Source organism: Ambystoma mexicanum, chromosome 9 (genome assembly GCF_040938575.1).
Source record: "Ambystoma mexicanum isolate Mex_15411 chromosome 9, UKY_AmexF1_1, whole genome shotgun sequence".
NCBI classification, from domain to species: Eukaryota; Metazoa; Chordata; class Amphibia; order Caudata; family Ambystomatidae; genus Ambystoma; species Ambystoma mexicanum.
Window position 1 is genome coordinate 940,790,012 of NC_090931.1, and position 1,153,433 is coordinate 941,943,444.

The following is a 1,153,433-nucleotide window of genomic DNA, read 5'->3' on the forward strand; positions in this document are numbered from 1 at the left end:
ATGGCTGATTGCGTGTTACCTAGCAGAATTTGCAATTATATTTTGCTTCAAATGAGCAATTAAAGGTCAGGCATGCATGTTTTGTCATCCTCCAAAATACATTTGAATTATTGTTTATATTTGATTAACTTACATGGGTCCAGCAATCGATCAATATTCCCTTTACAAATAACACTGGCAACTTGTAACTATCTTAGGAAATGGTGTCAGGAAATCAGCCAGTCAATACCCGGGGTCAGGGCGTAACCTGCCGATGACCTGTGTGGCAAATGACTGCATTTCCAGAAAGTGACCTTTGTGTGCTTTATGAGGCACAAGGGAATGCGAGATAATTACATTTTAGCCGAAAAACCAGAAGTAGCAGCAACGAGTTGTGCAAATGCGCACGCAGACATTGCAGTACGTTTAAAAACAATGAGAAATATTCTTGGCGTGCACGTTTTCAATTTAAAATACGAGAATGGCGCACACACCCGTGCCCATCCCCGTGGCCCAAACACAAATATCCGAGCAAGCCAAACGAGCAAAAGGCAGTGGCTTCGCGTTAGACAAACAGATTAAGGGCACAGACACGTCTCAAGTTACCCGAAATTGAAATGTAGGAAGTGTGTCTTTGGGCTAAACTAGCGAGCGAGATAAACGGCTTATTTCTTCAGGTGAAGGGGCTATCTTTGCTTGAGTTTGCCCTCTAAGCTGGGGTGATTTTTGAGGAGAAACACCTTTTAAATGCTAATCAGTTACAGGGGATAATCGCCTTGTAAACACGCGGATTTTCAGAGTGCGCCCTTGTAGGGCCTGGAAAGTGGCCTCGCCGTGACTAGCTGCTGCATGTCGCTAACATGGTAATCCTGCGGAGTGTCATGCAAATCGTGCGCCTTTTTGGGTGCGTCTAAAGGGAGGCTCTGGGGGTCAGCGCTTACTCATATGCATGGAGCTTAGCTAGAGGCTGTCCAAAGCATCAAAGAGAAGGAAGTGTAGTTTGGACACAGTTGTCTTAGATTTATTAAGATGCATATTCGGGTTTGTTTCAAGGACGCTTTGATTAGTGGGAATGGAATACAGGGTAGAGACAGGGCAGCTCAAACTCTTTTCATACACATTCTTTTGTGCCATATTTTATTGCATTTTCCCAACAAACCGTGGCATACAGTCTTGTTTGCAAACGTATTTTTAATGTTTTCTTCATACGGAAAACCTAGCTAAGCACGGGTCCCTTCGAGAACACCGAGCAACCAGCAGCAGAGTCGGGCCTGTCTTGATCTTCAAAGTACTTCTGCTCTATTCTTCTGCAAAACGCGATCAGGTTGCTGTAGCTCTTCACTTTGTCACAGAGTTCATCGTTAGTCAGCTGGGTGGTGAGGATGGTGAAGAGATGCCCAAAAACCAGAGCATCCAGCTCAGTTGGCCTGCGTGAGTGGGAGACACAAACAGGGGACTCGATTAATTTCTAGAATGTCTTTTAAAAATCAAATCAAATGCAATACACAAGTTCTTTCTTTCACCACACCATTCCAAGGCTTAACCAAAGTTAACAGATTCATTCATCATAGATGCTAGAAGAAAATAAAATGAAAATGGAAGAAAAACAAAGTTGCTGAAAGATGATCTTTAAGTGAGTGTGTTTTTCTGTAGAACTAGAGTGATAAAACCCCTTAAGGACCCAGAGGAGTTTGGGCCTAATTGTTATGTTTTGCACTTTGGAACCTTGAGATGTGGGTGGAAATCCAGGATTTACCACACGACCAAAGTGGGTTTATCCTTAGCAAATGACTTTATCCCACTGTACCTCATTTACATTCTCTGGCGATACCGGACACTCACACTCTTGTTCACAACCAAACACGCTCACCAGCTCTGCCACTCGCATACATCAATTTAAAATCCCTCCCTGCATTTCTATAACCAACTTGCGTTCAACCACCCCGGCCAACGCAATCTAGCACCACAGAAGGCTGTCTCAGGGCACAAACACCATTATGCCCCAAAAACGGATCACTGAGCAACAGACATTTACTCAGTACCCGGGAACTTCCACACTGAACGCATCAACACAGCAGCAAAGCTATCTTGCATTTTCCCTTTCTCCATACTAACCGAACCCACCCACCCACCTCTTTCAGGTCTGCCACAGCACCTGGAGGCCCTGCAATGGCAGCAGCAGTGTCAGTGTGTGGCATATCACTACAGGCTGAACGCAGGTCTTACACGCCATAGCACCAAATAAAACAAAATCAAGTCCACTCTGTTCAACCAGGAAACAGCAAACATCCACCCACTTACTCTGCCATGCGTAGCAGTGGGTGGGTTGATTTTTGGTGGTGACCATTGCAGATAGGAAAGGGGAGGTAAATCAATGCAGAGGTGCAACCTTTTCAAACTGCACACGGGAATTCTCTAGTCACAGCATTAAGTGACACTTACGTTTGGACATCTATTTACATTTAATTTGTAAGCTTGCTGCAAGACATAAGGCACAGGGGCTTATGGTATCCACCAAAGTACAACCTATGAATGTATTAATTGTATATAGCGTGGCCCATGCCCCGAAGAGGACTGCCAAAGGAACGAACCTACATAGTTGGAGGTGAGCAAAAGTAGACCCGTGGGCCGTCTACTCTGTGAGTGCGTGGGTGGCAGAATAATGCATCCAAGGTCAGGAGCGATGCCAACTGCAGGGCACACATTTATATTTAACCGGGTAATAGAAAACTAGATGGTCCAGTAATGTGCAGTAAGAACATGATCGAGATTTATTATCCGAGCACTTTCACAACCACATAAAACGCGTTTCCACAGGGATGCGTAAAAGAAACATCCTGAGTCCGTCCTCGAGAGACACAAGGAGGATACAAGATGGGGAAGGCTCAAAGTGTCAAGCCATGGGCTCCTCGTAGGGTGATGGAGGGGTAGCAAAGCAACTATGGGGAGATAGCTGGTCAATGGTAAGGAAGCAGGCGAGTGGGCAGAGGACTTTAGTGCTGTCAAAGTGCGCCGAGAATCTGAGCCAGTGTAGAAGTGGACAGGGTGAATCTAGGTGGATGTATTGGGAGAACTGTCTGGTCTTTGAGGGCGTGGGGGCGGGGGCTAAGGAGAATCCATGTGTGAGATGCAACAGTTATTCGAGAGAAATTTTCAGCAAACCGTCATTTGGGGATGTTGCACCCACCCTTGGCTCAGCTCAACCTCCTGGGATGCTTTATTGCAGTCCATGGACTCCCACTGACCAAAAACACCCGTCATCTGCCATGGCGAATTACCAGGTTAAGCTGTATGCAAGAGCATTTGAAAGTGTGGGCGCAGTGAATGGGAAAAGACTGCTGTTCAAGGGTGCTGTTGATGGCACCCATATAGGAGATGCAGTAAGATATTCACATCTGTGTGTGGATGCAGCAAAAAGACAATGAGAATTAACCTACTTCACATTATCTTTAAGGGCATCTTAAGCTTCTGATCAGGAGGATGAGATGGCAGTTCAGGCTCGAGGCTTACTCAGTCTTGCTATATGTGTGGGGAGCACCCTAACATGCAGGCCCATTTTCTGCAGCTTAGACACCTTCCTAATGGCCTAGGCGTGAGGTAAGGAGGTGGGATGATTTGGTTCCAGGTAAAAAGTCAGCATCATTGGAGCTGCTACTTTTAGGTATGGGCAATTTCCAATTATTGGGAGGGCTAGGTTCTTTGTATGCAGGGTGTCTATTGTCAATTTCCATTTTAAATTTAGATGTGAAATGTATTAATATTTTTAAAATGTTAACCAACTTCCTTAATCTGTGTACTTCGGTAGTAATAAGGGGCATGGGCATGATCGGTCTCCTATACAAAGGCCGAGTACTGAATTGTTTCACTGTTAGCATCAACCATCAGCTATTTGTGATGTGTTCGTGCTTTAGAAATTTTAGGCTGATGAAAAGCCCCCTCTCCCCCTTAGTAAATGATCCAAAAGCAGTACATAGCTTCAAAATATGTAATGGTGGGCCAGGTTTAAGAGACCATAACCAGAAAAGCCCATTTACATTCACAAGCTTCCACCAAGAAGTACAATCCACAAACAAAATCTGCCGACCATGGCAACTGGTCAGATACATTAGCATCGTATCGATAGGGACTTACAAATCAAAGAATCTCAAAACTAAAGGAAGCACACTGTTTGTATTGAGAATCCCCTTCGCCTGTCAACCAAAGACTAGTCTCTAGGAGGGAGAGGGGGGGTCAATCTCCAACTGCTGGCACACCCTACTCTAAACAAAGAAAACAAAAAAGACTACCTTGAAACTTTAAAAACAAAATCATGGGTTATCACAGCAAAATGAATCTAGCACTAGACTGTTACAAGAAGGTGTCCCACGACGGAACCCCAGTGACTGAAAACGATGGGAGCAACCTTTATGGGAGAAAACCCACTTGTTGGCCGCATAAGCCAGCCTGCAGAGTGAATCCGCCTGTGTGTTTAGAGGACCTGCCAGATGTAAGGCGTAGGGATAAATTCAGGCCTGCACACACAATTTCCATATGATTTGCAAACGCCTTTGAAAAGGGTGGTAAACTGGTGCCCTTTGTTGGTTCAGGTAGAAGAGAGCTGAAGTGTTGCATGCTAGGACGAGAACTTCTGAGTTCTTGATTTTGGGCAGAAAGGCTTTTATTGACTAGAAAATGCATATCAACACAAGGATTTTGACGTATTTCTGCTGCTCTCTTGGGGTCCAGGGACTGCAAACCGTCACTAACACCAGCACTTAATGTGACTGCCATTCCTGTTTTCAAGTGGCTACCAGGTGAGGTTTTAAGCTCCTCAAACAGTTTGGCAAAAGGGGCCACAGTCACAGACAAGGACATAATCCTAGCATCCTTTAAAAAAAACAGAGCGGGAGCTCAGACAATTGCTGCATTAATGCATGCCTCCCAACTCGCATGCTTTTGGTGGGTGTCACCCACCGTGTAAACAGCTTTCTCCCCCGGCCAGCTCCCCATCCACCCATATAAGTCAATGGGCTTTTCACCTGCCCAAAACAAATTCGGCTGTTTCCTCCCACCTGGGGGCCACAAAACGTTGAGAGCTATGTTAATGCACTCGTGGAATGGAGAGCCTAGATCTGCTATTGAGAGGGTAAACCTCGCCTGACGAGGGTCTCGGAAAAGGCCAAAGTATTGAATGGTCTAAGAGGGAAACAGAGTGGACTTTTTGAAGGTGAGAAAGGCCCAGGAAGAATATAATTTCCAGTGTGGTGTGCTGGAACAAATACAGCACAGAAAGGTCCGTCCCTCAGATCAGTTGTCTAGATTAGGGTAAATGTGAACTCTCCTTTAATGAAGGTAAGCTGAAACCACTCCCATAACCTTTGTGAAGACTTGAATTGGAAGCATCCTGCTGAAGTAGCAAACTGGTGGAATTTCCTGTAGTGTAGCCACACAGGGATATGCATATTGGCATCTTGGCGGTGTAGAGCACAAAGCCAGTCGTCTACATGCAAGTCCTCTAAAAGGTTGGATATCGTAACTATCTTGAAACTTTCTTTGGGTAGGAACAGGTTGAACTTTAAGAGATTCAGGATAATCTGAAGGCCCACTCCTTCTTAATGGTGACTAAGTGGGAGTAAAGCTCCACTGAAATATGTTCCTACTGAACCTTCAGCACCACCCTAGCTACAGGAATTTGCTGATCCCTTCCCGGAGAGTTGATGAAAGTTTTTCTGAAAGTAGGTAAAGCAGGAGTGGAATTATTGACACTCAGCCTCCCACTGGAGATTTGTACTCACTGGGATGAAACAGGTCAATTTCTGTTAACGGCTGCACAAGAGACGAATAACCCGTTGGTCATCTTCTGCTTCTCTCATGGTTGGAAGGAGTAGGAATATGAGTCACATCTTCTTACTCACCTGGAAGCCCTTAATGGCCAAGTATGATCTGCCTCGGCCTGAGCAGTTTGCTTAGGAAGAGGATTGTTTATGAGGCGGCTTGGAAGAAATGGGTGACAGGGACTTCGCTGTGAACATATTCGCCTTTTCTGCATTTAGTGTGTCTCTAAATGGAACAACTACATGCCATAATGGACAGTGCTCGGAGCTTCTCATGTGGCCTCCCAAATACGTTTCTTTCTCCTTAGTCAGATCTAACTGCAACAGTTCAAGGTGAGAAACATGTCTCTAGCAGTCATGTCCACATAAGCTCCTTCTGACTCCCACATGTCTAGGACTACCAATCTTGTCTGCATAATGCTTGATTGGAATGCTTAGATTATTTTCATTTGAGAGGTCCACATCGAACTCGCCAATATATTGCCACAATCTAAATTGCAGGCTGCGGGAATGGCACCTGAATCTGACAGGCAGATGTGTAGTGCCCCTTTGGAATACAGTGTATCAAGTGCTTTTATTCGTTCCTGGACTGTGCCCCCACTGATTAGGTCGAGGAAGTAGCACTGCTCTGGCAGAGAGTCGCGGGTACCACTGCCGACTGCTCCGGGTGTTGGGACCACAGACAGTTTTTCATTCAGTGTTCGTAGGGACCACAGATGGTTTTTCATCCAGTGTTCGTAAGGGATATGTTTTGGGTTGAATCTCAAATTGTCTTTGCCTTGTGGATAACATCAGTTTGGAGAGGTAACCCTGATCTATCCTGGCATTCTGTTAAGATGGCTGAAAGAAACCCTGACTGAACCTGTGCTGGCTCAGTACAGAATGTGTTCATGGAAAGTTTTAATTTAACTAGAAATCTACTTAACCCCTAGATTATCTGTGGGTGTATCTTGAAAGTGCCCCTACCCCAACAGCAGTGAAAGTTTCTGGCTGCTGATCCACTGGCGTTTGCAGTAGAGGAGCATCTGGCAGGGGTGCAACTCGTGTAGGAGCAGCCTCTGTCACTTGAGGGCCTTAACGCTGTGCAAGATGATGGCAGCCGAGTTGAGGGTGCTTGCACAGGTCCCGGGGCACAAGGGGAATTCAGAGGACCCTTAGCATTTGTAGGCAGAGCATGCATTTGGACAATGTCCATGAACTAATGGCTGTGGGTTGTGTATCTCCCCACAGCTGGTTATGGGAGCCTGTACAGTGTGGAATTAGAGGTATAAAGAAAGCCTAGGAAGCATAGAGGTCCGTACATTGCTTGGACCTCAAGAGGATCCTAAATTTTTATTTCTTTCAGATGAAATCCTTCAGGAAGTCTGAGCCATTGTTTGTGACTTTTTGGGGTTCCTCCCCCGGCTCTCAGGCTTCCAAGGCTTCCATCGCCCGTTGGATGGTCCAGGCCATTTCTGAGGCCTACATGGGCCTAGGCCTGCAGTTGGAAGAGGAGACCAGTCAACCACAGGGAAGTGGCATGGTCTAGCAACACCGAATAACACACCCATGACTCTTGATAGAGGTCAACTAACATGAAAGGCCCCCGATGAGTACTGTCGATCTGTCCCTCAGTTTGTGAGCTGCATTTGTGTGGCCTTGGTCTTTTGACCAGTGAGTTTTCTCTTGTCCGCTGCCAGTGGGTAATTCTGATCCTAGTGCCTTTCCCTGGAAGGCAGACATATTTCTTTTTGGACCTAGGTTCTCCCCCTCTTTGCTTCTTCTGATATGGCTTTCTCGTCTAAGTGGGTGGAAGAACTGGGCCTTTGTAACTGCATCATCAGGGCATCCCTGTAGTGCCGTAACCACGTGGTGCGTATATGGGGCGTTACAGTACCAGAAAGGTGTGTGTTTGGGTCTGGCATAAGTCACAAATAGCTCTCATATCTCCAGCTATATTCGACATGGTTAACTATCAAATACTACTCACCCTCCCTGCACACAGTGAGGCTTCTCTGGGAATGCCCTGAAATTATTTGCATCCTACAACAGGGAGCCAACAGGCTGTCCAGACGATGCTCTCAGGTACGAACGCCACCCTGCCATCTACGGAGTCCCTCAAGATTCCATTATTTCCCTGGTTATATTTAACTTCTATATGGAACCGCTGGGCTAGATTATGGGTGAAACCAACATCGCAATACACTGGTACGCAGATGATGGACAACTTTAATTTAAGGTAAAGGGCCCACAAGATATCACTAGCCTTGGCCCATGCCCTCCAACGATTTAAATGTGGATGACCAGTGCCTATTTAAAGCTTAACACCACCAAGACCGAATTTGTACTTCTTGGCCACGCTCCAGGCAGAAACCCACTAATAATGGCTGGATGAACTGCGCTTTGGAGGGTTCAACCCTCACCTCACCCACCCAGAAAAATCCCTAGGCTTCCATGTGGATAGTAAATCGATACTTCCAACAGCACATTGTGAAAAATGCGCAAACAGCTTGCTATCAAATTTCTCTACTCCACAAGATCAACCCTTACCTCGATGGGGGTAAGGCTCTCCTTGCAGGGCAACCACCAAGGCTTGGGGGAGGTCTGCGGTGATAGGTTCGGAAGAAGAAGATCCTCAGGCCGAAGGTCGGGAAAGCACTGGAAAGCACCAAGGAGTACTGCGACTGCTTTTATTAGAAACTATAAACCGACATAGCATCTGGGGGGGGTCCCAGCAACAATATTTTTACTCGAGGGGTGCAGAGGGGTTCTCAGTATGAAAAAGAATGAATACCACCGATTTACATTGAGGTGCTGCACTTTTCCAAAATCTCACCTGCTTTGGTGCATGCCTGGTGATGGGTGTAGGATGCTTTTTCAAAGACCAGTAGTTTCCAGCAGTGAAACTGAACGTGCTAGTTCTGTTCTTCAAATAGCCCTCAGAGGCGAGTATCTTTTAGTCCATTTATGTACAAATAACACAGAAGTGTAGAATGCATAAAAAGACTAACACATATACTCATAAGATTTCTCTTTACTAAGAAGGTCTTTTATACATTCGGGATATATCTATACATGCTAACAACACACACACAAGTAATCATAAGCATAGATATCTTTGAGCCGATATATTTCACTCTTTATGGGAGGGTGACTTTAGGAGAGTGAAAGATGACCAGCCTTGTATAATCCCAAACTCCAAACGTCGAAAGGGAAGTTTTCAATGTATTACAAACATATGGGCTGACCACTCACAACCACCGTATACAGGAATAAATAACATACATCGTCCCCAAAGGTACAGGATTCCAAATAAAATAGAATCCCTCTTTGGCTCCCAAAATGTCGTTCCCTGATTGTGACAGGAAGCACTGCGCGTTCGGAATGCAGGCCAGATTTCACTGGAGCCTGCTCTCCCAGCCTCCCCCGCGGCTCCCATGCATAACAAAACCAGTCCTTAAAAGAGAATGGTGCACTTCAAATGGTCAAACACGTCCCTCGCGGGCTTTTCATGTGCCTGCGGTTCTTTCACAAGTGAGAGAAGCCACGGCGTGGCAGCGGCACTTGATCCATTTCTTTTGTAATGAAGGCTAAACAAATGGAAATAAACATCTTTGCAAAATCAAAGTACAACTGTCACCACAAAAAGGCAGCATCCATACTCTAGGCTTCACCCGACAGCTTTGTAAAGAGTGAACTTCTGACCTTCGCGCTCAGCTCTCTCTGTATACACACTTACATACACACACACACACGTGTGTGTGATACACACTCTCATATTGGCCTTTTGTACATTTTAAAAATATTGTTTGTGTGGAACCGAATAGAAGAACAAGTGGTTTTCAAATGTCGCCAGAACCTCAGGGGCATTAACTAATGTTCAGTTCCCCATTAGCTCACCGGAATCCCACGAAAGGCATTATGAGACTACAGTGTCATTGTTTTATTTGACGTTTAGAACGAATTTGAAACGCCATAATTCACCGGGATACATGTGACCGCTGAAAAGCGTAAACTATCAGATCGTGTATTACACAAATGCATACATACACCCTTGCTTTATGTTCCTATAATGTTATCTGTGCTTCCGTATCTAAAACACCTTGATACTCCACGTGTCAAAAATATCTGTTTTGGGGGGTTTCTGCGTTCTTCATGGACCAAGTAGGTAAAGTTTGAAAGAACTTTAATAATGACAGATTGATATCTCATGTCCTATGCAGGAGCTACACTTTACTAGTGTCTCTGCTGCTATCAACTAGGAAGCACAAAGACCACGGCCCTCCAGACACAATAAATATTCTATTGGGAAAGTTGCGCTGGTGGTGCAGTCAGTTGTGAAAAGCTGCAGTGAGGCTTCAATACAAAAACTGGGAGCCAAGAAGTAACTCAGGACTTTGAACAAGTCTGACCAAGCTCAATGTAGACAACTAAGGGCAGGAATTTGTAAAGAATATAAAAAACCACATGCGCTGCCATGTAAAACAAGAGCAACTTAACACTCATGGTTGTGCTGCATATATCTTTGGAATCAACCCGAAGTCTAGAGAGCATATACAGTTTACTGTGTTCATCATAAACATGGATAATGGAAAGCTAGAGAGGAGTCATGGTCCTCATCTGTAGTTATCCTCTATATTTTAAGTCATTCACATCTTGAGGTGTGTACTAGCAGAGTCCTATAGGGGCCTAGGGTGGTTTGTGCTGATTATCAGTTTATCCATTGCCTTACCTTTATTTACAATATATATGGTTCTGTACATGACGTTGCATATGTGTACATAAGAAGTATACAGGATAGTTGTATACACATTAAAACTATATGTTTATGAGATTCTGCAAATATCCTTGTTAATGTGTAGAGCTACAACAACCAATTGCCCAAAAGTTCACAGAGTAATATTGGCACTTCGTGATATTAGTCTAATACAAATTGAAACTGAACAAAATCAGAATATGGTACACGTGTTTGATTTGAAGGGAGGGGAAAATACAACAACATATCCAGAGTGGATAACGAGAAATCTCAGAGTTTTGTGCCTCAATATGGGCGAGTAACCCTTCAGCGAGTTGCAGTATACCAATGCCAGAGGGACCAGTTGTGTGGATTTCTAAAATACAACGGGTCAGTGCGTAAATGTCCACCATTTAAACATTGCAATCCTTAACTTTCCATCCTTAACTGTTTCAGACCCTCAAACGCTTTACCACTTTTTTGCACACAAGGAGAACATCATTCAACTGGGAGGCCTACTTTACTCCTCTCTCGAGTACTGCTTCCAGGGTCCCTCATGTCTCCATGCTGTTCTACCATATATACATTAACCCCTGATGGGCCTTCTCATAACCCACAAACTCCTCCTCCACTCAGAGACAGATCATACACTGATTTACTTTCATGTATTCATTGGTGAGGACCAGTTCTCCCCAGCGTCTAATCGCAATATGTGGTAGAATGTTGTGTTATGTTACTTTGCATTTATATAGCACCTTATGTACCATTGGTATGGTCTGAAGGCGCTGGTAGGTTGAACACCCTTGGGAACCAGAGTTCAAGCCAGTAGAGAGAGTCAAAGGTGTGTGTGTGTGAGCACCGGATGTGTGTGCAGCTGGAGTGGCATTCGTGTAATAGCTGCTCCTTAGCGGTAGGTGTGGTGGTGGCAGGATTTATCCAGACCGAATGTGGCTGCGTTAGGCCTGAGGAGGACGCCTGGCTGGGGGGTGTGTAACCAGCAGTGTTTACTTAAGAGTGATGGGGAGTATGCAGCAGATGTTGGTATGAGAACAGTTATACCGAATGGTGTCATAGTATCTCTGTGTTCTAGTTGAATGGTGGTGTAAAGAAGAGAGTAAGCGTGGTGATGTGATATGATGGGTTACATGCTCTTTCAAACGTTCCATGCACTCCAATCCGCCCCACGCACTCCAGTCCACCCCGCGCACTCCAGTCCGTTCTATTTACTCCGATCCGTTCCGTGTATTCTACAGTTGTTTTATGCACTTCATCCGCATACTTCATCCGTTCCATCCGCATACTTCATCCGTTCCATCCACATATTTCACATGTTCCATCCACATACGTCGCCCATTCCACCCACATACGTCACGCGTTCCACCCACATACGTCAGGCGTTCCATCCACCTACGTCATCCGTTCTGTTCACATACATCACTCGTTCAATCCATATACATTACCCATTCCATCCACATACTTCACCCGTTCCGTCTGCTCTACGCATTCAGCGGCTCTACGTACTCATCCGCTCTATACAATCATACGCTCTACGCATTCTTTCGTTCTAGGCACTCATCCGATCTACGTGCTCTACGCATTCATCCACTCTACGCAACTCATCTGCACTACACCAGTCGTCCGCTCTAGGGCGCTCGTCCGCTCTACGTATTCACCCGCTCTACGCGCTCACTCGCTCTTACGCACCCCTCCTTTCTTACGCACTCATTCGCTCATATGCACTCGTCTGTTCCATACACTCGTCGGCTCTACCCACTAGTCTGTTCTACGCAATCATCCGCTCTACACACTCCTCCGCTCTGCGCACCCATCTGCTCGGCGCACCCATCCGCTCCCCGCACCCATCCGCTCCCCGCACCTATCCGCTCCCTGCACCCATCCGCTCTATGCATTCGTACTTTCCACGCATTCCTCTGCTATATGCACTCATCAGCTCTACAAAGTCGTTCGCTCATACGCAGTCATCCGCTCCATACACTCATCCGCTCCATACACTCATCCGCTCCATACACTCATCCGGTCTGCACATTCATCTGCTCCAGCATTCATCTGCTCCAGCATTCTACAGACTCTTCCGCACTCATCCGCTCTGCACACTCATCTGCTCTGCACACTCATCCGCTTTGCACACTTCTCTGCACTTGCACACATATCCGCTCTACACACTCGTCCGCTCTACACATCCAGCCGCTCTACACCCTCATCCGCTCAACATACTCATCCGTTCTATACACTCATCCGATCTACACACTCATCCGTTCAACGCATTCATCCGCTCAGCGCATTTATCCGCTCAGCGTATTCATCCTTTCCACACGCTTCATCCATTCTAAAGATTTCATCCACTCCATTCACTTCTTTCATTCATCATGCATTACATCCATTTCACTAATTTAGATCTCCTTACTGTTTCATACGATTTATTCTTATTATCCACTTCACTGCTTTGTTCTACTTTACTCGTTCTATTCTGTTTCTCCTTTTATTTTGTATTAGCGGTTATTAGATGTCAATTTCTCGCATCTAGTAGTTTGTTGGATTGGTGTCATTGAGATGCTGTTATTCTGTTTGGGTTAGTTTGCGTACAGGTTGGTTTCAGGGGAAGAGCCAGGTTTTCAGTAGTTTGCGGAAAGTCATTAGACCACAGAATGAGCAAAAGTAGCCTTAAAACTGCACAGCCGAAAAAGAATGCTGCTCGCCTGAAGCGAAAAATTCCTTCATAACTATGCCCACTGCAGCTTTCTTTATAGAGGTGGCCCCCATTAAGAAAAGGTTGCACAACCTCTGCATCACAATGAGCCTTGATGCCCTAAGATGGTCACAAATCTCCAATTGCAACACGCTAAAATATTCTCTACATCACCAATTACTTCAACACCATCATATTCTAGGCAAGGATAAGTCATGCCTCGACCACGGCAAGTCACTTAACACAAGGCTCGCAAGCCTTCCACATGCAGAGACTGCAGATGGTCCAAAACTAGACTGAGAACCTAATCTTTGAAGAATAAAAAAGACATCCTCTGTGACCTTCCAACTGAAGTCTCCACTGCTCCCAGTATACATAAGGATCACATTGAAAGTACTTTTTTTTGTATTTCAGTGCATCAACATAACAGCCCCTGCTTATCTACGACACCTTATGTCCCCGAATATGATTGGCAAATAGAGGATATGGAATTCTAAAGTGGACCCAGGGGCAGTCCCTTGCAATGCTCCCTACTGATAGAGATGTTCGCGGAAGAGGTCCCAGTGTTACAGGAAATGGAAAAAGAACAATTATCCAGGTAGGGGGCCACTCAAAAGGACAATGCTCTGAAAGCCATGAAGTGAGAGATTCTGAAGGCGGGAGATGGTCAACACTGTCAAATGCAAAAGAGAGATCAATCAGAACAAGAATTAATGAAATACTGCAGTGGTGAGTTGTAAACAGGGATTTAGAAAGTGGTGTAGGGTAAAGATGAATGTGTTGGGAACTCAGCCTGTGCTCTGTGTCTGCTGTTGGAATGTATGTCATTACCTAACCTGTGACATTTCATAAACTATTAATACAATTTTAAGTGCTGCCTCCATGCAGTGGAAACCAGAATCGAGGGGCACATAATCTGACAGCCTCCAAATATTCGATGATGCAGTTGAAGACTACATATTCAGCAGTGGGTTCCTTCAACACAGGTAAGATAGTGGCCTCTTTGAAATAGGCTGCAAAACTACAAGAGGAAAGAGAAAGGTTGAAGAGAGTTGAGAGGTAAGAGCAGGTCAGAAGTGCCAGCTCCTTGACTGAGCTGTCAGGGGTTCAGCAAGATCAAAGGAGAGGTTGCCAGCCCGGAAGAGAGGTGCCAGCTCTAAGTGATTGGTAGGAAGTCCAATGCAATTGTGAGAGATGGGGTGGTGAAGTGAAGGAAGCAGGAGAGCAGTCAGGGAATCCAACATCTTAGAGATTTTGGAGAAGTAGCTGACAAAGTTATAAGCTACTGTAATAAATGTGTACAGGAAAATGTATTCTTAAATGAAAAATAAGTGTGAATATATAAATGGAATAATGAATAGTATAATAGAGTGAGGGCAGTCATTAGATTTTCTAGTATAAATATTATGATTTGGACTAGACTGACCAGGACTGTTATATCTTTTATTTTGATGATCGAGTTTTCCAACCCCCTTCAAAGTAAATAAAGGTTTTCAAACTTGTGAATATTGTGTCAGTGTCCATTGTTTAATACCATGCCTTCCTCACAGAGTGGAGAGAGATGACACGGTTAGTGTAACATTTGGACCTTGCTGAGTCTAGAGTAGATGTGAGCGCATGGATTAATTTATTGTAGAAGCAAGAAAAGATTGAGAGTCGGTCTTGCACCAGTAGCTCAGATTAAGATGTCGTATTGTTCTCAGTTGTTTTGTGGCTGGGAAGATGTGTGGTTGATGGCGTGGAGAGTGAGTTAAGTAACTTGCAGGGCAATGGTGCCCAAATGGAGCTACCAATAACAAATTGATTTCCAGCAATGCAATTTTTTAGTCACAAACAGAAGGGGGGGAGGTAAGTTTAAGGAGGAGTGCCAACTTGGTTTTGGTAGGGGTCCATAGAGTCCGGTTTGAATTTTTACTTTCTGATTTATAATGATGGTTAATGGAAGGGAAGGAGAGACAAATACAAAGACACGTACGATAATAGTCAGAGGGTAATGGGTCAATAGGAGATTGAGTGAGTTGCCACAATTGGGGGTCAGTAAGGTGTGGAGTGTAACCAGTGAATGGTCAGAGTGAGTGGAGTCCAGCTAGAGTTTGGGGGCCTATGCGATCAAAATCATAGAAAAAGGGAAGACAGTAGATGAGGACGATAATGAGAGGTTGGTACAAGAAGTTGAAAAGAGATGTGTTTGAAATAAGATGGTGGAACGTCAGGAGGGGGGCAGAGGACATGTGGACTGGCTTTGTTTGTCATGAGGCCCGCAAAAGTGCCTTTCTAAGATAGACATGGAAAGTGAGAAACGATAGCACAGTCAGTGGCAGTGCCATGAGTCTGGAGCTATGTTTCACAAGCAGCCATCACAGTGAGATGTGTGCAGTGGGAGTCAAAGCGGCCAGTAAGAAAGGAGTTTTTTTGACAAAGGTTTGGCATTCCAGAGTCCCATAGCTAAGGATTTACATGCGGGCATGTGGCTTTATAATGCAATTTGTGTTTATTGTAAGTAAACTACTGTAGAGCTTGAAATCAAACTATATGAGCCAAAGTTTGTGATTCCGGTCCGCTCTTCTCCGCTACGCTCGCCAACCACCCTTTTGACGCCCTCCCCCTCTCACCACCGCTCATCTGTCCTACCATCCCACTGTCTCCTTTTTGGATGTAGCTAGAGTACCACTAGTTCCTTTTTTCACTTGCACCCCTGGCCACTTCCCCTCCCACGCACAATACAAACCCCCAAACACATGCACCTGCTGTTTAAGGGAACGTTCAGTGCAGTGCATTTAAAGTACAAGTTTTAACTTCTTCCTACATTTTCATTTTAAAACGAATCTATTCCGTAACGGTTTCTTTTTAAAATAAAAGTATAGGAACAGTAAAATGTAATAAAAAATGTAGGAGGTGCAACACTCCCAACCGCTCCCACCCACTTCGACTACTGAGGGAATCAATAAGTTATCAGTAGCCATTGTGAACAGCCTTTTTACAATTGTCAGTGTCCAGCATCTTTGGGACTGTGTTAACACTTGTAACATGCATAAAGCAAAATAGATACATTTTGTGGCATTCCCTAGCGTGAAAGGTGATCACTCCACAAGCAAATATATAGTACGTATATTTTTTTAGTAAAAGTGGCCAGAAGGAATAAGTGACTTACCTGTAACTCCTGTTCTTCAGTATTGGTATCTTTCATAGATTCACATGTTGTATGAATATTCCCCGTCAGGCTGGGAATCCTCAGTTACAAAGTAGTTTATATTTAAAATTAAAACTGCAGTCACTTTAGTACCAAGTCATTTTGGGTCATATTGGCCACAGCTAATGGAAAGGGCTCCCTTAGTCTCACCACTGGAGGCCATCTTCTGATTTGGAACAGCGCAAGCGAAGTGGCAATCTGAACCAGTAAGAGCCAGAAGCGGGGTAGGTGGGACGGTTGCATGTGAATCTATAAAAGATAGCAATGCTGGAGAACAGGGGTTACAGGTAAGTAACTCATTCCTTTCTCCAGCATTGGATTTTTCATAGATTCACATTCTGTATGAAGAGACTCCAAAGCAGTAGCACACAACAATAAGGGGCAGAGGCAAACTCCTTGAAAAAACACTTAGCCCAGAAGGCACTCACCTCGTGCAAACAGTTTATGGAGAACTGTCCGGCTGACTTTGGGCTCCTCCCTGGAATCCCTGCCGACACAGTATAACCTTGTGAAGGTGTGCACAGATCCCCAGGTCACAGTCTGCATAAGGCTGTTGTGGTGGCAGTGTCCCTTGTAGAATGAGCCCTGGGCTGGCCAGGGAGAGGCCTGCCAGCTTGCTGATGACAGAAAGACGCAGGAGAAAATCCAACTAGCGGTTGAAGTCTTCGAAAGTGCCTTTCCCATGGTAGAGGGACTAAAAGTCATAAAAAGCTGAGAGGTCTTCATGAGTGACTAAAAGCGGGAAACATAGCCTTTTAAAGCATGCATCAAATCCAGAGAGTACAGCGAGCATTCCGCAGGGGAGGACTGTGAACTGAAGAAAATAAGAAGCACCACCGGCTCATTGAGGTGAAACGCAGAAGGAACTTTTGGCACGAAGGAAGGATTAATATGCAGCACCGCCTTGGATTTGTAAAATTCCAAGTTGGGGGGCGGGGGCGTGGCTTGCAGGAAAAAGCGTGACTCTCATCACCTACATGTCTAGCCGACGTGACAGCGACCAGCAACGCAGTCTTCCAGGACAGGAATTTGAGCAAAGATTTATGTAGTGGCTCAAAGGGGGGGGGGGTCTCATGAGGCGTGCAAGGGTGACGTTCCACTCCCAGACCAGGGTAAGTCATCTGACTGAAGGGAAGGAGCGGAACAGGCCCTTGAGGAACTCCTTGATCAAATGATGGGACCATAGAGAATGACCGGAAGAGCAGCAAGTATAGCGCGAAATAGCCGCCAGTTGAACTTTGATGGAGGAATGCCAGGATCGCGTTGGCCAAGGCTTGCAAACATTTTACAACGTCTTTAGGCAGCATCTTGAAAGGGCCAACGCCCTGCGCCTTGCACCAGCATGAAAACCGATTCCATTTAGGTTTGTAGCAGGCCAGCGTGGAAGAACCGTATTGATGAGATTTGCGAATCCCCAAAACCATGTGACATTGATCCTGTTAGATTAAAAGAGGGGGAAAACGTGGACATAAACAATGATAACCTGTCCTGCTATGTAGACAAAGTGTCTGGTGCAATTGTGGACTCCAGTATGAGCTACACCACCTTAACGTGCGATATATTTTATTCTGCAGTCTCGTGGCAGTGGTATATCGCCGAAATCTAGGAGTATAGGAGCAAGGCCATCAAGTTCAGAGTGGCTGGGTCATGGTGTAACACTGCACCTTTGCTTCTGGAGAGAAAGTGGCACAGAGGAGGCATCTTTATTGGTGGGCCGGGATCAGGGCTGAGGTCAGGACTAGGAGGTTGGAGTAACAAAACTGTCTTGGCCAAGCAGGGGTCACTACGATCAGTTTACACTGATAATGTCTGAAGACATTTAACACCCAAGCAACCTGGGGGATCAGGGAAAAAGCATACAGGAACTTCCATTCCCAGGGGTATGTGAATGCCTCTCCCAGGCTCTCCATGTGATGGAATGTGCTTGCAATAGCCACGCACCTTTTGTTGGCATGGATGGCAAAGAGATGAACTTCTCAGGTTCCCCGTAGAATGAAGATCTGGCAAAGTTGAGATTCCTGGAGGTCCAATTTGTGACAGGAGCTGCGCTCCCTGGTGAGAAATTCCGCCATTGTGTTCTGAACATCAGGGCAGGTGGGAAGGAATCGGGAAGATGTGTTCCAGCATCCATTGCCATAACGCCCATGTTTCTGTTGATAGCGCAAGAGACCTTGGGCCTCATTACGAGTTAGGCAGTAAGTGGTAAAATTGGCAGTACTTGAGTTACAACCAATTTTATCACTACGCTAAATTATGAATTTTGGTTTTGAATGGAAGATTTACCTCCAGCATAACCCTGGAGGTAAATCTTCCCACTCAACGCCAAAAAATCAGAACTGGCGGAATTACTGCAGCAGTAATTCCACCGCGGTAATTCCACAAAAAAATCCCCATTGGGTCCAATGGAACCAAAATAAATGGGGAATTACACCGCCACCACCACTTGTAATCAGGCAGAAATTCAGCCTGACCAAGTGGCGTTAACGGTAATTCCTCAGGGCTATTTCTTGGAGGATTTGCCTCTGAATTTCTGCCTATCCCGTAATGAGGCCCTTTGTGCCCTCTTGCTTGTGGATATAAAACATTGTGGGGGTGTTGTCCGTAAAGACTCGGACCACCGTACAGCTGGGCTGAGGAAGGCAAGACTTGAGGGCCGAAAAACAGCGTGTAACTTGAGAAGATTGATATGCAGAGTCTTGTCCTCATGCATCCAGAGACCCCTGGCATGCGTGCCTCAGCCCTCTCGGAAGGCGTCCATTGCGACAGTGACTTGATGTGGGGAAAGGTGAAATTTAATTTAATTTAATTTTGTCATTTGTATAGCACCTGTCACCATGGTTATGGTCCCAATGTGCAGGTGGAAAGCCCTCGGAGTGACCGAAGTATGTTAAATTTAGGATGTGCTTGTATGCCTGTGTGCATAATGGCCATTAAAAGTTATGAGGGCTTGACCGAGTCCCTGCTTACCTCCCAGGTCTAATTAGTATGTGTATGGGTGGAGAATCCAGACTGACCACCAGCATAGAGAAACCATGGATTGTTGTGTCAAAGATCTTGTCCTCCCAGGAGCCTGAGGCCTGCCTCCAGCATGCATCAAGGAACTCCTGGAATGGCCAAATTTAAGGTCGGCAATTTTGAAGCAGATGGCATTATCCCTAGCAGGGACTTCAGGAAGCAGACTGAGCCAGTCGACATTCAGGAGAGTAAAAGAACCTTGGCAAGAAGGGCTTGCACCCGCTCCTCCGAGGAAGTAGCTATGCAGGAATGTTTTTCCAGTTGAGGCCGAAACAGTGTGCTCGCAGTGACAGGCTTAGACAGGATTTTTGAAAATGTATAGAGAATCCTAGAGACTGTAAGCATTGAATGCTGTTTTCGGTATGGTGGGCCACCACGGGGAAGGACTCCGTCTGCATTAGGCAGTCATCTAGGTACAGAGAGAAGTGTGCACCTGAGTGGCGAAGGTGCACAACCACCAAAGCCAGGCACTTGATGAACAGCCTCAGGACTAATCGAACCTCAAAGAGCAATGCAATGAATTGGAAGTGGCGACCTACAACCGTGAAGCGTAGGTAGCAGCGTTGATGCCGATGAATAGGGATGTAAAAATATGCATCTTCTAAATCCAGGGATGCCAGAAAATCCACTTCTTGGAGCTGAAACAAGACATGCAGTAGAGTCACCATCCTGAAGGTTTGTGGCCCTGTCAAATGAGGGACAATATCCATTTGTCTATGGTGATGGTTTTCCACTGCTCGACAAATCTGGAACGCCTCCTGCCCACTGGGGTGTGAAAGTGGGGTGGCTGGTACAGAGACGGGTCAGGTTTTTTAGTTGCTGGTTGGCTCCTGGTTTGCGAGGAGCCACGTCATCGCTTGTTTCCTTGGTAGGACTGGGACTTATAGGTGTTGGGAGTAGAGTATGCCTGGGTCCGGTATGCCGAAGACTGGTACAAAAGGCGGTAATCTTTTGATGTTTGAGATCGTGATTTTCCAGATCGAAAGTACTGGCACCACTGTTGCAGCATGCATAGGAATGTGCCATCTCAGTGTCCACTTTGATGGTTTGCAAGGTCTAGTCCACATTCTTGCCAAACAAATCCACCCCATTAAATGGCATGTCGACTGCTTTAGACTGGGCTTCCGGATAGAAGTTGGTGGCCTTAAGCCATCCTTGTCTGTACAAGACAGTGCCGTTGCCCTGCTGTCCGAAGCCAGTGTCTGCTATGTCGACAGAGACTAAAATGGTGTGGTCTGAAGCAGTTTTGCTATCACAAAGCAGAGCAAACGCTTCCACCTACTCGCCCTCTATAAAGAATTCAAGAATGGGACCCAACTTGAACCAAAACTCTGTCATATCATGAGAGGATGGCCATAGGATAGGCGGCCTTGATGGTGGCGTCAGCTGTTGTGATGATACGGTTGCTGAAAGCTTCAAAATGTTTGCCCTTTTTGTCCTGAGGGGCCGAGCATGGTGAGGAAGAGTTGGATGAGTGCTTGCGTGCAGCCACGGAAACATAGTCCGGATTGGGTTGAGACCTGAGGCACTTATGTGAGGAATCTGGAAACCAGTACTTCTGGTCGAACCTCTCCTTCTTTTGAGGGGCCAAGGAGGGGTTAGTCATGGTGAACAGACCGTTATCCCATGTGTCTTGCAGCACTGGAATTGCACCCACTGACTTTCTGGGCTGTTTGCGCCGCTGGTAGAGGAAACCCTCCTTCCTCTGTTCCTCAGGAACAAAGCCAAATATCTTTGTAGCCCTTGACATTAGGCCATGAAAGGACCCTATTTTGTCAGGTGAGAGTCACAGAAAGGATCATCATCTGGTTCTCCATCACCTGGCACAAGGTCTTCAAACTCATCCGTGCCTGTGGTGCGCATAGCATCTCACTGGGAAACATTGTCTTCATATTCAGTGTCTGTAAGATTGTAATAAGGTGCAATCAGCATTTGTTCTCTTGGAGGACAGGGAAGTGCATCCCATGCTCTGCTGGTTCTTTCTGTAGTGTGGATGGGGCAGGTAGTTTTGCTGCAGTTCTGACACGAGGGACTGTAGTGTGTGGTCAGAATGTCCAATGAGACGTCTCTTTCTGGTGGTGGCCCAGAGGGAGGAGGCAGCACACCTCAGATGCAGGCACCGACCTTGGGGGAGGCATGGACGACCGAGGAACAGTCTGCACACTCTCCAATCCTGCATTGTCCGTTGCAGTCTCAGAGACACCTGAATAGGCTCTTCTAGTTCGACGAGCTTGTTATAGCTGTGGTAATGCCTAGGACCAATGGAAATGGGTGTGGAGGCCTGGGAAGAGCAGCCAGGGCAGACAGAGCTTGAGTGGAGATTGTAACCAGGGTCTGTGGCTGATGGTATGAAATCTTGCCAGCTGATGCCAGCTAATGATGGGGTTGACGACTTTGCCTACTGTGTCATCAAAGAGGTCATGGACGAGGACTTCTTCGACGGGGTTGTAGTCATCGATTTGCTGAGGGCCATTAACACAGACTAATATCTTTCTTTCACACATCGACAATGTGTCCTGACACGTTGACTGAGTCGTGAACGAAGACTTGCCAGCTTGATTCGTCAATGACAATCTGGCTTGGGTCGTCGACAGCGGCGTAGACGATGAAGACATGGCTGCTCGTTGGCGCAGTCGATGAGGAATGCTTTTTAGCTGCCGAAGTAGCCATCAGCGCTGTTGTCGAAGTTGATGTGGTGGCAATTTTGGTAGAGGGCGACTGGGCCCTTTTAAGCCTTCTTAGTCCGAAAGGCATACTCGTGCGATCTTGACCTCTTTAAAGAGGAAGCATGCCCGACTGGTCTGCTCTGTCTGAGGGAAGCATAACTCCGGACTGAAGCAGAGCCAGAGGCCCCCATGTCATCGAGCTAAGCCACTAACCTGCGGTGCCGGTCTTGAAGAGTCTTGTTCAAGAACGACTGACCGATTGAGCAGTCCTGGAAGCCGTTGCCAGATACAGTAAGTAGAGACAGTCTTCATTGATATTCTTTTACATAGACTTTAAGGCCACAAGTTGCACAGGCCTTGAAAAGACTCAGTTTGGCATCCGCCATGGACGGTTGAAGGCCACAGATGCTCCAACGGGATGAAGGCCACGGGAACTGGAGCAACCCCGGTGACACTGAGGATTCAAGAAATCGTGATGTAATTGAAAAAATGTGAAGATATGTAGACAAAAACATTGAAGAATTATGGAGAGATTTTTTCTGAGGACTCCCAACACAACGTGCTGTAACAAATCTGAAGATGGCCTCCAGTGGTGGAGCTAAGGGATTCCTTTCCATTGGCTGTGGGCAATTTGACCCAAAATGACTATTAGAGAACTAAAGTGATCGCAGTTTTAAATTTAAACTGCTCTATGTTACTGAGGATTTCCAGCCTGACGTCAGGGAATATTCATACATCATATTAATCTATGAAAGATTCAATGCTGGAGAAATGATCATATTACTGATGGCATCTGTACCCTAAGATCCAACTCGGTTCCTAGTATCAGGTCAAAGAGAGATCTATGCAGTATGTGCGGTAACTATGGCTTGAACTCTGATTTGGGAACTACAATGTTAACTTGGGTGGATGCTATAATAAGTTTAAACTTGCACCAGAAACCTTAATTTGTCATCAATTTATCTTATGACGTGGCTTGGGTGCGAATTGTTCAAATCTGTTGTATGATAAATACACTGTTTAAGAGATGCAATTGCGTAGAACCTGTTTTAAATAAACAGTTGTGGCACACAATTTAATATATGTTATAAGAGTATTTAGATTCATACATTCGACTATGCTAGAATCTGCTGGCTTGCAGGTCAGGTAGGCTTCTAAATGTAGTATTCTGCTTTGACTTAAGTGAGACACAAAAAAACACCCACACTCGCATCTGGGGGAGCGGGAAGGTGTTTCTCTGTCAAGTGAGTCTGGAAGGTGGGACCAGAAAGCTGAAAGCATGACTCCTTTGTGGCCATAGCCAGGAACTATTTTTAAGCTTAGGAAAAGAAATATAGACCCCGGGAGGTGTGCTGATGGCCAGGTGGAAGGAGGTGCAGGTATTTCTTTCAGTGTTTGTTCACTTTCAAAGAACAATTTGGGTTAAGGCATGGTTGCCTTTGTTTCACGTTCTCTGTTGACTTTTAATTGAAGTCATAGCTTTGCATTTCTCAGGGAATTTTGACTTGGACAAGAATGAATATGTGGGCCATGAACACATAGGTTGCCAAGAGATCTCTGGATATTATTCTGTAGGATCTGTGCCGAATCGATGGAGCTATCACTTCTCCCCATGGGGGAGCCTGTAACTGTGAGGCTAGAGAGGTGAGCCCGCTCTGCAATACCCTCCCTAGGGTTAGAGGCAAGTGCGTCCTCACCGGGTGAGACTCCCCTTAATGGACAACGACTCCTTTTCCCGTGAGAAACATCCTCAAGAGGTTCATACTATGGCCTACATGGGATGCTTCAGAACACCAGATTCCATAAAGTACCAAGACTGGGACAAAGAAGCTACAATATTAAATCCTGGGAAATATTCATGACGAGGAAACCATAATCGAGGAACTGTGAACTACCTTTATTGGGACGAGGAAGCCATAATACCAGAAACTATGCATCCCCATATTTGGACGAGTAGAATCATAATGGATAGTATTTTTTGAAAGAAAAAGGACAGATTACTTTAAAAATACTAGAGCCAATCCCTGGAGAGGTGGAAGAACATAACTCTATTGAGAGACGAGCGAGAGGTAGACAGAGCGAACACCACACTCACGCCAGCTGGGAAAAGTCCTGAGCTGCGTGACACGAACCAGAGAGAGAGACGTCGGAGCCCAGGAGTTTCAAACATGCGCAGCTTTGAGAAGTATTAAGCTGAAGCAAGGACAAGCACAGAACCCGAGAAAACCAGAGGGCCGGAGCCCTTTCAAATGGGGGTGTCGAGACCAGGGATAGAAATCTTTGGTGGGACAAGTGTCCAGTCAATGTTGCCAATACCACTGACAACTGGAACCCAAAGTCAGTAAGGTAGATGCGCAACAACCACGTTACCGTGAAGAAACCGAAAACCACAAGGAGAGAGACAGACGCCGAAGCAGGAGACACGCTGGCAATGGTATCCAGTTAAACTTTCGAAAACACATTTGCGACATTCCAAAATGTCAGAACAAAAATGCAGAAAAAAAATTCCAAATGTATTATTTTTTATCTTATATGTTGTATGTTTGTTTCGTTAGTAAAAAGTGTCAATAAATAAAAAAATCAAATAAAAACAAACATTCAATTTTTTTTCCTGCATTTGTGTGTCAAAAAAATGGCATTTCGATAATGTGACGTTCGAAAATGTCACTATAAACTGCTGGCAATCTGTGCATCGAACAAGGGTTTAAAACAAAGGTATCTCCCACCAACATTCACCTACCATCACAAAGGTAACTGGGACAACGGGAGGCATGGGAAGACCCCAAAGAATCATTATTGCAATCCGTTAACTCATCCCAGTAAAAGAACTGAAATAGAGTTGAACTGGAGAAAAAGAGAATGCAAGTATAATTGTGTAAAACCAACTGTTCAATGGTTAAATAACAGAAGAAAAGTAAATGAGATAAAGCTAGCCTGGGAAAAGTGGAAGATAACTCGACATCCTGTGCAAAGTCAAAATAAGTTTGAAGAGGAAGCAGGACGTGGAAAAGAGCATAGAGAAAATTGGCATTTGAATCACACATTAAATCAAGTATAGCAAGAAGATATAAATAAATAAAAGAATCTATAGAGGGATAAAACCTGAGGAGTGAAAGGAACAAGTAACTTACCTGTAACTATTGTTCTTCAGCAAGGGCCTGGCTTGGATTCACATGCGCATGAATAGTCCCTTTCATCAGGCTGTGAATCCTCGGTAATAGAAAGATAGTTCCACTTTTACTTACAAGACTTTATTCCTCCCATAAACCAATCACTGTCCTCTGGGCCATACTACCCCCAGCCAATGACAGTCCTCTCCCTAAACCCCTCTTCAGGTTTGGTAGGCACGTAAAAAGTAACTTGTTCCTTCTCCAGCATGGGGTCTGGAATGGATTCACACGCTCATGAATAACGGATACACAGCAGTACAACATTACACAACCATGGGAGGTGGCAAGAATCAACAGAAGCAATTCACTCTTACCTCTGGAACAGACTCAACTCAAGCGAATGGGTTGCATAGCACTGCTTGGCTGACTCTGGACTTTTCCCTGGAATCCCTGTTGATGAAGTAGAAGTTTGTGAAGGTGTGCGTGACCTCCACGTAGCAGCCTTGCAGATGTCTAGCAGGGGCACACCAGCCAGGAATGCCGTCGTCGCAGCGATCGCTCTGGTGGAATGGGCTCTCTACGGTCGGGCAGTGCTTGGCTCACCAATTGATGACAGTGCATGATGCAACCACAGAGCCACCTTACGATGGAAGCCTTGGACATAGCCTTCACATGGTTCACAGGACCACAGTTCACGAACAACTGTGAAGTCTTTAGAAAACTCTTTGTGCGTGCCACGTAGAACTTCAGGGCACGAGCAATGTCCAGCGAGTGCAAGGCCCTCTCAGCCAGAGACGAAGGTTTTGGGAATTCCGACGGAATTTTCGGCATGAAAGAGGGGTACGTCTGTAGCATCACCCTAGATTCGTGGAAAGTCAGGTATGGCTGTTCGCAGGACAGGGCCTCTAGCTCACTCACCCTCCTGGCGGAGGTGATGGCCACAAGGAAAGCCGCTTTCCACAAGAGGAAATTGAGAGAGGCCCGATGCATAGGCTCGATGGGGGTCCCCATGAGCCTCGTCAGAACAATGTTGAGTTCCCACGCCGGGCCAGGCGCCTTCACCAGCGGGAAAGATTGAAAAAGTCTTTTGAGGAACCCCTTGACGAACTGATTAGACCAAAGTGAAGACCTTCCTGGAGACCGGTGTAGCAAGAGATAGCCACCAGATGTACTTTGATCGAGGCGTGTGGCAGTCCAGCTTTGGTAAAGGACAGCAATTACGGAGGAATCTGTGGGGCTGTGACCCTCAGAGGGGTAATCTTCTGCGACCTGCACCACGTAGCGAAACGCTTCCACTTGTGACCATAGTACTTCAGAGTTGACGATGCCCTGGCCTTGGCGAGGACCTCCCGCAGTCTGCCAGCAACTCATATCCTCCAAACTCTAGGGCTGCAGGAGCCAAGCCATCAGGTTGAGCGATCTTGGGTCGTGATGCAGTATTGTGCCTCCTCCTCTGGTGAGACGATCCAGGACCGCTGGTAGCTTGACCAGCGCTGACACTGACAGGCTGAGAAGGTCCGGGTACCAAATCTGCCTTCGGCACGGTGGGGCGATGAGTATCATCCAGCACCGACACTGTGTGTATTGATAACTCGTAGCAGGAGGGGCAACGGAGGAAACGTGTACAGTAACATCCCTTCCCACGGGAAGGAGAACGTGTCCCACCGACTCCTCGGTTGATGGAGTCTGCTGGCGAACTTCTGGCATTTGGAGTTTGCAGCCGTCGCCGCAAACAGATTGCTCTGGGGCCTGCCCCACTTGGTGAAGATGCAGTCCACCTGGTCCTGCCAGAGTTCCCACTCGTGGCAGGAGCGTAACTCCCTGCTGAGGGAGTCCGCAATGGTGTTCTCGAGTCCTGATAGGTGAAGAGGGATGAGGAGCATTTCTTGTCCTACAGCCCAGCGTCATAGTTTCTGCGCTTCCCTGGAGAGGGCAGGGGATCAACTGCCCCCTTGTTTCCTGAAGTAGAACATTGTGGTGGTGTTGTCCATGAAGATCCTCACCATCTTGCCCTTCAGAGATGGAAGGAACGACTCGAGGGCCCAGAACACTGCCCACAGCTCCAGGATGTTGATATGGAAGCATCCGTTGTGACCGTCAACTGTAAAGGAGGGTTTTGAAACACCCGTGCCACGGGCGATATTGAAGCGGTCGCCCCATCACCTTATCACCCGGCGGAACTTGTCCAGAGTGATCCTGTCCACGAAGTTACCGGACACCTGCACCCAGCGAGCGTCCAGGAACTCCTGAAGAGGTCGCATCTGTAACCTGCAGAACTGAATGAGGTAGATGCACCTTCCCTCTGAATGACCGCTACCCTCTCCTCCGAGGGCGATGCTAGGCAGGACACTGTATCAAGTCTGTCTCCTAGGAACAGCATGTTCTGCGATAGTGTCAAGCAGGACTTTGGATAATTGATGGACAATCCCAGATCCGTCAGCAGCTTAACGGCTGCCTCTGTGTGTCCGACGGCCAACCTGGATGAGCCAGTCATCGAACTACGGATATACGTGAATCCCCCGTAGACGCAGATGGGCCGCCACCGGTGCAAGGCACTTCGTGAACACTCTCGGGGCCGACTTCAATCCGCAGTGTAGGGTCTTGAACCGGTAGTGCTGTCCATGCACGAAGGAAGCATAGAAACTTGCAGTGTTTTCTGTGAATGGGGACATGGAAGTAGGTGTCCTCCAGAAATCCCCTCTTTCCAGTTGGCCGAGCACGTGCTGCAACGTAACCATCCCGAATTTCTGAGACTTGAGGTACCTGTTCAGATGTTGCAGGCCTAGAAATGGCCTGCAGCCCCCGTCTTCTTTCTTACAAAGAAGTATCTGGAGTAGAATCCGGAGACCCAGAGTCGCTGGGGAACCAGCTCTACCGCCCCTTTTCGCAGAATGGACCGTACTTCCTCCAAGAGTTGAGGTACTTGCTGCTCCTGACAGGCCACCAGCGGGATCCGCTGACACCTGTGCTGAAATTCCAGGGTATTTCCTTGGGCGAGAGCGTCCAGCACCCATCTGTCGGTGGTGATCTTTTTCCACTCGCCTTCCACCGGGGTGCACGGGTGGGGGCCTGACGTCTTGGCCAGTTCAGGTTTGCTTCGCCGACAGCCCTCTGCCTTGCTGACAACGCTGTCCTCCTCCTCCGTATGCCTGGGAACAGCCTCTGTGGGCTTCCTGGGTCATGGATCTGGAAGGCTGACGGTACAAGGAGGAGAAACCTTTCGACCACCTCCCCGACTTTCCTTCAGAGGAACAAAAGAAAAGCCATGCTGTGGGAGGGTGCCCAGGCCATCTCTGTATCCGCCTTGATGGCCTGCACGGTCTCATCGACAGCCTTCCCGAAAAGGTTATTTCTTTCGAAGGGCATGTCCAGTACCTTTGTTTGGACCTCCTGATGGAAATTCGTGGCCTTCACCCAGCCTTGGCGATGAAGGCAGACATCCTTCCCCATCTGGCGGAACCCTGTGTCAGCAACGTCCAGCGCCACTGTGATGGCGTGATCCGACACAATCTCTCCGTCCTGGAAGAGAGCAATCGCCTCCATCCTCTTGTCATCGGGGAGAAAGGCCAGAATAGGCCACAGCTTGTACCACAGCTCGCCGTCATATCTGACTAGGATCGCCAGTGCATTGGCCGCCTTGATGGTGAACGCTGTGGTGTAGATCACCTTCCTCCCCATGGCGTCCCACGTCTTACCCTCGCTGTCCAGAGGGATTGAAGACAACGAGGACGGGTTAGATGACCACTTCCTTGCAGTCACCGAAACCACAGAATCTGGCGATGGTTGCGACCTCAGGCACTTTGGGGCGGATTCCGGTACACAGTACTTCTTCTCCAGCCTATCTTGCTCGGCTGGAGCCATGCAAGGGTTCTTCAAGAGGGCTAGGCCCTCCTCCCACACGTCATCCAGGAGGGGTAACGCCATGATTGTCTTCCACTTGACCTTGCGCCTCTGGTACAGGAAACGCTCCTTCCCTGTCTCCTCAGCCATGAGCTGGAACAGCTCAGAGGCTTTGGCGATCAGAGTGGAATGATCCCATCTCGTCTGGTGGGGACGCCCTAGCCTGGGGGGACCCGCTGCCCGCTCCGACGATATCGTCGTCCCTCGTCATGACCGTATCCATCCCAGTGTCTGGGTATGCTGGGGGAGATGGGACCCGACGCAGGTGTGGGGGGTGAAATGGGGGCGTTGGATGGTGCTTTCTTTTCTTCGTCTGTGGTTGGTTGGGCGTCTGGGGGACCCTTGGAACAGGCCCTTGTGGCCTCCTCTTCTGGATCTCCGACGCCAAGGTGTGGAGGGTTGATAAGATGTCTAGAGACACATCCCTCGGCGGTACTGGTGTGATCGGCCCTTGTCGCTGTGGTCCTCTTCCATGTTCCTGTGGACCGTGTGTAGGGACTCCATACCCTTGTCCTGCGTGGAAAACATTTCCTGGCCTGGGACTGACCTGGGCCCACCCCCCCCTGGACCTACCCCCTCCTTTTTTCCACCCTGAGGGGCAGGAACCGGGTTCTGATGCGGTGTCCCCTTCTCCGGAGTGCCAACAGACCACGTCAAAGTCACCACAGTGGCTTCTTGCCTCGGAGGGAGGGATACCTTCAGCGCTGTGGGGGCTACCCTCTAAGGGACATCCCCATTAGCTTTCCAAAGAGCAGCTGCCACCAGTACTGCCGTCAACAAAGACTTTTCCCGTGCCACCTCTGCCTTCCTGGGTGGCTGGCCTTCTTCTCCTCTGTCTGCAGCTTCTCTGGCTTCTCTGGCAGCTTAGCTGGGTTGGACGACTTTCTCTTCACGGAGGAGCTCAATTGCCAGCTGGCAATGTAGGCGTAGGGTAATGCCGATTGCGCCCTGTCTGCCACGGGACCCACTTCTGCGGCAACCCAGGGGGTCCCCGACTTGCGGTGCTTGGCCTGGTCTTGGGCCCCCCCGGATGAGGCGCCCTCACAGGACATAGAAGCCCGCTCCTCAGACCCACCGGCCTTGGTTGAGGCATGCCCTTGCTAAGGGCACAGGGCATCGGCGTTGGCATTCACAAACACATTTCTGACCCCGCACTTGGTGCAGTGCTTGAAGAGGGATCTTCATTTTTTCTTCTCCTTCGTAATGGTCAGGGGGCGCTTCTGGAAAAGACGATCTTCGCCCTTGAGGGGCGCTGAACTTCACCGACAACTGATGGAGAGAAGAGCACAAGTGCTCTTTTGGAACAAAAATAGAATCTTTTCTGTGAAAAAACACAAAAAGCTGGAACTAGCTCACAGAGCAAAACTAGAGGACTCCCAATACTGAAGCGTGCAGTAAAAATCTAAAGATGGTTGCTAGATGAGGGGCCTAGGGAGCGGACAGTCATTGGCTGGGGGCAGCATGACCTAGAGGTCAGTGATTGGCTTATGGGAGAAATAAAGTTTTAAGTGAAAGTGAAACTGTTTTTCTTTTACAGAGGATTCCCAGCTCGACAGCTGGGAATATTCATGAGCATCTGAATCCATGCCAGACCCCATGTTGGAGAAGGGAAGTAATCCAGTTAAATAATTAAAGAGTTTAATGGAAAGAGTCAATAGCGACTATTCACAAGCCAGATATTGAAAGACTGGTACTAGAGGTACCCTCAGAAGAGTGGCATCATTTTCAAGAGACTCTTTTTGAATCACCTACTGAAAAGCTATTACTAGAAGTACCTTCAGGAAAAGGGAGTCATTCTCCTGCTCAAAATTAGTTTTTGTATAGTGGTGGAGTCAGTGAGGGTAGATTTTGGCCAGCAAACTTATTTGTTTGGACAATCCCGATTGACTATTACCTTAGTTAATACAATAGGCATAGAACGCCCACCATGAGTCTGTGTCCTTATTCCGACAAGCCATAGATCTCATACGAGTCAATGCAAACAATTTTTCAAAGTGAATGTTCCAACAAAAATCAATTTATAGAATCAAACATAGCAACCAAGATTTCGGTTAAGAAAAGCCGTCAAGTGCTTTTATGTATGAAAATAAGTGCACGGTTCTGAGCAGAGTAATTCCTCAATTGAATGCAATGTGTTAATCGTCAGTGCCTGGAAGCAAAGGAGCCTTCTGTGCACAGAGTTACACATGTGTACATAGAGTGCAAACTGATTTAACCTAAATGATATGACCATGGTGCTCTTGGGAAAGGTTGCAAAGGTTAATTGGCGTTACTAGAGCTAATATGAATATGGCTGTGAAACACTGTACTTTTCCACTGACTTGTGTAAGTACATGGATTGTACACAGTTTTCAATTTTATTGGCAACAAAGAATGTGAAAAGAAACCTGGGAAGCAAGATCACCTTCTTCACTTTGAATTTGCTCCCCGATACTAGTTTCTAATAAAAAAGTATCAGACCCGAGCCAGTATATTTCAACAGCAACAGTCCCCAGAATCCAACACAAAAACTACCAATAGGACAATATGCCCATCCCATTGCTACTTATAAAAGATATATTGAAACCAACCTGTAGCTCGAATGGATACCACTTAGGGTGGACATAAAGAAATTACAGGAACAGAAGAACAAATTACTTACCCGTGGGAATGTTCTTTTAACTGGATGCTCCTCCCATGTATTGCTCATCTTTGATTCTCATAGGTCTGCTTGCAGCTTGCTTCGAATAATTTTTCATAGTATCGGGAGGTGTGCAGTGTCGAGTTGTGGCACTTGACGGCCTCGAACTTGTGTTTGGATGTGACGTTGGCGATGGTATAAGTAGAATGTGCGGCAACCGTTGCCTCAGTTCTAGTTTTTCCTCTCAATGCTCAGCTGTCTTTAATGGGTGAACGTTGAAAAAGAGGAAGGTGTAAAAACACGGAAATTCTCAGCAAGTAAGAGGAGAAGGATGAGAGGGCGATGAGAAATAAGTGGGAGGAACATCCAGTCGAAAGAACATTATTAGGGGTAAGTAATTTGTTCTTCGATTATTTCCTACCACGCATTGCTCATCTTTGATACACTCCCAAAGCAGTCAGTATAAGGTGGTGGGTACAAAGAATTATTACTGATTGATGCTGTGAAGTACAGCTTTGCCAAATTTGGCACCCTGACCGGACACAGAGTCCAGACAATAGTATTTACTGAAGGTATGTAAAGAGGACCAAGTTGCCGCCCTACAGATGTCTTGCACGGGCACCCCTCTATGAAGAGCAGAAGAAGTAGACCCACCTTGGTTGGAATGCACCCTTAAGCTATCCGGCAATGCCGGCTAGTGAATAGCATTCTGAAACGCACAGCATTATCCAGCGTGAAATGGTCTGCTCAGTGACAGCTATCCCCAATTCATGGCCTGAGGAGCCTATAAAGAGTTGATCATCCTGCCTGACTTTAGACATTCTGTAAATGTAACAACTTAAGGCCCTTCTAGGGTCTAAAAGGTGCAATCTCTCCTCTTGAGAAGGGTGAGGTGGTGATTAAAAGGAGGTAACACTATGTGTTGTGCTAAGTGGACTTCTGATACCACCTTAGGTAAGAACGAAGGACGCTCCCTCAAGACCACCTCGTCTTTAAAAAAGGTTGTAAAGGCGGCCTGTAGCACACTAACTCTGCAGGCTGATGACTGCCATCAAAAGGACAGTTTAAAGGGTTAGAATTCTGAGAGGGCAAGAATGCAAAGTTTCAAAAGGTGTTCCCATTAGATGTTTTAACACTAAATTGAAATCCCAAACCGGTACAATAAAAGGGACCGGGGGAAAGAGGTTTCTCAACGCCTTCAAGAACTGAATTACAATGGGGATCTTGAAATAAGAACCCTCATAAGGTGAACGCTTGAAAATGTAAAGTGCCGCCAAGTATCCCTTTACTGTGGAGACCTGTAGCCCTAGATGGGCCAGATGGAGCAAAAAAGACAATACAGCGGGATTACATTTGAAAGGATCAAAACTCTTGTCCCTGCACAAGCTGAAAAACGTGTTCTAATGGCAGCGCTACAGAGATTTCATTGCTGGGCTTCTAGTCGAAAGCAACACCTCCATTATCTCTTCCAGAAGGTCCCAATGTTTGTACCTTACCCTTTCAGAAACCAGGGGTGAAGATTCAGAGAACTGATTTCTGGATGAAAGAGACCCCCCCCCCCTCTTGCGAGAGCAAGTATTCTCTTTGGGGAAGATGCACTGGAGGGCAGATGCCATTTCTAGAAGTTCCGGTTACCACGTTCTCCAGGCCCAATACGGAGCATCAGGATCATGGATTTCCCAAACTTCCTCAACGTCTTGATGACATGAGGAATTACAGGCATTGGCGGCAACGTGTACAGAAGTAGAAATTTCCAGTCCACCATGAACGCGTCCCCTGTAGCTCCACTTTCAGAAAATTCCGTGGAGAATTATAGGTTGCACTTCCTGTTGACACTGATTGCGAACAGATCCACTTGAGGTGTTCCCCAAAGAGTGAAGACATCTAGAAGTACTTCCTGAGCAAATTCCTACTTGTGGGAGATATTACTCTGCCTGCTCATAGCATTGGCAGCTATGTTTTTTTTTCCGGCTAGGTGAACTGCCCGCAGAGTGATTCCTTCTCTTAGTGCCCAAAACCAGAGCTGCATTGCCTCTCTGAACATAGGTAGTGACCCTACACCCCGCCCTTGTTGAGGTATTACGTGGCCACCGTATTGTCCGTCAATATCAGGACATTCTTACCAATGTGTAGCCATCAGTGCTAGTCTGATAAGTCTAAGGTCTAAAAGTGGATGTGAAGTCTGGACAGAGACCAATAACTGCTTATCGAAAGGTCGCTCATGTGGGCTCCCCATCCTGTGAGAGAGGCATCTGTCACAACTGTCATCTCCGGACATGGTTGCCAAAAAGGTTCTCCGTTTATCACATTCTCTCAACAGCGACCTCGTTCGGGACCTGAAGTAGGTTCCTCATTTTGCCAGCGAAATGAGACCACTGGGATCCGAGAGCCTACTGGAGGGATCCGATTCTCAGATGGGCTTCTGGCACCAGGAAAATTCAGGATGCCGTGAGGCTGGCCAGCCTTCGGAAGTCGAAGGCCGGAAGATGCTGGGGACTCAAACATTTGTACAATCTGCGAAAGATGTTGAGCCCTCAACTCGAGAAGCAAGGCTTTTCCCGAAGACAAGTCCAGGAGCTTTCCAATAAACTGAAGTTTCTGTGATGGTGTCAAGTGGGTCTTCTTGAAATTCAGGGAGAAGGCCAGCTTGTAGAGGAAATGGCAAATCTGACTGAGATGACTTTGAGGCTGTTCGGGAGAACAAGCCCTGATCAACCAGTAGTCCAGGTAGGGGTAGATGTGAATCCCCTCGTTCCTTAGACTTGCTGCCACCACTGCCATAAGCTTGGTGAAGACCCTAAAGGGCAGAGGTGAGCCCGAATGGCAAAACCCAAAACTGATAATGAGAACCACCAACCGCAAACTTCAGGTACTTTGTGTTTGTGATGAATGGGCACATGAAAGTAAGCATCCTGAAGGTCAAATGACACCAACCAATCCTTGAGCTGTGGGGCCTGAAGGATTTGTGAAAGAGTAACCAACTTCAACATGTCCTTCCTGAGGGACTGGTTCAAGCGTCTCGAGTTCCAGATGTGTCACAATCCTCTGTCCTTTTCAGGGATGAGGAAATAGGGAGAGTAGCAACCCTGATCCCTCTCTGCCGCAGGTAGTAACACTAACACACCTTTCTTCAATAGGGTAAAGATCTCCTGTAAGAGGAGCAGATCTAGATCTGACAAGGATTAGCCTCTCAGAGGACAATCTGAGGGACTTGTTAAAAATGGGAAAGCAGTAGACATGGGCCACTGTCTGCAGTGCCCAAGCATCGAAGGTTATGTCCTGCCAATTCTCCAGATGCTGCTATAGCCTGCCTCTGACCACAATCTTGTGGACAAAGGGCCCAGAGGGGTTTTGGAGTTGCTGCCACAGCTGCGGGCAAAGCAGTGGAGGCTGAGAGAGAAGCTCTCCCTCCTCGACATCTGAAACCACAGAGAACTCTCGTTTGACCACTCTGTGCAAATTGGCCCCTTCCCATTGTGATAGAGGAGTGCAAACTAAACGGCTGACCTCTCCATCCCTGGGAGGACCATCGGGTCTGGTTTGGCTGGCGAATCGCAGCTCCTAGTGACTTTGCTGTGGCATCAGATGCCTGTAGTTTTTTTAAGCACTCATCAGCCTATGAACCGAAAAGCTGGGAGCCATCAAATGGCATTTCCAACAGGCGCACTTGAACGTCTGATGAAAAGCCTAAAAGCCTGAAAGCCTGAATTCCTAAGCCATGCAAATCTCATGGCGACCGTGTTGGGTGCCATCACCCTGCTGACAGAATCTTCAGAGTCTAAGCCAGATTGGAGAGACTGGCACACGTAATCCTTGCCATCTTTTACCAGATTTAGAAAGCCTTCCCTCTCCTCGCCCTCAGGGATATGCTCCAAAGCTAAGGCAAGAACATCCCACAAAGTGTGGGAGTACTTGGCAAGGGCCCAAGTTGCGTTAATAGATATGAGGGTCATACTGCCTGCACTGAAAACCCTTTTACCCAAGGTATCAATCATTTTGCCATCTCTATCTGGTGAGATAGATATAGGCCACAGCCTTTGAGGACAACATTGCTGCCTGTACTACCAAACTCTTTGGAGTTGGGCGCCTGGTTAAACATTCAGGGTCAATAGAGGCAGCTCTGTATTTTTTTGTCAAATTCTTGTTCACTGCAGGTGTAGCGTCTGGTTTGAGCCAGTTTCTGACCACCCTTGTCCTCAATACGGTATGAAAAGGTAAAACAAGCTCTCTTGGGGGGTCCATCGTCAAGGAGGTCAGTCAGATCATCCTTTTCCATTATCGCTACTGGCTTTCCCCATCCCGGGTATTCAGTGACTTTTCCCATCACTGACCTGTAATGAGGGGTCAGAATGACCTGAAACATCTGGGTTGGCAGCGTCTGTCTCAGGCGAAGTGTCTAAGACACTAGCGTCTTTTAATGTGTCAACTTGATTTCTCATTCTGGATTCCTCAGAATTCAGTCCTTCAGGTAGTTTAGGAGTACCGTATTCATAGCCAAAAGGCACATCCTGATCCTCCTCCGCTTCTAAATTGGACCCAATGGTCCTAAAAAAGGCAAGCCTTCGGTAGAGGTTTAAAAGACCTTGATGCGTCGACCAAAAGTTTTCAAGTCTTCGAAGGCGCAGATGGCATCAAAGGCATTAACGGTGTTGACGGAGTCGATGGCTTAATAGGCTTCGAAGGCCCAGGTATGTGATCCTTCACAGTAGTCTAGGAGGAAGGTTTTGACTTCGGCCTGTGTCGAGATGAGACCCCTTCGACACATGTCAAGGAGACTTACCTCCTGGGGTCTTTGGTGCTCGAGAAGTGGTCTCTGTAGGTGCCCTGACAGTCTTGTCAGACGTGGTTTCCGAGCTGCCTTTTGAAAAACCTCTAGCATTTTTATTCAAAGCTTTTCCCAGTCAGCGGGTGACGCTGACTTACTCAGAAAACTGACTCGGATGTCACGAGAGGAGGACAAAGATGACGGCAATCTATTGTGTTTGCTTCTTTGATTTTTTATGGGAGGAAGAATGTTGAGATCTAGATTTCGAGGGCTTTGTGTGTTTTGAGCGCTTTCCTCCCAGGAAAACATTCTTGGAGTCGACCTCCTTTTTGAAGGAGTAATACAAAGGGATTTTGAAGGGGGTCTACCTGCCACGAGTTTCCCTTTGCCCTCCCTCAAGGCCTTCACTGTCATTGACTGACAGCAGCCGCAGTCATCTACTCTGTGGTCCACACCCAGGCACAACAAACCGATATGATGCAGGTCCATTATGGTCATTTTAGCTCTGCAATCGGAAAACCGCTTGAATCCAGTCTTCGGTGTCGACATCATTCGACTTTGTAGAAGAAATGCAGTTAGAATTCGCTCAGGCAAAGAACTGTCCGAAGCTTTCCGAGCATGTGGAAAAAACTGAACTGAGGCAACGGTTGCAACATGTGCTACTTATACCAACATCGACAGGACAGAGGCCGTCGAGGGCAATGACTCGACGCCGCACAGCACCCGATACTATGAACATTTTTTCTGAAGCAAGCTGCAACCGGACGTACGAGTATCAAAGAGTAGGAATACGTGGGAGGACACAATCCATTTGAAGAGTAGATCTGGCCTGCCAGTCTCTTGACTGAACACACACAAATGTAACACCATTTTACAATGCAAGTCAAATGTTAAAAAAGTGAACACAGGCACAGGTGTATTCCAGTACAATAGATGAAAAGTAGGCCATAACGAGGTGGAATGCTTTCTGTAGGTCTACTAATATAAAACAATGATTCTGTTAACCAGCAGTAGCTAAGGATAAACATATTCATTTGACCTCTAGAACTAGGTAATGGCTCCTAAACCTATGCGTAAAGGATATGGTTTGACCCCAACCACTCCGCCACATCCTGAAAGATGTACAAAACAGCTGATAAAGCTACTTAAAAACACCTGATTCATTTGCAATCACTTGATTAGGGGTCTGCAACATTTGACCCTCCAGATATTATTGACGACAATTCGTCCCAGCCAGCATAGTCAATGGTGAGGGATCATGGGAGTTGCAGTCCAAAACATCTGGAAAGCCGCAGGTTGCAGACCTCTGTACTAGAGCCAGCACACTGGCATGATTTGACTACTGCAACTTAGTCAATATTGGAGTGTAAACAAATAGGAGATTCAGAAGTTATAAAGCATGCAATATCATACAGCCAACCTAGGAATTTATCAGAAGTTGGACCACATTAAAACAGCTGCAAAAGAATTCCATTGGTTCTCAATGATGCAATGTATTATGTTCCAAACTAGGTGTGCAATAATCAAGACATTTGGGGAAAAGGGTCCCAAATATCTTCAAGAACTTGTTCCATGTTATGTACACATTATGTACCCATGAAACCGGACACATCCAGAAGGAAAAACATGGCAGAAAAACCTTAACTGCCGGGAATGTTCTACTCACGAATATCCTGAACTCCACCTAGTCTAAGCAATACACAGCCTCACCTTCTTCAAACAAGGTCTAATGTTGCTTAAGAGAGCATCTGCCTATCTTCCAATTGATGTTGGCATCACTTATCCTTTCCAAGTAGGTGCTGGGTCTCATGATCAATTAGCAGAATGGCACAGAGCAGAACTGAAAGGGCCCTAAATCAAGAGGCACACCAGATGATCCATTACCAGTTTCCCGGAAACGGGCTTCCATCCACATTTACTCGTAATCCCAGCTGAATTCAGCACCACAAAGTAGCAGGCTGGCAATCAAGAAAACAACAAATAATTATTGCTATGGTAAAACAATAAAAAGAGTAAAGATGCACTTGGCTGATAATTAACATTAGTAATGTCTGTGTGTGTACACCCATCTCCACTTTTCCGTTCTGCCTTTCTTAAAGCATCCTGGTGCAAGAGAACAGTCTGCTGGTCATTCCAGAAATAACAAAACAGTGATAGTGCTCTCTATGTAAAACAAGTATACACAGGCATATTGCCTCATATACTCAAACAGACTCGGACACCCAAAACTGAAAAAGGAAACTAAAAAAAAATAAGTATGGTGGTGCAAGATAGGAATCTATAAGGAAGAACAAGTGACCATTGAGAATATCTGTACCTCAGTCACTACTTAACAGTACGATTCCCCAGAGTATTCACATCTTTGACTTTTTTCGATAGCAAAGCTTTACCAATTTGGATGATAGCACTCAAGGAATGTAAAAAATATCCATATGATATAATATGATTGTTTAGGACACAATATGATAGGTTATTTATAACGCGCTTAATACCCAGAGGTTTCTAATCACGGACCTGGGGATCGAACCTGTGTTGCTCCGTGTCGTTTTGCTTCCAGGGCGAGCACGTTGCCGCTGAGCTATCCTCCCGGGACATAGGCTAAATTAGGTCCTAGGTGTGAAGGCATGTCCAAGTGAGCACCACACAGATCTCTCAAACTCCTACACCAGGAAATGCATGGTATTTAGCAGGATGAGCAGCCAGACCTTCATGTGCTGTCTAGTGGAAGAGTTCTTAACATAGGACATCCAGAGAAATTTGACAAGGAATTCTCTGTTTTTATAACAAACTCAAACCTCCACACCAAATTAAAAGCCACCAATCCATTCTAATTTCTTCCATATACGTGCAGTACTATGTTGAGGCATTGAAGGCTTTCATGAGATGTGGTTTTAAAAAAGGGAGGAGTAGAAACACAAGGTTGTAAAATAATTGTTTGGTTAATGTGAAACTCTAATGACTGGAGACGAAAAGCCCTGTTTAACACAGAACACTGTTGTCTCTTATGTTACCAGGTAAACCAATTTACTGGCTAAAAAGGTTGTTTCCAAATATAGAAACTTTAAATGAGAGGAGAACAGAGGTAAAATGGGTATCAAGTCAACATACCAAAAGCATACTGAACTCAAACACAAGTTCAGGGAATGCAAGAGAAGGCCGAGGCACCATGAGTTAACCACTTTAATGAAGGATAAATGACTTACCAGTAATGTTCCTTCTATGGATTCTTCTCAGATAGCTGTCCAGCGTCAGCTGCTCGTAAACAAAGAGCAGCACCAATCATTGCTCGCTTACATTTTTTTTTCCATTTCTCAAACTTTGTGACGCAATCAGAAGAAATAGGGCAGTCTTGCCAGACAACTACTGCTGCCCAGAATGTAGCACTCTGTTACCCATGTCACCAGACACAGAAATATAACTGCAGAATGTGTTTAAGTCTATAGACTTCAATGCAGGGTAGGCTGGGGGTCGATGATGAATCTGTGGATGAAGAATCCATAGAAAGAGCATTACTGGTAAGTCATTTCTCCTTCAATGGATTGCATTCTGCCACAGATTCCTCATCTTGATAGACTCCCAAAACAGTAACCATGCTGGAGAAGGACTGGAAGTCGCACCCAAAATCCCTGGAGGACCACCCTATCTGAGCAGGCATCTGCCGCATAGGCAAAGTCCAAGCTGTAATGCTTGGCAAAGGTGAGCAGGGAAGACCATGTCGCTGCGCGACAACTGTCTCTAACTGGCACTCTCTGAAGAGCTGAGGAGGCAGCAATTCCTGTGGTAGAGTGGGCCCTAAGCCCTGCTGGAACCGTGTTAGCTGCGGCCTGGTAGCATTCAGAAATACATAGCACCATCCACTGAGAGAGTTTGCTTAGTAACTGCTTGCCCCAACCTGGATAGTGAAAAAGCAACAAATCGGTCATCCTTTCTGAAAGAACTCGTTCTGACAGGTAAAAACTCAGCACCCTCTTGGCATCCAATCTGTGTAGCCTCTCTTTGTCCTTTGAAGGATGGGATGGAAGGCGTAAACTGGTAGGTCAATTCTCTGGCCTAGATGAAATTCTGACACCACTTTTGGGAAAGAACATAGGGCACACTTTCAGGGAGACTCTCTTTAAAAATGTCAGGCAAGGGCCTTTTTATGGGGCATGCCTGCAATTCACTGACCCTTTTAGTGGACGCGATTGCCACCAAAAAGAGCAGTCCTCAATGTGATGAGTCTGATGGGAGCTGAATGCAAAGGCTCAAACAAAGACACCATCAGAAAGGTGAGAACCAAGTTCAGATCCTAAATTGGGATCACAAAAGGCAAAGGAGGGATAGAATTAACCATGCCCTTCAAAAACTGGGCCACCACAGAGATGTTAAGGAACATCAGTGAGGTGGTATTGCAATAGGGGCTTCGATAGAGCGCTGAGCCCCAAGACCATGACAACCTTCACGACCGCCTTGCCATATTGGGCATTTGAGTGCGTATGCTTGCTGCAATTCCACATCCGGAGATGTGTGTCCAGACCACTAGAATCATGGAATCCCTCCGCCAGTTGCAACAACCCAGCCTGGTCTGCCCAAAAATCTGGCAATGGATCCAAGGCTGCACCCCACATCGACTCAAACCCAAATGGTATTGGCTCGCTGTCCTCATCAAACATCGACTGCATCGAGTCGAAGAACACGGATTGAGTGTCTGGTGTGAGCCTTTGCTCTTGCAGTGCCCTCTGCTGGTCGTGGGGCTTCTTGGCCTGAGGGTGCTGACAATGATTTTGGCGCAGTATGAGGTTTCTCCTTAGGGGTCTCACTTGAGGAGTTCAACCCTCTTTGGCTACCTTGTGGCTGGACGGACCGGGCGCAGGTGGTGCCGTTTACACCTGCGGCATCGAGACCGAAGGCATACCACGCAAGGCTTTTTTGAAAACCTTGATAATGTGGGTATTAAAGTCCCCCCACTCCTCCCTAGATGCATCCTTTACAAGGCACAACTTACCGCTTTCGTCCTATGAGTCGGAATCACGTCTGCATTTCTTTTTGTGCGACGATGATGAGCAGTGGTGAGATTCGCCACAGGAGTGCAAATGTTTTTGGGACTCCTTGTGGCGACGTCCCTCTCACTGTTTCTTGGGAGTAGGTGCTTCAGTATCGTGTTTCAAGAAACATAAGAATGATATAGTCGGGTATTTCGAAAGGCAGTCCGATGAGAGTTCCTTTAACACCTTCGGCTTCATCGCTAAGCAAGAACCACATTGCTCCGTATCGTGTCCGACATCAAGGCATCACACACAGAAAGTCTGTGGGTCCATGTGGGACATTTTGTTGTCCTTGCTGCATTTAAACCTGCATGACTTAGGACCCAACATACTGACGAATGATCACATATTTCTGAATTACGAGTTTAAGCGTGTTTTCCGATAAAGCGTGCCAAGTGCGCAGAAAAAAGTAACTGCGGTGTGGGGGTGTAGTGTATCCTTTTATATGGCGGCTGAAGTCACGTTCCTTGTTGAGGAATGGCATGTCCGTATACGAGGGAGTCATCGACGATGATACCGAGGCGCACTACGCTCCTTGTCGAAGAAGTTTTGGAGCAGCTGATGCTGGATAGCTATCTATCAAGATGAGTAATCTGTGGGAGAACGATAGCCTTTCAAAGTCATATTTGTGTTATGTCAAGGCCATAGCTACATAAAGAAAACGTGGTTAACCTTTTAATGAAAGCAATTTAAAAGTTATTAACACATGGAGATCGTTATTGACGTCCTCTCAGCCAATCAGAATGTTCAGAGTGCAGCCAATAACTACTGGTATTGACTGCATTTTGAACATTCAGACTTCAAAAGCAGACCAGGAGGAACCTACAATGTAATTTCCAATCAAGGTTTCTTTCAACAAGATAATTCCTTTCTGGTGGGGAGGGGCTTTTGTTTGCAGAAACATCCAATTGAACACACCAAAGAAAAAGCGAAGATGTGGGACTATGCTTTCATCTTCTTATACCGTTTACTTTGACACGACTCCTAATGCAGGCTCATGTTAAAAACATTCCAATTTAATTAAGTTTGCAATGAAAATACTTCTTATGAAGACAACCTTGTTATTTAAAAACTACAAAATAAAACAATATTTAATTTACTTATTGAGTTTACCTATTTACTTACTGTTAAAGTAATATTTTTACTGCACCACCAAAACATGTATTGTTATTACCAATATATGCTAATTGCCTCATAGACCTCGGGAGGGGTCAGACCACTCCCATGGTCTAAAAAGCAATATTAATTCATGGTGTGCTGAAGGGAGAATTAATAGAGATAAAGTAGAGCATTCCAAATGCACCCAGATAAGGAGAAGCGGTTTTTAGAGTACTTATTGGGAGTCCGAAGTATGCTGGCTGAAACGAACACGGTCAACTAACACACAGGGATTTTACTCAAATGCACATTACCTCTAACGACGGGTATGCGTCCTTTCTGTTATCAGAAATACACTGTAACATACAAAACAGAGTAAGGCACAAAAGCTTCACCGAAGCTGTTTATTTTATTGTGCTATTAATGCAACCCTAACTCTTTCCCTACATAGGGCACACTATTCTAACCCTGCATGATGTTTCTGACCCTAGGAAGCGCTGATGCGCAGACTGCAGCCAGGGAATACATGGGGACTGTTCTCGCCCTATATCAAGCAATGGAAAAATGTCCACAATAATATTCCACAATACATTTTATACATACAAATTTCATACAGCTATGGGTAGTTAGCCCAAACAGTTAAAACCAAAGCAGTTACGGGAAAACCATTTCCCGACTGCACCCTTGGATGAAACAGGCAGGTCACGTGGGACTCTGCGTCAGAGAATCTGACAATTTAATTGCCCTCCGTGAGGTGTGTCTGGTTCATCTAGGAGTAATTTCTAAAACATTTTTCAGGGGTATAAGTGTCGCACAAGTTCTCGTCACAACATGCACTCAATACTGAGCTCTTTTTTTGAGGGGTGCATAGACCATTCCCCTGTGCGAGAATACATGACACATCTATAAAAGAAAACAAATTCTGTAACATTAATTCAAACAATTTTTGTCTAAAAATGCATAAGTCCACTTGTGTCACTCTAAATGGGGTGACATCTATATGTCTGGTCGACCGGTTTCAATGATGTCTTGCGTGTATCATATTCTTCAGGACCCATTATTGCTTCTTTTGACCCAATCAGCAAGCCCCTCAGGGGCAGGATTGCGACATATTCTGTGAATAAAATGGGAGAACGTCAGAATGACTTCTCTCATATATGGGAAAAAGCGTGTGGCATTTCTTACCTACTCTCATCTGTAGAGTGGAATAATTTTACTTTCCGATGTACTAAACAAGTCAACTTGTGACATTAAAAAAGACCCCATCATCATTAAGTGCATGACATCATGTCTCAAATTGACAAGATCATACCTGTCCGTCTGTTTGTATATACAGAGGAGAGGCACAATCAATTTCAGCAGTGTTGCCACTTTCAAATGGTCAAGCTGGGGCGCCTAAGGTGGTACTTAGTCTGCAACATAAGAAAATGTATGTTATTATATTATCTGTTTGTGTGTTCCCAAGGTACCACATCACCTTGTCCAAGGATATGTTCTCCCCACGTTTGTAAACCTATTTACCTCGCCGCTCACCAATCTCCCTTTGATGAAGTGAGCTTCTTGTGATCTCGCAATTTTGTTCGTAATGCTTTTGAAGGAATCCTGCATAAACATGCACCTATTCAAATTTGCGTGTGCCCGGGTGGACCCCATTACGTGAACTTGTTCGAACTAACTTATCAAACCGCTCCCATTGCAACAGTCTGATTGTATATTTCTAAAGGGATTAGTACGGGGGCTGGGAACCCGTTTCCATTTACTCTATAACAAAAACATGCACATAGTCTGATTCGCATGTACCGATCGTTCTTACTTGTTATTTCCTCGTTTCCCCTACGTAACTTCTTCTGTTTCGTTTGTAACGGGACGTTCCTCGCGGTAGACGCTGGTGGCGTTCCTCGCGGTAGACGCTGGTTGAATCCTCTGCGTCTTGTACATCCAATGACAGCGGAGGATGGTCTTACCAACGGCCAATAGAAATCCACAACGGGGTCACATGTCCCGGCAGCCATTTTAAGTTGGGCAACAGTGCATGTTCCCGCGGCCATATTTAAGTAGTTAAATAGCGCATAAGGGAACAGCCATTTATCATTGAATTTCTCGCATGGACATAATGGCAACCATGCTGTCCTGAAGTAACGGACATCACAAACAATATGAGACACATTAATTCTCCCTACACATATTGTTCGAATTGTGGCTTGCAACCGCTACCATAATTGGAAGATTTTTTGGGAAGAATTTTTCTGTTAGGGCGACAATTGTATGGCCCCCTAATTTTTGCTAAGCGTGTAGAAACAAATCTAAAAAATGGGACCATATACAAGGAAAGGAAGGGGGGGGGGAGAGAAAAAAGACAAAGTGAATGAAAAGTGGATGCCCAAAATTCTGTTTTGGCGGCAATTGTATGGCCCCCAAATTTTTGCTGAGCGTGTAGAGACACATCAAGTGCAAAAAGGGGACCATATACAAAGGAAGGAAGGAGGGGGAGAGGCAAGGTGAGTGAAAGTGGATGCCTAAAATTGGAGAATGATCCTTGTATTCGATCTACTTCATCAAGGCCAATGTGTTCCACTGAATTTCTTCATTTAGCCCACATCGGACTGTATTCAAGCGGAAAATCCACTGTTGTTCCTTCTTTAGAAGTATGTCATGGAAATTGCCTTCTCTACGGGGTGGCCATACTTTCTCGAGGATTGTCCATTTGAAGTCATCCTCTGTGTGATGTTCTGCATTGAAGTGGAACACAAGTGGTGCAGTGATTTTTCCGGTCCTTATGCAGGACTTATGTTCGATTAGGCGTGTTTTAATTGGGCGAGTTGTCATCCCAATGTATTTCAAATTGCACGGGCAGCTAATCAAATAAATGACGCCTCGACTGTTGCAATTTGTTAGGTGCCTCTGCATCCACGGTGTCTTCCACCCTATGTCAATAGATACACTTCTTGTCATCTGTTTGCACATACTGCACCTCCCACATGGGGTATGTCCCACTGCAGTGGGTATATTCCAGAGACTATTGACATTTGCACCACGCTTGGGGTTTGTCAGGGTGTGGACCAGACTGTCCCGGATGTTCCTTCTCCGTTTTATCGCAAAAGTGGGCAGTGTCAATTCCAGTTTACCGGTGTTAAGAATAGGCCACAACCTCTTAATTTCTCTTTTCAAAGTGATGAAAATTGGGGAGTAGCTTAAAACTGCCACAATAGATGTCCCTTCGGTGGGTTTTCCGTGTTGTTGTAGGGTAGTAGTCCGTGGTATATTCCTTGCCTGTTTTTGGGTATCTTTGACGATTTTCTTGGAATATCCTCTCCGTAGGAGTTGTGATTTTAGCTCTCCCGATTGTTGTTGGTAATCGGCAACTCTCGTACAGGTCCGCCTATAGCGTAAAAATTGCCCAAATGGCAAATTGTCCCGTAAAGCATGTGGGTGGTAACTTCCATAATTTAATAGTGCATTACGGTGAGTAGATTTTTTGTAGACCTTGGAGATTAAACCGCCATCTTCTGCTACCACATGGAGGTCCAAAAAGTGTGTCTCCGTTTTGCTACAGTCCAAAGTGAACTTCAAGAAGGGGTTTTGTTCATTAATCCATTGATGGAACTCGTGTAGTGTCGTCTCGTCACCCTCAAAGATGATAAAAATATCATCAATATACCTCCGCCACACTTTGATGTTATTCAAAAATGGATTGGTGGCGGGGTAGATGATTTCTTTCTCGAAGTGATCTACATAAAGATTCGCCAAACTGGGGGCAAATGTAGCCCCCATTGCTGTTCCAGAAATTTTTTGATAGAATTGCTCATTACAGAGGAAGACATTTTTGGTTAATGCTATTTCTGTGAGGGCCGTAATGAATTCAACATGGCCCCTCCTGAGGTCGCCTTTCTGTGAAAGATGCCGTCTAACCATTTCAGTAGTCTCCAATTGAGGTATACTTGTATACAAGGATTCCACATCCATAGTTACTAGCCACTGGTTGGTGCTGTTGAAAGGCAAGTTGTCAATAAGGACAAGCATTGCCGTGGAATCCTTGACATACGAGGTGATCTTCGGTATGTCATCCCGCAGAAACCAGTCCACATATTGTGACAGAGGTTCCAAAATCGATAGTATTCCTGATACAATGGGTCTCCCGGGAATTGGGGAGATACCCTTGTGAACCTTAGGTAAGGCATAAAAAGCGGGGATTCTTGGGTGTGGCTGTGTGAGAAAAGCAGCTTCTTTCCTTTCCTTTGTAAGGCTGCATGGAAGGGGACCACAGGGTCCTCCTGTGGACCTTTGTCTAATATGTCTGTTAGGTCATCCTGTTGAAAAACAGGCGAAGGCGCAGACCAACCCATAAATTCAATAATTCTTGCCATAAGGGTTCTATAGGGTGTTTCGGCATGTTCCCCTGGGTCTGGCTTAACAAATTCCACTTCTGGGGAAGTGTCCAGCCCACTTGCCTCATGTAGCGACTCCTGTAGGTCCTTCAACCTTCTTTCCTCAGAGGTGAAATCCTCTGAAATAGGCAGTGTGGTCCTCTGTAACCCAAATGGTTCCTGGTCAGAATCTTCCCCCTCTTCATAAATTGAAGATAGTCCAGGGTACTCTGACCTCGGAAATGGTGTAAAACCCATCTCTAAGGCAGAAGGAGCCAAACCCGTCATTATTGGGTGAGAAAACGTTGATGTTGTCGACGCCGATGTGACAGGCGTCGAAGTCGCCGAGAACGGCGTCGAGAAAACTGGAAGAGGTCTCGAAGAACTCGAGAGGATCGGGATCCTATTCGAGGACATCGACAACGGTCTCGGCGTCGTGCCAGAGGCCCTTGGAATCACTGTTGGCTGTGGAGTAGCCTTGGTCTTCTCCTTCATCAGCGTCGATGTCGGCGTCGACGATGGCGTCGAGTCAATCGACCGATGCGTCGAGGAACCCTTCGACAACGGCGTCGATGGCGGTGCCTTCTTACCTGATGGCTCGTGGTGCTCTCGGGTGGAATGTTTCGCTGGGTGCTGCGACTCGCAGCGTATTGATTTTTTGGGTTTTTCACCCGGGGTATCACCCTCAGCTGTCTTCGAGGGGGTCGAGGGCTCTTTCTCGAAGACGCTTAACATTTTCTTTCTGAATTCCTCCCACTCAGCCTGAGAGCTGTGTTTTGTGGGACAGGAGACCCTTTCAGGGGAAACAGAAGACGACGAGGAAGGGGATCATCGACATCTCTTTTTTGAGTGTCTTGATCTCGACGAATGGTGGGAGCTACTTCGAGATCTAGAATGGGAATTTTTTCGACGGCGAGGAGATGAATGCCTCGACTGAGCCGAAGAAACCTTCGAGGAGGTTTTGACGGACTTACCTCTCTCGAGCTTCCCCTTGCGCTCCTTCAAGGCTTTCGCCGTCATGGACATGCCTTCCTCACACTCCGAACAATGGTGCTCGGCTCCCAAGCACCACAAGCAGATCCTGTGTGGATCCGTTATCGACATTTTGTTACCGCAGTCTCGACATTTCTTGAAACCGGATCGCGGCGTCGTCGGTTCCGATGAAGATGCCATTGAGAACAAGTAGGTATTTATTCGAGTAGATATAGGGTTATACTGAACTGAGCAACGATGTTCCGAGGCCCCACGAAGCACGGAAAAACGGAACTGAGCAACGGACGCAGTGCGTGGCTATTTATAGGCACGGTGGCCATCGGGGGACATCGACTCGGCGGACGTCGACGCGCAGGGCCCTCTACAGAAAAAATTTCCGAGGCCAGCAAGCTGGAAACGTATTATCAAAGATAAGGAATACGTTGGAGGACACAATTCCTTCGAAAGGTACATTTATAGGTAGGCCTTAAGCCATGTAAGGAACAACAATGACAGAATAACAGAGACAGAGGTTAGCCCTTACCGAACACATACACACGTCAGCGAAGACACAAGACACAATAATGTATATTATATATATATATATTATTTTTTTTTCCAAGGAAAAAACTTTAGTTGCAGGGACGTTAAGGTGACCAATACATTGTAACAAAACCTTTGCAATTCAAGGAAAAAACTTCAGTTGCAGGGACATCAAGGTGAGAACTTAATGCAACAAAACCCTGGAAATTCAGCTAAAGCCACTTTAACTTCGCGACCCCTGTTGCGCAAACTATGACCACAATGATGACTGCCTCCCTGATGATGTCAAGAGCACAGACACTGGTAGGAGGAAAACATCAGTGGCTGAGTAAGGCAGGGAAGTTCATATGTATCTAAAACTTAGTAGGCCTTGAATACAACGCATTGGCCATTTGAATAGCAAGCCTCAAAACATCAAAGATAGTTTTACACGGCAAACAGGTACTCAGTTCAAGTCCACGCGTGAGGAATGTGCTGGCAAGGTCAGCATCCTTGAGCATAGTGTAAAGTCACACAGCAATTGGTTAGAAGAAGGAAGTGCACATCTTTACCAGGCACAAAACAAGGGAACATGACTTAATTAGATGTTGCTACCAGAAGCAGGTTTCGTGAGGGGAAGCGTTAGAATGCAGTGTAGGGATTGACTACGAATGAGAATACTCAATCCGGTCCCACACATTCAGCAACTGAAACATATAACTAGTAAAGATTCTGACGATGTTCTTAAAACTAACAAACACAAGGTCACAGCGTTGGTGGGAAGACTACATGCAGAGACATGCACAGGACAGAGTCATTCAAACAGAAGCAGCACATCGCCACCTGAAGGAAAACATTTTCCCAGGAGTGGAGACACATACAATGGATAACGTAAACTCTCAGTACACAAGACCAAGAAAGGTTCAACATCCATAGCTCACCACAGAAGATGTAATAGAGGTTGTACATCGCTTAGGACACATCAATAAATGACAGAATTTATTTTAGCCACCAGACCACATGTCCATACAGAGGTAAAACACACAATCCTGACAGGTGCACGGTCCCAGAGCAAAGGGCCTAGGAGCATATCACATGAGGTCATGCATATAAACCATGGAAAAGGAAGGGAAGAAGTTACATTTTTCCAATCAGAAGTCGCAATAGTATGCCGCCGGTTAACACAGCTTGAAAGGCGAGAACGGTAAGATGGTGCCAAGGTTTAATTCTCACGAGAATAGAATGCGAAAAATACAATTGTTGCCACAATGGTCTCACCTCACAATTTCATAGGTCAACAATGAACGAAGCGGCCCACCCCAGAAAGGCCAAAGGAGCTAGACCAATTAAACGCCAAGGATTATATGAAAAATAACAAAATGTTGATTATCCAATCATAAGTCTGAGAAACTAAAATGGTACCACCATGTAGTCATTATTATGAGGTAGCTAAAAAGGTCATGAGGGATAGGATATGCCAAAAAGGCTAGGTATTATACAGATTCCCCTATGGAGCAATCCTGAAAGACCAATTGGCTAAGAGTATTTTCAAAGTATTCTGAAACAATGGTTTGGATGTCACTCTACTTTCTACTATAAAACACCACCATTTTGTATTGTTAGATGAATAATATTTTTGATTGTTCCCGGCTTTTGGTGCATTTAGTTTTTTGTTGCTCCCGTGCACATTTTGAAATCATTTGGGTTATTTTTTATTATTGATTTTGTGGGTCTTACGCTACCAAATGCAATGTACATTTCCACGAATACACAGATAAAACACAAATATACTTCCAAATCTCATCCCCTTCACAACTCCACATCCTGAAAAAGCTCTCTCTCCACCAATAACCACCTGGATGACCACCCACTTCCTCAAGCTTAACCCTTCAAAAACAGAATACCTACTCATCGGCCCCCAGGCACAAACCCAACATCACCCTCCGGCTTAAAGAATTTGTCACAGACAAGCCACCCATATACCCCGCCACACCGGTCAGATCCCTTTTCTTCCGCATTGACCCCCACCCTTTCCTTCACAACAGATAGCAGCTGTCACCAAAACATACAACGTACAACTACACCTCGTATGAAAGATCAATACACCTCCCCCACCCGACTACTTAAGCACTGCCGTCCAAGCACTGGTTCTGTCCAAACCGAGCTATGGAATTGATCTCCTCAATGGACTTCCCAAGAGCACACCCACCCCCCCGCAAGGGACAGAAAATGCATCACCCACACAAACATCAGACAAGCGAGCAAGCATCTTCTCCATATTCACCTATGCAAGCTAACATGTACACAAAAACAAGCATTTACACAGTGGGAACCCAGAGCACAAACAATGTACCACTTCACATCCTAATCACCACTTTCAAAAAGAGCCTCAAAACATACCAGTTCCCCACACGTAACACTGCTCCTCCACATCCCCTGCTACCACTACCTTTTAAACTTGAGTGCGCGGCTTCAGCAGCAGCAAGAAACACCATCAATAGGTCAAGTGACATGCTAGTAAATGCATAGAAAAAAATGCCATAACACATGAATATCATGATGGTTCTTGCTACTGCTGTAGCCGCGCACTCTCCCTTCTGGGGTATCAGTTGCTTTTGCTTGGTATTGTACCGTGCATTAGCAACTACACTTTAATTGATAATATGCACTTGCGTTTAATGTTTCCGTAATTTCTAGATTAAATTGTATTTGTTGGCCAGACAAAACCTCTGATTCAGGGTAATATCACTTAATGGTGCAATTAATTCTGCTAGTTATAGTTTACATACGCGTGGTACTGTGCCATGGTTAAGCTTCTTCACATTCTGAAAAAGTATCAACATGGCCGCCTATAGTGGACTTTATTTCGGTCTGTTACAATGCGATCACATGACTTTTAGAATTGGAAGTGGAGTCTCGCCAACATAATTAATGTGTCAGGAAGCGAACGAACATCTTTAACTGATTCTAGCCTGAAGTTGTGTGCAGAACTGGTGAAGTTTTTTAACCCTGCTGGGTGAGTGCTGCTTTCCTGGTCCGTAAAGAGCGACTTAGTCACCTCTTTTTCTTTGTGTATTGATGCAATTCATGTAATAAAAGCGTTTTTTTTCAAGTACGCTACGAGTGCTCGGGCTCATGTTTGTTTCCTGTGATAGCTTGTGAGGCTATTGCCTGCACTTGTGGAGGAGACTGTGTCTAGTTATTGTGGGTTTGGAAAAAAAACTTTCACCTGAAATGTGAAAGTGACTTGGCTCAAATGGACTTCCCTACTGTATATTTTCTTCTGGGGGTTCTTCTTTTTGACTTTCTTGTAGTAGGATGGTCCACAGATCAGTTGTCATCGTATTTCCCCTGTGGTTCGACAAGACCAGCACATGGACCAACGCCTTTGGTAAAGGAAACCTTGCTTTTTAGCCTCCTCCGTTTCCAGATGAAACAGCTCCGAGGCCCTGGACATCATAGCGTGAATTGAGCTGACCTCATCCAGTGGAGCGGCCCTGTGGGGTTCATCCGCGCCCTACAGCTTCCCGCCTGCTAGTACAAAGTCGTCTGCCTCATCGGTATTGGTGGCCATAGCCGCCGTGTCCGTGCCCATGTGCATTGCCGGATCCCCACGCGGTGTTAAATCCTGGGGTGGGGGTGGAGTCGGAGGTGTCTGTTGACGCCTTGGTCCTGGTAGGTCCTTTGCCTTGCACTTGCACCTTGGTGCACTACCGGGCTGTAATATTGGAGGGCTCCTAGGCGGTGCAGGGCCTGGTGCGCAAGGCAGTCTCTGCTGGATTTCCGAGACCAGCGTGTGCAGCATTGTCAATATGTCCAAGGACATGTCCCTCGGTTGAGGCGTGAAAGGAACGAGTGGTGGGGGTTCAGGACTGATGTGTCTTCTTCGGCGAGACGGTCAACCAGGCTCCTCCATCGGGAGTCTGGTCCATGACCCCCTTCGTGGTCCGAATAACAATCTTTGGGCAGATCATCCTCGCCCTTGTCCAAGCTGGTATAAATCTGCACCATCTTCTCTGGGCCAGCCAGCCGGCCAATAACCATTTTGAGGTCGGTATGAGCTTACCCCTTCCCCTTTCCGGAGACTTCTGGGGCTGAGCAGTGAGCAGAGCTTTACCCATTCCAGGGGCCTTCGCAGGCAGCACAGCACAGCAGCCGCCTCGTGCCTTGTGGGCAGCGACACTCGAGGAGTATCTGTCGCCGTGACCGTGGAAACCACTGTTGTGTCCAGCTCCCCCACCCCCATCAATGTGGTCGCGGACACCACTGAAAAAGTCGTTCTGGCCGGCGGAGCCGGCGATGATGATGATGATGGCGTCGCTGATGGGGGCAGCAAAGGACCATCTTTCGATTTTTCCTTCGATGCCTTATCTGCCAATGGTAAGTAGAGTATGGACTGAATCAAGGACGTTCTCTTAGAGGGAGCACCCCTCACCAGTAGGCTCGCCATATAAGTCGCTGGTGATGGCAACTTCCCACGCTGGGACCCGCAGCTGCGGCAAACCCAGTGCGATAAACGTCGTGCAGCCTGGGCTTCTTTTGGACCCCTGGAGGCGGGGTATCCTCAAAAGACCTCAACCTCTTTTCTGAGGGAGTTTATTCCTGGGACCGGTCCTGGGGGGAACTATGACCATGCCCTGAAGCAGAGTCAGAGGCCTTACCATATTTCAACCAGGCCTCCAGCCTGCTGTAGCTATCTTTCTTTGTCTTTTTTTAAAATCCCTGATAGACCTTGCATCCCTCATCATGGTCCGCATGCAGGCAATACAGACAAGTGTGGTTTCAATCTTTAACATACACATTCCTCACTCCACACTTTGCGCAGAGCTTGCGGTCCCGCTGCCGGTAGTCGGCCTCCAGTCGAACGATGAGACAAAGATCGGTCAAAAACTATTCAAGATTTGTCGAAAAACACTATAAATATGAAAATTAGCTAGTAGAGCAACAAGAGGACTCCCAACACTGAAGCGTGCAGTAAAAATCTGAAGATGGCCACCAGAGGTGGAGCTTAGGGAGAGGACTGTCATTGGATGGGGGCAGTATGACCCAGAGGGCAGTGATTGGTTTACAGAATAAATACAGTTTTAAAGCTGAAGTGAAACTGTTATTTCTTTTACAGAGGATTCCCAGCATGACGACAGGGAATATTCATGAGCATGTGAATCCATGCCAGAGCCCATGCTGGAGAACTATCGTGCAGAGGGCAATCACATTGTCTTCACAGAGAGAATGTAACCAGAAACAGTTGTATTACAAATGTTATCTAAAAGGAACAAGCGCCACAATTGGAAAGCACACTTCCCTTGAATCTACAGGTAGAGGATCATTATTTTACAAGACAAATTACAGGACCTCAATCGTGTTCTATTTATCTGCTCTTTTTTCGGAGTTCAAGATAATACAATTAGAGAAGGCCAGTAAGTCCTGCTCAAAATGGAAGCAAAACGATCAACAAGAGGACTTACTGCTTACTGAAGAAATATGGCTGTGTTCCTAGCCTGTGGGACAGAGCCTGGCAGCACTGATCAACATCGTCATAAACCTAATGTAAAATACAGAGAAGAGAGAGAGAGCAGGGATTAATTTTCCAGATAGCTCTGAATACTGGAGCTTACATGCATGTTCTGCTTTATTTAGCCTCTGAGAAATCTTGTATAGAAAATTGCAACTATAATGAATAAAACATAAATCAAATTAAATCCAAAAATCAACACCATAACTGACAGGGGTAGCTAAACCACCTGGTGATGATCGGTTGTATTTACTTTTTTTGTAAACAATTCATTCGATTATAAATGGAAAATATTTGTCCAATTTTTAAATGCAAAATGATTATTTTTAACACTGCAGTTTTAATACTTTGGAATGTACAAGTACTTTGAATGTATGATATATATCAGAGAAATGTAATCCTTTCAAAGAGGCCTAGCAGGTAATTCAGCTGTAATACAACACACACACACACACTTAACATTGCACTTGCAACTCTTCCCACTATCCAGAGCCAAATTTCTTCTTTGGTCGGCTGAGTTGTTTATGATACAGTCAGGCCAATGCAAATGCATTTCCACAAAGTAATCTTACCGTCTACCAAAGAGAATGGTACAAAAAGACAAGGAGATCCTGAACGGGGAAGTAAAACAACATTACGCGGGAGACCGCCAGGCTGAGTGCTCTCAGGGGCTACCGAGCCATGACATCAGTGCTCTAGTCACTCTTTAAGAGAACAGCAATAGAAATAATGATCTGCCAAATTTGAAGTCCAGGTTTGCCTGATGAACCAGGGATTATGGGTTAGTCTAAGAATATTTTGTATGTGCTACAAAAATTAGCATCTGATCCAATACGAAGAACATGCACCCACTTCTTGCTCACCCCTCTATATCTGCTGTGTTGGAATATATCGCACAAAGGAGGCGATGGCTGGAAAGTTTAGAATTAATCTTAACTCTGGCATATTTCTGGGTAACCTTCCAGACAATCATTCTTCAGTCTGCCAAGCCATTACAGAAAGGGGAAAGACCATATGTAAATCAGGCCTGGTCACAGACATGTATATGATTGAGGGGAGGGGTGCCAGAAATCCTGCCCCCACACCTTGCTGGAGAAGGAGATCCAGTAGGGACAGGAGAAGGAGAGGGGGTCGAGATGCCATATACAAGAGGCTAGAAAACCACTGTCTCTTCAGCCATTGGGAAGTGATCAGGAGAATCTAATAACTACTGAAATATTCACCTTTTGCAGGACTTTACAAATGAGTCTAAGATATGCTGACACATGTCCAGAGGGATCGACAGCACATCCCCCAGCGATTGCTTTTTAGGAGGCAAACCATTGGCATTTCTTGTTCAACTATTGTGACGAGGTCAACTTGAAGAACTGCTATCTTGAAGATAACCTCTCCCAGAACCTCCAGATGTAGCTCCCCACTCGTGGTTGGAATGGGACATCCTGCAAAATGTCGGCTGTTCCTGCGAGCTAGGTTGTTTGTAATGAGATATATTTCCATAAAGTCCATTGAAAGATTCATAATGCAAGGGCACAAAACGTTAAGGACTTTGTGCCTCAGTGCTTGTTTAGATAAAACATATTCACTAGTCTGCAAGTCCCTCAGGGTGTATCCCCAGTGTAAGTGAGAAAAGTCTGTTGCAACTGTTAACTGGTCCGAAGGATCTTGGAAAGGGGGTCCCTAATATGAGGTGTATATTGTATGATCACCAGCCGTGCTGGAATCTGATCAGACTTGTACTGGGGATCCCTTATTTTGCCCCACTGAGGGCTAAGGTGCATGCAGCGTACATGTAGTCTTGTCATGGGCATCGCCAGCACACATGAGGGCATGAGCCCCAGAAGGTGTTGAAACCACCCCACCATGTTGGAAACACTCCAGGATTCAGAGCCTTAATAAAAACCCTATGACCTCCAGCTTCAGCATTGAAATAAGTGTTTGCCATTGATGGAAAGTCCCAAGCTGAACACGAGGTCTAAGAGGTACTGTAGTTGGGAAGTTGCCAGACATGGAGATGTTTCCCTCATTAGTCAATCGTCGAGATGCAAATAAAGGTGTAGACCGTTCAGCCAAATGGATGCTTCTACAGCGACCAGAAGCTTGGGCCTGTGTGCTGAGCCGACACCGAACGTTGTATTGAAAGTGGTCCTTTCCAATAGAGAACCGGATGTAACGCTGGTGAAGAGGCCAAACTGGTATGTGCAGGTACGTATTTTGAAGTTCCATGGTAGCCAGCCAGTTGCCCGGCTGTAAAGAAGTTGGGAAAACAGCAGGAGTTATCCTCTTGACTTTTTCTTGGGGTAAGAAAAATTGAAAGGAGAAAGGCCCACAACCATCCGAAGGCCCACCTTTTTGTTCTTGGGGAGAGTAAAAAACCTCCAATAGAATCCAGACCCCCTCCCTGAAAGTGGCACACACTCTATTGCTTCCAACAGCAAGAGCTTTTGCATCTCCTAAGAGTGGAAGTGAAAAGGAGGAAGGGGAAGATGATAGCCCTTGCTCACCCACTGAAAGCAGCCGGATCTGGGTTGTCTTCCTGCAAATATGGTGTTCACGGGTTTACTGTCCATAGTGTAACTGCCCTGGCCCCTGTTTTGACTGTTCATTAGAAACAGGCGCCTGAGCAGTTTTTGTCCCCCTGCGCGAATGTTAAGGAAACAGGGTCACCGCTGCAACCCCCAAATCCAAAGATACTGAATATGGGGGGCGGGGGACACCCCTGCAACCCCCACTCTTCATGTTTGGTATTTTCGGATTCAAAGCAGTGACCAAATTCGGTGAAATCTACCGTTCGTTCAAATTGTTCCTATCAATTTGGAAAATACCAGAGCAGCCAGGTATTACTGGCTATGCTCTTGCAACTGTTCAAGTGGTAATGGAGTCTGCCCCCTACCTGGGTGCTGTGCACCACCAGTCTTGCATAATTCTGAAGACTTAGGGTTCGGGGAGAGCTGAGAAAATAAGCATCTGTGGAGGCACATGGATGCTTCTTATGGGAGGTGCTTGAAGACCTGTCCGACTGGTTGCGCTCGTCATGAAACCCCCTGTACCCTCTTGTGTATTTAGATGGGAAAGGCTGCCTCTGCTGTCTTGATGACTGCAGTTTAACTGGAGCCTTAGTAAGGGATGTCACAGATGTCATCGTCTGAGCACTTGCCTTCTTTTTGTTAAGCTCATCTGTATCCGGACTAAAGAGCTTGACCCCGTCAAATGGCAAAACCAGAATCATTACTTGCACATCTGGCTGAAATCTGGGGGCCCTCAGCATAGTCTGTTGCAGGAGTGCTGGCCTGATGGCCATTCCCTGTGCAGCAGTGGTGAAATGGTAATGGGATTGGGCCATCATGTCCTGAGTTACTTGGCAAGCCTCAAGCAAACCGTAGCGAAACCGACCTGACACTACTGAAAGCAGGGTTTTTTAGTTCCAGCTCCTTCTATAAATTCAAGTTGGCAACAGCCATTAGCGCCCCTGCATTTGCCTGCCTAAAACTGAGGGAGGCCTTTAGGTAGAATATTTGACATGCCGTTCCAAGACTCTCTAAGAGGAGAAGAGAAAGAAGAAGCCGTTTCCAAAAAGAGTAGTAGCTGCCACTACGGTTTAATGGCCAGGAGGCTGCATTACCAGGCAATGTCTTTCCCCTGGGAGAGCTTGGTAGTGAAGGTCCAGCTTTTAGGCCACCGGCGGGACCGACACAGGCTTTTGCCATAGCTTGACTGGCTTCTACCTCATGTCAGGGTTAAGGTGTATTCTTGATTTATCTGCTGACTTTAAGGGCAGGACTAATGACCGAATACCATTGTCCACCTAGGGAATTTCAGGAACAGGAATCCCCCAAATATTCCATGAGGCTTTTAATCCTTTCATGAAAGGCCTTAGCTGACATAGAGGCATTTTCCTTGTCATCAGGGAAAACACTTATGTCCCTCTTTAGAAGAGCTAGCTCTTTGTAAACCAACTTGTGTGCTGCTTTGATGGTAGTTAGGAAAGTTCTGATCTGAAAGGTACTAGAGCTTCTAGGGTAGAGTAGACGTCAAAATGAAGTTAAATTGAGGGAATATGTGGGTCTGATGTGGATGGCCTTCGTGTTTTGGAGGCTGTAAAGAGTTCTCAAAATGTGTCTTTATTTTACACTTTGGCCTTTAAGAGGTACAGGACTTTGGACTGTTAAAGATACCAAGTTTGTTCAAACAGCATGAATGGGTATGGCAAGGCAGTCTATCTAATAGTATTCCATTATACAGGGCACGACCAGGGCAGCAATAGACACCTTTGCTGCTGTTTTAATAAGGAAGGAACATCTCTACACAACAAGTATACCTGAAGAGCAAACATTCTTTGTGCCCTCCAGATAAAACCTAGGTACTTTCTGCATTTCTGGTGCTCCAGGGTTGCAAGAAAGTCGCAACAGAACTTGTTTCATTTTCGTGAAAATCTAAAAACAGCATTTAAACAACTGGGGATGGTTCTTGTGAACTGTGTCATTGAAAAACACAGAAAAGGTTCTCTAGGTGAGTTTTGGGAAGGGTGGGGTGCGAAAAGAGGAGATGGAAGGGATAATTGGTAATGGCCATAGGTATTAGCATGGCCAATGGGTGGTTTAAAAGCCAAACACCTCCCACAGATTGTATCCCTCCTCAAGCCACATCTCCCTAGATCTGTACCCTTATGTCACATTTTATGGCGTATAGGTGGCCCTAGAGCACCAACTAGTAGCAAAAACAAAAAAGCGAATCCTAACAATGAGGTCAGTGATGTGAATTGGATGAAACTTGTCTCCAGGCACAAGCAGAGTCTGCACACAAATCTAGGAGACACAATTCACTTTTATACTTAAACGCCTGTTTGCCCCATAATGTGTTGATGGACACAGCCTCTATGAGAGGACCCAGGTGTACAGGAGTGTGCAGCACCCATGACTGCATGTTTAAGAAGGTGCAATAAACCGACTATGGGGCATGTATATTGGGTTCTTAGGGGCAGATTGATAAATTCCTCCTTTTTTCTTAACAACCTGTCCATCTAATTTACATCTAACCACCTGTTTGCACTTGGGAAGGCCTCCAGTTTTGCCTACAACTGGATATTTTCTGCACCTTTCTTGGGTCAAACGATAGCTCATTAGTGTACTTATTGAATAAGGAAAGAGAAAGGGGGAATCCATAGGGAAAAAAAGAAATAAAAAAGTTTAAGGTGTATGCAGACTGAAACATAGTTCTAAAGTAGATGTAATGATTATCCCACTACTCACCATATATTTCTTTTCATTTCCCCTGAGGTATATATCAAGGCTTTCATAATCCAAGGCAAACAGAATAACCTTAGTGATGTGGTAGGTGCAGGCCCTATTGACGAGGCAATAGAGCAATCAGCACAATCATCGTGTGTCTGAATCCCAAGAGACAGAGTCACTATGGGTCTGCAGCTCATCACACAGAGTCCCTCGCATCCAGTGAGGTTCTGCATTAAGACTACTCCCCTATTACGATTCCTGTGCAGGAACTGCAGCACAGGGGACAAAAATCAGGAAAACGAGCCTCCCCATTTCTAATGATGCCTTATATTTGTTCATATGCACAAGGGACCCAAGATCTAGACCGTTAGTGAGAAGACCTAAGCATTCAGGGCAAATATAAACATTGCGCATGGCCGCATGGAGCAGATTTTGTGCAGAGCCAGATTCAGCACTGTGACACTTGATCCCCTGTCCCACATGATTGGGGGATTTCTCAGTTTCTTTGTATGAGAGTAAAATATGCATGACCGGCACAGTTCTGGATGCCTAATGGGTAGCTTGACATCAACCAGTGAACTCTGAAATCCCCCAGTTAGAGATCGGTATGAAAGAGACTGAGTTAGCAGCCCCTTTGTACATCATCCCAGTGAATTTGCATTCAGGCCTCTACAACTTGACTGAAGTGCCCTGCCTGTCTCTGAGGGTTAGGGATGAGGTGGCTAAAGAGGTGGAGTACTGCCGTCAGCTATGGGATGTAAAACCTGGGGTGGCATAGGGAGAATTCCCCTACTTTACTCTGTCTGCATGGCAGGGGCTTCGCACGAAGTACACCATGAGACCACTGGCACTTTACCAGACCCTATTTCCCTAAGGTCAGCTGTTGGTATGTGTTCGTTCTCCACCAGTGAGGACTACCAAAATGAACCCAGAAAACAGGGATAGACAAGTTAAATAAGCATGTCCTCTGAGATACATTACAAACCTCCACGGCTTGGGTCCCACATCTTTTGTTTGTGGACAACCGAATAAAAGAAGGAAGAATGCCAAAACACTTGTGGATGCCAAAGAAGCTGACTTGGCTGACTCGCATCCATTGTGGATCCAACGTAGCAGCCAGCCTTTTTAATGGTTCAGACCGCATACCTGGGACCAGCAGTAGTGGGGAAACTGAAGCACCTCGAGATGCACACATATTTTGACTAACCAATCAATGAGAAGTATACCAAAAGTGTCACAAACAAGTGGCGGAGCGGAAGAGAGCCATTGGTGGTCAGGGGAAAAGAAAAGGGCTCATAATAAACAAACAAAATTGTTCCTGGGTATTATGGAGAGTAATCAAAAGGGGACTCAGGGGTTTGCTGCCAGTTCATAGATTAGGTCTAGAAGAATTGCTCGGCCACTGGTCAACAAACCAGAAATGAGCAGGAGGCCATGGGTCCTAAGGTTGGTGGCCACTAACACCATTCCCACTTATGCCAAGATCTTGATGTGGACAACAAACATTTGAAACCAAACATTAGCCTGAAGTTCCATGAGAATAGCAGGGAAAACAAGCACCCCGAGAAACAAAAATAAAATAAAATAAAATAAAAACAATGATTACAGGGAGAAGGCCCATTATTTCACATGGTTAAGCCCAGGAACGTTCCTTTCTTTTGATGTATTGCTTTAAGACCCAGAAAAACCACCCTCTCATTGGGTTCCAAATGCTATCCTTTTTCTGGTATTCAGAATACACCATGTTAAAAACCTACATTTGAGTTCATGCAACTCCTTGATGCCCACTCTACTTCATATCACTGATCTTCATTCCTTGGCAAATCGCATAAACAATGCACCTATGCATCAATTTGACATGTTTAAGCCACACAACCCCCATAATTTCCCCCCCTGTACCAGAAAAACTGTCATCCACAGGTATTTAGATCAAAGCTTTGAACCTTCAAATACAATTTCAAATCATTAGAGAACATATATAAAAGGGGCATGCAAAAGGACATGAGAATATCATAAAAGGAGTAGGATATTACACATTACAAATCGGTATAAATTCGTCATCACAGTCCTCTACAACTTCATATTCACCCCTTGACTTTCCAGCAACATCCAAACAGAATGGTCGGGGAAAGGTATGTAGATTTATCAAAGACCCTGAATTATTTTTCTGATAAAGAAGGCATCAGGTTTCGAAGGTTCGAAATGCCTACTATGCTAGTTATTGTTGGGAGATCATTCGGAATCTTCAAGGCCTAAGAATGAGGACTGTATTTCCCTGTTCACTTCCTGCTTTGAAGCACTTCACTTGTGTTAAGCGGTATACAAATAAACAATTACAATCACGCCAGGTGTCAGAATACATTGACTACTTCCGAAGATTAGCACCATACTCCAACACTTTATCCGCAAAGTTCCTACTCAGCCAGCATCCTGGAGGAAAGCAAGCACACTCGTCAATAAGCAATTAATTAAAAAGCATGGCCCTATACAAATAATTTAACTAACATTCCGAATTTCTAACTTCACCGATTCAGTGGAATGGAATATAACAACCCTTTACCTAATGATTGTGTATACACCAGCAGCACGGAGAAACAATACTCATACAAGAGTTCCCCCGGTGATTGTAACAGGTTAATTACTGTAGTTGTTGGTAAAGAAAGGGTGAAGGTAAAAGTTAACATACGTTAGACCAAAAGAAGATGTCCACCCAAACTATTCTGCTAGCTGAACAAACAGGGGCTCAGTGGTTTTGTTTTTGCTCGCCTAACTCCTACTAAGGGTGTAGGTAGGTTTCGAGGATGGCTACAATTTATCAGGCAAAGAAGTTTATAAATCTTGTGGAACTGAGTTCCAAGCTTAAGGAGCAGAGACCCAAAGTCCAAGTCCTGGTTTTTAACAAATGTTCCCAGGTCTATGCATGCCAGGATCGGCTGTATTTCATAGCTCTCAGATGGTTTGGGGGATGGCCTATAGGATGGATATGCATATCAAGATGAGTGATTTCTACACAAAACAGCGCAAAGTATAAGTAGTAACAGAAAATCAGTGAAAGGGCCTATTCTTAAGGACTGGAGGTCTTAAGTCTGAGCAAAGTATCAGATACATGCCCAGGACAATACTTAGAAATGTCCTCAACCTCTGGGTTGAAATGCCCAGTTCTGAGTCTTGGATGAGTCCTGATGCTTGAAGTAGTCCTGGCGATGCCTGAAGGACAAGGTAAGCAGCTACCCTGGGCAAGACCTAGCTTTATCCCTCTTGCCATGGAGCTGTTTCTGTACGAAAATGGTGGTAAGCCTCCTATGGGGGTTTTCATGGGCAAGATTCTCAACCAAAATTCCTTATTGACGCCGGTGGCTACGCTACTCTCTTGAGGGTCTGAAGTACAGCTCCCCATCAGCTGAACTCTTATCACTTCAGGAACCTTGGGGCAACCTCTGAGCCCAGGTTAGTAGGCCTTTCCATCTAGTCGGTTAACCCACCCTGACATCTCATAACATTTGGCTCAATGGCTTAATACACTATTTCTTATTCGCTACCCCGACATTCTTGGCATGGCCAGAACAGGTGCAACTCAACAGTTTTGTCAGCTTCTAACCCCTACTGGCTCTCTGGCCCTCTTGGCTTGGCCAATGAAAGTTCTTCTCGCTTATTCCTCCAAATGTAACCTCCCACAAGTATGATGACCACCAGGATGATTGTCCTATTTGCTTCATGTTTTGAGATTGGCCCTGGCTAAATGGTTCCACATACTCCCCAAATATATGACCAGTGTTTTTTTCTGCAGCTGTTGTGCATTGTATTATAACAAAGATCTGCCTGTGGCCCAACCCTGCAGCTCAAAGTTAAGACCTTGTCACAGCTGTCAAAGACTCAATTAAATGAGATCAATGTGGTAAGGCTGAGCAATGACACACTTTGGTGTTTTAGAAGTGTGATTCAATAAAGTACTTTTATTCAATATTCTTGGTAGGAAAGGGGTTGGCCTAAACGTTTACGGGTACTAAGCAAGTAAGTAGAAATAATAAGGATGTTTTTACAGAAAACAGTGTCAGGGAACTGACAAGGTAAAAGTGGGATTCATTCCTAATCTATAAAAAGTTCCAAGCCTTGGCCAACAAAAGAGTTTAGAAAGCCTATCCTTAACTGTGCATCAATAAGCTAATAAAAACAAAGAAAACATCAGTTCCCCTAACGGCTCAGTTAGGAGTTAGCCGACGCTGAGACGAGCACGACATTTTGAGAAGGGATTTACCCCATTTCTGATGACGACATATATTGAACTGACTGAACACTATTTACAGAGTCACAAAGAGGCCCTTATTTGAAAAGGACCCATGCTAGTGTCGAAACACTTGTCATCACAAAGGGCAATGACATTGAATAAAATCAAATTTGTACGGCAAAGACATTTGAGTGTTGCAGAGATCTTTGTGTGAGGACAATCCATGTTTACTGTTTCTATGCAAGAGGTTGGGGCTTGACCGCTTCTCCAGTCCTTACATATCTGCGACACCGGAGCAATACTAACTTATCAGGGCGCAGGGCCCAGTGAAACTGGCATACTCCACAACCCCACCCTCAACCCAGTATCTGTTAGGAGTTACTCTCTGCTGCCACTACATTTATTAAGACCTCTCCCCCAGGTGTCAAGTGCCACAGCGTTCTCTTCTCAGCTTTCCCCTCAGCATTGAGTTGTTGTTATATTAACTGCATTAGGATTATTTAGGTGAAGGGAGAGTTGCAGATTGGCACTCCGAGGCACCAGCATATGGTGAGAGTTTTTCTTTTTACAGAGTCTTTAAGTAGGAAATGGTTGAAGGCTTGTGGCACTAACTGTACCTTATGCTATTCATGGGTTCAAGAGTGCTTGCAAGAAAGGGAAAACCCTGGCTGTTGCATTATTGCTTTGTAGATGCTGGTTGGACACAGCTCTATCGATAATCCTGCTGGGTTGCTAGAACTGACTGTGCTCACAGATTGCTTTGTTGTCCTGCTGGTTTTGAATCTGTACAACTGTGTTATGGAAGTGGCTGGAGATTGAGACATGGGGATGTTGTCTCTGACCTTTAGGCGCAGAGCTGTTGGAAGTGCATAGCTTAGGTTTGAATTTAAGTAGCGTTAATACTAATGGGCCTTCTACTGGGCACTGTTGCCAATTGTGTGGTATCTTGGTGCTCTGGCAGATCTCTAATGGAAGTGGCATTGGGGCGGTTTGTTAGTGGGATTGAGTGGGTGAAGAGCAAGAGAGCTTTGATGTGCTGTTGGCAGCCTAAATTCAGAGAAACCGGTCAATAAGCCTATGTGCATTTTCAGTTGGTAGCCGTCATGTGGTGTTGAGGTATGACTGTGCGCGGTTTGGTTTCATGCTGGGTGTTGTGAAATGCATGTAGTTTGTGGTGCGGCAGAGGTATGGATGTGTTTAGTTCTGCTTTTTAGGCTGAGTATGCAGAATGGTGAGTTTTTAGTAAGGTTAGTTAGGAGCAATACATTTCCATCCCCCAGCAAACCATCTAAGTGCGATACTTTTCCCATCCCCAACAGCCAGTTAAGTGAGACATTTCCTACCCCAACAATCCCTCCAAGTGCGACACATTTTCTACCCCCAACAACCAGTTAAGAGCAGCACATTTCCTGCCCTCAACAATCCATCTCAGGCAGCAGGACCCAACACAATATAGATGTTACACAAAGACCATCTCAGGATGCAGCAGGGAGCGTATGGCTAGCCTATAAATTAGGCCAAATGTAAAACATGGCTAACCTCCAAAAATAGGCTAAGTGCCAACAAGAGGCCAACCCATGCAAATAGGCCAGATGCAGATGACAGCCAGGTTACACAATTAGGTCAAATGCAGGTCAATATATGATAGTAGGTAATCAGAGTGGTGGGGCTTTACTGGAGAACAGTAATGGCTGTGCTCCCCGTACGCACCACACTTATCTTTTCTATTGTTGTAGGTTGTCTGCATCAGGCGTCCCGAGGCGAACATGGAAAAACACGGAGTTGAGCTACTTAGTAGGGAGCTGCCTTTTGCCTCAGGTCCTTAGTCGATGGCTGCCCTGTTAAGGCTGCCCGTTCTGAGCCACTATCAGGGTACACAGTGGGTGGGATGAGACTAGGGCAGCAGTCTTTAAACTTTTTTAGCCTGGGCCCCGCCTGAGCAAAGTTTGGGCAGTACGGGCCCCCCCAAAAGTGCCAGATGGACAGTATTTAGAAATCGCTATGAACCTTTGCGTGCCGTCACTGCACCCTACTCCCAGTACAGACCCTGGGCTCTCCCCAACCTACTCCCACCACTATCCCACTGCTGCCGCCATCCTGCTCCCACCACAGTCCCATAACACAAGCATACACACATCCATACACATTTAAATAAAAAAAAATCGTCATAAATGTACCTTCTGCAGGGGCCTATGTGTGGTTGCTAAAATGCCTGGCTCCAGGTTTCTTTGCACGTATGCGCAAGGAGGCGCAGGAGCACCCCCTTGCACATACATACATGCAGTGCCCCAGCCAGCATTTCCAATGAGCTATGCAAGGCTGGCGAAGCAAAACACCCCCAGCGTTGCATGGCTCAGTGATCATGTGTGGCTGGGGAAATGAACTGTCAAAGGCAAACAGTGTTTCCCTTCGACAGTTCAGCCAGGCCAGGAGCACTCCCTCAGCTGGAAAAAGCAGCTGAGAGAGTGCTCAGTGTTTCACTGGGCTGGCTCCTCCATAATGGGCCAGTGGGTGGACGCCCCTCACCCATTATGGATGAGCCGGCAGGCTTGGACTGGCCTATAGGGCAATAAGGCGATGACCGTACCAAAAATGCTAAATGCTAGTGTAGGCCAGTCAAAATGGGCCATTTTTTTGGCCAATGTGGGCCAGTTCGAGGAGTTACTACACTATGCAGCTAGTAGTTTTGACCATTGTTGCTTAATAAATATTCTTTAAATATCACAATTTGTTTACATTTGAACAAAAAACAACCCCTTGGGTACTTTTCAAACAGTCTGTGACTAAAGGACTGAATATCCATTTGCAACTGCTGCCCATTTTGCATTGGTGCCCAAGACCGTTTTATGGTCCAGTCCGACCCTGTGAGCTGCCCATTCCCATTTCCTTCAGTCTAAAAAAGTTAACTTTTTTTTTTTTTACATTTCATGCTGGGCTCTGGCGCCCCCCCTGGGGTTGCGCGCCCCACAGTTTGAAGACCTCTGGACTAGGGTCAGGGAAGGGGCAGGAGAGGAATCTACAGCAGAAGGAAAAACAAGGAGGAGAAAAAAAAAATCATGACGGGCAAAAGGGGGTATGGGAGTGCAGGGGGAAGCCAGCCGTGCTGGTAGAGTGTCCCTGCAGGCCCAGAGCAAGGGAAGGACTGGGTCAGCTGCAACACAGTGAGACTCTCTGAAGGTTGTTGAAAATTATCATTCTTTCTATATATTTTTCCCTTTCTTCCAAGTAAAAGGTTGTTTGGGCGTGAGAGTGTAACTACTCCTGACTCATGCTGGTACCTTGCAAGATATTTGGAGTTGTACGAGGTGGGTGGTCTCACAGGCAGATCATGACTATCAGCATTAGCATTGTAAGGGAGGAAAGGTCTTTAGGACCTCCCTCCCCTGCACTGCTCTCCTATGCGAGGCTTATGACTCGTCCGCAGCCACCCATGGGCCTGGGCCCGGGATGCAGGGTGGCTGCGGGCCGACGCATGAGACTCCACGGCTCACCTTGTGGCATGACACAAACTCCATTTTGTAATACACTTAGGATCCATTTTCAGTACACTAATTCAGGCCTCCGTGGAACAAGCAGCCTGCAGAGCTACAGCTCTCCCCCACTTGATTGCGCACAGCAAGCCCGCACTTCCCCCAGACTCTTCCTCATGGCGGCTCCACTGAAGGCCTGTTCTCACGAGCAACTAGGCGCGAACAAGTAACCAAACATACACTGTATCATTTACCTTCTGCAGTACATCATTGCCCTGACGGTGAGTGGAGTTGAGGCCTGGGAAAGAACAAAGCTGTCCTTATAAACATGTCTTGACCCCCACACTCATGATATATTGTTGTGCCTAATCCCCTACCCTGCTCCCTGTTTGAGTCAGCGCTTTGGCGTAAGGCGCTTTATAAATAAACAAATACAAATACAAGTGTTAGTCCTGAATGTTGAACCCGTGTGCCACCCAGCCTTACCCATGCTGTTAAGCCATTTACAAGGAGGCTCAAAACTCAATGTTGATTGTCCATATTAAAATGGAACGACCCTTGCCCATCCCAGATATTCACATGTAAAGTTGTCCAACATATGTATATTCTAACCTATTGTCACTGACCAAAGATCATCACTACTGCACAATATTTAAAAGGCAATGTACAAAATCCATATGCATGATACAATTTTAAGTGTTGTAACATATACCAGCCATTTAAAGTAACACACCCCACCTGTTGGCAAATGAGATGTCGTTTGAAGCAATTGTTTCCCCCTTAAGAATGTACGTCAGTCCAATTATAACTGTAACATTGTAATTTGTACGTATACACCAACCTCGTTCTACCTCACGTTTTAGGCTAGCTTTCCCCATGTGTCCCTGCAACAAAATGAAGAACTGCGAATGATGTGATGTTAACAAAAGCTTTTTTATTTGATTCTGTAAATACAGTATTAATAAACCACGAAGAAGTGTAAACTAAATAGTGTGCATAAGCTCGTACAATATATCCATAGATGAATGTATATACGTAAACATGTAAGTGTACTGACATACCTCAGTTTTCCGTCTCTATAATGATGTGCATGCTACTTGATAAATGTAGACCTGCGAGTAAATACAAGGCCATCTCCCCCTCCTCCTAGCGAGCCACATATTCAACTCCCACCCTCCTCCCTCCAAGGCCCGGCTGAGGCTTGAAGGTGCCTGGTTTACTGACAAATACAGCTACACCTCCCCGCATTCCTGCTGAGTCCGTATCAAGTATTTACCTCTCCCTCCATGCCTCCTGACACCTGATGCCACCATAAAATCACCATGTACCGCCATGCCCCGGTCACAAAGAATTATGAGCAACACGTCCCCACAGCCTGCCGCCTCTTAAGGTGCCAGCTATGTGCCCCTCTGACCCAATGGAACTCCAGTTCATCCCACCCTCGCCTGACCGCGGAGGCAGTTATTCACATTTGTACTAACATACCGTAAAGCTGTCTCTTACTACATCTAACAAGGTAGAATGATAAAGGTACCCTAACCCGTGCCCCCTGATAAGACACCTGGACTCCTGACACTGGGTCTTTTGCACCAGCGATTTTATGATGATGTATTAAGAATGCCCAGATTTATATACTGTTTCTCTCTGTCTCTTTTATGGTATTAGATGAATGAGTTGTAGGATTTATAGGTTACAGAGAAATTAGCGATGAATGTGTAAGCGTGGCCGCAAGGGCAAAATGTTAGTGCAGCAGCAATGTATCCACATGGACAGTTTATGACCTGATACTCCACCCCCGATGAGCCGAGCTGACCCAAGCACCCAGGGATGCCACCACGTGGATCGCCACCAATCATGTACCGCCGCACCTACATTGTACATAGTAGCTAGTCTTCATCACCCAATCCCCACGATTATGTGCCCCCTAGAGATTATCTAATTCATGACGTATATTTGTAATAAATATGACTGTCTTTGCCATTGCCAGACAGAGTGCTCTCGGAGTTTGCAGAGTCCTTTGCATGCCCTATATTAATTTAGATAAAGCCTTTTATATCTCACCCGCACTTGGTCTTGGTGTCATTCCCTGCTGGGGTGTGTCCATTATTGCCTCTCATTGTAGAGTTTAACTGCCTTTTGGGGGACTCTCACTTTCATAGTGGTGACCCCGACGCGGTAGCGTTCTTTTTGTCCCTTTTTGGCACAAGACGTCCCCGGCCACAGCGGAGATGCACGGCTCAACCCCTCATGAGAGCTGCCCGCCTACGGCAATTGGTACGCTTAGACGTGTGCACTCAGTAGGGCAAGAGGGTACGGGTCCCACTTCAAAAAACCCATAGTACCGCTCGCATTGAGCGTGGGGCAGCGCCGCCTGGACGGACTGGGTCTGGAGGGTCTCGGATCAAGGCGGGCACGTGAGTATTAAGTGCGAGCGACATTAAAAGGAGTCGGATATAGATAAGAGCGTACAAGGTCAAGCTAAGTTAAAAGGGCCTCTTTTAAGGGTAAACTAATTGGGGCTTTCATACTTTTCTATTTCTGTTGCATATGGCCATTAGGATAAGTTAAGGAGATTACAAGCTGAAAAAGGAAGACGGGAACCAAGCTCTGCAAGGGTGTAGAAGGCGGCGCTGCATAGTGCTACCTTAACTAGTACTGGGAATAAGTGAAACAGAGAAAAACGTAAAAGTCTCAGATGAGTAGAAGACTGAGTATAATTTAGAAAAAGCTGTATCTTTTTCTTTCTCTAAAAATCTATGAGGGGATATTCCGACAACTTAAGGGTTAAAGGGTGTCACGGGCTAGAATAAACGGGACCATTTGAATAAAGTACAGTGAAGGAAGGAAAGGGAGGTATAGGTTATATGTTGTAAGTAAAACGTTTGTCAAATTGACGTCATTTGACGTCATGTATTGAATATGTTATGTCTTTTATGTGACTACAATGTTGAGACAAAGTGATAAATTGATTGTATCGGGTTTAGATGAAAGGTGGTCATTGTGCGTGTGACCTTCGAGACCTAGTATACAGGTCATAACAGAGATACATTAATATTTAAGAACTGTGTGCACAAGAGGTACCCTGACCAACGTAAGGTGACACAAGAGGGTGAGAGACGGGGGAACAGCAAGGGGGCTGAAACACCCCTGGCCCATATTTGCAAAAATTTGCCAGGTTACGCGGAACGTATAACCAAATACCATGACCGATGAGTCACAGAATTAAAAGGTGAAGGGCTACCCCAGGTATGGCCCCAAGGAGGGTCGTTTGACAAAGACGTGTTGGACATGGTGGCCACATGCCGGTTTGTGAAGTACAAAGGAAAACAATTGCAGAATAGAAGGGAAATATTAGACTTATGGAGGCTATTTGAAGAAGTGCCCCCAATCAAAAGAAAATAAATAGTACAAGAACAGACTATCTCTCCCCTGGCAACAGCAGGAAGTGAAAAGAAAGGAAGGGCCAGTAGAGGTAACACGATTGTATCCCCTCTTTAAATAAACCAGTGCCCGCTGAGGAATACAGTGACCCAGTGTAGGTGTCTACACCTACTCCCGTAACTGCACTCCAACCCACTGCGCCCCCACCATACGATTGTAATGTGGACAGGTGAGTACTCCAACAATAGACATTGGAAAATTCACAGAAGACCTAGATTCCAGACTATCCATGGCCCGAAATGAATTGTCTAGATTACGAGATATGTGTGAACAAAGTGGATCGGGCACTTCCAGGATCGAACCAACACAGAGGGTGCAGACGCCCGACAGGTCCATAGAAGAAGGGTGGAAGAAGGGGGAGATACTATTCCGAATACAGGACGAGCCGACCAGAATAATAGAGCTAGAAGAACACCTGCCCGAGGGAAACACAGGGGAAGAAGGAATGGCCACTGGAGGGGTGGAGGAGTTGTGGTGTGACATAGAGGAAGATGAGTTAGAAGGAAGAAGAATAGGGTTCGCGGCAGGAGGGGCGCCAGTGAGGTTAGATGAAACACCTCTGGGGAGGGCTATGGAGGAAGAATGGACTGGGAGACTGAGGAGCAGAGTGGGGAGAATGGCAGCATTGGGAAAGAAAGGATCAAAGGTGAGTATTGGGAAAGGAACAAAGAGTAGGCTACAGCTGCCCTTGATACACTGAGGAGGAGGGAGGCCAAATTATATACCCTGGGCTCAGATGGATAAAGCCAACTTGTTGAAATTGTTGCCCCCACTGTCAGGAGGAGCAAGTAAATGGATATATGCATTTGAGAAGCACACAGCAGGAGTTCCGTTAGCTGTAGGTGACGTCAAAAGTTTGATGGTATCTGCAGTGGGTGATGAAGCTGACAAGGTTTGGGCAAATGGCGGATTTCCAGGAATAACATTAGATTGTGACCGGCATGATGGTGCCTCTTTCAGTTTAGTACGCGCGAGAATCTGGGATGCTTTGAGAGACACCTTCCCAGATACACCAGATTTGCAGTCAGTAATGCAATGTACAATGAATGATGAGGAATATGCCATGGGTTTCATTTTATGGGTGCAGCAGATGTGGAGAGCGGAAACGGGTACGGCCTGGGATCAGTCAACATCTTAATTTTACTTTATAATAAAGAGAGGGCTCCCAAAAGTTGTTCAGAAAGCACTTGACAAAATAGCAGGGATCGAAGCAAAAGGCTGGCCCGAAATACAAAGCATAATATACATCACTGCAAAAGAATCAAGGAAAGTGAAAAGGAGATAGCACAGAAAAGGTTGGCAAACAAGGCTAAATTAATATAAATGAAACTGGTGAAGGTCGCGGCAGCTGTAGCCGCACTCCCCACAGATAGAGAAGCAGAAGAGGAGGAGGGGTCAGTAGCAATACAAGGGAGGATGGCAGCCAATTGGGCGGGAAATGGGCAATCGCAGTGGAACGGACAGGAGCAGTATGGAGGACCGCAGTGGCAAGTGTGGAGCGCCCGGGGAGGAAGAGGTGGGTACAGAGGACACAGAGGTGGTGGTCCAGGGTACAGAGGGAATGGTGGGTACGGAGGTCCAGGTTCAAGAGGGGGGGACAAGGGAATTGTTGGAATTGCGGGAGGTGGGGGCATTTCTCACGGGAAAGTAGAAGCAGGCCAATGAATACATATCAGAATGAACAGCAGTATGGCCACCCCCACCCAGGAAGCCCATATAGGCTGCCAATGGGCGGTGGAGGGGGAAGGGGACAGCAAGATGAGAGATGCCCAGAGGAACAAGGGGCGCCAACGCATAATGTCCAGCAACATCCACAATGCTGAGAGCACATGACACACACACAGGCAACCCTTTCGCCACAACCGCAAGTGGTGCACTTGCACCCTTTGGAGGGGTGGCCATGGTATCGGGAAATGTTTTCGATCATGGGGGTACCATGAGGCATCCAGCATAGGACAGCCCACAGAGAGCACTTGCGTGTCCAGTACTATCAACGACCCTCAATGCAGTAGAGGAACCATTGGTGGGGGCGGAGATAGGGATCAAACAATTCATTTTTATGGTAGATTCAGTAGCTGAAAAATCATGCCTACGAGAAGGCAGGAGGTTTCCGCTATCTAATCGTAAATTGGAGACGCAGGGGTTCTCTGGGGCGGTGGTCAAGGTTCCTTACACAGAAGATTTAGCTGTAACAGTGGGGGGGGGGGGAAACAGTACGAGCTCCCCTGCTGTACTATGAACAATCTCCAATCAACTTGCTGGGGAGGGACCTCCTCAGTAAACTCAACATGACTATTTCTTTTACCAAAAGGGGAATAGTTTGCTCGACCCCAGGGATCTGCCCATTGCGAGTGATGTTGATAGTACACACCCGAGCTACAGCGCCAGAAATACGAGGCATACCAGTGGACCAAGATATGTTCATTCAAGGGTTAAAAACCCTGGCGCGGGTGGTTCCTGATTTGAAACGTTCAGGAATGGAGGGTGCCTGCAGAGTTTGTTTTCCGTCCTATAGCACGTCCAGAGATAGTGCCAGGAACAGTGATGTCATTGGATCTGCATGCAGTACAGGTATCAGCGCAAAGGATAGCGGTTATTGGAATGGACATACATGGCTGCCAGTGGCGCACAGTATTGTGCATAAATGGTAACATTGCATTGCGAGATTTATCAAACGAAAACCTCTTCACAGACCCAGACAGTGATGGGGAAATAATAATGGAAATAGCAATCCCCTGTGATATAATGATACAGACAAGACAGGTACCAGTGCAGTTGATGGCAGTGGTAGGAGCACCACCTTCATTTTTTGATAATGACATGCAATCAGTGCCGGATGACCTGTGGACAACCGGCCCACATGATGTGGGATTGTTGCATGAGGTAACACCAGTCAAGATAAAACTTAAACATGGAGCCTTATAGACCAGAGCGAAGCAGTACCCCCTGTCCCAGGAAGCAGAGGAAGGGATAAAAGAAACGATTACTGCGTTGTTAGCACAGGACATAATAGTACCATCAAAATCACCATGAAATACTTGCATTTACCCCATCAAGAAAGCAAAGGGCGGGGCTTGGAGGCTGATCCAAGACCTACACCCACTTAATGGCGTGATACAGAAGGAATTCCCATTAGGTCCTAACCCAGCATCAATTTTGTGCAGCATACCAAAAGATGCATCTTGTCTTACAGTGGTGGATTTGAAGAACACATTCTTCTCAGTACCACTAGATAAAGAGTCCCGATATTTGACAGCATTCACATTGGGAGGAAAGAGATACGGACATTGTATGTTACCCCAGGGATACTGTGAAAGCCCAAGTATATTCAATAGGATTTTACACGAAGATCTAGGAAATGTTGCCATGGAAAGCACAATTATTCAGTAAGTGGATGATTTGCTGATTGGTGGAAAAAATGAAGATGAGTGTAGGAAGGATTCTATTACTCTTTTGACATTGTTGGCCCACAAAGGCTACAAAGTAGACAAATAAAAATTACAATACTGTCAACAAGAAGTGTTGTATTTGGGACAACTAATCTCAAAGGATGGTAAACGAATCATACCAGACAGGGTAGCCGCCATAAAAGCAGTAGGCAACCCAAAGCCAGTGAAAGAGATGCAGAAATTCCTCGGCATTTGTAACTACTGCCGAGCCTGGATATCAGAATATGCAGGCTATACAAAGCCATTACTGCAGGGACTCAAGGAAGCGCAAAGAGAAAACACAGAAATACAATGACAGCAGAGATAGATGAGGCCTTCACCTCACTTAAGGTACTAATTTCAACAGCACCAGTACTCGTGAACCCAGACTATGAACGCGAGTACTACTTATTTTCACATTGCAATGGGACACTCATGGCGGCGGTCTTGACACAAAAAACATCTCTGGGGCACAAACCATTGGCCTCTTACAGTGGAACACTGGATGCAGTGATGCAAGGACACTTTGCCTGCGAGCCATCTCTCGCAGCCGCAGCGTTCGCAATTGAAAAAAGTGCGACAATTGTGATGGGGTGTTCTGTGACACTGTTCGTGGAACATTCATTATTTGCCATATTAGAAAGATCAAAAAGCACATCAAGAACTCAGAAAGCAACAGCATATGGAATTATTATGTCCAGCGCCAACATACACATAGTGAGATGCAAAACAGTTAACCCTGCCACATTCATCACAGAAGCATGCACAGTGGAAGACATGCAAACTCATGATTGTGCGACGTACAGAGGTGAAGATGGGGATACACCCACAGTAAGTGAAAATGCACTGGCTGAAGGAGAAATATACTTCACAGATGGGTCAGCATCAATAAACTGAGAAACAGGAGAAAAGCATGTGGGAAAAGATGTCGTGAGATTAGAGGAAGGTGACTATGAAGTACTCATCCAGCAAAGATTACCAGCCCATTACTCAGCACAAGCAGCAGAGCTAGTAGCACTCATTGAAGCGTTACATGCAGCCAAGGGTTGTGCGGTTACAATCTATACAGACTCAGCCTATATGACTACTACAGTACACAGGGGGTTGGCTAGATGGGGGAGAAGAGGATTTAACAGAGCAGATGGATCCCCTGTGCAACAAGCGGAGTTACTTAAGGAATTGATACAAGCACTAAAAGAACCTACAATTGTAGCCATAGTGAAATGCCAAACCCATACAAACAACACTGACGTCATCTCTTTGGGGAACGTGGCAGCAGACGCTGCCGCGAAGGAGGCGTCATACTTAACAAAACAGAGAACAGGTGAGTACTTGCTACAGAAAAATGTAGAGGAGGATCGCACGGATGGCTATAACTCAATCCCCATATCACAAATATTAGAACTACAAGATGGGGTGTTAGATGAGGAAAAGGAGTTATTCATTGGTTATCAGTCACCCAAAGGATCTGACTAAAATCGCTCGCCCCAACATACAAATGTATGAATAACCTGGCCCCCACTTATCTCTCCTCTCCAATCTCGCTGTACACCCCAGCTCACTCACTTAGATCTACTTACTGATACCGAGATACAAGCTCCAAACAGCTGGTGGATCGAGCTTCCCAGTCCTGGCAGCTAAAGTGTGGAACACTGTCCCCTTGACTATCAGAAACCTCCCCTCCCTCAACCTATTCAAACACAGAGCCAAATGTTGGCTAGTCTCCTCCACTGCCTGAGCTACACTCTGAAACGTGACGCGATAACCTTTGTCTGGTTGTAATCGACAATTCATGTATCGTTGTACTACCTACGTATGCCTTCTTTGCTATATTTATTGATTGTCATGTAATCACTGTATGCAACTTATGTAACCATTGCCTTCAAGATATGCGCCCGGTAGCCTCCGGGCCTAGTTTGCGCTATACAAATAAAACAAATACAAATACAAATGGGAAAAAAGAGGGTGCAGCCAGTCCTCCACGGACCTCCTTTGGCGCCAGAACAATACAGGTAAAGTAGTGATGCCCCGCAAGCTACTTGCAATGGAATGTACAACTTGTCAAATATAATTCAGGAATGACATTGAGAACACTGCGGGGGGACATTGCCCAGACCAACAAGCCCCTTTAGGGAGCTGCATATTGATTATGCAGACATGGGAGAAAGGTGCAATGGGTCACGCTACATGATAGTGGTGGTCTGCCCATTTTCAAGATGGGTAGAGGCAGGACCGTGCGCCCACCCAGATGGGAAGTGCGCTGCGAAGTTCTTAGTGCAGGAAGTGTTTCCGCGCTGGGGAATTTGTGACGTAATTCGCTCTGATAACGGCACAAATTTTGTCAATGATCTGTTCAAGGAGGTTACTGCCCTGCTAGGAATAAAACATAAACTGTGCACTATTTATCAGCCGCAAAGTAACGGCGTAGTTGAGAAGATCAAGGGCCTCCTTAAGGGAAGGTTGTCAAAGTTGTGTTTTACACTAAAGAAAAATTGGGTATACCGTTTACCTCTGGCCTTGTTTGAGTTGAGAAATCAACCTAGCAAGGACCACCACTTGTCGCCCCATGAAATTGTAACAGAAAGGCGCATGCATACAGCAAATTCTCCACTCCGCAGACATTCAGATGCCCAGAGAAGTGCTACAGTGCTAGGGGAAGAATTCAATGAATACTTGACAAAGCTCACAAAAGCGGCCCGTATGATAGCAAGCCAGCTAGCACCCCATTTACACGTGAGGAATGAAGTGAGACAACAACACCTGCAGGAGAAAGCCCAACAGGCCAGTTGATGCCAGGGGAGATTGTGTACGTAAGGAGTTTCGTTCATAGGTGGAATGCTCCAAGATTTCATGGCCCATACGAGGTAGTGTATTGCACACCGGCAGCAGTTAAAGTGAAAGGCCTGAGATACTGGATACATTTGACAGACGTGCGAAAGGCTTACTAAAGTGTCACACAAGAACAAGAAGGGAAAGTGGATGAGGAAGAAACACAGACGTGATAATTAAAGGGGAAATATTTGCTTCCTTGCCAGTACTTATGTGAGAAAATATGAGAAGTATTAGATAAATTACTGCTGTGATATACATAATGTTGATAATGAGCTGCAGAAATATCTCTCACTCTCACTCTCTCTCCCTCTTTCCCTCTCTCCGTATCCCTATCCCCATCCCCCTCCAATGATTTTCTTACCACTTCTCCCTCTCGCTCTGACAAACGAAAATGTGAAAATAAATGTATTTTACTGTTTTGGGATGCTTAATGCACTTTTATGTTTTACTATGTAGGAGAAATGATGGCAGCACAAGGGGCCCCCACCACGAATGTTGTTGGAGCAGATAGAAATGGGAATGTACATTTTGACTTGCGTAGATATTCGTATGAGTGCGGCCTGTTTGTATGTGCAGTAATATTTTTCATACTAATGTTTGGCCTAGTTTTATACTGGGCAGTTACATTTCTAAAATGAGGGGCAGGGAACGGAACAAATATGATCAAACAAGGGACCTATCTTATATGGGATGGCTTCCAGCTCAATTTGGGGCATGACATCCACCATGATGGTACACAACACATAAATGACACAGGCAATAAGCGAGCAACCCCAATCCCTATTCTCCCGCACAATGCCTCTGAATATAGTGTTTATGAATTGAATGCTCCAAATCCTTCTGTTCTATCCTGGTTATATGATGTTACCACCACCGCTGTCACACCAACATTTGAAACATCTATAGGGTATGAATCCCCCACAAGTATAAAGGAAGATAATGTGGAAATGACTGAAAGATTCCTTGCCCTGTATGACGAGTGGGAAAAGGGGGGGGCAGGAGAAATGACTCCAATACAACATGCATTAGGGCATGAGAGAGCACACCCCAGAAGCAATCGGAGAAGGAGGGAGGTTGGGAGGAGAAAATATGACGAGTACGCAGACTGGGGTTGGACACGATAGAAGACCCCAGGGACCCGCATCAGTCAAATAAATGGTATGCAGACATGAGTTTCACTGCCAAACAAACCGCCAACGAGAGCTGTTACGTATGCCCTCTGATACCCCACGCCTCAGGTACCCCTAAGGTGTTCCTGCCTCAAGAACTGCCTCTTGCAGACGCCCAGTGTCTCCTTCATCTCACCTTATGTAGAATAAAGAACACCTTCCAGGCACACACAGTCTCTTAAAATACTGCAGAACGAAAAAACGTGCTACTCGAAACCTAAAGGAGTGATATGTTTGAAGGAACCGTTTTTGGTGATTAAAAGAACATTGTTTTCGGAGAATAAATGGAAAGAAGAACAAGTGACATGCAAAGCAGAAGCATTACGAGGGTTGGCGGCAGAAAAACTGCAATGAGTCGAGAAAACATGCGCGACAGTATGGGCCAAGCACATCACAAAGCTCACCTGGGTCACAGCCCTGGAAAAACCCTTCAAACTGCAAAAAGAAATGACATATGAACTATGCTTCCTCTGTGAAAATAACATGGGCACAAACAAGAACTGTAACAAAACACTCATCATTCCAGATATGAAGAAAGGGACAGCCGCTTTGATGGATACTTACTGGGTCTGCGGTAAACAGGCATACTTGCACCTTCCACAATCCTGGAGGCAACGCTGCACTCCGCGCTGATGGTGGTTCCGGAGAGTCATAACGAAGGGGGAAAGGGTTTGCAAGGCGTCCAAGTTCCAGAACACACACAACCAACAGATGAGACGCTAATATATGCCCTATCCGCAGACAACATGCAAAGCCCGATATCAAGAAAACGGAGGTCATCCAACTACATATCCAAAGCCTCCATAGAACTTTTAGCGCAGATTCCAGACATGTTCTGGCTATTTAACTCAGCTGAAACATTCTTCTGCTCCCTCGTCCTCAGTATCCAGGCGCGAGCCAACGCAAAATAGCTTCAAATCACGTGCTGGGAGCTGATTCAACTGCCCAATGACACTGAAGAGGGGTTCAACGTGATCAAGGTGGAGCTAAGGGCCCTACGGCTAATGTCAATGCAAAACAGGTAAGTAGACCTGTTAATGGCGATGGATGGAGGTGTTTGCCAAAAAATTAGGAGTGCATGTTGCACATTCATGCCTTCTGCGGACGCGGAAAATGGAACACTGCATCACGTTATCACAGCAGTGCACAACCTGGGCGAGCGGATGAAGAAGGAAGGAGGTGTGGATCCGAGCTCTTGGTTCGACAACATTTTTTCATGGGTACCCTTCTGGCTCAGAATGACTGTTAAAATGCTGATACCCATCATCATGTTTTTGCTCCCGATTTTTTGTGTGTGCCAGCTAGGTCTTCGGTGCTGCGCAAAAGCAGTTTCTAGTGGTACAATGATGATGGTGACAATGGGCAATGCTAGAGGAGCAGCGCAGGTTACACAGGAGCCACAAGTGCAAACAGGTGAGGACCCTGAACCCAAATATAGAATGGTGCCATTGTACTATGACGGGGATATAGTGGACAGATTTTATCACACCATAATAAGGGAGCCCCTAGAACGAGCATGGTATAAGGAGGTATGGGTAGATTTGGAGGGGGATGGGGAAGTATATATATGACATGCACCCCTGATGAATATGCCAGTGCAGGACAGTCTCCAGGGAGTATGTAGGGCCTGGATGCCAATAGAAGGGACGCTAGCGTGGGACGAGGACATTGCTGATGAAAAGGAGCGAAAAAGGTTAGGTGAATTACAATATTCGTTACTTAAGTAACGAAAGGGGGGAATGTAAGGGAGGAAAGGTCTTTAGGACCCCCCTCCCCTGCACTCCTCTCCTATGTGAGGCTTATGACTCATCCGCAGCCACCCATGTGCCTGGGCCCGGGATGCAGGGTGGCTGCAGGATGACGAATGAGACTGCACGGCTCACCTTGTAGCATGATACAAACTCCATTTTGTAATACACTTAGGCTCCATTTTGAGTACACTAATTCAGGCCTCCGTGGAACAAGCAGCCTGCAGAGCTACAGCTCTCCCCCACTTGATCGCGCACAGCAAGCCTGCACTTCCCCCAGCCTCCTCCTCATGGCGGCTCCACTGAAAGCCTGTTCTCACAGGCAACTAGACGCAAACAAGTAACCGAACAAACACTGTATAATTTACCTTCTGCAGTACATCATTGCCCTGACGGTGACCGGAGTTTAAGATGAGGCCTGGGAAAGAACAAAGCTGTCCTTATAAACATGTCTTGACCCCCCCGTACAACCCCACACTCATGATATATGTTGTGCCTAATCCCCTACCCTGTTCCCCGTTTGAAGTGTTGGACCTGAATGTTGAACCTGTGTGCCACCCAGTCTTACCCATGCTGATAAGCCATTTACAAGGAGGCTCAAAACTCATAATGTTGATTGTCCATATTAAAATGGAACAACCCTTGGTCATCCCAGATATTCACATGTAAAGTTGTCCAACATGCGTATATTCAAACCTATTGTCACTGACCAAAGATCATCACTACTGTGCAATATTTAAAAGGCAATGCACAAAATCCATATGCATGATACAGTTTGAAGTGTTGTAACATACACCAGCCATTTAAAGTAACACACCCCACCTGTTGGCAAATGAGATTCCATTTGAAGCAATTGTTTTCACCCTTAAGAATGTACATCAGTCCAATTATAAGTGTAACATTGTAATTTGTACGTATACACCAACCTCGTTCTACCTCACGTTTTATGCTAGCTTTCCCCATGTGTCCCCACAACAAAATGAAGAACTGCGAATGATGTGAACTTAACAAAAACTTTTTTATTTGATTCTGTAAATACAGTATTCATAAACCACGAAGAAGTGTAAACTAAATAGTGTGCATAAGCTTGTACAATATATCCATAGATGAATGTCTATACGTAAACATGTAAGTGTACGGACAAACCTCAGTTTTCCGTCTCTATAATGATGTGCATGCTACTTGATAAATGTAGACCAGCGAGAAAATTCAAGGCCATCTGCCCCTCCTTCTAGCGAGCCAGGTATTCAACTGCCACCCTCCTCCCTCCAAGGCCCGGCTGAGGCTTGAAGGTCCCTGGTTTACTGACAAATACAGCTACACCTCCCCGCATTCCTGCTGAGTCTGCATCAAGTATTTACCTCCCCCATGCCACCTGATGCCACAATAAAATCACCATGTACGGCCATGCCCCGGTCACGAAGAATTATGAGCAACACGGCCCCACAGCCCGCCACCTGTTAAGGTGCCAGCTATGTGGCCCTCTGACCCAATGGTACCCTAGTTCACCCCACCCTCGCCTGACCACAGAGACAGTTATTCACCTTTATACTAACATACTGTAAAGCTGTCTCTTACTACATCTAACAAGGTAGAATGATAAAGGTACCCTAACCCGTGCCCCCTGATAAGACACCTGGACTCACAACACTGGGTCTTTTGTACCAGTGATTTTATGATGATGTATTAGGAATGCCCAGAGTTATATACTGTTTCTTTCTGTCTCTTTTATGGTATTAGATTAATGCGTTGTAGGATTTATAGGTTAAATTGATACAGAAATTAGTGATGAATGTATATGCGTGGCCGCAAGGCCAAAATGTTAGTGCAGCAGCAATTTATCCACATGGACAGCTCATGACCTGATACTCCAACCCGATGAGCCCAGCTGAACCAAGCACCCAGCGATGCCACCACGTGGATCTCCATCAATCATGGACCGCCGCACCTACATTGTACATAGTAGCTAGTCTTCATCACCCAATCCCCACGATTATGTGCCCCCTATAGCTTATCTAATTCATGACGTATTTTTGTAATAAATATGACTGTCTTTGCTATTGTCAGACAGAGCGCTCTCGGAGTTTGCAGAGTCCTCTGCATGCCCTATATTAATTTAGATAAAGCCTTTTATATCTCACCCGCACTTGGTCTTGGTCTCATTCCCTGCTGGGGTGTGTCCATTATTGCCTCTCATTGTAGAGTTTAACTGCCTTTTGGGGGACTCTCACTTTCAGCATATCTTATAGACTGGTTGGAGAGTATCTTGTGTAAGATCCCTGGTCCTTTGGACTCTTTATTGGAGAAGGCTGCCTTCTAAAGCTTCACCACTGCTCCAGTTCTGTTGTCTTTTACCTATCTGTGGCATGGTGTTTTATTGAATGTTTGTGAGTGCTGTCCTGGCATGTGCATGTGTCAATCACGGTATGTGTTAGTTTGTGTTCTGGCATGGGTATGGTCATGTGCCAAGTACAGTAGTATTAAAACCTCTTTATGTTGGCCCCTACGTTTTGAGAATACATTTCAGTGCATATGTGAAAATAATAATCTGTGTGACTGCTCTATTTAGAGCTGAATCACACGGTTGAGCTTATTTTCCAAATCCAAAGGAGCCATCGATCTGAGTCAGAGTAGGGCCATGGCACTGTAAATACCAATTTCCTCCCTCCTTGGTCACTGTCGCACTGCATCACAGATGGACACATAAAACGTATTGTTACACGTATTGATTATTCAAGATGCTTACAGTGAGTGAGGACATCAGTTTATTTATTTATTCAGATTTATAGAGCGCACGTCAGCCCGGAGGCATCGTGGCGCTTGTTACAGACAATATCTTAGTTACATAGGATACAGTAATTACATAAAATACAGAATTTACAGTGGATATGTATACATTAGCAATGCAGTATATTTACATGGATTCCTGAGAGTTTCACAGATATTTCGCAAGGAATGAGGTTTTCAGTTTCCTGCGAAAAGTGGGGAGTGCGTTTTCCGCTCTAATGTCAGCAGGGAGAGCGTTCCAGGTCTTCGCTGCAATGTAGGGGAAACTTAGACCTCCGGCTTTGGCTCTTTTGATGCGTGGGATGCAGATTAGGTTGGAGTATTGCGTCCTGGTGGGACGGGAGGAGGAGGGTTTGAGGATGGTTTCTGATAGATAGGACGGGGCGGAGAGAGAGAGGCATTTGTGAGTGAGGGTGAGGATTTTGAGAGTGATCCGTTCTTTGACCGGGAGCCATTGGGCTGAGTGCCTGGCCTGGGTGATATGCTCTCTTCTTGGGATACTAAGAGCGGCCCGGAGAGCATTGTTCTGGGAGATTTGTAGTCTGTTTATGTTTTTGGCTGATGTGCCTGCTAGGAGTGCATTGCAGTAGTCCAGTTTGGCTCCAATGGTTGCCCTCGCTATAGAGAGGCAATTTGGTTTAGAGAGGTAGGGCTTGATGGCGTTTATGAGTTTGGTGGTGTGTGCGGATGCGGATGTGATTGCGCTGACTTGTCTAGTCATAGATAGTGAGGAGTCAAGGTATACTCCCAGAGTCTTTACGGCTGTGGAAACGGGGATGATGGAGTTGTCAATGGAGAAGTTGGCGTACAGTTTGTCAAGTTTGTCTAGGGTGTTCTGTTGACCTAATATCATGATTTCCGTTTTGTCACCATTGAGGCAGAGGCCATTGACAGCCATCCAGGCCTTGATGACGGAGTAGATTGTGTGGAGTGCCTTGGCGTCTTTGTTGTATGATCCTGAAAGGGGTAGAAGTACTTGTGTGTCGTCCGCGTAGTTTGTGTATGTGATGCCGTATGAGTCAAGTTTGTCAAAGAGGGGCTTGGTGAACAAGTTGTAGAGTGTGGTTGCAGTGCAAGATCCTTGAGGGACCCCGCAGTGGATTGTCGTGGGAGTGGCATTGGCGATGTCTGAGAAGACTTTCATGGCTCTTCCCTCGAGGAAGGAAGTGATCCAGAGGGCTGCTTCTTTGGAGAAGTTGGCTGAGTGTGTGAGGTGTGAAGTGAGAGTCTTGTGATCAACCAGATCAAACGCGGCTGAGAGATCTAAAAGGAGCAAAAGAGCAGGCTTGCCTTTGTCCATGATTTGGGTGATCTGATTCTTCAGATCTACCAGGGCTGTTTCCGTGCCATGTCCTTTCCGGAAGCCTGATTGCCTAGTCCCGAGGATGGAATGGGTTTCCAGAAAGTGTTGGATTTGGCAGTATGCAGCTTTGTCCAGTAGTTTCAGCAGAAATGGCACCGTGGTTATGGGTCTGTAGTTGTTTGGTTGTAAGGGGTCGAGAGTGGGTTTTTTAAAAAGAGGCCGGACCCAGGCCTCTTTGAGGTTGGCTGGGATGATGCCTGTTTTAAAAGACGTGTTGATGAATGCCGTGAAGAGCGGCGCAAAGCAGTCTGCGAAGTCTTTGACGAGTTTTGGTGGGCAAATGTCTCCTTTACAGGGGGAGGGTTTGAGATTTTTTAGTAGGTTAATAACTTCTGATTCAGTGACGTCTCTGAAGGAGAAGACGGGTATGGTGGGCTTGGGCGAGGTGGGTGTGGTTCTGGTGGGTTTAGTTTCTGTCTGTTGGGGAAGTGCTTTGCAGTGGTCTTTGATTTTTTTTTGGAGAAGGTCAATTTTGTGTAGCATGGCAGTTTGAATGCTGGTACACCAAGCTTCGTCTTTGATTATTTCGTCCGGTGTATTAGGGGGGGAGATAAGCTCATTAAAGATGGCGAAGATCTCTTTGGAGTGTGATTTGGCTTTGGAGATACGCGTGTTGAAAGCGTTGGCTTTGGCATCGGTGATAGCTATCTTGTATTGGTGGGAGATTGAATTGAATTTGTTCTTAGTATTGGTGCAGGGGTCCGATTGCCAGTTTTTTAGTGCTGCTCTTTTGTGGGATCGCATTGAGTGCAGTTCTTCAGTAAACCATGAGTTGGTGTGTAGGGATTTCTTCTCTTTTTTCCATTCAAGTGGTGCTATTTCATTGATAGCTTTGGTGATGACATCTTTGTAGATGTCTGCTATGATATTGGGGTCATTAGCGAATGGGGGAGCTAACTCAGGGGTATTGAGGTATGGGCGCAGGTTCTCCTCCAGGTTCTCCTCCAGTTCATCGCTGGACACCAAGCTCTGCATGCACACCCGCCCTCTTTTAAACTCTTAGGAGAAGAGAGCACATTTTGAGATGGTGGCATTATAGGTGACAAACAATGTCTAATGTTGCCATGGCAGTTCATTAGATTCATGACAATAACAACAAGCATGATCAAATGCTAACCTAAGAATTGAGGGGGACATTTTCAGAATATCATTTTTTACTTTTGGCTTATTTTCTTTATTTCCACTCTTTTTTTCTAGCCTGACAGAAAGCTAGGTGGTGAAGTGAGGGCAGGCACAATAATCCATATTGTCTTCCCATCACATTTTATGTTAATATTTTAAATGAGCCCCAGACATTCCTCTGAAGGAGGAAGATTCCATAACTCGTTCTGTGCTATGAAAATGTAATGAGGCATCCCAAGGGATGAGGGCTGTACAGACTCCCCTGGGCTGTAATGTCATCATAATATGTGGTTAACAAATACATTAAAAAAATAAAAAATAAAATCACAAAAACAGTTGAACCACAGTTTAGAAACAAAAGGAAATAGAGAAGGTGCTGAACACTTTGTAGTGAGCATTGTCCTTGTGAACTGTTGGCTAAGGGAGACACCGAGGTAGAATTTTGACAGACAATCTTCAGGTGTTGTAACAAGTGAGTCCCAATACTGACCCACTGTTTGTAATGGCTCTTCAGAAATTACCAGCCAGAACGCAAGGGCCTTAACAAAGGACCTGGGCCATAACCGGTCGGTAAAGCCTCCCCCATAACCCCAGGAGGTAAATATAGTATTGGCACCTGGGCTTTAATGCAAGCCGGGGTGCTATTGGCTTTTTGTTTTAAAGATAATTCAGGTTTTTGCAGATAATGTGCACTAAATTCCCTTTACAGAAATATAAAGATTTCCACCATGGACATAGACACAGATTGCTTTTCTATGTTCATGGCAGTAGCAGCGACTGGGGGTCTGCCGAGGAATGAAGTGGCAAGGTATGTCCAGGTCGAGGAATGTGGGGGAGGCTGGCAGTTGGGGGTTAGGGATTGAGGGAACCATATGCAGAAGCTTTACGAAAAAGCCTACATTCCTGACCACCAGTTTGGCTGGCCCCTCTCCACCAGTTAGCAATGATCATTATGGAATCATTTCTTTCTCCAAGAGTGCGCCGACTTGCATTTGGGAGGGTTGCAGCTATGTGTAATCTGATAGAAGCGTACTATACACCATAAAGAAACAACAAATACATATTTTACCTGCTGCCTTGAAGACAAGGGAGAACGTTGTACTAGATGGGACCTATCACAGTCCTCCAGTGATTGCACTAATCCACTTCCAAATACAGACATCCTTTCAAATGCAGAGTGCAAACCAATTATAAATATGCATCAACTATTTTCTAAATGCTGTAATAGGCATGTGTGTGCCAGCAACACACAAGCATCCTTTTGATTCCATATAGTGTAAACATACAAAAAGCTAGGTTATGCAAGATACCACTCATTCATGCACCAGGCAGTATCAATGCATGTTGTCTGTCTCAGCTTAATGGCCCTATTGCCCTCAGTTTTTTTCAATCACTATTTCCAAACTTGAATGATAACTTAACTCGCAACCCTCTCAAGCACAGAATTCACCAAACTTCAGTCTGCCATACTCTTATGTTGACAGTGGCCCAACTTACAATTTTACACTTATTATCATTAAACATAGGATTTTATTTAGCATGTTTTCTTTAGCACATTGTTAACACCTCCTTCCCTACCCTTTCTGCTCCACCCAAGGCAAGGGGTTCTGGTCTAGTCACATTTATTTTCTTACAATGTGGCAACGTGAATGTAGTACTGTCTGTTGGTTAACATTAACTAATCCAAATTAATGACTTAGCATAAGTGAGGGATGATGGATTTGACTAAAGAGGAGAAATAAATAGCTGAAGAAAAGAAACAACAACTGATTGATGAGTTATGAATAGGAGCACTAAGGTGTGTGGATGACAAATGATGGCTGATTGGGGGGAATGATGACTGAGGAGGAATGAGAATTATAGAGGAGCAGGACTACTGACGCACGAGTTGTAAAAAGGACCATTAATGTGAGAGGACAACTGAGAAGGGCAAATGAGAACTAAAGAGGAATAGTGATGCATGAGTTGCGAAGAGGAGGTTTCAGATATCAGGTTTGAGGCGGTCAACTGAGGAGGAGAAAGGAGATAGGGGGAGGGAAAACGCTTATGTGTGAGGCTGAATGATAATGTAGATTTTGTTATGAATGAGGAGAAGGGTTGAAGGGGAGGATTGATGAGTAAGGACTGAGGAGTAAGAAAGATGGCTGAGCAGTCAAAACACTGTAGCTAGTAGGGGTCGGGTGGCATTGAGGTTCTAATTAAGAGGTTCTAAAGTGGACACTGTATATACTACTATGAAAGTAGAGGGGTAATGATTTTATTTTGGTATGCATTGGTAATTTATACATTTGCATACCACAAGCCACTTCAAATCACTTCCCAAGGGTTATGGGGGTATGGGAAGAGAGTAGGGGAACATCCCAGCTGTAAGGAGTGGAAAGACTATAAAGAAGAGAGAACCAATCACAGTAAGTATGAAACAAACATTCTAGGTTAACCAAAGTGCAAGTTACATCAGGTATTTCAGAATACAAGAACATAGGAATAAAATTGGGAAAGAGGCTCATGTGAGGAGGTGACACACTAAGGTGAGATGAAATCAGGGTGAATTGGGAAAGGTCTGCTTGAGCAGCTAATCTTTGAGGAGTTTATCTTAAATAGCTGGACTCGTTTCAGAGAGTTCAATTCATGTTTTTCCACAGTTTTGAGACTTTTGTACTGTGGGTATAATCCTTACTAAGGGAACCCAGTATTCATGTGCTTCAGGGAATGTGCTTCTGAAAGAGCTATGAAGGGTAAATGGAGTTGTTTCCAGAAAAGGCATGGTGAATTAGGCCGACTGATTTAAGAACAATCCTCTATTTCACAGGGAGCCTGTTTACAGCATTCGGATTAGTTGTAGGTTGTGTACACATGGAGGAACAGATGGGCATCCACTGGTGCTAACACCAGGAGCAGGGATGGCAGTGTGGTCTGCTCTGAGGGATGGAAGTCGATGAGAGAAGATTGCAGAGAGACATTGCAGGACTACAAAGGAAAGGGCCTAGTCTATTCCTTTGACGGCACGAGGAGACCTGGGGGGGTAGGGGGGAGGAGATTACCCTTGCAGCCCACCTAAGTCAAAGGGGTGGAAACGCTGACCTGCCTAAGAAGAGGCTAAGGAGACTAGCCGACCCAGGGGGAAGAAAGAGAAAAGAGTACCCCTGCAGCCCACCTTAGCCAATAGGCTAAAAGAGCTGACCTGCTTGAGAAGCCTGAGAAGAGGCTGAGGAAATGGACTAACCTTGGGGGAAGAACGAAAGTACCCCTACAGCTAGAAAGGTGAAAGAGCTGACCCGCCTGAGAAGCCTGGGAAGAAGCTGAGGAAAAACCTTGCTAAGATCCTGATAAAGTGAGACCAGGACCCCTGAGAGGAGAAGGGGCAAAAGGAAAGATACCCTGAAGAGTAGAGGGGCGACAATCCTAATGCCTTGAGGATGTGAGGGGCAAAGAAAAAAGAGCTGTTAAGGTAATGAAAGTAGATTGCTGAAAGAAAGGGGAGTCACGCCGAGAGAGGGAGAGGGATGAACCACTCTAAGGACAGAGAGAGGGAACCAAAGTGCAGGACCCAGCTCATCCCTTGCCTAAGAGGCCCTGCACCTGAAAGCAAACTACAGATCCCAGTTTCAGTGCTTCTTGTAAGAGCCCCTGTTTGTCTATCTGAGCAAAGTGTAAGAGAAGTGTCAAGATGGCCTGGGAAAAACCAAATTACACATAGACTCTGGGACCAGATCTAATTGGACTCAATAACGGAATTAGTGCAAGGCAAAATCCAGTTTTATTATCATCAAAATAAAGCAGGTACAGCATACAGGCATTAAAATGTCACCGCTCTCAGCGTGCCTATTAAAAACAACAGGTTTTATGTTCAATATTCATCATAACTGACATCACACTATAATCATAGTTACAAAAAACCTGCAGGTTATGGGTATTGATTAATAATGGCGACTACATATACTGTCTACAACGGTTAAACCTCTATTGGGGTAGCTTGTCTGATGGCTCCTCCTGAGACCACCTCTAAATTGATAACAGTAAAAAGACAACATCTCTACAATAAAATATTGGTTGGCATAAAACAAAATGGGCAGTAGAACATTAGGGGTTTTCATTGGTTGGCTTCGTACTATCCAACCTTGGACAACTGACAGGTCATCAAGACATGAGCTAGACGGAGTAGGGGGAAGAGAGGTTCACGGACTGCTTTCCTTTCAATTAAAGAAGATACCATCCCTCATTTCTAAGCCAAGAGCCAGAGTGATCTCTTTGTATTTGGCATTGTGTGGCGTCTCGTGTCTGGACATATGTGTAATGAGTAAGGTAGATGTCTTATCTGTGTTTGTTGCTATTGAATAGACAGTGTATTTCAACTATGGGTCACGTGCGATGGAACCGTGTTTGCAATTATTTAACCCTGCATTTATTAGGATTTTAGCTAATATTGGTGCATTGGTGTTATGGGTTCTTTTACCACTTGGGACATTCTTGATTTCCCATGGAGTGTTTGGGCTTATAATTCATGTGAAGCCTTTTGTTTACTAAGAAGCGTGTTGTGGCTTCTATTTTGAAAAGAATGGCTGCCCCTTACTGTTGCGTTTCTAGATTAGTGAGGTATATCTTGTGTCGTTCATACTGCATTCAATTTATGTATTGCTTACGTTAGTATTCTTCATGTCTTATGGATGACATGTTAATATTCTTTATGTATTACCTAGTGTTCGCGTTCTTCATGTTGAGTGCACATTTGCTTTGTGTATAATGCAAGCACATGTATTGTCAAAACGTTGGTTTGGTTTTACTCATGCCATCTTCAGCTTAGATTTTGTCAATCTCCTACTGTACCTGCCTGGGATAAAGGCGGTACAGTCGATTTATTGAGTAACGTTTCTCACCTGCGCAATATTGAACAGGGGAGGGACAGAAGCTATGGATGACGTATTCATTTGCATCTCAACAGAAGACCTTTTGAACTGTTAGATATTTAGGGAAGGACTTTAAGATATTGTACCCTCCATACTGTTCACCCAAGGGAAGGAGTTTATATTCTTCATTGCACCATTTGATTGAGCTATTCTCACAACTCACTTTCAAGGAACCTCTGATTCAGGAAACCTTTATTTTAAATTAAAGGATTAGCTGTGACAGGCAAGTTCACTTTAGGGGTTTTAGTACTTTGGAGCCCTTTTTTACGTCGTAGGTGAAGTACACCTTCAGTTTGCGTTATTCACGCAGGGATAGGATAGACCTCTAAAGCATTTACCCTGTTTTAATTACACCTGATTAATAAAGTAATTTCTGTAAAAAGACCCAAAGTCAGAGACCCTTCTGTTCGGCATGTCGTCGGACTCCTCACAGTTTTCAAATGAAACAAGAGTGTGGGAGTCCATCTACGCAGAACAAATATGTGTAAAATACCCTGTTCTATAGAATTTCTTCCACTCAGCAGGATCTACAACCACGGTTAAGCTCATTGCACACTTCACAGAGAAGAAATAACCATTTGCATATCATTCTTGTCCCAACCACAAGGGCAGTCCAGCAGCGAAATGCAAGGCAATTCTCCTCTTAACGAGAGTACCATCATCAACCTCAGACAAGAGTTTCTGCCTTGTTGGGCCTCCTCAGTGAGATGAAGCTGAGCCTCTCTAAGGCACAGTGAGCAAGGGGTCCACGACTGGATTACTATGCGTTACATTTTCTAGGACTGACGTTGAAACAGTAAATTATAACTTCCTAGAATATTTAGGGGGCAAGCACCAACATTGTCTACTCTGCTTATTCTATAGCATTTTAAAATGTGAACCACTCCTGACGGATGCATGAGTATTTGCATGGTAATGAATTCGTTTTTAGGGTGGTTTATTCTTTCAACTGTACAAATGTGTTATCTGAATGTATTTCATGATTATTTAGTAGTATGTTACGCTCACCTCGTATCCACAGGGACGCCACCCAGCCCTGGTTGTATGATTTGCACTCTCAAACCCTCTCCCGGTCCCTTGGTAAGGCCTCTGGTTAAAGATGGGTCAGCAATATAGGAGAGCTGGATTCAATACCAGATTGTCTTTATGTTTTCCCACCTCCCTTGGCCTCAACTCCTTCCTCCCCCTTGGGCCTTCTCCTCACCTTAATATTGTAAAAGGTGGATTCTCCGTCCTGCTCCTCGTGGCAGGGGCATGTAGATGTGGGGTGCGAGCAGCGACCAAGTTACTTCACTGGTGCAAGCCCCCTGTGGGAATCCAGGCCTGCTGCGACTCTGTAGGTTTGCTGCTTTACAGTCTTTATATGCAGTTCTTATGTTCCTCTTAGTTTGAATAATAATAATGTCTTGCTTCTTTCCTTTTAGGTATGGAAAGGTATTTTGGTGTTGTCATGCAGTTTGAAGATGAGCATGGGCCGGTAGGCGAAAGCGCGGAGTGCGCGATGCTGTCCGGTGAGTAATGCGCAATGCGCGGCACCGTTTCGCCTTTTATATTGCTAACCTGTGTCTTTTCTCTCCTTCCAGGTCGCAATGTTCCTCGGCAAGCGCCGTGATGTTCCAGCGATGATACGGACCAGGAGATGACTACCCAGGTAAGAATTGTGTGACTTTCTTCGTTCGGGAGGAAACGTGAGTAAACGCTTACTAATGCTGTCTTTCTTTCTCCTCTTTCCAGGTTATGGTATTCCAGGATGCATGCGGTGCTGGATGATGGAGTTCGTACCTTCAGGTGAGTGGAACTGAAGTCGGCGATGGATTGAAGATAGGATACTATTCCAGGTAGGTTTTGTAGTGTTCATTCTCTCTCTGCAGGGCCTTGGTTTCAGGTAAAATGGCATCAAAGAACTGGACACGGTGAGCGTTACGCTGCCCACAGCAGAACAACACGAAGCGTGCTCTGCTGTTTGGGTGTGGTTTAAATAGTCTCAGGTAAAGTAGTCCAGGTAAAATAGTCCAGGTAAAATAGTCCCAGGCCTGAAACACCCAAAGTAGTCCAGGTAAAGTAGTCCCAGGCCTGCCACACCCAAAAGACTAGACCGCATAGCTCAGTTCCTTGTAACTGAGCTATGTGGTCCTCCTTGTTGGCTGAACCCCCCCACCCCCCCCCCCCCCAAGTTAAAAAGTCCCAAGTAAATAGTCCCATTCTAATGTTGGTCTTCATGATGGTTATGAGCCTGGCGCCAATGGCGCCAGGACTGACTCCAAGAGAGTCTTGGATGAGGTTTTAAGGCCTTTGACCTGGCCCTAACTGGAAGGCTGACTTGCCGGTGAGGGCCAGGGGTAAGGGTCATGACAGCACCCCCCTACCCCCAAGGCCCCTCTCGCGGTGGCACTTCTGCCTGGTCCTGGTTTGGCTGGGTAATTCTGATGGAACCTGTTAACTAAGCGAGGTGTATGGATGTATTCACTAGGTTCCCATGATCTGTCTTGAGGGCCGTATCCCTTCCAATCAACTAAGTAGTATAGTTTGTATCTGGTGTACTTTGAGTCTAGGATATCCTTTACTTCAAACTCTGGTTCCCCGTCAACTAATACTGGTTTTGGTGGTGTTGTAACCCGAGTACCAGGTTGTACCGGTTTCAGGAGTGATACGTGAAACAGAGGATGAATCTGCATAGTGGGTGGTAGGGCTAATTTAACTGCCACTGGATTTATTATGGATTCAATAGGATAAGGTCCCAGATATCGGAGACGAAAGGTCTGAGTCCCTTTTATGGGCACATATTTTGATGCTAACCAGACCTTGTCTCCAATTTGATAGTCAGGGGCTTTACTACGATGTTGGTCAGTGAATTTCCTTTGTCTGTTCTTGGCTTGGAGTAAATGTTCTGCTGCTTCTTTGAAGGCCTGGGAAATAGTCGTATGTAGGGTTTTAACCGCTGGCATTTCCAAAGGGGTTGGGAGATCCAATTCTCAAGTACGTGGATGTCTACCATATATAGTGTAGAAAGGGGTTTGTCCAGTGCTGGTGTGTAATGAATTATTATAGGCATATTCAGCTATCCATAACAAGTCCTTCCAATTTCTTTCCACTTGATGTAACATGCAACGCAAGTATTGCTCGAGGGTTTGGTTTGTTCTTTCTGTTTGGCCATCTGTTTGAGGATGGTGACTTGTGGATAGTCGAATGTCAATTTGGGCCATTGAACAGCATTTCCTCCAGAAGTTGGATACAAACTGACTACCTCGATCTGAGATCAAGACCGATTGAAAGCCATGTAGCCGTACAATTTCCTCCAGGAATACCTTTGCTAAACTGGATGCATTTGGAAGACCCTTAAAAGGAATGAAGTGTGCCATTTTAGAGAACAAGTCTACAATTACTAACATGGTGTTGCATCCTTGACTGGGAGGTAGATCTGTAATGAAATCAAGGGACAGTGTGTGCCATGATGCGGGAGGAATTTCCAATGGTTGGAGAAGACAAGCTGGTTTCTGCTTTTGGGACTTGATTGTGCACACACACCAGAAGATTGGATAAATTGGATGATGTCTTTATGCCATGTGGGCCACCAATAGTTTTGTTTTACTTTAGCTAGTTTTGGCAATTCGAGGATGACCTTCAATCAGGGAGTCGTGATAACCCAAAATAACCTGCTCTTGTAAATCTTTCCTTGGCAGGTATAGACGGTTCCTAAAATACGGTAACTGGTCTTTAATGGTGTAATGTTCTCCTTGAGTACACCACTCTTGTGTGAGAGTGGGATCCATTAAGAGTTTGATCTTGTTTTGGAGTTCACCCTGTGTCAATGTTGTCGTAAGACCCAGGAGTTTGTCTTCTGGAATGATGGCTACAGGATCTGGAGTTATGTATACCTTTTCATCAACACCCATGCGGGACAAGGCGTCTGCCTTTCCGTTTTGGACTCCTGGCCGGTAGGTGATCACATAGTTATATTCAGCGAAGAAAAGAACCCACAGCAGTTGATGGGATGATTGAGCCTTTGCTGTTTTTAGGTATTGCAGGTTTCGATGATCAGTTATGACCGTGACAGTATGTCTAGCACCAAGGAGATAGTGTCGCCATGCCTTGAAAGCTGATTTTATAGCCAAGAGTTCTTTGTCTGTGATAGCATAGTTGAGTTTGGGAGGTGGGAATTTTCATAACTAGAATGCCACAGGGTGTAACTGGCCAGTTCCTGGGTCCCTTTGTGAGAGAACAGCTCCCATAGCCATGCTAGAGGCATCTGTTTCAACTATATAAGGGAGGTCTCGGCGAGGATGTCGTAGAACTGGAGCAGAAGTGATTTTTTTCTTAAGTTCTTGAAAGGCCTTCTCTGCTTCTTCGGTCCAATGGAACTTTTTATTGTTTTTTCGCAATAGTGATGTAATTGGATGCACTATTTGGGAAAAGTCTGGGATGAATCGGCGGTAAAAGTTTGCAAATCCCAACATACTCTTGATTCCTTTAAATGAAGTTGGTGACGGCCAGTTAAGAATGGCATCTACCTTGTGCCTATCCATTCTGATACATTTTGGTGTGAGGATAAAACCAAGGAACTCCACTTCGGTGACATGAAAAGAGCATTTCTCGAGTTTAGCATACAGTTTATGTTGGCAGAGTTTAGTAAAGACGGAGCGGACATGCCTGACATGGTCTTCTTTTGTAGCAGAATACACTAAGATGTCATCAATGTAAACCAGGGCGCAAACGTCGATTAACTCCCGCAAAATGTAATTCACAAAGTACTGGAATGCAGCAGGAGCGTTGCAAAGTCCAAAAGGCATTACCTGGTATTCATACAAGCCGTATTTGGTACGAAAAGCGGTTTTCCATTTGTCTCCTTTCTTCACTCGAACAAGATGGTACGCCCCCCCTAAGGTCCAGTTTGGTATAGATTTGGGCATCTTAGACTTGATCCAATAATTCGGGAATAAGGGGCAGTGGATAAGGTTTTTGTACTGTGATCTGGTTTAATGTGCGCTAGTCGATGCAAATCCTCAAATCTCCTTCCTTCTTTGGTACGAAGAATAAGGGACTGGCTGCCGGTGATTTAGACGGGTGGATAAATCCATTTGCCAGGTACTGATCAAGATAAGATTTCAAATGGAGGTTTTCTGGTTCAGCAAGTGCATAGATTTGGCCACAAGGAATTTGCGCACCAGGTATGAGGTTGATCTGACAATCGTAGGGCCTCTGCGGTGGTAGACTATTGGCTTGTTCTTTCTGCAACACGTCTTGAAAATCTTGGTATTCATTTGGTAGAGTACTAGTCACACCTAGTACAATCGCCGCCATACTGGTAGTAGCAGACGTACATAAGTCTGTTTTCCCCTCTTCTTGGTAATAACAGGTGCTAATAACAGGTGCTAGCACAATCATCGGAAAAGGCCAACTTCTTGGCACGCCAATCTATTAGAGGGTTGCGAGCTACCAACTATGGCATCCCTAAGATTAGTCGAAACTGCAGAGCTTTGATGAGATCGAATGCAATAGATTCTCGGTGTCCATCCTGGCACAGTAGGGTTAGTGCTGCTGTACATTAGGTTACTGGTCAGGAAGCTATTTCTGTCCCATCAACAGTAGTAACTTTTCCAGTAGTCGACTTAGAGCATAAGGGAAGCCCCATCTCTGCTGCCAGATCTTGGTCTACATAATTCCCAACTGCTCCGCTGTCTATGTATGCTTCGACAGCAATCATCCGTGACGGTTGTTGGTGATTGATCAAAATTACTGGTAATGCAAAGTGTGAGGTCTGTGGCTCATCCTTCTCGCTCGACAAGCGGACCTCTACGCTTACCAGGCTTGTTAGTTTTCCGACTCCTTGTTATTATCTTCCTTCTCCGTGGCTCCAACAGTTCTCCTTGGTGGTTTCACTGGACATTCTTTAAGGAAGTGGCCTGATTTTCCGCAATATAAGCATAATTGCTGTTGCCTGCTCTTGTCTCTATCAGTTTTAGTTAAAGGGGGCCGTACACCTCCGATTTGCATGGGTTCTACTGTGTTTTCCAATGTACGTGGAACATTATGCTTTGACCGGACATACACAGCTCGAGTGTCTAACCTTATCCGGTCCGCTTTTCGATCTTGTAATCTGTGATCTAATTGCACCACAAGGTTGATGAATTCTGCATAGTCATTAGGTGGGTTAACCACTTGAGCAAGGACATCCTTTAGTTGCCCTTGTGGACCCCGATGAAATAGTGTGGTCCTTTTTTCCTCAGGCCACCCAGCTTCAACGACTAATCTGTTAAATATTGCTATATATGTAAGCAAGTCTTGACTTCCTTGACAGAGTGACAAAAGTTTGTTGTCTAATGCTTGGCCTTGGGTATGACGAGCAAAGAGTTTTTCCATTTCCATCTGGAAACCCCCAAAGTCATGTAACAACGGGTTATCCTGACTTACCAATGGTACCGACCAATCCGCAGCACTGCCACTGAGATATGACAAGACAAAATCAACCCGCGTTTGGTCGTTAGGAAAAGCCCTAGGTTTCCAAAGGAAATGAAGACGACACTGGTTCATGAACGTTGCGTACTTCTTGGGGTCCCCTGTAAATCATTGAGGTGGAGCTAAAGGAACTGCCCCAGGAAGGGTTATTTGTACTGGATTGGTGGACGAAGTTGGTACAGGTGCTGGCGGAATGTTGGCAGGCGATGGGGTCTGTCCTGCTTGTGATTGGAGCAATTGTCTACTTATTACGTCGGTACGATCCTTAGTAACAATCAAATCCCTCCTACGAGCGTTGGTTTCTTGCCTGGCTGAATGTACTTCAGCGCGTAATTGTCCCAACAACTGAGCTATCTGGTCAATCTCTGAAGTCTCCATGACGCCCAGGTGGATAATATTATTGAGGCTTTGTGTTCTGTTACGATCACCTGGTATCCACGGTGACGCCACCCAGCCCTGGTTGGATGATTTGCACTCTCAAACCCTCTCCTGGTCCCTTGGTAAGGCCTCTGGTTAAAGATGGGTCTGCAATATAGGAGAGCTGGATTCAATACCAGATTGTCTTTATGTTTTCCCACCTCCCTTGGCCTCAACTCCTTCCTCCCCTTGGGCCTTCTCCTCACCTTAATATTGTAAAAGGTGGATTCTCCGTCCTGCTCCTCGTGGCAGGGGTGAGTAGATGTGGGGCACGAGCAGTGACCAAGTTACTTTACTGGTCCAAGCCCCCTGTGGGAATCCAGGCCTGCTGCGACTCAGTAGGTTTGCTGCTTTACAGTCTTTATAGGCAGTTCTTATGTTCCTCTTAGTTTGAATAATAATGTTTTGCTTCTTTCCTTTGAGGTATGGAAAGGTATTTTGGTGTTGTCATGCAGTTTGAAGATGAGCATGGGCCAGTAAGTAAAAGCGCGGTGTGCATGATGCTGTCCGGTGAGTGATGCGCAGCGCTGTTTCGCCTTTTATATTGCTAACCTGTGTCTTTTCTCTCCTTGCAGGTCGCAATGTTCCTCGCCGAGCGCCGTGATGTTCCAGCGATGGTACTGACCAGGAGATGACTACTTAGGTAAGAATTGTGTGGCTTTCTTCGTTCAGGAGGAAACGTGAGTAAACGCTTACTAGTGCTGTCTTTCTTTCTCCTCTTTCCAGGTTATGGTATTCCAGGATGCATGCGGTGCCGGATGATGGAGTTCGTACATTCAGGTGAGTGGAACTAAAGTCAGCGATGGATTGAAGACAGGATACTATTCCAGGTAAGTTTTGTAGTGCTCTTTCTCTCTCTGCAGGTCCTTGGTTTCAGGTAAGCTGGCATCAAAGAACTGGACACGGTAAGCGTTACGCTGCCCACAGCAGAATAACACGAAGCGTGTTCTGCTGTTTGGGTGTGGTTTAAATAGTCTCAGGTAAAGTAGTCCAGGTAAAATAGTCCCAGGCCTGCCACACCCAAAGTAGTCCAGGTAAAGTAGTCCCAGGCCTGTCACACCCAAAAGACTAGACCACATAGCTCAGTTCCTTGTAACTGAGCTATGTGGTCCTCCATGTTGGCTGAACCCCCCCAAGTTAAATAGTTCCAAGTTAATAGTCCTATTCTAATGTTGGTCTTCATGATGGTTATGAGCCTGGCGTCAAAGAGAGTCTTGGATGAGGTTTTAAGGCCTTTGACCTGGCCCTAACTGGAAGGCTGGCTTGCCAGTGAGGGCCAGGGGTAAGGGTCATGACATAGGGCCTCATTCCGAGTTGGGTGGTAAGGGAAAAATGATGCCGGTAAAGGAATACCGGCATCGTTTCCCTTTACGGCCCATTCTGACCCACCACACCATTATTTACGGCGTCGTAAAGTACGATGCCGTAAATAGCGGTTTAGTGGCACGCACACGACACGCCATGCCGTAATTAGCGGCACGGCGTAAACCGGAGCTGATCCCAAGTAAAGCGGACATGGAAAAAACGGCCTCCACAAGACCGCAAAGTACCTTACCGCCATGGAGTAAATACCGGCATCGCTGAGAAGGTGTAAAGGACCCTGAGCAGTGTTTCCAAGAGGAACAGGTGCACTCAATCAGCACAGGTGGAGGCAATGGAGTCTGGCACAGCACAAAAGGAGCACACCCACACACCACACCCCCTCCCACACCAAAATGATACCGATTGTAGCAGCATTCCTGGAGCTGGCGGCCCTGCTTGCAAGGCAAGAACAACTACAACAGCAACAACAACAACCACAGCCACCACCACAGAGGATACACAGGAGGAGAAGGAGGGTGAGACAGGGCCAGCATGCCCTACCGGTGCAGCCACCATTACCACGCCGGCAGCCCCCAATCCCCCGCATCAGAGCCACCCCCTTCAACCTCACACCAGAGCAGATCCACACCCTGTACCGGCTTGACTGGGACACCATTACCAGCATAGTGGACATGATACATGATGATCTCGTGAGCCGCATAGAAATACGCACTGCCATCCCCCCTCTACTGAAGGTAGTGTCTGTTCTCCACTTCCTTGCCACAGGCACCTACCAGCATACAGTGGGGCAAATGCATGGCATTTCTCAGCCCATATTTTCACGGATACTCAAAGAAGTGTTGGATGCCCTCCTCACCCACACAAGGGAATACATATCCCTACCCCAGACTCCCCAGGAGATCTACGACACCAAAGCTGCCTTCCATGCACTGGCAGGCATGCCAAATTGCATAGGTGCCCTCGACTGCACCCACGTTGAATTGGTGGTCCCGCATGCCATGGAGGTGCCGTATCGCAACCGCAAGCAATACCACTCCATCAATGTCCAGATGGTGTGTAATGCCAGTAAATCCATCACACATTGCAATGCCCGATACCCCGGATCAACTCATGACTCCTTGGTTCTGCGGAACTCAACACTACCACGCTACATGGAGCGACATGCCGGACGTCGTGCCTGGCTGCTTGGTGAGTCATCTGAATGGGCCATGGCGTTGCTTTGGGGCTGTGAGTAGTTCTGGGAAGGGGGGGGTTCATACTTCACCTGCCTGGGAAGGGGGGGGTTCATACTCTACCTGGCCGGGAAGGGGGGGGATGCATGCTCATCCCAGTAATCATCTGTGGCCGTGCATGACCAGTACAATTTTCCACCATGAGGGCACACACGATTACCTCATTTCCACTTCCATGCAGGTGATGCTGGCTACCCTCTGAAGCCGTGGCTCATGACCCCCGTCCGCAACCCACAGAACAGGCACGAGGAGGACTACAACAGATCCCATACCCGTACACGCGTGGTGATAGAGCAGACCTTCGGGCTCTTGAAGGCACGATTTCGTAGCCTCAGCCGTTCAGGTGGGGCACTCATCTACAGCCACGAGAAGGTGTCCAAGATCACCATGGCATGTGTAATGCTACACAACATGTGCATCCGTCGGAACGTGCCACTGCCCCCTGACGTGGAAATGCCACCACCAGATGACGATGAGGGGGAGGAGGTAGGAATGGCAGGACAGCAGCCGGGTCCCGATGCACAGGAGGGACGTTCTGTGCGTCAAGCATTGATTGGACAATATTTCTGACTCACAAGTCAGCTGAGGGTTTCAGGATGAGAGGACATTGGGCACGGGGTGTGGGGATACATGTACACCATGTACTGTGCGACATTAAAATACACAAGCAAAATGATCAATGTCCACTCTGTTTTAGTGAATGAACAACCAGTGTATTAAAAAGTTTAAGTTTGAACGTGTACAACAAAACCACCACCCTCACCCCCCTCCCCCTCCCCCCAACTCCCAATGACACACCCTCACCCCCCTCCCCCTCCCAAATGTGTGTGCCAGGATGTTCATTGGCCACTTCCGGAGCCAGGGGGATTCATGTTCTGGCGGTGGAGTGTCCGCATTGACCGGCGGACAGGGCTGGTCTGTGTGGATGAACTTTGTGATGGTGTGTACTCCCACTGGGGCTGTGGTCTTGGGTGTGCTGCCTCCAGGGCATCAGCAATCCGGCCCAGCACCTCACAGAGGCGGTTGGTGTTTGAAGTGATTAACTCACCCAGGGCCTGCAGGTCATTGTGGCATTGTGAATGTGATTGACGGTTGTCCCGTAGGAAGTCCTCCAGCAGGGCTGTGATGCACTGCCCGTGCACTCCATCCGTGGATGGTGTGGCAGATGTGGTAGCCAGCCGTGGTGTTGACCGTGCAGGGCTCTGTGGGCTTTTGGCAGGGGAGGAGGATACAGGACAGGCAGGTGGTGCTCCTTGGCCTGTAAGGATTGGGGTGTCACTCTCCCCAGAGTCGCTGAGTGCGACTTGTGTGTGAGATGGTGTTTCCGGCCTGTACGCTGTGTCACATGTCTCCCCCACGTCAGATAGGTGAACCGATGTAGGGCTCTCAGGCTCGTCGATGAGGCACATGGCAGCGTGCTCCCCTGCCACACTGGATTCCTCCGAGTGGACTGTGGGGTATGTGTCCGTTCCCAGTGCAGGCATGGGTAGGGGTGTGGGTGGTGGTTGTGCAGCCTCCATGGGGGTTGCTGGTGCAGATGGTGTTGCCTGTGGCCTCCTCCTTCCTACAGGCTTCCGCTGTCCCCTGCCTGTGCCCCTGGTGGTGGAGGGCTGGGTGGCTTCATGGCCCTCAGTTTCATGTCCGCTGCCTGTGGGGTGGAAGAGAGAGATGGCATTAGCTATGATTTGGGGGTCAGCATCGCTTCAAGGCTATGGTATGAGAATGGTGTTGCAGCGTTTGGGTGACATTTGGGTGGTGAGTGGGACATTGATCTGGGCTAGGATGGTAAATGCATGCAGGTGTCTGGGTCAATCAAGCTGGCAGAGTACTGTGCTGACTCACAGTGACTGCCTCTTTGTGTGCTATGGGCAGTATGGGTTGTAGCCTTGCAAGTGGCATCAGCCTGGGTCTCACTTGTTACGGCATGATTGGGGGGGGGGCATATGTGACATGACTGCTTGCCCATCCCTTGGCGGTGGCTTGAATTGGGAATGCATTTACTGTCTTCACTCATGACACTCACCTCCATCTGCGGATGACGGGGCACCGCACTCCATCTCGCTGACCCCCTCGATGGATTCAGGGCCCATCATGTCGGCACAAGTCTGCTCCCAGGGCATCATCTTGATTGGAGATGCTGGGCCTCCTCCTGTCTCCAGGGCCTGGGTCCTGTTGGCCGATAGGATGGCCAGCACCCTGAGACGGAGGTCGTCCCACCTTTTGCGGCAGTCCCTTGTTGTGCGGGGGGTGTTGCCGACAGCGCTCACCCTCTGGGCAACCAGGTCCCATATTTGTTTTTTTCTTGCTATGGTGGCCTTGCGCATATCAGTGCTGAACACCACTTCTGCATTGGCATGCAGGGTGTCTACCAGGACCTGTAGCTCATCCTGTGTAAAGCGCTCCTTGCGGAGGCGTGCGGCTCCTTTTTTGAGTGCTTTCGGCATGATATAGGTGAATGCTGGGAAGTCTCAGGTTCAGAAGCTTCCTCCGGGTTCTGTATCAAGGGGATGGCAATGGATTGTGTTTTTAAAGATGGCCGCCGCGCTCCTCCCCGTTCCTGTGCGATGATGTAATTTCCGTATCCGTTAATTAGCGGTGACCGTAATTTACGGTGTCCGTAAATTACGGTCACCGCTAATAACGGATAGCAGAGCTTCGGTGGCGGTGTTGTAACGACCGTCTCGCTTCATGCCGCTAAGGGGTTTTACGGGCCCTTTAGCGGTATGCCGCCAGGGGATTTACCGGCATGGCGGAAAGCTCGTGCCCGCGAAGTCGGAATGGCCTGCAAATTGCGGCGTTGTACCAGACCGGACTCGGTCTTTCCGCCATGCCGGTAAAAACCCATACTTACCGCAAACCTCGGAATGAGGCCCATAGTATGTCTAACACTGTCTTTTTATTACTTGTATTATATCCTGCATTTTTCCCCGTGGCACTAGTAAGATAACAATTAGTTACTGTGCTTGGGCCACAGGGAAGGGTGGGAATTAAGAGGAGGTTGTTTATCCGAGAGTTAATTGAACTGTAGTAGGGAGATGGTGATGTTGAACATCATGATGTCCATCATTTTGGGTGAGATGGTTGACACAGGATTTGAATCCAAGGTTTTCCATTGTTCTCATCAAAAATAATTGTCTTAATTGTTAAGCAATTATTTGAGTCAATTGGTTTATTACAGTTAGTCTTGCAAGACAAATTGACAGTATTCCAGCATTAACCCATTCCCAACCCACGAACCTGCTGGGCCCTGCAAGACGGCTTCTTAAATCTATGACAGACCCACCCTCAACCCATGATGTTTAAAGATGCATAACAGGCCTTCCAGAAAACTATTTCTGCCTTCTCTAGAACAATGGCTGTGACTATCGAGAGAGGTTAGTCGTGGTAAAATATAGATGCAGACACGTAATTCTGGTCATGTCTTCCTAAGGACCACATTGATGTCTAGCATTAAACTGTCCTTTGTTGGGGCCATTTTAGACCGGCACAATCCACTAGCTCAGGGTCTGATTCTTTGCCCCAGTCATCCGAGGTGGATAAATCACCCAAAATCAGCAAGTTTGGCGCATTTGCGCAGTTCAAATTGTAGCAACAAGCAAAACCTGGAGCCAATTGGAGATGTGGGTGCCTTAACCAATGTGCACTGAAATTTAAAATAAAAAACACTAGGTTTGGAGCTACAGTTGTGATGTCATGTTTTTCTACAAATGAACCCCCTACCCTGCTGCTATTACCTCCCTCTCACCACCACAGCTATGTGTGTTAAGTACTGGTAACAATATATAATTTTCAAGACAACTTTTCTTCCCAGTCTATAGTTCAAAACCAAATGACAATAATGTGTTAAGTCAATAATATCACAAGGATAGGGGGACAAAACCTAGGGGGCACATAGCAGGTCTCCGAGGAACCCTAATCACATGTCTACTCCACATTCTCATGATCCATACATGTCACAGGAGAGTTTAAAACAACGGCACACTGGTACCAATATATAATGCACATATGGTGCAGCCCATTTACAATGGGTCACATGGATCCACGTCGGGTGCCCTTCTAATTTTACAGCTCAATTAGATACTAGTAGGACCTGCAGATGCCCCTTCTACTGTGGGCCTAAAGCAGACTTCCTTTGGTGTATCTTCTCTGCAACCAGGAGGTCTTCTGTTTGCAGAGAGGGGGCAGGCTCAAGTGGTTCTTTAAGCAGAGCTACCTTAACCTGGTTGTGAACAAAGCTGGCAGAAGAAATTAAGAACTTTATAAAGCCAAACATTCTTTCATCAGTCGAGTGCAAATTGTCATCAACGGCTATAACGGGTGGAGATAATGGCAATCGCATAGGTCGACCATACAACACTCATAGGGGCTGAGTCCAGTTTTCCCGTTTGGGAATCTTCGCATACGTAAAAGAAGAGGAAGGGCTGCAGCCCACTGAAGCCCAGTTTCTTGAAAAGGTTTGGGCAACTACCCCATTAGGTCTCGCTACCGTACCTTCTGATTGGGGATGGTGGGAATAATTTAAGTTTTGCTGCAAGTTCAAAGAAGACAGAAGTGATTTCACCACAGTTTACAAAATGGGAGTCCTGATTGCTGTCCAATAGGCACTCTAAACCTATGTACAAAGACTCTAACAAGTATTTTCACAACTGTTTCAGCATCTGCCCTCTGGCAGGGTTACACCTCCAAACACCCAGAGAACACGCCTAGAAAAACAAGAAGGTACTGCCAGTTATTGCAGCAGCAAGGGAGTTGGAGAAAATCAATCTGAAGCTCTATAAAATGGGTCATAAGGTGGAATGAGCTCCCTTGGGGCCTGGTGAAGTTTCTCCTACATTGTTCTGGAGGCAGAGGAAATAATGTCTACAGTATTTGCTAGCCAATTTAGAGAACTCTGGGGAAAACCACAATTTGTTCAGTAACATAACAATCCCTTATCTTTTCACAGGAGACTCTCCATGGTACATCCCAACAAGGCATGACAGTAGTAGTTTGGATGCCACTAATCAAACATTGTCATTTCACTAAGGCGTCCAAGCGTGTTTCTAAAATCTATTATAGATGCTCGACCCAAAGACAATAAAAGATACTTGACGGGCCTTCTAGTACACTATTCCTGCCTATTCCAAAACAATGGTAGTAATTATCCTAAGGGGTTAGTCCACCCTCTATGTTCATATCCAGGTGTCAAGTGATGTACTATTTACGGGTGAAGTATTTCCAATTAAGTCCTTCTCAGGCGAGGAGCATAGGGCCTCCACCCACGTGATGATGTCTGGCGATGATGAACAGTCCTTTGTTGGGGCCGGTTAAGACCAGCGCAATTCAATGGCACAGGGCCTGCGTCCCTGCCCCAGTCACTTGAGGTAGACTGAAGGTCCAGAGTCAACAGTTTAGGCCTACAAGCACAGTCCAAATTGTTACAACCAGCAATGCCTGGTGCCAAAAGGGGTTAGGGGGTCCCCTAAAAAATGTCTGCTAAGAATTCAAATAAAAATGAAAAAAAAACAGGAGGTTAGGGACAAAGAGTGATGCATGCTCGGGCAGTAGACTTTTTTTTCTCATATTTTTCTATTAAGCAAATCCCATGATGTAATTTCATTATTTATTTTTTACTCAACTGGGGGCTGAGCACATTCATACCATCTGGGAAGAGTTTTTGTAAGGATGTTGCTCTGGCAGTCAAGAGAGGATGTGGCCACCCATGACGAGAATTGTATTCGTGGCTGTTTTGAGTTTAGCGTTTACACTAGATTCTCAGACGGTGCAGATGGGTTGGGGGATAGTTTACAAATAATCAGGAAGATGAGGGTGGTCACCCCACTCCTTACAATCAGTCTGATTTTAGTCGTGGCTTTATATAAAAGGAGTGCAGAGTGCTGTGAAAATACCAGCAAATCAAGTTTTGACAACACACTTAATGTTCATTTCCAATTCCTCTAAGTTTTTATCAATGTTTAAGGCATTTGTAATGGCATATCTGACATTAGTTGGGTCAATGTTGATGAAGCATTTGGTTTAGGAAAAGCAACTCATGGTTGATTCAGATATCTGTGGGTTCCTGCTGGGCAGTGTGAAGGAGGGGGTTTGCCCACCACAGGTGAGGGGCTTGTGAGAGAGGTGAACAAAGGTCTGAACGGGTGGGTGGGTGAAGTGGAGAGTCTTGAAGGGATGCAGACATTGATAGATGCGATGTAGTGTGGCATGTGAGAGGTCTTGATGGGAGGGGCCAGGCTGCTGTTTAGGGACGGGTTGTTTTTCTTAACTAGGTTTCTTGCTTTTAGTAGTTATGAGAGGACTCCGTTGAGGGCATCTAATCTTTTGTAGTTGGCTTAAAACATTACAGTCCTGTTATCATACAAACTGATGGTACGTTTGGTAGGACAAGGGGAGGTAACCCTTGTGTCTCACCTAAGCCTCCCTTCAAGCATCGAAGTCTGTGTCATACAGGAGAAGATTTTGAGAATGGTTTGCCAGATTATTTTGTTGTTTGTGTGCAGGAGAATATTGTTTTTTGTGCTTTTGAATGTACTGTCAGCAAAACGGTGGTTAAATTTATTTACTATTATTTTGCTTGAAGAATTTGACAGTACATTTGGAATTAAGTTGAGTATGGAAGATGCATGTTAGATCATTTCAGAGAGAAGGTGAGTGATTGACGGACATGATGGACATGATGGGGAGTGGGAGGTAGGAAGGCTGCTGGAAGTGAGCTGATCATGATAATGTATGAAAACGTGTTTAAGTGCATGACCACCTAAGACTGCAAGGAATAATAAAGGCGGGAATGTCTTAAAAACTGCAAATGATGATAAAGGTGAGTGGACAGATGTGTAGTGAAAGAGATCCATTCATCCAAAGATCTTTAACAATCAGCAGACCATGGTGGGCTATAGAGCACATTGAACACTGTACAAACATATACAAACTATGGTGATAGCCCTCATACTTGTTGATTTAACATCACAATCAATAAACTGACAACCCCAATGCTTTCTAAGAGGATAAGGCATTGTTAAAGATATACAAGTAAGAAATGGTTGGTATCCGGCAGATTTGAACAGATCCGGCCACTGTAATTGCTCCAACAACAAACAAAACTGGTTGAATTGTTTATTAGAACTGAATCAATTCAGCAGACTTCTTTGAGTCTCCTGTATACGGAAGAACTAAGATCATGCAGATAAACAGAGTTGCAGACTCCCCAGCCTACAACTACAGTTTGCATAAGTGCAAGTACAATGATTGTCTTTGTTCTTGCATCCTTAACGCCAATATAGAATGGGAAGATTAGAAGGCACTTTAGGTTGTGGGAGGGCGATGGACTGGTCAGCTACCACCCACAGAATGAGTGAAACCACACACGTAGATAGATGGACAAAAAATATTGAATTTGAGAGAATATAGTGCTGGTTGGTTTAAAAATGGGTTTGAGGTGAATGATGGACCAAACAATGCAAGCTGATGGCTTCTCAAGAAATTAAGTGAGTGTATATCGCAGCATGTAGTCTAACTGAGGCAATATCAAAATGTGTGAAATGGACTAGCAGTCATATGCCTGCAGTATTGTATAAGAACCCAAAAAAATTAAATTTAAAAAGTGCTGTACCTATTGGAAGGGTGTGCCCCACCAAAGACAGGAGGGATAGATTCATGGATCATTTTGCTCTGGCCAGATATACTTACTGTGTAGAAACATCCATAATCAGAGTTATAAGCTGTCTCCATGTGAAATCTCCACAAGAAAACTATAAAAAATGCAACCACCCCTATGTTTCATCCAACAAACGGTAAACAATCAGAAAAATATATGAAATCTATATGTATAAAACAAAGTCGTTTTTGTTTGTGGGTTTGTATATCACATCGATCTTGGGAACGTAACTCCTCATGAACGGTGAGGTCTGGCATCATGAATTTTGCATGGAATATTCTTTAATGCAACTATTTCTAGCTCGATAGGTCATCTCGTTCCCGAGATAATTAACTTTTAAAAAACATTTTGGCAATATGTTTTTGGGAATTCTGCGTGCCATCTCGAGGTCATTGTATAAAGTGCTCATCATCGCACTGTCTGTGCTGGACTGGTCTTGGTGTTTTTTTTGTTTTCTAGAATGTGAAAGTCTCTTTTCATTGATTTCTTTTGGAATAAACTAGATACATGTTAATTTCACTAATTGATTGAACACAACATTTTTATTTACCTCCAAATTAAATTCTCACTTGAATATCATATTGTCAAGGATGGCACTCTGTCAAGAGTGGCACAGGGCCCCCAGGTAGGGTTTTGGTGGCTGTGCTGATGCAAGGTGACAGATACGTACACACACAGCAGGAAACTCAACAAGAAAGAAAAGTAGGCAACTGTAGGTGTGAACAGAAAGGGGCAGGAAATACAAAGATACAAACAAACTGGATTCCCTCTTGGGGTGTATGCAGAAATGGAAAAGGGTGTTCCACGGAACTTTGGAAACTCCAGCCTTCTGCACAGATTACTATTACAGGGGCCCACTCTGTCTGCTCATGGCTGGGAACAACATCTGTGGGTGTCTGTAACACAGAAAACGCGACAAGGGAAGGGGCAGAGGTTGACTTCCGGAAACTAGCAGTCAAGCTCTGTACAAAGGATCAAACTAAGACAAAAGAGAGACAAGAACAGAAATAACCAGGGAAAAGGAAGTCTAAGAGAAATCTAGCAGAAGGGAATGAAGGAACAAACAGTGCAATATAAATGGGTATACTAAAGGGGAGGGCAGAGGACTCAAGTAAAAGAAGGGCAGGGATCAAGAACAAGGGGTAGCAAACAAGGAAGAGAGCAAGGGAGCAGCAGCCAGGAAATAGGGGGGCTGCAAACAAGGAAGCAGGGCTGCAGTAACGGATGGCACAAGGTGCAGAGAAACTGTAGTGGATTGCAGAGGACTGTAGTAGGCTGCAAGGAAGAGAGTCCAGAGGAGCAGGACTGAGAGCTGTAGTAGGTGGCAGACAGAGAGCCCAGAGGAGTAGGGCAGCAAGAAGCGAACCCAAAGGTGCAGGGCGTCGAGGCAGGGAGACCAGAGGGTCAGGGCTGAAAGCAGAAGAGAGTAGAAGGCTGCAAGGCAGGGAGCCCAGAGGACCCAGGCTGTAGGGAGCAGAGGATTGCAGGCTGCAAAGCAGGGAGCCCAGAGGAGCAGGGCAGCGAGGCAGGGAGCCCGGAAGGCTATGGCTGTAGGCAGCGGAGTGTAACAAGCTGCAAGGCAGGGAGCCCAGAGGACCAGGGCTGTGAGGCAGAGGACCCAGAAGGCGAGGGCTGAAGGCACCAGAGTGTAGCAGGCTACAAGGCAGGCAGCCCCGAAAGAGCACTGGATCAAAGCAGGAAAATGCAGCAGCAGGAACAGCATACAAATTCGAGTCACAAGGCAAAAAGGGGCTGGGAAGACTCTTGATGCAAGAGACTGAGCTCCTGCAGGCAGCTGCTTAAATACAGCCCTGCCCTGTACTGAGGCAGGCTAATTGGCAGCACCTGGAGCAGCACACCTGAAGATAATCTACCTCCTCCCTCTCTGGTCCTGAGATGGTGGAAGCAGCACTGATCGCTAGGGCTTCTGGGGATTGTGGTTCCAATACTGACGAATGGGAATGGCCAGGAATTGATAGCTCTAGCAAGGTGCATTATGGTACATGTAGTTAGCTGAATAAAATAGTAAAGTACCAATGTCGTACAAATGGAAATTAAGGACCAAAATGTGAATAGGGGCTGTTTAAAGAGTATTATGAAGATAAACGAGTACCATATCGTCCATGATGGTTGCCAATGTGTGCGCCAGTGGCACAGGCGTGACACATATTTGTATGTTTACTCTGATTATTTGTAGTGTGTCTTTAGCAGCAACACTGGCCACCACTGCTCACAACACTGCAAATAATCTGAGTAAGCATACACATATGATATTCATGTGAGAATTCAAATCGGAGATTAATGAACATTTGGTGTTCAATTAATTAGTGACATTAACCTGCATCGCGTTTTACCTTTGTGGCAAACAACAATATTTTTTCATCTTTTTCGGTGTAATATGAAAATACATCTGAGAATGGACATCCCGGGTGAAGCTGGGTACTTAGGCTGTTGAAAAAATAAAATAAACAAGCTAGCATCTACAACTGCAAGATCTCAATATCTTGCTTCCACGACCATTAGTACAGGATGAAAACGGCCTCACAATAGAGGATTAATTTTTCACCTGGACAGGTTCATACAATCATTCAGTGCACACGGGAGAGGCCCATAATTCTATGTTACGAACCAAACAACAATCATTGTAACCTGCATGAAATCACTACAGCTTCCAAGCTGAGGACAGAAGCAAACCAGTGGTAAAAATGATTAAACCAGCAAAGTCATATTATATGGTATAAGCAATAAAAATGATCTTATTTTGAATTAAAACATTTTTTTACATTCTACTAAATGTAGGGACCACTGCAATTATTTATACACTAGACATGTAATTAACCGAGGAAATGATCAAAACGCACTAAACAAAGTCAGGATATTACGTTCATGCTACTGGCAGCAGTAATAAGACCAGGAAACCAACAGCACAATTATTGCAATTTAAAGATGCACAAAATCATAAGTAACGAATTAATTAAATCTACATCCAAATAAATTGCAACTCACCATCACAGTTATATTTATATGGTGAGGCATAGGAAAAAAAGCTAGCAAATCAAACCCAGCACAAACATGTAAATATGCTCCAAGCGTAATGTAAAATGAACACCAACATAATGACATCACATGCCCTGGTAGCCTTGTGTGCACAAGGAATATGAAATCAACAAGAAACTGCAATACATTTGCCAGCCAAGTATAATCAGTCCTGTGCTAGTCAAAAGTGTGAGAGCAGCCACACAGTTCTTCCCTGTGGACCCACACTACAAAGTGGGTATGTCTGTGTCAATGCATCGTTTAGGCATGCAACATAGTAGTGAATTTGCCCCCTCTGTCATTGTGATTAAAGAAAACAAGACATGCATGCATGGTGCTGCGGTATGACACTTGAGAGGTCGGAGTGTCTACAGCGTGTTCATGCTGGCATCACACACACTTGAAAGTGGTGCAGCAGATGTCAGGGGTAGAAGTGAGTACACTTAGTGGGACAAAAGAATAACTTTAGCATAGGAACGTATTTGAGATGGCACTGAACATGTGGAATATCACACTCCCATCCAAGGGCATTCCTCAATATGGAAAGTATAGAAGTATACTATGTCCATGATTCCACATTGCTTCTCAGACACTTGTCTTTGCATCCTTCCATCGGCACAATGCAAGGCTAACAGCCCGGGTGCAGAGTAATTTTCATTCAGCCACTAGGAGCAAGGGAGCAGGAAATTCTTGCATAAAGCAACCAGATCAGGGCAAAGGAGGTACTCTCCTGAGAACACAAACCAGTCTCAAGATCTAATTCTGATACAGGAACATTTTCCAGGCATCAGAGATCCATAACAGAAGGAGATTTGTGGCGAAATGGCCCTCACTTTTTTAGCATCAAGTCCAACTTGAACAATGGTTGCCAGTTCCTTCCCGTTACACAGCATTGATTTCAAAGACTTGATATAAATGGTGATACCATCTTTTACTTCGCATAACCTTGCTGAGAAAGGATCATGTACAGTTTTAACTAAACACCCCATATATAAGAGAACTGGATTCCAATGAGTACTTTTCATATCCAAAAACCAGCATATAAGAATTCTTCAAACGACTCATACAAATTCTTTCTTTGGGAGACAGTTTTCAGAAAGATTTCAAATTGACCTCAAATCATAATGTTCTTTGTTATCCTCCATTTACCATAAATAAATATGATATGTATTTTTTGCAGAACTGAGCAATTCGTTACATTGCCTGAAATTAGTTATCACCAACTTTTTGAAAATGGACTTCAAAATCCAATGGAAATAATTCTTAAAAACACGTAAGTAGCATGGAATTAAAAAAGATTGGGGAGAAAGGTCTTATTGATGTTAGGTACTCAAAGGAATTCTGCCATGTCCAGACATGTCTTAATATCCCACAATGTTATAAAAAATTACTTTCTTGGATAAGAAAACCTGAAAATTAAATCAGACCCTCAGAGGAAAAACGGGCAGAAAAAGGGTTTACTAAAGAGCAGATTTTACTTAAACAGTTAATAGCCTCAATTGAGCAGTTCAGTAACTTGTGGGTAAGGCCCTGTTGTTAAATCCCTGCTGGTCTAGGGAATGAACCGCCAGCTGTGGTAAACTGCTGCTGGCGCTGGAGAGCCGAGTGCGGCTTTGCTCGCACCCGCATTATTGTTTCGTGTCTGCCGGTTCCCTCTCTGCCTGCGGCATCACTTCTTGCAGTGGCAAAACGCCAGTAGCACTGGATCCTGAAGGTTGCTTGTACCTTTTTGGCTCTAGGTCACAAGTGACATGTTGCGGACCACGTGTTGCACTGTAGGGCTTCGCTCTCGTTGGTGCTACTTGCTTGGACTCATACCAGGTTTGTTAACACTACAAGAAACTGCAAACATTTTGTAAATGAGGCAAGGCGAAAGACAAATGGGTACTGCTAACTAGCATGTTGGCACAGGGGGAGAAGAAGGGAGACCCTCTCAACTGTCACCATCCTCCTCAGGGAAATGAGTGCCTCTATAATTCTCCCTGCTGGGCCCCACACGGCCAGCTAAGAGGGGTTCCAATTTCCTCTTGCAAAGCTGGCAGACAGAACTGAATTAGTAATGCCTGGCAGGAGAACCCAAAAGTGAGTGGTGGGACACTGCCAACTACTATGGGAACCCCAGGCTAAAAAGGTTTGTTCAGCAAAGTGATGTAAAATGTTATCATCTCTCCCCAAAGGATTTTGAGTTATTACACTTTCTTTTCGTAAAGGAAATAAACATCTATATACTAAAAATACAACATTCACGAAAATAAAAAACAATAACGACCTAAAAGAGAGACTAAAATACATATTTCATCCATAAAATGTTGATGTGACATTCAACAAACTTAGGCTTAACATGTGCTTTTTGTTTTAACGTTTTATTTAGGCATTTGGCGGTACAATACAAAATATACACTCTAAATAGAACAGATTCAGAATTCAAATTATACTTCAAGTGAAAATTAGATGCAATTTCAATGTTAGCTTAAGGAGCCGTGCCCTGTATATTACCATTGCGTTGATCATTTGCCCCTTTGAATTGTAATTTAGATCGAAAGCTATGTCACTTAGCCTGATTTTAAAAAACTAAACTGAATAAAAGGACGATACTCCAGGGGTAGAAGTAAAGAAGGGAGGGGGTGAACTTCATTACTCACAGTCGCCATCATAAAATACCCCTAAACCTGCTACCAATTCTGCTAATTCTCAAACTAACGGGCTACATGTGTGGGGTCTGCAAAAACATGAACTGTACATTACATTGAGAGCAAAAACCATGATAAAGTTAACATTACATTGCTAATCAGACTCCACTTTCATAAAGCTCCATGCCAAAGGCTTAGTGCATTAATGTGCGTTGGATGTTCCAGTATCCTGACATCTACAGTAACTGCTCTGCAGTGACAGCAAAGCAGGTCCAAAGGCCATATGTGCATTCTCATATCCCGTTTTTTTAAGAAGGTCACTTTCCTCATTTGCATATTGTGCCATGGTCGTTTTTGTTGAATTAAAAAAACATATATATGTTGTGTGTTTGGGTAAGGGATTGGGGGGTGGGTGGCAGAGTGAGGTGGTGGAGGTGGGTTAAATGGGGGGAGAATCCCACCCCATTAAAAAAAAACTATTTAGACCAAACCAACCACAGGGTAAAATGAACGAATAATATGCAAACGTGGAGATGGACCTTGTTAAAAACATGTACATCTGTGCCTTCCGGACTACTGCTAGAACACAAAATTCCAAAAAGCAAAGGTGGCTTTTTAACATTCTGCACTTATGATTCAAACATTGTGTACCTTGGATAGCCTGATAGCACATTAATCCGTAGAAAGAAGTAATTCCGGGTTGCGGAATGGTGGCTACTTAGGCCCCACAATTATCAGCCACAGCAAATTGATAGCATACTGGGGTCAGCTTGATCAGCACTGCTCAGCATTGGGATGTGCATTAGCTGTCTGGCTTAGGTGTTTCCACAACAACCATGTGGGACAATGACCAGGAGGATGGCTTTTCATCTCCTGGAGGAAGGGCTACACCTTCGTCCCAGGGAACAGGGACCCTTCCTAGGATATCCCTCAGGGAAGCCATGCTTCTAAGGCAACAATCATGTAACAAAGACACTCTCAGCACAGGGTGCTGATAACCAGAGTCCATTTGAATTCAGAAGACATGGAACAGGGCAGAGTTAGATTAGCCAGAGGAGTAGGTTGAGGGAAGGGTTCCACCATATTGGTTCTGCTAGGGCTCGCTACAACTTCCATCCCACTCCATTTCCTGCAGACAAAGCACTGTGGGAACTATGTCAAAGGTAAAGGAAACTTGTTAAAACAGCATGGCATGGGCCCCTTACAGGTGGTCATCTTTTAACCAATTCCCTGTAACATTGTGCCTATTGTATTAATCTTTGGACTCATACAAGAAGGATTCACTGGAGATATGTTAGGAATACAGCCTATTCCAAAGTACTCTGACATTGAGGTGAAGACGGAAGCTATCGAAGGCTAAAACAAGCTCTGCTCCCTAACCATTCCCAGAGAACAGTGGTGTTTACTGGCTTGTAGGTCAAGGCTTATTTGCTGCCTGTGCCCTGGAACCATGATCCTGCTCACTGGAGGTGCCAGACAACTTCCTGGACTGGAAGTACAGATCTAAGGACACACCTTCTTCATGGAGACCCTGAATTGGGCCTTCCAGCAACTCAAAAGCAGCTGGAACCCTGTTTGTCATCTCTAGACATCTTTGAGCTGGTTAAACTGCGATTGACTCACTTCGAGCCACTACACGACACCCAGTGCTGCTTTTACCACTCTAAGCTCTTCAAGCCACTGACAAGCTCTTTGAACCATCCAGAAACCAGATTGCCCCATAGCAGTGGACCCCATCACTGGCTCAACTGACTTGAGAGCTGATTGCACCTCTGGAAACCTCAGACTCTGCATAGATCGAGACTCAAATCATCAGAGCATCATTTTGACAACAACTCGACTGCAAAACCAAACGGTTGTATGCCATTGACTCGACTGTCTCAAACACTGACTCTATTCCTTGAGATCCTGCACATCAAACCGACTGGACGCTAACTCAGTGGAGGGACCACATGACCCAATCATCTTGATACGGGCTCGACTGCCGAAAAGCACCTAGAAGCCCGGCTCAATGCTGATGAGATCAAAGAAAAGCGAGAAAAGTAGTTGCAGAGGCCCTGTCCCCCTGCTCATCTCTAAGGGACAATAGTGACTTAAGCCACCTTCTGTGCCTTTTAAAAACATATACATGAACACTGACATTGTTACAGAAATCCTTCTGCCTGAACACCCCTGCTGATCAACCCAGGGTGCCCTTTCATATTAAAAGTCTGCATTCTCATTTTTTCTCTTACAGGTATGGGTCTACAATACTAGGTTTTTTGCAATGTTTGTTTTGATTACGATTCCTGCTCTTCTAGTACCCTGATTGGACATTCTTCTATTTTGGATTCAAATACTAAAGTGGTGTGGTTTGGTTTGCAATTGTTATCAGCGCATACCCTTCCTGAAGTGTATAACCTGCCCATGGCCCAGGCTAGCAAAAGAGGCAAAGAACCTATCAGACTATGCCTGTTTCACCATTATGATTGGGATCACTGTCGGTTTAGTAGCAATGTGGGACTGAGAAGGTGGTTTCGCCACTCCTCTGCCCTATGCTCCTTCAGAAAAGAAGTAATTTTGTCACAATTGTCATCACAACGTTAAAGCACGCTTGTAGCTTCTATTGTGCTCTATGCCACATTAAGGCCACCTCATAGCACTAAGCTTGAGGATCTAGAGTGAGTCTTTGAGGCTGGCAAACAAAGTAAGCACCAGTGCGCCAAAATGTCTATACTGGAGGGGCCCTTAACCCTGAATGGGGACGAACAGCCAGTTCCATAGTAATGATAAGTGGGTATCCCTGATGACACTCATGTAAGAGTAACTTTAAGTGTGCTGAGAATTCAGCCACAAGGTTGGTGCCTGAGCACTCAACAAACATCAGGACATTACGGGGGCACTGTGGAGGCTGGGCCTCTCTGGGAATAGCTTACTGTGAGAAACCTGAAGGTGTCTCCCTGACTAGTCCCCGGGGGTCTGCCATCCAGTTGGCCAGGACACCGACTTCGCTATTGCATCCAGTTCCAGGGGGTGGACAAGTGAGGGGGTTCTCGGGGTGTGGAAGTGGGACACCGAAGGGTGAGACGTGGTATTCCCCTTCATCCGACAAAATTTCCTCAACCTACCACATAGGATACACAAACACTTTACTCCTCCCCCTTTTCCAACGCGAACACTTTCACACATTACAGACGACGGACTAACACTTGAGCTATTTACCCGACATGTCCCAACACCAGGGTCAGGCAAAGTCAGGCAATTGACCAGAACCACAAACATTTGACTGCCTTTTCCCTTCCCCCACAGGGATAAAAGTTGGAGCACAAGAGCACAATACAAGCAAGGCAGACTGCATGTGCAAGGAGCTAACTCAACAAGGCAGTTAAAGAAAAGGAGAAAGATGGCGCATACCGAGAGGGTGAAAAGGAGAGAAACAACCTTGCCCTTTCTGACAAAGGCCTGTGAGACCTCCGCAGAAGGAATTGTAAGACTGAGAACAATAGCCAGCATGTTGTAGAGGAGGAGCCAAGTACCCCTACTCCACCTATGCCACCTACATCACCTGCGAAGTATGAACCAAAGTATGTGACATATACTACACCAATCAAAAGGCAAGAAGAAGAGCAACGACTCTGTGCAGTACCCTTAAGAATACCCATACCTAAGAGAATATGGGAAGTGAAGTATCCATTAAGGAAACCATACCTACATCAAAGACAATTGATGGCCATCTGAATGTGATTCCTGATGAAACAAAGAAACTGAATGACCAAGATTAATGGTGATGTCATACGAAACTGAATCGACTTCATGTATAGAAGATAACGAGACCAGAGAGGCAGAGGATTTATGAAGAATGAAGAAGTATTAAGGATAAGTGACATCTTGCGATCAAGATAAAGAGATTTATGCCATAAGCATGATGAAGATACTTAGTTTAAACGTACTTAGTTTAAACGTGTACAGAAGCAATGAAACTCAAGCAGCAAAGCAATCATGAAGCTAGCCAAATGCTTATAGTAACTAGATCACGTCAAGCGTCAACATATACATATATACCTCAAAGATATCTCAAACCTCAAAGATACATATGGATTGAATAAAGAATGAAAGTTCCACTTGGTATATAGCAGTCCTGAACAACGAAGGCAGCCTCAAATCAGTGTCACAGTTACAAAAGCAATTGAATTAAACAGACTATATTTCAGCTAAGAGTTGGATGAGCCAAAAAGAACTAAACATTGGCGGACATTAGATACAATTAACGTGAAAGAACAAAAGTTCCTGTTCAAGAAGGTCAAGTGAAAACAAAAGACGTCAGAGGACTACAGAGGAATAAAATCAAATACACCAAAAAGGCTCAAATCGTGGTGTCCAGTCACGTGATGGAAGAAAATTGGATGCATGAGGTCACACCTATGTACGGAAGGCAGACAGTACCCATACTCCTTAAAAAAAAACCAGAGAACAGTACAGACTCAAGGCCAACTTCAAACACTAATTGACACTGAAACATTGAGGTGGTGAAAGAGTGTACTTTTAATTGGTGGGAAGCTGGTATCAAGACACGTGCACCCGCACCTGGTTGTTCAGTCTGCATGCTGCTCACATAGGTGGAAGGTGGAAAGTTATTGACGGGGTTAGAAGCCAACCAATTGTAGAGGACCACGCAGTTGGGGTCCTATAGTTTGTGCAGCCAATGGGACGTCATACATTTAGTGATGTTCATAATGACCATTTTTAAGGGGGGGCTTAGCTGACCTATCCAATTATTTCTCTCAGTTACTCTATACAGATATTAGACCTATACTTAGTAGTTCACTTAGTGCCAATCCCGCTTCCCGATAGGTTTTAGAAGTTTGCCACATAGGATGCAGTTGGTAATGACGCAGGCCAACACGTCAGCGATTACCAATTATGGGTTTAAGAACTCAGCTTTTTAATTAAATAATTGAGAGTTGAGTATAGAGCGTTTGCTGATGTTCATTGTACTCCGTTTTACTTATTTACATTAAAACAGACAAACATTTTGCCAAACTATTTGTGTCGTCTGAATTATTAATGTTTGATTAAAATCTGCATCCCCTTCCATCTCCACGGTATTGCTACTCATCTTAAAGGGCTGGAAGTCTCCAGTTCAGTGTGTTGCAGAAGATGTCTACGGCACACGAGACCCTCTTCCGCTGATAACAAAGCCGGGGAGAGACGTTTGTCTCAGTGGTACCATCCTTGACTCCGAGGAAAGAAAGACAAGTGGTTCATCACAGCCAGTGAGTCGAGGGGAGAGTTGATAAGAAACTGAACTGTGTTGAACGAAAAGTAGCAAACGGCTAATTGAACTTTGAAAACAAAGAGTGATGCACAAGGGGGAAAACCAGCAACAGAGGAGTTTGGCACCACGTGGGTGCTCACTCAAGAAACTCTGGGCGATTAACCAATTATTGAAACTACTGTAACCAGAAGTCCTTCGGGAAGGCGAGAAGAGTGGTCAAAGGGGTCATACAAGGGTCTTGTAAAATCCTCCGTACAGTCAGGTCTTTGACCGACAGATGATTGTGAAGCTAAGGGAAGTGAAACCCGCATCGTAGGAGTTGAATGAGAAATGGTACGATTGACAGATTCTGAATCTGAACGAGGGATGCCGATAAAGAGGGGACAGAGTCTAAATTCCTGAAACACTGTGTTGAGAAGAGTGAACCCGGCTGAGGCATGTCGACAGTGAACTGATGAAAGACATTAAGATTCGTGAAAGCCGCAAACAAAATTGTGTTGAAAGGCATAGTAAAGGCTGAAAGTTGAGAAGGGTCCGAGCCCGGAAGAGGGTGACTCAGGGATGGAAAAAGACATTGTGAAAAGGAACTTTGAACTCTTTGATCATTATTTGAATAAATCTGGCCCAAGGCGGCAAGAGTCTTTTTGATAGAAAAAGAACTTAACCAGGAATGCCCTGACTGCTGAAAACAGAACGGTTAGCTTGTGCTGGGAAAGCTCGAGCACGTGCTGTGCTCCAAAGTCCACCCTTGTCCCGTGCTGAAAACGTGGGGAAGGGAGACCTCAAGGACCGCATCCTGACTTATCATTTGTGAACACTTCTTTCTTTCTGAAAAATATTATACCACACTTCTTTTTTTTGTATTTAGCGTAAGGATTGGCAATAGGTTTTTCTTAGTATATGCCCTTTTATTTGACACACCACTAGGACTGCCTTATTATTATTTGATGGTCGAAGCTGCTCCCATCTTAGATTTAGGTTTATATTAGGCGTTTTTCCAATCCACCTTTACAGTTTAATAAACACCCTTGAACTGTGATCACTTGCGTCTGTCTTTACTGTTGCCACCATGAATTCCTTACCCAAAATATATAAGGAACAAGTTACTTACCTGTAACTGTTGTTCTCCAGCATGGGTCTGGCATGGATTCACATGCTCATGAATATTCCCCGTCTTCAGGCTGGGAATCCTCGGTAAAGAAAAAATCAGTATCAGTTTCGTTTCTGATCCGTCTTTCGTAGTAGTAACCAATCACTGATCTCTGCGTCATACTGACCACAGCCAATGACTGCCCACTACCTAAGCCCCGCCTCTGGCAGCCATCTTCAGATTTGGTAGCACGTGAAGTGGCAGTATGACCAAGTGAAGAGCCGCAGAGGGTAAGGCGGGAGGGTTCGCATGTGAATCCATGCCAGACCCATGCTGGAGAACAACAGTTACAGGTAAGTAACTTGTTCCTTCTCCAGCATGGGGTCTGGCATGGATTCACATGCTCATGAATAAAGAATACATAGCAGTACACACATGCACAACCACGGGAGGTGGCAAAGGCTCAACATTAAGCATTACATCAAACTCAACATTAAGCAATTCTTACCTCCTCACCAGGCTCACCTTAGGCGAACAGGTTGCGCAGCACTGCTTGGCCGACCCTGGACTCCTCCCTGGAATCCCGATCGACGCAGTAGAATTTCGTGAAGGTGTGCGTCGACCTCCACGTAGCAGCCCTGCAGATGTCCAGCAAGGGCACACCAGATAGGAACGCCGTGGTAGCTGCGATCGCTCTGGTGGAAAGGGCTCTCGGACGGCCAGGCAGCGGTCGGTTTGCCAACCGATGACAGTACATGATACAGCCGGAGAGCCATCTGGAAATGGAAGCCTTCGAGAGAGCCTTCCCCTGATTGACAGGTCCAAAGTTCACAAAGAGTTGTGACGTCTTCCGAAAACACTTTGTGCGGTCCACGTAGAACTTCAGTGCTCTAGCCACATCCAGCGAGTGCAAAGTCCTTTCAGCCGGGGACGAAGGCGACGGGAAGAAAACAGGCAACACCAAGGGTTCGTTGAGGTGGAAGTCCGACGGCACCTTGGGCATGAAGGAGGGGTGCGTCCTGAGCACTACCCTCGTGTCGTGAAAAGTCAAGTACGGGGCCTTGCAGGAAAGGGCCTGGATCTCTCCCACCCGTCGTGCGGAGGTGATGGCCACAAGAAACGCTGTTTTCCACGACAAGAACTTCAACGGAGCCGAGTGCAGAGGCTCGAACGGAGGTCCCATGAGCTTGGTCAGCACCACGTTGAGCTCCCACGCCGGGGCCGGAGCCTTCACCGGCGGGAACGATCAGAACAGTCCCTTCATGAACTATTTCACCAGACGATGAGACCACAAAGACGTCCGCCCCGTGGTTCTGGTGTATCGGGAGATCGCAGCAAGATGAATCTTGAAGGACGCGTGCGCCAGTCCAGCCTTGGCCAGCGTCAGTAGGTACGGCAGTACTTGGGGAGCCGTAATCCGTAGAGGGTTAATCTTCTGTGCGTGGCACCAGACAGAGAACCTCTTCCATTTGTGTCCGCAGCATTTAAGAGTTGAGGACGCCCTGGCCTTTGCAAGAACCTCTCTGCAGTCGGCCGGTATGTCGTAACCTCCAAACTCTAACGCTGCAGGAGCCAGGCCTGCAAGCTCAGCGACTTCGGGTCGTGATGGAGGATGGCGCCTCCTTCCCTGGAGAGAAGATCCGCGTCCACTGGCAGCTTGATTGACGGGGACGCTGAAAAGTCCAGAAGGTCCGGGAACCATATCTGCCTCGGCCACGCAGGTGCGACGAGGATCATCCTGCACCGTGACCTCTTGAGCTGGTTGATGAGCCGGATCAGCAATGGCAATGGAGGGAACGCGTATAGAAACAGGCCCTCCCAGGGGAGCGAGAAAGCATCGCCCATGCTCCTCGGCTGGGGAAACCTGCTGGCGAACCTCCGGCACTTGGAGTTCGTCGCCGTCGCGAACAGATCGATCTGGGGTGTGCCCCACCGGCGAAGAGGCGGTCCACTAGATCCTGTCGTAGTTCCAACTCGTGGCACGAGCGCAGCTCCCTGCTGAGTGAGTCGGCGATGGTGTTTTTTATCCCTGCCAGATGAAACGGCACCAGAAACATCCCTTGGGCGACGGCCCAATGCCACAGATCCTGCGCCTCCTTGGACAGGGCTGGGGACCTGGTTCCGCCCTGTTTCCTGATGTAGAACATGGTGGTGGTGTTGTCGGTGAAGATCCTCACCACCTTGCCCTTGAGGGACGGAAGAAAGGACCTGAGGGCCCAAAACACTGCACGGAGCTCCAGGACGTTGATATGGAGGGACTTCTCCGTCGGGAGCCAAAGGCCTCTCGCGTGCAGATTTTCGGTGTGCGCTCCCCACCCTTCCAGGTAGGCATCCGTGGTCACTGTCTCCTGGTGACCGGGGGTCTGGAAGTCCATGCCCGCCGTCAGATGCGCGCGGATGCCCCACCACCGGATCGCTCGTCGGAAACTCTCATCGAGTGTGATCCTCTCCTCGAAGCTGCCCATCGTCTGGATCCAGCGCGCATCCAGGACTCCTGCAACGGGCGCATCCGAAGCCTGCACAGGCGGATGAGGTAAATGCAAGAAGACATCATTCCGAGGAGGGACTTGATGGACCTCACACTCTGGCTGCGTCCGCAGCCAGCATCCGCTGCACCTTGCCCAAGATGACCCTCGTCCTTTCCTCCGACGGAGAGGCCAGAAGCGACACTGTGTCGAGCTTCGCTCCCAGAAACAGTGCGTCTTGCGCGGGCACCAGGTGGGAGTTGGCGTAGTTTATGGAGAATCCCAGGTCCGTGAGAAGTTGGACAGTCCTTGCCGTGTGCTCCACGGCGAGCTCCTTCGTCTTTGCTCGGATGAGCCAGTCGTCCAGGTAGGGGTAGACGTGGATCCCCTCTCGGCGCAGCTGCGCCGCCACCGGTGCGAGGCACTTGGTGAACACCCTAGGTGCCGACCTCAGTCCGAAGGGAAGGGCTCTGAACTGGTAGTGACGCCCTTGGACCACTAACCTGAGAAACTTTCGGTGTCCCTTTAGGATGGGAATATGGAAGTAGGCATCCTCCAAATGCAACGACGACAGGAAATCGCCCTCCTCCAGCTGAACCAGGACGTGTTGGAGGGTGACCATCCGGAACTTCTGTGCCTTGATGAATTTGTTCAGTCGTCGTAGGTCCAGGATGGGACGCCATCCTCCCGTCTTCTTCTTCACGAGGAAGTATCTTGAGTAAACTCCGGAGCCCCGAAGCCTCTTTGGGATGAGCTCGATGGCGCCCTGCTTGAGCATCGCCTTTACCTCCAAGAGAAGTTGAGGGACGTGATGTTCTTTCCTGGCCACAGGGGGGACGCGCGGGCACCTCTTTAGAAACTCGAGCTCGTGACCCTGAGCTACGGCGTCCAGCACCCAACGGTCGGTGGAGATGGACTCCCACACGCTGACGAAGCTCGCCAGCCGGCCTCCCACCGGGGTGCTTCAGTGGGGGCCCGACCCCACGGCCGGTTCAGTCCTGCTTCGACGAGGCTTTGCCGCCTTGTCCTCCTTTGCGACGACGGCGGGGTCCGCCTGACTTGCCTCGTCCCCTGTAAGCTTCCTGCGACGACGAACGGGCCGCTTGACGGTAGGTGGAAAATCCGCCGCTGGAACCTTTGGAGGCACCCTGTTTGCCTCCGCCACTCCGAAAGGGCGGCCGCCGTTGCTGGAGAACCCCAAGAGCCCGGGCCGTCTCCGTGTCTGCCTTGATGGCTTGAAGGGAATCGTCCACTGTTTTCCCAAACAGGTTGTTTCCGTCGAACGGCATGTCCAAGTCTCTGGTCTGCACGTCCTGACGGAAGTCAGTAGCCTTGAGCCATCCACGCCGCCTAAGGCACACGCCGTTGCCCAACTGGCGAAATCCAGTGTCAGCGATGTCCGTCGCAATCGTAATGGCGTGGTCCGACGCCACCTCTCCTTCCTGCAAGATCTCTAGGGCTTCCGCCCTCTTGTCGTCCGGTAGGAAGTCCAGCAAGGGGGCCAGTTTGTACCACAACTCCCTGTCGTATCGGGCTACGATAGCCAAGGCGTTGGCCGCCTTAATCGTCATCTCTGCAGACGAGATGACTCTGCGTCCCATCGTATCTAATTTCTTTCCCTCGCCGTCCGGCGGGGAGGTCGATGTAGAGGCCGCGCCCCCCCGCTTTCTTCCTGGCCGCCGCGGAGACGACCAAGTCCGGGGTCGGCTGTGCCCGAAGGCACAAGGGGGCCGCGTCCGGGACCCGGTACTTCTTCTCGTACCGATCCCTTCTAGCCGGCGTCGTGGATGGGCTCTTGAATAGGGCGAGGCCCTCATCCCAAATATCGTCCAGTAGAGGTACAGAGAGGACCGTCTTCCTCTTGGCCTCGCGCCGTTGATAAAGGAAACCTTCCTTCTTCTTCTCTTCCGGGCAGAGCTGGAAAAGCTCGGATGCCCTGGCGATCATGGAGTGAAACGATCCAATCTCGTCGGGCGGGGAAGCCCGGGTGGGAGATGACGACGGCAGATCCTCGTCGTCTGTACCCGTCGCGGCCGTGTCAGTCCCGGTATCATCCCCACGAGTCGTGGACGGGGAGGAGGGCTGAATAGGGCGCGATGGCTGAAAAGGAGGTGGAGGATGAATCCTTCTTCTCTTAGGTGGAGGGCTCCCAGAAGGGCCTGACTCCGGGTCCCCCATCGGGAGCGGTTCCTCCGCTGGTGGTAACGGCAGTCTCGTCCTTATCTCCGAGCATAAGGACTGTATAGCCAACAAAATGGCTGCCGAGTTGTCTTTCGGCACTGGTTGAGGGGAGTCTGACGGGCGGTCAGGGGCCCCGTCGGCACCCTCGACGTTATCGTCGTCTCCTACGTCGGGGTCCCTCCCGACGGGTTGGTCTTCTTCCACGCCAACGCCGTGGCTTAAGACTTCGATCAGCTCTTCCTCAGAGGTTGAGGCCGAATCCACGACGACCTCCTGCCCCCCCTTTTTCTTCTCCGTCGGAGGTTTCACAGGGGTCCTGTCGATGGGCATAAAAGAGGACTGCCTCCGCGGTGGCAGGGAGACTCTGAGCCCCGAGGTCGCCACCACTGGTGTAGCCTCCACAGGCTGAGCCAGATCCGCCGCGACTGTCTCGATAGAGGCCTTGGCCGGATGGATTAAGGCTTTCACCACCTTAGGTGCGCTCACCGCCTTCTCCTTGGGGGGAGGGTCACTGCCTCGCTCCCCCTCCGATGGGGCCTTCGAGCTCGACCCGGCCTTCCTCTTACCCGAACCAGAGCGTTGGCTCGTGGTTGATGGCGCCAGGGAGGATGCGCCCTGCCTGGTGCCCGTAGAGCCCGACCGTTCGGCGCTCCCGGTGCCAGCGGACTCGCGGTGCTTGGCCTTGTGTTGGACCCCCGTCGCCGGGGCGTCCTCAAAGGTCTTAGAAGACCGCTCGGACTTCTTCTTCTTCTTCTTCTCGCCTGACGGGCTCTTCCCTTCCAGCCAGTTGGCGAGACGTTGATGGCGGTCCTTCATGGTCCGCTCCGACATATTGCCGCAAAACGCACAGTCCTTCTCCACGTGCGTCTTGTCCTCATGTAGGCAGTAAAGACAAAGGGAGTGTTCGTCCTCCTTAAAGACATTCTGAAGCTGGCATCCAGGGCAGACCCTGAACAGCTTTCCGGGCGTCGCGCTTCCCTTCTCCTGGGCCATGTCCGAGATGGGCCTGAGAAACTTCTGGAGTCCTCCAAAAGCGTGGCTCGACGAAATCTTCACCCTTGAGGGGCGTAGACGAATCCGACACGGGTCCCCGTTGATCGGATGAAGAAACGGTGGAGCTTGAGGCTCTTTTGACCGAAAAATAGAAGTTTTTTGAGAAAAAACGTGAAAAAATAGCACTAACGCTCGAGAGCAATAGGACGAGGATCCCAACACTTGAATGTGCGGTAAAAATCTGAAGATGGCTGCCAGAGGCGGGGCTTAGGTAGAGGGCAGTCATTGGCTGTGGTCAGTATGACGCAGAGATCAATGATTGGTTACTACTACGAAAGACAGATTAGAAACGAAACGGATACTGATTTTTGCTTTACCGAGGATTCCCAGCCTGACGAAGGGGAATATTCATGAGCATGTGAATCCATGCCAGACCCCATGCTGGAGAACATTCCCTTCCAACCACTTCCCCGAGTTGTGTCAGTATGGTGAACCCAGATAACTTTCAAAAACATATCAGTACAGCAATTTAGATATGGAGAGTCACCGACAAGGAGGCATTACGTTCTTTGGTTACAGGTGTTATCTTAGTTTCTCCCAGGGTAGTTCACCTGAGTTGTTTGGTATCTGGTAGGATGCTTTGGGGTATGTGACAAAGTACTCTGCCTGATTCTAAGGAGTGGTAACCGATGGGTTGTGTGCTTTCCCAAGCTAGTGAAGAAAGGGCTTGTGGGACATCTGGGGAGTCACGTGGCAGGGGTCAGTTATATGGCAGGGATCAGTCACATGACGCCCTATCTTTTTAAGGGAAAGCCTTCTAGACGTCTGATAACAGTATAGTCTGCTCAGAAAGAGTCATAGCTACCCAGGGACCATCCAAGGGGATATTTCTTGAAAATAAAGCCCACCGCAGTGAATGGCAAAGTACCAGAGACACATTGTATCAAGCCTGCAGCTTCCCCGTGTACTTCACATGAATAGGCAAGTGAAAGAACACTGTTTTGTCCTGAGTGGAAAAAACATATCAGGGGCACAATGGGTTTGTTTCAGTGTCATGTAAGCCAACACAAGAGATAAAGTGTTCCCCGACCAAAGAAACACAAGTCAGGGATATGATATTTACATTCTAACTGATACACAAGCCACATAGTCGCCTTTATTCAATAGCTATAACAGGCAAGGGCTAGATTAATGTCGATAGGGTTAGGGAAAGGCCATACAAATTATAAAGAGCTCTCCAAAGTAACAGTGTACAGGATGGGTCAACAAAGTGGGGTCCTATTAAGGTGCCATACACCTTAGATGATATCAGTCTTTGTAGTGGTTGTTATCTCTATGCTTATATCAGTCTCTGTCTTTCCTTGAGAAGCCCGAGTTTATCAAACAAAAGGCTCCCCAAAAGGGTTGCCAAATTAATGTTCAAACCTAAGCTTAACAAGTGGTAAACGTTCCGTCTACCGTTTCTACGGACAAATGTATTGGCCCAACAGAAAGTTCACAAACAAATCTTTAAAAGTCCATCCCTATCCTAGTTTCACCAATAGCATGCTGAAATAACCTGGGTTACTCAAAATCTGGTTGCTGCTTTTGGCCTCTCTGCTTTCACCAGGATTGGTCAACACCTCACCCAGGGTCATGCTGTTCTGCTGTTTTCTTGGAATAATACCATTAATGCGCTCCCAGAACTGCGAAAATGCTGACTTTTCTTTCCCAATCCCCTTTACACCACATATGTTGGAGGGGGGTATGGTATATAATACAAGTATGGAGGGGCTGTGGGGGTCTCACACTGCATATATATGTGGTGTAAAAGGGGTGGGAAAACTAAAAGTTGGCAGTTGCAGTTCTGGGGGTCGCAGTAATGACACAGATTTGTTTTCTTCAGCCTCCTCGGCACCTGGCAGCTTATTTTGGTCCCTACATCTTCAGGAAGAATATGGTCTATTCCTCACCCATATGTGGACCAGATGTACAACAGGCCTTTAATATGCTTGGGTTTTTCAGATTTCTCAGATGGGTTCTTAGCTGGGTTGTTAAGAGTGTCCTGCTGGGTCCCAGAAAGTCCCATCCTCGCTCTGGCGTACTATGCTATACATATGGTCCCTCCTGGACTTTGAATTTCTGGAGCCGTAAGGGGTCCTCCCTGTACCTGGCATTTTTGGTTTCACAAGTCGCCCTTTGCAGATCTTAGATTTCATGATTCACAAGTGGTTCTAGCTGGACCTTTGGTTTCAAGATTTCACAAATGGTCGTTCTGTTCTGTTTTGATGATTCTTTGAGTTGTGCCTCCCGGGAACAAGGTTTTCAGGTACTCAGGGTGCCATGATTCAGATGCGGGCTCTCTGAGATTTTGTGTTTCAATAACCACAGGAGATCTCATATTGAACTTGTGGTTGCAGGGTTCTCCCTGGGCAGAAAGAAAGTCCACCACAGAAATGGAAGACTTCTCTACTGTGTTTCCCACTCTTAAATCGCATGCAGAAATCATTTGACAATCTCCTTGTGGCACTAGCAGCACCCACGTGGGTCAGGAGAGAAAAAGTAAAAACTAGAATGGTGAAGGCCAGTTATAGGTTTGGTCCATCCCCTTCAGCCCAAAGTAGCCTAAGTGCTTGCAGGGTTGCCAGTCAATCCCAGCCCTCAGCCAATTAAAAGTCTGAGGTGCAGACCCTCACTGGAAGACCCACCAAGGGGGATGAGGGAATACACAATAAACATACCCGGCTCTAACTGGGCACTGCGACTAGTTGGTGAAGAATGGAGAAAGTGTTGTACTTCATCCAGGGAAGCAGTTAGGAGGTGATGGAGATGAGAAGGGGAGAAGAGTGAGGTTGTGGCAGAAACAACAGCGAAGAAGGTGGACAAACAAAAGCGATGGCGATAGCAAGAGTACCAACAGCTGAGATGAAGGATGACAATACTCCCGTAGATGGTGACAGCAGGAAAGTAAAAAGAGGCCGGTTGATCCAAAGCTGGCTGCGGAGGCAGGAAAAGGAACAGGACCCTGAGGAGAAGTAGACCGGGTGGAAGTGAAGGGACTTCGAGAGTAGAGGGAAGTGGGGCTCCCAGGATTAAGGAAGGATGAACGACCAAATGACAATAATAACCTTTGGGCTCTCCCAAACCTGACAGAAATACTGCACCTATACAAACGACCGGTCCACGAGACAGCACAATTGGCCAAGAGAGTGTTCAACCTTGAATGAAGTCAGGAATTCAGTCAGATGAAAAGGGTTGGAAACCCCAGGGAATCCTGCAATGTCTTACACTAGGGGAAATTAGATATTAACACACTCTGTGTGCGAGTTTTGGTTTCTTGTTATGGTTTCTTTTCATCCCATTTGGTTGACCTATATAGAAATAAAAAAACTGGGTACAAGCCTTTCCAAGTACACTCGTCTGTGCATCCCGTGTAGGCCTCCTGACAGTCTTTCACTGAGGTCAGCCTAAGGCTAAAACTAAAAGTAATAAAAAAGACTTTGTATAATGCTTCGTAAATTATTCTGCCTGCTTATAATGGGTGTTTTCATTATCCAATTTAATGGCTCTTAATTTATCAAACTCAGAAGGATCAAACACTTGTTTAGCCATTCTGGGAGTCAAACTCTTGTTTTGCAAGCTAAACATAACCAGTGGGAAAATAAAATGCAGAAAAAAGCCCAGTCGGCTACTTAAGGCTTCAGCAAACGTGCTTGTAAAGCAAATTACTAACGGTCCAGCTTGGAAAAGTTAAATCACCACTTGCAATAGGAGATAGGAAACATCACCCATTACAACCAGCTACTCTGATGGTATGGGCGAGCAAACTGGTAGATAGGTCCTAATATAAAATTCAAAATTCAAAAGCCAATAAGGATTCTGTGGGATGACTGAATGAACTGAATATTCTCATCATCCCCTCATTTGAAATGAAGCAGCTGCGGGTGGATGCAGCGCCTTTACCTCCAGATCAGGAGACCTCCGGGGTCCTGCAAACCATCTAAGGATTGGAGGTAAGCCCCTGTGGGATTTGATTGCATGTGCACGTTCGTGCCATCATTTTGACTGGAAATATTCTTTTTGACTGGCTGATCGTGTGCAGCTGTGAATGTGAAATTTTGTGTGTAAAAGCTAAGAATCGTCTAGATTTCGATTGATTCCGAGTTCCTACATTCTTTGTCCAGTGAGCCAGCCATTCCAAGATGGTGGCCCGCACTCCTAGCACCAGAGTGCCTGATGCCTAACGCACTGCGGCCCTGAGGATGAGCCAACATTCTTATGCAGCCTATGAGAAAGCCGGCAGGCGTGCCGGCCCTCCTCCCAAGGCCCACTCCTGGCCCCGGCAACCTTTTTACTCTTTCTTTTTCATCATCGCCTCATTTGAAATGAAGCAGCTCTGGGCAGATGCAACGCCTCTCCTTCCACATCGGGAGACCTCCAGGGTCCTGCACACCATCTAAGGATCGGAGCTAAGCCCCTGTGGGCTTTGATTGCATGCGCATGTTCGCGCCATCATTTTGAGTGAAAATCTTCTTTTTGACCGGCTGATCGTGTGTAGCTGTGAATGTGAAATTGTGTATGTAAAAGCTAAGAATCCTCTGGATTTCGATGGATTCTAAGTTCCCACATCTCTTTGGCCAGCGAGCCAGCCATTCCAAGATGGTGGCCCGCACTCCTAGCACCAGAGTGCCTGATGCCTAACGCACTGCGGCCCTGATTGGATGAGCCAACATTCTTATGCAGCCTATCAGAAAGCCGGCAGGCGTGCCGGCCCACCTCCCAAGGTCCCAGTCTTCTCCCTGTCTGCTACTGTAACGCTGCCCCCTTACCTCGCTGCTCCCTCTCAGTTGTATGCATGTAATGCCTGTATGCCTGCCCCCTTATCTTGCTGCCTCCTCTGCTGTATGCATGTGATGCCTGTATGCCTGCCCCCTTACCTCGCTGCCCCCTCTCTGTTGTATCCAAGTGATGCCTGTATGCCTGCCCCCTTACCTCACTGCCCCCCTTAGTTGTATGCATGTGATGGCTGTATGCTTGAATCCTTTATCTTGCTGCTCCCCCGGCCCCTAGGGCAGCCCTCTCCTGCTATCCCCCCCACATCAATCAATTCCTCCCTGCTCATTGTGGAGTTGAATTTCACACATTATGGCAATACCATCATCGCCCTGTTGCTGATGCTTTGATTTTTGACTTTTTGGACACATGTGACTCATGTTGGTTCACCCATCTTGAATCTCGTTGTTTTCATTCTGGACTTCCTTTAGCATCACGTAACAATGGTGACCTTGAATCATGTTGTGCCCATCTATGTCTTGAATCCTGGCCTGCACTTGCTGCTCTCTTGCAACATTATGTGTTCAGTATTTTACCTGTGCAGTTTATGTGCTCTCTCCACTTGCTTTTCTGCTCTATAACAGGGTTTTCGCCTGCTTGCCTTTTCGTCTCTTTCACCACACTCACTGCTTCTCAGTCTTCTCTTCCTTTCCCTATCTTTTCCCTCTCCACCCCCCCCACCCCATGCCCTCACTATGTTCTCTGCACTTACTCTGTCAACCTCCAGCACTACCAGAATTGTCGTCAGGCCCAGTACGGTAGTCGCTTGTCTGTTTTCATCTCTTACCCCCTCCCCTCCTTATTTTCAAAGCTCTTGCACTAAAACGTCGCCAGGCCTAGTAAATAATTAATTTCACATTCTTAATGTCTCAAGTCCTTGTAAGAATGTCATTGTAGTCTCCCTTGCTCCCTCCCGAAGCGCTTTGAAACACGTGTGTATAGGCGCTAAACAAATAAACTATCAATATCAATACAATCAGCTATTTGCCCTATTGTAAAATCCCAGATACAACTGGCAAGTACTCGTTATCTAGGTATATAAATTGTACTCGCGTTTGAGTGAACAGAAATAGTCAAGAAAGTCGCATGTCCTCTTCTCAGTGTGAAAATATTTAATTACCATTATATGTAATAACAAGCCTGGAACTTGCACAAATACTGCCTCTGGAAAACAAGCTACTAACAAGAACACCCATTTAAAAAACGAAACCCAAACTTATAAAAGAAACATAAGGATCAGTTGAAGAAGGCAAGGTGAAATTCAACAAAGTTTCAGACTACATGAATGGCAAACTTAAAACAGTAAGTGGGTGGGTACCATGCCCTATGGTAAGTGACCCAGATGGGTGGATCATACAAAACAATTGAGACAAAAGGAGAACAGAAGCTAACGAGGCCCCTAGAGACATTGAAAATAAAAACAGTCAAGTGAGTGAGACCTTGATGTAAGAAAACAGTGACAGAAAACTGCAATGACCCAATTTCCTCAAATGGCAGTGTGACTGGAGTACAGAACACTCATGATAAAAGAGAAATCAAGAAAAAGCGTGCCAAAAATAGAAATGAAATAAGGAAATAAAAGGTGCCTCTCCACAAACTGAATGAATTCGCTTAAACCCACATTAGCAGAAAACAAACATATCAATTGTCAAAGGATCGAGAAGTAAAGACAGCAACACTTCAATAAAAAAGATACAGCCAAGATAAATATCCTAAAATTGCCCATCATCCATGTGAATGGTTGTGTCATGAAACTTCCTGTAAGACGATATACTTGTAAAGTAGGATATTTCCAGAGGAGAGTTATTAGCACACCTAGATAGCAAAACCATTACATTAATTGTGTGAGTACTGACGGTGGTGACACTGGTAATTGTAGCAAACCTTAAGCTAGCATTGTGGTGTGTCAGCGGTGTCAAACTAGAACATTTTCCCTGGCTGGGTATTGGCACATGTTAGCTATACCATGATAAACATATTTTTAAAATGCTATTTACTTGTAAAAGCAAAAGTGATCATTATAAACAGGATAGAAAACGTTGAACATAAATCTCAATCTGCAACTTAAGAAGTGCATTGAAGGATAAGAGGGGTAATGCGGCTAAACTGACCAGTGATGACTGGAGCTAATAACCTCATGTTTACACAATCTGAGTATACGGCCCGTCACGTTCCCTGCCTACATGAAGATGGTTGTCATATGTTTCGTTCTAAACTCAGGTCATTAACAGCAGACCTTTACCCGCCCAGATAATTAAATATATTGCACCTTACAAAAGACTTTGTATGCTTCCTAGAAAATATTTTCAAGCATCATGCTGAGTTCGATATTAAGACTGGGACACAAAACACAACCACGCCACTTAGCAGAATAGTCGAATAAAGATACAATTCTGTTTGTCAGTGTGAACAAAAACAAAAGGGTACCTGTACTCCCAGCGATCCTTCAGGTGAATAATATAGTTATATGTAGAAACATGGATCTGGGGCCGTGAGGCTGGATTAAACACTCTAATATCAGTTATTCACACAAAATGTCATCCAAAGGTATTTGACCAAATTCCACTAAAACAACACGGATAATGTACAAGTCAATTTTATCAACACCACCTCATTTTTCCCACCTTTCATACACACTCATATCTTCACATTCAACCTCTTAACCAAATGTTCTAGCTATGCAAAAGAGAACAGTTTACAATACAGTCTCCCTTGCCACCTATTTACCTATTCTCTATTAGACATTTGGCACCATTTTTCTTTTCAAGGTATGCCTTTCTAGGCCACTACAGTTTTTTTGTGAACTCTGTCTACATATGTTTCGGTCAATTCAGGGCAACCCACTATTGCCCACAATTCTTTCGACCTTCTTCGGGACAACACACAAAAGAGCGGTTCAATTTGCGCTCCCGCCACAGTATTGGTGGAAGATGTCTTCAACAGTTTTACAGTTCCAAGTCACCTCCAATTTCTCAATGAAGGGGGTAGTGTAAGCGTCGGGAACCACATCCCAAGTGTTCGAGAGGACCAGGTCACACAGCTCAAACAAACTGAATCCTTGTAATTATCCATATTTGTTGGTAGAATTCCACACAGAAAATTATGCTGTCACTACAGTCTCTTCATTACTTCCGGCTCACCCATGCATCTATTAAATACAGGGCATCTGCTCCGTGTAAATCCGAGCTGCGCGTACAGAGCTGGAATTAATGAAGAGACTGTAGTGACAGCATCGTTTTCCGTGTGGAGTTCTACCAACACATATGGATGGATTCTATGCTGTTTAAATCTACATGCTGGCACTGTGAACAGTGATACACAAGTGATTGGGCAAGATATCTGCAGAGGATGAAGTATCAACTTGATTGATCCTAATTACAAGGATTCAGTTTGTTTGAGCTGTGTGACCTGGTCCTCTAAAACACTTGGTATGTGGTTCCAGATGCTTACCTGCGAGTCCCTTTTGGACATACATCAGGGATCATCGGATATTATGTCCGATGTAAAAAAAAGAAAAATCGACATTTTTGCAGTCAACATTTTCACTATAAACCCTTCAAACATACAGCCGTCGAGGCAGGATGGCCAGAAGCGGCCCAGTATACAATATTTAGAAGAGGGCTGCATGAAGACATCAAGGACGAATTGGCTCGCACCACTCGTCCTGCTACTCTCTCTGAGTTAACTTCTTTAGTGTTACAAATTGACTATTGCCTATCAGAAAGGAAGGAAGAACGGAAGAAGTATAAGGGTGTACCTTATTCTCCATCAGTCCCCACCTTCCTCTAAAGAAGATCCGATTCAAACTGGCTTTGCCAGAGGACCGTTCACAACCGTAGAGTGAAAGAGGAGAAGGGATCTTGGTTTGTTCATGTACTGCGGTTCTGGTGACCAACTCCTTCGTGACTGCCCTGAAGTTCCACCAACAGGAAAAGAGACAACAGACTGGGGTGAAAACAAAGGTCCCTTTTTTCCCACTTAATCTGCTCTGTTCAATTGGATTCACGATTGTTGGTGGTTCGTGTCCACATAGACATGCAGGAAAGAACTATTGAGGCCATGGCCTTAGTCGACAGTGGTGCTGCATTGTCTTGGCAGACAAGGAGGGAATCCCTAGATGAGAACGCAAGGAGAACCAGGCTGTCGAGGGAGTGGATGGGCAGCCCCTTAATTTGGGTCTTATCACTGATACTCCCTTCCCTCTGGTTGTTTCTTTATTTCATTATAAGGTATCTCTGTTTTGACATCACCCGAGCAGCCCACTTTCCTGTTATTTTGGGGATCCCGTGGCTTCGACTTCACAATCCCCTTATAGACTGGACCACAAACACTCTTCATTTCACTTCTGACTTTTGTGCTGATCATTGCCTTGAATGCACTCAGGAGGATTGCGTTCCGGCAAGGGATTCTACTCTTCATCCGTCTGTTATAGGGGCACATTGTGTGCCAAAGAGGCAGCAAGAGTTTTTTGACGTTTTTCAATAGAAGATTCCCAAGGACTTACCTCTGCATCGCCCAGAGGATTGTGCCATCGACCTAGTTCCCAACGCATTGGTTCCCTTTGGTCGCATGTATTCCTTGACCTTATCAGAAAAGAATGCTCTTAGAGAATACATCAATGGCAATCTACAGAACAGACTCATACATCGCTCGAGATCTCCTGCTGGACCACCTTGTTCTTCATACCAAGGAAGTATTCTCAAGAAATTCAGCCTTGTATAGATTATTGAGGCCTCAACAGGGTCACCATCCGGGATAGATATCTCATGCCCCTGATCAAGGACAGTCTTGAGGCAGTTCAAGGAGCCGTCATCTTTCCCAAGCTAGAGCCATCATCTCCTCCAAATACATACAGGGGCCGTTGATCCATTTGAGGTCCGAACAGACAATAGGAATCTTAAGGTGTTAAAACTTATGGATTGCCTGAATGCCAGACAAGCCCGATGGGCTTACTATTTTGCTCAGTTTGACTTCAACATCACCTATATTCAAGGGAGTGACAACATCATAGCTGACGGATTGTCATGGTATTCTAACGTCGGGTCTACCAACATTCCAATTATAGAACCTATCTTCCGAAGGAACAGATTAATTTGTGCCATCTCTTCGTTTTTGCAGGAGGTGAAGGAGGTCTCCTCTGGGTTTTATCTCCCCATTTCTGGGAGGTTTAGCCAACCCTTGACTGAGGAAGATGGCTTGTTTTTCTATGGTAACCAATTAGTGATTCCCGACCGCTCACTGCAGGAGAGGATCATGTCATGGTGCCATGATTATAAGACTGCTGGACACAAAGGTTTTGATGCCACATTGGAACTCCTAAGACGGTCCCTCTGGTGGCATACCGACTGCAAGGATGTAAAGAACTTTACCAGCACGCGTCTTGCGTGTGCACAAGGAAAATGCAGTATTATCAAACCGGTCAGGTATTTGGAACAAGGTCCTACACCTACCAGACTCTGGAGTCATTTGTCCACATATTTCATCATTGACCTGCCACCTTTGCAGCTGGCTATGGTGACTGTAGACTCCTTTAGTAAGATGGCCCCCTTAGTTCCCCTTCCTGGACTGCCGACCGCCCCATAGACGGCTAAAGTGTTCTTCCAAGAGATATTTAGATTGCATGGACTCCCAGAGTCTATCACTTCGGACCGAGGTTCACAATACACATCTTTGTTTTGGAAGACATTATGCAAACTCCTCGTTATCGAACGGGCACTTTCCTCGGGTTATCACCTTGAAACTAACAGGCAAACAGAGAGGCTCAACTATACTATGAAGCAGTACCTCTGCTGCTTTACCAATTTAAAACAAGAAAACTGGGTTGATCTCTTAACCACCGCTGAATTCTCATCTAATAACTCTATACACATTCCAACCAAGATGAGCCCGTTTAACTGCACTTATGGTATAGATCCACGTTCTCTACCATGTTCTACTTTTCCATCTTCAACAGTTCCGTCTATAAACGTGCTATTGGTCGATATAATTTAAGCACATAAGGTCGCCTATGAATGTCTGGAGAAGAGTAAGATAAGATGAGATACAAAGAACCAGCAGACATAGTAGTGAAATTCCCAGATGGGAAGTTGGATCCAAAGTATGTCTTTCAACTAAATTCCTATCGCGGTGGGTTTGGCCCTCCAAATTATCTCCCAGATACATCGGCCCATTTGAAGTCAAAGACCAGATAAATCCAGTGGCTTTCGGACTACGCTTACCCAAGTCTCTGTGCAGGTTATATCCAGTTTCTCATTCTTTTCTATTGCGTTCCTTTGTACCTAATCCATTCTCTAGAAATAAGCATGTGCACAAGAATCTGCCCCCGGAAGACCGAGAAGAATATGAAGTTTCCCGCATATGCGATTCTAGGTATTTCAAGGGGTCACTACAACATCTGGTACAATGGAATGGATATCCCGCTTCAGAAAATTCTTGGGAACCCTGTTCACACATCAAGGCATCCGGGTTGATTTGAAGCTTCCATCGCCTACACCCGGGCAAGCCCAGTACGACTAGCTACAAAAGGGGGCATACTGTCACCATTCAACGTTCTTGGAAGCTGTGGAAAGGGTGGAGCATCCGCCATTAAATGTTCCAGACTAGAACTGACATCCCTGGTCTAGTTCTTTTCCAGATGGCACCAGCCCAATTGCATACATTCAGACACCAATATTTCTGCTTCGTGTTGCAACCCTGTCATCTCGCTTGTTGGGTAAGATGGTCGCTTTGTCTCTTTCACGCCAAGCGCGATCCCCTATCTTTGATGGACTTTGCTTCCTGCTCTTGTGTTTCACTCCTACTGGCTCCTCCGTTTCAATCTAGACAGCAACCTGCATTTCGACTGGAATCAATCTACGGCAGCATTCTGTTTTTTTTATGTCATATGTGGCCTTTTCCCCTACTTGGCTGTTCCGGGGAAGGGGTCTCCTGCCTTCGTTGTTTCTAGAGTCGGGCATAGTGGCTTCCCCCCAGGTTAGGCCCTTTATCTTCAAGGACAGACGATCCACTAGAAGGAGGACAACTGCCATCCCACGAGAGGAACTCTCACCCAGCACATCTGCTGAAGGTCCAGGTGAGGAAGATGATTCTATTCTTGAGACTATGTGGGAAAAGGCTACAGTGTAGGACCTATATTGTTTATTAGGAATTTGCGACTGAGGTACATTTTCTAGAAAGCTATTGTATGCTTGTGTTACTTGCACTAATAATAGAATGTGAATTGACAGCAGCTGATCAGGCTGATTTTTTTTTTAAGAGAGGATGGCAATGATCGGTCTATGATGCAAAATTTCTAGACCAAACTAGAAAGTTAATTTCTTATGATGTAAAATAAATTAATGGAAAATGGAAAGCATTTTGTTAAGTGGATTTGTGAAGGTGCCTTATCTGCAGGAGCCTGCAAAGTAAAGTGTGAATGAATGCACTTAGCCTTAACAGGCACACTCCTCAATTATCAGAAATTTAGAAAGCAAAGGAGAGACCAGACTCTTTCTCCACTAATGAGTTTGGTAAAAATTGACTCTGTGGATGACCAGTAAAATCAATGAATGGTCATGCTCCATTTGCTATTTTGCATACTGATATATAATTCAGTGTAAAATGTAGCCAGCACTATACAAAGCATGGGATTTTGAATGAATTTATCGCTGCATCACTTCAGCGAAAGCCTCGATTTTGGAAAAATGACATGGTCAGTATGTCTTCCTTCTGAGAGTCCTACTTGCATTTCTCTGTCAGTAGATCTATGAATATGTACCTTTCACCCCACAGGAAAAGGCGTACCTGTTGTGACAGACTGCTTGTATGTTAAATACTTAAAACACCAATTCTAAATGGGGTACAGTACGTGTTGAACTTCCCTTCCACTCTAAAGGGAGGCAGAGAGTGCTTTAAAGTAAGCTAGTTACAGAAAGGAAAAACTATGGGTATTAAATTTGGTGTCCAACTACCATACTAGTAATAGAGTTACATTTTGTTTTCAATCCCAGAGAGTGAGCTTTAGGATCACAGCCCTATTATACCTAAACCATACTTGGACAAGGGCTGTGGTAGGTCAGACTCAGGACTCGGATGACCAGACATTGTTTCAAGGGTTTTATATTTTGTCAACTCAAAATAATAATCTACAAGCCCTATTCTGTAACAAAAGGAAGACACAAGGGTGCTTGTGAGGATGTCTAAATGTAATAAAAGTCCTGTTTCCGGTATCCTACTCTAACCTAACCACTTTCCCTATCTTCCAAAAGAAAACAACAAACAAAACAAAGAAATACTTTGTGGAACTCTGTAAGGGATGTCTGCTGTCTTCTTAACCAAACCCTGACCCTTTTTAGTGAAGGCTTTTGCCCATAGTTCAAGTTCCTGAAAGACAGTTTATAGTGTGCTGGAAGGTTATCCAGGTGTCCCAGTTGTGAGAAACCCGAGGGCGTTCTCAAGTAATCCCAGGGGAGCCTTTATTCAGGTAGCCGGGGAAGGGCCATCGCTCTTGGATCTCAACCTGGGGGGGGCAGACAAGCAGGGGAATGCGACGGGAAAGCCCAATGGTGAGACATGGTATTCCCCCTTTCCGATAACTCCCTACCCTACATGCCCTCAGTCCTCATGGGACATTGCCATCCAAGACCCATTCTACCCCAGAACTTTCCCTTAAGGAAAAGATGGAAAACATCATCCACCTATCTTAACAAACCCCAACCAATCCTCACACCTAACCCAGAAAATAGACAAAGGATAAAGAAATCCATTTACAGACAACAACATATTTGTCCCCCCTTTCCTGACAGTAAGTTACCCAATTTACTCATAACCCCCATGGAACATTACAACTCCCATAATTCCTATTTCCCCTTTGACTGCCAAAGTATTGGGACGAGGAAGAGACAACCATGAGTAATGAAGATTACCCATAGGAAAATATAAGCAGCAGCCCTGTCTACTCTATGGCAATGTCCCACTAACAAGGATAGGCAAGGTCAGACACAAGACCATTATCACCAACACCTGAAGCCGGTTAAGGAGCCAGCAAGATATAAAAGGTGGGACCAGAAACACCCAGTTGAGCCAGCTGGGGTTGCTGGAAGGACCGTGGAAGCCAGGGGGAGGAAGAAGAAGCAGCAGCAGCAGCTGGGAGAAGCCTGGAGAATCTGGAGGAGGACAGAGTGCCAGGACACTGACCCTGTGTGTAAAGAGGGGCTGCAGTGTGGCGAGGTAGTATGTCTCCAATGAGCCAGAACAGGGACAGCTGCAGTTCGCTGCCAGGGCCCACACCAGTGTTCGTTCCCTGGGTGAGCTCCAGAAGCCCAGCTGGCTGAGGGGACGGTTGTGAGACCCTGACCTCAGTCTGATCCCATTGAAGGACCCACCAGCACCGCGCTAATCAGGGTGGGAGGTGGAGGCCTAGTGGCGTGAGTGTGGGTGAAGCAGTAGAACCACTTTGGATAATAACAGTTTAACAGTTTGACAGATTGACGCTCCAAAGAGTGCCAACATTCTTAGATGTAACACACAGGGGTTGCCTCCAGGCAGGGGACAGACCCAGGACGGCCGCAGAGGCCCCACACCAAAGTTGATAAAGAGATGTAATGCATAGGGGTTGCCGCCAGGCAGGGGACAGATCCAGAAGGGCTGCAGAGACCCCACTCCAAAGTTGAGTGAACTTTGTGAATATTGCCAAGACAGGCCTATATTTGGGGAATGCAACCCTGAGGGCCCTATTACCAGTTTTGTTTTTGTAAACTTTGTTTGAACATTATCAGAAGAGGCTGAAGCTTGGGGAAGGGAACCCCGAGAGGCCTATTACTAGTTGGTTTTGTGAACTGTGTAAACGTCGTCAAGAGAGGCCTAAGCTTGAGGAAGGGGAACCTTAAAAGTCCTACCGTAAAGTGTTTTTGATAACCTTTACCCTGCTGTTGGAGTGGTCACGCATGGAGGTGAAAATGCATGGGGTTGCGAAGGTCTCGTCGAACAGTGTGAAGTACAAAGGTTGGGGAAGGGAGATTCCCCCGAGCTCTACGATGTGGAACTGTGTTTTGGAACATTGTGAAGTACAGAGGAACTGTAATTTGGAACATTGTGAAGTACAGAGGAATTGTGTTTTGGAACATTGTGAAGTTTAAGAGTCATGCCAGGGGCGCGTGAGCAAGCCTTTGAAAAGGAATGATTTGTTGGGAACTGTGAGTTTAAGAAATGTAACATTGGGCGAGGGAAGCCAGGAAAAAGACAATTAAGATTAACCGTGCAAAGTGTTGAACTGCTAGGGGCTTGTAAGAAGCCTATGAACTGTATATACCACCCACCTTGAAGAACTTTACAAATTCCATAGCCATTATGACATTCTTTTGACACACTATTTTGTTTTTGCATATATTAACCCGCACTTAGTTATTGTAGAGCGTGAGGGCAAGTATAGGTTATGACACAGACTTTTCTTTTGGTTTGACTGACTGACTTGGACTATTTGGTTTACTTTGATGGTCAAGACTACTCCCATTATAGAGTTAGGGTCAGATGGGAAGTCTCCAAACCCAGTTAAGTTTAATAAAGGTTTTTGAAACTTGTATATCTTGTGTATGTGTCTTAACGTATGATACCACGTGTTTCTCACACAGTTTAGGTCTCTCCGTCTTCTCCCCACTCTGGGGTTCTCCTTCTCGCTCCCCACTCCTGACTCGGGGGTATTCTCAGTCTTTTACCCCATTTTGGGGCTCTTCGTCTCACTCCCCACTCTGGGGTGGTCTCAGGTTCTCTCCCGTCTGAGGATCTTCTTCTCGGGCTCTCCCCACTCTGGTGCTCTGCTAACTCTCATTCCCCTATTCTGAGGCTTGCTCATTCTCTCTGTGTTCAGGGGATCTTTCCCTTTTCACCCGCTGCTCTGAGGCATGTTTCTTCTTCCTCTTTTACCAGCTTCCCTCTCCAGTTCAGTGATTGTGTACCTGGCTGCCCCGAATCGTGTCCGCGGGAGGAGTGCTAAGTTTGATCGGCTTTCCTCTTGCCACTTATGGGACTTCTTAGCAACATTTCAGTTTGGCCTTCCGGGACTCCCTCCCTTCATTCTTGCATCTTCTCGGTCGTGTTAAGCGTAGCAGGCTCACCTCCCTAATCCCACACTGGGGAGAGGTCACTATGTTCTTGGGATCGTCACAGGACACAATCAGAAACAGGGACAAAAGCTCTCTTGTTCATCTTATTCTCGGTGCAAATACTTTGACAATGCCAGTATAATAAATGTTCTTATATTCTTATATGGTGCTTCATGAGGGTTTCCTCCCGTACCTAAGCGCTTAGTGTTATTACTCAATTCAATGGTCCTAAATGTATCGGCCTCTGCAATATGAAGGATTAAGTCTGCACTGCGGCGAGATTCAAACTTGCTAAGTGCAGGCTGCCACCGCCTTCTAGAATACATAACTGGTCTTGGCTGCCTCTGCTTTGACACTAGGCCAGACAGCCTCGCCATTGCTCTTCATGTATGCGGGTTTACTAAATACATGACACCAATGTCCAGTTTCTATACTATGGTGGCTTCGCCTGCAGTCTATTCACTACATATAGCCAGTTTCTAAACTTACTTAATCTACTTGCGTTACAGCATCTGTACAGTTATTGAACGGCTTGCATTTTCTGCAGTGCTTCGCACACATGCAATCTTTTCTTTGCATATGAAAGTTTACTCGATTCTTGTTTCTGTAAGGTCCATACATTCTCTTCAGTCAGTATTCTCAGGGCGTCAAGTTTGTCTTTTGTGACATCACCAGCTCCTCTTCTTGCTCTTTTTCATATTCCTTCAGGGAGTTCCTCCCTCAGATTGTTGTCTCTTTGGGCTACATTTGATAGGGTTTTCTCAGAGGGTATCTTCTTTCGAATATTCACTGTGGTATGGTCACAGCTGCTAGTGTCAAACGGGGCACAATCTCAGGCTTCCAACATACAGGCAGTAGGAGGGTCGGGATTTGTGGCAGAGGCATGCAACTGCTCCTCTACATTCCCCCCTCTGGTCGAGTCATTGACCACCTTTTCAATGGTCTCCACATTTTGATATTTTCTATTGAAGAAATGCGTCTTTAGAGCCCAGATCTTCATCATCCCCTGATTTGACATGTTCATCTACACTGCAGGTCATGAAGTTGCACTGTCCAGATTACAATAGACCCATTGTCCTACATACTTCTTATGATTCTTTGGATACAGGAATTTCATTCCTTCAGGTGCTACAATGCTGGCTTTTATGTATTTTTGGACATCTTCATCAGTCAATTCCTTGGGTTCAAACCCTGATTCGACATTGATCATGATCTTCATTCCCACTGCTTTATTTGCTGTCTTCTTACATTGTGCAATTATTATCCTGATCACACAGAATCCAAACATCATCCATATTGCTTCAAGAAACTTGAAGATGTTTGCCATCAGCTGCGGAATCCATGAGAATATGGAAGCAAACCAACTGTCATTTATAATGTACTCTGTCTCGTCTTCCATCTTGTTATGCAGGTTCGTCAGCAACGTTATGGGCTCTGTCAAGGTCCCATTCTTGTCATCATGAGAAGGTATGAATGTGCAACATGATGGCCCGATTTTGGCACAAACTCTTCCTTCCATCACTGTGATCATGTCAAGGACATATCTGTTCTGCAGAGTCATCAGTCGCATGGCCCTCTGCTCTTCTTTGGAAGCATTGAATCCCTTTATGGTGGTGTTGATTTTCTGCAGAAGCTCCCATCTCGTAATCCACAACCACTTGTCATTGGCCATCATCTGGATCCCAGGAACGAATATAGTCATAAATATTGAAGCAGTCTTGCTGAACAACCTGTGTTCATAAGGAATGGAGTCCTATGCTTCTATTGATTTGGCTGAGAAGTAATTCTCTCTTCTGGTTCGATTAAGAAATTCAAGCAATCTTCTCTTTCTTAAATGGGTATCTATCTTTGGAAATTCTCCAATGTTCAGGTCACTCTGAGAAATCACTAATGCTGGAACATGTACGAACACCAAGGAGCACGTCCCTCCCCAATCCTTGAGCAGCTTCATGTAGGCCCTAGGTCCACAAGCCCAATATCGATCTATCAGAACGGATGCCCCTGCTCTCATCCTGGAAACATCAACTGTAGTTCTGCAGTCCTTGTTGTTTCCCACATGATTCTTTCCATTTCTTTAGAAGCACAATGTCGCATTTGCCAATGGGATCACAACCATTGGACTGGGTTCATCGTCTACCCATGTCAGTAGTTTGGCATGTTTAGCCCATGACTTCAAACATCCATCGTTTATTCTTTGTACCTCTTGTACATATTCTGGCTTCAGTAGATGAGCTGCACAGAACATCAGTCCTTCTTCCCATCCTTTCTTGGATTTCGTTCATCCATAGACTAAGACTTGAGTTCGCTCCCAACATCCAGGCGATCCAGCTATTTCTGTTATATCAGGGCAATCCATTCTCTTCATGTCTTCAATGACTACCTCTTCCTGTGCAGGATACACAAGCATCTTGCTCTTCCATCCGGGTTCCTTTTCCATCTGTGTGGTCCTGATATAATCATCCTGGTATGGAAATGACCATTTCGATCTCCATTGCAAAGTGGCCAACTTCCCTGGAATTGTCCTCTGAACGAGGCATCTGGCATTGTGTTCTGGGACTCCTCTGGAAATGAAAGTGTGTACTGTATTCATGGCATAGGGCATGAGAGCACAGACGTGGCAACTCTCTGTAGATGTTCTCTCCCACCTTTCTCATGTGCTGATACCACATGTTATTACCCAAATGTGCTGCATTGTCTAAATAGGAATGTATCCCCTCATTATCTTCCTCTGCATTTCTCTTATGTCTCCCATATGCAAAGTTTGTTTAATAATCATGACACAAATCAAAAGCAGTTCTCACATTGGGGAGAACCATAGGGGCTTCTGCCTCAGCAGGAGTACTATAATGATAGAGACTGTGAAACATGAGGCACAGAAAGACAAAAAGAGTAATCGTACAGGCATACATTAGGCACAAAAACATAGGCATCCACTTTTCGCGCCATCCTGGTACTTGTTCATTCTCTAGAACCGTGCCAGCTTCCTCATTTCTCATTTTTAATACAATCATAAAATTTCTTTACATCAAGCACAAGCCGATGAAGATCAATGTCAGTAAGTACCATATGTTTAACTGCTTAGAACAGGTATGCATCAAAAAATTAATCTGGGTACTGATCTCGTTTCAAATTTCTGATCAAGAACGGACGTTTAGGCATAACCTTGATACATCAATGTGTTTCTAAAGCTAATTTTCGTCTTACTAAAATTCCCAGCAAGTCTGTGAACTCCTGCTAAAGTATCTATAAGGAGTGTCCACAGAATTGTAGTCCAAGATAAATCTGTATCATCCACTAGTCGTTGCATTATCGTCCTTCTTCATCATCGATCGAGTCTGCATATGCTGAAATTCTTCTTCTTGCCTTACTTCTGGATTAACAATGGAAGGAGGGCAGGTCTCACCTTTATAGGCTTTTACATCCCGTAAGTGAAGCCAAGCTCATTTTCCTTGAGTCTTAACAGCTGAAGGGGTTATATCCTCAACGCAAAAGGGACCATTAAACCATGGCTCATGCCACTTTCTCAAAGTTTTAATGAGCACTAGGTCTCCAACATATAACTTAGGTGCTGATAGTAGTTCAATTGGGTTGGTTGTTGAATTGTCTTCTTCTGTGCTCTGAGACCAACCAACCTTGTGCTTGACTTGATCTGAAATCAGAGAGATGCTAGAGTTCATACATGTCAAATATGTGTGCAATTTCATCACCTAAAGCTACACTCTGGGCATCACTTCTACTTCTTCTAGATGGAGGTGTAAGGGGCGTACATATGCGTCACCCTGTCACTAGTTCATGAGGGGTGAGGTGATGGTCTGATCCTGGCTGATTCCAAAGGGCATATAAAGTTAAGGGTAGGTAATATAGCCATCCCTTCTTCAAAGACAATTTAATTGTGGCAATCCTTTCTTTAAGGAGGTTTTGGAGTCTCTCACATATCCTATTCGCTCACGGTTGATAAGCAGAAGAAAACATGTGCTTTATTTTCCATAGAAGCCCTACTTGTTCAAATAGCTAATTAACAAAATGGGGCCCATTGTCGGATCTCAGCACTTCACACACACCCAATCTCGGGAAATATTTGCACGCTAAAAACGTTGCTGTGCAACTGACATCAGGGTGTGTACAGGGACCTGCCGCAACCCACCTAGGGAAGGGGACACAACACCACTAATAGATACCTATATCCATTACACAGCTGCAGCATGTCGATATGTAAATGCTGAAACTGACCATTTGGTTGAGGTATTACCCCTCAAATTGTTCTCAGTGTATGCCCAGCAGTAAACTTTTGACACACGATGCAGTTTACCATAAATAGTGCAATGTGCTCCAACAAATTCGGAATTAACCAGTCTACCACAATTGTAGCAGCAAGACTCTCCCTAGTTACATGCACAGGGTAATGCAGCTGTTCAAGTTCATGCGCAATGTTTAATAATGCTACTAGCATAACTAGCTTTCCAGTGCTATCTTGTCACCATTATGCTTCTGTGGGGGATAAAGAACACCCCCTTTGTTTCCATAATTCCTGCTATTCCTGTGGTGCACACCCTTGAATCTCCATTAGTTGGGTTATCGACAATTTATGAAACCCTTCTGACACTAACATGATTCTAACTACTTTTTCTTTAATCCCCTCAGTATCAAAACTTGAAATATCTGGGGAATATGCAACCCTTTTGGCTTCCTCGTCTGCGGCTTTGTTCCCGCAAGAGATAAAATCTGTTTGTTTAGTATGCGCTGCGCATTTAACAACCGCTATGGCTACTGGGATTTGTAGTGCCTTAATATGCTTGTCCAATAACAATGAGTGCTGCACTGGATTGCCATCCGCACAGAGGTAGCCCCTCCTTTTCCAATGTGCTAATCCTGCGTGTACGGTTGACGTCACGTAGGCGGAGTCACAGTACACCGTCACTTCCTGCCCTTTGTGTTTCTCGAGCGTGACAATAAGCACTACTAATTCTGCTTCTTGCGCTGAAAAGTTAGACAGTAGCCTGCACTTGCTACAACTTCAAATCCTTCATTTAATCTGTGTCTCACCACCACTGCGCTTGAATACCTTTCCACAATAGTTATTTCAAAGAACCATCAATAAAGAGAATATCCCCTCCAGCCAAAGCATTTCCTTCACTTCGGGTATATCATCATAAAATTGAATATAATTAGCACAATCATGCACATGATTTCCTTCTGCTATTGGCTCAGCTATAAACGTTGCAATATTCACCATTTTGCATCTTACAATCTTAATTAGTTGGATTCGAAATCATTAACTCATAAGGTGAAGCTCTTTTGGATGTCAATGTGCTTTTGGATTTCTCTAAAATGGCAAGAAGAGAGTCATACAGCAGCCCATGACAATACTTGTAGACTTCTCAATTGCGAACCCGGCAGAAGCCAATGACTGTTCGCAAGGAAAGTGTCCTCTCATAACTGGGTCTAAGATTTCACTGTAATACGCTAAAGGCTTGTACCACAATATAGTTCTCTGTCTAAGTACTGCTGTCATGACTGTCCCATTTGTGTGTAAAAACAAATAAAATTCCTCAGCATAATTGGGAATTCCTAAAATAGGGGTTGTACAAATTGCTTTTTTCAGCTCCTCAAACCCTTCCTCCACTTCCTCAGTCCATTCCATTTTTACTTTATCCACTTGTGCTTTCTTTAAAGCTTGCAAAAGGGGTCTTGTATATATACTATAATGAAACACCCAGGCTCTAACATAGTTGCATAACCCCAAAAACTGTTGCATCTGTTTTACTGTATTTGGTTTTGAGGTTTTCATAATCGCCTCTGCTCTTTCAGGTGTCACCTTCTTTCCTTCATGCAAAATCAACTGCCCTATGTATAACGCCTCTTCTTTGCAGTATTGCAACTTCTCGTCTACCTTGTATTCCTTGTCTGCTAGAATAGAAATCAACTGGATAGAATCTTGTCTGCACTCATCTTCCGTGGTGCTACAAATGAAAATGTCATTGACGTGTTGTATAACCGCACTCTTAAGATCAATATTGCCTAAATCCATCTGTAGGACTCTGTTAAAGATCGATGGGGACTCACAGTACCCCTGAGAAAAACAAGTATGTTTCAGTTGTGTTTGCCGAAAGGTAAAGCAAGTAAAATCTTGTTAGTCTTTGCCCAACGGGATCGAGAAAAACGCATTTTTCAAACCTATCACCGTGAAATAACAAGCTTCCACCGGGATACTGCATAGTATCATCGCCGGATTAGGAACTAGAGGAAACTCTGCATCTACAATCTGGTTAATCAGTCTCATATCTTGTATAAATATCTACAACACTCCCGTAGATTTTTTGATTGGATACACCGCGGTATTACACGATTCATCAGTGCTGAAATAGTCGGAAATATACCTTTATCTGCTTCCCGAGACATGGGGTACTGTTTTGCTCGAGGTAAAATCGCTCCTGGCTTCAGCTTTATTTTAACTTCCCCTATTCCCTTTAATAAACCCACGTTATAAGGGCCTGTGGTCCAAGGGACTCTTGACACCTTCTCCAAGTCTTCCTGGAAAAATGCTGGACGCTGCCGCATTATCGCCATTCGCTGTGGGACTTAACTTTTCTCTATTCTTATCCAGTATGTTATGCTCATAAAGAACACCACTTCATCGTCTGTTCGGTCTTCGCTAAACATATCATCATCAGTGATGTCAATCAATCTGTACCCTTCCTTGAGAGCTATTACTGTTCTCCGTGGTCTACCCTCATCATCTACTCCTTCGAGCATTTCCATTTCCCTTCGTACTATGGCTGCTTCTAATTCTATAGTGATAGTCTGTCCTCCCTCTTCGTACATGGGTATTCGTGGTCTAAACAAGAACTTGTCTGGTATCCTCACAATTTTTCCCACTAAACCAGTTATCCATCTCAGTAGAATGCTCATTCAATACAGAAAGATCTCTGGATCTACTGGAACGCGCCTCGCAGAGCAACTTGCCCTTTGAACGCCAGTATAAATTTGCCCACCTTTAAATAGTGTATCCCTGGAGTGGAGCACACTATTCCTTGATCAGTAAATGAAATAGTCATGTTTAGTTTTGTCACCAAATCTCTTACCAAAATGTTAACCGGTGTCTGTCGTGAATATAACAAAGGAACACACACGTCTATAGAGACTGGTAATTCATTAGTAAAAGGAACTCGAATCTTAGCTCCAGAGAACCCTTGAACATTCATGGCAATTCCCGACATTGGATATTTTCCCTCTTGTATACATGAACGAGTAGCTCCAGTGTCTACTAGAAAAGAAAAAGATTTGCCTACTATCGTCACATCGACCCTTGCTTCCTCTTGGGGGTCTGGTGTCACAGATAGTGCTGAACACTTCAAGTCACCCTTTGAGCTGTCCTATTGTGGTTACAGGCTCATCCCTGTCCCTGTGAAAGGATTTTCTTCTACCACAGTGACTCCTCCTATTCTGGGTGTCCGCACGTATTCTGTGTTTGCATACTGCAGTGCCTGCATAGGGGCTTGCTGTGACTGCCTTTGTGGTGGATTGTTGCAGTACCCGCTTTACTCGCTGCGCTTGTGTCTGATACAATGTATGATCTTGGGCTAACCTTTCTCTAGTTTGTATGCTATATGGTGGAAGATAAGCTGTCCCACCTCTCGAAATTTGGCAATTTTGTACATTCTCCTGGCTCCCACATACGTGTGCAATATGCCCTGTCATCCCACAAGTCCAACATACTGGGGGTGCCCGTCTGACAAGTCCCACTTGGTTATATCCTCACTGGGTACTCTGATTCTCATTCTCTGCATTCTGAAACCCACATTTATTATTTTGGAATCCACCTCCTCGTCCTCTAAAGCCCATACCTCTTCCTCGTGGCACAAACCCATATCCACCTCGGTCCATCGGGCGCCGATAACTCAGCTGTGATGCAGCCATTGCTTCCTGCATTCCCAATCCTTCTCCGCATGTCAATATCGCCCATTTTAGGGTAAATTTTGAAAAAAAATTCAGAACTAACTTGGCTTCCTCAATTTCCCTAGTCTCATAATTTTTCTCCTGCAATAACCGACAGTGATGTACTATCTTCAGCTGTATCTCAGCCCACGGTTTTGCTTGCATACCCACTTGTTTCTTAATCTGCCACTGCACTGGCTCAGGCAACCCCTGGCATAAAATGTGGTAAAATAATGGCACTGTTTTTCCCCACGGCTTGCGAGTTTCAAGTTGCCATTTCTCGTGAATGTCCTCAATGTAAGCAATATGGTCTTCATCTTCCTTCATCTTACGTGTCATAATTGCACCCATATCTGATTTAACAGGTTATTGTACCCTGAGAGCCCTCCACACTGCTCTACATTTATTAAGCGTCACTCCGTCATGCGCTGTGTTTTGTGCTGTCACACTTGAATATCCTGCTCTTCTCCATATGTTATCAGCCCTTTCCCCAGGAATAGCTGTCAGGAGACCTTTTATGTCCCCTACGGCCAGCGTGTTTCCTCCTGTCTTTTTTTCTAATTCATATATCCATTTCCCGGCGCCCGAAGTCAAACTCGGGAGCTTACACCTTAGATTATCCTTGTCCATCTGTGGCCATGGAATATTCTGTGGTCTTGAGCCCCCTTTTTCCAATAAGGGAAACTGCGTAAACCCCAACCCACATTCAGTTCCCATTGTTGGTCTATCCGTGACAGAGACAATCGTCCCTGTCTGTCTTCTTTTCGGTAGCGACCTTAACCTGCTCACATATGGGGACGATTCTCCCACCTCACTATACGATCGTTCTCTGGGACGCTCTGGATATGCTATGGGATCTGCTGTTATATCCTTAGGTTGTTCCAGAACCGACCATCTTACTTCTTTATCTATTTGGAGGCTTCCTTCAAGGGCGTCCACGCTCCCTCCTTCTACCCCAAGGATGGATTCTCTTTCCTCATTTGACATGTCTTGTCCCCAACTAGTGCGACTATCATCCCCTTCACCTTTGTCTAGGTTCAATCTGCTTAAGGACAATGCTCTACGTTCATGACTGAACGGAATTCCTTCTTTGCTTGGTAATTGAAATGCTAGGGATTGATCTCTCTTCCCTTGATTTCCGTACTTGCTACATTCCTTCATTTCTTGATAGGCCTTTTCGATCCTTTCTCTGATGCTCACTGCATCAAAGTTTTCTTCTTCCAATACTATTCTGAATTTCCCTGCATTTGCTTCCTATATCGGAAGAAACTCTTCTACTCTATCCCATCATATTTCTTGGCTTGGCCCTACTGGTTCCTTACGAATGAGACTGGTGTCAAGACCCTGCTGTCTCCTCCTTCGTTCTATTTATTCTTCTAGTTCTCTTCGCTTTCTCGCATCCCTTCTAATTCTTTCATACTCTTGCCTTCGTTCTTCTCTCCTTACTCCTTCCCTTCTTTCCTCTTCTTCCCTTCGTCTCTGTATACTTTTATCCCTTAGTTTTTGCGCTTCCTCCAATTCTCTTCCTTTCTCTTCTATCTCTATCTTCTATCACTCTCCGTCTATTGTCATACTCTTTGTTCTTCTGTCCATTCTTCTTTTATCTCTTGCTCCTCCTGACATCTGTTCTCGTCGCTCTCTGCTCTTCCTTTTCTGCTTGTCTTCTTTCAATCTCTTCTCTCGTTCTTTGTCCTTTCTTTCTTGTTCGTCCTTATCTTTTCTTTGCCTAACTTCTTCAATGCTTTCCCCATCTATTGTAAGTAATATTTGTCCTCCCATCCATTCATTCATTCATTCTGCACAAGTGCCATCTCGTCAGCTTTATCCTTCTCCCCTTTCCATCTCTTAATCTCCATGTCTATTTCTGTCGACATATTCGACCGCTCATTCCTTTCTTCTTTATCTTGTATGCTCTTATAGATCTCTTTTTTTCTCTGGACTATCATCGCTTCAATAAGCTGGAGGTTCATATTTGGATTACTATACCCCGTCGCTGCTGTCAACTCCTTTAAAGGATACATCCTATTTCTTCCGCACTAGCGCCTTTTGCTTCAGGCGAGGTAAGGGAACTGAAGGCTCAACACGACAAACTTTCCTTCACACTAGCTAATAACTTCAACCTATCCAAGGATGCCACTGACTGGATCAAATCCTTCCTAGCAGACAGGACCTCAAGAGTGTCAATCGGCAAAGAATCAGCCAACCCCATACCAGTCCCCAATACCAGTCCCCAAAGGTGTCCCGCAAGGTTCATGCCTTTCCCCCACGTTTTATAACGCGTACACTAAGCTGCTATTCGCAGCTCTGGATGCTATGGGTGCTATGGGTGTCATCTACACTAACTTTGCTGATGACACCCAGATCCTCATTCCACTATCAGGCAACCATGAGCAAGACTCACTGATCATCAACCAAATCTATTCACTAATCCAAAACTGGATTGCCAATAATAGGCTATGTCTCAACGATGATAAAACAGAGCGACTTATATCAGGTTCAGCCTCCAAAATTGATGCTCTACAGCCCACCTATACCTCATTCAACATCGATGGCACCACGATCCCAGTCCTAAAACAGGTCAAGACACTTGAAGTCTACTTAGACGCTACCTTAACTATGTCAAAACAAGTCAACACCCTTTCCTCGCCCACTTCCTACACATCCAAACTCATCTCCCTTAGTCACAAATTCCTCACACACAACAACTGCGTTACATTAGCAAGAACGCTAATTCTATCCAAGCTCGACTATTGCAATGTCCTCTTCCACCAACACCAAAATATCCAAACTCCAACTCATGCAGAACAAAGCCCTCCGAGCTGCACTAGGCATAAAAAGTCTGAATACATCTCCAACATCAGAAGAGACAACCATTGGCTCCCTATCAAAGCTAGGATACTATTCAAAGCCCTAAGCATCACACATAAATGCATCGCAAATAAAGCCCCTAAATACTTAATCAAGACAGTCATGAAAAAAACTCACATTAGACTCCTCAGATCTAATAATGACTCACACCTCGAAATCACACGATACAAAAGAGAGAAAGCAGAGGATAGTAGTTTCAAAGTCCTTGCTCCAAGACACTGGAATGCCCTACCCACCAACATCAAGAATGAAACATCCTTCGCACAATTAAAAAAAAAATCACTGACAACTTGGCTATTTAACCAATTCTAAACAGAGCCACCACAAATGCATGCAGACCAACCTCATAACCAGACTCCTACTTAATAGTTGTATATACAATGTTTGATACCTCACTATTATTGTTATTATGTTTTCTTGTATAATTTAAAGATTGTTATTACCCACTGTCTGTAACTACATCGTGATACCTCCGAGTCTGGGCGTATAACAAATGTAATAAATAAATAAACACCTTCCTCCTTACACTAACTAAGCATCCACTCCTCAGGTGGCGGATCTTCCCTTTCTTCTTGGTACATTTTCCAGAGCTCTAGAATCGTAAATCTTTTCTCGAATTTCTTCTCCGTGTATGCAGCGTGCAAGTATGTAGTCATGTGCTGCAATACCGCTTTTGACAATGATGCCCGTTGTGGTCACGGCATGAACATTTTATCTTCCGTGCCTTTCACCCATTCCGCACTATACTGTTTGAGCTTGGGCATATGCTTAGGTAATGTCTTGCATAAGTGCATCAGAGGAGTATCTCCCATAATGACAAGTCGAAATTAACTGTCAATACTTACCAGGTTTACAAAATAACCTTCATACGTTTGCTTAAATCACCACTTTTTCAATGCCTTTAAAACAACAAATATGAGCACGTACCATCAATCGCTGCTCAAGCCTGTAATTTCTTAATTAGCTATGTTACGTATTTCAATCAGGCCACCTTGGTGTCAGCCTACTATGCAGCGCACAGCTGAAATGCTTATTTTATTATGTCTAAAAGTTCAATATTCTGAGTGATATACCACTTGTATCACACCCCTTCTCAAAATACCCCAGGTCACAATGGACAAGGAATCAGGCTGGTTAGAAAAGGTAATATTTATATATTTAAAACTCAAATTAAACATATACCGGTACTTTGAATAGGGAGCAGCAATCACCAATGTGGTGACAATAACAGATAATAAGGTATGTAAGGCAGTTAAATTCATCAGAGAAAAGAACACTTTAGGCTTGTTTGAAAAGATAGCACTTAGGTTAGGATTTCCCCCTGTAATATTCCTCAACCCACCAATAAGCAATTCTGAATAGATATAAGGAAGCAGCAGGTATTCAGGAATAAAGAACAGTAAACAGAATTTAAATACCACCTTCCCTCCCCAAACAAGAGAGAAAAACGGGTTTGAAATCTTACACTTTCTAAAATGACATTTGAAAATGGCTTTGTGAAACAATGAAAAGTGTGCAAAAATCCTTAAATCAGTATACATTTCTATAGGAGCAACATTGAAAAGATGCTAACAATCATGAGCTATAGTTTGAGCAACAGTAAACACTTTGACTCTTAATGGAAGTTTGAAAATAATTTAAATTGAAAATCACACGTGTAAAACTTTGCAGAAATGCGGATTCCAGCCTAAAATTAACCAAACGGTTTAAAAAAAGAACGGGTGAAATATACTGATTAGGTTGAGAGGTAGCTATGGGTCTTATGTATACTCCACAGTTGAAATGAAGTCTCTAGCTATTAAACTGAATGAGTTATGCAATGTTGAATGAGAGCCGTTTTTGGAAAATAATGGCACGAAAAAGATAACGGAAATCCATTTTTACCAGGATAGTTATCTCTACACTAGGGCATTCAGGCTAGGTTACTAGATTGAAACACAGTAAACTCTAGAGTTGATCCGTAGAACCAACCCCAGCACCTCAGTCCGATTACCTGAAGGAGGATTGAGGGTTCAGGATTTCACAAGACACAAATATTTAAAGAAGTTAGCACTAGCGCAAAGAATCAAAGGTAAGGTTTCAAGAATGGGTGTGATAATATTACAAGTTCTTAAGGTAAGGATAGGATGGTTTAGAGATTGGGATGGAACAAAACAAGGCAAGCTATGCTATGATTTTCTATGCTTCCTATTAATACTTACAGTCCATTTTAATTTAGGATTTAGGACCGTCAAGGGTTCTGGCCATCACAACGATCAGGTCTAACCAAGGACAGCAGGGCACATCTGGCGGGATAGGGTCAGCTGGGCGGTTCTGGTCAATGGACTGCTCTGGACTGGAGACTGCACTGGGATGGCGAGTTTGCAGCAGGCAAGCATTCAGTAGTAGCAAGCCAGACTGGACTGGACCAAAATGCTTCCCTTTTGATTTTTGGGATTGCCTTCAAATTTGGGCCTAGCTGAAAAACGAGTTCAGCAATGCTGAGTGCTGAGGCCTTGGCTTTGTAAGGAAAATCAGGAACAGGGATGAGGAATCAGAACAGGGCGCCACGCAGAAAATCAGGAAGAATTCCGGGGGGGCGTGTGCGTGTGTGTGTGTGCGCGCGCGCGAAGGTTCCCTTATTTATCATGCCAAATTACATAACTAAATTAGATGGCAGGGGCAGTCTTCTGTCCACACCCCTAATACTAGGATTGGGCAAAAGCATAATCTAAGTCTTGCTTTTCACTGATTGGATGACAGAAAAGGATGTCATGTTTATGGGATGATTATTACAATGTGTGGAAACCTCCCATAGCTATTGGGACCAAAATCTAACTTTCCCACAAATATATAATCAGATACACAGGTTACATATTTTGTGGGTTACATTACAATCCAAATCCCAAGTCTGTAGAACCCGGTTTCGTCTTTCTGCAACATTTTGTCAATTTTAACCATGAAAGATTTGGCCTAACATTTCCCAATTTTGTACATAGATGTGCAATTAACCCTGGGATATGTGCACACAATGTTATGCTTGTAAAATTAATACTTTCCGCGCAATCGGTCATTCTTCATAACTTCTGTTCCTTATGCAGTACTGAGAACTACCAAGTCTTCAGATGAATAGCATAAAATTAGATTTAAAGCTACCAACTTTCAGATGTTTCCTCATTCTTGTGGCAAAGTTAAATGTCTTGAAAGTTCAGTTGCAAAATAGGAATTTGAAACACCAAATGTCACTTGTCAGTTTTTTTTTCTTTTTCCCAAATGTAAGCACATGGCAATCCCTTTGAATTAGAATGAGGGGCCTCTCCCTTGTGAGTGAAGATTCCTGTCCCTACCACTGGAAGGGTGAGTGTTTTAGCCTGCTATTGTCTTAGCCTGGGGCAAAGACGAATGTCTAATGTGACTTGAAAAGCCCCATTGTCCTGGGGATTCAAAGCCGCCAGCTACCAATTAGCCTTTTCCTGTTCCAGCAGTTGAGGTGTCACTCTTTCTCAGGGCTTGCAACTGGCAGAGCAGGTTTTTTTTTTTTTATAGTTTACCAACTCAGACTGGGTTTAGCTTTGAGTTTCACCTTTTAAATCTTTACCTTAAATCTATGGAATTAAAACAGTTTATAGGTGGATTTGTAACAGTAGCAAATCTTTTTACAATCTTAAATATATACTTTTAAAAATAGGCGATTTTGCCCTTCATTCAGGAAAAAGTACATTTAACTTATTCTTTTAAATTCAGTTTTCAACTGCAGCAAATACACAGTTTAGTTATCTATAGTCCCTCCCTTGAGTGCTGAATTGTTTGCAGCATGGATAAATGCATCAAGCATTTGTTTAAAGTCTTTCTCTGGACATCTGATTCTTGATACTTGTTGCAAAGAAATAGCCGCGTTTCCCTTGGAAAATGAAAAACAAAGTCCTTGAGTAGCTTTTTCAAAGATACTTTTGATATGAGCGGTCATTCCTCTGAGACTCAAGACTGATGTAACGCTCACCTGGTATCCACGGGGAGGTCACTCAGCCTGTTCTGACCTCTTACGACCTTGAACCCTTCCCTGGAGTCTACTCGACTGGAGACTGGGCCTGAAACACAGGATTGGTAGAGTTGAAAACCCTATTGTCTCTGTGTGCTTGAACCCCTTCTTCCCCAGAGTCCAACCCTTCCCTTTGATCCACAGCTCACCTTGTTTTCTTGGAAAGTGTGCTCTCCGTCTTGCTTTCAGCGCAGGGGTGCATTGATTGATGCGGGCTCGTTGCTGCCTAGTTACTTCACTGGCAAGAGTCCGACAGGTAAGTATAATGAGTCTTTTGAACAGTTCTCTAACTTCGTTCCTTTCCTTCCTTAGATGATGTCCGGCGTCCGGGGATGGCGACGTGCTGCTGAGATGAGTAGCGCTGAAGGCGAGTGAGAGCGCGATGCGCAATGCGACCCTTTCGTATTTGTATTGAACTGAGTTCTTTTTCTGTGTTTTTTAGGTGCCGCAACGTTATCAGCTTGGATGCCGGTTATGAAGAAGAAATGCGGTGAGTAAGCGCGGTATGCGGCGCTTCTAGATGTTTCCACGCTAACCTGGAGTGTCTTTTCCCTCTTGCAGATGGATGAGAAGTTCCTGAGACAGAGTTCCCTCAGAGCGGCTGGGATTCAGGTAAGCGTTTGAAGCTCGTACAGTCTTTAAAAATGAGCGAAGATTTGCTGAATGCTTACTAATGCCTTTTTTCTGTTCTTTTCCCTTTTCCTTAGGAAGCGGTGTGCCGGGATAGGAATGACACCGCCGAAGATGCCTGCAGAACAGAAGAAGTGATGAATGATGGGCAGAAGCCCCGCATGGTAAGGCTGTTCCTGACGGTGTTCTTGTTCTTGCAGGTGCTGAGCGCAGAAGAAAGATGCAGGCCTACTGGAGACTGATCCGAACACAGTGAGTGTCACTCTGCAGGTGCAGAACACACAAAGCATGTTTCTCAGCCTGGGCGTGGCTTAAATAGTCTCTGGGTATCCCAGGTGTCTCTGGGCTGAACCACACCCAAAAGACGAGACTGCACATGCAGTTCCGGGAACCAAAATATGTGGGGGCATCCATCTTGTCCCCATCAATGCACTACAAGTCCAATCCCCCATGTTATCCTATGGGAGTGAGTGAGGCTGGTGCCACAAGCGCCAAGTCTGACTCCAAGTGGGTCTTTGGAGGGATGGAGAGGCCCTTGAGGGCCATGTAGGTGATCGTGGCCTGGCTCCAGCCTGACATCTTGGAGGGCTAGGGACATGAGGGGCAGGAATCATGACAGCACTCCCTCACCAAGGCCCCTCTCAAGGTGGCTCTTTTTTCTGTTCCTGGTTTGTTTGGATGGTTTTGATGAAATCGTCTAAGCAAGCGAGGTGCATCGATGTACTCACAAGGCTCCCATGTCCTGTCTTGTGGACCATACCCCTTCCAGTCTACTAAGTAGTATAATTTGGATCTGACGTACTTTGAATCCAGGATGTCCTTGACTTCGAATTCTGGCTCCCCAGCGACTACTACTGGCTGCGGTGGCGTTGCTACCCGGTTCCCAGGTTGAACAAGTTTAAGGAGAGACACATGGAACACAGGATGAATCTGCATGTTTGACGGCAAAGCTAGTCTGACCGCCACAGGATTTATCACGGAGGTGACGGTGAATGGACCCAGGTATCTTGGACGGAAAGTTTGGGTTCCTTTAATGGACACGTGTTTAGACGGCAGCCAGACTTTGTCTCCCACTTGGTAGTTGGGGGCCTTTGCTCAGTGTTGATCATCAAACGTCTTTTGGCGATTCTTAGCTTGAAGTAGGTGTTCAGCTGCCCTTTTAAAGGTTTGAGAAATGGTTGTGTGCAAGGTTTTGACTGCTGGCATTTCTAGGGTTGTAGGAACGTCCAACTCAGAAGTACGTGGGTGCCTGCCATACATGGTATAAAAGGGTGTCTATCCAGTGCTGGTGTGTAGGGAATTATTATAAGCATATTCAGCTATCCATAATAGGTCGAACCAGCTTCCTTCAGCTTGGTGTAACATGCAACGCAGATACTGCTCGAGCGTCCGATTTGTCCTCTCAGTTTGACCATCCGTTTGGGGATGGTGACTGGTGGACAGCCGGATGTCGATCTGGGCCATAGAGCAGCATTTTCTCCAGAAGTTAGATACGAATTGAGTACCTCGGTCTGAGACTAAAACTGAAGGAAACCCATGGAGCCGTACGATGCCTTCAAGAAATACCTTTGCCAGAGTGGAAGCATTTGGGAGCCCCTTAAGAGGAATGAAATGTGCCATTTTTGAAAATAGGTCCACGACCACAAGAATAGTGTTAAACCCTTGAATGGGTGGTAAGTCAGTAATACAATCGAAGGACAACGTGTGCCAGGGTGCTGGTGGGATTTCCAATTGCTGTAATAGCCCAGCCGGTTTCTGCTTGGATGACTTGTTTTGAGCACAAACTCCACAAGATGGGATGAATTGGATAATGTCTTTAGGCCACGTGGACTACCAATCATTTCGTTTTAGCTTGGCTAGGGTTTTAGCGATTCCGGCGTGTCCTCGATCAAGGAATCATGATAACTGGACATGACTTGTTCTCGTAGGTCTTGGTTTGGTAAGAATAAATGATTCCTGAAGTAGGGCAACTGATCTTTTATCATGTAATGTTCTCCTTGTGCACTCCACGCTTGTAATTGCTCCGGACTCATCAGGTTTTAGATTTCTTCATGTAATTCTTTCTGAGTTATGGTTGCTGTGATTCCTAGAAGCTTGTCACTCGGGATGATTGCTATTGGGTCAGGAGTCTGATACCCTTGCTCTTCCACCCCCATACGGGAAAGGGCATCGGCCTTCCCGTTTTTCACCCATGGTCGAAATGTAATCACGTAGTCATATTCAGCAAAATAAAAGAGCCCAATGTAGTTGTCGTGAGGATTGGGCCTTTGCCGTTTTTAGGTACTGGAGGTTCCGGTGGTTAGTTATTACAATGATTGTGTGTCTAGCGCCCAAGAGGTAGTTCCGCCATGCCTTAAAGGCTGACTTAATGGCCAGGAGTTCTTTGTCTGTGATAGCGTAATTGAGTTCAGGGGGTGTGAATTTACGCGACCAGAAGGCAACAGGGTGTAACTGGCCCATTTCGGGGTCCTTTTGTGAGAGGACGGCTCCCATAGCCATGCTTGAGGTGTCCGTTTCCACCAGGTATGGGAGATCAGGGCGAGGGTGGCGTAAGATTGGGGCAGATGTGAATCTTGCTTTGAGTTCCTGGAAAGCTTCTTCGGCTTCTGCTGTCCACTGGAACTTTTTGTTGCTTTTCCTTAGCAAAGACGTGATGGGAGGCACGATTTGCGAAAATCCTGGGATGAACCGGCGGTAGAAGTTTGCAAAACCCAGCATACTTTGAACCCCCTTGAATGAATTTGGGGATGGCCAGTTCAGGATAGCATCTACCTTGTGTACATCCATTCGGATTCCATTCGGGCTGCGAATAAAGCCCAGGAATTCCACCTCAGAGACGTGAAATTAGCACTTTTCGAGCTTGGCGTAGAGCTGGTGTTGACAGAGTTTCTCCAATACGGATCGGACGTGTTTAACGTGGTCCTGCTTTGATGCGGAATATACTAGAATATCGTCGATGTACAGTAGAGCACAGACATCAATCAATTCCCGTAGGACATCATTCATGAAGTATTGAAATGCTGCAGGCGCGTTGCAAAGGCCAAAGAGCATTACTTGATATTCGTACAAGCCATATTTGGTGCGAAAAGCGGTTTTCCATTTGTCCCCCTGTTTTACACGAACAAGGTGATATGCCCCCCTCAGGTCTAGTTTTGTGTAGATTTGGGCATCTTTGACTTGATCAAGCAATGCAGGGATCAGTGGCAGGGGTTAGCGTTTTTTTACGGTAATCTGGTTCAGTGCACGATAGTCGATGCACATTCTCAAGTCCCCCTCCTTTTTCGGTACGAAGAATAGACTGGCTGCTGGAGACTTCGAGGGACGGATGAACCCGTTGGCCAGGTATTGGTCAAGATAGGCCTTCAGGTGCTGGTTTTCTGGTTCCGTGAGTGTGTAAATTCGCCCACGAGGGAGTTGTGAGCCGGGTATCAGGTCGATTTGGCAATCGTATGGTCTATACGGTGGCAGGGTATTAGCGTGTTCTTTCTGAAACACATCTTGAAAGTCCTGGTATTCACTTGGTAGGGTGCCGATTGCCACAGTCGCAAGCGTGGAGGTTCTCGTGTCTATTGGTTGTTTCTCTTGGCGATAACGTGTGGGCGCAAGTCTCGGGAAAGGCCAATTATTTAGCTCGCCAATAGATTCAAGGATTGTGAGCTACCAACCATGGCATTCCCAAAATCAACCGGAACTGTGGTGCCTTAATGAGGTCAAAAACGATAGATTCTTGGTGTCCATCCTAGCACAGAAGGGTTAAAGCTGCAGTGCATTGGGACACTGGACCAGAAGCTATTTCCGTGCCGTCGACAGTGGTAACAGTGTCAGTGGTTGATTTAGGGCATAACGGAAGCCCCATCTTTGCCGCAAGATCCTGGTCGATGTAATTCCCAACGGCTACACTGTCAATATACGCTCTTTCTGCGTGCATCCGAGATGGTTGTTGGTGATTGATCAAGACCACAGATAGCTCTAAACGGGAGGTCTGTAGTTCACTTTTTTCGCTCGACAAGTGGACCCCTACATTTGCCGGGCTGGGGAGTTTTCCGATTCCTTGATGGTATCTTCCTTGTCCGTGGCCCCTACCGTCCTCCTCGGTGGCTTCACAGGGCACTCTAAATGGAAATGATCTGACCTTCCACAGTACAGACATAACTGCTGCTGTCTCCTTTTATCCCTTTCCGCTTTAGACAAGGGGGATCTGACCCCCCCTGATTTGCATTGGTGCTTCTGAACCTTCCATTGTGCGGGCAATATTGTCCTTTGAAGGCACATGCATAGGGCGAGGGTCCGGTCTGGTCCGATCTGCTCTTCGGTCCTGCAACCTATGATCCAGTTGAACAAAAAGGTCAATGAATTATGAGCAGTCTTTCGGGGGGTTCACTACTTGTGCGAGAACATCCTTGAGCTCCCCCCGCAACCCCTCATGAAATAACGGGGTTCTCTTCTCCACTGGCCATTCTGCTTCAACTACAAGTCTATTGAACGTGGCTATGTATGTTAATAGGTCTTGATTACCTTGGTGTAGGGACAGAAGTTCGTTGTCTAATGCCTGCCTATGAGTACGACGGACGAACAGCTTTTCCATCTCCTGCTGAAAACCCCTGAAGTCATGCAGCAAAGGATCGTCTTGGGCCACAAAGGGTACAGACCAGTCCGTGCCGCTACCACTCAGGTAGGATAGCACAAAAGCGACCCGTGATTGGTCATTCGGAAAGGCCCCTGGTCTACAAAGGAAGTGCAGGCGGCACTGGTTAATGAACGTTACAAACCTCTTGCGATCCCCCGTAAATCGTTTGGATGGGGCCAAGGGAACTGCCCCAGGAAGGGATATCTGAACAGGATTGGCTGAGGTGCTGGCATCGAGGGCACGCTTCCCGGCAATCGTGCATGCCCTGCTTGTGACTGCAGAAGTTGCCGGCTTAAATCATCAGTGCGTTCTTTGGCTACTATCAGCTCTCTCCTCAGGGTGTTGGTCTCCTGCCTGGCTGCATGTACTTCGGAACATAGGTGCCCCAGCATGTGGGCTACCTGGTCGCTTTCTGACGTTTCCATGACGCCCTGGTGGATTTTGATGTGAGGCTTTGTGTTCTGTAACGCTCACCTGGTATCCACGGGGAGGTCACTCAGCCTGTTCTGACCTCTTACGACCTCGAACCCTTCCCTGGAGTCTACTCGACTGGAGACTGGGCCTGAACCACAGGATTGGTAGAGTTTAACTCCCTATTGTCTCTGTGTGCGTGAACCCCTTCTTCCCCGGGGTCCAACCCTTCCCTTTGATCCACAGCTCCTCTTGTTTTCTTGGAAAGTGTGCTCTCGGTCCTGCTTTCAGCACAGGGGCGCGTTGATTGATGCAGGCTCGTTGCTGCCTAGTTACTTCACTGGCAAGAGTCCGACAGGTAAGTATAATGAGTCTTTTGAACAGTTCTCTAACTTTGTTCCTTTCCTTCCTTAGATGATGGCCGGCGTCCGGGGATGGCGACGTGCTGCTGAGATGAGTAGCGCTGAAGGTGAGTGAGAGTGCGATGCGCAATGCGACCCTTTCGTATTTGTATTGAAAGGAGTTCTTTTTCTGTGTCTTTTAGGTGCTGTGACGTTTTCAGCATGGATGCCGGTTATGAAGAAGAAATGCAGTGAGTAAGCGCGGTATGCGGCGCCTCTAGATGTTTCCACGCTAACCTGGAGTGTCTTTTCCCTCTTGCAGATGGATGAGAAGTTCCAGAGACAGAGTTCCCTCAGAGCGGCTGGGATTCAGGAAAACGTTTGAAGCTCGTACAGACTTTAAAAATAAGTGAAGATTTGCGGAATGCTTACTAATGCCTTTTTTTCTGTTCTTTTCCCTTTTCCTTAGGAAGCGGCGTGCCGGGATTGGAATGACACCGCCGAAGATGCCCGCAGTACAGAAGAAGTGATGAATGATGGGCAGAAGTGCCGCAAGGTAAGCTGTTCCTAACGGTGTTCTTGCAGGAGCTGAGCGCAGGAGAAAGATGCAGGCTTACTGGAGACCGATCCGAACACGATGAGTGTCACGCTGCAGGTGCAGAAAACACAAAGCATGTTTCTCAGCCTGGGCGTGGCTTAAATAGTCTCTGGGTATCCCAGGTGTCTCTGGGCTGAGCCACACCCAAAAAGACTAGACTGCACATGCAGTTCTGGGAACCAAAATATGTGGGGGCATCCATCTTGTCCCCATCAATGCACTACAAGTCCAATCCCCAATGTTATCCTATGGGAGTGAGTGAGTCTGGTGCCACAAGCGCCAAGTCTGACTCCAAGTGGGTCTTTGGAGGGATGGAAAGGCCCTTGAGGGCCATGTAGGTGATCGTGGCCTGGCTCCCGCCTGACATCTTGGAGGGCTGGGGACATGAGGGGCAGGAATCATGACAACTGATCCTGGGCATTACAGGGCCCTTTAATCACAGTGGTTCATGAGAAATCAATGGATTTAGTGCCAAAACAGCACTTTTGAAGGTTGAAAAGATGACATTTTAGAGAGGCATTTTGGGTTTACAGCAAAGTAATGCTGCTTCTTTCCTTTGCTCCATGTACAATTTTGCAGAGCACACTCGCGTACTCCTGCAGTGTGTACTCTGTTCCACCTCACCTGAAATGTCTGTTGGAAGGGCGGTGCAGCCATTTTCTGGTTATTGCAAAGCACAGTTTAGGGATCTTGGCGCGCACAGGAGACAGCGCATCCATTTTGTGCTTTTTCTGGCATCAATGCAGCAAAGTCGTGTAACATAGCACATCTGAGTGCATCAAAATATCCCATAGCTATCTCTACCTTTGGAATGGTACCAACCTCTTCGCTAGATTTTATCACTATTGCTCAACTTTTTTCAATTACTTCACAACTTCTATCGCACTTCGATATTTTTACTCAACAAACAACATAAAGACTAGTCGACTGTACACCTTAATACATATTACCTTTTTCTCTCTCACCGTTACTTTGTACCCTGTACAGGGTTTGAGATGTCACCTTATGTAAACCTTTTTACGAGTTATATATTTCTGTTCTACCCCCTGTTGGGATTTGAAACACCTCCTTCTGAAACCCCCTTGAACCAGGACTCTAGTTACTATCTTTTCTTCACACAATATTTCCCATTACTCAAAAATGATCACGACCCCATCCCCTTTATTTGCCATTCCCCTTAGTCTACTCGCCATTCATTCGTTAATCGACTCCTCCTTCAATCCGACCTGTTTGCCTTTCATCCGCACAGCGCCCCTGGAAACCGGGCAGGAATTTCATCAAAGGAGGACCTGCCCACTGTCTCGGTTCTTCTTGCAAGTTTATTTATATCGGCCACTCTCCACAGGAAACCCTGCAATCTTCCGGCTAATGGCGGAGGATACTCGATCATCTGAAAGACTGTGGAAAAACTAGTTTGGATCTTTTCCAACCATCTGCACCGCTACCACGTGAGAATATGGCCCGTTGGGTATCGTGCATGCAATGAATGGGGATGCAGAATTACTCTGACACCAAATAATCGAACTAAGTCAGAAGATAGCAAAGGTTGCTGTTTTATTAACAATTATCTAAAACAGGGAGTTACAACAGACATCAATGACTCAAGCTCTCAATGCATTCACATAAAAACATCCTTTTATACACAAATTAATTCAGACGTGACATCATACTATGTGGCAAATAAATACTTATGAGGGCTTATGATAGGTTCAAGTGGAGTATCTAAGTATACTTTCTATAACATTGTGATTGGTTATCTGTCAGGTGGACAATTTATGCCTACCTCTAAAACATGTAATCTCCAACACTATTTTACACAGTATATCATTGGCTCTCAAATTATAAGGCCCTTTGTTATACGGCCCTCTATAATTGCTTGGCACACTTGTGGCATGTCTGGAACATTCGGTTCACTTAGTAGCACGTAAACTCAGGCCCAGGTGCAGGGAGGTGGACTTGACTTTACCTACCAACCCAATTAGCCCATCATCTCTCATCACCATGCCTTCTGCCATGAAGACTGTCTTTGAGCTTGGCCTTGCAAAGTATTCTTGTCTCTGGGAATATATGGGAGTGCAAGCACCCACTATTGTTTTTCTAGAACTCCACGCCCAATTCTATTTCCGTCCTTGGATCACCTGACAGGAGACCACGATTTGGTCTATTTTGCAGCATTTAAATGTCTTTAAAGAATAAAACTTGGCACGCTTGGTGTTCTTTCTTTGCACCTTAACAAGGGATGATTCCGCTTCTCATGCTCACCGCCTTCTAGAATAGAAAACTGGTCTTGGCTGGCTCTGCTTTGACACCAGGCCAGACAGCCTAGCCATTAGTTTCTACGATCTCAACTTATTCTTGCTGCAACACAGTTCTCAATCTTTCCTCTCCATAGGTCCGGGGTTACTAAATTCATGAAACCAATGTCCAGTTTCTATACAATGGCAGCTTTGCCTGCAGTCTATTCACTACATATAGCTAGCTTCTAAGATTACTTAATCTACTTGCGTTACAGCATCTGTACAGTTATTGAACAACTTGCATTTTCTGCAGTGCTTCGCACACATGCAATATTTTCTACGCATATGAAAGTTTACTCGATTCTTCACTTAGTCATCAGTTTCTGTAAGGTCCATACATTCTCTTAAGTCAGTATTGTTAGGGCGTCATGCTTGTGTTTTATGATGTCACAAGCTCCTCTTCTTGCTCTTTTTCATATTCCTTCAGAGAGTTCCTCCCTTAGATTGTCGTCTCTTCAGGGATCCATTTGATAGGGCTTTCTCAAAAGGTACCTTCATACATATGGTCACAACTGCTGATGTCAAACAGGGCACAATCTCTGGCTTCCAACATACAGGGTGTAGGGGGGCAGGATTTCCTGCAGATGTATGTAACTGCTCCTCTACACAAGGGTGTATTTAAGGGACTACGGCTGCTTTCAAGATTCTCTGATCTGATATATAGTCTCAACAATATGGTGCACTGATCACATCTTAGCCCAAAACTCACAGTCCCAGGGTCATAGCGCTGAGTTTGTATCTTGATATTGCCTATAAGAAGTTACTTCTCTCTCCTGCTTTATGGTACAACTCTGGATCAGAAACTGCCACCCACTAGCTGCGGGTTGCTGTCCTGAACCACTGATATATTTTATACAACCCTACTAGGAACCCTTACTTCCCGCTTGATTTACGTTTTTGTAAGGTTTAACATTTGAACGCGCCAGCCACTGGGCGCCATCTTGGGCCAAGGTCACTGCAAGGTGCACTTTGTCTACTAGTGTCTGAAATATAGCACACAGCAGGCTTTTAGATTACTCTCTAGGGTTCTGGCTCTCCCCCCTCGGGCTTCTTCTTTATCTTTCATGTCACATAGTCGGTAGTCTACTGTGTACCACTAACTGGCCACCACTCAGCTCCTTTATAGTTCTATTGATTAGTTTGATTGACTAATAAGGCATCTGATTGGCCTTTCTTTGACTTGCTCCCTCCCTTATGCCTTGGTTGGCTGTGCCCAGTTTCAATAGGTGAATTCCCTGGGTTATATTTCTACCACTAAGCGTATTTATGTGTTTGAAATTATATTCAACCCATATGTAATTGACAATGATCCTTTCCTACCTGGATAGGACAGAGGGAATATAATTTCTATTCTTGATTCTGAAGTCAAGTGGCGTGTTATGGTGGCTGCATAGCTCAGAGAGGCTGGGCTGCCTCACATCAATGAACGCAGAGCCATCACTGGACTCCTAGGGAAATGGGAGGATGCTGCTCTCGAAATGCTCTCTCTCTTGAATTAGAGAGAGGACTGGCTTTGCGGGCGGAACTAGGATTGTATATACTAGCCAGCGCGGGTCTTACCTGGGGTTCCCTAGAAGGTCTCTTTTGTGTCGGCGTAATCTGCACAGGTATGCAGGGTTGGGGTAGTCAAAAACCAAACAGTCTCCATACAATGCGAAGATGTGAAGTAGAGGTTTTCCCTAAACCATAAGGACAGCTGAGTTGAACAAGTTACTCTCTTACCTGGTAACGTTCTTTCGATGGGATGGTCCGATGACGTATTCCATATCTATGACAGTAATCACCACAGCGCTGCTGCTTCGGAAATGTTATAAGTAGGACGCACAACGCCCCTAGACTCAGTTGTAGATTTTCCCCAGAACATGTGGCACCAAACCACTGCCAGAATGATCACAGAAAACCTTGCGGAAACGTAAGCTGCAATCGAATAAGAAATTCTGTAGCGGGGCAGGTAGGGAGGGAGCGATATGGAATACGTCGTCGGACCATCCCATCGATAGAACGTTACCAGGCAAGAGAGTAACTTGTTCTTCGAAGGGATTGGGTCCTCTGACGTATTCCATATCTATGACAGACTCCCAAAGTTAGTACCAACGTATGGAGGAGGGAAAAAGAATTTAGAATAAAGAAATTTAGAATGCCCAATCAAATTGCAGAGTAAAGGACCGCCTTGCCAAAGGCCAGATCCTGCCCATGGATATAATCTAGGGAGTAGTGTCGTACAAAAGTATGGACCGAAGCCCATGTGGTTGCTTCACAGATGTTACGAATAGGAACACCCCTCTGCAGGGCAGTAGAGGCAGCCATGCCACTAGTAGAATGGGCCCGTAAGCCTACCGGAGGGTCCTTACTCGCCAGGCGGTAACATTCAGAAATTGCCAAGATAATCCATCTAGACAAAGTCTAGACAAAGGGCATCATCACGAGTTGGGCTGTAGCCCTTAAATGCGTTGGTAACGGTATTACCGCCGCATTTAAGGGCTGGCCCTATCACGAGTTGGGCGCTAAATTGGCTGTTTTACCTCCAGCTTTTTTCTGGAGGTGAAAATCCCTGTTTTCGGTGGTATTACAGCCGGCTGTATTAGTCTGCAGTGTTAGCACCGAAAATTCCCTGTTGAATCCAATGGACCCAATCAGGAACGGGGATTTACCTTTAAGGCCCAACCCGTGATCCGGTGGTAATACCACTGGGCCGGTCGGTGCTAGGGCTATTACAGTCGGCGGTATTACAGCCGGGAATACAGCCCAACTTGTGATGAGGCCCAAAGTCTGCTTAGTAACAGCTTGTCCCAAACGCCTTCCAGAGTAACCAATAAAGAGCTGATCGTCCACTCTGACCCGGGACATGCGTGAAATGTTGAAACTTAAAGCTCTCCTAGGATCCAACTTATGGAGCCTCTCTTCTTCCTTACCAGGATGTGGAGGAGGATAAAACGCCGGAAGAATAACCTTCTGGCTTAAATGAAATTCCGACACTAGAAAGGAAAGACGAACTCTAAGGACAACCCTGTCCCTATGACATACAGTGAAGGGTGGCTTAACTGAAAGTGCCTGCAACTCACTCACTCTGCGAGCGGAAGTGACCGCAACTAAAAACACAGTTTTAACGGTTAACAGCCTCAAAGGACAAGAATGTAAAGGCTCAAACGGAGCACCCATAAGAAATTTCAGAACAAGGTTCAAATCCCAACCAGGTACCTGGAAAGGTGACGGCGGAAACACATTAGTGAGTCCTTTGAGAAACTGAGAAATTAAAGGAATTTTGAAATAGGAACACTCCTCAGACGAGTGCTTAAATATAGACAGCGCCGCCAGGTAACCTTTAACAGTACCCACTTGCAGGCCCCTGTGGGCCAATGAAAGCAAAAAAGACAGAAGGAACAAGTTACTTACCTGTAACTGTTGTTCTCCAGCATGGGTCTGGCATGGATTCACATGCTCATGAATATTCCCCGTCGTCAGGCTGGGAATACTCGGTAAAGAAAAAACCAGTATCAGTTTAGTTTCTGATCTGTCTTTTGTAGTAGTAACCAATCACTGATCTCTGCGTCATTCTGCCAATGACTGCCCTCTACATAAGCCCCGCCTCTGGAAGCCATCTTCAGATTTGGTAGCACGTGAAGTGGCAGTATGACCAAGTGAAGAGCCGCAGAGGGGTAGGCGGGGAGGGTTCCATGCCAGACCCATGCTGGAGAACAACAGTTACAGGTAAGTAACTTGTTCCTTCTCCAGCATGGGGTCTGGCATGGATTCACATGCTCATGAATAAAGAATACATAGCAGTACACACATGCACAACCACGGGAGGTGGCAAAGGCTCAAACATTAAGCATTACATCAAACTCAACATTAAGCAAATCTTACCTCCTCACCAGGCTCACCTTAGGCGAACAGGTTGCGCAGCACTGCTTGGCCGACCCTGGACTCCTCCCTGGAATCCCGATCGACGCAGTAGAATTTCGTGAAGGTGTGCGTCGACCTCCACGTAGCAGCCCTGCAGATGTCCTGCAAGGGCACACCAGATAGGAACGCCGTGGTAGCTGCGATCGCTCTGGTGGAATGGGCTCTCGGACGGCCCGGCAGCGGTCGGTTTGCCAACCGATGACAGTACATGATACAGCCGGAGAGCCATCTGGAAATGGAAGCCTTCGAGAGAGCCTTCCCCTGATTGACAGGTCCAAAGTTCACAAAGAGTTGTGACATCTTCCGAAAACACTTTGTGCGGTCCACGTAGAACTTCAGCGCTCTAGCCACATCCAGCGAGTGCAAAGTCCTTTCAGCCGGCGACGAAGGCGACGGGAAGAAAACAGGCAACACCAAGGGTTCGTTGAGGTGGAAGTCCGACGGCACCTTGGGCATGAAGGAGGGGTGCGTCCTGAGCACTACCCTCGTGTCGTGAAAAGTCAAGTACGGGGGCTTGCAGGAAAGGGCCTGGATCTCTCCCACCCGTCGTGCGGAGGTGATGGCCACAAGAAACGTTGTTTTCCACGACAAGAACTTCAACGGAGCCGAGTGCAGAGGCTCAAACGGAGGTCCCATGAGCTTGGTCAGCACCACGTTGAGCTCCCACGCCGGGGCCGGAGCCTTCACCGGCGGGAACGATCTGAACAGTCCCTTCATGAACTCTTTCACTAGCCGATGAGACCACAAAGACGTCCGTTCCGTGGTTCTGGTGTATCGGGAGATCGCAGCAAGATGAATCTTGATGGACGCGTGCGCCAGTCCAGCTTTGGCCAGCGTCAGTAGGTACGGCAGTACTTTGGGAGCCGTAATCCGTAGAGGGTTAATCTTCTGTGCGTGGCACCAGACAGAGAACCTCTTCCATTTGTGTCCGTAGCATTTAAGAGTTGAGGACGCCCTGGCCTTTGCAAGAACCTCTCTGCAGTCGGCCGGTATGTCGTATCCTCCAAACTCTAACGCTGCAGGAGCCAGGCCTGCAAGTTCAGCGACTTCGGGTCGTGATGGAGGATGGCGCCTCCTTCCCTGAAGAGAAGATCCGCGTCCACTGGCAGCTTGATTGACGGGGACACTGACAAGCCTAGAAGGTCCGGGAACCATATCTGCCTCGGCCACGCAGGTGCGACGAGGATCATCCTGCACCGTGACCTCTTGAGCTGGTTGATGAGCCGGATCAGCAATGGCAATGGAGGGAACGAGTAAAGAAACAGGCCCTCCCAGTGGAACGAGAAAGCATCGCCCATGCTCCTCGGCTGGGGAAACCTGCTGGCGAACCTCCGGCACTTGGAGTTCGTCGCCGTCGCAAACAGATCGATCTGGGGTGTGCCCCACCGTCGGAAGAGGCGTTTCACTAGATCCTGTCGTAGTTCCCACTCGTGGCACGAGCGCAGCTCCCTGCTGAGTGAGTCGGCGATGGTGTTTTTTATCCCTGCCAGATGAAACGGCACCAGAAACATCCCTTAGGCGACGGCCCAATGCCACAGATCCTGCGCCTCCCTGGACAGGGCTGGGGACCTGGTTCCGCCCTGTTTCCTGATGTAGAACATGGTGGTGGTGTTGTCGGTGAAGATCCTCACCACCTTGCCCTTGAGGGACGGAAGGAAGGACCCGAGGGCCCAAAACACTGCACGGAGCTGCAGGACGTTGATATGGAGGGACTTTTCCGTCGGGAGCCAAAGGCCTCTCGCGTGCAGATTTTCGGTGTGCGCTCCCCACCCTTCCAGGGAGGCATCCGTGGTCACTGTCTCCTGGTGGCCGGGGGTCTGGAAGTCCATGCCCGCCGTCAGATGCGCGCAGGTGCCCCACCACCGGATCGCTCGTCGGAAACTCTCGTCGAGTGTGATCCTCTCCTCGAAGCTGCCCGTCGTCTGGATCCAGCGCGCGTCCAGGAACTCCTGCAACGGGCGCATCCGGAGCCTGCACAGGGGGATGAGGTAAATGCAAGAAGACATCATTCCGAGGAGGGACTTGATGGACCTCACTCTGGCCGCGTCCGCAACCAGCATCCGCTGCACCTTGCCCAAAATGGCCCTTGTCCTTTCCTCCGACGGAGAGGCCAGAAGCGACACTGTGTCGAGCTTCGCTCCCAGAAACAGTGCGTCTTGCGCGGGTACCAGGTGGGACTTGGCGTAGTTTATGGAGAATCCCAGGTCCGTGAGAAGTTGGACGGCCCTTGCCGTGTGTTCCACCGCGAGCTCCTTCGTCTTCGCTCGGATGAGCCAGTCGTCCAGGTAGGGGTAGACGTGGATCCCCTCTCGGCGCAGCTGCGCCGCCACCGGTGCGAGGCACTTGGTGAACACCCTGGGTGCCGACCTCAGTCCGAAGGGAAGGGCTCTGAACTGATAGTGACGCCCTTGGACCACTAACCTGAGAAACTTTTGGTGTCCCTTTAGGATGGGAAAATGGAAGTAGGCATCCTCCAAATCCAACGACGACAGGAAATCGCCCTCCTCCAGCTGACCCAGGACGTGTTGGAGGGTGACCATCTGGAACTTCTGTGCCTTGATGAATTTGTTCAGTCGTCGTAGGTCCAGGATGGGACGCCATCCTCCCGTCTTCTTCTTCACGAGGAAGTATCTTGAGTAAACTCCGGAGCCACGGAGCCTCTTTGGGACGAACTCGATGGCGCCCTTCTTGAGCATCGCCTTTACCTCCAAGAGAAGTTGAGGGACGTGATGTTCTTTCCTGGCCACAGGGGGGACGCGCGGGCACCTCTTTAGAAACTCGAGCGCGTGACCCTGGGCTAGGGCGTCCAGCACCCAACGGTCGGTGGAGATGGACTCCCACACGCTGATGAAGCTCGCCAGCCGGCCTCCCACCGGGGTGCTTCAGTGGGGGCCCGACCCCACGGCCGGTTCAGTCCTGCTTCGACGAGGCTTTGCTGCCTTGACCTCCTTGGTGACGACGGCGGGGTCCGCCTGACTTGCCTCATCCCCTGTAAGCTTCCTGCGACGACGAACGGGCCGCTTGACGGTAGGTGGAAAATCCACCGCCGGAACCTTTGGAGGCACCCTGTTTGCCTCCGCCGCTCCGAAAGGGCGGCCGCCGTTGCTGGAGAACCCCAAGAGCCCGGACCGTCTCTGTGTCTGCCTTGATGGCTTGAAGGGAATCGTCCACTGTTTTCCCAAACAGGTTGTTTCCGTCGAACGGCATGTCCAAGACTCTGGTCTGCACGTCCTGACGGAAGTCAGTAGCCTTGAGCCATCCACGCCGCCTAAGGCACACGCCGTTGCCCAACTGGCGAAATCCAGTGTCAGCGATGTCCGTCGTAATCGTAATGGCGTGGTCCGACGCCACCTCTCCTTCCTGCAAGATCTCTAGGGCATCCGCCCTCTTGTCGTCTGGTAGGAAGTCCAGCAGGGGGGCCAGTTTGTACCACAACTCCCTGTCGTAGCGGGCTACGATAGCCAAGGCGTTGGCCGCCTTAATCGTCGTCGCTGCAGACGAGATGACCCTGCGTCCCATTGTATCCAATTTCTTTCCCTCGCCGTCCGGCGGGGAGGTCGACATAGAGGCCGCCCCCCCCCCCGCTTTCTTCCTGGCCGCCGCGGAGACGACCGAGTCCGGGGTCGGCTGTGCCCGAAGGCACCAGGGGGCCGCGTCCGGGACCCGGTACTTCTTCTCGTACCGATCCCTTCTAGCCGGCGTCGTGGATGGGTTCTTGAGGAGGGCGAGGCCCTCATCCCAAATGTCGTCCAGTAGAGGTACGGAGAGGACCGTCTTCCTCTTGGCCTCGCGCCGTTGATAAAGGAAACCTTCCTTCTTCTTCTCTTCCGGGCAGAGCTGGAAAAGCTCGGATGCCCTGGCGATCATGGAGTGAAACGATCCAATCTCGTCGGGCGGGGAAGCCTGGGTGGGAGGTGACGACGGCAGATCCTCGTCGTAAACCTCGTCGTCCGTACCCGTCGCGGCCGTGTCAGTCCCCCTATCATCCCCACGAGTCGTGGACGGGGAGGAGGGCTGAACAGGGCGCGATGGCTGAAAAGGAGGTGGAGGATGAATCCTTCTTCTCTTAGGGGGAGGGCTCCCCGAAGGGCCTGGCTCCGGGTCCTCCGTCGGGAGAGGTTCCTCCGCTGGTGGTAACGGCAGTCTCGTCCTTATCTCTGAGCATAAGGACTGTATAGCCAACAAAATGGCCGCCGAGTTGTCTTGCGGCACTGGTTGAGGGGAGTCCGACGGGCGGTCTTCTTCCACGCCAACGCCGTGGCTTAAGACTTCGATTAGCTCTTCCTCAGAGGTTGAGGCCGAATCCACGACGACCTCCTGCCCCCCCTTTTTCTTCTCTGTCGGAGGTTTCACGGGGGTCCTGTCGATGGGCATAAAAGAGGACTCCCTCCGCGGTGGCAGGGAGACTCTGAGCCCCGAGGTCGCCACCACTGGTGTAGCCTCCACAGGCTGAGCCAGGGCCGCCGCGACTGTCTCCATAGAGGCCTTGGCCGGATGGATTAAGGCTTTCACCACCTTAGGTGTGCTCACCGCCTTCTCCTTGGGGGGAAGGTCACTGCCTCGCTCTCCCTCCGATGGGGCCTTCGAGCTCGACCGGGGCCTCTCCAGGAGCTTCGCCGGGTGCTTGGCCTTCCTCTTACCCGAACCAGAGCGTTGGCTCGTGGTTGATGGTGCCGGGGAGGATGCGCCCTGCCTGGCGCCCGTAGAGCCCGACCGTTCGGCGCTCCCGGTGCCAGCGGACTCGCGGTGCTTGGCCTTGTGTTGGACCCCCGTCGCCGGGGCGTCCTCAAGGGTCTTAGAAGACCGCTCAGATTTCTTCTTCTTCTCGCCTGACGGGCTCTTCCCTTCCAGCCAGTTAGCGAGACGTTGATGTCGGTCCTTCATGGTCCGCTCCGACATATTGCCGCAAAACGCACAGTCCTTCTCCACGTGCGTCTTGTCCTCATGTAGGCAGTAAAGACAAAAGGAGTGTTCGTCCTCCTTAAAGACATTCTGAAGCTGTCATCCAGGGCAGACCCTGAACAGCTTTCCGGGCGTCGAGTTTCCCTTCTCCTGGGCCATGTCCGAGATGGGCCTGAGAAACTTCTGGAGTCCTCCAAAAGCGTGGCTCGACGAAATCTTCACCCTTGAGGGGCGTAGACGAATCCGACACGGGTCCCCGTTGATCGGATGAAGAAATGGTGGAGCTTGAGGCTCTTTTGACCGAAAAAAATCGAAGTTTTTGAGAAAAAAACGTGAAAAACAGCACTAATGCTCGAGAGCAATAGCACAAGGATCCCAACACTTGAACGTGCGGTAAAAATCTGATGATGGCTGCCAGAGGCGGGGCTTAGGTAGAGGGCAGTCATTGGCTGTGGTCAGTATGACGCAGAGATCAGTGATTGGTTACTACTATGAAAGACAGATCAGAAACGAAACTGATACTGGTTTTTTCTTTACCGAGGATTCCCAGCCTGACGACGGGGAATATTCATGAGCATGTGAATCCATGCCAGACCCCATGCTGGAGAAGCACAGGAATGTCACATGAAAAAGGATCCATATTCTTAACCCTGCACCAGTTGCAGAACTTTCTCCAATGGCAACGGTACAGGGAATTTGTTGCCGGCCGTCTGGCCGAAAGCAACACCTCCGTCACATCTTCAGGGAGGTCCCAATCCTTATACCTCAACCTTTCAGAAGCCAAGCGTGAAGGTTGAGGGATCTGACCTCTGGATGGAGCACCTGACCCCCCCCTCCCGTGAGAGCAGATCATCTCGGTAGAGAAGACGACGTGGAGGGCAGATGGACAAGTCGAGAAGGTACGGGTACCACGTCCTCCTGGCACAAGCCGGAGCAATGAGGATCATCCGGGAACCGAACCTCCGTAACCTCTGCAGCACTTATGGGATGACGGGGACTGGAGGAAACGCGTACAGCAGTGGGAAGGACCACTCCACCATTAACGCGTCTCCTAAGGCTCCTTTTGGAGGACATTCCCGCAAGCAGAACCTTTCGCACTTCCAGGTTGACACTGGAGGCGAAGAGATCCACTTGAGGGGTTCTCCAAAGGGCGGAGATCTCCAGGAGAATCTCCTGAGCCAGCTCCCACTCGTGAGAGATCGCGCTCTGCCTGCTCAGAGCGTCCGCCGTCTCGTTTTCGTCTCCGGCCAGATGAACCGCCGAGATCGAAACTTCCTGCTGGATGACCCAGAACCAGAGCTGCATCGCCTCCCTGCACAGAGGAAGTGACCCTGCCCCCCCTTTTTGTTGAGGTAGTACATGGCCACTGTGTTGTCTGTCAGAATCAGGACATTCTTCTCTCGCACAGTCGGCAGAAAAGCCTTCAGGGCAAGCCGGACGCCCTCAGCTCCAACATATTAATATGGAGTCTGAACTCCGACGGAGACCAACGACCGCTGACTGTTAACTCGTTGGCATGCGCTCCCCATCCCGTTAGGGATGAGTCCGTCACGATCGTTACCTCCGGCCAGGGTAGCCAAAATGGAGCCCCCTTCATCAGATTGCCTTCGACGGCCCACCACAGAAGGTCCTGGGCGACCGAGGGCGGCACCTGAACGGGGTCCGACAACCTGCCGGAGGACTGTGACCACTGCATCTTGATGGCCCATTGCAGAGATTTCATCCGCGACCTGGCCTCTGGCACCAGAAGAATGCAGGATGCCATGAGGCCGAGCAACCTCAAGAAATCGAACCCCGGGAGACTCTGGCCGTATTGAAACTTGTGCACCATCTGCAGAATGTGATGAGCCCTCACCTGGGGAGGAAAACACTGCCCCACAGATGTGTCAAGCACTGCTCCGATATACTGGAGCCGTTGGGTTGGCGTCAAATAGGACTTCTTTAAGTTGAGGGAGAAACCCAGCTTGTGAAGGGAGTGGCAGGTGACTGACGATCCAGGACTTGCTCGGGAGAGCGCGCCCTGATCAACCAATCGTCCAGGTAAGGGTAGACGTGAATCCCCTCTTTCCTGAGATACGCTGCCACTACCACCATGAGTTTGGTGAAGACCCTCGGGGCGGAGGTCAATCCGAACGGCAGGACCCGAAACTCAAAGTGCAAGTCTCCAACCGCGAACCTCAGGTACGTCTTGTGCTTGGGATGGATCGGCACATGAAAGTAAGCGTCCTTGAGGTCGAGAGACACCAACGAGTCCTGAAGTTGAAGGGCATGGAGGACTTGAGAAAGAGTAACCATTTTGAACTTGTCCTTCCTGAGGAGCTTGTTCAAACCGCGCAAGTCCATAATGGGTCTCAATCCCCCGTCTTTCGTTGAAATAAAAAAATAAGGGGAATACCATCCCTTGTTCCTCTCCGCTACAGGCACCAGTTCTATGGCGCCTTTCTCCAGCCTGGACTGAATTTCCTGCGCAAGGAGCGGATCCGGACACTTCAAAGAGAGATTCCCTGGTGGATTGTCATGAAGCCTCTGCCGGGAAGGAAGACAGTAGCCGTGGGCTATGATCTCCAGCACCCACACATCTGAAGTAATGGCACGCCACTCTACAAGATGCTGCGCCAGCCTTCCCCCAACCGGCGAACCCTGGGACATGGCCTCATGACTGAGCTGAAGTGGCTGCAGCAGTGCCTGAGGGCAAAGAGGTGACTGCCCGAGCGGCCTTGGCACCTCGAGTACCCTGTTTTCCACCTCTGGCACTCCTAAGGTGGCCCCTTTGACTTGCAGCTCCTTTCGATTTAATAAAGGATGAGTAATATCGAAAGGAACCTCCCCTCCATTGCTGTCCCCTAGGACGAAAAGGTGGAGTTTGGCGAACTGCAGCGCTCATTGACTTCACTGTAGCTTTTGAGGTCTGCAACCTCTCAAGGCTCTCATCGGCCTTGCTGCCAAAAAGATGTTCACCATCAAAGGGCATGTTGAGGAGCCAGGCTTGCACATCAGGAGCAAACCCTGACTTCCGCAACCAAGCAAACCTGCGTATTATGGTGCTCGCCGCCATGGACCGGCTGACACAATCCACCATGTCAAGACCCGACGGAATGGACTCACAAACAGCATCCTTGCCATCCTGTACAATAGCAAGAAAACCATCCCTTTCCTCCCCTTCGGGAATATGTTCAGCCACCAATGAAATACAGTTCCACAGAGTGTGCGTGAAACGTGACAAGGCACACACGGAGTTGGCTGCCTGTAAAGCCATACCCCCTAAAGAAAATACTTTCTTCGCCCAGCCATCAAAATGCTTGTCATCCCTATCAGGAGGGATGGCAGGGTACGATGCCTGCTTTTCTGGGGCCGTAGCCATCTGCACCACCAAACTCTCTGGAGTGTGGTGCGTGGTCAAGTAAAAGGGGTCGCTACTGGCTGGGCGGTATTTTCGCTGCAGAGATTTGCTCAATGCCGGGAGACTCTCGGGGCAGTCCAAGCCGCTGCCACTGTTCTTTGCAAAGCCATATGGAAAGGCAGTACCTGGTCAGTTGGAGGACCTTGGTCGACGATGTCCATCAGGTCATCCTGCAGAAAATCCATAGGTGGTGCAGACCACCCCAAGTATTCTGTGACCCTTGACATAAGGCGCTGGTACAAGGACTCGGCATGGGTGCCAGGCTAAGGCCTACAGAACTCCACCTCCAGGGAGGTGTCCAGACCACTGGCGTCGTGCAGCGACTGACACAGGTCTTCAATCTGGCTATGACCAGACAAACTCTCATCAGGCACCGCCTCAGGCACCATACCTTCCTCAGACCCCTCATCCCCCTCAGAAATATAATCCAGAGGTTGGAAGGAGGGCACAGAAAAAGGGACAAAGACATTTTTTGCCTTGGCCAGAGCCTTTCTGGGGGGTTCCACCATGCCACGGGGTACCTCCGGCAAAGCAGCCTCGAAAGGCGTAGACGTAATCGGCGTCGAGCGTGGCGTCGACACAGTCCTCGAGGGCGGAGCCCCAAGCGTGTCCTTCGATAGCCTGGGCGCCGATGGCGTTGAAGGCTTCCTCGGAGGCAGAGCCTCGAGAGAGAGTCCCTCAACGACCTTGGCGCCGTAGGCTTTGATGTCTTTCTCGAAGACTTCACAGGCTCCGACAGTCTCGAGGGCGTCGAGGACCGGGACCTGGAACAGGCATGCCTAGAGCGACCAGCCTTGTCCGACCGGGACCTCGAAGGCGCCCGGTGGTCGCGATGACCGCTCGAGCCCAAAGGCGTACGAGAGGCATCTCTAGCACGCTCATGGCCAGCGTCTCCTGCCGGAATGAATCCCATTCCGCAGGAGTGGAATGCTTGTTGGGACAAGCAACCCGCCGACGGGTGGAGTCCTCAGATGAGGACGGGGAAGGCGACCTGTGACAGCGCTTCCGTGAGTGCCTCGAAGAGGCAGAGGAATGGGGAGACCGACTCCTGGACCGAGACCCCCTGGACTCACGATGACGATGCGGAGAGTCGCCCCTCGAATAGTCCGTCGAAAGTCCAGTGGATCGCGACTTCCGGGGCTTGGCCACCTTACCCACCGACAGCTTCTTCTAACGCTCCCGCAAGGCCTTCGATGTAAGCGACTGGCAGTCGACACAGTCATCCGTATCGTGGTCCTCCCCGAGGCACCAGAGGCAAGCGTCGTGCGTGTCCGTCAACACCTTGGAACCGCAAACCTGACACTTCTTAAAACCCGACCGCGGGGTGGAAGAAGCCGAAGACATCATGATAATACACAAACTAACAGGTTCGAAGAACCGAAAGAACAGGATTCAGTAGAACCGAGATCTCTGAAGCGAAACGGAACTAAGGCTACGGGCGTCGTGCTCCTACTTATAACATCCGGTGACGTCGGCTCGATGGAGGCTCTCAAGGAAAGCGTATTGACGTCATTGACGCAGAAATATTTTCCGAAGCAGCGCAGCTGTGGTGATTACTGTCATAGATATGGAATACGTCGGAGGACGCAATCCCCTCGAAAGAACATTATTATTGATGACGCAGTCTCTTCATGGGACATGTGGAGGTACTCAGAGGAATCCCAATTTACTTCTACCTCTAGGTACCTCTTTAACACAGCTTTTGGGCAGCCTTTCTCCCTAGAACCCATCTATGTCCATAAACCATCCAATATGACTAACAGGATGTCGCTCTCTATGGTGTGATTCGAGCTCTGTCACCAGCACTTTTTTGCAGAAGCATTTAGGTGAGAAAGTGTTGCAGTCTGCCCAGTTGGGGATGCCAACCACCATAAATGGACCATTGATTCACAGATCTTGTAAAGCCAGGTTTAATTGTACCCACGACTGCTCAAAAAACATTTCTCTATGGCTGAGAGAAGAAATAAGTATATCTTGACACAGATATCCACTGCAGTTTACAGCCCAGGGAGTGCTATTTCCAAGTCAATACAGGATAAGGGGATAGAGAAATGTATGTTACGTTCAGTAGAATAGGCTACTAGGATACTAGCAAAGCTGGGCCCCTCCAAGAGTGGATTTAGCTGCACCCTTAACGGCAAATGATACAGGAATGATGAAAAGACATGGTCCTTAGAAGAAATAACCAGTGGAGTACAAAGAGGAGAATCTCTTTAGTGTCAAAAGGTTGGATGCAAAATAGAGAGTGGGGCCTTTTTTCAGTAGCCCATACAGGAAGTGGGGTGAACGGACTTGGTGACATTGGTGGCTGCAATACCTCAGGCTGCCCAGTTCATCTACTGCCTCGGGTGTGCTGCCCATACGAATAACCCCCAACCACGCTTGGCAAAGGAGAACAGGTCAGAATAGGAGGATGACAAATCCAGACTGTAAATCCCACAGCGCCAACTCCCCAGGGGTTCATGGAATTTTCCCCAGGGAAGCACGGGTCCCAAAGAGGCAGGAGGATTGCAAGCATTGGTCACCAGATTGTCCAAAGTGAAGGCATAAATTCGCCTGATGCCTATGGAAATACCTGTGTCAGGAAATTACCCCTTTGTTGAAGAGAGAGATGCCAAATTCTTTAAGCCACACGGTTATCGCTAAATCCCCCAGTCGGCTCCAGAAAAATGATTGCCTAAATGCAAGAGGGAAAGTGGTGCAAAGGCTCTGGCCAACTGAAGATATGCAACCGCAGGTGCCTGCAGACTCTTTAGCACAAAGGTAAAAGAATGGGCTTCACCAAGACAGCAGTGCGATGGTACTGCTCAGTCAGCGACCCAGCCAGCTTGCAGGGCCCCACGGGAAGCAAGGAGTCAACTTCTTACCAGTCAGGAAAGGAGAGAGAAAGCAGTGTTGCAGACTAGCAGCAACCGCAGCAGATTAGAATCAGATTTCAAGAAGATGGCCAAACAGAAATTAGCCTTTGCCTGCCAAGCCGAAGCACGCTCCATCAGACAACTGTATTCACCTATGAAACCTCTTGTTCCGTAGCAAGAACCTCAATCACAACAAACGGTCACATGTCTCACACACGTGGAGACCCTTGAAAAATTAGCTGTCCCATGGCCCATACCACATTGGGATAAAGGGGGCATTAGACACAGGGGGATGTGGGAGTCAAGAGTACATAGTGGGAGGTGGGGGCTGGTGCGTGGCATCGTGGTGAGAGGGCAAAGAATGAAGAGTAGTGGAGGATAAACCCTGATGCCCCTTGGTGGAGAAGGCGAAAGAGTTTAGAACAGAGCGGGTGAAAAGGAGTAATACAGAAAAAGAGGGTAGAGAGATAACATTGGGGAAGGAAAAGGAGGAGAGTCCAAATGAGGAGAGGAGGGAATGAGTGCAGAGATGGAGAAGAAAAAGTGGAGCCGAAGGAGGAGGGAAGAGTGTTAGGAGAGGTGTGGAAGGAAGAAGGAGCATTAAGATGGGGGCGAGAGAGCCAACATTCAAGGGGAAGGAAAGAATGGAAAGACCAAGAGGCAGAGAGGAGTGGAGGAGGAGCATCTCAGAGTGTGGCAGAACATTAAGGATGAAAAAAGGGAAGATAATAAGGGGTCAGAGGAGGTGCAGATAAGAAATGAGGAGGTACAAAGTTATAAGGAGGAAGAAGTGCCCAAGATGAAGAGTAGTAACACAAAAGGCTTGTTATGTCCAAGGAAGGATAACTCAGTGGCAATGCCCAGGTCTTGGAAGCAAGACCACGCTGAGCAACACTGGTTCGAATCCCGGATCCGTGCTTAAAATTGACCTCTGGTATTAAGCGTGCTCTAGATACCTGCACTTGCACGATGCAAATGTACAAGGCCTAGTAGTATCGTACCCCCCTCCTACACCCCTTTTCCTTGTTGCGCCTTGAGAAACACACGGGTATAGGTGCATTACAAATGAACAATAAAATACAAAAATAAAAATAAGGTTCTGGAGAGGCTCAAACATTGGTGTAGGAGCGTCACCCAGGGAAGGCCACAAAAACATGCAGGAGTGAGGGGCCCCAGGGTTCAACACAATCTCAATGCCTGACACACATTCAGATGCTGAAGCACCAGGGGTGGTGGGTGATAGGTGATAGGTGTTTGTAACACAGTAGAGGAGGGCATCACACAACTGTAGGTTATTAAAAAAGGCAGTATGGGAATCCCATTTCGAACATACCAGAGGCGCTACACGATATAGGGGCCGAGGAGATGCAGGGTCAATATTGAAAGACAGCAGGATAGAAGAAAATCACTATATGTCCCTGAAAATTCCCTATAAATGGAGAAAAACTTTCCTTAGAAGGCGCTGATGTGCCGCTTACAAAAATGAGTACAGTAAAAGAAGTCGAAGAGAAATCATTTTTGAAAAACAGTAACATCAAGGTTGTTAGACTCCTGCATGTCCTAGGTCACTATAAGACCCCTTTAGGGAATAAAGGCAAAAATATATAAGAGTAAATTTTACACCTTGGACTGAAATCACATATAAATAAGTAACTAGTCCGAACTGTCTATTATGGGTACATATTACTTTTACTATCCCATAGACAGCACAAAACTTCCCAGGGTGACTCTACATTTAAAATCAGAATCAAAAACAAAAAGTTTTTTTGGGAAGAGAAAGGCTTAAACTAATATTATTGTACTGCTGTAATATGGATTTTTTGATACAGCAGATTCTCCCAAATAGGGATAGGCCAGCTTTCCAATGAAGACACACGAAAACTCACATGTAACCAACATAGCCCTGTCCAGTAGAATGTTAGATAATAGGACGGGGCATGAGGCTAGGTTAGAAGACTGTGCTGATGAAAGTGGTTACACCCAAAATACACCACTGAAACCGGTAGACAGTGGTTGTCACATGTGGGAGAGCTAAAATATTTTCTACCTTAACATGAACAACCCCATATATGTCTTTTATATATTTTGCTCTGTAGCCTCATGACGCGTCCTATTATCTAACATTCTACTGGACAGGGCTATGTTGGTTACATGTTAGTTTTCGTGTGTCTTCTTTGGAAAGCTGGCCTATCCCTATTTGGGAGAATCTGCTGTATCAAAAAATCTATATTATAGCAGTACAATAATATTATTTCAAGCCTTTCTCTTCCAAAAAAAACGTTTTTTTTAATTCTGATTTTAAATGTAGAGTCACCCTGTGAAGTTCTGTGCTGTCTATGGGATAGTAAAAGTAATATGTGCCCATAATAGACAGTTTGGACTAGTTACTTGTTTATATGTGATTTCAGTCCAAGGTGTAAACTTTACTCTTATATATTTTTGCCTTTATTCCCTTAAGGGGTCTGCTAGTGACCTAGGACATGCAGGAGTCTAACAACCTTGATTTTGTTACTGTTTTTCAAAAACGATTTCTCTTTGACTTCTTTTACTATCCTCGTTTTTGTAAGCGGCACATCAGCGCCTTCTAAGGAAAGTTTTTCCCCATTAATAGGGATTTTTCAGGGACATATAGTGATTTTCCCTCTATCCTGCTGTCTTTCAATATTGACCCTGCATCTCCTCGGCCCCTATATCGTGTAGCGGCTCTGGTATGTTCGAAATGGGATTCCCATACAGCCTTTTTAACATACAGTTGTGTGATGCCCTCCTCTACTGTGTTACAAACTTAGCCTTTTAGGGCTTCACCTTGTCCACTATTTTTTCAGTGACCTTTGGGTAATTACCGGGTGCTCGGTGTTGTCAGAGTGTAGGACAAGGAGTGGTGCCATATACTGACATTCGACGGTGGATTGGAAAGACACCACACCAGACGAGAAAGAAGTGTGGGGTACTTGAACTCCACAAAACATGAGCAACTCTCCCACCAGAGAAGTTGAGGACTGTGGAAATAAGGACTGAGGACCATAGTTCTAAGAGAAACCAGACTTGTGTCTTATTTAGTTGCAACATCCTACCAAGTTAACTCACTTAAAACTACTCCCTAATTTTCTGTTCTTTGCAATAAAATCCTTGAATCGCGTCTCTTGGCTTCAAGTATGTGGATCCCCTAGTTTCGCACACTAGACATACTGCTATGTCGCATGCCTGTCACTGGGTCCCCTCCAACCTGAATATGGCTTCCTCCATTTCTTATCCAGGATAACACTAGGAGACATTTAAAGTGGCTTCAAATCTGACAACTGATCCCACCCTAAAAGTTCTTGCCCATTTGAGATTCACCTTATGTTAATGAGGCTGAAAGGACATAGCACTTGGGGGATTAATTGCTCCCCTATACTACCCAGGGAATTGGTGAGGAGTGTGCCACTAGTGTACCACCAATTCGATGGGAAAAGTCACAGCTCAGAGTTCAGTACTCGATAAATTACTAGATGCGCCAGATATTCAGAAGTCGCAGCTTTTCAATGAGAAGAATCTTCTAAAATGATTACCAACCATATTGAGGTGCTGTAAGCTTTGACATTATAACATTATTTAGCTATTTGCCTAACACAACACCCATCACATTGCAGACTACACTATTACTTCACAATACTTGCTTTAAGTTTTAGGAAGCTCACATTCATGCAATATTTAAAGTTGTGTCGTAGAGCGAGTTGATGTTTAATTTATAGTGTGATTAACTTTGCCTCAGCATTGTGGGACCCCGTAGAGACACAGTTTACAGAAGGAGCCTCGAAACATTCCTAAACCTAAGGCTTGCAAAATATTGCCAAATTAAAACCTCTGTTGCGGAATCCTTCACCAAACTTTTATGGCAAACAGAATACTGTTAATCCCTTTTCTGCCTTAGGGTTTTTGTTGTATACCCAGACCTACCCTTCTGTATCAGATCCTTCAACCAGTGCGCTGTATATAGCATACTGTCATTCTAAAGGTCTTTATACTTTGGTTTACTCACCAGAAGTATTGTGTTGGTTTTTATATTGTGTTTATTGCTCATAATAGTACTTATCTTTCTAAATAATTTCCTTTGCCTGTGTGTATATAAAATAAACCATTATTTTGACATATATCAGTGTATAAGTGTTTCTTTGGATCATATGTATGCTACACGTTCTTTGGACCTTCCTAAAGTCCGCTCTCCTTCCTTAGATAAGCTTGGCTGCTCTGCCATCTACCAGTACCTTGAAAGATACAGGTCTATACTAAGAGTTGGAAGTCCGGGATTGCCCAAGGATAGTCTTATTAAGTCTTACTTAGGCGGACTTTAGAATAACTGTCCCAAAACAGCCCCAAGTATCGGCAGAGGGTGGCACTACCTGATCAAACAGGTGCACCAAAAACAAATTGCCTCCGGGTTTCTAGGTATATATAAAGTGCACCACTATGGTGGACACCGGCCGCAGGCATGGCAACCTGCACACATCAGAATACAGCAACGACTATGACAAATTGGGTCTCACTGATCACATAATTGTTCCGCTTACTTATAACAGACTGCGCCTCAACACCTCTGCCATCAGTATGTAGCAGACATATGACAAATTCGGGCCAGCTGGACACAAGTCTCTTGCACTCACGCTTTCTGCTGACCTCTCTCAGCATCCATTCACATGCCTGACCTCAGGGGAGAGGAGAAGCCAAAATGCTTATCGCACCTGAGCGCAGAAGCCATGTGCAGTGTCTGCTGCACAAAACAAACTACTGTAAGCAAGTTATTATCAGATATATGCGTAGCGTGGGTTTCATTTGGGCCCATGCAGGGTCTGTATTAAATGCGCTCCTACGGTGGTGCCACAGCAATCTGCCAGTTGTGCAGACCCTTCTCTCTTGGCCTTTTCCCTCTTGCTTCTCCTCCACAACTTCTGTTACTGTGATTAAATAAGTGCAGCATTAAAGGAGAACAAGCAGCGGTTAGTTCACCCTTCTCTATCTTCTCCTCCTACAGCTCCCCTCAGGTTAACGCTCTCTCTCAGAGGCAGGGAGAGCAAGCAGTTGAAGTGGTTGCACGCATTCCTTCTGTAGGTGGAGGTAGGCCTCGATCAACGCCTCAATCAACGGCAGACACTATTGGCAGGATGCCAGTTTCTACGCATGTGCAGTGACCCACTGCATTGGTGGGGGTAGGATTGTGCCCGCTCAACACGTGCAGGCTTTTGGGTTAAGCAGAACAAAATAATTGAGACAAAAAAGGAGCCTCGTCTAGGGATTGCTGCAAGGAAAATGGGTTAGTGTGTCATAAGAGCGCTAACAGTCAGATTGTTCAGAGGAGGGGTCTACCACTCAGCAGCACAATGAAAGCTTACCCCCAGTCACCCTTTTGTCCAAGACGCTCACAATTTTCAAAAATAAGGATGTGAACAATGCTCATGCATTGTCTAAAAGTTTTAACAAAATTAAATACTTTGTGATCTTCTTCCTAACCCAGGGGGACATTCGATGGAAACAACTGATATGGATAATATAGATAACATGTTCAGAAACCAGAATAGATGCACAGATATTGCAATGTAATCCAAGGTGTATATATTTTAAATGCAACTGACACAAATCATATTGTATTGATATAGTCACTAGATTACCAAAGTTGATGGTACACTTTATTATTCACCAAAGATTTCTAAGTAACTTACCTGGTGAATAGACTTGCCACCCCAACCAATGGCTTTCATTTTGCGTCTAATTTCCCACTGCTTCTGATATGCCAAAATATAGTTGAGAGGCCAAGGATATGGCGAGCTATACCTCGGACGAGTAATCTGTTACAAACAGAAGACAGACGAGAACCAGCTGTCAAGTATTTCTTCCTGCACACAAAATATCGGTTCTCAGTGAAATGGTCGCCGCAAAAATCCCACAGCAAAAAGACCGATTTTTGTTTAAACATTTTTTGCACTTTATATTGGGGGGGGTGGAGCATCCCCATACAATCAATAATTACCCTAACGCACCCCCTACATATATTATATATATATATATATATATACACACACACACACACGCGTGTGTAAAGTGCACACTTGTATTTTATTCGGTCTTTTTTACCACAGGATTTTTCGCGGCGACTATATCACTGGATACGAAAATATTGTTTACAGAAAAGCAACATGCTTGTCTATGATCTGGGTACTTATTTTGGTAGTCATTAGCTATTTGAATAACTCTACTGTTGTCAATAAATGGCGGCGGCAACTCGGGAAAGTTTCACAATTGTTGCGTCATAAAATAAGAAAAACTTCAGCAAATTATATGAAACACCGCCACACAGCTTGCCTAAAACGTATGTGCAAGCAAACTAAATGAAAAAACAACATCACTAATGGTAGAAACCTCAATGTTTCATTTATGCGAAGGGACTTGCCATTGTAAGCAAAAGTGTTTTCTCATTAAATTTTAACAAACATAAATGCTGCAGAACCACTCACCTCCTCTACTGTAGCTTCATCACACCACTGAATGTGAAGCTGCAAAGAAAAAAAGAAAATGCATAAAAGCTACAACTTGACATTGCAGAAGGCAAATAAGGAGAAGTAGTTATATATTTGTTTCGAATCTAAACATGTGAGTGTATTCGACAGATGGAAGGTTTGCAGAAAGACTAGGTCTCTCCAAAGGCATTCAATAGATTGTCACGTTTTAGCACATCTTTGGCGCCAGGCGAAAGTTCCAGAAACACTTTGGGATTTCACAGCAGACATTTTGGCGCGGAGGGCCGACCATCAGTGTGTGAATACAACCAACAGCTATACAATTGTATGGACCCGAAAGCCTAAACTTGGATGTCATTTTCTTTACAGTACTTGCAAGACTAAACAATAATTAAGAATCCCAAAGGTCAGTTGGTGGAATAAGGCATCAGTGGGGGGGGGGGGGTTTGAATGTACTGAAAAATAAATACCCAAGACAGTTATTCTTACTGGTAAGTTACTTTACCTTCTCTTATATATGACATTTAATAGATTCTCGCACTCTTGAATCGATAACACTGCGGTGCCCAAGAATACATTCAAGGGATTATATACAGGTTAAAGCAACTAATATGGTAAATCAACATGCACAATATTTAAACGGAAAACCTTTCTTTTCATTGATCACTTGCATGCCATATTATGCGATGAGGGTTCCGTGCACTGGCAGACTCTGTAGGATCAAGCAGCATTTAAATCCCACTTCTTTTACACAACCTTCAAATCTCCATCTCCAACACTGGATTTCATTGGCCCTGTCACGAGGATCTGAATGAAACCTGCCTCCAAGTGCAACTCCTGGTATCACTCCGACGTGGCCTCTCTGAAAAGCAAGTGCAGAGCAGCTGAGCGGAAGTGGCGGGTTTCAAACACATGCTCTGACAAACTGGCCTACCGCCAGCTACAATGGAAATAGACAGTCCATCTGCTCGTAGAAGAGGGACTTTATCCAAGCCCGCATATCTGGGGCCACTAACAACACAGTTGAACTTTTCAAAATCTGCAAGGAACTCACAAATCCAACTGTAGTCTCCATTTCTCCTCTGCCTTCCCTGGCCCTCTGCACTTCCCTGGCCTCTCACTTCATTACTAAAAGTCAGGACATCATGTCCTCTCTCTCCCATACACCCCACCCTTTTCCCTATCCTTCATCCTCACCGCTTTCAGGCCTCCCTTGGCCCCCATTCCTGCCTACTCTCCTCTTTCTCTCCCATACCACCTGATGAGGTTACTAGACAAGTCTGCTCTATGAAAATCTCATCGAAACAGGTGCTCCCCTGCTAAACCAGAACTATCGAGCACAACATGGCCTCCCTTGCTCCAGCCTCGGCTGATTTCTGCAATCACTCCTTTGCCACTGGATCCTTCCTGTCACTCCTCAAGCTCTCCCTTGTGCACCCTCTCCTCAAAAAGCCTTCTACCGACCCTTCCTATCATGCTAACTACCACCCTATCTCCATTACACCCTTCCTGGGCAAACTCTTGGAGAAGCTGGCCATCTCGCAGCTTATCCACCTCACTGAATCTGTTGGTTGTCTCCATGACCACCAGTCTGGCTTCAGAGCTGCTAGAGGCACGAAAACTGCACTCCAGAGCATTCATGAAGACTTGCTCTCTAATCTCAACTCCAACTCGCTTACCGTTCTCATCCTTGTTGACCTCCCCTCTGCCATTGATACGGTCAATCATGCCACCCTTATAAATTGCTCTGTGATAAATATGGCATCACAAACCTGGCTCTGGACTGGCTGGCCTCCTTCCCTTTTGACAGACCTTCCCAGGTTCAAATGGGCCCTTTTCTCTCCTCCATCTCACTATCCATCTGTGGTGTCCCTCAGGGCTCTATTCTCTCACCTTGGCTTTTCAACATGTACCTTGCCCCCCTAGCCTATTTGATCTCTTCCTTCTATCCTAAATTCCTGTGTTATGCGGACGACACGCAACTCTCCATCAAGCTTCCCTCCTCTGCCTCCTCCTCTTCCTCTCTCATACCGAACTGTCTGTCTACTATTCAGGCATGGTGCACTGCTAACAATCTCTGCCTTAATTTGAGTAAGACCGAGACCTTCTCATTGGGACTCCATCTCCCTCCTTTCCCTCTACACTCTGGGTCCCTCCATGCCCTCCTCACCCTCCTGTGAGGCAAGAAACCTTGGTGTCATCTTCAACTCCTCTCTCTCCTTCTCTCCTCACATCACAGACCTTGCCAAGAAGGCTCACTTTCAGAGGCATACTTCCTTTCTTTGCCTTCCCCAAGAAGCTCAATGTCTCCAGAGCTCTAGTCACCTCTTGTGAGAAACCTGAAGGAGTCGTCTTCGGGTAGTGGAAGTAGGACACCGGATGTTGAGACTCAGTATCCCATTTTGTCACGATCCCTGCCCTAAGCCTGGATAGCCAGGCCTGGGGGGCTACTTCTACCCCCTTCAGGCCCTCAAGGGCCTTGACATTTGCCCCCAGACTCTCTTGGAGTCAGCCCTGGCACCTTTGGCGCCAGGCTCATATGCTAGAGCAGTAATCAGGCCCCATAAGGGCATTGCACAACAATATGGATGCCTCCGCATGGCTGAGTTCCTAAACTTAACCATGCGGTCTAGCATTTTGGGTGTGGCAGGCCAGTGATACCTGGGATGCCTGCGGGCTATATGAACCACACTCGAACCCCAGTACACGCTTCGCGTTACTTTGCATTCCAGCAACGTGACGCTCATCGTGTTCTGCAGCATCTTCGAACATCGAAAAGTCCGCACCTGCAAAACAAAGGGACATTGTTATTTTCAGCAGCTTACCTGAGATTCCACCGCAGACTGCAATCAGCACCCAAGGAACAGCAAGCATCTTGGATCTTCGAACCTGCAAAAAGAGAGAAAAGAGACATTAGACATTTACATCTGAGCCGGCAACTTACCTCTCAAGTCACCCATCGACCAGCACCGCTTAGGAGCCTCTTGCTTCGGTGAACGCAGCGGCCAACGGGAATAAAAGACAACAGGTTAGCAGAAGCACGGCACCATAGCGCTACGTATAGCTCCCACTTACCGCATCGAGGTGCTCCCGAAACACCATCACTCGCCGGTGAGCCCAAATCCAGCCAATGGCCCACAGCAGACTCTCGCGCACCCACTGGGAGAGAAAAGACATCATTAGTTCAAAGAAAGGCTTACAGAATAACAGGAATAAGACCTACCTGAGAGACTCAAAAGGGCAGCATCAGTGAAGTAACTCGATTGCAATCGCCCACAGAGGACAACGCGCCCCTGCCAAGAAGGCAGGACGGAGAGCTCGCCAAAGCCCAAAACAAGGTGAGGAAAGGCCCGGGGAGGCGCTGCGGGCATACCGGGCGTTGGGTGGTTATTTCTCCAGTTGCTCTGTCTTGAACATTGCCCACCTGTTTTCCAGAAATAACTCCCCGCTGATAATACCCGGGAGCGACTGAGAAGGGCACCAGGGTTCCGGCAGCTGGGTGGCGTCCCCGTGAATACCAGGTGAGCGTAACACATTTCCTGTAAGAGCTTTACCTCATTCTATCAGGTAGGATACGTAGGGACTCAAACTCCCGCACCCACTTTTCCAAAACAAACACTTTCTCACAGACACCTCACTGTGGGGAAAACTGACTAACACCCAAGCCGTATACCCGACATGTCCCACTACAATGGTCAGGTAGGGTCAGGCAATTACTGATCATTACACACACCTGACTTCCATCACACTTCCCCACACGGATAAAAGGCGGAGCAGGACAGCACACTCTGAGCGAGGAAAAGCACACGAGGAAGCAGCAGTTCCAAGATGGCAGTTTAATACAAGGCGGAAGATGCCAAGACCAAAGAGGATTGCAAGAAGTGAAGTTCTCTTTTCCCCGAAAGACAGCATCTTTCATGAGCCTTCGAGAATAGGACACATAAGACCTGGAATTAACGCTGAACAATCCTGCATTGTGTGTTGGAGGTACCCGGGGCTCTCCCGCGTCGATAGTCAAGGCGGGGAGAAGCGTTTGCCGCTGTGGTACTGTCCTTGGTTCCTACAACAAAGCAGCACCAGAGAGGTCAGCACAGCCGGTGAGTTGGGGAGACTTAGACCAGACAGGTCTGTGTGGAAACCAAGGTTGCAAGCAGCAACATTGTATAAAGAACCTTAAGCCAGCAGATGAGTGAATGAACTTTGAAGCTAAGATACAATACCATACACAGAGTGGTCCGGCATCACGTGGGTGCTCATTCGAAAGTCTCTGTTTGGTATCCAACCGAAAGAGTGCAAACGTTAAAAAAAAGAGAATTGTGAAATCAAAGTGGTCTGCCAACGGGTCTAGCCAAACCCTGTGCACATTCGAAAGTCTTTGATACTTGATGTACAAATTGACATTGGTCCGAGCCCGGCTGAGGGAGACCAATTGTGTTGAAAGGATCTGAGCCCGGCTGAGGGGGATCCAGGGTGAACCGTGAGTCATCCAAAAAAAGAATAATCTATGGACATTGAGTGATAAAGTGAAAGGTGAAAAATAGGCTCGAGCCCGGCAGAGGGAAACCTGTGCAGATCTATGTGCTAAAGGGATCTGAGCCCGGAAGAGGAATATAACATGTTGTTTATTTGGTTACATCAGGCCCTTTGTGTCAAAGGCCCTGATACTGATGATTGAACTGTGACCCCATGCTAAAGAAGCCAGAGAGTGTGCTACGCTCGAGTGAACTGCCTTGTCCCGTGCAGACAACGTGGGGAAGGAAGGCCAGGAGCCTGAAAACCTGACATCATTTTTGAACACTTCTTTCTTTTTCATAACATTATTCCCCCACACTGTTTGTATTTAGAGGTAAGGATTGGCAATAGTTTTCTTTTAGTATTGGCCTTTTTATTTTCACAAAACACCACTAGGACTGCGTTATTATTAGTTGATGGTCGTAGCTGGCTCCCATCTGTAGATTTAGGTTTAGACAGGTGTTTATCATACCCTTTTGAAATTCAAAAAACACCCTTGAACTGTGGTCACTTTTGTCTGTCTTATTGTTGATGCCATGCCTTCCTTACACTCTCCAGGCTGGACTATTGTAAAAGCCTCTTCCCAACCTACCTAAATCCTCCCTTCAACCCCTTCAACTAATCCAGAATACGACTGTGAGACTTATTCTTGGCCTCAAGCCCAGGGACTGCATCTGTCCAGCCCTGGTCCAACGCAGGCGGCACTAGCTTTCTGACCATTGCAGCTATCCAATGAAACTTACTTCCGCTGGCCCTGCGGGCAGAACAATCATACTGGACATTCTGGAAATCGCTAAAAACATGTCTGTTTGCATAGCACCATAGCCTGGTCTGCTGTATACCTATGCTCTCTGTAACTATGGATTTAACATGAACCTAATAACATGTAACCTAATAGTGCCTTAATGCCCACGGGTTTGGTGCGCTCTATGCTGGTTGTAAAGTCTAATTGTGTAGCATATTTATGAATTACATTTCCTTACCATATGTCAATTTATCATGTCTCAGCATTTCCCTCATCACCCGACTTATCACTCCCCCAAATTGGCCAAAGGGCACTCAAGCGGTACTGCTTCCATGGCTTGTTTGTTCTCTGTATGGCGTTTCTGGTACAAGGGCCAATCCCATTAATCGCTTAAACACATAATCCAAATAATCTTTTAAATCCTTTGAGAGTAGCCAAATAAAAAAGAAAAAAAAAGAAAAACGGATATCGTACAAAAGCAAAAGCTCTATTCTCTAGCACCTTGAAGCTTCTCATTTGCTCGCTGGAATTACCAATAAAGATCTCAGACCCAAATAACCGGACAGACTCAAAGAATATGGCAAAGTACTACTTTATTATTAGCAATCTGGCGAACAACAAACTGTAGTCCACGCACTCACACTTAGGTTTCGATTATACAGAGGCTTTATACCTCGATATGCGTCATCTGTCATCCTACGTGGCAAACTGTAAAACTTATTCAAGGCAGGGAATGGTTAAGGGAACATACAGACATATATAGCATAAGTATTAGTAATATTACTGGATGCCCTTTATTTACTGGATGCCCCTTATCTAGCAGGCAAGCCTTGAACCACCTCTAAATATACATATAATACAGATAATAGCAGAATAGCAGCGGATTGGCCTGTGCAACACTGTACAGCGAGTTGCTACATAGACCCTCTAATTGGTTGCATTCTCTCCTAACCTTGGACTTTCGTCTTGTTAGCAGCACGTAGGCAAAACGAAACTATGGTGCAGAGAGCAACATCAGACTACCACTCACTTGCCCAATGAGTTCCAATGAGTCCATCATCGCTCATCGATCAGGTCCCAAGCCAAGGCAACTTCTTTATAGTGGACTTTGCAGTCTTTTCTCTGTTCTGGGACTTAAAGGGAGTATAGGTACAACATTATCTTCATCTGGAGCTTAATGAATAGCCCTTGTTTTTTGACTTCTAAATCACGTGTGAAGAGTCCACGATTTTGTAGATTTTGACCTTTTATTTACTGCTATTTGACTAAATTCAGCTAGGTGTTATTATTCTCTGGAGAGTTGGTGGCTCTTCCTCACAGAAGCTTTTCGTAATTTTAATGGTTCACTACTTGGCACCTGCTTTTCTTCTTTGCTCATTCTAAGAGAAATATGTCTTACGTACATGGTTTATCCTCTCGACTTCCTTTGTGCCTTGCAATTATTCCTTGATGTGGTATCCTTGATCTCAGGCCAAAAGACTCCTCTTTGTTCCTCACACAAAGCGGTTTTCCAATGTCTCCTGACCTCGCAGTCCTGGTCTGTCTCTGAGGTAGCTTGAGTTTTTGCATCCATACATTCACTTAATCTCTTTCAACTAATTTATTTAGCGCATATTTATTTATTTAGTTATTTCTATAGTGCTGCAGCCCGCAGGCATCAGAGTGCTTTACATAAAGACAAGGAACGTGGTGACGGGACAACATAGAAATGTGGATTTCTCAGTTTGGGGTGGTCATATTAGTGAGTGATTATTTGAATAGGAACGTTTTTTGTTTCTTTTGAAAATTTTGCAGGTTTGTTTCAGTTCTTAGGGTTTCAGGTAGAGTATTCCATTTTCCAATTGCTTTGGTGGGGAATGCACTGCCCAATCCATTTACTTTTTTAGATAACTTGGCCTCTAGTAGCCCTTTGTTCAAAGATCTTAGATTTCTTGTGGGTTCGTATTTCTTAAATTGTATGTTGGGCCTTTCCCATTAGTGGAGCGGTGAACTAGTATCAGTGATTTACATTTTATTCTTTCTTCTATGGCTAGCTAGTAGAGGTCTCCCCTTTCTCCTGTAATGTGGTCCCTTTTGGTTTTGCCGGTGATGGTTCTGACTGCGTTGTTTTGGATCACTTGGCACTGATTTATGCATTTTTTGCTAGCTCCCAGGATAAGCGTATTTCCATAATACAATCTAGAGAGGATTGTGGCTCTGGCTATGGTAGTGCTGATCTGTTTATTTAAGAGAGGTTTCATTTTCTTTAAGAGTGTTTGGAAATATTGGCAGTTTCTTTTTTAAGTATGCTACCTGTGCTTCAGCCCCAAGTGATGCTTGCATATAAATTCCTAATGTCTTAACCTTTTCCGCCACCGTGATTGGCGTATCTTTGATGTAAAAAGTTTTGTAGTCTGAGCTTAATCTTTTTCTGGCTAGAAGTGAGCCAAAGATCATAAGCTCAGTTTCAGTGCCGTTGAGGCACATCCAATTTACCTTCATCCAGGCTTCAATGTGTTGTAGATGGATGTTAGCATATTACTGTCTTTGTTGTAGTCACCGCCGAGTTCAAACACCAGCTGTGTGTTGTCAGCAAAGTTTGTGAAAAATATCCCAAGTTGGGATGCATATGCCTTCTTTGTATTTGATTACATGTTTCACTTTTACTCCAGTTATCGATGTTCAATGGTGCGTGCAGACATCCTTCCACCCTTTCAGTTTGAGGGCACATTCGATACGGTTGTCTGAGTGCATATTGTCTCTGTTAGTTTATTGATTTAGAAGTCGATGTGGTACTGGGACAATACCTAGTGTCCCACAGAGGGCTCTTCTCCTGCTGTTCCAATATGATGGAGGTGAGGGGGCGGGAGCAAGTGATGACGTGACCACCTGCTCCTCTACACCTCTGCATACTGTGAAGGCATCATGAAGAAGGACACAGACAACAGATACATTTTTCCTAAAAGCAAAGGTTTATTTCTTAAATGTTGAGAAGGCCTAAGGCCTAACCTGCAGGTGCAAGTACTAAAGTGGGATTTCCCTACCTAAAGAAATTAAAGATTGTCTGTGTCAGTAAGTTCCACTCAAAAGTCTGTGTCCAAAACCTATACCTACCCTCACAACTAAAGATATACAATGTGTAGGGATGTCAATAACCAAACCGTGTTCAAAATAATGTTCTGAGCTTCTTCCAGCTCCTGGCTTGCTTTCAGTTTCCCCTTTCTCAAGTTTAAACAGTTCCACAAAATGTCCTTGGGTTTCCTTCCCCAAGTTCAACACAGTTCCACAAAATATCCCCTGGGTTCCCTTCCCCTAGGATAAACACAGTTATCTTGACCTTTGAATTCACAGTCAATTCAACTTTCTTATCAAATCTACTTGATGTCCTTTCAGGCTTTTCATCAGCTCTCTTTGTTCGCCTTGCTTTTAGTCTCTTGAACATTTATTAGGCATAACCGCTTGAGCCTCTTGACTTTCCTTGGTTTACTCCAAGCAGGGGCTATTTGGTCTAGGCGCAGTTGACAGACCACACGGTCCACTCATCACAGGTCATGCAAGCGATAACCCATGGAAGTTTGTAATGTTCTGCGACTTTCCTTGCACTTTCCGTGCCCACACAGATTTCCATTCTGCAACTGTTTTATTAGTCCATAAAAACCTTTCCATTGACAGTCTTTTGACCCTGCCAACATGTGATTTTTATACAATTTACTTCATGGTGTTTCTCTTCACTCGCCTCCCAGACTAATTAATAGCTCAAAGTTGATTTGCACTTTGACTCAATGCAAAAATGCTTTTTTCTTGGTTTCAATGTGTTTGAAACTTTTCATCACTTTCCTTTGACTCGTGCCGTATTTCATATACATTGTATATTTCTTTCTTTAGTTCTGTATTCAATATCTCAGTAAATACTTTGCTGTTTGTTTGTGTTTCAGTATTTCACATTTGTCACATACTTTAACTTGACCGTTATCTGCCATTACACACACCATGCCCCTGGAGTGCCTCAGCCTCGTGCAATCTTCCCCTGTCACTCACCGGTGTGTGGTTGCTCCTCTGGGTGCTTCGGGTTTCCTCTCTGATGCTCGCTCCGTTCTTCTAGACTTTCCTGCAGCTGTCAGCAGGTTATGGGAGACTTCGGTACACAACACAGGGCTCTGCAAAGCTCTTGCCCCTCTTGGGCCCGCTTTGGCCTTGGCATCTGTCTGGCTTACCTGCAGTAATCAGCCTTCTTTTCACTGGCCCATATTCTGCCTTCTCCACCTCGGATTGCTGCACTCTCCCTCCCAGCTGGATCCCTGTGTTTCTCTCTCTGGCCTCTCTTTATATGCACCTGTGAACCATTAATTACCTGCAGGTGCAAGTACTTTGCCTGACCATAATTACCTCAGTCACTAGGACATGCCCGATCATCATAGTAGTGTTCTACAGTCCTCTTCCTCATCCCAGTACCAGAGTGGTGTGCAGAGGGTAGTGTGTATCACTCCTAGTTGCCGCTTCTTCATCCCAGTTATAAAGGGATATGTGTACGGGACATTTGGAGTGTATGACAATGGGGAAGACTGACAATAACCTACAAAGGTAGAGGGAGGGTAGGATGTATTCAGATAAGGGAAAGGGGGATACCATGGCTCACCTAAAGGCACCTTTCCTGCACTCCCCCAAGGTGATCCTCCCCCGCATATTGACCCCCAGGGTTGGGATCCAAAAGCGATGGCCCTTCCCTTGCCACCTGAGAGGAAGACCCAAGGGAGTAGATGGAAGGATGCCCTCAGGTTCCTCACAATACGCAGTTACCTCAAGTCAGGTTGACATTTCATTGACTCAACAATACAAGCTCTTTCATTGATGCCAAGCAGCATGCATCCCCAGCTGGAGAAAGACTTTTCTCATTTCTCAATGCTTAGACTAAATCACTTGGGATCCCTGAGTCGTAAACATTTTCTAGGAGGATTTGGCATTCAATATTCTAGCAGTTTCACCATCACCTCCTCCAAACCTTTAGGTGTCCTCTATAGAACTGTTGCAGGAGATTTAACATCTTCTCTTGCAGGGTTCCACAGAACTGGTTTCAGAGTACAAGGGGGGCCTCCGATTTTACCCTGGTTACTTTACTATACCTAGAAAATCTGGGTAAGTGGATCAAGCTGTCTCTGTATCTATCACATATTTCTAGTAATGGCAACCTTGAACTTGATGACTGCTAAAATTGGGAAGGCCCTTCAAAAAGGTGATTGGTCAACATCAGTTGAGCACGAAGATGCATAGTTCCACATATCGATCAAAAAGGAACATTGCCCAGTACAAGCGGTATCAGTATGCAAGCCTTCCTTCCTTTTGAGATCAACTCAGGCACTAGAGTATTGATAAGTTATTTATGTTGTGGCAGCCCATCTTGTCTACCTTTACCATTACATTGGTAAAGCATCAGAGCCCACACCGGAGGGCTCACTTATGTGGTAGGTGATCGCTGCTCAAGTTTGCGATCCTAAGCTGAAAACAGGAGCCTCCAACAAGGGGAAATAGCACCTGCCACACAATAGAGCCCAATGGTAGGAGCTCTAACACTATTGGAGTTTGTGCAGGGGCAGAAAAGGAACGCCTCGAAAGGGGCTTCTTGTGACAGAGCTTGTCCATGTCTCCTTACCAGTGCCAAGTGTGTATTCATCTGAAAGGGAAGCCTGGGCTGTAGCTGCCATTCCAGGTTTGTTGATTGGGCTGAGAGCTGCAAGCAGTGAGGAACAAAAATAAATCATAAAAGGCTGGCTTCTACTGGTCGTTAGAACCTGCATTCTATAATGTTTGGTTCTCTAAAGAGCAGAAAGCATGCTATAATAGATGTTGTGTTTCTCAGATGTATCTGGGTTGTGCTAAATAATGGGGAGGGGCAGCAATGTTCAACATTGTACTGTTTGGAAAAGGGGCCACAATGGCAGACGTGTCACACGTCGTCGCGGCAGCCCACCATGCCACCACTGTGACCGTGCGGTTAGAGCGTTATCCATACCAAATACTTCAGTAAGCCTTGCAGCTGACACATCTGGGGGCGTGTAGGGTCAGTGACGCAGCTTGGTGCTCCCGGTAGAGTGATCGTGTTGGGGCTGGGAGAGAGTAGTGCCAGGTGCAGGGGCCACCGTTAACTGCGCCGCAGTTGACAGATTGCGGAACTGGAGGCTGAGCTTCAAGGCCACAAGTATGTTCCTCCCTCTGCCCTCTTGGAAGTATACGTGGTGTGGCAGCACCAACACTGGCCCCTGGAAGGCACACAGGAGGTGGCAGACCCACCAAATGGCACAAGGGGTTAGTGGTGCCTGATTCTCCAGGCAGGCTGATTCAACTGGTGCCTGCTGAGCGCCGCGTGCACGGACTGTCAACACGCAAATCGTGGGTGGAACGCTTGGAAGCCGCAAATCTTCTCTCCCTCTCTGCCTCCCAGTACTGGAAACAAGCAGGGTGCTCAGACTCTGCCACAACCCCGCAGAGGACACATTGAGAGTGGCAGGAGCAAAAGAAGCCTGCCTCTGCCTATTGTCCTAACTCGGCTGGTGGTCCGAAAAGACCATGCCAGACACAGTAACTTTCTGTCAGCAGATGCACGCTGATCTGCCCTGTTTGACTAGCCGGCAAAACCACAAAAATCCTCATTGCAGTAACTCTATTGAGGAAAAAGGGCAGAATAATGCAATCAGATAGAGCTATCAGTTAGGGGGACGAAGCAAGAATGAACCAGTGGGCCTTTACGCACTTTTCGACCCTGGGCACGGACACCTTTGGCCCGTCCCACCACAAAAACAGATATTAAGGGATCCAAAATATCTGGTTGCTCCACGCTCGTCACGATCGCAACCCATAGCTTGATATGCTACCGCCCAACAATCAAGGTAAGCATGGGTACTCCTTTTTCAGTCCCCATACCCTGTTAATTTTTGCTCTAATCAGAAAAATAAACAAATAGCATTTCAAGGGAAACATTAGGAGTCCATGACAAAGTAGAAGACACTTTATCAATAGCAGCCATGAGGAAGGTATACTAGCTGTAGTGGAAGTGCTGGACACAGACCGTATGAAAAAGATGCACATAAAGCAGAATAGACAGCGCACTCAGATTAGCTGCCTCACAGAATGCAAAAGTGCTCATGCATGGAGACTGGTTGGAAGCAACGAGAATGGTACACATACTGTTGCTTAGATAGTGGATGAATATTAGGAGTTATCAGGAAGGTGACCGAGTCCAGATGGATTGAGATTAGAAAAGGCGCATGGCTTTCAAGTGGTGTTGCCATTAGAGAGCAAAGAAACAGGCAGCTATGGTATGCAATATATCAATGCTCACAATTATTATAGATGAAGTAACACTATAAGCAGTCAAAGCATGAGTAATTTATTTTTTAAAGATCATACTCAAACGCGCTTTGAAACAGTTTTGCTAATTGTATAAGCGCCTAACAAGTGACCAATAAATAAAAATAAAAGAATTAAATCACTCTGTAGGGCTGACAATTATGAAAGGTTTAGGGACTGGCAATTCCGACGGGTTACGCAATACAAGGTTATATGAGATGCCCAAGATCACACATTGGTTAAGAGGCAAAACTGGAATTTGCACCCAATGTGCAATTTCTGCACTTCACTACGTTCTTTTCCACCTCTTGCCATAAACAAGGTGTAATTATTTGTTAACTTGCAGTAACCACCCTGCGTTGCCCGGGTCTATAGCTGACAAGCATATGGGGGTCTGCTATAGTTTTTTGTATGTTGTATAGTGTCCCAGCTTCCTATTTTTGAAAAATCGCGAAATCAGCATAATGGACTATACTGATAGCACAGAGCCGGACCCGCTCCACCCCTGTGCGGTGCACACGTTTGGGGTTGGTCAAATTGTATCATTGCCAATAAACCCCAGAATAGTGTGCCGACCTTGTGTCCTAACTTCCTATCTTTTAATACGTTGCAAAATCGACAATCTCCCGAAATCGCCTATGCTGATATCAGTGGGCCAGGTGCCGCACTGTGCAGGGCGAATGGGGGTGGGGGGGCTTGGTCAGATTTCACCATTGCCAGTACAGCCCATACTGGTATGCCGACCTCCGGACAATTCAGCCCACCAACTGTTTTGGGGCTGTAGCCAACCATCGCAAAATCATCAATCTCTAAAAATCGCCCATACTGATAGCACAGGGCCATAGCCGCCCTATACAGGGCGAATGGGAGGGGTTGGTCAAATCTCATTATTGCCAGTACACCCCAGAAGTACACATATCCGATAACCGAACATGAACATTTTATTAAAGTAAAACATTCTGGAAGCATGTTATGCAAAGTGGGAATGATTCTAGCTTCACTGTCTCCATCATCAAAGGACGTGTACAGGTACCAACACACTTATGGATGTGATCATAAAAGATTTCATTTATTTTTTTATTTTAAACTTTAAATACACTGAAAACACAGGCTTGTGGATTGTTATGCATGATATGCAGAAGAACCTTTGAATTGTACAAAATGCAAACTTTTTTTGTGTCAAATAAGCAGACCTTACCATATGCTTGCCAAGGCCAATGATATTTGGTCTACTCTTCTGTCTAGAACCTGTGACGAACACAGGGAATACGTCCCTTCTACGCAAGGAGGAACCACCCACCAGCGAGCGGACCGAGCTACACAATACCATGCCTAGAGGACAGGGCAAGCGGCATCCTAATGCGGGGGAGGGTGGGTGGGTCAGGGGGGGGTGGGTCCCTCTCTGTAGTAAAGGAATGTTTAAGTAGAGATTCCCTTTCACCTCCCCCCTCACTGTACATTCCCAGGCATTCATTGGTTATATGGGAATTGATCAGATTAGCCATGTTGAGGGATCCTTTAAGGTGGATGGCTAGCTCCCTGACCTATATTATGTTGCAGCCTCATTGTAAAACCCAGAACCAATGGCATGTTTTCCTCGACTCCAAGGGGGAGAGGGATCTAAAATACACCGGCCCATCAAAGTAGAGGGAGACCAGTCGAGGTGCAAGGTTTGACAGCTTGTGCTGCTGCGCCGAGGAAGAAGTCCTGACCCTGTATGAGGAGCCGAAGAGGAAAGCCATGCAGTCACTGTGGTTGGCAGAGACCAAAGACCCCGCAGAATGCTGCCTCTTCACAGACAGCGAAGATCCTGCCGATCCTGGCACTGCCGAGAAAGGAAGCCGCGTGCAGCGCCGGAAGACGTACTAGCATCCTGCTCTTTGTGCGCCACAGGAGAGGAAAGAGGCAAAGCAGCCAACTGCACAGTCCGAAGCCAGGACGGAAATACAGGCCCGTGCATGTCTGGGAGATTGCCTCCAAAACCGAACACCACTGGAGCAAAGCTACATGGCATTGCCAGGACAGTAGTTGGAGGGCGGTGGAACAATCCCATAGCCCAAACGGGGCTGTTAACTAGAAGACCCCAGGAGGGTATAAGAGACACTGCAAGCACAGCAGAGCCTCGCAGGCCCATAGCTAAGATGGGGCTGATGCCCTGAAGACCCCAGGAAGGGTAAAAGAAACGGCAAGCACAGCAAGGCCAAGCAGGCCCACAGCCCCTATGGGGCGGATACCCCTCCTGGGGATCTTCAGGGTAAGAGAAACCACAAGTGCAGCTTGGCACCGTAGGCCCATAGCCCACACATGGCTGATATCCAGAGAGCCCCAGGAGGGATAAGAGAAACCCCAGCCACAGCAGGGCAACGCAGGCCGATATCCCACCAGGGGCTGATAACGAGAAGACCCCATAAGGGGACAAGAAGGACTGCAGCCAAAGTGGGGCCAAGCAGGCCCTTAGCCCACAATGAGCTGATATTAAGGGGACCCCAGAAGGGGACAAGAGAAACTTCGACAAAAGCCAGAATCAAAGTTAGGCTAAGCAAGCCTGTAGCCTACTCGAGGCTGAGATTAGGAGTATCCAACTAAGAACAAGAAGAGAGTGGTGTTTTGTCATTACCAATAGCCACACGCCCAAACAACCCTTTTGGCTCAATATATCCCCAGGAGGTGTTAAATCAAGAACTGTTTGGACTAGCTGATAAAACTGTAGATGTGGCTAAAAGTACAATAGACAATTCATGGTGGTTTGTTCATTGGAATTACCAGAGCAAAACCTTGAAGAGAGACACTTTCGTTGGTTCAGTGTAACTATCAAACCAGGAGCTGGCCCGTATTCACAGAGTGTTTTCCAATGGGGTTTTGCCATTATAAAACGCTTCTGTGAATAAGGCCCTATGTTTTTTCAAGAACTCTTTGGTGAGGGTTAGAAAACCAGCCACCACAGATTTAACCAAGGGGGAAGAGTAACTCTTTTGTAAGCCAAAACTTACATTGTATTTATTTCTTTTTGTAGTGGTAAGACAAGGTTAGGATAGCTTAGGTTTGACAAAGGACTGGGTTTATTGGTTCGAATTCTTGACTACCACCCGTTTGCTGTGTTTTAGTGCAGGGAAATCATCGTAGTGATAGGACCTTGAGAAGGTTTTCATAGATTTGAAAAAGAGTTGTGGTCAAACATATCCTATTTACCGTCGCCTATATCTGACCTACCACAACACACTTTACCCAAAATAGCCTTCATAGAGAAAATCAGGCAATGTCACCGGTATGTAAGAAGCCAAACATTTTCACATAAAACGGCAATGTAACGTCAGTGATAGAAGATGATTTTTACAGGATCACTGTATTGCCTGCTCGCAAAGCCAGAAAACAAGCTGAACAGTCTGGAATTTGAGTACGTAATCACCTCTCTGGAATAACAATGGAGGGGGAGGAAGGATAGCTGAGGGGCAACGCGTTTGTCTTGGAAGCAAGACAACGCAGCACAACACAGGCTCGAATCTCGATCCCGCGCTTAGAAACCACTCGTTGGTATTAAGCACAATTACGATTATAATAATTATAACACTAGTCATAATTGGGACTGGCTGCCTAGGCTATACAACCTAAATCTAAAGAAAACAATTTCTAGTCCTTCACTGAGGCTATGTTAGTTTTCATAGCAATTGCGATCTGGTGCAGGTACACTGGTGATAATAGCGCCCATTTTGCTTCAACACAAAGTACATATACCGACCGGTAGGTTCATCAACTTCAGCCATCAGTCATCCTTGCTGGAATTTGGTATTTTAATCTTGCATAATGTTACAAATCTCTGCAATGAGTGCTCAACACACTGAGCTATCTTCTGAACCATTGTCCCGGGAGGATAGCTCAGCGGCAACATGCTCGCCTTGGAAGGAAGACGAAACGAAGCAGCGCAGGTTCGATTCCCAGGTCCTCGCTTAGAAACCTCTGGGTATTAAGCACGTTATAAATAACCTATCATAAATCTCATATCATAAATTGAGGCAGTCAAATTTATCAATATGCATTTCAACTTCGGCTACATGATTAATATAATTCCCATAGAAGGGGGAGAATGCTACAGGATGTGTGATGTAGTAAATGTACAAACTATGCATACCACAGTGAAAACAGAAAGCATTACAGGATGAATTGATCAGAGAAGAATGCAATTGTCAAAAACAGACAAGCAATAGGTTTAGAGGCTTGACAGCAAGCCATAAAATATCCTGACGTGAGCTCTTTTTGAGTTTTGTGAACAACGGGAACTGACTTCTTTAGATCCGACAGCCTTCTGCCCCCCCCCACAAACCCAGAATGGTGGAGTCATCTGTGTCAATACCAACATTGCATCCGCCCACAGTCCATGCAATGTACGCCATTATGGCCAACAAGAAGACTGGAGGCAGAGTGACTGATGGACAGAAGGGATTGTGAGGAAGCCAGAAATGCGATGCGGACAAATAGATGACGTTTTTTTTTTACAGGAAGTCATTTTACTAAATAATAAGGGTGTGATAAATAGCTGGTTTTCCCTAACCTGACAATCATTTTCCCACCTGTCCAACTAAGAATTAAGGAAAACACTCTAAAAGTTATCTGTCCCTCACACTTTACATACAACACAAATCATACAGATATCCAAAGGCTGTTTAAATGCAATTATATAACAGCTATATTGAAACAAACTCTGTAAATATATATCCTTGCAATCAGGGTCCGATCCCCTTCCCCAGGATTAATTCAGGATTTTCCAAACCAAAGTTCAAATCAATAAAGTTATTTTTAAAAACCAAGTTCTGATCCAAATACAACACAGAATTATTTTCACTTCATAAGTCTTCCACTTGCCATCTGAATTTTTTTTATTGCTCAACAGACTTTATCGCTCTTAAAAATGATGATCACAATTACACAGTTCTTGCTTGAACAGAAAATTCTGTCTTCACACTTTCAATTAGTATTCTGTATAATTTCTCTTCTTTGGAGAACAACTTCTTCATAAACAATAAGGTTTTGTCAGGATGGGTTTTCGACAATTCAGCGCAACATAATAATTGACTTGCCACTGTCCTGCATCCACAACGTATTACCACATTACAATACCTTCTTCCTGGTCCACTAGCCTGCCAGGACTAACCACCAATAGTCCCTTTTCTGGTGTAGTACTCAGCTGCCAGGATAGATCTCCTAGAATTACTACAAGTACTCTGTGGTGAGGCTGCTTTACATTTTCCACACTTCAATCCTCAATGTGGAAAAGTAAAATCAAGCAACTGCTTCATCAATAATTCACGACACATTGGCAATGTCTCTCACTCTGATTCGTCTGCCCAGGCAATGCAGATAATATTCCCCTCCCCCTTGACAATTGTTAAAAGGAGGGCTTCGACTCTGCCATCTTTCTTCTCCCTCAATTGCTCTTCTTTGGTTTTGGCAATACCGATTTTCCTTAATTGCCTTTCCTTGACTTTGGCAATATCTATCTATCTATATATATTTATATGTATATATTTATAAAAAACACACGGGGATGGGGAGTTGTAGCACTACAAAAAAACTCCCCAACCAACGTGCCAGACATAGTCCTTTGCACACATGACCATACCAATATCTAGTGAAAAAATAGTCTTTATTTAGTTTAAAAAGACACGTAACCAACAAGACATGCAAATTAGCATTATCAGGGTGGACACAAAATATTACCCTCCTGCAGAAACTTACATTTTTTGCAATCTGAAGCATTAGAGGGCTTAAAGAATGATCACACTATAGTCATACGACCCTCAGATAAAGGAGGTGGGATAGTTGTCATGAATAGTGAAAAATATGACTTGGAAGCTAGTAGACAATTAGGCATGACGGACAACTATATAAAGGTGGATAAAAACATGTTAACAGAAACCAATGTCCTATATTATTCTATGTTACATAATTGGTGTGAACTAGAATCAATTAGTGATGAAGAATATTGGTTCCTAAAAAAAAAACTTTCCCCGTCACGCTCGATCTACTTTAACCTTAAAATCCACAAAAGTCTTGTTGATCCCCCTGGGCAGCCTACAGTTTCCTCTATGGGGAGTCTTCTTGAAAATACTTCAAAATTTCTAGACTATTTTTTTCAACCTTTTGTTGTTAGTCTCAGTTCCCATATATGGGATACCTCGGATCTGCTGACTAAATTTGACAACGTCAATTGGGAACCCGAATATATTCTAGTTTCACTTGACGTTGCCTCGTTATATACTTCGATACAGCACAAAGCAGGGGTTAAAGCATGAAGATTCTTTTTAGAATCCAGATCTATTAGCCTTCGACAGCATAATGAAATGCTGTTAGAAATGCTTCTATTTTGTCAGGAACATAATTATTTTTTGCGCGAGTCCTCCATCTACAAGCAAAAACAAGGGACGGCGATGGGGTCATGTATGTCCCCTACCTATGCCAACCTTTATATGGGGTGGTGGGAAACAAAAGAAGAAATGGAGGAGTTTACGAAGCATATAATCGTGTGGTACCGGTTTATAGATGATCTATTTATAATATGGGACAGTACCAAGACACAGTTGTACAACTATATGGAAACTCTGAATATCAATGATTTAAATCTAGAATTGACATCAGTGTTGAGTAATAAAGAACTGGTTTTCCTGGATGTTCGGTTCACAGTAGCTAACAATATACTAACATCCAAACTATTTAAGAAACAAACTAGCTCCAATTCCACGCTGCATGCCCAGAGCCACCACCCCACCTCACTGACAAATTCTATGGAGAGTTCCTGAGAGCAAAAAGGGCTTGCAGCAAAGAAACTGACTATCAAATAGAAGCTAAACACATAGGTCACAGATTTGTAGAACGAGGTCATAACAAGAAAGTGGTATCAGACTGTTTTGATAAAGCTGAAGGTATTAATACATCTGAATTATTTAAAACCCACAGAACACAAAATGATGAAAAGATGAGATTTATTACGGGATACAACCATCAAGCTCAAAACATCAAACGCATTATGAAAAAGCATTGGAATGTTCTCTTAACTGACCCCGATCTGAAAAAAGTGCTGGGTAATACCCCGAATGTAACATACCACAAGGCTCCAAGTCTTAAAAATATACTTTCTCCGATTATGGTTATCACAGATACCAAATCCCCTAGCCCATTTCTGAAATGTAATGTGGCAGGTTTTCGTAAATGTGCAAATTGCAAGATGTGTGACTTTGTATCCAAACAACCTTTTATTGGTCACAATGGGATGGAAGTATAAACACAAAACGACATGTATCACCAAATTTGTGGTGTATGCCATCACATGCACTATTGGCCTTCATTATATTGGCTCAACCATAGGGCCTCTAAAGCTACGCATCCTGCAGCATTACAGAGCTATTAAGAATGGGGATGTTACGAATCCATTGACAGGACACTTCTTGGAGAAACATGGAGGAAATGTAAATGAAATGACATTTGTGGGTCTTGCTCATGTTCCAATACATAAGAGACCGGGGAATAGAGAACTTAAGCTGAGGCAACTGGAGGCGTCTTTGATTTGCAAATTTGACACTGAGGCCCAATGAGCTTAACATTGACCCAGAATTATATGTATTCTTGCAGTAAATCCCTCTAACTGTGAAGAAATGCTAGAAGTGGACCTTTGTAAGAAGCTAGTGGCAACCACATGGCCTGTTCATTCTAGCAAAATGGCCTTTAGTGCCTAGGTATTATTGGAACAACAGTGATGATTGAGACCCAGATATTTTAAACTTGATATCTTTTAAATCTGATATTTTTAAATTTTGTATTTTTGATATTATGTCTCTTATCTAAATCTGTAGCTGGGACTTGCCTTTCCTTAGAATTAAGGACAATATTGCATTAGCACCTTATCCAATGTTCATTCATACATTTACCAAGAATGTTGCATTATCGCACTGGCACTTTGAACATGAACTATGCTGCGTTAAATCATGACGTTATGGTTATGATGGTGTTTCACATCAGCGGGTCAAAGCATTTGCACTTGAGAATAGTTAGCACTTTATCTGTTGCTCATCTATAGAGTATGCTTCATCAACGCACTGGTACCTTTTGATATGAACCATGCTGTTTCTAATCACTATTTGATGATTGTGGCAATGTTTTTCATCAATGGGTTTAAGCACTTAGCACTTTATAAAGGATATGCTGCCTCGCATCTGATGTATATGCTGCCGCCTACCAATAAGTATTTTATTATACTGTATTTTTAATAGTCTTACTTGTAATTTATATTGCATTTGCATTTTAGATAGATCTTTGCATTTGCACTTTGAAAAAATATGTAGATTAACTACCAAGTGGTACTGAGTCAACCCATGGAAATACTAAGGCGCATAGAAATGTGCGTCATTTGAAACTGCCAGAAATGTCTGCGCTGCGCAAGGATCTGTGGCCTCTGCAATACTCCGAAACTTGGGGCGTAATATTTTGATGTTTATCAAATTAGATAAACAACAACCATGTTAAAAGATAGTGCATTAACGCCTTACACCATCTACAAATTGTAATTGTTGCAAAAAAAAGTGTTTTTAATTGGGAATTGAAAGTGCAGCTTTTTTGAGCTTTGGGCAAATTTCCTTGCCTCATGTAAAAGTCATTTACGCATTTGACCACTGGATGAAATTATTTCATGTACAGCACTATTCGCCTATCGGGTGAATTAGCCAGTCCAACATGGCGGTTTCATTTACACCGTGAGATTATGACCCAAGGTGATCACATGACTTAAACTAACAGGAGGAAGGGGAGGAGCCTAACGCTCAAGCCGCGTTTGTTCCCCTTTTTCATTTAAAATGGTGTTTTCTACGAATGTGGATGTTAATCAGCCTGAGGAAGCTTGGTAAACAAGCAGAACGTGTGGCAAACTTCCACCCCAATTGAGTGTTTTTTCTAGACCTGTATGCCATGGGGATAGGCCACTAACTGTGTGTCCACCCTGATAATGCTAATTTGCATGTCTTGTTGGTTACGTGTCTTTTTAAACTAAATAAAGACTATTTTTTCACTAGATATTGGTATGGTCATGCGTGCAAGGGACTATGTCTGACACGTTGTTTGTGGAGTTTTTTGTAGTGCTACAACTTCCCATCCTCGTGTGTTTTTTATAAATATTTGGGGATTTTTCCATAATTTCCTTTCCCTAGCACCAGCTACAAGATAGGCAGTGGACTAATTTTAGCAACTTCGTTTTTTCATATTATATATATATATACAAACATATATATATATATATACATACACACACACAAAAAAAACGTTTAGGTATGTTTCCGTACTCAGCTGATGCAATTTATCAGTGTTATGTTGCCCTCTGCTGTCCAAATGACAAAGTGCACCTATGTGCGCCCTTCCACTTCAACAACAGTACAATTTAAACAAACACAATGAGCATGGTTCTACGCAGTCCCCTTCACCTTCCACTACAGCAAACATTCGGAACAATTTCAATTTACTTCTTTCAACCCCAACTTCTATTCACACATAGCACAGCGGTTTCAATGGCAATGAACAGTTCATTACCAGCTCAACGTTTTAGTCTCCAAAGAGCGAAACGCTGTAAGACGAATGCCTCCACACAAGCTAAAACTGAAAGTAGGTGCTGTAATTTTGCTACTGTGCAATCTTCTGCCATCAAGGGGACTCTGTAATGCACAAGGTTGACAATTACGTGTCTACAAAGACACATCAAAGAGGCCTGTCTAATCGACGGATTAAACTTAGATACTGTTCTCATACCGTGCACACCTCTCCTTCCATCTGATACAAATATGCCTTTCAAAGTCAAAAGAACACTGTTCCCTATATTTTTTGCCTTTTCAATTACCATTAATAAGTCACAGGGACCTACGCCCCCTTCCTGGAAGCGATCAGTGGTAATCCTGACATTTCAGAAGGGGGATAGAATGGGCTCTATGAATTACCGACCAATATTGACCTTTAAGATATGCTAGAATGGCATATTTTACGCCGTGAACAGCTAGTTGGCTATAATTTTCTTGTATAAATGATCTTTCTTGTAAACCACATTCTGCTTGTTTGAATATTCTTCCCTTTTGGATTTTGCAAAGGTGTTTGCAATATTCTTTTAAACTGGGTTAAATAATATCCCCTTTTGGCTTTGAAAAGGAACAAGTTACTTACCTGTAACTGTTGTTCTCCATCATGGGTCTGGCATGGATTCACATGCTCATGAATATTCCCCGTCGTCAGGCTGGGAATCCTCGGTAAAGAAAAAATCAGTATCAGTTTCGTTTCTGATCTGTCTTTCGTAGTAGTAACCAATCACTGATCTCTGCGTCATACTGACCACAGCCAATGACTGCCCTCTACCTAAGCCCCACCTCTGGCAGCCATCTTCAGATTTGGTAGCACGTGAAGAGGCAGTATGACCAAGTGAAGAGCCGCAGAGGGGTAGGCGGGAGGGTTCGCATGTGAATCCATGCCAGACCCATGCTGGAGAACAACAGTTACAGGTAAGTAACTTGTTCCTTCTCCAGCATGGGGTCTGGCATGGATTCACATGCTCATGAATATAAGAATAAATAGCAGTACACACATGCACAACCACGGGAGGTGGCAAAAGTCTCAACATTAAGCAGTACAAAAAACTCAACATTAAGCATCTCTTACCTCCTCACCAGGGTCACCTTAGGCGAACAGGTTGCGCAGCACTGCTTGGCCGACCCTGGACTCCTCCCTGGAATCCAGATCGACGCAGTAGAATCTCGTGAAGGTGTGCGTCGACCTCCACGTAGCAGCCCTGCAGATGTCCAGCAGGGGCACACCAGATAAGAACGCTCTGGTCGAATGGGCTCTCGGACGGCCTGGCAGCTATCGGTTAGCCAACCGGTGGCAGTGCATGATGCAGCCGGAGAGCCATCTGGAAATAGAAGACTTCGAGAGAGCCTTCCCTTGATTCACAGGTCCAAAGTTCACGAACAGCTGTGATGTCCTCCGGAAACTCTTCGTGCGGTCCACGTAGAACTTCAGCGCTTTAGCCACATCCAGCGAGTGCAAAGTCCTCTCGGCCGGCGACAAAGGAGACGGGAAGAAAACAGGTAACACCAAGGGCTCGTTAAGATGGAAGTCCGATGGCACCTTGGGCATAAAGGAGGGGTGCGTCCTAAGCACCACCCTCGAGGCATGGAAAGTCAAGTACGGTGCTTTGCAGGATAGGGCCTGGATCTCTTCCACTGGTCGTGCGGAGGTAATGGCCACCAGGAATGCAGTCTTCCACGACACAAACTTCATCGGTGCGGAGTGCATCGGCTCGAATGGGGGCCCCATGAGCCTGGTCAGCACCATGTTAAGTTCCCACGCCGGGGCCTTCACCGGCGGGAACGACCGGAAAAGTCCTTTCATAAACTCTTTTACCAGTCGATGGGACCACAGGGACGTCCGTCCTGTGGTTCTGGTATATATATATATATATATATGTATATCTGGAGATCGCTGCCAGATGAATCTTAATGGAGGCATTGGCTAGCCCAGCCTTTGCCAGCGATAGCAGGTACGGCAGCACTTGAGGGGCAGGAATCCGTAGGGGGTTGATCTTCTGTGCTCGGCACCAGATAGAGAACCTCTTCCACTTATGACCGTAGCATTTGAGAGTCGAGGACGCCCTGGCCTTTGCAAGAACCTCTCTGCAATCGGCCGGTATATCGTAGCCTCCAAACTCTAGCGCTGCAGGAGCCAAGCCTGCAGGTTCAGCGACGCCGGGTCATGGTGGAAGATGGCGCCTCCTTCTCTGGAGAGAAGGGCCGCGTCCGCCGACAGCTTGATGGGAGGGGACGTTGACAAGTCCAGAAGGTCCGGGAACCAGATCTGCCTCTGCCACGCCGGTGTGACGAGGATCATCCTGCACCGGGACCTCTTGAGCTGGCTGATGAGTCGAAGCAGCAACGGCAACGGAGGGAACGCATACAGGTATAGGCCGTCCCAGGGGAACGAGAACGCATCGCCCATGCTTCTCGGCTAGGGAAACCTGCTGGCGAACCGCTTGCACTTCGAGTTCGTCACTGTTGCGAACAGGTCGATTTGGGGTTTGCCCCATCGTCGGAAGAGTTGATCCACCTGATCCTGGCGCAGTTCCCACTCGTGACACGCGCGCAGCTCCCTGCTGAGCGAGTCGGCGATGGTGTTGCTTTCTCCTGCCAGGTGGAAGGGAACCAGGAACATCCCCATGGCGACCGCCCAGTGCCACAGATCCTGTGCTTCCTTGGATAGGGCTGGGGATCTGGTGCCTCCCTGCTTCCATATGTAAAACATTGTCGTGGTGTTGTCCGTGAAGATCCGCACCACCTTGCCCTTGAGCGACGGGAGGAACGATTTGAGAGCCCAGAACACGGCTCGGAGTTCCAGGACGTTGATGTGCAGGAGCCTCTCCTCCGGGAGCCAGAGGCCTCTTGCGTGGAGATCTCCGGTGTGGGCGCCCCAACCTTCCAGGGAGGCGTCCGTCATCACCGTCTCCTGGTACGCTGGCGTCTGAAAGTCCTTGCCCGCCGTGAGGTGCGCTCGAACGCCCCATCACTGATTCGCCCGCCGGAACACCTCGTTGAGGGGGACCCTGTCTTCGAAGGTGCCCGTCGCCTGCATCCAACGGGCGTCAAGAAATTCGTGAAGAGGGCGCATCCGTAGTCTGCAGAGGCGCACCAGGTAGACGCAGGAGGACATCATCCCCAGAGGGACTTGATGGACCTCACCCTGGCCACATCCGTGGCTAGCAGGCGCTGCACTTTGCTTAGAATGGTCTTCGTCCGTTCTTCCGACGGGGCCGCCAGGCGCCTCACTGTATCGAGCTTCGTACCCAGAAACAGGGCCACCTGCGACGGCACCAGGTGGGACCTTGGGTAGTTTATGGCGAATCCCAGGTATTTCAGTAGCTGGACAATTCTCGCAGTGTGTTCGACGGCGAGTTTCCTCGTCCTAGAGCCAGTCGCCCAGGTAGGGGTGGACGTGAATCCCCTGCCGGCGCAGCGGTGCCGCCACTGGTGCTAGGCACTTGGTAAAGACCCTGGGGGCCGACTTCAATCCGAACGGCAGTGCTCTGAATTGGTAGTGGCGTCCCTGGACGACGAACCTGAGGAACTTTCGGTGACTTTTGAGGATGGGAACGTGGAAGTATGCATCCTCCAGGTCCAACGACGATAGAAAGTCGCCTTCCTCCAGCTGTCCCAGTACGTGCTGGAGGGTGACCATCCTGAACTTTTGTGATCTGATGTATTTGTTCAAACGACGAAGGTCCAGGATGGGGCGCCAGTCGCCCGTCTTCTTCCTGACGAGGAAGTACCTTGAGTATACGCCGGAGCCTCTTCGGGACAAGCTCGATGGCACCTTTCCTGAGCATCGCCCGTACTTCCAACAGCAGTTGCGGGACGTGATTTTCCTTCCTGGCCACAGGTGGAACGTGAGGGCACTTCTTCAGGAATTCGATAGAGTGTCCTCTTGCCAGGGTATCCAGCACCCAACGGTCGGTGGAGATGGACTTCCACACGCCAACGAAATTCGTCAGCCGGCCTCCCACCGGGGTGCTTCGGTGGGGGCCCGAGACCACGGCCGGTTCAGTCCTGCTTGGAGGTGGTGGCCTTGCCGCCCTGGCCACCTTGCCGACGGCGGCGAGGCGCTCTCTGCTTGCCGCGACCCCTGTAGGCCTCCTGAGACGAGGAGCGTGCCACCTGGCGGTAGGACGACGAGCCACCGCTGGATCCCTTGGAGGCACCCTGTCTGCCTCCGGAGCTCCGAAAGGGCCGTCGTTGCTGAAGGGCTCCTAGGGCGCGGGCCGTCTCCGTGTCCGTTTTTATGGCTTGGAGGGATTCATCCACCGCCTTCCCGAACAAGTTGCTGCCGTCGAACGGCATGTCCAACACCCTGGTCTGGACATCCTGACGGAAGTCGGTCGCCCGGAGCCAACCCCGTCGTCGTAGGCAAACACGGTTGCCCAGCTGGCGGAACCTGGTATCCGCAAAATCGGTTGCCACCGTTATGGCGTGGTCCGACGCCACCTCGCCCTCTTGCAGTATTTCCAGGGCCTCGGACCTCTTGTCGTCCGGCAGGAAGCCCAATATGGGTGCCAGCTTAAACCAGAGCTCCCTGACGTAACGGGCCACGATCGCCAGGACGTTGGCCGCTTTGATCGTCGTCGCCGCCGACGAAATGACCCGCCGCCCCATGGCGTCCAACTTCTTTCCCTCGCCGTCCGGTGGGGAATTCGACGTCGAGGCTCCTGACCCCGCCGCTTTCTTCTTCACCGCCGCCGAGACGACCGAGTCTGGCGTTGGCTGGGCCCTCAGGCACAGGGGAGCGGTTTCGGGGACCCGGTACTACTTCTCGTACCGGTCCCGTTTGGCTGGTGCCGTGGAGGGGTTTTTGAGAACCGACAGGCCTTCCTCCCAGATGTCATCGATTAGAGGCACCGCGATGACAGTCTTCCTCTTGGCCTCCCGGCGCTGATAGAGGAAACCTTCCTTTTTCTGCTCCTCCGTGCAGAGCTGGAACAATTCGGAGGCCCGTGCGACGGGAGACCCGTTCCATCGTCGTCGCCCTCAGAACCCGTCGTCGAGCCCAACGCACTGTCATCTCCCGACGCGTGGGAGGATGAGGAGGGAACTGTAGGCCTTACGGGGGCGAGCGGAGGAGAGGGTTGGGTTGGGTCCTCCGGCCTGGGCCGTGGGAACCTGGTCCTTATCTCAGAGCATAAGGACTGGATCGCAGACAAAATGGCCCCCGAGCCATCCTGAGGCCTAGGTTCCGGCCGCGCCGGAAGGGAAGGCTGCTCTTCCTCTCCATCGTCGTCTTCCTCGGTTATCTCCCGAGGATCTTCCTTACGGGATCGAACCTTCTCGAATTGGACTTCGAGGTTCCTCACGGCCTCGGTCAGTTCCTCCTCCGAGGCTGACTCCGAGCTCGAGGAGGCTACCGTGCCCCACCTCGCTTCTTCCATCATGGCGGCCACGACGATGGGCTGAAAAGAGGATTCCCTCCTTGGCGGCAGGGAAACTCTAGTCCCAGAGGCAGTCTCCGCTGGCGGGGTCTCTGCCGGCTTGGCCAGAGTCGCCGCGATCGCCTCAATAGAGGCCTTTGCCTGCTGGGTAGGGGCCTTCACCCCCTTAGGTGCTTCCCGGGCCTTCTCCTTCGGGGGAGGGGCGACGCCTCGCTCACCCTCTTCCGAGATCGGACGGGGCTTCTCCCGAAGCTTACCCGGGGTCTCGGACTTCCTCTTCCCCGAACCGGAGCGCTGGCTCGTGGTTGACGGTGTCGGGGAAGGTGCGCCCTGCCTGGCGACCGAAGAGCCCGACCTTTCGGCGCTCCCTGAGCCAGCGGACTCACGGCGATTGGCCTGGTGTTGGGCCCCCGTCACCGGGGCGCCCGCACAGGACTTAGAAGCCCGCTCGGACCCTTTCTTCTTCTTCTCACCCGTTGAGCCCTTCTCCAACCAGCTGGCGAGACGGGATTGACGGTCCCTCATGGTCCGCTCCGACAAGTTCTTGCAGAACTGGCAGTTCTTCTCTACATGAGTCTTGTCCCCAAGAAGACAGTAGAGGCATCGCAAATGTTCGTCTTCCTTAAACACATTCTGCAGCCCGCATCCAGGGCAGCTGCGAAACAGCTTGGGTCCGGGCGATGAACTCGCATCCTGGGCCATCTCGAAGTAGGCCGCGAATCTTCTGGAATCCTCTAAGAAGTTGATTCGACGAAATCTTCACCCTTGAGGGGAGTAGGAAAATCCTGCAATGGGTAGCCATTAACGGGAGTAGAAACGGTGGAGCTTGAGGCTCGATTAACCGAAAAAATGTGAAAATTCACCTGAAAAAGCGCGAAAAACGCATAAAAACTCGAGAGCTAAGCACGAGGACTCCCAACACTTGAACGTGCGGTAAAAATCTGAAGATGGCTGCCAGAGGCGGGGCTTAGGTAGAGGGCAGTCATTGGCTGTGGTCAGTATGACGCAGAGATCAGTGATTGGTTACTACTACGAAAGACAGATCAGAAACGAAACTGATACTGATTTTTTCTTTACCGAGGATTCCCAGCCTGACGACGGGGAATATTCATGAGCATGTGAATCCATGCCAGACCCCATGCTGGAGAATGTTGGTTACAAAGTTTCTCAAATTGATCTCTCTTAGTATAAGAGCTGCGCTCACTTATATAATAGTGGATACAATGTTCCACAATTCTGCTTCTTTTGACATAAGCGTTGCACTTAGTTGGCTTCCATTCAATAGCACGGTATTCAAAATTATTAGCGGGCATCAGCGGTCTGTATCGGAGCGCCCCAGGGTTCCCTGACAAAGGCAAACTCACTGGTCTCTCTGTGCAGTCCAACAGACCTGCTGATCCTCCTTTCTTCATCGGGCTTGCACATGCGACTGACAGCTCTGGTAATGGTTCCCTCACTCGTACCTCCTGTAGCTGGAGCTTTCACATGCAGCAACACCAGGAGAGCTCCTAGCTCCTTCGAGACAGCAAGTCTTCAAATCGGTTGCCACTGTGCATCCTTTGCAATCTACTGTGCTTCTGATCTCTGCAACTTCCACGACGGCATCCTGCTTCCAATACAGCAGCAGTTCTGTCTTGTTTCTCCTGTCTCCGCTGTTCCCAATACTTCTTTCTAACGGCCTGGACCAGAGGGGGTTTTGAATGTTTAAAAGTCTTGCTCAGGTGTGGGTCATTAGAATGAAGAAGGAAAGTTAGAATACACCTCCCGTCTGGAAAGACCCCTGGAACAGGAAGAAGCACCAGAGACAATACGGCTGATGTTCATATGACTGATACCAATTTCCACTGCTCCTATGATGGACAGCTATCACGAGAGGTACCTTCCCAGTAGGCCCTACAACCCTGCAGCAGTACAGATCTTACCCAGAGTGGACAAAGAGGCACACAGCAGAGTTGGAGACAGTTACATGGACAGAATCGACTAACGCACCAAGAGGCCATGCTGCGAGTCGCTAGAGACATCACAACGACATAACCGCATTAGACATGAATCACACATGCTACCCGCACACTCTGGACACTCGCACACCTAAGTACACGAAGAACACAGGTATACAGCTCTAGGAGTTAGAGGACAGTGACATACACATACTGTCTGCACGTTTATTATTTTTGCCATTACGCTTGCTACAGCACCGCGGTACCTCAAGAAGCCAGAAGGGTTCGCGTAAATGCTTGTAGATGCTCACATGCAAATAACCCCATGGTACGACAGGAGCACTCAAGGGACCTGTCAACTATGACGCACTAACCTATGGACACTAGGGAAGACGCATATGAGAGAAACCAGACTATGGCTTAGGAAATCTACTAGACCACGACCGACCCAGAGAGACCCCAAGCATCACTAAATGCTATGTAAGCAGAAATACTGTGACAGGAACAAAGAAACTGCACCAAGGGCGCAATGTTGCAAACAACATTCTTCACATTAAACCAAAGTAACACCGGCTGCAGGAGACGTGCACGCTCTCCGACAAAATACAAAATAATTCAGAGACCCGAGCTCACAAAAGTGGTCTCCAAGAACGTGATCTGGCCCGAGCTGAAGAGCTGCCAAGATTTGGTGGGTGAGAAGAGCAACCTGTCTCACCGACCAGACAATGGCTGCAACACAGTAGATACATGCATGACACAGTTCGGTGTCGGGAAATGGAACGCTCGCATGGCAGCTATGGCTTAAACACGGTTATGATGCAGACACATAGTTGCACCTTGCAGACACACAATTACACATGTAACGTTCACAGGTGGGCGGTGAACAGCGGTTGTCCCAGGATTGGGGGCTCGTGAGTCAGCCAATCAAAACCAAGGACCTCAGGGGTGGATAACGGAGGTTCACTGGCCAATCATGGGGACTGCTCAATGTAACATTTTCAAGCTAACAGTTTTCGGGGATGGTCCAGGCATAACACCTGACACAGCTTTGTCCAGTAACATCATGTCTCTATAGGCTCCTATATGGGACCTACCACGCAGTGACCTATAACAAGTTGAGGTAGGTTTTGGGAGAAGGTTCCAGAGACTGACACCAAGTGTGACATCACAGGTCATCAAAACTGGCCTCCGAGCCAGAGTTCTCTGAGAGATGCATGAACTTTCCTTCATGCATGTGATCCCCGTGGTTTACTGGCTATAATAAACCTCAGTAGTACATTGCCTCTTGTGTGATCCTGGCATTCTTGATTGGGCAAATCGAAGCAGAGTTAGGCCTTCCACGAGTTTGCACCTGTGGGCTCCCAGCATGGCTCGGCCTGCCTGGGGGGCCCCCCATAACATTTGGAGGCACTGCTGAGATCGTTTGTGACGTCAGCCCGGCCAGAAGCTGCCTCCTGAGCCGTCGGACCTGGAAGGCTGCAGCACCCTCGCGGGAATTGCGAGATAACCGGACCGTGCAACCAGAGATAGACTGTCAGGAGCCGCTTGAGAAATCTAACCCGCCCGCAGTCGGCGACGTGTCCACGCAGTCCAGAGGGGCGAGACGAGCGGTTAACGGGGAGCCATCGGCTGAGCACAGTTGACAGACGCAGAAGAACGTAAGTTGCAGTCCACATGACAGGCAATGTGTTGTGTGGGTGGGTTTAATGTGTGCGGGAGGAGGGAGGTGTAATTTGTGATCCATTTCGGTATTAAAGTTGTGTTAGCACGTGCACAGTGGCAGGGACTGTAGCAGAGGTAGAAGTCCCTTTTCTATGTCTAGTAAGCGTTTGAGTTGCGAGGCAAATGTCTCTAGTGATAAGCAGGAATGTAGACTCGATAGACTTGGACTGCGAGAATATGTATATATATGGTATTCCTATGAGTTGAACGTTCTAGTTCGGAGCATAGATGACGGATTCCCCCAAGGCCTAGCTGGAGCTATCCTAGATTGCGGAAGGTGTTTAGCTGTTAAGCCTATTTGAGAAAGGCATATCTTTTATTTTTTATTTAATCAGCTGATAAATCAACTTTACAATTATAAACTTAAAATACAACATTTTTCATCGATACAAAATCTTGAGATTTGGAAAAGTTAAAAACCATGAAATCTTAAATTTAAAATAAGTCATTAAGGTACACATTTGAATAGACATTCAATATAGTAGTTATTCCTTATAAGTCATTACTTATAAAATTGCATTAAATCAATTTCAATGCATACAAAAAACTAAGAACAACAATTCGACATGCAGCCAATCCACAATTGATCAGAAGAACAAGTTGCACTCTTACCTGGTAAAGTTCTTTCGATGGGATGGTCCGACGATGTATCTATGACAGTAATCACCACAGCTGTGCTGCTTCGGAAAATCTTTCGGCGTCCTGCGGCAATGACGTCGATACGCCGTCCTCGAGGGCCTGCGGCGAGCCGTCGTCACCGGATGTTATAAGTAGGACGCATGATGCCCGTAGCGTTAGTTGTTACTTTTATCCCAGAACGTGTGGCACCAATCTACTGCCAATATGACCACAGAAAGCCTTGCGGAAACGTAAGCTGAAATCGCATAAGAAATTCTGTAGCGGGGAAGGCAGGGAGGGAGCGATATGGAATACGTCGTCGGACCATCCCATTGAAAGAACGTTACCAGGTAAGAGAGTAACTTGTTCTTGAAGGGGATTGGGTCCTCCGACGTACTCCATATCTATGACAGACTCCCAAAGCAGTACCAACGTAAGGAGGTGGGAAAAGAATTTAGAATATACAAATTTAGAATGCTCAATCAAATTGCAGAGTAAAGGACCGCCTTGCCAAAGGCCAGATCCCGCCCATGGATAGAATCAAGGGAGTAGTGACGTACAAAAGTATGGACCGAAGCCCAAGTGGCTGCATCACAGATGTTACGAATAGGAACACCCCTCTGCAGGGCAGTAGAGGCAGCCATACCCCTAGTCGAATGGGCCCGTAAACCTACAGGAGGATCCTTACCAGCCAGGCGGTAACATTCAGAAATTGCCAAGATAATCCATCTAGACAAAGTCTGCTTAGTCACAGCTTGTCCCAAACGCCTTCCAGCGTAACCAATAAAGAGCTGATCGTCCACTCTGACCCGGGACATGCGTGAAATGTAGAAACTCAAAGCTCTCCTAGGATCTAACCTATGGAGCCTCTCCTCGTCCTTACCAGGATGCGGAGGAGGATAAAATGCCGGATGAACAACCTTCTGGCTCAAATGAAATTCCGACACCACCTTCGGAAGAAAGGAAGGACGAACTTGAAGGACAACCCTGTCCTTATGAAACACAGTGAAGGGTGGCTTAAGTGAAAGTGCCTATAACTGACTCACTCACTCTGCGAGCGGAAGTGATCGCAACTAAAAATACAGTTTTAAGGGTTAACAGTCTCAAAAGACAAGAATGCAAAGGCTCAAACGGAGCACCCATTAGAAACTTGAGAACAAGATTCAAATCCCAACCGGGCACCTGGAAAGGTGACGGAGGGAACACATTAGTGAGCCCTTTCAGAAACTGAGAAATTAAAGTAATTTTAAAATAAGAACACTCCTCAGACGAGCGCTTAAATATGGACAGCGCTGCTAGGTAACCTTTAATGGTACCCACTTGCAAGCCCCTGTGGGCGAAAGAAAGCAAAAAAGACAGAACTACAGGAACCCTGCACCAGTCGCAGAACTTTCTCCAACGGCTCCGGTACAGGGACTTTGTTGCCGGCCGTCTGGCCGAAAGCAACACCTCCATCACGTCTTCAGAGAGGTCCCAATCCTCAACCTTTCAGAAGCCAAGTGTGAAGGTTGAGGGATCTGACCTCTGGATGGAGAACCTGACCCCCGTTCCGTGAGAGCAGATAGTCTTGGTAGGGAAGACGACGTGGAGGGCAGATAGACAAGTCGAGAAGGTCCTGGTACCACGCCCTCCTGGCCCAAGCCGGAACAATGAGGATCATCCGGGAACTGAACCTTCGCAGCACCTGCAGGATGACGGGGACTGGAGGAAAAGCGTACAGCAGTGGGAAGGACCACTCCACCACAAACGCGTCTCTTAAGGCTCCTCTTGGAGGAAATTCCCGCGAGCAGAAACTTTCGCACTTCCGGTTGACACTGGATGCGAAGAGATCCACTTGAGGGGTCCTCCAAAGGGCGAAGATCTCCAGGAGAATCTCCTGAGCCAATTCCCACTCGTGAGAGATCACGCTCTGCCTGCTCAGAGCGTCTGCCGTCTCGTTTTCGTCTCTGGCCACATTAACTGCCGAGATTGAAATTTCCTGCTGGATGGCCCAGAACCAGAGCTGCATCGCCTCCCTGCACAGAGGAAGTGACCCTGCCCCCCCTTTTTGTTGAGGTAGTGCATGGCCACTGTGTTGTCCGTCAGGATCAGGACATTCTTTCCTCACACAGTTGGCAGAAAAGCCTTCAGGGCAAGCCTGATGGCCCTCAGCTCCAACAGACAGAGACCAACGACCGCTGACTGTCAGCTCATTGGCATGGGCTCCCCATCCCGTGAGGGATGCGTCCGTCACGATCGTCACCTCTGGCCAGGGCAGGCAAAATGGAGCCCCCCTCATCATATTGCCTTTGTCGGCCCACCACAAAAGGTCCTGAGCGACCGAGAGCGGCACCTGAACGGGGTCCGACATCCTGCCGGAGGACTGTGACCAATGCATCTTGAGAGCCCACTGCAAAGATCTCATCCGCAGTCGGGCCTCTGGCACCAGAAGAATGCAGGATGCCATGAGGCCGAGCAGCCTCAAGAACTCGAACGCCGGGAGACTCGGAGCATGTCGAAACTTGTGTACCATCTGCTGAATGTCAAGAGCCCTCATCTGGGGAGGAAAACACTGCCCAAGGGATGTGTTGAGCACTGCTCCGATGTACTGGAGCCGCTGAGTTTGCGTCAAGTGAGACTTCTTTAAGTTGAGGGAGAAGCCCAGCTTGTGAAGGGAGTGTCAGGTGACGGACAGATGATCCAGGACTTGCTCGGGAGAGTGCGCCCTGATCAACCAATCATCCAGGTAGGGGTAGACGTAACTCCCCCCTTTCCTGAGATGCGCTGCCACCTCCACCATGAGCTTGGTGAAAACCCTCAGGGCGAACGGCAGGACCCGAAACTAAAAGTGCGAGTCACTAACCGGTAACCTCAGGTACTTCTTGTGCTTTGGATGGATTGGCACATGAAAATAAGCATCCTTGAGGTCGAGAGACACCAACCAGTCCTGAGGATGAAGGGACTGGAGGACTTGAGAAAGAATAAGCATCTTGAACTTGCCCTTCCTGAGGAGCTTGTTCAAACCGTGCAAGTCCATGATGGGTCTCAAGCCTCGGTCTTTCTTCGAAATCAAAAAATAAGGGGAATACCATCCCTTGTTCCTCTCCGCTACAGGCACCAGTTCTATAGCACCTTTCTCCAGCAGGGATTGAATTTCCTGCACAAGGAGCGGATCCGGACTCTTCAAAGAGAGGTTCCCTGGTGGATTGTCGTGAGGCCTCTGCCGGAAAGGAAGACAGTAGCCGTGGGCTATGATCTCTAGAACCCACACATCTGAAGTAATGGCACGCCATTCTACGAGATGCTGCGCCAGCCTTCCCCCAACCGGAGAAGCATGGGCCTCATGACTGAGCTGAAGCGGTTGTGGCAGTGCCTGAGGGCAAAGAGGCAACTACTCGCGCAGCCTTGGCACCTCGAGTACCTTGTTTTCCACCTCTGGCACTCCTACGGTTGCCGCTTTGACTAGCAGCTCCTCTCAATTTACTAAAGGACGAGTAATATCGAAAGGAACCTCCCCTCCATTGCTGTCCCCTAGGACGAAAAGGCAGAGGTTGGCGAACTGCAGCGCCCAACGATTTCGCTGCAGCTTTAGATGTCTGCAACCTCTCAAGACTCTCGTCAGCCTTGCTGCCAAAAAGATGGTCACCATCAAAGGGCACGTTGAGGAGCCGGGCTTGCACATCCGGAGCAAACCCCGACTTCCGCAACCACGCAAACCTGCGCATTACGGTGCTCGCCGCCATGGACCGGCTGACGCAATCAACCATGTCCAGACCCGACTGAACGGATTCACACATGGCATCCTTGCCATCCTGCACGATTGCAAGGAAACCATCCCGTTCCTCCCCTTTGGGAATATGATCAGCCGCTAGGGAAATACAGTTTCACAGAGTGTGCGTGAAACGAGACAAGTCACAAATGGAGTTGGCAGCCTGAAGCGCCATACCCCCAGAAGAAAATACCTTCTTCGCCCAGCCGACAAAACGTTTGTCGTCTTTATCAGGAGGGATGGTAGGGTACGACGCCTGCTTTGAGGGGGCCGTAGCCGCCTGCACCACCAAACTCTCCGGAGTAGGGTGCGTGGTCAAGTAGCAGGGGTCACCACTGGCTGGGCGATATTTCCTCGGCAAGGACTTGCTCACAGCCGGGAGACTCTCCGGAGCAGTCCAAGCCACAGCCACCCTTCTCTGCAAGGCCAAATGGAATGGCAGCACTGGGTCAGTTGGAGGACCTTGGTCCAGGATATCATTCAGGTCATCCTGCTGAAAATCCCCAGGGGGGGCAGACCAACCCAGGTATTCAGTGACCCTCGACATGAGGCGCCGATATGAAGATTCGGCATGCGTACCAGGCTCGTCCTACCAAACTCCACCTCCGGAGAGGTGTCAAGACCACTGGCGTCGTGCAGCGACTGACGCAGGTCCTCAAGTTGACTGTGACCGGAAACAATGTCATCAGGAACCTCACCTTCCTTAGACCCCTCATCCACCTCAGAAATATAATCTAGAGGCTGGAAAGAGGGTACAGAAAAAGGCACAAAGACATGTTTAGCCTTAGCCATCGTCTTTCTTGGGGGTGCCAGGGGTACCTCCGACAAGGCTACCTCGAAAGGCGTTGAGGGCGTCGACGTCGAGCGTGGCGCTAACAACTTCGACGGCGTCAACACAGGCCTCGAGGGCAGAGCCCCGAGCGTGTCTCTCGACAGCCTAGGCGTTGATGGCATCGATGACTTCCTCGGACGCGGGGCTTCGAGAGAGTCCGTTGACGACCTCGGCGCCACCGGCGTCGATGTCTTCTTCGAAGACTGCACAGAGTCTCGCGGTCTCGATGGCGTTGAGGACCGGGACTTGAACGGGCATGCCTAGAGCGACCATCCTTGTCCGACCGGGACCTCGAAGGCGCCCGGTGGTTGCGATGACTGCTCGAGCCCGAAAGCGGACGAGCAGTGTCTCTAGCGCGGCCTCGACCGGCGTCCTCAGACGGCGCGGCCGGACCACAGCTCTGCGATTGAAAAATTGTCAACATCTCCTTTCGGAACGAATCCCATTCCTCCGGAGTGGAATGCTTGTTGGGACAAGCTACCCGCCGACGGGCGGAGTCCGTGGAAGAGGACGGGGAAGTCGACCTGTGACGGCGCTTCCTGGAGTGCCTCGAAGAGGCAGATGAATGGCGGGACCGACTCCCAGACCGAGAACCCCCAGACTCACAACGACGATGCAGAGAGTCGCCCCTCGAATCGTCGTCGAAAGACCAGTGGAATGCGACTTCCGGGGCTTGGCCACCTTACCGACCGACAGCTTCTTCTTACGCTCCCGCAAGGCCTGCAAAGTGAGCGATTGGCAGTCGACACAGTCGTCCGTATCATGGTCCTGCCCGAGGCACCAGAGGCAAGCATTGTGCGTATGCGTCAAGGACATCTTGGACCCGCACACCGAACACTTCTTAAACCCTGACCGTGGGGTGGAAGAAGCCGAAGACATCATATTCAAATAGCAATGAAGAAACAGGTTCGAAGAACCGAAAGAACAGGATTCAGTAGAATCGAGGCGCGCCGAGATCTCCGAAGCGAACACGTTCGCGGAAAAAATGGAACTGAGGTTACGGGCGTCGTGCGTCCTACTTATAACATCCGGAGACGTCGGCTCGACGGAGGCCCTCGAGGGCGGCGTATCTACGTCATCGACGCAGGATGCAGACGCCGAAAGATTTTCTGAAGTAGCACAGCACAGCTGTGGTGATTACTGTCATAGATATGGAATTACGAGCCAATCCCCTCGAAGTAACTGTTTGATAATTCCATAACAGCTTTTTAAAGTGCAATGTGTGTAAATCATGTAGCATTATACAATCGTTCAATAAATGTTGTAAAGTTTCTTTGTTCTCAACATTCAGGCAAAATCGGCAAACATTTTCACAGTTAAAGATTTGCCCACGTCTATTTTGGATATCTCTTGAAGGTCATAGATTAAATCTCAACCGGAGAAAATCATGCGTATGGGAAACCAAGGGTGATTTAAGCAAATATCGTTATATTTTTTATCCTGGAATGGATTACTTTTAAAATTATTATACTTTTGGCACTTATCCCTGGTGCGAATCCAGTCGTATTGAAACAACTTGGTTTTCACCCTGTACGGATTCTCTAGAAGGATTTGTAGCAATATTTCCACTTGTGCTAAGGTCTGGATAATTATGTCATTCCACTTCCGGATAAACTTGTGAGTTGTCGTGAACATGTATTTAGACAAACTTCTTAATAGCATGTTTGAATCAGGTGCCATCAGATATTTTCTGAATAAGGCAATTAGTTGCCATAAATATCGAGATTACAAGGAAATCAAACCCAATTCATAACGAACCCACACAATTGGAACACAGTTTGGTAAAACTTGCATGCGCCGCCAGTATTTGCCTTCACATTTCTGCAGCATCATTTCAGTAAATATGCACTTTGTTTCCGCCCCATACAATAATATCGGTGTAACTTTCTGTCTATAGAATGTGATGACAGGGTTAAGTGAAAATGTTCCATATTTTGCTTGAATAATGTAGCTAATTTTGTATCAAGATTCATAAAATACAATTTATTGTTCTTGGTATTACTAAGTACTGCTCCTAAATATGTATACTGTTGTACAATCTCCAAAATCTGCTCTGTAGCAACCATTTCTTGAGTTTTTAATTTTGCTTGTTATTGTTACATATCAACATTTTTGTTTTATTCAAATTGATTGTCAACAAGTTTTGATCAACATAGGTCAACAAGGCATCTAAAAGACGCTGAAGACCTTGAGGTTTCTTCGACATCAGAACAAGGTCGTCCGCATAAAATAAAGCCAGAATTTGTTGATCAGTCATCTTGGGGCCATCACTGTCAATGTCCTTAAAGCCATCAAATGAAGAAATTAAAGAATGCCGAGGCAAGTATACATCCCTGCCTCAGCCCTCGATAAGTTCCAATCAGAGGAGTCATATCACCCTTCATAGAAGTTCTTACTTGGATCTTAGTATTTGTATGAAGGGCCTCAATTAGTGCAATGAGGATCAAGGGACAGTCTGCTAGTCTCAGTTTCTCAAATAAGATCTCTCTCGAAAACTAATCAAATGCGGCCTGAAAATCTACAAAGGCCATATAGAGTGGTTGCCCAGAAGTGAAATGATGATGTTGAATAGCAGCGATGGAAAATAATTGATTGACGTACCCAAGCCTGCCACAAAACCAGTCTGAAAACAATTGTGCTGTTGATTTTTAGTAGTCCACAGATCAAAGTCTCTAAGGATGAATCTAGAAAAGATCTTGCCAGGGGCATCAAGAAGCGCAATCGGTCGGTAATTAGAGGGACACAACCGATCGCCTCTTCTTGAAAATGGGAACAATTATTGAATGTCGCCATGATTCTGGGAATCTTCTAGTTCTAAGGACATGCTGAAATATGTTGCAGAGAATCCTTGCCCAAGCCTGGGGATGTTGTTTAAACATCCTATTATGCAGGCCATCCTTGCTTGATTTGGTTATAAAATGTAAGACATCCTTCTCTCCAATCTTCAAATGATAAGTGGAAATAAGAGCTAAAGAATGGCAACTCGATTGGACATGCATATAGTTGAGTATAATAATGGATCCATTATTCATTTGTAACTCCATTGATTTGAACAGGGAGTTGCATAATATTATTTGCCAAGTTTAAAAAAAAAAACATATCTGTGCTGAATTCAGCGTAGGGTCACTGCCACTGTGCAGAGAGGCGATGCAGCTCTGGTTTTGGGCAATTCAGGAAGGAATCTCTCTATCGGCAATTCACCTAGACGGAGAGAAGAACTTGACAGCGGACGCTCTGAGCAGGCAGAACACAGTCTCCCACGAGTGGGAGATAGCTCAGGAAGTCCTTCAAGAGATCTTCGCCCTTTGGGGAACCCCTCAAGTGGATCTGTTCGCCACCAGTATCAACAGGAAGTGCGACAGATTTTGCTCAAGGGAATTTCCCCCGAGAGGAGCTCTAGGAGACGCGTTCGTAGTGGACTGGGAGTTCCCACTTCTGTACGCGTTTCCTCCGGTCCCTGTCATTCCTCAAATGATCAGGAGGTTGAGAAGGTTTCGGAAGACCATGATCCTAATTGCCCCAGATTGGGCCAGGAGAACGTGGTACCCGGACCTTCAGAACATGTCCATCCATCCTCCAATTCGTCTACCGTACAGAGAGGATCTTCTCTCACAGAAAGGAGGTCTGGTTCTCCATCCAGCCATCAAGACCCTCAACCTTCACGCTTGGTATCTGAAAGGTTGAGGTACAAGGATTGGGACCTTCCAGATGACGTCATGGAGGTGTTGCTTTCGGCCAGAAGGACAGCAACTAAAACTCTATACCGCTGCTGTTGGAATAAATTTTGCAGCTGGTGCAGAGAAAAGAATATCAAACCCTTTTCATGTGGTACACCTGTGGTGTTATCCTTCTTACTTTATTTGGCAAATTCAGGCCTTCAAGTTGGCACTATTAAGGGCTAACTTGCAGCGCTATTGATCTTTAAGCGCTCTGCAGAGGAGCCTTCGTATTTCAAAATTCCATCGGTAATACAATACCTTGTTTAACCTCCAAGACCATTCCAAGTTCCCTTATGGGACTTAAATCTAGTTTTAAACTTCCTAAAGGGTGCTCCTTTTGAACCACTCCACTCTTGTTCATTGAAGTTTCTCACCCTCAAAACTGTTTTATTGGTAGCATTAACATCTGCTAGAAGGGTTAGCGAGATACAAGCCCTATCTTGTAAACCTCCTCATACAATTTTTCACAAGGACAAAGTCGTTCTACAGGTGAAGCCTAACTTCCTCCCAAAGGTAGTTTCTGAATTTCACATTACTCAGAAGATTACTTTACCTTCATTCTATCCTCCTCCCCATCCGGGGAAAGAGGAAGAGAGACTACACAGGCTGGACCCTAAGCGAGCCTTGAGTTTTTATATCACTAGACGTGCTACAATTAGACAAGAGGACTAACTCTTTGTAGGTTACGCCGGACATAAATTGGGATTACCAATAACCAAACAAACCATCTCCAGATGGATTATTTTAGCCATTCTGAAATGCTACAAACTGGCAGGGAAAGAGCCCCCTCAAAATCTAAGGGCTCATTCGACCAGGGGTATCGCAGCCTACTCAGCTCTTCAAAGAGGGGTACCAATTAGAGACATATGTGCGGCTGCAACATGGTCGTCCGCACATACCTTTACCAAATTTTATAGCCTGGATTCCTCCTCTAGTCAAGAGACTAGATTTGGCAAAGCTGTGTTACACTCTGTTCATTCTTAAAGAGTAATATGGCATCTCTTACTCCCGCCTCCAATCACATACCACTGCTATGGGAGTCTATCATAGATAAGGAATACGTCGGAGGACACAATCCCTTCGAAGAACAAGTTACTCCTTACCTGGTAACGTTCTTTCGATGGGATGTTCCTCCGACGTATTCCTTATCGCCCCTCCCATCCATCCCCGCAGTAACATTTCCCTTGTGGTTGCAGCTTGCGCTCCTTCAAGGGTAGTAACCATTCATGCAATAACTACCTTACTCTACAAAACGGAACTGAGCAACGGACGCTGCGCGTGGCCATTTATAGGCATGATGACGTCGGTGTCGATACGGTGGCTGTCGAGGAACACCTATTCGACGGACGTCGACGCACAGCGCCCTCTACTGGGAAAAAAAATTCCGAGGCCAGCAAGCTGGAGATACAAATATCATAGATAAGGAATACGTTGGAGGAACATCCCATCGAAAGAACGTTACCAGGTAAGGAGTAACTTGTTCTTCTCTTGAACTCATTGATTGCCAAACGATGTTAACTCATGCTAGCAAATTGATGCCTTAACCGCTGATTCCACACTCGATTTTCAATATGCAGCACGACAATCGCAAAACTAGAAATATTCAAGAACCAATTGTAGCAACAAAAAAGAAATCCAAAAATGAAAAAGCAAGTAAATCCTCGTCTACATCCAAGTCGCACAATTCATACAAAAAAATCATGCTTCAAAAACACCAAATATAAAAATATGACTTGTGGTATAAACGAGAGAAACCGGACCAGAGTGAGACCGCCTAGTAGTTACCAACCCTTGGATGATTTTGTAACTACGATAGAAGATAATCAGTGAAATAGCGGGCATAATCCGTTAGTTACTGATAAGAATACTAATAAAAACACTCAGTCCCAACAAAAAATTGTTGATCAAGTTATGGAAACCGTGTTGAGTGAAACTCTTTTGCCTGAAATAAGGGATGAGATTCAAAAATCCATTGAAGACTTCTTGCTAACAAAAGTAAAACACCAAATTCTTGTTGAAGACCCTAAATTAGCAACAAAAGACATTTGTGGAAGTGGGATTACTCATGAAGAACACCAAGCTTATAAACAATCTATCAGGTGTAATATCGCTAAATGTGCAGATTCACGTCCGCCAGCACAAGGTCTAGAAGTGAACATTAATATCAAAGATAGTTTTATCAATACCCCGAGAATAGAAAATGACACAAACCATTGCCATCGACTGATTATGAAGTGTGTCCACCACCGTTTTCTAACTATGATCTGTGTCACACTAGCATTCTAGATATTCTTGCCGAATTACATCAATTAGAGGACATCACCTCATCAGATATTGATCAGGTGGAGTTCTTGAATAACAAGGAGTGTGAGGTGTGGTGAGAAACAATATTTGGCAAGCCAAAATGGAACTATTTAGACTGGGCTTTGTGGTGGCACAGGATCCTATGGTATTTAACTCTCCTACTATCAAAGGAGGGCACAATGATACTGCCGAATGTCCACAATATAGAGGATTCAGTAAAGAGATGCATTCTCTTTCTTTAAACCACACAAATAAATTTAAGTCTTTGTCAGAGCAATGGAGCACAAGTGACAAACGAAAACTAGTCAACATAAATACAGATAAATTATAACTTTAACAAGCTGAAACACACTACGACATCTTCATTTTTGTAACAAGAGTGCAGGTTCCATTGACTCGTTTGATATATTAGCTCTTCAAGAAACATGGTTAGTTGAACAGCCAATTTGGGAAAATCACAATATCAACTTAATTCCAGCTTCATTGAGGAATAAAGGTCGTCCAAGTTCAGGCCTAATGGTAGTCACCAAAAACAATATAGGTCTTAATTTACAACCTTGGGTATCACCTAATCAACACTTACAAATGGTTAAAATGTATTATTCTGGCAGTGTGATTGCCTTAATCAACACATACAGATATCCTGCTGCTTTAACTGATCATAGATTCTTGAATGACCTCGAAGAACTATTACATTTAATAAATCGAGCCTCAGAAATAACAAACATTATTATTGTAGGTGATTTAAACTAGCGCCAAGAAGAAGAATGCAGTTTATGATAGATGGAAATCCTTTATGGATGACTGTCAGCTGCATATGCTGAATGGCTCTATTAAAGGTGATGTTCCTCCTGCCGCCACTTGGTGCTGAGGAAAAAGCAAATCTATTATAGATGACATATATGTTGATTCTGGCACCTATTCCAAAATCGAGAAATTTGAAGTGGTCAAGCAGAGTAATGGCAACCACGAGATGCTCGCACTTCAATGCCATTTGCAAATTACTTCCTTACAGATCAAACATAAGCGTTATACCGAATGTTTACAAGTTAACAATGCTAGAACTCGTTTTATCTGGAATGATAAATCATTGAACCTTATTAATGAAAACACGATTGAAGCTCAAACTGACTCTACAGATGATTTTAACATATCTGATAAGTACATTAATGCTCTGCAAATATTTAAAATGTACTCAACTTAGAATGCAGGGAATAATTACAAGAAAAAGCATGCATTTGATATAGAGGTACAAGAACGAAAAAGGGATTTGAGAAAGCAGAAAAAACTAGTGTTCTTGAGACCTGCTCATGAAAGAGCTAATCTTTTGAGATCCTTAAAATGTAAATACAATAATTGGCGACGCTCCAAAACAATGCAACTTTATCAAACAGATCGTGAGTTGATGTTAAGAGCCATTCTCGAGAAAAATTCAGCAGACATAATCTAGCTGGATCCGAGCTTGTTCCGAAGAAACTGCTCTGATCAACCAATCGTCCAGGTAGGGGTAGACATGAATCCCTCCCCTCCTTAGACTTGCAGCCACAACCGACATTAGCTTGGTGAAGACCCTCGGGCGGAGGTCAGCCCAAATGGCAGAACTCGAAATTGATAATGAGAGTTGCCAATTGCGAACCTCAGGTACTTCCTGTGCTTGGGATGGATTGGCACATGGAAATAAGCATCCTGAAGGTCCAGAGATACCAACCAGTCCTGAAGCTGAAGGGCCTGAAGGATTTGAGAGAGAGTTACCATCTTGAACTTGTCCTTCCTGAGGAACTTGTTCAATTCTCGTAAGTCCAGGATGGGTCTCATCCTCCGTCTTTCTTTGGTATGAGAAAGTAGGGGGAGTACCAGCCCTTGTTCCTGTCCGCTACAGTTACCGGTTCTATGGCACCTTTCTCTAGCAGGTCTACAATTTCCTGCAAGAGGAGCGGATCCGGCACGTTCAGAGAGCTGTTCCCCGGTGGATGGCTCTGAGGGATGCGTAGAAAAGGCAGGCAGTAACCTTGGGCAACTGTCTCCAATGCCCAAGCATCTGATGTAATAGCCTGCCATTCAGTCAGATGGTGAGTTAACCTGCCCCCTACAGGTGTCTTGTGATGGGAGACCTCAGAGTGGTTTGGGAGCGGCTGATGCAGTTGCCGAAAGTAAAGCGGCTCCTGCTGATGCGGCTTTCTTTCCTTTACCCCGTCCACCACGGGTAAATTTTCCTTGGCCTCTTCGAGCCGGCCGTCCTCTGCCTCTTCCATATGAGGAATAATAGCGAAAGGACCTTGCTCTCCAAGAGGATCCTGAGGGACGAAAATTAGTTTGGCGGATTGCAGCTCCTAGTGACTTGGCTGCTGCTTTAGATGTTTGCAGTTTTTCCAAACTGTCATCCGCCTTCTTACCAAACAGGGAAGAGCCGTCAAAGGGCATATTCAAAAGTCTGGCCTGTACGTCAGAAGCAAAGCCGGACTTTCTCAACCACGCCTGCCTGCGGATTGTGGTACTTGCCGCCATGGCCCTGCTGATACTGTCAGCAGAATCAATGCCAGTTTGAAGGGACTCACACATTGCATCTTTACCATCTCTGATGATATTTAAAAAAAAATGCGTCCCTTTCTTCTCCTTCCTGGAGGCAGTCAGCCGCTGATGAAGCACACTCCCAAAGAGTGTGGCTGAACCTAGCGAGTGTACAAGTCGCATTAACAGATTTTAAAGCCATGCTACAGGCCGAGAAGACTTTCTTAGCCATGGCATCATATTTTTTATCATTCCTATCCTGTGGAGCAGTGGGGTATGCAGATGTACTGCCTGATGAAGTTGCAGCCTGGACCACCAGACTCTCTGGAGTAGGGTGCTTAGATAGGTATTCAGGGTCAGCAGCAGATACCCTATATTTCGCTGACAACTTCTTGTTAACCGCAGGGACAACTTCAGGAGTTTCCCAGTTAGTTAAAATCTTTCTTTGTAAAGCAGAATGAAAGGGAACCACAGGATCCTCCTGTGGACCTTTATCCAGAATATCTGTGAGGTCATCCTGTTGAAAAACAGGTGAAGGCGCAGACCAACCCATGAACTCCATAATTCTTGACATTAGGGTTCTATAAGGGGTTTCAGCATGTTGCCCTGGGTCTGGTTTGACAAATTCCACTTCTGGGGAAGTGTCTAGGCCACTTGCTTCCTGTAATGGATCCTGAAGGTCTTTCAAACTTCTTTCCTCAGAGGTAAAAGTCTCTGGTTCAGGTGATGTGGTCCTCTGCAGCCCAAAAGGCCTTTCTTGATCAGAATCTTCCCTTTCTTCATAAATTGAAGTTAAGGGGGGATGCTCTGGCCTGTGAAATGGTATAAAACCCATCTCTAAAGCAGAGGGAGCCATCATCAGTGGCCTTGAAAAGGTCGATGTCGTCGACGCCGATGTAAAAATCCTCGAAGGCGCCGACAAAGGCGTCGAGAAAACTGGAAGAGGCCTCGAATAACTTGAGAGGTTCGGAATCCTGCTCGAGGATGTCGACGACGTTCTCGACGTCGTGTCGGAGGCTCTCGGTGTAACCGTTGGCTGCGGAGTAGCCGTGGGTTTTTCTTTTATCGGCGCTGATGTCGGCCTCGACTCGATCGACGGATGCGTCGAAGAACCCTTCGATAACGGCATCGATGGCACAGATCTATGCTTCGAAGGGGCTTTCGACGATGGCATCAAAGATGCTTTACTTCCCAATGGCTCATGGCGCTTTCGGGTCGACTCTTTTGCCGGGTGCTGCGACTCGCAGCGTTTAGATTTTTTGGGCTTTTCACCCGGGGTATCACCCTCAGCTGACTTCGAGGGGGTCGAGGCCGCTTTCTCGAAGATGCTTAGCATCTTTTTTCTGAATTCCTCCCACTCAGCCTGAGAGCTGTGTTTTGTGGGACAATTTACTCTTTCAGGGGAACTAGAAGACGACGACAAAGGAGATATTCTACGTCTCTTTTTCGAGTGTCTAGACCTCGACAAGTGGTGGGAGCCACTTCGAGACCTAGACCGAGAATGTTTTCGATGGTGAGGAGACGAATGTCTCGACTCTACCGCAGAAACTTTCGAGGAAGTTAAAACTGACTTACCTCTCTCGAGCTTCCCCTTACGCTCCTTCAAGGCTTTCGCCGTCATGGATAGGCATTCCTCACACTCCGAACACTGGTGTTCGATTCCCCGACACCACAAACAGATCCTGTGAGGATCCGTCAACGACATTTTCTTCCCACAGTCTCTGCATTTTTTGAAACCGGACCGAGGAGTCGTCGGGTCGGAGGAGGAAGCCATCGAGTACGAGTCGGTTTTCTCGAGGAAATATGAATATATTTCGACTGACGAACTGAGCAACGTTATTCCGAGGCACATGAAGTGCGGAAAAACGGAACGGAGCAACGGACGCAGCATGTGGCCATTTATAGGCATGATGACGTTGGCGTCGACACGGTGGCTGTCGAGGAACACCTACTCGACGGACGTCGACGCACAGCACCCTCTACTGGGAACATTTTTTTCCGAGGCCAGCAAGCTGGAGATACAAATATCATAGATAAGGAATACGTCGGAGGACACAATCCCTTCGAAATATCTATATTTGGTGTTTGCTCTGAGCTAGATACCGCCTTAGGTCGTATTACATGTGCGATAGCTGGAAGCGTTAACTGTGAGATTTCAACTGATTTACCCACATTCGAGGAGCTTGTCTTCTGATTTGGCAAGCGCAGCCTTGACTCGTTATTGTGAGGTAACATCCAGTTCTTTCATCTAATTTGTTTGTAATTCACGCATCCACTGCATAATCTTATCAATTTGTTGTGATTGCTTTGTGATTTTGCAATCTAGTGTATCAAACAGCTTGGTTAAAGACTGTATGGTCGTATGCAGTATGCGTCGCCATTAAAGTAATTTCTAAAAGGGGTGGCTATGTATTAGGCAATTCGTGGTTAGGGTATGGCGTTTGCAATCCACTATGCGGAATGCCGCTCCTACGGGGAGTAGGACGGATAAAAGACAAAACTGAAGAGTCTTGTTTAGAAATTTCAAAAATGTCTGGAGATTGAGATAACGAACAAGGTTTACAAGTCAAGCAGGCACCGTTAAGCGAAGGAGGAGAGTGCAGGTCCTTATGGGCGTCAGACGCACTAACCTGAGGTGGAAAAAACACATCAACCGCTTTCAGCGGACATGCGATAGGCATAACTGTTAAGTCCGGAATATCAAGGATTCCAACCTCATTCGCTAAAAATGCATCTTGCGTGAGAGAATCAATTAGCGTTGTCGGTTTGTAGCAAGGTACTTGAGGCGCTCGGTTTAAATCTTGGGCGAGTTACTATTGTTGCAATATCTTTCTCACTCGCTAAGAACACTGAATCTGTGATATTATCAAGACTTGCAGTTGGCGCGTGCACATCATTTAGCTGTGTCGAAATAAATTCAGGACTAACAGTATCAGAGGGGGTAATAAAACAATTGGTTTCAGACAAAGTGGATGCAATCTCTGAGCGTGGTTGACAGAAATCACGGATATCTACATTCACAGGCTTGCCTTTCGATGTTTCAGGTGCCTTTTTTGTTTTCCTTGCAGAAAGAATCATGGGAGCAGGCTTTGGTGATCAAACTTTTGGTGTGGCCGAAGCTCTAGTGACCACAGTGCAAAACGGCATATTTGATTGCAATGAATATAAATTAGTTGCATCAACTTCACAGAGGATGCTACAATCCAAAAAGAAATCTACTAGAAATAATATATTCTTTAACTAAGCTGGATGTTAAAAGCAACAAATAGCAATACTCACAAGAAAACACTTGCACAATAAATAACACTGCTGCTCACACCACAGCGAAGCAGCCTTCCTCCTACACTTCCGATCGCACTTCCCAAATGCGCATGCACGTGCGTTCCAGGGATATAGGAAGTGAGGCAAGAGAGGGAGGAGCATGCTGGAGCAGCATTCAACAACAGAATGTAGCCAGTTGGCAATACAAGTAATCCAAATAACCAAGCAGGTAACTGTAGAACAGCACAGTCCAAACACAGGGAGACCAGCAGCAAAGCAGCCTTCATCCTACACTTTTGATCGCACTTTCCAAAGGCGTATCTCACATCAGGCGACACGGCGGAAGAAGTTAATCACAAGAATAAGGAGTTTAATCCACCTTGAAGAGGTGGAAAGACAGCTGTGGGGATTTTGGATGTCAGGTATGGTGTGGAATTGAAACAACGGGTAATTGTTCTGTGCACACAAATTGTCTATTCATCTGTTCAAATTTTAGCTTGGTGACGTCACCCATCGTTTGGTGCATAGGACGGTGTGTTGTAAAGGTGAGGAGCTAGCATTGTGGAATTGGGATTGGAGGCGAGGTGAACAAGCGGCAGTGCGTGGAAGGCGCCTTGGCACGTCTGAGATGGTGTGCCGGACAACGGCAGTGCCGGTGAAGGCGGGGCTTTGTGCAAAGCAAGCTCTGTACGGTGCAGAGCTGCGGAGGCTTGTAGCGAAAGTACAGTAACAAAAGATTGTACTAGAAACCCTTTTCCTTCCTTGACAGCGGAAGATCGAAAACCTCGACTAGAGGTAAGGTAACAGATAAACGTTGCTATGTATTCATACAGCGGGACGGGGTTCATGTATAGCGGGGCAGTAACACCTATACAACATCTTTGTAAAACCCTGCCCCCGTATAAAGACAAGATAGTGAAATATAGCGTACAGTGGTCTTAAGAGTACAGAAGGGAAAATAGCACGGTCATGGCCGCCTAACGGCAGTTTCTCCAAAGTCGTGATGCAATCACTATTGACCCACTTACAGAGCACATACCAGGGGAAGAAATTATCCAACCTTATGGAAATATTTGAACTGCGGCGTATGCACTAGTAGGACAGGCCATGGATGATGAGTTTGTGGGAGGTGAAGGGAGAGGGATCGGATCCTTTCGCTCCACCCCCCGTACCGCCTAGTGTAATAACTGACAACACAGAGGAGGAACAGGGCATATATCCACTAAGGGAACTAAAAGCAGCAGAAGGTTACTCAAATCCTACATACAAACCACCCCCATATGCCCAAAGTGAACAACAGCAAGGGATAGGGCAGCCGATCGGCAGTGGAGGTTGGAAAGATGGAGAAGGGAACAATATTGCGAGGGTGAAGTCGCAAGGGCATTGCAACGGGTAAGTGATGCAATAAAAGTGGAATTGGAAAGGAACAGGCAAGATGAGGAGAAATAAAGAGAAAAGGAGAGCGCATGTGCGTACAAGAGAATGGTAGTAGGACAAGGCATGGCGCGCCTGGGAGTACAGGAGGAGGAGAATACATGAATATTAACGGACATTGATCTTAATGCATCACATAAACCCAACTTAATCACACGGAAACTCAGCTTTTCAAATGGGTTCTGTAGTGACATGGATGACGACTCTGATCATTACGATGGCAATAGTGACGAGGAAAGGGAGGGGCCTAGCAAACTATACCTAAAAAGGACTGGTGAAGGGACATCCGGGGAGTGCAGGAAATATGACCAGAGGGGTGGGGGGCACGACGCAAACAAACCAACACAAGACCCGGCAGGGGGGTAGCCCCCACGGACGCCATACAACAGCCGATTTAGGGACCTCCCAGAGAGCAAGATGGATGGGGCAATGATCACAATGCAGGGGATATTCCTGCTCCAGGGGGCGACTATGAGGGGCAAAGAACCCACCATTACAGACACACGCAATAGAGCCAATAGACATAGGTGCAGGCATAGAGGACGAAGACAGGGCCCATCCAGATCAGGCAGCACAGACGGACACCAGTGGAAAGGGCTACATATTTACAGATGCCGTTATTAGAAAGGGTAGGGACGAGACCACAGTACGTTCCCTGAAAACACACAGATAAGGAAAACATTAAGTGTAGGTTAAGTGGAAGAGCTGGGAAATGGATTCATGAGTTGGAAAAATTAACTGCGGGGCACAGGCTGGCAGTAAGCGATGTCAAGGGTTTGCTGGTCTTGATACTGGGTGACGCAGCTGATGACATCTTTAAGAGGGCGGGGTTCCTAAAGGTGACTACCCAAAACACAGCAGAGGACGGGTCACCATTCGCAAACCGCAGAGCTGCAGTTTGGCAGGCACTGCGGACACAATATCCTGATACATCAGACATAGGAGCTATTACGTCACGCAAGATGCGTGACGATGAGGATCCCATCAATTACATCCAAGACATTCACCAGCTCTGGTGCCTTGAAACTCCAGAGCCGTCAGACAAAACAATAGCAATATCTTATCACATTTTGGTGCAAGAATTGCCTGAGCCAGTACAGAAGAATTTGAAAAATCTAGTAGGGATGGAGGCAAAGGCCTGGTCGGAAATACAGCTCACCATAGTGCATCATTGCAGGATATGGCAGGAGAAGATGAAACAAAAGGCAGAAGAGAGGAAGGCGGACAAAGCAAAGTTAGTTCAAATGAAACTCAAAGTACGCACTAGAAGGAGTGCTAATAACAGGCCCCGGCCCACAGACGGTGACTTCTCAGCCACAGCTTCGGGTCCAACCACAACAGCAATACAATACTATGCCATCATACGTGCCACCCTTGGGAGGAGTATAAATGGGGAGGGGCGGCTATCAACATAGCTTCCGAGGAAGAGGATTCGGACCATTATCACTTTCAACTACTAATGTATATGTATATGGGTTAGATGCATATGCTGATAAGCGAAACTGTTTTGGATTCAATGTACTTACTTTGTCATTTGTGTTTTTCTTTTTTCTTTTAACTGTCAGCTCCAAATTGGTATGTTACTTCCCATATTGGTGTATGTATACATTAATACACCATGTTAATTTGTTTGCTTATTAATTGACTGTTTAATGTCCTTTTTCCTGTTAATATGTCTGTTCATGAATCTATCTTTTTATTTTCTCCACAAAATAAAAAAAAACTGTTTTTGTTTAACACATTCATTAATTGTTGCTCCTCTTGTTTAATGATGTGTACTGTTTATATTAACAGTTCAATAGGCTCCATCATCGAGTAAATTGTGCGATTCCCTCACGATAATTCGATAAATGCCTTGAGCTCATAAATTACTTATTAGTTTTTCTCCTTTACGGGAACACTCTGTTATAGTTCTTCGCTCACTCCATTAAAGGCTGAAACGGAGCACCCATCAGAAACTTGAGAATAAGGTTCAAATCCCAACCGGGCTCCTGGAAAGGTGACGGAGGGAACACATTAGTGAGCCCTTTCAGAAACTGAGAAATTAAAGGAATTTTAAAATAGGAACACTCTTCAGACGAGCGCTTAAATATGGACAGCGCCGCCAGGTAACCTTTAATGGTAGCCACTTGAAGGCCCCTGTGGGCCAAAGAAAGCAAAAAAGACAGAACCATGGGAATGCCACATGCAAAAGGATCCACATTCTTAACCCTGCACCAGTCGCAGAACTTGCGCCAAAAACAACAGTACAGGGACTTAGTTGCGGGCCGTCTGGCCGAGAGCAACACCTCCATCACGTCTTCAGGGAGGTCCCAATCCTTATACCTCAACCTTTCAGAAACCAAGCATGAAGGTTGAGGGATCTCACCTCTGGATGGAGAACCTGACCCTCCTCCCGTCAGAGCAGATCTTCTCAGTAGGGAAGACGACGTGGAGGACAGATGGACAAGTCGAGAAGGTCCGGGTACCACGTCCTCCCGGCCCACGCCAGAGCAATGAGGATCATCCGGGAACCGAACCTCTGTAACCTCCGCAGTACTTGCGGGATGACGGGGACTGGAGGAAATGCATACAGCAGTGGGAATGACCACTCCACCACAAACGCATCCCCTAAGGCTCCTTTTGGAGGAAATTCCCGCGCGCAGAACCTCTCGCACTTCCAGTTGACACTGGAGGCGAAGAGATTCACTTGAGGGGTCCCCAAAAGGGCAAAGATCTCCAGGAGAATCTCCTGAGCCAACTCCCACTCGTGAGAGATCGCGCTCTGCCTGCTCAGAATGTCCGCCGTCTCGTTTTCATCTCCGGCCAGATGAACTGCCGAGATCGAAACTTCCTGCTGGATTGCCCAGAACCAGAGCTGCATCGCCTCCCTGCACAGAGGAAGTGACCTGGCCCCCCCCTTTTTGTTGAGGTAGTGCATGGCCACTGTGTTGTCTGTCAGAATTAGGACATTCTGTCGTCGCACTGTCGGCAGAAAAGCCTTCAGGGCTAGCCTGACGGCCCTCAGCTCTAACAGTTTGATATGGAGTCTGGACTCTGACGGAGACCAACGACCGCTGACTGTCAACTCGTTGGCATGAGCTCCCCATCCTGTTAGGGATGCGTCCGTCACGATCGTCACCTCCGGGCAGGGCAGCCAAAATGGAGCCCCCCTCATCAGATTGCCTTTGTCAGCCCACCACAGAAGGTCCTGGGCGACCGGGGACGGCACCTGAACAGGGCCCGACATCTTGCCGGAGGACTGAGACCACTGGAGTTTGAGTTCCCATTGCAAAGATCTCATCCGCAACCTGGCCTCTGGCACCAGAAGAATGCAGGATGCCATTAGGCCAAGCAGTCTCAAGGACTCGAACGCTGGGAGACTCTGGGCAAGTTGAAACTTATGCACCATTTGCTGAATGTGATGAGCCCTCACCTGGGGAGGAAAACACTGCCCCAGGGACGTGTCGAGCACTGCTCCGATGTATTGGAGCCTCTGATTTGGTGTCAAGTGGGACTTCTTTAAGTTGAGGGAGAAGCCCAGCTTGTGGAGGGAGTGACAGGTGACGGACAGATGATCCAGGACTTGCTCGGGAGAGCGCGCCCTGCTCAACCAATCGTCCAGGTAGGGGTAGACGTGAATCCCCCCTTTCCTGAGATGCGCTGCCACTACTACCATGAGCTTGGTGAAGACCCTCGGGCGGAGGTCAAGCCGAATGGCAGGACACGAAACTGAAAGTGCGAGTCTCCAACCGCGAACCTCAGGTACTTCTTGTGCTATGCATGGATCGGCACATGAAAATAAGCGTTCTTGAGGTCGAGAGACCACAACCAGTCCTGACGTTGAACGGCTTGGAGGACTTGAGAGTTTGTTCAAACCGCGCAAGTCCATGATGCGTCTCAAGCCTCTGTCTTTCTTCGAAATCAAAAAATAAGGGGAATACCATCCCTTGATCCTCTCCGCTACAGGCACCAGTTCTATGGCGCCTTTCTCCAGCAGGGATTGAATTTCCTGTGCAAGGAGCGGATCCGGACTCTTCAAAGAGAGATTCCCCGGTGGATTGTCATGAGGCCTCTGCCGGAAAGGAAGACAGTAGCCGTGGGCTATGATCTCCAGAACCCACACATCTGAAGTAATGGCACGCCACTCTACAAGATGCTGCGCCAGCCTCCCCCCAACCGGCGAACCATAGGACATGGCCTCATGACTGAGCTGAAGCGGCTGCGGCATTGCCTGAGGGCAAAGAGGCAACTGCCCGAGCGGCCTTGGCACCTCGAGTACCTTGTTTTCCACCTCTGGCACTCCTACGGTGGCCCCTTTGTCTGGCAGCTCCTCTCGCTTTACCAAAGGATAAGTAATAACGAAAGGAACCTCCCCTCCATTGCTGTCCCCTAGGACGAAAAGGCAGAGGTTGTCGAACTGCAGCGCCCAACGACTTCGCTGCAGCTTTGGAGGTCTGCAACCTCTCAAGGCTCTCGTCAGCCTTGCTGCCAAAAAGATGTTCCCAGTCAAAGGGCATGTTGAGGAGCAGGGCCTGCACATCAGGAGCAAACCCCGACCTCCGCAACCACGTAAACCTGCGTATCACGGTGCTCGCCGCCATGGACCGGCTGACGCAATCTGCCATGTCCAAACCCGACTGAACGGCCTCACACATGGCATCCTTGCCACCCTGAACCATGGCAAGAAAACCATCCCGTTTGTCCCCTTTGGGAATATGTTCAGCCGCTAAGGAAACACAGTTCCACAGAGTGTGCGTGAAACGTGACAAGGCACATATGGAGTTGGTCGCCTGGAGCGCCATACCCCCTGCAGAAAACACTTTATTCGCCCAGCCGTCAAAACGCTTGTCGTCCCCAATCGGGAAGGATGGTAGGATACGACGCCTGCTTTGCCGGGGACGTAGCCGCCTGCACCACCAAACTCTCCGGAGTAGGGTGCTTGGACAAATAGCAGGAGTCGCTACTGGCTGGGCGGTATTTTCGTGGCAAAGACTTGCCCACTGCCGGGAGACTCTCCGGAGCAGTCCAAGCCGCTGCCACCCTCCTTTGTAGAGCCATATGAAATGGCAGTACCGGGTCAGTTGGTGGATCAAGGTCGAGGATATCCATAAGGTCATCCTGAAGAAACTCCGTGGGGGACCAGACCATCCCAAGTATCCGGTGACCCTAGACATAAGCCGCTGGTACAAGGAGTCGGCATGAGTGCCAGGCTCAGGCCTACAAAACTCCACCTCCGGCGAGGTGTCCAGCCCACTAGCACCGTGCAGACTGCCTGAGGTCGACAGAGCCTCGAAAGTCATCGAATGAATTGGCGTTGACGCCGGACGCGGTGCTGACAGCATCAATGGCATCGACACAGGCCTCGAAGCCTGAGCCCCGAGCGTGTCCTTCGACAACATGGGCGTCGACGTCTTACTCGAAGACAACACAGGTTCACACAGTCTCGAGCGCGTCGAGGACCGGGACCTGGACCGGGACCTCTCCCGCGAATCGTGCCGACCACCCGAGCCCGAAGGCGTGCGAGCAGTGGCTCTCGACCGATCACGACCAACCCCACTTGGAGATGCGGACGGACCGGTGCCCTGCGATTCGAGAATCGCTAACAATTTCTTCCCGAAGGAAGCCCATTACTCTGGCGTCGCCTGCTTGATAGGGTAAGCGACCCGCCGACGGGTGGAGTCCTCGGAAGAGGACGGGGAAGGCGACCGATGACGGCGCTTTCGGGAGTGCCTCAAAGAGGCAGAGGAGTGGCGGGACCGACTCCGGGACCGAGACCCACTGGACTTCCGACGACGACACGGAGAGTCGCCTCTCGAATCGTCCGTCGAAAGCCCTGCAGACCTCGACTTCCGTGGCTTAGACACCTTACCTACTGATAACTTCTTCTTGCGCTCCCACAAGGCTTTAGACGTGAGCGACTGGCAGTCGACACAGTCATCCGTGTCATGGGCCTCCCTGAGGCACCAGAGGCAGGTGTTGTGCGAGTCCGTAACCGACATCTTGGGCCCACAGTCCCCGCACTTCTTAAATCCCGGACGCGGGGTGGAAGACGAGGTAGACATCCTTCACGAAGAAGAAACTTCACAAAACTAACAGGTTCAAAGAACCGAGAAACAACAGAAACTCCAAAGAGTCGAGGCGCGCCAAGATTCCCGAAGCGAACACGTTAGTGGAAAAAACGGAACTGAGGCTACTGGCGTCGTGCATCCTACTTATAACATCCAGTGACGTCGGCCGTCGGAGGAGGTCCTCGAGGGCAGCGTATCGACGTCATCGACGCAGGACGCAGATGCCGTAAGATTTTCCGAAGCAGCACAGCTGTGGTGATTACTGTCATAGATATGGAATACGTCGGAGGACCCAATCCCCTCGAATGTAGGGATACAGATGTGTCAAACTAGAAATATTTTGTATTTGTATTTTGTATTTTATTGAATACAAATAGAATAGAAATAGAATCCTTATGGGCATGCATGATAGGAGGGTTTCCCAGGCCTCGCAAGATGAAACATAGGTGCAAATTTAAGGACCTGGCGTACATTTTAGCCAAGTGCAGGATAGCCATGGGCTGGAAGGCTAATAACAGACTGAGAGTGGAAATTTGGTGGCGAGACCTTCAGAAGTGGGTAGAAGCTGAGACGGTGGTGTGGGGGGAGGCAGCTAACAGAGGGGGAGATAACTGGAGACACTCTGATGGCCTGGAGACAGCTAGTAGCAACTCTGTTTGAGTCGGCGCAGACCGAATATGAAGGAAATGACACTCCGACAGGTGAACAAGGAACAAACTCACAGCGGAGCTAATGCTGATGGAGGGTATGGAGTAAGCTTGGGAGGGAAGGGGTGGGCATGGGAATGTTAAGAAATGTTTTGGTTTGGTTATATGTTTGCTGTGTAAAAATCAATCAAAATTGTTTTTTAAAAAAAAGTATGGAAGCGGAGCATCTGACTACATCTCAGCCTCCGTGGAGTGTTTATGAAGGCAATGCAAAGGAGACATTGTCCCCGATGCTGGAGGAAGCTACTATCTGGACTGCTTTCAAATTCAGAGAACTCCCTGGATTGAGTGCATCCGAGGAGCTTGAGGCCATGAAGGACAATCAGGGTTCAATCAAATGCAGTCTTTTTTCTGACCAGTGTGTTGGTAATAGCATTCAAACAATTTGTTCCTCTTCCCAGAAAAACCGAAAGCGTCCTTGGCTGTGTTCAAATTCTGGTGATGTGAGGGGGTACCGGGACGAAGAAGTGGATTTGCAACAACCCAGGAAGTGCAGCACGGGCCGGAAAAGCATGCCTGGAGTTAAGGATGACCCGAGTCCACTTCTGTCCCCTGAGAAAACCCCAAGTTTGGACAGCAACATGATAGCGGCCTTGTCGATCACCATGGCCCCTTTGACAAAACTTTAGGAGACAGTGAGTGATCAATTAAAAAAGACAACAGGACGGTACTCGCCATTCTGCACTCGAAGATCATCTTTGTTGAGGGTTTTATTACGGCCATTCAAGCAAACCTAGATACACACTTGGCTCAAACAACAGATATTCTTCACCAAATCGTGGATCCTATTATCCAAGCATAAGATAAGGGACAGCTGGAAAGACTATCAACATCTATGGCCCCACTACAGGAGCCGCAAGTGAATGGGTACATGGAAGGTCAAAAAACTTGACTCCCCAATTGCCTAGTACTAGAATTGACCTCTAGTAGTGAAGGGGGTATAAAGGTGAGCCCAAGTGCCCCTAGTGTGGCCACTTTGGCCCTGCCTGGTTGTACTCTGGGATAAGGCCTGCTGGGTAGCAACCTGGAATTGAGAGTCCCAGAATTAAGTCAGGAGGAAAAATCAATTGACTGAAGGATTGAAAATGTCCAGGATGCTGACGAGGACGTGACCGAGGTTGAAGATGCACCACGTCCAGCCGTCAAACAGGTACGACCAGTGATACAGAAAGTCCCCAGCCAAAGAGCCTAAGACCTTCGACCTGTTTGCTAGGTCAAGAGCAGAAATAAAACAACATGGGGGAGAGGTATCTGTAGTTGAGAACTCGGAATTGTCTGTTGTAAAGACGTTGCAGTTAAGAAGGACTCTAAAGTGAAAGATGCAACCAATTAAGAAGATGAAGAATCTAAAAAAATAATCTAAACCCAGATCTAACATTAGCAAATCCTTTGTCACAAATGTGACGCTTCTGGCTAAGCCCACTAACAGTGGTAAAAGTGGGGCCCTTAAGCCCCCCCCATCATCTAAATCGTTCATGAAGATGCCCACCCCCTGCCCGGAGAACGAGATTACTGAGTGCCCTACATCAAACAGCCTAGACTCCAGTGTGGATTTAATTAATTTATCAACCTACTCTGTCAGACAGTGAAGAAAATGTGGAGCGAAACATCCGATTCAGGGCCATCTCAGGTTCTGTAATGTATGACGAAATTGGGAAAGTGCCCGACCTTCAGGCGCAAACCCTATTGCTCAAGGCCCCTAAAATCATCAAAGACATAGAGGGGCAATCATCCGATATGACTACTCAAGAAAAAAAACATGCTCATGAGGGTCGAATTCATCGTACAGCCTGCATGATAATACCAACCTTAGTTGCTGCCTTGGCAAGAAGGACACTCCAGCTGCAAGATTGGCAACAACCTGGTGTGTATCCAATAAAAATCGAGATCGGTAAGGTGACCAGGAGTCGATTAAACCTGCTACCTCTATTTTCAAAATATTGGGGCAACGTAGAAGTTTCCTCGCTCAGAGCGACTTACATCTGAAAGCCGTTGCTCCATCAAGAATCTCCTGGGACAAAAGTCCTCAAGCAATAAGTAACGAACCAAATCCAAAACTTTGTGAGGTGTTCAGTTTGCTGCTGGAAAGGCAGCTGGATGTAAACGACGGCTTGATATTGAATCGGGCGAATGTCTTCAGGCTGCTACATCATCTCCCTAATTTGAAAACAATCACCACTTACGATCTAAAACTATAGATTTTCAAGAACAGCGTTTTGATCGGGTGAATCTACATTTGCCCTCAAAAACAGTCAAAACTATACTGCTAGATGCAGTGCCTGGATTGTTGAAGATGGGTTTTGATTTAAGGGAACTGACTACGAGGGAAGAGGGCCAACATGGTTATTATAGGCTGGAGAAGACTCAGCCTGGAAGGGGTAGAGAGTCTGAATTCAACCAAGAAAAAATCTGCAAATTTGGAGGCTGAGCTTACCGAGGTAAACTATTGGGAAAGTGGTGTAAAGATGGGAGAGCCTTTGCTTTCGATAACCTTGGAAAATAATGGAGACCATCTTGAAACTGTGAAATTAGATTCCTGTGAAAAAATAAATTGGAGTTGGTTGGCAGGGGCACTGACCTGTGGATCCACCAGAGCATAACAGCTCACGAAATTAGAACTGAATTACTTAGCCATTGGATATTGCAACACAAGAGGTTTCAGACATTTGCTTGGCTGTGGAGAGATTGATCTGGATACCTTGACATTATTTGCCTCCAAGAAACACGGATGAGGAAGGTGCCAATGCTTGGGGGTTACTGTGTATTTCAACTCCACTGTATAGGGAATGAAAGGGAGGCCAATTGCAGGCCTTCTTGTTGCTGTGAAGCACAGCGCTAGTCTGGAAGTCGAGGCTGCTGTGAATATTAACTCGTACATACAGATGATCACAATAGGGACGAGGGAAGGTAATTCCACCCCCTGGAAAAAAATCATTCTATTTAACCGTTACTGGAATAAAAAGGCCCAGGATTGTGCCAATTTCCATAATGTAATGATGGATCTTGTGGATGAGGCACTGGAAACATGGCCAGAACCCTCTATTATTATCTGTGGGGATCTAAATCTACACTGTTTTGATAAACAGAAACATCTGATAGAAGACACTTCCTCATCATCCACGGAAGCAGAGCTCAGAGGCTTGCGGTGGCGGGAAGATTTGCAAATAAGAATCATCCATATGCTTAATAGCAGTACCAAGGGGGATATTCCTCCTGGGGCCAAATGGAGGTCAGGTCGGGAAAGAAAACTCTAGACTACTTCTTTGCTTCGGAAAACATGCTGTGCCATTTTCAACAGTTAATGGTAATACCTACCAATCAGAGTGATCATCATCTGTTGAAACTAGTCTGTTATTCCCAATAGGTACAATCGGCGATCCATTCCTCAGTGCCCTTGAAAGTAAATAGGGGTTGTAACAGATTAGTGGTAAACAAAGCAAGAATTGACCTCTTCACTATGAGATTGGGAAATCAAATGTACAGGGAATGTTCTATGTTAAGAGACCCGAATGTAGACTACCGCCAATTGATGTGGGACTTTGTTGAAAACTAGAAAGGTACTTTTAAGCCGCTCTTTAATACGCCTACACTGCTTCGACAAATTAGCTGCCAATAAGAAAAAACTGCTAAATAGTAAGTTGAGGCAACTAAAAAACAAGGAACTCAAGAAGCTCTTATGAGCAGTACAAGGTTACAGCAGACCCATCGAAATTGGGTTTGTGCTCACAAACAGATACTCACGCAACAAGATGCCGAAAACATGCTTCAGAACATGGAGGGTAAAAATGCTTCCTAGATCTGGCAATGGATGAATGGTGTAAATTAGCCACAGGAGGCACACATTCTTAATGTAGTATCGGCCAAAGGATGGAGAAGATCATTTTAGGGTTCGGTTTCATTCTGAAGAGGCGTCCTCGCATAGGTCATGTTCCCAATGATTGGGGAATGGTACTTTGAAACATCACGAGATGAAATCCTTCGTCTGATTATCCGAGCCAGTAATTCTAGGCCCTCCAGCCCTGACGGGCTGACTAACGCCATGCTCAAGAAGAACCCTGAAGAGTGGGCATTCTGTTTGAGTATATCAAAAAAGGTTAAGAAAGTTCCGGCATCCAGGAAAACATTGATTATAGTCCCCATTTTTGAAAAGGGTGTCATGTCTATTCTGTCTAATTACAGGCCAATTGCATTGCTGGATGTGGCTGGAAAGCTCTTTGTCTCTCTGATTCTACAAGGCTTGAAGACTTGGAGTACGGAGGTGTGCTAGTATGACATCAGACAATGAGGCTTCGTAAAAGGTGTGGGTACGGCGTTACTTTTTTTTTGTTAAACATCCTGAAAAGCAGAACCAAGGAGAAGAAAGGCGCCATGTTCCATCTAGCCTTAGTAGACCTTGCCCAGGCATTCGACACAATCAACCGGAATAAACTATGGTCTAAGATGAAGAGTTGGGGTTGCCGGGACGATCTTTTAGAAGTTATTAAAGATCTTTACTCTGATACTTCATTACAATTAAAACTGGATGGAAAGGGCTTGCTCTCCAACTCAATTCCAACAATGAAGGGTCTTAAACAAGGACGCTCTTTGGCCCCTGGCCTTTTCAATTTGTTTATTTCTGACATTGAAAAAGCATTAATTGATATAAGAAGCTTCCTGCCCAAATTGGCCAGCCTCCCTCTTGATAGGATTCTCTATGCAGACGATTTGGTTCTCATCGACTAGACTCAGGTCGGCCTGCAAAGACAATTTAATGCCTTACAAGCCTATGTTAGTGAAAATGGGCTCATGATAAATACCAAAAAAAATCAGAATTTTGACCCTGGAATCAGGGAAAAGGAGAGGCCAGAGGAAAGGTGCTTGGTACCTAAATGGTGAAAAGCTTGCCCAGGTGAGCTCAATGACCTATCTGGGGATGTGTGTCAACAACAGCATGGTGGATGCTCGCAGGCTAATAATACTAAGGAGCAAAATGAAGACGTTGGCCTCACAAGCCAGGATTTATCAAGGGAAAATACTGTCAATTTACTATAAAGCATCCCATTCAATTCTATAAAATGAAGGTTGTTCCAATCATAACCTTTGGTGCAGAGGCTTCTTTTGACCTCCCGGATAACACCTGGACGCGCATGGAGGGTTTATTTTGAAAAAGGGTCTTGAACCTGCCGCAGGGAATGCCTATCCAAGCAGTTAGAATGGAGTTAGGATTAAACTCCCTCTACTCTATGGAAGTGTGGTAATTCCTGGCATTCTTCCAAAAACGTAGGACCCCCTTCTCCACCAAGAGGTTTTGATCTTGTGCAGCAGGCCACCCTGGAAGGAATTGATGGCGTGTTATGAAAATGGGCAAATATCTGCAGGAAATTTAGAGAGTCTTGATGCGACAGAAAAACTGCTCATTACCAATCCATGTAAAGTAAAATAACAAAGTTACTCACCGCAGTGACTACCTTACTCCTAGTCCATAGTCCCCTTTCCTCCATACTTGTGGGACATTTTGTCCTTCGGGGAGGGACTGGAGCACTTTTTGTTAAAAAGCATCAAAAACTAAAATGTTTTGTCCTCCTTCTCTTTTTATGCGGGGTACAGCACGCGGCCGTAACTCCGCCCAGCACTTCGTCCTCCAGTCCTTTTCTATCGCCAGGTCTGTGACCATTTAAGCAATAATAGAGGATACTTATTAGAGGGGACGGCGGACGGGCGTCCGTATGGAGGAAAGGGGACTATGGACTAGGAGTAAGGTAGTCACTATGGTGAGTAACTAATATACTCCTACGTCCCGTCCCCTTTCCTCCATACTTGTGGGAGATTCCAAAGCACTCCTCACAGGTATGTGGATGGTTGGAACCCCCTTACTGAAAAAGATTTTTAAGAACAGCCTGACCGAATTGAGCATCGGCCCTGGAGCTCAGGTCCAAGCAGTAATGCTTACAAAAAGTTGATGGAGAAGCCTACGTAGCTGCCTTGGCAATGGTCTCCCAGGGAACAAGATGGGCATCAATACCCATGCTTCTGAAATACAGGAGGCAATCCATCAGGAGATGATAGCCTTTGAAGCAGGTTTCTCTTTCTGCTCTCTGAACGTAACAAAGAGTTGAGAGGAGCCCCTGAGTTCAGTTGTTCTGTCTAGATATCATTTCAGGGCTCGTCCGACATCTAAATTGTGTAATAATCTCTTGACATCTGGGGGCCAGGTTCGGAAAAAAAAAAGATGGGTAATGGGATAGATTGATTCAAATGAAAATCAGTCACTACTTTAGGGAGGAAAGAAGGATAAGTGCGGACCACAACCTTACCCTTATTGATGGTAAGGAACAGAAGTTCCACGGACAAAGCTTGAAGCTCGCTTGCTTGCCTTGCGGAAGTCACTGCAATCAAAAAGGCAACCTTCCAAGAAAGGCACTTTAGATCCGCCGTAGCCATGGGTTCAAATGGTTTATGGCATAAGGCGGTCAGGAGCACATTTAAATCCCACTTTGGATGAGGATTGCGTACAGGTGGAAAAAGATGCAATAAACCTGCGAAATGCCTTTTAATGACTGGGTTTCATCAAAGAAAAGGAACAGGTGTCAGTGGACAGGTATACGGCAATAGCCAACAAGTAAGTCCAACAAGACAAGACATAAATGTCCGAAGCAGCCAGATGAGAAATGAACAAAAGGACAGTGCCAATCGTAGCATGTCTGGGGTCCAGTTGCTTAGCTAAACACCAGTGACAAAAACTAAGCCACTTGCTCCTATTCTGAGACCTCATAGAAAGCTTCCTGGGTGCTTGGATAATGCGCATATTGTCCTCGGACAAGTTAAACTGTGCTAAGGATTTGAATTCAGACACCAGGCCGCCAAGCTGAATGATTGTGGGGAGGGGTGCCACATCTGCTGATCGCACTGGTGAAGCAGGTTGGGAATCAACGGCAGTCTGATCAGAGGACAAATCGACAGATGCTGAATTTCCAAAAACCAGAATCCAGATGACCACCAAGGGGCTATGAACAGGAGAGTGCAATTCGATGTATTTCTGAGCTTGCAGAGTGACCGATGAATCAGAGGAAGAGGTGCCTTCATTTTGTGCCACGGGATATCAAGAGCATCCCCTAGAAAGGAGGCCCCAAGACCGTTCCTGGATGCATAAAGCGGAAATTTCCTGTTTGTAGAAGTCGCAAAAAGGTCCACTTCTGGAGTGCCTCATTGGCAAAAGATGGTAGAGAGGACCTCCATGTTCAATTCCCACTCGTCTGTCGGCTGAGTGAGTCTGCAGTCACATTGAGTTGCCCCGGATTGTGTACCGCCAGCAGCCAAATGCCGTGCTGGATGGTCCATTCCCAAATCTGAATGGCAAGGTCCACAAGAGGTGGTGACTTGGTACCACCCTGCTTGTTGATGTAAAACATCGATACCAAGTTGTCCGTACAGAGGCGGACCACGTGGTTCGTGATGGATGGTTGGAATGATTTCAGCGCCAGAAAAACAGCCAGGAGCTCCAAATAATTTATATGAAACTGCCTGTCCTGCAGCGTCCATAGATCGAAAACCTGGAGATGATCCAGAGTCGCGCCCCACCCCAGAAGGGAGGAGTCTGCGGTAATCAACACTTGTGGGGAGGGCTCCTGAAAGGAGGCCCTCACTGTAAGATTGTTGGTCGAAGACCACCATAGAAGGTCCGTCATCATGCAGGATGGAACTGGGATCATCTTGGAATCCGAGTCCGAAGCCTGACACCAAGAGTTCCGAAGAGCCAGCTGCGTACGTCTCATCTTGAGACGCGCAAGAGGAAGAGCTAGTGCGCACAAGGCCATGAGGACCAGAAGCCTCTGGAACCACCAAGCCGTCATGTTCTCTGACTGGACGAAGAGCTGACACAAGGCAAATAGATCCGCAATCCTGTCCACCGTCAAATAGACCCTGGAGTTGAATGTGTTCCAACGGAAAACCCAGGAAGATCAGGTCTTGGGAGACCGTCATGGAAGATTTCCGCCAGTTCACCGACAGCCCAAGATTGAACAGGAGCTGGAGGAGAGACTGGAGATTGCTCAAAGCCAAGTGGACAAGGGCTGCGTAGGAGCCAGTCATCCAAATACGGATATACATGAACATCCTGTAGCTGAAGGAAAGCTGTGATGACCGACATCTTCGTAAATACACGCAACGCCGAGCTGAGACCAAAAGGGAACACATAGAACTGGAAGTGCTCCCCTCCCTGGGAGAACCGCAGATATTTTCGATGCGGCCTCCATATCAGGATGTGCATATATGCGTCCTCAAGGTCCACTATACTGAGCCAGTCTCCCTTCCGAATAGAGGACTTTATTTGGTAAGGTGTGATCATCTTGAATTTCTCTTGGAGAAGAGAAAGGTTGAACTGGGAAAGGTAGAGGATGGTGCGCAGGCCAGCCTGGTTGGGTTTGGGCACCGTGAACAGACAAGAGTAGAAGCCCTCCCCATGTTCCCCAAAGGGGAACAGGTTCCACCGCCCTGAGGTCTAGAAGCTTCTGAACCTCGGCTCTGAGGAAGGATGTCCTGATCTGTTGGAAGGGAGGGTTGAAGGGTGGGGTAGGGGAGAGGGGCAAGTGAAAGACCGCCTGAGCGATGGACAAAACCCACTGGTCTTCGGTGATGGTCTGCCATGCCTCCAGATGAGACCAGATTCGTCCTCCCACCGGAGTCTCGTGAGGCCAGCAAAAAATATCATTTTGCAGACTTGTCGGTAGGGAGACTACCTGTCCCTGGAGAGGAGGCTGATGGCCGGGAGAAAAAACGACCACGTTGTTGTTTTAGATGGGTGCCGCCAACCGGAGGTTAAGTTCTGCTCGCCCGGCGGGCCTGAAACATCCTGAAGCCAGAGAAGGATCGAGACTGAGACCCTGATCTCTGTGTATAAGGGGCTTTAGCTGGGACCTTTGCCAGGACCGACAAAGATTTGGCAGTTTGGGTGCTTGCCTTGGTCTTTGTAAGTTCGTCATCCGTAGAAGAATGGAACAATTCCTTGCCATCAAAGGGAAGGTCCAGAACTTGCACCTTGTAGAGATTATGCTATAGAATGTTGTGGCACACGAACCATTCTCCTGGTTGTTTGGTTTGGAGCTTGGTTCGCGTGACACAGTAGCCGTTCAGAGTTGCTGCGGTGTACCGGCACGGCGGGCCCCGCTTTAATAAACTTTTCGTTTAGACTCACTGTGTTTCCACAATTCTTTACACACCTCCTCCAAAAACTGTGTCGCATGGAGCCACGCCTGGCAGGAGGTGTCAATTCCCACCATCAGGCCTCGAGCTGAGGTACCCACATGGTGTGCCGCAGCTTCCAGGAGATCTTGTGCCAACACCCTGGCTTCCGACAAACCGGCTTTGAAGTCGTCTAGCCTATCCGCAGGAATACACTCCTGGAAATCAGCAAACTCCTTCCACAGCTTCAAATTAGCTACAGCCAGGATCAGCTCGGTATTTGCTTGGTGAAGTTGCAGTGCTGAGTTGGCAAAGACTTTCTTGCCCAAGGAGTCCAAAATCTTGTCTGCCTTGGAGAGTATCTGAGCAGCAGCCGTAGAGGTCGCAAAGGCCGACTTCGATTGAAGCGTGGTTGCAGCTACCACCGTCGAGAAAGGGAGCAGACAAGACGCCAAGGCTATCTCCTCAGAGGTGTGTAGCCTGCAACGGGCGTCAATTCTCTTATTGATATGCAGCCCAGTGTGAGGCTTATCCCAGACCTTATGGGCCTCAGCCAAAACGTCCTTCTTGAGGAACAGGCCGGTATGCTCTTGTGGTGACAAGGTGAACGCTCCCGAAAGCACCCCTTCCTGCGAAGCCGGGGCCTCAGGTACTGGAATGTCGAGGAGGGCCATCATATCCAGAATCCGGTCATGGAAAGCTCTGACAGAGCAGGGCTGCTCATCGCTATCCTGATCTGCTTGAGGGTCATCCAGCGAATCGGGAGCAGGCGGCTGGGCCGCCACAGATTTTAAAGTGTTATCCCTTTTTACCAATGTCTTCTCTACGGGAGACAGCGGGGGTAGGGGTGGAAGCGCTGGCGGCGGACCAATAGGAAGAGGTGGTACCACCGGAGGAGCCGCTTGAGTTGAAGGTGGAGCCAGAGGTTCACAGTAGATTTTCTTGAAAAGACCCTTAAAATACTCTTTGATAGTGTCAGAATGCATGAGCCTCTGAAATCTCCCGAAAAATGCATCCTCTGATGAAGGCTTAGGCTTAGGCGTTGGGGTAGGCAGAGGCCTCTCGTATGGGGCATACCACCACAAACGCAATGAGGATGGTTGTCAGGAAGACCCACCACCTATCGGGTCCGCATAGACCAGTGGAGCAGTAGTAGGCGGAAGCGAGACAATATGTGGCAGCGGCATTCGAGCACGCCAGTCATAAGGGCCCCAAAATTAAGACTCTCAGCACCTGCCGTCGAGAACGTAGGTGTAAGGGAAGAATCCAAAATGGCCACCGTAGACCATGAGGTGTAGGCCGCCATTTTGTCGATGCCTGAAGAGAACTGTGCCACACGTGTAGACGAGGCAATCGCCTCCTCAGGCTGGTCAGAGGACTTAAGTAACACCTTAGCCTTGACACAAGGATGCTCGGCAGAGCCAGTGGTGGGGGGTCGCAGGTCATGTTCACTGGACATCTTGGAGGTGGCCCCAAAATTAGCCTCCAGAGTAGTTGCCTCGGCAGAGCCGGTAACAGAGGAGTTACTGTCTATGACCGCCCTCTTTGCCCCCTCGACAGAACCGGTATCACTGTAATCCTGAGCGTGGGAATGCTGGGGAATCACCCTTACAGACAAGACCCTAGGAGCAGGTCTTTCAGTTTTGTCGGTACAGACCTTAGCCTCACAAAGAGGAACCTCGGGTTTCGTCCCGGTATGTGTAGCTCCCTCGTGAGAGGCCTCAAGCTGTGGGACAGAAAGTTCCAGAAAAGGAAGCCCCAGAGTGTGCCCCAGTGTCTGTGTGTAAAGCTCCAGAAACTGAGACCTCAGAGCGAACCCCAGTGTCCAAAGACACAGTTGAACTGGGCTGAAGTTTAGTACCTGACAGGTGAACCTGGGAATGTGGTCTGGTCTTGGCAGGTCCAAAGTGGGAACCCTTGGAGGAAACTCTGCTACGCCTATTAGGCCCGCCAGGCACCTCTGGGGATACCCTGGTGGCAGAGCTGCTCAAGCCCCTCCCGGAGCGAGAAGACCCCGGGAAGGAGTGCCCCGGCATAAGTAACACCTTAGCCTTGACACAAGGATGCTCGGCAGAGCCAGTGCTGGGGGGTCGCAGGTCATGTTCACTGGACATCTTGGAGGTGGCCCCAAAATTAGCCTCCAGAGTAGTTGCCTCGGCAGAGCCGGTAACAGAGGAGTTACTGTCTATGACCGCCCTCTTTGCCCCCTCGACAGAACCGGTATCACTGTAATCCTGAGCGTGGGAATGCTGGGGAATCACCCTTACAGACAAGACCCTAGGAGCAGGTCTTTCAGTTTTGTCGGTACAGACCTTAGCCTCACAAAGAGGAACCTCGGGTTTCGTCCTGGTATGTGTAGCTCCCTCGTGAGAGGCCTCAAGCTGTGGGACAGAAAGTTCCAGAAAAGGAAGCCCCAGAGTGTGCCCCGGTGTCTGTGTGTAAAGCTCCAGAAACTGAGACCTCAGAGCGAACCCCAGTGTCCAAAGACACAGTTGAACTGGGCTGAAGTTTAGTACCTGACAGGTGAACCTGGGAATGTGGTCTGGTCTTGGCAGGTCCAAAGTGGGAACCCTTGGAGGAAACTCTGCTACGCCTATTAGGCCCGCCAGGCACCTCCGGGGATACCCTGGTGGCAGAGCTGCTCAAGCCCCTCCCGGAGCGAGAAGACCCCGGGAAGGAGTGCCCCGGCTGGGCGCCCTAAAAAGTAAAGAACTTACCGGGCGTCTCTCCTTTTTGTCGATGAAAAGCTGAAGATGAGGTGGAGGAACACGCTGAAAGATGTCATCCCACCGAAGAATGGTGGCGTGGAGTGCCCGGAAGTAAAGGTAATCGCAGTAGAAGCATGAATCCCAGCGGTGGTCCAGCCCCATAAACTCCAAGCAGAGAGAATGGGGATCCGCCCTAGGGAAGCGACGTTCGCATGAAGAACAGGACCCAAATCCGAGACGCTCCAGCATAGACAGAGGACTAAGCGACCGCAGAACCGGAGCAGGAGAGAAGGACAACAGGAACATGAAAAAATGTCCCGGTGATGCAAGTGCGTCCAGTCCCGACCGTGCTGAGAAAAGGACTGAAGGGCGATGTGCGGCGCGGAGCTCAGGAGGGCTGGGTTAGTGCCGTCTGAGGTGCCCCGCGTAAAAAAAAGAGAAGGACAAAAACAAATTCATTTTTGATGCTTTTTAACAAAAAGTGCTCTGGTCCCATCCCGAAGGACGGAATGTCCTACAAGTATGGAGGAAAGGGAAAGGGGACGGGACATAGGAGTAAGAAAGCTGTGGGATAATGATTAGATCCAAACACAAGAGGAAAGGAAAGATCAGCTTTTAAATTTTATGGAAGATCATCCTTGGAAGCACAAGATCTTAAATCGTTGCCTAAGTACTTAGTTAGATTTCTAAGTAGCTATTTTCGCAATCAGTTAAATGCGTTTTTGACTAAACGCCTTCCCAACCAGAGAAATTACGAGCACATGGAGATCCAAGGATGGTAAAAAGATGGACTGCACCTGTAGACTGTGTAGATATAGATCGGCAATGGAAACACTACAGCACCTGGTTCTCATTTGCCCTGAATTAACAGAACTACGGACGAAGTGGCTGGCTTCTTTTATTCATGTCTTGACATCATAGTCAATGGACCAATGGTGAGATCGATTGATATTGGGAGAGCCTATCTTTAACTTTGTCACTAGTAAACTATCTAGGAGAAGTCTTTGTCCGTTTGGGACAAATGCAGTTTGGCAGTTGTGTAGAGTGACACAGTTATTTTGTTAATCACATGACGGCTCATAATGAGGCGGCACTATGGAAGTGAAACTTGACAGTATCGACGTGTTATCATGGAAGCAAGTTGCGTAAAAATTATTTATTTTTTTAGATGGAAATTTTGTTTTAATGTTGATGAATGAAATTTGGTAAAAGGTTATATTTTAACCTAATGCTAATACAAAATAATAAAAAAATGATAAATGGATGTTACGGATAAACGCTGATTCGCTATATTTAGTACTGGCCTAAACATACGATGCGTATGAACAATTAAAAACATGGACATAACAGCAGTAAATTTGACATCACAATGGTGTTTATTGATCGCGGGACTAGCTTCGCAAAGCAACGGATCCCTCTACAATTATGGGGGGAGAACAGTGGGGGAAGCAGAGAAAATGGGAGCAGTAGCTAACAGGGGAGGCCAGGCAGGCAATTGGCAGCAAGGGATCTACAAGCAACCAGCGGAGGAAACAATGAGGAGTCTCAGGTAGGGTGGGGAAACAGAGGGTGTGTGGACCTAGATGTTAGGGAGAAGTAATTAATTGAAGAGGAAGGTCTTGAGCTCTTCCTTGAGCTCTTCCCTGAACTGTAGAAGCGATGGGGTGAGTCTTATGTTGAGAGGGATGTGGTTGCAGAGTCTTGGGGCGTAAACAGAAAAGGCCTGTCTTCTGCTTCTTTTCTTCATGTAGAGTTTAAGTCTGCACATGTCCTTATGTCTGGTGGATCAGAGGCCTCAAGAGATGCTGGGTTTCTAATGGAGGTAGGTTGGGGACTTCAGGGCTTTATAGATGATGCAACTGAATTTGAAGAGCCAGTGCAGTTCAACAAGGGTCTGGGTGATGGCCAAATTTGAGGAGTCCTTTGATGAGTCGTGCTGCTGCATGTGTCAGTCTAGAAAAGTAGACAACCCTCGAACAGAAGAAAATGCAGGATAATTGGTTGGCTGAAAACCAACCGCCTCATTTAAAGTATAAAGAATATATGCTCATTACTTATTACGTAGCTATTAGTTCAACTAGAGTGCAGCCATTTTAAGGTAACCAGAATCGCCATTTTGTTTTCTTTATGTTTCTCTTTAACATCGCCACTTTTGCCTCATGTAAAACTGCTTTGCTGTAGATATTATTCTGCTTCAATGGTCCAAGGTTATTAAAGACATGTTGAAACATTGCGCGAGGAGCCAGACAGAAAAGCCCGTTTTCCTCCTTCACATATCCTTGGAAGCAGGGAGCAAGGCATTCTTATCAGTACACGAATGCCAGAGAGTCTCCTTAAAAGAATAGCAATGCACGAAACTAATATTAAAGGGTTTGAATTATGTTCTTCTTGACGGCCCCCCTTCTGAGCGCTGTGAGCCCCGGAGAGCAAGCTAACCTCTAGAGCGTGAATCGAAACCAGGAGATAGTAAGGCCCTGGAATGTGCCAGTCCACCTACGCGCAGCTTGTCCATGAAAACAGAAGCGCTGTGTTCTCACAAATAAAGAATAGTGTCTGTAAATTCAAGATTGCAAACTGTTACTAAATATGGTGATCTAAAGTGTCATATTCGTCACCATGGTCAATCATCGCTTCCACTTCAAAGGGAATGAATTAAGGGCGGCATTGAATGTGTCAAATGTGTCATTAGTGATTGCAAGATACTAATTTTGTATATATGTAACTGATGTACGATTTTCGTTCTCTTGCATCCCCCGAGGTCTGTTAGACACACGTCGCGGGGCGTGGGACCATTTGGCAAAACTGGGACTATTTGTTTTTGCAATAAACCCTAGATTTTGGGAATACAACCTCGTGTCTGGCGTATCAGTTTGTGTGTGGTGATTGTGCCTTGTTTCCACATCCGAGGGTCCCTCAGGGGCCCCTTCAAGATGGCGCCCGAATAGGGACCCTCCCCCACTTGTTCCATCGTGTACGTTGCAAATTGATGAAGGCGGCAAGAACGGCGAGGACGGGAGCGATCGAGCCGGGATCAAGAGGTGTCCAGGGCGCCTTGCGAAAGTGATGAGACTCCTTTGCAGATCTGCACACAGCTGATCCCTGATCGACGTGCCTGGCCAGCGAACAAGGGGGCGAGGGTCCCGAAACGAGGCAGTGCCGAGATACGCAGACACAACGTCATTGGTTGCGTTGCGTCAGTATACAGACGAATTGTGTCTTGAAAAGACAAATTGACTAATCAGGTGAGTCGTGCCCCGATTCTTAAGTAATCCTGAAATTGGTTGAGAGTTGATTTTGCAAAATCAAATGCCCAGAGTAAGTTTGATTAGCCAAGGGTAAGGTTAAAACATGCCTGGGGTATTGTCCACCTTAGCAGGTTTTTTCTGCTGCGGCGAACAATCTTTGGAAACTGGCCAGGTTGCGCCTCCGGGGGGAACGTCGGCTTATGATATGTATGTGAAGTATGGTGTGGGAGCGATAATGTTTTGTGAAATTTGGCATAAGCAAACCAGAAAGCAGGAAGACTTTCAATGGCCGAGGAATGGTAGTTTTGAGATGGATCGGACAGATAACCTGGAAAAGGTTTTGATAAGTAAGAAAGCGCGTCCTGCGGCACTTGATATCCTTAGGGATTGGAGGAGGGAAGCAATGCTCCGATTTAGAAGTAGAGAGAAACATGCGCGCAGGCATAAGCCAAAAGCAGAGAGAGCGGAGGAAAAAGAGGAGGGGGAGTGGAGCAATAGTTTGAGAAAGGCAAGTAGACACAACCAGTAGAATATTGAAAAAATATATCCACAGAGAGAGTTACATTCATCAGATGAATTGATAAACAAAATACTAACCGAGACAAAACAAGGCCAGAGGAGTGAAACTAAGAAGATCACGTCAGTAGCCGTCATCCAACCCCCTCCTATTGCTCAACCTGTCCCAACTCCAATACAGTCACAGGCAGCGTTAGTAATGGTACCGCCCTCTAGTCAGCCAGCCCCCAGTGTTTCGCAACCATCACAGCCTCAGCAGATCTCTCCCGTGCCCACTGCCCCTTCCACACCTTCCGCTCAAGGGGGTATTTCTGTTCTGACTGCGCCTACCATAAGCGAATTAGAACAAAGCGAGTGTGTGAGAGTGACCCGCAGCGCGATTAGCAAGGAGAGAAAGCGTGAGCTACAAGAGCAGGTGGAAATGTATATAGACGAGAACGATGGGATGGCCACGTTAGCGTCAATACATGACTTCAGGAAGAACAACGAAAAACAGGTATTGTTGGAATGCATGGGGGAATATTTGTCGGCGCAATGGAAAAAGTTAGTTGGGAAGTTACCACCTCAGCGATTGTTGGATTTGAATGCATCGGCCCGTTGTAGAGGGAGAGATGAGGAAATAGAAGAGCATGTGAAGCGACTGTTTGAATTAAAGAATGAACTTGATGAAGAATATTCTGAAATACTTGCCACACTAGGGTACAGGAGGAAAGACATTGAGAGGGCTAGACAGCAGCGATTCCTGTCACCAGCAGCGCAAATTAGTGCAGAGCTAAAAGTATGTATACGAGAGGCACTAAAATGGATTTCAGATCCTAGTACTCCCACAATGGAAATACATGGAATATTTGATGAATACACTCTAGCAATGAAAAGGAGAGCGTTACAGACAATGGTTGAATATTTGATAAACAAAGATATAAGCGAGAGAAAGGTCAGTCCTGAGCTGTTGGCGGTATATAAGAGGGCAATGGAACGGGGAACAGGAGAGACAGCTTTATCCCTCGATTTTGGAATATTGTTGCATATGAGAGAGGGGGGAGGAACAGTGAGTATGGCATTCCCCATGAGAGAAGTGCCCCCTACCTTTGTACCGAAGGTAGATACTCCCGGGGGAGGCAATGGCCACCTCAGGTAATTCCAGCACATTACACAGCCCAATATGTGCACGTTCCCTTCTCTAGACAGGAAGTGAATAATATAAAACAAACGATCCCCGACATACGGAAAAATCCATCGGGTTTTTATAAAGAAGTAGAGTCTTTATTGCAATCCTCGGTGTTCACTATGAGTGATATAGATCTAATATTCCCTGTGATTCTGCCAGCGGATATATGGAAACGAATAAGGAAGGTAGATGATGAGACGCCTATGGCGCCACTTGGGCAACTTTAATACTGGAGGATAGAAATAAAGAGGTGGGTGCACAGCCAGGGGCGAATATGTTAGCATTACCGGCATGAATAGTACAAAAGTTAAAAGAATTTGTCCCAGAGAAAAGAATTCAGTGGGATAAAATGACTGGGTGCGTTCAAGGTAAAGACGAGCTGGCCACAGATTATTTTAACAGATTCGAAGAAGTATTTACAGATTTCAGTGGGCAGGATGTGAGCACGAAAGCAGGAAAAAGGTTATTTGTTGATAAATATGTGAGGGGATTAATACTCCCGAGTCAAAATTTGATAATGACATCTGAAAGTGCATGTCAAGCAAAAATAAATTTGGAGAAGTATTACACATGGCCCAATATTATGAGAACCGGGTAAATATTGAGAAAGAAAGAGAAGCGAAGGATAGAATGAACTTGAAAACAATAGTGTTACTTCAGCAGGTAGCAGGACATAACAGGGGAAGGGGAAATGTGCATAGCAGGGGAAATTTGAATATTCATGGAGGGCCTCTGGGGTTAAACCAATGTGCATATTCTAGAGAGGAAGGACACTGGGGAGCACAATGCCCACACTTGCAAAACAGAGGCTGATATGGTCAGAGGAGACAGCACAGAGGGCATCCAGCAACAAATGGCCATAATAGAAACCATATGCAGCAGCACCAGAATAGTCAAGGGAATAGTGCACAAAACCAGGGCCAGGCGCCGAATCAAAATGCTTTTACTCCGAGTCAAAATCATCAGACCAATCAAAGTGGAAACAGAGGACGAGGCGGAAATATTTTTGATATTCAGACAGGTGCATACTATAGTAATAGTAGTGATTACACCTCGGATGATGTGTTGTTACCCCAATAGGACAGTCCAAGACAGGGGTCGGAACCAGTATCCATTCCTGTCAATCAGAAAGGACCCTACCTTAGAAATGAAAGTTGGGAATGAAGAGCATAGATTCCTTGTAGACACGGGGGCACAGAGGTGCTCGATAGATCATCACTTGGTTCCAGATATACCTCTGTCAGGGCGACAAAATATCTCAGTAGGGTTTGCAGGCACCCCAGTAAAAAATCCCGAGTCCAAATCAGTAGCAGTGACAATAAGGCCTTTTACTGAATATTGTCCATTTCTTTTGACAGAGAATTGTGGGGAAAACCTCCTAGGATTGAATCTATTGAAAAAGCTAAGCGTGGTTATCCACTGCACACCAGATGGGGTATTTTTGACTATTTCTCCTCAGAGTGGGCTGACTTCTGAATTTGTGACGAAATCTTTAACAGGGGAATTGAGTGAGGTGCCAACTTGTATTTGGGCCATGAATGACAATGATGTGGGATGCTTGAAAATAGAGCCAGTGAAAATTGTTTTGAAAGAAGGAGTGACGTTACCACGTATTCCACAATATAAAATTTCAGCAGAAGGGGAGAAAGGATTGAAAAGTATCGTTTCTGATTTGGTGAAATTGGGAGTGATTGAAGAAATTACAGGCAGTGTATGCAACAGCCCCATTCTTCCAGTGTATAAGAAAGGGGGTAATGAGGTACCATACCATTTCATAATTGATCTCCGTGCACTAAACAAATGAGTAGATCCCCAATTTCCGTTAGTGCCATATGTCACTAAGATATTGACAATGATCCCTGCATCGGCAGAATACTTTAGTGTTATCGATTTGAAGAACGCTTTCTTTGGCATTCCAATACACAGAGAAAGCAGGTATTTATTTGCTTTCACTTTAGGAGGACGATCATTCACATTCACATGCATTCCACAAGGCTATACTGAAAGTCCGAGCATATACAGTAGAGCATTGAAAGAACAGCTAGACATGTTAGAATTACCAGCAGACTGTGTGTTGTTGCAATACATTGACGATTTGTTAATCGCTGCTGATACAGAAGAAATTTGTAAAAAAGGTACTGTCTTATTATTGACCCATCTAGCTGTGCTTGGCCATAAAGCGAGCTTAAAGAAATTCCAGTACTGTCAGAAAGAAGTGGCTTATTTGGGTTACTTACTTTCAAAGAAAGGGAGAAGATTAACGCCAGAGAGGATAGAGAGCATTTCTGGTATGCCTATTTCAAAGACGCAGAAGGAAGTCAGAGCTATAATTGGAATGGCTTCATATTGCCGTCAACGGATTGTGAACTTCGCCTTAATTGTAAAACCAATGGTGGAATTGACAAAAAAGGATGCTGTGATGCCTTTGCAGTGGAATTAAGAATGTCAGAAAGCATTTGACTCGCTAAAAACCATTTTGAGTTCTGCTCCAGTTTTGGGCACCCCGAATTATGAAAAGGTTTTTAGGCTGTTTGTGCATGAGAGCGAAGGATGTGCGTTGTCTGTCCTAACACAGGAACAAGGTGGAAGAAATAGGCTGTGCGGTTATTTTTCTTCCGCGCTGGACCCTGTAGCGCGCGCACTACCACGATGTTTGCGAGCTGTTGCAGCGGCTGCTGCTTCAGTGAAACAAACAGAAGGGATGGTATTGGGGCACACTTTAATTCTAATGGTGCCACATGCCGTAGATGTTCTACTCAATAGAACGCACGCAACACCTCACCTATGCTAGATTGACTAGATATGAAATTGTATTGTTCGCCCCCCACATCCAAATCAAGAGGTGTAGCACTTTGAATCCAGCAGAATTAATGCCAATGCCCAGGGAAAACATTGATGAGACTGAATCACCTTCCCCATGATTGATTAATGGTTACTGAGGAAGAAACAGAAGGGAGAATTGATCTACACGATACGCCACTAAAAGAAACAGATGGAGAACTGTTTTGTGATGGTTCTTGCTTTAAATTACCTGACGGCACTTCAACCGCCGCATACGCTATCACCACGTTAAAAAGCATTGTGGAGAGTAAAAGAATCCCATACAACTCTGCCCAAGCAGCAGAGATAATTGCCTTAACAAGGGCTTGTGAAATTTCAATAATTGAGCGTAAATATCTCCACTGATAGCCAGTACGCCTTTGGCATGGTTCATAACTTCGGCCGACTGTGGGCCGAGAGAGGGTTCCTAACATCACATGGGGCTAGAATTCAACATGGCCCTTTGATTGTACAATTACTGTCTGCACTTACGTGTCCAAAGCACCTGGGTATAGTGAAATGCGAGGCGCATAAAAAGGTGACATGCAAAGTGGGAAAAGGAAACGCATTTGCAGACAGAATTGCGAAAGAAACTGCCACTGAATTGAATACGAAAATGTTAACAGTATAATCAAAGGAAGTATCCTGTATGATAGAAAATGGAATTGTAACTGTTAGAGAGATGTAGGCGGAAGCTACCGCTGACGAAATACAGGGATGGGCCAAGGGCTCTGCAGAACTAGACTTGGAGGGTTGTTGGGTGGACAAGAAGAACGGGAATTGGATGTTGCCGAATGCTTATGTAAATGCGATGGTAACAATGGCTCACAGTCCCACCCACATCTGTGCGAAGAAAATAGTCCAACATTTAGCCACAGTCTGGGAAAAGCCTCTCATAAAAAAGAATGCCGAAAGGCTAGTACAGAACTGCATAATGTGCCTACAGCACAATGTGGGGAAGGGAACGGTGACTCCAACAGGAAGTTTCGGACCTCCCTCTATGCCATTCGAAGTGATCCACTTTGACTTCATAGAAATGGAGAGATGCCAAAACCTGAAGTATGTTCTGGTGATCATATGTGCATTCAGCAAATGGGTGGAAGCGTATCCATTGAAAGACTGCACAGCCATGAGCACGGAGAAAGTAATGCTAAAAGAGTATTTCTCTTGCTTCGGTCTGCCCCGTGTCATATGGTCGGACAATGGTCCGCATTTTGTAAGTGCAGTAATATTGCACATTTGTGCAGGTCTCCAAATCGATAAGCGATTCCATTGCTCCAGGCATCCCATGAGTGCCGGACTTATTGAACGTCATAACGGCATCCTGAAATCCAAAATATGCAAGATTTTAGCAGGCAGCAAGCTAAGTTGGGTAGATGCATTGCCAATAGCGTTACTGTGTATGCGAACATCAGTGCAAGCCAGAACTGGTCTCTCCCCATACGAAATCATAATGGGAAGACCGGTGAATGTGTGGTGTGCAACCCAGCTGAAAAGAATGAGAGGTAGAATACCCTGTACTCCGCATTTATTGTAATTTGTTAGTAAAAAAACTGCGTTTGATTCATCAGCAGGTGCAGGAGGCATTACCGGTGAGCTACACTGGTCCAGGACATGCATTGGAGCCAGCAACCTGGGTGCTGATTAGAAATTATGAGCGGAAAACATCGCTGGCACCCAGGTGGCGTGGGCCCTACCAAATCCTTTTGACCACGCACGCCAAGAAAGTCCCACTGCCATTTGACACTTTGACCGATCGGAACAAAGACCAGAAAGAGACAGTAGCGGCTCCAGAAATGAAAAATGCAATTGCCAGTTTTTTGCCACAAAAACTGCCTGATCCTGAAACAAAGCCTGATGAGATTGCTATAAGAGAGGAAGGGCAAAGGGTGCCGCAACGTTGTCCAGCAGATTCTGCATCACTGCTGGCCAATATCAAGCGTATACCTCTGTGGCGCCCACCATCTTCTGTTGCGCCGCAGTCTGCATCGTCGCCTGGGCACTCACCATCATCTGCCATTGTGCCCCAGGCTGACTCCAAGCTTGAGACCGGAAGTGCACCCGCACTATTTGTCAACCACACAATACCGGGAGCAAATTGGTATAACCTGCAGAGCAGAAAAAAGGAGTGATCACATCTTCAGCTTTTTGTGATTTTATTGCCTCCGTTTCCTATTCTCGGATGAAGTAGGAACCGGAGGCCTCGAGGAGAGTGGCGTGAGAGTTGTGCAAGCTAGACAGCTCAACAAACGCAACCCCTCTGTGCTAAATCCATGTGTCCGGAACCTGAGCGAACAAGCGGGGCGCACATCGTACAAAGGCAACTGCTCTGAAACTCTAGAGCAATGTGCAAATGCACAGGAATCTTACCAAACAGATAAGCAATCCAGGCTGAACGAGAACTGGAATGGAAGAACTGTAGACATTTATCGAACTCTCTGACATCCCAACACGCGCATCGGCAGGAGATATTCACGACGAACACGGCGAGAGCAGAACGACGAGGGAAGATGCCGGAGCCAGCCAACGTCTCCTTCTGCACCAATGTTGATAGCGAGTTAAACGCAGTACATAGAAAGGTGAAAAAGGGACATGGTCGAAAGAATTGTATGTTAGGTTTAACGATAATAATGTGTATAATGAGTATATTAGCCCCAATATTGACCATATCAGTATTATGGTACCTAGAAGAAATGCACCCCCTTGAGGTACTGTTGCCTATTGTGAACATTTCCACGACGGAAAGTCCAGTCCATGTGATTTCCTATACCTTGTCCCCAATGGAAGAGAGACATAGGGAAGGATATGGGAACAACACATTATTATTGATAATGAACATGACACACTCAATACTAAGAAAGAACAACTGTTGGGTATGTGCCCACCTGCTGCAGCATGGTGGTAAGGGAATAGGATGGTATGTGCAGCCCCTGCCATTGACTTCTGCATGTTATGCTTCGCTTCTCTGAGTGCCTTATATTATGGGAAATGGAACGAAAGTGAAACTGTTCAACTAGACAAAACAAACATGAATGAATTCGAGGAAGTGATTATGAAACCGGTGGGTTGCTCCATATTCCATAAAAGACGATTAATTACACCAGCAATAATGCCACAGGATAGATTGTCTGTACCTTATAAATCTTCTGTGATCACGTTCCACATGAACCCAAAAGGGAATAAGGATGCAGAACCCCCTTCATATACAGTGAATTATAACCTTCAGTCTGTCCCATTCTGTTTAAAGAAAAAGGGTTCTTTCCAGGTAGGAACATTTACCAGATGCAGGAACATAGCATTCCTTGATAAAGAAGTGGAACCAATATATGTAGGAGATCCTGTGTACTTTATATGTGGAGAAAAAGCATATCCTTGGTTACCTAGGAACTGGGGAAGGACGTGTTATTTAGGCTTTCTGTTTCCTGGGGTGTTTCTTTTAAAAACATCAGACATAACCAAATTGACCAGGTCACGACCTCGCCATAATATTGAAGACGGGTTGATTGTAGGGGACATAGCAAAATCATTCATACCATTTTGGGGCCAGGCGATAAACTCCTATAACATAAGACGACTGTCTAGAATATTGGAAGAAACAATAAATGGAACCACCGACATATTATATAATATGGCTCTTGAGGAAAAAGGAATTAGATTGATGTCACTGCAAAACAGAATGGCCCTTGATATAATCTTAGTTGATCGCGGCGGTTTTTTGCAAAATCGTGGGATCAGCGTGTTGCGTATTTGTAAGTGACTCCTCCCCAACAATTTTCAAAGCGCGAAGAAAATTGCATGTATTAAGCTCTGACCTTCACCCTCCTGAGAGTGGTTGGGAGTTAAATATAAGCTCCTGGTTCTGGGAAGTGTTACGGTCCTGGGGATGGAAGTTATTTGCAATCTTAGTAGTAATTTTAGGAATATTCATGACGTGTTGTTGTTGCATACATTGTCTCCCCATAGTATGCACAGAAATTATTGAGGAATGTGTTCAAATGGTAGAACGAAAACCCATTACTAGACCAAATACCCACAATGATAATGACCCAAAACAATTAAAGAATTCATGGCAATTAATATCGATGATGAAAAGGAGGAATCTGACAGCGTATATGAGTCAGAGTTTGAATCCGATTCCGAGTCTGATCTAAACACTTAGTCGGAGGATGATGCAGTGTATGGATGAGGCGTTTGGCATACGGCCAAGAGGAGGGTTTGTCAGTCTAGAAAAGTAGACACCCCTCGAACAGAAGGCAATTCAGGATAATTAGTTGGCCGAAGACCAACCGCCTCATTTAAAGTATAAAGAATATATGCTCATTACTTATTACGTAGCTATTAGTTCAACTAGAGTGCAGCCATTTTAAGGTAACCAGAATCGTCATTTTGTTTTCTTTATGTTTTTCTTTAACATTGCCACTTTTGCCTCATGTAAAACTGCTTTGCTGTAGATATTATTCTGCTTCAATGGTCCAAGGTTATTAAAGACATGTTGAAACATTGCGCGAGGAGGCAGACAGAAAAGCCTGTTTTCCTCCTTCACATATCCTTGGAAGCAGGGAGCAAGGCATTCTTATCAGTACACGGATGCCACAGAGTCTCCTTAAAAGAATAGCAATGCACGAAACTTATATTAAACGGTTTGAATTATGTTCTTCTTTACGGCCCCCTTCTGAGCGCTGTGAGCCCCGGAGAGCAAGCTGACCTCTAGAGCGTGAATCGAAACCAGGAGATAGTACGCGCAGCTTGTCCATGAAAACAGAAGCGCTGTGTTCTCACAAATAAAGAATAGTGTCTGTAAATTCGAGATTGCAAACTGTTACTAAATATGGTGATCTAAAGTGTCATATTCGTCACCATGGTCAATCACCGCTTCCACTTCAAAGGAAATGAATTAAGAGCGGCATCGAATGTGTCAAATGTGTCATTACTGATTGTAAGATATTCATTTTGTATATATGTAACTGGTGTACGATTTTCATTCTCTTGCGTCCCCCGCGGTCTGTTAGACACACGTCACGGTGCGTGGGACCATTTGGCCAACTGGGACTATTTGTTTTTGCAATAAACCCTAGATTTTGGGAATACAACCTCGTGTCTGCTATCAGTTTGTGTGTGGTGATTGTGCCTTGTTTCCACATCCGAGGGTCCCTCAGGGGCCCCTTCACATGCAGGACACATTTTAGGGGTGCCAAGGTAGTCACTGGAAGGCCTTCCAAAAGGGCATTGCCACCATTCAGGTGGAGAGGACCAGGGCTAAGACAGTGGATGGTGGAGAGGACAAAGGCTAGGACAGTGGATCTAAAGTTGTTTTCTGGGATGAAGGGCAAGAAAGTTGGCACCAAGCCGTTTGTGTCTTCCTTGCTATGTGCTGTTTGAAGAAGAGATGTCTGTCGATGTCAAACCAAGGGACTTGGCGCAGGTGGCCAACTCCGCTGTAAAGTCCCTGAGGGTCATAGCAAAGAGCCAGGTCTGGATGTCAGCGTGTTCAGTGTTGGTAGTCAGCACTAGGAATTCAGTCTTGGAGGGATGGAGTTTTAGGTCAGCACTGGACATCCAGGACTACATCAATGTGAGGCAGGACTTGAGCCTGTGGATGTCTTTGATGGAGTATGTCTTGAGGTAGATCTGCTATGTCCTCTACATATTGATGGATGTGGATGTTGTGTGGATGCGAAGAGAGTTCCAAGCGGTTCCATGTAAAGACTGAAGATCACGGGGGACAGGATGATCCTTACGGGACGCCACAGGTGAATGAGTTAGTGATCTAGAGGAATCCATTTGTACAAACTGGTGGCAATTAGCAAGGTATGATTTGAACCAGCTGAGGAAGATCTTGCTGATCTCCATGTGACAATGTAGATTACCGGTGAGTATCTGGTGGTCTGCTGTGTCAAATGCTTCTGAGAGGTCAAGGAGAACAACGAGGCAAGAATGGCCAACATCAGTGATTTTTAAGGGCATCGTTGATCGCTTTAATGGCAGCTGTTTCTGTGCTGCATCTGGGTCTGAAGCCAGATTAGTGGGACTGAAGGAGGTTATTGGCTTCGATATATTGGAGGAGTTCTGTAACTACTGCTTCCTCAAGGAGCTTACCTACGATGAGAAGATGGGTGATGGGGCGGTAGTTACTGAGGTTCGGGTCCAGCGTTGGCTTCTTGAAAAGTGGGAGGATTTGTCCAGTCTTGAGGGTTGAGGGGAAGGTGCCTTGAGTTAGGGAGCTGTTGATGATTATCCGATAAGGGAGGAGTGCTTCAGTCAGAAGGGTCTCGGTTGGAGGCATGAAGGATTTCACTAGCAGATATAGTGGCCTTTAAAAATGCTATGGTGGCATAGTTAGTGTTTTGAAAGTTGTCCAGGTAGTTGTGATTTTGCAAGATGGGATGCTGTAGGACTACTGCCTGTGTGTTGTTGGATCAGGCTGTTCTTGTTGATGAAGAACGAGTTGATAGCTGTGAATCTTTCGATGGTGCACCATACAAGCGGTTTGGATAGAGGATTGACAGTGTGTGATGGCTTTGAAGAGGGTTATGATTTTACTTTTGGCCTTGGATATGGTAGTTTGGTAGTAGGTGGCCTTGGCAGTGGTGATCAGTTGTCTGCATGTAATAGAGAGTTCTTTGAGCAAGGCAAAGTTGGATACAATGCAGGATTTTCACCAATTATTATCTTGTTTTCTGACTGTTGAAGTTCAGTTCTTGAGTGTACCATGGTGCAGAAGGTTTAGGCTTGAGGGTGCATTGTTTTCACTGGGGCATGGAGGATGAATTAATAGTTACTCACCATAGTGACTAATGTAATCCTAGTCCATAGTCCCCTTTCCTCCATACTGCATGGGCGTCCCTCGCAACGGACAGGAGACGGAACCTTTCTCACCAGAAAAAACCTTCTTCCCCTTTAAATTTAGAGGCACGCGGGGGCTCGGCCCTGGGAGCATGCGCTCCACTGACTCCGCCCACCGGCGCCACTCCTCAGTCCCCATTGATGTGTCGACAATATTAACATTGCCTAATGACACCAGTATTATAAGGGGGGGGGAGATGGTGGGACATATGGAGGAAAGGGGACTATGGACTAGGAGTACGTTAGTCACTACGGTGAGTAACTATTAATTACTCCTATGTCCCGTCCCCTTTCCTCCATACTGTATGGGCGATTACAACTGAATGTAGCCCCAGGTTGGAGAGGAGACCCTCCTTGAGCGAACAAGTTCCTTAGAACCGCCTGTAGGAAAGCTGCATCTGATTTAGAGCCGGGGGCCAAACAGTAGTGCATACAGAAAGCCGAAGGGGTGGCCCAGGTGGCTGCCCTGCTGATGACATGCCACGGAACCTGCCGCCAGAAGGCGACAGCCATGGCCTTGGCTCTGATAGCGTGGGCGTTCATGTTAGCTGGAAGTGGTTTGTGCTGCCCTCCATAGGCCTGCTTGATGGCCAAACCATCCATCTTGCTATAGAGGCCTTGGATGCCTGATAACTAGGCCTTGACCCCCCCGCAACCCCCTCGAAGGTGACAAACAGAGCGTACAACTTGCGTAAGCGCTTGGTCCTGTTCAGATAGAATTTTCAGAGCACGTCTGACATCCAGGCAGTGCAAGACCCTCTAAGCATTGTAGTTAGGATCGGCAAAAAAAACGTAGGTAAGACCATCTCCTCATTCAGATGGAAAGCGGAGCCTACCTTAGGTAAGAACTTGGGGTGCGTTCTCAGGACCACCTTATCCTTGTGAAAAGTATTATAGGGTTCTGATGCCACCAGAGCCTGGATCTCGCTGACTCTACGAGCCGAGGGGAGACCCACCAACACAGATGTTTTAGTTGTGACCAATCTGATGTCCGTGGCCGCCATTGGTTGGAATGGTTTGTGCGCCAGGGTGCCCAACACTACATTGAGGTCCGACACTGGGTGAGGCTTCTTGATGGGCGGGTAGAGCCTGGTGAGGCCCGCCAGATGCCGTCTAACCATTGGGTTGGAGGAGGACAATACCTCCTCCATGGAATTCCTGTAGGCCCCTATGGCTGCCAAGTAGGTGCGGCGTGTGCCAAGGATGAGAGCACATCATCCAATGTGCAGGTAAGTGGGGGTCAATCTCCATAGAGTCTGCCCAGTGACAGAACCTGGTCCATTTACTCTTGTATTGGCTCCTAGTAGCCTTGCTCCTAGCACCCTGAATGATGCCCAGCTTGGCCTGTGATAGGCTCAGATGCTTCAGTGTGACCTGTTCAGAACCACGCTGCCAGGGCTAATTTCTGCAGAACGGGGAGGATTACCCTGCCCCCCTGCTGCGAGAAGAGGGGAGCTGGGCCCAGCGGCAGGTGCATTGGAGGCCTGTCTGAGAGGCTGAGGAGCTCCGAGAACCATGGTCTTGCCGGCCATCACAGAGCTGTCGGAATGATGCGCAGGTAACACGATTCTCTTATCTTGCAGATCACCCTGTGGATCAAGGTTGTGGGAGGGAATGCATACGCGGTCATGCCGTTCCACTGTATCTTGAGTGCGTCGCCCAGGGATCCGGGGCCCTGCCCCTGCCAGGACGTGAACTGCTGGCACTTCCTGTTGGACCAGTCATCCGGGTATGGGTAGACGTGGTGGCCCTGAGCCCTGAGGAGGGCCGCCACTGCTTTCATTAGTCTGGTAAACAGCCTGGGGGCTGAGGTGAGGCCGAAGGGTAGAACCTTGTATTGGAAATGGCAGCCCATGATCTTGAGCTGTAGAAAAGATCGACAAGGCTACCAAATAGGGACGTGTAGATAAGCTGCCTTCAGATCCAGGGAGCACATCCAGTCTCTCCTGAACAGTGTCTCCGCTATGAGTGCTGGTGTAACCATCTTGAATTTTTGAAGAGGGAGGGGGAGGTTGAAGGTGGAGAGGTCCAACACAACTCTCAGGCCAGCCTGGTTCTTCTCTTATATGGCGAAAAATCCTGGAGTAGAAACCCAAGCCTCGCTGGGAGGCTGGGACTTCTTCCACTGCCTGGCTCTTGACGAGTGACCACATTTCCGCCAACAGAGTTGCTGTCCCAATCTGTGGAGGGGAGGGAGGAATCGGTAGGCGGAACCACGTAGACACTACGGAAAGGATTCAGGGGTCCGCAAACTTCTGATGCCAAAACTTTGCGTGAAGGGCAAGCCTGCCCCCCACCAGAGATACATGGACCCGAAGGGCACATCATGCCTTCTTTCCCTCTGAGGCTGTTGCGGAGGAGGGGAACTGAAATAAGCCCCTGCGCCCTCCCACCCCATTTTGCTGTTTGCGTCTGTGCTGACCTTGAGAATGGTCAGGCTGCCTAGACCTCTGTTCTTGGAAGCCTCGGAACCCGCCGAACGTCTGCGCCTTCTCGGAGTGTTGATGCGACTGGGTGTATGCCTTGGGTGTGGCCTTCGTAAGGATAAAGACTTTGCAGTTTGCGAACTGTTTTTCCTTTTATCTAGCTCCTCATCGGTGGTGGAGTGAAAGAGGTCATCACCCTCGAATGGAAGGTCCAAAATGCATTCCTGGACGTCTGGGTTGAATTTAATAACCCAAAGCCAGGCCGTCCTTCTCATGTCCCTGGCGATGCATATGGCCCGGCCAGAGGTGTCGATGTGGACCACAGTGGACTCCATGATGTCTTGTGCCACCAGTTTGGCCTCTGCCAGTCCCGTCTTGAAACGTGCCAGGCTCTGCACCGGAAGTTCTGGAAGGAAGTCGGCTATTTCCAGCCAAAGCATCTGGTTAACAGCTGCTAGCATGGCATTCGCGTTGGATTGACGAAGGTGCAGTAAGGTGTTGGAATAAAGCTTCTTTCCGTAAGCCTGCAAGATCTTCCCTCCCTTGCCTAACAGCGCAGAGGACGAGGTGGCCAAGGACGACTGAGGCTTTGAGTAGAGTGACGCTGCAGCGATCACCGAAGAGCGCGGTTGAAGGTGCGACGACAGCAAGAGTAGATCCCCATCCATTTGTATATACTTGGCGTCGATGCACCGATTGACAGGCTGGGCCGAGTGGGGCTTAAGCCATCCCTTCTTGGCCAAGGAGACAAGTCCTTCTGCATCGGGATCCCCATTCTAGCCGCAGGGCGTACAGCGAGGACCTCGGCCAGGACCCCCGCCTCCGGTTGTTCGATCTTGGGTTGAGGAAGCCCCAAGTACTCTGTCAAACCTGCGAGCCATTCGTAGGCGGCCTTGGCTGACGACGGTGTGTCGGGGTCCTCTTCCTCGCCAGTGTCCACCAGGGTGTCCAGCTGGTCTGGAGCAGATGGATGAGTGCTGGGCGCCAAGGGCTGCAGTTTGGAGACCGGATCCGGAAGCTGCAGCGGAGGCTGGTGGGGAACCGCCTGAACTGTTGGACACCAGGGAGCCGGAATCGAAGGAGCCGGCAAGGTCAGCAGGGGCTGCACTTGGGCCTGCGGTGCTGAAGCTATAGGAGGGATGACTAGAGGCACAGGCGGAGGGGCCGGAAGGAGCATGTCCCTGATCACATCCCGGAGGATGGCCCCCATCTGAGGAGATCTCATGAGAGTGAGGAACGTTTCAAAGAACCTGTACTCACAGTGGAGGTAACATCTCGAAGAGCTCCCTCCACCGAGCTAAGCTGTTCTTCAGAGCACGCGTTGTAAGCACATCGTATGCGGTACAACCCTCCCAGCCGTGGTCGGGGCCAAAGCAGCGGAGGCAAAGAGCATGGGGATCGGACATAGGAAAGAGCCCCTCGCAGGCTGGATATCTGCTGAAGCCAGCTGAAGTTGACATGCGCCGTGGAGGAGCGTGGCGCCAGAGGACCGAGTACCTGATTGATATAAAGAAGACAAAAACACAGAAGAAAGTATCTGGGGAAGAGTGCGTGGTATTCTAAGGCTGAAGCCAAACCCAGGAGCGCTTGTGAAATCGTTCCATTCCCGCCAGTGTGGAAAACGGTCCCGGGGAGTGGCGCTGGTGGGCGGAGTCAGGGGAGCACATGCTTCCAGGGCCACACACCTCTAAAGTTAAAGGGCAAGAAGGTTTTTTCTGATGAAAAAGGTTTGGTTTCCTGTCACTAGAGAGGGACGCTCATGCAGTATGGAGGAAAGGGGATGGGACGGAGGAGTATGTTTGTTTGTCAGAGGCAGCCCATTTGAGGTGGAGTTTGGTGAGGTCTTCCATGAGAGCCTTCGCTGGCACATTCTTGAATGATCTGAAGGCATGTTTGCTGAGATTTCGATGGGTATGCCTGAGAGATGCAGTGTGACTAATCTCAAAGGGGATTATCAGATGGTCTCACGAGTCAAGCGGAATAGGAGGGCTGTGGTGGAGGGTGGGCGGGGCGGTGACAATGAGGTAAATGATATTACTTTTCCTGTGAGTTGGCTCTTTTGTGTGCTGTGTGAGGTCCAGAGTGCAGAGTAGGCAGTGGAGATCTTCCTTCATGGACTATGTTGCGCATGTTATAGTTGCTAAGAAAGATGTTGTTGGCATGCCTGAGAGACATGGTGGTGACCAACTCGGTGAACTCTTTGATGATGGCAGCAACATAGAACATAATTGCTTGAGAACATAATTTCTTGAGCACTTTCACATTAGCAGACGAAGGAGCATGAAGAGACATATGGAAAAAGCACAGCAACAAAAAACAAATGCTAAATTGCACTCTAAGAGAAAGGTACTCAACCAATCTCCAACTTTTAAAACTCCACATTCCAAACACATGATATAGATGATATGATATGATAAGGCATTTATAACGCGCCTATACACAAGTTTTTCAAGGCGCCAAATTCAAGAGTTGGGTCAGTGCTGCAAGAATTGGCAGAACATGCCAAATTAGCAAGGAAATGGAGGGTGTAACTGTGCTCATCCTCTTCAGCAAGGGGGATATTGATTTTGTGTAGCTCTAAATTCCCCTTCTCATTTCACTGGACATTCTCTGATAATGGTGGCAGATTCGACTGGGTTGGAAGGGACACTACATGGAAGGCCAATGCTACTGCTCTGCACTTACGCCGCAAACATGGATGATGGCTAATTTATTAGAACCCAACTACAACTATAGGGGTGGTACTTGAATCATGATTGGATATGGGCAGACATGAATATGGGCAGACAACTTCAACTAGGTACTTGACAATACACTGGATGATACAGATCAATATCCACATTCCTGGAAGCTTCATCAAAGGCATTAACACTACGATCGAAGAATATGCTAAGCCACGAGTGTAGCATCACTTGCATGCAAAAGAGCGGTGCTGTTCATTTTACTCTGCAGCACCCAATTCACAAATCATATAGATTTTGTCTTTACAGTAAAAATGTGTCCATGATCAGCTAAGTGCAATTTATGGACAAATCACTCTCTAACCATGCACTCCACAGTGTTGGAATGGTGTGGACCCTCGGCGCCTATAGAGACTGGAGGTTATCCACACACATGCTCATGCCACATTATTCATGCAGACCATACTACACGAAATCAGAGAATGCTTTACAATTAATGAACAAACTGCAGGCTCCCAAGCAATCCAATTGGAAGCATGTAAAGTAACAATCAGGGGCAAATGGAAATCAGTGCATTGATAGGTGTGCAGACAATTAATGAGGGAGATTGAAGAGACAGGGAGAACCAACTACCACACTTTCTACCTGTGGTGTCCCTTAGGGCTCTATCCTATTGCTATGGCTCCTCAATATCTATTCTCGCCCATCTGGCTCACCTTATCTCCTCTTTCTCTCCTCAAGCGCTTTGGATTAAGGTGCTATATAAATAACACATCATTATCATCATCATCATTTTCAGTGCTATATTGATGACAAACCGCTTTCCTTCAAATTTCCCTCTACTACCTCATCTTCCTCCTCTCACATCCCCGACTGTCAGTCCACCATTCAGGCATGGTGTGCAGACAACGATCTCTGTCTTAATGCCAGGAAGACCGAGATCTTTCTCATTGGCACACCTGCTCCCTCCTTTCCTCCTACCCTCTGGCCACCCTGTGTGGGCCCTCTAGCCCTCCTATCCTGTGAGGCCAAAAACCTTGTGGTCATTTTCGACTATGCTCACTCCTTCATCCCTTACATCATGAACGTTACCAAGAAGTCCCACTTACAGCTGCACCTTCTCCTAGGCATTCTCCCTTTCTTCACCATCCCACAGAAGCTCAATGTCTCCAGAGCGCTGGTCCTCTCTTCCAGCCACTATTGCAACAGCCTCTTTCTCAATCTCCCTCTTTCCTCTCTACACCCCCTCCAGCTAATCCAGAATAGGACTGAAAGATTTATCCTTGTCCATAAACCCAGGGACCATATTCTCCAGCCCTAAAATCTCTCCACTGACTCCCATTGGCTGCAAGGATCACATTTAAGATCCTCTGCATTATCCACAAGGCTTTCTGGGGCCTGGGACTACGCTATCTCCAACTTTCCCTCCCTAAATATTCCCCTGCTAGACCCCTCCACTCCACTAACCCTTTAATTTTCAAATGCTTCTCCAAACAGAGAGTTGGGGGCAGGTCTCTCTCCTCGAGTGGCACCTCCCTTTGGAACAGCCGGCCTGCCCCTCTCAGGCTTGAGTCGGACCTCCTTAAGTTCCGGAAACTGCTAAAAACTCTGTGTTTCTCTACTTCTTTCCCTTCCCTGCTCATCACCCCACTGCTGCTGGGATCGGTGGCTTGGTCCTCATAAATCTCACATGATACCAGGCTCTTCTACTCACTCGATATCAGCACCTCGTCCCCACTGCACTGCCCCTGCGGGCCCCTGCGTGGTGGCTCTACATCCCACCCTTGGGTGACACCCACAATAGCACTCAGTCTGAGGCCTACTTCTTGGCTGCCTGTGGGACTTCCCTCCCGGGCCCTCCATCAGCACTTGTCCATTCCTTGCCCCCCCACCCATCCCTATCTCCTGCTCTTCTCTTCATTGCACTTGCACATCCGAATACCACAAGGCCTGGTAGGATCACGACTGTATATGTTTTTTTTCTTTCCCATGTTGCCTTCACATTTAGCCTTGCGGCACATTGAAACAAAATTCAGTTGTATAAGCGCCTAACAAATGCTCAATAAAATTCAAATAAACTAGAGGCAATGGACAGGAGGGTAATGGACATGACACCGAGAAGTGAACTGAAAAATAACCGGACGGAATTAATGGAGCTTTATGGTAGGTTGGAGAAGTATGACTACCAAAGATATACTCCTATACATGACAAAGGGGACAACGTCGAATGTACACTATTATGGCTGGTGAAAAGGGAGAATTACGCAGAACACGATAGGGAAGATCAGAAATACAGAGGGCGAAATAATGTATGGTTAAACGAAAATAAAGTATTCAAAGAATATTATCAAAATGTGTATGCCCAGCAAGCCACCTCTCATCTGACGCACATAAAACAGGATGAGGTACCTAGACTAGCACCAGGGGAATAGGGAGCTGTTAAGTGCACCCCTTGTTGTGGCTGAAATTATATGGACATGCAATGATCTGAAAACCAGGTAAGACTCCCGGGAGCGATGGATCCCAAGTCAAAGAGTACAAAGAGGGCAGGGCCGTGATAGCACCCAGACTAAGTTATGTACAATGAGGCACTGAAAAATTATATACTGCCGGAAATGCAGGAGGCAATGATTGTGCTCCTTCCCAAAGCTGGTAAAGATCTTCTGGACTGCAGGTCATATCGACCACTGTCCATGATAAATGTGTACAACAAAACACTCAGGAAAGTTTTAGCCAAATGACCGTGAAAAGTAATTACTAATGATTTCAAGTGAGAAAAGAACTATCCCATAATAAGCATAGACGCACAGAATTTCTTCAATTCAATAGACTGGTGCTATGTGTTTGGGTTGGGCCTGCAGTTCATAAAATGGATCTACACAACTCCAGGAACAGGGCCAATAAATAGGGGGACAAGATGAGGCTGCCTGCTTTCACCACTAGATGTTGCATTAATTATCGAACCTTTAGCATGCACAATGAGAAGCAAATGTGCAGAGGACGGAATCGCAGTGGTAGAACAACGCCATTTGATTTCGTTATATGCCAACAACAGTATTATTATAGTAGTCAAAGAGATGCTTGAAACAGTGGAAGGATTCAGTGCAATATCAAGCCTACAGGTCAACTGATTCAAATCAATCATATACCTGATGCCCGGTGTGGATGCATGCACCTGACGAAATTGCAAACGAGACGTTCAAGTATCTCAGCATTAAAGTAAGGCATTTAAAAGGAGAGGATAATTGATGCAAATGCCACACAACTATTGGCAACTTTGAGAAACCCATTGATGTCTGGCTGAGATTCCTGAGGTCTATTATGGATAGGGTGGCACTGTCCAAAATTATTCCCCTCCTCAGAGCTCTTTATTTCTTTCAATGCTGGACAATACACATTGCCAATTATTTTTTTCACCACGCTACAATACATTCTACTTAAACTCTATTGGGAAGGGAAATCAGCCAGGATCAGGCTAAACACTTTGTAACTCCCTCATGATGAAGAGGGAATACCAGCATCAAACTTCTTTGAATATTATTAAGCTGACCAATTACAATGGGTAAGCCCTTGGTTAGAGCAAGACAAACCTGACCTAATCACGACTTTGCCTACGGCAAAAGTTGCAACAGCCTGCCTGCATAATAGCCCCATACTGACTAAGGGAAAATCCCTCACAATACCAGAATGTTTCTACCTACTGAGACAAATGTGGACTAACGTAACGCAAACAGAGGTACATAAAGTCATGTACATCCTCATTCATGCCCTTCTGGGGAAATACATTCTATCCACAATCCGACCGAGTGTGGAAATGACACTCTGTGGTTGCACATGTAATTTGCCTGTACCTCGGTATGTATAATGTTTAGGCCTGGTAGTATGGAATATTCCTGTCTGCACTAGATGTATTGATTCGTCATTGTTATGGATTGTGTATATTGCTATGATCATCTGTATCACAATATGATCCATGTACAGTGTCGTGCTCAGGTCACCAATGCCAACTCTGGTGTCAGTCCCTGGTTGGCCCCTGTGCACTTGATCAAGCCCAGGCCTCTGTGCAGCTATCTTCATGTTTGTACCGTTCCTCACATTCAGTAAGTATCCTAGAGCCTCCTCCAAGAGATCCAGTGTGTTTGGAATGCCCACCACACCTGCTTACTGCCCAACCAGCTGTACAAGCCCTGACCGGAGATCCCTGGAGGCACTGGTCAACATCCACCTTAAAAGGTATATGGCTAACCAACAAGTAATTTGACCACAGCAATAAGAATCACTCTCAAGGCAATACCCCATCTGGAAATGTACTACCAACAGTGAGTGCAGGGTAGAAAGGGGCATAAATGGCGCTCCTCAGCCTGTGGTCCGGGGAAGGCTGCTTGGTTGTGCTGCCGAGGCAAAGCTCTGCTGATCGTTGTCCCATTCCCCTGCTCCCCTGTCTGGCCTCAGTGTTTCACCCTTCCCTTCTTCTGCTCTCCCAAGCGCTCTGTCTCTCCTCCCTTTCTCATGCACTCTCTGGTGCTCGGTCTCCCCGCTCTTGCCCAAGTGCTCTAATCATGGCCTCTCCCCGAGACCTCTCGCACGGTCTCTCTTTTCCTCTAGCCGCTCCAGACTTCTGTGCCTTTGCCAGTCAGTTTGTCTCCCTCACCTTTTTACTTCCCCAACCCCGGCGACCACCTCAGCCTCACCGCTCCACGGGCACCCTGAGATCCCACACCAACCTGAGACCCTGAGTAGCCCCTCAGACTCAGTACACCCTGAGAACCCAGTGGCCCCCGATGCATCACAGTGCACCATGAGAATACCGACGCACTTTGAGACGTCAGAGCAGCCCGAGGCCTTGCGCACCCCGAGACCCGGCATACCCTGAGAAGCCGGTCACCCTGAAATCTCTTGTTTGTAACTTGCAAGCACCCATGACCCTGAGGCCATCTGAATAAACCTGAGACTATAACTGACCCATATAGAAGGACTCAGTGCTTCCTTCTCACGCGCACCCTGCCACATTCCTTGCTGGAGGGCAGGAGACTGACACAATGCAAGAGTACTATCTGTGGCTAGCTTACTGTGGCACAGTCCGTGTCTTCCATCATGGCCATCCTATCCTCTCCTGGCATATTTCCAAGATTACACCTGCTTTATAGGTCTAAAATCTCAAATCTCGGGAAGGCCAGAAAACACTGGCCAGTTATATGTGAATTGTCAGTTTATACAGACGTCTGTCAAAATGGCAAACTGGAAGCAGCCACTGCCTGGCTTATGCCCAATAACGCTGCACACATTGACACAACATGCCTAACTTTCTACAAGAGCCGCAACTACTGGACATTAACTGAATAATCACTGCACTAGGCAGCGCCTGGTGGTGGGTTGTTCGCACTATATAAAGTATGCACGTAATGGAGAATGCAATGGGACAGAGTAACAGCAGTTAAATCTAAGTGGGAACGGAACATCGGAAGGGAATCGTCATAGGTTCAATGGGGCAGAGCATGCTGCAACACAAACAAAGTCTGCTGGAATGTAAAATTCCAGCTCATTCAATGCAAGGGCCTCCAGAAGGCAAACCTGACCCTCGCTAAAATTAAATACATTAAACCAGATGAAGGAAGGGAATGTCCCAAAGCGGATCAGCAATGCGCCATTTCATACATATGAGATTGAGATGCCCAATGTTAGGCGAGTTCTGCCTTGGGTTAATAGAAGAACTGGGTTAAGTAGCTGAAACAGGACTAGAAAAGTTGCCAGACACATGCTTTTTGGGTTTGTTCCCACCTCAGCGAGAAGACAAACCGATATCAAAATGGATTTCGCAGACGCTAGTATTAGCCCAGAGGCTAATGGAATGGAAAAGTGACCCCCAGAAATGGGAAGGCATAGCGCAATCTCAGAATACGGAAACAGGAGCATGGGGATGATGATATGCTTTATTGTATATGGGATACTTTCCTAGATACAAATTAATATCCATCAGATTTGCGCCCACCATGAACTACCATAAAGCACTGCAATAATACTCGGAACAGCAGACAACAATAATGCTTTAAGGTTGTAGAAATGTAGATTATATGTGGATTATCCCTCGTTGTTTAAAATTGTAACATGTAATATTTTAATATAGACAGTACGGACACTGTGTACCAAAACAACATACCTCGATGTTTGATGATTAAGTTTGCAAGTGAATGTTCAATATTTTTTGTATTTGAGTTCCCTACGGATTGCTGAATCTTCATCATGGAAGTGTATTTGGTAAAATCACAAATACACTAGCTGTTCCCGGCATAACATATGCCGTTCTAGCTTATTTTAAAGGTCAATATCGGTCGGTAATTCATAGGGTCACTTCTGTCCCCCACGTAATTGTCAACCTTGTTCTATTGCAGAGTCCCTGTGATGGCAGAAGATTGCATAATAGCATAATTACAGCACCTACGTTCAGTTTTAGCTTGTGAAGAGGAATTCGTCCTACAGCCTTTGCTCTTTAGAGACTCAAACATTGAGCCGGTAATTAACTGTTCTTTGACACTGGAACCACTGTGCCCTGTATGAAGAGAAGTGGGGGTGGAAAGAAGAATATTTGCAATAGTGGAAAGTGAAGGTGACCTTGTAGAACCATGCTCATTCTGTTTGTTAAAATGATAGCTGTTTTTGAAGTGGACGGGCACATAGAGGTGCACTTTGCTATTTGGACAGCAGCAACCTAACACTGATAAATTGCATCAGCTGAGTACGGAAAACATACCCAAGTGTTTTAGATATATAGAGGTTTTTGAAAAACCTACTGTTTCAATAAATGCAGAAATTAATCTGCACGCACTTGTCTAATGTGGTTTCTGTGGGATAACTTTTGATCTTTTTTGATATTGGACATAAGTGTAATCAACACATTTGCTTGTTATGTTTCTTACTCTACTAAATATAAAAGAAAGCTTAGAAAAAATAGATATATCTGGTTTTCTGCCCTATCAAAATGGTGTGATTTGAAGTAGCCATTCTGGACAGACCAGAGGAAATGGCTTGCCCTCTTATAGAGAAGAATGTTGCATGGAATCAGACAATTCAGCAATTCCAGGTCAGGAAAGAGACTTCTTACTGGTGGGTCAAATTAATTCTGCGTCCCATGGCATCTTTCATGCTCATCCTTCCATTTGCTAGGCTCTGACCTGTAACACCCAACCTATCTACTCACTGGGATTAGCTGTGAGAACCTCAATCCAAGAAGAATGTGGACCCAGGAAAAGAACACCTTCAGGGGTGAATCCATTCCATCCCGCAATAACCAGATTTCAAAGACTATGAATTCTTCAAAGTTTGCCTTGGGGGATGTGTGAGGGGGTGGATAATGTCACGACTATCAAACACATGGTCCTTGGAGTCTGAAAACAGACCCCTCCATCTAAATTGCTTGGAGTTGAATACAGTATTCCAAGCTAGAAGATGGTTTACCTTGGGCTGGTATGGGGATTGTCCCTTGGCCCCCTTAGATCCCCACATATGGCAGGGACATAGTCACAGAACACCATGACAACATTGTCCCTTTAAGCTATCTCCAAGCGGTAACCTGAATCACAAAAGGTCAACAGCCCACCATTATTAAGCAGACCTAAGACCCTTGGGCCAAATACCCTCCTCTCTCTGTGATGGACCATTTCAGTGTCCATTTAGGTATTGGGGACTCTGAGCATTCCCCAGGGAATAGAGTAAACGGCACAAAGATTCACTATCTTTTCAAGTCAGACAAAAGGGCAGTAATATCATCCTGTGAAACTTGTTTGAAACTAAACTGAGTTGTCCCATTCGGTATCATCTCCAGGCCACCGGAATCTAAAATGATTTGGATACTTTTGGATATTATACCTGGGACGGAACTTAGTAGATCATTGAGTAAGTGTACTCAGCTTAACGATTGTGATGCTCTATTTCAAGAAGGCACTCAAAATATGAGTAATATTTGTACAAAATATGCACCTCTGTGAAATATTGCTACTAAAAAGCCTTCTAAAATATGGTACACTAGAGACCTTCTGGAGTTAAAAAGAGAACAAATACCACGAAACTCCATGGTATCGTTCTAAGTTAATTGAACATTCCATGGCGGCAACTACAGCACTGACTAATTATGAAAAAGTGGTGTTCAGAGCTAAATCAAAATTTCTATTAACTAAAATTACAACAGCAATAAATCGCCCTCAAGAACTATTTAAAACAATTGCTGACTTTGTTAGCCCTAATCTAATATATACGCACCAGTGAAAGCTTCTTCTTTAACTCATGCTAATGGCCTAAACAACTTTTTCAGAGATAAAATCCTGAATATTCAGAATAATATTAGGCTTCATAGAAATTTAGATATAGCGCCACAATCAGAGGCTGTTAGCCTAGTTAAAGAAAAGTCTGGTGGCCTGGAGATGATACCGACTGGGACAACTCAGTTTAGTTTCAAACAAGTTTCAGAGGATGATATTACTGCCCTTTTGTCTGAATTGAAACCCACAAACGATTCCTTTTTTCAATCCCTGCTCTAGTCGCTAGACGACTCATGGTGAAATATACTCCTTTTATGACCAAGTTTGTCAACCTCTCACTTACTCAGGGGTTAGTCCCCGAACTATCGGTTGTTTCACCGTTATTGAAAAAAGTTAGCTTGGACTCCGAAGATTATAATAACTACTGCCCAATTGCCGGTATTCCTTGGCTGGGAAAAATCACCAAACAACTGCAGGATTATGTTGAGTACCACGGCCCTCTCCACCCCCTGCAATCTGGTGTTCGTCCCCTACATGGGACAGAGACGGCATTGATGGCTGTCTGGAATGAGATGTTACAGGCTGGGGATGCAGGTAAACTCTCCCTGCTTGTGATGCTCGACCTGTCCGGCGCGTTTGATACGGTGGACCACGGCATCTTGTTGGACCATCTGAAAAATCTTGTGAATGTGGACCCCTCTGCGTTACAGTGGTTCACATAATTTCTTACTAGTCATCAACAATGTCTTCAGGTTGGAGGCTTTCTTTCAGAAATCCTCCTCCAGTGCTGTGGTGTGCCGCAGGGATCGGCACTCTCTCCACTTCTTTTTTAATATCTACCTTCGTGCCCTTATGGATATCTTGGAGAGATATCATCTCAGATTTCATTTGTATGCTGACGACACCCAGCTATACATTAGGCTCGATGATGTGGAGGAAGCTCTTGCCTTGGTTAGCAGGTGTTTAGAAGAAATTGGAACCTGGATGGAAAAAAACTGGCTGCAACTCAATAAAAAAAACAGAGCTGATCTTGTTTGGTCCAAAGCATCTCCTTGAAGGAAATGGATATCCCCTGGTCCCCCATTTTTTGGGTACTACCCTTAAGTATACCACTAAAGTAAAGAATCTCGGCTGTATTTGGCAGAGTGACCTGAGATGTAATATCCAGGTCTCAGCCAAAGTCCAATCGGTTTTTTATAACATCCGCCTTTTGCGTCAAGCACTACCCTATGTTCCTATGACTGATCGTGCTGAGGTGTTCGGGGCCCTAGTCAACTCCAATTTAGACTATTGCAATGGACTTTAGGCTGGAGCACCGGGCAAACAGATTCATCGCCTTCAAAAAGTGAAAAATGCAGGTGTAAAATTGGCCTTTGACATAGCCAAGAACACCCATATTTCTGGTCTCCGCCGATCATTACATTGGTTAGCGGGAGAAGACAGGATTCCATTTGAAATTGGGTGTTTGGTCTACAAATGTCTGATTGGGCTGGCACCAGTTTACCTGATAAATAAACTGAAGCATTACCGACCAACTCGAGTCCTTTGGTCCGAAGACCAATTTCTTCTTGTTATCCCTAGGACAAATTGTAGTTCGAGAGGAGATTGTTACTTCTCAGTTGTCGGACCCAGACTATGGAATAGTCTACTGCTGAGCCCAAGACAGGCAAACTCTCTCTTGAGCTTCAGAGCAGGTGTAAAGACCTACCTATTTGAGTAAGTCTGGTGATTGTGGCTTTCGTGGAATTTTTGTGACATTTGTTTCTACTAGGTTCATGTTCTTCTCATTTTATGGTATCATCTGGGTCAGGACTCGATTAAGTTTGTTGTGTGCGCATTATAAATTCTTCAAATTCAAACTATCCTGAGCTGGAGCGCACACTGACATCTGCAGGCCTCCACAGATTCTTATGTACCCTTGCTTGAAAACGTCGACACAGCCAACAGAGCAAGTTTGTAAGAGACCACAAATGCTTCTGACAGTGCTGGCAGCTCTTGCTCTGTGGACGGGGCAATTACCAGGAGAATCAAAAATATGTACCCTCCCTCACTAGCACTTCCAAATACTGGGCTCAGTGAAACATCACACTATAGTTCCCATGACTCCCTGCAGACCAAGGCAATTAACTATATGAAATCCAAAATGCACTTTAGCTATGTACTGACTTGGTTATGATATGATAAGTCATTTATAATGCACCTGTACACAAGTGTTTCTAGGCACAACAAGACAAGGAGGGGGAAACAGGAGGACAAACAACGATCTTACTAGGCCTTGTGTTATTCAGATCGCGCAAGTGCGGGGTAGAGGGGAGGGTATATATACCAAGGGGAGGTGGTGGCGGGGGGGTGAGGAGAAGTTCAGGTGGCCCAATAAGTGCTGTTATAGGGTGGCTCTTAAGTGCAAAGAGAAGGGACTGTAGGGTTGCAGAAACAGACCCTTACGTGCTGAGGGAGCCCAGAGGCAGTGCGAGGGCAACTGGGCATGCAGGAGCCTGGGCCCGAGTTCAGGGGTGGCCAGATGACCAGTATGCAGAGCTATCAGGGACATTAGCAGGGGAGAGGAAGAGAGAAAGCAGAAGTGAAAAGGAAGGTCTTGAGTTGCTTCCGGAACCGGAGGTGGTTCTGCTCAAGTTTGAGAGAGGCAGGGACGCTGTTCCAGCAGAAGGCCCCAGCTGAGAAAAGCGATATGCCCCGCAATTCTCTGCTTGGAAAAGCGCCTGACCCTCAGAGAATTGGAGGTGGATGAGCAGAGAGCTCGAGAAGGAAGATGTTTAGGAAGAGAAAGTTGGAGGTAGTACGGTCCCAGGCCCCAGAAAGCCTTGTGGACGATGCAAAGGGTCTTGCATTTGATCCTTGTAGCCACAGGGAGACAGTGCAGAGATTTCAGAGCTGGAGAGATACAATCCCTGGGCTTGAGTATAAGAACAAGTCTCGCAGTCCTGTTCTGGATGAGTTATAAAGGTCGAAGAGTAGAGACAGGCAGATTTAAAAGAGGCTTTTGCACTAGTCCTATCTGGAGAGGGCCAGGGCTCTAGAGACAGGGAGCTTCTGGGGAAAGTGAGAAAGGGCAGAATACCTCTCAGGAGGTGCAGCTAAAAGTGTGACTTCTTAGAGACGTCAGAGATGTGAGGAGAGAAGGAAAGGGTTTGCCTTCCCAGTCAACTAGTTAGCCTAGGTGAACATATTAACAAAAGCCAATCCCAGTCCCACACCAACAGGCCATCACAGGTGCAAACCCTCACAGAGAGGGCGAAATATTACAAGGCATTATAAGGTAGGGCACTCAAGACAATGTGGGTGTTTGGAGAATGTTGTGGCTGGCAGTTGGTGCAAGTTTGTAATATTGGAAAGAGGTTGTGGCAGGAATTTGGGAAGCTCCCACAATGTGGGGTGCGGGGGGTGCCAGGCGATAAGGAGCAAGTTGGTGAACAGCAGGAGGAGGTGGCAGGAGCACACGAGGTGGCAGTAAAGAAACACAAGGAGGAGATTGCAGCATAAAAATAGGCATGAGTAGATCGATAGCATAAGGAGACTTGAAGAGGCCATCTGGGCCAAGGAACAGGGTAGTGGAAGGGGTTGGACCCATGCAGGGAAGAGGAACAAGTATCTGGGGGAATGTCAAGGAGGGCAAGGCACAAAACAGAGAGATGTTCTGAAGGGTAAGAAACCTTGGAGAGGAAGGGATGAGGAACTCAGGGTGGGATAAGAACATCCTCTTTGGTTCTATCTCAGCCTTGCCAAAAAATGTACCCTATAGCAGCAGCTTGTTGGCAGGAGCGGGACCAAGGATAGAATTACCACAGAGAAAAAGGGCGGGAGAACCCCTTACAACTGGCAACAAGAGAGAAGATCAGAGTGACAGAATAAAGCAGTAAAGCAGGGTGCGGGAAACTCTCATGCTTGAGAATGATTCTGACATTGTAAGCCAAGGTGGGACTGTTTAGGGATGATTGGAAAGAGTGGTTATGAATGAAACATTTTACACACCCCCTCTGTTAGTCTGGTCCTTTGTGCGACCCACTCAGCTACATGACAACAGGAGTAATCTCTAAAAGTCTGGCCATCTTTTTAAAAAGCAATGGGGACTTCAGTCTGTAACTGTGATGACCACTTCATACCCTCTGCAAAACCTTTGGTGTAATGACAATAAGGGGAGCGTTTCCCGGAGGGAATCCTTTATGACTCCTTGCTGCAGTCTAGTGTTTTCATCTCCAGCTCCGGAGGCTCCGCCCACTTCCGGAAGGACGGTATATCCGGACAGCGAACCCTAGGCTCATCGCGTTGCTACTCTCTTAGGAGTACGCCCACGCTCCGTGAGTTCGCCTAAGGATTATTCTCTCTAGGTTGCTCCAGAATTCTAATTTCTAATTTCATATTCATGTCTTTCCTCTTTTCTCTTACCGATACAGATCTGTTACTCTGTCTTCAGACCGAGGCCTCGTTCGGCTCGGTTAATCATCTTCGTTCAATCTCCTACGAGAACGTCGCTGCCAGACGTCACAGTAAGCATCAGACTCCGCCCCTTTTCTCATAGGCATTATTCTACGCATAGGACGCGTTTCCCATTCTTCCTGTTTTCACTGCGCTCTTCCTATTCTTTGTCCCTCTGCAGAATCAGACTTTGGTTCCAACTTATACTCGACGCATCGGTTCTTCTTGGGTTCGGAACGCTCAATCTGTTCGTACCCAAACGAATCTCAGTCCCAATCTGAGGTATAGGATTTCGGAGCTATTTTCAATCAGTGGTGAGTTCGCTACGCTGGATCTGTCTAAACGCTTTCCATTTCTCCTTTCTACTTTTCTTTCGTTCTGTCTCAGATTTCGATGGGAATCATCCTTAACTTCACCTTCAATATTTAACTCTAAAGATTCACGGTCCAAGGGTAAGGAAGACAGGAAAAGGGGGTGCTGTTAGGGGAGAGACTTACCATGTTTATAACATTATCCTCTCTCTTTCGGATACTGTAGACATCCAGCCCTGGTACCCATTCTATGGGTAAAGACATGAGTTCCACTTCGGCCAGACAGCCTGTCCTGATCCCAAGGAGAAGGCATTCAGGAGTCTACGAACACTAGCTGCTCTTCTCAGGGTTTTTTCCCTTTGGGGTTTCCCTGGGGCCTTCACTGAGCCCAAGCCTCGGGCCGGGGTACAAAGAGGGTCTCAGGGGGATTTCCTTTTGCCACAATCACGATTAGTAAGGCATCCTTTCCTGTACCGGGCGGAGAGAAGACGGCTAGCAGGATACCGGTAGGTGCATGGTGGGCCATTTCGTACTCTGTGTGAAAAGCGGAAATTTAGCATAACAGATAGCAACGCCCAAGAATAGTACTATTTGAGGTGTAATAGGCTATCATCCAGAGTTAGGTTTGGCACACATTTTACCTGACGGTTTATCTGACCGGTATAGCATGCATCAACAAATCCAACAGCTTATAGCTGCAGTTCAATCCCTCTCTACAGAGGTACAGCACCTTCAACAAGAAAATGCCACCTTACAGGAAAATCAGCAAAACGAACAACAAGCGGCGCAATAAGCTGCTCAGCAAGCTGCTCAACAAGCCGCAGCTAGCCGGATTCCGCATGGTTCAGAGGTCCCGCCAGGACCTTTGCCCAGAGGACAATTTGATGGGTACCCCCACAAGGTGATGGAGTTTATTGACTCCTGTTCCATCCAGTTCACCTTTAAGAGAGCATATTTTCACACGGATAGGGACAAGGTTGGATATATGATTTCTCAAATGACAGGGCCAGCCCTGGCCTGGGCCACTCCCTTTGTTACCTTTAATAATCCAATTTTGGATTTGCACACTGCCTTTTGTAATAGCATTAGATCAATGTTTGGGAGGCAGGAGATTAGGGCCGCCTCACAAGAACATCTGTTAGACCTCAAACAGGAGAATCAGGACATTCTGTCCTATATTACTCGCTTTAAACAAATGGTCAGCGAAACCACTTGGGCGGATGAGGCACAGATGACAATATTTCGCAGAGGGTTGTCCGAAGAACTTAAGGACGAGATCTTGCGGATACCCAGATCTGCCACCCTTACTGAACTTATTTCTTTAGTTCTCCAAATTGATTACCGATTGAAAGAACGTCAGTACGAACGGCGGAAAGGGAAGACCTATCGACCTGTACCACATCCCCCTAGCACAAGTCGAGTTCCGTCGACGGATGAACCTATGCAGTTGGGGACGGCGGCCAGGGGTCCATTATCTCCTGAAGAAAGAGCCCGCAGTAGGACGCTTGGCCTCTGTATGTACTGCGAGGCGAATACTCATACAGTCCATGAATGTCCAATTGCTCCTCCTCGCAGGTCGGGAAACGCCAGCTCCCGGCCGTGAGAGGAACCACGGTACGGGAATCTGTGTCACCACAAGGTTCCTCATTGAAGACACATACTTCAGTCTGTTCTCCGCCTTCGGACATCGGTATGTTGATACTAAAGGTATCATTTACCATGGGAAAACGGATGTTCCAAAATATCCCGGCATTGACAGACTGTGGGGCGGCAGGGAATTTCATGGATGAACATTGGGCTACGGAACATGACATTTCCTGCATCTGTAAAGCAGAGACAATCCCTGTCGAGAGTGTGGACGGAAGTCCTTTAGTCTCCGGATCAATCAAGGAACAGACAGAGTTACTCAGTATGACCATCTCTTCTCATCGGGAATCTATTTTCTTGGATATTATTCGAGCTGCTCACCACCCCATAATTCTTGGGCTCCCCTAGCTAAGAAAACATAATCCGTTTATTAACTGGTCAGCAGGATCATTTTTTCTGGGTTCCGAATACTGTCTGGAGCACTGTGTGAGCGATCATAGGAATCTCCAACTCGAGAATGTTTCCTCTTGTGAAGAAGAGGCAGGGGTTGCAACTCTCTGCCAGGTGGCTGGTCTTCCGGAAGAGTATCATCAATACAAGGAAGTCTTCTCCACTTCGGAATATACACAACTACCTCCGCATCGGAGGGATGATTGTACAATTAATCTACTTCCAGATCTTCCCTTACCGTTTGGCCGAATGTATATTCTGTCGGATTCAGAAAAGGAAGTACTTAAGGAATATCTAAGGATAAATCTCAAGAATGGTCTGATAACCGAATCCACATCGCCGGCGGCGGCTTCTTTATTTTTAATCCCAAAGAAACACTCAACAGAATTAAGACCCTGTATAGATTATCGGGGGCTGAACAAGATCACGGTCCCCGATAAGTATCCTATGCCTCTCATCCCTGACATCTTGGAGGCGGTTAAAGGAGCAAAGGTGTTTACCAAGTTAGATCTTAAGGGAGCTTACCACCTCATCAGAGTTAAGGAAGACAATGAGTCGAAGACCGCTTTCCGGGCTCCGTTCGGTCATTACCAATATCGAGTGATGCCCTTTGGTTTATCAAATGCACCGGCAATATTTCAACGTTTTATGGATCATTTATTTGCAGATTTACTGTTACATACAGTTATCATATATTTAGATGACATCCTGATTTTTTCCTCATCCGTACCAGAACATTATCATCATGTAAAGGAAGTCTTGAGACGACTCCAACAGAATCATCTATGTTGTAATTTGGACAAATGTTCCTTTCATCAGTCGCAAGTAGTTTATTTGGGATATGTTATATCTTCTAAAGGTATTGCCATGGATCCCCAGAAGGTATCCGCTGTTAAAGACTGGCCAGTTCCAAAATCTGGAAAAGATATACAAAGATTTATTGGATTCGCTAACTTTTATAGAAAGTTTATTCCGAATTTCTCTTTTCTTACTCAACCACTGACCAATCTATTAAAGAAGGGTAAAATATTTGAATGGGGTCAACAGACTCAGGAAGCTTTTGAAAGGCTTAAAGATCTATTTTCTTCAGCTCCCATTTTGATGAACCCGGATCAGCATCGTCCATTTATAGTGGAGACGGACGCTTCTCAATATGCATTGGGAGCAGTTTTGCTCCAGCAAGATGATCAATCTCAAGAACGTCCCATAGCCTTCCTATCAAAGACTTTATCTCTGGCTGAATTGAACTATACTGTTTTAGAAAAGGAGCTTTTGGCTATCAAAAGGGCCTTTAAAGAATGGCGACACCTCTTGCTGGGGGCGAGGTTTCCGGTAGAGGTACGCATTGATCACCAAAATCTTCGAATTCTTCAATACGCCCAAACTTGCAATAGCCGGCAGGCCCGATGGGCTAATTTTTTTTCGCCCTTCCGAATTCAATTCTCTTTCATTCCAGGAAGGATCAATCTTAAAGCAGATGCATTATCTTGCAAAGAACCCATCCTAGCAGAACAATTTAGATCGGAAAGAATTTTTCCTCGACTAGCGTTGGGTTTACAACCCCGCCAAAGTTTTCTAACTCGATTGCAATTACAATCTAAGTTTCTAGTGAAGTCTTCTCTATCACCGAGATGTAGATCTGCTCTCACTAAAATGGAAGGTTGCTTTTTCTTTGGTCCCAGAGCCTTCATACCCACGAAGAAACTTCAGAAAGAAGTCTTGGAGATGTCTCATGACTCCAGAGCCGCAGGACATCGAGGGGTGGCAAATACACAGGGGTTGGTGTCTCGTTACTTTTGGTGGCCATCCTTGAAAAGAGACATGATAAATTATGTGGCATCGTGTCCTGTTTGTCTTCAAACCAAATGTCCTTGTCGGTCCCCAGTGGGAAAGTTGGTGGAGATGCCTATTCCAACACACCCGTGGCAAATCATTTCAACAGATTTCGTGGTTGACTTACCTAAATCAGAAGGATGTTCAACTATTATGGTTACGGTGGATTCCTTCACTAAGATGGCACACTTCATCCCCCTTGTGGGAATTCCGACGGCAGCCCAGATGGCGCGCATTTTTGTATCGCAGATCTTTTCCCTTCATGGTCTCCCCGAAACGGTTATCTCGGATCGAGGATTGCAATACACTTCCAGATATTGGGGTCGAGTATGTCAGATTCTAGGCATTTATCGAGCCCGCAGTTCGGGGTACCACCCGCAGTCCAATGGACAAACAGAGACTGAACCAAACCGTTGAAGGGTACCTGCGGAGCTATGTACGAGCAGCACAGGACGATTGGAAAGAATTATTACCTTTAGCAGAATTTGCATATAATAATGCTTATCACTCTTCTCTTCGTTCTATTCCCTTCTTCTGTACCTATGGATTTCATCCAAGTTCTTTCCCTACTACAATGATATCATCTTCACATTTTCCTGATGTCGTTCATTTAATAACAAAGATTAAGGAAGGGTACAAGACAGCGGCCTTTGCCTTAAGAGAATCCCAAGGTCGTAGGAAGGAATTTGCGGATCGCCATCGCACTCAGGCTCCAGAGATTCAATCAGGTGATCGAGTTTGGTTATCGTCCAGATTTCTGCCTCAACATCTGGTTCCTTCAAAATTGTCCCCCAAATATTTGGGTCCCTTTCGAGTCATCAAGGCAATTGGTTCAGCAGCTTTTAAACTCCAACTTCCTAATTCTTGGGCCCGGATACATCCAGTATTCCACATGTCTCAGTTGAAGCCAGATCTCAGAAATCATTTTCACCCTAAAGTGGATGTACGTCCTCCTCCAGTGTTGATTGCGTCAGATCCTGAGTATGAGGTGGCGGATCTATGTGACTCTCGATACCATCGAGGGCAGTTACAATACTTGGTAAATTGGAAGGGATACTCTCCAGCTGAACGTACACGGGAACCAGAATAAGCAATTCATGCCCCACGTTTAGTTAGGAGATTCCAAGCCCGACATCCCGACAAACCGGGGGGGAAATACCTCTAAGAGGGGGCATATTGTGATAACCACTTCGTACCCTCTGCAAAACCTTTGGTGTAATGACAATAAGGGGAGCGTTTCCCGGAGGGAATCCTTTATGACTCCTTGCTGCAGTCTAGTGTTTTCATCTCCAGCTCTGGAGGCTCCGCCCACTTCCGGAAGAACGGCATATCCGGACGGCGAACCCCAGGCTCGTCGCGTTGCTACTCTCTTAGGAGTACGCCCACGCTCTCCGAGTTCGCCTAAGGATTATTCTCTCTAGGTTGCTCCAGAATTCTAATTTCTAATTTCATATTCATGTCTTTCCTCTTTTCTCTTACCGATACAGATCTGTTACTCTGTCTTCAGACCGAGGCCTCGTTCGGCTCGGTTAATCATCTTCGTTCAATCTCCTACGAGAACGTCGCTGCCAGACGTCACAGTAAGCATCAGACTCCGCCCCTTTTCTCATAGGCATTATTCTACGCATAGGACGCGTTTCCCATTCTTCCTGTTTTCACTGCGCTCTTCCTATTCTTTGTCCCTCTGCAGAATCAGACTTTGGTTCCAACTTATACTCGACGCATCGGTTCTTCTTGGGTTCGGAACGCTCAATCTGTTCGTACCCAAACGAATCTCAGTCCCAATCTGAGGTAAAGGATTTCGGAGCTATTTTCAATCAGTGGTGAGTTCGCTACGCTGGATCTGTCTAAACGCTTTCCATTTCTCCTTTCTACTTTTCTTTCGTTCTGTCTCAGATTTCGATGGGAATCATCCTTAACTTCACCTTCTTACATTTAACTCTAAAGATTCATGGTCCGAGGGTAAGGAAGACAGGAAAAGGGGGTGCTGTTAGGGGAGAGACTTACCATTTTTATAACATTACCTCTCTCTTTCGGATACTGTAGACATCCAGCCCTGGTACCCATTCTATGGGTAAAGACATGAGTGCCACTTCGGCCAGACAGCCTGTCCTGATCCCAAGGAGAAGACATTCAGGAGTCTACGAACACTAGCTGCTGTTCTCAGGGTTTTTTCCCTTTGGGGTTTGCCTGGGGCCTTCACTGAGCCCAAGCCTCAGGCCGGGGTCTGGAGAGGGTGCCAGGGGGATTTCCTTTTGCCACGATCAGGATTAGGAAGACATCCTTTCCTGTACCGGGCGGAGAGAAGACGGCTAGCAGGATACCGGTAGGTGCATGGTGGGCCATTTCGTACTCTGGGTGAAAAGCAGAAATTTAGCATAACAGTAACCCCTGCATAGTGTTTTGGGCATACATATGTAATAATTATTTACATAGTGCTTTCACCAAAGTGCTGCATATGGAACACTTATCTACAATTATTATTTTCCAACTAAAGTCTGTGAACATCAATTAACTTTGGAAGGATAAAATACTGAATTGGCCTTGCCAAGGTTTGAATCGGTCACCTGCAGATAACACACGGATGTCAGTAGTGAGCACTCAACCCGCTTAGCTATCTTACCGAAAGGAAGGCCAATGGAGAAGGAGAAATGGCACTTCATTTTACATTTCAAACATTAATTTTGAATTAGGTAGAAGAATATCTAGAATTCATGGAGAAGGTGAAAATAAGGTGACAAGCTGACTGTTAATAACTGATATATAGATTGTCGAATGTGGTAAAAGGAGAAGTGTTAAAGGCACTCACAAGAATGTTATTGAGGCTGCGCGCGAGTTTCCATGACAGCACGTGTTTAGGTCAGCAATCAGAGGTCACACAAAATAAAAGAGGTGATGGCTGGAATATTTAGAATTTATCTTAATCTTTGGAATGCTGTGGGCAACCCTGCAGACGACTGTTCTTCACCTGCCAAGCCATCACAAAGGGGAAAGACCATATACAAATCAGGCTTGGTCTCAACCCAAAAGGGGAAGTCCAGGCCGATCTGCTTGACACATCCCTTCTGCATGAGACCACAAGCATCCCCAGAAATGTTAAAGCCATGCTGGGCCTCATCAGCGAGGAGTAGCTTGGTCTCCACTCTGGGCCCAGCAGGCACGGGACCCACGTCTGGGCATACCCGTCACACCCGGAGTGACTAAGCAAAACAAAAGTGCTGATGGCTGTAAGGTTTAGAATTAATATTAACCTCTGGCATTGCACTGGGCAACCCTCCAGACCATCATCCTTCGCCTGCTAAGAAATTACAAAAGGGGAAAGACCATATGCAAATCAGGCTTGGTCCAACCCAAAAAAGGGCACTTCAGTCCAAACTGCTTGGTCACATCCCTTCTGCCATAGACGTCATAATGAGGAGGGTGGTTTGATTTGTGCCGCCAGAGCATTAAATCGTAAACAGCACAGACACAAAGCAGGGTTATTAAATGGCGATCTTCACACAGGATGAACCCGGAGTGCACAAAAAGTGAGTGATTCTATATAGATAAGAAATGTAATTGTAACATTTCATTTACCTTTTGAGAGCTTGTAGACAGTGTTAACAGATAGAAAGGTAATGGGGTGGGTGACCATTCCTATAAGCCACGGACCATTCCTATAAGCCACGCAGATCCTGCAGGATAACACATTAAGAATCCACCTGGGAGTCAAAACCATTCTATGGCAGGCCAATGTAATTTTAGCGTGTTCTCTTTGTAAAGAAATAGGGCAGCAATGTCCCTTTCAACAAGTCTCCAAACCTCTTGATGAAAACCTGTTCCACATATACCTGTTAAGAGACGTGAAAAGAGAGCTCAACTTTGACCACAGTCGTCGGAGATCACTAGAACATGGCAAGAAATCCTTTCATATCTTGCTTGATTTGCACCATCTGGCTTGTTTTTAGAACTGGTGTGCTGGCCGGTGCGTTTGTATTTCAAGGTGGTCCTTCATCTGAACTGAAGGCTTATACGCTATTTTTCGGCACTTTGTCTCTCTTTCCTTCTGACTTTGGTCTCTGCCTTTTTGGCCTGTCCCTAGTCCTGGGTTTGGGTCCTGGGTTTTCCCTGCTGTTGTCCCTTTGTTTCCCTCTTAGCCTTGGCGGCTGCTTGAGTCGGCGGGGGCTGTGTTGGGCCTGTGGTGGTAAGGAGCACAGACGAGGGGGATGTTTGGAGCGGGATTGTGGAATAGGTCTGGTCAGTGGCTGCGCAGAGTTGGATTTGAGAGGGGAAGTGGGATGGTGGCCTGGTCCTCTTGTGCCAGTAGTCAGGAGTCCTCTTGGTTTGGAGAGGCTGTCAATGCCAGAGGTCTTGCAGGGTTTGTTTTGCAGGTTGTGTATTTATCAGGTTGGGGAGACTGGGTTTAAGGTAGCATGGCCTGGGGAGCAATTCTGGGTGAGCAGTCCACCCATGCGTCCGTGGACCCTGCGATCAAGGCTGGTTGGGTGCATGTCTTGTTGCGTCTTCCGTCCTCTTAAAAGAAAGTTTCAAAATAGAAAGAACAACCATGTCAAGTGCAAACAGTGGTTTCCCAATGCACTGCTTCTTTTGACTTCACCCCTGTGTCAGAGGATGGTGTTAATTAATTAATTAATTAATAACTTTGCTCAAACCAACTAATGATCTTTTATTTCCAATGCCACCATGTACCACAAGGTGAATATCATTGGAGATCACCCCATTTATGACAAACTAACTTAACAAATCTCTTGAGGGTATAGTGAGGGACTTGAAGAAAGCCATTGTTATGCCCTTGTTAAAAAAACCTACCCTGGATTCACTTATGATGCAGAATTATCGACCGATTGCGGGCTCCTGTGGTCAGGTAGAGCCTGACAAAGTGGTTACCAGCCAATTGCAAGAGTATGTGGAGAAGTCACGACCTGGCCCTTTTCAATCCGGTTTCAGGCCTAAATTTGGGACCGGAGACAGCTCTGCTGGCAGTGCAGGATGATTTATTAGGGGCTGCAGATAGAAGAGATCTTTAATTATTGGTAATGTCGGATCTCTCCGCAGCCTTTAATACAATCTCATCCTGCTTAGCCGCCTGAGAGAAAACTGTAATGTTTCTGAACATGCAATGAAATGGATTGGTTCCTTTCTTTCGAGACAATGCCAGCCGGTTAAATTGGGGGGTTTTCTTTCAGATACCGTTCCCTTGGGTTGTGGAGTACCACAGGGATCTTGTCTGTCACCCCTGCTTTTTAATCTTTAACTTCAGTCATTAATATACACCCTGAGGAGTCAAGGGATCTATATTCATTCCTACACCGATGATATCCAGGTGTTTGTTAAAAAAGGGAATGTTGATGAAACATTCCTTATGGTCAAACAGTGACTCGATGAGGTTAGCCTTTGGATGCCGGAAAACCAGCTGCAACTCAATATGACCAAGACCAAAGTCACTCTGTTTGCACCGTAACATCTTCTTGCTACTGCAAGAAGATGTTTCGGTCCAAACAGAAGTGTCCCAAAAACCCATGTTTATTGAGGGCTGAGCTAAAGTTGCCTCCAAAATTAATGTATTTGGCAGGAAAATCTTGGTAGTGAAGGCCAGGTCAGTGCTAAGGTACAGACACAGGCAGTGTTCTATTCTCTGCACATGTTACGACAAGACCTGCTGTTCATCCCAGACGATGATCATGCTGTTGAAGTGGGTTCATTAGTGAATTCACACCTGGACTACTGCAACCGCCTTCTCGCTGGAATTCCGGTCAAGTAGCACCAGAGAATGCAGGGAGCAAAAACGCTGTGGTAAAACTGGTGTGTCGATTGGACAGGTCTTCCCAAGTCTCGCCCGCTAAACAGACTCTCCACTGGCAGGCAGTGAGATATAGAATTATCTTTAAGGTGGCTTGTTTGATCTTCAAGAGTTTGAAGGGTTTCGCCCCTCCATATTTGGGGGATAAACTTAGCTGGTATCAACCGTCTAGGAGGATACGCTCAGGGGACCGATTGTTGTTGAAAATACCTTGCTATCTTTGTGTCACAACGGGAGATATAAGGTTTGCGGTCTATGGCCCAAAACTGTGGAACAACCTTCCTCAAGAAACGAGAGCTCAGGATTTTATCGACCAGTTTTGAAGACCCCTGCAAACTTTCCTCTTCAAATAAAGGATCGATAAAGGCTCTCTCTGGAGTTTAGTGTGTCCTCCTCTGAAAAATTGCCTTTCACACATTTGTTGGTCCTGTTTAGCTTCCTTATATACCATCTGTGCCTTTACACAATAGAGTTTGTTCTGTGCCGTTTATAAATGCATCAAAAACAAATCAAATTCAAATCATGTCTTTGTGGGTGGACATATGTCTCAGCTTGGGGGGGCGCTGTTTCGGATGATTTAGGGCTCCTTTATCTGGAGTGGGAGAAGACGGTGGAGATGGGAATGAGGAGTTCAGTTTGCCAAGTGCACAGGACATAGCCGGTGAGTAGCTATATCTGCACTCCCGAATACTCAGCTGCTCTGCAGGTCACCCTCCTGGGATGAGAGATTATTGCTCTAACTAGGAGATACAATCATCTCCATTTCAGAGGGGACTCCAAAACACCAGGTTCTGCAGGACTGTGACTGAGGGAGACTTTGCAGAAATTAGAAGCAAAAAGCTGTAAAGGTAAGAGGAGGCTGGTTTCTGTTTAGGTTGCGCGTTTCACATTGCTAGGAAGTGTCATGATGCCTACCTCCAAGGAGCCAGGTCCGACCCAGCAACCCCAGAGGCAGGCATCATTCCCCCCAGGGAAGTGCCAGCGGGCCCAAGCTGGGGCCCTTTGGACACAGTCCTGGCGCCTTAGGCGCCAGGCTCATGTTGGACCCCTGTCCTGGCGCCTTAGGCGCCAGGCTCATAAAGCTAGACATGTGTTCAAGTGTTTTAATGTGCACTTACCTGATGCAGACCATGCTGCTACATCCAGGCCCTCTTGAGGCCTGAATGGAACTACTTTACCTGTGGGACTACTTTCCACCTGGGTGTGGTCGGGGAAGGATACATACCTGATCGGTGGAAGGGTACATGCCTGGAACTTCTTCCAAAGCTATTTAAACTACGCCCAATCAGCAACTCACGCTTCGCGATGTTCTGCTCCTCGCAGCTGGACGCTCACCGTGTCAGCTCCTACATCTGGACTTCAGCCACGCCTGTCAGCATCCTGGGTCGCCTGCAAAAGGAGATAAGAAGGAATTGGAGAGAAAGAAGACCTTACCTGCTAAAGCTGCATCACGGGGACATCACACCGACGATCCTGAAAGGGAAGACATCATTTTAAAAGCATTTTGTTTCGACCGCTGCAGCGCTGCATTTCACTCACCTTTCCTGGGCGCCTCCATCTTCAGCAGCGATCATCCGGATCCGCACCCACTTCCCAGAGCCTGGAGAGAAAGGACAAGAAAACAAGGTGAGAGAAGGAAGGGAAAAAGGAAAAGCTCAGTTTCCTTCTAAGACTTACCTGTTGGGTCATTCCCATTTCCTTTCGGGTCCTGCCGCTTCCAGGCATTCGGGACCCCGGCCCCAATGGGGAAAAAAGACAAAGACATTGAATGAGCGAATGCAAAGACATTACCTGAATGCTCATCCAGAACGTACACTTCGGGTCGGCGCCATATCTCCGGCATTCCGAACCCCGGCCCCTAAGGGGAAAAAGACATAAGCATTAGCGCTTGCTGCAATAAGACAATGAACATTATTATTTAAGCTTGAACTTTTGAACTTGCAACAGAACTCTTACAGCGCCTCACCTGAATAGTCAAGCTTATATTGAACTCCCATCAAACCTCAATCCAGTGAAGTAACTGGGTTTCAACGTGCCCCTGCATCAGAAGCAGGATGGAGAGCTCATCCTTCCAAACCCTAAGGTGAGACTTCACGGGGAATCGTGGAAGGGTATCGAGGAGGGTTGGAAGGGAGTGGGAGGCTTGAGCATTATTCCGTCAGTAGGTAATACTCCCTTTTCACGCACAGGGGAATATTCCTGCGAGCCAGAAAAGCCAGAGTAGAGGGGCCCTTCCTGTCCATCATCAGAGTCCTGCGCTTCACCATTGAAGAAGCATCAGCACTCGAAGCCAGACCTGCGCCTCCGTGGGAATCAGGTGAGCGTGACAGAACGCGAAGCCTACCCACAATCTCCCACCCGGGCGCTATGGAGACTTCCGAGACAGATCAGCTGGCCCAGCTTTTGGGGGAATTACGGGCAGAAGTGCACTCAGCCCGCCAGGAGACTAACGCTCTCAAAAGAGAACTGATCCTATCTAAGGAAAGAACTGATGACCTGGCCAAAAGGTTATTGCAGGCCCAGGCAGGGCACACTCCTTTACCTAATTCCGGAGGTACTTCCACATCAATGGGTTTGAATAACCCGGTACAAATCAATCTACCTGGACACATGCCTTTGGCCCCGCCTGAACATTTTGCGGGGGATCCCAAGAAATATGCCGTCTTTATGAACCAATGTCATTTACACTTTCTATGCCGACCCGGGGCCTTCCCTAACAACCAGACCAAGGTAGCCTTTATACTATCTTACCTCAGTGGCAGTGCTGGCGATTGGTCTATTCCATTGGTAAATCAGGATGATCCAATTCTCCAGGATTTTCAGGGCTTCCAGGCCAGCATGGAAAGATTGTTTGCTCGACACTCTCAAGGACAGGCCCTTGATAACGAACTGCTATCCTTACGACAAGGTAATCAGGATCTCCTGTCCTTCGTTGCCACCTTTAATAGACTGGTTGTGGAAACTGGATGGCTAGAAAACAAAAGGATCACATTGTTTCATCGAGGCCTGCGCGGAGAGCTTAAGGATGTTCTAGCTCAGATAGGAGATCCACCCCAGGTCTGCGCAGACTACATAGACTTGGTGGTTCAACTTGATCACAGACTTCAAAATAGAAAAGCAGATCGGTTCAAGTACGAAACCCGAGCACCGATCAAAACCCACGCTAACTCCAAGAGTACCGACGTATCCGAACCTATGCAAATCGGCGGTGTTAAAGGACCATTAACGCAGAAGGAACGAGAGAAGGCGGCAAATGCAACTTTGTCTGTATTGCGGGACTTCCGGCCACTTTCTTCGAAATTGTCCGGTTAAACCACCTAAGAAGGTGGTTGGAGCCACTGATAACGATTTATTCACACCTGATTCGGGAAACGACCTAGCCCGACAAGCGTAGGGGACCGCTTGCCGAGCTTGAAAACAAACTCTTTGACCTCGCATTTTGTCATGCCAATGGTGCTCGTGGTCCCAAAACAGCCTCAGCAGTTGCATGCTGTAAAAGCATACATCGACAGTGGAGCTATTGGAAACTACATAGACCGTGAATTGGCTTCCAGGATTAAGCTCCCTCTCCGCCCGAAAGTAACCCAAGATGTCATTACTACAGTAGATGGAACCGAAATAGCCTCAGGACCTGTAACGCATTCCACTGTTGAAATGACACTGGTGGGTCAAGATGGACATCGGGAAGCAATCGTGTTTGATGTGATCAAGGCCCCACAATTTCAAGTAATTCTTGGAATTCCTTGGTTAGAAACACATAATCCCAGAATCAACTGGCGAGCAAAGAAGATACGTTTTCCTGATTGTGAACCAACTTGTTATCCAAGAAATCCAGTTATGGGTCTAGCCTCAGCAACTTCCACCCCTGTACAGCTACCGTCAGAATACCAAGAATTCCAAGACGTTTTTCAGAAGGAACAGGCTAACACGTTACCTCCCCATCGGTTTTATGATTGCCAAATCGATCTGGTACCCAATGCTCAACTACCTTGTAGTAGGATTTATGCTCTTACGGAACCTGAGAACCTGCATTTGCGTCAGTATTTAGATCAGTACCTAGCCAATGGTTTTATTCGCCCGTCCAAGTCTCCTGTCTCCTCAGCTCTGTTCTTCGTGTCGAAAAAAGAGGGCGACCTTAGAACATGTATAGACTATCGCGCCCTAAATCAAATAACGATTAAGAATCGTTATCCTCTGCCCCTGATCCCTGAGCTTATCGACCAGGTGAAAGATGCTTGTGTGTACACCAAGTTAGATCTCCGAGGAGCTTATCACCTGGTGTGTATAAAAGAAGGCGACGAATGGAAGACTGCATTTCGCACCAAATTTGGGCTCTTCGAATATCAGGTGATGCCCTTCGGTTTGTGCAATGCACCTGCCGCCTTTCAGTACTTTATGAATGATGTTCTTCGGGAACTTATTGATGTCTGTGTCATTGTTTATATTGACGACATCCTGGTGTACTCTTCTTCAGAATCCGATCACAGAAAACATGTTAGGGCAGTTCTTGAGAAATTGCGCCAGCACAGACTATTTGCAAAGCTCGAAAAATGCGTCTTTCATACCACAGAAGTTGAGTTTCTCAGATTCATCCTGACACCTCAAGGAGTCCGAATGGACTCGCGAAAGTTGGACGCCATCCTCAAATGACCATCTCCTAGCTCGGTGAAGGGAGTTCAGAGCATGCTCGGCTTCGCCAATTTCTATCGACGATTCATTCCGGAATTTTCCCGAACAGTCCAACCCATCACAGCTCTCCTAAAGAAAAACAAATGCTTTGAATGGACTCTTGAGGCCGAACAAGCCTTTCAGGACCTGAAAACCAAATTCACCTCTGCACCTGTATTGAAGCACCCGCACCCAGATCTCCCTTACATTGTGGAAACCGACGCATCCAGTTCGGCCATGGGAGCTGTCTTGCCGCAAAGAGACCCAGAAACTAACCAACTACACCCTGTGGCCTTTTGGTCCAGGAAATTTTCTCCTCCTGAAATCAACTACGCAATTACCGACAAGGAGTTACTGGCTATTAAATCTGCTTTCAAGGCTTGGCGTCACTACCTTCTCGGGGCAAGACACACCATCACTGTAATTACGGACCACAGAAATTTACAATATTTAAAGACGGCCAAACCTCAATCTTCACGACAACTCCGATGGGCTCTATTCTTTGCGGAATTTGATTTCGTAATTACCTATCGCCCTGGCTGCAAGAATGGTAAAGCGGATGCCTTATCCCGGATTGGCATGGAAGAACCCAATTCGAGTTTAGAACCTGTGCCAATCATACCTGAACAAAGACTCTTAGGCCTAACTTCATTGCAAACTATTGAGGTCATCCAAACGCAAGTAAAACAACTTCTAGACTCTTCAGCCTTACTGGAATGGAGTCAAAAGGGTCCTCATTACGCCGTTAAGGATGATTTACCCTACTTCCAGGAGCGGTTGTTTCTGCCAAGTAAAGAATTGCAAGAACTTGTTATTGCCCATCATCATGAATCATTAATGGAAGGACACCCCGGTATCGCTAAAACGGAGGAAAAAATCAAACGCCACTTGTGGTGGCCTTCTTGGAGAAAAGACAAAGTCTTTTGTATTGTCTTGCGGAATTTGCGCCCAAAACAAGGGTCAAAAGAAAAGGCCAGCCGGCCTACTTCAACCCTTGGATATTCCACCGGCACCATGGCGCACCTTGTCAATGGACTTTATAACTGACCTGCCTCCTTGTGCTGGTTACAACACTATCCTTGTAATTGTGGATCTATTCTCCAAAATGGCCCACTTTATCCCTTTAAAAGGTTTGCCTTCAGCTTCCACCTTGGCCAAGGAATTTCTGGAGAATATAGTTCACATACATGGTTTTCCTTCCATATTAGTCTCAGATCGTGGAAGTCAATTTATCTCCCATTTTTGGAAGAAATGTTGTCAACTAGCACAAATAGATGTGCGGTTATCCACCAGCCACCACCCCCAGACCGACGGACAAACCGAGAGAACCAATCAGACTCTCGAGCAATATCTTCGGTGCATGTTACACCAATCCGAGTTAAATTGGAAAGACATCCTTTGGATCGCAGAATATGCATACAACAATTCAGTGCATTCTGGAACCGGACAAACTCCTTTTTATACTTTGTATGGTCACCATCCTCGGACCTCTGACCTAGATCCACCTCTGACCCTAGAAATGCCCGCAGTAAATCATCTGCATTCCACAATAACCCGAGCCTTCAAAGAAGCTGCAACTCATTTACAGCAAGCCAAGAAAAAGTATAAAGAAAATGCTGATTTGCATCGAAGTAAGACTCCTCCTTACCAAGTAGGAGACCGGGTATGGCTAGCAACGAAACATTTACCCCTCAAGGGCCCGCGAACCTTCAATCCCAGTTTCATAGGACCTTATCCCATCAAGGCTATAATCAATCCCGTGGCCTTTAAACTGGATTTACCGTCTAACATGCGTATTCATCCAGTTTTTCATGCATCACTTTTGAAGCCGGTACAACCAGGGACCCGACTGTCCAAGCCTCCAGACCCAGTTCAAATTGAAGGGGAATTAGAATTCGAAGTTAAAGACATTTTAGACTCCAAGGTGTTAAAGTCAAAACTCTTCTATCTTGTTGACTGGAAGGGATATGGACCTCAGGAGAGATTGTGGGAGCCTAGTAACCATGTTCACGCACCTTGATTAATACAAAGGTTCCACCGGAGATTTCCGAACAAGCCAAAACCCCCGGAGGGAACAACCTTGGGAGGGGCCTTGAGGGGGGGTACTGTCATGATGCCTACCTCCAAGGAGCCAGGTCCGACCCAGCAACCCCAGAGGCAGGCATCATTCCCCCCAGGGAAGTGCCAGCGGGCCCAAGCTGGGGCCCTTCGGACACAGTCCTGGCGCCTTAGGCGCCAGGCTCATGTTGGACCCCTGTCCTGGTGCCTTAGGCGCCCGGCTCATAAAGCCAGACATGTGTTCAAGTGTTTTAATGTGCACTTACCTGATGCAGACCATGCTGCTACATCCAGGCCCTCTTGAGGCCTGAATGGAACTACTTTACCTGTGGGACTACTTTCCACCTGGGTGTGGTCGGGGAAGGATACATACCTGATCGGTGGAAGGGTACATGCCTGGAACTTCTTCCAAAGCTATTTAAACCACGCCCGATCAGCAACTCACGCTTCACGTTGTTCTGCTCCTCGCAGCTGGACGCTCACCGTGTCAGCTCCTGCATCTGGACTTCAGCCACGCCTGTCAGCATCCTGGGTCGCCTGCAAAAGGAGATAAGAAGGAATTGGAGAGAAAGAAGACCTTACCTGCTAAAGCTGCATCACGGGGACATCACACCGACGATCCTGAAAGGGAAGACATCATTTTAAAAGCATTTTGTTTCGACCGCTGCAGCGCTGCATTTCACTCACCTTTCCTGGGCGCCTCCATCTTCAGCAGCGATCATCCGGATCCGCACCCACTTCTCAGAGCCTAGAGAGAAAAGACAAGAAAACAAGGTGAGAGAAGGAAGGGAAAAAGGAAAAGCTCAGTTTCCTTCTAAGGCTTACCTGTTGGGTCATTCCCATTTCATTTCGGGTCCTGGCGCTTCCAGGGATTCCCGACCTCGGCCCCAATGGGGAAAAAAGACAAAGACATTGAATGAGCGAATGCAAAGACATTACCTGAACGATCATCCAGAACTTACACTTCGGGTCGGCGCCATATCTCCGGCATTCCGAACCCCGGCCCCTAAGGGGAAAAAGACATAAGCATTAGCGCTTGCTGCAATAAGACAATGAACATTATTATTAAGCTTGAACTTTTGAACTTGCAACAGAACTCTTACAGCGCCTCACCTGAATAGTCAAGCTTATATTGAACTCCCATCAAACCTCAATCCAGTGAAGTAACTGGGTTTCAACGCGCCCCTGCATCAGAAGCAGGATGGAGAGCTCATCCTTCCAAACCCTAAGGTGAGACTTCACGGGGAATCGTGGAAGGGTATCGAGGAGGGTTGGAAGGGAGTGGGATGCTTGAGCATTATTCCGTCAGTAGGTAATACTCCCTTTTCACGCACAGGGGAATATTCCTGCGAGCCAGAAAAGCCAGAGTAGAGGGGCCCTTCCTGTCCATCATCAGAGTCCTGCGCTTCACCATTGAAGAAGCATCAGCACTCGAAGCCAGACTTGCGCCTCCGTGGGAATCAGGTGAGCGTGACAGGAAGATTTAGATCCTTCTAGCCCCCCTCTGTCTATAACCCATCACTCACCTCGCAACAGACATATTTATAGTGCGTTCTCAAGGAGCTAGTGACACACATGGTGGCTGAAGGATTCAGAGACTTCTAGACCCCCTCCTTTCTTCAGTTCATGCCAGAGTACAGGCCTTTGTACGAGTTACAATATTGAAAATAGAACACCTTTTATTTTTCTGTGCTTTTCATTTATGCACTAGTTGAGAGCATAGGGCAGTGCCAAGGTTAGGGCACTTGACAAAAAGCAGAACATCCTAATTTCTATTTCCCTGGATATAATTGCATGCTGTAGAGAAGCAGTCTGAAAACAAGACATTTGCTCTCCCATCTGTGAGAATTTAGACTTACAGACAGAAACACCACAAAGTGACATAATCAAAGATTTCTTTTGTTCAACTTCTGCTATGTTTTGTTTCTACAGATGCACAGAGAGGAACATTATGCATGCATATCTATTCTCCTATCAGTAATAAGGGGGGAAGCTTACTTACCGTTGGAAGTATCCTTTGTAACAAACAAATTATGCTTTAAGTGAATGCATGGTTGCATTAAACTAAAGTATTTTTCAAAGTTCCTGCTTTGTGTGCATTTATCATCAAGATGCATGTGGCAGGGTTCGAAATTGAGATTCAACAAACAGGAGCTAAAACCAGCTCCTGGGTGTCAGGCATCACCCCGTAGGCAGGAGCTACTGCATGGGTACCAGAAGCTACCAGAGATGCACCTTGACATTTTTGTCCATTTTTTGTGGATCTTTTTGTTTAAATTTGTATTAGATGTGTTCTTATTCCTCTTTATAAACAATCTCAAATACTCAAAGTTTGGAGGTCACTAATTTGCCCCAGGAGCCAAAGATAGCTCATGGTAGCTGTTGATTTCAAGCTAACCAGGCTCTCCTATGCTAGAAGAAGGAGCTAAATAGTTCTAAACTCCCCTCAATTTCGAACCCTGTGTGGTGTGTTCATTCATATTCATGTGTAGAAATAGGTTTTTTTACAAATGTAATATATTGTTTGAGGCCAGACATTTTTGGACACAAAACTCTGTTTTATTGCTAATGTGTTTTATTTATTTTAAAGTTTTGTCATGTTTTGGTTGCCTGACACATACATTTTACACTCTTGTGTAGGCAAATTTTTTTTACTCTTACAATTTAATGAACACTCCAATTATGAAAAGGGTGTAAAATACTTGTGCCTTAAAAACCATACATGATCCCCAGAGGAGTATGGAATGTCTAGTTTAAATATCCACTAACCTTAACTTGGAGCCAATGTGGTAAATGGTGCTATAATTGGTCAGCAGCAGCAATGCCCTAGCTTGGACTTGAGTAATTGTCGTTAAACCAATCACACTGTTCACAGCATCTTTCAATTTTCAAGACTACAATTCTAACATTCAAAACCTGACACTCCAGCCAGTGCAAGCATTGTACAAAACAAAAACAAAAAACAGTAATTGACAATGCCAAGAGTTTGGGTTTTTGTGTAGGCATGGGCAAAGCACTTGCCAGGCATAGCTATACTGGTATTAACTGGCCATTGATTGCAGCAGGTGAAAAATGGTGCAAGTAATGGGGCATCTAATAGCAGTGCCTGTCAAATGGCTAATGCTTATACACAAGCCAAAACGGTTGGCTTTCATATGCTTGTTTTTAACAGGACTTCGTTTGAAGGACATGCATAGTGTTTATAAATCAAGTGGCTGACAGCAGACCTGGTTAAAAGTAGCGTGTTTATAACTCCAATTAAATCATTAATTTGCAGAAGACGGCTTTGAAAAAACACTGCCAGGCACTTTGAGTGCAAGGTTTGATGGTAAGGCGTGGTTAATGAGCGCTCAAAGAGTTCCCAGGAGGAGGTGTTTTGGGCAAAGAGGGACAGGAACTGGGTGGGAATGGCCATAGGGATAATCATGGCCATGGGAAGTCAATGGGTGGGCAAATAGCCAAACACATAAAAGCTGTGTGTACCTCCTCATATGCCATTTCTCCTTATCTGTACTTTAATGCAATAGTTTTGGGTTATAGGTGACGCAAGCAACACTTAATAGACCAAGCTAATGCAATGGTTTAATTTGTTACTGAAATAGAAACTAAGCAAAGCATGTTCCTGTAGAAGTAATCTAGAAAAGCATTTAACTTTTTGCAGTGGCTCATGCAGACTTCCATCAACTTCTAAAGAATGTAATTATGATTGCCTTGATAATTTACCGACTTCAGAAGGATGTTAGGCTAACTGTCCAGCAAACATATGACCATGAGATTCTTTGCATGCAAAAGAAGCCCAGAGTGTTTGTGCTCATCTGTTCCATTGGCGAGAGGGTGCTACTTCAATCTGTGCTTTATCAGTTAATTGTGAGAAACCTGCTTTTCTGCCACAATGTGGACTGCTGACACATCAGAATAATTTCCATACAGTTAACTGTTTGCATGCGTTGGTTGTATGCCACATACATTTTACTATCTTGCGAAGAAAAAAACCTAATGTTTTACTCACTTGAAATTGCATTTACTTTCAAAGTTCAAAAATAGGGGGTAAAATACTCCCACCCAACATCTTATTTGGAGCACTGGATAATTGGTTGCATCGATCATAAATTGGCCATTTTCAAAATCCCTACTAAGGGGACACCCCCTGTATACTATGACATTGTCCAACTATGAGCAGCGGGAACAAGGTACTTTTACACCATTGTAAACAACCTAATGTTAATCCATTGTATTCCTGAAATAGTGACTAGAGATGGCCAGCAGATAAGTCACTCTTTAATGCCCACCATTGTGGCCTGCATCTCCTGTATCTTTTCCCCTGCGTTTTGATCCTTTCCCCCCTACTGCACCCTCTCCCTCAGTGGGAGAGCATGAAAGACTCATACCACCCTTCTGCCCCCCATTGCTCTGGTTGTTTATAGCAGATAACTGGCCAGTTATATGTTGTCCCCTAGTAGCCATTGCATCACTCATCTTTCAGCAGTTCTTGCACTCCCGGTGATCGTTGTAGCCCCAGTGCCCACTGCATCAGGCAGTGTGCTGTGAAGGCCTCAGTATCCCTTCTGCCTCATGTATCTGCAGTGCTCCTTCCACCCCCACATGCTCCTGCCTCACCTGTGTTCCTTGTGCCCGTGATAATGTGTCCATTACCTTGCTCTTTCCCTCATCCATGCACCACCAGTGCTCCTTACACCTTTGACTTGTCTTTGCAACCAAAGTTCTCCTTCCGGGCCCCCAGTGCCAAATGTGGCCTTATGCTCTTACTGCTCTTTGCCACACTGTGACCCACAATCAATCCTTTTGCCCTGTGCTCTTTCATCCCAGTGTTTCATGTGCTCCTCCATGCACTGCCAGCATTCCCTGTGCACTGCAGAGCTGTTTCCATCATGGGTACTCCTTGTGCCGCTCCTGCTAAATTGGTCTTTGAGCCTCACTGCCCTCCCACGATTCCCTTGTACTAATAGTACTCCTTTAGCTTTGCAGTGCTCGCTCCACAAACCAAGTGCTTCTTCCCCCATTCCCCGTCCATCAGCAGTGATCACTGCTTTTCCGAAGGGCTCCTTGCACCCTTCCCAATGCTCTGTGCATCCCTATGTGCTCGCTCCTTCCACCTACCATTCTCTTTGTGGCACCATGCATCTAAGTATTTTGTACAAACGCTGTGCCACACGTGCCACCCCAGGGCACCTTGTAACACCATGTCACTTGCCACCCTTCAACCCTTAAATGTTACCAGTGCTCCTTAAGACCCTGTGCTGCTCCTTGTTCCCATTTGTGCCTCTCAGGCACCTCAGTACTCCTTCCAAACCCATGGTCCCTCCATCCCTCATGTCGTTAACACCTGCTTTGTGTATCCAAACTAACCCAGCACCTTAAAATGTCTTCTTCGACCCTGATAAATCTTCCACCGCGTTATCGTTTTGCTGCTCCCTCTTCAGCCCCCAGTACTTACCACACACTTTTAGGGTTCCCTCTGCCAGTTAATGCATATATTAGAATGTTTATTGTCATGTTTTGTGAAAACAACATTAAAATATATCTGCTCCTTCCATCAGCTGCGCTACTTGCTCCGTGCAGGAAATGTTGTGCTCCTCGGGAATCCCAGTACTCTTTCAACCCCATGGTCCTTCCATCCATATTAACCATAATAACCCTAATAAAATTATTCGACCCCCCCCACACACCTCCCAACCAGTTATTCTTCTGCTACACCCAGTTCCACGTCTCCCCTCCGCCCCCCAATAATCAGGGCACACTGCTAGTGTTCCTTTCGACAGGCAATAAATGTACTAGAGGTTTTTCTGGCCTGTTACTAGAGATCGTAAAAAGATTTCATTCAAAGTCACTATTTCCATCTACCCTCCTCATGTTGACACATCAAAGTCAATTATTGTTTTCAGAAGGAACATGATTTATTAGTCCTCTATTCAAACCAGATGACATATGGTGAAGGCTTACTGTACCTCAGCTGTCAGAAGCATGTTATTGACTAATTCCATGTAGGCTTTCATCTCCGCTTTCTGGGCTTCGTCCAGCCCATCACTAAGTGAATGGCCCTAAGGGGAAGAAATGCACGAGTTAACAAAAAGAAAACATACCAGAAAAAAAACACTCATTTTAAGAGCATCATTACATTTGGAATACTTAACTGCTGTCAAAATACCTATAAAATCTTTCCTTGATGGAATAAATCAACGAACCAGCTTTCTGATGGTGTAATACTACTCTAGAGGAAGGCTCCTTTGTGGCCATACCCAAAGCTCAGCTTGCTTTGGAAGTGTGCAATTTTCCCTTGGTGCTTCACCAATACAATCCATTACGGTGGTTCATACCCTAGCGAAATGCCCTAGTCAATGGAGTGGCACATGTTACATGGATTTATGGATTTATTGTTTAAAAGAATTGCCTTATGCATGGGCATAACCTGTATAGTACAGTGTCTTTCTGCCCCATGCAGTGCCATGCCCTTTGTAATATCTTACTGTTTTCATTGACTTTACCTATAAAAGTCAAATGTGTTCTCCTATTCGAGGTTTGACTCTTGTGTTGACTAACATGATCCAGTTACCTTACACAGCACCTTTTAGAAAGGAACACCATGCTTAGTGAAATCCAAAATAATTTACAGTGCAATAGCTTAGTTAGTTAGTATACCCTGAATCTATTTATTTATTTTTAAGGCGCCAGAGCTCTCAGGCATCAGGGTGCACCGTAAAGAAACACAAAACAACGAACAGAGAAGACAGGACAAGAAGGCACCTAACAGAAGAAAAAAGTGGATTATTCAAACAGAACAGTGTTTAGCTTGCGGCACAATCTGGAGATATTGTTTTCAAGTCTTAGGTGAAGGGCAAGTGAGTTCCAGACTTTAGCAGATATGACTGGGAAAGATTTAGCTAGGCCATTAGACCGTTTAAAGCACAGGGATTTGACCTGGCCTTTGTCTGAAGGGCGAAGTGATCTGGTCAGACCATAGGGATAGATCACAGCTTTCAAATAAGCAGGTGAAGAACCATAAAGACAATTGTGCACCAGCACTGCTGCTTTGAAAGAGATACGAGAGGCGACGGGTTAAATAATAAGGGAGACATACAGGCTCCCTGTGGGAGGCAACAGGTGATGGGAGGTGAGGAGGAGGAGGAGGCTTCTCCCCAGCAAATTCTCGACATCCGATGAGACAGAAAGGATTGTAGCCAATCAATTGAATTCTGATTATGTTATGTTATCTTGCATTTATATAGCGCCTTATGTACCATTGGTATGGTCTGAAGGCGCTGGTAGGTTGAACGCCCTTGGGAACCGGAGTTCAAGTCAGTAGAGAGAGTAGAGGGAGTCAAAGGTGCGTGTGAGCACCGGATATGTGTGCAGCTGGTGTGGCATTCGTGTAATAGCTGCTTCTTAGCGGTAGGTGTGGTGGTTGAGAGATCAGGTGTATGTGTTGGTTCTGGCAGGATTTATCCAGACCGAATGTGGCTGCGTTAGGCCTGAGAAGAACGCCTGGCTGGGGGGGGGGGTTAACCAGCAGTGTTTAAAAAGAGTGATGGGGAGTATGCGGCAGATGTTGGTATGAGAACAGTTATACCGAATGGTTTCATAGTATCTCTGTGTTCTAGTTGAATGGTGGTGTAAAGAAGAGAGTAAGCGTGGTGATGGGTTACATGCTCTTTTAAACGTTCCATGCACTCCAAACCATTCCATGTATGTCACGCAATTCTATGCGCTCCAATCCGTTCCATACACTCCAGTCCGCTGTATACACTCCAGTCCGCCCCACGCACTCCGGTCCGTTTCATGCATTCAAATCTGTTCTATTTACTCCGATCCGTTCCGTGTATTCTAAGTTGTTTTATGCACTTCATCCACATATTTCCCCGTACCACCTACGTACTTCGTCCGTTCCATCCACATATTTCACATGTTCCATCACATACGTCACCCTTCCATCCACATAAATCGCCCGTTCCATCCACATACGTCGCCCGTTCCATTCTCTACTCCTAGCTGCATCGGATCATAAAACGCACACATTTGTCAAAAAGGAAAGCAGTAGAAGAAAGCAAATTATAGGTGTAAGGCAGTCACTGCACTAACAGAGGTTAACAAGGGTTGCTTGCCACCACTTTAAAGTCAGATTGGTCTGTAAAGAGACATCAAAGAGATTGCCGATCTTCCGTCCTTTCAACTTCATTCCGACCTCTCTCTAAATCAAGTTTGATTTCATCATCTTCACACTCAACTCCATTGTTGTCCACAACAAAACTAATCGATGCGTGCAATTTTCTAATTAAGAAAAACTAAGAGGCACACCAAACACATACAAAGGAGGTACAGACAACTGAAATAGATGGCTCACATTTTGCAAAAAGGAAAGCAACACGGAACAAAATGTTGGTATTTTATGGAAAGTGACTTCTTCAGAAACACACAAGATTTGACAAGACTGTGAGAACGACCAACAAGTTGCACCCCTACGTCTCCCCCATCTCAAACGCTTTCCCAAATAATTGACAACCAAACAAAACAGAAATCATATTGTTTTTTATACTTGTCTAACCACGCAGTGTCGCTTCCCATTCGTGGCAATAGTTTAGGCCAAGACCCTATAACCCTTAGTCCCGGTGTAGGACAAGTGGTCTCAAACATGGAGATCATATTGCAGTATTGGTGTAATTCTTACTATTAGCAAACAAAACTTCAGCATAGCATTTTTAGACCCATCGCAGGGACAAGACTCTCACGAGGCTGTGAACACAAAGACCAGCAAGTTGTGCCCTGACCACCCCAACTCAAAATACTATCCCCAAGCAATCCATCGACAATCAAAGAATGCTGGCATTTTTTTTTTGTTTACATAAAGAGAAAAGTGGTTCAGTGTTTGTACTTATCAAATCCAAACAAGAAGCATCGCCATCCCTCTCCATAAATATTTCAGGCCGAGAGCATGCAACCCAGGGGTCCAGGTGCACGAGAAGTATTTCAAGCAAAGATGATCATATTGCAGCAGTGATGCAATTCTTAATCTTCCCGAACATAAATTCAGGAATCCGTCTGCAGGCCCATCCCAGGTACCAGACACTCACGAGGCTGCAAACAAAAAGACCAACAAGATGTGCCCCCACTAGCCCCCCAACTCAAGTACTCTCCCGAGAAATCAACAACCAAAGAACTGTCCTTCACTTTTTTATATAACATTAAGAATTGTATTTTTTGTAAACTAGGATAACCAGCCAGCTAGTACTTATCTGACGACATAGCTTTGCATCTTCCCTTTCCCTTTGCAGACATTTTTTTACAAACCCTTTGGTACATCCATTTGGCAAGTTATGCAAACATAAATGTGGGTCTCAAACAAGGAGAGTAACGCAACATGGGTGCAAGTCTTACTGTTGAGCAAAGCAATTTTCAGTATCTAGTTATAACTCCCATCGCTGACAACTGAAAATGTATTCCTTTAAAGGCTCCTCCTTTTGGTAGATATAGAAAGCATGCACAGTTCCACATGTCCGCACATATACTGAGAAACTGTTTAACCTTTTTCCTTCCCTTTCCAACCCTTTCTGCAACCTCAGAAACTGCAAAATATACTAGTGAGATATATGAATGCCATGTTTGTCCTTGTGATTGTAGTCACCTCAGGGTGTAGCAATTGCGTCCAAAGCATATCCCCTAACTTGTTTTGATTCTGAAGTCATTTTAAAGTATATTTACGGCTAGAAAAAAAGCCTTTTTAAAGAACGATTATTTAAAAATGGATGTTCATTCAATACATAACTATTTAAAACTGAAACCTTTAGTGTTAAGTCTTACTTGGCTACTTGTATTTATGAATTTCATTTGTACAGCTCTACAGCTCACATTTACCCCTCCCGAGACAGGCCTGGCTGCGCCGTCACACCACCAAACTGTGTAGCACAGACCCATACCAAAAGGTGGGTTACCTAATACCAAGCAGACACGTGTTGTGTAGTCTCACACAGTGTGACTGCACCAATTCTTACTTAATACATTGTCCATAGTGCTTACTATGGATCTGGCGCTGGGTATTTGCAGAAGTGTATTAAATATCCTTTGTCATGTAATAAGCAAATGTGTTGCTACTCTGTGTACTTCGGGTATCGATGAGTACTATTGGTGGTCTGGCTTTCTCAATGGCAGCTGCTGTACCCTGGAACTCCTTTCCTCCATGACGGCTATCTCCGACTGTTAGGCAAAGTTTGTATGCAGTACCCACTGGGAACACGACAAACCAGTCTGACTACAGGTATAGGAAACCCAACCTCTGGTATAAGCCTGCACTACACAGTTCTGGCAGCGTGTTGAGCAGCCAGGCCTATCTCAAGAGGGGTCAATGTGAGCTGTAGGGGAGTTACACAGATTCAGTGACAAGTATTCAAATAAACTCTGTTAGGACAGTTTTTTCTGAAGTCCAACTACTCCACTCTTAGTATAAGGCTGTACCACCTGAGTATATGGTAGTGTAGACAGAGCAGCCAGGCCCATCTCGGGAGGGAGAGAGGGCTGTAGAATCAGTACAAGTGAAATTGTAATACAAATGATCCAAACAAACACTAAAACACTATGTATGTAAAAATAAAGGATTTATTTAAATACAAAGGATTTATTTAAATACAAGTAGGCCCAGATAAACCTAGGGGGTAATTAAGTACTAACACATTATATGAAATCACAATTTAATAACACAACACTATGCTTGAAAGGAACAAGTTACTTACCTGCAACTGTTGTTCTCCAGCATGGGTCTGGCATGGATTTACATGCTCATGAATATTCCCTGTCAGGCTGGGCATCCTCGGTAAAGAAAAAATCAGTTTCAGTTTCACTTCTGAACTGTCTTTCTCTGAACAACCAATCACTGGTCTCTGGGTCATACTGACCCCAGCAATGACTGCCCTCTACCTAAGCCCCTCCTCTGGCAGCCATCCTCAGATTTGGTAGCACGTAAAGTGGCAGTAGGCCCAAGAGAAGAGCCGCAGAGGGGTAGGCGGGAGGGTTCGCATGTGAATCCATGCCAGACCCATGCTGGTGAATAACAGTTACAGGTAAGTAACTTGTTCCTTCTCCAGCATGGGGTCTTGCATGGATTCACATGCTCATGAATAAAGAAAACATAGCAGTGCACACATGCACAACCACGGGAGGTGGCAAGGCTCAACATTAAGCATCTCAACATTAAGCATTGCTTACCTCCTCACCTGGCTCATCTTCGAGTGAACAGGTTTCGCAGCACTGCTTGGCCGACTCTGGACTCCTCCCTGGAATCCCTGTTGACACAGTAGAACTTTGTGTAGGTGTGTGTCGATTCTCCACCTAGCAGCCCTGCAGATTTTCAGCAGGGGCACACCAGACAGGAACGCCGTTTTAACAGCGATCACTCTGGTCGAGTCGGCTCTCGGACAGCCAGGCAACGGTCGGTTTGCCAACCAGTGACAATGGGTGATGCAGCCGGAGAGCCACCTGGAAATGGAAGCCTTCCTTTGGTTCACAGGGCCAAAGTTCACAAATAGCTGTGATGTCTTCCGAAAACACTTTGTGCGGTCCAAGTAGAACTTAGGCGCTCTAGCCACATCCAGCGAGTGCAAAGTCCTCTCAGCCGGAGATGAAGAAGACGGGAAGAAAACCGGTAATACCAAGGCCTTGTTGAGATGGAAGTCCGACGGCACATTGGGCATGAAGGAGGGGTGCGTCCGTAGCACCACCCTCGTCTCGTGGAATGTCAAAGTAAGGAGGTCTACAAGACCTTACATAAGCAAGCCCACATCACTGAGGGTGCGGAGCAGGAGTTCATGATCCAACAAGTCAAAGGCCACCGATAGGTCTAAAAAATCAGGTTACCAGTAACCTGCGAAAGAATGACCATATTTATAGCGCGCTCTATCCCTCTTTGGCACTGTGGCACCTATACAAGTACATTGTCAGTTATGATATATAAATAAGCCCTTCCACTGCACCCTGTACAGGCATCTTCGTTTTATGGCGCCAGGGCTGCTTTGGAAGGCATGTCCACATGCGCATTCTACAGTAGGGCAGAGCTCTGTGCAATGCTTTTTCTCTTCAGGTGCCCAAGAAGTTAACCTAGCTTATACAGGATGCTCCACTGCTGATGCCCCTGCTGTGTGAATAGCCAGCGAAGGACAAGACCTATACCCGCTGGAACAACCACAAAAAATGAATGCCAAAGGTTACCTGGGTAATAGTGAGGGCCACATGTTGTGACGTATAAAGCACCCTGCAGGAACAATACATTCACAGCACATGCTGAGTGATGGCACACTCCCAATTAGAAAGGAGCTAGCAGCCATTTTTCAGTGCCCAGCACTTGAGGACGCAGGGCCCAGATGTGAGTCCTCATCACTAAGTCAAACAATGCTGGCACTGGCTGGACGCTCGAGTGTATAGAAGTAGAGAACTTAAGGGCACTAGCACCTTGATGAAGCAGGTAATGTACAGTGCTATGATTGCCATAGAGATGAGGTCAACTAGTGGAAGGAGCCTAGAGGCAAAGGCAACTCCCCCTTCCCCACCCGTTTTTCCCCTTCCCTCAGGAAATACACTGCTGGACAAACATCCGGCAGGCTCGTGGAGTACAAGCTCCAGTAACCAGAGCAGATAGAGTCCTGAAGTAGATGCAGCATGATTTAGTGGAACCAATCAGATCCTTGAACAGCCATTGGCAATGCCAACAGTTTGGGCTTTTGTGTAGGCATGAGAAAGGCACTTGCCAGGCACAGCCACAGTGGTATTAAACGGCCTTTGTTGGTAGCAGGTGCAAAACGGTGCGAGCATCTAGGCATCTAATAGTAGTGACAGGCAAATGCCCAATACTTATACACTAGCCAAAACTGTTGCATGCTTGTTTAACCTTCCTTTTAAATTCTCATCTTGGAGATCCTTTCCAGCGCCCGATAAAATTGCCGTAAATGTCACTCTTCGAGTTTGTTCCACCAAGCGTTCAGTGGGGAGAGCAACAGACTTAAGCAACAGAAGCCCTAATCCTATGTAGTCAAAAAGACAGCGTATGCAATGTTTCTTATTCTTTTGGATAGTCTTCGGTCGCTGTTCTCTGTACATTTCCTTTGGCTGCTAAGTCATTTCTAGTTTTGTTTAAAATAAATTGATTTATTTTAAATGTCTGTTTGGGAACGTGTTCACCTTGAACTGCTAACCTCCACAACCCCACACACAATCTCGTGGAGATAAATGAAATGGGAAGCCAACCAGTCTGAATATTTCCCAGCACACAATTTCAAAATAAGGGGTACAACTATTTAGACACCTTAAGCTTTGCCACGGCCGAGGTATTGAGCAACAACTCGAAGCCAAACTATTGGTTCCTTTTCTTTATTAGATGCAACAGAGGGATCAGGCTTGACTAAGCCCATTAGGTAGATTGTTCTTAATGTTACTATGCCACTTTAATACTGAAATGGGACAACATTTAGTAACTTTACTTAGGACTGTAGTTAGTTCTCGTTCTCTCGTTCTTTCTCTCTCTCTCTCTCTCTCTCTCTCTCTCTCTCTCTCTCTCTCTCTCTCCACCTTATTAGTGGTCTGAACTTAGCTCAGATGGTTATCGTTACAAGACATTATTTGCAACCAGGGTCCTCACCACCACTGCATGAGTCTACTTAGGATTAAGATCTGGGGGTTACCATCCTTCTACTCTATTCTTTCTATCACTCCTTTCCTCCTCTATTTCTCCTGCCCTCATTTCTTCTGGTCTCCCTAGCTCAGCTTTCCAGATTTCTCTGTTCCTTCCCTCGTTCACACTGTCTGTGCCACCGGTCTTGAACACAGTTTGTTTCTTTAGCTTAACTCTCTGCCTTGCTCTCCCCTTTCCATCACCTCTAGCATACTCTGTGAATTTCCTTCTCATTCCCTCTCTTCTCTATGTGCCCCATTTTCTCCCTAGCATTATCCAACTTCAGATCTTCCCTGGTTTTCATCTCTCTCTGTGGACACCATCTTCTCTCGACACCTCCTTCCAGCTTCACCTTCTCACATCTTGCTCCCTCTTCTTTCCCCGTCCTATGCTGCAGTCCTTCTCCACTAGTCTACTTTTCATATGTGCACTATTTGCTCCCAACTTCATCATCCACTCTTCCATCTCTGCCCTTTTCGTCCCCCTCTATTAGTTTCTCTCCTAGCCCTGTTTCTCTCAGCAACACGTCATACCGTATCTGAGAAGCAGCTTGGTCGATCCTCCCATGTAGCCACGGCTGACAATGTATAGTACAAGTGCCAATCAGCGGCTTCAAGGAGGGGCCAAACCCCTACGGAAAAACTCACAGGAAGGGAGAAAAAAACCTCTTGATTACAAGCGGATGAGGAGCGTAAGGACTCTTCGGTGACTGAAAGGAGTGGGAAACACAAGACTGGAAAGGAAATCCTGAGCGCCAGAACACTAGTGGTTCGGGAGAGGAAGCACGAAGAAAGGAAGGCAGGTTTCAAAAGAAACAGCTGGAAGACAAAGGAACAAGAAGCATGGACCATAACAGCAACACACGAGTTGCAACGCAGCGTTACCCAGTCACGGATCCTTAATATACCGCCTGGTTCCAGAATCACAAGGGACATAGGGTGCGTTCTTCAAGCGCAATGTTGGAGGTCTAAACCACTGCTGATGGTTCTGCACACTGATTCAAGGACTTCTATACAACGATGCAGGGACAGACGCCAGCGCTGCCACAGTGTAGAGAAGGCGTAACAGTTTCTATTTTCAACCTCCTCTACAGTTTCTCCTCTCTGCACTCTCCATTCTCGCTACTATGTTCTCCTCTTAAGCTCCACCGTTCTGAACCCTCACATCTCCACCTTACCATTGATGCTTCTTGCTGTGGCTTCCTCATTGCACCACAACATTCCAAGCATGTATTCACTCTCTATATGCCCAACTCCCACACGCTCTCTAACCTTGGTCCCCTTTTATGCCTACAAGTGGCCCACACTGGGTGGGTTATGTGATTGGCTAATGCTCATTTGGATTACAGAACTGAGCACTGCAAATACTTGGCATGGGGTCTGATCCGCGTCTCCACTGGCTGACACATTAAAATTAAAACTTCCAGCAGCAATCTTTAATTCAGTGCTCCACCTGATATCTACTACAGTTTATTGTTTTCAGAGCCTGGCCTCTCCAGGCGCGTCACGGCACGCACAAGCAATGTGAGCTACTCTTACAAACTGATACTTCTTAGTAAAGCAGAACTCACTATTGAGCTAGGTGTCCAAACTGTGCGCTACCTGCATGTTGCAAAAGATGGTTGGGGCATTCTGGTGGACTGCATCATGGATTGTGTGTGTGGCAGTTCCTTACTCCAAGGGTCTTACCAGTCCCATCCACTAGCCTCTAGCATGGGACTTTGCCGCATTTTGCCCTGAGAGTTCTTCACTTGCCTCCTATGAAACTTGGTGCAGGTTTCATTCTCCTTAATGCCTACTAAAGAAAGACTCCTGTATTGCCCAATTGATGTCAATAATAGAAAAACTCAGCTTTGATAATATATATTTTTTTATTTACATTTTTATTGAATTTTAAACATTTAAAACAAAAATAAACCTTACATTAAGAATCAAGATCAAACATATATACAAAAAAGAATATAATTAATGTTTTCACAGCCAGGCTATATAACATTGGCAAATCACTAACTTTGTTCATACAGCAACATTGTAATCAAACTAATATTTCACAATTCTAGAAACCCTTCCCAAATTTGTTCATATACATTTGTTTTCTTGTCTCTGTAAAGGATAAGTCTCTCCATCCTCGACACTTGTTGCAAGTCCAACATCCAATCTGACACATCTGGCGTTTCCTCACTTTTCCATTACCTCAGAATAATTTATTTTGCTGAATTCAAAGCCCTGAAAAACCAACTGCTTTGTGCGAATGAGAGATCTTCTACCAAATCCGCCTCCCGCAGAATAATGCTTGAGTAATCATAGTCTTCATCTAGCATTAAAACCTTGTTAATTTTTGACGTAACCTCTCTCCAATAGGTGCGTAAACTGTTGCATTCCCAAATCATGTGTTCAAAAGTGCCCACGCTGTGTTTACATCTCCAACAGGCCTCCGATTGAATCAATCGTCTTGCATACAGTTTTTGCGGGGTCGAGAATACTCTGTTTAGGATTTTGATTTGTATACTTCTTTCACCTACATTCAATGATGTTAATGCCACGATCTTAGATAAATTCCACCACCTACTCTCACTCATCTTTGATCCTATTACTTCTGACCATTTGTCTAGTAATTCTGTATTTGGTTCTTTGTATTGTTCCAAATGTTTGTAAACCTTAGAGGCTAAGTGACCATCAGATTTATAGTCTCTCAACATTTAGGCCAGTCTTTTCCTTTCTCTGGAATCCTATTCCTCATTGCCTTCTTCAGTTTCCTGTATTCACCTGGTGTGCAATCTCTGAGACCTTTTTCTTCAGCTAATCTTTTGAAACAAATCCATTTTTTCCCCTGAAATAGGTCTTCCATCCATTGTATTCCACACAATAGCCCATTTGGCCAAAGTAGCGTTTTCCCTCCCAGTTTAATGTCTGGATTCAACCACAGAGAAGGGATACTAGAGCTAGATACGTCCTTTTTAGTTTTTCTCGTTAGACCTTTCCAACAAGCCCTTATAAATGGGTTTGGTGCATATGATCTGCATCCTGCTGCGTCTTTCGATGTCAGTATAGCTCTGGTTGTCAACAGAGTACACCTAGTAGTCTCAGCTTGTGTGCAGACATCAGATGAATTTTCAAAGAATGGTAGCAGATGTCGTGCTCCAAAAGCCAGATGTTAGTTTTCAAAATCTGGCACACCCAGACCACTTTTTTCTGATGAAAGTTGAAGTTTCCAGAGTTTCAAGCGTGGTTGATTTCCATCCCACAGTAAAGATTGGATCAAGCTTTCTATCCTCTTTATGACCTGCAGGGGGATCATGCTTAGAATGTAGTTCATTTGTGGAGTTGACGTCATACTTATTGCATTCACTCTTCCCCACAGGCTTAATCTTAGGTTGTTCCATATTCTTAAGTCTGTCTCCATGTTTTGAGTAATGTATGAAAGATTAACATACATCATTTTATCCACTTCTTTTGTTAGCCAAATACCTAGGTAGCGCATTTGATCAGAACACCATTTGAAACCGTAGGCACTCAGCTGCCGATTTGTACATGCATTTGGCAATGCTTCCGATTTCGACCAGTTAATCTTATACCCTGAGTACCTGTGGAAGTTATCAATTTGATATATTAGTGCCGGAACAGATGTGTCTAGGTTTTGTAGTACCAGAACCATATCATCAGCGTGGGGCCATATTTTTTGACTGGATTCACCAAAATGTATTCCTTGAATTAAAATATCTTCTCTTATTTTTGCTGCAATGGGGTCCATTGCGATGACTAATAGTAAAGGGGAGAGAGAGGACATCCTGGTCTTGTTCTCCTTTTCAGTTCAAATCTGTCATGATGCCTACCCCTGGGGACCCAGACCAAGTCCAGCAACCCCGGAAACAGGCATCAAGTTACCCCAAACAAGCCCAACAACCCCCGCTAGGGGCTATTTGGGTGCAGCCTGGCGCCTATGGCGCCAGGCTCATATGGAGAGTCAGTCCTGGCACCATAGGCGCCAGGCTCATAGATTAAACTTACCTGATGCAGACCATGCTGCAAACTTACCTGATGCAGACCATGCTGCAAGAGCTCCAAGCCAAACGAGGCTTGGAAGGGACTATTTTACCTAGGGACTATTTTTTTACTCGGGTGGGGCTGGGAAGGAATACTTACCTGGGACTACTTTGGAGGCTATTTAAACCACGCCCGAAGAGCAACTTCGCATTATTCTGCATCCAGCAGCGTAACGCTCACCGTGCCTGCAAGTCTGCATCCAGTCTTCTGCCACGCCCGCCTCGAGTTTGGAGCTCCTAGCAAAAGGGAGAAAGAAGGAGAAAAGGTTACAACAAGAGCAATACCTTTGATCCTTACCTGAATTCCCGATCCATCACGCCTTCGAGCTGGAAGAAAGAAGTTATTTTATGCGCGTCGCCTCGCCTGCTGCAGCGCCGTGCTGAACTCACCGGCCTTCGCAGCATCTTCACATTTCACTGCATCCTCCTGCAAGTTACCGCCGCACTCCGGCACCTAAGGAGAAGACAACAGCAGCAAGGTGAGCCAAGGGAATACACAGAGGAATACCCCCCATAGACTTACCTGATTTTACCACAGGGGGTACTATTCTTCTTCACGGGTCGGCGCAGCTTCCACTGCATCCTAGCCGAACCCTGGCCCCTAAGGGGAAACAAAAGGACAGCAAGGTGAAACAAGGGACTAACAAGGGGAACACTCCTCACCACAAAAGACTTACCTGATTTTACCGCCGGAGGCATCATTCCCCGAGACTTCATACTTTCTCTCAGCGCCTGAATAAGGGAGAAAGCAAGTTTACATATGGACATTATTTTATGGAACTGTGTTGGATAATACAAATCCTTACCAGAACATTACCGGTTGCCACGAGGAACTCTTCAGTAGGGTCAAGCTGCAACCTGCAAGGAATCGGACAAGAGTGAAAGTCAGGCATTTGAACTCTTACGAACTACATATTTACGGCATCTAGCCGGGAATATCGGAGTCAATATTGTCCTGGAACTCACCAATTCCTTCGAGCCAGTGAAGCAACTGGTTATCTACGCGCCCCTGCGCTCATTGCAGGATGGATAGCTCATCTTTTCAAATCATCAGGTGAGACTATAAGAGGGAACATCCAAGGTGATCAGTGGGGAGAACAGCGGGGTGGGGGATTTACGCTCAACTCCACAGGTGGTTAATTCCCTCTCTCCACTCGCAGAAGAATATTCCTACGGCAAAGCAAACGAAGCTAGGTGGGCCAGTCCAGTCCGTCATCTCGGCCCTACGCGTCACATTGGTGGAGACCGCAGCAGTCCAGTCCAGATCGACGCCTCTGTGGGCGCCAGGGGAGCGTAACAAAATCCTCCTGACGTAAAGCCGATTGTGTTCACACTAGCTGTTGGACATGAATATAAGAGCTGAATCCATCTGATCATATTTTCTCCAAATACAAAATCTTCTAATGCAGCCATGAGGTATTCCCATTAGATAGAACGCCTTCTCTTCGTCCAGTGATAATAAAACCACCTCCTTTAAAAATATCTTGCTCTTGTGAAATGTTAACAATAATCTCCTCATATTCTCTGACACGTGCCTCCCTTCAACAAAGCCTGCTTGACTCTCATCGATAATGTTTGGCATCAGGTGCTCCAATCGCAGTGCTAAGGCTTTTGCAGAAATGTTATTGTCAGTGTTTATCAAGCTTATGGGTCTATAACTGCTCGTATTTACTAATGGTTTCCCTTGCTTCAAGAATAGGGAAATAGTGGCGTGCCTTGTGGTAGATGGAAGTAGACCTTCGCTCATGGCCGGCATTAGGTTAAATACTTCATCTGGAAGAATTGTACATAGTTCTGCTGGGTGTCCGTCCGGCCCCAGGCATTTCCCTGAATTTAAGAGACTCGCTGCTCGTTTGAGCTCCTCTTCCTTCATATCCTTCTCAAGGCTCACTCTGTCCTCAGTCTTTAGTTTTTTTTTACTTGCATCCTCTAATAAATTGTTTCATTTGCTCTTGGCTCACATGCACTTCTGAAGAATATAAATTGGTATAGTATTCCTAGTAAAAAAGAAAGTAAAACTTGAACGTATCATTTAGCTCCTTCGGCTCATATGTCAAATTACCTGCTCTATTTCCAATAGCACTTATTGTTTTTTCACTGTTCATTACAATAGCCGGTTACGTTTTTCGCCTCGTTCATAATCTCGTTTTAAATAGGAATTTTTCAACATTCTCTAAGTATTTCTTCTAGGTGTTTTTTTCCTGTTGAGCACATTGTACGTGCGCATTGAATATGTTAACCTATTTTGCTTTTCAAGTTTAGCAATTTCCTCACTCAGGTTCTTTAACTCTTTTTCCTTTTCTTTTTGCTTGAGAGGCCAATCAGCATTCCCCTCATGTAAGATTTGAAAGCCTCCCACACAAATTTCACTTTCACATCTCCAGTCCAGGTCTCCTCTACAAAAAACCTAAAATCAAACTATTTTATCCAATATTTCTGGTTCATCGAGAAGTGTTACATTCATTCTCCATGTACTTGTTTTTGGCATCAGAAACGTTAACTCCATTTCAAGCGAGATTGGTGCATGATCTGAGATTGGTATGCTTTCAATGTCTCCCCCTTTATAGTTCTGAGTGCATTATCGAGATGTCAAAAGTAGATAAATCCAAGAATATATTTTATGTCGGCCAGAGTCAAAAGCGTATTGTCTCAGCAATGGATTCTGTAATCGCCACAAATCTAGTAAATTCCACTCCGCCATAAACTCTCTCAAGGCCCTTCGTTTCATTGTATTCTCATTACTCAAAGGGCCTCTACTCTTATCCAGCGCGTAGATGGCCAGGGAATTTCCATTCAGCATACATTTTCCTTTTTCTCCCACCGCCTTCAAAATCTTCTCCTTTACGCTTACTTTGGTTAGGAAAATAATTATCAGTCTAGATTTATCTTCCATATTTTACCCTCCCTCTGTAGGAATAATCCAGATCACCAGGGTTCATTACTCTCTTTCCCAGCACCTTGGTCATAAACCCAATGACTCAATTCAGGGTTTTCTTTTATATCCATTAGATTCCTTCTTTCTGCTTCTAGCTTCAGATTCTTTTTCTTTAGGTCAGTAATTTCTGATCTCAAATCCTGATATGCTCTGTAGCTCCCTGCAACCTCTGAGGCCAGTGCGGTATTGCCTGTCTCTACCTTAGCCACTCTTGTCTCCAGATGACTGTCTTTATAGAGGTTAGTTCATACAAGCAGTATTCAATTTCTCCCACAGCTTGAGAGACCTTCAGTAACAGGGCGTAAATGTCACGGATACCCTGAGTTTCTTCCATCTCACCACCTTGTTTAGGCTTTTTAATGATAGGATTTTCTGGAACTTCCATCTTTTTATTTAAGGCATTCATTCCAGATATTGAATATCCATTGACAGGGAAGGAGCAGGAGCAGCTGGCTTAAGCTGCTGCCAGGTCGGCCGACATTCCAGAATCAGCTTTGATAATATTGACAGGATATATTGGCAGAAGATATTTTGGATGTCTGTGCCCTAGTCTCTTGAACACACCAAATTGTGTGTTGTGCACAGAAGTTAATTCTCAGCCCTTCTGAATCTAATCTGTCCTTCTTAAACGCTAATGTATTTTGCTGCTTGAGTAGGAGATTTCAGACATGCCCTTACTTGATCTTGGAATATTTAGACTGTATGTATCACTTCAACGCACTGATGTGGTGATTACAAGCAAAGCAATACAATATTTTAAAGTATATTTAGAAAATGAACAGGACGCTGCTTACCACCAGAAAAACATTTATGTAAAACGCAATGATGACATTATCACTTTGTTCAATAACTTTCTTTTTTTAACATAAAATCTTTTTATTGATCACAGGACATGGGCACAATCTGAATCACGGCATATAGTGAACTTTAAAAAGGACAGGGGCCCCAGATGTATACATCATTAGTAAGCCATACAGGGGGAAATGTCACAGGCCTTGGCGAGACAACCCTCACAATAAGGGAATCTTAAATAAACATTAATGAGACTCAAAAACAAAATATAGTAACCAATATGTTTCAGAGGTAACATAATTTGCAAGTCAAGTCAAACAGGAACATTCAAAAACAGTCCAGATATCCTACAGCCTTTGGCTGTGCACGAAGATGGTCACAGTATAATTATTCAATCTCAATATAGCAAATGAAGTAACAAAGGCTGTGATACCCCCCAGCACACTTCAATGTTCACAAAATACATACTTTGTTGATCAATAATGCAATACATATACCTTTAGTAAATTCTGTGGGTTGTTTATGAAAGCCACCCAATAAACAGTCCCAAGTAGTTCAGCGTGATAAACTGGTAATGTTGTTTAGTTTAGGAATAAACTCTAGCGAGAAAGTCTGTACCACTGGACACTTTCAAAGCATGTGGATGTGTTTTGCTTGCTCACAGACATGTGGGGCACTCGGAGTCAAGTCTATGCAAATGTCGCTTGCCTGGCTGGTATGGGATATGGTATATCGAGGAGCTGGACATCAATCCACCTATGACCAGGGACATGAAATAAAAAATAAAATTAAAAAAATAACTGTTTTTGAATATGGACAAGCCCCAGGCACTTTTTGGAAAATGTAATCTTCATCTAACTGTCTGATTTGGCTCTGACTATAGAGGTCTCTTGAGCAGTGCTGTCCTGCACCAGACAGTGTAATGCAGAGACCAGTCAACTATAGTCTGGAGCATTTAGAATAAGTTTTAAAAAGGTAGAATCTTGTAAACTCTTGTGGGAAACCTGGTCAACAGGCTTTAGGAGCTCTCTTGGTCTATGGTAATAATCGATTAGACCTGTCCATCCAGTCCCCACCTTCTCAGAATATCTCACGGCCGGCCAACAACACCTTCTCGATACAAGTCCTGTAATTGCTATATATGCAATGGCGCCCAGAATTTCCACATAAAAGCATTAAAGTTAGGCAGGAGAATCTTTATGCCCCATAGTGGGAGCTTAGGTGCACAGAGTGTGATAATACAAATTAGATTTTTCCATGAAACCGCTGTACAGTGGACAGCATCAAACCTGCAGTTTTCTGTAATACTACTATACAGGTGAAGAGAAATAAGCGAGTATGGGCAAATGATACTCATTCGGTGGCTATGTATGGGAAATCGGATTCTTTAATCCCTCTGGTATATTTCAAATTGGGTCTGATCGGCTAGGTGAAAAAGATTTCAAGAGAGGCATGGAGTGGCCTATGTACTCTAGTCCAAGGATGCACGAAGCACCCTTGTTTTGAATAACCTGCAATTGGCAAAGAAGAGCCTTAGGAAGACCAAGATAAATGCTAGTGCAGTAATACATCTTGGACAGAACTGTATCAAAGGTGCTAATTCAGCACCAAATAGGGGGTCGCAGATACCACCTTTGAGAGTAAACAAGGGGGGACGATGGGGCACCTGCCAGGGGGGAATACAAAGATTACACAAAGCCACAGTCACCCTGTAAAAGAAGGCTTCACTGCCAAGGTAGAGATGCATTGCGTAAAAACAAACAGCCCATGGGATTTTCATATAAATAGCATAAGATTGGGAAAAAAACCTACATTTGGTAAACATATTCGGTGGGGAAACTTTTGAGGGCGAGCCCAACCCAGGAAAATCTGATCTGAAACACATGACCGGCACCCCAGGGGTCAGGGAGGAGGGAGACGGAGAGCAAGCTGCTTGTCACAGACAAGTCGAAGCAGATAGAACAACAGCGGGTGATGTAATTACAGGGCGCTCCGCCAATCCAGCAGTCACATGGGGTGGAAGGGAAATGGACCTGAGCCAGTATACCAGTCACATGGTCATCCATGCCCAACAGCAGGTGGCTGTGGGACAGGGACATTGGACAAAGTGGCGTTCCCGGGAGGACGAATCAGATGGTAAATCACTGTGCTGAAGGGAGATGGCCAGCCTTCTTAGTATCCACCATCGGGCTTGCAAAGGTCATCATCTAGCAGGTGTTGTGTGAATGTCTCCTTTCCCACCAGAAGCAGGGTGTCTCATGTCCCATTCTCAAGGGTGCTGACCAATGGCAGTATATTGAATTTCCAGAGGTCAGGACAAATGTTATTTTACTAATTACAAATTGTGTCTGGGGTGAGCCGAGAAACGATGTGGCACCACATGGGGAGGTGACGTGTTGGGATGCTGTTAAACATTTGCTCCAATCATATTTTATTAAAATACGTCCAGCACAAAGGATACAACGCGGACTGGCCAGTGAAATTTCTGGGAAACATGTGAATGTTCTAAATTTCAAGTGTTTCGAAGTGTTTGGACCATTGTGCGTCAAGGAATAAAACTAATGTTTGCAGTACATTCAGATGCCCACTCTCATCAATCAGATACCATTGTTATGATATGATATGATATGGCATTTAGAACGCGCCTATACACAAGTGTGTTCTGTTTGATTTGTGCCTGCCCAGCTGCAATAAGCAGCGTTGCTTCTTGCCAGCTGTATACTCCCTTTTTCAGTCTGAGTTTTTTTTTTAATGGTGCGATTGGGTACATTTCTTTAGGCCCCATGAGATTCTCAGTCCATCCAGTCAGCCGAGGGTATACAGGGCAAGAGACTGGCGACTGCCGACCCGTCCAATGCACATCAGAGGTGGCCCTGCAGACGCTGAGTTCACAAATGTCTGCCTGGTCCCTTGTGCCAAAGGCACGTCGCTGAGGGGACTCGAGGGTCTCTAGGACATGAGTATAACTGTGCAAGAACACGATGCATAGTGATGCATGCCAACGGAGAGGGAGGGATACATTTTTCCGGTGTTTAGGACGCATCCTCAAGGAGGGAGGACGATCAGCCGTAGTAGTGTAGAGGTTAGTACATGCCCACCTGCGTTAGAGCAGGAGAGGTGCGTAGTGTGTGGCGAGCCCCGTTAGACGAAAGTTGCACGTAATACCAGCGATTGTACAATTGTGACATTGGGGAAAGAGTTGTGGTGTTAAGTTTTCTTTTGCTCATTGGGGTATAGAGGGGTCACACGTGCGTTTGCTAGTGTTGTCTTACGGTGTGAACTCATTGTGGAAGAGTAAGCACCGGGAGGTACCTCATGTAAAATAGTGTGCTTGGCATAGTAAGCAGCGGGCGGTGCAAAGAAGGCACGGTGCACATTTGCTTTAACATAGGGAACAGTATGCCTGTGGAGAGTACTGTTAAAGACCAACAATGAGTGAGTGGTTGGGCCTGTGGAGAGGGCCAGTGCGACAAGTGGAATGTCTGGACGGGTCTGTGGAGAGGGCCAGAGCGAATGCTAAGTTAGGGCTGAGAGAGAGAGCATGTGCATAACAGAGGAAAAGGGAAGAAGGAACGCAGGCTAGCATGAATCAAAAGGTACAGGAGTTTGGGAAATAATGGCTTATATGGATAGCCCCCTGCACCACATGTGCCGAAAATTGTCCCATTACCACAAGAAATTATTAAAATACAATTTACAATGGGTGCAGGAGACTGCAGGTCAGTGCTTCCATGTGTGGCATGGGGAAGGTACATTTGAAGAAGAGGCGAAGAGGAAAAGCAAGGGAGAAAAGAGGGAATGGCTATCAGGGAGAATAAAATGTAAGTTGGATGAAGAAGGGGAAGAAGGAAAGAGGAAAGAAGGAGACGAAGAGAATGATGGGCCCTCAGACGAGGGACTAATAGGGGAAGAGTGCAGCAATGGGAACAGTGACGAGTGGACACCCGACAAAACAAGAAGGAGGGGGAGAAAAAGGTGAAAACTACAGGACAGTGATGGGAGTGACAGGGACTGGTCCACTTCCCTCCACAGCAGGGTGGGAAAGGTGAAAATGGGACTAACACAGGGTACTAAAGAGAGACGAATGGGTTCCAAGACACAAGTAATGCCATTACTACAGAAAGGGAGAGGGGGTGTGCCTTATGTACCATGGCAAACAATGGACCATGACAACCTAATACGCAGCTTGCCCTCCCTCTTGACTGGGGCCAGTAAATGTATACAGGCACTCGGGTAAAAGATGGCGGGATTGGCATTAGCCATTAGGGATATGAAAAGTTTATTTGCAGCGGTCACAGGAGAGCAGGCAGACAACATATGTAACCAGGCAGGCTACAAAGGAGTACAATTCAGCACAAATGCCCATGACGTGGCTCCGTTTAGTGACTGTCGAGCACACACCTGGGAAGTGTTGAGGAGTATGTATCCAGACATCTACGCCCAATGGACAGTGATGGTCCATAAAATGAAAAGCGGTGATAACCCAGCAGACTATATAAAGCGAGTACAAGACTTATGGACGCAAGCGACGCGACTGTCATGGGATGAATGCATACCCTTGTTCTATCACATTCTGATAAAAGTGTTGCTGACAGAAGTAAAGGCATCTTTGGACAAAATAGTGAGCATTGAAGCTAAAGGTTGGCCTGAAATACAGGCAATGTTAGTACACTATTGCAAGAGAAAACAGGAAAGTGAGAGACAGGCAGCAGAAAATACTGCTAAGGCAGAAAACAAATTGGTGCAAAAGAAATTGGCAAAATATACAATGACAGGGGCAATGCTTGTGCCAGATGCTGCCACAGTAGCGCCAGGACTGCCGCGAGAGTTCCCCGCAGGAAACATACAGCAACAAAGAGGATACATGCAACCGTAGGTCACACCAAAATGGGGAACGTCATTTTAGAGGAATTACATGCATGGGGTAATTTTTGCTGTATGAAGAGGGTACCCGCAGCGAGAAAGGAACAGGGTACAGAGGACCTGTAGAGGGTCTTCAGACCTTTCCTGTATAAGGTCTTCAGACCATGTTACATATGCCATAATGTGGGTCACCTGGCGCCAACTTGCCCTTTTCTGCATCGGGCTCAGGCACAGGCAATCCAAGAGGCACAGCAACAGGGGATCAGTACAGCACAACCCGAGTGGCAACAGATGCAGCTTCTTCCAGGACAGTCACCCTCACAGCAGGGAGGGACACAGATACAAGGGGGAACAACCAATGGCGGGTTAGCAGTACCCGCAATGACACCACCTCCAGCCGCGGTGGCAGACACTGCCCTGGTATTAGAACAATACGTGGTGCCCCATTATACTGGTGTTAGCGTTGTAGGAGGACATCAGTTCCCTTTCTCGTCAAAAAACACACAGCAATAGGGTGCACACAGAAAGCCTGAGTGTGTACAGTCCTGGCAGTAACTGATGAGCCTGAAGAGGAACCCGAGGTGGCAGTGAAAACAGGACCAAGAGAATTCTCCTTCTTCATAGACACAGGAGCCACCAAATCCTGCGTCCGGGAGGTGGAATTCCAATTATCCAACACAGTGATGTATACGTAGGGTTACTCTGGGGTGGTGGTCATAGATCGAGGTACAAAATATTTACCATTAACCATAGGTACACAACACCTTGTAGCACCATTATTATATTCCAAAGGTACTCCCATCAATATCCTATGGAGAGATTTACTGAGCAAGCTAAATGCAACAATATTGTTCACAGAGAAAGGGATGGTGTGCACTATGCATGGCATTTACTATGCCTGCGTGGCCGCACTCCTCCTTGCAGCACATACTCAAAGCACTCTGCGAGCACAACCATTGTACCCAAGCATGTTCCTGTGCAGGGTCGTGACCCTGCTGGGGTGGGTCCCGGGAATACAAGGAAAGGTGTTCCGACTAGCTTCAGAATTCTTGTTCGAACCACAATGCCTGAAGGATGAGTTGAAGGGGACAACAATGGTGTTGGAACTAGAAGAATTAGCAATATGCAAAGACATGGTGATCCTGTGTGGGACGAACAAAGACAACATGGAATGAAGTACAGTTCTATGCATCAACCCTACACTGACAATTACAGAAGTGTCGGATTAACAATTCTTCTCAGAGGAGGAAGAGGAAGGACATATGGTATTCTAGATGCAGATACCTTGCCTAGTTCAACCAATGGAGAAACTGGTGCCAATTCCAACACAGCTAGTAAAAAAGAAAGTAAACACACAGAGGAAGATCTAAAAAAAAAGTGCAAGAGAAGTTATGGACCAAGGGACCGCACAATGTAGGGGTACAAAAAGGGGTTGGGGGCAGTGAAAATAAAGTTGAAAGAGGGAGTACTATTGCCCGTGCAAACCAATAACCCTTATCCAGAGAAGCAGATGAGGGGATATGCTCCACTTTACTCACATTATGGCAGTAGGGCATTATCCAGACATCCACGTCGCCAAGTAACACAGCGAGATACTCGATAAACAAATACAAGGGTGAGTCCAAGAGTTTAATCCAGTTGACTCCCACTGAATGATGTGCTTGAAGCAGAATTTCCTGAGTCCCGAACCCTGCCACAATATTGTGCAACATACAGACAAAGGCAAAATACTTCACAGTGTTTTAATTTTATGGTGTGATTGGAGGACCCTTCAGTACAGTGCCAACAACCATATTACTTAAATAATGTAGTTTAAGTTAAAAAGGAGAGCATATTCCTGTCTACATAAAGATAGTAATGAGATTTGTTTGGAGAGTTCAAGGACTTGTGGCCAAAAGAAAGCTTTTCATGAAACATATTGTCCATGAGGGAAGGCGAGCCCACAGAGCGTGGGAGGCATGCAAATAGCAGGGAAGGAGGAATAGAATATCCATGTAAATGATTTCTGTTTTTGCTGCACTGAGGCCGAGTTGGTTGGAGGATATCCAACTTTGAACACAAAGCTTCAATAGAAGTATACAGAAGCTTAGCTTATAAACTGGTTTGTGTGACTAGTTGATGTAAATGTGATGAAGACAAGGGAAAAGCAAAGAAATGCCTGTGCCCTCTCTCACATTTTGTGTACTCTCAAAGCAGAACCAACCCACACGTAAACTCCTCATTTTAAACTTCTTAAGGCAAAAAAGGTGTCATCTGTGGGCAATCACATTATTGCACTAGACTCTGGTGCATTTTCACAGAGCCTGTTAATATGATGGCCTCACACCGTGTGCGGGAGATAGCCTCTAGGGAATCTGCCCATTTCAGGACTGATGGTGTGTGCTAAAAGAGAGAAATTGTCTGAAAATACAGCTGCTTTAGGTGTCAAAACGTACATATACCAATAAGCCTTGCATGAAAAATCACAACGTCAAATAGAGTGTAGATTAATGATGGTTGAAGTACCTCAAAGAACTGGAACCTCACTTTGCTGATATGGTGCTTATACCAAGTAAAATATTATGCAACGTAGGATTTAATATTGTGGTTCAAATGTCTGACTTGTCATTTCAGCTTATAAAAAACCCTTGCAAATTGATCGACCTACAAAGTATTTGTCACAAGGACAAATATTCAAATTGTTGCATGTTGTAAAACGTTTGAATTGAAGTTCTTCACTTGTGATAAGATGATCTAAAGAAACAAGCCAGTCATGCAATATCAAAGCCAGTATTGACCATCATGAACCAGTCCTTTTGGAGGTGGGTCAGTAGGAGGTGGTTTTGAAGATTTTGACAAGTAGAGCCAGCAGTGCCCTTGGTCTAGAATCTGCAAAGCCAATCTGTCAGAATATCCTGCCAAGCCCTCTCGTAGAGTAGCATCCTGCCCCCCAAAGGAGATTTGCGATGGCCAGGTAAGTGAATCATTAAATCGATGTTGGAGCGCCTGGATCCAAAGGCAACCCCAGAGAGTGCAGAAGGTACATTTTCCATACTGATGAAGCCGACAATGTTGGTAAAATCTCAGACCCTTTGGGGGAAAGGAGTGAAGCATGTACCTGCCTATACTGGAGGAGAAACAAGCAGAAGGGGTCAACCGACCAAAGAACTTCCCCATCGAGAGTACGGCCTTGGAGTTTTACAAGATAACATAACCTAACATATGACTTGATCTCATAAAGTTCTATAGTGTTAAACTTCATATCAAAAGATAAATCTCTGGTTTTGATGCGACTTGCCACAAACCATTAAATCTTTTTTGCAAAAACAGGGGATTTTCGACATGCTTATGTTTCCATAACATTGGAGTGTAATATGAACAGACACCTTTGGATACATTTATTTGGAGTACTCTGTGCGGTCAGTGTGAATCCATTTGAGGCTTTTCGAAATTTTGAAGTCCTATTGATAAAGTCTGGAGTTTGAAAGTCCAGTGTACAGGAGATAGCATGCATAATGAGCAGAAATAGAAGTGCTGCTGACATTTCCATCATATTTTGAAGTTCAGAGTCTGTAATCAGGTCATATTTCACTGTTAGCTCCTGATGAATGTCCAGTGTATTTAATTTGGTGATAGGGACAGAAACATGTATGGCCAGTTTTCACATAAATTGGATTATATATTCTTATAAGTGCGATTGTGTGTTTGTATCAGTTGTTTAATCATGTTCATAGGAGTATCGATGTGAACTGTTTGTTATGTGATTTTTGGACTTACTCTTGTGTATTAATTTATTCCGGTGTCTATTTTTATAGATTTTTAATATGTTTCCTTGCTAGGAGCAAGTAAACTAACTATGATAAAATATCTTTGATATTTTGCGTACTCAACATGCTACTTGGTAACTTTTTTCAGGACTTCGCACATTCTTTTCTGTAGGAGGGAAAAGTCGTATAATTTGTGCTTTGCAACATTACCATTTTCTCTTCTTTATATAATTATAAATGAACTTCATATCAAGCAATTCAGACTGGAACTCTTGTATAATGTTTGCAGTTCTGGTCCAAGAGTGAGGTCTCAATATGGCTACGGAGCCCAGAGCACGAACCACACAATCTGCTAAGTGGTAGGCTGTCCAAGGTGAACAGAATTATACCCCACAGATCTAGTTGTTTTGATTCTCTATCAAAGGGTACCATGGGAAAGGATGCTGCCCTTGCTGTCGTTGACTGAAAAACAAGGGTTTCAGGGGTTGGATATGATGTAAGGAACAGTGAGTCCCCAGTCCCTTATCTGTGTAATTGAGTGGGGTCCTTAACCACAGCCGGATATGAGGCTGTCTGGATTCAAATTGGCATCAGTTAATCGGCAAGTGCCCCAATAAGGGGCATATGAGGAACTCTGGGAACAGTAGGTTGGAGAATGTCTCGGATTGCAGGAGTAACAACTTTTGATGGCGCTGCTACGAGTACATGAGTGTCTGCCACTTCAGCAACCATAGCCTTCAAAGAGCCAAAGTTTGGACACAGAGTTGAAACAGGATTTCCTCCCTATACCAGAATCTGGAGATATGTCCCACTCACTAGTTTCCTGTAGATCCTTCTGTAACTGCAGAACAAAAGTTTGATTGTTCCCTCAGGAGCTCTTCGGTCCTTCCTGATTTCGTCACTACTGTTAAAAAGCTGATGCACAAAAAGGAGCTTTTCATCATCATCATCATCATCCTCCTCCTCCTTCCTCCCCTTCCTCTTGCCAAGGAAATCTCTGAATCTCGTAAACTGAGTGGTCCTATCATGCCTACATAACAGATTCCCCAGTGGGTCTGGCACTATAGAAACCACAGGTTTCAGTGCAGAGGCCATAGATGTGCACTTCAGTGGCGCTGATGGAATTGGCACTGTTGGCGCGGAGGACAGCTTTGCTGTCGATGCCGGGGTCTGTAAGACAACCGAGGAAGAAGGCGCATCACAAAGCATACTCCAGTCAATTGAGACCAACAGTAGAGGGCAGACCGTAAATCACCACTGTTCACAGACCCAGGGTAGACCTGCCGATGGAACAAATACAGGGATAGGAACTGGTGGACAAGTACTCATGGGGCTTGTTGCAAAGAATTAGGTCCAAAAACGGTGTTCATGTTAGTTTGGGTGCCGGGTTTAGGTCTAGCTGGTCAGCAATGGGGATCTAAAGAAGGGATGACTTGAACAAACGATTTTGCAAAAATCCATATAGACATGACCAAGAAGAAAGGACACCTGGTTAGATGACCCACCTACGAGGCCCACTGTGGCAGCTGCCACAAATCCATTGACAGGAGTGGGGAAGAAGCCAACCAGTTTTAAGGTCAACACAAGGGTAGCAGGAAGAGGCCGCCAGCAAGGAATGGTCACACGATGAGAGCAACGTCATGAGACCGCCAAGTAAAATCCCCAAAACAGAGCTGAGGAAGAACAGCGGCAGGTCACTCAATTTCCAGGTCAGCAAAATACTGCAACGATTTGCAAGGGGGCAGCACTACGGCAAGGAAAAACTACCACAATGAAACAGCTAGTCCAGACAGCTAGGACGATGGCTGAAATTAAAGAAAGTGTCAACAATCCTGGTGTCAGCCCACACCAAATCACATCTGCCATCAGCATAATCTACAACATACTTTAGGAGTGATGCAATCACCCTGAGACCAGGTGTCGGGTGAAAGCACCCATATCCTGGTAGCCATATGGTCTACTCAGGGCAGCATACCAGAAAAAGATTGCAGTGGCAGGAGGACTTCAGTAGAAGACCCACTAGCCAGAAAAAGAGAGCAAAATAACATAACCATGTAAGCCAGCAAACCATGTAGGGGACCCAGAAAGTTACGGAATCAGATTTCAAAGAGTGACATTCTGCCCTAAAAATCAGATTGCCTCCCTGCAGAATGCTATAAGGGAATTCCCTTCCTTTTAGGGAAGAAGCAATGCATTTCACGTCATGAAGCTATATTTGTGACATTTATAAAGCAAGCTAAAGACCCAGAGAGATGGAAGTTTAGCAGTTAAAGCTAAGAAGTGCAAAGATATAGCAGGAGTAGTACAGACTAGAGTAGCAGCAGAAAAGACAGAGCCGAATCAGTAACAATAACAGTGGTGGACGACGGCTCTATTGCAAACAGAGCTACTGGAAGACTTGCACAGACGTATCAGGTATGCTACTTGTTACCAAAGCTGTTGAAATTAGCAGATTTGGCTGATGAACATGGGGGAAGGTAGGTTTTTTTATTTGGATTTTGGTTTTATGAATCATACATTTAAATAAAGAAGCATCTTGGTACCAAAGGGAACAGGTACTAGTTCAAGATTATTTTACTGCAAACGGGTGCTTTATCCCTGCAGAAATTGCCAAGTTTTGAGTCTGAGTTTCTTTAAAAACTTAAGGGAGCAATAAAAATAATTCCTAAGATATACTGGTAGAGAGTTCCACTTTTTTGTTGCTTGGTTAGGGAAAGATCTGCCTCTAAATGTTGCTCTTCTGGCTTTTAGGCACGGTCAGTATACTGCTAGACTGTGATCTTAGCCGTCTAGTTGGAAGTCAACTAATTAATTAGTATGTCAAGATTGTTGCTCTCCGGCCATAGATGGCCTTGTGGACCAAAGCCATAACGGTATCCCATCGTTTTGCAGACAGGAATTCTGCCAAGATATTTTACTTCGCCGGAACTCTGTCGACAAAACTCATTGAAAGAGAATTACGGCAAAGTAAAATACTTCGGCAGAATTCCTGTCAAAAAAATGACAGAGCCCTTTGAACACTACTCTTACACTGACCAGCAGCCAGTGCAGCGAATCCACACCTAGTGATTTGTGCTCATACATTTTTACTTTTGTAGCAACCTGGCTGCAGCTTTATTGTCTCCCTGCAGCCAGGCCATTTCTTACCTGTTCATATAGCCTCAAGTATGTGCTATTAACAAAGTCTAGTCATAGCCACTCAGATGCATTTGCAGACATACATTTGAGAGGTTCAGACAGAAAGGGTGAAGTATGTTTCAATTTTCTCAGATGGGAAAAAAAGGATTTGACCACGAGTGAAAACAGAAGTTCTAGAATAGTTTAGTGTCTATGATAATAAAGAGGTTCCTTACTACAGCAGAAAGAGACAGACAGATACAAAATGATGCTGGCCAAACGGATCCATACTTGCATTGATATCCAGCATCAGTCTTGCAGACGGTGATCATTAGCAAGCTGCATACATCCAGCCCATGATGATAGCCAGACATTATCTCAACCTGCACGACATCTGTGTCTCTAGACAGTTATTCCAGGATTTGGATCTTGTTTGCATAGTTAAAAAAGTAAAGGCCATTACTGCCTTATCAGCTGTGCTAAAGGTTGAATGTAGAGATTGATAGTGTCCATAACGAGGATTCTCGTGTGCTATGCATGTCTGGAGGCCATGGAATAATAGATTGTGTTAGGTTGGACAAAAAGGAGGGTTTTGACTTGTGGGCTGTGCCCAAGGCCCATAAGGTTTCAGTAGCTCTAGAAGGATCTAATGGTGCACTAAGACACAAATAGGTCCAGGAGGAGCAGAACCTGACCGCCACCATCAGTCTCTTCTCACAATTGTTGTAGTCACTAGTTATAGCTATAGCAAAGTCTAAAACCCAGTACTTTAGCATTGGATCAATTCTCTATTTGTTTGTCGGGTACATCTTAACTTCAGTGATAGTGATTTTTTATAGCCCCAGCTACATCAAAATGGTCCTAACAGATACCTGGAAAAAAGGCTCTGTGGTAGTCAGCTCAGGAAAGGAGGTAAAGATCCAATCTAGTGTATGGTCTGATTTGGGAGTGCCCAGTAACAAAGTATCCAACCGATCAGACATAGCGCTGGATACTTCAGAGGAGCAACCTGTGACTATGTTTTTATCTACATCTTTACTGGTGTTTTCGGGTACAGAGATAACTTCATTAGTTGCATTAATTGCTGCCTGAGTCAGCACATCTCATCAAGTGCTACTAGATACAGGTCAATGAGCCTAGGTGGATATGCAGATTACTCTGGGCTCTTTCAGACATGTCTCTGTGTGAAGGTAAGAAGACTGTCCTATACTTTAATCAGATCAGGAAAGTTTGTGAAAAGGTCATGGAATGACATACCATTTGGACAAAGGGAACAATGATTGGTATCTTGTGAGCACACAGGGGAGGCAGAAGCACATGGCTGAGTTATCAAAGTACTGTGCTATTTTCAGTGTTTCTTTAATGGACATCTGGTGACTGGAAAAAAGAAAGTGTGTCAATCTACAAGAATATTCCTTGTGTTGCTGAAGCAATTGTGAAGGGCAAAAAGCTGAAAGGTGTGCTTGAATTTATTGTAAGCAATGCTTACTCTATCAAAACAGAATAGTATGTGCAAATCAACTTATCTAGCAATGATCTGGCCTACATGGGTTTCTAATATAGAGAGCTTCTTCAGGGCATAATTCATATGGTTCAAATTTGCTGAATATTGAATTCCAAGTACTAATGTTTCCATTCGCTGGCTTTTTTGGGCCGATAAACCTTAATTCAATTGCGCAAAGTTCAAATTGGTGAGTAGCTTGTCGGAGGCAGACTTTGTTAAGTGTTAGGCCATTTCAGCAGCTTCTCCTTTGATTCAAATTCTAGTGTACTTCACTGTAGTGGAGTCACTAATGATGAGGATGCCTGCTCCGAGTTTGTGGACTTACCAATGCTTTTACCTGCAAATTGGTACCCATGGCTTACTGAAACAATGTGGCATTTATTCTTGGAGTTCACAGCTTCCATAGTTTGAAAGGCCGTTGCGATTGGCATAACATTTTATTAAAGTGAGAAAATTAAAATACATTTCTATCTTTCCCTAGCTCTAAGAGGGGTTTCCCTGTCTCAAACAAAAATACTAATGTCCTAGTCAGGATGTCCAAAAGTAAAAGTCCACAGTCCTATGTCCTATGTCAGAATCCTTTCTCTGTTTCTCACACTCTGTTAAACGAAATAAAAAGGAGACCTTCCTAGTCTACAGGAGTGACTCCCTTCCTCTGGACAATAAGGCTAGTTCTTGGTTTGCAAGTCTCAATTGTTGGGGGAATGTCTCCCTTCCAAAGCCTTCCTCAGGCTTCTGGTACTCTTCAACTAATGGGGGGCTAGGAGGAAGTCTCTCTTCCCCCAGCGTTCCTAAAGCATATAAATACAGTTCCACAATTGTCGGGGAACTGTCTCCCCTTCCCCAACTGGCCTCTCTCAGGCTTCTTCTCGGTCTTTGGGTAACCAAGACCCTGGTTGGGAGACCTGGTTTCCTACTACCAGGTCCAGCAGCGAAGAAGAGTGGCTTGGATGCTCCTCCAAGCTGTGGTGGGTCCCTGATCCTGGTTGACAGACCTGGTGTTCTTCTCTACCAAGTCTCTTAGTCCCAAACACAGACTTGGTTTACTTGCCTACAAAGTTCTGTGTTCATCTGTATTATTCTCAGTTCTCTTTGTGATTTCTTGTTCCTAAATGCAGACTTGGTTTACTCCCTGCCAAGTACTGCGTTTGTGTATCTTAGTCTGACAGTTCTCTTCACCTTCTCCTCTCTTATTCAACATTCCTGGGTCGCCTGCCCTCCATGTACTGTCACGAAGAAGATTAGGTACTTTTCTTATGTGATATGTCCTTCTTCTATAAGGGTACCCGACCCGTTCCCTTCGTTGCAATATTTCGATAATGTTTCTCTTAGTGTCCCACGGGGGTTATCCTCTTTCCCTCACTTTTCATGCACTGTTACGGTTTCCTGTACCCTCTGGGGACCCCCAACCATATTCTTAGCCACCCAAATACCTTTAGGGTCTTGGCTGCAGCCCGCTGATCGGCTGTGGGCTACCCCCAAGCTTTCTCTGCCCCGCCGGTGCTCTGGAACTTTTCTTGGCTACCCAACTCCTGACCCTGTTCCATGGGGTTCTTCCAGCTGGACCATGTGGTAGTGCTGCGCTGCTGGCACTTTTCCCCAGCCAACCTCTCGGTTCACTTAGCGTCTCCGGTGGAGACCAGTTCAGCATTTCCGCACTTTGGTCTGCACCTGCTGCTCTGCTCGCTGTGCACCGGTCACTCTCGTGATTCCTCTCCAGAGCGTCTGACATTCAGGTGAGTCCATTGTCACTTTCTATGTCAAATTCTAACACCGTCTGTAGTGGCAGACTAAACAATTCACTCACGTTCTTCTGTTTGATCCCCCCAGATCCGCACCTCTTCCTCGTCACAGTTTCTTGAGTTGGATCCTCATGATGGTTACCCCTATTCTTCCAGATTTCAGTCTTCCTACTTCTTGTATGTTATAGAAGTATATGGGAATGGAGGGTAGGGGTTAAAGGGGAGGTGTGAGTGTTCGGTGGATACCACATTCTCCCACAATAGTAATAACTGGTCCCATAGGGGGCTTCTCCTCCCATGAGTTCCACCCACTGAATATCACCCCCAACTATCGGGTAGTGGTCTCGCCTTCCTGCCCTCATGGGAAGTGGCTCCCCCTACGGAAGTAGTGATGACATCCTGGGATTCGTCACACCACTGAAAGACAATGTTGGCTGTCGGTCAAGCTTGAAACCAGAAGAAGCAGAATCGCACCTGGTCTGCTGCGGAGGCTGCAAGAGTTCATCGAGATGTGCAAGCTAAGAAGTTGAATGGAAGAGCATTGCATGCAAGCACAGATGATGCAAATCAGAGGAGTTCTTCTGAGCCACAGATCTTCAAATACCTACTTTCCATTTCATTTTCCTATTCATTATTCTCTGACAACTAGATCTAGAGACCGTGCAGGACCACACAAGAGATGGAGATCGGGGGAGTTCTTGAAAGGCAGTGATCTTGTTGACAGCAAGTCTGCCATCAGTCAACCAGCACCACCTTGCCCACCGATCCCAGGGAGAACATTTTCTTGATTAAGAATGAGTTCTGATGTCACCTTGGAAAAAAGTAAAGAACAGGTGTGAGTACCACCTTGACTCCATGAATGATAATATAAGGCTCCTCCCCTGATAATGGATTAATTTCTTCAATGTGTCAAACTGACATCACATGATGTTTGAAGCTCAAAGGATTTGTACATGACAGATGTCAAAGAAGTATAAATATCAGCGAGGGGCAGAAGACCTCGCAGGAGGATGAGGATGTGAATCCATAAAAATGCCTCCAGATTATTTTTAAAAATGTCACTTAGTTCATTCAAATAGCCAGTGACATGCAAATCACAGGCAGAGTTGGGATCAAATTAGCTCAAGAAGAGATCTTCATTCTACAGCGCTGCAGGAGATAAATTCAAAACAGAGAACCTGCAGCAACCAAAAAGAGTAAGCGCCCCTGCCACAGGATTCCACAAGCTTGTATATCTTCCAAGGTTGTATAGGTTTTAATACACAGAAAGTGGAGTTTTCTATGATCTCAACAAAGTGAAACTCATCAAGTCAGCAAGTGTTCCATTCATATCCAGGTACACAAGGTTGAATATCCAGAGTAGATAGTTAAGGCAGCGGGTGAGGGAAGTGAATGAATGACTTTATTTTATAGCTGTTCCTTGCAACAACAAAATTGGGGCTGCATTAACAGTTATGCTCCTTAGATTCATGGCATGAAGCAGTGTACATTCTAATTGTTCAAACGATGTCAAATACAAAAACATGCAGTGGATAGATATTTTACTCTTTTCTTCACTTTAACAGACATCAATTCAAGATAGAGTCTAGATTAATTGGCCTTGTGCTTTTTATATAAAGTCCCTAAATACTGTACAGTGCATTCAGAATTGTTCTTTTCCAGACTGGCAGCTGCGCTTGGCCAACTCATGATGCTTACTGATCCCCCCCCGCCACCCCCATGAAGGACTCAAATCAGGGGGCAGAGCAGTACATGGGAACAGGGCACTCTTGCAGACCTCACTCCCAGCTTTACTACAACTAATGGATGGTCACAAAGTTTTGGAACGTTTCCAAAACTACCTTATTCTCCAAGGCTTAAATGCTGCATTATATTGACAAACCACTTTTTCCTGCTCTCTCGCTTTGGTGCCAAGATGCATAGCCAGAGGATAAGAGTGCTCTTTAAAAGACAATAACATTTGTTTATGGAGCACCCAATGGCAAAACAATCTAATTCCCTCTTGTAATGCTTCATAGAAGAGTCTTTGCTGGCCACATAATAGAAATATTTCCAATTGAAAATCTCAAGTTTAAAAGGCTCTCAAGTAAGTTCTGCAATAGTAGGGCTGGTTGCCCCTCTCTGCTTGCTTCCTTCTTTCCAAACTAAAAGATCTGGAATACGGAGAAATGTCTTGTTTAACAGTATGAGAAGCTCAGAAAAACAAGTTTGGTGTTAATGTTAAAGGATATTTGAACTGCGCACTATCACCAACGGAGTGGTCCCCTGGCGCTCTGGCGGCTCTGAAAAAAAGGCAAGGGGGGGTTGAGTTAGTGGGAATCAGCTGGAAAAGTGCAAGAGCGCAATGATGTGCTGTTGGCAGCCTCAGCCCGTTGGGTCCGTTGGCTGGGCTTGGGGTTTACGGTCGGTAGTCATTGTGAGCTGTTGTGCGAGTCTATGTGTGGTTTGTTTTGTTGTTGCAGTGTAGTGAAGTTTGTGCGGATTGTTGCGTTTTAGGCTTGTGGTTGTGTTTGGTTAGAGTTTGAGAGGTGCATGCATAGGGGTGAAATTGTTAGTGGATTGGTTAATTGGCATTGCTGTCTTTGCAATTATGTCTAGGTGAGATGCTTGCTATCATTCACTATTCCATCTCAGTGTGGCACTTGCTAATCTTCAATATCCTATCCAGATGTGAGGCAGGCTAGTGATCACGATTCCATCTTAGTGTGGCACTTGTTAACATTCACAGTTTCATTTAAGTGTGGCCCATGCTAACATACATGATGTTATCTAGATGTGACGCAGGCTAAAGTTAAGAATTACATTTAAGTGTGGTGCATGCTAACAATGTTACACTTGTCCAAATGTGAGGCAGGCTAATCTTCACCGTTCTCTCTAGGTGTGGCACTAGTTAACATTGGCAAGCATGTTAGTATGTAATGTAAGGTAAGGTAAGGTAACATTTACAGTCCAGCCATGAATAGAGTTAGGATAGTGGTCATAAATCTCTCTAAGTATGCATGGTGTAAGTCTATGGCAGTCTACATTATGGAAAGGTAAGGTAGAGTGGCAGGGGCTTTCTGGTGTAGAGTAATTGCTCTACACCCCACCCATGCCACACTTACTGTTTTTGTTGGTGTCTGTTCACTGCTGGCTTCATTGGCTTCCCCTTCTGACACCTCCAGACACATCTAGGAGCCGCCAATGTAGGAGCCGCCCTTTCCCTCGGGGCCCTCAGCCGTGGGAGCTGCCGGGCAGAGGGCTGGCCTGGGGTGTCCCTTATGAAGGTGCAGATCCCCAATCAGGTCACGGGGTGGTGCGACGGGTGGGTAGGAATGGGACTGCTAGGGGATGCAGGTGCCGAGTGCGTCTCACATGCTTTTAAAGCACCAAATCAAGTTTGCTCTGCAGCGCTGAGGGGTTCCATTTACGTACTGCGCCGGGGAAGTATGAAATGGCGGCAGTGTGGCGAGCCAGCAAGGTCTTTGGGCCTTTATTGATGTTTTCAGTAATCAGCCAATCGGGTTGCAGTGGTGGTGCGGGAGGTGGGCAGAGGGAATCGGGAAAGAATGGGGCTGCTAGGGGATGCAGGTGCCGAGTGCGCCTCACATACTTTTAAAAGCACCAAATCAAGTTTGCTCTGCAACGCTGGGGGGCTCCGCTTACTTACGGCGCCAGGGAAAGTATGAAAATCCAAAGCCAAAACAGCTCTCAGAATCATCTCTGAACCCTGAGACATCTTGAACTTCGAAACATTTGATTAACCAGAGGAATTAGAGGGAATTTGTAAATGTATTTCCTTGACCAGTCGATGAGGAACACATCAGCTCAAGACTCTTTCTCTATTCCTCAAAAATGATGCATGACCTTAGGAGTTGGATTTGGTCACAAGGAGGTCTATGAATGGTTACCCTCAAAGCTAAAAATCTAGCATACTACTTAACTATGGATTTTCTATTTGTGTGTAGCAAGCATGAGCCCGCTTCCACACTCTTCTCCCCCTCCAGGTGCTATGCTGCTGGAACACAAGATTTCCTAAGGGGCCATTACAACAGTTGCATCGCAAGATGGCATGGTGGGATTTTGTACCTTTCTGTTTGTGTGGTCTGTAAGGACTTTACAGTCTCCTGTATGAGGGGGAAGAATGGAACTGAGGACCAGCAAAATGGCTCAAGAGCTTCAGTTAATTTATCTTACACTCGCTGACCTGTGGAGACCAAAGACCATGGAACAGATGGTGCTGACAGTGAGCTTCCCAACTTATCTGGGTAGAGACCTGGGGTGGTCAAAAACAAAAAGGAGACTGTTGCTTCATTTACCAGTGCAAGCATGGATGATTTGATCCACAATTACAAGCATCTTCAATTGTGGTTTCAGAAGCGGATTACAATTGAAAACCAGTTTTTTGTTTAATGTCTCATACGATATCCTTTATGGATGTAGACATCAATCTTCAGAGTAGAAATATCAGGCAAACTCTTTGCACCTAAAGTCTTGCTTTGCAAGAGGACTCTCCCTAGATCTTCTGATTACATCTGTGATCAGTGATTCATGCTTAGTCACAGAAAGAATTCACAAAGGAATAATACGGTGAAATATACTATTGTGAGGAAAAAGCATGAAATGTCCAGTTGTTCCCATGTGGATAGGGCAACGGAAAAGTAGTGTAGTGTAGCATTGTGGAGCATTTGAAAGGAACTTTGTAACAAAAATAAAAATGTGGTCATTTGGGTGTGGCATCCCTGCCATGGATCTGATGCCCAGACAACATCGAGAAAGTTAAGTTTAACATGATTTATGAAGGAATGTATACAGCATAGGACAATCAAACAAATGGGAATGGAATACTTCAACTAAAAAGTCAGGATGGTTCGCCGGATTAAAACCAACTACATTCTCAGCATGTATCCCATCTTCAGAACTAAAAGTTCATAAATAACTAAAATGTTCCAAATTCCACTTCATTTTCACAGTCCCCCTTCCCCCCCACCCGAGGTTTCCCTTCCAAGGAGGGATTGTGTAGCACAGTCTTAAGGTAAAGGCTCTGGGGCTGAGACCAAAACCCCATACTGGTCTCAGGGTGATGGTCTTTCCTTCTTAGTCCCTTTCCTTTGTGATGTGGCCTTTCTAACCAAAGGAGTTTTCTCCTTTGGCAAGACATAAGGATTCTCTCTGCATCAGCGTAGGGTAATGAGGTTCATGTGTGCAGTACCGGGTACCTCCCACAGACCTAGATTGAAGCCAGGCAGGGTAATAGTATGGCCATCTTCCCTGCCTCAGGGTCCCACTCTGCTCTCACTTTCCCCTTTTCTCACTCTGCATCCTTGTTAGAACTTTCAGATCTACTGTGTCTCTGAAGATGACCTCACCATCCCTCTCCTAGCTGTCGACGGCTTTGTCCTTCCCATAAAAAGTTTCCTTTGTATGCTTTTTTCCGCTAATGTTCTCCCATTGCAGTTAACCTCCTCATCACCGTCTTAATTCCTGCACTCTCCTCCTTCGTGCCACCAATCCTTCCCAAAACCTTCCTCGATAGTACATTCTTCCTCAATGGTTCCACTTCAGGTCCCCAGCCATCACCCTCAATATTCTCTAACAACCTCTCCTCCTTCACCACTCTGGGTACATCCCAGCTCGCAATCAATAGTATCTTCTCTTTTTTCACTTTTTTAGGGATTGCTGTATTCTACTTTCTGGCTGATTATTCCTTCTGCCGTTCTTCTGCCTCTCAGTCCTTCACCCCTGTGGGAGCCTTCCAATTAGTGATCTACTTTTCTTCTTCTTTATACCTGTAGGTAACCCCATGTCCTGATTCACCCTTGCAATCTCCCTCCTTTGTAGGTTTCCAGTCTCCCTTTTCTTCTTTGCCACTGAGGGCAACTCCCCCTTCTAAGCAATAATCTCTTCACCCCTCTGGGTATGTCCTGGCTTATCACCTACACCCTCCAGAGCTCCCCCCAGTCTCTTTGGTCAGCACTCTCGCCCCATTTGACTGTATCTTCTTCCAATGTCATGAGTCTCTCCTCCAGCCTTGGGAATTCAGCCACTTTCAGCTTCCTGGGTCTTGTCTCCCGTCTAAAGTCTCCAAGTTCTGTCTCTGCTTCTGATAGTTCTAATTATGTTGATCTTTACACCAACCAACTCCAAATGAACACCTGTCACGCAGGACAGCAGCCTCAGCACAAAAATATCTGCCTCTTTTGTAAAGGCCAGACTCCTCCTCTTGGGCCCACCCTTGCCCAATTGGAGATGGCCGAGTGGGTTTGTGGCGGGATTGGTTAATGCTTCCTTAGCCAAGGTGTTTCCGTAGCTCTCTCCCTGAGGAGGGTTCCTTGCTTATTTGATTCACTTGTATAGCTGGGTTTGTGAGTCTTTGTGTCTGGGATGGGTTCTCTCAATGTGTCCCTATCTGGCCTCCTGCTCCTTGGTTTGGTTCTAGCTACTGCAGATTAGACACTCATTGTCAGGTATGTATCATGTGTGGGTGAAGGTTTTGTGTGTAGTGATGACCTGGGCTCAGAAAGCCTGGCTCACCATCCTAGGATGACAGGCCGCGCATGCGTGCAGTGGTAGGGCACCCGAAATGGTGCCCTCACACAAACATTGACCATGTTGAAAGTCACACCACTTTTCTCTCTTTTCTGTGTAGGTGAGTGTTTGGTATGCACTCCCCTATCGTTGACAGGGTCTGCGCTGCCTGGTCTTACAACAGAAGGCATGGTATTCCCTGTGGCCAGCAGGTCTTCTTAAATGGACTGGCTCTGAACACTTTCCAATGTGACAGGCCCTGCCTGATAGGGACCTCAGAGTGGCCAGGGGATTCACTCCAAGCCCAGCCTCCTCTAGCGCGGGGAGGCACATAGCCCCCTTGGTCACCCCACTAGATATCCCCAGAACCAGGCAGGCGATGTTATCACATGGAGAGCCATATTTTGTTTTTATACTATGTGCATTAGCAGTTTTCCGATCTTTAATAGTTGGCATGCAAGAGAATGCACTATTTGTTGATAATACCATTGTACCAGCCCTACATTGTTTAATACTGATAAGAATAATCTGAAATACATCTTAAATGCAATACTGTCATAGTACCATATATGACTCGAGATTATGTGTAGTAAAATTAACAAACCTGTCCAAAACGGCCACCGCACATTGAGGAAGTGCGTGCTTGTGTTCTGTCCTGCAATAACCAATTGTCTATGCTGGCATTACCCTGAAGCTGGCGGCCCTACCTTGAAACAGTGCTGGATGAGACCCTGCAGCATTATGAAAATCGGACAGGCCGCTCCCGAAGCTACAGCAGTGCTGTAGACCAGAGCAGTGATTAGCGGTTTTGTTACTGGGTGGCAGCGCTGGACGGGCGAGGCCTCTTTGTTGCTGAGGTGTCGGCTCACCTGGTTATCCCCCCGGAGGGGCTCCCGCTCACTTCTGATCATCATAGTCAGGCACCACAGCGCGTGTTGTCGCTCGAGGAAGTGGGTAGGCTCGAGTGTCGTCCCCCACCTGAGGGTGAACCACGACAAAACCAAATTGCTGCAAACACTGCGAGCAGCTCGAGCAGGAGTGGCGCCTGATCTGGATGTTATCCCCCTGAATGAGCATGGTGTTTTCGCACCTACGGTGGACCTATGCACGATGTAGGGCCCCTTTCAGAGGAGGGCGATTTTCTGTAAGTCTCCAGCGGATTCATTAGACCCTCCGAGATAAGCCATAAGACTATGAACCAAAATTGGGTTCCCGATTGACTATACCCACCCACCTCCAATACACATAGGCATATCTGCTGGGGCTCCACAGGGGCATGTGTAGTTTCCTGTTCTCCTTTTAGCTCCTATCCCTATGTCACTATGGCCACATTCCTGAGGTGGTTATAGGAGCGACAACTGAAGGACGTTTATCATATAAGTGGTAGATCTACAAGACGCTTGAATAGTAACTCATCAGGTGAGCAAGTGGTGAGCCAAAAGAAAAGATCTTTGGGCAATTCGTACTTATAATTTGAAGCTTATCTCAAGGGCATTTGCTAGACACAAGGACTGTTATGATAAATATAGTAGTTTGCACATGCCTAGAAGTAAAAAGAGAAGACCCCCCCCCCAGCTGGGCTTGCATCAGCTCATCAGACACGATCCAATTAATTGCATAGACTTTGGGCTAAAGATCCTACCATGCCTGCATCTGCAAGAATACCGAAAGTTCTTCCTCCACCCGAGCCACACTCTATAGAGTTAGCCATAGCCGAAGAGGATTTCGCAAAATGTTTTCAGGACTTTCAAGAAAAACATGCTGCCTCCTTTCAATTGCAGTTTTCTACATTTACATCAGAAATCAAGCAGTCACTTACGGACTTGAGCAAGGAAATCTCCACATTGGGTGATCGAGTCGACGTAAATGAGAGAGCAATACAAGAACTAGCAGAGGAAAGTAAACAAGCGGAGGTGGCAATAGAAGATCTCTCAAGGGTAGCTCACAATCTCTAACTTCAATATGAGGATTTGGAAAATAGATCTTGTCGCTCTAACATCCAAATTAAAAATCTTCCTGAAACAGTGACGGACGTGAATCTCAAAGATGCTGTAACACACATCTTTTCTGACCTATTATCAGGGGACGTATCCAACACTTTCCTGCTGGACAGGGTGCATAGGGCGGGCCCAAAGAGAACGGAACCAGGTTCCCGCCCGCAAGATGTTCTGGCTGCTTGTGCATTATCCCCACAAAAACAACAAATTCTCAAGGAGGCAAGAAGCGCGATGCCAATCACATATAATGGGTCTCAGATTCAACTTTAACGAGATCTCTCGCAAATAACCCTCCAAAAATGCAGAGATATGCAATTGACGGTGAAAACTTTAGTCACGTGGGATTAAATACAAATCGAAATTTCTGTTTGGCTTGATTTTTTTGGTAGAAGGACGACAGCATAGAATCACCTCCCGTGAAGTAAGAATAGCTATATTTCAAATAGAAGAGGATATAACTGTGAGCCCAACAGAAAATGCGACAGGCCAGCCTAGCACGCAGTCCACTCCTTAGGAAAGATAATTCAGAGATCAACACGGGCACAGAACCAGGGGCGTGCAGACTGAAGAATCCACCTCAGAGGAGCGACTCCAAAGGCTTCTTCATAGATTTGTACTGATAAAAAGATGAAAACAACAGACAGAGAAGCTGTAATCCCAACTTAAGCATGGTTGGAGCACAACATCTTGGACTCTGTTCAGGTAACAGATGGGGCTTTTAGGATACCCCACTCTTCACCCTGGGGTAAATGTTGACTCACAGCTGGAGGTTTTCACCCCAGGATATACTGGGTACTGTGGATCACGCCAAGGGACATTAGAGACAGGGGGGTATTTCCAGTTGGGGTAGGGAATGTTAATTGCTGGGGGGGAGGGGAAGGGCGGGAGGGGATGCCGTAGTGCATGGGGTGTCAAATTGTATGCTAGCAGCACGCAGGTTCAGCCATTTATTAGTTCCACAATGGAACCAATGTCAATATGTAGTAATAGGGTGCCTGACGCTCAATATCAGGGGTCTAAAAACCCACTAAAGGAGAACACTTGAGGGCTTACTGGCGCGCCAGCAACCAGACTTGGTGCCGTTTCAGGAGACTCACATTCGTGAAGTAGATAGACACAAAATGCGTTTGCGCCATTACCCACTTATCGTATAAACGAATGCTTCGGGAACGTGGCAGGGGTTCTTGTAGCAATACAGTTTGGAGCCCCAATTAAAGTAATACGTACTAAGGACCGCAAAGAACGCGGTTATATTTTCGTTATTGTGGCGTTTGGGTCCTTGACATTAACAGTGGTGTCTGTGTATGCCCCCAATGTAGGCCATGAGGGCTTCCTAAAAATGATCCTCGCACATTTAGAAGCCTTTGTGGAGGAAGAAACAGTTTTTCTTGGAGACTTTTATATCGCTTGGAACCGTATGCGCGATCGTAGCAATACAACTCGCTAAGCCCAACCTCGAACACACCAAATAAAGAATTTGCACATGTACTAGGTAGACATCTGGACAACTCTAAGGGGATCAGATAAGGGGCATATGTTTTATTCATGTGCACATCGTTGCTTTTCATGTATAGATTATGCTTGGGCCTATTAAGCAGACTGTATGTCACACAAATAACGTTGTCAGACCATGCTCCGATCTCAGTAGATCTGAATATCTCACAATTGCCACAGACTATTTGGGCTTAGAGTTTTCTGCAAGAGCTTTTGAGGGATCAGGTTGTCAGATATAAAATAGAAGAGGAAATTGGGGAGTTTTTTTACCTTCACTCTTCTGGGGAGATCACTGCAAATGTGACATGGGACGCTTTCAAGGAAACTTTAAGGGGGATCTTGATAGCTGAGGGGGCCATTAGACACAAACAGAAACAGGCATTGAAAAAGGAGCTGGAGGAAGACCAAAGGGGGGCAATGAAAAAAATTGGAAACAAGCACGGGGCCGTGTATACAAAAAATCTATACAACAGCAGCGGGTAGGTTAAATCTTTTTCATACAAAAAAAGCAGAAAAATCCCTGTTATATCTTAGACAGAAATACTATATAGAAGCTATCAAGACAGACCGGCTCCTGGCTAGACAACTCCAGCAGAAAGCTGCATCTAAAATTATACAATCAAATTGGCTTCACTCCATTCAGACTTATACTGAAACTCCCCATATTGTTTCAGAACTCCATACATTTTACTCTAATTTATATTTGTTGGAACTTCCTGATTTATTGCATCAAAAAGCGTATTTAGATGCAGTCACACTTCCCCCACATATCATTAGCTGATCGGGACCTGTTCGACCTGGATATAACTCCAGATAGAAAAATATTAGGGTCATATGCAATCTTCCTTTAAACAAATCACCAGGCCTAGATGCTGAGAAAGCTTTTGATCAGGTCGAGCGGTAGTTCATTTTCGTTTACTTTGGCCAAGATGGGGATGGGGTTCGGGCAAAAAAGCATAGATAAATTTCAGGTGAATTATAAACAACCTAACACTAGATTATTAATTAACAGCCTTCGATCTCCTCCTATAGCTTTACAAGGGGAAACAAAACAAGGGTGCCCAGTGTGGCCGCTGCTATTTGGATTGCATCTTGAACCACTTCTTGCGAAGATCAGACAGACAGATGCAATCCGAGGGATAGATTTTATTGGAGTCCCACATAAAATTATGGCATACGCCAATGATATGCTGCTTTTGGCATCTTAACCTCTGATGGCATTACAAGCTGTAGAACACGAATTACGAAAATTTGACATAGCTGCGGCTTCATAAATGGATACAACTAAAGCAGAAATGTTAAACGTATCCCTCCTAGATGATGACATGAAGCTTGTGCGATCACATACACAATTCGGGTGGGCTCAGGAAGGGATAAAATGATTAGGTGTGAATATAATTTGCACAATAACAATGCTGTATGGGGCTAACTATCCGTCTCTGCTAAAAGAAATCAAAGGCCAATTGTTAAAATGAGGTTGTTGTCAGTATAATGGTTAGGGAAAATCAATTTGGTTTAGATGGTTACTTTGCCCAAGGTCCTTCATATGTTCCAAGCATTGCCAATTCGTGTCCCCGCCTATTTTTTTCAAAAGTTGGACGCAGCGATTTCCTCATTTATATGGAGCAATAAGCACCTACGGATAGCATTCAGCATGTTAATGACCCCCACGACTAGATGTGGTCTCGGGCTCCCAATTTTTATAAAATATTATCAAGCAGCGCAAATAAGGGTCCTGAAAGAATGGTGCGTGGAAAATTCGGAGAAAAGATGGGTCCAGATGGAAAGAGCACTCGAAGGGCATCAACTCAGAGACAATCTGTGGTTGCCTAAATAGAATCGGCCCCTAATATGCATAAGAGCCAGATCATGAGCTTAGTTGAAGTGTGGGATATAGCGGTAAAATAATACCACTTGACCACTTTCCCCTCACACCTCTATTTAAAAATCCACAATTCACTCCAGACCTCGAACCGCAAGCATTCGCTAAATGGAAACACGTGGGTTGTAATAGATTACGAGATATGTTTCAGGGTAACGCTCCAAAATCTTTCACACAATGCAAATTAGAACTTGGCCTTTCGGAATCCTGCCGCTTCCAATATTGTCAGGTGTGGGACTGGATATTAGCTCCCCCAAATAAGAAAGCAGCAACTAGAGACCTTACCACATTTGAAAAATGTGTAACTTCTAACCCAGGAAGCAAAGCTCTCATTTCAAACCTGTATAAAATCATAGCCGAAATGAGTCCCAACAGCACATTGGGATACAGACACCATTGGCATAAGACACTGGGGGTTGAGATAATGGAAGAAGACTGGGAGAGCACATGGAAGGAAATACCACAGCTCACCCGGTCTTTTCAAGTTCGGGAATTTTGGTAGAAGCTTATGGTACAATGGCACTATATACCAACCCGGCTACACAAAATGAAGCCGTCCATTTCTGACAGGTGTTGGCGAGAATACAGGGAGATCGGCGATTGGGTACACATATGGTGGAGTTGTACTTTGCTGACAAAATACTAGAAAGACAAGTTTAGATTATAGGAGCCTAGGTCACTTGGATATTGTCTTTTAGTTGTTATTGAAACAGATCTGCGTCGAAGCTCTAGACAACAGTGCAAAGCATGTACTATGTTACAGCTCGTGGCTCTATTGGCGATAGCCCACAATTGAAAAATCAAAGGATCCAAGCGTCAGTGAATGGTTCTCCAAAATCTGGAAATTTCTTGGTCTTGAATGGATTACTTACTTAATACAAGGCGATCAATCCAAATTTACTAAAGACTGGGACTAGGTCTTGAACTTTTTTCAAAGTGACTATAACATTGCTTTTTGCCCACAGAAACATTGCATTTTGGGACTTGCGTGAACTATTAGAACTTGGTTTAGACATGCACTATGGGAGCGTAGGGGCGGCTGTGGGAAGCTACAAGGGTGATAGGCTGATGGAGGTTATGTTTGTTATTATCCTAAATGCCAAAAAAAATAAAAAATTACAACAAATTTAACAAACCTTTGCTCAGCTTGCGATTGCTTATGGTAATAAAGTCCTAAAAAGAAAACGGTTGCAATAAATGAAATATTTCTGTAATTCTTTCCTTACCTTTGCTTTAACAAACTGGACAATAGGACCAAGCTCCGAAACCACCTGATTTCCTACATGAATGAATGGCACTTTGCCTATTGTAAGAAAAGAAACAAGAAAGTTGCATTTCAATATTTTAATGAATCTATTCTATTTGGGAACAAAAGAACATTAAGGATACAGTCACAAAATTGGCTTGAAGATTGCCACATGTTGGAAACTGACTTAATGTGGTACGGTCCAAAATAGATCAGACAAATCTCTACAGCCCACTTGGGTTTGCCAAATTATACACACATTTAATGAAAATACTTCAGTTAAAGGTGATCTTAAAGTTGCAGATATATGCAGCAAAAATAACGTTCCGGCTCAGGAGCTATGTAACCCTAATCTCATGACCTTTTTGGTGAAGTATAAGTTCCACATTCATGAATTCTTTATGTGCTCTAGAAGAACAAGTTACTTACCCATGGTAACTTTCTTTCGATTGATTGTTCCTCCCACGTATTCCTCATTTTATGATAATTATCCGTCCAGCTTCAGCTGCTTCGGAATTGTTTTTCAACAGGGCGCGCTGTGTGCCGTCTCAACAAGTCGTCGTCCCTCGAGGGCCTTCATTCGACAATCGACATCATCATAAGTATAAGTAGCGCGCGTGCAACGCCCGTTGGCTTCAGTTCTGTTTTTCCCCCTCCTGAAGAGGAATTACCAGGCGTACCATAGACCATAGGCTCCAAGAAAGCGTAAAGCGTAAGAACACGTAAATTGTTCATCGCGGTAGGCTGGAAGGGGCGATGATGAATACATGGGAGGAACTTCCAATCAAAAGAACGTTACCATGGGTAAGTAACTTGTTCTTCAAATGGATTGTGTCCTCCCAAATATTCCTCATCTTATGATCCCAAAGCAGTAATAATTTAGTGGTGGGAGTACGAATTATATTTTGTTTTGATCATGGAACGAATGAAGGACCGCTTTTGCAATTTGTCCTCCCTGGCTGGAAGATGAATCCAGGCAGTAATGTCTCACAAAAATGTGAACAGACGACCAACTGGCTGCTGGACAAATGTCTTTGATTGGGACATCTCTTTGAAGAACAGCATAGGTTACCATGCCCCTTGTGGAAGGTGCTCTTAAGCCTTCTGCCTGGTCCTCGACCGCTAATCTGTAACATTCACCAATAGCCAGGATAATCCATCTGGATATGGTTTATTTTGCAACAGTTAGACCCAGCTCAGGGCTAGTATAGCCAATGAAATTTAGCCATTCTAGCTATGTAAACATTGAGAGCCCTTTTGGGGTTCAGTCTATGTAATCTTTCCTCCTCCTTTCCCGAATGAGGAGGTGGTTAGAAAGTTGGCAAATAATTTTTTACAACAAGTGCAAGTCGGAGACTACCTTACGGAAAAAAGAAGGTTTCACCTTGAAAACAACCATGTCATTATAGAAAACCGTATATGGAGGTTTACAGGAAAGAGCTTGCAACTTGCTTACCCTGCGGGCTGACGTTATTACAATAAGTTAAGCTGTTTTCAATGTTAAAAGCCTTAATCGGCATGAGTGTAAAGGCTCAAAAGGAATACATGTTAGAAATCTTAACACCAGTTTGATATCCCATACAGGGAAGAACTGGTGGAAATGCATTAGTAAGAGCTTTTAGAAATTGAATAATCAGAGGGATATTAAAATATGAATCCTCCTCTGAAGAGTACTTGAAAATAGATAGCGCTGCCAGGTAACCTTAAATTGTTTCAATCTGGAGCCCCAGATTTTCCAAATGCAACAAAAAGGAAAGCACCATAGGAGTATCAAATAGAAATGGATCCACATTATTATCCCTGCACCAGCTGCTGAACTTGTTCCAACAGCAGCGGTACAAAGATTTTGTTGCTCGCCTTCTGGCCGATATCATGATCTCCATTACGTCATCCGGGATGTCCCAATACTTGTACCTCAGTCTCTCAGAAATCATGCGGGAAGGCTGTGTGTCTTGACCTCTGGATGGAGAACCCGATCCTCCTCCAGCGAGAGAAGATCCTCTCTTTGTGGAAAACGTATTGGAGGGCAAATAAACATGTACAGAAGGTCCGGGTACCACATCCTCCTGGCCCAATCTGGGGCAATTAGGATCATGGGTTTGCCAAACTTTCTCAACCTCCTGATCACGTGAGGAATGACAGGGACTGGAGGAAATGCGTACAGGAGTGGAAACTCTGAGTCCACTACGAATGCGCCCCCTAGAGCTCCTCTTGGGGGAAATTCCCTGGAGCAGAACAGCCCGCACTTCCCGGTTGACACTGGTTTTCAAACAGATCCACATGAAGGGGTTCCCTAAAGGGTGAAGATCTCTTGAAGGACTTCCTGAGCTAGTTCCCACTCATGGGAGACTGTGCTCTGCCTACTCAGAGCATCCGCTGCTGTGTTTTCTTCTCCAGCTAGGTGAACTACCGATAGATTCCTTCTTGGATTGCCTAGAACCAGAGCTGCACTGCTTCTGTGCACAGTGGTAGCGACCCTACACCACCTCCCTTCTTGAGTTCGTACATGGCCCGTACAGAGGGCAGAAACGGGCTTCAGCGCTAGTCTCATTGCCCTCGGCTCCAAAAGGCTGATGTGTAGTTTGGACTCTGATGGAGACTAACAACCGCTGATTGTCAGATTGTTGGTGTGGGCTCCCCACCCCGCGATTGAGGCGTCCGTCACTACTGTTATTTCTGGTCAAGATTGCCAATAAGATTCTCCCCCTTGAGAATGTTGTCCTTGCAAACCCACCACAGAAGGTCCTGAGAGACTCTGCTCTGAACTTTCAGGTGGTCTGACATTCTGCCTGAAAACTGGGACCATTGAGTTCTGAGAGCCCATTGAAGGGATCTCATTCTCAGGCGAGCCTCTGGCACCAGAAAAATGCAGGATGCCATGAGACTGAGCGAAATTGAAGGCCAGAAGATGCTGGACATTCTGAAATATGGTGACCATCTACAGAATATGTTGAGCTTTCACCTCAGGTGGCGAGGCTTTCCCCGAGAAAGCATCCAGGACTGCTCCAATAAACTGGAGTCTTTGAGATGGTATCAAGTGGGACTTTTTGTAACGGAGGGAGAAGCCCAATTTGTGAACAGAGTGGCATGTTATGCTGAGATTTTCCAGGGTTTGTTCGGGTGAGGGAGCCCTGATCAGCGAATCATCTAGATAGGGGTAGACATGAATCCCCTCTCTTCTGAGACTCGCTGCCACCACTACCATCATCAATTTGGTGAAAACCCTCAGGGTGGAGGTCAGCCTGAATGGCAGAAATCGAAATTAATAATGAATACTGCCAACCGCGAACCTCAGGTACTTTTAAGTGCCTATCCATCTCAACAACAGAAAGTAAGCATCCTGAAGATTCAACAATACAATCCAGTCTTGGAGTGGTAGAGCCGGAAGGATTTAGGAAAGGGTAACCATCTTGAACTTGTCTTTCCTGACAAACTTGTTCAAGTTTCTTAAGTCCAAGATGGGTCTCAATCCTCCGTCCTTTTTAGGTATCAGAAAGTATGGGGAATAGCAACCGTTGTTCCTTTCCGCTACAGGTACATGTTCTATTGCACCTTTCTCTAGCAGGATAAAAATTTCCTGCACAAGGAGTGGATCCGGAATTTTGAAAGAGTTGTTCCCAGTGGATGATCCAGAGGCCTTTTTTGGAAAGGGAGGCAGTAACCTTGAGCTACAGTTTCCAGTCCCCAAGCATCTGAAGTAATGCCCCACCATTCTTCCAGATGCTGAGTAAGTCTACCTCCGACAGGGTTCTTGTGAGTCAAGGCCTCAGAGTGGTTTTGAGGTGGCTGAAGCGGCGGCTAATGGTAAAACTGCAGCTGCTTGGTTTGGTTTAGCACCTCTCCCTCGTCCACCAGGAGGGAATCTTCTCTGACCTCTTTGATCGGCCTGCCCTCTTCCTCTTCCAACTGAGGAGTAGAATAGAAAGAACTTGCCCCTGCAGCAAGATGAGAAAGAGTAGGGGTGTTGAGGCTGTCTAATGGTGGCACTAAGAGATTTAGCTGCTGCCTTTGAGGTCTGCAGTTTTTCCAAACTCATCTGCCTTGCTGCTAAACAGCCTGGAGTCGTTAAAGGGTATGTTGAATAGTCTAGCTTGCACATCTGGTGCAGACCCGGACTTCCTCAACCATGCAAACCTGCGTAATACTGTGCTAGTTGCCATGGATCTGCTGATGCCGTATGCCGTATCCAGACATGACTGGAGACATTCACCCATTGGCTCCTTGACATCCTTGATGATCGCCAGGAAGCCGTCTCTTTCCTCTCCTTCTGGGATGTGGTCAGCAGCCATAGCTACGCAGTCCCACAGAGTAAACGTAAACCTTTGCAAGGTACAAGTTGCATTAGTTGACTTTAATGCCATACTGCCAGCAGTACATGTCTTTCTCGCCTATCAGGAGGGATGGATGGGTATGCTGACTGCAGTCTCTGGTGTTTCCCAATTTCAGAAACCCTTATTTGTAGTGCAGTGTGAAATGGCAAAAGTTGATCTTTTTGGGGACCCTGATCCAAGAAAGCTGTCAGATCATCATGTTCAAAGGAAGGAGTAGGCCTGCTCCAACCTAAAAACTCTATAACCTTACTCATTAGTTTCCTATATGATGAGTCTGCATGATCAGTAGAATCTGGTTTGCCAAATTCTAACTCGGGAGAGGTATCCAACCCACTGGCCGACTAAAGGTTGTCATCACAAAGTGGTATGCAGACATCTGGCATCGGCTGCCCATTTCTCTAGAGATGCAATTGCCTGGGTCCAATCCTTCTTAAATAACAGAACGACGAGAGTTGTCTCCCCATCGGCATCTGCAGACCCTATGTTCACTACATGCGGCGTTCCACAAGGATCTTGTGTTTCGCTGACCATGTACAATATACTTACAAAGTCTCTGTTTGACAAATTGGACAGGCTGGGTGTCACCTACACTAACTATGCAGATGACACCCAGATCCTTCTCCCCCTTTCAAGCAATCATGGAGTCGACACAGCTTTGGTAAATAAAATGTACCACCTCATTCAGGCATGGATGGCAACCCATGGCCTATGCCTGAATGACGACAAAACAGAGATCCTGATTCTGGGATCTGCTGTCAACCTAAAAAAACTGAACAATAACTACAACGCCTTCAACATATTTGGAAACACTATCAAGGTTATGAAAGAAGTAAAAACTCTCGGCTTCTACCTTGACTCAGCACTAACTCTTGGCAAACAGGTAAACTCCTTGGCATCCCCATCTGCCTACACGTGCAAGCTTATCAGGTCCTGCAGGTCATTTCTATCGAAGGCTCGCTGTATTATCCTTGCTAACGCATTAATATTGTCAAAATTGGATTATGTACAAATAGTACAGAGTGGTTCATGAGTCAGAGTGGTTCGTCAGTCAAGGAGGTGACATCTGGCATTACTAGTCGGAGTCTTTGAGTCATGTTATGAAATTCTGCCGGAATTTCGGGTATGTTTGATCCACTGGCAGAGGCGGGGGTAGAGAATTCCAAACTAGTGCCGCTTTAACTTGGAAATATCGTCCCCCTACTCTAGACAGTTTGAATCTAGGGACTAAGAGACTGTTCGAGCCGGAAGATCTGGTGTGCCTAATAGGGATGGTTTTGATGACTCTGTCTGCGAGGTAACAGGGTGCTGCATTGTTCAGACATTTGAATGTGAGTGAGGCGACTTAACTGGCTCTCTACGTAAGAAAAAATCCAGTTATTTAGTTTACTAACTTCACATATGTGCTCTCGCCTGGAAATACCAAGAGCTGCTCTCAAGGCGTTGTTCTGGAGGAGCTGGATTCTTTTAATGGTTGCCTTGTTGGCTCCAATGTAGAGAGCATTACAGTAATCCAACTTCGACAGAACAGCGGTCTTGCCAAGGTAATACAGCTGTTGTTAGAGAGGAAAGGTTTACCTGCTCTAATTAATTTGCAGGTATATGCGGTGGCGGATGCCATCGTACTGACCTGTTTATTGAAAGTGAGGGTCGAGTCCAAGTAGACACCGAAGGTTTTCACCTCGTTGGCGGCAACAATGAGGTTATTGTCTATGTTAAAAGATGAGTATCTAGGTCCTAGTTTTTTAAGAGTGGAGGAAGTGCCCAGTATGATAATCTCCGTATTGTCAGCATTCAGGCATAGTCCATGTGTGGCCATCCATGCCTGGATGATGCGATACACGCTATTCACCAAGGCCAAATCCTTTTAATAATCACCAGTAATAGGTAGGAGAATCTGGGCATCATCTGGATAATTGGTGTAGGTGATACCAAGATGGTCCAGATCATCGAAAAGGGGCTTCGTGAAAATATTGTATAGTGTGGGAGAGACACATGAGCCTTGGGGCACTCCACAAGTAATGTTATGTTATGTTATGTTGCATTTATATAGTGCCTTATATACCATTGGTATGGTCTAAAGGCGCTGGTAGGTTGAACGCCCTTAGGAACCGAAGTTCAGGTCAGTAGAGAGAGTCAGGTGCATGTGAGCACCGGGTATGTGTGCAGCTGGTGCGGTATACGTGTAATTGCTGCTTTTTAGCGGTAGGTGCAGTGGTTGAGAGATCAGTAGTATATGTTTGTTCTGGCAGGATTTATCCAGACCGAATGTGGCTGCGTTAGGCCTGAGGAGAACGCCTGGCTGAGGGGTGTGTAACCAGAAGTGTTTACTTAGAATGATGTGGAGTGAGCAGCGGATGTTGGTATGAGAACAGTTATACCGAATGGTGTCATATTATCTCTGTGTTCTAGTTGAGTGGTGGTGTAAAGAAGAGAGTAAGTGTGGTGGTGAGATATGATGAGTTACATGCTCTTTTAAATGTTCTCTGCATTCCAAACCATACTATGTACGTCACGCACCATGCATTCATCTGTTTTGCTCACTCACCCGCTCTACACACTCGTCCGTTTTATGTCGTCACACGCACTATGCATTCACCCCCTCCGCGCACTCACCCCCTCCACACAGAGAGGCTATTGGGCACACTTCTAAATGCCCTTTTCACAGAGAGGCTATTGGGCACACTTCTAGCTGGACTTTCCACAGAGAGGCTATTGGGCACACTTCAAATTCTACTTCTAAATGCACTTCTAAATTCTACTTTCACAGAGAGGCTATTGGGCACACTTTTAAATGCAGCTTCTAAATGCACTTCTAAATTCAGCTTTCACAGAGAGGCTATTGGGCACACTTCAAATTCTACTTGTAAATGCACTTCTAAATTCTACTTTCACAGAGAGGCTATTGGGCACACTTCAAATTCTACTTCTAAATGCACTTCTAAATTCAACTTTCACAGGGAGGCTATTGGGCACACTTCTAAATGCAACTTCTAAATGCACTTCTAAATTCTACTTTCACAGAGAGGCTATTGGACACACTTCAAATTCTACTTCTAAATGCGCTTCTAAATTCAACTTTCACAGGGAGGCTATTGGGCACACTTCTAAATGCACTTTTCAAGGAGAGGCTATTGGGCACACTTCTAAATTCAACTTCTAAATGCACTTCAAAATTCTACTTTCACAGAGAGGCTATTGGGCGCACTTCTAAATTCACCTTTTCACAGAGAGGGTATTGGGCACACTTCTAAATGCAACTTCTAAATTAACTTCTAAATACTACTTTCACAGAGAGGCTATTGGGCATACTTCTAAATTCTACTTTCACAGAGAGGCTATTGGGCACACTTCAAATTCAACTTCTAAATGCACTTCAAAATTCTACTTTCACAGAGAGGCTATTGGGCATACTTCTAAATTCAACTTTCACAGAGAGGCTATTGGGCACACTTCTAAATTCAACTTTTCAGAGAGGCTATTGGGGACACTTCTAAATTCAACTTTTTACAGAGAGGCTATTGGGCACACTTCTAAATGCAACTTCTAAATGCACTTCTAAATTCAACTTTTCACAGAGAGGCTATTGGGCACACCTCTAAATTCAACTTTTCACAGAGAGTCTATTGGGCACACTTCTAAATTCATCTTCTAAATGCACTTCTAAATTCTACTTTCACAGAGAGGCTATTGGGCACACTTCAAATTCTACTTCTAAATGCGTTTCTAAATTCAACTTTCACAGGGAGGCTATTGGGCACACCTCTAAATTCAACTTTTCACAGAGAGGCTACTGGGCACACTTCTAAATGCACTTCTAAATTCTACTTTCACAGAGAGGCTATTGGGCACACTTCCAAATTCGACTTTCACAGAGAGGTTATTGGGCACACTTCTAAATGCACTTTTCACAGAGAGGCTATTGGGCACACTTCTAAATTCAACTTTTCACAGAGAGGCTATTGGGCACACTTCTAAATGCACTTTTCACAGAGAGGCTATTAGGCACACTTCTAAATGCAACTTCTAAATGCACTTCTAAATTCTACTTTCACAGAGAGGCTTTTGGGCACACTTCTAAATTCAACTTTCAGAGAGAGGCTATTGGGCACACTTCTAAATGCACTTTTCACAGAGAGGCTATTGGGCACACTTCTAAATTCAACTTTTCACAGAGAGGCTATTGGGCACACTTCTAAATGAACTTTTCACAAAGAGGCTATTGGGCACACTTCTAAATGCAACTTCTAAATGCACTTCTAAATTCAACTTTTCACAGAGAGGCTATTGGGCACACCTCTAAATTCAACTTTTCACAGAGAGGCTATTGGGCACACTTCTAAATTCCACTATCACAGAGAGGCTATTGGGCACAGTTCTAAAAGCAACTTCTAAATGCACTTCTAAATTCTACTTTCACAGAGAGGCTATTGGGCACACTTCTAAATTCAACTTTTCACAGAGAAGCTATTGGGCACACTTCTAAATTCCACTATCACAGAGAGGCTATTGGGCACAGTTCTAAATGCAACTTCTAAACGCACTTCTAAATTCTACTTTCACAGAGAGGCTATTGGGCACACTTCTAAATTCAACTTTTCGCAGAGAGGCTATTGGGCACACTTCTAAATTCACTTTTCACAGAGAAGCTATTGGGCACAGTTCTAAATGCAACTTCTAAATGCACTTCCAAATTCTACTTTCACAGAGAGGCTATTGGGCACACTTCTAAATTCAACTTTTCACAGAGAGGCTTATTGGGCACACTTCTAAATTCAACTTTTCACAGAGAGGCTATTGGGCACACTTTAAAATTCAGCTTCTAAATGCACTTCTAAATTCAACTTTCACAAAGAGGCTATTGGGCACACTTCTAAATGCACTTTTCACAGAGAGGCTATTGGGCACACTTCTAAATTCCACTATCACAGAGAGGCTATTGGGCACAGTTCTAAAAGCAACTTCTAAATGCACTTCTAAATTCTACTTTCACAGAGAGGCTATTGGGCACACTTCTAAATTCAACTTTTCACAGAGAGGCTATTGGGCACACTTCTAAATTCAACTTTTCACAGAGAAGCTATTGGGCACACTTCTAAATTCCACTATCACAGAGAGGCTATTGGGCACAGTTCTAAATGCAACTACTAAATGCACTTCTAAATTCTACTTTCACAGAGAGGCTATTGGGCACACTTCTAAATTCAACTTTTCACAGAGAGGCTATTGGGCACACTTCTAAATTCAACTTTTCACAGAGAAGCTATTGGGCACACTTCTAAATTCCACTATCACAGAGAGGCTATTGGGCACAGTTCTAAATGCAACTTCTAAATGCACTTCCAAATTCTACTTTCACAGAGAGGCTATTGGGCACACTTCTAAATTCAACTTTTCACAGAGAGGCTATTGGGCACACTTTAAAATTCAGCTTCTAAATGCACTTCTAAATTCAACTTTCACAAAGAGGCTATTGGGCACACTTCTAAATGCGCTTTTCACAGAGAGGCTATTGGGCACACTTCTAAATTCCACTTTGCACAGAGAGGGTATTAGGCACACATTCTAAAGAGTGTGGCAGATGCCAACATTCACATTTCTATCTAGATGCCGCGCAAGCTAAAGTTAAGTTCCCTACAGGTGTGGCACTAGCTAAAATTGGGAAGTAAGTTGATATGCATCACAAGGCAACATTTACAATCCATTTACAGTGTCTTAAGTCTATGGCAGTCTACGCTATGGAAAGTAAGGTAGAGTGACAGGGGCTTTCTGGAGTAGAGTAATTGCTCTACACCATACCCATGCCACACTCACAGTTTTGTTGGCGTCTGCTGGCTTCCTCGGCTTCCCCTGTGGACACCTGCTGACACTTCCTGGAGCCGCCTCTGTTGGAGCCGCCCTTGGCCTTGGGCCCTTAGCTGCAGTGGGCTGCCAGGCAGAGGGCTGCCCTGGGAGGACCGGTGGTGAAGGGCTCGAGGCCCAATCAGAGCGGGGATGGGCGGGTCGGGAGGCGGGAGGGACAGAGAACAGGAAGAGGGAGCGGGGTGGGAAAGGGACGCTTGGAGGGGTCTGGGGGCCTAGTCTAGGCCCAAAAAAATACACGAGTGCTCAGAGATGGGTTGCCTCACCTCACGCCAGCTTCCTTGCAGTGGATGCAGGGGCCGGTGAGAGGAGGGTTGCTAGACTCTTTCCAGCAGGGCTCGAGGCCCAATCAGAGCGGGGATGGGCGGGTCGGGAGGGACAAAGAACAGGAAGAGGGTGCGCGGTGGGAAAGGGACGCATGGGGGGGTCTGGGGGCCTAGTCTAGGCCCAAAAAACACACAAGTGCCCAGAGATGGGTTGCCTCACCTCACGCCAGCTTCCTTGCAGTGGATGCAGGAGCCGGTGTGAGGAGGGTCACTAGACCCTTTCCAGCAGGGCTCGAGGCCCAATCAGAGCGGGGATGGGCGGGTCAGGAGGCGGGAGGGACAGAGAACAGGAAGAGGGTGCGGGTGGGAAAGGGACGCTTGGGGGAGTCTGGGGGCCTAGTCTAGGCCCAAAAACCACACGCGTGCCCCCAATGAGGATGGGGTCTGCGGAGGAAAAGACTCTAATAGTCCTATTGTTGAGAAAAGTTTGGATCCATACCACTGCTTAGTCAGAGAAATGGGCAGCCGTGACTAAGTGGTTGCAAAGGACCTTGTGATCAACAAGGTCGAATGCTGCTAATAGGTCCAATAGGAGGAGGAGGAGGGCTGATTTACCCGTACCCCTGAGCACGTCGATTTGGCCTTTAAGTCAATTAGAGCTGTTTCAGTTCCATGCTGAGGGCAAAAGCCAGACCGAAGAGCTCCTAACAGGTGGTGAGATTCCAAATAATTCTGTATTTGTGAATATGCCATTTTGTCTATAATTTTTAGGAGAAATGGCACTGTAGTGAATGGGCGGTAGTTAGTAGTTATGGCAGGGTCAACCGTCTGTTTTTTAAGTAGGGGTAGCACCCAAGATTCTTTGAGGTTACTTGGTATGGTGCCCGTAGAGAATGACGCATTAATAGGTTTGGTGATAAAGGGAGCCACGTCTCTGGCTGCATCCTTTATTAGTTTGGCAGGGCATTGATCTTCCTGACAATTAGAGGGCTTGAGCGAAAGGATAATTTTTTCCGTTTCCTTGATAGAAACTTTAGAAAATTGCGCACGGCATGGAGAGGTATTGATGGAGGATAATGGCAGGGAACTGTTTTAGGAAAGGCTGGTAGTAAATGACACTTTTATTTTGGCAATTTTGACTTGAAGGGTTGAAACTTTGTTGGCCAACGCTTGCTGTATGTTGGAGCACCAGTATTTATGTTTTATACAGTTGTCAGGTACTGGGGTAGGCGTTTCTAGTTCCTGCAAAATGATGAAAAGTTCTGTAGAACTAGAATTAGCTAGAGAGATTCTGGTATTGTAGGTGTCACGTTTGGCCAATATTATTTCCGTTTTGTAGAGAGTAGTTATATTACTTAGAATAGTTTTGGTTTCATCCGAAGGTAGTAATCTCCATGATGCTTCACATTGTTTTTTTTTGTGCTTGAGGTTTTTAATTGTGGAGTGTACCACAAGTTAAGGGTGGGCTTTGGGTTTACCTTGCTTCAGTTTGAAGGGTGTGATTAGGTCGAGGGAGGTGGACATAATTTTGTTATGCTCATTCACCAAGGCTTCTGGGGCCAGGGTATCTGGTAGAGAGTTAAATTTAGGGATGATAAGGGGGAGTAGATTATCCATGGTGATGATGTTTTTGTTTCTTGTGGTGGTAGGCGGGGCCATTTGGATAAGGGTAGTGGTCGGTCTTTTAGTCATTGATGAAAAAAACACCAGGTAGTGGCCAGTCCAAATTTGGGGGGAGATCGCCACAATGGAGGCATTGCAGTTATGGTCTGCCACCCAATCCAGTATTCTACCTTTGTTATGTGTAGGGTAGAGTACTCTTTGGGTGAGGCCAAGTTCAGTAAGAATACTGGCCACACTAGTTGCGTGTAAGTCTTTGGGGTCATTAAAACCTAGATTAAAATCCCTAGAAGAATGACTTGTGAAGAATATTTTAGGTTACTCGACAAGATATTGGATAGATCCTTAGCAAAGGTTCCCATGGGGCCTGGTGGTCGGTATATCAAGTGGATAGTGAGAGTCTGGGAGTTATTGATGAGCAACTTAGCTGTGAGGCTTTCGCAAGATGTAATGTCAGAGGTGGGAGCTAGCCTAATGGAAAGGTTAGATTTGGCAATAAGGGCTAAGCCGCCTCCACGGGCTTGACTTCTGTCACATCTTCAGATAGTGTAGACGTTAGGGATAGCTAGCATAAGGGTAGGGCCTGCTGCCTTGTGCAACCAAGATTCGGTGACAGCCATGAAGTTGAGGTTGTCAATCTGGATAAGGTCGGCTATCTCTGTAGTGTGAGCAACCATTGATCTGGCATTTATTAGGGCTCATTTAAGGAGAGAGCTAGACGGTTTAGGAGTAACAGATGTTTCTGGAGCAGTGGTCTTAAATTTAGAAGTAAGGTGGGTCTTTGTCTCAAGAACCTTGGGAGGCCTGGATGGTCTTTTAGCCCTATTATAGGCTATGTTATTGGGTGGCGTAGGCTTCCTGTCATTAGTGGAGAGGAGTGTTCTAGCTGGAGGTTCGAATAATTTAGATAGTCTAAAGTGTAGTCTTTTGTTCCTAGCAATCGTATCACATGGTTGGGCGTCATAGATAGGAGGCAGCTGTGGGCTTGCCCAATAGTTAATAATGATAGGTAGATGGTTGTTGGTCTGGCTTGGCTGGGTCATGGTAGTGAAATGAGGTGGGCACTATTCTGTCCAAGTCTTCTGAGACCAGGCTAAAGCTATGATCAGTGTTGCTAAGAGTGGAAGGAGCTCTACAGCATACATTTTGTAGTGGCACAGTGGTTAGTTAGGCTTCATGTGGTGCTATGTCGAATGTGAATGGGCTTGTAGCAGTTATACAAGAATGCAGAAATATTTGTATACAATTTTAAACAATATTAGGTCATGAAGGAGTAGGCTGAGTTGGTACAGGAGCAACAAGAGTCTAATTCAGAGTAAAGGACATACGCTGCAGTAAATTGGATAGAGATGGACTACATCATTAGTGTAAGCTACATATAGTTTGATCAGCGCCTCAAAAAGTAGGCTGATTAGCTTTGATCAGCATAACATGCAGAAGGGCACTTCAAGTCAAGCAGTTGGATTTGTTAAAATATGCAAATATTATAGGTATTGGCAAAGGTGCCGACATTCTCGAGAGTCGTTAGATTTAGTTGCATCAGCGGAATATGCTGATTAAAATTATCAAGGGGCTAGGTACATCAGCAGAATAGGGTGATTCAATTTGTCGCAGGAGTGCATAGGAATGTCTTATCATGAGTATGCAAGCATTGTTCAAAATTGGCCGCAATAGGTACACACTGAAGTGCAGAAGAGCCTGGTTACAGCAACAAAATAGGATAATTTGAATACTGTAAGTGTAGTGCATAATTTGGTTAGCCTTAGAAAGCACATAGAGTGTGACTATTTCTTCACAGTTATATACGCATCAACGTCATTGTGAGGCGGTTGAAGAAACAGTAATACGGTAATATGCAATCTGAAAGCTGCAACAATGCACATGTAAGGATGTGTTCATTCGAAAGGTTCAGCAACTGAGTTTTACAAATCTATGTCAGTCGGTGAGTGCAAAGCTGCGTGCATAAGTTGGGCAGTTTGCAGCATGTACATGAGCAATATAGGTAAGCGTAGGTAACACTGCAAGTTTTACAGTTACAAAGTCAAGCGGTACACCTTGAAATGCACCGCGTGTGATGAGAGCAGCGACAGAGGGTGGAAACACACTGGTGGACAAGGCAGGCTCACTGGTTCAGAGAGATGGTGTTTGCCGTTCTGGAAGTGTTAGTAACCATGTGAATATGTGCATTGGCGGATGGCCTTGAAAAAGACAAAGGTGTCTTACCTCAGCGTGATGGGCTAAGCTTGGGGCAGGCAACAGCACAACCAGTGCGCTAACAGGCATGAACAGGGCCTTTTCCAGAGGGCCTGCACCGGAAGGGACAGAGCCGGCTTCTGCCTGCCGGTGAACCGGTGCTATTGATAAGCACGCTCGTTGTTATGACAACGTTATCAGGCAGCCATATTTGTCTGCACGACGGCCATTTTAGAAACAGGCAGCTTCGGTAATCAGGATTATGTTATATGGAATTCTGCAAATTAAGGCAGGGTAGTCACGCCTGACACGATTGGTGCTGTATCCCAAACAGCTCACCTCATTCAAGGCCTTGGTGAAGGAGATCCTGCGCACGATCGGCAAGCTCAAAGTAGGTGGATCAGCTGATACTGCCACGTGCATGCCGCATCAGATGTGATGTGGTCAGGGGGGGCAAGGAAGGGGCTCCTGCCCATTCTGTTCTTGGGGCTCACGGGTGATTATACTGCTCCTGCAGTATGGGTGCAGTGTCGGGGATGATGGGGTGAGCAGGGCTCCTGCCCTTATTCTGATTTCAGGCTCACAGGCGTTATTACTGCTCCTGCAGTATGGGTGCAGCGTCGTAGGTGCTGGGGAGAGAAGGGCTCCTGCCCTCTCCGAACTCTAGGTCTAACTCGAGGTCTGTCGTCGTCGCAGCGATCGCTCTGGTAGAGTGGGTTCTCGGAAAGCCGGGCAGTGGTCGATTCGCCAACCGATGACAGTGCGTGATGCAGACGGAGAGCCACCTTGAAATGGAAGCCTTGAATAAGGCGGTCCCCAGGTTCACAGGACCAAATTTCACAAAGAGCAAGGCCCCTTCTGCCAGTGACTAAGGTTTTGGGAAGAAAACAGGCAACACCAAAGGTTCGTTGAGGTAGAATTCAGACGTACCCTTCGGCATGAAAGAGGGGTGCGTACGCAGCACCACCCTTGATTCGTGGAAAGTCAGGTACAGTTGATTGCAGGATAAGGCCTGGATCTCACCTATACGTCTGGCGGAGGTGATGGCCTCAAGGAAAGCAGTCTTTCCGAAAACCTTGAGTGAGGCCTGGTGCATAGGCTCGAAGGAGGCCCCCACTAGCCTCATCAAAACCACGTTGAGTTTCCATGCCGGGGAAGGAGCCTTCACGGCAGGAAAGATCTGAAAAAAAGTCCTTTGAGAAACTCCTCGAGTCAGTGGGACCAAAATGGAGATCTTCCTGGGGACCTGGTGTAGCGAGAGATAGCTGCAAAAGGCACCTTGATGGAGCCGTACGCCAGCACAGCCTTTGCCAAGGATAGCAAGTATGGAAGGATCTGAGGGGCTGTGACCCTCAAAGGGGTAATCTTCTGCGACAGGCACCACATTGCAAAACGCTTCCACTTATGGCCGTAGCACTTTAGAGTCAACGATACCTGGCGACGTCCTCTCTGCAGTCTGCTGGCAACTCAACCTCCAAACTCTAAGGCTGCGGGAGCCAAACCCTCAGGTTCAGCGATCCAAGGTCGTGATGAAGGATTGCACCTCCCTCTCTGGTGAGAAGATCCGGAACCACAGGCAACTTAACTGGAGGCGACGTGGGCAGGCTCAGAAGGTCCGGATACCAAATCTGCCTCTGCCACGCTCGGGCCGTGGCGATGAGTATCATCTTGAATGGACACTGAGTGTGTTGATGACTCGTAGGAGGAGAGGAAACTGAGGAAACATGTACAGAAACAGCCCTTTGCATGGGTAGGAGAACACGACTCCAAGGCTCCTCGGCTGCTGGAATCTACTGGCAAACTTCTGGTATTTGGAGTTGGCTGCCATCGCAAACAGATCGATCTGGGGTCTGCCCCATTTGACGAACAGGCGGTCCACCTGATCCTGATGAAGCTCCCACTCGTGGCAGGAGCACAGATCCCTGCTGAGGGAGTCTGCAATGGTGTTCCTGACTCCTGCCAGGTGGAAAGGGACGAGGAACACCCTCTGCCTGATGGCCCAGTGCCACAAGTCCTGCGCATCCTTGGAGAGCACCCGGGTTCTAGTGCCCCTCTGCCTCCTAATGTAGACCATTGGGGTGCTGTTGCCTGTGAAGATCCTCACCACCTTGCCCTTCAGAGACAGAAAGAACGACTTGAAGGCACAGAACACTGCCCGTAGCTCTTGGATGTTGATATGCAGATCCTTCTCCTCTGGCAGCCACAGGCCTCTGGCGGGAAGACGTTTGGTGTGCGCTCCCCAACCTTCCATGGAGGCATCCGTGGTGACAGTCTCCTGGTATGAGGGGTTCTGAAATCCTGCGCCTTTGGCGATGTTGGTGCTGACACCCCACCACTCTATCGCCTGTCGAGAGGGATCTTGTTTGTGAAGATTCCAGACGCCTGTATCCAACGGGCTTCCAGGAAATCCTGTAGGGGTCGCATTTGCAACCTGCAGAGACGGACAAGGTAGATGCAGGATGACACCATGCCCAGTAACGACTTGATGGCCCGCACTGTGGCCGATTTTGTCGACAAACGTTGCACCTTTCCTTGAATGGCTGCTAGCCTCAGCTCAGAGGGTGACGCCGGGCAAGACACCGTATTGAGTCTTGCACCTAGGAACAGCACGTTCTGCGATGGTGTTAAACAGAGTCTTGCACCTAGGAACAGCACGTTCTGCGATGGTGTTAAACAGGAGTTAGGATAGTTGATGGAGAATCCCAGATTTGTCAATAGCCGGATGGGCGTCTCGGTGTATCCGCCATCCAGTTCCCGCAAGTGGGTGCGTATCAGCCAGTTCTCCAGGTACGGGTATACATGTATGCCCTGCAGATGCAGATGGGCCGCCACTGGTGCCAGGCCTTTTGTGAACACTCTGGGGGCCGACTTCATGCCGAAAGGTAGTGCCTTGAACTGGTAGAGCTGTCCAAGTACCATGAAACGTAGAAACTGCCGATGTTTCTTGTGAATGGCGACGTGGAAATCAAAATCCTCCAGGGCCAACGACATCAAGAAGCCTTTTTTTTCCAGTTGGCCGAGCACATGCTGTTACGTGACCATCATGAACTTTTTTGGACTTTGGGTATTTGTTCAGACGTTGTAGGTCTAGGATGGTCCTCCAGTCCCCGGTCTTCTTTCTGACTAGAAAGTATCTGGAATAGATTCCGGAGCCCCGCAGCCTCTGGAGAACGGCTCCTTTTCGCAGCATGGCTCGTACCGCTTCCAGAAGATGTGGGATGTGCTGTTCCTGACGTGGTACCGGAGGGATCCGCGGACACCTGTGTTGGAACTCCAGGGTGTGTCCTTGTGGAAGAGAGTCCAGCATCTGTTGGTGGTGATCTTTCTCCACTCACTGACGAACCTCATCAGCCGGACTCCCACCGGGGTGCTCTAGTGGGGGCCCCGAAGTCCAGGTCAGTTCAGGCTTGCTTCGCCGCTGGCGTCCTGCCCTGCAGGTGACGGCGACGCTGTCTTCCGGTACTGTAGGCCTGGGAAAGGCCCCTGCAGGCTTCTTGCGTTGAGGATCTGGAAGGCTGTCTGTACGACGCAGAGAACCTTTTTGAAGACCTGCTTGACTTTCCCCTGGGGGAGCAAAAAGAAGACAAGCGGTGCTGCTGTAGAGTGCCCAGGGAACAAGCCCTGTATGTATCCGTCTTGATAGCCTGGAGGGACTCGTCGACGGCCTTCCCAAAATACTTTTCTCCATTGAAGGGCATGTCCAGCACATTCGCTTGGACCTCCTCACGGAAATTGGTGGCTTTCATCCAACCTTGTCGATGAAGGCAGACACCGTTCCCCATTTGCCAGAACCCTGTGTCGGCGACATGCAATGCCACTGTGATGGCGTGATCTGATGCCAATTCCCATTCCTGGAAGAGAGCGAGCGCCTCGATTTTTCTGGGGAACATCAGTCCAGTCAATTCCGTTTCATGTGGCCAAGACCCTCCTCCCAAACATCGTCCAGGAATGTCGATCGTCTTCCTCTTGGCTAGCACCTTTGATACAAGACTCCTTCCTTCCGGGTTTCCTCAGGCACCAGCTGGAATACCTCTGAGGTCCTGGCGGTCATGGCGTGGAACGATCCAACCTCATCCAGTGGGGACACCCTATGTGGAGCATCCAAATGTGGATATTCACCGTCCGCTGCAATGATGTCTTTGTCATCATCCGTCGTCGTGGCCGTATCCATTCCCGTACCTGTGTCTGGGTCTGCTGGGGCCCGAAGTGGTGGAGGTGGTTGATATGGGGGCGTCGGATGATGCTTCCTCTTCTTCACTGGAGGCTGATCGGGGACCACCGGAGCTGGAGGCATTCTCATCTGGATCTCTCACACCAAGGTGTGTAGAGTCGACAGAATATCTAAGGAAATGTCCCTCCGCTGAGAAGGCAGAACAGGAAAACTAGGCCCTGTGCCATCGTCGCCATCATCCTGCAAGGACTCCTGATCTTCGTCGTCCATGGACGAGACCTCTGTGGTTTGGGTGATGAGGAGGGCTGATTAGCACCTTTTAGCGTGCCTGCAGACTTTGCCAAAGTCACTGCGGCGGTGTCGCGCCTTGGGGGCAGTGTCATGATGCCTACACCCGGAGCATCAGGCCAGGCCCAGCACCCCCGGAAGCAGGCATCATGCCCTCGGGTAAAAGCCCAGCGGCCCCTTATAGGGACTCTTTGGACTCAGTCCTGGCGCCTTTGGCGCCAGGCTCATGTTGGACATCAGTCCTGGCGCCATAGGCGCCAGGCTCATAAAGGGAGGTGATTTGTGCACTTACCTGATGCAGACCATGCTGCACGCTTCAGGCCTCCCTGAGACCTGAAAAGGACTATTTTTTCATAGGGACTATTTTTTCACTCGGGCGTGGCCAGGGAAGGATACATACCTAGTTGGGGAAGGATACATACCTGGGACTTCTTTGGAGGCTATTTAAGCCACGCCCAGACAGCAGCTCATGCTTCGCGTTGTTCTGCTTCCTGCAGCTTAACGCTCACCGTGTCTGCTCCTACTCCTGGAATACAGCCACGCCCGTCTTGAACCTGGAAGACCTGCAAGGAAGGAAGAGAAGAGAAAGGTGAAAACCAAGGATTATTTCAAGCTTCTTACCTGCATCCGGAATCTTCTCGCCAGCATCCCTGAAGGAAGACTTCAATTTAAAAGCATCGCGTTGCTCGCTGCAGCGCCACGCTTCACTCACCTGTCCTGTCCTCGTGACATCTCCCGGCTCCATCGCGGCTGTCAGCATCGGACGCCACATCTCTGCACCTAGGGGAGAGAGGAAGAAACAAAAGGTGAGCAGAAGGACACACAGAAGGAAAGCCTGATTAACAGCCATAATACTTACCGGCTTTTCTTCCACATTTCGGGTCGGCGCCGCCCCGTTGGCAGGTACCGTACCCCGGCCCCTATGGGGAAAGGACTAGAGACATTTCAGAGGAATGATAAGGACATCTAGCGGGATCGCCCTCATTACTACTCACCTCGGCAGGTTAACCCCTCGACGCATCTCCTTCATTCTGCACCTGAAATAAAGGACAGATCACAGGTGAGAAAGACAGCATAAAGGGGGCCTCTCTTGAACTTTGAACTTTCATACTTACGGCGCATCGCTCAGGAAAGTCAAGTGGATTTTGCCAGCGCCATTCTGAAAACCAGTGAAGTAACTGGACGAACGCGCGCCCCTGCACCAGAAGCAGGATGGAGAGTTCAACCTTCCAAACCATAAGAAGGATATTCCTACGGGCCAAGGAAGCACGATTTGGAGGTCCTGTCCAATCGGTGTTCCGGGTCCTGCGCATCACGCTAGAAGAGGCCGCAGTAATCCAGACTAGATCAGCGCCCCCGTGGGAACCAGGTGGAATTACGGGCCGAGGTACACGCCGCTCGTCAAGAGACTAATGCCCTCAGAAGAGAAGTGATTGTAACAAGGGAAAGGACTGATGACCTGGCTAGACAGCTTTTGCAAGGTCAAGCTGGCAAACTCCTTTACCCGGTTCCGGGGGGAACCCCACTCCTGCGGTATCCAGTAACCCTGTGCTGATTAATCTACCTGCAAACATGCCGCTGGCCCCAGCCGAACGCTTTGCTGGGGACCCCAAACGATTCGCCGTATTCATGAATCAGTGTCGTTTGCACTTCCTATGCAGACCCGGGGCCTTCCCTAATGATCAGACCAAGGTACCCTTTGTGTTGTCATATCTCAGCGGCTGTGCTGCCGATTGGTCAGTCCCACTGGTAACTCAAGATGACCCGATTCTTCGTGATTTTCAAGGATTTCAAACAAGCATGGAAAGGTTATTTGCTCGACATTCCCAGGGACAGGCTCTGGATGACGAACTTCTATCTCTGCGACAGGGCAATCAAGACCTTCTATCCTACATTGCAACCTTCAATAGACTAATTGTGGAAACTGGTTGGCCAGAGGATAAAAGAATCACGTTATTCTATCGAGGTCTACGCGGAGAACTTAAAGATGTCCTGGCACAAGTTGTAAATCCCCCCCAAGAATGCTCTGAATATATAGACTTAGTGGTCCAGTTGGATCACAGGCTGCAAAACAGAAAAGCAGATCGGTCCAAGTTTGAAACCCGGGTGTGGGCCAAAACCCACGCTAACCCCAAGGGGGCTGATGCCTCGGAGCCTATGCAAATCAGAGGAGTTAAAGGACCCCTAACTCAAAAAGAATGGGAAAGAAGACGACAGATGCAATTATGCCTTTATTGTGGGTCCTCAGGACACTTTCTACGAGACTGCCCGGTTAAGCCGCCCAAGAAGGTGGTAGGATCCGCTGATAAAATCCATGGAAACTCTGTATCGGGAAACGACCACGCCCGGCAAGCGTAGGGGTCCGCTTGCCGAGCTTGAAAACTAACTCTCAGACCTCGCATTTCATTGTGCCAATGGTCCTCATAGATCCGGAACAGCCAAAACGGTTGCATGCTATAAAGGCATACATCGATAGCGGGGCTATAGGAAACTATGTGGATCGAGAATTGGTCTCTAGGATAAACCTCCCTCTGCGTCCTAAAAACAGCAAAGATGTCATCACCACTGTAGATGGAACCGAAATTGCCTCTGGACCGGTAACACATTCCACAGCTGAGATGACACTTGTAGGTCCGGATGTCCATCGGGAGGCAGTTGTGTTTGATGTGATCAAGGCTCCACAGTTTCAGCTTATTCTCGGAGTCCCTTGGTTAGAGACAAATAATCCTCGAATTGATTGGCGAGCGAAGAGAATAACCTTCCCGGATTGTGCACAAACCTGCTACCCAGAAAATCCAAAGATTAATCTATCAGTAACCTATGTCCCCGTGCAACTACCTCCAGAGTACCAAGACTTTCAGGACGTCTTCCAAAAGGAACAGGCCAACACGTTACCTCCCCACAGATCGTACGATTGCCAAATCGATCTGGTGTCCAGTGCACAACCCCCTTGTAGCAGGATTTATGCCCTTACTGAACCTGAGAATCTGCATTTGAGACAATATTTAGATCAATACCTCGCCAATGGTTTCATTCGCCCGTCAAAGTCCCCGACATCTTCAGCTTTGTTCTTCGTGCCTAAAAAAGAGCGCGACCTTAGGGCTTGTATCGATTACCGCGCATTGAACCAGATAACTGTTAAAAATCGTTACCCTCTGCCTCTGATCCCTGAACTCTTTGACCAGGTGAAGGACGCTTGTGTATACACCAAGTTAGATCTCCGGGGGGCTTATCATCTGGTACGAGTAAAAGAAGGCGACGAATGGAAAACGGCCTTCCGTATAAAATTTGGACTATTCGAATACCAGGTGATGCCTTTCGGGTTGTGCAACGCGCCTGCTGCCTTCCAATTCTTCATGAATGATGTCCTTCGGGAACTCATCGATGTCTGTGTTATCGTGTATATCGATGACATTCTTGTGTACTCCTCTTCGGAATCTGATCACAGAAAACATGTCAGGGCCGTCCTAGAGAAACTGCGCCAGCACAAACTGTTTGCCAAGCTGGAAAAATGTGTTTTCCATACCACCGAGGTTGAGTTTCTCGGATTCATCCTGACACCTAAAGGGGTCCGAATGGATTCACGGAAAGTGGATACCATCCTAAAATGGCCATCACCTAGTTCAGTGAAAGGTGTCCAAAGCATGCTTGGTTTTGCCAACTTTTATCGCAGGTTTATCCCGGAGTTTTCACGTGTGGTGCAACCCATCACTGCACTCTTGCGAAAAAATAAACGTTTTGAATGGACCGAGGAAGCCGAACAGGCCTTTCAGGAGTTGAAAGCTAAGTTCACGTCCGAACCTATTTTGAAGCACCCGCATCCTGATCTCCCATATATAGTCGAAACCGACGCGTCCAGCTTAGCCATGAGAGCTGTCCTGTCTCAGAGAGACCCTGAAACCAACCAACTGCACCCCGTAGTATTTTGGTCCAGAAAGTTCTCACCGCCGGAGATAAATTATGCGATTACCGATAAGGAACTATTAGCCATTAAGTTCACCTTTAAGGCTTGGCGGCATTATCTCCTCGGCGCCCGGCATACCATCACCGTGATCACTGATCACCGAAATTTACAATATTTAAAAACTGCCAAGGCCCAATCGTCTCGACAGCTCCGATGGGCTTTGTTCTTTGCTGAGTTCGATTTTGTAATACCTACCGCCCCGGTTCTAAGAATGGTAAGGCGGACGCTCTATCCCGAATTGGAAAGGAAGAAATAGACACAAACTCAGAACCTGTGCCGATAATTCCCAAACAAAGAATTTTGGGAATAGCCACTTTACAAACCCTTGAAGACATTCAAGCACGAGTAAAACAAGTCCTGGACTCTTCAGCCTTGCAGGATTGGATCAAAAAGGGTTCTAACTTTTCAGTCAAGGATGGCTTACCTTACTTCCAAGGACGCTTATTTTTGCCAGAAAAGGAATTGCAAGAACTGGTTATTTCCCGTCATCATGACACCCTGATGGAAGGACATCCTGGCATTGCCAAAACTGAGGAAAAGGTTAGACGACAATTCTGGTGGCCTTCCTGGCGAAAGGATATTAAATCTTTCGTGATGTCCTGTGGAGTTTGTGCCCAAAACAAAGGTCAAAAGACAAGACCCGCCGGTCTTCTTCAGCCCTTAGACATTCCACCAGCACCTTGGCACATCCTGTCACTAGATTTTATCACAGACCTGCCCTCTTGTAATGGTTACAATACTATTCTGGTCGTGGTGGATTTATTTTCCAAAATGGCCCACTTTATTCCGTTGAAAGGATTACCTTCAGCCTTTGTTCTTGCCAAGGAATTCCTCGAGAATATCATCCGTTTGCATGGATTCCCGTCCATACTAGTCTCCGATCGGGGAAGCCAGTTTATTTCTCATTTTTGGAAAAAGTGTTGTCAGCTGGCACAAATCGACGTAAGACTCTCAACCAGCCACCACCCACAGACCGATGGTCGGACGGAGAGAAGGAACCAGACCCTTGAACAATTTCTACGATGTATGTTGCACCAATCGGAGGGTAATTGGAAGGATATTCTGTGGGTGGCTGAATATGCTTATAATAACTCGATACACTCTGGAACAGGTCAAAGCCCCTTTTTTACCCTATATGGACATCACCCTCGTACTTCAGACTTGGACTCACCTTCGAGCCTTGAAATGCCCGCAGTGGATCATTTGCATTCTACGATAACTCAAGCCTTCAAGGATGCAACTGCACATTTGCAACATGCGAAAGAGAAATACAAAAAGAATGCAGATCTACATCGAAAGGAGGCGCCTCCATACCAAATTGGGGATCAAGTATGGTTGGCTACCAAAAACTTATCGCTCAAGGGACCTCAAACTTTTAATCCAAGGTATTTAGGCCCTTACTCAATCAAAGCTATAATTAACCCAGTAGCAGTCATACTCGATCTACCAGCCAACATGCGGATTCACCCCGTTTTTCATGTGTCACTTTTGAAACCAGTACAACCAGGAACCATATTAATAAAGCCACCAGACCCAATCCTGATAGATGGAGAGCCAGAATTCGAAGTAAAGAACATTTTGGATTCCAAAATCTTAAAATCAAAGCTTTTCTATCTACTTGATTGGAAAGGGTACGGGCCTCAGGAAAGGTCTTGGGAACCCAGTGATCACGTACATGCACCTCGGCTGGTAAAAAGGTTCCATCGGAATTTCCCAAACAAACCGAAACCTCCAGAAGGAACGACCTTGGGAGGGGCCTTGGGGGGGAGTGCTGTCATGACGCCTACCCCCGGAGCATCAGGCCAGGCCCAGCACCCCCGGAAGCAGGCATCATGCCCTCGGGTAAAAGCCCAGCGGCCCCTTATAGGGACTCTTTGGACTCAGTCCTGGCGCGGTTGGCGCCAGGCTCATGTTGGACATCAGTCCTGGCGCCATAGGCGCCAGGCTCATAAAGGGAGGTGTTTTATGCACTTACCTGATGCAGACCGTGCTGCACACTTCAGGCCTCCCTGAGACCTGAAAGGGACTATTTTTTCATAGGGACTATTTTTTCACTCGGGCGTGGCCAGGGAAGGATACATACCTAGTTGGGGAAGGATACATACTTGGGACTTCTTTGGGGGCTATTTAAGCCACGCCCAGACAGCAGCTCATGCTTCGCGTTGTTCTGCTTCCTGCAGCTTAACGCTCACCATGTCTGCTCCTGCTCCTGGACTACAGCCACGCCCGTCTTGAACCTGGAAGACCTGCAAGGAAGGAAGAGAAGAGAAAGGTGAAAACCAAGGATTATTTCAAGCTTCTTACCTGCATCCAGAATCTTCTCGCCAGCATCCCTGAAGGAAGACTTCAATTTAAAAGCATCGCGTTGCTCGCTGCAGCGCCACGCTTCACTCACCTGTCCTGTCCTCGAGACATCTCCCGGCTCCATCGCGTCTGTCAGCATCGGACGCCACATCTCTGCACCTAGGGGAGAGAGGAAGAAACAAAAGGTGAGCAGAAGGACACACAGAAGGAAAGCCTGATTAACAGCCATAATACTTACCGGCTTTTCTTCCACATTTCGGGTCGGCGCCGTCCCGTTGGCAGGTACCGTACCCCGGCCCCTATGGGGAAAGGACTAGAGACATTTCAGAGGAATGATAAGGACATCTAGAGGGATCGCCCTCATTACTACTCACCTCGGCAGGTTAACCCCTCGACGCATCGCCTTCATTCTGCACCTGAAATAAAGGACAGATCACAGGTGAGAAAGACAGCATAAAGGGGGCCTCACTTGAACTTTCATACTTACGGCGCATCGCTCAGGAAAGTCAAGTGGATTTTGCCAGCGCCATCCTGAAAACCAGTGAAGTAACTGGACGAACGCGCGCCCCTGCACCAGAAGCAGGATGGAGAGTTCAACCTTCCAAACCATAAGAAGGATATTCCTACGGGCCAAGGAAGCACGATTTGGAGGTCCTGTCCAATCGGTGTTCCGGGTCCTGCGCATCACGCTAGAAGAGGCCGCAGTAATCCAGACTAGATCAGCACCCCTGTGGGAACCAGGTGGGCGTTACAGGCAGGGACACTTTGATGCTTGGGAGCTACCCTCGTAAGATCATCGCCCGTAGCTGCAGTGGTAGTAGTAGTGGTAGTAGCAGTAGTCAGTGATGTTGCTGACTAGGTCTTCGCCTGTGCCGGTTGAGCCTGCATGGGCTGCGCCGATTTCTTCTCCTCCATCCGTGACTTCTCAGATTTCTCACGCAATTTAGCTGGGGTAGATGTCTTCCTCTTTGAGGAGGAGCTTGAAGGTACGCTGGCAATAGAGGCGAAAGATGATGCTGATCGTGCCCTATCCACTTTGGGAACCGCTTCCGCAGCGAACCTGGTGGACTCGGACTTGCAGCTCTTGGCCTCATCTTGTGCCCCCACAGATAAGGCTCCCCCAAAGGACTTGTAAGACTGCTCCTCGGACCGGCCGGTCCTGGGCGAGGCCTGACCATGCCCGGAGCACGGGTGAGAGACCTTTGCATTAAGCAATGCCGCCAGCCTACTATGCCCATCCTTCAGCGTTTTCTTGGAGAAACTGAGGCATATCTCGCACTCTACTTCCTTGTGGTCAGGGTGCAGGCAGTAGAGGCATTGCGGGTGCTTGTCCTCCACAAACACATTCAGTAGCCCGCATTTGGTGCAGGGCCTGAAGAGGGAACTTTCCTCCTCCTCCTCTTTCTCCTCCTCCTCTTCCGTCATGGTTGGAGGGCGTCAAGTAGGCCCAAGATGACTTTGCAGAATCTTCGATGGATCTTCGCCCTGGAGGGCGGCGGAACTTCACAACGGGTCCCTGCTGTCGGCAGATGAAGAAAAGAGCACACAGGCTTCTTTGAAACAAGAATTTAACTTTTTTCATCGAAAAAAGGAAAAAACATACAAATAGCTCAGAGAGCAAACTCAAGCACTCCCAACACTGAAACGTGCTGTAAAAATCTGAAGATGGCTTCCAGAGGAGGGGCTTAGGGAGAAGACTGTCATTGGATGGGGGCAGTATGACCCAGAGGAGAGTGATTGGTTTAGAGGAGAAATACAGTTTTTAAGTGAAAGTGAAACTATTTTTTCTTTTGCCAAGGATTTCCAGCCTGATGGCAGGGAATATTCATAAGCATGTGAATGCATACCAGACCCCATACTGGAGATTGTTACCATTCCATGTTTCAACCGGTTTCCCCCTCAATCCTCTTGTTATTATTAGACCAGAGGAGGCCTTGGTGCTCCTAAATCAGATGGCACAGGTGCCACTGCAAGTAGCCAGCCAATCAACTTTTCCCACCGTCACCAGAAATATTGACTGTTATAACAAAGGTACAGAACTCACCTGCACAGTCGTTGGCCATTCTTCAAAGAAGCACTCCCACTGCCTGCTGGAGACGACATAGAACCCTGCTCCTCCATATTAAAGAGATTAACTGCTTTTTAAACCTGTCCTGAACTCACATTTCGTAATTAAAACAAGAGTCATTTTGATTCAAGAGTTAGGATTTCGGACCAGATTTTGCAGGCAACTGATCATTTTGAGGAAAGGGAGTGGGGCCTCTCAAGTCATCAGCAGGGTTGTGATGTGTGCCTTGAATAGTCTGAGATGCTGTTTGAACAAAAGAAGAATACGTTCATGCCAAGTTTTGCATCAACACGGTCCTGTTTAGCCCACGCTCCTACCTCTACCAGCACACAGATCTTTTCACGGGAGTCTGCATGTGCAAATAAATAAAATGTCCATAGCAGTTGTCTGGGCGGCCTAGCACTACAATAGTCTGCCAAATATGAAATAGTTTATCTTTTGTTGCATTTTAGCTAATATCCCTACTCAGTTCTTAAAATGTGCCGATTGTCTACACCGATAAAGAAAGATTTAGAAGCTCACTCTATCTGTGACAGCGGGAAGTGAACACGGACACTCCCTTGCCAATACCAGTCAACATGTTAATGCTGTGGTTGTGATGTGCAAAGTTATGCTGTTGTGTGCGATTCCTTATATCAGGAGATAGTGCGTGTTGTAATTGTAGCCACAATGTGCTGGGACCCTTTGAAAGGCTGAGTCGTGATGGGCTGAAGTGGCTGTGAGGTGTCAGTTGCCAGTCGTAAAGGAGGACCTGGCCAAATTAACACATTGTGCGCCCGACGTTTTCCACCAGAGGTAATGTGATCTTGCTTTTCTATAAATAAATGCAAATAACCTGACAAAGACGATAGGTGCACATGGCATACAAAAGTATTAGGTGGCAAAAAAAGGCACTGAAAGCATTAAAAGACAAAGGTGCACTAATTCGTCTGAAAGGAATAGAAGGCATACAGTGCATTAAAGGCATAAAAGACTTGGAAAGGCATGAAAGACTTGAAAAGGCATAAAAGAAGCAACAAAAGACAAACAATATAAAATGCAAAAAACAGTGTAAAGGGCATAAAAAGGTACACTGAAAGGCGTGGTGAGGGACATACAAGGTGAGGGGTCAAAATAAAGAGTTCATGAGCAGGAACTAAAATCAGCTCCTAGTTGTGGTGTATTCAAGGTGGCCCTGATCACGTGAGCAAAGGGAGACCCGCGCCAAGTGACAGGGCTGAAATAAAGACGGCTTTGCCCCAGAAGGGCTAAACCGAGTAAGCCGCGAACAGAGTGAGACATGTTTTATTGAGTTCCCTGCTGCTTGTGTGTGAGAGCGCGGGCGAATGCAATCTGGCCTCGCTGAGCGCACCAGAGGTCAGATAGTTTATCATCATACTGGCAACGAGGAGTTGTTTAGAGGGCATGCGTGCCCTGCCGGGAAAATTAATAATATTTAATAAATACCGAACGACGAGCCCCACGCACGGCTGTCAGAAAAGCACCTGAGGGGTAAGAAGGAAAAATGTATAACGCCCACAAAGCAACAAAAACGTACATCAGAGCACCAGGCGCTATACACTATTGCTGGAAAGGCAGTTGACAGGCTGAGAGGAGAGACAACCAAAACAACCAGTCACTACCACAGAAACACAGCAACTGCCACAGTGACCAGATGGAGAGACCACAGGAGGCAAGAGCACCGATTGCTGACCCAGAGACACAATAAGCAGAAAAATAAATTAACGCGTGCAAGCAGGACGGCAGGCCCACGTCAGCATGGTCAGCCCCCAAGCTAGCCCAACTAGAACAGGCAGCAGCGGCGTACATCCCAGGGACAACACCTTGAGACTAGAAGGTCATGACATCACGCAGACAACCTTCATGAGACCATTCGACCCTTACAACACTGGAGCGGCCCTCAGATGGGGAATATGCCTCCAACAATTTGAACTGCACCTACAGGCCAGCGACATCATCGAAGGGAGAAGGAAACGCACCCTATTACTGGTGAATATTGGCACCTCTGCGCTACGTCTGTTCAACACGCTTCCAACACAGCAAAAGTGGCGCTAAACAAGTTCAAGCCTTAATTGAACCCAGACAATGAGCGATTCCAATTTTGCATGACCCGTCATAGAGAAAAGGAAACCATTGATGACTTCCATGGACGCCTCAGGGAGCTACCGTTAGGATGCAAATTCCCAGATGAAGATTTTGCTGTCCGTCTACAGATCATTAATGGTCTTTCATCAGATAAACTGCACAGGGCGGTGTTCTCTGAGAGAAACATCCCTTTAGACAGAATCCTAGCCATGGGGAGACTCTGGGAGTGCACGGATGACCAGGTGGCGGTCATGGAAGCAGCAATGCAGCGACTACCCATCGACAACATGCAAAAGGAGGACAAAGTAGCGGCAGCCCGAGGTCGACAAGAGGAGAGGAAACCCACCAACACAGAACCAGAGCGGCCGTCGAGACGGGGTAACACATGAAAATGGTGTGGAGGACCCTGGCACAGGGGAGAACAGTGTCCAGCTTTAAGACTGACCTGTCGGAAGTGTAAGAGGTTGAATCACTTTGTAGCCGTATGCCTGAACCCCACATCTCTGAGGGATCCAGGACAACATTCCTCGAGCCGGCACCAAAAAGGAAGAGGAAAAGCGAGAGCGGTCGCCACCATGCAGAGATCGCCCAGGAGTAGCGGCACAGAAGACTCATCAGATGAAGAAACGTCCCCAGATAGACGTGAAAGGCGAAAAAAAAAAAGAACAAAGGACGAATGCATTGAGTCCACATGATTTCTGCCATAAAACCGACAAAGAACAACCAGAAAGGTAAGCAACCTACGACCATCCTGTCCAATGGAACTCTCACAAAAGTGTTTATAGACACAGGAGCGACGGTGAACGTCATGCCCATTCATACCTTCAACAAACTAGACCTGAAACCAAAACTCAAGAACAAACAAGTACAACTTTTTGCGTATGGGTGCAGGAAGCCACTAACTGCAGCGCGGTCATTCCGATCTGACCTGGCACACAACGGAACTACATGACGGGCCAGGATATACTTAGTGGACGTAGGACTAGAAATACTGCTAAGCTGTCGCACCGCTGAGAAACTACACCTAGTGCACTTCGCATTATGTGTCAACCCACCATAGATAGACAACCTCCTAACAAAACACCAAAAAGTATTCCAGGAAATAGGATGTCTCTGCGGAAGAACAATCAGACTGAACATTGACCTAAAGATTGAGCCCACATGTGGGAAGCTGTCGAGAAAGAGTTGGAGAAACTAGAGAAGCAAGGGATAATTGAGAAAACATCCGGCCCAAAACCATGGGTATCCCCCATGGTTGTCGCCCAAAAACCACGGCAATCCAACGCAGTGAGGATATGCGATGACACGTGGCTACCAAATGTAGCCATCAGTCGAGAGCGCTATGACACTCCTACAATCGATGAGCTGATCGTGGACCTAACGGGAGTGAACGTTTTCAGCAAACTTGACCTACGCTCCGGCTATCATCAACTACACCTCGCCCGAGAATCCAGATATATAAAAACATTTTCATTGCATCTGGGACTACAAAGATACAAAAGACTAAACTTTGCAATATCCTCTGCAGCAGAGGTCTTTCATAACGAAATCAGGAGAGTACTCAATGGTCTCGCAGGAACCACCAACATTAGCGATGATTCCTAGTGTATGGAACCACGACAAAAGAACACCACAAGTGGCTAGCTGCAGTCCAACAGCGCCTAGAGGAGTTCAGATTCAGAGAAATGCAAATTTAACAAACGCTAACTCAATTTCTGGGGATATGTGTTCAACTCAGAAGGTGTATCACCCGACCCGGCCAAGGTTTCCGAAATCAAAGGAGCAAATGCCCCCACATCGGCATTGGAAGTAAGAAGCTTCATAGTCATGGCCACTTACTGCGCCAGGTTCATCCCCGACCTAGCCACCATTGCAGCACCACAGAGAACTTACAAAGAACGAGAAACAATGGGAATGTATAAAACAGTACCAACATGCTTTCCAACGCATCAAAGGCCCGTTATCAAGCACCACCAAGATGGCATTCTTTGATACCAACCACACCACAGAACTGCTGGTGGATATTCTGTGCCCTACATCCTGAAGAAGGTCCTGTGGGGCCGAAACACGTGTCGACGATTTTCTGTGTGCAATCTAGATTAACAAAGAAACCAGATAAAATATGACACCTGATATTATGGACTGGGTCACTAATAAATGCGAAAACTAAAGGAGACAGTGTTATAGCAGTAGCATATATTGTTTGACAAGCCAATTTGGTTTTATTTATGATTGTTTGAATGTGGTAGTATGGGACTATGAATGAATGTTCAAGATATGAATGCTGATCTGATGGAATGAATTCATTGTTTTTATGTTTTTTATACCATACATAGATTATGTGAAATGTGTATTGATTAAAATGTATATTTGAGTGAAGAATTTATGTGTCATCCCGTTCTACTAACTTCTAGGACAACAGCAAAAGTATTCACGGACCATAAACCACCGATACCTATTTTCAAGGGATTGGCCCCACACCAACCAGCGCGGCTGGAAAAGTGTATGCTCCAACTGCAGGCGTTCAACATTGACGTATCCTACAGAGCCGGGGTGGACAAACCTGCCGACTACCTGTCTCGCCACCCCAGACCCGCCACCAAACAAAAAGAACATGCCGTCGAGACAGAGGAACATGTGTGCCACGTGATAGTCTGTCCACGAGCACTATCGCTGCAGGAAATACCAGAAGAAACCATGACAGATGCTTGCCTGGAACGCACAATACAGACCATCCAGTCAGGCGATTGGAGAAATTATCTGTACGCAGTGGCACACAGCTCCACGGCAGCACAGGAGAAGCTACAAGCACTATTCAGAATCCGGCACAAACTAACAGTATCAGAAGAAGGCATCATACTGAAAGGACACAGAATTGTCCTACCAGAAACTTTAGAAGAAAGAGCACTAAAGTTAGCGCACGGGGGCCATCAAGGCATCGTGAAGACCCAGGCCTATCTGACGCCGGAATATGGATGCCAAGGATTCAAAACCGTGTAACTGAACTGGTAGAAACCTGTGCGGCATGCCAGTCATCAAGGAGACTGGCAGCCCCCGAACCCATAACAAACTCACACAGGAGCCGAACAAGGTGGGAGTCGGTGAGTGTGGATTTTTGCACTATCGCGGTGGAAGGGTACTTATTTGTTCTAATTGACAAATTCAATGGATACCCAGAGGTGGAGCATGTCCAAGTCCATGGATGCCATGTCAGTTATAATCGCCCTCCAGAAGGTGTTGGCCATACATGGAATACCAAGGAAAGTGAAAAGTGACAATGGGCCACCGTTCACCAGTCGCGTGCTCAAGCAGTTTCTCACCAACCTAAACGTCAACACCGGAAGATCACCCATGCTGGCCGCAAGCAAACGGTGATGCAGAACGATTTATGGGATCCCTAAATAAAGTCATAATGATCTCAAAGGACCAACCATCAACCCTGGCTGCCGGCAGGGTATTGGTTCCTCCGAACACACAGACAAACTCCACACACAGACAGGAGTAAGCCAAGCGGCACTAATGTTCGGGAAGCCTATCCAAGCCGAACAACTGCTACACTCAAGCTGGGAGAACCAGACATACCGCTCATGGAAGAGAGACGCGAAAGACGAAACGAGAAGGAGAGTGAAGCCCGCCACGCGCTTCGCAGAGAACTACAGACGGGTGACACTGTACTAGTGAAAATCAGAGCACCCTCCAAAAAGATGACACTGACATACGAATCGTCCCAATGGACAGTACAGGACACACCAATCACAGCATGGTGACCGCCACCAGAGGACAAGAAGTGGTGATGCAGAAATGGGATACGTTCCGCAAGGTAACAACGACACTGTGGCGAGTACAATCAAACCCCAAAACGCCAAGCGAAGATCCCCCAGTGGACCCTGATCTATAACCAAGGACGAGAGAAAACGTATCCCAGCAAGCACACACAGTGCCACCACTTGACCGAGCAGAAGATCCCGTTGCAGGCCTTAATGCGACAGGACTACCAGAGAGAGCACACACAAGATACGGAATCTGAGAGAAACCGCAACCCTCGAGCTGGCTACAAGGATACGTACTACAAGGGATCTACCACTGGGGCCCCAAAGTGAAGTAAGTCCAAGGAGCGGAGGAGAACCGGAAGAGAACCAGTAAGAGACGATAAGAATGTGGTGTTTCAAATTTTCCAAATTTGGGTGGCATGTGGTATATTCAAGGTGGAAATAAAGACGGCTTTGCCCCGGAAGGGGTACCCTGCGAACAGAGCGAGACGTGTTTTATGGAGTTCCCTGCTGTGTGTGTGTGAGAACGCAGGCAAATGCAATCCGAACTCCCTGAGCGCCTCGGAGGTCGGATAGTTTAACATCACACTAGTATCCCGCATCAGCATGTAAGTAGGAGCGACCACCTGGAAACAAGGAAGTGAGCAAACAGTGTGCCGTAAATCTAACTTCCATGGGAGATGTAAATGATAACTTTTTGGCCATGATTTTTGACCCTATATGATATAAACGCCTTCAATATGTGTCCTAATCAGACCATCCATCTTGTTTACAGCCATTTTACACTTGCAAACGAAAAAAGTAATGTTTGTAATTTTCAAACGGGCAGCAATATTTCTAAAAAGGCTGCAGAACACGCACACAATTTAGTATTTTACCCATTTAACATGTATTTAAATCACTGTGAAGGGAAAATCAATGACAGTTTTTGTTATGCAATGCCCACAGGGAAAGAAAGTTCCACACACAATTTAAATAGAAGAAATTCCTCCTGTAAGAGCTTATTTGTAATCTGTAGGCACAATGATATGATATGATCGTTTATTTTTATTTATTTAGCAATGGCAATATCAGCAATGGCCAGTGCTCAAAGTGTACGAAATGAAGTAGTGGAACCATGTTCCCTACTGGCCCACCCCTCCTCACCACAAGCCCCATCGCCACGCCCCTCCCACGCACAATACAACCCCCCAAACAAACACACCTGCTCTTTAAGGGGACATTCATTGCACTGCACTGAAGTGTAAGTTTCACATTTTTCCTGGACTTATTTTAAAACAAAGCCAAAATAAAAGTATAGGAACAGTAAAACATAATTTAAAAAAAAGTAGAAGAGCAGCGCTCCCAACCGCTCCCACCCACTTCGCCCACGAACCTCCCTCCAAACCCAACGCCATTAACTACGCCCCCTTTACTTTGCGGGCCTGTGCCTTAAAAGCACAGAGAACGGTAACACTGGCAATGGCCCTTTTGTAAGTTTAGTACGAACACATATTTGATTTAGCATAAATGCCACAAAACTACCAGATTTGGGGCACAATAGTTCCTTTTTCCTGCCGCAAACACACAGTTAATATCACACGTGTATGTGCGTATGACAAAAGCTGGCCTTGAGAGCCACAGGTAGGTCTTGCTATTTGTTGGTGTCAAACTACCCAGGCACGTCTAAGTTCCATCTCCCACTTCCCAGCAATTGTGATCCCTGAAAGGTGCAATATAAGGACTAACACGGCATGTAAGGTTCATTAGAAGACCGAGACAGACAAAGGTGCAGTAAGAGCATGGAAGGTACTCAAAGCCTGGAAGCCATTCAACGGCATGGAAGGCATACATGCACATTAAACCATACATTGCATTTAGGAGACATTCCTGATTTTGCACAATACAGTGGGTTATGTTGCATACATGTTTTCCAACATGCCTATTAAAATGGTATTATGTTTATTGCACTCAAATGCCAAGGTGCCCAGTTCTTCGGTTTGACCCAAATTGTCCTTTCTTCGTTTTGGCTACAAGGGAGTGAATGAAGCTGAACTATTGAACCACTTTAGTACCACTGATAAGCAGAAACGATGGCATTGGAGTAGGATGTAAGAAGGGACACACTAAGTGCTACTTGGCTTTTTACCCATTCATTGGCTGCCCATGGGAATGCTAATCCCTATGGCCATTCCCACCTGGTACCTGCCCCTTCCAAGTTCCCACCCAAAACACACCCTCCAGGAATCTCTTTGAGCTAGCTCTATCATGAAGTAACATCAAGGTTTGTGCTAAAGGGGCCTGCCTCTTAGTTAATGGCTTAAATGCAGATATAATAAACTCCTAGTGTTATACAAATGTTTTAAGCGTGTGCGTTCAACAACTTGCATGCATTTCCTCAAATCTGTTCCCTGCACTGTCCAACAGCCATTGCCCAAGCCAACAGTTTTGCATGGGAATAGGTAGTGTGGGTCTTTTGACAGACCACTGACATTAAATGCCCAGGTACTCACACATTTTTCAGCTGTTGCCATTTTAAGAACAGGTAGTACCGTTGTGGGAATGTCCGGCAAGTACCTATTCCATGCATACAGAAAGGGGGAAACTGTTGGCGTTGCCAATGCTTGCTGCACCTTTCTAGTGTGGAGAGCTACAGGTCACTCTTGATGGCGCAGAACATCTCTTGTATGTATTAAATCCGCAAGCGCTTCAGTGGGTTTTCAAGTCTGCTATTCGTGCAACAGGAAATAAGAATTTAGCGACACAAATCACTAAGAAAAAAAGATACTTTACGACAAATATGTACACTGCCCCAGGAAAACAATCAATTGCTTCATCGCCGTGCCCTCCACCCCTCCACCCACTGCCCCCCAAGGAGGGAACCTGCTGCCATTTGTAGGTCACGCAGAGTTCACAGTGATAGCAGGCTCAGGCATGGAGCCTTTGAAGAGAACCTCCCCATTCTGGCGCACAGTCAGCCGCAGGGTAATGGATGAGGTGCAATGCTCCAGCCAGGCCTCACATGGGATAGAAAAGCAGGTATTCTGGAAACGCAAAAAACATTTTAAAAAAATAAAAATAAAGAATTAATTCCAAGAACATTTCCACTCTATACGGAGGTTTCAGAGTATCCATTTTCAGGATAAGAAAGAAACGTGATCCGTACAAGACGCGGAGGTTTCATCCAGCTGGGAACTTCCTCATCATTTTCAATTAAGGAAATGTCTATTCCCAACGGGTGGCAAAAGTAATCCACTCGCCCAAGAATCAATTAGCAGACTTCAATGTATCTTCAGTGGATGCGAATTAAGTATTACCATTTACCATTGATTGACAGAGTAATTCATGGACTGCAATAAAAAAGGCACTTTTCAGTTTGAAAATAACATAAATAGGCCAAATGAATAAAAATAGGCCAAATGAATAAAAATAGCGACAATGCAATATGAAACCCTAAGGTTTTACATAATCCCTTTTGATAATAAAATAAATTCCCTGAAAAATGTGGTAATGAGTTTCACATTTGTCTATAATGTGAAGACTATCTGTTATTCTACAAGTAGGTAATTGTTGGTTGTATTTAACTGGACCAATAGACAGATGTATTCATCACTTAAATTACTTAAGGATTGCATTATAATTGGCGGGATATTAGCTAAACCGCCACTATGAACCCTGGCCCGCGCAATGTGCATGCAATTAACTCTAGACTAGTGGCCCTTCTCAATGACCCTTAACGTCTCTTTACCGAAGTTGTGTATTTCTATTTAAAACATCTTTGAATGTGTGTTTTAGAGCTTGCCTACAGCTAAATAATTACACGGGAAACTTGGTGATCCCGTCCCACTCCCCACAAACATAAGCACATTGGCAATCCTGTGCTTACTAAGCCAAACACTTGTTATAATGCCCCACCCCCGTCATTGGCACACATATCTGGCAAACCGTTCTCCTTCCCCATTGCTGCTTCGTAGTGCCACTTTCGGTAGTACCACTAGTATTATTGGTCCTACTGACATTTCCACTGCAGGTCTACTATGACCACTGATAGAACGCGTACTAGAATTACTATGTCGCTTTCAGGTTCAACTACTAACATCCCATCTCGTGGTACTATTATTACTGGTATTCAGGTAACATCAGTAGTACGACAATATGCACTATTAGTACCCAGCGAGGGCGCAAACAGAATGAAACACCCATTCTGATTGGCCCTCGCCGAGGCATTACCCAGCCGGGAATCCCTCAGTCGAGATTCCACGGCCATTGTACCCGGCGAGGGGCGTGGCAGCCCCTCAGCCAATGAGGAGGCTCGAAGCAGGGCCATCCCCGCTCCGAGCCTCCTCACAGCTGAGAGGCTGCCTTCGGCCCCCGGCGAGGACTCAGGTAAGGCTTTTTTCTTCTTTTCCCTTTCCTCCCTGTGCCCTCCCCACCCCACTTACCTTCTGACTCCTTTGTCCCCGGCAGGGGGATGATGGCAGCCTCCAGCCATGTGGAGGCTCGGGGCAGGGCCACCCCCGCTCCGCGCCTCCACGCGGCTGGAGGCTCCCATCGTCCCCCGCCGGGGACATAGATACGTTTTTTTTTCTTTTTTTCACTTCGCTCGGGCCTATAACTATGGGCCCCGGGGCATTACCCGAGTCGGTAATGCCCCCACCGTTCGGGTCATATTGCTTAATCACCATCTCTCCAATAGGTACTACTTCCATTAACACTGATATTATACCACTGGTAGGAGTACACCCATTTGTACTGCTCTTAGTAGAAGTGTCGTAGCAACCTCTAGTGTTACTGATACAAGCACTACTACTGCTTCTATGGGTACCACTGGTACTGTTCCTGCTGATACAACCAGTTTGTCTACAAGTACTTCTACTACTTCAAAGACTGCAACAGTGGTTCTGTTGGTTTGGCAATTACTAATAACACTGCAACTGCAAGAGAAATTACAGGAAATACTATATTAATGCTACAACTTCAACTAGTCATACAAGTATTAGTATGATATGTAGTGTTACTGGTACTGTGAATACTACCCTTCGTGCTACTGCGGCTTGCAGAACTCACTGTTAGCAAGTGGGTTGAAAGTGAAGCTGTGGGTGAAACGCAGGGAACACCGAAGCAGCCTCAGAAGACCAGTAAGCCTGGGGAGAGAACGGGTTACCTGGGCGCTTCAGGGTGAATGCTGCGTGCGATACCCAGCGCGTGAGAGCCCAAGAGAAACAGTGGATTCCAATATGAACATTGTTACGAGTCTAAGTAAAGACGAATCGTTGATACCAGTACAAATATTTTTAAAAGTCCAAGGAACAACAGTGAAACCCATACAAACATTATTAAGAGCCACATTATTAAGAGCCAAAGCAAGAGAAGTAAAACTGATGTGGACATTGTTAAGAAAGAGTTGGTGACCCAGCATATGAAAATGATTGTTTTCTGGATACAACAAAGTGAATGAAAGGTGGAAAAGCCCTGACAGGATAGTAAACCAGGTAATGTGGAAAAGCCCTGGCAGGATGGTGAACCAGGCAATGTGCGAGCCTGGAAGCAGCACCAAGAAAGAACGTTGTAACACCCTGGCAGGCGAGTAAACCAAGGATAAGAAGAAGAGTACGAGAAACCCGGGATTGAAATCCCAATCTGAAATTGTCGAACATTGGAAAAGTGAGGACCTATGCCCCTTTCTAAAGCGAAGTTATAAAGTTGCAATACCGTGGCGGGCGAGTACAACAGGGAAAAGGAAAAAAGACTGAGAAAGTCCAGGCGGCAATACGCCTTGATGAAGGTGTGAAACGAGTAACAAGAGTTAACAAGAGAGTTGTATGTGGTTCAAGGAGGTTTAAGGGAAAGGTATTCCCCCTTGAACAAACCATTCAAGAGAACTGTGAGTATTCAAGAGAATTGTGCACTTGAATGGAAATTCAAGGGAAGAGCATTTCCCCCCTTGAACAAACTAAACTAACAAAGTGACATTTGGACCACTAGAGGAAATCTAAAGGAAGGGAATACCCCTTTCCTGGTGGAACACATTATTTTGTTTTGGTGCACCTTACAACTTTATGTTGGTAACTTTGGGAAAGTTACACGTGTTTACTTACAGAAAACCCCATGTAAACATTATATTAGGTTTAGCGTGCAAGGGTCAGTTTAGGGATTTTGGACACATGATGGAGGACGCTTTATGATTTAGCATCCTGACACAAACTTTCCTTAGTTTTGTTGAGGCAGGGAAGCCCCTCTTCGAATTAGGGACAAATGGGATTCTGAAGGCAAGTCCCTAAACGCTCGTACCAGAAAGAATACAACCCGCTATGCAAGAAGGCCCAAGTCGATCTTGTAAGAATAACACATTTTAATGTCACACACAGATGAGAGCAACAGCAAAGAACTCTGCTGCTAAGAACGTTCTGCTGAAAAATAGTACAAGCAGAATCTTATAAAGGAAAACATTGTCATTGATGACGCAACATGTACATTGGAAACCCACGCGGCTGGTTAGTGTGCGCCTATACATAATCTGCCTGCTCCATAAGAGATGCCAGGCCATTGGCTCCAGCCCAGTTCATCCGTCTTCCATCACGTGGGTGCTGCAGTGATCATCTTCTTCTCACGACGAAGGTCAAAGAACAAATTAACTACACTCCTAACACAATGCTACTTTGTCATTATACTGTGCACCTGACAGATTATAAGGCTGCTTAAAGGAGATTCTAGGGCACTCTGACCTCATCATACATTTCACTCACTCACTAACTCACTCCCTTCCCTCTCGCTCCATCCAGCTCCAAGGTCTCCACTCTCGTTTTGAACTATAATGTATCCCTCCCAGCACCTCGCAATACAAATCATAAGATTGTGGTTCAAAGACAGGCGGTGTCCCAACTTTTTGAACATTCAGCACTTACTTTAGGGTTGGTGGTCGAAGGTCACCTGGTGCCATGGAATTCAAAGTTCTTAGGGCTCAGTCAGTTATATGGGCTATGACTTGTGGTTGCCTGGGGATGGGCCGGGTCATGCTTTGGCCAGTGTGAGATAACATGCACACCAAGCGCCGGTCTCTGATCGTGGCCTTGGCAGGCACATTCCTCTTGAGTAAAAAACTTTACAACACTGTTAGAACAATGAATAGGCATTGTGGTGTTTGGGGGTGTGGACTGTCCTCAAGGGAGCTCGGGATGGTTGGATTTGCAACGCTGGCCTGGTTGTCTCTTAACTATGACTGCCAACATCTAAGCAAAATAGCAATTTTGCTTATGTGGGTTGATTTTATTTGATTATATTGAAGTGGGGTCCTTTATATTGGAGTGGTGCTTTCACAGTGTCCCCTCACCCTGGTCCAGCATAGTTCTTCGAATGCATCTCCCCTTACTCTAAAGCACTTAGGGGTCGGGCGGTGATGTCCCCTTCCCAACATTCTCCCATTTCATTACTTCTACAGTAACAAACTACATAATACTTATGTGCTTATGCTCCCTGCAATCTGCTTCCACATATGGTTATGTTCCCTTTTTTGGCACCCCTGCCCTGCATACTGACCACAAACTCTCCCCCCTACACACATATTCCTCAGGTCACCAAGTCATAGAGATGCATCCCCGTCAGATCCACCGAAACCTCTGTATAATTCTCTATATCAGGAGGCTGAGTAATGATAGTGTGGTATAGGTGATCAACTTCATTTCCATATGGGATGGGGGGATGGGAAGCATTTCATACTTGGAGCCACACTCTGGAAGATCAGTCTGTACCTCAATATCTTTTGTCTTACAAGGTGCTTTTTGAACCCCAATTGATAACATCATTCTTGCGCTACTGGGTGCCACATTGGCACAACATGGGAGACCCAGTTGGCAGGTACAGAAGAAACTAGGATGAACACAATAATGGCCATCAACATCTCCAGGATCGCTCCAAGCCAGGAAGGGGCCCAATTGAATGCCAAGGTAAACCTCTCCTGTACTCCTCCCTCCTTCATGCAAACACCTTTGTCATCGACAGCTGCAATGATGTGAGATAAATATGTGCTCTCTGCATCCTCTGGAGGCACAAATGTGCAGCCGGAATCGCCACATTTTTTGCAAACCCCGCCTTCCATTGCTGTGAACATGTCCAACACATATCGGTTTTCCATTGTCATAAGTCTCCTAAGTCAACCTTCGTCGCGTTGAACCCGTTCTTTGTATCGTTCGCAAGCTGGACCAGCTCCCATCTCACGAACTGCAAACATTTGACGTTTGCTGCGGTCTGCATTCCCGGCAACAGTACAGATGCGAAAACGGAGGTGCGTGGCTTAAGAGCCATGTGATAAGAGGTGTTCCGGAGTGTGTCTGCTGATCCTTCAACATCCTGCTGCACAAAGAAGCTTAAATGGATGCAACTGCATCACAAAAAGAAGTCACTAACGTCGGAATATGCTGGGAACAGACTGAGCGCATTCCTGGGAGCATTAGAGCATTAGAAATGTCACTGCGATAATCCTAAGTCACGGCACGTCCCGGGTCTTATTGCCCGAAAATGGTGGCAGTCCTAGAACAAAGAACATTGATGTGAGGAGGAAGATAGAGGAGACGAGATGCAAGGGAATAGTGTCCCGGATCTGCAGTGGCCGGCTCTGTCGCGGCAGCTTCACAGTTGAAGTAACAGGCTGGTCTGATCAAATGTGCAAAGTGCGCTGAGCTGCGGGAATTGGTGAGGGAGCGGGCTGGCAATGCCGTGGAGTCCCCTGCCCTGAGAGCGGCTAAACAAAACAAAGAATCGCTGTGCCTGGATGCCAAGGCGCAGAGACGTATGAATGCCCATCGGGCGGTGAGCTTAGAGCAGGAATTCTTTCATGGACGCTGGGCACCCTTTAACTGAAATAGCCGAGATGGACCTGGATGCAGTCTGGAGAGTATTGGTGCCCGCCACCATGCAAAGGGGGGCGATGGCCGCCTCGGGACACAGTGCGGGTCAGGCCCCATTACAGTAATACGCAGAGGACCTCCAGACGTCCGCTGCACTCCCGAGGATGGGATACAAGTATCCACCAGACGGATACTTGATAAACATCAGCCGATCGTAACAGGCGTCCGCGAAGAGCCAGCCGGGGACTCAGAGGTGCTACAGATATTTCCGAACAACCCAGCCACAAGTAAGCAGCAAGGCTGCATTTGACATTAGGGACATCCTGCAGCTCCCAAAGCTTTCGAGGTAATATCCTGTTGTGACAACATCGAGCATGGATCCCCGCTAAAATGACCACAGTACAGCCCAAGTCCTCTGACCAAAAGGAGAGAACTGAAAATCGACACGGTCAGTGTAGATGTCAATCTACTGTGGCAGGATGTCCGGAAGTTGGCAGAACGAACAGGAGAGTTGGAAAAAGATGTGAAGGCCAAAATGGAGACCTGCACCACGAACGCCAAGGAAGTCTCGGCGTTACAACAACAAGTGAGCAACCTGGAGCCCAGGGCGGAGGAAGCAGAAGGGCGGGCGCGTAGAAATAATTTTCGCATTGTAGGTCTCCTGGAACGGGCGGAACACTCGGATCTGACGAACTAGGTCGAGAACATGCTGTTACAGGAAATAGAAGGCAGAGCACTCACTCAGGGATTCACAGTGGAGAGAGCATACAGAGCCTTGAACAGAAGACCGCCGCCAGGAGCCCCTCCATGCCCACTCATTGCTAAGATATTAAACTACAAAGATGGGGAGAAAATACTTGAACACTTCTGAAAGGGTGGGACCATCAGCAGAGGATCCGCAACTGTCACGGCATACCCAGATTACACCTTCTTGGTACAGAGACAGCGGCTGAACTATGTGTCCATTAAGAGGAGACTGAGGGAGGTGGGCTATAAATATATGCTGTTGTACCCTGTGAAGTTGAAAGTGGTGCACAACAAAAAAGCGCACTTCTTCCAGACCCCGGCGGAGGCGACATCATGCTGGATGCACAGAACTGCCCGGCAGGAGCAGACGATCAAAAAGAGGGCAGACCGGACAAGTGAACATGTATCCCCAGAGAAGTACTTGGGCTGTATGGGGGAGGTTGGGTTTTTGTAACAATGACATTGCAGTTGGACCGGATTATAGTCAAAACGGGATGGGTGCGCACAAAACGGAATTGGAGATATGAGTGCAGCAAATGCAAATACTGATGCAGGAGACCAAGATGGAACTCATTATCGTCCCCTATAGTTAATTTTAGTTGGGACACCGGTAGGGTGGTATCCCCCTGCTGTGTTCCTAGTACTGGCTGAGGCCAAGAAAGGGCTAGATGCAGAGTAGCCTGAGATCCAGGGATGGAGCTGGGCATCAGTTGGGGAAGGGTGGGGAGTGGGGAGGGAGTTTGTTGGGGTGTTAAGAATAGTCTGGGAACAAGCCTACACCAGGGCACCATTGCGCTTGGAGCAGAAGACAAGTGAGGACAGGGGCGGAACGGGGTATGGATGAGATGGGAGACCTCAAGATAGTAACCTGGAATGTTAGGGGACTCAATAATTATTTAAAAGGAATAAGGTCATGATGTATTTGAAGAGACAGATAATTGACATTGCTTTACTACAGGAAACTCACCTGACAAAAGAAAAACAAGAGGTGGTGGGGAGGAAATGGAGAGGGACCACCATAGGAGCAACATATTCGGCGTATGCCAGAGGAGTGATTACATGTATAGCACCACATGTCCCCTTTAAACTATTACAATCTACCATAGAGCCAGATGTAAGGATGGTGATAATGATAGGATTAGTGGAGAATAGAGAACTGTGCATTATCAATACATATGCCCCGAATCAAGACGCTACCAGTTTTTTTAGGACCCTATATAGCTAGATAATCCTGTATGTCGGGGACGTAATCATATGGGGAGGGGACTTTAATTGTACGCTGGATCCTAAGCTCGATAGATCAGATGTGAAGATAGAGAGGCCTACCCCAGAAGCTAGAGCCTTGAAGACCCTATTGAGTGATTTTCGATTAGTAGACATATGGGGGATGCACCACCCACAAGATCGGCAATATTCTCATTATTCGGCCCCACAAAACCTACACACGCGGCTGGACTATATATTTGTCATACCGGAGGTGACAGGGGAACTAGAACAGTCAGAATATAAAGCAAGAGTCCTCTCGGACCACTCGCCGCTGATTGTTACAAGGAAATACTCACCACCCAGAGCGTGGATCCTGACATGGAGACTCAGGGCCGAAGCTTTGAAGGATACAGTGTTCAGAGAAGTCTTCAGGAAAGAAATAGTGGAATATTTTGAACACAACAACGGGAGTGTAGAATCAGCTGGCACATTATGGGAGGCATTTAAGGTGGTGGTGAGGGGGGCAGTGATATCCAAATCCCTGCAAGGGGGAGTAATACAGGAGCTACAAGAGGCTGAAAAGAAATTGGAGATAATAATGGGCAAGGGTGGACATTCTTAGGAAGAGACTAGGACCATGCGCCAGTTGCAACAAGATTGTAGAGGGTACTGGGAGAGATTATGCAACCTGAACTATAAAAATACATTGAAAGGCAACATGAGGAGGGAGATAAACCATGCAGATTACCAAACCATTATCAACCACACAACAACTTCGCTGCTAGTCCCTACTTTACTTGGATCCCTGGTATATTCTCCTTCCAGGTTTTCATTTCCTTTCAACATGCTTTCACAGACTTCTCAGCAGTCTTATTATATCCTTTTCAGGGTTTTCTCAGGTACTGTATAGTACACACTGTTAACTTGACTATGCCCGCTATACTGCTCCTGCCAGGGCTTTTCCACTTAAAGTTACTTTCAACGTGTATTCGGCTGGTACGCTCTCCTGCCAGGGCGTTCTCGTATAGGTGTATTCATGCACCTTTAATTTGCCTGGTATATTTTCCTGCCAGGGCTTTTTTCATGTATATGTTCTTCCACTTTCAATTTGCCTGGTATACTCCCCTGCCAGGGCTTGTCTCCTATGTATTGTCCTTGCGCCTTTGATCTGCCTGGTATACTTTCTTACCAGGGCTTTTCTCCACTGTGTATGCTCTTGCAGTTTTTATCTTGCTTGGTATATTTTCTGCCAGGATTTTTCTTAGGTGTATATTCATGGAGCTTATATCAGTCTGGTACACATTCACAAACTTGATAACCTCTTTGGTTTCCTCCTAAAACTCACCTGGCCGGGACTTCCTTGTGTAGACTTCACAGTTTCTTGTATGTGTGCAGTCCTGACTTGTCTTGTCTTCACCCCATCCGGTACACTATCCTGCCAGGGTTCACAAACATGATAGTCTTTTCTGTATATTTCACCTTGCCTCTAAGAGAATTTCACTTGCTCGTTCTTTCTGATTTGTTTTACTTGCATCTGTTTCGGTTTGGCTAGCTCGTTGTTATGTCCCTATGTCCCTGCTTCCCTTGGGTGGACTCATCGGCTTCGGCTGGCATACATTGTGCCTCCCGCTGTAAGCCCGTAGCAGCCTTCTGGTGTTCTGCCTTCTCTCACCGCGCCTGATTTCCACCTCTACTGTCTCTCACAGCTCCTGCTTCTTTTCTCTGCATTTCTTTGGTCTTCAGTTTAGTGCAGGGTGCCTTTAGTACCGGCGAACGCACAGAAGCTCTCCGAAGCCTTCTCGCTGTGTCCTTTTGCATGCAATCTGCTTTTCCCTCCACTGACACCACTCCAGCCTTGCATTTCCTCGGACAGCACCGAGCGAGACAGCATTCTCCAGCCAATGTCGCTTTATCAGCCATTTGTGCCAGTTTAAATTTCCCAGCTTCAAGTAGGTTTATCTAATAACTATAGTGCAGATTGCGCTCCAGGGCCTCCATTGATCGATATTACTCTGAGCATATGTCCCTTTGGGTAACATGCATGCAATGGATGGGGATGCAGAATAACTACTACACCAAATAATCTAACCAACTCAGGAAGATGGCAAAGGTTACTGTTTTAATATCAATTATCTAAAACAGGGCGTTACAACGGACATCAAGGGACGTTTGCTCGAGCTTGCAAACATTTCACATAAAAACAGCCTTTTATACAAAATATACGTCAGACATGACGTCATACTATGTGGCAAATGAGAAAACCCTACAAGGGATTGTGATAGGCTCAAGGGGAACACCATACCTTCTATAAGGGGTGGGTTTGTGATTGGACATCTACTGTCAGGTGGACAACTTATGCCTACCTCTAAAACATGTCATATTCAATTCTATTAAGTACACAGTAGATCATTGACTCTCAAACTATAAGGCCCTTTGTTAGAAGGCCCTCTATAATTGGTTGGCACGCTTGTGCCAGGTCTAGAACATTCGGTTCACTTAGCAGCACGTAAGCACATACCTAGGTGCCAGGAGGTGGACTTGACTTTAGCTCCCCACCCAATTAGCACAACATCTCTCATCACCTATAAAGATTGTCTTTGAACTTGTCCTTGCAGTGTATTCTTGTCTCTGGGAATGTAAGGGTGTGCGAGCATGCACTATCGTTGTTCTAGAATGCCAAGCTACACTCTATTTCCATCCTTGGCTCACGTAACAGGAGACCACGATTTGGTCCATTTTGCAGCATTTAAATGTCTTAAATGAATAAAACTTGGAACGCTTGGTGTTCTTTCTTTGCACCTTAACAAAGGATGATTCAGCTTCTCGCGTTCACCGCCTTCAAGAATAGATAACAGAACTTGGCTGCTTCAGCTTTGATATCAGGCCAAACAATCATCAATTTCCACGATCTCAGCTTATTTGTGCTGCAACATAGTTCTCAACCTTTCCTCTCCATGTGTCCTGGCTTACTAGAATTCATGACACCGATGCCCAGCTTCTGTACAATGGCTCAAATCAGTCCTCGATGTCTTATGTGCAGAATCTGGGCAGATTCTTGGATCGGTGGGGAGAGGGATAAGCATGGGGAATGGCAGGGGTATTTTCAAAAGAGAAAGGGGGATACCATATCTCGTCCGATGATTTCATAACAACTCCCTCAACCCCAAGGGGTTGCCTTCCCCCGTGTTATCCTGCCTTATATTGTCACCCTCAGGGTCAGGATCAGGTAGCGGCTGCCATCCGCTGGTCACATGGGGAGAGGCCAAAACCGGAAGAGAAGTGATGAGACCATTGAATTCATCACAGATATTAGAAACCCCAGGTCATCGTTTTGGCAGCCATCGCCCAGAATGGAGTTAAACATATCCCTGTGTTTAGTACGCCAGCATGTTATCATCGGGTCCCAGGAACATGGGCATTGGTAGCTCCCAGCATGCAGGGATATGCATTATTTTCAGTCCCTGCAGTGCAGAGCAAAGGTGGCAGACCAAGTGGGGGATTGCTTTTCTGGTTTGGTACATCTATATGGGATACATTACTCACCGTAATCGTATTTCTGATGCTTGCATCTGCTTAGATTCACATGCTGTGCATAGGCCGACATCTAGTGGAAGCTGCAGAGTATTAAAGTTTGTATTTCGAAACTCGAAAAGGGGCGTCGAACTAGGGCGTGCCAGTAATACTATCCCCAGTGTGATGTCCACTGTACCCATGATCCCTCGCGCGTGTAGGACCCTCAGATTGTATTTTTTCTGACATGAGGTAGCATGAGGAGTAGCGTGAGTACAGAGTACCCAAGCAGATAAATTTAAGACTACAAGCATCCATGCGCCTTCTCTCAGAGGGGAGGAAGGGCGGGCGCATGTGAATCTAAGCAGATGCAACCATCAGAAATACGATTATGGCAAGTAATGTATCCCTTCTGAGGCTTGTGGAATCTGCTTAGATCACATGCTGTGCATAGATTAGCAAGCAGTGTTAGAAGAAGGAGGTGGGATGTGAGAAGGGTCATGAGCGAACAAATGTCTTAGAACCGCTTGTCCCACTTGAGTTTCTGTCTTGGAATGAGTGTCAATGCAGTAGTGCTGAGTAAAAGTGTGAATAGAGCTCCATGTAGCTGCTTTGCAAATGGTGTCAAGTGGTACATTTGCAATGAAAGCCAGCAAGGCCCCGGTGCCTCTTGTAGAGTGGGCCGCTGGCGTAAAAGGCAGAGTTTTATCTGAAAGGAAGTAGCACAGCTGGATACATCTGACCATCCATTTCGAGATGGCACCTTTAGAGACGCAAACTCCTTCTCTGCCTGTAGCTACGGGGACAAACAGTTTATCTGTCTTTCTTAGCGGTCTGGTCTTGTGTACGTAGTAGAGGACTGCTCTTCGCACATCTAGTGTGTGAAGTTTCACTTCAGCAGAGCTTTTGGGTTCTTGGAAGAAGGCCGGAAGCTCAATGGACTGGTTAACATGGAATTTTGAAATGAACTTAGGTGAGAACCTAGGGTGAGTTCGTAGAACCAGTTTATCCTTATGAACAGAAAAGAAAGGATCCTGCACTGACAGAGCCTGAATTTCAGTGACCCTTCTTATGGATGTAATGGCTACTAAAAAGGCAGTCTTATGAGTCAGGTGTTTGAGGCTAGCATGGGTTTAAAGGGGGGTCCCATGAGTTTACCAAGCACCACATTAAGGTTCCACCCTGGAGGTGGGTTAGAAATTGGAGGTTGGAGTCTCTTCACCCCTTCCATAAAGGCTTTGACAACTGGCACTTTCCACCATGACACCTTGTTATGGGAGGTGGTGTAGGCTGACAGCGCTGTCAGGTGTACCTTGAGTGAATTAAATACCAACCCTGCATCCAATAAGTGGAGCATGTAGGTGACAATATTGGAAGGAGTGCAATCAACTGGGTTGATTTGTTTATTCTGGCACCAAATAACGAATCTTTTCCACTTATCAAAGTAACAGTGCCTTGTGTTCGGTTTCCTTGATTCTTTTAAGATATCCATGCATCTCTGTGGTAAATTGAGATGGCCAAACTCTATGACTTCAGGAGCCATGCTGCCAAGTTCATGGAGTTGGGTTGAGGATGCACTGTTTGTCCTCCGTGCTGGGAGAGTAGGTTGCAACAGCACGGGAGTCTGATGGGTTCGCACACCGCCTGTCTGCGCAGGTGCGGGAACCACGGTTGTCTCGCCCACATGGGAGCTACTAGGATGAGCGTCATCGATTCCCTGTGTATCTTGTTGAACACCTTCCTCATCAGAGGGGTTGGTGGAAAAGCGTAGGCAAACATCCCTGACCAGTTCATCCATAGGGCGTTCCCCTTGGAGCCTGGCTGGGGGAACCTGGATGCGAATCTGGGGCGTTTTCTGTTTTCGCTTGTGGCGAAGAGGTCTATAGTGGTGAAACCCCACTGTGAGAACAGGTCTGTTATGAATTCTTCGTGTAGACACCATACGTGTTCCTCTGGGAGTGGGTCTCTGCTCAAAGTATCCGCTAGTAAATTGAGATCCCCTGGAACATGTTGAGACGACCGGTAAATGTTCCGTCTGAGCGCACACATTCACAGTTTCTGGGCAAGCCTGGACAGAGTTGGCAAACGAGTGCCCCCCTGTTTGTTTATGTAAAACATTGTGGTTGTGCTGTCGGTTAGGATCTGCACTGACAGGTTCGACAGGTGGGGGTCGAACGCTCAAAGCGCTCTGAAGACTGCCAGAAGCTCTAGCAGGTTGATGTGATTCTTGGCCACTGTCTGAGACCAGAGGCTCTGAGCTGTGTGGTGAAGGAGGTGTGCTCCCACCCTGACAGGGATGCGTCTGTGGGGACTACGGCCTGTATTTCTGGATCGCAAATGGGTTTCAGCTTTAAAAGGTTCTCTCTTGTCCACCAGCGAAGACTCTGTACTAGTGTTGCGAAAGGACCATCAGATCGTCCCACTGACCACTTGCCTGAGACCACTGTTTCATCAACCATTCCTGCATGGGTCGCATGCGCAGAAGCGCATGGGAAACCAGGTAAATGCAAGACGCCATCATGCCTAGCAAACACATCGCTTTGCAAACCCTTATCTGGCGACCGGACTGATTTTGAGGAATTTGCAGTAACATATTCCAAATTCTTTCCTCTTATGGAAAGGCCAACCCCTGTTTAAGACAGCTCCTAGGAACTGTTTGGAGGTGCGTGGCACCAGGCTTGATTTTTTCTCACTGATTGAGAAGCCCAATTGGAAGAGGAGGTTGATCGTTCTTTGAATGTTGGATCTGCAAATTACGGGGGATTCCCCTGTGATGAGCCAGTCGTCCAGGTAAGGGTACACTGGGATTGCCTCTCTGCGTAGGTGCGCCGCCACCACCCCCAGTACTTTGGTGAATACCCTTGGAGCCAAGGCTATACCAAAGGGCAGCACCTTGAACTGGTAGTGCTGACTGTCCACCTTGAAGCGCAAGAATCTTCTGTGCGCTGGGAACATGGAAATATGAAAATAGGCATCTTTCATGTCCAAATTTGCCATGCAATCTCCTCTTTTTAGTAGGGGGATTACCTCTTGGAGTGTAGTCATGCAACATTTTTGAGGCTTGCCATACTTGTTTGCAGGGCGTAAGTCTAATACTGGGTGCATTGTTAGATTTTTGTCACAAGGAAGTAAGTTGAATAAATACCCTTGTTTACCTGGTTGCCCGGGACGAGTTCTATCGCGTCCTTTGCAAGAAGAATGACGATCTCGTCGAGGAGGATTCTTTGGTGGTCCAAGGAGTGCATTTTCTGTCTTGGAGGATGGTTTCGGGGGCGTTCCAACAGTTCGATACAGTATCCCGTGGACACTGTGGACAGCACCCATCTGTCCAAGGTGATCCCTTTCCATGCGAGGGTGAAGGTGGAAATGCGCCCCCTACTGGAGATGCATGGGAAATGACCCGGAGTGGAATGTCACTGTTTGTTGGGGGGTGTAGCACCTCTACCTGGGCTGCCTCTCCCCCATCACAGCCCCTCTTTTGACCTCTGGCGAAACCTTGTGAAGCCTGTTGGTTGCCTCCCCACAATGTTTCTTGCCCTTGAAATTAATTAGACCCTCTCTGGGAATTTTGGCCACGAGAGCGACGAAAATTATTATTCCCTTGTTGGTTTGTGGGTTTATTAGTTAACTGTCAAAGGGACTTTAGGGTATCATATTCGTCCTTGGCTGTTTTGAGCGCCTCCTCCACCGCTTTCCCAAACAAGACATTTGGTTACACCGGCATGTCAATGAGTGTGGCTTGGGTCTCGGGTTTAAACCCTGACTGCCTCAGCCAAGCGTGTCTCTTGATGACTGTGCTCTCTGCGATGAGCCGGCCTGCATTGTCTGCTGCGCCAAATGTCGCTTTGAGGAGGCATCCGGACACCGATCTCCCTTCTGACGCAATCTGGGCCAACTGGCCCTTTAGAGGTTGAGGTGCGGAGGCAATGAGGGAAGCTACCTGTTCCCATTGGTGACAGTTGTAACTTACCAGCAGAGTGGTGGTATTAGCAATTCTTGCCTAGTAAGCGGATGTGGAAGTTACTTTCCTGGCTAGCCCATATATCTTTTTGCTCTCCATGTCTGGAGGAGCTTCAGAGGATGCTAGAGGTGTCCCTGCCCTTTTCCTGGTGGTTGAAACCACCAATGAGTCGGGTTTAAGCTGACCCCTTATGTAAAGTGGGTCGGAGGGGGCGGCCCTGAATAATATTTCTATTCTTGGGTTAACTGCCCGGGTAAGATTAGGGGTGAGTAGAGAGGGGTCAATTCAGTGTTGAATAGACTTCAGAATTGGTACGGCTTGGGCAATTGATTTCCTATCCCCCATAATTTGCTCTGCAAAGTCCCTCTCTTCTTGAGCCCCTTGAGTGTCTATCTGAAAGTGCTCTGCAGCTCTAGCTAAGACCTCCTTCAGTAATGGCTGATATTCCACAGGTGAGTCGTTCACCGGTGGGTCCTTGGGAATAGGGGAGTTGAGACTAAAGGCCTCTGCCTCATCTTCCTCCTCCTCATCCTGGTCCTCATCGTCTCCATAATATTCCACCCCTGCCTGGTTGTCCAGTGTTTGTATGTCTGGAACTTCATCATACTGATGATAAGGTTCAATAGTGAGTGGGTCTGTAATCATACCCTGAACTTCTCATTACGGGGTTTTTTACTAGGAGGTTGAGGGTCTTTGGATCCGGAAGGAGTAGAGGTGGCAGGGGCATTCTCGACGGCTGTTCGTTCTCCAGTACCAGCGTCGATCTTTGCAGTCTCGAAGTGGGATTTGAGGGACGGGAATTTTAGGTCAATTTATGATAAATGGCTGAAAGCCAGGGAACTCCGCAACTATGCTTCTGACAAGTATGGCAGAAAAAAACAATCTGAGGGTCCTACACGCGTGAGGGATCACTAGGGATAGTATTACTGGCACGCTCTAGTTTGACACCCCTTTTCGAGTTTCGAAAAACAAACTGTAATACTGCACAGCTTCCACTAGATGTCGGCTATGCACAGCGTGTGATCTAAGCAGATTCCATAAGCCTCAGAAATAGGGATATTCAGGTTGTTGAAAGTGTCCCACAGGATCTTTTGGTAGTTCATATGAAGGCCCTCAATGGTACAAATATGCTATTAATTAAAATATATAAACGTGAGGCAGCATCCAGATGGAGTACCCTCTCTCCACATTTTCAAGATTGCGTTGACAATTGGAGGCTTAAATTCAGAGACTCATCAAGATCCTAGTTATGGGCAACTTCACCATGGCAACTTCACCATGCAGTAAGAGCGTGTAGAGATTATGGCTGATATTCTGGAAGAAGAGGATAGAGCCTGGGCATAGGGGAGCTAGCAGCTCCCGCACCAAGGAGGAAATACAAGAACTCTGAAGAAGTGCCATGTATAATGATGTCTTCTAGCCTGAGGGCCTGCAATGGCAGGTTCATGGGCGAATTCCCAGTCAATAAGACGTTCCAATGTGCCAATCGCTGCAGTCTGATAGACTATGTTCTGCTGAATCTGGAGGTTTGTGAGAAAAGGATGGGTGTCCCCTTCATCGTGGACCGGAAGAGCATATATAGTCAAAAACCAAGAATGGTCACACAGAAATATAATTTTAGTCAAGCCAATTCAATAGACTAACTATGAACATGCCATAAAAGTGTCTCAATTTAAATCCTGCCTAGTACAGCAATATATGGTCCATAAGTAGACAACTGTACCCTGAGACATTGTCCTAGAACATAGGTACTAAAGTGCATAAATAGTGACAAGCAACTGATGCTAATGACAAATTGCCCAAAACTAGTTGAGACAACTAGTTTTGGACAATTACTATTGTCTATTTTTGTTTGATCATTTGCTCTGCTCTACTGGGGATATTTTTGTCTCTGGTTGTATGAAATTTGCAGATGCTATATATATCTATGTTTTGAAATGAATTGAAACATGGTTACTAGCCCTAATGAATTTTTGATGTCATCAGCATCAGTGGCTTGTCACTATTTATGCACTTTAGTACCTTTGTTCTAGGACAATGTCTCAGGGTACAATTGTCTACTTATGGACCATATATTACTGTACTAGGAAGGATTTAAATTGTGACAGTTTTATAGCATTTTCATAGTTTTGTATACATTGTAGATGTTATTGTGGTTACGATATTATTAAAATATATTTGTATAAACTTGATTGACCGAGCTTATCCCCTTCTTCTATATGTTTAAGTCTATTGAATTGGCTTAACTAAAATTATATTTCTGTCTGAATCTGGAGGTTTGGTCATCTATCATTGATTTCAAAGTCCAAGCCCGGCCCGAGAGTGATCACCATCCATTAATCCCAACAGTTGCTGCCACACTACTGGGGGTTATGGAGGAGCGGGATGATAATCTTGCGGTTGCGTTATCCATTAGTGGGCATGCTAGACGTGCACTGAAGTAGGGAAAAATCAATTTAGATGTTGTACTCCCAGAGATCTACAATCTTATTTTATGAATCCTTGTGAGCTCCCTTGGTATGCACGTAGAGCGAAGATGGAGGCCCATGGCGATCTGGTGAGAAATTTGGGAGGGTTCTTTGCTAAGCCAATGAAGACATTAATACCCACTCCCTCCGTAGCAACCGATGGTATGACGGCGATTGTTGTTGGGCCAAAGGTATTCTTGTAAGACAGGCTAGAATGGTGACCACTGATGGGATAGTGCCACTCTGTGTTGGAAGGAAAAACTATGATGTGATTACCAAAAACAAAAAAAATCAAGAGTACTAGGTGGATCTATGGGAATCATTGCTCAAGACAACAAATAATGGGAATATGACAAGGTTCTGGGAAATAATGGGCAACGGTCAGCCAATGAAACACAATAATCTCTATGGTCTGTACTAGAAGCCCTGTGGGTAAAACACTTGAGACCCCATATGAGGAGAAGCAAGTGTTTGACGTTGGGAACTCTAACAGCCCCGCTATTTGACAAATCGATTTGTCTCCGATATTGGGTAAGCGAGAAGTTAGGCTTACCCTTGAGAGCCAGAAAAAAGGAAAGGCACCGGGGACCAGATATGATCCCAGTGGACTTTCCTTTGTTGATGAACCCTTGGTTTGGGTACCCTACCTAACAAGATTCTTCAATGTAGTCTTGTGCCTGAATAGGGCTCTGGAATCCTGGACACAGGCAGTTATAGTGCCCATTTTCAAGAAGGGAGATAGAAACCATCCTGTCAACTATACGCCTATCTCCCTTCTTGATGCGGGGTAAAGGTATTTGCCAATGCTACCAGAGGCATCTTGTGGCATGGGTGAAGGATGCAGAAGTTTTGAGTTACTTGCAGTGATGTTTCCAGAAGAGAACCAACACGGTGGACCAGTGCTTAAGGGTACGCCTGCTATGTGACAAATACATTGCCCTAAGGAAAATGCCTATTTATGCTGTCATTTGACACAGTGCCGAGAGCAAGGTTATGGGCTATCCTGGAGAAATTGGGTATCCCTAAAGAGTTATTGAATGCCATCAAGTTGGGCAATGGCACCAAGATTTGCTGTGTTGTAGACCGCACCACGTCGGATACAGTGAAAATAGAAATGGGGGTCCGGCAGGGCTGTGTGCTAGCCCCGATACTGTTTTGTGTGTTTATAAATGGAGTAATTAATAACCTGTTGAATGTCCCATGGATGCCCCCTCGTTGGCAGGTGATAAAATTCCAGCTGGACATTTGTGTACATTTTTGTCGGGCGAATGGCCTGTCCATTAGTATTCAGAAGGCCATGATCCTTAGAGGGAACAGGGCCAAAAAACAGCCGAGAATTAAACTTGCCTTGGGGGATAGCCCGATTGAACATGTCTCTCCCTACGACTATCTAGGCATAAGAATAAAAGAGGATTGTAGTTGGAAGACGCAGCTGGGGAAAGCTAGGCTGACACTTGCCAGGTAAAGTGGTGCCTTACACAAGTTTACTAGAGAACATAGGGGTGGAGAAGCCATGTCGGTTGCTCTCGAGGCATACAAGGCCCAGGCCCGCGAGGCAGCCCTTTATGGTGCTGAGCTGTAGGGTTGGACTAATAATGCGCCTCTGACAGGGAGAGAAAATACATTCTTGAAGAATTTGTTGGGTTTACCCATTTGTGCACACCCAACCTACCTGTGGTCTCGAGTTAGATCTACAGTCCATCGAAAAATCTTTCAAGGCAAAACCATTGTTTTGTTGGATAGGCCTCTGGACCAATGGAAATCTATCCAAGTATTGACAGGCAGTATGGGATGTGATGTCCCAGGAAAGAGCTATGAACCACCCATGGTTCTTGTTTTTAAAGAATTAATTTCAAGCCCATGGGCTTATCGATTATGGTATTATTCCTGATACTATTGGTAGAGACTCCAAAACGTGTATCGTACATGCCCATAAAGGTAGCAAGGGAGGAAGAAATTGGTGTGGTGTTGGCTACTTCGAACCAGTTCCTAAAATAATGGTCGCTAAAGCAGACCGTGGGATACGAAGATTATCTGGACCAAATGCACCCAAACCAAATGAGATCCTTGTTCATCAAAGCCTGTATGGGAATTCTCCCCCTGGCTGATGTAAAATACAAGTGGAATTATAATGCTACTGCGACATGTCCCTTCTGTCCGGATGTAATTGAAGATATGGCTAATTTTGACCTGTTTTGCCCTCACTACGGTGATTTGAGAAGAGGATCATTAAAGCTTCTCTTCATTTCACGTTCAGGTAATACCACTGCTAGGCTATAATTGTATGCCTAGCAGCTAAAGATAATCGTACAATGTTTGCAATGGGTTGGTATTTATGGAGGGCTTGGAGAAGAAGATCTAAACATGTGAATCAGCCCAAGGGGGACATCAAGGGTCCTATAGAGCTAGTTGTGCTCACTTGATGTATATCTTCTTTATCAATGTTATCACTAGTCCCCCACAAGCATGATTGAAATTCTACCATATTTTATGAACTATATTTGACTATGTGGTCTCCCAATACTGAATGCACTTTTTGCACTTTGTATAGATTTAAATGTGACTGATGTATGCCCTTTGTAGTAGAGCTGTAGAATTTCCCTTGTAACATGCTTTTGAAGTTTGTATTGTATGTGCTGGCTTTTATGGTAACATACCGAAATAAAGCATGAGAAAACAAACATGTCCCAGAGGATAGGAAAGCCCTTGGACAAGGACACTAGAATGCGCATGAGAGCGGAGTGCCCTTAGCCTGAGCTAGCAGCAAGGTAGCCGACGCCCCTGATTTAGATCCACGGATCATAACCTTCGTCACAAAAGCATCAAAAGACTTAGGGAAAGAGAAGGATAGGTCCTGGAAGAGTTGCCAGGAGAAACTGCTGGATCTCATGGATCAGATCACTAAAATCATGGACCTGGTAGATCATGCTAGGGATACAGGCGAAGCAGTTGACCCAGATACCCTGGCAAGCTCAGCTCAGTGAGCAGTATGTTTTCTAGGAAACGCCAAGTTTGCGGTTTCCTCAGAGAGACACATGGGCCTACTCCTCAAAAATCAACAGTAGACTGGGCAATCTCACTTCTTACGAAGTGGGGGAAGCAGCACAGGGGCTCCTGTTCAGAGAGGCGTTCAGCAAAGTGATGGGAAGGTTTGTTGGCATGTACACTTCCATAGAAAAAGAAAAAGCCACAATCAAGAAGATCTTCCCAGGCAGGGTTTTTGCTGGGACCGGTAGTTATAAAGGTCGATCAACCGGTTTCTACTCCTCATCCCAAAGTACTCAGGGCGCCAGAGCCCAATATTGGGAATCACGTCAGCAGGATTTCTTAGCCCTAGCTCGAGGAAGGCATTTCAGAGGGCGCAGAGGGACAGGATCCACAGAGTGCAAGGAGCAACACCAAGTGAGAGAGAACCCGGTTGTGTATCCCACATGTGGGGTGGGGGGAGAACTTGTCAAACAGGCATGAGCTATCCAGCGACACAGGGGCCTTGCAGACAGGCCAGGGGTTCCATTTCGAGTTCCTACAATCACCCAAACAGACGTTTTGGGCATTCCCCCATCCACATGTCTCAAGCAGAACGCAAACAACTGGAAAACAAATTATTTGAGCTCAGCGCGGAGGAAACCATTGAACAGTATCCGAGCCTCAATCCCAAATTCTTAAGCAATATTTTCTTAATTCACAGGATAAAGAAAGTCCGCCCGGTCATAAATTCGTAAGCAATATGTTCTTAATTCACAGGATAAAGAAAGTCCGCCCGGTCATAAATTTGAAATAACTATCTACAGGCACTGCAAGATGGATGGTATATACCTCCTGAGAGATATCCTCAGGAAAGATGACTGATTGGCCAGGATAGACCTGAAAGACACATACCTGACAATCCCGATAGCACAGGAATACCGATCCTTCCTGTGTTTCAGATGGGAAGGACAGCTCTGGCAATTCAAGACGTGGCCATTTGTCAGCTGCATGGGCATTTACGAAGCTGATGAGGCTGGTAGCACCGGCTATCAGAGAGAAAGCATCATGATAATAATCTATCGCAATGATATCGTGCTGCTAGCAGTTAATCTCAGAGCAGGTGGGTGAAAGATCTCCTTGTGTCTCTCGGGTTCCTCATCAATCAGGAGAAATCAGATATGTCCCAGAGCAGGAGACTAGACTTCCTAGGGTTCATTGTGGACACAAGGAAGGCAGCTCTGGAACTTCCAGTGAGGAAGAGGAGAGATTTCACGAAGAAGATCAAAGCATGCCTCAGGAAGGCAGTCGTCTCCATCTGCACTCTAGCAAGGATGGTAGGTCTGCTAGCATTTTCTATTCAAACCATATTTCCGGGGCCTCTCCATTACAGAGCCCTTCAGAAATTGAAGTTCATGCTTTTGCAGCAGGGCATCAGCTATGATCAGACGATTACCCTAGATCTGATCATAGAATCGAACACCAGCAGAGCAGGCTGGGGGGGCCAGATGCGGGACTGTAGAGACAGGCGGCAACTGGGCACTGGTAGCGTTCTCTCTTCATATAAACTGTCTAGAACAATTAGCTGGGTCCTTTGCGATCAAGGCTTTTACCAAATCCAAGGCAACTGCTGCATCCTCCTAAAAATTGACAATATCTCGGGAGCTCAGTACATAAACCATCTAGGAGGTACAAGGTACAGACTAGTAGCATAGCTAACAAAAGATTTCTGGCATTACTGCCTGCAGACCAGTCACAGCAGAGTACCTCCCGGGGGCTCTCAATGTGGTAGCGGACTGGAACTCCCATTATCTGATGGATTCCAGTGGCTGGAAGCTCGATTGGAGCACTTTCCAACGGTTGAACGAGCTGTGGGGTCCGATCCACATAGACCTCTTTCCATCCAGGCAGAATGCACAAACTTGCAATTAATACGGCTGGAGGCTAGGTCAGAGCGTGCTAGGGATGGACCCAACTGCTGGAGCAGAGTTCCGCAGTGCACGTTCCCTCCCTTCATAATGCTGAGTAGAGTTATAGCAAAGGTTTGCGGGGAAAAGACAGAGGTAGCAGTCGTAGCGCCTGTGTGGAAGTCGCAAACCTGGTTTCCAGTTCTGATGGAACATTATTCTGATTTCCTGCAGACGGAGGGAACTGCTCAGGGACCGAGCTGGGACGCGTCACCTTCTGAGATCGAGGAGCACCCTGCCGTTGGTGGCTTGCAGGGTGTCCAGAGAAGATGGGCTATGCCTGGTATTTCAAGCCAAGCTGCGCAGCTTTTTACAGATTTGTGGGCGCCCTCCAACCGCAGGAGTTACAACTATGCGTGGGGCAAGTGGGAGGACTGGTGTATGAGACGAAGTCTACATCCTGTTTCTGCCCCTACACTGTTGGTTCGCAATTTTCTAGCTTCTCTTGAGGAAGACGGGAACGATACGTATTTATATGTCAGAGATATCAGTGGGGCACACAACTGACGGTGTGCCGATAGGTGATCACCCACTCATGACCGGACTCATGAATGGATCCCCCGCTCCCAAAGTACACATCTACGGGACATCAATGTAGTATTGCAGTTCTTGGTGAAGTGGCCCAGGACTAGATACTTGTCTCATAATTGCTGTTTCCCAAAGAAGTGGTGAGAAAGGAAAAAAAATAAATCCATTTTTTTTTTGGTCATTTTTTTCTAAGTTCAACTTCTCCCGCCCACTTACCCACAATCCTTTTTAAGGACTGGTGCACGCGCCCGTGTGTAAACCCTGTTGCAAGGGCTGTTCAGAGCTGGACAGAACGGGCAGGCAAGTTTCTTTACCTTTCTTTAATAATATCAATCATTGTGGGTATTGTGGCCAATAATAAAGTTAAGTTTTATAATTAGTTTTATAATTAGTGGTAACCTGATTTGTTGAAATCATTATTGCTGGTCCCTATGCGTAAAAATTTAACTGTGAAACATAAACGTTAAAAACAAACATGCCTTCTAAGCTTCAGACACTGAAACTAATTGAGCGTCTCAAACGAACACTGTGTAAAACAAAACAGATTTTGAATTCAATAAATAATTCTTCGGCCAAAGCGAAGGAAAGAGCGTATTCAGCGTCTGCAGATATACGTTCATTTGATTCAATTGATCTTGCGAAAATAGTACGGCATTGAGTCTTGAACCGCCTACAACTTTTATTCAAGTGGCGGGCGCAACACCTGGTTTGCCGTTAATTGACATAAGTGATCAAACTATGTCTACGTTGACTGGGACAACCCACGATTACCCTTAACTGAAAAGGAGCAATATGGAACTCCAACATACATCCCGCCTGAAAGGTTGGATAATATGCAAACATTCCCTTCGAGCTTCAATTCCTATCAAATGACCAATTTTGCGAATGGAAATGTGCTTGTTCACAGTCGTAGGCAACAGGACATATTTACGTTCACCAATTTGCCACATGTGGACCCAATATTACTGGTTTAATAACTGAAATTGTCGAATTGCCATCGAATCATCCGGCCCAACTTGATGATGATGTAGAAGTTAATGAGGATTGCAAAGGAAGATCGAATGAAGGGTCTATGCCCATCCCTCTTTCTCAATCTCTAATTCTGTTTGCAACGGCTTCAGCAAACTCATTGCCCCTCTCTTTTGTATTCTCACAATGCTCTCCTAAAAAAGTGGTGGAGAGGGATGAATCTTTGCAGTGCTCTTTTGGTAATAATGCTTTGCTCTACACTACATTGACTTCAATGAATTTGGATTTACCAACTATGCATAAACTCTATGAATCGTTTGAACAAAAACAATGTATACAGACAGCATTATTAGAACAAATTCTTGCTGAGCAAAGACATACCAAACAGATATTGTCAGAAAGAAATATGAGCCATTACAACAAAGAGAGCTTGTTGAGTAAGGCAGTAACAATGGATGAGTTGGTGCCGTCCCATGATGAGTCAGTGGCTAAAAACGTATCCCGGCCTAATGACAATGTCACATCCCCCGCTAGATGAGGTCGACAAAGCATTACCTGTGGATGATTCTGTGATAGTAATCGAGACTGTCATCGAATCTATGGGGAGTGATGGCCCAGATTTAGCCCCAGCGACATGTAAGGCACAATTAATGACTGAATGTGGAATATTTTCAAAAATTCTGATTAAACAAGTGGATAAGAAAAAGTCAATTCCAGAACAGAAAAAAATCTAAGAACATGAAAATGATGCCTAGTGTGGCTTCTGCTTCTGGGTCAAAACAATTAATAAAACAGCTTACGTGACCGTCAAAGCAAAAGCAAATTGTAAGTGAGGCAATCACTTTTAAATATAAGCAAATCACTAAGCAAAACACCAAAGTGAAAGCACCCTTGCACTTGGCTAAAAATCAATTGACGGTGCACGAGCCACTTGATGAATTGATAGGTGCCATCGAATCCCCGAAAAAATGGTATTCTCAGGTAAACGCAGAAACAAAAAATGGAAATGTATGTTTCACCCCGAATGTTGTTCAAACATCAGAGTCAATTGTGAAAATTCTGGAAGCAAGACTGGCAGACATAGAGAAGGTTGTACAACGCTTCCTTATAGCAGGTTCTGGGGAGCGATCTTTACATGCTCAGGGAGAGAGCATTACAGTGCCTTGTAATATTCCTCAAAATCAGCAACCCAAAGTCCAACATATCAATGCTGAACAACTCATTAAAAAAGCTCAACCAAGTAATTCCTCCAGTCAATTACATTATCACACAGTTATCCTAAATTGCAGAGCAGACAATTCCGAAAACTATTACCTGAATCGATCATCAGTCCTGAATATTTTGTCAGATATACTGGCTCTTGAAGATATATCGACTAGCGATATAGATCAAGTGGAATTTTTACATGCAACTAATCTATCCTATGTAAGATTATGGATACGATTAGTAGCCATATTGAATCAGATTTGGCAATCTCGCTCAGAACTTTTTGACTTAGGATTCACCCTTATCTACGAGTCATTTGAACAATATAATTCAGTGCAAAATATGAAAAGACCTATATGCTAATCTTCTGATTTAGACTCCGGTTCGAAAGTTGGGCTGAATAGGGTGTATTTTGCTGCATCTCTAAAGACAAATGCACCACGAGTAAGTGACCCCCCACTTTCATACTCAACAACAACGATGATGGTCCTCAGATCTATGACCAATAGTTGAACCTCAACACATATCTTTGACGTTACTTTCTTGGAATACTTGTGGCCACTCACATCTGTTTAATGAGATTAGTAGCAATTTTGATGGTGCTGATATAATACTTTTGCAAGAGACCTGGTTGTCGAAAAGCCCAGTTTGGGAACAGCATAGTATTCTTATTAACCCAGCTATATCCAAATCTAAAGGCCGTCCTTCTGCCGGCCTTCTGGTAGTCACAAGAAACTCAATGGGTTTGTGTTTGAATGAATGAATTGTCATCAATAGTTATATACAATTGGTGAGGATCACTTTCCAACAACATTGCATGGTAGTGATAAAGTGTACTGGAATCATTTGAACATCACTGATGAAATCCTTCTCTCTGACACAGTTACTGTTTTTGACCTCATTGCCATGGATAAAGAGGTTACTGCCATCATTCTCGCAGGTGACCTGAATTTAAATAGTTTACATGATAGCAAACAAAATCAACAACTCAGAGCATAAAGATGGAACAGTTTAATGCATAGCCGACAGATGGTCATGCTCAATGGAGCAATTGAGGGTGATTTACCAGCTAAGTTTACTTGGCATTGTGACCAAAAACAATCGGTTATTGATTATATCTATACTGACTGTAAATGATTCCCAAATATAAGTCCATTCTCAGTTCACACTCAAAACCAAAGTGATCATGAACAGCTTGTGGTTGCCTGGGTATGGCCCTGCCGGGTCCCTGCGTATAACCACCATAGATATGAGGGAGAAGTGATGGTTAGTAATGTGCGTGCATTCTCCATTAATAATCACGAGGAAACCAGCCATTTCGAAGATGGCCGCCCGAGAAATCCAAGCTGCACCTCCTTCCTCCTTGTGTGCAGCCAACTCCTGATTGGCTATCCGGTGCCTTTTCTGCACCAACTACGAGCCGGCAGGCTCCGAGCCGGCCTCCAACACGAAGGCTGGAAACACAAAGGCTCCTTCCTGTCCTGAGCCTGATCTTCAGAATCGTGCCTCTTTCACAGGAGCAGGAGCTCCTTACACTGCAGGAGCAGTGTCCACGGCCCCTGCATCTACCAACGACCACTAAGGTAGGCCCCTGGGCTTACTACCTCGAATCTCCGGCAAAAAGAAATCGCTTTTATTTATTTGCTTTTTTCGGCGGAATGCGCCATAATTGCAGTATTGTAAACTGCCTTGCCCAATAATTGCTCGCAAAGCCTCATATTTGCTGGGACCACTCTCAGCACCTGAACGTGCGTGCATTCTCCATTAATAATCACGAGGAAACCAGCCATTTCGAAGATGGCCGCCCGAGAAATCCAAGCTGCACCTCCTTCCTCCTTGTGTGCAGCCAACTCCTGATTGGCTATCCGGTGCCTTTTCTGCACCAACTACGAGCCGGCAGGCTCCGAGCCGGCCTCCAACACGAAGGCTGGAAACACAAAGGCTCCTTCCTGTCCTGAGCCTGTCCAGTGCCGACAGTGCCAAGGGCCAGAACTTCTGCTGGTTTGGCCACAACTACCCTGATCCCTCCTGCCACCCAACTGGCCTGCGGTAAGAAACTCAGAACTACTCCCCTCCTCTGGGTATTGCCCAATGCTCTTTGTCTGTTCACAGTGCCTATTATCTTGACTAACCCAGCATTCTTTATCTTTCTGCTGTACCATTTGACCCTATCAACACCCTTGGTTTTTCCACCACCCGCTGGGTGCCTGCCCCCCACCACCTGCGGGAGTCATTCGGCACAATCACCCATTACGTGCTCGCTGCCATAGTGACTGGCCCTGCCACCGAAGTGACAACGGCATCTCACTCACTGCTAACTTACATGCTAAATGAACCTTACTTTGCACTGTACCGATGTCTACTTACTGTACCCTAATCCTGCTATACATGGATCTTTATAATCAAGCAGTACTGTCTGGGAAAATGCTATTAAACCTTCTTTTGGATTGTTGAATTTAGGTGGCCTAGTGCCCTGATGCACCTGACTAATTTGTGTTGTGCCTTATGGTCGCCTGCAGACCACATTTGATTATTGTGCTGTGCCTTATGGTCGCCTGCAGACCACATTTGATTATTGTGTTGTGCCTTATGGTCGCCTGCAGACCACATTTGACTATTGTGTTGTGCCTTATGGTCGCCTGCAGACCACATCTGACTAATTCGTGTTATGCCTTATGTTCGCCCACAGACCACATTGGATTGATTTGTGTTGTGCCTTATGGTCGCCTGCAGACCACATTTGATTATTGTGTTGTGACCCATGATCTCCTACAATCCACATTTGATTATTGTGTTGTGACCCATTATCTCCTACAATCCACATTTTATTGTTGTGTTGTCGCCCACAGACCACACTTTGACTAATTTGTGTTGTGCCCTATGGTCGCCTACAGACCACTTTTCATTGATCCGAGTTGTGCCTTATGGTCGCCTACAGACTATACTTGACTAATTCCTGTTGTGCCTTATGGTCGCTTACAGACCACATTTGTTTATTGTGTTGTGCCCTATGGTCTCCTACAGACCACATTTGTTTGATTTGTGTTGTGCCCTATGGTCGCTTATAGACCACACTTACAATCCCTGCCTACTAGCTACACTACTCAGATAATGTATTGGTGCCTAACTACCCTCTTCCACCTACTGTATATCCACACTGGACACTGGTTTACTCAACCCAACACACATTCTAATCAAGACATATACACTAGCGCACGTATGGCAACTACCACCCTCACCTCGTGGCCTAGCACCATGACACCGGCAAACCCGTACTTGGATGATCCAGCACTCTGGATACGTCACTTTGCTACTAGACCAACACCTAACCAACCTTGTACCACTGCTATCAGAAACACCAGATTGAATTCTAGAACTTGCCCACCTACTTCTCCATACCACCACCACCCTAGCATCCTAACTAGAAATTCTAGATTAAGAGACCGTTGTACAAAACACTCGCATATTGACCACAACCCTGCCAACTCGGCCATCGACCCAGACAAGCTAGCCCATACCCTCCTGCATGACCTACCTATACCACCAGAAAAATGTCCCCAAAAAGATAAATTTATTAAAGCAGCCTTGGTGAATGCTAGGTCTCTTCCTGCCCATGCTCTCGACATCGCTGATTTTATAACTTACGAAAAACTTGATCTCCTCGCAGTCACGGAAACCTGGCTTAATGCTGCCTCCGGCCCATCTCTGGCCCTTGCCATACCTAATGATTATGCTATCATTAGATGCGACAGAAACACTTCTCAAACGAAGGGAGGTGGACTCGCCCTCATATTCAGAAATACCTTCGACATTAGAGTCATCCAGGACGCTCAAATCCCCTCCGCTGAATCCTTGTCCATCAAGCTACCTATATCACCTAACCACACGGCTACTATGCACCTTATTTACCGACCACCAGGTCCCATCTCTTCTTTCATAGAGGATATTGCAACCCTCATAACCACAGATACCAAACCTAATTCTCAAACCATCTTACTTGGGGATTTTAATCTTGGTTTTAACGACCCCAAGAACACTAACGCCCATGACTTAGCCATCACCTTATCTGACTTGGGTCACCACGCACATAATTCACGAGCCCACTCATATCAAAGGTAGAACACTGGACTGGCTCACTCACCTCAATTGCTCTATTGACCTCCTAGCTAATGACCCTTGCATGTGGTCTGATCATCACAAAATAACCTTTTCGATCAAAGCCAACTCACCACACCTGACGCCTATCATCGCCCCAGCCACCAGCACGAGAAATAAGAAAGACATTACTCCCGACAAACTCCTACCTCTATTACTCCCCATCTTGAACATCACTGACCCTGATGCTGACCCCACAGTCTTAGTGGATATCTACAACCAGGCTATACTCAAAGCATTGAACACCATTGCCCCTCTAAAATTGCGGAAACCCAAACCACAGCATCACCTTAACACTTGGTTCACTCCGCAGTTAAGAGAATTACGCAAAACCAAGAGAACCGCTGAAGCACTTTGGAAAAAACATCCCACAGTATCTAACAAGACTGAGCTAACCCTAGCCTCCACCAGTTACAAAGAAGCTATCCTTCTTGCTAAAAAAGACACCCTTAACAAAAGGATTAGACTTGCGGAATCCAACACAAAAGAACTTTTTAAGATTCTAAAAGAATTAGAATCCCCCATTGCCCCTATAGACAAATGTGTTACTGACGCTCTATGGTGTAGTAATATTCAGAAGGCCTTATTAGATAAAATAGCTCGCCTACAATCTAAAATCCCTACTACTAGCCGACCCGGACTACAAACAATTACCTAACAAATCACCTACCTTTAAGTCAACCTGTAAACCTTTCAGCTTCTCACCCCTTTCAACGTGAGAAGTAGAAAACATCATCAGGAAACTCAAACCTTCAAATTGCCAAGGTGATGCCTGCCCTGCACTGACCATCAAAGCAGTTGCGCACGAACTAGCACCATTCATCACCAACCTCATCAATGCATCCTTTAAATCTGGAATAGTTCCTGATAACCTAAAAGACGCGTGGGTCATACCACTCCTCAAAAAACCTACACTTGACCCAGCCAACCCGTCTAACTATAGGCCGATAACGACTGTACCCTTCTTATTAAAAATACTGGACAGAGCAGCCTACTTAGAAATACAGGCCTACTTAGAATCAAACAATCTCTTAGGACTTAGGCAATCAGGTTTCCGACCTAGACACAGTACGGAAACTGCTTTAATAGACCTCACGACTCAGATCCAAATCCTAAAAGACAATGGCAAACTAGCACTCCTTTTAGTGCTTGACCTATCAGCAGCTTTTGACTTGGTCAATCACCAAACACTCTGTCACCACTTGAAAACTGCAGCACACTTCTCAGACTCAGCCACAGCTTGGATCAGTTCCTTCTTGGCGAACAGAACCATGAGGGTCTTCTCTCCCACTGACTCTGCTGAACCCTCGCCAGTACCCTGTGGAGTCCCGCAAGGTTCTTGTGTGTCCCCGACACTTTATAATATATTCACAAAGCCCCTCTTTGATATCCTTGACTATCTGGGTGTCACATATACCAACTACGCGGATGACACCCAGATACTCATTCCTATCTCAGGCAACTATGAAACAGACAGCAAAACCCTTAATGATATATACTCAGTAATACAAGCATGGATGGCACAACACGGTCTCTGCCTCAATGACGAAAAAACTGAGCTGATCATCCTTGGCACCCACGCCAAACTCAAAAATCTTAATCATGCATTCAAATCCTTCACCATAGATTGCAATCTCATCCCCGTGTCAAATAATACCAAAACCCTTGGTATCCACATAGATGCTACCTTATCCTTCTCCAAACAAACTAATGCAGTAGCATCATCAGCCGCTTACACCTGTAAGCTGATCACTGCATGCAGGCCGTTTATCTCCCCACCTAATTGCATTACTCTTGCTAGAGCATTAGTCCTATCCAAAATAGACTATTGTAATGCCCTTTACTTAGGCACTAGCCACAAAAACATCAACAAACTTCAAGTAATTCAAAATAATGCCATCAGGGCCGCCCTCAACATTCCCAAAAAGGCGCACATCTCTGAGACTAGACGCAAACTACGCTGGCTCCCAGTCGAGCATAGAATATCCCTCAAAACTCTGGCCCTTACACACAAAGCCAGAGCCAACTTGGCACCAGCATACCTTACCAAACAACTTACGCCTCACACCTCCTCAAGACCACTCAGAGCAGCACAAGCTAACACTATGTCCATACCGAGATTCAAACTTCATAACTCGGGAGGAGCTAGCTTCCCTGTACAAGCTTCTAAATTATGGAACACAATCCCAGCGCTTTTGCGAGCAGAACCGTCATTTAACCGCTTCAAACATAACACGAAGTGTTGGCTTCACAACATGGACTCTATGACAGCCTAACTTACTGCTCCTATTGTGATTGTCCGCTGATTGTACACTATGTATGTATGACATCTTTGATCATGTTTATATGCACCTGCAACACTAAATATGTACATACCTGTAACTGTAACATAACCCTTTGTTGACTGCTTTTAATTGTAACTGTAACCAGATCTAATTTACGCGCCCGTAATAAATACAAATACAAATACAAATGGTCGTATTCGACTTATTTGTAACCCCAAACGGCTACAGAAATTGCTTTTGACCTTACAAATTCAAAGTAAAAATGCTAAGCATGCATGCTCTACACAGAAGGACTATAACTCAAGTTTGTATTTACTTCGAGACATCTAGCAGGTGGTCGAAACCAAGGTTTAAGCACAAGCGTAGTTTTGATTTACAGATCAAGTTAAAGAAAACAGAACTCCGAAAAGCAATACGGCAATGAAAATTGCATGACAAAGATATAGTTTGGGAAATCAAGATCTTAAAAACACAATATAGAGATTGGGTAGTAGCTAGAAGATCATTAATATATCAACACGCTGGAGAAACAAAGCTTAGAGCTGTTGTCTCAAGAAATTCTGGCGCTATATGGCATTTTCTCAACTCATGTACTTTAACGTCGCAAGTTTCTTTGCAGGTCAATGCAGTGCCTAAAAGTATGTGGACTTAAACATTTTTTACAGCTTTATGCTAAAGAAAGTGCATTGAAAACACATACTGTATGTGCCGCTCCACAGTTTCCCCCTGTGAAATTTGATATAGATGACATTAAGATGTACATTTGTAAACTATCTCAGTCCAGAGCGGTTGGCCCTGATGGTTTGTCTAACCATCAGTTTAAAGCCAATCCTGAATATTGGTCTAACATTCTTCAGGAGGTAATGCGCACACGTCAATTATAGTGCCCATATTTAAAAAAGGGGGATCGCACAATTCCAGTGATCGTCTGATCACTTTACTGGACGTTCCCGGAAAATTGTTCTCTAAACTGATCCTGAGAGATCTAACTGCATGGATCAATCGAGATAATCTATTTGACCCCTATCAGACGGGTTTCGTTCCGGAGATGAGCACCTCAATTAACCTAATTACAGTCTCAGCCATACAACTTCATATAGCAAAATCCAAACAATCTATAAACATGGCATTTGTCGACTTCAGGTCGGCTTTTGACTCTGTAAGCAGGACCCTTTTATTCCATACATTGGGCTTATTGAGTTGCCCTTCGAATCTGTTGAATTTAATAAAACAACTCCATACTGATACCTCAATTAAGGTTCAATTATCTGCTGATGGTAAACGTTCACCTTCAATTCCGACTGAACAAGGCCTTAAGCAGAGGTGTGCACTTGCATCTATATTGTTTAATTTCTTTATTCATGATATGAGTAATTCATTCTCTTCCATAATTTCAGATCCACCCCGTCTAGGGCCTTCTCCGGTAGCTTGGCTATTTTATGCGGATGAGTTGTTGCTCTAGTCTAAAACCCTCATTGGTCTCCAAAAACTCTTAAATGAGTTAGGATCTTTTCTGAGTCAAATCATCTTGAAATTAACATTGGAAAAAAAGGTGTTAATAAGTACAATGACCAAATGGAAATGCTCATATAAATGGAAGCTTAATGGAAATGAACTGGAACAGATAAAGCAGTATAAATATCTTGGAATTAATATAAGAGAGTGAAACTCAGATCTGCTTTATTATCAAGATCTCCAAGAAAAAATGCGAACTGCAACATCACAGCCGGTTCTCCTAAAACATAAATACCTTAAGTTCTCTTATGCACCGCTAATAACATATTATACCCAGAAGATAACTCCCATTATCTTATACGGTTCGGATTCTAAAAGTCCTATGTCGTATCAATTCTGGACTCGCATGGAAAGTAAATTTTGGAAGAAATCTTGCGTCTACCACAATGTGTATCGATGTCTGCTATACTTCACAAATTGGGACGGCTATCACTGTATGCCATGTATTGTTGGAAGGTGTTAAGCCTGTACAGGAAATTACTTATGACATCTACTGGTGAACGACTAATTTGTGTTATAGCCGAATATATGCTTGCATCTGATCAGTCATTTCCGTGCCAATAGCGTTCACTTGCAAAAACTGTAATGGATATGGCAGACATCACTGCAGAGACATTGATTCCAAATCCCAACAAAGCAAAATCTAAATTGTGGCATATGGATTGGATACGTACAATTGAACAATGTAAAAATCATACCATTTATCATGAATTCACAAGAATGGAGAAGGCTTTTAAAACACCTGAGCAATATATGCTCAAATTTCCTTCACCGGAATATAGACAAATGTATGTGAGGTTTCGATTTAATGTGATCAAAACTTGACGCATAATGAGACAACGGCAGCAAATAAAACAAGAGCAGTCATACTGCAGATTCTGCAATATTCTAACATGCAAGGAAACACTATGTCATATACTAACAGAATGCAATGCTTTAATGATGAAGCGATGGTTGCTAATTAAACCTCTATTTGACCAATATACCATTCTCACACCACAAGATTTGTGGGGAAGATTGTTTCACTCTAAACTGCCTATGGTTCAAGTGGCAGTAGCAAAGTATATAAAACAACTACAAATAGAAACTTGTATTAAATGAATAGACAAATGTTTCTATCATTCCAGAGCCTTGGTGTAAAGCACTCTATAAAAAAATAAAGCAATCAATCAATTTCAATGTTATTTCCATTCTCATTTTCTCTCTACCCTTTATCATATTTTATAATTGAAAAGGAAACATTTTTGTATGCAATATGTAATTTGTGAAAAGTTCTTTGGGCTAAAACACAAATAAATAAAAGATTTTCCAAGTAATCTACATCAGCCAATAACAATGGACTCCTTTTCCTACAATCACTCAAGTACTGGGACAAGGAGGAGAGAAAGAGCAATGCACAACGGAAGGAGCCACAAGCTCAATGAGCATTCTAGTTATTTTCAAAATACACCTGTGCGCAGTAGATTTAAAGACCGGTGCTGAAGTCATAGAGGCTGCCGCTGTTTGGGAGAAGTTGTCTCACCTCTCTGCAAGGCTTGTGAAGCTTGGAAGCATGAACCGGTGTTGCAGAGCCGAGCGGCTCGCCATCGAGGGAGATGAGAATTGCTGCAAGGCCAGGATGCGCCGCAGATCAGCCAGGTGCCAGTGGAAGACTCCTGGGCGTTCGGCAATCGCAGAAAGCAGTGTTTTACCTACTGGAACATGGTCTTAGGCTGGCGTGCAGAGGCAATGCTGCAGGAGACACCAGAACGGAGAGAGAGCAGTCCCAAGAGGAAGGCAGGCAATACAGCTTTGCCGTTTGAGGGCGAACGGGACTGGAAACACCAAAAAGAACCAGTGAGTATACCCAAGCACAGTGGAGATGCCAGGGCGTTTTGTCGACCGAGCCAAATACAAACTGTAATAATTAAAGTCAAACAGGAGGAGAGACATTAAAGAGACTGATTGAGAAACAAGAAATTATACTGAGAATAAGAACCCCGGCCAATATATGAATGTATGGAATGCAAATACTTGGGGAATTTAAATTGAATCCTGTATCAAGAAGATATATTATACCAGAAGGAGTATGCACAAATGTGGACGTAAACACAAAAGTCATGTAAATATAAGAAGCCCTGAGAGGAGAGCAAACCAGGCAATTACAAGTGAATGTGAATGCAAGACGTCCTGGCAGGAGAGTATACCAGGCAGTTTCAGATCTACAAGAAGTCATAAGAAGAAATATATAACTGTGTTTACCAGACAACAAGGAACTTTTGAAAGATGTGGAACTACAAGGCTACTGTTGTGGGCCAAGAAAGAACGAAAGAATCATTATACAAAGAAGCACTAATATTGAAGAAGAATCCGGGGGACAGGATCCACCCTCTATAACCAAGGCTCTTCGACCTTGGAGAACTTTTGCGTTGGAGCGGTTTATTTTTCCTTTACAAACCCTTTCTGCAATCACCTAAGGTTAAAGAAATTTCCCTTTCCACCTTATAGTTTAGTTTATAGTGCGAGTGTCAGAATAGAACTTTTGGATACAAGGACAGTTTTCATTTTGACATCCTGACAAAGACAGATCCTTCATTTTTGGTAGGGTAATTCCTCTTGGAGCAGGGTCAAAGAGGACTTTTCAAAACCGTTTTGTGTTCAGTAAAAGTATTTAACCAAAAACATGACTAACTTGTGTCGGAGTTTCATTCCTGTGAACACTGTGATAAATCACTCATTGCTCCTCCCCAATGGTGAGCCCACTGTGAGGCTAGGCAGGTGAACCCACTACACTACACCCTCCCTAGGGCTCGAGGCAAGTGGGACCACACCAGGAGAGACTCCCGCTTGGGGGACAGTAACTCCGGTTATCATCAGGAACTCCCTGAGGTCCACCATATGATGGCTTGTATGGACTTGTATACACCACAGTGGTATCAGTTTCATAAAGATAAATTGAACCAATATCATCAACAACAAGATACTAAGGATATCCCTTTAAATCAGACTCTCCAAAGTACTGTGCCCTGCAGGCTGATAAGCGATGATATGCCAGAAAACGGGGTGGGCGGAGAGCTGTGAGAGAGTCGAACACCCTGGGAGACTGGCATGTCAGAGCGAAGGAAATCCAAGTCTGGTGGAAGAGAGAGTTCAGTGGTGGCATGACCACGAAGCATTCGTGGTGCACAGTCAACCGACACCACCAGCGGCAGGAAATCAGACTAAATAGAATCCAAAGCCCACCAGGTATCGGCATTGTTGCCTCTGAGCACAGAAGGTAATACAGGGAATATCGGAAGGGCAAAAGGGACTCAATGGAAAGCAAACAAAACTTATCCCAGTATTGGTGTGAAGGGATTGGAAATTAAGTAAGAAATCAGAACTGTGTTCGTGAAATAGAAAGAAACACGTACTACTAATTGGGAGGGAAGAAAAGTTGGAAACTTGTCAAGTTGCGAAAAGTGAAAAGATAACCCATATCCCGAAGGTAAAATGGAGAATATAAAAGGAAAAGACACTTGGGAATTACAGTCCTTCTGACGGCAAGAATATGAACCTCATACATGAGACAGCATTCTGGGAAAGGGTAAATTGTAATTGGAAATTGAGTGTTCAAAGTATACGAGAGAAGAATTAACAAGGGGACCCGGAACTCTACAAGAGAGAGAGAATTAACTTGAATCGAACTAAGATAATTAGAGAGAAACAGAAAAAGGAAACTACCAGTCCCGTAAGGGAGCTACAGAATTTAACTAAAAAGATAGCAAAAGACTACTTGCATTTGGTATACTGAGTGGAACAGAAGAATCAAAACTGAATCCCTGTGAAGAACACAATGACCAGAAGAAGGGAGTCATTCCCCTGGTCTTAGTTATATTAGTGGTAGAGTTAAATAGGCTAGATTTGGACACTGGACGCACTTATTTTAGACACTTACACTGACTGACAAGCACCTTAGTTAGAAAACAGGTAGAAACACCCCATAGTCATAGGGAAAAGCCTTATTTTACTTTTAATAAACTTCACAGTAAAAATATCTTTACCGCTCCTCCGCCCTTCTACTGATCCACCACAAAACTTAGAACTGTAAAAAAAAAGTATATGTAATCAGGCCCAACCCCTTCTCTTTGTTTGGGTTTTTTAATAGGTTATTAATTAAGAATTAAGTTAAGCCATCACTAGAAATATGGGATAGTGGAAGAAAAGATCTCATTCCATATTAACAAGATAAGCATGCTTCCCTGATGAAGGCCTTTTTTCCGCACCATGGTATACAGAACCAGTTTCGCTCTTAGCCAAAACATGGAGTACCGACTTTCCATTTTTAATATAAGTTGAAATTTGCCGGACAGGTGATGTTAGTGAATAGCAGCAGGAACACAACAGAGACCTAAATGGTGAAATAAAAGTGCGGCTCCAAGATAGCTCAATCTCCTGGCCAATTTGGACTGGGTGTTAAGTTTCTCAGTACAATATGATTTTGGTAGTAGACTGTTTAACAGACGGATGTGTTAGTGCTCAGAACTAAGATTACTTTCTCCACACCACATCGTTTCATTTCAATAGTGACTGGATCTTTATTTAATGAGTGGGGGTCCACTCTGGACAACATTCATGTGGAGCGCAACTGTTATGTGATCTCTCCCTCCAATTGTGGCAGTGACAATTCAGAACAAAATCCTATGCCTGGGGACTTACTTGACAGGGGCATTCAATGTCAGTGCATACTCCATAAGGAAACGTTGGAATAAAATGTTGTCAGAGCGTTATTCAAACGCTGGCCCGCCCCTTTTTTGGGTTCTGTTTGCCAGGTAACAAGATATGGCCTTTATATTGCTTATTGAAGGGGCGAAGATTTAATTCACTGGGAGACCACTTACTCCATCCATGGAGGAGCCAGACAAGCTGTGCCTTCTCTTTTTCTGATCCTGTCAGTGATCCACAAACACTAAATTAGCCTCAATTACCACTTTCCTGGTGGTACCCAATTGGCCCAAAACGTTTTGGCCCTCTAATCTTCTGGCGCTTTCGCCATCCCTGGACACCTGCCTGTTGCCTCAGAAACATGTTCTCTCAAAGCAGTGAGGCTGGTTCTTCATAGCTCCACTCAATCATTAAACTGATCAGATTCTTGTAAAACGTGACCTGGGGCAAAATGGGCCACTCTCAGGGAACTATAGAAAACCAGGGAGTGTCATTTACTATTTTATTTGTGGAACTGTGTACAGGTGGGTCAAATTAAAATATTAAACTGGGATCTTCCCACAAAACAATCAGAATGCACTTTTCCCAAGGTCTCTTCCCCACCAGATCCGGGTAGTTGGGCTTTCAGGGCCATGGCGCTAAAGGCCTAGTCCACACAGTTCATAGGCAGTTTTTTCAAATCCCCTCGTCTGGCGACCCGAAACCTCTTCTTCCATCTAGTCCAGGGGCCTAGAAACGCACAAATGGTTCTAATACAATACCATGGAATTAGAACAATCTCAGAATTAAATGCAAGTATACGGGTCAGTAGTTGTAGCCGGCAGTGAGTGCTACAGGGATCCCTGGTTCAGGGTGAGCACGTCCTGGAGTCCTTTCCCAGAGCCTCTCGGACCCCGTGTCAGTCTCATTTCTCTTCCCACCATCTAGTCCTGCCTAGGGCTGATGTGGCCCACCAGAACATTCCTCCCTTCCACCTCCTCCATATCACTTTCTTTCTACAATGTTACTGATTTTATCTCATTCCCATGCCATACCTGTTCCTGCCCTCCTTTCTTCTACCATCTCCTTTTTATGGTCTGGGTCCTGATGTCATCTCCTCCTCCTTGTCCTATCCTCCTTCAGTTGTCACCATCTTCTCATGCCCTTAACTCTCGACACGCCCTCCTTCGGTCCCCCCCCCCCAACTCTAGCCACCTGATCTTATTACCTCTTTCTCGTTACTCTCCCCTCCTGATGATACCTCTTTCTCGTTACTCTCCCCTGCTGATGATACCACAACCTTCTCCATTTCCGGTTACCGCCTTTTATACCCTATTGCCGGAAGTTACCACCTCCTCCTGGGCCGGTTTGCTCCCAGCACCTCGTTCTGTGTACTCTCGCCTGATGTTATAAACTCCTATTTAGCCATCTTTATCCCGCCACTTCATTCTGTACTCTCTTGCCAGGGTCAGCGCGTTTGTCTTGGAAGCAAGACAAGGCAGTGCAACACAGGATCGAATCCGGATCCCACGCTTAGAAACCACTCACTGGTTTAAGCACGTTATAAATGAATAAAATTAAATAAAAAAATAAATAAGGATGTGCCTCCCAATTGACATCCCTTGCTCTCAACAACTACTTCTGTGCACTCTTCCCTGATATCATCACCTCCTACTTGACTTTCCTTATTCCTACCACCACCTCCTCTGCACTCTTGACTGATGTTCCCACCTCCTCCTCAGCCTTCTTTACTCCTGCAGTCACTGTTCTGTACTCTCCTCTACTGATGTTACCACCTCTGTCTTGACCCCTTACTCCCTTAGATCTGACCATCTACTTCCACGCTCTACTGTTGCCACCTCTCTAGCTTTCTCCATATTTCCAGTCACTTCTCTCCAAACTTCAGGCTTCTCCAAAAGCAAGTCTCCTACTCCTGCAACCCACACTCAGGAACTGGATCTGGCTGCATTTATAATGGCTTCTCCCCTCCCGAGTGTGGGCTTTTCATTGAGAGTCTGCACCTGCGAGTGGCAAATGAGGGAGGGCTGGGATTGTCTATTTTACTTGAGCTCTACCTGGGGCTGGTTCGGACTCGAGGGTTGGACCAAACCCATAAATAGCCCATCCACTATCTTGTGTTTGAGTTGCTCCAGAACTCTTCCAGGTGCTGCCTGCATTGAGCTGAGAGCTGTGGTGTGTTCAGTGTGTGGCTTACAGACTAAATCATTGGGGTAAGCTTTTAAACTTCCCTCAATTGCTGGTAATACCGAGCTAGGGGGAAAATGATACAATGTATCCTGCACAGAAGATTCACTGACTGCTCCTCTCCATGTCTGTTTTTCTCGGTTCAGGGCGTTGCATACTTGTGCTGGTCACCCGAACCAGTAAACACAAATCCTTTGATGTAACGGGTGAACTGGTAACAGCAGTAACGTACATGCTACCTTGGTCAGTAAGAAAGAGTTTGCTTTAAAAAGAAAGCTTTCATTTTCAGTCATTGCAATTTGGTTCTGCCTTGGCTTTAAACTCTGTCTCCATCGGGACAGGGGAGCCGTTCCCTTTCCCTGCAAATTATCATAATAATGTTTATGGTTAAGGATTAAACCCCTAGAGCTTGCCTATTACCATCTGATGAAGTTCTTTGAGACTTAAAAAGCAAATGCAGGTTTCCAAGATGACGCCCAGTGGCATCTACATGTACTTTCCAGAGCTCGCCTGGACGTACAACCAATAGTTACAACTAAGCGAGAAAGGCGACCCCCATTAGAGCTGCACATTATGTATGGGGAAGATCGTGGTGTCTATGCTCGAGAGTCATGGACAGCTGGCCTCTCGGTGCTAATGTGAGCAGTCCCGTTGCGGACACGAGGCGTGGCACTGTCTATTGTCAGCCATTCAGGCAGGGAAAGAACAGAGGCCTGCCTGTGCAGTGAATGACAAAGGACTTGTTTTTGGCTGCTCCGAGGGTCTTGGACGATGTGGAGGGGCGGATTTCTCACAGTGCCCAACACCTGAGGAGAAGGTGAATGGGCGACGAGTTAGCAGAGGAGCACTGAATCGTTGTACATCTGTTAGTTTGTCGGGCCTGCATAGCTCCCGGGATTACATCAGAGTGGAACAGAGATGGGGACCCAGCCCTCTGATCCTTTCTCTACTGCAGAACACCAAATCGGGTGGCTGAAGTCAGTTGTCTGGTGGAGGAATTTCCCTCATGGACATGTCAGAGGAAAGTATTTCCCAGCTACCCACACTGGAAAGCTTCTGTTAGGGCGCTAGCGTAATTGAGGTGTGGGGACAGAGATATAACAGCTTAATTCAGCTACATAATTCAGTGGTGGAAATGGAAAAAGTGTGGTGGGGACTCCCACAACACAAGGGCCGGGGTGGGGGCGGTGCCAGAGGGGGCATGGCGTTTTACCGGCGGCTTTGGCACTTGTGTGTAATGCACAATGCTTGCTACATGTACAACTGAAAGGAATCCGTTGTACATGTAGCGAGCATTGTGCATTACACACAAGTGCCAACGTGCAGTAAGTCGTGGGCATTTTTAAGTGTTCCAGCGTGGTTCATGGGCTTGGGCGGCTGACTCTGGCCGGATCCCGAGATCCGGCCCCATTTCTGGTGGCGGATCTCGGATCCGCCGAGAGCCGGCCCAATGACCAGCACCGGCTACATTTCATTTACAAGGAGCAATCCAACCAGCCGTATACACCCGCGGGCAAAACGGATCTGTCGTACTGTCCAATGAAAAAAGGAAAGAAGGATACCTCCACCCCAGGAGCGAAATCACAGGGCTCCCCCCCCACCCCCTCATCTACCAAATTATTGGGGCAGAGGCGCAGTGGCGAAATCCGGTATTAGGGGACAGGACATGTTTTCCGTGATCAAGCTCAGAGATCTCAAGAGGGCCAAGAAATCACAAAGGCAGACATACAGCAATGACTTCGCTGCTTTCCAACACACATTAATGGCTTTGTTTCAGGGCCATTTTAATTCCCTTAAGACCGACCTGCAGCGGCGGGCAATAGCTGACATTAAAGGTGAGGTGGCACAGCTGGGTGAACGCACTGATACCAACGAGCAGGCCCTGCAAGACGTGGCAGAGGAAGTACCCCTTTCGCTCCCCGTGGCATGTCTCCCCTTCCCTCTTCCCCGCACTTGCGCAATCTGAATGTCACAAGGTCTAGTAAGATTGTTATTTTGTCCTCCCCGCTTGTCTTGTTGCGCCTAGAAATACTTATGTACAGGCATGTTATAAATGCCATATCATATCATATACATACGAACAATGAATATGCAGGCGTTAAGTTCCATGGTGCTAAGGCACCTTGGTGCTAATTACGGCACTACGGTGCCGTAATTAGCGCCTTCCCCACTCCCATTATGCCCTATGGGGCAAAAATGGGAATGGGGAAGGGAAAATGGGAAATGGGGATTTACCGCCCCACTCACCTTGTAATGGGGCGGTAAATCCGCCATCCACCATGGTGTAAACGTAGTTTACACCATGGTGGTAAAGTTGGTGCACTTAGCACCTCAGTTGTAATGAGGGCCATTGTTCAGAACCTTCTAATGAGTTTAGGACGTCACAACACCAGGCGAGATTCTGATGGGTAGAATTCACCATGCAGGCGCAAGACGATTGAGTTGTAATCAGAGACTGACAGAAGGAAAGTGTTTTGACTGCGATAAGAGAAGCCTCCTCTTCGTATGAATGGAATGGAGCTACAGATTTATCGGGACATTGCTGTATAGACATGACAGAAGAGAAGGTAAATGGGGCCTATGACTAAACAACTGAACAGAAGGAAGACTAGATCTAGATGGACTTTTCCATTCAGACTTACTTTTACTCTCAAAGGCGTCCATCACAGGATTACTATCCCACAAGAGGGTTTCAGCTTATTGGACCTATACGACGAGGACACTGTAAGGTCATCAACAACTCAGAAGAGGCCTCCAATAAACTGACGGCCATGAGCCTGGACTAGGATTCCGAAAGTTTCTCAGAAAAGTGAGGGGGTGTCATGCCAGCAGGGGGTGAGTAAGTTGCAATGTCGCTGCTTTGCGTGTCTGCAGGTTTCGCTAACTTCAAGTTCAATTGGTTATAGTAGTATTTCACCACAGATTACCTTTTTAGAGTGGTCTCCAACCCAATGGTTCTGATTAAATATTTGATATAGGGGTTTGGTGTAGCCTTGTATGGTCGCTGAAGGTGCGGGTTGTGTCTCAGGGGGAGCGGCCGCCGGGCTGCCTGATGGGATAAATCTAGAGGGTTGTGGGATGCCCTCGCTAGTTTTGAGCCATTTCGCCATCACCTGAGTTGAGACATAGGAGTAGGTTGGGAAATTTTGTTTTGGTTATTTAGATATGGGTTTGTTATGGTTTATGGTGGGATGAGTGAGGGGGGTTCGAGTTTGGGTAAGTCTCCCTTTTGGGGAGGTTTTGGTGTGGGGCTGTGTATGGAAGGGTAATGGAACAGAGTTTAAATATGAGACTCCAGGTCCTTGGTGTGCACTGCATAGATTATTTTGGTCCACCTAATAAGGGGCAAAACTATTTGGACATAACTAGTTTAATTCTTAATATTATTTCAAAATATGTGGGGCATACATTTCCCTACTAAAAGGAAGCAGGTGGACCACTTTTTGAAAGAGGTAAAAGCTGATATAGTGGCTTTCCAGGAAACTCGCATCCGTCAATCAGATAGGAACAAAGTTTGGTTACGGCACTACACACATACGCTTCAAGATACCTCTAGTACTAAACACAACAGGGTCTTTCTCGCATTTAAGAGAGGGGTGGAGGTAATTATCCAAGACCGTAAAGAGGACAGAGAAGGCTGCTTTTTTATTTGTACATGCAAATTGCAAAGGTTCATATTTGACAGTCGTAATGCTGCATGCCCCCAATACAGGCAAAAATGGCTTTATTCGTAAAGTCTTGATTTTATTGAGTAACTTTACGATGGGCGATATCCTTCTTGTGGGAGATTTCAATATGGCATGGTCACAGACCCCTAGGAGATAGGGCCCCGTCTAAATCCTTGCTGAACAGCATGGACTGGCTGCAACTTAAGGACTCGTGGAGGGAAACAAGGGGATTGGAGAGGGGGGTATACATTCTTCTCTAATGTCCAGGGATAACACTTGCGCATTGACTTTGTCTAGGTTGCGGCCCCCTTACTGGGAAAAGTCATATGGGTGGAGCTGGGGGCAATAATGCTGTCCGACCACGCACCTGTTTTTGTTACATTGAAGCTTCCTGGACGCAGTAAAGTGATGTGGAAGTGGAGTTTTTCCTCAGAACGACTTTATCATGGAACAAAAAAGGGGGGTTATAGTTGGCTACTTTGAGAATAACTGATTGAGATAACCACATAGTACGACTTAGGATGCTTTTAAGGCTGTTCTGAGGGGAGAGCTGTTGATTAAAAGAAAACGTTAGATCAGGACCCTACTAGACACAACTTGAAAAAATGTAGAGCGGTAGCAAGTCAGCTTAACCTATTAAGGGTCAAACATGTGGAATTTGCTCTGTTACAAACAAGGCAATGTTACATGGTGCAAGCAAATAAAGCAGACAAAATTATAGCTGGAGCGTTGCGAGAACGAAGAGGGCTAGGATGATTAAAGCAATGATAGATGCGAGTGGGAATACAATTACGAATACAAAAGGATTATTGGAGGAATTTCATAGATTTTATAGGGTTTTATATAAGACATGAGTTGCCCCACAGCAGGCCCACATGGAAGGTTTTCAGCTGGGCAATGACTCCCCAAAATATCTCTAATGGAACAGGCAAGGCTGGAGGAGCTTATTTCATAAAATGAGGTTCGATGGCCATTAAATCTCGGCGTAGCAATAAGGCTGCCGGTCCGGATGGCTTCTCAGCCTGGTTCTATAACACTTTTGGGTCAACTTTGATCACAAAGTCGACGAGTCTCACTAATTATTTTTGTGATTCGGGCTGCATCACTCCTTCCATGGAAGAGGTTAAAGTGATCCTGATTGCGAAACCAGGGAAAGACGTGACCAAAATGCGGTTCATATAGACCCATAGCTTTAATTAATATTGTCGCAGAAGAACAAGTTACTTTTCAAACTATAATGTTCTTTCGATTGGATGTTCCTCCCACGTATTCCTCATCTTAGATATTGGTATCTTCCAGCTTGCTGCTTCGTAAAAAAGAATTTCACCAGAGGGCGCTGTGCTCGAGGCCGCGGTGTTGATGTCCCTCGAGAGCCGCCGTCGAGCGTCGACATCATCCGCAGTATAAAGGGCGCGAGCCACGACCGTTAGCCTCAGTCTGTTTTCACGATATGAGTAGCCGCATCAGTTAACCAGGCTTTACTGACCTTTGGCTTGTAAGGAACTTGAAGTGCAACTGGCGTAAACTGTACGGCGGGGTAGGTTTGGAGGGTTGATGAGGAATACGTGGGAGGAACATCCAATTGAAAGAACGTTACAGTTGGTAAGTAACTTGTTCTTGAAATGGATTGTGTCCTCCCACGTATTCCTCATCTTAGATATTCTCCCAAAGGAGTAAGAATTCGGAGGAGGGAGTACCAGAGAAATTAGTCGTGAATCGTGTGAAGGACAGCTGTTGCAAAGAGGCCACCTTGATAAGATGTTGAATCCAAGCAATAATGTTTCACGAATATGTGTACTGATGACCAGGGGGCCGCTGCACAAATATCAAGCACCGGAACACCGCTCTGAAGAGCCCTTGAAGTTGCCATACCCCTGGTTGAGTGGGCTCTGAATCCATCCGGAGGCTCTTTTCCAGCCAATTTATAGCACTCCGTAATTGCCAAAATTATCCATCTGGATAGTGTTTGTTTTGATATCCAATCTTTGTCCAGTATATCCGACAAACAGTTGGTCACTTTGTCGGAATTTAGCTAATCTGGAAATGTAGAAACTGAGAGCCCTCTTTGGGTCCAGTCTTTGTAGTCTTTCTTCCCCTTTACTCGCATGCGCAGGAGGATATAAAGAAGGTAAAGTAATTTTCTGTGACAGGTGGAAATCACAGACTATTTTCGGTAAGAATGAGGGTCTGACCCGAAGAGTTACTTTGTCTCTATGAAAGACGGTGTGAAGAGGCTTACAAGAGAGAGTGCCTGCAACTCACTCACCCTGTGGGCTGATGTAATTGCCACTAGCAAAATTGTCTTCAAAGTGAGGAGCCTTAACGGAAATGAATATAAAGGCTCAAAGGGAGTACCTGTGAGAAATTTTAGAACTAAATTTAAATCCCAATAGGTACTTGGAAGGGAGTCGGAGGGTACACATTTGTCATTTGTCAATCCTTTTAGAAATTGGATAACCAAGGGCATTTTAAAATAAGAAACCTCTTCAGGTGAGCGCTTGAAAATAGATAGCGCTTCCAAGTATCCTTTTATGGTGCCAACTTGGAGCCCCAAATTAGCCAAATGTAGAAGAAAAGAGAGAACCATAGGTGTGCTACCTTGGAATGGATCCACATCCTTGTCCTTGCACCCATTACTGAACTTATTCCAACGACACCGGTACAAGGATTTTGTTGCTGGCCGAAAGCAAAATCTCCATTACGTCATCCGGTAGGTCCCAATCCTTATATCTCAGCCTCTCAGAAGCCATGCGTAAAGGCTGAGAGTTTTAACCTCTGAATGGAGAACCCGACCTTCCTCTTGCGAGAGGAGATCCTCTCTTTGTGGACGACGTACTGGAGGGCAGATTGACGTATCCAGAAGGTCCGGGTACCACGTTCTCTTGGCCCAATCCGGGGCAATTAGGATCATGGTTTTCCTGAACTTTCTTAACCTCCTGATTACGTGAGGAATCACGGGGACTGGAGGAAACGCGTACAGTAGAGGAAATTCCCAGTCCACCACAAACGTGTCTCCTAGAGCTCCTCTTGGGGGAAATTCCCTTGAGCAGTACTGATCGCACTTCCAGTTGATCCTGGTCACGAACAGATCCACTTGAGGGGTTCTATAAAGGGTGAAGAGCTCTTGAAGGAATTCCTGAGCTAGTTCCCATTCGTGAGACATGGTGTTCTGCCTGCACAGAGCGTCCGCCGGCGTGTTCTTCTCTCCGGCTACGTAAATTGCTGCTAGAGAGATTCTTTCCTGTATTGCCCAGAACCAGAGCTGCATTGCCTCTCTGCACAGTGGTAGTGACCTTCTCTTTTGTTGGGGTAGTACATGGCCACTGTGTTGTCCGTCATTATCATGACATTCGTTCCCGTACAGAGGGCAGAAAGGCTTTCAGCACTAGTCTGATTGCCCTCAGCTCAAACAGGTTGATGTGTAGTTTGGACTCCGATGGAGACCAACGACCGCTGATTGACAGATCGCTGGTGTGGGCTCCCCATCCCATGAGTGAAGCGTCCGTCACTACTGTTATCTCCAGCCATGGTTGCCAAAAAGATTCCCCCTTGAGGATATTGTTCCTGCAAGCCCACCATAGCAAATCCTGAGCCACTGCGGTTGGAACCCGCAAAAGACCGGACATATCTCCTGAAAATTGGGGCCATCGAGTCCCGAGGGCCCATTGAAGGGATCTCATTCTCAATCTGGCCTCTGGCACCAGAAAAATGCATGATGCCATGAGGCCGAGCAACCTGAGGAAATCGAAGGCCGGCAGATGCTGGGCATTCTGAAACTTCATTACCATCTATTGGATGTGATGAGCTCTCTCCTCGGGAGGCGAGGCTTTGCCCGAGGACATATCCAGTATTGCTCCAATGAATTGGAGCTTTTGGAGTGGTATCATTTGAGACTTCTTGTAAATGAGGGAGAAGCCCAGTGTGTATAAGAAGTGGCAGGTCATGGTCAGATGTTGATGAGCTCGTTCGGGTGAACTCGTCCTGATTAACCAGTCATCCAGGTAGGGGTAGACGTGAATCCCCCCTCTCCTGAGACTCCCTGCCACCACAGACATCAGTTTGGTGAAAACCTTTGGGGTGGAGGTCAACCCGAAAGGCAGAACTCGAAATTGATAGTGAGAATCGCCAATCGCAAACCTCAGGTACTTCCTTTACTTGAGATAGATCGGCACATGAAAGTAAGCATCCTGAAAGTCCAATGATACCAACCAGTCTTGGAGCTGGAGAGCCTGAAGGATCTGAGAAAGGGTTACCATCTTAACCTTCTTGAAGAACTTGTTTAAGTTTCTTAATTCCAAGATGGGTCTCAATCCTCAGTCCTTCTTTGGGATGAGAAAATAAGTTGAGTACCAACCCTTGTTCCTCTCTGCTACAGGTACATGTTCTATTGCACCTTTCTCTAGCAGGGTTAAAATCTCTTGCTCGAGGAGCGGGTCTGGAGTTTTGGTAGAGGTGGCTCCCGGTGGATGGTCTTGAGGCCTTCGTCGAAAAAGAAGGCAGTATTGCCTAGTGCCCAGGCATCTGAAGTAATGCCTCACCATTTGTCCAGATAACGAGTATTCCTGCCTCCCACCGGGGTCTTGTGAGTCAAGGCCTCAGAGTGGCTTTGCAGAGGCTGCAGCAGTGGTTGAGGGGACAGTTGCCAATGCTGGCGCTGATCTACCACCTTTTCCTCTTCCACCACGAGAACATTTTCTTTGTTGCCCTCTGACTGGCCTGTCCCTTCCCTCTCCCAAATGAGGAGTGGAATCGAAAAGGACGGCTCGTCCAGGAAGATGGCCCTGAGTCGGAGTGTTGTTGAGGTTGCTTTATAAAGGCGCTAAGTGATTTAGCCGCCGCTTTTGAGGTCTGCAGCTTCTCCAAACTCTCGTCCGCCTTGCTGCCAAGCCACCTCGAGCCGTCACAAGGCATATTGAGAAATCTGGATTGCACATCCGGTGCAAAGCCCAATTTCCTCAGCCATGCAAATCTGCGCAGGACCGTGCTAGACGCCATGGACCTGCTTATGCTATCAGCAGTGTCTAGTCCTGACTGGAGGCATTCCTCCATAGCCTCTTTTCCATCTCTGACTATTGCCAGGAAACCATCCCGTTCCTCGGCCTCAGGGATGTGTTCAGCCACTGTTGTCATACAGTCCCACAGGGTGTGTGTGAACCTTGCCAGGGTGCAAGTCACATTTATGGACTTTAGAGCCATGCTGCCCGACGAAAAGACTTTTCGGCCCCATACATCAATACATTTGTCATCCCTATCAGGGGCAATGGAAGGGTAAGCTGAATGACTAGTAGAAGTTGCTGCCTGCACCACTAAGCTTTCAGGCGAGGGATGCTTTGAAAGGTATTCTGGGTCAGATGAGGAAGGCCTGTATTTTACCACAAATTTCTTATTTGTAGCTGGGCCAGAATCTGGGGTTTCCCATGTGGCTGTGACCCCTTTTTGTAATGCTTTGTGAAAAGGGAGGACAGGGTCCTTTTGAAGGCCTTCATTAAGGATATCCGTCATGTCATCTTGGTACAAATTAGGGGGATTTGACTTCCATCCATAAACTCAATAATTTTGTTCATTAACTGTCATGAGGCCTACCCCCGGGCATCCGGATCAAGCCCATCAGCCCCGGGAGCATGCATCAGACATTTACAAAAACCCCAGCAGCCCCAGCTAGGGGCTGTCTGGGTTCGGTCCTGGTGCCGTAGGCACCAGGCTCATAATAAAAATCAGTCCTGGCGCCATAGGCGCAAGGCTCATAGACATTACTTACCTCACGCAGCCCATGCTGCAAATAAATCCAAGCCAACGTGAGGCCTGGATGGGACTATTTTACTACAGGGACTATTTTTTACTCGGGTGTGGTCCTGGGGAACTTCTTACCTGGGACTACTTCGGAGGCTATTTAAACCACGCCCAAACAGCAGCACATGCTTCGTGTTTTTCTGCATCCAGCAGCGTGACTCTCACTGTGCCTGCAGCCAGCATCCAGTCTTCTGCCACGCCCGTGTGCCTACAGCCAGCATCCAGTCTTCTGCCACGCCCGCCTCGAATCCGGAGCTCCTAGAATAAAGAGGAAGAAAAGGAAAAGGTTAGAAAACAAACTTATTTCAAATTCCTCACCTGATTCCGGATCCATTTAATCTCCCGACCTGGAAAGTACATCAGTCCTGCACGCGTCGCTTCGCCAGCTCCAGCACGGCGCCATACTCACCAGTTCTCACAGCATCTTTCGATCCGGCACTGTCTCCATCATTTCTTCGCCGTACTCCAGCACCTAGGGGCACAAGAATAACAAGGTGAGCCAAGGGAATCAAATACCTCTTACCACCATAGATTTACCTGATTTACCACCGGTGGTATTATTCTCCATATCTTCATATGCCGCATCTGTAAAGAGGGAGAAAAACAACACGTTAACGCATGCAATAGTTACCGGACAGTGTTGGGTAACACAGACTCTTACCTGAACGCCAGCAGCAGCTACCAGACCTTCTTCTCACGAACTCAGTTGCAACTTAAGGAAGCAAGGGGACAAGAGTGAACATCGGGCACATTGAACTCTTTGAACTTGATACTTACCAATCCCGCCTGGGACTTCAGAGTCAATGCTTACCGGAACTCTCCCAACGCCTTCAAACCAGTGAAGTAACTGGTATCTACGCGCCCCTGCAAGACACGCAGGATGGAGAGCTCATCATTTACAAACATAAGGTGAGGTTATTAAGCAGATATCGGAGGTGATTAGTGGTGGAGAGCAAGAATAGTTGGGAGGCCATCACTAAAACCCACAGGTGGCTAATCCCTGTCTCCACTTGCAGGAAAATACTTCTTCGGGTCCAGCAGACAAGACTAGGCGGGCCAGTCCAGACAGTCATCTCTGCATTACGCATCACGTTGACCGGAGCTGTCCAGGTCCGATCGACACCCCTGTGGGGTCCAGGTGAGCGTAACATCCGTACCCCGAGTCTGCATTATCTGCAGGGTCGGGTCTGTCAAAGTCTACATCAGGGGAAGTATCCAGTCCACTGGCTGTCTGAAGACATTCATACAGATTACTTAATTTGGAGCTAGGGTCAACCAATTCCCCAGCGACATCTCTAGTCCCAAACTTTACTCCAGCTGGAGTAATTTCCTCTTCAGAGGATTGCTCCTCGAAAATAGAGGATGTAGACCTGAAGAAATCTTGTCTAGGTTGTGGTTGGTATACCTTTCTGGGTGAAACAACCGGTTCTGATCTCGGCTTCGACAAAGTTGTCGATTTTGGCACCGGAATGAAAGATGGCCTCGACAATGGCGTCGAAGGTGTCAATGTTGGCTTCGATAGCATCGAAGGAGGCTTCAAAACTGTTGAGGAAGGCATTGACGCATCTTTGAGGGTGGCATTAAGGATGCCTTCGATAGATGCGTCGATAATATCTTCGACGACGGGTGTATTCCCGGCGCCATTTTGGCAGCCGTCCCCTCCGATTTATGCACCAGTAGGTTTGATTTTATTTTACGAGGTGTGAAGGATTTTTCCTCCGACGACACCCTCTGCGACCTGTTGCCGGATCTCGCATGTCTGGTCTTTGACCTCCCTCTGTCACTTTTGAGTGAGCTGGGGTATGGTCTTCACGCGGCTTTTTCGAGGGGGTCTGGGCTGCGTTCTCAAACATTTTTAACATTAAGGCTCTGAAGGCATCCCATTTTTGGGGGAATCGTGTTTTGAAGGGTAGGAGATGACCCTTGTGTCAGCCGACAAGGAAGAGGAAGAAGGAGGTCAATGTCGTCTTTTGCACCATTTTTTAGACAAGGAGGAGGAGAATTTCCTCGATCGACTTCTTGATCTCTATTTCCTCGAACCATGTCAAGATTTACCACTCGATTCTCTTGAATCCTTCTGTTTTCTCAAAGATTTTGGGGATTCCTCCCCCACTGCTAGTTTACCTTCAGGTTCCTTACGAGCCTTGCTAGTCATAGCCGGACAGGAACCGCATTCGTCGACCCGATGGTCTGGACCTAAACACCAGAGGCAAACTCGATGGGGGTCGGTGATCGACATCATCTTCCCGAACTTTTGACATTTCTTAAAACCGGTCTTGGGTGTGGAAGGAGTTTAAGACTAGGACATTTTCATCGAAAACTGAAGCGCCGTTATTTTTTTTCACACAAAGCAAAGTTATTGGAAAAACGGAACTGAGGCTAACGGGCACGGCTCAAGCCCTTTATACTGTGGATGATGTCGACGCTCGACGGCGGCTCTCGTGGGACATCAACACCGCGGCGGCCTTGAGCACAGCGCCCTCTGGTGAAACTTTTTTTCCCAAAGCAGCAAGCTGGAAGATACGAATATCTAAGATGAGGAATACGTGGGAGGACACAATCCATTCGAAATATAAACTAAGGTCTTGGCAAAGAGACTGGACCCCTTATTGCTAACATTTGTGAGCTTTGATCAATCCGGTTTCATAATTAATCGTCAAATGATTGATAATATCAGACGGGTTGTCCATTTAATGGAGGAAGTGGAAATGACAGGATTAACAGTGTAACTCTTTTCTGCAAATGATTAAGCCAACTAAGTCACTCCATCAGTGAAAATATTGGTAAAGTAGGCGTTATTGCAGAATATTCCAGATAAGCACAGGTACAAAACAGTTTAAAAAACAAAAATTTGATTTTTACACAATCATAACAACTTACAAACTGTTAATCATTACAAACATTTCACATTCAATTGTATGACTGCGCCCCCCCACCTCAAAAACTCCCCTGACCCATCCCAGGCCTACATCGCACCATCATTCCACCTCCCTCCTTTTTTCGTCGTCCACTCTCCTATCATCGTGTCCAAAGGTCTCTTCCGAGTCCTGGGTACCCTGGTTCAGAGACTGCCAGATCAGCTATCAGTTGCCTCCATGCCTCCACCCCTCCATCCCCTTGTTCTGCGTTTCTACCTATCCCTTCCTGCCACACCACGGTCTCTGTGTTGTCCCATTTTAACAAATCCCTCCACAACATGTGCACTGTTGGCCTCGTTTGTGCCACCCACCCCATCGCAATTCTACATTTTGTCAGTATACATGCTAAGTCCTTGAGTTTGCTCACATCTTTAGCTCGCTTGGGCCTTGGGAAGCCCCCTAACAGACAAGCCATGGGGGATCCCACATCCAGGGTATTCTCTGCTTTTGCCAATGTTTGGGCTACCTCTCCCCAAAATATGCCGATCTGTGCGCACGCCCAGAACATATGCACCAGATCTGCATTTACCTCCCTGCACTTCGGCCAGGTCTGTATATCTGCTTGATTAAACTTGGCTATTTTGCTCAGGGTCAGATACACTCTGAGTCACATATAATTGGATCTGTTGTAGTCGCACATTCCTCAACACCTTTTTGTGATACCCCATAGCTCTGCTCCACATCTCGTCCAACACTGGCTCCCGTTAGTCTGCTTCCCAATTCCGCCTTGTCTGACCCACTTCCCCTGCCAACCTTGGACATCAGTAGCTTGTATATACATGAGACTGTGTGTCCCCCTTCTAGCACATCATAAAATGTGTCTATAATCTCGTCCGGTTGTAAGAACGTTTTGGTCTCTGGCCATCTCCGTCTTAGGCTCCTCAAGAGTCAGAAGTGCATGATGTGTTGCCCCGGTGTACCCCTGTGTCTTCTATCAGCTCCTCGAATTCCTTGGGCCTCCCCTTCTTCAGTACATCCCCCACCGTCACCACTCCCATGGGATCACCACTCCTCGCATTTAGCCTAACTTGTTAATCTACGCCTTCCAACGCCACTAGTGGTATCTGCGGAGAATACAGTGTTGCATTCCCCAACCACTGACATGCCCTGTACCACAAACAGTAGGTGCTCGCCGGTCATGCACAAATCGGGTAGCCATATAACTTTGTTTAGAAAGAACAGAGTACTTTCTGCTCGTAGTAACGTTGATTCAGGTGTTTGCCCATCTGACAGCCATTTGGCCACATATTGCATGCAGCTGGTAGCCATAAAATATACCTCAAAATTGGGCAGTTTTATTCTCCCTTGCTCGTATGAATTCTGACGCTTCCACAATGCCACTCTGCACCTTGAATTATGCCATATGATGCTCCTGCATAGGCTATGTAATTTCATAAAGAACATTTTAAACGGGATATTTGCAAAGTAATGTAAGAGTCTCTGCAGCACCGCCATCTTCAGTAATGCTGCGCGCCCCATCATGGACAATGGTAGCCTCGTCCAGAATGATATGCAATTTTTAATTTTGAAAAACCGAATTCCCCGTGTTATGTATATGTTCTATATAAGGGTCATGGTATATGTCAACCCCCAAGTATTAAAACGTGTCTATTTCCCACTTAATTGGTAACACTGGCAGTTTGTGTATAGGCTTCCCCACGTACTCTCCCAAGGGGTACAGACTCGATTTCTGGGGGTTAATAGTTATACCCGATAGTGCAGCATAACGTTCCATCACATCCAGGACATATTGTAAATTCTCTTCTGAGTGCAGCAGGTATAGGAACATGTCATCCTCATATAACGAGATCAGAGGCCTTCCCCCCGCCCCCGAGGTATTTATACCAGCCTCTCCATACTCGGCCCTTAAATAGACTGCTAGTGGTTCCAACGCTAAGATGAAGAGCATCGGAGACCATGGACATCCCTGCCTCGTGCCCTTACTCAGCTGCCACTGCTCCGAGACAGTGGAGCCCGTTTTGACCCTTGCGATCGGTGCATTGTACAACAGCCGCACCCATTTAATGTATGTGGGCGCAATGCCAAATTCTTTCAGGAGTGCTAGCAGCCAAGGCCATCTGACTGAGGCGAACGCTTTTACTGCATCACGTGACAGTACTGCTCCTTCCTGTGTCTCTCTACGGGTATAATCTATTATGTGATGTAATCTTCTCAGGTTTTTGGTAATATTTCTGTGTGGGACATATCCTGTCTGATTTGGGTGAATGAGCTTACCTATGACCGGTCTAAGCCTGTTTGCCATAACTGCCGTACGTATCTTCCCATCCTGGTTCAGCAATGAAAGAGGCCTAGACTAGCCACATTCTGTATCCGGTTTATTTGGTTTGAGGAGTGGGGTAATCGACTCCCGCAGGGACCCAGGCTATTTACCTGTTTCGAGCACCTCGTTTAGCATTGCTAGTAGTGGGGAAAGGATGTTGGCTCTATATTCTTTATAAAATTCACTGGGGAGCCCATCCGCCCCTGGGACTTTATTGGTCGGTAGTTCCTTTATCACATTCTCTAGTTCTTCAATTGTGATGGGTATCTCTAGGCTGTCTCTCTCTTCCTTACTCAGTTTGGGAAGATTGATCTCAGTCAATGCATCTTGTATATCCATCTCCTCCCCCTCCGTGGATTCCTTTTACAGGTGCGCATAATAATCATAGAAACACTTATTTACTTCTTCTTGGGTCTCCTTCACTGCTCGGATTGTCTGTCATGTGGTCCCCTTTTATACAACCAGACCAGCAATCTGCCCGGCTTCTCTCCCTCTGCATGTTGTCTCAATGTATTTCTTGTAGCTTGGTTTACCTAACTTTTCTCAGTGTTCCCTACATTCCTGTTGTAGGCGGGAAACTTCCCTGGCCACTTCTAGGAATCTATTACCAGCCCGCATTATAGTTTCTAGTTTACTTTCTGTCTTTTGTAGATCCTGCAGTGTAACATCTTGCATACCTTTATGACTATAGATATAGCTGCTCCTCTCACCACTCCCCTAAAGGGCTCCCAGATCGTACCGGCTGAGTCTACAATGCCAGTGTTGTACTTAAAATATTCTTTCACCTCGGCCCTCAAATGTTCCTGGAACCCCGTATCTTTCAGTGCTTCAATCCTGAGTCTCCTGGTTGGGAGGGGGTGGTGGGGGGAGAGGGAAACCTGCCAAGTAACAACCAGAGGGGCATGATCCGAAAGGACCCTCACTTTATACTCAGCATGTGTGAACTCACTCAGCATCTCCTCCCCCACGAACACAGTCTAACCTCATATATAGGTTCTGCAGGGCAGTATAGCGCGAGTATACTCAGTCTTGTGGATACATTGTTCTCCGTACATCCACTAACTTAAATGTGTGCAACAGCATATTCAAAGCTTTGGCCGAAGGGGTTGGATAAGCGAATTTATCATCTGATCCATCTCTCGTCGGGTCCAAAGTACAATTAAAATCTCCTCCCCATATCACAGCACAATCTCTATAGGGCAGGAGCGCTATGTCTATTTTCCGGCATCTCAGATATGTCATAATCCGGTTCCTTTTAATATAACTATTCAAGCCACTCACATTCCAGGTTGCCATTTTGAGTTCACCCACATTCTTCAACTGTTTCAACTCCCCTCTCAACCATGGCACTTCCTCCCTTTTTTCCGCATGCGTATCCGTACGCCAACTTCCCTTTAACTACCACAACTCCCACCCCTCCCCTTTCCCCAACCATTCCCAACATTTGCCCAGCTCCAACTATGAATCTCAGGCATCCCTGAATCTTAATCCTTTCTCGGTCCAATGCCGGTATTCGGAGTGCACCAGGAGGATACTGAACTACTAGTATCCTAACTAATCTAAACTAGTGTGGGTGATAGTGTGATTCCCAGCGCTGCTTAAACTAAGCAGCACCTGTGCCTCCTGCATTTAACTAACAGCAGGAAACACATTTTGTCGGATCATTGTAAATTGGCCCCTATGCTACTCCAAAGTGCATTAATCACAAAAAGTAGATTCACTTATAACTTCCAGCTCCCGTCTGGTCTTGTTTCTCCACCAGCATATTATGCACGTCCATCTTTGCTGGATACAACAACATGTATTTAAGATTGGCGTTGCGTAACCTCCTCTTGACGGGCCCGTAGTTCATCCTTCAACAACATCCAAACAAGTATAACCAGGATATGCTGTGATGGATGCCGATGCTCGGCTTATTGTACCTCCTTTCTGGAAGTGTTCTATGATTCTCTCCCTGTCCTTGCAATTTAGTATCTTGGCAATTATCGGCCAGGGCGGGGCTCCGGCCGGCGGTTTCCTTGTTAGGGCCCTATGTGCCCTTTCAACTGTAAACCCTTGGGTGATTGTTCCAGCTCCTATTTCCTGCTAGAACCTGTCTTCTATGTAGTTGGTCGGGTTCGTAACTTCCACACCCTCTGGGAGCCCAATTATCCGTACGTTATTCCTTTGTTCCCGTCCTTCCGCCTCTTCTGCCCTGTTTTCAAGATTCCGCCCCTGCTGTTTAAGTATGGAGACTTCCTGTGATTTTCCGTTGCAACTGCTTGTGTTTGCTTTCACCTCCTTCTCTAGCAATTTTTGTAATTTGTAATGTATTTTATTTGTAATGCGCACCATCAAGCCCGGAGGCATCAGGGCGCAACTTAGACATGGTTACATAAGCAAACAGTTACATATATTCAACATGTTGACAGTACAGAGTATTCAGGGCATACAAGCAATATATACATATTTACAGAGGAGACGCTGGAGTAAGTGGGAGGTGCGAGTGCATATTTACAGACGTAGCTTGGGGCAAGCGTTTGCCGGGGTGGGTCGGGGCATCATGGCTGGTTAAAGAGCCAGGATTTGGTTTTAGATTTGAAGGTGCTAAAGCTTTCTTCACAACGGATGGTGAGAGGGAGGGCATTCCAAAGCTTGGAGGCTAGGACGGGGAAGCTAGATCCCCCGCCTTTTGGAGTTTGAACCTGGGAATGGTTAGGCAGTGGGTCTGAGCTGTTCTTTGCGGGCGGGTAGGCGCGTGTCGGGAAAGCCGGCTGCAAAGGTAGGGTGGGGCTTGCTTGGCTAGGCATTTGTGGGTGAGGCCTAAGACTTTCAGTGAAATTCTCTGTTTAACCGGTAGCCAGTGTAGGTTGGATCTGGATTCCGAGATGTGGTGGATTCGTGGGATGTTTAGGGCTGCTCTGATAGCGTTATTTTGGGTAATTTGCAGTTTGTTCAAGCTCTCTTGGCTCGTTCCAAGGTAGAGGGCGCTCCCATAGTCAATTTTGGCCATGATGAGAGTTCGGGCTAAACTGACAGTGTTGGGTGTAGTCAGAAATGGCCTGCAGGCTGTAATGAGTTTGCAGGTGTAGGCTGAGGAAGATCTGACTGCATTTGTTTGTCGGGTTAGTGATAGAGTGGCGTCAAGATAGACGCCAAGAGTTTTGGTGTCTTTCGAAACATGGATGGTGTTGCCATCAATGATAAATGATCGGTAGGATGGCTCAAGTTTACTGAGACGTTGCGTAGTGCCCAAGATGAGGAGCTCGGTCTTGTCATCGTTAAGGCATAACTGGTGTTGCGCCATCCAGGCCTGGATGACCAGGTAGACCTCATTCAGGGCCTTAGTGTCAGCCACGTAGTCACCAGTGATAGGAATGAGTATCTGGGTGTCGTCCGCGTAGTTCATATAGGAGACACCCAGATAGTCAAGTACATCAAAGATTGGTTTTGTAAAAGCGTTATAGAGCGTTGGCGACACACAAGAGCCCGGGGGGACGCCGCAGTGAATCAGGGAAGGATCTGCAGCTGCAGATTGAGAAAAGACCCGCATAGATCTATTACTCAAGAATGATTTGATCCAGGCAGTAGCTGATGGTGAGAAATGGGCGGCTGAGTGAAGATGCTTGCATAGGATTTGGTGATTGACCAGATCGAAGGCCGCAGAGAGGTCAAGTAGAAGTAACAAGGCAAGTTTGCCGTTGTCCTTTAACATTTCGATCTGGGTTTTTAAGTCTAGTAGAGCTGTCTCAGTTCCATGTCTGGGGCGGAAGCCGATTGTCTGAGGCCTAGGAGATTGTTGGCTTCCAAGTGCTCTTGGATTTGCAGGTATGCTGCACGGTCTAGGATTTTTAACAGGGACGGGAGGACAGTGGTGATGGGTCGGTAGTTGGTAGGTATGCTGGGGTCGAGGGTGGGTTTTTTAAGCAAGGGGATCACCCAAGCATCCTTGAGGTTGTCGGGGACGGTACCCGTTTTAAAGAATGCATTGATGAAGGATGTGATAAAAGGGGCCAGATCGTGGGCGGATTCCTTAATAATTGAGGCAGGGCAGGGGTCGCCCTGGCAGTTGGACGGTTTGATCCTCAGCATAATGTTTTCTACCTCCGCAGTAGTGAGTGGTGAGAAGGCAAATCGTTTGCAGTTTGGGACGTCAGGGGAGAAGGCCCCTGCGGAAGTGGGAGGGTGATTGTCCAATTTCAGGCTCATTTGTTTGGCTGTGATTTTAGATTGAAGCATGGTGATTTTATTCAGTAATGCTGCCTGAATATTGGCGCACCATTTGCTGTCTTTAATGCAGGAGTCAGGGGAGGTAACAGGGGTTTCGAGCTCTTTTAGGATCTTAAATAGTTCCTTAGAGTTGGAGTCAGCATGCAGAATGCGATTATTTAGAGATTCTTTTTTCGCTTCTATAATGGCTGCTTTGCATGTAAGCGAGGCCAGGAAGAAACCGTCTTTATGCGCGTCAGATGGGTGACTTTTCCAACGGTTTTCGGTGCAGCGTTTGGATTTACGGAGTACTCTTAGCTGTGGGGTGAACCAGGTAATTCAAGTGTGCACGTGGTTTGGCCTTCCTCAGTTTGATGGGGGCCACAGTATCTATAGCTGTCAGCATGCTGCAGTTGTAGATGTCAGCTAAAGCAGTTGGGTCGTTACAGGAGTCAGTGGCCGCATTAAGTGTAGGGAGTAGTAGAGGGAGGAGTTTCTCTTTGGTTATGTCCTTTTTGTTTCTGGTCGGGAGCGCAGGTGCTATCACGGTTGGGATGCGTGGGGTGGCTTTAATATTGAAGGTGATAATGTGGTGGTCTGACCAAAGGCAGGGGGTAATGGCTAGGACATTGATGTTACAATTAGAACTGGCTAGCCAGTCAAGGGTCCTGCCTTTGGAATGCGTGGGCACTTGGATGTGCAAGATGAAGCCAGAGTTGGTGAGAGCGTTTTCCTCTGTATGTTGTAGCACCCCTGTATGTTCTGTCAATGCTCTGACATCCTGTCTCAGAGGTTGACATCTATACTGATTGCATCAATTTTGAATTCCAGCGTTGACTTCAACTCTGCTGTGGCCCCTAGTATTTGCTGATCTATTCGCCCGGCGCATCTCCTTCACGTGCATCCTGCACTGTCTGCGTGATGTCCGTCGTCTGTGCTGCAATTGACGACTGTTTCCCTTTGCTCTTATTTGATTTAGATGCCATTGTAGCACCCCCTTGCACTGTAGCTCTCTTTTCTGCTCAGGTTCACATGGTGCAGTCACTTGTCTACCCCGGTGCTGTGTAGGGGGGTGTTTCTGCGTTGGTATAGAAGCACGTTCTGTGTATTCTCTTTACAGGGTATTGCTCTTGCACTCGCACCTCCCACTTACTCCAGCGTCTCCTCTCAGTTGCCTTTGTGGTTGTGATCTTTTATATTGCTTTGTACATCTCGTGTTTCTTTCCCCCTCCTTTTGTCCATGGGCTTCCCAGTGGGTGTTTCTGGGTCTGATGGTGAGTTCACGGTCTTTTTGGCCTTCCTCGGTTTACTGGTCTTTACACTACTTCTGGGCTCTCTCTCTGTTACGCTTTGCAATTGCGGTGCGTTCTGAACTGCCCAGCCAGGTAACTCCCCTTCAGTATTCTCTCTGCGTCCAATCGGAACTCTGTGTTTGGCACTGACTGGTACGTGCTCCCACCAGATCTGTTCAGCAATCTGCACCGGGTTCACACATCCCATTATGTGGGCCAGCTCTGTGTCTCCGTGTCCCCAAGCTCCCTGGAACATTGTCGACCACTGCTATGTCTGTTCACTTGCTGATGTGGTTGCTGCAGTTCTCTTAACCAGCTGGGGGCTCTATGGGTATTGCTTTGGCCTGTGCTACCGCGCACTTGCCATTTTACACACTTCAGAACCTGTTCTGTGGCAGCTGTAATTCTAATGGGCACAGATACAGCATTTTGATTGTGTTGGGCCTCCGGCGTCCTTCAAGCTCTACCCGGACACGACTCTGCTTGCCTGCGCAAGTTCCTGTCTGTCGATGCCTCTTTCTCTCTCTGTACTGTTTGTCCTATTGAGAACCGTCTTGCCTAGCTTTATTCCGCACTTCGGTATCTTAGTTGACCTGTATGGCCCCTACTTCACTTAGGCTGGGCCTCCGTATTTCCCTCGATTCCTCTCTGCCACGTACCCTGATCCAGCTTTTGTTTACTTCACACATACGCTGTGCTAGCATTCCAGTGGCCATGCCCCCCAGCGAGCGTTCGGTGTCTTCCCAGCTCGTATAGTATTTTGTGTATGCGGCAAGCCAGCCTGTGTTGTGCATCAGCTCTTCATCCGCCATATGCAAGCATTCTTATCATTCTATTCATGTGTCAGTTTCACTGTTTCGGAAGGCCCAATCTCTTCCTTTCCCGTGCCTGCTACTGTATCGTCTCACACAGTCTCTGTTACAATGTTCTCACCGTCGTCTGAGTATTCCGCCTCAGGCCGTATGCCTTCACTGGACATTGGCTACTTCGATAGGATGATGCTGTTCCTGTCTTTTATGTTCCGGCATCCGACTTTGCAAGTTTTATTAGTGCATTAAGGGCCGTACACTCAATCTCGCAATCATGTATCCCCTACGGAGGCTCTGTGACGATGCCCTTCTGTCACTCTTCCACATTGTTCGACACTCTGGTGCGCTTGTCTTGATCTCCCGGACCTCCTGCATGTTCATTGCTATCTTTGTAGCCTTTAGCCAGCCTTCCTCTCTGCTACTGCAGGGGTTCTTGTGCTCGATAGCCTTATGCACAGCTGCTGTTTACCTTCCTCTGCGTCCGATCCCTCATTATTCGCCAGTCGGGGTCTGCCCCGGTTTGGCTGGAGCGCAGCTCTTCTCCCTTCGTTGTAGCTGTCCCGCGGCTATTTCCTTTGTTCCCCGACAGTCACCATCTTGTTTGTTCCACCAATAGGATTCTGTAAACTTCTCCAGCTTGCGGTTTACTACTCGTGCTTCAATTCTCACCAGAATTATGAACATAATATGCTACATATATTCATGATTCTGTAGTTCCAGATTTGCATCTCACAGCTGACTCGGAGCATTTTTAATCATCAGGATCATTGGAGGATCAGCAGGAGCACCTCGGAATCACCTCCTATTCCGTAGCCATGCAGCCACGACCCCGGTACAAAACAGGGTTTTCTTCTCCCCTCTGTCCTTTTTGTGATTTATTTAGAGGGTTTATAGTCATTCCATCGACAGCCAAAGCATCTAATGCCAAACCATCTAAAAAAAAAGCATCTAATTCATTTTTTTTTTAATGGGGGGTCCCCTCATGACCCCTTTTTTTTAACCTTTAAACCCCATTTTTAACTAAACCCTTTACCATGTAAAAAAATGCATTAGATGCTTTGAGTTTTAGATGTTTTTGTTTTTAGATGGTATGGCATTAGATGCTTTGGTTGTCGATGCAATGACCGGAAACCATTTAGAGCCCTTTTTGTCAAGGCTTAGATTGGAGAGGGACATTGATGGGATTCCTTTTGGTGGGAAGGAACACAAGGCATCAGTGTTTGTGGATCTGTTGCCAACTTTAACTGACCCCTTCACTTCCCTTAACACGTGCAAGGTGAACTTGGAATTTTTAGGGAGGTGACGGGTCTTAAGATTAATGGAGATAAATCACAGATTCTCAATCTTTCATTGATAGAACCTATATTGAAACTTGCACAGCGTGCTTCATTATTTTGGTGGTCGACAGAGGGTATTAAGCACTTGGAGGTTACGCTTACAAAAAAATTGAAGATTTATACTTGGCTAACTTTCCACCTCTGTTACAGAACGTTAAGGGGGACATTACTAGATGGAGACCTCTCTCGATATTGTGGATGGGTAGAATTGCAGCTGTTACAATGGTGGTCCTACCGAGGGTTCTCTACTATTTCCATGCCCTTCCAATATTCAATATCTAGAGCCCTCTTCAGAGATTTGAATTACATGGTTTCAAAATGTACACGTAAGGGGGCATGGCTAAGAGCCATGGCGGACGGACAGGCTCTGTAAGAGCTCCCGGCCGCTGCCACGCAACCGCCACAAACACCCCAGTAATAGTGCGTTCCGCGTTCCACCAAGCAGAGGAACCGTGTCAGGAAGCATGCAGGCACAAGATCTCCAAAGTTCGTGTCCCGAAACAAAGAGGTGCCCGTAATTTGAAAGTTCCCCCACGACGCGGGAAGCGGCCAAATCCTACCATCAACATGGCGGCTGGCGCTGCTCCGGCAATTCGCCGAGCCGCCAACTACTGAGGCCAGGAGGTCATGGGCTGAGGACCCGTGGGGGGCCCGGGCCGACCGCCGGGAGCCGGGCTGATCCCTGCTGGCGGCCTGACAACTGCGCCAATCCCGGCGCGAGCACCTTCGCACCAAGCCGCCGGGGCCGGATCCGGACACCGGGGCGGCCCGCCGACGGGGGGACCTCCCCTCCCAAAGAGAAAAGGCAACAGAGCGGTTCCCGCCAAGAAGGCAAGCTACACAGTGCCCCCGCGGTGTCACCAGCAGTGGACGGGTGAGCTGGGTTTCCCCATCTCCCCTTCGAACATCACCGACTTCCGCCCTTGGGGCCTGGACGCTCCGCTGGAGGCCCGGAGTCACCCGCCCGCCATCCAGAAACAGGAGGGTGACGCCCGGCTGGGCGGGGGAATCCTCGCGGCCCGACAACCCTCTGCTGAAATCTGCTTCTCCTGCCAGGCGGGCGGGCTGGGACTCCGAATCCCCATCATCCTGAGGCATTGGGGCACGATCCTGGCGGCCCTGCGGTAGGGAGTGAGCGAGCGGGGCTCCATCTACGCCGCTGCCCCCGCTGGCCTGTGCCTCGCAGGAGTCCCCAGCGCACCAACGGAAGACTATCTGGGATCCCGTGCCAGAGCCCCCCTGGATCTGCTACTGGGCCTGCCGCATCTGGGGCGATCACCGTTGCGGGGGAGCCTACACATCCCATCCTGTGAGCCCACCAGAACGGGCTCCCCGCGACCCTCCACCAAGTCAAGCACGCTCCCCCCCTCTGGTGGGCACTTCAGCCAGCAATTCACCCCACCTTCGCCCCGCTTCTATACAACCTGTGCGCCAGAAGGTAAGGCGGCACATGCCGCGCTGGGGCCTGATAGCCAGTCGAAAGCCACCTGTTCAGAGGAGCGAGAGACCAGCTCACAGCCGCGGGTTCGCAGCTGACCCCCGGGGCTCCTGAGGACCTTACTGGGCGGGGGTGAACCATTCGACACTTTCAAGCAAAGCTGCTCCCCAAAAAAGCACCAACAGCGGGGCCCTGCCCCCGTGGCAGAGCCCAACAGAAGCCCCCATCAGCTTCCGAAGCACAGCGGCCCATGGACTGGTGACTAACAAACGTCAATCCCCAGCAAAGCAAAGCACCCGCAGGAGCTCCCCCCAACCTCACCACTCGTTGGGCGATCAGCCTAGAACTCTCGAAGGCAGCACCTCCCTGGCGAACGCTCCGGTCCACACCTGCGGGGAGGCCGGGAAGCTAACGGCGCGAAGCGAGGCCACAAGTAAGAGTCCCCGGCAGCTGACTCACAGTGGCGCGGCGGCCGGTAGCGGGCCCCCCAGAGAACCACACCAAACCAAGTCCACCGCCCTCATCAGGATGTCTAGGAACCCCAAGTCGACAAAGCAAACAGATATTGCAGCCTTGCTAACCACACCAATGGTGGAGAAACCCAAAAAAGGGGAGCGTCACGAAGGAGCAACAGCAGGTTCCCCTCAGAGACGGTCCCGGATCCGGCGGCTCAAACGGTCACCAAAGCAGACCTAAAGGACCTTCTCACAGCGCTTACCAAAGAATTCCAGAGGGGGACTGATGAAGTCAAGAGCAAAATCTCAGCCCTGGATAGGAGAGTGGGGGAAGCCGAGACTAGAATTGAGGAAATAGAAACTACCATCTTCAAGCAAAACTTTGAAATTGGGGCGGGGGCGGACAGGATTGTGGCCCTGGAAGCCAAATGTGAAGCCCTCGAAGCCAAACAGGAGGTCGAGGAGAACAGGTCAAGGCGCAACAACATCCGCCTGAGGGTGGTCCCAACCTCGGTCTCTGACGGTGAACTGGAGCAATATGTAAAAGACCTGTTCTGCTTCATCATAACCCTGCCAGATGAGGCTCCCCTGGAGCTGGACAGGGTCCATAGGACCCTGGCGAGACTAAACTCCTCCACTCCTCCAGACGTTCTTGCCCTGAGTGCACTTCTTCCGAGTTAAAGAGGAGATCATGCAGGAGGCGAGAAGCACGACCCAGATCAACTTCAGAAATGCTGCTATATCCCTTTAACAGGACCTGCCAGCAACAACGTTAGCAAAACGGAAGGCCCTAAAACCACTGGAAGAATGGCTCAGAGAGAAGAAAATAACGTACCGATGGAGCTTCCCCACGGCGCTGTCCTTCACCTGGGAAGGCAAACCGCGGCTGATCTCGTCCCCTAAAGAAGCAGAAAACTTCATGAATCCTGAGCCTGGTGGTAGGGGCCCCGGCGGAGCGGCGCATAGCCCCGTACATCACTTAGTACATGGTCCTGAGTCGAGAGGCGCCGCAGAGTGCGTGGGTCCGCCCCCAGGAACAAGAAATCAAACAACCGGTAGGGACAAGCTGTTGGGCTTCTCAAAGACCCCGGAAGACCAATCCCCCGAGAACTACAGACACAGGAACTTCAACTCAAAGGATCTCAATCGCACCACACGGTATTCATCCCGCTATTCTGGAACTGCATGAGGCATCACGGCCTCCAATCTAGCGGGTTGCGTTGGCCCGGCCTTAGGCCCCGTTGGTCGAAGGGTGGATCGGAAGACCAAGTTTTTGTTTAAAGTGGGCGGTTTGAGACGTGGTGATGGGAGACCTCAAAAACCCAAACTAAACTGTGAGGAACAAACACCGCCAGGGGAGCCACCCTTTCTAGCAACTACACCTAGCCCAGATGGCTGCTCCAGATAGGGAAATCACCATGTTGATCTGGTATGTGCAAGGCCTAAACGCCCCGGGCAAGAGGAAATCGGTGGAATGAAAACTCTCCCAAGTATCAGCGGACATCGTCTGCCTACAGGAAACCCACCTATTAGCTGCCGACGAAAATCGAATAGCCTTCCTCCGCTACCCAAGACGCTATTTTGCCTCCGCTGGCCAGAAAAAGAGAGGGGTTGCCATACTTCTTAGCCGCGACCTGCCATTGACCCAGATTACGATCAAGAGAGACCCTGAAGGATGTTACCTACTACTGAAAGGCTTCCTAGTCGACCTTCCCATCACCCTTGCGGCGATATGCTGCCCGAATAGCGCCCAAGACCGATTTCTCCATAACCTGATTCCAACTATAGCGGCGTTCTCCGAGGGCCTGCTTTTGATCGGCGGCGACTTCAATCTAACACCTGATCCCGACCTGGACAAAACTCTACCCCCCCTCTAGGGAGGACTACATCAAAGCCCTGGCCATGGCAGAGTTCCTGGGGGAAACCGGCCCCGTGGATGCCTGGAGGCTGTTTAACAAGAAGGAAAGGGACTATTCATTCTTTTCTCATGTCCATAGAGGTCATTCACGAATCGACTTGCTCCTGGCTCCAGCGATCTCTTTCCCATGCATAGAAGACATCCGAATCGGCCTGAGAACCATCTCGGACCATGCTCCAGTGATGATGCGCCTACGAACTCTGGGGATGCCGGAGCCGCCGAAATGGTCCTGGAAGATGCAGGACCATGCCCTGGCGGACCCCGCATGTAGAGCGGAAATTGCTGAAGCTCTCACGAACTACTTCGCAGAGAACTCGTCCCCCGACACCTCAGGGGCTGTCCTATGGGATGCCATGAAACCGGTGATTCGCAGCGTTGCGATCAACTGCTCAGCGAGGCTCAAGAGACTCAATCAATTGCAGCAAGACAAGCTGGAGGAAAAGGTCAAGGTTTTGGAGGATACTTTTAAAAAGCGCCAAACAAAAGCCACCAGTCGAGCACTCAAGAGAGCGAAATCCGAACTAGAGATGCACTTGGGGGACCGCTCAGCCAAGGCCCTGGGTTCTACAAAACAATTCTACTACCTAAACGGCAACAAGGCGAACAGCCTCCTGTTGTACAAGTTGAAAAAAGTCCACTCACGAAATAACATCCAAGGCCTGGCAGACTCGAGCGGCAAAATCTACTAAAAAAAGCTGGAAATCCTTGAACTTATGCCACAACACCATAGAGAAACCATGTCTGGACCCCCCACATCCAAGCAGGCGCAGCGGAACTTCCTGACTCCTGCCCAATGTCCATCGCCACAGCCTCAACTTGAATCGCTGGAGCGTCCAATCACAGCGGAGGAAGTAGGCGACACGATCCGAGCCCAGAAGAATACGGCCCGAGCCCGGACGCCGCCATTCCAAAGCCGGGGAAAGACTGGACCCAATGCACCTCATACAGACCTGTCACTCTGCTAAACAACGATGCAAAACTGTTCGCGAAGATCCTGGCGAACAGGCTGGCACCGACTCTCCCAAGTATAATCCACCCCGACCAAACCGGCTTTATCCCTGGCCGCAGCACACACGATAACATCAGGCGCACAATCAATACAATTGAGTCGGCCAACCGGATGTGGTCGGAGCGGATCGTCATGTCACTCGACGCACACAAAGCCTTTGATAGGCTGGACTGGGGCTACATCAAGGAAACATTAAGACACTACAAGTTCGGCCCAAACTTCACTAAATGGGTCCTGGCCAACTACCAGCACCCCTCCACACATCTCAGAGTGAACGGGATCAAGTCTGAGAGGATCACTATCACAAGAGGCACCAGGCAACGCTGCCCCCTATATCCCCTCGTATTCGCGCTCTCTATGGAACCCTTCGCAGATAGAAAAAGAGCTAACCTAGCGATCCACTGTCTCTCCGTCGGCAGAGAATCCTACAAAGTCGCCCTCTACGCAGACAACGTACTCTTAACAGCCTCTCATCCGGAGGAGTCCATGCCAGCAATATGGCAAGAGTTACAAAAGTTCAAAGAAGCAGCGGGTTTCCAGGTTAATTTCTCAAAATCCGCAGTAATGGGCCACAACATGCAAGAGAAACGCAAGGCCCACTTAACAGCCAAATACCCGATCCCATGGGTTAAGCAACATCTCGCCAACCTGGGAGTCCTAATGCCAGCTAAAACCGAAAGGATCTACAGAATAAACTTCCGCCCACTTCTCGCAGAATTCAGAAAAGACTTAACCAGATGGCAAAAGCAGGAAATCTTGTAGTTTGGACGGATTACCGCAGTGAAAATGAACTTAATCCCAAGACTACTATACCATTGTCTGGCCCTTCCAGTCACGATTCCAAAAAATGCCATCCAAAAGCTACAGGCAGACCTTCTAAAGTATGTCTGGGAAGGGAAAAAGCCGCAAATACCAAGGCTCATCATGCTTCGAAGCACTGCAGCGGGTGGTCTAGGGGTCCCGGACATCAGTAGATACTGCCTCGCAGCCCAGCTCTCTCACGCCTTCACATGGAAACTGCAGGACCCCCGGCCCCGCTAGCTAAACCTAGAAGACAACTGGTGCCAGTCGCCAATAGAAAGCTTACCACACAGGAGAAGCCCCGACCACACCAACGGTGTAGAACCGCTGACGGCGACCACAAATACAGTATCAAGCTGGAAGAAAGCAGCCCGCCAATGGAACCACAGAACCACGATAGGCCTTCTCACCCCTATCTGGGACAACCCGGATTTCTCTCCCGGCGTCTCCCCAAACAGCTTTGACAAGTGGAAAACAGGCGGATTGTGTGTCATTGCGGACTTCTTCGAAAATGGCACTCCACTGACCTTTGAAGCCTGCAAGACTAAATTCCAGGTCCCGGAAACAGAAAGGTTAAGGTACGCCCAGCTCAGGCACTGGCTATCAAGTGACGGTGTTAGGCGAAGCAGAGAGCTATCAGCCCTGGAGAGCACTCTCACGACAACCCCCCCCAAAGGGAAAGTAGCTACCCTATACAAACTACTGGAGAGAACGGACCCGAACAAGAAGGACCCTTATATGATAAATTGGGAGAAGGACATGGGAAGAGAGATCCATCCAGCAGAGTGGGGCCATATCTGGTCCCGCATCCACAAAAGCTCCAAATGCGAAACCAATAAAGAAGGGGCCTTCAAGGTTGTTATAGAGGATACCGTACCCCAGAAATCCTCAACAAGTGCAACCCCTCCGTCCCACCGAACTGCTGGAGAGGATGCGGAAACAGAGGCACATTATACCATCTGTTATGGACCTGTCCCAAAGCAGCCCAATTCTGGAGGAGCGTCCTCGACCAAATCAAATTAATTACAGGCCTTTCGATTCCGTGGGACCCAGGGGTAGTCCTGTTGGGATCTACAGGCGAGGGTCGATTCCCCTTGTCCAGCCGCCTAGCCGACCTCTGCCTGCATCTGCTAACAGAGGCAAAAATATCGATCGCCAGACTCTGGAAACACCTCGAGGGCCCATCTATCCCAATGTGGTGGACCAAATGCTGGGAGATAGTGGCAGCCGAAAAAATCACAGCCATACGCTTCGACAACAGAAGCAAATTCTACCAAACATGGGCCCCTTTCCTGGACTACATGCAGCAATTCCCGGGTGTGGCAAGACAGCCCCCAACTCTGCGCTGGTTAGAGGGAATTACCTGATCACTTGACGCCGACAAAGCAGAGACACTTCCGTTGACCGGACCGGAGCCCAGCACCAACCTCCTCTTGCCTCCCGATCAGCAAACACTCCCGGCTCTAGAATATGGCTCTCCCCGCCTACCCCAAGGCAAAGCAGCAAGAAAGACTAGTTCCCAACACAGCTTATTATGTAAACCTATGCTCCCTATGTCTCCCCTCCTTCCTCCCCCCACTGTTCCTTTTTCAGACCTCAGTTTGATTATTCTGTTAAAGTTGTTGAAACGAAGCACTAATGTCATCCGAAACCAGATACCTTTCCGAAAGCTATATGTTTCCAATGTTTATTTTGTTCTTCTGCTTACCGCTATAAAATAATAAAACGAAAGTTAAAAAAATAATAATTTACACAGAAAAATGAAAGAGCGAGGGTAACATATAAGATTTTAATAGCACCCAGATTGTGGGATGGAATGGCACTCCCAGACTTTATAGTTTATTACAAGGTGGATTAGAGAATGGTTCTCGGGAATCTCGATAAACATTGGCTGACGATGAGCTGTGGTGGGGAAAACCTTGAATTACATCCTATGGCTACCTACCTCAGACAGACCGCATAATATGTTACTGAGTCAGATTACAAAACTAGTCGAGACCACATGAGAATCGTTTTTACAGAAATATGGAATCTCCTCTCACCACTCACCATTTACCCCATTATTTAGGAATCCTCAATTTTCACCAGGCAAGGAACCACCATCTTTAAAAAAAAAAGCAGGATGTTGCAGGCTTTGGAGAATAAATCCTATGAAGATTTCAAACAGTCGTTCCAAATTGAAGAAGGTGAACGATTACACTATTTGCAGCTCAGGCATTAGGTCGAGGGGCAGGAAAATAGGCAGGCAGCCTGCCTCTCATGCATTTGCCTGATTTGAGTGATTTTTGTTATCCCATACCGGATCTAAACAACTGATATCCTCGCTATATCAAATACTTACAGAGATTAAGACAGTGATAAAATGGACTTACATGGGTGAATGGGAAAATGCAATGGGAAAGAAATACCTAGATCAAGGTAGGAATGGTTGTGGGGGAAAATACCTAAACTAACCAGAACAATACAACTCCCTGAGATGTGGTATAAAATGATGGTCTAAAGGCATTACACTCCGGCCAAGCTTCATCTAATGTTTCCCCATACGCTACAGTGGCGTTGGAGGGAATGCTAAGATAGGGATGATTGGAGACATGTTTTATAGGAAGTTGACAATTCTGGAATTTAATTATGAGCCAAATAAACAAGATTTTTGAGTCCCAGCAATTCACCAGGTTAAGCAAATGCCTTCTAAGTTTGATTGACCCGAAAGGGGAACCCTATGACCAATCAAGGTTGAAGCTATTGATTTATATTCTGTTGGCTGCTTGGCTTTGATTCACTCAAAAATGGAAACACATTGTAACCCCAAATGGCCATGATTGGATTTGCTGTGGTCCGATTCTTAATTATCTGCTAAATGATTATATACTCTGTTTTAGTCCACAAAGACTCAAACTCCTGGATATTATTCATGTACCGGATACATAAGGGGGAAGACAGGGCGCTCCGGCCACCAAGACCTCATGGGGGCAGGAGATGGTGGGGGAGAGGGGTTGAGTTGTGAAGTTTGCTTCTATAACCTAAAAATGTGTAATAAAAGAATTTGAGAAAAGAAAATCTAATACACTTTGCATTGCAGCATAATATTTTTAGTTCGTGCAAAAAAAAGGTATCAAAACAAGAATTTCTGAGATGTTTTTAAAACTGGAGCAACATGGTGAAAACAATGTTTTTCACTCAAAATAGGACCAGAGAGATCAGATTGTCCACTCATCGTTTTGTAATTTACAACTGCTCTAGACCAGATACCAAGGGAGCAAATAAATCCAGTCCACTGCATACTATATCCACATTTAGTAGCAGTAGATAGTAGCCTCCAAAGGGTCTACCCGCCCATCTGGTGTGGGCAAAGGCAACCTCTGTGGGCTTTTAGTGACACGTCCGCCTGAAAAACATATAAGGCTGCTACGTGGGCTATCCTAACATTACTCCATGGACACTAGCTCCAAGGCAGACAACCATCTTGGGCAGGCTGTACTACGCAACATTTTTGGCTAAGAGTCTTTGACATGTTCTCATTTCTATGAACCTCTACCATCTGCCTAGTTATGAGAGTCTTCAGAAATCTCTCATAAGAAAAAGGGCAGGTTGTAGGAGTAAAGACAAGCTACTCACCGTAGTGAGTACTGCACAATTTGCTGAATAGGCACATTATAAATACCCCAGAAATAAATAGTCCCAGGATCTGCCACCTTCAGCTCTCCAGATATTTTGGATTGGAACTCCCACCAGACCTAGTCAGCATAGTCAATGGTGAGGAATCATGGGAGTCATAATCCAAAATATCTGAAGAGCTGCATGTTGCAAACCTTTGTCCTAGTCCATTGCCTTTTCACCAGATGGCCCACCCACCATACCCCATAAAAAATTGCATTGGATTAAATTACCAGTGGTTGGGGACTGAAGCACGGACAAGGGAGGTAAAGCACTGGACGTGGAGGCAAGCACACCGCAACCAGACAATGGGCCTCATTACGAGTTTGGCGGTAGCCATGGAGCAATTAGCTCCATGGCTGCCGCCAAACCGGGCTCCTTTACCGGGTTCCCTGAATGGGGAATTACCGGGCCATTCCGAGTTCGGAGGGCCCAGTAATTCCTCCCTCAGGGAACCCGGGCCCGGACCTTCCCCATTCCCATTGAGCCCCTATAGGGCTCAATGGGAATGGGAGAGGGAGCTAACAACGGGCCAATTACTACCGGCCCGTTGTTAGCTCCCTGGTCCCGTCGCGGGAACCGGTAACGACGCCTGGCTTTACCAGGCGTCCTTACCTGGTCCCGCGAGGGGACCTCGTAATCGTGCGGAATGGTGTTAATGGGTCCGCATCCATTAGCGGAACCCGTTAACCCATTCCGCACGGGTCGTAATGAGGCCCAATGTTTTCTTTTTAAATAAAGGCTTTTCAGCTCTGCAGCATGCGCCTGTCCCATTCGTAGAGGCGACTATCTCCCACACGTTTGGAGTAACGGAGACTATATATTAAATTTAGGAGAACATACGGTAACTTGCTGTTTTTAATATTTGCAACTTTCTTTTCTAACCTCATCACGGAAGACATTTCTGTATTTGCACAAGGGCTTCTTCGCTGTGTTAGAATGTTTTTATGGTTTTAATAAACAGTGTGAATGTACAAAGGAAGTTCACAACGAGAGAAAGTTGGAGTCATGACTGAGTGATGTCTAAACACATTTGTTTAGCATGATACTGGTGCTGCGCCGGAAGAGGCCGGAAGAAATAATGGCGACTTCATTTGTCATGTCTTCAAGGTTAATATTGCAAGAAGGGAGCAAGCAAATAAGCATGGAGAACACCCTTACATGCACGGCAGTATGGGGCTCTATTTTTACACAGGTATAGAATATACACAAACTCTTACCAGATGGGGACATGTATTCTGCATTGGCTCTGCACACCACCTGGACTGGCAGATTGCACATTCGTAAAAATGCCTAAACACAAGGTAAAACAAACAACAAAAAAACACGTGTTGGTTATCGGGTAGCAAAACAGAAATATGAACACCCTCCCTTCCTCACTAAACTTGCTTCCTAACATAGTGTGTGAGTTAACTGTTACCATTTATATCCGCGACAGACAATTATAGCGCGATAACACTCACAGTATGAAAAAGACGAATGAGAAGATAGACAGCTGTACACCACTACAGTGATGATAAATATTGTAAATTTAATTCAGCAGAAAATTCATAGTGCGCAGGTATGACAAAATATTTGATTAAAAAGGACTGGATGTGTTCCCATTTGTGTTCCCGTATATGGTACGTAGCCAATGTCACACAGGAGACCTTCACCCCTGAGAGAAATGGTTTCATAACTGAGCGGGTTACATGTAACTGCTAAGCGGTGGCCATACAGAAAACACAATACATTCGGCCTCCAGTAAAATGGGAAAATAGTGCAAATCTTCGTGTGCAGAACATCAGCAGCAACTTCCACGCTCGGCACAGTTGCCCTACACCTTCATACAGGTGGAGCAACCAGGAAAGCTTGGATGACAGCACGTGTGTGCCTTTGAGTGTTTCATAGAACTTATTGGAAAACATGTATGCAGCAGTCATAAAACGAACATATACTTTGACTTTTTCCATGTCTGTAATATGCTTGAGACAGCAGGAAACACTGAAATGGATAACATACCATTTAGAAGTATGGAAAAATAATAAACATTGGCAATGCCAAAGGTTTTGGCTTTTGTGCAGGTGTGGGAAATACATTTGTCAGGCACTACCATAGTGGTATTAACGGACCATCGATGGTAACAGCTACAAAATGGGGCGAGTACCTGGGCATGTAATATCAGTGCCTGGTAAACGTCTAATACTTATTCACAAGCATAAACTGTTGTATTTGCCAGTGCTTGTTTTTAACAGGACTTCAGCAAAGTAAACACATACTGCTTCAAAGAAATCAAGGGCCGGAAGGCAGATCTGGTTAAGACATTTTTATTGCACCAGTAGTAGCACGTTCACAGCTCCAATTCATTAACTCACAGAAAACAGGAAGTGGGTGGGAATGGCCATAGGCAGTCAATGGGTGGGTAAATAACCAATGGACAGCTACAAGCATTTTCTCCCTCATATTCCATTTCTCCCTAGCTGTGGTCTAATGCAATAGTTTCGGATTATAGGTGTCGCTTTGATGCAACCTAATAGGCAAAACTAAAAATGAAGACAAGCTCAAGAAATAACTTGTGGCTGATCGGAAACAGAGTAGAAACATCAGATGGGCAGATAAGTAGTTGAGAATGTACATATAAGACTGATAGAGGAGCCTGGCTCGCACATCAGTGTTTGTAAGTTAAGATGGACATAGAACCTTTTCACAGGTGTAATATTTGGATAAAAGGGTTAGTAGTAAGGGAGAAGTTTGGAGGCTCAGAAGGGTGGATTATGCAAAAATGATGCTTCATTCACTTCACCATAGTTACTTCCCTACACTTTTTTAGTTATGCACACCTTTACACATAGAACACCAGATTCCATAAGGTACCAAGACTGGGATGAAGAATCTACAATAATAAATCCTCAGACGGAGAGAGAGAACATCACACTCAAGTCAGCTAGGAAAAGTCCAGAGCTGCGTGACACGAACCAGAGACCAAGAGAGAGACCTGTACACAGAGAGAGAGAGAGAAAAAGAGAGAAAGAGATAGAGAGAGAGAAAGAGAGAAAGAGAGAAAGAGAGAAAGAGAGAAAGAGAGAAAGAGAGAAAGAGAGAAAGAGAGAAAGAGAGAAAGAGAGAGAGAAAGAGAGAAAGAGAGAAAGAGAGAGAGAGAGAGAGAGAGAGAGAGAGAGAGAGAGAACTAGTGTGTGCAAGGAAGGAGGATCCCATTGACATTCTCTTACAACCAGGAATGTAACAGGGAGAACGGGGCCGGTGAAGACCACAAACAATCATTATTGCAACCAGGCAACTCGTGCCAGTAAAAAACTGAAATAGAGTTGAATTGGAGGAAAAGGGAACCCAAGTATAATAAGTGGGTAAAACATCATACTGTTGAATTGTTAAGTTCCAGAAGGAAAGTGGGAAGATAACTCGACATCCTGTACAAAGCCAAAAAAAAGTTTCAAGAGGAAGCAGGATGTGGAAAAGAGCATAGAGAAATTGGTAACTGAATCGCACATTGCATTAAGTATACCAAGGAGCTATAAAAGCACACATTAAGAATCACAGATAAGAAACAAGGAGGGGAGAAACCAAAGTAATCCAGTTAGAGAATTAAAGCGTTTAATATAAACAGTTATAAGAGACTATTCACAAGCCAGATATTGAAAGACTGGTACTAGAAGTACCCCCAGGAGAGTGGCATTATTTTCAAGAGACTATTTCTGAATCACCTACAGAAATGCTTGTATTAGAAGTGCCTTCAGGAGAAGGGAGTCATCCTCCTGACCTACGTTAGTTTTTGTATAGTGGTAGGGTCAGTGAGGGTAGTTTTTGGACAGCAGACCTCTTGGTTTGGACAATCCTGACTAACTGATGATCACCATAGTTAATAAAATAGGCAGGGCACAACCACAGTGATAGAGAAAGGTAGGCCTTATCCTTTTTATTTGAATTAAATACTGAATATTAATAGCACCACTAAGTCCATGTCCTCCTTCTGACCCGCCACAGCTCCCTCTCGTTTCTGCTCTCTTTCCTCGCTACCCTATTCTGGAATGCTCTTCCTCTCCCTCTCAGTACTACTCCAACTCTACCACTATTTAAATCCAACCTGAAAGCTCTCCTTTCTGAAGAGCCTGTTTTGAAGCACTCTACGCAACTCCATCACCCGGTTTTCCTCTCTCCCTACCCTTCATGGAGAACCCTACAGCACTTTTCCATCACCCCTCCATCCTTAATTCAGCATTTTCTCCACCATCCCATTCCAGTCATTCTGCCCCTTCCTTGTCCCTGGTTTGTGTTTCCACCTTCCTCTGCAACATCTGGTCTTCAAATCACATTCTCTCACCGCATTATAAAGGACCCATGTCCTCCTCGGTTATCAAGGGTGCATTCTGTAAGCGTCTTTGTGCCAAAATGAATTGCTTTCCCTGTGATTTTTTATAAATAAATAAATGGGGAACGCCCATCACAGAACTCCTGAAGGCACCACACTGAGAATTCTCTCACTCGCTCCATCATCTCTCTCTCTTTTACAAACCCACACACCCAACACCCATGCGCCATGAAAAATCCAAAGGTGCTGGATGCCTTCTATAACAGCCGACCTGTTGAGGAATGGCAGCTCTAAATCAAGGGGGTCCAGCGGGGAATTACTGGATATGGATGTTTGGCGATGGTAGGCCTGTCTTCAGAATAGAGTGCACCCTCTCTCAAACACCGAGCAGTGTTCTTTCTCTACCCCTCCATCCTCCCTTATAATTCTTTCTTCCCTCTCATTCTTTCCGTCTCACTGCCTGCCTCCCCAATTCACATAGCTTCCTCTTCCCTAGCCAGTAAGATAGCTCTTAGACTTAAGCACTCACATGAGGCATCTTTATTTTGCTGGTAGGACGCAGGTTGGTATCTCAACAGGGACAACATAGCCCTTCAGTGTTCTGAGGTCGATGAATGGAGTATCAATAGATTGGGTAATATGGAAAGACTTTGTCATGACGCACTGCATAAAAAAGTGATAATATCACTTACGTGCCCTCCTCTGTTCTTAATTTTTCAACCATCCATGAATACACTTTTTGTATAATTTGTTACACCTTACATTCCAACGGCCCTGGTTTCCTTTTGTCCCCCGTCGGTAGCTTGTTTCTCAGTTTCTCAATCCGTCTTTAAAACCTGTCTTCCTTCTTATTCTCAATTACCCCTTAACACTTTGTTTCTTTCTCCCTCGTTATCTCATTCTTCTGCGTTCTTCCTCTTTCGTGGATTTAGATGGCAACTTTTTGAAACTATGCATTATTCTTCTTTCTCCCATTGCAAGTTTCAGTATCTTTCAGCTTTCTTTTTCTCAATCTCCTTTTTGCTCCTTTTACAATTGCAAATTGTGTTCCAGGTTCGAATTCTCCTCAGAACATTACCCACTTTCCATCAGCGTCTTTCTGTGCAACCCTGTCTTTCCACAGATCTTTTCCTATCTTTAATTCACAAAACTAATTTCTTGACCAATAATTTCTAATCTTCCATCTTTCTCTTTTTATTTTCTCCTTCGTTTTTTCCCCAGGTCGTATAGCACATCCTCCATCTCCTACCACACAGTTCCTTCATCCATTCATTCTTCCAACTCGCATATTTTCCTCTCTCTGTTATTAGACCTCTCCAGTTCTCTCCATCCTCCAAGATGTGCTTTAAAGTGAGAATTGGCAACCAAACATAACGCATAGATACATGATGGGGGTGGAGTTGCATCGGTGCAAATAAGGCACTAAACTGCCCCCTCTTTTATTGTAAGCACTCCTAACAGTGATATGCTGACGTGAAGTCAAAAAAAACTGCTCCCTACTGGTTCCAATGGGGAAGAGTCATTAGCACTCGCTGCAACCACCTGCTTCACCAGACCTAGAAATGGCACTAGTGATCTGAAACCTAAACACCTCGTTATGATCTACTAGCATTCAATCAGATGTGATATGCCAGGATCAATAGATACCTTGAACTACTCTACACTCCTGTACATGTAGGGAAATGGCTCTAGAAGAACAAGTTACTTCTTACCTTGTAACGTTCTTTCGACGGGATGTTCCTCCGACGTATTCCTCATCTCCAATTCGACTTCCACTCAGAGAGAACCTACTCTCACAGAAGGGAGGTCAGGTTCTCCATCCAGACATGTTTTGTAGGTTACACAGGTCACAAGCTGGGGTTACCAATAACTAAGCAGACCATTTCCAGATGGATCATTCTAGCCATTCTGGAATGTTATAAACTGGTAGGGAAAGAGCCCCCTCAAAACCTTAGGGCTCATTCGACCAGAGATATTGCAGCTTCATCGGCCCTCAAAAGAGGCGTGCCGGTTAAAGACATATGTGCGGCCGCTACATGGTCGTCTGTCCATACCTTTACCCGTTTTTACAATCTGGATTCCTCCTCCAGTCAAGAGACTAGGTTTGGAAGGGCTGTACTGCATTCTATTCATCAATAGAAGACAGCGTGAAGTCAGTACTCCCTCCTCCGATAATAGAATACTGCTATGGGAGCCTATCTAAGATGAGGAATACGTCGGAGGACACAATCCCTTCGAAGAACAAGTTACTTCTTACCTTGTAACGTTCTTTCGACGGGATGTTCCTCCGACGTATTCCTCATCGACCCTCCCATCCATCCCAGCAGTTCTACTTCCCTTGTTGTTGCAGCTTACGCTCCTTCAGGGTGATTAGTTAGTCCAGAAAGTATTATTGTGGGCTACAAAACGGAACTGAGCAACGGACGCGGCGCGCGGCCTTTATAGGCAGGATGACGTCGACGTCGATACGGCGGCTGTCGAGGGACATCGACTCGGAGGACGTCGACGCGCAGCGCCCTCTAGAGAAACATTTTTCTGAGGCCAGCAGAGCTGGAAGGAGATATCTAAGATGAGGAATACGTCGGAGGACACAATCCCTTCGAAGGTTTCATTTGTGTGCAGCACGTATTGAGATATGGCTTATTGTGAAACCCGCTCATGCAATATACCCTGTGTCATCATTGGTATGATATGACATTTGTAACGCGTCTATATACAAGTGTTTCAAGGCACGACGAAGCAAGGAATGGGGAACAAAGGGAGGACTGAAACAACGATCTTACTAGGCCAAGTGACACTGAGGTCGCGCAAGTGCTGGGGGGAGGGGTGAAGTGCTTGGGGGAGGGGTGAAGTGCCAGGGGAAGGGGAGAGAACAGTGCTGTATATGGGATCAAAACAATAACAAGAAGTGCAGACAGCAGGTGTCCAAAAGTGCAGGTAGGGGGACTGTAGGGTTACAGATACAGACCCAAGTGCAAGGGTTGCCGGGAAGCAGTGCGGGTGTGCAACTGAGAAGGTAGGGACCTGGGCCCGAAATCAGAGGGTAGCCAGGTAACCAGTACAGTATCAGACAGGAAATCCGCATGAGAGAGGAAGAGAGAAGGCCGATGCAAAGAGGAAGGTCTTGAGGTGCTTCCGGAACCCGGAGATGGTTCTCCTCGAGTTTCAGAGAGGCAGGGAGGCTGTTCCAGAGGGAGGCCCCAGCCAAAGAAAGAGATCTACCACCTACTCGTTGCTTGGAGAAGCGACTGTCCCTGAGGAAGTTGGAAGAGCGAAGATCTCGAGTAGGAAGGTATTTACGAATAGAGAGTTGGAGGTATTGAGGACCCAGGTCCCAGAAGGCCTTGTGGACAATGCAGAGGGCCTTGACCTTAATCCTTGCAGCCACTGGGAGACAATGCAGAGATTTCAGTGCTGGAGAGATACGATCCCTCGGCTTGAGGCCAAGGACAAGTCTTGCAATCCTGTTCTGGATGAGTTGCGAGGGGGCGCAAGAGTAGAAGCAGGCAGATTTAGAAAGAGGTTGCAGTGGTGTCCAGCCTAGAGAGAACCAGAGCTCTATAGACAGTGAGCTTCTGGGGTATCATTGGGATGCAATGCTATAATCAAAAGCTGTCTTCCGGCTCCCCAAAGTAAAATTTAGTAGTTACCACCCATGCACAAAGGTAATTGAGTTTCGATAAAGCAGATACTTGTGAAGCTATCAAAACGTGGATCCATTGGTGTCCCCACAATGTCCCAACTGGTTTAAGATTTCAAGTGGCAAGCTACTAGCAAGCCATAACATGTCACTCGGCCCATCAATTATATACGTGCACATAGCACACCATTTTGTACTCATCAAGTGCCAACTATTAATTCCATTGGCAAGTGAACATTTTGAGCCTGGTCAGATGTAACCCATGAAATGGGAAATGCATAAGACCTAAAGAAGGAAGGGATTTGCATGCTACGAGTGTTTTGGATGCACTGTATTTATGCTCTACTTCTGTACAGACGATTTTTTTAAAAGAGATGTTTGCCGTTAAAATGAAACATGAAGTGCTTGTGCTCAGCCCAAAAGGTCTGCCCTGACCCCCTTCCTTCCAACCACAAAAAAAAAACTGTAGGTCATGCTTATTCAGTGATCCCGTCCCTGAAGTAGCGCCTGTCTAAATTGGTAAGACTGTCAGTGAGTGAATCTGCATTCCTTTGGGTGTGGCTGCATCGAACAATGGAAATACAGATACACATGTGCTGCATTTGCCTCCCAACTCTGCAATAAATCTGCCAGGATAACCTAAAGAGCAGACTTGGAATCAAAAAGGAATAGCTTGGAAGCTTTCTGCGCTTTGCTAACCACACAAGGTTCTTAGAGAGAACCCATTATTTTTTATTTTTTTTCACAGTTTATATTTTGAAATCTAAAAAATCTAACTAATCACAATAAAATCTTATCCTTAAACTAAAATACATTTAGCAATATACTTAGCGTAGCAAAAAGAGAAGAAGAGAGAAAGAAAAAAAAAAGAAATGAAGGAAAAAAAAAGACTAACACAAGGACCAGCACACACTATTATTTCACCATTGTTTCAAAAAGGAAAAGATTTCTTTCATTCCTCGACAGCTGGCGTCAACTCCATCATCTTTTGTAATCATCCAGGAACCTCATTAATGCCAGCGAGAGTGATTTGCACTCGCTATTATGCATTTGCCTCCACCAATCATATGCATTATAAGTCAGATATTTTTCCCGCTCTTTCCTTAGGAATTTCTCACGGTGGTCCCTTAGATTGTTACAGAAAAGGACTAGATGTTTAAAGTTTTCCTCCTCGGTTAAACAGAACCTGCAGTTTGTATTTCCAGGCTGAATCAATCAGCTGTCCCTTAGAATTTCTTTTGTTTCGAAAATATTTAGACAAAATTTCAGGAAGAGTCTTCTCAGGCGCTTACATGGCGCGATGATCATATAATTAGCAAGAGTTGTGCGTCTCTTGGTCTCGAATGGTGAATTTTTCATTCATTGGTGGTTTGATCTCTGGTCTCCAGTTTTAATCCAATCGAGTTCCAGCAAATTTTTCTTTACTGTGTTTGGGTTATTCCACAGTGTTGTTTCATCTGTGTCCAACTGCTTTAGGATGTCTTTGCATTGTTGCATCCATTCCGACAATGCTGTTCTCCTTCGTGATTTCCGCTCGATTAGCATATCAAAGGGTGGTAGCTTTGCTTCTTTGTTGGTCTTTCTAAATAATGCTAGCTTGTTCCAAATCACTCTAGCATTTAATGTAGAGACCCCCACTTCATATAATATGTATGCAGTTGGACAACTTTGAGGGACTTGTAGGATTTGCTTCCAAAAGGAACCCTCACATCTTGCCCAGATCTTTGTGTCACACTCAAACATATTCTCAGCTCCATATGTTAGTATAGGAGTCACCTTACTTTGCTAAAATTTTCTTATTGGAACGTAAGAGAATTTTCCAATTTTTTTTAGAATTTTGAAGAATTATTCCTTGTTATGCTAAATGTTTACAGTTGCTTAGGAGTTTTTTCTTCACTGGTTCATCATTTATACTGGAGTTAACCACTGTTCCTAAATATCGCGTACAGCAAACTTTATTCAGGTTCTTTGTTCCAAGGGCCCACCTTGACTTATTTTTACCTGGTGGTCTGCCTCGTTTATTTTCAAGCACTAAAATTTCAGATTTTGCCACATTGATCTCCAACCCTAGTTCTTCAGTATAGGTTTTTAGTGCAGTCAATTTTCTTTGGAGGCCAATGGGGGTGAGATCTAGGATTACCATATCATCTGCGTATAGAATATGGTTTATATGAATGCCATTCATCAATGGAGGAAATGATCCAGTCAAACTTTTATGCAAGTGTCTGAGTACAACTCTTTGATTGCTTGAATTAGGCTAGCAGCACAACCTCTTTCCTTAAGTTTTGTCCATAGCGTTTCACGATGTACACCATTGAATGCATTTGCCATATCGATGAACACTATGTAAATATTTTGACCTGTTCTGATGGCATCTATTTTCAACAGGTTTAATATCAAGAGGCTTAGGCTGCAGCCTACTCCTTTTATAAAGCCGGATTGTTGCTCATCAAAGATCTTCTGTTGTCTAATCCATTTCGTTAATTGAGCAAGCATCAAGCTTGCAAAGACTTTCCCCAGCACATCCAGAAGGGCTATTGGCCGATAGTTAGCCGGATCAATGCGAATACCCTTCTTAAATATCGGTACTATAATACCAGATTTCCAGGTTGATGGAATTTGACCTTCTTTGATTATATTGTGAAATAGGATATTGCAGAAAAATGTCCATTCCTCGATATTGGTTTTTAAGTCGGTGTTCGAAAGGCCGTCTGGTATGGCCGCTCTAGAGGAGCTACTTTTTTGGATGCATGATCGAATATCATCTCGATCAATGCTGAGCTCCCACGGATGGCTTGTTTGTAAATACGGGCTGGTTGATTTTGACTTTTTTGAATAGTTGAGTATAGTGTCTCTCCCACTCTTTTTCATTTACCATGTTCGTTAAAACTGCATTTTCTGGATTTGTTGATTCATTTATTATTGTCCAGAAGCCTCGAGTTTCTTTGATTTAACGCAGTCAGAATTAGCTCTGCGTCTCTCTGTTCGAACGTCGCTCTATACGCTTTGCACCAGTTGTTGAATCTATTTTCCCCTTTCCTTATCGCACACTTAAAGTTAGATTCTTTTGATGCATACATTCTTATGTCCTGTGTGAGTTCTCTTCTTTTTAATGCAACTTGAGGATCGAACTTGTGCTTTCGGTAGTTAGGTTTGTTTCGAGTATTCTTCTTTTTTGTTTTGCAGATTTCAAACAAAAGATGGTATTCTATCGAATCTATTTGGTTTTTCTCATATTTTGGTCTCATAATTTCTGTTACTGTTGTAATGTCATTATTTCTTAATCGCAATCTGTTGTGCCCTGGTTCAACAGCAATTTGTTGGTTCCTTTGTTTGCGTTGTTGGAATTTTTCTTCTTCCACTCCATGAAGACTACATTGTGGTCACTTTGCTTAGTCTTTGTGACTTTGAAGAATATCATTTCTTTTGCCATCACTTCAGATGCGAAAATGTAATCTATAATAGATTTGTGGGCGCCTCTTTTCCATGTCGGCTTTGGTGAATACCCATTATGCCAAGTTCCTTTTTATGCCATACTCCTTTTAAATGTCATAGGTTACCCACCTCCCCCCAGTGCCAAAGCCTTTTTTGGTGATTTTGGTATTTCGCCATGCAATGCCTTCTAACATTTTCTGTTTCATTAACCTTTAAGTGCCAAGGACGAGGTATCTCGTCCTTGGCAACAGGGAGGTAATCCCAAGGACAAGATACCTTTCCCTTGGCATTTAAGGGATTAACGGCAGCATATTAATTGCACAGTTCTATATTACCACCACAAGCATCTATTTAGTAAATCTATTTGCTATTGTTGCTACGTGATCTCAAACCTTTTAAATTTAGAAACACACAAAAACGGATCCGCAGGATATATTCATTTTTTAATCAATACATATGTGTTTCTATACAACCTGCGTTTATATTCCATATAATATAGTGGAAGAAATTCAATCAAGTAACTGAATTCTATTTTTTTATTATCAGATCTCTCGCTACTCCCTCACCCCTCTCAACAAAGCACTGAACTTTGCCACTCACACACTCTACAAACCCTAATGATCCAACATCCCACCTGGATTGGTGAAGTGGCTATCATGCAAAATTGCTTCCTATTCAAATTTCCTTCTTCTGTTTGTTTAATCCATTCATAGGCCAGCAACCGGACACATGTTGATAACTCACCCCTCGCCATTTCCGCTCCAAAGCACTCCTCAAACAAACAGTCCCCAGTCTGCCCTGTGTCATCTCCTGCTCTTGCGCCTTCACCCTCCTGGAATCCTATCACTGCAAACAAATGCATCCTGAAATTAAGGGCATTCCAACAGTCACTGGCTTCAAGACCACAATTAAGAACCATCTTGCCTCCCAGAAGAGAGCCCCAAAGTCTTTTGGGTCGGCATAATACCCACCGTTCCCAACCCTAACATGATCCCAAAACGGTCATCAGTGGATTGCACTTCTATATATACCTGTAAATAACGGCAATTCCTGAAGATGTTTTTAAAGTCTGTCTTGTGCTGTTCTCATTCATTGTTTTCTGCTCCTTCCCCATCAAGCGATGGTGTAGGTTATAAAGCACCTAGAAATGGGATTACTCCAGCCACTAATTGTCCTTTGCACAGTGCTTCTTGGCGAAGCACTTTTCATTTTCAATAAATAAATCCAAAATAAATAAACGGATACATGCTCAGTTGCTATTGGCACAAGAGTCACAATGAGTAAGCACTGTGGTGCGAAACACCCTGGGCTTAGTGAATTAAATCATTATTCGTCTAATAGGTGATTTGTGGCTTATTAAATGTTTCCTCCAGCTCTGCTTCCACACTGGAAGGCAGTGCAGGACTATATTCTGCGACAGAGGGGTGCAGTTCACAAATGTGCATGTTCCTCAGCATGTGTCTTCCCCAGCTCCAACAACTCTGAATCAGCTTATTCTTTTTTTACAGATTTGGTGTCCATTGGGATAGTGAATTACTCCGTATAGTGCAACGGAGCAGTACAAGTCCCCTTAAAAGAGGTAGCAACCTGTTTTCACATTGCCTGGAGTTTTCCACAACATTTTTGTTATGTGATTTTCTAGAGATAGGTTTAAGTATGTGGATGTATTAGATCTACAGACCTTACCCACCAATTATACTTCCTCATAATTGACAAATATTTCCACCAACAGAAATAACAAAGTTATTCACTGTAGTGACTACCTTACTCCTAGTCCATAGTCCCCTTTCCTCCATACCTTTGCGACATTCCGTCCTGTGGGACGGGACCGGAGCACTTTTGTAAAAAAGCATTACATTGAAAATGTGTCCTCCTCTTTTTACACGGGATACCGCACGCGGCCAGAACCCCGCCCTCCTTACCTCCGCCCCATGCATCGCTCTTCAGTCCTGTCCTATCGCTAGGTCTGAGACCATTTAAACAATAATAGAGGATACTTATTTGAGGGGACGGCGGGCAGGCGTATGGTGGAAAGGGGACTATGGACTAGGAGTAAGGTAGTCACTACGGTGAGTAACTTTGTTATACTCCTACGTCCCGTCCCCTTTCCTCCATACTTTTGGGAGATTACCAATCACTCCTCACAGGAAATATGGGTGGATGGAACCTCCCTACTGAAAAAGGTTTTAAGAATAGCCTGGCCAAATTGAGCATTGGCTCTGGAGCCCAGGTCTAAGCAGTAATGCTTACCAAAAGCTGGTGGGAAAGCCCACATAGCTGCTTTGGCAACGGTTCGATGTGCTTACAGAGCGACCAATAGACAGGCAGCATTGAGGGGAAAGCATAAGCTTTCATGTATGTGACCCACAAGTTGCATAGAGAAGGGCCACCTCTAGCGTGCCCCATTGCTGGAAAAGTTGGAGATGATATTGCTGTTCATCTCATTCGTAACCGATGCCGACTGGCGACTGAATGAATCTGTGGTCACATTGAGGTGACCCGGGATGTGTGGAGCCTGGAGCCAAACCATATACTGGATGGTCCAGCCCAAATTTGTATAACAAAATCCACAAGGAGAGGAGAGTCTGTGATGCCCTGCTTGTTAATGTAAAACCTTGCTCTAAGGGAGGTATTCAAAATGGCTGCTGTGGCCCACAAAGGTTGGGTCGTCATTATCACACACCAGGGGCGAACTACGTCACAGGAGCAAGTGAAGCAATAGTCTCCCCAGGGAAGTCAGGGGCCTTGCGTGCAATCCTAGCCTTGAAACAAGGAACCTTGGCAGAGCCGATACTGGCAGATCAAGGGTGTTTTCTCGATACGTCAGGGGCTTCCCCAGAATTAGCCTCTAGTGGAGGCTCCTCAGCAGAGCCGGTATTGGAAGGTCTGTGGTACGTGACCACCTTCTTTCGACCCCTCAACAGAACTGGTATCACCACAGCCGTGCGCGTGGACGGCTTAGGGATATACCTTACAGCCAGAGTTTCCCGTGCGTTTCGCTGAGCCGAGACCAAAAGGAGTACCCGAAACTGAAATGTTCTTCTGCCACAGAGAAACACAGATATTTCATATGCGGGCTCCAGTCAGAATGTCATTTACGCATCCTGGAAGACCACCACACTGAGCCAATCGCCCTTCCAAAGAAAGGACTTTATTTGGCAGGGCGTGATCAGCTTGAATTTCTCTCGGAAAGATTAAAGATAGTGCGCAGGCCAGCCTGGTTGAGCACTGTGAAATAACAGCAGTACTAGCCCCTCCCTTGCTCCAGGAGGGGAACAGGTTCCCCCGCTCTTAGGTATAGAAGTTTCTGTACCTCTGCTCTGAGGGAGAGCATCCCGATCTTCGGAAGAGAGGTTTGAAGGGTGAGGGTAGGAGAAAGGGCAAGCGAAAACCCACCTAAATGATGGACAAACCCCATCAGTCTTGGGTGATGGTTTGCCACGCCTCCAGATGTGACGAGATTCGTCCCCCCACCTAAGTGTAGTGTGACGGACAAAAAATATAATTTGGTGATTTGTCAGCAGGGAGATTATCTGTCCCTGTAGAGGAGGATGATGGCCGAGAGAAAAACCCACGACCTTGCCGCTGCCGCATATGGCGGGGCTACCAACAGGAGTTTCAGATAGGCACGCACAGCGACCCTGAAAACCCCCTGATCCCAGAGAAGGACTGAGTCTGGGACCCTGACCTCTGTGTACAAGGGGCCTTAGCTGAAGCTGTCGCCAGGACTGACAAACGGGTCTTTGTTGTCCACACAACATCGAAAACTGCTCAGCCCCAAAAGGAACGCTCCTAGAACCAGTCTTCATGGAAGTTGGTGTAAGGGAGGTATCCAAAAAGGCTGCCGTGAACCAAGGAGGTTGGACCGCCATTTAGTCAACACCTGAAGAGAAGTGCGTCATATTTATTTATTTATTTATTTGAATTTATAAAGCGCCCAGCGGCCCTGGGGCATCATGGCGCTGTTACAGAATATTCACTTAATACAAGATGGCAGATATGACAGAAACAGTGATACAGAATAGCAAGGATAATACATAGGTAATAATACATGTTAATGACAGTTGGTGTTCCATGGTTACAGAGGAACAGTGTAGGATACTGTACATTTTGGGGGTGGTCTAGTTAAATAGCTTTGTTTTTAGCACCTTTCTGAAAACTGTGTGGGATTCTTCGTTTCTTAAGCTGAGTGGAAGCGCGTTCCAGGCTTTTGGGACTAGTCATAGGAGAAAATGAGGCAACTGTCCCCTCAAGGGAGTCAGGAGACTTAAACACTTAGCCTTGAAACAAGGATCCTCGGCCGAGTCGGTGCTGGCAGAACTAGGATGTTTAGTGGACATCCTAGGAACCGACCCAGAAGTAGCCTCCAATGGAGGAACCTCAGCAGAGCCGGTGCTAGAAGGCCCGTTGCTGATCACCTTCTTTGCTCCCTCGACAGAATCGGTACAACCACAAGCGTTCCTGAGCGTTGGAAGGTTGAGGAATATACCCTACCGATAGGACCCCAAGAGGATCCCTCGACTCTGTCGGTACTGTATTTAGAGGAACCCTGGGTTTTAACCCGGGACATACAGCTCCCTCAAGAGGGGCCTCGAGCCGTGGCTCGGTGTGACAAACACCAGAAACGGAGACCCATATCAGTGTGGAAAGCTCCAGAAATGGGAGACCTCAGGGAGAACCCCGGTATCCAGAGCCACAGACAAACCAAGCTGAACCTTAGCACCCAAATGGTGAACCTCGGAAAGACGTCTGATTTTGGCAGGTCCTCTGAGGTCCCCTCAGAGAACACTCTGGTACGCCTATTAGCCCCTTGAGGCACCTCAGGGGAATTCCTGGTAACAGAGCTACACAAGCCCCTCCCGGTCATGGAATGTGCTCACCGAGTGGGGCTGCTCATCGCCGTCCATATCCGCTTAAGGCTCATCCCAACGAGGCGCGAACAGAAGACTTGTCTTCCACGCCTACTGTCTCAGGTTTTAAAAGAAAAACCGAATCGCAGCAGCAGGGGTGGAACAAGAGTGAAAGACGCTTAAAATACATCCTCATAGGGTCTTCCTAAAAACGTATCGTCAGCCGAGGGCTTAGGTGTCAAAGAGGAAAAAACCACTTGTATGGGACCTACCCCCAAACACAAGGAGGATGGTTGCCATTAAGGTCCACCACCGGCCGGGTCCACATAGATCAGTGAAGCAAAGCAGAAGGGAGCGAGACAGTATGAGGCAGCAGAGCCCACGCACGCTGCTCAAAGAATGGCGGTACGGGTTACTATTGCCGAAAGGAATGTGCCCAGCACCAGACGTTGCAAAAGTAGGTGTAAGGGAGGTATCCAAAATGGCCATCGTAGGCCATGCAGGTTGGGTCACCATTTTGTTGCCACCTGAAGAGAACTGCATCACATGCGTAGCTGAGGCAATTGCGTCCTCAGCAGAGTCAGGGGACTCAATTAACACTTTAGCCTTACAAGGATACTCGGCAGAGCCGGTACTGGGTGGTCTCGGATGTTTAGTCGTCAGTTTCAAAATTAGCCTCCAACGGAGGAACCTCGGACAAGCCGGTGCCAGAGGGAATGCTGTCCGTGAAACCCCTTTTTGCCCCCTCGATAGAAACGGTACCACCACGACCATGAGCATGGGATGATTGAGGACAATACCTTACCGACAAGACCCTCAGAGAAGGCCTCTCAGATCTGTCGATATAGACTTTAGCCTCCACAACAGGAACCTCAGGTTTCAACCTAGTATGTAACGCTCCCTTAAAACGGGCCTTGAGTCGGGACTCGGTACAGACTTTAGCCTCCACAAGAGGAACCTCAGGTTTCAACCTGGTTACATCGGGGGAAACCTCCAGAAACAGACCTCAGGTGAACCAAGGTATCCCAGCACACAGCCGAACTGGGCTTAACCTTAGCACCCTGAAGGTGAACCTCGGAACAATGTCCGGTAACAGAGGAGTTTCGATCGACGACCTTTCCTTGTGGCCCCTCAACAGAACCCGTGACTCTGCGAGCGTGGGAAAGTTGAGGAATCCACCTCACAGACAAGACCTTAACAGGCCTCTCAATTCTGTTGGTACACACCTTAGCCTCGTTAAGAGGAACCTCGGAACAGAGTCTGGTCTTAATAGCTCCCCGAGAGGGGCCTCAAACCGTGGTTCAGAACAGAAAGCCTCAACAGAAGCCTCAGGGCGCACTCCGGTGTCTGTGTGGGAAGCTCCTGACAAGGAGACCTCGCAGCGAACTCCAGTACTCAACGCCTCAGCATGACTATGCTGGCTATTATCACCTGATTGGTGAACCTCGGATCGTGATCCGGTATAAGCAGGCCCCTTTCGGAAACCCTCGGAGAAAACCCCTGGTATGCCTATAAGGCCTGCGAGGCACCTCAGGGAAAACCCTGGTAGCAAACCTTTTGAAGCCCCTCCCAGACCTGGAGTACCCCGGGAAGGAGTCCCCCGGCCGGGGTGCCCTGAAAAGTAAGGAACTTGTTGGGCGTCTCTTCTTTCCGTCGATGAAGAGTTGAAAATGCGATGGAAGAAGCTTCTGGAAGATCTCCGCCCACCGACGAAGACGATGTTGAAGTGCCCGGACCGAAAGGGAGTCACAGAAGAAACATGAGTCCCAACGGTGATCCGGTCCCAGACACTCCAAGCAGAGAGAATGGGGAACCGCCCTAGTGAAGCGACATTTACAAGAGGAACAAGCGGCAAATCCCAAATGATCCGGCATAGACAGAGGACTACGCGACCGCAGAACCGGTCCAGGAGCGAAGGACAACGGGAAGAAAAAGGTCTTCCCAGTGATGCTAGTGCGTCCAGCCCTGCCCGCACGGAGAAAAGGACTGAAGGGCGATGCGGGAGCAGAGCAAAGGAGGGCGGGGGTATGGCCGCGTGCGGTACCCTGCCTAAAAAGAGAAGGACCCATTTTCAATTTAATGCTTTTTTTAAAAAAAGTGCTCTGGTCCCATCCCACAGGACGGAACGTCTGAAAAGTATGGAGAAAAGGGGACTATGTCCTAGGAGTAAGGTAGTCACTACGGTGAGTAACTTATTTCTGTTGATGGAAATATTTGTCAATTATGAGGAAGTGCAATTGGTGGGTACACTCCTTTACTATTGCCTTGCTTGTTCAAATTCAGGTCTGTAGATATAATACATCCACATACTTAAACCTATCTCTAGAAAAACACATAAAAATGTTGTGGAACACTCCAGGTGATGTGAAAACAGGTTGCTACCTCTTTTTAGGGGACTTGTACTGCTCCATTACACTATATTGAATAATACACTAGCCCAATGGACACCAAATCTGTTAAAAAGAATAAGATGATTCAGAGTTGTTGGAGCTGGGGAAGACCCATGCTGAGGAACATGCACATTAGTGAACTACACCCCTCTGTCGCAAAATATAGTCCTGCACTGTCTTCCAGTGTGGAAGTAGAGCTGAAGGAAACATTTGATGCTTTTTTACAAAAGTGCTCCGGTCCCGTCCCACAGATGTCCCAAATGTATGGAGGAAAGGGGACGGGACGTAGGAGTAATAGGAATTATCAGTTACTCAGGAGTTTAAAAGAGGTACTCAGACCTTTGGTATAAGCATCATGTGCCAACAGGAGACTTCTACTATTTGGTTGCCTGGTCAGAAGAGACTATGTAAGATACCTGTAAGATACAAAACACATCTTTTCATTTGCAGTAATTACGCCTTAAAACAAGTTTGAATTATAATAAAAACTAGATTTTCAAATAAAACAGGTTTCCTCCCCTAAAATTACTTTCAAGAGGGAGAGCTAATTTGTATCCCCTAAAAAACGGTTTGTCCTATCTTCCAAAACCAGTGAGTGCAATTCTCTCACCTCAAAATCTTATCTCCTGCATTATGAACAATCCTACTTTCCAAAGCAGTTAGGTCAACTAAAAAGCAACATAGTGATGAAAACATTGAAGTTTATCTTGCCTAATATTTATTCAGGCACAAACACAATTTAGGTATCTATTTGCACAGATCCTTATCGGACAAGAACCTTATTACCGGCCTACTCTCGGTTATTCATGGGCGTGGTTCCAATTTCAAGGGTAAGCATCATAGCATATGAAAATATACAAATCTAAATCTCAAAGAATGCCAGTTGGCCAATCCAGTATCTCATATGCCTGCGCATTTCCATATAAATGTAGTCAATTTCACCTCTAACTAATCACTCTGCGACTGCTTACTGGAGCAGGTAACGCCTTACAAAAACCAAAAATAAATCGCCAGGAAGTCTAGAGAAACGCCTCTTTGACATTATCTATATCTTGTGGTAAAAAAGTAATAAACAAACCAAGGATGCCTTGCTTGATTTTCCATCAATAAGTTTGGCTAGAGTGCTATCAAGACAAAATTGCACGGGACAGCTTTAAGAACCCTCAGGCCCAGCAGTGTCTGGCGCCTTGCTCCTGTCTGATGACATAAGGTATCAAGGTGGTGTTACTGAATGGAGTCCATGAGGACTCGCACGTAACCTTGACTGACCCTCTACCTGCCAAGAAAGATATAGAGCCAAGAATTAATTGTTTAGCAAACTAAAAATCCCCAGAGACCAAGTGAATGTTTGACTCGCCAGGAGAAGCATTCCAGAGTAAAAGGTAGGGAAGGACTGATGACCATGGCCCTAAAAGAAGTGAAAGATCTGGCATCAGAGCATTTACCTCACTTGCTATTACCCATCACGGTTTGTTTAACTAAACATAATCCCAACTGTCAGGTTCCACCTCTGCTCCTCTCCGATACCTCCCTCCTGTAACAAGGACATTGCCTCATCATTTACACGATAATACAAGTCATTAAACGACCAACTACTCGTTACCATTTTTCTTGCTAAATCATTATTAATTATCTTTGCCCAGGAAAGACTTTATGCCATTTTCCAGTTAGTGTTCATTTACCAAGGTACAGAGGCAATTAGCTAATGAAGGTTCATCAGTGTGGTATTTCACAATTAGAAATATACTGGTATCATGCAAAGAGGATATGTATTGAGATTTTATAACAGAGATTACTTAGATGGAGCAGAATTGGAGTGCACTAAGGTTATGAAAGCTGAGCATTACAAAACTAGATGTTTACTGATATTGTGCAAACGGAAAACATGCTGAGAATGTGCTAATTGCACTGGACAATGATTGGAAAACTTGGATTATACAGGGGTTGGAAAACTGTCAATAAAATGGGATGGGCAAACAAACTGGAATATGTGGATACTGTGCAAATTGGAAATGTCAAATTGAGAGTATACTGTCTGAGACAGGCACGGTATCAAGAGAGAGACAGCCTCAGAGGTATTTGTTTTAAAACTAAGGTTCCTGGGTTGGTGTAATGCATGACTGGCCCTAACTCTAAAGGGATGATTCCCTTAACTGATATTTCTAAAGGCCGTCGATGTCTAATAGCCCAAAATAAAAGTCAGTCTGTGTCTAAACATATGCTTGTCCTCACTGTGTACAAAAATGTGATAGGAAGTCTTTAACAAGGAAAATATTGGTTCAACAGAAAATTGAAAACTAAAGTTGTTTCAGGTGGTCTTCTCACCGGGTGTAGTTTGGTAAATGTCACAAAAATTCAATTAAATCAATGTTTGTAAGACCTTCTCCACAGAGACCTTGCAGTGGTCTCAAATACCTTCTGTGTCCTTGTGTTCCTTGGGGTTCCCTTCCCCATGCTCCAACTTGCTCAAGTTGAAAATACCATAAAGGAAATATAACAGTTCCTTTTTCAAGCTTCTCAGGGTTCTCTTTCCCAAACCTCAATCAAGAACAACAGGTTAGGCCTCTTAGGGTTCCGTTCCACAAGCTTAGGCCCCTCTCAGTTTCAAACATCGATTCATCTCGTCAGGATGTAGCTTTCCTTTTGAACACCGCTCTTTCACACACACTTCACTTATGGGGTACAATCAGAGACTTTCGAAACTGCCTGGTTCTTTGCTCCTCCTATGCGTGACCACCCTGATCTGCAACCCCTCTCTTTATTTCTTACTCTTCTTTTAAACCGTTTACCTTCAGGTTATGTTATGTTATAATAACTTCTAGAGCCGACGGCTACCCGAAAATATCTAGGCACTTTGAGAGAGGAGAGAGAGGAGAGAGGATCACTACGAGACAAGCCTAAAATAAGTAGGTTTTCACAAGCCTTCTGAAAGCTAGATAATTGGATGTTTTCTTTATGAAAAGTGCGAGGTCATTCCATAGAGTTGCTGCAGCAATGGAAAAAGCCCGGCCACCAACCCGAGACCGCTTGTATCTTGGCACTACAAGTTGTTCAGCTGTGGCAGAGCGAAGATTATGAGTAGGGTAGTAGTGGGCGAATTTGGCTTGAAGATATTCAGCACCCTTATTATGAAAGGCGCGATGAACTATACATAATGCCTTAAATTCAACACGCTGGGTCACAGGAAGCCAGTGGAGAGTCCAAAGCATGCGAGGAATGTGTGCATCAAATGGCGTGTCAGTTGCCGAGCGGCTAGATTCTGGAGTTGCTGCAACCGTTGGATCAATCCCTTATGTTGGGCTAGATACAGGCAGTTGCAATAATCTAGCCGTGATATAACCATGGCTGCTACTACCGGGGGTGCAGTGGGGCAGGGATCAACGACAGCACCTTCCTCAGAATGTTTAACTGAAGATGACCAGCCTGGCACACCACAGTGACCGGTTTGTCCATAGGGAGTGATGCAACCCAGTTTTTTCACTTTACTTACCGGGATAGGAAGAGAGCCTAGAGATGTTTCCTGCACCCATGCTTTCTTGTTTTCCTTGGCTTCTTGCCTGTGCACACCTGCACCTTCCCTGCACTTTTCTTTTTACTTTCATGTGCTTCTCCTGCACGCCTAACACATTCTCCTCTTTTTACCATGTACGTTTTGCATTTCTCTTCATTGTACACGCTTTAAAAACACTTCAGATGCCTTTCCTTTCGCATTTCTCTTCTTCATCGCTATTGGCGCAACTTCTTTTCTTCCATTTCTCTTCTTCTGCTTATTTCGTAACCTCTGTCCTTCATACACTACAATTTCAAACCTTTACGCTCTGTGTCTTTTTCCCGCTCCACTTCGGTCAGACACACGCTCCAGAGATTCACGCTTTCATTCACCAGGCAGCATTGCATTGACATGCGGTTCCACTGGATACACAGGGTTAAGTTCAGGGTCTTACTATATGGCCCTCAGACATCCTTTGGGACAAGCACACGTTCCAAGGGAACAAGCATTTGCCATAACGCCATCAGCAGGATACAGGCTGCCTTCCACCGGCTCCTTGAAGGCAGATCCCTAGCCACGCTGCAGCCCATCTAAAAAACTGGGCCGGGGTCTCAGCATGCCGTTCTCCTTCGGGCTGTTTCTACTGCTGCTCTTTGCTCCCTGGCTTCTTGGTTCTTCACAACATCCCCAGCTCGCTCACTTCCTTGTGTGAAACCACACCTCTTATAGTGTAAAAAATTGTCAAGTGGAGTCAGGTGTGAGTGGTAATTATTAAAAGACTGGCCCTGCCTGATTATTAGTAGGACAACTTGAGTTCTTTCTATAGTAGGTTTCCCTTACTTTCCCCATGTAGTTTCTATGGGTAATCTTTACTACTCCCAGATCTCTTCTTCCTCCCAGTATTGGTTTGAAATGGGGAGGGGGTGATGGAAGGGTTTTGGAGGATAGATCTATTTCCCACTATTCTATTAGGGAATTGACATAGGCCAATCCATTAGCCTGGTTTTCCCTCAAGGGGATGGTTGCCCCCTTCCTGATGGTTGAATATATAAGCATGGGTTTTGATGGTATTCCCTGTGGTTTAAATTGGTAGTGGATGAATGGATATTAACATCAGACTCCTGGCTTGGTTTTAGTTGGTTTCTCTTCCTTCCCCACCTTGACCAATTTACTCTTTCCTTCCCTTCCCTTCCCTTGGGTCATTGATGATGGGATTGGATTTAGGGAAAATGAGACCTGCATTGGGTTGACAGGAATCAAAGTATCCCATGAAGGCGTCCAGCACTTACTCCTCCTCTTCTGTCGACCATCAGAATACTGCGTCTCGTCTGGGGCATTCCTACAAAAGCAACCCCGGATTCCCCTACCCAGGTGATCCTCCCTCACTTGTATATCCCCAGGTTTGGGATCAAAGAGCAATGGCCCTCCGCTGGTCACCTGAATAGAGGACACTCTGGGTCTTAATGGGAGAATACCCCTAGGTTTCTCACAAATGCCACTGTCAAATTGGGTCTATAATGGCATTGAGCAGACTAACCAAGTATTCAAGGATTGTGGCCACAGAGTACACTGTGGTTTATATTCTGGGAAATCGCTAGGCTTGTAAAAATTGTGTTTTTACAGGCATTGTCAAACTCCAGATATACTGTGATTGTGCAAACTGGGAGAGTATTGGGATTGACTGATCTTGTTCCCTCCAGTTTAACAAAGCCAAAATGCAGTAGGAATGCGCAAACTAGTAATATATGGAGGTTGAGAGTAAACTGGGATTTTGAAAACTGTGACTGGTAACCTCAAAATATATTCGGATTGTGCAAACAATGGCATCTTTCATAGATTAACACGCTGTGAATATTTCCCGTCAGGCTGGGAATCCTCGGTAACAGAGCAGTTTAAACTTAAACTGAAAACTTTCAGTCACTTTTGTGCTCTATTACAGTCATTTTGGGTCACACTGTCCACAGCCAATAGGAACACCTCCGTTAACTTCTCCCCAGTCAGCCATCTTTAGATTTGGCAAGCGATTTGGAGTGGCAGTAAGAACCAAAAGACTAGCAATGCAGGGTAAGCAGGAGGGTCAAATCTGAATCTATGGAAGATACCAATGCTGGAGAACCAGAGTTACAGGTAAGTAACTTATTCCTTCACCAGCACTGGATCTTTCAGAGATTCACATGCTGTGAACAGATTACAAAGCAGTATTACAACAATACACATGGGCGGAGGCACGCTCCCAGCATAACTTACCACTGCAGATTTACTAACCTCACGCAAAAAGGTTCAGCAGAACAAACTGGCCAACTGTAGACTTTTCTGCATAATCTCTGTTGACGCAATAGAACCCGCTGAATATATCTCCAGGTGGCTCCATTGCAGATGTCAGGCAGCGAAATTCCGGAGAGGAAAGCAGTGGTTTCAGTCGCTGCTCTGGTTGAGTGCGCCCTGGGCCTGCTGGGAAGTGGCCTGCCGACCTGTTGATGGCAGAATAAGATGCAGGCTGCAATCCATCTTGAGATAGAGGACTTAGAGAGCCCAGAAGGTCCAAATGAAACAAACAGCTGTTCCGTTGTACGGAATGACTTGGTACATGCCACATAGTACTTCACGGCGCGCACCACATCCAGTGTGTGCAAGGTTTGTTGCACTGGAGACGTTGGTGTTCCAAAGAATATGGGCAAAACCACCTGCTGATTGAGATGGAAAGAGGATGGCACCTTCGGCATAAAGGCCAGATTAGTACGTAGAATAGCTTTGTCCGTGTGAAATGTCAAGTAGGGCGGTTATGAGGAAAACGCCTGGATTTCACCCACTCTCCTGGCTGAAGTTATTACCACCAAGAACACCGTTTTCCAGGAAAGATGTTTAATGGATGCTTGGTGCATTGGATCGAATGGTGGTTTCATGAGCCTAGCGAGCAGCATGCACATTTAGCTCCCACGCTGTCGCTAAGCGATGGACAGGTGTAAAAGACTGGAACAGCCCACGCAAGAAATCCCTCACCAGCCGGTGGGACCACAGGGTTGGAACCCCTGCATAGCGATCCCTGCCAGGTGCACCTTAATGGAACAATGCGCCAAGCCAGACTGAGCCTGGGACAACAGCTAAGGCAACGGATCCACTGGCCGGATAGTCCGAGGTCGTAGTCGATGGTTTGTTCACCAAACCTGAAAACGTTTCCACTTGCTCTTGTAGTACTTCAAGGTGGACGGCACTCTAGCCCTGGCCAGGACCTCCTGGCAATCTTGCGGAAGGGACTGAGCCCCGAACTCGAAGAAAACAGGAGCCAAGCTGTCAGACTGAGATAGGCCGGGTCATGGTGCAAGGAGGTCTGAGTACTAAAACTGTTTAGGCCATGTGGGGGCCACTAATATCAGTTTGCACTGATACAGTCTGAAGGTGTGTAGGACTGAAGGCACCAGAGGAATTGGGGGAAATGCATACAGAAACTTCCCTTCCCATGGAAATGCAAAGGCGTCCCCCAAGCTCTCCGGATGGGGAAGCGGCAGGCAAAGGTTTTGCAGCAACTGTTGTCTTAGGTGGCAATAAGGTCGATCTCCGGAGCGCCCCACATCTGAAACAGGGGAAGCTGGTCATCCTGCAGTTCCCACTCGTGGAAAAAAGCACAACTCCCTGCTGAGTGAGTCCGCCAGAGTCTTCTGAATCCCTGTTATATGAAGGGGAATGAGAAACATGTCGTGCTTGCGAGCCCAAAGCCACAGGGCTTGTGCCTCCCTGGAAAGCTGTGGGGACCTTGTTCCTCTTTTCTTGCGGATTTAAAACAGAGATGGTGTGTTGTTGGTGTAAATCTTCACCACCTTTCCCATCAGGAGGGGGAGGAAAGACTACAGGGTCCTAAGATGTGCCTGCAGCTTGAGCGGGTTGATGTGCTGGCTCTTTTCCTCCTCTGACCAAAGACTGCTGGTGTGTTGGTCTTGACAGTAGACGCCCCACCCATCCAGTGACGCATCTGTTGTGGCGGTGGCCTGATGGTCCATCAACCTGAAGGGGGCACCTTGCACAGATGATCCCTCACCAACCACCAGTGAAGGTTCTGTCTGAAAACCGGTGTCAGAGCATGCGATCGTCCCAGGACCCTGAGGCTTGGATCCAGTGGGCATCCAGGAATTCCTGCCCCGGCCTCATGTGTAAACGGCAGTTGGTGATCAACGGGATGCATGACGACAACATCCCCAGCATGGATTTGTAGCTACAGACTGGTGTTATCTGGGATCCGTTGAGAGAGCACACCTTTTCCAGAAGAGCTGCCACCCTTTTGTCTGAGGGGGTGGCGGTGCAGGTTTGTGTGTCGAGTCTTGCTCAGAGAGTGCCTGTTGTGATGGGACCAATCACAACTTTGGGAAGTTGCAGAAACCCAATTGCTGTAGAAACTGGATGGTTGTGGCGGTGTTGGCTTCTGCCAGCAAATAGGAGGAGGCTCTCACCAACCAGTCTAAATACAGGCAGACGTGAATGCCTTTTGGCCGGAGGTGTGCCACCACTGGCACAAGGCATTTGGTAAATACCCACGGAGCAGACAACAGGCCGAATGGAAGGGCTTTGAACTGATAATGTATTCCTGGCAACACGAAGCATAGGTAGCGCCGGTGTGTGCAGCGAATAGTGATGTGAAAGTAGGTGTCCTCGAGGTCGAGGGACACCAAGAAATCTTCTTGTTGTAGCTGGGACAACACCCGTTTCAGTATGACCATGCAGAACGTTTGTGCCTTTAGGAACTTGTTGAGCACCCTTAGAACTAATATGGGGCTCCAACCCCAGGACTTGTTGTGCAGTGACTTTTTCCTTACTAGGAAGTAGCGGGAGTAGACTCCTGAGCCCAGTTCATCCTTTGGTAACCTTATCCAGTGTGCCCTCCAGCTGCAGAGCTCATACTCCTTGTAGCAAGAGGTATTGTAACTTTTCTGGCTTGTGTGCAGGAGGAATGTCCGGTGGATAGTCTACAAAATCCAGCGAGTGGCCATGCTGGAGGAGGGATAGCACCCATTTGTTGGTTTACGATGCACGCCCATTCGCTGATGAACCTCAAAAGTCGTCTTCCCATCAGGGTGCTGTAGCAGGAGGTCCTAGCCCTGGGCTGGCCATGTCTGTTTGCCGGACTGGTCCGTAGGTTGGAAGGAGCCACACCGTTCTTGCAAGCCTGTGTAGGACTGGGACTTTTTTTCTGTACTGGTCCCCCGATGAGCACAGAATCTTGTAAGAGGAGGAAGACTGGTACATGGAGCAGCTATCCCGCGAAGTCCTACCATAATGCCCTTTTCCTGAACGAAAGGACTGGTGCCTCTGCTGTAGCATGCCCAAGGAGCGAGTGGTTTCCGTGTCGGTTTACTCATCCACCTATTTCCTAAAAAGGGCAGATTATTCAAAGGGCAGATCATCGACCCTGAACTGGAAACCGGGTCAAAAATCTATGGCCTTGAGCCAACCCTGCCTGCATAGGACCACACCATTTCCAAGCTGGAAAAAACCAGTATCAGAGATGTCCACAGAGACCGTGATGGCATGGTCTCAGTCCAACCTGCCCTCGGAGGATGTGCATGGACTCCTGTTTCTTGTCCCCTGGCAGGGGACCCATCATAATGTGCAAGTATGGCCACTGCATTTGCTGTCTTGATAGTCGTGGCTGTGGTGGGATCTATCTTCTTACCGAAGGGTAAGGGACAGAGCAGGATGACAATGGTTAGCCAACCTTGTTCTGCAAGCAGCAGAGACAACAGAGTGTGGCGTGAGTTGGATGCGGAGGCAAGCAGCAGTACCCTCTGGGGCGCTGTACTTAGTCAAACTGGTCTTTCTCAGCCAGGGCAGTTGCGAGATGCGCCAATGTGCCCAGGCCATCCGCCCATACATCTTCCAGCAACGAGATGGACATGACACTGCTCTCTGCGCTGGTAGAACACACTCTCCTTTCGTTGCTCCTCCGGTGAAAGGCTGAAAATCATGGCCACCAGGGTTTGTGGAAGGCCTCTACCTCATCAGGAATGAGTCCCCAAGTGGAATCTCATCTGGTTCCCCATCACCAGCAATGACATTTTCGAATTATTCAGTGTGGGACCTGTGTGTGGAAACCACGTCCTCCAACTGGTCGGGATCTGTTTCTGTCCCAGTATCAGACACCCTCTGCAGTACCGACATGTGCCTTCTGGGGGGAGAGGGATGTCATCCACTTCCCTGCAGGGCCCGGGGACATCTGTGTGAGGTCACCGACGAGACTCTGGAACTGGGGCTGGTGCTGGCAGCCGTTTCTGCAAGGTTTCCACAAGAGTGGCTAAAGTAGATAAAATGTCCAATGACATGTCTCTTTGTGGGGGAAGCAATTGAGCTGGCTGCATTAAAAGCAAACTGTCCTGTGCCTAAGATGAATTTCGAGGAGGCAAATGTGGTAGAGTGATGTCCTGTGCCTGAGCTGAATGCAGAGGAGGTAAAGGTGGTAGTCTTATCAGGCTTGACTCACCCCGTGGTGAACTAGATTGCCTTCTGGGAGGCAATGTCCTGCATTCTGGCGACTAAGGCAGTGACATAATGGCCTCCTCCTCTGCTTCCTCTGCATCCTCTGACTGGGAAAGACTTGGTTCTGACACAATACATCCTGGTAGCGAGACCACCCAGAGGTTAGGGAATGAAGACCGTGGACGAGCTGCCAATGCAAAAACTGCATGGCGTGGGTGTCGGCAACGCCAGTGACAATGGCAGTGGAAATAATCCTATGGAAAGATCCACTTCCCCCCCCCCCCGTCAACGTGGTCATCGACGAGGGTATCACAGATGTCGCCGTAGATGCCGTTGACGAGATCCTCGATGAAGCAGTAGTCGTGGTGGTGGCTATTGACGGCTTAGTCGACGAAGCGCGGTGGACGGTGTATATAGATAGGGATAGACGACCTGGATGGAGGCTTGGTCATCGACGAGGACGTATTCGCTGTCGATTTCAACCACAAGCCAGCTTTCAATGCTGAAGTCAAAGAGTGGCCACCAGATTTTGAAGTGGACTTAGAAGACATTGCCTACTTGGGGTGATGGTAAAGCCCTTAGCTCTTCTTCCCTGCTGACAACCCTTGGGCACTGACCTTTGGTGAATACCAGTCCTTTTTTGCGAGGATCCGGGCTTGTCGCCAGAGGTGTCTTTATGCCTCCTCTTGCTGGTGGCTTGGACTTCATGCGACCTGGACCAACGCAGAGTCAGAGGCCCGGCCGCGTCGTCGAGCCATGCAATGACACAAGAATGACAATCTCTCAGCGTCTTGTTGGTTGGAGAACGACTGGCAGATTTCGCAGTCCTGGATGACATGGTGAAGATGAAGGCAGTAGAGGCAGTGGTCGTGGTGATGCTCTACATAGAAATTCTTCTGTCCACAGCAGACACAGGTATTGAACAGGGTCTTCCTTGTGGATTCAGCCAAGAGGTAGGCCCAACTGGGTAGACTAAGCTTCATCGAAGATTTCCTGCTGCGGGAACGGTCTACGCAGCTAGTACTGCCGACACAAAGCTGGTCGTGGAGTAGAAGTTGAAAAATATACATTTTTCGTGGAAATGATGTTGAATTCCAAAATGATTCATAGAAACCATGAGGAGATTATTTTTGATGACTCCTTACACTAACGTGCAGTACAAATCTGAAGATGCCGACAGGGGAGTTAAGGGAGGTGTTCCTATTGGCTGTGGGCAGTATGCCACAAAATAATTGTAGTAGAGCACATGACAGAAAGTTTAAACTGCTCTATGTTACAGAGGATTCCTACCCTGATGGCGAATATTTACAACATGTGAATCTATAAAACATCCAATGCTGGAGAACTTACTGTTAGCTTTTCTTTCCAGGTAAAATCAGGTAAGAACCTTGGCAATCCATTCTTCAAATCTCGGTATGGCTACGACGTGCATTACATTCCACATTAAGCTTTAACAGAATTTCTGCTCTATAAGAATTTAAGATCACAACCCCTCCAGATTTATACCATATCAAATCTATAAGGAATGTTTTCTCTGGTAAGTCAGACATGGGAGATGAACAATAAGTAATGTTTGCAATTGGTTTCATGAACGGCCTGTTCTGACCCTTATTCTAAGGGGATGGTGTTCACTATTCTACAAAAGAAATATATAATATAAAAGAACCTGTGCTTGTCAGTAGGCCTTACAATCAATTCAGTCTTCTGTCCAAACCCTGATATATATTTAATGTATTTATTTGCATTTGTAAAGTGCCTAGTCCCAGAGGCATCAAGGCGCTGTTTCGAACCAGTTACACAGTACATATCTTGGGGGAAATGACAAACTGCAATCAAAGAAGAAAAAAAAAAACAGGGAACTGTGGAGCAAGTATCAGTCTCTTTGCTCCCAATGTCAGAGGTCCGCCAGGCAGAGTTTAGGCGAAGAGCCAAGTTTTAGGGGCTTTGCTGAATGCCACGTGAGAGTTTTCTGCTCTTAGAAATCACGGGAGGAAATTCCAGTGAGATACCGCTACGACCGGGAAACTGGCCTCCTACTCTGATGCGTTTGAACTTCGGCTGTGCGATGCAGTGTAGGTGGGTAGACCTTGCCGGCCTAATATGGTTAGTTCTAACAATTATCTGGGTCAGATATTCGGGTGCTGTGTTCAGGAGTTATTTGTGAGTGATGGTAAGGATTTTTAAATTAATCCTTTCCCAGATTGGCAGCCAGTGTGCCTACTTTCTAGCAGCAGAGATATGATCACTTTTGGAGATGTTGAGTGCAGAGCGAAGGGCATCGTTTTGGATTACCTGCATTTTACAGATATTTTTCTTGGATGTGCCTGCAAAGAGGGCATTGCAATAGTCAAGTATTGCTCCAGTTATAGAACGTGCTATGGCAAGGCAACTGGACGGTGTAAGGAATTGTCTTGCTCCGTTAAGTAGTTTGGCCATGTATGCTGCTAGAGAAGCGATTGCATCGTCTTGTTTTGTGAAGGAGAGAGTGGCATCTAAGTGGACTCCCAGGGTTTTCATTGAAGCTGCAGCAGTGATTTTAATACTGTCGAACAAGAACAAAAAGAGTATTGGGGGGAGTTTCTTTAGCAAAGCTGGTGCTCTTACCACTACGATCTCAGTCTTATCGTCATTTAAACAGAGATGGTTCTCCACCATCCAGGTTTGGATGGTTGAGAAGATTTTGTTGATGGTTATAGAGTCATCTTCATAGCATCCTGACAGGGGGAGGAGGATTTGAGTGGCATCGGCATAGTTGGTGTTGGCTATGCCGAGATCATCCAGGAGGTCAAAGAGGAGAGAGAAGTTGGCAGCAGCAGGGAGGTGGTGGCACAAGGTTTCATGGTCTACCAGGTCAAAGGCGGCAAATAAGTCTCTGAAACTGTCAGTCTGATTTCTTAAGTCTATCAGCGCTGACTCAGTTCCGTGCCCTGGTCGGAAACCGGATTGGTGTTTTACCAGGATGTGGTCGGATTCAAGGAAAGGTTGAATTTGGTTGTAGGCTGCCCTGTCCAAAATCTTTAGTAGGAATGGAACAGTGGTAATTGGGCAGTAGATGTTGGGGGGCTTAGGGGTCAAAGCTGTGTTTCTTCAGAAGGGGTAGGACCCATGATACAAAAACTAACATAAACATAGCCTGAAAATTGGCTTTCCCTCAAGTTGGGGAAATGGCAGTTGGTTTATGACCCCTGTCCAAATGTTCTTATATCTTGCTCCATGCAGTCTGCCTGGTTGTGCAGTTCACAATTCGGGGTATTCCAATGTTTATCTGCTTCCCTTATAGGGTAACAGGTTCTCCCTGTATCAGGTAGCCTTTATTTCCATGAATGGTAAGGTTTTTCACTCCAATTTGGGTTATCTTGGGTCTCAATCCTGGTTCTGCTATTCTGTCTCTCAGCTACTCATGGGCTATTGGATGTCTCACCACTTAGTGTTTATTTGTTTAGGTTATCAGCCCAGCTTGGGTGATTTGGCTTTTCTGCCATTCTTATGCTTACCTGGCGTTCATAGACTTTCCACTCTTGTACCCCTTCATGGGGGTATCGCTATTTTCAGCTTGGTTCTGAAAACTGTTTATCTTGCCCATGCTTGGGTGGTTTGATCTGCAACCTGACTTGGGTGTTTGATTCTCTCCCCGCGGGTGGGGTTTCTTGACTTTCACTGTGACTAAGATATCCGTCTCTCGCACCCCTGCTTGGACTTTCTTAACCTTCACCCTGGTTCGGGTATCTATTACTGCTGCCCCGGCTCGGGTTGGTTTCGGCTGTCAATCTGGTGCAGCTGCTTCTCTCTTCCCGACTCAGGGTTTTTCGAGATCCACACCGAGTCTGTTTCTCTTTTCACCCAGGCTCCGGTTTTTGGTTCTTTCTCGCTGGTGTGGGGGTTATCGAGTTCCACATCGACTTAGATATCTGGTTCCCTTGCTCTGTCTTAGGCTCTCTATAGTCTCTGTCTCAGGATTTCATTACAGTCTTTCTTGGCCCTGCTTAGGGTTTGGCAGAGTCTTTCCGTCGTCCTCCTGGCTACCAGGAACCACTTTGTACCTGATTTGTTGCTGTGGCGTTCCACATTTTCCTCAGCTGTTGTGGAACAGCTTCAAGGCTTCCTCAGCGCTCTTTGGCATCAGCTTGTCACGTCCTTTCTGTTGGCTCTCTTTGGTGCCTTGGGGTTCAGTGCTTCTGGCACCAGGGCCACTGCACTTGTATTTTGAATTTATAATGCGCTAATCCATGAGGAACTAGACAGGAGAACCTGTATCTAGGTCCAGATAAGTGAACCAAGCTAGAAGACCATTGAGTGAATCAGCAAAAGAGAATGGTTTTAAGGTTTTTCTTAAATGTCAGTAGTGTTTCAGCCTTGCGTAACTCTGAGGGTAGTTTGTTCCACAACGTGGGGCCAGTAACCACAAAGTGTCTATGACCCCTAGGATCAGAAAATTGTGCAAGGAATTACAAAGAGATTACTGTGCGTGGATTTAAACACCTTGCAGACTGCTACCATTCCAGCAGCGAGCTTAGAAAAGTCAGGGCCACGACAAGCTTGCATTTGCAGACCCAGCACAGGATTTTAAAGTGTATCCTCTGCTGGACCAGGAGAAAGTGAAGCTCTTGTCGATAGGATGTGATAAAAATAGCTTCAGGGAGCCAGAATATAAGGTGCACTGCCACGTTTAGGATCTTTGTCTTTGTGGTTGATAATTCAGCAGACCAGCATAAAAGGCATTACCATAATCGATGTAAGAGTTAATTAGGGCGACAGTGAAAATATCCCTATATTCCTTTGAAATAATGGGCAGATCTCGTTTCAATAGCCAAAGGTGAAAGAAAGCTGCTCTAGAGACTTTGTTGATCTGAGATGTGAGTGATACATTATAGCCCCATAAAATTCCCATATGTCTTCCCCCATACATCAGAGGTGGCACGTTTAAAAAAGCTGAGGAGTGGTGGAAGTGCAGTGACGGTCATTAAGCATCAGTTCCGGGACAAGAAGTAATACATCATTTTGCTTGGATTGAGTTGTAAGCCATTACTGGTCAGCCATTCATAAACCTTGGCTAAACCTTCCACCGAGGAGGTGAATGTGTCAAAAGGGTCAGATACTTTGACGAAGATGTGAGTATCATCCGCACATGAGTGGTATTGTAGCTTGAACCTTTGTAGGATACTCATCAAGGACTACATATACCAATTACCAAACAATGGTGATAAAGGAGAATATTGGAGAACGCCATAGCCTAGCTCAATTTGCTCTCGATCTGATTTTTGAGGTTAGACAATAGAATAGCCTGATTCACGGTATCAAAAGCCGCAGTGAGGTCCTGCACGATTAATAAGGGCAGCTGGCCATTGTTGGCTTCTTTCCACGGGACCAGTTGAGGCTTCACTGGTCAGTACCATATAGGAGCGGCAAGCCTCACGCAGGCTGTTCAGCACTTCTGCCCTGAACACTGGCTGCACGCTGCTGCCTTCTGACATCACCCTGGCTTCACCCCTGCGGCTTACTCCACTGGATATCCTCCTCCTCCTTGGTCGAGCTGACCAGTCCTTTAAATCTATCTTTATAAGAGTGGACCATCATTGGTTCCAATAACTCATACAAAGATGCTATCAAAGGGTCAGAAACCATATCTGCCATTATAAAAGGGTCAAATACAGTATCAACATTTGTAACACAAATATAGCCAACAATCAATGTGGGCTCTGTGATAAAGGGAGTCTTGGGGATTTCCTCCCGCATCCCCTAAGGAGGGCGGGGTGGGGGGTTCTCATCCGAAGTGGGATCCTGCTTGCCCTGTCCTCCAGATGGTATTAAGTGTAGCAGGCGTACCTCCCTAGTCCCAAAGGGGTTGGGGCTTTCCCTTTGGGAGAAGGGACACATTTCCTGGATTAGTCACATCTCGTTGCAGACTTTGAACCTTCAAATTAGAGGTGTAATCAATATTTAGATTAGGGATGTAATCAATATTTTGCTCAGATTTCCGTTTTTAAAATGAATAGGTTCTCCTTTTCTTCCTTCACTCCTGACCTCCACCTTAATCTCTCCTCTTGCCTTACTGCTATCAAAAACTGGATGTCATCCCACTTTCTCTCCCTCAACACTGATAAGACTGAAGTCATATTCTTTTCCTCCAACACTCTCCCCCCTCCATCTCCCCTTCCTTTCATTCACTTTCCCCTTTCTAATCTTCCAATTTCTGCCCACGCTCACAATCTAGGCCTCCACTTCGACTCCTCCCTCTCCTTTACCCTCCCTATTTCTCTTACATCTCGTGCCTGTCGCTACCACCTCTTCAATATTCGTAAAATCTATTCCTCCCTCACCTTCCACGCAACTAAACTCTTGATCTCCTCCCTTAGTTTCTCTCAACTCTTCTATTGCACCTCCCTCCTCTTTGGACTCCCGGCCTCTCATCTCACTCCCCTTAAATCCCTCTACCACTCTGCCTTCCATACCCTTTGTCTTCTTGCCCCTCACGAGTCCATTTCCTCTGCACTCTCTTATCTTGGCTGGCTTCCCTTTCACTCCGAACTTAAATTTCACTTCCTTTGTCTCGTCTTTAAATCTCTTCATGATCTCGCTCCCCCCTATCTTTCCTCTCTCCTCTCTTTCTACACTCCCTCCCGCTCCCTCTGTTCAGCTGATCTCTTTTTGCTTACTGTTCCTCCCTCCCCTTGTGCCTCTTCTCGTTTCCGTTCCTTTCAGCTCCTTGCCCCCTACATGGGAACTCTCTACCCCTTTCTTTCTGCTCCATTACCTCCTATTCCTCCTTCCGCTCCTCCTTAAAATCTCTTCTCTTTGCCCTTCCTGATTTTCCTCTTCACTTCTGTAGTATCGTGTATTTCACTAGCTACATTAACTTTGTGGGCAGCTGGAGAGGCACGAGAGAGAAGAGCGTCTCATCGACTGTGACGGCACCGGTGACGTGGAGATGCGGGTTTCAAAGTCCAACGCCTACATTCACCAGTCGGTGGGGCCTGATGTAGATGCTTATGAATGCTGGGTATAATAAATACTATTTCCCCAATCTCACCGTGGTCGCGTTCCCTACTTACCAATATACCACAAGTGGCGACGAGGATTCAGGCTCCACCGCCCTTCCCCTGAAGAACCGCGGTTCCGCGACAAATACAGCATCCCAGTGGCCGCTCCGCTTTCCCCTCCGAGCGTTGCAGCGGCCACATTAATCAATCCGTATTACCGGAAGAACGACTGGATCCACAGAGGCCGCTCCGCTTTCCTTAGCGTTGCAGCGGCCAAACAAGTAAGTCTCCGCCCTTTCCGGACACGTAAGGGCCAACCAATCACTACTAATATTACGGACAGCAAAAACTACCGTATTGCATAGTGTAAATGAGCACTAGAATCGGCATATGCATATTTTAAAGACTCAGTATAGGGAAACTGAGAGTAATACAAGCTTACAACCAAAAATACAATTTGAAAACATAATTTTACAGTTAAAACCCTCATCTCATAAAATATCTATCGAATTTTCAAACGCACAAGGCGGGCATAAGGAGTATTATCATCACATTGCACTCTCCAGTAGAATACCAATACAGTTACTGCATGCTCCATAAACAATAAATCTACACACGCTCTATCCATCATGGCATTCAGTGGTGTTCCACCCCCCATGTTTTTCCTATCAGAAGTGGGAGAACCATCAATTCCATGGAAGAGGTGGATTAAAGCTTTCGAACACTACTCAGGGGTAGTGTGTGGACAGAATTGCAGTGTAGAAAAAAGAAAGTCACTCTTATTGCACTGTTTAGGGCCAGCTGGACAAGAAAAATTTGAAGACTTGCCTGAGCTATCACCGGAAGATAGTGCAGATTTGAATGAATACGAGTGCTCAGTAAAAAAGATGAGCAGACATTATGAGAAAAAATTGAGCACCATCCTCGAACGTTACAAGTTTGGGAAAAGAGTCTAAGAAGAAGGCGAAAGTGTTGAACAATACGTAACTATATTAAGAAAATTGGCCAGGACCTGCAAATCAATGCTCAATTGGATGAGAGAATACGCGATCAGTTTATGCTGGAATGCAGAAGCAGTAAGGTGAGAGAAAAGTTGTGGGCTGAAGATGACCCACCCCTTGATACAGTTTTAAGAATAGCCAAGGAAGTTGAACATACCGAGAAATGCGTTCAAGAACTAGAGAACAGAGTACAGTCTATGGAAGTCAGACATGACACACCAAGGAGTAATAGTAGTATGAACACTAACAAGAATAATGAATCATTAGCCCAAGTGATGGAAGTAACCGGTGGGAAGAACAAGTGGGACAAAACTCGTAAACCTTCGTGGAATGAAGACAAAAGGAGTAAAGGAGTATCCAAGATACACACGAGAAGGAGAAGTTCTCCCTCACGAGGGCAGAAGAACAGTCCAAGAAGGAAAAATACTGGGAAATGTTTTAGATGTGATAGTACAGATCATTGGGCAGACAATCCTGAGTGCCCAGCACTGAAGATCATATGTGGGAAATGCAAAGGCAAGGGCCATTATGCTAGATGTTGCAGAGCACAAAATACCTCCATAAATTGGATCGGGGATGATAATGACAGCAATGGAGAAGATGATGAGTGCGTATTTATCATAATGGACGAAGAGCATGAAGAGGAATTGGAAAGTCCCAAGGCTATGGTGTGTGTTGATGGAGTGAATATGCACATGATGATTGACTCTGGTGCCAAATACACCTTAATACCGCAAGATATGTGGAATAAAAGAAGACATGAATATTTACATGAATCAGACTTAAGACCTAGAGCTTATGGTGGAATAAGAATTGATGTTATCGGATGGTTTTGGGGTGCACTACAGTTTAAAGACAGGAAGGCAAATGGGAAAATATATATCACAAGGTCAGGCAGAATCCCTTTATTAAGCTGGACTCATCAAAGTAAACTCAAAGTTAAGTTGGATGCCAGTGCGGATGATTCCGTAATGAACATTGAAAATGGGAAATCAGGAAAACACATAAGAATGAATGATACAAAAACTAACGAAGAGATGTTTAAATGTGTCTTCAGGAATGAGATTGGATGTTTGAAGGGTTACTCGCATAAAATCAAGATGAAACCTGAGTGTGTTCCAGTAGCACAGAGACTTCGCAACATCCCTTTATCCATGAGAGAGGAAGTAAAAAAAGAGATAAAGAGTTTAGAAGACCAAGGTATCATAGAAAGTATCGATGCCAGTGAATGGGTATCTCCATTGGTTGTCCTGAGGAAGAAGTCAGGGAAATTGAGAATATGTGTAGACATGCGGGAGCTAAATAAATGTGTAATTCCTGACAGACACCCACTTCCCAACATCCATGAAATAGTTTCCACCATTGGGCCATCGAAACATTTTTCCACTCTTGATTTAACCTCAGCATACCATCAAGTAAAATTACATAGAGAATCTAGGTGCATGACAGCATTTATCACACCAGATGGTCTATATCAATATAAGAGGTTGCCATTTGGGCTTATATCGGCGGCATCTGTCTTTCAGAAGATTATGCATAACCTGTTTGCAGAAGACCAGGGTGTCATAGGTTTCCAGAATGACATATTAATACATGCTATTGATCAAAAGACACACGATGAGAGATTGCAATATGTATGCAAGAAACTTTATGAAGCTGGAATGACATTAAGTAAAGAGAAATGCAAAATTGATTGTTGTGAAATTGAATATTTAGGACATAATATATCAGCTGAAGGAGTACGGCCGAAGAAACAACTATTGGATGCCATAGAGAATATGCCAAGACCCAAATCTAAGGAAGAAGTGCGTACTTTCATTGGCATGGCCGAATACTATTCAAAATTCATGCGCGATTTCGCCATACATACCATTCCACTCCGAGAACTTTTGAAGAAGAAATCATTTGTATGGGACACTGAATGTGAAGAAGAATTCGAATGGATAAAACATGAGTTGAATAAGGCACCATCACTGAAAAATTTCAGGAGTGGAGAGAAAACAATCATCACAACGGATGCCAGCAATGTAGGCCTTGGTGCAGTGGTCACACAAGAAATCAATGGCAAGGAAAGACTAATAGCTTTTGCATCTAGGCTGTTGAAAGGTGCAGAAAAAACATATGCAGCCATTGAGAAAGAAACATTAGCTATCAAATGGGCTGCAGAAAAATTTCGAAATTTTATTTGGGGTGCAAAAGTGGAATTCCACACGGACCACAAGCCATTGGTTCATGTCATAATGAATAAAGGCTTGGAAAATGTTTCGAACCGAATAAAAAGGTGGGTCATACTCCTGCAGGAATACAACTGTGTAGTGAAGTATGTACCAGGTACGGAAAATCGTGCTGCCGACTGTCTTTCAAGACTCACCAATGTTTCTGAGATGGATAATGATGAAGATATGAACCCAGAAGTCATACTCAATATTGAAGATCTATCCATATCGGAGAAGGAATGGGAAAATGCGGAGGACTCAGACATAACACTTGGGAAATTGAGAGAAATCCTATTAAGTGGTAATTCGTTGATCAAAGCCAAATATGAGGAAAATGGGCTGTTCGAATTTTGGAAAGTAGCAAATGAACTCAAGGTGGAGAATAATAGAATTATGAGAGGTGACAGAATCATTCCACCTGCAAGTCTGCGCCAAAGGATCATTACGCTGGGCCACGAGGGTCACCAGGGTGTTGTTAAGACAAAGAGAAGAATACGTGATGAATTCTGGCGGCCAGGATATGATCTACAAATCGAAAGAAAAATATGTGATTGTATCCTTTGCAAAGAGAGTGATAGAGGGTGTGTGAATGAGAAATACCCCATGGTAGTTACAGATCTTCCGAGTAATGTATGGGCCGACCTAGGTATGGATATATTAGGTCCAATTTGCAGTGAGGGAAAACAACAATATTGCCTAGTAGTCATCGATCTATTGACGAGATGGGTAGAAGTTATGATCAAACCATGCATGACTGCAAAAATGGTTGTTGAATTTTTAACAGAAGTCTGTGGAAGGGAAGGTTTACCAAAGAGCATATTAACAGACAATGGTGTCCAGTTCCGTTCGAAAGAAATGAAAAAATTTTGTGATGAGAATTCCATTGTGCACAAAAGAAGTGCAATATACCACCCTCAGACCAATGGGGTAGTTGAGCGTTTTAACAGAGTACTAAAAGATGCAGTAAGATGGGCCTGGGCAAATGGTGTGAGATGGGAAGAAGCTGTCAGACAAAAGATTAATGCTCATCGTTTCACAACACACTGCACCACAGGTTTATCACCATTTGAAATGAGTAGAGGTCGGAAGGCCAACACTAAGTTGACGCCATCCTGGATGAAAAGGATGACTGTCATAAAGAAAGATTTTGGAGATGTGTGTGAGAACATCAGAACTATGCAATTGAAGAACAAGGACATTTATGATAGATCAGTAGGAAAAATTGTGAAGAAGTCACCATTGGTGGTCGGGGGTTTGGTGAGGATCAAGCTTCCTCCTGTTTTCAGGATGGTAGAGTCTGGAATATGGAGAGGGTATGTGCATGGGATATACCTAAAGTGAATGTGCCAAAACATGGTAGTGATGAGAGAGTCAATGGTAATGATAGCTCCAGTGATGTGAAAGATTGTGATAGGAGTGTAGAGAATAAGAAGAACTTGCAAAGTGTTTCCTTGCCAAAGCCTAAAACAGATATATCACGCAAGTCAAGCAGAGGAAGAATCATTCGTGATCTTCGTGGATTGACAGACTTTGTGTGGGATCATTGAGCCAATGGAAGACTGTATATATTTTGAACTGTATTGAACTGTATATATTTTGAACATTAATTTTGTAACATTAGATAAGTTAAGAAGGGGAGATGTGTAGTATCGTGTATTTCACTAGCTACATTAACTTTGTGGGCAGCTGGAGAGGCACGAGAGAGAAGAGCGTCTCATCGCCTGTGACGGCACCGGTGACGTGGAGATGCGGGTTTCAAAGTCCAACGCCTGCATTCACCAGTCGGTGGGGCCTGATGTAGATGCTTATGAATGCTGGGTATAATAAATACTATTTCCCCAATCTCACCGTGGTCGCGTTCCCTACTTACCAATATACCACAACTTCCCTTCCACTTCTCCCTCACCCCCCTCCACACTTCCTTTGCTCACTTGAAACTCCATCTTATTCCCCTTCCTACTCCCCTCATCTCCCCCTCACTCCTCCTCCCTCCTTCTTTATCCTAGGTAAATTGTTCTACTTACTGCTTTTTTTAATGGCTTGTCTCATGTTTATAAATATGCAACTTGTTTATCACATTCTATGTATTCCTGTTATATTGTAAAGCGCTTTGGCATAAAGCGCTATATAAACTTAATAAATACAAATAAATAATATTGGTACTGGTGGTGTCTGTTGCAAGGGTAGCTTTAATACCCAGACTTTGAAAGATGGTTCAATGGTTTTCAATGTTAGAATAGTAAAAAGCACAATTTTTATTTTGGTCAGGTTGTAGGTCGGGCGTAGAGAGGGTCCACTAATGGGCTTCCCTCTCTAAACCTCGAATGTGTACCCTGCTTCCTAACCCAGGCGTCCGTAAAATCCAGGTTTTCCAACTAGCAATCGGTAACACCTACTATCTAATGCTAGCGGGCAAAAGGTTCTTCTATCTGGCCCCCTTCAGAGTTCTTCTAAGGGATCCCTAAGCTAATACTTCCCATGCTTACTCAATAAAAATGATGAAAACAGTACTCCATAAGAAATCTCTAAATCTTTCAATAGCTCAATGACATGCTAATGTTTCTTTCTCCTGAACAGAATAATAATTTTCTGCTCATCTCAAGCCTCTAGATGCATGTGCAATAATCTCCTCCTCCACTCTCCTGGGACAAAACGGCACCAATACTGTAGATTGTCACTGGAATCTACAGTAACAATACTCTTTCTATGGTTATCGAAACACCCCAAAGGCCTGCATTTCCTCCTTTATGGTAGTACACTCCTCCTCACACTTTCCACTCCAAATAAACTCCTCACCCTTCTTTAACAGTTTTCTCATTTCAACAACTTTGTCAGCGTAATTCCGCATCTAGAGACTGCTGAAGAAACATTCATAATGCACACTGGTAGAGCGGACTCAAAATGGCAATATGGAATGTGACGAGAGACATTTATAATCATGCTAATAATTGTGGATCGGATGACCAACCCAAAACAGAGAAGGAACCATTATTTTTGATGAAATCAATTTTGTGGCCAAAGAAATAAAACAATGTCTTATTTTCCTAACAAAACTGGGTAGTAGGTTTCCGAGTCAAACCTAAGGAAACACTAATGTAGTAAACATTGATTTAACCAAACAAAAACGTTTAGAAACCTTATTCATTTGTCGCTTAGTTGCTTGAAAATGGAAACGACAACGGCCAGAACAAAACGACAATGGCCTGAACAAACCAACCTTCAAAAATGGATTTATCTTCGGCCTGCAAAATCCACTAGCATTACACTACTTTTGAGTCCCGCAGCCGAGCCAAGCTCATTTATCACAAATTACACTCAAGCTTCCTAATTCGCAGTTGCTTTTATTTCCTGCTTTACAAGTAACTGGGATTTAATTGTGTCCAGTCTTTCCATACTAATTCACCTTCATCGAAGCAAAATAAATTAGCGTCATGGCTTTGTGTAGCCCGAGGTGGACTGCACTGTGTTGTTCAGATCAAGTCCAGGAGTTGATCTGAATTACAGCATTGTCAAGGCAGGCAGTGAACTATTAAGGAGCTATTAAACAGGTACCCTCGGGAAATGGTGTCACCGACAAACATTTTGCACTAAGAAAAGAACTCTAGCTGCACAAAATAATGCATTTCGGCTAATTTAAGCTAAATTAAAATAGGGATACGCATCTCATACATTAGAAGCTTCTACTGCTGGTATCCTTATTAAGCAGGCATGGGAACACTTATAGATGTAAATACCAGAAATTGCCATTGATGCGTCCTTCATGGCAGATGGTTAAATTGTAAATTCTTTGGGCCGGATTCACAGAAGCATTGTGTAATGGCAAAACCCCATTGGAAAACGCTCTGTGAATCAGGGCCTTTGTATTTAATTGTCACTTTGGAAACGTTGAGGTACACAGGAATATAACAAAGTTTTTGTTGTTAGCGCAAAGTCGCTTTAAGCGGGAATATTCTGATCAAGCAAAGGAAGGAACTGCGAGTGCAACATTGTACCCATGCTTTGGTTGAGGTTCCCGTGTTGGAACGTCGTGCATTTGGTACATAACCTAAAGGCCTCGGGGTACATATTCAATGAGGGGTACATTCTCCATGTTCCGAAAAGGGGGAAACCATGAATGATGAATAAGAAGTGTAGATATTAGTCCAATACCCTACAAGAAATTATTCATTAATTCAGAACTTCCCACAAACGTAAAATGTCATGCTCAACACATTCTCATATTGGGCTTTGTTTTGGGGGTACCACTTGTTGTTACATTATTCATTAAATCTGCACTCATTTACAAAACAAAACTATCCATCAGCTCCATTAAAAGGCAAGCATTGTCAAAGTCAATAAGCTTTGGCGTTTGAAGCTGTTTGCATCTGGCGTTCTTAGGCTTGCACTTGCGCCCCCTCATAAAGAACGTGCAAGCTGAAAAGCCAATCATCACATTATTATTGTTAGGTAAGCTGTTCGCATATATTGACTGAGCAAAAGCTTCTAACATTTTATACCAGTAGTTGAGGGACAAAGCCTACAGCTTAAACAGCAGTCTATGTAGGTCCATGTAATGTTTCTGATTTTTCTATCATCCGAAATATTGCTAAAACACACCTTCAAGTCCCAATTACCAACGGTCATACACGATGGCCAATAGAACAGTGTAACCCCCAGGAATCGATTCATCACAGGACCACAAGTAGGATCAGAACACTCTGAAATAGAATGCAGACATGCGCGATATACAAGAGCATGTGTAGGAGGGCATTTACTGCTTGATAACAACCGTTTGCAGCAAGATGAAACTATTGCCCTGAGGGTATCAACATTCATCCAAACATACTAGATATAACTGATGTAAGGAAGAGCCAAAGGTGTGAAGGCCTATGCAGTATGTTTGGCCGAGAAACATCTTAACAGCATTCATGCCTTAACATTTAACTCCAGGACAATTGAAGCAGCTGTTCTACTAAGTGGAAGTTTCACGCTTCACAACAGAGCTTAAGTTTCACGCATATCCCCGTACACTCCAACAAAGCAAAACGCAGAAATACCACAAGAACAGTCAGGCTTAGGGGGGTGGTTGTTTCAGCATAACGCAGCAAAGTTATCATGGAGCACCCCCTTTTTAAATATATGCATGTAGCCTTTAATTCTTTGTTCACCTTGCATACCTTTTCCACCCCAACTTGCACCACAGTTCCCGGTGGGAGGCTGCTGAAGAGAAAGACACACAGATAGGCAGACAAAGAGGAGCATATGGAGGTGGGAAAAAGAAAAATAGATGCAGAGGTACAAGGGCAGTAGTGAGAAAGAAAGATGGAAGAAGAAAGAACGAGAGTAATAGAGATTGACTAAGAAAAGGACTGAGACAGAAGTACTGGCTGACTAGGTTTGCGATTATGACTAGAACTATGTCTTGGAGACTAACAGGACTATGACAGAGGCACCGACTAGGGCTGAGAGGCCGATTACAGCCAAAAGACTAATACAAGGAGGGGGAGACTGTCTTAAACCCGGGAGTCTGAGACTAGGACTGAGATTGTGACTATAAGTCAGATTGCATAAATTACAGGCAGGTGTACGGTTCTGCACTACTCCAGTGCCAATCAGTCTGCAGGAAAGGGGGCACATGCCCAACAGAGCGCATCATCCATAACCCCCTCATTTTTTAACACCAGCACTGTAAGTGGTGGAGGGATTTACCGGGGAGAGCACTCTGGACTGCTCTTTTGTTTACTTGTGTCTGCAGTGAGGTATGCTGGCAGAAAAAAAGCAGTGGGGCCAATAGGAAAAGGGAACATTTCTACATCCTAAACCCACAATCCAAGAAATAAAAAACCTCATTGGTTGATGTTTGAAAACGATCAATTAGTGATGCTCGGGCCTGTAACTCGACACCGGGCCATTACCGGCCGATTCAGCCTGCCACCGCAGGTATTACTACTTAAATAAAAGTTCATAGAAAAAAAAAATAACTGAATTACAGTCCACTTGTGATGACACAATGCTTGACCATGGTGTGAAAGACCGCTTTATTCTTTGAATTACAGCTGCCCTTTAAACAAATTGGTCTTTTATAGAGAACTCACACTCAAACAATTCATAGTCATTAGTTGATAAGGAGACATTTATAGTGTTATGCTACAGAGCTCTCAAGATTCCAATGGCCACGCGTGAGGAGCCCATCCAGTCCGGTTTTCTACCCTGGATTTGGGAATTGTAGTTTTTTTCATCCCCATTGGAAACGTATGGCAATTACAAGTCCCAGAATTCCATGGAAAAACAGGGCTGAAGGGCCTTCTCACGCACAGCCACAGGAAACTTGAGAGCTCTTATGTCCATTAAGTGCACTACTGGATTTTGGTACAAAAAGAAAATAACTATCTAAATTTCCCAACTTATTTTTAACTCCAAAGACCACATTTAAATTGACTTTAAACCAACTGCTCAAAAATGGCTCTTATTACATGATGCGTATTAGTCAATTTATTCCTACCATACAGTGTCCATGCATTATATATAAGCAGAAGTGTAAAATGCTGAATCCATTTATAAGGAACAAGTTACTTACTTGCAATTCCTGTTCTCCAGCATTGTTATCTTTCATGGATTCACATGCTTAATGAATATTCCCGGTCGTCAGGCTGGGAATCCTCTGTAATATTAAAGCAGTTTAGCTTTAAAGCTTAAAACTGCTTGTCACTTTTTTAGTCTATCAGTGTCACTTTGGGTCACACTGCACAAGCCAATGACATAGGTCTTCCTTAGCTCCACCCCCGGGGGCCATATTCAGATTTGGAAGCACATCTATTGTGGTAATAGCAATTAACAAGAGCCATAGAGGGGTAGGCGGGAGGGTCGCATGTGAATCCATTAAAGAAACCAATGCTGGAGAACAGGAGTTACAGGTAAGTAACTTGTTTCTTTTCCAGCATTGGATCCTTCATGGAGTCACATGCTTACTGAATACAATTATACAACTGTACATATACACAACCAATGGAAGGCGATACAGTTATACAAAAGCAATTGAACTCACCCCTTGACCACTCACCTCATGCAAACAGGTTGCAGAGCAGTGCTTGGCCGACTAGGGACTTCTCCATGGAATCCCCATCGATGCAGAACCAGTAGAACCGTGTGAAGGTATGGACAGACCTCCATGTGGTTACCCTGCAGATCTCAAGCAGGGAGACAACAAACAGGAACACCGTAGTAGATGCCACAGCTCTGGTCGAGTGTGCGCTTTGTGTTCCTGGTAGGGGTCTGTTGGCCAGTTAATGACAGTGTGAAATGCACCCCAATAGCCATCTGAAAATAGAAGATTTTGCTAGGGCTTTGCTCTTGCCCACAGGTCCGAACGCCACAAACGATGACTGGTGGAATTCTCTTGTGTAAGATACATAAAATTTGAGGGCACATGCAACGTCGAGAGTGCAAGGCCCGTTCGACCAGAGAAGCGGGAGAGCCAAACAACACGGGCAGCAGTAACAGTTCATTCAGGTGAAAGGCTGAAGGGACCTTCGGAAAACAATCTTGCACTGCTGAAGATCAGTTATGGCGGCTTGCGGGATAATGTTTGTAATTCCCCTACTTGCCTAGCTGAAGTGATGGTGACTAGAAAGGTCGTCTTCCAGGAGAGGAATTTTAGTGGAACACGATGTAGAGGCTCAAACGTAGGGCCTATTAACTTGGAGAGGACCACATTTAGTTCTGAAGCAGGTGGGAACGTTCAAAACAGTCCCTTGAGGAACTCTTTTATAATTCTTTGTGACCAGAGAGTAGGTTGGTCTGCAATGTGTGTGTAGCGGGAAATGGCTGCTAAATGCACCTGGATAGGGGAGTGTGCCAGGCTGCTTTAGTTAGCGATAGCAGGTATGGCAAGATTTGAACCAGCTGAATTTGGAGCGGGTTGAGCTGCTGGGATGTACACCTAGTTGTAAAACTTTTCCATTTGTTCTTATAACATGACAGCGTAGAAGATTCTCTAGCCCTGCCAAGAACTTGTTTGCATTCTGGAGGCAATGGAATGTGTCTGTTTGTAGGGCTGCAGGAGCCAAGCTGTCAAATTGAGGGACGCTGGATCCTAGTGTAGTATTGACCTGCCATTCTGGAGACCAGGTCGGGACTAGGAGGCAGTTTGATGCATTGCGCCACAGACAGGTAGAGCAAGTCAGAATACCAAATTTGGCGTGATCATGCTGGGGCCACCAGGATCATTTTTCAGCAGATCTGTTTGAGTGCATTTACAACTAGAAGCATTAGCGGAATTGGTGGAAAGGCATAGAGGAAGAGACCTTCCCCTGGGAATGAGATGGCATCCCCTAGACTCCCTGTCTTGGGATATCAACTGGCAAACTTGGTACACTTTGTATTGGCAGTTGTGGAGAACATGTTTATCTCTCGGTGTCCTCACTAAGAGAATAGGCAGAGAACTTGGCCCTGATGAAGCTTCCATTTGTTGCAGGAGAAGAGCTCCCTGCAGTTGGAGTCTGCAATAGTGCCTGTGCTTCCATTGACAAGCCTGAGAGCGGGTACCTCTCCGCTTCTGGATGTAGAACATGGTGGTGGAATTGTCCGTGAAGATGCGAACCACCTTGTTCTGAAGTTGTGGCTTGAAGGACTTTAGAGTCCAGAATACCGCCTTTAACTCCAGGACGTTGATGTGAAGGACTGTGTCGTCGGACTGCCACAGCCCCTGGCGTAGTACTGTCCTGTGTGGGCTCCCCACCCTTCTAGGGAGGCATCTGTGGTAACTGTAGCCTTTCAATAGGAAGGTGAAAGCGAGTGCCCTGTATGAGGTTGTTGCAAAGACTCCACCATTGGTGGAGAGCTCTGCAGAAAGTCGGCGCGAGGAGAAGCCTGACACTTGTTGCCAGTGAATGTCAAGGAATTTGTGAAGAGGCATCATGTGGAGCCTAAAGTGCAGGACCAAAGGGATACATGAGGACATCAACCCTAATAGAGGCTTAATGGAGCGAACTGACGCTATCATCAAGTTGGACCCGTCAAGTTGGACAGTAGCTGGACCTTTTGTGGATGGAGCCGATCCTCTCCTCCGAAGCGGTGGCGAGACATGCTAGGATGTTGAGGCATGAGCCTAGGAACAGTGAGATTTGCCCAGGCTGTATGCATTATTTCGGAAAAAAGATGGAGAATCCCAGAGATGTTTTTCCACACTGGATGGTCTCCTCAGTGTGCCATGCTGCTAGTGGTAAGATCGGAGCTTGCACCAGGCAATCATCCAGGTAAGGGTAGATGTAGATGCATGAACGCCAGAGTTAGGCTGCCACAGGAGCTAGGCATTTTGTCAACACCAGTGGTGCTGACTTGAGGCCGAAGGGTAGCGTCTTGAATTGATAGTGCTTGTCTTTCACTATAAACTAGATGAAGCGTCGGTCGTCGGTGGATGGGGATATGAACATATGTATCCTCCAAATACAGAGAGGAGATGAAATATCCTTGTTCCAGCTGGTTTAGAATATGATGTAGCATCAACATGCAAACGTTTTGGACTTTAGAAACTTGTTGAGTTTGCCGAGGTCCAGTATGGGTCGACTAGGAAATATCTGGAGTGCACTCTGAAGCTCCTGTGGTGCGATGAGATGACTTCTACTGCCCCCCCTTTTCTTTTTTTAGAAGGGCCTAAACTTCCTGCAGGAGGAAGGATTGGTGTTGCTCCTTTTTCTGTATGGGAGGAATGGAATAGCACTTCCTCATGAATTCCAGGGTGTGACCCTGACAAATAATGTTCAACACCCATCTGTCTTCTGTGGTGAGGATTTCCCACTGCGTGACAAAGTTGGACAACCGTCGTCCCTACCGGGGTGTGGAAGGGTGGGGCCTGGTACTGTGGCTTGTCATGGCTGTTTAGTGACTTGGGCCCTTGAAGAAACACTGCGTCAACAATGGTTTCCCCTGTACGCCTGGACCTTCCTTTGTAACCCTCCTGGGAGCCTGTGCAGGATGTTTGTGGGAAATAGGAAGATCTGTAATCCCTTGAGGTCCTTGAGAATCTCCTTTTCCCCGATTGAAAAGTCTGGCAGAATTGTTGGAGGATGCACAGGCAATGGGCTGTGTCCGTTTAGGCTTTTATCGCTTGCAGTGTTTCGTCCACTTTCTTCCCAAAAAGGTCTACCCCATCAAAGGGCATATCGACCACGTTGGTTTTAACTTCCTGGCCGAAAGTTGGTGGCCTTCAACCATCCTCGTCGTGGCAGGACAGCCCCGTATCGCATCTGCCGAAATCCAGTATCAGCTTTGTATAATGCAACGGCGATGGCATGGTCTGAAACCGCCTCACCTTCATGCAATGATGCAAGACCCTTATCCCGCTTATTGTTTGGAAGACATTCCAGGATGGAACCCATTGTGTACCAAAGTTTGCGAACAGATCGAGAGAGGATGGCCAATGAGTCTGCCACCTTGATGGTAGTCGTGGCCTTGGATATAACCCTCTTTCCAAACGCATCAATCTGCTTACCCACCTTGTCAGGGAGCACCATGTACGGGGAGGAAGGATTAGCAGGCTGTTTTTGTGCCGTTGCAGAGACTACAGCGTCTGGGCAGGGTTCAGTGTGCAGGAACTTTGGAGCTGGATCTGGTACCCTATACATTTTCTCCAGGCAGTTTCTATTAGGAGGACACGAAAAGTGGTTCTTCACGACTAGAACACCATCCGCCCAGATATCTTCCAACATGGGAATGGACACTAAAGACTTTCTGGAAGCTTCACGTCTCTGGAAAAGAAAACGTCCTTCCTTTGTTCTTCCTGCATAAGGTCAAACAGTTTGGCTGCACATGTCATGAGAGTGTGAAAAGCGCCAATTTGATCTGGAGGGGAGTCTCTTGGTGGCAGATCTGCTGGCTCACCATCGGGTTGGACAAGGTTGTCAAACTCATCAGTGATATGAGTGTCTGGAGACTTGTCAGTGAGATCATAGTAAGCCTCACTGTTGGTGAAGATGGTAACTAGTTGAGGGAACTGTGGCAGAGGTCTAGATGGCGGGGGTGGGGCCAAACTATCTCTTGAAGAGAACTCCGGAGGTCTTCCTTGAGAAGAACAAGTTACTTCTTACCTGGTAACGTTCTTTCGATGGGATGTTCCTCCAACCTATTCCTTATCTATGATATTTGTATCTCCAGCTTGCTGGCCTCGGCAACATTTTTTCCCAGTAGAGGGCGCTGTGCGTCGACGTCCGTCGAGTAGGTGTTCCTCGACAGCCACCGTATCGACGCCGACATCATGCCTATAAATGGCCACGTGCAGCGTCCGTTGCTCAGTTCCGTTTTGTAGAGTAAGGTAGTTATTGCATGAATGGTTACTATCCTTGAAGGAGCGTAAGCTGCAACCACAAGGGAAATGTTACTGCAGGGATGGATGGGAGGGGCGATAAGCAATACGTCGGAGGAATATCCCATCGAAAGAACGTTACCAGGTAAGAAGTAACTTGTTCTTCGAAGGGATTGTGTCCTCCGACGTATTCCTTATCTATGATGGACTCCCATAGCAGTGGTATGTGATTGGAGGCGGGAGTAAGAGATGCCATATTACTCTTTAAGAATGAACAGAGTGTAACACAGCTTTGCCAAATCTAGTCTCTTGACTAGAGGAGGAATCCAGGCTATAAAATTTGGTAAAGGTATGTGAGGACGACCATGTGGCAGCCGCACATATGTCTCTAATTGGTACCCCTCTTTGAAGAGCTGAGGAGGCTGCGATACCCCTGGTCGAATGAGCCCTTAGATTTTGAGGGGGCTCTTTCCCTGCCAGTTTGTAGCATTCCAGAATGGCTAAAATAATCCATCTGGAGATGGTTTGTTTGGTTATTGGTAATCCCAACTTATGTCCTGCGTAACCTACGAAGAGTTGGTCTTCTTGTCTAATTTTAGCAAGTCTACTGATATAAAAACTCAAGGCTCGCTTAGGGTCCAGCCTGTGTAGTCTCTCTTCCTCTTTCCCCGGATGGGGAGGAGGATAGAATGAAGGTAAAGTAATCTTCTGAGTAATGTGAAATTCAGAAACTACCTTTGGGAGGAAGTTAGGCTTCACCTGTAGAACGACTTTGTCCTTGTGAAAAATTGCATGAGGAGGTTTACAAGATAGGGCTTGTATCTCGCTAACCCTTCTAGCAGTTGTTAATGCTACCAATAAAACAGTTTTGAGGGTGAGAAACTTCAATGAACAAGAGTGGAGTGGTTCAAAAGGAGCACCCTTTAGGAAGTTTAAAACTAGATTTAAGTCCCATAAGGGAACTTGGAATGGTCTTGGAGGGTAAACATTAGTTAGACCTTTCAGGTATTGTATTACCAATGGAATTTTGAAATACGATGACTCCTCTGCAGTGCGCTTAAAGATCGATAGCGCTGCGAGATAGCCCTTAGTAGTGCCAACTTGAAAGCCTGAATTTGCCAAATAAAGTAAGAAGAATAACACCGCAGCTGTACCACATGAAAAGGGTGCGATATTCTTGTCTCTGCACCAGCTGCAAAATTTATTCCAACGGCAGCGGTATAGAGTTTTAGTTGCTGGCCTTCTGGCCAAAAGCAACACCTCCATGACGTCATCTGGAAGGTCCCAATCCTTGTACCTCAACCTTTCAGATACCAAGCGTGAAGGTTGAGGGTCTTGATGGCTGGATGGAGAACCTGACCTCCCTTCTGTGAGAGAAGATCCTCTCTGAGCAAAATCTGTCGCACTTCCTGTTGATACTGGTGGCGAACAGATCCACTTGAGGGGTTCCCCAAAGGGCGAAGATATCTTGAGGACTTCCTGAGCCATCTCCCACTCGTGGGAGACTGTGTTCTGCCTGCTCAGAGCGTCCGCTGTCAAGTTCTTCTCTCCGGCTAGATGAATTGCCGATAGAGAGATTCCTTCCTGAATTGCCCAAAACCGAGCTGCATCGCCTCTCTGGACAGTGGCAGTGACCCTACGCCTCCTCTTTTGTTGAGGTAGTGCATGGCCACTGTATTGTCCGTCATTATCAGGACGTTTCTCCCCCGTACAGATGGCAGAAAAGCCTTCAGTGCCAGTCTGATGGCTCTCAACTCCAACAGGTCGATGTGTAGTCTGGACTCCGATGGAGACCAACGACCGCTGATGGTCAGGTCGTTGGCATGGGCTCCCCACCCCGTGAGTGAGGCGTCTGTGACTACTGTTATCTCCGGCCATGGTTGCCAAAACAGTTCTCCTTTCAAGATGTTCTCTGGAGAGGCCCACCATTGAAGGTCGTGGGCTACCTTGTCCGGAATCCGGAGGAGATCTGTCATCCTCCCTGAGAATTGTGACCACTTGTTAGGAAAGATTTCGTAATTGTAGGTAATTTTCCTTCCATGTGGCAACCCCTAAACTTTTTGTTGTTGTTTTTCACCTTGTTCTTGACTTTGCCAGAGAAGTGCAGCCTTCTGCCGCACTCCTCTGGGCTTTCGCTCCTTTCTTACGGGGAAACTGACATGCCCTTAAGACAGTCAGTACCGGGGAACGCTGTTTCCCGTAGTTTCTTTTATCATGTTGCGGCTTTAGTGCAACATGACACAAGAGGGCACTGTAAGCTAAGTTACAGCTCTCTTGGGTCTCTAGCCTTCTACAGGCCCTAGATACTCGTTTAGGATTGTATTTGATCGGTGCAAGTGATTCAGGGATGGGAGTGGTGGCAGCGATCGTTTCTTTGTATTTTGAGCTCCTTTTGGCGTTCTAAGCACGTTTTCTGCGCTTAACCCAAAATGGTGGCCTGGCTCCCAAAATGGCCAGACCACGAGGCTCCTTTGTCCTGTCCGCTGACCGTCTTGCTCCCTTCACCTTCCCCAGGTCGAGCCGACCCGGGGCCTTCCTTATTTGGGCATGTACTTTCCCGCGAAACACAGATGCTTTCGCGGGCTTCTACATGTCTTGTGTGTGCCTCCAGGATGTGGGCTGGGATGTCTGGTCCCAATACACATCCTGGGTGCCAGAGAGTCTAGGGTGGTGTGAATGCCTGGGACCACCGTGGTCCGTGATTGGTCCACGAATGGTGTGAGTGTTGATGAGCGGATCTCCCATTGGGTCCCCTCCGTTTTGGCGCGAAGGGAACCGTGGATAAGAGGGGGCTGGAAACACCACTACCATGACGATCTCCTGAGTTCTCACGAACGAAGGAATACAGGAGCCAAGTATCCTGCAACCAAGAGGCTGGACCGAGGAATCGCTGGTGACCCGCTGAAGGACTCCTCCTCTGCACTGCTGTCGCCTTGTGAAACCCTTTTCACCTTTGATCGAACCAGAAGGCCTGTACTGGTACTTCAACCCTTTGGAATAGCGGGAACAGCTATTCTCGGCATCTTCACCATCTCCTTCATGTAAGCCTTCGGAAGCGTCTCTGGGCCATTCAGTTGACTGACCAGCTTACACGGGAGTCTTGCTCTGTAACCGCCGCCAGGTTGTGTAGTATTTCGAGTCCTTGTCACTCTCACCCGCTTCGTACACTTGGCGTTCCCAAGTCTGAAGTGAGTAGTGTACATTTGGCTCAGATACACACGGCCGCTCCGTTGCCCTGCTGTGGTGACAAAACTGTGCAGGTTTCTTCGATTGGGACGTCTTTTTACTCAACACGACGACGAGGCGTTCCCTGCTCTTCTGAACCTGCCAGCTGCTGAAACTGACGCGGAGAAGCCTGGGTCTGCTTGCATCGGGGACCGGTGAGTAGTTTAGCTAGGATCTGGTCGCCCTCCTGCAGGAGCCCATTGCTTTTCCCCGCTGTGTAAAACAGCACCCTTTTGCCGTACTCGCGCTCTGCTTATGCCCACTGTGGAGGCTGCGCTTGAGTCGCGGAACTTGTTCTCCTTCAATTGTGCACTGAACTGAACTGCCTGATTTCCTTAGAAGAGACTCTCCTTTTGCCCGTTGGCACCAGCGTGTGCAGGTACTTTTGAGCACAAGGCTCCACTCTTCGCAGGGCTCGGACTTCCATCTAGTTAGGTGCCTCTGAAGGCGAACTGAGTCTAAAGCATTGTATCACACTGCCTGTTTTCCTTCCCTTGCAGGTGGACTACACATTTTGTGCATATAACGCTTGCGACTGTCGTATTTGTATATATATTGTGTTGATATGGTATGTGTTGGTTTACTATCGTTATATTGTGATTTTCTCGCTACGGTCATTGTTTTAAAGGCCTTGAAATAAATGTGTATATATTTTTAATATAACAACTGTTTGGAGTAGTTTGTAAGTGATCTTGCTTTGTGTGCTCATTGCAGGCTTTCAGTCACCCTCACCCCTCTTGAGACCTAGTCTTGACCGCCGCGATCGCTACCTTGATTGGTCTGGCTCGTCCAGAGGTTACCCTGTTCCAAGTAATTAGGTTGGCCTTCTGAACTTCTGCGCCACCAGGACAGAGTTCAGAAATCCGTCTTAACACCACTGAGTCCTCAGTGCCCACTGAAGGGATCTCATTCTCAGGCGAGCCTCTGGCACAAGGGATATGCAGGATGCCATGAGGCGTAGCAACCTCAAAAAGTCGTAGGCTGGGAGACGTTGGGCATTTTGAAACCTGGTGACCATCTGCAGAATATCTTGAGCCCTCACCTCTGGTGGCGAGGCTTTTCCCAGGGACGTGTCCAGGACTGCTCCAATGATCTGGAGTCTCTGTGATGGTATCATCTGTGACTACTTTAAATTGAGGGAGAAGCCCAGCTTGTGAAGGAAGTGGCAGACATAATCTAGTTGGATCCGAGCTTGTTCCGAAGAAGCTGCTCTGATCAACCAATCGTCCAGGTAGGGGTAGACGTGAATCCCTTCCCTCCTTAGACTTGCAGCCACAACCGACATTAGTTTGGTGAAGACCCTTGGGGCGGAGGTCAGCCCAAATGGCAGAACTTGAAATTGATAATGAGAGTTGCCAATTGCGAACCTCAGGTACTTCCTGTGCTTGGGATGGATTGGCACATGGAAATAAGCATCCTGAAGGTCCAGAGATACCAACCAGTCCTGAAGCTGGAGGGCCTGAAGGATCTGAGAGAGAGTTACCATCTTGAACTTGTCCTTCCTGAGGAACTTGTTCAATTCTCGTAAGTCCAGGATGGGTATCAGTCCACCGTCTTTCTTTGGTATGAGAAAGTAGGGGGAGTACCAGCCCTTGTTCCGGTCTGCTACGGGTACCGGTTCTATGGCACCTTTCTCTAGCAGGTCTACAATTTCCTGCAAGAGGAGCGGATCCGGCACTTTCAGCAAGCTGTTCCCCGGTGGGTGGCTCTGAGGGATGCGTAGAAAAGGCAGGCAGTAACCTTGGGCAACTGTCTCCAATGCCCAAGCATCTCACGTAATAGCCTGCCATTCCGTCAAATGGTGAGTTAACCTGCCCCTACAGGTGTCTTGTGATGGGAGACCTCAGAGTGGTTTGGGAGCGGCTGATGCAGTTGCCGAAGGTAAAGCGGCTCCTGCTCCTGCTGATGCGGCTTTCTTTCCTTTACCCCGTCTACCACGGGTACATTTTCCTTGGCCTCTTTGAGCCGGCCGTCCTCTGCCTCTAACATATGAGGAATAATAGCGAAAGGACCTTCCTCTCCAAGAGGGTGCTGAGGGACGAAAATTAGTTTGGCGGATTGCAGCTCCTAGTGACTTGGCTGCTGCTTTAGAGGTTTGCAGTTTTTCCAAACTGTCATCCGCCATTTTACAAAACAGGGAAGAGCCGTCAAAGGGCATATTTAAAAGTCTGGCCTGTACGTCAGAAGCAAAGCCGGACTTTCTCAACCACGCATGCCTGCGGATTGTGGTACTTGCCGCCATGGCCCTGCTGATACTGTCAGCCGAATCAATGCCAGTTTGAAGGGACTCACACATTGCATCTTTACCATCTCTGATGATATTTAGAAATGTGTCCCTTTCTTCTCCTTCCTGGAGGCAGTCAGCCGCTGATGAAGCACACTCCCAAAGAGTGTGGCTGAACCTAGCGAGCGTACAAGTCGCATTAATAGATTTTAAAGCCATGCTACAGGCCGAGAAGACTTTCTTAGCCATGGCATCATATTTTTTATCATCCCTATCCTGTGGAGCAGTGGGGTATGCAGATGTACTGCCTGATGAAGTTGCAGCCTGGACCACCAGACTCTCTGGAGTAGGGTGCTTAGATAGGTATTCAGGGTCAGCAGCAGATACCCTATATTTCGCTGACAACTTCTTGTTAACCGCAGGGACAACTTCAGGAGTTTCCCCAGTTAGTTAAAATCATTCTTTGTAAAGCAGAATGAAAGGGAACCACAGGATCCTCCTGTGGACCTTCATCCAGAATATCTGTGAGGTCATCCTGTTGAAAAACAGGTGAAGGCGCAGACCAACCCATGAACTCCATAATTCTTGACATTAGGGTTCTATAAGGGGTTTCAGCATGTTCCCCTGGGTCTGGTTTGACAAATTCCACTTCTGGGGAAGTGTCTAGGCCACTTGCTTCCTGTAATGCATCCTGAAGGTCTTTCAACCTTCTTTCCTCAGAGGCAAAAGTCTCTGGTTCAGGTGATGTGGTCCTCTCCAGCCCAAAAGGCCTTTCTTGATCAGAATCTTCCCTTTCTTCATAAATTGAAGTTAAGGGGGGGATGCTCTGGCCTGTGAAATGGTATAAAACCCATCTCTAAAGCAGAGGGAGCCATCATCAGTGGCCTTGAAAAGGTCAATGTCGTCGACGCTGATGTAAAAATCCTCGAAGGCGCCGACAAAGGCGTCGAGAAAACTGGAAGAGGCCTCGAAGAACTCGAGAGGATTGGAATCCTACTCGAGGATGTCGACGTTCTCGACGTCGTGTCGGAGGCTCTCGGTGTAACCGTTGGCTGTGGAGTAGCCGTGGGTTTTTCTTTTATCGGCATCGATGTCGGCGTCGACGTCGACTCGACCGACGGATGCGTCGAAGAACCCTTCGATAACGGCGTCGATGGCTCTGATCTATGCTTCGAAGGGGCTTTCGACGATGGCGTCGAAGATGCTTTACTTCCCGATGGCTCATGGCGCTTTCGAGTCGACTCTTTCGCCGGGTGCTTCGACTCGCAGCGTTTAGATTTTTTGGGCTTTTCACCCGGGGTATCACCCTCAGCTGACTTCGAGGGGGTCGAGGCCGCTTTCTCGAAGACGCTTAGCATCTTTTTTCTGAATTCCTCCCACTCAGCCTGAGAGCTGTATTTTGTGGGGCAGTTTACTCTTTCAGGGGAACTAGAAGACGAAGGAGATCTTGTATGTCTCTTTTTCGAGTATCTAGACCTCGACGAGTGGTGGGAGCCACTTCGAGACCTAGACCGAGAATGCGTTCGACGGTGAGGAGACGAATGTCTCGACTCTACCGCGGAAACTTTCGAGGAAGTTAAAACTGACTTACCTCTCTCGAGCTTCCGCTTAAGCTCCTTCAAGGCTTTCGCTGTCATGGATAGGCATTCCTCACACTCCGAACACTGGTGTTCGATTCCCAGACACCACAAACAGATCCTGTGAGGATCCGTCAACGACATTTTCTTCCCACAGTCTCGGCATTTTTTGAAGTCGGGTCGGAGGAGGAAGCCATCGAGTACGAGTCAGTGTTCTCGAGGAAATATGAATATATTTCGACTGACGAACTGAGCAACGGTATTCCGAGGCACACAAAGCGCGGAAAAACGGAACTGAGCAACGGACGCTGCGTGTGGCCATTTATAGGCATGATGACGTCGGCGTCAATACGGTGGCTGTCGAGGAACACCTACTCGACGGATGTCGACGCACAGCACCCTCTACTGGGAAAAATGTTTTCTGAGGCCAGCAAGCTGGAGATACAAATATCATAGATAAGGAATACATCGGAGAACACAATCCCTTCGAAGGAAGATTATGCTGGAGTTCTGACACCAGGGTTTGCAAAGTGGACAGTATATCCAGTGAAATATCCCTGATCACAAGAGGAGTACCCTGTGGTGCTGGAGGATTAAGTGGTAGAGGATTTTGCTTCGGATGGAGTGGGAAAGGCATGTTGGGAAGAGGGGCAGGCTCTTCATGCACTTCCTCCTGGTCGGAAGAACAGAGCCTACAAATGCTCAGCATCCGAAAATTTACCCTGCTGAAGCAAATACTCAGGTGCAGCAGAGGGTTGACCGGTAGTCGTAGGCTGAACATAGGGGGCCAGAGTGAAATATGGCGGAGACAGCGTGGGTCTTGGCAGAAAAGCAAAAGCAGATTGCATCTCCCTGCCGACACCAACTCCTCTTGGAGAATGTAGATATTACGGGTCCCTGGACCTGTGTAACCAATGGTGCAGGCAATGGTCTCGGTGGGAAGGATATCTTCACCATAAAAGAACTGGTTGACGGAGTAGTAAAGGTCTTGCTTGCAGTGACGGTGGTCGTGGACAAAGAGGATGGAGTAGATTGAATTGCTGATGAGATGGGCGATGAGGAGGTTGTCGACGAGGACGGGCATGTCTTCGACAATTAAGGTTTTGGACGCTTATGAGTCGTTAATGAGGTAATCGCTGATGGTGACTTTGGCCGGCGGAGTAGTAGCAGTGGACATAGCCATCGATGACAGTCACTTCTCTGAATGTTTTGACAATGAAGTTGTTGCGCTGCAACTCCAGACGAGGCAGCTGTAGGTGTAGACGAGGTGGTCAAAAACGGAGTAAGTGTCCACAGAGTCGTTGATGAGGTGGTCGACAGTGGAACAGCCAGAGTATGGGACCTGCGTCCCTTTTTGAGTCTCTTCCCCATGGAAAGGTCCTTGTGGGACCTCGATCTCTTAGAAGAGGGAGTGCGTCCCAAGGATCTGTTGTGTCGGGAAGAAGCATGACTGCAGACTGAGGTAGAGTCAAAGGCCCTGTGTTACGCTCACCTGGTCTCTTCGGAGGCATTGGGGCCCGGTTGCAGCCCTCCCAGAAGTTAGATCACCCCCGTCCGGTCTTAACCTCTGCGGATAAGCTGTGAGCGGCGGCAATTGGTGACACTGCTCCTGCGTGGATATGAGAAAACGTGAGTGCACTGATCGGTGACTATTGGGCCTCTCAAACCCTTCTACCCAAGGTGCGATTTCTGTGGGCATGTACCGCCCCATAGGGCTCACCTGTTAATTATTGATGGTAAGCTCTGCGTCCTGCTACTTCTGGCAGGGGCACTTGTCGATGGGATCTAGTTCCTTCACTGATCCCTGGTAAGTAATAGTCCAGTCCAGCTGCGACTATGCTTCTCCTCTTGTCTATTTTCCGTTTCTGTTTTCTGTTTGCCTCTTCTTGTTTTCTGTCTTGGTATTATTGCTCTCAGTATTACTGTTAATTCCTGAATAACGTTTTCTCTTCTGTTTTCTTCCCAATAGATGGAAACGTGGCTCAAAAGCAGCTGTGGGGGCGTGGCCAGGAAAAAGATGGTTGAAACCGCAATGTCCAACAACAGGTGAGTGATGGTTTAAGGCAAAGCACGAGGTTCGGTGCTAGCGCAACCTTAAACTGAATGTATTTTAATATCTTTTAAGTCGCTCGATTTTAGAAAAATTTCCTATGGACCTTACCTGAGTTTTCGTCCATTAAATGCACGCGAAAACAGGCACCAGGGCGCTGCCCTTTTGTGATAATCCTATCACTTGCCCCATCGCCCTGGCTGACCTGCTTTTGCGGCACTAAATCTTATCCCCCGCCTCTGAGCCTGTCATCAGCAGACGCGTACCGCATTTCACAACGCCAAAGCACGTCTCGTGTCAACAATCGCTGCGCTTCACCTAATGACGTGTCGCCATGGAAATGGCAAGACGCCTCTTTCCTCAATAAGTATAAACAGACTGTTTCACAACACACAGCAGCAGATTTTCAATTCCATTCCTCTCTCTGAGTTACTTTGAGTATTCTGTGACTCGTTTCTGTGCTCTGGTCAGCTACCTTTGCCGCTTGTAGCCCATGTGAACACCTGTACCATCGCTATAAATTATTTTTGTTTGTTTACCACACAATGGCTACAATAATGCCCTACATGTACGAGCCCGAGTATACCGAGGAGGAACTACTGGAAAGGGAAACACGCGAAAACACCTGGTGCACATGCAATCGGTGCGAGCTAATGCCAACCGAGGAGGAGCACTGCTGCTGCTGTGAAAACTCGGGATGCGTTGCCTACATTTCAGAAGGCGAGCCACGACCGCAGTGCATCACCGAGCTGACAGACTTCAGGGCAGCCTGCCTCACACGGTCCATGTTGAGGATAATGATGGTGCACGATAATGATGGTGCTTAAATTCGTCCTCGTAATCCGAGTAACAAGTAAGTATAATCTGCTTGTGATGCCACTATTATTTCATGGTCGTCTCCTATATCCAAAATTACATCTACATATCATTGTAACACATAAAAGTCGTTCAATAGTGTGCAGTGTCTAGATCGCATTTGTCCGAGCAGAATGCCATTAGTTACACGAATTGTCATTGACAACAAAGTTTAATCAACTTATCTTGGTCATTTAAAAACAGTTTGTATCATTATTTTTCACAGGTGGTACCGGCTGGTGGCCTATCGTTCCTTTACATGGTGGCTTCACGGGAAGCTTGGACACCATGTTCGAAGAGTAATACCAGCCTGTGCTGTTCGTGCCATAAGAGAAACTTTCCCGAGTGACAGCGGTCAGTACAAGGGATTTTTCCTCACTGTGCTGCAACCGGACCTGTACAATGTGTAAAGTTTTGTATTTTCTTGCCATCAAAAAAAGACAAAATAAAACACCACATATATTTTAACAACGTTTGTTTTGATTTTTTAAATGAATCAAGTGTTTCTCCATTCAGTCTTCCTGTGCCTTGCCTGCACGCCCAATGGTCCATCCATCCATCCCCTCCCCTATCAAAGGCGAAGTATAACTATATAAAGTATAAAAAAGTGGTTTGTTTAACAAAAACAAAAGTCCATAACAACCAGTGGATGCACGCTGCCATGGGGGGCTGTCAGGGGCGCAAACGGCCAAGGTGCCAAACAGCATGTACACTTCAAAAGGTATCCCACGCCAAGGTCCCATCGCTCACATGGCCTCCTCAGACCCCGTGTGTCCGGCCAGGACCCCCCCCTCACACTGGCCGGCCCCCGGCAAACCATATAGTACCACGACATACACACGTCATTCATTAACAAACACACCCCTGTTTGTAATACTTTATAAAACAACTTGATATGTCTCATGAGAACATCTTTGTGCTTTGCAAGTCAACTCCTGAACGTGCTACCTGAGAACCACTGAGATCTATGCTAATCTGTTCGTCGTCGTGCTATCCGTGAACTTCTGTGACCGCTTCGAGCAAACTCGTCAGTGTGCTACCTGTGGCCATCTACCTGTTCTCCTGCAACATACTGCTCTGCTTGCTGAATCCAACTGTTTGTTGGTCAAGGTAAGGCCATGTATCCTAGTCATATTTCGTTGATTTTTAAATTTCTATCTATTTGCGAATGCTCAATAGTGTTTGTTCATTGGTCTCATTGATATTGACTTGAGTTTCCATTGGTATGCTGTCAATAGATCTATTTATTTTCATCTGTGTCAATTGTCATCGAATTGCATCCTTCGGGGGTCCAGTGTATAATGAAAGCATGTTTCCGTCTCGTGCAAGACAGAACATCCAAGGGACGAGTCACATATTCAGAGTTTAGTCACATCATTTATACATTTCTGCAATTTATGCAAATACTAAGCCGCACATGATGAACTGGTATAGTTCCTGCGACCGAAAACAAACCTTGCATTGAACATTGTATGGTTCATTTACTTTTGTATCACATTTTTATTCATCAAGATTGTATAATAATGTCGATATTTACTTTTCAGAATTTTCAACAATGCCTGCCTGTTCGATTAGCGGTTGCCCTTCGAAGACCCATGCTAAATCTGAAGGCACTTCAATGCATGTATTCCCGAAAACTGTTGATCGAATAAGAGAATGGGTCAGACAATGCGGATATCCACTGGATGAGCTGGAAAGTAGAGTCCAACAAGTCTTAGAGGACAAGAGGGGTGATCGATACCGCATCTGCAGCCGGCACTTTTCCTCGAACATGTACACAACATCTTGGGTAACAAAGAATAAAGAATAAACGGCGAACGACAAGAAAATTGCTCGCGAACGCTATTCCCACTCTATTCGTCCACATTCCGCCACTGGTGAGTCAAGTGTCCGGATTTAGCTTTAGGCCTTGCTTAGTATGTAGGTAGCCGAATGGATTCATTGATATTTTAGGTGTTGTGTCCCTTGTAATACTTTCGACATTGATATGAGTGTATAGCTTTTTGAATAATGACATTTATCAATATATTCTTTTTCGATTTCTAACAAAATCTATATATGGGCAAAGGGAACTGTTGCGCATTTTCAATAGCATTACTCTCAAGTATTCTGTCTCCTTACATGGCAATTTTTAATATTGCCATTTCATTATCAATTAATAATTTACCTTTACAACTGCTTGACTATCCCTTGAATCTGAAGCAAGAACATTCTACATCCGTGACATGCTCGCAGTTATCAAACTACTTCTAGCGCGTATCAGGTAATTTTACTTGGCTATTCCGCTACAGACTTGTTTTATGCATGTCAAGTAATATTTTTATTGTATCGTGTAATTATTTTACTGAATGTTTGGTTAGTGCTTTCCAATTGGTATACACATTAGTTATCGTCCAATGGTGTTTGTTTTTAGTTATGATTAGTGTTATCCATAGTAATGCAAGTACTGTCTTTCAGGGAGATACTGAAGCATCCATCACATTGACAACTGCCCTAGATGTTCTTCAGCAGCACGAGGTATGATACTAACAGCTCCATCGAACTAGATCATCAGAGCTGGAATACTTGTTGTTTGATTGTTCTACACAATGTTTCATTCGTGGTTAACCATTGATATGTACCTGTGCGGTCGACCCCAAGTGTGTGTTATGTTTTCAATATTGTAATCCTTACTAATGCAAGTACTATCTTTCCGGCAGTTGATGGAGCGTCAACCGCTGCACTTGATGCGGAGCCTGACATTCAAGTAATTCCAGGGGAAGTGGAAGCAGGACCTTGCGTATACAAATCGGCGCAACAGCTTTCGGAAGTGCGCTCTACATTTACAACATCCCTACATATTCTTCGGCAGCACGAGGTATGGATACTGACAGCTCCAACGAGCGTCATCATATAACGTGATTCGATTTGCTATACTTTCTTCCCTATTAACGCAAGTACTGTGTTTCAGGGAGACGACGGAGCTTCCACTACAATAACAACATCCCATTTACATAATGCAGATGTAAATAAATCGGAGAAATAAGTCGATGAAATCTCATCATATTTAGATATTCCTTGATTCTTTTAGACAATGCATCATTTGTGGTTATCTCTTTATATGTACCTGTGCCGTCAACCCCAACTGTGTGTTATGTTTCCAATATTGAAAACCATACTAATGCAAGTACTGTATTTCAGGGAGTTGCTGATGCCTCCTCTCCAATACAACCATTCATGGCAGTCCATGCGGAGCCAGAGGTATGGATACTGACAGTTCCATCGAACTAGATCATCAGAGCTCGAATACTTGTCTTTTGATTGTTCTACAGAATGTTTAATTCGTGTTTAGCTATTGAGATGTACCTGTGTGTTCATCCTCACGTGTGTTTTATGTTTTCAATATTGTGATACATAGTAATGAAAGTACTATGTTTCAGGGAGTCGATGGAGCGTCATTCCGTGCTGTCTATGCAGATCCAGAAAATATAGTCGTTGCAGCGCAAGAGGAAGGGAAGACATGCGGAAACTAGTCAGAGCAACAGCGTGCAGATGTTGAAGTTCGAGTCAAGAAAGTTGCAAAGAAAAGAAACAAAAATAAGGTTAGTTACAAACAGTTCATAATTTTAGGAATTGTTTTGTGTTGGGGACTATATTGTGTTTTTTTCCTGTCAATTGTACTATACTTTATATTGTGTTTAAAATGAACATCCCTTTTCCAATCTGTCCTCTAGTTGCCCGTGGGTGTACGAACTATACATACACAGACAGTGGAGCAAATGAGAGATGTTGCTTGCCAGACCATTTACACTATGGAGGAACTATTAATTTAGACGCAGCGTGTTGAGACTCGAGATGCTCATGTCCAATGGCCAGAACATGAATTGAATGTGACCGGAGAATCCAGTAAAGTTTTATTGGACCATTGCTACAGTTCGACCGCACCACCAAAAGAAGATGATACTGAATGTATTGAAGATAGCTCTGAAGTAGTCGCAGATCAATTCACACAATCTACACCCGCCAAAAAAAATGCCACAAAGCTGTTGACATCGTTGTGTTCTCCCATCAATGCTGAAGTAACAGATGTTGAAATGACAGAGAATGAACCAGCTGCAGCACCCAACAACGCATCAGAACTTGATATCAGCGATATTTCTTTCAAATTTGTTGATATGTCCTCAACGGCACAGTCTGAAACAACTTTCACGCCGGATGACAGTCTAATGAAAGAGGGCAAAAACATAGTATTCAACAGTTGTTTGAGGGATATTATAAGTATGCTGAAATGTGGGCATTCAGTTGGAGGGGGAAGTATGTGGGGAGCCATTGATTCATGTGACTCGTCAAAAACAAGGCAGTAACGTCAAAATACATGCCGCCTGTAGATTTAATCATGCGTTCTCATGGTCTGCACAACTGACGCTGGGGAAGCTGCCAGCAGGCAATCTACTGTGTGCAGCTGCCTCACTCTTTAGTGGCTCCAGTTTTAGAAAGTTAAGAGTCTTTCTTTCAGTTTGTGGGACTCCATTTCATTTCTAAAACGCAGTACTACAAATACCAACATGATTATATGTTTCCGGCCATTTGTGGTGCTTGGAAAATTGAACAATTGTCTCTAGCAAGTACATTCGAAGGGAAACGATTCAGGCTAGCCGGCGATGGACAGTGCAACAGCCCTGGATTTTCTGCCAAGTACTGCACCTACCACTTTCAGGACATGGATAGTAAGAAAATTGTGAGTTCAGTGGTCGTGCAGGTGTCCCAATGTAAATCCTCAGTGGCCATGGAGAAACTAGGATTTATAAAATCATTGCAATATCTACAATCAAGGGGAATGCACATCGACTTCATAGCCACGGACAGACATGTTTCAATTGCCAAGACAATGAGAGAGCAGTTCCCACATATTAAACATCAATTTGACGTATGGCATCTTGCTAAATCAATCAATAAGAATATCTCGGCTGCAGGGGAAAAAAAAGGTTTTGAAAGTATTTCACAGTGGTCCCAGTCTATCAGCAACCATCTTTGGTGGAGCTCCACAACTTGTGAAGGGTCAGTGGAAATCCTACTTGAAAAATGGCGGTCACTGATGCACCACTGTACCAACGTTCACCGCTGGACAGAAAACCAACATTTCCACCATTGTGAACATGCCCCTTTGTCCACAGAGGAGGCATGGAAGAAGAAGTGGTTGATTGCATCATCACCTACACACAAAGCCATTGAGAAGATTGTTTTCGATAAAACTCCATCAAGAGATTTGAGGGGACTGACAGAATTCTGTCACACAGGAGAATTGGAGGTGTTCCACAATATGTGCCAAAGCGATTGCATTTCAGCTTAGAGGGCATGAAACATAGGACTCTACAAGCGGTCTTGCCCCATAACGAGAATGTGGGCTGTGAACAGTCTAGGACTACGGGAAATGTAGGGATGCCTCGCTACCCTACGGCCTTTGGGAAAAGAAGTAAGAAATGGGGGGGGGGGACCAGTATATGAGGAAATGGAGTTCGACTTTGTTAAAGGCCTTATTGTTAGTGTACTAGAGAAGCACAGATATGGAATTTTGAGCGTTTCTGTGCAGAGCACTGATGCATTGCCACCAAACATTGCCACTGTGCCATGTCTACCCAAAGCAGAGTTCATTGAGAAGTTCAAATCCCGATTTAAATAAATCATTGTAATCTGATTGTCTTTTTGAAAATAATGTTATTGTACAGTGTGCATACAAAGTATGCTAACCCTAAACCATCCATTCACCATCCTGGGTGGCGAACAACATGGGTGTCATCTTTGACTTCTCTCTCTATTCACCTCATATCGCTGACCTTGTGAATATGTGTATGTATATATTTCTGTTGCTGTAACTAGGTTTCGCAATCTCATGAAAATGCTGCGCACTGTTAACCAAGGGGAGGCTTGTGTATTGCAAATAATAAAACAAATAAACAATAAATCTCACTTTCAAATAAACTCCTCGGGTACTTTATACTTTCCCTAACCTTCCCCCAAAAAGTCAATGTCTCCATACTTATGGTTCCCTAGGGCTGCAAAGCTCGTGGACAACGAGGACAAAATTGGGGGCCTTAGAACGCGCCAAGCGAGGCGTTGCAGATGGGAGAGAAGCCAGTTCGCATTTGCACATTGAGGCCTAGTACAAAGATGGAGTCGAAAATTCAAGTTCTCACAGATGGCTTTACACGGGATGTTGCAAAGTAAGAATGTATGCTCATGCAGAGTGAAGGTCAGCTGCTTTGATTTTTTGCTCGCGGGCTGAGCAGGCCCGCAAATCGCACTGGCAGTATAAGGTTCTATTGTTTTTTGACCTTTAGAGACAGGGACCATGCCGAAAGGACTTCATTTGAAGGAGGGGGGCAGCAACGTAAGAGACGATAAGGCTGAAAATTCTGAAACTAGACCGCGTTTCATGTTAGTTCAGTATATGAAAAATCGTTGGCACAAACACAGTGAGATTTACGGACTGCATTACGCAGAGATACAATGGAAATGGCAAATATAATGTAAGTAACTCTTTAGACGCTTTTATACCGGAATGAATGAATGAATGAATGAATGAATGAATGAATGAATGAATTAATGAATGAAGAGCAAGTACAACATTTGTGGGATCGTCTTTCTACCGGGCACATGGGCATGCATGTGCCCATTCAACACGCATGTAGACAAACAGTGGCTTCTCAGTGGTTCAACGGTAAAAAAAAATCATCAGTTTGTGCGTTTCCCTCGATTTATTTTGTTATTTTTTGCATTGCTTTTAGAGCCGAACATACTCCATTGCACTATCCTCACAAGCAAATAGCTTCAGCTCGCCCGTAATAAATAAAATTAATAATAGTAATAAAGATCGGCTGGCGAGACTAATTTAAATTGTTATGTTTTCTAAACAGGTACATCCTACCGTACTGCGACTGCCACCTATTCCAGACCCCGGCTGATGGCTTCTTCCATCGCCAGCTGCAGCTTCTTGTAAACAACTGCACTACGTTGACTATCTTATGGGACAATCGCCAAGGGCCCATATGCCCTTACGCAGTACTAGCGGCAAGAAGCAACATATCGACCTTTACGGTGGCCTAGTGCCTAGTTGATGGAACAGCCTTGCGGTTCACTGTGCGTCCAAAGTGCTTCTTTTAACGAAAACCAACACCCTGTGTACCATAAAGGAACAGCGCGTGACTCACAAACTTTTCCGGATTTGCGGATCGAGAGAAAAGAAAAAAAAAATCCATTCCGATTTAATATGCCAATTGCTGAATATTCTCTAAACATTTAATGTCAAATAAATGTACTTTACCAAATGTACCGTATTGCTGTTTGATTTTAAAGTACAGTTTTATATTCCAAATTGTGGCGCGCTGTGTTGTGAGTTGATCTGTTTGGTTTCCAGGTTCTGTGTGAAGTCGCGTAGAAGACGACTGGGCGCGTTTGCCTACGCAGCACAGTAACGTCACGGAGAGAGGCGGGAATATGAATGTTTTGATAATGTCAGGCTCAGGGGCAGGGGATATGATTTAGTGCCGCAAAAGCAGGTCAGCCAGGGCGATGGGGCAAGTGATAGGATAATCACAAAATGGCAGCGCCCTGGTGCCTGTGTTCACGTGCGTTTAATGGACGAAAACTCGGGTAAGGTCCATAGGAAATTTTTCTAAAATCGAGCAATTTAGGCTTAAAAACACATTGCCGACCCTTAGAGGCAATCCATTTTTCTTGACCGAACCATTCCTTTAAGTGTCTAACCTTGCCTTTCGTTTTATCTTGCAGGTGCTGCTGTCGCTGACTAAGCGTGTCGTGTTGTGGTGCCAAGATGAATATTTCAGCGTCCCAGAAGATTTGAAGATGAGCTGCTGTGCCTGGATGAAGATGTCAGCTTTCCGGAAGGCATGAAGATGAACTGCGGTATCAAGAAGATGTCAGCGTTCCGGAAGGCATGAAGATGAACTGCGGTATCAAGAAGATGTCAGCGTTCCGGAAGATTTGGAGAAGAATGTCAGGATCAACGAAGAAGCGCACAGGTGAGAGCAGGTTCCCCAGTTGGTAAGTATGACATCAGGAAGCAGGATTTCCAAAGGTAAGTTTAATCCCAGGCGGCAGTGAGCGTTACGCTGCATTGAATTGCATAATAACGCAAAGCTTCTGCCTCAGGGATCGGAGCGGCTTACATAGCTCCGATCGTGGGCACGCCCACTAGGCCTGTCTTGCCTGTCACTCCTAGAGAGTCAGCATGTGGAAGGCAACCCAATAGCAGCAGCAGCAGGAGCCACACCCAAGAGTTCACATGGGGCTGCTTTAGTGATGCAAGTTCCCATGTTAAATGCACCTTGCACCCAAGATGAGGTGCTATGTCCAAAATAAAAGCATTTGTGTCCCAAATAAACGTTCTTGCATATTGTTATTCATGAGCCTGGTGCCAAAGGTGCCAGGATTGTGTCCATCCGGGGCCCCTCTTTATGTGGCCCTTTATTGTTTGCGTTCTTGGCCTGATGATCGTGACACCCTGGCAGCCTCATCCAACCATGTCTTCAACCTGCAATGGCGGTCCTTGTGGATTTGTGACCAAAAGGATTGGCAGATGGAAGCGCCATGGACGTTGTGATCAGGATACAGGCAGTACAAACACCTCTCATGTAGATCTTTATTATACACATTCTTGAGGTGACATTTGGAACATGCCTTAAAAGGGCTTTTCTTCCTCGTGTCTGCCATGCACCGATGGATGAAAAGGATCTCAGACAGGACTGGAACTCCGGCTACCGGCAATGGATCACGGTAGTCGGGATGCATTGAGGCACTAAACTTGAAGAAGTTGACTAACATTTCTTAAAAATAAGACAAAAAACTTTTTGGAACAGCAAAAATCGAGGACTCCCAACACTTTAACATGCAGTAAAAATCTGAAGATGGCCACCAAGGGTGGAGCTAAGGAGGACCTATGTCATTCATTGGCTTGGGCAGTATGACCCAAATTGACAATAATAGACTACAAAAGTGACAAGCAGTTTTAAGCTTTAAGGCTAAACTGTTTTAATATTACAGAGGAATCCCAGCCTGACGACGGGGAATATTCAATCAGCATTTGAATCCATGCAAGAGCCAATCCTCGAGATAGGCCATATAATAGCCAATTGTAAATAAAAAAAAGATTGTATGGCGCTGTGGCGCTCCGTTGGTAGCAGGAGCTCACATTCACAGAACGTGTTTGTGACTTAATCCTTATAGCCACCTTTGGCAGAACTTTTTTCCATATATAAAATCAATCAAGACAAGTATTATTTTTTTATTTGCAATTTTAGTTTATTAAAACATTTAGCAAAACAGTTCAATAGACAATCCAACAGACCAACAAATAGTTATTCACAGTTTAAAGCAGCCTTTCCTAATTAAATCACTCTTATCCAATGCACTTTTTTTAAAAATATGACTGCTGCAAACGTTAAGGAAGTCTTTTCCCCCCTCAGCAAAATCATCCACCATAATTCTGCTGATAAAGTACTTGTACCTTCCAAGAAATGTTTAAAACACTTTGTCTAAGATAAAGTTAGAGCAGTACAAAACAGAAAAATGTGCTGCAAGTTTTCCAGTGACACATTTTGTTTACAGAACCTCCATGTTGAATCCCTTGGGCCGTTCAGCATTCTTACAGATAGCACTTCCTTAGTTTTATGCAAGTTAAGTCTAATCCTCGAACTGAGAACTATAAAAAGGGTTTGCAAATGTTCCACCGTCCATCTCTGCTTTTTTAAGGTCAGTATTGGGGCAGGAGTCTCTTGAGCATGTTTCCCAAAGAAGGCCAGGAGCTTCCAGTCTACCATTGCTTTCAGGTAGATAGTCCACAGGTTTCAACCTTTAGGAAACCTTCGTGGAATTTACTTTTAACGGTAACTGCAACCAATACCCACAAATATATTTTGTATTTCTAAAAGTCTCGTTTCACAGGAGATGGGCAACCGACCCATCTAAGAATGTTCACCGAATTCCTCACCCTTAGAAATCTCCCACGCCAAAATTCACAGAACTGAACAAAATCACCTGTTTGTAGAATTTGTCCGTTTATTGTAGCTGTAACTATATATAGAAAATACACTTGAAATTAATCTAGTTTAAGGGACTGTATCCGTTTATCAGTATCAATGTAATGTTTGTCACTTGAATTGGACCTTTCATTCAGAAGAATGCAATAAAAGTTATTGACAACCATATTCTAATTCTGGCTTATTTGATCACTATCCTCATACTCCATAAAAAGAAATGTCATGAAGTTTGGGATCTTATTAAATTCACTGGAAACTAGAAAATCACCACAAATAAACGGTGTGTCGGAGGCAGAATGGACAAAACATTTTAAAACTCGACACTCTGATCCTCACCCGAATGAAGTAGTGGTACTCAATCTACCGTTTGTGTGGCCTATAGCTTATGACCATGAAGATATAGTCACTTTAATAAAACGGGCAAGCGCATCTCGAGCACCAGGGCCAATGGCTTATCAAATGTGGTCCTAAAAGAAAACCCTGAGCAGTGGACCTCATTGATATGTTTAATACTGGAAAACAAATTGAGCTTGCGGAATGTACCTGCATCAAGGAGGCATGCGAAATTGGGGCCAATATTCGGGAGCGGCAATAGGGCCGATCCAAACAACTATCGGCCTACTGCCCTCTTGGATGTTATGGGCAAGATTTACGCCTCACTCCTTTTAGAGAGTGCATAATTGGTCATATAGAGAAGGTTGCCAGTATGTGTTCCAGACAGGATTGGTTAGGGGCTTGGGGACAACTCTGACTATCTTCCTGCTTTCTATGCTGAAAGATAAAAGCGTTGACAAAGAATTGAAAGATCCACTTAGCTTTTGTTGACTTAGCCAAAGCTGTTTTCATAGCATTAACAGACGAAGTTTGTGGTCCAAATTATTAAAATGGAGATGCCCTGAAGATGTGGTAGATTAGTTGAAAGGCCTCCATACAGAGACCTCTTTGAGAGTGTGATTGAATGTCGGCGGTCTATTGACAGAGGAAATACCCATGTGTCGGGGTGTCAAACAAGTATGCCCTTTAGCCCCCGCTCTTTTCAACATCTATCTGATCTGGGTCCCTTCATGGAAGAAACTAGATGCTTCCCAGGGCAAATTGGAGGCGTCTCGGTGGGCTGTCTACTATATGCTGATGACCTAGTCCTGTTCCATCATACTGCAGCAGGACTTCGGAAGCAGTTGAGAAGATTGGAAGAATACGCCTCAGAAAACGGCCTGCAAATCAACACCAGAAAAACAAAGATCCTAACTCTTGAAAAAGCTCAATATAGTAAGAAACAAGTATTCAAATGGTATTTAGGAACATCCGCAATAGAACAGGTAGAGTCTTTCAAGTATTTGGGGATGTGAATCAGCAAGAGTATGGTTCAAGTTCATGACATCTCCACTTTAAAAGGAAAAGGGGTAATGCTCGCTAACCAAGCGTTAATACTGAAAAGAAAGTTCTGCCACACTCGATACTCCTAATACTAGAATTCTATAGGTGAAAGGTTGTGGTCACCCTGACTTATGACTCAGATGCTTTGCTGTTACTTCCAAAGATGCATTGGGCGACCTTAGAAGGCACCTTTTGGAAGAAGGTCACATGTCTTCCGAGGTCTGTGCCGATCCAGGTCATTAGAAGGGAGCTAAGGTTAACCTCACTCGAAGCGCCTGGACTTCTTTGGGAAGTTCCCAGCCCCTAAATACTGAAGATGCCAGATCACAAAACGAGACCATAATGCTGCCACTGAAAATGTGACCAGAATCCCCCTTATTTATTGGAATAGGTTAACTGTTTCAATACCAGTCATGTGTTCCCCCATCTTATTATTCCACCATTCGGAAAGGTGTACCTTTGTTTTCTTTAGATCTTGTAGGTTGACAATGTGTGCTACTCTTAATGCAAGGTGCCTGTTCATACCATTTGATTCTTGTTAATGGGCGATTGTGTGCGGTTAGGGTTGAAAAGGTAGCCTTCTACTCTTGTTTAGATTTGTACTACTGATCAGTAATAAAAACAAGGCATACATATTTACATGCGATTTCATCTATCAAAGGCAGGCCTATGCGTGGGAAAGCACAACATGCACTTAATCTATATTTTCAAGCCCACCTATGCGCGAATGTAATGCATATAACGTAAGTGTGACTAATGCAGTCTTGGGAGAATCCATAAGAACAACTCTAAACTTCCCAAAATTCCATGCAGTTCACGAGTTTATGTAACCTCAAAAGTATTGATGGGATCAAAGTGTTTGCAATGCGCTTCGAAAACTTTTCAGCAATCATGCAAACACTTGCATGTAGAAAGGAGGCTGATGTCAGTTAGGGCAGTGACTTCAAGGAACAAAGAAAGACAATGGCCATAGGGACTGGCACGTTAAGAGAACTGCTGCGAAATAGTTTCTTGGACAAAAAAAAAAGATTAATTAGGACTAATCAGTTCAGAAAGGAGGGAGGCTGCTGAAACGACGTGCTGGAGGCATTTGTAACATACACGGGTGCTAAATGGTGCAGGGGGAGCGGGGAAGGGAAGGAGAGGGGACGCTGGTTACCCAGGATCAGTGTTTCTTATAAACAAGACTACTTCCTCCTAATCTGAAGAAATACATCTAGATGTTTTACAAATATCTTCTATTAGACATATTTTGTTGTAGCATCTGCCTCTTGTGTTGCACGTTATTCTACCTACTGTTTTGCGTCTGCCAACAGGTGTTTTGAGCAACAAGCTCTTCTTCAGGACATTTTTTCTTTCAAACTGGAGACCACCCTCGTTTGATCCTCTACAGGGCCACCTAGGTTTTCTACCTATAGAAAACTCCATTTGAAGGTGTTCAGCAGCTTCAGGCCTTAGATACTCTCTCACGTGCCTATGGCCTAGGTCGGAGCACACACCTGCAGTATTTGGATGCTTACTCCTTTTACCACGGCTATCTGAAACATGCCCTTTCCCAGCATCACACCATGTAGCAGTGTCTGAATGTAACCAGGTAATGCCAGAAGGTGGCATGCACTATGTACAAAATCATGAACAGACTGTGCATACACAAGGGCAACAAACTATGATAATACAGAGGCTGCAGTTACAACTGGGCTTTCTGGAGGCAATTAACAGCACAAATGTGATTGGACCCCTAGGCGTGAGAGTACAAAGCATGTCCTTTGTCACATGTCCACTATTTTATGTGGCTACAACACAGTTTAGGAACAGGCCTAGAATTGCTTGTGCGAGACACATTTCCTCGCATTCCAACTTTATCTACAAGGCTTTGAATGTATTTTTGATTGTCCTCGAAGAGCGGAAAACGTCCTCTCATTCAGAGCGAATCATTTGGAATGCCCCCCAAGACAAAGGGAATCTATACGATTCAGGATGATTTAAAATGTTCATCTTTAAGCGAGACAGTCAACTCTTGCCTTGTCTGTAATTGTCAATTCAGCTTCACTCCATCTTTTTTAGGTTTAGCAACATAGTAAGTTGCCAATCATTTGGTCAGTGTAATGAGGTGTGAAAGCATGATCATTTTAAAAACATGGAGTCCCAGTGTGGACGACAGCAGGACTAAACTGGCCTCTGCAGAACGTGCACACCTCATACCAGGCAACACATGAAAGCAGGGAAGGGATATCAGCATGGTGAGCAGGATTTCAGTCCTTGGTGGCAGAACAAATCAAAAGAAAAATGAATTCCCATGTCTTCGAAATATACATGCCCCCTTCCCAGGCTACTGCTTACCATCCCCACCTACGGCCCCCCACTTAACGTACAACAGATTTCTGAGGGCCCGATTCTCAAGTTGGTGTTAATTACCAAAAATGTTGTAAAAAGTGCTAACGATATTTTCGGTAATTACGACCTATTCTGAAGGTGGCACAATCTTCCGAAGTCGGACTGATTGTGCCACTTTCGGAATATTGGTACCGATTGCTTGGAAGATCTGAAAACCGATCTAGCAACCGGCACTTTCGTTATCTCTCCTTTTGCATGGGTATTCTTGTGGCACTCCTCCAATTTCGGAGCTGCCTGGAATTGGCGCCTTAGTACGGTACCAAATTGGTGTCGTACAGGAGGAGTGCCACAAGAAGCACATGCACAGGAGTAGTGCCACAAGAAGCACACGGCTGTTTGGGTGTGCAGATGGTGACAGGTGGGTCCTGCACTGCATTTTTGCTTACAGAAGAGTGCATACTGCCATCCATGGTTCTACTATGGATGGCAGTAAGCACTCGTCTGCAAACAAAGATAAATAAATGCAGTGCAGGTCCCACCTGTCACGATCTGCACACCCAAACAGCACGTGCGTTTTTGTTTTCATCTCAGCAGCATTTTCGTTAAATAACGATTCCCTCGTTAGTTAACGAAAATGCTGCCGAGATTCTGCAATCCGCCTGTTTCCATTAGAAACAGGCGGAATACAGGAAAAGCACTGTCGCGCTTTGCGAAGACGCCCAGGCCCACATGAGAATAGCAGTGGTGCCTGGGCATCAAGAAATGGCAGTGCTATTTAGCACCCTCACTGCGCCATGATGAGAATCGGGCCCTGAGTTTCTAGAGCAGCAAAACAGACTTCCCAACACATTGTGTTTTTACATCCACCACATTGAGAATCTGAAACAGCCGAAAAGCCAACTTGCCAAAAGTGTTTGGATTGATTTGCTCGAAAACATTTGCTGTCGATTTAGTTTTGACATGTACAGTTTGCTAAATATATATGAGGGGGAAGACCCCCACACTCCCGCTTATCCCTTATACATTAATTATATCACTAAACCCACACCCCACATATATACGCGGCAAAATGTAGTAAAAAACGTGCCACCAATTCTCCAACGACCAAATATGCAGCGCAGTAATCAACCAACCCTGCCAAAGGTATTGGTAAAACATACTTTTAAAATTAACAAAGCTCAATTAGTTGAGCTGAAAAGAAATTATGAAACCACGAACAGAAGAATTTTGGTTTTCTCATCAGTATGACATGTATTTCAGTGAAAGTACAAAGGATGGTAATAGGATATTACTTGCTCTTTTTGAAGACAGTACATCAATAGCATCCTTGTAGAAGATGTGAAGACTACAAACCAAAAATAAAACAAAAATAAATAAAGTATTGTCACTAATATCAGACTTCATTGCTCGTCAAGTTACTGGTACAAGCAATAAACGAGCAAAATATGAAACCCAATTACTGAATCATGGACGGTTAAAAAGTCAAAGATAATGGTTTATGGACTGATAAAGAAAACATAGTGGCTGAAACTATTGAAAAGGGATAACAGTGAAACACTATTTTCAAAAGCTGCATGAATATCCTTTTTGCTTAAGGCAAGTTTAGTACAGGGACACTGAATGCAGTGTTGCGCAATGCAGCACTGCCACAGAATAGAAGAGTGAGAACTTTGCAACACAATCTCTCTGAGGTCCAATGCCATACCCAGCACTTTGTGCCCAGCTCTAATATACCATGGAACAGCAAATGTTTATAACTATAGGGACTATGCTCTTAGTCAATAGTCCCCCTTTCCACCATAATATTTCTGCTTAAAGAATTTCCATGTGGGACCCAAGAATAAGCGTGCATGGCCACACCCAGAGGTACCGCCCTCGGCCTCTTCCCGCCAGTCCTCTTCCATCCACCTAGGCCATTCCTGACTGGGTAATACGTCTGTTGAGGCAGGTGAGATGACAAATGGGCAAAGCAGGGCAATGAACAAGGAGTACAAAAGTCACTATAGTAAGTGTACTTACTCGAACATCCCATATCGCATCCTCCTTACTTTTGAGAAACTAATAGAGGCAGAGGACTTAGCCCGATCTAGACAATTTAGTTCTGTAACATTTTTTGGCCAAACCGGGCATCAGTCCAAGAGCTGGAATCCATACAGTAATTTCTTGAAAAACTCAGATGTAAAAGCCCAAGTAGGGTCTCTGGCAATGGTCTCCCAGGGGACATGCCTCTGAAAAGCCATTAAAGTCACTTTAGCTCTTATCGCAAGAGCATGCAAGCCGTAGGATAGAGAATAATATTAGGGCACTGCTAACCCTCTGAGATGCAGGAGAGTATCCAGTGAGCTATAGTTCCCTAGGAAGTCAACTAAGCACGAGACCTCTTGATAATGAAAAAAAAGCCTTTCCAAAAAGTGGAAGTCATTATTTCTGTCAAGGTAGAACTTTAACAGTCAACAAACATCCAGATTGTGAAAGTGTCTGTTTACTTCAGGGGATGGATTCAGAAAAAAGGCAGGAAGTGAAATCTCCTGATTCATGCGGAGGTCTGAAATTACTGTGAGGAATCGCCAGCATTCATATCTTCTCCCCAAGGGAGGGAGGGGGAGTTCCCCCCTGTGAGGCTAGGAAGGTGAGCCTGCTCTGCAATATCCTCCCCTAATGGTATAGGCAAGCGGGACCTCACCGGTTCTAAGTTATGCATCCCTTCCAGTAGCACTCATGCTGCGTTAATCAATAATCTAGGTGATGTCCCCATGTGGTCAAGATCAAGATCTAGGTCTAAGATAGCGTTAATGTCCCCCCCCCGCATATCATGGAACAAAATGGGTAGTTGTCCCTTGTATCTAATATTGCCCTGCAGAATTATGGATCATCATTATTCATTCCATATGTATTAACCATAAAAACGTCAGTACCCTGTAGTCGACAATGCACCATGACATAGCGCCCTTGAGGGTCGACAATTTCCTTAATACATGCAAACTGCAATGATTTGTGGACAATGATTGCAACACCCAAGGCTTGTGAAGTGTATGCTGTGCAGCATCTGTGGGAACCCCAACCCTTGAGGAAAAAATCATTTGACTTGACCATTAGACGCCTCTCTTGTAGGAAAACAAAGTTAATCTTATGGCGCTTAATATATGCCAACAGCTTATGCGTTTTGATGGGATTGCCCATACCTCTAATGTTCCATCATGTTGGAGAAATATTAGTAGATTTCGCAGACATTTTAGTTCAATTATCTAATCTATAGTCTAACGCCTCCCGTACATATCTGATTTAGTCTTGCACCATGTGTATTATTTCACAGAAAATACAATTTCCCAACCAAGCATTTTCCCTTATTCTAAATGAACCCCATGTTTTACACCTGACCCATCCTCACAGTCACCCCAACATCGAGAGTGGTGTTACAGAACTTAACTTTTAACCAGCAACTTTATTGCACGAGGGAGACAGCAGTTTATACTCCGATCCGACAACTTCTGGAAATACAGTAGATAAATGAAAAACATAATACCATAACCGATTGGTGTCTCTTATCCCACCACAGCATTAACAGTACAATGATTAACATCTAAATGTGCAAAATGAGTACAACTGTGTGCTCGTACCAGCTTCACATCATTAGTGTTGTTAGGTCTTCACTAATGTGGGCCATGTGATAGCAATGGAATGGTAGCTTCGATGAATTTCACAGCCTCATCAGGTATTGCGAAAAAATATGACTGAAGTGTTATTTTGCCACACAGAGCATGGCATACGTGCCCTTTCAAGTAGTAATTACTTTGTGCGTACAAATTACTCGCCTCCAATTCAAGTTGAACAAAAGTCACCAGGATAAATGTTGACTTTATTTATGTTGAAGGAAGGTTTTCCTTTTTCCCACTCCTTTTTCCCCTGGCATCTCTCAGGATACTGTCTCTGTCTCTATAATGAAATATTAGAGCAATTACTGGCCATGGGGAAGTACCCAGTTTAGGCTTTGCAGCTCGGAAGTGATGAGCTCGCACCAGGTTAAATTGCTGCGACAGAGTGGGATTCTCCAGCAGTCTTAGCATTAGTTCTTCTATGAATTCTTGCATGGATCCCTCAACTACATTTTTAGGTATGCCAATTATGAGGACATTATTTCTACTCAAACAGGCTTCTAAATCGTTGCACTCTGTAGGTTATCATTGGAGTTATGTCTTTCACCAAAGCATTCAATAGAAAGCAGCAGCGACCACAGGTCTTCCTTTTAGACGTGGGTACACTTGGTTTCGGTGAAAACCTCCAAAATAACAATTGTCATTCCACCTGTTGCATTTCTGTGAAGCAAAGGACAAATCAGAGGCAACGACGACAGGGGCACGCATGGGCTAAGGTTCTTCTGTAAGGCATTAAGGGTATGAGAGAATAGAATTTATCTCAATATGATGAAATATCATGGCGCATTGAAGAAGTAGAATGATTAACAGAGTGTGTGAAAAGTTGCAGAATGAAGATGGTACAAAATAGGGGAGACCAGAACCTCACATAAGGGTCATGACCAGGCCTTTACATTCATTAAAAAATTATAAATCTGACACATTTTATCTTTCTGTGCGTATCATTTATGCACTAGTTGATAGCATAGGGCAGTGCAAAGGTCAGGTCACTTGACAGAAAGAAGAATATCTTGATTTTTCTGCCTGGAAGAAATTGCATGCCGTAGAGAAGAAGCAGACTGAAAACAAGACATTTGCTCTGAGCTGCATGCATTTATCCTTTCAGAAAGAACCAACACAAAGTGAGATAATGAATGGGTTATTTTGTTTAACTTCTGCTGTGTTTTGTGTCTGTAGAGATCATGGAGAGGAGCATTATGCATTCATATTTATTTTCCTTGCATGTTAAGAGTCCTAACAGTAGTAAAATGGAAAACCTAGTTACGATTGGAAATTATCCTTTGTGGCAAAAAGATTATGCTTTTAAAAGTGAATGCATGGTTTGTGACTGGGTCGCTTATCCGTCCCCATCAGGGGAGGGAGGGAGCCTGACCCCAACACCCCTGGGTGACAGAGAACGGGCAAGCAGGCCCCCACCCCAGCACCTCCTTACTTGCTACGATGGCACATGGCAGGACACCCTAGAGAAGAGGGCGGCGCAGAGCAAAAGAGCCAGCAAAAGCCTGCTCGAAGCTGAAGGCAGCAGGCACCGGTGTCAAGCTGCAGGACACCCCGGCAACAAAGACAGCAGACCAGCAAAGGAGAGAAGCCCACGTACCAGGAGAAACTCATTAACACGGCAGGGCCGTGTAGAAAAGGGGGCATGGCTTAAAGGCCGTTTCAAGTCTCCTATGCCTTCCCCTCCTAGACGCCCTGAGAGCAAGGGAAGCTGCTGGTAGGGTAATTTGGCCAATCCTGTGATGGGGATGGGTGTTTAAGAAAGAGCTTGGGAGAAGTTCAGTGTCAGCTGCAGTTGGGAGAGGACAGGCGTTGGAGGAGGAAATTTGAGACATCAGAGGAGTCGAGTGCAGACACTATTGGAGAGAGGGGGTCTGTAGAGTGTGAGTGAGGAGTGGGTGCATGGAACAGAAGAAGAGAGGTAGGAGTAGTGGTTGCGAGTGTGGCTAGATGTATTAAGTAGTATTGGCAGAATGAAGAAAAAGACTGGTGTTAGAAAAGTCCTGAAGAGCCACTTGAGGAACTCCTTGACGAGTCTGTATGATGTAGGGGAGGACTGGCCGCGAGGCCCTCCTCACCTACAGCTTTCTCCCCAGGTGAGGACCATGACTCAGTGGGCGCCCCCTCATGCCACCCGGGCCCAGGTGGAGGAGGATTCACCCGCCGACGACATTGCCCACACGTATCCTTTTGCTTGCATTTAGTTAGGCCTAGACGCCATCTTGTCTAGCAAACATGGCGTGAGTTCAGCACACTATAAAGAGGCCCCCACCTTTGGAGGGCCTTTCATGCATCTCTGCCGCCTCAGCAGCCCTGGCAGATCCGCTGCGAGCGCGTTCCCATGAGAAAGTCGGAGATGAACTAAACCCGAGACGCCAACACGGCAACATTATAGTAGTAACAATGTGATATTGCACCCCGTATGACCCGGACCGCAAGGCCGGGGTAGCGAGGAAAAAAGCTGAAGCATCACTATCTGAAGAAGGTAGAAAACAATTCAAGTATTGGTATTAATGAACTACCTCTGTTTAAAATGTGAATAAGCCATAAAAATGTAACGTTATATGATATCCCTCCAGGTCTGGACTAGTGCTGCTATAACCACGGAGAAAGATGTTGACCAAACGTATAACCTCTATCTGTAAAAGTGTTTTTTCCATAGTATGTAGAAACTGGAACTCATATATGTTTTCTGAATCACCCAAAGCGGCGAGCATCAATCTCTGTAGGCCATAACCTAGATATCCCTCGTATAACGTCTAATGTACATACAATACGCACACAATGTAGTGAACGTAATGTTAGGTAATGGAAAGGTACTGGAACCGACTGTCTTAAAGAAATGTGTAACGAAATTGAAATATATATGTGTGTCTAAATAACGTCAAAATAAGGCAGAACAGTATAAAACTTCTGCATTCACTGATCAGCAACGCACGAGGAAAATACCTTTGTGGATATGCAAGGCCATTCCCTCTCCCACCCTACCAAGCCTGCCAGATAAAAAAGCTAAGACTTGTGCCGCGCTCCCTCACCTCCCCCAACCAAGCTGGCGTTACTTCAGAGAGTCAGAGGCCCCGGCGCCGCAACCAAGGCCACAGCCCACCACCTGTGTTATTTACAGCACGGTAATAAACCCACGGATGAACCCACTGATCTACCAGCACCCTTTCATAAATCCCACGAACCCCCCAAGAATCCTGACCCCGTGTAAGGACGACCCCCATCATTGAGACAAGACACAGAGACCCATCTATATAATAACTTCTAACGCAGCAGACAGACATGTATCATTCGGCCCAGGCCCCAGAGCCCCGTCCTGCGACCTAAAATACCGGTCAATAGGACACAGGTAAATCTCACCCCAACCGATAACCACCAGACCTCTCACGAGGTGCATTCCTCATGTGTTGCGTTTATTTTATAAGATAAGCTACAGAGCGATTTATTAGTGAACGTAAATGTCATTTTCTGAATAACCGCAAGGTGCATGGCCTAGGGCAAATGAGACAGGGAAGGTATTCGTCATTGTCACAGGCTGCCCCAGCATACCAACACCGCACGGATGACCTCAAGCCGGCCTGCCAGGCCCAACCCAACCCACGAGGCTGACCAGTGACGTCGTCTTGCCAAGACCAACCACGCTGCAGCAACACCTATAGTTAGTCGACGACACCCAATCCCAATTAACTTGTGCCCCCTATAGTGTTTAGGTGTTGATGACGTTTTTTGTATTAGAAATACGCCTGTCTTTGCTATTGTCAGACAGAGCGCTCTCGGAGGTTGCAGAGTTCTTTGCATGCCTTATTCTTGGATAAACTCCCATTTACGCTCACCCGCACTCTGTCTTGGCCTTATTCCCACTACGGGAGAGTCCTTTATTGTCTCTCATTGCGGGGAGGATCGTGCTGAATTGGGGGCGCTTCCTTTCAGTGGTGACCCCGACGTGATATCCCCAAACTGTTTTTCCTAACTCCTTCTTAACGACCCCCTTGTGGCACGAGAATCTCCGGTCGAGAAGGGATACGCACGGCGAGCCGTCTCCGGGAGGCCGCCCGCCAACGGCGACCGGCACAATAAGAAGTGCGCACTCAATGAGAAAGGGTACGGGATCCCGATTGGAAAAAAATCCCCTTTGAGTGCCGCTCGCCGGAGCCAGGGGCTGACCGTTGAGTTACCGGTGACGCCGCCTGGACGGACCCAGTTTCGGAGAGTATCGGTTCAAGACGGGCACGTGAGTACCGAGTGCGAGTGATCGTCAAAGGGAAAAGAAGGGGAATTGGGAATAGAGGAACGGGGAAAGGTAGAGGAGGAGAATTGCGGGGGTCTACTAAAGACGGGTCTTGAAACTCTCTTTATTCTTTCTTTTGCATATGGCCATTAGGAGTAAGAAATAAGTGACGTGGTAGAAGTGACGGGAACCTAGCTCCGAAAGGGGGTGGAAGGCGGCGCCGCATAGTACTATCTAGACTAGTACTGGGAATATATGAAGAAGTGAGAAATAAGTTATTGGTGTCTAGCAAAAGGAGACACCGGGAATATTTTTTAGTGATTGCGCTCTCTCTCTCTCTCTATTTCTTTTTTCCATTTCCACGGGGTAGGGGGGGGGAAAATGAGAAGGGTATAAAGTAGCTATACTTGGGGAATAAAAAAAAAAAAAAAAAAAGAGGGGTAGAACATCTTAAAAGGTGGGGACTCAGTAGTGGCACGTACAGACGTGAACACAGTAACCTTAGCAGGAAAACAGGGACAGCTGGCTAGGGAGGAAAGGGAGGAAAAAGACAAAAGTGTGAGTGGAAAGCATTGTGAAGGGTGCGCGCACCGTACGAGTGTTAGAGACGAGCAGGTGGCCGTGAGGTGGTGTCAGAGAGTGTGGCCATAACCAGTACTTGATCAATTACAAGTGAGATCACATAAGAGTGCCTGGAAATGGGAAAGAGATGAGATATGGTGAGTGAGAAGAGATTTGTTCAGTGAATTACAGTGGGTGATAATTTTGAGAGGTCCGCTCTTGTCTGTGCCATAAAGGTATACATACGCATATTTACACCTAATCAAAAGTTACGAAGGCGAACGCGGTAGCGCTAGGCTTGGTAGGGTGGGAGAGGGAATGGCCTTGCATATCCACAAAGGTATTTTCCTCGTGCGTTGCTGATCAGTGAATGCAGAAGTTTTATACTGTTCTGCCTTATTTTGACGTTATTTAGACACACATATATATTTCAATTTCGTTACACATTTCTTTAAGACAGTCGGTTCCAGTACCTTTCCATTACCTAACATTACGTTCACTACATTGTGTGCGTATTGTATGTACATTAGACGTTATACGAGGGATATCTAGGTTATGGCCTACAGAGATTGATGCTCGCCGCTTTGGGTGATTCAGAAAACATATATGAGTTCCAGTTTCTACATACTATGGAAAAAACACTTTTACAGATAGAGGTTATACGTTTGGTCAACATCTTTCTCCGTGGTTATAGCAGCACTAGTCCAGACCTGGAGGGATATCATATAACGTTACATTTTTATGGCTTATTCACATTTTAAACAGAGGTAGTTCATTAATACCAATACTTGAATTGTTTTCTACCTTCTTCAGATAGTGATGCTTCAGCTTTTTTCCTCGCTACCCCGGCCTTGCGGTCCGGGTCATACGGGGTGCAATATCACATTGTTACTACTATAATGTTGCCGTGTTGGCGTCTCGGGTTTAGTTCATCTCCGACTTTCTCATGGGAACGCGCTCGCAGCGGATCTGCCAGGGCTGCTGAGGCGGCAGAGATGCATGAAAGGCCCTCCAAAGGTGGGGGCCTCTTTATAGTGTGCTGAACTCACGCCATGTTTGCTAGACAAGATGGCGTCTAGGCCTAACTAAATGCAAGCAAAAGGATACGTGTGGGCAATGTCGTCGGCGGGTGAATCCTCCTCCACCTGGGCCCGGGTGGCATGAGGGGGCGCCCACTGAGTCATGGTCCTCACCTGGGGAGAAAGCTGTAGGTGAGGAGGGCCTCGCGGCCAGTCCTCCCCTACATTGACCACAACAAAGGTCTACCCAGAGACCTGGTGTACTGGTATATGGCGGCGAGATGCATCTTGATAGAGGCGTGAGCCAATCCCGCCTTGGCCAAGGAAAGCAAGTAGGGTAGAAGTTGCGGGGGCTGTGACACACAGATGGGTAATCTTCTGAGCCTGGCAATGCACAGATAAGCACCTCCATATATGGCCGTAGCACTTCAACGTTGACTGTGCTATGGCCCTGGCCAGGATGCCCTTACATTCTGCAGGTAAATCATAACCTCAAAATTATAGGGCTGCAGGAGCCATGCCCTCAGGTTCAGCAACTCCGGGTCGTGGTGCAGAATCACCCCTACCTCTCTGATGAGAAGTTCCGGGAACAGTGGCAGCCTAATGGATGGGGCCACTAACAGATGCAGCAGATCCAGATACCAGATCTGTTGCAGCCACACTGGAGCAACGAGTATTATCCTTTAGTGGTACTGTCGGATTGTGTTGATCACATGAAGCAAGAGTGGAAATGGAGCGTACATGAACCATCCCTCCCACATAATCAAGAACACGTCCGCCATGCTTCTCGGCTGAGGGAACCTGCCGGCGAACTGCTGGCACTTGGAGTGCGCCACGGTTGCGAAGAGAGATCTGGGGTTGGGCGCATTCGTCAAACAGAAGGTCCACCTGGTCCTGGTGAAACACCCACTTGTGCAAGATCGCTGCTCCCTGCTGAGCGAGTCTGCAATGGTGTTCTTGACACCGGCCAGGTGAAAAGGGACAAGGAACATGTCCTGACAAATGGCCGAGCGCCACAGTTTCTGGGCCTCCTCGGAGAGTGCTGGCGAGTGGGAACCTCCTTGCGCTGGATGTAGAACATGGTGGTGGTGGTGTCTGAAGATCCTCACCACCTTGCCCCTCAACAATGGCAGAAAAGACTTGAGGGCCCAGAATACGTCCCGAAGTTTCAGGACGTTGATGTGGAGGCCCTTTTTGTCTGGTGCCAGAGGCCTCTGGCGTGCAACTGTCCAGTGTAGGCTCCCTAGCCTTCTAGAGAGGAGTCTGTGGTGACTGTCTCCTGGTAAGGCGGAACTTGAAACGTAGTCCCTGGACGAGATGCTCCGGCCGTACACCCCACCACTGTATCACCCAACGGAACTCCTCGTTGAGGGAGATCTTGTCTGCAAAGGTCCCTGATACTTGCACCACCTCGCATCCAGGAACTCCTGGAGAGGCCTCATCTGAAGTCTGCAGAGGCGGACGAGGCTGATGCAGGAGGACATCATTCCCAGCAGAGACTTGATGTCCTGCACCGCTGCCGTCTGCACCGATGACAAGTGGTGTACTTTCCCTTGTATGGCTACCACCCTTTCCTCCGAGGGGGATGCCAAACACGTTATTGTGTTGAGCTGGGCACCCAGAAACAGCACGTACGGAGATGGCATCAAGCAGGACTTTGGATAGTTTATGAAGAACCCCAACTCCATCATCAGACGTACAGTCCTCAATGTATGCTTGCACGCTAGAGCGTGTGATCAGGATTGCACAAGCCAATTGTCCAGGTAAGGGTATACATGGATGCCCTGTAGGTGAAGCTGCGCTGCTTCCGGGGCCAAGCACTTTGTAAAGACCCTCAGAGGCAATTCTAGACAAAGCCTTGGACTGGTAGTGCTGACCCTGAACCACGAATTGTAGGAATTTGCAGTGCTTCTTGTGTATGGGGATGTGGAAGTAGGCGTCCTCCAGATCCAACAATGTCTGAAAATCCCCTTCCTCAAGCTGGCTGAGCACGTGCTCTAATGTGACCATCCAGAACTTTTGGGACGATGCAGATCCAGGATTGGCCTCCAACCCCCTGTATTCTTTCGAACCAGAAAGTTTCTGGAATATACTCCAGAGCCCCTGGAGGTGCTGGGGGGACAGGTTCTATCGCCCCCTTCTATAAATGGCACGCACCTTTCGCAGAAGCTGTGGTCTGTGTTTTTCTTGTCGCGGCACCGGTGCAATACGAGGGCACCTGAGTTTGTTTTCCATGGTGTGCCCTTGTCCGAGAGTGTCCAGCACCCATCTGTTTGTGGTGATCTTCTACTACGCGCTGAGGAACTTCGCCAGCCGGCCCCCCACTTGGGTGCATAAGTGGGGGCCCGAGGTCATGGCCATTTCCGGCCTGCTTCAGGGTTGGGGCCCTGCCCTGTCGGCGGCAACGCCATCCTCTGCTACCCTGAGAGTGACCCCTGTATGCTTCTTGAGTGGTGGAGCGTGAAGGCTGTCGTAACAGGGCAGCATATCCCTTAGAAGATCAGCTAGGCTTTTCGCAGGACGAACTAAGGGACGGCAGTAGACATTGCAGGGTTCCCAGGGCGTGCCTGTCTCTGTGTCGATCTTTATGGCTTGTAAAGACTCGTAGACGTACTTGCCGAAGAGGTTTTCACAGTCGAAAAGCATATCCAGTACCTTAGCCTCAACGTCCTGGCAGAAGTTTGGTGCCTTCAACCACCATTGTTTCCAAAAGGCACATGCTGTTCACCATCTCGCAGAATCTTGTGTCTGCGATGTCCACCGCCACTGTGATGGCATGGTAGGAGGTCACTTTCCCCTCTTGAAAAAGTTCTAGTGCCTCGGCCATCTTGTCCTCAGGCAGTAAGTCTAGAATAGGTCCCAGCTTGGACCATAGTTCCCGGTTATATTGGGACAAAATGGCTAGAGCATTAGCCACCTTCATAGTAGAGGCTGCTGTGTAGATTATTCTCTTTCCCATTGTGTCCAGTTTCTTCCCCTCCTGGTCCGGAGCAACCATGGATGCCGGTGATGGGTTTGGCAGTCGCTAACTGACTGCGGACGAGACCACTGAGTCGGGCAAAGGTTGATATCTTAAGCACATGGGAGCCGAATCCGGTACTCTGTACTTTTTCTCCAATCTGTCATGCTTGGGCGGGACCGTACTCTGGTTCTTCAATAGCGCCAGGCCCTCCTCCCAGATATCGTCCAGGAAAGGAACGAACATGATGGTCTTTCTTCTGGACTTGCACCGCTAGTACAGTAACCCTTCTTAGTTTATTTGGGTATTAACTGAAACAGTTCAGAGGCCCTGGAAATCATGGAATGAAAAGATCCAACTTCGTGCAGTGGGGAGGCCCTATGGGGGTCGTACACGTGTGGTGTTTTCCCCGTGAGCTTGCACAAAGTTGTCGTCCTCATAAGTGCCTGTAGCCGTGTCTGTGTGTGGAGCCAGGGTTCCGAGAGGAGTCAGGTTGTGACACAGTGGCGGAGGGGTTGGATGACGTCAAGGACCAGCACCACCCCTTAGACTTTCTCTTCCGCTGGGGATGGGGGCTCAACCCCAGAGGGTCCCAAGGGTCCTGTGGTGGCACCGCCGGCGGTGCAGGGGGCATCCTCAATTGGATCTCTGTGACCAGCGAAACGTCCCTTGGTTGAGGGGTGAAAGGAGCCAGTGGTGTACAGTCTGGACTCATGCACCTCCTTTTGCATGCAGGGGATGTAGGCTCACCACCCTCTGATTCTCCTCCTTTGTGGGATGTATAGTAGTCATCAGGCAAATTATCATTGCCATCATCGGAGCTTGAATAAATCTGCCCCGGTTTTCCTGGAGCAGCACGTGGGTCCTCATCCCGTGGAGGTTCCACCAGGGGTGCCTTGTCTTCCTCTCTTTCCTTCTCCGGAGACTTCTGGGCCAATGCAGACACAGGTCCTTTCTCCAACCACAGGGCACCTGCTGCCTTTGTAGCTGCCTCTGCAGCTGTATCACGCCTCAGGGGGTAAGAACACACATAGGATGGTTGTCATAGGCACCACCTTCGCTGACCTGCTCCCCTTCAATGTCGTGGTGGACTTTGTCGACAATGTGTTTGTCGAGACCCTCGTCGAAGGGGGTGTCGTCAAATCGGCTGACTTGGAAGGCTGACAGGTCTTCGTTTTGACAGGTCCTTCCCAGACTTCTCCCTCGTCAGTTTGTCCGTTGATAGTTTGGACATGGTTAGGCCGATCTCTTAGAAGAGGTCCTTTCGCCGGCAGGCTCACTGTGGAGATCGATGGCGATCGCGCTCTGCCCAACTTGGGACTCGCATCAGCGGAGAACCCAGCAGAGCTAGCATCACAGAAGCTTGGCCTTCTCTTGGACCCCCGCGGGCAGGGCTTCCTCCAAGGATCTCAACCTCTTCCCGGGGAGTTCGCTCCTAGGACCGGCCGGTACTGGGTGAGGCTGAGTCAGGGTCCTTGCTCGATTTGAGCCATGCTGCCAGCCTGCTGTAGGGATCTTTCTTGATTTTCTTTGAGAAACCATGGCACACCTCGCATCCCTCCTTATTGTGATCCGGATGCAGACAATATAAGCATTTATGATGTCGATCTTCTACGAATACGTTCCTTAATCCACACTTCACGCAGAGTTTGAAAAGGCTCCTGCTTGCCTTCTTCTCCTCGGACATGGTTGAAAGGCGCAAAGTAGGCCAAAGGCCGGGCCTTCTCAAAACTTTCATGGACGATCCGACAGTGAATGAAGATCTTCGCCGGCAGTGGATCCCCACTGTCGGTAGCGGTCCTTAGGACAAAAACTATAAGCAAAAACCGATCCAAATTCAATTTTTTATGGAAAAATTTGAAATTGCACAAAAATAGCTTGGAGAGCAACGTGAGGACTCCAACACTGAAGTGTGCAGTAAATATCTGAAGATAGCCACCAGGGGTGAAGTTTAGGGGGAGGACTGTCATTGGATGGGGCAGTTGGCCCAGAGGACAGTGATTGGTTTAGAGGAGAAATACTCTTTTTCTTTTACCGAGTATTCCCAGTCAGACGACTGGGAATATTCGTGAGCATGTGAATCCATGGCAGACCCCATGCTGGAGAACACAAAAACATACAATTTGACAGCAACATCATGTCACCAAAATTGTAGGTGAAGAAGTAGCAAAATTACCAAAACTTTGAACACAAAGATAAGAAATTACATCATGAGATCACTGAGCATTAAGATGGTCCATTGCATTTTTTGTATCCCATCTTTAATAAAATCTTAAGGCAAGTCACATATTTTAACTTCAGATAGATCCTTTCACTGAAAATATGTTTTCTCCTCTGAATCTTTCCTTAAAAGAATTGCAATCTGTGATGTATGCACTTACCACTAATTGCCTCCAGTGTGTACACATTATTCCAGAGTTTCTCCTCTATTGGCATGCTAGACCCTAACTAAATTGTCGCAAACTTGCAAGTACCTGAAGAAATGGCCTTCACAATTGACCCATTAACTTCAGCAGAGGCTTTATCAGTGACATGCTCATCATCATGTATCTGCTAATTATATCCATATATGTGCACAGTAGCATTCCTTTTACTCCCCAGACAGGAGTTCCCGTAGGGAGCCAATATGGAAATGGATATCTCATGGCAGCGCAGATGTCAAAGTGAGCGCTCTAGTTGTTGTGCTATCAGAACGGCTGTGCTATGTGTCCCGAAGGTGGTACTGGTAGCTTATAAGAGCCTCCACATGAGTTCTTAGTCACCTGCAACTACTCCAATTGGGTTTGAACCGGACGGAGAGGCTCATGTGACCTTTGAAATCCTATCCTTCATTCTTGCCTTGAATTCTTGATGTATATCTTCTTTCTTTATAGTCTCTTTTTTACCCTCTGTATTTACTGCCAAACAATGGCATGGGTTTAAACTCAATCTTCTAACATACGTGCAATGAAAAAATTAAGCAATGTCCTTAAGCGGTAAGGGGATTATTTTTGAAGTCTACGGTTAATGGACAGAGGGGACCCATCTATGCACACATCCAAACACATCAGTACATGCAGCCTCATCTGTGCAATGAGGACCTCCAGGCAGATCCAAGTTACTGTGCACATCCTGTGTAATCTGACAGCATTTAGCAGGTGCAAAAGTAGATTTCAGATCGTTAACACAACCAACAAAATAGGATGTGGCTGGGATGCAATGAGATTTGTATGGCAGAGTGTATGGGGAACTTGGTTTCACAAATCAAACACTGTGTCTACGCTTCACTATACAAATCCAGTAAAATGAGACAATTCATATAAAGCAAAGATAAAAGTTTTATGCATGCCTTCTACAAATGCTTTTAACTAACTGCCTTCATTAAAAGGTGTCTCAAAGTAAGACATCATAATATGTAACTCCGATTGCCCAGCATTGGTCTCTTCTCCAGAGGGTCCTGGTGTAACAAAATCTCCCATTGTCATGCAGAGAATCCAGAATACTGTCGAAAAATATCAACTGGAAAAGATCAAATAAACTAAAATGAGGGCCAGAGTTTTTGGAGATTCTCCTGTGATGTATGAGAAAACGGATCTAGGAATGGAGCTGGGAACGCAGATGGTTAGGTCAGGTTGTGAGCATCTACAGCAGGCATCGAATATTGCTTGTCAATTGGGTCACAAAGCTACTAAATTGAGACTTAATTTCCCAGGAGCCCCTGGACTTTGCAAGATACCTCAAAAGGCATGTGGCTCAATGCTGGAGAAATAACGAAGACTGTTTCACCACCGATATACCATTAAGGATGTTGCCCATGCAGTAATGGCGAAAGACGACTACACTCCCTGTGAAAGATTTGTAAGGTGCAAGTCAAAATTTAGTATATCACACGATCCTAAGAAGTCACTTACATTTAGTCGTTACCGTTTTCAGTTGAAGCCGATAAACCCTGGAAAAACACTGCAGGGAGAAAAAGTGCCTTCTTGGTTTAAACTGAAAAACAGCCCCTCCCAAACCCCACCTTAATGTGATCAAGGATGGGACGAAGTTTGGGAGGGTGAAGGTGGCTAAAGGAGAGCTTGGCATACAATCGAAGGGCCCTATTCCAACCCCACCCCAATATGCTTTCTCCCACTGCTTCCTCCCTTGTTCCCTGGCCATTTTCAAAAACACTGAACATTCTATGTTACATAGTTTTCTTTGTAAAAACATATAACATATTTTGTCAGGGGCTATTTTGAGGCATTGTAGACACATTTGAGCCATTTTTGGGGTTGCCGATTCACATCTCAAAATTGGCCAAAATAGCCCTTGACAAATTGTTTATGTACCAAAAATGTATGGCTTAACATAGATGTTTCTGTGTCTCTATTTGTGCTCCAAAGTCATTTAGTATCCTTCCTTTGAATGTAGGGCTTGAATAATACATGCACAGCGCAACAATGTATGTTGGATCTTTTTTTTGAAAGGCAAAAACACACCTTTCTACCAATTAGAGTATGGTAGATATATGCGGTCAGAATTATGTTTCAGACTAGGCTCATATCCCTACATCATAACTTAACTGAAGTGTGTGATCTTAGGCAAATCATTTTAGATCACTGCGATATATCTGTGAAAAGTAAACTTCCTTAGAACTGATTTTGTCCACATTGTAGTCTAGAAACAAAAGGTCCCACTCTAGCTATTGCTCCATGTATATAAGTGAGCATTCATAGAGACCATAAAATGGCAGCGTTGCGCTGTATAAATCAGCATAACATATAATGCATATCACACATTTGGTTTGCTTTTTGGTTTGCTCAAGACAATTTCTTGTAATGTTGCTTTCCATGATACCGAGTGTAAAAGCCTCATGTCACTTCCTGTAGCAGAAGTTTCTGTGATTTCACACTAATGTCACTACATATGCAAATTAGAGCTCACTGCATGTCCTATGTCACAAAGGCCCTCACACATCATAGAACCTGCCCTGTTCCAGGGGAAGCGTCTCACCGACACCTGTTGCTAGTTTTCTCAGCAGAAATGTGCTTGCAACCCCTTATGAGAGACTGCTCCCATTTCCTGTCCATTGGGAAAATTGTATATCCCATGATATTTCTACTCCAAGGTATGTTTCTTAATAAACACATTTTTCATGTACACTGGAAAAAAGAATGGTGCACTCCATTATTTTCCGCAAAAATGTATGAACACTGATTTACACTGATTTTTTTATTGTGTGCAAATACTGGAAAAACACCACTGCAATTGACAAAACAAACACTGAAAACCAGAAACCCTACCTACATTCTAGAAAAAGGGCCGTTTGTTCACAGTGGCTTTTACCTTTCTATTTTGCTGCCACTCCAACAATTCTTTTGTACTGTACGAATATTTTGGCTTCCCACCACTTCGAAGATCAAATATGCTGGAGCAAAAAGCCTGATTAGGGGATAGAAAGGCAAACAGGCAAACATAATTAATGCCTCATCTGTGGTGGTGGTGGTGTTTTATGAGTTCGGAAGGGGTATTGTGTGGGGTTAATCATTGGCTTTTCTCAAGCAACAGTTTTCACTTTTTTGGGGGTATCGTGTAGTTCAATTGTGCTTTCAGAATGTGACATTGTGCATTCCAAACCTGGGGCAGTGGAGCTAGCTACACTGAAGTCTTATCAAAATGTTACAGAAACAATATCGGAACTTGCCATTCCCAAAAACCCTTGCAGATCTACGTTGGGAAAAATATAAACTGAATGAAATCTTTATAGGTAGAGCTCAATTCCTCCATAAAAAAGCAGGGTGCACATTTTACGAACAGTGTACTAGAGCAAGAACTCCGATCAAAAAGCGGCAACTTTCTAAAACTTTACCAGCAATGAAAAATGAAACAGATCGGGTGGTAACAGACAAAGATCATGTATTCCAAACTTTTTGGGGATACTTGCTCTCCTTATATACTTCAACTTTGAGGATCTAAGCAGTCCCATAAACAACGTCTTTCAACAACTTGACCTCCCCCAGTTATCATGGGACGTGATCAGTGAACCGACTCTTCCAATTTCGGAGAAGGAGGTGGCAAAATATGTCCACACTCCCGAGTAGGAAAACTTCCGGTCCCAACGCCTTTTCTTCTAAATTTGATAAGGGTTCCCATCAAACACTAACTCCCATTTTAATAAAACTGTATAACGCCTTCCTTGAGCATTCACTTCCAGATTCCATGAAGCATACTATTATAATTGTAATCCCCAAACCTGGTAAAGGCCCCTTAGAGGACAGAAGCTATCGCCCAATTACACTTCTAAATACAGATCTAAAGATTTTTATGGGCATTTTGGCCGAGAGGACTCAACAATATGTAAGAAATATGTATTTACTAAGATTAAGTAGGCTTCATTGCAAATAGATCATCCTCAGAGCACCTCAGAAAAATAGGCCATTTAACGGACTCAGCGGATGAAATAAAAGGAAAACCCATCCTGGTCTCAATCGACACAGGAAAAAGTGTTGAATAGGGTAGAGTGAACTTTTTTTTCCACAACCCTTCCACTATTTTGGCTTCCCAACAACCTTTATTTCATGGGTACAGACACAACACACCTCATCTAAAGCCATGATAAACATGGGTACCACAACATCGACACTTTCCCAATTGAGATGCAGAACAAGACAGGATTGCCCCTTATCGCCCATACTCTTAGCCTTTGCCCTAGAACCCATAGCATTTTCTTTTAGAGATCTGACCCCAGCATCATGGGTATTCAACTTGGGGATCAAACCAGTAAAGGTTTACTTTATGCAGATATCTTATTTACACTTGCTAACCTAGAGGTCGAACTCACACGTATCTTGCAAATCACAGCAGAATATGGAAACATTTCCGATTATAAAATTAACTGCAAGAAAACAGAACTTCTCCAACTAGGATCATGCACACGCTAATTAGTCTAAAGCCTTAACCCCCCTGCCACCTTTAAAATTAACACTGACTCTGCAGAACTTGGGAACAAGCACATTAAGCTCCATGATAAAATCTAACTTTGGAGAACTCTGGAACAACATTGAAAATGATTTAAGTGCGTGGTCTAAATCTCCCGCTGACATTGGCAGGTAGAATTCTGCTATTCAAATGGTCACCCTACTCCAAATTCTATATCTTTTTTCTATGCTTACAGTATCACTATCGGCTAAATATTTTAGGTGACTGACCAGATCCCTTATAAATTTCATTTGGCAAGGAAGAAAATTAAGCTGAGCACACTATATCTCAGAAGGAGCAATGAAGGTACGAAACTCCACAACATGAAGTTTTACTACTGGGCCACAAGAATGGCACAACTGACTAGGGTTAATATACAGGGGCGAGAAAGGCCACTTTGGGCAGGCTATGAAGACTTTTATTAAAATCATTCAATGCCATAGACTTTCAGCATCAACAACGCACAGACAGTAAACCCAATACAATTCTTTTAAACTCCAAGGCAGTCTGTTTAGCGATATATTAAAGAACAAATAGGGCTACCGGCCAAAGTACCAACTTGGCACAATGTGAAGACTGCAACAGACAATAAATCAACCTTAAGGAAAAGCAAGTACTCGAAGGGGATTAGACACCAACATTTATGCTTTGAGGGAGGGACCTTGGCCTTATTTCTTTTAACCTTGCAGAGACATTCAGGCTAACCACAGAGGACTTCTGGAGATCCCTCCATTTACCCATTAGTGAATCCGTAACTAATGGAGGACCCGAAGACCTCACCATAGACGTAATTCCTACACAAGTACAGGGGTTGAAATTGGAACAAGTGTCAGGATTTTCCTATGACCAAGAGCTACTCATCGTGACCCAGGAGCTATTAAAGTCCAGTCTGACGTATAGAGTGCCTGAAAAATTGTGCTTTTTTTCCAAACTGTGGCTTGCATCCAAAAATGCATGCCTTGATACCCATTTTCCATCGCTGTGTTGTTGTCTTGTAGGCTATTGCTCATTGTTTCTGTTGAATCCATCATCTCTGGCCATATTGCTGTACATGTTTTCACTTTTGACATTCTCCTTTATGTTTCTTGTTCGTCAGTTCATCAATCTTGCTGCTACCTCTCCCTTAGTCTTTACCTATCTTTGCTGGTACATCATAAATCTGCCATTATGTCTGTTACTGCATTAGTCGCTGTTACAGTCTCTGTACTGACATTTCTATCTCTGACGTTTTTTGTGATGTGACATTGTTCACTATCACTCTCAGATGCTGCTGCAGAAGGATGCACTAATACAGAGAATGCAACGAATCGAACTTTCAAATTAAAAGCAACTATAAAATTGTGACCAGTACATAGGACAGTCATTCTTTACATTTCTTTTAGAGTTTAATAATACATTTTCTTTGCAAATTCCCAGATACAGTGTTAATGTCACTTAGCTATTTTTGTTTTTACACCATTTGGCTTGGGTAGCCAAACGTAGCTCATAGCAGATGTTGGTATCATGCTAACCAGGCTATACTAGGCCCTATCTAGGAGCTAAACCGCTCACAGATCCCAGCAATTTCGAACCCTGCAAGTATGTCATGTCAAGGAAAGCTATCTGAACTGCTTACTCTATATATTAGAGGGGCACGCTGACAAATTGTGTGCACTGAAATCTGACTGGGAAAGAGACTTGCGGACGAGTATCAATGATGAAGTATTGGGTGGCAGGCATTGGGTTGGTGGAAAAGGGGCCCTACATACGCCAACACAGGTCCGATACCGTATAATATTCTACATAGGGCCGACTGGTACCCTACTCGAATGAAGACAATAATCAACTCAATCTCAGAATTATGATGGAGGATGTGGGGAGACGATACATTTGTTTGAGGTCATTGCATTGAAACTATGTATTAGACAACAAAGAACTGTACAGATGCTGTTGCGTTATCACCCTTCAGGTATTCATGAGAGTTTTACTAATGATCTTATTGATTTTATGACAAATGTATGTTGCACTCATTCTTCCTCACTTTTTATGAGGGATTTTAGCATTACATGGGGAGAGACGTCCTGTATCCATGTGAACACATTGGGCCAATTTTTTTAAATGATGAATATAAAACAAAATTGTTCGGAGTCATCCTATAATGAGGGAAATATCCTAGATTGGATATTAAGCCAGCAACACATTAATAAAAAAACGGTTGAATATATTCAGATCAAACGGTCAGACCATCGATTAATACTATTTCATTTGCAATTAAAAAAATACTTTGAAAAGGGCAGGGAAAAAAGCTAATTTTATTCAAAAGGAATATGCGTTTGATAAACAATAAATACTTATCACAATCCTTCCCTATAATTGAAGCGATAGATTTTAAAAATAGCCCAACAAACGTGTCATTTAGTACATTTCAAAATCAAACAAAAGAAATAATTGACAATAGCGCCCCTTTTCAAACCAAGACAGTACGGAGTAGACTGCCTGCACTATGGTTTACAGAAGAATGAAATACAAAGAATAGAGAGGAGACTTTAATGACACAAGTGGAGATCTGATAAACATGAAGAAAATTTGGTAAGATTGAAGTCGGCAAGATGTAAATACTTGGGGTGTATAAAGAAAGCAAAACAAATATTACACAACTAATGAGTCAACATTAAATGACTCAAAATCTTTATTCCCTCTATTGAAAATAATATTAAATCCATGCATGTAAAATATGATGGTGGCTTCAAAAGATCGTGTCTTTTCATGAGGACATTCCTACTAGTATCATATAAAAAAAAAATATGATGTCAAAGATGGAGGCTAAACAGTATGTAGATTTTGATTTGCCAGATTATAATCTAGTGTGTTCAACTATGTCAAATCTATGCCCAACATTTTTGCATATGACCAGTATTTTAGTATATTCGAGTTTTTAATCACTGCATATTGTACCTAGTTTTTATGACAGTTTTATTAGCGAGGATGATTAATTTATTTATGTCATGTATTTTCTATAGCACTTTTACCGAAGCGATTCACAATGAATTAATCAAATGGTACAATCAAAGTAACCATGACAAGAAAGAATTACGGAAACCGAACAGAAAGAGCCAGAATTAAAGAAAACCAAACTGGACTAAAAATGGCAAGATGGTCCAGAAAACAGAAGTAAGTGCAAGCCCAGCAAGGATGAATATTGCAGGGAACAATTAAAGCACCCCACAATCTAGAAAACAGCCCATACGTTGAAATAATTCCACATATGGCTCAACTCATGCGACTATAATATTCAATTTATTGAGACTGCTAGTCAAGATCAAAATAACTTCCTTGACATCAATATTTACCACATTGAGCACACTTTACAGAGTAGCCTATACGGCAAGTCAACTGACAGATATTATTTACTGGACTATAGGAGTCATCACCCATGTTCGCTTAGAGACAAACATCCGTATGGACAATATTTACGTATTAGGAGAAATTGCACTAATATTCAGGACTATATGAAACATGCTATAGAATTAGACCTCAGACTTGTTAACAGAGAACATGCCAAGAAACGAATTAAACGGCTGACTAAGATGGCTAAATTCACTCCCCTTGAAAAACTGCTACAAAACAAAGCTAGAGCGAATGGTGGGAAGAAATTGGTTTCTGTTCTTACTTTCAAGCACACATACCCAACAGGTGAAAAATAAACATTCAGAAATACTGGTCCATTGTAACACACTGGCTATTCCTGATATAGATGTTCAATTATTGTCTCATAAAAGAGGCGGACACTTTAGGATCATCTGGTACATTCATGATATATAGCTAGGAAAAGAAACAAAAAGGCACTTTGTAGAACTCTGCAAGAACTGGCCAATTCTGCATCAGCCTCTTATGTCACACCCACCCACCACATTTGCTCGGCCCTGGCTGCACATTTCACCACAAAAAACCAAGACATCCTTTCCACCCTCTCTTCCACACCACAGCATTCACCAACACCAGAGCCTCCCTTGGCCACTCCTCCTCTTACCCTCTCTTCTTTTTCGCCCATCACACCGGATGAGGTCAACAGTCAAGTCCGATCTATGAAAACTTCATCGAAACAGGTGGACCCCTGCCACTCCAAAACCATTAAAGACAATATTGACTGCTTCGCCCCAGCCTTGGCTGATCTCTGCAAGCTCTCCTTTTCCACTGGAGCTTTCCCAACATCCCTTGTGCACCCTCTGCTAAATAAAACCTCTGCTGAGCCACCACTCTGGCAAACTACCGCCATATCTCCATTACTCTTTTCTTGGGCAATCTCCTGGAGAAACTGGCCATCTCTCAGCTGACCCCCCACACTGAATCTATTGGTTGCTTCCACAACCATCAATCTGGCTTTAGAGCATCCAGAGGCACAGAAGCTGCTCTTCTGAACACCCGTGAAGACCTGCTCTCAAATCTTGACACAAACACCCCCTCTATCCTCATTCTCCTTGACCTCTCCTCTGCCTTTGACACAGTCAAACACGACATCCTGATTGCACGTCTCTGTGACACCCTGGGACTCACAGGTCAGGCTCTGGCGTGTTTAACCTCCTTCCTCTCCGACTGACCATCCCAGGTGGAACTCGGACCCTTTCACTCGACTATCACTCTCTCAGCCTGTGGCATTCCCTAGGGATCTAATCTATCCCTCTGGTTCTATAACGTCTATATGGATGCCCTGGCACGTGTGATTGCCACTTTCACCTCTAACTTCCAGTGCTACGCAGATGACTCAGAACTATCTTTCAGGCTACCCTCAGCCGCCTCCTCCTCTTTGCTCATATCTGCATGCCTGTCTGCTATTCAGTCTTGGTGTGCTGCAAACGACCTCTGCCTCAAGGCCACTACGACCAAGATCATTCACATTGGGACCCCTGCTCCCGCGTTAACACTCTTGCTTTGGCTGGTCTCCCTTGGCCCTGCGCCCGCACTCACCTGCGAAGCAAGAAACCTGGGGGTCATCTTTGAAACTGCACACTCCTTCTCCTCTCACATTTGAGGCATCTCTAAAAAATCTAACTATTAGCTTCACCACCTCAGGTGTACTCTACCTTTTCTCACTTTCCCTCAGAGGCTCACTGTCTCCAGAGCCCTGGTTCTCTCTAGGCTGGACTATTGCAACAGCCTTTTCCTCAACCTCCCATCTTCTGCCCTGCGCCCTCTGCAACTCTACCAGAACAGAACCGCAAAACATATCCTTGGCCTCAAGCCCAGGGACCGCATGGCTCCGGTGCTGAAATCCCTCCACTGGCTCCACGTGACTAAATCAAATTCAAGACCCTTTGCATTGTACACAAGGCTTTCTGGGGCCTCGGACCTACCTCCCTGCAACGCTGCCTAGCTAAATACTGACCCTCATGAGCCCTCTGCTCATGTACCTCCAACCTTCTGCGAGTGAGCCGGTTCTCCAAGCAGAGATTTGGAGGGAGATCCCTATTCTCAGCAGGTGCCTCCCTCTGGAATAACCTTCCTGCCGCCCTCTGTCTTGAGCCAGATCTCCTTAAATTCCGGAATCTCCTTAAGACTTTCCGCTTCTCCTCTTCCTTCTCTCTCCCTCTACCCTGCTAACCCAGTTCTCTGTTTTCCCTCTCTCCCTCCTCTTCCTTACAGAGCGCTGCCTGCCCATCCGGTGTACCTCAGAGTCTCACTGGTCCCTGGCACCCCCGCCAGTCCTCTTTCGCACTTTCCTCAGGGCCCTCCCTACACCTCACCCACACTCAACGCACTTGAGAAATTTACCCTAGAGAGTGGCTCTCTCTGCACTTATCCCAGTCTCAACCGACCGGGTGTACTTGATCCTCCCTCCCCCCGTGACCCTCTGTGCACTTGCTCAATCTGTATGCATCATGACTGAAGATCGTATGTCTGTTCTGCCTTGTCAGTAATGAAACAAACAGGGATAGCTTGGGAAAGCTGAAGGACACGGTCTAGCCGTGGTCGTCCTGTTAACCGTTAACAAGGAAACATGTAGTAGCACAATAAACAACGGTTTTCAAGGAAGGTAGTTATTCAGAATGCATGTCAAACATGGAAAAAGTGAAAAGAAGGTAAAGCATATGCTAACGTTCTAATGCAACAAAAGAGGGCCACCTGACTCAGCGTATCTCACCCTAGAGAAGAACACCCTGTCCTTGGCAGAGGTGCCTGTCCCTAGGTGGCGCGTGATGTATCGCCTATCTAACAGATATAGAGGAGAGAACTGTCCCTCAACCTTCTATACTAGTGGCAGTGTCTGAAGGCAGACAAAATAGTCCAATGAGCAAAAAATAAATATTCTAAAAATGGTGTTCTCCAGAGTGGTATAGCAGTGGTCTACAGAGCTATGGATTAGATTCTGTAACTGCTGTGGTTAAGGGTACAACCTGAGGAGCAGGTCAACTGTTTGTATTCCATCCAAAATGTTCACTTTTAATACAGCCCGTAGGTCACTATGGTTGGGGTGCAAAACAGTACAGCTGGAGAACCCACTGGCGGGTTTATGCAATAAAAAACAGCCGGAGGGCTGGGGGGGTAAAAGATTAGCTCTTGTAAAAAAAAGCTCACTCGATGGTAATAAGTGTGCTGCAGTAAGCAATTTTCAGAAAACAAAGTCTCTCTGTTGATGTGGGAGAGATCAAAAGTGGGTCATGAGAGCCCTCATGACCGAAAGGGGTCGACCGGTTTCAATTGCGTAGGTAAGTGAAGCCATCTTCTTCAGGACCGTAATTCACAACACAAACTGGGTTGTCAGAGTTCCGGAATTGTTGAACTGGAGAGCAGTGCTGTAGTCTCCTGCGCGGAGACAAAAGGAAGGGAGGGAAGAAACAAAAGGGAAGGGGTTAAACGTTAACCGCTAGCAACAGGGACTGTGTGCTAACGTGCGGGTGGAGGTCTTCATGCATTAAAGTGAGCATGCGGAAGGGCCAAGGCTGCTTAGGTCAGTTAATGCAGGAATGGTGGGGGTGCCTGAGCACCTAATGAGAAGTCAAACATGCCATCAACGGGGGAGAGAGAGGGAGGTGGGGTGCAGGAATGGGGGACTGGGCAAAGAGCTGCCAGAAGGCAAAGGCGTGCAGATCCGGTGTGCATGGGGCAAACTCCCCCAATGGAAGGTGCATGAAACGTGCAGGGGAGAGTCTGCTAATTAAAGGGTGAGGGGGGATAGGTACCCACTGAGTGTGGGAGAGTGAATGGGGCCAGACATCCCAGGCCAGGGAGGGCTTAGGGTGCAGGTCGGGAGGCCATACCTGCTGGTCTGTGTCCAAAATGGGGAGCAAGGAGGCGTTCGTTGGACGAGATCAAAGGAAAGCAGCAGTTCAATGCATGCTTGCAAAGCATCTGCAAAACACATGAAAGGGTCATGAGCTTCAAAGATGAATAAATAGGTGCGGTGGAACCTGGTGGGCCCTACCTGCATTGTTCTGCATCAGGACTCCATGTGCGCCGAGTGCTGTAGCTGTGTATACAGCTCATCAATGGCGTGTGAAGTGTGGTAAACCCAATCGCCTCTAAAAAATAAGAGGAAGCGTGCTCGCGCTGGCGTCTGGGTGACGTGGCTGGTGGCCCGGCAGCAGGCTATGCATGGAGCAAAGAAGCCCCATCGCCTCGCGAAACAAGCGAGGAACGTGCTCGTATCAGCAGCGGTCGGGCTGGCGAGTGGTGTGATCCCTAATGCTGTTGGCATTGTCATGGGGATGTGGCTGAGGCTGGGAAGACACTCTGGCGTGTAAATGTAAAGGGATGCCCGGTTGCCAGGGCACTAAGTCGAGGAACACAGACATGCAGTGTTCCCAAACGAAGTGACGTGGGCAAATGTTGGTTAAAGGAAAAAAACCTATTGAAAGACTCAGGAGTGGGAGAGAGGGAAGGGATGGAGGGGAGCCCAAGGGCTAGGACGGGAGGCGTGCAAAGTGTACAGGGGCCTATTCCCCCATGATTTCTTTCTGTAGCAATAGTACCACTTGTAATGGGTCAAGGAAGATCAGCAATGATCCCACTGAACTATCACCTCAATATGATATGATGGAGGACAAAATAACAATCTTTATAGGCCTTGTGTTATTCAGATCGTGCAAGTACAGGGAAGAGGGAAGGGGAGAAGTGCCAGGGGGGAGGGGAAGAGGGAAGTGCAGTTAACTCACAAGGGGAGCCAGCCGGTCACTTCCAATAGGCTGAGACGAGGAAGATGCTCTACACTAGACTGAACTCACTAGTCCATCACATTGAGCAGTCTAGCCTTTGTCTTCCATGGAACTTATAAAGAGAAGAGTGACTAACAACATGGTCAGTCCCTTTCCAGTGGCACTGCAAGAAAAGCAAGCACTGGGAAGATGGAAGAGCTGAACCTGCAGCTACTGACAGACATGGTGGAAGGAGAGACCGCATCACTACCTGCTGGGAAGAGGACTAAGGACTAAGTACTGGAAGAGGATGAGGTTCCTGAACCAGAAGAGTGTTGACAAAGATATTCCAGCAGGTACGTGCAGCCAGGCTCCCAGCCGCATTCAGCAACGTCCAAACAGAAAACAGCATAGAAGAACCGTCAGAAGATGTGAGGAAGCTCGAGACCGAGGTGAGAGACTGGGAGCCCATACAGAAAGTGAGTGGGCAGCCTGGGGACCTCAAGGGCACTACAGAAGCTAGTATAAAGGGGTCTGGGAGCTGAGAGAGAAACACAGAAACAGGGGTCTGGGACCCGAGAAGCCACTGTGAAGGGGTTGAGGTTCTGCAAAAGAGAAAACAAATGTGAACGGGTCTGGGACCCAAGGATAAGAAAGCGTAACAACAGGGTCAAGGACCTTCTGGAGTAGAGACAGTATTCCTGGCAGGGGGTGTAACAGGGATACTGGGAAGAATCAGTCAAACATACTCAGCGGTCAAGGGCAAGGTCCTCCAACAAGCCCTCATCTTCATCGCAAGTACCTGGCAAGGTCGAATACCAGGTCTATCCAGGTGAGTCCCCTAATCAGGACATGGTGGCCCAAGCATTCAGAGATGCTGGATGAACTCTCTTAAGTGGGCTTGGCGTTGGGAAGCGGATCTGGATGCTTCACCGGGTCTGCACATGCATATAGAAAGGAGCAACACAGAAAAGAAGAGCACTCAAGACAAACAATATACTGACGAATACTTTGAGTATTTTGTGACCCCAGCCTCTGAGCATGTACAGAAAAGATTAACTGAAAACCAAAGCGGACACATTTGCGCTTCAAAGGTAAATGAATTACACCTAAACGAACCTGAAAATAAAAGTATTATGGAGAAAACAAGAATCCAAGAAGCCAAATAGCAAAAGCAGATAGACAACTGAAAGCCGGCCTAGGATCGTTGCATCCATAATTTAAATGTAAAACACAGACTAAAGTTCAGTCTTTCACTGGCGAGGTCTAATGAACCAGATACGCTCAACCTCAAGAAAAGGATAGAAAAGATCACACACCTATTTAATGGAAAACACAAAGGAGATCACTACCACTTTATTTACATGCTATATTCTGAAGTGAGAAAAACGATTCCAGCGAACATGGTGAAGTTTTCTCTGAAATGCAAAGAAAGGACTATCTAGCATTTAGGAGACTATTTTGCCGAGGTCCTATAGAAAATCAGAAGTGGTCATCAAGAAAGCAAAGGAAGGAAAGACCCTCGAAGCTGGCAAATCTGGGTACACTGGTTGTGCCCAAAAAAAAGATAACCTACGCTATCACTCCTTCCTCATACGCCTAGCCCCCTCCATATCAGAATTACATTTCCCCCCAGTTCTTGTTGTGGAAGAAATGTACAAGAGTGGAAGTTGACAATATTTTCTCCTTGTATGTTTGAACTATATCGTCGTCTGTGTTGTTCAAAATAATAACAATGAAACATTTTTCTAACACTTTATTTCAGATTCCTTGCATTCCTAAATTGTGCATTAATTATTATCATCTGATTTTAAGAGTACTCAACTCATCAACTGTGGAAGGATGTACGGCAGAGTCAGCTCTACCAGGATTAAAACCTGTGAATCGAGGATTTCACAAAGATGTCTGAAGTAAACACCTAACTCAGTGAGCCATTTTACCACTAATGCCACAAGCAATTACACACTAAAATTCAAGTGATACTGTTCAGTTAACTAAGAGAGGAGTGCTTGCATAACCCAGCAAGGTTTTTGTAGCAAGATGGTGTGGTTTGCGGTATCGTGGGCCTCCAGAGATGCTGGAAGGATTTCATCTAGAGTGATGAGGATGTTCTCACTGATGTCTGCAAGTGCACTACTGCCGATCCCAATACCTTTTAGGAAGTTATGGATCTTGGTGTGTTGTTCTGCAAATGTCTGCCTGACCCCTAATGTTGCTAACGAATGGCCATTTTAAAGGTGAGTGGCAAAATGGCCAGTTGCTTGGGGTCTGCAGTTTATTTATTTTTAAGAGTTCATGAGAGCCCATGTCCACGGTTAATCAATTGTTCCCAGTAGAGTGGATGTCCTTGGCAAGGGTTGTGAAGAACTATTTCAGACAAGATGAGTGAGCAGGAACTTCACTGAGGCGCAAAGGCATTGTTTGCTGCTTGAAGGTCATTGGGCCTCACGAGTATGGCGGTGTGGGAGCTCCAGTAATTCCATTAACACCATTTTACTGCACCACCGAAATCCAAGTCTGAAGTTAAAGTGCAGGGGTTATCTTCAGCAGAAACCAGCATTACCAAAGCAACGTTACAACTCGTGGTAAATATGACAAAATCCCCATGGAGTCTAATGGAATCTGAAAACGGGGATCAACACTGCCATTTCCCCATTCGCAATCCGATGGTAATCCCACAAGACTGAGTAGCAGAAATGGTAAACAAGTTTGGCAGTAATTCCAATGTAATGAGGCCTATTGTCTAGACTAAAAAGCAAGCTGTTGTGGAAGGAGGTTAATGAGGACTGGAGTTACGGGGTGCAGAAGTAGTGGGATGGTTGCAACTTACTGAATGCACCATTGCTTTAAAAGAGGAGTAACACTGATAGTAGGGCAAAGCAATCTCACCCTTCGCCTCCCTCTTTCCTGAAGCAATATCCCGTTTAGGTGTGAAACTGCAATCATGTAGTGATATTTGTTTTATACAGTTTCCAAGAGCGCCAGCATAGGTTTTGCCTGTGATAACCTCACATAAAGGTAACCACATTAGTCTTGTTCTAATTGTTGTTAAGCTACAAGCAAAATGTGCCTTTCGTAGATGAGACGACCAAGAACTTGATTACTAAATCTGTGTTCACAACATCAGTATGCAGGATCACAACACACACAGTCTATTTACCATAAACCATTCAGAGACATCACTCAATGTGTATTGGGTGCCATAGTAAAACACATCCGAAGAGATGAGGGAGTTTCAGAATTATAGCCTGTGCTCTGGTGTCACAGCATGCCCATGAAATGCATTATTCCCCTATTTCACTTGAGTGACATTCCAAAGGTTCCAATCAAAGCATGTGCCACAGCCTACAGAATTATAGCTGGCGTGAAGGGCTGTCAGTCATTTGTATGGAAGTCACCGTCCTCACGTACTGCCTTCCTGGTCAATTAATGCAGCTCCCAAAACACAAAGCAAACACGATTCCTTTGCATGTCAATAAACGGTGACAAATTGCCCGTGTACGGATCCCACACCGTTCAGTATTTCACAAAATGAATATTCATTCAGGCCAAGATGTGGAGGTGGTGCAAACCGAGGAGCAGATCTATAATCACTAATTAAATGATAAACAATTGAAACATGTAGTACAAATCAACAAAGTCAATTTTGACAGTGTGCCTGTATACAGAACATTGGCAAAACATTGGAAGAGAGGGATGGGCTGAATAAAGAAATGGCAGGTTTAAATTCTTACAGACCACTCAGACTGGTCAGTGGAATCCAAGTACTACAAGACACGAGAAAGAATAAGTAGCTACTAAGGTAAGAACTGGTGTGCAAGTAAAGCATTGTACAATACTGAACATATTTTAAATTTCCTAGGTGACCATACAGCATCCATATGGGTCGTCCACATTTCATGCAACCACTTGCTTGCCCTGCTCCACCCGGCATCCGTAGCTCATGACCTATGTAAAGCACCCGATTTCCAAGAAGACCGTCCCGTGCACAGTGCCACTGGTCTAAGCACCTTGACCAGGAAAAAAGATAAATAAATACAAAGTACAAAAAATGTGTTTAGGAAGGTGTTAACAGATTAGGCATTGAACTAAGAGTAGATCCATTCCGTAGGTTTGGTGCTTCGAAAGTCCAGGCAGTAAAGCCTGAATGCAAGATTATTAAATTCACTCAACTATTAAACTAACTGCGTAGGGGGTTAGGACACCCGGAATTAAGACACAAACAGATCTAATGTACTAACACTGAGCACTAAAGAAACCTGTCTCAAAAGTACTTTTCGAAGACCATGAACTTTAAGTGGGTTTGATTCTTATTATGTGCTCAAACGAACATATGTTCAGATTTTGTTATCTATTTTTGAGGAGTGGAAGCCTGCCCCAGAGTGCACCACGCCACTGTACGTACGTGCAGTGGACAGCATTCACATAACCTTTGTCACTGTGGAATATATATATTTACGGGAAGCAAGCAATTACCTCTGCCATTTATGGGGCAGAGTTGCTGGGTTATGCCAATATTACAAGTTTGGCAAAAGTCGAAAATAAATTCTTGAAAAACTTGCTGCTATTCCCCGAGGGATCACTGAATATGCTAATCCACCTGGAAACTGACCATGCCCAATCTGCATTATCGCTTCTAACATCCGTGCTGGCACTTGTTGGCTGACTGCATCATCGGAGCTCCTGATCATCAAGCAGCTGGGGCCTAAATTCCATCCACGAGGCCTGAGGAATAACAGGGGCACCTACAGCTCTACCATCCACCAGGTAAACTCATTTGGGCTTGGCTACTATCTGGTGAGCAAAATAATCTCTCGAAAAAGAAGCACCGATATTTATGTGTGGTTTATGTTTATATGTTTGTTAGTGCCGTCTGATACAGAGCGTTCACCATGCTCCGAAATTGCAGTTGGGCCTTTTGACTTGTTGGGCCTTTTTGCCTTTTAAAAATGGCTGCCTCGTTTCAGTTGCACAGGAGTCGTTTGTGCTCACCACCTGCCACCGTTGTGATTGGCTATACTTTTGCCCATCTAGGCCAATCCAGGGAGCCGGGAGATGAACGCCGGCCCTCCACTAAGGCCCCTGTCTGGCCCTGCCCGTTGTTGGCCCCCATGCTGCCGCACCTCTGATCCACCAATCACAGATTAAAACAAACTGCCTCCTGCACCCAAGACCATGGACAATGTACCTCGACCTTGACCCGGTAAGCACTCCGGATCACCTGCCTTGACCAATATCTCTCAACCCGACTGCTTACTGACTCTTCCCCTAACCTGGCTCACAGCCACACTGCTAACAGTGTCCTCTTCCAACTTGCAATGGTTACTACTGTACATCTCTTTTTACCTGCTTCTGCTGCCTACTGTGCCCAACCATTTTAATGCTGCACTGGTGCTCTCTCCCGGAGACAAATCCATGTGTTTTTTTCTAAAGTATCACAACCTCCACTTTTGTGCTATTTTAGTGCTTTTGTGCAAAATCAAATCTAGATGTACTTTTTAAATTCCCTCCATCTCTGGCTGCTGGGCCGCCTGGTGAGCTGTCTCGTTCCTGTGCATTATCTACTCCTGTCCCACTCCCCCTGCTAACTCCCTCTATGGCTCTCTTCATCTCTCCTATCTACTCTGACTGCTATGCTATAACCTAACTCCCTGTCTCACTAAGTCTGTAAGAAAAAAGTTAAAAAAAGATCTCCTTTCTTGTAATCCTGGAAGACCTATCGCAGACACTTATATCAGTGCCACGTCCAGACAAATTGTCACTGATCTGTTTTCTGTCCCCTCTCCAGATCTAGAGACTCTGCATCTGATTTCCACGCTCTCCCCTTCCTTTTCCTCACCCATTAATGGTGGCACTGGATGGGAAGTCCACTTGGCTGGCGTCTCATCCTCTAGGTGCATCAATAATGGCACTATAAAGGCCCATGGTCCTCAACCCAATCTCCTCCTCTTTGACCGGCGTCTGCCATCTCTCATCAATTTCCTGCCAGCTCCTTCTAATCCTCCTTTCTCTCTCTCAGCACCTCCCTCACAACCTCTGATGGGTGAACCAACCGCCTGTACCTCTCCTCAGAAAACCTTGAAGGGTGGTGACCGGTTTCACTTAGCCACACTTAATGCTCGTTCCGCTATAAAAAACATTCTTCTGACATTTTCCTCATCCTTGAAGACTTTGATCTCGACGTCCTCGCTCTCACGAGACATGGTTCAATGTCTGCTCAGTTACTGCTTTTGACTTCCTTCTCCCTGACTGCTACAAGATCATCTCAAAGCCTTGTCCCAACCGCATTGAAAGTGGCGGTGGTGTAGCCTTGATCTTCCCTGAGTGGGTCCCTTCTGCCCTCAAACCCATCAAGCCCTTCTCTTCTTTTGAAAGCCTGGTCTCCAAGCTTGGCATCTCCCCCACTTCCTGTTTGACCATTGCTACCATTGACAGGCCCCAGGGCCCTATCTCCTCTTTTCTTTCAGAATGGGCCGATTTCTCCTCCTCTCTCCTGACCTTCACCTCAAATCTCCTCCTTCTAGGTGACTTCAACATCCACTTAGACTGTTCAATCACAGCCTCCACTCTCTTCCATGACCTCTGCACCTCTCTCCCCCCCTCTATTCTCGCCTCCTGCACTACCCACCGGGTTGGATACTCTCTCGATGCCTTCTATCCATTCTGGTCTCTTGCTCTTTCCAAAGCCTACACCCCTCTATCCTTTCCTCCAACCTGGGACCTCTCGGCCCTCTGATCGTACCTCCTCCAGCTTTGCCAGCCTAGTTTGCAGACATCCGTCCAATGAAGCAAGTGTCGGTTGCTGGTTTCACTTCTACCTTGACACCCACTCCTTCCTCTAACTCAACTATTGACTCTGCTCTCAACAATCTAGCGCTCGTCATCACTCACAGCCTCGATATTCTTGCCCCTGTCATGGGGATCCACCTGAAACCTGCCTTCGAGCGCAGCACTTGGTATGACTCTGATCTAGCAGCCCTGAAACGCAAGTGCAGAGCTGCTGAACGGAAGTGGCAGACCTCAAGCTCATCCTATGATAAACTGGCCTATGGCCTTCTACAAAGGCAATATCGTTTCTCTATTCGCTCCAAGAAGAGGGCTCACATCCAGGCCTGCATCTCTTTTTAAAACATAGCTGAACACTTTAAAATCTGCAAGGAACTAGCCAATCTGTCTGCAGTCTCTGACTGGCCTCTGCCTTCCAAGGCCCACCACACTGGCCACCCATTTTACTGTTAAAACTCAGGACATCCCGAGTTCCCTCTCTTCCTCCCCTCCCCCAATCCTCTGCCACCCTTGACCCCTCCTCCTCCCTCATCCACTCTTCCCTCCTTTTCTCCGATCACACCATACAAGGGCACTAGAGTTGTCTGCTCTATGAAGGTGTATTCCAAACAGGTCTCCCCTGTTCCTCCAGAACTATCAAGGACAATATTGGCGCCCTTGCCCCTGCACTCGCAGACGTCTGCAAACACTCTTCTGCAATCACTCTCTTGCCACTGGGTCTTTCCCTCTCTTCCCTCAAGCGCTCTCTTGTGCGCCGCCTCCTGAAAAAGCATTCTGCAGACCCCTCATGTCCTGCTAACTACCACCCCATCTCGCTCACTTCCTTCCTTTGGAAACATATGGAGAAGTTGGTCTTCCCCCAACTGACGCAGCATACTGAGCTTGCTGGTTGCCTGCAAGACCATCAATCTGGGTTCCGATCATCCAGAGGCACGGAAAGAATTGCTGTTGCCTCTAGACTGCAACTCACCTGCTGTTCTCATTCTACTCAATCTCTCCTCTGTTTTTGATACAGTTAACCACTCCATCCTCTCCATCCTCATAAAAAGACCCCATGACACCCCTTAGTATCTCAGAGCAGGCACTGGACTGGCTGTCCTCCTTCCTCACTGACAGTCCTTCCCAGGTTATCCTAGGTTCTTTCTCCTCGCCCACCACTATCTCCACCTGTGGCGTTCCCCAGGGCTCTATCCTTTTGCCATGGTTCTTTAACATCTATCTCGCTCCTCTTACTCACCTTATCTAAACGTTTTCACCACACTTCCAGTGTTATGCAGCCAACACCCAACTCTTCTTCAGACTCTGCTTTGCATCTTTTTTGACCTCCTCTGTCATTCCTGATTGCCTGTCCGATTATCCAGTCTTGGTGTACCGCCAATGACCTCTGTCTCAATGCCAGCAAGACTGAGATTCTTCCTATTGAGACTCCTGTTCCCGCTTTCCTCCCCTCACTCAGACAACACACTTGATGTGCTCTCCCCCTCTCCTTCCTCTGAGACCAGAAACCTGGGAGTTATCTTGGACTCTCCTCTCTCTTACATTCCTCACATCTTGGACCTTGCCAAGAAGGCCTGTTTCTGTCAGGTTTCGTGGGATTTGGATGAATGTGGTGGAATGAGGATATGATTAACAAAGTATGGTTTGGGCCTTAACTTTCTGTGCAGAGTGTGGAGAGCTTCCCAAGTCAAAATGGAGAATTCCAAAAGGATCAGTGATTGGTCAGAAGTAAAAGAAAGGCATTGTTGGAACATTCTAAACCGCCTTTCATTGTCAGAAGCCCAGCTGGAAGGTCTTATGTTTGAAGCTCTTAAGTTTTAGAAAACTTTAGTTAGGCCCTTGTGCCTAAAATTAGTTATTTGGACCAGGAAAGTGTTGGAGATTTAAGAAGAAACTTAGAAAACGTTCCGGTGAAAGAAAGAAGCAAGCTAAGTGAATTCATTATCTTTTATGGAATTTTATTATTTTCAAGCAGGAGTTAAATATCAAAACCATTAATTAACTTGTTCCTGTTTTTCTTAGTTTTTGTTTATATAGTAGTTCATTTCGTTCTTTCAAGAATTTATTTTTGAACTTCTAGAACTGTATTTAAATTTATTGAACTGCGTCACATTTTTTGCACCTGGCAAGTTGGAGTGTGGAGGTCTGTTTATCATTTTAGCGTCGTGTGTTTTTTCGGCCGTATAAAAGTTTATTGAGTATTGTACCTTTTGACGGTAACAGTGCTTTTCTTAGCGCCGGACTAGCGTTAGAAATCTTACACTGTCTGCGCAAGTGACAGTGTGGTAGCCACGCGACTCCGAGGCGTTATGTTTAATTTACTAACATTCTAACCTGGCGCGTGATCTTCACTGGGCTGCCTCTTCAAGGATTAGTGTCCAGAACTGAGGAATTTCTTCTTTCATGTTTGAACAATTCATATTATGAAGAGTGGAATACTATTCCTTTACTCATGCGCCCATGCCAGTTTCATTTTTGAACTCAATTCCTTGTTCATGTGCGCTTCCATTTTAGAAGGAGTAAACAATATCTTCACGCATGCGCATATTCTGGTTAAAGGAACGCTTCTTTTATGAGCGATCTTCTTTGCAAGCAAAAGATCCAATTAATGAACACTTTTATACATTCAGGAAACAAACAATTTTTAATTGAATAGCTAGAGTGTCATTCTTGGAATTTGTGTTGAAGCTAGACACCAACACAAACTACATGTATAATATTTCCAGCGGGTTGTTTGGGTAAAAGACAGTTGAACTGCTTGAAGACAAACTCATTAAACTGAGAGAGATTAGCAGTTTTTTCAAAACCGAATTGAAGAAATTAGTAAGAGCATCTGAGACTCTATTTTTATGTTTTCTTCAGTAGAATTCACACACGTCCTCTACGTTATTCACAGAGGATAATCAGGTATGGTGGCGTGTTTATTTACTTAAATTTATAAAGAGAAGTCAGAGCCAAGGAATTCAAAGGTTAGTGACTAAAGTGAATTTGTTGTTATTTTCACCAACAGGTTGACAGATAAAGAAGCTGAGCAAAACCTGAAGTTTATTATTTTGTCCCATTTTCCCCCTTTCCCTTGGGGGTGCTCTCAACTGAACTGTTTGATACCAGTTAAGAGGTTAGCATCCAAAGGGGACTGCGGGGGTTCAGCAGCTTCCGGGGACAACATCAGATTTGAGAAAGCCTGACAGTTTCCACCTCTACCTCCTCAGGGGCAGCCTCCCTTTCCATACTTACCTCCAGAAGCTCAATGTCTCCAGGGCAATGGTACTCTCAAGGTTGGACTACTACAACAGCCTCTCCCTTAATCTACCTTCTTCCTCCATACGTCCCACTCCAGCTAATCCAGAAAAGGACTGTAAGACTTATCTTTGACCTTAAACACAGGGGCCGCATCGCTCCACTGGCTCCCGGTTGCTGCAAGGGTCAAATTTAAATCCCTCTGCATCATCCATAAGGCTGTCTGGGGCCGGGGACCACGTTATCTGCAACTTGCTCTCACCAAATACTCCCCTTCGAGATCCCTCTGGCTCCAACTCTCTGCTTGTCAAGCGCTTTTCTAAGCAGCGAGCAGGCCGCTGATCCCTTTCCTCAGCTGGCTCCTTCCACTGTAACAGCCTCCCCCTTTCTCTCTGTCTTGAGCCGGACCTCCTCAAGTTCCGCAAACACCTCAAGACTTTCCTCTTCTACTGCTCCTTCTCTCTATCTCACCCTCCTGTGCTAAACCCCACAGTAGCAGTGATTGGTGGCATCCCGTTCTGCCCCGCAGGCTTGCACTTAATGTGTGGGCTGGTGACCCCCCCATCTATTGATCACTGCCTGGCACTTACCCGTTCGCCTTCGCAACCGACTCTTGCACTTACCTGTTGCCTTGCAACGGACTGCCTGGCACTTCATCCCTCTGTGGATCCTCTAACACTTACCATCTTCCCCTGTCCCTTCTCTCTCTCTACACTTGCAGGATCCCAATGTTCACAAGGACTAGAACAATCGCTTTTTTGGTGCATTTTGCATATTCCATTGTTCCCTTCCCTTTTGCATGTGGGTGCTTTGAATCACAATTTTCTTGATGTATAAGCACCTTTCAAATGCCCAATAAATAAATAAATGCCTTCTCTGGAAAACAAATAGTGTATTGGTTACGGTTAGGGCAATTTCCAGCCCTTGTAAAATGTTGTAATGAGTTGACTCTTGATGGGCTTGAAAGGGGGAAAGAGTATGCCCTGAGCATTTCATGTAAAAAAAAAAGAAGAAGGAATTATGCGAACATGATTTGTGTGCCTGCTCCCTGATTATACCCAGCTAAGCTACATGGATATTTTTTGTGGAGCTCGATCACAGGAGAAGCGCCAACATTACTACTGTCTGTACTGAAGAAAAACCTTTAAAGTAAAAACGCCCAAACCGGACTGAATGGCATCCTCACACATGGCCACAGGAAACCTGGGAGCTCTGCCCTGCCATGGTGTCAACTCCATGGCAACCACTTCCGGCTAAACCAAAAGGACAGGAAGAAGACATGGCCAACAGTCCAGGGCATTGCAGAGCAAGGAATACGCCAGCAGAAGTACGGGAAAACATTATATTTCATTTTTTATTTTACCAAAATAGATTGATCAAATGAAGTAGATTAGAAGTACACATGGTCTTTTCCTTTATTAGAGGGGCGGACTATACACTGAACACAAAGTTGCAGCTCACTACACTGAACCAATCAAATAAGCGTGCAGAGGTGGTGCAGAAGTAGATCTTGTACACTGGTGCAATTCTGCAGGGCAATATGGGTGTTGGTGGCCATATCCACGGGCTAGCGTACAACCCATTCTCTGGGAGCCCAACCCTGTGTATTCCCTCAGTTGGAGGCATTGCAGTGGTGGCGACACATACCCCACAACATACACTGGCAAAGACTTGAATGGCAGGAGCAACACCTGTCGGACGCGGTCAGCTGTTCTGCTTAGTGCTAGCTACTGGCAAAGCATGCAAGATTGAAGTCAGCGTAACAGACAAACATCTGTGGCTGGCAGGAAAGATGGCTGCTGCCAGCAAGGACATACTTAGAAGAAGAGTTAAACGAAAAGCAGCCATCTTTGAATAGTGGGGCCAGGATTTTGAAATTGTCTGCAACAAAGTGACAGCAATAAAGAAAGCAGAGCAAATATTTTGAAATGGCCGTCATAAATTAGTAAAGGCAAAGGACAATAAGTGCAGCTATCATACAAGCACTGGAAGGTGGTCATAGGGAAAGTAATTTCCTTCTCTCATCTCTCGCTAGAATTAATTTCTCAAAACTGTACTCACTGGTAGGCAGGTGTTTTCCAGAGATGCCTCTATCTGAACATCAATAAACCTTGAAATTCCTGTCTCCCATCGAAAAGACCCACACCCACACAATACGTCCCCTGAGTGGGGGGGGGGCACTCAATTGATCCCCAGTAGCATCCCCAAGAATATTTAGGGAGGGCCATAAAGGGTTCCACAAGAAAAAGGTCGGCCGACATTGCGAGGGCACAGTAGTGAGAGATTGACACACCGGTGGCATTTTGTTTGCTACAGTCTTTTATTACATAAATAGGTTTGGGGAAAGGCCTTGCTAGCCCTAACACTATGCGGGGTTTCCCATCCTCAATATTAATCTTAAATCAGTGTGTCCGGATGTCAAAAAGAAAGAATTGTCCACTGTTGTGTCAAAACCCTAACTCTAGCCCTCACTCTAACAACTTAACCAAAAGGTGCAAAGGAGTGTCTTTGTAGCAGATCCTTCAGTTATTTTCAAAAGTTCCAGACACAAAGTTCTAAATGGAGCAAAAATAAAACAAAATTCAACAGGGGTCAGGAGAATGTCTCCCTACTCCACAATGTTCACAATCCTAGGGGTTGTCTCCCTTCCCCAGGTTTCCCTTCCTTTTACACAGCCATCCGGTTCACTGTTCTCCCTGGTACTGTGATTAAGTGTGATTAAATACCAGACTCACGTAACAAACACAATTCTCTTCCCGGTAGACTTGCTGTAATCCCGTGCCAAGTACTACCTTCAGCCACAACTGTCCTTTATATGGGTGTGAGCCCCAGACCCGCCTGGCTTTAACAGTTCTCCTTCTAGGTAGACTTGGTGTACTCTCCTACCAAGTACTAACTATTGCACAGCCAACCTGGTTCATTTTTCTCCCAGGTACTGTGACTATGAAGATTAGGATCTGTGGTATTCCCTTCCATCTTCCTCTTTCTGGGTAGGCTTGATTTTACTCTCCTGCCAAGCACTACCATATACGATCGAAGATGTAACAGTTTCTTCACTATCGCTTTCAGGGTCCCAGACCCTAGGTTTGTGGTATTCACTCCCCCTTCATTCTTGCCACGACCTCTTCCACTTATCAAGGTCCCAGACCCTACCATACAGAGTATTCTTTGCACATTTTCTCTTAAAACAACTTCTTCTGCTTCATAGCGATTCTCTGCTCCTTTGCGTACCTGTGGGTTTGGCTTGTGGGACTCGTGGTGCTTGCAAAGGCTCTGCTTGGTTGGCGGCAGCGCTGAAGCACCAGCCTTCCTTCGTCTAGCTCCAAACACCTCAGGATCTCTTCCTGTCTTCGTCTGCCAGCCTGCCATCCCAGCCAGTACCTCAGGACCAGTTTCAAATTTCTCGCGCCCTGGGTGTCCCAGCTCCCTTCCCAGGTGCAACAAACAAGTTCCTCTTCCTCCTGCAGAGAGGACTGGTCCTTCCTTACTTTTTATTTGTTGTCAGGTTCGACCAAATTGAATCAGCTGGTCTGCTCACTGCGGTTCCACAGGGTACTCTTATGCACACCGTGTGCATCTTCTTTGTTGCAGTACTATTTTTCAGGATGTCATGTGTTGAGATTTGATGGGCAGGAATGGAGTCTAGACAGACCAGCTGGGAGCCACTTGATGTAGGAAACCAGGTAGGCTTTATCTACATAATGCAGCTGCAGGGTTCCTGGTACTTTTAAGGTATATACATGACAGAGAGACCACTCATTGGCCATCCTCTAGAACACCCAGCTCAGGCTCAACTGACTCTGTCAGAACACACACACACAAAAACACTCACCAACATTATACTGAGCTGCCAATCACTCCTAGCACCAACATTCTCACAGCATTCATAGATGGCCAGACAGGACAACATAAACACACCATTACATCATGACTGCTCTTCTTCGTCTCAGCATAACTGAAAGGAGGCCAAACTTCTACCTTGTTTGCACAGAGAGAAGTATTGAGGAGTCTTGCACCATGGAGCGGGTAGAGACTGTGGCGGAAGTGTACAGGGTCTCTCCTATGGTGTCATCCCTCATCCCATGAGGGTCTTCCTTCCCTATGTGAACCTCCCGAGGTGTACCACCCCAAGGGAGATTATTGGACTGTGGCCGCACCGCCCTGGCCACATGAGAAGGGGTTTCCCCCATGAGAGAAGGGACAACATCCAAGGATTTGCCACACCACCAAGAGTAGAGAGAAGAAAATAACAGGCGATGTGAAGAACAATATAAACATTGCCCTCAAAATGAAACACATATGCAAATCTTAATGAAGCATTACGTGAATACTTTGATCACATTGCAAATGTGGAAGATTAAAAGGTATTTGCTCAACAAAGCCTATCAACAGAGAGGACATCTATGTATGAGCTTGTAAAAAGTCTCTGGTACTAGCTAAATAGGACATATTTTGTAACTTCAAAGATGAAGAAGCAGTCAGCTCTGCATCATAGACCGCTGCTTGTATGCCATTCAGACACAGGTTACTCAAAAGGACATTTGAACAAGGCACACTCTTAGAAACGGCCATAGCAAACGGCAGCACTGATAGACAGTTCACACATATTGAATCTGGCCAAACCGAGCAAAAGATACATTTAGCAATGTCATCTTGGTGCAGAAATTGACATGGAAAAGACCCACGCGCTACCACAATTCTGGCAGCACGCTGCCAGCAGAATGGAAGATGACTTCTGTGTTTTACTGTCTTGGGGTAATGCTAACGAGTGTGGTCTGTTTATGAACTGGACAGATACTGTCTCTGCGTACAATTTAAGACTGGCTTGTGGCAACTTAAGCTCCCAATTAAATGTGAGCGTTCAGTAAAATGTATTTCACCCATTTTCTGATACCTTCTACTGTTTGGATGACATCAAGCGGCTTGATGCATCCAGCATTTGTTTTTATTTTTGTGTGATTTGGAAGGCTCCATCTGTGAGCACAGTCACTCCTTACAACCCTAAGTGGAAGGCTAAAGAGAGGATGAGGGAGGAAAGAGCAGGTCTGATCGCTCGCAGTCTTGGTACATTTTGGATCACTTAAGCGCTGGTAAATGAGGGGGGAAGTGCATAGGGACAAAGTACAAAGGGAATTGGAAAAGGAATAAACGTGAAACAAGAGTGTCATAATTGGGAAGTGCAAAGTCAAGGCATCCAAGTGGGACAGAGTCTCAGGATTAATGTTCTGAAGTTCTTGTTTGTGCTCAGTGTAGTGCGTAACCAAGTGCTAGGACACAGTTGAGGTTGGAAGCACTTATTTAAGCTCCAGAGTCGTGTCCAGATCAGTAGCCTGGATAGGTATTGAAGTTCTTCAAAAACAAGCAAGCCTTGTGGCCCTTTTTGTACCGCCAGTGATTTTCTTCTCCTCAGAGGGGGATTAGCAAGTCATACCAAAGAGTGGCATTGTGCAACGTTAAGGGATTTGCCATCAACTTTCTTTTTCTTCAAAGGACCTATAATGAACGTGTTTAAGTCTGCAGAGGGAAGGGGATTAGTTGAAGTATTCTGTGATTCTTGTTTGTGGATAGGTTAGGCTGCACTCCTGTTGCATAAAACGGAGATGAGAGTATTGAAGGCAATCAGGGAATGGACAGGAAGACAGTGGACGGATTTTATGGTTGGGTCAGGGAAAAACATGGTAAGCTGCAAGCTACTAGCCAGGAATAAAGTTTCCCACTCCCCCTCAATTCTCCACATGCAAAAAGAAAATCAATTCTTATTCATCATGAGTCAATAATCACAAGACAATGGCTAATGATGAGTGTACATTTTAAAGCCTGGCCGAGGTGATGTATTCTCTAAAGATCTATCTCGTTGAGTAATTTTTTCTTAGTTGAATCTGTTAGACAAGACTCTGGGAAGGCTCAGATATGGGATATTAAAATAGTCCAGACTCGACAGCACCATAGCTCTAGTCAATTCCACTTTGTGAGGCATGCCTAAGATGTGATGTATGTGTTTGCTCATATGAAGGTGTTAGTCTTATTTCGTGTGAGGAGGTAGTGAAATGGAACACTAAAGATTTAAGCTTGGGAGAAAGGGTATGATGAGTGCCAATAGTGTGCTGCCAGGAAAGCGTTACAGCAGTAACTGGGGATCGCATGAAGATCATTTGTATTTTGGAGGCGTTATGGCAGAGGCTGTTATATTTCATCAGGGCAAAATCGGATTGACTGAGGGTCTGGCACTAATCTGTCCAATATGAAGGCAATTTGGAGTCATGAGGGCCAGCAGGATCAATAGGACGCCAGTGAAATTGAAGGTTAAAAGATAATGACAACATAACTTAATATCAGTATATTGACGCCTTAAAGTTCAATCAAACTCTGCATTTAACAAATATCTGGGTTCAACAAAACACTGAGTTTTGTCATCAACAATCCAGAGCTACCTTCCTGGCATGTATTCTCCTTTCTCAGTCACTCTCAGTCTTGAGATGTGAGAACCTGCAGCTTATATAGCGGGCTAGCACCGCCACTTGCTTAATCCCCTTAAGTTTTGAATGCTTTTCCAAGCTGGCAATTGATTGGTTTAGCAGCTACGACTTGCACCTTTTCCTCTAATCTTGCAGGCCGTCCCATCCTCTGCGAGTAAGTGACCAAGCCAACATAACGGTTTGCCACCATCTTGGAAGAGCACTTAATGAATACTGGTAGGGGGCTGCCATAGCGGAGCCCTGTGCTCTGTGTTCACATGTGGCCTTGCTCTACCACCCTGCTAACTAAATACAACAAAAATCACATGGTAAGCAGTTGTCCCAGTACCTTGTTGGAGGTGGAGAGTAACACATGTTGTCTTATCATACGCGGAAGACCCAAGAAACCCTTCTCATTTGGCTGCCTCAGCGCTCTCTTGTCAGGGCCTGTAGCCTACATGCTAAAGACCCTCATGAGAGATACGGGGCCTGCACATGTAGCGGGTGACCGTATCCCTTCCGCATAGCCACTCTACCATGTAGCCCACGGGTTAGCAAGGAACTGTGTCACATTTCAGACAGTTGAGCAGGGTAGAGTGGTTCACAGTATAAAAAGGTGGCGGACAACTTCAGCAGAATAAAGACAGCAGAGGAGTTTTGTATAGTGGATAATTTACCATCTCATTTAGAGGAATGCCGTTTAGGTTCATCTGGTAGAGTGGAACTCAGACTGGTGGTCATGAAAAGGTTAATGAGCATCACAGCAATCCATATGTTAGTAAGGAACATACTTACCGGTAACTCCTGTTCTCCAGCCTTACATGGATTCACATGCTCATGAATATTCCCCGTCGTCAGGTTGGACATCCTTAGTAATATTAAAGCAGTTTTGCTTTAAAACTCGTCACTTCTATAGCCTGTTGCTGTCACTTTGGGTCATACTGCCCCAGCCAATGACATTCGTTTTCTGAAGATCCACTCCTGGTCGCCATCTTCAGATTTGGCCTCACACGTAAAGCTGCATTAAGAACCAAGAGGATCCAGGGAGGGGAAGGAGGGAGGGCTCACATGTGAATCCATTTAGGACCCACGCTGGAGAACAGGAGTTACAGGTAAGTATCTTGTTCCGACTCCAGCATGGGGCCTTACATGGATTGACACGCTCATGAATACGATTACACAGCAGTACATATACACAAACATGGGAGGTGACAAGGCTCAACAGAAGTAATACACTTACCCCTGGAACAGGCTCGCAAACAGGTTGCAAAGCACTGCTTGGCCGACTCAGGACTCCTACCTGCAATCCTGTCAACACAGTAGAATCTTGTGAAGATGTGGGCAGACCTCCACGCAGCAGCCCTGCAGATGTCGAACAGGGGAACACCAGAGAGAAACGCTGTAGTTGCTGCGATGGCTCTCGTGGAGTGGCCTGTCGTGTGGCCTGGTAAAGGTCTGCTGGCCAGACGATGGCAATGCGTGATACAGCCAGAGAGCTACCATGGAAGCTTTAGAGAGGGCCTTTCCATGCCCCACAGGTCCGAAAGCAACGAAAAGCTTAGAAGGTTTTGAAACGGTTTGGTGCGTGCCAGACACGCAAAACATCCAGTGAATGCAATGCCCTCTCTGCCAGTGAAGATGGGTTAGAAAAGAAAACCAGCAAGAGTGAAGGTTCGCTCAAGTGAACGTCTGATGGAACCTTAGGCATAAAGGACGGATGGGTTTGCTAAACAACCTCGGAAGGATGGAATGAGGGATACAGAGGGTTTACATGAGAGAGCTTGAATTTCTGCAACAAGCGTAGCTGAGGTGATAGTTACTAGGAAGGCTGTTTTCTAAGACAGAAACTGCAAGGATGCTCGATACATTGGCTCAAGAGGTGGAGACATTAGCTTTGACAAAACCACATTGAGCTCCCATGCTGGAGCTGCAGCCTTCAACGGAGGGAACGTCCTGAAGAGGCCCTTGAGGAATTTCTTCACAAGTCTGTGAAACCACAGGGAGAGATTGCCAGGAGCCCGAATATACTGGGATATGGTGGCCAGATGCACCTTGATAGACACATGAGCTAGTTCAGACTTAGCAAGTAGAAGCAGATTAAGGCAGAAGCTGTGGGGCTGTGACTCACAGTGGAGAAATCCTTTGTGAATGGCACCACACTGTAAAGCTTTTCCACTTGTGCTTCTAGCAGGAAAGCATTAATGGGAGCTCTGGCTGTCGCCAGAATGCGCTTGCACTCCAGAGGTATCGAGTAGAGTCTGAAGTCTAGGGCTGCAGGTGCGGAACTGCTAGGTTCAGCGACTCAGGTCATGTCATGATGCCTGCCCCCGGATATCAGGATCAAATCCATCTGCCCAGGAAACAGGCATCCAAGCACCCAATGGGATTCCCACCATCCCAGTTAGAAGCTATATGGGTGCGGTGCTGGCGCCGTAGGCGCCAGGCTCATATTGTCAAACTTACCTCATGCAGACCATGCTGCAAGGAACTTAAGCATAGGCCATCATGAGGCCTGGAAGGGATTACTTTTCTTTAGGGACTATTTTTTGCATGGGTGTGGTTTTGGGACTTCTTACCTGGGACTACTTTGAAGGCTATTTAAGCCACACCCGATGAACAGCACACGCTTTCCGTTATTCTGCCTTCTGCAGTGTAATGCTCACCGTGCCTGCAAGCCGAGCATCCTGTCTTCAGCCACGCCCGCCTCGACTCCGGACCAGATACTAGAAAGAAGGGAAAGACGAAGGAAACGTTAGACAAGGACATTATCTTTTGATCATCAGCAGTTCTCAGAGCTGCCGCACCATCGAATAGAGAAAGAGACTTAAAATTCAAACGCGTCGCATCGCTAGCTGCAGCGCCGCGCCATACTCACCCGTCTTCACAGCATCTCCGCGACCCGGCGCAGCCTCCATTGCCTCGTCGCCGAAATCTTGGCATCTGAAAAGACAAAACAAATAACAAGGTGAGCCAATAGCCAACAAGGACAATCTTCCTTCACCGCAAGATACTTACTTGAGTTCATCGCCCGAGGCATTCTTTTTCTGCACACCATTTCTTCTTACGCCGGACATGTAGGCAGACAGAACGTAGTCACTTAAATACATTTGGACCATTATTTTTCGCCCGACAGTTTGGGAAACACAGACTCTTACCTAAGCGCTTCTGCTTCCAATGAGGTGGTCATCCCTCAGCTCAAGCTGCAAGAAAAAAGGGAGAAAATAGGGGCAAGAGTGAATAACAGACACTTTGAACTCTAAAGAACTATAACATACTTACCTCGGAGTCATCAGTTGTCTGGAACTCGCCCAACTCCTTCAGACCAGTGAAGTAACTGGTCTTCTACGCGCCCCTGCCTCCCACGCAGGATGGAGAGGTCATCTTTTCAAACTAGAAGGCGAGACCAGTGAAAGGGAATACAGGAGGTGTTCAGTGGGGAACAATTGAGTGCGTGTATCCTCTCGCCCACGGGTGGCTAATTCCCTTTTTCCTAACTTTAGGAGATTATTCTTACAGGTCAAGCAGACAAAACTAGGAGGGCCAGTCCAGTCAGCCATCACCGCACTACGCGTCACGCTGGTAGTTCCGTTCGACGCCCCTGTGGGGTCCAGGTGAGCGTAACAGGTCATGGTGCAGGATTGGCCCTCCTTCCCAGGAGTGGAGTTCTAGAAGAGGAGGTAGTTTGACAGCTGGAGCCACCGACAGACGGAGAAGGTATGGATAACATATCTGCCTGGGCCACACCGGTGCAATGCGGATCATCCTGCAGTTGAATTGTCTGAGTTTATTGATCACACGTAGGGGGATTGGTTGAAATTCATATAGGAGTGGGCCCATCTAAGGGAAGGAGAAGGCGTCGACTAGGCTCTTGGTCTGAGGATATCTGCTGGCAAACTTCTGCCATTTGGAGATGGCTCTTGTGGCAAAAAAGTCAATTTGAGGGTGACCCCACTTGCTGAAGTGATACTTGGTTCTGCTTGAGTTCCCACTCATGGCAGAACCATAGCTCCCTGCTGAGCGAGCCTGCAATGGTGTTGCGAACGCCCGCCAGGTGAAACAGAACGAGTAACATCTGAGCGATGGCCCATTGTCACAGGTCCTGCGCCTCCTGAGAGAGAACGGGAGAGCGAGTCCCGCCCTGTTTCCTGATGTAAAACATAGTGGTCGTGTTGTCTGTGAAGACATGGGCCACCTTCCCGTGGAGCTGAGACTTGGAGGACTTCAGGGCTTAGAAGACGGTCCGCAGTTCTAAGACTTTGATATGCAACTCCTCTTCCAGAAGCCAGAGGCCCCTGGCATACAGCTGACCCATGTGGGCACCCCAACCTTCCCGAGAGGTGTTGGTAGTGGCTGTCGTCTGATGAGCAGGGGTGTGAAAGAGAGCGCCATGAGAGAAATATGGACGAATGGATCAATGTAGGGCTTGACGGAAGGCCTTATTGAGGTTGATCTTGTCATTCCATGAGCCCGTAATTTCTTTCCATCTAGCATCCGGAAACTCTTGAAGGGGTCTCATCTGAAGTTGCAAAAGGGCACCAGATCGATGCAGGAGGAACTCATCCCCAGCAGGAACTTGATGGAGCGGACTGTTGCAACACGAGCTGCCGATAGCTGTTGGAGCTTCCCTAGCATGGCCTTTAAGCTGTCTTCCGATGGAATCGCTAGACACAATAGTGTGCTTAGGTGGGACCTCAGGAATTGTGCGTTCTGAGATGGTACTACACAAGATTTCTGATAGTTAAACGAGAATCCCAGAGAAGTTAGGGCCTGGATGGTCTCTGTGGTGTGCTGGATTACCAGCGTCTGAGAGCGGAATTGGATCAGCCAATCGTCTAGATAGGGATAGACATGGATTCCCCTAAAACGCTGATGCATTTCCACCACAGCAAAGCACTTGGTGAATACCCTTGGTTTTTTTTTAGGCTGAATGGTATGGATTTGAACTAGTAATGCAACCCTGGACGACAAATCACAGGAACTTCTGGTGTATTCGATGAATGGTTATGAGGAAGCAAGCATCATCCAAGTCGAGGGTCGTCAGGAAATATTTCTTCCAGTTGGTCAAGCAAATACTGCAACGTGACCATCCTGAATCTTTGAGACTTGAGAAAATTGTTTAGGCGCTGTAAATTTACAATGGGTCTCCACACTCCTGACTTCATTCACATCAGAAAGTATCTGGAGTACACTCCAGAGGCCCAGAGGTACATAGAGACTGGTTCTACTGCCCATATGTTTAACATGGCGTGAACATCATTTAGTAGCTGTGCTATGTGCTGCTCTTGTCTGGGGACAGGAGAAGGGTGTGGCCCTGTTGGATGATATTGAGCACACATTTCTTTGTGGAGATGTTGCGCCACTGGTTGACCAACTGTGATACCCGGTCCCCCACTGGGGTGCTGAAGTGAGAGTTAGGGCCTGGGTTGGGTCAGGCTTGCTTTGGCGTCTGCGTTCTGGATGCTGGAGCGCAGCCATGCTGGGTTCCTTCTCTGTAGGCTTGGAAACGTCCCCTTTATACCTCCTGGCTGGTTGAACGGGAAGGCTGATGATAGGGTGAGGTGAACCCTTAGGAGGACCTTGAGACCTTCCCTTTAGAGGAACGAAAGGACTGCCTCCTCTGCTGGAGATTGCCCAACGAACGTGCCATTTCAGTGTCTGTCTTTATGGACCATAGGGTGTCGCCAACCGACTTTTTCGAAAAAGGTGATCACCATTAAATTGGCACGTCCACCAATCTCGTATGTACATCTGGGTGGAAGTTTGTGACCTGAAGCTAACTTTGGCGGTGGAGGGCCAATCCATGGCTCATTTGCCAAAAGCCTGAATCTGCGATGTCCAGGGCAGTGATTATCGCATTGTCTGAGGCTTCCTCTCTCGCATGGAACAAAGCTAGGGCTTCGGCTATCTTGTCACCTGGGAGGAAGTCAAGTATGGTGCCCAATTTATACCAAAACTCTGTCATATCTCGAGAGAAGGCCAACGCATTGGCGGCTTGGATAGTAGACACTGCAGTTGTGATGATGCGCTTCCCAGTCACATCCAGCGTCTTACCTTCCTGATCGGGAGGAACCATAGTAGACGAAGAAGGGTTAGACAACCTTTTGTTAGCTGCAACAGAGACCACAGAGTCTGGTGGTGGTTGGGATCTGAGGCATATCGGGCTGTGTCAGTGACTCCCGACATTCAAAAAGGAAGCCTCCCTTCTTCTCTTCTGGAATGAGGTTGAATATCTTTGCAGCTTGCGGGTATAATTGTATCAAACAAATAATCTCATCTAGCAGAGAGTCCCTGGAGGGTATCTCTGTCAGGCGGTTCCCCATCTATGGGAACGTAGTCAAACTCATCAGTCCCCTGTGTGCCCTGGATCGTGACACTATCCGTGTCTGTCTGAGCTGCCTCTTCCACCACAGGAGGAAGTGCAACCAGCAATTGTCAAGGGGCATCCGGGGCTGGATGAGACAGTGTCAGTCAGGCCCGGGAAAGCTGTGGAGGACTCCTTGCTGAAGCAGGTATTCCTGCTGCTGGATTTCTGACATCAACGTGTGGAAAGTGGTCAAAATATCCACCGACATATCTCTAGGCGCTGTAGGAGCCCACGCCGAACATGAGGCCAAAGGCTATTAGGCTGAGATGGCTGCGCCCCTTGCCAAGGCACTGATCAAATGGGATCAGGCTCTCCCTGACCGCCTTCTAGGTTGGAGTAGAACCCCTCTGATAGGTCCTCTACTGAAGGACTTGTGAGACCGTAATACAAATCAGACAAATCTACCTTTGGCTTACCACTAGTGGGCGACCAGGTATCAGTCTTAGACAATCTCCTAGTGGGGTGTAGATCACTATGCCCCCCTGCTCTTCTATCTCAGGGCCTTTGTGCACTGTGTTACTCCTATCTTACTCCTATGGATACATTAACATAAGACACAAAGAAAACACATGAATCGATTCAACAATAGAAACACTTTTATTCATACATAGCAATGCATGATGCAAACACTACTGTTATGAAAACCTCGAATTTGCACCTTTTATGCTTTTGGTGCAAATCTACCATGCAGTGAAATAACTGTAAGCCTTATAGGCTTCTAATGCAAGCAATACAATTCCTCTCCATTCCACACCATACTTCACACTCTCTCAGACAATAGTTGTCTAATTACCCCATCTATCATGTCAGCCAAAGCTCTGTGTGAGTCTGTCCTAATTCCCCATGCACGTGTCTTATTCAGCAATACTCCCCTTTTCAGCTCACTCTGCTTTGCTCCGTCTCTCCACTCCCGCTAATTCTGCAACCAGTCAGTCAGTCAGGGCCATATCCCTGCCAGATCGATCAGCTCTGCTGCAGAATGTTTCCCCAAGCTTCCTTTCTCAAAGTCATCCAAGCGTCTCTCCTATGCCACCGCCAAACATTTCTCTCCCATCTTAGAGTCAGCTCCCTCGATCTTAGAACTACATCTCCAACAACATCCCATAGAGCAGACCAGCAGAGAGCAGCAACTACTTCAAATCTCCATCTCCAACAACTAGAAACTCCCAAAAGCCTCACCTCTCATTATACTGTTCAATGAGGTAAGTAAATCTCTATGGTTACACTCGTCTCTAAGCTAACATACCTCTCTGTCCGTCAGCAATTCTATATTTGAGCAGTGCCTAAATGTCTGTGTTGCTTGTACTTGTACTTTGCAATCACTGCGTGTTGTCAATGTGACATTTTCTACATATCTATACCATGCTATCAGTGCTTCTGTCTGCTTGCAGTACACCATCATACCATCTATTTCTCCATTCAAATCCATTCAAATCCCTCTATCCTTCTCGTGCATGTCCCTGCCTGCAAAGCTCTCCCTCTCACCATGGCGCTGCCCCCACCTTTTCTGTGTCTGCAAAGCATTGCCAGCCATGCTGATAAAGCCAGCATCCCTCTCCTCTCGGACAAGGGTCATGTTATCTCTGCATGCCAAGCAAATGTTTACGAATACTTGTACACTGTAACTCATAACAATCTCTCTGCACTCCACTCCGCGGAACAAACAGCTTCTGTGTGTCTCAATGTAATGGCTTCATAATGCCATAGGCCTCATGCTTTCTATTCTCAAATGTAGTGCCTAACACATTCATTCAAACCAAGCACTATACTCAAAGCTCAATGCATATTCTAAGTGCACACTCAATGCGTGTCTCTCTACAATGCATACATAATATATAACATATCTCTACATGTATAACGTGGCTCTACATGGCACTTCAAATATAACAGGCCTCATTCTATAAGCAAATACAAATGGCTACATATATGTGGCACAATAATGCGGATAGTCTAATGATGCTACTTCATGTCACTACTAATCAGTACTAATCAGAATGTATGATGGATAACTAAACAGGATGCAATGATGGATAACTGATCCCTAAATGGGTAATGATTCCATAACAATGAGTAATGATTCCATAATGATAACAAAATAGGCTTCTCCATACTATCAGGTTTCACAGACTGGATGACTGAATCATCTGTAAGAAAACCCAACTTTGTGTTGATCCGCCATGTGCACTATTTATGTTATGCCAATACCTATTGTTTGTAGTACCATTAGGCAGTTATTCAACGCCTTCACATTCAAAGCCTAATAATAAAAAATCCCTTCCGTTGAACCATTTGAAGTCAGTGTCTCATTGTTTGGCCTTCCCACAGCAGTAATTGGTCATGAGGGCAGGGTCATTTGCCGGTGTTTTCAGGAGTAGGGAAATCATTATCGTATTCAGTGCTAGACAAAACCGCCATGCTTCAGGCATCTATAGACCAAATCAGCTAGTGGAGAAGTCAGACTATCAATGTTTGCTTTGATCATAGATGTAGGGCACAGTGAAACCTGTACAGAGGAGGGGCTCATTTTGGAGGTGGCTTTGACAACATCTGCAAACAGGACTTCTCTAAAGAAGAAGGAGCTTGTGGGAAGACATGAGATGGAGGGGCAGAAGGTTGTAATACTCTATTGTATTGTTTTGTTCTCAGTGAAGAGGTTGGCTGTATGCTAAATCTAGTGAACAAATTTCAGCAGGGTTTCTAAGCTCCATGCAGATATGCAACCATTCCACTCAGGTGTGGGTAAATTGAGCAATACAGTCATAGTATAAGTTTTTTGTTTCTATGGTTACCAGCTGCATAAAGAGACAAGCCAATTTGTCTTTTGGGGTGCGTATCTTTCCGCATAGGTGTTCTGACCCTCCCTTTCTCCTTTTTAATAAGGTAAGATCAGCATCATACCGTTTGTTACGTTTTTGAGATGTTTTGCCTTTCCACAGATGACAGTGGCCAACTCCTCATGTATTCTAATAAGTACATTTTGGAGGGTAGCAAGAATGCACATTCTTGCAATTCTCTGTGCCTGAGCCGAACTGACTAGAAGCATCGCCCCACACACAGTTTACAGTCTTGCCCACGCCGGCTGACAGGACACCAGCTCCCACAGCAGAGCCACATGGCCAGTCAGGCATTTCCCCCTGACTTCAAAACGTCAAACAGTGCTTTTAAACTCCCAGCCATTGCCAGACGTGAAGTGTGAGAAGAACCAGTCAAAGAAGCTACAAACTATGGCTGAAGAGGTCGACCCACGGCCAGTGGGTAAGAATTTCACAGCCTTAAAACCCTAAACAACATTAAGGAATACTTACTGGTAGGAATCTGTTAAAATTATCATCTGTAGCGCACGTGGGGGACCTGCAGTTAGAGAGTGATAATACCTACATCCACGACTAAGCCCTAAGCAAGGGAGGAGAAAATACTTGCATGTGGGAATGTGTGTTACAGGAATTCAAAATATGTTTCAGGTATCAGAAGCAAAATGACGTATAATCAACAAAAGCAAGACAGAAAAAAACAGGCAGAAACCTTGGTGCTGACGGGAAGTTGAACAATTAGGTCATAACAAACTGGGCAAACATAACGCATAGGCATCATAGAAAGAGGAAAAAAACACCACATCATGTCTACAACGTGCAGTAACGAAAACAGAAGGTACAGTTTGTTTTCAATACAAGGGCTACAGTGTAAGAGATTGCATGCATTGTGTGTAGCAAAGTATCATCTTTAGCCCACAATGGAGACACCATGGCTAGTGGGTGAGAACATCTATGCCAAAGGCGAACCCTAAAGCAAGGAAGGGAGAGGTACTTGCTGGTAGGCAAAATGAACATGCAAGGACTGAAGTTATAAGCAAACAGGGCATCTGGAATATAAGAACGAGCCTACTTCTTGGCTTCTCAGTCTCAGAGTCTGTAAGCGAACCAGCGCTATATCCCTTAGATTGATTAGTTTAGGGAAACCTGAATGGATATATGGCCCCTTAGATAGGTCTTTGTAGTACCCTTTTGAGTAAATCCATCCTGACATGTCTGGTATAGTTATCCTTGTTGTGTTTTAAGTGATAAACACCTGGACATAAGAGACATTCATCCAACCTAATACGGTTTGTAAATTAAGTTGCTGAATGGAACTTGTGGCTCGTGTGTTCCGTTGGTCCAACATCACAGTACCTCAAATAGATAACCAGTGAAAGTGCACAGTAGAAAAGAAAATGCAACCACTGTCACCTTCCATTTAAGGAAAAAAGGAAAAGTCTGATTGAAGCCTTATGTCAATGACAATAACTTCAACGGAATTAACTAGATTGGCCAAATAATGGTAACTGGTGGATCACAGAGTGAAAATGTAAAATAAGAGGATCAGATGTGACGTGAACCAAAATGTGTGTTCCAATCAAATAAAAACATTTGCAAAAATCTGAAATGACAGTGATTTTAAAAGTCGAGTATGCAGGAGTCGTCATCACACAAGAGGTGGTAAACAACTGGCAGGAAATTCGCTATAGCCATAGCAATGGGACATTCTAGTACAATAGGGACTTAACAATGTTGAGGATACCACAAGTGCAATTTTACACACGTATTTGCGCCATCCAGCTTATAGCAATAGTGTGTTTCAAAGAAAAGACGCAAAATTAGTCATTTTCAAGAGGTACGTAAAATTTCAAAATTGTCTTTATAAAAGTGCAAAATTAAGTGGTTCACACATCTGCCACTCTATTTACTTTCCAGGACAAATCAGTTTCAATTTCGGATATCTGATGTGCACAGTATCAGTGGTCCCAAGACGCACACATTATATAAATGAAGCAACACCCACTATAATAGCTTGTTTACAAAATAGACATTTTTGGGCCACAATATTTCCTTTTTCTTGGCAAAAAATGTTGAAATCCTTGCCAGCATAACATGGTAGGCAGGGTACGCTTATTGTTTAAATAAACCAAATGAGAGAGAAACACCGCCCTGTTTACCTGGCATGATTATTGATCAAATTTCATATTTTTACATGGTGATATTTTTTTGTAAATGAATGTGAAACATTGCACCCAAATAAATGCTCTGGCAAAGTCCTTCTACGGATTTCACGTAATGTGAAACTACTTACTGCTCACGGCAAGTGCCAGCACAACAAATAAAACACAGGTACACCACTCTATAAAAGAACATCAAATACCTTTTAACATCCAGATCCGACTGATCTGATTTCATAGAGTACACGATCAAGAACGACACGAAAGAGTAAATAGCTTCAGCACTGAAGTGCAATTGGCTTTGCTGTCGTAAAAACAAAGATATGCTGCAGTGTACATGTTGCAGTACACATTTTTGCTCAACGTAAGATAACCTTTTTAAATAACTTTTTTGTTACTTATATTAGGTTTTATAAATTAAATGCATTATAGCTTTAAATGGGTTGTTTGGATAATTTCCCAATATTTGTATGAATTAGTTGAACTAACAGTGTTGGCAGATAACATGCTATTTCCGTGCCAATGCTTCGTAATACGAGGTTTATAATTGATCACGAAGCAGCGAATAGTTCAAAACGATAACATGATAACATTTCTCATTACACGTCAATGATGAATGAAGTCTCTTAAAGTGCTGCTTTCTTTTTTTTATTCAATATTCTTTGGTAGCCAGTGTTGTCTCTGATGTGATGCAGACACTCTGGGTCAATTTTCCATTATTCAGCCATGTTGAAACATCCGCAGCAGTTCATGGTTCTTCTCACACCAGTGGCAGTTCGTTCTCATCCAGGTAACAAGAGTGGCGAGCAGCTAGTGCTTTAAGTGGGGTGGGAAAACGAGAGGGAGCTCAAACAAGGGGCATGGCTTAATAAGTGTGGGGCATGGCTTGATAAGTGTGGGGCATGGCTTGATAAGTGTGGGGCATGGCTTAATAAGTGTGGGGAATGGCTTAATAAGGATTGGGCTGCCATAAAACAAAATATAACCCGGCCAATTATCCTTCTATCTAAATGTTTAACGCACATGCTTTTCTTGATTCCAGTCCTTGGATTCTGGATCCTGGTTTTGTTTTTGCCATCCCTGTATCCCAGAACCTAGTATTCACATGATTACAGTCGCTGGTTTACACTTCCCAATGTTCTTACTGTACGATTCCAGTCCCTGAATCTTAGGTCGTGATGTTCCTGCGATGTTAGTTCCTAATGTTTTGCTCCTATTGTTACTGTGATTTCAGTGCCTGGCTCCCATCTTCCTGTGTTGCCCTCTCCACTCTCTCCCCCATCTACAGCAGCATCGGGTTCCAGTGCTGAGGACATGGGGACAATAGCTGATTTGCCTGCCTCTGCCAGTTATTGGCAAGGGATTTGGGGTGGGACGGAGGACGTTTCACCAAAGGCTTTATGTTGGAGGAAGTCTAACAAGACACTACTGTGAGTTTTAATGCACTGGGTCCGATGGATGTTCTGCTTGTGACATCACAAGAAAGGTGACCTGTCCTGTGCCCCTCCATCACCGCTCAAGCATTGGGTACTGTATACAGATCAGAGCCCTTGTGGACGCGCATCATCATCGTATGTTTCAGGGGTGTTCTGGTCACAGACAAACTCACTGGTATTTGGGCAGTGCATCACGCTACACCCTGAAGGGGCGTGAGTGCACAGGAGCAATCGGTTCCTCTCTGTGGTACTCTGGGAGCTATAGCAGAGCCCCAGGTTCATGGGTATTTTTTGGAGACTGCCCGGGCTCTGCCCCAGCTAGCCCTACCCATGTAACACCCTGAGAGCAGGGCCACACCATGATTGTGCATACTAGGGAATGTGGCAGAGGGAATTGGGAGGTTTGGTTTTTCACTGTTGCTTGCATCAGAAGAAAGTAAAGTTTAGGAATGGGAAACTGAAAAAAAGCTGAAAAAACAGCAACGTTTTAGGATGATTATTGATTACTGGTTAATGGTAAACCCGGGATGGTAGTAACTGTTAGTTTGGGAGTACAGACCCTCTCCTTATCCTTTCCGTTCAATCTCACACTCTACAGGTCAAGCCCACCATATTTTTTGGTCTGGTTGGCCCATCAGTGGCCGTCAATACCATTGCTCATAGAAAAGACGGCGCAGTAAGGGCTCTTTCTATAATGACATGCCACCTATCAATCCCATCCCCATGTGAGTATACCAAAAGCCCAGCTTGGGCAGCTTCGTAATGTGCTTTCACATAAGGCAACGCCAACCCACTTCTCTCCAATGGTACAAGCAACTTCTGCCAATCTATACAGATCTGTTTACCCACCCAGATAAACCGAGATATCACGGATTGCACCTCCCCAATACTTTATTGTTCATGTGATCTGTTTAAACAAACTTTTCACACAATTAGTCGAGATAATCAAGTACAAAACGCAAATACTCGCCCTGTACTTCAAAGATGCTTGCGCGGGTACTCTTCAACCAGATCACTAAGCAATTTGAGGATAATGGCTTTGAAGACGCACTCCAATCTGGCTTCAGTAGTAAACACTACACCCAGACTCCACTCATGCGGGTATCCAACTTTCTATGTGTTGCTCACCATTACAATCACCCTTTTATGCTCATCCTTTTGAACATCTCTGCCACTTCAGTGTCATCCTCTCTCCTCCTCACTCGCCAGGGTGTTCGTTTTGGAAATCTGATCTTGCATGGATTGCCTCCTACCTGGAATGTCGCTACTTTAATATCTACTGGAAATCATAAACCTCTGAACCCGCCCCTCTCCCTGTTCGTGTGCTCTAAGGATTAGCCCTTGAACCTCTGCTCTGCTCTTCAATCTTTATAGCTCTGCCCTAGGAAGACATCTCATCCTTTGGCTCTTACTCCCACATCTTTGCTGATGACACTTAAAACGTTTTTCCTTTCCCTGCATCAACCAGCTATCTCGGAACAGATTACCAACTGTCTCACTGTAATTGGCCACTGGATGGCTCTCCGCTGCTTCATGCTTAGCCCTTAAAAACAGAAGTCATCTTCCTCACAGCTTCAAATTCCATTCCTCCCCCTCCCTCTCCTATCGTATCTCCTTCCACCTGACCAAGTTCTCTTCTCCAAGGCTCACAACATTGAGGTCGATTTTTGTAGCAGCAGCCAACTGCAACAATTCATCACTACCACTGCCTCCACTGTTCGTATTAACCTCTGCATCATTCGGAAAATGTGTCAATTTCTTAAAATTCATTCTACAAAATCTCTAATCTCCATCCTTGTGCTCAGCAAACTGGACTACTGCTCACACCTACTCCCTGGCCTTCCTTTCCAGACCTTCCCCCCTCCCTCTAGACAAAGTCCTCAACTTTGCTATTCACACTTTACCCTACCCAGGGTTTCTTCTCCCAGACTACACAGTTTTCAATGATCCTGCTCCTCTGTACCAGTCTGATTGTATCTCTGTCTACTCACCAGCTCATTCCCACTGCCCCTCTGCCTCCTATAGCTTCTGCTCTTTCTCCCAACTCACCCCGCTCTACTGGAACCTGCTGCCCATCACAATCAAAGCCAGCCCAACTGTGGACCTTTTCAAAGCTAGTCTTCCCTCATACTCCCAACCTGACCCCACCACTCCATACAGCGACACTTAATATCATTTTGCTTATTTATATAGTACTCTTTTTTTGTAGCATTTGCTCCCCAAGGTTATTAATGTTATCTTTGTAAGTCTCTTGCTTCATATTAATATATACATGGAGGCGATAGAAAACTGAAATTGAGACAGTTGGAGACAAAAATGATATACCAAATTTCCCAAAGGACATAACATCGATGAGCAGTTGTACACATTTGTGGGAGTTTAGTATGTGTGCAGCTGCATTGGCCTATGCAGTAAGGATGCTGGTTTTCTCTTTTATTGCTTATTTGTAGATCTATTATGTTTTTTTATTGCCTGGTACACAGTCTTGCAATGTACGTTTTTGATGTTGTGTAGGTCCTGTCCAATCAATGGTAACTAGCTATCAGCAGGCGATTCCTTATATGCGCATAATCAAGTCATGTACATGTTAATTGGGAGGTTTTATCTTGAGGGCTGGCACACGCACACTGTAAACAGTAAGCAATTTGGGCTACGGCGGTAATATCCATGCAGTTTTACTATCTAACAGGTTGAGACTGCCTTTCGGTTGGCGTCAATGCACTTGAACTTCACAACATTGATAGGTAGTGGTTTGTACTTTTGCAACATTATGCATGATGTATCATAATACTTTTGTAACATTGTATTTCAGCCGGCAGGGCAAAGGTGGTTGTGCCCACTTTGGGTCTTTATAACAACATGAGTGGTTCTTTTCATTCAAATAGTTCCAGGTTTACGGGTAGACATTCAGGCACTTGCACGTTATGTCTATTGCATTCATTTGCTGTAATATTGGGCAGTATGCACTGTGCACTTTAATGAGATGTTTATATTGGTTTGAATGGAGGATACCAGTGGGTGTTTTAGGGCATTTTGTAGAAAGAGTAGGCATCTGAGTTTTCATTTCTCATGATCCTGTAATTACGCCACTTTATGTTGATCTATTTGCACTGATGTGCCCACCCTGTTTTAAGGTCCAGCAACATGCACTTTACTGGCAGGCTAAGGTTTACAAGGGGACATTTAGGCACTAGCAACAGCACTTTAGGTCTTCTGTACATATTTCCTGTAATACTGATGTGCCACTCTTTTCAATGTACAGCACCATGCACTTCACTGGCAGGCCGAGGTTTCTAAGTAGACATTTACGCACTGGCCCTATATGTCCATTTTACATATGTCCTGCAATATTGTCGATTATCCACTGTGCACTTTAATATCATATTGAAGATGTGTTCATCTAGTTCAAGTGGTTGTTTTAGGGTATTTTTTTAGAAAGAAAAGGCATTTGAGTTCTTAAGTTTCATGAGTTCAAAGTAAACGACATTTTGTGTTGGTTCAGTTGTGGACATTACTTTTTCAATGTTAAGCACTATGCCCCTTATCGGAGTGCCATCTCACCTTTGAGCAGGTCCTCTTGGTAGCCCGATGGGATTTTCGTCTATACATTATACGCATGCACATGGCATCATGCGGCATTTTGTTGAAATGGGTCAATGGGGTCGCGGTCGTGTACCCAATTATGTATTACTTGTGGATGCTTGACTGAATTGTGCCGTTCGTGAATAGCCGACTTGATTACACCGCTTAGCGTGATATTGCAACAAGTGTGTTCAGCTGTGCCTCACCTTGGGAGTTGCCACAACCATTGTGAGGCTTGACTCAGAGAGGTCGATGTACTGCTATTTTGTTAACCTGCACTAATCATTGTGCCCAATAGGAACTGTTCCCTCTATCTACAGTATGCCAAGAAAATATAACAAAATATTACAATCATGTATATGGTTTCATGATTAAGGTATATGTGGGAGTGAAAAGAAATAACATTGTTTTGCTCATCTTTTTTTTAACATGTTTATTTTAAACCGGTTGCATAGGTAAAACATTATAAGCATATGATATGATATGGCATTTATAACGCGCCTAAACACAAGTGTTTCAAGGCGGGACGAGGAAAGGGAGGGGGAACAAAGGGAGGACAGACAACCAGACAACGATCCTACTACGCCAGATGTCATTCAGATCGCGCAAGTGCATGGGAGGGGGGGGGGGGGACGGGCAGTGCAGTACATGGGAATAGAATAATAATAAGTAAAAGTAACGGCCAGCAGGTGGCAAGTGCAAAGGTAAGTGCAGACATCAGGTGTCAAGTGTTGGTAGTGGGACTGTAGGGATGCAGAAAACAGTCCCCAAGTGCGGGGATTGCCAGGCAGTGCAGGTGTGTGTGACTGGCGGAGGAGCGACCTGGGCCCGGGATCAGAGGGTGGCCAGGTAACCAGTGCAGATTCAGTTTGAGCCAGGAGGTCAGCAGGGGAGAGGAGGAGAAAAAGCAGAAGCAAGAGAAAGGTTTTGATGTGTTTGCAAAAATGGAGATGGTTCTCCACAAGTTTCAGGGAGGCAGTTCCAGAGGGAAGCCCCGGTCGAAGAAAGAGCTCTACCACCAACTTGTTGCTTGAAGAAGCGACTGACCCGGAGGGAGTTGGAGGCGAATGAGCGAAGAGCTCGAGAAGGAAGATATTAAATATCCTGTAAAATAAATATCCTCTAAGAGAGAGTTGAAAGTATTGAGGCCTTAGGCCCCAGAAGGCCTTGTGGACAATGCACAGGGTTTTGAACTTGACCCTTGCAGCCACTGGGAGCAAGTGCAGAGATTTCAGTCCTGGAGAGATACGATCCCTGGGCTTGAGGCCAAGGAAAAGTCTTGCAGTCCTGTTCTAGATGAGTTGCAGAAGGCGGAGAGTAGAGTTAGGCAGATTTAGAAAGAGTCAGTTGCAGTAGTCCAGCCTAGAGAGAACCAGATCTCTGGAGACAGTGAGCTTCTGGGGGAAGGAGAGGAAAGGTAGAATACCTCTGAGGAGGTGCAACTGGTAGTGTGACTTCTTAGAGACGTCAGAGATGTGAGGTGAGAAGGAGAGTGTGGAGTCAAAGATGACCCTGAGGTTTTTAGCCTCACAGGTTGGAGCAGGGGGAGGCCCAAGAGGCCGGCCAGAGAGCAACAGGAAAGGAGGGAGTGGGTGTGCCGATGAGGAGAATCTCAGTCTTACTGGCATTAAGGTAAAGGTCATTGGCGGCACACCACTCCTGGATAGCAGAGAGACAGTCAGAGATGAGAGACGGAGAAGAGGTGGCAAAGGTAGCCTGAAAAGGAGCCGAGTGTCATCCGCATAGCACTGAAAGTTGGGGCAGAGAGCGGCAATACAGTGAGCAAGAAGTGCCAGGTATAGGTTGAACAGCCAGGGAGAGAGGCAAGACCCCTGGGGAACACCACAGGTAGAGAAAAAGATAGCGGAGAGGAAGGACCCAGGTTGGACCTGGGAGGAAAGAATTCAGCCACACCAGGGCCTCACCGGTGATACCCAGGTTATCACAGAGACATTTGAGCAGGATGGCATGGTTGACCGTGTCAAAGGCAGAAGAGCGATCAAGCAAGATGAGGACAAAGGGGGTGTTAGAATCAGGGTTGGAGAGCAGGTCTTCATGGATGTTAAGGAGAGCAGTTTCTGAGCTTCTGGCAGCTCTGAAGCCAGACTGATGGTCATGAAGACAACCAACAGATTCAGTGTGGAGATTAAGCTGGGAGATGGCCAGTATTTCTAGGAGTTTGCCCAGGAAGGTAGTGATGGAGATTGGGCGATAGTTAGCCAGGCAGGAGGGGTCAGCAGAGGGTTTCTTAAGAAGAGGGTGCACAAGGGAGTGCACCAGGGGGATGGGAAGACTCCAGTGGCGAAGGAGTGGTTGCAGAAGTCGGCCTGGGCAGGAGCAAGGGAGTCGAAGTGGTCCTTGATGGTTGGAGGAACAGGGGTGAACCTGTTTTGACAAGACTTTCATAGATCGGACTGGTCTAGAAACCTTGTCTGTGGAGAACAGGGGAAAGGCAGTGAAGGAGGAAGGAGAGGTGGCTGCAGAAGGGCCAGAGGAAGAGCAGGGAGTAGAGGGTGGGAGGAGAGAGGAGGAGAGTGAGAACAGGATGTCCTGAGTTTTAGAGATGAAGTGAGAGGCCAGTGCCGGGGAGAGGGCCTGGGAAGGGACAGGAGAGGTATAGACTGCGGCAGGATTGGCCAGTTCCTTGCAGATCTTAAAGAGTTCAGCCGAGTTGTTGGATGCTGCAGAGACGCAGGCTTGGATAAGAGTTCTATTCTTGGTGAGGACACAGAGGTGGTATTGCCTTTGGAGCATGTGGCAGGCCAGTTTGTCAGAGGATGCACATGAAGCACGCCATTTCCTCTGGGCCACCCTGCACTCGCGTTTAAGAGTGATGAGGTCTGAGTCGTACCAGGAGTTGCACTTGGCTTTGGACTTCAGGCAGATTCTCATGACAGGGACAAGGAAATCAAGAGTATCAGATATAGCAGAGTGGAGCAAGGAAAAGGCCGTGTTAGGGTGAGAGTCAGCCAAAGGGGGAGGGGGTGTGAGAAAGTGGCGGCGAAAGCCTCAACTGACACGCGCTTGAAGGGTCACGAGAAGGTGGGTGGCAGTGATGGAAGTGGCTTGGCCTGAGGGGTAGAGAGGGTGAGATGGGTGGAAAGGAAAAAGTGATCACTCCAGGAGAGAGGCGTGGTGAGAGGGGCAGAAAGGGGAAGGTCTGAGGAGATCTGAACATCCAGAGTGTGCCCTGTGGAGTGAGTCGGGCCAGAGGGGAGAATAGAAAGTGAGAGAGAGTCGCAGATGTCGCGGAAGAGTCCAGATGGAGGACAGGAGGCATCCGGGTGGATGTTGAAGTCTCCAAGAAGAAGGAGTTGAGTGGTCGAGACCAGGAGTGAAGAGGAGGGGTCCCCCCACTCAGAGAGGAGGGAGGAGATCCGACCAGGAGGCCGATAGATAGTAGCCACAGTAAGGGAATGGCCAGGGGAGAGAGAGAGCCTGCAGACGAGGCATTCAAAAGAGGAGTAGGCCTGCGTAGGAATGACATAGGCAGGAATGCACTTGGTGTCATGATCCATCGATCGCGCCCCTTTTGGTCCTCCTGGTCCCTGGCAAGTCGGGGGTTACTTGCTGTAGTACACCCAAAATGGCTGTATTCACAGAACGCGGTCTATCGACCTTTACGTCCATGCAGCACGTTCCATAAATTAACCACGCCCCTGCGGCTCCACGGGTCTCAACGCTATTGTTAGCTGAGGCTAGACGTGCGTCACGTCGTGCTCCTGGAACTGAGTTGCTGCTCGAATTCCCGGACCCACTCCTTCTCCTTCCCTTTCCTTTGTACCTGTATCCTTCCGCATTCCGCGCAGACCGCCCCCATGTGCGGCCTTCCTTCCTGGTCTTTCTGGAGTTTCCTTGATCCCGGACGAAGAAGCTGAGCGAATCCTGTAATCCGACGACGGCCGAGCGGGCTTATACAAGACCCGAACAGCATGGAAGAAAACCCCGGCGAAGGATCCCGCAAGACAGCATAAACAGGTGAGAAAACAAGAAACCTGTGACAGATTGAGACGCCACCTGAATGAATTCGACACAGACATGGAAGCGGCCATCCAGGACCTTATGCGTGGCATGCAAGAGCTGTCGACCGAAGTGCAAAATTTAAAGGCAGAGAACGCCGCCTTAAAGCAATTGGTGTTGTCCCATGAATCCGCTACGAAAGAGAGTGTAATACTGAGCGGCGTTGTTGATAAATATGATGGTTCCGCAAAGAGCCTTTGTGGATTCCTTGACTCATGTTTGGTCCACTTTACTTTCAAGCCTTAATATTTTTCTACGCCCAGGGCTAAGGTGGGCTTTATTATTTCGCATCTTTTTGGCAATGCATTGACCTGGGCCACCCCACTGGTTAACTCTGGGGATTCTCTCCTGGATGATTACGATGGCTTCATACAGGCCCTTAAGACCATGTTTGACTGCCCAGAGCAGGTCTACAGTGCCCAGGAACATCTACTCGACTTTCAACAAGGAACCCAGGATATGCTTACGTATGTCACACGCTTCAAACAGCTGGCTAAAGAAGCGGATTGGTCCTCTGACGCTTGTTTTACCCTATTTCGAAGAGGGCTAAACGAAGACATCAAGAATGAACTAGCCAGAGTGGCGCGCCCAAGTTCTTATCAGGCCCTGATGGATCTTGCCCTGCAGATTGACTTTCGCATTCAGGAGAGAAAGGCAGAGAAAAGAAAAGCAAGTCGCCACTCCAGAAGAACCCCATTGGGATACTCCCGAACCCCAAAGGTATTTCCACTTCAAGTAACGAGCCTGAACCTATGCAGCTAGGGGCATTCCGTGGACCCATATCCTCCCAAGAAAGAATGCGTAGGATCCATACCGGGTTGTGTATGTATTGTGCATCAGACAAACATTTAGTGAGAGAGTGCCCAATAACCCCCCCACGGCGCTCGGGAAACGCCAGCTCCCGATCATAAATGGAGCACAGGTTCGGGAGAGAGATGCCTGCTCCATGTCAATTCCATCCTTGAACTCTCCTGGACAAAATTCTTTGGTGATTTTACAGGCCTTCTTATTGCCATCCAAGAAGGACACGCATCCCATCCTGGCACTGGTGGAATGTGGAGCTATGGGGATTTTCATAGACCAAGAATGGGTTCTTAAACACCATATTCCTTGCAAATCCCAGACTATCATGCAACCTGTAGAAGCTATTGATGGAAGACCCCTTTCTTCAGGACCCATAACCCTTCAGACCAAGGACGTCGAACTTGCCATAAACCACCATAGAGAAAGGATAAAATTTGACATCATCAAGTCGGCCCACTACCTAATGGTTTTGGGAATGCCCTGACCATCAGAAGGACCTCCTACGAATCACCAAGGTACAATCTCTGTCTCAAACATTATCTGGGTTCCGGAGATATACCAGGAATATTCTGATGTCTTCTCCTCTGCCATTGTCCAGGCGTTACCTCCCCATAGACCAGAAGACTGTGCTATAGAAACGGACCCTTCCGCTGTAATTCCCTTTGGAAGGATGTTCATCTTATCCGAACCTGAAAAGAAAGCCCTTCGAGAATACCTGGATACTAATCTTGAAAATGGCACCATACGACCCTCTAAATCCCCAGCAGGGGCCTCACTGTTTTTTGTTCCCAAGAAAGACACCAAGGAACTCAGACCGTGTCTGGACTATCGAGGTTTAAATCAATGCACCTGTCAGATCCTCACTCCTCTTGACAGGCGCAGAGGCAGCACAAACTCCTCCCTCCCCATTGGGTCTTGGCACCTGGGAAATGGAAACCGCAGGCCACCGCAACCCTCTGGGGAAAGAGGGTTAGGGTTTGTTGAGTGGATGGGTAGAGGGAGTTCAGGATAACCGGAAAGAGGTTTAGGGAATCACAATGGATGGGCAAGGGGGTTTTAGGGAAACATGCTTCTCGACTCCAGTGCTCCTCTTGCTGTTGGTTGTTGGCAGTGGCTCTGCTCACACACACTCTCTTACAACCATCACTCACTCTGAATTTCTCCTTTGGAGGCCTTTGTATTGGAGCCTCTAACCAATTTACACCTTAGGTTTGATATTCTTTAGTGTTGCTTTGGTTTTCAAACTGCCTTCTCAAACATGAACTTCTCCCTCATTTTCTCATGAAGGCAAACCCTCCCTACATCACATTGTATCGTGGTAACTCCCCACCATTATGCAGATTACAAGTTCCCCACCTCACCCTGTACAAAAGTAGCAAACAATAACATGCACACGAGGTGCTAAAACACTTAGCTCTGTGTTCTGTGGGAGTTCTAGGTCCTTCGGCCTTTTCGTGTTGATGGGCGTGATATGTCTCACCAATCCGATCAAACAACAAGCTGAAAATAGCAAAACAAAGTCAGTGCACGTGCGTGCAAAAGTGTCGTTCCTAAGGAACGTTCCCTAAAGGGTTGAAGATAGTTAATGGTGCGGTTGCTTCACCGCCAAGCTAACTCCAACTCTGGGTTAGTATTCATGCTTTACATGCAAATAGTTTAACTCGTCTTTTCGTGCTTCCGAAAATGTCAACACATTAATTCCACAGCGTGTAGCGCTTTTCCCTCCGACGGGATAAATCAGCTGTTCTAGGAAAAAGGCGTGTACTTAGCTTTTCATGTACACGGTGCTGGGGGTTGAGCTGAAGGGCGGTGCCCCGCGTAGGCGTGCCTGCAGGAGCTCGAGGTTCACACGTCCTCTCTTGCCGATGGTCAGGATTGCGAGCGGTGCTTTCGGGGCGCGGCTCGCGCATGCGCAGTGGCGCGCGTGTGGTCCTTTTCCTCCCAGCAGGCCCGTGAAGCGCACGGCCTGCTGGGAAATGTAGTTTCTGGGCGGTTCTCCTTCCTTGGGCCTTCGTCCTGCAAAATGGAAGGAGAACACGCCTGGACAAGGTGGATGGACTCCCCAGGGCCCTCTTATCTCCCCCCAGAACCCCCAAAACCCTGCCAATTGCCCCAGCCCTGACAGCACCCTTAAGGATCGCTATCCGTTACCCTTGATCTGAGACATTCTGGAGGCAGTAAGGGGCGCAGTTGTTTACACCAAGTTGGATCTCAGGGGTGCCTACCATCTGATTCGTATTAGGGCAGGAGACGAGTGGAAAACGGCCTTTAGAACACCCTTTGGTCATTATGAATACTTGGTCATGCCCTTTGGACTTGCTAATGCCCCGGCGGTCTTCCAACGCTTCATGGATAGGGTGTTCTCAGACATGCTATTCCTTTTCGTGATTGTCTATCTGGAAGATATCCTAATATTCTCGAAGGACATTTCCAAGCACGAAGAACATGTAAAGGCAGTGTTACAACGACTACGCGAAAACAAGCTCCTGGCAAAGCCCGAGAAATGCATCTTCCATGCTTCTACTATACACTACCTAGGATTTGTCCTTAGTCCAGAAGGCATTGGAATGGATCAATCCAAGGTTAAGGATATATTATCCTGGCCAAGCCCCACCTCTGTGAAACAAATCCAGTCTTTCCTGGGCTTAGCTAATTTCTACAGGAAATTCATACCTTCCTTTTCTGAGATAGTCCAACCAATCATTGCCCTGTTAAAGAAAGATGTTCCCTTCCTTTGGACCACAGCTCAAGAGGAAGCCTTCGAACGGTTGAAGACTGAGTTTACACAAGCTCCCATCCTGGCTCAACCTGATGTCAACCGACCATTCATAGTGGAGACAGATGCCTCCAGCTACGCTATTGGAGCCGTCCTCAAACAGCTATTCGGGGACAGGATGGAACACCCCATCGCTTACCTTTCTCGGACGTTAACTCCCAGTGAAACCCATTACTCAGTGTTGGAAAAGGAACTGCTGGCCATCCGTCAAGCCTTCACCGAGTGGCGTCATCTACTCCTCGGAGCAAAACATCCTGTCCAGGTCCGCACAGACCATCGAAACCTACAAGTACTGCAGGCCTTGGAATGTAGAAACAACCGTCAAGCTCGGTCGGCCTTCTTCTTTGCCCAATACCAGTTCCAGATTCACCACGTTCCCGGAACACAAAATCTAATAGCTGACGCCCTCTCTCGACGTCCAGACTACGAACCTCCGGGAGATCGGGCATATCCCAAGATGTTTCCCCATACAATATCTGTAGCTCAAGCAAACAATCTCCTGGAAGACATTCGTATGCAAACTCAGACTTCGGAACTCTGGAAGGATCTTTCGAAAAGGACTCAATGGGATCTGAGAACCCAGGACGGATACCTGTTTAAAAATAACAACCTGGTAATTCCCACACAGAAACTACAACAAAAGATAATAAACCTCTGCCATGATACCCTTCACTCCGGTCATCGTGGCATTTCCCACACCCTCCGTCTAATACAAAGACAATTCTGGTGGCCCAGAATGAAGGCTGACGTTCAACTGTACGTTCAATCTTGTTCTGTCTGTAATCAAAACAAACATGACAACCAGAAACCAGCAGGACTCTTATTGCAGCCTACACCACCAACAAGACCATGGGAAGTCATTGCTACAGACTTTATTGTAGAATTACTGCCATCCAGAGGGTACACCACTATCATGGTCACCATTAACTTGTTCACTCATATGGCCCATTTTACACCTCCGTATAAGTTACCATCCTCGTCAGAACTTGCTGGAATCTTCCTGGAACACATCTTCCGACTGCATGGACTTCCTTCCAAGATTATATCGGACAGAGGACCACAGTATATCTCTCAATTTTGGAAACACCTCTGCAGGATACTAGGAATCCAACAAGCCCTCTCCTCAGGATATCGTCCCCAAATCAATGGAGTCACTGAACGAGTGAATCAAACCCTTGAACAATACCTTTGTTGTTTCTCTACTAAGGTCCAGGACGATTGGTCGCTTCTGATACCAGTGGCAGAAATCACCTACAACAATTCGGACCATTCGGCTGTTAAAACCAGCCCCTTTTTTTGCAGCCATGGATTCCACCCTGCGGTATTACCTTCAGTCCTTCCGCACCCTACACAAGTTCCAACAGTCGATTCCTGGATTGAAACACTCATCAATGTACAGAGAGAAGCCAAGGAACATCTAGAAAGAGCACAGATCCAAACTAAGCACTATGCAGATTCGAGGAGAAGACCAGGGCCTTCTTACACCATTGGGGATAAAGTATGGCTATCCTCGAAACTACTGCCCCGACATCTCAGACCGAATAAGTTGGCTCGATATTATGGGCCTTTTCCAATAAAAGAAGTCATTAACCCTGTGGCCTTTCGACTTAAACTACCAGACACCTGGAAGAAAATCCATCCAGTTTTTCACAAATCTCTATTGAAGCCTTACATCCAAACCACCCGGACTAATCTTAGACCCAGTCCTGTGGTTGTCAATGACCAGCTAGAATATGAAGTGTCTCGAATATGTGACTCCAGATATAGACGAGGACAACTTCAATACCTGGTGGAATGGAAGGGCTATCCACCCAGTGAAAGTACCTGGGAACCAGTCTCAAACCTAAACTCTGCCAGATTGCTCAGAAAGTTCCATCTAATACATCCAGGCAAACCCGGTGGAACGAGTTTTAGAAGGGGGCATGCTATCATGATTCATCGATCACGCCCCTTTTGGTCCTCCTGGTCCCTGGCACGTCGGGGGTTACTCGCTGTAGTACACCCAACATGGCCGTATTCACAGAACGCGGTCTATCGACCTTTACGTCCATGAAGCACGTTCCATAAATGAACCACACCCCTGCGGCTCTGCGCGTCTCAACGCTATCGTTAGCTGAGGCTAGACGTGCGTCGCGTTGTGCTCCTGGAACTGAGTTGCTGCTCGAATTCCCGGACCCACTCCTTCTCCTTCCTTTTCCTTTGTACCTGTATCCTTCTGCGTTCCGCGCAGACCGCCCCCGTGTGCAGCCTTCCTTCCTGGTCTTCCTGGAGTTTCCTTGATCCCGGACGAAGAAGCTGAACGAATCCTGGAATCCGACGACGGCCGAGCGGGCTTATACAAGACCCGAACAGCACGGAAGAAAACCCCGGCGAAGGATCCTGCAAGGCAGCATAAACAGGTGAGAAAACAGGAAACCTGTGACACTTGGGGAAGATCAGGGCTACACCCCCTTCGAAGCGGTTGGCCCTGGGCACAGAGAGGATCTTGTAGCCGTCAGGGAGGAGCGTGTCAAAGCTTGTGACAGAGCTGGTAGTGAACCATGTCTTGGTGAGACCGAGGACATCGACGTCAATTTCCTCCAGAAGGCGGCAGATGTCAGAGGAGCGTTTGACAGCTGAGTGAGAGTTAAGAGTGGCAATATGGAGAAGGTTTCAAAAAATGAAGTGAGAGAGGAGGGCACCACTTATGAATTAAATCGTTTTAGTAGTTGCATTCGATGATAAAGAAATATGTTGAAGTATATTCAAAAAATATTTTTGCCTGTAGCAGCCAGTCCATAAAAGGTCCTGTAGCACTAGGACCTATTCAAACACAAAATATCCAAATAACAGAGTGGCTACACTCTGTTAGGAAAGGCGCTTCTCAGTTAGCCCCAATTAGGTTGCTTATCTTAGATTCACTGTAGAGTATATCAAAAATGTTAGTCAAAAAAATTCTCAAAAAGTAATAAGTTTCATAGCAGGAAATGTTTAATGCACATTCCTGAAGTATCTGCTGTTACAGTATATCTTTGTAAATCACACAATGAGTGTTCATCTGAGATTGCCCATAATACTCTGGTGCCAATGCATTTCTGTTAAAACCTTCAGGGCGGTATTATAGCAAAACTGATATTACATGACTTATATAGTAACATCATTAACAGAATGTGTCACAATACACACAAAGCAATCAAATAAGAAAAGTATTTACAAAATCACATACCGGTTCGTGTACCACATCCGCATATATAGATAATGGGGAGAATAAAACGAAAAAGCATACTAATTAATTTACTGTCATGATTATGTCTGTTCTGTTTAAATTTCAGCCTTAAAAGGCAAGTCATACCTTAGCCATGCCAAGAAACGTTAGGATCGTGAAGTTGCACAACGAGTAAATCTACAAGAAAACAATAGATGTAACTCTAAGTAGCCATCGGGGACATCAAAGGATAAAGCTTATTTAACGCTGTGGATAGCTGTGCTTACCGAGCAGCTTCAAAGACGTGTGTGCCGAGAGAGCTGCATCTAATGCAATTACTTTTGTTTTAAACATTTACATGGAGACGGTGCGAGGCGTCGCGGTCCGGTAGGAGCACGTACGCCTCGCGCCCCACCCCCGGGTGGAAGCCCTGGGGCGGGGATGTCTCCACGGTAACTGGCGTTAGGACGAAGCCTACGCGTCTCTTGCCTGCATGTACTGTTAGTAACTGATTCGCGTTCAGAGAGAAACGTGTAATTCATATGGTGATATCTAGTGTCATTGTAGTGACAATGATAGCGTTATAAGTATAATAGGCCCTGTTAAGGCAATTAAAGGTATCAAGGGTATGTGCGCTATATTGTGAAAGGGAGACAAGTTGCTGTCACATTGTGTACACAAGGTACAGCGACCAAAACTAAGTCTGCTCCATTACGAGAATGTTAAGTGAATGCAAATGCTAACTGGAAAAGCAGATAGATATTACCAATTTTACATTAAGCTAATGCGTTTTACTTAGATCTATAATGGGCCAACAAGTGGATAAAAATATGTGGAAGTGAAGTAAATGATGTTTACAACGTGCGTCTCCATAGTGCCAGAGGTAACAATGTTAAATCAGAAAGTTCAAAAGTTGCAACGCAATTAAGGTAAATACATAGCAGGCATATAACAGGGAGCCTTAGAAACAAGGAACAGAGAGTCCACATTTGCATGAAAGAATGTCAACAATATTGTTTAGTTAATTCTATTACTCCAAATGGTTCTACAGAAAGCACATGTAGTTTATTTCTTCATTGAGTCCCTTAGGAGTAAGGGAGCCAAGGCGGTCAATCCAGAAGGTTTCTCTCTGGTCCACCTTCCTTTGGAAATTCTCATGCGTGTCACTTTTAGAAACAACTTCTAAGATTACAAAACGGATCTGGGCCAAGTTATGTTTCCTCTCATCCCAATGTCTTGATACCGCTGAGTTTGGATTGTGGTTCCTTATGCATGATCTGTGTTCATTCCATCTAGTTTTGGCTACTCTTAATGTCTGACCAACATAGTACATTCAACAAGGACATTTAATGGCATCAATTACATTGAAGGAATCACATGTAGCAAAATTCTTGAGTCTGATTGCCCCCCCTGTATGGGGATGTTAAATTGTCTCCCCTTTAATTACATAGCCACAATTGCTACAATTCAAACAAGGGAATGTCCCAATTTTTTCTGTGAGTTTTTTCTTCAGCGCTGGTTTCGTTTTGACTAATCTGTCTTTTAAGTTTTGGCTCCGCTGGTAGGCAAATGTAGGAGTTTCCTTAAACAAGTGCTCCACTCGATGATCACAAAGTAGTGTGTTCCAATGTTTCTTAATAATGCATTTGATGCGATTACTTTGACGTGAATATTTAGAAACAAAGACGAATGGTGGAGCTTGATCCTGCTTTGTCTTGACTTTCAGTAAGTCTTCTCTTTTCTGGGTGTCTACACGAGCTTGAGCTGTGCTCATCTCTTCTTCCGAATATCCTCTGTCTAAGAATTTCTTACCCATTTCTTGGATGGCCATCTGGTAGTCTTCTGGATCACTTACCAATCTTTTCACCCTCAACATTTGGCTGTTTGGAAGGTTTTTGGAAGCTTCGACGTTGTAGTAAGTTGTTCCGATCCATTGGTTTCCGAAATATGGTGGTTTGATATCCCATAGTGGTGATTTTAATGTCTACATCCAAAAAATTGATTTTCGTGAGAGAATGTTCTTGAGTGAATTGAATACGGGCATCTATGCTGTTGAGGTATGTAAAGAAATTGAGCAATTCTTCTTCTGTGTCTTTTCATATTCCAAATATATCGTCAGTATACCTAATCCAAAGGCCTAATTTGGAATGCCAGTGTTCAATCTGTAGTATGTTCTCAGATTCAAATTTGTGCATGAAAGAATTAGCATAGGAGGGAGCCTTGATGGCTCCCATGGCTGTCCCAGCTACTTGGAGGTAGTAGTCATCTTTATATCGGAAGTAAGAGTTATCACTTATGAACTCGAGGAGAGACATTATGAACTCCTTTTGGCCTGGTATCTCTTCCGCATTCAGTAACATCCACTCCACCGCCTCACTTCCTAAATTGTGGGGGATCGATGTGTAGAGGCTCACAGGGTAAGTTTGTCCTCTTGCAACAGGGCGTAGAGTGTGTAGATTTTCCCCTGCTGCGGCAGCTCCAGTAGGGTGAGTTCAAGGGTGGCGAGGCTCCGCGTGGCCGTCTGCCAAGTCTGGGGGTGAGAGCACCAATGTCTGAGCTGTACGTGGGAGAACCTGGCAGTCTCCGTCAATTCAAAGGCCACTTTACATTGTTCAAAGGAGCGAGGCTGGCTCTCCTCAAATAGCTGTCAAAGGCTTTCCAGCCCCCCCCCCAGTAGTCCAATTTTTGAAATTCAACGGCTGGAAGCCTGGAGAAAAGGCCAGATTGTGAAAGATTGGGTAGGGGGGACCCAAGCCACGGGGAATGCCCTTGTATAAAATCCCACCCCAGGTCTGCTGCGATAAAAGCGGGATGTGCGGAAGAAATCGAAGAGGGAGTGCGAGGCGGGATTGCTCCAGCTCCACCCATTTCAGACGCCTAGAGACTATAGCCCACGCCTGAACATGTGACAACTGTGCCTCCACTTGATATTTGCGTAGGTCAGGAACCCCCAAACCCCCAAGCCTACAGCTACCTGTCACGGTCCTCTGGGAGATCCTTGCCTTGCTACCCTTCAAAATAATGGCAAGCATTCTCCTGTGCATCCGTAGGAGAGGGGGCAGTGGGATCGAAATGGGAAGGGAGGAGCAGACGTAGAGGAACCGCGGGAGTAGGTTCATCTTGCAAGCAGTGATCTTCCCAATAAGCGAGATCTCCTGCAACGTCCAACTTTCAAGATCTGTCTCCAGTTCTCTAAAAAGTGGGGGGAAGTTTGATAGATACACGTCACCGGACCGAGATGGGATTTGGAATCCGAGGTAGGGAATGGATTTTTCGCTCCACTGGATTGGGCATAAGGTGTTCTAAGGTCGCCTGCTCCTCTGGATCCAGGCTATCCCCAGAGCCACCGATTTCCCAATGTTAATAGCAAAGGCCGCCACTCTACCAAATCTATGGAGCTCTTGAAGGGCTGCAGTTAGAGAGGGACGAATGTCCGTTATGGAAAGCAGCACGTCATCTGCATAAAGGGAAATCTTGTGCTGAGAGGTGCCCACGGGAAGGCCCTTGATTGCTGAGTCCATCCGAAACCTCTGGGCCAGGGGCTCCATTAACAGGGCAAGAGGGGACAGGGGGCATCCTTGCTTGGTTCCACAGGTTAGGGAAATGTGAGCTGATAGGTTGTGGTTGAACCCGAGGAGGGCTTTAGGGGCGAAAACCTGGGTCAAAACAAAAGGCCTCCAAGGTAAGCTGCAAGAAGGACCAGTCCACTTTGTCAAAGGCCTTGGTGGCGTCCAGGGGCAGCAATGCAAGTTTAAGAGAATCTTGGGAGGTGATGTCCACCAGATTTAGAGCCATCCGGATGCTGTCCCCAGTAGACTTGTGCTTTACAAAGCTCGTTTGTCTGGATATATCAGATTGGGCGGGACCCTTGCTAAGCGATTCACCAGGATTTTTTATTAAATGTTCGTATCGATGTTCAATAGGGAGATGGGCCTATATGAGCTATTTTCTTTAGGGTCTTTGCCGGGTTTGAGGAGAAACACTGTTACAGATTCTTGCATGGTTGCGGTGATAGATCCCAAGGCACCAAATGAGTTAAAAAGGGCTGTTAGCTGGGCCTCCAGTTGGGGGCAGAATACTTTGTAAAATGGTGTGGTGAACCATCCGGGCCCGGTGCTCTCAGTTTCAAGGAGTTAATGGCCACCTCCACCTCCTCACCTATGATTGGGGCGTCCAGTTTCTCTCTGTCCGGTTCTTCAAGATGCAGGAGGGCGGCAACATGTAAGTATTGCTGCTGTTCCGCTGTGTCCCGGGGTACTGCTGACATTGTGTCTTTGAGATGAGTTGACCGCAATTCGTAGCTTGTTTTGTTCCGTGTATTGTGTCTTGCCCTGGGGATTGCGTAGCCCACTATTGTGTTTCTTCTCCGTGCTTTCGCTAGTTTCTCCACCAGGAGTTTGTTCGCTTTATTATTCCTGGCATAATAACCTTGCTTAGATTTCGCTAGTAAGTGTGCCGTCTCTTCCGCATGATGGGCCTCCAACTTCATCCTAGCTCGTTGGGTTTTTGGGAACTAGCCTTTCTGTTTGTGGTGGGCCTCAGCTATTTGGACCTCGTCCTCAAGATGCCTGTGGATCTGTTTGCGTTTATGAAACGCCGACCCATGTGCAATTAGTTCTCCCCGAACTACTGCCTTCATGGCGTCCCATGTAATAGCAGGGGAAGTATCTTCCATCAGGTTTTCCGGGAAAAAATTTTTATCACCAAGGCAATGGAGTCTCTCAGCGCCATGTCGTTCAAGACAGGTTCGTATAGATTCCATCAACGTCGAGGGGGCGGATCAGGATCATGGAGGGTCAACGTGATTGGGGCCTGGTCAGAAAGCACCCTGGTTCCTATGTTCACTTCGTCGACAAAGGCCAGGATTTGAGAAGAAGTCAATATAAGATCGATGCGGGAGAAGGTTCGATGTGTGTGCGAGAAGGAGAAATCTTTTTCACCAGTATGAAGCACTCTCCATGAATCCACCACCCCCAAGGTTCAAAACAACTGGAGTAGGCTTATAGCAAGTTTAAAGTCTTTGGCGGCCGGCGGGTGCGATCTATCCAAGGCGGGGACCGGGACCCCCATTGAAGTCCCCTCCTATGAGGATATGGCCCTCCACAAAGGGGAGGAGGGTCTTGCCCAATGTCTCATAGAATGCCTCTTGTCCCTCATTAGGAGCACACACCGCTACCAGAGAATACAGCTGTCCGTATATAAGGCCCTTGACTGCCACGCAATGTCCCTCCAGGCATTGCAGTGTTCCTAATATCTCGGGATGGGTAGCCCTAGCGAGGAGGATAGCCGTGCCCCCTTTCTTCGTTCCATTAGAAGCCAATTATTGGAATGGGAAATTCCTGTCACAAAGGCACGTAAAATCCGAGGGCAGCAGATGAGTTTCTTGCAAGAAGACTACCGAGCCTTCCATATCCTGAAGCCGCTTCAGTGTAGAATTCCGTTTAGAGGGGGAGTTCAGACCTTTAGTGTTCAGGGAGATGAAGTTCAACTTCTGGTATGGCGGGGGCGTTCCTGGGGGCGGTTGCGGGGTCGTAGCTACGAGTGCCTGGGGGCTGGATAGCGTCTTGTTGCTGATTTGGGCCCCAATACCTGGTAGGTCCCCCTCGTTCAGGACTGAAACAGCGTCTCCCAAGGGCTACTGTGCCTGGCTCAGGAGCGTTGAGACAGCCGTTCATTAAGTGTGGTAATCATGATGAAGAAGCGTGGGTTGATAGTTCAGGTGTTGCAGGCCAGGTGGGATAGAAGGTCCAAAAGCTCTGGGTCTTCGCCAAGTGCCGAGAAGTAAGAAACCGAAGGGTGAAACAGTGGAGGTAATCCAACAGAGATCAGCGAGAGAGCCCCTCCGGCATTATGTTGGAATGCGCAGGCTCCACCACAGGACTACCCCACAGATTATCGGTGTGTGGGTAATGTAGGCAGTGGGCAGGGGAGCCACAGGATATGGTCGCTCATCTAGGTGTTAGGATCAGAGAAGCAAAGCAATAGATACGGACCCCAGAGTAATGGCTCCGAGCTGCATGGCACCATGAGGGGTACACAGGGACTATTCTTTACCTTACGTGCGCCTGCAGAGTCCCGTGGGGGGTGTCTCCTTGCCTCTGTGTTTCGGCAGGTTCCAAGTACACTGTGGCACCCGCAGGAGGGCCGTCAAGCCAGCAGAGAGCATGTCAGGCTCGGGAGCGCTATCCAGAAGAAGCGAAGCGCGGTAGGTAGTCTGATTCCCCTCACTGCAGTGAGTGTTGGGTCTGATGCAATTTTCACCCAGGGGCCGGGGCTGTGACGTGCTCCTTGTTGCAGAGGCGAAGTGCCGCCTCCCGTGAGATCTCAAGCGGCGGGGAGGATTCGGTCACCGGGCCTCGGTCCACTCGGGCCGCAAGGTTAGCGCTCCACAGGAGGCCTGCCTCCAGGGCGCGTTGGGCTCCAGCCCTGCATCTCATGGCCCCAGCAGGAAAGCTAAGACACCACTGGGGAGGGCCCACCAAGGGCGGGGGGCTGGTGGGGGAACCCAAAGGAAGCAGGGTGTGTAGTTCGGCTCGGGCCCCTCCGGCAAACCGAAAGTCTCTGTTTCCGTCGTGGTCCGCACCTGGATTTTGGGCCGGGTCGTACTCTCTTCGGAGGTGTGCACAAGTTAAATTCCAGCTCAATGTAGCCACGGCAGCAGCCAGAGAAGTCCTTCAGAGATGGGGAGTAGTGGTCCCCCCCGGGCCTCCTTCAGACCGGGACGGCTGAGCTGTGGGGCGAGTCTTCACTGCCCCTCGTCTGGCGATGCATGTCCGCCATTTTAGATATGCCAGAGCGGCGGGGAGCCAGAAATCCGCTGCCATCCAGCCATCAGTGTCAAGCCAGAGCCCCAAATCGCCACCATTCAAGCATTATATATTGGGGGGTCCCAGGATCACCGTCCATTGCGAATTTGGTGCGTGGAAACCGGGTCATTATAGGCAGAGTAGCAGGCTTTGAACGGAGGCCATTAAAGGAGTTGTCTCATCTGCGACGCTCCAGGCCACGCTTCCTTTTGCTCATCTTTTACGTTAACTACACATTTCATGATCATCAAGATTGTAAATAGGCATATGGACTAGTAATTTGGATTGACAGAATATTAATGTTTCATGTGCATGTAATATTATGGTTAAAGGCGCTCTGACAGTTTGTTTTGGGGTGATGCCATCGTTTCTATACCACTTGAATATGGTGGACAGTATTTCCACATGATTGAGTAAGGCTTGAATATTCTGTTGAAATGGACAGGACCAATTCATTTAACTGTGACATTTTTACCAGCAAGCTATCGAGTGATCAAGCAATGAGAGGTTGTGAAACGTGTAACTTTTTTTTTGGGCCTCCCTAAGGCTTTGCACTTATGAAATATGATATTTTGTTCGCCAATGTTTAGCAGTGTTTTTATTTATTGTATCAGGCTTGTACATGATTTGTTTTCGATTTTAAAAAAGAAGGGATGTCGAAGGGACGTGTCTGTTACGCTCACCTGATATCCCCGGGGGCGTCTGGAAGGCTCTGAGATCTGGAACCCTGGATGCGTAGTTGCCCAGTGCTTAATAATGAATCTTAGTTATTTCTAGGGTGAGCTATCCGTCCTGTGTTTCTTGTGCAGGGGCGCTTGACGTTTGTTGGAGAGCTGCCCGAGTTGCTTCACTGGTGCAGTACGCCTTCCTTGGGCCCAGGCCTGCTGTGACCTCAAATCTGCTGGTAGGCAGGTAGGTTTGTTAATTGTAAGTCTTTGTTCTGTTTATGGTGGGAATTTTTTAATGTCTTTATCTCCTTTTCAGGTGCGAAGGTCTTGACGCTGGCATGCCGGATGGAGAGGGACGTTTCAAGGTAAGAGAAAGCGTGAAGCACAGCGCCTTTTTTTTGTCTTTTAAAGCTAACCTGTGTTTTCTTCTGCTGTGGTGCTGCGAGTGGATGAGAGCGCGATGAAAAACAGGCCCCCGGAATCCGTTAAGGTAAGTACAGCGCTGTGCGGTTGTTTAATATTGAAAGCAAACCTGAATATGTCTCTTTTCCTTTGCAGATGTTGCTGTGGTGCTCCGGATGGAAGCGTATATAAACTGAAGGGTAAATCCCCTACTCTGTGGAGGTCTGGGGTAAAGATTCAACAAGTATCAACAAATAGTGACCCCACAGGGTGTAAAAAATACAGGTGATGTAGTATACCTATTACTGATACTCACCTCACTTTTTCTAACCTCAAAAAGCAAACAACTAGTGTACAACACTGTAGCATACAAGAAAGATGCCACAGACTAGTAAACAGGTCTAGCATAAGGTTCCCTTGCAGGATCACTCTCAATTGGGCATATTACTTTCTAGTTCCAAAGAGTGTCCTAATTGACTCTGGCTCTTTGTATTTTACCTCTGCTTAGCATGTGGTCATATCATAGCTGTTTTCAGAGGGTCATTGCTTGGAATTTAACGCTTAAATATTGACCAAAGACTTGGCTATAATTCTCATTATTTTAATAGAAAACATAAAACAACTTTTGGTGCAAGCGCCTCAGTGACATTTTACACAAAAATATAATTTTTCGATCAAAATGACAGCATTTGAAATAATCATGCACCATGGAGAGCAATACAAGTTAAGTGCAAGTGAAACAAAAAGAACATATAAACATTTTTTTGCAAAAAGAACCAATAAAAAATGTTTTCATTTGGACAAGAACTATAAATAACACAGAAAATAAATTCTATTCCTATAACAGAGGGATATTATAACATTACTTAGTTTTCACCCTATTTTGGTTTGACAATGCTTCGTTTGCACCCTATTTTGGTTCTGGAAATCCACATATGTGTTTGCCAAGGAATCCCAGACAAAGGAAAACAGGAGCCAATTTTTTTTCTTTGTGGGGTTTTTTTGGGAATAGATGACTGGTTTCAACTTGACTTGTGTATTCACATTGGACTACTGTTTCTTACAGTACTGCTCAGGTCTACGTATATGCAAACTGGCATAGCTGATGTAAGTCCAGTGGTCAACTCAAACAGCCAAAGAAGGTCAGGCAGATGTAGTTGAAATACGTTTCGGCGTAATGATCTGGACAGAAAACGCCTTCCTCAGGACCAAAAGTCAGATGTGTAAGAATTATAGCCCCTATAAAAACAAGCAAAAACAGAAAGGGCAAGAAAGTGGAACAAAAAATAATGTTAAAAAGAGTTTTGGGAAGATTAAAAAGTCCAACCAAAAGCGACTGTTAAAGAACTAGAGGCGTGCCAATTTCTATTCAAATAATACATGTAAAGGGAAAAAGCCGAACATGAAAGAATTTGAGGTAAAGATACCCCCTCCATATTGAACACAAGATTCCAACTTAGGGGTGATTTCTCACTTGAGGGCGTCACAAAAATGTTCCCATATCTGACTCTACTTATAATCATATTTATTTAGTATCTCGGCCTACTCTGACACACGATTGTTTTTTGCTTGATTCATTATTCATACATTGTCATATTTCTTCACGGTGCTGGACTAGGCACACATATTGTATCTCGTTATGAACAATATTCCTTATAATTTGGCTCTTCACCCTGTGATGGGTTTGGGTGTTTCCCTCTTCTTTTCTGTCTTTTCTCCTGCCTTTTCTTTTCATGTTCGGCTTTTTCCCTTTACATGTATTATTTGAATAGAAATTGGCACGCCTCTAGTTCTTTAACAGTCGCTTTTGGTTGGACTTTTTAATCTTCCCAAAACTCTTTTTAACATTATTTTTTGTTCCACTTTCTTGCCCTTTCTGTTTTTGCTTGTTTTTATAGGGGCTATAATTCTTACACATCTGACTTTTGGTCCTGAGGAAGGCGTTTTCTGTCCAGATCATTACGCCGAAACGTATTTCAACTACATCTGCCTGACCTTCTTTGGCTGTTCGAGTTGACCACTGGACTTACATCAGCTATGCCAGTTTGCATATACGTAGACCTGAGCAGTACTGTAAGAAACAGTAGTCCAATGTGAATACACAAGTCAAGTTGAAACCAGTCATCTATTCCCAAAAAAACCCCACAAAGAAAAAAAATTGGCTCCTGTTTTCCTTTGTCTGGGATTCCTTGGCAAACACATATGTGGATTTCAAGAACCAAAAGAGGGTGAAAACGAAGCATTGTCAAACCAGAATAGGGTGAAAACTAAGTAATGTTATAATATCCCTCTGTCATAGGAATAGAATTTATTTTCTGTGTTATTTATAGTTCTTGTCCAAATGAAAACATTTTTTATTGGTTCTTTTTGCAAAAAATGTTTGTATGTTCTTTTTGTTTCACTTGCACTTAACTTTTATTGCTCTCCATGGTGCATGATTATTTCAAATGCTGTCATTTTGATCGAAAAATTATATTTTTGTGTAAAATATCACTGAGGCTCTTGCACCAAAAGTTGTTTTATGTTTTCTATTAAAATAATGAGAATTATAGCCAAGTCTTTGGTCAATATTTAAGCGTTAAATTCCTAGCAATGACCCTCTGAAAACAGCTATGATATGACCACATGCTAAGCAGAGGTAAAATACAAAGAGCCAGAGTCAATTAGGACACTCTTTGGAACTAGAAAGTAATATGCCCAATTGAGAGTGATCCTGCAAGGGAACCTTATGCTAGACCTGTTTACTAGTCTGTGGCATCTTTCTTGTATGCTACAGTGTTGTACACTAGTTGTTTGCTTTTTGAGGTTAGAAAAAGTGAGGTGAGTATCAGTAATAGGTATACTACATCACCTGTATTTTTTACACCCTGTGGGGTCACTATTTGTTGATACTTGTTGAATCTTTACCCCAGACCTCCACAGAGTAGGGGATTTACCCTTCAGTTTATATATTCCTGTCAGCCTCGGCTGACTGTAGGGTTGTATATAGGTCTAGGGCACCATAGCACATTTAGGGTCCCCTAGCCCTACAACTTATAGTGTTTTCTTGGAACAGTTCATTTTCTTTTATAGGTTTTTTTGAGTTCACGCTCCTTTTCATCCTCTGTTCCACACTCTATGTCCCCCATGTTTTGTCATTGGTCGTTCTTTCAAACTTTTTCTAATACTCTTCTTAAATAGTTCTTTTTCACCCACTTTGTCTTTTCATTACACACTTTGTGGTCAGGATATGGCTGAGAATGCCACACTGAGTTTCAGTGAGGAACAAATATTGAATATAATTGGAGGCCCGTCGTTCTTTGACCAAGGTGATAATACTGTCCCTATACTAACACAAAGTAACTCCGAGGAACTGTTAAGATTAAAGAAGAAGGGATTTAGAACAGAATTACATGGGCATTTCTTGAGAGAGTACTTGAGAGCAAGCATCATACCAGCAGGACTGGTGATACGCAATGAGCCAGGCCTATTTTTGGAGGATGAGGAATATAAAACTGGCTTTAGTAAAATTGCCACAAAATGCAGCAGAGACCTCATGGCCCTAACGATCTCAACAGCACAGAGACTAGCAGTAAAAGTACAAAAAGAAATTGAGATAGATGAACTGAAATTTAAATCCAATACTTTAATTGTTAACCCGGAGGATAAATTAAGAGAAATTGAAAAACTTTTTGAAGAATTCAAAACATCTACACTATCAAAAAAACTAAAAAACTCAATAAAGATATTCAGGAATTTAGATTGGAGAAAATATATCCATATCTGAGTGCAGAATATCTACAGCTAAAAAAGCAGGAAAGAACGCAACAGACAGGACGAAATAGGAGAGGCCCTAGAAGGTGGGTCACTTTTTCTGACACTAGCAGCGACTCTGCAGGGGAAGACCAATATCAATCGGGAGTCCAACAACATTTTAGACCTAGGGGCCAAAGACCTTTTTTAGGGAGAGGCCCCTTTCAAGGCTACCAAGGGGACCCCTACAGTCAGCCATGGGATACACGGGGAGGTCGGAGATGGCAACGATCACGCAGGAGAGGCTACAACCAACAGTAGCCCCTGTCACTCCTCTGGCTACTATCTCGGAAGATCAAACTATTCCAGTTTTTAATTTATCAGATGTAATACTATCTGACGAACAACTTTTGCTTCTTACAAAAGGTCTTTCTTTCGTCCCCACCCACAGGACGGATTGGTACTCAACGGAAATTGAAATGAAACAATTCTTCAGAAAAATTAGATTAAGTAATTTTTTCTGCGAACAGGGGGAGAGTGAAACTACAACAGACACAGGATTGAGGGTGCCATCTACCTTTACTCCATCAGACAATCAGGTGGCTGAGGAAATTGTCCTATTTGAGAAATGTGTCCTAAATGACCTTAAAAGACTTCAAAACACAAATCATCAGGTTAGAAATAACCTTTCTAATAAAGAGCAGAAAGCCTTGGAACAATTAACATCTAATCCCAATCTGATTATTAAACCTGCAGACAAGGGGGGAGGGATTGTCCTTTTTTCTTGGGCTCGCTACAATCGCATGACGCTGGACCTCTTGGAGGATACCCAAAGCTATTGGCCGTTGAGGAAGGACCCCTCATTAGACATCGAAAAAGAGATCAGGGACGCCACCCAATATGCAGTAGATCGATCATGGATAACTAAGGATGAATTCGAATATCTGAATCATTCAGAGAAAAGGACTCCCTCCTTTTACAGTCTACCTAAGATACATAAAGATCAAACTCAGCCACCAGGTAGGCCGATTGTGTCTGGCTGTGGCTCCATTTTGGAACCTTTGTGCAAGTTCATAGATCTATTCTTGCAACCAATCAGTAAACAAACTGACACATATCTAAAAGATACTACAGCAACTATAAAAATCTTTGAGGGAGAACCATTTGATATAGACCAGGACTTTTTAGTCACGATGGACATTACTGCCCTCTATACAAATATTCCACAGGAGGAGGCAATAGAGATAGTTCATCTCTTTCTTATCCACCAGGCAACCCAACATAGGGTCCCAGCGGCATTCATAGTCGAACTAATGACCATTGCGCTACAAAGAAACTTTTTTGTCTACTCAGGACAGTTCTATCTACAAAAACGAGGAACTGCCATGGGGGCAGCCTTTGCCCCGAGCCTCGCGATTCTATTCATGGCTGCTTTTGAGATGAAACATGTTCTCTCCGAAAACAACATCTATAATCCACATATCAGAAAGTGGTACAGATACATTGATGACATTATTTTTCTCTGGAGAGGAAATATCGAGTCCCTACAGGAATTCTTTGCCTACTTGAATTGCCAACATGATACTATCAAATTCACGATGCAATATTCCAAATTGACTATCAACTTTTTGGACCTATGCATTAATGTGAAAGTTGGACATTTGGCCTGTAACTTACATAAAAAGACCACAGACAGAAACACTTTTCTACACTTTAAGAGTTTCCACCCCAGATCTCTCAAAGAGAATTTGCCCTTCAGTCAATTCCTTAGACTCCAAAGAAATTGTACTGAGGTTGCTGACTACTATATACATGCTAATAAATTGGCCGGTGAGTTAAAGGAACGAGGATACCCCAAGAAATTGGTATCCCATGCATTAAAAAGAGCAAGATTTACGCCCCGTGAAAATCTATTGGAATGCAACCCGAAAATACAAAATCAGGATCGCATAACATGCGTTACGACCTACAGTACACAATCATTTGCCATTAAGAAAACCCTCTTGAAGTATTGGCCAATGGTCAGAAACTGTCTTCAAGACAAAGGCAAACCTCTCTTTGCATTTAAAAGATCGAGAAACCTGAGAGATAAATTGGTGCATTCCACTAGCCATGGCAAACCCAACCTAAGTCATAGAATTCTTAGACCCCTGTTGGGACACTTCCCGTGTGGAAACTGCCAGGCATGTAAATACACAAAGAAAATGTCCAACTTTAAAATTGAGGAGAGAGTATGGGACATACGTTTCTTGTCTAACTGCAAAACTACGAATGCAATTTATTGCATCCAATGTCCATGTGGACTGAGATGGGCCAAACCACAAGACCAGTTCACATAAGGATCAATGAACATCGATCCAGGATTAAGTGCAAGAATCATCAAGCACCAATGGTGTCACACTATGTGGCTTTTGCCCATAGCTCTGAGGACTTACACTGGTGGGTTCTGGACACTGTCAAAAACAGTTCCAATCCAAAGAGAGCATTGAATGACAAGGAATCCAGATGGATCCATCGTTTACAAACTTTGGATAAACCTAGAGGTCTAAATGAGGAAACTCCGCAATGTCAATTTCTACACTGACCTTGGGGTCCCTCAGAGTCAAACATGGTTTTTGCTGCAGACCATTCTGGAGCACAGCTTTACTTTCTCTCCTTCTCTCTTGTCTTTAGCCATCTCCATTTGGGGACACTGCTGTTCAGACAGACTTCGGCTTTCCATTTACCCTCCTGTGGCCCCAGGAGTCCCCCCCGTTGCCCCCTTCCCCCCTCCCCTTTTCCACCTTCTGCACTCAGATGTATCAATAGCTGGAGTTTTTTAAGCTGCATAAACTGGACAAGTCACTGCCAATTTGGCCCCATAGGTATCGCATGCTTAAATATACCCCAGTCCTCTCTAATTTTTGCTTTAACCCATAGGATTTGAATATTGGCATTGATTCCCTTTCCATCTTTCTGTTGAGACATCCGATAGTTTTTTTTTCTCTTTTTTTTTTTTTTTCCCTTTTCCCTGAGTTACTATCAGCATGAGATTAGACTATACTTGCCGCTTATGGGCAGCTTTTGTCTACCAGAATCAAGCTGAGTGTCATTCCCTTTTCTGGCCACCATCATAACAATGGCGCACCTCCGGCAACTCGGACTGCATTCCAAGTTCCACGTTACGTAATTACAGCAGCCGCTCTAGCTGTACGTCTTTACACTCGCTGGCTCCATAGCCACTTGATTACAACTAGGATATATTCTGCCCTATAGAGGCTGCGCCCTTTATGTGTGACGAACACTACTGAGAGAGTTACTTGCCGGTCACAAATGAATCTAGCAGACCGCTAGCGGCCACGAAGACGACATTTGCCGTTTCTTGTTTCTATTTGACCCGTATGCCCGCCATACAGAGAAGACCTGAGTTCCCTCGTCTTACCTGCTCAAGGGCATCGGGTGAGTACATGTCTACTTTTATTTCCATCGCTGAGTGCTGGATCAGCTTGATATCAATACCGCTGGTCCCACACAGCTAGCATGGCGCTCTAATACGCCTCTTTTGGCCTTTGTGTTACTCCTTTTGCAGAGACACATAGCTCTGACGAGCAACCAGCAATCTAACTGCGGCACGCTGACTTTGACATGTGCTGTTTTTAGTGCCCAGATAAGCCCATGATTTCAAGTACAGACCTCTATTCTCTCACTTCTGCCATGTATTCCAAGTACATTTGTCACTATTTGGAATTCTGCATGCGGATTTCAGAGAGACACCTATTTTATGTGGTATACATTTGTGTTTCCCTCTAGATAAGTGAAGTGTGTACACACGTTACTGAGTCCTCTGGTCATCAATACCTTCCAGTATACAGATACTACCCAATCCGGTAACACTGCATGTGGCTCCAGACCTTTGTTCGATCGCCCAATTTGAGGTAAAGATACCCCCTCCATATTGAACACAAGATTCCAACTTAGGGGGGATTTCTCACTTGAGGGTGTCACAAAAATGTTCCCATATCTGACTCTACTTAGATCATTTGGCCTCAATATTCATATTTATTTAGTATCTCGGCCTACTCTGACACACGATTGTTTTTTGCTTGATTCATTATTCATACATTGTCATATTTCTTCACGGTGCTGGACTATGCACACATATTGTATCTCGTTATGAACAATATTCCTTATAATTTGGCTCTTCACCCTGTGATGGGTTTGGGTGTTTCCCCCTTCTTTTCTGTCTTTTCTCCTGCCTTTTCTTTTCATGTTCGGCTTTTTCCCTTTACATGTATTATTTGAATAGAAATTGGCACGCCTCTAGTTCTTTAACAGTCGCTTTTGGTTGGACTTTTTAATCTTCCCAAAACTCTTTTTAACATTATTTTTTGTTCCACCTTCTTGCCCTTTCTGTTTTTGCTTGTTTTTATAGGGGCTATAATTCTTACACATCTGACTTTTGGTCCTGAGGAAGGCGTTTTCTGTCCAGATCATTACGCCGAAACGTATTTCAACTACATCTGCCTGACCTTCTTTGGCTGTTTGAGTTGACCACTGGACTTACATCAGCTATGCCAGTTTGCATATACGTAGACCTGAGCAGAACTGTAAGAAACAGTAGTCCAATGTGAATACACAAGTCAAGTTGAAACCAGTCATCTATTCCCAAAAAAACCCCACAAAGAAAAAAAATTGGCTCCTGTTTTCCTTTGTCTGGGATTCCTTGGCAAACACATATGTGGATTTCCAGAACCAAAATAGGGTGAAAACGAAGCATTGTCAAACCAAAATAGGGTGAAAACTAAGTAATGTTATAATATCCCTCTGTCATAGGAATAGAATTTATTTTCTGTGTTATTTATAGTTCTTGTCCAAATGAAAACATTTTTTATTGGTTCTTTTTGCAAAAAATGTTTGTATGTTCTTTTTGTTTCACTTGCACTTAACTTTTATTGCTCTCCATGGTGCATGATTATTTCAAATGCTGTCATTTTGATCGAAAAATTATATTTTTGTGTAAAATGTCACTGAGGCTCTTGCACCAAAAGTTGTTTTATGTTTTCTATTAAAATAATGAGAATTATAGCCAAGACTTTGGTCAATATTTAAGCGTTAAATTCCTAGCAATGACCCTCTGAAAACAGCTATGATATGACCACATGCTAAGCAGAGGTAAAATACAAAGAGCCAGAGTCAATTAGGACACTCTTTGGAACTAGAAAGTAATATGCCCAATTGAGAGTGATCCTGCAAGGGAACCGTATGCTAGACCTGTTTACTAGTCTGTGGCATCTTTCTTGTATGCTACAGTGTTGTACACTAGTTGTTTGCTTTTTGAGGTTAGAAAAAGTGAGGTGAGTATCAGTAATAGGTATAGTACATCACCTGTATTTTTTATACCCTGTGGGTTCACTATTTGTTGATACCGGATGGAAGCGTGGCATAGCGCGAGGGAATTCAGGTAAGACTGATGGAATTTGATGTTTTGGAAGCACGCGTTCTATTATTGTTTTTCCCTTTCTTGTTATTGCAGGTCGCAATGTTCGAACAGCAGCTGTGGTAGCGGTTCGTCGGAAGTCGTTAAGCTAGTACTCACAGGTGAGTGATGTTTCTTCTTCTCTCGGTTTCCACAGATTGCAGCCCAGTTGAGATGATTTGTGTTGGATGGCATTTTTTCAGGTAACACAGAATAATCTTGTTCTTGCAGTATTACAGGAAGATGCTGAAGACCAGGAGCTAGACACGGTGAGCGGCACGCTGCTGGTTCGAGAATAACACGAACCGTGTTCTGCAGTCAGGGTGCGGTTTATATAGCCCAGGTAAAGTAGTACCAAGGAAAGTAGTTCCAGGCCTGCCACACCCAAAACACTAGACCGCATGGCTTGGTTCTTGGAACTAGACTGTGTGGGTGCTTCCATGTTGGATTTAAAGGCCCATGTACAGAAATGGGACCCAGTTTGAACAGCCCTTCCTTCCTACATATGAGCCTGGTGCCAAAGGCACCAGGGCTGGCTCCAGGAGCCCTTTTGCAGTGGTTTTAAAGCCTTTAGGGTTCTGGTGGGAGCCTGCTTGTGGCACAACTTGTGCCCCCTCACAGTGGTCATGACACCGTCTGTAAATTGTAACCTTAACAGGACATGTGCTGTACCCATGATCCCTCACACATCGCAGTCCTCAGATTATTTTTATGACCCGAGGTTGCATGACGTGTATAGTGAAAAAGTTGGTGTGTTGAGAAACAGATTAATTGTCTATGTTCCTTTCACTCCCAACGAGGGGAGGATGGGTGGGCACATGCGAATATAAGCAGATACAGGCATCAGAAAGACAATAAAAGGTGTGTAATGGTTGTCTTGAGGCTTGTGGATCTGCTTAGAATCACATGCTTTGCATAGACTAGCAAGCAGTACCAGGCGAAGGTGGTGGGTTGATAGAAAGAACATAGGCAATCAAATGTTTAAACACTGCCTGACCTACTTGTGAATCATTTTTGGCTTGCGTGTTTACACAACGTTGTGTGGAAGTGTGTACTGAACTCCAAGTTGCAAATAGCCTCAAGTGGTACATTACCAATAAATGCTAACGTGGCACGTGTGGAGTGTGCCCTTGGTGAGAACGGTAGGTCTTTGTTTGCTAATGTGTAACATTGCTGTATGTATTTTACAATCCAATTTGAAAATGCTGCCTTTGAGACACGGTCTCCTCTTCTTCCAGCTACCAAAGACACAAAGAACTGGTCTGTTTTCCCAGAGCGATTTTGTTTTGTTGAGGTAGTACATGACTGCTCTGTGCACATCTAGTGTGTGTAGAGTTCTCTCACCAAAGTTCTGTGGATTTTGAAAGAAAGCAGGAAATTCAATTGACTGCTTAATATCGAATTCAGAAATGTACTATGGTGAGAAGTGTGGATGCGTTCTTAAGAGCCCCTTGTTTTTATATATTGTGACAAAAGGTTCTGACACATAAATCTTTAAGCTCATTTACTATCCAAATAGACATAATTTCTACAAGGAAAGCAGTCTTGCAAGCGAGATCTTTGAGGCTTGCTTTATGCATTGGCTCAAAGGGTGACCACATGATTAAAACAACATTTAAATCCAAAGATGGAGGAGGTTTGCAACAGGAGGATAAAGTTGCTTTACACCTTCCATGAAGGCTTTAACAACTAGAACTCCCCGCCATAAGACTTTGCTCTGTGATGTTAAATAAGCAGAAAGTGCAACTAAATGGAATTTTAAAGAATTAAAGACCAAACCTGAGGCCAACAGGTATAAAAGGCAGGCACTATTTGTGATGGTGTACAGTGAATAGGGTTGGTCTTTGACCTTCTACACCACACCGCAAAACTCTCCATTCGTTAAAGTAGCAGTGTTGACCTTTTGGTTTACGCTCCAAAACCTTCGACCTCAGGTGCCAAGCCGCTAAGCTTGTTGTTTGAGGTTGAGGATGTAGTGTATGTCCTTGGTTCTGTGACAACATGTAAGTGTACGATAGTTTCATTGGTGGACAAATGGACCATTTGAGGAAGTGGGTGTACCACACCTGACTGGAACTTTTGAAATCATTGTTGCGTGTTCCTGGTGCAGCTTGTGGATTACTCTGTTTAGGAGTGGAGTTGGAGGAAAAGCGTATGCAAATATCCCTGACAAACTGATCCACAGTACGGTCCCTTGGATTCCCTCTATGGGAACCTGGAGCCATAATTTAGGCGTATTGCGTTTTCTCTTGTGTCAAACAGATGTATGCTCAGATGACTCCAGCGTGTAAAAATATTGTTTACAATGTGTGAGTGTAACTCCCACTCATAATCTGAGAGTTGATTGTTGTTGCTTAGTGTGTCTGCTCGGCAGTTGTGTTCTCCTAGAACATGTGATCGGAGATTAACTCCTCTCCGGAGGCTCCATTTACATATCATTTGCATCAGTGTGGATAGATTTTGAGAATTAGTCTCGCCCTGTTTGTTGATGTAGAAAATAGAAAATGGCTGTGGTGCTGACTGTTAAGATCAGCAAGTGTTACTCCAGTTAAGTGATGCTGGAATGCTTCTAATGCTTTGTATACCACTAGCAGCTCAAGACATTGATGTGTTTTTTGGAGAGTGTGCGAGATCACATTCCTTGTGCTGTGTGGTGTAGACAATGGGCTCCCCAGCCTGAAAGCGATGCATCTGTTGTGATCCTGATGTGTGTTGGAGGATCGACAAAGGGTTCCCCAGTAACATGCTCACTTTTGTCAACCACAGTAGTGCCAACACCACCTCTTGCGAAATCTCCACTAGATCGTCCCAGTTGCCCTGCTTGCAACCAATGTTTGGCCAACCATTCCTGAAGTGCGTGCATATGCAGCCTTGCGTTTGGCACAATGAAGTTGTAGGATGCCATCATGCCTCGAAGACGCATTACCTTTCTAACAGTTATCTGCCGACCGGCTATGTAACAAAGGATCTGCTGTTGGAAGATTTTGGACCCTCTCGTTGGAGGGAAAGACCAATGTGTCTTTGGTATGGATAACGGCCCCTAGGAACAGTTTTTTGTTAGCTGTGGGTTAGGCTGGACTTCTTTTCGTTGACTGAAACCTCCAGTTGATGCAGAAGATTTATTGTTTTCTGTGTATTTAGGAGATACATTTCTGGCGTTTCTCCTGTTACTAGCCAGACATCCAGATGAAGGCATATTGGGATACTTTGTATTATTGGTCTACAAAGATGTGCTGCTGCTAGTAGCTTTCTAAAAACCTGTGGGGCTGAGGTGACACGAAACGGAGCACTTTGAATTGATAATGTGTTCGCCCCACTTTGAACCTTAGATATTTTAGATGTGCTGGTAGAATGAAATATGAAAGTACGCATCTTTCATGTCTAGTTTTTTCAGAAAGTCTCCCTGTTTGAGCAATGGGATAACTTCTTGCAGCGTTGTCATCCTGAACTTTGGGGGTCTGACATAAGTGTTTGCGGGCCTTAAGTCTAACACTGGTCATTTTGTTTCGTCCTTTTTTGGAACAAGGAAGTGCACAGAATCAATAGCCTTGTTCACCTCGGATGAAGGGGCGAGTTCTATGGCTCCCTTTTGAAATAGCATTTCTACCTGTTCCTGCAGAATTTGCTGGTGTTCTAAAGGAATGTTCTTTTGTTGTGGTGGCTGTACTTGAATCTCCATGCATTATCCGTGTTCTAGAGTACCTAACACCCATTGGTCTGATGTGATTCCCTCCCACAAATGGGCAAATTGTATGTGACCCCCTACCAGGGTGATACGGGAGGTCACTTTAAACTGTGAGTGATTGCTTTGAGCTTGTTGCCCCTTCCTCTGCCTCGCCCGCTGAAACAATGTCTGGGGAACAAGGACTGAGTGTTTGTTCCCCAATCTTTGACTGTTAAACCATGTAGATTAACCTGTCCCCGGAGTGTAGGTTATCTGTGCTGATGATCATGAGTAGCCCTGGCTGCGAAAAACACACCGGTTGTATTGTGATCCCACTTTGAAACAGCCGATTTGTGATCTGATTTAATGTTTTTATCATTTTGTGATCTTTTCTAGTTCCTCGTCAACTGTTTTCCCAAACAAGACAATTGTAAGGGTGCAGAAGGAGGACTCACAAAGGTGGCATGTTTGGGGTTAAAGACTTATGTAATAAAGCAAGAGAAAACCAGTTTTTCCCTATTCCCAAGAGGGGTTCCCTGCCTCAACTAAAGATCTAAGGGGACGGTCAGAATGTCTGTTAAAGTAAAATTGTCCACCGTCCTGTGTCAAGAAAGCAATATTTACTCTGTAGACCAGGAGAATGCCTCCCTTGTCCAGGTGTTCAGTCTCACACAGCCCAGGGAATGACTCGCTTCCCAAGGCCTGTTGGACCTTCCTCCTGGTCCGAGTTGCCAGGAGAATTACTCCTGTCTCGGTGCCTTCACCCCACGGAACTCCTTCCTGGCCCTTGAACTGACGATATGGACAGTGCCTCTTGCGTTCACATCAGTCTGCCAGCCTCCTGTTACCGTCTCAACGATGTCCCGTTGTCCTCTTCACTCTGGGAGAGTACTGTTCTCGGCTCTGTTCAGGCCTTCTCTGCGTCTCCTTTGTTCTTCCCAGACTTCACAGTCTCTCGTCTTGGTTGCCGATGTCTCTCTGATTGGTTTTTATTGTGTAAAATGAACCACACCTTCGCGGATGTCTATATTGCTCCCCATTGTTCCTGTGTTCCACCTCATCCCAGTACTTGAATTATCTATGTTCCTGATGTTCTTCTTCATCTCAGTACTTTCCAGAACCATTAGGTAGTCTGCCCTATAACAGTACATAGGTCTACTGTCTAAATAGAGGTTAGCATAAGGAGAGGCTAGAGTGTGTGGGGGTCTGAGATAGTCGTCTTTCCGGGGGCGGGGAAGGGGCCCTCCCCATGAGATTCTCCCACATTCTACCACCCCCAAGGGGACTATCGGTTAACAGACCTACCTTCCTGGCCTCATGGGAAAGAGTTACCCCCTGGGAAGAAGTGACGACATTCAGTGATTCATCACAGCATATTTAATAAAGTTGCCTGTGTCTCTAACTTAAAACCAGAATTTGGAAGCCTAGCATGCTTCTTGATTAGGGTAGCTTCCACAATCCGAACTGTCGTTTCTGCGGCTTCCAGGGTGCTTTTAAGGACTGCATTAGCAGTCTGCTTGCCTTCTGCTAGTGCCTTAAGCATTTCTGATTTCCGTGGATCTGGAATGTTATTAACAAGCTCTTCCATGTTGTCCAATTGGACTTGATTATAACTAGCCATAAGGGCAATATTGTGAACTATGCACATTTGGTAAACTGCTGAGGTTGCAACCTTTTGCCAAAAGCATATTTGTATTTGCTCTCCTTGTCAGGTAGGCTTTAGATGTTGCTAAAGGTGTTAATGCTGTGATGAATCCTACGGACTCTGCACTAATCCCCTCCCTAAAGTCTCCTCCCTGGTGGCCAGGGAAAGACAGATGCTTTCTGATCCTGAACATGGGTGTGGTGTTCTGCAGAAGGATCACCTGGGAGGAGAAAAGGTTCAGGGGAATGGGAGGACTCCATGGGATGATACACAGTATGCGTCTTCCTCCAGGGAGGTTGACAGTGTAATACCAAAGTGTGTAATGGCTTGCTGTAAAAACCATCTTGCTGCTTCACAAAATACACAGGTTAACAGGGGTAAAAACACCCAAGAAACCATAGGCCTTAAAAGAGATAAAAGCCATTTCAAAGCCCCAGAGACATGTAAAACTAAAGACCTATATTATCCCGAAAAGTACAGTGAAAGGAAATGTATGGAAAATAACCTAAAAGAATTATCTTTCCCTCTTCAATCAGGTTTTGTGACTAATCCTTATGATTTTCCCTTAAAGAATGTTGTAAAGAATTAATCGAAGTATAAAAGTGACATTCAGACTCACAAACCTAACTGTCATTAGGGACTTCCAAGTCCCATAATACTCGAAGTACTGGGCCGGGGAAGATGGCTAAAGAGGTGCAGTGTTATAGGAGTGGTCAAATCATTAATGTAAATGACCCACACCTGTGGGCGACTGAGACTCTTAAAAGGCGGCCTCAGGTGCAGACCATGGGGGAGGAGAAAGGCACAGCAGGAACCATTGTGTGGCAGAGAGCAACGGCTGGTCCTGAGAGGGTCTGTGACTCTCGAGTCCTGAAAAGATGAGGTCACGCAGCAGATGGGGTTAAAGGGGGAAGCTTGCCCTCTGGTGCCCTACACTGCAGAGACTGCGCAGCGGGAAGTGAAGGCGTGGGAAGCGTTCCCATCACAGAGGCCGCCTCAGGTGGCTGGCGTGCACCCGAGGGCTTCGAGGTCTCTGGTGGCTGGCGTGCATCAGAGAATCTCAGAGCGACAACGGCTCCATTAGCAGGTGGCGTGGGCGATCTGAAAGAAGAGGCTTGCCGAATCATGAGAAGCCACAAGAAGCAAAATCCTGCAAGCGCCGAAAGGAAATAAGAGAGCACATCTTACCCGGTGAGTTCACAGCCGTGTGTTACCCCTTAGCACTCCTTCCCCACTCGCTTATGCAAGGCAGGTGTTCGGCGAGTGAGAAATACTCGTGTGTGAATGAAAGTGACTTGAAAAGCACTTTTGAATCTTTCGCTGCAGAAACGGTGCAAAAGCAGCACTCGCGAGCGAGAGAGATTTTCCAGGTAATTTTGAATACCGAAGAAACAAACAGCAGAGAATCTATATGATAAGAAATCCAAAAGACTGTAATGTTAAAAGTATGAGTCTATGGAAGGAGCAACATTGTTAAAAGTGAACACCTACAAGCATTGCCCAAGCCAAGAGAGCCAAACCAAGGCAGTTACAATCTAGCAGATATTACCAACAGCTGCACTGGGCTAATGGGAACACTCGCTGCTCACATGTTACACAGCTTGTGGTGAAAGCTGGTATAAACTCACATTATCCAAGTCCAGGGAAGAGAAGTAAAAGACGCTTTTCCTTTCCTATCAGTCATTGGTTACTTGTATAGTGGGGAGACAAGAGCAACTCAAAGGCTGCCCTTCTGGGAAAGAGATCCAGAAGGAGGGAGCATTATTTTTAGAAGAGTGTCAGAGCACCAAAAGAAATCTTGTTGCCTTGAAGAATTGTTGGGAGTTTTTGTAGCTGCAATTTGTTGAACAATATGAAGTTGTGGTGAAACACTCATCAAGTGATATTAACCCCAAAAGCACTTGTGGTTGTGAATTGCTTTTCGGGCAAGGGAGTATACCTGGACTGCAAACTGTTAGAGGAGTGGGCCGGGCTTGGGAGTAAACCATGAGGTAGTTGAAGAAGTGCTTAAAAGGAGCATTGACAAATACAATCTATGTTGAATGTAAGACTACATACATATGTGGCAAATTATCCTGACAAAGACGCAATTTATGTTGGTTGAGATACTAAAGGTATTCCAAATTGAGAAAGAACCTTCTGTTGACAAGTTAAAGATGCTAAAGGCATTTGTGGCAAAGCATCCTGACCAAGACAATTATTGTTGCTATTGATGAACTGAAGAATTGTTCAAGGAAGGGAAAGAGCCTTCTATTTACTGAGTTGAAACTTTCTGTTACAAGTTGAAGTTACAACAAACTGAATTGGAACTTTCTATTGACAAGTTGAAGTGGAAGCTAACTGTGGGTTAACATGTTTGTAAATCAGGATTTCCTTGATTTTTTTCTTTGAACTGAGAGACAGAATCACGTTTGAATCTGGAGAAGGGGAATTCACCCAGGTTACAAAGAGAGACGGTGGTGATATTACTGTAGTGTTTATTTAGAACTGCTATATATTTCCTTGTTCATTCATTTTATGTATGTAAAGTGTGAGGGACAGCTATCCTTTATTAGAGTGTTTCCTTTTGTTTATTTTAGGCAGGGAAATCCTTGTCAGGGTAGGGAAAGTGAGGCGTTCATCCAACCTTATTTTATAGTAGAATAGCACATTTGTTGAGAAATATTCACAAAGTTGTCTGCCTCACATTTCTGATACCTCACACTGCTCTTTTAAGTGTTTTAGTTAGTGACAACTAAGGAAATCCGGCTTCAGATGACCCCCGATGAATCGGGAGTCTGTAGGGACTGGTTTAAAAAAATGTCAATACTTGGATTAACTGGCTTTGTTAAACCTGTTGTAGCTAGAGACAAGTCTATCTGTCTCATGACGGACTTTTGAAGCGGTATATATTGGCAAACCTGCTTCTTTTCTTTAAGGATATCATCAACAAAATCTGTGTCCCCCTCCGACTCTTGATTTTAAAATAATATGCTGCTCCTTTGAGCAGATTATATAACAGATTGTCGTCCATAGGTGAAGTTGAAATGGGATCATCGATATCTGGCGAGGGCACAGGGAAGTCTCCTAAATCAGTACCTGTATTGTCCTCAGCAAAATCATCTTCATCCACACCAAAAATGTAAAATTTTCACTGGTTCTTCATATGGGACCATGGGCTTCGTCCTTACCCTTTTTAAAGGAGATTCCTCCTCTAAAACGTGGGCCTGTGGTTTAAAAGGCTGTTTTTCAAAATAAATACATGAAGGATGCTACCCTATCCCTAGTAAACTCAAACTTTCTTTGGTTAACCCCGTGACCCACTTGTGGGCAAGTGTAGTGGTGAAAAGGCCCCTCTTTGTTCTTCACCTGCATGTGCATCCGGTTTCCTTTTAAGGGAATCACAAATAGTGGAGCAATTATCTAGGCGAGTGTACTTTTTTCCACATGCATCAAAACGGATGATTTTGGCACTTACAATTTTGTTTCATGTATTTCTTGGACATCCTTGCTTGCGGAGACGGTCGGCGCAGACTTTGGATCAAACGTCGAGTGTACTCGAAGATGATTTTTGCGATGCCGACCCACAGGGTTCTGAGGAACCCTTCTCTGCTGATGATTTGGATATTTTTGATGAATGTGTCAAAACTGACTTTGGGGGCAAAGTGTGTTTATTCAGAGAAACTGGTTTGCGTTTGCTTGGCGTCCCGACTTGATGCGTTGAAACAGTATTGTGTGATGCTTTACTGTGTGTAGCCTTGTCCCCAGAGGAAGCCTCCATAGTTGCGCGTGGTATCTGTTCGGAGCTGGGGGCTAGCCCTCGGAACTCTTTTTCCCGATCTGAATTATCTTCAGCATCCAAAGGGATGCTACCACTGTCCTGTTCCAGTTCTAATTCCCACACCCCAGCGGGGTAATCTAACGATGCCTCGGCTTGCATCACAAAAGTCGCCAAGAATTTTGATCCCCGATCTTTCAATGACTTTGGCTTCACAGCCTACACGGCTGGCATCGCTCATCGAGGTGGGCACTTGGGAGGCAACAATTACACAACTTGTGTGTGTCTTTCCCCAGAACCTTTTTGTTACATGTGGAACAGAATTAGGTGTGTGTTCCATGATCAAGCAGGGACTATTAAGAAGGAAATGTGTGGAGATACTTTCCTGAACTATGTGCGTGTAAGTGTGTTCCCCAACTCTCCCTACTGTGAAGGCCGAAGCTTGTAGCTGTGGGCCATTGAGCACCGGTGTCTGCAGCCGATGTGCACTGGTTGTGGTTCATCGAGCGCTGTATAAAGGACAGCGAAAAAGGTTTACCGAATTATAATTAAAACTAACGTCAAGCACGTGAAAGTGAAACCCAACCCGATGGCGGGGAAAAAAAACTAGGATCTCAATGCATGAGGGTTCATGGTTACAGCACACGTCATGATAGGGATAGTATTACAGACCTTGACGTATCAAGGGAATTTGTCACTTCTCTCCAAGGGTGAGCCCCCCCATGAGGCTAGGGAGGTGAGTTTGTTCTGCAATACCCTTTGTAGGGGGTAGAAGCAAGTGGGACCTCACCAGGAGACACCCTTAGGGGACAAAAACTCCTGATCCCATGAGGAACTCCCTAAAGCTGGACAAATTATGGCATACAGTGGATGTTTTAAAATACCAAACTGTATGGTACCAAGACTGGAATGAGGAAACTCACAATAGATGCAGTTATCTTTTGGAAAAAGAACATGTCCCTTTAAATCAGAATATCCAATCCACTGGAATGAGTACTTTGATGAGAAGCATGCACTTAGAGAGAAAGGAACACATACATAAGGATGGGAAGGCCCCAAGCTTTGCAGTACCAGGAGAAGACGGAAACCAGGAAGCCTGCGAGTTCAAACTTGCTTGATGTGGCAGATCGGTACGCCAGAGCTACGGTGGTCCCGAAGGAAAGGAGTCCAGGAGAAAGTGGTGACGAGACAACGATGGAGAAGCCGCGGTGGACCGTGGGTCCACGAACCATCACCGATACCACCGGCATTAGAGGGTTGCAGGGTGTCCAGTCCAGCAGCAAAGCACCAGGACACCACGAAAAAAAGAGACAGTGCGAAGAGACGCCAGAGAAGAGAAAGAGCCGGCGGTGCAGGCCCAGAGAGAAGGTCCACGAGGCAGCGGGCTCCCAAAGATGTTCTCCTTCAACAACGAAGGTAATGCGGAGAACGGCAAGCACTTTGAGGCCCCAAGAAAGATATGTTCTAAGGGTTTACAGGAACAAGGCAATTGAGACACAAAGAAGGTCAAGTAGACCAAAGCAAGCTGAACTGTGATTGCCCAGAAGGGAAAGCCCACCAGAGCAATCAAACCATAACAGGATACTGTGCGATTAACAGCCAAGAGTATAGATCTTATAAGAGATGTTCAAAAGGGAGTCCCAAAGAGGGGTGAAAAACTCCAAAGGAAGATGAACTGCCTAGGTGATTTACTGCTGGCTGCTGACGTTTAAGCATTGTACTGAGTTGTTGCTGGGTCTATTGAAGTAAAAAAATATTATTCACAGAGACGTACGTATGTGTGCATGTCCCATGAATACATTTTTCTTCCCAACGCATTTATTTATTCATAAATATACCGTACGCCATTCCTCAAAGGCATATTCCAGTTTGTGCTGCCACAAAATGCATAGCCCACAAAGCCATTTCAAGGTTATATCTGCAAACAATTTTGTCAGATGTGCAAAAAAATCTGCGAAAAAAACAACTGGAAAGAAAAGCTACATCCTTCTGAAGAGAAGAAATAATATTGAATGATACAGATAGCAGCCAACCAATCAGTCTTTGAAATAACAAATTGCTTCCACGTTAAATGGCGGCAAAGCCAGTAATTGAAATAATGTGTCATCGGTTACAAATGAAAACGGCCCTAGATTATTCTTTGAGTGGCACTTTGCAGCTCTAATTCCGTTATGGTAATGGACAGATGTGTATCCCAACATAAATTAAGCCTGTAATTGTATTTTTTAATGTTTTAAAAGAAAATAGCAAATTCCTTTGCACCTGTAGATGTAATTTATAGCGGAGCCAGGATCATTTTCCAAAACAATCCGTTTTGCACGGCTGCAGAACCCTGTTCTAATGGCCTAATGTAATTCGTGGAGAATGTTGAAAGAGTAGACTCTCTGCTAGCACAGAGGAGGGCTTGAAGATAAATGAAGATGCTATTCATTCAGCTGTAATTTCATCTCAGAACTGCATGAAAGATGTTGCACTCACATGAGGAAGCTGTACGGCTTGCCATGTAAGTGCATTTTCTGCTCCAATATAATGTTGCCAGATCTATTATGGTGATATATCTAATAGTGAGGAATTAGCTTTTATTCTCTTAAGAAAAATGGATTGGACGATTTTTCTGCTCATGGCCGCCGTGGAGTCTGTATACAACAATTCAAATTCCATTTGGTGTTAAGCTGTAAAATATAGAGTATACATTTGCTAAATTGGTAATCCGTTTACTCGGGCGCAGCTTTTTACTGGGCACAAACACAAATACTGCCGTGAAAGGATTTTCAGTAGGCTGAGGCCAATTTAAAAACACGTGATTAGTTTGTTTGGAACTCTTGGTATGTAGATAACTTACTCCCCGCCTTCTTTCAGCATCTGTGTACACTGTGCAGGTAGAAACCTTCCCATTTTCCTGTAAGGCAGTGATCTGCAACCTGCAGCTGTGAGGGTGTTTTGGACTATGGCTTCCATGATGTCCCCTCCCCTCTCTAACTATGCTTACAATACCGGATTGAAGCTGTAGTCCAAAACATCTGGAGAGCCAAAAGGTAGCAGACCCTTGCTCCAAAGAGAACGCACTGACCCACAATTTTCGAACTACTCATAAGCTCTTTGAAAATGATGTTTTTTATATGACAAAATGTTTACAAGAACGTTTCGCTTTTAACACATGACTGGCTTACTATTACTGTTTCGTTGTTCTTACAGAGTTCTCTTACCTGGAATCTATCTTTTGTCTAACCATGTTCTGTGTTGTTTGATTACCATCAAATACCTCCTCACGTACTATACCAGGTCATATACATTTTGTGAAGTGCTTTGGTGTAAAACTCTACAGAAGCACAATGGAATGAAATGACTACTTGACGGTGTGCGTGGCAAGCAGTGACAGAGCCAGCCAATGGCCTGGGAGGGCTGTAAGCAGAAGTCTTCCTTGACTCTCAATGGATGGGAAAGTGGCGCTACATCAACAGCCTGTAGAATCTCTCCCTTCTGAGAACAGTGTTTATGCTTGCACCTACATACAGTGGCAGAGTACGCAGGCCTGTCCTGCCCATGCCAATAACACCCCTATTACTGCACCCCTCCCAATGGTGAAACTAAATACCTTCTGAATTAGGGTGAAGGCGAATTTAGTAGGCCAATGGAAAGCATAATAGAAAATCAGGCTTCGGTCTCAGAGAAAAAGGGAGAGATCAGCAGTCCAATGAATGAATGCATCTGCTGCAGCTAGTTGTGTGTTTTCTCCAGGGAAGATGTCGCTTTTTAAAAATGTCCTGCAGCTGCCTCCCAAGATTTTGAAGCTGGCTCCGACTCTGGTGCTGTTATATATAGTCTTGTACATTGTCACTGGCCTGGAGTGATTGCCAATAGAATGTGATGTAACTTGTTTCAGTGTGTCTGAATGTTATGCATGAGTGTTTCCGCCAGTGGTCTTGATTGGACCACTTCTGGGGTGTGTATGAGCCGAAACTCCCACTAGCCAATAGCAGGACTAGCCACACATACACACCCCAGAAGTGGTCCAATCAACACCACTGGCGGAAACACTCATGCATAACATTCAGAAGAAAATTCTTTTTTTTATTGCCGGCAAATGTACATTCTGTATATATATAGTGCGCACTTTTGCATTAGTTACTGTTAAGCATTCACCATTGTTCCTTTAGTAATAGTTTGAAGCTTAAGACCTCCGGTGCTGCCAGGAGCACCTCATCTGTTACATGTAGTTCATCTGTGTGAGATTCTGGTTGTGTTTAGATTTATGTGTGGGCGAGTGATGTGCATTTGGCTGACCTTCCTCCACCCCGAATGAAAGGATGATGTTTGTGTGTATGAACCTGATATGAAAGGGAGATGACACGCGTGGGTACATCCGGCATGAAAGGGAGATGTTATGTTGTGGTTGAATCTGGTAAGAAAGGGAGATGTTATATATAGTCTTGTACATTGTCACTGGCCTGGAGTGATTGCCAATAGAATGTGATGTATGATGCAGCCAGGAGAATGTTGAGTGCATCAGTGTATGAATGGTCTGAGTGAGTCAGTTGGGGGCCTGAGCTGGAGTGAGTGGATGGCCGGTGGATCTTCTCCTTCATGTGTACTGTACTACCTATCCCTGTCCTTGTCCTGTCATCCAGACTACTGTAAATACCTGAGAGTAACTGGAACTGAACATATTGTACCAATAAAGCACACCTGGAACAACATCAGTCTCCACAGCTGGTCTGTGTGTCCCGTGTGACCAATAAGAGACTTTATTACAGGTGCCTACACTCCTTAGCTTGAATGCGTCCTCGCCATAAACGTGCTAATCCTCAAAGACCATCCGCTTGCTTGGAAAGCACAAGGATTTGCGCATTGGAGCGGATTCGGATATACTTGAAAAGGCCATATTACTGATTTTGAGAAACGGAGTTCCATCTCAAAAACATCCTGGTTCTGATGCACCCGTTTCTATAGATAGCAATATAACAAAAACTAGAAGTCACACTGGCAAAATCTCGCTTCTTGCAGAAAGTAGCAATATGGAGTGGATAATTTCAGAGTTTTAGCCTGAGCCCTCAGTGAAGAGCCATTTCAGGGGACCACGGTGCACATGAATTCAGGCAATCGTTTACATTGTGTAAAAATGTCACAATAACACAGCGTAAGCAGAAATATGTACAGAATATAAACATTTAACTGGATAGCTCAGCAGTTAAGCACTCGTCTCTCGCCGCTAGAAGGGATTGGTGGCCATCGCATAACGTGTGCACATTGCAAGGGTCTGGGGGATTTTTCCAGAAAGTAGCTCTACTGCACAAACTGGTCAATGTTACAGTCTTGGAGGCAGTCCGGTCTTTTTGTCACAGAATGCCTCAAGTAGTAGCTCCAAAGGAGTACGGTTCCAGTAACAGAAGCCGTTGTAAGTTCAGTAAACAGTAGGGAGAGGTCAAGAGGGTGGGCCGGTGTCCTAATACAGGAGAAGTTGTGGGGCACGGGTTGGGCAGTAAAGGGGCATACCCTTCCATCTGTTGACTATGGGCAAACACTGGGTCACGAAGCAGAATAAGGGTACACCCTCTTCCTCCATCATTCAAAGGAGGTACCTATGAGGTATAGTCCCCATTAAATAAGAAGTACCGGCAAAGCAAACAGTTAGGGCTTTTGTCTAGGCATGAGATAGATCTTTGCCAGGTTCAGCCATAACCTGGCCATATGAGGGCAACAGCTGGAAAGCTGGAAACCGGTGCGGTTACATGGGCATATCATAGTAGTGAATGACAAATGCCTAATAGCTATACACCAGCCAAAACGGTTGGATTTGTCAATGCTTGTTTTTAACAGAACTTCAGTGCAAAGAACAGAGATAAATCAAGTGGCTGAATGCACACTTGGTTAAGACATTCCAATACACTGGTAATACTGCCTCAACTGCAATTCAGCCATTATTCATCAGCAAAATACTTAGAAATAACAATGGCAGGCCAAAGTTTGATATTCTACCTGAGAGTTAGGTCACAGAGATCCCAGGAGGATTTGTTTTGGACGTGGAGGGGCAGGCCATGGTGGGAATAGCCATCGGTATTAGCATGGCGATGGTCAGTAAATGGGTGGATAAATAACCAGACACCAACAAGCTTTTTCCGCCCACACGTCATCATCCTAGCTGTACTCCAGTGCAATAGTTTTGGCTTGTAGGTTGTGCTTGCGCCACCTCATAGCTGTGGAACGAAGGGGAGTGAAGTATGAACAGGCAAAGAGGAATTCGCAATATATGCAGTACATTTTTCTCAATTAAATATGTTTTCACCCAATGTTTTTAGGGTAAAGTCACTTGCATTTATGTTTTCCAAAATGCATGCTGACACCAGCAATGGAGAGGAGATCAGCAATTGTGAACTGCAGGGAGTAAGTGATATATCAGGGAGAGCAGCTTAGCCTTACAACTGCTGGATATCATGCGCTTATGGCACCTTCTGTGGTTTCCCGGAAGGCTTAGTGCTGAAAGCCTCTGCACAGGAAGGGATTGAAAGAAAGCCTATTTCCTCGCTTGTGGTGTGAGAATGAACGCTTGTCGAGGACCGAGTCCATCTGCGAGATACAATGGTTCACGTAATACATGGCAGTAATGAACATGTACAGTTTTGTATGCGTCGAGGAAAAGGATTTAGGTAAACAAACTGCATTTGGCTGAAGTTGACCTTGCCCTCACCCGCACACAATGGATAATGGCAACAGAATGCACTAGTTGGACATATTTACCATTGTGCCAGGTGTACATACGACATCACGGCAATGGTAAATTAGATGCAGCAACCTTAGTACTAAGCACAGAATAACAGGGTGGTTGGTGGCCCACGTCAGCAGGAGCATCAATGTTCCACACAGTCTCATCAGAGCAACTAAGCGCATGACAGAGGAAACCAGACTCTAGGCACAGGTGGACAGCATATAGTGTTCACAATGGTTCGCATGCAGGCAGTCATGTGTGATATCCCGTGTCTGGATAAAAGCCGTGGAAGAAAGGTTCTGTTATCATATGCCACCTTCATGTTGAATTTCACATGGGCGTTTTAACTAACCAGCAGCACAGCCTCCAACGTGCAGCGTTGGTCTCATAACATGCACATATATGTACTATTGTGTTCAATGTATACTGCCCCAATTATATTGGTGCCCTACGATACAGCACCAATTTGGTTTGGTTTATTACATATGACGCCTATTCCTCCAACGGCAGACTTCAGTGCACTACAATATAACGGGGTTGGCAGTGCGCACTGTTGTACTAAAGTGCAACTCGGGTGGCCTGTTGGTACTAGAAATGGAACATCAGCATCCTGAATGTGGTGTTCTGGAAGAGTAAAGGTGCTATCTGGGGCAGTCTGATGGAATACCCTGTAATGCTTACAAGTTGGAGGGCCACTGAGTTGGTGTGATGTATGGATTTCTAAAGTGTGTACATGCAGGGATGATGTGTCTATGAATTCTACATCACTCCTACAGCCTTACCCCTTACTTTCCCTTGCGCGTTTCTGAAAACAGCTGCACTCCTTGAGTAATGCCACAATTGCATCACACTCCACTGACATGCTCAGTAGTGCAAATGTGCCTTTCACATGTCCAGATAATTCTTCCCCTTCTATTCACTTCTGTGACCCTCCTGAGTCGCGTTATGATAACAAACCACACTCTGGCCACCTGTGCCTGTGACATATCTCTGTAGTTGTACTCCCCCTGAAAGCAGATTTTAGCATCTTAACAAGTGTCATTGGTTCTGAGAGGCCCGCCAAAGCGAGCACCCCAGTTTGCTCCGTGCAATTTTCCTAGTTTGCACTACGAAGTGCAAAACATTCAAGCAAATCCGAGTGGCAATGGGTTTATATACACGGTTGGCTCTTCATAGTGCAAACGGGTGTAACTGATTTCTACCATGTGCTCAAGACGGGTACATTGAACATGGAATCCTCGGGCTTTTAACAGTTATCAACAGCTTGCAGATTCTACAGGAATCCAACACATGCTGGCATGAATGCATTCCTTTTCTAGCAGGTGGAGCAGTTGGGGAGGTGTACATTTAAATTCCGTTCTGTGCCTCCACTCTGCATGCCAAAATCCCCCATTTTACAAAAACACCCATTTCACAAGTCCGCAGATTGGAAAATGACGCCCAAACTGTTTCCAGAGCCTGAAAGTGTCAAAGAAATCGGAGACACGGACTGACTAGTTGTGTTATACTCATTCACCATCACCCTCACTTGCTCCCTTTCACCTCAACCATCCTCTCTCTTCCACGACAGCTGCACCCTCATTCATATCTACACATCTCATCAACCTCCACAAACTTATACCCATCTCCTCTCCCTCTCTTATGAGCGCTGGGGTCAACTGGCCTATAGGGAACTCTGGAAAATTCCCGGTGGACCGCTACACCAAGAACCTCTTTAGTGTAGTTTTCTGCTCCTCTTGCCCACTGTGCAATGCATCTCCAACCCCTTTTTCCATCTCTCCTTATTTCCCATATCCCTTTAAAGTAAAGAATTACTTTGTATCCCTATATAAAGAGACACACGTGGTTTAAAATTCACTATTTGGGCTCATTTTTCCAAAGTTTCTTGTGCAAGAACCCTCACAAACTCTACTTTGGAGTGTTTGTGCTTGCTCCCACCGTGTAATATGGGGTCACTTTGAAAAACATTTCCAGAGACACTTTATGATCCCTGTCCAGCCCTGTGTAAGCATGGTGTGATTATGTATTTCTATTTTTACTTCACCTTTTCAGCCTAAAATTGATTAAGTAATAAAGCAGGCAAATTCCCAACAGCACAGAATGGAGAAATGACATACATTGGAAAGCAGGACTATGTTTAATGGGCATAATGCTCGGATCTATTTTTATGTTTTTTTTTATTTTTAAATTATTTATTTTCATTTTGATGTGAGACACACAAAACATTAATTGAATATGATGCAGATATTTACAAAGTTACATAGACATATGATAAAGTCCAACAGTAAAAACTATATTTAAAAATAACAAAATATGTACATTCCCTCACCTCCCACCCACAGACCCACCACCTCGAAAACCTACAACAAAAAAGACTAATACAGGTCCATAAATGTATTCGAAATCTTTTCAAAAAGCAACCCTTTCCTTTATCTCCCATAGATCACCCGCTGCATTTCTGCTAAATTATACATTTCTTCAATCCAGTCATCAATATTCGAGGGGGATTCTAGATTTCCAACCACACAAAATCACTTTCTTTCCAATTGCGACCCCTCAAAGTAACCATTTCTTTTGACAGGTGGACAAATCCTCTAGCAACTCATCTCCACCCAAATCAATGTTTTAAAATCATAATCAATTTTCTCACCTAGCACTTCCTCACACACTGCACAAATATCCACCCAAAAGCCATGCACCCTCACGGAATCCCACAACATGGGTTTCAATTTACCAATCTGATGTACACATCCCCAGCAATCGGAGTCCGAAGGCCTCTTTTACATAAGCGCTCCAGAGTCCAGTAGACCCCGTTAAAAATTTCAATTTGCCTGGACCTTTCAAACAGACTAATTGAACAAAGGTTGACGTTTTTGTACATTCTCGACCAGAGTTCAGAAGAAATGTCACAACCAAGTCGCCTACTCCAATCTTCTTGCCGACCATTATTCCCTCTATAGGCTGCGACAATCTGTTTGCAAAGTCTACTAGCCAGATTTCCTTCACTCCTTTTAGGTTTATCCATGAAAAGGACGTGATTAAACTCATTTCCCGAATCCACATGACCAAAGGCTTTCTTCAAATTCCCGTAATCCACATTTGAGAAACCTATGATATCCAATTTTTCCTTGATCTCCCTAGCCGTAAGCCATTTCCCTTCAGTTCGAAGATCACCAATCCATTTGACCCCTTTCAAAAACCTATCCGGCCACAAGAGAGTGCTCCCATTGTCTTTAATTCCGGCATTAAACCAAATGGAAGCACCTAATGCTTTTAGTGCATCAACACCCATGAGATCAAGAAGTTTTTCCATGAGATTCGCAAGAATTCAGTAGTCGGATGTGCCTTACATCCAGGTCCTGACATTGTGGTTGGAATTGCTCTAGGTGTCAGAGGACCTGCATGGCTCGTCTCTGTAGTTGCCCATTCATCTGGATTATTTCTAGAAACACGGCATAAAATTGAGCCATAAATGCCAGATGATAAGCCTGGAAATTTGGAACCCAGAGACCACCCTTTTCGAGAGGCAAATGGAGCTTCCAGAGGTTAAGTCTTGGAGGATTAGAATCCCAGATAAAGTTCTGCATGAGCCTATCTAATTCTTTCCAGTACCGTGGGCCAATTTTCAGTGGCAACATACTGAGCACATAATTAATCCTCGGAGTTAAGGTCATTTTTTAATTCATTTATTTTCCCCCAAAGCGGTAGGTGTAACAACAGCCATCTCTCCAGATCTAGTCTGAAATCCCTGCATAGCTCCTTCAGATTCTCGTGTACAATGCCCTCAATTTTTGGTGTTAACCAAACACCCAAGTATCGAAATCGGTCAGGACACCACTTGAAGCGGATAGAGGCAATTCTTGATTTATCACACGTTATTGTCAAAGGCATCACTTCCGATTTAGCCCAACTGATTTTATACCCGGAGTTCTCCTTGAAATTAAACAGTAGTTCCATCAATATGGGCAACAAATGCTCTAAATGTTTCCCGACCAAGAGCAGGTCGTCTTCATAGAACCAACTCACCCCGCTTTGCCCATGTTTATACCTGAGCACTATGGCCAAGGGTTCAACAGCAATGATGAATAATAGTGGCGACAATGGGCAACCCTGCCTGGTGCCTCTCTCTAGTGCGAAAATACCTGATCTTAATCCATTAGTGTTTATATCTGCGGTCGGATTGGTGTACAATAAGATAAGCTATGATATATAACACGCAGCCTAACCCATTTTGCACAGCACAGAATAAAGATAGTTCCAATTAACGCAGTCAAAAGCCTTTTCGGCATCTAATGGCAAAACCGCAATATCATCACTTGTTTCCGTAGCTTGAGACATTGTTTGAAATAGTCTACGTATATTGCTCAAGGTCAGTCTGCACTGTACAAAACCAGACTGGTTGTCATGGATCAACTTTGGAAGCAGATTTTCCAACCTCATGGCCAAGATCTTGGATACCATTTTACTATCAGTGTTTATCAGACTAATCGGTCGGTAACTCGCTGGCTGGTTCTCATCCTTCCCTTTTTCAGAAACACTGAAATTATTGCATGCCAAGTTGAATGAGGCAAAAGGCCATCTCTATGTGAAGAATCAGACATGTCTTTCATTAAATGTCTTTCATTAAATTAAGGGCTAAATTCAGCAAAATTGTACAGCATTTAACTGGGAGACGGTCCGGTCCAGGCGACTTCCCGGAATTCAACCTATTAATTGCTTTTCTCAAATCTTCAATTGTCAATTCTTCATCAGGAGATTTCTGTTCTTCCTCTGAAATCTTCGGTATCTCTAGATTTCCAAAGAAGTTCTCACCCACCCCAGAAACCCCTGATTCATTTTGATATAAATTCATGTAATATTTCTTAAAGATGTCATTCATTTCCTTTGGATTGAATGTGGTTAAACTGTTAGTGCCGATAATTGAGGTTCTAGCCCTGTCGGAAATTGTTTTCCTTAATCGGTGTGCCAACCACCGATCGCACTTTTCCCCCTTTTCATAATAGGAACACTTTACCTGATTTAAACTCCACTCGGCTCTTTCTGTTAGCTGAGTAATCATTTGCTTCTTCAATTTCCGCAGCTTTTTTACTTTATCAGGTTGCCTCGGTTCCACCATCAGTTCACGTGAAATACCATAGATACGTAACTCCAGATCTTGTCTTTCTTTTTCAAGCCTCTTCTTCTTGATGCTGGAGAGACTGAGTAGTACCCCCCCATAGTACATTTGAATGCTTCCCAAACCATCTTTGCACTCAAGTTCCCGAACGGTTTTCTTCCACAAAGTGTTCTGCCTCAGCGACCATTTTCTCCAGAAGCTTTTCATCTCTCAGAATTGATGCATTCATCTTCCACGTAGACGACCTGTGGATCTCGAAATTCAGACTCAAAAATATAACCACTGGAGCGTGTTCAGTCAAAAGTATATTTCCAATTTCGCTATGACTATAATTTTCTGAAAATTCGTCCCCAGATAGCAACATGTCCAGTCTAGAATAGGTGTCATGTGCGCCTGAATAGAAACTGTACTCCTTCACGGAAGGGTGTTCTAGTCTCCAGTTGTCTTTAAGATTATTTTCCTTTATCAGAACATCTAGCGTCATATAGTGATTATCACTTCCCCTATGAAGTCTACATCTGCTTTGATCAATTTTGGGGTCAATGACTACATTAAAGTCACCTCCAAGCAGAATATTCAGAGTACTTAGATCTTGGATCATCTGAGTCACCTGCCGGAAGAACAATCCATTATCCACTGATCGTGCATAAATATTACAAAGGATCATGACTTCCCCCTGAGTTCTCAATAGCAAAGCGATTATCCTAACCTCCTTGTCTGCGGTTTCTTTCAATACCTGTTAGGCATATTTTTGAAAATTAAAATGGCGACACCCCTAGACCCAGTGGTGAACGAAGAGCCATAAACCTTCCGAACCCATTCCATCCGTAGATTAGCAAGTTCATCTTGTAATAGAGGAGTCTCCTGTAGGAAGCAAATGTCAGTTTTCATATCATCCAAATAGTTAAATATTTTCTTTTTCTTCACCTGGTTACTGATTCCATTCACATTCCAGGTTACAATACACATTTCATTAGCAGATTGTCTCATCATTACTCGTTCATTCTTTCACATTCAAGGAAAATCATCAGCCTCAATAACAAACAAAAAAGTTTTCAAAAACCAACACCCACCCTCTTAAGGAGAAGCTAGATACCAACACCAACTTCAACCTATAAAACAAATGAAACATCTTAAAATGTCCTGGACCCTAGGTACCTCTCCTTATTTCTAATGAACTCTATCTAAATAGCGAAAAGATTAAATCATTTCCCTACAATCTTTAAAAAAGGTCCCCTTCCATCCTTCCTAGCTGGACGCAAAGTTTATTCCTAAATTTGTCTATTCCTATCATCAAAACTAAAAGCCAAATAAGGAATAATTAAAATGTATTCAAATCATACATTTGGCTAGTTCAATCAAACGGCAAACATAGTTAATGTAAATTAATTCATCCACAACCATTAACAATAAGTAACAGCTTAACAGATGTTACAGCTCAAATCCACTGAGAGTCCAAACATCCATAAACAGTAATTGACAATAAAAGACCAATGATTGTATATTAATGTATAGTCACCAAACCCCCACACATAAATCCCTTAGCAAGCCTTCAAATTAATTCATAACATTTCTAACGGCAAAACTAACATAGAATCCCATGCTTCACTGGGAATATGTCCTAATTGGAGTGCTAAAATGGTAACGAGGAAGAAAACGTAATCAGACAGAGATAAAAAGGCATCCACTAACAGCAGAAAACCGTACAATTCTTACCATCAAGTCTTAAGAAGATCAAAGAATTAGTTCCGACAATGCTAACTTTCTCTAGTGATAAATATGTCTGACCTCAAAACGGCACAACCAGTCTGCATTAGATCAGCCCACCCCGCTGCAGAACCTAAAGGACATAAGTGTGAGGAGTCTACCGAAATGCCACTATTTCATCCTTCTGAGAAGCAAATTAGGGAGGACAGAAAATACCACCCATGACAATTAATTCAATGCCACCAGAAACATAGTAATCACTAAATTCTATAGATATATTCCCGAGATCCAATACCCGATATAGAACATTAGAGACATTAAAACCCATTGAAACAGGTGCGGATCAAGTATATGGGCGAATGGAGAAATAAACAATTCTTCTAGATTACCACACAAGGTTAAACCTTCATCCATATTTAACAGGTAGCAGGCATAGTCTTGAGACAATGTGATTACTGTGTCAGTAGCCCATCAATTGTCCCACAGGACTAATGTATCGCACAGTCTGGTCAACCAACATTTTGAAGCTGACCACATATCTGAAAGCAGGCATCCCAATTTACCCAGACTATTGATGTTGTTGCAAACCGAAACCTCAGTTACTTGTGTGTCAACATTAAAGTGATAGCATGTGACATCAAGGGCGACTCCAAGATCTTGCACACTCCACATAGTTCTTAGCAGCACCATATTGAGAAAAACACAAGTGTGATCCTGGGAGCCCCAGTGTCTGAATGTCCATATTAAGACAGATGTGAACACCTACCGATGAGTGAGAAGTGACCTTCCCCATGAGAGTGTAAATGCAATATTCACAAAAATGACACAATGTTCTCAATTCAGTAAAAGCAGGCCATTCAAAGAAAAAGAAAAACATACAGCAACATTCGTTATGGGTAGCAATAAAATGAGTCATAACGACAGCAAATAAAACAACCCAGAATGAATGTGCGCTGAAGACACTGTCCTTTGCACTGTCACCAAATGCAGCCTGCTGCTAATCAACCCTCAGTGAACTCATCTACATGCCATATGCAACCCCAAGCGGGTAGTTCTCAAATGTGGAGACGCCACTCCTATCAGACAATGAATATTATTATTCTTCAGTGATTCATGGTAACGTTTGAGTTATCCAGTCAATTGCCATCCTTAACAACTCTAACTACGATGGGGCTAGTCTGGTATCTTTGTGCAGAGCTATTGTACTTGTATCAGTACAGAGCAAGCTCTACACAGCCAAGTTTCTATTCAACGAGTATGTCAATACTGATCTTTTCCAGTTGCATCATTTCAATTCATTAATGCAGTAGGGCAGTACCAACACCGACTTTATTCTGCGCCACTTTGCAATGTCACAACATTAGGACAGTACACCCCAGGAAGGCTACAATACTTTAGATGTCTGATGCAAAGCTACCATACTTTAGCATCGTCCGTTCCCAGTTGCGCTGCTACACTTTAATAAAGTATTTCTCACAGTGGTTTGCAGGGCTGTACCATATTAAAACCGGGTGTCCGCCCGTATGACTATTAAACGGAAAGGATGTCTGATGTGTTATTGAACATTCCCATTTGGTCTACTTGATTTATAGCATTTGGTTATGTATTTCAGACTTGGGGTTTGCAAATAATTGTATTGTGCAACAAAATTCCAATAATCGAAAAAGCTGTACTTCTTTCCGACATGGATAAAGACGAAGGCGGTAAGTGCCTCACTCCCTGTTCAGAACTCCAGCCACAATGCCAGTGAAAGGACATCAGGACAGAAGTTGTCCATGCTGTGCACACCAAACCCGGAGTTCATGCCAGAGCCACTTGGCCTATTAGTACCCCTCTTCTCATGGCTTCTCGACTAAAGGCAGCTTTCGCCGCACAGCCGCACTGGTGGAATGGCCATTGTTCGTTTTCCGGCAGTAGGAAAGGCGGCAACCCAAGGCCGGATCTGAGCCCCATTAGCAGTCATACAGACTTCGAGACGTACGTCATAATGACACGTAGAAACCAAAATCCTGTTCGGTTACCTTACAGTCTATACGGCGTCATCACTGATCGTTGCATGGGTCCACAGCTAATTGGATTCCCTCTGTAGCCCCGATAAGCCATTCTCTGCTCCCATTGACAAACACATTTTCTGCTCCCACTGACATAAACATTGCATGTCAGCAAACATCAGTGGAGCTCCATCCAACAAGCACTTCCCATCAACTGATCCATGTACTTTTATCACGCTGAGGGTCCTTTTCTCTGAGACTCACACGCAGCACCATCTAAATCGAAACCTAGAGCTTCTGATGTAGCAGTGTTTTGATACAATTGAAACAACGTTGAACCCTCACGTCTATGTGGCACCATTTTGAAGGAAATTTTACCTATTTGTAAATCAAATACCAAAAAAAAAGCCTAATCACCAGCCAGAAGTAGAGAACCATTAAATTATACTAGATCCGGAGGCAGGGAAGCTTTTGATGATTTCCAGCCATTGTAGTGCCACCGTTGAATCAGAAGTAGTTTTCTCACCATCTGGCAGGCATAGTGTCATAATGTTTGATCTATTCAAATACACTTTAATCCCAAACTCCTTGGCCAAATCTTTTGCCCTTTTAAAAGATCTTATCAACAGAGTTTCTTTGGGGTAATCTGGGTAAATAAATACTGGTTTCCCTTTGTAGCTGGCATCTCCTTTAATTCAGACAGCCTTCAACAACTGTTCTTTTGTCCTAGTATTCACAAAAGCGATTAGGATTTTTCTGGCCCTTGAACCTGAGATCTTCCCAATTCTGTACACAGAGTCAATGTCACTTATAGTAGCAGAACCAAAATTAAAGCAATCCTTGAAAATCTGAAGAACAAAGGAAACCGTATTGTCAGACTGTCTTTTCTTCAATCCCCATCATTCTCTTTTTCCTCTTAATTTTAAATCCAGTTCCAAGCGCTTTTCCTTTTCCTTTTGGAGGTCATCCTTCAAATTGTTGTATGCTCTGAAGCTACCAGCAATTTCCGTACCATAGAGCTGGAGCCTTCTTCCAAGTCAGAAATGCTGATATCCAGTTGGGAGACTTTTAAGTTAAGTTCTGCCATAGAGGCTTTAACTTCCCCAACATCATGAGCCACCTTCACCAGTAGAGAGTAGATGTCTTGGGAGCTGGGAGTCTCACTCATCTCCATAATGTGCTTTGGTTTCGTAGGGGTTGGGTTCTCCGCCACCTCAATCTTCTTCTTTGAGTTCATAATCACCAATTATATAGATCTTAAAGTAGAGGCCCAGGAGCTAAAAGATTTGGCTTCTGTTTCAGTGACCTGCATTCCGTCTAATACTTGGATCTTGAGTTATGTTATGTTGATGTATATCCTGCACCACTACCACCCAAGAGCAGCGCTCTCCCTTGCAATCTCCAGGCGCTAGTGTAACACATTCACTTGCACATTGTGATAACCCTGCAAAACACTGAGCTATACATCACCCCCACATAAACATGGCTGTTTTCCCATCCATTTAAGGCCAGAGCACAATGGTTTTAAATTTTGGTGCTCATTACCACCCATTTCTTTTTTTATTATTTTTTCAAAAAATCTTTTTATATTTCCCTTTTTATATTATCACCATAAAGCAACACAACGATTCCCTAAAACCTTTCCTGTTGATTGGCACCTGTTGCTGTTAGAAAGCTTTCTTCAAAGGTGGGGTGGAAGGTGGTAAACCACGCCTTTCAGAGGTTTACAGCATAAACCAGGTGGTAAACCAACCCAGTAGTATTTACCACCCAATCTTGACAGCAATTAACCCTTCTATGATAGGGGTGCCTTATTACTGGAATTAATTTACATTCACATGCTTCTGCTACCAATCCTTCAGTAATTAGAGTATCATTTTTGACAGCTGGTTAAGGAAGTTTTGATTTTTGATTGAGGAAAAAAATACATAGCAATGAATATATATCCTGAGAATATTAGTGGAAATATCGCAGAAAGCATTTGTGTGCAGCACATACTCAACAAACACAAGCGTGCTCTTGAAATAATACACTGTTGAAGGCATACCCTGGATGATCATTTCACTTGTTTTGTTTTTGTTGCAATTGCGTCTTAAAGTACTTTTGCCTGTAAAAGAACATTTTTAAACCTCACATAGTACCCATTCAAATGTTAAACCTAACTCATTTCAAACTATCAAATTTGCTATAGATCCTTCAATTCCATCAGCTATAAACAGCACGCAAATGGCAACTCCTATGAAAATGCAAGATTCCCAACGTTAACCCTCTGCCCAAATGCGATAAATGATAGCTGTTGCCATTGTACTCCGAGAACTCCGGCCGGCCCATAGGTTTGCTCAGAAGTACTTTAAGACGAGATAGCTGCAACCTTGAGATGGATGGGCTGCAGATGTATTACTCCAACACCAATCAATAAGGACCACTCAATGGTTTGGCAAAGGGAGTCCATTTAATGACAAGTACAAAAAACGGGGAGCCATGGATATCAGCAGTGATGCAATCGTCCTTTTTGTTTCAACTCCAATGAACTTCATACAAGTTGTAACATTTATACTCAAAACTCGTCATAATTGACGTGTAACACTCAAAAGTTAACATGCAATTCTATTGGTTAGGAAAAGGTAACTTTCCTATAGGTACTATATCTGTACATGGTAACGGAGTGAGGGGATTGGGTAAACACTGTCAGGTGGGCATCTAAGCCCTTCCTTCAAAAATGACTACTTTAGACGTCACTAAAAGTATGACGTCTCATTGGTTCTACTAACTACAGGACCCTAGATTATTTGGTCCATTGTGATTGGGTTGGCATCAACCCCATGCATACTTTTCCACTTCGCTTAGCAGCACGCAGAATGGTCGGCCAGGTGCGGGGTGCCCCTTAGTTACCCGGCCTTCCTCCGATTATGGTTACAATCAATCATCACTTTAGTAGCCATGTGTCAATTAGTTCACTGTGGTTGGCCTCGAAACTGCATCTTCTGTCTGGAAAAGTTCTGGTAGCTGTGTCTGGTCGGATGCCAAGCGTAGGTGTGAACCCCCACTTCTTGCTCGGCTGGTCACGTGATTCCTACACCGTGAATTTGTCTCTTTTCTCTCAATTTGTGCATTTGATTCTCATTTAGCCCACCACCTGCCTTCGTCTTCTTATCTCGACCTTTCAGAGGCAGGATATTCTGTTCTTAGTTTCAATTAAATGTAGCTTCTGTTCGCCTCGTCTATTGGTATGACCTCGGCTTCCCCGGCACAAGTCGCTTCTGCTGAGTTTCGATTCAGCCGTCTTCTCGTTTTGCTAAATTTGAATCTCTGCTCATTTGGCCTTTAGTGACCTGGGTTGATTCTGCTTCATTTGCAAAGTGGAAATGTACTTATACTAAAGTACTTTGTTTGAGGTAGATTTATGTATAATGGCGCTTGCCGCACTATTCTTCTACTTAGCATAGCAAGCCGCACTGTTTCCTTAGCTTTCTTGCGGTTCCAAGCATATTTACAGGTGTAAACTGGTCGACTGGTTTTGTATTGTTTACAGCTCAATTTTCTTACATTTGGACATCATTCTTTTGTTTTAGGTTCACGATATCCTTACTCATGGCGTTTCGTCTCTTTGTGTCATTCTCGGGTCATCATTTCCTCTATCTGTGAGTCTGTCCTTGTGACGTCACCATTCGTCTTCCAGTAAGACCTTTTTGGTTTCTTCTGGGACAGTGCTTAGGCAATCTTCATTTTGTTTAATTTGCTGGTAGGGTTTCCTTAATGGATACCTTACTGTCCATGGTTTTCTGGGTATCGGTACTTCAATAGGTGTTTCTCTATAAGTGATTTCAACCCGGCACTCCACCTAAGTCAATGCCTAGCGTGTGATGCACAGCTGGAACCCTTAATTATTTATTTATGTCTATAAGTTATTTTATTTCTGAATGATGTACCCTTATATCATGCCTCTCTCTTTGAATCCACCCGGTCACACTGAACCAGGAAGCAGGCTGTTTCGCAAAATTAAAAATATGTATTTTATGGATTTGCACAATATATATATCACACTACTTTAATGGTTATACCATGATCACCAATGGGGTGATGTCACAGTAACAATCTTTTTAATCAGAAGGAGTATTGATAGGGAAATAATGTAGCATAGAATAATACTTTGGTGTGGGTTCAATCAAAATGCAATGTGATTACTCTTTCCCCCTGCACACTACTCAATCCCCCAATGTGCAATTAATAGAGATGGAAGGAGAGAAAACAGGTTTCAGGGATACAGAATTCAACACAATAATATCAATCCCAATTTCCCCCCAGCAAACACAGAGAGAGAAACAGGAATGATTGCAAACTTGTCAAAAATGGTTTTGAATGTGGCTTTGAATGGAATGGTAAAAAACACTGAAAATGGATTTCATTCACTAAAATTGTTTCGATACTAGTGGGAGCCGCTTTGTATGATTTCAGATAAACACTAGCAATGATTATTGAATAATTAGCAAGTTGAAAACTTAATTCTGAGGTCGGATGCAATGAACAGCTATTTCACACGTGATAGATTTGAGCCAAACGAAAAACTTGCAGCAAACCTTTCCACACACGGTAAGCGCGATTGTTGAAAAAATATAAGGAGTTGAAATGCGGGGTGCACATCTGATGATGTAAGCTTCATTTAAACACTTACATTTCATTTCTAGCATACACGTGAGGAAGTTATGTGGAGGTCTTTTCTCAGAAAGAGTCAAATTTGCGAAACGAGAATGCACTTTTTAAAATGACAAACAAGGTTTCTTTACACTAGGGGAGACTGTGAAGATGCAAACTACACGACAGCGCAGCCACCAGCCCAGGATATCACTGGTTGGTTTGGCCTGCCGAGACCCTCACCTTTCTTCAGAAAATATTTCAGCGCAAAGATGATTTTAACACAAAGGACTATAGGGTAAGAGAAAGAGTTCAAGCAAGACAAAAAGGATTTCTACCAATACAATTCGGGAAATAAGAGAATGGGTTTGGATAGGATGACTTATGGATAATACATATGCTAGTGACAATCCTATGCTATGGATACTCACTACCAATGTTTGGAATGGACCCGTCAGGGAGACTTTCTGGACAGGAATTCAGCTAGCACACCAGAATGGACTCAAGGCGCTCTGGTTCTGCAATCACCAAGGCACTCTGGACACCGCACGGTGGGACTGGACTGGATCTGACAGGTTCTGGTTCGCTATCTGGTCACAGCTCGGCTCTACTGGGTTGGCTATCTGGATTCTGGAAATAATTCTTAGCAAGAAAGCAGCAACAGGCTGTTCTCTTGTTCCCCTTAGAGGACTGGGGTAACATTTGTTTTCTGGATTTTAAAGGCCAAGCTCAGAAGGGTTCAGCTTTGGAAATGGGCATTTCTGCTTTCAGAGTTCTGGAGTCAGGAGTCTGGAATATGGATTTCTCTTGCAAAGTGCTCTGTCAGCAATCGGATGGTAGGTGAATGTGTGTCTGTGTCTAGGTCCTAAGATATCTCTATGTATGTATTTTCTAAAGTGGTGGGTATGCTGAATTCTACTAGGCACACCCCCTGGTATTCTATTGGTTAGGGTCTTTCCTCTCCCTTGATTTGCAAAGGAAACGGTTTCATCATGACGCTGTGAATTATGGTCCAGGGAAAACCTCCCCTTACTTTCCTGCACAGGAAATCTATTTTTCATACAAGACATATTTACAATGTTACACACTTGATAGCAAGGACATATTGATATTGCATGTTTGGTGGAGCAAGTATACATCCGAGCCCCATCGCGGTGAGAGCTTAGGTCTAGATTTGGCAATTTTTCACACTATTGGTCCGGTACCCAATGTCGGATTTATCCCCAATTTTACACATATGTGCACATGATATCTGGGCATAATCATGTGAAGTTTCATGTTCCTGGCATCACCACAATTGCTACAAAACCACAAATTCTGTAGTCATGTCCCTGAACATATCAGAGAGTCCTGAGTACTTTTAAAACGGGACCAGAATTTTCATATTAACAATCTGGTCATTTTACAATTTTTACAATTTCGCACAGTTCTGGGTCAGTCCTTTTCAAAAATATACTTTTCTGTGCTTTGAGAATAAACAAAACTGTCTGTCCAGCCCCCAGTTTTGGTGGCTCAAGAGCAATCCCCGCCTCTTCCTCTAGCAGGGGTTTCTGTTGACACTTGCATCTGCATATTATTTTCAGCGTAGGGAGTCCTTTGTCTCTCCGAGGAGCAGCTGAGCAAAATCCCCTCCCATCTTCATTAACAACTGACTGGGAGTTCCTGGGATTTAATGAGAAGCAGGAGAGATGCCTTTTGTTGGGGCAACTATGGAATTTGCTTTGAAGTTCTTTGGCTTGCATCAGATTTACTTTAAAGTCAATTGTTACATTATTCTTAGTTGAGAAATAAACTTATATTTTTCAAAACAGGCAAACAGATCTCTAATTCCAGTCTTTTTAAACATAGAGATTAAATAGTTGCAACCTATATTGCTTTTGATGGCAAGTCACTTAATTCCAACAATTTGATTTTAACAGCACAAGTTTAAGCTTCCAGTGTAATTAAATGACAGCTGTCACACAGGCGGCCGACGGTACTGCGCCCACAGATTTTCACAGACAAGCACACTTTTTAATGTGGATATTCTTATGATGGATTCTGCTTCTCCTGACATTGTGTGCTTATGTGGATTCCTTAAATAAGGTGATGGGTACACCCAGCAAGGATGTTGGATATTTCCTGAGGTTTTGAACCATTATTTAGCAATTTCAGCAGCCAAGGAAAAAAGGATTTCAGAGCACCTTTGGGTTTCCTTGCCATAACCTGCCTTTCATGAAGTTTCCATTTGCACTCTGTGGGCAGCCCAATGACAGGTTTCAGCAGGGTGGTCTCCTGTTCCACCACTGGCACAGGCAAAGTAGATTGGTAGCCATCTTTTCCGGTTTCACAGCACAATTTTCCTAGGTTCAGCGTGCATAGGGCTTCTTGAGGCCATTTTGCTGGTTCTGGTGCCACAAGCACACAGTGATGTTGCAGGGCAGAGCTAGTGGGTCAGTACATCCCACAGCTCTTCTGATAGGCATTGGGCAGAGCCCTCCTGCGGCTCTCTGCTGGTTTATTTGCTCATCATACATCACATATTTTGGTGTGAACGTTCCTGGTGCTTCAAAATGGACGATTGGCGTGCAGTTTTATTTGAGACCTCCTCTACACCATCATTTCCAAAACTTCAATTAACGCACAATTCTGCTCCAAATAGACTAAAACCTCCCAATACTGTCATCTCTGCAGCACCAACCATTCTGCTGAAACTGCTCTCCTGAGGCATCATTCTCAGAGAGGAACTGATCGTGAAACAGACGTTGGTCAACTTGGTAGGCAACAGGAAGCCAATCACGCAAAGAGTGGCAGGCCCTTTATCGATTACAGAAGAAACTCCTCTTCACCCAGCTGTACCTAGGGCAGGTAAGGTTGCGGGTATCATTGAGTATGAGCAGCAGGAATAGAGACTGTTCTGCGCTTGGCCCTAGCATTGCCTCAGAAGAACAAGTTACTCTCTTACCTGGTAATGTTCTTTCGATGGGATGGTCCGACGACGTATTCCATATCTATGACAGTAATCAGCACAGCTGTGGTGATTACTGTCATAGATATGGAATACGTCGGAGGAAGGATTGGACAGAAAAAGACGCCATTCGTCTGGAAGGCTCAAGTCAGGCGCTGCCAGCCAGAAGAAATGTTCCAAGAGAGGGATTGATGACCAGGCCTCGTTCCAAGCATTGTACAACCTGCCTGTCATAGCTGCTTTCTTCTTAGACTGTCTCTGGGGGTGCGGCAGAGTCACATGACCCCTAACAGAAGGCATTTCAGGAGCGGAGCAGAATCAAATCCACCCATACACCAGGCTATTGCCAAACTTGTGTTAACTGGCCCCCAATATTTAACCATAGAAGGCTCAGAGCCACTAATGTAAGTCGCTTCAGACCACTGATTTATGCAGGCTAGAGGCTGCTGGGGGAATTACTGTATGCTATTGGTCGATGAAGATTACAGCACATTACTAATGAATAATAAGATGTCTGCACAGGAGATGGGGATGAGGTGTTTACAGCACAAAGCACAGAAATACTTTGGTGGAGAAAAAACGAACAATCACCCTTTAGGAAAGTGGCTGGTCCCTTAATTTGTCACTGGTGTTTTATTTTAAGGTGTATACCTTCTTTCTGAAGAATAGCCTGCCCGGTATCTTTAGAGTGCCCCAATAGCCAGAGTCATAAAACGTTATGGTCAAAGGATTCAACAAGCAATGTGCATTCAGTTCCTCTGACTTACAAAGAGAACTGGGAGCAGAAGGGTGGCCACCCCTGTATGACTATATTTTGGGCACGACACAGCAATCGGATATACATAGGCCTAATGCCCCAAAATGTTTAGAGAGTTCTACCCATTTGGGAGCATGGTGTGCATTTCAGGAACTTGTCACTCCAGACAACATTTTTAAATTTCTGCTGTCATTAATGCTTTTGAAATATAAAAAATGACAGACCACAAGCAAGGGCTGGGGTACGTGCCACAGAGTGCCTATTTTAAGGGTTTCTTTAAAAGACATTTTCCAAACGTGCAAATGCAGTGAAATATCCCACTCAAAAGAAAAGCTGAACACACCAATAGTGGGGGTTCTCCTGGTTTACAAACTATGTTGATGAGCAAGTGAATTATTCCACCCCAAAAAGGTTGACTTGCATTTTTTTCAACCAAATAGAATTGAGGTACACATTAAATTGTTGAATTATTTATTATCGTCTCCGACTCCTAGGGCCCTTTCTCGCTTTCATCCCCATGGCAGAACAACCTTTTGTGGTTGGGTCAATAATCAATTCCAAATTTGATTACTGTAATACCATCCCCAAAAAAGCAACTCTCACGATTAGAACAGGCTCAAAACTCTGTGGTGAGACTCTTGCTCCCTCTACCAAAATTCTGACCCGTTTCTCCCTGATTTTTTTAAACATCTCTTTATTGATCTTACAACAGGATAACCTTCTCTCCACCTCCTCCCCCTCGCCACCCTACCCCATACTCTCCCCTCCCCCCCTTGGCAGTCCAGGAGTTTCAGTCTGTGAGGACACCATTGAGCCCTGAAGTCACCTTTCAGGAAGCCCAGTGTTTTCCCCATTCCGTTGCAAGTTTTTACAGGTTATTGTTCATTGCATATGTGGCCCATTCTAGGGCTACCAGTTCCAATATCTTTCGGAGCCACTCCTGTTCTGTCTGGATTGTGGGGTCCATCCACTTCTGAGCTATGAGGGTCATTGCCGCCAGTGTTAATATTACCCTTGACTTCTCTCTTCCTCCATTTCCTCTCTCCGTCCAGTTTTCTTCAACCCCAATAGAACGTGTTTAGGGTCTCTTCTGCACCCCTCCCCAAAAGCTTGGGCCTGCACTTGGAGAACCACCATCCAAAATGGCTTAATCCTTGGGCACTCACACCATATATGCGATGTGATTCCCTCCTCCCGGTACCCCCTCCAGCATTCCTTGGATGCCGGTGGGTATATGCTATGATGCTGTGCCGGCGTATAGTGCCAGCCGAATAGATACTTAAACCATGCTTCCTGGCTTGTCTTATGATACCGTTCATGACTCAGTGTCTTATTTGGAAATACCCAAGAATCTCCCCCTCTCCCACTCCAAAATCCTGTTTACATTCCTGGAAGGATTTCACTCTGTAGCCAAGGAATATGTCCCTGATCTTCCTACACCCCTCAACCCCGCCTCCGCAGTAGCACTCAAAGGCTCCCTTGTTCCAATCCTGGTGCAAACACCATGTTAAAGAGTGGAGTGAACGTGGAGGGGAAGGTGGTAATCCCCTTCTTCTGCACCATTTTGTCTCATGTGTCTACTGGGGCCTTAGTAATTGCGCTCATATATAGGATTTTTTGCTGCTCTGTCGTGCTAGCCACAGGACCTCCCCAAGGCCGTGCCACACCACTGCCCTGTCCATTTGCGCCCATCGTTTCACTTCACTCAGAGAACCATTCCTGTATCACCCTCATTTGTGCAGCCTCATGCTATTGTTGAAAGTTGGGGAATGCCATTCCGCCCATCCTCCATGGTGCCGTCAGAAGGTGGCGGCTTATCCGTGGCCATTTTCCCTCCCAGACGAATTCCCTGGTTGCCTTCCCTAGTTCCCTGAAGCACTCCTGAGGTATTAAAAATGGGTTCGTCGGAAACAGGTAGAGCAGCAACAGAAGCGTGACCATTTTCACCGCCGCCATCCTGCCTATCCATGATATCCTACGGTACCTCAATCTCTGGTAGTCCTGCCTTATTGCTCTCCGTTATTGCTCTCTGCGTAATGGGTAGTTTGCTGCATACCACCTAGATAGGGACAGGGTGATTTGGACCCCCAGGTATTTGATCCCCCCCACCGGGCATCACATAAACAATGATGTTGCTTTCAACTCCCTGGTCGTCTCCTTCCCCTAGCGTTATGTTAATCAGTTCGGACTTACCCAGGTTGATTTTCAGGCCCTGAATCTAGCCAATACGTTCCACATGTTTCTATCGATTCCTTGGGACTTGTGAGGGATAGTAGCATGTCGTCGACAAATGCTGCAACTTTGTGTTGTACCCCACCAAATGCTATCCGCTGAATCCCCTCCATTTACCTTATTGCCTGTAGCAAGGGCTCGAGCTATAATGCATAGAGGAAGGGGGAAAAGCAGGCACCCCTGCTTGGTACTTCTGCCCAGATTAACCAGGCGCGACATCGACCCATTTACTGCCAAGTGGATCATTGGGTTTCTGTAGTTTGCTTGAATCATTTTGAGGCAGTCTCCCGCAGACCATTTTTTCCATTACTCTAAACAGGAACGGCCACTCCACCCAGCCAAATGCTTTCTCTGCATCTAGCGCAAGTAAGACCGCCGGAGTGGCCATTTTCGGAGTTTTCTCCACCAAATGAGCCACTCTTCTGAGGTTGTCCGCCGTCTGCCTGCCCAGGATGAACCCTGCCTGGTCTGGATGGATCAGTGCGGAGAGAAGCATTTCCAACCTCTTCGCCAGTATTTTAGTGTACATTTTCACGTCGACGTTTAGGAGTGAGATGGGCCTGTAGGCGGTGCACTATGCAGGGTCTTTATTAGGCCTGGGAATGAGCGTGATTCTGGCTTCTTCCATTGACGCCGATACGCGCCCTGAGGCCTGAAATGTATTAAAAAACTGCGCTAGGTGGGGGCATAGTATTTGGGTGTATGTTTTGTAAAAGACCACTGTAAAGCCGTTGGGCCCAGGGGCCTTATTTAGGAGAAGCTGTGTGATCGCACTACAAACTTTTTCTACCGTTATTTCCTGTCCTACGCGTTCCTGCTACTCCGGGGGAGTTTTGGGCAATTGTACACTTTCTAAAAAGTCTAAAAAGTCTATCTGCTTCTGGGTCTGCGGGTTCTGGGATGTGTATAAGAGGGTATAATACCTGACAAGACGTTCCTGGATTTCCTCTGTTCAGGTGAGTCGCTGTCCCCCTTCATCGTTTACTGCCACTATTGTGTTTTGCCCCTCAGTTTCCCTCAATAGCCTGGCGAATAGTGTGTCGGCCTTGTGCGCTTTGGCGTAACATTCTGCCTCATGAAGAGCATTGCATTCTCTGCTTTCTTAGTCCTCAGGAGCTCCAGTTGTCCTATCGCACCCCTGTATGCCCCGAGTGTTTTCCTTGTCAGGGTGTCCGCCCCCCTGGTGCGCTTCCTCCACAAGAGCTGGACTTCCAACGCCCTTGTCTGTTTCTCCCTCTGCGCGTTTTGCACAATAAATTCCCCCCCTTATAGTGGCCTTGAATGCGTCTCACCTGGTATTTTCACTTGGCTCTGGGCTTCTGTTCTCCTCGAAAAACGTCCTGATCCTGTCCCCTATGCCCTCCCTCCGCACTGGGTCTCTGAGTATCTCCCCCGGGAGATTCCATTTCCAAATTCCCGCTTTATGGCCTGGCATGTTCAAGTTCATTGAAACTACCTTATGGTCTCCTATCCCCAGGGGTTCAACCTCAAACCCCTCTACTCTCCCCACCAGGCACGCTGAGACTCATATATAATCGATCCTGGATTGCGTGCCATGTACCCCGGATAGGAAGGTATGTCCCTTGTTCGTGCACTCATACATCTTTCAGTCAATGTTCTCGGATTTCTCTCTCAGCTGAGGGGATGCAACTGCTCCCGGCCTCGCCCTTCCAGCCTTGTCCTAGGCCAAATTAAGGTCTCCCATTCTTCCACTGTCCGCAAGTGATCCCCTAAGAAGCGTTCTTGGCCCGTGTTTGGTGCATATGCGGATATTATCGTGTAGTCACATCCCCTATGGTCCCCTTTGACTATTACGTACCTCCCCCCAGCGTCCCTGATGATATCTTGTGCCCTGAAATCTATGTTGTTCCTAAAAGCTAATGCTGCCCCTCCTGCTTTGGATGGGGCCCGATGCGATGAACACCTGGGAGAATTCTCTCACTTTAAGGAGCCCTTGATCCTGCTTCAGGAGGTGGGTTTCCTGTAGAGCTAGCACCCCTGGCCCTGGTGCCTTTGTAAACATTTCCAGTTTTTTCCTTTTGAGAGAGGTGTTTAGCCCCCTCACGTTATATGTCTTACAATTGAACTTGACTGGTCCCCCTCCCACCCCCAGTGCCCTTCTTCTGCCACCTTGAAGAACTATTTCGTTATCCCCCTGTGACTTTCGTTCTTCGGTCCCCAGACGTCCTCCGCCCCTTTTCCTACTCCTTCGTCCTACTTGTTCATCTTTCTTCCCCTCCTCCATCCCATATCTCCTTATTTCCCAATTAACCCAACTGCCTGCTGCCCGTCCCCATTTTGCCCCCTCCTCATTCCCCCCAACATCGGAATAGATCTAACTCCCCACCTCCACAGCCCCCCCGCCACCCTCCCTCAGGTGCCTCCACTCTTTCTGGTTCCAATTGGTTTTATACCCCGTTCCCCTGCCCTTTTCATTATCCACTTGTCCACCCCCCCCTAACAATTCCTCTTGTGGGCATATTCACTATCCCTCTTTTCATCCAGCTCAACTCTCGGGCTTGGACCTCTGAGTGAGGCCCTCCTTCTGCAGCATTCCTCCGCCAGGGACCACTCCAACAGCCGTGGTCTAGTTTTTCTCTCCATTGACAGGGGTTCCTCTCTCGCTGGGCCTTCCGCTAAATCAATATGGAGTAGGTCTGCTGTTCTTGTGGGGAGATGAACCGTTTTTGGACTCCAGCCCACTCAAACGTTAACTCAAACGGGAAGGTCCACCTATACTTGGTATTCCTTTTGGTTAGTTCTCTCAATATAGGGCTCATGTGCCTTCTCTTGGTTAGCGTGCTGCTTGCCAGATCCCAAAAAAGCGCCTTCTCTCGGCCCTTGTATAGGACCAGTTCATGCTGCCTGGCTGCCCAGAGGATGCTTCCTTCTGACCGTATCTGGCAAACGCTGCTAGAACGTCTCGTGGTCTGGCGTTTGGGCCCTTATTGAGCAGCCCCACTCTATGGATTTGGTCCAATTCCACTGATTCCAGGTCCTGCCCCACCCCCGCCCCAGTAGGTCCGCAAAGATTTTCTGAGTTTCTTCACTCAGCTCTTTGTCCGGTACTGATTCCGGCAGTCGCTTTATTCTTATGTTGACTCTCTGTGACCTATTCTCTAAGTCCTCTAGTTGTATCTCAAGATTTTGGGTAGCTATGTTCAGGCGCTCAATCGCCTTGCTATTCTCCGTGTTCTCCTTTTTGACTTCCTGAAGGCCTTTTTCGAGGAGATCAGTTTGTTCTCCTAATTGTCCTATATCCTGCCTCATTTACCCCAGGGCGGAGTTGAGGTCCATTCTCATCAGTTGGAACTGCTCCTAGAATGTCTTGGCCAGGGAGGCCTGGAGCGAGAGCATTTCACCTTGGAAGTCTTGCTTTGTTATCGGAGCACTGCTCCCCTCCCCCTCGGAGTCCATCCGGTCCTTTGCACGGTCCAAGCTTAGCTTGGCCTGTTCCCTTGCTTCTAACCCCGGCACATTGTGGTGAGTGTGCCCGGGGTGTCTCCTGCTGGTGGGCCTACTTTCGCTGGTCAGCCTTTCGCCTTGGTAGACATTGAGAGACCTGGGCACTGTGCCAGGTTTAAAGTTCACTCTGAGCCTGTGAATAGCAGGTCCTGCTGTTTGATTAACACCCTCTTGACTGTGCAACACTCTCCCCTCCGCTCTTTGGCCGTCTCCCACGCCGTCAGATCTCTGCGAGAGCCTTTGACACAGTTTGTGGCCCTCTCACCTACTCCAGCCACCTTTCGCTTCACCCCCACTCCTGGGGCCTCCACTGGCTTTTTCGCAATGTCTTCCTGGGCCGGCATCTGGGGCGTTGGGCCTTCCATTCTCCCGCTTCCCCAGTATGATGTGGGGTATCTCCTGTGTGTACGCCTCCCCCTTTGTATTTTTCTCAGCTGCAACGGGTGACGGGGTTGCCCTGTTATGAGTAATTCTTGGATTCTTGGTTCCTGGGTCCCTTATGCTGTTTGAGGGGGCCCTCCCCCCCCTCATGAGGGGTGGGGGTGTGCTGCCTGCGTGTCTGTTCCCTGTCCGCTGGCCTCCTTTTACTGGGTTGTGCCCACCTGATCCCACTGGATCTCTTGTTGGATTTAGTCTCGCCCCGGCCCCTCGGCCGTCCAAGCCTGCTCCCCTCTCTGCCAGGCCTCAGATTCCCGGGCCGTTATTTTGGGCGTGTTGCCCGTTGCTGGCTCTCCGCCTTTCCCTTCAGTCAGATGGGGCTTGTGTGCGCTCTAAGAGGGCTCTTTCGCCCCCTTTATAGCCTGCCATTCCCGATCCCCTTCTCCTAGGCTAGGCTAACTGTTCCCGGGTACGGGACCACCTCTGCTTTGCAGGCTGCCCCTTGGGGGACCGCTGCAGTTCCTGCCCCTCTGCCCTCCTCCTTACTTGAGTATGCGAGCCCCTCTGTGCTCTCAGCGTTTTCAGGCAGTGGGTCCCTCCTGTGCCGCTGGCTTCGCGGGGGCTGTGGGATCTCCGCTCTGTGCTTTCCTCCGGGCCGTGAGCCTGACCTCTGGTCTCCAGCTGCCTGGGGCCAATGGTTGCCTCGTTTCTCTCCAGGCTTCCACTGCTCACAGGTCCGCTCCCCCGCCTCCTCTCTGTTACCTCGTTGGGGGCCTTCTCCGCAGAGCGCCTCTCTCGCCGTCTCAGGACGGGTCCTCACGTCTCCGATTACGCTGCTGCCGTTCGCCAGGGGGGGGGCCCACTGCCTTACTCCCTGTGGTCTTGTGTCACCGCCTCTCCGGACTCGTACAGTGCTGCACCCTCTTTGGCGCAGCAACCCCTTTGGTCTGCGCCCAACCAGGAGATGGGGAGCAGGGGACCTTGATTACTCTGCCTCAGCGGGGCTCTTCCTGGGCTGCGCTATGCTGAGGATACCCCTTTATCTTTTTGCTGGCTGTATCTCTTTCAGCTCACGTTGCGGGGAGCGGGATCTATCCCTCCACCTGGCCCGACGTTGCCTGCCTCTTATTGCTGCCGTGTGCGCCCCTATCGGGCAGCCCCCCTCCCGGGTCATTCTCCTTGCTTTGTGGGGGTGGGGGTATTAATTTCGGCCGTAGTGGGGTGGTGGAATCCACCATAGGCCGTCCTGGGCCTAGGGAGCAGCCGTCGCCACGTCTATCTCGTGTTGGCAGCCATCTTGGTATCCTTTGTCTGATTTTTAAGTGTCTCCACAGGCTTGCTCCCCTTTATCTCACGACACAAATTGTACCGTACTACCCACACGGTCGCTACATTCCTCCGATCAATTCCAACTATTCCTGTCTCTCACTTTGTTTAGAAGAGACCGGAGTTTTTCAGTTTTGGGTCCATGTCTATGGAACGCTCTCCCCAAACATATTAGATTACAGAATTCATATTTATAAATTTCGAAAGTATCTAAAAACCCATATTTTCCAGTAATTTTCTTTCCATCTCTCTAATGTTCTGCTACCTACATTAAGACCAGCGCCTAGATGCAGTTAAGTCTGCCGGGTTGCCCCTCTTTGGAGGAGAATATGCGCATGACAAATGAAATGAAATTTAAATTAAATGAATACAATAAATTTTACTATGATCTCCATGTGCTACTTACATATGTTAATGTTTTGCCTCCTGTTCTTAAGCATCCTTCGTCAATGTGACCACCCCTTGCTTTCAGGAATTCCTTCTTCAATGTACTCCCCTCTGCTTTCACATGCTTGGAAATTCCTGTGCTCCAACCTGTACTGTTGTTACTTGTTCTATGCGTCCCCTTCTGTACCACTTGTACTTATTAAAAGATCAACCTAGCATCCTGTGCTCTCTCTTCCAACTGTCTAGAGCTCACAGTTCGCTTTACCCAACGTCTCCTCTCTGAAACTGAGCCCCAACTATTTACTGGGGCTGCTTTCTGGGCATTAGTGTCAAGGCATTGGTCCCCTTCACATAACATGGTGGCTCTATCCCAGTATCATCTGGCCACCAGCACCATTATAACCATGTGCAAAATCATTGATTCCTCAACCATGGTCACGCTCTGCTACCAACCTAACACTTATATGAGAGGTAGACACTTATATGAGAGGTGGACATCGTAGACATCTTGGAACAGTGCTACTCAAAGTAAATATGGGCAAGCCTGCCGAATAAAAAAGAGATATAAAGTATTAGATTATGCAGCCAAAGTGAAATTATAGTTAGTATCACCAAATTTGAAATTTACAAACTACAAGAGATTGCTACGATACTTGCTGGTAACGTTAAGAGTGGCATACATGCATAAGTAAAAACAGGCCCAACTAGTGCTATAAACCGAAAACTTCTGTCTGCAAATCCATCACAATTGAATAGCATGGGAATATAGACCAGCTGTTTTGTATCGACTGCAGAATAAGAAACAACTGTGAGACAGGCCTAAGGTGTGAGATTATAGGTGGGTCCAGGCAAACAGAAAAGGTGTCAATATGATTTGATAATGTTACTTTAACTGTGACGATTGAGTGCATTCTAGTCATATATAACATATCTTTATAGACGGGAGAGAAGTTGTCATCGCAGGATAATCACCCACCACCATAAGGTGAGGAAGAGTAATTATACCAAGCAATAATGACCCCTCCTGACGTCTGTGAGGCTATTAACACATAGTGGCAGTAGTAAAAAACGTTTTGGAGTTTTGGTGTTGAAGTAGCATATTTTACTTTAATAGTGAGTAAAATAGACAAACTAGATTACTAAATTCAAACTGGAGTTATTTTGTAGTATTTTGATAACTTGATTGTCTTTATAAGTGAAGAAGCATTTTAATTTCAAACTGGGATGAACTGAAACCGTTTAAACATAAGCATGTACCAGGTGGCATGTAAAAGTAAAGAAAGTGAGAGCTTTTTCCCATGTTTTAGCTTTCTCTTTCGTGTGTTAAATAGAATGTTGCAGCAGAAAAGGTACTCTCAGGGAGTAAGTGTCTTGTTGAAAGAAATCTTGCCTGGAAATTGTATGTTGTTTCCCAGACTGCTTTTGAAGACGGAATGTTAAGAATGCAGTCAATACCAGCAGTTATTGACTGCACTGTAAACCTTCGGATTGGTGGAGAGGAAGTCAATAACGATCTCCATGTGCTAATTTGTGTTACATGTTTTTCTAGAAGAGGCAATGTATAGGAATATACTTGTTAAACGCACAGTGGAGTATTTTTCAAGTACCTTTAAATTGCACAAAGGTGAGTGCCATCCATTAACATTTCCGTTGATACTGACCTACGAATGTAACTTTGATTTGCTTCCGGCAACGGTACAGAAATAACTACATGCACGGTAGGAGGCATTTACCTGGATTTCTATAGAATTCGCCAGCTTGGAGCAGATGCAAAAATCTGGCAGATTCCATATGAGTCAATCTTACCTCTTCCAGCATCAAACGTCAGACGCCGGTAGAGATGCTTTTGGTGTTATAAAGTGGAGGAGATGGGACTGGCAGAATCAGAAATTCCGATCCAAGCGCGCGCTCCACCACACAGAAGAAAATTACCTGGTTCATAAAAAACATGCATAAAGCTTGGATGCATGCTTTTTAGGCATGTTTATTGACACATCCTGTGTATGCCAGTTCACCACTTAGTAATAGTTTCACAGGCCTCATTTGTTCACATTTTTCCAAACTGCACACCACTTTCAAACTCATCATTTTGTGTGCAACTTCACACTAAAAGACCTTGCATCTTTTTTCCATCATGTGTTTGCTCTGTGAAAAGTCATTTCGTATGCAGTTTATTTTTTTATTTGGCCTGGATGCAAAATCTGTTAGTTCAAGCATGTAGGAAAACCTAAAGGCGTTTGCTACTTTTGTGAATCCGGCCCGAAGACCTTATTTGTTTTAAGGCGTGGGCATGATTGTTGGACCCAGTGCACAGTAGTGAACGGCTTCCGAATACATTCTTTATAGATACTCCATTTTCTCTTTTCATGTATTACTGGGATTGAGCCAGCTGTGGCAAACAGACTGAACAAAGACGGTATTTTAAAGTCAAGTCCTGGAGACGCCTCCCCGCCATTGGTTTTGTCCTTTTGTAGTAGAGAGTGCATTTTAATGTTGGCCTTCACACCAAGATACACAGAAAAGTTGAGGAGTTGATACCTTTTTTTCAATATATGCTGCTGTAATGCCGAGCTGCAGCATGCTGAAGGGGTCATTCATTAATCGAGGGCATGGATGTGATCTTCAATAGGGGGATTCTGCCCACTGAGGAACATGTCAATCTCTACCAAAATGACATATCCTTTTTACCCCTAGGTGAAGTGTACTATCATTCGGCGACTGACGTAGCTCTCTTTTGTTGCATACTACTGGCTAGTGTAAACCCACTGTAAGAGGGCGAATTTCTGTCTTCCACCATCGGACTTTGCATCCTGAAGTCTCGACACGAGATATCTTTACTGAATAGCATGACTGTGCATGAATCTGTCCCCTGTGACATTCTTTTCATCTATTGCGTTCTAGTACGGTAGACGCCGGCTGTTCCAAGGCAGTGGCACAAAAAAAATGGAACAGGCAGAGCAGACTGGCCCTTCTCTCTATTGTGAATGGCATGGAGATTGCTTCTACATTGGTTAACATCACCTGTGGGAGGGGCATAAGGTCTTTATAGACGAAATTAACTTTGTATTGAAAGACAATTCTGCTAAATTTTGATAGAAGTTACGTTCATCCCATCCTACTGTACACTTTTTCCAGCCAGTCTTTCTTCGGTTAGTGTTCTCTTGCAATGTGTGTCCAAATAGGTCTCTTATATAAGGGCCTCATATGTTTCTTTAATTTTTGAGGCATCCAAAAATTGTTGTCCTAGTAACCAGGTTGTTTTTACTAAACCAGTTTCATGCAACTCCCTGTGGAAGGTTTATACTCATGTTGGTCATGACTGAGATGCATACCTTTGTGCTATTACATTAGTTGGGGATGTCTCAAGGAAATAGCACAACAATTACCATAAGTGGTGGCTGGGTTGCTCCGTGGGCATTCCAGGCAGTCTCTACAGTTCTCAGAAATATATGAGTAGTAACTGCATCCAGGCGATAAGGTAACTACTCACGTTTTTCCCCAGTGCTTTTGGCATAACACATGTAATCTGCACATGTGCAATACACTTAAAATGTAAACTGTCGGGATGCACTTGGTCTGAGCTGGCAAAACTAGACCGGGCACAACAGCATTATTATCAATGCACTCTGAATTTGCATGTGAACTGTTACCCCGTGTGTGTGGTGTATGCACATTCGTGGGATACCGTTTCACATCACAATGCATGGAGTGAATGGTAGAGGCTAATTTCCAGGCAGTGCTGTTTTCCATGGTTCTTTTCCTTTCACTAAAAGCTGCATGCCTGTTGTCAAATTTCGTCTTTCTTGGATTTTGAGTCATATGCAACAAAGATCTCTTTTTTTCGTTAGGTTCCTTCTTCACTGCTCTTAATATCTGCTGCATTTCTCCGCCTGTTGTCATCTCTCTCCAGCAAGCATAATCTTTACTTCTCATGTCTGGTGATAGGTAGTTTCATTATGTCTTTGGGGATTCTGGAGGACTCCATGCGCTACCATCTCTTGTTCAATCTGGACCAAAGAGAAACCAGTGCCAAACCCTATGTGATTCGCTTGTGAGGTTTTGAAGTTGTTGCCTTGCTTCATCGACTCAATATTTCCAGTATTCCTGTGACAAGATCTTGGTATAACTTTGTGATGCTTCGACTGGATATCCTTTCCTGCACTAGCCATCTGCATTATCCTTTCCTTAGTGGAAAAACTGAAGTAGTCTCATGATGTTGGTCCACTGGTGCTTGCCTGTGTTCGGTCCCGGTCTGAAGGATATATGTGCGCTCTTCTGATTTTCTACTGCAAAGGTGTCCATGAGAAGTGGCATTATGAGCCATTTAGTATGCTGAATTTTGGATCCTTTTGGACCAAGCAGAGACCTTGACATTGGAATGTCGGCCCCATAGCTCACAAATAGCTTCAGTTTCACAATTAACTTGGTGGGTGGGGGTGTGCTCCATTCTGAGTAGCACCTTCGCACCTAATGCCAAGATTCTGCTTTCGGTGGAATCTGCTGTAGGATCTTGTTAACACAAGATAGAATCAAAAGTGATATATTGCTGCATGTATGTGTTAATACATTCCAGCAAGACTTGTGGTTTTCATACACTTGAGATTAATGTGTTTCAGGAGAGATTCTGTAAACATGTGTCATCATTAATTAGAATAACGCCTGTAAAATATAAGTTTTGGATACGACACTCTACATCAAAGGTAATATGATTTTGTCTAAAGCTTACAGGAAACCATCAAAAGTCCATTCTGTCTTGTTAGCTAGTAGCTGTCACAAATCTAGCCTAATTACTAACATCCCAACTGGGGAGTATACAAGAGCAAGAGCAAGAAGAAACTGCAAAGAACCTGCAGAATTTGAAAAAGAATGTGATACATTGGGTAAACGATTCAAAGAAAGGGGTTATTCCATGGATATTGTGAGAAAATCTAGAGAAAGAAGCTCAACACATAATTGTTTCGATTTACTTAAACCTAAAGACAAGCCACACAATTATGGTGTTCACAAAGTCAATTGTACAGTACTGTGCACAAATATTGGAAGCTATTAACTTTGGACCCCGATCTAAGGGATTATATAGAGGATAAACCAAATGTTGTTACACCAAAGTCCCCACTCTGAGGAGTGCATTGAGTCCATCATGTATGCAACCATTGCAACGACCCAATACTTTGTTGCAGCACAATCTGATTTGATTTAAAATGTGGACATTGCAGCATGTGCCAATATACTCTTGAATGTTAAAGTCTGACAATCAATACTAAAGAAGAAATGAAAATAACAGAATTCATTAACTGTATATGTAATATGATGTATATGCCATTGTGTGCCTATGTGGCCATAGGTGAACATTCGGATTAGAAACCGTGAACATGTGCACACCTTACTCAAGGAAGACAATAGATTACCGTTAGTAGAACATTGGAGAGTACATCATCAGATGGATGATAAGGCTAAAATCAGATTTGTAGACATCAAGAGCATACCAAGCAACTGTAGGGGTGGTGATAGGCTGAAAGACTTAATAAAATTGGAGGTATCATTGATCTGTAAATACAGAATGGTTTTAAAGGGATTAAACTCGGATACAGAAATGGGGGTTTTCTTGTAAACATTGAATGAGAATTGTTGGGAAGATTTGGCACACAGACATTTTGTTACGCTCATCTGATCTCTGCGGGGACGCTGGGGCACGGTTGGAGCACTCCCTGGACTTGGCTCCCCTGGATCCGGGTTTACTCCCAGCTGCTCTAGTGTGGACTGCTCTGGTCGCTGGCAATGCCCTTGGGAGAAGGTAAGAGGCAGTGAAAATGCTGCAGCTGAATTGCGATACCCCCTCCAACCCCTCTTGCCAGAATGAGAGGAGCATGCGTTTTCCCATAAACCCTCACCTGTTTGGTAAAGATGAGCTCCCCGTCCTGCTTCTCTTCAGCAGGGGCGATATAGATAGACCTAGTTGCTTCACTGGTCCGTATACGTGATGGTCCAGACCGGCTGCAACCAATCCACTTTGGAGGTAAGTGTTCGTAACAATGATTATTGTCTGTATGCTTTTGCAATGTCTTTCCCAATGATTCTTGTCCGTAATTCTTATAATGTCTTTCCTTTTCCCAATCGGTGTGAAGATGGCCACGCTGCGTCGCGGTGTTGGAAGTGAGTCCACGCGGTGCCAGAAGGGGAATGGAGCAACCCCACTAGAAGGTAAGTAGGGGTTCAAGGTGGTACGCAAGGCTTAGGTATTGCGAAGCCAAGTGTTAAACCGAGAACCTATCAGCGGCTGATAGATGGAAGATCTGTGAAGATGCTGGAAGATCTGGGAGGATGCTGGACGAGAAGACGACTCACGCGTAGGTGTGCTCGGACAGGTGAGGATGAGACGAGCTGCAGGCGATGGATTTGCAGAGACAGGTAAGATGCGCACTGTAGATGCTGAGTTGAAGATAGCTGAGCTGTGAGCGATGGTATGGCTGTATTCAGGTAAAATGCGTGTCGCAGAGGTAGAGTGGAAGTAGCTGCGCTGTGAGTGATGGTATTGGCTATATTCAGGTAAGATGCGCGCTGAAGGTGCAAAGCTGGAATCAGGTAGGTGCGCGCTGAAGATGATGTCAAGGACCTGATGAGATGCGTGCTGAGCTGGAAACAGGTAAAAGCTTCAGACGGCAGTAAGCATTACGCTACACACAGTAGACTAACGCGAAGCCTCTACATGCGGGTGGGGCTGGCTTAAATAGCCTGACCCCAGCCACTCCCCTTTAGCTCCGCCTTGTGGCCCCATCTAACCACTCCCATAAACTTCTGCACGTGCCTTCCAATGGCCATGCCCGGCCTGGATGCACGTGCTTTGGACACTAAGTATGCAGAGCACACTTTCTTATGAGCATGGCGCCAAAGGCGCCAGGACAGGGTCCATTTGGACTCTTTGGAGGATGAAAGTGATGGCCCTTGGATTTTGATTAGCAAATATAGACAAAGGTTTGGTCGATTTCGGGTAGTGACCAACAGAAATGAGTAACAGTTTACGAAATCTCGTATCGAGGGGCACATTTTGAGAAACTCATCTCAATAACTTCTATTTCGGCTTTCCACCGACAATATTTTGAAGGAATGTGTGATCTCATTTTAAAATACTATTTTATGATCCACACAACATCAATATGAATGTAAAATTAGTGTGAGTACTAGTCCCAACATGTTTTTGTTGACGCCCATTTTGCCAAACTACCTTTTTCACAGTTTAACTAGATTGGATAGGATAACTATTGTTCAGATGGTGAAAGTTAGGCATGTGTCCTTATAGACACGGCTCCCGTGAACTAGCTAAAATAAGTCATTTTTTATCAATAAGGAATGTGGGCAACATTGTTCCATCAGTAAGTAATAAGGAGGAAGTTACCACTTGGTTCTAATACAAGACAAGTCGAGCGGGTCTTGAGGCAAGCTCATGAATGCAGTTTAAGAGTTGGTTTATTTATGCCGAGCAGGGATGCAGGAGTGATCTTGCCCGTTTATTGGTTTAAGCACCAGATTAGTGGGCAAATAGGTTTTACTGTAAATCTGGCATGTTTAACGTGCTGAGGGAGGTTCTAATGAATGGAGACATTCAGTCTTAGCCCGTTGAAACAGGGATGTTTATATTAGAAAGACAAGTGGCCTTGGTGGCGTCTACTGCGATCATATATTGTTAGTTTGCATATACATTTAAGCGAGAGGCGTATCTATATGACACGCGTCCCGTGAGCGATTAACCATAGACCTTTTTCTCTCTATTTATATGGTTTGTGCATTTACAGAGTAGCTGCAAGTATAAGACAAGCCGAGCAGGATTCGAGGCATTTTTACGAGTGTTGCTCGTAAGTCTGTATACATATGGTAATGAGGGGCGTGCCTATTTGAGGACACATTTCTGTCAAGCCCTTTAAAAGAGGTCGAATCCAAAAAGGCATGCTCGTGCCACACAGAACACCGTGTAGGAGGAATTGAAAGGTTCCCAAGTAAATGTTTTTGTAAGAATTAGCATTGGTTAGCCACTAGTGATGTGGGTGGCCGATTGGCTCTTCTGGTTGGAGATGGGTTTTTAACATATCTTCTTTAACAAAGAATCAGACTGGGATTAGAGTGAGAGTTATTCTGGATTATGTTTTAGATAAGAATTGCCATATTAGTGAGGAAACTTTCCAAGGTTGGGAACAAGTCAGAAGGAAATATATTGGGTAATCCTTTTTGTTTTTAGGATTGGTGACAATGAAGCCTTGTTAGGACTATTTTGAAGTCAGTGATTTGCCGAATTGAAGTATTTGGCGCGGAGCGACTTTGGTAACGTTTTAATGTTTGGCATATTGAGAATGATATTAAGAAACATTCGTTTTTGGATAGTACTCCACTCAAGCTTCACTTAAATAGGATTACCTTTCAGAAACACAATCTCGAAATTTGAAAGACTTGTTGAAGATTAGGGATTTCCAATTGAACATTGGCAGTGTGAATTATTAGGTGAGATTTCTAATTGGCTCACTTTTACTAAGGCAAGGTTAAATTCAATTATGATTGGACATCACCTTTTGTGGGACCAATACAATTATTATACTTTAGTTGCAATTTTACAGTTGCAGTTTTTCAATATATTCAAGGTATTGTTGGTGGTTCTTTGAAAGATGTTTTTCTAGTTATGTTAGCATTTGCTTATGAATGACAGCCTAGGATCCATGGCTCATCTATAAACGAGTCTATATGTATGGAATAAAATTTGAATTATGATCGTATTTGTAATGTTAAGACATGGAGAAAGATGGACAATAATCTGATTCACATTTGTATTTGTCTCTTTGTTTTTGTTAGTTTTGTATTACTTTTCATGATTATCATGTACTGTTTCCGCGCTCCACACTGCTGTGATCATTCAATGGTGTGCCACTGGTCTGTATACTTTCTGATTATAATATTTATTATTGTATTACCCTATTGTTTTTGTTGTGGCTAAAGCCCTGAGGAGGACCTTGAACTTGAAGGTCGAAACATGTCAGCTAAACCCACCTAATACTTGACAATTGAGAATGAAAGAAAACCAAAGACATTCGCAAGAGACTGTTTAAGTGGTGTTCTAAACAATTCGTCATTAGAGTCTTGTTAGGCATTATTTAGGCATTGGTGCAATTGGGGAAACCCATTTGATCCTGTAAAATATTCACCCATAACACTGGAGCCATGTTGAACAACTTTGTAATGTTAGAAGTCTGTAATGTTTAGTCACACCGGCTCATGAGAATCGTCAGACCACATTCTACCCTGATGATTTGTGTGCTGCAAATGAATTAAAACTATCGTGTGTGTAGAAAATATAGAAAGTGGCGTAAATAAGGTGAACTCATGACGCTCAGACAAGCAACACTTATAAATAGGAACGGTTGGGAACAATTTTAAAATGGGGGTAGAAACGCAATTTTGATCACATACACACCATTAAAATCAGCAGAGACTCCAAATGCCTTCTAATGCAACACAATGTGTTTCGGTCAAATCTACTGAGGGAGGCTATACACTACACTACACAAATGAACAGACTTCTCCTTGCAAAAGTAAACCATAAGTCTAAAGATTTGTGATAAAGTTTGCAAATAATACATGTAAATGTGAGAACACAGCAAAAGGAACAGTGGAGTTCTACATTGATGGGCTTGGACACAAAGTGGAATTCAGCAGGTGGGATAGAAAGGGTCCTAAATGTATGGGCGTTAAGGTAAGTTTTGCTGGGAAGGTAATGATGGTTTCTTCTCTTTATAATATGGGGAAAGCATTTTCAATTTCAACCTGCAGCTTAAGCATACAAACTAGAAAAAGGATGTGGGCTAAGCTTTCTGCAGTCAACCATTCACATGTCCTGTGTCCTATTAAAAGGTGATGTACATGATTAGGCATACAAATCTGAAATAAATTAAGAATACAAAGATTGATAGAAATAGCCTGGTTTTTGTTTCATTTGGGTGGCATGTTCCTATGAGAAGACATGTATATTTTTGCAGGAAAAACTCACATGGTGAAATATATGGCCACAAACGCATGATTTGTGTGTTACAACGCTTACGACAAGTTGCAGAGAAAATAGTCTGGTGTGAGGGGACGATATTCTCTGCAACACCAGATTAAATTTTCTTGTTGGCGTTGCAGCCCACAAATAATACATTTGTGGCCATTCAACCTTTATAGTACCTTCTCTAATCTACAGCAAACGCATTCCAGATTTGCAAATGATACTGCCAGAAAGATTAAATCATGGATAGCATAATTATTCAATAGCTGTTAAATAAACTTGTTGAGGCAAGGGATTATGGGGGATACAAGTATTGAGGTTATATTTTGGAGCTGATCGTTTAAGAAACAACCCGGGATAAGTATTGGGGGAAGCTGCATGTAGAGATAAAAGAAGCAACTAGCTGTCAGAAACCTGTTGCTTAGGTCCGCGAGATTTGGAGCCAATCAGATTGTGTCCGGTTGTTACTCCGGGTATTTCTATTTGCCCAACTGTTAACAAATGGAGGGATTGTAGCTTCCCAGTGGTTATGGCATAGATGTATTTTGGTGTCCAGTCAAAATGTCGAAAACATTTGGTCGAATGACAAAAATGGCAAAAAAAATTATGTCTAACATTTTTTTTTTAATGCTTTATTTTTTTATTTACATGTTTTTTTTGTTTCGGAAAGTTAAAAAAAGGGTTAAAACAGAAAAAAACATTCAAAAAGGGGGCTGGGGGAACCCTCCCATTTCGAACAAAAAACAAACTAAAAAAAGACATTCGAATTTTTTTTTCCTACATTATTTTTTCGACATTTTGACTTTCGACCAAATGTTATTTGAAATAGTGACTATAAACCATGTATTTTATTCGATTTGTATTTTCTTAGAGATATATGAGGAGTGCCTCTATCTGAAACAATTAAAAATCGTAAAGAAAGAGAATGCTGCAATTCCCTTTTAGGAAATTGGTTGGATTAACAGTTGTTATGGTAAGAGGACTGGTAGAAGTGGGGAGGCACACTGGTACATAAAAGAGGGGCAATACATACTAACAGAGAAGTTGCTAAGCACAATGGAGAGCAATGTGCACTATTTACAATAATACACAAAGGAAGCAGAGGTGGACAGGAAGATGGTGAGTGGGGATGCTGGATGACAACGAGGCTGCACCATTTAGGTCAAGCAGATGTTCCTTTAGAGGTCCCTTGAATCCCTGGACATTGGCAATGTTCTTGATTTCAGTGGGCAAGAAGTAATGAAAAGGAGCGGAAATAGGATGGAGGAAAGAAATGGAGGCAACAAGCAAGAAGAGAAGGCAAAAGGAGGGGAGGGCAAGGAAAAAGGGAAGCCAGAACGAAGAAAGGCCAGTCAAGTAGCAGGAGACCCAGAGATCAAGACACAATTAGAACTACCGCAATTAAATATTACTGAGGAACGGCAAAGGACTTTCAAGGTGGTGACCAAATATCTGACTCCAGTTTCAGTGCCGAGGGTGGCTTGATGAAAGTCCGTAGCTAATAGAAATAATCAAGTGTGTCCCTGTGGTATTCAAAGTCCTAGAAGAGATAAGCCTTTCCTTGTGTTCAGAAGTAGGTAGTTTGTTTTCTACATCGTATGAGTTATGTCCAAGCAGTATTCACTAATCTCATTAACAGTTTATCTAAAGCAGCTGTGCAAAACTGGATGCTGCTTGCAACATTTTGGCCAGCGAAAAGAGCAGCATCATGGCCCCATGCTGAAGCTGTTAAAAACGTGTCAGAAGTTCGCATATATGGCACACCTATATACAGTCCACTCAACTGCAACAGACAGCACAACAAACGCTACTTAATGCTAGTTAAGGATTATAATTTCAGATATTGTGCTGGGGCTGTGGTAAAGTGCTTGCTTTTCTTCAATTGAAGCAGGGTGGTGGCTCATGTCCGCATTGACAACATTTCTTAGTTTGCTTTTCAAGGCAACTTCAACTAAGGCTGTAATGAATTCATTATAATATGATGGATCTCCAACACCCAGCCAATTGGGTCCCATCTAAAAAAGTGGAAGATGCAAACAGAGAATTATTAAGCAATCTGAAGTAGGCCAACATCTCCACCAAAGCAGCCACAAAATATCAAACATATAAAAAGCTACTGTAAGAAATAATAATGAAATGCATTCCAAACCGCAGCACACATTTTAATGACTATTTCACAATAAAATGACTCCATTGTGAAATATTATTAAATCGCCAAAAGGCCAAAAACAATGATTGTTAGGCAGTGATATTCTTTCAAACTGTCCGCAGCTGTCTCACTACATGGGGGCACTGTCTGCAGCTAGCAAGACAGTGCACAGAATACTTCGCCAACCAAGCTGAAATGTTCGATGCTGCTCCAAGTGTACACAATGTACATAAAGTATTGTAAATTGTAAGTGACATTTGTATTCCTTTTTTCACATTGTTTGTTATTTAACTGCTTGAAGACATTTGGGGAAAAAAAATGGCGAAGGCGCTGGTGGAAATCAGACGAGCACGGCTGCATTGGCTTACTGCCAGCACAGGTGAACGAACGCTTTTACTGCAGCAGCACCAACATCATAAAGATGAAACTGTAAAGTACAGAAGAGCATCTGCCCATGCCCATACATCACAAGGAAGTCTGCTGCAAAGTGACAATCAAATTATACCATGAAACACAAAGCTTACTGCCACTCCAAGCGTGTATTTCTGTTTTTATAATAGCAGGCACAAAAGCTAGCGCAATTTACATTCTCTTTAATGCTGAACCTTACGAATAGCAAGTACCTATACACTTTACCAAAGAGAGCTTGTTCAACTTTTCCTAGTGTCCCTTCTACAACCAAACCTTGCGGATGCCCCTCATCTGACACTTGGGAACCCGTCTTGCAAAACATTTCTTTAGAGTTTCAGAAAGACGGTTCCGAAGGATAAACAGTAAAAAAACAGTTGTTTTGTGAATTGGTATTTTACATTCATCACTACAATATGCAGTGATGTGGAATTGCCTATATTAAAAAATACAACCAATCTTCGAGCATAGTCATGATCAACTCTGCATCAAATGTGTGTACATCGCATGTTTATTCATATAACCTATTATACAAACGTATGCCTTTGCAGTTAAGGCCAAACTTGTTTCAATTGCTTAGAGGTTTGCTATAAACAACCAACTGGGTGGCACCAGGTCCAGTGGAAAATGAAAGACAGCAGTTGGCTCGGGGAACCAGGTGAGGAAGAGAGCCAAAAGAGGGAAATCAGGAGGAAATAACGAGGGCACAGGAAACCGGAAGGTGTGAATTGTTTGGACGAGGTTATGGGAGCAGAAGGAGGACCAACAGACCAAGTGGAGCAAGAACATTGCAGAAGAGTGTGGAAGAGGATTGGATTGTTGAAGTCGTGTGCAGGGTGAGGTATTGGTTGGTGGGAGAAAGTGGTACTTTGGTTTAAGTGTCAGTGCAAACTGTGTGAGTAGGACTGGTAGAGGGAGGGTAGGGACTGAATGAGTAGGTGTGTGGGGAAGTGGAAGGAGAGTGAATGTGAGAGGGGTTTGGGTGGAGTGGAATAGTGTGGCGAGGGGAATGGCGAGGCGAGAGTAGTAGGAGTGTGGAGCAGCGAGAGAGTAGTAGAGAGTAAGATCAGAGGGTGGAGGCATATAGTAGAGAGAAAAAACAGAGGGATATAAGAGGGAATGCGAGGGAGAGACCAAAGACGGTGGAAGGAGAGTAGGTGGCAGAGAGAGAGAAAGAGAGAGAGAGAAAGAAATAAGGGTCCAGAAGGAAAGGACCAAGAGAGGCCTGAGTGCATCAATCCTCACGTCACTCACGTCATATTGAATTGGGGAACATGGGTCAAGATCCACCTAGATTGTTCCTAGAAGGAGTTAGAGAGAGAAGCTGTTTGCCTTTAAGCCATCTGGCAGATTTTTAGATAGTGGAGGTTACTGATCGCTTGAGACCAACCTGGGGTTGATGGAAGCCTGTGCTAAGGTGGTTGGGGAGGGCCTGGTCTAAATGGGAGACATAGAGGGACAGCCCTTAGCAAGCCCCTTTTGGATATTTTAAATAAAAACCCATGAACTATCTTTGAGAGTGGGTGTATTATTGGGAGCAAGAGCTTTTGGTGTGGCTTGGGTCATGCTGAGGATGGAGATCCCAGTTATCATTAAATCAGTAGTGAATCATCTGCAGCCCATGAAAATGCTAAAAAAAACTTCCTCTTCAGGAAATTCTTTGCACTTGGAAAAGGAACACTCCCTGCTAAAGTTCGGACAACTTTGGTACGCCCACTACTTCAGAAAATCCTTTGCATTGGACTGAACATTCACTGACATTATGGACTTTTGGGGAACTGCCTGATGTTATTGGCCAATGTGGGCTTCCTAAACACTCTCTGCGTAAGAGGGCCACCCGATTGCGGACTCACAGGACACTCTGGCAGGTCCTTTCAGACTAGAACTATTGCAGTTATCATTTATGTTCCCGATTCCTCTTGCATTTCCCTTTCCCGCTTTTTAATTGTATTCTTGCAATACACCATTTTGCCTCTCTTTGGCACTTACTTGATCCAAATGTTCCCAAAGGGAGATGAAACCACAAGAAAGAAGTTGCTGTAGCAGGGAGCAAAAAGCAGGAGAGTGAAGGAAGCAGTAGGGGTTACGGAAAGGTTGGTGTGGAAGGGCAAAGGAGACATGTTATCAGAGATGGGAAAGGTTGGTGTGGAGGGGCAAAGGAGGCATGTTATCAGAGATAGGAAAGAGGAGGAGGGAAGAAAGACACACCAGAGAAAGAAGGAAGCAAAGCCATCGCAGGAAGATTGGGAGAGCCTAACTAGTTCAGGAGGCAGCAGGGGAAAGATACTGAGTCCTAGGTGGGAAGAGTATGATACACTTGACCACTTATTTCCATAAACTGTAAGTGACTTTTGCACTTGATCTAAGGTGATACAACCGGGTCCACGGACATATATAAAATATGGACTTGGAAACACATGCATTAAACTTGGTTATCCCTCTCCTTGTTTTGTGTTTGCCTTAAATCTGCATACCGGTGGATAGAGGTATATCTACGATGTGTTTTATATTCCTCCCTATAGACATCATCGCAATCACTTACTGCATGTAAGTAAAAGTGTTGAAGCATATATTATAGCCTTATAGAGTGAGGGAGGAGTTGTTATAACAGGAAAATTACCTGCCACCAAGTTATGAGCTGAGGGCAATAAGTTAGGGAAGGGTAATTAGCCCAAGCAATAATGACCCATCCCAAGGTCTAAAAGAGTATATATTAGCACATGGTGGTAGTAGCAATACATGTTGTGGAGTTTTTGTGCTGAAGTACAAAACGGTGCTCTAAGACTGAGTAAAGTAAATAAACAAAGCGAGTTAAATGAAATGTGGTTTTATTTTGTAGTATTTGAATAACATGGTTGTCTTCAGGTTAAGCATTTTAATTGCAACTTGGCTGAACTGGAACAGGTTTAACATGCGCATGCACGAGGAGTCATGTAAAAATAAATTTGCATGTTGCAGCAAAAAAAAAAAAAAAAAAAAAAAAAAAAGGTCCTTGCAGTGAGGAAGTGTCTTGTTAAAACAAAATCATGCCTGGACTGGAAATTGCACTGTTGCTTCCTCATCCGCTTCTGAAAACAGAATGCTCTGAACAGCCAATACCAGTAGTTATTGACTGCACTCGAAACATTGTGATTGGCTGAGAGGATGTCAATAACGATTTCCATGTGTTATTTAGTATTGGCATTTTTGCACATTCACACAGCCTTCGTGATACCCCCTCCCCCACCCCCCGTTTGAAGGATCAATGTACAGCCTTTTAATGTAACCGTCTACTACTAGTCACATCTGCCAATTTGGCTAACTAAAGGGCAATACATAAAAGTGATATGCACGCTTCTAATGAACAATTTCTGTGCAAAATTCTTAATTCTTATATCCAATACATGCTATTTTAGGATACGTAGCCACACCATTAAGCCACACACACACACGACACACAAACATTGCGCGTTTGAGCAGTAATTTGCCCACAAGACGGCAAACACAAAAGCACCACACAAAAGGAAAGGAGACAGAGGAAATCTTTTGATCCATGCATACAGAAAAGAGCAATTAGAGAGATACATAAAAGCACATTCAACTGCATAAGTAGGAAAGCACAACCATACAACAACTTGATATTTGGATTTGTGCGACTGGTAATGATAGAAGCAATGCAATGATGCACTGCTGTTTGTTTTCTGCCACCACTCACACACTACTGCCGTGAGCCGGTCAGGTACTGGCAGAATAAGGCACCTTATATATTGCTTTTCAATGTTAAAACTATATTAGTGTCACATTAACAAATCAACTGCCAACCAGGACTGTTGTTTTCCGAGAATTGCAGGACAAACGGCTAATTTTCTAAGGAGAGCTTAGAGTGATCAATTTTAATTGGGTTTACCAGCAGGTTTCCTTTAGTATTTCGAAAATAGGATAGGAGCAAGTTATGAAAGAAGTGAAATCTTTCTCATATGATTTCCATATACTTTATATGACATGATATTGCTAAGATAACAACAGCGAGAGAGCAATCCATATGCTGCAGAGTCTGGAATACATCTGCAAAACTGAGCTCTACTTGTCGATGGTTATCATCTGAATTTATGGATAGATGATTCATAAATTTCAATATTTTGGGACAGGAGAAATACGTCCCTTTTCCTGGTAGTCAGAAGAAATAAACTGTCTTTAACGTTTAAATCAAATCTAGATATTTATATTTATAAGCGTGGGTACATTCACCTGTCAAGACAAATAATATTAAAGAAAAACAAGTAATCTTAATATATTGTAGTCCATTTATCATCAGAATGGCATTTGTGATTTAACAACATAGTCAAGCAAAACAGCAGTATTCAAAAACAGAAAACAGCAATATTCAAAAACAGAAGTGCCATTTCTAGGTAGGTTTCCAACGTCAGCAATGATGAATGAATAAGAACATTTTCATAGGGTATTCAATAATGAAGGTTTGCTCTCAGGAGAAAGCATTTGATTAAAGGCAAAATAGTTCTGTGCTATCTTTGTTGCGTCCGTAAAGCTTAATTCACAAAAGCAATAGGAAGTTACTTAAGGAGATGGAAGCATGACAGCCAAAAATTATTAGAAAAATATTTTCAGTGTAACTGGACAGGAGCACTTTCCTGCCATTATTTCATTAGAGCAAATGTCAAATTAAGGGTGTTTGAAATGAATTCCGCTAGCGCAAGGACAACAAAATTCAATGAAAAGGCAGAAAACTAATAAAGTGGAGACATTACCTTTTATGGCTTGCAAGAATTATGCAAGCCTAGTTATGAACCAGGTATGTACCTACACTGCTCACATTTGGGGACAATTGTATGGTTTGTCTGTTTTTTATAATGGAAAACCAAATGCATTTAGATATATTTACAATTAGTGTGATTTCTTAAGCACAAAAAAATAACAATCTGGTAGTATCCACTTTATACTGAAGGAGATGACTGCTTCACTGAGAGAGTTCAATAAACGGCTTAGGGCATGAATACGTATTCTGAATAAAGGCACATTCAACGGTCCAAGCTTAAATGATCATCAATGCAGCACCAGCCAAAGACCCACAATAGTGGAATAATGAATGCCTCTTAGGTCCTTAACACAGCCACTGAAGTTTCTAATAAACGATACAGCACTGGACGAGAAGGTCAGTATACAACGTATATAAGCTCTTAAATGAGGTTATTTTACAAACCTGTCCCGGATTTAACTGAAAACGTGCTCTTTCACAATTTACAATGACCAATATTCCATTTTGCTGCGTTATAAAAAAAAATGAGAGCACTGTTGAATATGAAAATTATTATATATACAATGTTACCACGATGTCTGCAGGCACTTAGGTGGATCTGGAAGAGAGGGGGGTTGGTTAGATTAGTGGAAATAGAGTGCAAATGCATGATAACCTTGCTGCTGTATTGATGTGTGCAGTTGAGTTGTACATGGGTACTCCATGTGGGTCTATTTTTAAATAGTATGTGTAAAGTGCACCAAGGGGTTTTGGTCCAGATGGAAGCCCTGTGTGTGTATGGTAATAGGGTGCTTTGGCCAGGGATAGTGGTACAACAGCTGGTTGTAGAGGTTTGGGGTTATGTATTATGTCTTTAGTGAGGGATTTGAAATTGTAACTTGCGAGTGGCACTGATGGTCGGCAAATAGTGTGTTTGGGAGCGAAGATGAGAGTATTAGGGCCAAAAATCTTGAATGCTAAGAAGCCAAATGCAGCAGGGCAACTGTTAAAACAAGACAAACAATGCCTACAATGGGGGAATATACAGGACAAATGTTACTTACCCCGTAAGGAAAAGTCTTTCTGGTGCTTTTAGCTGTCTAGAATCACATTCCACGTACACTCCGCATCCAGTGGCTGCTCTGGAGCACCACAAGCCATCCACTTCCAAAGGAAAGCTAGGAGTCAGAGCATGCACATTTTCACACTTCAGGGTTCCAAAGTGAGGAGAGCTACTTAGCTCTTGACTACATCCTAGGAGAGCTTGGAAATCTTGACACCAACAAATAATGGGAGTTATACTTGGCTCCCCAGGCCACCTGGTGCCCTGCAGAAATACCAACGTGGCATTAACTCTGTGTTTAGGAATATGTATAAATGAGCCTCAGGACACATCTAAAAGACAGGTAAAGTATATTGGGTGATATATAATGGACAACACTTTACAGTTTGTATCTCATATGGGAGTTACATTTGTGGCATGCAAAATGATAGGTGAGGCTTTTAGCGCTTGCTAATAAAATCCTTATTTTGATCCCTGTCACAATATTCAAACATGTAATGTCCTTTGGCAGCTATATAATGGCTTCTGTTAACTCAACAATAAAAAAAGACACAATGCTTAAGTACGGAGTGATGCACAGTAACATACAGCAGTATTACCCATGTGGAAATCAGGCGGTCTCATAGCGCCTGCACATCAGACTAGAAAAAAAAATGTATTGGGGAGGAAGGATAGCTCAGGGGCAACGTGTTTGTCTTGTTAGCAAGACAATACAGCGCAACACAAGTTCAAATCCCGATCCCGCGCTTAGAAACCAATCATTGGTATTAAGCACATTATAAAAACACAATTATAAATTAGAATTACTTGTTTTTAATAAGATGTACACTTTTTACCCATTCACGTCCATGCTTTCTTCACATATGATGGCTACTTAAAGAAGGGTTTAAAAGACAAATGATTCAAAAGATATCTAAATGTTCTCCTGAAGTTCGTCTGCAAACGTTGCAGCTTTGCCCAAGTGTGCGTGTTTGCCTGTGCCAATGGTTGTTCCCAGAAACACACACAAAGGTGCTCTATCCGAACCCCTCAACTAGGAATGTGGAAAGAAGCCAAAAATAACCCATACGAAGTGCAGGTGGTCTATTACTGTGCTGAACTAAGCAGTAAGGTTGATGTTTGAACCTCACACGAATAGAAGGCTCCACGGATTTTGCTTGATGGGTAGTACTTTCTGAAAAGCGTAGGGGTTGGTAGAGCATATGTATTTTGTCTAAGAGGTGTCCTACTAGCAGTATCTCTTTCTTGGAATCATTTAGGTATGGGCTGTTTTAGCTCATCCAAGTTTCTTATAGCCAATTAAGTGACTTTGGGTGTCCATGTGGTCTGCTGATTGCATGTTATTGTTGTTAATTTGAGCCATTAGCTTGATTATCTTCTCTAGCTCTTTATAAAGAAGCTTCAAAGTATGCTGCATTGAAATTGGTGTTCCAGGATGTCGAAGGCTATGCACTGTGGTGATCTAAATTTCATAAACCTCTTTAAAAATCTCGGTGGCACAGTTTATGGACTCCATGAAGAATCTCTGGTTTTGTGCTACAATGTCTCCAGTTCCTGCAGGTTTGTCTCTGTAGCCAAGGGACTTTTAGAACCAATTTTTTATTTTGTTATCTAGCGTAACATTGTAGACAAATGTGATGCAGGCTTCTACTTCATGGGAATTTCTGTTTGGGTATTATTTCCATTGTCTCTGTACGTGTGTTGCATTGGACGTTTTGGAATCCATCAAGGCGCTTTAAGTCTTCAGGCAAGTCTTTTTGTTTGTGTGGAAGGTGGATATTTTTTGGATTCATTTGGCTTTGACGTTTTATGTTTGTCGAATTGCAACTTAGTCGATTGTCTTTCACCATTTGCAACTCTTTTCTCACCCCAGAAAGAGGGGGGGGACCCCCTGCTCCCTTATACTTCCATGCCCCCTTTATATATCTTATCCATACTTACCATCTGTGGTTAAAAAAAAAAGAAAAAAATTAAAACAGGTACACACTTCTGCGAAAGCACATTTGGGAAAGTTTCCTTTTGGAAAAAGTGAAGAATAGCTATTTTTTGCAGTTGTCTCCCTGATTGAATGCAATGAAACAACAAATCTTGATTTGGCAAGACATGACATCTTGCAGTAGAGTCGGCCACTAACGTTTAGGTCATGTTTGAGATCAGCGTCTAAAGCAATGTCCCTTTTATTAGGAGAATGTTTTGGACAAAATCACCAGGTTGGTGCCTAAGAATTACCGGGATGAACACGTGATTTGATTTATTTTACTAAAGGTGAACGTTTTCAGCTGTTAGGGTGTGCTCTGATATCAGAAAAAGTTGATTAGATTTCAAAGAATGTCATGGCTGGACCTAGAGGCAAGTAGTGTGTCCCCACTTTGTAGAAGGAGACGAATCTACTGCTGCTTGAATCACTTTGATCTCACAAACACTATGAGGAAATGGGTAGAATTAGAATTTGGTTTGTTATACTTTTTCCTGTAGTTTTGTGGAGAAGTGGGTGGGTGTCTGGAACTATGTAGTGGAGAGGAAACAGAAGTTGGTATCTATTATCACATTGCGTGCGTCAAAGCATTATATTCATTACAATATGGCTGGTCTGGCACTGACTAGCAAAATATCCAGTGCACAAATTAGGACATGCTTGCAGAGTGTGTTGACATCTGTTTCTCCAGTTAGAATTAGGAGTTGCCAGGAGCCGTCACGAATGGCACAGGGGCTTGTTAGATTTAGTCATTGTGTCCTCTGGGTGGGCTTCATTATAGTTGTTGGGTGTCACCTCAAACAAGTTTACCACTTCATTGCAAAAAATCATTCAAATACAATATCAATAAATCCACTGCCACAGGTGTTTCCGGACCGGCTGATTCTGAGTTCTGCAGGCGGGAAGGGTCACTCTTGCCAGGTCTGACCTGTTTCCATTGTTTCCATTGTCCCCATCGAGTCCTATGGGACTCCATGGGAATGGGGATTTACAGAATTTTGCCTCTGGACTTACCGGGTCACTGGGGTTGTAATGCCCTGTTGATTCCGGCAATCACTGAGGCGGAATGGTATTTTGGGTCCGGCGGCAGCCTGCTGGTTTTTCTGGCACGGCTACCGCCGGACTCGTAATGAGGCCCAATGTCATTCATTTGGTCTAACTGCTCATTCAGATGATTTAGGTCTTCATAGAGAACGACGTATTTGAATATGGCAATTCATTTACTTAGTGCAGATGAGTCAAATACTTTGATTAGGAAAATAGTTAAGTGTAACTGATCAATCACCTGCATTAGCAGAATGGAATGTTGCACAAAGGATCATTTCTTCACCAGATGATATCCCTAAATGTCAAAGTCATAAATGTTGCCCACTCAACCCTTAATATCAAGGGCTTATGGCCATCAAACTTGAATTAGCATGAGCACACGAGTCTGTAGCAAATGAGACCCATCCTATCCAGATAAGATTTCAAAATGGGTTGAAAGGATGCATAGTACAGCTCAATTATTGGGAGAACTTTCTTACAATACTTCAAATACCAGGTTACCAAAAGGTACACAGGAAGATTCTACCGCAGTAACTCATAAATGCACAGTTGCCAACATGATCCATTCCAATCTGTAGGTGCTTACCCAGTCTGAGATTCATAATGGGGAAAAGTGAAACTACAAGTCCCAGAAAGCAAAGAAAAAAGAAAGAGGACTGAATAATGTAAGGAACTCACGGTGGCAACATGTGAGACAGACACAAGTTATTACAGTTCAAGGGTGTTTATTGAACAATGAATGCTGTATGCAGGTTGGAAAAAGGCCTAAACTAAACCTAAATCTAAGATGGGAGCAAGCATTGATCATCAAATGAAAAATAAGGCAGTCCTAGTGGCGTTGTGTCAAATCCAAGGGCCTACAACAAGTAAGTGTACCACTGGGAAAACAGATATATACAAAGTGGTAAGACAAGTTCTTGGTCCGAACTGTCCTAGTTTAGGATGGGTTAATGAATCCCATCACAACAGATCCACATACCTGCATTTTAAACATCCATATGATTGGAAAAAGTATCCCAATTTCTAGGACAAAATACGTGAACAATAGTAGAAAGAAAAGAGAAAATCAGAGATTGCGGTTTCAAGGAGTGATGAAAGTTAAATATCATATAAAATGTGACTTTATAAACAACAGTAACATGTGTTGTTACAGTGCACTTGAAAAAACAAAATAAATTAAGTCATGAAACTTAAAACAAGACAATACAGATGTGAATCAATTCAAAACATAAACTGGGTGATGGCCAGTAATTAAAACAAGGCATCTACCTAACCGGCTTCCTAGCATGGGTCATAGGGTACCACGTGCAGGAAAGGTAGAGAAGGGAAAAGGGGAAAACAAATTAAAGTATAAAAAGTTATCATTTCATAAGACATTGATTCTATATTCCTATTCATGCTAACTTTCAAAATCCATCTAAACGTGAAAACAAAATGTGATTACAATCAGGTGGACACATTTCCGCTGTCCTTAAGTACATTTAAACATACATTTGCATCTGATTATAATCCTGAATTGGGGGCAGGGGGTATGTTTTGAGTTTCAAGGGTCTATTTACACTCAGCGTAGTCCCCCTATCCCACTTGGGATATGTGCCAGGGGATATTTCTTTAAATTTGTAAGGATCCGTCATCTGCCCAAAAGGACCTATACTAAGAAACCTATTACCAAACCTTACAACTAATACAAAAAGGGGTGTGGGATAGTTCTCAAAAAAAGAAAGAAATGTTCTTAAATAATACATCAGGATGCAGTAGCCTGGGTCTACCTTGCCCATGTTTTGAGCACGGGGTAAGGTGGGATCGTGGGGCACAGCACACTCTCGAGCTTTCCCCAGAATGAGAGGACAGTTCCATTCCAGCTATCAGGGGTGTTGATGGCCAAGTCTCGTTTCCTTTGAAAGTCTCTTGCGTTTGAGGGCCTGATGTGTTCAAAATAATAAAACAAAAGTTCCTTCAACGAAGGAAAGTTCTTTAGGATGAGAATGATTCACTGTTTCGTCCCCCTATTCTGGGCTCTGACCCTTCTCAATTGTTTTCCACAGTTCACATAGGGTGATGGTTTAACCCCTGGGCCCTTCCCCCACTTCTGGGCGCTGACCCTTCATGTATCGTATTCCACAACTTATATAACAGTTCCTTTATCAATCAACTTTGGGTGATAGCTTCACCCCTGGATCTCCCTCAGTCGGGCTCGGACCCCTCTTCACTTTTGCAGGATTTCTCTTTCCTTAGTTTCTCAATGTCTTTTGAAACAGTTCATAATGGAAATACCTCAGCCGGGTTCACGTCTGTCAACACACTATTTCTCTGGACTTTAGACTTCGCCCCTAATAGAAGCCTAAATTCAGCACAAGGTGCCAATTTCCACATTGCTAAGCCAACTTCACACTTAATCAGTTAATTATATATTGGCTTTCTGGTTTTCAGTTAAATCGGATAAACCCAAGAAAATCGCCACTGGGAGAAAAAGGTGCCTGCGGTTTATTCCGTAAAACACTTGTTTTCCCTCCCAGTAGTGCCTTAGTGACAGCAAGGATGGGAAAACGTTTGAGGGATAGGGAGTAAAGAGGTGGCTGGTGAGGCTGGTGGCATACAAAAGGAGATGGACCTTACCACCCCCAACACCCTTATGCCTTTATGCTTTCTCCCATTGTCATTGGTCGGGGGATATTTGGAGGAATTGTAGACAAATTTGAATAGTTTTTGTGGCTGCCGATTCATATCTCAAAATTGGCCAAAATAGCTCGACAACTGACAAATATTTGGATTTTCAAAAAATCGTTTACCATGGCCTTTTCAGTGTGTTTATTTGTGTCCCCAGACCCTCTTTTTTGCCGCTTCCTCGAATATGGAGTCTGACATGCACAGACACCAGCAAATACATGATTTTCCAAAAAAGATGTAACGTACATTTAGGTGCTACTTTGAGCAATAGTAGCCAATTTTTTGCCTTTTTATGTGACCATGAATTCTTGCACCCCCAAAAAAAACATACTTCAAAATTTGCCACAATACCTTGTAAATATCCCAAAGCAAACACAGACCGCGAGGTCGGGTTTCTTTAAGAGCTGCACTCCCTCCAATTAATGAAATTCATTAGTGTCCATCAGCAAGTGCTCGCCGAAAATGTCCAGTAAATAGGAAAGCAGACCACTGCACAGCAAGAAAAATTCGCTTAAGAAGGTTTCAAACTTTAATGCAAAAATGTATTGGCAGTAAAAAAGACAGCTTCCCAGTAGCAAGAGGAGGCTACCTGACGCGTTTCGCCACACTCCTGTGGCTTGTTCACAGTAGCTCCACCCTGTAATGGGAGCTCTTTTAACCCATGGCATACCTAGTGAACACAGAAAAGGTGACTTTAGAAATTATTGGTTTTACATTCGGCCATCTTTTAAAGTGCAAGAATGCAAAATGTAATTCTAGCCCCATGTCTGCATATCGACAACACTTTACAACATTAAATAGATTTCACCAGATGGTACATGTAAAAATCTACGTTCAGTCTCAATTTTAAAATAATTTAGAAAGTCAAAGTGTTTCTCTAGTTTTTGTGCGCCTAGTTAGATTCGAGCAATAAACATCAAATAATCATCGTAGTGACGCTAATCATAGTAACACATATATAGATCTAATATTATATGCGGAGTTCTTTAACAACAAAAACCCATAAGTAAAATGTTGTTATACATGGTAATGGTGTGGCTTTATGTAGTTTCTGATACTAAAAAGAAGATTTTTAATCAAAGTGCAAGTGCATAGCAGCTTTTAGCGGTAAAGTGCTGGAGCATAGTGCAATATTTTAGCAGCATGATTCGATGACCAGATCATCGTCTTACAGCCATCAATTAAAGTGCAAGTGCTTTACTTTAAAATCAATACTCCTACATAGCACAACATTACTCTTGATTTAAAAATGCTCGAGAGACCTTTTATGACTGGAAAAGACTGCTTAGCAGTCATATGATGGTATGTCCTATATTTTGAAAAGAGATGCACCTCAATTAGATATTTCATTATACACTGTGTTCATGGGTGACATGTGGAACAAGAAAAGATTAAAAAGTCTGTCCATACAAAGCCATAGGGGAAGACAGGAAAGGCCGGAAAACGCAAAAACATGTAAGAACATAATCAGGGACAATGAATCATTATCTAAATATTCAAGGGGGGGGGCAACGAATTTGCTATAACTGTAATAAATACAATTAGTGCGGTCTACAAGATGTATGGCCTTTTAGACCCAGACACATTGAGCGATATTATATACAGAAAACTTATATTATGTGATGACTAGCTGGCACATTTTAAGTTCCCAAAAAAGTATACAGCTCTTCATCCACATTATGGCCCATCGGGGTTTTGCTCTCAAAGTCTATGATATGTCTGGTCTCCTCTTGTCGTAGCAGTTTCTCATTGTCTCCTCCTCTCGGGTCGCAAATTACTTTATGGACACTTAAGAGTACTTGGATCTCCATTGTGGTACTCAGAAAAATGTTTGGCCATGGGATATGCGTGATCTTTGTTAACAATGGCTCTGATATGTTGTAAGATGCATATCTTTAATTTGCACTTGGTGCTGCCAACATATCATTTGGAGCATGGACACTTCAGAACATATACTACCAGTTCAGACTCACAGGTAATTTTACTGGCTATTTGTATTTCACTCTGGAGGATTTGATGTGTATAGCTTCTGCAATTAAGCACATATTTGCATGCTTTGCATTTGCTACACTTAAAAAAACCTTTTTGTCCCCCTGTGAGCCAATTGGTTCCTGTGGATGCATCTTCGGAGACCATGTAGCTTTGAACCACCAAATCTTTGATAGCCAGACTTTTCCGAAAGGTGATATCTGGCCGTGCATTTAGCATGCTTCCTAGATCTTTATCCACCTTTAGGACTTTCCAATACTTGGTGATTATATTTCTTATGATGGTAGAATGGCTCCCGAAGGTTAGTATTAGCCTGGTAGTGTCTTTTTCTGTAGATTTCCGAAGATCAGTTTGCGATGTTGTTAACAAAGTTTGTCGATTCATATCTCTGACCTTCAGGAAAGATCTTTCAATTACTTGTTTGGGATATCGCTGTTGAAGGAAATTATGAGCTGTGATTTTACTTGCTGAATCGAAGTCTTTCACATCACTGCAATTCCTTCTAATTCGAATGAATTCTCCGTATGGGATGCTCCATAAAAGACTTTTAGGGTGTGCACTATTGGCATGCAATGGGATATTAGCTCCAGTTGTCTTCCGATGCAATTCACACCCAATTTTTTGATCAGTAATTTTTACCTTCACATCCAGAAAGACGACAGATTGTTCACTATGTTGTTCAGTGAATTGTAGGTTCAGTTCATTAACATTGAGGAGTTTAACAAACTCTTTCCAAGTTTCGGCTGTACCATTCCATACAATGAATAACTCGTCTATGTAGCGTAGCCACAAAATGATTTTATCAGTGAAGTGCTCATTTCCTTCGGCCCATACGACAGTTTTCTCCCATTTCCCCATCAAAAGATTTGCACATGATGGGGCAAAGGTGGTGCCCATTGCGGTTCCCTGAATTTGCCGAAATAGTTCATCATTGAAAAGAAAAATGTTATTTTCTAAGCAAAGTCTTATCATTTCTAGAATCATTATAGAATGGTTAAGGTAGTTAAGAGAGCGAGTTTTCAAAAAAGTTTCACATGCTTTGATGCCATCTTCATGTTGTATGGATGTGTATATAGATACCACATCCATAGTGGCAAGCAGATACGTTGGTTCCCACGGCAAGTCATCAATTTTGCAAAGGAAATCAGCAGTGTCCTTTATGAACAAGGGCAGAGTTGAAACAAATGGGCACAACGTCACATCCACAAATTTAGACATGTTTTCAAATAGCGAGCCACATAATGTGACTATTGGCCTCCCAGGAGGTTTAGAAGGATTTTTATGAATCTTGGGGAGAAAGTATATCGTGGGGGTTGTAGAGTGGCGGGTGAACAAAAATTTCACCATGTCCTCATCTAATATCCCAGCATTCTCCCATTTTGCCAGGAATTCCCAGACTGTTGTTTCCATCTGGTTAATGTTTTTTTTTCAAGTTTCTCATAGCATCTGGGATTGTTGAGTTGTCTATATGCTTCCTTAATATAGTCAACCTTATTCATCAGAACGATGTTACACCCTTTATCCGCCGGTTTGACTATATGAAAACAAGAAGTTCCCACAAGTAGTGCACAGGCCTCCAACAAGCGGGTGCTCCAACTACTGTGGCAGGACAGACCGTGTAAAATCTCAAACAACTATTCCACTTGATTGCTGTCCACCCCAAACACTGGGACTTCTTCAGGCGAAATCCCAGAGTTCGGGGTGGAATGTGTGGCGTGACAAGGAGCACTCAGGACTACTTATACTGTTATGCAAGTCCATGTTGGTTACATTAATTTTAATTGCGGATCCATGTACAATTAAAAATATTCTTTGGCCGCTTATAACTTTGGTGCCGTTCGAGGAATCCGCACCAAACCTTGCAAAGAAAGTATATGGACCCCTCAAAATGGTTTTGTGAAAGCTGGTGCAGCTTCGTCCAGGAGGGGCCAAAGTTTTAGGGGGTAGCAAATTCGTCGAAATCCTCATAAGCAACGGAAAGAAAATGTTGCTCGCACAAACAGCCCAAACCCCTGGATGGATTTTCACCAAATATTTATATTATATATATATATACACACACATACATACATACATACATACATACATACATACACACACACACACACAGGGAACAATGCTCTTCGGATTAAAAAAAGAACATGCAATAGATAAGAAATCATAGTTGACGGGAAGCTGTGAGCTTCTTACAATGGGCTGTAATGCATACAATGTAATGGAACATGAGTTGTATGCATGTTTGAATGTATATAAGTATGTCCTTATAAAGCACGGCCCTAGCTGAAGCGCAATGGAGTGCTGGAGATAGAGGACGCACCCACAAGGTTACAAGTAAGGCATAGTAAAGGAGCTGTGATGGGTAGGGGGAGCAAGGGAGAGAGGTAGGGTTGAGTGGAGCCTTCAGCAATTTGTGAGATGTTCTTTGTAGTGCAGGTAACTTATTCTAAAGACAGGCTGCTTAGCAAGAAAAGGCCTGAGTCCTGTTAGTTACCCTTTTAAACTTCATGGTTTCCAGTCTGCCGATGTAATGACTTCTGGTGGTAGGCTGGTTCACAGATTTGGTGTGTGTTTTGGTTGTGGCTGATTTTTATGTGATGCAGGCTGCCTTCAACACTGCCTGCTTCGAGTGGTTGCCAAGGCAGCTCCTCAAGAGTGGGGGTGCTATGGACACATTTTCTTTGTCCTCTGACGAGGCATGCTGAAAAGCTTTCAGAGGAGCAAGGTGGCATCTGGGACTCCTGCAAGTAGGACATTGCTCCGTCCAGATGGGAGATGATCAGTGCTTGAACAACTGTTCTGAAACTCAGTACAGGGCTGAAAGGCTTTACAGTAAAGAGGAGTGGAAGCTGGAAACACGTAAACACGCTGTTTGGATCTTCTTTGTGATGTGTGGTGAGGCCAAGAGATTTTGGACAAGGTGAGAGTTGAAGCATGAATCTGTCGAGCTTCTTGTCAATCAGCCAATTCTGGACTTGTCCATGCTTGTTGATGTTGCCTAGGATAATTTGTGTGGTATTTGTTGGGTTGAGCTTTTGCAGAGTCTTCACATCCAAGCTTAGATGAGGATTGAGTCAATGGCTGTCAATGGTGCAATTGATCTGTAGGCAAAGCTGCACGTCACCTGTGTATTGGTGTATGATGCTGTCGATGTTGGTCTGGAACTCTCCCGAGGTTCAAAATGTAGATGTTTAAGATGATCCAGGACAAGATGGAGCCTCATGGACCTTTTCACCTAACTGGGCAGAGCTGGGATCTGTTTGGGGTCATCTGGACGAGTCAATCTCTGATGGAGAGCAGGAGGGGAACCATTCCAGGACTGTTTCATTGCAACTCATGTCCGTGGTGAGGCTGTTGAAGAGGGCTTCAAGGTCAATGGTATCAAAGGCAGCAGAGAGGTAGAGTAGGATAAGAAAGAGTCCTCTTTTTCCAGGTTGCGCAGTCCAGGATATCATCGAAATATTTAATAGTGGCTGTCTCTAGGCCACATCATGGCTGGAAACTGGATTGGTAACGCTGCAGGAGCTTGTGTTTAGGGATACGTTTGCGCAAGTGGATGACAATGGTCTTAATCGCTTTGCCAAGGAACGGCAGATGTGTAATAGGGGCCATAGTTGGTCAGGTCATCTGGGTCAAACATAGGTTTCTTCTGCAGGGCAAGGATAGGTCCCATTTTCAGTGCATTTGGGAAGGTACCTTGCGTGAGTGATGCATTGAAAACATTGAAAAGTGGTGCAAGTGCTTCACCTGTGATGACTTTCACAACTAAGGAGGGGGATGTAGTCTTTAGAGGTAATGTGTTTGAGGGCTGCAATAGTATCCATCTGGATTTCTTCAGTAATTGCCCTGAATTTCTCCATTTTGATAGTTTGTGTGCTGGTATCATTAGGACATTTGTGGAGTGTTTGAAGCCGTCAATGTGTGGCCTTATCTTCTTTGCCTCGTCTGTAAAGAAATTATTGATGGACTTGTATTTGTCAGTGGATTATTGTATTGCAGAGCCTGGTAGGGGGTTGATTGACTTGCCAGGCCTGGTGCGGTGAAGGGCATCCTAAGTGCTGAACCGAGGGTTCTCTGGGTGATGAAATCTTCATGTTGGTTGATTTTTCTCCTGAACATTTGTGATGGCAGGCTTGTTGTCAAGGAGCTTCCATGTATACCAAGGAGTCAATGGGGCTTACATTGGTTGAGACGACACATCAGTTGTACATGGGTATTGGTCGTCTCGGCATGTGGCTGAGTGTGATGAGCTGCTGGGCTTTGCCATTCACCTACTGGTTGGACTTGGAGGCCAATATTAAGTTTATTTCCAGTGCATCCATGGGGAAGTTCTTGAAGGAACAGTGGGGTGTCTTGGTTGGTTTGGGTTGTCCCCAGTGGGAGAGAGGTGTGCATGGGTGAGCAGGAAGGGTATGCCTGCATGGTCTGCCAAGTTCAGAAATGGGGTGGGGTGGAAGACATACAATGTGTGGAGGTGGCAAGTAAAAGGTTGGGATTGATGCCTTCATTGTGGGTCGGTTCTGTGATGAGATGCTTGATGCTCATTGTGTCAAGCAATTCAAATAGAGTGTCTCATTTTCTTTGTAGCTTAGCTCCTGGGTAGATTGAGCATGCTGAGAAAGATGTTAGTTATGATGTTGACAGGTGCTGTTATGAAGTTGGTGCTTTTGTTGGGTTGGGGTGGATGGTAGATCAAGTGGAAGGAGCTGTCAGTGTGGGTGAGCGTAAAGTGGCAGATGAGGAGTTCCATGGATGCAGTTAGGGTGTGCTCCTGGTTGGTGCATGTCAATGAGGTCTTGTAGATAACAGTGAGCCCTGTGATAGTTCTCCCGTAGCAGTCCTGGTGTTGGACGCTGTAGCATGTATGGATGAGGACATCCCGGTTGTATGGCTAAGTGGGGGTGAACCAGGTCGGTCATAAAAAGTGTGTCCAGGTCGTAAGTGATGATGCAAGGTCTGCTGCATGTAGTACTATGGAGTGAGCAATTATAAGTAAGAGGTTGTGTGGTGTTTTGGAGGTGGAGCATTGGGGTGAGGAGTGTGATGTGGATGAGGTTCTGTGGGTTGGAGGTGCGTTGTAGCAGGGTGTAGAATAGATATTTATTTGTGTGTGTGTGTGTGTATGAATGAGGGTGGGGTTGGGGAGGGCTGAGTGAAGCGTGATTAGACTGCTGGCTTACCTTGGATCTGTGGAGCAGGGGTTCTGGACTTTTCCAAGTCCTAGAAAGAGAAAACAGAAATTGCCCTTTTCTTTGTCTGCCCTTCATTTCAGACGCTTGATAAGAGAGGTTGTTGGAAGTGAGGGAAATTAGGGAAAGAAAGGGTCTGGGCTGACAAAAGGAGTGCCAAATGGCCAGGAGCGATTTGCAGGTGGGCAGGGCAGAGCTCACTTGACAAGAGGTATTCTCTTCTTCCAACCTAGGCCCGAGTATCCTGCCCCTAGTAAGAATAGCTCAACTGCAAAGGAAAAGCAGACTGTGAGGAAGCTTAAGAACAGAGCGAAAAGGGTGGAGTAGACAAAAAGAGCACCAAAACATTATTAGTGATAATAAGCCGGTGAGCAGGGAAGTGTGCTGGTACCCGGAAAACTTCCAAAAACCAATTCCTTTTGTGGGGCTGAATTGTCTGTCCCCTATGTAACAGGTGCTACTGTAAAGCATCAAGGCCGACGACATTCCTTATTTCCTGGATATAATATACCAAGCCACCAGTTCCCATATCTTTTGTCTGCCTGGGCACAATTACAACTTTGAACATGAAACGTGGCTGGCATTAAAGCTTTCGAAATGAGAGGATGGTATAGATAGAATAATCAAACAGGTAAGAATGAAGCTGTTACAATCAAACCAGCATGTGACTGGGCGGTATAGTAATCAAAATCACCCCCACTATGAAGCAGAATGAATGCACCAACTAACAAACCAGGGGTATGCCTTTAAAACAGGACCCAACTGATCCCGTACTGCAACAGATTGAAACCATTTTAGAAGTGGGAAGAGAAAACCAGTTAATCAGTTTCAATGAAAAAGCGTATTTACTTATAATGAAAATCCCCCAAATTTGAAGGGAAAAAAGGACATCCAGGTGACATTAGACAGAGATTCTGTATTCAAACATTCCTCAATACGGGGCAGTGATTTTAAAAACGCCTGACTCATGACTGCCAGCACACCAAATGCCAAGCAGTTTTGTCTGGAACTAGCGAAAATTGCCATAACGAGAAACGGATACATTATAAAGAGAACTACAACTATGTGGGCGGGCAGGGTCAGCAACAGCTTGCCAACCAAATCCCGAAAAGCCTGACTGCAGCTGGGGTCTCGCAAGGTTTCACATAGCACATAGCAGTTGTTATCGCTCTTAGCTATCTGGGGTGGCAATAGATTTTTTTTAAAGGTAAATAGGGCCACGATTTTCATGCAAAAAAATAAGATGGCAGTGACGGCGAATAGAAAAGGGACTAAGTTGTTGATTTTCGAGGGGTGGTGGGAAGGGTTATGGCCCAAAAAGGGTGGGAGGGTTAAAGGGAGCCAATAAAAAAAAAAACGTTATTGCACTGCGAAAGTTATCACTCAAGAAACCTACGAGAGAGCTTACCAGTGAGCCAATTTATAAGGATCAGACAACATTGTACAACCTTAAGAGGAATAGTAGTTATGTGTAGAAGAGCTAGCGGTTCAGTTAAAACAAAAAGGATAACCCGAGAAGCTCATTTCACAAGTCATTAAATGGGTAGATATTCAGATCATGAAGCCAAAGCATAGAAGTTAGAAGGAATAATGCCTTGTTCGTGTAATTACATATAGGGGGATTAGAGAGCAGATTTGTGAGCTGATCAAGAAAAACTGCCACCTCATTAAAAATACAGGATAACTCAGTTAAACACCTTTTGTTGCATATAGGAGGGGAGATAACCGGAGCAATATTTTAGTAAATATAGCTGGGGAGCCAGAACCACAGAAACTTACATGAAGTTGGGGATTCTCAGCTTTAACTTGTTATTATAGATGTGGCAACTGTGTTTTGTGTACATTTACTATGGAATCAAAAGAAAGAACTGTAGGGGTATTAGCAGATCACTGTTTTCATTCTAATTTAATACCTCCAATGTTATCTATGTCTTACAATGTCCATGCAGGCACATACGTTGGTGACACTTCAAGCAAAATAAGATGAAGTATGGAAAACACAGATCACGTTGGGACCCCAAGAACACCTTTGGTGGAACATTTTACGGCCCATCATTATTCAAACAGAGAGCTCAGTTGGATAACCATAGGCAAGGTTAGGACTACCAGATGAAAAGGCAATATTGAAAGGGTCCTTATCTAGAAAAACACTACTGGCTAATCCTCTTAAAAGCAAATGATGAAAGGCTTAATGAGCTGCTGGTTCTATAAATTAAATAACACGAACAAGAGAACTCTTAGAATGATTGATGTACTTGGTGTGTCTGCATGAAAGTGCACTACATTTGAGGTTTAAGAATCAATTGCAAGATTGGAGTCTTCCGTTTACCATCTCGTTATTTTATTCTTGGCTATTTTACAAGAGGAAGAGAGGAATCTAATCTTTTAAGAGAATTAGCAGGTGCCAACTACAATTCCCATGTATATTTGAGCAGGTATCAAGGGACATAATTCGACCTTAAACATGCTTTTAAGACTAGAAAGCCCCTCATGTGGTCCACAAAATGGACTCCCCTCCTTTATAATATCGTTCAGAGTTAGGATATTGCAGCAGAATATCCTAACTCTGAACGATATTATAAAGGAGGGGAGTCTTGTTTCCTTTCATGATTTGCAGCACACATATGGGCTGCCAGATACTGAGCGATAAACTATGCTCAACTCATTCATGCCTTACTCGCGTAGGTAAGGGACGGGAGATTTCACCTGGTTCGCCTCTCGAGACAAACATTCTACTGAAGTCAATTTCCTCAAGGTTTACCCTCCACATTATACCAAGCTATAACATCTTTCACAACCCAGGATATTCCCAAACCCAAGACTAAATGGGAAACAGATATAGGTCCCGTAGAGCCAGAGGAATGGTTGGGGGCACTGATGTTCCCAAGTGAGGTGGAGGTCTCATCTAGACTCAGGCTTATACAATTAAAAATCTTACATAGTATATACTAACAAAGTTGCTCACCATAGTGACTACCTTACTGCTAGTCCATAGTCCCCTTTCCTCCATACTTGTGGGACATTCCGTTCTTCGGGACGGGACTGGAGCACTTTTGATAAAAAGCATCAAAATTGAAAAATGTTGTCCTTCTCTTTTTACGCAGGGTACTCAACGCGGCCGTAACCCCACCCTCCTGAGGTCCGCCCGGCGCATCGCCCTTCAGTCCTTTCCTATCGCCAGGTCTGTGATCATTTAAGCAATAATAGAGGATACTTATTAGAGGGGACGGCGGGCAGGCGTATGGTGGAAAGGGAACTATGGACTAGGAGTAAGGTAGTCACTACGTGAGTAACTTTGTTATACTCCTATGCCCTGTCTCCTTTCCTCCAAAGCACTCCTCACAGGTAATACGGGTGGATGGAACTTCCCTACTGAAAAAGGTTCTTAAGAACAGCCTGGCTGAATTGAGCATCAGCCCTGGAGCTCAGATCCAAGCAGTAATGCTTACAAAAAGCTGATGGGGAAGCCCAAGTAGCTGCTTTGGCAATGGTTTCCCAGGGAACATTTTCGAAAGGCAACAGCAGCCGCTTTGCCACATACAAGATGAGCATAAATGCCCTTCAGAGGCTGAAGGCCCTGAATGGTATACGCTTCTGAAATGCAGGAGGCAATCCATCGGGATATCGTAGCCTTTGAAACAGGTTTCCCTTTCGAGTCTCCGAACGTAACAGTTGAGAGGAGCCCCTGAGTTTAGTTGTTCTGTCTAGATAGAACTTCAGAGCCTGGCTGACATCTAAATTGTGTAATACTCTCTCAGCGTCTGAGGCCAGGTTTGGAAAAAAGACAAGCAATGAGATAGATTGATTCAAATGAATATCAGTCACTACTTTAGGAAGGAGAGAAGGATGAGTGCAGAGCACAACCTTATCCTATCCTTATGAAAGGTAAGGAACGGGTGTTCGACGGACAAAGCTTGAAGCTTGCTTACTCGCCTTGCCGAAGTCACTGGAATCAAAAAAGGCAACCTTCCAAGAAAGGTACTTCAGATCCGTCGTAGCCATGGGCTCAAATGGCTTTGGGCATAATGCGGTCAAAACCACATTTAAATCCCACTTTGGGAGAGGATGGCGTACAGGTGGAAAAGAGATGTCATAAATCTGCAAAATGCCTTTTAATAACTGTGTTCGTCAAAGAAAAGGAACAGGCGTCAGTGGACAGGTAGGGGAATGACAAGTAAGTCCTACAGGATAAGACATGAATGCCTGAAGCAGCCAGATGAGAAATGAATGAAAGGACAGTGTCAATCGTAGCATGTCTGGGTTCTAATTGCTGAGCTAAACACCAGTGAGCCATTTGCTCCTATACTGAGACCTCGTAGAAGGCTTCCTGGCTGCTTGGATAAGGTGCATATTGTCTTCAGACAGGTTAAACGCGCTAAGGATTTGAATTCAGGGACCAGGCTACCAAGCTGAATGATTGTGGGGAGGGGTGCCACACCTGCTGATCGCACTGGTGAAGCAGGTTCGGAATCGACAGCAGTCTGATCAGAGGACAAATCGACAGATGCTAAAGTTCCGAAAACCAGAATCTGGCTGGCAACCAAGGAGCTTTGAACAGGAGAGTGCAATTCAATGTATTCCTGAGCTTGCAGAGTGACCGATGAATCAGAGGAAGAGGTGGGAAGGCATATGCCTTCATGTTGTGCCACGGGATCTCGAGAGCATCTCCCAGAGAAGAGGCCCCGAGACCGTTCCTGGATGCATAAAGAGTAAGTTTCCTGTTTGTGGCAGTCGCAAAAAGGTCCACTTCTGTAGTGCCCCATTGGCAAAAGATGTTGGAGAGGACTTCCATGTTCAGTTCCCACTCGTAGCTGGCTGCTGTCTGCTGGCTGAGTGAGTCTGCGGTCACATTGAGTTGCCCCGGAATGTGTACCGTGAGCAGCCAAATGCCGTGCTGGATGGCCCATTCCCAAATCTGAATGGCAAGGTCCACAAGAGGTGGTGACTTGGTACTACCCTGGTTGTTGATATAAAACATTGATACTGAGTTGTCAGTGCAGAGGCGGACCACGTGGTTCGTGATGGATGGTTGGAATGCTTTCATCGCCAGAAAAACAGCCAGGAGCTCCAAATAATTTATATGAAACTGCCTGTCCTGCGGTGTCCATAGATCGAAAACCTGGAGATGATCCAGAGTTGCTCCCCACCTTAGGAGAGAGGAGTCCATGGTATTCATCACTTGTGGGCAGGGCTCCTGAAACGAGGCCTGCACTGTAAGATTGTTGGTCGAGGACCACCATAGACGGTCCGCCATCATGCAGGATGGAACTGGTATCATCTTGGAATCTGATTCCGAAGCCTGACACCAAGAGCTGCGAAGAACTAGCTGTGTTCGCCTCATTTTGAGACACGCAAGAGGAAGAGCAGGCACGCACGAGGCCATGAGGCCGAGAAGTCTCTGTAATCACCAAGCTGTCATGTGCTCTGACTGTATGAAGAGTTGACACGTGGCGAATAGATCTGCAATCCTGTCCGCCGTCAAATACACCCTGGAGTCGATCATGTTCCAACGGAAAACCCAGGAAGAGCTGGTCTTGGGAGACCGTCATGGAAGATTTCCGCCAGTTCACCGAAAGCCCAAGGTGGAACAGGAGCTGAAGGAGAGACTGGAGGTTGCTCAACGCCGCCTGTGGACAAGGGCTGCGTGGAGCCAATCGTCCAAATACGGATATACATGAATGCCCTGTAGCCGAAGGAAAGCTGCGATGACTGACATCATCTTCGTAAAAACGCGCTGTGCCGAGCTTAGACCAAACGCGAGCACCCAGAACTGAAAATGCCACCCTCCCAGGAAGAACCGCAGATACTTTCGATGAGGCATCCATATCAAGATGTGCATATAAGCGTCCTGAAGGTCCACTACACTGAGCCAGTCACCCTTTCGAAGAGAGGACTTTATTTGGCAGGGTGTGATCATCTTGAATTTCTCTTGGGGAAGATAAAGGTTGAACTGGGAAAGGTCGAGGATGGTGCGCAGGCCAGCCTGGTTGGGTTTGGGCACCGTGAACAGTCGAGAGTAGAAGCCCTCCCCCCCTTGCTCCCCAAGGGGAACAGGTTCCATCACCCTGAGATCTAGAAGCTTCTGAACCTCGGCTCCGAGGGAAGGTGTCCCGATCTGTTGGAAGAGAGGATTGAAGGGTGGGGTAGGGGGTACGGGTAAGCAAAAGCCTGCATGAGCGATGGACAAAACCCACCGATCGTCAGTGATGGTCTACCACGCCTCCAGATGAGACAAGATTCGTCCTCCCAGCGGAGTCTTGTGCGACTGACAAAAAATATTTTGCAGATTTGTCGGCAGGGAGACTACCTGCTCCTGGAGAGGAGGCTGAAGGGCGAGAAAAAAACCAACCACGTTATTGTTTTCAACGGAGTGCCACCAACCAGAGGGTTAGTTCTGCGCGGCCGGCGGTCCAGAAACCCTCTGAAGCCAGAGAAGGATCGAGACTAAGACCCCGACCTCTGGGTATAAGGGGCATTAGCTGGGACCTTTGCCAGGACCAACAAGGATTTGGCAGTTTGGGTACTCGCCTTAGTCTTTGTAAGTTCGTCATCCGTAGAAGAATGAAACCACTCTTTCCCATTGAAGGGAAGGTCCAGAACTTTATCTTGCATCTCCTTCGAAAACTTCGTCGCATGGAGCCACGCCTGGCAGGAGGTGTCAATTCCCACCATCACGCCTCGAGCTGAAGTATCCACATGGTGTGCCACAGCCTCCGGGATATCCTGTGCCAACACCCTAGTGTCCGACAAACCAGCCTTGAGGTCGTCTAGCCTATCCGTAGGAATTCACTCCTGGAAATCAGCCAACTCCTTCCACAGCTTCATATTAGCTGCCACCAGGATCAGCTTAGTAGTTGCTTGCCGAAGTTGCAGTGCTGAGTTGGCAATAACTTTCTTGCCCAAGGAGTCCAGAATTTTGTCTTCCTTGGAGAGAATCTGATCCGCAGCAATAGAGGTCGCAGAAGCCGGCTTGGATTGAAGTGTGGCCGCAGCAACCACATTCGAAGGGAGCGGACAAGACGCCAAGGCCATCTCCTCGGAGGTGTGAAGCCTATAACGGACGTCGATTTTTTTATTGATAGGCAGCCCAGTGTGGGGCTTAACCCAGACCTTATGGGCCTCAGCCAAAATGTCCTTCTGGAGGAACAGGCCGGTATGCTCTTGTGGTGACAAGGTGAACGCTCCCGAAAGCACCCCTTCCTGCGGAACGGGGTCTCAGGTACTGGAATGTCAATGAGGGCCATCATATCCAGAACCTGGTCATGGAATGCTCTGACAGAGCAGTGATGCTCATTGCTATCCTGATCTGCTTGAGGGTCATCCAGCGAATCGGGAACAGACAGCTGGGCCGCCACAGGTTTCAAAGTTCTATCCCATTCTACCGGTGTCTTCTCTACAGGAGACTGCGGCGGTAGGGGAGGAAGCGCTGGAGGCGGACCGTCAGGAAGAGGTGGTACCACCACAGGTGCCGCTGGAGCTGCCGGGGTGACAAGTGCAGCCGGAGGTTCAGGGTAGATTTCTTTGAAAAGACCCTTAAAGTACTCTTTCATAGGGTCAGAATGCATGCGCCTCTGAAATTTCCTGAAAAATACATCCTCTGATGAAGGTTTAGGCACTGGGGTAGGCAGAGGCCTCTCATATTGGGCATACCCCCACGAACACAATGAGGATGGTTGCCAGGAAGGCCCTCCACCAATCAAATCCGCATAGACCAGCGGAGCAGAAGTAGGGGGAAGCAAGACAGTATGTGGCAGCGGCATCCAAGCATGCCAGTCATAAGAAGGGCGGAACAGATTTTTACATTCCACCTGAGGTGAAAAAGGCTACTCCGTCCCAAAATTAAGATTCCGAGCACCCACCATCGAGAACGTAGGTGTAAGGGAAGAATCCAAAATGGCTGCTGTGGACCATGAGGGGTGGGCCGCCATTTTGTCAATGCCTGAAGAGAACTGCGTCACATGTACAGCTGAGGCAATCGTCTCCTCAGGCTGGTCAGGGGAATTAAGTAACATTTTAGCCTTGACACAAGGATTCTCGGTCGAGCCGCTACTGGGGGGTCCCGGATGTTTGCTTGACATCTTGGAGGTGGCCCCAACAATAGCCTCCAGGGAAGGAACCTCAGCAGGGCCGGGAACAGAGGAGTTGCGGTGCATGACCACCCTCTTTGCCCCCTCGACAGAATCGGTATCACCGCAATGAGCCCAGGAAAACTGAGGAATCACCCTTACAGACAAGACCTTAGGAACAGGTCTCTCGGTTTTGTCGGTACAGACCTTAGCCTCAAGAACAGGAACCTCGGTTTTCGTCCCAGTATGTGTAGCTCCCTCGTGAGGGGCCTCAAGCTGTGGCTTGGTACAGAAAGCTCCAGAAAAGGAGACCTCAGGGCGTACCCCAGTGTCTGCGTGGAAAGCTCCAGAAACAGAGACCTCGGAGCGAACCCCAGTGTCCAAAGCCTCAGACGAACTGGCCAACGTTTAGCACCCGAAAGGTGAACCTCAGAACATGTTCCGGTCTTCCTGGAGCTCTACCACCAGAAATCCTGGTGGTAGAGCTACTTGAGCCCCTCCCGGACCGAGAAGACCCTGGTAAAGGAGTCGCCCAGACAGGGCGCCCTAAAAAGTAAGGAACTTACCGGACGTCTTTTCTTTTCTTCGATGAAAAGCTGAAGATGAGGTGGAGGAACGTGCTGAAAGACGTCCTCCCACCGAAGAAGACAGCGCTGGAGTGCCCGGACGGAGAGGAAATCGCAGTAGAAGCACGAATCCCATCGGTGGTCCGGCCCGAGACACTCCAAGCAGAGAGAATGGGAATCCGCCTTGGGGACGCGACGTTCGCATGAAGATAAGGACACAAATCCCAGACAATCCAGCATAGACGGATGACTACGCGACCGCAGAACCGGAGCAGGAGAGAAGGACAACAAACAAAAAAATCCCAAAGATGCAAGTGCGTCCAGTTCCGACCGCACAGAGAAAAGGACTGAAGGGCGATGCGTGGGGCAGAGCTCAGAAGGGCGGGGTTACGGCCGTGTGCGCTACCCAGCGTAAAAAGAGAAGAAGGACAAACATTTTTCAATTTTGATATTTTCTTTTAATCAAGAGTGCTCCGGTCCCATCCCAAAGGACGGAATCTCCCACAAGTATGGAGGAAAGGGGACAGGACGTAGGAGTATACTTGCACACGCTGCTCTTCAAGTGTGGGTGGGCTACTCATCCACAGTGCCTACAATGTAAAAACTCGAATTGAATTTTTCCATTTAATATGGGAATGCTCATAGAAACGCCGCTTTTGCGAACTGACCCTAGACAGATTGGGAACAGTCATGGGAACTGCCATACCTTTCAAACCGAAATTGTTGCTGTTGGGAATATGGGGGGAAAACTCTTATGATCGTTATGAGAAATAATTCCTATCCACTGGAATTATTCTAATAAAACGTAATATTGCCATGGGGTGGAAAGAAGTGTTTATAATGCACAGGGTTGCCCCGTTAAATTCCAGGAAACTGGGAGTAAATGGGAGGATGCCAGTTAAAAGTGTATCCATAAACTAGAGTCTTGGAAACGGGTACTGTGATACGATTTATTCATTTCCTGTATGTGTCTGTATACATGCCTGTTATACTGACCATGTCATATTGGCAGGCTGAGCCTGAACAGCGGTCTGCCTTGTCGGCAACACGAATTGCACCATCTCCATACAAAGGCACAGTGTCTACTTCAAAAATAACTCGGCAGAATTGGATACCTTGGAGCATTGTTCCCCGGTCATGGTAGAGGCTGCTCTTCTTGCCATTTCCACAGTGCTCCATGCAGTACAAACTATAAAGCGCAGCCGGTTGAGGGCATACGCAGCATGGCTGGGGCAATGACATATGGGCTGAGACATCTTTCCTGTTATGTTCTGTACCTGTAAACTACTGTCCCTGTAACGTGCAAGTGCGGTACTTTTACTTTTTATCAGTGATCGCCAAAGTGAGGCCATGTCTCGTTTTCACTCCGCATTGCAACCAGTCTAGTAATGGGCATGTTGCATCACCTGTTCCTTCAGAGACTCTGAATCTTTACCTCTTCCAGTGTTCTCCCTTTTTTAACTCCTTGCATTGTCTGCACTCCAGTTTCCTGATCTTCCCTGCCCGTCTGCTCCTCCTGCATGGTGGGATTCCTTGTCTTGCAGCTTCCTCCTTTTTGCCTTTACTGCCCTACCACTGCTGTGCTGGGGGTAACCTCTGGCATTCATCTACTGGATGCTATTCTTCTGCACAACTGTAGGTCTTAGCCATTCTGTTCTCCCTAAACATAAGAATGTCTATGGTCTTATGTTTCTACCATTCATGGTCACTATCCAAGACCTCCGGAGAGTTTCATTCATTCCTCAGCGCTACTTTTTTTTTCCAAATGATTTTTCATTGCGATTTGGTTTTAATTAAACCTTACACAAATGTAGAAAAAAGAAAGATGATATGCTATATTTAAAATATCTATCTCTTTTGGGTATAAGATACTGGCAATATAGTACCCAGTGTTTAAAGGATTCGATATAATCTGTTCCATGGCAAAACCGACATTTTACCGTTCCAGATTGTCCTCCCCCAATAGATGGTCCGTTCCTTAGTGGGAAGTAAATTTAGCTTAAAGCGCGTGCATAGGAAGCGCATTTTTGGATAGGGGAAACAAGACAAGTACATTGAAAAACACTCCCCTTTCCTCCAAATTTTGAATACTCCCTATATGTGCGCTAGGATGGAATGGAATCAAGAGTGCACATCCAATCGTACTTGAAGAGTTTAGTTTTCGCTCCACCCACCCCCCCCCAGACGATTGATCAATTCTTCCTCATTCGACCCTATGTTATCGAGCAAATCGATCATCACACCCACATACCTATTAATAGATGGAATCGGTTTCTTAAGTGTGTTTAACTCAACATATAGTGAATTTTGTAAGGGTTTCAAGAATTTTGAATAGCTGAGGAACTGTCTCCATTGATATCTGGCTTTAAGAGAAAAGAGTCAGCTCACGTCGTATTACAGAGTTCGGAATTGACATTGCAAGAGACAGCACCTCTTTCCAAAGTTGGGCCTGTAGCTTATTCAAAAAGTTCCCCAGATCCAGAAGGGCAAGATCCAGACCGTACAAAAGCACTGGTTCTATTTTCATTAAGTAATAACGCAGTGCTGGTAGCATAGGGAATCTCCAAACCTTGCGAAGTAGTTGTTTCATATGAGGAACAAGGGGAAGAAGCTTGTCCCTCAGTGAGTGTTGCCACATAGTAAGAGAAGCCGAATTGACACGATTGTAACCAAGATATCTAAACGACTAATCTAATTCAATCATTTGGCCTCCCAGAGACCAGGTCATCGTTTTAGGCTGCTTTTGTTTAGAAAAAACAATGACCTTTGATTTTGAACCGTTGGCCTTAAGATTAACTGCGAATTGCATAAAGATGTCCAATTTGCACTGAAGGCCTATTGGTGTACGGTCAAAAAGGATAAGCTCATCCGTAAATGCAAGCCAATGGAGTTTAAGAGTACCAAGTCTAGCAGGATAAATGCCATTCCTGCACCATAAACTCTCAATATCACGCAGATATAGATTAAAGAGAGTGGGAGCAAGAGTATACCCTTGGTTAACTCCCACTGGGGTTGATATGGGTCTAGAAAGGGCAGCGTCACTGGTTAAGTAGATTCAATTTGTGGTATTTATATGATGTAGGGCAATAAGATGAACCATATTCGCAGGGACTCCAAAATTGTTCAATTTGGCCCATAGAAGTTCCCGCACAACACAGTCAACAGCTGTGGACATGTCCAAAGATGCCATGTAGACTGGCCCCATGCCGTAGTTTTTCATATTATGCAAGAGATGCGCCATGACTGTAGCGTTAAGGGTTGCGCCCATGCTTTGCCTGAAGCCTACTTGATATATAGACAGAATAGGTGAGTGAGCAAGAACCAGATTAAGGTCTCTAAGAAGGAGAATGAAAAAGAATTTACTACTAGAGTCTGTGAGTGCAATAGGCCTATAATTATCTGGAATGGTATGGTCGCCCTTTTTATAAACTGGAATGACTATGGATTGGGACCATGATTGGGGAATAATTTGGGTAGAAAAGATATGATCAAACAATGCCTTAAGATAAGGAACCCAAAGCCGAGAAGCCTCTTTAATAACACAAGGTGGAATCCCTCAGGGCCTGGGGCCCTGGACTTCAGTCTCGTGATTACCCATTCAATGTCCTCAATATCCCAGGGGCATTGACCCATCATGGGCCATCCCAGAACAGAATCTGGAAGATCAAACTTAGGACCCTGAATGGAAAACTTGGTTGTATAGAAATCGACCCACCTATCCTCAGCAATTGGACATGCCCTCTCAAAGCCATTAGCTCCTACAGAGTTATAAATGATACCCCAGAACTGTCTAGCGTTTGCATGAGTTATGTGATATAGCATGGTCTGGTTATCTTTGACATGCAGTTCACATTTTTTGTTTTAACCAGGTTTCTATGGCGTTGGCAGTAGTTTTTTGGCATTATGAAACTCAGTCACGCTAAGGCTGTTAGAGGCCAGCTGTTTAAAGGTATCTGAGTGTCCTTTTTGACCTGGCAATCAAGAGATCGAATTAATGAGTAAGAATTTGCTTAGAATGAAGTATTTGAGTATCAAACATACGTTGCATGCAAACACCAACAATCCTGGAGAATTCATAAAGCATGTCTTCTTTAGTAGGGGTAAAGGCCTTTCCCCAACCCACCACATTGGTCATTTCAAACATAAAACGTATAGACGTCCGGCAAAGCCTATTGTCCCATCTAAGTCTCCTGCCTCCTCCCTCCTTGGAAATAAAAGTTACAGGTGGGAAGGAGTCATGAGATTTATGGGGTAGATCCACTGAAAAACCCAAGGCCAGATGATTTCCTGCACTGTAGTAAACCAATTTACATGAGAGATTTGACGTATAAATATAGTCGATCTGAGAAGGCAAGGAGGGACCATGTATAAATAGGAAGCTCATCTAAAAGGTGAATAGTTCAACAAAAACAATTCCCAGCTAGACATAAATGAGTCCCAATCACTACCTCTCAGACAGCTGTTCTGGCAACAGAAGACTCCTTCGTTGGAGTTACATTTATTGCCCTCATTGCAATTAGAGTTAAAGTCGCCCCCCCCCCACTATAATTGAATGGGTGAGTCCCTCAACAGGCCAACCCTCGAACAATAAAGAAAGTGCAGAATGAATAGATTTCAAGGATTGTCTAGTGGGATTCCAATATATATTGGCCAAAAGTAGCTTAATGTTAGTACAGCGGGCTGAGAAAGCAACTGCGAGAAGGGAATTATCAGAATAAATTTGCTCTGAGCTGATCTGAAGAGAATTGTCTATTGCAATAATTAAACCCTCAGTAGGCCTACCCCTTTCAGCACAAACCACCATACTAGAGTAGGTATGATATCCCTCCAAGTCACAATGTTTGGTCAACAGTCTCCTGCAACATAAAAATATTATAGTCCCTCAGAATAGCAGAGGTACCAAAAAGAACGATAGAAATTCGCCCAGCCACATACATTCCAGGATAGAGCCTTGATCAGGCGAGGGTTAGGGTTGGGTTTGGTTGGGTTGTAGCTTGTCGGAGCCCCATCAGTGATTTAAGGGCCATCTCGACCCAGCACCAATCTTCTTGACAAACATTAGGGGTCACAGAAATTGATGCAGGATTTCCTAACGTAGTAACCTCAGAACTAATGACACTGCAATGGGGTTATAGACAAAAATGCTATAGCATCATCTTTCGATTTAATCATAGACATTTTGAACCCTAGGGACAGCAGATTTTTTCTTTGTTCCAAGACCATAGTGGAAGCAATTCCGGAGTGAAAGGAGCAAACCATATGGTTGTTATTCAACAAAGGGAAAGATACCAAGTCAATGTCATACGAATTAAGGAATCTCAGAAGAGGAATCAGTTTAAAGATCGCCAAAATCTTGGTACGATTCATCCGCTTCTGTTCATTGGGATTGACAATGCACTACCAACCTAACAATCTAGAGGTAAGATCAGGAGGATCTATTTGATGCATGACTAAACCCAAATTAGACTCCTCAGTGGCCACCTCTTGGTTCAAATGAGCAGTATGGTTCAAAGGTTGTTGGACCCCTGTCATAGTTGATGATATATTTGTAGGTTGGTCATCAGCTTGGAGCCCACTTGCATCAGAAGTGGCATTTGGGACTAGATTGGAATCACTTGGAAGCTGTAGAAAAGATGTCATTTTTGCATGGTGACCCATAGAAAAATTCAAAATTGTCTGGGTATCCAGTGTATGAGGCTTGGTAGTTGCAATCATTGCGCTACCTGGACCTGGTACTGTTGGAGGACAAGGATCCGTACCAGTATCCATGGTATTGACTGATCTTGATTTTGCTTCATGAGAACTGCTGGCACCATTCCCAGCAGCAACCACTTCACTTGCCAGGTTACTCTGAGAACCCAAGTCAAAGATACTATCATTCACATGCATCTGTCGCAAAGATTTAAGTGAAGAGCATTTCAACTCCATGGCTGGCATATTTTTCATTTTCTGTTCTTTTTGTTGATTTTTCTTATTGGGTGGTTTATTGGTCTGAACCTCTTGAATATAGCTGCCCTCCACCTCAGCTCTAGGAATGCTCTCAATCACCACCGGTGCATTCGATGATACTGGCTTAGGGAAGTCAAAAAGGACAGTTGAAACGCTTAGTGTTGAGGTTAACTGAATCAAGAGAGAAGGAGTATTTAGAGACTGTGAATTATGAATATGATTGGGGGCCAACACAACATCCCCACCGTCAGATGGCAAGATGGTGTTACGATTCATAGAGTCCAGTTAAGGTAGTCTATCTTTGTTAGATAATAGATGTCATTTAGGAATATGTGACTCCACTACACTGAGTGTTGTCGCATTCAAAGTTACAATGTCCTTAATATTGTAGTACAAGCGAAACAATGGCTCCAAAACCAAGTGAAGAGCAGAAATGGATGCTGGACCCAACATGTCAACTCTCAGCAGGATGTTGGATCGTCTACGCATCTTGATGTTTTTAGGCGTAAATTGATTAAAGTTGATACAGTACTCCTTAGAGAAAACCTCCTCGATCAGACTACCCTCTGGTAGGTTGGTAACATTTGTTTTTGCAGGATAGTTCTTCGGGTAGCAGATTAGAAACCTCCATGTCATTACATAATCTCAAAAAGATTCATCAAGAATGGGAGACCTATCCCGATTGTCAGCATGGGCAAGGTCAAAGCACACACTTTCCTATCCCCCTGAGACCTTGAGAAATCTCTGCAAAGTTGAATAAAATAGGTCCAAGTTCTTAACTTAGATAGACGCTGAAACACAATAAATAGCTACATACGAGAGCTCAAAGGAGAGCGTGCAGTCACTCTCGTAAAACAGTGTTTAGGCAAGCAGCCAAATATGAACACACTATGGCTCCAAATGTTAGGATTGATTGCCTGGTAAAATAGCAATCTGGCAAATGCAGGTATAATTGTCACTATTTTTCACTATAATCAGGTTAGTTTATTTTGTTTATTTTCACCGCACTCCTGTATGTGCCCCAGCTAATCATGCCCACAAGGTTACCTCTGCTTTCAGACTGCAGCTTACCATTCACCGGTGGCTCCGGACACCAAGGCTCAGTGTGGCTTGGCAGGGTCGGCAGGTGCCAGCAGGCTCTGCAGCGTTATCCGCTCACAGACTTTCTCCCTGCTTCACGCTCCTAATCTCGGGCAGAGCAGGAGCACCCCGTCACTCCGGCCTGCTGGCGCCTCACCTCACTCTATCTCACCTGTCCCTCGGCCGTCTCTCACTTTCGGTGCGGTACAGTGAGAGGACTGCAGACAGCAGAGGAAGAACAGACGAAAGGCCCTCTCAGTATTTGTCAAGCCGCACCGTCACTGACTGCTTCCGATACAAACAGCAAACTCGCTTCAGTGCTCGCACGGTTTCAGCACCACGTAAATAGTGAGTTAATCGGGGCGCCGGTGCCATAGTTCACTGTAAGCAAGATCATAACAACAATCTAGTACAAGTCAGCAACAAAGCGCAGCGTAAACACACACAGGGGTCAAAGAGCTCAAAGGGCAGATTAGGCACAATACTAGGTAAGCAGACAAGAAATGTTCTTCCTACCAGGAGGGCGAGGGGGCCCGGGTTGTCGCTGGAGGTAAGCCGACAGACAGTCCACCATTATCATAGGTGAGCACAGTTGTGACTTCACTGCCTCAAGGCGGGGGGGGGGGAGATTTGTTCGTACACAATTTTCAGTCATGGGACCATACATGGGGTACCACCTGGAAGTCAAGTAGGCTCCATTCCATGCGAGAGAGCCAATTCCAGTCATGCAAGCTCCATTCCATGTGACAGTTCCAATATCAGGGCAGTTTTCCTGCCTGCAGCAAGTACAGATGGACAACGAAGAGCCGAATCTCACCAGGAATTCACCATAAACGTGTTTTTTGTTCGTCTCTTTCCTGTAAACCAGCAAGAGAATAATCAGATCTAGATAAATACAGGGACTTCAAGATTGAGGTGATCAACCTCCTGAGGGACATGTTACAAGGGGGCGCGGGGCGGAGACTGGATAGCATTTATGGATTTGAAAGATACACAGCTATCAATTCCAATACACTCACGCAGAAGATCGCTTCAGTTTGCATGGGGGGTGCGGTGGGTCAAGTAAGTAGCAGAACTTCTCAGAGGGCGAGGCTCATTATTTATATGAACTGTATGATCATGTCTCAGGATAATCAGATATTCGAAATGCCCGAGAGAACGGGTATTCTGGGATCAACTTCAGGATACATTCTGGTGTGCGATATTCAACCTGCCTAATTCAACACCCCTAGCTTTGATTCGTTATCAGCTGGGTGCCCTATCAATGTTTGCTATTTATGCTTGGTAGATGTGCTTTTTATTAAGAACATGTTTCATTTCAGTAAAGCTCACTGACTTATCTCATATTTTAGCTTTATATCTGTTACAATCTCCCCATACGTTTCCAACTAAATGGAGGAACTTTACTCTGAATCTATTAGTTGCAGCAGAGATTACAATTGAAACATTAATACACAATCCAAGGCGAGCTCAAATTAAATGGTATCAGCACGGTTGGATTACCACTTTAGAACAATGCACTACTTATAAAGACTTTAGTTTTGACCTTTTTCGATTTAAAAGGGTCAAAACTATGGCTTCTTATCTTTCTAAATTTCCGTCACCGAAATTCAGGAATCCCTTCCTCAGATTCAGACTTAATTTGTGGCACACACATGACATTTTATGCAGACGAGGTCAATTAAAAAAACATGTGATAATATCTGCTGATTCTGTATTCTTGCAAGATATGAAGAAACCTTAAAACACCTAATTGCAGTCTGTCCTGTGTTGACTATGAATCGTGTTAAACATTTTAGAAAATTGTTTGTTAATCAAAGAACTTTAACTGTGGATGAATTTTGGATTATAATCTGTTCTGCTATTCAACAAGTAATTAGAACAGCCACTATACATTTTCTGTTAGAACTGGACCTGGAAGTTATGGAATGTTAATGTTCAACATTTTTGACAGTTGAATTTAATATTGTGGAAACTAAAATGTTTTTAATAGAGGTCTATGAACTGTATGTAATAATAATTTTAATGGTTTTCGATGTCTGAAATTTTTACTAAATGTTGCTATGGACTATTTTGATATGTTGACAAATGGATGAGAAAAAAAGGACTTTTTTATTGTAATTTTATATATATTATTATTGTAATCTCTAAATTGGTCATGGAAATTGAATGGTTGATTAATCAGCCAAATCAATAAAATAAAAAATAAAAAAAATCTGATATTCCTTGGATTCAGGTGCCCCACATTGTGTTGGTGGCAGACCTGCACGAAGGCTTAGGATTCCTCAACATCTAGGAGAAATTGAAGGTTAACCCAGTGCAGAGCATGGTCTACCTGGGATTCAGGGTAAACACTTCCCTTCCTCCACTTGTGTTAGTGAAAGGGATCAAATAGGCAAGTTCATTGAACATAAGGAAGACCAGATCCCCGAGAGAACTAGTAAAAGAAGTTTACCTTGTCAGGTTCAATTTCCAGGTTTGTCTCAATCCAGGCCCTGTAGAGGTTGAAGAAAAACATCTGAAGCATGGCTACGATAAACATGTGTTTCGCCTAACGCAGGAAACTTTTACCAAACTTCAATGGTGGCTGGATCACATGGAGGCCTGGAATGGTCATTCAATTGTTGGCTTGACTCTGGGTGCCAGCATGATTGGCTGGAAAAGAGATGAGCAGAGACGTCCCCACAATGGGGACATCGTCACCGGAAGGAAGTGGACATGCATATTAACTGCTTGGGGCAATTGGCAGGCACCTATATCGTCCATGTTTTCCCTGGGGCACCTTGTGAACTTGTGTGTACTCCTCCAGATGGACAAAGTCTCTGAAATCGATTTCATCATTCCCCTATGCAGCACCAGATCCAGGCTCCTGACGGAGCCGGCAGAGGATTTGGGCACTACTGTTGCCTTGATTGTCAGAGCGAAATGGGTTCCATGTAATAATGTCGCCACTAAAATCTCGCCATGCAAAAATATCGCCGAAACATGGCCGTTTTTTGTGGCCACATTATTGCATGGAACATTTTACGGCGACCATATACATGGCGATAATATTACCTGATACCGCGAAAAGTCAGCAGGGTCTCTCGAGCGTGGTGGAGGACGGGTGCACCTAAAACCTGAAGGACATCAGAGACTGGCATTAAGCCTGCAGTCTCTCTGCATTCATGGTGAACTATTATTGACAACTGTTTTAAACAAATCTATTTGCATTACAACTCAACAATCAGTTGCTGGGATTATTTAGATGAGGCCAAAACTGGAAGCACTTAGGATGGTTGTATTTATTCAGGCTTGTGGACCTGGGATGGGCTAATAATTCCCTCCCTTCATGCTTATTGCAGGTCTGTTCTTCATGCGTCTTGAGAACACCCGTCCCTGGGGACGCAGACTCCCTTTTGGTGGTCTCAAACTTGGTTTCTGGATCTTTCTACAGCTTTTCCAATCTGCATTCCCCGACTCTAGCTCTCCTGTTGAAACTCTGGACTTGGATCTTCTAAGCCATCATGGAAAAGTCTCTGTTGCTTGGGGCCTGGAAAATGTCAGGGCCCGGTGGAGAACTCCAGGACTTTCAGAATTGGCTGGGCCCCTCATCTGTGACTCCTGGGCTAAGCTATGGCAAGGATCTACAAGGAAGCCTGTCTGGTGTGTGGGGCAGGATTCCGTTCCCATTTCAGCCAGCATCTTACACTTTTTAGACTCCTTGACAGCAGGAGTAAAGGTTTTTAGGGCGTTTAGTGTCTATTCCTCAGCGAGTTCAGCTGGTCATGCAATGGTGGACAGCGCACCCGTTAGGGAGCACGCTCTGGTGTTGTAGCCACCTGTATTCCCCCACTGCCACAATTTGCCCCTCTGAATGTTAACAGGAGGCTGCTCGTCCTGGAAGCATGGCTTGAAAAAGAAAGTTTCTGGCGTGTGGGCCCGAGATGTGTCGCACAGGACGATGAGCGAGTGGGTTACCAGACATTTGGTCGAAAAAAAGTGGTCGACTGGACAAATGGTCAAACCAATTTGATCGAAAGCCAAATGGTCGAATTTTTTTTTTTTATTTTCACCCCCTTTTTTTGGCGGGGGGGGGGGTCCCCCCCCAACCACCTTTTTTTTCTAAAAAAACCCTTTTTTTCCCTAAACGAAAACCTAAAAAATACATATATAAATAAAAATAAAAATTCGACCATTTGGTTTTCGACCAAATTACGTCAACCATTTGTCTTTCGACCAATTTACAGTCGACCACTTGTCTGGACAGCGAGCGAGTGACCTCCCCAGGAATGGGAATAATTGCCAGCTTCTTAGAGCCTGGCCCAAGTGCTCTTGTTTTTTTTTGGAAAGAGATCACTGAGGGAGACTGAGGTGGAACGGTGGTGGGACACTAAATTGGTAAGGAATGTTCACACCAACAGTAACTGGTTTTGGGAGGGCCACAAATACTTTTAGGCAATGGGGGCACAGTGTTGTCGAGTGACTCCAAAATTCTGCTCTGATGAATTCGTTCAGCAGCGCGGTCTTCGTTATTTTAATGATGGCCGTAAAATTTAAAAAGTGTTTTATTTTTACATCCAAAAATTAGCTTAGACATTTATGTACATACAAGATCAGAAACGTATGGAAATACAGTAATCTGATTTAACGACACTTGTTTCAGATTTGTCAGATTAAAAGTGAAGAAAAACGTAGTCGACATTCGGTAGGGATCTTTTTAATGCGTGCCAGAGAGACCACTGCACCTTATCACCCACCGCCAATTAATAAAGTACAGTATAAAATGCATAGAAAGGAAGTGCCTTCCTTGAACAGAGCGCGTCTACGAGGCATATTCTACACATAACTAGGTTGTCTGTTTCGAAGGTGAGGAATCTAGGAAATCAAAAAGCACTATTGCAAAAATAAATGGACTGAATAGGAAACCCTGCTACACTCCCACTCGTCACTGGCAGTTAGCAGCAGATCAATGCATCAAGAAAAATACAAATGCATCTCCAGCCAAACAACAACGGTGCGTGTAGGCGGCAGGCCAGCAATGATGAATGGGATTTATCTATCACAGCTGGTTCTCAGTGACGTCAGAGAAGAGGGCGCTCTCACCTCTGATGTCACCAGAAGTGTAGCGTGGAAAACATCAAAAGCTTACAAACATTCATTATTCCTTTTTTCTCATATCATCCAGGTTGACTGAGCAACGGTGCAAAGAAACAGCAGCATAAGCAATATACAACTTGTTTTGCAATTGACACCATACGCACGACTGGTTCAAGGACATTTTTATTTTGCAAAATCATTAGGAATTCAAAAATGTACTGATGAATCCAACTTTACTGATTTTTGTATTTGTTGTATTGTGATTGAAATGTAGCACAAAGTGACAAGAATGGCGAGTTAGCCCTTCCTCGGCGGACCCTTGAAAAAAAAGCATGTGCGGCCCCTTTGAGGGGGTTTTGACATTTTTTTCTGGCGAGAGTAATAAAGCCCGAGAGCACGAGCGGTACTAGGTGCCCAGGCTTTTTTTGCATCCCAGCCAGAAAAGAACCGGTAATGCCGGCTGCCATGTATATGCACAGAGAAAAGACTTACAATGAATTCCAGCTGCAAAGCACAGGTGTGAATCCTTGGGAAAAACAAGGGGGTCCTGGGAGTCCCTCTGCCAGACATTAGTCCTGGTTACGAGAGCCTTACCTAGAGTCTTTAGCTCACTATCTTTCCCAGAGGAGAAATATCCAAACCATATCAGTCTTTGTCCTGCCCTGGGGCAGTCAGGCACTGAAATGATAAGCAATTCTCCTTTGAAAAAGAGTACCAACAGCAACCCCAGAAACGTGTTGGACCTCATCAGTAGGGTGGAACTGTGCCGCACAAGGGGTCCACGTCTCGATTCCCCTAGTAACTTAGGGTGAGACCCAAAGATACTTAAATTATGCAAAAAAATAAGGGGGCTGGGGTCCTGGGAGTCCCTCTGCTGGACATTGGCTCTTATAAACAGGAATAGTCAGGCAGACTACCAGGACTCCCCTTCTTAATTTGTATAAATTAATTAACTAGGGGAATCCAAATGTGGACCCTTTGCTCACTATTCTTGGAGAGGCACAGCTACACCCTACTGATGAGGTCCAAGGAGACCGAAATAAGTGTCTGGGGTTACTGTTGGTACTCTTGTTCAGAGGCGAATTGCTTAGCATTTCAGTGCTGGCTGCCCCAGGGCAGGACAAAGAATGATATGTTTTGGATATTTCTCCTCTGGGAAAGATAGTGAGCTAAAGAATCTGGGTAAGGCTCTCGTAACCAGGACTAATGTCTGGCAGAGGGACTCCCAGGACACCTCCTTGTTAATGTGAATCCTTGGGAATCATCATTAGATACAGAGGCGGTTTTTCTGTACGGAGTGGGGAAACATGTGGAGGAGATTCTGCGCTACGGACCTGCCTAGGCTCCATCTAGTAAATCCGCCCATCCTGGCATGGATGGTAGAAAACAGGCAGAGTGCTCCCTCCAACAGTCTTTACCATCCACGGCATTGTGCACCTCGTGTGCATTGATGTTTTTAGTGTCCACTTACAGCAATATCAAACCTGCCTTCAATTTGTTCTTTAAATGACATTATTATGCACAGCCATTAATGACTGATGTTTACTAAACACGATTAAACACATGTGCACCTGCAATATGTATCAGTCACGCATTTTAAATTCCACAGATCAAATCTAGCCACATGTGGACAAACTTGGAAACGACTCCTTAGGTTATTTTTAACAAGGAACAGTTACAGCCGTACATTGCAAAATTAATCATCCGTGCATAATAAACAGCAGGTATTTCAGTCTCTAAACTTGTTGCCATTATGCATTACCCGGCGTTGGTATTTGCAGTGAGACCATATTTCCATACTAACAGTCTATACATGTATTTATTAGTATTCGGAAGGCCATATCCGCATATACTCTTCGATGAGAATTGGATCAACTGCTCGAGTGGCAGACAATCTCTGGCAATATTTCCCATCATACAATCAATCAGAAGGTTCTCTCGAAGTTAGTCCAAAAATGGCTCCACCAATCCGCCGTACTTCAAATATTCTACAGGGGTAGACGTGACTTTGAAGGAGAAGGTCGAGAGACAGTACGGTTTTTATTGACAACTTTGGGAGTAAGGTTGAAAGTGCAGCTGCTGCTAGAAATACAGAAAGCTGATGCTCGTTGCCTTTTAGGGAGCAGAGAGAAAGGTTGAAAAGTGGCTCCCTGTCCATATTCGGAGATTTATGTGGCTGAGCAGAGATTAGAGGCTGCTAGAGGGGTGGCAACCCCCAATTCTGTATGCTGCGAATTAGTTTGCAACTCTGCCTTTGCTCCCAAGCTAAAATCCTGCCACTTATTCAGGTTGTCCTCTCTGGAAAACTCCCCAAAATATGGCAGTCTATGAGATATTAAATACAATGACACCAAAAGGTAGCCTATCATGAAATGACCTGCCTGCCTGGGCCTTCCTACCCATCAAAAGCCCCAGGAAGCAGGCAAGCAGTATCTAAGTGGACATAGTTACACCCAGGCACAGTCTCTGTGTGACCTCTATCAGCCAGACTAAAGAAACTCACTTGTGCTTTCTGTGACTTTTGAAGTTATTTTACTGTTATTTGTATAGTTCACAGATGCCGTTGATGTGTTTTCAAATCAGGCTTTTAGGTGCTCAGGTCAAAGCCTTGCTGGATTCCCTGCTGGTATTGGAAAACGCAGAGGGTTCAACAGCCTTTTTCGTCTCTTTCAAGGGATTGGTCCAAGGCTGCCCTCGAAAAGACCTCCATTATCTTTTGACTGAACTTTTCCCATTCGGCCACAGAAGCGGTCCCATCAGGTAAAACATGCTTGTCTGGTGAGGAGGCAGAGGATGTATAACAATGGTGTTGTTTCTTCGACTTCTTCTGAGATGAAGAAGAGGAAGAATGAAGGAAATCGCTCCCGTTTAGTCTAACCAAAGGAATGGTCCATTCAAACGAGTATGAAACCACACTACCAGCGTGTGCTCAGTAATGGCACAACTCCTTAAGAAGCATTGACCGAACTTTTTCAACTAGGACTAGTAAAAAACGCTGAATGCGAGGTAAGACAACACATTATGCCCGATGAGAAATAATTAAATAGCCTACACCAGAAGGGATGTTGAAAGTTGTGTAACTTATATAGAGAAAGGAGTTATAAGTAAATACAAGTGAAGTGGGCATTTGTTCTTTAGGTTAGAATGATTGAAAATGGACTAATACGGCTTTAACGTTACAAATATAGCACTTGGTCAACTGTTTATATACATCAAGTGAACTTGATTTAGAACGAATGACACATAGCAACCTTATTTGGTTGACCTTGTTTATGTATCATGTTAATCTGATTCTGAATGTTTCTATACGAGAATAGAGAAATAAGTAATTGTAGGCGAATAGTTGTGTTCATTTCAGTGTTTTTTATAGGTTGTCATTAGTACATTGTATCGGGAACTGATATACATATTTTAGACTATTATTTATTTGTTGCATTTTGATTTATTGCAGCCACCAGAGGACGATCCAAACAGATCGAAACAAGTACATGTCGTGGCCGACAATTTGAAGTAACACGGCCGCAAAGATATTTGTTGAGCAAATAAATGCATATATTTTTTTATTTAATTAAAAGGCATTGCAATTTGTTTTTAAAGTAAGGTGGTCACACACTACAAAGGTAAAAGGTTACGACGTTCATTCATCGCCCGTTTATTCTTAATGGCACTTTTTGCTGAACAGGTTTAGCTGGAAAAGAAAAAACATAAAAAAATAGGCGGGGGGGCATGTAAGGGGTAGGGTGGGGTGGTGTATAGGGAATAAATAATAGGGGAGAGAGGGATTATGGGGGGTCCCCCCTATTAAAAAAAAAGTGATGATTTTTTTCGGCAAAACCTTTTTGGCAAAAAAGCCACGAAAATAAAACTGGGGATGAATGAACATAGAACCGGTAAAAGGCGTTGCATGGCTCAGCAGGTTTCCGCTGTTTCACAACAGATATGTTGTGAGATCCCTGACCAAGACACACAATTGAGACAACCCTAAACTCAAAAACCACAGAGTGCTTAAGGTTCACGTTAACAATAACCAAAGGAATGTCTCCAGGGAATGATCAGGCATTTCCAGGTTTTTAGCCAACGTCAATCACAGTCGCTATTCTTCAGAGTTTAGCCGTGGTCTGCTGATTTTGGGTATAGCTATTGCTTTTATCTTGATCTTGGTTGTGTAGTCCTGGTAGCTTATGTCGTGACACTTTTTGCCAGGGTCAGGGCAAAGGATGTTAGGATAGTCCACAGTCTTCACAAAGGAATGGGCCTCCAAAGACCATACATTGATGATGATTCTGCTGGCTTTAGGTTGAGAATGCAGTTGGCTGCGAGGCTCTAGGTGCTGGGTGACATGTACCTGGATCTCTCAAGGTTTGACTGCCCAACTGCTCCCACCTTACTTCTCACCTCCCTAGAACTCGTTCAAGCCTAAGAATCTTACGGCTAGTTCCTTGCATTTATAGTCCTCTTTGATGCTCCGCCATATGCTGGTTCATCCTTCCACCTCAATCGTATAACCTATAGATGTCGGATATGAGTCTCTATCACTATAGGTCTCTCCTCCAGTTGTTGCCTCTCCTCTACTCCTGTCCGACAACTCATCTCCACACCTCGCTCTCAGGTCGAATCACTTCCTTTACTCATCTTGTCACCACCACATCCTGCTCATCCTCTACTTGCTACCTTCTTCTTTGCTTCTCATTTCACAACAGCCAACTCCTCCACTCTCCACTATCTACTCAGGTTTTAATCTCTCCACCACACCTTTGCTCTTTCTCTCATCACTACCAATTCCTTTGGTCTTACAGTCACCTCCTTCGCTCCCCTTTCATCACTAGCTTCTCTTGTGTCACCTCAGTTTTTTTGTCTCCAACACCTCAACTCCCCTTTATTCTAGAGCCTCTTCACTGCCTCCAGTCTCGCTCCTCTGCCGCCTACAAACATTCTTACAACACAATCTCTTGCTTTTCTACATGCACCAGGAAGCTAGTACCTTATATGGCTTTCAGGTGTGGTTAAGCTATGTCAGAGTTTCTCAAGTGGTGCATATGAGCTCTTAGGCATTATTTTATCCTATGTCAATTAATGAGCTCCACCCCATGTTCTGCTACATACTGAGTATTGTTAAGTACTGGCCACAATGTTGGGAAGCTAGAACTCTATGTACTGTAGACCTCTCATTCACACCTCGTGAGTGCTGTGTATCCACTTCCTGCACTCCTGCTTGCACTGCAATGGTTTGGGAGTTTCAAGGTTTCCACGTATAGCGTTTCGTGAGGATAGCTCACGGGCAACATGCTGGCCTTGGATGCAAGATGACACGGAGCAACACCAATTCGATCCCCGGGTCCGCGCTTAGAAACCTTGGGGTATTAAGCGCATTATAAATAACCTATCATATCATATCATAGTGTCCTACTGTGCAGTGTTTCTCTTGCTTGCCAGATGTGAAGGGCGGTTCCACTGGATTTGTATGTGTGCAAGAGGCATCCTGCAGTTTTGTGTAGGGACATTTTGGGGTTAATACCATGAGGGTCCATTCACCTCTATGCTAAGGGGTTCATCATCTTATAGTTCCCTTAAAGGGGCAACATCCATCTAAGAACCGATGATCCAGATGTAATGGGCCCCTATCTTCCAAACCTGATGAGGCAGGGGTGACCAGAGGATCCTCAACAAAACTACCTTGGTCACTGCATATTGAAACCGGTAGCAAACAGACAATTGTCAACCTCCCACACACTACCAGGGGCAAACAGAGCATACTGCCACAAATGCTTTTTGACTGGCATCCTGTAGCCAGGATAGAAACTACAGGTGTCTATTGTGATGGTCCTCAAAATGGCGTCACTTCTCGCCAGAGGGGAGACCCTTTCCATGAGGCTAGCGAGGTGCGGCCATTAACCAATAGTCCCCCCCCCTAGGGATGGTAACATGCGGGAGGACCTCATGGGGAGGAACTCCCATCATGGGATAAGGAAGTCAGTCACAGAGACAGCCCCTTTAACTCCCGACCCCACAGGGCAATAACACTCAAACCTTCTCAAACCTAAAATGCATTCTGAGAGCATGTTATTGTAAACTGTCAGACAATCTCTCTGTAATCAGTACAGGAACAAAGAAGATCCTGAGCACATTACAATCAAGAAGGAAGAGTGCTCGACCAGCTGTTGTCAATCAAACTCACGTTACGCTGGGGCAGTCCCCAACAGCAAAGAAGGACTTTGTTCTGTTCTGAAGACGGAAGGAGAACCCGGCGAGCGAGGACGTCGTCGAGAAGCTCGCAAGGTTGGAACTGGGCTGCAGGAAGCTTCAGCGAGGCCGCTCTCTATTGCAGTAGAGACGAGTAGCATGATGACCAGACTATGTCTTGCGAGTCAGCTGGCAGCCGGAGCACCTGAAGTGGAGAAACAGAGGTGGTAGCGTGACCTGTCGCGGGTGGACAGTGCAGTCTGAGAACTGTGCCAAGACCGCCTGCTCAGCCTAGCGCGTAGCTGCATAGGCAAATGTATGGGGAGTACGAGACAGTGTGGTGGTGGCGTGACCTGTAGCGGGGGGGACCAGGCGTTACTGTACTTGCACCAAGACTGCCAGCAGTACCTGGCCATGAAGACAAGCGTGCCTACAAAGAGAAGTAGAAGACAGAAGAACAAACCTGCGACCCGTGGCAAAAACGGTGAAGCATTCCCAGAGAGAAGGTAATGAGAATAAGAGTACGTCCGGTAGGGGGCCAGGAAAGGTTGAGTCGAGAAGCAGAAGAAGCGAAAGTTGCATAACACATTATGCAGCATTTCCCTGGCCAGTTCCACAAGTGTGTGGTACTGGAGAGTCAAGGAGTACTCAGGGAACCTCTTTATCATCTAAGTGGGGGCAAGTTAAAAAAAAGTAGAGAAAGTAGAGAACAGAAGAAGACCTATGATGGAACTGCAAGATTTGTTAAAGAAGTTGAAGATAAGATAGCCTGGAAGAGGCTTACAGAGAACGCGGGAGCACGCTAGCCCCCATCTGAAAATTGTGGAACTTTGTTTCTTTTTGACGAGAACCCTGCATCTTGATAGACTCATACTCAGGAGAAGGGAATCATTCTCCTGGGTTGTAGAAAGAATTATTTTTCTTAGATTAAGATTCGTGTTTAAGTGGTAGGGATGTAATAGCAGTTTGGACTAGGATGGTGAACCTTTGATTTGGACTACACAGACTTCCCAACTGCCAGAGTTTTAGTTTGTTGGAGGTAGGGAAACCACTTCTGGTTAGGGATAGGTAGGTTAGATTTTTACTATTTCTACTTTAATAAACGTTTATAGAAAAACACTATGCCGCTGTTTGGTCTGACTCATCATTCCATGCTGCCGCACTATCCACAAGCACCTTATGCCATGGATCCAAGAATTATTAGAGGAAATGTGAGTGAGCATTTATTTTATTTTCCTAGTTATGTAATCAAAAGCGTCATGTAACTTCCATGGAGTTGGTCTTGTTTTACATTGAATAACTGTTAGCCTGAACTAGTGTTTGACAGGGACTATAGGAGAATTTCAAGTACGATGAGCGCTCGCACTGTAGATGTATGCGATGTGTGTGTGATGGATAGCATGTGAGGTAAGGGGACTCATGCGCACCCCGTACCAACTGCCTTTCAATCAGAGGAATCGGGCAGGGAGGATATTAGTGCCTATGCCCCCTCGGTTGCATCTAAGATCCAAGCCGCAACTCCCTTTCGAGAAGCAGATCAGCTCTGGAGGTCAGAGACAAACCCCTTGGCAGACACGACTTCTCCAGGGACACCAAGCGTCTTAATCCTGTTTCAGTCACTACTCACTAAAAGCAGCAAGTCGGTTAGTCAACAAGCATTCGGGGCGTAAGTCTATATATTGGCAACACAGTGGACGACTATTAAACTTACCAAACCATCTTGCTCGCTCTCCCGAATTGCACGCCCCCCACTACTCCAATATGCAACTGCTCATAGGGTCGATCCCCAGGTGGTCGATCTATGCAAATGCTCATCCCTCCTCACTAAAACTAATCCTGACACGACTCATTATACCTTTTCCTTCTCCCACAATACCATCCCTGTTCTCTTCTTTCAGGCCCTCCCTGTACTCCACCATCACTCCCCCGAACTCCGACAACCACTACTGCTGTGCTGCACCACCCTCTCCCATACCTGCCCAGATTCACCCAACCACTATACCCATCCTGTAGCTCCAGCCCTCACCCAGCACTCTGCACATTACAAGCATACCGCCACAATTCATTACCCCACCCAGCACCCCTCCCACCTTGCAATCAGACCCCCCACCATGCATTTACCATGCACCCTCCTACCCCAGCCCCCTCATCTTGTCAGTGGGAGTGCCTGCTCGTCATTAAGTGGTCAGTTGGACAGGTCGGCATGTTTAAAAGGTCTACCATGCCAAACTGGCGAACACACAAGCAGTTCTAGCAACAAGTAGTTTGGGGTGGCGGGAGGTCGAGCAATAATCCTGGTACTGGGCTCGGTTAAGTATCTTTGCATTTAAATGTGTGCACTAGTTCAGTAGCTTGTAAAGGTTGAGTTCAAAGTTGATCTGTTGTACTTAAAAATGGGAGGGGAAACGTACATATTTCTTACTGTATTTTTGGTCAATTACTGTACATTACTTCCTTATGTGATCTTATTAGTCAGAAGCTGATATCTTCATCATTAGGAGGCCAATGTCATTTGGTAGTTACTATAGAGAAACAAAACTAAATATAACATGTCAATTCTTTGTTGATCTATTGAGGAGGAGACTCAAAATAATTTACAAGAGTAGTGATTGGTTAGTTGTTAATTAGGGACAGTTAACTAGGGTAGATTGGCATGTAGAGATGCAGGGTGGAAAGTCTCTCCAGACTATAAACTAAAATCACTTGTCAAAGTACATGAAAAGAAATTGAGATATTTCAGGAAGAATGACAGAAGCCAACCTGATGATCAATGTGAGGAATGATCTAGCCGTTGCTGATGGTTCTGTCACAGGATAACACTTAAAGACCCTATTTGTGGTTGACACTGGGATTTCTTTTGAGTATCCTACAAGCAGTGGAGCATATGATATGATATGTAGTAGTAGAATAACATTTGTTTCGGAAGACAAGCAACCATCAAAGTGCAGTTTACAAAGCAAGACATAAAAAACACAATAATGCGTTAATATCTGTAAAAAGATTTTAGTCAAAATAAACATACAATGATGAAAACCACTGACTGCTTGAAAAGACCACAGCGTACGCACGACCCCCCGGACTAGTGTTTACCCATTTTTGTGCTCATGATAGACCCCAACATTCTGTTCTTAAATGCGGCTCTTAGGAATTTTGAGAGCAACAACACATGTTCAGGGAGGATACAACGTTTCAAGGCTTGGATGGCTAAGGGAGTTGGGAGGTGCACTAGGTGGCTCCAAATTGTGACTAGCCAATGCCTCCTTGCCAAAGAGTGGGCTTTGCAAAAAAAGAAAAGATGCACCTCATCCTCGTGCACTCCCAGACAAGGAGGACATACGGGCGAGGAACAAGGCCCACTCTTCCACATGGAAGACTCATGGGCCAGTGGTAGAATGCCTAGTCGGAACTTGGCAAACCAAGATTTTAATTTTAATTTTACTGACATCTGGAGGTCCAGATATACCTCTGACCCCCAAAAGTCCTTAAGCAGCAGGTAAGCTCGCGCTCGTTTCCCCTTTAGGCAGTTATTAATCATTTTACACCAGCCCCAATCTCTAAAATTATTCTCAAGTACCGCCTTATAGGCACAACCCAACTTTGTAGGGTCCCTCTAAAGATCCCCCAATTCAATATTAAAGGAGCATAGTTCTTACATGCTTGAACCAAAGAAGTTTCCCGCCACCTGGCGTCGCAAGAACCTCCTCCAAACCCTCCCTGAACAAAACCAAAGCTCCATTATTCCAAATGTGCAGCCAGTAAAACACTGGCATATTGGATCTCAATAAGGCCGAATTCGCAAGCCACGAGGTAGATGGCGCATTGCAGGGTAAGCCCAGAAATGCTTTCAAGAATTTCTTTTCTGCTAGCTGAATCGCAGTGCAATCAGGTGCTGCCCATAAATCAGTGCCATATGTAATCCCTGGAATAGTTTGGGCCTGGAAAATCTTTAGGGGCACTGAAAGAGCCTCACCCTCCAGTCCGGTCACCAGGTTTCAAATAATGCTGCACTGGCGCAAGTGCGAAAGTGAAGACCTTGCTATCTGAACGTGCCATTTCAAATTGTTCCACAAGATCAGCCCCAGATATATGTATGAGTCAACAGACTCCAAGGGCTGGTCGTTCAAGGTAAAGTTTGCCCGTGCTCGGGCCTTTTTCCCCCAACACCACCCACCTGCATGGTTTTGGAAAAGTTAATTCTTAGGCCATTCTATTGGCCAACATGGGGGGCGTCTCTCGTAGCTTCTAGAAAGCTAGGGACCAGACTATTGATGTATAATAAAAATAGCAAAGGGGTCAAAACACAGCCCTGCCTAACTCCTACCTTTATGGATACTGGATTAGTTAGCTCTCCTGACCCCCAGCTTTTCTGTGCCGCGTTCCCAGAGTACAGTGTCTTGATAGCATTACCCAGGGTGGAAGGAATACCTAAGCTATCTAGCACAGCCCAAAGAGAATTCCTCGGGACTGTGTCAAAGGTCACCTGTAGGTCCACAAATGTCAGATATAGACATTGTGAGTTGAGCAGCACATGTTTCTGACATAGGAGGTCCAACCTCATAGCCTGATCTATCGTTGAAATCCCAGCTCTAAATCCCACTTGTACTTCAGAGAGAATGCCTTCACTGGCAACCCAATCCTCCAGACTATGCAAAAGCACCCTGGAGTAAAGTTTTGCCAGTGAATCGATAAGCGAAACTGGCCTATAGTTACTCAGGGAATCCCGGTCACCCTTCTTGTATATAGGGATAATGATTGCCTCCCTCCAGCTGTCCGGTAGGTAATTACTAACAAAAATGTCCTAAAACATTTTTGTTAAAAAATAGGTACCCAAAGCAATGGTTCACCTTTAAAAAGAGCGATAGGAATGTAATCCGGGCTGGGGGCCTTGCCCTTTTTCGCCTCAGACAGAGCTTGTGCAACCTCAACAGTGGAAAGCGGGACGACCCCCACTTCAGTGATCGAAAAAAGGGATGGCTGCACCTGCTCAGTCAGCTCCATACTGCCCTGGTCAGACCGGGCCTCAGTATATATTTCGGCAAAATGGTCGTGCCAGGCCTCCAGGATGATATTGTTTGTTGCTCCCGACTGGTCTGTTTTAAGGTGTTTTTTTTACCAAGAGCCAACATTCTTTATAGTCTTTTGACCCGGCAGCCCTTTGAAGGGCCAACCACGTACATTTGCCTTGTTCCCTCTTTTTTCCAGTAAGCAGAGTTTTATAATCATTCTTAAGTTTTTTTAATGACCTCCGGGGGAGTAGCTACCGCAGACTTAAGTGTCAATCAGGGTGGACTTGGCCTCTCAGCAGTCATGGTCGTACCAACCCACAGAATTGTGGGTGACTATGGAATGGGAGTAGCTGGCCATCGTTACAAAGGGAGAGAGTCTTGCCGTCACTAATCTGTAAAAATCAGCCGTTGATAGAGGGGGATGTGTCTCTCCATACATCTCCAACACTGGCAGCAGAGCTGCATAGATTCTGCCCAGGAATACCTCAGTTGGTACTCCAGGCCGGTTTATAGTGATAATACCGAAAACAAAAATCTCGAAAACAAAAATCTCGAAAAAAAAGGCTGAAAAAAAAAATATCGAATTTATTTTTAATGACGTTTTTTTCTCAAAATGGGGGGGTTCCCCTCCCAACCCCCCTTTTTTTCTATTTTTTTTATTTTAACCCTTTTTTTTACTTACCTGACCCCAAAAACACACATAAATAAATAAATAAATAATTCAATATTTTTTTTTTCGAGATTTTGTTTGAGATTTTTGTCATTCGGTATTATGTTTTCGGCCTTTTGACCGACCACCCTCCAGGCCATCGGCGATGCGTTCAGGCCTGGCAGACAGTACTAGTTCCTGGGTTAACAGAACCCCTTTTGTCACCAGAGTTAGAAAAGACAAGGAAAGACATTGCCAAAGGATCATGATCACTCTCAATGATATTTTATTTATATAGCGCCTATAAACAAAGTGTTTCAAAGAGCTTCAAAGCACTTCAAAGCGGGGAAGGGAGCAAGGGTAAAATACAATAACATTCTTACAAGGCCTTGAGACAATAAGAATGGGCAAATAAACTATCATACTAGGCCTGGCGACATTTATGATCGTGCAAGAGCATTGACAATAAATGAGGGAAGGATAAGGGGAGGGAGAAGGTGAGGAACAAACAAACTTAAGTGTCAATCAGGGCGGACTTGGCCTCTCGGCAGTCACGGTCGTACCAACCCACAGATCCAAGACATTCATATGTTGATACAGAACATACCGAATGGCTGTCCAAAGTGTCTCTTTCAAAATATGAAGCTCCTACGTGGTACCTATAAAAGGTCCAATAGTGTTGAAGTGGGGGAGAGGGTGGATGCATCACAAACAGAAACCTGCCTCTAGACATTGTTAAAACATTTTAATTAGAGGAACAAAGTCGATATCTTGTAGCGCTGTTGGACCTTCAAAGGAAGGATAGCCTGGCACTAATTCCTCTCGATACTCTTAGAGAAATACAAGCTCCCAATACAAGCCTTTCTAGTAGTCCTCAGTCTTAATGATTATCAAATAGCCCACTCTCTTATCTAGCAAGTGGGGCCTGCACCCATTCAAGGATATCATAACTACAGAAGTTTATCGAACAACCAATGGCAAATGGTTAAAGCACTATTCACCCATCTTGATCTCACTTTACTCCCTATTCTTCAAGGTATGCATGCTCTTTAAACAGGTCTTCAATCTGCCACAAAGGTATGTAATTCAGACATAGTACTGATCTAGTGCAGGGGTCTGCAACCTTTGGCTCGCCAATGTTTTGGACTACAATATTCATCAGAGATATCCAGCATATCTTGACAGCTGTAGTCCCAAACATCTGGAGAGCCCCAGGTTGAAGATCCTTGATCTGGTGGCAAAGGAGTTAAGTGTGGGCAATACTTCTCATAATACCCACCTGTGCCCATAACCAGCAGAATGAGCCACCAGCACAGAAGAGTTCAAAGGCTTCACATGATATTTTATTATTAATACGCTTAAGCAGGGCTCGGATGAAGCAACTGGCTTTGTCTGTGCATCTCCAGTTATTCTGAGAACAAACAGCTTTTATACCCTTGGTGTTACATTGCTTCATGACAGGCATTAAATCACCAGGCTAAATGCGAACAAGGAGTCAGGGTCTCAGTTAACTGCTAATGCAGCTGCTACCTGGGCTATTTCCACTCCTTGGGCTTTCTCCAAGAATACATGCGTACGTGTAAAGAAAATGGTTTATTGTTTCTGCAAGGCAAGCACACTGTAACTATGTGTGCAAAACTGACCAGATAAGTGCTTACAGTTACCTTTCTTTACAATTTTTCACATTTGCAATAGGCAAGTCAACATTAGGCCTAGAGACACCTCTCTACGATAAAACTAAGGCTCTGATGCAATTGTTCTCCGGAGGTTCCCCTTATATAAACATTGATATATATATATATATACACACACACACACATTGATTGATATATATATATATATATATATATATCTCAGACTATTGAGCACGACACCACGTCATTCAGTTTACATCTTTGCTGCAAACAAAAAAAATTGGGATTTTCACAGAAAATCTCCTGCTTCAGAAGACCGAACTACCCCCAGCCTCAACAACTTGTACCCGGCAATTCAGATAATTGAAACCAAAGTGTAAAGCAGACTACCCTGATAAACATTGCAAGTATGGGACTCCTCCCTGGAATCCCTGTCGAAGTAGTAGAACCTTGTGAAGGTGTGCATGGACCTCCACGTAGCTGCCCTGCAGATCTCAAGCAGAGGCACACCAGAGAGAAACACTGTCGTTGCTGCGATGGCTCTGGTGGAGTGGGCTCTCTGCCGGTCTAGCAGCAGCCTGCTTGCCAGTCGATGACAGTGCATGATGCGGCCAGAGATCCACCTGGAGATGGAAGCCTTCAATAAGGCCTTTCCTATATGGACATGTCCAAAGTTGAAAAACATCTGAAAAGTTGAAAAACATCTGAAGTCTTCCGAAAAAAAGTTTTATTACGCGCCACGTAGAAATTCAAGGCACAAGCAACATCCAGCAAATGCAAGGCCTTCTCCGCCGACCGATTCGGGAAGAAGACGGTTAACACCAAAGTCTTGTTGAGGTGGAATTCCAAAGGCACCTTTGGCATGAAGGTGGGGTGTGTACGCAGTACCACCCTGGAAGCGTGGAAAGACAAGTAAGGCTGCTTGCAAGACATGGCCTGAATCTCCCCAACCCTCCTGGCCGAGGTGAGAGCTACGAGGAAAGCAGTCTTCCACGAAAGAAACTTGAGCGGGATCTGATGCATAGGTTTGAAAGGCGTTCCCATGAGCTTAGTTAGCACCACTTTGCGCTCCCACACTGGTGGAGCAGCCTTTACCGGAAGAAAAGTCCTGAAAAGTCCCTTGAGGAACTCCTTGACGAGTCTGAGGGACAACAGTGTACGTCTGCCTGGAAACCTAGTGTACCTGGATATGGCAGAAAGATGCACCTTGATAGAGGCATGAGCCAGCCCCGCCTTGGCCAAGCAAAGCAAGTATGGTAACAGATGAGGCGCTGTCACCCAGAGAAGAGTAATCTTCTGCGTCCGGTACCACACACACAAGCGTTTCCATTTGTGCCCATAGCACTTTAATGTAGACAAGTCCCTGGCCAGGGTGTCCTTACATTCGTCGGGTAGAGCATAACCCCCAAACTGTAGGGCTGCAAGAGCCATGCCCTCAGGTTCAGAGACTCTGCGTCCTGACGCAGAATCGCTTCTCGCCTACCCCCACCCCCGGCTCCGCGAGAAGGTCAAGGAACGATGATAGCCTGATGGACGGGGCCACTGACAGACTCAGCAGGTCCGGGTACTCATTTGTCTCGGCCACGCTAGGGTGACGGGTATCATCCTGGAGTGGTACCGTCAGTGTGTTCATCACACGTAGTAGGAGAGGAAACGCATACAGGAACCGTCCCTCCAACAGGAACAATAACGTGTCCCCCCCCATGCTCTTGGACTGCTGGACCCTGCCGGCAAACCTCTGGCACTGGTGTTCGCCGCTGTCATGAAGAGATCGATCTAGGGTTGTCCCCATTTGTCAAACAGCAGAGTCACCTGGTCCTGGCAAAGCTCGCACTCATGGCAAGAACGCAGTTGACTGCTGAGCAAGTCCGCAATGGTGGTTTGGACTCCCACCAGGTGAAACGGAACACGGAACATGCCTTGACGAATCGCCCACTGCCACAAGTTATGGGCCTCTTTGGAGAGTGCCAGAATCCAGCCCCCCCCCTGTTTCCGGATGTAAAACATGTTTGTGGTGTTGTCGGTGAAGATACTTGAGGGCCCAGAAAACAGGCCAAAGCTCCAGGACGTTGATATGTAGGTGCCTTTGCTCTGGTAGCCAGAGACCTCTGGCGAGCAACTGTGCAGTGTGGGGTGCCCATCCCTCTAGAGAGGTGTCCATGGTGACCGTCTCCTGGTAAGGAGGAACCTGAAACGGAGCTCCCTGGAAGAGATGCTGCTCAACACCACACCACTGTTTTACTCGCGGGTCCTCTTTGCTGAGGACGATCTTGTCCGTAAAGTTCCGACACTTGCATCCACCAACTCCTGCAGAGGTCTCATGCACAATCTGCAGAAGCGAACGAGGTTGATGCAGGAGGACATCATACCCAGAAGCGATTTGATGGACCGCACCATCACTGCCTGGGCCAACGACAAGTGCTGCACCTTGCCTTCTATGGCTTTCACCCTCTCTTCCGATGGGGACGACAAGCACGTTAGCGTGTTGAGTAGTGCACCCAGAAATGGAGCGTCCTGAGATGGCTTCAATCAAGACTTTGGATAGTTAATGGAGAGCGTCATCTCCGTCGGCAGACGTACGGTTTTGGCCGTGTGTTCGTTTGCCAGAGATTGTGAGCAGGAACGCACTAGCCAGTCGTCCAGGTAGGGGTATACGTAGATCCCTTGCGGATGAAGATGTGCCGCCGCCAGGGGCAGGCACTTCGTAAACACCCTTGGGGCGGACTTCAGGCCGAAATGCAGAGTCTTGAACTGGTAGTGCTGACCGTGAACTACGAATCACAGAAACTTGCAGTGCTTTTTGTGAATGGGGATGTGGAAGTAGGCGCCCTCCAGGTCCAACAACATCAGACAATCTCCCTGTTCCAGCTGGCCGAGTACTTGCTGCAACGTGACCATCTGGAACAGTTGGGATTTTAAGTACTTGTTGAGATGATGTAGATCCAGGATCAGCCTCCGACCCCCTGTCTTTTTTCGAACTAGAAAGTATCTAGAATATACTCCGGAGCCGCTGGGGGACGGGCTCTATTGCCCCTTTCCATAACATGGACTGCAGAAGCTGTGGTCCATGTAGTTCTCTCCGCTGAATCGGAGGGATACATGGACACCTGCGTTGGAACTCCAAAGTGTGCCCCTGTCCGAGAGCGTCCAGCACCCATCTGTCCGTAGTAATCTTTTCTCACGTGCTGAGGAAATTCACCAGCCGGCCTCCCACTGGGGTGCATAAGTGGGGGGGCCCAGAGCCATGGCCGATTCAGGCCTGCTTGGGCGGAGGTGTTCTGCCTTGCGGAAAGCACGGACCTCCGCTGCCTTGAGAGAGCGCCCTGTACACTTCTTGAGTGGAAGGGCGTGAAGGCTGCCTGTAAGGGGTACTATAACCCTTTAAAAATCGTCCTGGCTTTCCTCTTGAGGAGGGAAAGGACGAGGATTGACACTATTGCAAAGTTCTGAGGGATAGTGCCGTCTCCATGTCGGCCTTTACTGCCTGCAAAGACTCGTCGACCGCCTTTCCGAAGAGATTCTCCCTGTCGAACAGCATATCCAAGCACCTTGGTCTGAACATCTTGGTGGAAATCTGTAGCCTTCAACCAACCTTGCTGGCGTAGAGACACCCTATTCCCCATCTGGCGAAACCCTGTGTCCGCGATATCTACCGCCACTGTGATGGCGTGATCCGAGGCCACTTATCCTTTCTAAAAGAGTTCCACTGCCTCGACCTTCTTGTCTTCAGGCAGGAAATCCAAGATAGGGCCCAGCTTGTGCCAGAGTTCCCGGTCATAACGGGACAAAATGGCTAGGGCGTTCGCTGCCTTGACAGTATACCTTTATTTTGGATCACATTGGGAATAGAGAGGGAACTCGCTAAATAGAGCATCAATGGACAAGTTCATCACAATCCAATATTAGGTTAGTGTGAGGGGGGGATGTCGCATCTTGTCACAAAAGGTGGTGGTACATATGTGGCATCATAGAGAAAGTTTATGCATGAACACTTAGGGCTTGGCAATGGCTGACATTAGAGTAATGAACCTGGAATACTTGAACCATTGTAATGTGGTGTTTTTTCTGTTTTTCTTCTTTATATTTGTCACTCTTTCTGTTATTTTTGGTAACAAATTTTACATTGTGAGTCACCTCTTAATACAACTGAATTGTATGCCGTGTTTGACCCATACAAGAATTCAAAACAATGGTGCTGTTTGAACAGGTTACCAACATTTCTTATGATTCAGCATTTTCATGGATTTGTTTGTTTTGGAATTGCAAATTTGCCCATTTTTTCATATACATGTATCATTTTTTTTATTATATTTGTGGTTATATGATATACTTGACATACTCGGCCTAGAAAAACACTGTGAAGGTGGAAACACGCATCAGCTGTGTATTTTGATTAAACCTACATTTTATCAGCACACTGTGACTGGGCATGTGTTCCATCTGGAATTACCCAAATGGACCTTTTCCAATTGACCTTTTGCACAATTTACCTAATTATAGTGATCCTAATTGACCTTCTGCACAATTGATCTTTATATTATTTTAGTTATTTTATATATGTATTGGGTTGGTTTTGGATTATAAATTATATAAGGGGTTTGGGTTGGGGGTTGCAGGGGGTTTTGGATTGGGTGGGAGGGTTGCGGGGGAATTCCCCCCGCATATTTGTCCTAACTGACCTTCTAAATTATGTCAATTCTCCCGAGGTCAATTGTGAAAAGGTCAATTAGTATACAACCTTCCATCTAGCTTACTTAGGGGTCCAGTCGGGCACAGAAACCCATTTGTCACGATCACCTGCAGCAGATTAGCATTATTGTACTCGTATGTACATGAGCCTGACAAGCGCAGTAGGTTCTAAAGCGTGAATGTGTTTTTATTACTTATCATAATAAAAAGAATTACACTATACGTGAGAGTTTAAGAGCATTCATTAAGTGTTCATTACTCAGAATCAATTTAGAAGCATTTGAACATATGCATTATGAGTGGGAGGATCTATTTGGAGTACTGTATATTGACATACAGTATATGGTGCAATTTCTATAAGGGGATATTTGAAGGTTTGAGCAGTGGCCCATCAAAAAAATATATGTGACATTAGCAAATCAGTCCTGTGTGGAGGAGTAAGAGTAGCTACCCACTTTTTATTACCTCTATTCCTTTCACAGCTCCTACTGGGGTTCTAGGACACTAGCCTTGGGGTGGAGAAAATGCTCATTGAGGTAGCGGTCATAAGAATCAAGTCACATCACTTGTAAGACAAACATTTTTACCTGCACAGCAAGAGACGAGGCATGGTCTGACAACAAAATCTGGTCACCTAAAGAAAAGAAATGTAAAAATGATGTCTTTAATTCAAATATTATCAGCATGTGCAATGCAATATTTAGTCAATGAAGCAGTACTAAAACAAAGACATCGAACATGGAAGACAGACTATTGAGAAAGAGGCAGACCATACAAGGGATAAAAACAAGCACAGTTCGCGAGAGTCTGATGCTTACAGAGAATCACCCACATCTAGGCAGTGAGAGGAAAACCTAGTTTGTGAGACATACACGTATACATACAAACATACTGAACCAGGGAGTAGGGCAAGGAGAGAGCCTTTCAACAGGACTGGCAGACAGACTTTACCCGAAGGCACACTAAATCAGGATGCCGCCTACAATCATGATCAGGTAAACAGACAAATTGTAAACAGATTAATAGAAATAAATTAATCAGACACCTAGACAGACAACTAGGAGCAGCCAATCTGACAGATGTCCAGACCTACTAAGAAAATAGCCAAAGAAGCAGTCAGGCTGTCGGCAGACAGGATGATCTACCAAGACAGGAAGGTCCTAGTTATCCAACAAGACAGACTAATGCAGGCAGCCACCCAACAAGCGTGCAGGCCTAGACTGACCAGGTCACCCATAGAGAGCCAGGCAGACTGGTCTCGGTAAGCAGAGGTCAAGCAGAGAAATTAAAACTCATAGAACCCTATACAAAAGACATAGCCACCCATGCAGACACCACCCTGTTTCCCAGGTGGATATAGTTAGACACAACAGCAGCAGACAAAAAAATCAAGAATACTCTATAGAAACAGAGTCAGACAGAGCCAGACACACAGATACAGCCGAGCAGAAAGCAACCAATCAGACTAAGACAAACTACAGTAGGCCGTACAAAAACAGAGACCGTTCTAGAGCCAGCAGAGAGACAATGTTGCTAAATAAGACCCAGGAAAGCAGACGAGCTCAGACAAGTTGGCACAGGCAGACCAAGAACCCAGGAAAACATACAGACTCGCCAGATGGACAAGTCTATACTGACAGACAGGCCCATGCTTACAAAATGTTCCATCAGTGCAGTGAATCAAACTCATGCAGATAGGCAAAGCCGGGCAGAAAGGCAAACCGATGCAGATCGAGGCCATGCAGACAGACCGACTAGCCTATGTAGACAGACTAGTTCAGACAGGTGGAGGCAGACAGGCAGACACAGAAACTGAAAACCCCACACATGCAGACCAACTTAGAGCCACTCACAGACAGGACCAAGGTTACAGACCATAACCAAAACCGGCAGGCAGAGTGAATTAGTCACACATATCAAGCCAGAGAGGCAGCCCCAGTCTCATTAGGCCAGACAGACATGAAGACACACAGACATACGCCAGGCTTGAAAGGTATACAAAAACAGGCACGCATACATATATGTAGCTTGACAGACATACCAACTCAAAGAGACCGATAACCAGTCAGACATGCAGTATGAGCCATGGAGAACCCAGTCTGGCATTTGAACGTAGACAGGGCCAAGCAGACCCCACCCCTCCATTCCTTTCAGAGAGACAGCCCCCAACAAAGGATGAAACAGAAAAGACACAGGCAGACCAGCCCAAAGGCTCAGATTACAACACAAAGACACAGCCTGGTGTACAGTCAGAAACAGGCAGTGAGGTAGACTGGTAAATAAACCACAACAAAACAGTGGCACACACGCTGAATAGATTTTCTTTACAGCTGCAGGTCGTTCATCTTCTTTTATCAGTGATATGAAAGGGAAAGAAATGCCAGAAAGAAAACACTAATATTTTTTTAACCTGCTCTACGCCTAATAAAAATTAAGTTAACTAGCATCTTCCATACTCTTACAGCTAAAAGTAAACACATTCGGAATACCAAAACTACTGGCAGTTAATATTGCAGGCTGTGTCTAAGTCTGTCACACAAAAGAAAGATGACACGTTTGCTGCAATAAAAATTCCTTGCTTAGAGGACCTGGGCCGCTGCCTATTAGTCTTCATTACTTTGCAGTCTTCTGACAAGTGGCGCAGGCTGCTGCGCCCCAAATGGGGGCCATAATGTGATCTGATGATATATGAATAGCCGCTAAAGGGAGCCTGAACCAGCCGAGCCTATGCATTTTAAGAGTTCTCTCACACCGAGAGCCCACTTTACCTCCAGAGTTCAAAATCCTGCTGCCTCAGCTACTGGTACAGTAAATCTGCCAACTGTGCCTACAACCACATCATTCTGCACTGCCTACAGCAGCCAATGTAATGAGTCAATAATAAACTGAGAACTCGATAGGCCATGAATAGTTGTTTTTTTATTGACAGACTCCAATTTATCAAAACACATGCCCCAACAGAGAATTAAGACAAAATGATTCCTCCTTACCATGATCATTTTTCCACAGTTAATTATGCTAGCCTAGGATGTGGAATGTGCTCTAGGAACAAAGGGATTTGTTATGAGGAGAGGACAGTACCCACCCTTCAAAGGCTGATACAGCGTTGCGTTGCAAGGCCAGGGATCTGTAGCTGTGGAAACAAAAGGAATGTGTTAATGAAGAAATGAATGAGCACAGTACCAGATAGACTACGGTTGGAATAAAAACTAGCAGGCCTACAATGGTACACATAGGTTGGCCTAATATTAAGCCAATGGTTTGGCTTAATAGCAAGGCAATTCAAGGCGGTTGCCTAAGATGCCACCATCGCAGGAGTGGGGGTTGAGGGGGTACTGGAAATGATCTACTGTCGGATCCCACCAGCGACACAGGGTGGCAGGGAGGGGTGTTAGGGTCGGAGGGGGTTCGTTATCACACACAGCCATAAATATTTGCCTCACAGAAGATAAATCATGAACACCTGGAAAATAAAACAAGAGAGGAGCGTGCCCTATAATGTTTCTGGCAAAGTATAAAAGGTGCACACCTTTTATACCTAAAAAGCTTTATTTAAATATTTCCTACAGAGTACACTCCAAACAACTGACTCCCGGATGTTCAATGTTGCCTTGTGTCGAATTGTCTCATGCGCCCAGTCACCCTCCCCCGTCCTAACAACCTGGGTTCGTATTGGCTTCATCACTGTTTAAAGACCGAAACACAATTAACCAAGTGAGACATTTTTTGCCGGATTTCGAATTGGGGAAAATCCAGTCAAAAGTGCAGCATGGTCATCAACTACACCCCAACTGCCCTCTCTGCTCATTTAAATCCTGTAACCACGATTGGAAACCACACTTTATATATGATCTACGTAACTATCATTGAGAGCTTAATACACATTGACTGAAGATGCAGATACCTGTAATTTGTAAAGCACCAAAGTTCTGCACTTTACAAATATCCTCAATAAAATAAAAACATAGAATTTAGACTCGATCTTAAGCATGAGCTATAAACCTCTGCTTAGCTACAGTACAGGAGGAACCAAAGAATCACAAGAAGAATACAAGAACAGAGATGTTTTGGCCTTGTCACACCTTATTGTACATGTGGTCAGAAGGCATTGCATGGATACAGTTATAAAACCAAACGGCCGCAGGATACCTGTGATGTTTTCTGCCTAAAAGAAAGAGCTGGTCTGCTACGGCGTTTGTCACACCCACCTTGGTTTGTTGCCAGAAATCTACTGCACATAAACAAATATATGAATCCGACATCACCATTTTGTGTCCGTTAGCGAAAAAATATTCAGGGATATCAGAAGCAACATAGGAAAACTACGGTTTCGGTGTCCCACCCACATTTATGTATTTTGTTGTTTTCTTGAGTAAACACTACAGAAACTCATTCTAAAACGCTCAAGCTCTATTGGCATGCACAAATTAGACCAACAAAAAAAAGTACAAAAACCTAGACCAATAAAGTGGAAACCAAATCTTCTACAATACTTTAATAGTGAGGCTAGATTTCAGCACACAGCACTGGCTAAATACTTTAGCCAAGTATTTAATCACAATTTAAAGAGGAACAGGAGTTCATCTCATACTGCTGTAAAATCTATTCATAGCATGCGAATCTATGAAACATCCTATGCTGGAGAAGGGAAAAGTTGCTTACCTGTAACTCCATTTCTCCAGCATTGGTATCTTTCAATGATTCAATGCTGTGAATATTCCTATTCGTCAGGCTGGGAATACTCGGTTAAAAAAACACTATGGAGGGAGTAGATTACACAGGAAAAGGATGGGTCGGGTTAACAACCAACATACTTCACATCAAGAACTTTTCCTGTAAAATATTATGCTTACAAAGTCATAATAAAACACTTCCAGACGATGGTTCTGAAAAAATATATGTATTTGTATAATTTGTATTAAAAATGCATACAAAATATGTTTATATCCAAGACAAAATATAGGTCTATACAAATAAAATACAAACAGATTTTTTGAAAAAGAATGGTTTGTACACACATACATACATGTGGTACCTCCTACAAGACTCATGAGAGAATTGCTAACAAAGGATATGGATATGGAAATCAAATTACTATAAACATGAAACCACTAAACCTTCACCATGTGACTTAGTGAAAAAATGCATATACTGCCATTTAAATAGACCCCATGTTCAACACAAAAGTAGAACGCAGTACTTGAACAAAACCAAAATACTACTTCATGACAAATATGTAAAAAAGAAAAAAAAAAGTCTAAAAGCTGGACAGCACAACTACATCTTAATCGCCGTCCATATGCCAGACATGTTGCGGTTACCTATTTATTGTGGAACGCTCTTCAGGGGCAAATCATTTAATTCATTTGTTCTTCTGTGACACCAAATATCGCAACATTAAATTTGACGGACTTCTCAGTGTTCTTTCCCACTCTAGAAGAGGATAGCACACACACACAAGCCCCGCACGCTTAAATTACTTCAGTTTATTAGGGGCCCTAGATGTAGGTTGCTCAGCAAACCCAGATTTAAACACAATACTCTTATTGATAGGAAGAATTCATGCAGGTTATAGGAAGTGATTTGCATCACAGCAAGTCCTTCGAGACGTTCAGTACATATTAAATACACCAACAAAGGGATCTTGGGGTGAATGTCGCTACAGACGCGTACCGGTGTCTGCTCGCACTGGAATCCTCGGTTACCTATATTATTTAAACCTTAAAGAAAAACTTGAACACCTTTTGTAGCCCATCCACTTTGTTATGGTTGCTAAAGGTCCCCACCAATGGCACATCATGTGTGTAGCTCTGCCCCCACGGATTCCCTTCAGATTTTAACCAGCGCTTGCTGGAAGATGGCCAGCTGCTCGCTAAGCATTTTTTTTTACCACCCGGGAAGGCTGGCAGGCGCATGTGAAACTATGAAAGATACCAATTCTGGAGAAATGGATTTACGGGTAAGCAACTTTACCCTTCTCCGGCATTGGACGTTTCATGGAAACACATGCTGTGAATAGATTGTACAGCAGTATGACATTTTGCCAGGAAGTGAAGGTAGGTACACAAAAACAACTTAAAAAAAATCAAAAATTAATAGTGCATAAAGGTTGTCCCCTGGAGCTGTAGGGCTTACCTTACGGAAATAGACCCTGCAGGATGGCTTTACCCATCTGAGCGTCCGTGCGGATTCTGTAGTTATTAATGCCTTGTGAAGGTTAGAGGCACCGCCCACGTGGCCGCATGGCAGATCTCTACTAATGAAATGTCAGCCCATAGTCCTGCAGAAGTCACTGCTGCTCTTGTGGAGTGTGCCCGGACTGTTACCTGCAGTAACTTTACCACTCTTAGTTGATTCAGCAATCGTTTTTTTCATTTCTACTTTAAGACAGCTCTGTAAAGCTGTGGTTGGACACACAACCTTAGCAGTTAAAGAAAAATCGAAAACCACTCCCTCAATTCCTAATGAATAAGTTGTTCACTTTGATAGAAGAGGCTATAGTACATCACTAGTACTACAACAAGTGACTAGGCCATCTTTACTGGTAAGTTGGGCCCACTTGCATTACCAAGACTTTGGTACCATGTTACGAACCAGTGCACAGTGGGAAGATGATGACTCCATCAACCAGACTAACCCTCAAACAATGGCAATGCCCTATAATGCTTTGATGTTTCAGGTTGAAGATGTTTTAATGTTTTATTAACCTCACCATACGAATGTTTACTAAACATAACCAAAACTTCCAACCAAAACGATGCCAGACAATACCACACTGATGATCCTAATGAGGGGAAAACATCTGTGCGTTTGTCTGCATCCTTGTGCACTGTCTGTCATGAGACGATACAGCTATGTATAAAACAGCACTGACCTATCCACAAAGAACTTTCTGGAGCAAAAAGCATGCTTTTGGGCCAATTTACATATCCGCAATGCACTGCTCAGTGGCTCTAAAGTGAAGGTACAGCGATGGCTACTGGGAGGAGTAAGTGTGGCTTATTCACTGATATTGCCTATTTCAGGTATAGGGGTTTCTCATGTATTTTTATATTTTTTTTAATCATCCATACCAACATTAATGAGGTTTGCTAAACCCAACCCAATGCTGCAGGACTGGATACTGTACCACACTGATGATCACAAATAAGGGTGAAACAAATATGTTGGTCCCTGCATACTTGAGGGATGTTTAGTTTGGGATCATAGAGCTATGTATAAAATGGTGCTACCGTAGAAGACGTTTCTGGGGAAAAATAAATTATTTTCATCTTTTTTGCATACCTCTAATGGATTGCTAAGAGGCTTTGAACTGGGGAGTGAACTTCCAAAGATGGTTATGGGAGGGGCATGGTGGGGGGAATTGCATATATGACTTGTTAGCTAAAATCATATTCCCCAGAAGTGCAGCGCATTAGATATAAGGGAGTCGGGGGAGTCAGGGTTCAGGGAGTGGTTTGTAAACCCAGCCCAGATGCTCCCATTTCAAGAGCCACTGGTCGCCAGAAGCTCCAGTCACTAGGGACTTCACTCACAGTCCTAACTTCCAAAATCTGTCAAAACCACTACTGTTTGGAATTAATTTTCCAGTCACTTTAAGGTGGGTGCTCCAAGTTACATAACTCTCCAGCACAGCACTGTCCCTTGAAGCGAATAACGGCTGTATGCGGTTTTACCACTGACTTTTTACCACTGTGTATATTTACCTCATTTTTTACAGATTATTTTTACCCCGAAAATGCTCCGGTGAACATATCGGCTCCCTACACCCTACCCATCTGCTCACCCTCTACACCATACCATATTACCTCACCCAAACCGCCCCTCCCCCTGCAGTTTGCGTCAAGAATTTGGTTAAAGAAATGCCATAAACAATTACTACACTAAAGATTTTACAGTAAACCGACTGGATACTGTGAAGAACATGGAATACAGCATCTAACCAACAGAAAGTAATGAGCTTACTGCTCAAAGCACCAAGAAAAAAAGAAACATAACCCTCTCCTCTCCAGCAACAGCTCCTAGAGGATGCGGGGGGATACAGAGAAACAGAGGACACGCACTACTCCCTTGAGCAGGGAGAACACACCTGTATCCCAGCTCTTTCGGAAAAGAATTGGGTAACATGTTCGCAGTAAAAATACACTCACAGAACACATCTGCTGGAATGAAAAATGGATATTGGCTCCCACCTCAATACTATGAAACCAATAGTTTATCAGTAGCTGAAGAAGCAAGCCCCTATTTCAAGACGCAGTCCTAAGTAGCATAACATTATGCATAGATGGTCAAAATGATGTCACTATTCCAAAAGGCATAAGATTTCAATATGAACCCAACGCCAATTGTTTGTGATGATAATCGGTAAATACTAACGCAATTATCAAAAACGCTATGGGCGACTTACCCCACCGTTCACACAAAGGGCAGGCAAACGTAACATACTTTGCAAACGATAGGCAGTCTTTCCATTGAAAAAGTTTCCAACGAAATGTTTTCCATCAAATGCATATATGTGTGGGGTAAAGGGTTAATTTTGTTTGGGGTGGGGTTATTAAGGGTAAAAAAACGGGAGGGGTAGGTCCCCCAAAACATTTTTACAAAATGCATTCGATGGAAACTTTCGTTGGAAAACCTGCGATGCATTTTACTTTCATTGGAAAGTTTTCGATGCAAAGACTAGTAACCTGTGCAAAGATATGAGGTGGCGCACTAGATCTTGCAAAGTCCCATGTTCTATGAAAACATTACGCCAATACTGGCCAAATCATGCTCGGTATGCAAACCAAAGTGATCACCGAGATGCTCCTTTAAAACCGAGACGCCGGCGGCTAGAGTGCAAGCTTATAAAATCAGTACTCACACATTAACAACGTTTTTTAACAAGTAAAACTGTGATCTTGTGCGTATGTTTAGTACGCACCTATACAAACCTTAAGTTCCCTAGGTCCTATGCACATGGTGCCCACAATTTGCTTACACATCTCACTCATATGCCATAAAGTATTGGCTGGGACTACTTGAAGGTGATCACTAGGCCACCCTGAACCATCTAAAAATAAAAGCATGCAAAATAAAGAATATGGCCTATGGCAACAAGTACCACTCTCAGTCACTCTCACCAATCTGTGTCCGGTCAAGTTGGGTAAAACACCCCCACGCCGTCAAAGTAACAAACAAAAGAAACATTTATATGTCATCGTAGACTAAAATCTCTCTCTCCTCGACACCACAAGTGGTCAAGTCTCCTTCCCTCTGCTTAGGTGAACAAGTTACTTCTTACCTGGTAACGTTCTTTCGACGGGATGTTCCTCCGACGTATTCCTTATCTTTGATAATACGTTTCCAGCTTGCTGGCCTCGGAATTTCTTTCTGTAGAGGGCGCTGCGCGTCTTAGTCCGCCGAGTCGATGTCCCTCGACGGCCACCGTATCGGCGACGACGTCACCATGCCCATTAATAGCCACGCGCTGCGTCCGTTGCTCAGTTCCGTTTTGTAGCATAAGAAAAGTCATGCCTGAATTGGTTATTGACCTTGAAGGAGCGTAAACTGCAACCACAAGGGAAGTATCACTGCGGGGATGGTTGGGAGGGGCGATAAGGAATACGTCGGAGGAACATCCCGTCGAAAGAACGTTACCAGGTAAGAAGTAACTTGTTCTTCGAAGGGATTGTGTCCTCCGACGTATTCCTTATCTTTGATAGACTCCCATAGCAGTGGCATGTAATTGGAGGTGGGAGTGAGAATGTTATGTATCCCTTTAGGGATGGACCGAATGTAATACGGCCTTGCCAAATCTGGTCTCTTGAGCAGTGGAGGAATCCAGATTGTACAATGTTGTGAAAGTATGTGCGGAGGACCATGTGGCAGTCGCTCATATGTCCCGGACCGGTACCCCCAGCCGAAGAGGCTGCGATACCCCTGGTTGAATGAGCCCTGAGATTTTGGGGTGGCGCTTTCCCTGCTAGTCTGTAACATTCCATGATGGCCAAAATAATCCACCTGGAGATGGTTTGTTTTGTTATGGGTAGTCCCAACTTGTGACCTGAGTATCCTACAAACAGTTGGTCTGCTTGCCTGATCCTAGCCATTCTGCTGATGTAAAAGCTGAGAGCTCGCCTTGGGTCCAGCCTATGTAGCCTTTCCTCCTCTTTCCCCGGATGGGGAGGAGGGTAGAACGAAGGTAAGGTAATTTTCTGAGTAATATGAAATTCAGAAACCACCTTTAGGAGGAAATTAAGCTTCACCTGTAGGACAACTTTGTCCTTGTGGAAGATTGTATGTGGGGGTTTACAGGAGAGAGCTTGTAGCTCGCTCACCCTCCTAACAGATGTTAGTGCTACCAATAGGACAGTTTTAAGCGTGAGAAATCTCAGCGCGCAAGAGTGAAGTGGTTCGAATGGAGTGCCCATTAGGAAGTTTAAGACTAAATTTAAGTCCCATAAGGGAACCTGGAATGGTTTTGGAGGGTAAACATTAGTTAGTCCCTTGATAAATTGTACCACTAGAGGAAGCTTGAAATACAATGGTTCCTCCGCAGTGCGCTTGAAGATGGAAAGTGCTGCGAGATAGCCTTTTACAGTGCCAACTTGAAGGCCTGAGTTTGCCAAGTAGAGTAGAAACGATAACACCGTTGGTGTACCACATGAAAAAGGGTCGATATTCTCTTCCCTACACCAGCTGCAAAATTTGTTCCAACGGCAGTGGTATAAAGACTTTGTTGCCGGTCTTCTGGCCGAAAGCAACACCTCCATGACGTCATCAGGGAGATCCCAATCATTGTACCTCAGCCTTTCAGAAGCCAAGCGTGAAGGTTGAGGGTTCTGGTGTCTGGATGAAGAACCTGACCTCCCTTCTGCGGGAGAAGATTCTCTTTGAGTGGAAGACGGATTGGAGCACAGATGGACATATCTAGAAGGTCCGGGTACCACGTTCCCTGGCCCAATCCGGGGCAATTAGGATCATGGTCTTCCGGAATCTTCTCAACCTCCTGATCATTTGAGGAATAACAGGGACTGGTGGGAACGCGTAAAGGAGTGGAAACTCCCAGTCCACTACGAACGCGTCTCCTAGTGCTCCTCTCGGGGGAAATTCCCTTGAGCAGAACAGATCACACTTCCTGTTGGTGCTTGTGGCGAACAGATCCACCTGAGGGGTTCCCCAAAGGGCGAAGATCTCTTGAAGGACTTCCTGAGCTAGCTCCCACTTGTGGGAGACAGTGCTCTGCCTACTCAGAGCGTCCGCTCTCAAGTTCTTCTCTCCGGCTAGGTGGACTGCCGATAGAGAGATTCCTTCTTGGATTGCCCAAAACCAGAGTTGCATCGCCTCTCTGCACAGTGGCAGTGATCCTACGCCTCCTCTCTTGTTGAGGTAGGGCATGGCCACCGTGTTGTCCATCATTATCAGGACATTTCTCCCCTGTACTGATGGCAGGAAAGCTTTCAGCGCTAGTCTGATCGCTCTCAGCTCTAATCGGTTGATGTGTAGTCTGGACTCTGATGGAGACCAATGACCACTGATGGTCAAGTCGTTGGCATGGGCTCCCCACCCAGTGAGTGAGGCGTCTGTGACTACTGCTATCTCCGGCCATGGTTGCCAAAACAGTTCTCCTTTCAAGAAGTTCTCTGGATAGGCCCACCATTGGAGGTCGCGGGCTACCTTGTCCGGAATCCAGAGGAGATCTGTCATTCTCCCTGAGAATTGCGACCACTGACTTCTCAGTGCCCACTGAAGAGATCTCATTCCCGGACGAGCCTCTGGCACAAGGAAGATGCAGGATGCCATGAGGCCTAGCAACCTCAAAAAGTCGAAGGCTGGGAGACGTTGGGCATTTTGAAACTTGGTGACCATCTGTAGAATATCTTGAGCCCTCACCTATGGTGGCGAGGCTTTTCCCAGGGATGTGTCCAGGACTGCTCCAATGATCTGGAGTCGCTGTGATGGTATCATCTGTGACTTCTTTAAATTGAGGGAGAAGCCCAGTCTGTGAAGGAAGTGGAAGACATAATCTAGCTGGGCCTGGGCCTGTTCCGAAGATACAGCCCTGATAAGCCAATCGTCCAGATAGGGGTAGACGTGGATCCCGTCCCTTCTTAGACTCGCCGCCACTACCGACATCAGCTTGGTGAAGACCCTCGGGGCGGAGGTCAGCCCAAATGGCAGAACTCGAAATTGATAATGAGAGTCGCCAATTGCGAACCTCAGGTATTTCCTGTGTTTGAGATGGATTGGCACATGGAAATAAGCATCCTGAAGGTCCAGAGATACCAGCCAGTCCTGGAGCTGGAGGGCCTGAAGGATCTGAGAGAGAGTCACCATCTTGAACTTGTCCTTCCTGAGGAACTTGTTCAATTCTTGTAAGCCCAGGATGGGTCTCAGTCCTCCGTCCTTCTTTGGTATGAGAAAGTAGGGGGGAGTACCAGCCCTTGTTCCTGTTCGCTACAGGTACCGGCTCTATGGCACCTTTCTCTAGCAGGTCTATAATTTCCTGCAAGAGGAGCGGATCTGGAACTTTTAGAGAGCTGTTCCCCGGTGGATGACTCTGATGTGTAGAAAGGGTAGGCAGTAACCTTGGGCAACTGTCTCCAATGCCCAAGCATCTGACGCTATAGCCTGCCATTCCGTCAGATGGTGAGTTAACCTGCCCCCTACAGGTGTATTGTGTGGGAAGGCCTCAGAGTGGTTTGGGGGCGGCTGATGCAGATGCCGAGGGTAAAGAGGCACCTGCTGCTGCTGCGGTCTTAGTACTTTTGACCCGTCCACCTCGGGTGGATCTCCTTTGGCCTCTTTGAGCCGGCTGTCCTCTGCCTTTCCCGTATGCGGAATATTAGCGAAAGGACTTTCCTCTCCCAGAGGTTCCTGAGGGGCGAAAAGGAGTTTGGCGGATAGCAGCTCCTAAGGATTTTGCTGCTGCTTTAGAAGTCTGTAACTTTTCCAGACTGTCATCAGCCTTTTTCCCGAATAATGAAGAGCCGTCAAAGGGCATATTCAAAAGTCTGGCCTGTACTTCTGGAGCAAAGCCCGACTTTTGCAACCACGCATGCCTGCGGATTGTTGTACTTGCCGCCATGGCCCTGCTGATACTGTCAGCGGAATCAATGCCAGTTTGAAGTGATTCGCACATGGCATCTTTGCCATCTTTAATAATGTTAAGGAAAGCTTCCTTTTCCTCTCCTTCGGGTATGCAGTCAGCCGCTGATGAAGCACACTCCCATAGTGTGTGACTGAACCTGGCGAGCGTACAGGTGGCGTTGATGGACTTCAACGCCATACTACAGGCAGAGAAGACTTTCTTCGCCATAGATTCGTACCTCTTGTCATCTCTATCCTGTGGGACAGTAGGGTAAGCGGTCCTACTGCTAGATGAAATTGCCGCTTGAACCACCAGGCTTTCTGGGGTTGGGTGTTTTGATAAGTATTCAGGGTCAGCAGCCGCTACCCTATACTTGGTTGACAATCTTTTATTGACCGCAGGGATAACTTCAGGAGTTTCCCAATTAGATGCAATTTTCCTTTGTAAGGCTGCATGGAAGGGGACCACCGGGTCCTGCTGTAGGCCTTTGTCTAATATATCTGTTAGGTCATCCTGTTGAAAAACAGGTGAAGGCGCAGACCAACCCATAAATTCAATAATTCTTGCCATCAGGGTTCTATAGGGTGTTTCGGCATGTTCCCCTGGGTCTGGCTTAACAAATTCCACTTCTGGGGAAGTGTCCAGCCCACTTGCCTCATGTAGTGACTCTTGTAGGTCCTTCAGCCTTCTTTCCTCAGAGGTGAAATCCTCTGAAATACGCAGTGTGGTCCTATGTACACCGAATGTTTCCTGGTCAGAACCTTCCCCCTCTTCATAAATTGAAGAAAGTCCAGGGTACTCTGACCTCTGAAATGGTGTAAAACCCATCTCTAAAGCAGAAGGAGCCAAACTCGTCGTTATTGGGCGAGAAAACGTCGATGTCGTCGACGCCGATGTAACAGGCTTCGAAGGTGCCGAGAACGGTGTCGAAAAAACTGGAAGGGGTCTCGAAGAACTCGAGAGGATCGGGATCCTACTCGAGGGCATCGAAGACGGTCTCGACGTCGTGCCGGAGGCCCTTGGAATCACCGTTGGCTGTGTAGTGGCCTTGGTCCTCTCTCATCGGCGTCGGCGATGGCGTCGATCGATCGACCGATGCGTCGAGGAACCCTTCGACAACGGCGTCGATGGCGCCGATCCGTGCGTCGAAGGAATCTTCGACGACGGCGTCGAAGATGGTGCCTTCTTACCCGATGGCTCATGGCGCTCTCGGGTGGAATGTTTCGCCGGGTGCTGCGACTCGCGGCGTTTTGATTTTTTGAGTTTTTCACCCGGGGTATCACCCTCAGCTGTCTTCGAGGGGGTCGAGGCCACGTTCTCGAAGACGCTTAACATTTTCTTTCTGAATTCCTCCCACTCAGCTTGAGCACTGTGTTTAGTGGGACAGAAGACCCTTTCTGGGGACACAGAAGACGACGAGGAAGGGGACCTTTGACGTCTCTTTTTTGACTGTCTTGATCTCGACGAATGGTGGGAGCTACTTCGAGATCTAGAATGGGAATGTTTGCGACGGCGAGGAGACGAATGCCTCGACTCAGCCGACAAAACTTTCGAGGAGGTTTTGACTGACTTACCTCTCTCGAGCTTCCCCTTGCGCTCCTTCAAGGCTTTCGCCGTCATGGACATGCAGTCCTCACACTCCGAACAATGGTGCTCGTATCCCAAGCACCACAAGCAGATCCTGTGTGGATCCGTTATCGACATTTTTTACCGCAGTCGCGACATTTCTTGAAGCCAGATCGCAGCGTCGTCGGTTCCGATGAAGAAGCAATCGAGAACGATAAGGTATATTCGAGTAGATATAGTTAGTTATCCTGACTGAACTGAGCAACGACATTCCGAGGCCCCACGAAGCGCGGAAAAACGGAACTGAGCAACGGACGCAGCGCGTGGCTATTTATGGGCATGGTGACGTCGGCGCCGATACGGTGGCCATCGAGGGACATCGACTCGACGCGCATCGCCCTCTACAGAAAAAATTTCCGAGGCCAGCAAGCTGGAAACGTATTATCAAAGATAAGGAATACGTCGGAGGACACAATCCCTTCGAAGTATATTTCTCTGGCTTGGGCTTCTCTTACTAAGTGCAAGTCACCATGGTACTTACCGTCTCTCGCCTCAAATGTCCAAGCACCGAGGTACACCTCTTCCACAAACTCCAGCGTATTCAAACTTAATCTCCAACCCTGTAACTATACCCAAAAGTCCTTAAAGTGCTCCACCGGCTACCAGTCGCCCACCACATTTCCTTTATCACACTATCACCTACATGTCTGAACTGCACCGTTACCAAATGAGAGGCAGTGTCTCAAAATGTAACGTTTATATCAAACCCTCGGAATACTCAAAATACCAGCAGGTCCGTTTTTCCTTCACAATCCAAACCAAGATGCTCTGGAGCTATTATTCTTTGGACCGCCAGGAACCCCTGACTTTCTGGGAATCACTTAAAACAGATATTCCCACTTACCAACATTATCTGCTAATGAGTAGTTCCTCTGCACATTAGTAAATCAACTTAATTAGCTAGTAGCACTCCCAAAATTTAGAATGAATCACTCTCTGCATGTCCTAAAATCAAAGCAAGCGTAGTCTGCAGTGACAAGCTTGCAACACCATTATCAGAACATCTAGTCATCGTGAACTAATCCCGCTAGTGCAGACACAGTATACCCTCTATGACATGATTTCCACCAACGAATCCTTGTGCAAGATTCTTCCAACAGTATGGACCCAGCTAACTCTTGGGCATTTAATGATTATCAACAAGACAAAGGCACGCCTTAGAAACAGTGACAAACATGCAGCAACTCCAATCAAATAACAGTTTTGGTCCTCGTGCCAATATCCAAAATAATTCACATAGGTCATGGTTCAACCACACACTCTTGGACCAAGCTGCAGACTGCAATGCTGCCAGATAAACAGGCTATGTAGCTAAACCGTTAATAGATTTGCACAATTAAAATGCCAATTAAACAACGTGTAATATAGACGGATTACAGTAGATTTTAAGTAAGTGCTAACGATCTAGTATAACATTGATGTTAATGATATGCTTTTAAATAAATCACACTCTTTGATTACTATATTTTGAAACTAAGCCACTAGAATAGGGAATTCACTGCCGTTTGGGTTTATTTTATGCATGCACTGGCTGATTCCACTGTTTGCTTTTTTATTTATCTTTGATTCCCCCATCAGGAACATTTGGAGCAGGTTGTAACCCCTAAGTGAGACTGAGGCTTGAGCCTAAATGTACATAGCAGAAAGGAATATGTAATGTAGTAATCAATCTTGATAAGCGTGAGGCTCATATGACACACAACCCTATGACACTAGGTCAGTTTCCATCATTTGTTACTGTCTATACAGCGTGTTAAGATCTGCAGACCAACACCTTGGAACAGGCCGTCCTTTCTGTAATTACAGTGTGCAAAATAGGACAGTCAGCGTTCACGTGACTGCTTTTTAAAAAGAATTAAATAAACAAAGTTGGCGTGGCTGTTCTTGCTCACACATTGGTCCTGAAATCATTTTTTGCTTTGTTGTGATTTCTTTATAGATTTATACAATGCATTTTATTTTCTGTGGGTTTGCTAAAACACTCTTAGAAACTTAGATCACAGAGGTAATACACAGCAGTGTGGAGGGGCATTATCCAGGATTGAGAAAAATTGGTTTCTATGAATTTATTATGAATGATAGACCACTTGGCTCATGAAATGCTGAACAATTATATACCGCAAATCACAAACAAAACTGTCTCTTGGTGTTCGATATTAGGTGTTATGAACCAGCTCACTGTTACTCATTTTAACCACCTCAGAAGTATTACAGGCCGAGAGACGCATCAGGATTTGAACCAGTGACAGGAGGGTACACACGTTGGCAGTTGGTACTTAACTTGCTGAGGTTTTGTATTGGCTTCAGTAAATAATAAAGGTTATGATCAAGATTATATTACATCTAGTTGTACAGCAAGACAACTCGCCTACAGCACCTGCTCCCATTCTCATACCTAGAAGTCCCATCACATTATTTGTCTATTTATTGATGCTGTGTGTGTGTATATTTATATCAGTTGGGATTGGTTCGTTCCATATTTTATGTGGACATTACGTACTTTTCATTTTGGACATCTCTTAATTTTTGGAAACATTTGTTCGGTGACAGCAAGGACTGCTAATTAAAGCACATGCACGTTTTATGCTGCATTATTTCTCTACCAGGGCTGCTGTATTTGTTTTTATTGTTAACCATCTCTTAATGACATAAGTTGTCTTTCTTTTAGTCTCGGTTAAAGACTCGAGGGAATTTGAGAAATGCTTAACAATACTCCAGCGGCAATTTATGCATTTTGAAATGTGTACTGCTGCTGTTGGTACTGTGAATGCAAAGATATACAAATCTGAACACAATTGAACAAATGAGAGGAAATAATAATAATTATTTATTTTCCAAAGTACAAAAAGTAAGTCACACAACTTATAAGAGATTGCACTGATGACATGCAATTTTCCCATTGCAACTTTTCTATTCTATGAAGGCTTGGCAAGCTGTTTACAATATCCAAAAATAAGAAAATTGTAGGAACACGTGTCCTATGAATCAGAGCGTGGAAGATATACGTGTGTCATATGAAGGCTGGGAAAGCCAACAAAATCATGAGAATAGTTGAATAGAGAACCAACAATCTTACCCAATAGTCACAGCACTTTGGGTGTCTCAGTGCAACAAAGGTGAAATACCAGAATATATATATAAAGTAATCCTAGAAGGATTTCTACTGCTGGTAAAAAGGTGAAGAGCTCCTAGAGGGATTTAACCAGTGATACACAGTGGAACAATATGCCAAAAGAATAATGTGTCTTCTCCCAGACAGGAGGGAAGAGAGAACGGTCTAGAAGAGCTTTATAATTTTCAATCGACAAGCTACACACAAGGACGGGGCACTGTGTAAACACTGTGAACAGAACTTTGAAACTGAAAGTAAGTCTTCTAAGAACCGGGCCAGGCAGAAGCCCATGCAGAGGCTGTTGGTAAACCCTCCTCCTCCTTTAAGCTAAGTTTTCTAAAGTGGTAGGGCCAGTGAGTGAGTAGGAATTTGGACTCTGGACTCTATTTTGGACTGCGGCAAGCACCTTTAGTTTTTGTTTTAGAAGGCAGGGAATACCCCGCATAGTGATAGGGCAAGTTATGCATTTTTCTTCCATTTTGACTAAACCAATGTAATCAATGACCCATTGTAGTCCGAGTCCTTCTTCTGGTTCACCACAGTATTTACTTTGTAAAATCTGCATTTATGAACACTGATGAAGGACTGTTTCAGCAGAAAGGAAGGATGGCCCCCCAAAGGAGGCATGGACAACAAATAAGGAGGGTGGCCTTAAATTCACCTGCTCTGGTGACTAACTGGCCAAGTTGACAACTGTGAGCATTGAGCAATAGCTTTTCCCACTTGAGGACTGCAGCAGACAACAGAACAACCTCTTTCTCCCTTGCATATAGCTTGATGGCTCTAGTTCCCTAATACAAACGCTACCTTAGTCCCACTGTCTACAGTGCGGGAGAGAAAATAATCAAGCCCTGGGAGACAGTATCTGTATGATTCCATAAAATAAGAGCAATAATCTAAGTGAGCAGCGAGTGTGGTTATCTCTTAAAAAGAATTAACAGTATCTTGGTGTAGGTTAAAAAAGCAAATGAAGTAACTTTTTTTTTATTCAACGCCTGCAAGTATTGCCACCCTTCACTTTTCTGATGAAATGTAGGAGTGAGTTCCAATGCATCAGTGTAAAGCAATTGACAGCATAATCTCCAACGGTACAACATTTTGTAAAATGAATGAGTAATCGGTAGTTGTATGTGTGCAGAATGGGGCATGCTGAGAGGGTAAGTGTATATGGCATGACGCAGAGAAGCCTTTGTTATGAATACATTCATAAATAATGTACGCTCAGGGCTTCAAACCTGATGCAGACTACCTACCACAAGCAGTCGGCACTCATGCAGTCAAGCCAAAGAAACAGTATTTAACATTTTGCTTATTTGTCAAGACCCCTTATGCTTTAAATGTCATATGGATGTGTCCTACTGCTTATTTATAGATTGTCCCAAATGCACACAGTTAAAATTGACTTTGGTAAGAAAGTTTGGTTGCTACGTGCATTTATGGTTGCTAAAAAATTCATTTTAAGGTCCTGGAAGTCAAGTAATTCTTTCAACATTGATGATTGGATAGAGGAACTTCTTACAATTTCAACATATGAAAAAGCCATTTACAAACTCACTGGTGATGTTGAGAAATAATTTTGGGACATTTGGAGCTGCTTTCTTGATGCCTATGGGTAGATCTGAACTCTTGTCTGGGACAATATAATATATGCATATCCTTGTTTGCTAATGATCTGTATGATACCTATAGACTGTGTATTGGTTGTAACATTCTGTGTTTGTTGTTTGGTGGTTTCATGCAATTAGAACTTTTGGTCTTTGTCTCCTGCATTGCTCTCCTTTTTTCCTTTCTCTTCTTTTTCTTTTCTTCCTCTTTTTTTCCTTTTTTCAAACTCTTCTATTTTTAATATTGATGATTTCTTTTTGAATTGGTTATGATGAATGTTTACTGTTATGTAATGATTAACTATGTGTAGATTCAATGGATTGTTGCTGTTCTTGTTCATTTATGTGAAAATAAAATTTTGAAAGCAAAATGCACAGAGTTAAATTCACATAGGTGCGTTTGTTTGGCATCATTTGGCATGGGGAACCAAAAGTAGCTCCCGGTAGCTGTTGCCAAGCTAACCAAGCTCTTCTAAGCTAAAAGCAGGAGCTAAATAGCTCCCAGCTCACCATAATTTCGAACCCTGCATTTGCCGATATCCTGCCTGTAATTCCGGGGGGATACTGGCAAAACTGCCTACCATAACTGGCGCCGGATATCCTAGTATAACCAGGACATTCCAGGTTCCGGCAACATCATGAAATTCACATTCCATGGAGATAATTGAGGCATTTATTTTCCGGTGGGGGTCTGATCTACCGGCAGCTCAGGGCTCGAGGTAAATCTGCACACCCACCAGCTGTTTTGCCGGTGCTGTAAAAATGGCAGAATTACCGGCAGTTTTACTTGCACTTTTACTGCATGGGCAAAACTGAAATATATTTGCTTTCATTTCTAGAACAGTTACCGAAATGTAGTTCTATGTCAAGACCGGAGGCGAGCATTAGGTTTCTCTTTCTTTTATTCCAAAACCATAAAGAAAGCTCAGCAGCAAGATTTATGCACCTGTTTAACAGTAATATAACCTTGAGAAATGAATGGGTGCAGAAATCTCATGTAACAAAACATGAAGAACCAAACACAGTCCATGGAAAGTAAAGTTTGTGGGAAAAATCACTGTTTCCCAGAAAGCTTAGCCAAAGTCCATAACTATTAGTCACTGCAACATGTGAATGCAATAGCCAATTAGATAAAAGTAGTCCCTCCAAATAGAAGCTGTCCATGATCCACTTCCTCTTTCTTTGCTGCTCACAGCAAGAGAAGTGTAATATTTCTCTTATTCAGTGATTGTTACATTACCGTTTACTGACTTTCTAGCGCTAACGCCCGCTTTGTAATACTTAATCCCTATCAGTCACTCGACTGTACATCATGCCAACTTTGTTGTTATACTTTGTCGTGCCGCAGTGATTCTCGCGGTCTTATCCGACGTCAGCTGTTTCCTCAGCGAGCAACGGCGGCCTCGTGAGTAATCATAGCCTCGCATTACGTTTGTCACATCTAAAGGTGCCGGTGAGCTCGCATTTCTTATGCGGAGCACTCAGTGTTACTTTCACACTTCTGTGTGAATTCCCTTTTTCTTATTTTTACTCTCACGCCTCCTCCCACACCATTCTCACCTCAGTTGGGATCAGGGAGGCTGCGCGTTACTGATACCGCAACGGAGGCCCTCACGAACAGCTGCAGCACGCCAGCAGAGGGAGCCTCCACTTGCTTGGTCCTTTCCTCGCCTCTGGCACTCGCTGACGTGTTTCCTTTGATTCAAAGGATTCTAACGTTCAGTGAGCACCGGAGACACGCATATTAAGAGGATTGCCACATGATTAACAGATTTCTACCGATTTATTTTTAAAAAAAAAAAAAGAAAAGGGGAAATCAAGAGAAGGCTTATTATTTATTCCTTGCTAATAGAAAATTCACCTACCATAAAAAAAACGGGTGGAATTTTATTTTACAATTAAAGAATACATATGGCTGCCCAATACTCTCCCCTACCTGATCAGGAATGGTCAACGGAAGAGGAGGAGGTATATGAAGAGGAAGATATGGCTTTGGCAGATAGCTTTAAAAGGGTGTTGGGCTCCTTAGTGGAGTCTACCATCAAAAGAACAGTGTCAGACATGCTGCTACCTATCCAACAACGTTTGGATAACATGGAGGCACACGTAAAGGCAGCACCTCCTCAGGGGAAGAATAGAACTCAGAAGAGGAAGAACACTTCTGAAGGGGGAAGTACACTGGCTCGAAAGAGTAAAGAGGACTCCAACCCCCTGAGCCACCCAGACCAAGCTTCAACCTCAGCCACGACCGCCATGTCAACTGCGCCATTTCAACAGAGCGCAGGAAAGGTATCCTAATTGACCCCAAACATGGGGAACTTGCCAACACCGAATCAGGCACATCCGCACAGGGGACTACTGTTTGGAGACCCTTTCGTGAAGGAAATGTCCAAATTTGTCATCACGTTTACCACTTAAGATAAAGTATAAGCATCAAGGTTTTTTCTCAGGCCGGACGAGGCAGGGGTCACTCCTCCGGCAGTTTCTTTCAACAGAAGACCCCAGCTATCAAGACACCAGCATTCTTACTGGTAGGACAGGACAGACACCTTCTTCCCTTCCAGAGGAAGAGGAAGGTGCCGCGGCTGGAGAAGGGAGGCAAGCTACCCAGTACAACAAGCTTCAGGTCAGTGTAAACAAGGCAACCCTAGCACAGTTAACACCCATAGGAGGGAGGATAGCTCTCTTCACGCAAGCGTGGGACTCCTTATCGGGAGATGCCGGGATCATAGACACTGCAAGGGGGGTTTCGCTTAGAATTCATGCAGACGCCTTCGCGTTAGACAGCGAAGTACGCAATCTACACCTAAAACACGCCATACGCCCATGCTTAGATCAGGGACGGATTCTTCAGCCCAATATTTCTGGTGCGCAGAAAGCAAAAAGGTTTGTCCAGTAATAAATCTCAGAGCCTTGAACGACTTAATTGTCTACAGTAGTGGTCTTCAAACTTTTTTGGCCTGCCCCCCCCCCCTGAGCAAAGTTTGGGCACTCTGGGTCCCCCCAAAAGTGCCAGATGGACAGTGTGTAGAAATCGCTATGAACCTTTGCGTGCCGTCCCCGCACCTTACTCCCAGTACAGACCCATGGCTCTTCCCACCCTACTCCCACCACTATCCCAGTGAGGCCGCACATCCTGCTCCCACACCACAGTCCCATAACACAAGCACACACACATCCATACACATTTAAATAAATAAAAAATAAATCGCCATAAACGTACCTTCTGCAGGGGCCTGAGCGTGGTTGCTAAAATGCCCCGCTCCAGGTTGCTCTGCCCGTATGTGCGAGGAAGCGCAGGAGCACTCCCTCACACATACATGAAGTGCCCCGGCCAGCATTTACAATGATCTATGCAAGGTGAAGCAATACACCCCCAGCGTTGCATGGCTCAGTGATCATGTGCGGCTGGGGAAATGAACTGTCAAAGGCAAACTGTGTTTCCCTTTGACAGTTCAGCCAGCCCAGGAGCACTCTCTCAGCTGGAAAAAGCAGCTGAGGGAGTGCTCAGTGTTTCAGGTGGCCAGTGGGTGGACGCCCTCTCACCCATTATGGATGAGCCGGCAGGCTTGGACTGACCTATGGGGCAATAGGGCGATGACCGTACCAAAAATGCAAAATGCTAGTGTAGGCCAGACAAAATGGGCCACTTTTTTTGGCCAATGTGGGCCAGTTTGAGGAGTTACTTCACTATGCAGCTAGTAGTTTTGACCATTTTTGCTGAATAAATATTCTTTAAATATCACAATTTGTTTACATTTAAACAAAAAACAACCCCTTGGGTACTATTCAAACAGTCTGTGACTAAAGAACAGAATATCCATTTGAAACTGCTGGCCATTTTTTCATTGGTGCCTAAGACCGTTTTATGGTCCAGTCTGACCATGTGAGCTGCCCCTTCCCATCTCCTCCAATCTAAAAAATATATATATATTTTTTTACATTTCATGCTGGGCTGTGGGCCCCCCCCCCCCTGGTCTACAGCCATTTCAAAATGGAAGGGATTCACATGGTCAGAGATATTCTCAAACCGGGCGTCTGGTTAATTTGCCTAGACTGTGGGGTATTGGCCCACTCAGCAGAATCCCCATCCGTGATCAAGCTGCACTTAAGCAGTTAACAGCAAAATGGCTGCGCTGGCTCCTTGGAACACCATTGGCCAGCATCAAAACTGCATTTTGCAGCTACAAAACGATGGATGCACCATCTTGCAAACAACTATTGGGCAAGTTGGAACAGAGAGAACACTGAGAAAGGCCGCCAGTATGTGTTCTTGTGTGCACCAAAAGAACCAAATTCACAAGTGGCGCTGCTCTGCTGCTTGCAAAAAGTTCCCATTGAAAAGGGAATATTTTACATTGAAAAGGATGCTGCCCTGATGCTAATTTCATATATTCAACATCACATTGCTTTTATCAATGAGGCCCTGCCATGCCCATCCATATCCAGATTGTGCTCTAGTAGGAGAAATCATTATCCCTGTATGACAGGCTGTGTCATGCCAGAACTGGGAAATTAACCAAAGCTTTACTTTCAGCCGCATGGGAAAACGCTCGTCTTTTGCGTTACAAAATGTTAAAAATCAATGCTTCAAAGAAACCCTAGCTTTATGGGCATACGTCAATTTCAGTGAACCCATGTCTTGAACAAACTGCTGTATAAAAGAAACTGACTGGGGCTGCAGAACAATGTGGGAATTCAGATGGAAGAGAAAAACCGAATTTGAGAGAGAAATCCCAGCAGCATTCACCATGTGTCAAAATGGGCTTTTTCAAACCCAAAAAAAGCCTGTTTTACAAGTGCAATGTTGAATAAAAACTTGTCTTTGCCTAGCAATGTAAAAGAGATTCTGCTGGTAAACATATATGGGATGTTTTATTTTAACAGGCTTGATTCTGATTCAGAACAAAATAAAATAAGGAATTAAAATGCATTGGCTGGATTTTGGAAGCTCCAGAACAGGTTTTTCAGCTGGCTAAACTGAGGCCTTCCCCCAAAAGGAGCTACAATAGATTCTAGGACACATGCATGCTAATTGCTACCTTTGAAAACTTTGAACAGACCAAAAGCACTAAACATCTCATGCCCATAAGACTTTTGTCTGGGCAGAGGCCTCTTACAATAGAGATTCTGGGACACATCCGTGTGAAATGGGAAATCACACGTCCTTGCAACTTTTACTGGGAGTTTCAAAGCCAACTCAAGAGCAGCCTTGTAAGCTATGCCCTTATTTGGGATACAATGCTGACCAGTTGTTTCAAAAGACTATTTTATTAATAAACTTTTAAGACTTCTCTGCAACAGGACTTCGCAGGAATGTAAAAAGTTAACAGTTTAAATGTATGAAGTGCTAGCCTTCACTGCCATATTGGGAACAGAAATGGCAAAGAATTGGATATTTTGAGAAAAGTGTACATGATGCCACTGTGAAATTCAATACTTACATGCCTTATGATAATCTCTACACATGTATAAAGTTATAGGATGTTAGGTCGAATATTTCTCACCGAAAATGATGAAAAATGATTAGGCGGATGAAACAAAGTCTTACAAACTGTAGAGTTGGACTGTCATGCTCTGCATGAAATATGTAATCTGCCTAGATAATTTGTAAAAATGCCACAATTGCGTAAATGTGTGATTTATGTAAAGAATGATTTTAGCTAAAGTAACTTTGAAATGATCCTTTGCATTGTAAAGCCACATCATAAAGCTGATGTCATGTCCCTAAAAATCCAACCAGCTGACAGCAAGGCGGTAACAATCACCCCTGGCCAATCCAGTGGTTAAAAGGCATGCCCAGCTAAGCCTGCCCCACCATATAATCCTAAAATAAAGAAGGCTGACAGAACTCCAGGGACTCTCTGTCCTGAATTTCCAGCGCCAGCCTATCCCGATATTCTACATTCATCTTGCCAGATTCCAGATTCTACTGCCATGCCAAAGCATAGCTGACCCTATCTCAGCAAGGCCTTGATCCAGAAATCCCACTAAAAACCCCAGTAACAAAATGGAAAAGCGGTGGTGCCCACTAACTGCATGCCTGGCGTACCCATGCCATCCAGCTGTACCTTTGCCATCCAGTGACCAGACTTGCCCAGCTGTTTGCTGTAAGGAGCGCCTGCTGTGCGGTGACCAGAACCCAGTTACCTGTCCCAAAATCGCAAACTCCAGCAAGGACTGAGTATTTCCTCATCCCATAGCAACACATAGCCTACCCCATCTTGATACTTTGTCCTTGTTCTACTCTCTAAGCAACCCTATCCATGCCTTGGGCCTTTGTCATTTTTTCAACTGTCAGAATTCTTTGTGCATCTTGTCCGTGATTTCCTAGTGTTTGCTCCATTCTTTCATTCACCCCATCTTGTAACTCCTTAGTAATATTTTGAATAATTTAAGTAATTTCCACATAAAGAGAAACGTGACGGGTTAATCCAGCCGCTTAACCCATTTCATGGGCAGCACTATCTTCTTGATAATCTAGTATAAGTAAACTTTGTCTTTTTCTTTCCAAACCGATTTTCTCTCTTTAACGGCTTTATCTTTCCAAAACCGAACCTCCTTTTATCTTGCAAATCTCATCCAATTCTTCAGCTATAGACATTATTTCCCTTCTATAGTGTCCCTGTGATGTGCATCTATTCCCCAGCCCAAAAACCGCAGTCCGATTTTGAGTATTTCACCCGTTTTTCATAAAAACCATTTTTGACATTTAAAACAGCAGTTGAGAATCATGCAACTTTCCAACGTGTGATTCGGCTGCATTGTGTTCTTACTTTCAACTTGCTTTTGAACTGTATGCCTTTTGTTGATACCTTGCCTTGTGATTGCTAGTGTTTATACATTTCCGACATTGTGAGAAATCATATTTGCCTCTTTGGTTTAACCGCACATTAATCAATTATTCTCAAATTTCGTGTGTCATTTTATACCACTGCAAAGGGCTTTAAAATCCATTTGGCCTCCTATTTTGTGAGGGAAAATCGGATTTTGATTCTGTTTGCTATCTCATATCCTCGACTCCCTGATGTTTCTTTCTATCCACTCCAAATTCGATTCATTGGGGTTTGAGAGAGTGCCGGGGGATATCTTAACTCAGGTGCTATCTACTCATATTGCAAAACTGCTCCTATTCATTTGTGCTTTGGATATGTTCTTGTAGAACGTTAACCAAGTGTATTTCTTCAATTTTCATTGTAATTATCACCTCATTGATGATCGATGCCCAATATAAAAATTGTATGATTTCCTTTCAATTTTCAAATAAATAAATATTGAATTCTCATCAACCGGCCTGGTTCATAGTCCATTGTGACCCGGGGTATTTGTAAAAGGGGGTGTGAGACGGGGTTGTGTGCCATCTCAAATTGAATTTGCAGAAATTAAAGAGAAAGCATTCCAATTGTTCGTTACATCCATGGCTAAGGGCAAAGGTCCTGGTCCTGTGTGTGTCGCCCGATTGAAATTCTTAACAAGACCTAAAGGACGCATACCTAGCGGTACCTATCCACCAAGCACATGTGAGCTACCTGAGGTTCACATGGAGAAATCAGGACTGGGAATGCACAAGCCTGCCCTTCGGGCTCTTCTAAGCACGTTGGGCCTTCACCAAACTCCTAAGGCTGGCCGTAGCACATCTCAGAAAGAAATGTGTCATGTTTATCATATACCTCGACAACATCATTCTCATGGTACAGACCGAAGATCTCACAAGGCATCAAGCCCAGCTCGTTATAGACTTATTTCACGACCTAGGCTTCCTCATCAACTGGGAGAAATCAATCCTCTTCCCACTCCCAGAGCCTTACAGGCAATATTTCCTGGCCCCCTGCATTACCGTGAATTACAGAGACTGAAAGGTCAGCATCTGAGGCTAAACCGGTCTTGCTGACAGTGGTGGGTAGACCTCTCGCCCGAAGCAAGAACGGAGCTCAACTGGTGGCTCACACATATGGAGACCTGGAACGGCAGAGGGATCTTCGGTTTGACCCCCCGACATAGTAATAGAATCAGATACAATCCGTTCAGGCTGGGGGGCAAGATGCGGCCCTGTGGCCACGGGGGGACATGTTCTCCACCGGAGCTAGAGGCGCACATAAACTGCCTGGAGCTTCTTTCGCATTGCGATCTTTCGCCAGAGGCAGAGTGAGTTGTTGTATCTTACTCAAGATGGACAACATCTCTGCCGTGATGTTTATCAATCGTCTGGGTGGCACAAGATCGAAACCTCTAGCAGAGCTAGCCAAGGGTTTTAGGCATTTCTGCCTGGAACACCAGATATCCGTGACAGCGGAATACCTACCAGGGCTAAGAAACGAGGTATCAGACTGGTATGCCCGTCACTCCGTAGAGTACAGCGACTGGAGACTCACCAGGGAGATCTTCATGCACCTTCAGCAAAAATGGGGCCCCTTTTCTATGGACATTTGCTTCTCGACTCAACACCCAGCTCCAGGAATTCTACAGCTGGAGGCCGGATCCAGCGGCCGAGACGCCTTTCTGCAACAGTGGACTGAGGGAGTGGCTTACGCCTTTCCCCCATTCACTATGATAGCAAGGACCCTGCCAAAGGCCGTCAGGAGCAAACGGAGCTAGTCCTCATAGCCCCGGTTTGGACCTCTCAGACTTGGTATCCAGTTATTCTGGAACTTTCTTCGGAATTTCCAATCCTTCTACACCAGTCTCCGAATCTGCTGTCGGGTCAAACAGGTCGACGCCACCCCCTCCTCCAGAGCGGGTCACTGACCATAGCATCCTGGAGGATTTCAGGGCAAGATGGAGGGTCCCAGGCATTTCAAACAAGGCAGTCAGTCTCATTATGCTATGTATGCTAACTCCTGGAGCGCCTAGACACGCTGGTGCCTGGAGCAGGATCTCCATTCAGTTTCAGCACCTGTAGAGCAGATTTTAAACTTTCTAGCTTCCCTAGTAGAGCGGGGTCTGGCTTACAGAAGAGTGAACACTTACCTTTCCGCAATCTCAGCCGGGCACAATCTCGTCAAGGAACACCACCTCGTATGCAGACTACTCAAAAGCATTCCCCTAACAGTACCGCCCCCGGCCCACTACAACAAACTTGGGACGTAAACACAGTACTCAACCTTTTTCTTTCCTGGTCTTGTAATGAGGAACTATCTCATACAGCCCTGTCAGGAAAGCTCACTACCTTGCTGTGTCTAGTAACCTGCAGAAGAGTCTCTGATGTTAGAGCTCACGACCTAGCAGGCAGAATTTATATCCAGAAGGACAAAGTCCCATTCAAGAGTGATTTCATATCCAGCCTTTAGGCAGCAACTGAAGCTATGTCTCCTAAGATGCCTGAAAGTCTACGAGGAGGTGACTGCACCTCTCAGGTCCAACACCACAGGGCATCTCTTGATAGCACTCAGCAAGCCATATGAAATGGTCCCCCCACCTACGCTAGCTTTCTGGGTACGCTATAGTCTCCAAGGCCTTTCAAGTGGGAGTTTGATTAGAGGACATTATGAGAATGGCCGATTTAGCAGGAGAGTCCATTTTCAAACAATACCCTGAAACCGGTAGAACAACCTGCAACTGTAGGGGTATGTAAGCTTTAAACTAGCATAATCCGAGCTTCCGGTCGTGACATAGAATAAATAACTTTTTAGAAAGCCTTGATTCTATTAAAGAGACAGAGGCGAGCATTATCCCACCCGATTAAAGAAATTAAACATCACGATAACGGGAGGGTATACAGTTATGAATGTGTGATTTGGAGGATTACGATCTTTTCCATATCGTAAAGATGTATAAACTTGCCTAATTTCTTTCCCTCCCACATTTCTATTTGGGTTATTATACACACCAGGTAGCCTTCTGATGTTTTAAGCCCTCCTGACTGGAGTCTCAACAGGATACCCACAGCTGCAAGGCAGGGCCACACACACAGCTGATTCTTCTTCTATCTCAAGGCTCTATCAAGGTTCAGAGCATCGAAAGAGGAAGTGGATCATGGGCAGCTTCTATTTTGAGGGACTACCTTTACCTAATTGGCTATTGCAGTCACATGTTGCAGTGGCTAATAGTTATGAACTATGGCTAAGCTTTCTAGGAAACAGTTTTTGTCCCACAAACTTTACTTTCCATGGACTATGTTTGGTTCTTCATGTTTAAACGTTCTGTTACATGAGATTTCTGAACCCATTCATTTCTCAAGGTTATATTACTGGTACGGAGTTGCATAAATCTTGCTGCTGAGATTTCTTTATGGTTTTGGAATATAAGAAAGAGAAGCATAATGCTTGCCTCTGCGTCTTTAATAGAATGAAGACATTCTTAAAAGTTATTCTGGAAAATCTTTATTGTACGTTGAAAGTGAGCATTCAAAATATTAGAATAAAAGGGCTAGCTGCGCTTACATTTAGTCAACACGTTCCCGAATCACATACAAAAGACAATAATTAGGATTAACTCATTTTATGTAGATTTCCGATTAGCAAGAAAGTGCTTTTGAGGTTTTAAGGATCATATCTGAAAACAAAACTGTACGTATCTTAAGAAAAAAGCATGCATGAGAATCATACTTAAAATATTCTATTTTGTAGCAATTAAGAACAAATGTGGGTATACATCACTGATGAACCTGCTATTTGATTTATGCAAAGTTTTAACTTGTTAAGGCGTGTAATGCCTCGTGGGACAAAACCTGCAAGCTACCGTTCGGGCCACCAATGAGTCCATAAGATTTTAGGTTTTAAAATAAATCAGATCATTTCTGCCAGTACTCTGAGATGGTCCGACCAAATTACATGGCTTATCTCAGTCACTCCCTCGTCCTTGTGTCTTGGTGTACGAGGGCTATTCTCTCGAAGAAGAAATAAATATCATTTTAAGACATTCTTCAAAACATGGAGACAAATGAACTTTCAAAGGGAAAAGTAAACAAACATATGTGCAAATGTCCCATTACGGTTTCCTCAACAGTACGGTCCATGTTCCACTTTGAGGATTAAGTCATCTCAAGGCCTGGCCTACAATGGATGTCAAAAAGTTCCCAGATGAGCATTCTTTACAATCCAGGCACATTGAAAGGCCTGCACTTTTTCAATTTTGAAGCAATACAGGCTACTGAGGCAGAATGTACTGTCCAATAATTGGCAAATCCATATAATTCTTCTCTTCGACCGGCGCCCGCCGTCCCTCATTAACTTCCTTCCCTCACCAATCACTCTTTCTGTCCCTCCCCCTTCTACTGGTGTGCCATGAGCCTGTACTCCTTCTCAGAAAACATTCAAAGGCGTAGACCTGCTTCATGTGGCCACACTTAACGCCTGCTCAGCCAACAAACACTCCACAGACATCTGCCTCCTTCTTGAAGACATTGACTTCGACATACTGGCACTTACCGAGACATGGTTCAATGCCAGCTCAGTCAGTGCTTTTGACTCCCTTCTCATCAGTGGCTACAAGATCATTTCCAAGCCAAGACCTAAACATGCTGGCGGTGGGGTTGCCTTAATCTTCCCTGAGTGGGTTCCTTCCTCCCTCATACCCACCCAGACTTACTCTTCTTTTGTGAGACTGGTTTGCAAGTTGGTCATCTCTCCCTCCTCCTCCGACCATTGCCACCATTGCTTTTCGCTCATCGTCCTGAAACCTCCTTCTTTTGGGAGACTTAAACATCCACTTGGACTTGTATGTCACAGCATCCACTCTGTTCCTTGACCTCTGCATCTCGCTCTCCCTCTCCATTCTCCCTTCTCCCACCCACTTGCAGGGCGCGCTCTTGATGCCAACCTCCACACTGATCTATCACTCTCTACCCCACTGACTCTCCTGGTCACACCACTCTCTCCTCTCCTCTTACCTGGGTGCCCTTGGCCCTCTGACTGCACCTGCCCCAGCCCTGACAACCTCAGTCACGAACATCCGTCTGATGAAACAAGTGTCAGCTGCTGCCTTTGCATCCACCTTCAATCCCCTCTCGTCCCCCACCCCGGACTCTACCTCTGACACTTAGCAACCTCCATCTGGCCATTACCAACACTCTCGACATTCTTGCCCCAGTCATGAGGATCCGCCTGATACCTGCCTCTAAGCACGATACCTGGTATGACTCCGAACTTGTAGCCTTGAAACGCAAGTGTAGAGCTATGGAACAGAAGTGGCAAACCTCAGGCTCATCCTCAGACTGGCCTGCCACTTGCTCCAAAGGCATTACAGACTCTCCATCCGTGCCATGAAAGTTCCCACATCCAGGCACAGGTATCTGGTGCATCCAACAACACAGCTAAACTTTTAAAAATCGGCAGAGAACTAGCCAACCCTTCTGCAGTCGCCTCCTCCCCTCTTCCGTCCCAGGCCCTCGGCAACACACTGGCCACACACTTTACCACTAAAACTCTGGACATCCTGAGCACCCATGCTACCCTCTTACCCAACTCCTCCCACATTCCTTTGCCTCCTATGGCCTCCCTCTCCTCATTCTCCCCTGTCACACCTGATGAGGTCACCAGATTTATCTGCTCTATGAAGGTCTCCTCCAATCAGGTTTCCCCTTGCTCCTCAAGGACAACATTGGTTCTCTTGCCCCTGCACTCACTGATTTCTGCAACCATTCTTTTGCTACTGGATCTTTCCCCTCCACCCGCAAGTACTCCCTTGTGCACTCCCTCTTGAAAAACCTTCAGCAGACCCTACTTGTCCAGCCAACTAACACCCTATTTCTATCACCCCCTTCCTCGGTAAACTCCTGGAGAAGCTGGCCTTCCCCCAACTTACCTCACACTGAACTTGTTGATGGTCTCCACGAACATCAATCTGGATTCAGAGCATCTAGAGGCACAGAAACTGCTCTTCTGAACATATGTAAATAACTGCTCGCATCTCTGGATTCAACTCTCCAGCTGTCCTCATTCTACTCAATCTCTCCTCTACCTTCAACACGGTCAACCACTCTATCCATCTGCCATCCAGTCCTGTGCACTTCCAACAATATCTGCCTCAATGCCAGCAAGACTGAAATCATGCCTATTGGGACCCCTATTTGTTAGGAAAGATTTCGTAATTGTAGGGAATTTTCCTTCCATGTGGCAACCCCTAAACTTTTTGCTATTGTTGTTAACCTTGTTCTTGACTTTGCCAGAGAAGTACAGCCTTCTGCCGCACTTCTCTGGGCTTTCGCTCCTTTCTTACGGGGAAACTGACATGCCCTTAAGACAGTCAGTACCGGGGAACGCTGTTTCCCGTAGTTTCCTTTATCATGTTGCGGCTTTAGTGCAACATGACACAAGAGGGCACTGTAAGCTAAGTTACAGCTCTCTTGGGTCTCTAGCCTTCTACAGACCCTAGATACTCGTTTAGGATGGTATTTGATCGGTGCAAGTCATTCAGGGACTCGAATGGTGGCAGCGATCGTTTTGTTTATTTTGAGCTCCTTTTGGCGTTCTGAGCACGTTTTTCGCACTGAACCCAAAATGGTGGCCTGGCTCCCAAAATGGCCAGTCCACGAGGCTCCTTTGTCCTGTCCACTGACCGTCTTGGTCCCTTCACCTTCCCCAGGTCGGGCGACCCGGGGCCTTCCTTATTTGGGCATGTAGTTTCCCGCGAAACGTGGTTGCTTTCGCGGGCTTCTACATGTCGTTTGTGTGCCTCCAGGGTGTGGGCTGGGATGTCTGGTCCCAATACACATCCTGGGTGCCAGAGAGTCTGGGGGTGGTGTGAATGCCTGGGACCACCGTGGTCCGTGATTGGTCCACGTATGGTATGTGTGTTGATGAGCGGATCTCCCATTGGCTCCCCTCCGTTTTGGCGCGAAGGGAACCGTGGATAAGAGGGAGCTGGAAACATCACTACCATGTCGATCTCCTGAGTTCTCACGAACGAAGGAATACAGGAGCCAAGTATCCTGCAACCAAGAGGCTGGACCGAGGAATCGCTGGTGACCCGCTGAAGGAATCCTCCTTTGCACTGCTGTCGTCCTGTGAAACCCTTTCCTCCTTGGATCGAACCAGAAGGCCTGTACTGGTGCTTCGACCTTTGGAATAGCAGGAACAGCTATTCCCGGCGACTTCATCCTCTCCTGCCAAGTAAGCCTTCGGAAGTGTCTCTGGGCCATCCAGTTGACTGACCAGCTTACAAGGGAGTCCTGCTCTGTAACTGCCGCCAGGTTGTGTTGTATTTCGAGTCCTGGTCACTCTCCCACGCTTCGTACACTTGGCGTTCCCAAGTCTGAAGGGAGGAGTGTACATTTGGCTTGAATACACACGGCCGCTCCGTTGTCCTGCTGCGGCAACAAAACTGTGCTGGTTTCGTCGATTGGGACGTCTTTTTGCTCTACACGACTACGAGGCGTTCCCTGCTCTTCTGAACCTGCCAGCTGCTGAAACTAACGTGGAGAAGCCTGGGTCTGCTTGCTTCGGGGACCGGTGAGTAGTTTAGCTAGGATCTGGTCGCCCTCCTGCAGTATCCCATTGCTTTTCCCTGCTGTGTAAAAACAGCACCCTTTTGCCGTACTCGCGCTCTGCTTCTGCTCGCTGTGGAGGCTGCGCTTGAGTTGCGGAACCTGTTCTCCTTCTGCTGTGCACTAACCCGAACTGCCTGACTTCCTCCGAAGAGCTTCCCCTTTTGCCCGTTGGCACCGGCGTGGCAGGTACTTTGAGCACAAGGCTCCACTCTTCGCAGGGCTCGGACTTCCATCTAGTTAGGTGCCTCTAAAGGCGAACTGAGTCAAAAGCGTTATCGCACTGCCTGTTTTCCTTTCCTTTCAGGTGGACTACATATTTCGTGCTTTAAACGCTTGCGACTGTGTATTTGTATATATATTGTATTGATATGGTATGTGTTGGTTTAGTATTGTGATATTGTGATTTTCTCGCTACGGTCATTGTTTTAAAGGCCTTAAAATAAATGTGTATCTATTTTTGATATAACAACTGTTTGGAGTAGTTTGTAAGCGCTCTTGCTTTGTGTGCTCATTGCGGGCTTTCAGTCACCCTCACCCCTCTTGAGACCTAGTCTTGACCGCCGCGATCGCTACCTTGATTGGTCTGGCTTGGTTACCCTGTTCCAAGTAATTAGGTTGGCCTTCTGAACTTCTGCGCCACCAGGACAGAGTTCAGAAATCCGTCTTAACAAATTGGTGTACAGCGGTGGGATACGACTGAAGGTATCCAGTGTTGCGCTCGAACTAAGGCATTTCAGGTTATTCCAAACAGTACACGTAGTGAATTGTTGTAATATAACTTTAAAAAGGCCATAGTCCTATCAAACAGTATGGAAGCAAATACCTTGTTAACTTTAAATGCTTCCAAATCAGAAACGCTGAAAAAGATGTGTGCGGAGAGAGGTGTTTCCTCTCAAGGCACAAAATTGGAAATGATCCAGAGAATCGTGGCGTGGCAAGAAGCGCAGCTTGACGCTATAACTTCCGAGGACAGTGCAGAAGGTGGTGGGGCTGCTCTCACTGGCAGAACCGACGGTTCTGCCGCTGCACTGATCCATCGCGACCACGAGGACAGGGAGGATGTAATGTCTAATGTTTCCTCTGCCAGTGCTGATGGGGAGGCTATGCTTGAATTCAAGAAGCAAGAGCTGCGGTTTAGGCAGCAGGAGCTTGAATTCAGCAAAGCCAAGCTAAAAATCGAACAGGCAGAAAAACAGAAAGACAGGGATCACCAGTTGGAACTGGCCAAGCTTCAGGTTGCAAATGGATCCAAGGGTCCTAGACATGGGTCTGGGGCTTCCTCTCATCCACGGTTTCCGAAAGATCTGCTCAGTGTGTATGAAGAAAGGAATGACATTATGGACTGGCTGAATGCGTTTGAGTATGCATGCGAGGTTCAAGAAGTTGACAATGCTGATAAGATTGCGTGGTTGCTCAGTAGACTGCCCCATTCTGGCTGTAGTGCCATTATGGAAATGTCGAAGGCTGAGCGGGCTGATTTCGCAATGTTAAAGCAAACTCTCATTTTAAAGTTTGGGAAGACTCCGGCCCAATATTTAAAGCGTTTTCGAGAGTATAAGAAAAAGGAAGGTGGTACTTGGGTATCTTATGTCGCTGAATCTTTGAAAAACTTGACTGGCTGGGTTGAAGGTTATAAGGTTTCTACCTTCGAAGGCATGATAAATCTTGTCATGCTGGAACATATTTTTGCTTCTTCTTCCCCGGAGCTTAAGCAGCATTTGGCCGATTCGAAGGAGATAGATCCTAAGAAGCTGGCCATTGCAGCAGACTTATGGGTGTCACATCGAGTGTCCCATAAGGACAAAACTCATCCTGGTAAGCAGGAGGAAGGGAAAAAGTCCAAAGATATGGAGGGTGGGGAATCTGATAAATCTTCTTCCCATAAGGGCCACAAAAAGAAAAACAAGGGTAAGACACAAGAGAACTCACAGGGCAGTGGAGGTCCACCTCCGAAACAGAACTCTGGTTACAATAAGCCTCCCTACGTAAACAGACCCACTGGGGCTTGTTTTTCTTGTGGAGCAACTGACCACGTGAAGGGGGATCCCCGTTGTAAGGTTAGACCTTTGGGGGTCCACTCCGCTAATCTGGCCTTCTCCTCCTACGAGGAAGAAGAGATTACAGGAGCATCCTTCTCCTCAGACTCATTTCCCAGCGGAATAGAGGCTGAGGTAGTTTTAGTGTCCCTGGGTTCCTGGGAGCCTAAAGTCGCAGAGGCTTATGCTAGGATTCCGGATAATACCAAGCACTACTTTAAAGACAGTGTGCTGATCAATGGAGTGGATACTCCAGCTCTTAGGGATAGTGGGTGCAGTCGCACTGTAGTGGATTCTACCTTGGTAGACTCAGAGGAAGTTGCCAGAGCTACTCTGATGCCCACTAAGTTGGCTGACGGCCCCCTCCGTATGTTTCCCGTGATCCCTGTAAATCTTACTTTAAATGGTACAGCAGTCAGGATTCCAGTGAGCATTCAGAGAAACGTCCCGGGAAAGGTCTTGTTAGGTAATGATCTCAGAGCTTTAGGGCTCGTAGGAGACACTGCCGAAAGACCCTACACACGGTCTCAAGCACGGGCAGCATTGGCCAAGTCCAATACGCCGCCCCAGCCGAAGGGGAAACCCAAGGCGAAAGGAGTCTACAAGTCAAGACGAGGGAAAGAGAATATTCCCCCGAGCTCGCCTACCACTGCGGTGGAGGAAGTTGGTCAATCGCCCGGGCCTGACGAGGAGGTGGCGATGCCTGAAGTATTCGACCCCAACGATCATCCTGAACTAAAAGACTTGTTAGTTGAAGGAGGTCCTGATAGGGACGAATTCAGTAAAGGCCAACGTGAGTGCCCATCTCTGGAAGGCCTAAGGAGACAGGCCTGCTCCCAGCTTGAGGGTGAACCTCCTGGGTTGCATAGGATTTACCAGGAAGGTGGACTCCTCTATAGTGAGCCCACAGAGTCTACAGAAGGAGACCATAGGAGGTTGGTGGTTCCCCTTGCTGTTAGGCCCTTCCTCCTGCAGTTGGCGCATGAAGTTCCCCTTGCTGGTCACCTCGGTATGAGGAAGACCAAGCAAAGGTTATCCATGCACTTCTACTGGCCCAAGATGGGGGAGCAAGTAGAAAGTCACTGCAGGAGTTGTGCCTCCTGCCGGTTGTCTGGTAAGGTTGGCGCGACAATCCAAGCTCCATTGGTACCGCTCCCAGTTGTGGGGGTACCATTTGAAAGGGTAGGGATCGACATGGTTGGTCCCCTTGACCCGCAAACATCCTCAGGCAATAGGCTTATCCTGGTGCTGGTCGACCATGCAACCAGGTTTCCTGAGGCCGTCCCATTTACAACTGTAACTGCCAAGCCAGTTGCAGAAGCTTTACTCGGCATGTTTACTAGGGTTGGCTTCCCTAAAGAAGTTGTGTCGGATCATGGCAGCAACTTTATGTCGAAGTATAGGCAGGCTATGTGGAAAGAATGTGGGGTCACCTACAGGTTCTCTTCTGCATACCGCCCCCAGACCGATGGTCTGGGGGGGCGTTTTAACAGGACGTTAAAGAGCATGATTGGGGCTCTGGAGGAGCCTCAGAGAAGAAAATGGGATCTTCTTGTTTCATGCTTGCTGTTTGCCTACCGAGAGGTACCACAGGAAGGAGTTGGCTTCAGCCCCTTCGAACTTCTGTTCGGTCATCCCGTACGGGGACCCTTAGCCATCGTCAAAGAGGGATGGGAGATTCCCACTCCCCCTGTTACTACCAATGTAGTTGATTATGTGCTAGGGCTCAGAAAACGGATGGTACTTCTGATGGGCTTGACTAGTGATAAATTGAAGGCAGGGCAAGCGCTGGTGAAACATTGGTACGACCAGAAAGCTTCCCTCATCAACTTTACACTTGGTCAGCAAGTCCTGATCATGAATCTCATAAGGCCTCGAGCTTTACAGGACAAATGGTCAGGCCCTTACCCAGTGGTGGAGCCCCTGGGTGAGGTTAACTATTCAGTGGACCTTGGAAGGCCTGGACAGGCTCCCAAAGTGTTTCACATGAATAGGCTGAAGGCTTTCGGCCCAAGCGTCGAAATCGCAGCACTGCTACTGGCTTCAGATGTTGAGGAAGAGGAGTCTGAACCTCTCCCCGACCTGTTCCCAAGCAGTCCTTCAGTTAGCTCTTTTGAGGGTGTCCGAGTGGCCCCTCACCAAAATGGACAAGGCTCAGTGGTTTACCTTGGACATGAAGTAGGTGGAGGGAGGAGACAGCCTCTATCCAGTAAGGTACAAGCAGTACAAGACTGGCCTACCCCCACTACGCAAACCCAAGTGAGAGCCTTTTTAGGACTCACGGGGTATTACCGCAATTTTGTGGCAGACTATGGCACCATAGCTGCTCCTCTGACTGCCCTCACAACTCCGAAGAAACCCAAGAAGGTAACTTGGACTGACGAGTGTGAGAAGGCCTTCAATGGCTTAAAAGACTCCTTGTGCCAGGCCCCTGTGCTCAGGGCCCCTGATTATCAAAGACCTTTTATCGTGCAGACGGATGCCTCTGACACTGGGATAGGAGCTGTACTATCACAAGTAGATGAGAAGGGTAAGGAACACCCTATCGGTTTTATTAGTCGCCAGCTTAAGGACAGAGAGCTCAGATGGTCCACGGTAGAGAAAGAATGTTTCTCTGTTGTGTGGGCCCTAAGGAAGCTGAGGCCCTACCTCTATGGGACCCACTTCACTGTGCAGACTGACCATAAGCCGTTAAAGTGGCTAATGAACATGAAGGGGGAGAATCCAAAGTTGCTTAGGTGGTCCATAAGTCTACAAGGCTTCGACTTCACTATTGAGCATAGGCCAGGTGTCCAACATAGCAATGCTGATGGGTTGTCCAGAATGTTTAACCGACCTGAACAAGAGACTCATCCAGGGGTGGATTAGTTCCCCCTGTCCATAGTCTGGGAGGGGCGAGTGTTAGGAAAGATTTCGTAATTGTAGGGAATTTTCCTTCCATGTGGCAACCCCTAAACTTTTTGCTATTGTTTTTAACCTTGTTCTTGACTTTGCCAGAGAAGTACAGCCTTCTGCCGCACTTCTCTGGGCTTTCGCTCCTTTCTTACGGGGAAACTGACATGCCCTTAAGACAGTCAGTACCGGGGAACGCTGTTTCCCGTAGTTTCCTTTATCATGTTGCGGCTTTAGTGCAACATGACACAAGAGGGCACTGTAAGCTAAGTTACAGCTCTCTTGGGTCTCTAGCCTTCTACAGACCCTAGATACTCGTTTAGGATGGTATTTGATCGGTGCAAGTCATTCAGGGACTCGAATGGTGGCAGCGATCGTTTTGTTTATTTTGAGCTCCTTTTGGCGTTCTGAGCACGTTTTTCGCACTGAACCCAAAATGGTGGCCTGGCTCCCAAAATGGCCAGTCCACGAGGCTCCTTTGTCCTGTCCACTGACCGTCTTGGTCCCTTCACCTTCCCCAGGTCGGGCGACCCGGGGCCTTCCTTATTTGGGCATGTAGTTTCCCGCGAAACGTGGTTGCTTTCGCGGGCTTCTACATGTCGTTTGTGTGCCTCCAGGGTGTGGGCTGGGATGTCTGGTCCCAATACACATCCTGGGTGCCAGAGAGTCTGGGGGTGGTGTGAATGCCTGGGACCACCGTGGTCCGTGATTGGTCCACGTATGGTATGTGTGTTGATGAGCGGATCTCCCATTGGCTCCCCTCCGTTTTGGCGCGAAGGGAACCGTGGATAAGAGGGAGCTGGAAACATCACTACCATGTCGATCTCCTGAGTTCTCACGAACGAAGGAATACAGGAGCCAAGTATCCTGCAACCAAGAGGCTGGACCGAGGAATCGCTGGTGACCCGCTGAAGGAATCCTCCTTTGCACTGCTGTCGTCCTGTGAAACCCTTTCCTCCTTGGATCGAACCAGAAGGCCTGTACTGGTGCTTCGACCTTTGGAATAGCAGGAACAGCTATTCCCGGCGACTTCATCCTCTCCTGCCAAGTAAGCCTTCGGAAGTGTCTCTGGGCCATCCAGTTGACTGACCAGCTTACAAGGGAGTCCTGCTCTGTAACTGCCGCCAGTTTGTGTTGTATTTCGAGTCCTGGTCACTCTCCCACGCTTCGTACACTTGGCGTTCCCAAGTCTGAAGGGAGGAGTGTACATTTGGCTTGAATACACACGGCCGCTCCGTTGTCCTGCTGCGGCAACAAAACTGTGCTGGTTTCGTCGATTGGGACGTCTTTTTGCTCTACACGACTACGAGGCGTTCCCTGCTCTTCTGAACCTGCCAGCTGCTGAAACTAACGTGGAGAAGCCTGGGTCTGCTTGCTTCGGGGACCGGTGAGTAGTTTAGCTAGGATCTGGTTGCCCTCCTGCAGTATCCCATTGCTTTTCCCTGCTGTGTAAAAACAGCACCCTTTTGCCGTACTCGCGCTCTGCTTCTGCTCGCTGTGGAGGCTGCGCTTGAGTTGCGGAACCTGTTCTCCTTCTGCTGTGCACTAACCCGAACTGCCTGACTTCCTCCGAAGAGCTTCCCCTTTTGCCCGTTGGCACCGGCGTGGCAGGTACTTTGAGCACAAGGCTCCACTCTTCGCAGGGCTCGGACTTCCATCTAGTTAGGTGCCTCTAAAGGCGAACTGAGTCAAAAGCGTTATCGCACTGCCTGTTTTCCTTTCCTTTCAGGTGGACTACATATTTCGTGCTTTAAACGCTTGCGACTGTGTATTTGTATATATATTGTATTGATATGGTATGTGTTGGTTTAGTATTGTGATATTGTGATTTTCTCGCTACGGTCATTGTTTTAAAGGCCTTAAAATAAATGTGTATCTATTTTTGATATAACAACTGTTTGGAGTAGTTTGTAAGCGCTCTTGCTTTGTGTGCTCATTGCGGGCTTTCAGTCACCCTCACCCCTCTCGAGACCTAGTCTTGACCGCCGCGATCGCTACCTTGATTGGTCTGGCTTGTCCAGAGGTTACCCTGTTCCAAGTAATTAGGTTGGCCTTCTGAACTTCTGCGCCACCAGGACAGAGTTCAGAAATCCGTCTTAACACTATTCCACCATTCTGGCCATCCTCTATGGGCCCTCCCCAATCTCCTTCATCTGCAGCCAGAAACCTTGGAGTCCTCTTCGACTCCTCTCTTTCCTTCCTCGCTCACATCCAGGACATTGCCAAGAAGTCCTACTTTCAACTCTTCTCCCTTTTCTCATTTTCCCCCAGAAGCTCAATGTTACCAGAACTCTGGTTCTCCCTAGGCTAGACTACTGCAATAGCCTTCTTTTGAATCTACCCTCTTCCTCGCTACAACCCCTCCAGTTAATCCAGAATAGGACAGCAAGACTTATCCTTGGCCAGGGACCACATCTCTCCTGCCCTAAAACCTCTTCAGTGGCTCCCTTTTGCTGTGAGGATCAAGTTCAAATCCCTCTGCATCACCCATAAGGCTGTCTGGGGCCAAGGACCGCGCTATCTGCAACTTGCTCTTACTAAATACTTTCCCTCTAGACCTCTACGTTCCTCTGGTACCAACTCTCTGTGTGTCAAGCATCTCGATAAACAGGAGGGCTGGAGGCCAATCTCTTTCCTGAGCTGGCTCCCTCTCGTAGAACAGCCTCTGCCTTCCTCTTTGTCTTGAGGCGTACCTCCTCAAATTCAAGACTTTCCTTTTCACCGCCTCCTTCCCTCCTCTGCTAATCTCACAGTCGCTGTGATTGGTCACCAAGGCTGTTATGTGTCCTTAGGGGCCCTGGCTTCCCACACCCAATCTCCTTCAGCCTCTGCCTACACACAGTACTTGCCTTGGCACTTACTGGACATCGCCATTGTAGGCCTGCACTTATCCATTTACATTTATAATTTGTTTTACAGTCATAAGTTCCCTAGCACTTCTTACACTGGGCACTTACACCTGCTGCTCACTCACAGGCACTCCAGCACTTACTCCCCTCTCCCTATTCTCCTCTACTCTCTCAGCACTTGCACGCTCTGAATGCTCACAAGGCCTAGTCGGTTCGTCATTATCCTCCAGTGTATTAATTGTTTTCTAGCCCATGTTCCCCCACTGTTGCCCTGTGGGTGCTTTGAAACACAATTTACTTGTTGTATATGCTCGTAACAAACGCACAATAAATAAATAAAAAATGTTAGTACACCACCACAACAATACCACGTTTACCAAAGCAGCAACCAATTAACAAAAAGGCCATGGTTAAAAAAGGTTTACAACAATACAAAAGTCTATCTCAGGATCAATGTGAATGGTGAGCAGGCCAAAGAGCAGAATAATGTACATCCAATGAAAAATAATTCAAGCAATTCATGTATTCACAAAAAAGTCACCCTGTGCTTACTCTCGAGCATAGCCTTCAAGATGTACTGGAACACTGCAAAGACAACCTTTGCGTCCTGTGAACTGAATAGAAAGCACATACCACCTTTTAAAAAAGAAAATGTTTCAAAGTAAGACCGGTATAGACTATGCCTGAATTAACAGAGGGCAAAGACTGCAGAGGAAGGAGCGAATTGAGCTCACCCAGCGGTTTCAATGGGTAGACCTGTGGCTCCTACCCATTACATAGGTTTGGTATCAATATTGTCTTTATCCAGAGACGTATTAAACAATCAGTTGTACCAAGTCTCTGTCGGCTGAATTGGCCGTTGGCTTCTCTTTTTCAGTCGAGCCCACAATGGCCCTCGTTATTCACCCCATAGGGTAGAGACAGACATAACTACAACCAGGACACAAAGTATGAAATTGAACACAAAGACTGGTCCACTATAGCCAGATAACGGCTAATGGAAGATGGGTCCACTGCATAGCCAGATAAAAGCTAATAGACAAGAACTCAACTAGATCACCAGGTTTCATACAAGTCCTCATTTGGAACTCATCTTCAGTCATGAAATTCATTAAAAGGAGCCCACATTTCTGCGTATGTCTCCTGTTTGTCCCTCTTCCTGCACATTAATTTCTTGTTCCTAGGTAACGTTTAGAGGTCCGCAATACAGTTTATTATCTGTGGCTTTATCCTGGTTTTACACAGGATCTGCTTCTTAGCTACCACCAAGGCCCTAGAAATCTGGACCGCGTCATCTAACTGCATACGCACATACACTGGGCTTACTCAGTTTCTCTAAAAGGTAGGAGTACAAAGAAAAATAAGATCAAATAGGCACAAAGTGTGAAGAAAAGGCAGAGGTCTGCCTATTTACTATGTTGAGCACCCTAACTGTTACACACATAGGCCAAGGAGAACATACAGGATATCTATGCTTCATAAGACAATCATTGCTCTGCTTGCCAAACCGGAAATACTGTTTGCCAACGTTGAATAGAAAATAAATGTGGGTGCAGAACATGTTCGTCATCTATGCCTGGATATCAATGCGAATGCCCCAGTATATCATCAGCCCCCAATGTTTGTTTTCAAAGCTTTTCTCTACGTGTATTAAAGCTAGCAATTGAAATTTGGCCCTCAATGTCCAGCAGCAGAGAGAAAACGATGTGCATTTCACCCTCTAACTATCCAGTACCACCACTTTCATTGAAGCTTCTACAAACTGATCAGTGAAGATGACAGCCGTTTTCAGGGTTTCTAGAGGCTGTGGTGTACCTGAGAGGCAGTTCATAGGCTGGGATGTTTAGTAATGGAAAATGGGATTGTGTCCATGGCAAGTTTGTGAAACCCAGTTTATAGGGTTAAATTTATCATCATTTCATATTTTATTTGTTGCTTTGAAATAGTGCTCTGTAACAAAGCCACCCGTTGGTGGGCAGGGCATGGAGAAGGACATAAGGGCTATGGGCCAAGGGATGCCACCGGCTAAGTTAGTTTATGTCATTGGAATTCATACTGCGCACTGCTGCCATTTTTCATGGGTTTCAGGTGCTCTCATGGATCCGAAAAAGAAAAACAAGGGAGTGATTAGAATGAAAAGACAAGGAGCTGTGCTCAAGAGTTGGTGCCGTCATAGCCAGGCAGAACCGGAGTCTGTGTGGGTAATGTATTTAGATGGTTTGTGGTGGCTCCCAGAAGGTCTATGTTTGCAGATGGGAGACATGAGAGGGCAGGGTTCTGTGCATGGTGTGTGTGTTTTAGCAGTTGTTTGGAATCGGTGTAGAGTTTTGACTAAGTTGTGATGGACCGAGGAATTTGTTTTAGCCGCATTTTGTGTCGGCGCGTTGGTGAGCATGCGTACAGTGAGGTGTCTGAGAAGTGAGTTTGTTAGCTGGTCGGATTCTTTAGACAGATCTGCTGGACTAGGTTTTGATTGAGTCGTTTACATTTTCATGTATACTCATCTCTAGTCATATCTTTGCCCCATGTTTGAATCCCACATTCTTTGGTTGTGGTGGATCCGGAGGAAGCTACCACTGTTTCGTGATGTTCCTTTGTTTTTGAAGGTTTGTTGAGTTGTTCCTTAAAAGGTGTTTTGGTCATGATTTTCATTTGAATGTGGCATTGAGAAGGTGCAAGGTTGTGCAATGGTGGCAGCGTTGTGGCAGTCTGTTGTAGTCTTTTTCCTCTCAGAGTTGTGCATATTCTCTATCTTAATGTATTGAATAGCAAGGTTTTTAACCATTTCTGAACTATCAGACGGTCTTCGGTTGTCTGGATTTCTTTTGGGATTGAACACCACAGTTTTACTATGAAGATAGAGAAGGCAGTGCCCTCAATACTTGTTTTCCTCATAGTACCTTGAATCTAGAAGTATGTCACTGCTTGACCTTAATGTTGCTCGTGGGGCGTAAGGGGTGATTTTTGATTGGAGGAATTCCGCTCCTTATCCATGCAGTTCTCTGTGAGCAATGCAGAGTGCTTTGAAGTAGATTATTTTCTTACTGGTAACCAGTGTGGGCTTCTCAAAGCTTGAGTGATGTGTTCCCTCCTGTTTATTCATAGTAGAAGTCTTGCCATCGTATTTTGGGTTTGTTGTAGGTAGTCATGCATTCCTATGTATAGGCCGACTAGTCTATTCTTTCACAGTATCAGTGAGACTTGCACGTTATGAGTGCTCACAAGGCATAGTTGGTTCGTCCTGTTTCCCCCCCCCCCCCACTACTCTTGTATATTGTGTTTTTAATGTATTTTAATGCATTTCCCACTCCTGCTCCCTCCCTGAACTGTGGGCACGCTTTGAAAAAGTATTTCTTAGCGCCTAACAAGCAAACAATATAAATGATGACAAGATGGAACGATGCATCTGATTGAGCATAGTTGGTATAAGCATTTTCTTACTATTGCATTGATCTGTGGTTCTTGCGCGAGTCCATGGTTAATGAGCATTCCCAGATTTTGTATTACTGTTTATGTTTTGTTGGTGCAACTCCTGGAGGTGGAATATTAAGGATCCCTCACAGGTCACAAAGACATCCCCAGAGTAGACTAAAGTAAACCAGAAATACAAAATCAAGGGAATACCCCTTTGAGGAGAAACTCATGACATGACAACATGAGCAACCACTTGGGCACCCCACATTGAAGTCCCGGTGAGCATGTTGTGACAGAACAGCCCGAGGGTGTTGACCAACAAAGTACAGCAGGTGTAGCAAGGGCCTCGATCCTTCAGACTACAATCAGTGAACAAGCTTGCATGTAACAAGATGTGTTCGGAAGGTAGCAGGAAAGCAATGCAGTTTGGGGAGTAAGCAGCGACAGAGGAAGTCAGGACAGCATCTAGGCAGGGAGGGAGAGCAGAGAACGCAAGTCACACACACGGACGGCAAACCCAGCAAAAACGTAGATCACTCAGGGAGTCACCTGGCCGCCCTAATACTGCCGCCTAATTCTAAGATGATGACAATCCCATTGAAACCATCATTGGCCCACAGAGAACACAGCGTTAGTGAGCACAACAAACAGGAATAGGTACAACACTTGGGCAATGTAAAATGGGCAAAGGAAGGAATTACCTGCAGGGGAGGTAGGGCCACAAATCTCCGACCAATTCTGAAGTCCGGAGTTGAGATGGGAAGGTCACAAACAATCACCTACCTTATTAATGCATGCAACGTTTTGAAGAGAATATAAAAGGAGGAAGAAGGATACCAACACAGAGCGAGGGTGTTCCAGAGAGTGGGCGAATTAGCAGAGACAGAAGTGGAGGCAGGAGGAGTCAGCCATCAGCTAGCCCAGCCCCAAATGTTATCGGGCATTAAGGACGATTTGGTGTACGGAGCGGTCAGGAGTCTACAGCATACTAAGTTGGCACCAGGAGACAATAGGAAAAACGACAGTGACCACCCTGCTAGGGGCAATAACGCAGACCTTGGTTAGGTCCAAAGAACACCAGAACCTGTGAAGTAGTACTAGTATCTCCATGCGCTTGTTAAGGATTTCTATCAGGCGACGCACACCTTAGTCTCGGCCTACTATGCAGCGCACAATTGAAATGCTTATGTTTTTATGTTAGATTCAATATTGAGATGGTACACCACTCATATCACACCCCCGTTTCAAATACCCCGGGTCACAATGGACCATGAACCAGGCGGGTTGGTAAAATACAATATTTATTTATTTGAAAATTAAAAGAAATCATACTGAAGTGGGAGAATGGAAGAACAGGCTCCCGCCCTTCCCCTCTCGCACTTGGCCTAGAGGATCACGTCCCAGACACCCGCCACGAGAGGAGTTTGCCTATCTACCGGACGACCAAATACCCTGGTACAGGAACATACGGATGTGCCCATCTACCTGCCCAGCAGCCCGCCCTGTCCATGCCGACACCTGCGGCACAGACCAACTCGACTAAACCTACACGTCGTTAGAGATGCCATGACGACCTAGCCAACGGTCAGCACACCTGTGCAAATATACACACCGGACACTCCCGCACCAATCTACACGAAGAATATACTCAGTGCTATGACGCAGGCGACAGACATACTCACGGACGTACATCTTTATTATTTTCCACATAGGCTCTCAAAATGCAGAAATGCAAGACGCATCATGAACTTATATAAAAAAGGCTTGCTCACGCTTCCTCTAAGAGCCATGTACCATAATGAAGAATATAACGGGGACATGATACTGAGGATAAAGCAATATGATACCGTAACCTAAAGCGCCCTGCATCAAACGGTTCCACCTATGCACCAGGCCCAAGTAGGCCGCAGGCAAAAGCTTCCATGAACATTGAGTGAGCAAGAACTGGGTTGCTGACCCTGCAAAATGAGCCCGGCGAAAGCACACCGCCAAGGGCACGATGTTGCAATCTCGCACGCTGCAAGCCAACGCCAAGGTCGCACCTGCAAGATAAACCAGGCACACAGTAGGAAAAACAATATTAATTGTGCTGAATTTTGCCTCAAACACGGTCTCACCTCACGTGACAAAGCCAAACCTGACAAGATGCCAAGCCCAGGAGGAAGGAGACGCCTGAATCCCACGTTTCGAGACACAGGCAGATACAATTAAAAGACTCATTGGACATCTGCAGCAGTGGGAGTAGTCGACCTCCCAACATATGAATAAATCCTCACATTGTTTACACCTACCCATATTAAAACATTGTTTCAAATGACAGGTGCACCGGGAGCTGGGAACAGCGATAGTCCCAGACTGGGAGGCTCGCGAGCGGACCAATTAGAACATGGGGTTCTTATCACTGACGCCATTCACATTGACCAATCCTCAGAGGTCTTCATGTAACAATTTTCATGTATCAAATTGAAGGGACAGCCCAGGTATACCACCTGACTAACCCTCAGCCACTAACACCGTTCTCTATATGTGCGCTATACTAACCCTACCACTCGAGTAACCAATCCAGAGTGGAGATAGGTTTTTGCTAAACTTTCCAAGTGACGCAAGTAGCGCGTCATACTAAGGTAAAAAGGGCCTGCAAGCCCCACGATTGTGTGTGTGTCAGGACGGACGCGTACGCTCCTTGACCCATCCCTGCCGTTTTGTCTAATAAACAGCAGAGTCACCTTGCTTCTTGCGTGTGTCTCATACTCTATTTCTTTTGGGATATACGGGAGGAGTTGGGGCCTCCCTGCCCGGAGGTCTGCGTACGGTCCGGCCGACCCCGGCAGAATTTCCCCCCCGACAAGTTGGAGGCACTGCTGCGATCTGTTTAAGATCTGCTTTTTTATTTTTACTTTTTCCAGGTAATCGCGTTGCGAGGAGGCCCGGCGGCGCGGCCCCCCTCTGCCGTTGCCCCCTTCTGAGGACTACAGGACCATCGCGGAGCTGCGAGAAGACCGGACAGCGCAATCCGGATATTGGCCCTCGGGAGCCGGTTGAGAAGTATCCCGCCCGCGGTTGGCGAGTGTCCAGACGTGGTCCAGACGAGGGGAGGTGGCGAGCCGCTTGGAGGGGTGCACGCAGTCGAGCGGCCCCGCATCAAGAGAACTTGGTGAGCATGCCACGCACAACAAGCAATGTGAAATTGTGAGGGAGGGGGGAGGAATTAAATACGGGAGGTGGGAGGTGGAAGGACAGGTGCGCGGCGAAGGTTTGACAATTTAGTGTTGGCAATGGAATGAATGGTAGCCGAACGAGTGTGAGAGCAGTCGGCTACGTTACGCGAGGGGGGGCGGAGCACGAAAACATCACGTGCGGCCGCTTGTAGACACTGATTGGCCTAGGTCGCGACTACGTGTAAGGGTGTGTGTGTGTGTGGTTTCCTACGATTTGGCATTTATTGATCAATGAGTAGATGAGGATCCCTATTGTTCGAGCAAGAAACTCGATAGGTAGATGACGTTTCCCTGTAGGCGGTAGCTAGTTAGTTGCCCAATACGGAAGATAATTGGCTGGCAAGCCCTCCTGTCGAGGGGCATATCACACGCGAGGCGACGCAGCGTGCGCAGTCCGATTATATTATTGATTACCTTGTTCCAGGAGTGACAGGAAGACAGCTGTGAGGTTAACGGGGGTAGATTGCAAGTGTATTTTGAACTTAAAGAATATATGAAGAACTTACCAGTAGCTCGAAGAGATCGGTGACGTCACCAGTAGGGCTTTCATAGGATATCCCGAGCACAAGGCATCTTTCTTTCTGAGAGTGGTGGGGAAGAGAACTGTGGTAAGGGAGTGGAAACGGAGACAAACGGTAATGAGTTGATCGGGGAAAGGTGAAACGGGGGACGTGGCTGCGCACGGAGAACGCCGGCCACGGCAAGTGTAGAAGAAGGAGGAGGAGCAAGTGTAGAAGAAGGAGGAGGAGCAAGTGAAAAATAGAGCGACTGTATAAGAACGTCACAAGGGGTACTGTCATGATCTCTGCTTCCAAAAGGTCAGGGTTTTCCCAACTCCCTTGGAAGCAGATCCATAACCCAGGTTCCGAGTGCCAACCAGTCCCAATTGGGACCTTTTGGACCCAGTCCTGGCGCCAGTGGCACCAGGCTCATAAATATGCCCAGTCCCAGCGCTGGAAGCGCCGGGCTCATAATGCTTGGGTGGACTTACCTTCAGCAGACCATGCTGCTTACTTGCCTGCCAGTTGAGCCTCTGATCCTCTTCTGTTTGGAACTACTTTTCCTGTTGGGTGGGGCTGGAGCCACTCCCTAGATTCAGAACACTGGAACTCTTCTGGAAGGCAGGAACTCTTTTCTTACCAGGAACTCTTTTCTTACTTAGGCGTGGCTGTGGAAGGAGACACCTAAGCACTACAGGAGGCTATTTAAACCACACCCGGTGGATGAATCTTGCTTTGTGTTATTCTGCAACCTCTGCAGCAGAACGCTCATCGTGTCTTCTGCATCCGGTCCTGGGCCTAAGGAAAAAGGCTTACCATCCTGAATCCAGTCTTCAGCAACACCTATAAAGACAAGAAAGAACAGGTTAGCATTCCGGCATCTGAAAGGCAAAGGCTTACCATCCTGAATCCAGTCTTCAGCAACACCTATAAAGACAAGAAAGAACAGGTTAGCATTCCGGCATCTGAAAGGCAAAGGCTTACCTACTCTTCGGCGCTGCATCCCGCATCTGAAAGACAAAACAAGGTGCGTTTAAAGACATTGGGGAACTTTAATACTCACGTGCCATGACTCCTTTCCACATCTAATCCAGTGGGTATTCCGGCACCCTGCAGCTGCTCCGAACTCGTACCTGCAAAATAAAAAGACAGTTAGAGCGCATAGTGAAGCAGGCAACAAGCGCTTACTTACGTGCTTCCAGGCGCTTCTATTCATCACACGGGCTCCATCTTCAACTCACTTCAGCCCGTCATCCGCCATCGCCGGAACCCTGCAAAACAAGAGACATCATTACTAAAGACTTTAAAGACATTTGAATGGCTCGAAACTTACCGTTCGTGCAGTAAACGACGGACAGCAGTCCTCTGAAGTCAAGAGGCCTGCGCTACCTATCCAGTGAAGAAACTGGTTACAGCACCCTGCCCCGAGGCAGATGGAGAGCTCGGCATTCACTTACCTAAGGTGAGAGCGTTAACCTTTGAGGGTCTACAGGAGAGGAGAAGAGGAAAGAGATAGGGACACCCCAATAACCCCAGTTCATTAACCCCATATTTTCTATCTGCAGACATCTTACTCTACACGTCAGGCATACAGTGCACAGAGGTCCAGCCCAAAGAGCCAACCGGGTGCTACACATCACCTTTGAAGATACGGTAGTCGCCCAGTCAAGACCGGCGCCTCTGCGAGAATCAGGTGAGCGTTACAGAACACAAAGCCTACCGCAAAACTCTCGCCCAGGCGCTATGGAAACCTTGGATACTGACCCCCTAGCCCGGTTACTTGGGGAACTAAGGGCAGAAGTGCATGCAGCTCGTCAGGAAACTAATGCTCTAAGAAGGGAACTAATTATTTCCAAGGAGAGAACAGACAATCTTGCTAGACAAGTGCTACAGTCACAAGCCGGACAGACCCCGTTACCCGCATCAGGGGCAAATCTTCCTTCAACATCCTCTATGAATCCAGTGCAGATCAACCTACCTGGGAATGTACCTCTGGCTCCGCCCGAACGATTTTCTGGTGACCCAAAGAGGTTTGCAGTATTTATCAATCAGTGCCGGTTGCACTTCTTATGCCGGCCAGCAGCCTTTCCAACTGATCAAGCAAAAGTAGCTTTTGTACTTTCGTACCTTAGTGGCAATGCGGCAGACTGGTCGATCCCTCTAGTTAATCAAGATGATCCGGTTCTCCATGATTTTCAAGTCTTTCAGCTTAGTATGGAAAAACTGTTCGCAAGACATTCACAGGGGCAGGCCTTGGACAATGAGCTTCTTTCATTGCGACAGGGTAATCAAGACCTTTTGGCTTATATTGCATCTTTCAATAGGCTAATAGTGGAAACTCAATGGCCTGAGGACAAAAGGATTACGCTGTTTTATAGAGGTCTACGTGGAGAGCTCAAAGACGTTTTAGCCCAAGTAGTGAATCCCCCACAAGACTGTTCGGATTATATAGACTTGGTCGTTCAAATAGATCACAGGCTGCAGAACAGGAAGGCCGATCGTTCCAAGTTTGATGCTCGAGTATTTTCCAAACCGCCAACTCCTTCCAAAGGAGTAGACTCCGGGGAACCCATGCAAATAGGGGGTCTGAAAGGTCCTCTAACACAAAGGGAGCGGGAAAGGAGGAAACAGTTGCAATTATGCCTATATTGCGGAAACTCAGGGCACTTTCTTCGAGACTGTCCGGTGAAACCTGCCAAGAAGGCAGTAGGAGCTGCAGTTACCAAAGTTACAAACTCTGAGCAGGGAAACGACCTCGCCCTACAAGAATAGAGGTCCTCTTGCCGAGTGTGAAAACCAGTTCCGTGACCTCGCATTTCGTGATACCTATGGTCCTCATTAGCCCTGATAATCCGGATCGATTACATGCAATTGAAGCTTACGTCGACAGCGGTGCCATCGGCAATTATGTGGATCATGAAATGGTTTTGAGGATGAATCTAACTCTTTGTCCCAAGGCTGTAAAGGACGTCATTACTACGGTGGATGGTACGGAGATAGCCTCCGGGCCAGTAACGCATACCACTCAAGAGGTGACGCTAGTAAGTCAAGATGGACACCATGAGAAGATCGTGTTCGATGTGATCAAGGCCCCTCAGTTTCAGATTATTCTAGGAATACCTTGGTTAGAGAAACACAATCCTCTGATCGATTGGCGAGCAAGAACGGTCGAGTTTCCAGAATGTGTCTCTACTTGTCACCCTCCACCTGGTGTTGCACTGGCCGCAATTTCTTCAGAGACTCCCCAGTTACCTCCCGAATACCTAGAATACCAAGATGTTTTCCGAAAGGATCAGGCTAACTCTCTACCTCCTCATAGGTCTTATGACTGCCAGATAGACCTGATACCTGGATCTACTCCTCCTTGTAGTAGAATTTATGCCCTCACCGAGCCTGAGAACCTTCACCTTCGACAATACCTGGATCAATACCTGGCAAATGGGTTTATTCGTCCTTCCAAGTCCCCTGCTTCTTCAGCTTTGTTCTTCGTTCCAAAAAAGGAAGGAGACCTTAGAACTTGTATCGATTATCGCTCCCTGAACCAGATCACCGTTAAGAATAGATATCCGTTACCTTTGATCCCTGAACTCCTGGACCAAGTCAGAAAATCATGCATATATACAAAGCTGGATCTTAGAGGAGCTTACCACTTGGTACGAGTAAAAGAGGGCGATGAATGGAAGACGGCCTTCCGCACCAAGTATGGGCTATTTGAATATCAGGTCATGCCCTTCGGACTTTGCAATGCCCCGGCCGCCTTTCAATATTTTATGAACGATGTCCTCAGAGAGCTCATAGATGTATGTGTTGTTGTTTACATTGACGACATCCTCGTTTATTCTTCATCGGAATCTGAACATCGGAAACATGTGAAAATGGTCCTCGAAAGATTGCGTCAACACAAACTTTTCGCTAAGTTGGAAAAATGTGTTTTCAACGTGACTGAAGTTGAATTCTTGGGATTCATATTATCACCTGGCGGAGTGCGTATGGATTCAAAGAAGGTCGATGCAGTTCTCAAATGGCCATCACCATCCTCCGTAAAAGGTGTGCAAAGCATGTTAGGCTTCGCTAACTTTTACCGCAGGTTTATCCCCGAATTCTCTCGAATAGTCCAGCCCATCACTGCCTTGTTAAAGAAAAACAAACGTTTTGAATGGTCTACCGAGGCGGAACAAGCTTTCCAGGATTTGAAGACTAAATTTATCTCTGCACCAATCTTAAAACACCCTCGCCCCGAACTCCCCTACATCGTGGAAACTGATGCTTCAAGCCTTGCCATGGGGGCAGTTCTATCACAAAAGGACCCGGTAACCAATCAGTTGCATCTCGTGGCATTTTGGTCCCGCAAATTCTCGCCTCCTGAAATCAATTACACGATTACTGACAAGGAACTTCTGGCTATCAAGTCTGCCTTTAAGGCTTGGCGGCATTATCTGCTGGGGGCCCGACACACCGTTACTGTGATTACGGATCACCGAAACCTGCAATATTTGAAGACCGCAAAAGCCCAATCCTCTAGACAACTCCGTTGGGCATTATTCTTTGCCGAGTTTGACTTCATAATTACCTATCGACCTGGTACAAAGAACGGTAAAGCCGATGCCCTTTCTCGGATGGGAGTGGAAGAACACTTGGTCAACCCTAAACCTGTACCAATCATTCCCGAACAAAGAATTCTGGGTGTAATCGCCACAGAATCCACAGAGGAAGTTAAGGATAAAGCCAGGCAACTTGTAACTCCAGCAGACATACAGAATTGGCATCTGCAGGGAAAGGACTTTGCAGTAAAGGACAACTTATTGTATTTCCAAGAACGATTATACCTACCCAGCACAGATTTACAGAAAAAAGTAATCTCTTGTTATCACGACTCTTTAATGGAAGGTCATCCCGGTATAGCCAAGACCTCAGAAAAGATCAAGCGCTACTTCTGGTGGCCGTCTTGGAAAAAAGATATCAGAGACTTTATAATGTCCTGTGGAGTATGCGCCCAAAACAAGAGTCAAAAGGAAAGACCAGCAGGCCTCTTACGCCCTATTGACATCCCACCTCGCCCTTGGCATACGCTTTCTATGGACTTCATCACCGATCTACCTCCATGCTCCGGATACAATACGATTCTAGTAATCGTGGACTTATTCTCCAAGATGGCGCATTTCATTCCGCTCAAAGGCTTGCCAACAGCAGCAACTCTGGCCCGGGAATTTCTCGAAAACATCGTCCGACTGCACGGTTTTCCTTCGGTTCTAATTTCGGATCGAGGTAGTCAATTTATTTCTCATTTTTGGCGAAGTTGCTGTCGGTCGGCTCAAATTGATGTGAGACTATCGACCAGTCACCACCCTCAGACCGACGGACAAACCGAGAGGACCAATCAAACTCTGGAACAGTATTTACGCTGCATGCTGCAACAAACTGAAAAAACTTGGAAAGATATCCTTTGGATAGCCGAGTATGCCTACAATAACTCTGTCCATTCGGGAACTGGGAAAACCCCGTTTTTTCTTTTGTACGGCAGACACCCTCGAACCTCGGAGTTGGATCCCCTCCAAGATCTTGAAACACCAGCAGTAGACTACCTGCATTCTACAATCACCCAAGCCTTTAAGGAAGCTGTTTCTCACCTTCAAAGGGCTAAAGAACAATACAAGAAAGGAGCAGATCAACATCGGAAGGAAGCCCCTCACTATCAAGTAGGGGATCAAGTCTGGTTATCCACCAAATATCTATCTCTAAAAGGGCCACGCACATTCAACCCAAGATACCTTGGTCCCTATTCCATCACTACCATAGTAAACCCAGTAGCGGTCAAGTTGGACTTGCCCCCGCACATGAAGATACATCCGGTCTTCCACGTCTCTCTATTAAAACCCGTGCAACCTCAAACCCGACTAACCAAATCTCCAAAACCTATCCTAGTGGATGGAGAACTCGAGTTTGAAGTCAAAAGCATTCTGGACTCCAAGATCTCCAAATCTAAACTATTCTACCTAATTGACTGGAAAGGCTACGGCCCCCAAGAGAGATCCTGGGAACCTGCTGAATATGTCCACGCTCCTCGCCTAATCAAAAGATTTCACCGAACATTTCCTGACAAGCCAAAACCCCCGGAGAAGCCCGGTTTGGGAGGGGCCTTGAGGGGGGGTACTGTCATGATCTCTGCTTCCAAAAGGTCAGGGTTTTCCCAACTCCCTTGGAAGCAGATCCATAACCCACGTTCCGAGTGCCAACCAGTCCCAATTGGGACCTTTTGGACCCAGTCCTGGCGCCAGTGGCACCAGGCTCATAAATATGCCCAGTCCCAGCGCTGAGCCTCTGATCCTCTTCTGTTTGGAACTACTTTTCCTGTTGGGTGGGGCTGGAGCCACTCCCTAGATTCAGAACACTGGAACTCTTCTGGAAGGCAGGAACTCTTTTCTTACCAGGAACTCTTTTCTTACTTAGGCGTGGCTGTGGAAGGAGACACCTAAGCACTACAGGAGGCTATTTAAACCACACCCGGTGGATGAATCTTGCTTTGTGTTATTCTGCAACCTCTGCAGCAGAACGCTCATCGTGTCTTCTGCATCCGGTCCTGGGCCTAAGGAAAAAGGCTTACCATCCTGAATCCAGTCTTCAGCAACACCTATAAAGACAAGAAAGAACAGGTTAGCATTCCGGCATCTGAAAGGCAAAGGCTTACCATCCTGAATCCAGTCTTCAGCAACACCTATAAAGACAAGAAAGAACAGGTTAGCATTCCGGCATCTGAAAGGCAAAGGCTTACCTACTCTTCGGCGCTGCATCCCGCATCTGAAAGACAAAACAAGGTGCGTTTAAAGACATTGGGGAACTTTAATACTCACGTGCCATGACTCCTTTCCACATCTAATCCAGTGGGTATTCCGGCACCCTGCAGCTGCTCCGAACTCGTACCTGCAAAATAAAAAGACAGTTAGAGCGCATAGTGAAGCAGGCAACAAGCGCTTACTTACGTGCTTCCAGGCGCTTCTATTCATCACACGGGCTCCATCTTCAACTCACTTCAGCCCGTCATCCGCCATCGCCGGAACCCTGCAAAACAAGAGACATCATTACTAAAGACTTTAAAGACATTTGAATGGCTCGAAACTTACCGTTCGTGCAGTAAACGACGGACAGCAGTCCTCTGAAGTCAAGAGGCCTGCGCTACCTATCCAGTGAAGAAACTGGTTACAGCACCCTGCCCCGAGGCAGATGGAGAGCTCGGCATTCACTTACCTAAGGTGAGAGCGTTAACCTTTGGGGGTCTACAGGAGAGGAGAAGAAGAAAGAGATAGGGACACCCCAATAACCCCAGTTCATTAACCCCATATTTTCTATCTGCAGACATCTTACTCTGCACGTCAGGCATACAGTGCACAGAGGTCCAGCCCAAAGAGCCAACCGGGTGCTACACATCACCTTTGAAGATACGGTAGTCGCCCAGTCAAGACCGGCGCCTCTGCGAGAATCAGGTGAGCGTTACAGGTACACAGCCGCAGGGGGTTACGTGCGCCTCGGCCGCAGGGGGCCGTAAGGGTGTTGCGTAAAGGAAGAAAGAAAGAAGAAAATATACAAATGTAAATACTATATTTTAATAATTTTCTTTAAGCGGACTATCGCAAGTCCCCAAACTTACGGGGCCAGGTAACAATATAAGGCTGTATATTGTAAACTGCTAGTGAGATAACCGCTACCAAATAGGGGAAGGGTAACAAGTGGAGCGCTACTATGTCATACGGGACAGGATCGGGAGGGTGGGGGAACACCCTCACTACCCCACTACAACACATATGTACCACGCTGTCACCCCATAGGGAGAAACTGATTAAGTATAGCATAGAATGGACCCAGGGGACGGACAACAAAATGATAACACCGTGGCCGCCTAATGGTAGCTTCGATCCATATGCCCAACATTCACTACTAAACCATCTGCATAATACATACAAAGGGAAGAAGTTGGCAAACTACGTGGAGGTGTTTAACTTATGGAGGATGTTCCAAGGGTCCCGACCAGGACCAAATGGAATGTTCACTGTGGAGGAAATACCGGAAGAAAAAGAGATTAAGGAGGAAGGAGAGGATGGGAAAAAGGGGAGTGAAGACCCAAAGAACACGGGGAACGGACAAGAGGGAGGAGAAAAGAATAATAAATCAAATGAAATAAAAAAGGAACCGAGCAACGATATACCCCTAGCAAAGGGAGTGAAAACGGAGGGAGGGGGGTTGTACCCTTTAAGGGAGTTAGGAGAAATAGAAAGAGGTCAGTTAAGGGCGGCTGAGGGGTACTTGAACCCGGCATACAGCCCTCCACCATATGTGGCTCATAGGAAGATGCCAGCAGGGGAGGGGAGGACTGGAGAAGAACAAACTGTGGAAATAGGAAATGATGAGTGGGTAGCTGCACAGATACTATTAAAATTACGAGGTTCATTAACAGGGGAAGAGAAGGAGGTAGTAAGGAAAACAGACGAGGATAATACCAGGGAGAGTGGAATGAGAGGGGAAGAGCTGTTACGGCAAAAGGAAGAGATTTTGGAGGAACGACTAGCAGAATTAAGGGATGAGCAGAATGAATTGATCAAACAGCTCGAGAGGGAGGAAAGAGAGAGAGCGAGGAAAAGGAAAGAAGGTAAGAACGAATTGGAAAAAATAAGGGAACGAACTGAGGAGCAAAGGAGAGAAGCTGAAAGGGTAAAAGCAGCAGCAGAAAGGGTATCAAGAGCAGTGCTGCGAGAAAAGAAAAGGGAAGAAGAAGAGAAAGAAAAAGAAATGGCAATGTGGAAGAGGAGATTACTATCAGAAACGACTAAGAAATACGAAGAAGGGAGGGTGATAGAGAGCATATTAGAAAGGGAAAGGGTGAAATGGGAAAGGAAGAAAGAGGATGAAAGAATACTGGAACAGATGAGTAGTGAAGTAATGGAGGAATTAAAAAGGAAAAGGGAGGAAAATGGTAGGGAGATGGAGGAGAGAAATGAAGGAGAAAGAGAAGATAGGAGAAGGGAGAGTGAAGTATGGGGGGGATGTATATAGAGACACAGAAGTAGCAACAACATCAGCGCAAAGGGGAGCGGTTGATAAAGGAGAAAAAGGAGAACTGGACCTAATAGACTTACAAACAGTAACAATAAAGGGGAAAAAGACCGAGTGGGGGGTGCCGTTTATGGCTGACTTTTGTAGTGAGGAAGAAGAAGGAGTGGAGAAGGAAGGAAGAAACAGTGAAAGGGAAAGCCTAGATAAACTATACATCACCCGGACCAACACAGACTCACCATGGATCCGTAGGAGAAAGGATGAACTGGAGAGAAGTGAGGAGGAAGAGCAAGGAATAGTGGAAAGACAGACACATGAGGCCACACCGTCCCCATCACGCCCTCTCCCGTCCCACCCTACATGCTCAACCACCTCACGCTCGTTACGTACAATAAAACTTGCGCCCTTCACAGGCGAACTGACACCCTATGCATGTCGGCTGAGGGACCTCCCTAGACGCAGGCAGGAAAGGCGAATACACATGCCCACATTAAATACAGGAAATGATGGAAGAAGGGGAAAAGATGGAGAAGAAAGAGTTACGAGCAGGGGAAATACGGATGAAATTGACGATGTAGAAGAAAGGGAAGAAGAGGAAGGGTGTGAGGACTCGATTTTATGGAACACAAAGGGTAAAATGAGACATAACTTAATGCCACTTCTAGAGAGGGGAGGGGTTAGGCCACAGTATGTCCCTTGGAAGCATACAGACAAAGAAAATATAAAATGCAGGCTCCCATCATTAAGTGGAGGTGCGGGTAAGTGGATATATGAAATGGAAAAACACACCGCAGGACAGAAACTGGCAGTAGGAGATGTGAAGGGCCTTCTAATATCGATATTAGGGGATGCAGCGGATGACATTTGGAAGAGAGCGGGATTCCCTGGGGTAACAATAACAAACACATCGCATGATGGGGCACCATTCGCAAACTGCAGACATGCACTATGGCAGGCACTGAGGGTACAGTACCCAGACACATCAGACATAGGAGCAATTACCTCCCGCAAGATGCGTGAGAACGAAGATCCTGTTGATTATATCCAGGAAATCCAAGAGAAGTGGTGCATGGAAACTAGAGAACAATGGGACAAATCACCAGCAACATTTTATCATATACTAGTACAAGGGCTCCCGGAAGGAGTTCAGAAACAACTGAAGAAAGTAGTGGGAATGGAAGCAAAAGCATGGCCAGAAATACAACTGACTATAGTGCATCATTGCAGGACATGGCAAGGAAAAATGAAACAAAAGGAAGAGGACAGGAAAACGGAAGAGGCTAAACTAGTACAGAAAAAGCTTACTAAATACACAATGGAAGGGGCACTAATAACTACGCCTACAACAATGACCCAAAGCCCCACACAAGTAGTGGCTGCACAAGATCCCTCCCAAATACCACCTTCACAGACTAACACAACAGGTGCCGCCACTCCAACCATACACGACCAACATGGGAGGAGGATACCCAATGCCAGGAGCTGGGTATTATAATTACAACAGGGGGAGAGGAGGAATTATGAGATGGAGAGGATACGGATATAATACCCAACAGCAGGTGGGAGGACTTAGAAATTCCTATCCCACAGGGCCACCAGTATACCAGGACAACACAGGGAGCTTTCCATGGCAGAGTAGGGAACCACCGGTGTGTTGGAGTTGTGGATTATTAGGGCACATGTCACGCATGTGTAGAGTAAGACCAGGAACACCATCATGGAGTGAACAGGGACAACCAAGGCCCACACAGGAACAGCAGGGCATACAGCAACAGCAGACGTTGCAACAGGGAAATGAACAGCAACAACTAATAACACAACAACAGCCACAGACACATTCACTGCCACAACAACAGGTAGCGATAACACAACAACCCCAAGTACAACAAACACAACTGGGTAGGGTGACGGTCCTGGGACACAACCCTTACACAGGAAATGGTCAATCGTTGTACCCTCAATAGGACAGCCCACAGACGGCCTTGGTGTGTCCCATCCTGTCAGTAACACCTAATAGTGCGGAGGAACCACGCATAGAGGTAACGATAGGTGACAAAAAGTTATCATTCCTTGTTGACACCGGGGCGACCCGGTCTTGCATAAGGGAAGGTAAATTTAAGATGTCAGGCGAAGCCATGAACACCCAAGGATTCTCGGGGGCTAAAGGGTTGGTTCCTTTTACTGATAACATTCCCTTATCTATAGGAGATTATGACCTGTCAGTCCCACTTCTATATTATAGTGCCTCACCAGTAAATATACTGGGGAGAGACATAATGAACAGGTTGAATATGACGATCTCATTTACTGAGGACGGCATAATTTGCTCCACTCCAGGGATTAACATGCTCACAGCACGACAGATTATGCAAGCATACTGCGGACAAACAGCGATTAGGACGGAGCCAGTAGATGGCGAGCTCTTCCAGTACGGGACAGACATGGCATTTGCATGGATGCCAGGGATAGAGGGAAAAATGTGGAGGAGGCCAGCAGCCTATCTGTTCAGACCAGAAACACCAGTCAATGAGCCAGAAGGAAAGGTGGTTCCAGTGGACATTGAGAGCATTATAGCAACAGCTGATTACATTGCTGTACATGCCCAAGACAGAGAAGGAAGGGCATGGAGGGCAGTGATAGCACTAGCGGAAGGATGTAGACTCACCCAGGTGTCAGATGAGGAGCTGTTCTCAGAAGAAAAGGAGGAAGGTGAAATGGTGTTTATGATGAGTGTGGAAATATGGCTAAGAGTGGCGTACAAACAAGTAGCACAGAAAATTGCAATGGCACTTGAGGCACCCGCATGCACCCCAGTCCCCTTCTTTAAGGAGGATATGACAAAGGTACCCACATCACTGTGGACTACTAGCCCCTATGACGTGGGGTGCATAAAAAGTATAGGGGAAGTAGGGATAAAATTGAAAAAAGGTGCAATACTCCCCAGAGTGAAACAGTACCCACTATCAAAAGAGGCAGATGAGGGCATATATGAAACCATAACGGCCCTTATAAATAATGGCATATTGGTCCCCTCAGAATCACCATGTAACACGGCTGTATACCCACAGCGCAAGGCTAAAGGGGGTTCTTGGCGCTTCATACAGGATCTCAGGCCCTTGAACAACATAGTAGAAGCAGAATACCCCATAGCAGCAAACCCGGCCACAATATTGTGTGGCATTCCAGCAGAAGCATCACGATTTACAGTGATCGACCTTAAAAATGCATTCTTCTCAATACCATTGCACCCAGACTCACAAGATCTGACTAGCTTCACTTACAGGAACACAAAGTGGAAACACACCAGATTGCCACAAGGGTATTGTGAATCACCCTCAATTTTCAACAGAGTAATACAGATGGATTTGGGTAACATTGAAGTGGAAAGCACAGTGTTGCAGTATGTCGATGACATAATAATTTGCAGTACAAATGAAAGGACATGCAGAGAGGACTCATTAAAGATGTTGACAATATTGGCTGAGAAAGGTTACAAGGTAGACATGGAAAAGTCACAGTACTGTCAAGAACAGGTACTTTACATTGGTCAGCTCATATCCCAACATGGAAGAAAGATTGCACCACAAAGAGCACAGGCCATTTCAAACACACCAGTGCCACAAACAGTGAGGGAACTGCAGCAGTTCCTGGGTCTATGCAACTACTGTAGAGCATGGGTATTTGATGACAATTTTTTATATTTTCACATTGCGACTCAGCAGTAATGAAAGCAGTGTTGGCCCAAAAAACAAGCATGGGCTACAAACCAGTAGCATTTTACAGCGGCCACTTAGATACTGTGATGCTAGGTCATTTACCTTGCGAACAAGGTCTCGCCGCAGCTGCTTTTGCGGTAGAGAAAGCATCAGCAATCACCATGGGGTGCCCAACTACACTGTTTGTGGAACATGCACTATTTGCCATATTGAATAAACCTAAGTCCACCCTAACCACACAAAGGGCATCAGGTTATGAGATCATCTTATCCAGAGCTGAACTATCAATTGTTAGATGTAGCACGGTCAACCCTGCAAGGTTCCTAGCAGAAGTAATTGAGGAGGGAGATTATGCCCACGACTGTACGCAAATAACTGACATGTACTCATGTACTAGAAAGGTTGAAGAAAACGCGCTAGAGGGAGGTGAGCTCTTGTTCATTGATGGGTCATCAACTATCGACCAAAGGGATGGTGTAAGGAGGACTGGGGCAGCAGTGGTAAAAATGATGGAGGTACCGGTGTGTGTGGCCATGAAATGTGTACAATTACCACAGCATTACTCCGCTCAAGCAGCGGAATTAGTTGCACTGATCTTGGCGTTGAAGGAAAGCTTTGACAAACGAGTGACCATATACTCCGACAGCGCGTATGTTACATCCACTGTCCACTCAGGGCTGTCGAAATGGAGAAGAAGAGGGTTTAGGAGAGCTGATGGCACTCCAGTGCAACATGCCCTCCTATTGGCTGAACTAATTGAAGCAATAAATGACCCCCAAGAATTAGCTTTAGTGAAATGCACCGCACACACCAATGGTGAAGATCACATCTCAAAAGGGAATGCAGCAGCAGACTCACATGCGAAGTATGCTGCATACTTTGGTGAGATATGGAACCCCCCAGAGTCACAGAGAGGGAGAGGGAGGGGAATGGCTAAGGAGATGTTGATAAGAGAAGCGTACACCCATCTCCCAGCCACACAGATTATGGAGCTACAAGTGGCTGCACCAATGGCCGAAAAAGAAATATGGGTAAAAAGAGGATGCACAATGTCACCAACCGACGCACTATAGCGCCAGGGTGACACTGGAAAGGTTGTAATACCATTGGCACTTTTGAACACCGCCCTGAGCCAACTACATTACCCAGCCCACACAGGCAAGGAAGTAATTGCAGCACGAATTAGGGAAGACTGGTTCTGCCCCGAGTTAAATTCTCATGTGTCAAATTTTATCAGCAACTGTCTCACATGTCAACAGTTTACGGCCGGCCACATTCTGAAGGTGATAAGAGGTACTATACCCCGGCCAGAGGGACCGTTCCGACATCTCCATATTGACTATGTTGATATGATCAACGTATGTCAAGGAAATAGGTATATGATTGTAGTAGTATGCCCATTCTCGAGGTGGATTGAAGCAGGGCCCTGTTCACACCCAGATGCATTTAGAGCAGCTAAATTCCTAGTGAGGGAGGTCTTCCCTAGGTGGGGAGTGTGTGAGGTATTAAGGTCAGACAATGGCCCACATTTCGCAAACGAAATGTTCCAGCACATTACATCCTTGCTGAACATCAAGCATAAATTTGCATGTGCATACCACCCACAGGCCAACGGTATATGTGAACGCCTGAACGGCCTATTAAAGGAGGCAATTGCAAAGATACAGCAAACAACAAAGAAGAGTTGGTTATATTGCCTTCCATTAGCCCTATTTGAGCTAAGGAATAGACCAGGGTCCGACCACCACCTCACCCCTCACGAGGTGGTTACCGGACGTCAAATGCGCCTTCCCCCAACGCCAACATCAAGAGCATTTACTGACCACGAGAGTACTGCGAGTGTTCTTGGTGATGAAATGTACCAATATGTGTCTTCTTTGATTACTAGTGTAGTGTTTGTGTCTCAACAGCTCGAGCGCACGCGGGGCGGTTCTAAAAGCGACCAACAAGAAGACGTGGATAAAGAATTGGAAAAGGAAAGACTGTGCAAAGTTGCTAAAGGTGACCACGTACTTCTTCGCAATTTCAACAGAAATTGGAACAGTCCACGATTCACTGGCCCCCATCTGGTAGAAGAGGTATCAACGAGAGCAGTAAAGTTACAGGACAAACGTGCTTGGAACCACCTACACGACGTAAATATCTACAAACTCCAGACCCGCCCCAGCGCCACCGACAGGGCCACAGGAAGAACAACAACAGCGTCACCAACGGAGGAAGAGACTTCTCCCACAACTAACAGCCTAAGTGTCCCCATACCCTGCCACCCCCCAGATTCCCCAGAGACAACTATTAGAAAAGAAAGGGGTGATACCCATACCACCAACCCCATGGTTACACGATCAAAGGGTAAAGAGACTCCCGCCAGCCTAAGCCCCAAACCCTCTGCCCATTGACCCCCTACCCACTGTAGTAATAACTGAACTGAAGGACATTGTTTTTGCACACATACACATGTAAACACCTGAATGTTCTCTTTCTTTTCTCTCGCACATGCAGGTAAAGCGTATTATTGTACTGTTAAGAAAGTAGATAACTAACTAATTCACTGCCCAGGAGTAGATGGTACCCTCAGACGATAATTACCTGGAAGAATTGTCACACCAATTTGTATATGAAATAAAACGGCCAACGTACCTGAAAGGAAGGAGGGTACGTGTCTACTACACAGCATTCCTCTTGGCCATAGAACATTCAATGCCCCACCTCCAACCATACTTGCCTGCCCTCAGAGATAGATCGCTTAGATTGGCGTGGGAACAGCTCTTCGCCTAGGCACTGAATGACTACTTGATAGGGAGAGCTTAATAACAATAACTAACCTTAATAACGAGCATATTAAGAATTTTCAGGCGGGCAACTGTAACGTCGCAAGAATAAGCTGCCGGACTGCAGCAAGGTAAGAGCAAAATGCCGGTGAAATTAGCATTTGTAATAAAATTGATAGGGATTTTAATGATCACCGGGTTCTTGGCTGCCTCTGTATGGCAGTACAGCTATGCTATTGATATTATTGCTGTACCCAAACCTAATATACCCCCACCCCCAGCTGCAACAGGTGTTACGTCAGGTGGTGCTAGTAAAACCCCACACCAGGAAAATAGAGTTAAACGCAGCACATACTCAGATAATAAAGGCATTGACAACTATGTACAAGATTCAGCACACGTCTCTAACAACATGTGGTACCAACACATGACCAAAATAGGCAAGCAGACAACAGAAGACAGCTGCTACGTTTGCTCATTGATCCCATACGCCATGAGCGCTTCTCGAACATTTGTTGCTACGGAGATAGATGGAAAAATAGCACGATGTATAATATACCTGGCACTGTTACAAACGAAAGGAAGATTTCAAGGGACAGTGGTGCATCTGGTGTGGAAAACACGAGATACATATCCATATGAAAACAACTTCCTTAAGACTTATTTGAGTTACCACAAGAGCAGTCTACATGCTGAAGGATTCAGATACATAACAAGTGGTCCTGAAAAAGGAGAAACAAAGAAGGTAACACTGCAGTACCTACCATGTGATTGGTACGCCGCTGAAGTCCCTGGTAAAAACGGATGTTGGGAAAGACCACTGATGATAATAACAGGGAAGGTGTACATGGACAACAAATGGGACATAGGAGTGGTTGGTAGCAACATGGTAACAAGAGAAAATATTTCAACTATTGATGGACACAACCACAGATGTTGGATGACCTGGGTCAAGTACGTACCCATGCTCACGTGGATGGAGAAGGATGAAGACCCAATAACAATACTGCCGCTAACTGCGCCTAAGGTATGCTACCAACATAAAGGAGAGGTGGATGTAGGATACAACACCAACTGTGAAAGCGTGATGGAGTTACCTGAGGGGGGAGCAGGAACAGCAGTAGTAATGGACCATTACTGGGCCTGTGGAGACAAGGCGTATCACACACTGCCCCCTTTGTGGAATGGTGTATGCACTATAGTACACGTTAATGTACCATCACTAGTGGTACCCCAGAAGCATGTGAATATGGCGAATTTCCCCAAGATGGATGAAGGAAACAAAAGGAAGAAGAGATCTGCACAGCCTCGGAAAGGGCCAGAGAACAGACGCAACGGCAACAACACTGTCCTCAACAGAAGGATAAGACAAGGAGAACCCCTGACAGGAAATTACCTGTGGGGAAGGTCGGAAACAGCACTCACCTCAATTCCGCCGGAACACAGACTATTCAGCAGAGCAGCCATGTTCTTCTCCTCAATAATACATCCTGGACTGCAGGCCTACGCAAACGCGAAATGGCTCCAAATAACTAGGTGGGAACTAATGATGACAATTAACTCTACAGTAAATGGATTCAACGCAGTAAAAGAGGAATTGCGAGCAGTAAGAATGGTTGCACTACAGAACAGATATGTACTGGACCTCCTCACAGCAATGGAAGGAGGAGTTTGCGCAAAGATAGGACAATCATGCTGCACATTCATTCCTACTAACGATGCTGACAATGGTACCCTCACGGAAGCTGTGTCACAATTGACCCAGATGCACTCAAAAATGATGGATGAAAGTAAAGGTGTGAAAAAGGATGAGAGCTGGTTTTCAATATTATGGTCATGGATGCCATCTTGGCTGTCAGATGGACTGAAGATTATAGTTGGATGCACTATTTTGGGTGGAGCGGCACTGATCATAATAAGATTTTGGAAGGCCCGGAAGGCACGCACCACAGACGAGATGATCGAAATGGTTGGTATACACCTCTTGATGCCAACAGATGACGGCCAACACACAGGCACAATAATAAAGGAGAGAGAGAGGTTGCGCAACCAGATCATCACCAACCACCTGGACCCACCATCTGTGAAGCTCGAAAACCCAAGAAACCCAAGGAGCTACATAGGGAAATGGGTATACTGCACTCCTGGAGGAACATGTGAATATATGTATTGGTCATTTGAAGACCATGTTAACCACTATGGACATTTGGGAGGAATAACTAAAATATGGAGAGTAAGAGGAGATAAAGAAAAGGATATGTTTGTGGTCGACAAGTCGACCAGAGGGGGGACTGAAGTGGGAGAATGGAAGAACAGGCTCCCGCCCTTCCCCTCTCGCGCTTGGCCTAGAGGATCACGGCCCAGACACCCGCCACGAGAGGAGTTTGCCTAACTACCGGACGACCAAATACCCTGGTACAGGAACATATGGATGTGCCCATCTACCTGCCCAGCAGCCCGCCCTGTCCATGCCGACACCTGCGGCACGGACCAACTCGACTAAACCTACACGTCGTTAGAGATGCCATGACGACCTAGCCAACGGTCAGCACACCTGTGCAAATATACACACCAGACACTCCCGCACCAATCTACACGAAGAATATACTCAGTGCTATGACGCAGGCGACAGACATACTCACGACGTACATCTTTATTATTTTCCACATAGGCTCTCAAAATGCAGAAACGCAAGACGCATCATGAATTTATATAAAAAAGGCTTGCTCACGCTTCCTCTAAGAGTCATGTACCATAATGAAGAATATAACGGGGACACGATACTGAGGATAAAGCAATATGATACCGTAACCTAAAGCGCCCTGCATCAAACGGTTCCATCTATGCACCAGGCCCAAGTAGGCCGCAGGCAAAAGCTTCCATGAACATTGAGTGAGCAAGAACTGGGTTGCTGACCCTGCAAAATGAGCCCGGCGAAAGCACACCGCCAAGGGCACGATGTTGCAATCTCGCACGCTGCAAGCCAACGCCAAGGTCGCACCTGCAAGATAAACCAGGCACACAGTAGGAAAAACAATATTAATTGTGCTGAATTTTGCCTCAAACACGGTCTCACCTCACGTGACAAAGCCAAACCTGACAAGATGCCAAGCCCAGGAGGAAGGAGACGCCTGAATCCCACGTTTCGAGACACAGGCAGATACAATTAAAAGACTCATTGGACATCTGCAGCAGTGGGAGTAGTCGACCTCCCAACATATGAATAAATCCTCACATTGTTTACACCTACCCATATTAAAACATTGTTGCAAATGACAGGTGCACCGCAAGCTGGGAACAGCGATAGTCCCAGACTGGGAGGCTCGCGAGCGGACCAATTAGAACATGGGGTTCTTATCACTGACGCTATTCACATTGACCAATCCTCAGAGGTCTTCAAGTAACAATTTTCATGCATCAAATTGAAGGGACAGCCCAGGTATACCACCTGACTAACCCTCAGCCACTAACACCGTTCTCTATATGTGCGCTATACTAACCCTACCACTCGAGTAACCAATCCAGAGTGGAGATAGGTTTTTGCTAAACTTTCCAAGTGACGCAAGTAGCGCGTCATACTAAGGTAAAAAGGGCCTGCAAGCCCCACGATTGTGTGTGTCTCAGGACGGACGCGTACGCTCCTTGACCCATCCCTGCCGTTTTGTCTAATAAACAGCAGAGTCACCTTGCTTCTTGCGTGTGTCTCATACTCTATCTCTTTTGGGATATACGGGAGGAGTTGGGGCCTCCCTGCCCGGAGGTCTGCGGACGGTCCGGCCGACCCCGGCAGAATTTCCCCCCGACAATACACTTTTTAATATGGGGCAGCAATCACCAATGGGGTGATAACAACAATAGGAATGTAAGCAATGCACTTAGTTTAACCTTCTATTGACACATCCACAAAACACCAGGGAATAGGAGCACTTTTTGATTTTAGGTAAGATAGCACTTGAGTTAGAATGTCCCCGTGCAATGTTCCCTCAACCCACAAATAATCAATTCTAAATGGATAAACAGAAGCAGCAGGTAATCAGGAATGACAAATGGGAACAGAATTGAAATCCTACCTTCCCTCCACAAACAAGAGTGAAAAACAGATTTTAAACCCTGGCAATGCTAAAAGTGACACTCGGAAATGGATGAATAAAATAATGAATGTGCGCAAAAACCTTGAAACAAATACAGTTCTTCACTAACGCAACAATGTAAAGGTACTAACAATCACAAGCAATGCATTAGCAAGAGTATACAGTTCGAAAAGTGAGTGTAAGATTTAAAACAGATTGCAGCAAATGACACGTTGGAAACTTTGCAAACTTTGCAATTCCTGCCTGAAATTACCCAAGCGGTATTTAATAAAAATGGGTGAAATATTGTAAATCACAATGCGGTTTTTGTTGGGGTGTAGCTATAGATCATAGGTAAAATATGGAAGTGAAATAAGGTCTCTAGCTGGTAAATTGAGTTAGTTATGCAAGATAGAGTGAGGTGCGTTTTGAGTAAAATGGAGCGGTGAAAAAGGATAGGAAATCAGTTTTGACAAGAACAGTTTTACTCTACACTAGAGTATTCAGGCTAGGCCACCAAAGAGGGACACAGTAAACTTCGGGGTTGATTTGCGTGTTCAACCCCAGTTCCCCAGCACCTGCCCCGGCGGAACCAGTCCAATCACTCGCAATAGGATCGATACCTTAGGATTTCACAAACCAAAATTACTAGAGAGATGGCGCTAGCACTAGAAATCAATGGCAGGGTGACAAGAATGATTGTGACGGTTTGAACAAGGTATCAGGATAAGGATAGGGATAGGGTGGCTTAGAGTGGGATGAGGACAAAAACAAGATAGGCTAAGGGTTTAGGTGGGGTGGCAATTGATACTCACAATCTACTTTTTAGTTTTTTGATTTTGGACATTCAGCGTTCTGGTCACCACACGGATCTGGTCTAACAAAGAACAGCCGGACAAAATCAGCGGGACAAAAACAGCGGGACAGGATCAGCTGGGCAGTACTGGTTACCGGGTAGCACTTCTGGACTGACAATTCTGGTCACTGGATATTACAGGTTAGCTGGATAGCAGGATTGCAGCAAGCAGTGAGTGGCAGCAGCATGCAGTGAGCAGGATCAGGATGCTGCCCAAAAACACCACAGCTTTTGCCTTTGGTTATTTGGGAATTTTCGTGGTTTTTCAGATTTGAGGCCTTACTGGGAATGGGACCAGCAATGATTGGGTTTTGCAGTGGACCCTGGAGCAGGATCAGGAATGTTTTGGCCTTGTAGTTGGGGTCTGGATCTGGAAGATGATGGGTACAGGAACGCAGCGCAGGAAATCAGGAAGAGTCTGTGTGTGTCTTGTCAGGGACCCTTATTTATAATGCCTAGTGACATCATCAAAGTATAGGCTGGGCAGGGTTAACTAAGCACGCCCCTAAACTACTCGGATTGGACAGGGGTGCTAATCTCTGCCTTGCTCTCAACGTGTTGGATTTCCAAGGGAATGATGTTAGGTTTATGAGACGAGTTTTACAATGTCCAAAAACTCCCAATTTACTTAAAATCCGATTTTGCCAAAAACATACATTTACAACATTGCAATTTCTTGGCAAATTATATACACAGCTTACATATTATGTGCAGCACATATCAGTCCAATCCTCAAGTCTGTGGGACCTTGTTTCGTCCTTCTGATACATTTTTGTAATTTTAAACATGAATGATTCGGCCTAAAATTCCACAACTTTATACACAGATGGGAATTATCCCAAGGAATGTATGTACAAACAATTATGTTTGCAACATACTTTCCAACTTATCCTCAATGTTTTGCCCTTTCTGTCCCCAATGTATCATTGAGCTCTACCATGTCTCAAAAGCAAGTACGAAAAATTACTTTTAAACTGCGTCATTTTTACAATTTTTCAATGTCTTGCGGCAAAGATAGAAGTCTTTAAATGTTATTCCTGAAATAGTCTTTGGGAACAAATGGTAGTCTCTTTGTTCCTGGATCTATTTTTTTTCCTGTCCTTCCTCTGCTGCCAACTGCATTTCCTTTAGGACAGGGTGGGGGCTTCTCCCTTGACTGGAGTTATATTTCCCTCATCAAAGCTTGGGATTCCTTCCCTGGGAGCTTCATTGTTTGGGTCCCAGCAGAGACAAAGGTCTGTTCAACCCTGTAATTATCAGGGGGTTGTCAGTATCTGCTGGGAGTTTTTATGATAGTCCCCTTCCCCTTGGGGGAAGTTTCAGCCTGCCATCTGGAGTAACTTATTTCTTTTTAGCTTACAAATTCAGCACAGTTGGTCCAAAATCTTAATTTCCTGATTTTTGGGCCCTGAATTAAACAAACCTGTGAAAGAAAATAACCCATGTATGTATTTTCACCAGCAACAAAGCCCCTTCACATTGCTAAGTATTAAGCAGGCTTTCATTCAACAATTTCTTTTTAAACAGGCAATTTCTTTCTTCAGTCATCTAAGCCCATTTTTACACATGTTGAAAACTGCTAGCCTTTTTTTCTTTGAATTCAGTTTGGCAGCTCCCTCAGCTGCCCAAACTGTCTTTGCAGCTATAGTCATTTCCTTGAATGCAGGAGTTTTATCTAAAGCATAGATACATTGACACTGACCTGGCTCAGAGAGTTAAAGTCTCTTTGAACTGCTGAGCCTGCATACTTTTGGAAAGAAAGAAACGCGTGTTCCTGTGCGGGTGAAAATTAAGTTGCTTTTGATTTCTCTCAGAGTTGGTTTGACTAGGCCTGTCACTCAGGAATTCTGCCTGGTTTTGGTGAAGTACAGTGAAATATCCAGGGCATGACAGGGTCTTTTTAATCACAGTTTTTTCAGAATGAACAGATGGAATTAGCGTTAAAGCAGCATTTTTAAAGGGTGAAATTGTTTCATTTTGAAGGGGAATTTTGGGTTTTCCACAAAGCAGTGCTGCCTTTTCACTTGATTCCATTTATATGTTTCAGAACACACTGGCATACTTTTTCAGTGTGTCCCCTTGTTCCATCTTGCCTGAAGTGTGCTAGGCAGGATGGTGCAGCCATCTTTTTGTTGCTGCCAAGACGCAGTTTTGAGCCAGCGCAGCCCTTTTTGGTTGTTTCTGCGCAAATGCAGCTTAGTGATGTGGGGCAATTCCGTCGAAGGGGTCAATATATCCCACACGCTGGAACCTGGCAGGGGGCTGTAGAACCAAAGAACTCCTGCATGGACTTTAGTGGGCTTGAACACAGGAGGGTGACACTTGGCTGGTGGGTAAGAATAGCGGTAAGAATAGCTTCAGTCTGAAAAGTACCCAGGCAGGGCAGGAGAAATTCCTGCTGGTAATAGTTTTTGGTATGCGCTAAAACATTAGTCTGCATCCTTTGACTCCTGATGTTTTGGACTACAGCACCCATAATGCTATGAGAAAGGTTTATGGGAATCAGAGCTCAAAACAACTTGTGAGCCACAGGTTGCAAACACTTGCCCTAAGGAAAGGTGGAATCATAAATTATAGCCGATACGTGTGTGCTCTGTCTACATCGGAAGAGCCCTGGAACATGTCCACAAACCAGCATCCAGCATAGTCAAGAAAGAAGCGTGGTTGGGGGCTTCAAACACCTTGATACTCTTAGTAAACTGAAGGAAGCCAAGAGGCTACTTTCAGAGACTTCAACGTGGAATGGTACACTAAGTTCTGTTAGTATTGACACTTGCACTTGCTTTTGTCAATCCTCCATCCCGACCTGGTTAGCCATAGGTGTCTCTTATGTTTTAGGTGCATCTCCTATGGAACTCAGAGGAGTTCCTCCTTCGCTTCTTACTGTATAAATAAAGGTGTTGGATGTGACTTGAGTCATCTGTTATCCCCCACTGTAACAAGTACCTGTCCCAAACCACAGTAAAATAGCAGCTTAAGGATATGATCGTGGTAGAAGCAGGCTGCAAAATCTACATTCGCCACTAGTCAATGGCGAGCAATAATTCACTCTTAGCAAGGAAGAAATTGTTTGCTGGGTACATGCAGAGAAATTGCATTCATGATAGAGGTGAATAGCTTTTATGTCTCCACTTAACAACTGCTTGCAACTTACTCCCCAGATTTTCCCTCATTGGAACCCTTAGCATTTACCCCCGCTACCTCGTCCCTTCTCTCGCTATGCACTTGCACATTCTGCATGCTCACAAGGCCTAGTAGGAACGCCTCTTTCTTTCGCTTCATTGTTATTACATTTGTCTTCCGTTCCCATGTTCCCTCAGCGTTGCCCTGTGGGTGCTTTGAAACACAATTTACTTGATGTATAAGTGCCTTACACATGCACAATAAATAAATAAATGCCTAGAAACAAAACTGTAACTTGCCATTTATCACCCAAGAAAAAGAAAAAAACATATCTACGTGCAAGTATAATCCTATAGCACTGGTATTTCCCGATTCACATTTTTCTCCACCGCCAGGTTGGAAATCATCGGTATGTACTTGTGACAGCAATACAAACAGATCCAAAACTGTACAGCCTATACCTAACCAATGAGCTGTGTAGGCTAAGCATCTTTGTCAGGAGGCCATCTTCATATTTCTAGCTGCATTAGACTAGTATAATTAATCGCCCTAACTTAAAGGGGGGAGGGTGGGGTGGGCGCATGCAAGACTATAAAAGATACCAGCACTGGAAACCCATAGTTACATGCAAGTGAGCTTTTTTTTCTCCACCGCTGGATCTTTCAACGATTCCCATCTGCAGAATAGATCATATGGCAATACATACCGCAGATGGAACTGGCAGCATAGCAAATATAACACGTTTCCCATCTAGCAGAACAGGTTATAAAGTACTGCTTGACCCACCGCCATTTTACCTTTGGTGTCTTTCCCCAGACAATAATGCTTCATATGTAGAATTATCTATGCCTATGTTTAACAGATGCTGCACATAGGGATGGCAATATAGAAAACAGCCATGGTCACTGAGCATTATGTCTTGTGCACTGTCAGCCATCCTTGGATTGGCTTATTGGCGGACTCATGATAGAACTAATGCATGAAAAGATCCATCTGGTTCCTCTACCTGGCTTGAAAAAGCCATCCATTCCTTCTCTCTGTTGGAGATTCCAACAATGGGTAATGTAACTCCAATTATCTTATCCTTAAGCAGTCCTTAGTATTCCCGGCATCCTACTCTAAGAACCAAAGTCCAAAGGGTTGACCAAATCAAAAGTTAAAATCATTTTTCTGAAGTTCATCCCTATATTACAGGGTTCGAAACTGAGGGGAGCTAGGAGCTATTTAGCTCCTGTTTGTAGACTAGGAGAGCCTGGTTAGCTTGACACCAACAGCTACCAGGAGCTACTTTTGGCTCCCCAGGCCAAGTGATACAGAGCAAACACACCTATGTGAATGTAACTGTAAATAAAACATTAGGACACAACTATATGACATTTAAAGGATAAGGGGTCCTAAATAATGGGCAAAATGATGACTTTGCATCTTATGAGGACGTCAGATTTGCAGAACGCTATTTACTAGCTTCTCGTTCCCCAGTGGTAGGTCCTGGCCACTGGTTAAAGTTGGCTACCCAGGAGCTGCTTTTAGCTCCTGCATATCCAATCTTAATTTCGATCCCTGTACTACTATATCAACCAAGTATTAGTGTCTTGTGCATATTACTCAGAGTCTGGGCCCCCTCTCATCCATTTCTAGTTTCACCTGGTGCTACTCAGACAGATCCCCCTTCTAGAGTTCAGAGGCTGCCCGCCTCGTGTCGGACTGCTGGATTAGCCCTTGTGGCCCTGGTTTTCCTCAATGACACTTGGTTTCATGCTCCGAATGTATCAGGAATTTGTCCCAGTCCTTTTGTAGATGTTGGTTTTAGAAAGTTGCTTACAGAAGTGTTAGGCTTTCATCCCAGATTCATGCGATCCTAGATTCAGAATCTTCCTCAGGCTTATTCCCCGGGCTGTAGATTCCACACTCTTTTACTGAACAGTCTTTGGATTCCAGTGTTGTACTGTACTCCATTAGCCTTCAGACTCCTGTAAAAATGTAGACTTCATATTTCTAAGGTGAGCTTGTCCGAGAGCTGGGTTTCAGGTTCTCAGCTGTTCTCTTGCTGGATTTTAGGATGCCTGCTCTTTCACCAGGTCGCTTGCTAGACCGGGGTTTCAGGTGTTGAAGTGTGTCTCTGTCCAGACCTTGGGGTTCTGGCTTTTCCACTCACCCCTCGTTAGTGGATTTTCTCTTCTTAATCCGAACACGTCCACCCTAGAGCCCTTATACCACTGGCAGTATGAGAGCGCTACCTCTTCCTCTCCTTTTCTGGGTTTTTGTATGACAGTGTAGATTGCTTGGGTTTACCCAAGGTATTGCCTCTTTGGGTTTCAATCTGGGAATTTTATTGGTTATTCCCCTTTGAGTAGAGACTTATGTTCAGTAATCCTTTATCAGCCTCTTGCTCGCATTAGCGAATTGCCTGAGGGACTTGATTTCCCCCAATCAAGGTCTGCCAGGAGTTAACGTGTAGTACAGTTGACAACGCCTTGTGGATGTTCCAAAACAGTGGAATGCGACTATGCACAAGCCTGCCTCAGCCTGAACTTGCCTGTTCAGGAATCTGGGCAGGCAGAGAATGTGGGAGAGGAGAGGTTATCACAAAGTGTCAGCAACATTGAGACAGTCAAGAAACCAGGAAGTCACAGAAAAGCTCAGGCAGGATTCCCAAAACGATCCAGAGTACAAGTGACATTTCCAAGCAAGGCTTCATGTTAACTGCCCTTCAATATCCAACATGGCAGCTCAACCCGGAAGTGTTTCCTGCTAAAGGAACTACCAACTTGGAGTGTTCAAAAAGCCTTGTCTACTGCCTGTATTTCTTACGTGTCCTGCCATTTTACATCTTTTATAGATTCTGTAGCTGTTTCCGCCGTATCTATTCCTCCATATTTCTTTTCTCTTGTTAGTACCCCTGATAAGGGGGAGCAGAGTTCAGGAGGCTGGAGGAGGGGTCCAGAAGGATCGGCCACATTGTAGCCTGGGAGCAAGAAAGAGCCCCAAAAGACCAAACTGAGGAGCCAAAAAAACTGAGGCTGCTGGCATTGATCGAGGGACTGGACGCCAAAGATAGTAAAAGGTGACCAGAGCGGGGGAGGGCAGGGGGGGAAATGTTACACGAGAACGTTTTTTCTTTGAGAAGATTATGGGGAAGAGAGGTTGGAACCAGAGGGGCAAAGAAGATGCAATAGGCAGTAGTGAGTCGGAGGACATCATTGATGAAAGTGGTGCTGCTTAGCGGGGTGCAGGAATTGGTTATGAATTGGAGAAGATCATGGAGGAGTGGTGCCGAGAGGGGTAAAGGTGTGACAGACAGTAGTGAGCCAGTGAAGATTAATGAGAAGAGACGTGAAGGAGAAGCAAGAGACAGTTGTGAGCAGGGGAAGGGCATTGGGAAGACAGGTATCCAAAAGGACGAAGAGGTTTGGGGAGGTAGAAAAGACCTGGAGAATGGGGACTGCAAAGAAGAAGGTACCGAAAGTGGCTGGGAGAGATAGTGAGTATTTAGAGATTTGGGACTGGGGAAAAAGGAATTTGCCCAAAGGGGCACAGGAGGCAAGGAAAAGAGCAAAGAGTAGAGAGGATTGTGCTACAGATTGTTTTTAGCAGGTTTTTTAAAAAAATATTTTGGAATGTGGGATCATTATATGCACTAATGTATTATGGTAATTGTGAGGTCACATTGTCCTTATTCTTAAAATGTGTATAATTCATTAGATATGAATTGATTGCATACATTCATCTGAAATGTTTGAGAATAAATGGTGATGCTATTAGCCATTTGCTTATTTGCTTATAAGAGTTGCTTAAGCCCTTTCTTGGTATTTTATTATATGTTCTGGGGGTGGCTCATTTATGTTGTGCCACATAGTCCCTTTGGTAGTGTAGCTAGTACCTACTCCCCCCCCCACCCTTGTTTAGCAAACCTTTCACTGGTACAGAACAAGGTATTAATTTCAAGTAGCAACATAACCTTAGTAGTGTGTGTATCAAGGTAACCTGCAATCTTTCTAGCTTTAGACAATTATTTTATACCTTGGAGAATCCAATTCAGAAATGAAATACAGGTCATCCTGATTTCAGGACTAGATACTTTACCCCCACACATTGTGTTGTGAAAAGCTGAAAACAGCATACACAATAAGAGTCATACACAATAAGAGTAACTATTGAGCATGTTCAATAGATATTCCAAAACCTCCCACACCGTCATCCGCAACAAGATGGTGAAACCCAATGACCCATCTTGGCAACACATGTCAAGAGGCAACTAAGAGCAGCACATCGGGGCACGTGCCAAAGAAAGCTCAGTGAACAATAATGAGGTTAGGGCTGGGAGATGTATCAATATATTTTCAAAAGTGATATAGGATTAACAATATTGTTAACATCGAGATATAGGTCACCCATTAAATAAAGATGACAAATCAATATGATAAAATTTCACAAACTGCCTACTTCAGTGCATACAGGGATGTGTATCCTACTTGCATTTTCTTGTTAGTATTGCCATTATTGTTGAGATGATGTCCTTTTGAATCAATCGTAATTCTAGGATGAGGTTAACTGACAATTAATGTTAGAGTTGTGTTTTGCATTTACTGTTCAGAATTAGTACTGTTGGCATCTCACATGTGGCTTACAATTGAGCATTTAATGCACATAAACAATATATATTATTCAGCCCAAAAATACAAATATATCGAAATTTGACTTTTGGTCCATATCGTCCAGACTGAAAGGAAGAGACACATCCAATCAGAATTGGGAAACAATCTATATCAGAATGAGAATTCTAAATAAGGCCAAGAACCTGACATGCTGAAAATAATAAACATTTGCATTATTAATTAGATAGTGCTGGTTTTAAAAATCAGCCAACTTTCCCCAGAGCCAGGGGATGCAGCAGGTGAAGGGGAGAGCATTAGTGATTCGTGTGAGGAGGCCACAGAGGGATATTAGCCTCAATATATGAAATGGCTTCTAGAAAACAGCAGACTGCCACCACAATGTCAGTGCAGTTTGGCTGGAAGGAGCATTGCAAAGGGAATTTAGCCATCTTTAAGAAGCTGCTGCAGGACCAGACCAAAGGACTTGTGATCCATTTGCACAGAGGTTTAGAAACCGGATATATATACGAAAATGGGGCTGGGATATGTTTCACATTTGTCATATATAGAGTTTACATTATGAACACGCTCTATTCGCCGTTCGTTTGGGTTGAGGACTTTGTTGGGAAATAGTTTCACATCTTTGGTGGCACTTCTATACAACTACCCAACGGCCAGGACTGCAGTGAACATGATGTTGTCTGAGGCTCTGGAAATGGGAAAGATGGGAAGAGGGATGCAACAAGGATGCCTCCTCTCTCCATTGCGGTTTGCCTTGGCTATGGAGCCCTTAGCAGCCCTGCTGCGGGAGCAGCACATACAGAGGTGTTCAGCTATAGTCTCATAAATGAAACATTTTGCTATACGCCAACGATGTAATGCCGTTTATAAACGAGCCACGTGTGAACCTGAACCCGTTAATGCAGCAGGTAACCCGGTTTGCAGAACACTCCGATCTGCGTGTCAATCATGCCAAATCGGTGATTTTCCACCTGACTGAGAATACGTCGGTCTTTGAAGATGACTTGGGTTCAGGTGGGAACTGGAAAATACAAAGTATTTGGGAATAGAGATAGCAAAAGAGCCGGAGGTGCTCTTACAGGAAAACTATGGTAAGAACGGTCAATAAACTTAAAAGGAAAGTGCAGACGTGGCGCGGCCTTCCGCTTCCACTGTTGGGAAGGGTTGCACTTGTCAAAATGGTAATCCTGACAAGATTTCGATATCTTTTTTGGAATATTTCCATTCATTTCTCAGCGCACTTTTTCACGCGCCTTAAGAGGATCATTCTAGAGCTTCTTTGGGCAGGTAAGCAGCCAAGACTGAAGTGGGATAAACTATCACAATATGTTGCCAAAGGAGGCCTAGCTCTCCCAGATCTCAAGAGGTATTATGTTGCCACGCAGGAGCATTTCCTATCTTTCTGGTATCCTCCAAAAGCAACTAGACTACATGTTTCGATACATGTTTCGATACCAGCATTACTGCGTACGGTGATAATGAGTCGGGCTAAACACACGAACAGAAATTTGAAAATAATTACATGTACATGTGATGCCTGGAAAAGGAAAGCGGCAAAAACTAGGAGTGGTAGATCTGTAATCCCTCCGCTACCGGCTAGATATGTGGCCAGCCTGGATAGGAATACCTCATGAGAAGGTTTATATCAGACTCGTGGCTAAAATCTGCTTTGATACATTCCGAAACCTTTCTGACCCTGGAAGCCTTTAAAGAGAGGGAAGACAACACCCCATTAGACATGGTTATGTACTTCTGGATTAGGAATTAAATCAAGGCATGCTTTCAGTGTTCCCTGCATAGCCCCCACATTTACATTATTACAGGATGTTATTAAGGCCCAGGGAGAAGGACGACTGGCCTCTGGGAATTACGGGCGGCACATGGGGGAGGTTCCAGGGGACGTGGGGGAGACTCCTGAATAAGGAGGTGGGAAACTTGCCTAGGGCGGGAGATTCCAGATGAGGATTTGTTTTACACAATGAGTCAAACCAAGAGGTACAGTGAGCCAAAACGTGGTTGTAGAGCCTCCTGAGTGGGAACCATGCCAGAGAACAGGCTATATGGCTGTGATTGTTCTCTGTAGCAGGGATCCCACAATGTTGGCCAATACAGCTGAGCAAAGACCTGAATAGGGACAACTATTGGCTCAATGAAGAGACACCACTCTGCATGGCCACCGGACCAACTGCAGACAGGACATAGACCGCTGTAAGACAATAGAGAAGATAGATAGTCCTATCGGATAGGCAGTGAGCCGAATCCCTGTGGGAGAAGTCTTAGCCGCAGAAGTATCATGCAATGCGCACTCCCCACAACCCAGAGGTGGAGACAACAGAGCAACACCACTGCTCAGCACTACACACCATGAGCCGTGCTTGGAAGACCACCATCCATTGTCTACACGCAGTCAGACAACGTATCTGCCTTCAAGGTAGCAGAGAGACAAGTGTCTGTGGGCACCTGAAGCTTATAAGATGTTTGACCCTCTGTACACCTCTGCCTGCTAAGATAGTACAGACAGGATTGTTCAGCAGTACACCAAGAATCAAGCTGTGGCTCGAGTTCCACCCTGAAGTGTTTTCAGCTCATGTCAACTCCAGCATTCATGAATGAGGGCTTGCATCACAGATGCTTAAGGTTCCTACTGTTATTATGCATTTATGTTTGAAATCATTAATATTTGTTTAAATCCAAAGTTTAGCATGGAATATATGTCAACAACCCACCTGTGAGCCATCAGTTTTATTTCTATGGATATTCATCACAGTTTATGATGGCACTTGAATATTGTACTAGAAGTAGCTGAAGCTATTCACTAAGCAGAGAAATAAGTGACCCACACATCTCAATTCACACTCAGAACGGGACTTTAATAACAAAAACCAGACAGATTTGGTATGGTTCTCTGATACATTTTTATTAACAATGTATGTATTCAGACATGTGGAACTCTCAAGAGATCACTGTAAAAAAAAATCTTGGTGTTTTGGCTGTGGGGGATGTTGATACAGGAATGCGACCAAACATTAAAAATGGTATGCTATTCTCTGGAGATATTAAGCTCAATGTGGGAAAATATTTTGAAATGTTGAACTGATGCTACATAAATAGCCAAGAAAATGTAACTAGAATGGAGGAATTAAGAGTTTGGTATAGTCCGCCTAGACAAAGATGATTGGGGTTCCTGAACAGTTATTTTTTGAATTTTCAAGTTTGTTCTGTGCATCGGAGTAGTCTTCAGAAAATACTGGCGCCACAAAAAATGCATAAGGCTGGTTGAGTGGAGCATAAAGTCTGTTGGTAATGGCATCCATCTATAGGATATTTGATACATATGTTTAGGGCCTGTTCATTATTTAAAATGTTATGGTCAGACGTTTTAGACCGACTAGAATGTATTCTACCATCGCAAATAAATATGTCCAACTGTGCAGTGAAGGAGGGAGGAGACACATATACAATGAATGTAGTTAGTAGATTTGAAAAACATATTCCTGATACCATCATAGAAAAGAAGCCAATTCTATATTATTGGATCAAGAACACGGTCAAGCAAGATGCCATGTAACAAGCCGAGATATACTCTGAATAAATTGGATTCTGCTGGGGTTCTTTCATTGATGCGTATTGCTAAAGACGCCTGAATCTGCCTGGTCTTGGTCTTTTATTTTGGTGATTATTTGTGATTTGTTGGTTCATCCGTGAATGGCAGGATGAAAGTGACGTTTGAATATATAAACCAAGGCTAATCTTTGTGATTTAGCCTTGCCTTTGCTTTGCCTAAGGCTTTTAAATCGGGAGCAGACCAATAACACGCATTCCGGCCTGCCAAGGTGGACTGGAACGCCTCAACAATCTAAAGACACACCGCCAAACATTGGTTAATAACAAACACACGCTATAACATGTGAAACCCACAGCCTTGCAAGCCCTTTATACCTTTAAGGCTCTTTTCTGAAATATGAATCCCAGTGCACATGCTACATGACAGTCAAACGCGCTTATACATTTTTACCCAAAACAACAAAACAAGACAGAAACACTGTCACGCTGCTGAAAGGGCCAAGTTAAAAGACCACCAACGATCTAAAGTGTATTCTGACAACTAAAGAACTTGAAGAGAAGAGTTTGGAGGTAAAACTTTCTCCGAAATTAAGTAAAAGGAAAGAAATAATGAATGACAACATCTGTTATGTTATAAACCTTTTCTCTTGTGACAATCACCACTGTAGTGGTCGGCGCTGGTACCTTGTCTGGGAAAGCGAAATATTGTGCCCCAGCCAGTGATAATAAAATCTTAGTCCCTGGAGGAAGAATAAAGGAATACAGGGTGAAAATGGTGACAATGAGAAGCAGGAAAAGTATAGGCATGCACAGAACTAACAAATTGCGGAGATACAAAGGGATTGTGGTAGAGCGAATACGATTGTTCAAAAATGGGTCAACACAACTTGGACACGGTATGGTAACCATGCAAAATGGAGGGGAAGAAACAAAGATATCTTAACAAAAGAATACCTTCGATTTAACCCATGAAAAGAAACCAACACCTTGCAATGCCCAAAGTATAACTATGCCAAGAGATGGGCCCAACATCACTATGGACGGACACGAAAAAAAACAGGAGCTCCGCAACACTAAACTCTGCACCGAAAACCTTTAAGTACGACACATTCCCTTACAGATAATACAACAACCATTCTACACAATGCAAAGACCTTAGCTACACCATTCTATTGACATTGTACTGACACATACATTATGCAGCATCAAAGTACATCCTATGTCGTTTAGCGTTCAACCTACAACCTACCATTGCTCCTTCTACTTCACATTGTCCCTTCATTAATACTCCGTCATACATTGCCCAAGTGTTACAGCCATTTACCACAGGCAACCTGGTGTTATGGCCACGGCCTATAAACTATAGTATTGCCCTGCAGGGAGGGGCTATAATGAAATTAATAGGGCACTGAGTGGCAAGATGCTAAGCTATGACCCTCAATGGTTGCCCTCTGCATTCTGTTCAGTGCCAAAGAGGACATACCTACTATAAGATGGCCGGCGAGTAATGGAATGTTGGTGGCCATGTTCGCACTTTTATTTTAGTAATGGCATTCAGGAATGACGGTGATGCCATGGGGCCAACACATGCCAGCAGTGTTAGAGGCATTGAAGACAGTAGAGTACAAGGAAGAGGAGAGGAACCAGGCAAGTATGGAGACATGGAGTGGAACGAGGGAGAGGGGAACAGGAGGCCCTCGGACTGGCAGCAGAGATCGTGACAGCCATCAGGGACGGTGGCCACTCTAGAGGTTATTATTAAAAAGCCGGGATCGTCATTGCCTGTCAGGATCTGACGGTTTCCCTGGAAATGCTAATTAGTGGCAATGTCTGTTCATCTAGTCTATCAATCTGAACACATATACCTTTTGCCTCCTCTGGACTAAAGTAAGACATATTGGCTTTGATAATACTTGTTTTTTTCGACTAATTGCATTCCTGTTATGAGTTGAAAGATAGCAAATACGGCACTAAATCAATTTAGGGCTGCAAACGTCCTCGTGCAAGTCTCCACGTGTAAAAATAATGTTACTATGTTCAACTTATAGGACTTAAAAACAATAGTCAAATAAACCACCCAGGGCCAGATTACAAAAAACGTGCATCGGAGCAGTGCAACTTTTCCCTAGGTTTTTTACCAGGGCATCATGTGCCCTCTACAAAGATGCATTTCGCGAATGCCCAATTTAAACTGTTCTTGGCAATCTCAATTCACTTTTATTTTTAATAAAGCACGTTCTGCAAAATGCATCCCTAGAGTATGTCTGCAACATATAATGCAGGCAAGAATAAAACAACAAAAAGAAAAAACATTCATTACAACTCCTCGGCAACTGCATTTAGTTTTTAAAAAAACGACTGCATACGATATGGGAGGTCATGTTTTGATATGGCATTGATGAATGCCGACAGAAAGCCTTGAGAGCTTTAGGAAAATCTCCATTGCTCTCCTTAACTCCCGCCAATAAATGATTGGTCCCGATGTTAGGTGCCAGCACTTTAAAAGTGGCCTCCAACGTCAACCGTCTCTAGATGAAGCAACTGACAATAAATAATAGGTAAGTGCGTGCTCCGGTACTTTCTCCCTCCCTGTCCATCAACTTGATGCTAAAACTACTGCCTCTGCAAATGGATGGCTTTTCCGACATCGAGTTGAAATTTTGGCTGCACGTGACCTGGGAGTTGTGGAGAAGAACTTGTTCAAAATCGCCAAGGCATAGCTGTACTTTCTCATTCTCGAAATAGCCACCCGGTAGTGCTGGATGGCTCGCAGTAACTCTAAAGTGACAATGTGTGCTCCAACATCCACCTGCCCTGAGGCAGGTGCGTTGCCAGATCTGGAAAAGATCAGGGGCTAAGCTAGTGTCGGGACTGGTGGGATTCGGAGCTAACTATATCCTTTTGGTTGTAACCCCTGAGCTTCTATCCGGGGCTACAACCAAAAAACCCGGGGCTATAGCCCCTTAGCATCGCCTCTGCCTGAGGTATCTGTCAAGAGCGGAGATGCTCTATAATCAAAACCCTCCGTCCGCTTCCTCGGCTCCTCGGACATCCCCAGCAGGTCTGTACCTCACACTGTATGACCCATTTATCAGCAACACACACTACATTACCAAGACCATCATCAACCCACCACCTATCTCCGTATCCCCGCCTCCAGCGTTTGTCCTACACAGCCTTCAGATTGCACATAACATACTGCGCTTTGACAGAATGCATGCATGCCGAACGGTAGACCCATTTGTAATGTCATTACTGGAACTTTCCAGCACTTCCACCAATGCCTTCAAGCACTGAAACCCAAATATCAACGGACCTTGCTCACACAGCCCCTTGCTCCTCTGAATTTGTGCTCTTTCCCTCCCTTTTACCTATTGTGAGAAACAGAAGGGTATTCTGCCAATAAGACCTTGAGAATCCCTTATTCAGGTGGCCAGGGAAGGGCTGGCACTCTCAGATCCCAACCCTGGAGGTGGTCAAGCCAGGATCACCTGGGTAGGGGAACCCGCGGTCATACTTGGGGAGATACCCCAGGTGAGAAGCTGTATTATACAGGAGAAAGGGATGAGGAAGATGAGGTCTATGGAGATTTTATAAACTGTACCAAATCGACCTCCCTTCAATCCAATAAACGCCCTCTTCTGAAAGCCAACAACCCCACTGTATATAACCACTCCCCTAGGATCTCAATTTCCATTTCTCCCAGAAACTACCGATACCAGAATCCTTGCTTTTCTAATTCCTACTTGAATGATTCCAACCATTCTTCTGCACGTCTCTCTGATAGTTGTTTTCCACACATCAAACAGGCTCAGATAGAACACTACGATTCCCACAATCCCAATGGTTCATGTTACAACCCCAGCTATTCCTGCTTACCCCGCAAACCCGACCAATCCCTTCCTTCTGATTATCATTTTCCAAAATCTCAATCTACTGTGACAGAGCACTACCATTCCCAAAAATCCCCTATGTTCTGTTCTACAACACGGCCATTCTCGTCCATTTCACAAACCTTCCCCATCACATCCCGTAGGACAATCCGACAATACCTTTTCTCCATCCTACCCCGTAGGACACTCAGGAACTCTACCACTCTCCTTTTCCACCCTGAACACTTCCTCACATTGTGACAGACAACAGACTTGCAATGCACCAGTTTACCTGTCATGTCCCGACACAAGGGTCAGACAAAGTAGGGCAATTAATTTAAATCACACACACCTGAAGGCCCGTCCTTTTCCCCACAGGGATAAAAGGTGGAGTGAGAGAATGCAGTACGAGCAAGGCGAGCATGGCAGACAGCACGACGAGATGGCTAAGCAGGCACGGCAGTTCAAGTGAAGGAGATAGGCGGCAGGAATCAAGAGCGTGGCAAGGAGAGAAGTGACATTGCCCTTTTCATGCCAGACCCGCTGAACTTTTGTGGAAGAGAGCCTAAGACCGAGAACAATCGCATGAGTGTCCTGCCGCAGATGTCAACGGTACACGGGGCAAGCCTATGTAAATAAGCAGGAGCGAGGGAAACTCCCGTGCCTGTGGTACCAGCCTTGACTCCAGAGAAGCCATAAGCCAAGTGGTTCATCACAGCCGGTGAGTCGAGGGGAGAACAGATAAGAACCGGGCTGTGTTGAGTGAGAATTGCAAAGTGGCAAGTTTTGAACCAAAGCTGATGAACTTTGAATGAACTATAAAAAGTGTGAAGGGGAAACCAGCTACAGAGGGAAAGCGGCATCAGGTGGGTGCTAACTCAAGAGATTCTGGTCGAGCCCCATATTAGGGAAACTACAGATACCAGAAGGCCATAGGAGGGCCAGCAAAATAAGTCAAAATGGTCATACAGAGGGTCAAGCAAAATCCCTGTACAATTGAAAGACTTTGATCTACAAGCACTGAGAAAGAAAGGGAAGTGACTCCCACAAACATTGAACTGTGTAAAAAAGGAGAATATTGAACGTAAACAGGGGTCAGCACACAGAAGAGGGGGATCCAGAGGGTGAGCCACTATCACCCTGATCGAGAGCCACAATAAACCTGGTGAGGGGAGGCTATGAATCGAGAAGAGTTGAAGCCCGGCAGAGGGGGATTCAAGGGTGAAAAGTTGTCACCACCCCAGGAATGAGAAAAGTGAAAGCAGAAGTCCAAGAGACGGCAAGAGTGAACCCGAAAGAGGGATGCCAGAGATGAAGCTGTCACCCAAGTACTAGCAGTCGAAAGAGGTCCAAGCCCGGCCTAGGGAGATCCAGGGGTGTAGCATTACCCGAGTACTGACAGTCAAGAGGGGTCTGAGCCCGACTGAGGGAGATCCGGTGGTGAAACCCTCATCCAAACTTTAAGTAAGAGAGGAACACGGTACGTGAAGGGTCAGCGCCCAGAAGAGGAGGACCCAGGGGTGAAGCCATCACCCTACGTGAAACTGTGATAAACAATTAAGAAGGGTCAGCACCCAGAAGAGGGGGGTGTACAAGGGATGAACCCATCACCCAGCTAAGATTGGGAACAAAGTTTTCATTTGTTAAAGGAACTTTTGTTTTGTTATTTCAACACATCAGACCCCAAAGACAAGAGACCTTCTATGGAAATGAGACTTGGCCATTGACGGTCCTGAGAACTGCCATTGGAACTGTCGTCCCGTGTTGGAGAAGCCCGAGACTGCACTGTGATCCAAGCTCCCATCTTACCCAGTGTCCAACACGTGGGGAAGGGAGACCCAGACTACTGCATCCTGACATATTTAAGAACACTTCTTTCTTTTCTTGGGAACGGTCCCACACCCCTTAGTTGTGAGGTTTGGCAATAGGTTTCTCAGTAAAGGCCCTTTTGTTTTGACAACACTACAGGCACTCCCTTATTTTTCATTTGATCGTTGAAGCTGGTTCCCATCTTAGATCTAGGTTTAGATCGTTTTTTCAACCTGCATACCACATTTTCATTGTTTAATGAACACCCTAGACATGTGATCATGTGTGTCTGCCAAATAAAGAAGACACCAATATATTGTACAGTGCTGCTTTACTATGGTTTTTGAGACAAACAGAAAAGTGTTTCTATCTTGGGATGTTTGTAACACCATACATTACAACTTGCCCAGTGCAGGACGCTATATATATTCTTCTCTGACATATTACAGCAAACTAAAAAGTGACTAAATGTTCACCGAATAGAGTGCAAAAATGACATGCGGAATTGCAGCATCAAATCCATTATAGAACATTTTAATATGCCAAATAATGCTTTCAGTCAACTAAAGGCCTGCGTATTAGACATAATTCAGACAGTCCAGAAAGAGACTGTGAAGAACATTTATTCCATAACATTTATTGAAAAAGAAGACGTTTTGGATATTCTTCTTCCACATGGAATCTCCTCAGGGACTCAACGATTCGAACACATGGCAAGGATGTGTTTGAACATCGATATGGGTCTCCCAATGAAATATTAACTACAAACTACTGAAGAAGATTAGAACTGGTTTATTATGAACTATCTTCTAGTCTAGCAAGACGATGAATAACTGAACCCTTTCTGTGAGAAATCCTAGTGGTGGCACAAAATAGCCAGTTCCAGCAAAATTGTATCCACCCACCACAATGGAGAAATATGTGTGAACTATCAAGCAGATACTAGCGTGTAAAGCTTAAGCTAGATAGAAAATGCTCTGACCTAATCGTGTTTTTAGTAAAAAAAGGGAACAAGTGAGAACTGTTGTCCCACAGAGGAGTAATGGCTACTTCCTAGAGAGGACACAAGAAGGGGTGCTAAATTCTGAAAAACTGTTGGCCAGAAAGGGCATATCACCTTTCAAACATCAAATGTGTTTTGAACAGCACATAGTTATCGGTGGAATGGCTTTGCAGGGTTCGAAATTGCTGGGAGCTATTTAGCTCTTGGTTATAGCCAAGGACAGTCTGGTTACATTGAAACCAATAGCTACTCCTGACTCCCTGGGCAAGTGGTACCATACAAACATAGCTGTATAATATTACCTGTGTAGCTTTGGGGATGTGTATAAAAAAGAGACTATAGGACACACTCGAGAGGCATTTAAATTTAAAAGCATATTGGACAATATATAAATGGGCACAAAGTTAGAGTTTGCATCTTATGCAAAGGTTAGGTTTGCTGTGCATATATACTAGCTCCTGGTTCCCCGAGCGTAGCTCCTTCCTAACGGGTGATACCCGATACCCAGCAGCTGCATTTTGCTCCTGGTCAACAAATCCTAATTTCGACCCCTGCTCTGTAGCACTTTATCCTTTTCTGAAAAAGCAGTCGTTGCACAGGTAAAGTATCCGACAGACCAGAGTCTGGTATCTGGTTAGATGGTGCCTGGGTGCTGGCACTGTCTGGATGGAGGCTGCCAAGGTGGCACTGTAAGCTTGTACAGGGGTGAACTGTGAGCCATGTAACACAAGAAGTGACCAATTTAGTGTGATACAGAGCTCTGGTATTGGGTTCCTAAAATGTACCTTACTGAGGTGTGCCATAGTCATCCAAAAGGGTCTAGACAAAACATAGTGTGTAGGTTGAGTTACCTAGGTTCAGAAGGTTCTGTGGGTTATGCCTGGGGCGTGTAATAATAGAGATGTGGCGAGCACAACAGTGCTATGCATTCGTTACATGTAGGGCTGGCCAGTGAGGTCACTCCAGAAATTGAGAGTTGACTGGAGTTAACTAAAGTAAATGTATAGGACAGCAGTAAGTGTCAAAAACAGGTGCATGCAATACGGATATATACATGTACAAGGGGCCGAGTGTCTTACAGGAGTGTCACACACAGCACAATGTTTTGTTGGGTCGTTGAATAGCACATTACCCCACATTCATGTCTAGCATATGGTGCTAGAACCTGGGTACATACACAGCTGTAACTAACAACTGATAACACCTTTAGAGAGAATTTAGCTAGCATATAGTGGCCATGAATAGGATTTGGCTGCATGTACATTGCTGTGTTGTTGTACTTCTGCATGGCTTACCTTGGTATATGATGCTCTAACAAGAAGTATGACTGTATACACTACATTGGCAGACGATGACGACACCTGTTATGTCATTCATTACCCAAGCCTGTGAGCCTGCACTTGGCACATGATGAATATATATATGGCTATGTATCGTTGTACATGGGCATGTGGTCCTATAGTTGGCGAAAAGATATATCAGGACATATGATGTCCTACCATATTGATGGCTGCACCTGTGCAAGCAACCCCATCCCACCAAGGATAAGGCGGCAGTAGTTTATGTTGCAAGTCTTTGATGTATGATGGTTGTACCTCTGCCTGTAGTACAGCATCCTACGTGGGATAGCTGCATCAGTGCATCTCAAGATAGGCACGACATAAAATCGCAGAAACTGTTCATTCAAGGATATGCTCAGCATATGATGTGTGCATCTAATCACCCGAGTGTGTACCAGACATATTATTTTATATCGGAAGATATCATGGGGCACTTGGCGATGTACATGGCGGTGTGAGGCTCAAGCTAAGCGGCTGTAGAAAGGAATTAAGTAACAATGAAAACTACAGAAAAGATATAGATGCGCTCATTTTGCAAAGCTTTGCAACCACGTTCAGAAGACGTGCCTCTGAGTAAAAGACCAATGTGCCATTTGAAATGAAAGACTGCAAACCACGCACCAGCTTTCATTTCTCTCGCCCAGTTCCAGAGAATATTTCTCTGAATACCTGCTCACAAGAGCTCTTGGAAATAAAAAAAAAATCGCCATCTTTACAATTTCTAATATGCAACTTTTCACACTGTGCACACGTCTGATTTCTCCTTCCCATAAAGGGGCAATGTGCCTCAGTTGCCCGAGAACTGCTTGAAGAAGGGGCTTACAATACATTGTCCTGAAATCTTGAAAAACACCTATAAACCTAAGACATTCGCTTTTCAAGTTCGCTTTCTGGCCATTTAAAGCTGTAATGTCTACTCAAGTGGTGAATCCTGTACTAGACGTTGGCCCTCAAATCCCAGAAAAATGTGTGAAGAAATCCGGGATTAGCGCATACTCGTGAAATAAAGAGTAAAAAGGGGGCAGGGAGATCACTAAAAAACAGAATAATAGTAGCACCATAATGTATATAGACTATTGACGACTGCGGCTGTCAGTGTGCATACGGTCTTCGAGAAAAGGGCTTCTACAGTTCAGTGACTACATTCTTCAGACAGAGTCACGCGAAGCTCTTCCACAAAACTCACTTGCCTGCTTTTGACGGAGAGTTACACATTTGAAGTGTATGTCCTTAAAAAGAAGGCAAAGTGCCCTCACAAATGGAACAAATGCATCGGTGCACCTACGGAGTGCTCTACTTTCTGGGGATACCGAGGTCACAGATATTAAACACAACCATTACTGTGACGGCTTTAGACTGTTATACGCCCCCCCCGCCCTCCCCAACCCAAAATCGTGCCTTCAACAGCAGGCATTTGCAAAACTCCACATGCACAATTTTGCCAGAAGCTACACACCGTTCTTAAAAGCGAAGTTTGCTTTCTAGAAACGCACAGAGCAGTAAGACACCGCGTAACAAGGCGGGTTGGGTGATTGTCAGCGAAGTGAGCATGTCTACTGCTAGGAAACATTTGAACAAATATGGCTAAACAACGGATTTTAAAGCACATCACAAATAGATTGGATGTAAAAATGCATAGGTTGTACAGACCAATAAGATGAGCTCCACTCCTGAAACATTCCAATACATGGAAGGCAACAAAAGTGCCATAAATAATGTTTCTTTTTAGCAGGAAATGTAAAGGCCCATCACGAAAATGTCGTGTTCGGTAAAAAGATTGGATGCACAAAGTAAAAAGGTTTGTGTGCAGAGTAAGTGTGAATGTGCCCCAAAGAAAATAATTATCTAATTAAATTGTGTACTTGGAAAGCTAACACTAGCTTCAATATTGTGGCAGGAGATTATCTAAAGCCCATCACAATTCTTGTGCCAGTAAACCTGTCAGAGAATACATAACCTTTAAAATTGCTGACAAGGTATCCCTAGATGCTACCAGAATATGCAGAACACTGCCAAATACATAGCTGGAGGCAGCTAAAAACAATTCCAGCGATCTGCCAATAAAATATGGCAGGGTCATTCCAGTAATTTTGGAAAACAATTTATGATAAGGTCTTTTGCTCAAAAACAATCCCGGGGGGGGGGGTATTTTCGGTGTGCCATTATGGCAGGACAGTGCAGGTTGTTTAAAATTGAAGATGGATGTACCAGATTGGTAAAAGAAATCCTGGTGAAGAATGTTGATCATATACCTCTGCATGCCTTTCTGTTTGTGGCGGAATGCCACCCAATCAGAGAAGTAGAAGATTTCAGCTGCGCCAGGCACGTGAACAGTTTCGGCCAATCAGGACATCAACATTTTCGTTGCATTCATATTGCAAAAAATGGCTGTCATTTCAGCCAATCAAAACAAACACATTTTTACGGGCGTGACACTGTGCGTCCAGTGAAAATGAATAGCAGACTATTCAGGAATTTTGCTCTGCCAACAAAGTGGACACATGAGAGGATTTTACACCCAGCCCTAGTGCTATATATGCCGCTCTGCTACCGAATACATCAAAGGCGCTTCCCAGTACACCATTGGTGGTGTTCAATTTGTCAGGAATGATGCTCAATGTGCCAGGAATAATTCTCAATGTGCTAAGGAACGAGAATGGCCATTTCAGTACTGATTTTTGATCCTCCATCTGCCACCCACCATATGCTAGTGCACAAGCACTGATGTATTTTAGGGACTGGAGATGGTTGCTGCTTCCGAAATGAGGCGAAGGGCTAATAAGGTTGGGAGGTCATACTTGGGCACCCACTGGGGTGAGCAAACAGAGGAACTGCGCCCCTTTTTCACTCAAATCATTCCACTCGTCTGTGATCTCTCTTGCGACATAGGGGGGTAACAGTTGCTGTACTTGCCCACCAAGAGGCGTCAATGTAATCATTAGGAGCCAAACGAGTGGTCTTGGATCAGGAAACATGGAGGTCTGTGAAGAACCGGCTGGTGTTGTACATGGCTCACATTAAGCAAAACACAAGGGTTGCAGTTGGAATGCTGTGTAGCTCTGCCATCCGCAAATTCCCCAGTAACTCTTCGCCTCAGTTACTTAATCATTTATGCAGGAAAAGAAGGGTGAATGGGTGTACAAAACCACTTCTACCTCATTCTGCTAATGACTATATGTATTAGTGACACCTACTGCGAGACCGAAAGCACTAAGCATTCTTAGACTTATAGTTCTGTTTGACCTACTACACATATGGATGCATGTGCCTCAGAAAGCAAATTGCAGTTTGCTGAGAATCCTGGCCTGCATCAAGGCTTCACACAGGACATGGGACACCTCTGTGGGTATGATGAGAGACTTTGGAATGGATTCACCTGTAAACCGAGGGTTTCACCTGCTGGCATAGGGTTTACTATGGGGAGCACAGGGATGGAAAAAAACGCCATCAACCGCAATATTACTTTATGCCACCCTTTTACTGATGTCACTTCTATGCTCTACTTTCTTTCTGTGGGTCGTAGAAGCCAGGACACAATGTGTCAACATTCACAAGTCTTGATTCTATGTTCCAATAATAGCAACACAAAGAATAAATGAATGCTCACTCGCCGCTTGTCTGAGCGATAAGTGAGATCATCCGAATCGCATTATGCAAGGAACCCCCTCCCACTCCCCCCATCTCCCGCGCTTGAACGTTTAAGGAATTGCTATTCTTGACCCCAAACAAACGGAGTTAGAAGTGCAATGGTAAATGCAGCAGGGGTTTACAATTGTGAGGTAGAAGCATTTACCTTATCAAAAGCCACAATGGGCAGCCGTTCTAGATACAAAACAGCATTCTAAGTAAGTAGAAATAAAGGAGACCTGAGAATATATATTTAATATCAAATCACACGAGCTGAATACTAAAGCTCCACAAGGGCCCATGATTAATTCATCAATATTGCACTGGGTCTGGGAGCAAAGCAGTTAAAGATGGCTCTTCCATTAGTAATGATCAATAGGGGAAGTATAGTTAAGTCAGTAATTATATGGTGCCTGAACACCAGCCAATTCTGCCCACCTACACGAGAGAAGGGATCAATTTCACAAAGGAAACGAGAGATCAATGTAAAGAAAAAAATGAAGCAATACATCAGACTAACAAGGGTCAAAAATGCAAATTTAAAGGGCGATGACCCTGTGCCCCTGCCTGAAAAGAACCCTGATTAAATAGACATTGTGGTCTTTCAAAGATTTGACTACCTGGCACTTGCAGCAATCAATGCAGAGGTATTAAAAAGCATTAAATCTTCAAAAGGCCAGAGCTAATATCACCTACTATATGCTGAGAAGAAAATAATTTTGATAAACACAATTTTGATAATCATTTATGAGCTATTACAATGACGCAGATCACACAGAAGGTTTGTGGCGATGACGGTCAGGATGCCCTGGGGCACTGTTCTCAACCGTTACAGAATAGCAATGATCATTGCAAGTATTTACCTGTGTAGTGTGCTAATGCATTCTCAAACGGACGACAAAGCAAGCAACTTCGGGTTTGATAGAATTAGTACATAAACAGTTTGAACTGCAGTGTGCCCCCTAGGTAAAAGTGTCCAGGCTAAATCAAGCACACGGTTTAAGGAATGAAAGACGGTTCCAAAGTAGACTAGTGAAAGCCAACTTGCGGAATGGGGGAAGAGAGGCAAGTGGCACACTGTAAAAGAGGAGCTTTGATGAGGAAGGAGAATCATGGTACGGTCTTTGGATCTTGATACAAATGTCTGTAGCATAAAAATAAAACACCTTGTATTCCAGGGATCTGCTGTTGTCCAAGAAACCAGGCTCACGCATCAATTTCAGGCGATGGTCAATAGTGGAGATTAATTAATTGGCTTGCAAGTGAAGGAAAACATCCTGTGTCTAACAGGGACACCACGCAATTTACCTGACCACCACCCTCAAGACCCATTACCTTTATTGGTCACTTGTCAACTGATTAGGGAAAATTCTGGCACATTACTTACAGGCCCCTCCAGCACACGCATCCCATCTGCCACCAAAACCACTAATTAACTTTAAAACGCATCCCAGACCCCTGCAAGTCCACAATACGTTGGGGCCTGAGCAAGGCCGTAAAACGCTTCCTTGATACGCGAAAGTCCAGAAAGCTTTGTAGCCCGATAAAATCCATAAAAAATGCATGCTAGATTCAGTGTATGACATCGGACATAGGACCACCTACCATTGTTACTTTCACACACTGGGTTATGTGAAGGTTGCAAGAGGACGATGTAATTGGCCACATTCAAAAGTCCTAAAGTCAAAAAGACACAACTGAAAAATATCTTGTGTAGAATGATTAAGGCTGATATTATCCTAAAGCTCGTAAATGAAAACCCTGTAGATACCTTTCAGTTTTGGGTGTTGGGCAGAGGAACTGGAGGTGTTGGAAAGGGAAGTAAAAAAAGGAGAAGAGAGACAGGGAGGAACAAGGGATGGAGTGAGGAAGAAAGAAATGAGAAGGAGGTGGAATGGAGTGGGGAGAGAGAGTGGAAATATTATTAAACATGACACTTTAAAAAAAATATTAGAAATAAATTATAGCATATATGCTAAATATGGACTTTAGGTGATCTGTAGCAAAGTCACTAATAGCCAACGGGTGCATGCTAACTTTTAATTAAGAACAAAATTGACGTTTTCCATTACAAAATGCTCCAATATCAAGAAACAATGAAAAACTCGTGTAGGCACAACACATCATCCGCACCATCCTTTTCCTAACCTAAAGCCGCTTTTTTTTTTTTTTTTTTAAAAGAACAAAATGACGAAGTGCCGAAAAATGTCACTTTTAGTGCATATGTAACTACAGGAAAGCATCATCTTTCAAAAAGAACTTCAGCTTACGTGGCAAAATGAATGAACACCATTATTTTCGAAAAGTAAACATATTCCATGTTTGCAGTCTCCCCCATCTCCCCAAATGTACAAAGCACACAAAATAGTGTAGAAGTTCAGATTTAGCTACATATGGGATAGCTTTGTGGATATTTATAGCCTCCACTCTGTGATGCCCCCCTCGAATAGCAATTTATTTTTGTTTTTTTACATCGAGGAGGTAATGAAATTATAAAAGGGGATGAAAATTAAAGGTCAAACTTGGAACCTCAAGTCACTGACAGTCGTACATTTTTACTGGTATAGTATTCCATGTTTATTGGCTTTCTTCATAATTAAAAAACAGATAACATAATGTATTTCGTGTGTCTTTCCTGTGACATATGCTGCAATTTCACAGCATGATCGATCCCATGAGTGGTGGCCAAAGTACGTATTAGCATGTAAGTGTGAGCATTCGCCAAATATGTGTAGTTTGTGTTGTCAGGAGGGGTGTAGAGGGACAATGATTGCAGCTTCAGGGAGGCAATGACTTGGGAGAGAGAACGGGGTGCCAGCACTGAAACTGGGAAGTTTGCATTTGTATTGTACTGCGGCAAATGACTGTCCTGGTACTACTGGCATATACCGGCACAGCCAGCCAGTATGTACTGAGCCCTGAAGCCCCAGTACTCCATCAGCAGAGCAGGAGCTCTGGCTGCACCCCACACGCCGCAGAAGCAGTATCACCATCCTCCAACCCTGCTGAGATGTGCAGGTAAGCTTTGGGCTTATTGTAGAACTTCCCCAAAGCCCCTCGAGTGCACACTACATTCTGCCGTGTAAAGCGCCTTATTTGCATGAGCGCTATCTGAGATATTAAGAATCATATCTGCCTCCTTGCCATTGAAGAACTGTGGCCGTTTTGCCTGAAATTCCCATTCTCCGTTACGAACCACGAGGCTCTTCACCTTCAATATGGCCGCTTTGCAGTTTGCGGCCTCCTTTGCCTGTGACCAGTAGCTGTTGTGTTAAGAATCACCCGGATTGGCTAGCTCGAACCTCATAAGCCAATCGCGTCTCGCCGGCAAGCGAGCGCCGGCCCACGCAAGAAGGCTCCTGTCCTGAGCCTGTCACGAACAGTTGCTGTGGGGCTCGCTTACCCTCTCCACGGACCTGGCAACCTGACCTATCCCCATGATCCCCAGTGCTAATCATCGCCCATCATCACCCACTCAAACGCCTACAAATGCGGTAAGACTGCGATCGCCGTCACCTACAAGACTGGCGCAACGACATTAGTCAACAAAACTGTTTCATTAGTGTCTAGTTGCTACACTGAACCCACGCTATTTAGTGTTCATTCATTAATATCCACGCCAGCAACGTTATTACTCGTATGCTCTGTCAACACGTGTTAGCAGTCTGTGTCATCCGGTGGTTCTATCCGGTACTAAATACCAATATGCATTTGTATGTTCTGTAGTGCCTCCTATTCAACACGAGACCCTACGGGTTTCAGCCCCATCACTATAGTTTGCATAATCGTGACTCCCATTGATCAAAGTGACCCACTGCATTCCATGCTATTTCTGGTTCATACTGTTCCACTGCATTGTGAGCCTTTTATGTACTGCTCATTGTAACGCCTGCCATATTCTGGTCGCCCATTGCCATTTGCATTGTACCGTGTCCCTCCTATTATGCTGCTCACTGTGACGCCTTTGCCATATTATGGTCACCCACTGCGGATCGAATTGAATTGTGCCCCCCTATATGTTGCTTACTATGACTCCTCGCTATGGTCTATTATACTGAATTGTTTCATCTTAACTTGTTCCTCATTGCAACACCTTGCGATTTCTTGGTCACCTATTACCCACTGCATTATACTGTGCCCCCCCCTCGCTATGGATTATTGTACTGAACTGTGCCACTTTTAACTTACCACGCATTGCAACGCCTTGCTATATTCTCCCATTGCATTGCACTGTGCCCCTCCTATATGCTGTTCATTGTGAGATGCCTCATACAACACAATTTTAATGTCCACCTTTCTCATTGCCCATAGATACTGACCCGTTTAGCTCCACTGTGTATTCAGTGCATTGACCTTGTGTTGCATACTGTATTGATGTAATCCCTGTAACTACCCAGCAAATTATTTGCACAGTGCTACTTCTGCGCCGCCCCAACCACGGTCAATGCACAGCTAGCATAGTCATGAAAAAACACTGCCTAATTCTAATAAGCTTATTTAGTTGTCTAATTCATTGCTCCCTACCAATAACAATACTCATCCAAACCTGCCATCTAGCCAAACATAGACTCTCCATTACCGGCCATATGGCGCCCACTATCCGACTGACATTATCACCCAACCTACCATTATCAGTTTCAATACCACCATCCAGCTTCTTCCCACCCTGCTATGACAATGAGCTCACTGTGCCCCTCAAGACAAGGCCTATTGATCCACACACTTTACGCAAAGCTCTGCATTCTCAGACAGCCTGTCCACCCAATAATATAACATAGGTACACACCATTATCCTCCCAGCTACCACCATTGCTACACCACTCCAAGCTGCATTGCCCACTCTGACATGCCCCGTAACACACAAAAACCTTAGACTTAGTTCTAGATCTACACGTTATCACCACAAACTAATGGTACAAGACATAGAAAGCCCACCAGTCACCCAGACCAACCAGGAATCACCTAACTACCCTCCCAACAAAATAAACAAATCGCAAATTGTCATCTTGGGAGATCTCAATCTAGGCTTTCTTGACCCTAATGATCAGAATGCCTGTACCATGAAGGATACCCTGTCCGAACTAGGCTTTTCCCACCGCGTATTGACTCCCACTCACAACAAAGCTCGTATCCTTGACTGGATAGTGGACCTTAATTTTAACATCGAAACCCTCTCCAACTCTCCTTGCGCCTGGACCGACCATCACCTCATCCGGTTCAACTTTAATGAAACTGTCTCTTCCACCCCCCCACTCCCAAACGACTCAAGCGCCAGCCACAATGACCAGGAACAAACGCAATCTTACCTGTGACAAACTCATCCCTCTACTAGAGCCGATCACTTACCCTACCACAACATCTCCTGACCCGACAGTATTAGTTGATTTATACAATCACACCATCCTCAAAGCGATTAACATGCTAGCACCCTTGAAACTACGCAAATCCAAACCTCGTACTCACCTCAATACCTGGTACACTCCTCATTTCAAGTCACTTGGGAAAATCAAAAGAACAGCAGAGTCAGTATGGAAAAATTCGCCAACTGTAGTCAACAAAGCCAACTTTGCCTCCACATCCTTTAACTACAAAATAGCAATAATCCAAGCCAAGAAAGACAACTTCAATGACAGATCTCCAAAGCAGAGTCCAACACCAAGGAACTCTTCAACATACTGAAGGAGTTAGAATCTCCGGCTCTGCCTCCAGACACCTGCATTAAAGATTCCCAATGGTGCAGCAATATACAAAACGCACTCCAAGATAAAATCGCCATATTACAAAAGAAAATAGTAATGAAGAAATCCCTCATCTCAAACAACAATTCCACCCCAATTCCTCAGGTATCCACGAAGAGATCTCAATCCCAATTTAATTTCTCACCACTATCCATTAAAAAGGTCGAAACCATCCTCTTTAAACTCAAACTGTCAAGGTGATGCATGTCCTGCCCCTCTCATCAAGGAAGCTGTCAAGGACCTAGCCCCCTTCATTACAACAGTTATCAATGCCTAATTCAAATCCAGCACAGTTCCCAATAACCTGAAAGACGCTTGGGTTCTCCCGCTGTTAAAAAAACCCTTACTCGACTAACAACCCAGTTAACTATAGACCCATCATGACAGTCCCATTTGTTCTAAAAATACTTGACAGCGCTGCATACTTGCAGATAAAACAACACTTGGAAACTAACAACCTTCTAGGTTTGAGACAATCTGGTTTTAGACCTAGACACGGAACCAAAACTGCCGTTATCGACCTCAAGACCCAAATCCAAACCCTGAAAGATAAAGGTAAATTAGCTTTGCTCCTCTTACTAGAGCTTTCAGCAGCTTTAGATTTGGTAGACCATCCAATCCTATGCAATCACCTATCCTCTGCTGCAAACTTCTCAGACCAAGCTAATGCTTGGATTGAGTCCTTTCTCAATAACAGATCAATGAGGGTCTTTGCACCGTCTGCGTTCCCTTCACCAACGCCCGTCAGTTGTGGGGTACCCCAAGGCTCCTGCATGTACCCCACTCTCTACAATGTATTCACCAAGCCCCTTTTTGACGAGCTTGACCATCTGGCTGTCATCTACACTAATTATGCTGATGACACTCAGATACTCATCCCAATTACCGGTGACTACATTGTAGACAGTGAGAATCTCAAAAAAATTTACACTATCATACAAGCGTGGATGGCAAAGCATGGACTCTGTCTTAATGATGTCTTAATGATAAGACAGAGTTGCTCCTTTTGGGCTCGCCAGCCAAACTGAACAACCTGAATGCTTCATTCTCCTCCTTCAACATCGACGGCAACCTAATTAAAGCCGCCAAAGTGGTGAAAACACTAGGGATTTATATAGACTAAGCATTAACATTAACCAGACAAACCAATGCCTTAGCTTCTTCGTCTGCCCACACTTGCAAGCTTATTACAGCCTGCCGACCAGATCTCTCTTCAGCCAACTGTATTACACTATCTAGAGCCCTAGTACTTTCTAAGCTAGATTACTGTAATGCACTCTACCTGGGCACATCACAACATAACCTTAACAGAATGCAGGTCTTGCAAAACAATGCTAATCGTGCAGCTATAAATATTACCAAAAACCACCACATCTCGGAAACTAGACGCTCGCTAAAATGGCTCAACATCAACCAGAGAATAGTCTGCAAAAACTTGTCTCTCACTCATAAGTGCCTATCCAATCCAGCCCCTATCTACCTGTCCAACACTATTTCTCCCCACACATCCTCAAGACCCGTTACATCTACTATGAGGCACAGTGTCATTATACCCAGATTCAGGCAGCAACATGCAGGCGGAGCAAGTTTCCTGGTCCTAGCGGCTAGAAAATGGAACGCTCTCCCCCTCTCCATCAGGGAAGAACCATTTTATCATGCATTCAGACATAAAACCAAAGCTTGGCTTTGTGAGCATGAGAGCCACCCAATAGCCTGAAGCCTCCCATGACCCAGATATACCCATCACAATGTGTCCACTCACTGAACTGCCTCTGTATATTATATGTATATTGTATATTTCCTGCTCCTTTATTGTATATTCCTTAATTTGAGTGTACCCTATAACTGTCTGTATTTGTAACATGTAAGCATAGCGCCCAGTTGCCCAAGGGCTCGGTGTCCTCTATAAATAAATAAACTTAACTACTTGTTTTATTACATTAGCATTATCAGTGCATTATGGGAAAAACAGAAATGAGTGTGTTCTTCTGAGCGATACTGGCATATATTGGCACAGACATCCTGAACATGTTTTATTGCACTGACAGAAGTACTGCATTATGAAACAATTAAACAATTAACCTGAGTACGTTCTCTTACGCAGGCTACTATCAAACTGGCGCAGCCATCTTGTATGCAACTGTTCCATTAGAAATGCATTATGGGCAAAACTAACATGCACATATATCAGCAGAGGCAGCATGGGCAGGTTTTCTTATGCCGGCACAGGGTTCGAAATTGAGGGGAGCTCTTCAGCTCCTGCTTGTAGCCTAGAAGAGCCTGGTTAGCTTGACAGCATCAGCTACCAGGAGCTACTTTGGACTTCCGAGGCCAACTGATGCCGAACAAACAAACCTATGGGAATTTAACTCTGTGCATTTGTAATAATCCATGCATAAGTATAAGGACATTATTTATTTTATTTATTTGAATTCTTATAAAGCGCCACACGCCCAAAGGCCTCGGTGCGCACACAAAACAAAAACATACAAACAAACAAAAACATAAGCAACATTCCAGCAAAAAGAGAAAATAAAGGGAAAGACACACTATCCATGATTTATGATCTGTCTCTGGTCCGATAGCGTGTTAATAAAGATATTACAGTTAGCCAGGAATATAGGAAGGTTAGTGTGACAGCAACCAATGATTATACAGTCTCTGTTGGTTTGGGTACACCATCCATCAATCTTCACCCTGCACAAAGTCTTAAAGTCAGAACTTCCAACAACCCCCAGGCCCGTTCGTTGTCGAAGTCAATCCAATACTTTATTTCTAAGGGCTTCTCTGGGCTCAGGCCCTGTGGGGACATAACGTTAGTAATAATGACATTTCTTTTATCCGACACCAATTCTCTCAGCTACTTATCGGCAATATATGGCATCTGTGTTTTGCTCAACCATTCAATTTTAAAAGGACTGGGTTTGATTTGAGATTACAAGGATCAACTCTAAGTAAGCCTCGGCCTCATTCCTTGTCACATACTGATGGGCCCAAGGTGAGGTTGCCCTGTGGTGTCTCCCAACACCGATACATCCATAATATTAAAATGAGAGTGCTTCAAATTTCCAGAATGCCACAGCTCCAGCCCATTATAACCATTCGGCTCAGTGTGACTGGCTTTATCTTTAGACACCCCACTTGACTGGCTTATCAGCTATTAGAAATACACCAAAGGCTGATGCACCCAATTCCTGCTGGGGAGTTTGAGGATTGATGTTAGGAGCTTCCATCAGCGATGGTTCCACCTGACAAGAATTATCCACCATAATGGGGTGCACCAGTATTGCAACCTTATCCAGTAAGTTTAGCCATAAGCCATAATCATTAAAGTTTCTACATTGAAGCAAATCAGCGACAATTGCATCGCTCACTTGATGCCTAAGAGAAGAGCAAAACTGTTCTGTCCTAGCAGTTTGCTCAACATTTTACTCTGGGTTGTCCACAGGCAGTATAGCGTCTCCCTGCACTTTTATCCTCACCAGACTGCAAGGATGCAGACCCAGAGGGTACCGCAGGCTAAACACCAACCGTTGGTCACCCAGATCTGCAACCCCTGTGTAATCAAAATCCCCTTGCTTCGCACAATTTTCTATTGTTGCATCACTATTTTCATCCTCAGATACCCTTGTTTTAGACTCTAACAAACGTCTCCTCCTACAAGCGCTAACAGCAGCCACTATACAACATATAAAGCATATAAGGGGTTATAAATAATGAACACAATGTTAAATGTTCATTTTATGTGGCAGTTAGTGATGCAGAACACTCTGGGTCTCATTACGAGTCCGGTGGTTGCCGCCAGACTCGTAACACCGTTTCCGCAGCCTGAGATCTCGCAGCCACCAGGACATTATAAGTCCCAGCGGCCTGCTATATCAGGCGGCGGAAGTCCCCATTCCCATGGAGTCCCATAGGACTCCATGGGAATGGGGACACGGAAGTACAGGCAGCGTTGATAACGATGCCAGGGCTTCTGTGACCTGCCGGGTGCAACTGCCCAAAAAGGCAGAGTTGAAGTGTGGTCGTCTGGAAAGGGTGCCGGTACGTTGCAACTGGCACCCTTATTCCAGACTGCCACAATTCTAATGAGGCCCTCTGTACTAGCTCCTCGGTCACCACGGGTAGCTCCTGCTCACTGGTAAATGCCAGATCCAAGAGCTGCTGTTAGCTCCTGCTTATACAATCTGAATTTAGATCCCTGCTGGCATTATGAGGAAAGCCAACAAGCCAGCATTGACATGTTCCCTTAAACTGTTGGCATTAGAGCATTATGTGAAAAGCCAACAGGTGGCTTAAGACAGACAGACACACACCTTATATATTGTGGCCAAAGGCATCAAGGAAACGTGTTGGAAAATGGTCCAGAGTACGGTGGCATAAATTGCATTTTGTTCATGTAAAACGCTGCAACACAGATTGTAAGCTGTATGGCGTTTTATCAAGTTTTTCACACAGTACACTGTAAAATGCCGTATTTTAACTAATTCTTTTAAAAATATTCACCTGGTGGGTTGAGAAGCCCCCACCATTGAACCTCTCCCTGGTTTATTGGGGCTTCTTCGCTAAGCAGGGGGGGGGGGACAAGGTATAAGCATTGCCTCGACATGCTGGATGCCCCCGAGCTAGCTGACAGTGCTCAGTGCGTTATTGCTGTGGGGAGAACAATTTGGAGCGGGGTGGAACACTAGAAAGCACTGGCCCACAGACAGAGTGAAATTGTTGTGGTGAGCATGGATTCAATCTTGAACATTAACATCCTAAGGGTAATTGCGATTTGATATGCCACCAAGTCATATTCACAATCACTGGAGATTGCATACAAAGCTTGAGAAGAGGAAGCCCTGCAACATTAAAAGTACAGCAATATGAGAAAGAGGGCAAGATATCTGGCAGCATGGATCGCTTTACCAAAGCAGAGCAGCAACATGCCCCATGCATTGTTGGCCCAGTGACACAGACCCCCAATTTACAGCATATGTTTGACACGATACAAAAAGGGTTTGCTGTGGTACATGAGAAGCTGGTTCACAAAACAGTAAATGTCTCCTCTATCCACACACCAAAAAGAGAAAGAGGTACAGAACATGAACAAGACAGAGGAGAGTATCAACTCAACAGAAGACCACGCGCAGGAGCTGCAGATGGTGGTTACTAGGCAAGTGAAAGAAATAAAGGTGAAATGCGAAGACTTGGACTCCAGATCCCAGTCGAGCAATGTTTGCATTACCTGGGTCCGGGAAGATGCACTAAAGGGAAACATGGAGCAAGCGGTGAAGGTCCTAATTATGTGACTTTTAGGAGATCCAGTATTGTCACCTCACTGCACGGTGGAAAGAGCTCATAGGACGCTGGCCTCACGACCGAAACCTGGAGATTGTCTGTGCCCGATCACCAGAATCCTGAACTTTATGAACAGAGATTTGCTGTCGAATACGCCAGAGAGAAGAAGGAACTGCGTCTACACTCCCAGGTGATCCATTTATACCCAGATTTTTCGGTGGTGGTTCAGCAGGAGGGAGTGCATTGGGGTAAAGAAACTTTTGGAAGAACAAAACATTCGATACGCCATGATGTTTCCAGAAAGGCGGCTATTTCAAAATAACAGTAAGAAGACTTATTATTTCACAGTACTCGAGGAAGCAGTCTCATTTATAGAAGCTAAGATCCCAGTGCCAGCAGACCCTGCGGGTGGCCCTTCACCCAAGACTTGATCCTAGTTGAAGAGTATATTGTGTGAGATGAAGTTCAGAATATCAGTTGATGGTAACCGAATTTGATGAATGAGCCTGGTTCTACAATTCATATTTGGCAAGCTTTCAATGTCTATGCAGGATGTGACCATCAGTGGCAGCAGTTAGCCCCTCTGCAAATGCATTGGTGTTGTCTATGTTTCTTAGGGGTGGGTATTTTACACCGCTACGAGCGGGAGGGCAGTGAGGGTGGAGGTACGTTGGGTGAAGGTAAATTGGGCAGAAAGGTTGAAAGGTTGAAACGCACTTGGTGGTTAATGTTACGGGACGAAGAGTGAAGCGTCCAGATTCAATGGATATGTATAACACCATCAAGAAAGATGCCGGAATAATACGAGAAATATTAAGCTAATGAGCTGAAATGTGAGCAGGATTTGGAATAGTATAAAGACTCGTAAGATAGTGGCACAGGCTAACATGTTGGGGGTAAACTTTCTGTTTCTCCAAGAAACCAAGGCACTGGAACAACAGGCACGCGGGAGTGCATGGGGGTTTGGGGGGTCCCAAGTATTACACCTCATATTCTTTACGCGCAAGCAGAGTGATGATACTGATACATCAGGCAATGGCGTTCACTCACACTGGGTTGGTGATTGATACTGAGGGACGCTATGTACTTGTGCATTTATGTAAATGGGAGGTTCTACTTATCAACAGCTATGGCCCCAATATAGATGACCCTGATTTCTATGACAAAATACTCTTGTAAATTGCCACACATTCATCTGCTGGGATTATTTTGGGGGGGTGGGAGGGGCCTCAATACCATTGTTGACATAATTAAGGACTGGACATGCTCAGGTCGCAGGGCTTTAACCAGGGCGGCTTGGACTATAATTGAGGGAATGCACGCACTGAGAATGTCGGGAGGGTGTTGCATGGTAGTAACCGGGAGTATACCTGTCATTCAACTGTCCATGATAAGCATTTGCATATTGACCTGTGACTGGTGCCCAAGATGTTGCTCAGAGATGTACCAAGGTATACAATTGTGTCTTGGATGCTCTAAGGCCATTCCCTTCTTGTGCTAGTGTCCGAATTTTACAAGCAAAATCTCAAACAAATGTGGGAGGAGGCATTGGAGCGCGATTCTCTGCCGGAGTCAGTGAAAGAAGCCTTCCTAACTCCATTGTTGAAACTGATCCAGCTGGCGAGTGACTGTGGCTCATGCCATCTGTTGTCATTAATTAATGTTGATGGCAAAATATTTGCAAAAGTCATAGCTAATAGTCTGCTTTCATTGATGCCTCACACTCAGACCAGTCAGGGTTCATCCTGGGGCGGTCCACTGCTCTGAATCTGCACAGACTGTATAACGTAGTGTCCCTGGTGGATCTGTTGCTTTACTACTCTATATGCAGACGGCATTCAACACGGTAAACTGGACCTTCTTGTTCCAGGTCCTGTGGAATTACGGATTTGGTCCACGTTTTGTGTCATGGTTAAAACTACTTAGACTAACCCAGTGGTAAGGGTCAATATGAAAGGTATGATGTCTCCGCCGATACAATTGGAAGGTGGTACGAGGCAGGGATGTCCGATGTTGCCACTATTATTCGATATGATGATAGAACATCTGGCAGATCGGTTACGTGCTAAACAGAGAGGCTGGGCTCAGGTTGGGGGAAGCCCCAGTAGTAATCTCTCTCTATGCGGATGACATTCTATTGTATGTGCGTGACACAGCAGGGAATGGGGCTGAAATATTGGGAGCTGTGAAGGTGTTTGGGAATGTAATAAGCCTTGCACCTAACTAGAAACAAGTACAGGATATTTCTATTGACGGCTATTGGGATAGCCCCGGCAAATACGCATGGCCTTAAGGCAGCAGTGTATATGTATTTGGGGATTGTAATTTCCCCGCTATCCCACAACTACAATGGAGCAGAACTATAAAACATATATATGATACAGTTAGAGGCCAAACTGAAGATGAGGTCAGATACCGATGATGATAGGGAGGTTCTCCATGATTAAAATGGTGATATTGCCAAAGCTCTTATACTTGTTTAATAATATTCCAATGTGCCCACAGCATTACATTTTCAAAGTACTGTACTCAAACTGTACTGCCTTTTAATGGGGAAATAGGGCAGTTCGATTAAAGTGGTCAGCTCTGGCACCCCATTGGAAGATGGTGGCATAGCTGCACAACCCTTTAGTTGTAGTACCTCGCTGCCCAGGTGCTTTATGCGAATAACTGGGGCAGACACCCAAAGGTTCCGACTCATGTGCAATTGGAAAGATTGGAAGAACGCAAGGTTCCCCTGGAAACTTTTCGTGGGTGGAGAGTATGAATCGGGATGCCCAATGGATTCTGTTGAGGCCACGAGGGAGGCATGGAAATGACTTCTGCATTTGCAGGGAGTGAAATTCCCACAGAATAAATGTGCTCCACTAGGGGGAGTACCGGGACTGCCACCTACCCGGAATTAGCTATAGAGAAGAGCTGGAGGGCAGCAAATATTATGGGTATTGGGACACTTCTATGTTGATGGACAGTTTGTAGACTGAGATGGCATTAAAACCTTAGTGGGTGATACCCTCTGTGAGGAACCTGAGGGCGTCCTCGCTGCTTTTCTCTCGGCATCCTCTGCTCGGGTGGCCAGGGAAAGGCCATCACTTTTGGAACCGCACCCCAAGACTGGGAGGAGGAGGAAACAACTGAGGGTTATGCACACTTCCATTCATTCACACCACTTTGGTACTGGGCCGAGGAAGAGGGCTTTGGAGGGGTTAAACTGCAATAGTCAGGCATGTCCCGCTAATAGGTTTCACCATGGGCAGGTAATTAAAATGAAGGACTCGCACTAGCATCCTTTTAACAAGTCCCAGGTGTATAAGAATGGTGAACACCCTGCAGAGGGGGAGAGACAGCCCGGAGAGAAGGACGCAGCTTATGGAAGTGTTGCGGGCTGGAGAGGAACCGGCTGGAGGGAAGCCATGCTGAGCAGGAGTGTGAAGGAGACGCTGGGGACAAGGCTGGCCCGTAGAGGGTCGAAACTCCGGAGTGCGGCAGTTCTCAGAGAGCGACAGGGGCTCTTAATAGCATCTGCTGTGGAAGACAGGGCTTTGTGCTGCCGAGGACAGTGAGCGCTGCTCGCTGCGGCTCCCGCAAAGAGAAGGTGAAGCAAAAAGAAGCCGGGAAGCAGAACCGAGGAGCCCACAGGCGAGTGCAAAGAAGGGAACACTCGTACCAGGGCACTACGGGGGCTGGAAACAAGCATGTCTGAATGCCGAACAACTGAAAACTATTGCAACAACTACTGAAGGCCAAATGAAATGATTCTGAATACCAAACAAGCTACAAAGCATTACAAGTACTTTTGAAAGTTGCAACACGCATTATTTAATATCAAAATAATTAAGAGATGATGAGCATGTTTGAATACAGCGATAAACAAAAGCAAGTGATGAACGCTTATGAGCATTTATGAATGAAGTGAAAGCAAGGTGGTGACAAGGGGTAAACACAATGGAGTGAATTGTATGAGATACAAGTTGTGGCAAGGCCTAAAAACCGCCAAGAATAATGTGAAATAAGTTTGGTCACAAATAGGAGTCCACAGGACTACAGGTTAACCTGTGTTGGCAACCTGAAGAATACAGAAGCATAACAAAGTGCACAGGGTTATCAGTTGCGTGACCTATAATGGGCGGACCGCGTGGTCCGACAACTGCACCTAGATGGAGTGACCCCTATTTGGAAAGAGCCAAGGAAAGCAAACGTAAAGAAGCTTGTATGTTGAAGTGAATGGTAAACTCAGAAACAGAGCAATCTATGTGAACTATTGAAAAGCCTGGATGACCAAGGAGTTGAACTGGTACTGTTTTGAAAACCAGAAGATTTGAAATGATTTTGGAAGCTAGAAGAGCTGAGGTCTTGGGAAAGCGATCCCTAAGACTTTATTAACTGCGTTGAACCCTTAGGGAAGCTAACCTCAAGGCCTTTTTGGAACTGTTCTGAACTTGGAAGAAGCTCAGAACTTTATTTTTGAATATTACTTCTTTTGCTGCTGAGATCCCTACACAGTGTATAGCTTTAATTGTGAAGGCAAGTGTAGGTTTTGGACACAGACAGACTTTACATTTGAATTTACTGACGCAGACTATCCTTTGTTTTTTTAGGCAGTGAAATCCCACCTTAGCATAGGGCAGGTTAGGCCTTACACTCCATCCTGACATTTAAATACAATAAAGCTTTTACTTAGAATATTGAATCTGTTGCCTGTGTCTTACTTCATAATGCCTTCACAAATGGTGTCAGCTATGGGATGCGGCTCAACCGATACAAGTTGGGGAACCCTAACATTTGAAAACTTAAGTCCCAAAGTATCGGACAACTCAGAAGCCACCAAGGGCTCTATTGGGTTTGATATTTGCAGCAGTTGGGATGAGACCATTCCCCCAGGCGAAAGAAAACAAATAACACCGATTTGAGTCTAATTCCACCACGTGATACTTTCTTTAGACTGGCTCTCTAGTCAGAACTAACGTGGAGGTTTGGAATTGATTTGCTAGCTGGGGTTAAAGATCCAGACTTGACATCAAAGTGTTACTACAGAATCATGGAAAGGATCCCTTCCAAATACATCAAGGGGATAAAATTGTCCAAGGGGTGCTCAAGAGAGCAGTGTTCCCTAGGGTCAAGGAAGAGGCTGGGAATGAGAGAACAGATCGAGGTACTCAAGGCTTTGGGGAGGTGTACGATACACCCGACGCCCCGCACAAACCCGAACCCAGAAGGGTCAGAGAAGAAGAAACCAAAACTCTTCCCGACCCAGCCTTTGCCCAAATGAATGACCCATTGTTGGCTAAAGCCTTTTTACAAGTTACATCTGAACAAGAGGGCCCCGAGAAAGGATGGCCTTTTTTTCTTTTTGAGACATGGGCTTATGTATCGGGGAGACACCACGTCAGAAGGCCTAGGGAAGGCCCAACTAGTTGTTCTTAAGAGCCATAAGCAAGTGGTCCTGGAAATAGCTAATCTGCTAAGCTAAGCCATCTGACAGGAGGCCATTTAGGACAGACGAAGATGCAAGCCCAAATCATCAATACGTTTTACTGGTCAGGAATTCATGCTGAGATTAAAAACCCTGTCCAGTCCTGTGAAATCTGCCAAAAGACTAGTACTAATCTACCACCACCAGTTCTCTTAAATCCGTCACCAATCATTGAAATTGTATTCTCAAGAATTTGCATAGACATTGTGGGGTCCCTAGAAACATCAAAGTTTAGGGAACAAGTACATTTTGGTAGTTGTGGATTATGCTATGTGATATCCGGAAGCCTTTCCCCTGAAAGCAAATACCACCCAGCAAATATTGAAACACCTGCTCCCTTTCTTTTCATGAGTGGGCTTTCCAAAGGAAATACTGACAGATCAAGGCTCTACATTTATGACAGATCAAGGCTCTACATTTATGAGCAAACTCATGGGGGAAGTAAATCAATTATTGCATATTACCATATTACCAATTATTGCATATTACTAAGCCTTAAAGAACTGCCAAGAAGAAAGTGAAATAAGTATTTGTCAGAGATACAGGAGGCCACAGGAATACAGGTTAAAAGAGAAAACCTGTTTGGGAAGAACATGAAGAATACAGAAGCAATAACAATTTGTACAGGGTTATCGGTTGCGTGACCTGTAATGGGTGGATTGTGTGGTCCGTCAACCGCACCTAGACCGAATTACCTACTTGGAAAGAGTCAAGGCAAGCAAATGTAAAGAAGCTTGTATGTTGCAACAGTTGCCGAAGTGAATGGTGAATGCAGAAACAAATACATATATGAACTATTAAAATTCCTGGTTGACCAAGGAGTTGAACTGGTACTGTTTCGAAAGCTAGAAGATTTAACTGATGTTGGAAGAGCGGACGTCTTGGTGAAGGGTTACCCAAGACCTTTTTGGAACTGTTCTGAACTTGGGGAAGGGGAAGCTGAGTGTAAGCCAAAGTGCTGGAAGAAGCTATTCTTGAACAAATTAATTTATTCTTTATTCATTTGCTGCTGACATCCCTACACAGTGTATACATTTTGTTGCGAGGGCAAGTGTAGGTTTTGGACAGAGACAGACTTTTCATTTCAACTTACTGACACTGATTATCCTTCGTTTTCTTTATGTAGGGAAATCCCATCTTAGCAAAGGACATGTTAGGCCTTACTCCATCCTGACATTTAAGTAAAGCTTTTACTTAGAAAGTTTAATCTGTTGTATGTGTCTGCATGATGCCTTCTCACCCCCTGCTGTTGATGTATTATCGCATGAGGTCAGCATTCAGGTCACAATGGTCGGTCTTTCCATCTGAGCCTCAGATACCCTTATGGAGATCATGCATATACAATAATACAGGAGAGGAAAAAAAAGTGTCTCCACTATGTGCAGGCAAGGCCTGGATGACCGAAGTCAGGGGTAAATTGGAAAGGGACTTAAAGACAGTTTTCAGATATTCACTAGAAGAAGATTTGTAACTTGTCTTAGAAAATGTCTTATAAATCCAAATTCAGTCACATACAATTTAAAATCTTTAACAGGCTACACTATCCTCCAACTCAGATTTGAATATTTAATGCAAAGCAAAGCGTGTAAGTAATTGCCCTAGATGTAGAAATTAAGAGGCTGCTTTGGTGCACCTGTTCTGCCTTTGCCCCGAGGTAACACGATACTGGGTGGACATTTGCCGATCCCTACAAAATGTGATTAATCAGCAACTCCAACTGACGCCCCAAGAGTGGTTGCTGGGATATATTGGTAAGATGGGCGATACGAAAAAGCTTCCTAAACTTGGGATTGTTATTAGCTAAGCGGCTTATGAAATGGAAACGGAAATCGCTCCCATGGTGGAGGAATGGTTTAATGATGAGTTATTGGCTAACAATATGGAGGTGGTGTATATAACCTTGTTACCTGCCAGATGCAGCCCCAAAGATATATGGGTGGGTTTCCATCACTACTTGCGAAAGTCTGCGATCCTGGAGAATGGGGTGGAATTGGAGCAGGAGGACTGTAATAAAGAAGCTTGCAGCTAATATTGAACAGAATTATATATATTGTGTAAATGTTGGTGAATAACGCATTTTACAAAATGTACGCTGTAATGTGTTTTAAATAAACGTTTACAAAATAAAATGTAATTTTTTTTTAAGGTTGTGGATCAACACGTGGCATTAAACGATAAACCTACTGACCTCGCACATGCAGTTCAACAAAAGCCTGTTTGAGTAAAGTGGGGACTAGCTGGCAGTCTATAACTCAAGAGACAGTACATGAAGATCATGGATGCTAGGGTGAAATAGAATCCCATAAGAGTGAGCGATACATCCACATACAACTACTGGCTGCTAGAAATAAAATATTTCATCTAGATAGGCAACCCTCAAAGAGTCCAAAGTGCAATGTAAGCAGAAAAATATTATAGAAATTAACCATGTCAGACTGAGACAAGAAATTATAAATTTAAGAACAGATGCAGTGGCGGCTGGTGAGTTTTAAAGCTGGTGGGGCGTAAATTTGCAAGGGTGAATTTAGTAGCGAGCGCGCAAAGCGCCCAAGCCCACCCCCCCCAAGGAGGGAGCAGGGGGGGGCTCTCCCGCCACGAAATTTTTGGAAAAATGGCCTACAAAATGTTCAATTTACTGTCCAAAAAACCCACCGAAATATGAAAAAAGCATTCGGTTTTACATATTAATGGTGGTACACTATTCTTACGTGTGCAAGTGTGATGGTGTATTTTACAGCAGCTTGTATTGAGAATAACTGGTACTATGGTGTAATGCATAACTTTTGCTGGCTGCTGGGATTATTATTACCTATTTTATGTGTATCAAGAAGCAAATGTAGTATTCCGACGAATATCTAACAGTGTGTCAATCATACGGCTGAAGCCAAACAAAGCCGAATGCTTGCTTCATTTATTAAATCCACGTTTAAAATTGAAATGTCACACTTCCTTAAAAAAAAAACACTGTTTTAAATGTGTTCCTATGATTTTTATTTCTTTACATTTTCATCAAACTATCATCCTGATTTAAAGTATATAAGCCATAGAAGAAAATAGTAACATACACACAGGGTCCACCTGTCTAAAAGCATGTTCATGTGCAAACCCAATGCTATTTAAAGTAGCAGGCTTCACAGACGCAAATTGCCAGATTGCAATAAACAGCACGGCAGTCGGGCATTGATATTTTCAATTGCCCTTGAGTATCACACACATACCAATAGCGGCAAAATGAGTTTCCCTCCTTCCTTTGAGCTCACATAACAGTACAAATGGTTTCTCTGGGTGCCCTGTTGGTAAGAACTAGCCGTTTCGTTGCGTGGCTATCAGGCCAGTTCAGTTCTGAAAATGATGGGTCTTGAACATTAGAGTTTGAGCACAGATTGAGCACTCTCAGTGGATATGATCATACGAGCAATATGATTTTAAATGATTAGTGTCCATTCACCTCCTAATAATAATAATAAAATAAAAAGCCCGGCCGTGTGGATTTGTGTACAACCACAACACCCTGCCGTATCTTAAGATTTCAGTGAATGCTGTTTCAGCAGCCATACCCCAGCGACATGCGCATGGGTTTACGGAGTAGCACACTCACCCTTGCCCTCTGTTCATTATAATATTTTTGGGAATTTATAAACACATGATTTTGCTGTGATCCCAGTGTCTGTTGCAGGTGGGCCCAGGCCTTGCTTTAACTACCACCGCTAAGCAGTAGTTTTCACCCCACTGCTTGAAGGTTAACTTGTAATTAGCCCACTTCTCAAGTTGGTTGAGAGTTTATGCAGAAATACTGCTGCTACTTGGTGAACATGCTCCGTTTAATGATTAGCCGCTCCCCGTCACATGCAGGTGAACTTAGTAGTTGGAGCGAGCGAAGGGGTTTGTAATCGGGTTGGTTTGATTGAACAATCGCTATGACTGTTTTCTGTCCCATAATGTGCTGGTCCCGTTTTTAAGAGCAGATCGCCATCACGCTCTTTGCCAGGAGTTTTTTTTTCCCCCCATTTCAAATCCAACGCATGATGTGGTATGTGCGCAAGTAAGTTAAGCCAGCAATTGTACTGCACCAACAACAACCTTCGACTCGCACAGAGGGCGAGCAAGCCAAATCTGTACCAGGCAGTGCTGTCACCAGTGAATTCCAGTATCAGGCGAAGCGAACAACTTGATGGAAAATGGTGCACTGCACTCAGATCCATTTACGAAGGAACACAATTGTCATGAAGGCAATCGACTCAACAGCCCATCCTCACGCCTGCTGTCAGACCCTGCCTATTGCCTTTTCAGAAGTTACTTGTGAATCACAAGCTCCTGGAGCACCGGTCTGGCTGCAGCCCCCACCCCTGCTTGTGACATCTACAGGCTCGGCGTGCCGCTGAAAGAGCTGCAGTCGCACACTGACTCTGCGCCTTCACAGAAATCTCGAGGCGGCGAGTGCACGCGAACTATCGCACAGCTGCAATATGCCTTCACTTGAAGCCTGGCCATAGCGCTAAGAGGTGAGCGGAAGGAAGGAAGCGGCGCTGTATGCATCTGTAACTCTGCATCAGGGCTGAGTTTACACACACACATCACGCTGCCAGTTAAGCTCTCCCAATACATTGTGCCAAATCCTTGCCCATTGCACACACTGTTGTCATCACTAGACTGACTAGAGTCATAACATGCCATTCAGAGAACCTGGGTTACACGTGACATAACCAAGAAGCCCCTTTTAACTGTCAAACACTTGTAGCCAAATTATTATTTTTTTTTCTTTTCTTTTTTTCTTTTTTCTACACTGTTTGTGTGGGACTGGATGCGGGATTGCGGGAATACTGATTCCCGCAATCACACCGCAGAAGCCCGGACTAGTTGGGCGTGTGCCTCATTAAAGCCCTGCCCGCTCTCGTTGCGTCACCTGAGGCAGCAGCAGCCCAGGGCTCTACTTGTGCCGTTTTATATTTTCAGCATTTTTGTCGAAAAATGCCGAAAATATAAAACGGCACATTGGATGTTGAAGATTCTACACGGGCACTGCCCGGCAGCAGCAGCACGCCTGCCTGGGCCTTGCCTTGCTGTCCGTGGCCCAAGGCTCTAGGGCCTTGATCCACGGACCGGGGGAAAGAAAGGCCCAGGCCAGGCAGCCCCTGCCTTGGCCCCCACCTTGGGGGTAGGCAGGCCCGGGCCCGCTACCACCAAGGCCGGGCCCAGTCACAGTCAGTCAGCAACACTGAAAGCCGTAGGCCCTGGCCTACACGTCTTTCAGTGTTGCTGACTGTGGCCGTGGACCACGTCCCCGACCCCAGGCCCAAAAGAAAACAGAACAACATCTGGGACAGGACCACCTGGTACTTACCCACCGGCAACTCGTCGCGTCGTGGTCCAGGCTGTCTCTGGTGGTCTTCAGGGGTCAGGGGCAGCTGAGCTCGCATCGTTACTCGTCTGACTCCAAAGAATCCAGGGGAGAGTGTGAAGGTGGCGCAAGCGCACCCACACGCCCTGCACCAGCACGAGATCTGCATAGATACAGTAATGTCATTGGCTGTTTGCCAGCCAATGCAAGGGTTGTCATTGGCTGGCAAACAGCCAATGACATTACTGTGTCCATGCAGGGGAGGGACTGACCTAGTGCGCTGTTTGCGCACATTTTAGACTGGCGGCGGGGCCACCCCTGAAGCGCCCCGCCAGCCTTCTAATTAAAGGGGTTTACGAAGAGTGCATGGAGCTACGAGCTCCACGCATTCTACTATTAAAGAAATTAGAGTAAAACGGGACGCGCCCTGCTGTGTAAGCAGCCGGGCCCAGCCCTTCAGGTGTTGCCTTGCCACAGCGCCCCCGGCTGTTGGCAAAGGAAATGCAAGCTAAAAAAGAGATTCAATCAGAGAAGTTCTCTGATTGAATCTCTTTTAGCTTCCTCTTTCTTTTCTCTTTCTTTTCTGGGGGGGCGGCGCCCGGCCGCCCTATAATAGCAGCCGCCACTGAACAGATGGCTAAAATGCAAAGAGAAACCAGTACCATAAAAGAGTAGATGCTCCCTTTTAACAGAGATTACCCCTACAATGACCAGATATTTTCTTAGAAATACCAGTGGACCTGGTATGACTGGTCCATCTCTAGATAAAGAGGGCGTGAGGCATATGGTTCCCCTCTCCAAACACACCAAGGCAAAAGGGAAGAGGAAGTTTACGAAGAAATACCTGGAACTATAAATGAAACAATCCCAGAGCGGAAATTAAGAGTCTTCGCAAGCAGATAATCAGTAAAGAAAGATACCAAAGGAGTTGAGGAATCAAAAACTACAGCATATGATTCAACAGAGAGACTACTTGGCTCACCTGGCTAACTTGGAGAGAGTGTATACAGCCTAGGAAGGGTATTTTAAAAGCGATTCCGACCTGGGAGTCCAAGGCGGTCCTACTGGTTCTCCAGGAAGGAAAAAGGCGCCTACTTTGAACAACAAAATGAAGACATGCCATATTGTACAATCCCTCAAAGAGACCGTGGGTTTGTGTCCAGATGAGCACAAGAGAAACAACAAAACAGAGGAACATCAAATACCATGCGTATAAGAAGCTTGCCCATAGATAAAACCACTGGGAGAGTAGATAGGTAAGCAGAGAAGGGAATTCAAACCGTGACTGACGTTCATGAGGGAGGTAGGACCCAACTTAAAAAGGCGGAAGTGGAGGAAACCACAAACACATTTTGTAAATTATCCAATCAAGCAAACACAATCTATAAAAAGCTTTAGGACAACATCACAACAATGTAAAATCTGTTTTGGATCATTTAGAAGTGCACATACAGGTGTGATGGCAGCATTTGGAATAAACAGTGACACGAGAGAAAAAGTTACTCACCATAGTGACTAACGTACTCCCAGTCCACAATCCCCTTTTCTCCATACTTGTGGGATATTCCGTCCTTTGAGAGCGGACCGAAGCACTTTTTGATAGCATCAAAAAATATTTTCCCTTTTTTTTTATTTTTATGGGGTCAGCATCTGTGGCTTTAGCCCCGCCATCCTGAGCCCCGCCAAGCGTATCGCCGTTCAGTCCTTTTCTATCCTCAAGGGCGGTAGACGTGTTAGCAAATGAGGGAACATTTTACAGGGGATAGCGGAAAGGTGACTACTCCTCACCACTCCTCTATCCTGGAGTGATCACTGCCTCCTCCACTCCCATCTTTCCATCTCCTATCCAAGCCTACCCCAAGATTGCCACCCACCTTCTCAGGCATCCGGCCCATGAAGCATGTGTCAATCGAGGCTTTCGCTGCCACCTTCTCCTCTCCTCAGGCCGACTCACACCCTGACACAGCCCTGTCCAGGCTCTACTCCTCTATTTTTGCTACTCTTGATGTTCTTGCCTCTGTCATGAGGATCCGTTTGAAGTCCAAAGCCAAGTGTAATTCCTGGTATGACTCTGACCTAGCTACACTTAAACGTAAGTGTAGGGCGGCTGAGAGGAAATGGAGGGCTTCCAGCTCACCCTCTGACAAACTGGCCTGCCGCCTGCTTCAAAGGCAATACCGGCTTGCTGTCCGTTCTAAGAAGAGGTATAGGGGGACCCATCGAAAAAGGTTGGCGAGGTTTGACCACCAGTGGAGGTCCGCAGTCATCTCTGGGGACACCAGAATCAACACAGGTAGTATAGCTCAGTGGCAATGCCCTCGTCTTGGAAGCAAGATGACGCAGAGCAACACAGGTTTCGAAACACAGGTCTGCGTTTAGAAACCTCTTCGGTATTAAGCACGTTATAAAAAAACAATTATAATTGGGAGTGTGGGTCTGCCACTTGGGACCAGTTCTGTCTGAGCGTCATCTGTGCACATCTCATCTTTAACCTAGCTAGAGGAAAGGCTAAAATGGAGGAAGCCATTAAGCCCAAAAGTCTCTGGAACCACCCTGCTGACCTGTGGGTGGAGTTCAGAAAAAGGGAACATGTATGCCCTAGGTTTCTCCTCGCGTCGTCTGTTAGAAAGACTTGGCACTGACTGTGTTCCATCAGAAACAGTGTTTCATCGGAAACCCAGAAAAATCAGATGTCGCGAGATCGTCATTGAAGACTTCCGCCACTACACTGACAATCCCAGTTTGAAAAGAAGCTGAAGTAACAAATGCATTTGTGAAGCTGCCTTTTGGAGGACAGTGACACCAGAGGAGCCAGCCATCCAAATATGGATAGACATGGATTCCCTGAAGCCTGAGAAACTCTGCTATCACAGTAATTATCTTTGTGAAGACTCTTCGCACTGAGCTCAGCCCGAAAGGGAGGATCCGGTACTGAAAACGCTCGTCCTCCACTGAAAAACAAAAAGATATTTGGGGTTTTGAAGCCATATTGGTATATGATGATACGTATCCTGAAGATCCACCAGAGACAATTGTCCTTTACAAGAGAGGACAAGATTTGTGTGGGCATTATCATCTTGAATTTTTCGTGGGGAATGTGGAGATTGAAATCTGACAGGTCTAAAATAGTGCACAGGCCAGCTGGGTTGGAATTTGCCACTGTAATGATGTAGGAGTAGAAGCCCCCGTCCTCTTCCGCTGGAAGAACAAGTGACTTTCTCACCTGGTAACATTCTTTCGATGACATGTTCCACCGACGTATTCCACATCTATGACAGGTAATCACCACAGCTGTGCTGCTTCTGAAAAATGTTCTGTGTCCTGCGTCGATGACGTCGATACGCTCCATCGAGAGCCTCCGTCGAGCCAACGTCACCCGATGTTATAAGTAGGACGCCCGTAGCCTCAGTTGTCGTTTTTTTCCCAGAACGTGTGGCACCAATCTTCTGCCAGTATGACTACAGAAAGCCTTGCGGAAACGTATGCTGCAATCGCATAAGAAACTCTGTAGAGGGGCAGGTCGGGAGGGTGCGATGTGCAATACGTCGGATGAACAACCCATCGAAAGAACGTTACCAGGTAAGAAAGTAACTTGTTCTTTGAAGGGATTGTGTCCTCTGACGTATTCCACATCTATGACAGACTCCCAAAGCAATACCAACGTCAGGAGGTGGCAAAAGAATTTAGAATGCCCAATTAAATTGCTGACTAGAGGACCGCCTTGCCAAAGGCCAAATCTTGCCCATGGACAGAATCCAGGGAGTAGTGTTTTACAAAAGTATGGACAGAGGCCCATGTGGCTGCTTCACAAATGTTACGAATGTGAACACCCCTCTGCAGAGCAGTAGAGGCAGCCACACCCCTGGGCCCGTAAGCCTACCGGAGGGTCCTTACCCGCCAAACGGTAACATTCAGAAATTGTCAAGATAATCCATGTAGACAAAGTCTCCTTAGTAACGGATTGTCCCAAACGCCTTCCAGCGTATCCTACAAAGAGCTGATCGTCCACTCTGACCCGGGACATGCGTGAGATGTAGAAACTTAAAGCTCTCCTAGGATCCAACTTATAGAGCCTCTCCTCTTCCTTACTAGGATGAGGAGGATAAAACGCCGGAAGAATGACCTTCTGGCTTAAATGAAATTCCGACACAACTTTCGGAAGAAAAGAAGGCCCAACCATAAGGGCAACCCTGTCCTTGTGGAACACCGTAAAGGTGGCTTAGCGGATAGTGCCTGCAACTTACTCACTCTGCGAGCGGAAGTAACCGCAACTAAAAATACAGTTTTAAAGGTTAACAGTCTCAAAGGACAAGAATGTAAGGGCTCAAACGGAGCCCATCAGGAATTTTAACACTAAGTTCAAATCCCAACCAGGCACTGGAAAGGTGAAGGTGGAAACGCATTAGTGAGCCCTTTAAGAAACTGAGAAATCAAGCGAGCGCTTAAATATGGACAGCGCCACCAGGTAACCTTTAATGGTACCCACTTGCAGGCCCTTGTGGGCTAACGAAAGCAAAAATGACAGAACCACAGTAATGTCACATGAAAAAGGATTCACATTCTTAACCGTGCACCAGTCGCAGAACTTTCTCCAACGCCAAAGGTACAGGGACTTTGTTGCGGGCCTTCTGGCCGAGAGCAACACCTCCATCACGCCTTCAGGGAGGTCCCAATCCTTATATCACAACCTTTCAGAAACCAAGCATGAAGGTTGAGAGACTTGACCTCTGGATGGAGAACCCGACTCCCCTCCCGTGAGAGCAGATCCTCTCGATAGGGAAGACGGCGTGGAAGGCCGATGGACATGTCGAGAAGGTCCGGGTACCACGCTCTCCTGGCCCATGCCAGAGCAATGAGGATCATTCTGGAACCGAACCTCCGTAACTCTGCAACACTTGCGGGAAATGCGTACAGCAGTGGGAAGGACCACTCCACTACGAACGCGTCCCCTAAGGCTCCTCTTAGAGGAAATTCCCGCAAGCAGAATCTTCCACACTTCCGGTTGACACTGGTGGCGAAGAGATCCACATGCGGGGTCCCCCAAAGGGCGAAGATCTCCAAGATAACTTCCTGAGCCAGCTCCCACTCGTGAGAGACCGTGCTCTGCCTGCTCAAAGCGTCCGCCGTCTCGTTTTTGTCTCCGGCCAAATGAACCGCTGAGATTGAAATGTCCTGCTGGATGGCCCAGAACCAGAGCTGCATCGCGTCTCTGCACAGAGGCAGAGCCCCTGCCCCCCCCCTCATCCCTTTTGTTGAGGTAGTGCATGGCCACTGTATTGTCTGGCAGAATCAGGACATTCTTCCCCCGCACAGACGGCAGAATAGCCTTCAGGGCTAGCCTGATAGCCCTCAGCTCCAACAGATTGATATGGAGTCTGGACTCCGACGGAGACCAACGACCGCTGACTGTCAACTCGTTGGCATGAGCTCCCCATCCCGTGAGGGATGCGTCCGTCACGATCGTTACCTCTGGCCAGGGTAGCCAAAATGGAGCCCCCTTCAACAGATTGCCTTCGATGGCCCACCATAGAAGATCCTGGGTGACCGAGAGCGGTACCTGAACGGGATCCGACATCCTGCCGGAGGGCTGCGACCACTGCATCTTGAGAGCCCACTGCAGAGATCTCATCCGCAGCCTGGCCTCTGGCACCAGGAGAATGCAGGATGCTACGAGGCCGAGCAACCTCAAGAACTCGAACGCCGGGAGACTCTGGGCATGTTGAAACTTGTGCACCATCTGCAGAATGTGATGAGCCCTCACCTGGGGTGCGAACACTGCCCCAGGGATATGTCGAGCACCACTTTGATGTACTGGAGCCGCTGGGTAGGTGTCAAGTGGGACTTCTTTAAGTCGAGGGAGAAGCCCAGCCTGTGCAGGGAGTGGCAGGTGACTGACAGATGATCTAGGACTAGCTAGGGAGAGCGCGCCCTGATCAACCAATCATCCAGGTAGGGGTAGACGTGAATCCCTCCTTTCCTGAGATACGCTGCCACAACCACCATGAGCTTGGTGAAGACCCTCGGGGCGGAGGTCAATCCGAACGGCAGGACTCGAAACTGAAAGTGCGAGTGGCCAACCGCGAACCTCAGGTACTTCTTGTGCTTGGGATGAATCGGCACATGAAAGTAAGCGTCCTTGAGGTCGAGAGACACCAACCAGTCCTGAAGGTGAAGGGCCTGGAGGACTTGAGAGAGGGTAACCATCTTGAACTTGTCCTTCCTGAGGACCTTGTTCAAACCACGCAAGTCCATGATGGGTTTCAATCCCCCCATCTTTTTTCGGGATCAAAAAATATGGGGACTACCATCCCTTGTTCCTCTCCGCTACAGGCACCAGTTCTATGGCGCCTTTCTCCAGCAGGGATTTGATTTCCTGCGCAAGGAGCGGATCCGGACTCTTCAAAGAGAGTTTCCCCAGCGGATTGTCACGAGGCCTGTGCCAGAAAGGAAGACAATAGCCGTGGGCTATGATCTCCAGAACCCACATATCTGATGTAATGGCACGCCATTCTACAAGATGCTGCGCCAGCCTTCCCCCAACCGGCGAACCATGGGACATGGCCTCATGACTGAGCTGAAGCGGCTGCGGCAGTGCCTGAGGACAAAGAGGCAACTGCCGGAGCGGATTTGGCAACTCGAATACCTTGTTTTCCAACTCTGGTACTCCTATGTTGGCCCCTTTGACTGGCAGCTCCCCTCAATCTACCAAAGGTAGAGTAGTATCGAAAGGAACCTCCCCTCCGTTGCTGTCCCCTAGGATGAAAAGGCAGAGGTTGGCGAACTGCAGCGCTCAACGACTTCACTGCAGCTTTTGAGGTCTACAACCTCTCAAGGCTCTCGTCAGCCTTGCTGCCAAAAAGATGTTCACCATCAAAGGGCATGTTGAGAAGACGGGTTTGTACATCAGGAGCAAACCCCGACTTCCTCAACCACGCATTTCTGCGCATCACAGTACTCGCCGCCATGGACCGGCTGACACAGTCTGCCATGTCCAGACCCGATTGAACGGATTCACACATGGCATCCTTGCTATCCTGTACAAGGGCAAGAAAGCCATCCCATTCCTCCCCTTCAGGAATATGTTCAGCTGCCAAAGATACACAATTCCACTCATGTGAGTGAAACATGCTAAGGCACACACAGAGTTGGCTGCCTTGAAAGCCATACCCCCCTGAAGAAAATACTTTCTTCGCCCAACCATCAAAACATTTGTCGTCCCTATCAGGAGGGATGGTAGGGTACGACGCCTGCTTTGCTGGGTGCGTAGCCGCCTGCACCACCAAACTCTCCGGAGCAGTACTTTTTTGGAAACGACTTACCCACTGCCGGGAGACTTTCCAGAGCAGTCCAAGCCGCCGCCACCCTTCTTTGCAAGGCCATATGAAATGGCAGTACCGGGTCAGTTGGTGGACCTTGGTCCAATATATCCGTCAGGTCATCCTGCAGAAAATCCACTGGTGGTGCAGACCACCCCAAGTACTCCGTCACCCTCGTCATGAGACGCCAGTATGAAGACTCAGCGTGCGTGCCAGGCTCAGACCTACCAAACTCAACCTCCGGAGAGGTGTCCAGACCACTTGCATTGTGCAAAGACTGATGCAGGTCTTCCATCTGGCTATGACCAGACAATAGTTCGTCAGGAACCTGATCAGGAACCAAATCTTCATCAGACCCTTCATCCACCTAAGAGATGTAATCCAGAGGCTGGAATAAATCCCTGGATGAGGGCACAGAAAAAGGTTCAAATACAGGCCTCACTGACTTCCTCAGGGCCTTCCACGGAGTTTCCACCGACGCACGGGGTACCTCTGGTAAAGCCTCCTCAAAAGGCGTTGACGGAATCGGCGTCGACCATGGCGCTGATGGCTTCGACACAGGCCTTGAGGCCGGAGCCCCGAGTGCGTCCTTCGACGGCCTCGGCGCTGATGGCGTCGACGTCTTCTTAGAAGACCTCACAGGCTCTGACGGTTTTGTGGGCGTCGAGGACCGAGACCTGGGGTGGGCATGGCTACAGCGATCCACCTTGTCCAATCAGGACCTAGACGGCTCCCGATTATCACGCTGACCGCCCGAGCCCAAAGGCGTATGAGCGTTGGCCCTAGCGTGTTCCTTGCTGGCTTCTCTCGAAGGTGCGGCCGGAACGGAGCCCTGCGATTCGAGAATCGCCATAATCTTCTTGCGAAAGGCGTCCCATTCCGCAGGAGATGAATGTTTTTGGGACAAGCTACCTGCCGTCTGGCAGAGTCCTCGAACGAGGAAGGCGACCGGTGACTGCCCTTCCGCAAGTGCCTAGAAGAGGTAGAGGAATTGCGGGAACCACTCCGGGACCGAGACCCCCTGGATTTACGCTGACGCTGAGAGTCGCCCCTCGAATCGTCAGTCGAAAGCCCAGCGGATCTCAACTTACGGGGCTTGGAAACCCTACCGACCGTCAACTTCTTCTGCTCCCGCAAGGCCTTCGATGTCAAAGACTGGCAATCGTCACAGTCATCAGTGGCGTGGTCCTCGCCGAGGCACCACAGGCAGACGTTGTGCGGGTCCGTAAGCGACATCTTGGAACTGCAGCCGCAGAACTTCTTGAAGCCTGACCGCGGGGTAGAAGACGACGAAGACATGATAACTTCACAAACAACCAAGTTCGAAGAACCGATAGAAATCAGAAGAACATAGGCGCACCGAGATCTCCAAAGCGAGCACGTTCGCGGAAAAAACGGAACTGAGGCTATGGGTGTCGTGAGTCCTACTTATAACATCCGGTGACGTCGGCTCGACGGAGGCCCTTGAGGGAGCGTATCGACGTCATCGATGCAGAAAATGTTTCCAAAGCAGCACAGCTGTGGTGATTACCTGTCATAGATGTGGAATACGTCTGAGGACACAATCCCTTCGAAGGACACGTTCTATCGACCTTCATTCCAGACGTTTCTGAACCTCGGAAGAGATTGAGGGAAATCACGTCTGCTGTAGAGGAAGACAGGATGGAGGAATTGGCGGGTGGGGAAGGCAGAAACCCAAACCTGCCACTGACAGAACCAAAGGGTCCTTTGTGATGGCCTGCCAGGCCTTCAGGAGTAAAGAGTTGCGTACCCATACCAGAGTCGAGTAGGACCATTTCAAACCATCATTTGGGATTTTTATCAGAAGAGGCGGTATTGGGTCCCCGAGGTGGAAGCTGCCGAGTGAGGAAGAATTTCCTACAACCCGTTCTCTGCTGCTTGCGCCAACAGCCGCTCGAGGAGCAGTCTGGCTGGTGAGACTTTCGATCTTGAAAATCCTAAAACCCTAAATAGGATCTGGAAAGAAAGTCTGATTTTCGTCATCAGTTCTTTACCCTTGAAGGGAAGATCCAGAACCTTCCCTTGGACCTCCTTTGTGAACTTGATTGCATGTAGCCATGCCTAGCTGGTGGCATCGACGCCAATTATAAGGCCGTGCCCGGAGTGTGAATATGATGTGCAGTGGTCTCTAATAGGTCCTCAGCCAAAACTCTGGCATCCGATGAACCAGTTTTGAAACGGTCAAGTCTTGAGGAATGAACGGTTCGAATTCTGAAAGCTCCTTCAAGAGTAACTTTGCCACAGCCAGCACAGTATTTTCATGACAGAGCTGGAGGGCCACATTTGCAAAGACTATTTCCCCAACATCCCTCCAAACTGTTAATCATCCTTTGGCAAGACCTGTGATGCTGAGGAGGACAATGCCAAGGACTTGGAATGAAGTGTAGCCGCTGCCACCACCGTAGAAGACAGGAGGGGACATGTGGTTAGGGGAATTTCTTCAGACGCTTGTAGCCTGTATCAAGCGTCTATCTTTTTGTTTATGTGTTGGCCTGTGTGTGGCTTTTCCCACACTTTCCTGATGTCAGTCAAAATATCCTTCTGATGAAAAAGGCCTGGTCACTCCTGTGTCTTCAAGTAAGAGCCACTGACAAAACGCCTGCCTGTAGAGCAGGAGGATCAGGAGTCAGAATGGCTAAATAAGACAGAATAACCACCACCCTGTCATGGAAAGCTCTGATGGATGAAGCTGGATCCTCCTCACCCTCATGCACATCTGCCCCACCCTTTTCGGGAATTTCAGCAGGTGGACCAGAGCGCACAGCATGAAGCACATGCTCGGGCCCCTTAGGCTCAAGAGGACGCTCCCACAGAGGAGGAGGGGGCATAGGTGGAACTTCTACTAGCCTCGGAGGAGGTGGAGGCGATACTTCCATTGGTCTTGGTGGTTTGGGGAAAAGCCCTAAAGAGGTCCTTAAAGTAGGTCTTTATCTGGTCCGAGTGTATCAGGTTTTGGACACAGCAGAAATAAAAGCCTCCTACAAAGATGGCCTTGGCTTTGGAGTTTGAACCAGTCTCTCAAACAGATTGTGCCTCCTTGATTCTGTTGACACTTGCTGCCAAGAGGGCCCCCCCCCCTGATCCACGAGTCCACGTAGTGCAACAGTGTCGAAGGAGGAGGAAGAGAGATTGTCAATGGAAGGGGCATTCTTGGATTCCAGTCCATTCTCAGACTTTACGGATTCTTCCCCAAGGATGCAGACGGCAAGGATTGGGCCTGGCATCGGACCCGGACACAGCTGTATGCGCAGACAAAACGGCCGACATTGTTGACACTGGAGGCGCAGAAATGGTGAGACTATCTGTCAGAGGCCCTGGTGGGTTTGACCATTATTCTAGGAGCTGTTGATGGTTCTTTAGCCCTTTTTGAAGGATCCTTGGCAGAGCCGGTAGATGTGGACTTTGGATGAGCGTCCGTCTGTTTTGCTCCCTCAGACTGGCCAGTACGAGGGAAACCTCAGAAATCAGTCCGGTTTTATTAGCCCCGGAGCAGGGATCCTCTACCTTTTTTGGGAGACTTCATAGCCTCTTTCTAGGGGAACCACATGAGTGTCCTCAGTACCTTTAGCACCCAGACGGGGGGGGGGGGCCTCAGAGGAAACTCTGGTATCCAGCTTAGGCCCTGAGTGGGGCACCTTAGGGCAAGCCCCGGTGATGCTAGAGTCAGTACGACTCCACCCTGAACCGGATGACCCCGGAAGGAGTCACTCGGAAGGAGTTCTCTGAAAAGGAGGGAACATACCGGGATTTTTTTTTTCTTCAAAGAATTCCCCTAAGTGGAGCGCAGGAGATCAGTGGAAGACATCGTCCCACCCGACGAGCCTTCTTTCGAGTGCACGGACCAAGAGGGAGTCACAATAGAAGCACATGTTCCAATGATGGTCTGGGTCTAGGCACTCGAGGCAAAGATTGTGAGGGTCCGCCGCCGCATAATGGCGTCCGCAGGAGACACAAGAGGACTAAGCGTTTATGCTCCAGCATTGCCGGAGGAAAAGAAAATGACCATGGTTCCAAGGCAGGAAAACAAATGAATGGACAAAAAGCAGGGTCAGTAAACAAAAAGCAATGCTAAGTGCCTCCAAATCCCAATCGCGCAACGAAAAAGACTGAAGGGAGATACAATGGACGGGGCTCGGGAAGGTGGGGCTAAAGCCACAAACGCTGGCTTGCTTGAAAATAAAAAACAAGAACACATTTTCTTTATGCTATCAAAAAGTGCTCCGGTACCGTACCAAAGGACGGAATATCACAAGTATGGAGGAAAGGGGACGTGTCATATATGTGATGAATCCTATGGACTCCTCCCTAAACCCCTGCCTAAAGTCTCCTCCCAGGAAGCCAGTGAAAGGCAGACTCTTTCTGACCCTGACCTTTTGGGTGGCGGTTTGCGGGAGGATCATCTGGGAGGAGAAATGGCCCAGAGGAATGAGAAGACTCCATGGGGTGAGACACTGTATTTGTCTTCCTCTAGGGAGGACATCTGCTCAATACCCAGGTTTGTAATGGCTTGTTGTCCTAACAATGTTCATGTTCCACAACTTAAACATCTTAATGTAGGTAGAAACAAACACCCTTAGGCATTGGGAGAAATAAAAACCCTTCTAAAACCCTAGAGACTTATAATGCTAACTCCCAAAAGGTACAGTGAAAGTAAGTCTGTGAATAATGACAATTCAAACTCTAAAGAACTGTATTCCTCTATGCAATACAGTCTTGTGATTGATCCTTATGATATTCTTTTAAAGTATGTTATAGGCAACAGAAATTATGTTGAGACCGAAAATCAAGTTAGAAAACATTTTCATTAGGGACTTCAAGTCCATTAATTACCGAAGTACTGGGAAAATGAAGAGGGATAGAGAGGAACCAAACTGTATAAGTGGTCAGCTTGTTAATGGAAATGACCCACACCTGAGGGAAATTGGGAGGCTTAAAAGGCCCCCTCAGGTGCAGGCCATTAGTGAGCAGTCAGTGTGAGCAGCAGAAGCAGAACCTGGACGAGGGAGAGGATGCCGGGACCACTGTGGAGCAGAGAACGGCTGGACCTGAGAGGGTATTTTCCTCCAGAAGCCTTAATTGCAGAGGTTGTGTAGCGGGAAAGAGGGAAGCTTACTCTCTGAAGACTTGTTTTGCAGAGCCTGCACAGCAGGAAGTGAAAGCAGTGAAAAGCTTTCCTCCCCACAAGACTGTCTCTGGTGGCTGGCGAGCACCAGAGAACCCCCAGAGCGAAGGAAGCTCCTTTAAGTGGTGTGAATGGTGGCAAACCAAAAGAAGCAGATTTACGGGTCACAAGGAGCCACTAAAGCTCAGCAGTGAGGGAATCGGACATGCACGCCTTACCCAGTGAGTTCACCAGCTGATAGTGACCACGCAGCGCTCCAAGACTGTGCGTGTGCTCAATACAGGCGGTCGCAGAGTAGAAAACACTTGAGTGAAAGTAACGTCAAAGGCAATTTGGAATACCGAACTATCAGAAACCAGAGAAAACAGTATTTTTAAAGCCAAATGGGTGTCTTTAAGCATGCAAATTTATTGAGAACCCAGCAACAAGATGGGGGAGTTTAAAAATCAAAACGCAGACAACCTCTACCTAAGCCAGAAAAAAAGCAAACACATGGCAATTTAAAACCAACAGTTATTGCCAAAGGCAGGAGGGGACTAATGAAAGGTCCCAGGGTTATAAAATGTATTGCCTATATTTGAAGAGGCATATGATAACAGCTGGTATGAAACCATATTGCCAAAGCCAAGGAAGGAGCAGAATTAAACCATATCCTTGCCAGTGTTTGGTTGTTAAGGCAGTGGAGAAACAATAGTGGCAAGAAGGCTGCCCTTCTGGAAAAGGTCATTCAAAATGAGAGGAACATATCTTGAAGAGATTTTGGAAAGTGCAGAAGAGTACTAGTGAATTTTGCTTTCCCTGAAACCTGATGTTGTAAAGTACTGAACACTGCAAAGCTATTTTAAGCTGATCTTAACCACTGGTGCACTTATTGTTTGTGAATTACTGCTCGGGCAGGGAGTATACCCTAACAGCTATCCTTTGAAGTAATAGGCCTAGTGTGGGAGTAAAGTAGGTCTGATTAAAGTAGTAGGCAAGGCATAGGAGTAAGACAGGTAAAAGTTGAAGTGCTGTGAAGTGGTATTAGCAAGTTATTATAACAGACTTTCATTGCTGAAGAAAGAACTGTATAAAACTGCTGCAGAAGTGTCCTAGATCTTCAGAGATATGTTGCTACTGATAATCGAAGAGAATATTCTTGGTTTATGTGAAGGAGATAATTTTGAATTCAACTATTGCAAAAGAAAGAGAATTAATCTTTTTGTTGAACCACTGGAGTGTTGAAACTTTCTGTTGCCCAGTTGGAGTCACAAAGAACCGTGGTTGAACTTTGTTATAAACAAGAATGTTCTTGTTTCTTCTGGAACTGTGGAGCAGAATCCTGTTTGCATCTGGGTAAGGGGAATTCACCCAGATTCTAAGGAGAGACTGTTGTCATATGGTGTATGTACCTGTTATAATTGTGTTACTTCTGCCATGCATTACCTTATTGAGTTACTACTGTATGTCTAATTGTGAGGGACAGATATTCTTTGTTAATTTCCTTTATTTTATTTTGGGCATGGAAATCCTTGTCAGGATAGAGATAGTGAGGTGTTTATCCAACCTTTTAATTTCATAGAATGGAATCTGCTAATAATACTTCACAAAGTTGTCCGCCTCACATGTCTGAGCCCTCAGATATCTAGTACATAAAGTGGACTTTGCCGCACCCAGTGTTTACAAAGTTGCAAACCTAAATTATTTTTCAACAGACAGAAACCCACAAGCAGCCAGAAAGGCAGCATACTATTTAATGAGCGCTGAAGATCAGTCACATGGAAACTTTGCTACAGATACTAAAGTGTGCATCAGCCTAGATTCCTGGCCATGTCGATACCGATATTTGGGACTTGAAAAGCACATACTTCACGCCCTTCCAAAAAATGTGGCTGCACACTCAACTTAACAATGGGTCATTAGAGTGGATTATAACTCGGGCCACCCGATTCCATTAAATGCAAAATGCTGTGCGTACAAATACTGAAACAACTGGCGGAGGCATCTTCCAGCTACAGGTAAGGTAGCTCAGGTGAAGTGTGTGCACTGGACATCAAGATGGGGCGAAAAAGTATCCCAACAGACAAAATGAGCCTCTGTTCAGAGCCAACAGAGCAGTCCTCGACATGGCCTACACAATACTGACCTGACACAGACAAAAGACTTGTTAGTCCCTGGAATTTATGTATGCATGGGATTAATAAAGTGTAAACCTAGCATGGAAGCAACGGAGTACTCTACATATAAGGCAAACTAGGGGAAGGGTACCCAGGTTCGACGCCTATCGTGGGCTATAGCTACATTCCCCCACACGAGAAGGGATAACCAAAGCCCAGGATTATGTGCCATGGTAAACACAAAACAGATATTTTTGGTAAAGAAACCGACCACCTACTCCTAAAACCAGCTGCCAAAATAATCTGCCACCTCCTACTAGGTTCCAGGATAAAAGCTCACAGTACTAGGGATAGGGCAGATACAGTCGTTTTTGCTGATGCAATTACCAATACCACTCCAACCTCTCTCAAAGAAGAGACAGTTATACTTCTAGGTAGAAAGAGAAGTATGAACAAAGACCTCAATGAACCAAGCGTACGAAAGAAAAAGCTATTGAACAAGATTATTGATCAACTGCCTAGCAGGTGGCAGAATACCAATGCTCTCCAAAGCACTACTCAAAATGAACCCACTGTTCCAAGTGGGTGACCGGGGAAAAGTATTTCAAATCAAAACATGCATGAGGATGAGGAAAAGGAGGATATGGTGGAAATGAAATGCTAATCCCTAAGGAAAGCTTCTTTTATGCCGCATACAACTACCCGGAGTTGCTAGGGAAAAAAAGCAGAAACTTCTGGTGACGCCTCCTTATCCCTTGACTCAAAACAAAGTGAGAATGAGAAAGTGAAATATGTTGAAAAAATTGTATCAATCACGAGTGAGGAAACATGGACAACGTTTATAGAGAAAGCAACAAACAAACCTGAAGAAGTGACAGAAACTGGACACAAAATCCAGTAGAGACACACATATATATATATATATATATATATATTTGAGACGCCAAAAAATTAGGATGTGGGTTTTCTTCTAAATCATTTTACAGACTGCACTCCAGTGGGAGCAAAAACATAGAACCAAAGAAAGGGGATGAACCTCACCCATATCTTTATTCAGACTTATTCCTCCGCCAACCCACCTCATCCTTTGTTCTCAGGGGAAATGCATATATAATGATGAATCAAGGTCACCTTAATGACGAGGCAGCTATGAAAACGGTACATACTGACTTAACCAGCAATCCAAACTTTCTCTGCAATTTGGATGTGAAAGATATCAGGTTTTTAGCGGCCATTCAAAACTAGGGACAGTGCAACTTATTGGTTTCTGTAGACATAGGATCTCAAGCAACCTTGACTTCATGAGAAGTACTCAACACATTAAACCAAAATGAAACTACAGAACTGTACATAAAAGTAGTTTGGCACTGGCTTAAAAATGTGGCGATCGATTGACCACCAGGGGGCTCGGACCAAGATGGACGCATAGAGACGGAGCTCCGCCACACACTGTCCATAAAGAGGGATTTTGGCTTCCCCCGGATGAAAGAGAAGCACTCTCTTTCACTTTCTGTGCAGCGGAGACCAGCGGCACACAACCAGTGTGGGGCATGGTGTACAACCTGCTCCCCGGCTGTGTACAACCTGCTTCCCGGTAGCAGTGGAGGCCGTCAGGCTGGACCAAGTACAGCGAACAGTGTGTGGCAGGAGCTCAGGATTTGCCGGAGCACCCACGGCAAAGTAGCCACCGCACCCAAACCCCTGCTGTGCCCGCACGGTGTGCCGACTCACTCTCGTGGCAGAGGGCAGGGAGGAGACCCAGCAAGGGGACCGCCGCGGAGCAGCATCAAAGGCAGAGACACCTGGTGCTTCGGGACACAAAGAGCTCTGAGATGAGGAACAGGCCCGGGCGGTAAAATGTGGAGATGGGGTCCCGGCCACAGTGATTACAGATCACCTCGGAGAGACCAGCAAGGGAAAGGTGCCAGGGGGAGGCCAGTCAAGGACTACCACCCAAACTGGATGTCGCCTGGAGGTGCTGCGGGCCTACCAAGAACCAGGGACCGGGCTCTCCTCACACCCTTCCTCCCGATCACGGATCCAGTGTCACTGCAGCATAGGACCAACAGGACGGTACAGGGCAGCCCCGGTGCACAGTGATATCAGAGCCCCTTAGGTGGGGGGTCAAAGTCTAGAGCACAGGGGAACAGAAGGCTGCCCACCCCGTCAGCAGAGGAGTTGAGACAGCACAGCCCACACTTTGGACCTTGGGGGTTGGTGTCCCTTTTGGGACACAGGCGCAATAAGGCACAAAGGGCCCCCCACCTACAACAAGGAAGCGCAGCAGGAGTTGCTGGAGAGGTCATCGCCAGCGAGAATCAGGCCCCCGTGCCGGGACACACTGCAAAGAAGGAGGAGGAGGTTACACCGGGCCCAGGCCAGCAAGGTAGAGCAGGGACAGCCACCGGACCTGACCAAAGCCAGCCTCATTACACCTGGCCACACTGGAGAGACACCGGGGCCTCACCCCACAACAAAGGGGTCCAGGTTCGGGGATAATGCCCCTACAGGGCTTTAGGAGACAATCAGTAGGGTCCCATGCGACACCCTGAGTGCGAAGAACAATATGGCCGAAGGTGGAGGCGCACTGGCCCCGACCTGAGACGAGACGATCTAAAAGACACTTTTCAGGAAATCAAGGCCATTCGAACAGACAAAAGCATCGATATGTGACCTCAAGGGATGGGTGATCAAATAGGAGGACAAAATGGAAGGAATGGAAGACAACCATCTGCAGGTCGCCCTTCCAGACAAAGTATGAAGCGTGCCTGACCGACCTCGAGTCCCGTAAAGAGGGACTGTTGAAACTTGATGACCTCGAAAACAGGGAGTGTTGTAACAACTTACACATTCTTGGGATAAAAGAGCAGAAGGGTGAGACGGCTGCAGATGTTGAGAGGAAGGTGCAAGGTCTGATTAAGTCCATCTGCATGGTAGATGGCAGGGGGCGATGTCTAGCTGGAAAGGGCCCATAGAGGCATCGGTGGAAGAGGTAGGGGCCAGAGGTCAATAGTGGTTTGCTTCCTGCGATACAGGGAAAAGATGGAAGTGCTCCAAAAAGCCAAGCGTCTGGCCAGTGTCCAATTCAAGGATTTATCATGGTTTTACCCTGTCCCAGCGCAGAGACTGCCGCCCTCTGACTCAATGACTCATGGAGAAGGGTATCAGTGGTCCTTTCCCTTCGCACTAGCTTTTGGGAGAGGGGAAGTGGACTGCCGAATCACAAGTGGCCAAGGAAGGAGGAGATTTCGAATGAAGGCCCTGGAGAGGACATTGGTGAGACAGCAATGGAATTGAGCCAGGAGGGTAATCGTACTGTGAACAGAAGAATGCTGGGGGGCAAAAAAATACAAGAAGCTTCACATTCCCCCCCCCCCCCGACGGCGCAATAAGGTTGTGGCTCCAGCAGAGAAGTGCAGACAGATGTAAATACAGGCCGTAGGTGGCCTACAATGTTTAGGTTCAGACAGAGGGAGGGTAGATGACATGTGAGACGGTGGCCGTAGCATTAGTCAGCCTTGTTGGCCCATCACTCGCAGGCAAGGAGGGGGTTCCAGGGTGAGAGGGACCAGGGGGCAAGGGGGGAAATGAAAAGGGGGAAGGGCTTTGGTCAGAAGAGTGGGATATCTGTGCTTATGACTCACGAGCCCCATGGGAGCTGAAAGGGGCTAGGAGAGGAGGGACAGTCGAGAGCAATTGAATTTCTGATCGTTTTTCGGAAACGAGTGGGCGGGACAATCGATGAACGTTCAGCATGGCGCTCATTGACACAGAAGGCCAGGCCGATGCACTTAAGATGGGGACGTTAAACGTCAAGGGCTTGAATTCACCCACTAATTAATTGTTGCTTGGAAGGGAATTCCGTAACGGGGTCTGGACATATTGATGGTACAGGAAACCAGGCTGGTTCGAGGGGAGGAAAGGCGTATCCCAGGGGCTCAAATTGAACAGGTATTTTGGGCTTCGGGCCCCAGGAAGAAGAGTGGAGTGGGCATCCTCAATCGGAGAATCTCCATAGGTGAACCAAGGGTTTGGAGGAGGGCAGATGGGAGGAGGGCCCTTGTGATCTCCGGAACCATAGAGGAAGCTCAGGTGACCCTTGCCATGGTATATTGCCGGAATACAGGACAGTCCCAGTTTCTACCTGGAGTCATGGGAGAGCTACGTACCCGAATGCTACGGCAACTCTTGCTTGGGGGGGGGTAGAGATCTGTGGGGGGTTTAGTATGTGGGTGGACCGGTCCATGGATCATAGTGGTGGTCAGGGTCAGCGGGGAGGTGGAGACACGCAAACGGAGGGGGGCCTCCTTGGGTATAAGACTGATCAGAGTATGACGGATGTGTGGAGGGAGCTCCACCCGGGTGCAAGAGGCTTTACTGTCTTCTCTCCAGTCCACGGGTCCAGAACAAGGATTGGTTACTGGTTCGTGCATCAGCAGCACGTTCAGAGGGTTACCACCAGTGAGCATATTCCCATCAGTTGGTCAGACTATGATATGGTTCACATGGGTATATTGTTGACAGGCTTCAGACCTATAGAATCCCTATGGCGCTGCAATGACATGTTACTAAAGGATGTGGCCTTTGCTAAAGAAATGAGAGCCGATAGAGTATTACTTTAGCTACAACGACACGGGAAGGTTGACCTGGGAACGGTCTGGGAGGCAGCCAAAGCCACCTGGAGAGGCCTCCTGATAAGGGAGGGCGCTGCCAAGAGGAGGGTTACGTCCCACCAGATTGAGAAGTTGAGGTGGGAGATCCGCGGGTTGGAAGCCAGGGAAATGGATGGGGGAAAGGGTGACTAAGACAAACTGTGAATGGCAAGAGAGAAACGACTGTAATCGAAGGAACTGGAGGTAGGGAAGGTAGTCTCTGGCCTACAGTTCCACAAACAAAGATATTATTAGAAGGGAGACAAGGCGGGCGGTTTGTTGGCGTCCGGGGGCAGAGGGCGGATAGGTGGGTGTCTGACATTGAAGATCTTGGAGGACAACCACACTCCACGTCAGGGGAAGTCGTCCAGGAGTTTGAAGAGAAGATACGGTGGTTGAGGAGGGGGAGCTCGATAGATATCTGCGGCGTGGGCCCCTCAGCCCCTTCAAACTCTCCGGGAGAGTGAGGTCACAGAATTGGGCACCCGGGGTCGGCAGAGTTTTATAAAGCATTTGCGGGCTGCCTGGCCCAGCACATGGCTAAACTGTTCAATAACATGTTAGCCTCAGGGAAGGCTCCCCCCTCATTTTGCAGAGCACTAATAACTGTCATACCCAAGGCGGGGAGGAAGCTCAAGAGCTGTAAGTCATTACACCACATTTCCCTTTTAAACGTTGACGCCAAGATCTTCACCAGGATTCTGCCCACGAGAATTCAGGGGCTTATGCCAAAACTGGTCCATTCTGATCAGTTGGGGTATATCCAGGGAAGACAGGGGGCCAAAACACTGCGCAAATTGATACATCTGATGGAGGCCACAGTGAAAAGGGGTGGCAAGCCAGTGCTGATTGCCCTAGATGCTGAGAAAGCGTTTGACAGGGTGGATTGGGGCTTCCACTACGGGGTCCTGTGGAAATATGGGTTTGGAGACCGGATCCTGAAGGACATACGGGCGTTGTAAGCATCCCTGGTAGATCGATTAACTGTCAATGGGAGAATGTCAGGGCCCATCAACCTGATGAAGGGCACGAGGCAGGGTTGCCAACACTCGCCACTCGAGTTCCAGGGGCCGACCGACACAGCAACTGGCCGGCGGGGTTGCGGGGGAGCCACACTCCAGCCACCGATCCTCAGCCAAGCTCCGGTCCCACGGCTCCATTCTCAAGGGGCTGCCGCACGACTCTCTCCAGCACTCTATCCGCTATGTTGAACTCTCGGCATAGGGCACTAACTTATCATGGCCTCCTCCTCCACGTCAGCACTTCTGGAGCTCAAGAGGAAGCTGCCATCTTAGCCACAAGCTTGCGAGCACCCCCAAGAAAAAGGAGGTTGAGGAAAATAAAGCCACATACACAGCGGAGATTGAAGAAAAGAAATTAGCAACAGATCTACTGATTTCCTCTGGCAGTAACTGACGAGGAATATTGAATACAGTCCAGTCTAAGAAGATTGAATAAGGAGCCAGAGGCGCCGTCGAGCTCTAAGAAGAGGCAGACAGGTAACCAGAGACAATAGTTTTACTGGAGGTGAAAAGAGAACAGGAGGTGAGGAAACATTACTCATTCTATGCATGTAGTTTTTAGGTCTACTGCTCAGAAGTGTAAAAATTGAGGAGGAATGTCATAAGCGAAGTTGTTATTTGTTATTTTATCCACTCCACTCCCCCCCTGGAAGCCCCATCCCCCCTCCCCCAAGGTTGTGGACTCAGCAGTAGTCACCAAAACACGTGGACTTCACAGCCTCGAAGAGGCTAGTGGGGTTCATCTTCGGCCTCTGCGGGATCAGAAGCTGGGTCCTGACAATCAGTGAAACATGAATTCAGACTTTGTGATTTGCATAGACAGTATGCAACATGTCCGAGGTTAGTGTAGGAAACTTGCGTGAATACGTAGAATCAAGATTCTTTCCTCTAGAGGTGTGGTCTTCAGATACGATGAATGTGTGAAGAGAGCGCCTAATTTCAGAAATAGAAAAAGAGGTGCCTGAACATTTTTTGACAAGGGCACAGTGTTACACTCATTTGTTGTCAGGCTTTTTGATTGCAATAAGAAATCACAGAAAGACAGCATAAACTGATTGGGTGCAAAGCATTGCTTCATCCTACACAGGGTGTTGGATATTGGGAGTCATGATAATCAAACCATGAAGAGGTGTCAAAGAGAATTGACAAAATTACGCAATAAGGGTGGCTCAGCTAGAAGATGCATCAGGTGGCGACAGGGATTTACAGTTGACACAATTGCAAAGCCAATGTACTCAATTGATGGATGAATTGACACATTTATAAGCGAACCCACAGCATTATTAAACATTGCAGAATGAGCTGGAAGGTAAAAGAAGACAGGCTCAGTAGGATTCTGAAAAGATTGACCAGTTAAAAGGGGAATAAGCTCAGATTTGAGTTGTTAGGGATGAGGTCCGGACAGAAATTGATTCCATTTAGTGAAGAAAACAAACACGGTCATGTGATGTTCAGTGCCTAGAAGACGAGATCACTAGTTTGATGACAGAAAGCGAAACAAATTAAAGTGGCTGCTGAAAACAGAGAACAAGTGACCAAAATGAATAAGTTACAAGGTTGAGACAGGAGCAAAGTAAAATGGGTGTAATTCAGGTTGAAACAGAGAATCTGAAAGCACAAAAGAGAGTTAAAATCACACAACAGGGTTTGAAGAGGACACATTCTGCAATCACATTACAAAGAACTGCAAATGAAGAGATGACTCAGGACATAGGAGGGAAGGCAGCATCCATTAAGAGAGAGTACAGAGCCATTGGCTGGCATGGAAAGAGGGAAACAAGCTTTGAGACAGAAAGAGGGTAGTGTTTTCACTGCAGAGAGACGGGCACAAATGAGCAGGTGACACAAAGTGCACACAGCTATGGGGTCTCACAATAAAATGTGATGCTTAACGACCCACTTAAGATCACAAAGTCAGTTAAGAAGATTAGCCAGTCAAGTGGCACAGCGAGTACAGCGCTCGCTTTGACATCCGTGCAGAGCTTGATAACGCAGGTTCGAATCCCGGCAGGGCCAAACTCAGCCTTTCATCCTTCCGAGGTCGACAAACGAGCACCACACACCGTGGGTAATAATAAGCAGCGCTCAGATACCTGAGGGTTCATAGCGCTATATAAATGCCTTATTATTATTATTATTATTAAAAGGCCATTTAAAAATAAAAAGACTTTGAGGTGTCTACAGACGAGCATGTTGATCAGGCTGTACAAATGCATCAAACACTAAACGTTCCAAAAGATCCATACATTACATTTTTCCATTGGACAATTGATCAAACGCATGCTGAAAAGAAATTAGTGTCAGGAATTAGAAATGTATGGGTCAAATGTGAAAATATCCCATATTTGAGCATGAGGATAGGTCCCAGGAGTAGTCAGGTAGCAGAGCTGGCTGTAATCTACAAAGCAATATCCACAGCAGTAGAAAACAAATTAAAAAGAGATAGTTATGGTCACAGACTCTGACTATGCCCGGAAAGGCTTAGTGGAATATCTACTGCGATTGAAGCTGAGGGGGATGGTCACTTGTAACAAAAAACCTTTCAAGCATGGTAAGCTGATACAAGCCATCCACAATCTTGTTTCAGAAAATGAGATGGAAATGCATTGGGGGAAAATAAGGGGACATTCCAAAACACAAGGAGAAGATAAGAAAGGGAATGATTAGGCTGATCAGTTGGCCAAAATTGGGCCGGTAATGGCAGCACTGTTTCCCACTGACACGTTACAAATCTCAAGGAAAAGACAATCAAACAGTAGTTCAATGGAGTTTTGACACACCTGATCAGGATACGAGTAAGGCACAAAAGGAAGACCAATCATAGGTATGTTTTGCATCATATAGTAGACGCTGAAAAGAATCCCATTACAGGGAAGACTGTAAGGGAAGAGAGGAGTGGAGGGTGATGAAGAGTAAAAAACTATTTCAGCTACAAGATGGACTTGGTCGGAAAATCTGCTTCAGGTCATATTCAGTGGTTGATCCAGATTTTGTTTCGATGACTGACGTTACATCATGCCCATGAGACAATAACAGCGGTTCACAGAGGTACTCAGAAAATGTTTGAAATATGAAAGGAATATGCTTATTGGCCGCCCATTTTCCAAGATGTTGAATTATACACGCTGGGGTGTTTGGTGTGTGCACAGTCCCAGCCCACTTCACAAACACATAGAGCACCATTGATGAAGAGAGGATTTACCCTTCCATGGTCAGATTTAAAAATAGACTTCATTGGCCCGGTCCAAAGATCAACGCGAGGAAACAAGTACATGCTGACAGTTACCCGTTTAATGTAAAGAATGGTTGGAATGTATACCTGCTCCTGATTGCAGTGCACAGACCGCGGCTACCTTATTGCTGAATCATACATTTTCCAGTTTATAGGTTTGGGTTGACCCAATAGAATAGCATCAGACCGTGGAAGCCATTTTACCAGTGCAGTGATGACCAAGATAGGCACATTTTAGGGGTATAGAGGAAGTTGCATGTTTTGTATCGCACATCCTCCAGTGGTGGACTGAGAGAAGCAACAGATCAATAAATCAATATACTAAAAATGTTTGTGGCTGAAGCAGGGTCTAGTTGGGCTTTACGACTTCCTTTAGTGCTCAGGACCATTAGAGCGACACAATCAAAATCTACAAATCTCAGTCCACATGAGATAATCACAGGCAGGAATATGGTACTATATGGTACTTCCACAACATTTATTGTTCAGGACCAATGAGCAAATCTTGCTAAATGCATCCACAATTCACGAGTATGTAGAAGAGTTGAGAAAGCACAACAGCATATCACACAGCAAAATCTAGGAAAAGCAGCTGAGGGTACCAAGTCATACTATGACAGGAAGTCATCTGTCAGGGAGTACGAGATAGTAGACCAGGTATAGAAGTTCAATTTAGAACACAAACAAAAGAAAGACTTCTGGGTTCATGAAGTCCTCCTGGCGTGGCTCATTCAAAATTGTGGATACAATTTTGCCTGTTGTGTATAGAATACTTATGAAGGAAGTAGATTTAGCTGTGCAACAGTTTGTCCACGTAAATCAAATCAAGCCATTCCACCCAAAATGTGAAGTACGAAGAAAAGAATAACCAGATGAAACAAACAAGGATTGAAAGATCTAATGGTTTTCTCAGAAACAAGGATCTACCATGATCTAGGTGAGTAAACTGGGTCCCAATGGCCCATAAAGGACAGGACACAAGGTTAAGAGGAAAAGGATTCATTGTAGCAGGTAAGTAGTTGTGTTTAATGTGCATGAAGTAATTAATGGAATGTTGAGAAAAGGAAAAAAAAAGAAGAACCCTTGTATAAAATGATTGCTGCTTGGTAATTAACTTGTCTGTCTCTCTCTGCTGTTACAAGAATGTGGTTAACTCGTTTCCCTCCAAAAAGGTTAGCAGGATCCTGGTGCCCACGGAGGAGGTCCACGGACAAGGAAAGGAGTCGTCCCCGGGAAGAGAAAAGGAGTCCTTAAAAGGGTAGTTTGGTCAGAAATGTTATTGGCCCAATCGATCTCGGGAATGTATTTTAGAGCATACATTGATCGTTCTTAAAAAGAATTCCAATGCAACTTACCTGAGTATTTCTCACCTTAACACGTGCATAAATTACAGGTTGGGTACCGCCATCTTGTGCTAATCTTATCCATTGATCCATCGCCCTAAATTCAAGTGCCTGCGCAGCACTAATTCAGATCACCTGCCCCCAACTCTGATATCACTATGAGCCCCACCTATTTGAATGACGTTAGTGGGCAGTGTACCCAAACGTACACTTCCATCACCAACGTCATAACATTATCTAACGCAGAACTAGGAAATGCACACACATCTAAAACAGACACAAAATGTTTGTCTTTTTACCAAAATGATAAAAACTGTTTATTTTGAAGAAAACAGTAATAGTCGGGCGTAATAAGTACTTTTAATTTTGACATGACGCTGAAAAGAGGTAATTAAGTCCACAAAAACATGGGTAACTTTTTCCAATAGAGGTTATAGCTAGAGAACATTGCATGGTTCTCATGTTTTGTTTAAGTAAACGGTGATCATATAATGCTGATTCTGTTCATCGATCGATTAATCCCAGTCTTTGCATTCTTCTTAAAAAGTTATTATCTTCCATCACTGATTTTTGATCGACACACATGGCGTTCTATTACAGAGAAGAAATTTGTGGTGTAAATTTCAAAACCAACACTTTCACAGCCGCGCGTTTTCACAACCTATAGGCTGCCATGTTGCTCCTTATCACTGCAATCGCAAAAGGACAGATTGGTGTCTGGCGATCGTCCCAGATAATGGTTATCACAGATGCGTTGTTGATGATTATTGTTCAATTACGGTTGTTCAATTACGGTTGAAAAAGCCATCGACCCGTTTACTGTACCCATGACAACCACACATCAGTACAATATAGCTATGTAAAATCGAGAATGCAAAAATATATTTCAGTACCAATTTGTAATTGTAAGTACACAATACATATTTATGTTAACTAACAATTTAAGTTACAATTAACACGTATGATGTAATTATTTGTGTCAAATCGAACATTCATCCATCACAATGTTAATCATGTAGCATACAGCACACTTGCCATCCTCACTTCCATAAATATTACTTAAAACGTTGCTGTCTTGTGTTTCCATCCTTCTTGTGTGATGGATGACCAACCACTATCATGCAACAACCACACCAGCTGCACACATATCCGGTGCGCCCACGCCCCATACGACACTCTCTCTCTCTCTCTACTGACTTGAATTACGGTTCACAAGGGCGTTCAACCTACCAGCGCTTTGAGATCATACCAATGATACATAAGGCGCTATATAAATGCCAAGTAACATAACACAACTTCGAACGACAGATCTCAGTAATAGAAACTTAACTTTCCTACATAAGCTTTCAATATAGTGAATCTCATCACTTCTTTGTGGATATTTGACACATTTTGGCCTTCAAATTGTTAGTGGAGTGGATTCAAGGACAAATAACACGACCTTCATCCAGCGTTCACAGCATGTCAGAGAAAGTTTTATTTTGGGAACACATGCCACAAAAATTAACAATATGAATAGAAAGCTGTGCAGTGAAAAACAAAAAATATTTCAAGCATCCCACATATGAAAATATTTACTTCCATTTGAAAGGTCTCAAGGCGCACAACATTTACGTATTCTTTCAAAGATGACCGTAGGCGAGGTGCAGACAGGCTCAGATTTCCCTATACTTCAATACAGCAATGCTCGAAAATAAAAGCCAAATTAACAGTGTGGGACAGTTTTTTGGGCAAAAGTGGGTCACTTTTTTTTCTGAAATAAACAGAATTCGAACACAAAAGCTGTGGGTTAATATATATAGATGGCACGGACAGACCGCAAAGCGAGGGAAGGGGCAATTCTGCACCAGGCTGCGTGGACTGTTGCAGCAAGGGCAGTACGTACAATGAGGAACAATAAAAATAAAAAATGTTTACATCACTAAAATTCCAGCATGCCTCGAACGAGTGCAGTTTTGAAAGGCTTACCGGCTTTTGTGTATATCTATTCCAGCAATCAAATTGATTTCTGCACTGATGCATGCACGCCTGGTTGTCCTCCACATGTGGGCCTCCACAGTAAGATGTAAATATGCAAAGGCCACAGGCACATTGGCAAGACCTAGTCCTTTGCTCGTTATTTCAATTTTGGCTAACACTATGGCACATAAACCTTTGGGCTATTGCAATCTTCAGACACTTATGATTCCTACTTTCCAGCGAGGTTAGACTTCATTTATTTTATTAGTTATTTTTAAAGCGCCTATGCATAAATTGTTGTTTCAAGGCACCACAAGACAAAAAAGGCTGGGGGCTGGGGTAGAGAAAAAACCATGAACAACTCTACTAGGCCTTGTGTCATTCGGATCATGCGAGAGCAGTCACAAGAAGTGCAAGGGGGGTAGGGATGGGGGAGTTGTAGGTCAGGGCAGAATGTAAAATGCTAGGATGGGAGGGAGGTGAGAGGCAAGAGGAGGTATACAAGTGCATGGGGAGAAGGAGGGTGAGGAGGAAGAAGAGGGCCAATGGGTCTAGGCAAGTGCTAAGGGGAGGCCAGGTGGGCAAATGTCAGGGGAAGCAGGGAGTGAGTATCACATGCGAAGCGCGAGGACGGGGGTGGCCCGGGCTTGGTAGGGATGCACACCACTCCAGGCTTGTCAGGGGAAAGGGGCCCAGAAGAGGGTAAATGCAGGTTGCAGGGGGACAGAAAGACAGGGAGCTGGGGTATACTAGGCAAGGAGGGCCTGGTGCCCTATGGAGCTCAGCAGGGACCAGGCAGCCAGTCAGTAAATGTGACAGAGGGGTGGCATTAGTGTGAGGGGTGAAGAAGAGAAAAGCTGGGTCTTGAGAATCTTCCGGAACTTAAGGAGGGGCAGGGAGGCCATTACAGAGGGTTGCTCCTGCTGAGCAAAGAGATCTACCCCACACACTCCGCTTTGAATAGCATCTGATCTGCAAAGAATTGCAGCTACATGACTGAAGGTTTCTAAGAGGGAGGTATTTAGGGAAAGAGTAAAACGTAGTGGGGTCTCTGGCACCAGAAAGCCTTGTGGATGATGCAGAGGGTCTTGAATTTGATCCTCGCAGCCACCAGGAGCCAGTGGAGATATTTTTGGGCTTGAGAGATGCGGTCCCTGGGCTTGAGGCCAAGGATAAGTCTAGCAGTCCTATTGTGGATAAGTTGAAGGGAGTATTTAGGCATATTGAGGAAGAGGTTGTTGCAGCAGCAAGCCTGGAGAGGACCAGAGCTCTGAAAACATCAAGTTTCTTTAAGTCTGCTTCTCCAATTTTCTGCTTAGATTATTCAAATATTGTGAGTTCATTACAAACAGGGCTCGAAATTGGGATTGGAGAAGCAGGAATTACAAGCAGCCATTAACATCTTCCTCATTTATTGTCCTGAAAAAAGCCTGATTTTCTCACTCATTTTAGTGATGTGATCCTGCTCCTCCTCAAACCCCCATCCAAATGATTGTTCTGGGAGACCTGAACCTGGACTTCTTGACCCCACAGATAACATGGCTAAGCCTGTCAACTCCACAATAACGGCGCTGGAGTTTCACAAACACGTGAAGGTTGCCACCCATGTTAAAGGCAGAACGTTGGACTGACTAGCACAGGGTTGACATTGAAAACAGGATTGTTAATCTCTAAGGCCTACGGGCATGTAGTGCATTATACAAATTAAAAAATAATAATAGTAAGCAGACTTTGCATCTGCAATACACGTGTCCACATGTGTCATTCTGCCTTAAAGACATACAACAGTCTTTTATTGATAAAGGGTGCTATTCCAAACGTATGAATACCCACTCTTGTGATCGAGTTAAGATTGAGTCCTTTCCAACAGAGGGTTTTCTGATGGACACAGGAGTCTCTACTTTAAGGACAAGGTGAGTCATTGTTAGGGCTTTCCTGGATCCTTGGCGAGACATTGCTTCTATAGAACCTTTGACCTCCATGAGGTCTTATTTCCTTAACCTTTTCTATATCACTGGTCCTACATGGAACCTCCCCCTTGTGGAGGTGAGACAGAAGCCCCTTTATGAAGCTCCACTGAACCAAGCAATAGCCTTAACCTACAAACTAGGCAATATGTTGTCTCTGGTTCACTATGCATCCCATCTTTGATATTTACATGAGAGTTCACTGTTTTGTGCAACTCTTCTTTAGAACCCTAACATTCTTTCTTCCATTCTTCTTAAGTAACCTCCCTTCACTGCTGAAGGCCCCATCTTCACCTCTTAGCCACAGGCATGACAGTTAATATTTACCTGGGCATGATCCTTTCTTTGGTGTGAAAAGCCCTCCACTTTTATTAGTAGATTAATCAGACAGTGTATCTCTCTTGCAGTGACCTGAACCACAAATCAATAACCATCACACCTCCCAGCCCCATTGAGTTGATTCTTGGACAATCTACTATATGAATGGCTGCTTCTTGAACCGAACAAAGAGGTAGCCCATCTCTGAAATATGCAGAGGATCCACATGGGCCTCTACATCAACCTGTATCCAATACTATAAACTCAATACTCCAGCTGACATAGTGGATTCCTATGACCCATAGTTTTGCAAGCAGCTTCATCTGTGCTATATGCATTGGATTTCCTTGATAAATATTCTGTAGCAATCTTTTTATACTTTGTGATGTATCGGTGCAGTGCTGGAAATAGATTTTTTTTTACTGACCTATCCCTCTCCTCCTCTGGGATTGGGCGGTGCCGGGCCGAGGGGTGTGGCCCAGACCAGGTCACGCAACAAGGTTTCTTTTCATAGAACCCAAGCCTGGCCATTTGCACATAAGCAAAGATCATTATGGGAACGTAATGTTGGGATACAAGTCCAACATCCCACATGTGAGAGAAAGTACAGCTAAGAAAGTCTCTCTAACACAAGACATGCACTACATAGAAGGCCAAATATACAGCTATCTCGCACAACATATGTGCCTCATGTGAAGCTGACAAAAGGATATATACGTTTCTGAGAACACTCCATGAAGAAACGCAGACAGATACGTACAGTAGAAACACACATCAAGAGTACAGTCCATGTAAGCTAATGTCAAAGGCCAAAACTGTGCAGTAAAGCATTGGGTTGAACACACACGTGTAAGCAGACCAAAGTACTATACATACCCCAGACAGTAAACAGAGTTCCTATTAACTACACTGCAGGTAGTAAGTATAAGACATAGTATTAACCAATGGAACATGTATCAATTGTATAACACACAGAGTAGATCTAGGTGCAAAAGCAGCCTTTTGGGCAATTTAGAATTAATAGACCGCAGGAATACATGGATTCTTCTATACAGAAAATGCATTTAATTTAGACCCATCTTAGAAAGACGCCCGTACAAGGTTAGAGGCCTCGGAAGACAAGGAGAAAACAGTACGCTGCGATTGGCCAGGACAGAGGAGCAGCACATTCCCAAGCTTCAGACAAGAAGCAAGGACACAATCAAATGTTTCAACTCCATGAGGGAAGATGTAAAAACTGCACAGGGATTGGGTGGAGCAGGTACCAAAGCCCCAAAAGATTGACACTTAGAACGGATAATGTTCATGCCCATCACTTTAGAAATTAAACAGGAAGCCACAGCTAGGTGGGAACGAGGCAATGTGCAGAAGTGTGTACAGAGTGAAGCCAGTCAGGCAGAAGACACAAACTGGCCAGTCGGAAAATATCCACCAAGGAGTGGAATCACAAGAACTCAAACAACATTGACATCTTAACTAAGAATATTAAAAAAAGTATTCCTGACCATAGAAGCAAGGTGATTGACCAATGTAGGAAATATAATAGGCAATATATTGAAAGCTCCAATACTTATTAAACTAAGCATGTTCACAAAGGTTAAGGCTAGTCACGCACACCTATACATTAATTCACAGTTTAAATTCGCACATGGTCCCGAAGCAAAGGGCTAAGAAGCAAGCCATATGAAGTCATGCAGTGTGCCATCATGAGAACAGAAGGGGATGTGCTAAAAGGTGCACCATATCTTCAACGAGAAGTCGCAATATTAACTGTCAGTTAAACAGTCACTCAAGGCTGAGAACGGTCAGATGTTGCCAGCCTTTTGCGTCTGATGCGAAACAGATGAGGTATTCCTTTTTCTTGCCACACTGTTCACACCTCACAAAGTGATGGTAAATTAAGGTGGAAGTAACCCACCCATGAACACTGGAGGCGAAACACCAATTAACAACCAAGTTGTATGTTGCAAAAGGCTAACATGTTGATTATTCAATTGAAACTTCAGACACTGGAAAACCCCAAATAAAATTAGATCATTATCAAGAGGAAGTCGTTAGCATGGTCCTGAGGGATAGGATAGGCCAATAGGGCTATTTACATATACTTTAAAACAAAGTGTAAAATGTAACCTCACTCGTCACTATATAAACCGCCAATTAATTATGTAATGTTGAATGATTCGTGGATTGTTCCCGGCCGAGGCTGAATGTACTACTTTTTGTGTCTCTTGCTTCTCGTGCACTTTTATTGGCACATTGGATTTTTTTTTTATATGACTCAGGTTTTGGGCCTACCATACATGTGGTGTCCCGCAACGTGATTCCAGGCCTATCCAAAGGGACTAGGAGCTCCTCCCCTGCATCTCCTGGGCAAGCAGCAACTGCCTGCAGAAAGCAGAAACTGTACACGCTACGAGGAGGCCAGCAAGCGCCAGTGTTATCCAGAGGCTTGACTAAATGCTGGAGGCTGTGGAACTGCCCCCAGGTGTGCAGGCCCCTTGAGGGGGAAGAGACGGCATCAGTGGTCCTTTGCAGAACCTAGAGATCGAGAGTGCACCTGACGCAAAAACAAGCACGAGAGGGAGTATTGTGAGGAGTCTGAGAGAGAGTGGACCACGTGGTGTGTGTATAGTTTTAACTTGAGTAGAAATAAAGAAAGGTGCTCCCGTAGAGAGGTGCGGTGATGCTGTAGTAGTGAAAGAAAGAGATATTTAAGTAAAACGAGCCTCTGATGGAGGGAGGGCAGTGCTGTTTGAAAGGAAAAAAGAAGTCCTGTAGTAGCGAAGGACTGTATCCCTCCGACCCGAGGCAAGAGGGCAAGAGGAGGAAAAATAAACCATTGTGTACATAAGCAGAGACTTGACTTTGTTGTACGAATTTTAGGTTGAAAGGGGTTGTATTATTTAAGGTGAGACGAGTTTGGTGTGTGTGACTGGGGAAAGAATTTGGGGGTGGAGAATGCATTGTGGGAGGGAGATTTTTTGTCATGGTTTTCTGTTTCCCTTTGTGTTTATTGGTATTAAACAGGAGGTGCGCCATGGGGGTGGGGGCGGCCTCTGAAGACCTTTTGTCAGAAACCAGTTTGTTGTGATGATTTGTTGTTGCCCATTAAGTCATTGTGACTTTTTTGTTATCCAAAATGTGCACACCAATTGAGCATGTGTGCACAGAACATTCTAGATATAGGGAGTGTCAGTGACAGAAGGGAAAATGTTTACTGCGTGGCCAGTGGAAGGCACGCACCATAAGGGAATCATTAACATATGTAAACGCATTTGTAGTCAACGTATAAAAAGGTAAAATGACAAGAAAAAGTGTATTGGAATTATGGAAATTATATGACAAAGTAGAAGGGGAGTCGGAGAGTAGAAATGAACAAGAGGCAAAAGCACTTGTTGAAGCCACAGCCCTGCCCGCACCGTCCCAGAGACGGCACCAGCATGACTCATGCTTTAATGCCTGCACGGTCACCAGTTCCGCCCCTATTAGAAGAAGTCGTCAGTTCAGCACAGGTACCAGCGCCTGCGCAGCCGACAGCACCGCCCACACTCGGTACATATCCCATACGACCTATTGCAGGATATACAAATCCCTGATTTAAACCCCAAGCAAATTTAGAATCAAATACATCATGGGGTGTCACAGTGAATAACAATGGTCGAGAGCCTATTATAGCAAAGTTAGAAAATAAAGCTCTGATTCCTGCACATCAGGGGAGATCCTGCTGAAAATGAATAGCACAGTAATAAAGGATGTGAAGATAGAAACAGAAGAGGGGATGCAAGCAGGAAGGATAAATTAACCCAGGTATGCCATATGGAGAACAGAGCCAACAAAGCCTTGAGTACGAGTCAGAATCATCAGAAAGTGAGGGAGGACAGGAAGAGGATGAGGAAGATTGGGAGACAAAAAGGAAAACAGAGGGAGAGGACACCATGGGGTTTAAGGCTCAGACCATGCCGAAAGTCAATGGCAGTAGCAAGAGGGGAAAAAGAAAGAGGGCAAGAACACCTAACACAGGGAAGAAGAGGACACAATTTCCTTAAATACAGAAAGGAGGAGGTAGATCGCAGTATGTGTCTTGGCTGCACATGGATAACAAAACATGATAAAGACTCTGCCCATACTCACTGCGGGAGCGGGGAAGTGGATCTATGCCTTAGACAAAGAGCTTATTTGCCAGTATATTAAGAGAACAAACCATAACAATCTTGGGGAAAAAACAGGATACCCAGACGTTTGACTAGAGAGTGACATACATGATGGGGCTCCATTTAATAAATGCTGAGCCAGAGGGGACATTGGCGAGGTCCATCTACGGAGTGAGAGGTAACTACTAGAGAGGATAAGAAGGGGGATTCAGAGGATTAAGACCTCCATTTGGAGGGTCCTGTTGGTGATGCAGTCAAGTAGGACATGTAGTATGAGCCTGCCAAAGTAGGCCTCCCATGCAGTACCATCCAGGTGCACCCCCAAATCAGTATTCTGCATATGTGTCACCACTCAAGTACTGGCATTCAGCAGCAGCGTACAAACCCATGTTTGCTCCAGGGTCTGTAAAGCCACAGAATCCAGGCCAATGCAGGTAGCGGCCCCAACACAGGGGCCACCCAGACACTACCAAACCCTGAATGTCACGCTGAATGCCATGCAACAGGCACCTTCCCAAGCCACCAGACTGCCATGGGAGCAAAATGCATTACCAGGAGGGATGGTGACACATTTCACAGGAACTTGTGTCTTGGGAGGCAACATTTTTCCACTCCCAGAAACAAACATGTACTCACAATAAGACAGACCACAGCGAGCCCTGATATGCCCAGTCCTATCAAATATCCCAGACTCAGGAAAGGAACCTAAGGTGGGGGTGAGGATAGGAGACAGGATGTTCCCCTTTATGGTGGACACAGGAGCCACCATGTCCTGTAAACGGCAAGGGAGGTTTCCTTTAACCAACAGGAGCCACCATGTCCTGTATATGGGAAGGGAGGTTTCCTTTAACCAACAGAAGTATGACACACAGGGATACTCTGGGGCTATTACCAAGGTTCCGTTCACAGAATATCTACCCATTACCATAGGGACACAGGAAATCTTAGCGCCTTTATTATACAGTACAGAGACACCCATACATTTACTAAGAGATATCTTGAGAAAACTGAATATGACTATTTCATTCAAAGGGATAGTGTGTTCTACACCGGGCATGCACTATACCAGAGTAGCAACAGCAGTTCAAGCACTTTGCAGCACCGCAGCGATTCGAGTATTACCGTGCACAAACAAATATTCATGTAAGCAGCGACTGTCCAGATAGGATGGTTTCCAAGGGTTCAAAACATAATATTCTGCTTGCCTACAGAATGTTTATTTAGACCAGCAGTCCCACAAGAGACAGCACCAGTACTGATGTTTACCCTACACATAGAAGCAGTGATCAGCAGAAAAGACACAATCATCCTAGCAGGCACAGCAGAAGAGGGAGTAGAATGGCACACAGTACTATGAATAGACCCAACATGTCACAGAGAACTGCCTGATGAGCGAGTATCCGCTGACAAAAAGGAGGAAGGAGAAATAGTGTTCGAAATGTGAATACCCTGTCACATAGTAATAAAACACAGAGAAGTACCACAGACAATATTGACTGCCACAGCACCATAATCATCATCATCATTATATGAGGACATGGCAAGAGTGCCCAATCGTCTATGGGCTGACAAACCTCATGATGTAGGGCTATTAACAGCATAGGAGCAAACCAGATGCCATCCTCCCTAGAGTGAAACAGTGCCCATTATCCAAAGAAAGAAAGATGAAAGGATATAAAACACCATTAAAGCATTGATTGAGCAAGGCATCATAGTACCATCTACCTCCCGACGCAACACAGCAATCTACCATGGCCAGGCTCATTGTGGTGGTTCATACAGGACCGCTGCCCTTGAAACAATGTAGAGGAGGCAAGTATCCATTAGTGCCCAATCCAGCCTAAATACTGTGCAATATACCTGCTTATGCAGCTTATATCACTGTGATCGATCTCAAAAATGCATTTTTTTGGTGCCATAGCATCCGGATTCTCAATATCTCACTGTGTTTACTTACCGCGGACAGAAGCACCAACACATTGAGTCCTAGAGTGTCTTTAATGGGGTCCTTCAGATAGACCTAGGAAACATACAAATACCAAGCACAATACTGCAGTATGTAGATGCTTTGCTGGTATGCAGCACAACAGAAGAACTGTGTAGGGAAGACGATACATAAGACTCCTCGCAGGCAAGGGGTACACATTTGACAAAGACAGGTTGCAGTACTGCCAAAAAGATGTAGTGTACTTAGGGTAGATACTATCCTTAGCAGGTAGAAGACTCACCCCAGACCGAGCAACAGCAGTGCAGAATACACCTCAGCTCACAACAGTCAAGGAAATTCAGCTGTTCATAGGGTTGTGCAATTATTGCAGAACATGGATTTTTGATTACTCCACCTACGTCAGGCCCTTACTACAAGCACTAAAAGATGCCCGAAAAAGAAAGGGGGCATTTGAATAGACAGATGAGATGACAGAATGTTTTGAAGATCTCAAAACAGGAATCAGCAATGCCCCAGTGTTAGCAACACCAGATTACAAGCCATTTTATTTGTTTTTGCATTGAAATGGACAGGTGATGACAGCAGTTCTCACACAGCGATCATCTCCCAAACATAAGCTCGTAGCACATTACAGCAGGCTTCCAGACCCAATAATGCAAGGCCATTTCCCATTCGAGCAGGCTCTGGCAGCCGCTGTATTTGCAATCCAGAAATCTGCCACAATCACAATGGGATGCCCAGCAACATTATAGGTTGAGCATACAGTTTTCACCATTCTGCAAAGAAACAAGTCACCCCTCGCCACACAGCGAGCGTCACAGTATAAAGTAATATTGTCTGACTCAACCATTACCATAGTTAGATGCCATATTGTGAATCCAGGAACAATCGGAGCCAAATCTAGTGAGTCACAGGATCAGGTAGGCGACTGTGTAGTGTACGAAGAAACTTCTGAAGAAATAGCAGGGTGAGGATGTGTTTGTTATAGGAGAAGTCCTTTACGTTGATGCATCATCAGCTATAACTCAAGAGAGTGCTCAGAAGCACACAGGAGTAGCAGTGGTAAGATATGTGAAGGGTATCCAGTTATAATATCGAGAAAAGAAAATGTGAATGCAAAAATGTCGAAATAAATAATCTGGAAAATAAATTCCAATGTGTTTTTTTATTTTATTTGTATGTTGTTTTTGTGTTTAGCTAGTAAAAATAAACTGGGGGTTTGGGAGGGAACCCCTCCATTAAAAAAAAAAATGTGAAAAAAAAACATTTGAAATTTATTTTTTTTCTACATAATTTTTTTTCTACATTTTTCCAGTCGACATTTTCACTATAAACCATATGTGACGGGCCAGGACGACGCCTTGATGTAATGGCTGGATGGACTGACAGAATGGATGTAATTACCCTACCCTCTAGTGTGTGCCCACCGTGTCTCTGTGTAACCTGCTTTCTTGTGCCCAGCCCCCTCGCACTGTGTGTGTCCCTATGCCCCCTGCCATCCTGTTCCTGTGATGCTGCTATGTATTCCATGTATTACCCAACCCTCTCATCACCTTATGTGCCCACCGCGCCCATGTGTCTGTGTACCCTGCTTTCTTGTTCCCCATGCTGTTGCTATAAATCTGCACGCCCACTCCTGTCGCCATAAACTCTGCCCCCATCACTGTGTGTCGATGTGCTCCCTGCCATCCTGAAGAGGAGAAATTTGCGGTTGGAGGCTGATCAGAGAAACCTGAACTTGCGCTTATTAGGTGTAAGTGAAAATCCTGATTTGGCTCAAGATCTTGACTTGAGAGTTAAAGGTGTGCTGGATGTGACTCTAGGGAAAAACATCCTGAAAGATATGGACTTGGACTACTCCTTTAGGGCGGGTAAAAGTACAACAGCAGGAAAGCCCAGACAGATCATCATGGTGATGGCTAAAGTGAGTGCAAAGGAGAGGATTTTAAAAGCTGCAAGGGAAAAAGGAAAACTTTGGCTGAACGGAGACCAGGTGGCCATCTATCCGGATTTTCCCAAGGAAATAGTGGAAATGAGGAAAGCTTTTAAATGTGCTAAAGCTCGGACACAGGACAAAGGGATTAAAACTATGTTGGTAAAACCGGCCACACTGAAGATCTTTTTTGCAACTGGTATTAAAACCACAGACGATCCAGCTGAAGCAGAAAAATGGCTGAGAGATGGGAATCTAAATTTTAATAATGTTGCCACTTAATATTTGATTGGGAATATAAATGTGGGCAAACATTATGGTTTTCATTAATTTATGTGTATTTTTTGTAACATGATACATTGTTTGAAATGTTTATATTATGTCCTTGTTTTATTCGTATCTAAAATGAGCAGTTGGCATAACGGTTTCCAGTCTTGCTCGAGCGTTTCGTAGGCTCGGAATTTTTGATAGGTGCTTTCCTCTTATGTCTCCGATGTAAACACGGAAGCCCGTATTACCGTCTTTGCATGTTTTTCTAGGGGAGATAGAGCGTTTTTCTGTTCGGAGTGCCAGTGGGGCCATGGGTCTGGCGAGGTTGGAGTGCGGGGCTTTCTGGATGGATTGCCGGTCGTGCCGTAGTGGATATTGTTCTTACGGCCGGTAAGTGTGATTCGTTAAGTTGTGCTGCGCCCGTATCATGTTGCTGGGGGCTTGAGATTCCGTGGTCATGGCGTGCCTGTGTTGCAGGATTGGGCAGTGCGCTGCGTGCTCTGGAGCCCGGAGTATGCGGCGGGTGTGTGGCCTGGGGGTGGGGGCACTGCAGTCATGGGGGGGATGATTCTCTTTTGTGCCTGGGATGGGAAGTGGTTTCAGGGGTAGTGGCGGCACATTTGCAGGAACCCACTCATTGTCATGACAGCACACATGTCAAAGAGAGCTTCATGTGGTCACGTATTATATGGGCACTTTTGGATGTCATCAATGTCCCCTACGCAGCATGGTTATTTGTGGAGCCTGCCTGCCTGCGCTGTGCCAAGGTTATGTCATCCGGCGAGACGTTGATATTCATGTCCTGTTGGGTTTTTATTTGCAAGGGGGCATTTGCAGATAGTTAATTGAATTAGTAGGTCCACCTGGTGTAGTTATAACCTAGAATTGGGAATGACATGGGTACATCTGCAGTGAATTGGTCTACCGAGGCTTATTGACACACCATTCAATGCATGTACATGTGTATGTGTATATGTTGTGTTCACATGCCACAAGATTCTTTGTGTCTGCTGTAATTGTGTCTTGTAGTTTTACCGAGACCTGACCGGTACAATGTGCATCCAGGGTATAGTGGATGCAGTACACTGGTTTAGACACATAATTGTTGGTCCCATGGAGGATTTTGTACTAGGATGATGCAGTCTAGAAAGACTACTTGATATATGTGGTCTGCAGAATGGGATGGACTGCCGGATCGCTGGAGTTAGCTGAATAGCGTATTGGATTGGGTGGGGAATGCTTTATAATGGCTGGGGGCCCCTGGAATTCAGATGCGGGTGTGTATGCACTATTATAACTTGCAGGATTACAGTGGTTTCATTTTATTCTAGGTGCGACATATCTAATAGCAATATTTCAGCATGTTTTAGCGTTTGGTTGGGAGTTTCATACGCTCATGGTCTCTTGGTATGGTGTGTTCTCTGATAATTAGTGTGAGGAGACGGGTGGTGTGAATGGTGGTATAGATTAATCTATTGTTCATGATGTCCTAGGGTGGTTCGGGTGGAAAGTGTTGTGGAGATATCTTGGTCAAGAGGTACACCAGTCCTGGTATGGTTTCTTCAAGTTTTTCCTACCCTGGAGTGCTGTGAGGTGGTGGGGGGTTTGGGCTTTGCCGCAGATCAAACTATACTGGATATTTAGCTTAAATTTGTATTGACTATTGATGATTTTATGATGAACATCTTTTTTGGGGATTCTCTATACTGACCCACGGGAGGGAGTGGGGTAGCCCTTTCTGTGCGTAAGTGGAAGGGAAGTTCTGGAAGTTTGGGTGGCTCATACCCAAGAGTGTTTTTATATTTTCAGTTTGTTTTTTTATAGTAGTTGTAGGTTTAAGTTTTATTGCGTTTTGTGAATTCATCACTAGGAACGGGGTACTCGATCCACTCATGTCTTACTCTTTTCAAAGGAATTTGAAGGTGGTATCTTTGAATGTGAATGGAGCTAATTGTGCTACAAAGAGGAAAATGATTTTGATTAAACTGGAAGAAATGGGGGCAGAATTTGCGATGCTTCAGGAGACTCATCTGCTAGATACAGATATAGATAAATGGAAAAGGGGTTGGGTCGGAGATGCTTATTGCTCATCTTTCACTACTAGTTCTAGGGGCGTGTGTATCCTGTTTAGAAGAAATTTGCAGATTTCTGAGATGGAATGTGAAAAGGATGCAGAAGGGAGGATTGTCTGTGTCAGTGCAAATATTCAAGATGTTCACTATTGTTTCTGTAAAATATATGCTCCAAATGGGGGGGGATGGTAGTTTTTTTGTCTCTCTAGCACAGTTTTTACAGGATATACATGCAAGTAATGTTATTGTGGGTGGGGACTTTAATGTTGTCCTGGAACCTGAACTTGATAAAAGTATGGGGGCAATGGATGGCGTAAATACTCTGAAAAGGTCAGCGTTGAAAAGGTTAATGGCTGAATGGAACCTCTCTGATGTCTGGAGATTGCAGAACCCTTCAATGAGACAATATACATTCTTCTCTGCAAGGCATAATGTTTACTCAAGGATTGACCTACTTCTGACTTCTGGCCTCTGCACGCAATCATTCAAAGGGGGAGACATTAAACCGTTACCGATTTCGGATCATGCTCCAATCTCCATAGACTTGCAATTAGCCTTTCCTGTTCCAAAATCTAACACATGGCGGATGAATGTCTCACTTCTAGAGGACGATGAAATTGTGGATAAGATAGTCCAAGAGGCAAGATTTTTTGTAAATGAGAACTGGACTGGAGAAGTCAAAGTGGAGTTTGTATGGGAAGCCTTTAAGTCATATATGAGGGGTATGCTGATTGGATTGTCAAGCAAGAAAAAGAAACAGAGATGCGGAAGTGAAGAAGCTCAATGAGGAAATTCAGGGTCTTGAAAGGGGTAATATGCATGACTTTTCAAGTGATACTTTAAGAGTGCTGAAACTGAAAAAGGAAAAATTGGAGGATTTGTATTCTTCGAAGGCTGATTGGCTACTTTTAGAACCAAGAGCAATTACTTTGAAAAAGGCGAAAATGTGATCGGCTTCTTGCTCATCGCTTGAGAGTCATGGATAATGAAAGAAAAATCAATGCAATAGAGAGACCGGATGGGATGGTGACTTTTGATCCTATGGAAATTAATGCAACGTTTCAGTCATATTACAAAACCCTATTTTCATCAGAAGTCAATTTATCTGAGAATGAGATTTGTCAATTCATTGAGGACTGTCATTTGAAGGAAATAAGTGCAGATTCATTGGAATGCATGGAAAGAGAGTTGAGTGTGGAGGATCTCAGGAAGGCGGCTTGTGCATTGAACGCTGGGAAATGTCCTGGTCCAGATGGACTACCAGCAGAACTTTATAGAATCCTCCCAGGGGAGGTTTTTGAACTTATGTTGGAAATGCTGCGCGTATCCTTAAGAGATGGGTGCCTTCCAGTTTCAACAAGGCACGCTTCGATCTCTGTTTTTCTGAAAGATGGACAGGCACCAGTTAAGGCGGGCAGTTATCGCCCGATCAGCTTACTGAACATAGACAATAAGATTTTAGCCAAAGCATTGGCCATGAGGATTGAATCTTCTCTGATGGATATTATAGATGAAGGTCAGTCAGGCTTTGTGAAGGGAAGACATGTATCAGATAATATGAGAAGGTGGTTATTGACTTTATTTGAAAGCAAGAAGCATCGGAATGATGTGGTGACATTATCATTGGATGCTGAAAAAGCATTTGATCCTATTGAGTGGAAATATCTTTTAAGTGCCTTGAAAGGATTCGGATTTGGGGAACACATGATCGGATGGATAAGACTGCTGTATTCGCGCACTACTGCATGTGTTCGGACTAATGGCATGAACTCTGAGGTTTTTGAGCTTGAGAGAGGCACGAGACAGGGCTGTCCTTTGTCACCCATCCTGTTTGTCATTGCTATGGAACTGTTGGCGGTGAAGATAAGAGAGGAGGAGAGAATTGAAGGAGTCCATTATGGTGCGGCCAGCCAAAAAGTTTGGCTGTATGCGGATGACATGTCATTGGTGGTTCAGAATGTGGAGAACTCGATTCCTGTACTGATTGAGTTGATTGGTGTATTCAACAGAATTTCCGGATACAAGATCAATTGGGCCAAATCGGACGCATTGCCAGCGTCGGCCTCATGCAATATTTTGAAAATGAGGAATTTTGCCTTCAAATGGTGTCCGAGTAAGATGAGATACCTTGGGATTTGGTTGACTAGTGATATCTCAAAAATTATGGATGTCAACCTTGTTAGTGTGGTTCAATCCCTGGAGCTTGATTTGAAGAGATGGAGTGAACTTAAATTGAGTGTATGGGGGAGAGTGAATGCCATCAAAATGACTTCCACGCCACGTGTCAATTATGTGCTAAGTATGCTCCCCTTGGAAGTGAAAAAGAGCTTTTTGAAGAAAATTGAGGGTTTAATCCAATCTCTTCTCTGGGAAAATAAGCAGCCACGCCTCAAATTGTGGAAATTGCAGCTGCCCCAGGACTGCGGAGGTTTGGGGGTTCCGGACTTTGCAATCTATCATTTGGCTTTTGGAGCCAGACATCTGGTTCCATTTGTTGACAATTCAAATGATGTCTGGACGCTGGTGGAATCAAGCCGTTCATCTCCATTACCTCCTAGAGCTATACTGTCCACGGTGGATGGATCTGGGTATCAGTCATCTCCGCCAACAAAATTTCTGAGAATGTGCTGGAAGGAGCTGTGGAAGAAGAGTAATCGCAGAATTTGTGATAATGATTTTATCCCGATCTGGTTGAATCCAGGAATACTGGTGAATGGAAAGCCGCTACTGTGGTTGAACTGGCTTCTAAGTGCTGTAATATGGCTGAGCGATTTGTTTGAAGATGGCAAATGGATCAGTTTTAAAAGACTTGCACGAGTTAAAGATCTCAGTGACTGTACAATGGGAGAATACAGGAAATTGAGGAGAATCCTGTGGAATGAGGGTGCAGTTGATGGTAATGGATGGCAGATGTGGTTGTCTGCGTATAAGGCAGAGGGAGGTATGGCGTCTAAGGTATACGAGAATATGGCCCAACGTCATGTACGGGCAGAGGAATTACTATCGAAATGGTCTGAGATACTTGGTTCAGATATGTCTGAGGACAGATGGAGGTGTATTTGTAAAAATGTGTCTCTCACTTCCATTAAGTTGGGAGAGCAAAGCCGACAAATCAAAATTCTTAACAGAGTGTTTTGGACTCCCCAAAGACTTCATGCAAGAGGAATGATTGATTCAGAGGCTTGCTGGAGGTGTAAACATGCAGTTGGCTCTTTTGAACATATGATCTGGGATTGTTATGAATTGAGGACATTTTGGAGGAGAGTCACTGAGAAGATTAATGAGGTTCTAATGTTGCAGGAAGAATTTGACTACATTACTGTCATATTGGGTGAGGATGATAAGGTGGAAGAACTTACTTACCCACAGAGATGCTGGTTTTTCAGGGCAGCAAATTCAGCCAAGAAAATAGTTTTGAGGAAATGTAAATGTGATGAGAGACCGACCTTTTCAGAGTAGATTGAGGATTTAAGACAGGTTTCCAGAATTGAGAAGGTTATTCTCCGCAGAAACAAAAAAATGAAATTTTTTGATGACATGTGGGGTAGATTCTTGGATGAGTTGTAATGATATTTTAGATTGATTTGTGTTACGTAGGGTAGGGGATGGTGGTATGTGGAAAGATAACTTGTGATGAATTCTATATTTATAGCGTTGATGAATCTAATGCTCTGTATGTTTTTATGTAAATTTCAATAAACTTAATAATGAAAAAAAAGAAGTTAGAACACTTGAAAAAGGTTTAAAGTTTGTGCCAACCTATAGTAACAACATGTTCAATACAAAGGTAGAACTGTACAAACTAGTTCGCAAACTCAAATTGAAAACATACTTTGCGGAAACAGCTAACACTATGGACATCCAATGCCAAGATGAAAATGAATACATTGAATTTAAACCCAAGAGTACATTTAGTCCACCGGTGCACGTACCAGCTATAGATATTTTTCACAATATGGTATTAAACGATATTAAGAAAATACAATTTCACCAGCCCAAAAGGAGGAATTTGAATCGAGGAGAACTATCGATCATCAAAAATCTCTTCACAGACGATTCGATAACAATCAGACCAGCCTACAAAGGAGGCGCTATAGTCATACAGGACACCACACAATATGATTCTGAATGTTTGAGACAACTATCAGATGCAGAGACATCCCAAGTATTACTGCATGATCCAACTAAGGACATCAAAGTTGAACTTAATGGCATATTAGAAACTGCATTGGAGAACGATTGGATCAATAGCAAAACAAAAGCTTATCTGTGGACTGCATATCCCAAAATGCCACATCTGTACATTTTGCCAAAGATTCATAAACAACTCACGAATCCCCCTGGAAGACCGATAGTGGCCGCCACTGAAAGTATTTTACAGCTTTTAGGTACATATATCGACTATTTTCTTCAGCCGATTATCCAACAGACTTCCACGTACGTCAAATCTTAGAAAGAATTGAGCTCACAACAGAAGATGTTCCATTTACCATAGACGTTGCTAGCCTCTACACAAGCATTCCACACAACTTAGGACAACGAGCAGTTGAGAAACTACTATTCGATACAGGATCAATAGGAGCTAGTAAAGAATTTTTGTTGATCTTATTGAAATTCATCTCAGAAAATTCTTGTTTCAGATACAAAGAAACTTATTATAAGCAATTAAATGGGACCGCAATGGGAGCCACTATGGCACCATCGTATGCAAACATGTTTATGTACGATTTTGAAACAAGACATATCATCAATCACCCACAATAGAGCAGACACTTGAAAAAGTTGCACTGATATATCGATGATATATTTGGGGTTTGGTCAGGTAGTAAAGAAGAGCTCAACACGTTTTTACTATATCTAAATAACATTGACAACAGAATACAATTCACTATGGAAATAGGTAACCCAAATATCCATTATTTGGATGTCCAAATAGCGATTGACGACTCCAGGATTCTCACAAAATTGTATTCAAAGCCTACCGACAAAAATAACCTCCTTCACAGAATGAGTTTTCACTCACCCAACATCCTTCGCAACCTACCATTTGGCCAAATGTTGCGCATTAAAAGGATCGTAAGTGATCCAGCAGAATGCAATCTAGAACTGGATAAACTGCATATGAAACTCAAAGAAAGAGGATACCCTGAGGATGATCTCCTAACCGCAAGGACCAAAACAGACATGCAAGATCGCACACAACTGTTGTCTAAAAAACCTGAACGTAAGAGTCCTGAATTGGTCTTTGTCACAAAATACTCAATTCAGAGCTGACAAATTAAAGATATTGTACTTAAAAGATGGAGTATATTGCAGAATGATCAAAGGACAAGTGAATTGTTCACACAACCACCTGTGTTTGCATACCAAAAAAGTAATAACTTACGAAATCTATTGGTTGACACACACAGTAAGAAATCCAAACTAAAAGCTGCGGACAAACACCCGGGGACATATCCATGCATGAGTTGTGGCAATTGCAATAATATTATCAAAGGACCTTATATATCGCATCCAAGTACAGGAGAGAAAATTCAACTTAAACACCATGCCACCTGTTTGTCAGAGAACGTTATTTATGCAATTAAATGCCCATGTGCCAAGTATTACGTCGGCGAGACCGCGCGGAAAATACAAATACGTATTAATGAACATAAATCCTGCATTTGAATAAATAATCAAACATAAGCAGTGGCGAGATACTTTGTTCTAAATGGACACACAGTAGCACAATTGAGATTTGCAGTACTAGAAGTGATCCCTACCAAAGGCCAGAGCACGAACATGAAGAAAATTAAGAGCACAGAAAGAAGCACTATGGATCGAGAAGTTAGGGTCTTTGGCACCGGAAGGAATGAATGAGGAGTTCGATTTGAGATGTTTTTTTATGAAGGATTCTGAGAATTTGTGTTTAGTTTCACCATTATATGTTTATTAGGATTACGTTGTTGTTTTAAGATTCATTGTTGTTCTGCACTTGCTAACATCTTATACTGAGATTAATCATTCCTATTTATCTTTTTACTAATTTATTTCTCTCTAATATTTGAATGATTTTTTGAATTTTACATTTTCAATGTTTTTCTCTAGTTACCATATATTTCACCAGTACAATTTTTTCTTTAATTTTTTTTAATTATTTTTTAATTATTATTTATTTATAACACTTATTTTATTTGCAATACATTTAGGTGCACGCTTTCAGGTCATTAGATTTAGCGATTCCTCGCTTTAACATTCACCCGATTAACTATACTTGCAATGAACACCATCTTAAAATGGCTGCTTTGTTTTTAACATGCACAATGCAGTGCACAGCCAATCATGTTAGCATTTTTTGATCTCCAAGGCAACCTCCCATGACTAAGACATTTCCATTCTGCGCACAAGGGTTTGCAGAGTTTAGCCGCCGTTCGAGGTTTCATGACTAAGCTAATTCCGTTCTGCACGCGAGTGGCTGCAGAAACCTGCCGCCGTTCAGAGCTGCGTGACAGATAATTAGGTAAGATACCGACCAGATACTGTTTAGGCCACCCGTCATTGAACTCAGATATTCTTCCTGACAGTCCACCCTTTACAGACTCGCGAGCGAACTCATATTAACACAGACACGATCGTCTCCGTTTAAGGAAGCTTTTCAGTATATGTACAAACACGCGAGGAGCAGGTCAGTCACCTGCTTTTACCTTGTTTTATTTTTAAAATATAATGTTTACACAAGATCTTTTCACATATAGACACATTCCTAAGTCTGTTTTATATGTTTTTTTCTACTTTCCCACGTTTATACAAACTGATGAATCCTTTGATGATGATCCACCCAAACATTACTTTCAATGGCACTCAATTGGTAACGTACATTTCTCAATGCTACATGCACGTATAAGGATGATTTCTTTCACTGTTATGCATTGAATGTTCTTTTGCTGTAATATGAAAACTGTTTTATTATTTGCAAATTGTTGATAATACATCAACTATGTAAGTAGATGTGACCACAAGGCAATTACTAGATATATGTTCACGGGCCCTGAGGAAGGGGTTGTAACCCGAAATGCATAGGCCTCTAATGTGACATTCTCAGCCTCAAAACCACAATACCCACAGAGCTTTAAAGCTTATGAAACTAATAAGCAAAGAATAAAGAAATACTTAAAATATTTGATGATAATAGTGAACTATTAGTGAATCTATAAACATTCGAATTTAACCACTTCTAAGTGGTCCACGGGTGTGCAGCCCACACCGCTGGCCTCACGGCCAAGGTCTCTTTTTTCCACGATTTGTATAGTGCTAACCACGGAGGCACTTTTCACAGCGGGTTTGCACCCCAAGTTTTTGAAAAATGTATTCTTTACGTGAACCTATCATTTCTAAGCTTATAACGTAGTGCAAAGCTCACCATCATCTCAGTTGGGTCCCAGAAGAAGACATATTATTGGGCAAGAGAACAACAACTGAGGAACAAAGAGTTAATGGACAAATTAGGGACAAAAAGGTGCGAATGGTCGAATGCAAGCCCAACATCCCAAACGTGAGTGAAAGTACAAGCTAGGAAAGTGTCTCTAACACAAGACATAAACTACACAGAAGGTACATTATTCAGCTATCTCACATGACATATAGACCTCATGTGAAGCTGATAAAGGGATAGATATGTTTCTGAGAACATTCCATGTAGAAATGCAGACAGGTACAGTAGAAACACACATCAAGAGTACAATCCATGTGAGATAATGTCAGAGGTGAATACTCTGCAGTGGGGCATTAGGTTGTAAACATACAAGAGGAAGTCATTAGCACGGTCATGAGAGATAGGATAGGCCAACAGGGCTGGGTATTGTATAGTATCCCTTATAGAACAACAACCACTGTCCAGTCAGTGTAAATGGATTTAAATGTACTTTGAAACAAAGTGTAGAATGTAACCTCACTCCTCACTATATAAACCATTTAATGATGTAATGTTGAAAGATTTGTGGATTGTTCCCAGCCGAGGCTGCATTTAATACATTTCCGTTTTTCTTGCTTCTCGTGCACCTTTATTGGCTAATTTGATTATTTTGTTATGCGACTCAGGTTTTGGGCCTACCTTACAGTAAGAATGCCCACAATTTCGAATTCGAAACATGTTTGATAGCGATTCAACAAGAAATCCTTTAGAGCGAGTAATGGAAGTTGGACTATTCTTCATCAGTCACTATACCCTAATAAAAAAAGTCTGCAAATTTCAAGACATATATACCAATTTGACAAAATGCTAAACAGTATGTGAGACTTTGGCTGTTTCTGCAGTCAACCTCCGCCACCACACTGGCGGGAAGAGCTCGGCTTGAGGACATAGCTGGGCGTTTCTTGGGCCCAGGGACACGGCAGAGCTCCGGCAAGACAAACACTGCTCAGGCTTGTTCCGGCCCATATCCTACCCTGTATAGGTCTCAAAAATCAATCTGAAGACTTGTACAATCCTCATTGATCAGGAATGGGGTGAAGAAGAGGGCTGGTGGCGTAATGCCCCAATTACTTAATGGTACTCTTCATTACTCAAGAGTCCTACTTTTTCCCCATACCACACTGTCCGACTTTGAAAATAAGTCTACTTAAGCAGTTGGAGACGTTAGTGTGGGGAGTGTGCATGAGTATTATGGTCCCTCCTACTAAATTGGAGGGCTCGTTACTCAGGTTTTCTAAAGAGAGAAACGTTGTGGACAACTATGGCAGTCTCGGAGGTCGAGACGACTCATTTACAAGGGAAAGACAAAGTAAGAGTCTGAGTAACAGTTGGCATCTATTACCATTAACGTAAGCAGAGCTAAAATGAAAAAGTTATGCACAGTACAGCTCATGCACACCAGACACCTGGTGATTAGTTTGTTCCCAGCTCTGCCCCGTTCCAAGTTTCGGATAATGTCTACTTCTCGAGTCTTCCTTTGTCTTCGAAATCCAAATACGTTTTTCTATCTCATTCGCTGCAACGGAAGATCCACTGACTTTGAGCTTCAGGGTTTTGGGGTCCCAAGTGCTACGGACAAAGCGTCATCTGTCTGAGCTTCTGCTTTTGAATGACCATGTGTGCTACAAGCAGAGAATACTCTAATTTGTGTTTAACGTGTGCCCCGATACAGGTTTGTTAATTTTCATACAGAGCAATGCGAGGTCTAGACTGTCGGTGTTCTTGTGAATAGGGACAGGTTTAGAAGCATCTCTCTGTGAGTGCCTCGGAGACTGCACCTGATGTCAGTGTACGGAGCCAGGGGTGCAGTGGGAGTTGTTTTTAGGCTCTGCGATATGAATTTCCGCTCAGGAGTACCTGCGATTTGAGAAACGAAGGCATCCGCCACAAGAGACATCTCACCGGCTGCTGTCACTGACGACTGTCAATCACTGCTGCTGGAGGTCACAGGACGCACGGGAAACAGCGGAAGTACCGCCCACTGCTCTAAACCTTCCCCTCTGTCTACCGGAAAAGAGACGTATTGACGTCAGTGCGTGGCAGAAGACGAAGTGAGGAGGTTTTTCTTGGTAGCGCACTCGCAGGGGATACGACACATACAGTGTATACTAAGAACGTTTGTACACACATTAAATACAATCTAATTTTCCTTAAGTTTTTTTTTATTATTCTTACAGTTTCTCAGTTTTAATTTCCCTTATGTTATTCAATTATTCAGCCATCTTATTATACGTTCTTTAATGCACGCGCGTTTATTTGTGTAATATATTATGCTGCTTTACGCCCCATTTAAAACGCTTTTGGAAGGGTGTGTGGGGAAAATAGGGCATCGTGGGGATTTACAAAAAGTATGAGTGGCAATATTCGACCAATGTTCTCGCCTAAGAGTGATCATCAGTCAATGAGGCACATTCTTTACATACGGACTTCACTATAACAGCAAATAAACTGAATTGAAACAAAGTCGGGGTAAATCCCCAAATCTACATAAGTAGCTGGTACTATTATTTGTGGTAATAAATAAATATATTTTAATTATGCAACAAAATGTTATGATTCGAACAGTCCAGAACTGGGACAATCCGATAAAGTGGCTAGTCAGGGATACGTGCCAAACTTCAAGGTAAAAAAAAAAAAAGGACCACATGTTTATCTATTGGGCATTTGTAAGTCGCTTATACATCACGAAATTGTGTTTCAAAGCGCCCACAGGGCAAAGGAAAGTGAACAACAGAATAAAATAACAATGATGATCAACGTTTTAACGTTGTCCATGGTATTGTCTTTCGTGCATGCCTTCCACTTCACACACAGTTTCAATGATAGCTCGTGACACTATTCGATGTTTTAACGAAATCACCTCATCTAAAATATTAGACGGCCTGCAGTAGCGGCTATGTAGTTATGTTAAGATGTTCAACCCATAGAAAGAGCATTTTTTGGACAGCTTATAACTTTGGGGCTGTTTCATGTATTTTGTTAAGTGGGGGCTAACTTATATAGCTATTTGTTGTATGTACACTTTGACACTTAAAACATGGAGGAATTTACAATAAACACGTGCACGGAGCATGGGCAATTACCCGAAAGCATGGTTTCTCAAATGTGTCTTTTTATTTTTTGAAAAGGGGTTATAATGTAGGTACAAACAATAGTGATATACCTTTGGTGACTAAGGTATAGCCTGTGGCCAGATTGTCCGGGTCATGCACAAGGGCCCGGCAATGGGCTTAAAGTGGGCATGGCCACCAGGGACCAGCTATGTGGTAACATTTTTCAAAATCAGGATAGGTTTGAATGGGGGAAAAAATTGGACAGTGAGCCTGGCCCTCGGCAAGGATGAATGCCTACTCTGATTTACTTATTGGGGCATGCAGCATAGCCGAAGCCCTGGGTTTAAATGGGAAAAAAATTCTGATTGTGGCTGGAGCCCAAAGTGCTGTACGGGATTGCAGCAAACTTGCACGAGGAGCATTAGCAAGGACCTGCAAGCATGAATTTGCAAATCTGTCCCGTGTTTTACTTATTCGAAAGTGTCAAAATGTAAGTACAAAAAATAGTGATATAACTTTGCTACCTCGGCAGTGGGCCTTTCCCTCGGCAAGGATACATGTCTATTCTGATTTGCTTATTGGAGCATGTGTTATGGTCAAAGCCCATATGGGCCCCATGGATTTTGGAGATTGGCCATGGCTGCAAGCCATGAGCACTGTCCATTGGTCACATTATGAGGGTGTAGTGGACACTGAAGTAGGATGCAGGGCAGGTGCAGTGGATAACGGGGGGGGGGTTGATGGGGCTGGGGCCATGGGTGAGCCTAAAGGCCCTAGCCAAGTCAACCATTACTTGCATCCCCAGCATGCACTGCTGATAATGACACACATCAGTAGGTGTTGCAAAAAATATGTTTGTTAAAGGATGTTTATAGTTCTTTCATATATGTTAAGAGGAATTATTAATAACTTATATACAATGATGTAACATCATGAAACATTTTCACTCAAAAACCTATGAAATTCACTGAAAAAACATTGTTAAAGGGACGTTATGGTTAAGCTGCACGAATAGAAACCTATGGAATTCACTGAAAAAACTTTGTTCAAGATACGTTATGGTTAAGATGCACTAATACAAATGTATGAAATTCAGTGAAAAAACATTGTTAAACGGATGTTATGGTTAAGTTGCACTCAAATAAAACTATCAAATTCATGGAAAAACTTTACGTTATGGTGACAAGTAAAATAAAAAAAAACAAGAAATTCACTAGTTATGGTAAGCTATGCAAACATAACTAGCGCCACTGCCATGCACTGTTAACACTAACAAGGGGCGAGGATCACTACATACCATACAATGGAAAGGGACAATTTAGTTTACAGTTTGCCTTCATTAAGGCCGAGCAAGTGGATTTATGTTTTTGAGAAAGAGACAGCGGGAATCCCGTTGGTCATAGGGGACATGACAAGTTTATTGGCAGTATTGGTCGGGGAGAGAAGTAACAAAATGGGACAAAATGTGGCAACAAGCTGGATATGCTGGGGTAAAATTAAGCTCCAATATGCATGATGGAGCACCTTTTAATAACTATCGAGCACATGTTTGGAAGGCTATAAGGGAGCTGCATCCATCTACGTCAGACATGGGTTCTATATTGGCTCGTAAAATGAAGCCTGATGAGGACCCTGCGGAATACATACAATCCATACAAGAAATGTGGACACAGGAAAATAAACAGTCATAGGACGAAAAAATACAATTGTTTACCGCATCTTAATGAGGGGGGCTCCCTGCAGATGTGCAGACCTCTTTAGAAGAGATAGTGGGAATTGAGGCAAAGGTGTGGCCTGAGATACAGGCACTAATTGTACACTATTGCAAAAGGAAGCAGAAGAAGGATAAGGAAACAGTCGATAATGCAACAAAAGCAGAAAACTAGTTCTGAAAAAACTGGTGAAAATACATATGGAGGGAGCAGTACTCACAGGGCCAGTTGTCATCCCACAAGCTCTTAACACAAGTGCAGGTATAAGTGGGGAAATGGCAGGAACTCAAGGTACAGTGAGCGTACTTCAGGCGCGAGCGCAGACACAGATACCAGAGGGGCTAACAATACTGGGACAGAATACCATACCACAATACACAGGAGTGACATTGGTGGGCAGTAACCCATTTAAGTCATCCGCAAACACATTTTCCCAATAGGGGTGCCCACGGGGAGTGCGAGTGTGTCCTTTTATAGCAGGAAATGAAGACCCAGAGGAGGAACCTGAGGGAGCAGTTCACATAGGACAGAGGGGGATTTCCTTTCTTTTAGATATTGGGGAAACCAGATCGTGCATTAAGGAAGAAGGATTTCCATTATCTAACAAAAGTTTGGAGACACAAGGCTTTTTGGGGACAATTTTAAAAGTTACTCTGACAAAAGATTTACAACTGACAATAGGAACACAGTATATTGTAGCATCATTATTGAATTCAAAAGACACAACCATGAACATTCTGGGGAGGGACCTACTCAGTAAATTGAACGCCACAGTTTCATTTTCAGAGAAAGGGATGGTGTGCACCACACCCAGAATGTATGCAGCACGGGGGGCAGCACTGATTCAGGCATACTATGCACACAGCACAACAAGAGGGATAATGCAGCACGGGGGGCAGCACTGATTCAGGCATACTATGCACACAGCACAACAAGAGGGATACCCATACACATGGAGGCGTTTTTGTACGGGGTACATGTGTTGATGGGATGGTTGCCAGGGATGGACAGGAAGGTGTTCCAACTGTCCAACACATTTATGTTCAGGCCCAAGTGTCCCTCCTCGTTTAGTTCAGGCACACACACTGTACCTGGGTGAAATAGTAGTACGGAAAGACATGAGAACAACATGGAATGGCGATCAATATTATGTATTGATCCCACACTGACATTGACAGGAGTAAGTGACACAGAATTGTTTGCAACAAAAGACAACGAGGAAGGAGAGGTAGTGTTCAATCTGAGCATACGTTGTCCAGTACACATAAAAGAAAGGGCAGTGACACAGATGACTCAGATAACCAAAAAGAAGCCTCAACATCTGCAGGAAAATTTGGAAAAGGTGCACTAGAGCTTGTGGAAAACAGGGCCCCATGATGTAGGAATACGGAAAGGGGCAGGAGCAGTACACATAAAGTTAAAAGAAGGAGCACTATTGCCACGAGTAAAGCAGTACCCACTTTCACAAGGAGCAGATGAGGGCATATACGAGACACTACATGCCCTATGCCAGCAAGACATAATACAGGTGAGTTGATCACCTTGCAACCTCAGCCATCCGATTAAGAAAGCCAAGGAGGGGCGTGGGGTTTTATACAGGACTTATGCCATGTGAACCATATTATTGAGGCAGAGTATCCTTCGGTCCCCAACCCTGCAATGATTTTTTGCAGCATTCTTGCGGAGGCACACTACTTCACAGTATTTGACTTAAAAAAATCCCTTTTTCTCCATTGCACTCCATCCAGACAGGTATCTCACCGCTTTTACGTATCGTGGGATGCAGTTCGAACATACTAGAATGCCTTGTCAGGGCTGGGTGCTGGAATAGGCCTGTAGTGATTCACAGGATAGAAAGTTGTTTCTTTAAGAGTTGGTTTTCCAAGTTAAGATGGAGGAATGCAGGGTTTCCCAAGTTAAGATGGAGGAATGCCGAGCTTATCTGATTGGCTGGGAGAACAATGGTTTGGGTACTTGGTTAGTTTGCAGGATTCTATAACTGCCTTTCATTCCCTAGAATCTCAGAGACAGATTGTGTGTTAAGGTTTTCCTTAATTTAAGGCCTTATCCAGAGACCAGAGAAAGCATCAGAAGTAAGAAATCAACAGTAGCTGAGGAAATCGTTTACCTGAAGACTGCAGGTGGGAGCGTTACCTTTTTAATACAAATAATTAGAGGAAGTGATATAATCTCACTAGCTGCTTAAAGTAAATTGAAAGTATAAGAAACGGAATCTATATTTTAAAGAGACTTAAGATGAGAAGTTTGTGGTCGGCACCTACTGCTTTATCTACTGTAAATACGTTGGCAAGACTTTGAATTCATATGAAACATTAAGCGCGTGTGTTTTTTCAAGTGTGTGCTTCATCTGAAGTTGAGCGCGAGTTGGGAACAAATTAAATGCGTGTTTTTTGCAGCCCGTGAATTTTTGAGCCGTCGCGAGTGCGAGGCAAAGTATTTTGGTAGCGTGAGAGAGAATCGCATGTGTTTTACGTGCGCGTGTTTCATCTAAAGTTGAGTTCGGAAACAAATTACGCATTTTTTGAAGAGCGTGAATTTTTTAGCTGTCGCGAGTGCGAGGCAACGTTATTTTGGCAGCACGAGAGAGAAGCGCGTGTGTTTTACGTGCGCATGCTTCAACTGAAGTTGAGCGCGAGTTTGGAGCAATTAAATGCGTGTGTTTCTTAAGTGCATGAATTTTTGAGTGGTCGCGTACGCGAGGCTACGTATTTTGGCATCGTGAGAAAGAGGCGCATGTAAATTGAACATTATTGAAATAGCGTGCGGTTTTCTTGTGCGCGTCTCTTTGTGGGGGGTTTTTTTGCGCATGTTCTACTTTTCCACGGATTATAAACTTTACGTGCAAATAAATTCTCATATACTTTTATAATCTTGGTAAAACTGCTGCGGTGGCAAGATACTTTCTAAAGGATTCTGCAAGACTGAACTATAAAAGCAGAGCAATAGAAAGAGGACAGCAATTCTAAAAAGAGTTTCTTACTCTCAAAAGAAAAGGTTAAGTGACAATACTTATGCATTTACCAGAAGAGATGTTAAGCAGAAAACAAGAGTTCATTCAACAGAAGTAGAAAACAAAAATAACTTTGGCTGCTCATCATAATAAGCAAAATATAATTAGAGTATTCAATTTCTACAATCTCATTCTGATTGAAATGCACAATTACAGAACTGATCCAGTTGTTGATATTGTGTCTAAGGAGTCAAACCTTTGAACTCATAATTTCTAGTACAGAGAAAACTGGAAACTCATTTTTCACATGTTAAAAGTCTAAAGTGAACAATTCAGCCTCTAAGCAGTTAGCACAGGCTCAGCAGGTAAATGTCTTTCACTTAAGTAACATTTACCCAAAAGATATTAGTTACACAGTTTAATTATAACCAGGTACATATCTTTTCACTACAGATTCCAAGGACAGCCAGGAAGTTGAGAGTCTGCAGTTTTCTCATTTGTTGTTTTCTCCACTACCCCTTTCCCTTCCTTCGGGTTTTCTTCTCAGCTACATATATTAGTTAAGTTGAGCAGGGAACTCTTTGTGAGGGTCTGTGGGATCAGCATCAGCTCCTGCGGAATACGCCACGCCAGTCCTGACATGCCTCAGGGGTACTGCAAAGGGCCTAGCAACTTCAACAGAGTAATACAAATGGACTTGAGCAATTTGCACGTTGTAAGCACAGTAATAAAGTACGTTGATGACTTATTGGTATGCAGCCTAAGGGTACGACGTTTATTCATCCCCTGTTTTTTTTTCTGCAGCACTTTTTGATGAAAACGTTTTGCCAAAGAAAATCATCTAAAAATATTGGGGGAGGGCAAATAAGGGGTAGAGTTGGGTGGTGTATAGGGAATAAATAATAGGGGAGGAGGGATTGGGGGACCCCACCCCAATAATATTTTTTTCCATGATTTATTTCGGAATAACATTTTCGGCAAAAAGTGCCACGAAAAAAGAAACAGGCTAAGAATGAACGTAGAACCCAGGCTAACAGAAGAGGAGTGTAGAAGGGACTCAGTGACACTAATGACAAAGTGGACAGAGAGAAATTACAATACTGTCAAAAAGAGGTGGTGTATTTGGGTCAGATTGTGTCGGCAGACGGGTGGAAAATAACACCAGAAAGAGTAGAGGCCATACACAAAACTCCACGACAAAAAACAGTGAAAGAGGTGCAACAGTTCTTGCCCTTGTGTAACTACTGCAGAGCATGTGTTTTTCATTTCTCCACGTTCATAAGGCCATTGTCACAAGTACTAAAAGAAGCACAGAAAAACAAATCACACATAAAATGGACAGCTGCAATGGGCAAAAGCTTTGATGAGCTAAAACATGAGTTAGCACATGCACCAATTAGCAACTCCCATTTACAAAGAAAAATTTCACCTGTTCTCAGATTCAGATGGAAAAGTAATGGCAGCAGTACCGACAAAAAAACGAACAGGGATGCAAACCATGTACATATTACAGTGGGTAACTGGATGCAGTAATGCAGGGAAATTTCCCATGTGAGCGTGCACTTGCTGCTGCTGCATCAAATAGGCTGTTCCTGTGGTGAAAGGGTATACTCTGTTGAGGGACAGACTACATAAGTCGCCAGTCAAGGAGTATTGGTGTTTATTCAAACCATTCTAAGTTGTCTGTGTTTGTTAGTCGGTATCCTTGGTGTTGTGTGTCTTGTGGTGGTCTGAATCCACCATTTGGGCAGGTGTCCAAGCAAGACTTTCTGTCATTACAAAAGAAAGGGAGGCCCTTACGCTAAAGCCACAGGGTTGATATTTAGAAGTGCCGGGTGACCGGAAGGGTAACTAGGTGATGCTATTTAATAATTTATTAATCAAATGTGAATGAGCTTGCTCACAGGTGACCCAAATGATGCTATTTAATAATTTATTTATCAAAGATAAACAAACTTACTCCCAGACGACTCAATTGATGCTATTTAATAATGTATTCATCAAATATGAATTAACCTGCTCCCAGGTGACCTGACTGATGCTCACCAAAAGCGTCTCCACTTGGAGCCCTGTATTGTATATCGAGGATCTGTTTCACCAAGTTAGTTTTATATATAAAAAAGAAAAAAGCTGTTCAAGCTTACCCCATGAAATAATACTGTGTCTGTTTATTTAACTAGGTGCATTAGTACCCCAGTTCAGTTATCAGGGCTGGCCGGCTTTCATGGAGGGCCTATTCTCTGTCATGGCTATCTGGCATCTACGGAGGTCTGCTCCTAGGCTTTCATACCTACACTAGAATAATACTGTGATACTCAGAGATATCACTATGATTATTGGCTGTATTTAAACTGCTTTGTGGAACCTAGGCCTTTCTGCCACTATTCAGGACTCTCAGACCTAGGTGTGCTTTTCTCCAGTATTTAAACTGCATTGTGAAAGTATTTAAATTGCATTCTGAAAGTATTTAAATCCCCCTTTCTCTTCCCTTCTCTGCTCTCCCTGCATACTCTATGGTGCTCTCTGTCTCTCCTATCTTTTCGAACTGCTTCTCTATCGACTATCCTGCTCTCTTCACTAAATCTGGTAGGAAGAAGTTTAAAAAGGACATCCTGGTCTCCAACCCAGGTCTCCCTATCGCTGACACCAGCACCAGTGCTTCCTCCAGGCAAACCGTCACCGACATCCTCTTTGTCGTTCCCTCGCCAGACCTATGGACTCTTCATATAGTCTCTGTGCTTTCTCCTTTCTCTTCTCCCATTAATGGCGGCACCTGGTGGGAGGCCCTCCTGGCCTCCCTCCACTCCTCTAAGGTCATCATTAATGTTTACCTGAATGGTACCGTCTTGGTCCAAAGCCCAACCTTCTCCTCTTTGATAGACTCTTTCCGTGCCTCATCAATTGCCTTTCTTCTCCTGCTGTCCCCTCTTCCCTCCACGGCTTCCTTGTCTCCCCTTGCAGTCTCCTCCTTGCCTCCCACTACTGTCTCCTCCTTGGCTACCTTGCCCTCTCCTCCTTCCTCTTCTGCCCACGCTCAGGCTTCTTCTACACCTCCGCAGGGCGTACCTCTGATTTGTACCCCTCCCCGGAAGTCTTTCAAGGACAGCAACCTTCTCCATGTTGCCACTCTAAACTCTCTCTCTCAGCTGTCAAACACTCCTCTGACATCTGCTGCCTCCTCGAAGAACTTGATCTCGATGTCCTCGGTCTCACCGAGACATGGTTCACGGCCAGCTCTGTCGCAAGCTTTGACACTCTCCTCCCTGACAGCTACAAGATCTTCTCCGCGCCCAGGTCCAATCGTTCCGGAGATGGTGTCATTCCTACACAGGCCTACTCCTCTTTCGAATGCCTTGTCTGCAGGCTGTCTCTCTCTACTAGCCATTCCCTTACTGTGGCTACCATTTATCGGCCACCTGGTCAGATCTCCTCCCTCGCTGAGTGGGCGGACCTCTCCTCTTCCCTCATGGTCTCGACCACTCAACCCCTCCTTCTTGGACACTTTAACATCCACCTGGATGCGTTCTGTCCTTCCTCTGAACTCTTTTGCGACCTCTGCAACTCTCTCTCACTCTCTATCCTCCCCGCTGGCCCGACTCACTCTGCAGGGCACACTCTGGATGCTCTGATCTCTACAGACCTTCCCCTTTCTATCCCTCTCACCACTCCTCTCTCCTGGAGTGATCACATTCTCTTTTCCTCCCAGCTCACTCACTACACCCCTCAGGCAAGCCAACTCCAGCACTGCCACCTACCTTCTCGGTTATCCGACCCATGAAGCGTGTGTCAGCTGAGGCTTTCCCGCCACTTTCTCACCGCCCGCCTCCCGCTTCGGGCTGACTCACACCCTGACACATCCCTTTCTATGCTCCACTCTGCTGTATCTGATACTCTTGATGTTCTTGCCCCTGTCATGAGGATCCGCTTGAAGCACAAAGCCAAGTGCAACTCCTGGTATGACTCAGACCTTGTCACCCTTAAACGCAAGTGCAGGGTGGCTTGAAGGAAATGCTGTGCTTCCTGTAAACGACTCTTTAAAATCTGCAAGAAGCTGGTCAATCCTGCTGCAGTCTCTACCTCTCCTGTCCCCTCCCAGGCCCTCTGCACGGCCCTGGCCTCTCATTACATCTCTAAAACTCAGGAAATCCTGTTCTCTCTCTCTTCCTCTCCTACTCCTCCCTCTACTCCCCCCGCTTCCCATGGCCCTTCTGTGACCTCCCCTCCTCCCTCCTTCTCTGCCTTTCCCCTATTCTCCCCAGACAAGATTTCTAGACAAGTCTGATCTATGAAAGTCTCGTCAAAACAGGTTCTCCCCTGTTCCTCTAAAACCATCAAGGACTTCATTGACACCCTGGTTCCTGCTTTGGCCAACTTCTGCAACCACTCCTTTGTCACTGGAGTCTTCCCTTCCCCCGTGAAGCACTCCCTTGTGCACCCTCTTCTTAAGAAACCCTCATCCGACCTCTCCTGCCCTGCTAACTACCGCCCAATCTCCATCACTCCTTTCCTGGACAAACTCCTGGAAAAGCTGGCCATCTCCCAGCTTAATCTTCACACTGAATCGGTTGGTTGTCTCCATGGCTTCAGAGCTGCCAGAAGCACGGAAATTGTTCTCCTGAACATCCGTGAAGAACTGCTCTCAAACCTTGACTCCAATGCCCCCTGTGTCCTCATCTTACTTGATCTCTCTTCTGCCTTTGACAAGGTCAACCATGCCATCCTGCTCAGCCGTCTCCGTGATAAACTGGGTATCACTGATCAGGCCCTGGCTTGGCTGACCTCTTTCCTCTCTGATCGACCCTCCCAGGTCCAACTTGGGTCCTTCCTCTCCTCTATCTCTATCTCTACCTGTGATGTTCCCCAGGGGTCTAACCTCTCTCCCTGGCTGTTCAACCAATACCTGGCACTTATTGCCCACTGCATTGCCGCTCTCTGTCCCAACTTTCAGTGCTATGCGGATGAAACTCAGCTCATATTTAGGCACCCTTCCCCCACCTCTTCTCCTTCTCTCATCTCTGACTGTCCGCTATGCAGGAGTGGTGTGCCGCCAATGATCTCTGCCTTAATGCCAGTAAGACTGAGATTTTCCTCATCGGCCCACCTGCTCCCTCCTTTCCTATTGCTCTCTGGCCGGCCTCTCTTGGCCCTCTTCCTTCTCCCACCTGTGAGGCTAAAAACCGTGGGGTCATCTTCCTTATCTCCTCACATCTCTGACATCTCTAAGAAATCACACTACCAGCTGCACCTCCTGAGAGGTATTCTCCCTTTCCTCTCCTTCCCCCAGACGCTCACTGTCTCCAAAGCTCTGGTTCTCTCTAGGCTGGACTACTGCAACAGCCTCTTTCTAAATCTGCCTGCTTCTACTCTCCACCATCTGCAACTCACCCAGAACAGGACTACAAGACTTGGCCTTGACCTCAAGCCCAGGGATCGTATCTCTCCAGGACTGAAATATCTGCACTGGCTCCCAGTGGCTGTGAGGATTAAGTTCAAAACCCTCTGCATTTTCCACAAGCCCTTCTGGGGCCTGGAGCCTCAATACCTTCAGCTCTCTCTTCCTAAATATCTTCCTTCTCGAGCCCTTCGCTCATCCGCCTCTAGCTCCCTCAGGGTCAGTCGCTTCTCTAAGCAATGAGATCTCTTTCTTCAGCTGGGGTCTCCCTCTGGAACAGCCTCCCTGCCTCCCTGAAACTTGAGGAGAACCATCTCCGGTTCCAGAAGCACCTCAAGACCTTCCTCTTTGCTTCTGCTTTCTCTCCTACTCTCCCCTGCTGAACTCCTAACTGAAACTGCACTGGCTACCTGGCTAACCTCTGATCTCGGGCCCAGGTCCCTCCCCCTCTAGCTGCACACATGCACTGCCTCCCAGGCAACCACTGCACTTGGGGCTGTTTTCTGTATCCCTACAGTCCCCACCAGCTCTTGACACTTGATGTCTGCACTTACCCCTGCACTTGCCACTAGCTGGCCGCACTTTTTACCTAGTGTTTTATTTATTCTATTTATTATTACTATTGATCCTATGTACTGTACTGCCCCTCCCCCTTAACCTGCACTTTCCCTTACCCCCTCACTTGCAGTTGCGCAATCTCAATGTCACCTGGCCTAGTAAGATCGTTGTCTCTGTCTTCCCTCTGTTTCCCCTCCCTTGCCTCGTCACGCCTTGAAACACTTGTGTATAGGCGCGTTATAAATGCCATATCATATCATAGAGGAGACCCTCATTCCTCCCCCTGGATTAAATTGCACATGCGTGCAGTAAGGTGTAAGTATCCCCATACTCAGGTCTCCTACAGGTTGCTGTACACCCATTCCTACAGAATCAAGGAGAGAAATACCTTGCACTCTTGGAAGCACTGCTGTGATTCTGCCAGGGGGGGGGGGGGGTTCACTAAACTTAGGGAGAGCTCTGGTTTATCTCTTTTGTTTACCAGACAGGAGCGCTGCTTAATACATTGGTGGTTACTTACACATAGTACAAATGGCGCAGAAATATGTGTTACACTCGGTACAAGCCAAAGGGCTTAGTCCAGAGGCCTGTTTCTTAGTAGGTGAGGTCCCCTTACATATCCCAATGGATGACGTACTAGCCAGGACTGGTCTTTTGGAACCCATCACTGGGAAAATGAAGTGTGGGGCAATTACCTGGTCAAGATACCAAATATTATGTACTATGTTATGGTGGAGTTTCTCTTACAGGTAAAACTTTGCCCACTGAGATCCAATGGGGGGAACCTTTGATTACCTGCCCCGTCTGGAACTTAGATGCCTGACCTGGAATAACTCAGTTCCCAGAAGCAACCCACACTCAACCCACACCCACCAAAGATGCCATAGTCATTGCTGTTGCAGTGGCTGAAGCTGTTAGAGTGACTATGGAACAGCAATCGCCGTCACCCTTGATTAGTGATCATGGAACCTACACCCGCTTACGACCCTTTTCAGGCAAAAAACCTGTGCCTAAATGAAAATAGGGCTATGAACTTTTGGCAGATCTCACTCAGCTTATGCTACATGACTGGAAAGTGTCTGATCAAGAAAAGAAGAGACGAATAATAGAGGCATTGTGAGGACCTGCACTACAGACGGTACAGTCCCTTCGAGAACTGAGTCCTGTTCCGACTTCCCTGAAAGCAATGGGTGCACTGGAAGGAGTGTTTAGCACTACCGAAACAGAAGAGGACTTAATGATGAGGTTTCATGCCACCTCTCTGAAGCTTGGGAAGAAATTGTCTGATTACCTGATGAGGACTGAGCAAATTCTATGCCTGGCACACCATTGAGGAGGAGTAGAGACTTCCCAATTGAACAGGTGTCTTCTGAAGCAGATACTAAGAGGGGCCAAAGAAGCTGCCATACCCATTCTGCAACTGAGACTGCGTGAGAAACTGGACACAACTCCATCCTATGAATAGCTACTAAGGTCGATAAGGGCACTGAAACCCACCCCAGCACGGGCATTGTCGGGAAACGCAAAGGAGGTTGGAGCGGAAGAGCAGCTACAACCTCGACTACAGGAGTATACTCCTCTACCATGGACGCTCGAAACCAAGTGCGGACATTGATTTCAAGATTCCAAACTACCAACTATCAAATTAAGGCTCAGGGGGTTCCCACCGCTGACCATTTCTGTCTAGTCCACAAGCTCTGCAACTCTCAGACAGTGCTACCAGCAAATTGTAACCAACTACAAACTCAAGCTGGTCTCTACCGAGGCATTCCAGTTGGCCTCAGTGGGCCCACCATGACCATCCCAGTTGATCTTGAAGGGCGAAGGACTACAGCTTTACTGAACAGTGACTCGCAGGTAAACAATTTGTATATGAGCCCTATTATTGCCAACATATGTCACATCTTCCCTTAGAACCCCTGCAGGGGCTAGATCTGATGGGAGTTGGAGATGCGGCTTGTCTAATCTGGGATATACCTGTGTCAAGATTCACTTAAATCAAGACGAAGCTGGAGTAAACACCACCTTGACCACCCTGGCACTAGTGTGCACCACAAAAAAACAGAATCCGGAGGTACCACATGTCATGGGCACCAACTCAGCCTTGTTTAGTAAGCTAGCCAAGATGTGTATGGAGATGGCAGTTCCACACTTTGCACAGACTTTAAAGATGCACCCGGCTTGCCAGCAGGCCTACCTCAAGAAAAGCCTGGAGAAGGTGGAATAACCTGATGGGCCAGTGGGAGTTGTGACCACTCCCAAACATGGTCAAGATGACATACTATCTGGTCAGACGGTGGTGGTGCCTGGCCATGTGTACCTCCAAGGACACAACCGTTACAGGAGATTGGTGATGGAGGCTCCTGAACGAGAAGAACTGCCCGGAGATCCGATCGTCCAATGTACGCTGATCAGTGACACTGGCCGAGGAGTGAAAAACATTAGCGTCCCTGTCACCAATGTTACAGACAAAACCTTGCATCTACCCAGCGGTTTGACAATCACACAGTTTCACCTAGCTGACTCGGTGGCCCAGGAGGCGTGTACCAGAAGCTTATATCCTCCCCTGGATGCAGGAAAAATAGACTTTGAGGAATCACCATTGTCAGAACGCGAAAAAGATCATCTACGAGACCAGTTGTCCATGCAGGAAGATGTGTTTTCAACCAGTGACTGGGACTTGGGTGAAGCCAAGGGAGTGAAGCATCACATCCGTTTGAATGATGACACCCCCTTTTGGAAAAGGTTACAAAGGCTAGTGCTTGCTGGTGTAGAGGACGTTCAGTGTCATCTTGAAGAATTGCTGCATGGAGGTATCATCCAGGAGTCTAGGAGCCCTTATCCTTCACCCATTGTGGTGGCCCGAAAGAAGAGCAATTATGTGCGGCTGTGCATTGATTATCAGTGATTAAACAGCAGAACGGTACCTGACCAATACACTGCCCCCCCACCCCCGAGTGGATGAGGTCCTTGACTGTCTGGTTGGAAGCAAGTGGTTCTCTGTCTTAGACCTACGAAGTGGATACTATCAGATTCCTATGTTACCCGAAGGCAAGGAGACGACTGTTTTCATCTGCCAATTGGGGTTTTACCAGTTCACTCGAACGCCACAGGGGATATCGGGAGTGCCAGCCACGTTTCAACACCTGATGGAAAGAGCCGTAGGTGACATGAACTTACTTGAGGTGCTGGTACCTAGACGATGTAATCGTGTTTGGAAGGACCCTGGAAGAACATCACCAAAGGTTACTGAAGGTCTTGGATCATCTCCAGCAGTAGGAACTGAAGGTGTCTTTAGAAAAATTGCAGTTTTCCCAAACCAGTGTAAAGTATATTGGCAATGTTGTGTCCGCCGAAGGAGTGTGTATGGATGCTGCCAAGATGTAAGCCCTCAAAACTTGGCCCTGTCCGCAGAATCTGAGAGATGAGGAGTTTCCTGGTGTTCTGCAATTATTACTGACGGTTCGTGCCAGGCTTCGCCAACATAGCCCGACCACTCACTGAATTGACCAAGGGCTATCCAGCCCCCCAGAAGACTGCAGCTAGCGGAGGAACTCATTCAAAGGTCATGTACCATCCCAATGAGAATTTTGGTCTGCGGTGGAGTGAGAAGTGTGAGCATTCCTTTGCCCAACTAAAACAAACTCTTTCAGAAGTGCCTGTCCTGGCGTATGCCGATCCACAACTGCCTTTTATACTACATGTGGATGCCAACTACAACGGGCTGGGTAGAGCACTGTATCAAGAACAGCAGGGCACAGTCCAAACTTTGGCGTTCTCCAGCCGCCGGTTGAGCCCCTCCGAGTTGCACTATCCCACCCACAAATTGGAATTCTTGGCCCTGAAGTGGGCAGTGGCTGCAAAACTGCATGACTATCTTTATGGAGCAACGTTCACAGTGAGAATGGACAATAATCCATTGACCTATATCCTGAACTCGGCCAAGTTGGATGCTACACGTTACATGTGCCTGGTCTTGTTATTCCTGAGGAACACTTAATCCTTGCCCACCCGATGCTCAAAGCCACATCTGTGCCCCTCTTTGCTCTGTGCCCCTTATGTTCCCTGCATCATCATACATGGGCACCCCAATGACTTTGCCTGATCGTGGAAAGGAGGAACTATCGCAACAGACCAAGTGTTCAAACTACATATCGGCAGCATCTTCAAAAGCTCTGAGGGCCATTCCCGAGCAATGTCATTTATTCAGTCGGTTGGAGGTATTTTTCTACTTCCTCCTGGCACCTGCTGCCCAAGCTGCTGTGAACACAAAGTGGTTTCAGGTGACCCGATACAAACCTTTGCTATTTGTGAATGCTTTCAGTGCCATCAAAGAAGAACTACAGGCTCTGAGGCTCATTGCTTTGCCAAATAGATATATATTCTTTAACTCCTAAGAGCTATGGAGGGAGGAGTCTGCCAGAAGATAGGGAGCATCTGCTGTACATTTGTGCCTCCTAATGATTCAGAGAATGGGACTCTGACTCACACTAATGCCGCTTTGCACAAGCTTAGGGTGGTCATGGAGAACAAGGCAGGAATCACAAATGACCCTTGGTTGAACTCTCTTTTTCTTGGGTGCCGTCTTGGATGAGCCTAGTTGTCAAGATTTTAATGCCCATTTTGTTTTGTCCTTGTTATTTTTTGTGGAGGAAGTGCAGCTGAACAGGGTGAGAGCAACATGAGCTGACACTGCGGAACCTGAGCACATCCTGGAAACACAAAGCTACTCATCCTCCCCAAGCATTCCGGAGCGGTGTCCTTGCGCCACAAGAGGAAAGTCAGCTCTGCCGTGCCAGGGAAAACAAACCTCCAGTTGGGGACCGTACCGCCCAGCCTGCGGCCCACAGGTCGGCAACTTCCCTGTCTGGGATCCGAGGAGGACTACAGACCTGCCGTTGTGGGCCCGGCCCACGCCCCTGGCTACCTCTGCGGTGCCGGAGCATCCCTCTGGGAGGTAGGAGGAACTGCGGCCCATCCAACGGCCCGGAGGTCGGTGGTGAATCGCTCCCCCCCATACACATAGCTGGACCCACACACCCACGGCTGGGAACACAGATCGACAGCATCAGCGGGCCCGAACCCCTGATCCTCTTGGGGTTTGGGCTCCCCTGCCGCAACCACCCAAGGGCCCTCATGGCAGTGACACAAACAGCTCCTCCCGTTGCAGGATGAACACGCTCTTCAGGGGACCGTGCAGGCACAACAAGCCCCGACGCAGTCGGACTGATGTCAGGAGCACACCGCTCGAGTCTCTAGACTGTACTCCCCCGCCCTCCCCATAGAAGCCCTGAAGGGAAACTGCAAGCATGAAGCAGGTGCGGACCGGCCTCCTCCACGACTGAGCTCCTGTCATCTTCTGGCCATCCCAAGCTGGGCAATCAGGACTGCAGCACCCTGTCTGCAAACCTCAATAGTCCCCCCCCCCCCCAGCCCCTGCAGAGATGGGCGGTGCTCCCGTGGTGCCCCCATGGGTCAGTTCACATAAGTGAAGCCACCAGGTCAGTGGAACCACCGGGCGCGGGGAGGGCTGAAGACCCCTAGTAAACATGGGTACAATACTGGGCAATCCGAATGCTCCAACAAACAGACATACGTACCAGGCCACACAATCCCGCGCCCTACTCCACAAGACCCACCCTGAGAGTCTCTCGGATAGAAACTGCTGACCGGTAGGTTATGGTTTCTGGCGTGGGTGGGACAGGGGAGGGGGGAAGCAAGGAGTTTGGCTAGTTTGTTTAAGGTTATGGGATAGTCAGGTAACTGGAAGGTTTTTGCAGACTCATTCAAATCACAGAGGGCCAATACATATCAACAGCACGAGAATCACAGTACACGCTCACACAGACCTGTCCACGTCCTCAATCACACATTCTCCACGAGTGCCATGGCTATGCATATAATAGTGGGAAGCAGGGAACGGCATTATCGATACTGTCATGGAATATAAGGGGGTTTACTGATCCAAAGAAAGCGCAATTGATCACAAACTACAGCAGGAATCATGGGGTAAATATGCAAGAGACACACCTTGCCAAAGGGGCCCCCTTCCTAAATTTGCAGGATGGGGCATTTACAGGTACGAATCATCCCATACAACACACTCCAGAGGAGAAGCCATCTACATCCATGGAACCTTACAATATAAGCTTCATGAGCGGATTGGGGATGAGGAGGGTCGGTACATAATACTTGCTGGGGAACTACTTAGTATAAAACTCCTACTCATAAACATATATGCACCCAGCACGGACTTATCAATGTGCTAAACACATACATAGGTTCCCCGGTTACGGAGTTGTGAGGGCCGGCGATTTTAACCTTGCCCTTACACTAGACCTGGATAGATCTGCATCACATCAAACAACCCACCCAATGGCAGTTAAGGCAGGGGCCACCATCTGCCAGTACCATGACCTACACAATGTGTGGCGTACTCAGCACTCTGATGCCAGAGAGTACACGTTCTACTCTGGAGTTCATGGTAGCTTGTCCAGGATCGACTATATAATGGCCACCCCCCCATTCTCTGGAAAATTACAGAGGCAACTATCCTTCCCCGGACTCTATCCGACTACTCACTCGTCCTGGTTCACATCGCGACCCTCACAAATCCTTCAGGTCACCTCCGGACGTGGCGTTCCGGACCGAAATAGGGCAGGATATCCAGACTTTCTTCCAGGCAAATGCAGGTTCGGTTCCCGATCAAGGTATAATATGGGAAGCGTTCAAGGTTTACCTAAGAGGGTGTTCCATCTCCAAAGAGGACGGGGTACTTAAAGCCCTGCAGCGGTCCATGCGTGTGCTGGAGGATATTATCATAGAAGGGGAGAACCAACAGGATAGGGCAGACACCCCCGAGCTCCGCTGCTACCTACAGGCACGCTGAGAAGAACTCCACCAGTTGGCTATCAGTGAGGATAGATACATAGGGGACCCGATCCTTGCAATGAGATACAGGGAGGGGGACCACCCAGGTAAAACCTTGGCATGGGCTACAAGGAAGGAGTGCCAGTCCACCAGCATAGAAGAGATCGAGGACCATGATGGGAACCTTGTTAAAGATATGCAAGGGATCAATAATGAATTTCGGGAATACTACAACCAACTATATTCGTCCTGCCCTAACCCTGGTCATGATGTGTTGACATGGTATCTTGCCGAGGTAGCTCTGGGATGGCTAGATCATGATCAAGGTGGCTCCCTTAATACTTCTAAATCGTAAAGCTATAAAGTTACTCCCCAGCTGTAAGGCCCCTGGGCCAGATGGGATAACTGCAGAGTTTTACAAAGCATAAGGAGACCTAGTGCTCCCCCACCTGATGGGTATGTATGACAACGCGTTCACCAGTGGTTCCCTTCCGGATCCACAAGATCAGCCCTGATGCCTCCTAAAGCCCGAAAAAAAACAATTATCATCATACCGGCCGCTATCGCTTATCAATACTGACAAGATTCTGGCCAAAATACTCACTGACCGCATTCTCCCTTACATTCTCCCTTACATGCCAGTGCTGGTCCTCCCGGCCAGGCCGGATTTATTCCGGGCCGCTCCACCCAGCATAACCTAAGACGCCTTTTCACCCTTATGCACAACTTAAGCCCTGAGATACCGTTGCCAATTGCGGCTCTTTGAGGTACTCAGGTGGTCCAGGTTCGGATTAACGTATATCCAGTGGGTCAAATTGCTATACATGGCTCCTAGAGCAGCGATTTACACAAACGGCACGACCTTCAAGCACATCCTCCCCATGCGCGGTACGCGACAGGGCTGCCCCTTCTCCCCAGTGTTATTTGCACTCGCATTGGAGCCCTTAGCGTGTCACATTCAGGAACTGCACAAACACAGAGGAATTCGCCTACACACACATCTCGCCATTGTGTCCCTATACGTGGACGATATCCTTTTATATGTTAAGCACCCCCGGCAAAACATGGTCCCACTGAAACAGGAGGTGGTTCGATTTGGGGAACTGTACAGGCTCAAAATTAACTGGAACACGTCAGAGGTCCTGCCCTTGACCTTTTCCGTGCAGCAAACTGACGTGGGCGACGGTTTCCGCTGGTGTCACCAGGGTATACGTTACCTAGGCATCATGGTCTCCACCACATCAGATGTCTTATATATAGATAACTATTTAAAATCACTAGAGATCCTGGAGCATAGCGTAGAGGCATGGATACTACTCCCCATATCCCAGGAGGCCTGCATAGTGCTCGCAAAGATGATAGTCCTCCCTAGACTCCTCTACGTCTTCAAAAATGTACCTCTATGGCCCCCCTCACGCTACTGGACACGGGTGAGGAGTCTGTTAACAAGACTGGTATGGGCTGGGAAACACCCTAGGATAGCCTATGACACCCTAGCACGCCCCTACGAACAAGGTGGCCTGGAGTACCCTGATATGTATAGGTCTAGTACATAGAAGGATGGAACCCCCCTCGCCCAATGCACCCCACTCCCAATTAGCATCTGCGATATCCGCCCCTGATGCACTGATGGGTTCATTATGGGGCAACAGGGAATCCACCCATAAAGGGGAGGGTTATCCCCTGGCAGTAACCTGTAAAGCATGGGATAGGAAATGCCAACTGCTTGAGACCTCCCTTCACTACCTACCTGGGTTGCCTATTTACAACATAGTAGGGATTCCGCTCACACACGAAACATCCTTTAGAGAACTGTTTCAATCACTTGGAGTGTAGACACTAGATGACATGGTACAGGATGGCCAATTTGTGCTCTGGGAGGTGAACATAACGCTGTCGGGTAGCTCCACTACTACAGACTGAGGGTTATACTCAAGAACAAGTGCCTGACTTCCCCAAATCCCCTACCCCACATCCTGCTCAATGTTACATTGCACAACCCCTGACCACCGGGAAACTAGTATCAACAATTTATAAATTAATTAGAAGTGGGAAAAGGGTAAGGGATCAAAAATTAAAAAATGCCTGGGAAACATTGCTTGGGGAGCTGATGACCGAGGTCCAGTGGAAGACTGTCTGCATGCAGACCCGCCATATATCCCTAAACTGCTGATACAGACTGATCCAATACAAATTCATCCACCAGGTCTACTACTCCCCTAACACACTGAGCCGGTTCCTCCCCTAGAGATCTTCGGCATGTAAAAGATGCGGGTCACAACTTGTAGACTTTTATCATGTTGCGTGGTGTTGTCCCCGCATCAGAGCATTCTGGGCAAACATAGAGAAAGCAATGATCGAGATGCTACCCTCCGCAAGGGAATACTCCCCTAAACTCTGGCTACTAGCCCTTATTGAAGGAGGAACCCGTACTGAAATGAAACTCTTGGAAACAGCCTCAGTGATGGCAAGGTACCTAGTGGCTAGAGCATGGGGTAGACCCAACCCCCTCCACATTCCTGAAATGGCTCGAATGTATGAATCTGTGTGAAAACAGGGAAACCAGGTACGCCACTGCACATCCTGCTTCTAGCCGCCAATTTGATTATTTGCCCCCCTTCAGACAATACCAGGCAGACAGCGCCCTGTCTTTACAGACCCCCCCAACTTCCCTGGAGCCTGGTCAAGTGAGCGTACCCGTGGCCACACCAATACCAGTCGTCAGCCCAGTTGGTGAACCGTAGGGATCTTTTCTGGTCCTGTTATATGATATTGGCAATTCACATGTTGGATGTGTATGTTTGATTGTAACCTTATGAGTCTAAGGGGGGGTGGGGCGGGTGGGGCATTGTGAAGAGGTGAATTGGGAAGTTGTTATTTATTTGATGAAGATAACTCAATAAAGAACATTTTAAAAAAATTAATAAATAAACACTTGTTCTAAACTTACAGCAATGGTTGTTCTCCACAATATCCTTCTTGTTAAGTCAAATGTCTTTCTCATAAAGCGTACGTTTATAAACCAGAGCAATTGATTTCCTCAGGATGCAAAGCAATTATTAGTATATCACACTTGTTCTTCAAATGGTCAGGATAGCACAGCAACTATGTTTGGTGATGTAACAGTTTATCAAAATGACAATATGGTTAACAAGTTCTTTACACCACACCTTTTTGCCACAATTATACTTCTTCAAAGTATCTTCTTTCCTAGTATACTCGCCTGCCAGGACTAACTACTATTTATCCCTTTCCTGGTTTACTCACCTGCCAGAATGAAAACTACTGCAACTACAATCAGTCTTAGTGGCAATCTTCGTTCCAAGGTTCTCCACACCAGTATCCCATGTGAGTGGGATTGAACAAAGGTTGCCTCTTTTATAGACTCTTGAAAATGTGGGTTAAAGGTGCCCCCAAGTTGGTATCCAAAAGAAGGGGAATTGCGCCCTAGCCATCTTTGAACTGATGCTTTATAGCCTCTTGGCTGTGGGCAATGCGGGTTACAGATTTCCCCAAATTGGTATCCCAGAGAAGGAGAATTACACCCTTGTTGCCTTTGTACTGCTTTATAAGTTTGGTATTCAAAATCATTAATTTCTGCTAAATGTACTGTATGAAGCACTCCGGGGTCACATTTAACTTCAGTCCAACTCACTGGTTTGTTGTGGTGTCTCTGCTTCACTTTCTGATGCTGAGATGGCGTTTATGCACTCAGGTGACTTCTCTGACAGCATCTGCACAACCTCAGCGGCCAGCCTGCTTCTTCTCCAGAGGTCTACCAGGTCTGTTGCACTTCCGCTCACCGATACGACACATGTCAGTTTGGGAACATGTTTCCTATATGGCTGGGTCTCTTCTCTCATTGCCATCCACAATTACGCTTCCTGCTGCATAGACTCGGCAGGGTTGGCAGCTTTCTCTGCTCACATCGGCTTTAGCTGGCATTCTTCCTCCTGCTTCTACAGCATTTTGAGGACTGCTTCTGCTACTGCTACTCCTGCCACACTTCTCTTCACCTGAAGCTCATTCTTGGGTTTAAATGTCCCGCTCAGGTGCCTTGTTCTACAACAACTAGACTGCACATTCTGTTCAATGGTACATCTGATCATCAGTAACTCAGTAACCCTTTCCCTCGTCCCAGTACCACATGCATTTTAGATATTGGAGTCCATAGTGGTTTTGGTTCTTGGATATTCAGTTAGTTTTGATTGGTTGGTGAACTAAGAGTTATCAGAGATAGGGGATATGTAATAGGTTTGAGATTTAACATTGGGGCCATGACCTCCACCTTAAGGCAAAATCATGATAATTGGAGGATGGCACATTTAATTCCTGAACTCCCAAGGCACAAACCTTATGCTGTTAAAATGACTTTGCATGACATGTTCTTTGAATAATTTCATTGAAGGGACTTGTGAAATGACAGAATGCCATTAGGTTTTTGGGGATTAAAGGCCTTTCATCCTCACAAGAAGATGAGTACTGTGTCTCTACTGAAGGAGTCATCACTCCCCCCGGATATAGCCATCTCCTCCCATGCGATCCTCCCTCATGATACCACCCCCAGGGTTAGGATCAAGTAACGGCTGCCTTCTCCTGGTCACATAGGAGGAGTCCTTAGGCTGGGGTTCAGTGATGACTCTGAAGCTGTCTTTTGTCCTCCACCAAAATGGGATGATAGTGTGGAGCATGGTGGGGGATGAATTGGGGTTGTTCAGCAGAGGAGTTTGCTCATATTGGGACCAATGAGGGAGATGGTTGTAGTTTTTTATTTACCAGAGAAGATGGTTTTAACGAACAAGAAATTGGTTTATTAGTTCAAGTATTAACTAGAGGGGGAATGTTGGAGTGGTTGATAAAGATCCCCATGAGAAAGAGGCGTTCACGTTGTGTACGCCATATTGGTGACTGGGGGAATGGTGATATTGGTGCGATGTTGCAGTTTTACATGTATTTAGTATAGTTCATGGGAATTGGATATGTGTTACTTTTAGTGTTACTTAGTGTTTAAGTTGATACTTTTAGATTGCATGCTTGCAGCAAGATACATGCCAAAATCTCAGATGAAATATAAATACAATATGGGTATGGTGTGCCACAAAGCACCTAGAAGCTGGCCAATGCAGAGCTTCATAATGTGCATGCAAGAAAGGTGAATTGTCATGAATAAACCACTGTAAAGAGGACACAGTAGTTTTAAAACATGCATGCACCAATGTACATACATGGGGGTCTGAAGGGATATATGTTGAGGATAGTTTGGGGTATGTGGTGAATCTGTATAATCTGTATTCCTTGTGCTCTTTCATAGGTTTGCGAGGTGAACTCTGTGTGACTGGTAAAACTCGTTTTGCAAGTTTGAAGACTGAGGAATGGCAGCTGTAACGATATCAGACGGTCAGCCGCAGGCAGGCCTGAGGCTTTTATGGCTTGGCACTATTGCAGAAAGGGGATGCAATTTTTTTAAGTGCATGCAAGCTTGTTACTTATTGACATGGGGAATTTGTCCATCTGTTCGCAGCAGAGTAATAAACCTGGATGAAGAGACACTCAAGGGCCGAGTTGACCGATATGTTTTGGATTTCGATTATTTTCTCAGATTGTGTCCAGAGGCCATGTTTGTTGAATTGGTAGTCATTAATATTAGAGTGTTCCAAGGACGCCAGCAAGTCAGGGCGGGTGAGATAGCTATCGCCAGTTCAAAGGGAACCTATTTATTCGTCCCCTCCTCATATTGCTTGAAGTGTCCTTGCAGATCATGTGCATTATATTTGGGGTTAGAAGGTCCCAGGCCAGCTGGAACTTGTAATGAATTATGTTTGTGTTTCAATGTGTAACTATGTGATGATGTCATGACCTAACACAGACAAATACCAAAAAGGTGTGTGCTCTGAATATGAGCTGATGATGGTAGTTGGATAAATGTGACCAATTAGAGAAGATTGGATCTCATTTGTATAGGTTTGACCACTTATGTGTGGGGGGATGATTTTCAATAAAATATGTGGTTGTGTTTTAACTGTTACAAATTGTATATAATGTGAAGAGTTTGTATGGTTCGGGGAGACTCAGGTTAGTGTGACTCTACAGCGCCATCTAGCTCCTCCCAGCTGGTTGTACAATAAACTTGCTTTACGGACAAATGTGCACTCGCTTCTTAAATGGTTGAACTATTCTGAGTTAAGGTGATTAGATGCTCATCCACACATGTACAATTTGATTTGTGACATTTTGACTCCTGTGTAGCAGCTTTCCTACAGAAGAGGATATGAAAGTTTAAAAAAAAATAATTTTACATGTTTTTATTGATTTTGTAAACAAACAAAAAACAAGTCAAACCAAACATACAGTGGATGCATGATGTCAATCACTAAGAAACATGAATTGCTGTATTCTAGCCCACTGTATCACCCCTTCCCTCCCCAGCCTACTTCCCCTCATTTCCAGTCTCTACCTCTTACAGTAGGGATTCCTCTTCGACTGAAATTGTTGTGTCTCCATCATTTGGTCTATCGTTCGAAGGCCCAAATAATTCAGCAATCAGTTGCCTCCAACCCGATAGGGTTCCAGCTTCTTCTTCTTCTATCTCCCCTTTACACGCTTCCTGCCATACCACTGTTTCCGCCTCTGCCCACTTCTGCAGATCCCTCCACCACGTTTCCATTTTGGCTCTATGACATGCCTTCCAACCCATCGCAATTCTTCTCTTTGCTAGGATATACGCTAGATCGTTCAGTTTGCTTACATGTTTAAGCTTACGTTGTCTGGGAAACCCTCCTTTCAAACAAGCCCATGCAGTATCCACCTTCATATGGATCCCTTTGTCTTGAGGATATGAAAGTTATAGACTTTATAGATATCCCTTGCGTGGTACCTGCTTTTTCTCATTCCATTTTGTTTGTTGTGTGCTTGATCCTGATCCCCTTAGTCAGATAAACACAGTTCTAGTTCTGAGCCACTTAATGCAGTACTTCTGAAACTGCCTGGGAGCTTCTACAAGAGCACTTTATAGGTGCTGTTCTGTCCATTAAAACCTGGCGAAGTTGTGTGGTAATGTAAAGGGATTATCTAACACTGTTTCAGGCTGTGATGTTTTGTTTTATATTGTTATTATTAGTATTATTATTACTATTATGGTATTTATTGAGTGCAGAAGTAGCTTCTTGAAGCAACAGAGCGCTTTGCAAGTCATAGCGGGAAGGACACAGTGAGGGAAGCAGCGATATAGGAGAACGGGGAAAAACAGGAGGGAGCAGATCACCCAGTCTCAGGTTTGGAAGGGAGTGCAGGGTGTGGTGTCATTATGTTAGGGAGGAGTCATTCCATTAAAAGGAAGGTATTGAGCTCCGTCCTGAAATATAGAAGCGAGGTTGCGAGTCTAGTGTTGATGGGGAGAAGGATCCAGTGTCTGGGGGCATTGATAGAGAAGGCCTGTCTTCTGGTTTGTTCCTACCTGCATTTAGGCATTCAAGTCTACACATGTCCTTACTTCTGGTGGATTGTAAGCCATTGGAGATGCTGAGTCTCTCCACAGAGTAGATTAGGGACTTCAGGGTGGCAGCCTAGTAGACGATACAACAGGATTTGAAGATGGTACGTGCTTGAGGTGGCAGCCAGTGGAGTTCAGAGGGTCAAGGTGATGTGGTCATATTCGCAGAGTCCTGTGATAAGTCATGCTGCAGCATGCAGGCCACATCTGAGGGGTGGTAGGGTAGTTGTTGGAAGGCCTTCCAGAAGGGCATAGTCAACATCCATCTGAGAGAGGACCAAGGCTTGTACAGCAGTTCTGAAAATGTTTTATGTGATGTAGAGCTTGATTTCCCACAGGAGGGAAAGTTGGTACCAAGCTGTTTGTCTTCCCTGCTACGTGCTGCTTGAAGGCGAGGTGTCTTTCGATATCGAACCCAAGGGATTTGGCACAGGTGGCCAGCATGGTGTGTAGCCCTGAAGGTTCATAGCGGAGACCCAGGTCTGGATGGAAGAGAGTTGGTCAGCAGTAGGAATTCTGTATAGGAGGGGTTGAAGTTCAGGTCAGCACTGGAAATCCAGGACTGGATCAAGGTGAGGCAGGCTTTGAGTCAGTTGATGTCTTCAATGCAGCATATTTTGAGTTACAGCTGTGTGTCATCTGCGTATTGGTGCATGTGGATGTTTTGTGGAGCCAGAAGTGTTCTGAGTGGTTCCATCTAAAGGTTGAAGATCACGGGGGAAAGGATGGATCAATGCTGGAGCCCACAGGTGATAGATAGGGTTGGTGATCTGGAGGAGAATATTTGTACGAATTAATGCTCTCTGTCTAAAGATAGAGATGCTAGTGTCTTCCCAATATTGGCTATCAAAGTGTCAGTCCCGGGGCACTCCGATGTGGTTCCATAGACCCATGTGCAGCTCTCCTTACCTGTGCACTGTTATACTCTGCATGCTGATGGCTGGCGTGTGGTGTTGGACTGTACTTCCCAGCATACAGAGATTCACTTCATAGTTCTCATCACTAAGGCTATAAACAGGGACTGGCTACAAAAAACATCTGGCTACTCAAAACATTGCTTCAAAACACTGCCTAGGGATAGACCTTACCTTACTCTGGTAGCTGTTTAACCTTTTCCTTTTATGCTGTCTTTGAATTAAATGTTTGTCTTCCTCTTACCTTTCGTACTTTGACTTTGGCAACTTTATTTTAACAACAATTTTGGATGAATCATTTGTGTGCTGCATATCATTGGTATTCAGACTTTTGCACAAACAAAATTCACAAGCCCCTGGATTAACCTTTTATGTCCTGGACATTTTTATTGATTTCATCTTTGGAGCTATTTCATGGCATTGGCTGCTGGATATCCATGATTGTTCCTGAGCCTCACTTTGTGTCCCTTTGACTTTGAAGGAGTGAGGTGGTTTTGTGGTATATTGCTTTTCATTTGGATATTTTATTGTCTTTTGACACATACTTTTTTCCCGCTGGCCTTGGTTGGCAGCATGTTTGCGATGTTCCCTTTGTTTTTGTAGATAGCACTTTTTGTTTTTCTTTCATGAAGTCAAGAATGTACCTTTGCTATATTGAATTTCTTGTTATTGAGTCCTTGCATGATATTCCTTTTTCTTCCTGTCAACAACTTTTAAAACCTTCCGGGTACTTTTGTGTAGAAAGTATGCACTGAAGCACTTGGCACCTTAAAAAGCTGCAGGCACTATGCACTTTATTTGACAAATGTCTAATGCACTATGCACTTTACATTAAGGCATAAGACACTTTAAATAAAGGGAATTAGGTACTTCATGGAAACTACATAGTACCACATTACTCGGATCATGTGGAATATTACTCGTAATAAGCTGCAGGCACTATGCACTTTATTTGACAAATGTCTAATGCACCACGCACTTTACATTAAGGCATAAGACACTTTAAATAAAGGTAATTAGGTACTTTATGGAAACTACATAGTACCAGATTACTCGGATCATGTGGAAACCAAATCATAATATCTGAAATTTGTAGGACTAGTATAAAGCGTGCCGCAGAAGCGACCACACCAGTAAGAAGCCACTAGTAGTTTATGTGTGATACGACTGGGTATGATGAAAGTCCGTAATGATTACTTAATCACTGACTTCACACGAACCAAACTAAGCAGTAACACACTACAGGAATCAAGCCTGTCTTAAGATGGCCGCCGGCACAGAACCAACTAATCACAAACAAAAAAAAACCCTTGTTTGTTTCCACTTTATGTCGATCCTCATGTCCTGTTTCTATGCCTACAGTCATGCCTCTTTGTATTTAAACACTATGGTGGCAGTATGTTGGTGTTGTGAGCAATCGGCGAGTAATACCGCGAAACGCGTCGACTTTTTGTTGGGAAGGCCGAGATGCAAGACGGCTGATATATGTTTATGCCAACTTTTAACCAATAAAGAGGTTACAAAGATATGCTGGTAGCAATTTAATTTCTGAAGTATCATTTGAAGGCGAGTGCTCCTCGAATGACTGACGACAAGTCAGTTTCATGGATAATATACATATATATATATATATATATATATATATATATTTATTACATGGCCGCGGTAGGGTGTGTAGTTATGGTTAAGTTGCTAAACCCATAGAAAGAGCACTTTTTGGGCGGCTTATAACTTCGCTCCCCCTGGACGAATCCACACCGAACTTTGCAAAAAAGTATATGGCCCACTTTGAATTTTTCTGCAAAGTTTGGTGAAGTTTGGTCCAGGGGGGCAAAGTTTTAGGGGGGGTCCCAAAATGTCTTTTTTTCCCATAGACTGAATGGGGAAAAAACTTTGCTCACGCCTACAGCCCAAACCGCTGGACAGATTTTCACCAAATTTGCGGCAGGAGCAGCGGCTTGGTCCCGAAAGCGTGCTTTTGTAAATTTGGTGAAAATCCGCCCAGTAGTTTTTTTAAAATGACCAAAAAGTAGGTCACAAAAAATGTGTGATATCTATGTCCGGTCCGCGGACACACTTCCCTGTTCGCTCCGCGGATAGGACACTCATTGGTTAATCGGCTTGCGTCATGTCCGCAGACATGCAACGTGTTCGCTGATTGGATGGTGAAGAGCGTGAAGTGCGTCAGATTTTTGGAAACGCCCGCCATCTTGGATTCGCGGACAGCGGCCAGTACCCGCAGACATTGCGGTAAAAACATATTAAAAAACACAACATTGCACTTGTCAAACATATCAAATAATCTCTGGGGAGGTGAGGGGTGATGAGGATGGGATGGGATGTGGCTTCAAGAAGCAAAAAAACGGGTGTTTCTTGCTGCAATAGTCCGCGAACAGTTCGGATGTTCGCGAACAGTCCTATAAAAGTTTGCGGACACCTCAGCATTACAGGGTTGGTGAAATGCAGTTCTTGGATGGCTTATAACTTTGGCGCCACTTAATGGAACTGCATGCAATTTTGCATGTATACTTCTGACCTGATTCTGAGTGAGTATGCAAAGTTTGGTGGGATTCTGTCATGAGGGGGCAAAATTAGAGGGTGGGTCCCAAAATAATGTAAAGGCTTATAAATGAGGTGCCATTTGACTAATCTAAACTTAATTTGGGAAACTGATAATATATTTAGATATGAATGTTTGTGCGTAGTTTGGTGGGATTTTGTGAAGAGGGGGCAAAATTAGAGGGGATGTCCCAAAATAATATAAAGGCTTATAAATGAGTTGCCATTTGACAAATCTACACTTCATTTGGCAAACTGATAATAGATCTAGATATACATGTTCTTGCGACGTTTGGTGGGATTCTGTCAAGAGGGAGCAAAATTAGAGGGGGGTCCCAAAATATTTTAAAGGCTTATAAATGTGGTTCCATTTGACAAATCTACACAAAGGTTTGTAAAAAGATTATATATCTAGATATAGATGTTTTCGTAAAGTCTGAATGGATTTTGTCAAGTTGGGGCTAGGTTATATGACAATTGTATGTGCATACATTTGACACTTTAAAAAAAATAAAACATGGGTGGATTTCCAGCAAACTTGTGTAAGGAACATTGGCAAGGACCTAAAAGCATGGTTTTGCAAATGTGCTAGTGTTTTATTATTTGACAAGTGTCATAATGTAGCTACAAAAAATAGCGGTATACCTTTTGGGCAGTGGCCAGATTGTCCGGGTCATGGAATAAGGTAATGATCCGGACAATCTGGCTACTGGCCATGACCACAAGGGACAAAACATAGGATTAAAGTGGCCATGTCCACCTGGGACTGGCTTTGTGGTAAAGTTATTCAAAATTAGGATAGATCTGAAAGGGAAGAAAAATGTGCTTGTGTAATATGGTCATAAGGTTCTCTTTTTGCCTTCTGCAGGCTGCCATGGAAAGCAAAGAGGGGCCCTGTATGGAACCCTCGCCTTCCCTTTCCATGGTGGCCATCTTGGAAAAGGATTTCCCGGTGTAGGAAGAAAAATCCTTTTTTTTAGCACCCCGAGTTCCGGCTTTGCGAACCTAGGGCGCTAATGGCCTTTGTCTCCCATTTCAGGGGTTGGAATGGGGGGGTTAATGGGCCAGAGACCTTGTTATCCACCCTCGCTTCGCTTGGACTGCTGGGCCGCTATCCACCGTTCCAGTCCCTGGAATGGAGGATCAATGCCACAATATTCCCATTAGCATAACACAAAATGCAAATGGAAGTGTTGGATAATCTTATTGAGTCTATGTACTTTACTGAGAAATATAAAGTAGATGGAGTCTATACATTTTTTTTTAAGTTCTATTTTTTAACTGTGAATGGTGGTTCGTAAAAGAATATGTCTTTTGTTGTTTCTGGATGTATTGGTTTTGGGCAGAAGAGATGAGAACGAAAGGTGGGGGGGATGAGGGAAGAGGAACCAAACACTAATATGGAGGGGTAGGTGGACAAGGGAAAATGGTGCGCGTGTGTTATTTCTAGGGTAGGGGACAGTGTTTCTCATGCTCCTTGATTACAGCAGTGGTGGTGGCTCTTGAGGAGGAGTGATGGCATTAGCTGATGCCATTTTAAGATAAATAGCAGTTTTGCTAAAAGTATATACTGTGTACTAGATTGTTAATGGATAATGAGTAGGAATAGGTGTTGGAGCTGTGCAAGGGAAATTTTGAAGTTGAAAGTTCCTAGATCAGTAGAAAATGCAGTTCTGAACTGTCCGGGAAGCAGAGATCTTATCGTGAAGTGCGGACGGGTTCTCGGACACATCATCATGCCACGCGCCAGCGTATGGTCATGTGGCACTGTCCGGAAGGTCCGCTATGAAGTGAGATGTTCGTAGACGTCTACAGATGCAAAACTAGTCGAATTAGTTGCAAAAAGTGTATAGAAGTGTTAAAAATTATCCCAGAAGGTGGGAAATGGCAGAGTTTTAAGGTGACACTTTGTAAATTGGACACAAACATTGCTATATTGGGTAAGTATAATATTAGTAAGTTGTAGGAAAATAGCATGCAATGGTAAAAACCTATGAAATTCAATGAAAAAACTTTGTTAAAGGGACGTTATGGTTAAGTTGCTCTAATAAAAACCTATGAAATTGAATACAAAAACTTTGTTGAAGGGACGTTATGGTTAAGTTGCACTAATAAAAACCTATGAAATTCAATGAATAAACTTTGTTAAGGGGACGTTATGGTTAAGTTGCACTAATACAAACCTTTGAAATTCACTGAAAAAACTTTGTTAAAAGGACGTTATGGTTATGTTGGACTAATGAAAACCTATGAAATTCAAAGAAAACACTTTGTTAAAGGGATGTTATGGTTTCAAGTAAAATCGGAAAACCCCAGAAATTCGCCAGTTATGGTAAGCTATACAACCATAACCCACGCCTACACCATGCACTGCTAATACTAACACCCAGGACTTCAAAGATGAAAATCACAAATGTCATTGATGACATCACTGATGAAATCACATATCTGGGCCACTTGTTTTTGTTTGACATATATAGGCCAGGTGGTTTTGTTCACTGGCAGTCAGAATAATAAAATTGAAAAAGGTGCTATATACCTAGACGTTAACCTTGTCATATGTTCTTTAAGTATTTTCCTTAGGGTTTGGTCTCAGCTCATGGTGCACATACATGGGGACATGAGCAGGCCTCAAACACACAATTCATTTGTATACATGAAGATAAACTTTAATGTCATTAACATTTTCTGATGATGCAGTTTCTTTCTTCCTTACTTTAGTTTCCCTGTATGTGCCTCTGATTTGTAGGCATTGTGGTTCTTCATATGAATTGTTTGTACCAGTACAAGTGCTGTAAGTCTTGAATTGTAAGATAGTTATTACATATATAACATTACTCAAAACTCTGATACGGTAGTATTCATTATTGTATTATCCAAAATTACAAGATTATAAATAGTGTACCTCTATGGTGCATGCTGCAGTCATTGCCTATGTTTATATATGATTAGGTTTCTGTATTAACGACAACACTCCAATACAATGATATTAGATGAGTACATTCTTTAATAGATTAAGTAGTTCATGATAGGTCTCCCGATCACCCCTGACATCTTGTTACCAAGAATATAAACACAACTCCTTGTAGGGACTTCTCATCAAAATGTATTTCACATGTGATGTCATCAATGACATTTTTGATGTCATCTTTGATGTCCTGGGTGTTAGTCTTAGCAGTGCATGGTGCAGGCGTGAGTTATGGTTGCTTAGTTCACGGGGCGTGGCCTGGAGCCGATGGCGTTCGGAGGCTGATCCGCCGAGCTCCGGCCGAGACGCCGTTTCCAGATCCTTTATCCCGGCTCGAGCGAAGCTACATCAATAATAAAGGACCACGGAGGTGGAGGAAGCTGATCCCGACAAGCCCCGCTTGCTCAGTCGGGGAATCGGACCCCCGTGACGATACCAGCGGCCCCGAACTGCACTCCCCCCCGCCTCGCAAGAAATCAAGATGGCGCTGCGCGCCATGTAACGAAGCCGCGGAGAAGCACCTCCGTCGGCGGTTACTGGCCGGGTGGGAGGCAGTGAACCAAGGACCGAGGAACCTGGGAGCGGCGGCAGCCTGAAGCTCACACCAGACTCCGGAGCCATCGTCAGGCGGCCCCTTCGCTCCGCGACTGCTGATCCAGCGGAGCCTCTCAATCATCCCCAGCCCGTGATACGTGGACGCCACCAGCGCCGCTAACAGCCTGAAGAGTGAGCACACGGTCCCCGGGCCCACACCCGACTCCTATGCTGCGGCTGACTCGGCAGCGAGACCACGGAGGAGCAGCCCCTGCGGCACACCTCCCCTCCGAAATCTCTTGGCGACCCGGACACCAGGAGGCGGGAACACCGGAGCTACGGAGGAAGCAGCGCGGCAAGACAGACCGAGACAGACCCTGCAACAGTCACGAGAGGTACTCATCCACAGTCCCCTGGTACTAGGGGTCACAGACACCTGGTGAGTTGCCTTTACAACCCCACAAGAGGTGAACATAATCCCACCACCACCATCACCCCAGTGCCACATGAACGTTAGTAGCCCTCAAGATAGGGGGGAAGGCAACAGCCCCTAAGAAACAGAAGCCCCTTTTTTGGACCTATATAACGGGGATTGGGTGCCCACGCAGACCCAAGGATAGGCACTCCTAATCACCCCCTACCTTCTCCACTGAACTTGCAGCCCGCAACAACCCTGTGAACACCACCTAAGCCCTAGCAGAAGGGACTTGAAATTTCACCCCAGCACAGACCCCTAGTCACAACACTAGAGCCGCTCCAAAATGGCCACCAGGAATAAAGCCAAAGCAGCCACCATGGACTCCTTCGTTGCTGCCAAGCCGAAAACACCCACTCAGGCTAAACCTAGCGCTGCCGAAAACACCCAAACAAAAGAGGGTGAATCCATAGACAATCACTCTCAAATATTGGAAGCCATTGCCTCATTGAGGACCCATATAGACTGCAAAATAGATGAGTTCAAAATTGACATTCTACTCATCCGCCAAGACGCACGCAACCTGACGGAAAGAGTGACGATTATTGAGAACTCAGCAGAAGAAACGGCCGGGGCAGCCGCATCACTACGGTCTGAGGTTGCCGATCTGAAACGGAAAGTTCACGCTCTCGAAGAAAGGGCAGAGGAGGCTGAAGGTCAGGCCAGACGGGGCAACATCAGGATCCTGGGGGTTCCGGAGGGAAGTGAGGGCTCAAACACCACAACCTACGTAGAATCCCTACTACTGCAAGAGATTGGAGCCGGGAAGATGACACAGGGATTCGCGGTCGAGAGGGCCCACAGATCCCTCCAAAAACGCCCCCCCCCCTGGCTCGCATCCCCGACCAATAATTGCCAAGATACTAAACTTTCAAGATAGGGAAACCATCTTAAGACACTCCAGGGAAGAAGGTCCTATCGAAAGGGGAGACTCTAAGATAACCATATACCCGGATTACACCCAGAAAGTACAGAGAGAGAGAAATTCTTTCGTACCGATCAAAGCGAGGCTCCGCCTGCCAGATCTGAAATACAGGCTGCTCTACCCCTCACGCCTGAAAGTTATACATAAAGGACGAGCAATATTCCTCGAAAACCCAGAGGCCGCCAACATGTGGCTCGAGGACAACAACCTTGCCGATGGCAGGGACACTCCACATAATAAGGACTGAGCTCCTCAGATTACCTAAGCAGGACTCATACAGCACAGAGACAGCACAGCAACAATTGAACCCGGATCTCAGAAGGTAATCCAGTTACAGCATGTTATATGGAAACGACCCTCGTTCGGCCTCCTCGCCGGGCTCCAGCCCAACCCCCAGCGAACAACCCACCCGGGTCAGGCCACCACCAGACCCAACTCGCAGCTCGAGAGCGCCTGAGCACCACGACACGAGAGTAGTCGCTGGGCGCACCAGTTTTAGTTATGTTGTTTGTTTCAACAGTTACACAGTCTTCAAATCAATGCTGCCGAAGAAACATACGCCGGGTGTAAGAAATGCAATAAGAAGTACAGATTCAGACCGTCCCTGTCTGCGACCCCCTGAGTACAGATCGTCGTCACTCCAGGCCCCAAGGATGGAGCCCCCCGCCGGCCCCGAAACATCGACCCAATGGCGTCACAACTCAACGTGATGACGTGGAATGTGAGGGGGATGGGCTCGTATCTCAGACGGAACCACATACAATCCTTCCTCCGAAGAAAGAAAGTTTCAATTGCGATGCTACAAGAGACACACCTCACAGAAGATGCCATGGCCAAATTAGCGGACCGATGGGATAGGACACTGAAGGGATCCCCCTACTCCAAATATGCGAGGGGTGTGCTCACATGGGTAAACCCGAATGTCCCCTTTCAGCTACAAGGGTAAAAGACTGATAAAGAAGGTCGTTTTGTGATTATGTGGGGCACCATAGAGCAAATCCCGATATGCCTAGTTAACTCATACTTTCCACCCCATGGGATACCATCGCACCTCGGAATGATCAGTGCAAAGCTGGCTCAACACCGAGACAGAACCTTTATATGGGGCGGTGACTTTAATTGTGTTGTGGATGTTGCCATGGACAGATCAATACCTCCTCCCCAAGCAAGAAACCCTGCATCGTGCGCCCTGAAGGAGACATTAATGCAGCTTCACTTAATGGACATATGGAGAGAACAACACCCCACGGAAAAGGTCTACTCCTACTACTCAGCTCCACACAGAGTCTACACAAGAATTGATTACTTCTTCGTTGATAGAGAACAAATGCAATTGGTGGAGTCTTCAAAGTATTTGGGCAGATCGGTCTCCGACCATTCACCACTGATCATGCAATGGCAGCTTAAAGGACACAGACCCCCCATCCCTATGTGGAGGATGCCTGTTGCGGCCCTCGAAGACCCAGAGTTCAGAGAGGACCTCGCCGAAAAACTTGAAGAATACGTCGACATCAACAAGGGCTCAGTATCCACCTGGAGCACACTGTGGGAGGCCATGAAGGTGGTGGCAAGGGGTGAAATAATATTGAAAGCTGGTGGTACCTGCAGGCAACTAAAGGCGTCCCTTGAGGCACAGGAACTGGAGATAACACGCCTGGAATCTTCCTCTAACATCACTCCAGTAGTCGAGATGAAACTGAAAGAGCTCCGCGAGAACTGCCAATCCTCCTGGGACAGATTAGAGAAATTTGACTACGCAACGTACACCACTAGATCCCATAAAGAATCGGATAAACCTGGTAGGCTATTGGCTTGGCTATGCAGGAAAGAACACCCTAAGCATCTCCCCACCGAGATACTAGACGAAGAAGGGACATCTCACAGGACGCAGACGGGAGTTAACAAGGCATTCACCAAATTCTACTCCAGGTTGTACACTCACGACAAACAAATTCCCAGAGACGAAATCATCGATACACTGGAAGAGATAGGCCTCCCCAAGATCACCAATGAACAGAGGGACGAACTGGAGAAGGAGATCACGGCCGAGGGCGTGAAGGGAGCAATCAGATCGCTCGCCACCGGCAGGGCCCCCGGAAGTGATGGCCTCCCATCTGAGTTCTATAAAACATACGAATCCACCCTAACTCCAATCCTGCACGAAGTATATCAAGAGGCCTACGCAGACGGGGTCCTGCCCAACACTATGAGGGAGACAATAATCATTCCCATGCTCAAGCCACACAAAACACCCACTGATTGCGACTCCTATCGCCCTCTGGCCATGCTAAATTATGACAACAAGATCCTCACCACCATATTAGCTGGTAGACTCACCAGAGTGCTGGGTTCCATAATCCACGAAGACCAAAACGGGTTTGTTCCCGGTCGCAACACCACAGCTAACCTGAGAAGGCTTCAACACATCATGGCAGAGACTTATGAAAAGGATGAGGACCTAGCAGTGCTTTCACTTGACGCCATCAAAGCCTTCGACTCCATCTACTGGGAGTGGCTTATCGAGGTACTGAGAGGATTTGGGTTTGGCGAGGGCTTCATCAGATGGATCACGGTACTATATAACACTCCAACCGCAAGAGTGAAGACAGGCAGAACGGTGTCAGAACCCTGGCAGATAGAGAGGGGCACAAGACAGGGATGCCCACTCTCGCCTATGCTATATATACTCGGCCTAGAGCCGATTGCCATATATTTCAGGCAACAATTTTTCAACGCTGGCATCAAGGTCGGCAATGCCTACAACATAATCTCCCTCTACGCTGATGACGTTCTATTGTACCTAAATGACCCCAAGGTCAATGCACCGACCACACTGGAGGTACTAGACAATTACTCGAAATATTCCGGAATACAATTTAGCAGACACAAATCTTCAGCATTCCCCCTGGCTGGCTTGAGAGGCTTAGCAGAGACTGATCTCCCAGCTATAGGAATAAAATGGCAACTCGATAAGTTCAGGTACCTAGGAATTAAAGTGAGCCACACTCCGATGCTCACACACGAACACAACACGGAAGCTGCCATATCAAGCCTTCGCAGATCCTTGAAATTCTGGTCTAAACTCCCACTGGCAATGGTTGGTAGAGCGGCGATTGTCAAGATGATAATTCTCCCCCGGTTCCTGTATTTCTTCTTGAATATATGCTTCTACGTAAAACCACCCTTCTTCAAGAAACTAGAGGCGCTTATAAGAGACTTTCTGTGGGGTCCCAACAGGCACAAACTGTCCTTGGCTACACTATCTCTCCCACACAAGGAGGGAGGAATAAAACTACCGGACCTTCAGCTATATTACCTTGCGGCGCAGCTTAGCCACATCACGAAGTGGCTCTCGGATGAACCGTCTGCTGAACTGGGACTCTTGAGTCAATTCTCTACCAAATGAACACCCACGGAAACCCTATGGAGCCCCCTACGACAATCCCCCGACGCCCCCTTGGTCATCGGTCTTGGCAGGCAGGTATGGGCCAGAACCTGCTACATCAGGCAAGTGAAACATCCGTACTCCCCAGACAACCCCATCTTGGTGGACGTGTGCAAATCAGAATCTGACCTATCCACAGCAAGAAGATGGGAAGAGGCAGGCATTTACACATGGGGAGATATGTTTGAGGAGGGAGAATTCAGAGAACTCGAGTCACTGCAGACCAAAGAAGGGCTATCAAGTGGTCAGTTTCTCTGGTACCAACGCATCAAACAAACCAGCAAGAAAAACTGGAACGGCTGGCCAGAGGAACCCACTCCGGACCCGCTGCTGCAGGAAATGCAAGATCTTGAGGACGGCTGGAGACCGATCTCCAGGCTCTACAACAGACTCACTGATAAACCCAACCCCAAGGGAGAAGCACTGAAGGCGAGATGGGAAGCAGATATCGGAATCACGCTCACAGACAGGGAATGGGAAAGAGCATTAATATATCCCAAGAAAGTGTCCAGGAACTCCAGATTTGGACAGATCCAGCTGAACGTCCTTTATCGAACGTACATGACTCCACACAGGGTGGCTTCCTTCAACAAACAAGCTTCCCCGGCATGCCCAAGGTGCGGGAACGACAGAGCGGACCTGATTCATATGTTCCGGACATACACTAAAGCGATGGAACTGTGGTCCAAAGTCAAACAGACCTGCACAGACGCAGGAATGGAAAGATATAAGTGGACACCGGGAGAATGTTTACTGGGCACCTACCCCAGACCAACCAAACTCAAACACCTTGTAAAAATGATGGACATTTCATGCATCCTAGCAAAAAGAACCATAGCCATGGCATGGAAGAAACCAGCCGGCCCCAGACACGAACACTGGTTGAAGGAGATGCAGAGATGGACAGCAGCTGAAACCAGGGCCTGGCAAGATGGAGCCAACTCCACCGGAGACATGGCGAGTGGCACCTTAGACTCTTGGAAGGCCCTACTGAGAGACATATCCTTCAGCGCAGACCACAAACCCCCTTGACAACCCCCAACAATCTGTTACAACTGAACGCTTGAGATACCACTGTGACGATGATCCCTACTCGAGACTCCACCAGTTCCCCGAGACATGCGATCTCTCTTTCCTCACATTCACCCGAGAGACATGCACCACACCTCATGAAGACTGTCGTTTTTTTTTTTTTTTTATTTTTCATTGTTTACAGTTTATATGTCTGTATTTGTATGCGCTTAATACAAAACACCAATAAATTACGTTTAAAAAAAAATGGTTGCTTAGTTCACCGTAACTGGCGAATTTCTGGGGTTTTTCAATTTTACTTGAAACCATAACGTCCCTTTAACAAAGTTTTTTCAGTGAATATATGTATATTTATTAGTGTAGTGTAGAAAATATGCACATTATTATTGTTTTTCCTTTTCAGCCTTAGGGATGATGAGTGGTTACTACCCGCAGGCTGCCCCCCCATTTCACAGATTGTTTGGAGCACTTCCTCAGGTGTGTCATTGGTTTGGTGATTGGTGGGTGTTCCCTTTCTCAGCAATTCCAGACCAAACACTAAGAGATCTTAAATTAATTTGGTTAGAAGGCAATACATCAACAGGAATATGCCACAACAGTTCAGATAGAAACTTGAACGTGCACTGGTTGAATGCTTGCAAGCATTTGCGAGTATTTGTTAAAGCGGGCATGAAAACAATGTTGAACATGATGCAGAGCTCTTACGTTTCCCATGGCCATGCGTGGAAAGGCCCTGCAGTGCTGTTTTTCTTGGAATTCTGGGAATTGTCGTTTTCCTACATTGTGAACAGGGAATATGAAAGCACAGGTCCCACAATCCAAACGGAAACAATTAGGACTGGATGGCCTTCTCACCATGGCAATGGAACACTTGAGAGCTCTGAGTGATAACTAATCTGATAGTCATACTTCAGGAAATAGCCACTGTAGCTGGGACTAGTGTAATAGCTTTCACAAATGATTAACAAGTGGTACATTCCAGCAATCAACTTGATAGTATCCTACGGTCCCGGAATGTGGTAGGGAATATAACAAGTATTTGAAAAAGACAAAGAGATGGCATTGTCATCAACCGATCATATATTTGTTATAAATGTAACTATATGAAAGATGTTCACTATAGGAAGATAGCCCCTGACCTCATATGCATGACATCTGTGAAACAGACAAGGGGTGTTAAATAAGCGTAAAAACCTGAAAATGGGTCCCATTCAACCATTTGCTGCACATTAAGCCATGATGCTTTGAGAAATGTATTATTTATTTATTTACTTATTTATATATTCATTTCAATTATAGTGTATTGGTTTAAAACAAATTAAAACATTTCACTCTTCTCAACAGTAAATAAAAGAATATTACCCAATTACAATAACATATATACACAATTACAATCGTGTTGATAACCTTTTAAAATGTGCTTCCAGTACTATGCAATTGTAATGATAACCAATATTTGTTTGCCTTGCATTCGAGTACAGAAAGTCTTCATCATATACATATCCACTACAAATCATATGGCGAATCTCTCTTAAAGCATTGCATTTGATGTGAAGATGTTTTAATGTCCCCATTACATAAGGTCTATGGCAAAAATGACATATACGTGCCTCAACCCCGGTTTTTCTTTGTATACTGTGACAAATCCAGTGACCCCATTTGTGACAGGGAGGTGAGGCTGCTACGCTTAGCACACCTATGGGAGGGGGAAAGTGGGAACTCACTGGGGTGACCCCCTCTTACGGTACAAGGAATACTGAAGCAAAGGATTTTCCACCCTTCCCATGAACTCAAAGTAGTAGTTAAATATATGGGATTGAGCCATATCAAAATGTGCAGGGTCCTTGTTTCTGATGCAGTTTTATTGGCCCCCATAACTGAAGAGAGGAACCGATGGTGTCTTCTCTCTTGTTCTAGGCAGGAAGATAAAGAAACTGGCACTGAGTCAAGAGGAGAGAGAGCCAGCCTGTTTAACCCTTATCTTAAAGATCTGATCTGATATTTAAGCTACATGTAGTGGCAATGATGTCCCTTGATTGAATGGGATGGCGGATCACGTAGTACTTTTTGCAGAGGATATAAGTATTTAATTGGTCAGTTTGAAAGGTAGTTCTCTCTTTACTCTTTATTTCGTCGGAAAACTGCCATAAAAGACTACAAATCGTACATTTACATAAAATCTATACATTTCATAGAAGGTAAAACACAAAGCCCCCTTTACAATGACTGATTTTTTGTTTTATTTATTGTGCATTTAGTTTAATTGACAAAAACCTTAAGGAAATACAAAATTTAAAAAGAGAAATTTCTCACACAACATTTTAAAAGAAATTTCTTGCATAAATAAAACGTACGCATATATATAAAAAATTGTTTTCATAAACATCATGAATAGGAAATTCTATCAGTATCCTAATTTTTTGTTAAACGTTTCTTTTTTTCTATCAAATCATATTCCCATCATCTCCTCTTTCTTTTCCATTTCTTTCCATACCCTGCCATTTTCCCACATATTCTTTAGTGGGAAGAAGGTTTAATCTTAGATACAATATGAAACGTTTCAGCTCAGTTTATATAGTAGACACAATGCTTAAATGATAAACCTCAAGAAAACCCTCAACATTGTGCCCTCCTTGGCGCTCTATATAAGGCGAGACATTTTATCCATACTTTCCCTTTGACCACTGCTTCATAATGAGGAGGAGGAAGCCTGATTTTAACAGGGAAACCCAAGTATGTAAGTTCTCTTGACCTTTCCAAATCAGTTTTATGAAGGTGCCAAACAAAAGGATCTTTTTCTAAGCTGCCCTTACTCAGACACATTGTCTTAGTCTTTTTTGTACTTATTATCATGTGATTCACATTTGCGTATGCTTCCAGCGCATCTATCGTGCACTGCAGATCAATTGTAGTGTGGGTGAACAGTATTATGTTGTCCACGTATGATAAGCATGTTATTTGGGTACCATTTATCTTTGGTGGGAAAAAACAGACACGTTGCAACTCACTTTCTACATCAGCAATATATAAAGGTTGTACAATACTGGACCCAACACACAGCCTTGTTTTAGCCCCCGATTTGTTTGGTCGTAGTTTGTGTGTTCACCTTCTGAGTTTAAGTGTATTGTGATAGAGGTGTGCGTAAAAAGTTGTTGTATGTAGTGTAATAATGTTGGGTCGTTACTCCATTTCCTAATTTTTTCCAATAGTCTTGGTCCTGGTCAATGATTAATTCAGGGGTCAATACATAGTTTATACGTACTTACAACCCATATGTAATACAGACAATCCAGGAATGCATACTGCATTATGTACAAGGAAGCATACAATACATATTGTACATAGCATACCCAACTTAATTTAGAAACGACCTCTTTTTAAAAGCTAGGTTTAAATAGGAGGAAACCACCACACTAAAACAGAATAACTAGGACATAATTTAATTGCTGCAAAAGCGGTAGTTATGCGTGGTGGATCCACATAGGATTGAGACATTGTCGTCTCTCAGAGTGCAACAGGGGACATCTGAATATGAAATGCAGCTCGTCGTCAACCGTGGTAGCACAATAAGGACGGAATGGAGAAGATTCCTTGCCCCATTTCAATGTAAACCGGGCAAGCGGAAAAATGCCTAGGCGGGATTTGATGAAAATGCCTTTCGCCTTGAGGTCAGCTCGATAATCGAGGTAAGGTTGCATGCCCAAGCTTGTCTTGGCTAGAATGCATTTGGCTGCCAATTTTCCTCCATTGCAGGTGTCCAGAGTGTTTTCCAGCACCCATTCATTGAAGTGATGATTCTTGATATTGGTTTTATACAGGGTGCCAAACATGGTGCGATCTAACCCTAACTGTTCAAGACCAATGTTTACTTTAAAAGGTAGTTAATGATTCTTCTTTTGGAGTTTGAAAAGGATTCAGGGTAAAATGCTTGAGATTCATTCCTGCAAAGCACAACTTGATTTCCCTTTGTACGGGTGGACGTTTTAAGATGGTACCCAAAATAGCAAATCTATCAAGACAAAAAGAAAAAAAAGGAGGTCATGTGGGTGTCCCGTGTATACCATAGGCAGACAGTCTCTCAAGTTGAAAAGAGGGAGTGCATGGCCCAGCCCTGGGCGTCTGCGAGGACAGGAATCGACAAGTTGAGAGACCGATAAGGGAGGCAATTGGAGATGGGTTCAGGAGCCAGGTCGACAGGCAGAGGAGACAAACGTAAGGGGGAGGGACAGGAACATGATCCAGCTCATATGGGGGCAAAAAGAGAGTGGGCCTTTTTGAGGAACCGCAGTACTGTGACACGTGATAAGGTGACAGCGGTCCAATACCATGCTGTTTCTAACTTACTTTGACACGTGATAAGGTGACGGCGGCCCAATACCATTCTGTTTCTAACTTTCTTTGTTACATATATGTACCAGATCATCATTTTAAAAGGCACATAATGTTAGACGATGAAGCAAGTTTATATATCCCAATGCCGCTGCCTCAAGTTATGTACATTAAAATGTACCATTCATGCACCGCTATGGATGCATGACACCACTCGTGTGAAGCGGAGCAGCAGCTGTGCTTAAAGGTGCTGTAGAGAGGAGCTCATGCCATGCCACCTATCTTGGTTTTGGTGTTTTGGAAAGGGTTGCATTGTATTCAGGACCTCAGCAAAGGAATCCTTTTATTCATGGGGGAAGAGGGTGAAGGTCAGAAATGATATAATGATATGATATGATATTTTATTTGTATCGTGCTCGTACACAAGTGTTTCAGAGCGCGACTAGGCAAGGGAGGGGAACAAGGGAGAACACAGCACAACATAAAAACGATTTTACTAGGCCCAGTGACATTGAGAACGGGCAAGTGCATGGGAAAGGGAAAAGGGAAAAAGTGCATGGAAGGGGGAGAGTGGAAAGTGCAGAAGCCGAGGAGCGCAGATAAATAAAATAAATAGAAAATTGAGGCAAACTGTGTTAGTGCAGCCAGCAAGTGGCAAGTGCTGTGTTTAAGGCAGCAGACTGGGTAAGTCTGAATAAGTGCAGAAAAAGAAGAAAAATGGGGGGGGGGGGCTGTATGGGTACAGATACAGTCCCCAGTGCAAGGGGTGGCCAGGAGGCAGTGAAGGAAGGTGGCAGGGTGAGCAGGTACCTGGGCCCAGGGGACAGAGGGTGGCCAGGTGCACAGATCCAAGAGAGCAGATCAGCAGGGGAGAAGGGGAGCGAAGGCAGAAGCAAAGGGGAAGCTTTTGAGGTGCTTGAGCAACCGGAGATGGTTCTCCTCAAGTTTTAGAGTGGCAGGGAGGCTGTTCCAGAGGGAGGCCCCAGCCGATGATAGAGATCTACCCCCAGCTCGTTTCTTGAAAAACGACTGCCCCTGAGGGAGATAGAGGTAGAGGAGCGAAGAGCTCGAGAGGGGAGGTATTTGCGGAGGGATAGCTGAAGGTATTTTGGACCCAGGCCCCAGAAAGCCTTGTGGACAATGCAGAGGGTTTTGAATTTAATCCTTGCATCCACTGCGAGCCAGTGGAGAGATTTCAAGGCTGGAGAGATACGATCCCAGGGCTTGAGGCCAAGGACAAGTCTTGCAGTCCTGTTCTGGATAAGTTGTAGAGGGCAGAGAGTAGAGGCAGGTAGATTTAGAAAGAGACTGTTACAAAAGTCCAACCGCGAGAGAACCAGAGCTTGGGAGACAGTGAGCTTCTGAGGGAAGGAGAGGAAAGGAAGAATATATCTGAGGAGGTGCAGTAGGAAGTTTGACTTTTTAGAGACATCAGAGATATGGACCAAGAAGGAAAGTGTGGAGTCAAAGATGACGCCAATGTTCTTAGCCTCGCAGGTAGGGCTAGGAGGAGGGCCAAGGGAGGCTGGCCAGAGAGTGAGGGAAAAGGATGGAGAGGGTGTGCCGATGAGGAGGATCTCCGTCTTGCTGGCATTTAGACAAAGATCATTGGCGGCACGCCAATTTTGAATGGCAGTTAGGCAGTCAGAGATGAGAGAGGGAGAGGAGGTGACAGAGGGCAGCCAGAAAATGAGTTGAGTGTCATCAGCGTAGCACTGGAAATTTGAGCAGAAAATGGCAATGCAGTGAGCGAGAGTTGCCAGGTATTGGTTGAAAAGCCAGGGTGAAAGGTTAGACCCCTGGGGAACCCCACAGGTGGAGAGGAAAACAGATGATAGGAAAGATCCCAGTTGGACCTGGGAGGGTCGATCAGAGGGGAAAGAGGTCAGCCAGGCCAGAACCTGATCAGTGATACCCAGATTATCACGGAGACGGTTGAGCAAGATGGTGTGGTTGACGGTGTCGAAGGCAGAAGAGAGATCAAATGAGGACAGAGGGAATGTTAGAATCAAGGTTGGAGAGCAGATCTTCACGGATATGGAGGAGAGCAGTTTTCCGTGCTTCTGGCGGCTCTGAAGCCAGACTAGTGGTCATGGAGACAGCCAACAGAATCTGGATGAAGGTTAAGCTGGGAGATGGACAGCTTTTCCAGGAGTTTGCCCAGAATGGGGGTGATGGAAATTGGGCGATAGTTTGCCGGACAGGAAGGATCAGCTGTGGGTTTCTTGAGAAGAGGATGCACAAGGGAGTGCTTCAGAGGGGAGGGGAAGGATCCTGAGGCAAACGAGTGGTTGCAAAAATCAGCAAGGGCAGGAACGAGGGTGTCAATGTGGTCCTTGATGGTTTTGGAGGAACAGGGATGAACCTGTTTTGACGAGGCTTTCATAGATCGGGCTTGTCTAGCGACCTCGTCAGGGGAGAAAATAGGAAAGGAAGAGAAGGATGGTGGGGGGGTGCTTAAAGGGGGGTCTCCAAGCACAGACTGAGAGGGAATAGGAGGGGGAGGAGAGGCGAGGGTGGACAGGATGTCCTGGGTTTTAGAGATGAAGTGCGAGGCAAGGGCATTGCAGAGAGCCTGGGAGGCAAGAGGAGGGGAGGAGACTGCTGCAGGGTTGGCAAGCTCCTTGCAGATTTTAAAGAGTTTGGCCGAGTTGTTGGATGCCGCAGAGAACGGGCTCGAATGTGGGCTCTCTTCTTAGTGCGGACAGAGAGTCGGTATTTGTCAGGTCCCAGGTTAGGTAGGGGTACTTTGTAAATGAAATTAGATTATAGATTTAATTAATTTATTGTTTTAATCTGATTTTGGGTTGTTGATCTTAACTTCTGTTCATCAGAGTGCTAACTCCCCAAACCAACATGGTGGCAGTAGTGCCAGTTCCTGATTGGAAGTTTCATGAACCTCTGACCTTCCATACAATTCTAAACTGCCTTTCATTGTTCACCTTCAAGAAGGAAGGTCCTGTTTTGATTAAGTTCCTGCGTCAAGGCCTTTTGATGAGATTCTGGTGAAGTTTACAAAGATAAATATTGTTTCCTGAGAAGCTGGTCAACGTGGGACAAGCTCAGCTGATAATTTGGTGGGAGCGTCGCTTTTTCTCAAGCTGGAGAAAAGTTGCTTTATTTTTATCACTTTATTCATGTTAGGTATTTATTTAGTTTAGGTATTTAGATTCGTTTCATTTTACTTCAAAAATCTGCTTGACTTTTATGACTCTGTGTAATTGACACGGTTTTGAATTTCTGACATTGTACTGAAGGAAGAAGCGTTTGGAATTTTAACTGCGCAGTTTTCTTAGATCAGTGCTTCAGAGCCTTCATTTTTGTTTCACGCATGCGCAAAGGAGAAGTGTCCTTGTTTTACTGCTGTGTCTCGTATCTGATCTGATTTCAAGTCTGTCAGTTTCAGTACGGTTGCGTGAATGAAGATTGCTTAAGGAAAATACCTGAGCCTAAGTTTTTGATGTTGTTTAACTTGAATTCATAAGGCTTTTAATTACGCTTGCGCGCCATTATATAAGGTGGCTTCTAAAAATATTCACTGTGCGCATGTGGAAAGTAAAGACACATTGATTTCATGAGCATAGCACATTTTTCTGAAGGATAAGGCAGCGCCTGAACTTGTCTATTGTGCGCATGTCAAAGGCAAAAGCAGTTGTTTTCGTTAGCATTGCGCATGTGCTCAAAAGGTAAACAGCATCTGAACTCATTTACAGTGCTTAAGTCAAAAGCAAAGCTTCGGATTCCATTAGCATTGCGCATGTGCTTCAAAGGTTGAACAGGATCTGAATTCATTCTTATTGTTCTTGTTTAAAGTTTTAAAATACCATCTGAACTCTTAATTGCGCATTTGTTACTAAAGTAAAAGGAACATCTGAACAGGAATACAATGTGCTTGAGAAAGGATGAAATGCAATTGAATGAATGAACACTCGAAAGTGATTTCCTCTTTAATTTAAGAAGATTGCACATTCTTGAACTCATTATTTTGAGCATTTTTGGTTGAGGAACTAAATGCATTCTTAAATTCACATTGCCCTTCTGAAATTGAACATTGACTGTGCAAGATAAATTCTCAATGGGTCTTTGTGAAAAAGAAGTTAATTAATCTCCAAGGTTATTTCGGAGATTGGACAGGTATGGGTTTAGATATTAAATTATTTGATATTTAGAGATTGAGTTAATTTAATGCATGTCTTCATTATTTAATAAACATTAATGTCTCCTTCTACAGATTGCAGCCCACCAGAAGTAGGCGTCTGTCGTTTGTTATTTTCTCCACTTCCCCTTTTCCCTTGGGAGTGTTAGTTCTTCAACTGGGTTTAAGACAGTTGTTGATCAAACGTTCTTGAGAGATCTGTGGGGCTCAGCATCTCCTGCAGACGCAGACGCCAGGACCGGACAGATGAAAGGCCAAAAAATAGTCTGCCTGGTTTGTTGAGTCTCACAGATTTCATCATGGAACAGTTGGGAGAAGTAATCCAAGAACTGAGAGAAGAATTAAGAGTTTCTCATTTAGAGAATTCAAAATTACATAAAAAGGTGGAGGAGTTGGGAGTTAAGATGACTCGGATTCAAGAATCCATTGGGGAATCTAGAACCCAGAGAGTAGGGTATTCTGGGGAAGGATTGTCTTCGGAGTTGGGAGCCACAGGGAACAGTGAACAACAACCCCCAGTTCTGGAAAGAGCAGACGGGAGAGATGAAGATAGAGTAGGAAGACACATTTTGAGTCAGACATCAGTTCCTTTAGCGTCCCCAGAACGTTTTAGTGGAGATGTTAAAACATTTTCAACTTTTGTTACACAGTGTGAGTTACATTTCTTGTGTCGTCCTGAGAGTTTTAGAACTGACATGGCTAAAGTTGCATTTATGTTATCTTATTTAACTGGGGATGCATCATCTTGGGCAGTTCTTTTGGTTGCTCAAGAGAATCCAATTTTGAAAGATGTTGTTCTATTTAAAGAAGAGTTTCGAAAGATGTTTGGAAGAAGAATGATTTCACAAGAGTTAGATGGGGAACTGTTAGATTTAAAACAAGGAAATAAGGACTTAGTGAGTTATGTAACAGCTTTTAGAGCTCTAGTTTTGGAAACAGGGTGGCCAGAGGACAAGAGATCGTCCTTATTTTACAGAGGTTTAAGGGACGAATTTAAAGACGCTTTATCAACCATGGTTGATCGTCCCACTTCTTGTGATGCCTTAATTGACTTAGTTATGCGAATAGATTTTCGATTGGGAGAAAGAAGAAATGAACGTAGAAAGGGTTTTGGAGAGGTCAAGGTGGGTCAGCGTTTTGAAAAACCTAGAATGGAAGAAAGGAGTAAAGTCAGTGAACAGTCAGGCAAAATAAGAGGACCATTATCTAAAGAGGAGAAAGATAGGAGAAGAGCTAATCACTTGTGTTTATATTGTGGGCGTAGTGGTCATTTTCTAGGGAATTGTCCTTACACTCCCAAAAGAGGGCAGTCCAATGTTTCTCGATCTCAACAGGTGGCGAATACCCTTCAAGCGGCTGTACCTCATGTAACAATTAACGTATCCTTATTCTTGGATGATGTTTTAAAAGGATCAGGACCAGCCATGATTGATTCAGGGGCAACTGGTAATTTTATGGATTGGGGATTGGCTCGGTCTATGAAAATTCCATTAGTTGAAAAAATAGCAGTAGAGCAAGTAAGAGCAGTAGATGGTTCTCAGTTAACCTCGGGACCCATCACTCATGAAACTGTTCCTTTGTTTATGACACTGGTTAAAGATCACTCTGAGTATATTGTCTTTGAACTTATTGATGCTCCTCAGCTACAAATCATTTTGGGAATGCCTTGGTTGACTAATCATAATCCCACAATTGACTGGGGAAGAAGAATATTAGATTTTCGATCAGAAATTTGTAAGGAACATTGTTTCAATTGTAAGTATGAGATCAGAGATGAGAGTATTGAAAGTGGAAGAGTGGTGGCTTTAGCTCAAAATGGATTTGAAGAACATTCTATTGGAGCTGTGATGGGTTTTTTGCCTGAGTGTTATAAAGAGTTTACTTGTGTGTTTGATGAGGTTGAAGCAGGGGAGTTACCGCCACATCGATCATATGATTGCAAAATTGATTTAGAGGATGGAGCAATCTTACCTAGTAGTAGGGTGTATGCCTTGACCGAGAAGGAAAATGATTACTTGAAGGAATACATTGAGGAAAATCTCAATAAAGGGTTTATTAGACACTCACAATCTCCTGCAGCTTCACCATTGTTTTTTGTACCCAAGAAGGAAGGGAAGCTCAGAGCTTGCATTGATTATAGATCTTTGAATAAAGTCACTGTTAAGAATCGCTATCCTTTGCCATTGATTCCAGAAATGTTAAACCAAATTCAAGGAGCAACCATTTTTACTAAATTGGATTTGAGAGGAGCTTACCATTTGGTTAGGGTTAGGGAGGGAGACGAGTGGAAGACTGCTTTCAAAACACGTTTTGGTTTGTTTGAATACCTTGTGATGCCATTCGGATTATGTAATGCTCCAGCGGCTTTTCAATTCTTTATTAATGATGTTTTGAAAGAATTTCTAGATCTTTTTGTCGTAGTTTATATTGATGACATTTTGATTTTTTCACATAATTTGGAGCAACATTATCAACATGTAAGACAAGTTTTGAAGAAGTTACACGATCATCATCTTTTTGCTAGTCTTGATAAGAGTCAATTTCATACTGAAGTGGTGGAGTTTCTGGGTTTCGTGATTTCTCCTCAAGGGTTGGAAATGGATCAAAAAAAAGTCAGAGCAGTGAAAGATTGGCCGACTCCCACTAAGATCAAGGAAGTGCAAAGTTTTTTAGGTTTTGCTAATTTTTATAGGAGATTTATCAAAGATTTTTCATCCATTATTCCTCCTATCACTAGACTTTTAAAAAAAGGTGTACCTTTTCTTTGGAATCAAGAAACGGAAGAAGCTTTTAACACCTTGAAGAATAGATTTATTTCTGGTCCTATTCTTTTACACCCAGATCCAACACAACCATTCTTTGTAGAAGCAGACGCTTCTAATTTTGCAGTTGGAGCTATTTTATCTCAAAGGCATAAAGAAACTGGTCAGCTTCATCCAATAGCATTCTTCTCAAAGAAATTTTCTGCCGCAGAAAGTAACTATTCAATAATGGATAAGGAATTACTTGCAATAAAAGCTGCATTTCAAGAATGGCGACATTTTTTGATGGGTGCCAGAAATCCTGTCACGGTGCTTACTGATCACCGAAATTTACTTTTTCTTAAGTCAGCTAAGACTCTTACTCCCAGACAGTTACGTTGGTCATTATTTTTTGCGGATTTTGACTTTGTAGTGACATACAGACCTGGGAAATTAAATGGTAAAGCGGATGCTTTATCCAGACAATTTCCTGGTTGTGAAAAAGAATTGGAGTTAAGACCTGAACCTGTAATTCCTGAAGAACATTTTGTTTCAGCTAACTCTTCTAAAAAAGAAGATTTGCAGGAGTTAATTAAAATAAATCTGAATATTCAGAAGATGAAAGAATGGGCACAGTTGGATGTTAAAAGAACTATTAAAAATGGTTTACCTTATTTTGAGGATAAGTTGTATCTCCCGAGTGAGGACCTTAGAGAGAAAATTTTACAAGATTGTCATGATTCAGTTTTAGCTGGACATCCGGGTTTTCATAAGACTTTGGATTTAGTTCTACGGCATTTCTGGTGGGAAAGTATTAAGAAAGATGTCTTAAATTATGTAAAGACTTGTGAAGTCTGTGCTAAGTCAAAACATGAGACTGGAAAACCTGCTGGACTTCTTGAACCCTTGCCTATTCCTCCTCGGCCTTGGCATACAATTGGTTTAGATTTTATTGTAGATTTACCTAACGATAGAGGATTCTCCACAATTCTGGTAGTGGTAGATTGTTTCTCTAAAGAGAGTCATTTTATTCCCATGAAAGGAGGAGTTACAGCTTCAAGTCTAGCTAAAAAATTCATTCAAGAAATTGTACGATTGCATGGAGTTCCCAGTCAAGTTATTTCAGATAGGGGGTCTCAATTTGTGTCGAGATTTTGGAAGGAATTTTGTAGGAGATTGGGTTTGAAGATAAAATTAACATCAGGATATCACCCAGAGGCTAATGGTCAAGTAGAAAGAATCAATCAGGAATTAGAAAAATATTTAAGATGTTTTGTCGAAGGAGAGTTTGAGTGGGTGGATTTGTTGTGGACAGCGGAATTTGCATATAATAATTCTACTAAAACCTCTACTTCCATGTCACCTTTTTTTTGTGGAAGAGGTTATAATCCTCGGTTTCTATGTGAGAATGATGGAGTAAATGAGACATGTCCAGCTGTGAAAGATATAACTGAAATAATTCAGAAAGGTTGGGCTAAAGCAAAGGAAATGTTACAAAAAAGTAAGTCTGAGTATAAAAGATTTGCAGATTTTAAAAGAAAGAAAAGTCCAAGTTATGCTAAAGGTGATTTAGTCTGGTTATCAGCAAAAAATATTAAATTGAAAGGAAAAAATAAATTTTGTCCTAAGTTTTTGGGTCCTTTTGAGATTGAGGAAGTGATAGGACCAGTATCAGTCAAACTTAAATTGACTACTAATTTGAAAATTCATCCAGTATTTCATGTAAGTTTATTAAAACCAGTGTCAAAAGGAATCAGAATGAGACCAGTTCCTAAACCAATTGTTTTGGAAACTAATTCAGAAGAATTTGAGGTTAAAAGAATACTTGATTCTAGAAAAGTAAGGGGAAAGATTCAATATCTTATTGATTGGAAGGGGTTTGGTCCTGATGAAAGAAGTTGGGAGTCAGAATCTGATATTCATGCGGAAAGATTAGTATCTAAGTTTCACAGAAGAAATCCAAATAAACCTGGCCCTGATGTCAGGGCTTAAGGAGGGGGTACTGTCAGGTCCCAGGTTAGGTAGGGGTACTTTGTAAATGAAATTAGATTATAGATTTAATTAATTTATTGTTTTAATCTGATTTTGGGTTGTTGATCTTAACTTCTGTTCATCAGAGTGCTAACTCCCCAAACCAACATGGTGGCAGTAGTGCCAGTTCCTGATTGGAAGTTTCATGAACCTCTGACCTTCCATACAATTCTAAACTGCCTTTCATTGTTCACCTTCAAGAAGGAAGGTCCTGTTTTGATTAAGTTCCTGCGTCAAGGCCTTTTGATGAGATTCTGGTGAAGTTTACAAAGATAAATATTGTTTCCTGAGAAGCTGGTCAACGTGGGACAAGCTCAGCTGATAATTTGGTGGGAGCGTCGCTTTTTCTCAAGCTGGAGAAAAGTTGCTTTATTTTTATCACTTTATTCATGTTAGGTATTTATTTAGTTTAGGTATTTAGATTCGTTTCATTTTACTTCAAAAATCTGCTTGACTTTTATGACTCTGTGTAATTGACACGGTTTTGAATTTCTGACATTGTACTGAAGGAAGAAGCGTTTGGAATTTTAACTGCGCAGTTTTCTTAGATCAGTGCTTCAGAGCCTTCATTTTTGTTTCACGCATGCGCAAAGGAGAAGTGTCCTTGTTTTACTGCTGTGTCTCGTATCTGATCTGATTTCAAGTCTGTCAGTTTCAGTACGGTTGCGTGAATGAAGATTGCTTAAGGAAAATACCTGAGCCTAAGTTTTTGATGTTGTTTAACTTGAATTCATAAGGCTTTTAATTACGCTTGCGCGCCATTATATAAGGTGGCTTCTAAAAATATTCACTGTGCGCATGTGGAAAGTAAAGACACATTGATTTCATGAGCATAGCACATTTTTCTGAAGGATAAGGCAGCGCCTGAACTTGTCTATTGTGCGCATGTCAAAGGCAAAAGCAGTTGTTTTCGTTAGCATTGCGCATGTGCTCAAAAGGTAAACAGCATCTGAACTCATTTACAGTGCTTAAGTCAAAAGCAAAGCTTCGGATTCCATTAGCATTGCGCATGTGCTTCAAAGGTTGAACAGGATCTGAATTCATTCTTATTGTTCTTGTTTAAAGTTTTAAAATACCATCTGAACTCTTAATTGCGCATTTGTTACTAAAGTAAAAGGAACATCTGAACAGGAATACAATGTGCTTGAGAAAGGATGAAATGCAATTGAATGAATGAACACTCGAAAGTGATTTCCTCTTTAATTTAAGAAGATTGCACATTCTTGAACTCATTATTTTGAGCATTTTTGGTTGAGGAACTAAATGCATTCTTAAATTCACATTGCCCTTCTGAAATTGAACATTGACTGTGCAAGATAAATTCTCAATGGGTCTTTGTGAAAAAGAAGTTAATTAATCTCCAAGGTTATTTCGGAGATTGGACAGGTATGGGTTTAGATATTAAATTATTTGATATTTAGAGATTGAGTTAATTTAATGCATGTCTTCATTATTTAATAAACATTAATGTCTCCTTCTACAGATTGCAGCCCACCAGAAGTAGGCGTCTGTCGTTTGTTATTTTCTCCACTTCCCCTTTTCCCTTGGGAGTGTTAGTTCTTCAACTGGGTTTAAGACAGTTGTTGATCAAACGTTCTTGAGAGATCTGTGGGGCTCAGCATCTCCTGCAGACGCAGACGCCAGTTTGTCAGAGGATGAGCAAGAAGACCTCCATTTCCTCTCAGCCGCCCCACACTTACGTTTAAGTGCAGCTAGGTCGGAATCATACCAGGAATTGCACTTGGCTTTGGACTTCAAGCCGATCCTTATTACAGGGGCAAGAGCATCAAGAGTATCAGAGATGGAAGAGTAGAGAAGGGACAGGGTTGTGTCGGGGTGTGAGTCAGCCAGGGGAGGAGGAGGGGGAGAGAAGGTGGCAGCGAAAGCCTCAGCTGATCCTTTGGTACTCTCATGGACTAAATCAGCCCTCTTGGCAACTCCAAATTCCTCTTCTATGCGCAGTCTCTAATGTCTCAGGAATTCTGAAGGAAGGCGCAAACGACAGAGCTTTGCAGGATGCTTATGCTTTACCTCAGTACACCTCAGGTTTCTTAGAGGGACTTTCAGCATAAACCTGATACCAGCGGGTGCCAGCTCATATCATTATCAATGGGGGGAGGGGGTTGAGACCCCTAACTTCCTACCTTCAAGGGATCCCCAGTCTTTGAGCTTGGGTATTTGTCCCAGGTTGCAAACTGATGTAGGAGGGTACGTTTAACCCTCCTGCGTATCCTAAATATTATACCTGAGCAGGAAAATGTTTGCCTGTCCATGTCATTCCACTTGGATCATGTCGGTTCCCCGAAGCCCATCCTTCACAAAACCTTGTGGTGTCTTCACTCAAGCATTCATGCTTTTAAATGAAACGGGTTCCTGAGAACATAGCCAATACTGTAGCAATTCTAAAAGTTAGGCATGTCTATGCGAGGTCTATGATGTCTTTAGGTATGAAGCAAGTGGAAACCCATACCCATGCTATCAGGGGCTTCCACCTTTCCTGGGAAGGCCATGATCATAGGCTAGGCTTCAGCAGATTCTTTATAAATTAAGTGCCATCTCGTTCAATGTACTACACCAACCTAACCGTCTGAGGTCCTAAAGGGCATCACACCCCTTCCTGTGCGCGGCACCAGATGCATTCAACCCCTTCTGCCTCCTCCGCCGCCTTCTTCAGCGTCTTTACCCCAGACACAACATAGAAAATGGCACATGCTAGGCTTTGCACTGCCAGGCTGTACATTTCGACTGCCCTGCTGGTTTCTTTTTCTATGTGTTTTTTTGCCATGGGGTAGGCAAACTGGTCTTCGAGAGATCTCAGTGCGGCCCTGAATGTCCTTTTCTCCATAGTCAGTCCTATTTGCTCTGCCATTTACAGTAACTGGTCGCTGTAGTCGCCCCCTGCCATCACAATCATAGAAGCAGGTTCACATTTCTACAAGTGGGTGCCGAAGACAGGCACGTTAGACTTGCCAGTCGTACCTGGAGCACGTGTGTGACCCTGGAAAATATTGGCACCCCCTTTGTTAGAGTCCTAATGAGGATCTCCACATATCCTCATGCTGGCGAAAGCTCTGCAATACAATCCACTTACACCTTCGAGGGTTTGGCTTTGCAAACTATTTAATTTGTGGTATTTTATAGGGTGCTGCCAATTGGCACCAAATCGCAAATCCTCCATTAGTGCAGGCAGAAAGGGAGTGTCCTTTTGAATGCTTGTTTGTGAATTGTGCCAGTCATAAAGAGAACAGTAAATCTGGTCGGACATGTGGAATGTATTATGTTTGCCTGGGTAGTAACTAAGAGTTAAACTGCTGACAGATTGCCAGTATTAATAATAGTAATAAGAGTGTCATAGTGCTGTGCTGCATTAACTTTACTGGAAGAAAATGAAAGGAAGGTGTTCCTTGCCCACTCCTGGGACACATTTCTGGGTTTCATGTGTACTCTAATGAGTTCATCTCTTGTTTCAAGCTGATAACTGTACCCCTACGGAAATAATTCTCACCTGGTTCAGAAAGCAGAGGCCCGTGCTCACTCACCCGGTCCGATTAGAAACTATTTAAAAGACTGCCATCAGGAAACAACAAGCATAAGCAAAGCCAACAGTTGTGGCTTTTGTGTAAGCATGGGATAGCCATTTGCCAGGCACTTGCATAATGGTACTTCCTGGCCATAAGACAGCAGTGGCTGGAAACTGGTGTGATGACCTGGGCATATGATAGCACTGCCTAGCACATGCCTATGTAATGGATACACACAGGTCAAAATGGTTGGCCTTGTCAATGTTTGTTTTTACCAGGACTAGAGTGCAAGCACCAGATATGAGTTAAGTGGCTGAAAGCACCCTTGCTAAATACATTTTTATTGCAGCAGTAGAACATTTACAGCCCCAATATACTATCAAAATGCTGGTTAGAAACAACACAGACAGGCCAATGTTTGATGTTACTGCTTGGTAGACCTAGGTCAAAGGGATCTCAGAAGGATGTGGTTTCGGTGGGGAGCAACAGCTAGTGGGTAGAAACGTCCATAGGGTTGGGATGGCCATGGCCAGTCAATGGGTGAAGAAACAACCAAACAACATCCACAAGCTGTGTGTCTCCCCGGTCACATGTCATCTCCCTGCTATCTGTACTCCGCTGCAATCACCTTGACTTATAGAAGATGCTTACCTGCCTCCTGATACCCAAAACTAATCATTTAAAAAGGCCAGTAGTGATTTACAATAAATGCAGTTAGGTCAGTAATGACCAACAATGAATAGAGTTAAGCCATTAACAACCAAACCAAGAGTGTAAATAGGCCAGTTGCATCAAACAATAAATACTGTTAACTTGCTAGTGACCAAAAAAAAAGAATGTAACTTTGCCAGTGGTCACACAACAATAACAATAAATACAGTAAGACTGGTAGTGACCACTATGGTTATGTGGGCAGTGAATGTGGGCAGTTAGTGTTAGTTATGGTTACAAGTGGCTAGAGGTTCACGTTTGTTTTGGCGACTGGATACTGAGAAAGGGGGCATAGATGGGAAAGCTGGAGGTAATAGTAATTGCCTGGAGAGGATGGCAGCCATGTTGGCGGCAGCCAATGTGTGCATGGGAGGTAGAGGTGAGCCAACAGCCCTTTGTACAGCAAACTGATAGTCTGGGTGCCTTAAGACACACATATTTGTATGTGGGGAGGTTACATGACACCCTCAATATCCCAATCAAAATGCTTGCTTATCTGAGGAATGCAGGTGGGAGATTGAGATGAGACAGTGTGGCTTGCAGAGGTAAAATAGTGATGTCCTGTGACATCAGGGGTGAGACTTGTGATGACTATCTCCCCGGTCTCTGTCTCTGAAATACTGTAGGAGCATCTGCATTGCTCTAAATACAGCAGGAGAGTCTGGTGGAGGTCCTTTTCACATGACCCTAAATTACCGCAGTGAAAATGCATGCCTTATTAGGCTGCAGAGGGAGATTGGGAAGACAAAGTGCATATCATGCAGGTAAAATGGTGATCCCTGGCAACGTCAATGGTGGGTCTCATGATGATTGCCTGCATGGTCTAAACCATCCATCTTTCCTGCAATGTACACTATGTTAGCAAATCCAACACCATATAGGTTTCTACTTTCAACTGTGCTGCCATCTTAGTTTCTACTTTAAATTGCTCTGGTATCCATACTTTAACCATAGAGCCATCAAGCATTGGAAGTGTGTGTCTGCAAACGATAGCCACGGACAATCATATCTTTTTATGTGTATTTTTTACGCCATTTGCTGTTTGGTAAAATATGCATTATGTTTCAAAATATTTGGAATTAATCATACTCTTTTGTGTACAGTTACATAATGGGGTTGATTTTAAGTTGGCCGGTGTGGAATTAACATACCAGTATTAATGTATACTGGCATGCTTCCGTACCGGCCAACTACAAGTTTCCCTGTGAGGTGCCTGACTTACCTCTAGCTAAAACCTGGAGGTAAGTCCGGCATCTTACCGCTAAAAATCTAATAATGAGCCCCAATATAGTTTTTTCTGAAAAATGATGAGCTTTTTTGTGAATGTATAGCAAATCTGCAAATTGTAGAATCAGAATAGGTCACATGTATGAGTGACTCACCCTCAAATAGGTACCCGGTTTCATCGTTGGACCAAAAAGTGGGTGCCTCCTTCTGGGGGAATTCTTTCAATGGTGCTTTCAAAGAGGACATGGGGGAGCACTTAGCCATTTTGGACCTGTAAAAAAAAAAAAATATATATATATATATATATATATTTGAACATGATAGTCAAATAATAAGACATCTTTAAATCAATGTATAGTGTGTTTTATACACACACATTCAAAGAAGTTAGGTGCTGCAATTAGGTTTTCTACTTAAAAAAGCATAATTACTTTGCATTTAAATAGTGCCTTATGCATCATTGGTATGATCTCAAGGCGCTGGTAGGTTGAACGCCCTCGGGAACCATAGTTCAAGTCAGTAGAGAGAGAGAGAGAGAGAGAGAGAGAGAGAGAGTCAAAGGTGCGTGGATGTTCCGGATATGTGTGCAGCTGGTGTGGCACTTGCATGATAGCTGCTTCTTAGCGGTAGGTGTGGGGGTTGGGAAGCCAGGACTATGTGTTCCTTCTGGTTGGTTGATACCCAGACTGATTTCTGGCTGTGTTAGGCTTGAGGAGACGCATAGGCTAGCGGGTGTGCTTAGCCGGCTGTGTTTAAGTAGGATGATGAGGTGTGTGTGGTGGATGTTATTATGAGAACAGCTATACCGAATGTGTCATAGTATCGCTGTGTTCTAGTTGAGTGGTGATGTATAGGAGAGAGTAAGCATGATGATGTGATATGGTGGTTTTCAGTAAGGTGCTTGAGATCGAGCGCACATCTGAGCCATTTATTCTATCCGTTTTATTCACTCTGTTCATTCAATCATCTTCGTCCGTTCATACATTTCGTCTGGTTCATCTTTTAGTTTACTAGTCTTTCCATTCATTCCATCATTTGATCGTTCATCTACATAAACTGCTCAATCCAATCTGTTGATCCGCTTCATCCTTCTCATCTGTTTAGTGTGTTCGGTCTGTTCCATCAGCCATGCAGAAATGACTGCAACCGAAATACCTTAAAGAGTAGCTACTGCAGAACAAACAGGCTTCACTCAAGGGAGCAGTTTTTTGTATCTGGCAGTAAGGTATACTTAGTCCCAATAGTTATTACCCCCGAGAGAAAACTCCACACCGGCATACTGAAAAATATACACTTTTGACAAAAGTAACTATAAGTACAAGTACTTAAAGTTAAACAAAAAGCATTTCTAAAAAGGATTACGTTGATTATACACCCTAGATTTCATTTTTTTAATATTACCCATTGTGTTCCAACATTATTTTAGTTGTAAACAAAAACAGAGCAGGAAACATAAACAAACAACATTTCAGCACCATAAACAACACTATCTATAGAAGTAGCTTGCAAATACATAACTTTGTAAGGAAACAAGGTACCTAGGGCGGCATTGTGTACATTAATTAAATCAAAATTGAAAGTGAGTGAAACTCGCCCAACATGCAGTACTTTTTGATCTGAGAATAGTTCTTAGAACCCTTTGCATTACTTTCGAAATGCTCCAAGCAACTTGGTTAGAACCCATTTAACACAAAATACAATAGAACTCTCCTACACGACATCAGAGCTCTTTCGCTCACATTTTGCTGGTCATACCTTCATTTAGGAAGACATTGGAGGAAGGATCAAGCCACTTACCAATTGCCCCCAATTTTAAAACTGTCTAAAAGCAGAGTTCCGGGGAATCAAGGAATTTCCAAAAAGTAAAAATGGCATAAAATCCTGGCTCTCTCCAAGCACACTGCACTTATACAAAGTGAGGAACCACTGCAGTACTCTCGTCCTATGCCGAACTGGGGAGTTGAGTTGTAGGGATTGGCATAAATATGCTAAAATCTCAGAACTGTATTTCACAAACGCTTGCATTCCTATGAATGGTTTTTCATTTAAAAAAACAAATTCATAGCCCTCAACTATAATTAGGAATTGCTGTGTTAAAGAATGGCATTTTCATATAACGGAAGCCTGTTTCTTTAAGTATTTTACAGATACATATAAGATGGGATGTAAATGTACTATCAAACAGTGGTTTGAATTCAACGAAATAACTGAGAGCTGGAATCTTATGTTCCAGATTTGTAATTCAAGGATATTAATTTTCTTTATCCCCCAAACCAACCAACAAATCTTTTTAGGGGTTAGATCTGTGTTGCTTAAAGTTATACATTTAGTTTTCCCTGAAAAGAGTGAAGGAAACCAGATTATGTTTCCCCCCTGGTGTTAAAAGGGGTTCTACTAATCAGCCAGGTATACCTGTGTTTTTACTTAGGTTATACTCTTCGCATTGTAGAATGCTTTAAAGATTAAGAAACCCAGCCAAGTTAAAACAAACCTATTTCCCTGTGTGTCTGGAAGTCACAAGCTGCCTGCTTGTATTGATATGATATGGCATTTATAACGTGCCTATACAGAAGTGTTTCAAGGCGCGACGAGGCAAGGGAGGGGAACAGAGGGAAGACAGACAACTATCCTACTAGGCCAAGTGTCATTCAGATCACGCAAGTGCATGGGAAGGGGAGGGCGAAGAGTGCGGGGAAGGGGAGGAGGACAGTGCATTACATGGGATAAGAAAATAAATAACAATAAGTAAAAGTACAGCCAACAGGTGACAAGTGCAAGGGTAAGTGCAGACATGAGGTGTGAAGTGCTGGTAGTGGGACTATAGGGATACAGAAACAGTCACCAAGTGCAGGGTTGCCAGGTGCCCAGTGCAGGAGTGCAACTGGTGGGGGGAGGGGACTTGGGCCCGAGATCAGAGGGCGACCAGGCAACCAGTGCAATATTGCTGTCAGCCAGGAAGTCAGCAAGGGAGAGGGGGAGAAAAAGCAGAAGCAAAGAGAAAGGTTTTGAGGTGCTTCCGGAACCGGAGATGATTCTCCTCAAGTTTAAGGGAGGCAGGGAGGCTGTTCCAGAGGGAGGCCCCAGCCGAAGAAAGGGATCTACCACCAACTCGTTGCTTGGAGAAGCGACTGACCCTGAGGGAGTTTGAGGCAGATGAGCGAAGAGCTCGAGAAGGAAGGTATTTAGGAAGAGAGAGTTGAAGGTATTGAGGCACCAGGCCCCAGAAGGCCTTGTGGACGATGCAGAGGGTTTTGAACTTAATCCTCGCAGGCACTGGCAGCCAGTGCAGAGATCTCAGTCCTGGTGAGATACGGTCCCTGGGCTTGAGGCCAAGGACAAGTCTCGCAGTCATGTTCTGGATAAGTTGCAGGGGCGGAGAGCAGAAGCAGGCAGATTTAGAAAGAGGCTGTTGCAGTAGTCCAGCCTAGAGAGGACCAGAGCTCTGGAGACAGTGAGCTTCTGGGGGAAGGAGAGGAAAGGAAGAATACCTCTGAGGAGGTGCAGTTGGTAGTGCGACTTCTAAGAGATGTCAGAGATGTGAGGAGAGAAGGAGAGTGTAGAGTCGAAGATGACCCCGATGTTTTTAGCCTCACAGGTGGGAGCAGGAAGAGGGCCAACAGAGGCCGGCCAGAGAGCTACAGGAAAGGAGGGAGCGGGTGTGCCGATGAGGAGAATCTCAGTCTTACTGGCATTAAGGCAGAGGTCATTGGTGGCACACCACTCCTGGATATCAGACAGACAGTCAGAGATGAGGGAAGTAGATGAGGAGGCCGAGGGTAGCCTGAAGATGAGCTGGGTGTCATCCGCATAACACTGAAAGTTGGGGCAGAGAGCGGCGATGCGGTGGGCCAGGTATTGGTTGAGCAGCTAGGGAGAGAGGTTACACCCCTGTGGGACACCACAGGTAGAGAAAAAGATAGCGGAGAGGAAGGACCCAAGTTGGACCTGAGAGGGTCGGTCACGGAGGAAAGAAGTCAGCCATGCCAGAGCCTGACCAATGATACCCAGGTTGTGCAGGATGGCATGGTTGAGTGTCAAAGGCAGAAGAGAGATCAAGCAGGATGAGGACGCAAGGGGTATTAAGAGTCAAGGTTGGAGAGCAGGTCTTCTCGGATGGTCAGCAAAGAAGTTTCCATGCTTCTGGCAGCTCTGAAACCAGACTGATGGTCATGGAGACAACCAACAGATTCAGTGTGGTGATTAAGCTGGGAGATGGCCAGTTTCTCCAGGAGCTTGCCCAGGAAGGGAGTGATGGAGATTGGGTGAAAGTTGGCCGGGCAGGAGGGGTCGGCAGTGGGTTTCTTAAGAAGAGGGTGCACGAGGGAGTGCTTCAGGGGGGATGGGAAGACTCCAGTGGTGAAGGAGTGATAGCAGAAGTGAGCCAGGGCAGGAGCCAGGGAGTCGATGTGGTCTTTGATAGTTTTGGAGGAACCGGGGTGAACCTGTTTCGACGAGACTTTCATAGATCGGACTTGTCTAGAAACCTTGTCTGCGGAGAAAAGGGGAAAGGCAGAGAAGGAGGGAGGAGAGGTGGCTGCAGAGTGGCCAGAGGAAGAGCCGGGGTGGGGGAGGGAGGGGATAGGAGGAGAGAGAGGACAGGATGTCCTGAGTTTTAGAGATGAAGTGCGACGCCAGTGCCGTACAGAGGGCCTGGGAGGGGACAGGAGAGGTAGAGACTGCAGCAGGATTGACAAGTTCCTTGCAGATTTTAAAGAGTTCAGCTGAGTTATTAGATGCCACAGGGAACACAGGGTTGGATTTGCACTCTCTTCCTGGTTAGGACAGAGAGCCGGTATTGCCTTTGCAGCAGGCGGCAGGCCAGTTTGTTAGAGCATGTACATGAAGCACACCATTTCCTCTCGGCCACCCTACACTTGCGTTTTAGTGTGACGAGGTCCGAGTCGTACCAGGAGTTGCACTTTACTTTGGGCTTCAGGCGGATTCTCATGACAGGGGCAAGGATATCAAGAGTATCAGATATAGCAGAGTGGAGCGTGGGCTGTGTCAGGATGAGAGCCAGACAAAGGTGGAGGGGGGGTGAGAAGGTGGCGGCAAAAGCCTCAGCTGACACGCGCTTCATGGGTCGGATGACCGAGAAGGTGGGTGGCAGTGATGGAAGTGGCTTGGACTGAGAGATAGGGAGGGTGAGGTGGGAAGAGAGGAGAAAGTGATCACTCCAGGAGAGAGGAGTAGTTAGAGGGACAGAGAGGGGAAGGTCTGAGGAGATCAAAACATCAAGAGTGTGCCCTGCTCAATGAGTTGGGCCAGAGGGGAGAATAGTGAGTGAGAGAGAGTCGCAGAGGTCGCGAAAGAGTCCAGAGGGAGGACCGGAGGCATCCAGGTGGATGTTGAAGTCTCCAAGAAGGAGGAGTTGAGTAGTGGAGGCCAGGAGTGAGGAGGAGAGGTCCGCCCACTCAGAGAGGAAGGATGAAATCTGACCAGTTGGCCGATAGCTAGTAGCCACAGTAAGTGAATGGCTAGGGGAGAGAGAGAGCCTGCAGACGAGGCATTCAAAAGAGGAGTAGGCCTGCGTAAGAGTGACACAGGCAGGAATCCACTCAGGGAAGATCAGGGCTACACCCCCACTAGAGCGGTTGGCCCTTGGTGCAGAGAGGATCTTGTAGCCATCAGGTAAGAGCGAATCAAAGCTCGTGACAGAGCTGGCCATGAACCATGTCTCAGTGAGACCGAGGACATCAAGATCAAGTTCTTCCAGAAGGCGGCAGATATCAGAGGAGTGTTTGACAGCAGAGCGAGAGTTTAGAGTGGCACTATGGAGAAGGTTGCCATCCTTGAAGGACTTCCGGGGAGGGGTACAGATCAGAGGTACACCGTGCGCAGGTGTAAAAGGAGCCCGAGAGGGGGCAGAGAGGGAAGGGGGTGGCAAGGTAGCCAGGGAGGAGGCACAAGGGGGAGGCAAGTTAGTCAAGGAGAGGGGATAGGGGACAGCAGGAAAAGAAAGGAAGTTGATGAGGCGCGGGAAGCATCTATCAAAGGGGTGAAGGTTGGCCTGAGGGCCTTGGACCAGGACGATCCCATTGGAGTAGACATTGATGATGACTTTAGAGGAAAGGAAGGATGCCAGGAGGGTGTCCCAGCGGGTGACACCATTAATGGGAGAAGAGGAGAAAGGAGAGAGCACAGAGACCCCATGAAGGGTCCATAGGTCTGGCGAGGGTACGACAAAGAGGATGTCGGTGAGAGTTTCCTTTGAGGAGGCACTGGTGTAGGTGTCCGCGATAGGGAGGCCTGGGTTGGAGACCAGGATGTCTTTTTTAAACTTCTTCCTACCAGAATTAGTGAGGAGAGCAGGATAGTCAATATAGAGGCAGTTAGAAAAGATAGGAGAGGCAGAGAGCACCATAGAGTAGGTAGGGAGAGGAGAGGAGAGAAGAGGAAGGGGGAGGGGAAGACACTAACGAAGGTCAGTTGTGTAGGCAGACAGACAGCATGAGGCAAGCAGGTTGCGCAATAGGACAGAAGATAACATTCAGGATAGGAGTTTTCAAAATGTACTGGTTTGAGACAGGTAGAAGGGCACACCTACGTTTTCGATTCCTAAAAGGGGGAGAAAAGGTCTGGTTTTTCAAAATGCAGTCTTTTAAATACTGATACAGTGCATATTAAACAACCTGGGGAAAAACACCTAAGTTTGAGAATCCTAAAGGGGGAGAAAAGGCCTGGTTTTTCACAATGCAGTCTTTTAAATACTGATACAGTGCATATTAAACAACATGGGGATCAACTCATAAAATGAACTCCCTGGATTTACAAATACAATTTGAGGAAAATACCTTATCCATAACAGTTGACTGGCTGTGTCAATGAAGGTCATTGTGAATACAGGAAAATAAGTAAACACATGGTCCATTAAATGAAACAGATTGTATTGCCTCTTTCAAGTGGAGGATCACTCAAAGCTGTCAACATGTGTTGTATTCAGCTCTGGGACAGGAATGTGGAGGCCCATCTTTATCTATACAGCACAGATGCTAACTGAAATCTTGCTATATAGTTGCCACCTGACTTTATTAAGAAAAATGATGGTCTTTTGTTGCACAGAATCTTATCAGGCCGGAAACCTGTTCTACTTGTCATTCAAACAGTCATTAACATAGATCGAAGAGGAGACCCTTCATACCGCTGAATAATCTTTGTATCCGCAAGAGATACAGACTGAATCTATTGTCACTTTAAGTGTATTTTTAACTGAAATCTGCTATGTGCAGAAATTAGGGCAGGGCGTGTTTAAACCAGGTGCGTGTAACACTGAGAAGTGCATGTAACTATGTAACTTTTCAGAGATAGATGCTTACAGCGCCAAGCAGGCTTTGGCACACTAGAGAAAGTTTTAAATGTTTTCCTCTTTGCATCACAGGAAGGTCAGAGAAAAATGATGTCATTACAAATGAAGTGTTGTTGTTTCGTAGAAAAAACGTTTGCAAATAAACTTTATTAAGGTATATAATTATTTCAGCAAAGCTGTTCTGTCGATGATGTCACAATCTGAGAGGTGTGTTTAAGTTGAGGAATGAAGAGGGAATGTGACCATTCCCAAGGAATGAGAAGGTTTACAATCTGCGATTAACACACCTAGTGTAATGAATTCTCAGAATTTTACCAAATCATATCCTAGGGGTGGATTTAGCAATAAGTCAGACAAGACTATAGACATCGAGATGATATATAAACATGGTAGATCAGGAGAGGGAGGCAGAAGCCATTTATAAAGTCACAATCCAGAATGTAGTATAGCAGTGCAGGTACAGCGCCCCAAAGCTGAGAAACAGACTAGACGGGAAACTGATTTGATTAATGCTGTCCAGCTGCTTTTTTCTTGCCATTTCAGACATAACTGAGAGGTTATCTAATGTAGTCCCAAAGGTTAACCAGTTGGGGTACAGCAACACTGTCATGTGCCACCTGAAGCAATTTAAAAAGTAAGTAAGCTGATGTCCTTAAATAATAGTTCACAGCTATGTCACTATTGAGTCTGAAGACTATTGGGGGGTTACGCACCACTTTAAATAAATAATGAATAACTAATCCCACGGGTGATTCCGGGAGAAGAACTCTAACTCGTGGGATGTGGTGTGCTTCATATTTCAGAGATTAACAATGGGTGTACACAAATGTGTCAGGTGGAAACCTTGGTCTAATATAATTACTTAAATAAAGTTTTTCACCATAGTCCAAAGAAGAGGGGGCACAGTGTTGGATTATTTGGATCCAAGAAACCTGTTGCTTGAATTAGATTCCCCTTTTCATTTGTTCCTGAAAATGCAAGCTTAATTTCAAACCCAACTCTTTTAATTGTTCTGAATTTTAAAGTGTAATAGAAATGAAAGGGGTCAGACCATAAGTCATCAGCTAAACCCAATAGTTAGTGAATTGCATATCATTCAAAATTTTAACATTTCAGAAGTACATAGTGGTATCAAGATTCCAAAATTAATGTAACAATATTCCTTTTAAAACTTTAAATGCAAACATATTTAAATTATTTCACAATGATTGTTATTTAAAGTGAACGAAAATATCTTATAAATATATTGTTTAGGACAACCATTCACTGGTTGATTTAAATAGGAGTGATTGTTTTGAATAAATCATTCCAGATTCATCCTAAATAGTTTATTCAGTTTGGTCAGTGAGATAGATAAGAATGACATAGTGTATTTCTTTTGCTTACATTTTGTTGCTGGCTTATATTTGAAAACAGTGCATTAGGTGGACTTCCCTGGTACTGAGAGATGGAAATCATCTACTATTTACAACATTTTATATTTTAAATATGTGGAATATTATTACAAAACAGTTTTGTTCTTGCCCCACAGGTCTGGGCAGTAGGTCATATTGTTGTTAGTTGAAGCCATTGTGCTGGGGTTGCCCAAATGACTTAAACTAATTTGTTGTGCCATTATTGTATTGAAATGGGTTGTTAAATTGTCCTCCTGAACAGGTGTTGGCCAATTAAAGTATCACTTGACAATATATAATCCATCAACTATTGTCTCTCTCCAAACACCCATAGCTTGTAGATGAACATCCACAACTTGGCTCCCATAAACTATCCCCCATCCAACGTGTACCTTTGGCTTATTAAGAACTACATTTTATAATAGGACAGTGTACATACACATCCTCAATTCTTTATTGAACCAGAGAATATTTCACTTAGATTGCAAGCCCCAGCAAACATTTTAGACCTTATCACTAGATGTAAACACATTGGGCCAATGTCACACCAGGGACTCTCTCCTACTCCCCCAGAGCATATTCCATTGGGCTTATCTTCTGCAAACCTAATTTAATACACATTAACCAACCAATTGTGTAATAAAGATGTACAAAGAAAGAGTTTATGTTACCAACTCAAGAAATAATACAAATCATTAACACTTTAAACTATCTGAATGAATGTGCCCTATCATTAACTAATAAACTAGCAATCTATGCAATCTTAAAATCCCTTTCATTTCTATACCTTCTATCATCTAATGAGTTTCTAATATTGTACTTGTACTTACTCTCCCCATGCTGGGGAGCCCTTACTGTGTATATCTCTTAGAGATCAATTGTAGGAATAAACAGGGATCCTTCTCGTTATTGTGTACTTCATTTTAATTTGATAGTTTCCTTAGCAATACATTTTCTAAATATTATTAAACAACTTGCAGAACTTTACTTAGGTGAAGAACCAATCTAGGTGAAGAACCAATCGGCAGTATGCTTCTTCCAGATATTGATTTACATGTTATCCTGATTCACTGCGGAAATGCAATGCCAGCAAAGGTAACATGCGCTTGGATAGGCCCCAGAATTACTACTCAGAACCAGAGCACAGTCCTAGGATTCACCAGGTCTAGTTGGCTTTGGCATATCATACAACCTTCCTAGCATCCACTGTCGTTTCTACTCTATTGTTTGCACCTTGTATTCTCCTTGTCACACAATCCTTGATGGTGCCTTAGCACTGGCAACCCCAGTATTTCGTCTTGAGGGATCATGGTGGATGAGACTCTCACTCCCCCATCTTAAAGATGGCTACCATACCCTACAAAAATGCTCATCCTGAGCTTACCATGCAGCCATACACACTACTCTAAGTACTTTGAATCAATGTACTGAGAACATCTGAAATAACACTATGGGGTTCCTTTTAAATATGATCATTGCATGCAGGGGACCACCAATGTTTGCATGTATGTGCTGTTGGGTTCCCTGCATGCAAACATCCTCATCCTCAAAGTGGAGTGTAAACGTGTAGTGTAGACTAAAAAAAGTAAAAATCGCCTTTCTTCTTCACTTTTACTCCATGCTCTGGAAGGAATAAAATGCAGCCTGCGAATTACTATTTTCAGACGATATTTCATAAAGAATCCAGTGGAATCCGCCTTTTATTCACCAGATGTAAATGCGAGGCGTATTCCATTAGAATCCTTTGGTTTTAGGCCTACATGAAAATCTCATGCAGGTGTAAAATACGCTTTGCTTTTCCACCTCGATTTATTGTAAAACAATGAAGTCCCTAAGTATACTTAAACCACTCAGCATATTACATTTCCACACCATAAACTGGGTCATACATTCATGCACACTTAGACTCTTATTCTGTCTCTGATCTTGCTGCCTTACCCCTGCCTTCCTTGCTTTACTTCCACTCTCACAGCCCCTCACATCCCACCACTTTACTTTATACTGCAGACTCCAGTATAGACATCCTAGGTGTAGGTACCATTCTGCAGACATGCCTTGCCACCAGGAGGACCCTATGGTGGTGAATGGTACATGTTATAGGATCGAAAATTAGTCCATAGGTGCCCCTCTGAGAGAACAAACATGGCCCATTGACCTGTTCTTTGGGAAGGTACCCACTCGAGAGTCCGCAGCCACACTTTAGCTCACTGTACCTTTGACAGATGGGAAATATACATTTGAATATCAGTCTTTGTCCCGCCCACATGGGCAGTCCAGCACCGACATGCTATGGCAATTCCCTTCTGAACAAAGTCCCAACAGTAACCCCAAACACGTGTTTTAGCGTTGTTGGGCCTCATCAGTGAGTGGAGCTGGATAACTGTAGGAAACTTAGGGTGACTAAACCTAAATCCCTTAAACAATCAAAAAATTGTATTTTGCAAGGAACTTGGGGTTGGTCACCCTACGTTACCTGGGGGAACCCATACTTGGACCCCTTGCTCACTATACTCAGAGAGGCACAGCTCCACCTCACTGATGAGGCCCAACAAAACGCTGAAACAAGTGTATGGGGTTTGCTGTTGTACTCTTGTTCAAAGGAGGTTTGCCTGGCATTTCGGTGCTGGGCTGCCCTTGTAGGCGGGACAAAGACTGATATGCAAATGGATATTCCTCCTTTGTGAAAGGTACAGTGAGCAAAAAGCAATACCTGCAGACTCTCAAAGTGGGAAATAAAACACAGAATAGGTTATCATTCCATGTTCTGTCTAGAGAGGGGTGCCTGCTACCTTTTTTGTATTCTACATGTTATAGGATAATAGATGCACTTACATCAATATCAGAAGGACGCTGAATTTGGTAGACCCATTATGAGAAAGAGTGAACTTAACATCACTATTTAAAGGATGTGCTACATCAGTGGAGTTTTATGATTTTGTTATTGAATTTGCAGACCTTTAGAATATGAAACTGGTACATTTTAAGAAACTATAGATGTATTGCTAATCTTAATGGCAAACTAAACAAGTTACATTATTTCCATCATTAAGCTCCCACAAACTGTTGTTAAAAAATGTGATGTTTACAAAGTAATTGTTTTTGGAAACCTTATTGTGATTATTTTAAAAAAAATATTTTGATTGATTTTTCTTGAAAAGAAAACGGTCCCCATTTTACCATATTACTTTGGGGTTGCATCAAATACATACGAGTTGCAGTTTAAGGTCTTTCTTGCACCATGTCATTGTGGGGAAACGCGTTAGAACCAAGGACATGCTCCAGTGGTGGGGAGTTCCTGTGAAGGGGCAGAAATGTGAGAGGTTTGAGAAGATGCCAAGTGCTGCAACAGCCAATCCCTCAGAAATGTGCCTTCAACCTCTCCATAAAGAAGGTGTTGCTTGCATCCCCTACATATAGCCTACATGAGCCTGGGGCAGTTGTACTGCCTCTCCACCCCACCCAGATTCAGGACAAGGGCATGTCGCACCATTCGATTTACAAATACTAGCTTGGTATTAATGCAGTGCAACATACCACCTTTTAGATACCCTCTAACTGTTGAATCAGGAGTACACAGAAAAGGGCTTGGCACTTCCCAGAAGGTAGTGGGTAACCCTTTTAACACAAGTTTGGGAGTGGAAGTCTGCTGGAAGATCCTTTGTGGTGATGAAATGGAAGGGCAATGAGTGGAATGTTTGGGTGTTTGCAGGATGCAGTGAAGCCAGGAGGTGCGTAGTGAGTGTTTGGGAGTTGACAGTTAATCGTCTGGGACTGCATTAACAGTGATGGCGAAGGGAGTCTTGCTGTAAATATCTGCATGAACAAAACGGTCCTAAACTATCTGAGTGGTCTCATTCTCTCAGTACATCCTCTGATCTGACCATAGATTGAGAGGAGCCAGCAGAAGAGCCAACTGATGCAACTGAGGCATGAGTCGGTCTTCTTTTCTGACCAATTGGGAGCAGCAATGCCATAGGATAGAGCTCACATGCTTCTGGCTAGCAATAATATTATTTTCTCTAAACAACTTATGTAAACAAGGAGCGCTATAGTGAATGAATGGAAGTAAGGGGAATGGGGAAGCATTTACAAGGGCCTAACACAGGAATAGTTAGGAATGCTTAGACCAGATAAATTGCGCTTATCCAAAGAGATTTTTAATCCAATAATGAAATCATATTAGTCCTCAAACAGAGAAAAAACACAAATCAAAGAATTTCATCAGACATGTATTTTTCTCAATTTTCTAATATCCCCCGCCGACACGTGTTTCGACCCAATCGGTCTTTATCAAGGCACACAATGGGTTCCAAATTTACTTTAGTAATCACACATAACATCCCAAACAGAATCCAGTGTTAGGTATAAGTGGTCCTCTTGAATGATTGGCTAGTGTTCCTTCTGAGGCTGTATAGAACCTTTCTGAAATTCAAATAACATCCTCCCACCAAGGAATACCAAGAGATGGTCTCATCTCCAGTTTGTGGGCCTACAAATGGGTCAACCCATTTTTGTGTGAACAAATATATTTGGGAACGCTTGGCCTTCACTAGCTGGTGTGGTCGGAAGTGAGGATCATTCACTCTTGAACTAGACACTGACGTCTTACCGGGATTCTTTTGAAATCTCCTCAGCACATAGAGAAGCTATGATATTAGCGTGTCTCACACGTGAGCAAATTCCATGTCGCACGCCCGTGGAGGGAGAGCAGTGTCAATGTTGTTTCAACAGCTTGAAGTGCGGAAACCCGTGCAGGGTTAAAGACAGGATGCACTTCCGTCAATTTGACTCAGCAGCAGAAGTCTGAGCAGTAGTACAGGTTAACTTTAAGAAGTCAATTAATAGATTATTTTTTGAATGGAGAGAGCCACCTGCTCTCGTGTTCACGAGAAAAAAGTAAATAGGTCCTCAGTACCCATCTGGTGTTTCTAGGTATTTATCATAGAAAGGGGAATTACCTGGGTAAAAGAGGTGGAGAGAAACGAGTCAAAAGTACTTATCGCTGTCTTTTCTTTTGTAGATCACAATCAAGCCAGAGGAATGTGCCGGTTTATTAATGTATCCACTCCCCTTGCCCCGCAGGTACCTTTAGACTTCAGCAGACATTGTAACTGTTGTCCATGGGAATCTAACAGGGTTTACAGGGCCAGCTGCTTCCACATAATTATAATCGTTGTGACCTGACCTGTGGTAAGAGTTTGTGTAAAGGTTTTTTTAATAGGCTTTCATTCACCTGGAAGTTAGAGCACTGTATTGACCAAGGTGGAATCATCTCAAGGAGAGATTTAATATGATCATTTAGAGTATACTCCAATTGTTTAGGGCTTCAAGTCTGCACTGGTGCATTTTGATGGGCAACATGGTGTGAGGTAATGCCAAAGTTACTGAGTGTGTCCGCACTCATGCATGTGGATGGGAACGGAATGCTGAGAAGGGCTGATGACTTTCAGGAGCAGTACATGAACTGAAATAAATGACAGGGAAACTGTAACTGTGTTGGGTCTGAAGGTGGGTGATTGGGCAATGGTAAAGAATCATAGAGTGCTAAGTATGTGTCAGTCTGGTTTGTCTGTGAGGAAAGGGGAGATTAGGGTGCTAGATGCAGTGGTGTTGCTAGCAGAGGAAAGCAAGTGGATACAGAACCAGGTGGCCAGGTGCCATGATGAGAAAGAATGTAGGTGAGTACATGATTCATGATGCTGGAGATATGGTGACATCTGATGTGTGTGTACCCCGATCCCAGCTTCTGTTCGGAGATGGGAAGCATTACCATGTCTAATGGGGTCTGAGCCAAATCCAATCCAGCCAGGTCAAATGGATCCAGAAGTGCCAGTGGCACCTGTGTCCTGAATACATTGGGGCAAAGTTCCTATGGGACATGTCACAGAGGCTTTCCCTCACGGCCAGGCAGACTGTATAAACACTTGGCTTACTACAATCTCCTTGCTGTGGGGTATGCTAGTTAAAGGGGAACAGTATGTGAGATCTGCACGGAAGGATCAGAGTGGTGTGTGGAGCACACAGGATGGGTGGAATGTGGACTGTCATGGTTCCAGGAGAGATGGTTGAAAAAGAGGGAGTTGCAGAGTGTGCAAAAAGTGGGCAAAGTGGGTATGTGCCTCCAAGATCCCCTGCCATTAGGTCCTTTTTTTTCAAATACCCCTGGTCTGGAACTGGTCTTGGTGGCCCTGAAGGAGTGCTATGACCTTCATCTTTGGGGCAATGGCAAATTGTATGAAACCAGTGAAAACAGGTCGTTAGTAAGACAGGGCATTCCAGGAAGTACCTGGCAGTCTTATCAGTCAAAACAGTATTGGCGGAAAAACGGACAAGAACAGAGTCAACTGTCTAATCTAATGCCAGTGCAACTCTACAGTTCATTACCCAAAAGTGAGGACCGAATGTGGTAACTGTAAACTGTTCATCGAAGGCCCTGCACCCTGATGCCTGAGGGTTTAGGTGCTTCATAAATGTAATAAATAAATAAATAAATGAAGTGGCTATGAAGGAAGGTGCTAAAGGCAAGATTGGGTATTTTTCCTCTAAACCCAGAATGGAGGATATGGAATGGCATCCCCGCTTATGAGCTAGTTTTCCTGTGAGGTATGCCCATTGGGAACACCCACTTACCCTTGACATTTGTCTGCTCATGTTTTAGGACTAAGCATTGCAGATTCCTAAAACTTTGCCTGAAATTCTCAATAATACATTCAAGAGCTCTGGGCCTGCTTGCCCCTTTCATCAAGGCATCACCATGATCCCTCTGAAGCTATGGTTGTTTTTCTGCTTACTCTTCAAAACATGATAAAAATTGATGAAGCGGTGGAAGGTGAGGCATGCCTGTGATTTGCCTGCTCTGTGTATTTTAAATGAATCCTGTAGTTTTAACCTTATCAGGTAACATGTCAGGGTTGACTGACAGTCCTTTATTTTATGCAGTGAAACCTCCCTATCATGTTGTACTTGAAATATTCTATTTATTTGGTCTATTTTATATCATTCTTCTATGTATAAAAATGATCTATCTGAAATTGTCACCCCAAAAAAGATTGTTATTACTTATTTTTAAGTAGTGTAAAGGTTTTTTTGTAATCCATATTATATGTGTAATTACAATGAATTGAAATATCCTTCTCTGAGGTCCCTCAGGACAATGTCTCAATTATCATAGCAAGGTCAGGATTCTTTCATTTAGGAAAATGCCTACAGTTTAGGATTCTTTTTTATTTTTATTTTATATCACAGCAAGCAGTTCTCAAAAAGAAAATGCGTTTTCTCATCACAATTCATTCCTATAAAATACATATGCATAAGATAATTTCACTTATATAAAAGGAAACAGAGAAAACCTTATGCACTTCATCAAATAAAATTAATATCTCGTACAACCCGCACCAATGGATTCCTAAAACAATGACTTATTTCATCAGTAGGAAACAGTTCAAACAACATACAACTAACAGTTCCTCCTTTTGGATTATCCTTCCAACCATATTAAATTTCCAACTGCACCTCACGTTATCAAGGAATGTAAAAACTGTGAGATCACATTATTTTAATTCATGAATTTGAGTTGCAAAAAGTTCAAAAAAGAGACCACCGCAGGCACTGTTGAAGTAGTGCGACCCGCCAGCCAGTGATGCCATACCGTTTCCCTGTTATCTAATTTTAACAGCTTAATAGCATCCATCGTTTACCTTGAATCACGGGACAGGAGACCAATAGATTTTTTAAGGTTTCTTTCTGACCATCAAGTTTACAAAATCTACAATTTACCAATTCAGAACCCATCTGCCCATATCTTACTAAAATGTCTTTAATTGGAATAAAGTTCCACCGGAACCTGAGAAACAGACGTCTGGCTTTCCTATGTGGATATATCAGAAGATAAGGGGCCAGTACTCCCGGATTTTTATGCTCAAGGCAAAGCTGACTCAAGGATTCATAATTATGTAAGCCTTCAATGATAGCTATCCAATCTGATTCATATAAGAGCTTTTTCACTCTACGAGGGTTCTCCATAAGCTCTGTTGATGAGCCACTTTCACTAAGGAGATTAAGACACAACTCTGACACCTCAGTTAGAAAACTACTGCCATTAGCCATTAGGATACTCAGCTCTTCAAATAGAGAGTTTTCTAAAGGGAACAAGCTTTTATTATCTGTTGAGAGCCTTTTCCCTGTGGGCCCTGGAGAGCTCTGTAGAGCCTTGAATTCGCCCTTACGCAGCAATTGAGGCTATTGCACAAACCTTTAGTTATCAAAAGCAACTCTGGCTTAAAGCCACTAGTTAATGAACATATACCAAAAAATAACTAGAACAAATAAACTAAGAACGCAGCATGAGGCTGCTGCCAAAACAGGATGAGTGAAGTCTGGAGGCACACAATGTCCAGAGAATATACCAGAAAACCTAAGATACTACAAATGTGTTTGTGAATTCTTGTAAGATTTTGTAAACAGACTAAATGGGTGGGGTGACTATAAGGCTGTGCCCCCACTTATGAAGAAATGTTACACTCACCTGTGATTTTGCTATTTATTGAGATGCTTATCAAAGAATTTTACATTCCTCATCAAAATGCTGAGATGCCAACTACCGCCCTTTATGCTATGGAAGACACTTCTTCATCTTCTTCTTCTGCTGTGATGTGTATTTTGGAGGCAACTCTTGATCCCATGATGAGAACCATACACCGTTCATCTTCTGCTACACCTCAACTGTCTAGGAAAGGGAGGAAATACATACACTTCAGCTTGGTTGAATATTTTCCTGTGATAGCCTTTTACAGATTCAGTCATGTGATCCATGGTATGCTACAAACCCTCTATCCATACTTTCCTTGCCCCTGCATCTATGAATGAGGAGGCAAACAGCTGGACCATTTCAGAAGGAAGGCTGAACAGTAAGAGCATCTGCCCAGTAGCTAAGCATCTTGCCACTATTATTCCCAGCTTTTATTTGGAACTTTAAGTCACAATGGCCAACGTTCTGGACATACCAACCCATGCCAAGCAGTAGGATGTAGCCATTTCTTTAAAAAAGGAACTATTCTTCAAACCAGAGAATTAATACTTTCACAGCCATGGTCTATTTAGAAGCTAGAAGCATTAACAAAGTCATTCCCCTTATCCCTCATTCTCCACTCTTCAGTTTGTGATTTAGTCTGAAGATCCAAAAATAAATATTGAATTGCCTTTTACTTCACCCCCAGCCCTCTATGGATAGAACCAAGTTTGATACAGGACCGCTTAAGCAGTAGCCTGGTACAGTATTTCAGGGAACAAAGCCTTAAGGATAATGGGCCTCATCACAAGTTTGTCCTCAGCACTTAAATGTGGCAGTAACGCTATTACCGCTGCATTCAAGGGCTGGCCAAATTAGGAGCTTTTTGCTGGAGGTAAAATACTCCACTTTCTGCCTGTTTTTCTGCACTTTTAGTGTGGTGCTAATTGCGCCAGAGCCAATGGACCGAATGGGGAATGAGAACTTACCGCTGCACTGCTACTCATGATCATGTGCTACTAGCGCTGGAACGAGTAGTGGTAATGCTATTTGCATTGGCGGTATCCCGGCGGTATTACCAAGTCTCAGATAGAGCCCAATATATCCCTCTTTTAATATCAAGCATCAAGTAGGATATCTCTAAATATTCATATGCAGCTGGGTCTCAGCATTCAGCTAGTGTAGGGCAGACTGCAGCGAGAAGTTAAAGTACTTTTTAAAAAAAGACAGAAAAGAAAAAAGAGCACTCATACATACCGACATGCCCCATTACATTGGGAAGATGCTAATGCGGTTCTGTTTTATTTCTGTGACTTATGTTACTGGATTTCCTCATCCCAGACTGCAAATAAAGAAACAAACTGGGCTGCTGTCTCCAGAATGGAAAGCGTCATGTTACATGGTTCGGAATTGAGGGGAGCTGGGAGCTATTTAGCTCCTGCTTCTAGCCTCGGAGAGCCTGGTTAGCTTGAAAGCAACAGCAACCAGCAGCAAATGTTGGCTCCCCAGCCAATTGGTGCCTTAAAAACATGCAAATGTGACATTAACTTTGAGTTTTTGAGAATGCTAATATAGAAGAATTAGGACATGTATAGTACACATTAAAACATAATGAATCATGCACAGTGGAAAAAAGTTAAAAGTGTGCATCTCAGGTAGAAGTCAGATTTGGAGTGCGCTGGGTACTTTCTCCTGGCTCCCCAGGGGTAGCTTGTGGCTACTGGGTGATCCCTGACACCCAGGAGCTGGTTTTTGCTCCCACTTACTGAATCTTAATTCTGAACCCTGTGTTGGCATCTATGAAACATTGTCTAATAAAAAGGCAGCAAGACTCAACTCCCGCCATCTTTTCTTGACTTTCTTTACTGCTTATTAATGTATATGCCCTGTATTTACAGTGGACACTTATGATGACAGATGTGATTAATTATGTAAATATTTGAATGAGCAATGCTGATCCGATTGCATTTTGATTACCAATTCTGTGTTGCTTGCAATCAGAAAGCAGAACCAATGAATGACCTAACTTGCAAGAGTCATTACGGTGTGGATAAATATTGTATACAGTGGGTAATGATGTATTCTGTACCTCCAGGCGTGAGGCAGTACATTACTTTGCAACTGGTGAAAACCCCAGTGTCTTATTAGCATCATAAAAGAGTTACCTCGCTCCTCATAATGAGGCTTCAAAGATGTGCCAAAACAGGGTGCTTTTCATCAGGTTCATTGTTGAGGAACACCCCACACCAACGTTGGATCCACTCAGCTTAGCCTCCAGTCAGCACCTACCTCAAGGCAGCTCTCACGCTGGACCGTCTTTCATTATTTCATAAATATTCCACCTTACACTGTTGCATGCCGATGCCCACGGGAGTAGTCCAAGTGTGGAGTATGAAAATGAACGACTCCTCGATGCTTTTCTACCATTTCCCACAAGATCTAGGTTTGCGTAAATGGATCTCCTCCTCGTTGACCGTCAGCCGTTATTCTCTTTACCTTCATTTGAGTCTAAAATCTGGCTGTTGGAATGTAGTGTGACACAAGGGTCTGCCCTGTCCCCTTTTATTCAATATTTTTTGTATTAAAATTTGTATTCATTTTACAAGCACACACCAAAAAACACATCTAAATAAAATTAGTTTCATGAACACAAAAACAATCCGAACAAAGTATAACATAAACACCACAGTAGATTTGAAGTCATAGACAAATTGTATCGATCAAGATGGACTTTTTAAGCAAAAATATCTAGGGACCTACCCCAAACATCTTCATATGAATTCATCTTTTTGCTTCTGAAGAGAATAATTCTCTCCATCCTGTTTAAGATCTGAAATCCATTCTGCAAATTTAGGTAATTCCACATCTTTTCATTTTCTGACAATAACTTTTTTGGCAGAATTATAGGCCCTGTAAAACCAACATCTTTGAGGATAAATAAGATCAGACACCAATTCATCTTCGCTCAGAATCACAGTTAGATAGTAAAATTCAACATCAAGCATGAGAACCTCATTTATTTTCAATGACACTTTCCTCTAGAAAGATCTCATTCTATAGCATTCCCAAATCAGATGTTCAAATGTTCCTTTAGAATGTCTGCATCTCCAGCACGATTCTGAATCAAAAAGACCCCTTTCACAAAGCCTTTCAGGTGTCCAGAAGACCCTATTCAACACCTTAATCTGACAACTTCTTTCACCCAGATTTAGAGATGTTAACGCCACATTTTTACAAATGTTTAGCAACCTATTTTCGCTCGTCTCGGATTCTAGTATACCTGACCATTTGTCCAAAAGTTCTGAATTTGGTTTCTTGTATTGATTTAACTGTTTGTACACTCTTGAAGTCATGTGGCCTTCTGCTTTGCAGTCCTTCAACCAGGTTTGCCGCTCAGTTTCAGCAGTAGAGGTTTGTTCATCAAGGCCTTTTTCAGTTTTCTGTATTCCCCCTGAATGCAATGCTGGAGGTAATTACTTGTACACAATTGCTTGAAATTAAGCCATTTTGTCCATCCATTAGATCCTCTATGCAATGAATGCCCCCTAACAGCCAGTTCGGCCACAGAAGAACTTTCCGGTTCACCTTGATGTCAGGATTCAGCCAAATTGAGGTGATGGAAGTCTCCACTACATCCTGTTGGCTCTTCCTCATAAGTGCTCTCCAACATGTTTTGATAAAATAGTTAGTGGAGAAGATTTGCAACCCATTCCAAGCATTGAGGTAAGAAGAGCTGTCGGAGAGAGAGGGGAGGATTTACTTATCTCCGCCTGAGTCCAAGCTTCATTTGAGTTCTCGATGAATGGAACTAGATGTCTTGCACCAAATGCCAGATTTTAATTGTCAAAACCCTGACCACCTTTTCCCTGAGACAGTTGCAGCTTCCACAATTTAAATCGCGGTTGCTTTCTTTCCCATAGAAATACTTGAATCATTCACTCTCAATACACTCTCAATTCTCTTAAAGAAGCCTTTTCTGACCAATAGTGGAATCATGTTCAACACATAATTTATTCTAGGAGTCGAAGTCATTTTAAGAGTGTGTACTCTGTCACAAAAGGCTCAATTTCAGTTAATTCCATCTTTTGAGGTCTGCTTCCAAATTGTGTATATTACAGGTAAGGTTAACCTCCATCATTCTAGACACATCTTTTGTCAACCAAATGCCTAAATATCGCATCCTTTCAGCACACCAATGAAAACCATATGTATTCATACTCAAGGATGAACACAAACTCGACGCTGGCATTGCCTCGGATTTGATCGAGTTGATTTTGTAACCTGAGACTCTATGAAAGGCTTCAATTTGGTTCATCAACGCTGGAGCAGAGGTTTTGATTTCTTTTGCAAGACCAGCAACATACCATCAGCGTGAAGCCAAACTTTCAGGCAGGCCTCTCCAAACTGTACTCCTTCAACCGCCACATCTTCTCTAATTCGTCCATCGCAATCACAAACAAGAGTGGAGAGAGCGGACAGCCCTGTCTCGTGCCCCTCTCAAGACCAAACTGCTCAGAGACATATCCATTAGTCTTCATACAGGCTGTAGGCAAGGTGTACAAGAGCCTTTTCCAGTTTATACAAATATTTCCAAATCCAAAACCATTTAGGGCTGCCAAGAGGTACTCCCACTTTATCCTGTCGAAAGCCTTCTCTGCATCAAACGACAACACCACCACCTCTTTCTCAATATCGCTACTCTCAAACAAAGTTAACAGCAGCCTTCGGATGTTTTCGGAAACATGCCTTCACTTCACAAAGCCCGCTTGACTTTGGTCTATAATTATTGGTAAACTTCGTTCCATTCTCAACACCAATGTTTTAGCCAAGATTTTATTGTCCGTATTAATCATACTAATCGGTCTATAACTACTCGTTAATACTGGTGATTTCCCATCTTTCAGAAAAGTTGATATTGAGGCATGTTGTCACTGGTAATTGTGCCTCGTTAAGAGAATACTGTAACATAGCCAACATCAGATTGTATACTTCATCTGGAAGAATTTTATACAAATCGGCCGGAAGGCCATCCGGACCTGGACATTTTCCGGGATTTAACATACTTGCTGCTCTTTTAAGTTCCTCCACACTTCATTCTTTTTCAAGTTCGTCTCTGTATTTCGAGTCAAGCCTTTTGGAGTTACACCCATTCACATAAGTCATCACATCCTCCTTTATCACTTGGAGCTCAGAGGAATACAACTTTGAGTAATATTCCCTGAATATAGTATTAATTTGAAAGGGGTCACATGACACAATTCCATCTTCATTTTTAATTGCACAGACCATTTTTTTCACTTTCTAATACACGCAGGTGATGTGCCAGGAGCCTGTCACATTTTTCACCTTTCTCATAATATTTGCATCTTGTTTTAAATAATAGACTCTCCAACCTCGATGCAGGTAAATCCTCTAGCTTTTCTTTCCTTCTCTTTAGTACTTCCACTGTAGACTCCGAATACAGTTGCATATTTTGTCTTTCAAGGGCCTCTATCTCATCATTCAGTTTTTGAATCTCCGGGTTTTTCTTTTTCTTCTTTCGGCTCCAGAGTCCTTCTTAACATTCCTCTTAAATATGCTTTTAAGGCCTCCCATACAATATGTACTTTCACTTCCCCTGTCCACTTCTCCACTACAAAAAACTTTGCTCACTATTTTATCAACAATGTTGTTGTCTTCAAGAAGAGACACATTCATACACCAAGTACTGGTTTAGGTATTGGGTGGGTCATTTTTAGATCTAACGTGATGGGAGCGTGGTCTGAAATTGTAATGCTCTTGATATCTGCTCCGCTGAAACCTTGAGTGCACAAACCTGATGTCAATAGCAGATCAATTCAAGAGTAACTTTCATATCTTGCTGAGAAAAATGAGTACTCTCTGAGAAGGGGATTCTGTAGTCTCCATACATCTGAGAAACTCCTCTCTGTCATTAACTTCTTCAAAGCTTCTCTCTTAGATATGCTATCATTGTGGATGTTCCCCCCACTCTTATCCAACTGAGGGTCAAGTACGATATTAAAATTGCCCCCCCACAATGACATTCCTTCCATCCATCTTTCGTAAAAAACTGGATGAGTTTCAGGAAAAAAGCACCATCCCCTCTATTAGGAGCATACATATTACATATACAATAGTGAACATTTTGCAACGTAAGATTTACACATACAAATCTACCCTCTTTGTCGCAACACATTTTGGAAATAGGCAGATTTTTCCGGATTAAGGTACAAAACCCCCTTGAACTAGACGTAAAGGAAGAACAGAATACATTGCTAACCAATTCTCTCGTCCACTTATTGTTAGAACACCTACCTGGATCACACCCTGCTCCCGTCTCCGGACGTTGCAGGTGTATCCACGTTTCCGGCTCTGGAGAAGCGGCATCCCGCAATGGGTCGGCTGTAACCAGGAACGAGAAGGCAAGCTTGTGTTCCAAGCCTCGTTCTGGTTCCCGCTTGGCCACGACGCACGCGCAGGCTCACCAGCGCTCCAAGCCTCGTTGTCGTGCCAGACGCTGTAAATAGCCCCGGCTCCCTGAACAAATCACGTCTTAACGCGGTTTGCTTCCTTGCTGACCGTAGCTTTGGTGCCCCTCGTTCTGCTCCTGTTGTCCCTGTTTCCTGGTCTGTGCCTGCTCTCCAGCTCGTTCTCTGGGTTCCTGGGGGTTGGCTTCCTGATCCCTGTTTTGTCCGGCCTTCTTGGTTCACTCTGCCTCCCTTCTCCCCTCCTGTCCCCCTTGAACCCAATCCTTGTCTGGGGGGTGGGGGTTGGCTCCTGGTTCCTTGGCTGACTTCCTGGGGGTTCTTTGGTTCCTTTCCCCCAGGATTCCTGCCCTACCCCAGGTACTTCCAGTGCCTTTGGTTTACTACCAATTGGACCAAATCTTCCATGCTGTTTGGAAGCCTTCCTTGCCTGCCTGGCTGAGGGTACCAGTCCCACGGATCTTCGCCTGCCTCTTGTGAACTGTTTGTGGAACTTCCTGAAGATCTTTATCAGCCATTCCTGTGTTTGGAGATTGTCACTCACCTTGGACTGTAACCAGCTTGACACATCCATCGACCTCCCTGTCATTGCTTGCACTGTCCCGACGTCACTTTAATCCGCAGGGAGGTGCGCCAGTGGCCTCGGGAGGTGGTTCCCATCCATCCCTGTTCCACTAGGGTTGGGTTGGTGTTGCCTCCTTGCGTCGCACCCTCTACAATCTGCTCCGAGACCTGACAGCCTGGCGTCACCGGCGAGAACAGCAACCTAAACCTCAGGTACGCAGCGCTCCAGGGATGCGCACCTTAACAGATTAAGACGCCTCACAACCAGTTCTGACTTGGAAATGGATGATTCTGAGGAATTGAAGAATGAGATTCGGGCCCTACGCACTGAGATGACGGCATTGCACCAAGAGAATCTGGCCTTGCGTCAGTTGGTTGCTCAGGGGGCTACTTCCAGTACCACGGCGGAGACAGTGATGGCTCAAACCACTCCAGTAACGTTTGATGGAGATCCTAGACGGGCTGAATTCTGTAACCATTTTAGAATCCATTTTTTGTGTCGTCCTACGCATTTCAATAAAGATAAGGCCAAGATTGGATACATTTTGAAAAACTTAACTGGGAATGCATTGGCCTGGGCTAACCCTTTGGTGGTAGCCAAAAGTCCTGTTTTGGAGGATTTTGTGGCCTTTCAAAAGGCCTTCCAGGAGGTGTTTCAATCCCCCAATCTCGCTGCTACTGCTCAGAATCAACTTATGGACTTGAAACAAGGATCCAGTGATATCATTACCTATATCAGTCGTTTTCGCCAGCTGGCCACTGATTCACAATGGCCTGAAGTTACCCAGAAGACCCTTTTTCGTAGAGGATTGAGGGAATAATATAAGGACGAACTACTCAATATCCCTGAACTTGAAACCTTGCAGTCACTTCAAGAGCAAGTGATGCGGATTGATCACAGATTGTCTGAGAGAAGGGGTCAGAGACGCCGTTTAGAAAGAACAGTTCCGAGATTGGTGCCAGTACCAGTCAAGACGTCTGGTTCTGCTGAACCACCCTCTGAACCCATGCAATTGGGAGCGGTTAGAGGACCCCTATCTGACGCCGAGAAGAAATGAAGACGAGACCTACGGTTGTGCCTGTACTGTGGGGCCTCGGGTCATTATCTCAATACCTGTCCATTAAGACCACTTCGGAAGTCGGAAAACTAAACGGCCTATCGTGTATGGGGAAGGCGACAATGGGCCTCTCTTCTACTCCAGTCCTTCCTGAATTTATCCATGTTCAACAACCTATGCCACCAGTCATGCTCATGGCCTTGTCAATCAAGGTCTCTTGGCCCCGAAAAGAATCCATTGAGGTACAGGGATTGTTGGACTGCGGAGCCCCTGGAAATTACATGGATATCAAATTTGCCACCAGAAATGGTATTGCCTTGCTTGAGAAGAACTGTGCTTCGGTGGTGGAAGTTATTGATGGTACCCCATTGTCTTCTGGTCCGGTCCATCAACATACCGAGACGCTGAGTCTGTGGATTGAGGAACATCATGAACAGATATCCCTAGATGTCATCAAGACACCTTCATATCCAATCATTTTGGAATTGCCCTGGTTGTTACATCACAACCCCAACATCAATTGGCAGACTCTGACTTTGGTTTTCTGTTCTGATCGTTGTGTTCAGGACTGTTGTGAGACGGGGTCTTCTTCTACGCAACTATCGATTGCCACCCAGACTGAAGCAGAGGGTGTGTCACGCTTACTCTCAGTTTCGTCAATTCCCTCTGAGTACTCTGAATTTCATGAGGTTTTTTTGGAACCAAAGGACATTCCCTTACCACCTCACAGATCCTTTGATTGTGCCATTGACTTGTTACCCGACGCTGTGATCCCACATCCCGCTGTGATCCTGACAGTCCAAGAAAAGGAGGTTTTGCAGGAGTATCTTGAGGACTGCCTTCGGAAAGGGTATATAAAGCCCTCCAACTCGCCGGCAGGATTCCTGTTGTTTTTTGTGAAGAAGAAGGAGGGTACCCTGCGCCCATGTGTTGATTATAGACAACTAAATGACATCACTAGAAAAGACCGATACCCACTTCCTTTGATTCGGTCCATTTTGGAGTCTTTACATGAGGCACGAATATTCTCCAAGTTCGATCTTCGCGGAGCTTACCATCTGGTACGGATAAAAACTGGAGATGAATGGAAGACGGCATTTAAGACACCAACTGGGCACTATGAATACTGAGTCATGCCCTCCGGGCTGTGTAATGCCCCAGCTATCTTTCAGCGTTTAATGGATCATATATTTTCTGATCTGATCGGAACTTCAGTCTGGGTTTATTTGGATGACATTTTGGTGTTTTCAAAAGATCAAGGAGAACACATACTACATGTGAAGGCGGTCCTCCGGCGTCTACACAAGAACAATCTTTATTCCAAGCTCGAGAAGTGCCTTTTCCACCAGGATCACATTGAATTCCTTGGTTATGTAATATCAGTGCTTCGGGTATACACATGGATCCTGCCAAGGTTCGTGCGATTTTGGAATGAAGACCTCCCAGTGATAGACGTTCTCTTCAATGTTTTCTTGGATTCGTCAATTTCTATTAAAGATTCATTCCATTTTTCTCTCAATTATCTGCACCTTTATCCAGTCTGACCAGTATTAAGAAGACCTTTGTCTGGGGGCATGAAGCTGCTGCCTCATTTGAACGATTAAAGGAGGCCTTCAGTACTTCTCCCATATTACATCATCCTCAGGACAACCAGCAGTTTATTGTGGAAGCCGATGCTTCGGATTTCGCTTTGGGAGCTGTACTACTCCAGATTGACTCAAGTGTCGTGATGGAATTCCCTGTGGCTTACTACTCCCGAAAACTTACGGCCAGTGAACGGAATTATCCCGTTATCGAAAAGGAACTCCTGGCCATCAAGACCTCTTTTGAAGAGTGGCATCATTATCTTCTGGGAGGACGCTTTCCGGTGGAAGTACGCACCGATCACCGAAACTTGCAATTTTGGCGTTCCCTTCAGTGCCGGACCTCCCGTCAAGCTCGATGGGCTTTCTTCTTCTCACATTATGATTTCCATATCACCTATGTACCTAGTAGCAGAAACCTGAAGGCGGATGCCCTTTCCCACTCCTTGGCAGATGATATCCAACATGAAGGCGGAAATCAATCTGATTGCTCCAAAGCATTTTCTTCTGGCCCTTCCATCATTCCTGCATAGGATGACACAAGCGACCCTGACGGATCCTACACGGGACACCTTGATAAGACGTTACCGAATGAAGCAGAAGGACAGTTTACTTTTTTATCTGAACAGACTGTACTTACCTACTGAAGAGCTTTGTAAGACGATCCTCCAGAGCCTTCACGACTCCAAGATAGGGGGTCACCGTGGTATCCGGTCAACGCAAGAACTCATTTCTCGACACTTTTGGTGGCCTAAATGGGCTCTTCAAGTCAAACGTTATGTGGAATGCTGTCCCATCTGTGCTCAGGTCAAGGTTCCGCGCAAGAAATCCGTAGGCCTGTTACATCCCATCGAAACCCTGCCTTACCCTTGGCATACCATCGCCACCGATTTCATAGTCGATCTTCCACTCTCTGAAGGTCATACCTGCATTATGGTTGTCGTCGATTGTTTTACCAAGTTGGCTCACTTTATTCCCTTTTCAAGAATTCCCACGGCTGCTCAAGTAGCGCAAACCTTTCTGCATAATGTATTCTGTCTCCATGGATTACCTGTCAAGATAATATCTGATCATGGTTCCCAATTCGTTTCTTCCTTTTGGGGTCAATTGTGTCAACATCTAGGCATCCATAGAGCACTCAGTTCCGGACATCACCCACAAACCAACAGACAAACTGAAAGGACCAATCAGACTTTGGAACAGTACCTTCGTTGTTTTGCCAATGCTTCTCAAACCAATTGGATGTCGCATCTTGAATTGGCTGAAGTTGCATACAACAATTCTGTTCATTCTGCAACTGGACTTAGTGCTTTTTTGTGCTCCTTTGGTCTTCATCCCAGGTTGCTGCCTTTCGCACCAGTTCAATCCAGTATGGTTCCTTCAGCTGATTGCTTGGTCACCGAGATTCAAGATCTGCAACATCGAGCAGCTGGTACCCTGGCCAAGGCACGTGAGAACATGAAGAGGCAGGCCGATAAGCATCGGAGTCTTGAGCCATCATTTTGGGTGGGGGATCCCGTATGGTTATCCTCCAAATATTTGCCTGCTCGAAATGTACCCCTGAAATTGGCTCCCAAGCATTTGGGTCCCTTTCCGATCACCAAAAGGGTGTCCTTGGTCGCTTTTGAAATTGCGTTACCGGATTCTTGGAGGGTACATCCTGTTTTTCATATTTCTCTATTGAAAGCCTATCGTCCAGATCCTTACAAACAGTTTTGTCCCTGACCTGCTGCCATTGAGATCGAGGGTTCCCCTGAATTTGAAGTACAGGAAATATGTGATTCCCGTATATTTAGGGGTAAATTGCAGTATTTGGTTGATTGGAAGGGCTATCCCGCTTGTGATCATACTTGGGAACCTGTTGAGAATGTACATGCCCCCTGTTTGGTGAAGGAGTTTTATTCCCGTTACCCTTGGAAACCAGGTTCCTCAGGTCTTTCTGGAGGTGGTTATGGTGTTAGAACACCTACCTCGATCACACCCTGCTCCCGTCTCCGGAGGCGGCAGGTGTATCCACGTTTCCGGCTGTAGAGAAGCGGCATCCCGCCGCGGGTCGGCGGTCAGCGCTTCCATTTGCGTGCGCGTACCTCGCGGGTAACCAGGAATGAGAAGGCAAGCTTGTGTTCCAAGCCTCGTTCTGGTTGCCGCTTGGCCACGACGCACGCGCAGGCTCACCAGCGCTCCAAGCCTCGTTGTCGTGCCGGAAGCTGCAAATAGCTCCCTGAACAAATTGCGTCTTAACGCGGTTTGTTTCCTTGCTGACTGTAGCTTTGGTGCCCCTCGTTCTGCTCCTGTTTTCCCTGTTTCCTGGTCTGTGCCTGCTCTCCAGCTCGTTCTCTGGGTTCCTGGGGGTTGGCTTCCTGATCCCTGTTTTGTCCAGCCTTCTTGGTTCACTCTGCCTCCCTTCTCCCCTCCTGTCCTCCTTGGACCCAATCTTTGTCTGGGGGGGTGGCTCCTGGTTCCTTGGCTGCCTTCCTGGGGGTTCTTTAGTTCCTTTCCCCAGGGTTCCTGCCCTACCCCAGGTCCTTCCAGTGCCTTTGGGTTACTACCAATTGGACCAAATCTTCCATGCTGTTTGGAAGCCTTCCTTGCCTGCCTGGCTGAGGGTACCAGCCCCATGGATCTTCGCCTGCCTCTTGTGAACTGTTTGTGGAACTTCCTGAAGATCTTTATCAGCCATTCCTGTGTTTGGAGATTGTCACTCACCTTGAACTGTAACCAGCTTGACACATCCATCGACCTCCCTGTCAGTGCTTGTACTGTCCCGACATCACGTTAATCCGCAGGGAGGTGTGTCAGTGGCGTCGGGAGGTGGTTCCCACCCATCCCTGTTCCACTAGGGTTGGGGTTGCCTCCTTGCGTCGCACCCTCTACAATCTACTCCGAGACCTGACAGCCTGGCGACACCGGCGAGAACAGCAACCGAAACCTCAGGTACGCAGCGCTCCAGGGACACGCACCTTAACACTTATCCACCTGCACCTCCAACAAATGAGTTCTTTGGAGAAAGGCTATATCAGCCCCTTATTCATCAAGTTTCTTCAAGATCATTTTCCTCTTACTCACACAATTTGCCAAGTTAATATTCCAAGAAATTATCCTCAAACTCTTAATATTAGTCCTCTGCTTAAGTTAGTGAATACGTTTGGTATCAGAGTGTATAAATACGCTGAGGACACCCAACGAATCCTTGAACTCAGGACAGGTGGCCGCAATGGCTCAATCCTTTTTCAGAATGCCTTCTAGCCACCAACGGTTTGATGCAGAGCAACAGTTTAAAAATGAACCCCAACAAATCGGACATCATGGTGTAGGTGAATCTGGCGGATCTGGGCCTTTTACGCTTCGGCTCTTTCTGCTTGGAAACTGAGCCCAAAGAACTACTTTGGTAAAAACACCCAGGTGTCCTCTTCGAAGAGGACCTTACCCAATTGGGTGCAGTCATTAAAGAAGGATCCTGAATAATATTTGGCCATTTTTAAAATTCCCTCATTAGAGTTTAAAGTGCAATGCCACTATCTATTTTGATCTTGGACTAGGCTAATAGTACTTATCTAGGTCTTGACCAATTATTTTCAGAAATGACACAAAACAGTCATTCATCTCTCACTTAGGCTTTGTAGATGTGTTCATATATCAAGTCTCTGTGCAAAGCTGGGTTATATTTAAGTGAATGTGTATTGCACTCATGGTATGTAATTGGACCCAGTTCTATCCTGCAGAGACTTCAAAGATACTTTACTCCCCAGCCACTAAAGTCAGCAAAATCATCTCCATTGGTTGGTGGTTTGAAAGATAAAATTAAAGCATAGTTTTAAGCTACTTTTTGGCATTTGTCTGGGTCCTCTGGAATTTCCTCGGGTAGCTCTTGCAGCAATTGTTGATCACTTATAGTTAAGCAAAGGCATAAAGGTCTTCCTTTTTCTTTTATAATTTCCTCCTGGTCATCAGTACTGCTTCTAAAAACATATCTGCAGCTTAGCTGTGCTCAGTAGTACTATCAAGCCACCCCAATGGTGTCAATGAGCTTTATAAACAACATAGCTGAATTTAGAGTTTGCAAGAGGCCATTAAAAATAACGTGCAATACCATAACTAAGCAGAGAGAACATTCAATGAAATAAATTATACTGAAATTGTCTAGGCGTGTGCAATGTCATGTTGCTCTGATAGAAATGCCTGATTTCACTACATATCATTTGAATATTCACAATTCCTCTTCATCATCTCGTCCATTATCGCTTACAATATCTTTACAGCCAGCCACGCTGCGCCCTCTGCATTGCTCCTCCACAGACCTTCTGTAGACACCCTGAATTTCTTCCGTGTACTACCATCATCCAGCTGAACATTACCCTATGCCACTCTTATAATTATCCTGACGCTCATAAACACAGGTAAAGAGTTAGTTACTCTCCTCGGGTCATGGATCCTGATGCAATCCACCGCTAACCCTATTGCACTGATCACAGTGCTGCAAATGTTTCCCTTGATGAGACTGGACTCTTCTCTACAACTCAACTTAATCAACAGCATTCATATGGACACTCCCATTAAAGGTAGCTCTAACTTTGAATACAACAACCTCTCGCTCCTCATCAAAACAGGCATAAGACATGCCACTGTTTATAGGTTAATGCTGTTTTCCATTTCTACATCTGATATCACCAGTTTCCAACTCACCTTTTCACACGGTCTATCGCATGCCCTCCTTAATGATGAGGTTAACTGTCTCCACTTACCAATTGTGACATAATGCCATCTGTTGAGGGTGGGGTAGCCTAAACCTTTTTGAGTTTTAATAAATAAAATGATGAGGGTAATTTTGTTACTGAAAGGGAGGCCTGCTAATCAGACCCCCTATCATAAATGGTCCATGTCAAAATTAAATTGCAATCAGGTACCTTTTCTGAGATAGTCTCCTGAGCACCAGCCCTGAATGCAGAGGTGGCCTTTTAATTGCCTACCCCTCTGATTCAATTTATAATGATTGTGTATCCTAGTGTCACAGATGGCACACAAACCACTACGAGACCCAAAGATGGTTGAATGGTCTTTATTAACAAAATGTGTGGGTACTAGGGCCACCCTCCCACCCCTCTCTCTCTCTCTCTCTCTCTCCATATCTCTCTCTCTGAAGAGAGAGAAAGAGAGTCTCTGTTGGAATCTCCTCCATAACCCAGACATCGGTAACCCCAGGGTTAGTGCTACTGATTGGTAACCCCTACTGTCTAATTCCTGGCTTAGAGTGCAGATGGTCTCCCTAAAACCATTGCACTCTACACTCCCTCAGGGGCTTCCTACCCGTGTCTACTCTAGCCAGATGTTAATGTTCTATGGGGAACTGAAATGTGCCTTACATTTACTCAGTGGGATTCAGACTTGTTCATCATGCCTACCCTTACCTCTTCTCTTCTCTACTCTTACTATTTTACCCTCCAGCTTGCTCCACGCACCACTCTCTCTGCCTTCTGATGTTTCACTCATCCTATCTCTCGCCTTCACACTTTGATGTTATTTCTCCTCCCACTCCACTACTCCACACTCTTGCTCCCCTCCTCTATGCTTTAAATCCCCTCCACTTTCTTCTATGCTCATTTTCCCACCGCTACTCTCCTCCTATCACTACTACCACTCTCCAACTACTCTTCTACCGCTATGTAACAACCACTTCACATTCACTCCTTACACTAATTTACTCTACTCACTTGCGACACAAACACTCACACTCACATTGCAGAACCACTTTCACTCCTAAACCAATACTTAACCTGCTGCAAACGTCTCATCCACAAGCTGCTACTCCCGCATTCCTCCTGCAGGTCTTTTGGTACACCTCCAACTCCACTGCTGGCTGCACTTGATTAGTACCTCCCTGTTTTCTGTCCTCTGCTTATGTTTCCATTATCCTGTGCTGATTGGTCCTCTTTCCCACCCAATCTTTCCCTGCTGTCCCCTCCCCAGGTGTCTGTGTGTATGGGTAAGTCTGAAAATGGGGCAAAGGCCCGCCCCTTCCTCTGAGTGGGTCTGCCAATCCTCAACCACAGCGTCATAGAGAGTTCACTGCACTGGAGCAGGCTCCTGTTTTCTGCCTCTGTAGATTTTAGGAAGGAGAGTTTCCTCTCCCCACTTTGTCACTGGTGGATTTGGGGGATAGGTTTTATTTCTGCGGGTCCTTGGTACTTGTGCTCTTACTCAGTGCAGCTCTGTGCAGGTGCTGTGTGAGGCTGCAGTGTCTCTCATGTGCCTGCGTGCACTAGTGATGCAGCCCTTCTGGCGACGTGGCTTCTTGTCGCTGTCTCTCAGTCTATGTTTGCATGGGGAATAATAGTGCTACTTCTTGTGCTTCGCCCAAGGCAGTGACATTTGTTCTCAGGTTATGAGCTTCTGAAACACAAAAGAAACATTGGCCAGAATCTGGGTTCTGATGTAAGGTTGGAGGTAAGGGTGTGCAGATGTTGGCACATGTTAGGGGGTCCTGGTTCATTCCATGTTTCACTGTTCCCTTTAAGATCCTCCTAGGGTTTTGTTTTATTTCTGCATAATTCATAGCTGGCATTATCTTCCCTCCTTTACAAGGCCAGGTTACTGGTCAGCCTGATGACATGATAAACTGTAAAAATACACCATACCATGCCACAATTATACGGTGGTCAGTCAAAATCTCGAAAAAAAAGTCGAATGACAATAATCTCGAAAAATAAATCTCCCTCTTTTTTAATTATATATTTATTTTGGGGTCCGGGAATAAAAAAAATGGGTAAAATAAAAAAACAAACAAAAAAAAGGGGGGTTTGGGGGAGACCCCCCCCATTTCGAATAAAAAATGTTGACCTTTTCACTATAAACCCAATTATACAGCTAGCCTGGTGAGCAGGGCTCAGTTATGACAGGGTGATGAGCATTAACCTGGTTGTCTCCAAATCAGTCATGTGGGATAATAGGCAGGAAGCTGCCTTTTAATCACCCTGGAGCAAGGGCAACACCTTTGCCCCAGAGCACATGAACACTCCCCAGGAGAGCCCCTGGGAATCAAAGGCAGCATTGACATAACAAAGACACTTGCAACCCAGGGTGTTGAACACCGGGGTCCTTTTGAAATCAGCAAGCATGGGAAGGGTCAGAGCTAGAGTAGTCAGTAATCAGAGGGGAAAGTTAGGATGAGAGAGAGGTTTTACCATCTTGGTTTCTGACCCGACTCCCAACAACTTGGACTCTGGGTATGATGTTAGCAGGTAAACAGGCTGGATTAGACTCTTTAAAGCAGCCTTTCTCTAGACCAATCTCCTGTGACATTTTGACTTTTTAAGGAGGGGTAGTCTCTCCTTAGTTGCTTCCTCTGCCGTAGAGATGAAGACAGAAGGCACCAAAGACAGAGGCAAGCTCCGCTCTCCAACCTTCCCATGGAAGCATGTTGATACTGCTGTCGACCAAGCCCTCTCTGCTGCCTGTACACTGGAACCATGATCCTTCTCACTGATGATGCAGGATGCTCTGTAGGTTCCAGACAACTTCCTGGATTGCAGGCGGGGCACTAAGGAATCAAATACTCCCTGGAGACCATGGTTTGGGCCTCCCAGCAACCCAGAAGTCCATAAAAAGCAGGAACATTGTTTCATCAGCTGTAGACACCTGCAAGCTGGGTCAACATTGCTTGATGCACGTCAAGGCTCTACAGAACCAGCATTGTTGCTTTTTGGTACTCTATGCCTTGTAAGCCATCCAGACACCAGCTCCACCCATTGAAGTGGACCACCTCATCTCGCCTCATCTTGACCCAAATGTTGGAAGCAGTCTTGGACATCTGACTCAGCCCAATGGTAGCCTGCACATCAAACCGATTCGATGCTGACTCACCACTGGGACCACCTGACTTAAACATCTCAACACCAGCTTGTTCACAGTAAAAGCACATAAAAGCCTGGCTCAATGCTGTTGAGCAACCAAGACACAAATCTACGGTATTTTGCAGATGCCCTTTTGCCAAGAGACTGAGAGCTTTAATTGCATGTTTTCTGTGTTTCAACGAGGTGGCCCAAATATTGGAGGCAGTTAAAAAGGCAGACATGCTATAGCGTGGATGACATTTAATCCATATGGCCCAGGACTTTCCAAATATACAATTGACAAAAGAAAACAATTTTTGAATTTTTGCTCACAATCACGACATAGAGGCCTGTGATTTGCGCTCATTGCTCCGGCTAGGATGGTCATAGTGACTCTAGGTGGGCCTTCCAAGTTCTTCGATGACCCTGCAGATGTTGTTTGTTTTCTGGAATACTTCTTGGAGGAATTCATGGACACACACTTGCATAAAATGTCACCCCGTAAAGCCTCTTTCCAAATCACAAATACTCCCAGGTATTCAAAACCTCCTAGCTTTGGTTTGGGGCTAGACTGTCCTGATTCAGATTTAAGAACACTCAACAGATCAGGGTCTCTTAACATGACTACAGACAACTTCACTCAAACTCTGAGAAGAGAGAGACAAATTTAGGTCTCCTCCAAAGTGCACTCCCCTTTCTACATCAAAGCTGGTATCTTAAGTTATGTTGTCAAACATATTACTGTTGTACGCACTACTATCTAGGCTATAGAACTTACTCCATATCTGATTTATTGCGCTAGCTTGTACTTAACATGACAGAGCTGGGACTTCAGTGGTGCTTGTGGTGTCTCCTCTACCCCAGGATCCTGCTTTTGTCTGGGGTTCTTTGAACCTGGTCATAGGAAATTTCTTCAGTTGGTGCGGCAGACAACTCCAGTGGGCTTGCACCCCGGCTGGCCATTACGAGGACATGTTTAGGAATTTGTTTTGCTGTGTCAGTCTTGAGCCTGCCAACATTTTTTATTTCTCCCTCTTTCTCTTTCCTCCCCCCTGTCTCCTTTGATACATCCTTCTATAGGTTTTTTGAGTTGTATCAAATAGTCACAGTGGTAGATAACAATACTCCTCATTTTTCAGGAGTGTGCTTTCCCTCCTTTGAAAGCTTGAGGGATTCTGAGTTATTCTGAATATACATTGTACTATAGGATTGTATCCATCTGACCTGACTTTAGATGTTAGATATTGTCACATTGAATGTGAAGGGCTTGAGAGCTCCAATTAAGAGATACAAGTTCTTGACTAACCTGAAAAAGCTAAACGACCATTCTGCACTCCTTCATGAAACCCACTATTTGGAGAAAGGACTTTCCAAGCTTAAAAGACAATGGGATGGGCACTGTGGTTTGCCAGAGATGGAAGTTGAACCACAGGACACGATTCAAACAAGAAATGTCTATTAACTGAAATGAAAACCTGCCTATTCTGGCCCTACTGCTATCATGAAGCTCCCTTTCTACAACTGAAAACCTAAGGTTCTCTTTAGGATGTCTTGTCAACATAAAAAGAACTGTTCTCGGTCCGAAACCTAATGTAACTTAAACACAAATTATAACAACTAAAGTAAAGGCCTTCTATGTTTGGGATCTCATAGCTGACCCCCTCCTCATTCAACATTGCTTGAAAAGAAATGTTCATCGCAGTTCTCTGTGTTTGGCCACTGCCAACTGTCTCTTGTACAAAACACAATTCACTTCTCAAGTCTTTTCCTATCAATTCTCTGTGAGATTAGAAGTTTCACTGAAGCAGAAAAAAGGTACCTTTTCTCATTTCCTTGCAAATATTGGGGATATGTTTTGGCAGCCCCCTTTCCAGGGCAACTACTCCCCCTCTCAGGGTTGTAGTCAGTCATTTTACTATGTTAAACTTTCTCTCTTGTAGCTCCTGGCCCACCTTGTTGTCCATATCTTGGCTTAGTTGTATTCCTTCCTAACACTAGCAATATTAAGGGTGCATTAATCAATGTCAGATTACTCACGGCTCACGTTCTAGAAGTGGCTGACTTTATTCTTACCCTCGACCTCGACTTTATGGCTATCACCGAAACTTGGCTTCACGCAGCCTCTGGCCCACTACTCTCCCTTGCCATCCCTCCAGGTTACAACATTATCAGACACAATCGTAACTCTAACCAGTCCAAAGGTGGTGGCATTGCCATCATCCATAAAAAGGCCCTAAACTTCCACCTCTCCTCTGTGCATCACTTTTCCTCTATGGAAGCACTGACGGCCAAACTAGCCGTCACTTCTAACCACTCTATCACTTTCCATCTACTTTACGGCCACCTGGGCCGCTATCCACCTTCACTGAGGACCTCTCCAACAATATCACTCATAACACCAAAACCAAATCCCAAGCCTCGATATTAGGGGACTTTAACCTGGGCCTCACTGATCCCAACGACACTGCTGCCATGACTATTGATAATATGCTTATGAATGCAGGATTCATACAGTTTATCAACCAACCTACCCACGTTAAGGGCAGAACCCTCGACTGTCTAGCCTCCCACAATTGTCCTATCCATATCATCTCTAACCAACAGTATGCATGGACCGACCACAACTTAATTACGTTTAACATTCAGTCCAAACCTGCCAGCCTCTCTCCTTCCATTGCACCGGCTACTGCCACCCGCAATAAACGTGACATCACTTGCGACAGACTCCTCCCCCTCCTCCTTCCGGCTCTCATTGACCAGGTTCGCTCATGCTCCGACCCCACGGCTATGGTTGACACCTTTAACCTCGCTATACAAGAAGCCTTCGATATCATCGCCCCATCCAAACTGAGAAAACCCAAACCTCGAGCCCACCTAAACTCTTGGTTCACATCCCAGCTCAGAACCCTGCGCAAAGAAAAACGAATTGCGGAATCACATTGGAAAAGCAACCAGTCCACAGCCAACAAATCGTGCCTCCTCCAGGCCACCCTTAACTACAAGGAAGCCATATTCCAGGCTAAAAAAGACACTTACAATAAATTTATTGAACAAGCCAAATCCAACACCAAAGAATTGTTTAGAATCCTAAAAGAACTTGAAACCCCTGTGTCTGCACCAGACACTTGCATCAAAGATAGTACTTGGTGTACCAAAATCCAAGAGGCTCTCCTCGGCAAGATTGCCACCCTCCAAATTAAAATCAATAACAAACAATCAAGCCTACAATCCAACCCACAACCCAACCCTATCCCCACCCTAAACCACCCTATCCCAGACTCTCTGACTCCTTTTACCTTCTCTCCACTCTCCATTTCCGAAGTGGAAAAAATCATCACCAGCCTTAAACCGACCAATTGCCAAGGCAACCTCTGCCCAGCACCTATAAACAAGGAAGCAGCTCATGACCTAGCGCCATTCATTAATACGCTCATCAACTCTTTCTTTAGCTCTGGGATCGTACCTGACAATCTAAATGACGCGTGGGTCATCCCCCTATTCTAAAAACCTACCCTTGACGCTAGTATACCCACAAACTACAGGCTAATCACCACAGTCCCGTTTTTACTAAAAATCCTCGACCGTGCAGCATATCTAAAATTCAAGATTACCTTGAATCTAACAAACTCTTGGGACTTAGGCAATCTGGATTCCGGCCACGTCACGGCACTGAAACTGCCCTCATAGATTTAAAAACACAGATTGAAGATCTAAAAGACAAAGGCAAACTTGCTCTCTTACTCCTCTTGGACCTCTCGGCGGCCTTTGATCTCGTCAATCATGAAATTCTCTGCCACCACCTTAAATCAGCTGCACACTTCTCCGATAAAGCTACAACCTGGATTAGCTCCTTTTTAGACAATAGATCTATGCACGTGTTCACTCCCCTAGCAGCCACCCCACCTGCACCCGTCTCCTGTGGCGTGCCACAACGATCTTGTGTTTCACCCACATTGTATAAAGTGTTCACCAAACCTCTCTTCGATATCTTGGACTATCTGGGTGTCACTTACACCAACTATGCTGACGACACCCAGATACTAATCCCTATCTCAGGTGACTACACGGCTGACTCCCTCGCTATCAATGTCACCTACCAGGTCATCCAGGCGTGGATGGCTCAACACGGACTCTGTCTTAATGACGAAAAGACTGAGCTCCTTATCCTTGGTTCACCACAAAAATTTACCAAACTCGACCCTGCGTTCAAGTCCTTCATCATCGATGGGAATATTATCCCAACCGCCAAGGACACAAAAACCCTAGGGATCTACATTGACTCGACCCTATCCCTGACCAGACAAACTAACTCAGTCTCTTCCGCAGTGGCATATACCTGCAAGCTTATTACAGCCTGTTGCCCTTTCCTCTCCGCAACCAATTGTGTCACCCTGGCTAGAACTCTTGGATTATCCAAGATTGATTACTGCAATGCACTCTACCTAGGCACCAATTGCTGCAACCTAAACAAGTTACAAATTGTCCAAAACAATGCGATTAGAGCTGCCCTCAACATTCCCAGGCGCCAACACATATCCGACACCAGACGCAATATTCGCTGACTCTCAGTCCCACACCATATCTCCCTGAAAACCCTGACACTTACCCACAAATGGCTTCATAACCAAGCTCCCTGCTACCTGGCCAACCGATTTGCCCTCCACAACTCCCTTAGACCCTGCAGAATGGCTCATTTAAACTGCCTTGAGGTTCCACGTTTCAATCTCCAAAGATCAGGTGGAATTAGCTTCCCCATCTTGGCAGCTAAACTCTGGAACAGGCTTCCTAATGAGCTTAGAGCAGGACACTCATTCCCGAGATTCAAACACCTTACGAAAACCTGGCTGGCCGCCCAGGACATTTAGCTCTGGGTTCTCTGCTTAATTTGTACTTGTATATATAATCTGCTTGTCCTCTCATTGCTATTATTATACCTGTAAGTTCTGTATTATACTTGTAAACTTTGTAATTATGGTTCTGTCTGTTTTTCTTATGTTGTGACTAAGTGATGCGCCCGGTTGCCCCTGGGCCTGGTGCGCTATACAAATATTAGTTGCGTGGCGTGGGAAAATAAATTGGCAAAACAAATGGTAACTAAGTCTCTCAAGCCTATCAAAAGTAGAGAAGTAGACTGTCTAAAACTACTCTTAGATGAAAAGCTGAAAGCACTTGTGCATGCTAAAGTCAAATATAATAAAACTCTCACAAAGCGTTTAGGGTGCTTTTGAAATGCCAATCTAAGTTTTTTGGCTGCTCCAGTAATGCCAGTTCCTTACTTTCCCCCTACCTAAAAGCAGAACATTTAATAATACAACTGCTACTGTCCATGGCGGTGGCACTGGCATCATGAAAGGTGATCGTATACCTTGTATGTTCGCTGATTACGGCTTACCTGCGCTCAAATCGATGAGTACTTATGAAATACTCCCCACCTCACAAGACACTCCATTACACCGACTAAATCCTCAGATCTAGGGAGGGATATCGCCCTCTAAGAGATTAAACTAGCAATCTCCAACCTAAAAAAGGGAAAAGTCCCTGGCCTGATGGCCTTCCAAAGGATTTATTCCACACCTTTATAGATTTACTTGACTCAAAATTGCAAGCTGTATTTGACTAATATCGTGTGGATGGCAATCTCGGCAGCAGATTTGTAGATACCATGATTACGATTGTCCCCAAACCAGTGAGTGTCCCTCTTTTGGTGAAAAACTACAGACCCATATCCATGATCCACTCGGAAGCGAAGATATTCACAAACATTGTAGAACCGTGCCTTGAAACTCTATTCCCTAAATTGTTACACAAGGGCAAGATGAGGTTTGTTAAAAGTAGACTCTTCAGCAAACACCCATCTGTGATATCATAAATTTGGCCAAAAAAGCAGACCAACCCTGGGCAGCAATCAAACATGACACTGAAAAGGTCTTCCAGAGTGTGAGTTGCTCCCTCCTAGCTGAGGCAATGCACTGGCACTGTGTTGACCCAGAGGTTTATATCCCTAATTTCTACCCTATGTCAGTGATCTACAGCTTCTGTCTTGGTGAATGGAACTTTCTCCCTTTACTCTAGCTTACATCGTGGCACCAAACAGGGCTGCCCTCTTTCTCTGCTTTTACGTATACTAACACTAGACCACCTCCTTACACGGGACCGCATCAACCGCCTAATCAAAGGAGTACGAACCTGGTCTTTCTAGATCAAAATGTCAGCACATGTGGCTGACATTCTGGCCTATTTGGAACGCCTGTCTGACTCGCTCACAGTATCCTTAGACACAATTTAAGAGTACTCTAACTAAACCCTGACAAGCCAAGGATAATTCCCCTTAACAGGCTCTGCCTTAAAACATTGGTTGTAACCTGACTTGGAAACCTACCCACGTCAAGTATTTAGGCATTATGTTCTCTAATTGCTTGCAGGATATACTTTGTTTCAATGCTGAGACTATTTTTACAAGGGATGACAACTTGCTGGACAGATGGTCTCCACTTCTCATCTCTTGGTGGGGGAGGCTAGAGACCATTACAATGTGTATTACCATAATGGTATTGTACAGCCTTTAAATTTTGACACTAGACTGGCCTGGCTCCTTATTGAATTGGTTGTTCATGCACTGGTCTTGTGGTGGTGTTGGTTTCCCTCATTTTAAAAGGCAGCTTACTGCAGTTGCAATTGCAAAAGGTCTTAAAAGGTTTGCACATCAGAGCAGTATGCGCACGCCAGAGTCAGGTTTGGCCTCCCCTTGAAGTGCATCTGACATTCCCCATGTATACTCTAAACCTATTCTTCAAGGTCTGCGAGTGATTTAATGTACTCGTGCAGTCTTGCACACCTGGGAAATCTTGGCAGGATTAAGAGCTGGGATATCCAGGTCAAGACTGGTTTAACAAAAAGGTAAGGACAGAAGGAAAGTCCATATGCTGGCCCTCTTGGGCTAAATTAGGTTTATTATACACAAATCCAGTAAGGACTGTCAAGGATATGTTTTTATCCATGCACAGTAAGCCTCAGTTAACCTTCCTGATGGTTAATACATGTGATATAAACATGAGGAACTTAATGGCCCTCATTACAAGTCAGGCGTTAAGGGGTTAACGGCACCGTAAAGAGCGTCGGCGCCGTTAAACCCTTAACGCCTGATTCACACTTTGGCTTTTTGCAGGCGTTAAAATCCAAGGCGCTAAGCGACCTTGGTGCTAATTACGGCACCATAATTTACAGTGCCGTAATTAGCGCCTTCCCCATCGCCATTATGCCCTATGGGGCAAATATGGGAATGGGGAAGGGCAAATGGTGAATGGGGAATTACCGCCCTACTCACCTTGAAATGGGGCGGTAATTCCGCCATCCACCAGGGCGGAATCCGGCATGGACCATGGTGCTAATAGCTCCATGGTCCACCGCCTGACTTGTAATGAGGGCCAATGTCCCAAGGGGACAGCTCAGCGGTAATGTGCTCGCCTTGGAAGGAAGACGACACAAAGCAACACAGGTTCGATACCCAGGTCCGCGTTTAGAAACCTCTAGGTATTTAAGCTCATTATAAATACGCAACTAAGACAAACTACTATGCAACTAAACCAAACAATTCCTGTAACAGTGCCTCTATGCCCGTGGGCAAAACATGAGTTAAGCACAGTTTCAAGCAAGTCTATAGGCCACAGCAGGAACTTTCATGGCAGAACAAATACAGTGGTCCTGGAATTGGAGAGGGATCCTTGAGTCCCGCCTGTTGCTCTTGACAACACATTGTCTGGAGAACAGCCAAGCATTTCTGATTGTTGCAACATACTGGCGTGCTACCCTTTGGCCCTCAGAGCACACTCCCCACTTGTTTGAAGCACCATTCTTGGCTTGTGAATATTCTCTCACACAAACTAATCCTTAATAGAGATCACATTGGAGCCATTTGCTATTTTCAATAATCGCACTTTGCTTCCGTGATCACAGGATTGCAGTTTCCTAGACAGGCGGAAGTTTGGCCTGCACCCATACATCCTCACCAATTTCTTTACATCTGATTGAGAATTAACATGACTCCCAAACACGCACTGGTCTCTGTACCTTTGTTAACTCTACATTTCTTAAGGGAGGCAGACAGGTCTGTTGAGACTTGCCAGACCCTGTTATTAGTAATAAGCTCTTTGGGGTTATTCCCTCACTACCAAAGATGTTCTCTAGAAAACCAACAACCTCTGCAGTGACTTGGCCAAAATTCTTGACCTCAAGCGATTTTAATGAGTAGTCTATTGCTATTACAGCAAACCTACTACTGCTGGGGCTGGGAAGCATCTTAAAGAGATCCACTAGTTGGGTGGTGCTTGACAGCCCCACCAAGATGGCTGTGATTCTCTAAGCTCTGTTAAACTGAGGGACGATTGCCCCTAATATTCTGCTATACCCCAGCGGTTGAAGCAAACTGAACTGCGCACTATACCTGTGAATGTCTGGGGCTAAATACTGTGTAAATCCCCGATTGGTGGGGGGGGCCTGCAGATCTGCTGGGAGACTGTATCCTTACTGCTTAGTCAGCCGCCTGGAACAACAGTGATAGAGAAAGCAAGGACTGGGCGCTGTGAGATGCAGCGGAGCGTAGTGCCATTGTGGATAGGAACGAGAGGACCGTGAATTGGTCAGCCCGCTCTGCAGCTGTGGTGCCCTTGTGAGGCACAGCAGCCCTTGGAGGGTTATGAGGTAACCCTCTGTGGAGCCGAACTCCTGAGGAGCAACAGCCGTGAAACGCGTTTGCAAAGGTGGCAGCCTGGACTTGTTCCCAAAGGAGTCTGCAACCGAGGGCTGGGCTCCGGTGCCTGGAGTGTAAGCTACATCTGGTGGTGTTGCTACAGAGGATAGAGGGGTCTGACCCCGCAGGCAATGAATTCCTGAGGTGCTGGTGAGTGCGATGAATTGCTGCCTTGGACTGCCCCCTGGGTGCGGAGGAGCCACAAAGGGAAGGCAGGGGAGAAAGGCACCAATTGACGGTGCAGGGAGGTGATATCAACACTGGTTTGACTGCGGGCAGCTGTGGCGAACTGGAGGTGAGCTGCAATTAGTGGAGGAGCAGACAGATGGCTCAATTGAAAGGGCCCGCAGTAGAAGGGCATCGTGCCGGAGGGCCGCGCAGAATTGAGGGATCCAGCGAGCCGTGGTAGCTGGTGTAGGAGATGCCCAGCGTGTAGTGCATATTGAGAGCTGCTGAACAAAGACGGACCAGTGCTGAGTGCAAGCCGAGCCCATAGCTGTCAGAGCTGAGGGTCTGGGTGCAAGGATCTTAGTTCTGGAGGATTGAGCCTGTGTCACAGCTGCTGGGTATGCTCTGCACAGGGGACATCGTGGTGAACAGGGTGGGTGCCTGGTTCATCAGGTCCTCTGGCTTGTGGCTGGGGAAGGGCTCAGCATGACGAGCTGAGGCCCATTGCCTGGGTTATACCTCTGGATGGCACCGCCAGGGCTGGTGATATGATATGATATGATATGGCATTTATAACACGCCTACACAAGGTGAACCTGGAAGGGAACTGTTGAGGGTTTGGCCTAGCTCTGTTCGGGCTGGCGGGGTGCCTGGTAGTGGGTTGTAGTCACCTGGATCTGCACTCATTTGGATTCCTCCCAAAGATGGTGAAGGGCCAGCAAAAGCTAGAACAGTGCATGGGAAGCATGCATAAGTAGTCCAAACAGAAAATGCTGCTTACAGAGGAGGGCTCTGCTCCGACCCTGACTGTTGAAACAGTGTCCTTGGGGAAACTACTCATTGGTTCGAACAGATCTCAATAAAATGAGGGAGAGATTATCTGAAGCGGAGAGAAGAATTGGGGAAGCTATGAGAGTGCTTGAGGCCAGGGCAGAAAGCACTGAAGGCTTTTCTCAGCGAAGTAATATCTGGATTCTAGGGTTGGCAGCCGGGGAGGAGGACCCCAGTATGGTGCTGCACCTGCAACGACTATTCACTGATGTTTTGAAGGTCAGAGGGCTGTCAATGTGGTTCACCTTTGAGAGGGCGCACATGGCCCCGGGAAGACAACCTCCTGTTGGGGCTCCACTGAGACCCATTGTGATGAAGCTATTGAATTACAGAGGCCGGGTTGCAACCCTTCAATGGGCATGCAGACCATCAGTCTACAAGATGTTGGGTATGCACATAATGGTTTTCCCAGACTATCCCCAAGAAGCGCAAAAACAGTGCAAGTCCTATGACATTGTGAGGCGAAGGCTCTGAGACCTTATCTTGAAGTACATGATGTTCTTTCCTGCGAAGCCGAGAGTGTTGGCTGAGGGACGCTCTCATTTCTTTCAAACACTGGCTGAGCTGTGGGATTGGTTGGACTCTGAGTAACGGGGCAGAGTGAGATGTCAATATGGGAGCAATCATGGATTGGACCCAAGAGGGGAGAGTGTCTCCTGCCGTACAGAGATTCTGATGGTGAAAGATGACACTAAAAGAGTGTGCATAATGGAGGCCGGCAGGCTGGAGCTGAGGTGGGAATCAGTGCCCGGGGACTGACCGAGGTGATGACCCAAACAATGTGGATGTTGGCTCAGTGGGGTTGGCAGAGGTGGAGCACAATGACTGAGGATAGCATGCTGGATCATTGGTTGTGTTTGCTCTTGCCCCGCATGTGAGGGTTGTTATTATTTTATAAGTACAGTTTGGAGAGTAATCTCGAGGGGTTGGAAATTGTAGGTGACGGGGTGGTTAAGAACATAGGGCAATGGGAAGGTGTGAGGACTTGAGTGACTTTATGGGGTTGCGTTTTATCAGCGGGCTGGGGCCCCATTGAGCAGCTATGGGTGTTCTTTTCATTTACAATAGGGGTGGCCGGCCTAAGTTGGATGTAGTGACCCACCACATTGTTCAACCTTTGCTCCTACTTTTGGCTGTGCTGGTCGGATATGGGAACTGAGGTGCAACCTTTAGTTGAGGATGAACCGGATTAGGCTAATTCTTGGGTGGGGTGGGTGGATAGGTATGTGTCCTATGTTGGGGGCTGTGGGTGCTGGGTAGAAGGTGCCCTATGTAGTGCTGGGGAAATTGTTAGTTTTGAATTCACAAGTTTGTTTTGCTGGGGATTTTATCTTGCAGTTGATATTAGGGTGGATGGATGCTATTCATGTGGATTGGGTGAAATGGCTTAATTGAAGGCGATAAACTGGATTGTCAGAGGTCTGAACAATGTTATTAAGAGAGGCAAGATTTGTTAATATCTCTGGCATAAAGTTCATGTGGCTATATTACATGAGATTCATTTGGATAGGTATGGGCTTCAGGTTCTGAGGGTGTGGTGGAAAGGGGAGGTGGTTGGCACAGAGGAGTGCTCACCATCTCCCCTTGGCATCAGAGGAGCCACAATGCTAAAGGTCTCACAGACCATGGTAAACAAGGGAGTGAGATAAGTGGCTATATTTGGGGAGATACCGGGTACTCCACTGTTCTTTTTGGGGTTTTATGCCCCAAATGTGGCTCAGGATGAGTTGTTTCAGGAGATGCAGGACCTTATGATACGGCATAGGAGCTATTGGACACTTTGGTTTGTGTATTTCATTTGCGTTTTGGATTGCGCACTGGATGTGGTCAGTACCACAGTCAGATAGCAAGGAACGTGCAACAAGAACACTATCGAGGGTGGTAGGTGATCTCTGTCTTAGAGATGCTTGGTGGGTGATGCACCGAGATGAGTGTAGCTACTCCTTTTCTGCAGTTCATGGATCCCTCTGACGTATTGACTACGCCTTTGTGGGCAAGGAGAAATTTTATAGGGTTGCATCAGTGAAGTATCTAGATAGGACATTGTCGGATCATGCTCCCAATTTGGTGGAGATATTTCGAAGACTTATTCACCCACCCATACCCAAGCAGAAGTTTGATAAATTAATCTGAATGTTGGTGGATGGCATGTTCAGGAATTTGCCAGAGGACATTTGGCAATTCCTGGAGGATAATTGGGGCACCACATCACGCAGATCCAATGAATGGGAGGCATTGAAAGTCTTCATTAAGGGTATAGGTATCCCAGCGAGTGTGGGGCTATATAGGGTTCTCACTCTGGAAGTCACCGGCCTTGAGTTGAAGGTGGCAAGGCTAGAGCAGGAACTGGCGAGAGGGGAGGTGCGACCTGAAGTGTTGACTGGCGCGAAGTGTGAGCTGCATGGGGCAAGGGGGCTTTTGGATGTGCATTGCTATGCAGGATATGTGGCCTGGCAACACTCAGAGGAAATAAGGTAGTGTGAGGGGTCAGAAATGAAATCCAGACATAAAGTTGTCATGTTTTGGGGTAAAGACATTTATTAAATAAACATGTCTTGGGAGAATGCCTCTCTAGTCCTTTTCTAAAAAGGAACTTACCTACCTAGAAACCAAAAACTAAGGATCTGTCTGTGTCAGGATGTCAGTAACTGAAAAGCCATCCTTATGTGCAAAATGTTATACCCTGACCATCACACTATAAACATAACAACAAAGGGGTGCAAGGAAATATATGTATCTTGATGTTGGCAAAAGTGTTAAAAACCAAAAGTATAAGAATGACTCCAACAGAAAATGTTCTCCAAGGTAAAAATCCTTGAATCCCAAGGGTGGACCACTTCCCCTGGATTCTTAAATAGGATGGCAAAATTGTCTCTTTTTTTGTGCAAAAATGTCTCTTTAACTAACAGTTCCCTTATGTGTTTACTGGACTCACAAAGTTCATTGTTTGATCAATATGTTCTGTAACAGTCTTTCTGTAATATCTCTTGTAACTTTGTAGATCGCCTGGTATACTCCCCTGCCAGGAACCCCTATACAATTTCAGCTGCCTGATGTACTCCGCTGCCTAGACTTCTCTGTATAGCTTTTCAGATTGCCTCTTATCCTTCCCCTTTCTGTAGTATATCTTGTAATTTTGAAGATCACTTGGTATAGTCCCCTGCCAGGAATCTTTAAACAATTTTAGCTTCCTGGTGTACTCACCTGCCAGGTCTTCTTATGCGTTTCACAGTTCTTTGTGTAGGCCACAACAGCAATTACTGTGATGTGCTTGGTATATCTGTCTATGGTAACATTTACTCAAACTTTTCCCCCACACTGGCATCTCATGCACCTGTACTTGACTGGGGGTTTCCTTTGTACTTTGCCTTCTCTGCATTGAAACATTCTTCTTATTGGGTGTTGAATTTGTACTTTGCCTTTACTGCATTCAAACACATTTTGGGTATTTTCTGCATCAGCCATCTCGTACCATTCAAACATTTGTTGGCACGCTTGTCGGAATAACCCAGGGTCCCCAGCTGCTTTGGGCAGACTCACTGGTTCCCTCCAGTGTCTCTGATGCTGCTCGCGCCTCTGTGGGATGGTTCCTGCACTCTCTTTCCACTTTGTAGTGTGCAGACGTTCTTCCAGCATCTTGCGTGACTCGGTGGTCACATAACTGCTTTTTTTTCTGCTCGGACCTGAGAATGCTGTCTCTTTGAGTGGCCCAACATCCAGGAGCTCCGCACAGCTCCCAGCATCTCCACAGCTATTCTTGCTTGCACGCAGCATTTCGCCTCCTGTTCAGGTGGCCTTCTCCATTCCACCACACCTGACCGCGTGCCTCACATTTGTGAGCCTCAGCATGATTTCTTCTCCTGCACTACTGGACTCAACAGTGCGGTTGACATCTTTAAACAGCCCACACACTGAAGACTTGATAAAACAACTAAACTACATGTTGTACTTTGAGATCCTGTCACTTTGCACAAACTCCCTCGTCGTCCTCCTCGCATCAGTACTTGGGTGGTTATGGGAGTTGGAGTCCATGAATTTTATTGGACATTTAACTCTGAGATGGTTTTTCTCAGAGATTTCACATAAAGGCACATTCAAACAAAAAGGTGTTGTGTAAGTTGTGGGTGTTTGGGCCAAAGGTGGGGTCTGACTAGAGTAATGTAGAGAAGTGTTTTCTTTACTTTCTTCACAAGGAGGAACTGTTAGCTGACAATAGGCCATTAATGTCTTAGGTGTCAGTGGGACTTTCTCATGGGAAAGGGGGGATTCCATGTTTCATCCAATGAAGTCATGACATCTACCCGGTAGTTGTCTCCTCCCATGTGATCCTCCCTCATATTGCTGCCCCCAGGGTCAGGATCAGGTAGCAGCTGCCGTCCTCCAGCTAAATGGGGGGATGTTCCCGCCGGGGAATCCATGATGTCTCCATTGGATTCACCACTGTGGTAAGTTGTTGGCGTGGTTGCCTAGGAAGGAAGGTTGGAATCAGCCATGTGATGCAGTAAGAGGTCCAGGTGAGGCTCTCATCATGGACTAAGAAGGGATCTGTGCTGAGTTTCAGGACTTGTGCACTGCTTTGTATGAGGAAAGAGAAGGTTTTAATGCTTGGCACACTGCACAGTAGATTGATGAGGCTGGTCTTGCGACACTGGATGGTGAGCAGCGTGAATGGCTGGTCAAAGACTTGAATGTGCACGCGGTGGTTAGGGCGGTTAACAGCCGTCATGGTGCAAGACGGCAGGGATTGATGGGTTGACAGTGGACGTGTACAGAGAGCACGTTGAGATCTTGACACCTAAATTACTAGAGGTGTTTCATTAAGCTAAGGAGTTAGGTGGACTCTCAGAGTCCATGCTGGAAGTGCTGGTAATAACCCTGCCTAATGAGGGGCTGGACCCCACTAAGTGTACCTCGTATCGCCCCGTGTTCATGATTAATGTGGATGTGAAAATGATGTGCAAAGTCTTGGCAGGCCGTTTTTCTCCATACATGCAAACCCTGGTTAATTTGGACCAGGGTGGATTTATTCCGAATAGGTCCACTATGCACAATCTGAGGCGGCTTCTGTTGATCCTGGATAAGTACCGACAACCTGCAGAGAGGTTAGCAGTGATCAGTCCAGATTTGTTCAAAGCGTTTGCCTTTGGTTCATGGGAGTTTCAGTGGATGGTGCTGGAGAGAATGGGACTAGTTACTCGCTTTACTGAATGGATGAAGGTACTGTACGGTGGCTCGACTTCAGGGTCCAGGTTAATGGGGTGATCTCTTCTCCATGGCAGACACAGCAGGGGATGAGACAGGGGTGCCCACTCTCCCTGTTGATATTCACTCTGTTAATTAAACTCCTGGGTAGTATGCATAGGAATAGGGGTGTCCAGTCAACTGGTCGAAAAAAAACTGGTCGACTGCAATTTGGTCGACGCAATTTGGTCGAAAACCAAATGGTCGAATTTTTTTTATTTATATATTTATTTTTCGGGTTTTCGTTTAGTAAAAAAAGGGGTGTTTAGAGAAAAAAAGAGGGTTGGGGGGGACCCCCCCAAAAAAATGAAAAAAAGGGTTAAAATAAAAAAAAACATTCGACCATTTGGTTTTCGATCAAATTGGTTCGACCATTTGTCTGGTCAACCAATTTTTTTCGACCAAATGTCTGGCAACCGGAATAGGCACTTGCGCACTGTTATCGTGCTTGGGGGGGAAGAGGCAATGCATATCTATGTACGCGGGTGGTGTGCTTTTGTATGTGCGGGAGCCTGGGGTAAATCTGCAGCAGGATAGGGCTACAGTGGAAGAGGATGAACAGATTTCTAGGGCAAACCAAGTTTTCCGTGCGCTAAGGCGAGATTGTATTATTTGTTGTAAAATCCTTCTTGATTTGGTAATAAGACAGGCGCTGCTTGTTTCAATGTTGAAGAGGGGATGCCCTATCCTCGTAATTACATATAGGAGAGATTGTGTGAACACCAAACAGACTGTGCTGAGCCCAAGATTGTTATTAGAATTTAATATTCAAGTGTTAATGTACTATTCCTCTGCTAACAAACCCATGGAGTTTCCTAACCAAGCCAACACGTATTTCGTCTATATGCAGTCTTTTTCAAGGCAACTGTAATATCCTAGGATAAATGGGGATAAGCCTCAGGCCGGTGGGGTATCATCTATAATGAGTTATCATAACTGTTAAGGTCACAAGCTATTGGTTGATATGTATCCTACAATGTCTTTGGTTTCTTAGTCGAGTCGAGTGTGGTTGATATATTTAAAATCCTATATTGAATGTGTAATGGTGGCAACATTATTTGATATTAATTTCCTTCCAATGCTTTGAGTGCTTCTCAATATGCCTAATTGTGTTCTTTGTCATAGGTGTCCTATTAGGGCACTGCAGGGCACTTATGACAAAGAACACAATGAACGCAGAGCTGAATGGGACACCAGGGTAGGGGAGGGAAGGGGAGCTGAATTCAGTTGGGAAGCAGATATAGGAGAACAGTTCTCGGATGGTGAGTGGAATAGAGTTCTCAAACATGCAAAGAAGGTCTCTAGGAATGTTAGATTTCAATGGATTCAATGCAAAAGGATACAGAGAGCTTATATTACTGCGGTCACAGTGGTTACAATGGTCGCTACGGCGGAGCCGACCAGCTGCAGATGCAAGAAGGAAATTGGGGCCTTTTTACAGATGTGGTGGGGATGTGATAGGGAGGCAGTGAGGGTTGCAGTGAGGGTCCACACTTCGGTCAGACACTTCCTGTTATGGCTACTCCCTCGAGGGAAGGGCAGAAAGTGTAGAGCAGTGTTTAAAGTCCTGGCACTGGGATAATTGCTTGCTAAGCGGACGATTGCCATGGCATGGAAGGCGCCGGGGGGACCTATGATAGGAGAATGGTGCAGTGCGATGCACAAGTGGGTTATGGCGGAAAGGGATCTGGGTGATCAGGGGTCTCCAATGCGTGGAGCTGAACTACAGTACATAATATGGCATAAGGTTAAGGACAAGTTTAAAGCCAGCTCAGATTTGAGAACACCTTAGAGTGGCAGGATGGGTGTATTAGTGTTATTGGTTACTGGGCTTGGCAGGATGTGGAATTCTAGAGGGGCAGTGCTGAAGCTTGCTTGTGGGTAAGGGACAGTGTAAATGTAATGTTTGCACTATCTGAAAACATTGTTTACAAAGAAATACTATGGCACTTGATGTTTGCATTTTGTATGTGACTCCATGACAAGCTTGTTAAGAAGATCATAAATAAAGAATAATATGGTTCACTACTTCTAGGACTATCCTGATTGAAGGATCCCTCTGTGCTGACAGGTGTGAGCGGGCCTATGGCTGTCTTGAGTACCTTGTCACTGATGGTACAGCTGGGACACTTCCACATTAAGGAGTGCCTGATGATCCAGCCCAGGCCACCAGAAATTCTCCTTAACTGTCCATTCTGTGTGCATGGTTTCCAGGTGACTTGTGTGTACACTGTTAATGACTGCTTCTCTGGCCCCTCTAGATGGTATCATCTGCTTATTACAATGTTGACTGCCAATGTAAGCTCTTTCACCCTACTATAGAATTGTTTGCCTTAATCAGGGAAACTGTGTGCTCATGGCCAATCAACCCATAACAAGGTGTTGTCTATGCCAAACATAGCATTCCCTCTTCCATCAGCTGCACAGAACTTGTAAAACCGGGAACTGATAGGGGCATTAGCAGTGGAAAAAGGTGTAGACCAGGACTGTGCCATGGTGCCGATATTGTTCAATTTGCATATACATTTTCTGGCCACTTATTTGCATATGCAGCTGAAGATGTTCCATTTATAAATAATAAGAGGAACTCCAGACTCGTATATGCAGCTGTCACCACCCTGATTGAAAGGACTCTGTCACAACCAGGTCATCAAAGCAGCACCTTGTCGCATTTTGCGACCACTGGAGGCCGCCATGGTGGCTTTCATGTTGCAGCTGGCTCAGAAACTACATTACCCAGAAATAACATGGTGGATTAGTCATGCAAAAGAAAAGATGCGTGCACTTTCCCTGTGCATCCGTGGGGCATGCACAGAGTGCTCAACGGCAGAAGTAAAAGTATTTGTTTCACAACCAAGAATTTCTCCTCAGAGAGTTTATGCTTCCAAGTAGCATCTTGGATTCCATGCTGTTTGCTTTTCTGTACGCATTACCCGGGCAGCATGTTTCTGGAACGGCTCCAGCATGCTGACTTGGTTTGTTCTTGGGCTGTGGATAGGTTTTCCTTGGTGCCCGACTTCTACCTACTCCATTGACCTAATCTCCTTTGCGCCAATTTTGGAAAATCTGGTCCTCATTACAAGTTTGGTGGTATCTTGGAGGTAAATCCTCTGAGATATCACCAATCAGAATTACCATTATTGCCACTTGCTCCAGCGGCATGACCACCGGATTACAAGGGGCGGTAGGTGGAGTACGTCCCCGTTAATTGGAGTCCATAGGACTACATGGGAGATTTCGGCAGAATTGCTATTTTTTGGCGGAAAGGTGGTAGATTTACCTCCAGCTCTTAGCGATATTACCACTGCAATTCATAATGAGGCCCTCTAGCTCTGTTTATAGTATTACCAAAATGGACTTGTGTTACCTCAGTGGAACCTACTTTTTCCTAAACCATTTGTATCTGTCATTTGGCTCTATTATTGAGGGGTGTACCCTTTGAACCCAGTTTGAGGATTGTGTCAGGAGGAAAGCTCAGGGACAACACGATTGCCTTAGAAGCAAGATGCATGGAGCAACACAGGTTCAACCCCCCGGGTCCGTACGCGTTATAAACCAGTTATACTTATAATTATAATTGAATCCATTTGCTTGCTCCATGCAATACTCCATCCCTCTATGATCTATGCGCTCTCTTCTTTTTACCTTTCCCCCTGCTTTTCTATGACCTATTCAGGAGTGATATCATTTAGATATTTCTGTTCAAATTAGTGTCACCCGTGTGCCGGCGGGTAGGTCCCAGAGTTCAGCTGTTTTTACCAGCAGGGAATCCGGGTAGGCACTCACTCACCTTTAAAATCAGTAAATACTTTAGGGGGGAATATCATCCTTGACATGCTCTCCCTAGACTATCTAATCCACACAGAGGTCACCATGCAAAACAGGTGGTTTCAGTTTCATCATTTACAAAGGCACACTAACACTGAGCAACCCCCCACATCCCATATACATCTTTTGAGGCTCTCTCACTCAGTTGCTCCCCTCCTTCACACCCACACCCCACATTCCACATTCACCCACCTCATTTACTACCCCTCAATGCATAATCCCAACTTCCACACTGAATGGTCTGACTTCATTACTAACCAGGACAGCACCCCTGCACTAACATCGAACTCTGTGATTGTAACCCTGCTGATAGTTCCCACCCAGACAGTATCCTCACTCCACTCACCCCTGTGATCTCACCCAACACATCACCTACTGCACACACATCTCTGGCAACGCCCTTGACATTCTGAGTTGTTGCAAAATGAATATATGTGAAAGACAGAGTCGTTGTCTTGCCATTTTGCGATCCCATTCACGCTCAGTCTGCCACACAAAATCCCCCACCTGCCACACAACCCTCTCAGCCCTCAGCCAGAGAAAGCAAACGCAGTATAGACACAGCCTTAGGACCACTTATGCCACTTCCCTCCTCTTTTCACACACATCCCTCCACACTCCTCAACAATTACAATATCGCCATCATTCAGGAACTCAACAAACTAGCTTGCCTGAAAACACACAAAAACTCTACAACCACCACCATAAATCATGGTTCAAGAATGTCCTTCTCTCCATCAGACAGGAAGCCAGGCACCTTGAAAGAGCCTAGCAAAAGAACCCATACCACACCACCAGGATGCCTGCAAAACAATGCTGCAACAATTATAAGATGGTCGTATGAATCACCAATAGCCACCAACTACCTCCAAGAACTACCATCATCCACCAATCGTACTCAGAAACTTTTTAACATTGTCAAGTCACTCTTCAAACCACTATCCACACCTGCATCCACCTTAGTATTCAACTCCCTCATGGTCAACTTCAACTCTGAAATACACATCAGACATGATGTCCCCCCTGCTGTCCCACTCCCATCCCCCACTCACAAACCTTCCAACACATGAGACACTTTTCAAACCATCAACTGAGACTCCCTCTGCACACTTGCAGCCAAAACAAAACGGGCACTTGTCCTGAATTATGCATTCCCACCACAACCCGCATCTACATCACCACCCTGGTTCTGCACTGGATCAACATGATCAACTCTTGTCTCTCACATTGTACAATCCCCTCCACATTCACAACTGACAGATCTCCCCTCCTCAAAAATCCTCACACAACCCCACTCTCCCTGAAAACCTCTGCACCATCACTGTCCTGCCATACCTCACCAGAATCATGGAACACTCCTTCACAAGCCAACTCCAATAACACATCCGTTCAAACAAGTACAGACTTACATAAGAAGAGCAACAGTACAAACAATATTGACAAAATGCATGTTCATTTGTTACAGGGGAACATCATAACAGGTGTAGAGGAGGTCCCAAATAAAGTCTGCACTCCAATCGCCCATTTTGAAGTACCAGGAACGTTCACACCAAAATATGTGATGTATGATGAGCAAATAAACTAGCAGAAAGCCGCAGTAGGGCTCTGCCCAGTACCCATCACAAGAGCAACACCTATTGAAGTACCAATAACTAGACAACCATGGACAGGAAGGTATCCATTGAGAAAACCCTACCAACAAATGAAACGAAATGAAGATTGCCTAAGTACTGTCCCGGAAGAAACCAAAAAGGTCTTAATGGAAGACTAATGGTGACGTCACGAGAGCCCAGACGGACTCACAAATAGAACAAATGACGAACCAAGAATGACACAAGTAGACCAAACGCCATGAGTAAGGAGATTGTGAGCATAAAGTGATAGACAGCTATCAAAGAATAAGAGAGTTAAGCTGTAAGCAGGATGAAGATATTCAACCAGCTAACGCCTGTACATATGCTTGAAACCACAAGAAAGCTAAGAAAACAGTATGGCTTGCTATGTTAAGTAGAAGAATAGCGCAGCAAGCGCCATTGTACATAATCTACCTCAAAACAAAGCACATTAGTATAAGTGCGATTCCACTTTACACGAAAAGCAGAATCAGCAGATGCAACTCATGGCAAGAGAGTCAAGGTCATACCAAGAGAAGGAACGAACAGTAGCTACATCTAATTGAAACATAAGAACAGAATATCCTGTCTCTGAAAGGTCAAGATAAAGAAGCGTAGGCAGGTGGCAAGCCGAATAAGAATTAAATACACAAATTGAGAGAACCTAGGAAAATTCACGGTGTCCACATCATGTGACCATCCGAGCGAGGGGAAGCACGAGTTCACACCTACGCTTGGCATCCGCCCAGACAGAGATATCAGAGCTTTTCCAGCCAGAAGATGCAGTTTCAAGGCCAACCACAGTAAAATAATTGACACATTGTTGTTGAAGTGATGATTGATTGTAACCATAATTGGAGGAAGGCCGGTTAGCTGAGGGGGCACCCTGCACCTGACTGACCATTCTGCATGCTGCTAAGTAAAGTGGAAATGTATGCTTGGGGTTGGTGCCAATCCAATCACAATGGACCAAATAATCTAGGGTCCTATAGTAGTAGACCCAATGAGACATCATACTTTTAGTGACGTCTAAAGTAGTTATTTTGAAGGAAGGGCTTGGAAGCCCACCTGACAGTATTTACCCGATCACCTCACTCCGTTATCATATACAGATATAGCACCTATGTTAAAGTTACCTTTTCCTAACCAATAGAGTTGCATATTAACTTTTGAGTGTTACACGTCAACTATGACGATATTTCAGTATAAATGCTATGATTTTTATGAAATTCATTGGAGTCGAAGCGGGACGGACTATCGCATCACTGCTGATTGCGATGACTCCCCGTTTTTTGTACTTGTCATTAAACGGACTCCCTTTGCCAAACTATTGAGTTGTCTTTATTGATTGGTGTTGGAGTAATAAATCTGCACCCCCATCCATCTCGAGGTGCAGCTATCTTGTCTTAAAGTACTCTTGAAGCAAACCTCGGCTATATGGGCCGGCCGGGGGGGGGGTCTCCTGAGTACACTTGGTAGCAGAGATTTGATGGTTATCGATTATTGATTGAATAAGACACATATTGACCGTCGACATAAAGTAACTCTAGGTCTTCGGCAATATCACGAGTCCTTCGCCATTGGGCTGAGTAGACCGTGACAATGGTAGCATAAAGAGACTGCAGTCAGGGCCTGAAGGGACCCGTGTTCCCCACGCATCCCTTCCCATTCCTGCGGGCAGCTGAACGGGCGAAAAACCGAAGAAGGCCGTAACGAAGGCACTCCTGCGAGGGTCCAGAGAAGAACCATGCGAACGGTGAGTGAAGAAGACTAATGTTCTGGCAGAAAGTGCATGCTTTAGAACAAGTAATGGGAAAAAGTAACGGAGGGAGGCGGGAGAAAAAATGAAATATAGTAAGAAATAGAAAAGACTTTATATATATATATATATATAAGGGGATAATGACTCGTTACCAGGGCAGACACCCGAGAAGAGAGATGTTACCGGGACAGACACCCGAGAAGTGAGAGGATTCGCCTTATTCCTACGCTTTAATATAGCGGCTAGAAGAAACGTGTACCCACAGTCCCCCATAATGGGGAACAAATAGACTACCACAGCGTTTAAAGACGTTGTGAAAGGGGTACATTTACACTCCATGAAGGGCTAATGATTAGAGGCTGAGATATCTGTGTCCAGCTCGTGTCTGTCTAGTCTGTCAAGCGTCTGTCTTACATGTTTTTGTTGTGACGTCATCTGTAACAATAAATCATAGAGAAAACTGATTTAAATTATATGCGATTTAATAGCTGAGATAAAATGAGCATATGAATTGATGTTCTTGAGTAAATCAGAAGGTATACAATTTTGTGAATTTGGATTGGAGCTTGCAGTGTTTGGTGCTCGCTCATATTCTTAGAAGAAGTTTAAGACACGCAAAAGCGTTGACAAGTGTTATATAAGAGGAAAGGGAACAGATTTAAGCATGGAAGACATGACTCCATTGGCACACTTCCGTGAGCAGTTGCCAAAACACGCACCCAAGCTGAAGAAATATAGTACCGAGTGGGTTAAAGGTACCGCCCACAAGATGTTTATGCCATGGCCACAAAATGGGCCTTTATCTAAAGCCGTCTTACAACACATAACGACATATTTGCATGCCACATATACAGGCAAGAAGTTAGAAAAATGCCTTGCTGTTCTTGAGTTATGGAAAATGTATGAACAGGGAAAGGAGGAAGAGCCGCCAACAGATTGGATACTTAATGTATGCACAGAGGGGGGTGAGACGCCTACCGCACCATCTGTCCCACCTGAAATGAAAATTAAAGAAAGTAAGGACGAGGTGTTATACCCACTGAGAGAACTCAAAGCAGCCATGGGGTATAGCAACCCCGCATATGAGTCACCTACACATAGTAGTGACGAAAACCAAGGGAAGGATAAGGACAAGAATATTACATCTGCAGTCCCAAGGGACAAGGAGAGACGTGATGGGTAAAGAAGATATCAGGCACAGACAAGTGCATCTCTCGACAAGGAAAGAGAAGGGAATAGATGGAAGGGAAGCGAAGATAGAACTGATGAGATAGCATTTGCAAAATACGAATGGCTGGGAAGACACATTTTATTGAAACTCGATGGCAAAGGCATTGATGACACGAAACAAAAGGAGAGGTTAGATGAGACATGGAGAAAGGGGAAAGAGAAGGCGCTAAGAGACGAAAGGATAAGAAAGAAAGACAGACAAAGGCGAGAACAGCTATATCGCAAAGAGCAAGAGAGACAGCTCAATCACAAACCCAAGAGTAGCCAATGACCAAGACAAACAGAAACAGCAAAAAATAGAGGAAGAGCAAAGAATACGTGAGAAAAGAATAAAAAGACAAAGAGATGACGAAATTCAAAGGGCAGATGAATGTAGCAATGAAATGAGAAAAGAAGAAAATAGGGTCAGAGAAGAGGCGAGGAAACACAAGGAATTTGATGATGACGTAGAATGTAAGCGAAGAGAAGAGAGCACGCGATCTGGAATATCTGAGGAAAGCGGTTAAAAAACCCACTCCAGTTGTAGACTGGGAAGACATTGAAGAATTATTTCCTGAGTACGATTCCGTACCAGGCACGTCTAGGGCAAATAATGACGATGACTTCAACACCAGAAGCATCGGAGAAATGATCGATAGAATATATGATGAAATGGGGCTAGAACAAATACCCCAAGTAGATGGGGAAGACGAGCGCCTGAAAAGCACTCAGCTGTATGACATTGAGGAGGTCTCCTGAAGTAGTGGGAATAGAGAGCTATCCCTGGATAGATTAGAAATAAGTAGGAACAAAGAGGATACAAGAAGGCGCACTAGTTGGGGACAGACAATGTCCGACTCCGAAAGGGAGGAGCGCGAGGAAAATGAGGAAGAGGGACGGAGCGAAAGACCACTCCCAAGGGAAAAAGGAATAAGGTGGTCAGACAATAGCGAATCGGCACCAAGAGCATTAGAGTCCGCCACGCAGCCTGACCGGCATGAAGAAGTATCTCACGGTCAGAGGGGGGCGTCTTCGCTGCCCCATGTGGACAGACTAAGGGCATTGCCAGGTAGACAGTGATGCAGGAATATTACCCCTGCAATAGACAGGAGAACAATGAGAGAAGAGAGAGCAGGATACACATTCCAATTTCCATTGCTCGAGAAGGGAGGGGTAAGACCGCGATATATACCATGGCCACACATGGATCGAGAAAATTTGAAAAACAAACTTCCAATGCTGACATCGGGAGCCAGAAAGTAGATACATGAGTTAGAAAAAAAGACAGCAGGAAAAACGTTAGCCATAGGGGACATCAAAGGTCTCCTAATCGCCATACTTGGTGAGAGAGCAGACGATGTGTGGGCACGACCAGGCGACCCTGGCATAACCACAATTAATACCATGCATGACGGAGCTTCATTCAACAATTGTAGAGCTGCAGTATGGAAAGCGCTACGAATACTATAGCCAGATACTTCTGATATGGGAGTTATAATGACGCGAAAGATGAAGGAGTCTGAAGATCCGTTAATTTACACACAGAATTCTCAAGACGCATGGGTTCCCAAGACCCATGAATCTTGGACAAAATCTATACCTCTATTTTACCATATATTGTGCCAAGGGCTGCCAGAACCGATACAGAAACAACTCAAGAAATTGGTGGGTATTAAAGACAAGCCTTGGGCTGAAATACAGTTGACCATCGCACATTATTGTAGATTGCTGCAGGAAAAGAATCGCAAAAAGGAAGCAACTCGAAAGGGTGAGGAAGCGAAACTAGTGCAAAAGAAATTGTCAAAATATGCTCTTGAGGGAGCCATGATAACTAGCACAGCTGAATCAAGCACGGAGCAGGTGGCTAGTCCACAGCAAAATAAGCAGAGCAATACGGGATTTTATCCCAGGGGAAGAGAATTTAGGGGAAGAGGATGGCAGAGCAATCAGGGAGGTATCCAAAATAATCAAGGAGGTTTTCAAAATATGCAAAATGGTAACCAAGATATGTCAAATGGGCAAATGATCCGACCACCGCCAGTATGTTGGCTGTGTGGAATGACATGGCATTTGGCGCGCACATGCAGAAATCAAGGCATGATGCAGAACGGCCAATGAACAGGAGCAGGCATGGCAAATCCTCCTGCAGTTTTACAGCAGGGTGGTGCACAGAATCACATGGTGCAACAACAAGCACAAGGAGCGCAACAAGGGGTGCAACCGCAAAGCATGGGGAATTTTCCACAAGGACAATCCCAACAGGCACCGCTGCAACTATCGCAGACCGTGAACCCTGGAATGGGAAGTAACAAGGGGAATGGGGGAAATTCACCAGCACACAGTGGGACAAATTTGTATATCAACTAGGACAGCCCACTGGGAACCCTGATGTGTTCTATCCTATCAGTGACACCAGACCCTCACAGGGAACCTAGGGTGGATGTCGTTACAGGGGATAAAGAATATTCTTTCTTAGTTGACACGGGTGCAACACGCTTGTGCATATGTGAAGGCATGTTTTCCTTGTCTGGTGAGGCCATAGATATTCAGAGTTTTACAGGAGCTACCAGTCTTGTTCCCTTCACATATACACTCCCAGTCTCCATAGGAGAATGTGAAATTAATGTACCTTTATTATATTCTCGACAGACCTCAGTAAATATTTTGGGTCGAGATTTAATGACAAAGTTCAACATGACAATCTCATTCACGGAGAAGGGCATAGTATGTTCCACTCCAAAAATGCACTACTCAAATGTATGTGAAATGATTAGAGCATACTCAGGACACATAGCCATGAGGGCCATACCATTACAGCCAGAAATGTTCGCGTATGGTATGCATGTGCTTATGGCAGGATTGCCAGGCCTTGCAGACAAAATCATGAGAACCCCTAATGAGTTCTTATTCAGACCCAGAATACCGATGCATGAGGAGAAGGGACAAGTATTTCCCTTGATGATACACACGGCTGCAGTAAAAGGGAGAGTGGCCTTGATTGATGGTTATGACGACGAGGGCTGACAATAGTGCGCAGTAATCGCCATTGAAGAAGGATATCGATTGACTGATGTCACCGATGATGATCTATTTGAAGAGCAAACAGATATAGGAGAGACAATGGTGGAAGTAAGTCTCACCTTTTAGGGTAAAAATGATTAAAAGAGAAGTACCTCAGAGAATGATGTTGGCACTAAATCGTCCTGAATATTTTGATGACGACATAGCCAAGATGCCTGTCTCAGTATGGACTACAGGTTTCTATGACGTAGGTCTCTTGAAGGGGGTTGGAGAAGTGAAAATTAAACTGAAACAGAGCAATTCTACCAAGAGCCCGACAATATCCCATGTCCAGAGAGGCAGATGAAGGGATTTTTAAGACAATTTCTGCTATGATAGTGATGTCAGAGTCGTCATGTGATACGTCAGTTTACCCTGTGAAAAAAAGTAAAGGGGGGTCATGGAGGCTAATTCAAGAGCTGAGGCCAATAAACGATATTGTTGAGGCCGAGTTCCCTCTAGTCCCGAACCTGTCTACAATTCTATGTAACATACCCGTTGAGGCAAAATATTTTGTGGTGATTGATTTGAAAAATGCACTTTTCTCAACCCTGTTGCTCTGTGACTCACGAGATCTGACGTCATTCATGTTCAGACAAATGCGTCTGAAAAGCATGAGGCTGACACAGGGGTACTGAGTCTCCTTCTATTTTCAACAGAGTCATGCAAATGGATTTGAGCAATATCACACTAGAATGTGTCGTCCTGCAAAACGTGGATGACATCTTAATTTGCAGCACCACAGAACAGCAATGCAGGCACAATTCTGTTCGGCTATTGACTATACTGGCTGAGAAAGGATATAAGATTGACAAAGAAAAGTTACAATATTGTCAACAACAAGTGCTGTACATAGGTCATCTGATCTCAGATGAGGGAAAGAAAGTGACCCCAGAAAGGGCTGAAGCCATATTTAACACAGCTAAGCCACACATGAAAAAGCAGATGCAGAGCTTTTTAGGTCTGTGCAACTATGTCGGGCATGTGTATTCGACTACAGCTCTTACACTAAGCCTTTACTTCAGGCCCTAAAGAAGGCCCAAGTGACGAAAGAAAAGATCGAATGGTCTGAGACAGGATTTGCTGAATTCAAAAGCCATTTGCACAGCACCAGTTTTAGGGATCCCCAATTATGCAGAGGAATTTTACCTGTTCTCGCACAAAAATGGCAGCGTTATGACGGCAGTACTCACACAAAGAATCACGTTGGGGTACAAGCCCCTGGCGTACTATAGTGGGAACTTGGACCCAGTTATGAGGGGTCATTTCCCGTGCAAACAAAGTTTAGCTGCTGCAGTGTTCGCCATAGAGAAAGCTACAACCATTGTAATGGGATGCTCCATGTTGTTGTACGTCGAGCACTCGCTATTTGCCATTCTAGAGAAACCAAAGGGCACATTGACATCTCAGAGAGCTTCTGCTTATGAAGTGATCATATCGAATCCATCGATTAAAATAGTCTGATGTAAGACAGTGAACCCAGCTATGTTCATAGCAGAGCCAGTCACTGAAGGAGTGCCCATAAATGACTGTGCAAATTATGAAGAATTCTATGATGAAATCCCCAGGGTGAAAGAAAATGCCTTGAAAGAAGGAGAGATTGTTTTTATTGACGGGTCTTCGAGGATCGACAAAAGTGATGGGCAAAGATACACATGCATTGCTGTAATGAAACACACAACAAATGGAGAGTTTAGAGTGCTTCTTAGTGCATGAATACCATCTCATTATTCAGCACAGGCTGCAGAACTATTGGCGTTGATACTCGTCATTGAGAATTACACAGACCAAGAAATAACACAGTACAGTGACTCCGCCTATGTGACGTCAACAGTGAAGACAGGCTTGGCGCGCTGGAAAAGGAGGGGCTACCTGCGAGCAGACGGCACACCAGTGCAGCACGTAGCCTTATTGGATAGGCTGATCAAGGCACTACAACCCCCAGTGGGCATAGCGGTCATGAAATGCGCCACCCACACGAAGGGGACAGATTTTATCTCACACTGGAATCAAGCAACAGACATGGAAGCCAAGCGTATGGCATCCAAAGGTGAAACAATCATGGAAGTGGAAGTTATCCATACCAACGAGCGAATGATGGTTACACGAACTACACCTGAAAGTGACAGTAATTTGGGGCAAACACAGCTAATGGAACTCCAAGGAGAGGCACCACAGGAACCTGTGGAAGCATTGAGGGTGTTCTTTAAACCCCTCTGACAGCATGTGGCAACAAGACAACACTGGTAAACCAGTAATGCCTGTAGCCCTATTAAAAATAGCGCTGGAACAGTTACATTACCCGGCGCACATGACAAAAGAGAATCTTGCAGCAACGCTCGAAGAAGAATGGTTCATACCGAATTTAGCTGAGCAAGTTGCATTCTTTATAGTAAGCGGTATAATCTGCCAGCAATTCACGGCTGGGCACACATTAAAGGTAATGAGAGGAATCATCCCAAGGCCAAATGGGCCTTTTCAGCACTTGCATGTCGACTACGTCGACATGATTCAAGTACGTAAACAGGTACAGATATTTAATTGTTGTGGTGTGTCCATTCTCTAGATGGATTGAGGCAGGTCCATGTACACACTCAGACTCTACCTGTGCGGCCAAATTTTTAGTGAGAGAAGTGTTCCCCTGGTGGAGGGTGTACGAGGTCATGAGATCAGATAACTGCCCTCAATTTGTCAATGCAGTGTTCGAACAGATTAGCTTGCTGCTTGGTATTAAGCACAAGTTCTCCTCGCCGTAACATCCACAAGGTAATGGAGTCTGTGAGAAGCTCAATGACTTGTTAAAGGACAGGATAGCCAAATCGAAGCTTACTCTAAGGAAGGGATGGTTGCACTGCCTTCCACTGTAGGCACTTCGGAACCAACCTGGGTCCGACCATCATCTTACGCTACATGAGATAGCCACAGGAAGAAGAATGAAAACTCTGCTGACAACCCAAGATAGAGCAAGAAGTGATGCCTAGTCAACAGGAGAGGTTTTGGGATCTGAAATGCATGACATCTTGCCTTACTTTCATTTCAGACCAGATGCAGCGACGACGAAAAGGGTGCAGAGCAGCACAGAACACAGAAGAACATACTACAACAGACCAAGTTCAAGGTTTACGTGTTGCATCCGTCTTCCCTGGAGATGCTGTCCTTGCAGAGAATCATACAAGGAAAAAGTGGGATGAGCCGAGGTTCAATGGTCCTTTTACAGTGGAGAACTGCACTCCATCTGAAGTGAAACTACAAGGCAGGAGAGCTTGGATTTTTCTTGGCGATATAAAACCCTACATCGAAGAAAGCCACCTGCCTGCATTCCAACGAGAGGAATCGCCGAGCAACGGGGAAGAACCACAGCACGTGCTGCCGGGATCCATGACGCGGAAGGAGGACGCATGACCAGACAGACAAAGACAAAGGACTTTCTGCAAATTGTGACTTAAATTGGACACTTCCTCTAAGCAACAAAGGGGATAAGGATATAAAAAACAGACACTCTGCATCCTAGTTGCAGGTTGAAGAAGAAAATTGCATGCACAAGCCACAACACAGTCTGTTGACTTTGAACTGAGGCATACTTAAGCTTTGAGTAAAGAATATGCCAAATTTTGACCGAGGACACCACTTAACATTGGAAACAAATGCAGTATCCTGATTCGTTTAATACTGAGACACTATTCTGAATCACTTATGGTGTCCCACAGAAGAGACATCACAAAGGACTTAATAACCTATCTTGTTCTAGTGCTAAGATCATACCCATCATTGGTCGGGAGGCTCACCAATGTCACTGATTTTCTTCAAGAGCCTGAAAACGAAAAGACAATAAGACAACTCCTCACTGTCATTGCCGAACAATTTATCCTACTCCCTGAGTACAGTGAGAAAGAATCAAATGTTCCCAACACAGGTGGAAATAGATGAGCTCATCAACACACTGTTCTTTTGCATAATCAAAGACTGTCCAACTCTTATTGGGAGAACAACAGATACTCTCACATTCCTCAGAGACCCAGCAAATACAGAACATTTAAGCCATCTTTTAAATGAAATCATAATTCTAGTCGCACTCCATGCGACCGTACAGTGCAGTCATTGTTCACAGTTAGGAGAAAACATATAATCCTGAACCTCAGCAGGACAGGACGGATGTCCCTGTCACCAGAAGACGCCAGGTTGGCCCATAATGTTCTTTTCATCTAGTCACTGACTTTCCAGAGCTAGTGGGGAGACCAATCCATGTTGACGTCCTCACATTTATCAGAGATCCAGCTAATGTTGCACACATGGGAATGCTCTTGTATGGAATCGTGCTTCAAGTGGAACTTTCTAACCATCAGAGGAGCTATCTGAGGGAATTCTAAAGAGCATTGCGCCGAGGGACAGATCAAGGAAGCAGTGCCAAGAACTCCACGTGTCATATTTGTTGTTATTTTTTGTCCTTAATCCTTCATACTGATCAACGTATACTATGTCCTCAGGACCGAAGCAAATCCGAGGAGTGGATTGGGAGCTCACCTATTTTGAACATGCACAGTAAAGGGACGCACTAAAAAACGTTACTTTTATTTCTGATTTTTCCCATAGTCTAGCAAAGGAACCCTATCTTGAAGTAAGAGACAATTTGTCACTCACAAGAGAGGGGACACTTGTGGAACACCTGACACTCTTAACACAGAACTCAAAAGACGATATTGGGTGAGGGAATAATAACATTGACATTTGGCGAATGATCGAGATGGGGGTCCAGAGCAGCAACCTGGTCCTCCCACAAGAAGAGAGGCACACCCGCTCTCTGGAAGAAAATGCTGCCACCTGACCGACAGGGGCATAATGTACTTATGCATCATATTCATTATTGTTTTACTGTCATTAATGATCAGAACTGCATTCTTTATTGGTGCACAAAGCGTCCCAATTTCAGTGCACCCACCTAATGATGCACGCATAAAACCCACAAAAGCTCCCGAACTTATATAGGCATTCCAGTCCCTAGAAGATTTGACGGTGGAGCGAATGAACTTGAAATGGATGTAATTAGCGACGATACACACACACTTGTGGTAACGAACGAAAAGAAAAGCCAGAGACCGGGTCAGCAAGGAATGAATGAAGTAACATCACTGACAACTACACGCACGCAAACACCGAATGCACACAAAACAGGCCTAGTGTTAATGACTGCAGGATCACAAACCAAAGCAGCAGAGAAGAACAGACTACCTGCCATAAGAAACTCCACAGCAGATGTTGTGAGAAAACAAGAATTAAAGCAAAAACCAACAGAAGAAGGCATGTCAGAAACTCTTAAGAAAACAAGAGCCAACACTGAGAAACTCTCTGCACAGACACATCTGATAGTAGACTCATTAGTTCGGCACATAGCCTGAGCAAGGGAACTACAAGAGGAACTGAAGAAAAACATTGCATATACATTCCAACGCAAGGAACAAGTACCAGTTCTGCAATACACCCATACACCGGACCAGTGTCAGGCTGGTTGGCCTAGGCATTTGTGACCAGCAGGAGAAAAATGTATGAGGAGAGGGAAAGAGCTACCAGCCTCATGTCCACTCAAATGGCGCAGATGAGGAGATCTCTACCATGGACTAGGATACCTGAGAATCCAACAGCAAGAAAGACTCATACAGATGCATTCAGGGATGTAGTCATAGCCAACTACAGGAAAACATTAAGAATCAAGAGAAGTATGCATGGAGATGACAATGAACTCAACGACTACCTGGACAGCACAGCACATCTGGGAAACAACATTTGGTACCAGCACATGAAAGAAGTTGGAAGACGAAGTTCAGAAGGGGAATGCTTTGTTTGCGCACTCCTACCATACAGCATGGGGAAGTCCAAGATCTTCGTAGCTGTAGAAATCGATGTCCAGACAGCACCCTGTATGTTTCACCTAGCAATGTGCAAGACCAGAGGCCAGTTCATGGGCAGTGATCCCTCTCTGAAATGGGCAACTGAAGAAACTGATCCAAATGAAGACGACTATGTCCAGGACATAAAGACAAGAAACAATGGAAAGGCGAAACACATTGTGATCAGATATGAGAAGCTTGGAGTTAAAGGAGCAGAGATCAGAAGAGAAGCAAACCAGAAGCTAAATGTACAAGGAAAACCTCCAGAAGAAGCTCTTTGATGGAAGAATCGAGGCCAAATGCAAATTTGGGGAACAGTGATTTCACCAGACGGATGGGAGAAATGAGTAGTGACATGCCGAGCTTGTATGGTCGTCAGTCACTACGAACCAACCATCAACATAGTGCAAAACGGATGCAAGCCATTATGGCCAAAACATGCAAAACTACTCACATGGGTCGAAGAAGAGGAGGACCCTTGCAGATGGTGCCACTAGAAAGCCCAAAGTTCTGTTTCAGAAATAACGGCACAAAGAAGATGAGAGATAATCAGAACTGTGGACGAGTCTTCGACGCTCCAGGAATGGTACATGGAACCACAGTGATTGTGGATCATTATTGGGCGTGTGGATCCAAAGCAAACATCAGACTGCCAAGAGACTGGGGAGGCATATGCACGATAGCAAACGTCCACATTCCAGCATTGGTGATCCTGAAAATTGACCTGAATATTGACAGTTTCCCAAAAGCAGATGCTCACCTGAGGAAGAAGAGATCTGTGGAACTGATAACTCGGATGAAGAGAGAGAATTACTTCTCTGCTGAATCAGAAGAAGCTTTTCATGCAATCCCATATGAACACAGGCTGTTCAGCCTCACCTCATCAGTGTTCGCAACAATCTTCATGCCAAGGTTTCAAGTTGGAGCAAATACTAAATGGTTACAGATAACCAGATGGGAGTTGCTAAAGACCATCAGCACGACAATAAAAGGATTCAATGCAATAAAGGAAGAGTTAAGAGCCATCCGACTGAAGACTCTCCAGAACAGATATGTGCTTGACATGATCACAACCATGGATGGAGGAGTTTTTTGGCAAAATAGCAGAATCATGTTGCACATTTATACCTTCTCACGATGAGGAAAATGGAACCTTAAAAGAAGCCATAGGTATGCTGACAAAGCTACAGAACCAGATGATCGATGAAACTGACAAAGTTGATGATGACATCTGGTTTGGATCACTATTCTCTTGGGTCCCACAATGAATGGCAGACATATTCAAGTTCCTAGGAGCCCTGCTAGTAATGATACCACTAGGATTTTGTGTTATCAAGATAGTAATCTTGCAATGCCAGAAAACGGCGAAGAAAGCCATAGAGATGAAGATCATGAGTGATGTCAAGCCAGAATGGAAGCCCAAAGACCTGACTGATGAAGAAATAAGAGAATTTGTGAAGGCCAGCAGGCACGCGCCAGAAGGTACAAAGTTTCTCCACCCCAGCAAGCACAGAAACTATATGGGAAGATGGGTTTACTGTAGCCCAAATGGACAATGTAAACTAATGACATGGAATAAAGACATACATGTAAGGACAGCAGGAAGCCTGAAAGGAGTAATAAAAAAGAGACACTTCTTCAAACCATCATGTATAGAACCAGAAGATAAAGACGAAATTAACCCAGGCGATAGAGTGAAGATAAACATAGAAGAATCAAGTGAATTGCTTCCAAAGAAGGAGGTGAAAGTGGTCGATGAATCGCCCACAGGGGGGTGTGTAGAGGAGGTCCCAAATAAAGCCTGCACTCCCATCGCCCATTTTGAAGTACCCGGAACGTTCACACCAAAATATGTGACGTATGATGAGCAAATAAACCAGCAGAGAGCCGCATTAGGCTCTGCCCAGTACCCATCCGAAGAGCAACACCTATTGAAGTACCAATAAATAGACAACCATGGACAGTAAAGTATCCATTGAGAAAACCCTACCAACAAATGAAACGAAATGAAGATTGCCTAAGTACCGTCCCGGAAGAAACCAAAAAGGTCTTAATGGAAGATGAATGATGACGTCATGAGAGTCCGGACGGACTCACAAATAGAACAAGTGACGAACCAAGAGTGATACGAGGAGACGAAACGCCATGAGAAAGGAGATTGTGAGCTTAAAGTGATAGAAAGCTATCAAAGAATAAGAGCGTCAAGCTGTAAAGCAGGATGAAGATATTCAACCAGCTAACGCCTGTAAATATACTTGAAACTGCAAGAAAGCTATGAAAACAGTGCGGCTTGCTATGCTAAGTAGAAGAATAGCACGGCAAGCGCCATTGTACATAATCTACCTCAAAACGAAGCACATTAGTATAAGTGCGATTCCACTTTACACGAAAAGCAGAATCAACTCAGGTTACTAGAGGCCAAACAAGACAAGATTCATATTCTAGCAAAATGAGAAGATACGGCTGAATCGAAACTCAGCAGATGCAACTCATGTCAAGAGAGTCAAGGTCATACCGATAGAAGGAACGAACAGTAGCTACATCTAATTGAAACTTAAGAACAGAATATCCTGTCTCTGAAAGGTCAAGATAAGGAAGCGTAGGCAGGTTGCAAGTCAAATAAGAATTAAATACACAAATTGAGAGAACCTAGGAAAAGTCACAGTGTCCGCATCACGTGACCATCCGAGCGGGGAGAAGGACGAGTTCACACCTATGCTTGGCATCAGCACAGACAGAGAGATCAGAACTTTTCCAGACAGAAGATGCGGTTTCGAGGCCAACCACAGTAAAATAATTGACACATTGTTGTTGTAGTGATGATTGATTGTAACCATAATTGGAGGAAGGCCGGGTAGCTGAGGGGGCACCCTGCACCTGGCTGACCATTCTGCATGCTGCTAAGTAAAGTGGAAATGTATGCATGGGGTTGGTGCCAATCACAATGGACCAAATAATCTAGGGTCCTATACTAGTAGAACCAATGAGACGACGTACTTTTAGTGACGTCTACAGTAGTCATTTTGAAGGAAGGGCTTCAATGCCCACCTGACAGTATTTACCCGATCACCTCTCTCCGTTACCATATACAGATATAGCACCTATCTTAAAGTTACCTTTACCTAAGCAATAGAATTGCATATTAACTTTTGAGTGTTACACATCAACTATGACGATTTTTCAGTATAAATGCTATAGTTTTTATGAAGTTTGTTGGAATTGAAGCGAGACGGACTATCGCATTACTGCTGATTGCCATGACTCCCCGTTTTTTGTACTTGTCATTAAACAGAGTCCCTTTGCCAAACCATTGAGTTGTCATTATTGATTGGTGTTGGAGTAATAAATCTGCACCCCCATCCATCTCGGGGTGCAGCTATCTCGTCTTAAAGTACTCTCGGAGCAAACCTTGGCTATATGGGCTGGCTGGGGGGTTTCCTGAGTACACAGGCTTGAGAAAATGTTGCAATACCTCACCTGTATTACTGGGTGTTTGGCCCAGCATGCTAATAGCCATACTGCCCCATTCTAACAACCAGCTATTAACTTCGACTGTGGGACATTACCACATTACCACCCGGTATGTACCCCAGAAAGCTGCATTATTGCTAAAATAGAATAGGAGTCATGTGAGACGTTGAGAAAGACCTGGGCTGTGGAATAGGGGAGAGATCTCTCTAAGAAAGTATGGGAAGGAGTTTGAAAGGCAGCAGTAAAGGCCAAGATGGACTTTTTTATTGATATAGTTTAATTGAGTCAACTTTTCAATACAAACAATTTTAAGAAGAGAACAACAGCACAATATAATGCATTGCAGTATTGTTGCAATACAGTTATTATGTGACAAAACAATAAGACTCAAGAAGAGAGCAAAATTATTAAAACATGATACAAAGTTAAAATATTCAGAAGGTTAAATCCACTGCATGTAGAAAATTGACTATTGCTATTTGAAGGGAAATATTTGTGGTACATAATAAGGAGGACCATCCTTGTGCTGGGTCTAGTATCCAAGATGATTGCAGTGAACTGAGAAAAATTTCAGGCGCTCACAGATTAAAGCTGGACACAGGGATAATATGTGTTCTAAGGTTTCCATGACTTTTGTGTCTTGACAGAATCGGCAAAAGGCCAGGTCCAATTTGATGTAATTGCATTGCACAAGTATTCACGAATGTGCCACAGATTGAGGTGCATCCTTAGGATTCCAGAGCGTATTCATTTTACATGGAAACTTGAGAAGGTACGGTTCTATGGAACCTAGACATTTATGTTTAAATTTGTCAGGGATGGCCGATTTGTATTGTCAGCATTTGGCTCTAGTGCTTATCCAATCGTAGCGATAAATTAGATTCTTAACTTTGTCAGGGTTGATGAGCAGCACCTCAAGGGTTACTTCAGCTTGGGCTAAGATGGTATATGCGGTTCGCAACCAGCATTTAATGAAGGTATGGTTGGTTTTAAATATGTAGTCAGAAAGAAATTTTAAGATGTTATTCTCACTCGTTGACAACAAACATTTGCGTAGTAACATGCAAACCCTCCAGGAGTATTGTGCATATAAGGAGGTTAAACCTAGTTCATAGTGCAAATAGACCACTGGGATGCATTGAGGAAGCCTGAGAACCGCTTTCCAAAACTTGCCTTCCAAATTATCGAAGATTTTTGGCGACCAAGGTGGTTGGGATTCGAGGCCATATAGGATGCATGGAATAGCTTTTTGTTTCCAATACAGAACAGCTGGCTTCATGGTGAAGGCACCATAACAGTGTGTAATAACCTTGGCCTGGGAGATAGTTGTGTTCAGTTTTTGCTTGACAACATCTAAATGAGCAGAAAATGAGGCATTACCATCAAATATCATTCCCAGATAGACATAATTTGGGACTGTTCACAAAGGAATTTAGTTAATTGTCCATAATGATTTATGTCTCGAAAAATGATTTTGTCTATAAATGACAATTTGGGTGTTAGAGGTGTTGATTCGCAATTCATTTTTCGCTATATAGATATTAAATACATTAAGGAGGTTTTGAAGACCACTCTGAGTTTTTGAAAGTAGTACCAGATCATTGGCATACATAAGAGTCTGGATTTGGACATTATTTAGTTTGGGTGAGTCTGATGGTATTGCCTCAAAGACCTGGCGTACGTCGTGCATGAAGTAGTTAAGAATAGCTGAGGCAAGTAGGCAGCCTTGTTTAAGGCAACGGGCAGTTGGAATTGCCAAAGACAACAACCCTTCTAAAGTTAGTCTAATGCGGATTGATGTATCACAATGAAGCGCTTGGATGATTTGCTGCAATGTATGAGGACACTTATCTCTTGTCAAATTAGAATACAGCAGAGGGAGAGAGATGGCGTCAAAGGCTGTGTGAAGATCTACAAAGGCAAAATAAATTGCCTGCTTTGACGTCTGCGCTTGGGATTTGACCGCATTAAGGCAGAACAAGTTGATGCTCGTGCCCATGCCTGCTAGGAAGCTTGTCTGGAAGGGGTCTCTTTTGAGGGTAGCTTTTGTCCAGCTGTTGAAATCGCGGAGAATAAGTTTAGCAAAAAGCTTCCCAGGCACATCTAGCAGTGCAATAGGCCTGTAGTTGCATGGAAGAGTCTGATCACCTTTTTTATGAATTGGCACTATTATAGAGCTTTTCCATGAGGTGGGAATGCAGCGTGATATGATGATCTGCTGGAATAGGTCATTTAGGATTTTGGCCCACTGGGAGGGATTTGATTTAAACATAAAATTACTAAGGCCGTCAGGGCCCATAGCTCTTGAGGGACTGATGTGCTTAATATATCCATCAAGAATGGTCGGAGAGCATTCCAGAAACCATTTGCCTTGTCCCTCTTGTCTATAGGCGGAATTAGAGAAGTTGGGGTCTGCGTATAGATGAGTATAATGCTGCGTCCACTGGGCCTCAGAAACACTAAGGATTTGCATATGGGGTTGGGTCTGATGGACACACTGGTTGAAAACGGCCCATGTTTCTGCAGTGTTTTTGTTTGCGATTATTCTAAGCATGTGTTCACTATCATGCTGCAGAATATGGGCTTGGTGTTGCCGCAACCAATTGCGATATTTGCATTTGGCTGATTTCAGTTGCTGATTACGAGAGGGAAAATTTGGCTTGCAGATTAGTCTTTTTTCTGTGTTATGTTCACCAATGGGTTCTGGATCGGATATACTGGAAGCCAGAAAAAATGTGTGTAAAGGGTTTGGCTAATGCTGACCCATGTTGGGGTTGTTCTTGTACGAAGGGGACCCTCTTGCACATGCTCTGGGAATGTGACAGAGTGTCAGATCTTTGGAAAGATGTCTTGGATCGGGTTAATTTGGTGAGGAATATATCATTTCCGCGAACTTTTATGGCAGTAGGCTTTCTCTCAACTGAAGGAAGTTTTGATGAGGCATGCAAATCTTCAGACTGGATCGGTGGGGCGTTCTTGATGGCAATAAAGCACATTATGAAAGTGTGGAAATCTAGGAAAAAGCCACAATCTGAGAACTGGCTAGCACCTTGCCAACCGACTGCATATCCCTCACATCAAAAGAGTTAACGCCGGAGGTTTAGGCTTCCCCCACATAGCTCCCAAATTATGGAATGCATTAACCAGCAAACTCAGAGTGGAACCCTCCCTCTCCATCATTCGCAAAACCCTCAAAACCACACTGTTCAACTAGCTCCTCCTGCTCACCTAAAGGTCCTTGCTGCCTCCCATGTAACCACTAAACTATGCATGTAATTAACTTTTTATTGTCTCCCTGTAACCACTATGCATATTATGTCCTTGCAACCGCTAATAATGTCACCATGTGTTTTCTGCTGCCTATGTAACCACTAAGCACACCACTTTACCTGTAACCAGCAAGTCTCTCTGTAACAGCGCCACAATGCCTAAGGGCTGCTGTGCGCTTTTATAAATGCTAATAAATAAATAAATAAATAAATAAATAAATAAAATTTGCGAACACTCACTTTGTGAAAAATCTCAGGCAATTAGACTCAATTGGGAGAGTGAATATGTGGATAGGTGGCGGACCTTTAACGAATTGTATGGTTGAGGTGTAGGTTATGGTATTCTAAGTGTTAAGTGTAGGTTAGCTGTTCGATGTGGGTTGGGGGGATGCTTTGTCTTGTGCAGTCTTGTTTTGTGTTATGTCTTACTATTGGGGCTCAAGGGTGTGTTTTAGGTCATGTACTATATTTATGCATTCATAGTTATTATGTTTTGTTGATATGTACTTGGTAACTTGAATTTTGTACGCACCTTTGTACTAATTGCGATATTTATGGAAAAAGCACTAAATAAAGAATATTTTTAAAAAAAGAATACTTTCTTCTCTCCCTCACTCACACATTGTGCACCCTCTTTCCAGGGCAGTTTATTGACAATAAAGCACCAAGGCTGAAACTCTGAAATGCGTCCGTGCACTGTAACCTCACCCCAAACTTCTAAATTCAATGGCTGTAACATATGAAAACATCACAACTACTTATCATTTTTCTACCACTATCCAGCACATTCTACACAGCTTAGAATATGTTGGGGTTGCAATATAAACTTACATAATTTATTTTTGTTAATTTGTAATTAAAGTACTTAAAAGTGATATATACACACAGCAAAGTAAATAATATTGCAAATAATAATTCACTTTATCTCATATAAGTATTCAATGCCTACATCACTCCCTCCTAGATCTGTATTTGCAAAATTATCTTTTGTTGCTGCATTATCTATTCTTTCGATCTTTTTGCCTTTAATTGAAAATATAACTAGAGGCAATAGCCTCATTTTAATTTACTGAAACTCCTCTCCTCTATTAGCAATAGCAACTGTAACCAACATCCACATGGTGGCTAGGATCCAACATAGAAACATTTTCACTTATCACAAGCCATAATATTTTGACTTTGCCAATTCTACTTTTTAATCTACACTTTAGTGTACATTCTGAGCTGAATCCGTTCTAGGTACTCCCATATTTGTCATATAGGACACAGTGAGGCATGATTTTCCACGATCATACATCTTTGTTAAGTGGGGAACCAGGGATTTGATCTCTGTCTGCAATTTTGGTACTTGACCACATATCTAATTAGCTCTAGTTGATACTGATATGTGTTAAGTCACATAATAAACCAACCTGACAAATTACACATTTTACAGAAGCATGTTGTGCAAAAGGAGTATGATTGTAGCTTTATTTTCCCTATCCATGAATGAAAGCCAGCAGGCAGACCAGGATATTGCGCATGGATGCCTACTATTGTTAGGGTCTAGGGCTGGACCAGGCAGGAATAGTTCTTCTGTTATATCTGGCGAAAGAAAGCAGATGAGTTGCAATCATGATGTTCCTTCTGTAAACTGATAAGGCACCAAGATATCCCTTGCTTGCTCCTTACAGTATCAGGGGAGCAGGACATCAATCGAGCAAGGGGAGTGTGTGCAGCCCGGTGGCCCCATGTAGCAAAAGGACAGTGTGCTGGCAGTGTGCGGTCAAGTGGCACAGCGAGTAGAGCGCTGGCTTTGACATCTGTGCAGATCCTGCTGACGCAGGTTCGAATCCCGGCAAGGCCAACCTCAGCCTTTCATCCTTCTGGGGTCGATAAATGAGCACCACTCATGGTGGGTAATAATAAGCAGCCCTCAGATACCTGAGGGTTCGTAGCACTATATAAGTGCCAAATTATTTTTTTATTATTAAATGGCAGATTAATGCCCATCTCCATGCCCCCAGCATAAGAAAGAGGACAGCTTGATTCTGTGGCGGCAAGGCAGAGATGGCATACTCATACTAATGTGGTACACATGGTCATATTCAATCCTCATTTTTAAAAGAGCTCCATCTACTTATTTCTGAACTTCATTTCACCCCACACTTATTTCCAAAAGCAAGGAGTTGGTAAAGTCCATTACAATACCTGTAGGCTTGAAAATGCAGATTGCCACCACTTAAGGTCTCATTATGAGTTTGGCGGTGTGGCCAAAAATGGTAGTAATGCAGTGGTAATCACTGCATTGCCACTGCATTACCACACCGTGAAACTACAGGTTTGGAGGTAAGGCAGAGAGAAAACCTCCAGCAGAATGCTGGAGGTAATTCCTCCAGCTTACTGCCTAAAAATTGCCAAATTGATGGAATTACCACTGGCCGAGTTACCGCTGTGGTAACACCGCCAAGATCCCCATGGAGTCCTAAGGACTTCAATTAATGGGGACTAACACTGCCTACCACCACTTGTAATCCGGTGGAAATTCCAGCAGAGCAAGTAGTAACGGTAATACCGTTTGGTGTTATCTCTGTAGATTTACTGGTGATCGCATAGCTGCCCTCAACAAAACATGCAACTTACAACTACACATCCTCTGCAAGATAAGACACATGCTTCCCCCCGATGACCTCTGCACCACAGTCAAAGCACCAGTCCTGTCCAACCTGGACTACAGAAGCAGTCTTGTCACTCAACTCCCCAACAGCACCACCACCCCCTGCAAGCCACACAGAATGTAGCAGGAGTACTCATCCCACAGCTACCCAAACACACATAGCTGTCTTCCAGCTCCAAAGCCACCTATCACAAAACCCCATCTTACCTTCACAACAATTGAAACCCATCACCCACGCAAACACCAGACATGTTCGCCAAAATCCCCTACTCATGCCACTCTGCAAACTAACATGCACACATAAACACACATGTACCCATTGGGCAACCAGAGCCTAAATACCCTACCACTTCACATCTAAACCGCACCCTCCATCATTACTTTCTGGAAACGCCTCAAAGCATACCTCTTTCCCCAAACCTAATCCCGCCTCACCACCTCTCTTGCAACTGTTCATTCTAATCTTCCTATTCTGTCCTGCAAGATCCTCCCACCTCTTGAGCTTTTGAACCTTGTTAGATCCTTTGAGACCCTCTTGATAGGGCCAGCGGTGAACGAAAATGAATACATAAAATAAGCTTCAACTTGTCTCTCTAAGGTAGGGCAGGCTTGGAAGGATTGGTGTGCGAAATGCGTATGGTGTTCCTTGTTATCTGTGTGTGTTTACTTTCTTTTGGATGGCCTTCGCGTGTTCGATCATTCCTTGGGGCGATAGCATTGTAATCGCTTCCCATACCTTGTCTCCTTACTCTTTTGCTAGCCTGGCTTTTCAGAAACGAGTAGAGGTTCATGCTTTGTATATGTGTGTAAGAGGGCTGTCAGTGAACGCTACAAATACGAATGACGTTTACTGTGCCACATCATGTACATCGATGTTTATGAAAGTGACAACTACTACCTATCTAGAAATGTGATTTAATTATAATTATGAACAAGGGCGGGATATTTAGGTTCTCTAAGAAGCCAACTAATCAATCACATGCTAACAACAGATGAGACAAAATCGGCATCTGTAGGCGATTATGCTGCGTAATGTGGTCTTATTTCGATGTACAAAGATGCAGCGCACACAGACATCTTTTCTCTGTGAATTATTAGATGCTTCACCATCAATCTCCACCTGAGCATGTTAGAGGGAAGTTTTAGGCATCACTCTGCCTACCAATGAACATGCTAAGGAAGGTGACATGGATGACTGCGGCCCTCAAATTTTAAGTAGGCCATCCTCTGAACCTAAGGTTTCTGCCTCCCATAACCCTTATTGGTAACTCATGGTAAAGTCGGAAGGTTCCAGACTTACCCTTTACAACTCGCAGATTTGTGTTTTGCTATTAATGGGATACAAGGTATATATTTGAGAATAGTGAGCAAAAGAGGGAGAGAGCCAAAGAGAGATCGAGGATTGAGAGGTGCCATTGGGACATGTCTACAAATGGCCTGGGGTAAGAGTGCAGGGCTGTAGGTTCTGTTGCCTTGCAAGGCCTATTTCTCTTCCCCCCAACTAACTGGCTCCCCTATAAAATCTCTTATCAACATTAGCACATCAACACTAACAGAACCATGACCAAGCTCTCCTTTTTAGCCCCATCAAACACTCCCACTTCAGTGGCTCACCGGACGCAAAACATTGTAGTCTATCAGGTCTTGGGCTCTTCCTTATGGATAAGATAGACAAAGTTTCTCTGCCAAACCCATACAAAGCAAATTGGCAACAGGAACCAGGTACGTCTGACCTGCACCCATCAACACCATAGGTTTCGCATCTGCCTCACCTACTGTCCCTCTAATGATCCGCCAGCCTCTTTTTTCTTACAGATCCACGTGCAGCGAGGCTACCAAAAGTGCAAGAAGGGCACTATACAAGACCACTTACATTACATTACATAGGCAATACACTTGGAGACAAACTATTTGCATGATTATTTAAGTAGGCAGCACTTGCGGCTTTAGTGCATAACATGGAAAAATCAATTTAAGGTTGTAATCTAGGTGATAATTATATGTATACACGTGATAACTCTGCAGTCTAAATAATACCATGCCTTAAATATGTTAGGGTAAATTTTAGCCACTTAAGGTCAGAAGGTTGGTTTGATCATCTGGACCTTGGTCCATAAGACACTAAAGAGTGAATTGGGATATTTTTCTAATAGCTAGTACATACTTAATGGTAAGAACAGACGGCTCGGAAACATACAGTATGAACATTTCTTTCTATTGCACCAGCAAACGGGATTGTTTCATATTTTATCCTTTTGCTAGAGAGGAGACACAGAGCGATACTGACATAATTTATAACAGGTCTGCTTCCTCTATATACATTAATCAGCAGATGGAAGGATGTTGAGGATAATGCACATATGTGCCTCCTGCAATTATGCTTACATTTTATGGTCTCCTGCTCTTCAGGTAAATCAGTTACGACGCGCAGAGCTCTACAAATCTGGAAATGTGTATATATATATTTATTTATTTACGTGTGTTAATAGTTTTTACAAACGTTTCACACGTTACATAAAATCAGAATACAAAATCCATAAATAGAAGAAAAAGAAAAATAACAAAACTATATATATAAAACAAGACACAGATACAAGATTTAAATGTCCCACGTACATTAGTTATTAGAATCTTGACATAGCTAAAAAATGATCATAACAGATAACTCACACACTAGATCTAAAATACCAGTGTTGCTAAGTTCATTCAACCACAAGTAAACTTATGACATTAAAATTGCAGTATCCTCATAATACCCTCTGTAAAGTGATATATACACTTCAATCCTCCGCAAGATACATACAGCATTTTGCAGTGCCATGGGAAGAAATATTTCATAAGCGTGTCAATTCTGTACCGTAGATTAACAATGGTCAGAGTCAAATAAGTATTCGTACTTGCCAAACTCTACTGCCAGAATGCCCCCATAGTAATGCCATCTAATCTATGGGTAGTATCTATGTGGTCATCTGGAAATAGAAATGTTTACAATGTTGCAGTTTTACTCTAGCATACTTGCTGTTTTTACCAGATGTGGCTTCATGTTTTGTGGTTGCTACTTTCTTATCTACATCTATAATTATGAGGACCAATTATTCTTATTATTATTCTTATTATTAGGGCCTTTATTGAGCGATGACCTAGCCTTGGAAAGCAATGGAGTGCTTTAAAATTCATAAGGGTAAAAACATCCTGAGACAAGCAGAGATACAAGTGACCGGGGAGCAAAGCTAAAAATGGGGGGAGTTGAGGGTGGGCAATTTGGCAGCAAGGGATCTACAAGCAACTAGGGGAGGAAACGGGTTATCAGATCACCCAATCTCAGGTTAGGTAGGAAGTAGAGGGTGTGTGGACCAAGGTGTTCCTTGAAGAGGAGGGTCTTGCACTGGTGTTGTCATGTTGGAGGTTCCAGATTTTGGGTGCATAGAGAAAGAAGGCCTGCCACCTGGTGCTTGCCTTCCTGCACCAGCAGAGTTCAAACCTGCAAATGTCCTTAATTCTGGTGGATCGTAGGTTTCTGGGTATGCTGACTTTCTAAGTGATGTAGCGGAGCGACAGCCTTGGGTGCGATGCAGCAGCATTTGCAGATGATACGTGCTTGCAGCGGAAGCCAGTGCAGTTCTAAGAGGGTGATGTGGTCGAATTTGCAGAGTCCTTTGAGTCCTGCTGCAGCAGACAGGACACATCTCAGGGTTGCAGAGTTGTCACTGGAAGGCTTTTCCAAAAAGGCATTGCCACCATCCAGGTGGGAGAGGACCATGGCTTGGAGGAAAAAAGCCCTAGGTTGCATAGTTTAGATCAAGGGTGCACAACATTTGGACCACGGGCCAGATGCGGCCCTTCACATCATGATGTATGGCCCTCCAGGCCAGAGGAGTTCAAGAATATGGTGCAGACCTTTTCTCGCCATGTCCTCGCCAAACGTTAAAGAGCAAACACAGCACAGCAACACAAAAGTAACAGATGCTGACAACTTCTTTCTCGTTTATTTTTAAACATCTAAGAAAACAAATGTACCAAACCAAGTGAAACTAAAACATTGCAGGCAGTGCTTAATTTGTACCATGAAAAAACAACGATTGCTTGAGTTTTAGACAAAAGGTGAATGGCTAGTGGGTGCCAACTTGAATTATATAAATTGCAAATTTCTTAAGCTTCAGCAGCTTTTTTAGAAAGAAATCGTTTTTTCTTCATTGTTGGTATTGTAGTCATGATACAGCTTGACAGTTCACATGGAACATGGTATTTTATTGGATAAGTGAAACTTCAATGTCATTTTTTTGAAGCCTCACAAAATACAACACAGGCACAGTTGGCGAAGAGTACACCTCAGGTTTGGGGGTCAGCATCCCTGCTCTGTTAAACAAAGGCCTTAATTACTTTCCCCCAACAAACATTAGCTTATGTGTTCATTATGTTCTTAAGAAATATTATAGGATTTTCTCAAAAAATAAAGAAATGGAACAATATAGTCAAAAAGTAAATTTCAGAATGCGCCTTTGCTCATGCTTCATTTTGACATTTTTCAGGCGCAACAATCCTGCATTATCCCCTGAGATACTCCGGCGACCACCGAAGGCTTGCAGATTACATCCGGCCCTCCAGCAAATCCAGTTGTACACCCCTGGTTTAGATGAATAGATATATTTGATTTTATTGAACAGTAGCTTACGAACTAATATATGTACTAACTATTGCGGTTATTGTTGAATGTGCCTAGTTATTGTGGCTTATCCAAGATTTGTAGCTTTATTATTATGATAATTATTGTTTTGTGTGTTTATTTTTCTGGAACTTCTCGTTCCGAAATAAAGATTATAATGATGATGAGAGATGATAGTGGTTTGGCAAAGGGGAGAGCTGGCACAAAGCTTCGAGCGTGGACCGCACAATGCTTTAATCAGGGTTTCACCTAGAATGTGGTTTCACGATGGAACAATGCAACTGGGCACAGGGAGCGGAAAAAACAGACACCTTGGGACCCATGACGCTTGATGTCCTGAGCAGGAAGCGCAAAGCTGAAAGCATAAGCAGAGCACTCTCCAAGAGGGGATGTAAGCTCGGCGGACGGGGCAGGCGTGCTCAAAGAGTACCAGGAAGGCAGATGGGAGGTGCAGGCTGACTTGAGGAAGATTCAGCAAGCATGCATGGAGCTTGATAGTCCGTTGTTGGAAAGGTGGGGAGGTGGAGCTTGTCGCCAGTGTAATACAAGCTGAAGAAGGCCAGTAGGAGGGGTACGTGCTTTTATTGGCAACAGCCATTTTCCCTCTCTATTATCCCAGACAAAATGGCATGCAATTGCTTCCTGGTGACTCCAAGGCAATACATTCCTGAGATTACATCACAGGCACAAGCTGCAAAAAAGCATTTTTTAAAGCAAGCATTTAGGATTGTACAAATCAAAATTCTGCTGCCTTTTCAAAGTTGCCTGTCAGACCCACTTCATAATGAAGAGCCTGCCTATTAAGCCTGTAAACATATAGAAAAGCAACGCCTCATTGAAGGTTGGACAAGTTCGTGTGGGGGAGGGTTGAGTGAAACGAACCTTAGTTTGTGGCAAACAGTGCAACACATTTGCTCTTCAAGAAAACTGTAACACAACAGGAACTACGTTCTGTTAAAGAATACACCTGCCTTAATTGTCAGGAAGACTGCAAACTGTACTTGTCATCGACATTAGTAATGCAGTCAGACAACCAGATACAACCTTTGCCCCAATGCAAGAATTTTAAGGCATAATCCCATCACTGATATGCCGAAAGAGAAACTAATTGCATATCTCCACGTTCATCACAGTGTGACACTAGATGGATACTGGGTTGACCATGGACACGGTGCTGAAGAGATTAGTGCATGGGCATAGTTAATGATGCGTTAATTCCCTGGCTTCTGTTACAGAAGGTTCTAAGCTGAGGAAGGGTGCAACGTCTTGTGGTATGGCTGATGACAAAAGATTGCATTGCAGTACAGTAATCAGCACAGCTGGAAGTGAACACATAAGCCTGCCCTGGATATATTATAGTGCCGCACAAATAATGTTACAAAAAGACCTCATAAAACACTTTTTCAACCACAACCATTGTCATAATTAATGTCCATACTGTGACGGAATGACTACTGCTGTTTAGGAGTACAGGGATGAGCAGTGGCTAAACCATCTACTCAGCCTCACGCTACTATCAGACTAGCAGTTATACCAATATGAAAGGTGAAACAGACAGAGTCTTGCATGTATACCTCCTTGCCCTTTACAGAGGGAAGGCTATACTCTTCAGGAGGGTTATGGGGTGATAGTAGTGTGGTGCTGCAAATGCATTAGAGGGACAGGGCCTCTGAATCCTTGTCCTTTACTGCTTTTATCATGTGTTCTGTCTTGTTTTCCACGCAGGAGTTCCTGTGGGACTCCTGGCGGTGCGGCTCTTCCTGTATTTGGTTTGGTGAACACACCCTTGGGATACCCTTATAGCACCCATGGGTGGGAGCACAACCCTGTACTCCTAGTGAATTTTTTTGGGCACATGTGTGTGGTGGCCCAGGGAGCAGGGTATGGGCTGGTGGCAGCTCTATGCTGAATTGACAGGTGCCCTGAGTGTCCTCCATTTTGGGATGCCCAGACCCTGTCATTGGAATCAGGGGATTCCTGATAGGAAACAAGTTGGCCCCGTGGACTGTGCTTTCTGTCGCCTGTTGCGTTATTTTTCCCAAAGTCCCGGAAGCCCTGACTCTGTCCCTTCCCCCTGACTGGCTGTTGGGTGGAAGTTCCATATATGGTGTTGTGTGGATGTCCAGGCCAGACTGGCTGGCGCCTTCCCAAAGACTGTTTGTCGTGGGTACGCCCGAGGGGTGGGACCTGGGTGAATGCAGTGTGTGACGAATACGCCTTCTGTGTTATGGGTGTCTAGTATCTGGTGGTTGACACAATGACTGAGACAGCCCTGCCTGAAACTGGTATGAATGCAGTGTGTAGTGCTGAATGGCAGAGTGCTTGTCCGAATCCACATTCTGTGTTGTGAGTGTCTGGATGGAGAAGAATGGCCTGAATGGACTCTGCGCCTGATTGGCTGCCTGGCTGCCTGAATGCACTTCTGAGCAATTGGTTGCCTTAGTGTGTCCCAGCAGAATGAATGAGAAATCAACAGTATATCTGGGGTCCTCTCACTGCTAGAAATCGTTCAGAAGCTGAAGTTGAAACTGATGCTTAACTTTGAAGCCGCCTTGAAGAAGAACTGCTGCTGTCCTTCGCTAATCTGAAAGCTGCTGTGCCTTCAAGGAACTGACCCAAGAGAGGACCTTGCTAGGAGACCTCTTACTGAGCAACGAGGGACCATTGTGCACCAGATGATCTTTGCCAAAGCTCCCTGGTAGACAGACCTAGGAAAGGCTGCTGGTGGGGACGCCCTTGCTGAGCCAAACTTCTTCATTCACTCTTTGCAGCAACAAACACTTGTCATCGAGGCGCACCGCATGCCTCTTCAAGAAGGGCCCGTTGATTCCCCGACGAAGAACTCTACAACACAAGGTACATTTGGGTTGAAGAGCTATAGAAGAAGATAAGACTCTAATAGACAATATATGGACTGGGCTTGTAGTGCTTCTTCATTTACAGGTTGCCCAGGTGGGAGGATCCTCATACAGAACTGTGTCTAGGTAACGGGCAGTATTCTGCCAATTGTCTAACCAGCTTGTCTTCCTCCTAAGTCTATTGTTGATATCGATTTACTGAGTTGATTTGTATGCTATTTGAACTCAGTACAGTTGATGCATTTGTTTGAATGGTATCAGAGTAATAGTGGTATCACCCAGAACTGTATATATTTACCATTTTAGAATTGTCGGAGCACAAAGTGTATTATCGTGATAGTGTATAACATTGAACCTTATATATATAAAGACTTTGTTTTAACTAATAAAGTGTGTGGACATTCCTTTGTGGGTGCTTGGGGACTACACTGTACTTAAGAACCAGCACGCATCACCTCCTGAGAAGCTAGGCCTTGATTGCTCATCCATTGCTACGGTAATAGAGAATCTTGGCTGGGGTCCTCTGTGTCTCTCATATGCCGTATAGAGAGCAGGAGTACAGACACCCCCCTCCAGTGCTTTACAAGCAGCAGTGTCCCAAACAGCTTAAGTACAATGGTTCCAAAATAAAAGTATGTCCAATCAAGGTTTAATCAAACAATTAGATGTAAACTAGTAACTGGAAAACACTAGGAAAAACCCAACTGTCTAAAAGAACACAGAACATGCAGACTTTTGTGAAAGGGCACTATTAGTATATGGGATGTGGTTCAGGCACAAGATTGGCACAGTGTCACTGTTCAAGGATATATCTTTTAGAATCAGGTAGAGAATGAGGAGCTCAAACGTCTCTATGGTCCCAATATGTGGACCAGGCCGACAGGGCATCTTCATTGTACTGTAAGTGGTTTCAATCCGGCACACAACCAAGTCACGCCCAGCTTGCAGTGCACAATTGAAACCCTTATTTATTTTTATATATAAGTTCAATATTCTGAACGATATACCACTCTCATCACACACTTCTCCTGAGACCCCCCCCCCCCGGTCACACTGAACCAGGAATCAGGCTAGTTTGCAAAGGTAAATATTTATTTATGTATTTAGAATTTAATCACAATATATTTTAATAGGTAAACAACAATCACCAATGGGGTGACATAACACTCAATGATATCTTTAATACACTATGAGTCACGTAATGAGCACAAGAACAAATGCAGCACAGAAAATAATACTTTTGAATTGGTGTAGAACAGATGGCACTATGGTTAGCAGTTCCCCCTGGAACACCCCTCAACCCCTCAATAGGCAATGTAAAGAGATGGGAGGAGAGAGCAGGTATTCAGGAATAGCACTAATCAAACAGAATATCAGTCCCACCTTTCCCCTTCAAACACAAGAGAAAAACGGAATTGACTTTGCAGCTGTCAGAATGGCTTTGTAATTGTCTTTGGAATTGACTGAGCAAAAACACCAAATGTGGTCAAATACACTTAAATTGTTATAAATTCCTAAGGGAGCCGCTTTGAACAGTTGCAAACAATCACAAGCAATGATTTAGTCAGAAGAAAACTTTTGAAATCTCAAAGTCCAAGTGGGAAATACATTAAACCTATTTCACACGTGTAAAATATCTCAGAATATAAAATCGCGGCAAACTTTTTCTTAGGCGATATTCGCTATAAAGGGAGAATCGCACTGATTTGCAATGCAGTTGTTTTGGGTTCTATGAATAGCTAAGGATGTTAGGTACAAGTAGGAGATTAAATTTCGTTTCTATCATAACAACTGAGGGAGTTATAGAGGTTTTAGTAAAGGTTGTTTTTGTAAAATAGGCACGAGGATGGAAAACAGAAATGCACTTTGAAATTGACAGATGGGTTGATTACAGTAGATTATGACTATGAAAAAGTGAATGCCACAGATGGATCTTACAGTCATGTGATCAGCGTAACCCGCCTGTTGTGGATACTCTACTTGTTCAGGTGGGAAAAGAGTCAGCGCAAAGATAGTTCTAGCAACACTATGGTTCTGAATTAAAAATGGGATAAGTTTGAGATAGGGATAAAACAATGCAAACATACTATGGGTCACAGTTCTTCCTATTAATACTCACAGGATAAGTTATTAAATTGAACCGTCAGTTCTGGTCATGGATTGGATCTGGTCTAGGAAGAACAGCACATCAGGCACGGGATCGGATCAGCTAGGCCGGTCACCGGATTTGCACAGGATCAGCCCTCCTACTCTGTGGGTATTTCAATCATCTGGATAGCGAGTTCCTCAGGCAAGCCTAGTGGTAGCAAGCCAGAGAATTTCAGGAAGCTAGTTCAAAAGGCCTTCTCACACCACAGCGCTTCACTAGTTGCAAGAAAAAGTTTGAGGATTAGGCCTTGCAGAAAGTCAATAGTTCTCTACTGCTTGCAAGAGTCTTGGCATCTGGATCTCGAAGGATGTTAAAGCTGGATGTAGAATGCAGGATCAGAGTCCTTTGCCGGAATCAGGAAAGTGAGGGGATCTGTGAGTCCCTATGTGTTGTCAGCTGTCTCCATTTATCCTTTAAAATGACATCACAAAATGGGTGTATGGGCCGGCTTAGCTAATCTTGCCCCTGTGAGCAGGGATTGGATCAAAACTTCATCTCCACCTTGCATCTGAGTGATTGGATCAAGGCCGGGTGATGTCACATTTTATGGTTTGCTTTACGGTTCTTAGAAACCTCACTTTAGCTACTGGTCTCAAAATCGGATTTTATACTAAATACACATTTCTACATTGGTCACTTTTACACAAATCACACACAAGGATTCCATATTTTATGTAGCATCTGTTCCTCAAAATCCCACAGCTGTGGGGTCTTGTTTCCACTTTCTACAGAATGTTGTCCTTTTAGCTATGAACACAATTTTGAAACATTATGCAAATTTCCACAAATGTGTGTGTTTAGCATAGGAATGTGTGTGTAATTTTTCACAATTCTAGGATTAATACATTTCACATAAAACCACATATATTGCCATTCCTGTCCAGAACATGTTACACTGTTCTGCCGCCTCTTAAAACGTGCAGCCAAAAATTAGACTAACAGATATGTCCTCGGTATATTTTTCACCATTTTGAATCACAAGTTATGTGTCTTTAAAAATTGTTCTTTGTTCATGCTTAACAGCAAATGGTATACCCCTTTTTCTCTCCCTGCAGTCTAGGAGCACCCCCTCCTTGTTTGTTCCTTCCAGGAGCCATTTACGACCATCTCACACCTCTGTTTCCTGGGCTGAAGGGCCTGCTATTGTTCATTCTTTTTCTGTAGACAAGAGTCTGGGTTACCCCACAATTAGCATCTCCCAATGAGTTTCTTCTGAGAGGAACTACCACCCCCTGGGAGAAACCTGTTTGTCCACTTCCAAAGGGTTGCAGCTCAGCCAAGCTTATTTATTTTTAATTAAAAACCAGGAAAAACCACATTTGTTGCATCAAACATAAATACATTACTTTCTCAGCATCAACTCTGTGGGATAAAAAGCAACTGAGATCTGTATTCTTTTTAGCCACAATCCTTTTTATGTTTACTGATCCAGCAGACTTTTTAGTTTAGATCACTTTAAAGTTTCATCAGTAACTCATCTGACAGCTGTCATCCAGGTAGCCCAGGGTACTGTACGCAGATTCTGATAGGGGCTGTCAGTTTACAGACAATCCGTTTTTTCTGAAGAAATGTTTTGCTCTTCACATTTAGGACTTTGTATGTCTGCTATGCTTCATAAGACTACATTAATTTTAGCGCCAAGCAAGATTTTGGATATTGAGAAGTGTTGTGTTATAGGCATTTTGGAGTTTTTAGCATCAAAGCAAATGTCATTTGTAGGTACCTTTTGAAGTTTCATTTGCAAAGCGCTGCTTGTTTCTCTGCACTCTGTTTGCTGGTCATGGAGCCCACTGGCACATTTTCTGCAGTGTGTGCTCTATTCCACCACACATGCACCATGGGGGCTGGTTGTGCATCCATCTTTTTGTGTGCTTGAGAACCTGGTTTTTGTAAGTTTTTTTTGTACGTTTTAGGCACGCATAACAGTTTTTCCACCATTGTTGCAGTTCCTTGCACCATACTATCAGAGTGATGCTGCATAGCACAGCGGAGTGGGTCAATACATCCCACAGTACCAAGGTTCTTCTATTGGGTACTCATCAGCATTGAGCTGGGCTTCTAGGTCTTGTTTCCGTGGTTCACCTGGCTTTGAGATGCTTGGGCCAATGCAATCTCACTGGTGGTCAACGTTGCGTTGGTTTGAAGATGTAGGCTCCCGAAGGGTCAAATCAATGTTTGACATGGCAATAAGATGTCTTCCAATTGGCTTTGGGCTGTGGTCCAGTCAGAGGCAAGACAATGGCTCTGCTGACTTGAGTCATCATTCATGATGGTGAGTTAAATGGCTTCCAGCAGTCGATTCGGTGATCAAGTCATTTGCTCCCATCATTTTGAGCCCAAAATTGGGTCAAAACAAGTCAGTCTGATTCAATGGGTTGAGCCGGTCTGGAGGGCTTGAGATGCAGGAAGTAGTTTGAAGATTGCGTGCAGCGCCAAAAGCAGCTACGTGGGTCTTGTGGCTGCTCAAAGGCATTGGGCATGGTGGATCTGGCTTAGGCATGTCTTAAGCTGATTCTAACTGCTGTTAGGCTTTCTAAGTTGTTGGGAGTCCCATTTTCAGGGCACCAGGACAAGGTGAGTCCTTCTGTTCTGCAATCCTACTCTAGGGAGCTTCGTTGGCCCCAACAGGGGATCCTTCACCTCCAGTGAACCGGGTCTTAGTTCAAGTGCAGCCAACAGTGAGGCATTTGCCCAGCAGCAGTTCACCCAAATGTTCCCTTGGGTGTTAAGGCGACTGAGCTCCACTCTTTCTTGCATTTCCTATTTCTTCACCTCCCTGGCAGAGGACTTTGGAGCAGACTGTATCCCCAACAGAGGTGCAGATTAATTTTCTTGTTCTTGTAGAAGACCAGAAATTAATCAATGAAAGAGGTGCGTGCCTCTCCTTATAAAGGCAAAATGCCACATGGGATTGGTCCAAAGCAAGTCTGCTGTAAGGGGTCTAATTTAGGCTATTGTAACACGTGCCATTTGCTTTACGACATCACACCCAGAGTGTCTTGTATGCAGGAATTGGGGGTTGGGTGACAGGACATGTGGGAACCTCTAACAGAAAGCAAGATGGTGGGATGACTCCCCTGGCCTACCTTTACCTTCTAGCTACTCTTAACACCACCCCTGCACATGCCTGGTGATTTAAAATAAACTCCAGTGGTCAGCACCGTTGTGTGATTGTGGCTCTGTTATGGCTGCCTTTGAAGCACTGGTTCCCAGGAGGCTTCCTGGGGGACATTCATTGCCCTGAGAGAAGGTGTTGCTCTTCTCACATAAGGATCAAACAAGCAGCATCCTGACCACTGTTCCACGTGGCAGTGGTAGAAACAGTCAGGCCAGACACCAATAGACAAAAGTCCTTTCATAGCTGGCCCTGCTCACAGAGCTGACACTAGTGTGATATTAAATAGATGTGGCTATATAATTGTGTGTTACCACGCCACAGCCAGGCAAGGCTTATATTTAAAGATGTACACACCACACTGACTAAGGCATACAATTATTCAGTTGGAAACAGAGGTGCAGGGGAAAAACATGCCGGCTTTGTCTGGAGGAACTTTGTATTCAGGAATTTGAGCAGGGCACATGTATGAAATAATTAGCAAGCCCTCTTTTCAGAGACACACCTTGCTGAATTTTGTTATATTAATAAAAAATAAACAACAGTGCTTTCCCACCCTCGCAGATGGCAATATGTCACACATACTATCTGACAACATATTCCAAATGTAATCACCTTACACATGTGGGGTGTAATTAAAGGCCCCAAACCAACAGAACTGAAGGGCCCACTGGGGAAAAGACCTGCCAGCATTGAGAAAACTGCATGCTGAAAGGGGGCCTATTTAGGCAGACTATATGGGTGTCTTCCTGCAGTTGAAATCCAAAGAAAGCTAAAACAAAAATGTAATCCAAGTGTAGATTGGAAAAGCACATCACATTGCTGGCTAAGAAATGAATGCAGCATTTTCACTGAAACTGCCAACCATCAAAGATGGTGTACTGTAACAATTCAGACCCATGTTTCAGCAGAAAAACTAACTGCAGATAATTAAAAGTTCATTTTGTTAATGACTGAAAGAAACAGCCCTGTGCTTTCAGCACAAAAGCAAAGTGAACTCTAATCATTGAAACACTCTGTATGTCAAAGAATCAAGGGTGATGTTAGAAAATGCAATATCAGAGTTTCTTTCAGCCAAGGACATGTGGAGGGTTGCTGGGCAAAATTCACAAAGGACTCCCCTACTTAAAGCCTGGCTTGCATCCGCACTATTTACAATTTCAATAAAATGGGGCCTGCCTAAAGGCTGTCGAATACTAAATTTCCGTAGACCTGCTGTCTCTGAGGGCATGTTATGTTCATCTGGCTATGACATGAAGGCTGGGAAGTTCTCTCAGGAGCAAGAATACAATACGCTTCTAACCAAGTGAAAAAGAGGCCACTGACTGAAGTTATACAATACAGTGGGCTTCATTTCCCCAGGCGGAAATGCTACTAGACACACCTCCTAACTGTGAATTCAATAAGGAATACAGGAACTTTAGAAGGGGAACAATACCGATGCCATAAACACCAGTTCTAGGCTGTTCACATAAAGAATGACAGCATGGCAATTGGCAAGGCTTACCTATGTTTACTGTATCCCAGCAGTGTACCAAATCTTTGATGAAAAGAGCCTTTGGTAATAGGTCCAAAGGCGTTTATCCAATGTCATAAATCCTCATGAAAAACTAACCAAAACCACATGATAGAAACCACTGAACAATAAGATTTCTTAAAAGGAATCATTCTGTTAGTTTCTCCAGAGGTCAAAGTAAATATAAATTCTAATCCAAATACCAAATACCTGCATTGAGTGGGACAGCATAGCGCAAAGGTTCAGACAGAAAAAGTTCTCTGTTGTGCGAAAGCTGAACACTTCCTTTCAGCTGTTCTTTATTTCCTGACAATTGCAGCGTCATGTGCGGGGATGCTACACTCTGACGTGCATACGGAAACTAAAGGGAGCTATTGGCTAAGACAAGGTTGCTAATAGGAACCAGACGTCCAAGCCACCACGGTTAATGGCGTGTCTAAAAGCGCAATGTTATGGGCAAAGATGTTGAGCACTGACGTGCCAGTCCTCTACGCAATTGGGAGGCAAGCTTAATTGTTACCAGTTGCTAGATAACCTGACACGCTATGCGTGTCACGACTGCCTAGCTGTAACAGCATATGTATGCTGTGTATCCTGGCTTCTTTGGGAATATAATTTATGCGCATGGACATAATATTGCTGAAATCCTATGCGTGGAATTCTAACAGAGCAGTTCTGTGGAAGGCCAAATGTTTTAGCCAGTGCATAAATGGAATGTGGGGAGGGGCATCTCTGTATTGGATGGTGCATCCCAGGTATTTATGAGCTGTAGCCTAAACTTCAAACAACAAAGAGAATAATAAAATAAAAATCTGGTCACAGGCTGGCCCAAAGTGGCAAATGTCATGGAGACGAGACAACTACAATTTGCATAACCTGAAGATGTGCTATTAATTTAAAAAGACTTTTATTTTTTATTTTTTTTTTTATTTTTATTGGTTTGTTCAACCTTTAAAAAAAACTAACTAAGCAAACAACACAATAACAAAAAATACATCACATGTGAATTTTTTTGTTTTGTGTCCCTCCCTCTCTCCCTCCCTCCACCATTTTGTCTTAACAACTCTTTTAACACTTCCATCGTGTCATATTGAGGGATAGTATCATGACAGCTACCAGAGAGTTCAAGACTTTACTTGCACCAGATTTGCTTATTGGTCGTCCAGGCGTCCTTTTACTACACGAAGAAAATGTATTAATGCAAATAAAACTGCTCTGTTGGATCCCTCGAATAAAGCTGCCCACCAGTCATCAGCCGTCATATGTAGATGCTCATTAATCAGCTCTTCAAAGTGGATTTGCCTTTGATGTTGAAAAAATTGGCAGAACAGTGTTAGATGTTTTAAGGTCTCCTTATCCTTGTTACAGAAACTGCACCTTAGGTCGATGTTCGCGCACTTCGCCCAGCTTCTCATACGCTCCTTTGTTTTTAGCATATTTAGCCTAAAATGCATATATAGAGATCTTGCATGATGATCTGGAAAAAGGGTTAGGTAGGTGTGCCTCTGATGATATGCTTTGGCTTCTCCTGGGACCTCTTGCATTAGAGTGAATTAACTCTTAAGTCGCAGGTTTTAATGCAGTCAGCTCTCCAGATTTTAGTTTTTGCCAACTCAGGATTCTCGGATAACATTGTGACAGGAATGTCAAACTCCTTTAAAAGTGTTTCACAAAGGAGATTCCATTGAAAGAAAATTGTATGTTCTTTAGCAGTATCCGGCCTGTGTAATATTTGAAATTGGATCGCTGGATTTTTTAACAGTGTTTTCCTAAAGAGATTCAATAGATTCCAGCTGACTCTTGCGTTTATCGAAATGAGGCCCAATTCATATCGGAGACAAACCGTCGAGGTACCTTTGGGAAGCTGTAGAACTCGCGTCCAGAATATATTTTCAAGTGAGTTCCACAGGTCACTTGAACAACCAAATGCGTTTTCACCGCCATAGATTAAGGCGGGTACCACTTTTTGTTGGTAAAATTCAATTACTGGTTTTAGGGAGAACTTTCCAAATTTTTTGTTAATTAGAATCGCTTGACAAGCCATCTGTCGGCATTTGCTCTTTGCCAATTCTGCCCATGGTGCATCGTTTCTACTGGCACTGATCTTCATACCCAAGTATGTAGATTTTTTTACAGTCTGAAGCTGTTCGTTACCAAGACACCATCTGTTCTTTTTCCGTCGAATGCTGCGGCCTTGCAGTTTCTCCAAAATTAGAATTTCGCATTTTTGTTTGTTGATTCGAAGGCCGTTATCTGTGGTATAACTGTCGAGACAATTTAGTTTCCTCTGAAGACCTATAGGAGTCAGATCGACTAGAATAAGATCGTCAGCGTAGACCAAGTAGTTGATCGGCGAGCCATGTAGTTTCGGAGGAAATGTTGTTACACCAGTGAATGCCTCATTTATATCAGATATAAAGAGGTTGCAAATACTGGCTGCCAAAGGGCAGCCTTGTTTCACTCCCTTCTGTGTACTGATGGGGGCAGATAACGTGCCTTTGGTGTCCAAGTGGATCTGGATAGTGGTATCCGTGTGTAGTTCACGAATCGCTTCCACTAGACTTAGAGGGCAGTTCCATCTAGTGAGTTTCTCCCATAACAGCTCTCTGTCTATGCTGTCAAACGCATGGGACAAATCTATCAGAGCCAAATAGATCTTTGTGTTAGTTCTGATTGCTTCCATCTTTATGAGGTTCAATATCAATAGGTTCAAGCCGCATCCAACTCCCTTTACAAACCCTGCTTGTCTGGGGTCTACATGGTTATGATCTTTAGCCCATTTTAACAGTTTCTGTTGCAAAAGGGTGGCATAAATCTTTCCCAACACGTCAAGCAGAGCTATGGGCCGGTAGTTTTTTGGATTTAGACGGTCTCCCTTTTTAAAGATTGGGACCACTACAGCGCATTTCCAAGACTTTGGAGTTGATCGACTCGCAATGACTCGGTCAAACAGAGTAACACAAAAGTCTGTCCATAACGCTGGAGTTTTTTTCAGTGTATAATTTGTTAGGCCATCAGGGCCGGGCGCTCTAGAGTCGTGCACATTTTTGATTATATCCAAAATGTCACTTCTCTCAAACGCTAGGTCCCACTTGTTTGACGTCGTAGGTACCCAAGATGGTACGGGTTTGTCACTGCCAAAAAGTTCTTTGAAGAAGGTCGACCACTCAGCTTCAGTTACTGCTATGGCTTGAAGGGCTTGCTGTGGAGCCATAGTGTTATTTATCAGTTTCCAGTATGCTGCTGAGTTTTTACCAGCCATTCTTTGCAGCATCTCTTCTGAGTCGTTTTGAAGCATAATAGCTGCATGTGATTTAAGCCAGTTTCGGTATTTGGCCTTGATCACTCTTTTACTCTCTTTCATGTTGTCGGTATATGGACCTTTAAGTTTTCTTAGTTCTTGTCTCATCTCTCTTTTGCGTTGCAGAATAGAAACGTCGAATTTATGCTTTGGGCGAAACTCGGTGTGTTTTTGCTTACGTTTATGTTCCTCAAAATTTGACAGAAGGTTTTGATATTCTAGAGATTTAACAGTGTGTTGAAAGGCATTAGAGATAGCCGCTACTTCTGAATCCAAGAGATTTAGATGTATTCTACTAGTCCCGGTGCACACCGCAAACGGCCAACAGATCTGCTCGCTCACACAAGGGTGGTGAATTGATAATTTTACCATGTCGTGATCACTGTGTTGCATTTTAATGACTTCCAGTTTTGTTGCTCTCTTGTGGATGTTTTCAGTCACAAATATGTAATCAATGACCGATTTGTGATCGTTTCTTCTCCACGTAGGGCATGCCGGAATATCACCAACCGTTTGTCCATTGAGCATGTGCAAGCCTCTAAGATCTAGTTCCAGGCACCATTGAGCTGCAGCTTGTTCGCGTTTGCAATTGCCTCTCTTATTTTCATCAGTTTGTGCAATATCTGGAATACAGACAAAATTTAGGTCTCCACATACAATTAAATCTATCGGTTGCTCCTTTGTGAGTAAATCATCGATCAACGTTGTTACAATATCGATAAAGGTACGCTCTTCATTGCGTTTGTGGTTCCAGTATAAGTTGATAATGTACAGGCAAGCTTCCTTGTTTGTTTCTTTCTGGTAAACACCAACGGCAGAGACCTGAATAAATGGTGAAGGGTTATATGAGTTGAGGATCCGAAATCCAACGCCTTTCCTCACAGCCAAGAGGAGGCCAGCCATCGGCCTTCCCTGTGTTTGTTTTATAGCGGGATTAATAGCTATTTCGAATCCTTCCAACATGTTGTTTCAAATAGATGCATAAAGCCTCTGGTATTCCAAGAACCTATATTACATATATTGGTACTTCTCGGTTCCTGGCATTATGCCATCGGTTCAGTGTTTAAGGTTTTAGCCAACCAGGACCAATCATCGCATTTGTTTGCTGTGATGGCAGGATTCCTTTCATTGTCTCGTGTGGTTGATGAATTTACCATTCCATTAACTGTAATTCTTATCTGATCACACCCATGTGGAGAAGCTGCTGAGTCCCATATTCTCGGAGGACTAAACACTTGGCTTTCCTTTGGTTGATTCTCGGTGCTGTTCTCCAGATCTTGAGTAGATCTTTTGTTCACGTTATTCATTGGTCTACTGCGGGACTTTTCTTGGGAGTCAACAAGCAGAACACCACTTTCTGCGTTAGTTATGTCGAATCCTAGGGACATCAGTACAGGACCGGCGTCCAATAGTGCATCTGCTATGATCTTAGAATGCAAATGTAAAATCACAGCATCAGTTTTCGTTTCATTCGGAAATTCCACAATTTTTAGGTCTTCAGAAGTTATCGCACGAAGACTGGGAATCAGCTGACACAGCCGCAGCACGTTAAATCGGTTTAGTATCAGGTCATCAGAAGATTCTACGCGTTCCAGTATTAGGCGGTGAGATGCTTGCCGCGTCTCTGTTTGGTGTGTTTTCTCCTTTGTCATTGGTTTTTGAGATTGTTTAGTAGATCCGTTCACCCGCTCTGTTTGATTTTTGTTTTTATCTGTAGGCATAGGCATTTTGAACCCAGCATTGCTCACTGTATGAGCCTTGATAGGTGCAACCTGTGTCGGACGTGTAGAAGCTTGCAACACTTTGGCCACGGTAGATGGTTCAGTCACGACCTGCGGGCCTAGAAATGGGCCCTTTGTACGGAGTTTGGCATCAAGCATCCGTCTTTTTTCATCCAGGGTCACAAAGCGGGTACTCTGCAGAACATCATCTGTGTTCTGCACCGGGGTTGTTTTAATCAATTTGCAGATTCTAGACATTCCTTCAAACGCTTTCTCGTTAGTGGGCCTATGTTGACTGAGCTTCAGAAATGAGGTACAAGGGCTCTTGACTTCTTCCTGGGATGTAATGTCAGGCACGTCTGAATCAATGTAGGTAGGTGCAGCCGAGCCTAATTTGAGTCCATCCTGCGAAGATACCACAGACCTATCTCTGACGGTAAGTTCTTCCTCATCATACACAGATACATTCAGTAAATCGTCGGAACTATCACTAACACAATTTGATGTCCCTTTGAGATCTAATGGCATAGATTTTGTTGAGCTTACGACCATCTTATTTCTACTAGTGGTGTCTTTAGTGATGGCTCCATTGACGGTTACGTTGACTGTTTTGATGTTACGTAAAAATCTTCGAGCGTCGATTCCTCTTCTCGCCTTCCTTGCGGGTTGGTTTTTAGATTTTTTGAGTGAACCACCTGGGGTTTGTTTGTTGGGTGCGGGAGGGTTTTGTGCAGCAATTGGTTTCTTAAAGATGTCGTATATTGCAGACACAGGATTTGCCCTTGAAGGTGGAAACATCGCTTGCGGTTGTGAACAAGTCAAATCTTGATTAGGAGTCAGCTTAGAGGTTGATGCTTCTTGGGGATTTTGTAATGCCAGGTTCGTAACTGCTTGGCTCTCTTTTAGAGCAGTTGCAAATGGAGTACTAAGCTGGCATTCTTCTACCGCGGTGGTGGCAACCTGCGGATTTGTAGGCGGTCTCCTAAGTTTCTCCATTGTCTCAGGTGACAAGGTAAGATCTATTGAATTTGCAGTGGCGATACGAGGCACAGTATACTCTGGGGTTCCCTTATTGCTTAAAGTAGGCTCTTTTTGCTCGTTGGCAGGCCCGCATAATATGTTGGCAGCAGTAGTGATGTCGCTTCTATCTTCGTTCTCAGGTGGGTTAGTTAGTGTACATCTTTTAGTGCTACATGAGGATACTGACATGACTTGTGACTGTTTCGCCTGTATTGCAGCATGGGGGGAGCCTACCCCCTGGTAGCCGTGTTCTTTTTTTTGCTGTTGAAAGATACTCAGCGCTTCTTTAGCTACTTCAGCTAAAAGTTTTTTGTCTAAATTTGCATTTTTGGCGTGATCTGATAATGTTTCGAGCGCCCAATCTGTTTTTTTGTGTAGCTCTTGTAACATTTCCTTACAGTGGAGGTTTTTGTTTCCCATGCTCTCCAATTTGTGATTCATGGCAGTAACCACCGTAGAAAGCTCTTTTATGTTGTCATTAAGATTCTCATACATTTTGATGAAAGGTGCAATGGAGATGGCCATAGAGGAGATTATAGTTGCTTGTAGGTCCTTAGAGTCCTGAACAGTTCTGGGACCTTCTGTACTTATGGAGTCAAGTGGTGGCATTCGCCTACCGCGGTGTGCCGATCGTCGAATCTTGGGGTATGGTCGTTCCATTATGGATGAATCCGTTGAACTTTGATCAGATAAGGAATCCGTTGTACAAGCGGTATCTTCATTAGCATGCCTTGGCGCTAAGACTGTAGCTGGTGACCCCATTGCGTTGCTAGGCTCTGTCGAACTTCTTTTGAGTTTCTTATTTTGCGAGCAGCTCAAACTGGGGGATATGCTCCCCCCAATCCTCCTTCGTTTATGCAATGAGCTTGACCTCAAGGTGAGCAATATGGGTTGCGTGGTAGAGGAACACGCCCCCGAGCCAGAATGATTTTATGCGGGGTCCTTTACAGCCAGGTTACCGTTTATATTGTTTTTAACAGCTCTTTCTTTGTTTAAACGAGTAAGGTCCAGTAGCAGTTTGTTAGCTACCTCAAGTGAGTTTCTTCTCTCAGCTCCTATCATGGGTTTGGCAGTGGCAGAGCTCGGTGTAAAAAGAGGCGAGGCGCCACTCAAGACATTATTCAGACCTAGATCAGTACCCCTCTCTTCAACTTGTCGTGCTGCAAGACACACGGGCACCTTGGTCCCATACATGACTTCACTAAAAAGTACATCTGGTTCTCCAAATGAAAAGGCCTCTTTGCTGTTGTGTGCTGCAGAGATGTCGGGGTTTCCAGGTGAGGCCAAGGCACTATAGAACCCGGATCGAGGTGACTCATGAATTATGTTTATCTGTCCATTAGCAGTTGGACTAGTAGTTCCGGGAGGCTTGAGAGGAATCCCGGAACCCAACTGCGAGTCACTCGAAACGGCCACGGCGTCCAAAAAGCAGACCCCGCCAGGTACACAGAGCTCTCTGCTCAAGCAGGGCTGCCGCAAGACAGCGCCCTTTGTAACAGGCAGAGACGATCCCTCCGCCCGCCCAGCAAAATCTGCTTCACGCGGGGCGACCATTCCGACCCCGGGCGGCTCCAGGCATCCGGCGAGGGCGGGGACCTCCAAAGCAGCAACGGAGGCTTCGCCGTCCACGTTGCCAACGTCGCCGCAGTCAGTAGCGTCAATACGCACATCGGATCCACAAGACCAGCCGGCCTCCTCGACACTCAACAAGGTAGCGGACAATGATGGATGTATACAGGTGACGGGGGTTTGAAGTGTCTCAACGCGTTTGCCGATACAGTTACAGTTACTGTGTGTAGCACAGTGTTTATGCTGGGAAGCACTCACCTCTGGCATCGGTGCAGCCCGTGCAGATGAGCATAGTCTTGATGGTGATGGTGATGTGGCTGCTGCCGCACTAGCCACACCTCGAGCGTCATTTAGGCATTTTCCTCAGCAGCCATAAGTCGTACTGTCTCAATTTCTGTGTCATTTGTTAGATAGTTTCCAGTTGATTTTGTTGAAATAAAATTCATCCACCTGCGACTTAGGGAATTGTAATCGCCATCTAAAAGGTGTTCCTGGCAGCGATTAACATGTTCCGAATTTGAGAGTTGGCAAACTGCTGGAGGGTTAAATTAGAAATGTGGGGAGTCAATTACATGTTCATAACTATTATGCTTTTTGTAAAAAGGGCAGAAAATTGACAAACAGCCGTGCAACATGTTGCGGACCTGGCTGTTGTTTTATTGAATACCCCAGGGTTAGCATATATATATATATATTATGGCAGTTACTAGTAAATCACAAGGTTTTTGACACTTAACTAGATTTTTGCCAAAAGTTGACATGAAACCAAAAGGGGATTGCAAATGGGAATTGCCATAAGTTTGCTCCAGGCTCCTAAACCAATCCTTAGAGAGAGGCTGGATTTGGGGGTAGAGAGAGGGGTAACTGTCCAATCCAGGTTAAGAGAATCCTTGCACAGCATCGGCCAGTATTGAAGTCTTGATGGTGTCATCACTGGTATATAAAGTGGATGCACTCTGAGGAAAGGGAGAGCTGCTGAAATGTACCAACTGACAACCGCAAGAAAACCCCAAAAGGAGATTTTGCTGAAATTGCATCTGGGTGTTGTCTATTGCTGGGTTGGCCTAAATGCTGAATGGGTCCTATGGTGAAGAGTTGGGGACCATCCTTTAGAGTGGAGTGATCAGACCCCTGCCCTGTCCTCCCATAGGGTCCTGAAATTTAGCTGGCTTTCCTAAACTCTAAACAGAGGTTTTAAATGTAAGTAGAATTAAATCCCCTGAAACCAAAAGGTGGGCAATCCGCTTTCCTTCAATTCTTTCCCTTTATATTGGGTGAGGTTTGGGGGATAAAAAGCCACATAGAAGGTGGCACGTGTCATTTTAGTGTGATCTGTATTACTTCTAATTCAAATATATTTCCTATACCTCAACCGGGTTCTTGGCACACTGTGGGCACAGGGGGTTGGGGGAGATTTGTGTGACTCTATAGGAGTCTTCAGTAATGCCAGTGCTAAAAAAGAATGATGCAGACATTGCAGGCTTCCTTGATTGGGGGTGGGAAGGAACTCCCCAGGTTAAGGGTGGTCTCAATATAACGCGCCAGACAATTAGTTTGTCTTAAGGATTCCAGTGAACAGTGCTTGACCAATGACTTATAAAATAGTGCATTGACCTCTAACAAGAGCACCCATTCCACAACTTACCTTATGCACTGCTGGTATAGTTTATATTCTGAACAGTAAGGTGTATGTGTAATAGGTGCCAATCTTGTTTTCTGTGGCGCAGTTCTTTTACTGTGAGAAACATTTAGCATGCGAGTACAGCATTCATTGTTGCCTTAACTAATCATATCAACCATTGCTATATCATGGGAGATAATGGCAAGAATTATTCCATAATGCCTACAGCCACAATTCATTACTTGTGATTGCTGCCACATCTAATCATAGATGACAAATGTCTAAATGAGCTCATGATGATAACTACTCAATTACTATTATTGTAACTATATTTATGACAGCTGTCAAAATAATTATTAGTCTGCTTGATACACCCAGCTTAAGAGTGCTTAACATTAGCCATTAGTAACATTAATAATCCGTTGTTGTATGCATGTGTTTTGTGGTGTTGTTGCACTGAGTAAAATGGAAACGCATTCAACACGACATAAGTGTGTGTGTGTAATATTCGTAAAGAGGTATAGGGGTTTCACTGTGTAAAGACTCTTCTCATAATTAAGTTGGGATTGATTGTTGGGTAATACATCGGTATGTTTTGGTATAGGTGGAAGGGCAGGCTTATAAAATGACATATAAACTGGTAGAGCAGATTATTCCAATTATGGTGGGCATTAGGCACTGCGCATATATTTAGGGCTAATTTAAATTACCCACATTTCATCAAAAAGTGATGCAACTAAATGTTAAGAATGTCTGCCATAATGGACTGTCATTGAAAGTTGCCGGAATAAAAATGACTTAAGGTACCTGTATGTAGGAAGCTGCCCCTTCACATGGCTCCCAAAGTCACACACTGCAAACAAACAAACACGTCCGTCCCTTGCTCCCTAGTATCTGTTAAGAGAAATGCCCCTTTTATAAGAACCCCCATTGCTCCAGTGTAGTGCATAAATGTGTGATTCTCAGGCTAGTCTGCTAATAATATCACACCCAATCAATCCTATGAATCAAACCTATCCTCACCCATTATTTCAAGATTCTTAGTGTGAAAAAGAGAGACTAGGTCCCTAAATATTACACAACAATGACATTCTTTTGTTCCTTAATACCACACGTCCTATTTGTAAAGGCTCCTAAAAATCTGGTGAAGTCATCAAATGTCTACTTTAATATACTGAAATGGGTTCTTACCCACTTTCTGACATCTGAAAGATACATTCTACTTGTGGCATATATTATGGCAATACATGATACATTCTACTTGTGGCATATATTATGGCAATACTTGATACATTCTACTTGTGGCATATATTATGGCAATACTTGATTAAGGTAACACCCTACTGTAGAACATTCCAAGAATATGACCTTGCATTTTCATGTAACGTGATGCAATGTAAAGTTGTCTTGTTTAGTGCACCTTCTGAAATTGGGGTGGCCTGTTGGCATTAAGTCCAAGTTGAGTGTGTTAAATTATGTAAGCAGTCGAGGGGAAGTTATTGAAGGAGAGAGAGATGCTAGAAGCATTACCTAGTGTGTTGATGAGTGCAGATTGAAGAGTCAATTTCTGTGTGCTTGTATGTTTCTAGGTGCACTGTGGTGCGTTTACTTGGGGGTATGTGTATTGTGACAAAGTGTCCTGCTTATTCTGAGACTTCTATTACCGTTACCAACAGGTCATGGTCCTCTTCAAGCTAGTGGATGATGGCGGTATGAGGAGGATTCCCTGGCCACCTTGAGCAGGAGACAGTCACATGCTGAACAAAAATACTACTGGCCCTTTAAGGGCCCGTGACTCTGCATGGGCAGAGTGCATGTCTACAACCCAGGCTCAGCAAGATAAGGCCCGACCTTCCCTGGAGTTACGGTAACAACTCTGAATCACTCACCACATTTACCAGGCTCTCGTTGTAGACTCGTGGGGACACTGGCGAGCATGCGTGTAATCACGCAAATAAGGAATACAAGATGGTGAACCAGCTTTGTAGAGCCATATTCCAAACATTGAACAGATCATGTGCTAATAGATACACTACACCTGGGGGGCTAGGGGAGGGGCAATTCCACAGAAGACAGCAGGAAGTGGCTGGCAAGCAGAAGAAAGCACAAAGTCCTAATGAGGAGGTAGCTAGCAACGTCAGGGAGGGAGTAGAGGGTGCACTTAGCCCAAGGCAGTGGGTAAGGGTGAGACACCTATCAGACGGGGTGGAACCCATGTTGAGATGAGGTACAATCTTGTAACATGGTGAGGAGAATCGGGTGCAGTGGAAGAGTAGAGAGGTTGCAAAGAGGGAAGAAATCAGGACCCTACGAAATGGAGGAGATAAGGACACCTTCAGCTCCTTTGTTTGAAACTGGTACATGGATTGCACGTTGGCTGTGTCTATCAGTTTAAGAGACACTGAAGCTATATATATGGCTCATGGAAAATACACAGCAATGTCACAGCAATGGTAGGTAGCCTAATAATGGCAATATCACAGACTAGAATTGCAGAACCTCATATATGATGGCAGTACCTAGCAATTGATGATAATTGTTAGCGCTCACAGTCAAATATTGCAATCCTGGCTGCCAATAGGATGCTGAAACTACAAGACAATAAGCACTCGTATGGTTTAAGTTTGCTCAGATCCTGATTTCTGCCATAATCCCTGAATCCACTCCTTCGATAAGTATCCATGCCGGCAGTCTCCATCGCCCAGCCTCTGCTGGGCTCTCCCTAACCGGGCCCTGTGCACCTTACGCTGCTCTGTGTGGAGCTGCCAAGCATCATTTACTTGGTGGCCATCTTGGTATGGGTTCTTATTTTCTTTTGACCCTCATTTTTCTACTTTGCACAACAAATGGTGTGTGAAAGAGAAATAAATAGGGCCAACGTCAATTAGCCTTCTCTGCGTGTGCTAATGGCGATAATGCCCTGTCTGCGGGCAAACTGAGAGTTATGGGGCTTGTTCCCTTCTCATCCATCTTCACATTCTTCTTTTGTGTCAAGATTGGCATAAGGCAACTGCAGAATATATGAGGCTATCCCCTACCGGTAGTTGTCAGCATGATTATGCTGAGGTTTCAGTGTGCATCATTGCAATGTGTTGTGTGGTTGGCTATGGCGTTTGCAAATGCATGGTGGTGTTCTGTTCACGTTGTATCATCACCTCCTGTATGGCTCTAGTGCACTGCATTTCAAATATATGTGACATGTCAGTAGGCAGTTGCAAGGGATGCCCTGGTCCTCTGCTACCACTTATAGTTTCTGACTTTGCACCTATCATAGTATGTCTTTTTTTTATTGATTTAGTTGATTAGATCAACCTTTCAATATTTTGCTTACATCAGTATACAACATCAGTAAAAAAAAATGAAAAAAAGACAATAGTTTAAGTTTGCATACATCTCATAATGAAATACTAACATTTACATTGCTAGAAAGAAAAATTAAAATCAATAAGGATATTTAAAACATTACATTGTGTTTCTAGTAAGTCACGAGTCATGAAGTGCCATAATAAAATAAACATATGAAAATATATATATATATAGAGATATATATGTGTGTGTGTATATATATATATATATATATATATCATTTGCAATGGGAAGGGAAATGACAAGAGAAAGGAACATACAGTAGGAATCATTAAAATGGAGGAAATTCAGAAGTATATCAGAAGTATCCCTGCAATTAAAATGGATATCGTAATAGATGGATAAATTGTCTTTGATTCATGATTCTTTCAATAAGGTCAGTGCTGTCATGGGTGAACACTGCTACATAAATAGGTTCTAGATCGTCTTGCTAATCTGACTATGCATTTATAGCAGCAACATTTACATCAAGCTTTTAGCTATGTATGCCAGTGTAAGTGATTCTAGAAAATTCACAACTGCTATATTACATGCTACTCGTTGGCAGTTGAACAATGCTAGCCAAAGCGTCTCAGGAGTGGAAATGCAATATTCAGAGAATAGATGATGGAGAAAAAAAATCCTGGTGTCAGGCAAGAGCGGGCACACAGTAAGTGCTTAATCATCTCAGGTTCATTTGTTTTATAAGCCAAATCTACAGTAATGTTCCTCTTTGGTAAGTATACAATACCAGTTAGGACATATGTTGTATGCTAAAGGTTCAATCTGAATCTCATATATAGGTTCCTTAGATCTTGTGCTGGAAATTTGAGTAAGTATGGTTTGACAGTGTTTAGCTTCTGAGGTAGAAATGTATGGTCATTGAAAGATTGTAATCCAATCCGATAACCATAATTTACTCTTCATTCGGGCAGGATTCTCAATTAAGAGGGACTCAGATACAACAATATATTTCATGGATTCTTGAATTTCATATCTCCATTTCTGAAATTTTGTATGTGTCGTAGTAGTTATATAGGTGGAAACTACATTTATCATTTTGTCATCTCTTGCTGGGATCCGGTATTTTCTGTATGCAGCATACATTCTCGTGTTGAGCATACAATGATGTCAGCTCTAGTTCATATCTTATGGCACACATGGGTTGGCTATCAGGTAAGTTTAGGACAGATCTCCAAAATCGACCTTCGATTCTCAACCAAGAGATTTCAGGAATATGAGCTCTAGTTTCGGCTCTGTAAATAAGAATAGGAATGACTTTCTGTTTATTGAATGTCACCGTAGGCATGATTGAAAATTTGCCCTATTTCCACTGAATGACTCGGGTCTGAGCAATAGCTGTTCGTAATTTCATTTGGAGATCTCGATGGTAAGGAAAATCTGACGTGTGATTCTAGGCATTAAGGCCTAAATATTTGTATTCATCAACCTTTTCAATCTTTTTGCCTTGCACTGTCCATTTGAGCACTGCTTTGCATTTTCCACGTCTAGCATGAGTCGCCATGACTTTACATTTTGTCTGATTGATGATCAAAAATTTGTTTTTTACATATGTGCTTAATTGATTCAATAAGGCTTGCAAACCCCTGGGAGTTTTAGCCAACAACACAAGGTCGTCAGCATGAAACAACCAGGGGATCGAATGACTGCCCAATTCTGGTGAATCAGACGTTGCTTCAGCAAAGCAGTGCCGCATGTCAGCTATAAAGAAATTAAAGAGGAAGGATGCAAGTATGCATTCTTGTTTGAGTCTCCTATAGGTGGAGATGGAGCCGATAGGCTTCCGTCCATGGAGAGCGGAATCTGTATGGTCGTTTTTGAGTGGAACTGGACTATCCAGTGCATCAGGTGGCCATGACAGCGGGTGTGATACGTTTTTTAAATAAGAGTTTCCTGGAGACCGAATCAAAGGTGGCTTGTTGGTCTGTAAAGGCTATATAGGTGGACTGCTTCCTCATGCAAGGGTTGTAGATTTATTGTAGTGCCCAGGCCCGCAGTGAAACCCGTTTGATATGGATCTCGCAGATCGGTTTTTGCTATCCATGAATTGAGGTCGCTTAGAAAAAGTCTAGCAAAGAGTTTGCCAGGGACATCCAAAAGAGTAATAGATCTATAGTTTTGAGGAATCTGCCTGTCTCCTTTCTTATAGATGGGAACCACTATGGATTGTTGCCAGGACGGTGGTATTGTTGGGTGTCCCGACCCACGTTTGAGCTATCATGCTGCAACATTTGGTGCTGTGGGCTTAGAAAATCCAAGATGGCCAAAAAGCCCACATGTACGCCAGAATAGGAAACCTGTGCAGTACTGGCATGGAAAACATCATGATGGCCAGAACGTCCCAGAAAATGCACAGGGAAATGCATGAAGAATAGGCTGCCACCCATTTTTGCCTAGGTTGTGAGCACAGGAGGGCACTGCCTAAAACCTCCATTGGGCTAACCCACACAGTAGCCTGAAACCATTGGGAATGGCAATGCTGATTGCCAAAAGCAACCTAGAACTGTGGGGAATTCATTTTCTTAAATCCCAAAAATGGTTGCATTACCAGTACTCACCACTATCAGAAAGCCGGCGTTTTAAAACCACCAGACTTTTGTGTAAAACTGAATAAATGAAACAAAACCAGACCAAGGAAAGACTTGCTAAGAGGTGGATACAATGTAAAACTATACTCTGAAATGACTTGAAGGAAGTAATTATTTAATGTGTATGAAAAAATTGTATAGACTTAAACTGGGGGACAAAAAGTGACATTTAGCTGAAACCTGGCTTAATGAAACTGAATTCTGCCTGACATCTACCCCCACAGGAGTTAAAACCTGCTCAGCCACTCTTCCCCTTGCCAAAAGGAGTTGTCACCTCTCTGATTAGAGTAGGGGTGGAGCAGCTACAGGGAGTTGAACAAAGGCCTGTCCTGGGCCCAGGGAGGTGGTTTATTAGGGTGGTCGTAAATGGCTTCCTTTTGAACAAAGCCCTTCCTTGACTCAGGCAGATGGTTTATAGGGGAGGTCATAAAGTGGCTTCCTCTTGGCAGAAACGGGGAGGGGCAGCCCCTCTGAGGACAGGCTGAGCTTAAAGAAAGTGGATAGACTGGTTTCTCCACCATGTGACCTGGGATGACACACCCCTGTTGGACAGAATATGATTTTAAGAAAGATGTATAACTCATGGTGCGGACTTGTCAAAATTATCTAAATGATACCATAATTCTTGTGATTTTTCTGCCCACATTTTAAGAGGTTTTAGGACCTGGTGGTATGATCTGGGGGGTTGCTAGCGGAAAATAGGGTTTCACTCCAAATGTCTGCATGTTAAAAATCTGACACTTCATCAATTAATGTCCACACTCCTTGCGCACATGTGCGTAAATTTGGGTAAATGTCCGATATTGCAAAACCAGTTAAAAAGTGCAAAATGTTGCCATTTCTGAATGCAAGCCCCCAGGAAGAGCAGAGTTTGAACAGAGTATACCTCACGTGATATGTGATGGGTGCATGTAATTTTAAACAACTGTGTATCTGTGCAATATGTATTTGAATCAAATATAGATTTGTGGGCAAACTGACCAGGGGAGGATCCTCTGACCCATAAAACCTACAGCATCACTCTGACTCACATTTCCTTCCCCCAATCATGGGAGAGGGGAGAATTGGGCCAATGACAAGTAGAAAGGGGCAGGCTTAGCTAGGCCCAGGCAAACACCCACTTTCAAAACACATAAAAAGAGACTGCTTGGACAGGTAGAGAGATTCAATTCCATTTGCTGCGGAGCATGCTGACCGACGACTTCACATCCAGAGATCCTACACTTAGACTTCCAAGCTAAACAGAGACTACAGAACTTTGAACCAAGAAGGCCCACTGCAAGCAAAAGTATTTGTCAGCAGGCCCAAAAATCATTTGCAGACTATTCACAGCCGGGTTCAGCTGTTGATTCTGGCCTGAAACCCTGCGCCAGAAAGATCCAGAAGCAGTGCTGTACCCAGAGAAAGCAGAGCAGTATCCAGAACCAGAGGCCAGAGATCCAGAGTGACCCAGACCGCTGTGAGCAGAACCAGAGAGCTGACCCAGACCACTGTGTAGTGCCGAGACCAGAACCGGAGTCCAGTCCAAAACCTGACCAGATCAGTGGCGAGGCCTTTTTCAAAAATATATTGTGAGTACCTAGCAGAACTGTGCAGAACCAATCTCTTAGTTAAAATAATCTAATCCAAACTATTTTAATCTAACCAGAACTGCCTCCTAACTGTCACCTGTCATTTGTAAAGCTGCACCACTGTCATTTGTCAATTCTGCAGCTGCAAAGCTGTCACCTGTCATTTTGAGTTTACTTTAAATCGAAAAACTACCTTTATTTAATCGTCCGTATCTCTGGAACCGTTTGGGCTAGGAACTTGGTTTAACTTTCCTCTGAAAGCTTAGAAACCGACTTGCTATTTGGCCCGATTTCTTTACTTGTAAAAAGATAGCTGCTTTTGCCTGTGTTTCAAAACTCCTATCTGTTGTATAAGCTGCTCGGGGGGAATTGAACTGAATTCTGTTTGATTGCATTCCTAAGAACTGAGTGCTCTCCTCTTCATCTCCTTACATTGCATAAAGGGGGGGGGGGGGTGAATTGTCCAAGAAAGTGATTACATTGTCTTTTGCTGAAATCCTATCAAGTTATTTTCTGTACTGCATTTTCATTCCACATTGCATCTATTTGAAACCATAAAAGTATTGTTGCTATCTTATCCATCCTATACCCACTCATCATTGATTAATTGATTATAAAGAAGTGTGCTAGTGCCAGACTATCCATTATTGATTATTGATCAGATTAAGTGTGATATTCAATTATTAATTTATTATAATATATATATATATATATATATATATATATATATATATATATATATATATATATATATATATATATACTGTTTAATTTATTTTCAAATAAACCTTTTAAACTTGCAAAACAGATCTACTTCTTGGCTCAGTGGGGTCAGGGGGATTCTAAGAGAGGGGTGTTATACAGGGGTTGTCATCCAGAATATGAACCTGGACATAAAGATATATCAATAAGGGTTTTTCATTCAGTATCCCAGGCTAGGCGTTGACTTGGCTGTAATGCTGGATTGAATCCTCTTACAGTATCCGGTTACTTCGTGTTGTTTGATTAAATAGGCTCATTGGTATTTCAGCCCATGCTTGTGGATGTAGTTTAATCATCCTATTCGATAGGCCATTGGTGCCTGGGGCTCTAGATGAGTTCAATTTGTTTACAGAATGGCATATATCTTCTATGTCAAATTTGATAGTCCGAGCCTCATGTAATGATTGCATTTTAATATTAGTAGAGAGTGGGATAGCCGCATATATGGTCTTATAATAGGCTTTCCAGACTTCCTCATGGACTGCATTTATTTGGGCTCCTACTTGAAAATGTCCATTAGCTTTCTTTAAAAGGCCCCATATAAGAGCTCTTGAATGCTAAAGTCTGTCACAACCTCCACCTTAATTGCGCCTGCTCCCATCAAGCCAGTAACCCATCCACACACACGTGCCTCAAGATTCCCTCATTGGGCTTCACAACACCTCCTCACAGGATATAAGAGGAAACCCAGTTGGACCAGGGCGTGGCGCTCCTGGAATCAGCTGTGTCGATCAACACTGAACTATCACCCAACATGGAGGGGGAATCAGCCTAACGAGGCATCAGGAACAACAGACTAGTGTCTGCCAAAGCTCTGGGTGTGGCTGCCTATATAAGCCACACCCAGGCAGGATTCCACGCTTCGCGTTACACTGCCTATGGCAGCAGAATGCTCACCGTGATTCAGGAGCATCTACTTCTGCAAACAACTTTATTTCAGCATCCGACTTCCGTACTGTGGGAGATCCGGTCAACTGAGCCACTTCAGCAACCGCACCTACCTGTCTTGGGCTCCGCAGCAGCTCTGGCCCCTCCTCATCCGATCCGCGGCCCAGCTGCTCAGTTCTTCAGGTCTTCAGCTCCGCAGCAGCTCCGGCCCCCCCTCATCCGATCAGCGGCCAGCTGCTCAGGTCTTCAGGTCTTCGGCTCCGCAGCAGCTCCGGTTCCTCCTCATCAGATCTGCGGCCCAGCGGCTCAGGTCTTCGGGTCTTCGGCTTCATCAGCTTCCAGTTACTGCGGGCTGTCAATCTACAGCATCCAGCTCGCTCCGAGCCCCGCTCTGCTCCGAATCCTGCAAAGGAAAAAACACACGTTAGGCGTGCAAGTAAACGCCACGATAAGGACAAAAGCAAACAAGCAATGAAAGCAGGGAAGATGCAGGAAAAGACACAGAACATAATAAGACAAAGGCAGCAAAACCTAAGGACAGAAGCCTGCAAAAGGATACAAGCGATCAAGTAAGAAGGAAAGTCTTAACAAACAAGACAATAGGAAGAGACATTCCAACAAAGGCTAACATTCGGAAGCATAGCAGCATTTTCCAAGCCACAGCAGGTCTGGGCTGGAAGAAACATCAGTGAAGTAACTGATGATACAGGACAAACACGCCCCTGCTGAAAACTGAAAAGCAGGACGGAGAGCCTACCTTCAAAACATATGAGGTGAGCACACACACGCACACACAAGGGGTGGGAAAGGCAATAGAGGAAGTGTGTAGAAGCTTGTTTACCAGTACTTAGTCCCCGGAACTCACTGTCACTTTTCATCCTTGAACTCATAGATCAGCCATCCTAGAGAAGACAACCAGGGAAAGAGTGCCGCACAGAGGTTCCGGATACCACCGCAGAGCTAAGGTGAGCGTAACAGAACAAGTGCTACATCACCAAGCTGGACAGGCCCCGTTACCAGGTAGTCAGCCTTCCGTCACACTTTCGCCAGCCCCGGTTCAGGTAGTTCTTCCAGGGGCAGTACCATTAGTTCTCCGGAGACCCTAACAAATTCGGCATTTTTATGAACCAGTGCCGTCTGCACTTTCTGTGCAGACCGGGGGCTTTTCCCAATGAACAGTCACCAGTGGCCTTCGTTTTGTCCTATTTGGGGGAAGTGCAGCAGACCGGTCCATCCCTCTGATGAATCGGGACGACCCATTGGTGCGTAATTTCGAGGGTTTCCAACAGGAACTAGAAAAGTTATTTGCCTGACATACCAGGGGTCAAACATTAGACAATGAGCTCCTGTCATTGCGACAAGGGAACCAATACCTGTTAACTTACATAGCCACGGTTAACAGACTGGTGGCAGAGACCAACTGGCCAGAAGAAAAGAGGACCACCCTCTTTCATAGAGGACTGCGAGGGGAATTAAAGGACGTTCTCGCCCAAGTCGTGAACCATGCCGACGATTGTGCAGAATTAATTGATCTTGTGGTACGGCTTGATCATAGACTACAGGACCGAAAGGCTGACCGAGTGCAATCAGAATGGAGAACAATGTTTGTACGTCCCAGGGAACCGCAGCCTCGCCAGTCAGAGAGCCAACCAGAACCTATGCAGATCGGTGGGGTACAGGGCCCCCTAAGGCCGAACGGGAAAAAAGGCAACAGCAGCAACTATGTTTGTATTGCGGTAAGGCAGGACATTTCCTACAAGATTGCCCAGTAAAACCACCCAGAAAAACTGTAGGGGCAATGGAACAAGAAGAGCCCAAGCTCGACTCGGAAAACTCTGAAGCCTGGCAAATGTAGAGGTCCGTTTGTCGAGCAAGGAGAAGGAACCGCAGACCTCATATCTCGCCGTCCCAGTGATCCTGATCAGTCAACAGCAGCCCACGCGGTTGCATGCCCTCGAGGCATACATAGGTAGCAGGGCAGCAGGCAACTATATGGGTCAGGACCTGGTGGGCCGAATCGGTCGCCTAACACATCCAAAGGCAATGTGGAATGCATCACGGCGGTGGATGGTAACCAATTATCCTCTGGACCGGTTACCCACAGCACTGAAGTCGTAACACTCCTTTGCCAGGATGGTCACAGAGACGACATCGCCTTCGACCTAATAAGCGCTCCCCAGTTTCGGGTGATCCTGGGGATTCCATGGTTAGAGGCCCATAACCCGCGAATCGACTGGCCAGCAAGGAGGTTATCCTTCTCTGAGGAGTGTATCCGTTCCTGTTACAAAAGCATGGTTACTCAGGAAGTACAAACTCAAGGTATCTCAAGGAAGGAAAAAATACTTGGTGTACTGGGTGTTCTGCCTCTTGTATATGCTGATTACCAAGACGTTTTCCAGAAGGAGCACGCTAACACGCTGCCACCACACCGAGCATATGATGGCCAGATAGATCTATCCCTGGCGCTCAGGTTCCCTGTAGCCGTATTTACCCGCTGACCGAACAGGAGAACACCCACCTGAAGCCATACCTGGAGAAATATCTGGCAAATGGTTTTATCCGACCCTCCAAGTCCCCGGCAGCTTTGCCTCTCTTCTTCGTCCCGAAGAAAGAGGGGGACCTTAGGGCCGTCATTGATTATCGGTTACTGAATCGGGTAACGATAAAGAACTGCTATCCGTTGCCACTTATTCCAGAAGTATTAGACCAGGTGAAGGACGCACAGATCTATACGAAGTTGGACTTACGTATGGCATACCACCTGGTACGGGTCAAAAGTGGGGACGAGTGGAAGACAGCATTCCGGACAAAATATGGGCTTTATGAATACCAGATAATGCCCTTCGGGCTTTGCAATGCCCCGGCTGCCTTTCAGAACTTTATGAACGACGTGCTAAGGGATTTATTGGACATCTGTGCCATGGTGTACATCGACGATATCTTGGTGTACTCCAACACCAAACAGGAGCACGTCAAACATGTGCGGGCCATTCTTGACAGGCTGAGACGCCATCAACTTTACGCTAAACTGGAAAAGTGTTCCTTTCATGTATCTGAAGTGGAGTTTTTAGGATTCATCCTTACCCTTCAGGGAATCAGAATGGATAAAAAGGAAGGTGGATGCAATTTCAAACTGGCCTTCCCCCACCTCCATCAAGGGAATCCAGAGCTTCCTCAGCTTTGCAAACTTTTATCATCCCTTCATACCAGGCTTTTCCAAAATAGTCCATCCAATCACCTCTCTGCTACGGAAAACCAAATGCATTGAGTGGCCTGTGGAGGCAGAAACCGCTTTCCAAACCTTGAAGTTAAAGTTTACTTCAGCTCCGGGGTTACGCCACCCGAAACGGGACCTCCCCTACATAGTTGAAACTGATGCCTCCAGCACTTCCATGGGTGCGGTCCTCTCACAAAGAGACCATGACACCGGCCAGCTACACCCAGTTGCATTCTGGTCAAAAACGTTCACTCCAGCCGAAATGAACTACGCACTTACCAATAAAGAACTCCTTGCGATCAAAGCTGCTTTCAAACAATGAAGGCATTATCTTTTGGGAGCCCGACACACAGTCACCGTCATCACAGACCACTGTAATCTACAATACCTCAGAACAGCAAAAGCACAATCGTCACGCCAACTCCAATGGGCATTGTTTTTCGCAGAGTACGATTATGTCATTACATATCGTCCGGGAGTGTGCAACGGCAAGGCCGACACGTTGTCACGATTGGGTACTGAAGACAAGGCTTATGAGAAAACTGAACCGATAGCCATAATACCCAAAAGTAAGCTTCTGGGAACCAAAGTTACCACCCCACTTGGTGCTCTATAAGCCGAAATACTGCACAACATGAGTAGAGAAGAACTTCAAGCATGGGTCACCAAGAGCAGCCAGCATACATTACGCAATGGCTTACCATGTTTCCGGGAACGAATATACCTTCCAACTGAGGCTCAACGAGAGAAGATCATCAATACTTATCATGACGCATTACTGGAAGGGCATCCAGCGATAGCAAAGACATTGGCCAAGATCCAAAGAACTAATACCCAAAAGTAAGCTTCTGGGAACCACAGTTACCACCCCACTTGGTGCTCTATAAACCGAAATACTGCACAACATGAGTAGAGAAGAATTTCAAGCATGGGTCACCAAGAGCAGCCAGCATACATTACGCAATGGCTTACCATGTTTCCGGGAACGAATATACCTTCCAACTGAGGCTCAACGAGAGAAGATCATCAATACTTATCATGACGCATTACTGGAAGGGCATCCAGCGATAGCAAAGACATTGGCCAAGATCCAAAGAACTTACTGGTGGCCTACTTGGCAAAAGGTGTCATGGACCACCGCCTGCACCCTTTCTGGACTTCGTGGTCCCTGACCCATAGAGGACTGAATTCTGTGATCCTTCCAACATGGTCGTTTGGTGCGGAACACAGCTTGCCATTCTTTACGCGCTATGTTCAACATTCTACAAAGCAAAAACACCCCCGTGGCTCTGCGCGTCTCAACGATACCACTTGGAGCTGTCTGACGTGTGTTGCTGAAGTTCGCCCGGAACTTCCTTCCTAGTCCTGTTTTCCCCGATTGCTTGAATCTACTTCCTCCTTTTCCTTTCCTCGAATCTACCTTACGATTCTTCCGGGATCCTCGCCTGCGGTCGAGTCACGGCGCTCAGTGCCTCCGAGCTCAGACTTAGTCTCCTTCCTGGTTCCTGGTACTGGACATCCGACCGCCTCCTGGAGTAGGACCACTATCCCCACGCTGGAACCAGACATCCAGCACATGAGTCTCTACAAGTCCCAGACCATGCGAAAGAAATCATCAAAGAAGGTCGCAAGCAAGGAAAGACAGGTGAGAAGGGGAGAGACTTGTGACAGATTGAGACGCCTAAAGAACGATACAAATACAGAGATGGAAGCAGCGGTTCAAGACCTCATGCGAGGTATGCAGGAATTAACCACTGAAGTCCAGAACCTTAAGGCAGAGACTGCTGCTTTAAAGCAGCTAGTCTTGTCTCGTGACTCTGCTACTAAAGAAAGTGTCTTATTGGGAGGAGTGGTGGACAAATATGATGACTCTTCAAAGAACCTTTGTGCCTTCCTTGACTCGTGTTTGATGCATTTCACCTTCAAGCCCTACTACTTTTCCACCCCAAGAGCCAAGGTGGGGTTTATGATCTCACACCTCACCGGTAACGTCTTAACCTGGGCAACCCCCCTTGTCAATTCGGGCGACGCCCTCCTAGATGATTATGATGGATTCGTGGAAGCCCTAAAAGCCATGTTTGTTCACCCAGAGCTTGTTTACAGCGCTCAGGAACGACTACTCGAATTTCAACAAGGATCCCAGGATATGCTTACCTATGTGACCCACTTTAAACAACTTGTAAAAGAGCCTGATTGGTCCCAAGAAGCCATCTCCACCCTCTTTCAAAGAGGCCTAAATGAAGAAATAAAGGAGGGGCCAGCCAGGGTAGCTCGCCCAAGCTCCTTCCAGGCCCTCATGGACCTCTCCCTACAAATTGACTTTCGTATCCAGGAAAGAAAGGCAGAGAAAAGAAAGTCTAAGTCAACATCTAAAAAGGCTGCCACAGACCATTCATACAGACCAGAGCCCGCAGCTTCTCCGACCCCGGAACCTGAACCCATGCAACTGGGGGCCTTCCGTGGACCCATTACTTCACAAGAAAGGATGCGCCGTATTCACACTGGACTGTGCATGTACTGTGCCTCCGATAAACACCTTGTGAGAGAGTGCCCTATAGCTCCACCACGGCGTTCGGGAAACGCCAGCTCCTGATCCTAGATGGGGCACAGTTTCGGGAGAAAGGTGTCTGCTCCTCATCAATTCCTTCGTTGAACTCTCCTGGACAAAACAATCTTGTGATTCTACATCCATTCCTATTGCCATCTAAGAAAGAATCCTACCCCATCTTGGCACTAGTGGATTGCGGATCCATGGGCATATTCATAGATCATGATTGAGTCACTAGTCACAAAATCCCCCACGAAACATGAGAGACTATGCAACCTGTTGAAGCTATTGATGGGAGACCCTTATCTTCAGGACCCATGACCCTTCAAACCAAAGAGATTCTTCTTTCTATAAATCACCACCAACAAAGGATTAAATTTGATATCATAATATCTGCTCACTATCCTATGGTTCTAGGCATGCCCTGGTTACAGAAGAATAAACCCTATATCAACTGGGCAGCAGGCTCCTTATTTCTTGGTTCAGAACATTGTACGTCCCACTGTTTGTCCCCAATCACTTTACCAAGTTTCTCTGAAGACTCTCAAGAAACTCAGCAAATTCCACTCACCGTCTCTAACATTATCCGGATTCCCAGGGCCTACCAGGCATACGCAGATGTATTCTCAACAGCAATTGTTCAAGCTCCGCCACCCCACAGACCAGAGGATTGTGCCATTGACACTGAACCTTCAGCCGTGATCCCTTTTGGAAGAATGTTTATTTTGTCAGAACCAGAAAAAAGGGCCCTACGGGAATACCTGGACACCAACTTGGAAAATTGAACTATTCGACCATCCAAGTCCCCAGCGGGCGCTTCCCTTTTCTTCGTTCCTAAGAAGGATTCCAAGGAGCTCAGGCCGTGTTTGGATTACCGTGGCCTTAACCAATGCACTCTCAAAGATCGTTACCCATTGCCTCTCACCTCGGATATCCTGGAAGCAGTGAGAGGTGCAGTCATCTTCACAAAACTTGATCTCAGGGGTGCCTAACATCTTATTCGTATAAAAGAAGGTGATGAATGGAAAACAGCCTTTACAACACACTTCGGCCATTTTGAATACTTGGTCATGCCCTTTGGACTTGCTAATGCCCCTGCAATTTTCCAAAGTTTCATGGATCGGGTCTTTTCTGATATGTTGTTCTTCTTCGTCATTGTTTACTTAGACGACATACTGATCTACTCCAAGGACCATCTGAAACACGAAGAGCACGTAAGGGCAGTCTTACAACATTTACGAGAACACAAGCTCCTGGCCAAACCCGAGAAATGTCTTTTCCATGTATCAACTGTTCACCATCTTGGATTCGTTCTTAGCCCAAAGGGGATAGGGATGGATTCTTCCAAGGTTGACTCCATTCTATCTTGGCCTGTTCCAATCACTGTAAAACAAATCCAATCCTTCCTGGGGCTTGCTAATTTCTACAGGAAATGTATACCCACGTTCTCTGAGATTGTGCATCCCATTGTCACACTATTAAAGAAAGATACTCCCTTTCAGTGGACCTCAGCCCAAGATTCGGCATTTTAACAATTGAAGTCGGAGTTCACACAAGCTCCCATCCTAGCTCAACCCGACATTGACCAACCTTTTCTTGTTGAAACTGATGCCTCCAACTACGCCATCTGGGAGGTCCTGAAACAGGAACTTGGCGATAAGTTAGAACATCCCATCGTCTATCTCTCCTGCACCTTGACTCCCAGTGAAACTCATTGTTCCGTCCTGGAGAAGGAATTGTTAGCCATTCGTCAAGCCTTCACTGAATGGCGTCATCTCCTTCTGGGAGCCAAACACCCGGTACAAGTCCGCACGGACCATTGGAATCTTCAAGTCCTACAGTCCCTGGAATGTCAAAACAGTCGCCAAGCCTGTTGGGCCTTCTTTTTTGGCCAATACCAATTTCAAATCCATCATTTTCCTGGAACACATAACATTATTGCCAATGCCTTATCCAGACGTCCGGATTACGAAACCGTTGAGGGCTGGACCTTTCCTAAAATGTTTCCCAACTCAATATTTGTTGCTCAAGCATTCACTCTCCTGGAGGATATTCGAGCCCAAACTCAGTCCTCTGAACCCTGGAAGGAGTTTAAGAAGAACAAGCGGTGGAATCTCAAATCAAAGGATGGATATCTCTTCAAGGTTAATCGACTGGTCATCCCTACTCCTGGACTAAGACAAAAGATCACAAGCCTATGTCATGATACTCTTCATTCAGGACACCGTGGCATAACCAATACCCTCCATCTTATACAAAGACAGTTTTGGTGGCCAAGGATGAAGGATGATATCAAGATCCATTTCCAGACTTGTGCAGTTTGTAATCAGAACAAACATGACAATAAAAGACCAGCAGGCCTCCTACACCAACCAGCGCTACCAACAAGACCCTGGGAAATCATTGCCACTGATTTTATTGTAGAACTACCTTCTTCCAGAGGCTACACGACTATAATGGTTACCATTGATTTGTTCACACATATGGCTCATTTTACGCCTCTATACAAACTACCATCCTCATCTGAACTCGCTGGGATTTTTCTAGAACACATACTCCGGCTTCATGGATTACCTTCCAAAATCATTTCCGACAGAGGACCCCAGTATATATCCCAGTTCTGGAAACAGCTATGTCGTATATTGGGAATTCAACGTGCATTGTCTCCGGGTTATCACCCACAGACCAATGGTGCTACCGAACGAGTAAACCAAACCCTGGAACAGTATCTTCGTTGTTTCACCACCAAAGTCCAGGATGATTGGTCACTCTTAATACCTGTGTCCGAGTTTGCATACAACAATTCGGATCATTCTGCTATCAAGACCAGTCCTTTCTTCTGTAGTCAAGGATTTCATCCTTCAGGCCTACCATCTGTTCTCCCACATCCTACCCTAGTTCCGGCGGTTGATTCCTGGATTGATACACTAATCAATGTGCACAAAGAAGCAAAGGAACACCTAGAAAAAGCCCAAAGAGACGTGAAACAATATTCAGACTCCAAAAGAAGGCCTGGGCCTTCCTATTCAATTGCCGATAAGGTCTGGTTATCCTCAAAACTCCTTCCTCGGCACCTACGACCAAATAAATTGGCTCCCAGGCATTACGGACCCATTTCCATAAAGGAAATTGTTAATCCAGTGGCCTTTTCGACTCCGACTACCAGAGTCATGCAAAAGGATTCATCCAGTCGTCCACACTTCTTTGTTAAAACCATATGTTCAGCCCTCTCAAACTGCTCCAAGATCTACCCCAGTGATTATCAATGACCAACTCGAATATGAGGTCTCCAGAATTTGTGACTTGAGGTACCGACGTGGTCAACTACAGTATTTGGTCAAGTGGAAAGGGTATCCTCCCAGTGAGCGCACCTGGGACCCCGTGTCAAACATGAATGCCCCCCGGCTGATACGAACATACCATCTCATCCATCCAGGCAAACCTGGAGGAGCTGAGTTTCGGAGGAGGCATGCTGTCATGAACCGCCACCTGCGCCCATTCTGGACTTCGTGGTCCCTTACCCATAGAGGACTGAATTCTGTGATCCTTCCAACATGGCCGTTTGGTGCGGAATGCAGCTTGCTAGTCTTTACGTGCTACGTTCAACGTTCTACAAAGCAGACACCCCCCCCGCGGCTCTTCGCGTCTCAACGCTACCACTCAGAGCTGTCTGATGTGTGTTGCCGAAGTTCGCCCGGAACTTCCGTCCTAGTCCGGTTTTCCCCGATTCCTTGAATCTACTTCCTCCTTTTCCTTTCCTTGAACCTACCTTATGATTCTTCCGGGATCCTCGCCTGCACTCGAGTCACGGCGTTCCGTGCCTCCGAGCTCGGACTTAGTCTCCTTCCTGGTTCCTGGTACTGGACATCCGACCGCCCCCTGGAGTAGGACCACTATCCCCACGCTGGAACCAGACCAGCAGCACATGAGTCTTGACAAATCCCAGACCGTGAGAAAAAAATCCTCAAAGAAGGTCGCAAGCAAGGAAAGACAGGTGAGAAGGGGAAAGACTTGTGACAAAAGGACATCCCTCGGTTCGTGCTCACATGTGGCATCTGTGCACAGAACAAATCTCAGAAACAGAAACCAGCGGGTCTTTTGCGTCCGTTAGCTGTTCCACCTACAGCGTGGCATACCTTGTCCCTAGATTTCATTACCGATCTACCCCCTTTGAAGGTTACAATACGATAGTGGTTGTTGTAGATCTATTCTCAAAAATGGCTCACTTTATTCCCATAAAAGGATTACCTACCGCGCTCACCCTAGCAAAGACCTTCTTGGAACAAATAGTCCGGTTACACAGCTTTCCATCTATCTTAGTGTCAGACCAAGGCAGTCAATTAATTTTCAAATTCTGGCGAAAGTGTTGCGAATTAGCCCAAATGGACGTACGCTTATCTACCAGTCACCATCCTCAAACCAACGGCCAAACGGAACGCACCAACCAGACGCTTGAGCAATATCTCAGATGCCTACTTCATCAGTCAGAGTAGACCTGGAAAGACGTCCTATGGATCGCAGAATATGCTTGCAATAACTTGCAACACTCCACTACCGGGCAAAGTCCATTCTACGTTCTGTACGGATGACATCCATGAACTTCCACCTTCGATCCACCAGGAGCTGGAGATGCCAGCAGTGAGAACCATGCATACAACCATTAAGCAAGCGTTTAAGGAGGCTACTGAGCAAATGGTTAAGGCCAAAAAAAACAGAAGAAATGTGCAGATCAACACCGAAAGGCAGCACCGACTTATCATGTTGGGGATGCAGTATAGTTAGCCTCGAAGCATGTTCCAATGAAGGGACCCAGATCATTCCGTCCATGGTACTTAGGCCCGTACATCATCGAATCACTCTTCAACCCGGTGGCAGTGAATTTAACCCTACCAGCAAGCATGCAAATCCACCCAGTGTTTCATGTGTCCCTCCTGAAACCGGTCCAACCAAGCACTCGGTTACAAGCACCCCCAACACTTACAATCGTGGACGGGGAACTAGAATATGAGGTCAGAAGTATATTAAATTCTAAAATTGTTAAATCCAGACTGTATTATCTGATCGAATGGAAAGTGTATGGCCCACAAGACGCATCATGGGAGCACAGCGAACACGTCCATGCTCCCCGGCTGGTAAACAAGTTCCATCAGACACATCCAACCAAACCTGGGCCCGGGGTTTCCATCCTAAGGGGAGCCTTGGGGGGGAGTACTGTCAAAATCTCCACCTTAATTGCCCCTGCTCCCACCAAGCCAGTAACCCATCCACACACATGTGCCTCAAGATTCCCTTATTGGGTTTCACAACATCTCCTCACAGGGTATGAGAGGAAACCCAGTTGGACCAGGGTGTGGCGCTCCTGGAATCAGCTGTGTCGATGAGAACTGAACTATCACCCAACATGGATGGGGAAGCAGCCTAACGAGGCATCAGGAACAACAGACTAGTCTCTGTCAAAGCTCTGGGTGTAATTGCCTATATAAGCCACACCCAGGCAGGATTCCACACTTCGCGTTACACTGCCTATGGCAGCAGAACGCTCACCGTGAGATCCAGTCAACGGAGCCACTTCAGCAACCACACCTACCTGTCTTGGGCTCTGCAGCAGCTCCGGCCCCTCCTCATCCGATCTGCGGCCCAACTGCTCAGGTATTCAGGTCTTCGGCTCTGCAGCAGCTCCGCCCCTCCTCATCCGATCCGTGGCCCAGCTTCTCAGGTCTTCAGGTCTTTGGCTCCACAGCAGCTCTGGCCCCTCCTCATCAGATCTGCGGCCCAGCAGCTCAGGTCTTCGGTCTTCGGGTCATCGGCTTCATCAGCTTCCAGTTACCGCAGCCTATCACTCCACAGCATCCCGCTCGCTCCGAGCCCCGCTCCGCTCCGAATCCTGCAAAGGAAAAAACACACGTTAGGCGCACAAGTAAATGTCACGATAAGGACAAAAGCAAACAAGCAAGGAAAGCAGGCAAGAGGCAGGAAAAGACACACAGAACATAATAAGGCAAAGGCAGCAAAACTTAAGGACAGAAGCCTGCAAAAGGATACAAGCGAGCAAGTAAGAAGGAAAGTCTTAACAAACAAGACAATAGGAAGAGAGATTCCAACAACGGCTAACACTCCAAAGCATAGCAGTATTTTCCAAGCCACAGCAGGTCTGGGCTGGAAGAAACATCAGTGAAGTAAATGATGATACAGGACAAACGCACCCCTGCTGAAAACTGAAAAGCAGGACGGAGAGCCTACCTTCAAAACATATGAGGTGAGCACACACACACACACACAAGGGGTGGGAAAGGCAATAGAGGAAGAGTGTAGAAGCTTGTTTACCAGTACTTACTCCCGGAACTCACTGTCACTTTTTATCCTTGAACTCATAGATCAGCCATCGTAGAGAAGACAACCCGGGGAAGACAACCAGGGAAAAGAGTGACGCACGGAGGTTCCGGATACCCCAATAGAGCTAAGGTGAGCGTAACAAAGTCCTTAACATGTGTTCCTCATCTTGTTGGGCAGTTTGGGCCTTTCTAGACCTGATCCAGTTCTTGTATTTAGTTTTCAACAATTTCAGTTCCTTTTCTTTCTTATACTGTGGTAATAGGTCTAAAGTCCTCTTATTAGCTCAGTAGAGTGATCCGCTATTGACGAGTTCTCGGTCATATACATTTATATGGCTAACAGTCGTGTTAGTGTGTGTGCATATCCTTGATTCAATAGTATGTAGAGCAGCTATGTAAAGGCCTTGGGATGTTGGTGAGGAAACATGATATTTGCTGGATAATTTAAATGCACATTAAGATCATTCAACAGGTTTGGGGTCCATCTAAATCAATGTTTTTTAGTTGAGATGGTTAGATTTCGAATACCTGATACTTTAGGGTCGTATTTCGCACATGGCCAGGACCATGTCAAAGAAAGGAGGTCATGGTTGCTAGTAGTTTGTGGTTGAATTCGGAATTCTTTCGCCATTGCAAACAAGTTTTTTTCTGTGCAGATCAAAGCTACCTGCTTTCCTCTATGCCATGTGGATTGAGGAAGTATGTCACCTGGTATGGAACCATTAGTCATGAAAAGTTGTCTTTCTTTAATATGGGTAGACCACCGACGAGTCAAAGAGGTAAGTGGAGTTTTGGAGGACTGAATGCACTTCAGGTTTAAATCACCTGCTAGAATAAAGTGATCTATGGTGTTATCAGCTGCAATTAAGTCTAGCAAGGTATCCATATCATCAGAAAATTGGTTGTCTCCAATCCTGGCCTGGTTCCAATTTATGTTCAACAGTGTCACTGTGCATTGGGAGAATTTTATTTCTAATAATTGTTGGAACATATTGGCCGAGGCCCATGGTTCTAGTTTGGAATTTGTTGTGGATTTCACTGCCACCATAAATCCAGCCATTGGCCTTTCCCTTACTGGTAGTTTTGCAGGGACTAATGTGATGTTATGATTCTCCCAGATGGGAGGTGAAGGCAACAAGACTTCTTGAAGCACCTCTATGTCAAACTCATTTAAGGGGTTTGTATTCATCATGGTTAAATGTGTATATCCCCTTGTATTCCGCAATGCCAGGGAGCAAGATGTCATTTATAGCTGATTGAGTTGTTAATTTGAGGACAAGGAAGATCTCGTAGTAGGAGCCAGAGAATTTCGATAATCTGTTTTAAGAGAATCCTGGGAGCATGTACATTTTAGGATTACATTGTCCGATGCTTTGCCTTCATTGCATTAGAATTCATTACACTGAACTGGCACATATTTGTCAATCGAGGTAGATTGTCTGCTAAGAATGAAGCCCAGATTATATAATTCCTCTCTTGCCTGCCATATCCTATTTAGAACGATCCCCAAATGCATCCAGAGTTTTACTATAGATGAGTCGCGATCGTTTCAAAAATTCGACTTCTTCTATGTCACCCAGCGGTCGAAGTGTACGAAAAGAAGTAGTGGAGCTATGTTCCCTACGGGTCTGCACCTCTCCCTGCAAACCCCATCGCCACACCCCCTCCCATTCACAATATAAACCCCCAAATGCATGTGCCTGCAGTTTAAGGAACTGTTTAGTGCAGTGCACTGAAATTGCAAGTTTCAACTGCTTCCTACACGTTTATTTTAAAACGAAACTGTTCCGGAACTGTTTCTTTTTAAAATAAAAGTATAGGAACGGTAAAACTTAATTAAAAGAAGTAGAGGAGCACCACTCCCAACCGCTCCCGCCCACTTCGACCACTGATGTCACCCGAGCTCAAGTCTTCTAAGAGGGGAATATCGGCAAAAATATTTAAGACACTTGTCCTATTTAAATTATATGCAGGAAAGGGAAGACTCCTACATTGCAAGACTAGATGATGTATAGCTCGCTTGGAGTGGTTGGTGGTCTTGGAGAGGACGAGTCATTAGTTTTCGGATCTATACATTTTCGGTGTGACATGTTCAAATTCGCACTTGGAATATTAGTAAATCCGATATCTCTCATTTCTCTTGTCATTGGGGAAAGACGTGTGTCTGTTAGATGTCGAGTGGGCCATAAAAGGATGTATTGATTTGGCTATGTCATTCCGTCTTTGTTCTAGTGTACAGAAGTTTTCACTTGATGGAGACATCGGCCCCTTCACGTGATTTCCGTGTTTCACTGTCAATTTTGGGATGTTACAGATAGGTGGCGATGGAATCTTCCTAATTTCAGCATTTTCCACTATATCTATTAATGTATCTAGAGGCTCATGAGCTAGATGTTGAGAATCTTGTAATTGTATTATATTTCAGGTATTTTTGCGACGGCTTATTTTGGCGTATTTTTTAGTTACCACGGATTGAGAGCTACTCTTAGGGAGTGTAAATGCTTTGAAGAATTGGTGGGAAATTGAGATTTTTAAAAGTGTTTGTGTTTGCTGCTTAATATTTTTACTCTTTTCCCTGTTAGAGCTTTAGCAGGATTTTCCTTTGCTTTCGCGAACATGTCATACTGAGGTTTCTCCAGTGGTATCTTACTATTTGCATTATTTTCAGTTGGTAATGTTGGGACTTGTATACTGGTCATCGCATGATGAAGCGTATTCTTAGATCTGCGCTTTTTTCTGTTCTGTCTATTAGAGTTTTTATCAGCAATCTTAATGTGCTGGTTCAATTAAGCAAAATCTCCATTTACATTTAAATCATCTATACATATGATGTCGTTTTCGTCCATCGCCTGAGAATTTGCGTTTGTGAGTGTATCAAAGTCACTCTGTGTAGATTTTGTTTTTGTGGCTTTGGAAAGGTCTGTATGCAGGTCTTTGGTCTTTTTCTCAAGTAAATTGAGCGTCTGGGGACCAATTCCGTTGGTGACGGTGCGTGGTACAAATACCTTTAACATTTAAATTCTCAAGTAGCACCGTTTGGACTTGTATTTTTGTATCCAATACTTCATTTATCTTTGCCAGGGAAAAAAGCACAGTGTTTGTTGCTTGTAGCCGTGTAGCGTGGGCTCCACCCCTGCTGGTAAAACCAGTCAGTGGGAGTCCAGTGCTCCTGACACAAAAGTGTCAATTCTTCTGAGTGGGGTGAGCGATAGAGAGCGATAGAACAGAGGTTTCGTGTTCTGAGGGAGAGAACATTGCTGAAGATTCCGATAAGTCCCTCTTGCTCTCTAATGGCGAGGTCTGCGTAATCGGTCTACCTTCGCCCTGTGTTATATTTATGAGGGATTCTACACATGTGTTTGTACTTGCATCTCGTAGGTTTGCCAGCACAGTGATATCGGCCAGGGGAGCAGAAGCAGCTCTCACTGTAGCCACCGCGCGGTCGATTGGTTGCGGCAGACCATGTATTTGGGCCGTCATTCGATCACCACGGGAGGGGTCCATTACGGTCCTGACTTCGGAAATGCTTGCCGTATCTAGATGAAAACCTGCCTCGACCAATGAATCTGTGGGCGTACAAAGGTCAATATCCGGCGTTACCATGGTTTCAAGTTGTGCAGGGAGACGTTTAGGTGTTTCAAGACTGGGTGGAGTTATGGCAACCGAAGACACTTTTTCGATCTTAATACATTTTTGAATGTCTGGTCACTGGTGTTGCTAAATTACTGCAAGCCATCTGCGCGGAGTTGGAACTTCTTGTTAAGTTAATGGAATGCACCGAACGCTTTAGCATTAGGAGCCCATCATCGAGGCGATTGGTTATATCTTTGCCAGGCTGCATTTCTGTGTTTAAATTATAAAGGCCCGCCATTTGTGAACAATTCAAGAGGCGGTAAGGTTATAGAAGAAGATTCTTCAGTGACAAACAGTACAACGTTATAATAACAGTGCAATCAAAAAGTAAGTGATGCTTACGCCCATGCACGCCCGCACCCCGCAAACATCCAAACAGCACTTGCAAGAAGGCGCATGGCCTCTAGGTTAAATGGAATGCTGAGTAGGGTGGCCGAGGTCAATGTGAAAATCACTAGAAAATAAAGAAAAATAAAGATAATTAGCGTTCTATGTATAAACAGTACATTGTGTCTCCCTCAAGGGGAAAGGTCAGTGATCCAGTCTTTCTTGATAACCATACCAATTGTAGCAAATCGAGACAGTGTCTGAACTCAGCAGCATAACCGCCAGCCAAACAGCACTTGCTGAGAAGCGCGAAAGCAAGAATGCGCATGGCCTCTAGGTTAAATGGAATGCTGCGTAGGGTGGGCGTGGCCAATGTGAAAATCACTAATATATAAAGATAATTAGCGCTCTGTGTATAAACACAGTATATTATGTACCCTCAAGGGGAAAGGTCCGTGATAGAGTCTTTCTTGATGACCATACCAATTGTAGCAAATCCTTAGGATTTGAGGCAGTGCCCAAGTAGCGTAACAGCCAGCCAAACAGCACTTGTAAGAAGCACTTGCTGAGAAGCGTGCGCGCAAAATGCACGTGGATACTAGGTTAAATGGAATGCTGGGTAGGATGGGCGGGGCCAATGTGAAAATCACTAGAAAAATAAAGATAATTAGCGTTCTGTGTATAAACACTGTACATTATGTATCCCTCAAGGGGAAAGGTCGGTGATCCAGCCTTTCTTGATGACCATACCAATTGTAGCAAATCGTTAGGAGTTGAGGCAGTGTCCAAGCAGCATAACAGCCAGCCAAACAGCACTCCCTGAGAAGTATGCGCACAAGAATGCGCGTGGCCTCTAGGTTAAATGGAATGCTGGGTTGGGTGGGCGGCATCCAATTGTGAATATCACAATTGTAGCAAATCCTTAGGAGTTGAGGCAGTGTCCAAGCAGCGTAACAGCCAGCCAAACAGCACTCCCTGAGAAGTATGCGCACAAGAATGCGCGTGGCCTCTAGGTTAAATGGAATGCTGGGTTGGGTGGGCGGCATCCAATTGTGAATATCACAATTGTAGCAAATCCTTAGGAGTTGAGGCAGTGTCCAAGCAGCGTAACAGCCAGCCAAACAGCACTTGCAAGAAGCCCTTGCACATTGCATAATGTAGGCTAGCAAGGTACAATATGGTGTAACAAGCATGCCAATGCCTGGAAAGGCATGATAAGGCATATGACGACATAACAAGCCATTAGAGTGAATATCAAGTCATGAAACAATGCAGCATGGTCTCATACCCACACTCCTCTCGCTGGCCTCTGCAGCCATCTCCCATTTACACGTCATCGCTTTGTAAGTGACCATCTCTATCTCTCTCAGATACATAAAGAGTGTGCCACAAAGATTGGGAGATGGCAAGGTGGCAGGGTCTGCCTAGGGATTACCCTCCTTACTCTAAGTCAGAGCCAATGGCCGTGGGGACTGGGGGGGAGGGCATGTATCTTTGAATGAAAAAGTGACCCAGGAAAGAAAATACACAGGCTCCCACTTCACACGTCTGAGCTTGCTGAGGTGACAGGATGGAAGCCATTTTAGTTCTTATGCTGCCATGCACAGGTGATCTGCCCAGTGCAACCTCCAGGGAAACACCCATCAGGCAAAGAACAGTGGTTTTTCGGTGCTATAACCCCTGATAGTTTGTTCCAGAAATCTGCCCCAGTGTTTCCACTGGGCCGTAACCCCTCTCAGGTGGCACAATCAGACACAGGCCAAAAAGGACCACCCGTCCGCCTGGTGTCAGAACTTCTCCATAGCTTGGGTTTGGAAATGTTGCAGGATACACGCAGATGGTGCGCCGTGGGAGAGCAATGTGACGCAGAGCCGGAAACAGGAAAAGCGGAGGGAGGGTTCCTCAAAGTGTGGCACCATCCCTCCCACTAGCCGAGGCGTCAGGAAGGTGACGAGAACCCAGCTGGCAGGTTCCAGGTGCGGGTGTGGTGATGGCAGAAGCTCTGCACTGGACTGGACTGCGCAATCTCCGATCTACCGCAACGCGAGTCTCTGACTAGCTGCAGGCATCTGCTTAAGAGCAACATAATGAATCTGAAGGCTCTCGGATAAATGATTCCCTCACAAACGGGACTGCTGCTTGCTAGCACTGCCTGCCAATGGCTACCAACATAGCTTAAATCAGCAACACCACGCAGTCACGGCAAGATGCCCTTAATCCCAGGTCTCGGAATGCTGCTGGACCCCTGCAAGCGGTTCTTCAAAGGTTACCGAAAGGGTGCACCGCCCCCTGACCTGCGGATGAGAAAAGAAGCAGCACAGTTCTCTTTATCAGAGATCTGGACACCATCAGTGCAAAGAGACAGATGGCCGAGCCTGCTGCACGTGTCCTTTACAAAGGACACACGGCTGCTTTGCCTCCCCATCAAAGAAGCCGTGCGAGCAATCACAAAAGATTCCCCCCTCCCCATTTTAACACACGCTGATCTACTGCCTGAGATCAAACCAAGCCGAGTGTCACAGACTCACATTGCGCAGAAATTGACATAAATTGACCTCCAGGTAGTCTGACACCAGCTCCTGAGAACATCCACTCGGATAACCCTGAACTGTAGCAAAGGGCTTCTGCAGTACATCACTGCAGCAGCCTAGGATTCTGAGTGTGGGCCAGGGCGCTGATAATAGGCACCAGACTCTGAGCGAAGGGACTCGTGTCTGTGCTCTGTACCGATCTAACCACCATGGAACAAGCCACAAACTAGAGACAAGATGGAAAAGGGGCAGTCAGAGTCACAACACATTAGTTCATCGGGTTGCCAAAAATAAAGGAGGAACCAGGGATGTGGATTCACCAAAATTCCAGGGGTAGTGGAAGTGATATCACAGACCCGATGACATCACAGGAAGTGATTTCATTTGACCTTTGACCTGGATGATCAGTTCCTCTCTTCTCCTGGTGACATTACCGAAAGTGGCTTGTGGGAGTAAAAAAAAGTAATAAACATACCAAATACGTACTGAAGCAGACAAGAATATTTTAGACCAACCACATTTTAACAATGATGCTGCCTTCATATTGGGTCATGAAATTACAGGGTTAGACCCAATCGATCAACATAGGCCAAGGCAATGTTGGTTCCACCATCGCGTTCGCTGTTTGAAGATTTGAATATATCTTTAAGCAATAATTATGACAAAGCACTGAGCAATTTTGGGGCGTGTTATAACCTGATTCTTGCTGAACTGGACTCAGACAAGCTTACATAGATGGAAAGCCCTTTGAAGATGTACAACAAAAGGAAAATTGTAAAATGGGGAAAGATATACATAGAATGTCCTTGTATAAACTACAAAGGGAGTTCACCACACACCTGAGGACATATAAGGAAATGCGCTCCTCCATCATGATATTCCCAGGGCCGAAATATTGTTATTTATATGTGCTTTCGTCTTAACTTACTAGGCTCCCTACAAAGGTGGTGTCCCAATAGATGGATTCCTTGCCAAGAAAGCAATTGCAAGCTCTTTAAAAAGTCGGGGGATGCAGAAACGCGAACACATTGGCTGATTGGCTGTAGCTCAACACTAGGGCCGAGGAAAATGTGGTTGGGAAAGTTCATGAGGAGATTAGAAAATTTAAACAGTGAATTCAAGTGGGCTAGGCTCTTGTATGGATACTCAATGACCTCTGCTTTAGTGAATATTTTAATAGTGATACAGAAAAAGTTGGAGGAAAATGTTTTTATCGATTAGTCCACTATAATGAAGTTGGGAAGGGAGTAATTTGTCGAATAGGTGGAAAATTGAATCCTGGGCGTTAGGAAGGGAGGTCCTGATAGGTATATAGAATATGATATTATATTGTATTGTGTTGTGTTGAATGAATTAATGTCTGTAATGTTTTTTTTTAATGTGTGCCTGAACTAATTTATTGACATTTGTAAAGACCGAAGAGTTGTGAAGTATATGATAAAACATATGTAAACGTTTTTAATAAACTATAACCACTAAATAAAATGGGCCAAGGCACTGCCATAGATATGCCACGTCAGCATTGTATGGCCAGTTACTGCCATATTATGCCAATTACAGCGGCATGTCAGGTAGTGCCATTATACGAAAAGTAGATCCCCTACATTGCCAGTTGCTGTGATAATACAGTATCCGAAAATCCAATAGATGCAAGTCACTTTCATGCTTTAATGATGATTTGTTATTTATATAGCATTTTCGCCAAAATGCTGTACAGCTAATATTTACATACAATTATCATCCCAACCAAAGTTGGTACTCATTTATGAATCCCAGAAGAATGAAAGGCTGAGTTGGCCTTGCCAGGATTTGAACTTGCAACCTGTAGTGCACACACAGATCACAGCAGCGAGCATTAAACCTGCCGAGCTATCTTACAGCTTTGCTATTACAAATGCAATGCCACAATAAGAAAGCATATAAAAACTGGCTGCACAATATAGGGCAGGCACGTAATAACACTTATCATGTTTGCTGTAGCCTTGATGATGCACAGTAAAAAATGCCATGCCACAGTAAGACATACCTAGACTGTCAGCACCAGAATGCCAATCTAACCACGTAGTAACACCTATCATGCTTACTTTATCATAGCTAACCAGAAAAATATACAATGCCACAGTAAGGACTGGCTGCACCCAAATTCCAGTCTAGCCAGGTAATTACACTTATCATGATTGCTTTATCAGAGATGCCCACTACAAAATGTCAAGCCACAGTAAAAAAAATGGCTAATCTTGTTGCAGCAAAATGCTAGTCTAGACACGTAATAACACTTATGATGCTTGCTTTATTAGAGATGCCCTGTAAAGATGTCATGCCACAGTAAGGAATGATTAGACTGGCTGCACCCAAATGCCAGTCTAGACAGGTAATAAACATTTATCATGCTTACTTTATTATTGATGCCGTGTATAATGTCATGCCACAGCAAGAAATTACTACAATGGCTGAAACCAAATGCCAGTCTAGACAGTTGATAAAACTTATCATGCTTAGTTTATGATAGATGCCCTGTAAAAATGTCGTGCCACATTAAAAAATAACTAGACTTGCTGTACCAAAATGCAAGTTTAGACACTAATAACACATATATGCCTGCTCTATCATGGATCCCCATTACGTAATAGAGCGTCCTGTCATGATCTCTGCTTCCAAAAGTTCAGGGTTTTCCCAACTCCCTTGGAAGCAGATCCATAACCCAGGTTCCGAGTGCCAACCAGTCCCAATTGGGACCTTTTGGACCCAGTCCTGGCGCCAGTGGCACCAGGCTCATAAATATGCCCAGTCCCAGCGCTGGAAGCGCCGGGCTCATAATTCTTGGGTGGACTTACCTTCAGCAGACCATGCTGCTTACTTGCCTGCCAGTTGAGCCTCTGATCCTCTTCTGTTTGGAACTACTTTTCCTGTTGGGTGGGGCTGGAGCCACTCCCTAGATTCAGAACACTGGAACTCTTCTGGAAGGCAGGAACTCTTTTCTTACCAGGAACTCTTTTCTTACTTAGGCGTGGCTGTGGAAGGAGACATCTAAGCACTACAGGAGGCTATTTAAACCACACCCGGTGGATGAATCTTGCTTTGCGTTATTCTGCAACCTCTGCAGCAGAACGCTCATCGTGTCTTCTGCATCCGGTCCTGGGCCTAAGGGAAAAGGCTTACCATCCTGAATCCAGTCTTCAGCAACACCTATAAAGACAAGAAAGAACAGGTTAGCATTCCGGCATCTGAAAGGCAAAGGCTTACCATCCTGAATCCAGTCTTCAGCAACACCTATAAAGACAAGAAAGAACAGGTTAGCATTCCGGCATCTGAAAGGCAAAGGCTTACCTACTCTTCGTGCGCTCCGGAGGTCTTCACACTGCATTCCGGCATCTGAAAGACAAAAGTTTACCAACTCTTCGCACGCTCCGGAGGCCTTCGGCGCTGCATCCCGCATCTGAAAGACAAAACAAGGTGCGTTTAAAGACATTGGGGAACTTTAATACTCACGTGCCATTACTCCTTTCCACATCTAATCCAGTGGGTATTCCGGCACCCTGCAGCCGCTCCGAACTCGTACCTGCAAAATAAAAAGACAGTTAGAGCGCATAGTGAAGCAGGCAACAAGCGCTTACTTACGTGCTTCCAGGCGCTTCTATTCATCACACGGGCTCCATCTTCAACTCACTTCAGCCCGTCATCCGCCATCGCCGGAACCCTGCAAAACAAGAGACATCATTACTAAAGACTTTAAAGACATTTGAATGACTCGAAACTTACCGTTCGTGCAGTAAACGACGGACAGCAGTCCCCTGAAGTCAAGAGGCCTGCGCTACCTATCCAGTGAAGAAACTGGTTACAGCACCCTGCCCCGAGGCAGATGGAGAGCTCGGCATTCACTTACCTAAGACATCTTACTCTACACGTCAGGCATACAGTGCACAGAGGTCCAGCCCAAAGAGCCAACCGGGTGCTACACATCACCTTTGAAGATACGGTAGTCGCCCAGTCAAGACCGGCGCCTCTGCGAGAATCAGGTGAGCGTTACAGAACGCAAAGCCTACCGCAAAACTCTCGCCCAGGCGCTATGGAAACCTCGGATACTGACCCCCTAGCCCGGTTACTTGGAGAACTAAGGGCAGAAGTGCATGCAGCTCGTCAGGAAACGAATGCTCTAAGAAGGGAACTAATTATTTCCAAGGAGAGAACAGACAATCTTGCTAGACAAGTGCTACAGTCACAAGCCGGACAGACCCCGTTACCCGCATCAGGGGCAAATCTTCCTTCAACATCCTCTATGAATCCAGTGCAGATCAACCTACCTGGGAATGTACCTCTGGCTCCGCCCGAACGATTTTCTGGTGACCCAAAGAGGTTTGCCGTATTTATCAATCAGTGCCGGTTGCACTTCTTATGCCGGCCAGCAGCCTTTCCAACTGATCAAGCAAAAGTAGCTTTTGTACTTTCGTACCTTAGTGGCAATGCGGCAGACTGGTCGATATCTCTAGTTAATCAAGATGATCCGGTTCTCCATGATTTTCAAGCCTTTCAGCTTAGTATGGAAAAACTGTTCGCAAGACATTCACAGGGGCAGGCCTTGGACAATGAGCTTCTTTCGTTGCGACAGGGTAATCAAGACCTTTTGGCTTATATTGCATCTTTCAATAGACTAATAGTGGAAACTCAATGGCCTGAGGACAAAAGGATTACGCTGTTTTATAGAGGTCTACGTGGAGAGCTCAAAGACGTTTTAGCCCAAGTAGTGAATCCCCCACAAGACTGTTCGGATTATATAGACTTGGTCGTTCAAATAGATCACAGGCTGCAGAACAGGAAGGCCGATCGTTCCAAGTTTGATGCTCGAGTATTTTCCAAACCGCCAACTCCTTCCAAAGGAGTAGACTCCGGGGAACCCATGCAAATAGGGGGTCTGAAAGGTCCTCTAACACAAAGGGAGCGGGAAAGGAGGAAACAGTTGCAATTATGCCTATATTGCGGAAACTCAGGGCACTTTCTTCGAGACTGTCTGGTGAAACCTGCCAAGAAGGCAGTAGGAGCTGCAGTTACCAAAGTTACAAACTCTGAGCAGGGAAACGACCTCGCCCGACAAGAATAGAGGTCCTCTTGCCGAGCGTGAAAACCAGTTCCGTGACCTCGCATTTCGTGATACCTATGGTCCTCATTAGCCCTGATAATCCGGATCGATTACATGCAATTGAAGCTTACGTCGACAGCGGTGCCATCGGCAATTATGTGGATCATGAAATGGTTTTGAGGATGAATCTAACTCTTTGTCCCAAGGCTGTAAAGGACGTCATTACTACGGTGGATGGTACGGAGATAGCCTCCGGGCCAGTAACGCATACCACTCAAGAGGTGACGCTAGTAAGTCAAGATGGACACCATGAGAAGATCGTGTTCGATGTGATCAAGGCCCCTCAGTTTCAGATTATTCTAGGAATACCTTGGTTAGAGAAACACAATCCTCTGATCGATTGGCGAGCAAGAACGGTCCAGTTTCCAGAATGTGTCTCTACTTGTCACCCTCCACCTGGTGTTGCACTGGCCGCAATTTCTTCAGAGACTCCCCAGTTACCTCCCGAATACCTAGAATACCAAGATGTTTTCCGGAAGGATCAGGCTAACTCTCTACCTCCTCATAGGTCTTATGACTGCCAGATAGACCTGATACCTGGATCTACTCCTCCTTGTAGTAGAATATATGCCCTCACCGAGCCTGAGAACCTTCACCTTCGACAATACCTGGATCAATACCTGGCAAATGGGTTTATTCGTCCTTCTAAGTCCCCTGCTTCTTCAGCTTTGTTCTTCATTCCAAAAAAGGAAGGAGACCTTAGAACTTGTATCGATTATCGCTCCCTGAACCAGATCACCGTTAAGAATAGATATCCGTTACCTTTGATCCCTGAACTCCTGGACCAAGTCAGAAAAGCATGCATATATACAAAGCTGGATCTTAGAAGAGCTTACCACTTGGTACGAGTAAAAGAGGGCGATGAATGGAAGACGGCCTTCCGCACCAAGTATGGGCTATTTGAATATCAGGTCATGCCCTTCGGACTTTGCAATGCCCCGGCCGCCTTTCAATATTTTATGAACGATGTCCTCAGAGAGCTCATAGATGTATGTGTTGTTGTTTACATTGACGACATCCTCGTTTATTCTTCATCGGAATGTGAACATCGGAAACACGTGAAAATGGTCCTCGAAAGATTGCGTCAACACAAACTTTTCGCTAAGTTGGAAAAATGTGTTTTCAACGTGACTGAAGTTGAATTCTTGGGATTCATATTATCACCTGGCGGAGTGCGTATGGATTCAAAGAAGGTCGATGCAATTCTCAAATGGCCATCACCATCCTCCGTAAAAGGTGTGCAAAGCATGTTAGGCTTCGCTAACTTTTACCGCAGGTTTATCCCCGAATTCTCTCAAATAGTCCAGCCCATCACTGCCTTGTTAAAGAAAAACAAACGTTTTGAATGGTCTACCGAGGCGGAACAAGCTTTCCAGGATTTGAAGACTAAATTTATCTCTGCACCAATCTTAATACACCCTCGCCCCGAACTCCCCTACATCGTGGAAACTGATGCTTCAAGCCTTGCCATGGGGGCAGTTCTATCACAAAAGGACCCGGTAACCAATCAGTTGCATCCCGTGGCATTTTGGTCCCGCAAATTCTCGCCTCCTGAAATCAATTACACGATTACTGACAAGGAACTTCTGGCTATCAAGTCTGCCTTTAAGGCTTGGCGGCATTATCTGCTGGGGGCCCGACACACCGTTACTGTGATTACGGATCACCGAAACCTGCAATATTTGAAGACCGCAAAAGCTCAATCCTCTAGACAACTCCGTTGGGCATTATTCTTTGCCGAGTTTGACTTCATAATTACCTATCGACCTGGTACAAAGAACGGTAAAGCCGATGCCCTTTCTCGGATGGGAGTGGAAGAACACTTGGTCAACCCTAAACCTGTACCAATCATTCCCGAACAAAGAATTCTGGGTGTAATCGCCACAGAATCCATAGAGGAAGTTAAGGATAAAGCCAGGCAACTTGTAACTCCAGCAGACATACAGAATTGGCATCTGCAGGGAAAGGACTTTGCAGTAAAGGACAACTTATTGTATTTCCAAGAACGATTATACCTACCCAGCACAGATTTACAGAAAAAAGTAATCTCTTGTTATCACGACTCTTTAATGGAAGGTCATCCCGGTATAGCCAAGACCTCAGAAAAGATCAAGCGCTACTTCTGGTGGCCGTCTTGGAAAAAAGATATCAGAGACTTTATAATGTCCTGTGGAGTATGCGCCCAAAACAAGAGTCAAAAGGAAAGACCAGCAGGCCTCTTACGCCCTATTGACATCCCACCTCGCCCTTGGCATACGCTTTCTATGGACTTCATCACCGATCTACCTCCATGCTCCGGATACAATGCGATTCTAGTAATCGTGGACTTATTCTCCAAGATGGCGCATTTCATTCCGCTCAAAGGCTTGCCAACAGCAGCAACTCTGGCCCGAGAATTTCTCGAAAACATCGTCCGACTGCACGGTTTTCCTTCGGTTCTAATTTCGGATCGAGGTAGTCAATTTATTTCTCATTTTTGGCGAAGTTGCTGTCGGTCGGCTCAAATTGATGTGAGACTATCGACCAGTCACCACCCTCAGACCGACGGACAAACCGAGAGGACCAATCAAACTCTGGAACAGTATTTACGCTGCATGCTGCAACAAACTGAAAAAACTTGGAAAGATATCCTTTGGATAGCCGAGTATGCCTACAATAACTCTGTCCATTCGGGAACTGGGAAAACCCCGTTTTTTCTTTTGTACGGCAGTCACCCTCGAACCTCGGAGTTGGATCCCCTCCAAGATCTTGAAACACCAGCAGTAGACTACCTGCATTCTACAATCACCCAAGCCTTTAAGGAAGCTGTTTCTCACCTTCAAAGGGCTAAAGAACAATACAAGAAAGGAGCAGATCAACATCGGAAGGAAGCCCCTCACTATCAAGTAGGGGATCAAGTCTGGTTATTCACCAAATATCTATCTCTAAAAGGGCCACGCACATTCAACCCAAGATACCTTGGTCCCTATTCCATCACTACCATAGTAAACCCAGTAGCGGTCAAGTTGGACTTGCCCCCGCACATGAAGATACATCCGGTCTTCCACGTCTCTCTATTAAAACCCGTGCAACCTCAAACCCGACTAACCAAATCTCCAAAACCTATCCTAGTGGATGGAGAACTCGAGTTTGAAGTCAAAAGCATTCTGGACTCCAAGATCTCCAAATCTAAACTATTCTACCTAATTGACTGGAAAGGCTACGGCCCCCAAGAGAGATCCTGGGAACCTGCTGAATATGTCCACGCTCCTCGCCTAATCAAAAGATTTCACCGAACATTTCCTGACAAGCCAAAACCCCCGGAGAAGCCCGGTTTGGGAGGGGCCTTGAGGGGGGGTACTGTCATGGTCTCTGCTTCCAAAAGGTCAGGGATTTCCCAACTCCCTTGGAAGCAGATCCATAACCCAGGTTCCGAGTGCCAACCAGTCCCAATTGGGACCTTTTGGACCCAGTCCTGGCGCCAGTGGCACCAGGCTCATAAATATGCCCAGTCCCAGCGCTGGAAGCGCCGGGCTCATAATGCTTGGGTGGACTTACCTTCAGCAGACCATGCTGCTTACTTGCCTGCCAGTTGAGCCTCTGATCCTCTTCTGTTTGGAACTACTTTTCGTGTTGGGTGGGGCTGGAGCCACTCCCTAGATTCAGAACACTGGAACTCTTCTGGAAGGCAGGAACTCTTTTCTTACCAGGAACTCTTTTCTTACTTAGGCGTGGCTGTGGAAGGAGACACCTAAGCACTGCAGGAGGCTATTTAAACCACACCCGGTGGATGAATCTTGCTTTGCGTTATTCTGCAACCTCTGCAGCAGAACGCTCATCGTGTCTTCTGCATCCGGTCCTGGGCCTAAGGAAAAAGGCTTACCATCCTGAATCCAGTCTTCAGCAACACCTATAAAGACAAGAAAGAACAGGTTAGCATTCCGGCATCTGAAAGGCAAAGGCTTACCATCCTGAATCCAGTCTTCAGCAACACCTATAAAGACAAGAAAGAACAGGTTAGCATTCCGGCATCTGAAAGGCAAAGGCTTACCTACTCTTCGTGCGCTCCGGAGGTCTTCACACTGCATTCCGGCATCTGAAAGACAAAAGTTTACCAACTCTTCGCACGCTCCGGAGGCCTTCGGCGCTGCATCCCGCATCTGAAAGACAAAACAAGGTGCGTTTAAAGACATTGGGGAACTTTAATACTCACGTGCCATTACTCCTTTCCACATCTAATCCAGTGGGTATTCCGGCACCCTGCAGCCGCTCCGAACTCATACCTGCAAAATAAAAAGACAGTTAGAGCGCATAGTGAAGCAGGCAACAAGCGCTTACTTACGTGCTTCCAGGCGCTTCTATTCATCACACGGGCTCCATCTTCAACTCACTTCAGCCCGTCATCCGCCATCGCCGGAACCCTGCAAAACAAGAGACATCATTACTAAAGACTTTAAAGACATTTGAATGACTCGAAACTTACCGTTCGTGCAGTAAACGACGGACAGCAGTCCCCTGAAGTCAAGAGGCCTGCGCTACCTATCCAGTGAAGAAACTGGTTACAGCACCCTGCCCCGAGGCAGATGGAGAGCTCGGCATTCACTTACCTAAGACATCTTACTCTACACGTCAGGCATACAGTGCACAGAGGTCCAGCCCAAAGAGCCAACCGGGTGCTACACATCACCTTTGAAGATACGGTAGTCGCCCAGTCAAGACCGGCGCCTCTGCGAGAATCAGGTGAGCGTTACACGTCCCCACCTGCCACACCCCCTATCCCTCTAGCCTTCGTCCTCAAACCCAAACTCAGCCCCTTGGTCCAGCATTACCTCCACGCCCCTCTTCCTCGTCCCAGTACTTACGTACAAGGCAAGGTGCTTCATAGACAAGTACTGGGACAAGAAAGAGTAGGACTAGGAGTCATGAAGATTGCAGATACATAATATAGGTATTGAACACAAGCATATCATTCACATGCTAATGTATTCTGCACCCATCAACCATTCACTCACACTCCCAGCCACCCATACATCATCCACTCACTTACACACATTACATAATATACATATAAATACACCCCCCCCTTTCATGCATGCACGCAAACACATTTGCACACAGAAAACATTTTCTTACCTTTTCCAAATCCCTTGCCGCTCCGACAAAGTATTCCTCTGCAGTCAGGGCTATCTCCCATGCTCCACACACGCAAGGAACTGGCTCTGGTTCCTTTCATGCACAGATTAGGGGAGACAGAGCCTTCCATGTCCTGTGGGGGGTATGGGGAGAGGGTTCTTTTTGAAGTCAGTCTAACATTAAAACCTTAACAGAAATAATGTATTTTTGAAGTCAGGCATAAGAAATGAATGCAAAGAGGACTCTTGTATGTGAGTACTCTTTAATTTCGGTTTCTCTCTGCCTCTGTAGACCCCAGGGGTCACACCGGAGTTGCCAGGGGTCGCAATTGCAGCCCCTGGTGACCCACAATTTACGTCCCTGGGTGGAACATAGAGAACAAGAACACGATTGCCCTAAAATAATGAATCAAGGTATATAGTAATTCCATGTGGCTTGAAATATACAGGAGCATTCTAAGGAATCCTGTAAACAAGCTTTGGCAATGTCTACTTTGGGCTTTTGTGTAAGCATCGGAAAGGCACTTGCCAGGCACTGCCATGGTGGTATTAACTGGCCATTGATGGTAGCAGGAGCAAAATGGTGCAAGCACCTGGCATCTAATAGCAGTGCATGGCAAATGTCTAATACTTATACACAAGCCAAAACTGTTGGCTTTGCCAATACTTGTCTTAAGCAGGTCTGCCTTCAGCCACTCCATTTATAAGAACTATGTGTGTACGTCACAAAATCCTGTGTAAAACATATTGCACCAGTGGTGGGTTTACAGCTCCAATTAAGTCATTAACTAGCAGAATACTTCTTGGAAAAAACACTGGCCGGCACTTTGAATTCAAAGTTTGATGGTAATGCTTGATTAAAGTGAGGTCAAAGCGTTCCAATGAGGATGTGTTTTGGGAAGAGAGGGGCAACAACTGGGTGGGAATAGCCACAGGGATAAACATGGCGATTGGCAGTAAATGTGTGGGTAAATACCCTACCAACACCTACAAGCTCTGTGTCCCTTCTCATATACCATTTCTTTCATTAAAATATAAAGGTATTCCTGTCCAGCACCAGAGTGATCAGGTTAAGAATGCTATACTACACGATAAGGCAGTCGCAGGAATCCAAAGTTCTAGGGCCTTGTTGCCAGACTCTCTATGGGCTGGAAATATGGGCGTCTATAAACTGCAGAAGCCACACTCAATGCCTGCCGGCACCCAGCATGAAAAATAATAACGATCTGTCTTCAAAGGTAATTGGCAGCAGTTCGGGGCTATCAGCGTGGATGGTCTCAGGACCTAGTTTCATACTGTCTGGGGTCAATTGCTGCACAATGTGACTTTCTGTTTGGTTTGATCTCAGGCAGTAGATCCAGTGTTAGTATGGTGGGTCAGTCATTTGTGATTGCTCCCATGGCTTCCACATATTGCATAGCGTATGCATTGGGGGATTGCTTTTGTCTTTTGGTGTGTGGTCTTGTTCCCTCAGGCTTGAGCTAGCTACTGGGGAGTGCGGTTTGAGGAATGCTCTTCTTGTTTGGGTGACCTTCTGGGTGAACCCTCAGGCAGGAAACTATAGACTCTTTCTTAGTAAGATGCTCTCTATGGAGAGGACCCAAAATGGGCTGCTCTGCTCAGCACTAAAACCTGTTGTGAAATTGCATCCCACGCTGCGAATATTGGCCCAGTCGATAGACTACACATGAAGTGTCTTTGGCTACATGGCTGTCCCAGCCTTAGTTCACTCACAATGCAGCACTTAGAAGTGACAATCCCTATCCCGCCAGGTGATCTATGTTTCTTCAATGGCCCATTGTGACTGGGAATGCAATTTAGGGTCATTTTGGAAGGGTAATAAAAAGACATTCCTTGCATTAAGTGCTTTGTGATTACTCTGGATGACTCATCCCCTCCCCACCACAGGGGAGCCACCCCCTTTACGGCTAGGTGAAGCCATGATGCAAGACCCTCCCTAGAGGTATGGGGAAGTGGGACCTCACTGGCAGTGACTCCCTTCTTGGGCACAAGGACTCCCATTCCAGAATGGAAGCCCCGTCCAAACCAACTTTTCTGTATATATGAATATGGAAAAGACTTGTATATCTCCTGCAACCACAGTATTTTACAAAGATCCTTCTTTACTTCTCTTGGCTGCAGGTAATGGTGAAAACTACTTGAATGCCATGGCCAATAAAGGACATAGTTCAAATTGATTCTGTGATGTGTAGAAGAAGGGGATGGATGGTAAAGCAAAGGGAGACTCCTACGAATGCAGTGGGACTGCTACAAAGTTATGTGCCTCTGCAGTATTTATGTCCTGTAAGGGCAGAGTCAGGCTGGGCTGTGGAGCCAGTGGAAGCAAGAAAGGTGAGCGAAAGGCTAACCGAATGCCTACGGTTTGACGTTCTATCCGACGTACAAGCCGAGGTTGAAACAAGAGCAGAGACAAAAAGACACCCGTCTCGTCTGGTGGCGTGACCAAGCAAGACCTGTGGTGGCCTGGGAGGCCAGTAACAGATGCTGAGACCAGATGGTATGAGGAAGCTCAGATCTCCAAGCTCTGTGCATGTCAGACCGTAGCTACAGAGATACGTAGCCACTGGGAAAGCCAACAAGGTTTAGGGAAGCTGAGAAACCCAACAAAAGACATATCGCTACAAGGTACGAACATTGCAAATATTAGCTGGGGAACAAATCCAGTTTATGAGAGCCTGAGAATGCCAAGTGTGCAAATACCCTATAAAAGGGGGAGTGAAAATAATATAGAGTTTGTGAAAAACCACTGGAAAAGTTGAGAAACCCGAGGGTGCAAATAGCCTATAAAAGGGGGATTAAGAGTAACATGAACCTTGTGAAAAAACACTGAAATCTTGAGTAATCTGAGTGTTCTAACACCCTATAAAAAGGGGGATTGAAAGTAATAAAGAATACTGTAAATAAAGGCTGGAAAAGCTACCCAGGTTACAGCAACCTGAAAAACCTGACAGTAAATAAACCCTGTCAAAGGGGGACTGAGTCAAATACTAACACTGTGAATAACGGCTGGTAAAAGCTATTCAGGTTATGGGAGCCTGAGTAACCAGACTATGCAACGTACAGATGAAAGGGAGAAAAAGGGATATATGAATAATTGAATGAAGGCTAAGAAAACCAGAAAAATTGCAAAACCTTTTACAATCAGGGCAGACCAACACCCTATCCAAAATAACTGTGTGAAAGAAAAGAAGCTGTCTGAAGACTACAGGACTTTGGGGAGTCCCAGCACCTCAAAGAAGGAAATGACAGAAACATTTTTGGGAGTATTCTCAAGCAATCCAGGACAAATTTAATTGTTTGCAGCAAGAAACTATTTTCTTTATTAAATGGAGAGACTGTAAAACTTAATTTGGTATCAAGGCTGGAAAGAATATCCTGCAAGGAAAAAGGAACTTTGGAAGACTGGAAACATGTCAAGTGTAAACTGGGCCAGGCCTTGCTGAGGATAGTGTACAAAGCCTCCCCTTTTCCTTCTTTAGTTAGTTGTTTTCTAAAGTCGTAGGGCCAGTTAGCTGGATAGGATTCAGACTAAAGAGTTTTCATTTGGACAGTAGCATTGACATTAGTTTTTGTTTTGTTAGGTAGGCAACTTCCCTCATAGAATAGGGTAAGTTAAGCATTTGATTCCTTTTCTTTTTAATAAAACCCTTGAAACATGACTCACAATCGTCCGAGTCCTCCTTCTGGTTCACCGCAGGTTATGTATGTAGAGTTATACGTACAGCAGGCCTTACATTGTCTTTATTATCTTATAACAGCTGCAACACAACTGCTGCCATTTGCAGGTTTGGTAGCAGTACAGGCAGTAGCTGCTGCAGGTATATGGCCTGTTTTTGTAGCAATGTGACATTTTGGTTCCTACTGCTTTCCCAACATTGCTATATTTGTGTACAACGATGCAAAGCAAGATCTATGTAAAGAAAATGTTGCTTAATACTAATGACCTTGTTAATATCATTACCCCATTTTGCGTTAATTAAACTGGCTCGGTGGCTCAGTGGACCAATCATTTTGCCCCCTTGTTTTCAGGTTTGAATCCTGGTAACTTCTCTGTGATCGTCAGTCTTCCAAGGGCGATCCAATGAGTACCATGAAGTTTGGGGGTCAATAAATATCAGTTATCTGTCTGTCGCGCAAAAATGTTCCTTGGCGCTTTTCAAACACATCTCTTATGTAAGTACTAAACAGTGACTTAAGGTAAATTATTTTGTAACATTTGTATTGCCTTTGGCTTGCTTGCTTTTTAACCACTTGTGCATAATACTGTATTTTTACGAGAGTATGCTGTTTCTATATTGGTACAGCTGCCAGTACAATAACATGAAGAATTGAACACAATTGATAACAAATATTGGACATTACTTTAAAACCCACATTGAATTGTCCACTTGGTTCCGGTGTGTGTTTTAATAATCAGCTTAATGATACTCAAATTAACAATATTGCACAGATTAAACGTTTGAGTGTGCCCTGTCAGGAGTCTAACTTGTGACCTACAAGTTAGACACAAATGTATGCAACAGATATCTAGTCCACTGAGCTGTGTAAGAGCCATCCAACTTCTGAGGAGTCTGGATTTCAACGTAAAGCCACCCACACATAGTCAACTGCTTACAGACTCACTCCCAAACCAGGCATCTCTTGATCTTGTGTAGTCCCAATCTGTTTGACGAATTTCATCCTGGCCCTCAATGCATTTGTTTGCACCCTTCAACCCAAGAGCAGTGGACATTGTTGAAGCCTTCCTCTAGCTCCCCAAAGCCCTGAATGTGAAAAGAAAATTGCTTGGCCTCCTCCACAGTAATTTGCACAGATAGATAAAGAGAACTCCCTGATATTCAATTGAGCCAAGGAGCCGCTTACAGAGAACACTATCTTCAAGGTATGAAAACTCAAGTTGACCTCTGCCAAAGGTTCAAAGGGGCACACTGCAATGACTTGAAGAGCGATGGGCTAATCCCAAGCGGGAGACAATGACTTGACCCATGGATGGGCTAAAGCAAAGGTCCAGTCGCAACTGACTGTGTGACGGAAACACCATCCCAGGGATCCCAGAAAGGACCAGTGGCTGGCCACTGTGCTTGAAAGCAGGAGTATACAAAGTGCACCTGGGAACCTTCTTGAACAAAATGGGTGAAGCAAGGAGTGTCACACTCTAACGGAAGAACCTTCTTTTTGCCAGTCGTAGTGACGTACATTGACCCTCAGCGTTGATGGCCTGCACAAAGACTGTAGGAACATCCACACATCCCAGGAAATCCACGCTTCTTCAACCCCTCCCTCTCAACCTCTAGGCTTCATCTGCTGCTTGGCTGAATGTTCACAGTTCTGGTCACTTGTGGAGAGTTCAAAGGGAACACTAATTGAGGTTCTGATGCCGTTTATAAGAGGAGGGGGAACCAGACTAGCCGAGGCCAGAAAGAAGTTATCACAATCATCTGCTTTCCCTGATATTCTGAATTGTCCTGACTATTAAGAGAACTGGGGGAAAGGCATAGACTAAAGCTTCTGCCAGACTGCTGCCAGAGCATCTGTCCATGAAGAATATCGGCTCCTGAATCCTAGAGCTGAACATATACTAATGGATATTTACGCTGATGCAAACATATCTACGAACGGCCTCACCTTCCTGCAATGCTATCTGAAAGATCTCTGCAGCCAGAGCTCAGTCCTGGGGGGAGGAAATGAGTGACTGTGGCTGACCACAGAGAGTTTTTGATGCCCCAAATGTGAGATGCTCTGAGTGGTACCAGATGCTCGTCTTCTCAGACCCTCATAGCCCATGCCATATTCTTTAGGGATCTGTACTGCATCCTCACTGATGATTGTCATAGGCAAGAGCAGTGATATTGACCATATGGATAGAAACCACCTGACCATGAATGTAGGAGGAGAATAACTTCAGAGCCTGCAACAGCCTGCAGCTCTCTCCAATACAAACTCATCCCCTTCTCCTGAGCTGACCAGATCCGCATGGTGTTCACTTTACCGGTGAAGGCGATCCAACCCCGGGCATTGGCATACATCCTGATGACAATGTGGGTAGGAGGATTCAGAAGGAACCATTTAAGGAGGTTCTCAGAACTCTGCCACCACTCCAGCTGCCCAAGGAGGGACACTGTGGTGGCCAATATCTGGTTGATGTTTTGGGAGGCCAGCGTCCACCAACAATGAAGATGGGACAGAAGTGGACCCAGGTGCATTTGTGCCCATGGCATCACAAACGCAGTCGCCACTATCAAACCCTGCTCACAGAGCCAGGTACTGTCCGGTGTCTCCTGCTTGTTGCTCAGCCTCTGAACCTTCAGAATCAGCATTCTGCACACGGAAATGCACCATTCCAGACATTGTGCTGAATACAGCTCCTATGAACTTTAGTACCTGACTCTAGACCAAATGGGACTTCTGCCAGTTCAGAAGGAACCCATGCCGCATACGTACCGAACAGGTCCTTTCTACTGCTTAATGGGCTGATGGGCAAAAAGCGATCTGGATCAGCCAGTCCTCTGGGTAGTGAAAGCCTGGTGCCAGAAACCAATCAATAGTGTTAAAAATGTGGTGAAGACTCAAGGTGCCAAGTGTAGGATGAAGGGAAGTGACACTGGCCCACTGCAAATTGGAGGAAGCAATGATGCCCTGGAAAGATGGGGGTGTGGTGGTATAGGTAGAGGAAATCCAAGCAGGCCAGCCAATCCCTTTCGCCGATCAGAGGGTTGATCCACTGAAGCATCTACATTTTGAACTTGATGGGTTTGACAATGTTTCTGTTTTATCTGGTTTACTTTCTTCAAACTGAGGAAATAGAGCTCTTTCCAAACTTCCCTGGGCAATTTGTTTTCCGTGACGTACCTCAAAGGGGATTTCTCTATGATTTTGTAAGAGAACTTTCACATCTCCCTGCAAGTCGGGATCAATAACGCCTGCTAAGACGTCTATCCCGAACTTCCACGCTATGCCAGATTTTGGGGCCAATCTTACGTAACACCCTGGAGGGGGTATTAAAGTCTGTAGGAATCATTCTTCTTTTCCCCAGGGGAATAATAGTTTCCCTACTGCTACAGATATCATACCCTACTGATTTCTTGGTGGTGATGGAAGGGGTAGAAGCTCTCTGACTAGTTTTCTGAAATTGTAGGGTTCCCCAATTAGTTTCAATTGAGTCACACCCAACCCTGACACCATATATAAGGAACTCATGGTGGCAACAGTAAAGACAGACACAAGTGATCACAGTTCAAGGGTGTTTATTAACCTGTATAGGTAGGTTGGAAAAATGCCTAATCTAAACCTAAATCTAAGATGGGAGCAAGCTACGACCATCAAATAATAATAAGGCAGTCCTAGTAGCGTCTTGTGAAATAAAAAGGCCTATGCTAACAAAAACCTATTGTCAATCATTGCGCTAAAACAAAAGAGTGTGGGACAAGGTTAATAAAATCAAAGAAAGAAGTGTTCACAAATGATAAGTCAGGATGTGGTAGCCGGGGGTCTCCCTTCCCCACGTTTTGAGCATGGGACAAGACGGGACTCTTGAGCACAGCACACTCTCGAGCTTTCCCAGCACCTGATGACAGTTCCGTTTTCAGCTATCAGGCCCTTTGGTGGTTAAGTCTCTTTTCTACAAAAAGTCTCTTGCCTCCACGGACTGATGTGGTAAAAATAACAAACAAAAGGTTCCTTTCCAAATGTACGTTGGGTGATTCACCCCTGGGTCCCCCTCTTCCGGGCTCAGACACTTCTCGAATATCAGCCTCCCTCTGTTGGATTCAGTATGGCCTTTTCTCACAACAGTTTCATCTGTGGTATTGACAAGCCTTAATGTCTTTTTAAACAGTTCACTGTGGACATCCCTCTGTCGGGTTCACTACTGTCAACACACTGTTCATCAGGACTTTAGACTTCGCCCCTTTCTATCAGCATCCCTCCGTCAGGTTCACTCTTGCCAACTTTTGCTAATCAAACGATTTCCTCTACTTTCTTACGATGCGGGATTCACTTCCCTTAGCGTTACAATCTTCTGCCTGTCAAAGACTTTCGACTGCACAGAGGATTTTGCTAGGCCCCTGTATGACCACTTTGACCCCTTTTCTTGCCCTGTTCCCAAGGCCTTCCGGTAACGGTTGTTTTGACAATAGGGTAATCGGCGAGAGTTTCTCGAGTAAGCACCCACATGGTGCGGACTCCTCTGCAGCTGGTTTTCCCCTCTCGTATAAACAGTTATTTGTATTTTTCTTCAATTAGCTGTTTGCTACTTTTGCTCAACACAGTTCGGTTTCTTATCGGCTCTCCCCTCGACTCACCTGCTGTGACGACCCGCTTGGCTTTTCTGGTATCTGGAGTCAAGGACGCTACAACGGTAGCAGGCACCAAAATGGGTGGCAACAGCTTCCAGGTGAAAGCAGCACAACACTGGAACTCCCTACCACCTTCTCTAAGAACACCCCAAACCTACACACACTTTAGACGTAACTACATACACTGCATAAAGAATAATGACCGCTAATTCCATTCATCCCACCTCACCGCTACCTACCTGTAAATATGTATATTTGTAAATCCGTAAACTTTTGCCTTTTTCATGACTGCTTCAATCATCTATTATCCACTGTATTTACTGCATTGTATCCATAAAACCATTGTAATTACTGTACTGCATTGTAACATGTAACCAAGCTGCGAATAACCTTGTTGCTCCTGCGCCCTCATACCCTCAGGTCTGGTGCGCAATACAAATGAATAAACTAAACTAAACTAAACTTCTCAGTCCTGCTTATCAGCGTAGGCATGCTCTATGTACCGTTGTCATCTGCTGCAACATGCGTTGCTATTGTTTGCGGTCTTACAATTCCTTTCAGGGAGGCTTTGTGGGTCTGGATTGGAAAGGGCAAGGTCGCTTCACTCCTTGTAACCCTATCGATTCTCGCTGCCTTTCTCCTCCACTTGATCTGCCGTACTTGGATAGCTCTGTCGTCGTGCGGTCTGCTTTGCTCGTATTGTGCTCTCGTGCTCCAACTTTAACCCTGTGGGGAAGGGAAAGGGCCATCATGTGTGTGTGGTTCTGCTCAATTGCCTGACGTTGCCTCACTCTGGTGTTGGGACAAGTCCGTTAAACAGCTCTAGTGTTAGTCCGTGGTCTTTCGTGGTGTAGGAAAGTGTTGATGTCAGAAAAGGGGCAGGGGATAGAGTGTTTGAGTACCCTATGTGGTAAGCTGGGGAAAAGGTATTATAAAGTGGGGGATACCGCATCTCACCCACCAGTGTCCTGCTTCCATTCCCCGAGGACCCCAATCCAGGTGATCCTCCCTCACTGGTTCACCCCCAGGAACAGGATCCAGTAGAGATGGCCGTGTCCTGGCCACCTGGATGACATACCCCCGTGGACTACTGAGGGAGACACCTTGAGGTTTCTCACAGTATGCTCCCCTTATGAGCAACTGCTGGCAGATGAGGAAGAAGCAGCCAAAGAAGGCAAGGCCTGCTTGGGCTTGGTCTACTATTTAAGGGGGTTTCTTTATTCCCTTAAGGCCTGGCTGCCTTTTCAGGTGATGATTGGCAAGTATAAGAAAGAGAATCAATCTCCCAGTGCTTGCCATTGTCTGAGTGTTTTCCCATACAGTACAACAAAAGGCAAGTTGAAGCTCTGACTGGAATATACCAGAGCCTGGCAACACAGTAACATTCCTGTTGCTTTAGGATTCTCCCTCAGAGCCTGTGCACTATCAGCTGCTATTGGCTCCTCCATGTGATGGACCACAAATGCTCGCTTGGCTTTCTCACCACCGTGCCCAGGCCTCCAATACCAAGCAGCTCCATTCCCATTACCAGCAAATGTAAACAGCAGGCACGACCAGCCGCCATAACGCAGAGTAAAGCCCTACATTTTCCCTTCCCGCCCTGCATGCCATGTGGAACCATCACCCCTTACCATGCAAGGCAGCACCAGGAAGTACTGACACCCGCTCCCTGGCTGAACGCTGAGTCCTCGGCGAGTGCCAGCTAATAGCCTTCAGCAGCCTGGCCGAGCACACTCTCTGTGGACTACCTACTTACTCAGACCAGCCCTTCCATGGTTACCCCAGTGCTGCTACATCACAGGGAGTCTGTGAATTCTCCCTTTCAGGTTCCCAAACCCCCTAGCAGTGGGGACCTAAATATTCCTCTGGAACACGAAGAAGCAATCATGGGTAAGTAGGGTCTTATATGGGAGGCCATTGGGGAATAGCAGGAACATTTTGGAAGAAGCTCACTGGAAGGAAGAGCTTTCATGAATAAGGAATGTGACCAGGACGAGGAATGTGGAGGTAATGGACATCACCGAAGAATATCACCTCCAAGTAGTAAATCACATCCAAAGAAGAGTGTCCTTCTTCAGCTGCATAGATATAGAACATTGTTAGCAGAACAGGAACTGCCTAGCCTCACTCCAGAAGTAGGTGAGGGGTAACCCTTCAGTAAGAATGTGATAGGGAGGGGAAAGAAATGGGCCTCCAGAACGGCACCTGATTCTGTGGATGTGGACACATTTAAATGCATCTTCTTGAATCCCACAGAACCCATTCATGGTGTTCTAATGCCAGAGACTGAAAGAAGCACAGTGGCAATTCCAACATGAGCTTTTAGAAGTCCAACGCAGCAAGGGTGTGTATAATTGGGCAGTCTTGGAGCACCCTTTATTTTTGGAGGCACCCTGCTTGGAAACATAATTTCAAACATAAGCGCACATTGCAGTGTTGGGTTCCCATTTGCAAACAAACAAAACGTTGCAATTGACATCCATTCTTTGCTAGCAGACACACAATGGAATTCAGCCATCTCTATACACTAACCCATACATACATCTAAATGTGCATCACTGAAGAACAGCCCAACTATACCTGTCACCTCCAAGTAAAGCCAAAGACGAGAGACATTCTACAGCAGCAAGGATAGCTTCTAGCAATCCAAGGAAACAAGGCTTAGATTAACTCTTGGGCCATCCTTTATTTTTGTGGGTACCCTGCCTGGTACCTGTGCAAAAAAATGGGCTCATGTAATTTCAAAAATAAGTGCACAGTGCAGTGTTGAAATAAGCTTAAATTTACCATAACATTTTGCCACTGAATGCAGCTTTACCACCTGCCACATATAGTTATCATAATTGTCAGGGGGAAATTCTAATACCTAATGCTCATTCAATGCTATCGGGTCCTTGTACTATCCTGAAAATGTCACTGAATGAATCAGTAACACACAGTTGTAGAACATTAGTTGTGCTCACTGGCCCCAGCACTGAGGCATGACAACAATGTTGACCACTCTAGGTGGCAGATGGTTAGGACATGTTTAGTGGCAAACGATTTCAATAGATCTATTCAAATTAGGCACACACAGCAGCACATATTTGGGTCACTTCGTAGTGATAGAAAGTCCATGTGTGCTTCTGTGTTCATTCTGATGAAGAATGTAAAGGTTCTAGGGGCAGCCAACCCCAGTGGATGCATGTTTAAAGGGCGTGGCCATCGGTACAATCTATTCAACCTCCCAAATGACCTAGTGGAGACACCACATCCAATTTAACATAGCAGAATTCCAGGGCGGCCACCTCAATTGGCTCAGAGAGGGGTCATGATCCAAGCATTTTTTGTGTTTGTTATCTCTGATTATGAATGACGCTGGGGTGAGGTACACCGTGACTCTATGGACGATTGAGCAAGAAATAGTTTCTTAAATGTATATTCCCTCTGCTTCTTTTCCTTTCGCTGATGAGATAGGCGAATCGCCTAGGAAGGGATTTGCATTTGAAACTCTAGTTAGTGGTTCTGATCTGTTCCTGTTATCTACTGAGGAGTCGCTTGATGATCACTTTTGAGCAATCCAGAGTAAAGAGTCTCGTCTAAGCCTTACTCCAGTCCTTGGCGTAATAACACAGGCCCATCCTTCTTTGGTTGCCCGATGGTGGGTGGACTCTCGACTTCTGACTAGCTTAAAAGCCCAGACACCATATAAACATTTATATTTGGTCAGCAAAGCAGTTGAGAAACTCACTTCCCACTTGATGTACTTTGTAAGTGGTTGAATGCATGTCATTTGCAATGCCAGTTGGAAATCGCAGCTGTACCACCTGCTCCTTGCTTTTGTCAATCTGTTCTTTCCTGGCTTGTAGGCCTTAAATAAGGATGATGTGCTGATGAAAATGAAGAGAAATAATTGTAGCAGGGGAACTTTGTGTTTTTACAGTAGGGAACGTGCTTTCTTTAAAAAACTTTAAAAAATCATCAAAGACTTGGCACACTATTCAGCAATCGCTGAATACCAAACATACTATTTGGTGCACTCCTAGTTATAATCAGTTGTGGCCAGATGACATCTCTGTTGTTTTCTGACCACAACATCTAAACTTTGAGTGTGACACTCGCATAAATCCGCCGCCACTGTTGTTTCCGGACCGGGTGATCTCGAGTTCTGCATGCGGGAGGGGTCATTCCTGCCAGGTCCGACCTGGCGGGTTTAACACCACCCGCCTGCAGGCAGACGTGGAAACACCAGCACCATCACGAGATGGTGCCAGTGTTTCCACTTCCCCATTCCCATTGAGTCCTATAAGACTCAATGGGAATGGGGATTTACCGAATTCCGCCTCCGGAATTCCCAGGTCACCGGGGTCGTAATGCCCTGGTAATTCCAGGAATCACGGAGGTTGAATGGTAATACGAGTCCGGTGGTAACCTGCCGGAATTTCAGGCACGGTTACCGCCATACTCGTAATGAGGCCCATGGGCCTCATTACGAGTTTGGAGGTAGCCATGCCGTTTTTAGCAGCATGGCTACCTCCAAACTCGGGCCCGGGTCCGGAAAAATGGGAATTACCGGGCCATTCCGACCTTTACAGGCCCGGCCGGTAATTCCCATTTTCGGGACCCAGTACGTCCCCATTCCCATTTGAGCCCCCATAGGGCTCAATGGGAATGGGGAGGATGGTAGCAGCGGTACCGTTAATAACGGTACCACTGCTAAAATTCTGGTCTGCTTGCGGGTGCCGGTATGCACGCCTGGTCAGACCACACGTGCAGTCTGGCAGAACTCATAATGAGGCGGTGAGGCAACAACGGCGCCGGTACCACTACCGGCACCGTTGTTGCCTTACCACCAGGGTCGTAATGAGGCCCATAGATTTTAAAGGGACTGCATCTGTTTTATTCTTAAGCATGGGCTCGTTTCATACAACAAATCACCCTCTTATTTTCCCTTATCAATGATTTTCCCACCACATTCACTACACAAACTGAGAAATTCCCCCTGGACGTGGCAGGCGGAGTACAAGACCCAAGGCACTTTAAAGTTATGTGTAACTTCCTCGACCCCCAGCTGCACTGCAAGCCTCTGTTCCCACCCATGAAATATTTCAGATTTGCATTTTTTGCACTAAAAATTCAATATTCCATTAGATAGTGCAAACAACAACAAATGGGCCTGTTTTCATCCCTGCTGTGCATTCTAGGGTGTGTCCACCAGGACATCTTTTACTCCTATCACAAAAGCAGATATGTTTACCACAGTGGCCCTTTGATAGCTACAGCCTATGCCAAAGATTCGAATCCCTCTTACTGATCAAAAGTGTAACCGCAGCTCTATGCTGATATCTGCTTCCTCTCCTTCATCTATGTTTTTAGAAACATTTCCCTGATACCTTGTGTGCTTTTCTGGTGAAGCTCCTTGAATGTTATGCAGCTTCTCTGTTGCAAAAGCACATATCATCTCACTCTTTACTCTGGGACTATCTGTCTGGTTTTCATACTTGATGTAGCACAGAGACCGCAACACTTCAGGTGGTGGACGACACACTTTTTATTTTATTTTATTTATTGAGCATTTATATGGTGCTTATACAGCAGAAAGTGTTTCCAGGAGCCACAAGGCAAAGGGGGAAGGGGGAACAAAGGAGGATAAACGGCAATGAGCGGTCCTACTAGGTTTTGTGACTTTCGGATCGTGCAAGTGTAATAAGGATATGGATAAGTTAGTGCGAGGAGGGGGATGAACCAGACTCAATACTCTAGTCAGGGAAGGGTACTCGGAGGTGAGTGCTGGAAGGGGGTGCTGAGGCAACTGGTCTAGGGAGGGCCAGGCCCCTGTAAGACTCAGAAGGGACCAGGCAGCCAATCGCAGCAGCGGGGGGCTTTAGCAAGGAAGGGGGAGAGGGAAGGAGGAGGAGAAAAGGTGGTCTTGAGAAGCTTCCAGAACGTAAGGAGATCCGGCTCAAGTCTGAGAGGAGTGAGGGGAGGCCATTGCAGATAGAGGCTTCTGCCGAAGAGAGAGATCACACACATCATCTTCACTCGTCCCCTGAAGAAATTCCGAAACCTGTGGTTTCGACTAAATGCCATCAGAACATTCACGCCTCTTTTCCTGCGGTCGAGGAGGTACTAGATGTCTTTTTGTTTCCTGTCCTCTCTTGCCTTTTGTCATCAATGGATAGGGGTCACAACTTGGTTCAATTTGAGATTCGAGATATAAGACAAACTTTGAAAGATTTGATGGCTAAAATGTGCACTTTGTAGGGCTTTATTTTGGCCACAACTAGGCCAAATAATTTAATTCCATCTCCCATTGTTAATGCTGTTACTGGGGAATCCCGAGTAGATCTGAATTTGCTTGGAGCTTCTGCTGTGAGCTCTCTATGGCAACTCAGGTCTAAGAGTGAGACCTCGGTCATATCACTGAAGTGCCTCATAATGTTCAAGTACGTTTGGAATTTAGGGGGATGTGGATGGTAATACTGGTCTGCCTTTGGTAAAGAAAAGGGTGGCCTATCAGCCTACAGCCAAATATCTGTTACCTATGGACTAAAAGGTGATAAAGTCACCCCAGTAGAAAAAAAACAAAGAACCCCAAAAATGCTAGAGGCTCACGAACATTCTTACGCCAAATTAAATGGCAGTCCCCTCTTGATACTGGGCCGGCACTGGAGGCCCTTGGCTACACAGTCAACGCCACCTGTGCTGGTGTCTTGGCCTTTGATCAGATGTTGGAAAAGGGGTATGTTCCCCAAAGATCACTATTAAGAGGAATTGCAAGAAAAAATTAGAGAAGCCGAAATTGAATTCCATCCCAAAGGGCATACTATCTCCCACTTTTTTAAACCTCTCAAAGTCCAGAAAGAGCTATTGAACTTGAGTGCTTTGTCTGTCTATTCTGAGGCAGATTCCAATTGTCTTACCTCAAGTGTAGTGAGCATGCCTGAAACCCCCTCAGAATGACATGATTTGATATTGACAAATGAGCCTGAGGTGGTTTCACGGCCTACACGGTTTACATGCACAGGTTTATACTTGACACCATTTGCCAGACAGTTCGTCCCTAAAAAGACCCCAGTCCCTTCAAAGGGTGACGAAAATGGTACACAAGCAGGTTCTAAGTATGCTTGAAAAACTTCTCAGATGGTAGAAAGAAACGCTATTTCACCTAAAGATCATGTGAATTATGGGCAGACGTTTAGGAGAGAGGAGGAGAATTGTTCTCCTGTGTTTCTATCATACGAGGATCATAGAATAAAGGTCCTCAACAAAGTAGGGACCCAAATCATAAGACATGTAAAACAATCTAAAACTACATTCAAGCTACCTAAAAAGGGTGAACGTTACCACCATCACTATGTAGACACTGTCACAGCCAAAAATATTTCATCATGTGAACATTTGGATTACTTGCTTGTCTAATGGACTTTTAAAGTCCACACATTTCTTCTGTTGGACAGACAATATGGTTTGCCTTTGTTTGACAAAGTCCCAAAATTGGCTCTGATGAAGTCTCATGACTTGGATCAAGTCCAATTTAATGATCCTGCAAGACTAGATCTGGTTAGGCTTGGTTTCAAATCTGAATTTATTAGAAATGTAATTCTGGCAGGAATACAGTCCTTTAAAGAGATGGGCTATGAAGTATCAATCACTCAGGAGGAAGTAGCCATAAATGAAGGATAGGAGATGGAAGGGTTTGTATGGGAGCCCCTCATGGTAAGAGTAACTCAAAGAGACATCACATCCCGCCTTGCATTAGACTTATCGGACTCTAAAAAGTAAGTCACTTACGAGTGGTAACATATGAATAGTTTACACACCAAAACTGTTGGGGCCCATCGGGAATAAAGCGGAAGTAACTTCAAAATAGCCTCCTGGAATACAAGGTTGTTTTCCCATCTGGCTAAATCTTATAGTCTCTGGGGTGCATGTGAATTTATTGCACTCTGAGACTTGGATGCATGAATGCCTCTTACTAGAAGGCTATACCGTTTGTTGTGAATCTGCAAGAAAATGCTTATTGGGAAGACCATTTGGAGGCCTTTTTTTGCCCTGCGGAATGATTGTATTGTGACAATGGAAAAAGTGTCATCTACGGAAAGAGATATTTTGGCTGTAGTCCTTAAGATGCATGTAAAGAGCGAGCGGGATACACAGGTATGCCTAATTTTAAATGTGTACTTCAATCCAATTACTTGCGATTTAACAGACTTTTTGATAAAACTACATGAGATAATTGAGCTACACTCATACGAAAATGATAGTTGTATCCTTTTAGGTGATCTTAACAGTGAATGTTTAGTTGATACATTTTACCTAGACCCTCTTGCAAAAGAACCAGAGGCCCGAGGTAGAGGATTCTGGTGGAAAGAATTTATGGGATCCTGGGACATGTCCTTAGTTAATGGTAACATTAAGGGGGATATTCCACCCATGTTTACCAGGGTTTGACCTGGTATTGGTTCAACCTTAGATTACTTCTTCCTGCCAAGGGATCTGTTTAATAGAGCAGATAAGCTAGAGATTGTCTGACAGTGAAAACAGTGATAATTTTTGTTTGATTCTTACTTTGACTTTGGAAATGGACTATAAATCTCCCCTTCTTGATATGTCAGATACGAGGTTGTAAAAGCAAAGTGATTTGGAAACCAAAATGTGCTACTAGATTTAATAACAAAATGGCAGATGGTTTACTGGGCTATAGAGGGAAACGATTCACACCTAGTGGCTTTGGTCCCTTAAGGCAAGATACGCTTTTAAGTTTGACTTCAGGTGATAAGGTTGACAACAACAAATTGCATATCCATACCTTTGATAGTTTTACCCATATTGAAAATAAGCAATTTAGATGAGAACTCAGACAAACAGGAAGATGGGGAGCATTGCTCTTCCCTTACGTAAGAAATGAAAACAAACCTACATGAATCGGATTAAGGCAAAGAAGCATCTGAAATACCAGCATGATGCAGAAAATATGCTTTCAGCCCTAAATGCGAAAAATGGCTCAACCTTTTGGTCTTTGGTCAAAGAAGTTCCCAGAGATTGCTACAGGCCAACTCGATTTCGAGCAGTGTTTGGGTTGATTCTTTTTACTAACGTGTATGGGGAGCTCACCCTTGTGCCATGTGATCCTAAGGAAGTTCAATATCCAGCCTCACTAACTTGGGAGTTTATGGATATTGGCTTGGATGACGTATGTGGGGCTATCATAAAGTCAAAATGCTCGAATGCGCCTGGACCTGATGGTCTTTCCAATCGCACATTAAAATCAGACCCGGACCAGTGAGCAAGGATACTCTTAGAGCTTTTCACTAATATCAAAAAAACAAAAACAATCCCAGCCTCTTGGAGGGATGCGATTATTGCACTTATTCGCAAGGGAGGAGATAGGATGGACTCTGTAAATTACCAACCTGTTTCTTCATTGGATGGGTCATACAAAACATTTTCAACCTTTGTCCTGCACTGACAGCTCAGGCTCCCAAAAGACAGTTTTTTGTCACATTTCTAGACATAAGAAAGGCTTTTGATCGCATTAGCCGGGTACTTTTATTGTCAAAGTTAAAATCAGAGGGTTGCCCCCCCTCCGACCCCCCTGTTGCTTGACATGTTGAAGTCCTTGCACTCACTCAGAAACTAGACTTAAAGTGAGACTTGATGCTTTGGGAAACACTACAAGTTGGATAAAGAGTGAGAGGGGTCTATGTCAAGGCTGAGTTATGTCCCCTTTCCTCTTTAATGCATTTATAGCTGACTTGGGAGCCTCTTTTGCAGAAATTGATTCTAACCCCCCAAGACTGGGGGCTCTTTTGGTTCCGTGCCTTCTGTTCCCGGACAACTTGGTTCTGTTCGACTACACACAAATAGTTTTTCAGAGAGCACTATCTGCAGCCAATAACGTCTTCAAAATTGTGGGCCTAGAAATAGGTGTTGCAAAATCCAAAATGCCCATTCTAAATAAACTTATAAAGAAGGAAAAAAAAAATGTGGTTGGTTAATGGATGAAAATTAGAATTAGTCCAATGCTATACATATTTGGGATCTAAGATTTGTAGCATCAATAAACTCTACGAACAATGGCCACCTAGCAAATCATCACTAATACAATCAATATCTCAGCTGAGGCAGCTTGATATAAAGTACGGGCGATTTTCACTTCTTCCTGTACTAAAATTCAGGCATCACTTCAATCCAAACCATGATTGATTGGCGAAGTTTGAAATTAGATTGAAGCTTACTTGTTCCCCTGGGCGGATCTCTGTTCGTAGAGCTGCATAGCTTACTCTTGGCAGATGCATGTAAACCTCTCTCTGACTGGGATAACAAATTTACAACGGTTATGTTAGAGGGGGTAACTCTGAGGAAATGCTTGTGTGTAGACCACGTGCAGCCAAAAAACTCCTATTTGAACTGGACTGGATTAATAATAGGACGCTATTGTCATAGAAGGTGTTTGAGCACTTTATGTATGATAAAAAACCTAATGGGGGAATGAATAGTATATTGCAAAAATATCCAGCTAAAAAACTAAGGCGCACTTGGTTGCATTTAAAGCTAAACTTATTTGCCACAGGAGAGATTATAGGAGCCAGAAAAAACATTCCAAGATGTCGGCTGTGTCATAAGGAATTTGAGACCCTCTATCCCTTGGCAATGATATGCTCAAAGCATACTATTTTGCGTTCCAACACAATAGGAAGATTTGTATCTGCTACATGCTTTGAAGGCACTGTAAGAATCCGGAATATCTTGCTTGGGGCGCCAACAGTACCCATGTTTATGTTTATGTTTATTTTATTTATATAGCGCAAACCAGGCCCTGAGGCAACCGGGCGCATATCTTGGCAGAAGGTTACAGGTAAAACATATCATCACATTGGTATCAACAGATTGCGAACAACATATACAATATATACAATATATAAGATATACAGATTATACAATTGACGTTACCAAATACAGTTGAGGTTACAAAACAGGGCAAAAGCGGCACAAAGGTGCCGGGGCAAAGCAAAGCTAAGTCGCAGCTAGCCCGTCAGGGTCAGAGGGCAGTTGTTAATGAGAAGTAACTAGCCAAAGCTTGGCTTTGTGTTTGAATAGGTTAAATGATGGTAAGGATCTGATGGTGAGTGGTACCGTGTTCCAAAGCTTGGCTGCCAGGACAGGGAAGCTAGCACCCCCAGCTGTATGAAGCTTGAATCTGGGGATTTCGAAACCGTGGGACTGTGCGGATCTGAGTACTCGCGTTGGAATATGTTGAGTGAAACGAGAGGCTAGATATGAGGGGGCCTGGTGGTTAACACATTTGTATGTAAGGGTGAGTGCTTTCAGTGAAATCCTTTGGGCGACTGAGAGCCAGTTGAGGTTCTTTCTGGTTTCTGAGATGTGGGCAGATCGGGGGATATTGAGAGCCGCTCTAATGGCGTTGTTCTGGGTAGTCTGTAATTTGTTAAGGTTACTCTGGTTAGTGCCTTGGTACAATGCATTACAATAGTCCAGTTTGGACATGACCAAGGTCCTGGCCAAGGTGATGCAATTCTGGGCGGTAAGGAATGGGCGACAGGCTGAGATCAATTTGCAGGTGTAGGCAGATGCAGCAGCCACTGCATTGGTTTGTCGGGTGAGATTCAAGGAGGCATCCAGGTAAATACCCAAAGTTTTGGTGTCTTTAGATACTTTAATTAGATTGCCGTCAATGTTAAAGGAGCCGAAGCGGGGACTTAGTTTGTTAAGTCTCTGTTGCGTGCCTAGGATGAGAAGCTCAGTCTTGTCATCATTGAGGCACGCATCACCCATGATGATTGAAGCCATGATATTTTAGATATGATTTTTCCTGACCAACTGTCCTATCAAACATAATTGTTGGAGATTTTAATTGTGAAATATGTGTGGACGTTTTATATTTTGAACATGTGTACTGTAATTTTAATTGTATTATGAACTGTGTTGATTGGTGTAGTATGTATCATAAAAAGTTGCTTTATGTATTTCTTTGATTGCATCAGTAGTTGATTGTGCTTTGTTTGTTCTAAATAAATGTGTTCTTAATATTTGCTTGTATTACCTCTGTTTTAAATTTGACACTTTGTGTGATAAGTTTATTTTGTTTTCTCTTTTAAACTGCAACACACAATAAATAAATAAGAACGAGATCTACCCCCACTCTCTGCTTGGAGAAACGTCTGACCTGCAGAGAGTTAGAGCTAGACGACCAAAGGACTCTATCAGGGGGCTATTTAGGAAGAGAGAGTTGGATGTAGCGCAGTGCCAGGCCCCCGAAAGCCTTGTGGATGATGCAGAGGGTCTTGAATTTGATCCTTGCCGCTGATGGGAGCCAGTGGAGAGATTGTAGGGCTGGAGTCCTTGGTGCTACTGGTTGGTGGGAGTGCCTGTTTGCTTGTTCTCCGTAATTCCCCAGCAGCTTTCGATATGGTGGATCATGGGACGGTCATTTCCAGTTGGCCGAAGGCATGGGGCTTGAGGGTGGAGTGATGACTTGGTTGCTGTCCTTTCTTAGTGACCAAACCCATTGTGTACAGATGGGTGATTCCAGGCTCGCCCCAATGCTCTCTGAGGTGCCTATGGGTCTGATCACTGACTCTTTGTAAAATCTAAATGGAACCATTAGGAGAGGTGGTCTCCATCCCTAATCTTCTTTCATCTTGTCAGTCTTCCGACATATTTGTGTCAGCCTTTGTATCCTCAATCATTCATCCTGTTATTCCAGGCTCTGATTTTATTTTACATTGCATTTGTATTTACATTTTTCTTTTAATAGGATTGTGTGTTTTCTATATTATTTAGTGAAACTGACGTACAGCACCCCTACACACTTCAGGACTAGGTGTGTGCTTAATTAAATAAAATATAAAAATACATATTTTTTTACTGATGTATACATTTTAATATGATGATTTCCCTTCACCCGTGAAGAACACCTATCGTTGTTGCTGATCTTCTCTGAGTAGACATTTTTTTTTTAACTTTAGTTTTTATTGGCATTTTTAGATACACCAAATGCAGTCAAGAAACCAGAAACCAAAAAAAAAAAAAAGAAAAAGCCCCCTGCTCCCCCCCCAACCTCCCACCCCAGCCCCTGCCCACCCCCCTACCCTGTGTCCAGAAACCTGTATTTGCCTTGGGAGAATTTCAATGTTCAGTCCTCCGTCTGTACTATGGAGATGATGCAATTTGTGGCCTTTCATCCGTTGGTTAGATGCCGCTTTTCCCCAGGTCGTGGGTTCCCTGGCGTATTATCTCACCTTTCGGGGTCAGTCCCGGCTCGTGCAGGCCGGAAGTCTGGCGTCAAAATCAGTGAACGTCCCAGCCCCAAGACTGCTGCACCCCGTACCAGTTTGTGAGGAAAGTGCTACTTTCTTTGTTCACCATCGCAGTCAGTTTGTCCATCAGGAACATATTTTTCACTTTTAGCAGCCAGTCCTCTTTGGAGGGGGGCTCGGGGCTTTTCCACCTCTGGGCAAGGGCCACTCTGCCTGCCCTCAGCATGGTTTCCCACATCCTAGGGTATCGATACAGCTCTGTTTCCTCCGGGGGGAGACCCAACAACATTGTTAAGGGATTTAGTGGCAAACGTTCTTCTATTACTTCTGCCATCCAATCCCGCACTGAACCCCAGTAGTCCTGAACTTTCGGGCAGAGCCACCACATGTGGCCTCTGGTGCCAGTCTGTCTGCATCCTCTCGGGCACCTAGGCGAGACCCCCGTGAACATCCTCGACAACTTCGCGGGATCCCTGTGCCACCCCTGTAACACCTTAAAGTTATGCTCCATGTCCGAGGTAAACAAATTTCCGTGAAATGCTATCTTGAAGATTCTGGCCCAGGAGTCCTCGGAAATCTCTTCCCCTGCTAGGTTGTTCCAAAACATACGAAAGTCCCTTCTGCCTTGAAGGTCGTAGGTGTTTAAGATTTTGTACATGTTGGACACCGCCCCCTTCCTTGAGGTCGCCAGATCGAGGAGTTTCTCGAAGGGGGTCAGCTGTCTCCTCAGGTTCGGGCCCCATGTCGGGTTGCAGAGGATGCCCTTCAGGCGGAGGTATTCGAAGATGGATAGCGAATCTCTTCCGAGAGCGTCTCTCAGGTCCTCATAGGTTAGGAATTCCCCTTCTCTGAACAGCTGCCCCGCCCATTCCATTCCCTTGTCCGACCATTCCTGAGAGTGCCGGAACCCTCTGCCTCCCAATCTAAGGGGATGGCCCCAGAGAGAGGTCATCGGGGACGGCCAAGTGGTGAGGTGAGCAGTCCGGGGGCCCTCTCTCCAGATGTCCCAGAGGACTCCCAGGGTCGGGTGGGACCTTAAGTGTTGCGGAATCGACCCGCAAGGGGCCCACAAAAGGTCTCGGACCTTCAGGGGATGGGCATCCATATCTTCCAAGTATGACCAGTACGTCCCCATTCCCTCTTTCATATGCTCCAGTAGGACGTGCAGTTGGGCGGCACAAAAGTAGAGGTGAAAGTCCGGGAGCCCAAATCCCCCCTTCTCCCTAGGCAGAGTCAAGGTGGTCCTTCCTATCCTCTGGGTTTTCCCCTGCCACACAAAGTCTCGAACCCCCTTTTGTAGCTCTCTGAAAGTCTGTGCTGTGATGTTGGTTGGGAGTGCCGTGAAAAGGTAGAGAAGCCGTGGTAGTATATTCATTTTTACTGCAGTCATTCGGCCATACCACGACAGGATCATCTTGTCCCATCTCCTCAAATCTAATTTGATCTCTGCCATCATGGGGTCATAGTTGGCGGCGCTCAATTTCGATATGTCTCTGGTGAGGAGTAACCCCTGATACCGTACAGCGGCCTTCTCCACTTTAGTCCCGTGAAACCAGTCCAGAGGGTCGAGCCCCGGGTCTAATGTCCTCATAGGGAGCAGAACAGATTTTGCGGCGTTGATCTTCAGACCTGAGAAGCGACCGAACGAGGCCACCAGCGCCAGGAAGGGGGGAAGTGATACTACAGGGTCCACCAGGTAGGCCAAGATGTCATCCGCAAACAGGGAAAGTTTGAATTCAACATCACCCCTTCTGATCCCCCTGATGTCCGGGTGAGCTCTAATCGCTATTGCCAATGCCTCCATCGTGAGGACGTATATCAGGGGGGAGAGAGGGCATCCCTGCCTTGTCCCTCGGGAGAGGGGGAATGATTCGGACAGCCTCCCGTTCACCTGAACCCTTGCCGTGGGGGCCCTGTAGAGGGCGGTCACCCAGCTCATGATGTGAGGCCTGAAGCCCATCCTCTGGAGGAGGAGACCCATGTATCGCCACTCGACCCTGTCGAAGGCCTTCTCCGAGTCCAGAGAGAGGACACATGCGTTTAACCCCGACGTTTGGGCAAAGTGGAGCAGGTCTATTGTTTTGCGCATATTGTCTGACCCTTGCCTTCCCGTAATAAAGCCCACTTGGTCGCCATGGATTAGCTTTGGCATGATTCCCTCCATCCGCCTCCCCACCACCTTGGCCAGGATCTTGACGTCGATATTTAACAGAGATATGGGACGATAAGAGGAGCATTCCACGGGGTCCCTCCCTTCCTTGGGCAGGACTGCTATTATGGCCCCATCATGGACTCGGGGAGGATGCCATCCTCCAGCACAGCGTTGAAGACTCTCGCCAGGAACGGGGCCAGGGCGGAGCGGAATCTTTTATAGAAGTAGACGGAGAAGCCGTCATCTCCGGGGGAGGTTCCCACCTTCATCCCACTATCACCTTGTCAATCTCATCCTCGGTCACCGGACCCTCCAACCCCTCAGCCATCTCACGCGAAAGGGATGGGATCTGTATGGAGTTCAATAAATCCTCTATCTGGGTGTCGTCCCCGTCATACTCCGAGGAGTAGAGTGTTTTGTAATATTGGCGAAAGGCCTCTCCAACATGTGAGGAGTCGCGGCCGAGATGCCCCTGGGTATCCCTCACCTCCTTCACCCTTCTACTTCTCTGGACCTCCCTTAGCTTCCAGGCTAGGATCTTATCCGCTTTGTCTCCCTTCTCATAGTATTTTTGTTTTACCATTAGGAGGCTCCTCTCAGTTTTATGTAGGAGCAGATCTTTCAGTTGGAGCCTGTAGTCCTCCAGTGCAGCCACACGGTCATGCTCTAAAGCCTGGTCTGGGGATACCCCCGGCTGGAGACAGGCTATTTTACCCCGCAGGGATTTATCCTGGGCCTCCCTCTCCCTCTTCTTCATGGAGCCTATTTTTATGAGGACTCCTCGTATGGTTGCCTTAAAGGTGTCCCAAAGTGTGTGCATGGCCACCTCTCTGTTATCATTAAACTCAAAGAACTCCGCTATGGAGTCCAGGATCTCCTGGGCGAGTGCCTCATCTCTCAATAGGGCATCATTGCATTTCCAGCGTCCTCTACGTTCTTCACACCAACCCATCATTAAGGTGACTCGGACCATGTCGTGGTCCGACCAAGGGACTGGGTCTATCCTATAGCCTGCTACATATGGAGTGAGGACCTCGTCCACCAAAATGTGGTCTATTCTCGAGAACGAGTTGTGAATGGCTGATTAATAGGTAAAGGAGGGGGTCCCTGATCTGGGGGTTGCGATCGAATCCGACAGTCCCAGGTCCCCATTAACCCTCTGAAAGTTCTGCGCCATGGCTTCATCCGCGGGTCTGAGGCTCTGGGGCCCAACCCGTCTTCTGTCTATAGTTGGGTCTAGGACCATGTTAAAATCCCCTCCCACCACCAGTGGGCCCTGCACGAACCTCAGCTTGTTTCCTACCTCCTCCCAGAATTGGGCCTGACCTTCGTTAGGACTATACACTGCTGCTCAAGTCAAGGGGGAGCCCTGCAGGGAACCCCGCACCATCAGGTACCGACCCTCGGGGTCCCTCTGGATGGCCTCCTTCTCGAAGTCCATGTCCCTCACCACCAATATGGCCACCCCTCTTTTTTTGGCCTTGTGGGAGGCGTGAAAGACCTCCCCAATTCCTCCCCCTCGCATTCTAGGCTCTTTCCCCTTTGCCCAATGTGTCTCCTGCAGAAAGAGCAGGTCCAGTTTCGCCCTCCTAAACTCCCTATGAACCAGGGACCTCTTCGTGGGGGTGTTCAGCCCTCGCACGTTAAGGGTACCCACACCCAGGGCCGGACGGGCATCAGCCATGATCTATGTTTTCCTCTCTGTTAGCCAATGATATCGCATCATCGCTCCCTCTTTGCTCCCCTTGTTTCACCTTTTGGACACTTTTGGAACGTTCCCCCAACTGCCCCCCAAACCCTTCCCCCAACAAACAAACCCCAACTAGTTCATACTCCCCCTCCCCCCACCCCGGCGTCCAACCAGATAGTTCCGCCATTGCTGGCAATTGGCCGGACCACCAGCCTACCCTCCTCGGCTAGGCAACCAGTACACTGCTCGTGTCTATGAGCCCCCCTCCCCCCTGCTGCTTCGTCCCTTCAGTTGACCCCGTTATACTTGCTGTTCAAGGGGACTCTGTGTTCTGAGAAACCTCAGGAACTTCTTTTTTCTGACCCGCTGCGGGTCGGGGCATTACCACCGTCAGCCCTCCGAGTCGACGTGTTCGCTTTCCAATGCGGGCGGCGGGGTGTTCAATTTTTTGAATTTTCTCAAACTGGTTTTCTTTCTTCTGGCACCCGGCTGGCTAGGGCCGCCCCTTCCAAGGGCCTCCGACCCACAGGGCCCCTCCGGGGGGTAGACTCCGCCACGTAATCCCGGATGGCTCCCCTTATGTCGTCTTCTGTAATCAGCATTGTCCGTTGGCCCATATATTGGAAGGCCAGAGAGAAGGGGTACCCCCACCTGTATCACACCCCCTTTTCCTTTAGTAACTGCGTTAGGGGACGGCACATCCTGCGCTTGGCCAGGGTGTATGCGGAAAGGTCCTGATGAATGGTGATCTGAGCGCTGTTATAGGTCACCACCCCTGCCTTCCTTGCTTCCTCGAGCACCTTAGTCTTTTCCGAGTAGTAGTGGAACTGGGCCAGGACCGACCGGGGGCCCCCTGCCCTGCCCCCAGCCCTATGCACTCGGTCAAACGTGAGCTCTGTGGTCATTTCCTCTGAAAACAAGAGTGTGATAATGTCTCTCACCACTCGGATCAAGTCTCTCTCCGTTTCGCCCTCCGTTTCAGGGATCCCAAAAAATCTAAGGTTATTTCTCCTTTCCCTGTTTTCATAGTCATCCATCTGTCTAGCCCTTTCCTCGTCCCTCTTCTCCAGGGCTGTGAGCACTCTCCGTTCCCTTGAAGCGATATGCCTGCAGTGCCACTTGTAAGCTCATGCGGTCTTCCACTGTGCCCACTGCGGGGACCGCTGCGGTCCGGTGGCTTTAAGGAGTCTCCTCGAGGACCCGGCCCGAGGTCCCCAGGCTGTGTTGTCCCGGGGAAACCCATGGGAGGCTGGTGTCTTTCCGTGGGGGGGGCAGCTCCCAGGCGGGCACACGCCCCACCAGCGCTGGATGGGGGCCTCACACCTGGGCTCCTTCGAGATGTTGACGTTCCTCTTCGGGGGGGGTGACCGTCTGCGCCGTCCCACTGTCGCCGTCTGAGGTCGCGTTCCCCTTCCAGAGGGGTGTCAGGCGGGCACACGCCCTGGGAATGGGCCCAGGGGCCACCACCTGTAGAAGTCTGGTGCGGGCGGGCTAGGCCCCTCTGCGTGTCCTCAATGCGAGTGCAGGCTGCAGCGATTCTGGGAGCCCTCGAGAGAGGGGGGGTTGCGTTTCCGCTCCGGCGGTTATTGTGCTCTGAGGGTATTTTTATTTTATTTTTTTTTTTTTTTTAAATGATATTTGGGGGGGGCGTGGTGTTGTGCGGTTATTGTGCTCTGAGGGTATTTTTATTTTATTTTTTATTTTTTTTTTAAATGATATTTGGGGGGGGCGTGGTGTTGTGCGGCCCCCCAGGCGCCCTGACCCCGCTCTCCCGCTCCGAGGGGGGGTCGGGGCCTGGAACCTCCCCAATCAGGCCCTGGTTGCCGTGGCCGAGACGGCTTGCACAATGTGCTCGCTGGGGCCACCCCGCCGGGGGCTCGTCACGGCCCGGGGGGGTGGTGAAGGCCCAAATCCCCCGCCGGGGGCGCTGACCCGAAATCTTGTGGGCCCCCCGCAAGGGCGGGGGGGTGGATGGGTGCTGGGGGACGGGCTCGCCTGCAAAAGGATCTCCCGCGGGCCGCTCCTCCTTCCCTGGTGCCGATGCGCTCTACGCCGCTCCTCTGACACGGCCCGTTCTCAAGCTCTCGGGGGAGCTCGAGTGCCGTTCTTCTTGGCGGGGGCGTCACGGGGGGCTCGCCAGCTCAGGTCGAGCGAGTGAATCCGCCTGAGGGGTCCGGGGGGGGCTCAGTCCCCGTCAATGGCCCAGCCTCCGCGGGAGCACGACGCTCAGGCAGCCATCACCTGTGCGCCCCCTGGTGGCCTCCGAGTAGACATTTTTGTTGTGAAATGGGCAATGAAAGCAAGCTGCCCCTGATTTCATGTTCTCGCAGCTTTTAGACTCTTAGCAGATTGTGAAGATTTTAAAACAGTGTTCATTTCCTAGTAGCATCTACACAGGGGGGCATTGGTCACTTTGCTCAGGTCCTCAACCCATTTACCAGGCAGAAATCAGACTTCTTCCTTGATCTCACTGCTGCACTTATCTCTCTAGCCTTGCTTGATTGGCTTCCAGTGGCTCAGAGGATGAAGTGTAAGGTATTGCGCATAGACGATCACACACGTTACCAACCGAGCCCTCTGGTTCTCATGTCTGAATTTCAACGCTAGATTTCTACATGTTATATATCTCCAGGTTCAGTCTGTTGCGAGGCCTACTGTGAAGGACACACTTTCCCGGGTCTATTTGTGCTACTGAGAACACAGGCAGTTTTGCAAATGGACTTCCATATTTCCATAGGCCTCTGTCTTGCTTTCCTCACCTATACACTGCAATCATTAGTAGAGCTTCTAGTGCAAGAGGTCTAGCTGGTGAAAAAAGCAGCCCACCAGAAATCTACCTGCAATCACAACATGGCCTTGTGTAATATGTTCACCCTGCTATTCAAGTGTTACCTACACAACAAATGTTTTGCTGCAAAGTAGCCTTAAGCAGAAAAGGGAACTGGGGCCCATGGACATACATTAGTTTGCCAATGAACCCCAATTGGATGAGGATGGATTAGAACGCAGGACGTCTGGCTCCATGGCGAACCATTTAGCCGATAGACCCCTTTGCATCCTCCTTGCCAAGTCTGTGCATAAGGGAACCTCAAACTACATTTTGTGTTTTTTTTTATTAACTGTGTATTAAATGCCCCATACTTCACAGGTGAGTGGACTGCTCACAATAACAGCAAACTAATAGATGATATCTTACCTTCTGTTAACAATGGTATCCACTGCATATTTCTTTTCTAGGGAAGGGAAGAAATTGCCTTTTTCACTCTTCTACACACCTGCAAGTACTGTGCCCTTCTTGTTTAGCCTCCTTTACAGTTTGATTCCGGTTAACCTTTGCAGGTATCCCTGAAGATACTCTTGGTATTTGCAGGCAAATGAAATTAGATTCTCATTAGAGAGCAGGTATTCCATCTATATGACCCTATTTATATTAATCTGTCGACAGATGCATAGTTCTACTTTCTGACCTGTACAAAATGCATCTATGTGCTAACCACGTGTATGCTAATGCACACTCATAGATTGTGGATATGACAATGCATTACTTACCGTAAAAGCATTTCTGATGGTTGTATCTGCTTAGATTCACATGCTGTGCATAGGTCCGACATCCAGTGGTCACTGCGGAGTATTGCATTTTGTTTTTCGTAGTCGAAAAGGGGACGTCAACAAGGCGTGTCTGTAACACTATCCCTATAGTGACGTGAGTTGTACCCACAATCCCTCACGCGTCAAGGTCCCTCTGTTTGTATTTTTCTGCCCTGAGGGAGCATTCTAGACGTGAGTGAGTACAGAAAAGAGAGAATTATGGAAAAGGATGTCTATGTTCCTTCCATCCGAGCGGGGAGGAAGGGTGGGCGCATGTGAATCTAAGCAGATACAACCATCAGAAATGCTTTTACGGTAAGTAATGCATTGTCTTCTGATGTTTGTTAATCTGCTTAGAATCACATGCTGTGCATAGACTAGCGAGCAGTACCCGGAGTTGGCGGTGGGTTATGAGAAGGAACAGTAGAGAAAAGATGTCTTAATACTGCCTGTCCCACCTGGGAGTCAGATCAAGAGTGTGCATCTAGACAGTAGTGTTTTGTAAAGGTGTGCACAGAACTCCAGGTAGCCGCTTTGCAGATGGACTCAAGGGGAACATTTGCAATGAACGCTATGGAAGCCCCAGTGCCTCGAGTGGAATGTGCTCTTGGCTTGAAGGGTAGTTCTCTCTTAGCAAGAGTGTAACAGAGAGTGATGCATTGAACAATCCATCTAGATATAGTGGACTTTGAAACTGCATCTCCTTCTCTTCCTGCTGCCACAGAGACAAAGAACTGATTAGTCTTTCTCAGTGGTCTGGTTCTTTCCATGTAGAACATGACAGCTCTGCGTACATCTAGTGTATGCAGACTTTTTTCTCCCAAGCTGGAAGGGTTTAGAAAGAACGTTGGTAGTTCTATTGACTGGTTTACATGAAATTTCGAGATGAATTTTGGTGCAAACCTTGGGTGTGTGCGTAGAACCACCTTATCCTTGTGAACTGTTACGGGGGGGTCTAGTACAGAAAGAGCCTGTAGTTCACTTACTCTCCTAATGGAGGTGATAGCTATTAGGAAAGCAGTCTTAAGAGTGAGGTCTTTAAGAGTTGCCTTGTGCATGGGTTCGAAAGGAGGGCCCATGATTCTAGAAAGTACCACATTTAAGTCCCATCCGGGAGCTGGGTTAGCTATTGGAGGGTGTATTCTCTTTACCCCCTCCATGAAGGCCTTGATAACTGGTATCTTCCACAACGACACTTTAAGTTGGGAAGTGGTGTATGCAGAAAGTGCCGGTAGGTGGACTTTAATGGAATTGAACACTAGACCTGAATCCAGTAAATGGGTCAAGTACAGAACAATGTTAGTGGGAGAGCAGTCAACCGGGTTGATGCTCTTACCTCTACACCAGATGACAAATCTTTTCCACTTGCTAGAATAGCAGTGGCGAGTATTAGGTTTTCTGGCTTCCCTGAGGATGTCCATACATCTCTGCGGGAGTTGTAAATGTCCAAATTTTTCTGATCTCAGGAGCCAGGCTGCTAAGTTCATGGTCTGAGGGCATGGATGCAGTGTCCTGCCTTTGTCCTGTGACAGCATGTTGTACGGGCAGGGAAGTTTCACTGGGGGAGATAGGGACATCTCCATCAAGTGAGCGAACCATGGCTGCCGGGCCCACATTGGGGCCACTAGTATCATGGTAACCTGCTCCTGGTGCATCTTGTGCACCACTTTGTTGAGAAGGGGAGTCGGGGGAAAGGCGTAAACAAATTTCCCTGACCATTGAATCGACAGACCGTTCCCCTTGGACTGGTTCTGGGGGTACCAGGAGGCGTAGATTTGGCATTGTGAGTCTTCCAAAGTTGCGAACAGGTCTATTTCCGGGAATCCCCATTGCGTGAAGACGTCTAAGACGATGTCTTCGTGCAATTGCCATTCGTACTCTTCGGGCAGGGGGAAGTCTCTGCTGAGTTTGTCTGCTAGCAGATTGAGTTCCCCTGGTACATGTTGTGATAGTAGGAACATGTTGTGTTTGAGAGCCCACTTCCATATATTCTGGGACAGCTTGGACAGTCCTGGAGAGTGAGTGCCCCCTTGCTTGTTGAGGTAGTACATGGCTGTGGTGCTGTCTGTGAGGACCATCACTGTCTTTCCTTGTAGGTGTTCCTGAAAGGCTTTCAGTGCTTTGAACACCGCTAGTAGTTCCAGCAGGTTTATATGCTTGGATGCTAAGCTCAGAGTCCACGCTCCGTGAGCAGTCTGATGGGATAGGTGAGCCCCCCATCCTGTGAGGGATGCGTCTGTGGTTAGAGTGGCTTCCACTGCGGGTGTGGCAAAAGTTTTCCCTAATAACAGGTTTTCTTTTGTCCACCACCGTAGCGAGAGAACCAAGGCCTGCGAGACCACCACTAGATCGTCCCATTGTCCGCTGGCCTGACACCACTGGCTGTAGAGCCACTCTTGCATTGGGCGCATGCGCAGGCGCGCGTGAGGTACCAAATAAATACATGACGCCATCATCCCTAGCAAACGCATTGCTTTGCGTTCCGTCACCTCTCGACCTGACACATAATGGGGGATCTGAAACAGCATGTTCTGGACCCTCTCGTTGGAGGGGAAGACGAGGCCGTCCTTTGTTCGAATTAGAGCCCCTAGGAATTGTTTGATTTGGCTGGGGTCTAAGCTGGACTTCTTTTCGTTGATGGAGAAGCCCAGTTGGGACAAAAGGTCTACGGTCTTTTGGGTATTGGAGAAGCATGTTTGGTAAGAATCCCCTGTTATGAGCCAGTCGTCGAGGTAAGGGTATACCGGGATGGATAACCTGCGCAGGTGTGCCGCTGCCACTGCCAGTACTTTCGTGAATACCCTTGGTGCAGATGCTATCCCGAAGGGTAGTACTCTGAACTGGTAGTGTTTGTTCTCTATCTTGAACCTGAGGTATTTTCTGTGTGCTGGCAACATTAAAATATGAAAGTATACATCTTTCATGTCTAGTGTTGTCATGTAATCCCCTTGTGATAATAGTGGGATTACTTCCTGCAAGGTCACCATACGAAACTTTTGGGGTTTGACAAACTTGTTCGCTGGGCGCAGACCTAATACAGGGCGCATGGTTAAGTCCTTTTTGGGTACAAGGAAGTACACTGAATAAATACCTTCTGTTACCTGAGATAGGGGGACAGCCTCTATAGCTTCTTTTTTCAGTAGCTCTTCTACTTCTTGAAGAAGAATGGTGAGGTGTTCCGGTGTGATGCGTCGGTTCCGTGGGGGTCTGTACTTCGGGGAACCATTGAATTCGATGCAGTATCCGTGGGCTATGGTGGATAATACCCAGCGGTCTGACGATATTCCCTCCCATGCTGATAGGAACGATGTTAGCCGGCCCCTGACCGGTGATGCATGGGAGGGGACCCGAATTTTCGGGTCATTTGTTGGTATTGGGCGTGGAACCTTTGGGGCTGGAGCCGCGACCTCTTCCTTTGCCACGGCGTTGGCCTCTTTGACTGAACTGGGTGTTGTTACCCTGGTTAGAGGGCCAGTTGGTAGCAGAGTAAAATTGCTGTTGGTTTTGCTGCTGGCGTTGGCCACGAAAGGAGCGTCTATTGCCATAGCCGCGTCTGTTAGGGGGCCTAGAAATTTGGTCAAGAGTCTTGATGGTATCAAACTCTTTCTTCACATGTTCTAGGGCCTCATCAACTGCTTTCCCAAACAGATGTGTTTGTTCTATAGGTTTATTTATCAGGGAAGCCTGGGTTTCCGGCTTAAATCCCGAATTGCGCAGCCAGACATGGCGTTTGAGAAGTATTCCCTGAACCAGGGAACGGCCAGCCATCTCTGCGGCATCTAAGGAGTTCTTTAAGATGCCCTGGTTTACAAGAGTTCCCTCTGAGATTGTAGCTAAGAGGCGTGAACGCAGGGGTTCTGGTGCGTCCTCTGCTTCGCTGCGCAGCCTGCTCCACTGTGCATCTGCGTAGCTAGCTAGTAGGGAATTGTTATTTGCAATCCTAGTTGAGAAGGCGGCGGAGGTCGTGATTCTCTTCCCAAGTGCATAGAGCTTCTTGCCCTCTTTGTCAGGTGGTGCCTCACTAGTGGATAGTGGTACCCCCGCTCTTTTTCTTGTATTAGTAACTACGAGGGAGTCCGGGATAGAATGTCCTCTGATGTATAAAGGGTCAGAGGACGAAGGGCTGAAGAGCTTTTCTATCCGAGGGTTGACCCCTCTGACTAAGGCAGGATTGGAAAGGAAAGGAGTTATTCTTCTCTTTATAGAAGCCAGGAGCGGAATAGACTGACTAACAGGGGCTTTTTCTTTAATAACTTTCTCTACAAAGTCTATGTCAGGAAGAGTTTCCCCTGTGTCTATTTCAAAATGTGCTGCTGCCTTGCGCAATAGTGCATTAAGTGAAGGTTGGTCATCTATGGGAGAGGTGTTTCCAATAGGTGAATCCTTGGGAGGAGAAGGGTGAAAGACATCAGGGTCTAAGTGCACTGATGGGGATTGCCAAGGCTGCACTGATGGTGATTGCCAGGGCTGTGAGGTAGCTGTATCTTCTTCAAAAGCTCCTGCACTAGTGTAAGGATCTTCTTCAAACCCCTCTTCCTCATGTTCTTCCTCTCCACCCAAACACTCCTCATCTTCCTGGAGGTACTGCTCCTCTTCAGTGAGGTCATATACCTCTGTAGAATGGGGAAACAGCCTAGGAATCTTGACCCTAGGGTCATCCTGGGGCCATTCTCTTGTTCTTTTTTGTGTGGGTGGGTTTTGGCTTCCCAAAAACCTTTCCATTTTTTCCATACAAGAATGGAGTCTCTCAAGGGTCTCATGGGGGACCCCTGAATAGTCTAGAGGGGGGGAAATCAGTGTTTTCACCTTCAAAACGCTTAGAACGCTCCCACAACGTCGAAGAAAGGTTTCCGTCGCCCTCTGAAAAGCCCTCCGGTAGTTCAGAAGTGCCCTTAGATGAAGGGGGCAGTTCCTGGCTACTCTTGTGCTTTTTCGGCGTTTCTATAGCTTTTTGTGCGGTATTCGACGTTTGTTTCGTCGTCCGCTTACGTTTGTCTTCGGAAACAATTCTCGCCAGGCTCTCGACAACGAGATTGTCAGTAGAGGGCTCTGGTGTCGACGTTGCCTGCGTTACGCGTTGTTCCTCGGCGGCCGCTCTATGGAGCATTACGTCGGATGATCTTGAGGTAGCGTCCGTGTTTGATGAAAGCCCAATCGCTGGTCGCGGATGCGTTTGCGGGTGGGGCTTGAGACCCTTACGGTCTGAGGTAGACGCCGGAGTACCCTGCGTCCCCTTCGGCGCTGATGGATCCTTCGTCTTCGACGAAGAAGAGCCGTGGGTTGTGTGCTTAGGCCTATGGGGTCTATGTGCGTCCTTGTCGCCGGGGTGTTCATCCCCATAAGCAGGGCGTGAGCCGAGCCCGTCGGGGCCATGGACGGACGTCGAGGAGCGCGAGCGCTCCTTCTGGGGGTTAATGACTTCCGACACGGACATCGAGTTATCACCCTCCTCGTCACTTTCTGTAACAGCGGCGGCGGGTGAGGAAATTGACTTCGACATAGCATAGTCCGCCCACCTCTTAACTTTCCATTCTTTAAGAGTTCTTGGTTTCAAGAGCTTACAGGCTGTGCAGCTGTCCTCCTTATGATCGAGGGGCAAGCAACGATTACAGAGCTTGTGTTTATCCTTCCAAGTGTATTTGCCCCTACAGCGTGGGCAAAACTTAAAAGGTGTCCTCTCCATAGCTGAGGCAATAATGAATGGTGATAACAACGCCAAGGGAAAGATAGGGGAGAAAGAAAGACATTCTCAAAGAGAAGATAAAAGTTTGAACCCCCACTCTCCCTACTGTATGTTGGCCGGCGAGGCCAGGCCACGTGTTCGGCAGCCGAAGGATCTCCTCTGTCTCTTCCCCTCCGTCGAAAACTTGCTCGGCGGAGAAACAGCTCTAACGTCGAGGGGAGGGATCTTTAAAAATATAATAAGTATAATTAAGGACCGTGGTCCGTAGTAAGTATTTGCAATGTCTCTCTAGGTAAGGCGACCAGAAGCTGGGCGGAACAAAACAATCTGAGGGACCTCGACGCGTGAGGGATTGTGGGTACAACGCACGTCACTATAGGGATAGTGTTACAGACACGCCTTGTCGACGTCCCCTTTTCGACTACGAAAAACAAAATGCAATACTCCGCAGTGACCACTGGATGTCGGACCTGTGCACAGCATGTGATTCTAAGCAGATTAACAAACATCAGAAATATATATATTTTTTCATGTAAAGTAATGTAAAGTGGTTCTATATAGCGTCCTTCTGCCAATAATGTTGGCCTCGATGTGCATGGTTCTATTAGAAAGGAGGGCAGGGTGTGTTTGTCGGAGAGCGGGAAGGCAGATGCAGAAATCTTTGTCTTGATGGATGAAGGTCGGAAGTACCCGTTACCTGTGTGTCAATAGGAACAACTTATGTTTTTTGTGGTTTGTACCGACCGGGCAGGTTAGTCATATGGGCAGCCCCCGTATTGTTGAGTGCAAAAATTAACAGCATGGTTGTTGATAGAAGATGGATAGGGTCTGAATCTGTTAAGTGCGCTATACATAGGAGGTCGTCTGTAGGAGTGTTGGAGGTATAGGGGTGCAATATTTTAGTAATGAGGAGTTAGTTGAGGGTTGAGGGGTTGAAGACTATTGCTACTTCTTAGCTCTTGGTGGTAGATTTCACTGAGATTAAAGGTGCAGACCAGTGCCACGCAGGAGAGGTTCCATGAGTCAGCTTGGTTCCCGCAGATGGTAGTGCCAAAAGTTTCAAAAAAAGGCTTGTCGTGAAATAGCCCACATTTATGGTGCACTGGTTTTAGTTGGTTGCTATTTTTTTCCTTTTCCTTTTTAGAGAATTTCAAAAGTGTTTTGTGACTCTGAGAAGCATGGTGGTCTGCTGTGAGGATCTTCTTGGTAAAGAATATGGTCACCATGGACACAGTTATATGTGGACAGCAAGACTATTATCCTCAGGTTCAGTGGGCGGCTGCTCGCGTGAACCAGTCTCAAGATGGCAAAGGCCCTGAACCTTTACACTGCACATGATGGTTGTGTGATTGTGAGGGGCTTTAGAGACAGGGGATGTGATGCTATGGGTGGATTTGAAGACCAGGGTGCAGGATCTTTTCAGGCCTCTATGGTGAATCGGAAGCGCGCTAACTTGGTCCCCAAATGAAGTGGGGTGGTGGTATTGGCATGAGCAAGGTTTATAGTAATGGGGGTAGCAAACCTAGGGACTTTCTCGAGGTAATGTGAGTTTTACAGAAGTCTGATGAGGAATACACTGTGGTAGTCTAGATTTGTCAGGACTAGAGTGTTCATCAGAGAATTTTGCCTGGGTGAAAAGAGGGGAGCGGTAGGTTTTCATGGCTAATTAATTGATCGAAGTGAGTGGGTGTGAAATTTAAAGTGATGAAAGAGGCGAATGGGATTGGCTGTTAAAATTGGCCCCTTGCTCCTGAATTAGTAGGATACGTGTTCAGATAGAAGGAGATGTAGAGGTTGAGGTCAAGGGGCAATTGCAGACCAGCGGCACATTATTTCATCTTTGTGGGATGAGTATTAAGGAAAAAGTGGTGCCACCTGATAAAGAATTGAACTGGGCAATTCATGGTTTTTGACCTGGAATTGGGGGCTGGTGTGAAGTGAAGGTGGAGGAGAGGAGCAAATGAAATGTTGGTGCTATCTGCAAAATCGATGCAAGGGAACCCAGATGCAGAGGTGATGTTTCCTGGTGTGTTGGTATAGAGTGGGTAGACAAGGGCCCGAGACCAGGAGAATTCTTTGTTGGCAGCCATAGGGTGGTTTGGAGGAGCACCCAGGCACTGGGTGGGCACAGATTGTGAGACTGTAGATGAACAAGGATTGCACTGCACAATGATGCTGAAAGAAGGTGTGTTTGTTAAGAGTTTCAGGGTTAACCACATTGAAGGATGTGGTAGTTTTGGTGGGTGCTAATGCGGAATGTGGAGGCATGGATAAGAACAAGCTGGTTACCGTCTATCCCTCGCTCAAAACGGTACTTTGTGTTACATGAGATGTTTGTTGAGAGGTAAAGTATGCGTCGGTTGAAGACCTACCTCTGGAATGTGGTGGTGAATGGGGAGTCCGAAGAATGAGTGGAAGATTGAATGATGGGTGGGCAGGCTGTGTGTTTTGAAGACATTCTTTTAAAAACATAAAACAGAGCAACCATTATTTGAAGAGGTGGAATGTACTTCTTGAGAGACTTCAGCCAAGGAGTGCTTCGTGGAACAGCGGGGGGGGGGTGAAGGGGACAGCTTGAAGATAGCATCAGGAAAGGGACGAGAGAGCACGAGATAAGTGTATCAAGCAAATGGGGTGAGAGAGTGCTGTGAGTGGAGTTGCAAAGAAGGCAAAAGAGGGGGAAGGAGAAAACTGGAAGGAAGAATGAGAGGGGAGTGAACAGTAAGTATGGATGATAAGATATTTCATGTTTAATGACAATAAAAGGCAAAGACTGTTTCTAGAAGTGGGCTGCGAGTGTGGATTATGTGAAGTACCCCATCCCCTACCCTGAGTCATGGTGCGACTGGAGAACATGAGGTACGAGTATGTCCTAGAGTTGAGGCAGCCGTGTGCCATGTTGAGCGGGTGCGGCCGGTGAGGAGAAGGAGGGTTAGTTGAGAGCGGAAAATGGCGGGCTTCACCTGGTGGAATAAACAATGTAAGGAGTGCGAGGCTACACCAGATAGGAAGGTTCTGGAAAGAAAGCTGTGGCACCTGCTCCGTGGTTTGGAGGTGAGAGTTCAGGTTACTGAAAGGGCATGCATGAGATGGAGGAGACTGTGAGATTTGCGTTATTTAGATGCACCTGCTTTGGATGCTGGGGCTTAATGCAGAGGTTGCTGGTCAGCAACAGGACCATGAACGGGTTTGGATTCCCGTGTAGACTGTGCCTTACAAGTTAAAAAGGCAGTCCCTGAAGATGGGGAGACTGAGAAGAAACAGGGACTTCTGAGGCAGCAGGCTGGCTTTCCATGTCGGTGGGAGAAAGTGGGGCAGGTATGCATCTAGCATGCACCAGCATGCCAATAGTGTGAATGGCAAGAGCATGGCAATAAAACCATAGGACAGGTTTAGGCTTTGGAGTGGCTGTCTCCTCTTGCAAGATGGTGGTTCACTCGCTGGTTTATCTTCCAAGTGTAGGGCGTGGCTGAGCTTCTGGCTGCACACCTCCTCCACTACTAGCTCCGGAATGCTAGGAAGATTGGTAATGCCTGCACATGTGTGACACAAGAGCGCTAAGCTGTTTGTGCTGTACCGAGCCATGCTCCTCATGCACCGCACTAACAAAACGTGGGGAAATCGAGACATGCGGAGGTTGATCACTGTGCCTTAGAGAGGCTCAGCTTTACCTCACCGAGGAGGCCCAACAAGGCTGAAACACGAGCCTGGAGTTGCTGGTGGTACTCATGTTCGTAGGAGAATTGCTTAGCATAAGGCGTGGTTGTAGACCCTCCTGAGTGGATGAAATTCCATAGAGCAGGTTATTTGAACCAAGTTCGTTCACAGTAGAGGGGCTCCCAACCCACTAATCCACAGTGTGAATGACAGGAGCATGACTATAAAACCATATGGCACATGTAGGCCTTGGGTTGGCTGTCTCCTCATGCAAGATGATGGTTCACTCACTAGTTTATTTTCCAAGTGTCGAGAGTGGCTTCGCTGCTGCAGTGCCAGCCCCGGAGGTCTAGGGAGAATGGTAATGCCCCATGCTCCTCATGCAACCCACCCTGCTGCCACCCCACCCACCAGTCACCTGCTCTTTGGTTCAATCCAGTGCCAGAGTAGGCCTCGCCAGTCTTCTCTCTATTCCCTTGTGTTCTTCAGACGGCTGATGAATCTGGTTCCTGAGTGTTCTCCTCACCCCTTACTCCTCGATCTTCTCTCTACTCTCTTGTGTCCCTCACACAGCTGATATATCTGGTTCCTGAGAGTTCTCTGATCCCCTACCTCCCCAGTCTTCTCTCTTATCCCTTGTGTTCCTCAGGCGGCTGACATATCTGATTCCTGAGAGTTCTCCTAGCCCCTGCATCCTCAGTCTTCTCTCTACTCCCTTGTGTTCCGCAGACAGCTGATAATATCTGGTTCCTAGAGTTCTCCTATCCAGTCTTCTCTCTTATCCCTTCTGTTCTTTCGACAGCTGATGTATCTAGTTCTTGCAAGTTGTCCTATCCCCTGCCTCCCCAGTCTTCTCTCTAATCCCTTGTGTTCCTCAGGCGGCTGACATATCTGGTTCCTGAGAGTTCTCCTATCCCGTTTTCCCAGTCTCCTCTCTTATCCTTTGTGTTCATTAGACAGCTGATGTATCTGGTTCCTGAGAGTTCTCATATACCCTCCAATATCCTGTTTCCCCAGTCTTCTCTCTTATCCCTTCTGTTGTTCCGACAGCTGATGTATCTGGTTATTGCGAGTTATATTATCTCATGCCTCCCCAGTCTTCTCTCTAACCCCTTGTGTTCCTCGGGCGGCTGACATATCTGGTTCCTGAGAGTTCTCCTTGCCCCTGTATCCTCAGTCTTCTCTCTACTCCCTTGTGTTCCTCAGACAGCTGATCTATCTGGTTCCTAAGAGTTCTCCTAGCCCCTGCATCCTCAGGTCTCTGCCATCTCTTGCAGTTTGATCTCTGGTGGCCACTTACCTTCATCAGCGTCTCAGCTCTTACTGCTTGTAATCACTGCTCCAGACCCCATTGCTCATCAGGTGACCCACGTGTAATCCCACCTACTCCTGGCTCTTGTGCTTCTCCCATGGGCCCTGGCTGTAGCAGACTTCTGGGATCCTCACCCGGCCCATTGCACGCCCGCCCACCCACACTCCTCCAGCCCCTGTTGCCTTCCCACATGAAGCACAAGCAGCCCACCCAACTTTCTGATCCCCCTGCTGCTGTATGTCCATGTGGACACAGGTAACCCACCCCACCCCAAGTCCCAAGGCAGTGGCCATGGCCTGGAATGCTTTTAAAGGCACAGGGCATCATCTGTTTCGGCATAGTTTTGGGCCAATGAAAATTGCAAGGACAAGCCCCCCTTTTCGTTTCTCATTGTTCACCTAATGCCAGAGTCTCACTGATACACCCCCGTGTTATCTCAGAGTGAACCTAGCTTTCTTTCCAGAGGCTGAACTGGATGGGGGGTCGGGTTGCATCAGAGGGGCCTCTGAGAGGGGGTGGGGACGGGCTGGGAGTCACGGTAGTGGGGTGGAGATGTGGTTGGAGGGGAAAGGGAGGTGGCCTCTGCAGGTGGGCACTTCAGTCGGCTGCGGGGGCCAGCTACAGGTGGAAGTGGGGCGGGGGCGAGCAAGTACCCCCGAATGACTGATGGGAAATTACTCCTGGGTGGGCTGGCAATCGCTGAACGCCACAGCCCACAGCTCTAGGCTGTGCTGTTTGGAACACCTGCACTTGGGAGGAGTGTGATGGGCCATTGCACTCTCCATACTAAGAGGTGTGGGGTGCCATTCACTCTTGACAGTGCTTGCCGAGTGCTTCTACACACCATGTGTTCGTGAAACGCAGTTCGTGCCCCAGGACTGACTTTGCCGGGAAAGGCCTGTAACGGGCACGACTCACGAGGTTGCATATTTCGTTACTTGGGGTTCACTGGTGGGGGTGCGTTGCCTTCTGGGGTCTGGTGGGATCTCGAGGCATACTTTAGCGGGGTTTGTGAACATGAGGCAAAGGAAGCCCCTCTAGCTCGTTTCTGACTCGCGGCGGCGTGACAGTACGTGATTGTGTGGCGCGTGAGCCTTCTACACCCGAACCGACCGCACATGCAGCCTCTACCGCATGACCAGTGCATGGCTCATGTTTCTGTTGCGTGCCCAAGCCATGGCAGGGTGTTCTCCGGGAAGGGCCGGGGGGAGCGGGCTACTTGCTGGCTGCTTGGAATGTGCTCCGAAATGGATCATTTGCCACGAATCCTCTGAAACTCCAGGTACTACTCAAACAGGTTGTTACAAAATATCACACACCGCAAGGGCCGGATGTGCGCTCATTTGGATGGCGTCAGTGCATGTCTGCGGCCCCTCCGATCTGTGCGACGCCTAAAATGAGCCAATGGTGGTTCTGTCCGTTTGGTGACGCCGTCTTCCTGTAAACGTGGCGCCGTTGGCAGCCCGTGCTATGTGTGGTCGGTGGCACTGGGGAGATCTGACCCCCGTGCTCTGGAGTCTGGACGGCATGGCGCAGGCCCTGGGTTGTGTGGTGTGCTGTGTGACCCTTCCAGGTGCCCTGCCCGATTTCGTGGCTTTTAAGATAGCGGGCAGTGGAAGTTGCCTTTCCCGGAAAGATTTCGTTTTTTATGCAATCTTAAATCTATCCGCCTTTGCCACCACATGTATCCCGCTGCCACGGGACAGGCCAGCAGCCTTTGCGCGCGTTTGACATGCCCTTTACAGCCGGAATCACACACATCTCCGGAGAGGGACGTGCCGCAGCGGGACACCGGGACAGGTCATCCTTTGTGCGCTGTTTGACACGCCTTGTGCAGCAGGGAACACACACGCATCTTGACATCTTAATCCGGTGGCTCAGGGCGCTGCGAGGCTTTGGTGTTTTGTAGGGGGCGCTTGTTGGGCCAGAGAGAATCAAAGCGCCCGAATGCTAATGTAGCTATGCGCTGTGATCCTGCCGCCCCATTGTCCGGCCTGAACTCTCGCCGACCCGGGCTTCCCGGCGGGGCGGGCTGGGGGCAGTACAGTCCCATAACACAGCTGGGGGTATATTTTGGACCTTTTACCTTCCCAGTAACCCCCTAGAGGAGTTCTTGTGTCGGAACAGCCTGTGCGATTCCAAGGGGTAGATAACCAACATATAGATTTCATGAGCGACTAGTGAACTAAAGTTAGGCGCACACTAGTGACCGTCCACAATATAAGGCAGGTGAGATAATAAAGTCCCCCCCACAGTCCCCACCCCGCCCAAGCTGGCAGTGACAGGTCTTGAGTTTCATAAGAAGGGGTGCACGTTCACCCACAGGTCACTTTCGGGCCTTTTTCCGCCTTGTGCATCCTGAGGGGGTGCGCGAGAGGAGAGTGTCCCTGGCGACGACACCCCCGCCCCCTCCCCACACACGGACAATGGGACAGTGGTAGAGGCTGATGCTTATCAAAGAGGGGCGGGGTTGCAATATCAAAGGCACGCTGGCACTACCGGGGGTCATTGTAAATGTGTCAAGCCCCGACCCCCTTTGAAATGGCACCAGATCAAGCAGCACTCTCAGTTGTCCTGGCCAGCAGGTAATTAGCATCAGGCTGCCAAGGGCAGATGGCCACGCAGATAAAACCATTCTGCCGACCCGAACACACTTCGTTTTTTTGTCACGCCTGTGTTTCTCTTCACTGTATAACGCGATGGTGTTAATATTTGCCATTATCCAAGACACCAACCAACCATTCCATCCTACCACGACATCCTGGCTGCAATGCAACCGAGCATATGTGAGAGATGTCTACCATAATATCACACCGCTCGAACAGGAGGGTATTTCCCGTGAAGCTAGCAGGTATGCGGGCAAATGTGCTGATTAATAGCCTATGTGATATATCAGTCTCCTAGTGACTTACTCAGAGAAAAACTAATATTGGGGCACATGATTACACCAAGACTTCATTTAGTTCCAACCGTTCCCAGATCCTTAGAAGCCTTCCTTGAGGTGGAGACTTCAGAAATCAAGGCGGGATGTTGTCATGCCATGACAAGCCCCTGTTTCCCTTTTCACTTGAGACCTGTCACCCCCTGAACCCCACGAATAAAAGCATCCACGTGTTCCCTTTGTTCCGGCTAATCCTTTGTGATTCTTGACTTTGAAAGTGGCCATTCTTACGGCTCGGGACCAGCCTGTTTGAAGTGTAGTTGACATTTTCATGGCAATACATTGAAATCCCAGCCAGGGCTGCAAACCCATTCCCCACCTTATTTTACACTTTTATAGGCATTGAACGCTGGCTCAGCAATCCGGGGAGGTTTCACCTCTTAGTGAAAAGGAACGCGTGATCTTGTGCAAACATACAGTGCGTCATTATTTATAATGATTTCAGCATCACCTCCACGCGCGACCTCTAAATACTGTAATAACAGAAAGACTCGTAGCAAATATATATTTATTCATTTTTATTACACAAAGTAATTACATGCCCTTGCAAAAAAAGAACAGGTCTCCTTGTCAATAAAGCAAATCTATTCGTTTGTAAACAACCCGAGGCAATCTTCTGGTGGCCTCGGTGGGATTCAAGGGCCTGTCACCTGAAGGGCAATTGACCCGGCCATCTCACTTCCCCTCGGGCACACTGCCAATTAAGACAACCTCCCCAACCTATAGTGCAAATAACGTCATTTCATGTGCCGAGAGTCAAAACAAATACACCCTCTCTTTGGTCTCGGGCAAACTGGACCACGCCACTAATACTGCAGAGCATGGATTCAGAAACGGGCCGTTGCCCTGGGTTCACCTTTAACTCCCTGAAGAAACAACAAGCGAAGCCAACTTCTACTTGGCTGCGGCGGGTAGGGGGGGCATGGGAGTCCGCGCCCCCCTGTCACCCTGATTATCGAACAATAAATAACATTCAAGGCATTGGTCAAGCAGCATGGCTTTGCAGTCACTTGTGTGTGTCCTGCAGCAAGGCAATACATGTTTTCTTATGTTGCATAGACAAGCACGTCAGAGTGAATGGGGAAAGTGAACTTTCTCAGTGCAGCCACTTGTCACTTCCGATCGTGCAACCTGGACACGTCCCCACGAGTTCCTAGGCATTGTCCACGGACTTAAATACGTTCCACACGTTCCGGCGAGGGTCACATTCCCATCTCTCGTTCTGTGGAGGCAGGCGAGTGTTTAGGACTGGCCTTGGATGGCGAACCAGGCCCGAACTTCTCTAGCCTGGGTGTCAGTTCTGAGGCGGCACTTTGGTTCGGGCCCCCGACCTGCCTACTTGGGGCGATGCCCTCTTTGTCCCTCTTCTTCTGCTTCATCCGCCTGTTTTGGAACCAGATTTTCACCTGGGTGTCGTTAAGTTGCAAGGAGTTCGCGATCTCGACCCGCCGGGCCCGGGTCAGGTACTTGTTAAAGTGGAACTCCTTCTCCAGCTCCGTCAGCTGCTTGGTGGTGAAGTTGGTCCGCATGGTGCCGGCGGGGCTGAAGAGGCCGTACTCGGACGCCGTGTCTGTAAGAGAAAGGTAGCAGCGGTCAGTACCCGTGGCCCAGCAAAGCTGCATAATGGTAACGGGAGAAGGCTTGCGCCTCCCACCGTTTCCCCTTTGGTGTCTGTTATAAAGATGATCAGGCGTAGTTTGATATGAAAGTAGTTTATAAATACAAAACACTCTACATCATAACAGTGTCCTTGCACATAACAGGTGTTTGTTACCATTAACCAACCTAATGGCCCCAAGTATAAACCAGTGAATCAAACCCGCCCCCCAGCCCCCACCCCCACACACCCCCTGATGGCTGAGCTATGAAGTAGCAGCAGTAAGCGGGCCATTTAGACCTCACTGCATTATTTCCAGCCCAAAGTTTGGAAACTCCCCGAAGAAGGACATTATGTGGCAGAAACATAGCGAACAGCTCGGACACGCAGACTTTAAGTGAGGAGTTCATTTTATGAACATTAAACAACAGAGAGGCTTAAGCAGGCCGCAAGCTCACATTCGCTGCCGTGCGGATTATGTGCGCCATTCTACAAATCCGGAACCTATAAGGGCCTGATTCACAGGAATGCGTTATAATGGCTCAATCCCATAGGAAAACGCTCTGTCAATTAGGCCCGAAGGGCCCGATTCGTGGAATTGCTTGCACGGTTCCAAGTGACTTTGCACTGCGGACGCATACGCTGATTTGTGGAACTGTGTATAGTGTAGTTTTGCAGTGCAAAGTCAGTGCGTAGTCATTTTTGCAGTATAAAGTCACTTTGAACCGTGCACAAAATTCCATGGCTCGAGCCCGAGTCGACGTCGCCTTAAATTCCGCCCATTCCAGCCTCTCAGGAGATAAGCACTAGGCCAGGTGTGCATTATACAAGAAGTCAACAGGATATGCTATCACATAAGGAAACACAGTTGCAGAATTGCGTGTTGGTACCATGGTCGCTTAATTGCAACGCACATGCAAGCAGTGCTATGGGCGATTAACACACGTATGACTCATGGCATGGGTAACATGCAGGATACACTATGGAAATGGCATCGAGAGCGAGGGAGTGGGGGCTAGACGAAAGAGCATTTCAATTTCCCCATTAGATCTCTTTGGAAGGTGAACAGTTTAGAATGGAGAAAGTAAAAATAAGGGGCGACATATCATGCGTTGTGCTAATGTCTGTGGCATGACAATTGGGTTGGCATGTGTGCAAGTAGAGAGCGGCAAAAAACTTTTCGAGAAGACACTCACTTTTCTTCGGGGGGTTCCGCTTCACTTTCATCCACTCGAAGGTGTTGATGCTCTGGGCGCCGTGGGCGGGGGTGTGCGGCCGCGGGTAGGTGCCCGCGGACGGGGAGATGTTCTGAAAGGTGCCCGGGTACAGCTCGGACTGCTCGGCGCAGGGCTGGAAAGCGGGCTGCTCCTCGTACGCCCTGTACTCCGCCTGGGCGTTAAAGATGAACTGCGCACCCCCCGGGTACTGCGGCTGCCCGCCGCCCTCCTCCGCCGTGTGGTAGGGCAGTTCGGGCCCCGGGGGCAGGAAGGGGTATTCGGAGGGCTCCTGCGGGCACTCTAGGCGATAGGGCGGCGCGTGGTGCAGGCTACTGGCGTAGGCGTTTTCCGGCCCGGGGTAGAGGCTGCGCGCACCCCCGGCCCTGCAGACACGGGGGGAGAAGGCCAGCGCCTCCCCGCAGTACTCCAGGTAGGAAGTCATTCCGGCAGCAGCAGCAGGCGGCTCTCACCTGACACGCACTCTCGGCGCTGCCATTAACCGGACAGCGCAGAGTGCTGATATACAAGGGGCGGGGCCGACAGCGTGCGGCCAGCCAATCACATGGCGCCGTGCAGACCCCCCTAGGAGATGGGAGTCAATCCACCGAAACTTTCCCCATGGGGCCGTGGAACCTGGGCTGGGTCACATCGGCACCCAACTCACCGGAGCCTCCAGACCCCTGGGAAATGGGCCGGGTTACACAGAAAGGACCACGGGGGACACCCGGTTCCCCTCTCCGGCAGGACCCGAGGGAGCTTAAGCCCTGTCCTTGATATGACCCTGGAGGTGGGGGTACATATTTGCTTCCTGACACCAGGAGGACGCCCTTCTTTGACAAGACAGGGGGACACAACACCCCAGTGAAGCCCCTGCCCCCCTCCCCCGACACACAGATGGGACCCCTGGTGACCCGCAGCTCCCTGCCCTGACATGACCTAAATAGAACCTTTGCACCCTGACACAGAAATATACCCCCTCAACCACACCCTCACAAAAGAGTCCACGAGAGTACCTCTGCTCCCTCACACGGAAAGGGCTGGGGTGGTCTCCGTGGCACGGATAGAACCCCGGAGACCCCAGGGGCCATGGCAGTGCCCCCCCCTCTGAACAGAAGCGAGATCTAAGGTCAGCTCATAGGGTTAGACTGGGGCTGTGCGACTGTCTCGAGCACCAATGAAAAAGGCTCCCACGGTTGCAAATGGCAATTCAAACTGAATAGAACCCACGTTTTTTTTGGATAAAATGTGATGCAAATTGAGCAGCTTAAAGAATATTCAGCAACAATGGTCAAAACGACTCGCCGTGTAGTGAAGTAAATCATCAAACTGGCCCACATTAGCCAAAAAAGTGGTCCACTTTGACCCAAAAAACGGGCCCACACTACCATGTATGTGTTGGGCGTTGCTCTATAGGCCAGTCCGAGCCTTTTAGCTCCTCTCCCTTGCCCAGGTAGGTGCCCAGGAAGTATTTTGTTTCCTGCCACAGAGAAGACCCGGGGCGTGGCACAAGTGGCCTCCGATTAAGCTCTTCTCCAAAACACTGGCAAGGCCACAGCGACGCCTTTGCTCTGGACCAGTAGCCTGCCTCCTGTGATCCGGGGCCATGTGACATGTGTTCCAATCTCCCGAATTTCGGATCACTAGAAAGGTGTGGGTGCATCACACACGCCCGTCTTCATCAAGTCTCTGGCGTTTCTAACACTTGCACGTCACTCACCATCTCCCCCGGCAAACCCATACAGATGCATCACAGATCTGGGTGCATGCAGTTTCGAACACTTTCTTGCATTGTAAAGTCGGCGCATGCACTTCCGGGGCACGCCCTGTACGTTGTTCGTGGCAGCCAGGCATATTTCTTTGCATCCACGCGATGCTGCATTCCAGTGAAGGCCGATAAGTCGTGCTCGGCTCTGATTTGAATGTGCCGCCAAACTAAGATCCGTTCCGTGCCCTGTCTAAGAACATTTCTCAAAGGTTTGTTTGTGAAGTTCTGAGGGCGTGCGTGAATTCTCAGGTAGGGCTGTAAAGGTCCATCCCAAGAATGTTTTGGGAACCTTCTAGAAAGGTGAAGCCTTACCTTAAGGTTGGCGGCAGCATCTACGCAACGCGAATGGCAGCAGCATCCTCTCCTGGTAGCGCCCCCTTCCCAGCAGCCACTGTCACGTGACTCCCTTTATTATAAACACAAACCACACTGTCCTTTATCGTGCGGCTCTGTCAAAGCACAGCCAGAAGGGCACCCGTGCCACACCTGGATTCGTGTAGGGAACGCCGCCCCACGTGGCCGCCATCCAGCAGCTGGTCCTGTTCGTGCTGCTATTAATGTGAAAAGTTGGCTGTGTGGGAACCGCATCTGAAAGGCAGGGCAGACCCCTCTCCCCCACATACACCGTGGCACTACTGTATGTGGTGCCCCCCGCCCCCCTCTTTTCTGATGTCTGTTTCTAGCCTCGGTGAGTGGGTATTAGAGTTTAATCATTTACCATCCTAAGCACATCTGAGCTCGCTCCATCCTGGCTGCACTTAATGGATCTCTCGTCATAGAGTAAGTGCTTCTCCTCAGAAAGGCCAGGCAGACAGTGCTAATGGGCGCGCGCGCTCCCCTGACGACGCAGCCATAGCCATTGTTGCTTATGCTTAGGAGGGGGGGGGGGCAGGGATGGGGGACCGATGGTGGAAGAAGCGAGTGTGCACACCGAAGACTGGGGGAGATAAGTGGCGGGGAGCTGGGAGTTTGGGGTGTGATTGAGGGAGAAGTGGGAGAGAGAATGAGAGAATGAGAGGGCAGAGAGCTAGAGAGACCCCATAACGCGGGAGGGGGGCGGGATAAGGTCACAACTGTTTCTAAAGTACATATGCCTGGGGTCCAATTACTATGCAGTTATCTTGTTTAAACCACAAGCAATTTTTACAAAACGGGAAAACACTTGCATAAAGCTCAACATTTGTTTGTATTAAAAAAAAAACAGCCAGGTTCGCCTTAAAAAGTAGAAGGCACGCTGGAAAGAAAAGCACTCCTTAACATGCGTGTTTTCAACAAGAGCACAGGGTTGCCAGGGCTACAAGATACGTGTATAGGTTACCACGCTGCTGCTAACTTGTAAACATTGGCTGTGTTTGTGCTGAGGGTCGTGGCGTGGGTGTCCCGGGCACTGATATTTAACCTAACCCCGTGGGAGGGTTAGTACAACACTGGGGCCTGTAATGAGAGGCAGTGCGGGTCGGGCTTGACTTTTTCGTTTGTCCCACAGAGACCCCGCGTGGGCGTCTATGAGCTTGTAGCACTTGGGCCGATTGTCAGCGTGAGAATGGCGCCTCGCAGTGCATTGTGCGCTGCTGGTTGGCGCGGAAACGCGGGCTGACAAGTTCACAGACTGCCTTTCAGTTGTCCAATCCAAAACATCAAACACATATTTGCAAATCACGATTTTTTAACAAAAAAGGTGAAAAATGTAACCCGAAAACATTTACCATATACCAGCTAGCAATGGAAAAGTGGGGTTGGAAATTTGGCGAGTCCATGCAGGAACGAGGTTGCCCTCGGCGTGGGTTGGCCGCCAGCTGTCTGGCGCACCAAGATGCCAAAGAAAGGTCCCCAATGATACACTGCTTAGTGAAGTGAGTTCATTTCACAACTGCGAGAGTTCACGGCCTAGACAGCTGTGTTCGGAGGAGGTAGGACGAATGCGTCACCAATTCCGGATATTACCGGCGGTCACAGCTTTGGAAAACGGCACTTCCCACTTTCCCGATTGGCAAAGTTTCGTGTGCAGTCTATTAGGGAAATATACCATTTGTTAGTAGCTATAGACAGGCGGGCCCCTCCAGTGTGCTGTCATCTTAGACCTATTTATATTTACCCCCTCACCCAGATTTATGGCCTGTTTTACCCGTGACTTGGTAGTACTAACTGCGAAAGAGCCGAGCAAATGAAGAGTAGGTCAAGAGTTACAATCTGCATTTTTGTGACTAGAATAATTATAAAGCGCAGAGTCCAGGGAGAGGTGAAATCAGTCATTCTGTAGGCAGTGCACTGGTGGTGCTATATTGTAATCAAAAGTGCACAACTGCGCAACGGTTTATTCCTTTCCTCCCCAATCAAGAGGCCACTCAAACTGCTTAACAAGTTCGTCATTGGCTCTCCTCTTGTCCCATATAATGCTACCTACCCCTCCGTGCCACCGTTGCGACAAGAACCAGGCCGGTGTACAGAAAAAAACATATATTTAAATGCCACAGCACCTTATTGTAGAGGAGCAGAAGTACACATCCGCAGGAGGTCCTACCCCCCTACCTCCCCTGTATTAGAGCCATGAGACCGTGCCCTGTCTTAACACCAGCTATTGTACCAAAACTACAGCGAGTATTTGGAAGACAGTATCCATTAAGACAATATTGTGTGTACCCTCGAGTTGATGACAGCCTGCAGGAGGAGATCCCTGAAGGAATATAAGAAAGAGCTAAGAGAATTGACTGATGATGTCCTCAGAAAGTGTGTACAAAGTCCTGAAATACTGAATGAAGACAATATATGAATCCTAGAGGAGAAATGACGTAGTAAAGAATCAAGTGAACCTTAAAAGTGTAAAAGAAGAAGATCACACGATAGAAAGTGCTGTAGAAATCAGAAGGATAATGAATGTACATACGCTGAGAATCTCTTTCCGTTTATTCACTGTAATAAGGTAACTACTGACACAGATAATCGGTCACCCAGGGGGAAGAATAACCATATTCAAAATATTTAAATGTCTGTAAATATTGGAGACGGATATGGAGCCTTTCCAGACTTTGAATCCGATCAACAGAGAGGTGTGATTATGAATATGATGGTGCAGTAGATATGTTAGTGGTGATGATGAAGGCACACATTTATTGAGGTTATTCATTGAATATTTATAGAATAAGAGTGCCTATGTGGGATAATACCCATGTTGTAAGCATCAATGGAGAGCTAGAATATATCTGAATTATATTAAGTACGCACCAGGGAAGAACAAAAACTTGTTCTGGAAAAGAGATAGGAAACACCATGATTATACCTGTATTTTAAGAATTTATGGGATACATATCGGAAGTACAAGTATCTGACATTAAGAATGCAACAGCTAAGAATTAAACTTGCGCTTCGGAACGATACAGGAAACATTACGCAGTCCTCTTTCTGTATCTGATGAGGTAGTACGTGAGTCCCTTTTCATTGTCAGTAAACAGGAACAAGTCTGGGAAGGAAGCGAACCGCCAGAGGAATGGACGCGAAGACGCGATCTTAAACGGAGACAGAGGCACGTTTTAGAACAGGTAAGTGGAATGCGCCCCCCATAAAAGGCATGAATGAATAAGTAGCATGGGATTCACGATACCTAACCATAAGAATAGCGAAAGTTACAGGTGAAGAATATATGTGAAGTTAACAAATAATAGGGAGCCATGTCCGATAGCGATTGGATGGCCAAAATATAAGGCATACAAAATGCATGAACATATTAAAAAGGGAGAGATGCGGTCTGTGATACCTAGGCGGGTGGAGAGTAAGAGTGATAAGATAGAGGCAGAATGACGCTAAAAGTAGATTGGTAGCTAAGGTTACACGGGTGAATAGTGGACGTGTAGTGTTCAAACACGATATCGCAGGTAGTGAAAGCTATTGTCTGATGACACAGTGCAATGTCATTACAGGGGGATCCCTTTGATGAAAGAATAACTACGGATCGAGTACTGATGATACTGGAGAAATTACAAAATCAACTTGAATTTAAGGAATACCGGAGAAATTACAATTAACCCTAATTTAAGGAATTGTTTCCAACAAAGGGACCTAGACTGGGTGAATCTCTTTTGGTCAAATAGATTAACAACTAGGAAAATGATGCATTGGTTTGACACAAAGTGGATGATGACCCATAGGTGCTTGTTCCTATTGTGTTGTAGGAAGAAGGCAAGAAGGAGATATACCTGCTGTGCTTCTGGATAATTGAATCCATGCAACTCAGAAGCAAACTTTCTCCAGCATTGGATCTTTCATGGATTCACATGCTTAGAATATTCCCCGTCGTCAGACTGGGAACCCTCGGTACATTTATAAAGCCGTTTTCCCTTGGAAAAATTTCGACACTTTTGTGTCCTATCTACGTCGTTTTGGCCTGCTTACGCATTCCCCAATAGGACGTAGCGGTATAAATGCCCTGCCCCGCGGCTCCCTTCCGATTTCAACCGTCTTCCAAAGTAGTGGGATCACCTCGCATCATCTACTATTTTTGCTAGGTTGTTTTTTCGTCGTTTTTCCTAATGTCTTGAAAAGCTCTTTTTCGCCCGTGTGCTACATGCGGGCTAAAGAAAGTGTATGAAGGAGATGGCCATATGGACTGTATATATTGTCTCCACCCTCACCATTCTGCAGACAATTGTGACATCTGTAAGGGCTTCTCCCAGAAGACTCTTAAAGACCGGAGTCGGCGGTTGGTGGCTTGGTTGAACGAGGGAGCGGGTGCGTACCCCCCTTCGGAGGTAGGCTCCACGCGTAGCTTGGCCTCGACAACAAAATCCTTAGGGGCTCCCCGCCGTTCAGCATCGGCTGAACCCCCAGTGAAGAAAGCGCGTCCTGCGGAGAAAGGCTCTTCGGAAAAGCATTCCACGAAAGAAGCTTCGCTAAAAGTGAAAACCTCGTCGTCCTCCTCATCTAAGAAGGAGAGAAAAGAAAAGTCAAGATTCTCCTCAGGTGATCATCACAGATCATCCTCGAGTCGAGATGCTGAGAAACACAGGTCAAGTTAAAGGCAGGAACGCCTCAAGGATCTGCGCAGATACCACCGCCGTCGACGGGACGGCGATCGTCGACACCCTCGCTACCAGTGACGCAGTTGGTTTCTTCAGGTGTTCCGCCGCAGGTGACGACGACGACGATGGCAGTGCAAAATTTAGCCTCATCGACAGAGACTCCACAGGAGGCCTAGCGACCGGAAGTATACGACCCGGTTTTGCCAGAATCCTTGTTGCAGCAGGAGGCCTTATCCATATCCTCTGTGGACGACGAGTGTGAGCGGGTGGCTGGACCTGCAGAACTTGGGTTGCAAGGGGTTAGCAGACTGACTCTTTCGAGTGGGACAACTATCCCGATTACAACCCCGCTGCTGAACCCTCAATCTCTTTTATCTCTGGAAGTTCTATCTACATTGCAGACCTTGTTAAAGAAGTTGGATGAGAAGTTACCTCAGGTGGCAGCTCCGACGACACCGAACATCGACGAGCCAAGTCCTTCCCATCGACCAACTCCTACGGTGTCGACGGCGATGCAGGCCCGTGAAGGCCTTCCATGTGCACGCCCGGAGGAAGGAGAGCTGTTGGACTCCGAATCAGACAGAGGGTCCATATCGGATATATCGTTATCCCCCTCTAGGGACCCAACTTGGGAGTCGGAAGCGGAGTTAGAAACTCCAAGAAGCCCAGCCCAACCGTCGCCTCCGGACGACATTGGTTCTTTCCATGCCATGATGAGTAAGGCTTGTACCAAATTCGGATTGGCCCAAGAGGAGGAGAAAAAATACTGTTTTCTGTTCGACCATATGGGGAAGAGGAGGAGGTCGGTGTTCTCAGTCCCCATCCTAGATCATGAATGGCAAGAAGGACTACAGACGATGCGTCATCCCTTCTCGGAGCCCGCAATAAAAGGTAGACTGGAGAAGAAATTTAAGGCTCCCGAATCCACTCCCAAATGTTTGTCCTCTCAACCAACCCCAGAGTCGGTGGTATCAGCGGCGGCGGCGAGAAATGCAAGGTCTCAGCACAAATGCACGACTCCTGTGGAGAACGAGGCCAGGAGACAAGATGCCTTTGGCAAGAAGGTGTTGTCGGTGGGTGCAACAACAGTGAAGGCGGCCAACTCTCTGGCTATTATGGCCAGGTATGATAGAGAGATGTGGCACCGATACTAGAACATCTCCCTGACGAACACAGAAAGGCGGCGATGTTACTCATCCGAGAGGGAGGAGAGGCCTCTAATCATTCTATAAATATCGCTGTGGACCTGGCAGAATCGGGGTTTAAGCAAGTTAACAACTGGGTGGTTCTACGGAGACAGGCGTAGCTTAAATGCACCAACTTTCGACCTGAAGTGCAATATAAGGTGTTGGATATGCCTTTTGAGGGAGACCTTTTTTTCGGCGAAAAGGTGGACAAGGCCTTGAAGGGCATGAAGGAGGACTCTGACACGGCGTGATCTCTGGGTGCCCTCCAGAGTGGAAGATATTTTCGATCATTTCGCCCCTTTTGAGGAGCCTCAGGAAACTCCCTGTTCTCGTCATCAAGGGACCGTGCTTTCAATAGACCGACGTACTCCTCGCAGGGCTACAGGCGGGCGTCTCGGACCGCGAAAAGACGTTGAGACTATCAAGCTTCTAGGAAGAGGGGAGGTTACTCCTCGTCGTCGAAAGACAAACAATCTAAAGACCAACAATGACGGGCGTCAGAACGTCCTGGGAGGCAGGGTGTCGCATTGTGTCGACGAATGGGAACAGATAACCACAGACCGGTGGGTATTGGACACTGTAAAGTTCAGTCATTCCTTACAATTCAAAAGCAAGCCCCCGCACATTCCACCAGTGTTTTCGGCTCAACCCCACCTGAGCGTCTTAAAACAAGAGGTAGTGCTCGTGCTACAAAAAGGGGCTATAGAATTGGTACCTGTGTCGCAGAGGGGTCAAGGTGTGTATTCCCGATACTTCGTGGTGAAGAAGCCCAACGGAAAATGGCGTCCCATTCTCGACCTTCGAGACCTCAATAAAACATTAAAAAATCTAAAATTCAAAATGCTCACTCTTCAGGAAGTGATCCGATCCATTCAACAAGGGGATTTTCTGGCATTGCTGGACCTCCAAGACGCGTACTTTCACATACCAATGCGTCAACGACACAGAAAGTTCCTAAGGTTTATGGTCGGGAGGACTCACTACCAGTTCATAGTGCTTCCTTTTGGACTAAAATCCTCTCCCAGGACGTTCACAAAATGCCTAGCTCCAGTTGCAGCATGGTTAAAAAAACAGGGGCATCATGTTTACCCGTATCTGGACGACTGGTTGGTGAGGGGATCGTCCCCTATGACAACTCAAGCAAGTCTACAGGCCACCATGCAGCTTTTGCGACGATTAGGATTTGCAGTAAACTTCGAGAAGTCCTCAATGACTCCGTCGAGAAGCTTAGTGTTCTTGGGTGCACAGTTCGAAACTCAGTCAGGATTGGTAAGACCATCCGTGGAGAGGATCCACAGACTCAATCAGCTGGCAAGGCAATGGAAGGTCAACACCAAAGTGTCGGTAAGAAGATATATGTCGATACTGGGCGCCATGGCATCATGCATCCCTTTGGTGAACAACTGCCGCCTTTTCATGAGGCCAATTCAAGAATTCCTGGTGGACCGATGGACCCAGAGCCAGGGACTTTGGTCAGACAAACTGACCATCGACGACAAGCTCCTGTGAGCTCTTCGATGGTGGCAAGGCTCCCAGTACCTATCCAGGGGAGTCCCCCTGCAAGAACCGGAGTTCCACATAACCATAGTGACGGACGCGTCGCTGACTGGATGAGGGGCACATCTGGGCGCTCTCCAAACGCAAGGTCGGTGGTCGTCGGAGGAGTCGCTCCTACATATCAATGTACTGGAGTTGAGGGCAGTGCTTTGGGCCCTGAAAGCTTTTCTACCGCACATAAAAGGATCAATGGTGAGAATATTGACAGACAATACGACGACAATATTTTACTTGAGAAAACAAGGAGGTACTCGCTCCAGAACCCTTTCCACCAAGCCTCAGAAGTTATGGCAGTGGGCCCTGCAACAAAATATAACCATTGTAGCCCACCATCTTCTGGGAGTAAAGAACGGACAAGCAGATTCCCTCAGCAAGGAAATGGACCAGATACACGAATGGGAACTGGACGATTTTCAGTTGTCGAAGATTTTCAGGAAGTGGAGGCAGCCTTCTCTGGATCTCTTTGCAACAAAGGAGAACAAAAAATGCAAACAGTACGCCAGCAGGTGGCTGCAGATCGATTCGCTGGGGGAGGCGTTCTCCTTCCCGTGGACGGACATGTTTCTGTATGCCTTTCCCCCGTTTCCTCTCATACGGAGGACCCTGCAGTGGATTCACAGATACAGATGTCGAGTGATCTTGGTGGCTCCTTATTGGCCGAGACAGGCATGGTTCTCCGACCTGCTACAGCTTTCAATAGTGAGGCCGGTAACGTTTCAGAAAGTCCCGAACCTCCTGTCCCGGGACAAGGGAACAGTGTGGCACCATGACCCGGACAGTCTCAACCTCACAGCTTGGCTCCTGACTTCTCAGAGTTTGGTACCCTGAGTATTTCATTGGATTGCCGTCGAATACTGCAAGCCGCGCAAGCACCGTCCACAAACACTTTGTATGCATGCAAGTGGAGGAGATTCTGTGTGTGGTGTTAAAATCAGCCAGGATTGCAGCCCCTGAATATAACTCCGGAACAGCTTCTACCATATTTGCTGCATTTAGCTGAGAGTCGGTTATCCTTTTATCGATAAAAGTACACCTAGCAGCCATTTCAAGGTTCACGCGGAGAAGACAGTCGTCGCCGTTGTTTAGTGATAGACTGATAAAGCACTTCATGAAGGTTTATTCCATACATTTCCACCGATTAAACGCTTTCCTCCGACATGGAGTCTTAACTTGGTGTTGGCGGGGCTAATGAAAGCCCCCTTTGAACCAATGGCTTCCTCGTCTATGAAGTTCTTATCGTGGAAGTTGGCTTTTCTGGTAGCTATCACTTCAGCACAACGACTCTCGGAGATACAAGCATTGGTCATAGATCCGCCGTACTTGAGGTTCTTTAACCTCTTTAGTGCCAAGGACGAGATAGCTCATCCTTTCAGGCACTCTGTTTTATGCGATCCCTGCAAAGCAGGGATCGCACAAAACTGTACTCCAACCCCCGGGCTATGTGAGGGGGAGGTCCCCCCTCACTGCCAGGGGGCTGGATTACCTTCAGTTTCACGTCAGCGTGCGTAAAGCACGTCGGAGTGAAAGTAATTTTCACCGCAGCAGCCTTTTCGGGCTGCTGCGGTGAAAACAGAAGGTGAGTGTTCACCTTTCTCCGCCTCGATCTCCGGCTGTATTTCAACCGGAGATTGAGGCGGGTATTGTTGGAAAGGGGAGATTCTCCCCTTTACAATGATACCCATTGTTTGGCATTGTCCACGGATCGGGCGCAGGGCGCGCGATCCGTGGGCAGCAATGTCACCGGATCAATGCAGATCCGTTTGTGACGAGGGGGCCGGGGGGCTGCTTACTAGGTAAGCGGCCCCCTTCCCCTCCGTGGCCCCAAAGCATGGGGCCACAGCGTCAGAGACCCCTGGGGGCAGATGATCACTGCACCCAGGGGTGAAAATGAAAAAAATAAATAAGTAAAAATATTCGAGGGATGGGGAGGTGGGAAGGGGTTTGGGGCCCTGGGGCCCATTAGGCCACCAGGGATACTGGAGAAAATGGTGTCCTTGGAAAGGGGAGGTTCTCCCCTTTCCAAGGACACCACATGTACGAGGCATTGCTGGTCACGGATCAGCGCAGAGCGCTCGATCCGTGACCAGCAACCCACTGGACCACCATGGATCCGTTTGTGACTTGGGAGGGAAGGGGGCAGCTTCAAGTAAGCAGCCCCCCCAGCCCCCAAAGCATGGGGGCACATATGTGCATAACCCTGGGGGCAGATGGCTGAACATCTGCCCCCAGGGAAGGGGACACAAAAAAATACAAAAAAAAACGTGATGGGAAGGGGGAGGGGGTTTGGGGGCCCTAGCCACCAGGGATTTTTTTGGAAATTGTGTCCTTGGAAAGGGGAGATTCTCCCCTTTCCAAGGACACCCTATGTGACAGCATTGCTGCCCGCGGATCAGGCGCAGGGCGCTCGATGCGTGGGCAGCAATGCACACTAGACACCAGGGATGTCTTTGAATGCGGGGGGGAGGTGGGGGCTGCTTACAGTTATTGTTATTTGTTATTGTTATTGTTATTGTTATTTTGCATTTATATAGCGCCTTATATACCATTGGTATGGTCTGAAGGCGCTGATAGGTTGAACGCCCTTGGGAACCGAAGTTCAGGTCAGTAGAGAGAGTAGAGGGAGTCCAAAAGTGCGTGTGCGCACCAGGTACGTGTGCAGCTGGTGCGGAAATCGAGTGGTAGCTGCTTCTTAGCTGTAGGTGTGGTGGTTGAGCGGTCAGGAGTATGTGTTCGCTCTGGTCGGTTTTACCCAGAACGAGTGTGGCTGCGTTAGGCCTGGCTGGGGGGTGTGAAACCAGCAATGATTACTTAGAGTGATGTGGAGTAAGCGGGAGAATGTAGATATGAGAACAGTTATACCGAATGGTGTCATAGTATCTCTGTGTTCTAGATGAGTGGTGGTGTAAGGGGGAGAGTAAGCGTGGGGTGTGGTATGATGTATGTTTTCAAGTGTTTCATTAATTCCAAAGCATATTAAGTATCGTCCGTTGCACATATTCGTCCGTTCCTCATACTCGTCCGCTCCACACATTCGTCCAGTCATTATCATCGTCTAGTTCACACCCTCGTCCAGTCGGCACACTCGTCCAGTCCGAACGCTTTCTTTGGTGCGATTGGTGTGAGAGAGGGTAGGGGGGTCAGAGGGGGAGACAGAGGCAGCTTTGGTTCTTGCTAGGGCTAGGCGCGCAGTTTTTAGGGAGGGGAAAGGGTGCGGTCGGGGGGGAGGTGGCAGGGGTATGATGGCAAGGCGGGGGGTGGGCGATTGCAGGGTGGGGTGTGGTAGTGGGGGGAGCGGGCACGGGCAGTGCTGGTGGGTCGGCAGTGGGGTTCAGGAGATGAGTGGTCTTGGGTTTCTGATGGGCACTGGTGGAGTTGGTGCGCTCGTGATTGGTGTGAGGTTGATTTGGGAGGGTTTTCTGATTGTAGTTCTAGGGTCAGTGACTCACACTTATAGGTACACTTCTGGGCTCAACTAGTCAAGGACTAATTGGTGCTTCTAAGCAATTGGATATACTTCTAAGTGCAACTTGGGACAGTAAGCAGTCCTCACCCTCCCCCGGCCCCCAAAGCATTGGGGCACATATGTGTACAACCCTGGAGGCAGATGGCTGATCATCTGCCCCCAGGGAAGGGGGTAAAAAAATAATAATAAAAAACAAAGAATAAAAAAACATGATGGGAAGGGGGGAGGGGGTTTGGGGGCTCTAGCCACCAGGGATTATTTCGGAAATGGTGTCCTTGGAACGGGGAGGTTCTCCCCTTTCCAAGGAGACCCTGTGTGACAGCATTGCTGCCCGCCGATCGGGCGCAGGGCGCTCGATGCGCGGGTAGCAATGCACACTAGACACCAGGGATGTCTTTGAATGGGGGGGTGGGGCTGCTTACAGTAAGCAGCCCTTGCCCCCCCCAGGCCCCCAAAGCATTGGGGCACATATGTGTACAACCCTGGGGGCAGATGGCGGATCATCTGCCCCCAGGGAAGGGGGCAAAATAAAAAACAAAAAGCACAAAAACAAAAAGGGAATTTTGGGTGGGAGTGGGGTGGCCACTAGCTACCAGGGATATATTTTACAGAAAAGGGGGTGGCCCTCTCCCCCTCACCCCAAGGGGAAATGGGCGCACCCCTTGTAGCCCTCCCTGGGGGCAGATATCTGCTCCTAGGAAGGGGTATCTGACCCCAGGGAGGGCTGCATTAGATGGCCCCCTCTTATGTGACCCCAGGGAGGGCTGAATGAGATGCCCCCTGTATTTGGTGTGGGGAGGTAGAGAGTCACCCCCCATTACATTAGACAATTACCTGGCGGTTTAGGGTGCCCCTCAGCCCGCCCTAAAGTGTATTGTACCATTTTTCATTTTTTTCTTTGTTTATGAAACTTGCCTTGGCGCAGAGGGGCACATTGGTGTGCCAATCTGGTGTTGGGGTGCCCAAACCTTACTGCCCCACCCACTGGGGGGCCTGTCCCACCATTTTTGGGGGTCCTCTTCCCCCACCCCAAATGGAGGGGGGGTGTACCTCACACAGCCGTTTGTAGGAGGCCCAGGGAGGCCTGAATGAGGTGCCCCTGCCACCCATTTGGGGTGAGAGGGGAGAGGGCCCCCAAAAATGGTGGGACAGGCCCCCCAGTGGGTGGGGCAGTAAAGTTTGGGCACCCCAGGGCCAGATTGGCACACCAATGTGCCCCTCTGCGCCAAGGCAAGTTTTGTAAACAAGGAAAAAAATGGAAAATGGTGGAACGCATTTTAGGGGGGGCTCTGGGGTACCCCAAAGGGGTGGAGAATTTTCTAATGGGACGGGGTGGTGACCCTGTCTCCCCCACCTGCAATGGAGTGGGTGCCATGTCATGCAGCCCTCCCTGGGACCAGATATCTGCTCCTAGGAAGGGACGCCTGAGCCCACGGAGGAGTGCAGGACAGCCCTCCACTTATCTGCCCAAGGGAGGTCTACATGAGATGCGACACTCCTCCAATTGGGGTGGGGGTGGAGAGGTGCACCCCCCTTCACAATAGAAAATTACCTGTTGGTGTATGGGGCCCCTCTGCCCCAGCTAAAGGGCAGCCTGCCATTTTGAATTATTTTCTTTGTTTACTAAACTTTCCTTGGCGCAGAGGGGCACATTGGTGTGCCAATCTGGCCCGGGGTGCCTAAACCTTACTGCTCCACCCACTGGGGGGCCTGTCCCACAATTTTTGGGGGCCCTCTCCCCCCACCCCAAATGGAGGGGGCGTGTACCTCACACAGCCGTTTGTAGGAGGCCCAGGGAGACCTGCATGAGGTGCCCCTGCTACCCATTTGGGGTGAGGGAGGAGAGGGCCCCCAAAAATTATGGGACAGGACCCCAGTGGGTGGGGCAGTAAGGTTTGGACACCCCGGGTCCAGATTGGCACACCAATGTGCCCCTCTGCGCCAAGGCAAGTTTCATAAACAAAGAAAAAAATGGAACGCTTTTTAGGGTGGGCTGCGGGGCACCGCAAAGGGTCTGGGAATTTTCTAATGGGATGGGGCATTGACCCCCTCATCCCCCGGCCACAATGGAGTGGGTGCCATGTCATGCAGCCCTCCCTGGGACCAGATATCTGCTCCTGGGAACGGACGCCTGAGCTCAGGGAGGAGTGCAGGACAGCCCCCCCCATTATCTGCCCCTGGGGAGGGCTACATGAGATGGGCCGCCCCTCCAATTTGGCCATGTGTGGATTCCCACGGGTGTCCTCTTTTGGGAAATACATGGGGTTCCCCGTTTCCCTTGCTGGCTTCGACACCCTAGGCCCAAATCTGTAGGTTGCCCACATGAACAAAATGGGCAGTGGCGAAAGGCTTGGGGTTACCAGTGGGTTACCCTTTTCCTTTTGCGCCCCCGGTAGGTGCACCCACACATGTGAGGTACTGTTTTCATCGGCACACCTGTGGGAACGCGGGACAGTAGGCCATGTGCTGTTGGGGACGTGTTTCGATGGGTGAGCCGAGCGAAATGTGCGGAAAATGTGTTTTTTTCCCCATATTTCAGACTTTGCAGGGGTGTCTGCGTAATAAATTCTCGGGCGATTTGCGCAAATCATACCTCTGCGGATTCCCACAGGTGTCCTCTTTCCGAAATGCATGGGGTTCCCTGATTTTCCTTGGTGGCTTGGACACCCGAGGCCCATATCTGTATGGTGTGTCAGTCGGCAGAGAGTCTGAAATTCCGGTCTGAAAACAGACTTGGGGCTACTTGTGTTTTAGGCTTTCCCCTTGGCACCCAGGTAGGTGCACTTACACATGTGAGATACCGTTTTCATCGGGACACCTGTGGAAACGCGGGACGGTAGGCCATGTGTTGTTGGGGGCGTGTTTCGATGGGTGAGCTGAGCAGAATGTGCGGAAAATGGTTTTTTAACCCACATTTCTGACTTTGCAGGGGTGTCTGGGTACTAAATTCTGCGGCGATTTGCTCAAATCATACCTCTGCAGATTCCCGCTGTGTCCTCTTTTCGGAAATGCATGGGGTTCCCTATTTTCCTTGGTGGCTTCGACACCCGAGGCCCATGTCTGTATGGTGTGCCGGTCGGCAGAGAGTCTGAAATTCGGGTCTGAAAACAGACTTGGGGTTACTTGTGTTTTAGGCTTTCCCCTTGGTGCCCAGGTAGGCGCACCCACACATGTGAGGCACTGTTTTCATCGGGACACCTGTGGGAACGCGGGTCGGTAGGCCATGTGTTGTTGGGGGCGTGTTTCGATGGGTGAGCCGAGCGAAATATGCAGAAAATGCGTTTTTTCCCCCACATTTCGGAATTTGCAGGGGTGTCTGGGTACTAAATTCTGGGGCGATTTGCCTATATCGTACCTCTGTGGATTCCCACGTGTGTCTTGTTTTCGGAAATGCATGGGGTTCCCTGTTTTCCTTGGTGGCCTGGACACCCGAGGCCCATATCTGTATGGTGTGCCGGTCGGCAGAGAGTCTGAAATTCCGGTCTGAAAACAGACTTGGGGCTACTTGTGTTTTAGGCTTTCCCCTTGGCACCCAGGTAGGTGCACTTACACATGTGAGATACCGTTTTCATCAGGACACCTGTGGAAACGCGGGACGGTGGCCATGTGTTGTTGGGGGCGTGTTTCGATGGGTGAGCTAAGCAGAATGTGCAGAAAATGTTTTTTTAACCCACATTTCTGACTTTGCAGGGGTGTCTGGGTACTAAATTCTGCGGCGATTTGCTCAAATCATACCTC

At 45.7% G+C, this 1,153,433-nt stretch overlaps 2 protein-coding genes across 6 annotated transcripts; both read right to left on the reverse strand.

The window, feature by feature from the left end:
• Positions 1-973: 973 nt before the first annotated feature.
• On the reverse strand, positions 974-970,947 carry MTX2 (metaxin 2). 5 transcript variants are annotated; one of them, XM_069616118.1, is made up of 12 exons: positions 970,824-970,947; positions 970,523-970,723; positions 953,454-953,569; positions 735,910-735,957; positions 733,412-733,458; positions 461,336-461,408; positions 352,449-352,525; positions 308,905-308,997; positions 185,580-185,618; positions 184,788-184,913; positions 53,925-54,001; positions 974-1,406 (listed from the first exon to the last, which is right to left on the reverse strand). In XM_069616118.1, exons 3-12 carry the CDS (start codon positions 953,560-953,562, stop codon positions 1,196-1,198), a joined length of 900 nt encoding a protein of 299 aa, XP_069472219.1. In that variant the 5' UTR covers positions 953,563-953,569; positions 970,523-970,723; positions 970,824-970,947; the 3' UTR covers positions 974-1,195. The 5 variants fall into 5 exon arrangements, with proteins under 5 accessions (XP_069472219.1, XP_069472220.1, XP_069472221.1 ...); XM_069616119.1 differs by having other exon boundaries at positions 970,837-970,913; XM_069616121.1 differs by lacking the exon at positions 53,925-54,001 and having other exon boundaries at positions 1,264-1,406.
• A 163,453-nt stretch (positions 970,948-1,134,400) lies between these two features.
• Positions 1,134,401-1,137,192, reverse strand: HOXD1 (homeobox D1). Its single transcript, XM_069617386.1, has 2 exons — positions 1,136,691-1,137,192; positions 1,134,401-1,135,467 (listed from the first exon to the last, which is right to left on the reverse strand). Exons 1-2 carry the CDS (start codon positions 1,137,151-1,137,153, stop codon positions 1,135,100-1,135,102), a joined length of 831 nt encoding a protein of 276 aa, XP_069473487.1. The 5' UTR covers positions 1,137,154-1,137,192; the 3' UTR covers positions 1,134,401-1,135,099.
• Positions 1,137,193-1,153,433: the final 16,241 nt, after the last annotated feature.

Excerpts from the sequence above, each read along its gene's own strand:
- MTX2 (XM_069616118.1), bottom strand. The coding sequence starts at position 953,562 with ATGGCTAAGTGCTCCCCCATGTCCTCTTTGAAAGCACCATTGAAAGAA. Across the intron at positions 185,619-308,904 it reads ACATGCTTCTGACAGCTGAG|CTTCACATTCAGTGGTGTGA; the intron begins GTACAGTAAGCC and ends TTTTCTTTGCAG. Across the intron at positions 184,914-185,579 it reads ATGAAGCTACAGTAGAGGAG|ATTACTCGTCCGAGGTATAG; the intron begins GTGAGTGGTTCT and ends TGTTTGTAACAG.
- HOXD1 (XM_069617386.1), bottom strand. The coding sequence starts at position 1,137,153 with ATGACTTCCTACCTGGAGTACTGCGGGGAGGCGCTGGCCTTCTCCCCC. Across the intron at positions 1,135,468-1,136,690 it reads GCGGAACCCCCCGAAGAAAA|ACACGGCGTCCGAGTACGGC; the intron begins GTGAGTGTCTTC and ends TTTCTCTTACAG.